Source organism: Podarcis erhardii (assembly GCF_964252035.2).
Source record: "Podarcis erhardii genome assembly, chromosome: Z".
In the NCBI taxonomy this organism is placed as follows: Eukaryota; Metazoa; Chordata; class Lepidosauria; order Squamata; family Lacertidae; genus Podarcis; species Podarcis erhardii.
Genome location: NC_138504.1, coordinates 6,121,762 through 7,275,194, shown reverse-complemented (window position 1 = coordinate 7,275,194; position 1,153,433 = coordinate 6,121,762). Strand labels below are relative to the sequence as shown.

The 1,153,433-nt window shown below is 42.4% G+C and overlaps 1 protein-coding gene and 6 long non-coding RNA genes across 10 annotated transcripts; 4 read left to right on the top strand and 3 right to left on the bottom strand.

Annotated features, from left to right (window-relative positions):
- Nucleotides 1-230,598: 230,598 nt before the first annotated feature.
- On the bottom strand, nt 230,599-239,071 carry LOC309334105. 2 transcript variants are annotated; one of them, XR_014152878.1, is made up of 4 exons: nt 238,851-239,071; nt 237,710-237,862; nt 232,289-232,356; nt 230,599-231,821 (listed from the first exon to the last, which is right to left on the bottom strand). It is a non-coding gene; the product is annotated as an uncharacterized lncRNA (long non-coding RNA). The 2 variants fall into 2 exon arrangements; XR_014152879.1 differs by lacking the exon at nt 238,851-239,071 and adding an exon at nt 238,076-238,133.
- Nucleotides 239,072-294,757: 55,686 nt separating this feature from the next.
- LOC309334069 lies at nt 294,758-302,250 on the bottom strand. Its single transcript, XR_014152830.1, has 2 exons — nt 301,354-302,250; nt 294,758-294,922 (listed from the first exon to the last, which is right to left on the bottom strand). It is a non-coding gene; the product is annotated as an uncharacterized lncRNA (long non-coding RNA).
- On the top strand, nt 299,651-889,205 carry LOC309334118. Its single transcript, XR_014152893.1, has 2 exons — nt 299,651-299,825; nt 888,793-889,205. It is a non-coding gene; the product is annotated as an uncharacterized lncRNA (long non-coding RNA).
- Nucleotides 519,359-534,673, bottom strand: LOC309334067. The gene is made up of 3 exons (XR_014152827.1): nt 534,562-534,673; nt 520,409-520,587; nt 519,359-519,573 (listed from the first exon to the last, which is right to left on the bottom strand). It is a non-coding gene; the product is annotated as an uncharacterized lncRNA (long non-coding RNA).
- Nucleotides 534,406-543,952, top strand: SLITRK4 (SLIT and NTRK like family member 4). 3 transcript variants are annotated; one of them, XM_081847959.1, is made up of 2 exons: nt 534,406-534,898; nt 538,577-543,952. In XM_081847959.1, the coding sequence occupies exon 2, from the start codon at nt 538,639-538,641 to the stop codon at nt 541,144-541,146; it is 2,508 nt and encodes an 835-aa protein (XP_081704085.1). In that variant the 5' UTR covers nt 534,406-534,898; nt 538,577-538,638; the 3' UTR covers nt 541,147-543,952. The 3 variants fall into 3 exon arrangements, with proteins under 3 accessions (XP_081704085.1, XP_081704086.1, XP_081704084.1); XM_081847960.1 differs by lacking the exon at nt 534,406-534,898 and adding an exon at nt 534,945-535,064; XM_081847958.1 differs by lacking the exon at nt 534,406-534,898 and adding an exon at nt 536,018-536,170.
- On the top strand, nt 549,872-555,872 carry LOC309334073. Its single transcript, XR_014152836.1, has 2 exons — nt 549,872-552,378; nt 555,325-555,872. It is a non-coding gene; the product is annotated as an uncharacterized lncRNA (long non-coding RNA).
- On the top strand, nt 779,689-785,763 carry LOC309334094. Its single transcript, XR_014152867.1, has 5 exons — nt 779,689-779,813; nt 780,287-780,400; nt 780,911-780,966; nt 782,577-782,672; nt 784,661-785,763. It is a non-coding gene; the product is annotated as an uncharacterized lncRNA (long non-coding RNA).
- Nucleotides 889,206-1,153,433: the final 264,228 nt, after the last annotated feature.

The following is a 1,153,433-nucleotide window of genomic DNA, read 5'->3' as shown; positions in this document are numbered from 1 at the left end:
CAACGGGAGCTCACTCTGTCACAGGGATTCGAACTGCTGACCTTCTGATCAGCAAGTCCTAGGCTCTGTGGTTTAACCCACAGCGCCACCTGTGTCCCAAACCTGAGGTAACACTGTATTATTATTCATTTAGTAGGGCAAGCCGGTGCATGCCTAGAGACACATAAGCCCCATTAAATTAAATGGTACTTACTCCCAGGTATATGTAAGATCACTGCCTTTGAGGGGAAACAAAATAATCTCAGAGTTGTAATACTGGCCCAGTTTATATATATAAAAATAGGAACCTCCCTTATTACCCAGTCTAGGATATCAAGCAGCGTTGTCTTCCAGCGTTACCTGGAGATGCTGGGGGTTTTTGCTTGGGACCTCAGTTTCTCTGCTATTGAGCTACAGTATTTCCCTCCTCATTCACATTCTACAAAAGCTTTTATCAGGTTGAAAGATGGATAATGCACATGCTGTTAGACCATTCAGTCTTCCTATTCAGCAGGAGATAATATAGCTATGGTTTCTCCTGCTCTCCTGCTCCACACATCCAGTCTCTTTCCCAGCTTTCTGTAAGTAACTGGGTCCTCTGTGAAGCAAATTCATCGCTTCCCTGAGACTGTTTGTAACCTGAGTGGGCCAAGGAATCGGGGAGAAGTGAATCTTGTGGACATCTTACAGAACAGTGGAAGCGATGCAAGGCACTGTAGTGTGAAGAACCCATTTGCTAGCTATCTTGTTTTCCTCATGCATGAGATAATAGGGCAAGGCAGGATTCCATTAAGGAGGCAAGGATGTGTTGAATCTCTTTTATGCAGCTAGGGCAGAATTATCGAAGTGACAAACATCTCTATAGGCAAAGAAGGGAGCATAGGTAATCCTTTCTTTGTAAAGGAATGAGGAAAAGATATAAGTGAGCAGGAGGCCAAATGGCAGTTAGCAAGCACTTGAGGAGGAGAGAGAGGGGGCACATCATCTGAATCATCCATCTGGCAAAACAAACAAGAAGAGGTAAAGTGAATTGAACTGTCTTCTTCCTTTACAGTATTATGGAAACCTTTGGGATGAGGGTAATCCAGCCTTACACCAGGGAGCTGTAGGAGAAAATACTGAAGCAACCAATACATATTTTTATTGTATTTATGATTACTACTACTTATTGATTTGATATTTATCAAACCTTTTAGCTGCTTTTGTTAATGAAAATTAAACTCAAAGCAGCTTAACAATACTATACACAAAATGTATAAAGCTAATACAAAATGAATAAGAGCTATAAACACCGATTTAGATTAAAATCCAACCTAGTAAGAGAGGCCACAGTATCTAAAATTCTCCTAGTTAAAGATCAAAAGCCTGGCTGAAACTAAATGTTTTTGCCCAACACCTAAATTTAAGCAGTGATCGTGCAAAGCTTGACTCCCCTGGGCGGGGGGGGGGGGGGAGGCATTCCAAAGGCAGGGAGCCACCACTGAAAATGTCTGTTATTCTGGAATATTAGAATTGCTGCAACAGAATCCCTTATCTGGACTTTGTGTACAATAGAAAACAATTTGCTTTCCACCACAAGAATGAGTTTCAAAGCTGTACTGCAAACGGTTTTTAAAATAGGTATAAATAAACAATACAAGATGCAAAGTAGCACATTGCTCTTTGCGTGTCAAGGACCCCCAAGACACCCCTGAATAAAAACACATTCACACATCATTTTTGTTTTGGTTTTTGGCATAATTTTGGCCACAACTTTATTGAATTACAGTAAGTGAGTGGTTGCTTAGGCATTGGTTAGCGACTATCTGTTCCCACTTGGAGGTAGGAACAGAACTGACAACCACACCCGTGCGGAAGTCAGTAAGGGTAAGCAATTTTGGGGAGAGCAAAAGCTGGATGCCAGGCTCACACCTCTCCCCAAATGCTCCCTGGTACTCTTGCATGGCTCCAGTTGTTTGTCAGGGATACGGACAAAAGCATGGTGAGCCCTTGGATTCCTTTAACGGAATTCCCTTGCAGCAGCAGCATTGGAGGGGCAGGCACAGCCAACCTCATCCCCTCCACCAACCAAAAAATTAACCAATGCCTAACCGCAACTTACAAGTTGTGACGATTTGCTACACAGTAGGCAAAACCCAAATGGCACCAGCCAATCAGCCAAATGGTAAAATTCCTACCAGGCCCCTGCTCCAAAGCAAACAACCCCATGACAGGCATAGCAAGGTCAGCACAAACAAACCCTAAATAAAGGGAGGGTGGGCGGGTAATCCGATGTGCGCAGCGAAAAGAAGAAGCTCAACACTGCACACAGGGACCTATATAGCACCCCCCATCAATCAAATAAAATTGCATCAATTTTCCCCAGCAACATTGGAGGTGCCCAATCAAATCCGTGGCCATCCAAACTAACCCTCCCAGCAACAGGGAATGTCATGGTTGCTCCCACCACAACACGTGCTCTCCATGAAGGAGAACCCGCTTTAACAGGCAAGTAATACAGTTGTATCTTCTTTTTAGTCCTTAATGCAGTTCAAAAAACTTTCTCTAGTCCCAGAGATAGAGATTCTAAGCAACATGCTCATTCATCATCTCAGAGCTTAGCTTCTCCTCTTCCGATATTCTGGGAGCTCCTTTTCCTGAAATAATAATAATAATAATAATAATAATAATAATAATAATAATAATAATACCCCACCCACTCAGGCAGCTTACAGCATATAAAAATTGTAAAAAACACACTAGACATTAAAAATTTCCCAATATAGGGCTGCCTTCAGATATCTTCTAAAAGTCAGATAGTTGTTTATTTCCTTGTTTAGATGTTTAGATGATTCTCAGCTCACTTCAATGGCAGCGACATGATGTTCTCAGGTTTTATTTCCTGCTGACAGGAGAGCACTCGGATATCCGGCAATGAGATATCAATTAGTCTACACCCACAAATAGCTGGAATCATCATTGGCATGGGAGTAGTACAACTGCCTTCCTTTGGCATAGCAGCAATTGCACTGGCAGCCAGGCCCTCATTTTGCAGCCTCTGTGATGTGTCACTTGGGAGCATCATGAAAGGAAAATGGTAGTTGACACATACAAAACAAAACTGATGGAAATTAGTCAAATAAAGTTCTGCCAAATGTTTAGTCAAATAAAGTTCTGCCAAACTTACATCCACCAGGAGCAACATCTCAACACCTTCCACGTGTGTTGTGCCAGGAGGATTTTGGGTATCACATGGCAGGACGGAGCTTCAAACAAAGATGTGTTCTTCCAAGCCCACATTCCAGCATGCTAGCACTTCTTTCTCAGCGACTTCGGCTCTGGTTTGGTTATGTCCACAGAATAGAAGACAGAAGGCTCCCCAAAGACATACTCTACATGGTGCTAGCTTCAGGCACCAAGCCCATTGACAGTCTTAGGTAAAGGTAAAGGGACCCCTGACCATTAGGTCCAGTCTTGGCCGACTCTGGGGTTGCGGCGCTCATCTCGCTTTATTGGCTGAGGGAGCCGGCATACAGCTTCCAGGTCATGTGGCCAGCATGACTAAGCCACTTCTGGTGAACCAGAGCAGCGCATGGAAATGCCGTTTACCTTCCCGCCATAGCGGTACCTATTTATCAACTTGCACTTTGACATGCTTTTGAACTGCTAGGTTGGCAGGAGCAGGGACCGAGCAACGGGAGCTCACCCCGTTGCAGGGATTCGAACCGCCGACCCTCTGATCAGCAAGTCCTAGGCTCAGTGGTTTAGACCACAGCGCCACCTGCGTCCCTTATTGACAGTCTTACTCTGCCTTATAAAAATGTCTGCAAATGTGACATGAAGGTTGGCAACATTAACCCCACCATATGAGAACCCCTTGCAGATGACCACAGTGCCTGGAGACAAGCTGTGTATCCATAGCAGTGACGGGAGGAGTAAAGAGTATTGGGAGGAGTGCAGAAAGAAGAAATACCAGGGTGCATCTGCATCAGCACAACCAGGCACCTTCATCTGCCCCAGCTGCCACAAAACATGTCTCTCCCTATTGGTCTCTACAGCCACGGCAAATGCTGTAGCTCTTCAAAACTTTGACACCCCAAAAGGTACATTCTTCCATTCTCTCCCAAGACACACCTATGCCAACCAACTTCTTACCATCCCTTTCCATCTGTTTTACATAGGAAATTGTGTTATACCAACTCAGACCAACAGTCCATCTAGTTCAATATTGTCTACATTAACTTTCAGCAGCTCTTAAGGGTTTCACACTGGCGTCTCTCCAAGCCCTACCTGGAGCTACTGGTGAATGAGCCTAGGACCTTCTGCAGGCAAGGTGGATGTTCCAGCTACTTTTCTTTTCTTCCTTCTTTCTTCATGCCAGGTGTCTTTGGTAGTATCCCAAAATGATGGATTCTTCCACTATGCAGTCAGGCATGAAATGAGTACTACATATGAGTGTTGTGTTGAAAATTTATCCCATAGGCTATTCCCGCCCCCAACCATTTCCATCTATTAATGAGAAAAGAAATGGTACTCAAAAATTATCAAACAGCAGAGAAAACTTTCTGTGAATTTTTTTTATGGGTAGGTTGCAGAATCTTTGTTGCACTTGCTTCAGTTTTGGGATGACTAAGGGGCATTTCCCCCCTTCCATTCTACAAAATCACCTCACCAGGCTTCAATGAAAGCCCATATGAAGACATGATAAGGAAACTCCTCCTGTGAGGTTTTTTCATATCAGGAAATGCAGGTAGCCAGGGAGACTGCTGAATGCTGGAGAAATGTTTATTGGAAAGAAAACCAGACACTCCACCCTCAGCCGCCTTGGTAAGTGCAACTCTGACATGCTCCATAATTCTACAGAAATTCTAAAGTGTCTTGAGATCTTGCAAAACCAGAGGGCAGATTTCAGGGCAGCACTGATACATATGCTGCATATAGCCACCCTTAATTAAAATGTGGAAGAATCACACAGACTGGCTTGTTGGTTAGTGGTGACCCACATTTTGGGGGCCCTGAAGCTTGAACTGTTATGGGCCCCCCTCTGCAACCAGCAAGGCCTGGGTAACCCCTGGGATCTTCCTCACAGAAGGTTAGTTCTATGACAGATCACCACATTAAAAAACCCAAAAACTACCACATCTCCGATTTTGATTAAAATTGTTGTCCTGAATTATCTCACCTGTCAAAGTCACTGGGGTGATTCAAAATGCCCTTTGCCTTATAGTTTTTGAACACCATGTTGGGCAAAAGATTCCTGCATTGCAGACAGTTGGAGTAGATGACCCTCGTGGTCCCTTCCAACTCTATGAATCTATGATTCTACGGTGGGGATGAAAATGAGGTAATTGTTCTATACATTCATGATGCATCATCAAACGATGAAATAAAACCTAGAAAGAAAACAGTCAATATAGCCTTTCATCTTATACATCTTTGAGAATACATACTACACAAAGCACAATTTGCAAAATACTCTTTATTACTGCATAGCAGGGGTTTGGATTAGATGGTCCACAAGGTTCTTTCCAACTCTACAGTTTTATGATTCTCTTTTCTGGTTTTTCTAGCAACATATTCATGTCCCGTTCTGTCATTGGAGAGCTTCCTTGCAATGTCATTTTCTGGAGACAATATGCAGAAAGAATTTAAGCACTCTTCAGCTCTGCCTTTCCACCACCTGCGCTACTGACTCTCAAAACTTTGGAATTGTCAAAATATATACCACCCAAAATTACCGTATTTTTCGCTCTATAACATGCACCCGACCATAACACGCATGTAGTTTTTAGAGAAGGAAAATCCGTAGGCATGCCACCCGTAGGCATTTCCTCCATAACATGCACAGACATTTCCCCTTACTTTCTAGGAGGAAAAAAGTGAGTGTTATGGTGCAAAAAATACGGTAATCAGTTGGAGTCATGCAACTCAGAATGGGTCTACTGGACCCATTTATTATTATTATATTTTTAAAAGCAATGTGGACCAATGTAGCTCTTAGGCCCCCTCCTGGTACATTAATTGTACCAGGAGAAGGAAATATATAAAGCAACTGCTAGTTGAGGGCTAAAGTTGAAAAAAAAACCCCACCCAAAACAGGTGTAGGTGGGTGAATGCCTCAGCAAGAGCTTACTAGAAGAAGAAAGGGAAAAGAAAGAAAGAAAGCGCCAACTGTGTTTCATAATAAGCAGCAGTGAACTGTCAGTGTATGAATCAAAATACACAGCCTACGAAAGATCCGCCACATCCATCCTTCCTGCAAACATCTCAAAGCCTGCTTTTGTTATTCACACACACACACACACACAAGAGAAAGAAAGAGAGAGAGAACATGCTTTGTTACTTGATTACTTCAACAGCCTGCCACTTGGCAATCACCATGAACAAATCTTCATTCTGTTTTTAGATGTATTGACTAATTGCTCAGGGGCAGGTACACCTACTCAGTGACCCGGATTAACTTCTGTTCTTTCTAGTTCTCCCTGTCCCGTGTGTGTGTGCGTGTGTGTGGATCCCCCCCCCATCCTTGTTTGTTTAAGTGTGTGTCAGTGATGGCAGTGACTTAGCATCCTTCGCCCGGGGCATGCACACATATGCACGTGCACAAGGCAGGGCGGAGCGCAGAGGATAAACAACACCCACCAAGCCAGCCCAACTTTCGCTGCCACCACCAGGCGGGCATGGGGCATGGAGGGTTCATAGAGCTGCGCTGTGCTGCACCACCTGCTCACCCATTCGCCAGTGCAGTGGGGAGCCCAACTGGCCGGCACGATCCTTGCTGGGTGGATCTCCCGATGCTAACCAGGTGGCTGTTAAGCAAAGGGGGGAAGGGGGGCGGCAGCAAGGCCAGGCAAGGATCCAGGGCAAGGATCCCTGTGGGGATGTGGCTGGCTCGAGTCCTCTCAAAACCATGTGCCTGGGGCTATGGTCCCCGCTGGCTCACCCCACACTATTCCCCTGTGTGATGGCAGCTTGACAGAAGGAGGAGAAGTAAGAAGAGGAAACAACCCTGTGTGTGGGATATAAACATGGTTATGGGAGCAGGATGAAGCTTATTGCCCTGTTCCCCAACCCCCCATCCAGGCACTGATGTGAGCCTGTGAGCAGAATCTGAGTGTAAGCTTCAGATGAATGCATGAACACGGTTCCTCCACTGTCCAAGCATTCATAGATTCAGATTCACAGTGCAAAGAGGATTATGATTAAAGATACAGGACTTGGATGTATAGATAGAAAGATAGGCAATAATGAAAAAATCAAGCAGCACTTCAGATAGGTGTGTGCTGAATCCTGGTAGATAAATGCATGCACATTTGCACACACACACACACACTACTGTGATTAAGAAAACAAGAGTATTCTTTTTATTATTCATGTAGCAAAACATCTCAGCTTCTGTCTTCAACAGCTGCTCTGATAAAAATAAAACGATGCAGTTTCCAAGGTGGCAGCTCAGAAGTAGTTCTTCTGCAGAGGCTAAGCAATGCTTACTATCCTGTAGGTTGAGGCCATCATGTGTTCAGGAATCCAGAAGTTCACCCTCTTTGCTAACATTGTTAGATTTGTTGGTGTCTCTATAGAAATTAAGTGTCACAGCAGTGCTTCTCAGAACTAAAATGTTTTGTCAACTTGTTTCTCCACCTTTCCTCACCCCCTCAAAACTGCATATTTGTTGTTTGTAAATCAAATGTGTGGTTTGCTGAATATGACAGCCTGGTATTTTTGCACCTGCAGGTAATGTTTTGTGGGACATAGTATATTCTACCCATCCTGATACTTGAAGCTTAAAATTTCCCTCCATCCCTATCCAATAAGACACCTATTTTTATATGCATGTTCACATGTGCCTCGGCTGGATCAGAGGCTCTGAGTAATGAATGCACAAAAAATAATGTCTAAAACTTTCCCTATCAGCAAATTGGATTAGGGCAGTCCAGTTGTTTCTCTCTCCCCCCTCCACATGATTAAGCAAAATGAAATGAGGTTAAGATTATTAGTGGGGAGTCTGGATGGAAAGAAAAATAGATCAATAGTCAGACACAAAGACAGATTGATCAGAAATTGAGGCCTGGATGAGGGGGGGAAAGTAGGTCAAGCTTCGCTCACATCCTTAATTACATTTGTTCAGGCTTTTCGCCCTGTCCCTGCAGAGACCTGGATATCTGATAGCCTACTTCCCCACAGGGTCATCAGATATGACTGATCTTGTTAAATTTCAAAGCAGCAAAAGAACTAACAGCCAATGGAATTCCCTGTCACTTCTTTCAATTTGCTTTTATTTATTCATTTTAAAAGGCATCTTTAATAAAGCAACAAAGCTGGAATAGGAGATATTTATTTTATTTTTTTTAAAAAAGATTTTGCTCAGTTAATTATAAGTATTTTAAAAATTAAGAATAAAACAGATGCCTAATATTGTGTACTGGCAAAACAGTCATCATTATTAGAAGCCTGATAAATGTGGGGAGGAAGGGCTAATGTAAGAACATTAGAAGAGCTTTGTGGGATCAGACCAAAGGCCCATGTCGTCCTGTATCCTGATCAGGGAGAACTTGTTTTTCCATTATTGTTTTAAGTTAATTGTTAAACTATAGGCTTCATAAGATGTTCAGTCTTTAAAGATTCCAACATGGTAAAAAACAGAAACCCATCAAGTTCAGAGATGCCCTACCCACTTGGAGCCATACTGTGGATATAACAGTTGCAAGAATAGGGATTCATCAATTTTAGAAACATAATTTTAAGCCTATTGTTTACTCCTGAACAACCAGTGACACCCAGGCAAGCAGCCCAGCTTCGCCTGGTTGCCATGAAGAGAACTGTGGTGCTGTGCATCAAGAGGGCTGTGCTGGCTGAAATGCATGTTTTATCTGTTATTTGATTATACTTACCGCCAGATGGGGCACCACTGAAGGATGGAAACAATGCCTCCCGTGGATCTGGTGATCATGCTGGAGGGGTTTTCCCAGGTTTGGGTGAACCCTTTTTGGTTTCACCCAGCCCTGGGAAGTGGAGCACAGCTTTCCTATGTTGTATGATGTAGGTAGAAATATAGATACATAAAATAATGAAAAATTGTCACTGCATCTTTTTGTTTGTTCACTTAAAGAAGGTAGATTTCGGGGGGGGGGCACTGAGTATTATTTTTTTCCTGAAAAGGGGGCAGTAGGCCAAATAAGTTTGGGAACCCTGATCTAGAGAACTGCAGGTTACCTATGCTAGTCCTTAAGCAAGGCCAAAGAATATGCATATTGCCTCATGGAAAGTCAATTTCACACCAGGAGCTTCTTCCATTTTACCCAGTTATGCCCAGTAGTATTCCTCAGTCATTTTTAGGTGAAAGGGCAAATCTCTAACCATTCTTCCAGAACACAACAGACACTGAAATCTATGGTTGGACATACAGTACACACAAGTTGCTTGCATTCTTTGTATAGAGAATTTGTATATCATTTCTTCCTTTCAGCTTGATATGTTTGGTTATCCCTTTTGATACCTTATGTAAGCAAGGGTGAGCTTTTAAGCACAGACTCTGAGAACCTCTTGAGCACACAACGAGAGTATATATCGGTGCCTCTGCATAATACCCCCTATTAATGCAACAGTAAGTTATGCATCCACAGCAAGGGGAGAATGTCCTTCTTTTGAAGAGTCAAACATGGCCACAGAGGAGAAAAACCAAAGGAAAACAAAGGACTTTTAGTGAAGTCATGGAAAAATGTAATGGAAGAAATATTCGGAATGACCCAGATACCATGACGAAGTAACAGGGTCATTTCTCATAATCTGAACTAAGATAGATGGTGGAAGTGGGGGGTGGGGGAAATGAACAAGCAAACCAGGTATTTTTAAGTGGGGGTGAGGGTGATGATGGAAGACTGGCCTACCTAGCCTCATTATATAATATAATTGCATTATAACCCTTAGATGCACTGTGGCAATACTCAAAGCCTTTGTATGAACATTTTACTAGTGCTATACCAGCGCTTTTTGCTTCTCTCAAAATTGCTTAGATTTAGGAGCATAGGAGGCTCCATTGGTTCCTCCAACTCAGTATTTTCAGGACTGACTGACAATGGCTCCCCAGGGTCAGCCTGGGACCTTCTGCATGCAAGTTAGATGCTCTACCACTGAGATACAAACAGAATCTCTTGCCCCCAAACAGAAAATATATATATCTGAATTCACCTTGAAATTCCCATTTAGGCATTCTTTGGTAGTGAATGTAGACCTGGTGTGAGGCTAGGTGAGGGGAAACTGAGGACAGAGCAAGGTGGAAATATATTGCTAGTTGGGAAGCATAAAAGGATGGAAAGGGGAAATGACAGTCAACAAATCTGGAAACGGCTGGCTGCCATCTAAACCTTCATCTAATTCAAAATTGCAAGGTTAATAATGATGATGAAGAAGTTGATGATGATGATAGGCCCCATTTTCACCTCCCATTTACCTTGTATTGTCCGAGTATTTAGAGAGCTTTAATAAACCATAAAGAGGATTCTTTTCCCCTTGCAACCTCTAAATGAAATGAGAAATATCACTGACAACGAAGGATAGCTTGGAAAAGTCATAAGTCGTAAAATGTTTACACACTTTTTTATTAGCGGCTGAATGTTTCACAGGCCCTCAAGACATAATGAAAGTTTTAAACGGTAGAGAGAAAAATTATCCTCGCTAGTAGTTTTATGGTAAAGTGCTGTTAACCAACTTTACGGTGACAAAAGAAAATTCATGGGGCAGAAGACAGCGTCTTTTGGGGTCATCTTTTTATAGTAATGGGGAAAATATGGTGAGTGGAGAAATGAGCTTATGAAATCATTTTCTAACTGAGAATGCAGGGCTTTTTACAGCTGGAACTTGCCAGAACTTAGTTCCAGCACCATTGCCATTCTAAGAGAACAAGGAGGTGTTCATGGTGAGTTCTGGCACCTCTTTTTCTAGAGAAAAAGGCACTGTGAGAATGGCCAGGCTTCAGAGGACATATCCAGTGCTATTTTTCTAGAAAAAGAGGTGCCAGAATTCACCATGAATGCTTCCCTTGTTCTCTTAGAATAGCAATGGCGCCTACCTGAGAATTGAGTTTCACTGAGTTCCAGCTGAAGAAAAAGTCCTGCATATAACTAATTCCAACCACCTTTGTATCTGTTTTCATGCAATTTTATTCATTATTTCTACCAAACTTTTCTGTCCATAGATATGAATGGGGCTTAGAACAACCCCAAACTCAGATGGGTCCCCATATGTTTCTGAGCTACAGTTCCCATCATTCCTAATCATTGGCCATGCTGGCTGGGGAATAGGAGAGTTGTAGTTCAACCACATCTGGGGACCAAAAGTTGGCTTAGAGTCATCCAAGTGGGATGTACTGTCTCATGGAGCAGTGGGATTACCTATGGGTGCTAAGAGACACACTGGTGGACCAACCTAGAGTCTAGAGCATGGGTAGGCAAACTAAGGCCCGGGGCCAGATCAAGCCCAATCGTCTTCTAAATCTGACCCACGGAAGGTCCGTGAATCCGTTTTTACATGAGTAGAATGTGTGCTTTTATTTAAAATGCATCTCTAGGTTATTTGTCAGGACTGCCTGGTGTTTTTACATGAGTAGAATGTGTGCTTTTATTTAAAATGCATCTCTAGGTTATTTGTGGGGCATAGGAATTCGTTCTCTCCCCCCCCCAAAAAAATAGTCCGGCCCCCCTCAAGGTCTGAGGGACAGTGGACCAGTCCCCTGCTGAAAAAGTTTGCTGACCCCTGGCCTAGAGTAAAACCCCTTACTCATTTCATATTTAAAGTTTGAATGCTATTTGCACTCTCAAAGCTTTTTCTTTTGGACACATGTGGTTGTATTTACAATTCTGAGTTGTCACAAATCACAAGCTAGGCAATTATTGGTAATAGGTACTGATTTTCTTATAAATTAGTTACTGTACATCTGTGGCAGGTGATGGTTTGTGCATGTTTGATAAGTTATGCTATAAGTTTCCTTCACCCTTATGTTTTTCTTAGTAAGAATACATAAAAAATACTTTTCATGCAATACTATTTGCTGTATATTCTTTTTCTTAACTACAAGAGTAGATTTCTGCATTTTCTGTTTTTTGAATAAATGTTCAATGAATTGTTGCTGTTTTGAATTTTATTGTTTTATTATCTTCCTAGGTGGGTTGTGCAAACCACAATTATTATTTTTAATAGGGTAAGGTAGAGAAGGGTAGGAAAGGGGTCAGGATGTAGGGTAACCAGCCTCATATAATCAGCATGCTTGAGTCTAATTAATGCATGAAGGGGATAATAGCATAGAGTAAGCTGTCCTTGCAGGCCTAGCCTATGCCACTTCCCTGCATGTTGGGAAGAAATGGGCAACCAAACATTTTATTCTACATGTAAATTTGGTGTGTGAGGAACTCTGAGCAGTTCCATGCTGCATGGCTTTAACCATCCTCTTTTTTTCAGACAATAATTGAGTTTTCCTGTTCCAATAGTTTAGGAACTGTTATCATTTTGTAACCAATAACTGCCTATGTAACTTTTTCTGACTACTGCATAGAAAGGCACATGAATCTGACCTTTGAAGAGTTTTGTAAATAGACCACTGTATAACTTACTGAATGTGTGGTCTTATCTGTGGGCTGTGAAGTGGAATACTTTGGAGTTCACTGGAAAGGACACATATTAAAGGTTTTATAGCCTATATTTACACGCTTTTCTTTGCTGCATGTTTTGCCTTCATAGATCTCTGCTGGAGTTCCCTCACGAAAGAGTACTTGACCTAAACTTGGGTCTTGGCTTCCAGGATTTCCAACACACTGATGATATATGGAACTAAGGATTTGGGAACCACTGATTTAGAGGATTAAACATAATGAATGCAATATGTGTGTCCCTATGGGTGGTGGATAAGCTTATTTAGTCCTCATGTTTAGGTGAAATAAAACATTTAAAGTATCTGGGGAAGGGGAATTTTTCCAATTAATCATCTCAATAAATTGCTCCTACTGCTGAACAGGCCAGAAAGCATCTTTGCTGTGAGTCCAGAGGTGTCCAGAGCCTTGGCAGCCTTTTCCCATCTGGCTGTTAGGACAGGGCCCTGACTGACTACAAAAGCTGCTGCTGCAGGAAGATGAGATCAGAGACCATCTGACCTGTGAGTCCTGCAAGACCTGCTGCTGCTCAGGGCACCTAGAGACTATTGGAGTGGGGTATTGTTTAGAAGCTTTGCAGGGGGGAATACTTAACTTTGAAGATGGATATTTTGCTTTTATTGGTTTGTTTTTGTATCTATCCTGTTACATCATTTTTATGCATGCTGTGAAGATTGTTTCATTTTACTGTATACTTAATTTAGCTGTTTTCATTTATTTTTTATTACTACTTAATTTTTGCTGTATTTTTCTTCTTATGTAAACCAGCAACCAACTTTTACTGGCTACAGCTAGTATGTCATCTGCAGCCATTCTTGGACAGCGACAGGCTGGGCATAGTGGTCAATATATTGGCAACCTCAAGACTTGCAAGGCGCACTATGTGGGTCAATCCTGGTCAGTGGAGTTATGTCTTGAGACTAGATGGTTGATGGGGACTGATTACCCAAGCACATAAATCCACTGCTGAGAAGTCTGTGCTGACTTCTTATGTTCTACAAGGCCAGGTTTAAGATAACTGTGTTCATTTACAAGGCCCTTAACAACTTGTGTCCAGGATACCTAAAGGACCACTTAATCCCTTATAGCTTGGCCTGATCATTGAGGTCTTTGCAGGAGTCTGTGTTAGCATACCCTCAGAGTGCCCCAATTTTCCTGGGGCTGTCCCAGAATTACGAAAGCCATTCCACCTTCCAGGGCTTTTTTTCAGCAGCAACTTGCTGGAGCTCAATTCCGGAACCTCTCAGGTGGGCGCCATTGCCATTCTAAGAGAATAAGGGAGGGGTCCATGGTTCCAGCACCTCTTTTTCTAGAAAAATAGCACTTCTGGCTTCTGATTCAATCACAGAATGTCGCTATTTCTCCTGCCGGTGCTGCCAACTCCTGAGCTCAGGGAGGAGGATGAGCTGGCACATGTCAGTGTGGTGTAGTGGTTAGGAGCAGTGGACACGTAATCTGGTGAACTGGGTTCACATCCCCGCTCCTCCACATGCAGCTGCTGGGTGACCTTGGGCTAGTCACACTTCTTTGAAGTCTCTCAGCCTAACTCACTTCATAGAGTATTTGTTGTGGGGGACAAAGGAAAAGGTGATTGTTAGCTGCTTTGGGTACCCTAAGGTAGTGATAAAGCAGGATATCAAATCCAAACTCTTCTCCTCTTCTTCTCTTCTGTCCTGAGCCACAATGGCAGCAGTGGCTGAAAGGGAGCATCACATTGTCTCTTCATGGCCACTGCTTGCCCTTTTCTTAAACTTATTTTCCTTTTTGTATATCTACCAAAGAATAAAATAAAATTGGGATTAAGGGGGTTTCTCAGGGTGGGGAGGGTGGGGGGGATGTCTCCTATTGCTGTAGTAGTGGCAGCATTCAAACACTTCTTCTGATAAGAAATACTTGGTGAGTGGAGACAAAAACCGAGGAGCTGAGGAAGGTCAGTTGTGGGGGAGTTAGGAATGTTGGAGGGTTTGTGTTAGTGGTCCCAGCAGTAGCCTTGCATTTAGTATTGTAGGCTCCCTTTTTACACCTAGTTGATGTTATATAGGCCCCCTCTGTACTGAACAACCAGTACATACTGAATATTGTTTTATTCCAGCAGGCATTTCAATTGCAGTTTGATTTTATAGTCTTAACTATAAACTTTTTTTTTGTATTGTATGTTTGTAGACTGCTAGGAGAATATTGCAGTTAGGCACTATGTCATTCACTGAAATAAAATAAAATTAAATAAGAAACCATGGGAAGTTGGCACACAAATAAACAATGGGAATGAGTTCCTTCCATTCAGAACCATTTCACTGTCTCAAATGACTTCTGCTGCAACTGCCCTCTCACAAACACCAAATGCCATCCAAGGAAGACCTGCCTCCACCAAGGACTGAACAAGTCCTAGCCACCTGTCCCCACTCCCTAGTCTGAGGTCCTCTCTGGGTTCTGCTCCCTAGAAGGCAGTGGCCAAAAGGTGACACCAGGGAAAGACAGGCCCAGGAAATGCTACCCCAATAATATATCACCATGTTAATTCTGTTCATGACAGTACACATTGTGATAATATTTTATAAGCCACTTTGACAGCCCTATAAGGCTAATAACACCCTCTATGTGGGGCTACCTTTGAACGTGACCCAGACACTACAACTAATCCAGAATGTGGCAGCCAGACTGGTGACTTGGAGTGGCCATCGGGACCATATAACACCAGTCTTGAAAGACCTACATTGGCTCCCAGTACATTTCCGAGCACAATTCAAAGTGTTGGCGCTGACCTTTAAAGCCCTAAATGGCCTTGGCCCAGTATACCTGAAGGAGGGTCTCCACCCCTATCATTCGGCCTGGACACTGAGGTCCAGCACCAAGGGCCTTCTGGCTGTTCTATCTCTGTGAGAAGCCAAGTTACAGGGAACCAGGCAGAGGGCCTTCTCAGTAGTGGTGCCCGCCCTGTGGAACACCCCCCATCAGATGTCAAAGAGATAAACAACTATCTGACGTTTAGAAGACATCTGAAAGCAGCCCTGTTTAGGGAAGTTTTTAATGACTGATGTTTTAATGTATTTTTAATCTTTGTTGGAAGCCACCCAGAGTGGCTGAGGAAACCCAGCTAGGTACAAAATAATAATAATAATAATAATAATAATAATAATAATAATAATAATAATTATTATTATTATGGGTATAGTTCTACTAAATGAATAAACATCAGATTTGCAATTTCCAATTGTTTTTCTGAAGTTCATTTCACATCTGCCGATTCCCGCTGAGTCGTTCATTTTCTTTTCTCCTTTTTTTCCTCCTTTTGTTTCTCATTGTCTCTTTAGTCAGCAACCACTGCATTGCAGAGATATTCTCTCATCATGAACATCACTTGCATTGTGACAGTAGAGAAACATTCAGAATACAGGGAAAAATAGAACTGATATATCCATTGTGCCAGTTGCATTATGTCAATTGCAAAAGCTCACTGTGAGACAAGAGAAGCTCACAATGATTTAAAATAGAATGGTGAGGGGAGAAGTGCGTCAGATAAGACAACACCACCAAACATCTCCAAATATAGGCAGGGACGGCAAATTTGTAAGCTCACCTGTCCTGATTAAGAACTTTTAATATAACATCAGATTAATTATTCACTCCCTTCTTTCTAAAGGAAGCTCATGCAATGCAAGCTTAAGTTAGGCAAAAGCTTCTCAACCCTGAAAGGTCTGTCTTTTGAGCCTGGGAAAAGATTGGTTTTAGACCACAATGGGATAGTCTACAAGAGTGTTTTTCACATACAGTGGTACCTCAGGTTACATACACTTCAGGTTTCAGACGCTTCAGGTTACAGACTCCGCTAACCCAGAAATAGTACCTTGGGCTAAGAACTTTGCTTTAGGATGAGAACAGAAATCGTGCTCTGGCAGCGCAGCGGCAGCAGGAGGCCCCATTAGCTAAAGTGGTGCTTCAGGTTAAGAACAGTTTCAGGTTAAGAACGGATCTCTGGAACAAATTAATTACTTAACCCGAGGTACCACTGCATTTTTACTTTTTAGGAACCCTTTTCCACATGAATATAATAACAATGCTTAGCATTTGTATGTCACTTTCGCAGAGCCACAAAATCATAGTTTTGCCATAGAAGGGACATTTTTCACAGCATTGGCTTAAAGATCGCCTAGACCAACCCTTTGCAGGTGCAGGAAAACCACTGTTACAACAGCTCTGATAGGCAGCCATCCAACCTCTGTTTTAAAATCTCTGAGGAAAGCGAGTCAGCCACCTTCTCTATACTGTTCGACTGTTAAACAGCTCACACTGAGGAAGTTCTCTTAATGTTTAGGGGGAATCTATTGTCTTGTAATTTCATAGAATTGTAGAGTTGAAAAGGGCCCTGAGGGTCATCTAATCCAATCCCCTACAATTCAGGAATCTATCTTTTTTAAAAAAAATAATATTTATTCCAGTTTTAAAAATTACAAAAAAAAAAACAACCACTAGATTAAGCAAGAAAAAAACCAAGACCATGTATACAGACAAGCAAAAAACCCCAGAAAAATACAAACAATTAAGAAAGAAGAAAAAAAGGAAAAGGAAAAGGAAAAAAAACAAATAAAAGCTTCCCATAACTTATTTTCCATTTGCTTATTTCCTTGACCTCCTCACACCTCCCTTTTTTGTATTCTGGTTCAATTAGATATTTCAGCAAATCCTTTCCATCTTTGTTTTTATCCCAATAATTTATCTTAACATACTGTAATTTTACACTCTCTTCTTTTACCAATTAACTATCCATTTTTACTTAATCCTTTATATCATTTCTGCTAAAACCACATAACTTCATTCCAACATCCTTCTAACATTCCTTAATTTTACAATGTTTCTATAAATAAACTTTAAATTTCTTCCAATCTTCTTCCACCAACTCTTCTCCTTGGTCTCGGATTCTGCCAGTCATTTCCGCCAATTCCATATAGTCCATCACCTTCATCTGCCATTCTTCCCGGGTGGGTAAATCTTGTGTCTTCCAGTACTTTGCAATAAGTATTCTTGCTGCTGTTGTAGCGTACATAAAGAAAGTTCTATCCTTCTTTGACACCAATTGGCCGACCATGCCCAGGAGAAAGGCCTCTGGTTTCTTCTGAAAGGTATATTTAAACACCTTTTTCATTTCATTATAAATCATCTCCCAGAAAGTCTTAATCCTTGGGCATGTCCACCAAAGGTGAAAGAATGTACCTTCAATCTCTTTACACTTCCAACATTTATTTTCGGGTAAATGATAAATTTTTGCAAGCTTGACTGGTGTCATGTACCACCTGTAGATCATTTTCATTATACTCTCTCTTAAGGCATTACATGCCGTAAACTTCATACCTGTGGTCCATAACTGTTTCCAGTCAGCCATCATAATATTATGTCCAACATCTTGTGCCCATTTAAACATAGCTGATTTTACCGTTTCATCCTGAGTGTTCCATTTCAACAGCAAGTTATACATTCTTGACAATTCTTAGTTTTAGGGTCTAACAGTTCTATTTCCAGTTTTGATTTTTCCACCTGAAAGCCAATTTTCTTATCCAAATTGTAAGCCTCCATTATTTGGTAATAATGAAGCCAATCTCGCACTTTATTTTTTAGTTTTTTAAAACTCTGCAGTTTTAATCTGTCTCCTTCTTGTTCCAAAATTTCCCAATATTTCGGCCATTTGGCCTCTACAATGCAGGAATCTCAAGTAGATCATACAAGGACAGGTGACCATCCAACCTCCATGGACCAAGCTTTTTGTTTGATACCAGCTTCCACATGGGATCTTAGAGGCATCTCGGCAGTTCTTCTGTAGAAGGTCAGTGGATACAGAAACTATAAAGACTTGCTAGCATTTTGAAACATGTTCAAAACATTTCCTTCTCTTTCTGTCAATGAACCAGATCTTATTTTTAAAGTGCATGACAGGTGTATCGTCCTTGGTTTCTTTAGCATTGCTTTCAATGCACAGACTCTTGTTGGTATGATTTTCAGTCAGAACATCAGCTTGACTGAAACATGAGTAAATTTCAAACACGAGCTAAACCAGATTATGGACTTCGAGGATATTTTCAACACTGAGCAATTTTCTTCTTTGTGGCTTAAAGGATATCGACTCATAAAATGAAGAGTCTTCTAAGAAGCATGACCAAAAGGTCTCATTATACTTACAACAGCCAAATTATATTCCTTATACAGTAAGAAAGATTTTTAATGTCCCTAATTTATGGTGCCATTTAAATTTATTTTATAGATATTCCAAGATAAGACTTTAATATAGCAAACTTTCCCTGGTAGCACAGAAAACGGGGGCAGGGGATAGCCAAATTTTGCAAGGGAATAGTGCCTAATTTATCATTCATATAGCAATATCTGCATGATTGATAAGAATTTTTAAAAATGAGGTCTGCATCAAACCATTCTGGCTCTGTAAAGATAGGGAAGTAGGATAGAAAAGCACTGATAAATATATCCATGAGCACAGTTCACTGAAAAGGTCTAGACTCCACCTGTACAACTGGAAAAGGCATTCTGGGCTTGTGGAGAGAACAGAGATCAGGGGTGGGGAATCTGTAGCTATTTAGATGTTATTGCACTGCAACTCCCATAAAAAAATGTCTGTGTTGTGAGTTTCCTGGAGACATCTGTCTGGGCACAGTTGGAGCAGGATTCTGGACCAGTTCTGATCCAGTGAGACCCTTTTTATGATTTGGTGTGCTTGCTATATTCACTAGTTACAAGTAGGTAGCATGTTGGTCTGCCATAGTTGAAACAAAATTTAAAAAATAAATAAATTCCTTCCAGTAGCATCTTAGAGACCAACTAAGTTTTTTATTGGTATGAGCTTTCATGTGCATGCACACTTGGTATCTTAAGAAGTTACCATGGCACTTCCTTTGTTTCACTTTTACTTAGTGTCAGATCACCCACGTCACTAGAGGTGAACATCAGGTCTAAGGCATGTCTGTGACTATAAGTTGGGCCAAACTTATTCAGGGACAGCCCCATGGAGGCCATGCTTTCCATGAAATCCTGAGCGGCCCCTTGTAATGTTATGTCGGCATGGATGTTAAAATCCCCTAGGACAACCAAACTAGGTATCTCCAGAAGAACATCTGCCACAACCTGAAGCAGCTCGGGCAGGGAATCCTTGGTGCAGTACACCAAAAGGAATCCTGTACTGCCCCTATTGCCCAACTTCCAGAACATGCACTCAGAGAACTGGGTCTTCCCAGTAGGACACCTGATGCAAGCTAGTGACTTCCTAAAAATCACTGCAAGATGTTCTTATATCCTATCAGCCTCTGCCAGCAAAGCTGAAAGTCAGAGATGATGGGAAGTATAGTCCAGCAACAGCTTCCCCGTCTCTGGTGTAGACAATTCTGAGCTAGATTGACCTTTACTCTGACCTAGTATTGGACATCTTATTGTTACAGGCCACCCCAATCCCTGCCAAGCTGTGCCCGGGATTCCAGAAGTCCTGGCTGTCAACCAGGAAGCTCCTTTGGAGAATTGAAGACATGGCGGAGACTGTTATAGCTTTAAGAAATATAATTTATTCACATAAATTCACCTGAATTTACCTGAAGGGAGTCCACAGCAGTGCAGGACTGGAGTCCAAGGCATCTCTCCCAGCCAGCCTTTAGCCAACTTGCCCAAGATCAATCTCTGTCTTTGTTCTTCTTCCCAGCACACTTTACTAAATACAATCTTTTCCTGTCACCTCCCCTGGCAACCATCTAAATCTGCATTCTCTGTTTATACCGCAGGGCAAGGGGAAAGGACAGTTCTCTTGCATTGCCAATGGCCCTCAATGGTCCTGTATTGTTTCTTTATGGCCCTAGCTTGTCCAGGATGGTTTGCATAAGCCAGCCTAGGGTTTTCTTGTCTGGTGTGGTTCTGCAGCTTGTATTTTCAATTCACCCCAATAATAAAAATCCTACCATTTATTAATTTCTAGGGTTTAAGGTAGTTGTAAAAAATGATAACATTATTACACCTATTTGCTGGAGTAGCAGCAGAGAAATTCTATGTGTGATTTTTGTAGGCATTAGTCTGCTGGGGAGTGAATGCAGGCTTCAGGCTGAAAAATGTTTCTCACCCTTGGCTTACTGCCTTGGGTGTAATGTAATACAGTGGTACCTTGGTTTACAAACTTAATCCGTTCCGGAAGTCCGTTCTTAAACCAAAGCATGTTTTCTCATAGCAGTGGGGACTTAATTTACAAATGGAACACACTCAACAGGAAGTGGAACATGTTCTGTTTCCAAGGCAAAGTTCACAAACCAAAACACCTACTTCTGGGTTTGCAGCATTCTTAATCCAAGTTGTTCATAAACTAAGCTGTTCTTAAACCAAGGTACCACTGTATAGATCTGAGGCTCCTCAAGCAAAGAAGAAAATACCCCCTTCCTTTTTTCACTCACTTAAATAAAGACAAAACAAAACAAATTCCTTCCAGTAGCACCTTAAAGACCAACTAAGTCAGTTCTTGGTATGAGCTTTCGTGTGCATGCACACTTCTTCAGATACACACAAAGACATAAATAAATAAAGACATCATTTGACATTGCATCTGTGTTTATTTTATTGTACTGTACCTGATGCCAGTAAGGAAAAGGGCAATAAAAACTTTATATGCCAAATGCAAACTGTAAAGCCATAGCAAACCAGCTTCTGTGATAATAAAGGAAGCAAAATATAAGCTTCTACTTTTGCATTTATAGTGCCTATTAATAAATAGAGGAAATGCAAAGTTGACTAGAAAACTCCGAAAATCTAGTAAGGAAGAATGGAAGGCTAAATTTGCAGCAATGTTATTATCACTCCTGACAATTGGTAATGTACAATAGAAATCTTCTTGAAAGCATAAAGTTCTAGTAAGAAGAAAAACCCTGCTTAATATAAGTGGGATATATTTGTGAGCTTTGCTGGGAAGCTTCAGCAAGATGTGTGGATCCATCTGGTTCATTCACTCTATTTGTTTCCAGCTTCTGGTCCAAGGGCTCTTGTTAGGCCTGAGAATTGGCCACAGAGCAGATGTGCTTAAGTCCTTATCTAAAACACACACAAACATACACACAGACCCCAAACATCCCAATCTGTTGTTAAAACACGAAAACTCACAATTGTTTTAAATAAAAGTGATAAACAAGAGAGCTAGATTCTTTTTAATACCAACTGAAGTCTTATTAGATGTTCCTTCTTCATAGAAGTTCCCATGGAAAACATTCATATCTGAAAATCCCAAAGTCATAAAACTGCAAAACAGTTTACTAAGTACATAATTGCCTCCTAAGAAAATGGTAAATCTCCTATTGGTCTCCAGATGTGGGTTTATGTTCTTTTTAAAAAAAATGCACAAAGTACATGTTATGCAGTTGCTTTACTAGCTTTTTATATAACGCCTAATAAATAAACCAACTCCTCTTTAAAACCTTTTCATTAGTCTGTTATGGAATACATTTAATTTCTCCATTCCCCCCCTCTTTGGGGTGTGGGTGTGGGTGTGCATTCTTGACTTTGGCTGAATCCTTTGTTTTTATTATGTCTTCTTCCTGGGGTAGAAGGTGATAAAAGGTACCAGGGTATAACCTACACAGATGCTGTGCTAAATCCTGCAACCTACTTTCACACATTTGCTCTCTGTGTTGTCTTTATGATATATGGTTTATTTACACATATATACAACATGAGCCAATGATAGAGGGGCTCCCAGCAATACACTCCAAGAGGGTCACATCTCTCCCACTGCTGCATCCTCCAGCTCAAATAGGCAGCCCACATCATGCTCTGACCCTGCTCTCCAACTTGCTGCATTAAACAGACTGACACTTTTTTCCTTTCGATCACACCACAACCAACTGAAATCCTAAACCAACTACTTCCCTTTTGTCTCTGTTCACTTTCTAAGAGGGGTCTCCCCCCATTTGCTGGCTGGCACAGAGTCTTTGCTTTGCTGATAGCCCACCACCCTGTCTTTGTTTCCTGCTAATGGCACCACATCTCCCAGGTGATTTCCTGAGCATGGAAAAGCTGGTTTGGCCTTCCTTTTTGACACTGCTAAATTCAGTGCCTGGCAGCCCATCTTAATATTCCAAGCATTGATTAAACTCCAACACTCAGTAGACCCAGGAATTTAGGGGAAGCAATGCATCCACAAACTCATAACAACATTGTCCTTTGTAGTAGTTTATTGTCACATTTGGAAGCACAGGGTTGCTTCATGATCCATCAGAGCCATGCCCACCTCTTAGATTATAAAACCTTCCAAGATTATACAATAATCTTTTAATGCTTAACAGATGCATTGCAAAGATCAATGCAGCTTTCCGTGTGTTGCCTTTCAGCTAGCTCTACTATTTGGAGTGCTCCAATTGATTCTTTTGGAATGACTGAAGTTGTGTTTTCCTTGAAGTTCCATTGTACGTAACAGACCTTAAACCATTCTCTTGAAAGTGATGCACCTTGTATTTTCAGCATTCCTAAAGCCTTAGCTTTGCAGCATACAGAACAACTCTTCAGTGTACTTTCTGCAACATGACCCTGGGATCCAATCATCAGGCAATGATTTACCTCCTTTCACTCTAATTGGCTCCAATCATCACAAAACATGAGAAGACTTCTTCTTGACTTGCTAAGAAGTTCCCTGTTTATGGAGCTGGATGCTTTGGGATGCAGGAGACTGGGACCCTGCTGCAGAAATAGTAACTCCCTGTGACTCCAGACCACTACACCTCTCATTCCTTGCTTCAGGCAGTAAATGCTTTGGGCTGGCTCGGTCCATAAAGCTGTCCTAGCACCTATGTATCCTGACAAGTGGTAGCAATTTAAATGCAGGCAACCTCCTATTTCCATGGGCATCTGGTTGGGAATATGCAAAGCCAGTGCATGAAGTGGTGGTGGTGGGACAGTTTTCTAACTGCTTTCCTTCTCTGACCCAATTCTTGCTTCTTTCATGTACTCCACTGATGTTAATTAAGCTTGTCATAGGCTCTTAAGCATGCCACATCTCAACAGTTGAGTTTCCCCACAGTTAATTTATTGTAGAATATTCATGCATTCATAATTCAAGAGTCACATATTTCAACTCAGATTTCAGACTGAGGTTACACCCTGAAAACTGAAAGAGGCTTTCTTTACCATTAAAAAAGCCCTGAAGTCTCTATTTAAAACAGAAATACATGCACACCCCTTAGATTAGCATAGTGGACTATCAGAGAGCACAGGCTGGTAATGTGTTGTCATGGTGTATGGCTGGCCAGGATCAATGCAGATCTAAGTTGGTTTACACATGGAGTGAGACAGTTGCAATTTCTGTGGTTCTTCCCACACTACTCTGGATGATGTCATCTGCATATATTGGTGGATCAGGTCTTATTGCAAACGTCAGTAAACAAGCTGTGGGTTGTTGTCATTGTTAGTTCTACTCAGAGTACAGCCATTCAATATAATAGTCATGGCTAAATTAGGCCCACTAATTCTATTAGGCCTATGTTGAGTATAACTTGGTTGGATACAACCATGTGTGCCTCTCTCATTATCACTGTACCGTAGACTATCACTGTAGACAAATTTAGGTGGGGGCATGTGGGGGGGGGGAATGTGTGGGAAAGTGAATGGGAAGGATGTGCCTTGAATCCCTTCCATTGACATATGTTCCCTGTCCCTCTCACACTTTTACTTTAAGAAGTGAGTTCTTCTGGTTGGTGACATGATCAAGCCAATCAGGGATCAAGATTCGTGTGTGTGTGTGTGTGTGTGTGTGTGTGTGTGTGTGTGTTTAAACTGCTATATCATAAAAGAAATTGAAGCAGTTCATAGCAATAAGACCATAAAACCATACAATAAAACCATAAAAAGTTAAAACCAGACATCAATTAACCATTGTGGAAGGATTTAATCTTAATTGCCTACATAGACCTGGTGGAATAGAAAAGTTTTCAAGAGGCATTTCATAGTTGGCACAGAAGGCACCAGCTGAACCCAGATAGCTCAGTCAGTAAAATATGAGAATTTTAATCTCAGGGTCTTGGTTTCAAGCTCAACATTGGGCAAAGGATTCCTGCATTGCAGAGGATTGGACTAGAGCAGGCACCCCCAAACTCGGCCCTCCAGATGTTTTGGGACTACAATTCCCATAGTTCCTGAACACTGGACCTGTTAGCTAGGGATGATGGGAGTTGCAGTCCCAAAACATCTGGAGGGCCGAGTTTGGGGATGCCTGGACTAGAGGATCCTTGTGATCCCTTCCACTTCTGCAGTTCTACAATTCTATGATTTTATTGGCAAAGTATTCCACAGGATTGGGCCAATGACACAAAAAAGCTTGGTTTCTCATTGTCAAACAAGCCTCACTAACTTGGGGAACAATCAATGACGCTCCTGCAGATGATTTCAGTGACTGAGCCACTAGCTTAGATGGCTATGCTATGTCTGCACAGTCAGAGGCAAAGGTGTACCTAGGCTCCCTTGTGCCCTTGGCAAGGAGATGTATCAGCAATCCCCACCACCAGTCTCCAGGGGGGGGGGGAACCTGACTTAATACAAAGGTTTGGGCTATCCCTGAGATATCCTGGACCTAAGTTGCTTAGGACTTTGTAACCCCATCCAGAACTTGCCAATATATCAAACATGGGAGTCACCCACCCAAAGAGCCTCCATCTTCCTAGGATTAAAGCACATATTTTTGGCCCTCATCCAGTCCACTTCCTTGCTACAGCTCACAAAAGATAATTTAATATCTGCAGATATCGTAACACTGTTAGGCAAATCAACAGTGCAACTGCATTAGGAATACTGTGCATGGTTCTCACCTCAGAAATGGTTTTGGCAAGTAAGAAAAGGTTCAGGAAATGGCAACAAAATTGATCATTGGAGTGATTCTCCCATGAGGAAAGACAGCAGCATTTGTGACCTCTTAGTTTAGCAAAAAGAAGAGTAAGAAGTGACATGATAGAAGCTCATGAAATTATGCATGGCAAGGAGAAAGTGAACAGAGAACAATTTTTCTCCTTGATAACACTAGAGCTCCTGGACACCCCCAGGACAGATAAAAAGTATTTCTTCATGCACCGCATAAACTATGTAACTTGTCCTACAGGAGGCAGTGATGGCAACCAACCTAGATGACTTTCAAAGAGAATTCGACAAATTCATGGGGGTAGGGCCATCAATGGCCACTAGCTTAGATGGCTATGCTATGTCTGCACAGTCAGAGGCAAAGGTGTACCTAGGCTCCCTTGTGCCCTTGGCAAGGAGATGTATCAGCAATCCCCACCACCAGTCTCCGGGGGGGGGGGACCTGACTTAATTCAACCATCACAAATGATTCTTGTAGTATATAACAGCACAATCCTATAAATGTCTACTCAAAAGTAAATCTCACCAAGTTCAATGGGCTGTACTCCCATAATGTTGGTACACCAGACTGGTGTATCAAATCTGGAAGACAGAGGCAATAACTTCTGACAATACCTCACTTTACTTTTTGTTACTTCTGACAAGGTGCTGGTAGAAAAGCACTAACTTGGAGGTGGCACCCCAGTGCACACTTTACTTGAAAGTAAGTGCCACTTAAGTCAAAGGCCCTTGCTGTCTGGGGTAAACATGCAGAGGTATGTGCACTGGAAATTGGTCAAGGTAAGAAAGCAACCAGGGAAATGTGACTTGGCTATGCTAAATTAAAAGCCTCGCCTGATGTTCATCAGTCACCACATCTGATGAAAGGCTGCACTTGGGGACGAACAGGAGGAGCAGAGGGTGGGGAGCAGGAGGAAAGACAAAGAAGTGGGGTTGTTATAGGGAGCCCTGCTGCACAAACTATCCACCAGCACTGCTGCCAACTTGGGAGGGGGCTCTTCAGGGCTGCTCTGACAACCCACACCAGCACCCAGATTCCTCTAGCAAATCAGCAAGGGCCACCCTTGGCCAGAGGCAGTGATGCTTCTGAATGCTGGTTGCTGGAAACCATAGGTGTTGAGAGTGCTGTTGCACTAAGGTACTGTTTGTGGGTTTCCCACAGGCATCTAGTTGGCCATCTGTGAGAACATAATGGTGGACTAGATGGGAAGTTGGCTTGATCCAGTAGGCTCTTCCAATGTCCTTACGGTATATTTCTTGGAAATATATCAGGGCTTTTTTTCAGCCAGAACTCACTGGAACTCATTTCGGGCATCTCTCAGGTGAGCGCTATTGCCGTTATAAGAAAACATGGTGAGTTGTCATACCTCTTTTTCTAGAGAAATAGCGAGAGAGAGAGAGATACAGCAATATAAGCAGTGAAGACTGCCTTTGTCCCCCAGCCTGATGAGAAGCTACCACCCCTCCCCTCCAAGCCACACTGACTTTGTTGTCTAAGACTGATATTCTGTTCCTTCAGATCACCGGCTATCAGCCTGACCTTGTCATTGTGCTCTGCAGGACTTTTCTCTCTGTGTTTTTATTTCCCCTGCCTTCTCTCTTCTCACCCCCTGATCTTCTGTGTCTGGTGGAACCTGTGGCTTAATGAGAAAAGGAGGTGGGGGAGAGTTTTCAGCAGAAAAGGGGGGGGGGCTGTTGGCCATTAATGTAAAATGAAGTAAAAACCTTAGCCTGGGTTGTTGTTGTTTTGGGTGGGGTGGGGATGCTGGTGGTTTTAACACCAGTAACTGACAATTGCTAAGGAGGGGAAAAAAATAGTGTTCTAATGTCTTGGTGGTAAAAGAAAATCTAATAATGAATGTTTTGTGCTGTGGGGAAGCTGCGCAGAAGAGGCGGGGGACTGGTGGAGTTAAGTCTGCAATTAAGTTCTTGCACATTCAAAGCTCCGTACACTGAATGAAATGCAGCTTTCTCTTTTGCCCTTAGCAGTGACAGTTGTCTCCCCGAGGTTTTGGCTTTTGACATGCATAACGGTTACTTCACACATTAAGGTGCATTTGGAGCCAAACCAGGAGGTCATGGCAAAAGACTTATTACAGAAAGGGCAGCCAATGCTGTGTTCTCTGCCTGCTATCTTATTTGCATATTTTATATCCCAAAGGGTGGCAAACGCTTCTTTGATTTTTTTAAAAAATATACAATCAAATATGCACTAAAAATATATCTCAAAGCTGTGGTTTTTTTATATTATAATAAAAACCAATGAAAGCATCTGAACCTAATTTGAGAACGTACGTAACTGTGTCATGTTTCTGTGTAGGTCCATCAAAATGAAAATTTTCAGGTGTCTAAAAGAGCACATTGGTGATGCCTGCCTAACATTGATAGGCAGGGAGTTCCAAAGTACATGTGTTGCCACACCAAAGAAGTGATTCCATGCAAATGGGAATCATACCAGTTCCTTCATTTTAAGTCCCAGGGATTTCAATGGGTCTTCCCTATGTATGGTTTTGTCTTATTCCAACACAGTATAGTTCACTCACTGAATAAACACAATGAATTGCAATTGTTTTCCATCCGAACAGTCAACAGATAGGGAGACACCCAGCTGCCATTTACAGTATGATGGCTTCCATGAAGTGAGGTGAGGCCTCTGGTTTCTTCCTCAGTTCCCATTACAATGCCACACCCTCTAACATTCCTTAGATGAAAATACAGTGGTATCTCGTGTTACGTACCGTCCCCCTTACGAACGCTGCGGGTTACACGCTCCACTAACCCGGAAGTAGATGCCCCTTGTTACGACCTTTGCCCCGGGATGCGAGCGGAAGTAGTGCTCCGGAGGCATGGCAGCAGCGGGAGGCGCCATCAGAGAAAGCACGCCTCATGTTACCAGTGGTTTCGGGTTACAAACGGACCTCTGGAATGGATTAAGTACGTAACACGAGGTACTACTGTAGGGATATTCTATTGCACATCAGTGTCCCCCACTGGGGCCCCCTATATACACTCACTGCCAATGGAATACAGGAAAAGGGTGTCTGGCTGAGCTGCCACAACGACTGTTTAACATTGATTTTAACTATTTCTTGAAGGTTTCATATACCGTATTTTTTGCTCTATAAGACTCACTTTTTCCCTCCTAAAAAGTAAGGGGAAATGTGTGTGTGCGTCTTATGGAGTGAATGCAGGCTGCGCAGCTATCCCAGAAGCCAGAACAGCAAGAGGGATTGCTGCTTTCACTGCACAGCGATCCCTCTTGCTGTTCTGGCTTCTGAGATTCAGAATATATTTTTTCTTGTTTTCCTCCTCCAAAAACTAGGTGCGTCTTGTTTGGTGCGTCTTATAGAGCGAAAAATATGGTATATATATTTTATTTATTTATTTATTTATTTATTTATTACTGGTAATTTAGTTGTTTCATTCTTTTTTGGAAACTGCTTTGAAGTTTGTTTGTTTGTTTTTGTTTGTTTGTTTGTTTTACAACCAAGCGATATATAAATTTTATTTAAACAGGTAAATAAATTTCTGGTATCTCCAGGAAGGGTAGGGAAAAGACTTATGTCTGAAGCCAAAGAGATGTACTGCTAATCAATGTGCATGAAACTGACCTAGATGGACTAACTGAATGATAAGGCACTATACAAAATTTCTCGGCAGTTTCAATTTTGTGTGTGTAGTCTGGAGAAACGCTTGAACTTTTGTGCACAATCCAGCAAAAATATTCTCTCCCCAGAAGTCCCCCCCCCCCAAAAAAATCCCTCCAATCTTCCTACTGGAACAAACTTTTCCTCCTTTCCTTACACATCATTAAGGTCCTTACATTTGAAATAGCAGCTTCACATCTTCTTTAAGTAAAGCATTATGTTTTTCATCCTCTTTCAGTCCTTCTGATGTGGCTTCCCCCCCTCCCCCGAAACTGTCATGCAATTCAGAGAGTCTCTTTGTTATTTTATTCAGCATTGTGAAAGTCAGTGTAGAGCACGGATAATACATGTTTTGTTCTTTTGACAACTATTCATTTCCAGGGAGCATGCAGATGTGTGGGCTTGTGTAGACAGGAGAGATGCAATCAAGCAATATTGAAAAATGAACATCAGTCTCCAAGGTTTGATTGACATGGCAGCATCTTATATCCATCCTACATGGAACATAATGAGCACCTATTCAGAAAACCAATAAGCAAAGTTTGCCTTGGAGAGGGCACCATAGGACAGATGTCATTTGAATTCCATGCATTTTCTTTGAATAGCTCAAATTTTAAATGACGCCCTTTTTTACATGTGGAATCATCTAGGCATTTTGAGCTCATAATTGTAACAAATACTTTTGTTTGTCCTCAGACAGTTTTACCTGTCTGATATCTTACTTAAAACCAGTCAGTATGTGTGTGGATATGCCTGCCATTGGCTCTGAATTTTCCTACATTCCCTTCCTTCCTTCCTGTTAAACAAGTTTCTCCTTTTCTCTGTGCTGGCAGAGTAAGAGATGGCTGCCTTACACTGTTCCCAAAAATGGGCTTGCTAGATCAATGATACAACTTAGATCAAAATGTAGCACTTTTATTTTTCCTAATGGCACCCACTTCTGAAAATGTGTTGTGTATTCCATACCAACCTACCAGTAAGATGTAAGATCAGCAAATGAAGCCCTCTTGGTGTTCCCTGCATGGGATGAAGTATGTGGTTTGGCGGACTATGGGAGGGCCATTTCAGTGGTGACTCCTTGTTTGTGAAACTTCCTACCAAGGTGTGCCTGGCTTTAATATCTATAGAATTTTATGTGGCTAATTAAAACATGCCTTTCTCAGCAGGTAATTGGAGAAGGAAAGACCAAACTGGAAAAATGGGTCTGGGTGTTATTGCCGCTGCTGTTGCTGTTATTAGTAAATTGTTATAAGTTGTGTCGAATGGCCATTTACCCGCCTTCCGCAGTGAGCAGCAGTTGCAGGCTGACCCAGTGCCTCCTCCAGCTCCCCCCCCCCACTGCACCACACCATGCTGAGCCATTGTGGCATCTCCCTTGGCCACTGCAGAGGCTCTCAGGTTCCCGCCAAACCCAAATATTGGATCTGGAGGAAAGACTCTGACCAAAGAGTCAGTTGCATAGGGCTAGCAGGCCATAGAGCTTCCCTCAGTGTTTGGGAGGCCATCTGTGTAAACCTGTGTTTTGCAATGGATGTACAGTGGTACCTCTGGTTGCGAACGGGATCTGTTCTGGAGGCCCGTTCCCAACATGAAAAGAGTGCAACCTGAAGCGCCGTATCTGCGCAGGTGTGCAGCGCGATGTGGCGCTTCTATGCATGCATGAGCGGTGAAACCTGGAAGTAACCCTTTCCGGTGCTTCCGGGTTGAAAGAATGTAACATGAGGTATGACTGTACCTCCCAAACAGACCCTGTCATACCTCAGACTCCCAGCAGGGGGCTGAGAGGGATACACTCCCAATGCCTATGCCAAAGGCTTACCTACATCTGAAATCAAAAAAGTTGTGGCCAATTTAAATCCCAGACAGTTGTCATGTCCATTTATTTTGCCCCTTCCAGATTCAGGTTCACCTGGGCTGGGCATGCAAAGACCAATAACATGAGCCAGCAGTATAATTTGGTATAAGGCTGTGTTTACCCTGTGTTCCTGAGAAGAAGCAACTCTAACACAGTGTCAATGTGGCAGGAGTGAGAGTAGTCCATTATACCTTCATGAAATTGCTGGCAAAATGAATAACAACAATGTCAACACTGGCACTGTTATTGCCTCTAATGTTAACAGGAATTAATGATCACTGTAGGGGAAAAAAATCAGTAGTGTCTGATTAATTCATAATTATTGGCTCTTGCTAAAAATTAATTGTTTTGACAGCAGCGTAAATTGGATTGAGTTTAAACAATTAGCAAACAGCTACTACCCTGTTAATTGAGTGTGTATGGGAAAACCATCACTTTAATACACTTGAGTAGTACTCATAAGGCAGAAAGAATGCATATTTTGAACCTTGGATGAAAATTTACCTACCATACTTTTCCATGTATAAGACTAGGGGTTTTTTTACTGAAAAATAATGTTTTAAAAATGGGGTCGTCTTATACATGGGTAGTGCCCAGGGGGGACGTGGGATTTGTTGATGCAGCGAGCCGGAGATGGTCTGCAGTGTGTTATTGGTGTCTGTGGCAAGGGGTGGTGTTGATTGGGTGTTGCTGCGGCAATTGGGTGGGCAATAGGCTGCTTCTGCCAGAAAGGGGACAGACGTTAGGAAGCTGTTGCGACGCATGCGAGTGTTAGCGTCGGCCATGCAGGTGAGTGATTTCCAACAAACCGCCCCCCTTAAATAAAGCTCAACAACTCTGGGCAATCTGTCCCCATTTTAGTCCTCCAAAATAGGGGGCGTCTTATACATGGGAGCGTGCTATACATGGAAAAGTACAGTACAGTGGTACCTCGGGATGCAAACGTGGGGATCTTTATCCTCTCTATCTCACTCTTGGGACCAGTAGGGGAGTGAAAAATTCAGAAGTCCAAGATTCCTTCATGATAGTCACAGCCATAACTCCTCACACCCATGCTCACTTCTAAGACTATAAAACATTGTATGGTTATGTAATAATGTTAACATTATACAATAATTATAAAAATTAAGGGATGCAGTGCAGCCATCAATGCAGATCTCCATGTGTTGCCTTTTAGCTGGATTTACTATCTTCCATGCTTGTACAAATAATTTGGAGTGCTCAGAATCTCTTCTTTCAGAGTAGATTAAGTTGTGCTTTCCATAGTACATAAGATAACTTGAACCCCATTCTCTTGAAACTGAAGGTTTCAAGTGTTCCAAAATGCTTTGGGGCATGCAGAACAGCTCCTCAGTGCTCTTCCTGTGTGCCTTCTCCAGTGACCCTAGGAGCCAATCTTGAGGGACTGTTTCACATCCTTGGGCTCTGAATAGCTTTGAACGGCATAAAGCATGAAAACACTTCTTCTCAGTGGCTATAATGCTCTCCTTTTATGCTGATTGGGCAGCTCTAAGACGCTGGAGACACGGACCCTGCTAGGACCTGATGGTAGAAATAAGTATTCAACCCCCTGTGACTCCAATCCAGTGCACTTCTGCACAAGACTCTCTCCTGTCCACACCCTTCTCCCTCTGCCTTACCTGATTTGCACCCTTCTAGAATGTGTCATTGATCTCTAATAGTGCTTTCTGCTTTATCGGATGGAGGACAGTGAGGTTGTGTGTATGTTTGTCCACGTGTGCATGCGTTTGTGTGTGTTTAAGAATCAGAGTACAGTAGAAACGTAAGTTTCATATTTATTTATCAGCCTGCTCTTGCCTCCAGGCCCACCTGCCATGGGAATGTGGTCCCCAGAAGGTTGCTTAGAAAGGAATGAGGCCCTCAAGCTGAAAAGGCTTCCTCACCTTCACTCTATTTCATGCCAAAATCAAAGCTGATTCAGCACTGAGAACAGGAAATGGTCAAATCTGCGGGGGGGTGGGGGTGGGGGGTGGGATGTGATGAATCTCTCCATGGATTTTTCTCACATCAGCAACGTGAGTGCATGTTTCACTGTGAGCACCTTTTCCTGGTTTTCCCCATGCCCTACATTTCTCTCCCCCTTGCAAATATATTTATTCATTCTTGTTCCACTTTCTTCCCATGCCAGCACTATTATTTTTTAAAATTCATTTCATCTCATGACAATGCAGTCCAACTCTGTGTCTGCCTCCTTCATGATACGCTTTTCGGTGAGCGCTGAAGACATACCTCTTGATGCTGGCCTTTGAAACCTGGGGACAGAGGTATGTGTTTTCAGGGCACACCCTATTCATGTGACTGCAAACTGTTTTATCTATTTTTAATTCTGAATTTTACATTGCTGTCACCTGCCCTGGGACCTGCTAGTGAATGGTTAGGTGAACAGTTTAATAATAGAGGAGAGTTCAACTCTGTCTTCATTTATTTCTTTTCAATCAAAAGTGAGATAATTGTCTGACAGGCTTCTCCCCCCCCCTTTTTTTTGCACTTGCACTGCTCATTCCTTAAACTGGGGCGGGGGGGGGACCACTGTCTACAATGATGCCTCTCAGTGTTTGTAAACAGGACCCAAATGCAGTCTGACGGACTGAGAAAAGTGTCATGTTGCATGATGAAAAGGAAGAGCTGCATGATCCACTCCTCATCCAATGACATTACACACATATGTACAGATTACAAATCTTGTGACACTCCTGGTTTTAAAAATTGGCTGCTGGTAAGAACATCAAGAGAACCTGCTGGGTCCCATCTAGTCCAGCTTCCTGTTCTCACAGTGGCCGACCAGATGCCTATGGCAAAACCTGCAAGCAGGACCCAAACGCAAGAGCTCTCTCCCCTCTCATGCCTCTCAGCATTTGGTATTCAGAAGCATTGCTGTCTACGAACAGGGAAGCAAGTCCTAACCACCTTATCCAGTAACCATTGATAGCCTTGTCCACTGATTTGTTCAGTCATCTTTCAAAGCTATCCAAGTTGGTTTCCAAAGTGGCTCACTCTCAGTGATACAAAGCAATCTGAGGTGCAGCAAACCCACCCATTGCAAGTTTTTGGTTTCCCCCTTGCCTTAAGCAAGCAGTCCAAATGCAGCTTCTCCACTGCTGCCACTATGGCTGTGCACAGTTCTAGATGGTGAAAAGCTTTGCGCACTTTATTCTGCTGGATGTTAAAATGGCTCAGAGAGTGGCATCTGTGAATCCTCATCCATGCAGAATCTTAACCAATTCAAACTGGGACCTTAATTGATTACAGCGAAGATTAAACTGGTGTATTTCAACCTGAATATTTATCGGTTGCTAAACCCAAGTTGGGTTCCACTCCCAGAAAGGTCAATAAAGATTTTCTGGCGCTTACAAGCTTAAAGCAAGCCCACCACATAATTGCACTTTAGAGTGAGATGAATATCAGCAGGGGGAAAACTGTAAATATAGATGGCTTGGCAAAAAAAAAAAGTTAGCGTTTCAAAAGTGAACAGTGAATTGAACACATTAGTCCAGGAAAATGTTTCTAAATCTATACCATCATCTTTGATTTAAGTGCAATCCTGGAACCTATAAAGATGGCTGAAAACTCATGCCAGATAAGAGATCATTTCAACACCACCGCTGCAAAGTATTGCTTTAATAAGCATTGCATGCAAGCATTACAACATATCATAACTTGGAAAAGCATAAATAATCTAAATCACTTTTCTGGGGTGTGGGATGCAAAGACTCTGTAAGTCTGTTAAAGCCCTAGCTTTCTGCAAAGTGCATCTCTGTTGTTTGTTTGTTTCTTGTTTTGGTTTATTAGATTTCTCACCAACCCTTCACCATGTAGTCTCTGGGTAGGTTACAACAATGGGAAAATACATCAAAATCTACTGAAATAATTTTACAATCAGTAGTGGGTCCTCATATGTATATTGGAAAGGTGTCAAAGGCCTGTGTGCAGATGCACATTTTCAGAGAATGCTGGAAATGACATAATGCAGGTGCCAGGCACACATTTGTGGGAAGGAAATTCCACAAACATTGCTGACCTTGGTGGGCCAAAGATCTGACTCAGTATAAGGCAGCTTCCTATGCTCCTATACATTATCTTAAATTTTAAAAAGAACAGGAAGAAAGATGTTCATTTCATCATTGTAAGTAATTTCCACATCACAAAAAGCCATACATCAATGGTAAGGGCTCCCTTCTGAAGCCATAGCTTTGCTCTCAGTAATTTACCCTGAGCCAACAAAATAGAATAATGCTTCATTCCTTGACCTAGTTTGAAAGCCTTTTAAGTAACCAGCCAGGACAGTGACTGGATCCATGGGGACTTCGGTCCTGGGTACTTGATTAATAATTTCCAGTACCTCTACCCAGAGACTGTGGAAATTATTTGCTTAATGGGGAGAAGCATGTTCATAAGACACCCAGATGCAATTATGGGAGCAGGCATTGTGCCAGCTTCCAGTTACCTATTAACTTTGACATGTTACCACCCACACCAGCCAAATCTGATGTGACAGATCCTTCAAACCTCACTACAGCATAATGAGCTTCATTTACAAGGCTGTGGCTGTACAAGGACTAGTTTGCCTGTAGCACCCATACTTCTTATTATTCACTTAGACAGCACCATCTAGGGGTGTGTTGGCGGTGAGATGTAGACAACCAACAGGATGGAGCCAGGAGTTGTGTTAGGGTGAGGGTTAAAATATAGAGGGGGGAGTCATACCAACAACCAAAGCTGAGGGACAAAGCCAGGAGCCAGATCTAAAGAGTAAAGTTGAAATACTTTATGGCCAAGATGACCACTATTGCCAAGCTAAGTTGCAGGATCAGGCAACATGGAATCTTCCTAATGTTTTGGGATTCCATCTCCCATCAATCCCAAACAACATGGTCAGCAGCCATGCATGACTTTGAACCTAAAGGTACCCAAAGAACTACACATTCCCCAGCCCCACTCTAAAAGGCTGAATTCATTAAGGACTGGTTCATGCAGACTGGGATACCAATGCAGTTGTTCCTGTGATCATAAGAATGTAAGAAGAGCCCTGCTGGGTTAGATCAAAGGCCTGTCTCACAGTGACCAATTAGATGTCCCTGGGAAGCTGACAAGCAGGGCATGAGTGCGATGGCACTTTCCCACAAAATTAAGAGAAGTGTGATATCTGAAGGATAATTATGTTCTGATCAGCACAATTAGTCCAGGAGGTGAAGAGCAGGTCTATTTGCACTGTCATTCACAAAAATCAAACTCCCAAAGCATCTGTGCTTTTAATCAAATTGTGTTCACGGGTGGGGCAGGAGAGACATATGCTTTGGCTGCAAGCTGTTTTACCCTCTTGCCATAAAATATCTCAGGGTTTTTTTTTGGGGGGGGGGGCAATTCTCCCTCATTTAACCACCCAACTATGGGGTGATAGTGTGTACGTGTGAGCAAGTTAGGCACAGTCCAAGCTGAGACAGTCTGTTGATATTTCCTTCTCTATAACATAATTTCCAAACCTTAAGATTTGCAGAGCATGCTCGTATAACCAACATGCTTAAGTCTAATTAATGCACGGAGATATTAAGACCACAGAGCAAGCTGTGCTGCCAAGCTGAACTCACATTGGGAGGGACTAAGCCTTTGTTCCTGCAGTCTACCTGATAAGCTGAGTGTATAAAGAGGTCTGACCTGGTTGCTCCAAACTCAGACCACCTGGCTCTTACAAGCCAGTCTTGTGTTCCTATCCAAAAAAGTTAGGAAATTTCACTACTGTAACTAAGCCAAGTTTTATTGCCTGTGTTTTCTGACTGATGTATGGGGAAGCACATGAACCTAACCTTTGGACAGTTTGTAAGTAAATCATTTTTAACTTACCAAGCATGTGGTCTTTTTTCTATGCTAGGGGAAGAGGGGGAGTTTGGAATGAACTCACTAGGGCATATTTTAAAGATATTTCCATGCTTTTGTTTGCTGCATGTTTTGTGATTTCAAATCTCTGCTGGGGTTCTGTCATCAACTAATACATGCCCCAACCTGGATCTTGGCATCCAGGAATTCTCTGTTGGGATTGTTGTTCTATACTTTCCCATCCTAGGATCCATTGAGATGCAGGGTGGGACCTAAACAGCCTTAAGAAATAAACAACATTGTTTTATAGAGCTCACTTGTTCTGTACACATTTATTTGTTTCCATGAAACTTCAAGGGAGGCAGAGGGAACTTACTTTCCATTTCTCCCCCATCATTACTGATCCAATTTTGTATGTTTGATGCCTTTGCTGAGAAGATGCTTTTGCGTCTATGCTCAGTAACGTATAGCTTTTAAAAACCTCTTTTCTTTTTCTCCCTCTCCCCTCCATTTTCTCAAAATCAAATTATTAGGAAATCAATTTTACATCATTTTGAAATGTTTTTATATTAGCTGTGCTGAGTATGTGAGGGAGAAAGTAATGAACGGACTTCCTGCCTGGGCGCAACTTTCTTAGGCAACACTTAATAGTGTTTCAATCAATTTAAAACAAATAAATAACTAAATTTGAAGTTTAGGAAACAGCTGCTGCTTTACAATTGGAATAAATAAGCTGCTGTGAATTTTAGGTCATGTGGCATTGCTACAGCATCACAGCATTACACTCAAGCATTGCCATAGCATCCAGTGCCAAATTCACATATAAGCTAAACAAGCTATAGCTTAGGGCCCCACTCTCTTGGGGCCCCAAAAAAAATTAAAGAAAAAAACACACCTGGATGTACATTTCCAAAATATTAATAAGCTTCTTCTTAATTGTATTTCAGTTCAATAATTACCAGTACTATGATAAAATGCATATTTTGTTATGTACAAATGGCTTTAGATACCTATTAGGTCCATAAATTACCATATAGCATATATTCAACACAAAAAACAGTGACCATTTGTTGTTGACGAAGGACAGCTGGACATATAAAGGGCCCCATTACCTTCAGTAGCTTAGGGCCTCATCAAACCTAAATCCGGCCCCGATAGCATCATTGCATGGTGCCTAAACAAAGGATGGGAAACATACTGGATTCAGTTTGCATTTAAAGTTGGGGGGATGTGTAAACTGAAACACAGCCGTTCTTCAAAACTGGTGGTTTTCTTATTTTTATGATATTTGGCAGTTCTCCAGCCAGATAATGTGTACAAAAATGCATGTACAAGGTTAAGTGAATATAAAAAAAGAGACTAGTGAACTGGAGCATGGAAGGCAGATTGATAGTACATTGATAAAACTTGTAGGAGGAAAGCAACAGTGAACTTACTGTGGGTGTCTGCCAAATTGAAGATTTGATGAGTCCTTCCTAGAGCAGATTAGCAAACATTCAAAAAGCAGAGATATAGTAGTTATGGGAGACTTCAACTACCCTGGAACTGCTGGAACTCTGCCAAGAATGTATGGTCCAACAAATTTCTCAATTACTATTAAAATTTTTCTCAGGTGGAAGAAGCAACAAGAGGATCATCTATCTTGGACCTGGTCATCACCAACAGGGAGAAACTGATCAACCATGTGGACGTACTGGGAAACTTGGAAGGAAGTGATAGTATCCTCCATTGCTTCGTTACACAGAGGCAAAGGAAAGCTGAGTGTATTAGGACATGAACTCTGAACTTTAAGAAGGCTGATTTTGAACAGCTTGAGTAATTACTGGGTGAGATTCCATGGTCAGAAATACTCAAAGATAAGGGGTCCAAGATGGATGCAAGTTTCTTAAAGATGAGTACAGAAGGAACAAATGCAGGCAATTCCAAAAAGAAATAAAAGTGAGAGGCATGTAAAGAAACTGGTATGACTGCATAAGAAGTTTACAGATAAGCTGAGATTTAAGAAAGGCATTTATAAGAAATGGAAGAAAGGGGAAATCATAAAGGAAGAGTATATACAAGTAGCCAACTGTTGGGCAGAATGAGGTCAGGCTTGCAAGAGAGATTAAAAATAATAATTAAAGGTTTCTACAGCTATATTTGAAACAAGAGGAAGAAGAATTTAGTACGTCCTCCGCTTAGAGAAGACAGAAAAATGTTACTGGGTGACAGAAGGCGGAAATGCTCAAAACTCTCTTCTCTATCTTCATCCAAAATGAAAGTGATACCCAGCCTGGTAATAACATAATAAACGATGCTAGGAGGGAGCTGCAACCCAAGATAGGAAAACAGATAATAAGGGTGCTAAAGGAGCTTGTGCATGTAAGCTCAGTTCTTCTGTCTATAATCTTTAAGAAATCTAGGAGAACAGGTGAGGTCCTTGCAGACTAGAGGCAGACAAATGTTTGTCCCCATCTTCAAAAAAGGGAAGAAAGAGAAGACACAGGTAACTACCAACTGGTCAGCTTGACGTCAAAGGTCCTAGAACAGGTACTTAAATGGCTGGTCTTTGAGCACTTAGAAAAGGATGCTGTGATTACTAGGACACAGCATGTCTTTATCAAAAACAAGCCATACTAAATGCATCTCATTACTTTTTTTTGATAGACTTACAAGCTTGTTTGATCAGGGGAACGTAGTGTATCTTGATTTCAGCAAGACTTTCAACAAAGTCCCCCGTGATATTCTTGTGAGGAAGAACTGCAGCAAGAACTTTCTGTTGGTAACAGCTCTTCAACAGTTCAACAGTTCTTCAACAGGCTCCCTCAGAAGGTGGTCGACACTCCTTCATTGCAGGTTTTAAAGCAGAGGTTGGATGGCCAACTGTCATTTATGCTTTAGCTGATATTCCCATATTGCAAAAGGTTGGACTAGATGACCCCTGAGCTCCCTTCCTATTTTACAATTCTATGACCTTTACTCCAGTCCGCTTGAGATTGGTTTTCTACTTCTGATACCCTATCTCTAAATATATGACCATAATTTAATGTGATGTAATGCAAGAGAATGTCAGGAGCAAGCAAAAAATGCACCATGCTCTCATTGCATGAACAGCATGAAGGAGCTAAAATAAAACAGATGGTCCTAGAGGTGAGTATTTGACTGTTAAAAATGGCTTCTATTAGAAAGATGAAATTAAGAAAGCTCTACCCACAGGTTGCATTTTAACATTCCTACAAATATGATTTTGCCTGAAATGAAAGGAACTGCATTCATTTTTGTGCATGGAATGCAATCCTGTTGTGCAAACATATATCAGTACACTTGTCTGTAGGGATGAGCTGGTTTTCTTTATTTCACTCCTTTCTTGCTTTGTGAATTTGTTCTGCCTTGCATCACACCCATTCAGCATGCAGGTTTAACTGGGGAAAATTCTCCACAACTGGAGCATACACAATTTGCCACAGCTTTTACTTTATTTGATTCTCACCTCCTCCATTACTGATTGAGAAAACAATGGGGGTCACTAGTCTGAGAGTGACTGTTCATATGACATCAGTACTGTATTCTTTTCAGGTGGAGTTTACACAAGCACACACACTCATTGGCAAAACACCACACAAATAACCACAGTATTTTAGAACTGGAACAGAGTGAGCTGCGTTATCCTGAGTCATATCAATGGTTCATCTACCTCAGTATTGTCTACACTGACTGGTGGTGACTATACAGTATTTGAGGGAAGAAACTCTCCCACCCCAACCGAGAGAAGCCAGATATCTCAAGTTGTTTAGACCTTTATATTTGCAACAAATATGCACCTGATAACAAGTGCTGGAAATGTAAAGAAACTGAGGGAACATTCTTTCACCTTTGGTGGACATGCCCAAAGGTTAAGGCTTTCTGGGAAATGATCTATAATGAACTAAAAAAGGTAAAGTATACCTTCCCTAAGAAACCAGAGGCCTTCCTTCTGGGCATTGTCGGCCAATTGGTGCCAAAGAAAGATAGAACACTCTTTATGTATGTAACAACCGCAGCAAGAATACTCCTCACAAAGTATTGGAAGACACAAGATTTGCCCACTCTGGAAGAATGGCAGATGCAAGTGACAGACTATATGGAATTGGCAGAAATGACTGGCAGAATCCGAGACCTGGGAGAAGAATTGGTGGAAGAGGACTGGAAGAAGTTCAAAGAATATCTCCAAAAACATTGCAAAATGTTTGAATGTTAAAATGATGTTGGATATAAAGATAATATGGCATCAGTGACATAGTAAAAAGAAATATGTAAAAATGTTTTAAGAAAAAAGGGTAAGACCAGAGTAAAATTATGTCGAAATTAAACAAAGGATATAAGGGATTAAGTTATAAAGAATATGTGAGAATGTATTTAAAAAGAAAGGGAAAATAGAAGACATAATAGGTTGGAATGTATAATATTGATTAAGATTTGAAAGAGGTTAAGGAGCTGCTAAATTTGATTGAGTAAAGGGGAACGCAGGAAAGGGAGATGTGAGGAAGTCAGGAAAGAGGGTTATAAAGATAAGAATTAAAAAACTAATTTTTCTTTAATTTTTCTTTTTTTTACTTTTTCTGTTATATGTTTTTATACTGTGTTTTTTATGGTTTTTTTATTGTATTTCTCTGTTGTTTTGTTCAATTGTAATATCTGTTTCATTACATAAAACCAAAATAAATATTTTATAAAAAATATATATATTTGCAACAAATATACATATTTAAAAGAAAGCAGTGAGAGGCAGGTTGGGGGGAAACAGCCTGCATCACATTTCCCAGTACTTTAAGCATCCTGCCCCACCTCCCAGTTACTAGATTTTCTTCTGCCCCAAGACACATAAGCAAGGGGGCTCAACCTCCCCATTGCCCATGCCCAATCTGATTTTCACTGAAAATTTCATTTCCAAAGTTTCAGCTCACTACTGGTTAAAGCATGGTGCTGATAATGCCAAGGTCATGGGTTCAATCCCCACATGGGCCAACTGCACGGCAGGGAGTTGGACTAAATGATCCTCAAAGTCCCTTCCAACTCTACAGTTGTATGATAATTCTTAAAACTTCCCACTTCGCCAGCTCCCACCCTTTAAAAAGGCTTTGAAATGGAACGATTCCCCCAAATTCTTACATTTATGCAAAGAGCACTCGCATGAAGAGCAAAATGAAGAAACTTTCCATCCTATAAAGTTAGTTAGCATAAATATTAAATAGTAGGTAACAGACAGATGGGGCTTATCCAACTCTGAAAAGCAGCCAAGTTGTTCAAATATTCAAATTTTAATTAAACAAATCTTTTCTAATGCTTATCTTTCATTTTGTTTACATTTTACTCCTGATTAAAATGGAAAAGGTCTTTAAAATATAAATAATCCGCTGGAATTGCCACTCTCTGTGACTGAAGAACAGCACAGCCTCTAGGTAGCAGTGATGTTTTCAAGTGATGTGGGGGCAGGGGAATCTGTCTGTTTAGAAGTATTATCGTGCCAGCAATGTGTACAGTGTACCAATATGCTGATGACACTCAGCTCTATCTGCTGATGGATGGCCACACCGACTCGACCCTGAACACACTGACCAGATGCTTGGAAGCTGTGGCTGGATGGTTTCGTGGGAGCCGATTGAAACTAAATCCTTCGAAGACAGAGGTCCTATGGCTAGGTCGGGATGGTATGGGGATGAGGGACCAACTCCCTTCTCTTGCGGGGGCCCAATTAGTGCCATTGCCTTCTGTTAAGAGTTTGGGTGTAATCCTTGACGCCTCCCTTTCCATGGAGGCACAGGTTACAGCAACAGCTAAGGCGACATTTTTCCACCTTCGCCGCATCAAGCAGTTGGTCCCTTCCCTTTCCCGCCCCAACTTGGCCACAGTGATCCATGCGACGGTCACCTCCAGGCTTGACTACTGTAATTCGCTCTATGTGGGGCTGCCCTTGAAGCTGTCCAGAAACTCCAGCAGGTGCAGAATGCAGCAGCGAGGTTCCTCACGGGGTCTCTGCCATGGGAGCATATTCACCCAGTGCTTTTCAAACTGCACTGGCTCCCGGTGGAGTACAGGGTCAGATTTAAGGTGCTGCTTTTGACCTTTAAAGCCCTTCACGGCCTAGGACCCTCGTACCTACGGGACCGCCTCTCCTGGTATGCCCCACGGAGACCCTCAAGGTCCATAAATAGCAACACCCTAGTGGTCTCAGGCCCTAAGGAAGTTAGATTGGCTTCAACCAGAGCCAGGGCCTTTTCAACTCTGGCTCCGGCCTGGTGGAACACTCTGCCTCATGAGACCAGGGCCCTGCAGGATCTGATTTCTTTCCGCAGGGCCTGTAAGACAGAGTTGTTCCGCCTGGCCTTTGGCTTGGAGCCAATTTGATTCCCTCCCTCCCTCTCTTTCTTTTTTCTTTTCCTTCTCCTCCTGCGATGAGGCTACATTTTAATATTTTAATGTTCCATTATTTTAATGTTGTATTTTATTTTTGTTTTTAAGTTGTAATCATTCATCTTGTTTTTGTTATTGCTTCTAAGCCGCTCTGAGCCCGGCCTTGGCTAGCGAGGGCGGGGTATAAATAAAAAATTATTATTATTATTATTATTATTACAGTTCTTTAGAGAGTACAACAGGTTGCTGTCCCTGAACATCATGCAGTCCAAAATGCCACACAACAAAGGAAGAAAAGGGACATAGAATCAGGGATAAAGAAGAAGATAATGTGTTATTTCAGTTGCACCTGCTTAATTTAGCTACAGTAAGTGGGGGGGGGGCAATTGCAATTAGCCCAACCCCTCTCCCAAAAAATCTTCTGAAATAGCACACCAGGCACACAGACTTTCACGAAGTGTCAACATGTTGGAAGTGGTGGTTGCATCATGGCTTAGGGCTGGGTTGGAAAAGGATTCAACAGTGTCATACTGTCCAACATTTTTCCAATGAAAATAGGGACATTCCATTCTATAATGATAATTTTACTATTTATACCCCACACATCTTACTGGGTTGCCCCAGCTACTCTGGGAAGCTTCCAACCCATAGAAGAAGAAGAAGAAGAAGAAGAAGAAGAAGAAGAAGAAGAGGAGGAGGAGGAGGAGGAGGAGTTTGGATTTGATATCCCGCCTTTCACTCCCCTTCAGGAGTCTCAAAGCGGCTAACAATCTCCTTTCCCTTCCTCCCCCACAATAAACACTCTGTGAGGTGAGTGGGGCTGAGAGACTTCACAGAAGTGTGACTGGCCCAAGGTCACCCAGCAGCTGCATGTGGAGGAGCGGAGACATGAACCTGGTTCCCCAGATTACGTGACTACCGCTCTTAACCACTATACCACACTGGCTCTCATAATAAACATAATAACATAATAAAACGTTAAATTTAAAAACAAAAACAAAAACTTCCCTATACAGGATTGCCTTCAGGCAGCTCAGGGTTGGATAACTCCATACCAAGAACAAACTTAAAGGTAAAGGGCCCCCTGACCATTAGGTCCAGTCGTGGCCGACTGGGGGGTTGCAGTGTTCATCTCGCTTTATTGGCCGAGGGAGCCAGCATACAGCTTCCAGGGCATGTGGCCAGCATGACTAAGCTGCATCTGGCGAACCAGAGCAGTGTACAGAAACACCATTTACCTTCCTGCCGGAGTGGTACCTATTTATCTACTTGCAGTTTGACGTGCTTTTGAACTGCTAGGTTGGCAGGAGCAGGGACCAAGCAATGGGAGTTCACCCCGTCGGGGGAATTCAAACCACTGACCTTCTGATCAGCAAGTCCTAGGCCCTGTGGTTTAACCCACAGTGCCACCCATGTCCCAACTAAGAACAAACTTAGTTGGTCTCTAAGTTGCTACTGGACATTTTTTTAAAAAAGATTTATATATATTTCCATACCCTCCAACGTTTCTCCAGTGAAAATAGGGACATCCTAAGGAAAAGTGGGACATTCTGGGATCAAATCAGAAACCAGGATTGCTTCTCTAAATCAGGGACATTGTTGGAAAACAGGGACACTTGGAGGGTCTGGAATTTGCAGTGGCCACACCTACAACTGGCATGTGGCCCCTATAGGGACTGCAATGCAGCAATATTGCCCTTGGGCCCAAAAGTTTAGCTGCCCATGAATTACAACACAGATATTGTGGTGAATAAGAACCAGAGGGTTGTGCCATAATCATCACAGAAAATGTTATGTAAGGTAAAAGCCAGGCTGTATGCATGACATTGCAAGCCTAGGCCTTAATGCCTCTTGTAGCTCAGGAGCTTCATCTCCATAACAAAAGTCAGAGAGGATTCTAAAACCCTCCAATGACATTTGCTGGTAGCTGGCAGGCTGCCAATGCCTGCTGTGATAGGGCCATGTTATGATTCTCCAGTCACAGCATATGGCAACCTATCACAGGCAGGGAGGTGTGTTCCCTTGTTTGCCATTTTTATTCATGTACCTGATCCTTTTGACCTGAAATCTGGTCTTGGGTCATGCCTGAACCCACCAACACTTCAGAAAACATGGGTTTTGAGTATGACTGTGCATGTCTCCCTATCAAATCCTGGGGCTCATCTGCCACTCCAGATAAGCCCCGATCTGCCTAGGATGATCTGGGGCCTGAATTGATTCAGTGACCATCCTTGTGTTCAATTAGCGTTTTAAGCCCTAAATAATCATGCAATCTGAGTGGTTGGGAGGGAAGAGGAGATGCTGCCTTCATTCCAGGTAGGTGCTAATTTGCTGCTGCACTCTCTGCAAAGAACACGCTGATGAAGTAGACCCCTGCAGAGATACCCTCTGATACACTCTGCTCACTGATATCCCAGTACCCACTGATACCCTCTGCTCACTGAGTAGAAAGTTACCGTATTTTTCGCTCTATAAGATGCACCAGACCACAAGACGCACCTAGTTTTTGGAGGAGGAAAACAAGAAAAAAAATATTCTGAATCCCAGAAGCCAGAACATAGAATCATAGAATCATAGAGTTGGAAGAGACCACAAGGGCCATCGAGTCCAACCCCCTGCCAAGCAGGAAACACCATCAGAGCACTCCTGACATATGGTTGTCAAGCCTCTGCTTAAAGACCTCCAAAGAAGGAGACTCCACCACACTCCTTGGCAGCAAATTCCACTGTCAAACAGCTCTTACTGTCAGGAAGTTCTTCCTAATGTTTAGGTGGAATCTTCTTTCTTGTAGTTTGGAACCATTGCTCCATGTCCGCTTCTCTGGAGCAGCAGAAAACAACCTTTCTCCCTCCTCTATGTGACATCCTTTTATATATTTGAACATGGCTATCATATCACCCCTTAACCTCCTCTTCTCCAGGCTAAACATGCCCAGCTCCCTTAGCCGTTCCTCATAAGGCATCGTTTCCAGGCCTTTGACCATTTTGGTTGCCCTCCTCTGGACACGTTCCAGTTTGTCAGTGTCCTTCTTGAACTGTGGTGCCCAGAACTGGACACAGTACTCCAGGTGAGGTCTGACCAGAGCAGAATACAGTGGCACTATTACTTCCCTTGATCTAGATGCTATACTCCTATTGATGCAGCCCAGAATTGCATTGGCTTTTTTAGCTGCTGTGTCACACTGTTGGCTCATGTCAAGTTTGTGGTCAACCAAGACTCCTAGATCCTTTTCACATGTACTGCTCTCAAGCCAGGTGTCACCCATCTTGTATCTGTGCCTCTCATTTTTTTTTGCCCAAGTGCAATACTTTACATTTCTCCCTATTAAAATTCATCTTGTTTGTTTTGGCCCAGTTCTCTAATCTGTCAAGGTCGTTTTGAAGTGTGATCCTGTCCTCTGGAGTGTTAGCCACCCCTCCCAGTTTGGTGTCATCTGCAAATTTGATCAGGATGCCCTTGAGTCCATCATCCAAGTCGTTGATAAAGATGTTGAATAAGACCGGGCCCAAGACAGAACCCTGTGGCACCCCACTAGTCACTCTTCTCCAGGATGAAGAGGAACCATTGATGAGCACCCTTTGGGTTCGGTCAGTCAGCCAGTTACAAATCCACTGAGTGGTAGCATAGTCAAGTCCGCATTTTACCAGCTTCTTTACAAGAATATCATGGGGCACCTTGTCAAATGCCTTGCTGAAATCAAGGTAGGCTACATCCACTGCGTTTCCTTCATCTACCAGGCTTGTAATTCTGTCAAAAAACGAGATCAGGTTAGTCTGACATGACTTATTTTTCAGAAATCCATGCTGACTATTGGTGATCACAGTATTCCTTTCTAGGTGCTCACAGACTGTTTGCTTAATGATCTGCTCCAGAATCTTCCCTGGTATTGATGTCAGACTGACTGGGCGGTAATTATTTGGGTCCTCTCTTTTCCCCTTTTTGAAAATAGGGACAACATTTGCCCTCCTCCAGTCTGCCGGGACTTCGCCTGTTCTCCAGGAATTCTCAAATATGACTGCCAGTGGCTCTGAGATCACACCTGCCAGTTCTTTTAATACTCTTGGATGCAATTCATCTGGCCCTGGAGACTTGAATACATCTAAACTAGCCAAGTATTCTTGTACTATCTCCTTAGTTATTCTGGGCTGTGTTTCCTCTGCTGAATCATTTGCTCCAAATTCTTTAGGTCGGGCATTGTTTTCTTTATTGGAGAAGACTGAGGCAAAGAAAGCATTGAGGAGTTCAGCCCTTTCTGTGTCCCCTGTTTGCATTTCACCATCTTCTCCTCTGAGTGACCCCACTGTTTCTTTGTTCTTCCTTTTGCTACGAACATACCCATAAAAGCCTTTTTTGTTGCTTTTAACCTCTCTAGCAAGCCTGAGTTCATTCTGTGCTTTAGCTTTTCTGACTTTGTGTCTACACGTGCTGGCTATTTGTTTGAATTCCTCTTTGGTGGTTTCCCCCCTTTTCCATTTTTTGTACACATCCTTTTTTAATCTTAACTCAGTTTAAAAGTTCTTTAGATAGCCACCCTGGCTTCTTTAGGCACCTTCCATGTTTCCGTCTCATTGGTATTGCCTGAAGTTGTGCTTTTACTATCTCCCTCTTAACAAACTCCCAGCCATCATGAACTCCCTTTCCTTTTAGTATTACTGTCCATGGGATCTCACCCAGCACTTCCCTAAGTTTTATGAAGTCGGCTTTCTTAAAGTCAAGAAATTGAGTCCTAGTATGCTTGGCTGCTCCTTTCCACTGTATAGTAAACTTCAGAAGAGCATGATCACTCGCGCCTAATGATCCTTCCACTTCTACCCCACTAACCAGGTCGTCAACATTGGTTAGGACCAGATCTAAAATGGCTGTTCCTCTTGTTGCTTCTCCCACTTTCTGGACAACGAAGTTGTCAGCAAGGCCAGTGAGGAATCTGTTTGACCTTATGCTCTTGGCTGAGTTTGACATCCAGCAAATATCCAGGTAATTGAAGTCCCCCATTACTACTATCTCCCTTCCTTTTGCATGCTTGGCCATCTGTTCCAGGAAGGCATCATCTATGTCCTCCGTTTGGCTTGGGGATCTATAGTAAACTCCCACAATGAGGTCACTGTTATTCTTCTCTCCCTTAATTTTGACCCAAATGCTCTCACTTTGGCTTTGAGGTTCTAAATCTTGGATCTCTTCACAGGTATACACATCCCTGACATATAACGCCACTCCTCCTCCTTTCTTGTCTGGTCTGTTTCTCTGAAATAGATTGTATCCCTCCATTATTACATTCCAGTCGTGGGACTTATCCCACCAGGTTTCAGTGATGCCTATTATGTCATATTTAGTTTGCTGTACCAAGAGCTCAAGCGAAAGCAGTGTGAGCCCCTCTCGCTCTCCAGGCTTCAGGAGAGCCGCAGCGCCAGCCCCACAAGGTCGGGGGACAGCGGGGAGGCGGAATGCTGCCATCCCGCTGTCTCTCGATGTGGTTTGGAGGCTGACGGCGGGGAGACGCGTGCTTCTCCCTGCCGCCAGCCCCGCAAGCTCCAGGGACAGCTGGGAGGCGCAGCGTGTCTTCCCGCTGTCCCCGGACCTGGTCTGAAGGTGGGCGGCGGGGAGAAGAGCGCTTCTCCCCGCTGCCAGCCCCGCAAGCTCCGGGGACAGCTGGGAGGCGCAGCGCATCTTCCCGCTGTCCCCGGACCTGGTCTGAAGGCGGGCGGCGGGGAGAAGAGCGCTTCTCCCCGCTGCCAGCCCCACAAGCGCCTGGGGGGGAAATATTTTTTTTTTCCTTTATTCCCCCCCCCCCCAAAAAAAACTTGGTGCGTCCTATGGGCCGATGCGTCCTATGGGGCGAAAAATACGGTATATGATAAAAAATACATTTGCTGTTTCTAGGTTATTTCCAGTAAACATAAGGTTAAAGCAAGGAATCAAAAACAGAATTATGGATAAAAATATTGGATGGGAATAGAACTGTCCATCCTCAGATGAGCTTCTTTGCTTGCAAAGCAGATCACAGGATCCAGCCATGCTAAGACACAAACAAAGGTTAAAACGCCCCTTCTTGCACAGAATAAAATTTAATGAAGCAAAACATGGGTTGCTATCAGAACAATTATACTAGGTTAATGGCACTCTGTTACAAAAGCCAATTACTCTAGCTACAATTAGGGCCGATTCTAATAGGTATAAGTCAGGGTAGCACAATGACGTCTTTCTCTTTGTAATTGCTAGCTAAGAAGCAGGTGTGTGGGGGGGGGAGTGTAATAAGCAATGAGCTACCAATGAAATAAAAAAGATGCTGTATGGAAGATTGTGGAGATGATGCAACTGGTCCTAGTGAAGCATTGCTGGTTGCTAGGAGAGGGAGGAGATCTTTACTTAAATAAAAGCCCTTTTCAGAAGAAGAAAAAAACAGAAACAGGAAGAAAAGATTCCCCCCCCCCCCCCCGTGGGCATTTCATCACAATTGCTAAAAATAGCTTATCTTCCGAGAGTTAGAAAGGTTAGGCCTCTTCATCCACCCCCCTTGTTATTTCCCATTATCTAATTGTTCTGTAAGAACAGAACACTCTTCCCCCAACTTTTTTTCGCTATACTTATGAGAAATTACACTTTGTCAATGTGTCTCTGTGGTTTGAATACCAGGCAGCTGATTCCAAAAGGCAGGTATATTTGCATATGTACCATTGGAGGGGTTGGAATCGCTAAAAAGTCAGAAACAGTGTGTACTTGCTCCGATTTCTACACAAAGAGAATAGCAGCAGGAGGTGGGGTGGGGTGAAATGGTAGGGAAGACAGCAATTCACGAAGAAAGCAGTTTCTATGCGCTGAAGAAAACAGAGGGAGACTGTCTTTGTTATGCATTCAATGGCCATGAACATTTTTCTTTATTTATGAAACAGGGAGGAAATGTGCAGATATTCTGTAAAGCATCAACATTACACATAGGAATGCTAGATCACAAAGAGGCCAATTGGCCTGCGGTGAAGCTTTGGTTGCGTCGTTCAAAACAATGTGAGAACAAAAACTCTCCTCATATTTCTATCTACTAGCATGTACACCTTTACATAGCAACGTAAGCAGCTATGTTGTTCCAACACCTTTGGACCCATCAAACTCAATACTGCCCACAATGACTGGCAGTGGCTCTCCGAGGATTCAAGCAAGGGGTATACCCAGCCCTGTTAAGCATAGTGATTTAATTTAGTGAAATTGGAAATGCTTCAATACATTTACTGTATGTGTTTAATTCTGGAATGCTCCTCAGTAATTCTCGTGTGATTGGTTAACTCTGGTCACTTGGGAGGTAACTTATTACATCCCCTCCATTTTGCTTTGTGTGCAAGCGACTTGACCGCAACAGCTGCATCTCCATGAACACTGATGAAGAGACTGTTAGATAACTCTCTCTGTCTCTCTTTCTGAATGCAAGAGAGGAGTGCTGATGTTTCTTTGTGAATGTCTGTGACTGAAAGAAGTGCAGAAGTTGATGGAGATACAGGCTTGTCTTGCTTTGTGGTTGATCCAAAGCTATAGCTTGGGTATTGCCTTGGAAACCTAATGGGGAGGTGTTAATGCTGTGACCCCTTCCATCCTGTGCTCAGGTTGTATATGTGTGTAAAGAAAACCCTATCTCCTAAAGTCTCCATTGACCTTCTGCCCAAGGAAACTGAACCCCGAGTGAGCATTGGAACCCCTGGGAGTCTCTCACTGCTTGGGTATTGAGGTTATTTTATTATTATTTTGTAAATTTGTATACTGCACTATACCCACAGGTCTCATGGCAGTTCACAGGATAAAAACACAATATAAAAACACAAAATACATAATCAAAACAAAAATAACTCAGAATTAAACCCCCGCTCCTCCATTGCCAACACATTTTAAAAGGGCACAAAAATGCATTCAAGTACAGCTCTCGTGAGTTTTTCCTGCTCTGCTGTATTCTGGTTTCTAGCCACATTTCTATATAAATAAATAAGCATTCATTTGCCAGAGAAGCCCCCACCTTTCCTAATAAATACAATGTAAATATTAAATGCATGGGGATATCATTAAATCAGGAAGAATTTAGCTAGAAGGTGACTGGCAAAAAGCTCTGTTATAGCTGCCACAAAACAGATTTTAAATCTTCTCCCCACCACCACCCATGAACAAACAAATGTTATTACAACCTTGCAGGGGAGAGGCAGAGGGTGGTGGTGAGAATAGTTTCATATATTACATTTGGCTAGGAGGCAAATATGACTGCAGAAGCAATGAGGTTACAACACTTGTGTCTGCCTCCAGTCTAACAAGTTGTGGATGTGATATTATCGTTATATGATTACTCTGCAAACATCATTTATTAGTGCCTGCCTTCTGTGAGCAGCAATTCAGAGTTACACACAGAGGTGAGAAGAGTAATTTCTGTTTTCCTCTGGCCTTTTGGCTACTGGAACCAAAGGAAACTGACCATGATGCAGAGAGTTCAAGTTGAATTGAACAGGTGCCCAGCGGAAGTTAACTATTGGTTACACAATTCCCCTTTTTTCCCTGCCATGAGACTCTGCTATGAGTACTCTTTAAGAGAACGTGAAAGACAGCAGTCATAAATCTAGGCAGCGTAGATGTTGCAGAATTACTGCTGCTGTCAAAGGATGGGTATTAAACCATCATCTCCAAGATTTTTTTTTTATTAAGGAAACTGATTTCCAGTAATGCATTCAACTGAAATTCAATTACAAAACAAATCAATCTATCTCAGCTAATACAAAAGACCAGCTTAGTGAATACAGGAAATAGAAATAAAAGGAAGACACAGTGCAATTCTAGATATGTCTAAGCCCCAGTGAGTTTCAACAGTAAGAATACTACAAAATAATATGGCCTTCGTCAGGAAGCTCAGCTTAGAAAGTTTTTCTTTTGGTAGTATATGAACTCACAGAGGATAAATATATGGCATGGAGTCAATACCTTTACCTGCTGGAACTGAAAAGTAGCAATTGAACTTTTTCCAAGTTTGGTGGTAGTGCTGGAAGTTGAATTAGTCCAAAAGGTGAAAGATGTACCGTATTTTTCACTCCATAAGACGCACCTGACCATAAGCTGCACCTACTTTTTTTTTTGGGGGGGGGGGGGAATTCAAGAAAAAAAATATTATTTAAAGGGAGCACTGAGCAGAGCCTGTATGCATCCCAGGCTCTGCTCAGCGCTCCCTTTCATGAGCCGCGTGGAGCGTGTGTGCGGCGCTTGCAGTCACTGACGGGCTGCCCTTCTCCCTCCTCGGGGAAAAGCCCTCAAGAGCCACACACACACTCCGCACAGCTCTTTAAAGGGAGCGCGGCTCTTGGGGGCTTTTGCGGGAGGTGGGGGAAGTGAGAGAGCCTTGCTCTGTCCCTTCCCCCACCTCCCACAAAAGCCAGGGATAGCCGCGCGAAGCCTCCCCAGGGCAGCGGGATGAAGGCTCCCCACTGCCCTGCAGAGGCTTTGCAGGCTACACCAGAGCTGCACAAGAGCTTGTTGGGGCTGGCGGGGGAAGCCCGGGTCCCCCCTCAGCCCCAGGGACCACACATTCGCTCCATAAGATGCACAGACATTTTCCCTTAGATTTTAAGAGGAAAAAAGTGTGTCTTATGGAGCGAAAAATATGGTATATCCCACAGATCCTACTTGACATAGGGTATGAATAAGCAAAAAAAAAAAAAAACCGAACCCATTAGATAGTGCGTGGAATATACAGAACTCCAAGCAGATCTAGCCAGGTCCCTGAAATTTGTAATCAGTGAAACCAGAAGACAGCTCACCTCCCAGATGCCATATATAGCCAAGCTTGAAATTCCAAAATAGGTCAGCCATCCTGGAAGACCACTTTAGGAAGACACCGTACAAGGAGAGGAAATGCCCTTGTGGCTCTGAGCAACTGGAAACAACAGAACATGCCTTTTTTTCACTGCCAGTACTATACAGATATATGAACTAGGTTCATCTTGCCTATACCACATAAATTTCCAGGTCGTACAGAACAACTTTATACCTTCCTAATACTGCAGGATAAAAACCCAGATGTTACATGTTCAGTTGTTAGATTCTGTGCCACCATAATTGATGTTCGTCGAAGGATGGTTTGCTCCACAAACTAAGCCTAAACTGAAGTCCCAAAATGCAAGACCTGTGCTCCCGTATGTGCCCTCCCTTATAGTCGCTTTTAACCATTTGTCCTTGTTTTTATCTTTTAAAGATTTGTATGGTAATAATCACCTTTTAATTATTAGGGTTTTTTTTATCCCTTACCTGTTTTAAGTCTTATGTGTTCAGTTTATCCATATGTTTTATCTTATGCTGGTCTCTGACTGAAATAAAATTTGATATTGATACTGAATTAGTGTAAAGCTCCCCTCATGAGTTGGACCTATATGGTAGGTTAGCATTCTTATCTTCCCAACAGTAGTGACTGATGCCGACTGGAATTGGTGAGGCAGAAAGCAGGGAGCCTGACAACAGGTGAACCCAGAGTAAATGAAATGCAAAGCCAATTAATTCCAATTTTGTTTTAATAATAATACTTTATTTTTGTTTTTTTGTACCCCGCCCATCTGACTGGGTTGCCCCAGCCATTCTGGGCAGCTTCCAACAGAATATACAAAAACACATCAGAACATCACACACTAAACATTTCCTAATACAGAGCTGCCTTCAGATGAAAGGTTGTATAGTTATTTACCTCTGACATCAGATGGGAGGGCATTCCACTACTAAGAACACCCTCTGCCTGGTTCCCTGTAACCTCACTCCTTGCAGTGAGGGAACCACCAGAAGGTCCTCAGAGCTGGACCTCAGTGTCTGGGCTGAATGAAGGGTGTGGAGATGCTCCTTCAGGTATACAGAGGCTCCTCCCTGGAGCAGGAGGAAGCTGACAGCCAGCATCACCTGCTGGAGTAGTGGTAAGTGAGAAGGCAGACAGGTGGTTGGTTGAAGACAGATCAAGATTGGTGGGGCAGTGCCCTTTTGCCCTAATTGACTGACCTACACTGCCCAACCAATGGGATCTGCAGCAACATTTCACACTGATATCACCCACTCCCTCAGGATTCCAGACACAAAGTCACCTAAACTGCTGTATGCTGATTAACTCTGCAAGCTCTCAGATAGGCATAGGATCCCACTCCTAGGGGCTGAAGTCCCTTCACTCCCCCAATAAAATATTTTAGGGGGCCTGGGGCCCCCAAAGTTGATAGTCATTGCTATTCAAATGGTGTACATGTGCCATATCTTGTGACTGATTATGTGGGGCAGGGCTTACCTGGGTGTCCCCAGTATTTTATTCAAGTTGGTTCCCCTGGTCTTTTCCAGCTCAAGTGGGAGGTGCCAGGCATTGAGCATGTTACCAGCACTGAACCATGTTCCTTTCCCTAACTGAGACCCAGGAAAGTATCAGGGGAACTGCACCACCACCTTTTTGTTTTTTAATCAGACTGGTCTGCTATCATCACATGTAGTTTGAGCCTCTCAGAAGAAATGATGAGCCCTCAGAAGCTTTGAGAATCCCCAGTGTTCTCCTGTACCCTTATTTCCTCAAACCCATTAGCAACTAGTCTATAGTAAATCAATTGGAGGCACTCTTAAAAGATGCCAAAAGCAGGCCTGTTTTAGGGGGCTGAAAAATGATTTAAGTGAATCTACTCAGAGGCAATTGAGTTAAGTCCTTGGGGAAATCAGATGTAGACAAGTTCTTAGTAGAATGCACCAAAGTGAGAATTAGGATGTATAGAAAACAAAAGATTAGTGTAAGGATGGTGGTGGTTTTTTCTTTCTTTTTCTTTTTAGCCCTGTCCTGTCTTCTCAAAACCTCTCTACCGTCTGACAAGCAAGGAAAATGACATTAAGTGAGAGAAATCAGTAGCACTTCGTACAAAGCTATTTTATAGTAAATGAGACCATTGGTCCATCTTGCACTCAGCGGTAGGCAGGGGCGCCGACTTATAAAAAATATTGGGGGGCGGGGGCCCATACCGACTTATAAAAAATATTGGGGGGGCCCAAGACCTCCAAACCGCTGCTGCTGGGGGAACGAAAGGGGCGAGCCCCGGGCTGCCCCGACCTTAAGTGAACCTGTGAGGGCCCGCCCTTTGCGGCAGCCGATTGGCTGCCGCCGTGGGCGGTGAATATTAATGAGCTAGGGGGAATCCCCGCTTCTCGCGGGGCTGACGCCAGCCCCGCGAGATTGTTGATGGGTCGAGAGCCCGCAACCCCACCCCCTCTCTAGATCGGGAGTGGCTTTGTTTTAACTCATTACTGAATGTATTTTAAAAGGTAACTATCATCAAACAAGGAAAATAAAAAATACCAACATAATTTTGTGATTTTACAAAGCATAATATAACTAATAATGTTCTTAAATTATTGGGGGGGCAGAGCCCCCCCAAACGTATTTTTGAGGGGGCTCGGGCCCCCTCAGGCCCCATGGAGTCGGCTCCTATGGCGGTAGGAAACCTGTGACCCTCTAGCATGGCCAGTGGTCAGGGATGATGGGAGATGTAGTTCAACAATTTCTGGAGGGCTATAGGTTCCTCTTCATCTGAAGCTAGCTCAATATTATCTACACTGGCTGGTAGCAGCTTTGCAGAGCTTTAAATAAGCGTCCTTCCAGCTGTAACAGGAGACAAAATATTCCAGAGTGATCCATCATGCATGAGCTATGGCACCTATCCCTTTCCTCCCACCACCAAAAAAACATCCCTGCATAACTTTAATAGTATTCCTCTGTTATTGATAGACAGCTCCCAGAGTCCTTCCCCTCAGAAAGACACCAGAGGAGATAGCTCAGATTCCCCTGTGCCCTAGTGTACCAATGCCCTGCTTTCTCCTGCAGAGTAGACTATACAAGCTGGGGCAGGGAAGTCAGCTACCTCAGCATCAATTATTTGACAAACAGGCAGAATTCTAACCTTTGCAGCCATTCAGCAATGGACAGAACTGGATCCCCCACTCTTCTGTTTTAAGCTCGAACTCTGTCAAAGAGCCATAATTTCAAATATATGTTTTAAACAGAATTTGCTTCACTGAGTTTCTAATCTGATATGACAATGACACTGGTATGTGATAGACTATGATGCATATTATTTACTCAAAATTCTGTCACATTGTCTACACTGGGGCTTACTCCCAGCTAGAGATGGGTGAATCTGTCAGTTTTAGTTTCTCTTTGTTTCTAATTTTTCTACCCTTTCATCAGTTTCTCCACATTATTTAGACTGAATTCCTAAAGAAGTTTTTTTTTAAGCAGGGAGGAACAGAAGACAGGTGATCAACCTTGTCAACGGCAGAGTAGAAGGAGGGAAGAGCAGAGCTTTTGTGTCCTTTGCAATTTTTTACAGCTCCATAGCTGACATAGTTTCCTCTTTGCTTTAGGCATGTGTTGAATGAATTGAAACTCTTGGCATCCTTCAGATGATATCCAAACCTTTCCCTGATTCACACATGACACACTCACCTTTCAGCCTACTGAAATCAAAATTCAGTAGAATGAGAACATGGTGGCAGAGAGGAAGGATCTGACATCGGATGGACCTTGGCAAAAATATGAACGTAAGAAGAGCCCTGCTGGATCAGGACAAAGGCCTATCTACTCCAACATCCCAGTATCACAGTAGCCAACTGGATGCCTTTGGGAAGTCCACAAGCAGGACCAGAGACTCTCCCTACTTGTGATTCCCATCAATGAGCATTCAGGTGGATACTGCCTCAAACAGTAGGGGTAAAACATACCTATAGTAGCTCATAGCTGTTCTTTAGTCATTTAGTCGTGTCCACCTCTTTGTGACCCCCTGGACCAGAGAACACCAGGGACTCCTGTCTTCCACTGCCTATCGCAGTTTGGTCAAACTCATGCTGGTAGCTTCGAGAACACTGTCCAACCATCTCACCCTCTGTCGTCCCCTTCTCCTTGTGCCTTCCATCTTTCCCAACATCAGGGTCTTTTCCAGGGAGTCTTCTCTTCTCATGAGGTGGCCAAATTATTGGAGTCTCAGCTTCACGATCTGTCTGTCCAGTGAGCACTCAGGGCTGATTTCCTTCAGAATGGAGAGGTTTGATCTTCTTGCAGTCCATGGGACTCTCAAGAGTCTCCTCCAGCACCAGAATTCAAAAGCATCCATTCTTCGGCGATCTCCCTTCTTTATGGTCCAGCTCTCAGTTCCATACATCACTACCGGGAAAACCATAGTTTTAACTATATGGACCTTTGTCGGCAAGGTGATGTCTCTGCTTTTTAAGATGCTGTCTAGGTTTGTCATCGCTTTTCTCCCAAGAAGCAAGCGTCTTTTAATTTCGTGACTGCTGTCACTATCTGCAGTGATCATGGAGCCCAAGAAAGTAAAATCTCTCACTGCCTCCATTTCTTCCCCTTCTATCTGCCAGGAGGTGATGGGCCCAGTGGCCATGATCTTAGTTTTTTTGATGTTGAGCTTCAGACCATATTTTGCACTCTCCTCTTTCACCCTCACTAAAAGGTTCTTTAATTCCTCCTCACTTTCTGCCATCCAAGTTGTGTCATTTGCATATCTGAGGTTGTTGATATTTCTTTTTTAAAAAATAATATTTATTAACATTTTAAAGACTACAAAAGAAAGAAAAAGAATTAAACAAAACAATACAATACAATACAAAAACAAAAACACCACACAACACCAACCCCAAAACATTAAATTAACAAAACCAAACAAACACAATTTAAAACACATCTAATAAGTTCAGTATCTTAACTTTCATTTACTTGTTTCAACGACCTCCTCACACCTCCCTTTTTGTATTCCACTTTAATTAACTGTTTCAGCAATTCCTTTCCATCTTCCTCTGTTTTCTGTCCTGTAATTTATCTTAACATATTCTAACCTTATTTTTCCCTTTAATATATAATTGTCTTAACATATTTTAACCTTATCTTCCCTTTAATACTCTAATAATCTATTTGTACTTAATTCCTTGTAACATTTCTACTAAAGCCATATAACTCCTTTCCAACATTTTTCTAACACTCATTAATTTTACAATATTTTTATAAATAGTCTTTAAACTTTTTCCAATCTTCTTCCACCAACTCTTCTCCCTGGTCCCGGATTCTGCCAGTCATATCCGCCAATTCCCTATAATCCATCAACCTGGTGAACTTCTGTCCGATGCTCTTAACTCTTTTCCAAGTCCCTTCTGCGAGTCTTCTTCATATTTATACATGAGCTTTACTTTGTCTTCCACTGATCTTATTCTCATTTTCCTTCCTTTGAGGCTAAAGAGTAGATCTCGGGGAAACTCCCACCTAAAGATGATTTTGTTCCTTCTTGACAGGGCAACCAAATCTCCGTAGTTAAATCGAAGATCCAAAAGGTATTTCAGGACGTCTTTCAAAATTTCCACTCTTGACTGTTGTTCTTCTAAGTTCTTCTGGTAGTTCCAACAGTCTCTTATTTTGTTCTTCTCTTTTTTCCCTCCTCTTCCAAGTCCGAAGGCCCTCACAGTTTTAATCTCTTCTTGACCCAAGTCCCGGTCCCAAAAATCATCAAATTCCTGTGTGAGGAAATCTATCAAACTTTCCTTCTCTGGTTCAGGTAGGGCTCTGATCCTCGAAATCTGATTTTCTTTAAGTTCAATCATAGCAGGCATCAACTTATGGTCATCAAATTGCATCTGTAAGGCTGGGACTCTCTCTCTCTCCAATTGTGTTACTTTATGTTCAACGGCAATAACTTTCTCCCTAGCCTTCTCCGCAGTTTGCCATGTCAAAGTAGATTCCTGTGTCAGTTTCTGAATAGTTTCTGTATTGGTGTTCACTTTTTGTCCCAAATTATCGATTTTGGTAATTACCACATCCACCTTTTTTATCGATTTTGGTAATTACCACATCCACCTTTTTGTGAAGCTGTTCCAATGAGTCACTTATCTTACATAATACATCCACTAAGGCCTCTTCTGTCAACATTCTTAACCGATTCAAGGTCCCCAGAATCTCACAGGTTTTTATCTTGCAGCTGGAAATTCCCCCAGCTCAACTCTTGTGACAGTTTCAAAGGCTTCCTCTAGAGGGAAACAGTTCCTCTATGTGGGATGTAAACACAGGAGCAGTCAATGACAACATTCCTAGAGTGTACATGTTGGAACATGGGGAGGGATGTCTGTCCAGCAAGCAGGTAAACTTCCTGGGGACAGACTTCCTCCGCATGTGACCAGAGGTGGGTGTGGCCTCACCTGTGCAGGTAATGATAAAAGCACAGGGCAGGCAGCCACTCCCTCTCTTTGTCTCTTGCCTCTTGCCTCTTGCCTCTTGCCTCTTGCCATCTTCATCTTCTGAAGGAGCAACATGCCCTCTTGGCTCCCAGCCAAGAGAGGACAGTACTATCTTGCTACAAGATAGATTCTAACTGCATGTAACCTTTTTAAGCCTGCCTACCTTCTGGGATCATATTGTGAACAGAACGTGAGTAAACTCTTTTATACTTTTATAAAGACTGTGTCGTGTCTTGTATTTTAAGAGGGAACAAAGGGGAAATTACCAGAGTAATTATTATAGAGGTTCTAGCGAACCTGTGCAAGCGTTACCGTTGCGAACTTAAAGGGGAATGTCTATAAACTCTGCTGATATTTTGGGAACTTGTTAGCACAAGTTGGATAAGGATATAATTAGTCAATATATCCTCTCCTGCACCCCAGAACATTCCCACAAAGGGTTATGGGCCCAGTATTGCATATTTCTGCGTATTTTTGAAGGATTGCATTGGATTGTGATTTTGAGTTGAGTAGTATTTTTCTGAGTTAACTTCCTGGTAAGCACATGGTCCTTTGTTCCATTGTGCAGTGGGGATTAAGCAACCCCCCCCTTCCCTCAGAGTTCACAGTGACCCAAGGCAGTGAAGAATTGTTTTGCATTTTTGAGATTTTTGAGATTTTGATTTTAAAATTTTGAGAAATTTTGAAATTTTGAAGAATTTTCAAATTTTTGGATTTTAAGATGGCTAGAGCAGCTTTTGATAGTGATGCAAAGCTAGGAATGCCTGTGCTGAATGAACACAATTTCATACACTGGAAGCAGCGCTTGATAGCATGTTTAGATTATAAGCACATTTTGGAAGCTTTAAACCCTCAGCCTACAGGATCGTCTGAGGAAGCTTTAGCCAAGATAAGTGCTTGGAAACGCATGAACAGCGAAGCTAGACACATAATTTTGAGTGGACTTCGTGATGAGCAGCTATCATTAATAAATAGTACAGATGATGCATCTCAAATCTTAAGAGATATTGAGCGCGTGTATGGAGAATCTAGCATAAACTGCTTCAGAAACTTGGTGTGTAAATTAACCAGAGTGAGGATGAATTCAAAAGAGGAATTCACAGAGCATATCAACAAGTTTACTGAGATTATTCAAAGAATTGATCTGACTCCCAAAGCTTTTGATGAAGATACAAAGATAGCATTTTTGTTATCATCACTTGGACCACGCTTTAGCGCATTTGTAAGTTTGATGGATCATAGAAAAGGTCTGACTTTTAAAGACTTGATTGGTTATTTAAAAGAAGAATGCAGAGATAGAGCTGAATCTCCAGTGAGAAATGCTAAAATCAAGGACAGTAGTTATGCATCTAGGCAATGTACAAAGTCCAAAGAGATGCCTAAGAAAGTGATTTGTTTCAACTGTAACAAAGAAGGACACATTGCAAAGAATTGCAGGGCTCCTAAAGCCAAGAAACCCCACCCCTTTCAGCCAAAAGGAGAAAAGAAGGGGAAATGTGAATGCACATGGCTACTGCAAGAAAGGAATTTAACTGTCCAGAATCGTGAGAATAGACGTAATAAATGGATAATTGATTCAGGTGCCAGCTCGCATTTTTCATATAAAAAGGACTATTTTAATGAGATAAATGATGAAGAAGGATCTGAAATTGAAATTGCAGATGGGAACATTGTTAAAGCAAAAGGTGCAGGTTCCATGAGTCTGAAATGCAATATAAACAATGAATGCATTGAGAACACAATCTCTAGAGTTTTGCATGTACCAGAGCTGAGCTGCAATTTAATCAGCGTGTCCACACTGGACAAGAAAGGTTTCCAGATCACATTTGGAAATGGAGAATGCAAGGTGACTAGAAATGGCAAAGTGTTTGCTCAAGCAGAGCTAATCAATGGTGTATATGAGCTTGATCTTTCAGAGAATCAGTCTGCAAAAGTGGCACATTCCAGCCAGAAGGATGAAGCAGATCTGGACCTATGGCACAGAAGGCTTGGACATAGAGACACCAACGTCATTCTGGATCTACAGAAAAGAGATCTTGTAAGAGGTTTGCAGGTAAAGCAGAGCAACAAAGCTCCAGCAAAGTGCATAAGCTGTATTACTGAGAAGGCTGTAAAACCTTCATTTCCACGTTGTGCAGAACAAAGAAGCAACAAAGTGCTTGACATAGTGCACACTGACATATGTGGACCCATGAGTGTTCCCTCACTGGGAAAGAATAGATATATTTTAATATTTCTGGATGACTTTTCAAGATTTTGTGTTGTATATTTTCTCAAAGAGAAGAGTGAGACAGTGGACAAGCTCCAGGAATACATTGCCATGGTCAAGAATAAATTCCAAAGAGCTCCAGCTGTGCTAATGAGCGACAATGGAGGTGAGTACTGCTCAAATGAAATGCAGGCTCTCCTGGCCAAGGAAGGAATTGCACACGTAACCACAATTCCTTACACTCCACAGCAGAATGCCATAGCTGAGAGAAAGTTTAGGTCCATTATGGACATGACAAGGTGCATGCTAAAGGATGCATGTTTGCCACAGAAGCTGTGGGCCGAAGGAGTGTACACGTCGGTCTATTTGCAGAATAGACTGCCAACTAAAGGTGCAGAGCGCACACCATTTGAACTTTGGCATGGGAAAGCTCCCAATCTGTCGCACATACGTGTGTTTGGAAGTCCATGTTACTTCCACGTGCCCAAGGAACACAGACACAAGCTTGACTCCAGGGCAAAAGCAGGTATCCTTGTGGGATATGCCTCTGGAGGCAAAGGATACAGAATTATGGACTTACAAACTGGTAAGACAAATGCATACCATGCGGTTTATTTTGATGAATATGGAAAAGTAGACACTAGGAACACTGTTGTGGATTCTTCAGATGAGTCAGAAAGGACTCAAGAATTTGTATATTTCCCTTTTGAGACCCCACAAAGTACTAATCTGCCTTCGAGTGTTACAGCGCCCCCTACAGGCGACGCACCAGAAGACGCAGAGGACCAGAACCCTGGCGGCACCAGAGACGAAGATGAGGACTCAGATGGGGACATGCCTACGTTGGAGGAGGATGAGGAAGCTGATGCGGTCGCAGAACCAGAGGTCAGGCGCTCGTCCAGAACCAACAAAGGTGTCCCACCATTACGGTTGTCCTACTTTGCAGGGTCGGCGTTTCCACAGGAACCTTCCACTTGGGAAGAGATACAGGAGATGCCAGCTGCAGAAGCCAGTCTCTGGAGGAAGGCCGCGCAGGAGGAGATGGATGCACTGCATCAGAACAAGACCTGGACACTCACTGAGCTGCCTCCCGGTAAGAAGGCCATTGGCAGTAAATGGGTTTTCAAGGTTAAGAAGGGGTCAGAAGGAGAAGTGCAGCGCTACAAAGCTAGACTTGTAGCACAGGGATTTTCACAGCGTTTTGGTGAAGACTATGATGAAGTTTTTGCACCAACCGTGAGGTACAGCAGCGTAAGAATGCTTTTAAGCATTGCAGCCTCCAAGAAAATGAGAGTGAAACACATAGACATTGCTACCGCTTTTCTACACGGGCAGATTTCTGAAGAAATCTATATGAAACAGCCCAAAGGTTTTGTGAAACCACATGAGGCACATTTAGTGTGCAAACTGCAGAAAGGACTTTATGGACTTAAACAGGCTGCTAGAGCCTGGAACCAGAAGTTGCATAAAATGCTGACGCAACTTGGGTACAAGCAAGGCGACGCTGACAAGTGCTTGTACAGTAAGTCAAATAATGGACAGTTCTCATATATCTTAGCATTTGTTGATGACCTGATTATTGCCACAGCAAGTGAGAAAGACTATACACAGATAGTAAAACACCTTAGCAAAGAGGTGGAGGTCAAGGAGCTAGGAGATGTCCAGTACTACCTCGGGATCCAGGTGGAAAGAGAAGAGGACGGCTCATTTCTTCTCAGCCAAAGACAGAAGATCCACGAGCTGATTGAGCACATGCAGATGCAAGACGCACATCCAGTTGCTACACCGATGGCTACTGACTTCCTGAAGAATCAGCAGGATTCGAAGCAGTTGCCAGACAACAATGACTACAGGTCGGCGATTGGTAAACTTTTGTATTTAGTTACCACATGTAGACCTGACTTAGCAAATGCTGTGGGGATTCTTAGCAGAAAAGTGAATTCTCCCACTGAGCATGATTGGGCAGGTGTAAAGAGGGTGGTGCGATATTTGAAGGGTACCATGAATTGTAAATTAAGGTTACCAGCCGTCAGAGACCCTAAGTTGGTTGGGTATACTGATGCGGATTGGGCTGGGGATAATGCTGATTATAAATCAACAAGTGGTCATGTTTTCATGTTTGGTGATGGACCTGTTTCATGGGGCAGTTATAAACAGAGCTGTGTAGCATTATCTTCCACAGAATCAGAATACGTTGCAGCAACAGAAGCCTGCAGAGAGATCGCCTGGCTTGATCAACTCATAAAGGACTTTGGGTTGGTGAGAAAAGGGCCTGTCAGCTTGCTAGAGGACAATCAAAGTTGCCTGAAGCTGACGCAGAGTGAGAAGTTCCTGGCCAGAACAAAACACATTGGGGTTAAATACCACTACATACGCCAGATGATCCAGGATGGACTTGTGGAACTATCCTACTGCAGCACCCAAGAGATGACTGCTGACATCCTGACGAAACCCCTACCAAGAGAGAGTTTCCAGAATCTACGTGTCAAGCTGGGACTCTGGGTGGTTGAATAAAGTTGTTTATGTTTTGTGTATGTTGTATTGCCTGAGAAGGGGTATGTGGGATGTAAACACAGGAGCAGTCAATGACAACATTCCTAGAGTGTACATGTTGGAACATGGGGAGGGATGTCTGTCCAGCAAGCAGGTAAACTTCCTGGGGACAGACTTCCTCCGCATGTGACCAGAGGTGGGTGTGGCCTCACCTGTGCAGGTAATGATAAAAGCACAGGGCAGGCAGCCACTCCCTCTCTTTGTCTCTTGCCTCTTGCCTCTTGCCTCTTGCCTCTTGCCATCTTCATCTTCTGAAGGAGCAACATGCCCTCTTGGCTCCCAGCCAAGAGAGGACAGTACTATCTTGCTACAAGATAGATTCTAACTGCATGTAACCTTTTTAAGCCTGCCTACCTTCTGGGATCATATTGTGAACAGAACGTGAGTAAACTCTTTTATACTTTTATAAAGACTGTGTCGTGTCTTGTATTTTAAGAGGGAACAAAGGGGAAATTACCAGAGTAATTATTATAGAGGTTCTAGCGAACCTGTGCAAGCGTTACCGTTGCGAACTTAAAGGGGAATGTCTATAAACTCTGCTGATATTTTGGGAACTTGTTAGCACAAGTTGGATAAGGATATAATTAGTCAATATATCCTCTCCTGCACCCCAGAACATTCCCACACTCTAGAGGGAAACAGTTTCTATTTGTATTAGTCCTTTTAAACTCAATTCAAACAATAAAGTTAGTTTCAATTTTCTGTTACTTTTACTCCTTTTTAAACGCAGATGGAGACAGTGGAAACAATGTATTCCTCTTATTTAACTAACTGTCAGTGAACGTTCTAATCACGGTCAATGAGCCTTCCAGAACACGTCAGTCCGGTTGGCAGCCTGTTTCCAGGATCGGAGTGGTGGTATATTAACTCTGTTCGCTCTCTCCTGCAGGTATACTCAGTCCAAAACTTTCCCCCCTCTTCTCCTGCCACCAAGGGGGGTTTAGTATTTTTTACTGATGGAAATTTAGTCCTTTACAATAGGCTTTCTGAGACTTCAGCTTGCATCCTCGTTGCTTCAATCTATTTACAAAAGGGGAAGGTGGACTTCCTGTTTTAGACCTCCCCGTTTCGGCACCAAATTAAGACGTTTAAAAATCCAATTCTCCGCTCTACTCACGGGTAGTTGCTTTAAGATCAAATTGTCCACAGGAAAAAGTCAGCGCTCTCTGGCAACAGCTATGTGGCTTCACTCCGTGGAAGAAGCAGTCAATTCGAAGCACCGTGCCACTCACCCCACGTCGCTCCGGATCCCCGAAACCAGGTCTCCCCGCGAGTAGGGGAGGCGCAAAAGGTGCCAGCCCAATCCCACGTTCACAGGCTTCACCCGCCTGTGATTTCTAGTGGGTCTCCGCCTTTGCCGTGGCGGCCAGACCCGGATTCCCACGAAGCAAATCCTCCCGATCAGAGGAATTCCGCCATTACCGGAGGCACTAACCCGGCAGTCTCTGAGGTTGTTGATATTTCTTCCGGCAATCTTAATTCTGGCTTGGGGTTCATCCAGTCCAGCCTTTCTCATGATGAATTCTGCATATACTTTAAATAAGCAGCCTTGTCGTACTCCTTTCCCAGTTTGGGACCAATCAGTTATTCCATATCCAGATCTAATTGTAGCTTCTTGTCCCACATAGAGATAGCCTAACCTGCCATTAAGCTGTATATTGCTCTTTTAAGTCATTCATGTTGGTGGCACTCACAACCTACTGCGGGAGCAAATCCTGCAGTTTAACCATGTCCAAAGTTAATAAGCACTTTCCTTCCAACATTCAGAAGTCTGAGAGGCTGGACTTCTCTCTCTGTCCTCAAAGCGAGAGATCTTGTGCCCCTTGGAATGCCTGTCATATCACTGTAGGATGACATAAACAAGACAATCTCTATTTAAAGGGGGCTTTGTTTTTGTTTTTGTTTTAGATTATACAATATTTCCAATGCATTTTGCAGCTTGCAAGGCATCTTGGCATCCAGTACACAGCTGCTAATTTAGAAAGAGGACTGCGGTCTGGAGGGCTAAGCAAAATCATCACTTTTCTGCTTTCTCCCCAATTATAGCCTACATTGACATCTCAAGCCTGGAGTTTTTGTGGGGCACAAGGGAATAAATGAATTATGATTAACCTAACTGGCCACTGGCTGTTATTGTTCTCAAAGAGAACAGCAACCGGTGGGGCGGGGGACAGCTACAAAGTAATGCAGTTAGGGGTCAAAAATCATTAAAAGAAATTCCTAAATACCACACCAAAAGCATAGACTGCTGTACAAAAGTAGTGATCACAGACCCTCCAAGAATCCCTATTCTCCAGGGAGGTCCCTGATTTAGAGAAGCCATCCCGGTTTCTGATTTGATCCCGGAATGTCCCACTTTTCCTTAGGATGTCCCTATTTTCATAGGAGAAATGTTGGAGGGTATGGAGTTATCCAACCCCCAAGCAGGCTGAAGGCAATCCTGAATAGGAAGGTGTTTGTTTTTAAATGTTTAATGTTTTATTATGTTAATGTGTGGGGTATAAATAGTAAAATAATCTTAAAAATGTGATCCAGACTGTGGGGATGGTTGGTTTGACTGCCTCGTGATTGGGGTGTTCCTAGAGAGTTTGGGTGGTGTTGTGGGGTGCTGGGCTGATGTGGGTAATCCTTGTCTTGATGAGGAGGTCCGTGCGTTCTTTGAAATATGAATGCAATATTCATAATAAAAATCAGTTTAAAACCAAAACAGATTCAACTTTTGAGGGGTCGTCCCCCCCAGTTTTGCAACAAGAAAGGCCTTGCTCTGTTTTGAGCTGGCCCCAGAGCTCCTCTAATTCAGCCCTCTCACATCATCATGCTAATGGGAAAATTGTCTTTTGGAAGAACTAGCAGTGGGGATTTTTTTTAAAAAAAATGATTGTAATTTACTTACATATATAGGCTGCCCTTCACCAGAGACTACAGGACAGTTAAACACTAATACACTTACTAGGACAGCACTCAGCCCTAACCAGGGCCGGATTTAGGTTTGATGAGGCCCTAAGCTACTGAAGGTAATGGGGCCCTTTATATGTCCAGCTGTCCTTGTCAACAACAAATTGTTGCTGGTTTTTGTGTTGAATATATGCTATATGGTAATTTATGGATCTAATAGGTATCTAAAGCCTTTTTTACATAAAAATTGGAGCCTACACAACACAAAACACTGTTGCTGTATGTAGGTTTTATTTTATTTGTTTTTATCTTATATTTTGGAAATACACATCCAGGTTTTTTCCTTTAATTTTTTTTTGGGGGGGGCAAGGGAGTGGGCCCCTAAGCTATAGCTTGTTTACTTTATACATAAATCCAGCACTGGCTCTAAGACCTACAGCCAATTAAATAATAACACACCCAAACCAAGCAATTTCCCAAATCATAATCATCAGTATAACAGCCAGTTAAATAGGAATCCACACATCCACTGAGATTTTAGGGGGAAATAAACGTTACACTCCTTATTGTTTCCTCCCCCATTCCCCCGCCTTAAGGCATGCTTAATCTGGGTTGATTTTTTTTGTTTTGTTTTGTTTTCATTAAAAAACAGCTTCAGGCCTCCAATCTGGAATAAGCTTCTGATTGGGATCAGAGCCTGCTCTAGTTCCCTGCTGAAAGAAACCATTGTTGTGTTTCTGCTTTCCCCTGAAGGACAGGTGAAGTCCAGAGAACAGCACATCCCCCCCCCCCCAGGGAGGATACAAATGAGGAAGGGGTTCATCCCCACCCCACCCCCAGAATACTGAACAGTGCAGCTCACAGGAGGGCCACATCAGCCAACCAGTGACCCTAGCAGCATGCCTACATCTCCTTATCTAAAAGTATATTCACATAATTGTCCGTGTGTCCCAAGAGGCTGAAAATCCTGTTCTTCTGCTGCATCATATCTAATAAAACAAGTATCATAAAACTTTGTCGTAGCTCTGCTCTCCCATCTTGCATGTAGTTGGTGTGTCATTTTCTCTATAGGTGCTGAATTTTATATCTGACTGTTCAAAATATTTGTGTTTTCTTCCAAATAAAAGTGAACACACTTTCAGAAAAAAACATGAACAATATAATGTGTGACTTGTCCTGTAGACACCAAAGAGCTACCGGGAAATGGAAACAGCTGAATAGGAGTCAACTAATGAATGGAAGCGACACACAGACAGTTTCATATCTATTTCATTTTTTACCAGGCGTTCTCCCATGAGTAAACCACCATCACCACAGTCCTCTTCTTCAGTCCTTCTGCACATTGAGCAAAACTATGCATTTAAATTGGACAAGAAATTAGGACAGACTCTTCTTTTTAGCCCTTCTATAAAATGATAAAAGTCTATAAAAAGCAACTCCCATACACCACATTATCTTTAATATGCAGCATGTTAAGAGAGATGGCTTCTCTATGCTTCACAACATTATCCTTCAGAAAGGGGACATAGTCTCGCTGAATTTCACTGAATTACATTGTCGGTGAAGGATGTCTTGAGCGAGGGATGTAGATCTTGATAAATGAAGCAAGGCAGTCATTAGCAGAATGTTTTTTCCCCATTGTGAGAAAAAGATGAAATGAGAGTATCTAACTAATGTGAAATTATTCAGCAGTGGAAGGAAAGCTTTAATAGGGCCTTGTGCCTGTTAGCAAGAAATTACTGCTCCATGCATCACATTTTCCCTTTAAAAAATTATTTAATCTGATAGGGAAACACTTCGTAACTTTCTATGGGTTTTAATTTAACTCCCAGTTTTTTTCCATTACATTAGACAATAGCTTCACCAAATTATAATTGCCCTAGAAATCCCTTCCATCGCAATCCCAAAGGATAGTCACATCCCAATGCCAGAGAAATTGGATGCCATTTTCAAATCTGCCATATGCAATTAAGGTGGGGTTCTTCTTTTTTTTCCAGTCTTAGCACTGCACAACAGCAAAAGCCAGGAGACAACTTTATTAAGCTGCAAAACAGAGCAATACATCCTGGACATGGAACCTGGGATCTTCCAGATCTTTCCAGGCTCCATCCCACACCAGACCCAGACAACATGCCCAATGGTCGGGAAGAAGTGTAGTCCAGAAACATCCAGAGGTAGCTCACTCTTGCTAGATATGTCCAATTAGAAGGAAGCTCTAGCTTCCAGGTAGAAAGGTGTAGGATTGCCACCCAAAGGAGCTATTTCACCATGGTGCCCATATGTGCCTCTCAAGGCTATAGTTTCATTCAAAGAAGATATTAAATGAGTCTAAGCATGTCAAAGTGCAAGTAGATAAATAGGTACCGCTCCAGCGGGAGGTAAACGGGTTTTCCGTGCGCTGCTCTGGTTCACCAGAAGTGGCTTAGTCATGCTGGCCACATGACCCGGAAGCTGTACGCCTGCTCCCTCGGCCAATAAAGCGAGATGAGTGCCGCAACCCCAGAGTCGGCAGCGACTGGACCTAATGGTCAGAGGTCCCTTTACCTTTACTCCTTCTAGAATAGGATCACACTATGATCCACTATGATATTGCTGCAAAAAGAAGTTGGGGGGTCTTGTACCTTTAATAGTTGTGTAGAATAGGGAATTTCAGCAGGATTGAGATGAATGACCAGCTCTACATGGTGCTGAAATTCCTTCTTAAACTATTAAAGGTGTAGGAGCTCTCTCATATTTTTTTACCTGTCCACCCTGCGTAATATCAGAGCATATAGCAGCTCATACAATATTTCTTCTTGCTTCGTTCCAAATGTTCCTACTCAAATGCAGTAACTTTTACTTATCTCCCTACAACATATCAAGTCAATTGCATGCATTGTTTGAGTAATCATATTTTCCCTTGTTTAATTGATTATTATTTTTTAGGATTAGAAAATCCATCCAGAGCATCTGAACTGATAGTTTGAAGGTATATTTCTGGATGATAGAGTGTACATGATTCTCTGCATAAAAGCTCTGCTAGTCCCAGAGCAGCTTACATGCAAAGATTACACATGATAGCAATAATACTCCATGCAGTAGATAGGGTGGCATCAATATATATCACTTTATCCCATCCCTCCAAAAGCTGGGCAAAGAAGTGCATAATGACTGGCTGGCAAAAGCTGTATAATGATGGTGCAAGCCACACCTCAAAAGGATGGGCATTCCACAACCTTGGAGCTACTGCTGAAAAGACTTTGCCACACAGCCCCTTATTTCCATAGTATATTTTAAAATTTTAACATCTATCTAAACTTGCACACATAAGACGAGGGGAGAAAAGATATCCACTCTATTTATGATGTTCTACAACTCAAGCAAATGTATGGCTGAAGTTTTCAGTTCCTACTGAATGACTCTGGAAAACTCTGGTATCATTAAGATTGTTCCAATCTGACACAAACAGAGTCTGTCTTAATTAGCAGCAGCCCATCTGTTTGGTGCACAACAGCCTTTAACATCACACAAGGTCATGAGCTTTTGGAGCACTTAATTCTGGAGAGCAGTAAACATCAAGGCTAAACAAGATAATTGCAGAGGTGGGCTCTTGCCAATGTAATTAATTAAATGTGCTACAGACCCACTGGAAAGAAATTCAGGTGCATTCCCTTATTACTGTTCACTATTGAAGTCTCTCTCCTTTGACAACTAAAGGCTAGCACGGCAGGGAGAAGAGCTTTAGGCTAGTTGTCTCCCTGATGTACTTATTTTATAACTGCAGGGAGACTTTTTATAGGGGGTGTGGATGGACTTCCTCTATTTTATTCAGTAAGCTTTCTGTAGATTTGCTGTGGCCAACATTCCACTCAACTTCTCTTCCAATATTTATTTATTTATAGAGGAAACATGTATAATTAATTTTGGTATTGGCTTGCATACTCTTTGCTCTTACTGTACTCTCAGCTCCCTCCATAGCTGCCTACAGGCATTCCAAGACAACACATGAAGAGCACAGTGGAGTCGTATGTGCAAACCCTGCCTCCTACATGTGACTTTCACACCTTGAGTCCAAAAGGTCTGAAGTAGGATTCTAAATGTATTCAGGTTACAAGCTTCAGTTCATTTGGGAAGCCTGCATTATCAGGCTTCCCAATGCAATGGAAACCTCCAAGCATGTCCATCTGACACTTATGTGGATTTGTCTGTTCACTGCAAGAAGGCTGGAGCAGCACAGAGAGAATGGGAGTTTTCAGTAGGTGTATTCCCCACCCCCACCTCTCCCTGCAACATGTTGCTTGAATGGCTGAATAGGGGTCAAACGTTTGCATGATTACCCCTCTCCTCTCTGATAAGAAACATATTGCATAACTGCTCATCTCAGCCTCATTTAAAAGTAAACAATCTTAAAAGAAATATTGTTTAACAAAAAGTGGAGAAGATAGATGTTATCATTGACTTAATGTCCCCCCCCCCACTTTTTTCATGTAGTAGGCAGATGGAAAATTGGAAGTCCTCTTATCTTTCTTTTTGTTGTGGTTGCCTCTCTTCTTCATTTCTCTTTTTCCCTTGGTGTCCTCTGCCAGTGGCCTTTATTAAGGTTCAATTTCAAACCATTGGGGGTGGTTGATGAAGGACCCTTGGTGGGAGACAGGAAAATCTTGGTTCCCAGAGTGAGAGGCTGAGAAGAGAAAGGAAAAGTCCCAGTTGAGAGATGGGAGAGGGGGTACTAACATTTGTGGGTGGTAAGGGTTAAGAAACACCTTAAAGAATGGATTCTTTAGTCTTTTTTTTTACTTTTTGTAGTTTTTGTTTTGTTTACATTAGTTACCAAAGGTGTCATGGGCTTTGAAGACACTTGAACTCAGGATGCAAGGGAGAAAGAGGAAGGCATGCTTGGCAAATCCACACCGTGATCAACTCCCGCCCGGGAACCAATGTCCCCACTGTGGAAGGACGTGTGGATCCAGAACTGGCCTCCACAGTCACTTACTGACTCATTGTTAAAACCGTGTTTATGGAAGACAATCTTACTCGGGTACAAGTGATTGCCGAAGAAGAAGAAGAAGAAGAAGAAGAAGAAGAAGAAGAAGAAGACATTAGTTTTCTATATCTCATTGTATTATGAAAAATAAAAATCTTATAAAACTTAATCTTGGTTTCAGTTTACACTGTACAAAAGGGGTGGGGGGGAACATGGCCCCCCAATATGCTGCTGGACTCCAACTAATACCAGTCATAGCATAGTCAATTGTTGGATATGGTGCGAGTTGTACTGCAACAATATATTGAGAGTCATAGATTCCCTAATCTAGGGATGGTGAAACTTTGGCCCTCAAGTTGTCATTGGACTACACCTCTTACTATCTCTCTTCACTGGCCATGTTGGTCTGCAGTGATGGGAGTTGTAGTCCAACAACATCTAGAGGGCCTAAGGTTCCCACTTTGTGTGTGTGTGTGTTTGTGTGTGTGTGTGTGTGTGTGTGAGAGAGAGAGAGAGAGAGAGAGAGAGAGAGAGAGAGAGAGAGGTGGAACAGGATCTTTATTGCAGAGGACTTAAACAGGCTTGAAACTGATGAATGCTGGAACAAACCTATGCATGCAGTTACTTGGAAGGATTTAAAATGCACCTGGCCAACCTAAAATTAACTAGATCAGTGGTTCCCAACTGGTGGTCCGTTGACCACCTGGGGGTCCACGTAACCCACCCAGGAGGATTGTGCCACCATTCACATAACAAAAGTTATCATATACATATCAGCATTTCCAAAAGTAGGGAGTCCATGGCTTGGCTTTTGGGAAAAAGGAGGGGTAGCCACAGTATTTAGCTAAGTGGGAACCACTGGACTAGATGTTTGACTTTGTTCTTGATTTCTGGTGATTTTCAGCTGGAGTGCTATCCAGTTTCAAATATCATTTTGTTTGTTTATTCAAAAAGACACAAAAAGCACTGGGGCGGATAGTATTCTTTTTTAAAAAATGAAGAGGGAAAGAAATGATCTTTATTTCAACTGACAAACCTTCCCCCCTACATTGTCTGTTTAACCAGAGAATTGGTGGTGTGGTGGTCTTTATTTCACAGTGAGTCAGCCAGTTAAAATGGAATGTATCCACAGTGCAGGTGAACATAACAGAACTTTAATTTTGGGTTATACAGTGGTACCTCAGGTTACAGACACTTCAGGTTACAGACGCTTCAGGCTACAGACTCTGCTAACCTAGAAATAGTAACTCGGGTTAAGAACTTTCTTTAGGATGAGAACAGAAATCGTGTGCCAGCAGTGTGGCAGCAGCGGGAGGCCCCATTAGCTAAAGTGGTACTTCAGGTTAAGAACAGTTTCAGGTTAAGAACGGACCACCGGAACGAATTAAGTTCTTAACTAAAACAGTGCTGGGGGCACTGTTATACATGGTTTCGCTCCTTCCTCCTGCGCCGTGTTCAGAAAGTGGTGGTGGGGGATGAGTGTTCAGAAACCTGGGCCCTCACTTGTGGGGTGCCTCAGGGTTCCGTCCTCTCCCCCATGCTTTTTAACATCTATATGAAGCTGCTGGGAGAGATCATCAGGGGGTTTGGACTGGGTGTCCATCAATATGCAGATGATACCCAGCTGTACCTCTCTTTCAAATCAGAACCAGTGAAGGCGGTGAAGGTCCTGTGTGAGTGCCTGGAGGCGGTTGGAGGATGGATGGCAGCTAATGGATTGAAGTTGAATCCTGACAAGACAGAAGTACTGTTTTTGGGGGACAGGGGGCGGGCTGGTGTGGAGGACTCCCCGGTCCTGAATGGGGTAACTGTGCCCCTGAAGGACCAGGTGCGCAGCCTGGGAGTCATTTTGGACTCACAGCTGTCCATGGAGGCACAGGTCAATTCTGTATCCAGGGCAGCTGTCTACCAACTCCACCTGGTACGCAGGCTGAGACCCTACCTGCCTGTAGACTGTCTCGCCAGAGTGGTGCATGCTCTAGTTATCTCCCGCTTGGACTACTGCAATGCGCTCTACGTGGGGCTACCTTTGAAGGTGACTCGGAAACTACAACTAATCCACAATGCGGCAGCTAGACTGGTGACTGGGGGCGGCCGCCGAGACCACATAACACCAGTCTTGAAAGACCTACATTGGCTCCGAGTACGTTTCCGAGCACAGTTCAAAGTGCTGGTGTTGACCTTTAAAGCCCTAAACAGCCTCGGCCCAGTATACCTGAAGGAGCGTCTCCACCCCCATTGTTCTGCCCGGACGCTGAGGTCCAGCGCCGAGGGCCTTCTGGCGGTTCCCTCATTGCAAGAAGCAAAGCTACAGGGAACCAGGTAGAGGGCCTTCTCGGTAGTGGCTCCCGCCCTGTGGAATGTCCTCCCATCAGATGTCAAAGCGATAAATAACTACCTGACATCCTACCTGACCCTGTTCAAGGAAGTTTTCAATGTGTGATATTTTAGTGTATTTTTGGTTTCTATGGAAGCCGCCCAGAGTGGCTGGGGAAACCCAGCCAGATGGGCGGGGTACAAATAATAAATTATTATTATTATTATTAACCTGAGGTACCACTGTATACAGTGGTGCCCCGCAAGACGAATGCCTCGCAAGACGGAAAACCCGCTAGACGAAAGGGTTTTCCGTTTTGGAGGTGCTTCGCAAAACGAATTTCCTATGGGCTTGCTTCGCAAGACGAAAATGTCTTGCGAGTTCCTGCGGGTTTTTTTTCCTCCCCCCCCTTTTCTAAGCCGCTAAGCCGCTAAGCCGCTTATGTGCTTATCCGCTAAGCCGCTAAAAGCCGCTAAAAGCCGCTAATAGCGCTAATCCGCTAAGCCGTCAATGGGCTTGCTTTGCAAGACGAAAAAACCACTAGATGAAGAGACTCGCGGAACGGATTAATTTCGTCTTGCAAGGCACCACTGTAGTTGAATTCTGGTGTTCTTCTCCTCAAGCAATATGAGCAAGATGATTCTGAAAATCATAGAATCATAGTTCACTAACCCTGCCTCCTCCATCATGTCCCTTTTACCAGACGCATGCAAGTGTTGTAAGGCAAACATCTGTTTCATGGTGGCTCTCTGTGTGATTTAGAATCTGCTTTGATCAGGATTCTAGACCATTTTGACAGTGGCAAACCTTCTTACCCCAGTGAGCACCCTGGCTGCTGAATTCTGCACCAACTGAAGTTTCCAAATCATCTTCACAGGCAGCTCCGCGCATAACACAGTGCAGCAATCTAACCTAGAGTTTACCAGAACATAGAAGTTAGGTTAGCCCAAAAAAACAAAACCTCTTGTACACGTGATGGCTTTCTGCCCTGATTTTCCAGTAGTTCTGCATCACACAGTACCAGCTACAGAAGTACAACAACTCCCTACTGCAAGCTGTCATTCTTCTAGTCATGGGCCTGGGTGGAATTAAGCAGTGTGTTAAGAAATGCAGATCAACAAATGTTGAGAAGCTTTATCCGGCACTGGAATGACAACAGGATGGGTGTTAGGTGAGCCCCCTTTTCCAGGCAATGAATTGAGATTATTTGACTGAAAATGGTATATCTAGCACCCTGGGAAGAAACAGGTTTGCATGAAGCATCTGAAGAATCCAGATGACACAGAAAGCAGACAAGAAATGTCACAGTCTCTTCCCAGAGTCCTGACACTGCTGGATTACATCAGCTAATTGGAGCTGTAGTTCAAAAGATATTGTTCAGGTCAAAAACAAGGGTGAGCAGCTTTCTCTGAACTCCGCAAGTCATAGAAGAATATCTATCAGATGAAACAGCAAGGGATAAATTGTAGGCATGCTGTTTGGAAGCTACTTAGGAAGTGCACCAATGGAATGCAGTTTTTTTTTTTTTGTGCAAGGGGAAGGAGAGGGAACATGGCAAAATCATATTCAACATTTAAGTACACAGTTTCAATTTGTATTCTGGTGATGAAGCTGCATGTCCTGCATCATAGAAAACCTTCTTTCCTTTCCCTTTAAAAGCTAAAACTGGAGATGAGAGTTGGATCAAGCACATGGTACATGTGAATGCTATTTTCCCCTAATTTCTAAAAATAAATCTTTCTCACCTTATCGAATCTGTTGTTAGCAACAGAAAGGGAAAACTTATGAATGCAAATCATGTGGCTAATATTTCTTTATACATATGTTGATTAGGGATGAAGAAGAAATTCAAGTTCAGTTCACATTTAAAGGCAAACATAGCTAATTCACACATTCCCAAACGATATGCAAACTGAAATATAGCAATTTACTTTTAAAAACCACTCTTCTCTGAACTTTGTAATGTAGTCCCCCAGCCAAGTAATCTGTACAAAAACCCACATGATAAAGTGTCTGGATAAACACATATATTGGTGAAAAGAACATAAAAAACACACTGTATCATAATTGCATACAAAAATGTGTATATGCTTATGGACAAACTGACAGGCTTACAATGAGAGCACCGTACTGAAAAGAAAAACATAAACTTTTATGCAACAATGTAACTTTCCATTGAATATGCACAATCTATTGAGCATGGTTTCAATCTGCCAATAATGCACAGAACATTGTGGAACAACACTTGCATATGACTGCTGTACATCCAAAGAACTATAACTGGGATTGCTTCTGTTATATTTTCCTGTTACATTTTTGTGACGGCTCTGTGCTCCAACCTGTTGTTGTTATTGTTGATCTTATTTTTTATTTTCTCTTTTTTATATCTAATCCATCTGTAATTGAAAAATCAATACAATATTTTTAAAGTGTATATTAGTAGAAATATTGATGAATTTTCATGATGACTCTTAAAAATATTTGCATATTGATGTCGAAGTGTGTAGAATAGAATTTAAGACTGAACAAAGGAGAAATGGAGAGAATCTATACTGACATATTCATCCACTCCCATCATCATATTTGTATCCTAACTTTCCTCCAGGAGTGAAAAGTGACATATATAATTCTCCACCTCTCCTTTTTACCCTCACAACATAGAGAATAAGGACTTTATTTATTTCATTAGGCTGTGCAAATTATTTATTCGTATCACCGCTATTTTATATTTGCACAAACCTCTTTATTTTGATTCCCAGAAGCCTTTTCAATTTGTACCTGGGTAACAATTGGTTTTCAAATAGTATTTCTTCCTATGATTCTTATAAGGGAAATTGGTGTTAAATTTACATTTTCAGTAGATGACTTGAGAAACGCAGTATATCCAAGACAAGCAAACAGATGATTGTATTCTACCAAAAGAAGCAACTCATTTAAGAATGTAAGAATATAAGAACCTAGCAAATGCAATATGTAGTCCAGTATCGTGTTCTCACAGGGATCACCCTACAAATAGTCCTCAAGCACAGAAGCATTCTATCCTCCTGTGGTTTCCAGCAACTGATATTTGGAGGTGTATTGTGTCTAACCATGGAGGTAAAGCATAGACACCATGGCTAGAAGCCATGAATTTGTCCAATCCTTTTAAAGCCATCTATTTATGCACTTTTTCAATGAACTTGTATGCCCTGGTTGACCAAATTGCAGCCGCAACCTTTTAAACTTGATCAGAACCCTTAGCTGTATTTATTGTGCATTTTCTATCCACCACCGCAGTAAATATTGTCACATCATGCACTTATGCCTTACTCATTTTTCTCTAAGGAGCCATCGTACACAGTCAGTAGGTCTGCTGTGATTACTTTCCTAATTCTCTGTCTAACCTTGGAGAGATACTTAAAGCATACTGTCAGGTTAATGAATGTAAAACAGTACAACTCATGATTAATATTGGTTTGGAATGAAGGTCCACTTTGAATACTTGTCGGACAGAAATACTAATGCTTGTGTCACATTGTATTTGTGTTGTGTGTGTGTGTGGAGATCAGAGTCTGCCCAAAAGATTTTGCTAGCTAAAGCAAAGGACAAGGCGGTGCCCATTCCCCATGCAGAAATCTACTGGACTTCACTGGGTGCAGTAGGCGAGATTAGGGGAATGCATTCTGCCTATTGGCTGGGAGAGAGGGAGAGGGGGGCCAGGGGCCGTATTGTGATGGACTTAAGTGAAATGTTAGAACTGTATGAAGGAAGCCAAAATTCAAATTGTCACTCAGCCGGAGGGAAGCCACTATCTCTGTCTGACTTACCTCACAAGGTTGTTCTGAATAACATGAGATAATATTGTGCATTCCATCTTGAGCTTCTTGGAGAAATAGTGCAACCTTTCACAGCCTGGTGTTGTTCAATTGCAGTCCCTACCATCTCTAGCCATTGGCCATACTGCCTTGTAGTGCAACAATATCTGGAGGGCCCCAAATCTGAGAAGGCTGGACTAGTGTACATAGATACAAGAAGAAAGAAAATCCAGCAATGAAGACCAGAAAAACACAAGGGGTTGACTTGAAGATAGATGGTACTATCATTGAAGTTTGCCACCTGTTGTCCTGTTCAATGTGACTTCCCAAATATAGGGATTATGGGTATGGAATGTGATGGGATGGAATGAGACTATGGGGAAGCAGCAAGCACAACTGTTTGGTAACATAACTGTTTGCCCATCTGTAAAACTGGAATTATTCTACCTCATAAGGTTGCTGCAGGTGTTGTTAGGAAGAGGAATATAATAAAGTGTGTGTGTGAGAGAGAGACAATTGTTAGCATTTACCTGTTAAGGAAAAAGGGCAGATGTGAAAACCGTCTCTCTCCTGAAACTGAGTGAAAGTAGTTCAGTTAGTAGACCATGAGACTCTTAATCTCAGGCTCATGGGTCATGTGTTCGAGCCTCACGTTGGGCAAAATATTCCTGAGTTGCAAGGAATTGGAGTAGATGACCCTTGTGGTCCCTTCCAACCCACACTCCTATGGTTCTAAGAACTGCTAATCATATTATCCCAATACAGACACTTTTCTTATTGGTCAAAGGACATAAGAATGTCCTTAACAAAAATAATAAAACCAAATAAGAAAAAGATGGAAAATATTAGAGCTCTCAAAACTTAATAATGATGTTTCTGAATATGATTATGTTTCCAGTGCAGCTACTGCCCAGTACAAAAGACAAAGTTAATGCTATGGGTTTAGAAGAGCTCTGAGCTCTGAATTGGATATAATATCTCGTATTACAGACAGATTATAGAGCACAATCCATCCAGATTAAAAAAAAACCCTCTTCTCCAAGTGGTTGAGATACTGAGAATATCTGTGATTTCTGTCCCTCTTCCTCTGTGCAGAAACTGTCTATTAGCATTTGTGTACAGGTGTGGAAAGCAAGTAGCAGTTTTGCAAATATTAACCTCAGATCCATACATCTATGGTGCACAAATATGGTGGCTAACAATGAGTCATCTCTGCATTAGATTGCTTAGACTAGGGGTGGAGAACCTCTTTCAGCTTAAGAGCCACATGCCCTTCTAGACAGTTTGCCAAGGGCCACATGCCAGCAATGGTCAGTATCAAAAGGGTCAATATCAAAAGCGGGCAGAGCAGTGGGTGTGAAATTTAGCTTTGTACAGTAGTCTACTTTCTACTTTCCAACCAAAAAATATGTACAGAAAAGTGTGCATTAAGGAAAAATGTTGTACAAAAAATGTGTTTAATTATGAGAAAGTGCTGCAGGAATGTATACATGGGATAAAATCATATTAAAATGTGTGTTATGTGAAATGTGCATAAAATTGCATTCACTTTTTCATAAAGACTTAACAAATAATAATTAACAAACTGATGGGGAACTGAATTGAATATTTTTTTAAAGACAAAAATGGGAAATGGAAATAAAAAATTAAGTGATTTTCCCATTCCTCTTCCAGTGCTGTACGGAGCTGTTTTCCCACCCACCCCAATGTCACATATGAACTAAACAATATGCAAGCCTTTCATATGATTAAAAAGAATTCTGTTCAGCAGCATACATTTAAATGTATTCCTTTTAATGAAGAGAGCACTTAACATGGATGCTTACCAATCTGCAAATCATTTAAGAAAAACCATTTGGACCAAAAGTAGTCTATGAATTAGGCTCAGCTGAATCCTGGAGGGTTTGCAGTTCCTTGCAAACACTGATGTGTAAATATATTTGACAAGTTCCTGAACTAGAGAGCCATTAAAGATCAAGGGAGGCAGATGAAGAAGACCTCAGGCATCTGTACTACCTGAGCTATCAACTCCTTCCAACCCCAAATGGCCATTTATCACCAACTTATGTGCTTATGGAAGAAGTGGGGAAAAGAGAGAATCAGGTAAAGCTGTCCTCACCTCAGAGTCTACTGCAACAAAGCTGCCCCTTCCTCCTCTTCCACTAGCCCTGGATCAGTTAACACCAAATGCCCCAGTAGGAGGATCCCAATTACTTGATTCTGCTTTTGCCAGAAACCTAGGAGAACTGGTGCCAGTCACTGTTGCCATCACTGAGGTAGATGAACCAATGGTCTGTCCAATATGAGGTTTCCTATGTGTCTATTTTGAGAGTCAGGGTGGTGTAGTGTTTTGAATGTTAGACTAGGACCTGGGAGGATGAATGTTCCCTCATTCTGAAGGAAATAAATCCCTTGGTAAGTGCCTTGAACCCCTGGAATTTTGTACCACTCAGAGATTGGGAGGGTTTGGAACAGTATTTTGCTTGTCTTCTACTACTATTATTATAAATTGTGGCTGCTAGGTGATTCCTGAAAATTGTTAAAATTCTTTTGCTGTTTTAACACTACACTTCGTACACCCTTGTGCAAATTAATTGAAACAAACAATGTAGTTTATTGTACAAAACTCACATATATATGTATAAAACTCACATATACGTACATTAGTAACGGATATGAACTCTGCTGTTTTTAAGCAACATTTGAACACAGTTTGGCAAGGAGTCTACAAGTTTCGAACAGTCACTGTTGATTTTCGGATCCTTGTACCACACTTGAATCAGCGCCCGAATGAGCTTCTCCATAGTTGTACAGTCTACAGCACGAGGCGACTTTTGCATATAGCCCACAAATTCTCAATGGGCCAATCAAGTACAGTGGTACCTCTGGTTACGTACTTAATTCGTTCCGGAGGTTGGTTCTTTTTTTTAAAAAAAAAATAATTTTTATTGATTTTCATAAAACAAAAAGCACAAAATTAAACAAACAAACAAACAATACATGACTTCCCCATGCCTCCCCTTCACTGCACCCCTGTATCCAAAATTTTTAGCAATCCTTCATTCCTTTTCAAGATTTGATTTCCTTCATAATTTTCTTAACTTAAATATTTACAACTATAATTCTCTATTTCTTAACCCTTGACATTTTATCAGTCCAAAATTTTGCAACAGTTCTTAAGATATAATTTAAATTTTTTCCAGTCCTCTTCCACTGTCTCCTTCCTCTGATCACGGATTCTGCCGGTCATCTCTGCCAGTCCCATAAATTCAGTCACCTTCGTCTGCCATTCTTCCAGAGTAGGTAATTCTTGCATCTTCCAATACTTTGCTAGAAGTATTCTTGCTGCTGTAGTTGCATACATAAAAAAGATCTTATCTTTTTTTGGTACCAATTGGCCGACCATGCCCAAGAGAAAAGCCTCCGGTTTCTTTACAAATGTCCACTTAAGGACTTTCTTAATTTCATTATAGATCATTTCCCAGTAGGCTTTAACCCTTGGGCAGGTCCACCAAAGATGATAGAAAGTTCCTTCACATTCATTACATTTCCAGCATTTGTTACTGGGCAAATGATATATCTTTGCAAGCTTGACTGGAGTCATGTACCATCTATAGATCATTTTCATTATGTTTTCTTTCAAGGCACTACATGCCGTAAATTTAAGGCCTGTGGTCCATAACTGTTCCCAGTCAGCAAACATAATATCATGACCTAAGTCTTGTGCCCATTTAATCATGGCTGATTTAACTGTTTCATCCTGTGTATTCCATTTCAGCAACAAGTTATACATTTTAGACAAATTCTTAGTATTGGTCTCTAACAGTTCTGTTTCCAATTTTGACCTCTCTTTCTGAAATCCTAGTTTCTTGTCCTGCTTAAAAGTCTCATTTATCTGATAGTAATGTAACCAGTCACGAACTTTGGATTTTAATTTCTCGAAGCTCTGTAATTTAACTTTTTCACCGTCATATTCTATAATTTCACTATATTTTGGCCAGTTAGAATCCATGTTAAGTTTTTTTACCGCTCTAGCTTCCATTGGTGACAGCCATCTGGGTGTTTTATTTTCCAACAAATCCTTATATCGATTGTCCAAAATTCCTGAAATTTATCTGTGAGAAATTCCCCAAGGTTGCCCTCTTCCTCTTCTGGTACCAATCTCAATTTCAGATTTTTACCTTTCCTCTCCAGTTCCATAAGAGCTAAGGTTGCATCATGTTCATGTACCTTCTTTGCAATAGGTACATATTTTCCCTTGACTTCCTTGGCAGTAATTTTAGCAGATTCAGCTATTTTCCTTGTTTCGGTGCTTTCTTGTATCAAACGATTTATAGACTCTGTGTTAGACGATATAGTCGTTGTGTTCAAGTCGAGTCTTGTTGTTAATTCTGTCAATTTCTTGGAGTTCTCTGTAGATTGCTTAGTGAGTACTTCCAAAGATTGATTTATTTTGAGCAGTGCCTGTGTCATAGAATCCATTGATGCTGTTGTTACTCTCTCTTGTCCAGCTGCTGCTCCTGATATAGAGGTTCTTTTCTGAGCCTGCTTTTGAGCTTGCTTTGTTTTACTTCTTGTTGATATTTCATCGAGTGGCGTGCTCATAACTCAAGGTCGTTCTCACAGGAAAGTTACAAGTGGAAAATCCCAGTTCTTTACTTCAATACTGCAGTCTCTCTTTTAATCCTCTAGAGGGGGAAATTGTATCCAAGCAGGAATAACAAAGAAACAGTGAAGCAAGTAGCCATACAATGTCCCAAAGAAAATAAAGTCCAACCCAAAGTCTTACTTTGTTGCAATTTAAAAATCTGGATCTACTAAGTAAGGTCCCGTTATTATGTTCCAGATATATTCTTACTTTGTATCCACAGTCCTCTCTTTTTGACAGTTCGTTTCAAGCGCTCTCCGTTCAGGCAGCCTGATCAAAGGTATCGGCAGCGGAGAGTTTCCATTCACAATTTACTTCTTCTAGCGGTTTAAATTGAGCCGATTTTTCCTTCCCCCCTACTCCCGCTTCGTGGGGGGAAGGTCCTTTCAATGTCGGGGTTTAGCAAAGTTCAAACAAGACGTTTCTTTTAAATACAGCAAGTTCTTTTCATTGCTGCGTTAATCGTGCAGTTCCGGGAGGCTGACTTCCTTAATTTTTGCCTTTCCCGTTTTCGACCAAATCTTCTTAAAAATAGTCCGTTTTCAATATTTTGTAATTCCTACTCACAGGTTTGTTGCCAATCGATAATTTCAGGAAGGAATCGGCGCTCTCCGTCAATGGCGACGCGGCTTCGCTCCACGAGCTGGGTTGCGATCCTCAGCACCGCACTCACTCCCGATGCCGCTCCGGAGCCTTTAAAAAGACTCCTTTGCGATACCGGGAGGTGCAAAGGTGCCCACCGAATCTCCTTGTTCACAGGCTTCTGCGCCTGTGATTTTAGGGGTCCCCCGCTCGCCGTAGCGGGTCAGACCCGAACTCGTGAAGCAGTCCTGCCTCGGAGCTCGAGGCAAAGACCGCCATTAAGACGCTGGCGCCGACCGGAAGTTCCGAGGTTGGTTCTTAACCTGAAACTGTTCTTAACCTGAAGCACCACTTTAGCTAATGGGGCCTCCCGCTGCTGCCGCGCCGCAGTCATGCAATTTCTGTTCTCATCCTGAAGCAAAGTTCTTAACCCGAGGTAATATTTCTGGGTTAGCGAAGTCTATAACCTGAAGCGTATGTAACCTGAAGCGTATTTAACCTGAGGTACCACTGTACCAGTATTTGCTGCTCTGTCATGAATTTCTTCACCACTTTTGGTGTGTGACAGGCGGCTAGGTCCTGCTGCAATATCGCAATCCCATCAGGATACCTCTTTTCCAGCTCTGAAATAACTCTCTTTTGTAGAACCTCAGTATATTGTGGCAAGCGCATGATTACTTCTATTGGCTGCAGGCGTCTGACACCATAATGATCAACTGACTTTTCATGTTTGTTTTGAGTACTGGATTACAAGTAAGATAGAAAACATGCTTTGTTTCAACTAATTTGCACACTTTTTTCCAAATTCTGACCATGAAAAATCAAAGTGCGGCTTATATTTGCGACCTTACACCACCGGCAAAGTGGTGTGGCTCCCCCCCCCCCGAGAGCGGCCTGGGTATTGTTGTTTTTTCTTTTCCCCCCTTCAGTTTTAAAGGTGCGGCTTATCTGCCAGTGCAGCTTATATTCAGGCTAATACGGTAATTTCATGTTCCACATTTGAGACAATGGCTCTTTGAGTTACTGTGGCCACTGGATCCTTGCCAAGTGTATTTTACTATGCAAAATACAATAGCCCACTCAACTTTGATTTATGGAGCTGATGTTTTCATATAACTTTGATGGAGGGAAAGGCTTACAGAAGGGAAGAGGATCAAAACATCCAGAGTGTATCTTGGATGGACAGTTAAGTGGTGAATGTGGCGCTAAAGGCACAGTAGGGGATTTTTGGGAAGAGGGAGGGGGACGTATTAGATCACATATATATGCCTATTGGATCATTGAAATCTGTTGAACTGGCACTCTCGGTTCTTAAAGTTTCTTTCCCCCCCTTCTTTCTTCTTTTGCCTTTTTGTTGATACACCGAGGGGGCGGGGGGGGGGGAAGAAAACCAAAAATACAAATGAAAATAATAATGAACACAAAATTATTTTCAAAACAGTAAAGCAAGATTTGGTCTTTGAACTATAGACCCAACCTCCCGTCTCTTTGTTACTTCAATTATATATTACTTGTTGCCAATACACACTTTTATCATAATTTAACTAATCCTTAATTTGTCTTAGGTCTCATGTCTTTCTTAAAGCTACTACTGAAATTATTCGAATGCTGCAACAGAGTTTAAACTGCTGTAATTATTTTTCAAATATACTTTATTTTTATTTTTTTTAAAGATATTTATTGAGGTTTTACCAACAGAGAAAAGGAAATAATTACAGAATAAAAAAGAAAAAGTTACAAATACAAAAATACAAAAGAAAAATACAAAATACCTGAAAAGTTAAAAATAAAAAACAATTAGCGAAATCAAATATACTTTAAAGACCTCCCATTTTGAGACAAATTCCTGTTTTGGTTTATTCATTATTTTTTCTGATAGACTACTGTATCTAACTGCGCATATTCTGTCAAGTTTTGAGCCCATTCATGAATAGAGGGGATTACATCACTCTTCCATTTCGCAGCAGTAAGAACTCTTGCTGCAACCATAGCATATAAAAAGATACCCTTCATTTTGTGCAGGATATCCAAATCTGTAATTCCCAGAAGATAGGTTTCTGGTTTTCTGTTAAAGGAGATCTTTGAATATGTCCCACAAGGCAGCAGGGGTTTAGGGTCAGAGCTTTTCCTCTCCTAGATAGGCTACCTTCCCAGGTTGATGAGCTCCATCTGCCCCTCCCTTCGCATGCAGCGGAAATCTCTAACTCATCAAGGGTTTGAGACCCACTGACTACTTGCACTTGGTTTAGCAGGACAGTTGAAGCTGTTCCTGGGAGGTGGCTGCTGTCACATGCCGTCAGCTTTTAGGAGCCACAGGTGAGAGCTAAGTGCAGGGTGGGGGACGAAGGTGGACAAACTACCCCAGAAGGAACACAACATACCCCCCACTAGAGATACCACCTTCCCCTAATACCCCTTACAGCCTAAGGCTAGTGATCTCCCAAAATAATTAGCATGTTTTAATTAAATGAAGAGGAGATTTTCAACTTTACACCATTCATCATGCTGACGAATCAACAAAAAGAATATTTAAGAGTATTGCCAGTTTTTATCTGCTTGCATCTCATACTTTAAGCCGCATAAGCCAAAGTGAGCTTTAGACATAGGATTATTTACACATGTTACGCAGCTAAATAGAGAGTTTTCTAATAATAATATTGCACATGTGCCAGACTGTAGGGCAGTCAGTCAGTTAATATCCACTTGCTTTATTTTATGTTCTTGTTACAAAGAAAATAAACCATTTGTTTGTTTGTTTGTTTATGGTCTTATCTGAAGCAATGGCCTGGCAATTTGGTTGTATACATAAAAGCTCCAATGCATTATCTTCCTTGTCAGTTTATGGAGCTTCTGATGGAAACAATTGTCCACCCCAAATTTGCCCTATGAGCTCCAAGCCACTAGATTCTGCTGTCAGTCAACCTGTCATATCCTTCCAGCTCTTCTCTCCCCTAACCTTTGCCATAACTGATTTCCACTTCACTTCATGCTATAATGAGCTTCTTTTAGATCACACTCTATCAAATCCAGCCTTAGCTCTCACCCCTCCCTGTGTGGTGTGACTCTTTGCATAAGGATCTAACCTTTCCTGGCTTGCTGGTATTAAGTGCACACTCACATGACACTTTGCACTGCCCTACTTTCTTCTCCCTGCATATTTTTTTCAGGATTCCGTCACCTACATATTTATTAGGGAAGGAAATCGATCTTTCAGTGTGGCAGCACCTACACTTTGGAGCTCCCTGCCTATTGACTTAAGACAGACACCTTCAATGTACTCTCTCCAGCACCTGCAAAAAACGTTTTTGTTTTAGGCAAGCCTATCCAGACATGTAGAGTGCTGACATGTGTTTTACTCTCGTTTTTAGCTTATCGTTGATTTTAATTGCTTTTAGAATATTTTAAATAATTCCTTTTAACTGTTTTTTTAAATAAAATTTTAATGCTTTATTCCATTTGTAAACCTGAACCATCTGGTTATATCCAATGCTAGCCCTACATAGTTTAACTTAGTCCCATTATTTGAATGAGTCTTCTCTGTGAAGAGACAACCCCAGTGGCAGTAGCACAGATTATTTGGATTTTCCCCACCTCAACTCCCCCCCCCCCAAGTAACAGCAATTGACTGTTGACTGCATGACCAGCATTTTGTATCCTACACAATGACTTTCCTCCATATTGTTACAAGTTAATAGTGTATATCCATGTTAAATACTTAAGAAACTTGGGGCCATTCAACTATCCTTTTTGTCTCACATCTTCATTCCTGGTGTAGGGCAGTGGTTGGGTGGCCATCTGTCAGGGAATCTTTAGTTGCAATTCTTGCACTGCAGGGGTTTGGACTAAATTACCCTTGGTGTCCCTTCTAACTCTGCAATTCTGTGGGCATCCATTGAAGCTGAACACACTTTTCCATGCAGTGCCTATTTAAACTATGGGACTTGTTTCCATGGTGGCAGTGATGGCCACCAACTGGAATGGCTTCAAAAAAAGAATAAATGGGCAAATTCATGTAGTGTAAACCTATTTGAAATATACTCAGGGTTGAGAGTGGATTTCATGCTCTTTATTCAGCTCATAGTGGTGAGGAGGAATGAAAGTTTCCCCAAAGTATCTGCTTTATATACATTATTTACACAATGGGCTGCACGTGATTGGCTAATTCCGGAATTCTCCTGTAGGCCAAACAGGTTGTGGATTCACTTCCATCTGGAGCTGGATTGGGTGGCTCCTGCAGACCAATCATACTGCTGCATTGTTCTAGGACCAATCAGACTGCTGCATTCTGAATCCTATTGTTCTAGGACCAATCAGACTGCTGTATTTTGGATCCTATTGTTCTAGGGCCAATCAGACTGCTGCATTTTGGATCCTATTCAACTCAGTACATAACACCATCAATTGCTATTAGCCACAATGGCTATGGTCTGCCTCCATGGTCAGAGAGAGTAATACCTCTGAATACCAATTGCTAGAAACCACAAGTATGTGCACCATGCCCAATAGTATCTGCCCAGGTTTATGCAGCATGTCAGCCTTCCCACCTCCTTGCCTCTTCTGGTATGCAACAGTGATGGATCTGGCAGGATCCTAGCCCAGCAGCTTTGCCCCACGCCAGTGAGGAGCTATATATATTAGAGTTTCCAAATTAATACAAAAAACAAAAAACAAAAAGTAACAAAAAGTAACAAAGATACAAAGATACAAAATTAAAAACAGTTAAAACAAATATAATTTCCATTACTTATTTCCATTAACTTGTTTCCCAGACCTCCTCTCACCTCCCCCTTTTGTATTCCAGTTCAAATTCTTAACTCAGCAAATCCTTATTATAACTTATTATAACTTATTGCTCAACCTTTACATTACAGCTGGTAACCACTTAATTTCTGTCCAACATCCCTCTAATGTCCATTAATTTTGCAATGCCTCTGCAAATAGTCTTTAAATTTCTTCCAGTCTTCTTCCGCCGACTCTTTTCCCTGGTCTCGGATTCTGCCGGTAATTTCTGCTAGTCCCATATAGTCTATCACCTTCATCTGCCATTCTTCCAGAGTGGGTAAATCTTGTGTCTCCCAATACTTCGCACAGTGAGGAGCTTCTGGTATAGCAACCACTGAAAAGAAAAGGTGGGGAGAGATAGATAGAATCTTGTGGGGGGGGGGCTGCTACAAACCAGCCTTCTTTTTCTTGGGTGGCTGGGGGATGGGGGTGAGAAAAAACAAAACCTCAGAAATTTCACCAGGAAAAAAGCAAACCCTCAAGTCTTTGGAGAAATTTCCCCTCAGCTTTTCTATCAACAACATTACTGTCAAATGGTTTACACTTACGGAGATATGAAGCTCATCATTGTTAATCAAAATCCCTTTGGAACTGGCATGTTTAAACATAAAATACTCTGTAAATTAAAGATTCTTGTGCCAAAACCCACAGTAGAATGCATTCATTTCATATTACTGTGATTATCGTTATCATCAACTACAACTATTAATGGAAAGCACTTCAATTTAGCCATGTACCAGCAATCTGTCTTTTGCAGTTACACAGTGTGTCTGAAAAGATTTTCCATTTCATTGTGAAGCCATTGGGGATTGGGAGGGGTAGGTGGTACCTTAGGGAGCAATCCTACACTTACACAAAGTACGCTAGATCTGAACTCTGTTCAGGAGTGGAGCTCCTGCTAGATCAGCAGGCCTATACCTGGCATAGGAAAAAAGAACCCTTAAAAAAGTAGTTTGACTTACGTCACACAGTTCTTGCCAGTGAAATTTCTGCTGGTTTTTTTTTTTTTTAAGTTATATGTTTAATGCATTGTATTTGGAATGTTCTAAAGATAAATTTACCGTATTTTTCGCTCTATAGGACGCACCTGACCATAGGACGCACCTTGTTTTAGAGGAGGAGGAGAAGAAAAAAATCTCCCCCTCTCTGCTCAGCGCCCCTTCAGCGAAGCGGCAGGAGAAACGGTGCCCCTTCCATTTCTTCAGCCGCTTCACTGAAGGGACGCTGCGCAGAAAGGGGGAGATTTTTCTTCCTTCTTGTTCTCCCCTACTAAAACAAGGTGCGTTCAAGGTGCGTTCACCCGAAGCCTCCGGAGCGCAGCAGGAGTTCCCACTGCGCTCTGGAGGCTTCAGGCGGCTACCTTGGAAGCCGGCACACTGACCCCTCTTGCTCTCCAGGCTTCAGTGAAGACAACCCGAAGCCTCAGGAGCGTGGCGGGAGTTCCCGCTGGGCTCCGGAGGCTTCGGGTTCCTTTCAACCTGCTCTTTGGGGCTGGCGGAGATTTTGACAAAGAACTGAGGTTTTGACAAATGGACTACCAAAAATGCGTGAGGCAAACAGTGGAAGTCTTTTAAAAATATTTTAATTAAGATAGATAAGGATATGATGAAAATACATACTTGAACATAAATATAGATTGGAAATGGCTGTGTGTAGTGAATACTCATCTACTTTTAAAATTCTCATTCTTGATCTTATTTCTTCCTTTTCTTTATCTTCTTCTTGTTCTTTTCTTTTATATTTTACCTTTCATTTCTTTTCTTTATTGTGAATGTTGTTTTGTAGAGGTGTAAATAATTGTAAATATGAGAAGAGGTAAAATGTTTTCTATTTTTTTATTGGTTACATGTATTTTCCTTTTTTTGTATATTTGTATTTTTTTCTAATTTGTACTCAATAAAATTAGTAATAAATAAATAAATAAATAAAGCTCATCACGTGTCCATCTCCTCATCCCACTTGGCGGCGTCAGGCAACTTCACATTTTGTCACATAAAATCAAGGAACATGGAGGCCTGCAGTAACCGGCCCAGCCTCTGGAAGTGCCGTGTATGGTAGGAGAGACTCCACAGCTGCTTTGATCCCTTCGTATTGCAAGAGGCTCTCTGGCGTCTCATGCTTGAGGAGGGTTTCCACCACTGCCTGAGCCTCGAGGTAGTTCCGCCAGTTTGTGTTCCACGTGATGGAAAACTTCAACACAGCCTCTGGAAGAAGGGGTTTGGGGAAGACACGTCAGGAAGGAGTGCAAGTTGCAGGCAGCGTGGCCACCTTGAACCAACACACCTCTCTTGCGAAGCGTGGCCAGGTCTGGGCACACACCTGACCTGCGCCTTTCTTCAAGGCAGGGAAGCAGATCCAACACCCCTCCCCACCTAGTAGAAACAATTAATGATGGGAGGGGTGACTGAGCTTATTCCAGACTACATGGCTTGCAGGAATGGGTTTTATAATATTTATAAAAGTACAACACCACCAACAACATGCATTATAATCTTTGCTCTAGTATTACAGAGCTGGTGGAGCTAATTTGAGGCTGTGTACACACCATACATTAAAAGCATTATCGCTTCTCCCCTGTAAGAATCCTGGGAACTGTAGATTACCCTTCTACCGCATAGCTACAATTTGTAGCACCCTTTACAAACTGCAATTCCCAGGATTCTTTGGGAGAAATGTGCTTTGAATGCCTGTTTTTCCTGCAGCAGACATGCTCAGCTACCCCTCTGGAAGCTCAATCCCACAGAAAGCTGTGACGGCCACCAACTTGGATGGTTTTATGCAGGAAAGTTATCAATGGCCACTAGGCACGATGGCTATGCTCTACCTCCACAGTCAGCGGCAGTAACGTTTGTGAATAGTAGTTGCTGGAAGATGCAGGAAGGGAATACAGAATGCTCTTGTTTCCACAGGCCTCTGGTTGGCTACTGTGAGAACAGGGTGCTGGACTAGACAGGCCAATGTGGCCTCATACAGCAGGCACTTCTTATGTCCTCACGTGGTTCAAGGGTAGAGATTGCGAGAAGGCATCTTCCAAAGCAATCCCACCCCGCAAATAGCTTGGGAGCTTTCTTGCCTCTAGCCTAGACCTCACCCCTTTTCCTGTTCCCACTGGAGTCTTCTTTTGCTTGCCATGCCTGTGGGCTCTCTTCCGGCCAACACTGCCAATGACAGATCTTGAAAACTTGGGGTTGGTGAGATTCGGCAATCACAGCACCTTGCGCCTGCTGGACCTCCTGAGCGGAGCGGGTTGTGTCTTGCTCCTTGTGAAGTAGGGTGAAATGTGAGGAGTGTTGCAAGCCAGTGCAGAGGCCGAAGGTCTGGCTGAGATGGTAGAGCACGGCTTCTCTGTCAGGGGCTTCCTCCTAACCCAGTGGAACACCAGTATCATACGCCTCTTAGATGGGTTGGACATGCTGAAGAAGGTGCTGGAGGCCCAAAGACCAGGGTGACTTCAAAGCGGAGGACGCAGCAGGCAGTTCCCTATCAATGGTGCCAAATCCAAGCAAATGTTAGTCCTGTTAAATCGATCCAGCAATTATGAACGTTAAAGAAGGGATTAATTCCTCAGGCAGTATGAAAAGACTTTCTGTAGCTTTTTAATAGATGGGAGTCCCCAACTACTGCCACTGTTGACAGCCTGTTGCCCCTTCACTCTGCTTGAATGGGTTATGTCACAATGGTTCCTTCATCAGGTGTTTGTGAGCATGAAAATGCTGTTGGGAGTTTCAGCAATGAAGGCTCAGGCATAACATACTGTTTGAAAGTGAACATTTCCTCTTTTTTATTTAACAAAATTTATATACCACTTTTATAATTCATATACAAATTATTAGGAGAGTAAGTTAAAAATATACTGTAGTTTATTCACTTATAGGCTAGTTTACACACTTTATTCCTTCTTATGCTTCTATCCCACCTTTCCTCCACAGAGCATACACACTTCAGCCTCCACCTTTTCCATTTTATCCTGACAGCAATATTGTGAGCTAGGGCTCAGTGGTAGAACAACTGTTTAGCATGCAGAAGGTATCAGGTTCAGTCCCCAGCATCTCCTGGTGGGCCTGGGAGCGCTCCCTCTGCGCTTCGGAGGCATTCGCTCCATAGGACGCACACACATTTCCCCTTAATTTTGGAGGGGGGAAAGTGTGCCCTATAGGGTGAAAAATACGGTACCTTATGTGAGAGGTTCCACTCTGGGTAAAAGTAGAAGGCTGGTGTCCGTCGTCCCCCCCCCCCCATTTCAGTGAGTTAAACTACCTGATGACTCATCATGGGAAACCTGAGCTGCAGTTCTCACCGTAGGAGAAGAAAGTTGAGAAGTAAGAGATGGCCTAGCAGAAGCAGAAGCAGAGAAGCTCTGCAATGATGAACTTAGGGACCCTCTCTGGGACTAGAGAGAGGAAAGTTTACTGAACTGCATAAAGGACTTAAAGTACTGAACCACATTGCTTAATGGCAATGTGTTATTTTGTTATTTTGTCCTTGTAATGTAACTAGTAGTTAAGACTGTTCTGCGGTAAAGCTTTGCATTTTGGGGTGGAAAGGTCTTTTATTTCTACAGAAAGTCCAAATGAGGGCTTCTGCTGATCCACTCTAACTGGGTTGCCAGATCTTGTAACTGTGCTGAATGAAGTTAGGATCCAGCATTCCTCTCCCCTCTGCTTTCCCTGGAATTTCCATTTTTTTCCAGGGCTTACACTGGTATAAGTTCTGCCATTCTCAGCTCAGCTGGCTTAACCTCAACTGAACCAGGATGAGGGAGTTACACTGGAATATATCTACCTGAAATTGAGTTGGGGACTTATACTGGTGTAGCCTGGCTGAGTTGGGACCTAGCTGGCTCAGCCAGAGATTTGCTGGGTCATAATTTGCCCGTCCTGGTGCATGTAGGGTTAGAATTGTGCCCTAATACAGTAAATAGCAACTGGAAAACAACAACAGCAAATACTGTAGTAATGTAAAAATAATTTTAAAGGCTAACAATTTTTAGAGGTGCACTGAGGTGAAAAACAAAAGTTAACTCAAATTCTTATTTTTAGAGTCTTGTGCACTAAAGGAAAGATCATACAGTGGAATTTGTTCTGATCCATACGTCACCTATGTTTATTCCTTAAAGAATTCTTCTTTGAGCTAAGCTTGAACAGAACCATAAAACAGTTTTGATTTTTTTGTATGCAAAAAAAAAAAAAAATCTCTTCAAGAAAATACAGAAATGTAAGACACAAAGGACAACAAAGATCAAAGAAGTAACACAAGGCATATGATATTTGAATGATTTCTGTTTTTTGTTGATAAAGTTTTGGACTTTTAGCAGCTGTGTGGAGTCATCACATTTAGTACACTCCCTCCCATCTTGGGCTCTCTTTCTCTTAAGATTTTCTTATTTATCTTTACTCCTTTTTTAGACTAGCACACAAGATTTGAGATTTAGAGTGATCCTTGCATTATGCATATAAAACCAAGATATAAAACCATCTTCTATTGGGTTAATATAGTATTGAGGTGAATGTTCAATTGAGGTTTTGTGGTCTCAGGAGCATGGAAGAGGGGCCAAATCCCACCAGCAAATCAATAGGAGGGCATGGTATGATATTTGAGGAAGGTAACAGGTCAGTAAAAGAAAGCCAGAGAGGAGCAGGGAGAGATAGGGGTGGCAGCAGGAGTGCTAGCTTGGCCCTGTGACTGTGGGTGCCCAGGGCCATGGGTACCTTGCAGCATGCATAGCATCGAAATTTGTGGATGCCCAGCACCTTCATTGATAATTTTGTGGGTGCTTGGGCATCCAGGGCCCCAGGGAGTTGGCAGCTATGAGTTGCAGTGACAGAGGAGACAAGGAGCTGTGGAGAAGGAGAGAGCAGCACATCTGACAATTGCAAGAGGTGGTGAATAGTGTGCACCTTGGAGGCTGGATCTGCTTCCCCTCCCAGTTCCCTGCCTCACCCAGTCTCATGGATGAACTGGACCTGGGATGGTGGCTTTTTGACTGATATATAAATATGGCATGGTAAATTTCATTCATAGGTAAAGGTAAAGGGACCCCTGACCATTAGATCCAGTTGTGGCCGACTCAACCCAAACAACACTATCTACATGCATAAGAAGTGGGTTTAAGCAGACCATGGGGCATCCCAAGGGTTGCAGTAGGAAAATAGAACTTGTTAAAAGGTAAAGGTAAAGGGACCCCTGACCATTAGGTCCAGTCGTGACCAACTCTGGGGTTGCGGCTCTCATCTCGCTTCATTGGCCAAGGGAGCCAGCGTACAGCTTCTGGGTCATGTGGCCAGCATCTGGCGAACCAGAGCAGCGCACGGAAATGTCATTTACCTTCCCACCGGAGCGGTACCTATTTATCTACTTGCACTTTGACGTGCTTTTGAACTGCTAGGTGGGCAGGTGGCACTGTGGGTTAAACCACAGAGCCTAGCACTTGCCAATCAGAAGGTCAGTGGTTCAAATCCCCGTGGCGGGGTGAATTCCCGTTGCTCGGTCCCTGCTCCTGCCAAATTTCATTCATACATGGCCCTAAATTTTGTTACTTTACTCCTGTGATATTTTGGGGGGTTAATGGGGTTGTAAACTACTTCCCACCATCCAGCAAGCAGGTAACACAGAAATGATCACTGCACTTCCATTATAATTCTCCTAATCATAATTTCTGGAAGTGGGTTTTTAAAAAAATATAATATGGAAATTAGCAGTTAAGGAAATGCCAGGAAAGTGGTATAAACTGATGTGTGAGTATCCCTCCAAGTCCTGCCTCAAGGGGGAGGGCACCATCACTTTCATTTCTTTTATAGCTAGAAGCAAGGTCCATCATTTCTCTTTGACAGAGATGGGAAATTGGAGTATCCCCCCTCCCTTCTTATCACAATATACCCTTGATGCTCATTGAAATATATTGAAAATCAGAGCAATTTCAACACTGTTCGAAATTGACTTGTTCCTTTATTTCCACACTTTCTGCTGATCCATTATGGCTGTTTTTGTTACCATGGTAATTGGTTGAAACACAGCCCCCCTTTATTCAAAGACAAATAGCTACAAGTTCTGAATTGAGCCACTCTATTTTTTATTTATTTATTTGCCCATAACAGGATATCCGAGTTTTTGAAATGGTGCCAGTTCATTTGGCACCAGCTGTAGCTCTGCAATGGTGATTGCAAGCCAATATAACCACACTTGCTAATATTATCAGTTTCCCTATATTAAGTCACGTTATTTTGCAGCTAGAAAATCCCCTGAAGCCAGAAGGGTTTGGTTTAGATCCCCACCCCCACCCCAGTGTTCAGCCCACTCCCTATGGAGAATTTACTCTACTGCTTCAACGGTTTAGACTGGGCTAGAGCCTTACTTCAGCTGCTCCTACATCAATGCAAATAATAATGCTTTTGTTGTTCATTTGGAAGTTAATAGATATGAGAACACCACTTGGGTTCATGACTCCAGCCTCATGGCATTGTCTTCTTGTAAAGTTATTACCGAATTATGAGCTTCCAGAGTGCCCCCCTTTTAACATGAGCATCGAAGTAGTTTGTTCCATTAGGTTTCCTTTGTTACTCTAATATAGTCACTGCAGGGCGATGCAAGCATTTGTGGATTACTTCTTATCAAAGGCATGTCAGGAATTTTCATATAGTGAAAGTTCCCTTGTTCCTGGTTCTCTTTGCTTCTCCTCTTTACATTCCAAGTGTTGTTCTCGATGGGGTAATGAATGACTGCTGCCTATGGTATACCAGGGGGAAGCAACCTTTTGGGGACCGAAGGCCATATTCTCATGGGAAAAAGTGGTGGGGATGATGATTTACTGCCTAATGACAAAACAAGCTTCCAAGTGGTTTACAAGTGTAAAAAAAGAAGAAGCAAACATTAAAATATAACCACCCATAATGAAAATGCACAAACAATCCTATCAAAACACTTTGTGTGACCAGTGTGTGAGATGCTTGTGCTGTGGAATGTGGATCTAAAAAAACAACAACACAGGGAAAAGAAGCAGTAAAGGCAGATGGGGGGGGGATTTTCAGAATTTAAATTAAGAGCTGAAGCGACACATTTCAATAAAATTGCCTGCTGGGGTGTGTGTGTTGGGGGGAGGGGTGTAAGGGAGAAGGGAGGAGATAGAGGAGTATATAGCCATTAATTTTTTTTCTGCTTTCTGAAGCAACTTCATGGATGGAGCGGAATTGCATCATGCTTCCCTTTCATTTGAAACAAGCACCAATGTGCTGATTGTGGTCAAAGTGAAAATGGCCAATTGCATAGTACTCTAGATACTAAAGGCACTCATCTAACCAGTCATTCCCCCACCCCACCCTCACACATTGGCACCATGCACGTACTTTAGATGACTGAGAATGGATGCAATTTGTGAGCTATTCACACACCCCACAGAGGACTATTTTTAAACCTTTACATATTTTAATCAATGATGCCTAAGGAAGTGACAGTTGAGACATGCTTCATTCCAAGGGAATTTGCATATTTGTGTCAGAGGTTTGATTCAAGCCAGTTAGGCCACATAGTTATCTGCAAAAAACATATGGCAGGCTGATAAAAAGACATTTGCTCTATTTAAAATCTACAGGATTTCATTTCCAGAGCAAAAGTAAGTAAGAAAAAGAATGCTGGTGAAGGACGTTATCCCTCAAAGACTATCCAAATTGATGTAAGATGAGCTCCTTGTGGCTGATCCTCATGGCAGGGTGCCCTAGAGAAGTGGGATTAGCCTAGATTCTTATGGGATTAGGGCTCCAATTGCTGTGTGCTTCAGATTCAAGTCTGTAGGATCTAGCAATGACTTTTTACTGATCCACTATTTTGTCTAGTGCTGGCTGCTAGTTTTGGAGGGCCTTTTGACTAGATGCTCTTCCTGTGCCCTCCTCTGTCAGGGAGTCTATTGTCTCAGCACCATTTCACAAACTGCTGATTCTCTTTCTCATTGTTACTATATCTCCTTGCCTGCATAAGTGGCTCGCCAGATGGAGCAGAGCCATTGCACTAAGTTTCCTGGCACGTGGATTGTGGTTGATTACCACAAAGGAGAGGGGCAAGGTGGCAGGGAGGTCAAGGAAGTACAATCACATTGGGAGGTGTGCTGGATTAATTTGGTCAGCACATTTGCGCCATGTCCACCTCCCAGCCCTGCTTTGTTAGCCACACGGAGAACCAGTGCACAAGCAGTCTATGGAATCTAGTTCTCTTTCACCACCACCATCTAGGCAAGGGTGAGAGGCAAGTTGCAATGGTGAGGTGTAGGAGCAAATCCACCCACTTGTCATTGGGTGCCCTGCTTTGAAGTGGGCCCTCAGGAGATGTCTGTGCGTGCCTACCCCTGAAATCAGGCAGGTAGGAACCAGTGTGCAGGACAAAGAGCTCCTCACCACCCCATTGTCAATATTGCTTAAGAACATAAGGAGAACCTGCTGCATCAAGCCTGTGGCCTATCTAGTCCAGCATCCTGTTTTTACTGCGGTCAGCCAGATGCCTGGAGAAACCCTCAAGAAGGACATTGATCACAAGAGCACTCTTTCAGTTTCTCATTTTTCAGAACTCAAGTTTAGTATGCATAATTTATGAAGCACTTCTCTCTCTCTCTCTCTATATATATATATGTCTGCACACAAAAATGGGTTTACACTTTCCTGTGCATTTCTCTTGTAATTTACATTTTTCTTTGCAATTTTGCCTAATGTATTTGTTTTTGTCACTTCAATTTCTCCTATCAAAATGCATACTGCAAGATGTTTCTTTACACATCTCAGTGTGTTTTTAGCACCCACCCTACTCCTGTGACTGTGATTTGTTTTAACTGTTTTTTAATATTGAATTTCTAATTGTTGCAACCTGTCCTGGGACCTGCTGGTAAAGGATGGGTAAATCCTCCTCCTCCTCCTCCTCCTCCTCCTCCTCCTCCTCCTCCTCCTCAGCTTTTAGTTCAGCAAATTGCAAATTTCAAAGGATAGCTGTGTTTTGGTTCAAGTACTGGTTCAGAAAGTACAAATTAAACTGTGAACTGAACACATCTCACCTTCTCCCAGTCCCCATCCCTGTGGTCTATAAATGGTTGTCCAGGAAATCAGACAAGATAATGAGTTTCTGTCACACGCAGGGTTCAATAATTAAACATCCTTACCTCCATGTTATTCCTCACAGAGTATGGGGTTAGCCTTTCAATTTAACCTGTCAAGAGGGGAGAGCTACTGGTTCTTGGACTCCAGCCCAAAACCTCATGCTCTGTTCCAAGAGAATTTGCACACTGTACTATGGAGACGACCAATAAGGAAAAGTGGGTTTCTTTCTGGCTTTCTGATACAGACTTGCCTGAAATCTAATGATGCTCTTGTGTGAAAAGATCAGCAGAGGGGGCCCTCTTGGTAGTTTTACCATCCTCAGAAGATCAGCGTTGGCCAGGGAAAGGGTGTTCTCTTTGGCGGTAAGTTGTGGATCTTCTCCCCACAGAAAGTGCATCTGACAACTTCGCATTACAGTTTTTGTCATATTCTGTAGACATATCTCTTTACCCTAGCCTGTGACACCTGAGGTGCATATTTATGGGACGCATTCTGTTCTTGTGATTATAATTTATTTTAAACTCTTTTTAATTTTCTAATTTAAATTATTTTGACCTGCCCAAAGTATAATAATAATAATAATAATAATAATAATAATAATAATAATAAAACTGAACCCTGAACCCCCCCCCCATTTTTTGGCCAAAGAGCTCCAATAGCTTCAGGGCAACCTTCCAGTAATTGGGGCCAGAGATTAAAGTGGGTGGAGCAATGAATATAACTTCTTCGTTTGTGTTGTTGTTGTTGTTTAGTCGTGTATGACTCTTCATGACCCCATGGACCAAAGCACACCAGGCACTCCTGTCTTCCACTGCCTCCCACAGTTTGGTCTAACTCATGTTAGTAGCTTCGAGAACAATGTCCAACCATCTCATCCTCTGTCATCCCCTTCTCCTTGTGCCCTCAATCTTTCCCAACATCAGGGTCTTTTCCAGGGAGTCTTCTCTTCTCATGAGGTGGCCAAAGAATTGAAGCCTCAGCTTCAGGACCTGTTCTTCCAATGAGCACTCAGGGCTGATTTCCTTAAGAATGGATAGGTTTGATCTTATTGCAGTCCATGGGACTCTCAAGAGTCTCCTCCAGCACCATAATGCAAAAGCATCAGTTCTTTGGCGATCAGCCTTCTTTATGGTCCAGCTCTCACTTCCATACCGCATGATAATTGCAACACACATCCATACTCCTCCTCCCTGTCTACCATCAAGAAAGCATTATCCAGAGGCATTATCTTTATGTGCCCTCTCTAAGGGTGGTGCAGTGGAAGACAACACAAAAAGAAGTGTTTTCAGGGGTGGTTCCCAGTTTCTCACATTCTCACCAGGGAGTCAGACCTGGTACCAATGTTATACAGAAAATCCAGATGGCACTAAGGGTAGGGGTTTGGAAATTCTGTTCAGTTTGCATTTAAAGTTGAACCTACCAAATTTGCAGTTTCCAAGTCTCTGAATTTTACAATGTGGTTTTCTGAGTGCATTTTTCATGAAAATGATATACAAGAATGCATTATTTTAGGGAAAATATCTTTGCAAGAAATGTATACTTTAGGGGAAACTAAGTATACCCAATTCCCATTTACCAAACACAATGCATTCTGTGGCAACCATTCATTAGGTGGGCATTCACATAATGAGTCCACAATTTCCATTCTTTCATATGGAAATACTTCTAATGTGGGATTTATATGCTCTCTTTTGCCCCTTACTTCATGGTTTCTTCCCAGAAATGACTGCCACCAACCAGCAAAGCACAAACAAACAAGGAAATAAGGAAGTCAGCTGTTTGGATAAGTGATCTGTGGGGTGTACAGTAAGGTTTGGACATAATTTTTCACATGTGGTTAAGTGATAGTACAAACTGATGTGGAAAGAGAGAGAGAGAGAGAGAGAGAGAGAGAGAGAGAGTGTTTGGATTTGATATCCCGCTTTATCACTACCCGAAGGAGTCTCAAAGTGGCTAACATTCTCCTTTCCCTTCCTCCCCCACAACAAACACTCTATGAGTTGAGTGGGGCTGAGAGACTTCAGAGAAGTGTGACTGGCCCAAGGTCACCCAGCAGCTGGAGGAGTGGAGACGCAAACCCGGTTCCCCAGATTACGAGTCCACCGCTCTGAACCATTACACCACACTGGCTCTCATATAAACTGGCTCTCAAATAAACTAATGGTGTACTAGTTGTACTAGTGTAATGGCTTGTGCAAGAGAAAGCACAGGAAGTCAGCATAGTTTGCATGATTGGTTGCATAACAAATTTCTTTAGCCCCAGTACATCCTGTTGTGCAACCTGTTGGATAAAAAGCTTCCACAATTGCAACTGTTCCACTGGATTTCATGTTGCACAACCAATATTCCCACCCTCATGCTAGAGCAACAGCAGATTGCATAAGCAATCAGAGAAAATTTAATCTGTGCCTTAGAAACTGAAAGAAAACAAATTTGACAGATTCACCCACCCATAAGTGGCACATACAGCTCCGTCCTCCAACCTGTCCCTACCTCTCCTGGCCATCATCTCCATCATCTGCCACCAGGGGCAAATGACTAACCTTCTAATGGTAGGGCCAGCCTTGACCTTACATAGAGAGAGATGTTGTCCTTACATAGGGTTACAGCTCAGGCCATCTTACGTTGGTCACTTTTCTTGGAAGTCCTTTAGGACCAAACTAACTGGGGAGTTCAGGCATCCTTGCATACCTGGTAACAACAGGGTTACACTTGTAATGACACACTCCTTGCAAACATACACCAAGCATCCTTCTTAGCAATTTGGTTTGCTAAAGATGCATTGCACACATTGGTAATTTAAAAGTTATTAAAAAACAACACAACCCCACAACCAAATTAATCACTCTCACTGTCACTCTCATTCTGCTTGTGATGACAGAGAATGTATTGATATTCTAAGCATTTGTGTCACCACAGTAAGAAGTTTTTCTTTGGCCTTCTAGTGGTGTAGCTTGCTTTCTTTCTTTCTTTCTTTCTTTCTTTCTTTCTTTCTTTCTTTCTGTGAAAGAAACAGCAGCAAGCCCACGATTTAGAGGGTGACATCATTTATAAAGAATGACATTAATTGAGGGCCGGAATCAATATCAATAAAACACAGAATAAGTCACTCATCACCCTCTTGAAATCCAAGTTCAACACTGTGTAAAACCTAAAGCAGTATGCTAATCTTCTCCCTCCCCCTTCCTTCCTACACATTCCTCTGTGGATAAGTCATTTCTCAGCCGATAAATTATTCCTAAATCATTGAATCATGGAAAGCTAGGAGACCTGACCATGGGTCAAAACAATACAGTGTTTCTTTTAAAAAAAAAAATGAAGAGGGGAAGGAAAGGGGGGACCCACTTGAACATATCAAACTTATCCACATCTCAGCAGTAGTCAGAGTTCAAGAGGGAGACTGTGATAACACACAATTCTCTCATTGGTATGCAAGACGGCAGAACGCATGGAGCAAGGGGCTCTGTTGAACACTGTCCCATCTGTGAACCCTATAATAGTTTCTCTTCCTCCTAGAACTTTCCTTAAGTTTGTATAAATGAAATGGTGCACTTTAAAGCTGCAATACCAAAACTTAAACATTTTTCTTGAAAACAAGGAGGGTGGGGAAAGCAAACCAAAATGTTAGGCAGCTGCTTGAAAACTCCCAAGAGAATATTTTAAGTAAGTCACATGAAACTGATTGGCATTTTATTCAGGGCAGATGTTTTCACTACAATGCATAATTAATTTAATTTCAGTTTTCGTTACATGACTTCTACCTGGCATAATTTTTAAAACTACCAAAACAAGGCAGCTAGGAATCTGCATCACACACAATACCCCAACCAGCAGTTAGATCCCCATTAAAATAGCCAATATTTACATCCAAGTCAAGCTTCCATAACAACATCCTCTGTATATGAACCGGCCCAGACCCTGCAATCACAATCTAAGGCCCTTCTTTATGTGCCTCCTCCACAAGAGGTCCAGAGAGCAGTGAAATGAGAACTGTGGTGGCTCCCAGTTTGTGGAATGCTCTTTCCAGAGGGGTTCACCTGGCACCATCAAAATATATGTATAGGCTCCAGAAAAAAACTTTACTCTAAAACCAGGCCTAAAAAAATCTGTAGCCTTTTAGAAGTGAGCAGGATGTTTTTAATGTATATTTTTCCCCTTTTAGTTTTGTTGTATCTGTGTGTGTGTGTGCGCGCGCGCACGCGGTCACACACACACACAGGGGTTTCTGTCTGTCTGTTATTGTTTTGGGTTGCCCCGGACAAGATAAAGTAACTAACAAATAATGTTAATCATCATCATCATCAAATAGAAACCCTGTTTGTGGGCGACTTGGCCACTGTGGAGAAAAATATGACTGGAGGGATTTTTTCTCTGATCCAGCAGGGATCTTCTGATGCTCCCATTGCTACTTAATTAGTGAATGGTATCACTCATTGTTCCCACAGGTGGGCTCCTTCCAAGTAAAAAACACAGATTGTCTTAAGGTGATTTAAAAATAAAAATCTGTTTCATTAATATAGTTCTAGTCCGAGAATGAATAGGCAGGAAGCATCAGATGCTATCTTAATTTCCAAATAAAACTCAACAGAGACCTCAGTAAGAAAAGCAACTAATCCTAAACCTATAGCTTCATATACTCCCCCCCCCTCCTTTGGAGGTGACATTACTTGTTTCTTGACTGACCAAAGAAGTGATACTCAAAAATTATTTCAATTTGGAAATGGTACAAAGGTTCTGTAGAAAGGGGGGGGGGGTAACACCAGTTGCCTGAAATAACCATGGAATGAGCTGAAAAGCAAACTTATTTATTTATTTATTTATTTATTTATTTATTTATTACTGAAATTTGTAAGCTGGAGTATTTCACATCTTCGTAAATATTACAGCATTTGCACACATCCCAAAAAACTGAACATTCAGTTTTTCTTTAAAACAACCACTGCAGTATGTCCTTATTAACAACTGGTGAAAATATAAAGTATTCACTCTTCTTGAGATTACTGTATATATTCCAACTAATTAACTAAATTGGCCCTTCTTTTAGCCAGCGTTATTGCATGCATATTTAACCATTATTTTGTGTATAAATAATGTGGCTTGATTAAATATTTATCATCATTATTAAGTTGTCCACTGCAAGGCTTCTGTTGAAATAACAAAGTACTTGCTGAACACTGGATGCATTTGCTGGTGCTTTCTGTAGATGGAAAAGCATTACTGGTTTCTACTGTAATCTCAGTTCTGTATGCGTTTGATCATAGTGAACATTCATGGAATGATAAATGTCTCCACTACTTTACTGGGGGAGAGAAAGAAGTAGAGGGAGACAGCAGAGATGCAAGGCATATTGAGAGAAAAGTACCTGATGGTTATTGTAAAGGTAAAGGTAAAGGGACCCCTGACCATTAGGTCCAGTCGTGACCGATTCTGGGGTTGCAGTGCTCATCTCGCTTTATTGGCCGAGGGAGCCGGCGTACAGCTTCCGGGTCATGTGGCCAGCGTGACTAAGCCACTTCTGGCAACCAGAGCAGCGCACGGAAACACTGTTTACCTTCCCGCCGGAGCGGTACCTATTTATCTACTTGCACTTTGACGTGCTTTCGAACTGCTAGGTTGGCAGGAGCAGGGACCGAGCAACGGGAGCTCACCCCGTCGCAGGGATTCCAACCATCGACTTTCTGATCAGCAAGTCCTAGGCTCTGTGGTTTAACCCACAGCGCCACCCGTGTCCCTTGGTTATTGTAGAGAGGCTTATTAAGGTGTTACTCATGAGGGGGCAAGAATGGTAATGGGCTGTGAGGTCTTGAGTTTAGCTCTTCCCCCTTCCTCCCCTTACCCATAACCACTGTGATTGCAGCATCTAGCTGCCCCCAACTCCTTCCCTCTCAGGCATATATTCCCTCCCTTATAAGAGTTAAGCAGAATAAGAAAAACAAAAAACAAAAAACAGAACAATTAAAAACAATGTGTGGGCCATTGAGGTGGCTTCCTCACTCTCTATCACAACAAGCAAAATTTTATTGATACCAGTATAACAATGCAGTAATTAAAACAGGTGATTCAAAGATCCAGGGAGTGCCTGTGCAAACGGTTGTGTCTTCAAGAAGCCAGCAGAATATGGCTTCTCACGTATCAGCTAACGTTGCACAAAGTTTCTGTGGCCCCTGCCTTCTTACTTGAGCAACTTTTGCTGCATATCTGTGATAAGGGTTTCTTTATTATAATTTTGTAATTTGCTATTGCAACCTGTGCTGTCGTTCTCCACCGCACCCAAGAATGCAAATGCACTGCACACCTGAAATGCTCGTGGTATGCCTTAATTTATTTCTTCTCTCTGCAACAGAGAGTGCTGTTGAATAGGCATGCCAAAGCTCCTTCAAGAAAGTCACTAGGGAGCTACCATCCTGCAGGTGAAATAGCTCTTTACTTAATCTGCTAATTATCCACCAGAAAATTCAGGTAGCTATGTGTCATTCCAAGGACGCTGCAAGCTCCTTCAAGAAATCATCAGCTCTGCCATTTCCATATCCTCTGCATTTCTGTCATAAGTTAATGTGCCACAGCCTAATATGAACAATGCTGAGTGATAATGGGAGAAAGAAAATGGAAAAGGTGAATATTTTCACATTTGCTGGTTATTTGTTGGTCACTTAGAAAGGTCCCCAGAAGGGTTTTTGATAGGCATGAAGACTATCATGGATGATCAAATGCATGACTTGAATGAAGGGGACCTTGGTCCTAATAATAAGACAGACTCAAATAATTATAGACTGATCTCTTTCTTGAGCAGTGAGTAAATTAGATGCCCAGCCTAGGAATGTGCACAGCGCTCACTTACTGCCACCAAATGGTGTTGAGTCTTAAAAGGAAAATACATGCTAAAGAGTAAACACAACTCTTGATGTGTTGCCTCGTATAGAGCCAAAATAGTACTACCCACAAACAAGAACGAGGCATTGGGATGCTTAAGGGTAACCTGACATGATCATAATCATCACCACTTTAGCTCCCACTCCCAGGGGTGTGGGACAAAAACAGCCCAATAATGACTGAGGATGTTCAGTGGTCATGGAATGTTATCCGTCTGTTGGGAGGAAGTAAATGGAAAAGTGTGAAGGGGGTGGAATGGAATGGAATGGAGCATCATAAGAACAAGAGAATGTAAGAAGAGCCAACATCCTAATGTTTGGGGTTTGACTCTTTCTCCCATGTACAAAATAGAAGTCAATCCAGCAGATATTGTTGGGACGCACTGTTCTTTGTGCTTTCAGTCTGTAAAGGATACATAATTATGTTTCCTTTCTTGCATCTGCATTGTGTTACCTTTGCATTGAAATGAACGGGGCAGAATGACACATTGACAATGCAGATTTCGTAATTGATTGGGTGAATTGTGCAAGTTATATGATTTTGCCACAGTTTTTCACAGAAAATGACCTGCTGTGGAACTGAAGCAGTGCTGGATGCAGTGAATAAAAGGGCAGGATGGGAAATGATGCTTGCTTACAAACTCCTAGTTTGGACCCAGCCAGAAACTTTATTTGCTAGAGAAGTCCCCATGATGTAAGGGGTGTGTGTGTGTGTGTTTCATAAACTGACCTTAGAGGTGCAGACGGTTGATGAGCCCTTTCGTTTCTCTCTGTGAATAATGGACCTGGCACTTAAGATGAATGTGAGGGGCGGGGTGGAGGAAGAAAGTCCTGTGCTGGAAGCTTTTTAAATTTGGCTGTAGTGCTCCTCTTCTTACACTTCTGCTGTGATGAGTATGCATCCATTGTCATGTTCCCAGTGGACCATGGCTTGCCTGGAGATGAACTCTTTCAGCACCCATTTGAAAGTCACATTTGTCAGGAGAATTACCACACTTAGGAAGAATGAGTGCTTACAATTAGAAATTCTAAAGAGGATGTCAGCCCATTAGAGTTTGTGATAACTCTAATAACAGCATCTTGAAGGTACCTCCTGTTATTATTAACAATACAGCAGTGTCTTCTGAAATTAGGTGCTAGTCAGCCTCAGGAACATGCTTGCCAGCCAAATAAAGAAGAAGTGCATCAATCAGCAGACCCCCCCCCCCCCCCCGAAAATGAAACACAACCACAGATATTTTCAGTGGAAATGACTGATAGAAGGCCTGCTGGTATTGTCATCACTAGGGATGGGTGAATAAGTCATTTTAGGGTTCTCTCAGTTTCTCATTTTTTAGATGTTCTCCACATTTCCACATCAGTTTGCAAACCTCCCCACCAAAAAAATAATTTTAAAAAATCACAAACATTCATCAGCATTTTAGTGAGAATTTGTCCTAATATAAGCACTTTTGTATGCTATTTTGTCTAGGATAACATTTTTGCAAAGCATTTCCCCCTGATTTTTCTACATTATTTTCACCAATATGTGCATTTTATTGACACTTTACCCTGATATATGCATTTTAGTACACATTACTTGGCTGAAGAAGTTCATTGCAAAATTCAGCAAAGTGTGGATTTTCAAAGATGGCTGTGTTCGATTCTCAGATTGTTTTGGACTGTGTAAATTAGGTAGAATTGCTTTTAAATGCAAACAGACTTTCTGCCCCATCTCTAGTCATAACCTATCTAGTAGCTGCTGATTGCCATGCTGTTTACTAGGTTAATGTTTTGTTTTATAGATACACATTTTAAAAAAAATAATCACTGACTATATTGTTTTGGAAACCACCCTGTGACTGCAGTTGCATAAAGGGTGGTCAAGAAATTCCATAAATAAGTAAAATAAAATGTTTGATTTAATTCATGCAACCTTGCTAGTTGCCTGTTTTACACAAATGCACGCGCACACTCATACACATGTTTTACAAATATTATATTTTTGCTTGAGTTTTGTTATCACTAACTTGCCCCCTCAGGCTTGTTGCAACATTGCTCCCTTTGCAAAGAGTTTCCTGATTCACTATTTTATGGTCATAGGGTATTTTACCATGTCTTCTACTAGCAACCTTTTCCCCGACTGCCCTCTCTTTTCTTTTTTTCTGCCTTCTGTAAAATTCCATTTAATTATCCCTTTTTAAAACCTGGTCTTCAAAAGGACCAATGAGTTCCATTTAGTGGTGGAGGACAATGCAAATAACTGCTGGCTTTTATATTTCCAAGAACTGTTGCTTCCTTTAGCCCACGCTCTAATCTTTTGCACAGGGTTCTAATACAGTGGACGCTCGGGTTGTGAATGTGATCCATGTGGGAGGCACGTTCACAACCCGCAGCGTCTGCAACCCGCAGCGCCACGTCTGCACACATGCAGGTTGCATTTCAGCATTTTCGCATGCGCAAAGCGCGATTTAGCAGTTGTGTGCATGCCCAAGTGCCGAAACCCGGAAGTAATCTGTTCCGGTACTTCCGGGTTTCGGTGCATCCGTAACCCAAAAACATGCAACCTGAAACATCTGTAAGCCGAGGTATGACTGTAACCATAATGTGGAGTGACTACAATAACCATTTTATTTCTTGAAGAGTTGGGAGAATCGTCATTTTAAGACTGGCATCTTGCATTATCACTGTGCATCATGGTCTCTCTTTTTTTTGTTCCAGAGAGAGAACTGTCCTCTGTAATGCTGAGCAGGTGGTTTACACATCAAATACCATTTAACTTGATGAAACTGCCTAACTTCTGTGTTAATCATCACACAATCAAGGCAGGTTTCTCCAAATTGTTATAGAGTAAACTATTTGCTGAAATTAATATGGGACTCTAATCTATTTGAAAATTGATTACAGTTGTAAGGACTCTCTAGCAAACATTCAATTAAGAGAAATGAAAAGTGGTGTGTGTGTTTGCATATGCATTCCCTACTCAATAAATATGTGGGAAGTTGGAAAATGCGGCAACATGATTAATTGGATTGTACAAGAGTTTCCAAATTCTGAAATGCTTTGCAACTTCTGACAAGTGAGATCACCAGGAATTCCCTCACTACTATCAGATATTGCAATGGGTGCATGTATTAGCACAGGAAGAAGCCAGAGAATTAGGCCACTTTCCTTTTTTCTACCTGCTTGTTGACCCTAATTATTGGTTATTACACTGTGAACTGCTTCTCTTTTGTGTGGGCAAGGCAATGGGTCAGCACATCTGCTCACATTTTCAGTCTCTCCTTGGGGATGTGGTCCTGTGGGCTGTTGTGATAAGCTTATGCACGTCAACACTGCTGACACAGAGATTGAACCTGATATCTTTTGCATGCAAACCATTTGCTCTGGATCTGAGTAACCAGCCTTCCCTGAACAAGAAGTAAGTTTTATCCATTCTTAAAGGAATCCATATGCAACTTGCCCCACAAAGTTATACAGATACCAAGGCCACATTCACACTATGATACAACTTCAAACAGTCATGACTAAAGAATGCTGTGAGCTGCAGTATGTTAAGTTTGCTGAGAGTTGTTAGGAGACCCCATTCCCCTCCCAGAACTACAATTCCCAGAGTTCCCTGGGAAGAGGGATTGATTGTTAAACCACTCTAGGAAGTGTGTGTATTCATTCCCAGAATATTTAAACTCCCCCCACTTAAAAAACAAAAAAGTGATATATTTTGTCCTGACTCTCTGCATTAACCATGCGAGCTAGAAGCCCATCATTATGCAAGCACAGGAGAATAAAGTATTATTTTTAAAGGTATTATGAAGGATTTTGGTGGGGGGGGGATGGATCTTTGAGGAGGATTAAATTAAAATTAAGTGAACCTGAGTTTTATGATGATGCTTTATTGGAAGGGAGGGAGAGGGGAAGAGAGTGACAATCATTAAAAAAAAAAAATATTAAGTCCAGATTAACAGAAGCACTTATTATAATTATGGAGTTAAGATTAATTGCCAAAATACCTGAGTGAAATTCAAAGTTGTCATTTCCTGTGAAATCCCTCTTTCATTCCTTTTTATTAATTAGTTCATTCATCTAATTGTAACAGGTAACTTGTAAAAAATAAATCAATGGATCAGCCTATAGATGGGAATTTAAATGCTGGCACTGGATCTTGAAAAATAACACTTTGGGAGGTTGAGAAGAGGGCTCTCAAAAGGTGCAAAATTGACTGATAGCCTTACAAGGCCTTTATGAAAAGTGTTCTCTCTCTCTCTCTCTCTTAAAAAAATGTCCTTATTGATTACTAAAAATGGCACATGACATGCCCCTAGCACAGTGGTAGCCAATGTGATGCCCTTCCATTTTGACTGCAAATTCTAGAATCCCTGACAATTGACCATGCTGGCTGAGGCTGATAGGAGTTGTAGTTTAACAACATCTGGAGGGCACCATATTGGTTACATTTCCCCTAACCCTTTGAAAAGCCGTCCTTCCATTAGCTGCAGATTGGATGGGCCAACATACAGGAGTTCCTAAGAAGGAGAGAGCTTGCAGCTGCAACTCTGTGTCAATGGAAGACACAACTCATGCACTCCTTGAATGCCCTTTTTATAATAATCTTAGAAACAACTACATCCACCCATTGTTAAGATCACAGAAGAGAAGGCCATCTCTTGAAAATACCTGTTTTCTGTTGTCTGACGAGAGAAGTATATATCCTTTATATGTAGAACATCAAAATTTCTTACGAAGGCTCTACAAATTTGTGTAACAAAATTAAACTGGGGTATGGGAAATGATTTATCCTATAAAATTTGGGGAGTAGAAATGTTTTTTTGGAAGACGCTTGTGCGTGAATTTGTTTTATGCGTGCAGATCAGTGCACACTGACCAACGCACAGTCTTTGTAGTAGGGCTCTGTTCTGATGGCATGAAGTAGTCACAACAACCAGTAGATTCCTATCTGCTGCAGCCTTCATCCGTCTTCACAGCCGTTGTAACATACTGCTTGTTATCATCCGCCTGTTCTGCCATTGAGGACTTCTTGGATCATTCTTTGTCTGGCTCCTTCCCTTTGATCTTACCGCCTTGGGTGACCCTGCTGGGAGTACGAGATTCCCGACAGCTTTGCTCACAAGGGTCATAGGAACATGCAAGCCCACTCACCATGACAAGGTGATGATCCAGCGAGTGGGAGTAGAAATGTAAACCACTATTAGTAGCAGTATTGTTGTCATGCATGTTATGGCTGTTTGCTAAAACACAAAAAACTGAACTGAACTTAGAAAAGCAATATAAGCAGAGAATCATAACCAGAGGAAGTCTTGTAGACCATCTCCTCCAACCTCTTGCTCATTGCACGAAATCAGAAATATGCATCAGATCTATGATGTCCTCTGACAGGTTTAGAAGAGGGAAGAAAGATGTGGAAAGGAAGCTGAGTGGTAGAGCATCTGCCCTTGCATGAAGAAGGCCCCAGTTTCAATCCCCAGCATCTCCAGGTAAGGCTGGGGGGAAAGAACCTGCCTGGAACTTTAGAAAACCACTGTGTCAGTCAGTGTCAGCAATCCTGAGCCCAGCAGTCTGATGCAATGTTAGGTAGTGTGCTTTTAAAATCAGCCCTTAGTTCAGAACCATGTGGGCTAGGAACCTCATTTTATTTGGGGGTGAAGGATCATAGCTCAATGGTCAAACACCTGCTTTCCGTGCAGGTTCAATCCCTGGCATCTCCTGGTTGGGCCGGGAAAGGCTTTGGCCTGAAACACTGCAGAACTGCTGCCAGTCAGTGTGGGCAATACTGAGGTAGATGGACCGATAGCCTGATAGCAGCTCCCTAAGTAAGTCCCAACAATCAAAGCCCGTGGTACCATGCAAAATCACTTTCCCCACAAGCTGGTTCCTTGTATAGTCACTAGCTTCTTCAATTTATGCATTTGACAAACACATAAAAACAGCAACAACACAGCAACCCTTCCTTCTCTCTGACAGTGTTCCTAGACAACCATTCTATTTATACACCATTCTGTTAAATAATGATATGTGCCAATGGCTATGAGAAAATGAGGTATGGAATGGCTCTTTGAAATGTATTTAATGCCAGGAGACCCGAGCTGTTCGTTCTATGTGTGAGTTATTCTTTGCTGTTATTTTTGGAGCAAAAATATACATCCCTGGGAGGAAAATGAAAACAAATGGATTAGCAGCATGGATATCACAGTGGGTTTTTTGGTCCTTAGCAGTAATTACGACCTAGTGATCAAGGAAAAAACATGTATCATGGCTCCCACTTCTGGGTGTGTGTGGGGAGGAGATACTCCAGCATCAAGTTATCATCTCATTATTGTCCCAAATGAGAGAAAATAGCATGAAATATGTTGAGTGGGCTTTCAGATCTTCCGCTGTCAGCACTTGTTACTAACACCCTTCAGCCATAAGCAACTGCTGTTCTTTGCTCAGTCACTCGCTGAGTGCCTCAATGAACAATATTTCCCATTCAATTTATAATAGGGCAGAGGGGGCGGGGGAAGAGAACTTCCTGCAAACAGCCTCCTCCATCACTAAGCCGTCAAGGGAAGCTGAATGAATCAAGTTAATGGGTTGCTGTTCTTAACCCTAATATAATGGAGGGAAAGGAAATCGGTTTGGCGGCCAGCTGATGCTCTGAATTAGTACAAAGTGTGTGGGCTCTGGTAGATGTGGAAGGTCCAGCTTCCAGGACCCCATGGCAAAGCCATCAATGACACAGGCTAGATGCAGCCGAGTGTGCACACAAGGATTCCTTCTGACCAAAATTGGTACCAACATTTTCACCCCTGCTCATCTTGCGGTTCAAAGAATGGATCAAAACAGGATGGCTTCCTTCAAAGCAGCAGAGCAATGAATGCCAGATTAAGAGTGCTGTAGAAAACCAACTCAGTTTTAGGTTTTGTATTTCAGGTAGCATCTGGTTAAGGAGATTTCATGTGAATTCTCACAGGTTTCCATACATACAGCTGGCTTCATCAAATAATAAACCGGTTCTTTCTGCAAATATGTATTTAATATATGTCTTAGCCTTGACCTGCTGCAGAATTCAAGGCTGTATGTCTTAACTTTACCTTTTGCTATTATCGGCCATTTCCAGACCTTAACCTTATTTTGAAACTTTCCCCTTGACAAGACAAAAAAGAAAAAAGCTGGGAAAAAATCCAAATGACAATGTAGAATCATTTTTTCCCCATATGTCAGTTTCTCTGGAGAGTTCAAAAAATGGATGTGGAACTGGTAGTGTTGAAATATTGTTGGACTTGAAGTCCCATCTAGGGATTGGGTAGAAATTCAATTAAGCTTGCATTTAAAGGCAAGAAATTTCATTTCCAGAAGGATACATAAATTGAAACACAGCAATCCTTCAACATTTTGCATGGCAGTTCTCCATCCACGTAATGTGTAAAAAAAAACAGACACACATAACAGGTTAAAGTTAGCATAAAATGCATATGTTGGTGAAAATACTTTGCAAAACTGCACTAAACAAGGTGAAATTGTTTTGTAGTAATGTGCATGTTAGAGAACATTATACACAAAAATGTATGTATTAGGATAAATCCACGCTAAAATTCTGCTGAACTTTCATGATGACTTAAAAAAAAAAAGTGTGATATGGAGATGTGGACATTCAGAGAACTGAATTTAGGATTGGGATAATGAGATCCTAAGATAATTCGAAATTGACAGATTTCTCCATCTCAGATTTGCCCAGTTAGCACAGCCAAGGGTCAACGGCGATGAAATCTGTGGTCCAACAACTTCTGGACATCTGAACCTTTCCCATCCCTGACATTGAAGCCTTTAAACTCATGCTTCAGATAGATAGATACCTTGCTAGTTACCTTGATGCGGGGTGAGCCATCCCTGGGGGTGCCGTGGTGATCCGCGCACCGGGGCGCCACGGCAAGCTGCCCACGGAGTCCGTCTGGCAGATGCAAGCACCACTCTGTCATTTCGGGCAGCGCGGGCCCCTGAGCCACCATGTCAGTCCCAGGAGAGACGTGTGGCTCACATCCGCTGCAGGCAAGGCCCCGCGGTAAGTGCTGTCCCCCATGGTGTGCTATTTTGTCATCCCCCTCAAGGATGACACCCGGGGCAGACCGCATTCCCCGCACCCCCCTTCCTACACCCCTGGATGCTTTGGCACAGAGACAGAGATGTTGGTTGCCTCTTTACTTTTGGAGCCTGCAATAATGTTGTGCCCATGGTGGCTGGCTGGGGAAATGCAAACAGGAACTTTTCATTAATTATGTGGGGTAGAAAGGAGACATATGACAGTTGTCTGCGGCTCCGCCTGCTGCTTGGTGTGAGACTGGTTTCCAAGTTTTAACCATCCCAGATAATTCTGGGTGGACACAATTCAATTCAATCCAGACAAATCCCAAGGTGACCAAAATTGGACAATTTGGTCTGGGGATTTGTGCACAGCCCTAAGAGATACCGCTCAACTACCCTGCACTCAATAGTAACTCTGCCCCATGAATTGTTTAACATCTCCGCAATCACCCTTCCACCATTTGCCTCTGATCTGGCCTAGCACTGGCATGTGGCCCCCAAAAGATTATCCGTTACAGAATGCGGCCCTCAGACTGGAAAAGTTTCCTCACTCCTGGTTTAAATGGTTTCCTTAAGAAAATGGCATCTATTTTGTGGCTTCCAAATTCCTTCAATGCTGTCTTTCACACCTTCTTGGAGAAAAAGGCTGAACTGAGCTGGGTTTACAGTGGGGATAAATTTTCTCATTTGTGCAGATATCAATACTTTGTAGAACTAGCACAATGGCTCTCCAGTTAAGATGATGCACCAAATAGTTCTTCCAATATTAGTTTTCAGAAAGTGAATTTCTTTGGTGTACAGTAAGAAGCTGCTTTGAAAATGCATCAAAGCAGAACTGTTTCAAATGCTTATTTATGTACGCAGTGACAGTCGCTCAAAATCTTCCAAGCATTGATGGCATAAGAAGCTGTAACTGGGCAAAAGGACATAATCATCATACACAATTTGTGCCATGCCTGCTTTTTACTAAAATGAAGATAATTGAAATGTATATCAGAACCATGTTATGAAAGATGGCATTTTCCTTGCATTTGTGCATAGCAATGACCTGGGTGCCTTTCAAGCATAAGGCAATTAGGGTGAGTGACAGAAAATGTGAGTCTTGTTTATCACTTTGCCCATTCCTTTGGATACAGCAAACATTAGACAAATTTAGAACATAATGTATGACAAAGGCTTGGAAAAAGCCAACACCAATTGCAAGCTATCAACACAAAAGCTGTTCACAAGCTTCTTCTTTTTTCTACATCAGGAAGGAAATACCCCTGAAAACTTTATTAGGCCTCAGAAAACAACCCTGATATTTCCATTAGATTGAAACAGAGTCCAACACAACTGAATCACAGAATTCATAGGAGTATACATTTTGAAAGAAGGCTATGTTTCTATTTGCATATTGGTTTAGATAATTCAAATGTGATAGGTTTGCAATAAAATGTGGCAAGCCTATTCAGTTTTTGTTTATGATTTTATTTTTTAAGATGAGCAAGACATTTTAGTGATTTAGTATTGCTTTATGGCATTTCCTGTCATGCACCACCTAGGGGTCCCAACTTGAATGAAATATTGTGGGGGCCCTGGTAAGCCCCACCCTGCATAATTGATCACATGACACAGGGCACACACATTATTTGAATGCCAATACCCATCAACTTTGCAGGGGTCTGAACCCCTCAAATATTTTATTGTGGGAGCCCAAGCCCCCATGGCCCCTAGGAGTTATTTTCTGGAGGTGTACAAAAATACTTTTATAAATAAACAGAATGCAAATAGAATTTGTAGAAGTGAAGCCACATGCTTTAGAACAGTAGTTTCCAAACTTTTTATAAACAAAACCACAGACCACTCAAAAATTGCTGATGGACTTGGCAACCCACTTAATGATTTTTCCGTTCCTGTTGCAGACATTGTGATTTGTTGTGTTGGATGCTGTATGATTTTTAATTGTATTTTAATTGCTTCTTGCATTTTTTATATTGCATTTTATTTTATTACAATTTGCATTCATTAAAATTCAAACTGTAATACAATTAAATACAATGTAATAGATAAAAAAGCATTTAAAATACATATGGATAATGAATGTGGACATGTGATGGACCACCTAAATAAATTGCATGGACCACTGGTGATCATAGAATCACAGAATTGTAGAGTCGGAAGGGATCCAGATGGTTGTCTAATTCAGCCCCCTGCAATGCAGGAATTTCAGCTAAAGCATACATGACAGTTTGCCATCCAATCTCTGCTTAAAAACCTCCAAGAAAGGAGATTCCACCATGCACCAATGGCGAGCACTAATTATCCGAAATTTTCCTCCTGACTTTTAGTCGGACTCTCCTTTCTTGTAACTTGAATCAATTGCTTCAATTCCTACCTTCTGGCACAGGAACCAACTCTCAGGGGCCGTGAGATCTTTGCCCCCTCCCCTAATTAAATATCTGAGGGGGGCACTCTTAATGAGGGGGAATAGGATGTATTCCTGGATGCAGCCAGTGTTAAAATCAAAGGAAGGATTCAAATTGTTGGAATAGCAAGACAAACTTCTTGATAATGACCTTCTAAATAGGTATTGTTAAGGTAACAAAGAAGTGACAAATAGGTGCCCCCTCTCCCTCAAATCACTGATAGTTAGAAAAGACAAAGGCCAGAGCTGAGCTATGTGAGAGCGAGCTGGAAACTGGAAGCTGGAAGGAAGGGAGCAGGCCATGCCTGATTTCTGTTGGAATCCAAGGATGCAGCTATGGGGGAAACAAGACTTTTTGGTGGTGTTAATGCTGTGAACCCCTCCATCATAGGCTCAGGTTGTATGTATGTAACCATATATCATAAAGACACCATGGTCTCTGCTGTGCTTCATTCCCAAGGAAACATGAACCCAGAGTAAGTGACTGGAACCTCTGGAATCTCACACTGCTGAGAGATCGGGATGGCATTCAACACCACATTTCCAACAGACACACCCAAATGGTCTAAGTATTTGGGGAAGGAACATAGCTCAGTGGTAGAGCATCTCCTTTGCATGCAGAACGCCCTGGGTTCAGCTCCCAATGGCATCTCCAGAAGAGACTCCTTTCTTTTCCTGGAGAGCCACGACCAATCAGTGCAGACAGTACTGAGCTAAATGGACCAATGGTCTGACTCAGGATAAAGCAGGTTCCTGTGCTTCCCTGCATTCCTCATTAACCATTTCCTTCCAAGCCCAAACAGCAACAGAATCTTGAGCAGAGCTCTCATCCCTTCATAACCATTTTCCTGCATCTTGTGTGTAGGAATGAGCATCTGAGAGAAACTTGTTGAGGTGTGTGGGGTGTCTGTAAAATCAAGGAGCCAGCTAGGAATACTTGGGGGGATGGATTTTGCCTCAGGATCTTCTCATTGTCTTTGTCTGTTCTATAGAAAGATGGAAAATGGACTATTTAGAATGGACCAAAGGCTAACTGCAAATCTAATTAATTTTGAAGACTGTCTTATCCTTTGACTCTCCGTTTTGATGGAATGCAACCTCAGGCAATAACACTCCTGTTAGATCTCTAGAAACATACATTTAGAGCTTTGTCCTAAATGATACAAAAAAATCATCTCTCTTCTACATGCATTTGAAAAATTAAAGCTTTATATGCTTATATATGATCCTGTCAGTTGCATGAATATGTTTGTTTTGTGTGCTCTTTCTCACTCTCTTTTTCCTCACACCCTATGGGGTTTCCATGGCCTTGTAACTGTCAGCATAACACAATGAAAAATTAAATAAGTGGTAGACATGTAATGTTAATGTTAGCAAAATTTACTAGATGTCAATGGGGGGGGGCTGTTTGCTTAATGGGATACTGTAGTGAAATATTAAAACTTTGTAGGAAAGCTTCTAATGTTCGTCTTCTCACTCCCCCTCCCACCCTTTTGCCATCATGCAGCAACCTTCCAAGTGACCCCTTTTGTATTAAATAAGAAAAATTTTATATATGACATAACAGAAAACAACCATAGCAGTTTAACCTACTACTTTCTCCAGCATTTGTTTGTCCTGACTAGCAAGATTTCAAAACAGAGGTCTTTCAGTGGGTCATTGGAAGTTCCCTACTGGAGCAGACCAAAGACCTATCCAGACTACCATCCTGTTCACCACAGTGGCCAACTAGATCCCCCTGGACTACCATCCTGTTCACCACAGTGGCCAACTAGATCCCCCTGGAGCTGGAGGAGAGTGGACGTGAGCACAATACCCCTCTTCCAGTAATATTCCACAGCAGCTGTCATTCAGTGGTATGCTATCTCTGATCCTAGGAGACACACATTGTTGCCATGCCCTTGAGGGGGCACAGAGCTGGTCCTATCATTAGGTAGACTGAAATACCCATGGAGCATTTCATCCTGAGCTCCTCTGTTGACAGAATGAGGAGGAGGGGAGGGCAAGGAGGTTCCTACCTAATGAGCCCTTTCCCTGCCACTTGAGCCTGCTACTGCCCACCCTGTAACATGGTAAGTTTACTGCTATAGTAGCACGTTTGAGGAGTCACCCAGTAGTGCTTTCTGAGGCAACCATGCTGAAGGATGTACAACAAACAAGTGGCTGCCTCAGGCAGCAGATTTTGGGTATCATGAAAGGGCACAAAATTATTAGGTAAGTTTGTATTTAAATGAGAATTGCATTTCTCCTCCATCTCCTCTTATTTTTTTTATTAAACATGGAGCAGAGAATATTACATTATTTCAACACTACACTGTAAATACATGAATATAAATAAAAAGGAGCATGTCATTATCTCTGTAGGTGATCCTCACATGTAAACAGAAACAGCAGCCAGCCCTGTGTTGAAGGCATATGGTATGATATCATAGAAGGAGGGATGTAGGCAATTTGGTGATAGCCAGTCCCTTGATAAATAATGGTACAGGGATTAATTTTATGAGTCATTCTCTAGTACCATGTTTAATGAAATGCACTTTTTAAAAGCCTTCTTGGAAGCCAAATCAATCCCACTTTTATGTTCAACTGAAACCAGTCTAACCCCATACCCTCCAACATTTCTCCGATGGAAATAGGGATGTCCCATTCCATAACAATAATTTTACTACTTATACCTCACACATCTTACTGGGTTGCTCCAGCCACTCTGGGCAGCTGCCAACATATATAAAAACATCATTAAACAATAAACATAAAAAAACTTCCCTATACAGGATTGCCTTGTGGGGGGGGGGAGGTGTGGATAATCCCATACCCATACCTCAGACAGCTTCTCTAAATCAGGGGTGTCCCTGGAAAATAGCGACACTAGATGGTCAGTAACCCTGACATTCTTGTGACACATAAAAATACACACACAATTATTTAATTTATTTCGACTTTGAAAAGGACCTCTTACCAAATGCAACAGTTAAAGAGAGAATAATGTTAAGTACTGCAGATAAATTGGGGGTAAATATCTTAAACATCATGCTCATGAATAAATTGAAGGGTTGCCAAAGCTTTGCATTTTTCTTGTAATTGATTATATAACCTAAAAATGTTCTTGATCTTAGTCATCAGCTCTGTTTAATCAATGTCTTCCTCAAAGATTTTACATCAGATATGAATCCATCCTTTTCTTTAAACTGCACAATTTGCTTAAATTTGGCACCTGGGTAAGCAATGCAACCTCTCCTTTTTCTACTGCATTTGCAGCAATAGTAAATAGCCAGTGCAGAGCAGAAATCCTGTCACATGTCAACCCTCCCTAAAAAAAGACTGCTCTACACACAAGGAGTAAAGGAGAGAGGAAATGGTGCTATCTTATGAATATTTACTCAGAAGTAAGTCCTACTATATTGGGACGCGGGTGGCACTGTGGGTTAAACCACAGAGCCTAGGACTTACTGATCAGAAGGTTGGCGGTTCGAATCCCTGCAACGGGGTGAGCTCCCATTGCTCGGTCCCTGCTCCTGCCAACCTAGCAGTTCGAAAGCACATCAAACTGCAAGTAGATAAATAGGTACCGCTCTGGCGGGAAGGTAAATGGCATTTCCGTGCGCTGCTCTGGTTTGCCAGAAGCAGCTTAGTCATGCTGGCCACATGACCTGGAAGCTGTACCCCGGCTCCCTCGGCCAATAAAGCAAGATGAGCGCTGCAACCCCAGAGTCGGTCATGACTGGACCTAATGGTCAGGGGTCCCTTTACCTAAGTCCTACTATATCCCATAGGATTTACTCTCAAGCAAGAGTGTATAGAATTGCAGGCTGGAATTTTCTTTGGTCAAGTCAATTTTCATGGTGCTGGTGGGGAAGCTCTACCCGTAAGCAGATATTCAGTTCAACAACTGATGATCTGAGCTTGATGTACCCCGTTAATTTTGCAGTGTTGAATGGCGTTTCCAACTGTCATGGAGCTTCTCTTCCCAGCTCTGGATTTTCCTGATGCTCAACACCACCAAATGCGGAAATCGAATCAATGGGGAATATGTCAACACTGGTGTCATCAGTGGGCATTGTTTTAACCAGATCTCCTGATGCTGACCTCCAGTATTACAGATACAGTGGTACCTCGGGTTAAGTACTTAATTCATTGCAGAGGTCAGTTCTGGGTTAGCGGAGTGTGTAACCTGAAGCGTATGTAACCCGAGGTACCACTGTATTAATATTGTGCAGCTTGAAACCATAGGATGCATAAAAACTGACTCCCCTTGGAATAAAAATTGTCCGGACCCATAAATATACAGTGGTACCTCGGGTTACATACGCTTCAGGTTACATATGCTTCAGGTTACAGACTCCGCTAACTCAGAAATAATGCTTCAGGTTAAGAACTTTGCTTCAGGATGAGAACAGAAATCGCGCGGCAGCCGCACAGCGGCAGCGGGAGACCCCATTAGCTAAAGTGGTGCTTCAGGTTAAGAACAGTTTCAGGTTAAGTACGGACCTCCGGAACAAATTAAGTACTTAACCCGAGGTACCACTGTAATTCAAAAGCTTTACTAACCAGAACTTTAGGATAGTATTTATTAATTTATTAATTATCCTTTCCTCTTACTCACTTGTGTGAGTTTAACATCTAGTTAGCAGAGTTTAAAATTTACCTGCAGCATGACCCGGAAGCTGTATGCCGGCTCCCTCGGCCAATAAAGCGCGATGAGCACTGCAACCCCAGAGTTGTCCACGACTGGACCTAATGGTCAGGGGTCCGTTTACCTCTTTAAAATGTGGAAACTTCTGGGGGAAAGCTTACTTAACCTTATTAGTACTTTTATTTTAATTCAGTATGTGGCCTTGAACATATGAACCACTTGCTGTATTAATGAGTTATGCCAGCACTTTGTTGCCAAGCTTAGAAGAACCCTGTGTTACCTTCTGGTGCCATATCCTCTTCCTCCTTCTTCCCCCTTCCCCTTACTGAAACGAATTGGCTGCTGCCACCATGCTATGTCCTGAGCGAAGTGAACAATTAGGCCTTTGCAGAAAAAGGGTACTGGGACAGCTCCTGGCCAATGAACTAGGGTACTACTGGCATGGATGGATCTGGCTTAAAAGGGAGGGGGACACCAGCCGCCTGTTCTTTTTGTAGGGAAGGACTTGCTTACCTATAGTGCCACTGAGTTAAAGGCAAAGCTGATTGAGACTGACTATAAAGGAGATAGACAGGATTTTGTGCAATATTTTGTGGGGCTCTAAAGTATGGTACCCTGGTCAGTTGCCCAGTACATCTATCTAGGTAAAGGTAAAGGACTTCTGGATGATTAAGTCCAGTCAAAGGCGACTATGGAGTTGCGGCACTCAACTCGCTTTCAGGCTGAGGAAGCCAGCGTTTGTCCACAGACAGGTTTCCAGGTCATGCGGCCAGCAGGACTAAACCACTTCTGACACAACGGAAACCCGTGACAGAAACCAGAGCGCACGGAAATGCTGTTTACCTTCCCACTGCAGTGGTACCTATTTATCTACTTGCACTGGCATCCTTTCGAACAGCTAGGTTGGCAGAAGCTGGGACAGAGCAACGGGAGCTCACTCCATCATGGGGATTCGAACCACCAACCTTCTGATCTGCAAGCCCAAGAGGCCACAGTGCCACCTGCTATCTAACTATAAAGCCACCCCTGCAGTTGCCCTTCATGTACCTCACATTGGCCTTTGGGTAATTAAACCAGTATTCTACCCCCTCCAAAGTGAATGCCAACAGCTTATTGTGCCTTAGGCAATAGAAACGATGGATCTACCACCACCACCACCACCCCCCACAAAAAAACTCCACTAGATTTGGGAAAGTGCCTACCCACTAACAAACTTAGCCCTTCTGTTGCCGGTAGATAATGTATTAATTGGCTGAGGAGGGAGTGGGGAAATGTGAAGGAGCAATTTTTATTCTTTCCAGGAGGCTAGAAAAATATGGTGATCCTTTTTCTGGTCATGTTGAGGTCACCCTTCCTTCCTGCGTGTACCGTGCGTGTCAACAGTGAAAAGGGCATCCGCTTATTCCAAGACAAAGCCAGCTTTTGTCTTCCCAATTGTACAGTGTATGCCTAAGATGCTGACAATTTGATTTGTAGGGTGCAAGCTTTATTGGTATGAAATATTTTCTGAGTTGCCGTAGGGAGGACTTCATGATGGTGCATGTACATGTGAGTGTGAGAGAGAAATGAATGAACTTTTGCTTATTTACTGCCTGATGCAACCTTCAAAAAATACCATGGTCTTATTTATTTATTTATTTATTTTATTGTTCCTGTTTCCAGTCATTGGCCTTTACTCTGGAGGCTTGAATTTTACTGCAAATACATATCCTCCACACTTGCCCTCTTAATAGGGCAAGAATAAATGTTGACACCACACATTCCTGAGTGAGATTTTTGCAACTGAGGAAGAAACCCAAATCAGAGATCGTCATCTTTCCGCTCCAGTGTTTTCATATTTTCTACTTCCTTATATCCCGAGACACAGGTTAAGCAAGAGCTTACTGTCTGTGTACCTCACTGTCTCCATGCTGTTATGCAAAGGGGCAGAGGGGTGAGTAAGGGAGAGATAAGGGACAGGAATCTTTGAAAGGTGGGAGAGTCATTTTCATCATCCTGGCTGTCAGGGTTGAAAGGAAAAGGAAAGGCCTTTGGACATTTACCATATACTCCGTTTTGAGGAGAGCAGGGGTAGAAGCTCATTGTTGAGCTTATCTGCTCATACTGTATCCCACACACACCCTCAAAAATTTCCTGCCTCATTCCTGGCTCTCATTGAAAAACAACTTCGCTTTTTACCAGTACTGTTGCAAACCAGATGTAGAGCAAATTTAATAAATGACATATAACAATAATTAATAAAAATACAAACAAGTGTACCTTTTAACAAGTAGTGTCATGTTCATTATTATATGCCTTTATATTATATTGCACATGTAACACACATTTGCGTGTTCAGACCCAGAAACCTCCTCCCTAAATAAATTCACACTTGACTCAAATTTTGGGTTTTTGGCAGAATTTAGGCCACAACTTTATTGATTACAGAAAGTGACTGATTGCATAGGCTCCGGTTTGACTAGTGCCCTGCCATGCAGGTAGCGCTGACCCAGGGTACCAGCATAGGTCAGCCAAGGGTGAACACCTGGACAAGCGGAAATCTGGGCACAGACTAACTCCACCACCCAAATGTCCCTCCCCCCGGACTCAGGCACAGGCACAACCCACTCTCAGGGGTTGACCAAACTATCGAGTCTCTGGATTCCTTTAACGGAAAACCCTTCACATAGGGATGGAGAGAGCGTTCTCCCATCCCTATCACCTGAACCAGAGCCTATCCGCAACCTTACAAGTTGTGACGATTTGCTACGCGGCAGGCAAAACCCAAATGGCAACAGCCAATCAGCCAAGTGGGGAAATTCCTGCCGTGCCCCTGTCCCAACGATAGATGACACACGACAACATAGCAAGGTCAAGCACGACAAGCCCTAAGAGTAGGGAGAAGTGGGTGGGTGTTCCGACTTAGTGGGCAGGTGTTCCAACCTAGAGGAAGCTCTAGGTCACATGCATGGATATATATAGGTTCCTCAATCAGTTTAGACTGCGTCCCATTGGCCAGATTGTACCCAGCTTTGAGGGATCTACCAATCAGGTGTTGTGGCTGACCAATTGTACCTACCCACAACACAGGGTGTCGGTTGTCCAGGTCTCACCGCAATACATGCACTCTTTAAGGGGGGACCCGATTTAATATATGCACATGCAGGTTTTCATTAAGTAACCAGCATATGAGCAGAATCACACAACTATGCATATGGCTGTATAAAAAGATGTCGCATAGTAAAAACTTAGCTGCAGAAATGCAGTATAGCATGGAGTTTGACTCTTTTATGTATATAATATACATTTTTATGCAAATGATTAGCTGGGCTTTTTAAAATACAAAAACAAATCAGCCACCAATAATGCACAAATGAATTGGGCATGAGTGAGCCACTGATGCAAAACACTGAGAAAAGCTTGGTTTGGCCCTACCTACCTGCCAATTCCGTGTATAAGTGCATTTGCAACAGGTTCCTTCTCCATGCCTAGAGAAGAGGGACTTAGCAAGAAATATTTACCTTCTAGTTCTATCACTGATGTTAGTGTGGATGGGGTTTTCTTTGGCTCTTTGTTTAAAGCCCCTCCTATTGTGCTATTGAGCTGACATTGGCCCAAAGGATGGACTGTCCTAGAGCTCTGAAACTTTCTGCCTCTCTGCTTTTAGACCTCTAAGGATCATGTCTCCTTCATTCCCATCCATGTTTTATACCCCGGTGAATCTCTGTGTTTGTGAGATTTAAAACTCACTCTCTCTGCATGCCAAATTCATCAATAGAAGAAGTAGAGGGTGGGGTGGCATATTCTCTTAAAATGTTGCTGAAAAACTGTCAAGAGACCAGTCATCCTTTGGAACTATATGACAGGAGCTGTTTCTGCTCATCCCTATTAGACTCACTGCAAAGCAGAGGCCAGGGATGCCCAGGAGATAATATAACACAATGAAAGGAACACCAGCTGAATTTCACAGTGATAAGAGACCAACTTTTAACTTTCAAACAGAAAGACAATGTGTGTGTGTGTGTGTGAGAGAGAGAGAGAGAGAGAGAGAGAGAGAGAGACAGACAGACAGACAGACAGACAGACAGACAGACAGACATATCATCATTTGACACCTGATTGAAGAAATCTTAGACCAAGGGGGATCTACTCTCATGGTTTTTAACATTAAGAAAGGGTTAAGGAATGCTTTTGATAAAATTGATGGACACATGACAGTCTACTTTTTACATTCATTATGCATTATTACCTTGTCTTTTTATAGCTTAATGTTTAATCGTTTTATGCTGCTACACTGGTGAAACACTGCTCACATGTCCCTATGTAGCATTTTTTAAAATTGCATTCAAACTCTGACCCCCCTCCAGTGGGATGGAGGAAGTATTAAAATATGGCACTAGAGGGAGGAACAGAGTAACCAGCAACCAGCAGGGAAAGAAACAGTGTTTCGGAAAATGGTGTGGCCGGGTATTACTTTCATTTGGCAGGGCGGGGTGAGGGGACCAAAGTAAAAATGCTTTAATTAACAAGTTATACCCTGTGACATTTATCTAATGTCATTCTAATAGTAGGAAATAATATTAAACAGGTCAGCGTACATCCAACCCATGTGTTTGAGTAGAATAATCAATCATTTAAATAATTATTCAGTTAAATCTGCATGCATCTGCAATTGAGAACAAAAACTATGGTTTCCCCAATGTTTCTATGCAAAAATCAGTTCAGTAGGGTTAATCTGCGTCTTGAAAAGCACATAGAGCTGAAAGAGGAACTGGGAAAGAACATCACTTTTCTTCTAGCTTCCTCCTTCTATTCTATGCACTTTTTTCAAGGGAGAAAAGGGTAACCCACATAACCTCATTATAATTGCATAGTGTGTGTGCAGATGGGGGTGGTGGTGGAAGGAGGGTTAGAGGTTCCATGGTTGCCAGAAGAAGACCTCAAGAGTAGTGACCCCGGCTTAGATCTAAGCTCTCATCACAGACATGGGTACTACCTACAAGGAGGGAGGGAAGAGCAAGGCCTTATCCACAATTACTTTTGCCCCAGTGTTTCCAGGCAGAAGGTCTGTGCTTTAATGCTCCATGTCTAAGCATTTTTAATTTTTTTGCCCTGAGCTTTCCACACAAAAACTCTCTCTTTAAATCTTAAGATATTTAAAACAAATGTGTTCTTTCAATCCATAACTTATATATGTATTTGTGGAAGATAGGTGTAATGGAAAAGGTAACATCTTAATGAAGCTGAAATAATGAACAAGTATTTATTTTCTTACCTGTGATCTTCAGTTTGGTTCATAACAGAGCCATCTCTTGTACGTCTCCCTAAGCCAAAGTAAGCTAACGTTTTCAGACACACATTTATGAGGGGGACGTTAATCAGAATTTAGATTAAACTGAAATTCCCCTGAAATTGTGCAACAGAGCCATATTAATACTGAAGGGGTTCTTGATGATTAACAATTTTTAATGCAACCCAAATTAATAATGATTTGCCCATATGCAATGTGTAGTCACCCCTGTCAGCTCAAGAGACTCAATTTTGCAATGTCCTTTTCATAAATGTAAGTTAATGGCGTATTCATTAGTCGTGTGCCTGGAAAAGCATCCCAGATACATACAACAAAATCCAATTACAAATTCTGATTTCATTCATGTATACCCAGAGACACATAAAGAATTTATGGCTTTCTAGTTTATATTTAAGGGAGCAATAGGCAAGGCTGGGTGTTATGAGGACTGAGGCCAGTGCATTCCTAAATACTGGATGGAATGGATATAAATAATCTGTGTCATCCAAGAATGTTTGCAACTACCTCACCACCAATCCTCTCCATCATCTTCCCCTGCAAAATGCTCCATCCATATTTACATAAATGACAGAAATAGTAATACAGTATACTAGTAATACAGCATAGTAATACAGTATACATTCTATACATCTAGTATGCATGTTTTTTTTATTCATATAATGAGCTGGGCTTTTAAAAAACAAAAACAAAAGAGCAACCAATAATGAACAAGTGCACCTTGATACAAAAGGCTGAGAAAAGCTTGCTTTGGTCATATCTTACAAATTCCATATATATGTCCACAGATGCCTCCTCCATCGTTAGAGGAGAGGGGCTTAAAAAGAAAGGTTTAGCATCATTCCCTCTTCACAGGAAACTATGAACTGTAGCTCTGACTGACAGGTGACAGGTGAAGGCTCCTAACAACTCTCAGAACCGTTAACAAACTACAGCTCCCATATTGGGGGAGCCAATATGGTTTAAAGTGGCACCATAGTGCTGCATGGTGTGACTGTTGCCTATGGAAAGCAAAGTTGATTACATGCTCAAAGATGGAGAGAAGAGAGAGGGAAGAGAGATTTATTGCAAAACACTATGTTCTTTGGAAGCCCTTGATGAAGATTAGCAGTGGTATCAAATTAATAGCAAGCGAAGACTGCAAAATTGTTATGAGAAATAAATGTGACTGTGCAGGCTTGTATTAACAAAGGGACCTCAAGTCAGATTATCTGAAGTTTACAATGTGTTCTTCATCTTTGACACTGCTAAAGTTTGTTTAGCTTAAGGTTTATTTTCAATCCCCTGTTGGTATTATTCATGAACAACATTAGTCTTCTCATACATGCATTTTCAGGGAAAACAGATATTGCAAGCAAAACAACTTGCCACTCTGCAACTTTCCCACCACCCCACCTCTGTCGTTAAATCAGTTTATTGCATGCATACTATATGATTTATTTCCTTGCCTCTGCATATTAAATCTTTGTACTCAGTGGATCACCAGAACCAATCTGTGCTAGTGCTTTATGAGAAAACAGTCTTGGAACCCTTTGTTTAGGCAGGTGACATTTCTGTAAACGAAAAGGGAAGCCATTTCCCGTAAGTCATCATATTATGGTAGATTAAATTATGAACTGCTTAGGATAATTGAGAGAAGATTCTATTGCTCTTAGTTTCTTATAGACTACCATCCTTCAGTAGTGATTTTATCTTCCTATTAAAATTGATTTCCTAGCTTGAGTTGAGGGTTCTTAGATTGATTACTTCTCCCAGAGACAAAGCACAAAGAAGTATCTTTCTTCTCCCCATGTTGGGGCAGGGCAGGGGAAACAGTCAAGCACTCCATCCATGACACATTGACTTTAGAAGTAAAATGTCAAGATATTGAGCTGTCAGCAGCAGTCTTTGTTCAATGGAGAAGCCCATAGTTGGAACTGAAGTGTAAATCGGAACCAAAAGGTATTTTGGGGGCTCCTCCAGACGAGCTGCTTATTGAATATTCATCCCATTTGCTTGCAGAAAGCTTATGGGAAGACTAGACTGTGGGTGCATTCAGGCTCAAGGAATATTCCATTAGTTTCCCTGATGATGCTAGTGCTTCTGGCTCATTTTCTAATGTTCCTTTTGCACCACAGTTCCTGTTGTGCTGTGGAATCATGACCTTTTTGACTGATCTACACAGCATTTCATTCACTCTAGTGGGCATGATGTGACACAACAACAAAGGTCATTGGACAACGTCACTACGTTCTATCACTTGCCACACATGAATTATTATATTCCCTCGTGGTTAGCCCATGAACACGGAAGGAACAGGGGGTTTGGGCTGGGTGTTCATCAGTATGCGGATGATACCAAGCTCTACCTCTCTTTGAAATCAGAACCAGTGAAGAAAATGAAGGTCCTGTGTGAGTGCCTGGAGGCAGTTGGAGCCTGGGACCCTACCTGCCCACAGACTGTCTCACCAGAGTGGTGCAAGCTCTAGTTATCTCCCACTTGGACTACTACAATGCGCTCTACATGGGGCTACCTTTGAAGGTGACCCGGAAACTACAACTAATCCAGAATGCTGCAGCCAGACTGGTGACTGGGAGTGGCTGCCGAGACCATATAACACAGGTCTTGAAAGACCTACATTGGCTCCCAGTACATTCCCGAGCACAATTCAAAGAGTTGGAGTTGACCTTTAAAGCCCTAAACGGCCTAAGCCCAATATCCCCGAAGGAGCATCTTCTTTCCCCATCAGCCTGGAATCTGAGGCCCAGCGCCAAGGGCCTTCTGGCGGTTCCCTCCCTACGAGAAGTGAGGTTACAGGGAACCAGGCAGAGGGCCTTCTCGGTAGTGGTGCCCACCCTGTGGAACACTTTCCCATCAGATGTCAAGGAAATAAACAACTAACTGACTTTTAGAAGACATCTGAAGGGAGCCCTGTTTAGGGAAGTTTTATTCTGTTTTTAGTCCTCTGTTGGGAGCCACCCAGAGTGGCTGGGGAAACCCAGCCAGATGGGTGGGGTATAAATAATAAAATTAAAATTAAAAATCAAATGTAATCACTTTATGCTCATAATTCTCCAGATTGAAGATACCACAAATGATTTTTTCTGGAATCAAACCACATGGAAATGAGTACTAAAAATGCACTACATTTCCTTAGTTTTCCAGAAGTGGCTTTTACTTTATGTGAAAGCTCAACTATAATGTGGAAAAGTAAAAGTTAGGGAAACATTAGGGATATGGAATGCAGCCTATATCTGATCTTTATTGAGCAACTCTTCTGATTTCTCTTCAGGGAGGTTTTGTGATAATGAGAAGCCATGATAACACCACCACCACCAACAAATTGCCCCAGCTACTCTGGGAGGCTTCCAACAAAAATTTCAAGTCTTCACATCTTTTCAGTAATCATACATTCACTCCATACACTTCAGTTCATTTCCCAATCATGTTCCTAACCACAAAAGTCAGTGTTTTAGTTTTTCCACCAGGGGGACAGAGCACTTTAATTCACTTTAGTTGCACACCTAAATTTCCAGTATGTGCTTGGATCCCTCCAGGAAGTAATGTTAATCTGTAGTGAAGCAAGGAAGCACAATTGAGAAGTAAGCCAGAATTCCCAAGCAGAGGGAGACAAATCAAAGGATGTTGGAACACATCAGAGTTCAGGAAGACCTTGGGAAGATCCACACCATACATTTAAAGCACATCCAGTGAACATTTAAAGCACACAAAAGAATCATGGGAGCTGTGGACTCTCCTTCACAGAGCTATATAATTCTCAGCATCCTTAACAAACTACAGTTCCCAAGATTCTTTCAGAGAAATTATGTGCTTCAAAATGTGTGTTGTGTGTGCTTTAATTGTATGCTGTGGAACTGCCACATGCTGTTCCAAGAAAAGCTTAACAGGAAGATAAAGTCTGGATCCCACACATTTTATTTTTCAGACACATGCAAACAACCTTTCAAAGAGATGGAATTTAAAATGACTGGAAGATAACACATGAAAGCAAAAAAAAACAAAACAAAACCCCAAGTGATTATATATCAGTGATTAGCAGGAGACTCCCACCGCATCTTCATGAAAACCATATGATTTGTTTGCTTATACTATTTACTGCACCGTTTCTGGCAGTATTTAGACAGCATTTTATTCCATTTTCCTTATGTTTCCCTTACCTAATACATTTTGTGTTTTTCTGCTTTTTCACAAGATGTAAAAGCCACTTCTGGAAATGCACTATATATGTTCTTGTTTTCTTTTGACCTCTTCCATTTGTTGTTACATTTCACTACTTAGATCTGCACCATCTTTCATGGTGTTCCTTCTGATCCTATATGGTCTGAAACACAGGCAGGGAGGAATGTGCGTCCTTCCACATCTAAGAACGTAAGAGCATTTCATCCAGTAGAGTTCGGAACATGTATCATCTTATTATTTGATTCCAGTATGAGTAACATAAAAAGAGCCCTTCTGGATCAAGTCAAAGGTCATCAAGTCCAACGTTTGGTTCTAACACTCAGTGCTGGATTTACGTATAAGCTAAGCAAGCTATAGCTTAGGGGGGCACTCTCTTGGGGCTCCCCAAAAAAATTTAAAGAAAAAAGCCAGGGCTTTTTCGGCTGTGGCCCCAACCTGGTGGAACGCTCTGTCATAAGAGACAAGGGCCCTGCAGGACTTGACATCTTTCCGCAGGGCCTGCAAGACAGAGCTGTTCCACCAGGCCTTTGGTCAGGGCGCAGCCTGACTCCCTCCTTTGGCAATCTTTACATAACTTTAGTTTATGGTTGCCATCAATTTTGATTTTAATTAATTTTTATAATGTTTTTATAATGTTGCACTACTTTAGTGTTGTTAGCCACCCTGAGCCCGGCTTCGGCTGGGGAGGGCGGGATATAAATAAAATTTATTATTATTATTATTATTATTATTATTATTATTATTATTATTATATGCGTGTGGCACTGTGAGTTAAACCACAGAGCCTAGGACTTGCCAATCAGAAGGTCAGCGGTTTGAATTCCCACAATGGGGTGAGCTCCCGTTGCTCGGTCCCTGATCCTGCCAACCTAACAGTTTGAAAGCACCTTCTGATGGGAAGGTAAATGGCGTTTCCGTGCACTGCTCTGGTTCGCCAGAAGCGGCTTAGTCATGCTGGCCACATAACCCTGAAGCTGTACACTGGCTCCCTCAGCCAATAAAGTGAGATGAGTGCTGCAACCCCAGAGTCGTCTGCGACTGGACCCAATGGTCATGGGTCCCTTTACCTTTTTAGGTTCATAAATTTCCATATAGCATATAATCAACACAAAAAAGTGACAATTTGTTGTTGACAAAGAACAGCTGGACATATAAAGGGCCCCATTATCTTCAGTTGCTTAGGGCCTCATCAAACCTAAATCTGGCCCTGCTCACACTGCTGAACAGCACTCTCCACTTGTGATTCTTAGCAACTGGCATTCAGAGGCATCCTGCTTCCAACAGCGGAGACAGAACATCATACCCTTTAACTACAGAGGGTCGTTCTCAGAGTAAGGAAACTGAAACACTTTAGACAGTAGGGTTGAGTTGTCATGATGGAATGCTTTACCATATCCACACACACACTAAAAAATATTCACCTACTGAAAACTTTCACATCAGAGGAAAATGCTTTTAGATAAGATTTAAACAACTCCAGTGATAATCTCATAATTAAAGGGCCGGGGGGGGGGGGAATCCTATGCAAGTATCTCAAATTTAGAATATAATGACGGTACTTTAAACAAAAGTCTATTTGTGGAAATGTTATGTGTTTCAACTGCAAAGAGTGCCCCCCTCTCCTCTCAAAAGCACACACCAAAAACAAAACAAAACCCATAGCTCTTTTGAGCTACAAAAGAACCCCTATGAACTCCACTCTCCAAAATTAAAATATACAAGAAGAGCAAAATATAACCAAGTGCTTTATATAAAGAACTAATTGTTCCAAGGTACTGTCAGAGGGAAAAGGGATTTGGAGACGGGAGCGGGGAGGAAATACAATGTAAGCAACAGAGGCGTCAACTCCCAATTGCCGAATGAGTCACTGAGGCAAATTATTGTGACGGTAGGAGTTGATGTTTAATTTGAAGTAAGCAGGGGAAATGTGTGTTCAACACATTTGCCTGGATGCAAAACCTGTTTGATGGCTACTGTGGGGGAAAATGGTGTTTCCCGAGATGCAAAACATGATCAGCAATTAACAGCAGAGAAAAGCAAAGTTCCTTAACTGGGAAAGCCCTTGATAACTATGGGTGAAAAGCACAATGACAGTATTATTGGGCTCTTTCAATTTGACAAGGCAGCAGAAGGTCTGTAGCTCAGGGGCAAAGCATATTTTTTGTTTCATACCCTCCAACATTTCTCCGATGAAATAGGGATGTCCCATTCCATAATGATGATTTTACTATTTATACCACACATATCTTACTGGGTTGCCCCAGCCAGTCTGCGCATCTTCCAACATACTGTATATATAAAAAAATAATAAAACATTAAAAAAATATTCAGATGGCTCGGGGGTCAGATAACTCCATACCCTCCAACATTTCTCTAATGAAAATAGGGATGTCCTAAGGAAAAGTGGGACATTCTGGGATCAAATCAGAAACCAGGACAGCTTTTTTTAAATCAGGGATGTCCCTGGAAAATAGGGGCACTAAAGGTTTTGTGGTTTGCATGTAGAAGGTCCCAGGTTCAGTCCCCAGCAAACCCCTTGAGATCTGCTGCCAGTCAGTGCAGTCCATATGAACAGAAGAAGGAGCTCTGCTAGATCAGGACAGAAGCCTGTTTTAAAGTCCTGAATCCTGGTTGCCCCAGTGATGACACCAGACACCTCTTGAAAGGACATCAGGGCAGTAGCTCTCTCTTTCTCAAAGTCATTGTCCAGCAACCGGCATACACAAGCTAGTGATGGTTGGCAGGATGGGATAGCGTTGCTTACCTGGCTTCCCAACATGGAGGTCAGTGCTGGTAACCAGAAGGTAGAGATATTAATCAGTGATGTAGTGGGAACTGCGGCAGAGCCAATATGGTGCTCCCAATGTTACCTCAGCACCGACCTTCCCACTACCTTCCTCCTACCCTTCTAGGTGACCAGCAGTGACCTCCATATGCATTCCTTCCCCACCTTGCTCTGCCCAGCTAACCACTACTGACAGAGACATCCTTCCTCTGAACTTGGAGCCATCATTGCCATACGTCGCTGATAGTCTTATCCTCTGAGAGTTTGCCTAGGTATTTGAATAAGTTAAATGGACCAATGGCCAGATTCAATATAAAGCCAGTTTCCCGTGTTCTTAATTTGTTTGTTTGTTAGTTTTTGTTTTTCTGAGAGAGGTCATATTTCAGGTTTCCTTTAAAAATAATAATAATAAAAGTAGCTATGGGTGAGTTTTACGCTGATTTCTGCATCAAACAAGCTCTAGAAGGGATTCATTAACCACAATCACAATGTCTCTCCTTGCTGCGATATGGGACTCCAGAAGGTTCAGATCAGGGGTGCCAACTTGAATGAAATATTATGGGGGCCCAGGTAAGTCCCACCCCACATAATCAATGAAATGATACAGTGCATGCACACACCATTTGAATGGCAATTGCCCATCAACTTTACGGGGGCCCGGCCCACTCAAACATTTTACTGCGGGGGCTGAAGCCCCCATGGTCCCTAGGAGTTGGCGCCTATGGTTCAGATAATGAAAAGTACAAGAGAGAGGTGTCGTTTAAGGCTCAGGAAAAGAGGGCAGGGATTGCACTTGCTGACTCTTGATTCAGAAGCTCTTTACTTTTGCACTCAGCAAAAGCTATCATTGAAAGAAGCGTGGCTGTAATGCTGCACATTTGTATTCAGTATTTACCAGTGAGACATCTGATGGAAAGCATCTCCAGTTCTAGTGTGGCGGCAATAATGCAGTGCTTTTATTACTGCAGCAGCTAATTAACTTTCATTGCGATGAGTAGTGTGTGCATGTGCTCATGAGAGAGAGACTGGAGTGGGGGGTAACACATAGTTAAACTATGCGCTGCATGAATAAGTACTGTCTTTTACCTGTCCTGAATCTTCCAACATTTGGCTTCCTTGGATGTCCATGAGTTCTAGACGTATGAGAGAGGGAGAAAAGCTTTTCTATATCTACTCTTTCTAAGGCGTGCATAATTCTAAAAACTGTCATGTCACCTCTTACTCAGAGGCAGCATATCTCTTCATACCAGTTGCAGTGGTTCACAAGTGGAAGATGACTATAGCACTCATGTCCTGCTTGTGGGCTTCCCATAGGTAACAGGAGAGGAAAGAAATCTCAAAGGAATATTGCTGGATAGGAAGTTGCTTTATACCAAGTCATACCGTTAGTCTATGTAGCTCAGTACTGTCTATATAGACTGCCAGTAGCTGTTTCAGATCAGGATATTTTTCAGTCCTATCTGGAGATGCCAGAGATTGAAGGTCGGACCTTCTGCACACTAAGCATGTTTTCTACCTGTGAGCTACACCACTTCTCCAAACATGCCATTAGCATGTTTGTGGGAGGGATGAAGAGACTGTCCTCAGATCCTATCTGATATTAATTTTGGGCTGTTACTTAGATGTAAGAGCAGGGACCCAGAGTGGCTCTAAATCCTGTCCTCTGGTCTAAGAGGGGGTTGAGGTTTCAGTCTTATGGAGACAGGATTCTGAAAACAGGGGCCTGGAGCTGGGCTCCTCCCAGTTGGATGATAGATTACAGAAGCCAAAAAGAGAGAACTAGACAAGTTGTCTGTATTATCTGTAACCTGCCACTGTCTCGAGGGAATATTGAACATTAGAGATGGAAGAATCTGTTCATTTTGGTTCTCTCCATTTCTTACCCCCCCCCCGTCTTAAATTTACTTCTCAAAATTTCTGCAGCAGTTTGCAATATTTTTATTGAAAAAAGAAAACTTCGTGAAAACAATTCAGCATTTTAGTGTGATCTTTTCCCTAACACACACATTTTTGCATGCAGTGTTGACTAACAAACACAATTTTATTTAGCATAATGACATTTTGTATGTTATTTTAATTGATGTATGCATTCTTATGCCAACTTTACTCTAATATATGCCCATCTGTATGCTCTGTATGCACTGGCGAGCAGCATCACAAAATTCAGAGAAGTGTGAATTTTGAAAGATGGTTGTGTTTCAGTTCTCATACTGTTTTGAATAGTGCAAAAAGGATAGATTCAGCTTTAAATGCAAACTGAATCAATTTCTCCCCCATCCCTACTCAAGAGGCTTAGAATCTCCCCATAAAAGGGAACCTTATTAAGGTTCCTGGTAACGAGGAGAATTCAATATGCATTCACCAAACTCACTTAGGTCTGTTGGTATTCAAGAGCATAACAGGAAATGTAGGTTTGCACAATTAAAGTTCCCTGTCATCATAGAGCAACAAAATCACCTTTTTAAAAAATGTGCAATTAACAGATAATTAATGGGAAGACATCCAAACACCCTGCAAGCAAACCAGGTTGAATTGAAGGATAAATGTTCATTGTTGTCTAACCTCCGTGCAAACAATTCAGAGTGAATTCTCAGTAAAGGCTGGACATAATCTGATCTCTGTGTGAGCTTTGTGCAAGCAAATAAGGGAGAAAGCTTAATATATAGGTCATCTGGATAGGCCCTTAGAATCCACATTCAGACTCTCCTTCTCAATTCAGAAAGGTCTGAAGTGTGTGGTGTCCTGTACGTGCTTTCGTAGCCAACTCTTCAGGCCAAAAAGCTACCAGAACAGGAGAGTCCTCACCAGCGGGAATATATATATATATATAGAGAGAGAGCGCGCACAAAGGAAATGGGACAGGGAGGGAAGAGGAAAATAAAAACCAGAACTCTGGCACCAATTTCTAAACAGTTGTTCCTGTATTGACCAGCAGGCACGGGAGGTGCTAGATGGAGCTGGTCTTTCATCAAAGCTGATGGAGTGAGACTTCTGCTTCCCATCTCTCCTACTGAGGCAGCCTGATGGAAAGGCTTCCCCCAGATGACAGTTTTTGTTTTCTTTTTTGCTTTAGTGTCATAAAAGACTTTATTCCAAATTTCTGATCAAGCACGAAGCTTGATGGTTGGCCTTTTGAAGTCAATTACTCTGTCTTGTGCCTGCTTATACCCTATGGGGTTGTTGTGAAAATAAAATTGAATAACCCCATTTGGGATGCTCTGTGCTCTTGGGAGAGCAGCAAAGATAAACAATGTGATAAACAGTGCGTGCTGAGTTAGGAAAACAGGAAGTGGTCTTATATCAAGTCAGACTTTTGGTCTATCTAGCTCACTATTGCCAACATTGATTAACATCAACTCTCTAGGATTTGAGGTGGGACATGTCAAGGCTTAAAGCAGGGACCTTCTGTTCACCAGCTGAGGGGAGAGGAGGCCTGATCCCATACTTCTCTGCCACAAATGCCACAAAGTGCTATTTCCTACTAAAGAGCTGGTATTAAAAACATTCCACCTCTCAAACAAGCCTTCACTCAAATTACTGGCTTGTTATTTCAGCGTTACTTAAGTATTAATCAAGATCCCATACTGCAACAAACCTTTTATTTTTGGCTATCCCCGCCAACTGATTTTGATTTGAACATAATAATGCAATTAATCATGCACTTTAGTACCGCAATTGCACTAATTTATTCAGATCCCAGGGAGCAGATTACACAGAAGTGACTGCATTATGCATAAGGAATGCAAAGTTATAGTACACTTACCCCCTAAAAAAAATGTACCACATTTATCAATTATCATCAAATGGTTATTTTTATTTATTTAAAAATGTCCCCCCTTAATTTATAATTGTGATTGCATCCCTGATGTTTAGAAATATGAAAATTGAGAAAATTGGGAAATCCAGCAGACTTTTCCACTCCCCTTCCCCCAAGGCACATGCAAGCCCTCCAACATTTCATAGAGGAAATTAGGTAAGATTACATTACGGATGCTTGTAAAACTCTACTGTTCTCATAACCAAGGATCACTTGGTAACCCACCCACTGCTGGCTGCAATATTACATGCTGCTGGAATAGAGCTACTCCAGAATATCCAAATGTACACAACCATAGTGTGACTGTGTAACCCTTGATAGTTTTACCCTTGTCTTTTTAATTATTCCAGTTACTTGAAATGTTTTATACTGTGAATAGAGCTACTATGGCAGGAAAAAAACTCAAAATGAAAAGGGGGCATTTGGTTAAAGATGCATAAGCAAATGATAATAATTGTCTTATGATACATTGGCACAGCCTGTGACTCCTACCAAAGAATACTGGAAACTAGTTTACCCCTCACAGAGCTACATTTCCAAGCGCCCTTGGTTCCCAGGATTCTTTGGTCTTGTGCTTTAAACATACGATTCCCACTAACCTAAGCAGCGAGCCGTTGCAGGGAGCGCTGGGATTAAGCTGCTGTTTTAACTATACAGTATTATATATTCCATCTCATCTTTCCTCCAATGAACTCAAGGTGGTGTTGACACACACACACACACACACACACACACACACACACACACCACACCACCACCACACCACACCTTCATCTGTTGCAGAGATATAGGAAGCGAACTGGATCCTGTGAGAATTGGATGCTGAATGAAAATGGCCACTGGCTTGATCCAGCTGTGGGATTCTTCTTAAGTTCTCATGTGAATACCAGAGCTCTTTAAAAAATAAAAAAATAAAAAATAAATAAATGAGGTATGTAAGAACTGTCCGTAAGTGGAGATAAGGTAAGGCAGTGTTAATTTCATTGAGCACAGCTTGCCTCTGAATAGATGAACTCTTCCCCCCATGTTAAAATACAAAACAAAATCCCCAATAATATTTTCAATGGCAATTGGAGTTTGAGGCTCCCATTCCCTTCCAAAGAAGCAACTGGAACAGATTTCTCCATACCCTCCAACATTTCTCCAATGAAAATAGGGTTGTCCTATTCCATAACAACAACAACAACAACAACAACAACAACAACAACAACAACAACAACAACAACAACAACAACTTTATTATTTATTCGCCACCTATCTGCCTGGGTTAGCCCAGCCAATCAGAGCAGCTTCCAACAGTTATAAAAACATAACAGAACATTAAACATTTAAAAACAGTATACAGGGCTGCCTTCAGATGCCTTCTAAAGGTTGTATCTCCTTGGCTCAGGGGTCGCATAACTCCATACCCCCCAACATTTCTCAAATGAAAATAGGGACATCCTACCATACCCTCCAACATTTCTCTGATGAAAATAAGTAAAAAAGGGACATTCCAGGATCAAATCAGAAAACAGAATGGCTTCAGTAAATGCAGGACTGTCCCTGGAAAAGAGGACACTTGGAGCTTCTGATTTCTCTTGCATATGTCATGAAATCCCCACTCTTAGGCTGTATTCACATTTTCACCTTAGAGTATACTGAAGTCTGTTTTTACCATTGTGCTTCTAACCTCCTTGTTCTTCAACCCCCACCCCCCACCTCAACAAGATGTTTACATCACCACAGTTTTCCCATTGCTAATTAGTATCTGATTCATTCTAATATGTGTCCATTTGAGTGGTGGTACTATTTTTACCCCATCCATAGTTATTGCATGTTTGCACCATCAGTCTCATCTGTGCCTTGTCTGACCTTCCGACGTATGGCAACCCTAGCATGGAAAAGGTGTTAACACCTTAGCTGAATTTTTTATCAGCTGGTGGATTCCACTCTCTGTGAAGCCAGTTTGAAAGAAAAAACATTCCAATTGGTTTTTTCATCAAAAAGAAACAGGATACACATGCATTCCTGAGTACACCATGTGGATTCAGATTAAAAATACAGCATGTTAAATGTGGTTAGTGTACATTAAATCTAAGTGTGCATATATCCTTAATATTCCTAAAACACAGGATACCAGGGCACTCCAGGCCCAGGCCAGAATCAGAAGCAGTTTCCAAACTGATTTTAGTTAGCCCCTAGAGCAGGCTTGCTAAAATAGAAAGGAACACATACACAAAATAATCAGAAGTTCTTGTTTTAGATACTGATGGAAGGGACAATAGGAAAGGCATATGCTGGGACGGAAATAACAAGAGATAACTGCCTGCATCGCTACTGATTAGCTGAGGTTTGCAAAACAGCATGAATACTTACAATCTAATGCATTCCCTTGTACAAATGAAGCAGATGGCATACTATTTCTGATGTGTGTAGAAACAATTATACAGTCTTCCACCCCTTGCAAAAAAACAACAACCCACCACCCATCAATGTCAGTTCAATTGGGTCTAGAACCAGGGGATTTCTGAATTTTGTTCTATTCCTCCTGAGATTAGAAAGGGAACCATTTAAATAGTTCACATTCTCTTTCTAGTTTCCAACATCATTCCAGCATCTCTAGCAGACCATTGGTTCCATCAGACCTGACCTGTCAAGGCTCAAAGTCCGTATTAAGACTACAGTTATATATATGCTTACCAGGGGGCACGCATAGGACTGCACTGTTGAAAAATAATTGCCTTCCACATGGACCATCAACTAAGTTTTATGGAGTCTTCCATGTAACACCTGAATGTCTCCACATTCTGGTCAGTAAACCTGAAGGAGCGTCTCCACCCCCATTGTTCTGCCCGGAGGGCCTTCTGGTGGTTCCCTCACTGCAAGAAGTGAGGTTACACCGAGGGCCTTCTGGTGGTTCCCTCACTGCAAGAAGTGAGGTTACAGGGAACCTGGCAGAGGGCCTTCTCGGTAGTGGTACCCACCTTGTGGAATGCCCTCCCATCAGATATCAAGGAAATAAACAACTATCCGACTTTTAGAAGACATATGAAGACAGCCCTGTTTAGGGAAGTTTTTAATGTTTGAAGTTTATTCTGTTTTTAATGTTCTGTTGAAAGCTGCCCAGAGTATTACTACTGCTGCTGCTACTGCTACTGCTACTACTACAGTAAAAAGCATAATTTTCTGTGATGCTGACCTCCCTGCTCTAGGAGGATGTGCCAAAGTTTGCACTAACAGATTAACTGTTCAACTTACATTACTGCTTGCATGTGTATCAGAATATATAAATTGCATGCAAATCTGTTTCCTATGCTTCCCTCTTTTTTGGCAATTCATTTTCCTCTTTTTTAATGGTGTGCAAATGAGCACCCTATTGACTACTCTGCCTGAATACTTTCACATCACTGGTTCCTGACACTTTAGCTAAAGATATCAGGGAATTACTTTGGGACTATGGGACTACTATGGGACATGACTATGTGTGGCATGTCCCACTAAGCTATATCCCTTCCCCAAATACTTGCAAACCTTTCACCCAGTCGTAGAATGCTGACTAGCAAAATTCACTTGGGACAGCTTTGGAGAGCACATCCATTACACCTGTAGCTAGGTATGCACGCTGCAGTGCTGGAGAGTTGTGAAATAGTATCCAGGTCAATAAAGTAAATAAATTAAGTGTTGCTCCTCCTCAGAAATAATTACAACCAACTGTCTACACATTAGTCACTTTCCATGATCTGCTTCTTTGCTGGTTGCTGCAAGACAGCTGGCAGCAGCTGGAAATGTGTCAGGAAAGTGAAGGCTCCATCTAAGAGGAGCTATCACAGAAAGCTGCCTGTAATTCATGTTGACTTCCTTCGTCTCAGCCTTTGCAAACTTGTTCCATTCACACAAGGTTAAATGTCAAGATGCTTCTGGAATCAAAGGCACTTCTGCCTCCCATTGTGCTTCCCCAGGAATGTCCAGGGGTGGAAAACCATCAATGGTCTGAAATAGCATGCCAAGCATTCATTTTAATTATCTTAACCAAATGAAAATGCACATATAAAGAGACAATGATATTTCTAGAGTATATTTCTTCACTTCAGGAAAAAAAATTTTTGACCTTCCTCACATCTACAGAACATAAGGCCTTTGTTGCTGTTCTTGTTGTTGTCGTCGTCTTTGTCTTCCCGCATTTCTCTTTCCTTTCAATTTTCTTAGGGATGTACATTGACCACAAGATACTGTTTGGACCTTGATTTAGCACTTCAGGTAACAGACTACTTCAGTTTGAAGTGTGTCATAGGATGCTTGATTCATCTTGGGGTCCACTCTACTTTGTGAACTGGGGCTTCATTCCCCTTTGCTCCAGTTCACTGTTGGGTGATCAGAAAGAGCAGGAAACCTGTGAAACAGCAAAAACCATGTGTGAGACCAGGGGTGCCATCTAGGGAGGAGGCTGCCCCAACTCAATTTTATGCAGTTGCAGCAGGGCCCATTGGGCCTCCCCATGGCTGCAACAGATCCCATCTGGCCTCCTCCTGCCACATGATGTCAAGTGATGTCAAGTTGGGTGGAACCCAGTGTGTTAGTGCACGACCAAGGTTATCTATTACTTCAACATCCCTCCCAAAAACACTGGGATTGGAGAATCAGGGTGATCATTTCCTTTGATTGCAGGCCTTTAGCCTGTTTTTATATTATAAGCCACACTATGATTCTTGGACGCGGGTGGCGCTGTGAGTAAAACCTCAGTGCCTAGGACTTGCCGATCGTATGGTCGGCGGTTCGAATCCCTGCGGCGGGGTGAGCTCCCGTCATTCGGTCCCAGCTCCTGCCCACCTAGCAGTTCAAAAGCACCCCTAAGTGCAAGTAGATAAATAGGTACCGCTTTATAGCGGGGAGGTAAACGGCGTTTCCATGTGCTGCGGTGGTGCTGGCTCGCCAGAGCAGCTTCGTCACGCTGGCCACGTGACCCGGAAGTGTCTGCGGACAGCGCTGGCTCCCGGCCTCTTAAGCGAGATGAGCACGCAACCCCAGAGTCAGTCACGACTGGCCTGTACGGGCAGGGGTACCTTTACCTTTACCTTTACCTTTACCTTATGATTCTTGAAAGATGGGCGATATATAAATCTAATAAATGAATGGATGGATGAAGAAATAACAACACCATCTCTTCAATCTTGCCGGAAGATATTATGTTTGCTACAGCTGGAAGTGTAGTTTTTCCCTATAATATATTCTATTATTCCCAATTCTTCCTTTGTCTTAAAATGCAGGGAGACTTTGAATCACCAGAAGTGACTCATCAGAAGATGAATCAAGGTTTCTGTTCATTGGTGTGTTTATAATTTAGATCATCAGACAAATTTTCAAGGAAGAGTCTCTCTCTCTCTCTCTCTCTCTCTCTCTCTCTCTCTTGCACACACACACACACACACACACACACACACACACACATACACACACATGAAATAGGTTTGTGAGCAGAGCATCTGGAAGACTGTGGGCCAGGGAATGAGCTTCTTCTCATTGGTAAGAAAAGGAGATTAACAGCAGTAATTAAATTAATGTTTTAATTAGAAAAGCAACAGTCTTGAATTTCATGTGGACTACATACATTTGATTAAGAAAAAGCACTGGGCACCACCCAAACTTAATAAGGCACTTTGCATCATGATCTATGCTTACTCAGAACTAAATCCTACTGATTTTGTTGAGATTTACTCCTAGGTAAATGACCAAAGCACTGCAAGCCTCAACAATACAGTCCTAAGCAGGCCTTAAATCCCAGTGTGTTAAAGGAAAAGTGCATAAGATTGCAACCTTAAGTCTCACTGATTTTAAAGGAAAAGTTTTCCAGCACAACCATATGTATGGAAGGGGGAGAAATGCAATTTTATTTTTATTTTAATGAGAAACTATTTGCTTCACACTTTTCAAACCAATACAAAACAACTCTCCTAAATTCACACTTTTTTTTTAATTGGATGCAGTTCTCTATCCAGTAGTTAGAAGAAGACATATTAAGGGAAGGTGTGCATACAAGGAATATATTAATGAAAGTAAAATACAAAATGCATTATCAAGGAAAGTTCATGCAGAAATGTGTACATTCATCAAATGCATAGAAAAATGCTTGTTAGAATAAATTTGCACTAAAATGCTGAAAGATTTTTGTGAAGATTACTATTACTACTATTATTATTCTAATGCTAATTGTTGTGAACATGAAGAATCTAGTCCGATTGTATAAATATGCTTGCTCCCAGGTAAGTGTGTTTTGTGGAATTTAGTGTTTTGTGGAATTTAGCAATAGTTTTCAGCTTACTAGCACAAGCCTTCTTCATCTAGCTCCACCCCTATAATGATCTCTGGCAGGTGAGCAGCCTGATAAGCAGCAAAGACTCTCCGTCAGTTTTATACAAGTTTTTTTGAAAGAAAAACACATTCAGAGCATGGTGTTCTGCCTGCTCTCATTAATCTTAGTTGCTCAGTCTTACTCATCATCCCTCCCCCAACAGGAAGAATGCCAAAATCCCACCTTTCGTCTCCTTCCCTTCCGTTGCTCTCTGACCTTCTCCAATCTCCTCGTTTGAAGACTGCTGGGCTGGCCTAGCTCTTCCCCAGAAGACTCAGCCTCCAATACTGGCTTATCTGCTGGTTGCCTGGCAAGGCTTTGGCTGACTTCCAATTCTTCCTCTCCTTGGGAGCTAACAGCTTCTTCCTTGGAAAGGAGGGGCCCCAGGCTGTTCTCTCTAAAAGCAGACAGACAGCTTTCATCTACAGAGTCAACCACTTGCACACTCAGCTCACTTTCTGAAACTGACTCTTCCTTTGCATTGTGGGGGGCCACGCTCCCGACAACTCCTGTGGCTCAAATGCAATCCTGTCTAAGGAATGGAGCTAAGGATGTGTCTTTCTTAGATACGTCCTGCTCACTATCAGCTTGCTTGCTGATCTGATTAACTAAGGGAACATCTAAGTTAACTGTAGATTGCATTTGCCTCATCCTATAGGAACCTGCCTTATGCTGAGTGAGACCATTTGTCTACCACGACTTGCAATGGTTCTCCAGGGTTCCACACAGGGTTCTTTCGCAGTCCTACCTGCAGATGCCAGGGATTGAAACAGACCTTCTGAATGCATAGCAGGTGCTCTGCAACTGAGCATCTCCAGGACTACTGGCAGGTGTGTACAAGTGCACATATATCTCTCTCATGCGAATTAATTTCCATCCTCACTGGTGAAGTGAAGCATTTGAGAATGCATTTAAGGTATAAAATGACGTTACGTATGCTGTCTGAGACAGAAAAACCATAACTTTTAGTAGAGGCACTGTAGGTCAATGAGCAAGGGTGTTTGGTTGATGGTTTCCTCAATACGTGCTGGTGGCTGGGGATGCAACAGAAGTAATTTCTGGAATGCAAGAGATCTTTAGAGAAGGTGAGCCATTCTCTAGCACAGCCCCCAGCTTAGGGAACAACTGAATATCTCTGTGTAAAGAAAGAGCAGTATTGGAAGGACAAAGACAGAGAAAGCCAGCTCTGCTCTGATGGAATTTGGGGTATAGCTCTCTCTCTCTCTCTGATTCAACCTTATATTTATGCCTCTTCTTCCTTTTGTGATAAGACCCAAGTGGTTGTCACCAATGGAAGCTAGAGCGGTGAAAAAACTTAACATGGATTCTAATTGGCCAAAATATTGTGAAATTATAGAATATGACGGTGAAAAAGTTAAATTACAGAGCTTTGAGAAACTAAAATCCAAAGTTCGAGACTGGTTACATTATTATCAGATAAATGAGACTTTTAAGCAGGACAGGAAACTAGGATTTCAGAAGGAGAGGTCAAAATTGGAAACAGAACTGTTAGAGACCAATACTAAGACTTTGTCTAAAATGTATAACTTGTTGCTGAAATGGAACACACAGGATGAAACGGTTAAATCAGCTATGATCAAATGGGCACAAGACTTAGGTCATGATATTATGTTTGCTGACTGGGAACAGTTATGGACCACAGGCCTTAAATTTACGGCATGTAGTGCCTTGAAAGAAAACATAATGAAAATGATCTATAGGTGGTACATGACCCCAGTCAAGCTTGCAAAGATATATCATTTGCCCAATAACAAATGCTGGAAATGTAACGAATGTGAAGGAACTTTCTACCACCTTTGGTGGACCTGCCCAAAGATTAAGGCCTACTGGGAAATGATCTATAATGAAATTAAGAAAATCCTTAAGTGGACATTTGCAAAGAAACCGGAGGCTTTTCTCTTGGGTATGGTCGGCCAATTGGTACCAAAGAAAGATAGGACTTTTTTCATGTATGCAACTACAGCAGCAAGAATTCTCTTGGCAAAGTATTGGAAGATGCAAGAATTACCTACTCTGGAAGAATGGCAGACGAAGGTGACTGAATTTATGGGACTGGCAGAGATGACCGGCAGAATCCGTGATCAGAGGAGAGAGACAGTGGAAGAGGACTGGAAAAAATTTAAAATATATCTTAAGAACTGCTGTAAAATTTCAGACTGATAAAATGTCAAGGGGTAAGAAACAGAGAATTATAGCTGTAAATGTTTAAGTTAAGAGAACCTGAGGGAAGTTAAATATAGAAATGGAATGAAGGATTGCTAAAAAAATTGGAAACAAGGGTGCAGTGAAGGGGAGGTATGGGGAAGTCAAGTCATGTTGTTTGTGAATGTTTTTCTTTGTGTGTTTTTTGTTTATGAAAATTAATAAAAATTATTTTTTAAAAAAAATATAAGACCCAAGACAACATACAGGAGGTTTGCAAGCAGTCACCCATCCAGGTACAGACTTGCTTAGCTTCGGTAAGGTGTTGGCCTCATGATTATTTATGTAGTTATTTCTACCCCGCCTTTTTTCCTGGTGGGACTCAAGACAACTGACAGGTAAAAATAATGTGTATCGGGACTGCCCATGCTCTGCTTGCATATCTTTAAATAAATCATACATCTTAAAACACCACAAGTTTCCTCCCATAGGAAATCAACTCTGGTGAGAATTGCCTTTTCAGCTTCTCGCCACTATGGGAAGCGAGAGTATGCAACCATATTGTTTGACAATTTTGGAAGAGATGGGCCCAAACTCAGAGAAGGGTGAAATGCAGTCAGCTGCCATGTGTTTGGAATTCTCTACCGCTTTTCTTTTGTTGCAAGGTTTTGAGAGAGCTAAAGAATTAATACTCCAAAGGCTTAGGGACGTTGAGATGCAATCACAAGCTGCTAAAATCAAGACGTGTCAATCTAATAATCTGTATTCTTCCTTTATTCCATTGAATTTATCCCTTCCAAGATTTTTGGTAGAACTACCAAACACTAAAAAGAGGGTAGCCTTCACACAGGCAAGATTAAATGTCTTTCCACTAGCCGATTGCATGGCTGGCACAAAGGAATTCCTAAAAAGGTTAAAGTTTGTGGTTGCAACGCCATATCAATAGAAGATACGAGTCATGTGCTCATTGAATGCCCTTTTTATAATGATCTTAGAAACAACTGTATTCATCCATTGTTAAGATTGCAGAAGACTTGGAAAGACTTGTTTTTTGCTGTCTGATGTAGAGAAGTCTATACGCTTCAAAATACAGTCGTACCTTGGAAATCAAACGGAATCTGTTCGGGAAATCCGTTTGACTTCCAAAATGTTCGGGAACCAAGGCACAGCTTCTGATTGGCTGCAGGCAGCTCTTGCAGTGAATCGGAAGCTGTGGAAGCCGCAATGGATGTTCGGGTTCCAAAGAACATTCGCAAACCAGAACATTCAGGAGCCAAAACATTTGTCTCACAAGGCGTTTGACTTGTATATAGGGGGGTATGGAAAGGGGGTATGGGAAATGATTTATCCTTTAAAGGTTAAGGAGCAGAAATGTAAATCTCCATTATTATTATTGTTGTTGTTGTTGTTGTTGTTGTTGTTGTTGTTGTTGTTGTTGTTGTTGTTATTTTCATCTTCATCTGTATAATGGCTGTCTGCTAAAACAGAATAGAACTGATTGACTTGACTTGTTTGGTTGTTATAAAGCAAAGATGAGTAACCTTTGGCCCTTCACCCCCCAGCAGCCCCAGCACCCAGAACCAACAATGGTGTAGGAGGATGAGAGCTATAGCCCAATAACACCTGCAGAACCATATGTTCCCTGACCCTGTTGTGGTGAGTACAGGAGCTGAAACAAATCCAGTGCATTCTATGTGGCCCTTGTTTACAGAATGTTCTTTTATGAGCAGGCAATGCTCTGTGTGGTTAATGCTGATGAAACAGTAAAGCTACTGTCTTAACGAGCCATTCTTTATAGAGCAGCAATTATAAAAAAATATTAGGAGAAATAACTCCTTCTACAGTATTATCTGCTCCCTGGACAGTAAGTAATTGTCTCATATCAAAGGATTTTTGCCCTATTATATGCTTCAGTAATTAAATCTGTTTTATAGCATTTTCCAAATCTTTGCATTGAACTAGGACATTTTACCTGACACGAATCCCTGATCATTTTTTTTTTAACTTAAACATATGTGCTGTTTCATTATGCAAAATGCTTATGAATTGCATGCCTGAAGGGGTAGCAGCTTTGAGAGCCAAACCATGCTTGAAGCTCATAGGTCAAAATCAGCTCTTAGCTGTGCCTGTATTGAAATGGAGCTCTTCTTTGACATGCCGTGAGCCCTTTAAAGAGCCGGGAGTAAAGATAACAAAGCAATATTCCAGTGGAAGATTTGGTTAATTCTTTGACACATTTTCCACAAGCACCTGCCTGGAACTCGCAAACTGCCCGTACATTATGATATTCCAACAAGGCTCTTCTCCGAGATTCCTCTGTGGGAAAGGTGCATTTCTAATGCATCCATTAAGAGGAGGGCCTTCTCAATTTTTGAATATCCTTCAAAAGGAAGCCATATGGGCGAAACTTGGAATATTTTCAGCACCAGGTTAAGACATTTAAATTAGTCCAGGCTTTTTCTCCTCCCCCCTTTTTTAAAAAAACCCTGCTAATTCTGGTTTCTCATTTCCCCCTACTCTTAATTTCAATTTGCCCCATTGCTCTATCACTGTGTGTGTGTGTGGGGGGGGGGGAGAGAGAGAGAGAGAGAGAGAGCGCAAAACATGTGCATGCATTTTCATGAAAATTTGTGTTGCAATGTCCTCTAATATGTTCCTTACACTAGTATATAAATTCTTGTGCATGCATTTCCTTAATACACAGATTTTTGTACATACATTTTGGTTCATGAGATTCACCACAAAACTCAGATGAATGCAATTGTCAAAGAATAATTGTAGTGCATTGGTTTGGAAAGTGTGAACTGGGTACACCCCTCCACATTCCTATTTGTTTTTATTATTGTTGTTTATTTTAAGATTGCATCATTATTCATAGTGGGATAAAGGGGTAGTTTATAAAACATTCAAATTTAATGGAGGAGGAGGAGGAGGAGGAGGAGGAGGAGGATGAAAGCAGCCCTCATGTGTTCTGTTCAGGATGAATGGATCCCCCTATATTCTGCCTTGGTCAGACCTTACCTGGAGTACTATGTCCAGTTCTAGGCATCACAATTGAAGAAGGATATTGATAAGCTGGAACATGTGTAGAGGAGGGTGAACAAGATGATCAAGGATCTGGATACCAAGTCTTTTAATTAAGGGTTGAGGGAGGGAGCTGGTTATGTTTAGGCTGGAGAAGAGGAGACTGAGAGGAGATATGATGGCCATCTTCCCATATCTAAAGAACTATCACATGGAAGACAGAGTAAGCTTGTTTCCTCCTGCTCAAACCAATGGCTTCAAGTTACAAGAAATGTGATTCCAACTAAACATCAGGAAGAACTGTTCAACAGTGGTGGTGGACTCTCCTTCCTTGGAATTTTGAAGCAGAGGTTGGATGGCCATGGGTGCTTTTAGCTGAGATTCCTGCATTACATGGGGTTGGGCTAGATGGCCTTCAGGGCCCCTTCCAACTCTACAACTCTATGATTGTATGAGGATGTTCAGATAAAGAGGCACCAATGTGATAATCAAATTCACAGACAAAGAGATGAAACTGTCTGACACTGACCCCAGACTATTGGTTCATCTGACCCAGTCAAATCTAGTCTGCTAGGCAACCCTAAATCTCAAGCACTGGTACTCCCCCCAATTTCTCCACCTTCCAGCATAATAAATTCCATCCATTTCCTAAGTAAGTTGGAAGCATTAAAATAACAAATTTGATTGAAGTGTTGATATTTTAACAGAGATGTTACTTGATCCAATGCCCAGCATAATATGGTTTGTGGCAGCCACGTTCCTGCCATGTTGGGTCCTGGGCTGCCTGGGAAAGGGAGATATGGCAACAACAGAGTGTCCCCTTCTCTTGTATCCATCCCCTTTTCTAGATTGAGATGCTCATCACCACCATATAAGATATTAATCATTTACCAGGTTGTCTCTTATCAAACAACCTCTGATATTCCAAACCAGGCAGAGCAATCCTATGGATGTATAGCCAGAATTAAGTCCCATAATTTCAATGCAGTTTAGATAAATGTGCAGGGAGTTACAGACTTAGGTTGCAACCCTACATATATTTACTTGGGTGTATGTCACTGAGTGAGGCTTATTTCTGAGCAAACATATTTTGGACTTCACATGTAGGCTGCCACTCTATACCAACCTACTTACTAGGGCGTAAGCCCCACTGATCACAGAGTCCTTACTCCTGAGTAAATGTTCATTATTTGCACATTACATAAATTCCTAGTAGACCAACACAAACCTATGAATGTCTTCTAAAATGTAAATCTCAATGAATTCAATGAGATTTACTCCCAAGTAAGTGTGGTAAATATGCAATCCATGTATCAGTTCTTTATTTTGGCCATTTTCCATTTTTAAAAAAACCCTCCTGAGCAAGTTGTTGCTTTAACAACCACTTGTTTGAATACATGTGTTGTTTGGACATATATATCTCCATATGTTTGCAGTGCAAATGACATGAAACCCACCAGCTTTAATAAATAAAAATAAATATTTACTAAGAGCTATCATAGTGGCAAGCCTCTCTCAGGAACAAATAATCCACAAAGTCCACATTTCAATTCCACTCAGGCATCTATCTGAGAATCCAAACTTCCTTTTGAAGTCAATTTTTTAATTGGATTTGCTGCTACAAATGCACCCAAAGTATCCAACATTATTTACTCTGATCATGTTCAGAGTCCCCAAGCCCTCCATCAGCTTAGTCAAAGTTTCTCTTGACCAACAAAGTGTGTCTTTATTTATTAGATCTCATAGCTCATCCTTTGCACTGTTAAATAGGGACTTTTGCAGTGGCTTGGAAATGTTCTGAGTTAACTCTTTGTCTTTCATTGGTCCCTTGCAACAAAAACACTTTAGCCTAGTTAACTCTCCCCTGGCACACATTTATAACATGTGTAGCACTCACAGAATCAATGGGATAATATTTTATTTGCAATGTTTAAGCAAAAATGTCTGACGGGAAGTTTCAAACACTTCCCATCCAACAAAGATGTTCCATCAGTGCAAGGACTTCCTCTTGTGAAACAGAACTTCCCATACATGTATATATTTGCTCAAAGCTTTTGTCCAAAGCTTTTATATTAATTAGCAAATCCTTAATACTTTGGTCCAAGTACTTTAAGGACCACCTGATTCCTTATGCTCCACCTCAGTCACCAGTATATTATACTATGACACTTGTGATGGTATTCCACATTTGTAAAATTCCATTGGTCTTTATCAGGGTCAGAGCCTTTGGGGCAGCAGGCCTTGTCCTGTAGAACTCCTTGCCAATAGAAGTCTGACAGACCTCATTCCTGTCTTCTTCTATGCATTTTTTTAAAGTACTGTTCAGACAGAAATTCAAAATGTCATTTTTTTTTTTACCAATAGGTTTTAATTGATGTTATCATACGCATATCCATTTATGCAAGGCAAATGCTTACCAATACTATGTTATTTTCACCAATGTTACAATGTTATTTTCACTAATTTATGCAATTTTATGCACACTTTATGCTAGTGTAGGCACTTTTGTGCACATTACTTGGCTGCAGAACTGCACTGCAAAATTCAGACAAATGCAAATTTCAAATGATGCCTGTTGTGGTTCACATATTGTTTCAGGAGGTGCAGATTAGGTAGGCTCACCTTTTAATGAGAACTGAATCAAATTTCTCCCTTGTCCCTACCTTTAACTGCAAACCAAGCCAACCTCTTCCCCCCAAAAACCCCTAAAAGCCATCTAGTCAATAGGATTCTCATATTCATACAGAAAATCCGTCATGGTGTCCCATTGTGCCAGAAGCAGTTTAGTCCTGCTGGCCACATGACCTGGGAAGCTGTCTGTGGACAAACACTGGCTCCCTTGGCCTGAAAACCGAGATGACTGCCACACCCCATAGTTGCCGTTGACTGGCCTTAACCGTCCAGGGGTCCTTTACCTTTTGTGTACCTACCTATATACATATATGACTAAGTGTTAATACCATTCATCCTAAGGGGGGTAGTCAGTGTCATACAGATGAAACAAAGGCCTTGTGTTTCTTCTTGACTAAGGACATTCCCAAATGTTTGATTCCTGGAAAGTTTAATGGTTTAAGGGAAGAGTTTAATGGTTTAATGGTTTAAGGGAAACGAGGGAATACATCTGAGGGACTCAAATTAGTATGACAGTCCTTTTCATAGTCCCCCTCCTTCAATGAAACCCATAATGTTCCTGCTGCACAAGCTGAGTTGGGGTGGGGGAGACCAGAAATGGCTGGGCTTTATCATGTAAATTGCAAATTGTGGGCATCACTGGGGGTATGCTAGTCCACCACAGATTTGTGGCTATGAAACTGCTCTGCATAGGTGAATGGGTTAGCTAAATGCTTGGCTGGATTTATAAGTACAGCAACATTTTCAGCCAGTTCTGAAACATCCCAAAGTTAGAGCATCAGAAGGAAAAGCCTTGAAGTTGTATGGGGAGCAGTGCAGTTGTAACAGATATTTAAAAAGTTCCATACAGTTCCTTTAAAGGCCAAAACAATAATCAAACAGCATAACTGGCATTGGATTGAAAGCGCTCTGTTGTTTTACGAGTAGACTAAATTCATCATCCAGGCAGTCATTAATTTTATAAAAGCAGTTATCCTCGTCATATATTTTAAGCATCTTAACTACAGAAGTGTGGGGGTGGGTGGGGATAAAACTCAACTGTGTAATGCCCCAAGCTGAATGCATTCAATTTTAGGGTGATTAGCCAGCTGGAAGCAACATGCTTTTAAAGCAATGTCGGTTTTGTTTTGTTTTGTTTTGTTTTGTTTTGTTTTGTTTTGTTTTGTTTTGTTTTGTTTTGTTTTGTTTTGTTTAACCAATTCTAGCATCCAGTAAAGAGGAAATGGTTTCAGAAAAGGGGACGATATCATGAAGCAGAACTTAGAAGTTGTTCATCTGGTGTAGCACAGCTGCAACATTAGGCTGCTGGTTGCTGTGCTTGAAGGAAGGGAGGCAAGGAGATGGAAACACCTCACTGACTTGCCTACCCCCCATCCTGGCCTAGTGTTGGGAGATCCATTGGCCTCCCTGCAGTGGCTCCTCCATCTTTCTTGCTTGCTTGCCAAGAGAGCTGATGGGTAAGCAAGGGTGTTTAAGGCAGAGGTGAATAGAGCTGTCTGTTTGTGGTGAGTCAACAGCAATGGCTGCTTTTCCCTGCCCATCTATGTGAGTGGCAAATGAGTGAGCAGCAAGGACAGAAAAGAATAGCAGTAGTGGGTCAGGTGGTAACTGAAACAGTAAGCAGATGCCCAAGAACATTTTCCATTTAGATGTCAACCCTGCCAAGAAGTAGAATGTGCTTTGGATTTGTACTTGGCAAAAATCAGTGCAGACCACATTATTTGCACACAGAAGGTCCTAGGTTGCATCCATAGTTTCTCCAGTAGGATTGAGAAAGACCCCTGTTTGAAACTATGGAGGCATGCTGCCAGTCAGTTCAAAGCACTGGTTTTCAGTCATTGTTTTGGGACTCAATCATGGGATGCAGCCTGTTCTAAGGTGTGTAACAACAGCAGTACCACCTCCATATGCATGTGTGACCAAAAAAGAGAGAAGATAAATGGATCCTGAAATGCACGTTTGGGTTAACGGTGGGTATTTGGGTCTGAAAGGTTGAAGACAGCTGGTGTTAGATTGATCAATGGTCTGATTGAGTATGTCACCTTCCTATGAACCTGTGAGATGAAAACAGCCAAGTGGATGTGAGTTCTAGTCTGAGAGCCAGTGTGACATAGTGGTTAGAGTGTTGCGTTAGGAACTGAGAGACCAAGGTTGAAATCCCTGCTTGGCCATGAAACTCACTGGGTGACCTTTATCCAGTCACCATCACTCAGCCTAAGCTACCTCACAGGGTTGTTGGACATTGTGGAGAATGGAAGAGCCATGCACAGCTCATTGAGGTCCTTGGAGAAGAAGGTGGAATATAAGAAGCAAAAGCAAGCAAACAAATGACTAGCCATAATGCAAATGGTATTGGAAGTATTAAAATATGCAGCTGGCATCCTGAATCTATGTTGCGGACCCAATCGCAGCACCCCCTCTTCTACACCAGTGGGCAATAGTAATAGTGTGATGGAGCAAACTTGACAAGACGATGATCTGGGATTAAATTGGCCACAACTTTATTGATTACAGATGTAGGTAGGCTTTAGCTCAGGCCTTGGATGTATATGCATTTCAGCCTCCTGATGGAGGGCTGAAGATTAAGCAGGGTCATGCCTGGGATATGGACCACGTCAAGACACAGGTCCACTGCCAGATGCTTCTGGAAGTTCTATGACTCTGTCCCACACTTGGTTTCTGGACAGGGCCTTCCACTTAGACCACTCTAATGGTATACTCTGAGATCGCACCTGCTATAGGCTGACCCACCACTTCATCCCAACCCTTCAATGGACTAGAATTCCATCCAATACCTCATCCACCCAAAGTTGTGACATTTGCTATGAAGGCAGAACCACCAAATGGGCCCAATTTGTCTGCATGCAAATTCCTTCCTGGTTCCAAACATGGGAAGCATTGTAAAACAATTGCAAGGTCAATATACTGGGTACACATGAAAGCAAAGCAAAGTTATGATACAAGTTAAACAGCAGCAGCATGGAGGGAAGGAGGGATGGTTGCTCTTTGGCTGACTGGGCAACCCAGATGCAGCTGGCTTTTATTATTAGGTGTCAAATTGGAATGAAGACCCAGGCTCCACCCTGCTGCTTGCCCATGACTACAGTTCATAATTTTAGGGTTGGATAATGGTCAGCAGTGAAAAGACAACTTTTGCCCCCCAGGAACAGAGGGGGAACCAGCAACAAGCCACAACTGCCACTCAGTGGCGCCGCAAGGTGGGGGCGAGGGGCGGTGCACTGGAGGGTGACAAGAAGGCACCCATGGGGTGCTTGCCCTGCCTACCCGGCCCGGGTATGGCGGTGCGAGCAGCCATTGCACCGCCGCAGCCGCATGTGAAGGATCCTCCGTTTGCGGCTGCAGCCGCGAGCAGAGGATCCCACCACCGTCTGTATGGCGTTTGAGCGGCACCGGTGGCAAGCTGCTACGTACAACGCATGCATGGTGTTGCATGCATGCGCTGTACGTAGCAACGCCGCACATGCGCTGTACATAGCGGTTTGCCTCCAGCGCTGCCCGAGCACCATACAGACGGCGGTAGGATGCCTCCGCCACTGCTACAGCTGCCAGTGGAGGATCCCTCCACTACCACTGCAGCCACAAGCAGAGAATCCTGCCACCATCTGTATGGCTCTCGGGTGGTGGTGGTGGCAAACCACTACATACAATGCATGCGCAGTGTCGCACACATGTGCTGTGCATAGTGATGCCACACATGCACTGTAAATAGCGGTTTGCCACCAGCACCGCTGGAGACCATGTGGATGGCAGTGGGATCCCTCTGCTGACAGCAGAAGCCACTTACGGCGATCTGGGGACCCCCCTCCTAGCCTCCCTCCGTCCCTGGCTCGCCGTAAGCAGCTCCTGCTTTTCCGCTTTACAGCAAGCCGGGGAGGGAGGGGGGCAGAAGGACAGGAGCTGTGACTCCCAAGAGGACGCAGCTTTGCCAGCACCCCGGCAAATCAGCATAGCTCCCCCCTTCCCCCGATGGCTTGGGGTACTTGGGAGTTGCGGGGGTGGGGGTGCAGAGGCATAGGAAGGGGGGCGGACATTTGGCACCCGCCCGTGACTCCCAAGTCTACCCCAAGCTGTTGATGGGGGGGGTGACAAAAAAATTCCGCACTGGTACAACCTGGCCTTGCTACACCTCTGCTGCCACTCACCCCCCAGCAGGGTAAGTGGGTATTGTTGATTGTCACTTCATTGCTAAGGTGCACTGAGCGTTGTTTAATCATATTCAGATTTGTCCTATGTTCTTATTAATCTCTCTTCTTGCTACTACAAATCCTCTGCACACCCCTAGTGCCTGATTTATGTATAAGCTAAACAAGCTATAGCTTAGGGACCCACTCTCTTGGGGTCCCCACAAAAAAATAAAGGGAAAAAAACCTAGATGTACATTTCCAAAATATAAGATAAAAAAACAAATAAAATAAAACCTACATACACCAAATAGCTTTAGATACCTATTAGCTCCATAAATTACCATATAGCATATATTCAACAACAAAAAACAGTGACAATTTGTTGTTGACAAAGGACAGCTGGACATATAAAGGGCCCCATTTCCTTCAGTAGCTTAGGGCTCATCAGACCTAAATCCGGCCCTGCCAACCCCCCACACAAGGGAAAGTCATTAGAAAAGATTGTAGTCCTGTCTTTACCCAAGCAGAGGAGCTGCTCCCTCCCTCCCTCCCGCCTTCTCTCTCTCTCTCTCTCTCCCCGTCTCTCTGTAACATGAAGATTTTAATGCAATAGACCACCTGCAGGACCGTGAACTGGTAGTTACACATATTATTGTTACTATTATTCTGTGTATCTTCTTCTTCTTCTTTTTAATGCGTAGACCATTTCAGAACAATGTGAACAAGAATTTAGATCAATGTTCTCGAACTTAAGAGCTCTATCCTGTGGTTTAACAGGAATTATATTCAGGAAGAGAACAGTACATTTTGCTACAACCCACGGCTTAGTTTATGATGAATTGATTTATAAAGTGTCAAGGTTGTCTGGAGCAGATGCTTTTATGACCACAACAGAAATACAGCAGCCACAAATTAAAATGTCCCTCTAAAACCTCATCAGATTTGTTTTGCAGGAATTTAGCCAGAAGTAGGGATGCAGGAGAAATCCAATTTGATTAGGTCCTTCAGGTGAACCTGCAGGGTGTGTTGGGAGTTAGGGGGTGGGTAGTAACTCTTGTGGTTAGGGGTCCCTTTACCTTTACCTTTAGTACCTCTTGTGGGGGACACATCATGCTACTTTTGGGTTGCCTTGCTTCTTCTGGGGTAGTATGTCTACCTTTCGTCCCCACCCTGCACTCAGCTATCACCTGTGGCTCCTAGAAGCTTGCAGCATGCAACAGTGGCCACAATCCCAGGAACAGCTTAGACTGACAGAAGAACCTGGTGAGTTAGGTGAATTAGGGACTTCCACTGCATGTGAAGATGGGCTCTGGTGTTTTGAACCCAATAGTGGGTCCAACGGCCAAGGAGGTGGTTTCTGCACATGCTTTTGAGGGAAATGAGGGGCTTGTCAACCTGGGAAGGTAGCCCATTTAGAAGAAGAAAACTCTGGTCCTAAACCTCTGTTGCCTTGTGGCTAAACTCATTCATGAGAAAGGCTTCAGGAGTAACCTCCAAGGAAAAAAAAAATCCATACCTGCTGCTTTGTAGAGGAAAAAGGACTAAGAGTCCCTAAGGTGGTTGAGATGGTGTTTTGTATGTCTCCTTCTGGCAACTTCAGCAGTCAAGCTCGTGCCAATGTATTGCTTTGCTTTGCTTTCACCAAGGCTAAGAGGAGGGTCACCAGCTCAGAGGTATTTCATTTTATCTTCTTCGGATTTTGCATTCTCTTTCAGTCCCAAAGCAAAACTTTTGTTACATTTTCAAACAATTTAAAACAAACAAACAAAACCAACAACCCCAGAATGTTCCCTTGTCTTGAGCACAGCAAGAGCACAGCAAAAGAAAAACAGCAGGATCACATGATGGAAAGGGACTATTCTTTTCTGTACCATCATCTACAGGTGAAATGTAATTCAATATTAAACCTGTGTTTGCTACTTCAGATCCTGGGCAGCCTAGGACCTCCATACACACTGCCCAGGCTTGCTCCCCAGAGAGGTCACTTCAGTGCTGCTAGTGCAACAAAAACTGCCAAGAGGCAGCAGTTACAAGGAACTGGTCTCTGCAGCCACAACAGTTGGTGTAATTCTCTAGAGGTTTGATTTCTTCCCCAGAGACACACTGACTTTTCAGACAGATGGATGCCAACAGCAACCACCTATTTTGCCCTTTCTGGAACAATATGCAACATGCTACTCTATATATTTTGCAGGACCTATCCTGTTCTTTTGACTTATTAATAATAATTTATTAATCACCTTCAGAACCACCAGCTAAAGGCAATCTACACACTAATTAATTAAAAATAATTAAACAGAAAAACAACAAATGGGATTAAAAATCCAACACTATTTGTAAGCACCCATTTACCAAGCAGGGAAAGTTGGCGGGGGGGGGGATCTTCACCAGTTTCCAGAAAGTGCAGAAGGTAGGCGCCTGTCATAGCTCAAGAGGAACACTATTCCACAGAACAGTGACAGCCACACTAAAAGCCTTTCTCTGAGTTACTGTGGAGCAGGTTTCTGAGAACTTGCAGCAGAGATTTGACTGTAGACCACAGTGATCTCTTTAGTATATAAGGGATAAGCTGATCTCTTAGGTAACCTGATCCCAAACTATATAGAGATTTATATACTCATAACAACTTTGCCCACTAGTAAACTGGCAGCCAGTGTAAATCTCACAAGCAAAGTGCTTTATGCAGGTTGTAATTTGTCCTCAGAAACAAGCTAACCACCACATTCTGTACCAGCTGAGATGCTAGGCTTGTTTGCAGCTGCCCCTATCATATTTCACTCTTTAAGGTGGGGGTCATCTGATGACTTGCTGTACAGCAAGACCCTGAGTTCTACCCTTAGTTGTATAACTATGAGCATTGATGGTGTTGCTGTTGCTTCTCGCCACTATGCAAACCAGTTAAGAGCAATACAGTTTAGAGAGAATGTGTTAAAAGCTCACAACTGTCAGATGCTTCAGGAACATGAGAGATGCCTTTAAGAGACAGGCAAGTGTTGGCGGCCAAATAACACCATTCATAAATGGCTTGCAAAAAGAATGTCAAAGGGAATGTTCTGGGAAAGATCTCCTAAAGGAGAACCGAAGCCTGACTTGGAAAAGGTTAGATTAAAATACTTACTTTTCTCTTCTTTCTGTATCACTGTCATGCCCTCTTGTGGTCATTTCCTGAAACTGAAGTTTATAGCTTTCCATCTCTCGTGTAAGTTGCTATAGAAATGTATTGTGTTCTTCATTCTCTATACTCTCAGGGCTTGGGTTACGTAAATATATATCATATATCTCTTTACCAATGTAGATGCAACTGACAGAGGAGACTGAGTTACTTTCCATCTGAGATTTTAACGAGGACTTTACATTTTTACTGTAAATGGGTGAATCAGGCAAGGAATAGGAGGACAGACATCGGAAGGGAGCCTCCCATAACTTTTGATTTGTATAAAGTTGCAGTGGAGATGAACCCAAGGGTGAGGTGTGTGGTTTTCTAGCACGGAAGACACAGGAGGAAAGACCACGAGTCCATGTAATGAATATATGGAAGTAACCAAAGAAGGGGTAGACATTTTATGCATGCACTCTAGCCAGAGGTTGGGGAGCATAGCTTCCAGATCCATAAAACAAGGAGGAGGAGGAGGAGTTTGGACTTGATATTCTGCCTTTCCCTTAAGGAGTCTCAAAGCGGCTAACAATCTCCTTTCCCTTCCTCCCCCACAACAAACACTCTGGGATGTGAGTAAGGCTTAGAGACTGCAGAGAAGTGTGACTAGCCCAAGGTCACCCAGCAGCTGCATGTGAAGGAGCGGGGAAGCAAACCCGGTTCACCAGATTACAAGTCCACCGCTCTTAACCACTACACCAAGACAGTCCCTGCCCTCAAATGTGCAATCTAAAAAGCACGGCACACAAGGAAATATAGGTGAGGAGAGGGAAAAGAGCCAGACACTAGTGCATGGGTAGGCAAACTAAGGCCCGGGGGCAGGATCCTGCCTAATTGCCTTCTAAATCCGGCCCATGGGCGGTCTGGGAATCAGCGTGTTTTTACATGAATAGAATGTATCCTTTTATTTAAAATGCATCTCTGGGTTATTTGTGGGGCCTGCCTGGTGTTTTTACATCAGTAGAATGTGTGCTTTTATTTAAAATGCATCTCTGGGTTATTTGTGCAGCAAAGGAATACATTCATTCCCCCCCCCAAAAAAAATATAGTCCAGCCCCCCACAAGGTCTAAGGGAGAGTGGACCAGCCCCGTGCTGAAAAAGTTTGCTGACCCCTACGACTAGTGCTGCCAACAGGTGACAGTTGGTGACAGCCAACAAAACAGCTTCCCTTCCCCCTCTTTACTCCTGATCTTACCCTGCTCTCACACTCTTCTGAGGCTCTAAGTCAGGGGTGGGGAATCTTGGGCCCATGTACTTCAAGCTTCTCTATCCAGCCCTTTGGGAACTTTCCAGGCCCTTCTCACCAGACCCCACCCCATACTGGTCTTGCTTCATGCCCTTCTTGTATGTTTGTGTGTATGGCTGGAATGTGTCCATACTACTTTTTCATTACCTGGATGCGGGATAGAGAGGGGTGTGCATAGAAACTGGACTATTGTGTTTGTTGCTCCTCCCACTTTTGCATCAGGCCCCACCCACCACAGGCATATGGCTCCTTGGTGGTTGTATGGAAAGCAATGTTGCCCTCAGGATGAAAAAAATGTCTGCTATCCCTGTTTTAGGTGGTCTTGCATGAGCATTTGGTTTGTGGGAGTGTAACCCATTTGTGGTAACATCTCTGTGTTGTTCCTTCTTCTTTTCTACACTCATTGTGGAAGAGATGCTCTCTCGGGCTTCCTGCGCACAATACTTTGATGTCAGCAAGATGGAATACTTACTTCTAAGGAGCTGTTCATAACATAAGAGATTGATTCTCCCTTGTTCAAGTTTTAAAAAAAAAACGGAGCAGCTCAGTGGATAATTATAATAAATTGCTCTAAGTGGGATGGGTGCTATTATCTCACGTTAGGCAATCATGTCGTGAGCATCACATAATTTTAAAATTGTATTTAAATGAAGATTAAATAAAGATGTTAAAAAGTAAGCGTAGGTAAATGAAACATCTCTGGGCCTTGGAAACGGAAAAAAGTTAAACAGATGTAATTGAAATCACTTAAAATAAGTCGTGTTCCATAAGTTAATTTCCAGAAATTCAGCACTAATATTATGTATCTTAAACAAGGGCTCAAATTGTATCCACTAAAATAGGTTCCTGAATCTAAGCAAGACACAGAAACATTGGAATAAAGGAAAGACCTGAGGAGTCTCTATGGGAAACTCCTGGATGGAGTTGGAGATGTTCCAAGCCAAAGAGTAAACCAAAGGGTTTCAGTGCACTTACCACAGCGACTAGTGTAGAGATAAACAAAGCTCCATGTTGGAACGGTTGGGTATTGTATTTTGCTGTGGGCCTGCCTAATTCCTGAACCAATATGTAAAGTGAAACTCATTTATCCTTTGAAATCCACATTTCTGCATTGCATTTTGCAATGCAGCTCTCCAACAAAAACATAGCACAAAAAGGTTTATAACAGGAGAAACGCATGCAAAAGTGCATACAAATAGAAATGCTTCCAGAAAAGGTATAAATTTCCATGGAGACATAAAAAACACAGACACACCCATTTGCAAACTGATGTGGAAACGGGCTCTAAACAGAATGTAAGACTGGAAATATGAAACCGACACGATTTACCAATCCTTGTAAGGCTGGGTTGTGTGAAGTGTGTCATGGGCAGGAAAATGCAAAATGTAAGCAGAGTTTGAAACTTCAAGCTCAGGTACACTATTCTGGGGGGTCTGTAGGCTATTTTCTGATAGCCAGTTGTGTAAATTAATCCTGTTAATCCTGTCTCAAATCTTCAGCATGGGAACCCAGTGTCCCCACCCATTTGGCCTAGCCCAATTTCTAACGCACAGTTTCTAGAAGGTGATAACAAACATTTGCTTCCCAAAGGCACCTCAAAAAATTGTGCTGTGGGATGTATGACCTGCAAGTAATGAGCCATAAAAAATATTTACAGGTCCAGCTATCTAATTGCAGAGCCATTAATGCAAATTGAAACAAAGTGAGCTCTCATATTTTAACGAGCATTTTGACCGTTCTGTGAAACATGGAGTCCCAGTGGTTTGGAATGAAGAATTGCCACAACTGACAGGTGATGTCTTGAGAAATGCCAACTTCTGTATAGGGAAGAGGATGGAGATTCATTATATGAAGAGATTGAGCTTAATGGAGAAGTTTGCATATTTCTAGGCAAACAGGAGTTGTCACAATAGGAGATCTCTTGTTTTTTCATTTTCCAGCTCCTGAATTTACACATTCTGCATTTAACAGCTGAAGCTAAGGTCGTTTAATCCTCTTAAGATACTTGGATGGGAGACTAAACTATTAGGAATCATATAAATCCACTGGAGGAAAATAGGGATGTGTTCTAATATTATTTACATTCTTGGGTAAATACTACTAGCTTTGTTGAAACCCTACATTCTTTCTTGCCTGAAATCAAATGAAGCTCCTGGAGAAGATTTGCTTCCACCTGAGCTCTATAAGGAATACTTAAAATGCTGGATGCCTATTCTGTCTTATTTACCACCATAAACAGCATGGGTCAGATGGCCTTTGGATGAAAATTGAGTATCATTTCCAAATTTATAAGAAAGTACATAGGAATGATCCGCCAGTCACCTTGTTAGACATCTCCTCAAAGCTATGTGCCTGGAATCTCCTTCAAAAACTATCAGACTAGTTTTAAAGTGGGACTTAGAGGAGAACATGGTATCATTGATCAGTGTTTCACCCTGAACCATATTATAAGAAAATATACCAAGAACAATAAGTATAATCCCTATGTAGCCTTTATTGAACTTTCTGCTGCATTTGATTCTATTAATCAAAATAGACAGTGGGAGAAATTTCAAATTGCCAACATCGACTTCAGACTTCTGGTATTGATCCATGAATTATACAGCAACACAGAAATGAGGGGCAGAGTAGATTTAATTTGTGGTATGACTATGCTTTTAAAATGTTGCAAGGAGTGAAGCAAGGTTGCATTCTGGCTCCCACTCTTTTAAACTTTTATATTAATGATTTGGTGTAATATTTAGTCAATGCAAACTCCCCCTCTCCAGTAATTAGGAGCAGAAAGTTTTCGATCTTGATGAATGTGGATGAGTTAATGATCCTTTCCTGATTGGGCCTCAAAAATCTCTTTGCGATGTTCGGCACATACTGTAAACAGGAAAGCCTATCTATAAATTACTCTAAGCCCAAGACTGGGATTTTGGGCATACTCAGTCATAGGTATAGATGGTTCTTGAATCAAAAAATCAAACTCCATTTTGGAAATGTGCAGATCACGCCCCCCGCCGCCGCCCCTTCTCTCTACCATCATGAATACAGTTGTACCTTGGAAGTAGAACAGAATCCACTCTGGAAGTCTGTTCGAATTCCAAAATGTTTGACTTCCAAAGTGTGGCTTCTGATTGGCTGCAGGAAGCCCCATCGGACATTCGGCTTCTGAAAGAACATTTGAAAACCAGAACACTCACTTCCAGTTTTCGATCATTCAGGAGCTGGAACGTTCGACTCCCAAGGCGTTCAGTAGCCAAGGTACGACTACCAGCATCTCTTTATACATAAGCCAAGTGGCAAACAGTTAAGGCAAGAGTGGACTGTGCTCACTTGAAGTATATTTTTAAAAATTGCTACTATGCCTATTCAGTGTTTTCTTGCGCTCTGCTATATGGAATTAGATAATAACCAACCCCAGAAAGCAGCTTGTCAAGAGGTTTTAAACTATTATTATTTTCTAGAAATGAGCTCAGCACTGACCCTGAATAAGTGTCAACTAAGGGACTGGCTCTTCTGGCTATAGTCCAGAAGTGACCTGCAACTAATTAGAAATGCCACATTTTATCCACTCTTGAGAACAGAGCATTTTAGAGCTAGTTATCTGACTAAACTCTCACCAGTTTCCTTAAAGAAATCTCTCTATTGAGCTGTGTTTCCGAGTGATGCCCACTGCAGTCTTGGATGGCTGCTTCAACCAGGTCCCATATGCAGACAGACTTGTAGTTGTGGAAGACTTCACATTAGCCTGCCCCTTACATTGTGACCCAAGAGATCACTTTATGAAACCTTTATTCACAAAAGCAAGCAGCTACATCCCAGCAGAAATTATCCAGTTTCTTTTGAGTGACAAGAGTAACTTCATAACACGAAGTGTAGCCCTCTATGCACTGGCTGGGGGGGGGGCAGGAAAAAATACAATAAAATTGCTATAAATTGTTGTGGTGGTTCTGAAGTTTAATTTGAAATCAAGCTGGATTTGAGTTTGTTGGTGTCTCTGGCAACCTTTACCTTACATCATGGATGTTAGCTCAGATTATGGATGTATATACGTAGTACCGTGGTTCTTGAATGGCTTAGTTGTCAAACAAATAGGCTCCCGAATGCCGCAAATGCAGAAGTTAGTGTTCTGGTTTGCAAATGTTTTTCAGAAGCCAAACGTCTGATGTGGCTTTCGCTTGAGTGCAGGAAGTTCCTGCAGCCAATCAGAAGCCATGCCTTGGTTTTCAAACCGTTTCAGGAATCGAATGGACTGCTGGAACGGATTAAGTTCAAGAATCAAGGTACCACTGTAGTTTTATTGTACTGTTGCTGCAGGTTTGTCATGACCTTTCACATGAACAATGAACCTAGATCGATTGAGTGATTATTTAGCATCAGCAGAACTCTGCTTTTCTTCTTCTTTTTGATGCCAACATTAAAATATATATATATATATTTAGTCTCTCTGAAAGAAATTTCTCAAGGGATTAAATGAAACATCAAGTATCTCTATGGCTCTGGGCAACACATTTACTTTCACCTGCCTTGACTCAGATTCACTTTGTCTCGCTATGTTCATGTTTGCCTTTAGATGGCAACAGAGAACAAGAAATAGCCTCTTCCAGAATAGTAAGGAAAAGCCGAAATGGAGTTCAAAAAGTCAACTCTGATTTTCCTCATTTCATTTTTCTTTTCATAGTCTTTGAATGCAAAGCAGCAAGACCCATGCAGAGCTTGTCTGAGGCCCAGGGTAGGGGTCCCCAGTCAGCTGGGAGGCATGTGGCATTCAGGGCATGACAGCTTAAGTCTGGGAGGCCCCTGGCGGGGTCCCCTGGCTGGCTTAACCTTCCAAGTCCTGGGGCAAGGGTACCAGACTGCCTCCTGCTCTGTACTGGCCCCAAAGTAGTGGTTGAGGTGGCTTTCCATGTGGAGACATGCAGAGGGGCCAGGAGTAGCTTTCACTGTTTTAACATGGACTTTAAGTATCTGTTTGATTGAGCTAAGTGTACTGTAGTTCAAGGTTTTGAAGGGAACATTCATGGGGCTGGAAGGGATGAAATAGAAGTGAAGATGCCCACAATGTTTTAGAGGGTTGGTAAAGTTATTCAACTTGCAGGTTGGGGAACATACATTTATAATGGCCAGCAGCTGAGGCCCCTATGCCTCTCTTCCTTTAATTTCCTTTTCCAAACATAATTATTTAGGGATGGATGGACAGATCAACCTTTTTCAATTCCATTTCACTTCTGCATGCACAATGTCATTGCTCTCTTCCATCTCATTTCTTTGTGTTGTAACAAGCACACACACTGTGCACATTTGGGGTTGTATCTAACATTGCCATTCCACTTGTGCAACAACTTCTGCTTGCACAACAGCAAGACTTCTGCTTGTACAAGAGAACTTCCCCTTCTGCCCTGGTGCAACCCTCTCAAAAGTGTTGGGAGTCTCTCTGGCACATATTTTGAGAAGGGGAAGACCCATTGCACATGCAGAACACAGCTCACATGGAGTTGAATACAAGCCTTAAACGGCATGCAAATTGTACACATTTTGTACACATCCCTCTCCCCCAAATTTATTTATTAACTTTGTAGAACATCCTTCATCCAATGATCTCAGGACAGTTTACAGCATAAAATACAAAATAAAAAAACAAAGTTCATAATAAAAGGCAAGTACAAGAACAAAACAAATGAACCCATTACCCTCTTGAAAATATGCAGTGTTGTGTGCTTTACAATGTATTTCTCCTGAAGATATATGGTTTCCCCGCATAAGATATGCATTCATGTGCATATTATTTAACCAAAACAAGAGCACAATATTTTGAGAAATGCATGATCTGATTGGTAGCTATGTTTCAATCTGTGTATAAATCAACAATGCCCCTGGTAGCCACTACTTTGTGCCTTAGAAAGGGATGGAGGAAAGGCAGAGAAAGAGATGACTCGCAACTGATGCTGGCCGTTATAAATGTAGATTCTTCTACTCTTGAAAGTCTGAAGATTTTGTTTTTGTCCATTCTCGTGAAAGTACTGAAAGTGCTTCCCATCTCTTGCTGCTAGAGAATATGGCTTTGAAGACCAGGAAGCACTTTTTGCCCAGCATTAGTGAAGAATATAAAAGTGTAAGAAGAATGCTGCTGGATGAGACCAAGGGCCCATCTCTGTTCCAGCATTGTGCTCTCACAGTGGCCAGCCAGATGCCTCCAGTAAGCCTGCAAGCAGGACTTGAGCACAACAGCACCCCTCCCTGTTTGTAATTGCCAGCAATTGGCATTCTGAGCAGTATTCTCTCTGGATGAGAGACAGCTTTATCAGAGCAGCATAATATAAACAGGGGAAGGGCCATAGCTCAAAAACACAGCACATACATTGCATGTAGAAAGCTCCAGGGACAATTCCTGGTACCCCCAGGGCAGGACTGGGAAAGACTCTAAAACTCTGAAAATTCACTGTCAATCAGTATAGAGACAATCCAGAGTGAGTTGGACAAATGGTCTGGCTAGGTATAAGGCAAATTTCTATTGTATTCCTCTGAGTGACTTGTCCTGCAAGACATCCTGTCTATTTTTGTGTGTGAGAAGAGCCCTGTCTCCTTCCTAGACGCATCAGGGTTCTATGGCAGGTGAAACAACATGAGAGCTGGGTTTTCTAGGAGTTTGATTATGTGTGTTCATAATTAGATATTTGTACACATGATTTCAGCAGCCTTCCCCAACCTGGTGCCCTCCATATGTTTTTGATGACAGTTTCCCTCAAACCTTGCCAGCATAAACACAAGGTTGGGGGAAAGCTTTTATACCATGCTGGTTCATACTGTCAGTGATGACAACATTAAAAACTTTCCTGAGCAGGGCTGCCATTGACATCTGACAGGAGGACAGGCACCACTACCAAGAAGGCCCTCTGCCTGATAATATGGCATCAGTGACATAGCTAAAAGGAATATGCAAAAATGTTTTAAAAGAAAAGGGTGAAAAGGCCAGAGTAATATTATGTCGAAATTAAACAAAATGATATAAGGGATTAAGTTATAAAGAACATGTAAAAATGGATTTAAAAGGAAAGGAAAAATCGAAGACATAATAGGTTGAAATGTATAATATTGAATAAGATTTGAAAGAGGGTAAGGAATTGCTGAATTTGATTGTGTAAAGGGGAACACAGAAAAGGGAGATGTGAGGAAGTCAGGAAAGAGGGTTATAAAGATAATAAGCAAAAAACTAGATTTTCTTTGTTTTCTGTTTTTTCTTATTTTCTTTTTCTTATGTTTTTTATTGTGCTTCTTAGTCTTGCTGGATTGTGCTGTTTTTTATTGTCTTTCTCTTTTGTTTTGTTTGATTGTGATACTTGTTTTATTATATAAAATCTTAATAAATATCTTTAAAAAAAAACAAGAAGGCCCTCTGCCTGGTTCCCTTCTCTCAGTGAGGGACCTGCCAGAAGGTCCTCAAAGCTAGATCTCAGTGTTTGGGCTGAATGATGGAGGTTGGAGACACTCCTTCAGGTATACAGGGCCAAAGCTGTTTAGGGCTTATTACAGAATGTATCGTTATGATTTCATCTCTCATCACCTCATTCACAATGTTCGTTCATGAAATCAGTTTATATTCAGCTGCTGGCCAACAGCTGCACAGCAACTGAGAGTACAGAGGCAGAAAGCAAAATATCTTACTGATTGGGTCAGGAAAAAGGCCATGATCTCATTCATGCTGTGCCATGATCAGTTGAGGGCACTGACTAAAAGCAGGATTGGAAAGTGTGTGTTTGTCTCAATCTCCCCTCTTGACCAGGGTGTAGAGAGGAATTATATGCGTAGGCTCTGCCAATGTTGTTTGAACTGTATGGAATCAAAGAAGTCCTTTGTGCCTGGACTAAGAAAGCCCGTTTGCACTTGCTCTACAAAAAATAAAAAGAGAGAGAGAAAAGCATGTTGTCAGAGTTACAGCGAAGTACAATCCATTTGAACCAGAGGTCAAACCATCTCTGAAAAGGACATGTACACTATGTAATGCCTCGCTCTGTTGTGTAAATATAAAAAAGACAACTCCTAGCATTCCATCACACTCTGGCCTCACCAGCAAGTATAAGCCCAAGTATAGCTGTGTGCCAGTAATGTAGTGGCAAATTCAGAATTATGGGTTCCCTTCAGCAAATTCACAGCCACATCCCCTCAAAGCTGCCTCCCACCCACAACCTTCTTAGATTATACATTTTGACTCCAATCAGCACAAAAGGTGAGGAGAATTATCAGTGATTAAAAAGCTCCCCTTTGTTGCTGAGCAGGTGGCTCTAGGATGCTGAAGACAGGGATCTTGCTGGAACCTGATGCAATCCCACAACCCCTCCACAACCCCAGAATAGCACACCTCTGCCTATAATGCTGTGCAACATTGAAGTTGATTGCTGTTGCTTAGGAGAACTGTTTGATGCACTTTCAGGAAAGCTCAAGGGGCTTCTAAACATTCCTTGTGTTGCAGTAGGGCTTTTATTAACATCCCCTCTCTTAAAGAAGCAACCACTCTCTAGAGTAGCTCATTCTGTGGGTCAAATTGAAGGAATCGGAACTGCAAAGCAAGAAAGTAGAGCTTCCTCTACAGCCAAATGGCTGCCAAATAAGCAAGACAACACTGTCTCAAGCCTCTCCACTGCTTTAAAAAAGATGCTAAAGCAATAATCTGCAACCTCAGAGTTGAAATGTGTGTATAGCTATGGACTGCATTTAAGACAATGATCAAGCTTCCAATCAGAGAGAAATAGAGCAATCAACCACCTCTTTGCTCCTAAGAAGCCAGACCACTGTGGCATAATTGTGGCCTTTTATGCTTCTTTTAGTGGTGGCAGCCTGAAGATGAGTAAGCTAAGATAAGTTCAACCTCAGTGGATGGCACCAAGAGCAGCCTGTCCCAATGTCTTTGTAAATACCAAGATGAGAATGAAAGGGCCAGAAGACTAATTTTGCCTCCATTAACTCATCACTGACAAAACCGCCACTGTAGGAGGGCCAAGTTGGCACCAATTGAGCCTGTAGTGCAAATAATTCTGGAAAACAAATAACTGGGGATGTCCCTCCCCACACTTACATGCACAGGCACTCTAGGCTGCTTGTGGAGGCTGACAGGAAGTAACACCACTACTGAAACATCTGCACTGGCTGCCCAAATGTTATCAGACCAGGTTCAAGAGTCTCGTACAAATACATAAAGCCCTGGACAACATAGGCTCAGGATACCTTAAGGATTGCATGAATTATTATATCCCAGCCATAGGAGCCAACTCCTGGAGGCCAAGAGGGCTCCCCTCATAAAATATTTGAGGAGGGTCCCCCCCCAAGTTGATGGGCATTGCCATTCAAATGGTGTGTGTGCACCATGTCATGTGATCAGTTATGTGGGGCTGGGCTTACCGGGGCCCCCCTAATATTTTATTCAAGTTGGCGTCCCTGATCCCAGCTCAATCATCCAAAGGATCATCCAAAGGAGAGCTGCTAGTTTTCCCTCCCGTGTTATAGACAGTCATCTGGCCTCCCCTAGAAATCAGGGATTTAGTGCCACCAGTTCAATGCTGTGGAACACTTTTCCAGCTTTCATTTGGCAGTCATCCTCGTTTTTGATTTTCAGGCATCTCTTGAATTCCCTTTTATATAAACAAGCCTATGATTAGCCAGTAGTTTTAATGATCTTTCTGCCCCACTGTTTTTATGGTGTTTTATATTTATCACATGTGTTACTGTATGTTACCTTCCATGAATTGCAAGTTTATAAATGCTTTTAAAATAAATTAGACTGATTTGTTTCTTCTGCTAAATCAGTTGCTCATTCCCCTAATTATTTTCTGTACCTTCTTACAAACAAACAAACAAGCCACTGTCTTGCAATACCTCTACAGGTATTTCTGCTCACTTCAGTGAAACAAGATTTCTTTTCTCCCACCCTTCTCAAAGTTTGGAATAGCTGAATATGATTAATGGATGTTCAGTTTGGTGAGCAGGGAAATCTATACTGATTCATTGACAGTTTGTGACAGAGGAGTGAGAAATCCTCAGGTTATAAATGAATCATGTCATTGTTTTGACTCTGAAAAGAATTAATTTCTCTCTCTCTCTCTCTCTCTCTCTCTCTCTCTCTCTCTCACACACACACACACACACACACACACACACCCCAGTAAAGTCTTACTTTGCCAAGGTTGGGAGTGGGTGGGATCCCTGCAGACTAATCTGATGTTCTCTTGGGACATGGGGTCATACCTGTCTAGGCAGCTCCACTTCTGCATGGATTTTTAGCTGTGCCATGGAACTCCCCACACTTTCCTCTCCCTGAGAGAGCCCTAAATTTGTTTTTTGGGCTCCACCCAGAGCCAACCTTGCCTATGAGGCTTGGTAAGGTGGCCATCTCGGATGGCCCCCCCCAAGGGGCGTCACTCCCCCTTCCACCATTCAGCATTACTGTTGGTGCCCCCAGCCTCTGGAGGCAGAGAGGGGCTGGCAGCAAAGCTTTCTGGAACGCCTCCCCTCCTGCTGTGTTGTCAAGAGGAGCAGCATTCCACTACTCAATTTTGACACTGGGCAGCAGATCTCCACCCACCTGGTGGTGTGGCAGGACTTTGCACCAGCTTCTCCTGAAGGGAGGAGCCAAAACAAAGTCCCACTTATGGGTGGGAGGTGGCAAACTGAAAAGGATCTCCATCCTCACCCAGTGTTGCAGTGGAGCTTTGCACCGGCATCACCTGAAGAGAGGGTCTGATGCAAAGCCCTGCTGCCAGGTCTAGAATGGATCTCTCACACACCTGGTGTGGCAGACTGGAGTTTGCATCCCAATTGTGGGGGCAGCAGTGGGACATTTCACCTCAGGTGACACAGAGTGCATAACTAAATAGTCTGGTAAGACTGCCGTTTGAAATCATAAAAAACACACACATGAATGTGGTCCTCATGGAGCTAACAATATGAAAATCCAGTGCTAACTGAAAAAGAATCAGGAAGGAAGTTAAAGGTAAAGGACCCCTGGATGGTTGAGTTGAATTGAACTATGGAGTGTGGCACTCATCTTGCTTTTCAGGCCGAGGGAGCCGGCGTTTGTCCACAGACAGCTTTCCAGGTCATATGGCCAGCATGACTACACCACTTCTGGCACAATGGTCCCATTGACCTCATGGAAATGCAGTTTACCTTCCCACCACAGCGGTACCTATTTATTTACTTGCACTGGCGTGCTTTCGAACTGGTAGGTTGGCAGGAGCTGGGACAGAGTACTGGGAGCTCACCCCATCATGGGGATTCAAACCGCCAACCTTCCGATCAGCAAGACCCAAAGGCCCAGTGGTTTAGACCGCAGCACTACCCACTCCCTTTGGAAGGAAGTACAGTCTGAGAAAATACACTCTATCAGAAGTGCTAACTTAAATAAAATATTGGGGGGGTGGGCAAGGTAAGCGGAGCATGCACACTATTTGAATGACAATGCCCATCAACCTTGGGGGGGGGCAGCCCCCTCAAATATTTTATTGAGGAAGTGAATATGCCCAGCAGCCTCTCTTGCAGTTTTAAAGGGCACACAGCGTGCAAATGATGTGTGGAATATTGCTTCTCTCCATTAATGCAGAAAGAAATTCACACTGACCCCAGAAATGAAACAGAAAATCGTCTTGGAGAGAGTAGAGGAGCTTTTGCCAGCATCTCCAGCGATTGAAGCAGGAGCCTTAGAGACCTCACCTAGTAACAATTATGTCATCAGGTATTTGAGCCCACTTTAATCACAGAACAGAATACAATGGTATAACATCCCACTTCACTACACCACAGGTAGAGGTAAGACAGCAAAGCCTCCTCCATCAATCTGGTTAGGACCAGCTGCCATTAGCCTCCACATCCCCCCAAACTGCCCCCTCTGCAAAGCCATACAAAATCCATGTCCAGAGATAATGACCCACTAGACCTACAATACAGAACCTGTGGATCTCTGAATGTTGTTGGACACCACTTCCATTAGCTCCAGGTCCCCCAGCCAGCATGGCCAATGGTCAAGGGTGATGGCGGTTCCGAGTTTCCCTTCCCTTCACTAGACTGTTCAAACTAAAAGTGTTTCTTTCAACTTCATATCATATGCATTGGCACTGATAGATTTTTTAAAATCAACGTCTGGGACAAAGAATGAGTTTCAATGTTATGTATGCCTTATGTGCAATTAATTCATCAGATGATCAGTTCCAATAAGGGCATTTAAAAGAATATTAGTAATACTCTCGTGAACTGTTGGATGAAGTGTAAGGCAGGGTGAGCAATTATGTAAAAGGAATACAACCTTGAACTTCCTCAGAAAAAGAAAAGAAAATGCATTTATTTGTGTGACTTCTACGCTTTTCTAATTTTCTTCCCCTGTGACAAATTATATCAATGGTAATAAAATGTGAGTAGCATAGAAAGTGAGCGCTCAGCAACATAAACATACTGAGCTATTAAGGTAGACAAAACATTAATTATTCATGCTGCCACTGCCATACATGGGGCAGATGTATGGAACTCTGTGCCCTTCTATTAATAATGTTGACATAGCTGTAGCTTTGGATCCCCCCCCCATATAAACAAAGGAACTTGGGAATATTAACAGACTTTTGACATTGTTCTGTGGTGTTGACCTGCACACCTGAACACACCATTGGTGACAGTAACTAATGTTGAGCATATATTGTTGTTGTTTTTCTTCTTTCATTCTTCAAGCCTTGCTGAACTCCGGAAAAGGGTCTAGGTTGGATTCTGTAAAGTTTGCCATTGACTTCCATATGCGTAATTCAACAGGGGGGTTTATCATATTATAACGATTCACACTGCAGTGGTAGATGGATGTCACCATGGGCTCCGAACCAGTGACCTTGAAAACTCATGAGTGATCATGGGGATGAATTCATGGAGGGTAAGTCTTTTGAGGCTATTAGCAACGAGCTGTGAATGAAGCTGATATGTTCAGAGGCAGAATATCTCTGGATTTTGAATCATGGGGAAGGAAAACAGGAATGCTTTCATCTTCATGCCCTGTTTCTGTGTGACCAGAATGATCTATTTGGATCTTGCTGGCCTCAGAAGGGATGCAGATGTGTGTGTGTGTGTGTGTGTGTGTTATCCTATATACCCCTGGATAAAAGTGATAGCACCTTTTCCTCTGTGACAGAAGGAACAATCTTCAGCAGCTACCTCCAGTACCCAATTCTCGAGCTAGCAAGGTATCTTGTCACAAATTTTAAGATAAAAAGTTGTAGATCCATTTAAATTAATGGATGCAACTCAGTTATAGCCATTCATTTCAATAGGTCTGCTCCCAGTAGAACCCAGTCTTTAGCCCTTCTGGAATTGCTAAGAATGGCTATGGACAATGGCACCAATTCATCTCCAGATGAGGAACAGAATATATTTTATGAATGGAGCAACAGTCTCCCCAATTAAGATTCCCAGCAGCTGGTATTCAGAGGCACACCAACTCCCAACAGCGGAAGTAGTACACAGCTATTGTGGCTACGTACTATACTTCGCAAGACATCTTCTGCTCTCCTGTCTGTTGCCAGAATGTTTATCTTTCATTTAACAAAATGTGCATGCCTCCTAACTGTAAATAAAAACTGCTAAGCAGTTTACAAGGGATGTAAAATAGACATTCAAATTGTTGAGTTAAAAATAATCAACACTAAAAGCAAGTTTTTGAAAATGCAAAATGAATAAAATTGGCAGATAAATGTATACATTATAAGCTAAAATTACAAATTAAAATGCACAGCAACTTTACATGTCTAGGTAGGCTTGTCTAAACAGAAACATTTTTAGCAGGTGCCAGAAAGGGTACAGTGAAAGCAGTGTAGAAGAACAGGCAGTTTTACAGCATAGGAGATCCTGTGTTAAGAGATCGTTTCCTTACAAATGTGGAACAAATATTATGTGGCCTTTGTAACATTCTGAGTTCTGCAGATCAAAGCCATCAGACATATATGGGGTAAGGTAAGCCTTCTAGTGAACTGGTCCCAAGCTGCTATATACTCATAGTAAGACCTTGAACGCTACCCAGTAAGAAATTGGCAAATTTTGAGGGGAACTATTGGTTTGGCCCACACCAGTGATTATTAAATTCTCACCATCTCTGAATTGTTCAGCTCTGTCCCTTGCCAAGAAATGCTATTTAGATCTCTTTATACAAAAGGGGGGGGGGGGTAGAAGAGAAGGTTTTTCAACATTTAACAATTTTGGTTTTTTTCCCTTGGAGTCTCAGATAACACTCTTTGTGATAACCCAGCTGCCTCTGGAAGGCCCTTATCTAAATAGACTTTGTAGAACATCATTTTAAAAAGTCACATTAAAGGTTATTTATTACTCCCTTAGAAATGAATCTTTCTAGCATTTCTTCTTCTTCTCTTTGCTCTTCATTTCAGCCACATGATAAAAGCTAAAACCAACTTCAGCAATCCAATAGGTAGAACAGGAGGAGATGTAAGGGACTTGCAAATAGCATAAATTTGATTTTCTCCACAGATCATAATATAGTTGCTACAAAAAATTAAAGAGACAGTTGAAGACAATTCTGCGGATCCTGTGGAAACTGGATTTGAACTATAGGATCACAATACCGCAAGGACTGCATCCACCTGTGTGAACCAACCCAGACCCTGCAATCATTATCTGAGGCCCTTCTTCATGTGCCCCCTCCATGAGAAGTCTGGAGGGTAGCAATATGAGAACAGGCCTTTTCTGAAGTGGCTCAGGAAGTGCAAGTGCATGAAACCTGCTGCAAGAAACACATGATACAACATTCACTTGCTTGCCCTTTCTGTTTGAAGTAATTACTTATACATTTGAATCTATGCCTATTATTTATTTAAAAAATTTCTATACTGCTGCCACCTTGGGCTCCTTCGAAAGGAATGATGGGATATACATTGAAATCATCATCACATCTACTTCTTCATCATCCGTGTTGCTCCTGGTCTATCAAAAGCAAAACAGGTAATAGGGTTTCAATCTGCCCCAGATAGGATTACATTTCTCTTGAAGACATGCATTTTCAATTCATCTCTCCTCCTGGATTCAATCCTGAATATGGATGCCGAGGTTTTCACAGTGGCCAAAAGCACTTTTGCACAGGGTTAAAATGTGAGACCTGGCCACAGATGTATTGTGAATGTAATGTTATCCTGTGTGGTCTTTGACAGCAATAAAGATTGATTGATTGATGTAATATTATCAAATCTGCCAACCATGTTTAGATGAGTGTAGCATACAATCTTCAACACTGTCTTGCCACTTCCTCCACACTTCCTCTTCCCCTTTTGTGCACAAATCCATGTTCCCATTTTAACTTTTAGAAACAGCTGTGGTGATCTCAACAACTTCATAAATATTTTCACTCATAACCTTCAGCTCAAATCAGTTTGCAAACCTGCTGCTACTTGCAATTGCATACTGTGGATTGGAATGAATCATTATTCACACACACACACTAATGTCACTGCAGACCATGGTTAGCTGAAATCATTAAAGGGAGTGGAACATTTGCTTCCAAAGAGAGAGGAGAAAGAGGAGGAGGGTGTGAATCTTCAGGACATTCCAGATTGCCTAACCATGGTTCAAGCAATATGGCTGCATCAATCCTTACATCATTTTGCCACTGAGATGATTGAAAATGCTGGTTTGAGTTAAATTAAGATGAGAGAATAAGAGGGAGGGAAAGAACTCAAGACCCTTATTTATATTTTGCTCTGAGTATCTTTGTGAGCAAAGAGATTGCAGTGATACATATCAAAAGGGCACAGGAATAATCACTGCTAAGTTTCATATATTCTGGTCATGAAAAGCATTTGATATGGAGTGGGGAGGAAAAAAATATCTGCTTCATTTTTCTTAATCCACATGTGGCAAACTGCTGAGAGGAGCTTTTCAAGGGCTGCAATTTAAATGAAAATAAAATACCGATAAAAGATGTTGATGAAGACTGGTAAGGTAAGAAAAAGCAATATCTTAAAGACTGAAAAATATTAACTCTCTTCTAAACAGGGGAAGCAGGTTTATATCTAATGTCATGCTTGCATCCACAGCAGTATGCGGACGGGATAGGTGGGCAGGGGAAATGACTGGCTGCAATATTCAGTCGTCACTGGCTGGTCCAGCATCAGGCTGGAAGGCAGGCACTCTGGTGTCACCCACCCTCTGTGGTATGCCATGCTTGTAATGACAGGCAGGTCGCAATAGCAGCATGTGCTGGTTTGCTGTGAATTGCTGTTTCAGTTTCCCAGAATGATGTTGTCAAAGAGGTAGTGAAATTCACCAGATTGGATGACTTTAAAGGGTTTTTAGAAAAAACCATGGAGGATAAGGTTATCAATGTCTGCTAGACACAATGGCTGTGTTCTTTGTCCTCTGTTGGGGCATTGCTGTGTGGCATTAAAATGATGGTTCCCAGGGCGAAGTTATTTTGGAGACTTGGTGAATAAGTAAAATGATAGAAGCCTCAGAGACTTAGCTACCATGTTCGGTGGTGGGGCAAAGGAGGCAGGAGTGAGGTCAGCGGCAACATTCCAAGACTGCATGGTCTTTCCCTAGATTTTAGGGGGGGGAGCAAGCAATTGAAAATACTCATTTCAGGACCAGAGGGGGGGGGGACTGTTTAGATAGGCTTCAAGGCCCGAGCAAACTTAGGATACTGAAAGCAAGAAGAATTCTGAATTTGCTAAGGTAGGACCTAGGAAACAAGGTGTATTAATTTTTAAACACCCTATATTAAGGAGACAGAATCCACACACACACCAGTAACCTCCAAGGTCAGCTCACCTATTGGTATGGGCAAAAACAGACATTTGCTGAACTGAAAAATCAAAATGGGAGATCAGATGAGTTTATGATGATAATGGGAGTCAGGGCAGCAGAGGAAAGAAGCTGCATATCCAGTTCATAATGTATAGTTCATTTGTTTTGTATTGTATTGTATTGTACTTTTATTTATTCATGAGTTAACCATCTGCCATAATTCCCATATCCAGTATCGTACAGCAGTTGTATATAACAAAGCCATCAACCTAAGTATATATCATACAATTTAGTCATACATATTCAGTAACAAGATAATATAAAGGGACATAAGTAATCTCCAAGTCATTTCATTAGCCCTTTCAGATTCTCCATAAATCAGGATAAAGAAAGATAATAAACATAATAACATCCTGTACTTTTGCCTTGAAAAAGCCACCAAATCAGTTAACAAGATTATTAAACAACATGACATCACACAAGCGTTATTCCATTCCTGCTCCCACCCCCCAATGCTGCCCAAGTTTTTTGAGGAAGGGGGGATGAAAATAGTAACAAATGGGGTAAATTTCTGTGAGACTAGTTCAGGTTTCAGAAACATTTCTCCTGTATGTTTCTTTACAGTGTCCATCCACCCCATGATACATATGCAATGTATTGTACTGAAGTAACTGCATTAGATTCTGTGGAGGTGTAACCACTGTAGAGGTAAAAACTAAGAGAAGGGAGGGGAGCAGTGGCAGCTGGATGATGATGATGATGATGGTATCTGTACCCTCCCATCCAATTGGTTTTCCCCAGCCACCCTGAGCAGCTTCCAACATATACAAAAACCCAATAAAACATTACACTTTAAAAAGACCCCTCTAAACAGATGTCTTCTAAAGGTTACTCATCACCTTGATATATTATGGGAGGGTGTTCTACAGTGTGGATGCCACTACTGATAAGGCCCTTTGCAGGGTTCCCTGTAGTGAGGGAACTGCCATAAGGCCATTGGAGCTGGACCTCAGTGTCTGGGAAGAACAATTGGGGTGGAGATGCTCCTTCAAGTGTACAGGGCCAAAGCCATTTAGGGCTTTAGGGTAAATGCAGGCACTACCCCACCAATATCTGCTTCTCAGCCAGTCCCCACCTGCCTGCCTTCTTATTTACAACTAGTCCAGGGGTGATGCTGCCAGCCAGCTTCCTCTGCTACCTAATTTTTAGATTTTGCACATTTTTATTCTGTCCCCATTCAGTGTAATGTAACATCGCTCCATTTACTTCCTGCTTGGATTTTAAGAATCCAAGGGTTTGTAAAACTTGTCTCTTCTTTGCGATAGTCTTTGATGAACCTGGTGTGGTGGTTCCCTTCTCTCCCTGACTTCAGATTGTGCATGGGCATATTTTTCTCTGATCCCATCCAGCTTAATGGAACACTATTCCGTACTTTGCCCCACCCCCACCGCAGCTCTGATTTTAAGACCCCCCAAGGCTTTTAAAGCTCTTCTGTTCTTTGTGGTATTCTTTGATGAGCCACTCAAGTCTTTTTCCTTCCAAGCCCTATGCAAATAACTTTGTCAGTTTCCATTAAATAAAAATGAAAATCCCTTTAAATTGTTGTCTTATAAAGGACCCAATCAAATGCTTTACCAATTACCCTTGCCAAGTCCTATTGGATCTGCAGAGGGTCATCAAAAATGGGGCCAAGTTTTGGAAAGATGTTCCCTGGCCACAGAAGAAAAGGCCATCTCCCACAAACTAGACCAACATAACTCAGGAGGCAGTGGCATGCTGAAGACAGCCATAATCCTTAAGATAATAAAAAATTAAAAGAGTGTTTGCACTGGAAAGCATCTGTGCATCCCAAGATGACAAAAGCGGTGTTTACAAGTTACATTCAATGTGTGCATAATCTGTGTATCTCTGTATACAGATAGTTGAGCTGTACATTTGTACAATTATTTAAGTGTAACATTCAAAGAATACATAATAGCTGAGCTGTACAAATCAACAAGTGCACAGAGTTTCACATAAACACTTGTACATGTGTAGAGACAGGTTGTACCTGTGTTCAGTGTAGCGTGTGAACAAGTTTCCAACATCTTCTTTAGGGCAGTTTTCTCCCTGCCCAGGATAGTGAGAGGCAGGAGTGCCAGCTTGGCCCCACGAACATGGGTGCCCGGGGCTGTGGGTGCCATGCAGTGTGCATGGCCCTGGCACTGAAATTTGTGGGTGCCTGGCCCCTTCATGGGGAATTTGATGGGTGCTCAGACACCCTAGGCCCCAGGGAGTTGACACCTATGGTGAGAGGCACCCTTCTTTTCCAAGGACACTCATATTTTTGCTTGCCAAACCTGAAGCAGAATGCCTCTGCTGGGTTGAAGTGCCCTTACTCCGGAAAGGAGTGATAGGTGTTTTTTTTTTCTTCGGTCGAAATTCTACAAGAATAAATGCACACTGCATGAAATACTGAAACTCACTTGTTGCCTCCACCAGAACATTGTCTGGAAGATCTAGGGAAACCAAACAGGTCATCTCATTTGGCAAAGATCCTCAAAGAAATTTCCTAACACAAGGAACCTTCTCTTCTTGTGAGCCTTGGGCCACTCTATCAATTTGACGATGCAACTTCCTGGATAGTACCTGGACAAAGTTACCTTCATTGTTGCATTTGTTCTAGGTTCCAACTTGGTCTATATAGTTATTTGTCTTTCAGCTACCTGAGTGGAATGTAATGGGGAGGAAAGAAAGAAAGCAAACATGAATAGCAGGTGGGACTTTTAGAAGGATAGGAAGTTGCTTTATACTGAGTCGTTGCTTGGTCTAGCTCAGTGCTGTCTACACTGTCTAGCAGCTGTTTTCCATGGTTTTAGGCAGGGTTCCTTCCCAGTCCTACCTGGATACAGCAGGGATTGAACCTGGGACGCTCTGCATGATCCACTCTTGTGGGATATCTTTTGATTCGTCCCCCCCCCCTTGGTTTTCTTCTCTCTCTCTCTCTCTCAAAATGTTTGGCATTCTGCCAAGTCTGCTGATGTCTTCACCTTGTGCATGGGTGGTGTCATTTAGGCAGCATAAGCAATGGCCTTCAGCATCCAGTCACCGGAATCAGGAATGCATGTTAGGAGAAATGTGCATGCAAACACATGCAGACTTACACAAAATGCAAATTGATGTGGAAACAGGGTAAACTGAACTCAAAATCAGGAAAAGTGAGAAACAGAAAGTAACTGGAACCGACAGCTTCTCCCATCTCTTGCAAGAGGCCCCTTACTGGGCACACAAAGTTCATTATACAGTTCTTTGATTGCAACCCTATTCATTTGTATAAAGATCTTTTTAAAATTTCGGATTAGAAATATAATGTTTGTAATTATTTTCGTTTGAAGGACTCAAAGATAGGCATCTTGCCTATGTCTGTGAGATCAAGTCTCATAAACCTTTCCGAGATGGAGCCGTGATGGAGAAATGAAGCATAAGCAAAAGCAGAATCACGATGATAAAGAAAAACATTTCTTCATGCTTCATCCTCAAAGAAACCTTGTAAGGTAAGGAGAATAATAAGGCATAGCAAAACAAAATTGTCCTTATATTAGCGAGGCAAAACATAAATTTGGGATGCCTACTAGGCAGAGAATCAGATAAATTCGAAGGCAATGGCATTACTTAGGGCAGACTTTTCTCAGCCTGCAGACCACCATATGTTGTAGCACTCTCATCCACCTCTCATCAACTCACTACAGCCTCAGCTACCATGACTAATGGTCATGGGTGAAGGGAGTTAAAGGTTAACAGGTTCCTCATCACTGCCCCTGGCAATGCTTACAGAATTAATCTTTTGACAGTTGTGCTTCTTGTTTTAATAAGATCTGGAGGTTTTCATAGAGCTGGCTCCAACAGATTTGAATGATTGGGCATTTGCTGGGCCTCCAGGACCCACAGAGGGCCAGCCTCCCTAACCGTACCATCACTAGTGTAACAAAGGAGATAACTTGCAGCCAAAGCTTATTCTCAGGCCACACAATAATGAACCAGTTGAAATAAACCATCACCGAAGAGTTAAAAGATTAAGCATTTTAATGAATGTAGTTGGGTAGCATGTCCCAGAGCCACTAGACACACAGCAATCTTTATAATCTAAAACCATGCAACTTGATTCTGAGAAGCATGTCAAACATTTCATATGATATGAAGGAATATGTACAATCCTCTTCTGCCCCTTCAACACAACATTTTGTTAACCATTTTGAAACCCTGTTAGCATCCCTCACAGATCCTGGAAATTGACTTCCAACTCAGCTTTGAAAGAAATTCAACAAAGTTTAAGCCAAGTGTGACTGACTTTTTTTTTTGTCCCAGAGGCCACATTCAACATTGCCTAACTTTCTGGGGGCCGCATGCCAGTGGTGGCTATGGCCAAAAGCCCCCCTTCTCAGATGATCCATGCAGTACAGCTGAGGAATAAGGTTATATTATCACACCCATCTCACAAACCATCAATCTAATGACCAAGTGATTAATCAATCTAATCAATCAATCTAATGACCAAGTGATTTGCATCACAATCAGTCCACTGGGCTGCGTCCACTTTTATTTTAATTTTCTCCTCCACCACCAAAAAATCCCCCCCCTCCGATTTGTTTATTTATTTATGGGAGGAAGCTGGTGAAACCCCAAAGTCAGGGGTTAGTCACCAAGCCACAATGCAATCAGCTCTAAAACTTCCAGGCAGCCGATCAGACCGAAAACTTACTAAGAGAAGAATCTTGGCAGTCATGGCTTCCTTATAATGGGATATGTGACAAAAGGGGGGAAAGGGCTGTAATAAATCAGTTCCCAGGACTCTCCATTATAGGAGGAATAAAGCAGAGGCAGTAACACTATAATTTATTGCCAAATAAGTTCAAAACATCACAATTTGGGACTTCAAGGAAGAATTTAATGTCCAGCTACAGGGAAGCAGACAGAGTTGAGATGCAAGAGGAATTGGTTAACTGCTGAAGAGAGATGAACTTTTATGGCGAATGCACAGCTCCTGGGCAAAGAAGAATTCCCACATTGACATGATTCTGAATTCCAGAAGCAACCGAGACCTTCTGGTGTAGCAGCTGCACCACCACCACCTTCTTTTTGCCCACAAATTTGCCTCCCTGCTTACAATGTTGGCCAGTCATTATCATATTGCTTTTTTGCTTTCAGCCGCCACTCACAATATTTGCTTATTTTTGTCTGAAGACCCAGGCTTTAATTGCAAAAGACCTCAAAGGATGATTTCCAAGGCTCTCAAAGAGCCATCTCATTCTGCATTCAGATGCCTACAGAAGCCCACAAGCAATATTTTTCCTGTGAGTCCCAGCAATTGACATCCAATGTCTATTTAGCCACAGATAGCTGTAGCCTCATTGTAAAGACATCCTAGTTGGTCATCATCACTTTATCATTCCAACATGCACAGATTCATTAGATACGCCCAAGTTTTAATATTATGCAAGAGGAAGAAAAAATTCCCTCTATCCACTTTCTCAAGACCGACCATCATGTTATATGCCTCTGTTACAGCGCCTGGAAACTGGCAGTCAGGTCTTGCATCCACAGCAGTGACCAGAGGAGGAATGACCACTACATGGAGTGCAGTGAGAAGAAACGCCATGGTTCATCTGCAGCAGCATAATCAGATGCCTTCGTCTGCCCCAGCTGCAACAAAACATGTCTCTCCCATTTTGGTCTCTACTACGGCCACAGCAGGTGCTGTAACCTTCTGGCCTTTTTACTTCACCCCAAAGGCACTCTTCCATTGTCTCTCAAGACAAATGGATGCCAACTAACCAACCGTTACATCATTCCTTATTAGTCTTAAAAGAAGAAGAAACCCTGAACATTGTAACCACTCTTCACAGTGGAATTTCTCCAACACTTTGAATATATTGGTTGTCCTCTTCTGCAAATTTCAATTTGAATAAAGGTATTATTATACCAGTGGTTTTATTTTTTATCCCTTTCCTAATCACTCCAGTAATGCATTTCACCTTTTTCACAGCTGCCTCATAATAGATACAGACTTTCATCAAACTACCCATTGGAACCCCAATATCCTTTTTCTGGACAGTTCAGTAATTGGCTACATGACATTTATCTTTTGAAGCAACTGTTTTAAGGTCATATGTTCACTAGCTGCAAAAACATTTGCAGTGAAAATATATAGAACCCATACAACAATGAGGTGGTTTTGCTGATTGCTTCTCAATACCACGGTTCTATGCAGACAGCCTAGTGGGATATGCCTAGGGTCTTGAACTAAAGCCTATATTGACTGTAGTTGAACAATGTTCAGCTTATACTATAAATTTTGTGGAAATAAACATTCAATTAACCCATCACTTGGAGTGCATAAAGCCTTTTAAATGCATATGAAAGAATTTCAGGCGCTGTTTTTGTATAGAACTTGTTGTCGCACAGTTAAGTTATTGCTCTTCTCACTATTGGCATTAGTTACTATGGAAACTATATATATTTCAAAAAGAAGAAAAGGGAAAGAACTGAAGGGAGACTGAAAAGCGAGTCTAAAGGGTTTTTTTGTTTTTTAAAAAAGAAAAACAAAGGGAGGGGGCAGAGAAATACGTGATACCAACAGAATGCAATGGAATGAAACTTATTTTTTTCACTCTGCTTGGAATCATGACTCTCATACACGTGGAAGTAATTCAGGACATCCTGTTATCAAGTGGGCACTGCAGCCCTCACACCTCCAACTCTAAAAAAAATCATCATAAATAAGACTGAGATGATTTTAAGCACATTGCACCAGTTATTGCTTCAATGATTACGGCTTCCCATGGCTTAAAAATGCAACTAAAATTCAAGAGCAATGTTACACAAATTGTGATCTACCAATAAAAATGTACCCTTCTAACCATGAACAGTGATTTACTGCGTGTTTCACAGCTCCTTCCCATCATTTTTGTAGTCCCAGGCAGCCTGCTAAACTGGGAGGTTCATCAAGTCCCTGCTGAGCTACTAGGCCAGGGGTAGGATTTTTTCTTTTTTTTCTTTTTGTTTCAGCAGCCTAAGGATTGGATTCCCTTTCCAAAGACTCTTTTGGGGGGGCACATGTAGGGATGGTGGGATCAAACCATTTCAGTTCTCTGTTTCTTGTTTTTCCATTCCTGAATTCAGTTCTTCACATTTCTGTAGGAATCTGCATCTTCAAAAAAATCCTGCTGAAAAATCGTCAGCATTGTAGTGCATATTTATCCCAATATTCACATTTTTGCAAAGCAATTCCCCCTGACTCAGTGCATTTTTTAAAAAATAAAAAAGTTCTTTTCACAAATATATGCAGTTTTGTACATACTTTATCATAGTATATTTTGTACACATTAATTGGCTAGTACTGCAGAATTTGGTGAAGTGTGACTTTTGAAGGATGATTGTGTTTTGGGTCATATATTTCATTGGCAAGTGTGAATTTTGAGCTTTAAATGTAAAAAAGAAGAAGAAAGACACAAAAAGTCAAGTTTCCAAGCACACCACCCATATTCCTTCTTCCATACAATCAGGAGGGGTTATCACAGTGTGACGACAAATTCTAGACAAGCAAGAACATTCAAGTGGGTCTTGTAGCAAAACCAGTGAGAGTTGTGGCCTGGAGAAAGGATGTGTAGCCTAGGGAAAGTAACAGTGGGTCTGGAGGGCCACATCCAGCTCCCATGCTTGACATTCCCCACTGGTCCTAGAGGCACTGTAACCCAGTAGTGGAGCACAAGCTAAATCCCTGCCATACTCAGACTTGAAAGAATCAGGGAGACAGTGATGAGCAAGATCATTCTCTCTAAGACCTTGGAGAGCAGCTGCCAATCAGAGAATGCAATACTGGGGTAGATGAACAAATTTTCTTACCTGGTGTTAGCCAACTGGTATAAGTCACAAGTTCCTATGATCCTCTATGCAGTGCCGGATTTAGGTTTGATGAGGCCCTAAGCTACTGAAGGTAATGGGGCCCTTTATATGTCCAGCTGTCCTTTGTCAACAACAAATTGTCGCTGTTTTTTTTGTGTTGAATATATGCTGTATACTTATGGACCTAATATAATAGGTATCTAAAGCCATTTGCACATAACAAAATATGTATTTTATCAAAGTAGTTGTTGAACTGAAATACAACTAAGAAGAAGTTGCTGTATGTAGGTTTTATTTTATTTGTTTTTTATTTTATATTTTGGAAATGTACATCCAGATGTTTTTTTCCTTGAATTTTTTTTGGGGCCCCCAGGAGAGTGGGACCCTAAGCTATAGCTTGTTTAGCGTATATGTAAATCCGGCACTGCCTCTATAGTTGGTGGATTGCTTTCAGCTTGATTGGTCAGTGGTCCCAGGGTACAGGCAAAAGAGGCCTCCACTTTGCTGATGCTTAAGTAGGTCCAGATGTCTCCAGCGTTTTGGTGGGAGACTACCTAGGAACCATAAGGAAGGCACCTTGGGTTCCAAGACAGAAGAAAGATGGGCTATAAATGTGAAAAATAATAATAGTTAAATAATAATTAGGTAGGCCTGCTCTAAAATAACATTAGGCAAACATTTTCAGTGATAATCACACCTCAGCCTTCTTTTTTTAAGGGTTCCCTTTTCAAAGGATTCCTGGAGTATAGTAGAACATGCACCAATTACTCACATCAGGAGCCTTTTGTTAAGACATCACGTTTAGCCTCTGAAATCTCTAATACTTACAGTGCCAAAATATACAATGCATTCTCAGTGCATATACTCTCACTCTCAGTGAAAATTCAAAAGGGCCATCATTGTTTTGTGGGGGCATAGCCCCAACTAGTAGCAGTTTGGCACTGACACTCACCTCACCTGCAGTCAGTTGCATCATTGCTACTTACCAGGAGGAAGAGGGGAAGTGGTGAGACAGCAGTGAGGCTGGTACAGTGAAAATGAACCAGTGGAACCAATCTCTAATACAGTGGTACCTCAGGTTACATACGCTTCAGGTTACCTACACTTCAGGTTACAGATTCTGCTAACCCAGAAATAGTGCTTCCGGTTAAGAACTTTGCTTCAGGATGAGAACAGAAATTGTGCTCCGGTGGCGTGGCAGCAGCTGGAGGCCTCATTAGCTAAAGTGGTGCTTCAGGTTAAGAACAGTTTCAGGTTAAGTACGGACCTCTAGAATGAATTAAGTACTTAACCTGAGGTACCACTGTATTCTAGGTTTTGCAGGAAGGATTTGCTTCCTCATAAATCAGCACAGCACAGCACTCTATTTGTCATCTGTTCAAAGAGGTCTTTGGAAACTTATGTGTCTGTCAAATTTCCTTCAAGTTCCTCCCACAGACCCCCCCCCCCCCCGTGATACCTCCAATATCAGTGGGATTGATTTAAAGCAGTGATATTGCTTAAGTCTGTAGTCACACTTGGATTCCTAAAGGGAAGGAATCACTTTAAATGTGTAGATACTGGGTTTTCCTGTCCCTCCTCTCTAGAGAGGCTTTCTTTTTGTTTTCCAATGAAGCTTTTTAAGCACTATCTAGAATGAGGCAGGCTATATGAATCAGTGTTGACTGCACTAAGTCAGTTCTGGCCTAGCTGCATAAAAGTCTGATGGGTCCACCCAAGATGCAGAACTAGTGAAAAGCAACGCCCCTGTTTGGAAGAGATATGAGCACATATACCAATTAAACTCTACCCAACCAAAGGAGGATGAAAAAGAATCTGGGGAAAGGCTTTGAACATATTGTTGGGTCTTCAACAATTCAAGCTTCCTCGGCTCCTCTAGCATTAAATTTTGAACCACTTTGCACAGCCAGCTTCAACCTCCCTTAAGAATGTGTGTTACTCATCACACAAAACAAGAAGATGTATCTATCATGTTCCTACCTCATTTTTATTTGTTTATTGATTTCTTAATGCTTATTACAAATCTTTGCCTTTGCAATAAAAGGGTGAGGACAAACCACTGCCAAAAATTTAAATGAAATCCTTGCAGTAAAAATAAAACGAAAAACCAACATATATTTCAGAAGAGTTTTAGAGAAGTGTAAGGATACCAGGGCAGAAGGCCTGGCACAACTGATGATGAGGTGGGGGAAATGATTCTGCTTTCAGGAGCAAAATGCCCACCAGCTGACCGATGCATACGCTTATTCTCTTGATATCACCAGCTAGTAATACATCTCTTTCCCTTGTCCTAGCAGTAGTGAACCCAGACCTAGGGGCTGAATGTGGCCCTTCAGGCTTCTCTGTCTGGCCCCCAGAAGTCTTTCTAGGTGAGCGAAGAGTGTAAAAAAGGTCAATATGAGTGGGAGGTGGATAACATATGGGAACTTAATAATTAGAGAAGGGGGCAAATGGAAATTGAAACCATATGAAGAAGTAAAAGAATATGTTAACGATTGGTTACATTATTATCAGGTCAATGAAATATTTAAACAAGATGTTAAAGAAAAAGGTTTTTTTGAAAAAGAATCAAGGTTTCAACAAGAAATATTGAATAATGATTCAAAAAATTTGTCCAAAATGTACAAATTGCTGCTTGAATGGCATACGAAAGATGAGGAGGTTAAATCGGTTATGATTCATTGGGCCAAAGACTTTGGGTATAATATACAATTGAATGACTGGATAAAATTATGGAAAGAAGGTTTAAAATTCACTGCATGTAATGCATTAAAAGAGAATGTGATGAAAATGATGTATAGATGGTATATTATACCAGTGAAGTTAGCAAAAATGTATAAAGTAAGTAATAAATGCTGGAAATGTAAGGAAAAAGAAGGAACATTTTATCACATGTGGTGGGAGTGTAAAAAGATGAAATGCTTCTGGGAGACGGTATATAATGAATTTTTAAAAATGTTGAAATATACATTCATAAAGAAACCAGAAGCGTTTCTCTTAGGTATTGTGGGAAGTGATATAAATAAAAAGGAATGTAAGCTTTTTTTTATATGCAGTAACAGCAGCAAGAATATTATTGGCCCAAAAATGGAAACAAGAAGAATTACCAACGATGGAAGAATGGAGAATGAAATTAATGGATTATGCGGAATTTGACAAATTAACAGGAGGGATCCGAACCCGGTGGGACCAGAAGTTCACCGAGGACTGGAGTAAATTTACAGACTATTTGAAAAGTATTTGCGATGACCAGACAACGTTTGTAGGTTTGCAAGAAGCTCTGTGAAGAATTAATATTAGAAATATTGTAAAAATGAAAAAGGAGATAGGAGATATGTTATTAATATAAGGCAATATTAAGTTAGGAAATGCGTAAGAAGTGATTAAGATGGAGGATTATCAGAGGAGCTGACGTAAGTCTAATAAGAATGTATTTGTGATAAATTGTGTGGTATGTTTTATAATTTTGTAATTTAAAAAATTAATTTTAAAAAGGAAGTCTTTCTAGGTGACAACCCATCCCAAGCAACAGCCTTCACTTGCCTTTCTTCAAACTTTCCCTGGATTCTTTTGCTTGGCTAGAAGGTGTCTTAGTACTCTGATAATGCCTCTTGTTTGCCTGGAAGGAGGGCAATATTTACACTCATCCCTCTGACTCTGGCCCTCCCCACCACTAGCATGTGGCCCCTGGAAAGATGGTCAGGGGACAATGTGGTTCTCAGGTTTAAAATGGTTCCCTATCCACATCCTACCCAATATGCTGTTCACATTTTCTTTCTTTTTTCAATTACTAGTGCTCAACTTTGATCGCATTACTGGAAGTGTTGGTTTACCACCATATGGACATCTGCTCCCTTTGCTTCATCACTGTGATGCCATTCCATATATGCTCTGGATTTATCAGTAATGGAAGGATTCTACAATGGCTTGCAACATAGCAGATTTCTTTTACTTCCCTCTCCCTCCTGTTTTCTTCCCCCTGCTACATCTTTTGTCATTGCAGCCGCCAAAGACTCCCAAGCAATCTGCCTCGTGGTTATTTGACTAACATTGAAACTATCCGAGAACGTTCCTTAAAGCCTACAGATTTCGAGCACAGCTGCAGCAGTGTCATTATTAGCTGCACATTTTGTGGTAAACAGTGTAAACAATGAAGCAATCGTGAGGATTAGATCAGGAATTTACATTTCCAGGCACTTAAATGACAAAATTAAAGGGATTCTCCTGAGAACAGATGCAATATCCTCATTCTCAAGGCAAGTCAGCACAAAGTCATAAAAATCATAATCATATAAGCTGCTATCAAAGACACTGAGGGCAAAACTTCCCAATAGCGAGTGTCACTTTTGCTGGCTAGTGGTGCTCCATAGACTTATTTGTTCATTTGTCTCTAAATGAAAAGTTTTTTTTCCAGTATTTGTTGCAGGTTCTGGACACTTTACCACTCACCTCTTTCTAAGCAGCACCTGATATTGTTGCCTGTTCTGGGAGCCAAAATTGCAGTGTGGGAGGAGCAAGAAAAATACACCATGAGAAAGAAAAAGAGAAAGAGAAAGAGAAAGAGAAAGAAACAGAAAGAGAAAAAGAGATTCAAAATAGGAAGGAATACCACCCTCCAATACTTCAACATGATAGCAACATGGAACAACATACATTTCCCAGATTTGGGGCTCACCAAGCTGCCATTACAGTGGTACCTCAGGTTACATATGCTTCAGGTTACATACGCTTCAGGTTACAGACTCCGCTAACCCATAAATAGTACCTCGGGTTAAGAACTTTGCTTCAGGATGAGAACAGAAATCGCACAGCAGCGGTACGGCAGCAGCAGTAGGACTCATTAGCTAAAGTGGTGCTTCAGGTTAAGAACAGTTTCAGGTTAAGAACGGACCTCCAGAACGAATTAAGTACGTAACCAGAGGTACCAGTGTAGTTTGTGAAACCCAGGGCCAGTGCTAACGGAAGCTATTGGATTTCCCAGATGTTGTTGGACTCCAACTCTCATAATCTGCAGCCAGCATGGCCACTGCTCAAGGATGATGGCAGCTGTAGTTCAGCAAAATCTGGGGATGTATTGTTGGAGTAGTTAGCTTTAGGACAGGCAGGTTCATAGATCCATGGAAAAAGCAAATAAATGGAACTGGAATGCCCCGAGGAAATCTAGACTTATTTGTCAAAATGAAAGATCCAGCACATCTCTAGCTCTGGGCATTTCTGTAGTCAGCTTGGCTTCATTTTTGCTGTGTGTGTGCAATTTTTGTGGGGAGGGGAGCTTTGCTCACAGAGCTACCTAGAAGCTCTAAGGAGTTCCTGAACCATCTTGAGATGCCTAGTTAATTATGTGATCCAATGCAGATATGTGAGGACCTTCAGCTCATTATTTGGGGTACACCACACGATCATTGCAGATACCTAGCATACGCTAGGTAAAACTGCATAGGAAATGTTGGATGTTATGCATATGAAAATTGACCAAATGGAGAGAAACGAAAATTTCCAGATTCATCCATCCCTAGTTCAAGTCACCAGGTAAAAAACAGGTCTGGACTATTATACCAACGATTATACCAACACCATTAAATCTATATATTTATAATATTAAATTGGCTTTTGGAAGATATTTCTACCCCACTGAAATGGCTATTTTTATCCTAAAAATTTAACATTGGGAATATTCTGCAAAGCTCTAATCAGTATAAATTGATTCAATTAATAGGAGTCATGAATTCTCATGGAATGCATTCCCAACTGCCGTTGTCAAATGCTTCCATCCCATAAAGCCAAGATTCACTCATATTTTAATTTCCAGTGGATGCCTTTGGGTCTCCATAGCAACAGTTCAGCAAAAGGAGGCTTGAAGTGTTACATATTATCTAATATATCCTCAATCCACATAAATGTTGCCAGAAAATCTGTCAAATCTGTTCAAGTGTAGAGCACCCTGGGACTTAAGCAAAGGAATGCATTAAATTGCAGCTCATTGTAGCCCATCACTGTTGACACTGCTGCCCTTGAACGAACTTCTACGAGACTCCAGAGAACAATCCTACAGAAATCAATAGGTTCAGTAGAAACAGCACTGATTATAATAGTCAGCAAGCTCATAATAGAGGCCTCTCATATTCCATAGCAAATGTCCATTCAATTTAGCAGCACCATTACATGGCAAGTTCACACCTGCCATCAGTGGACAAAGAGGATGTTGTTCTCGCTCTCTCTCTTTTTTTGCAGTAATCTTAGCTAATGATGCATGATCTGTTTATTGTTGGTGCATAAACCTGGTGCATACCACTTCTATTCAGGCTCTGCAAACCTATGCCCCTTGAGTTAGCCTCACAGAGACCATGGGAGAGGGTAAATCTCCCCCTTGGAGAGAGAATCCTGACCTCTTTGATCTGCTCCCCACTATCATAGAATCCTCTGCAGCCCATGCCTCACCTGCATCAGAGCATTGCTAGCGAGAAAAGAGGAGGAGGGAGAGTTTGGACTTGATATTCCACCTTTCACTCCCCTTAAGGAGTCTCAAAGCGGCTAACATTCTCCTTGCACCTCCTCCCCCACAACAAACACTCTGTGAGGTGAGTGGGGCTGAGAGACTTCAAAGAAGTGTGACTGGCCCAAGGTCACCCAGCAGCTGCATGTGGAGGAGCGGGGAAGCAAACTACCGCTCTTAACTACTACATTCTTGTGTTGCAAGACTGGGCTGGGGGAATGCTATGGATCCAAAGGGCACCACTAAGCCAGGAGCAAAAATCTCCCATTGGATACAACCCATGTTTCCATCTCTTTCCCAGTCTGCAGCTGCACTGGAATTGTTTCTAGGATGTTTTATTACTTGTTTGCCACACAGGGCTCCTTGTTATTATTTTATTATTACATTTATATGCCATCTTTCCACCAAGGAGCTCAAGGTGGTGCACATGACTCCCCATCTTCCCATTTTATACTCACAAGAACCCATGGGTTAAGCTGAGAGATGGTGACTGGCCCAAGGTCACCTAAGGGTTGGATACACAATTAATGTACTGGTTGGAAGCATTTGTTGCAGGATTTCCTCGGAATTTCAACTGTTTTATGTTGTTGTTTTAAAAGCAAGCATTTGTCATTAATGTAACTCATGGGGGTCATCTGTGCAATGGGGCTCCCCTACCCACCTCCCCTGTTTATGCCCTGTACCCCTGAAATTGTCTCATGTGGGTTGGGAGAAAACCCAGAATACTACAAGGGGAAGGGCAGGGCAATGGTTCCACTTGGCAAGCTGATATGCTTGTAAAGACAGATCTTTCATAAAAATGTGGTACAGAATTCCACCCAGAAATTCACTACATATATACCAATTTGTTGCTAGGATGTGAATGCCTGCTGAGCTTTTGTATCCACAGGCTTTCCTACTGCCCAGACCCTGTTGTGCAGCGTGTGCCTGATAGAACGTTGCCTAATTTTATTTCACAAACTTTCAACAAGGGGAAAAATATATATGTGGCATTTACAGTGACAAGCTATGATGGTTCCAGTGACCCCTAGCAAAACTCTGAGTCACTGCCTGACCCTTTCCAACACACTCAGCGTGACAGACCAGCTGTAAAATATTGAGCAGGGGGGAAGGAGAGAGGAGACTTGCAGAATGGATGGGAAAGTGTTTTGCCTCTGGAGCTCTGTATATTCTGAGCTTTAAATAAATGAGTAGGTGGGGGGAGGCTGGTGGTTGGCAGAAAATGTTGGCTGGGGAGGCCATCTAAAACAGGGATGGAAGATGCTTGGGTGTCCTTGAGATTATTATTTTTTTGGGGGGGGAGGAGGTAGACAAAGTAAATACTCCAAACAAACCAACACAACTGAACAGTGGGGGCAGGCAAGTTTCTGGTGGAATATATTAAGTGAATAGTACCTGCACATTTTGCCTCGTAAGTCAGGTTCTATAAATGCTAGAAACACTCTTTCTTTTTTAAATGAAAATTGGGAATTGGATCATTATGGTTCATTGATGAGGACTGCCTCAATCTTTATCTCATAGGTGCAAATGAGTGAAAATCCTGTTGTTGTTTGATTCTAACTACCATCATCCCTGCCTGACTACGAAAGTTGGAAGTTTGAGTCCAATGACATTTTTACCATTCCTGATCAAAAATGTTGGAGATTCAGTTACCTAATGGAATTTATGCAAATTGTTCCCCATCCCCAAATTCAGATGGCTGAAAATGCCAGTCTACCATAGTCACTCTCAAGACTATTGAGGGGTAGGGGGTATATGGGGTTTGTTTGTCACAAGTATATTTTGAAACTGAAAAATAAAGAAGTTTTAAAAGTTAAGTTCAGAATTAACCCCCACTCCAAAAATGACTTTAGGTGGTCTCTGCTGGATTGTCTCTTGTTCTGTCTTATAACCATTCTGTTTCTGACTGGATAGAAGAATACAGTGGTACCTCGGGTTAAGAACTTAATACGTTCCGGAGGTCCGTTCTTAACCTGAAACTGTTCTTAACCTGAAGCACCACATTAGCTAATAAGGTCTCCCGCTGCCACTATGCGGCCGCCGCACAATTTCTGTTCTCATCCTGAAGCAAAGTTCTTAACCCAAGTTACTATTTCTGGGTTAGCGGAGTCTGTAACCTGAAGCGTCTGTAACCTGAAGCATCTGTAACCCGAGGTACCACTGTAAAGGGATCCTGTGCTCTTTCACGTTCGTATGTTGAAGTTCCAATGGGAGCTTTGTGCTGTATTTTTTCTTACTTATATCCAAAGTTAGGTACATAGGAAACTGCCTTAAGATGAGTCAGACTATTGGTTTATGGAACTTAGTATTGCCCACACTGACTGGCAGCAGTTTTCCAGGATTTCCAGGGTCTCTCCCAGTCCTACCAGGAGATGTCAGGGATTGGATCTGGGACCTTCTGAATGCAAAACAGATGTTCAGTCATTTTCCTGCAGCCCATTGTTTCTGTGTAAGCTGCCTTGAGAGAGTTCTGCGTAGCCTATAATTTTTTTTAAAAAAATAATGTATATTTTTTTATTTAAAAAACTGTTTTAAACATGCAGCTGTCTATATTTCCCCCAGATTTTTTTTTTTGTGGTCCCTACAATATTCATTTATTTATTGCATTTATATCTACAAGTTGCTCACAGTGCCATTTCTGGTTCTACCACTCCTAATGTAATCTTCACAACAACCCTGTGGGGTAGTTTAGGCTCAAAAGCAGTGACTGCCTCAAGGTCACCCACTGAACCTCATGGTGAATTGGGGATTTGAATCTTGGCCTCCCAGTTCCTAGTCCAACACTCAAACCACTAAGCCACAATGGCCACCCTATTTATCTGCCCACCCAGCCATTTGTTTATTCCATTCTTATCCTACCCTTTATCCAATAAGTTCAGCATACATAGCTTGTTTGTTTTATCTATTTAAAGTAGACTTCTCCAACTGGTGCCCTGCAAATGTTTTGGGCTCCTCATCCCTGGTCATCAGCTGCACTGGTTGGAAATGAAGCCTAAGAATCCCTTGCAAGCTCCTAGCTCTCCCATCTTTGAGGTACACAGATCTAAACACATTTCCACTATGAAGATCTTCAAAGTTAATTATTTCTCTGAACAGCCCAATGAGTAGAAAGGGGTTTTCTGAAAAGATTTCCAGCTGTTTAACCCCAGTTTATTTTCAGCTGCCTTCAGGGTGAAACAAACAAAAGAGGTCCTGGTCCTTTGGTTCTTTAACATGAGTTTTGGATCAACTTCTGGGTACTTCTCTTTAATGGATACATACAACCAGAGTCTAATCACAGACTTCTTTTGCTGTTTCTTCTGATGAAAAGATCCCCATACTGTACTTCGGGTGAAAAAGTGTCCCTCAGACATAGCACTGGGTGACATCCTATGCCAACTTCCCTCAAAGATTCTTCAGAAATTTCACTTGGGAAAGGTGCCCAAATCTACTTAAAGTGCAACACGAACACAAGAGAGAGAGGGGGGGGGGGATTGCATTCCTAACTTTATTCCAAGCATTCTTAATGAAAAAATATCCAGAATAATAATAATAAAAAACCATCATCTTTGGTGTCCTTGGGTTTAACACCAAGGAAGAGAGATTTCCTAAAGAGATCATTATCACTGTTATAAAAACCAAAGAGGCTATGTAGCTGGCTGATATGTTGGGTAATTAACCAATGCCCTGCATTCAATTTAACAATGGAATTGTGGCTCATAAAATAGTCTATGCACTCAGGGATTTACTCTTGGCTGGATGTTTCAGTATGGAAGGACAACACATTCTGCATAGTACTGGATTCCTCCCTCCTCACCCTAGGAATTAATGACTGCCTAGGATTAATCACCTACATCTCAGTTTCTGCTGCTAATAATGAGGACACCTTATGAGCCTCAAAGGAAACAACACAAATGAAATGCAACTGTTAAGTAGCCAACACTGTCTTGGGCATTTATGCTTTGAGAGTGATGCACAAGTACCCTGGAGGCAATAAGAGCAGCTGACAGGCACTTACTCACCTAGTAAGGCACACTACCAATTTCCCTTTGCCCTAGACTTCAAGGCAGCAGATTCACTTTCAACTGAAGATTGGAACGGAGTTTTTCTTTAGAATGAACTTTCCAAAAGTTCACAGGAAGCTTTCAGTGAACTGTGGCAGACAGGATGTGATGGTTGTGAAAGCGCCAGGTTACTGACTTTTTGATGGAACCTGGGACTTTGCACCAGGCTTGGAGACCCTCAGGCCAAGGGGTCATACAGTATACGTTTAAGTTGGTTTTTATTTTTAAAAAAATCAATCCCTAATTAAATATTAGCACAGTCCCCAAATCAATTCAAGAGCAGATCCCGGATGAGGCAGATGGTCCCTTGCTCGGCCCAGGGTGTGTCAACCTGATAGAGGACCCCCCAGATTGGGGCTACATAGGGCTGTGCACATCCCTATTATTTATGTGTTTATTTCCAGGATTGGAAATTTTTTTCAGCCCAAGGGCTGCATCTCTTCTGGACAAACCTCTGGAGGCCACATTGTAAAGGTAAAGGTAAAACCAGAGCAGCACACGGAAACACCGTTTACCTTCCCGCCGGAGCGGTACCTATTTATCTACTTGCACTTTGACGTCCTTTCAAACTGCTAGGTTGGCAGGAGCAGGGACTGAACAATGGGAGCTCACCCTGTCATGGGAATTCGAACCTCCAACCTTCCAATCGGCAAGCCCTAGGCTCTGTGGTTTAACCCACAGTGCCACCCGCGTCCCTAGACCACATTGTAGTGAATAGCAAAAGTGGGCTAATCAGTGAATACAAGTATGACCTTTGCAAAGTTGGATAATTTCCACACAAGCTCCAATCTGACCTCCACTGAAGCAAGCAAGAATCACTGAGGATTTCTAGGTCACATTCCATCCAGGCAAAACACTCATGGAGGGCTGAGGGATGAGACTTGGTTAGGAGGAATGTGGCCTTAGAAGAAACTTAAAGGGGTGCATTTGCCTACAGTTCACCATACCTGATGCATGTATTCTGAATGTTAATATCCCGCCTTTCAGTCAGATGACTTTCAGGGTAGCTTACAAGCAACAGATATTATTATTATTATTATTATTATTATTATTATTATTATTAATGTGATACAGTTGGGTATCACTCAATCCTCTGGCTGATAGATGAGGTGCAATTGTGCTCACTTTAGGCCCTGTGGTCTCAGGACACTTTGCAGTTGGAGCCGAGTGTGTGTTTTTCTGGCAGAGATGTGGAAAACTAAGCTCCTTGCAGCTGCTCTTTCTCTGCTCCTAAAATTAGATACAATATCTCTGTCATTTCATAAAAATCTTTGTGGTTTTGGCTTATGGACCACCATTTGAGAATTAGATTGAAAGAAAGAGGCAGGTTTTTCATAGAAATCACACAATTTCATTATTGTTTGAGGTCTTTGTTAAATTATGGTCCAAACCATCTGCACACGAATCAGATAAAGGAGGGAGGGGAGAGAACTAGGACAATATGATGAGTACTAGGCTATACTTAGCAACTTGTACTTAGTGTATCATCAGTATTGTGCTAAAAGTACAGTCATATAACTATTTGCTATGAAATCTTAATACTCTGCAGCAAATGAACTTGCTGAGTATTCACACTCAGTTGATGTCAATTAGGTCTGCACTGAATTATTCAGATTTTATTTTTAGGTTGGAAATATTATCTCACTGGGGTAGAAATATTTTCCCCAAGCCACTTTGTATTAAAAAACAACAACATACCGCTTTTTAAATTCTCCCTGAAATAGTTTTGCTCATTGCCTTTGTGTCTTCTCATTGATGCTGCTTGGATTAGCCATCTATAACCTGGTGACATATTGTTGGACTCTAACTCCCATCAGCCCCTGCCAGAATGGGCAGTGGTCAGAGATGATGGAAGATGTAGACCTGCAACATCTGGACAGCACTAGGTTGCAGGAGGCTGTCTTAGATGCTGATGCTTTGTTTCTTGTTACATCAGTGATCCCAGTCAATCAAGGATCATGCTGTGAACATGATGGCACTGTCTAGCTAATCAGACTTGGTATGTGTGACATCTTAAAGGGTATATGAGGACAACTGAGAGTGTGAGCACAGTTTTTCTTGGATCAGTCACATAGATGATCATTCCTAATAAGTGAGAATAGGAACAAAAAGAGGGCCCTTCATGATACAGCCATTCAGATTTGGATATGATGTCATCACTGGACACTGTGAGAACAGAATGCTGGAGAAGATGAGCCACTGGCTTGATCCAGCAAGGAAATTCTTATGTCCCCTGTTGTGAGTGACAATCAGAGCAATTTAAGGCAACACAAATAATGGAACAACCATTTCTTAAGGTGTGTTGAAACATCATAAATAAGAGAGGTGTATTGTCAATAATGCTGGGGGCGGGGGGGGGGGGACAAAACTAAAACTAAGTAGCTTTGGCTGAGCTTTAATGTCTGTTGCATCTTGCAATCATTGTCCACAGCAAACCTCAAAGTGTACTGGTTCATTTTGTACCTGTCTCTTTAAGCACTGCCACAGTCAAGGAACACCTGAGCAACTGGCCATGCTTGTTACTTGTGATCTAAGCTTATTATAGAAGCACAAATGTCACCATATAAAGTGATTATTCTTAGGGCAAAGAGACCAGTGCCTACCCCCAAAACACTTAAAATTTCAAAGCACAGTTTATCCCAGCATCAACAAAGTGCTTATGGATTCTGCATAGCCCTGTTCCTTTACTCATGGTGTGTACATGCACTCTAGCAAGAGAAAAAAATCAAATGGTATATGTGGACAAGCTGCTTTGAGTTTACTTAATAAAGGAAATTGTGTTAAATACAATGCATGGAACTGGTTTTAGGCACTGGACAGTGGCAGCTTTGAAGTGTGAGCAACTAAAGACTGCCTAATGATGCAATCAATCTAATGAGATTTATCTGAATATTGCGCTTTTTGCATCAGAAATACAAGCCTCTGTGGCTTGCAATACTCACTTCAAGTATGAGGGGAGCATTACAGCACCAACATTTCTTCACAGGCTCAGATTTTGATCCAGCTTGGGCAACTGGTTGTATATTTGCTCATTTCATCTCCCATAGCTGTCAACAGCACTGGGAAAATGAATTTTTCAACAGCTTCGGGCTTCACGGGCACAACAGTGTGCTAGGTACCAGACTAGGGTGTGCTGAGGGAGAGGCACCTCCTTCCTTATTATTATTATTTCTTCATCACTACCCTTTCAGGGCAGGCAACCAGGCAAATGAGTGAATTAGATGAAAAGGGCTAAAATGGAGAGATGTAGGCAGAAAGGGGGTGGAATGGAGGAATGGGATTGTCAGGCATACTGGGGATGCTGTCACACTTTTGCATCAAATGCACAATAGGACTTGATTTGGTTCAGAAAGGGGCTTGAAATTAATGGAGCTATTTGTCCTAGTTTGGGAGCAATTGTTGTTTGCTGAACCCAGTTCTGAGCCTATATGGTGGAATTTTGCCCAATCCCAAAAAGCAATGTGGTTTTAATATACACCAGGAGTGGGAAATCTTTTTTCAGCTCAAGGGACACATTTCCTTGTGGTCAACATGTTAGGGGCCACATGCCAGCTGTAGATGGGAGCAGAGGAAAAAATGGGTATGACCAGAGGCAAAAGGGAACAAAGCTAAGGATACCACACTTCATACAGTAGACTACATATTCCAACCATGTAAAAGTCAGATGTTTTAAACACATCCACACCCACACACCCTCCATTTGCTAGCCAGGCAAACATGAGGCATCAAAGGTGCATTTGATTGAGACATAAGTGTCCAAGGAGTTGATGGATCACAATGAAGTGCATGGCCTGTGAGAGAACTGTGGTCATGGGAGAAAGTCAAGGGCCAGATAGAGAGGCCTGGAGGCCACATTCTGCTCATGTGCCATGACTTCTGCACCCCTCTTTGTGTTATAATCCATGGTTTTAAATGGATTTGTGCTCCAGAACCTGGACACAAATGAATCATCCTGTTTTCTGTTAGATGATTCACGGCGATTTACATTCCTTTTATTTCAACTTCACCATCAAAAGAGTTTCAAACTTATCAGTCTCTTGCTCGCTCACAGATCTGTTCTTTAATGAAGAATGAAACCCTTTCAACATTCAGTCCCTGACTCAAGGCTGAGAATGGATAGGGTACACCATGAATTTGATGTGATATGTACTGATTTATGTTTAACTACATCCCCAGCACTTTATTATCTGTCCTCATCAAAAAAAGATCATGATTTCTTTCTCCCCATAGGGAGTTTTCTACCTTAATCTTCCATTTGTGTGTTGTTCTCCCCCAGCACCCGTCCTGTCACTGCATCCCAACACACAAGTAGCTTACCATCAGAAAAAGGAAATATATATGGAGGGATTTTCCTGCTCTGTATAAATTTTAGCATGTAGATAGCATTTTGCTTTTGAGTTTGGCTTCTCATTTTGGATTGGAGACAATACATCACCTGACTTGTGTCAAGGACAGAGTGCTTTGACTATCCACACACACACTTTTTTGCCCTCCTTACTACAGCTGCAATTCTCAAAATAAAAAGGCTACCATAGGGTATAGGATGATATCCTGAAACATTACCCATCTACCACACTGTCTGTTCTGATTAAAGCTTCTCATGCATTGCTAACAGCCACAGAAATATCTGAGCCATACAGCAGCCCCGCCCACCCTCTCCAAATGTTCCTATTTTCCAGGGACTTTCCCAGATTTACAGAAGCTGTCCCAGTTTCTGATTTGATTCCGGAATGTCCTGCTATTCCTTAGGACATCCCTATTTTCATTGGTGAAATGTTGGAGGGTATGGAGAAGGCATCCGATGGCAGCCGTGCATATAGAAGTTTTTTAATGTTTAATGGGCAGCATAGAAATGATGATGATGATGATGATGATGATGATGATGATATTTGCATATGTTGGAGAGAAATGTTGGAGAGTATGTACCTAAGGAACACATAAACTCTCAGCAGTAATTAACAGTAACTGGTTGTCCAGAACTTCATAAAGATTCTGGTAGAAAAAAGATCATGTAATCCAGATGTCAGCATAGAAAGCAGCCAGAGAGGAGCTGAATGAAAGGTGCTTAGGGAATTTCTTAATTTTAGCTCTCAGCAATGTAACACACCTCTTAGTTTGGCCTTATCCTAGCAGCAGTATGCATTCCTCCCAATATTAGTGACTTTTTCAAATATTAATGAAATCCCAGCAGGCTTCCTATTGGAAGCGTTACACTAGTCCCGGACCTGAATCACTGCAGCATAATAACAAGTTCTGCTGGCTTCCTATACACCACACTCTCCACTCCAGTGAGGGGTTTAAAAGGCTCGTATGGCTCTATGTGTTCCTTCCCACAGAACAAGATATTGAACATTTATTAGGGAAAAAAAATCAACAACTTGCTACTGAAAGTAAGAAATCCACAGTGACTTCAAGGGGAGGGGGAAATCATTTTGCCCTTTAAAAAAGAAGAACAATGAAAGCCCAGACCTCCAGCTTGACTTGCTTGCTTCATTAAGACTGCAGGAAATGCATTGTGTCCTGAGGAGCTGGCCTCTCTAAACCAGCAATCTGAAGCTGATGCAGAATTGGTGTCTGAGGTGAGGGCATTGATTCTGCAGCTCCAGTGACACAGCTTCTAACATTCCTGCCCCTATGTGTCATGTTCTTCCAGGGGGTTCGTCTTCCGGAATGAGTTGTCTTCCTTCTCCCTAGGTGCATCCACCCTGCAGCTCATCAGACTGAACCCAGCCAAAATCAGTTGTTTCATAAGCCCAGGCAAAACTCTATGGTCCTCTTGGGTCACATGAGCCTTGCTGAACTGAGAGCTTCAATACCACCCACTGGCCATTTGCTGCACTGGAACTGCAGCTCAACAGAGTTCTACTTCCAGTCACAAACACTGACTATCCAACAATGCACTCCATGTGAACCCACATTAAATTTGGTATAGGAACACATGCCCATCACTTAAGGACATAAGAGGCTCCTTTTGGATCTGACCAAAAGCTTATCTAATTCAGCATCCTATTCCCATTGTGGGCAACCAAATTCTTATGGAAAGCCCTCAAGCAGGACATCAGGGTCACAGTATTCTCCCCACTTGTGCTTCCCAGCAACTGGTATTCAGTACTGGAGGTGCTACACAGCCACTAGAGCTGCTAGTCACTGATAGCCTTATTTGTCTAATCCCCTTTTAAAGCCATCCAGCTTGGTGGCTACCACCAAATATGGAGTGGTAAATTATATTGTTTAACCACACACTGTGTGAAGACTTCCTCACTTTTGTCTGTCCCAGAGCTCCAACTGTTAAGGTTCATTGGAATACCTCAGATTCTAGAGACTCAGCTAGATTGGTAAAGAAAAAGTTATTTATATGTGTTGTATATGTGATATATCATTGTGCCACCAGATGGCGCTGTGGAGTCCTGTTTTTCTCTACCTGCTTTCCCTGTTTAAATTTACAACACATTTAACTGGAATGCTTCTTTGAAGTGTCTATAGACTCAGCCTAAGAATTATGAGAGAGGGAGAAAAAGCTATTTCTTTCCAACTTATCCACACCAGGAATACTGTATTTTTCGCACCATAGGACGCACCAGACAATAGGACGCACCTTGTTTTAGAGGGGGGAGAACAAGAAAAAAAAAATCTCCCCCTCTCTGCCCAGTGCCCCTTCAGTGAAGCGGCAGGAGGCGCTGCGCAGAGAGGGGGAGAATTTTCCCCCTCTTGTTTTCCCGCTCTAAAACAAGGTGCCGTTCAGGCGGCTACCTTGGAAGCCTGGAGAGCGAGAGGGGTCGGTGTGCACCGACCCCTCTCACTCTCCAGGCTTCAGGTTCCTTTCGACCTGCTCTTTGGGGCTGGCGGGGGAAGCCCACCAGCCATAGCCACGCGTCACCTCTCCAGCCGGGAGAGGGTCGCAGGGGGCTTCTTTAGCCCAGCGCGCGCTCTCCCGGCTGGAGAGGTGATGCGCGGCTATAGAGGCTCCTGCCATAGCCGCGTGTCACCTCTCCAGCTGGGAGAGGGTCGCGGGGCTATGGCGTCTTCGCTCCATAGACGCACACACATTTCCCCTTCATTTTTGAAGGGGAAAAAGTGCGTCCTATAGAGCGAAAATACGGTAATTATACACTGTTCTATTATGTCCTACAGCAGGAAGTTGATGACTCGCTTGTATGAATATGACATCACAGATATAAAGTCATAGACATTTTAGAATCAAGGTTTTTCACAATCAAGCTTTGTATGAAATTTTATGAAATGAATAGAATAAATAAGTAGACATATGTTTCATTCTAGACAGGGTGGCACAGTTGATAGTATGTCAGTTATATAACCGGCTAATTCCTGTTTCAAATTCTACTCAGGCATAAAGTGAAGGTTCCACTCAGTTCTACTCAGTGCTTTTTTCTGGGGAAACGCAGGGGTATGCATACCCCCAAACATTTTGTGAATCTAAGTTTGGACTCATTGAGGGGCAGTATTTCAATATGAGTAGGAAAATGAGAGTACCCCTAGACATTTTTTTTTTTAGAAAAAAGCACTGGTTCTACTCAAATTAATGGACCTAAATTACCCATGAGCATTAATTCCCATGAGCTGTTTCCATTGTTAGTCCTACTCAGAGTGGACCATTGAAATGGATGGAAATGACCAACTTCCACTCCTTAATTTCAATGGCTCTACTCTGTGTAGGAGTTTATTGGAGATAGCCCAATGGCTCTACTATGAGTAGAACTAAACCTACAGAATTAAAAAAACCCTGAAATTATTATTATTTATTGAATTTATATACCACCCTATACCCGGGGTCTCAGGGCAGTTCACAGAATAAATTGTTATAAATTGATGGGTAGATGGTACATGACCTGTTGGAATACAGTCATACCTCAAGTTGAATGAGCTTCAGGTTGAGTGCTTTCAGGTTGCGCTCTGCGGCAACCCAGAAGTAACGGAGTGTGTTATGTCTGGGTTTCGCTGCTCGCGCATGCGCAGACGCTCAAAATGACGTCACACGCATGCGCGGAAGTGGTGAAACGCGACCCACACAATCGTAGATGTGCCTTCGTGTCTTACCTTCCGTTCAGGATGCGAACGGGGCTCCGGAACGGATCCCATTCGCATCCCGAGGTACCACTATACAAAGGATTAATATGAATTACTCATTGGGGTACTGGAAATGGGGAAATAACTATAATATTCTTCCCTATATGGTGGGAGTGGGAACAGGAGAAAAAAAACCTGGTCAAAGATCAGAGCTCAAATAATTAAACTCTCAAATAATTAAACTGTCACCCAGTTATGTTCTTGCTAACCTATGTAAAGGAGTCAGTAAGATGGCAACATAAACAATTATGTGCCCAATATTGTGATTTTCTGCACTAACATTCTGGTGGGGTCTGCATAAATCCCAGTGTTGTGAACAGAATCAACTAATATTCAGCCATCAGTTCATTCGGTAAAAGCTTTATCAGGAGGGAAGGTGATGAAAATAGCCCCCTTGCGTTGCAAGAGCAGCAAGCTAGACCACAAATGAATGCTGTCTGTGTTGGAAGGGAATAGAAAGGCTTTGAAAAAACAATGAGGTCAAAGTGTATTGTCTGAGGTTACTTGTTTTCATTATGCATAGATTAGTCTTATTAAGTTAGTTAATAAGTTAAGTTCCATAACTAGGGTGCCACTACCCTCAAAGGCCCTCTCCAAGGCTTTTACTTAACCTCTTTTTGTTTGGTGGAGACATATGCAAGATCCCCCTCTTCCACAGTCATGGCCTGCAAATGTGGCTGCAAAATGAGGAAGGCAAGCAAACAATTCAAATATGGAAGATGTATTGAAAAGCTCAGAATTTTCACCTCTAGTACTTTGCAGCAGTTTCTGAATTTCATGCATTCCCTCCCTGGCCCAAGCAAAGCCTATAACAGAGGAAGTTGCTATGTTTGAGCAGCAGAACTGAATCCAGAAACGTTAGTTTGAACATGTGAAACAATAGCAGGTTAAAGAAAAGCTTGCACCTCTTGCCAAATAAAAAAAGTAGTGAGATGTGTCAATAAAACTGATATTGCTCCAAGTTATACTGTATTTGCTTTTAAAAATCTAATTTAAAAGAACGTGCTTTGTAATGCTGTGTGGAGTTTTCAGAAAGGAATGTATTAAATATGGATGGATAAATATGTGCTTTGAGTCTAAGGATGTTAATCTATACAAGCACACTTTGGTCAATTATCTCCATTCTAGGAGAATCATTTTGTAATCAGTAGGGTCAGACTCTAAGGTTGGGGGGTGAGGTGGAGCCTGAAATCTCAGGGGTGGTGCTTTGCTTGGCAGTGTCACCTAGTGGAGCCAGATGACAGAGCTGATAGCTAGTAGGGACAGAGGAAATAGCAAAAACTCTCAAGATCAAGATAATCACCACCACCATCATGGTTCTGTACTATCAATTTCAGATTATAGTCTGGGGGTCACCAGTATTTTTAGGCCTATGAGCACATTTTTAGTGAGTGCCATGAATAACTCCCCCACCCTAATCTACTACCTTCCAACTATTCTTTTTCAACAGTCAAATTATGGAACTCACTTCCAAAGGAGGCAGTGGTGGCCATTAACTTAGTTGGCTTTAAAAGAGGATTAGTCAAATTCATGGGGAGAAGGCTGTTGATGGCTACTAGCCTCCAGCTGCTGGAAACTGAGGGAGGGGGGAGAGTATTTAAAGCCATCCAGTTTGCTGGCCACCACTGACAAAACATCTTAACTGATTGGCACTGCCCTTTGTTTTTCCTGCACTTTGTGTTCCAAAACTGCCTGTAGTGACAACTACTTGAATCCAGTAACGTCCAAAACTGGCCCACTTTGTTAGGATCTGCAACCAGTTTCAAAATATGCAGAAATATAGCTTTGTAAAGGGCATTTAGAATGAGGGTCAGTGGTTTAAGGAGAAAAGCTGACTGTTGAAAATAAAACATTGCTGGATGGTAGCCTAGGGAGAGTGATTTATTCTGCAAGCAAGTGCACTCTGTGTGGAGAAAGATATAAAAACCAGTTCTGTCCAATATGTATGCTGACTGCATCAATTATCTAAGAGTGTTTTTGCTGGTGGTGGTGGTTTTGTGTGTGTGTGTGTGTGTGTGTGTGTGTGTGTGTTTTACCAAGTCTTGAAGCAGAATTAGGATTTCGCTTTTAGCTTAAAACAAAAATAAAAACCCCAAATATATTGGTTATAACAGTGTGATGCAATGGATCGTGCTTTCTGTGCAACTTGTGGTCCATCTCCTTAGGATCACCTAGGGCACCAGATGTGGGTGTCAAACTCTGGCAGTTCCTTTTTTTCATTTGCCACCAGGCAAGCTTTTCAGACTGAACTTTGAGAATGATGCCACCTTCCTCCTTGCCAACCTCGATCCATTCGGCCTCCAGCTCTGCCCTTGGTCTCAGCTGTCCATAGTCCTAATACAGGCATATCACACTTGGGAATTTCAGATCTGGGGAGCGGGCAAATGAAGACCTCCAGATCTCTGTGTCCTCATAGCACTCCCCGCTCCTCATCGCACCCTTATTGAGTGATTTTACCCAGCTGGAATGTGTGCTTGAGCTGATGCCTTTTGCTTGCCTAGGTGTGCGTAGACTTCTCTGATGTTTGAATGGTTGGAAAGCAGCCTGCTCTACAAAGGTAAAAGTCACACCATCCCACTTTTTCTTCTGGCCCCACCCATCACTGCCACACAGGGGTGAAGGAAGGCATTGTGACACCTGGGGCGGGCATCACTAGGTAGGGTGCATGTGCGACTACTCTACGTACGGTGCATGGGCTGTACGTAGTGACGGCGCACATGCACTGTATAGTGGTTGGCCGCCGGCGCTGCTCCAGTGCCGTATGGACGGTGCCGGGATCCCTCCATCGCCACTACAGCCCTGAATGGAGGAATCAGTCATACGGTGCTGGAGCAGCAGCACAGCACACAACTATACAGCGTGTGTACATTGTTGTTACGTACAGTACATGCGTGTGATGCCGCACATGCACTGTACTTAGTGGTTTGCCACCGACACTGGGATCCTCTGTTCATGCCTGCAGCCATGAACGGAACGATGGCTGCTTGCGCCACTGTGAACCCTCGCAGGGTGACTTCTTGTCAACACCCGCAGACATGGAACCTAGCTCACAAGAAGGCTGTGCATGAAGCAGTCTTTTTTAACCCTCAGGTAGAGAAGTTTCCATCCTCCTGCCCTAACACACATCTCAGTCAGATAGCCATAGCTACTTCTCTCTCAAACCCTCCTTCTCTGCCACTCCCTTTGCCCTATATGTTGCAATCAATGACTCCATCCACCTTCCAGCTCATTCTTGGCTTTTAAAACTTCCTTAACTTCTTCACCAGCCTGTTATTCACCACAATCCCTTTTTTTCATGTCTTTGATTTACATTCCCAGAGTTGCTCTGCTTCTGGATCTCATTTCAGGGGTGCTGCAATTCACACTGATGCAATTGAACTGGCAGTCGGAACATTCTTTTCCCACCACCACCACCATTTTGTACATGGATTCTCTGGAGCCTGACCGTTTCTGAGGGCTTATAGACTGCAAGCCTTGAAGGGAGATTGTCCAGGTCCAGGTAGCCCACAGTTCACAGCTAATGGGCTGCATTTAGGTTGAGGAGGCTGCACTTACATTGATGGGTTCGCAAGTCATGCATAACTGTAGTGGCTAGCATCCTGGGCTTGAACTATGGAGATTCTGCTTTCTGTGACAGCATGCAGTTCCAAAAGATACTCTGGCCCTTAAAGGCAGTCTCTTTTAACTATTTTGGCCCCCTGCCCATTTTTTTACCTGGTACCCAAGGCTGCTTGATGCGCAGAGGTTTTGTGTTGTGGGTGTGCCTGCGTTGCTTTTCCTGTTTTATTTTTGCCTGGAATGTGCTCCATTGTCAAACAAAATAGAACTAGGGGAAGTTGGAAGAGATGGAGAGTGGAGACCTTGGGAGGCAAGCCAGCTATTGATGGATTGCTGAAAGGATGGGAGTCCAATTTGCTGTTGTGTAATGATCTCTGAAATTTAGAGATTCTGAACGTTCCTCACTTTCATGAGCCACTGGCAAAGGCCTCAAGAGAACGACTAGGCTGCCCCCCGGTGACATATGATGTCCATCCAGAGAGTGTTTCTTCACTCGCCAATCTATCAACTGTCAACATAAGGTTCACGCTCATGCTCTGCCATTTCTGGCATGATTTGAATGGTTTCTTAACATCCAAATGGTAAGCCTTCAAGCAATTTTTCACAGTGGCCACAGAAGAGTATATAAAGGGGCAAATTAATCCCATGCAACTGAGAGCTCATTAACACATTATGAGCAGTGCCAAGATGTGGGTGCACAAACAATAGATATCACCACTTTGGGGACTTCAGAGTAGTATTCAAAGGGGCAACTAGTGTGCAAGTTCCACAAGGATGTGGCAATCATGTATATAGGAGATGTTCAAGGTATCCCTTCACCACTTCTTAACTGGAAGTATGAAAACCTAGCTAGGGTTGCCATATTTTGAAGAGCAAAAAAGAGGACGCTATGACGATCTCATTTTAAATACCCCTACTCTATGTAGGATGCAGGAGGTGTGATATATTGCTGAGGTGGGCAAGGGAAGAAAAGAGCAAAGCAAGTCTTCAGCCACCAGTTATGTCTATGTCTCATCTAAAAAGTATAGCCAGATACATTCTGGCAAATTTAAAAAATCCACCTGGTATTTTAATGCTTGGTTTTTCTATGGTTTTAGCTGTTCATGTTTTTATCTGTAAGCTGCTTTGAGTCCTGTAAAGGGAAAATGGGGGATATAAATAAACTAATATTGATAATAATGATAATAATGATGATGATGATGATGATAACAATAATAATAATAATTCTCCTGAAGGCCTAGTGTGCAAACTGGAAAATAATAATAATAAGATACTTGTGGGAATTTGGGATGGTTTCAACATTCATAAGCACTGATGTTTGCTGTAATAACTTGACATTTCTCTGCCCTTGACCTTAATACATTTATAAATGAGCAGACTAGGAAGCGGGGGAAGGAATGGCTACTCAGATTTTGCAGTGTCTTGTATAGAGTTATCACAAGTATTCATAATCTGTGACCTACTAGAGCCAAGTGCAACCCCATTAGCCAGGTGTGGGATCTGTTTAGTTTGCATTTTGATGCAAGCCTACCCAGGCCACATCCATACCATAAATTTAAAACATTAGTATGCCACTTTAGTCATGTTTTTTCTCAAAGTATCCTGGGAACTGTAGTTTGTTAAAGGTGCTGAGAGTTGTTTGGAAACCACTATTCCTCTTACAGAGCAGGGGTGCCAACTTGAATAAAATATTGGGAGTGCAGATAAGCCCCACAACGCATAATTGATCACATGATGCAGTGCACGCACACCGTTTGAATGACAATGCCCATCAACTTTGTGGGGGCCAGCCGCCTCAAATATTTTATGGGGGGAGGCCCCTTGGCCCCTGGGAGTTGGCTCCTATGTCACAGAGCTACAGTTCCAAGAATGGTTTAACAATCATTCAAATACCCAGGGAACTCTGAGAATTTTACCTCCCTGAGGGTTGGGGCCCCAGTTCACACTTCCCAAATCAATACTTGGGCCAAAATGCTGCTATTGCTCACAATTCAAATTTCCAGATTTTGTGAGAGATAGCAGTTCTTCAGTCAAATAATGCATGCAAAAATGAGAAAGTGCATATTAGAGAAAAGTGTACATTAATCAAATATGCCTACAAAAATGCATACAACAGAGCAATGAACATTAGAATCTATACACATTTTTGTGAGAGTTGCATCTATCCCTCCTCAAGAAGCCTGGTGTTGTTGCCCAAGCATAACAAGCTTCTTAAGAGACACTTCACTGAGCTCTCCCGCTTTCAGAGACAACGCAGATGGTAATTGCAGAGAGGGTCTTTTCAGCGATGGCACCACATTTATGGAACACTTCTACTGTACACTCCAACTGTTCCTGTTCACTAGCTCTTAATATAGAGTTTGAGAACTCTTACCCTCCAGTTGTTTGGGGCATCCAATTCACACACACACCATGCAGCATGGCTAATAGACAGGGATTTTGAAAGCCCTAGTACAGTAACATCTTCAGGGCCGCAGGTTCCCCAGCCCACATCTATTCTCTGATCCCTGTTCCTGAAAAAACACTGTACCTATTTTGTCCATATCTGAGAGATGCCTAGTTAAAAGTGATTGTAACTTGGTAGATGTGCCATTCTTCAGGGATCATAGAAGTTAAGTCTCTGAGTGGGGTGGACATGCACCTTGGCTCCAGTGTGAATGCAGGTATAAATGAAGACACACAAACTCTAAGGCGTCATGAAATGCATCAGTTGCCACTTCACACTCTGTAGCTGTTGTGGTACATTTTGAAATACTCGGTAACCATCAAATACCAAAGGATGCATTCTATTTTCTAGTGTGTATTAATGTACAATAAATGTTTCTGAGAACTTCTGATATGAAATCATCACCATCATCAATGTAATGTAATGTAATGTAATGTACTAAACACTTCTGAAAACCAGTTGCTGGAAACCTCAGAATGGAAGTGTGCTCTTCTGCTTGTGTCCTGCTTTGAGGATTTCCCACAGGCATTGGTTTGGCCACTGTGAGACGAGAGTGCTGGACTAGATGGGCCATTGAGCTGATCCAAGAGGCTCTTCTTTATTTTCTTATTCCTTGCATGAAGGCACAACTTTTATTTTGCAGATAGCCAAACCACAAGGAAGGAATGAACTTTATATTTTGCTGGCACAGGGGGTGAGGGAAGCACCATGGACTTGGCACAATTGGCTTATGATTGGTACATATTCCAAAGATAAATTTTTGGAAGGGCTTAACCAACAGTTGGTGTTATCTCTCATGTTCCTGCCTTGGAAATGTCAAGTTGTCTTGGTTACTGCATAACAAGCTGTGCTGAGCTCACAAGGAAGTAAAAGTTGCCATCAATTTCCTTTAAACATTAGATGAAATGGCCTTCACCCAGGGCATGAGTTAGTTGCACTGATGTCCCATTGAACCAATGCTAATTGTTTGTCACAACTAACTTAAGTTCCAATGGTTTCAATGGGAGTTTTGCAGTAAAGCCTCTCCTCCTACCAGAGGGAAGGTGTTGTGAGTGGGAGCCGGTCCTGTGTCAGCAGGGGGGCATATTTGGCCCCCTGCATCACTGTCGTGGCTGCCGCACCCCGCCCATCAGGCCAGCCAATAGGGCTGCCTAGAGGGCTGGGTTGAGCCACATTCAAGCGGCCACGGCAGCCCCATGTCCTCACTCTGCTGCCCGGTGCAGCTGCATTTGGTAATCCTGACATCCTGATCATTCAGCTTGGGGAAAATGACTTGGCCTTCAAAAAAAGCATGGACTTGTTATTAAACATAAAAAAGGACTTAGATGAACTTACTACTCTATTGCCCGAGTCTACTTGTTCTGGTCCTCCCTTCTGAAGAGGAGAGTTTGGCATGGTAGTCGTTGCCCTGTGGCCATCGACAAATCCAGGAAACTCTTAAATCGTGTGGTGGCCCACAAATTGTGTTACATTAATGGCCAAGTGATCAAGCATGCTGACATCAGGTTCAGCAACACGGCTCTGTTTTGAGATGATGGCGTTGATTTGTCTGATCAAGGCAATGACATGTGGTTGGCCGATATCATCAGAAGCATTAGGGATTGGTTGCAGCTGTGAGGGTATTTGGTGGTGAGCCTCTTCGGCTCGGGTGGCGGTTAGGCATTGGAATATGTATTGTGTGTTGGAGGGCAGGTTGTGGCCATCAACTACCCCTCCCCTTGTTGGGTATGCCGTTAAAGGAATCCCGCGGTTATGTATCCTGTCCGATGCCCTACTGGCAGCTAGGGCCATGGCATGACCGCCATTGACATCAGCGGAAGCTTCCATGTGTATTTCCATCAACAAGCTCCTCCCACTGGGTGTTAACCTTCAAATGACTCCCTGCTGTGCAGGGTGGGGTCATGTATAGATTGCTTGATCCAGTGCCTAAGACAATACCTCTCACATGCTGTAACTAATAAAGTTGTGGCCTTATTTAGCCCATTAACCTAAAATACATGTGTCCTTGTGTCATATTTATCCCTAAGCGGGTGGCAGGTCCTCGACTCCCAAACTTCATTACCCTTCATTATAGACAAAATCATAGAGGATTGAGATATCCAGGAGCCTTGCTGGGAATCACAAGTGAGAGGAATACTACTGTGCTCATGTCCTGCTTGGATCCTCCCAGAGACTTCTGGAGGAATGACACTACTATTCTTATGTTATTTTTAAAATATAGGTCCAACCTAATGGCTCTTTTTTCAGCACCAGATTTTATTTCAAGCTGATTTTGGGGCCACATCCACACCAGACATTTAAAGCACCAAGACACTACTTTAACAGGCAAGGTTTCCCCCAAAGAATCATGGGAACTGTGGTTCATTAAGAGTGCTAACAGTTGTTAGGAAAGCCCACTAGGCCTGTCACAATTATCAGAGTGATTTAACCATCAAGGTTTCCAACCCCAGGAAACTCTCAGCACCTTTAATGAAATATGTTTCCCAGGTTTCTTTGGGGAAAGCCTTGGCTGTTTAAAGTGGTATCACAGTTCTTTAAATATATAGTGCAGTTGTGGCTTGGGAGACTTGAGAGAAACTTCTTAGGAAATTTTGAAGAAATAAAGAGAAAACAGAAGAAATCAGAGGAGTTATAATCATAGAATTGTAGAGTTGGGAGGTGCTGAGAGCATCATCTAGTATAACCCTCTGCAATTCAGAAATATTTCGCCCAATGTGGCTCTCAAACCCACAACCCTCAGATTAAGAGTTTCATGCTCTACCAACTTGAGTCCAACCCATTGCAATGTAGGAATCTCAACAAAAGCATCCAAAACCCCACCTCCAAAGAAGGAGAGTCCACCACCTTCTGAAGAAGTTCATTCCACTGTTAAACAGCTCTTCTCGTCAGAAAGTTCTTCTGCTGTTTAATCAGCAGAGAGCCCAGGCATTTCTCAGGATGTTTGCTTGTCTCAGAGATAACACATGGAGTGGGAGTTGAGATAGGCTCTGTATACACATTTCATGCTGGCAACATGTAAAGAGTGTCTACTTGTATAAACCCTATGCAAACTGGACCTTTATCACATGTAGGTCAGAAAAAGTTGGATCCTTTTTGTAGGGTTCCCCTAGACATCTGCTTGGCTACCATGAGAACAGGATACTGGACTGAATGGGCCACTAGCCTGATCTATCAGACTCTTCTTGTGTTATAAAGGTCCAAGAGGTATGATCCTGACACTGTCCTCCAAGTGTCAATCTCTACCTGGAACGAATACCTGCACATGGTTTTATTTTTTTATTTATATTGAGGCTGATTAAAATTCACTGTTCCTCCCAGAGTCTCTCAGATTGGGACAGAGAACACATATTAAAGATGACATGCAATAATTTCAATCTGTCATGAAATATAAACTCCCTAAAGGAACATGAGTGACTAAATCCACAGGTCTTGTTCCTTGATAGTCTGGGTACTGGCCAGAACCACATATGTATATACTAATTCTAGACTAATTGGGTTGCTAACAATTTCACCAGACAGCAAGAGCACCCATTATCCACTCAAGTAACAGCCAATTAGTTTGACACCACTTTCGAAATTTAAATATCACTAATTAAATGCTCTAATAGAAACAACAACAAAAAACCCTTTTTATACAAATTATGCAGAATTTAAGCCAAAAATGGAATGAAACTCACACAGTGTTGCCAATGGAATGGTCAACTGGGATTTGCACTGGGAAAATGGTTTTAGTATTAGAATCTGGATTAAACTGGAGTAGCCAAAGTGCTTATTTGAATTACTCTAGTTTTCCTGAAAATATATTACCTGCGTTAATACACCCACCCACACCCACACACCCCACACCCAGAGTCCCTATTTATCAGAGCAGTTGTTAAAGGGAACAGGGATATTATTAAATTATTGTTCAGTTTATCAAAATTACACAGTAATTTTGTTGATTTCACAGAATGAGAAACAACTAAAATAGTATTTGTTGGGGTAAAATTGGATTTACAGCTTTACTTAGAAGTAAGCTGGAGCCTAATAGGTACACCCTTGTGCAAATTAATTGAAACAAACAATGTAGTTTATTGTACAAAACTCACATATACATGTACAAAACTCACATATACGTACATTAGTAACGGATATGAACTCCGCTATTTTTAAGCAACATTTGAACACGGTTTGGCATGGAGTCTACAATTTCGAACAGTCACTGTTGATTTTCGGATCTCTGTACCACACTTGAATAGGTGCCTGAATGAGCTTCTCCATAGTCATACAGTCAACATCACGGAGGCGACTTTTGCATATAACCCACAATTTCGCAAAGGGATTTACGTCTGGGGAATTCCCTGACCAATCAAGTACCTGTATTTGCTGCTCTGTCATTTATTTCTTCACCACTTTTGATGTGTATCGGGGGCTAGGTCCTGCTGCAATACCCCAGTCCTGTCAGGATACCTCTTTTCCAGCTCTGAAATAACTCTCTTTTGTAGAACCTCAATATATTGTGGCCAGCGTATGATTCCTTCTATTGGCTGCAGGCTTCTGACACCATAATGATTAACTGACTTTCTATGTTTGTTTTGAGTACAGGATTACGAGTAAGATAGAAAACATGCTTTGTTACAATTAATTTGCACAAGGGTGTAGGTAGGTAGGTGGGTGGGTGGATAGACTGGTAGATGATAGAATCTTTTTCACTGCTTAAAAAGTTGCTATCATTCTTTTGCCACTTTGTCAATAGCCCTTCTAAGCATGCCAATAATGCACTGGACAGGAAAATTTAGGCTGCTCCCTTGAGTTTCCACACTATGAGGGCTACCATCTGGGATTTCATCCAGTGGGACATGCAGGCATCCAAGATGATGACACATTTAATTAGGGTTCCTTTAAAATTAAGTTGTTGATGTATCTGATCCCCATCTCCCAAACTAATGTTCAGTTCAGTAATAATAATAATAATGATATAGGTATCAGAATGTTTACATTTCCTGAATACTCTGGTGCAGTTCTCAGTTTTAAAAATGTCTTTAAAAACTTGGACTAATTCTGCTTCCTTTCACTTCAAAGGTTTGCCAAAAAATTTTGGGGGGGGGGCATTTTGGCTGACTTCCCAAATCTAAACAAATAAGGAGGGCCAGAAAAACTTGGGAGAGATCTATAATGATTTGGTGAACGGGCTTAAAATTGGAGACTGAGAGGAATGACATTTAGCTTCTAAACAAAAACAAAAAACCCTTCATTTGAGTCCCCCACCCTTTAAGTAGAATAATGGGCATTCAGTACAGCTTTATTCAGAAGCAAAGCATTTTGCTTTCTTGAGATGAAAACTACCTTCCTTGTAAGACATCCAGGTGTGTGATTAAGGTTGTTCACACATTGCAATGATGACAAGCATAGGAGCCAACTCCTAGGGGCTGACTCTAGGAGTTTTGACACACACCCCCATAAAATATTTGAGAGGTGTCCGTCCCAAATTGATGGGCATTGCCATTCAAATGGTGTGTGTATCCCATGTCTTGTGATTGATTATGCAGGGCGGGGCTTGCCTGCCCCCCATGCTTTATTCAAGTTGGCACCCCTGCAAACAGGTATAAACTTCATCTTCATGTGAAACAATGCTTGTATGAAGGAGTGTATACTTGTTGATTTGTACAGCTCAGCTTCTGTGTTCACAGTTTCACAAATTGAATGCACATTGGCTATTACATGCAGATAATCATTTGAGTGTGCAGCTCAGCTATTTGAGTAAACCGGCATACAGATTATCCACTGGTTGAGTATAATGTGTGAGCACCCCTTTTGTTTCTTGGACTAGGACTTCCAGAAGTCACTATGTTATGTCCTACATCTCAGGCTTTCTGCCTGCACTGGAATATCTGCCAGGATGAGCTCTATGCTTTGATGGTACCATCTAAGATACAGTAAAAGGTAAAGGTAAAGGGATCCCTGACCATTAGGTCCAGTCATGACCAACTCTGGGGTTGCACCGAGGGATCCGGCGTACAGCTTCCGGGTCATGTGGCCAGCATGACTAAGTTGCATCTGGTGAACCAGAGCAGCGCACGGAAACGCCGTTTACCTTCCCGCCGGAGCGGTACCTATTTATCTACTTGCACTTTGATGTGCTTTCAAACTGCTAGGTTGGCAGGAGCAGGGACCGAGCAACGGGAGCTCACCCTGTCGCGAGGATTCAAACCGCTGACCTTCTGATTGGCAAGTCCTAGGCTCTGTGGTTTAACCCTCAGCACCACCCACGTACCAGCCTACCTAAACATTGGTCAGGTGACCCAAGGACTATACACCACCACATTGGGACTTACATACTTCTAGTCACAGAGCCTTCAGTCTGATTAACGTGTCTCTGGTGTGAGGCCACAGGCAACCCCCCTGAAGTCCCAGAGGCAACCCAGAACCCAGATTCCTACCCAAACGCAACAACCTCAATTGATGATTCTACACAATTCCTTTAATCTTCAGGGTTCTTGGTATTCATAATTTTAAAATTGTCATTAATAATTCTGCAGTCTTTATTGTAGAAAGCAGTTTCTTCTTTTCATTCCATCCATTCTGCCTCCATTTTCAAAAAGCATGATTTAAGGCAAATGGCAGCTCCTCCTTTGTATTCAACAATGCACAGGTGATGATCATAAAAAATTCTCCTATAGGCAGATTCACAATGAAGATGCCTGTACAATAGATCAACTTACTGTTGTCTCTGCCACATCTATCGTGCTGACAAAAATGCTATTAGCCATATGGGCACGTTTAGTCTCATGACAGTGGAAAAAAGAGCATATTCTTTCAACAAACTTGCATTCTTATGGATGGTTGATCATAAATCATCAGTAGTTTAACCTGTGCTAAGTATTAGTGGTAAAGAGTTTTTAATGGCTGCCTTTGCAATGATGGGTGTGTCTTCTGTTCTCACTCTTATTCTGATTTTAAGGTTTTGAAATGACATCTGTTCTTCTTTTCTTCTACAGTGGACCTTCAAGTTACGTACCACTCTGGATACGTAAATTTCGGGTTGTGAACGCGGCCAACCCAGAAGTGTATACTGGGATTCGCTGCACGCGCATGCACAGAAGCGCTCTGCACACCACACGCATGTGCAGAAGCACTCTATTACTCCATATGTGTGTGCAGAAGCGGCACCTCCCATTACGGACTTTTCAGGTTAAGTATGGACCCCCAGAATGAATTTAATTCATATACTGTCCACTGTAGTGAGGGAAAACTCAGGAGAACAGTGGAAAATCTGGGAGGTGATAAAAAAGGAAAAGCTCAGCACAACAAGAATAAGAACTCCCTTGATCCATGGGTAGTTTTGACAGAAGATTGTCACCTCTCTTCCTGTCAGTCTCTTCTTTTTCTTCATAAAAATCACCTTACACATGTCTGTCCCAAGATGTAAAAAATGTAAAAAAAACACACAACCAGCTAAAAATACTAGCAGATTAATTTAAAAATAATGTAAAGACCCAACAGGGAAACCTTGCTGGAACAAAAAAGGCCTTCAATTCTTTCCATAAACTTCAGCTAGTGGTTGCCTATCATATTTGGGCAGGAATGGACAAAACAGGGCAGCCACACTAAAAGCCCTGCTCTGAGTTACTTCAGAGTGGACTACTCATATCTTTGGAACTTGTAGGAAAAGCTGTAAGGGCTGTAAGGGTAGCCACATTATGTCAGGTGATCTCATCCTCAATCCAGGGTTGCAAAGTAAGAACTATTCTGTAGGGCTGCCGTTTCTTCTCTTGTAGGCAAAAACAGGAACCTTTGGAATTTCAGCCAGTAGACCTGAAGTACTTCATTCTGCCAATACAAATTCTCCTTCTTCGGTTACTTGGGGTGGTGGTGGTGTTACATACCACATTATCTTTTCACATTGCAGTAACCAGGTTCTAGCATGTGGGGCGCCACCCCCTGCCACCCCCCAGACAACCTACTTCTTATAAATGGTTCTTTGGGGGACCTTCTACCAGTCAGCAGAGTGAGGAAGAAACCCTAGGTGAAAAATTCTGATGAGTAGGGAACAGAGGTGAGGGATTGAAGTACAGTGTAGTGCAGTAGGGATGGCAGGGACACTGACGGAGGAAGAGGGGGGCGGGGGGAGAGCACTGCCCTTGGCTGTGCAATCCCAGTGGTGTTCCATCATGGCTGCCTCCCTGCCCACGCTGGGCGCCTCGTCCCTGCAGGCGGTGTGCAATGCCCCCAGAACATGTGCCACACCCCTGTTGGGAGGTGCGCCCCACCCCCAGAATGTGCGTCCCACCCCTTTGGGCAGTGCGCCCTGCCCCTGCCTGCTCTCCGCCCCCAGTGCCGCAGCAAGAAGGTCTGCCACTGGGCAGAGAAATCTACCCTAAACAATCACAGAAGCAGAACCGCATCAGTTTGCATGTTCATTTGCGGTCTGGAACAGGAATCAAGCAAGTGAATTCATTACGCACTATTGTTGTATTTTTTAATCTGCAAACAGTACATAAGTGATGACTCCATCACCCTCATCACCCACATTTCCTTTGTGTTGAAGCACAAAGTTGACAGCAAGACAGCAAGATGAATAATAGTTTTTGAGTGGAAGCTGAATTGCAGCCAAATGGAAACAGTGCTGACTGTGACGTATACAGGTTGGAACAAATTTTTGCTAACCTTTGCATCCCTTCTGCTCAGTGCCCACTAAGGTACCTTTCTGTCCATAGTCACATTGTACCATGATTTCCCGTTGCCTGCATTGAAGGCTGGACTGCCAGTCAAGCTGGCTTCTGTATGTGGAACAGTGAGGGTGCCATCTTGTCATTTGCAAAAAGTCTCCAGCTGGGTCTAGTTGCCAGCTAGAGTGACTTGAAAATTGGCAACTCCAAGCAGGTCAAAATATACTCAGTAAGAAAAAAATGACTTTAAAACTTCCAGAAAAGGAAACATAAAAGAGGCATTGAAAAAGATTTGACTCAAAGCATTGATTAAAATGCAGTACAGCATGTGAGCAGAGACATAATGGACACAAGGAGGGACATTATGGGGGAAATGTTGCGGGAAAATGAAAAAAGCGCAAAGTAAAATGGTATACAAATGGTGTGTCGGGGACAAGGGCACATTTTAAATGCACGGTGCTTTCATTAGGAAAACATGGTTTTCTGGTCTCCCTTAGAATTAAATCACCTTTGATTGAAAATGGAATTAGGGAAGCAGAGAGAGATTTATGCACTCAAGTTTCTTTCTTTCTTTCTTTCTTTCTTTCTTTCTTTCTTTCTTTCTTTCTGAAAGCTGGACTACTTTAAAAGCTGTTTGGTTGAAGCCCACTTTTTCTCCCTCTCATAATACTAATACTTGGAACCATCCAATAAGATTGAACATTTGAAGAATCAGGAAAAACAAAAGGAATTACTTCTTTCTGCAGTGCACTATTAAACTATGAACTTTGCTCCTACATGATGTAGCAATGGCCACCAACTTGGGCGGTTTAAAAGAGGAGTAGACAAATTCATGGAGAATAAGGCTAGTAATGGCTACCAGCCATGATAGCTAGGTCAGAGAAAGTATGCTTTTGACAACCAACTTCTGGGAAAGCCTTAAGCATCTCAAGACCTCAATAATGACCTCTCTCCATATGAACCGACCTGGTCTCTGAGATCATCATCTGAGGCCCTTCTTCATGTGCCTTCTCCACAAGAGGTCTGGAGGGTGGCAGCATGAGTGGGCCTTTCTCCAGTGGCTCCCCATTTGTGGAATGCTCTCCCCAAGGAGTTTTGGCTGCTGTCTTAGAATCTTAGAATCATAGAATCATAGAATCATAGAGTTGGAAGAGACCACAAGGGCCATCGAGTCCAACCCCCTGCCAAGCAGGAAACGCCATCAGAGTACTCCTGACATATGGTCGTCTATATTCTGTTGCTGTTACATTGAGATTCTCAAATACAGTACCAATCTGACTCCAAGTTGGCATGGAGGAGTTTTGGTCAATTGGAAATTTTAAGAAAACAACCCTAATTGGACTGAAAATAAAAATAAGTACACAATTAGCTTTCGGATTTTGAAATTCTCCAAATTTTGCAATACAGCTCTCAGCTAAAAATTTTAAAAAAGGAGAAGAAACATAGAGGTGTATACTTTAGGGTTAAAACATGCAATTAGAAATGTGTGCATTGAAATGAAATATGGACTTAAATATATGTTTTGTGATAAAATATATAAATATGTACTGGCAATGTTTTTGTACAGTTTATTTTAATTACAGATAAATTCATAAATGGGTCAGGTAAAAGGTAAACATAAAGAACCCCTGGACAGTTAAGTCCAGTCAAAGGCGAGTATGGGGTGCGGTGCTCATCTCGCTTTCAGGCTGAGGGAGCCTGTGTTTGTCAGCAGACAGCTCTCTGGGTCATGTGGCCAGCAGGACTAAACGGCTTCTGAAGCAATAGAATACTATGACAGAAACCAGAGCACACGGAAATGTTGTTGACCTTCCCACCTATTTATCTACTTGCACTGGCATGCTTTCGGACTGCTAGGTTGGGACAGAACAATGGGAGCTCACCCCATAGCACAGAATCAAACCGCCAACCTTCTGATCGGCAAGCCCAAGAGGCTCAGTGGTTTAGACCACACTGCCACCTGTGTCCCTTTAAAGGGGTCAGGGCAGACCTGTGAATAATATGCAAAAACTGACATGGATTGAGAATGTATCAGACCCTCCATCCCCAATCATTATTGCTTACTTTCAGCAAGGCTGCAGCCTCAGGCAATCCCAGACTTCATCGAGGTGTTGCTGAAACAAAGTTAAATTGTGTATATTTTTTCTTAAATGCTGAGAGCAACTAAAAGTATTTTGATAGAATAAGGGCAAATCTTTGCTGTGATTCATGTCGTTATGCATAAAATCACAATACGCTCTTTGATCTCTTTTCAAGCACTCTGTCCCTTGTTTTTCTTTTTCTTTTGTTTTTGTTTTGTTCTCTCAGCAAAAATAACAATGAAATAAACATTCAGGGGGGAATACAAAATGTTCTCCACTTTCCCAATGTGTTTGAGTTTTATTTTACTTGCTGGTGATCTCTGTATGCTTTCCCCACTGATTTCTAAACTGATTTCAAATATTAAGAGTCTCAACCTTTACCAACTGAGCTCTCTCTATGTTTAGTACATTATTATCCCCTTATAACTATTTACTACTGCTGCTGCTACTAAGTATCCAGAGATGGGAAAGTACTTAAAAACAGGGAGAGGTGGACCCACCATTAGTCATACCATAGTTACATCCAGACTACATCAGGAAGGGCCACAGCACAGTGATAGAGTTACAAGCTTGGTGGATCAGGGGAATGCTGTGGACATAGCATATCTTTCAGTAAGGCTATTGACAAAGTCCCCCATGATATTCTTGAAAAGAAGCTGGTAATATGTGGACAGGATGAAGTAATTGTTAGGCAGATTTGTAGCTGATTGGCTGACTGAACTCAAAGATGGTTCCTTGTCATCTTGGAAAAAAGTGACAAGTGGGGTGCCGCAGGGTTCTGTCCTGGGCCTGTTGTTGTTCAACATCTTCATAAACAAACTGCATGATATAATTGAGGGGATGCTCATCAGATTTTTAGACGACACCAGACTTTGGGGGTGGGTAGCTAATGCTACAGAAATCAGAATTGGGATTCATGATGGCCATAAGAGATTAGAGAACTGGGCTGAAAGTAACAAAATGCATTTCAATAGGGATGAATGTCAAGTTCTACACTTAGGCAGAAATATCCATTTCCACAAATATAAGATAGTGGACACGTGGCTTGCCAATGGTATGTGTGAAAAGAGTTTGGGATCTTAGCACAGTAGACCACAAGCTTAACATGAGTCAACAGTGTGATGCAGCAACAAAAAAGCTAATGTTATTTTAGGTTGCATCAACAGAAGTATAGCATTCTAATAAAGGAAAGTTCTAATACAATTCTATTCTGCCTTGGTCAGACCACACCTGGAATATTGTGTCCAAATCTAGGCACCAAAATTTATGAAGGATATTGACAAGCTGGAACATGTACAGAAGAGGGCAACCAAGATGATCAAGGATCTCAAAACCAAACCTTATGAAGAATGGCTGAAGGAGTTGGGTATGTTAAACCTAGAAAAGAGGAAACTGAGCGGAAATATGATAGCCATCTTCAAATATCTAAAGGGCTTTCACATGGAGGATTGAACTAACTTGTCTTTTCCTGCTTCATAGGCTAGGATCCAAACCAACAGCTTCAAGTTATAAGAAAGGAAATTCTGACTAAACATTAGGAAGCACTTTCTGATGGTAAGAACTGTCCTGCAGTGGAACAAACTCCAGAAGGTGGTGGATACTTCTTCCTTGGAGGTTTTAAATGAGAGGTTGGGTGGCCATCTGTCATGGATGCTTTTGTTGAGATTCCTGCATTGCAGGGGGTTGGACCATATGACCCTAAGCATCCCTTTAAGCTCCACAATTCTAAGCTTCCATGATAAGTGCAGCATGTATGTATGTTTGGTGGGCCCTTTAGAGTTCTTTTCATTCCTTCAAAAGAATGTACAAGGGCTTAAATGGGGGACGCAAGCATAATAATAATAATAATAATAATAATAATAATAATAATAATAATTTATTATTTATACCCCGCCCATCTGGCTGAGTTTCCCCAGCCACTCTGGGCGGCTCCCAATCAGTGTTAAAAACAGTACAGCATTACATATTAAAAACTTCCCTGAACACGGCTGCCTTAAGATGTCTTCTGAATGTCAGGTAATTCTTTATCTCTTTGACATCTGATGGGAGGGTGTTCCACAGGGCGGGCGCCACTACCGAGAAGGCCCTCTGTCTGGTTCCCTGTAGCCTCACTTCTCGCAATGAGGGAACCGCCAGAAGGCCCTCGGCGCTGGATATCAGTGTCCGGGCTGAACAATGGGGGTGGAGACGCTCCTTCAGGTATACAGGACCGAGGCCGTTTAGGGCTTTAAAGGTCAGCACCAACACTTTGAATCGTGCTCGGAAACGTACTGGGAGCCAGTGCAGATCTCTCAGAACCGGTGTTATGTGGTCCCGGCGGCCACTCCCAGTCACCAGTCTAGCTGCCGCATTCTGGATTAATTGCAGTTTCCGGGTCACCTTCAAAGGTAGCCCCACGTAGAGCGCGTTGCAGTAGTCCAAGCGTGAGATAACTAGAGCATGCACCACTCTGGCGAGACAGTCCGCGGGGAGGTAGGGTCTTAGCCTGCGTACCAGGTGGAGCTGGTAGACAGCTGCCCTGGACACAGAGTTAATCTGCGCCTCCATGGACAGCTGTGAGTCCAAAATGACTCCCAGGCTGCGCACCTGGTCCTTCAGGGGCACAGCTACCCCATTCAGGACCAGGGAATCCTCCACACCTGCCCGCCTCCTGTCCCCCAAAAACAGTACTTCTGTCTTGTCAGGATTCAACCTCAATCTGTTAGCCGCCATCCAACCTCCAACTGCCTCCAGGCACTCACACCTATTGGCTGAGGCCCACTCCCAGGCAGCCATGACCCTTCCCCTTAAAAGGCAAAATACAAACTATATAATAATTTAACAGAATAATAATAATAATAAAACAAAACAGAACAAAACAAAACAAAACAAAGCAAAGAACAATAGTGCTGACTCAGTGCTTATCCCACCCCAAGCAAAAATAAAATAATGAAATAATATAATATTATAAAAACCAACAACCACCACTTAAAGTGCTGCAAATTAAAAACGATTAAAACATTTAAAACCATTTTGTCCATTGCTGCTGGTAGCTGCTCAGGCCTCTAAACTGTAGTGGTAGTGCAGGCCCCGCCCCCTAGGCCGGATGGAGTTGGCAGGAGAGGGAGCGGTCTTCCCAACACTCACGCAAGCAGCAGCAGCAGCAGCTGTCATGCCATCCATCCATGCACACAGTCAGCCATCCATTCAGTGCCAACATAGATAATGAATGCATCTTTTTTATCCCCAACCTTACTACATTTAATAAGGAGGTAATAAGGGGTCTTTTAAGCTTCCTTGTTACCAGATACCCTGATCACACAAGGCTCCCAATCAAAGTGAGGTTTCTAAAACTGCAAAGACAGAGTCATCTTGCACAGGCAGACAGGACTTCCCATCACAAATGGTCCTCTGGATCCTAGCCATTATTATCATGATGAGCTATTCAAATGTGGAATTGATGGATTCCTGAATAGTCAAATATGACATCACTAGTTAACAAATTATAAATTGAGCAAATTATCAGGAGTCACCTGAGATTCATTGAGGGATCTCCAAGGGAATGAATTTGAAGTTGAGTGTTCATTAAAAATAATGAAGACTGAAATTTGGATTGCAAAGCTGAATGTGTTTTGGTCTATATATGTAACATAACAGCAAGCTGGAAAGAGAAAGCAGCTCATAAATAGCATACAGTTTTTTTAAAACATCTCAGCACGTCCATCATCTTTTCAAAAAGTGGTCTTGATGCCATGGCAAAATCTTAATGGATCCAGAAATAATTGAATTCTTGCCTTAATACATATGGACTAATTTGAAAGCTCATTATTTATTTGGCAAGTATTTAGCATAACAAATTAATCTAAAATGACACATGAGAATAAAGGAGGTAAGTCAGAATGAATTCTGGAAAATGAGATTAAAGAGGGAAGAGTAAAATGTTCTGGATAATATTTTATATATACAGTGTAAAGAACTCTTGGCATGAGGTTCCCAATGGCTATGCAGGAATGTATGGAAGACCACATATAGGGAAATACATCTAGTACAATTGAAGCCCTGGTCAAGTGTTTGCCTCCTGTGATTACAGCAGGAGTGGGGTGGTACAGCTTGAGGAGATGATTCACAACAAAGTGCTTTACAGCTCGGGGCCATATTCCCTTCTGGGCAATGTTTCATGGACCACATGCCTAAGGTGGGCCTGACCAGAGGCCAAGGTGGGAGGAGTGCATTTGTAGAGTATACTGCTTTCTATACACCTTTACCACTCTGTTCTCCTTCCTAACAAGCAAAAGATATTATCAGAATTCAAGGCCACATTCCAGCCAGTTGGGGTGCAAAGAAGGCCACTGAAGGTGCTGCCTGGGGAGAGTTTCAAGGGGCACATTTTCTCTCTGAGCCCGAGGTTTCCAAACCTCAAACCCTATGTTGTATTCCATTCCTTGGTTCTGTCACCCTCCATGTGGTCTGGGACTGGGGTGGGGGGGGGGACAGGTGGTGGCTCCCTACTAGACGCTCCCCCTTGAATGTTTTCACCTGGCTAGAAAGTTTCCTTGCTATATGTTTCTTGCCTGCCCAGCTGGAAGCTAGAGAGGGATGAGTGTGTAAATTAGCATTTCCTACTCCACCCACTGCTGCTTGTGGTTCTGCCTAACCAGTGGTATGTGGCTGCTTTTCAAGCTCTCACCTGATAGCTTAATGATGCTTAAAGCAATTGACCAAACTTACAGATGGGAAATAAACATGTTCTCCAGGGGTTTTTTTTTTGTTTTGTTTTTTAAACTGGGAGAAAGAAAGGGTGGGTAAGGAAAGGGTATGCCTATAAATAAATAGCAAACGGTGTTTGTGTCAAAGGAGAGGGGAAGGAAATATGAGGAAGGACCATAGCACAATGGTAGAACATCTGAGTTGCATGCTAGCAACTTCTTCCTGAAACCCTGGAGAGCATATACAAGTCAGTGTAGGCCACCTTCTCTCAACCTTGGATCTCCAGATGTTGTTGAACTACAACTCCCAGACCAGTGGACCTGCTAGTTAGGAATGATGGAAGTTGTAGTCCAACATCTGGGGACCCAAGGTTCAGAAAGTCTGCTGTAGGCAATACTGAGCTTAGATGGACCAATGGTGTGATTCAGTACAAGACAGCTCCTGCTTTTTCCTTTGTGTCTGGGAGTTGGGGTGGGAAAAGAGATAATGATTCTATTGCTGTGGGTGAGCTCTTGCTAGTCCATTTCATTATCAAGCACCATACCACGTGGTACAGCTTGAGGAGATGATTCACAACAAAGTCCTTCACAGTGAGGTAGCGCTGTCAGATTTTATCTTAGAAAATGGAAACAGAAAGTGGGTCTTGTGAGATGCTTTTAATATATTTAAGAAAACCTTCCCCTTCAGCTCCAGGCAGATTTATTTATTTATTTATTTATTTATAAAACACACACACACACACACACACACACACACACACACAACCCAATTTCACCATTTAGTAAACCAATATGACTTAAACTGGTTGGGTATCAGTCTGGCCAGGTAGGTGGCTGGCAAAAGGAGGTGTTCAATGCGCCTGCCTCCATTTGAAAGATAGCAATTCAGATATTGTTCAAAGAGAGCATTGGCAACAAAGCCTCCATGGAAGGGTCCATCAGTGCTATGGCATGGCTTAAACAACCAATGATTAATAAGGCTGGGTTGGAAATGATGTGCTTCCACTAGTAATGGTATTTCAGAGGTCCAGTGCATACCAAGAGTCCCCCTATACCTGGTGTGAGGAACATTTTTCATATCAAGGGACACATTCAATTCAGTGCAAACCCCCCCCCCCCCATTGGCCACATGCCATGGTGGATGGAGCCATAAGCAGAAGTGGTTGGAGCAATAAATGCAAATTTCCCCTTTGTACAGTAGGCTCATTTCAACACACATTCACACATTACTAACTCTTTTACATCCAAAGGCACAGTCTAGTCAAACAGGAAGGATGCAAAGCAGGGCCAGTGAGAGTTGTAGACTGGGAAAGTATGAAGGGTCAGATAGAAAGGCCTGGAAGGCCACAGTCCCCATTCCTGTATTAAATCACTCCTGCAGTAAAAAGCAGAGCTTGGGGGAGGGCTGGGAAAATAGTACCAACTCCATAGGTGATGTACCAGTACTGGGAGGTGCAGAGTCATGATGGGAAACTCAGCACCCTCCATCAGCCCCACTAAGCATGAGCAGTCACTCCCAGCCAGTCAGCTTAGCCAATGGTCAGGAATGATGGGGACTGTGGTTTATAAACAGCCGCAGCATCACAAATTCCTCAGTGATTGAGCAGAGGAAGAGATTCAGACAGAAGAGCTCTTGGAAAGAGGACCAGGTTTAGGAGAAAAACCAGAGAGAAGGCCCCACTCCTTAACACATTTAGAAGGGCTTGGACATAATAAAATACAGAAGCAAAAAAGGTAAGTGTGATTTTCTCATTTTAAAGCACACCTGAGAGCAACAGAAGAGCCTTGATTGGTCAGGCCAAAGATTCATCTTGTCCAGCATCCTGTTCTTTAATTGGTCAACAAGATTCCCATAGGACGCGCATAAGCAGGAACTCAGAGTAAGAACATTTTTCTCGCTTGTCATTCTCATCAACTAGCATTCAGAGGCATGCAGCTTCCAACAGAGGAGGGTTGTGCAGCTGTAAATAAAACACATGCTAAACTAAAGTATCCAGTAATTTAAATATTATTAGGGGCTTAGAGAATATGCACCTGGTGTTGGGCCAAAGAGACAGATCAGAGATGCCCCACAGGGTCACTAATTTGGCTGGTTGGGATAGGCTCTGGGCTATTGCTGAGTGACTTGGAGGCTGCTGCTGGGCCTGCTCAAGTTTTCATGGACTCCAAGACAACCATGGGTCTCTCTCAGATAGTCATCTGTCCAACACACAAGACAAGGAACATCTATGATGTGATCTTTCCCCCAAACAATATGAGTGATGGACTGAAGATGAGGGAGTACAATGCATTCCCTTATCATAGAGCACTATCTGGTTAAGATTGGACTATCAATGGCAGTTCCCCCCCTTGGTGAGCCCATTCAGATGGCCCACCCTCAAAGACTGATGGAACTGGATGCATTTCTGAATGCTCTGGGGGATTTCCCAACAGCAATGTCACTCTCCCCTCCTGCTGGTTTCTGGCAACTGATATTCAGAGGCATACTGCCGCCAACTGTGTGTATAGTCTATGCCAGTAATGTAATCTCCACACTTCAGAAGTTCTGTCCCACTCATGGAGGGTGAACAGGAGCAGAGAGACAGCAAGCATTGAGAAGGGGGTGTTAAGAAAATCTGTATAATGTTAAAATAGCCTTTTCCCAAGCTGGTGCCTCCCAGAAGTTTTGGACTACAACTGCCAGCAGTCTCTGTTAGCATGGTCAATAGTCACAGTTGACAGGATTTTTGATCAACACATCTGGAGGACATCAGGTTGGGGGAGGCAGGGTTAAAGCATTTCATGTGTTGTGCTAAATGCACCTGAATGTCCATTCAATGTAATGAATGACATCCTACATGGTGTAGCAGTTATAGTGTTGTATTAGAACCTGGGAGTTTGAGGTTTGAGATTCCCATTCAGCCATGATGGTCACTGGGTAGCCATGGGCCAATCAGTGCTTCTGAGCCTTACCTATCTCACAGGGTTGTTGGGATTAAATGATGGTAGGGTCTGTATAGTTAAAGCTATGGTTTTCCCAGTAGTGATGTATGGAAGTGAGAGCTAAGAAGGCTGACCACCGAAGAATTGATGCTTTTGAATTATGGTGCTGGAGGAAACTCTTGAGAGTCCCATGGACTGCAAGAAGATCAAACCGATCCATTCTGAAGGAAATCAGCCCTGAGTGCTCACTGGAAGGACAGATCATGACGCTGAGGCTCCAATACTTTGGCCACCTCATGAGAAGAGAAGACTCCCTGGAAAAGACCCTGATGTTGGGGAAAATGGAGGGCACAAGAAGGGGACGACAGAGGACGAGATGGTTGGACAGTGTTCTCTACTACTACTAACATGAGTTTGACCAAACTGTGGGAGGCAGTGGAAGACAGGAGTGCCTGGCGTGCTTTGGTCCATGGGGTTATGAATAGTCGGTCACGACTAAACGATTAAACAATAACAACAGCAGCAGCAGCAGCAGCAGCAACAAAAGGGTTCTTTGAATCTAAGCACTAGTTCCCAAACTGAATAATACCAAAACTGATAGTAACATAACAGAGATTCTACAGTTTTCAAATGTGCACATTTCTTCTTTCTTGTTTGTTTATAAGTAATTCTGCATTTGTCAGTTCCCTCATTGCTGGAGCCTACTGATAAACTGTCTGCACAAGAAAGCCATGCCTCTAGATTCCTAGATTTGTTATTTTTTAAGACAGACACATCCATCAAAGTTTCCAATTGTAAAAGCAAATGGACCCACTCACTAGCCAGCATGGTATGCTGAGGCCGGCCGTGATCCACATTATGCAGACTGAGAAGTTAATCATGCTTGCTGGTTGTTTATAGCATAGAACATCTATATATCATGTGAAAAAGCCATACCTATATGGGCTGTTGCAATAATGATAGGAACAAATACCTATGCTTTTTACTGGACTCCTTTTCCAGGATTTTACACTGTATGCATTCTTCTACAGCATGTAACACTACCAGGGTTACATTTGCATTGCTAAGTCAAATGCTAGCAATGTATTTTTGCATTGATTGGTGGGTTATTTCGTTTAGGGAAAATCACATTTCCATTTCCATGTGACATTGTCAGTGTCTCACCTCTTCTCCTGCACAGTCATTAGGACAGCTCCCCACTTCTAATAGGTGTTGCACATATTCACCCATCCACCCTGCTGGATTAAAACTGCAGTCGTATTTCACATCTTACACCTGAAAGGTTTGCTTTTAGACAGTGTAAGGGAAAGGGAAATTAAGCCTGGGCTGAAAATTCTTTCTGTTAAGGGAGCAATCCAACCCAACCACCTGCCAGCCCAGCAAGCCTTTGCAGAGAGAAGGAGCAGCTCTCTTGCATATAGTGACCAGGGTGGAAGGTGTGTGGGGGGGGGGTGTGTGGGTGTGGGTGGGTGTGTTGAGCAGGGGATGGGGTGCAGACAGATCACTGCACTAGCCTGCACTGCACTATTTGAAAATTCAGTAGTGATCACAATAAGGAAACCGAACAACATATAAACCACCATGCAGAATAAAAGCAACAAAAATCTGAGGCAAATTTAAAGACCTTGGCAAATTCACCAGGCACTGAAATGACACCAATGCAGATGCCAGGAAAGCTTATTTAGGGAGAGAATTCCAAAACCATCACTGAAAAGAACCTATCCCTTTTAGCCACCCAGTGCACCTCATTTGGTGGGGGCACTCAGAGCATATCTTGATTTAGCTACATGTTAGGAGGGGTTGCCCCTCAGTTATCCTGGTCTCAAGCCATGAGGAGACTTAAATGACCAAAACCAGTACTGATGATTAGAAGGAGTAAGCAATGTCATGTCAATGGCTTCCAAGCCTGCTTCCAGATTGCAGGTGATCCCAGACCACTCCAAAAAAACTCTGCTGGATGGAACTGTGATGATGCAATGGTGTTGCTAGGGGAGAAAGTGTTTCTTTGACACCATCACCATCAGAAAGTTGGCTTGATAGTCAACTCTAAGTAGGGATGGACAAACCTGTCAGGTTCCATTTCTCTCTTTTTTCAGTCTTCATTTCAGTTCAGCACATTTCATTTTTAAAAACTCAAGCACATTTTCCACTTAATGTCTAAGCATTTTTATAGACCCCCCCCATTATATTGTTTTGCAATCAATTTCCCCTAATATATTGTATTGTTCTAAGTCATTCTCTGCCAACCCTTTGCTCCCCCAGTGTTTTTGGACTGTGTCCCACCAGCCCCAGCTAAAATGATCAATAACCTATGGTGGTTAGAGTTGTTGTCCAAAGAACCTGGAGGGCACCAGGTTAGAAGAGGCTTTCCTACTTTGTGCAGCATGTGCATGACAGCACAATCCCACTCTCACATCAACACTCATTCAGTGCAATGTCTGAATAGCTCCTGGAACCAATGTTAAGGTTGTTTGAGTTTTGGCCATTGTTCCAAAACTTAATAATTCCAAGGCTGACTAGAGTTGGTCAGTGTCGATACTGACCTTTAACATCCTAAATGGCCTTGGCCCAGTATACTTGAAGGAGTGTCTCCACCTGCATTGTTCAGCCTGGACACTGAGGTCCAGCTCTGATGACCTTCTGGTGATTCCTTCACTGCAAGACATGAAGGGAACCACTAGAAGACCTTCTCAGCACTGGCACCATCACTCTGGAGCGCCCTCCCATCAGATGTCAATGAGATAAATAACTATACAACTTCTAGAAGACATCTGAGGGCAGCCCTGTATTGGAAGGTTTTGAATATGTGATGTTTTATTATATTTTTATATGTGTTGGAAGCTGCTGGGGCAACCCAGCCAGATGGGCAGGGTGTAAATAAATAGTAAAACTATTACTACTACTACTACTATAGCATCACACTAATATAGCTGGCTGGAACTAATGGAAGTAGTAGTCCAAAACATCTGGGGGACTCCAGGTTGGCGAAAGCATGCTTTTTGTTGTTTTGTGAAAACTGCATTGCAAAATTCAGAGAAGTGTGAATTTCAAAGAATTCTTTCATTTATGTGTGTGTTGGTTCAGGAAGTGTGAGTTAGGTAGATTCTCATCCAAATGCAAACTGAACAAATGCCTCACCCATCCCTAGCTCTTACCTGTTCTAGATTTGATTTCTGTTCATCCCCCCCCCCCTTATTTGCCTTTTATGTATCATCCTCCCAACCTGCTCCTACTATGGAGATCAACTTCCTTTGATCAGAATGAGCCACTATTTGTGGGAATGAAAAAGGCATGGGCTAAAATTTAATTTGCAAACATTGGCAGCCTTTTTTTAATTAATTGGAAATTAAAAGGTCAGATAAGACCACAACCTTTTCAGTATCTTGAAATCTATGTTGTTGACCCCCTGTGAAAGGTTTCTAGCTGGGAAAAAATATGAGAAGGATGCACATACATATAGCACATTGGATACTTTTCTGGGTCTCTTGATATGAAGATTCCATTTCATGCATGAGCAATAATTTGAACTGGGGACATCAGTGACATATGACTAAGATTTCCCCACCACACTTCTGATAACATTTATGTGAACTAAAACATATTACTTTTTAATGTCAGAAGAGTTAACATTTTGTCACCAGGAACATTATTATCTGCTTTGCTCTTTTCACATTTTTCTTCCCTTCCACAAAGATATAAATTAACTCTGAAAATAGTCTTTCTGCCTCACCTGTCAACGGACCTCCCTCCCCTTGCTGGTCCAAGCATGCCTTTTAGCTATTTTCTTTGCAAATAAAATTAGGTCTTTCATGTAACTTGGATCTGGAATTTGGAGATTTGTCTTTCTGAGGAATTTTGTATTTTCTGATGAACAGTTTATCTCTGCCATCTAGATGGGACCCATGCATGACTCCATTTGCTTTGTGTGTGATTGCTCTCCCTTTTGTCCTGAGCTGGTATCTGGGAGATGGATGTGATTTGACCTGGAGCTTGGCCACAGGCCACAGGCCACAAGCAACTTGCTTCAAAATAATTACGGTACATCAAAGGATCTGAAGCTAATTCCAGGTTGAACAGGCTGCACACTGCACCTTATACTCATCTTGGACCAGGAACCTTGTAATGTAAGAAAATGAGAAGGGATGGGGAAATCTGTCAGTTTAGGTTCCCCTCAGTCCTCATCCTCCCTTATCTCTAGTCCTTTGCTCCTGTCTCAGTGACATCTATACTGGATTGGTCATGTCTATGGCAGGATCCCCAAGGATGTGTTCCATGAGAGACTGGCTTCAGGCACCAGGCCTGTTGGCAGACCAATCTTTATTACAAAGATGTCTGCAAACATGACATGAAAGCTGGCAACATTAACCCCACTGTGTGGGAATTACTTGCAGACGACCACAGTGCCTGGAGACAAATATAGCTTAGGGGTACTTCTAGATTCACTGCTGTCACTTGATGCTCAGGTGGCCTCGGTGATGGGAAGGTCCTTCCATTCTCAAGGAGTTTTAGGATTTAGGATTTCTACTGTAAAGACCACTTAACATGTCTTTTGCAGATATGTACAACCCATCGTGGCAAAGGTCAAAAAGGCAAGTTAGTGAGAAGGGGAACCTGGGCAAAATTCAAATGTTTTCCTTAATTCATGGCACACTGCATGACAGAATATTTCTTACTGTTTGCTCCAAAGGAGAAAGACCTCTGCTATCAAAACAGCAATTGCATTTGACATGTCTTGAAAATCTCACAAAGAGAATGAGTCAGTAGCTACCCGTTGCTGGGTATCCTCAAATTGGTAATATAAAATCAATTTTTCCTTACTTTAGTATGAAGGTTCCTGGGAGGTTCTCTGCAGCAAAACATAAACGTTGGAAATTTAGGATAATATTCTAATTTAATCTCCTAGCATGACTCCTTTGTTCTCCTGTTCCTCGTCACACATGACTGACGTTCACTCTTTAGGAAAACACTTTCTACAAATGTCAGATGCCATTAATTGCATTTAGCACAAGCTGCTTCCATAGGATGCAAGAGCTGCCACTGTGCACATTTTTTAATCTATGGGATACATGTCATTTGAAACGAATTAGTACAAGAAATGACTAAATAATTGGTATTCAAGCATGTATGGCAGGGGTGGAGGTTTTCAGGCCTTGAGGCCATATGCACCTACCCAGGCCTCTCCTTCTGATTCTCAGAACTCTCCCCAGGCTACAACAGTCTCGTTGCACACCCTCCTTGAGTGTTTCTTTCTGGACCTTTGAACTCTGATCATGCTTCTTGTTTGCCTGAATGGAAGACAGAGAGGGATGTGTGAGCATGTGTAGAAACCAGCCTACTTTAGAAAGGTAACAGTTACAATTGTTGTTCTGCCCATTTTTGCCTCTGGCCTCACCCACCACCAGCATGTGGTCCTCAGAAGCAAATGTAGCCCTCTGGGCTGAAAAGGGTTCCCCACCCCTGATGTACAAGCACTGGGTTATTATCTTTTCTTTTCTTTTTTCCAAGAGCTGGCACAGTTAGTATAGACTGGGAGCCTGAAAGGTTTCTTATTACGAAAATCTGCTTAGTAATGAATTTCCATTTTGCCTCTCCAAACTACACACCTTCAGGACTATTTGCCTACAGTGGTGTGGGGGCTCCTTCTCCCTGGTGCCTTCCCACACCTCTCCAGTAATACTTGGAAGAAAGGAGGTATGCCGGTAGACACCTTCTTTACGTGGATCATCATATCACAATGGGAAGGGATTCTTACATTGCTATGGGAATGGTATAATTGGCCCTTTCTGAGACTGAACGATGGATGCTCTATACCACTTCGGGCTGCAGATGGAGGAAATAATATATTTAGGAATTTCACTTTTCATATACACTCACCTTTCTTTATACTGCAAACTACTTATGTCAACAGGTCAGCCTAGTAGGCTCCCTGACATGCTGTAATCTCAGGTTTCTGCTGAAGTAACATCATAGGTCTACAAAGGTTTAATAGGCTGTATCAGCTATCTGCTTCCTAAGCTTTACTGCAGGCTGATTCATATGTGTCTATATGTCACCCACCCAGAAACCACAGGGGTGATATAAACATGGGAGGGGGGGGAGTGCATTTCATCACTCAAATATTCTCAGCTGAATTTGTGACTCATGTCCTATAGGGGGGGCGAAATCCTTACAATGATATCATATGCTTATTGTCATCCTGTGTTACATCTGCCTTTACTACTGCCTACCAATTAGCTACTGGGCTACATTCAAGGTGCTGGTGAACTAAGCATTGCACAGCTTAGGACCAGGATACCTGGAAGCTGTAATGATCTGACTGATTCCTGCCCTCTGCAGGAGAAGGTCTCTTGCATATGCTATCTTATCTATGCATGAGGTAGGAACGGGACCTTTAGTATGGTGACACCTATGCTTTGAAACTCCCTCACATAATATATCAGGGAGGGACCAACTCCATTGCCTTTTGAAGATGCTCCTTTTTCAACAAGGTGCTTAGCCTGGTCTGTAGGAGTATTGGATTTGTTTGAATATACATCTTTATGGTTAATTTGTTTCTTTTGAGAGGGGCAGTTTCACAGGAAGTGATTTGAAAATGAAATAACTACTTTCCCGGACACCATTATCCATTGTTTCTCTGCTGCTGATGGCACAATACAACAGAGTTTGATCTGTTGTGGGTTGATCTTATGCGTACCTCACCACCTGATGTTGCCTTCATCAAATGATAAAATGAATGCAATGTCTAGATGCAGCCTGTGTTACCCTTGGTGAAATTCTTTGAAAAAGAAATGGAACATGATTTTGAAAGTGAGATGGTTATATGCCTGACAACTTTATTTTTGTTTTGATCCTAATTTGTGGCTGGTATGCTCACTTAATTTCTAAACAGCACAGCACATTTATTCATTAACATTTGGAACACTTTTCTACTTGCATGGGTTGTGGGTAATGTAATTAATAAATTATTTAGCCAGAAATGGCACCTTAATAACTGTTTTTTTTCTCTCCCTCAGAATGGCTGGATCACCAGCCGTGCAGTGATTATGATTGCATATGTTTATATCTTTCCAAGCAGCAACGAGGAAATAAATGTAAACTCTGCTACAGTATTATTTGCACAAACTACAAGCTGTATTTAAATGGAAGTGTGGCTGCCAAACATTCTAATGCCTTCCAAGCTATCTACACAGAAGATGAGTTTGCTTAGAAAGAAATGTGTAAGATAGAGATGTTTGCAATGGCAGATCCAGGCCCTTCTTTTCAGTGGGGAGGGAGGGCATGGGGGGAGGCTATCTGAATGGGCCAACTTTTTCCTTGATACTGTCACCTCTGCCCATTCCCCTGATCTCTCTATCTGCCCCCCAGTCTGGTTTACCACCCAGGAGGAAATTGCAAGACAACACGAGGGTGTTTAATATTGCTTGCATGTTTGTAGAGGATGGGTGGAGAAGCAACAACATTAACAAGGCTCAGGGTGGTTTCCTTAGTATATAACTCAGGCAGAAGTATCACCCAGATCTACCTGGAGGCACCGGGGATTGAACCTGGGACCCTACCATAACGCGTGTTAGAAGATGTGGCCTGCTTTCTGCACTGCAACACCTAGCTCTGTATCTCCTACACTGTCTGGAAGCAGCTCACTGGGGTTTCACCGGCTCTTTCCAAATGGCAGCCTTTCAGTAGCTGGTAAAGAACATTAACTATAAGTAGCAGAGGGAGGGGCCGAAGACTCTGATATTATTAGCCACCATCAACTACCTCCATTTGTGCCCCTTTTGCACCATTCAGCCCCCTCAATTTATAGCAGAGCGAGGGGAAGTCTTCAACATGTCAATTTTGCATTGATTTAATGTAAGCCTATTATGCATTCTTGGATTTGGTTAGTTGCCATAAAAATACTAACAGAGAAGTGGGATATAAGCAATGGTAAAGAAAAACAGCAACTGCTAGATCTCGCCAACCTCCACTGCTGGTTATAGATGAATGTGTGGGATAGCCAGCCTAATATAATCAACATGTTCAAGGCTAATTTATGCATGAAGTGGTTAATGCCATGGAGTAAGCTCTCCTGCCAGGCAACCCCTTCTTGCCCTGGTCCACCCCCCTCAGTTCACCAGAGAAGCTCAACATGTGAGGTCTGAGCTGGTTGATCCAAGCCCAGACCACATGGCTTTCATATGCTATTTTTTGTTTTCCTATAACAACAATATAGGAACTTTCATCACTTTGAAACTAACCTAAGTATTGCTGTCTGTGTTTTCTGAGTACTGTATGGAAAAGCACAAGAACCTTTGGAGAGTTTGTTAAGTAAACAATTTTAAACTTACCAAACATGTAGGGTTTGTTTGTTTTTTCTGTGCAAAGGGAAGCGAGGACCATTTTGGAACTCTTAGGGGCATATTTTAAAGGTCCAACAGCCTATATTTCAAATGTTTCACTTTGCTGCATATTTTGTGATTTTAAATGTCTGCTGGGTTCTCTCACGCTTAGCATCCAGGGAATTCTCCTCTTTTATACCTATTTTTCCTTGCCACTAACAGACTGCATATAGATTTAATAGGAAGGCAAGAAGCTGTCTTATCAATGCTTTTGAATATTAGGTTTGTAAGATTGAAGTGGATTAAAGTGCTCAGTCACTCTGGTGGAACAAAGAAACCTCTTTTTTTAAAAAAGAAACAAACATTTTTTGTTTGGGAAAGTGAGGAGGAAATGCAATGGAAAATGGAAAATAAACAAATGATTAATGGAAAACATATAAATATCACATGGGCTAATGAATGAATTCATGAATGGTCATTGTCACAAAACTACACTAGCTCCATAAAGAATAGCTCAAGAAAGATTACACATAGTCTAACATCTGCATACATTTTATGAATTCAAATGGGGGGGGGGGGGGAATGTTCAACATACTGGTCGACTGGTGTATCCCTCAATAATGCTGACGCCATCTGATAGTGGTTCTCCAGATTGTCAAGAGAGAGAATCTTAGTAGGGTTGCCATATTTCAAAAAGTAAAAAATTTTTTTGCCAAAGTTGTTGACCTTTCCTTTCCTTTTTCCTTTCCTTTCTTTTCCTTTCCTTTCCTTTTTGGCCAAATTTGTTGACCTTTTTCTTGTTGACATTTCTGAGCTATTTTTAAGGGAAATTGGCAAAAATAATTCTGCCAACATGGGTTGCTATACGTCTGGATTCTCCTGGACATTTTTCCAATTTTCGTCCAGACACTGCTTTCAATTGCAGTATTCCGGGTATGTCTGGGAAATTCTGGATATTTGGCAATCCTATGTTGCAGAGATGTTGGGAATTGAATTTGGAACCTTCTGCATACAAAGCAGAACCACTGAGCTATATGCCCCTTATTCAGAGTTTTAAAAGTTGCAAGCCTAGCAGAGTACAACTCAACAGAGCACTCGCTGCCATTGCCTTTGAGCTCTGACAGAGTTATGGACAATAGGAAACATTTTAAGAAGCTGTAGTCTTCTTGGACAGCCTGGTGGAAGGGAGAGAGAGAAGAAGAAAAAAGCTGACGAAGCTGACCTTAACTAAAAAGCTGTCTAGCAGCATACAATGAGGCAATGCTGTCTCTTTCTGAAAAGTTGGGCATCTTCTCTCTATATAAAATATGTTTTCTCCTTCCTACACTCATGCTTACCCTGCAAACCAGGAAGGCACAGAACAAAAATAACAGATGACAGTGGGGTGTTGTTTATTGGATCGATGGCATGATAAATGATCAAATGTTCCATGCAGGGAGCCAGACAATAAGCTGAAGCCAAGCTCACCTTGCAATCAATCCCCTGACAAGTCTCTTGGGCTGAGGAATTATAGCAAAATTGAAGGCACACTCTGGTCCCCTTTCCTCCTGCTAAGGCACCTGGTCAAGATCTAGCCATTTTTCAGTTCTTTCAAATAAATTCAAGGGAAGATGTGTGTGTGGGGGGGGGTATTCTTTGGCACAGAGGTGGCCAGCTGATGGTGTCCAACAGGCTGCCTCACTCCCTCCTCTGTCTCTCTGTCTCTGACTCTCTGTTTCCTACCCCATTTTGCTAAGCAACTTCACTTAGGACCTCTCAGCTCTTACATTTTACAGTGACATAGCTGCTATTGATTATGAATTGTTTTGGTATCTTTTCACATAACTTTATCATATCCCACTGCTATTCTGGAATAAAGTGCTCTTCTTTTTCTTCTGCCACAAAAGACATTTGTAAAAGATCCATACTGGAATTCTCAGTATTTCCATTCTTTGTAGAATGTGTTAAAAAGCATCATGCCACTTTCTCTTTGGAGAGGATGGGAGTTGGTGGACTTTGGTGCAAGAGGTTTCGGTTTCACACCACTTCGCTCTGACCAGTGTGAATTGTCAGTTTAGGCTATGTGTTGTTCTGAGGAGAAAAGGGCAGATAGCTATGGGAGTTCCAGGATGAACCATAGCAGGATGTAACAGAGTGGTCATTCCTCTCATCTAACCTGCTACACTTGTGGATCAAAATTTACACATAACATAGGCTCAGGTTAGATGGGAGAGATTTCAATATATAGCCAAGATTGACTCTGAGTTTTGGCAGACCCTAGGCAGACTGTCATTGGACGGCCCTACCAACATCCTCAGCCTCTTTGCAACTCACCACCCTGAATATTGCTAGGAAAGCCTTTTGTCTCAGGTAAGCCACGTTAAGGCACCGTATGGATGGGTTGCCCTCCATGTAATTTCCAGCCACAGGAAGTTAACACTGCCTGGGCTAGTGTTCTCTGACACCTGGCCTTTTAATTTCTTCATCATCATCAACAACAACTATTTTTGCATGCATGAGTGGAGCAGAGGCAAAGGCACAGAAAAAGAAGGGAAATTGCAGTACATGTCCTTTTTTGTTGTTTGTTTCATGCAGATTCAACAGAACAGTGTGGCAAATTAATGAAGCAATGCATGACCTACACAGAAGTAAGAGGGAAAGTGACAATAAAGTGATGTGAGCTCTGCAAATGCTTTTGGTGGAGGAGGGGCATGAGGAGGAGCACTCGTGTGTAGGAGCCAGATCCATGTGGCACTGAACATGCTTTGCATGCTTAACCTCCCCAAGTATCTCCAGTGAAAAGGATCAGCAGATGGTGTGAAAGTCCTCTGCGTGAGACCTTGGAGAGATCCGAATGTGTGCAGATTGCAACTTACCTATCTCTCATACTTTTCAAATGATACTCATCTGTTCTTTAAGTGTAGGTTATCTTGCCCTTCTCTTTTCAGGGATGAAGATTTCTCCCATAAATTTGTTTTTACAGGATGATGTCTTCTGGCTTGCAAGGCCAGGTTGGGGCATCAATGAACCTATAAAAGGGCCAATAAAAATGTGTGAGCCTATGTTCTACTTCCACTGTCAGAGGCATTATGCTTCTGACTACAGAGCCATAGCTAGGTGATCTTGTGCCCCTGACAGAACTTTCCAGATTGCACCCCCCAGCCGTGAACAAATTAGCTCTTCTTTCTGCCTCTCCTCCAACCCCAACCCCCCCCACCCATTCAATTCCTCACACACTTCACCTTGTAATGAATTCTTTTTTGTAATGAATTCTGATTGAAGCAGGACACCAAGATGGGGTGTTGGGTTGAAATAAACGGCAGACGAATGACAAGTGTCATATGGGAGGCATCTCTCAAGCATGTCTCGGGGAGTCCCTTTTATTGAATATTACAGCATTGCCACAAATGTGCTTGTTGCTGATTGGTTAACACAAATACAATGCAAGGGTTGCATATAGGCATTAATAATCAATATATGAAAGGTTGGGAAAGGGAACACAGAATTGGACAGGTATGAAAACCTCCTTATTAAACTATTACTAGTAATTGATATAGCAAGACTTAAAAGAACATAACTATCGCATTCCGTAGATGTGGTTAACCATGCATTGAGAACAGGTCAGGGTACAATGTTTCATGAACTCAATGTGAACTAAACATTCTAGGGTGGGTGAGGAAGGAACGCTTCAGCTTAGAGCGGTTTGCCAGAGTCATGGGCAGAAGCAAAACTTCCCATCAATGGGGAAGGTTGACCTAGATGATGGTATACAGTGGAACCTCAGGTTAAGTACTTAATTCGTTCCAGAGGTCCGTTCTTAACCTGAAACTGTTCTTAACCTGAAGCACCACTTTAGCTGATGGGGCCTCCTGCTGACACCGTGCCACCGTTGCGCGATTTCTGTTCTCATCCTGAAGCAAAGTTCTTAACCTGAAGCACTATTTTTGGGTTAGCGGAGTCTGTAACCTGAAGCGTATGTAACCCGAGGTACCACTGTATAGACATTTCCCGACTTACATGTGGGTTATGTGTCATGAGACAAAGGTTCTTGAGAGCAGAAGAAGCAGTAAGGCCTACAAGGCCTACACAATCCTTCAAGCCTAAGCCTGCGTTAACAGCAAACTGCTACGTCACTGTGACACATCTTGGGTGATGACTCATTCTCCCTATAAAAGTAGCCAGCCTCTCTGTGTGTCTTGGCCAGTGTGTGTGTTGTGTTGTTGCAGACAGAGTGGCTCCAGGACTCCAGTAAATCAGTAACTAAGACTGTGCCTCTGTGAAGAGTCAGATAGCTGCTATGAGCACTCTGTGTACGCTCTTTAACTGTGCTGTTTCTGAACAAGTTTATTTTCTTCAGCAAAGTTTTATTCTGTTTTATGCGTTGATTGATTTACCATTGTGTGACATTACGTTCCGGGCCCCTGCCTGCATAAGTGAAATCACATAAAGTGGGGAACACCCCACTTTCATAGGGAGAAGGGCATGGGAGCCTACTCCTTGGGGCCAAGGTTCATTCACACACACCCCTAAAATATTTGAGGGGGTTCTCCTCCCCAGTTAATGGGCATTGTCATTCAAATAGTTTGTGTGTGCTCCGTCTGGTGGTCAATTATATAGGACAGTGATTACCTGCCCGCCCCCCCCCCATATATTTTATTCAAGTTGGCACCCTTGAGGGGGGGTGTGCAAAAGGAGAGAGAGAGAGAGAAGTGACTCCAGAGTAGGCAGGCTTTGAAGTTGGCGACTCTCCCCCAGCGCCTGGAGGGTCAGGAGTGTGGACAGTGAGGTGGCCAGGCAGCATCAGGGGCCAAGGCTGGTGGACCTTCTCAGCCCTGACCCTGAGTGAGGTCCGGGAGAGGCAGAGCCGGCACCTCATGGCCAAACAGGATGGGGTGTTTGGGCATGTGCAGGCTCCCCCATCAGGCTGCCCAGCCAGCCCAGCTGCCAGGAGGGCCAAGGGGTGAGGGGGACAGCCGAAAGCAGCCACCATCCAGCACCCTGCCTGGGCTGCGGGCAGGGAGTGCTGGCTGGACAGGGCACCTGGAGGAGGGTCTCAACAGGCGATTTTATGCCCCCCCTGCCTCCACCCCTGGCGGGGGCCCATCTCACCCCCCCCCCCAGCTACAGCCCTGTCTTAATACCACTTGCTGGAGAGGATAAAGCCATTGTGCTTAGATGCTGCATGAAGGTTTCCCACAGACATTTGTTAAGTCACTGTGAGAACTTTGTGCTGGACTGGATGGGCCATTGGCCTCATCCAGCAGGCTTGTTTTATGCTCTTATGTTTTTACAAGGATAGCATCCCCTCTCACCTGTACACTTTTGATCACATTTTATTTTCATCTTATTTTCATCAATAATGAGAGTTAATGCGGAGTGGGTGGGGGGGAGAGACTCAATCTGTCAGTGCAGGTTTCTGGGTGGTCCTGACCATCTAGAATATCTGATGGAGACCATTGGTTCCTAAGTATTGGTTCCTAAGTATTGTCTACATACAATGACTAGCAGTGACTCTCTAAGGATTCAGATAAGAGTTGCTCTCAGTGCTACCTAGAGACATCAGGGATTGAACCTAGGACCCTCTGCATTCAAGAACTATTCTACCGCTAAGCTATTGCCCTTCCTCAAGAGGAGTTGTGGGGAAATTTACTTCCCATCTCCCTAGATTCCATCTGCTAACAGGAAGCCAAGATTTAGTCTCTACTTAACTGCTGCAGAACCATTTTAATATAGCTAATAAATGTGGCCATCCAAGCATACTTAGTAATAATAATAATTCAGTATTTGTACCCTGACCACCTGACTGGGTTCTCCCAGCTGCTCTTGGCAGCTTCCAACAGAATATAATGAAACATCAGATATTTAAAACTTCTCAATACAGGTCTGCCTTCAGATATCTACAGAAGGTCTATAATTGTTTATCTCCTTTACATCTGATGGGAGGGCGTTCCACAGGGCAGGTGCCACTACAGAGAAGGCCCTCTGCCTGGTTCTCTGTAACTTCTCAGAGTGAGGGAACTGCCAGAAGGCCCTCGGAGCTGGACCTCAGTATCAGGACTGGACAATAGGGGTGGATATGCTTCTTCAGGTACTGTATACTGGGCCCAGGCCATTTAGGGCTTTAAAGGCCAACACTAATGTTTTGAATTGTTTTCAGAATCTGCTACTGCCATGATCTCTTAGTGATCTGCATCTGAATTAAGAAATGGAGAATAATTCCTCAGACCAGACATCTTTCAACACTAGACTGAATGAGACATGCATGCATCTTTTAGCATCAATTTCATCAGAAGCACACATTGGTTGCGTGAGTATCTTTGTGTTTGTGCATGCACATGTGCAGGCATGTGCAGTGTATACAAATGGAGGAAACTCTCACCATCGAAATGATAAGCAGAAGTGATTGTATTGTATTGTATTGTTCATTATATGCTCTGAAGTTCACTCCATAGTTCAACTATATTTCCCCCCTATCATGAAACCTTTATCTGATTAAAGAGAGAGAGAGAAATGCAGAAACATATTGTGCTGAAAAGTCAAACAATGCAAGCTGTCTCTCAGTTGAAATGTATCAAGCTAGATTCTGCGAAATTAAAGCTCTGAATAAGCCAGTAAGGAGAGTAGGTGGGGTGTTTAGTAGGTGTGGGTTTAAAAGCTAAATATGCAGGTTATGACCCGCTTAAAAATGGGTCCTTTTAAGTCATTGGACTGCTGTACAAATAGTGTTTTCCTGTTTACACATTTTGTATTCCTTCCATACTTATCTGTAACTTTTGGTGGATTCATTCATTCATTCATTATGTTATCTTGTGTTTCACAGTTTGTACACAAGGTGTACGAAACAAAATTTAAACAGATAATTATTTCTTTAAAAAATAACTTTACAACAATGAAATCAACCTCACTTCAATGAACAAATCTAACAGCCAAATTGCAGAAACAGCAGCACCAACCAAAAATAATAAAACAGGGTGCTTAAGGTGAATTATATGAAAATGATGTACAGATAATATCTAACCCCAGTTAAACAAAATGTACAAAACAAAAGGTAATAAGTGTTGGAAGTATAAAGAAGCAGAAGGTACGTTTTACCATTTAGCACAGAGACCTCTGCACCCTTCCTTGGCATTTCCCACCATGGATGGACATGTCGTTGGTATGATTAATTATATAACTATTATCAATTGCATTTATATCCCACCTTTTTCTCTCCAAGGAGCTCAAGGCGCTATACATGTTTCTCCCCGTCTTAAATTAATCCCTACAAGAACCTTGTGAGGTGGGTTAGGCTGAGAGGCATTGGCTGACCCAAGGTGAGCTTCATGGCAAAGTGAGCTTCATGGAAAACCCAAATCTCCTAGGTCCTAGTCCAACACTCTAAACATTATGCCACACAGGCTCCCTGTCAATTTTGGTTTCTCTGAGCTTTTTATTTTTCCAATCTTAAATTCAGTTTGAGACATTTATGCAGTAGTTTTAAAAAGTTGTCATGAGTTGTTATGAATATTACTCAGTAATTCAATGATAATTCCACCCTTTATTTTAGGAAGTCATGTGGTGCCTGCATTGCACAACTCATTGCGGTGGTTTTTTTTTTTTTTGGTGTTTGTTTTTTTTTTTTTTTTTTTGCATCTTGCCTCTTTGCTCCAGGTGTGGGCTTCAACCAAGAGGCATTTCTTCACTTGCCTTTTGTGATGCATGGGCACCTAGAGGAGTGAGTCTGGTGATTATCTAATTCAGGGATAGGGTATCCTTTTCAGCCAAAAGGCTGCATTATTATAAGAGCTGCATTCTGGTGTAGGGTGGGGACAGAGGCAACTGGGCAAAGCAACATATATGTCTCTTTGTACAGGATGCTAAATCCTAGCCATATAAAAGTCAGAGGTTCCTTAGTGCACACACTTCTCCAGCAAACAAGAGGCATGGTCACAATTCAGTTAAAGGCAGACAAAGGCACTTTGGGATGCAGAGTAGAGCTGAGCCTGAGAAGGATAAGACTAGTAATGGCTACTAGTCATGATGTGCATTACTGCCAGTATCATTTTTAAAAAAATGATATTTATTACTTTTAAGGCTTACCAAAAAAAGAAAAAGAAAAGAAAGAAGAAACAAAAGAAACAATACAATATAGACAATACAAACACAACCTTAACATCTAAACACCATAAACTATACAAAACAAAACAAAAACAATTTAACACACATCATACCTTTACCATAATCTATCTTTCATTCCCTTGTTTCGTTGACCTCCTCTCACCTCCCTCCTTGTATTCCACTTCTATACGTTATCTCAGCAAATCCTTTGTCTTAAAATATTTTTAATCTTATTCCCCATTAAATCTAATATACCTATTTACACTTAACCCCTTAAAACATTTCCACTAAGGCAAAAAAAAAAAAAATCCATTCCAAGATTTTTCTATCCCTCATTAAATTTTACAAAATTTCCCTATATAGACTTTAAATTTTCCAGTCTTCTTCACCGTCTCCTCTTCCTGGTCTCGGCTTCTGCCAGTCCTTTCCGTCAATTCCATATAGTCCATCAACCTGGAGATCTTATGTCCGAGGCTCTTAACTCATCTCCACATCCCTTCCACCAATCTTCTTCATATTCTTTAATTCTAGAGAGCAGATCTCAGGGAAGCTCCGACCCAACAGCACTTTTATTCCATCTCGACAGGTCAACCAGATTTCCATAGTTAAAACTAGAATCCATAAAATATTTCAAATCTTGTTTCAAGGTTCCTCCAACTCCAAAGGCCCCCAAAGCTTCAATCCCCTCCCGACCCAAATCCATGTCCCAAATGTCAATTGACCCCTGCATAAGGGGATCTCTCCAACCTTCCCCCTCCAGTCCAGGCCAGGCTCCAATCCTCAAAATCTGACCTCTTCCAGTTTCAGCCACAGAGGGCCCCGACCTGTAACCCTCAACCTGCCTCTGTGAGGTTAAGGCTCCCCCTTGTATTACTTTAAGTTCGACAGCAGCAACTTTCTCCTTCTCCTGTTCAACGATTTGCCCTGTTGAAATAGATTCCTGTGCCAGATCCTGAGTTATTTCTGTGTTGGTATTCACTTTTAGTCCCGAAATGTCAATTTTAGTAGCCATAGCATCCATCTTCTTGTGAAGCTGTTTCAGCAAATGATCTATCCTGCAAAATGCAGACACTATTATCTCATCTGCCAACATTTTGGTCCAAGGTCAGTCTCTAGTTCTCACAATTCTTATTGTACAGCTGGATTCCTCAGCTCGACTCTTGTAACAGTTTCAGCTCAACTCTTGTAACAGTTTCAAAAACTCCCTCTAGGGGGGAGCAATCTCCACTTGTATCAATCCTTTCCGACACAATTCCAAAAGTAATATAGTTTCAGTTTTCAGTTACTTTTTAAATTGCTTTTTCTTCCTTTTAAAACGCAGAAGCGGACAGTGAAAGCAATATATTTCTCTTACTAACTGACTGTTTTTCGCTGTCAATGGACTCCCAAACGTCAATCTGTTGGCAGCCCGTTCCCAGGAGTTCAGAGCAGTGATAATTTAATTTTTATCACTCTCCCCTGCAGGATGCACAGTCCACAATTTCCCCCCTCTTCCCCTGCTTCCAAGGGGGGTTTAATGGTTTCAATCGATGGAAGTTTAATCCTTTACATGAGGCTTTCCAAGACCTTAGCTTGCAACCTCTTTGCTTCAGTCTATTTACAAAAAGGGAAGGCGGACTTCCTGTTTTGAACCTTCCCCGCTCGTTGCCAAATTAAGGTGTTTTAAAATCCAATTTTCCGTTCTACTCACGGGTTGTAGTTTAAAGTCCAATTGTCCACAGGAAAAAAGTCAGCGCTCCCCGACAATAGCAATGCAGCTTCACTCTGTGAAAGAAGCAGTCAATTCAAAGCACTGCGCCACTCACCCCACATCGCTCCGGATCCCCAAAACAGGGTTTCCCCACGAGTAGGGGAGGCACAAAGGGTGCCAGCCGAATCCCAAGTTCACAGGCTTCTCCGCCTGTGATTTCTATGGGTCTCCGCCTTCACCGTGGCAGTCAGACCCTACTTTTCATGGAGCAAGTTCCTCCCGATCGGAGTAGCTCCGCCATTGCCGGAGGCGCCAACCCCGGAAGTCCTGCATTACTGCCAGTATCAGAGGAGGTGCCCCTCTGAACACAAATTGCTAGAGCACAGAAGTGGGGAGAGTGTTATGCTCTTGTAAATGAACTAAAGAGGATGCACAGTAAGACAATCTATTAGATCCTTGCATGTTTGACAAGCCATGGTTAAAGAAACCCTACAGCTCAGCATTATGTCTGAACTGAGATACTGAATCTATTAATATATTCAGACTCCCAGAACTTCTTTTGAAGCACCATCCTTTGTTTCTGTATCCAGGAAATAGTAGAATGTTGCTGCCTCCAACTTGTTCATTGTTATCAGCACTTCTGACTAACAAGCTATACTGAGCATGAACGGTGAGAGGCTGCAGACTTGACCCAAAAGCAGCATGTGGGATGTGCATGATTCCCAGATTTGCTCAAGATGGCCAAAGCAAGGAGAGCATCTAAGTAGGAGTTGTGCCACCAGAAGCTCATAAACCTGTGCAGGAGGCCACAACTTCCCAATCTAAGTGTATTACAGAAGAATGAGCACTGACGTCACTAGGTTATACGGAAAGCTGTTAAATGAGAGAAAGACTTTGTTTTAAATCAGGCAAATGTAAGAGAGAAGCAATTTTCTAAACCTCCATGTGGAGAGACAACAGACAATCCAGATTATGCACATCAATCTGCCATGAAATGCTTTTAGACCTCTAGCAAAAGTTAAAAGTTCAAAATTGCAAGTTTCGGATAGAACATAATAAAGTTTGAAATGGTTTCGGTGCCTATTGAGGCAACTTACTTTATATTCATTTGCTTTATATTTCCTACCCAGACATTCAGGAATGTCATTCATAAATAAAAAAAGGAGAAAACTATAAAAAGTAATGCATACATTAAATATATGAATGCACCCAGCCTGACATTATAATAATTCATTTAATCATTTATGCTTTGGCAATAAGAAAATTCATAAATAGAAGTGCTCGGAGATGCCAAGATTTGGTGTGGGTGGAAAGATACTGACGTCACCATGTGCATTGGTGTGTTGTTTTTTAAAAATCTTTGCTTCCAACTACAGAGGTGGAGGAAAATACCAAGTTCAAAGTAAATTGCTAGCAATTTATAAATGTCATTGTACAAGCATAACCAAATTACAATCCAGTACAAGACTGAGAGCCAAATTTCATGAGACACCGGAGATCCATGACTATATACCCTCCCTCTTTTAGTTTGTTTAAAAAGCAGACTCTCCCCTCCCCTCTAAAAAAAACCCCTCCAACCTGGAACATGGTACTGTGGAATAGCAGTATATCTGGAAGAATGTAGGCACATGGAGGATCCACATCCTGTTGGATCAGGCCAGTGGTCTACCTAGTCCAGCATTTTGTTCTCACAAATGGCCAAACATGCTTCCTATGGGAAGCCCAAACACAACAACACTCTCCCCAACATTCCCAGCAACTGGTATTTAGAAGCATATCACTTCCAAGAGTGAGGGCTTGCCAATACCTCCATTTACCCTCCTGTTTTCCCCCCAGGAAATCCACTCTTTAGCACTGAATAGGAACAAATCACAAACAGGTATTCTACAGATTTCTGTTTGTTCAGATTTAGTGCTAGAGAGCGGGTTTTCTGGTGGAAAGCAGCAGGGCAAAGACAAAAACACTCCATGCCTAGGAAAGGCAGGAGAAGTGGAAAACTACTCAGACCTTGCTTTTTTAGGCACAGGCCAAGTGGAAGTATCGACAAGCCCTGAAGAAAATATACCTCCATCATGGCTACTAGCCATTGTTAGCATTATTCTCCTTGACTGAGGGTCTTAAAAGCATAACAGCATAAGAAGGGCCATGCTGAATTGGGCCAAAGGTCCATTTAGTCCACCCTCCTCTGCTCATAGTAGCTGGCCAACAAGCAACCAACAACACTCTCCACACTTGTGGATATAGGACTTGGCTTTATCCTTTTTTCCTGTGATATCTTTCCAGTCTAAATCTCTCTCATACACACACTTCTGTGTTTTCCTTTGGGGAAAACACAAAGGTGCATGTAGTGATTGCTGGTACCCATTGGGAATGTTGTGGAAAGCAGAGTCAAGTAATTTTAATTTTGCCTCCCTACCAAGATCTGTAATGGCAACACCAGGAGTAAAGTGGAAGAAGCTGGCAGCCAAGGCCACCCCCTGGTCTGGATGCAAGTAAGAAGGCAGGCAGGTGGGGGCAGACTGAGGTTGGTGGGGCAGTGCCCCATTTGCTCTAACATACCAGCCCCGCTGGGTAGATGAATGTTTCCATTAAGGGGGATTGTCAGGACTGTGCTTGAATCTGGGGTAACACAAGAGGTAGGAACCAGAAGGTTCAAAGACCAAGGATCGAGTCAGTAATCAGAACTAAGGTTACAGGTGCACACAAGGGCTCTAGAATACTTTGTTCCTTGCTCAAAGTGGCTTGAAGGTACTTCCCAGAGAATCTGCCACCTGCTGTTAAGTGGCTCACCATGAAGAGCAGTGATCCACAGATCCTGACAATACTTGATGGACAAATAGAATCTTGGTGGAAATTTAAACTAGAAAAAGCAAATAAGTATAATGGTTAGGTTACCCTGTTTCCCAAGGTAGTCTCAGTAAAGTTCCCTCTCCCCCATAACATTTTTTTTTAATTTCATTTTTCATCCAGTCATGGCTCTCCCAATATAGTTTGGCCCTAAGTGAAGATTTATGAAGATTTATGAAGTGGTAACTTATGATGTTGTGCATGTGTCTGTTTCATAAGCCAGTTGACTGTGTTGTCTGTACGGTTGTCAGAATCATTATGTTATGTTTTCAATGTCGCTGTACCACTTAGGAACACAGGAAGCTGCCTTCTGCTGAGTCAGGTGACTGGTCCATCTAGAATTGTCTACAGTGACTGGCTGCAGATCTCTAGGGTTTCAGAAAGAAATGAGATTTTCCCCAGCCCTAACTGGAGATGCTGCAGATTGAAACTGAGACCTCCTTCATACAAAGTAGATGATCTGCCCCCAAGTTATGGCCCTTGACAAATGTTCACTTGATAAATGGACATCAGTATTTACCCTGGAATGTGGGAATAAACATCAATATTCTCCTAACTTTGGTTTTGGTATACAAAACAGTCAGCATCTCTGAGTTGTATTCAAATAAGTCCAACTCAGAGTAGACCCATTGAAATCAATGAACCCAAGTTATTCATGACCAATAACTTCAATGTGTTTACTCTGAGTAGGACTAGCACTGAATATATATATATATATATATATATATATATATATATATATATATATATATATTTGCTTTCGTAGATTTTCACGGGTACAGGAATGCAGGTTTTGGTGTCCTCGGGTGTCTTCCCGTGTAAAAGTTGGGGTGTCTAGGCGACGTTTCGACGAGGTCTCACTCGTCATCTTCAGGCTGGTGCTTTCGGCTTCTTGTTACTGGAACAGAGCAGGATCTCAGTGTTTGAGTTCCTATAAATACTGTAGAGGGGGTGTGGTGTATAGCCTCCAATGTTCTGGGCAGAGAGGAAGTTCCCAGGCTAGTGTGCCTTTTCTTCTTTTGTTCCTTAATTACTTGAGAGATATCTTGAGTGATTTCTTGAGTGATATCCTGAGTACCACTTAGGTGGGTCATTAGGTGTGGATTAGTTGTTAAAGTCTTTGTGTCTTGACCTCTTGAACTTTGTGAAGAGTTTTCCTGAGAAGATGGCTGTACTGTACTTAGTTGTGCTCTGGCTTGGCTTTGTGTATAGGGGCGAGCTGTGGTTTTGTGGCTTGTGTCAGCCAGATCTGTGTAGGGATTGCAGGGGGGTGCAGCATCCGGAGGTGCCACCATGGATTGGCTACTGGATGGTGTCTGTAATTCATCTGTGGAGAGGGTCTGGGTTTGGGTCTGGTGTGGTTGATTGGTGTTGGCGTTCTGTGTGCCTCTGGATCTGGTGTCAGTTTTTGTGGGGAGGGCTAATTTCCAGATGTCTGGCAAGCGGGATGTGTCGTCACGCTGGTTCATGTTGTGAGGGTGTTTCTCTATCTCGATGGCTTCCATGATTATTCTCTTGTGGTGATGTTCCGTGTTAAAGAGCAATTTGGAATCTGCAAAATTAATTTCGTGTCCTGTTTCTTTCATGTGTTGGAAAAGAGAGGAAGTTTTTTCTTCTTTTTTGACGGCATTCTTGTGTTCTGCGATACGTGCATTTATTCGTCTGTTTGTTTGTCCAATGTACGTGGCTGGGCAGACTTTGCAGGGTATTTCATAGATCCCTTGGTTTTCCAACTGGATTTTATCCTTGGGGTTTCTGAGGATATTGGCTATTTTTTGGTTGGTGCAAAAGGCTGTTTTGATATTGTGTTTATGGAGGATTTTGCTAATTTTATCTGTAGTGCCCTTGATATAAGGAAGGAGGGCCATGCCATTGTTTTCTTCTGTGTCTTGGTTTTTGGGGGGTGTTTCCTTTTGGATTAGCTTCGTAAGTAGCGGTTGGTGTGTGTTTTTTTCCGGTAGATAGTGTGTCCTAGGGAGCCATCAGGTTTTTTGTAGATTAGGACGTCAAGGAAGGGAAGTTGGTTGTTGGCTTCTATTTCCATAGTGAATTGTATTTTGGGGTGTAGTTGTTGAGATGTGTGAGGAAGCTATCCAGTTTTTCTTTCCCGTGTGGCCAAATTACAAAGGTGTCGTCAACATATCTGAGCCAAAGTTTGGGTTTGTGTTCTGACTTGTCTAAAGCATTGGTTTCAAAGTGTTCCATGTACAGGTTTGCGATGACCGGTGAGAGGGGTGATCCCATAGGTGCTCCTTCTATCTGTTTGTATCTTTGTCCATTGTGGATGAAGTACGTGTTGGTTAGGCAGTGGTTGGTCAGGTCCAAGATGTATTCGGGGGGATTGTATTTGTTTTGAATAGCTGTCAAGGCCTTGGTTAGGCAGTGGTTGGTCAGGTCCAAGATGTATTCGGGGGGATTGTATTTGTTTTGAATAGCTGTCAAGGCCTTGAAGCCAACAACCAACTTCCCTTCCTTGACGTCCTAATCTACAAAAAACCTGATGGCTCCCTAGGACACACTATCTACCGGAAAAAAAAAACACACCAACCGCTACTTACGAAGCTAATCCAAAAGGAAACACCCCCCAAAAACCAAGACACAGAAGAAAACAATGGCATGGCCCTCCTTCCTTATATCAAGGGCACTACAGATAAAATTAGCAAAATCCTCCATAAACACAATATCAAAACAGCCTTTTGCACCAACCAAAAAATAGCCAATATCCTCAGAAACCCCAAGGATAAAATCCAGTTGGAAAACCAAGGGATCTATGAAATACACACCAACCGCTACTTACATGCACAATCACACCACCACCCTGCACAAATAAACTCCGTAGCCAAGACTCTCATCTCCAGAACCAAACGCCTGGCTGACAAAGACCACTTGACAACTGAGTTACAGAATCTCTCAAACGTGTTAATTGCCAATGGATACCAGCAAAACAGGATTACGAAGCTAATCCAAAAACTGACACCAGATCCAGAGGCACACAGAACGCCAACACCAATCAACCACACCAGACCCAAACCCAGACCCTCTCCACAGATGAATTACAGACACCATCCAGTAGCCAATCCATGGTGGCACCTCCGGATGCTGCACCCCCCTGCAATCCCTACACAGATCTGGCTGACACAAGCCACAAAACCACAGCTCGCCCCTATACACGAAGCCAAGCCAGAGCACAACTAAGTACAGTACAGCCATCTTCTCAGGAAAACTCTTCACAAAGTTCAAGAGGTCAAGACACAAAGACTTTAACAACTAATCCACACCTAATGACCCACCTAAGTGGTACTCAGGATATCACTCAAGAAATCACTCAAGATATCTCTCAAGTAATTAAGGAACAAAAGAAGAAAAGGCACACTAGCCTGGGAACTTCCTCTCTGCCCAGAACATTGGAGGCTATACACCACACCCCCTCTACAGTATTTATAGGAACTCAAACACTGAGATCCTGCTCTGTTCCAGTAACAAGAAGCCGAAAGCACCAGCCTGAAGATGACGAGTGAGACCTCGTCGAAACGTCGCCTAGACACCCCAACTTTTACACGGGAAGACACCCGAGGACACCAAAACCTGCATATATATATATATATATATATATATATATATATATATATATATATCTCCTCACACTGCTCCAAGTAGTCCCTCAGTGAGCTTTATCACAGAGCCAAAACTAAAGAAATGGCACATCCTTAACAATGTACATTTTAATTGTCTACATTTAAGTACAGTATGTGTTTAGATTTGCTATTTTATCTGTAAACTATATCTGTTTGTTTTCTATGGAAATTGTTTGCAAATCATTCTATTTAGGATGACCTTTCTCATCTTGCAAGGTTTGGTATCAACAGACAGTTTAACAGAAAGTGCATTCATAAGTGAATAAAAATCCAAGAAAGATAACATTTAGCTGGAAAAGACAAGAAATATGGATAAAATAAAGCAGCTGTGTCTTATCCAAGGGTGATAATGAATTTGCTGGATTAATGTTGTCTAATCCATGCAGCTATTGATTTGACTATAATGTGTGTTACATTTTGTAATTAACAACGTCATACATTACCTCCTTTGCCCTTCAGACTAGGGTATTTTCATGCCTTCCAAAAGAAAGCAAAAGTCAACACACAGGAATTGGTATATTACTGTATCTCAAAAGGGAAGCAGTAGATGGCACCAAAAAGCATAAAAAAAAATTTTTTTCTCACTTCAATCTTCCCTAATATTTAAGAAAAAAATTGGTCTAACTCACTTGCATAAATCCAGCCACAATGCTCATCACTGTAGTGTTTCAGGGACATCCATGCAATGATAGCAGAATGCCCAAATTTAGTGAAATATGTTTGGCACAGTGGAATGTAATTCTAGGAATATAAGATGAGGCCTCCTGGATCACTCTAAAGGAAAAGCAACAACATTGGGTGCTTCTTAATTTACAGAAAAAAGGGAATAAGAACAGACATGATAAGAGGTGAATGAAATTATGAGTGGTGTGTAGAAAGTAGATAGAGAAAGTTTTCGTTCCTTTCTCGTAATACTAGAAATCAGGGACATCCAATTAAGCTGAATGTTGGAAGATTCAGCTTAAGACAAAACAGCATGTTCTCATGCTGTGGAATTTTCTCCAGCAAGAAATAGTTTCAGGGAATCACAGGTGGAGACAGTTCTGTTGCTTGTGGGCTTCCCATAGGCATCTGGTTGGCCACTGTGCAAAGAGAGTGCAGAGCTAGATAGACCTTTCTTTTGTCCATCTACAGTAGACCAGAACCCTCTTTTCCATTGTGGCAAATCAGATGCCTCCAGTAAGGTCAGAACCTTCCTATCCTGTTGTTACTCAGTGCTTCCCAACAACTGGCATTCATGAACTGACCTCTGACAGTGGATTTTATTCAGTGCCGTGAACTGCCCTGAGACCTATGGATGAAATACAAATTTAGTAAACAAACAAAAAACAAATAATGAAAATCTGTGGCTATTTAATAATAACCATGGCAGCTCAGGAGGATGTCCATAGCCCACTGGCACAGCACATGTTTCACATGGAAAATATCCTACATGCAATGCTTGATAATGGGAAATAATCCTGCCCAGGGGCATAGCATGGGTTGCTGGCACCCTGGGGCAGAGCAAGTGCTATGCCACCTTGGTGGACTGGGCAGCATTCAGTCCCTTCACTGGCCAGCATCTAATCAAGGAAGTCTCTCCTTGCAAACTAGCCCAGGTCAGTGAGCAGAGATAAGGCAGAGAAACAAGAAGTCAGGACTGCTGTGTCACCTCACCTTCCTGTCCTTGCAGCAAGGCACTCTGGCCAATGCATGTGGCTCCAGCAGTGCTTTCCCACCTTTCCCTCCCTCCCTCCCACTCAGTTAGTTGGCCCAGAGGCAGGGCACACACAGGTGTCTCTTCACCAGCCAGGAGGAGGAGGAGGAAGCACCACTGCCCAGGTCACAAAGGCCCAGCCTGGGTGGGATTACGTTCCCATAGCTCCGGCCTCAATGAGGAAGCCTGTTGTGGCGGCATCTGGTTGTGGCCCCCTCAGAAATTTGTGGCCACTACACTGTGCCATTGCTCCTGCTTCGAACAGTGGAGAGTTTCGTCCATCCATAATAGAGCTACTTGGGCCAATAGATTGTTTGAATATAAATCTACTTCCATATAAGGTTTCCCTTATGGCAATGAAAGCACCAATATTCTGTTCCCATTGCGAAAGCTGCATAAATACTAATACAGATGCATACCCTAAAGTGCAGCAAGGTTGAAACACTAATTTACTAGGCCTGTTTGTGGCACAGCATGAAACCTGCCCAGTTGCCTGTTTTTACCATACTTTCCCTACTGCTTGATACCCCAAGCAGAAGTGACTTCAAAAAATAGATAAAATGTACTGAGGATTCTTTTTAATATGTGCCTTATTTTCTACATCCCTGTCATGCATTATACTTTGTTATTTTGGTCATCAAGTCTTTGTAAATGTCAGCATCATAAATAATAGTAATGTCAGATGGTCCCTAGTTATTATTGCTTTTCGGAAGAAAGCATTGCCTGGGAGATTTTATACATATGAATGAAAACAAAATCCAACATAGCCTTAGCTCTCTCCCACACAGGCATTGCTTGGAAATAACTATTTTTTTTAAAAAAGAGCAAAATGTCAAGTTTGACTATGTGTGCACCTGTAAGCTAAATTAAATAAGGAAGCTGGATACCAAGGGTTGTATCCAATATGAGTCTTACTCGGAGTAGACCCATTGAAGTTCATGGACACTTTAGCTTCTGTTCACAAATGTCAGTGGATCTACCCTGAGCAGAACTGAGATCCAAAAAAAAAAAAAAAAAAGTGATAAGCCTTATTCGCTGTCTTTCCCTGAACATTTTCATCATACAAAAAATCATTCAGTGAAAAATTCAAGATGATTTAATGGTCATGGTTGGGATAAAAAGAGAAATCTGAAATTTCTGGGATTTCCCTGCTTTTCAAATGCAAATCCTAAGAGGATGCAAAGGCGATTCTTAGCATATGATGCTAAATTTACATTAGCTTTATACCTATATAACTGTCATTACTTCCCCAAAATAATTATGAGAATTGATGCTTGTCAATGATGTTAACAATTCCATGTAAGTGATCCCCTTACAATACCAGCAATGGGTGACTGCCTACACCCTACTCCTCTTCTTGAACTGGCTATTTCTCCACTAAAGCTATTAAGGGTTTAGACAAATTTGTGGTGAATAGGGCTACTAGACATGATATGGAGCTTGGGGAAGAGTAGTGATGAGACAAGTTGTAGCTCAGTGCTGGAGTACATGCATTACAAACAGAAGATGCCAGGTTCAAATGAAGCTATGCCCAAGGAACCACATACTTCAGCAAACATCAGAGCTGCCATAATGGACCGAAATGGGCGGCAGTAATGGAAATGCTCAACACTGTCCCATTTTGACTAAGCTGCTGAAACATTTGCACTGATGTCTTCGGGGTAATGATAAGAATGTGATAATAAGATTTTTTTTGGGGGGTGGCACCTCCAAAAGCATGAAATAATAAGAATATAGTTCAAGTGGGGAATGGGTAAGCCTTTGTTTGGCCAGAGGGGAGGCTGTAGCCTCCGCCTGCCACTCCTTATTAAAGGTATCCTATTAAAGGGAAGTGGGGCAATGTGGCTTCTGTCCAATGCCCAGATGAGGGTTAGAGCCATACCCCCAACAGGGACCCCCTTGTGGATACCCCTATTTGATGTAGGTCATAGGATCCCCTTTAATGGTGGTTTACCCTTAGATGCACTCCCAGGAGAAATGTGGAAGTGATATAGTCTGGCTTTACCCAATGCCTAAGCCAAACAGTTGCATGGCAAGTTCCCGCCTCCCCCCAGTATGAATAAAGACACACGACACCCTATTTTAGGTTAATGGGCTAAAATTGGCCACAACTTTATTGGTTACAGGTCATGAGCAGTATTGGCTTAGGCATTGGTCCTAACCAACTATCCGGCTTCAGCCTGTTTGCTTGAAGACCGAGAAGAGTTAACGCCAGCAGGGGGAGCCCTGCTGATGCACATCAACTAGGAACTCTGCTGGGGTCACCGCTTGGGGGCGTGCCTTAGGCCCTCACCTCCATAGGCTTCGGACAGGGCCACACCCCCCGGAATCCTTTATTGGACTACCCTTCAATATCCGGGGGAGGTGATGGCGCTTCCTCCCCCCTTCCATCTACATAACAATACCCATACCAATGCCTAACCACCAATGCCAAGGAAGTTGTGACGATTTGCTATGAGAGAGGCAAAAAACCAAGTGGCTGGTGCCAATATGCCAAGTGGAAAAAATTCCTACCAGGCCCCTTAACGGCGACCAACCGAGGTCCATAGCAAGGTCAGAAGGGCGGGTGGGTGGGAAACTGGATCATAGCAAGGTCTTGAAGGACGGGTGGGTGGGAAACTGGATCAGCTGGGCAACTAAAGAGGGAGATTGTCAGCTGTGCCTGCCTTAAATGGCCCAGGCCACACACCCTGGGCCAGCTGATTGGCTGGCCTGGGGTTGACGCGGCCGAGGATTCCCTAAATCATGCGGAGGCTGAGAGCCAGCCTCCATGCGCGTGTTGGGGCATGAAGCCCGCAACACCACCTCCTCCCTAGGTCGGAAGTGGGTTTCACATCTGTAACCAATAAAGCTGTGGCCTCTTTGAACCCATAAAACCAAATACTGTTGTCTGTGTGTTTACTCATCCCCTAGGGACCTGTGGGTCATGGGGTCTTGGCACACAATAAGGATATAGTTCAGGCAGGAAAGTTTCCTAAGGCAGGAGAGATTGGGTCCCTCCTTACTCTTGGGCACATTGAGATGCTTCACTTGTGGCCCTGCAGCAAAAAAGTTGGAATTATCCCTCCTTGCTGTGAGAACTTTGGAGCCATGAACCTGGCAAGCTCACTGTGGCCCCAGCAAGTCAGCCTTCACCCCGGTGTGCCTGCTAATGGTGACCCGAAGAACCAGATGCCAAAGCAGCATAGGGTGACAAAGAGTGCCCTTAACCCAATGATGCCCCAGGTATTTACCCTACCAGACCTTAACTTGTCTTTCCTGGCCTGACTGAAAACCAGTTAAACCAATAATAATAATAATAAACAGCTTTGAGGACAGGACTCACAGCAGCATGGAGTAGGCAAAAAAACGGAAGTCCCAAGGCCAATCAAAGGCTCCCCTCAAAGTCCCTAATGCAAAGTGCATACTGCACAGGGAAGGAGGGAGTGGCAAGGAGAAGATTGGAGTGTCTGGAGTGAAGCCAGACTTCCTCACCCTGACAGCCCACCTGACCCTTCCCCAATTCCTCCCCAGGGCAAAACTACTAAATTCAACCCCCCCCCCCCCACACACACACAGAGAGAGAGACACTTGATGATGGCATTCTCTCAGTCTCTCATTTCTCCACCCTTAAATTCAGTTCTTCACATTCCTGCATGCATTTGAGATCTTTTTTTTAAGTCCTCATTAAAATTCATCAGCATTTTAGTACAAATTTATCTAACATAAACAGTTCTGTGTGCAATTTTTGCTGAACATGCATATCTTTGCAAAACATCTTTTCCCAGTACATTTTCTGTGTATTCTATTTTCACCTGTACATGAATTTTCTGCACACTCTGTACCTAAGCATATACATTTGTATTAGGAGATTGAAAATAAACAGGCAAGACATGGGTTATGGGTGAACTCTGGCCACGTTACTAACTCCAGCTTAAGTGTTTAAGAAACATTAGAACTCAAGAGCTAATTAAAACTTCTAACTTTTAAAACTGCACAAGGGAAATTAGACCATGTGCAGAAAACTTCTCATCCTCTCTCATGTGCCTAAATCTGTTATGCCTGGATGAGAAGGGGAATGAATACATCAGGAACACAGGGGTGTGAATATCTACATCATTTTTTAAAGGATTTTTCCTTGGAAAAGTCCACTTGCTTTCCCTGTGAAAACCTGCTCTTTAATGCTGAATTAAAGATTTTTTTTGGTTTCTGCAGATTGCTGTTTGCTCTGATTCAGTGGTAAAGAGCAAGTTTTTTATGGGGAAAGTGCTGGTGGTGGGGGGAGAGCACTCAGATACAATGCATTAAAGTGCAGCCCCATGCCTAGAAACACAGCAATACAGTACCCTTTTAAGGAGAGGGAGGTTTGTGAATAGAGGCAATGTTGTGTGTGTTATAAGTAACCCACTTTGTTTCAGCTTTGCATTATCTTAGCATACACATTGGCACTGTACTTTATATATTGTATTCTCCTTTCCTGCTCGGTCGACTTTGATATATGTTGCTAGTTTTTCAAAATGCCAGTTCTGATCCCTTTGCCTCTTATCTTTTGATTTCACATTCTTGAAGCTGGTTCATGGATGACATTGTAAAGAGGATGCACCCCATGAATCAGAAAATGCTTTCACATGAGACACTTAATTTTGTTCCTGTACTCTTTTATTTACTTATTTATCACATTTTTGTTCCATCCATTCACCCATAATGCTCAGGCTGAAACAGGCAGAGTTATCTTCTTTTAAGGAGGATATGAGTGAGGTTTGGAAAATGATGCATGTTGAATAGTGAGGGTGGCTAGCATACTTTGTAGGCACAGCCTCCATCTTTCATCTTTCAATCTTTCATTTGAAAAATAATGCACTCCTTAACTGGTTGCCAGGGAAAAACCCAAAATAGTGGAGATAGCATCTGGAGAATTCTCATAGGTCAGAGATGAAGCCCAAAAGCTTATGCATATAAATATATGAATCCCAGAGTGTTCAGAGCTAGCAGGACTAGAATGAGGAATTGTGGAGAGCTCTTTCATGTGCTGACCAACCAGGAGTAGTGTTTATGATAATGGGGATGTATCCAACATTATTCCTACTCAGGGCAGACCCATTAAACTTAAGGAACAAGACAAACTTGCATTTATTAATTTTAAGGAGTCCAGGACAGCAAACAATGATCCAATGAATAAAACCAACTTGTTAAAGCCAATAGTAATATTAACAAACAAAATAAATAGTGACAATGCAGCAATAAAGTACAATTCAGCAGGCAGTCAATGGATGAACTATAAAACTCCCCTCCAGCTATGTGCCAAAATCTTGAATAAAAAAAGAGGTGTCCTGAATGAAAATGTTGTGGGAAACAATTGTGTATTTGTTGGAAGAGCATTTCGTTACCAGGATACTGGTGTCAAACAGGCCCTGCCACACATCACAGACTGAATTGGGTCCACCTAACGAGGCTGCTCACTGTCTTTCCTGAATGTTCAGGGAGGAGCTTTAGAAGTCAAAACACATTAGCAGGCTTTCTGAAACACACCTGTGTTTAGAATGTCTTCATCTTCACAATATCATGGTTTGGAGCACCCAGGATTTTGAACTGAATTACTGTGGTGCAGTGAGCATTTGAAAGATATATACTACACGGCTACACAAATATTTCAGAATGCTTCAATGTAATACTATGTATGCATAGTGTTAGCATTTCCATGTTGTGAAGCTTGTTTGGTTGGCATTATTGTATATTCCATTGGCCATAGACTTATTCTTTGTAAAGTTTTTAAATCTCTTTATATTTATGTCATAGAAATATGTGATTGGTCAGGGAATATAATATTGTCTAGGTTTGGTTGTTTTCAAACTCTTTAGTTCTCACCTTTGGCATAGTTGTTTACTTCCCCTCAACAGCTTCCTATGACTCAGTTTGACACCAAAAGACCACCAGGTTTATTCTTTGTTTTCTTAATTCAACTGAAGAGATTCATCCAAATTCTTCAAAATGTGTCTCCTTCCTGGAACACTGTTTATGGACAGAAGTCAAGTGTGTGCCCAAACCGAAATAGACTCACTTCTATTGTGGTCTCCAATTGAAAAATCCCATTGATAAATGCCCAACCATTTCCCTCCACTTTCCAATTCTCACCTCTTGGGCTTTTGTGCGATTGAATTAACAAATTTGCAAATTTGCAGCCACAGGTCCTGTGGGATTAACCCTACCACATCACACCTGGTAGGTTCACAAAGTCCAATATCAGAAGCCACTTGCTTCAATTGGTAAATATCGAGTGTTGGCAGAAGGCAGATTCCATTAGAGCATGTGCCAGAACATTAAACGAGACACAGAGAGTCTGGAATGAGTGCAGAAAGAAAAACACTTCCAAAGACCCAACAAATCATAGCTGGGGAAATAAAAATTAGAAAACCCATAAGCATTCTTTAACCTTTCTTTACTTGCCAGCTCCTTATGGGAGATGTGTTGGCTTGATACCACTTATCTTGACAAGGTGTCAGCCACAGTTTCTCATTATTACTCTTCAGCAGGAAAGATGGAAACATTCATTGGAAAAAATATTTATTTTCTGCAGTTCCTGTGAGATAACTCATGTGCCAATGGTCAGCAAGTAATTTACAATGATAATTTTATTTCATTCACATTTAAATGGAAAGGAAGTCACCAAACTTTCTAGGGACTTCTAGACTTGAAGGACAAATGCTATTCAAGAACATAGTTTTTCATATTTTTATTTTGACATAATGGAAATGTGAAGATTTGTGCACACAGCACACCATTAAAATATTTTCCCCAACTTCTACCAATGCTGCTTACAGAGGCTGGGAATGTTGCTGTGGGAAACTCCATTCATTTGGTTTGGAATTGTAACCCTGAAGGATATTGTCCATTTTTGGCAGAGTTTTGTTTTGTTTATTATTAGATATAGAGAGATGAGCTCTTTGAAGCTCATCAATCTTTGAAGCTCATCAATCAGGTCCCTATACATTTAAACTGATATGGAGAAGAGGAAACTGGTCCATGTTAGCAAAGTATACCTCTCAAAATTCAATCATCTCTGTCAGTGTTAAAGGTACAGGAATCATATAGCCTTTGGGAACATAAGAAGAACATGAGAAGAATGCTGTTGGAACAGGCCAAAGGCCAATCTAGTCCATCATTCTGTTCTCACAGTGGCCAATCAGATGTCCATGGGAAACATGCAGGCTTGAGTACAATACCACTCTCCTCACATGTGATTCCCAGCAGCTGGTATTCAGAGGTATGCTACCTCTGACAGTGGGGAAAGAACATTGTCATTGTATTGTGGTTATTCTCCATGAATTTGTCTAATCCTCTTTCAAAGCCATCTCTTGCATGTGGTCAACCAACAAGTGACTCTACTAAAATTTAGGGACCCCCAAAGTTGATGCAATTGCCATTCAAATGGTGAGGTGCGCCACGTTGTATGATTGATTATGCAGAGAGGGGCTTATGTGCCCTCCCAAAATATTTTATTCAAGTTGGCTTCCCTGCTGCTTGATGACTGCAAGATCAGATGGAAACTTGCATATGTGAATGAACAATCCCAGAGATAAAAGTGCAGATAGAAATTTGTGTCTCTAGATGTCCAATCAAATATGGTGCTTTTATGGAAGGAGTTAATGCATTGACCTGAAAAGCATCAGGCGTACAGTAAGCAAGTGCTGGACATGTGTATGTATATGCGAACCCACCATTGAAAGTGGGCAGGTGAGGACCAATTCCCACATTCATCCTTGCCAGGTGATTGTTGCAACATCAAGAATGCATTGCCTGATGCATCACCCATACATAACTTTCTAATGAAAATTTGCATAATTTCACACTCAATGCTCTCCAAGTAAAGCTGTTCACAAATGCAGTTGCATATCACCGAAGCTGGAAGAATCCATTGGTGGTGATGTATATGTGAACCATCCCACCGTATGCAAAATCTATTTCAATATACTAAGCTATATCCAATGTTTTCTGTCTGCCAGTGTACATTTTAGTGTTCCACTAGCAAAAACTTGTTGCACAGCAGATTGCATAGCCTGTCTTTCAAGAGAGACATGCTTATGTGTTCTCTTGCTCAACGACATTCTGCTTGCACAAAGCATTTCACCAACAGAACTATATTGTTATGTGACTTTAGCGAGTGCTACATGGGATACAACCCATTGTTAGTCATACTCAGAATAAGCCCACTGAAATTAAGACATCACTGACTTAGATCCATCAGTGTAATGGGTCCACTGCAGATAACACTTGAAAGTCACCAGCTGATGTTGCAATCATCAGCTGTTCATTTCCAGGCTGGAACCACATGGGGTACTCATGCGACTTGGCAGGAGTTAAGAGTCCTGATTGGCTCCCTGTGGAGCAGATATTAGAGGTTGGATGTAAGGCAGTCAGAGCGGTAGTCAATGATGTTGCTCTAGAAGTAAGCTTTAAGGAGTGTCCTTCAGCCAAGCTGCTGTCTGTTGCAGAACACTTCAGATGGGAAGTATTGCCCTTATAGGGGCTATGCCCTATTTCTGAAGTATTGGTTCTGGTTGGGTGATGAGCCCTTTTGCTTTCTCTAGGGAAGAAGGACAGAAGCAGGATGTCCTTATACATTATGGAGGGTTCTGGACAGAAGTCACCCTCAGAGTTAGAAAAACTACGTAAGCAAAAAAGATTCTGGCATTGCTGGATTCGGTAGTCCCCCCTCTGGGAATCTCCAGAATATATTGTATTTATGGGGATCTTTTTGAGTGAGGCTCCCTGCCCTTCAACAATATCTGTGCCATCAGAATCTCAAGTCTAAGGCCATTAGGAGGGACTTCCTGACAGTGGGAGCTGTTCGACGGTGGAATTTGCTGCCAAGGAGTGTGGTGGAGTCTCCTTCTTTGGAGTCTTTAAGCAGAGGCTTGACAACCATATGTCAGGAGTGCTCTGATGGTGTTTCCTGCTTGGCAGGGGGTTGGACTCGATGGCCCTTGTGGTCTCTTCCAACTCTATGATTCTATGATTCTGTGTCACCGGTTGATGAGCATGAGGACCATCAAACTCTGAGCTTGACTTTCAGGGTGTGAATTTGTTCCTTGGTTTCCCCTCTGCATTTATTTGAACACGGCAGCATAAGTATAGAGCCCTACAGTTAAAAACCAAAGGCCTCTCTAATCCAGCATCCTGTCCCTCACAATGTGGAATGATGCCCAAATGATTGTGTAAGTAACAACGTAAAGCTAAATATTTGACGGCTCAGACTCTGGTGCTTTGGATGAATAATGCTGTTCCACATACAAAAAACCATGAAGATAAATGGCTACAGCTGGGCTTTATGCATATGTGCCTCTATTCTTCAGCATCCCCATCCACAAACATATATGAATCTCTTTTGCTGACAAAGTACAGTGTCATTCTTTTTCTAATTCCTGGGGATCAAACAGGCCAAACAGATTTCTGTCTTTGCTTCATAACTCATTGGATTCAGTGGGCTACGTTCTACTGAAGCACCAAACATCTGTTTGCCCAGATAACTAAATTGTTACAAAACAATTTCCCTGGCAGAACTCTTTGTCGTTACTGTGTGCTAAAGGAGGGAAGAGATGGCAAGCTATTTTTCCTCTGAACTACCCTTACTTGAATGGTCATTCAACTGATTGAATAATTGATTTCAGCATTGATTGTGTGTGTGTGTGTGTGTGGTGTGTGTGTGTGTGTGTGTGTGTGTGTTTGCATCTGTGTATCAGTGGGGGAGACAGCAAGGAGATGACAAGAAAGGAAAGGAAAGACTGCATATTTCACTGATATGATCACTAGCCTTAAAAGTTGGAATTAATCTTCACATTAACAATTCACATTAACATTTTCTATGCCATCCCAAGTATATGTTCACTATGGAACTCCAGCAAATGACTTCAGGAGCTAGGGTTCCAATAACAGAATATATAAACATTTACTAAAACACTCACCAATGTGGGGGCAGAGTTGCAGAAGCAAGAAGCAAGAGAGTGCAAACAAGCCATGGTCCAAGCACAGAGAGTTTGCTTTTATAAAGTGCTTTAAGGGTCTTTTGTTTTAACAATTGAGTGTGTGTGTGTGTGTGTGTGTGTATTGAAATAGCAGGAAGAAGTGTGAACTTTGTACTGGCTTTGGTGTTTCATTTAAAAAATGCAGATTAATGAGGAATTGGGACACAATGGTCTTCTGAATAAACACATAGAATTGTTGAGCTAGAAGGGATTCTGAGGATCATCTAGTCCAACCCTCTGCAATGCAGGAATCTCAACTAAAGCATCCCTCACAGAAGCCCACCCAACCTCCAAGGCAAGTCCACCAAGGAAATCCATTCCACTGTCAAACAACTCTTATCATCAGAAAGTGTTCCTGATGCATCAAATTGCTGTACCTTCTTTTCCAGCAAGGCAACCAGCTTTTACTAGCTGCAGGCGTATTTTTTGCACCTTCTCAGGCAGGAAAACAACATGGCACAGGTATTGCAGGTTTGTGCAGCTGCTCCCTTGCCATCTTGTCCTATGTACACTGCAAAACAGCACTCCAGACCTCCCCCCTCGAAACACCATTGCAAACGCCACTGTTTACAATTCCTGGTCACAAGCTCCCAGAGACTGCAACTAGCTAAATAGAACATGTGGAACTGATACAGACAAGAACTGGACTGATCTATCCATTCACAAGTGCAACAAGGATTTTTTTAATTAAAAAAAAATGGCACCACTACCTTGGTAGGTAAGTATTCTGTGCTCATAATGCCAAGATGCAGAAAGGTGGAAATATAGATGTAAATCAATTGAAATGTTTCTCTTCTCTAACACATGATCCCAGAGGCTTGGAAAGTTCACACAGAGAGATTCAAATATTGAAAAGTGAATTCTAAATCTTCTATATTTAGTATTTAAGGAAGAGTGGCATATCATGCTGATCATCTCCACTAGAAGCAGCTCCCACAATCCAGGCCTAAAACAGCCACTGCTGAGCTCCTGTGTTTGAGTGTAAAATTCAGTGTGCAAATAAAAAGCAGAAGGTGGTTTTTTTATTATTAAAGCCCCTGTTGACAATTACACTGGGGAACAGGAGATATATTTGAGGATAGGGGGAATAACACAAGGGAAGAACCACACCTTTTTTGATCATCCATTGTTTAGACATTCTCTTCTCTCTGTATTCAATTCGTCACCACTAGCACCATAGCCATTTCCCTCCTGTCTCCTGGACATATTGTCAACACATGTAATCACTTTCTTAGTCACATAGTTTATTAAAGGAGAAAAGAACTTTTGCATCTGTTTTATATTTAGCTGTGTTCCCCCCCTTCCTCTTACAGACTTCATACCATATTTAAAGCTCAAATTTAAGGGAGCAGAAAGAAACATCAAGAGTCAGCTGAGGTCACTCTATCATTGGAGTACATCTGGTGGCTTATCTGTGCTCAAATAAATAAATAAATAAATAAATAAATAAATAAATAAATAAATAAATAAAATCATCACCATGTTCAGCAAAACCACCCCAACAGAAGAATGTTACAAAATGTTACACATACTATCTGCAGCTCATTGTATAAAACAGGAATGGGGAAACTATGAAGCTCAATATTGGAAGATTGTACAGTGGAGAAGGAGTCCTATGTATCTGTATTTGTTGTATATATGTTTAAATCCCACCAAGCAGCTTAATGCTTCAGGGTCTTCCAGGCCTTTGGCAGCATGTAATTTATGAGTTATTTTTTCAAGTAATGCTAAACTTCACATATTTTTATATTAGGCTGAAAGCCTCAGGTGTAAGGTTTTCCATTTGGGGGCAACTGAAGTTCTAGGAGTGGTGATTCAACAAAATTAGGATGGCCACAGATGTTCCCTGTCCATTGTAAAAATCAACATTTAATGAGTTAGCTGCTTACACTACAAAGTGATCCACAAAGTTTCACGATCCGCTCCCAGGTGACCCCCCCCCATTAAAACTCTCCTACTAACGGTGATTTTGTAGAGATTTTGATTGTGGGGGGGTTAGAATTTAAGGGGTTAAAAACAGAAGTCAGAATCCAATTGCAAGTTTGATCTTTGGTTACAGTCAGATCCAAATGTTTCTTCTTGCTTGTCTTTTATCCAGAGGAGACAATCTGTTGCAATAAGGGTTGACCTTTGCTTCAGCCCTGCCCAATATCTTGAAGTAAGCATTGCCAATTTTGCAGGCAAGAATAGAACCTAGCTAAACCCTTTTTATTGGATAGGTATAGTATGTAATATCCAGTTTTCATTCTGGAGTCTTTAGCTAGAGCTAGTAGATGTGTTCCCCAAAAACCATGTTATTCCTTTGCAAGGAAGCCAGAGTCAACCACTGCTTTTTAGAACAGTTCTTATGCAACAGTTAAGATTAACTGTATCTTCCATTTTGCACCAATTATGGCATGTTTGCATGTACATAAAGGCCTTAAGAGTTAGAAACACCATTTAATTTGTTGTTTTCTACTATGTCAGGTTACTTGTGCTGCAGTCAATAATTCTGTCCAGATGCAGGAAATGAGCAAGTGCGCTTGGGCACTAGAGAGGCGTTAACCCAGCAAAGTTCCAAAGCAGAATGAGAAGTTTATTCTGACAATTCTTCTTTTTTCTGTCATCTACTCGGCCATTGTTTTCAGCTGGATCTTCTAGTCAGACCCCTACTTCCAAGGAGGCCACTGCTAAGTAAACCAGTACTCCAATTCTGGGCTTCTCACATGGTCTATTGCTGTCTTCACTGTTGAGGCTTAGGTGGAGCAATGGGGTGTGTTTAGCATTCAGGGAAGGCCTTGGGCTGTGGTCTGATGTATTATTGCAAGGGGGCATTCAGGTTACACAACCATTAGCAGAGGAACATCAGGCTGCCTTGGGACCTTTATGGCAGCTTACTATATTTCTAAGGCACCCAGGTTCCATTGATTCAAGAACCCTAATGCCCTACTTGGCTCCTTGAAGTTCTTCTGTGGCTTTGAAATATCCTCCAAAGTAAGTTTGATGCAAATGCAGCAAGACTTTATGTTTCCTTTAAAATAAAGCTTTTCCCATAATTAAGCTGAATTCCTTCTTTTCCTCCCCCCTTTCCTTTCCCTCACAAACTATCCTCTGGTACATCTTGAGGCAATGCATACAGACTGATTAGGAACTGTATAATCGTTGGAATGGTGGCTTAATTGTAGATGGGGACAGAGGAGCCTCTTTGATATTAGATTGAGCAATGAATTATGTGCATATTCATTGGGTCATCTGCTTGTTTTACAATCGAGAGCAATAGACTTTTTAAGATATTCTGCCCTAGAGCCATAATACAGGCTCCTATCATAAATAATTATGTTAAATTGGTTACTAAGGAGGAGCAGCCAGAGGAAGTTGCTATGGAGATGTTTTTGGTCCCTGCTCAGATACACTTGAATGGTTAATGTAGCCAGTCACAGATGTACAAATTTAGCTGGATACAAATCAAAATAAAGATAGGGAAATTAAGCTCATTTAACCCAAGGGAATAGAGCTTTTTTTGGTTGTTGTTTTTTTAAGACACAACTCTCTTTGGAAGACTCAACTTCACAGGAATGAGTATACATCTGTGCTTTCTACAAGCTTTCTTGTTTCACATCAGGTAAATAATCCTCACAAAGCAACTGGTTCCCCTTAAGACTAAAAAAGGAAATAAGGAAAAGGGATACATCTATTTAAAAACCAAGCAGTTTTCGTGTGGATGTTGTTAATTCACAAATAGCACAATTAGGACTTCTAATCTTTAAGCCTTATGGGACATCATTGGGAGACAAAAGGGCTAAGGAGTAAATCCTGCACAGATCCAGAGGGGAGTCCCTAAGGCAGTTGGATGGTGCCTTGTACTCCTCCTTCTGGTGTCTCTTGCGGTCCAGTTAGTGCCAAATGTATTGTTCTGCTTTCCTTTGTACCACATCAACAAGACCAAGAGTAGGATCTTGTGCTCTGGGCAGCCCAGGACCTCCATACACACTGCCCAGTCTTGCACAGCAAAAACAACATGGGAGGCAGCAGTTACGAGTTACTGGTATATACATTCACAGCAGGTGCTATGATTTTCTGGCACTTTGGCTTCACCCATGGAGGCACAATCTGCTTCCTTCTGAGACAAAAAGATGGCAACAAAATTATTCTCTGTAGGCCAGGATTGGGGAACCTGTCTTCCTCCAGATGTTCAAGAATAGCTCCTGTCAGCCCCAGCTTGAGATGCTGAAGATTCTAAGAATATATTCCATTGCTTTATGGAATGCAAAGGTTGGAGTGAAGGCATGAGCCAACTAAACACCCAGTACACATGCATGAATCCTTTGCAGCATATAGATATATTTCTGTTGACAAGCAGTGGTTCCATGATGAAAAATATGTATATCATTTTACTTTTACCAATGTTTAAATTTTTTTTAATGATTAAGTTTTCTATGGTTTTGTTTTTGTTTTATCCGTAAGCTATCTTGAGTCCCCCCGGAGAAAAAAGTGGGGTATAAATGCAGCAGCAACAAAAACAACAGGAAGAAGAAAGATCAAAGCAGAAGCATGTGTTGGAAGCTCTGATTCTCATTTAGCTTTCACCTTGTAGATATTGCTTTACAATTAGGGGTGTAAGAAGCCATTTGTTTACGTTCTAGTACAACATTGTGAAACTGTTTTCAGCCTGAGGCACACGTTCCCTTCTCAGCAACTATGTCAATGTGGGGTGGGGTGGGGTGAGGTAAGAGGCAATAGCGAGTAGCAATGGATGCAAATTTTGCTTTTGTGCAGAAATTTAGATTCTTGCAGCCATGCAAACACCGCTCTCTATCCTCCACCCAGTTAAAAAAAGAGAAGCATTAGCAGAGTTCAATTAAACATTCCACTTGAGCAAAAGAGGGTATAAGTAAGATCACTGAGGTGTGAGGCACGTGGGGGGTTGTGGCTGAGAGAGAGGAATGTGACCTGGTCTGTTCCACCCACTACACAGTAGAAGCAAATGGCACTACCAGGTAAGTGGGGACCCGGGGCTAGGCATTGCTGGCTTTCCAGAAATGCTTTTAGCATTTTTCTACCTTCAGAACTGCTTACTTCAGAAGACTGCAGAAGCACTACCTCTCTCCCAAATGTCCCTTCTGAACCTACAGTTAGAAGATGTTGCAGTTTTGTGTAAACTAATGAACTTGTAGCAGATGTTCTGAATCGGGGAAATGAATATTACATTGTGCTGCTCTGCAAATAACAGGAGCTAAAGGACTTGAAGCAGCTGTTGATAAAAGAAAGAAAATCTTGCATTACTTGCGACCATTTAACTCTTAACCCGTGTAGTTTTTTAGGGATGTATCAGTCAATTTCCAGTCTGTGGGTTAATTCCACATGTGTTCATTCATAAATCTGTTTCACCCTATATCTGATTTTTTTAAAAGAGAAAAATTTTATGAAAATTCATATTGAAGTATATTTTTAAAAATGTAGGTTACCACAAAATGCATTTGTCTCAATGTATGCATTTCAAAATGTATTTAATCTATAACTATAAGAATGAGATTTTGATAAATTTTTGAGCCAAGAACAGTGTTGTGAAATTATGTTCCATTCTGTACATTAGTTTGGGATGTGTGGATCAAGTTTGTACTGGAACTATATTATTATTATTGTCATTATCATTATTAACCAATACAACATTTTATTTGTATTGTAATTATTATTATTATTTACAGATTAAAACAGTAAACTGCCCTTGAAAAGTATCATAGCACCTGTCTCAGGTATGAAAACTGGATAGAAAAATATACTCTTGACATATCCATTCATTTATGGAACATGTCATCATTAGGGAAAGTGCAAGACCATAGGCAGATGTTTTAGGCAAGTCCACAGAAGTAGAGGCCAAGGGACCCATGCTGTATCCCTTTTGCATCATACTGTACCATCTATTTGTTTTCTTCTGCTTTCCTTTTGCGAGAAAAAAAGAGGCTCTGGCAAGCAAGCAGTGTACCAAGACCATAATGAAAACTGAACATTAACGAAAAATGAGACCTTTTAATTTCCTGCCACTTGACAGTCCCATTCTCCAGCTCATGGGACATCTTGCTCTAAATTATTCATGAAACAACAGCAACAATCAAAAGTTTTAGCAGAGAATGCATGCTCTGGAGTTTTGGCGGTTGCACTGTCAAACTCTGTTTGCTGATGCTTGCCAAGTCAGAGGCTGCAAGCTTTGGGAAAGGACTGTAGCTCAGAGATAGAGCATCTGCTTTTCATGCAGCAGTCCCTGGTTCAATCCCCAGTGTCTCTAGAAATGACTCTGAAAGAACGTTTCCTGAAACTGGAGAGCTGTTTTCAGTCAGTTTAAATTGGGTAGCTAACATTACTTTTGGCCCAATTGCTGCATTCATACTTGGCCAACCTTCTGGTAGACTTGTGAGCAGAGCCTACAGTGAGATTTCCAAAAAGTAAATGTGGTCACCACACTCTGGCATCCACAACCAACAAAAAAAGGAGGCAACCAGAAACACACAGCCCTGCTTAGCCTTCTACTGATCCATGCATAACAGCTGAAGAGGGGCATTATCACTCCCTGGCTACTCCTCAAATGATCAGTTTGCACCTCCATCAGAGCACAGGGCTCAGACTACTCCAGCATAATGTCTACTTTCTTGGTACTTTTTGCTGTTAATACATAAAATATAAAAAATATAAAAATAATATCAGTTGAGGCAGGGTATCAGAAAGCCTTGCTAGTGGTTTGAATCAGGTCTACAGACCGGGTGCTGGCCACCCCCTGTGCAGAGAACACTGAGCTAGAGTGACCAATGTATTGACTTTGTATAAGGCAGCTTCCTGTGATCCTGTACTTCATTCTTTTGCAACTCAAGCATTGACAAGGATTAGTGGAGAGTTTAATACTGTGTTTTTAGCACTTGCTTCCATTTCCCCACATTTATGCCATTTGTTTTGCTTTAGTGAAGGGAGAAGGGAGAACTCTGGAGAAGATCCAATAAGTAAACAGATGGAAGAAGTTTCACTGGTAAACTGTTAAGATGGTAGTGATTTGTCATAAGTTCACAAGTGATCCTTGAAAGTATCCATCCATTTCCTCTGTTCTCTCTTAGGATTCTGTTAGAAACTAGTTCTTACTGAGCTGGTGAATCTGTGCCTGGGCTGAACTGCTTTGGACTGTGTGGTAGAATCACTTCAGAGTGTAGTTCAAATCCCATAGAACTGAATATATGCAGAAGCATTTTCTTCACACAGAAAACTAGATGTTAGGGAGAAGAGATCTAATATACACTTTCCCCATGTGTGCGTGGCATTTTGGGGGTGTGCAGGAGTGGGGGATATTCAGTCATATTCATGCACACCTGCACAGCCCAGAGAAAGGTTAATTTATTTTATTTTGCCGCTGCCTCCCCTGCCATTAACTTTGTTCCTTGGATGGCTCAGAACATAAAATAATAAAATGCAACATTGAAATGCGGTTGCCTCACCTCACTGAGAACTAGGCCAAGAAGTTCCCTGCTTTATCATATCAAGGAGTCAGCAGTGGCTGAGATCCCCAAGAGCTCAAAAGGTCCCCTCACTGGCCCAGCTTGGCTTTGCCATTACTCCCCTACGCTCTCACAGATGGCTGCTTTAGCCATGGGAGGGTGGCAATGGCACTTGTTTTTTTATTGCAAAAGAAAAATTCATTAGCATTTTAGTGTGAATTTCTCTTGATATACACATTTTTCTTTGCAATTTTGCCTAATCTGCACATTCTTGCAAACCGGTGTTCCCAAATGTAATGCATTTTTGAATAAGATTTTCACTAACATATGTATTTTAACATACACTTTACAGTCATGTGCACATTTTTGTACACATTGCTTGGCTAGAGAACTGCATTGCAGACTTCAGAGAAATGTAAAACCTGAAACTGTTTTAGTTTTTTGTATTATTTGGGAAAGTAATCCCACTTCAATCTTCTCTTCTCCAGGCTACACAAACTGCTCCTTCAACCTTATGTCATAGGACTTTTCTTCCATACCACTGAGCGTCTTTGTTGCCCTCCTCTGAACCTATTCCAATTTCTCTATATCTTCCTCTACTATGTATTTGGAAAGTTGTTTGTCTTTCAATTACAGTGGTACCTTGGGTTACAGATGCTTCAGGTTACAGACGCTTCAGGTTACAGACTCCATTAACCCAGAAATGGTACCTCGGGTTAAGAACTTTGCTTCAGGATGAGAACAGAAATCATGTGGCAGCAGCGTGGTAGCAGCGGGAGGTCCCATTAGCTAAAGTGGTACCTCAGGTTAAGAACAGTTTCAGGTTAAGAACAGACCTCCGGAACGAATTAAGTTCTTAACCCGAGGTACTACTGTATTTATTTCAGCCCTTCTTACAACACTATAACCAAATTTTGCATGAGGGTTTCTGGAATCAAGGAGCAGGTTTTCATCTATGTTCAGTTTCAACTGGACACAAATTTGGATCATGATGGCAGACTAAACTTTTTAAAGCTACACAGATTTTAACCGCTGATTTCACAAAAAATCACTGATTGTTTTCTCCTTCTTTGAATTCCCAAGTAATGCTGGGTACAATGCTGACCATCCTTCATAAATTGTGGCACCAAGAACTGGGTGTAGACCTTTTAACAGTTCCATCTCCACTGTGATTCTTCCAGTTTCCTTTAGCTGGACCACCTACAGGTAAACATACTAGTTAGCCTTAATTTGTAGTCACAGTTCTATGCAAAGGGAATTGATTGCATTCATGCCAAGGTTTTTGGCAGAACATCTTATGCTGTAGAAAGCTGGATCTATCTCCTCTGTTTTTCCTTTGATGCTCTTGTTCAGAATGTGTAATGCTATTGAAAAATCTTGTTAATGGCCACACCTGCCTGTCTTTTGCTGCAATTATGGAATAATGTAAGCTGAGAAAATATGAAAAGGTGTTAAATTGATACCCATTTTCAGTCAGAAGTCAACCAGGCCCTGTTGGTTCACAGGCAGGTGTTTGAACAAAAGAGGCAAACAACAACATCATAAAAACCCACACAACAGTGGCAGCAACAAAAAACCCTCCATAATAAATCTCAAGTAAATGTCTTGCAAAGGCTATTGAGTCTGGTTATTAAATGACAGAGAGAGAGAGAGAGAGAGAGAGAGAGAGAGAGAGAGAATCCATGCAGTAACTTTAGCTCTAGGTTACTTCTGATGTTGGTTGTCAATGTCTGCTATGAATTTTCAATACATTTGTACAATAATGAGAGCAACTGGGATCCCATGACTTTTCATGAGTGTAGAAGGACCACCTTCTGGTAGCTATTTTCATACATTCACAGAATGTATGGAAGCGAGACCAGGGTTTTGCCTCACCCTGCCCTTGATATCAGTGCATTCAATTGAAGGTTTGAATAGGCTGTTCAGTTGAATGCAACTCAGTCAGTTTGAATGGAAAAAATACTCTCCATGTCCACAGATCCCTATCTAGATCAGGTGTGAGGATTATCAGAAAGCTTTGTAGAATTAAAGGACACCCAGAAAACACACAGAGTCCATTGAAAGTAAGGTAAACAAACAAAATATTAGAACAACCTAACAGTGAGATTTTTCACTTAAATTTGCTGCCCCTTTTGATATATTTAAATGCCACACATTTTCTCATTACTTGGTGGGATATCGTGAAAAAAGAAAGAAATGTTCAGCACAGCACTAATCTACACGGTGAAGCCACCTGGCCCACTCCACATTTGGCATCTATGCTATGTCTGCAGGGCTCAGAATGATCTTTTGCCCATGCCTCATTTGGTCCATTGGTTTGCCTAGTACATTTTGAAGACTTTGGAAGAAGCTAATTTCAGATGACTAGGTGATCTTGTACTCACCCTTATGTTTCTGATAGAGCATACCCATAGTGAAGAAGACTGTTCTTTTTAGATGTCTCCAAAGACATCATATATGCTGCTTTAGTAGATCTTAGGGCTTTTCACCCTGCCAAGTTCTTCAGAAGCTCTGTGAATTTAAATCAGATCAGCACATCAGTAATCGCTGGAAACTTTCAAGCAGAGCACAAACGTGTTTATTTTAACAGGAAAATGTACATCAGTGGTGGCTTATACTAAAAGCATATGACATCAGGGCTCCCTTTATAGATTATTAACCCAGAGGTCTTGAGTGCAGAGTTCTCAAGTGAATTTGAATGTCTACTAAAATAATCTTTATCTGTACTGCTGCATAAATGTTCTTTACATAGAACATTGCATTGTCACCAGGCAATGCAACAGGAAGGTAAATAGCATAGTTGCCATTCCTGGTATGTATGCATGTGTTTGATAGATCAGTATAGAGGCCCCATCTGCACTATACATTTAAAGCAGTATTACACACTTTAAAGAGTCATATCTTTCCCCGAAAAATATTGGGAAATGTAGTTTGCACACAGAGTTGCTAGGAGACCCCTATTCCCCTCACAGTTCCTCTAGAAATTGGATGTCTGTGAGGGGAGTAGGGAGTTTCCTAACAACTCTCTACACACTTACAAACAACTGATCCCAGGTTTTTATGAAGGGAGACGTGACTGTTTAATGATATTGGTGTGTTGGTATGATACCCTTTTAAATATCTCATAAATATACAGTGGTACCTCGGGTTAAGTACTTAATTCGTTCCGGAGGTCCGTTCTTAACCTGAAACTGTTCTTAACCTGAAGCACCACTTTAGCTAATGGGGCCTCCTGCTGCTGCCGCGCCACCAGAGCACGATTTCTGTTCTCATCCTGAAGCAAAGTTCTTAACCCGAGGTACAATTTCTGGGTTAGCAGAGTTTGTAACCTGAAGCATATGTAACCTGAGGTACCACTGTAAAGACACATAATAATCTTCTTTATCAGCAATATCTACTGATATAAATTTTAGTGTTGTGCCAAAATATGTCCTCTGGTTTCTCAAAGGTTTCCTCCTTCCCACTTAGAACTCCATTATTCTATCTCATTCTCAGAACACATGAGCATACCCTCCAAGGGTCCCGGTTTTCCAGGGACAGTTCCAGAATTACAATTTGATTCTGGAATGTCCTATTTTCCCCATCAGTGCTGCCACCACCAAGCTCAGGGAGGAGGAGGAGCTGATGGAGCCGATGCTTGTTCTGTGTGATGGTGGTGGTTGTTGCCACTGGCACCATCTCCAGGAGGTCAGAAGCAATTTTTTTCTGTGGGTGCCCATGGGGGTCCAACCTCTGCCCCTGCTGCCCCCCAATGCCTCTTGCCGCCGCCTCTGAAACCAGCTCCATGCACTGCTGCAGCCAAGCACTGCCCTCTGCAGTCTAGCACAGCCTATATCTGGCACTCCAGAAAGAACCTGAGTTACTGGATGCATTCTTGAAAAGTGATCCAGTGGCTCTCCAAGCTTGCATCCCCACAACAACAAAACCTATACCCAGGGAAAGAGAGTCCTCTATGTAGGGAATTTTGTGCAATCTTAAAGAACATAGTGAGACTTCTACATGAGGGAAACAGCAAGATGCTGCATTTTTAATTATGTGATTCAAAACATTGATACACGTATTTCTATCTGTCTCACACACATCCATGCATGTTGGACCAGGAACAAGTGCTCTTCCTAGCTAGATGTCTCATCTAGTAGCACAGAGTGACAGACAGATGGAGCCAGGCTGTGATGAAAGTTTCACACTGCTCCTGGGGTGAAAGGGTATTGCTCAAAGAATGGCTCTGTGTCCCTCTGGAATTCTTATACTTTTTCTTCTGGACACTAAGGTATTTTCTACCTGAGTTCCTACTTCTCTTTCCATTGTATTAAAAGATTCTTCATTACATGACATGTAGATTGTGGGGTGATTCTGGTCTCATCCTGATGTTGTTCTTTCTGAGATGTCCTGGAATGTGTGGTTTCCCTCTTCTATGCCCCCTGGCTTTTTGGTAATGTGTGGCTTCCAAATAAAGTTGTGTTTAATCCAGTTGCTTTATGGCAGTGTTGCAAAAGGAAGAATTATAGTGATCTGTTTATTTGAGATCATTAGTAGCAGCTGCCTTTTTTCTTTTTCTTGAAAATTTAAGCAAAGCCACTGAGACTTTCAGCTGTTCTTCAAGATCACATAGTTTATAACTTATTACACTTAGGGATTAAAAAATTGGTCAGTTTCATTTTCTAATTTCCCATTCTTCTCTTCTGCATTTTTCCATGAGTTAGATAACATTTTTTAAAGTCTTCATGGGAATTCATTAGCATTTTAGTGTGGGGTTCCCTAATATACACATTTTAAATGCAATTTTGCCTCACATGCACATTTTTGCAAGTAATTATTCCTAATATAATGCTTTTTGTGTGTTGCCTTCATTAATGAATGCAATTTTCTGCACCCATTTTGCAATATAAACCTTATTTGGTTGGGGAACTGCATTTTGAATTTTGGAAAAGTGAAAACTTTGAAGGATAGCTGTGTTTTGGTTCACATATTGCTTCAAGAACTGCTAATTAAGTAGTTTTGCCTTAAAAAGCAACCTGAACTAAAGATTTGCCCTATTCCCTATACTGGGGAATCAAAGCTAAGAACAGTAAGTTGTTGTTGTTGTTGATTATGATGATGATGATAACTACTACTACTTAATTGCCTTCCAAAAATGTATCAAGGCAATGTACAAAAGCAGCTAAAACAACACAGCAAACAGCCGCTAATGAATTTAAAACAATTCCAAATAAACCCCTATGGCAGAGACCTAGTTAATGTTAATGTTGAGGTGGGAAGGAAAAATTTGCTGTGGAGAGAACATTATTTCTCCCTCCTTGAGTTTTACCTGTGACTAACTGATCATATTTGGTTGTGTCTGCACCAGGCTTGTATTTTTGTTTGCTTCATACAATCATACACACCCTTCACCTTGGGTGAAGTTCACAACACTGTGAAACAACAGCAAAATCAATGAGAGACTGGAACAAAATCAAATATCATGGGAACAATAGGGCCAGCAATTAAGCAGCCAATTAAAACAGTTAAATTTCAACATTTAGAAAGCCTGAGAGCTTGACTTACAGAGCATTTGGGGTCAATTTTCTCTGAAATTATCGCAGCAGGGTGTAATGACATCAGTGTGCTCTCTGACTTTGCATTTCTGTGCAATTCTCTTTCATTTCCACGCCAGTTGTTTCCTACTTGATAGGACAGGCGTTCTCATTACATAAAGCAGGCTACCGAACATTTTCTATCACAGTGTGCAAATGCTGGATATTGGGAAAGAGGCCTTTCCCCGTGAATATTCATTTGCATGTGTTTGTGTGGTGCACCTAGATGATTGATATATGGTTCTGGGGACTAAAGTATGTTGTTCTAGCATCAAACATCAAATGCAAACACATGATCATTTTTTTTTGGAAGCACTGGTAACACCCCTCAAATCCCAAGAAGGAATGAATATGGGTATCACCTTGCCGACAAAGGTCCGTATAGCTAAAGCTATGGTTTTCCCAGTAGTGATGTATGGAAGTGAGAGCTGGACCATAAGGAAGGCTGATCGCTGAAGAATTGATGCTTGACGATGAGACTCTTGAGCGTCCCATAGACTACAAAAAGATCAAACCTATCCATTCTTAAGGAAATCAGCCCTGAGTGCTCACTGGAAGGACAGATCGTGAAGCTGAGGCTCCAATACTTTGGCCACCTCATGAGAAGATAAGACTCCCTGGAAAAGACCCTGATGTTGGGAAAGATTGAGGGCACAAGGAGAAGGGGATGACAGAAGACGAGATGGTTGGACGGTGTTCTCGAATCTACCAGCATGAGTTTGACCAAACTGCAGGAGGCAGTGGAAGACAGGAGTGCCTGGTGTGCTCTGGTCCATGGGGTCACGAAGAGTCAGATACGACTAAACAACTAAACAACAAACAACAAATGGGATGGGATGGGATAAGAAGCATCAGGGTTTCTTCCAGAATTTTCATATTAAGGAAAGGATTCCAAGATCTTTTTCTGTTCCCTCCCCCCATCTAGCCATCTTATAGGGTTCCTAGCTCACCACTTTTATCATGATCTCCCTCAAAGAAGCTACAGCAAATTAATAAAGGCAATGAATCCAGTGAGCATAAGGGAAAGAGGTGGCACAACAACAGCAACAGAATGGTTCCCCTTTATATTGGATCATTTGGAGGATGAGGAGTGATAGAGAAAGAAGCACATCAGCTCCAAGATTAGTGTATTCCTCCCCCTGGGGATGTGTAAGGGAAATAGGAGGAAAATGGGGAAGACAAACACAGATATGCATAAAATATGGGGGAGCAGTGATGTTGTCCAATGATGGTCATTGTTGTGTCAAACAATACCCACTGTGGTGAATGAAATTTAGCATGGTATGTTGGTATATCAGTAAAAATGTCATGGTTCCATAACGCAACAGGTTATGCAGTGTGAAAGGCACATTAAAAAAGGGACAGAAGCACTAGCATTATTATCAGGAAAACTAATGCCTATTCTCCATGTCTGAATGCACCCTTATGAGAAAGTGTCATCAGACAAAATGGAGGAGAAATTTTGTATCTCCAGAGCTGCATTTTTCACATGTGGCTCAATTTCTCCTGCCCCCGATGCAAATCCTTCAGGTGGAAATATCACTCCCATGCAGGTAGCAGCATTTGTGTAATCATTTTGAAAGGCATCTTAACCTATGACCTATTTTCATGTACCATTTCCCCTCCAGATGCATACAGAGAATCCCAACGATAATCTCAGTGTGTGCAGAGTTCTGAAACCTATAAGGCCCCCCGCTGCCTCAATCAAGGTGGCTTGAGTGAGATGAAAGATGGATCTACATTATTCAAGACCATAATCAACACAAAAACACCCAAACTGCTCTTTCTATCTCCATCTTCTTAAACTGCTGAGCTGGGAAAGATAAACATTCCTTCAGCTTTCGATAGAAGATCACTAATCCCAAAGAGATAAGAGCATCGGAGCATTTCAGACATAAAAATAAACCAGCCTGAAATGTAAAGAAAACTTGTTTCCCACCCCCAGACATTTATCCTTTATTCTCATTTTTAACAATAAATTAAGCTCATTTTTTAAAATGAAAAATAGCAGATGTGTGACTGCATGATGGGGAGGGGCTGCCTAGACCCATCAGGGTGGTTAAATTAACTAGTGTGGATGAATTTCAGCCTGGAAATTTGACTGAAATACATCCCCGAAGCAATGACAAACCTAGACAGCATCTTAAAAAGTAGAGACATCACCTTGCCAACAAAGGTCCGTATAGGAAAAGGTATGGTTTTCCCAGTAGTGATGTATGGAAGTGAGATCTGGACCATAAAGAAGGCTGATCGCCGAAGAATTGACGCTTTTGAATTATGGTGCTGGAGGAGACTCTTGAGAGTCCCATGGACTGCAAGAAGAACAAACCTATCCATTCTTAAGGAAATCAGCCCTGAGTGCTCACTGGAAGGACAGATCGTGAAGCTGAGGCTCGTGTACTTTGGCCACCTCATGAGAAGAGAAGACTCCCTGGAAAAGACTCTGATGTTGGGAAAGATGGAGGGCACAAGGAGAAGGGGACGACAGAGGACAAGATAGTTGGATAGTGTTCTTGACGCTACCAGCATGAGTTTGTCCAAACTGCGGGAGGCAGTGGAAGACAGAAGTGCCTGGCGTGCTCTGGTCCATGGGGTCATGAAGAGTCGGACACGACTAAACGACTAAACAACAACAACACATCCCCGAAACCAGGGACAATGGAGATTATGGTGCAGGCAAGCTCACAATTCTCAGTGAGGCAGTTTAACCTTTAAACAGCAGTATCTGAATTTCCAAAACCTCCATTCAAGTATTAGCTCAGGACCTGAGTTCATAAATGCCAATGCCACAATACTTCTCTTCATTTATAAAGGTGTTAAAAAGTTCCCCAGTTCCATCTGCACTATGCATTTAAAGTGGTATCATACCTCTTTAAAGGGTTGTGGCTTCTCCCAATGAATCTTGGCAGTTTTAGTTAGGCAATGAGAGGTTTAAGAGACTCATTTCTCCCGCACAGAGCTACAACTCCCAGATGTCTCTGGGAAGAAGGATACGGTAAATTGTTAAACCACTATGGGAATTTGAAGCTAATTGCGGGGAAATAGGGTTCTTCTAACAACTTCCAGCACCTTGCATTCTTTGGGGAAAGCCATGACTCTTTAAAGTGGCAAGACACAGCTTATACAGAGGTGCCCAAACTTTGGCCAAAGTTGTTGATCTTTTTTTAGGATTGAAGTTGTTGAGCTCTTTTTTATGATTTCCCTCCAAAGCTATTGAGTATATATATCCTTTATCACTTTCACACACACCAGTTTTAATGTGGGAGAGTCATAGCTTAGTGGTGGAGCATCTGTTTGCATGCACAATGTCCTAATTTCAATCCCAGCATCTCCAGTTAAGTCTGGGGGAGAATCTTGTCCAAAATCCTGGAGCCACTGCCAGTCAGTCTGGACAATACCAGGCAAGATGAATCAATGGTCTGACTTAGGATAAGACAGTTTCCTGTGTTTCCCACATTTCTGATTCTCTGTGTTGTTCAGTTTTATGATGCAGCCTCCTGCAAACTTACCTGAAACACTGTGACATTCCAATAAACTAACACAGGTTTGCATTGCCCGAAACTAAGAATGGCAGAACACACTTATAAAATAATTTTAGAGCAATCCCATTTATATATTTTAGGATGTAAGATATAATTGGTAGAAGAAAGTCTCGATGTGATAATATGTATAATTGCTCAGCCATAACCTTCTTTAAAGGGTCTCTGTTTGCATCTCAGAGCCTTTGAAGTTAGGAGAGACCACATAGCTTGGTGCCTACAGTTAAATTAATTAGCTAGGAGCTTAAGGGGTGAAAATTTCAAAAGACTAATGAAGGTTCTAATTTGGAACTAGGTCAAGCATGCATGTGGGGCCTTTAAAGTATGGTCCAGTTAGGAGTTGGAAAGATGGAAAGATAGAGTAGCGAGACTTTTACACGGTTTCTAGAATAGATTGACTACTTACGAATGATGGGATAATCTCCAGTGAATACTGAAGATGTATTTGTTGTGCCCAGAAAACTGAACCAATATGTAATTGTCCCAAGAAGAAGCAAAATAGATAGCCCATGTAACTTCTATTTCAAAAGGAGCTTATCTAAACTCATTCCAAATAAAAGAATCAATATATACGGAAGAAAATATCTTCTCCCTTCATCTGCCTTACCTAAGTCAAAATGTTCCACTTAGAAGAACCTTCTCTAACTGGATACTCTGTGGATGTTTTGGACTCCATCTGCATGGCCATGGCCCAATGCCAGGAATCATGTAACCTGAAGGTCCACAGCAGCTAGACTAGAAAGAGGTGCACTGGAACAATATTTTTCCATTTTAAATTTCAGGGAATGTTTCCTCTAAATAGTTGTCTACTGAAGGATATCCAAACACCTGACATCAAAACCTAAACAGTGAAGAGAGTTCTGGGAAGTTTCCTATATATTTGAATGCACACTTCAAAACTAAATAAGTATTTAAATATGCATGCTATCATTGTATATTCATTTCAAAATATATTTTACCTCTAATAAATATTTTTATGCATTTTGGTACATTTTTTGAACTGAGGACTTACAATATTTACGGCTGAACCCAACATCAGAGTAGAACCATTGAAATTAACAAATATTTTCAATTGCCACCAGACCCATAAAAAGGACTCTAGACATGTAACTATGGTAAGAAATGCTGTATTTATTCAAATATACCTTAGAAGACCTGCAAACCACACCAAAGTAACCAGATTAAATTGAATCAAAATATAGTCTTGGCAAGAATTTCTCACTTGATCTATCATCTCCTATATTCTGGGTGTGTTTACAGGTACCACCTGTATCCCACAGCCAAGGGACTAGGAGGAAATTCCTCCTCTGTAAACCTGACAAGTGCACTGCAGCCCTGCTGGCTAGGGTTCACCTTGGTGCACATACCAAACCTGAAGTGCACCCAAAGCCAAGGCAGTGAAAGTTTATGAGAGTTCTCTTAACCCAATAGTGCCTCAGGTAGTCACCCAACCAGTTTTAAGCACTAAAAGACAGTTAACCCAAATCAGAGAGGGGTGGATACCCTCCAAAAGATCTCCCAACTGTGAGAAGCAGGCTACTCAGTCTCCAAACAAGGGACTAGGTCACTTCAGTGACAAAGAGAGGAAGAGATTGAGACAAAACAGGCTTATAAAGCCTGATCCCCATGCTTGCTGATTGGCCAGTTGTTCGTCAGATGCCTGTCTCAGCTCCTCCCCAAGGTAAGACCATTAGAGTTTTCTTTTCCAGGGGAGGCAGGATATGGGTAATTTACCCCTCACTCAATGGTGGAAGAGGCAACGTGAAGGATAATTGTGTTCCTGGTCATGTATTATTGTGAGTGGTGTGAATTAGGTGAGTTTCCTTTAAAATGTGCACTAGGCAAAATTCTCCTCCATCTAGCGATGAAAGTATATTTTACTTCCAGTTTTCTTATTCTTCCAGTCTTCAGTTCAGTTTTCCATATTTCCACATTGGCTTGTGATTAAAAAAATAATGAAAATCCTAATGAAAACTCATCAGCATTTTACAGAGATTCCCCCATGAACATATTGGCAAAACAGATTTCCATTAATATTTATATTTTCACGAATATAATGCATTTTTGTATGTCATTTTTGCCAATATATGCATTTTATGAACACATTTCCTTAGTATATACATCTTTGTACACATTACTTGGCTGGAGAATTGCATTTCAAAATTTGGCAGAATGCAGATTTTTAAGGGTGGCTGTATTTTTGTTTGCATATTGTTTCAGAATATGTGAATTAGGCAAATTTCCCTTCAGCCCCCACCCTCCATTCCTAAACTGAAGGATGCAATCGAGCAGTAACCTAAATTCAGCAATGAATGGATTGTCTTCATGAATAGTTCAAATTTAAACATGTTGTCAATGATTCAAAGGGAAAGAAAGAATGGGCCAACAAATAAAGTAAATATGGTTTAAGAAAGAGCAGTTTGATTCAGTGTTGAAATATGTTGCTACAATGAAATATACATCACATTTCATCAACCTGTGATGGGAAATCATTACTCAGAAAGTGATTTTTCTGACCTATTGCTTTAAAATGAGTAGATCTTTGAAGCTGCAGCATGGCAGGTATTTTGTCATTAAATTGTTTGGGTTATGTTGACAAAAATGGAGATTGATCATGAAAGATCAACCACTTGCCCATGCCTTGATGAAATTTGATAACACTGGACACCCTCTATGTCCTATTACTGATTTAATTCTGGGTTTGCTTAGCAGGAATTCCTGCACTCTTGCACAAATGAGGACAGAACAAGAAATGTCAAACCAAAATGAAAATGAATCATGGTGAATAGTTATATAAACATTAGTTTTCACTAGAAATACTCATTTTAATCAGACATGGAAATATCATTTTAACTACTGTTGTTTGGCATGACTGATATAATACAGATCATTATAGTAATTGGTACTATTACAATAAAATAAGATTTTACTATATCTTAAATAAGTCTTTCTCTGATTTTTTATATTCCACTTGTTTCAGTCAAATATGATTTTATTTGGAAGAAGGATTGAAATTATATGCCCTTTGTCTCCTTCTTGTGCCCTTCAAACGCCGCCACCCCCTTTGTTGTCACACTAGCATTAATTGCTGGCATCCTTATAGTAATTTTGCTTCTTGGTGACCTTATGTTCTTTGTTTTTGTATGTTTTTAAGGTATACTTTCCCCCTTGTGCTCTTTTATTTTACATGTTATATGATCGGGCTTGCCAACCTAGGAAGGTAGCCCATCCAGGAGAAGAAAAACTTTGATCATATACCTCTCCTGCCTTGTAGGATATCTTCAGGAGAAGAAAAGTCTAAGGAGTAAAGACTACACCAATCTGGAGTGGAACTCTGTTCCTGGTAGCATTAGCTTCACTTTTGTAGCTAGGGGAAAGCAAAGAATGGCCTCAGATGAAGATGTTAATGCTTAGAGAAGTTTAGATGTGACCAGATGTGCAAACCTCAAAATGAAAAGAGCTTGGGTGGATAAAACTTGCTAGCATGTGTCAAAACATGCTGTGATTGGTCTTCGGAAGGGGAGGAAAATAAGCATTTGTAGCTGAATTAAAACAACTCAAGTGTGAGGCTCTTCTTTAGCACTGGAATTAGTAATGAAAGAATAGCAAAGAAGTCTTTTGATATGCAATCACAGATGAAGTAGCACTGTACATTAATATCCTGTGTCATCCAGAGCTCTCCTCTGCTACATGACAAATGCATACACATGAAGAGACTGAAAGGAACCGATTGGAGGGAGGGAAAGTACTCTAAGGAAACCTGTAATGAAAGTAAATAAAGCAGAAAACAACAAAGGGAAAATCAGCTCCCACTTTTCAGTGCTGTGATTTGAGCAAGGGGAGGGTGGAAGAGAAGAACTTCATTCTGACACATTCCTACAAAGAGAAGTGACAAAGATTCATTATAACATATCATCAATATGTAATTGTGCAGAAGGACTATCCAGAGACCTCCAGGGGGTATTTCCTATTATTTCATTTTTGGAATAATCTTCAGGGCAAAGAAGCACATCACCACTAAAAGTCGTACTGTACTGTCTGTTCTTTTGTCAAAAAAATTGTACCATTAAAAAGTTCTTTTCTGATCTTTTTTGTCTTGAACCTGTTGATTTGAATCCTATCACCTAGAACTATTGCGCTCTCTCTCTCTCTCTCTCTCTGTGTGTGTGTGTGTGTAATGTTCCCTCATCTATGTGACAGCTCTTCGGATATCTGATGATGACCATCATATCACCTCTTAAGATTAGAGGCTGTTCCGTTAGGGCACTATCCCATATCCTCGAACCTTACTAACCAAAATTCATCCAACACAACAGGACTAGACAGTGCTGTGGATACTCCATGATATTCTTCTTCTGTAACAGAGTCAAGATCCTGGTGGATGCAAGCAATGTTATCCTCAAAATGCTTTGCAAACAAGTCACAACAAGCTACCATTGGTTCCACCACCTCCTTTGGGCCAGACTGCAAAAGACCCCACAGCACTTAGAAGAGCTCTCCCGGATGACATAATGAGGATCCAATGGAGGCAGCAAAGTATGCCTGCTTTGCTGCCTTCACTGTCAGTTGGTAGGCTCAATGATGAGCCCTCACCAGTGTCTGGTTGCATTCTGTCTACCTTCTTATAACATACCCTCCAACATGTTGCCATGGAAAATTGGGGTATGTGTCTTCCAGGACATGCTCCTACAGAAGAACTCCCAGCACCCAAAAATTGGATGTCCTGATTTATTGGGGCAGTTGAGGGGCATTTTACAACCAGTCTCATGGGGTCGCCCTGGCTATCAGCTTTATCCTCTTTAGCATCAGTGTTGGCCTTATAAAGCTCAGCCATGAGGGAGATATGGAGGAATTACTCAGCTCTGCCTGTCATTACCTCTGGCTCCACCTACTTTTGGGCTCCCTGCCCTCCGCCCCAATAGCCCCAGTGGGCACCAGATACCACTGCCTCTAAATTCTCTCTTCTTCAGACTAAAGATACCCACCTCCTTCAAATTTCCCTGTAGACCTCTCACTATCTTGTCACCCTCCTCTGAACATTCTAGTTTGTTGAGATTCTTCTTAAACTGTAGTACCTGGAACATCATGGTTTGTGCCTTCTTAATATAATGTTGTGTAGCTCACTTGATAAAGAGCTGGGATGATGAATGAAGTCTTGTATCTTTCAAGTAACTTTCTTGAAAATACCAGGGATTGAACCTTGTGCATAAAAATTATTTGCTCAACCACTGAGCATGCATTGATCCCTCCCATCTTGCTGGATCAGGCTTCCTTGCCTAGCCAGATGTGTCCACAAACAGGACCTAATGAGGATTTTGATCGATTCTCTTTCCTAGGCAACTGACACTGACATGTTAACTCTCTGAATATTGCTAATACATTGAGCTATCATAGTTAGTAGCCATTGATAGACTTCTCCTATATGAATCTGTCAAATTTGTTCTAAAAATCCACCTAAGCAAGTGGCTTAAAATGTGTTGTCATTTCTCAAGGATTTTCACACATTTAAAGCAGATTAAAATTGTTTCATTTTGCTTGATTCTAGTTGACATAGAGTATTAACTTTTGGGCACCACAGCTCAGAATTTTGACCAGACTTTTCCTGTTAGATTATATTGTTGCAGCAGTCCATGCATTACAGCTGGCACTCCAGGTGTGGATGTACATATGTGTTGGCATCAAAATGCACACATAATGAGGTCAAATCACCTCACCTCAAAAAGGTTACTGTAGTGCAGGAAAATATTCAGAGAAAAGGGCAACCAAACTGATGAAAGGGATGGAGTGAGGAAAAGTTGCAGCATTTGGGACTTTCTAGTTTAGAGAAAATGCAATCAAGAGGTGACATAAGTTATAAAAGTATGCATAGCATGGCAAATAGGGATAGAGAGAAGTTTTCTCTCACTTTCAGAACTCATGGACATCTGATGAAATTGAGTGTTGGGACATTCAGGAAGATAAGAGCAAGTCAAAGATTATAAGCCATGGGGACATAGAGAGTGTGCATTATGAACTTAACAGTGCTTAGCTTGTTCTTTTATTCTTCTTAGTTGCTATTTTGTTAATGTTGTTAATATTGTTTTATGAATTATAAATGCTCTATTAATTTGTTAATCATATAATATGACTTTGCTATAATTGTGATGCTTAGCTTATTTTTTAGTTGCTGCTTTGCTAATACCGTACTCTGCTCTTCCACCATGGTCAGAAACAGTGGTACTTCTGAATACCAGCTGCTGGAAAACCACACGAGAGGAGAGTGCTCTTGTGCTTGGGTTCTGCTTGAGGGTTTCGCAGAAGAATCTGGTTGGTTTCTTCTTTTTTTATAATTTTTAAATTGGTTTTACATAATTTTATACATTTTAATTTTAACAATTTCAAACATTAAAATAAAAGGTTCTTTCAAACTTTCAGATGTCCTCCCTCCCTCCATATTTAAAATAAAGTATTCTGCATCTTTTACCATTACCCATCTGTTGTATATCCATAGTTACCATAGTTAATTCCACATTACAATTGTCATTACATTCCTGAGTCTGGTTGGTTTCTGTGAGAACAATATGCTGGACTAGACGATCCATTGACCTGATCCAGGAGGCCCTTCATTTTCTTATTTCAAATATTCTTACTAGGGCTTAGATTGGATAAATAACCACAAAAATGCATATGTGTCTTTGTTGGCAAAGTGTGGAAAGGCAGGGTGCATTCTTATGCAGATCTTGTTGTCACTATATATGATAATGGCCACTGACTTTGATAGTCCTGGCTAGGGAATTAGACAAAGTCATGGAGGATAAATGAATAGCTATTATCCGTAACAAGTAAATGGACTCTCCAGGTCCCCCTCCCTGGGGGGGGGGCAGGGGGCGGTTGAATTAGATGGCTCCAGGTTCCTTTCCAAATCTATGATTCTATGATTACTGATTGCAGTATACTCAATCAAACAATATGCTAATCACATAACTCTGTCAGAATAATTACACATCTATGTCAGAATAAAGAACACGGTTATAATACAAGATCACAATATTTTAGTTGTTACAACTTAATAGATATACATAGAACTTGAAACACAATGTTATCTACAAATCAAACAATATAATGAAAGCATATCAACATCAAAACACCTCTTTTACAGGGAGTGATGGTTGGGGTTTTTGTATGTTTTTTGGAGGATGGATGGGGAGAAGTGAGAGACAGCACTGCTTATAGTCTGCTATCCCCAAATCAGATGTGTAAACTGTATTATTAAAACATTTCAATTTATAGAAAAGTTTCATGAATGCTATAAAACAAAATTAAAAGAAAAGAAACAAGAAAGCAGCTACTTCGAACTCTATGGAGTTTCCTGATCGTTGGGCATATCTCCTTAAGCCAGAGCCATTCTTGTTCATGGAATGTTTAGTATTCAGCCTCATTCCTCTGAATTTGTAATGAGTTCATGAATCTGGAGTAGGCGACTGCTACCATCCCATTAATTATTAGTACTGTGCCATAGCCACTCCATTTGTAGGTGAGCCTTATTTTGCTTCTGTACAATGAACAACAACAAAAAGAAGAATTGTTGAATAGAATAACAAGGATTCTTATTCCACAGCAGGGTGAGAGCCCTAATGTTGAAGCTTATTCAGCTGTAAAATGCAGTGACTCTGATTGAATGTGGGAGCTCCACAAATGGAAGCAGACTTCCATACATGTAGCCATTAACACATTAATACACAGGGACATGTCTGAGGGCACATGATGCAGCAATATTGCTAAAGCTTAAAAGGACTCTGTCAGGCAAATGCCTGGAACACTACAGGAGAAGAATTTCTACGCTACTTGAGTTCCATTGTAGTGGAAAGTTGGAATATAAATGTAATCAGTAACTTACAGTGCAATCCAACCATATATACTTAGAAGTAAGTCCAGTGGAATTACCTGTCCAGGTAAGTGGAGTTATTTACTTACAGCACAATCCAAAGCCAAGACCAACTGGGATGAGAAACTTTGAATTCTTGTGTATTTGGGACTACCCCTGAGCTTAAGCCTATGCTACTTACACCAACCTAAGTCCCCCAAAGTGGTTATGGTAGGGGCAGGATGGGGCAAGGAGATACATAGACCTGTTCCAAACTCCTTTCAGCTTGGTCATATGACATAGCAACCCAGTGGCTGGCAAAAAGGGGAGTGCGAGCTTGGAATGAAGTTTGGAAAGTGGGATAACTTATACCAACTTTCCATAGTTAGGATTGCTTTGTTAGTTATTTGACTCTGGGATTGCTTTGTTAGTTATTTGCCTCTGGGGACTGCAATTGTGCAGTCTCTGGGAGGGTACCCCAAGGGTCAAAGTAAGTATTGTAAATTCCACAATACTGTTCAGAGTAGCTGCTGGTTCTGGTACTCAAAATGGTGCTGTAGGTACCAACACAAAAGGCCGCAAAGAAAAGGTGATGGTACTATATACTGGTGAGTAGCATCATAGGAAAAGCACTGGGATGTGTGTAATAGTGACCACTGTCAGCTGATAACATCATCTAGATCAGGAGTAGTCAGCCTGGTCCCTACTGCCAACTAGTGGGCGTTTCAAGATTCCAGGTGGGTGTTAGGGGGTTCTACGGCACATGTTACTACAGGATTGGTGGGCAGTAAGGAAATTTTACCATCAAGAAAGATGCATTAGTGGGTGGTAGGTATAAAAAGGTTGACTACCCATGATCTATATCATTAGGGTAGCCAACATGGCACCTTCTAGATTCTAATTTCCCTCACCCCAGACTATTAGCCATGCTTCCCAGGGCTGATGGGAGTTAGAGTCCAGCAATATCTGGAGGTACTACAGGTGGGTTAAAGCTGCTCCAAGGGGAACAATTTGACTTTGAACACATCCTAAGAAAATCAAAAGAAAGGAGAGAAGCTGGGCACAGAAGGCTTGAATGACGCCAGATATGTCAGCCCACAGAAGCAGCCCTCTTCTGTGTTGTGAACCAAGAAGCCAACACAGTGACATCAGTGTCTGATGAAATGTTGGAAGACTGGGAAGTGGTGTGTGCAAATAAGTGGCTAATGTAACAGAGATAAGTTTGAAATTGTTTAGTTAAGTCAGCAATTGAGAACCACCAGATATTACATTACCTGGATGGTAAGATTTTGTTTGCAATATGTTACTGGAAAGATTTAAAGTTCATTTCCCCCCATTCTTTTATCCTTTCATGCTTTGGGATTGACATTAATTCTATCTTTTTGATTTCACATTGCCCACCCACCTTCCCATGACATCGATGCATTTATGATGAATACGAAAGGAACAGCAATCAAGCCTGAACTGAATTATCATTATCAGAGAAGCCCTTAGAAAAGAAGGTGGGTTTACATAAAACACTGTAAAGTATATTTAAGAGACTGCTCCTCTTTAATGCTAAAGGGAACATCTGTTAGAATGAGATGTAATCATTCCATGGCGGAAAGAGTAATTGTATTAAATTAATGAATGTTTAAAATGCAGGCATGGGTGACAGCTACAGGCCTCAAATTGAATTTCTACAAAAGACATGCATGGAAAAGGATTCATTTTTAATAGATAATATATTGTCCAGATTTATATATTTTCACTCTCCTTTCCCAGCTCCTGACATTGCTTAAAAAACTTGTTCAACACAAGGTTATAGAAACAGGCATCAGAAATATTCTTGCAATGGAGAGGGTCAACCATAATAGACAGAAAGGGCTATTTCACTATGATACATGACTAAACCTTTTGCTGAGCAGTTGTAGGTACTCAAGGGAGCCTTCTCAATCTCACCCAGTGCTGCAGGATTTGCTGAATGTGGGATATGTGAAGGTATGCCTCATCAACACTATATTATGACAATGCACATTATAGTCTGGTCTGGAAACATCACCTGGTGCAAACCTCATTGGTGATGGGGACAACCTACTGTGAGCATATTACAGCTTTGCTGATGGAGTTGTGCTGGTTGCCCACTCCATGATTGCAACCATCACTTTTGCAAGTACATCTGGTTGCAATCATGGAGTGGGCCTTTTCTGCAGTGGTACATTGCTTCTGGAATCACTTCCCCATTGAGTTTAGACGATCAGCAAATGTGTAATTCCAGCCTCTCCTAAAGACCTGCTTGTTCACCCAAGATCTCCTGATCTTTTATTACTAGCCTGTTCATCATCATCATCATCATCATCATCATCATCATCATGTTGTTGTTGTTGTAGGTTGTTTTCTTGTTTTTGTTTTAAATGATGACAGCTTTTTGATTGTATCCAATGTGGTGCTAAGTTAAAGTCACTTAGCAGTATATTGGTTCTGCTGGTGAAATGTTTTGCACCATTGCTGTTGCTCAAGAGAATGCTGACAACTTTGTTGCACAAAAGATTGTGCAACCTGTTACACAACAAGCTTCTGCTAGTGCAATGTTGTGTTGGATTCCTCTGCAGCTCAGTGTTAAAACTCACTTGTCCAGTAGTGCAAAAACCCTTGTGCTAGGGGTGCAGCCCTAGCTTTCACAAGTCTGTTACCTCCTTACTTTCAAGAGGGTAAGATTTTGTGATCATTTCATTTCATTTCACTTTTAATTTGTATGCCGTTTTTCCATTTTATAATACCCAAGGCGGCTTGCAAGCTAAAGAAAAAAAGAATGTACACCTTATAACAATCTAATCCAACACAAAAATGTGATAATAAAACATAACTTTAAAATAAGCAACTTATACCAAATAAAGTAATATTCAATCCATTAAAATAGCATAGAATAATATTAAATATCAGTATATAAAAATTAAACAGAAATCCACTCTTAATAATTATAATAAATAATTTCTAAACTATAATCAATAAAAACAACTGCAAGTCACAGTGCATAGAATAATACAATACAAATTGAGAAGCAGAGACTGGAGGGTGGGGCAAGGCAGGTGGAAGAAAGCCTTGCCTGATGAAGTCTCTCCCCATCAATACCCACAAAATTCCTTAAGGTTTTTTTTTGTCCGTGCTTGATGGACACAGTCAGGTTTGGGGGCTGAGCAGGTTAGTGTTTGGCCATTACTAGCAGGCTTCAAGCTGGGGAAAGAACATTTAAAATGAGCAGGTAGATTAAGGATAGGCAACCTTTGGCTGTTGCTGGGCTATAAATCCCATCATCTTCATCCACTGGCTGTGATGGCTGGAGCGATGGGAGTTGGGATTCAGCAACACCTGGAAGGCCAAGGGATCACTGTACATGAAATAAGTAACAAAATATATGTAAACTAAAAACTCAGTGTAGATCAGTTAAGAGATCTCAGAAGAAAACTTTATTTTAGCCATCAGAAGAGGCCTTAGGTATCACTACTGTTGAACAAAGACAGCTGAATTATGCTCTTGGTAGGTTAACTCATTCACATTAATGAGCTCATATACTGGGAATGAATGAGAACTGGGTTATTTGTTTTACAGTTACAGCCATCAAGATCTATAAACTAACAACAGGGCAGAAGAAACTCTGTAGAACATCATAAAAAAGGAACGTGATGAATTAAGCAGGTGCCAGAAGTCTCTCCCCAAGCACACACAGATTTCACATGCATCTCCTGTTTTTTGCAAGAGATACCGCCTCTTTTATAATGTGTTTAACAGCACTATCAAAATTGTCTTATTAAATTTTTATATGCTGTTGTGCAATTGATAAACAACTTGTTTGGAATGTGCAACAGGCTTCCTAACAATGCAGTACTTCAGCAGAGCGCCAATGGAAGCTTAGGAAAAGGAAGTGTTGTGATGGAAGTCATGTTGATTAGGGCTTTCCAGTGGCTCTGCTTCTGGATTAGCCCAGATGAATGCTTACCCAGCTGAGCTGGAAGGTATGTGTTCAAACAAAAAGTGAAGTAAATTCTTTGTACAGTTTATACAGAGTAGCTGTCCCCAACCTGGTGCACTCTGTATGTTTTGGACCCCAAATCCAATCACCCCTGCTCTCTGTGGCTGATGGGAGTGGTAGTTAAAAACGTCAGAAGGTCACCAAGTTGGAGAAGGCTCTTTCAGAGTGGACAGAGAACTCAGGGATAGACTGTGCATTACAGCTGTGCATAGTGCCTCCCTGTGGCCTCCATATTGAGCTGAATCACCCTAGGCCATCTCAAGGACCACCCTCTGCCTCCAATCCATCCCAAAGCAAATCAGGGGCTGGCAGTTAAGGGTATTTAAAGGATTTTAAAACTCCCTTTTAGTGGTGCTGCTCCTTCATGAGTGGCTTCCCTGCATGCAAGGGAAAACAGCTGTGAAGCAGTAGCAACTGGTTCCCTAACCATCCAGAACCCAATCCTCCCTGGTTTCAGTAGGAGCAAGGGATGCAAAGATACAAACAGATTACAATTACAATGTTACAAACAGATTACAGATAACTGGTGGGGCTACTGATTAATGCAACTGATTTTATTTTGATTTATATTTAAACTTCTGTAACCAGCTCTAAATGGGAAGTGGGTGGTGCTGTGGTCTAAACCACAGAGCCTAGGGTTTGCTGATCAGAAGGGCGGTTCGAATTCCTGCAAAGGGGTGAGCTCCCATTGCTTGGTCCCTGCTCCTGTCAACCTAGCAGTTCGAAAGCACGTCAAAGTGCAAGGAGATAAATAGGTACTGCTCCGGCAGGAAAGTAAACATCGTTTCCGTGCACTGCTCTGGTTCACCAGAAGCAGCTTAGTTGTGCTGGTCACATGACCCAGAAGCTGTCTGTGGACAAACGCCGGCTCCCTTGGCCAGTAAAGCGAGATGAGCGCCGCAACCCCAGATTCATTCACGAATGGACATAACAGTCAGGGGTCCCTTTACCTTTTACCAGCTCTAAGTCTTCAGAGTGAGGCCCATTTTTTTAAAAAAAAAAAATAGCAAGACAATGTGCATTTATTTGTTGGTGCACTCCTTGTACATACTGTAGTTTCCAATTCAAGGTTAAGATGCGTACTGAATTTTAAAGTAGAACATTTCATGTTACAATCATAGAATCAATTATACAGAAGTGGTTTCCATGACACAGTGCTGATAATCATCCAAAGTAATCCATGTAAGCATGCAATGGGTTGATAATGCAGTTCTGGATACTGATTTGAATTTATGAAGGCGTTCATGTGTGTTTGTGGCACTAGATATATTGGAGATTGGGGCAGCTTATCAATCAAGTTGATTGGCAGCAGATTCAGGACCAAAAGAATACATGCGTTAATTTTAATTTTTATTTTTTTAAAAACAACAACAACCAATGAGCAAATGATAGACATTACTAACAAGAGTTGCTTTTTATGAATCATGCCCCAAACTGATTGCTTTTCATGACTTAAAAGAGTTACCCTACTCTTTGGTAGATGCATCCATTGATGACCATTGTGGGTCTCCTCAGCTATATACAGTAGGGCTGTGTACTGGATTTGACTGATGTCTAAATCCTAGACCAAATTAGGTTTATTCAGAGGAATCTGGGTTTCATTAAAGTTGGCTTGAAACCATAGGCAACAAAGAGGGGCAGGTATGAGCAAGAAGAAAGAGAAACTGCAAAAAGGAAGAAGCTGCCATGCATACGCATCGTCTGCTTCCCACTTGGCCTCTGTTCCTTCCTGTCTCCTGAAGCATTTTCTTGCCTTTCATGTTACTCCCATTATCATAACCTTGACCAGGGAGATTCTCAATTGGTAATCCCATTTGCTCAACCTGCCCAAGAAGAGTTTCTCACATAAAAGCATCTATAGTCTCCTTTAGTGCAACAAATCCCAATTAATGTTCTCTTATTGGAACCTCAGTTTCAGACTTCTCATTGTGTGATGGTTTGATTGCATCGACATAACGTACCATCATGGTCATTTGTTCAATGTGCAGTCCTGAATAACTGAGTAGCATTTGGTTGAGTTTGCATGTCCTAAAATATTCTGCTTTACAGTACCTGCTGGAAACTGCAAAAGCTCATTTTGGGTAACTTTCCATAGGTAATGAACCATTGTTTCTTGATATTTAATTCTGCACAATTGTTCATTCATGATAGGATTGAAAAGCGCTAGATATTCTACAAATGTAAAATAAAAAAAATCCATTGCTAGCACTGTACAGCTTTTTAGTTGTACTATGGAATGCCAAGTTTTGCATGCCAAGAACTCTGACCAAAGTAATCAAGTGTTCCAAGATTTCTAGCCAATGTTGTTATACATGCCTACTTTTCTGCTGGATAATATCACCAATTGGTTTTCCTTCAGATAAGCACAATTCAAGTTCTCTCCATGTCTGATAGTTTTCTAAGTGGTCAGCAGGGCCGTCTTGACCATAGGCGGGAGGAGTGCGGGGCCCCCAGGCGCTGGGCTCTCAGGGCCCCCAGGCCAAGAGTCTGGGGCCTGAGAATTGGGGTCCGGGGAAGAGCCCACCCGTCAGTCAGAGCGCTGCGACGGGCTCTTCTGCTGAGGGAAGAAGAAGAAGAAGAAGAAGAAGAAGAGTTTGGATTTGATATCCCGCCTTTCACTCCCCTTCAGGAGTCTCAAAGTGGCTAACATTCTCCATTCCCTTCCTCCCCCACAACAAACACTCTGTGAGGTGAGTGGGGCTGAGAGACTTTAGAGAAGTGTGACTGGCCCAAGGTCACCCAGTAGCTGCAGGTGGAGGAGCGGGGAAGTGAACCCGGTTCCCCAGATTACGAGACTACCACTCTTAACCACTACACCACACTGGCTCTCTGCGCATGACTTTGGGGGTGAGCTAGCCAGCCAGGCGCTGAGGTGGTCGGCCAGCTCCGCCCTCCTGCATGCCTGGGATTGGCGTAGGGCTGTGGAGAGGCCTGTCCAGCGCACTTTGCTTACACCAAAAGGCACCAGCTTCGCTCAGTCGCCAACACAATGCCTTGGGCTGTTTTTGTTGCGCTGGGCTCCTCTGCTGCTTGTGCTGGTTGCCCACCCTGCTGTGCCCATTGGGATTTTTATTTATCAATATATTCTTTTGGAGATCATCTTCACTATTTTTCTAAGGCAGAGGTGGGGAACCTTTTCAGCCCAAGTGAATCCTCTTATGAACAATCTCCTCTCCCTCCCCAGCTTGCAGCAAAGTGGCTCTCTAGTCCCCCCTCCCCCTTCCCCACTCGCTGTAAAGCCCGATCTCCAAACTAAGCAGCCTTCCCCCTCCCACTTCCAGCCAGACAGCTGCGAATTTAACTTTCCACACCAAGATCAAGGGCTCTCCCAACACCTTATCTCTGCCCTAGCACCCCTCTCCCTAGCAAAGTCCTGTTCACCATATGCTCCTGGGGTGAGAAACCGAGATAAGAAACCCCTCCCCCGACCACCCTCCCCCCTGCCACTTCCCCTTTTGCAGCTGCTTGCAATAACCCCCTCTTCCCCCAACTGTATCCCAGCTCCACAACAAATGTACCACAAAGCACCACACTATGCACACATTCCCATGAAAATATTCTTTATACTGATTGTGAAAATGGTAGGGAGTATGCATTATGGCAAATTTCATTATTGAAATGCTGGTAATAGCATTCTCCTAAAGCTTCAGAGGAGAATCTGGTCTGGATTGAACAGGTCTCTGTGTGTTCCTTGATTCCATGTGATCACTGAAAAAGTGCAGTGAGAATGAATTCTGAGAAACTTGGTTCTGGGAGTTTTTCCATTTAAAATAAAACAAACCCAAGTAACGTTCTAGCACTTACAGCTGCAAATATAAGCTTGTATATGTATAAGAAATAACTGCTGGAATATAACACAGGATGGAGGAACTTAACCTCTCCCTTTGCACACAGACACCCATGTTAACCTCCTGGATCTCCCCCACCCCCAATCGCAACCACTCAGTTCCATTTTAACATGCCCCCAATTCCAAAGCATCCAACCACTCCTCTTCTGCAGCCTTCTTTGTGCTCATGTTATCATTTGCTAGTCTCCTCTTGCAGTATATAGGAAAACATTTAATGTTTTTTGAATCTATGGGAAATGCAACCTGCTGTGGACAAGCTGTCACAAATTATAATAGCACAAGTTAGGGCAGTAAGCAGGGTCACTGTAATTCAAGTCAGGCACACTACTGTGTTCTTTTTCAGACTTTAGAGTACTTTCACTTTTCTTGTCATATTCTTTTTCCTGTGTGAGCTTTCCAGAAATATCGCCAATTTGCAAAACTTTGGTCTTCAAGTTTATACCATTTGTAGTAGGAGTGCGACATCCAACTCCCTCAGTGCTAGTTTCAACAAGAGCATAATCATATTCTTCTTCTTCTGTGTACAAAGCTATTTCAGGAAGAAAACCTCTTGCTTTGCCTGCTCCTTAGCTTTTTCTGCCTTTCGTTTGCAACAGTGAGCTCCAGATGGTCCTTTTTTGATTAGCCATAGCTCACTAGAAAACTTTTTCTAAATAAGATTAAGATGCCGTTGTAAGATTTTAAATTAAGTGCATTTTCACTTTTTGTGTATGTAGACCAGGGGTTGTCAACCTGGTTCCTACTGCCCGCTAGTGGGCGTTTCAGGATTCTAGGTGGGCGGTGTGGGGTTCCAAGGCACAAGCTGAATCCTCCTTCCATTGAGCACTGGTGGGTGGTGAGGAAATTTTACCATCAAGAAAGATGCATTACTGGGTGGTAGGTAAAGAAAGGTTGACTACCCATGATGTAGATAGATAGATATTACATAACCTCCAATCAGTTCTATGATATATTTCATATTCAGTAGTACCTTGGCTTCAGAACTTAATTCGTTCCGGAGGTCCGTTCTTAACCTGAAACTGTTCTTAACCTGAAGCACCACTTTAGCTAATGGGGCCTCCTGCTGCCACCGCGCCACCGGAGCACAATTTCTGTTCTCATCCTGAAGCAAAGTTTATAATCCGAGGTACTATTTCTGAGTTAGCGGAGTCTGTAACCTGAAGCGTATGTAACCCAAGGTACCACTCTAGACATTGAAAGAATTTCTAATGTATGAATTCCTTCAAAAATTCTTTAAAATATAAAAGTAAAATATTACCAGAAATTTATAACAAAAACTAATCTGTATAAAACAGTGTCCCTCGAAAGTCAGCATTGTACCCCTCTGAGGTCTGCACCCAAAGTGGCTGTCTGATAGCACCAGCCCTGAGGATATATAACAGGAAGCAGCTATTTACAGATCAGGCCACTGGTCCCTCTAGCTCAGTATTGTTTACCTAAATAGCAGCAGCTCTCTAGATGTTCAGACATGGGTTTTCCCCAGCCCTAACTGAAGAAGGCAGGGCATGAACCTGACTACCTTCTGCAAACAGAGCAGATGCTCCACCACAGAACCACAACCCTTCTCTCTGCCAAAGTTACATGCCGAATGTGCATATTTGGAGAAATGCCAATGGAATTTCATGGCTCATATAATAAAACTCTAAGAACAGCTTGGCAAGAAATCTGAGTTCTGAAGTGTACAATACTGCTCTTTAAAAAATATAACTCTACATTTCATTTTACAACATGCATATCTTTCCTTTTCCCCAAAGAGTTTGTGGTGTGTATGCCCACTCTCCGTTTCATCCTCCCAGAAACAATTGTTTGTGCATTTTCATGTGGACTTTTATTTTATTTTATTTTGCAAATATACATGAAAATTTGAGACATCAAACTTAAGGTTGCAAAAAAGAGAACTGAGAAAATATGGAATTGATTGACTTGTCCATCCCTAAGAATCAACAACTAAAAAACCCCCTCACTGTTATCTCTAGAGACCTGAGTTCAAATCCTCACTCAGTCATAGAAATTGAAAGATCCATCAATTTCAGTTAAGGATTTTACAGTCAAAAACTCAGTTCTCCAGATTTCTGCAGCAAGTTGTATTTTTAAAAATGAAAATTCATTAGCATTTTGTTGCAAATTTCTACTGATAAGCACATGTTTTGTATACAGTATTAATTAATGAACAATTTTTAAAGCAATTATTCTTAATATGATGCATTTTTATATGTTAATTTCATGAATATGTTAATTTTTGTACTCACTTCCACCCCAATTTATGCATATATATATATATATATATATATATATGTATGTATGTCTGTATGTCTGTATATATGTATATGTTGGAGAACTGCATTGCAAAAGTTGTGTTAGTCTGGATTTTGAAGGTTCGCTGCATTTCCATAATCAGATTGTTTCAGACAGTGAAAAATTCACAAAAGGCACCATTGAATGTGAATTGAATTTCTCCTCCATCCCTACTCAGTCATGAATCCCACAGGGTCAGTCACACCTCTCAGCCTGCCCTCACCCACACAATTATTCTTAGGAGGATGAAATGGAAAGGGGGCACCCACACCTTGAACTCCTTGGAGGAAAGGCAGGATATACATGTCATAAAATGAAATGTGCCATTGTATTTTGAAATAGCTCTATTGTGCACTTCAGGACGTGGCTTTCTTGTCATGCCATTTTTAGACTTTTATTATACTAGCAATAAATTTTATCTTGCATGGCATAATCCCATTTTAATCAGCATTCATGAAAAGAAAATTTTATCAAGCAAATTTATGATAAATTCCACTGGATTAACCCTGCAGTTACCATATTGGCAAATCTCATGCATATGTCAGTAGTGTTGGGTTTGTTTTTTAAAAATTTGTTCTTAAATTGGAGTTATTTCAGGCTTTGATGAATTGTTTTATATTTAGCAGTGCATTAATGTGTAAATTAATTTAAAATGGATTCAGTGCTTCATTAATATCTGTTTGCTCCAAGTTTTGCTTTGCTGTCCTGTTAAGAGATATATCAATGACAAGCTGAATTACTTCATGTAAGTGTGCTTGCAAGAACTTTATATAATTATTGCTAGTATTGTAATAGAGCGTAGCCTCTTCCCTTTTTTGTGGGGTGCATTTCCTGTCAACAGCAGGAAAAGTAGTTTGGTTGGCAGAAACGGAGTATAATAGTAGGGAACCTTGTTCACCCCAAGGAGCACGTTCTGTTCTGGACAACCTTCCAGGTACCACATGACAATAGTGGTCAGGGAGGTAGAGCAACAGATGCAAGAGAACTACCTCAGGGAAGTGATTCATAAGCAAAATAAACAAAATGATGATGTTGATGACGATGACAACAACAATCACCAACACAACAACCTTTGTACCATAAGCAAGTTTCTGCATACATACATACATACATATTTATCTCTCTACCCTCCATCCATACAAGCAAGAAGCCTGGCCTGAGCTCAAGTGCACATTTTGAGTCAAGAAAGATTCAGATTATAAGGCAGGTCAGTGAAGTGTTTGGCATGGGAACAGTTCCCATGACCAGACAGAGATGCCTGGTGATGTTCCCCACCTTTGGTCCAAAGTGCAACTTTTGATATTACAGAAATTCCTGGAGTATAGTCACTAGGGTTATACCAAATTATGGGGATTTATTTATCAATAGACTATTGAGTTGACTGGACACAACAGATAATAGCTTGTAGTACCTCCTTCAAGCAATATTTATCGGTGAGCACTGAGGAACTACTCAAGTGGTGTCCAAACTTTTTTTTCAAAGAGGGCCAGATTTGATGAAGTGAAGGGCCGCGAGGGCCAACCAAACGGCCAACCAAGTTTAGGATTTCACCCCAGGAAATAAGCTGCCCTTTGCTTCAATGGAAGGAAAGGGTCTCTGATCATTCAACTTTAATGGGCTTAAAAAACATTTTGCAGGAAGAATCACAAGTCAATGGCAGAAACTCAGGGATCTATCATGCTTATTCAGTCAGAGTTTAGAAGATTGAACTGGAGAGGAGATCATAAAAGGGACCTGAGGGTCATCTAGTCCAACCCCAAAATCACATACCCCAGGCCTTCCAAAGCTGAAGCTTATTATTTCTCCCATCAGATGGCCATTATTATTATTATTATTATTATTATTATTATTATTATTATTATTATTATTATTATTTTCCCTGCATCCATAGATATTAGGGGTGGGGCTGATGGAAGTTGGGGTCCCAACAATCTCTGTGACTATACTCCAGGATTTTCTTTATTAATAAATGCCCCCCTTGAGGCCTAGTTTCCCCAGCCCTGTCTATCTATGGTCTCTTGTGATGTCACCAACAGACATAGCAGCTGAGGGGAAAGAGGCAGTTACTTATTCTAGAATTTTAAACACAGGAGGGCAGGAGGGGAACATTTTTCAGCCAGGGGCTTCATTTCCCTCCACACAACACTAGTCAAATGTACAAATGATCAGAGCAATGAAAGCAAGCCTTATCTTTGCATAGGAAGCTGTTCAAGGAATGACATGCAGAAAGTTAGTATCTCAGGAAAAAAGCACTTTCCCATCCATCCATCCATCCATCCATCCATCCATCCATCCATCAATCATTTATTGTATTTGACTAAAAGCCATTACAAATTCAGTTACCAAAGCACCAAACCCAATGACCCAAACTATAGCTCCCAGATTCTTTGGGGGAAGAAGCCAGGTGGATGCCATGTGAACTCAGCGATGTGTCAAGTGATGGCTACATACTACCTCCAGGTTCAAAGGTGGCATATTTCTGTCTATAGGTTCCTGAGAATCCCGAGGGCTGTTGTGGGCAGATTCTGGGTAGTTTTTGCATAGGCGTCTGTGAGAACGAGATGCTGAACTTGGGCTGCTGGCCTGATCCAGCCAGCTTTCATATGCTACAAAGGCTTCCTTTGTAATGAGATGAGAAGAGGACCGTTTCATTGGCAGAAGCCTAAGCAGCCAAAAGCTTGATTTTCAGACACGAGGATTTTGTTTTAGACATTTATACTTATTTTTAGTTACTTGGCACCAGAAGTAGCTCTCCCCCAAAATGGCAAAGGCTCCAATCCCACCTACATGGGAGGAAGCACCACTGAATTTAGTAGGACTTACTTCCAAGTAGACATGGGTGCAACAGTGCTGCTAGGCTCTTTCTTGGAAGACTTCCTTGTAACATAAGAAAGATGCCTGGATCAGGCCAGTGGCCCAACTTCAGCATTTCGTTCTCACAAATGCCTGTGCAAAAACTGCAAGCAGAATCTGACCACAACAGCTCTCGTGATTTTCAAGAACTGATATACGGAAATATGCCACCTTTGAACCTGGAGGTAGTATGTAGCCACCACTGGACACCTCGCTGTGTTCACAAGGCATCCACCTGGCTTCTTGCCCCAAAGAATCTGGGAGCTATAGTTTGGGTCATTGGGTTTGGTGCTTTTATAACTGGATTTGTAATGGCTTTTAGTCAAATGCAATAAATGATTAATTGATTGATCTAAAAGTGCTTTCCCCCCGAGATGCTAACTTTCTCTGTGAATGTCATTTCTTGAGCAGCTTCATGTGCAAAGATAAGGCTTGCATTCATTGCTCTGTTCATTGGTGCATTTGACTAGTGTTGTGTGGAGGGAAATGTAACCCCGGGGCTGAAAAATGTCCCCATTCTGCCCCCTTGGGTTTCAGGTGTGGCATTCACAGATATTGGCACAACTTGGAGGGGGGGATATTGTATGTGTTTTGACTGCTGAACTGTGCTCATCATTGTGAGGACTGAGGGGGTGGGGGTGATGCCTCCCCAGCTGCTGCCATTGTCTGTGGGTTGACTGGGATGTCACAAAAACATTTGGCAGCTGAGTGGGTATAAATGTGGACCAAGGCACAAGCCTCGGCAGTTGCCCTCCCCGGAGAGAAATGGGCAGCTCACTGGCACTCATCCCTGGTGGTCTCCTGCCTTGTGATCGCAAGCTGGCAAGCGGAAGGAGGCAATGGCCTGGTGCTGGGATGCTGTGGAGCAAGGAGAAGGCAAGCACAAAGTTTACTTGCTGGTGGGATCGCTACTTGAAGGCGACTGATATTCAGCTCTGAAGCTAGTTGATGTCTGGCAATGGACCTGGCGAGGCTGCAGCTGGTGGATGGTTGGCGGAAGAGTTTGCATTCAGGCTAGTGGATGCCACGAGGCTACGCTGGCTGAGATGGGTGCAAACTGGTTTGGAAGCCTTGTTTGTGAACAGGCAGCCAAAAAGAGGAGGAGTCGGGGGGGATGCTGCGGAATGGGGCCATCCCACTCACCTGGTTGCCTTTGCCTTACGGGGATGTCTGGAGCCGGTGAGGTTTTCCCCAAGTCCAGCCTTCAAAGTCATGAAGAGAACCGCAGGACGTCCCTATTTACATCAGAGAAATGAACGTGAAATCCTGGCAGTGAACAATGGACAAGGCCAGACATGAGAGAAGGAGCTTTGAAGGGAGACTGCAGGTGGACATCTGCTGCGCTGCAAGTGATGGGGCAGTGGGGAGAGAGAAGAAAATGAGGGCCACATTAGGCGCACCATTGGAAGTGCTATGAAGACGCTTTGAACAGGAATGGCTTCCCCTCAGGGATTCTGGGAACTATAGGTGGTTAAGGGGACGAAGAGTTGCTGGGGGGGGTTAGTGTTAGGGTAGAGGTAGTGTTAGGGGGTAGGGGTAGGGGTAGGGGAAGGGTTCCCTCCTTGTGAGGGAACTCTGGGAATTGTAGCTCTAGTTAAGGGTTAGAGTTAGGGTTAGCATCAGAGGTAGGGTTAGGCTTCCCTTCTTGCCAGGGAGCTCTGGGAATTGTAGTTCTAGTTAAGCGTTAAGGGTTAGCATTAGAGTTAGGGCTAGCGTTAGCGTAAGGAATAGGGTTAGGGTTAGGAGTAGGGTTCCCTTCTTGGCAGGGAACTCTGGGAGGGGAGCAGGGGGGCCTCCTAACAGCTCTCTGCACCCTTTTCAAACTATAGCTCCCAGATTCTTTGGGGGAAGAAGCCATGAATGTTTAAAGTGGTTTCATAGTGCTTTAAATGGTGTGGATGTGACCCTGGCCTCCCTCACCCCACTGCCTCTTATTATTGAGGAATCGAAAGGATTTCCCCACTCAAATCTCTCGGAAACAGGAAACAGGAAGAAGAAAAACTTTGCATCTGATGCTATTTTTAAATGTCTTAACTTGAAATGTCAATAAAAGTATTTGTATTGTATTGTGTTGTATTGTATTGTATTGTATTGTATTGTATTGTATTGTATTGTATTGTATTATGATTAATATGGGAAGTGGAATGGCAAAATGTTAATGAGGCGGATGCGATACTTCTGTAAACTGGCACGCCCCTTCTTGTGGACGTGGAAGGAGGGACTTGCGGCTGGACAAGCGACTTAAGAAGATGTGTTTTTCCTGATAAAGTTGTACCTGATCTTGGAATACCCCACTTGCAAGTGTGTCTAATAAAATAAAATCTCTAATAAAATAATAAAATCTCTCAGAAACAGGAAGAAGAAAGACTTTGCATCTGATGCCATTTTGAAATGTCTTAACTTGAAATGCCAATAAAGGTATTTGGATTGTATTATATTGTATCGTTTTGTTTTGTATTATGATTAATGTGGGAAGTGGAATTAAACCTATTAAGCAATAGGTTGTCCAACCCCTGGAATGCAGGAAACTCAGCTGAAAGTTAGGAAACTTTTGTATTTCTGCATGTGGGACGCAGGTGGCGCTGTGGGTTAAAGCCTCAGCGCCTAGGACTTGCTGATCGAAAGGTCGGCGGTTCGAATCCCCGCGGCGGGGTGTGCTCCCGTCACTCAGTCCCAGCGCCTGCCAACCTAGCAGTTCGAAAGCACCCTCGGGTGCAAGTAGATAAATAGGGACTGCTTACTAGCGGGAAGGTAAACGGCGTTCCGTGTGCTGCGCTGGCTCACCAGATGCAGCTTGTCACGCTGGCCACGTGACCCGGAAGTGTCTGCGGACAGCGCTGGCTCCCGGCCTATAGAGTGAGATGAGCGCACAACCCTAGAGTCTGTCAAGACTGGCCCATATGGGCAGGGGTACCTTTACCTTTTACCTTTATGTGTTTATAGCATCCCTATTGCTATTCGGAATACTCGAAATGGGGGGGAGCTCAGCTGCACACCCACCTCCCTTCATTGGGGGTCTCTCCCCTCCCCCACCTGCCCAGCAGCTTCCCTGCCTGCTGTCTTCCCCTCCATCATCCCACTGGCATTGCATCCTCCCCCCCAGCCCCCCCCCAAGCTTGCTGTGCCCCAAGGCGTTTTGCACTTACCTGAATCCTTGCAGGGAGAGGAGCAGGGAACAATGGGCAGGGGCGGGTGACCGGGGTGCTTGGATGGGGGGGGGGGTCCTCGGAGAGAGAACAACAACAGGACAGAACAAAGAACAAAGAAGATGGAAGTGGCACACAGTTCCTTCTGTTTCCACGCTTCCAAAGAATGGAATGTCAACTCACAGAGCATGTGATCCAGTAGTCACACACACTCTGCCGCACGGGAGAGAATGCAGCTCCTGTCATCCAGCACCCCCTTCTCTGCCTCTCTTGAACTCTTTGACTTTAACTCTTCAGTGCTGTCCAAACTTTTTTCAAAGAGGGCCAGATTTGATGAAGTGAAGGGCCGTGAGGGCCGACCAAAGGGCCAACCAAAGTTGTTACCTTTTTTTAGGACTGTTGAGGGGTTTTTGTAGGACTTTACCCCAGGAAATAAACTGCCACAGGGGCCGTATTAAACCAACCAGCTGGCCAGATTAGGTCCCTGAAACGGACTTTGGACATGCCTGCAGTACCCTGAAGTAGAAATAGCTCCATCTTACACTTTATATATGTTATATTCAATGTTAGTCATACACGGAGAAGACACAGGTAAATTCATCTATTTCAGTGGGTCTAACTCTGAGTATGACTTACTTGACTCTCAACCTATAGCTCCATAACTCAGCTCTTCCTTCAACCATTATTTTCTGAAGAAATATAAATGGATTAAAATTACCATGGGTAACAATTTACTTACACAGATGTGTGTGAGAACTAGTTCTAAAACAGAGTTTCAAAATATAAAGATCCATCTTCTAGGAATTTATAAGTCTTATCTTTTCCAAATCAAGAGCTAGGCAACTGCATACATATATCCTGTTGAAATCAATGGGAAGTATTAGTTAGACAACACTGAGCTTTTCCACACATGCATGTTCATCGCCTGAGGAGTATATTAGCAAGTAGGTTCTCCTCCATTCAAAGGGGTTGGACTAGATGGCCCTTGAGGTCCCTTTCAACTCTAAAATTATATTATTCTGTGATGCCATGCATATGAAAGTGACTATAATAGCATAGATGAAACTTCTGTACATTTCATATCATGCCAAACTTGATGCTTTTCCAAGGCTTTTTCAGTTCACACAGATAGTTTCCAATTTAACTTCCATTTATCAAGGGCAGAGAAATTAAGCTGTGTGCATACATGTGAGAACTAGTCTTTCTGACTAGAACATACTGACAGCCTGTCTGAGGACTTCGTGAAAGCATATGATTGGTCATTATGGGAAACAGTGGACCTTTGGCCTGAACCATGCAATTTTTCTGTTCTGTCAGGTCTGTTAGCATATTTATGCACTGACCCTTCTATGTCTAGACTGTTAGTTTTTAAATTACTTATTATTTATACAGGAACAAAGGGGAAGATTTTTCTACTGAATGTAGTAATTCTGACTGGGCCAGATCAATTAAGCCTTTGCACTGCTTTCATTAACGGCGATGATTTTCAGTTTTTTGTTTTAATCTTTCAGGGCTCCAGATTATATACTTGTTTCTTTGTTGTGGTATAAAATCAACTTGTTGTATAAAATATCCTTCTCTGTAACCTCTGTTATTTGTTGGTTTGACATCTGCTTTTGAAAGTTCCTTATTATTGCATGACCTGTATGATGCAACAGATAATTTCCATGACTGCAATTTTTATGAGCTTCTTTCAGAAGGCAACACTAATCAAACTAGGAGAAATGTGTGCGCTTGTCGTTGTAAGGGAACTTTGTTTGAGAGGGAAAAATTGATATGGGGCAACAAAATAATTCCAACAGGTTCCACTATGCAAAGTCAATACTTCTATTACCTTTATTTATTAAAATGCCTTTGCTCAGTTCCAATGCACTGTCTGTATGCATGTGCTCCTAGGAGGATAAACCCTCTCTGTTCTACTTTGCAGTTATTTACTGAAACTGTTTCGGAGTCCCATCAACTGAAAGCGCAAGACACAGCTACCTAGCACACCATATTGAGTTTTGTCATGGAAGAAATATAACAAATAAATAAAAGGGCTAGCATACCTGAAGGAACATATCCACCCCCATCATTCTGCCCGGACACTGAGGTCCAGTGGTGAGGGCCTCCTGGCGGTTCCTTCACTGCGAGAAGCAAAGTGACAGGGAACCAAGCAGAAGGCCTTCTCGGTAGTGGCACCCACCCTCTGGAACGCTCTCCCATCAGATGTCAAAGAAATAAACAACCACCTGACATTTAGAAGACATCTGAAGGCAGACCTGTCTAGGGAAGTTTTTAATGGCTGCCCAGAGTGGCTGGGGAAACCCGGCCAGATGGGCAAGATATAAGTAATAAATAATAATAATAATAATAATAATAATAATAATAATAATAATAATAATTAAGGCAATGGGGCTCTATACTTAGAGACAAACTTGCAGCCTCACAGTGAGAGCACTGTACTGGAAAGAAAGTGAAAAACTTTATTTTTGCAACGGTATATTTTGTTGAATATGCACAAACTAATGAGCATGGCTCCCATATGCCAGCATTACATGGAACATAGTGGAATAACACTTGCCTCTGACTACTGTACATCCAATGAACAACAACTGGGATTCCATCTATTTTATTTTTCCCTTTTTGTGATGGCTCTTTACTCCAATTTTTTGTTATTGTTATTGTTGATATTATTCTCTCTTTTCTCTCTTTTTTATATCTAATTCACCTGTAACTGAAAATCATTAAATACATTTTTTTAAAAAGAGAGAGAATGATTCAGTCTTTTATTTATGGTGCAGACAATCCTTCATTATACTGGTAGTGCTTTGGTGCAGTTGTTATTTACATGCCTCCAATGGTCATGCTAGGTGTCTCATGTAGGACCACACACTATTTTTTTATGGTCTAGTAATGTTGTTGCATGCAGACGGCTATGTATAAACAACTGTCTTGTCCCGACATGACCATGAGCAGGACACCTTGGGAATCTTGACCCTTGACCGCTAGGTGCTCATCTCGCTTTACAGGCTGAGGGAGCTGACGTTTGTCCGCAGATAGCTTCTGGGTCATGTGTTCAGCATGACTAAGCCACTTCTGGTGAACCAGAGCAGCACACAGAAACACCATTTACCTTCCTGCTGGAGCTGTACCTATTTATCTACTTGCACTTTGACGTGCTTTTGAACTGCTAGGTGGGCAGGAGCAGGGACTGAGCAATGGGAGCTCACCCCGTCGTGAGGATTCAAATTACCAACCTTCTGATCGGCAATCCCTAGGCTCTGTGGTTTAAACCACAGCGCCACCCATGTCCCCCTAATGACTATTTAAAGTAGTGTAATAATGCTTTATACATATGGTGCCTAGGATCTCCCCCCACCCCCTCCATCACATAAATGTAGACTTGGGGTGGTAAATCTGCATTCAACAAAAAAGAAAAAAAGGAAAAAAAGGTTTTTAAGTGCATCATTTATAATATTCAAAGCAGATGCTGATAATCTCTATCTCAGGCTGTTTAAGGAACTGAAGAAGCAGATATTGAATGCCATAGCTATAAAAATAAAGCGGAAGGGGAGGCGTTACTGGAAGGTCAGACAGGCAGACAACATCCAGAAAAATGGTGGAATGTTGTCTGAAGGGCAGGATTTAAGCACATACATACAAATATTTCTGACATTTGTGTAACCAGTCCAAAGCTAGAGTCCCTCAGCCATCTATATTTCAACCATTTTTGACTCATAATGATAAAAAAATAGCAGGAAAAAAGATGTTAGGGAGCCTGTAATTGGTTCCCTAGGAACAACATAAGAAATGTATGCTGAGACTGAGAATTAAAAATTAAAGTCAGAAGCTGGACCCATCCAGATAGGAAATGAATGAAATAGAATCTATTAGATGTGTGAAATTTTCTAAGAGGGCAAAAGGAAGGATGAGAAACCCATGAACCATAAAGTGATGTAAGGCCATGAGAAGAACCCCGCTGGGTCTGACCAAAAAGCCACCTTGGCTGGCATCCCAACCAGCAGATAGATGTGGAATTAGTTTTAAAACACACAGTGAGAAAATAAGGACAACAAAAAGACGAAAAGGGTAAGAAAATAAGGGCTGCTGATGTACTAATGTCAAATTTATTTCAGTGTGTACACACTGAACACAGTTTAGTGGACTACAATCTCAAATCTCTTTGCTAAAGGCCCCCCCCCATCCTCTGCCCCTGCAACAAACTAATAAGGCTAGTATCTTTGGGGTGGAGGGATGTTACAACAGAATAAGGAGAGGTGTAACATAAACAGTAAAATTTAAACACAACGTGGAGAATTGCTTCAAGTTTGTGGGTTTTGTTAAAACCATGAGATGACCTCCCTTTACCCTTTGTTCTTATATGCCATACAATCTACAGCAAGGATCTATTAAGTTCTGGTGATGAAAGGCAAGCATTTCTTGCCTGGCCTCTGGCACAGTCCATGGGTACAACCTTTAACCAGTGTTGATATAGAAAATTTCCACTTGGCCTGGTAGGGCAGGGCCCCAACTGACTAAGGCTGCTGAAAAGGCCAGGGGCTCTCTTGGCTGCAAATCCCAGAAGACCTGCCTCCTGCCTTGCAGGCATTTACCACCTGGCCTGGGAGGGCAGGAACCAGACTTACACTAGCTACAAAAGCAGAGGCAGCTGAAAAGATTCTTGGGTTGGGTGGTTTTGTGGGGAGAGCTCTGTTATTATTGCCCTGATTGTTTAAAATGTTTGAAAGCTTTTAAACTGCTTTTAAACTTCTTCTTTTTAAAAAAAAAATAATTTTTTTTGTGGTTTTTAAAATATCTACCATATTTTTTGCTCTATAAGACTCACTTTTCCCCTCCTAAAAAGTAAGGGGAAATGTGTGTGCGTCTTATGGAGCGAATGCAGGCTGCGCAGCTATCCCAGAAGCCAGAACAGCAAGAGGGATCGCTGCTTTCACTGCGCAGCGATCCCTCTTGCTGTTCTGGCTTCTGAGATTCAGAATATTTTTTTTTCTTGTTTTCCTCCTCCAAAAACTAGGTGCGTCTTGTGGTCTGGTGCATCTTATAGAGCGAAAAATACGGTATTAAGGGACATGATGTGCCTGGTGTTGAGAGGAGCTGGGGAGAACAGGGTTGGCCCCAATTGCAGTTCTGGGCAAGGGGAGGTATGATGTGAGGCTTGCAGCCAGCTAAGGGTCACATGGCATGGGCAGTTAGTGACTGTGCCATGTGCCAGCCCCTCCTCCAACCTTGGGAAATTGTGGTTGTCCTATCAGCCAACCCTTGGGTCTGCAGCTGCTGTTGCTGAATGCCAGGTCAGCTCCCGAGTAAGACTTCCCTCATCCATCATCTGATTATGGAAGAGGAGACCAACTTGGTCTGTATCACTGAGACTTGAATGGGTCAGAAGCATGACATCAAGTCTCACCCACTTGTACCCACCTGGGTACTCAGTGTAGCATCAAGGCAGACTTGAAGGTTAGGGAGGGGGTGGGGCTGCTGTAGACTATAGAGATTCCATCTCTCTCCCCAGGATCTCTGTCCAGTTGTGGGGAGATCTAAAGTTTTTGCTCCTGGCATTGGCCAATCTGGACAGATTAGGAATTCTGCCTGCCTCACTGCTCAGCAATCTCCCTGCCTGGGTGGATAGAGCTGCTCTCAGAGGCAGTGTTGAGGACTCCCAGATGTCTGGTTGTAGGGGACTTCAACATCCATGCTGAGGTGTCTGACTCTGGGTGGTTCAGGACTTCACTGCTGATGGATCCAATGTGTTTCCAGATGGTTCTGGGGGATTTTCTGGCTGATATGACTGGTGCACTAGTCAAATCCCTGGCTAGCCCCTGAAACATCTGGATAGCTCAGCATTGACACATTCACCTCTTCCACTTTGTGGAGCCCACTTGGTGGCCAGGTTGTTCACCAGGGCAAGAGGTTTGAGAATATTACATGCATTAAAGGGTCAAAAGGATTCCAGAAGTGGCTATACAGTGATGAGGAATCTGTAGTCCTCCAGATTTTGTTGAACTCCAGCTCTCATCAGTCCTAACCAACATGGCCACTGGTCAGGAATGATGGAGCTGTACTCCCGTTCCTGAGCTGTCACCTGCAGCCCTATATCAAGGCCAAAAGGATTTTTTCTCTCATGAGAGATCTCCACAGTGTTATTATGCAAACCCTTCACAAACAGCCCTACCTAATTTCCCCAAACTGCAACCATCTACCCTAACACATCCTCCTCCATCAGCCTGTTCCCATGTCTGTGGCCTGGAATTCCCTGATAGTAGCAGCCTCTCTCTTGATGAGTTGGAGGTCAGCAACCAGATTGAATAAGCTGACATGTAAACTAGGTCTTCTTCTGATCATTTTTCACTAGTACATCATCAACATCCACTTTGGGCATTTGCTCACAAACTCACTGGCCTTTCATTTCACCTTCTCCAGTTGGAATGCCATCTTTTCCAATTTGTTTAGCTCAGACGGCTTTGAGTCACCTTTGAAAAATTCATGTCCTTTTCTTCCTTTTTTGGCATATGCTCTTTGATCTGGTTTCACTTTTAAAGATGCTTCAGCTTCCATATCAAACTGCCCTCTGTATATAGAATATCTTATGGGTGTTGAGTGGGTGTGGGGGATGGGAATGGGGAGCTCATTCAACAACATTACTCTTTCTGCCAACTTCCACTTCTACATATGAGAAACATTTATTCATATAATTTCCATCTCCTTGTCTTTCGTTTACATCGATCTGTCTACAATCATTAGCTTCATCCCACTGTTGTTTATAATTGTATAATCAAGGATCTGTCAATGTTTTCTTTATAACACTTTCTTATTATCCACCTCCCAGACATTTTTCATTTTTTGATTAAAAGGAAGCCTTGAGCTTTGGATATGGCACTGAAACTATAGGGCTGCCTATGTTTCACTATGTCCATGCAGGGCCAGAAGGGTGCAAGCTGGACAAATGATAGGGTGTGTGCTATTTCAGTAATAAATGCATCTTTATGCACACTCCAGTATATACAGCCACCTAGCGATGGCTGTGGGCAGGATTCCTACATTTCATGGGGTTGGACTAGATGACCCTTGGGGACCCTTCCAACTCTACGATTCTATGATTTATGTACACATTAGTTAGTAGGAGAACGGCACTGCAAAATTCAGAGACATGGATTTTGAAGGATGGCTGTGTTTCAGTCCACACATTGTTTTAGAAAGTGGGGATTAGGTTTGATTTTAAATGTGAACTGAATCAATTTTCTCTCCTATTCCTAAGACAAGTGACATTCTGAGTCATGGAGATCTGATGCAAAATCTGTAGCCCAAGATTTAGGGCCAGACTATGCTTTTTATGGGAGAAAAATTTAGATAAGAGGACAAAAAACAACAACCCACATACAAAAAGCCTCCCTCTTTTCTCTGCAAAACAGATGGCTTTTCAGTGATATGCTCTCTTGCAACAACTGTAACATCACCAAAGTCACACCACTCAAATTTGAGGGTGGAAGATAATGCAACTGATTGGCAAAGAGCTATGAAGATGGCATGCTGTGCTGAATGCATCCTTTGAGAAGACACCAGACATTTCCACCTGCATAATTTTGTTCCAATCTATTCATAAATTTTCCATTGGTTTTGGATTTATTTATTTTGTTAAAAAAATGCAATCATGTTTACAAAAAACATCCACAGAATTATTGGTAAGAAAAATTCGGTGTATAAAGATTGTTAGCAAAGTAGCATAAACAGACAAACCGGTCCTGTTCCTAAGAGCTTGCTAGCTGAATTTTAACTGGGATGGGAGAGGGAATGATGGAAAGAGGGATGGAGATGAGGATGGTGTTGGGGTGGGAGAGAGGATGAGAACATGCACACAAATGCAGAAACACATACTTAGGTTTTATTGGGCTTGATGCAATAACTCATGAGCTTCACTATCCAGTGTGGATATTGCAGTTCCAGAACCCTGGCCATGGATCCAGAGAGAGCAGCTATCATACAGGAAGCAACAAAAGAAAAGTAGCATTGAGCAAGATGTCTAGTTTCAGGTTGTTATAGCAGATGGTTCTTCATCCAACTCTAACCCATGAAATTTGCTAGCCTCACACAGAGTTGACATTAATGGACTTAAGTAAGTGGTGCATATTAATTTCAGTTGGTCTGCTCTGAGTAGGACAAGCATTGGATACAAGCTACTGAAATTAATGGACATCACCTTGCCAACAAAGGTCTGTATAGTTAAAGTTATAAAGTAGTGATGTATGGAAGTGAGAGCTGGACCATCAAGAAGGCTGATCGCCGAAGAATTGATGCTTTTGAATTATGGTGCTGGAGGAGACTCTTGAGAGTCCCATGGACTGCAAGAAGATCAAACGTATCCCTTCTTAAGGAAATCAGCCCTGAGTGCTCACTGGAAGGACAGATCGTGAAGCTGAGGGTCCAATACTTTGGCCACCTCATGAGAAGAGAAGACTCCCTGGGAAAGACCCTGATGTTGGGAAAGATGGAGGGCACAAGGAGAAGGGGACGACAGAGGATGAGATGGCTGGACAGTGTTCTCAAAGGTACAAACATGAGCCTGACCAAACTGCGGGAGGCAGTGGAAGACAGAAGTGCCTGGCGTGCTCTGGTCCATCGGGTCACGAAGAGTCGGACATGACTAAACAACTAAACAACAACAACAATCTTTGGTCCATTTATTTCAATGAGTCGGCTGTAGTAGAGTTTAGTTCAATACAACCCAGTGATTTGGGTGCAAAACATCTTGCAGCTGTTATAGGGAAGGGGAAACATTGTGCACAGGACAACATTGTGCACAAGCAGTAGTGAAACTGACAGACTTTGCAAATACACACTGTGGAGATGAAGTTAAACCTATTGGCAGTTTCACCCCTATAGTGAAGGGGTTTGTAAGTAAAATGAACAATGGAAAGTGATGATGGGAGTTATAGGCCAACGATGACCAGAAAGCATCATGAAGAGGTGAGCTACACATGTGGCTGAGAGCTGCTGAAGTGAATGTTGTTTTAAAATAACTTGCCAAATCTTTGCTTGCAGATCTTCAGGTGACATTTAAGGTGCATTTGATCATGAAACAATGAGATAAGATTATGTACCTCCACAAAAAGTTATGGGCTTCATGACCCAGTGGTCAAATACCCCTTCTGCAGGGAATGAGACTTCAGACTTCAGAAAGCAAACTGAACACAGTGCCAGCCCCAGAAGCCCCAGCCCAAGGATGATACAGACTTCCTCTGACTCAGAAGAATCCATCACAAAAGCAATGGGAGTAGGCGGGACCTCTTGAACTGAAGAGGCACCTATTAGTGAAAGTGGAGCTTACAATTTGAACAGAATCACTGCTCCTATATCTATATCTCAAGGTTCACTGTTGCAATACCATAGCTATCTTATGATATAGCAGTCAGCCTTAGCCCTCTTAGTCTAAGGTTAATTGTTGCTGAAGCTACTTTGGAGATCTGGAGAAAGCATGTATCTGCTTTCTTCTATCATTCTGTTTGAGCCTGACACAAGGTGCTCATCTGTGCTCACAGCAGGTCTATTACTTCCTTTGTGTAATAGACATGGGAGAAAGTCTGCCTTACACCCCCCACAGAAAAGCATGCAACATCCTGCTACTGTGTTTGGAGGAGAGCAGCTAGAAACATTTGTTTATGTCTGTGTGCTTCTCAAATTGTTCCAAAGTACCAGCATTGTTTTGTTTTGTCTCCTTAAAGCAAACAATGTAATGACAAATCTTCTTAATGCTGGGGTCCCAGTCTGTTTGTTTATGCAGCTTATTCTTAAGCTAAGCTTCACCTTGGTAGACATTGTAATTAAGTTTTTGGATATATATTTGAATAAATTGTTGATAGAGCACTCCCCCCGCCCAATACAGTTTAAAGGCCTAGAAGATTTTAATTAAATAGGCACACAAGCATAGGAAATATTGACATTCTTCAAAAATGCCAATATCTTTTCTTCAGTTCTTGTAAACAGAAGGGTACGTTATTAGTAACTAGTGAAATGCCAATCATTATGATGAGATTGTGAATTTGGAAGGGGGGCCCTCAGGGTATTTGAAAAGCATCTCTATTTGTTTCATGCAAGTGACACATTGCCCTACCCAATGTGGTTTCCATGAGTAGAAGATGGACCAGTCAATGCTGTTCTATAAGGGGGAATGGGACCCTGCCCCACCAACTTCAGTCAGCTTTCATCCAGCCCTTCTCTACCCTGCCTTCTTAATTACAGTCAGCCAGGGGGTGGGTGCGCACTGTCTGTCAGCTTCCTCCTCCTTATTCACAGTCTTCTTTTGCAGAATTCAGCAAGGAAGATGCAACTGAAATTAATTGAGTTTGCTCATTCTGAACTTTAGCCAGCCCTGACTGTTGGCTACTTTTCCTTCATGATTTTCCCCGTCTTCCATTTCTTATGCATGCCCCTTTTAAATCTCAGCTCACCTGAAAGCTTCTTATGCAGTCATTTGATGTATACTACCTTTCCTTCTTGCTGGTAGTTTGCAATTGTGCAAACCATTTATCATGAACTCCCTTCTCTTTGTACATTTCTGACCACGGGATCACAACTAGTAGTTCCTTAAGCTTTTTGAAATCAGCTTTCTTAAGATCCAGAGTGCACATCTGGCTACACTCAGCTTCCACTTTCCTCTGTAAAATAAATTCCAGTAGGGCATGATCACTTTCTCCCAAGGTTCCCACTACTTCCACCAAATTGGCAATTGCTTCCCTGTTGCTGAGGATCAGATCCAAGATAGTTGATTTCCTGGTTGCTTCTTCTACCTTCAGGAAAATAAGATTTCAGAAATACACTGGGGGATTTGTTGGGCAATACACTGTTGGCAGAGTTTGAGTTCTAACACATAGGGTAGTTGAAGTCTCCCATGACTACTATGCTTTCCTTTTTTAATACTTAGTCACCTGCTCTAGGCAGGCAACATCCATGTCTGGCTTGGAAGTTTAAAGCAGACTCCTACAGTGAAGACATTGTTGTTTCCTTCTCACAGGTATACACATCACTTTACTTATAATTTCACTCCTCTTCCCTTGTTCAGCATATTCCCTTTGAATAGATTTACCGTATATACCTCAGTTGCTTCATTCCAGTCATGAGTCTCATCCCACCATGTTTCAGTAATGCCCATTATACTGCATAAGGGAATTACCTTATATTTTTTGTCACTGCTATATTCATAGAGCTTTCTGATTCTTTCCCAACTCTGAGCTAATAATTATGGAAGGCTAGGATTATTGTCAGGCCAATTTTTTTTTTGTTGGGGGGGTATTTTAAATGCCCACCTTTAATTAGCCAATGCGCCAAAGCTAGTCTAGTAAAGCTTTACTGAGGGCACAAGGTTAATTTCCTATCCCACAGTCCCACTGTTAATTCATTGTGTGCTCTTTTTAATTTATGAAAGAAGCAGAAGCAAGAAATCCACAATAAACCATCATAACACTGGCTGGCTGCAAAAGACAATATAATCTTGGCTTAAAAGAGTGTGTCCTCACTAGATTCTGCAAAGCATAATCAAGATTTATATCCATTATGACCTTTAATATTTACCAGCTGCAATCCCACAAATTGAATCACGTGACCACTGGTTCCTCAGCTGCAGCAACTACTTCATTTGAAAGACCACAAACATTCTGCAAAGCAATTTTTAAGTAAAAGAAAATCCCATTTCCTCTTTGAAATGTAATCTTCTGGGGGGTGAAAGGAGAAAGAGTCACTGTTTTTCATCATGAGATGGATGGTTCCACCTGCCTCACAGAATTGATGGGACCCCAAGGATCATATCTAGTCCAACTTCCTGCAATACAGGAATCTCAACAAAGGCATCCATGACAGATGGCCATCTAACCTCTATATAAAAGCCTCCAAGGAGAGTCTACCACCTTCCGAGGGAGTCCTATCAAACTATCAAACAGCTCTTACAACCAGAATTCTTCCTGATGTTTAGCTGGAATCTCCTTTCTTGTAACTTGAAGCCATTGGTTCAGGCCCTAACCTCCAGAGCAGGAGAAAACAAACTTGCTCCATCTTCCATATTGTCACATGCCCTTTATATGGCTATCATATCTCCTCTCAGTCTTCTCTTTTCCAGGCTAAACATACCCAACTCCTTCAGCCATTCCTCATAAGGCTTGGTTTCCAGAACTTTTATCATCTTTGTTGCCCTCCTCTGGGTTGCTATATTCTGAAGAGCAAAAAAGAGGACACATTTGCTGACTTCTACTTTTAGCCATGGATTGCTATGAAGACTCTTATGTATGAAAAAGAGGGTGTGTCCTGGAATAGAGGACATCCTTCTTAAATTGTGGTGCCCCAAACTGGACACAGTACTCCAGGTGTGGTTTGACCAAGGTAGAATAGTACCAAAGCAGTACTATTACTTCCCTTGATTCGGACAGTATTCTAACATTGATGCAGTCTAGAATAGCATTAGCCTTTATTTCTTTTTCGCTGCCACATCACACTGCTGACTCATGTTAAGTTTGTGGCCTTCTAAGACCCCAAGACCCTTTTCACATGTACTACTGGCAATCCAGGTGTCTTTCATTTGATATTTGTTCAGCTGGTTCTTCCTGACCAAGTGCAGGACCTTACATTTGTCCCTGTTGAGTGGGTGTGCCAACTGGGGGCCTTCTGCCGCCTGGTCCTGATTTATTGAAGTTGGAGCAGATGTTTGTGTCCAGTTGTGCTGCTACAGATGCACTACAGCATTTCTTCTCTCTGTGCTCCTCCCAGCTGTTATTCCCCTTCTGGTCGCTGTTGTGGATACATGACCTGACTGTCTGTCTCCAGGCACTGCAATCATCTGCAAGGGATTCCCATATGGTGGTGTTAATATTGCCAACCTTCATGTCACATTTGCAGGCAACTGCCTTTGTGCAGAACTCCATGCAGGCTTAGGCAAAATGATTTATGGGTCTCTGTAGAGTATCCTCAGAAGGTCTATGTCATCTGCACACAACATCTCTACACCCCACCCCATATCCCCATAAAATTCCCCTGCATCCTCTTTTGGTTTTTTTGCCTGGCTGCAACTGTGATAATGCCTCTTGCTTTTTTTGAATGGAAGATAGAAAGAGATGAGTGACAGGACTGAGCAAACAGTAAATCACACTGCGTAAGTTGAAGTAAAGTTGGAATTTATTAGCAAAAACAGGAAGTGCACAGGAGAGTCAGGCCTGATGAACATTGCAACTCATCTCTAGCAGGTCTTGTCCCCATGAAACAGAAGCTAAGACAGAAGGTTCCTGCCTCCCCACAGCTGTTTACTTGACTTCCTCCCCAAGGTTTATCCCAAGCAATCTGAGTTTGGCTGTGCGAAACAAACTTCTTTGCTACCCTCTTCATGCCTCTCCTGGTTCTGCTCATTGCTGCAGAAGGGTGAGACACTTGTGCCTCTTCACTAAGCTGGCTCTTCTCTGCCTCTTGGACTCCCTCCTCTTCAGCTTCAGCTTTTGATTCTGGACTTCTCCCTGTCATGGATTCCCCCTGCTCACCACTGTTACCACTTCTGACACCTCCTTATCTCAGTCTCCTCCCTCTGACCACTCATCATCATCTCACCAATCCTCAGGCTCTGAACCATCTTCCCTTTGGGGTTTCCTAGCTGGTTCCTCCCATTATTCCTCTGTGGCTAAGCAGCCTATGACAGCTGGTGACATGTGGCCATAAGTAGAAACATCTGTCTTTTACTGTGCAAAGGTAAAAATCACACCAGTTGCCACTAGACCTCACCCCCACCACCGGAAAATTACCCATGAGGGAATGTGGACCTCAGGCTATAAAACAGGCTCTCCAGCATAAGCTTATAAAACAGAAGGTGAAGCTGGGAGGGAGTCATGGAATCATAGAGTTGGAAGGGACCCTAAGGATCATTTAGCCCAACCCCCTGCAATGCAGGAATATTCAGTTGGCACATACAGGGATTGAACCTGCAACCTTGGGTTATCAGCACCATGCTCTAACCAACTGAACTATCCAGACTGGGTCCATTTAAAAAAGTACAAATATTCAGTGGCGTAGCGTGGGGGGTGCAGGGGGGGCCGGCCGCACCGGGCGCAACATCTGGGGTTAGGGCAAATCCACGGGTTAGGGGGCGCAAATCCACAGGTTAGGGGGCGCAAATTACTTGCCTTGCCCCGGGTGCTGACAACCCACGCTACGCCACTGCAAATATTAGATCCTACTGTATTCTCAGCAATATGAACACTGGTTTTTACTTTCAAGGAAACAACTGTGCCCTTGCTCTTGTGTCTTGCATGCCAGTTCTATCCAATGTGCAAAATTACAAGCAGAAAGCTACTGAGTTGGAAGATAACATGTGTCAGTTCTGTTACTCTAATTCAGAGATCCTTTGAAGGGATAAACCAGTTAAAATAAAACTGAATTAGACATCAGATTCAATTTCACAAGGCTTCAGTCACAGTGCATCAGAGGTTCAAGTGAAGTTCAGCTTGAAACATTTTTGCAAAATGAAAACCGTAGCAAAAACATTATTTTAAAAGGTTTAGATTTTGAGCATGGAAAGAGACAAAGAGGGAATAAGCCCCTTCATCTGCTTACGAGCGAAGGAAAAACCTCTCCCCCCCCCTCCCCGCTTGCGTGATATATTGCAAACAGGGGAAGTATTTTATGTATATCTGATGGCTGCAACATCTTCACAGTATCTTGTTCACATAGCAGTTTCATCCATCCATTGCCATTATTTCTACCTTGCCTTTCAGGTTACAAATCTTTCCAAAGTGGCTTACAAGAAACATTAAACAGCAACTTATTGGCTCCCTGTTTGAGGTGTATTACTTTCTTATTGAAATTATTTTATTTTATTTTTAATCACACAGTTATATTGCTATACCCCACCCCAGGCCTTATAGTAAATGAAGGCTGAGAAATACCACAGTGAATGAAATACTTTTAAAATGCACATACAATGCATGGGTTGTTTCTAACTCACTTCTATCCAGAGAAGACCCACTATAATTAAGGGACTTACTGGTAAGTAAGCCATGTCTATTAATTTCATTTGGCCTGCTTTGAGTATGACGAAGGCCACAGTCACATCATACAATTAAATCACTATGGTATCAGTGGAAATAATCATGGCTTCCCCACCCCCAACAAACAAAGAATCCTGGGAGCAGTAGTTTGTTAAGAGCATTGAAAGTTGTTGAGAGGTCCTTATTACCCTCACAGAGTTACACTTAACAACTCCCAGCTCCCAGAATTCTTTGGTAGAAGCCATGACTGTTTATCCTGGTATCATGGTGCTTTAATTGTATGGTGTGAATGGGGACTTATTCATGCCAAATGAAATTAATAGACTCACGTGAAACTAAATGTGGAGTGTGGGGTACACAAGCGTAGCCTTGTTAAACAAGCAGGAGAAAGCACTGAAAAATACTTCTGTTTCCACTTCTCCTCCGAAACCACTATGAGTCTATTTCCTATCTAAGTCCTTCACACTTTTTCTGAGTTATAGTAATAGAATACCAGATTTTGCTGTTCACAGCAGAGAGATATAAAGTTCCCCTCTTCTTTTCAAGAAGAAATTGTAGTGGAAGTCAAGCGTACCAAAAGCAAAAAAAGGGAACTGTTCATAAAATACCTTCTGAGACAGATAGGTAGCCGTGTTGGTCTGCCATGGTCAAAACAAAATAAAAAAATTCCTTCCAGTAGCACCTTAAAGACCAACTGAGTTAGTTCTAGGTATGAGCTTTCGTGTGCATGCACACTTCTTCAGATACACTGAAACAGAAGTCACCGGACCTTTCTATATAGTGAGAAGGTGGGGAGGGGTATTACTCAGAAGGGTGGTGGGAATGGGTGATTGGCAGATAGCTGCGATGAGCCTGTTGACGACTCTTAACGACTGCAATAGGTCTAACAGGAAAAAGCAAGGGGTGAGAAGGTGAAAAATGGCTTTGTCATGTATAATGAGATAAGAATCCAATGTCTTTGTTCAAACCAGGTCTCTCTATAGTTTTAAGTTTGGTGATAAGTTGCAATTCAGCAGCTTCTCTTTCCAGTCTATTTCTGAAATTCCTTTGTAATAGAACAGCTACTTTGAGATCTTGTATAGAATGTCCTGGGAGATTGAAGTGTTCTCCTACTGGTTTTTCTGTCTTGTGGTTCCTGATGTCGGATTTATGTCCGTTTATTCTTTGGCGTAAGGTCTGGCCTGTTTGTCCAATATAGAGAGCTGAAGGACACTGTTGGCATTTTATGGCATACACAATGTTAGACGATGAGCAATTAAATAGTCCCGAGATGGTATGTGTGATGTTGTTGGGGCCAGTAATGGTGTTGTCCGGGTGTATGTGGCAGCAAAGTTGGCATCTGGGTTTATTGCAGGCTCTGGTGCCAGTGTCCGTGTTAGGTCTGGTTGTAGTATTATTGTGGGTTAGGAGTTGTTTAAGACTGGGTGGCTGTCTGTAGGCAATGAAAGGTCTTCCTCCCAGAGCTTGAGAAAGAGAACTGTCATTGTCCAGGAGAGGTTGATACCCAGAGAGAACTTGCTGCAAGACAGACCCAAAAAAGAAAATAACAGAACACCTCTAGTCATCACATACAGCTCCCAAGTTAAAACAGTACAACGCATCATCAGAGATCTACAACCTCTCCTGGACAATGACAGTTCTCTTTCTCAAGCTCTGGGAGGAAGACCTTTCATTGCCTACAGACAGCCACCCAGTCTTAAACAACTCCTAACCCACAATAATACTACAACCAGACCTAACACGGACACTGGCACCAGAGCCTGCAATAAACCCAGATGCCAACTTTGCTGCCACATACACCCGGACAACACCATTACTGGCCCCAACAACATCACACATACCATCTCGGGACTATTTAATTGCTCATCGTCTAACATTGTGTATGCCATAAAATGCCAACAGTGTCCTTCAGCTCTCTATATTGGACAAACAGGCCAGACCTTACGCCAAAGAATAAACGGACATAAATCCGACATCAGGAACCACAAGACAGAAAAACCAGTAGGAGAACACTTCAATCTCCCAGGACATTCTATACAAGATCTCAAAGTAGCTGTTCTATTACAAAGGAATTTCAGAAATAGACTGGAAAGAGAAGCTGCTGAATTGCAACTTATCACCAAACTTAAAACTATAGAGAGACCTGGTTTGAACAAAGACATTGGATTCTTATCTCATTATACATGACAAAGCCATTTTTCACCTTCTCACCCCTTGCTTTTTCCTGTTAGACCTATTGCAGTCGTTAAGAGTCGTCAACAGGCTCATCGCAGCTATCTGCCAATCACCCATTCCCACCACCCTTCTGAGTAATACCCCTCCCCACCTTCTCACTATATAGAAAGGTCCGGTGACTTCTGTTTCAGTGTATCTGAAGAAGTGTGCATGCACACGAAAGCTCATACCTAGAACTAACTCAGTTGGTCTTTAAGGTGCTACTGGAAGGAATTTTTTTACCTTCTGAGAATTCACAATCAATGCTTCCCCTCACTTTTACACTTCTTTGTTTCCATCTATAATGGGCTGCTATATAGCAGCAATGTGCCATGCTGAATCCACTGCGGAATCACGATGCAATTATGCAATATGCATGTGTGTGTGTGTGCACACGCGCACACAATTTTTATTTTTTTTAATTTAAGAGAGCAGGAGAAGTGGCTCAACTTTATCTACTGCAATCCAGAAATCCTGCAGAGGAGGAGTGTTGTACTGCCCAACAAAGCATGAGTATGAATGGTTGTTATGGATATGATGAATTGCACCTTTAATTAATGGCATCTGGAATGTCATTTTATAATGTTTTCATTCAAGCAGTGATTGCCCTTAATGCTTACAAAGAAAAACTAGGTATGATCTGTCTTTGTAGCCACCTATGCATAGGGGATAAAACAAAAGGCAAAACCACCACTACCACCAAGGGACTAATTAAGGTTAGGAGGAAAAAATTCTTTCCAGGGCTTTCAACTTGTGCAGTGACCAAGTGAGGTTCTAATGATGTGGGTGAGAAGCTCAGTGCACCACTTTCAGGACCAATTGCACATGTCCCCATCAGGTTGACCATAAACCAGGCTAGTAGATGCATTCTGCACTAGCTGCAGTCTCTGGACGATACCCAATGGCAGCTCCACATTCAGTGCATTACACTAGTCCATTAGGTGGCAGTCTTTGCTGAGGGGCAAATTGCTGGAGGACAGGACTGTGTGAGGTTGCTGCTTCCAAGTGCAGTGGAGAGTGCTCCTCCATCAGCCATGTTGAAGCATGTCAGCTTCTTCACATGGAATGGGAGTAGGCAGGGACACCACAATGTCCTTTGCTTCAGGCAGGAAAAAATAATCATATTTGGCTATCCTCTGCCTCCCACAACATGGTGCTATCCCTCTTTCTTCAAATCACATCTCCAAACCTATTTCCCCACCCCATGAAGCCTTTGACAGAACTACTTTGTAGCCATACTCCAGTGCAACCAATCCAGGAATGTATGCAATGAAAATGAATGCATAGGCTTTCCCTGTTTGACACTGGCTCAATTTCCACTCCCTTCCTTGCCATGTCCAAAGTCGACTTCCTGTATTAGAGCAAAAGCACTGTATTTAGCCAGATTGAAGGACAAGGACAACAAAACTTGATGGGCATTCCCAGAGTTCCCTGGGAAGAGAGATTGGTTGTTAAAACACTCTGAATTGTAGTGCTTTGAGAGTAGTAGGAGTCACCTAATGGTTCTGATTACCCTGATCAAACTACAGCTCCCATAACAATTTGGGGGAAGCCATGACTGTTCAGTGTTTAAAATATATAGTATGAATATGACCTGGATGTGGCTCTTGTTCTGCTTGGGTTTTAAGGGCACAGAAAGTGCCCATGACCAAAGTAAGTCTATTCCAGGGAGACTGTTTTCCTTGCATACAAACAAACAAACAAAAGCCAACACACACACAAATGCTATTCAAAATTTTTCGAAACTATAGGGACTCTCTTCTAACTTGGCTTAAGCTTAGCAAGTATAAATATATAATACAGCTCTGTTCAAAGGGTAATAGTGCTTGCGGGGAAAATAGCTTAGCAATCTATATAGCAAGATAAAACAGAGTGTCTCTCTCTAAGGTATTTTGACAAATAGATTTACAATTCCAAGTGGCAGTTTATCAGAAGTTCCTATGATGAGTTTATTCAGCCTTTTCACTCCCAAGTTTCCCCAAAAGGTTTTAATAGAATCTCACTTTCTATCTGGAATCAGATGGTTTATTTCATTAAAGTCATTAAATAGAAGATTCTTTCTATAACATTGACATGTGTCGTTACCTGAATTAGGAATATTTGTCTCCCCGATGAGACTTCAACATACTTAAAAATACTTTTTTTTGTTAACCCTATTCCCAGAAACATCTCTCCCATAGTCACAACATCTAGAAAGAAATATTACCAGCTGGCAGTTCTGCAAAAAGTACCAAGCAAGAGAAATAGACTTAACATCTCTTGCAACATTCAGCGTCCAGTTTCTCCACAGTCCCACTCATGCTTGGACAGTTTTGTTTTTTTTTTATAGCAGAGATGAGGAACCTATGGCTCCGCAGGTGTTGTTGATTCCTATCATCCTTTTAATAGTGACCATGCTGACTAGGGCTTATTGCTGACTAGGGCGTATGGCAGTGGGAGTCCAGCAACATCTGGAGGGTCAAAGATTCCCTGTTCCTGTCTCTTAAGGCTGCAGCAGAGACAGGGAACTTGGGACTCAGCTACACAGGTCAACTTATAATGTTAAAAATGTGTTATAAAAATATGGCACTAGGTGGCACTGTAGAGCAGAATCCAAAGTCAATGACAGATTGCCTTGGGAGCTCCCCCCACCCCCATAACGATTTTTAATAGCATTTTTTAAATATCTGTATAGATCTGGCCTTGGTTGACGTTAGGTCTCTTTTCCTCTGATCTGGATGTTGTTGCTGCATCAGAGGTCCCAAGGCAGGTTACATGAATGAGAAGTATAAAAATGGTGAAAAACAATTCTGCAAATAAAGCAATTTAAATACTTTCATGTATAAAAACTATTTTTTAAAAAATTCTGCATATAAATCAGTTAGCAAATAGTTCCAATACAGATACAGACTGGGATGAAGAATTCTACCTAGAAAGTTTGCTGAAAGAGTAAAATTTTCAGTAGGTTCCAGAAAGAAAAAAGATTAATATGTAATTGGAGGGAATTCTAAAGGGTAGGAGCTATAAGTATGGTTATGTATTACTGTCAGGGACTAGCAGGGCTCTGATGAATGTGTGACAGAGGCATGAGGCTGAAGGTGGACCTGGGAGAGGGGGCCAGCGATTTATGAGTTTGATGACACCCACAAGGCAGGAGCCAGGGTGTGGGGAAGGGGAAAGATCTAAGCAGTCAATGTCTCTGGTTGCATGTGCACACTCCATCAGATGAGGGTACATAATCCTGGGAGTTATGGTCCCACTGTTACTTCAACTGTTCCACCAGGCACAAACCAGGAAAACAGCTATGTAGATGCTGGAAGCGTGTGGGTGTGGGTGTCCAAAGTGCACCTTAAAAGCTGTGATAAATGTGTGCTTTTGTCAATAAAGAATTAACTTGGCTGGGAAGTGCTGGACAAATACATTGATATACCACTTTTTTTCTTCCAGTGGTCTCAAGGTGATATATTTCACCCTCACAACAAACCCTATGAGGTAAATTAAACTGAAAGATTATGAATGGCCCAAAGCTGCCCAGTGAGCTTCATGGAAGGAGAAAGGTTGTTTTCTGCTGCTCCAGAGAAGCAGACACAGAGCAATGGTTCCAAACTACAAGAAAGAAGATTCCACCTAAACATTAGGAAGAACTTCCTGACAGTAAGAGCTGTTCGACAGTGGAATTTGCTGCCAAGGACTGTGGTGGAGTCTCCTTCTTTGGAGGTCTTTAAGCAGAGGCTTGACAACCATATGTCAGGAGTGCTCTGATGGTGTTTCCTGCTTGGCAGGGGGTTGGACTCGATGGCCCTTGTGGTCTCTTCCAACTCTATGATTCTATGATTCTATGGGATGAGCAGGGATTCATTTTTTTTTTTATAAATATTTATTAAGATTTTTAAATATAAATGCACACATAATAAACAATCTTACTTCTTTCACAACAATTTCATCACTTCTTTGGGCTCCCTCACGTCTCCCGCTCCCATTTACATCGTTAAAAAAAAATTTTTCCAAACAAATTATCAACTTGTTTACAATCTCATGTCCACTCATTCACAGGGATTCAAACCCTGGTCTCCCAGGTGAGAATCCAGCACCCTAACCCTAACAACCCACAAGTATATAAGTGCTGGTGAGCAAGCCAGGAGCAACATGCGTTTGTCTCAATCCACCATCTCCTCAGGGTAGCTAGAGGTGGAGAAATCCTCATGAGGGCAATGTTCCCCCTCCTCCAATGATACCTCGGGCATGAGCATAGCTGAATGAGCATAGCTGAATCCTGACATGGGATGGAGTTTACCACCTTGGGGAGAACAGGGAGTAAGAAGGAATGATGTGGTTTTAGGACATTTTTTCACCATGCCAGCCAAAACTGGAACCAAAACACCAGGAAGTTTTCAAATTAGAACATTTGGCTCAGACTTAGTTATGAGTTTTGGCAATGGAACTATTCTCAAGAGTTGCACAAACTATATGCATGTGTGGGGAAGGCCCTTCTCACTGATAATGCTAACTTCTAAATGACCCCTCCTCTACATTTAAATGCATAAGCAGTTTTTAACAAAGGCAGCATAAGCTGCTCTGCTCTAATGGAATATAACCCTGAAAACCAGTTCTGAACTTTTCTATATTCCTGGAAAAGAGAAAAGGGGTTGGGTAAGAGAGAACATCCCCAAAGCATCTTTCATCAACCCCCCCCCCAAAAAAGCTACTCATTTCAGCTCTGATTTAAATATGCAAAAAGGAGAAAAAAAGAGCTAGACAAGTCAAAGGAAGGAATGGGAACCTTTTCTGACAGAAACTTTAGAGCTACAAATTTCCATCACTACTGTCTCATACATTAATAATAAAGATGTATAATTTATCATGGAACCAACGCATCAGAAAGACCTATGAAATGACCCCAAAACCATGATACAAGTAACATCATGATCTGATTTACACTTCCACCATAATACTAGGAAGTGCCACAATTTGCTGTGTTTTTGATGACCCCACACCCACTCTGCTGCCCTCTTTCAGACCAGCTACTCATTTATTTCACACTTTATTCCTCTTAGTAGAGCCATGCTGTCTGTAACCCACATCCACTGTACAAAGATATGCAAAAAGCTGGCTTTGGTGACCCACCCAATGTGTGTGGCTAATGGTCCTCCCCTCCCCGGCCCATTGCCAAATTGCAAACAAGTTGGAGGGCCATTACTCATGCTGCTGCAATTTCAGATGAATACGCCATTTCTTCTTTTGTTTTGTAGATATTTTAGCAGGGGAAACAAACCTCTAGAATTAGTTTAGTGACCCCCCAGATTTAAGTGATTCCTGAATGATGGCCACAGGGCAAAGTTCTTTTGAGTAGAGTTTTGAAAGCAGTTTGTAATATGGCATGAAGGGAGTGACAATTCACTGTTCAAAGTGCATGTAAGCCTGTGGGTGCTTCTCAAGTAATTCTTTGGATGCTAGATTCGGGATTGAACTGATGGCATGTATAACTGGAATGAGACAAAGTTGCTCGCCCATTCAGAGTGAAGGCAGTGTTACAGATGAAGCATTGTGTGGCCAGGCGGAGACTCCCCCGACCCCAGGCCACAACTTTATTAAACTTTCAGATTTAGGGAGACATTGGCTTAGGCACTGGGTCTTTATTCCTCCCAGTCCCCAGCTGGGGATCTGGGGAACATCAGGGTTATCCAAACTGTGTGGGGACTGGGCTGGCTCTGGAAAACATGTTTAAACAGTGAGCTCACCACACCACCCCATTTCGCTGCAACACAGGGGAGAGCACTGACAACCTAATAGCGCATGGCCAGTTACTCCCTTCCACACAACCCCTTTAACTGGGAACCCTGGGACTGCCGCTGCCAATTTAGGGAAGATAGACTAAAGGCTTAAGCCCAAGGCCTGAAACCGCCAAAGTTGTGACATTTTGCTATGGGGAAGGCAAAACCTGCCAATGCAGAAAAATTCCTTCCCGGTCCTTCAACAGCCACCATCAATGACTGTAGCAATGCCTGCATACCTGTAAAGAAGAGGTTAACCTGCAAAAGGAAGGTGTAAACTGAGGGAGGGCAGGGTGGGAGAAGCTCTGGAGCTGACTGAGGACTCCCAGGTAAGTTCCACCCTCTACTGTGTGTGCAGGGAGGTCCTAACCCTACCTGGTCAACTCCCCAAGCAACACCTCCGCAGCTGGGGTTGGCTAACTGTCTGAGGTTGGGCGGGAACCTCCAGGTATCCAGCTTGGGGAGGTGAAGACAAGCTACATTGCCGGGATTGTGTAGGATCGAGGGGCTGCATGCGACCCCACAAAAAGCGGACCCCCCCCATTTGAGGTGGGGAGCGGTCATTACTCTCACTCTGAACTGGCTCCAATTGCTCTCTTTGGTGCTAATAGTATAGAATTAAGACATCATAATACTACATAGCCTCTTAGATTGGCTGAAATCACTATGCTGAGGGGGTGGGCATGGCAATGTAATAGCAGACAAACAAATATGCATCAAATAGAATGTATGGAGTGGAAACTGGGGAGAAATCTGTCAGTTCTGGATTGTCTCAGTTTTCCCAATCTTTATTTAATTCTTCCTGTGTTCACATCAGTTTACTTTTTTTAAAAAAAAAGTTCTGCAGAGGTTTATTTGGGTTTTGCTTAATATATGCCTTTTGTATGTAATATAATATAGAGATTTTTGTGCTCACTTTCCCTGATATATGTTTCTTTGTATCCCTTTTTGTTGTTGTTTGAGAACTGTATCACAAAAGTCAGATATTGGATAGCTGTGTTTCAGTTTGTATGTTGCTTCAGGACGTGACAATTCAGCAGGTTCAACTTAAGATCCCTAATTTTGATCTCCTGAATATCTTAAGAAGTTTGTTATCTACATTGTGGGTATTATAGATCAAACAGTATGATATAAATATTTCAACCAATCCATTCATTTGCCCCCTACATTGAACCAGAAAGATATCTGGCAGATCCCTGAGCTGGAAGTGTAATGCTGTCTGTATCGGTGGTAATGAACCACAGCAAGCGGTTGATCAGTCAATACCTAAGTAACATAGCATTGCCACACCCAGGATGGATTTATTTCCTGAACTAACTTTGAGCTGCATCATTTCAATAATTAAAATCTGACTGGCTGAACAATCCTGCAGTGCAGCTGCAGCACCTTTAAGAAATTTTGGACAGGCTATTAAGGAATGATTTATGAAGGAAGCTTTTGTTCAACCAAGTGATTAGAATTTAATAACTTAGCCTACTTAGTTCTGAACTGGACACAACCAATCTAAGCAACAAACAATCCGGTTCTCACAATTATGGCTTATCACCTCTTGACATGAACCCTTGATCTGCTGGCATGGAAATGATGGGAAATTTCGGCATTGTTTCAGCCTCTTCTTTTCAGTGCATGGACTGCAATTCCATATAGTATATTCTGCTCAAAATTCCTGGGGTTTCCCCATACATGGGTATTTCAAATTTCTCTTGAAATTTCATTGCAGATGAAACTTTGAACCAGATTAGAAGGTACAGAACACCCCTCTGTTATCACTGTATGCTGAGAATTTTTGTTTCCAAATTAAGAACAAAGCTGCTTACTTTCCTTTCTTTTGGCCATTTGAGACATTTATCGGACATTTGAGAAACACAAATGATATGATTGCAGTGTAAAACCTATTTTTAATATGCTTATGTGATTTTATTACTTGGCTGTAAATTGCTTTCTCTCTTTCTTTTTTTAGTAGAAAGCAGTATTTGAACATGATTCAAGCAGGAACCAGGGCACTGATTCAGGAGAAATGAGTCAGGGAAGCCTGGAAGTCTCATACATACATGTTCCTGACTATTGATTTGTCAGGAACAGACTCAGGCACTAACTGAGGACCTAATCACTTCTCAGAACCACTTAATAACATGTCCACCATGGTGGATCTGGCTGGAACCTCTCACAGCCAGCATCCTCAGGGAGCCACAATCTCTTCAGGAAAGGATGTGGGCCTTAGGAGGAAAAGAAATGCACCCCTCCCCCATCTTGAACCCTTGTAGGCACAGGTACCTAAAACCTGCAATGTGAAACACCGCCCCATTTCTGCCTTCTGAATTCCTCTCTTTGTATTCTTAAATTATGTGTTTAATTTGGGGTTTAAATCCTCATTAATCATGTGTTCTGGAGGATGGAGAGAGGGTTGAGATTGAGGAAGTGGTGTGACTTGAGAAGGGTCCTGAGGAACAGACAGAGAGACCTGCAGAGTTACATTTCTCCCCTGGTCCTGAAGTTCCCAACATTTGCCTTACAGGAAATTCAAAATTAATTTTCAGATTTGTTTTAGGCAAAGTAGTATAGCTGCTATAATTTTAGGCAACATTTCATCCCCACCCCCACCTACTTGTTCTATTTTCATTTTGCCCAAGCAGAACCACAATGGGATGGGAACAGGGCTGGATTTAGGTTTGATGAGGCCCTAAGCTACTGAAGGTAATGGGGCCCTTTATATGTTCAGCTGTCCTTTGTCAACAACAAATTATCGCTGTTTTTTGTGTTGAATATATGCTGTATGGTAATTTATGGACATAATAGGTATCTAAAGCCATTTGCACATAACAAAATATGTATTTTATCAAAGTAATTGTTGAACTGAAATACAATTAAGAAGAAGTATATTAATTGTGAATTGGGGGGGAGGGCAAGAGAGTGGGGCCCTAAGCTATAGCTTGTTTCGCTTATATGTAAATCTGGCACTGGATGGGAAAGAACTTTCAGTTGAATACTGATGGTTGCAGCAGGAAGGGGAACTGGAGCAATAGCCATACTCTTTATGAACCCCAACATCATGTAATGTATAAGTTAAAGAAGAGACAGAAAATGTTCATAAATTCGTAGTGAATGACTAGAAGCTGGGACTGAGCTGACAGTAACCTTTATGATATCCCAATCTTCTTATCTAGTGGAACCCTATTCTAAGCCTCATAAAGTCAATAGAGAGAATACAATGGGGTAATCTTTTTGACGCTAAGGAGAGGTGTGCCACTCGCAATGAAGGTTTCACTTCTATTTTCCAGTATCTTGCAGCTGAAAGAATTCACCTCTTCCATGCTTGCTTTTGCCAAAGAAATAAGACATTTTCATAGAACAGTGGACTGAGGGTTTATGTTCTTAATCTTGACACACTGCAAAAGACAGAACAGTGGTGTAATGCAGGGAATTTTAATTCTTGCCTAAGTCAAATTGTAATTTATATGGTTGGTTGCAGTTTCTGAGCAGTGAAAATGCAACAGAATCATAGATAGGTTCAGAGATGTCCACAGATAGCTACTCACCCAGCAGCTGAATATGTGAACTGACCACATTTGAGATGTTGCTACAAGTTAAGTTTGTAGTGTTAATAACCTGTGAAGTCACATTCACATAGGCAAGTCGTCTTACAATGATGCAGCCATCAATAGATAAATATTCACATTTAAAAGACCACCACCAAGTATTGAACAATTAAGTGAAACACTATCATAAATAAAACTCTGGACAGAGAGCAGTGGTAGCCAAGTACTTTTATTCCTTGCTTGTGATATTCATCTGTTTCATTATTAATAGAAAATGGGGTGATGGAACAGATAGGTATTTGGTGTAAACTGGAAGGATCCTTATCTCCAGCGACCTTCTTCCCTATTCTTTTCTAGCCTCCTAAGATAGGCAATGTAGCTGTCCATCTGCCCATTGCTAGCCTTAAAAAAAGGTAAAGGTAAAGGACCCCTGACAGTTAAATCCAGTCGCGAACAACTCTGGGGTTGCAGCGCTCATCTCACTTTACAGGCCGAGGGAGCCGATGTTTGTCCGTAGACAGGTTTTCTGGGTCATGTGGCCAGCATGACTAAGCCGCTTCTGGCTAAACCTTCCCGCCAGAGCAGTACCTATTTATCTACTTGCACTTTTTGGCGTGCTTTCAAACTGCTAGGTTGACAGGAGCTGGGACTGAGCAACGGGAGCTCACCCCGTCGTGGGGATTTGAACCACAGACCTTCTGATAGGCAAGCCCAAATCCCATCAGTCTAAGCTGGCATAGCCAATGTTCAGGAATGTTGAGAGTTTTCGTCCAACACCATCTTGATGGCACCAAATTGGGAAGGTTCATCTAAAATGTCACTTCTGATAAATGCTCTCTTACTGTGCTCTTAGTGTGTAAGGAAAGAGTAGGGTCAAGAACCCGTTGCTTGTTTCTTAGCATGTGTATCACTATTATCATTATTATATACTCCATCTTTTCTCTGATGGGCCTCAAGGTGGCTTACAAGTGCTCTATCCTGTCATTCAGATGTCGCATTGAGTACAGGTCAAGGATAGTGGGACATAAATTTCTATTAAATGAAGAAATGGAATTCTTGATAAAGTCCTTAAAAGCCTTTTAGGGATGATTATCAGCATCTCTGCACAGCCTCTAACCCTTATGACCTCCACATGCCCTGAGACATTCTATTATTCTTATTAAGCTGGCAGCATAAGCATACTTACAGGATTTTGTTACCTCAGAAGTCCAGAACAAAAGAGATAGGATGGTACCATGTTGGCCTCCTAGATTTCCAGCTCTCATATTTTGCTATACATGGTCTAAAAATGCAGAAAGCATTCTATCTGTAAGGGCTCACTCTGGTGCATTCTTTTCTGACTCCCTATAAAAGTTGGATTGTGTTGAGAAGTTCAGTGTTGGAGCACATCCTTTATGTTGCATGCCACTCCAATCTCCAAGTGCTGTGAGATTGCAGGAGTTCCAGGTGCTTACCCAGGGTTCATTTTCCTTGGACTGAAAGAAATGTTCTAAACAAATGTTCCTCATGAAAATACTTAGACTAGAATAAATTGCAGACACTTAGCTTTGCAAGTAAGTGTAGATTTTGCCCACAGGGTTTCAGATGTTACAGCTGGCTGGAAAATCCTATTTAGAAATAGTTTTCATTCACATGGCTTTTCTTCAGCTGGGAGCTATTGCTTGACCACCAGCATCAGTGAAGTCAGAAAGAGTGTGGGGAGGGAGGGAAGAAAGGTTGCTGGGAACCTGCTTTGTCCCTCCCACTGGTTACTTGAACTTAGGGCTTAGGCTAACCTGTCCGTGCACACAAGTGTGAGTCAGTAACTGTACATTACAACAGTTTTGAGTTTAAGCTGTGGCAGATACCACACCCAGGATTCTATCACATCACAGCTGCTGATCCAATGGTAGGTCCCTAACTAGGCACTGGATATGAGTTACTTGTTTCATCCCATGTTTTATTTAAAAGGTGGTCTTTGCCTGGAGAAGAAGGTGGTGTGGAAGTAAATTCTTCTTGCAGGCTGCTGCTCAGTGATAGAGTATTAGCTTTGCATGCAGAGCACATCCAGACCCCAGACCATGCATACACAAAGTGAAGACACCATACACGAAGCTGTTGTTCAACATGCAGAAACTGTGCACAGGGAGCAGCAGGTACATTCCCATTGCCCTCCACCCATTTGCTGTTTATGGCTTCTTATTATGTCATATTCCAGTCTTGTCTTATCTCCATAGCATAACACACTATGCTATGGAGATCAGACAAGACTGGGATAGGTAGACCAGCGCTTCATCTATTCATATGGATTTGATATCTTTATCATGAGGCAATCCAGTTCGCTACAGTAAATAGATGTATAATATTTATTTTGCTTTATGACTATGTTACACACTGAATTAGTTTCAAATCCCAGTAGAGCCCAGCCTACACAAAGTAAATTGTTAGAACATTGCAGACATGTATTTAATGTTTTAGTTTAATAGAAAAATGATGCCAGTTAAAATCCTCTTTACTTCTTTTTGTAATAACCGGTAGAACATAGGAAGCTGCCTTATACTGAGCCAGACCATTTGTATATGTAGCTCAGAATTGTCTACACTGTCAGGAAGCAGCTTTCCAGCATTTCAGACATGGGATATTCCTTGTGCTAGTTGGAGATGACTGGGCTAGAACCTGGGACCTTCCACATTCCAAGCATATGCTTTGCCACTGAGCTTTTGCCCTTCTGCTATGCAAGTATACCTAAACCTGAGGCTTTGGGCCAAAACAGATGCGATGTTTGGGAAATCAGTAAATGCTGAACATTCTGGCATCCTTTATGTACTTCAAAACCACTAATTTGATAAGAAAAACGATGCAAAATGTGCCAGGTAAACCCTGGCATCATTTCCCCAATCAGATTAGCACTTTTGAAGTAAATAAAAAATGCCAGGTTAAAAACACCTTTTTATACATGTCCACTCAGAAGTAAACCCATCAACTCCAATGGGCTTTTCTCCCAGTAAATGGGTAAAATCATGCTGCTCTGATTTGGCCATATTCTGCAGAGACTAAAGGTGATATTCAGCTGAGTTAAAGTTTGAATAGACTCATTGAAACAGATAGGCTCAAGTCTGAAGAAATGTCTCCTTCCCTACAAACCCTCTAGGGGTGTTGAGATTAGTGGAGGGACCCCACTCCCAGTAGTTCCACTGCCCACATACACTTGGTGGACTGACAGCCCCCAAATTGTGGAATTTCTACCCCACATTGGTGCATTTGCACCTTCATTAGGTAGCTTCAGCTGTATGCTGAAAATGTACCTCTTTACCATGATCTTACACACAAACACCATTCTTCCCATGTACTTTGGACTTTCAAATTTCAGCAGCACCCTCTGTGACTCCAAAATCCCCTCTCCAACCTCTAGCCTCCTACTCTAAATCATTGTTGTGGTTACCGCTGCGGCGGCCTCCCAGCTCAGTGCCCTGGCTGTGCTTTCCTAAATCTGCCTCTGTCATGTGGCTGTTCATTTGTTTTACACTGTTGTTAAAGTTGCATCCCCTACCCTGGGACCTTATGCTGGAATGGGTAAGAATTGAAAGCATCACCAAGCATCACCACATCCTAAGTTAGTTGTAGTTATATCCTACTGGAATTAATGTGAATGACTGATTTAAGTCCCAAAGTGCAACTAACACAATCAGAATAGAATATTGTGTCACCTTTGACACTCTTGCTTAGATCAGTTAGTGAATGGTCACATCCATACCATACATTAAAAACACAAGAATCCCGGAAACTCTAGTTTACCCCCAACAGTGCTACAGTTCACAGCACCCATAACAAACTACAGTTTTCAGGATTCTTTGAGGGGAAGCCATTTGTTTTAAATGTGCTTTAAATATATGGTGTGGATGTGACCGTAGCTTTCTGAAGATGAGAGCGTAAGAATAGAGAAAGGAGGGAAATAAAGAAAGTGGAATGCGGGTATTGTTGTTTTTCTTTTTGGTTTAACAGCTCCTCCTGGAGTTTTGCAAACATAAGACACAGATGCTAATTAATTAAAAGAAAATGCTTATTGATGTTCCAGCACCATTGCTATTCTACTTAATGAGAGATTTATTGACTCGTATTAAGCTGTATTCCAAGAATGCTCCCAGTAATAAAAGTATAATCTCCTGGCATAATGATGATGCCTTGCAGTTATTTCACCAGATTTGGTATGCAGCTATGAATTGCATCGATTTAATTTTCAGTGCTTTATTTGACAGAGGAAAAGTTGCTCATAGAACTGTGGATATTACCTTGTTTAAGAGGTTAACAGTGTCGCGAAAGAGAGAAAATGAGATTTGTACTTAATGTTGCATGTGAAGGAAAGCACTTCTGAAGAAGACAACTGTGCCATATTGCTGCAATTCAGAAAGGCTTCATGATTGGAATAGTGTCATAGAGTTGCATTCAAACTTTCAACCTTTGGGGATCCCATTTCACATTGGTCTGTCCACCAAATAACCCCTGAATCTCTGCTGCACAACTCCAGAATGCTGGAGAAGATTCTGGCTGACATTTATATGAACAATTTCTTCGCCATCTTTCCAGTGCCTATGCATCTCTCAGGGTGGCTTTCGGCAATCTAAAATATCAGTACTATTTTATTCTATTATTTTGAAAAACACCCAAGCACATGGGGGGGGGACTATTACCAAAAAAGTAATAGTAAATTATAATCCTCCCAAGTAGCCCTTTGTTCTGCTATGCAGGCCACTGGTCATGGATCCTGCTTCCTCTTGTTCTTCAGGTTCAAGGTCTGGATGGGATTGAATCCTGACAATTGTTTGTCAAAGATACTGACTTCCCCTTTCTGATTAGCTGCAATAATGTTAGTAACAGTAGTAAAAGTGCCATCACCCGGCTACTCCAGCCACTGCTGGAATTTGATTAGAAGAAACAGCAAGAAGGTGTTAAGCAGTTTCTCCCCTCTGTTTATACCTGCAGCCATTTATTTCATTTTTTAAGCCTATGGCTTCATGCCATGTGTCACTTACATGATATGGGGGCAGTATGTCTCCTTGTGCAGAATGGAGGATGGCAGGGTCCCTGAGGAAGCGCTCTACAGGGAGCTGACATCCAGCATCCCGGCCCATTGGCAGACAAACTCTGACAACATCAACCGTACTGTGTGGGAATCCTTTGCAGATTACCACAATACCTGGAGACAGGCAGGCAGGCCATGGATCCATAGCAGTGACAAGAGGAGGAATGACCGCTGGGAGGAGCGCAGAGAGAAGAAATGCCATGGTGTATCTGCAGCAACACAACCAGACACCTTTATTTGCTCCAGCTGCAACAAAACATGCCTCTCCCATATTGGTTTCTATAGCCACAGCACGTGCTGTAACCTTCCCACCGTTTGACTTCTCCCCCAAAGGTGCACTCCTCCAATCAACTAGAACAGACCAGAATGAGAATCTAAAACTAAATCAACATACTGGAGGACCAGCAAAGGGAGATTTTTGATTTGCATTTGTTCTTATTTTAATTATGTATTTTGTGTTTTTTATATTCACCCTGAGAATTACGGATGAAGGGTAGTATACACATTTAATTAATAATAAAAATAATGTTGCTAAAAGGCACACTGGGAAGTTTAATTTCCCCAGTGCACCTAATAGCTATAGTGGGAGCCTGGGAGGAGTGCAAAAGGTTGATTTGAAAGGGGAAACTGAAGGGAGGTAGCGAGGCAGCAGGCAAGTACATGGGTCAAAACAAGTAGACATGGAGGAGGTAAGTATGTAGGTAGGTGAGCTCAAAGGGGATGGAAGTGAGCAGAGAGAGTTTGTGGGATGGATCAGATCACATTGCATTCCTGATGACATTGGTGTGTGTGATGAGTTTCAATCTAGATCAGAATAGGACTTAAAATAAAACAAGCTGTTTCCCCAGATGTTGGGAGAAGTGTAGTTCAGTTTCCCAATCCCAGCTGCGAATCAGACCAAGGAAGTTCACCCTAACTCCAGGAAGTTAACCCTAACTCCAGCTCCATTTCCTTTATTTTGCTCTCTGTGAAATCACTTTCTCCAGCATTGCTGCCTCTTAACACCTGTTTCAGGCTGACAGTACTGCAGATGCACCAGGAGAAATGTGCAAAGAGCCATAAGGAAAGTACAAACAGTTAAGTCACAAGAGCACATTCTATAGATAGATGCCATATGTTTGGGTGACACTGATGACTTTCTTAAAAATAACGGAGTGGAGCCAAATAGAGGTGCTACTTTGATTGCCCCCCTCCTTTTCATTTTATAAGACAAGCTATTTTTTTCTGGTACAGATTACGGTAAGCTTGATACTTGAAGATTTTAGAAGGCAAGATAGCATGCAAATGATTTGAGGCACTTAATAACAATGCAGGTGGTGTTACTGGAGGTTGACATGCATTCCATATACGAGGTCCCCAAATTCTCTCTCTCTCTGTATCTCTATCTCTGTACCACCATATCATAATGTATCAGAGTGGTATATGGCACTAAAACATAAAACATCTTTAAAATCATTACTGATAATCATTAAATAGCTGCAAAGGCCTGTCAACATAAAAGAGTCTTCAATAAATGCCTGGAAGTCAAAAGTGAGAGGGCCTGCTGAATCTTTGAAGGGAGAATCTTCCACAAAGACTTCTTTGGAGGTCTTTAAGCAGAGGCTTGACAACCATATGTCAGGAGTGCTCTGATGGTGTTTCCTGCTTGGCAGGGGGTTGGACTCGATGGCCCTTGTGGTCTCTTCCAACTCTGTGATTCTATGATTCTATGAATGAGAAAAGTGACACCAAATGCCTGAATTCTAGTTGAGGCCGTTTGGAGCCCTGTAACATAGAGAACAACTCTTGGTGATCTCCATGATATTAGAGAGGCTGTGGTCAGTGGAGCACTTATGCTCATCTTTGGTGGGAGGACCTGAGCAGCGAGAGCACTTGCCCCACCTACAGTTTCCAGCAACTGGCAGTCACAAGCATCCTTGCCTCTGACCACAGAGGCAGAACATAGTCATCGTGGTTTGTTGCTTGCTTGCTTGCTTGGTTAGTTATTTGTTTGTTTGCTTGCTTGCTTGCAGTACCAATAGCCTGCTCTTCAATCTCAGAGTGGGGGACAAAATAATAAAAATAAACAAGGGTAAAATATACATAAATTACAAAATCATAGCAACAGGAAACAACAGAGCAATTATATCAAAAGGTAAACAAGCAAAATTACAATAAATAAATAAATTTAAAATTCCAGCTTTACAAAGTATGAGGCTCAAGGTCAGCAGGGCTGCCAGGTAGTGATGTGCAGATGGACAATTAGTCTTGGGGTTATCTTGACTACCAAGATGGCATTTAAAGGCCTTCCAGAACATTTTCACTGTTCTGTTCTACACACATGGGTGTAGGTAGGAAATTTAAAAAAAGAAGGGGTTTCCTTCCTTACACACCTTATGGGTAAGGACGCCACCAGACAGTCTCTGAGGCTAAGATGCTATGTGGGACAACACTAGACATTCCCAATCTGTTGTGCTCAAAGATAGCACCTTCCTCTGCTCTCAAAAATTACACACACTGTTTATGTCCTTGACATAAGAATTACCTTTCTTACACATTTTTTAAATTGATTTTTTATCAAAAATGGTAGAAAATAAATTATTAATATGTGCAAATACATGTCATGGAATACGATTCACTGTTGAGGAATCGGGGGAAGGGGGGGGCAGAACATATATTTCCAGGAATTCAATTGGAAGATTTATAAATATATAACAACAACCACCACACACAAAATAATGATATTTTCCATGTTTTCAAATCTTTCCTTAGCATACTAACTGCACACACTGGAAAAACAGCGGAACACTTTATTTCTCCCTGCCAGTATTTAGCAAGCTGATTTATCTGTATTTGTTTAGGTTAGTGAATTTTACAGGCACAGCTGTCAGATGTGTCATTCATGGAAGATGCTGGCCTTTGCCTCCTGTAAAACGTTCCTTAAACAACGTTGAAAATATAGGTGGGTACCTTATTGTGCAAATCCTAAATCTTCATGAAGCCTTCGCAATGTTCCAATCTTCAAAGCTTTAGGATGGGTCAGATGCAAAATGATGTAGAAGGTGATCCAATGTGGTGCAGTGTTGAGACTAGGACCAGGGACACCCAAATTCAAATTCCCACTTGAATATGAATCTCACTTGAGTAGGTGTAGGAAAGTTTGGGTTATTTTTATTTATTTGGTGGGGAGTTAGTAGGCTCTTGACATTAAAAGCAATAAAGCCAATCTTCCATCTATTTTTTTTTAATAATATTTGTACCAGTCCCTGCCAGCTCTGCAGTCTGAGGCTGAGTAGGCCCTACAACCCTAGGATCTCCTACCCACCTTAATCTGACCCTGCGAAAAAACAGTATTAGAAACAGTTTTGCAGAATGAAAGTTTATCTGAATGGTGTGATCAATGGCTTTTCATCTGTTTTCCCATTGAACATCCTCCCACTGAGAGACAAAGAGTCACCGTTTCATAATCAAACTCCTAATGAAGAACTAACTGCTGTCTTCATGAATAATTTGTGTTCCCCTTGTACTTGTTACATCTAAGAAAAGGTCAGCATTCATCTTTCATCTCTCCTACAAATGCAGGCTATGGTGTTTGCTTGAGGTGCATCTGTGACTGGTGAAAAAAAAAAATCATTATTGGTATTACCTATTGGGGGGAGGGGAACGAACAGGTACATAAATCAAAATATATTGTGTGTTCTATCCATATACTCTCTTTAACTGAAGCTAGAATGTTGGTTAGTTAAAAGAAAACAGGTCAAACGTTAAAAATACAGGAATAATACTTAATATGCAATCTAACATGAATTGAAGGTGGTCTATGAATAAAACCAAAGTAAAGCCAACAGCGGAGGTCAAGGGAAGTGCAAGGATCTACAAAGCACCAATACACTTTATTTCAAAAGTCTAGGTCTAGGAGAATACATATTTGCTGCAGCTGCAAGACTCAGTTGAGGCCTGAGCTGAATTAGGTTGATTCAGAGAGGAAAGTGGCAGGTTGAATAAGCCTGAGGCAGGTTGAATAAGCCTAGAATGGCTATAGTTCAGGTTGGGTGACCCAAAGCAATCTAGAGATGTCAGAGGGTGAGGTGTCGCATAGAAAGGTGAGGCTGGCCTCAGGTTGAAAGAAAAATGTAGAAAGTCTGAGAGTAAGGTCTTATCCACATTTCCATCTGTCACTCTGCTTTCCCCTGGTAAAACCTGCATTTTGTTGCTGAATCAGAACCAATGGCAACCAAATGTCCCGTAGATTGCTGTTTGTCCTGATTCAGCAGTAAAGAGTGTGTTTTCCAGGGGATATCATAGGGGCACATGCAAAACTGCTCAGACCCATCACTAGAAAGCATGGAACAAGCAGAAAACCCTTGAGACCCATGCATCCTAGAATGGCACAAGAGGAAATGTGGACAAGCCCACAAAAGGGGGCCTTCCTGACCAGCTGCATCTCCCCAACAGAAAGTAGGCATTCCTGTTTGGCAGGTGCACCAGCTTGTCCCTGTGATTGAGGGGGGCTGGTGCCACACAATGTGCACACATTGTATGACATGTTGATGTCACTCACATATGCTGCGTGATGTGCTGACATGTCGTGTGCACTCTGTGAGGCTTGCGTGTGTGATGTGAGCACATTGCTCAGCATGCATGAGTAATGTGAGCACGTCGCACAGTGTGTGTGTGCAGAGTGCACGCATTACCAGTGAATATTGAGGGGGCGCGGCCCCCTCCTTGAAAATATTTTTGGAGGAAATGTGGGATATAAAAGTGTTGATGAATAAATAATGATAAATGTAAATAAACAAGTGTGAAATGAAAATAAATGAACAAGTAAGTAAACAAAAGAGCTGTTTCTTAAATAGCCACTTGCCCTATCTCATTTGGTAGGGGCACCCAGAAGGTGAGCTAAGGGCCAAGGTAGATATATATGGGAGGCAATCGGTCAGGCATACAATGCTGCAGTGTTAATGACTGACCAATGAAAAGGGCCCTTCTGGGTCTAAGCTAAAAATACCATTAACCTTTGTATTTGTCATCAGGTGGGAAGTAGTTTCACTAATGAGCAACGCTTTCCTTTCAAATGGCAGGAGTGTAGGAAGAAACAAGTCTTTTAAATTCCACTTATGACTCAACGTGGGTCTGTTTTCCACATGGGGATCATGTTGAGAGAGGGAGGGAGGGGCAGGGGAAAGCCACATGTATATGCAAATGTTCCCAGATGAAGAGGGTAATGGAAAATAATATGGAACTGCCAAGCTGTTCTAGAGATGAAATCGTTTAAATTGTTCTGGAGTTGGCATGCAAATGAAATATTTTGAAAGGTATTTATTAATTTGTCTTGATTTCCTTCTCACCTTGTGCCATGGTGTCAGGGTGGGTTAGACCACAACATCAAACAACCCCAGCAAACTTTGCCTCATTTGACCATTCATTTGAAAACATCCTGGAGAGGCACTGCAGGCCACAGTAGAAGTTCTGGACAACATGGATAAATGGTCTCACCTGGTATAAGGCAGCTCTCTGTTCTTTGTTGCATGTGCTCAGAAACCCTCAACACAATGAAAGGGCTCAATGCAATGAATCCCTCTGAATATGAAGAACTTGTCATGGACATGGTTTTCGTTTCCCAGTAGCATTCCTTGTGCAATGGATGAATCTGTTTATTATGGTTTCTCCCAGTATCTCATTTTACCAGGCTGGAGTCTAGTGTTCTACATCAGTTTGTTGTTGTGTTGTTAATAATAATGTTATGAATTGGGTGGGTGAGCGGGTTGTATGTGTTGTAGAAAAAACCTGCCCCTTTTCCCTTATGGGGTATCCAAGAGCCTGTATAGAGTCCTTAAGTAGTTCCCTATTGATAGGAGAAAATAACAGAGACCAACCAGAGAATAGTGAGAAGCAAACCAGCAAGTAAGCCTGATCTTTATTGAACTGTTGCAACAGGGTCCTCACTCACCACACACAGGACCTACCAATAGGGAACCTACTGAAGGACTCTATACAGGCTCTTGGATGCTCCATAAGGGAAAAGGAGCAGGTTTTTTCTATAACATATGTGAGACCCTTCTAACCCCTGGATCCAGCAAGGGTTAAAATATAAGCCATGCTAGCTTCCTGTGTTGAGGTGACAGCCTGTGTGATGGGTCATTAAAGGAAACAAAGGAAAGGGGTTCTGTGTGAGATGGCCAATCCCCAGCTCCCAGTGAGTTAGAAGATGAAGCAAAGTTTAGAGTAGAGTTTCAGTGATGCGACCTAGAAGTAAAGTAGCAAGCTGGAGACTGGGTCAGAGCAACATTTGAGATCAATGCTTGATTTCTGTTTGAATCCAAGGCTGCAGCCTCCATCATAGGCTCAGGCTGCATATATGTGTAAATAAACAATATTTCCTTCTGTGTTTTTCTTTTTGTTTTAGTTTGTAAGCCTGCAAACAATGATGATCTTGTTTTTAATCAATTGTATATAAGGTGCTCTGGGACTCTGTTGGAAGCAGCGTTTCTCAACCTTGGGACCCCGTATGTTGCTGTACTACAACTCCATCATCTCTGACCACTGGTTCTGCCAGCTAAGGATGATGACAGTTGTTGTCCAACAACATCTGGGGACCTAAGGCTGGGGAAGGCTTGGCTAAAGAGTAGGGTAAGAAAACAATGATTAACTAAATACTATGGCTGGGAGCAGCTTACCAGAGTCACAGAAAGGGGTATTTCAGGTCTTTTCTCCCTGATATATTTTGGGCTGCAGTTGCTTGGGACTGAACCAGGGAAGCATCTGTGCTTTACCACTAAGTTGTGGTCCTGACAAGCCATGTAGTGCAAGGTATGAAAATGAGAATTTGCCATTTTTATTTCTTGCCATATTTATAATTTTATGTGCATGTGATTTACATCCAGCTTTCCTTTATGGTGTGTCCTTGCCAAGTGGCTTATAGTAACTAAATGAGAACAATTATCATTTAGAACAATTGCAGGGGGTTTTGTGGTGAGATATTTTAAATAGTGCCCCCAACACTCCTCAGCAAGGACCCAACCACATGGTGAGAAAGCATGCAATTCTGGAGCAAATAGGAATAGTCCTACCATTTGAACCAGGTACTGAAAGGTCAGACACATTCAGGTGGTTTAAAAGATTTATTAAGCCACCCACAACACACACACAGACACACACACACACACACACACACACACACACACACACACACACAGACAAGCATGCAAGTCTGGGTAAATACTGGTTGCCCCAAGCGTCCTGGATACTGATGGTCTAGGTACACAACTAGCCCTTACTTAATGACTCTCTTTTACACTCAGACCTTTACACCTCTTGACTATCCCCATTCAAACTGAGGTGCTTGTTTTCTGATTGGCTCCCCAGAATATTCTATTTTCCATGGTGAAAACCCAGTTCCTTGTATATCTGTTCCAGCCAATGGCTGGAAATACAAATACATCATCTTCCCTTCAACAAAGTACAGCATGCAGACCCTACTACATCTTCTTTCATTCTCTAATTTTGACATTCACTAGATCGTTCTTGTTATTTCAGTGGCTGAACACCTGCTTTGCATGCAGAAGGTCACCAGTTCAATCCCTGACATCTATGGCCAGGGCTAGGAGAGAACTCTGCTTGAAACCCCAGAGAGCCACTTGCCAGTCAGCATGAAAAGTCCTAGGCTAGGACCAATGGTCTGATTTAGCATAAGGCAGCTTCTTATCTTCCTAAAATCCCAACTAAAGCGCATTTGCTCCTGCAAAGCCATTTTCATCAACTCTTTATTTAAATAAACTGCTCAATCATGTTCTTTCTCAATATGTGTCAAACACCACTTATTACACTCATGAATTCTAGCTGCATCCAGCAATAATTTTGTGTTTGTCCTTAAATTACCATTCTTTTTATCTATAGTAAATCTAAGCATGATTTATCAGCCTTATATTATGTGAATATGTGCATGTTTTTCTAATACTACACAATGACAATCATTAAACAAAAACTTCATAACAGCAATCTAATTGCAACAACTGGGGAGATAGACGGTTTTTAGTGATGTGCCAAAATCTTTCCTTCAGTTTCTAAAAAGTTTTCTTCTGTGAAATTGACTTCAAATTTTCTGCTTCATTCTCATGCCAGTTGATCTATTTTTTAAAGAGAGAGAGAGATTTTTTAAAAAAGGAAAGAGAGATTTTTTAAAAGAGTTTGGATGTGAGGTTTGAATTGATGTAAAGAATGGTCAAGAGTGGTGCATCTGTTTTACTTTTGAATAAACAATTTTTCCAGCAGACTGAAGCATCCCTGGCTGCCTGCACTTTCCAGATGTGGGCACCTGGGGAGGCTGCAGAGTAAAGACACTGGTGAGATTAATTGTGGAATGAAAGGAAGGTCACTCACAACCACTTCATGGCCACATCAAATGTAAACCAACCACAACAAAGTCCCCCTGAACCCCACCCGTGTGAATCATACAATAATAGAATTGTAGGGTTGGAATGGATTCCAAGCTTCATCTAGTCCACCACCCTGCAATGCAGGAATCTCAAGTAGATCCTATATGACTGATGGCTGCCCAGCCTTTTCTTAAATACCTCCAAGGAAGGAGAATCCGGACGCGGGTGGTGCTGTGGGTTAAACCACAGAGCCTAGGACTTGCTGATCAGAAGGTCAGTGGTTCGAATCCCCGTGACAGGGTGAGCTCCCATTGCTCAGTCCCTGCTCCTGCCAACCTAGCAGTTCGAAAGCACGTCAAAGTGCAAGTAGATAAATAGGTAAACGGCGTTTCCGTGTGCTGCTCTGGTTCGCTTAGTCGGCTTAGTCATGCGGGCCACATGACCCAGAACCTGTACGCTGGCTCCATCGGCCAATAAAGCGAGATGAGCGCCGCAACCGCAGAGTCGGCCACGACTGGACCTAATGGTCAGGGGTCCCTTTACTTTTACCTTTAAGGAGAATCTACTAGCTCTCAAGGGAGTCTGTTCCATGGTCAAACAGCCCTTACTTTCAGAAATCGGAATCTCCTTTATTGTAACTTGAATCTATTGGTTCGGGTCCTAGTCTCTGGAACAGGAGAAAATCCTTGCTCCACCCTCCTTTTGAAACCCCTTTAGACATTTCACCCAAAAATGTCAGTAATTTTATTTCTTTTCTCATTAATTGTTGCAGAATGATTAAAAATGCAGGAGACCTTTTCAGCACAGTACTAAACTGTGCAGAGTAAAGCAGACGAGAAGAGTTTCAACTAAAATTTATAGTGGAAACATATCTGTGGGATATAAGGTTAATTTTATGTGCAAAGCTCGTAAAAGGAAATGTGACAGAAGTGGTACAAGCAAGTGCTGCTTTACATGCTTTATGAACTAACTAAAACATCTAATGCTGTCTGGTATCAGTTTTTGCTGGTTTACTGAGAGACGCAATGGGAAGACTCATTGAGAAAGGGTACGGTATTTTTCTGTGTATAAGATGCCCCCATGTATAAGACGACCCCTATTTTTTCAGCCCAAATTTAAGAAATAAATACATTCCGTGTATAAGATGACCCCCAATTTTAAACTTAAAAAACTGGGGAGAAATATAGTATTATACACGGAAAAATACAGTACTTCTGATGCATCTTGGCAGGAGAGAATGGATGATCCCTTTGTGGCTTAGGGCCCTCATATTTATGGGACTGCCTCTCCTGGTATGCCCCACATAGGACCTTAAGGTCCATGAATAATCATAGTTTAGAGGTCCTGGGCCCTAAGTCAGATTATCCTCCACCAGGGCCTTCTCAATGATGGCTCCGACCTGATGGAATACTCTGTCCCATGAGACCAGGGCCCTGCAGGATTTAACTTCCTTCCACAGGGCCTGTAAGACAGAGCTATTCCGCCTGGGTTTCAATTTGAACTTAGCCTGATCTTTTATTCCCCCTCCTTCCCTCCCCCTCCCCTTTTATGAAGATTACCCGCTCTGGGATCCCACAGCTAATTCTCCCCTGGTCTCCTCGCTGGCCCAAATAGGACTAATTTAGCCAGCCAGCCCTGGTGATCATCTAATGTTTATTGGATGGATTTCCCCCCTAAATTGATTTTTGAATTCTGAATTTATTGTTATTCACGTTTTATACTGTATCTTATGCTGTTTTTTGTTTCATCAATTAAGTGTTTTAAATTTGTTGTTAGCCACCCTGAGCCCGGTTTTCTGAACCATGAAGGGCAGGGTATAAATAAAAAAATATTATTATTATTTATTAATAATGTTTATTAATAAATTAATAATGTTTATTAATATTAATTAATAATGACAAACATAGAGGCATGGGAGAAGCAATATCATGGCAGGTACTCAAACCGAGATACAGCATTTGCTCTTATTTGCACTTGGCACTCACAAGAACCTTTATGCAATTAATACTCAAGTGTAATCCTCTTTTATGGTATAATAGTGTATCTCAGCACGTACTTCAGAAATTATTGATCTAGTGAGAAGCTTCACAAAGAAAGGGCACACTGTCCCCATTCTTCCCAGTGTTCTTATGTTGAATCAGTTTGAGAAGCCTTTTTGTACTGCTCATGCTTACCAATTTGGGTGAATGAGAAACAGATATATTGGGAATAGTGTGCCTGACATTTTCTGGCTGCACAGAATTTTGTTATTTGGAGGGTGCATTGCATGTCCCTTCCAGTATAAAAGGTAAGATGCAAATTCCCCCTGAAATGGCTGGCATTTAGAAGACTGAGCCTTACAGGTGAAAGTCAGAAGAAAAAACAAGGAAGAAAGCACATAAAAGTAGGATTGTAACTGATCTGAGTAAAACTTCTGAGACAAAGATGAAATGAAATAACTGTTTTGCATTCCCAAATATAATTTTGTGTGTCACTGTGTTGTGACAATGCATTTATAGCAACCACAAGTAAGAATACATAAACACCCTGGTGTTGGACTCAAACACAGATTTTTCTGGTCATTCCCTTCAAGTACTCATGAAAGCTGCTCTAACATGAGTTATAAGGACAGGATTGCTTTACTAGTGATTTGTTAATTATTCTGCATGATTTATGTTGTAATTGTGGTGCTCTATTATGTTATTGTTATTCACTGTTTGTAAGCCACTTTGTTACTCGTGTGAGTATAAAATAGTATAGAAATATGAAGGAAGGAATGAGAAGCACCTTGCTGGATTGTCCCAAAGTCCCATCTAGTCCAATATCCTGTTCTCATGCTAGCCAACCAGATGTCCCCATGAAGCTGGCAAGCAGGTTCCCCACTTGCAGTTCCCAGCAACTGGCATTCGGAGGCATAGTGCCTCCAACTATGGAGGTAGCACATAATAATAATGGCCAACAGCCATGGATAGCATTATCCTCCATGAATTGGTGTAGTCCTCTTTTATTATTATTAAAATGCATAATTCAGGCTAAAACATAATCCACACAGAAATCAGGTGTGGAATATTGAAACAGAGCTAAAAAGGGGGGTGGGGTGGAGACATCAATAATACACCCCAGACTTTTGCTATAATAAAAATTATAGCAAGTCTAAAAATACAGAAGCAACATTTTAACATAGGTACCCTGCATTTCTGCCAAATCTTAGTTTGTAAAGCTCTGCGCCTATTTGCGTGTCAAGGTCCCCCAAGCCACCCCTAAATAATTCACAATTCACACATAATTTTTGTTCAAGGTTTTTGGCATAATTTTGGCCACAACTTTATTAAAATACATACTGTAAATGTGATTGGTTGCTTAGCATTGGTTATGACTATCTGTCCTGCCCAGGGACAGAACTGACTTCTAGATTCCAGCGAAAGCTAGTGAGGGAAAACAATATTGGGGAGAGCATGGAGCCGGGCACCAGACCCTCATCCCCCCCCCCCCGCATGCTCCCGGGGGCTTGCATGGCCCTAAGCCCGATTCAGGGGTACAAATGAAAGAATGGCAAGCCCCTGGATTCCTTTAATGGAATTCCCTTTCCGCAGCAGCATTGGAGGGGCAGGCACTTACCCCTCCACCAACCAATTTTTTAACCAACGCCTAAGCGCAATCTTACAAGTTGTGACGATTTGCTACGCAGTAGGCAAAAACCAAATGGCACCAGCCAATCCGCCAAATGGACAAAATTCCTACCAGGCCCCTGCCCCAAAAGCAGATGACCCCATGACAGGCACAGCAAGGTCAACGCAATAGCCCTAGATTGGGGAGGGTGGGCGGGTGATCTGATGCATGCAGCAAAAGAGCCCAGTCAGTGCTGCGTGACTTGATTTTATAACCTTTGGTCCATCCCCCTAAATGGCAACACCAAAATTTGCCCAGTAACCCAAACGCCCAATCACTGTGGATGGTCATCCATTCTAACCCGCCCAGGAACAGAGGGGTGGCCTGTTCAGACTCCACCGCAACACATGCTCTCTATGAAGGAGAACACACTTTGTAGGCCCAGAGGGGGTTTGGTCATGTTCTGCATTATTAATTCAATCAATAAAAACATACCAAACAGGAAGGATTTTGGCCCTTACTTTTCGTACAGAGCCAATCAGATGTATCTGCCTGCTGACATAACTGAGAGGGAATGAGGCCCATCAGAGGTGTGGGCAGCGCTTCATGAACTGATGAAGAATCCCAAGCCCTTTAGAAGCAATCACACACACAAACACTATTAACAAAAGGAGGATTATTTTAAACCCTGATTAAACTATTCATAAATATCTCCCTCCATCACCCTATTTGGCTCTGACATATAATTGTATAATTTTGTTGGGGGGGGGGGAGAGGTAATTTGTGGGCACATGGAAATCTAAAATGGAGAGCCTGTCCCATCCTTAATTATTATTTGTGAATGTGATATGAGTACTCCTTGTATTTAACTCCCACACTCCAGCATGTATACATATTTAGTATATAATTACTATAATTGTAGAAATTGGGCATCCTTTAAGACTGGTACTTTTTTAAAGAGGGCTCCTCCATTAAAATAAGAGGTGGAAACAAAACTTTATTATATAATCACCCCATACTGATTTTTTTGCTTCTGGTTAATACATATACATGTCTGGTATATAATATCACTGCATAGAGGTGTTTTTTTAAAAAAGAAAGTTTGTGATCAATTTAATGTAAAATGAAACTTCAAAATAAGAAGTACCCATCAGTGGAATGACTAATTGCTTATATTCCCCCACTTTCTCTGTTGCTATAACTATAGCTGGTCAATGGCAGTCACTACAACACTTAAACGACTGAGTGTGGTTACTGTTTTGAAAACAATAGAATAAAATAAACACTATGGCACAAGAACGTGTGGAATTCTGTTGCATTAACTTTCAAAAAAAAGGATTCAAGCCCCCCTTCTCATTTCTTTATGCAACTTACCTGAAGCGATCATGCTTAAAAACCCATTGAAGTTAATGGTGCCTGGCGATGCTCAGAAGCATAACACATACCACTTCAGGAGAACAAGGATGCAACAACAACAAAGTCTTTTGAGACAGAATTGACAAATCTGTCAAGTTTGATTTCCTCCTGTCTCAATTTTTCCCCATCTCTAATTCTGCTTGCCTCATTTCTGAAATATTTACAAAAAGGTTTGTTTATTCTAATATTTTCATTCTCTGATGCAATTTTGGGTATTTTTTTTTCTTTTTTTTGGTAGCAATTTCCTCTAATATGAGGATTTTCTTAAAATGCACAGCACATTGCATTTGTGCATTTCCACACATACCAGAATCTGGTCCTACAAGAGAAAGCAATGGTCAGCTACTTGGAGAGCTTTAAAAGAGGATTTGACAAGTTAGATGAGGCTACTAGCCACAATGGCTACTTTGACCTGTTCTTGCCTTTTTGCACACATTTATTGAGTAGAGAAACTGCACCACAAAGTCCTAAAAAATCTAGCTATGTATTGGCAAAGGAAATAATAATTAGGTAGGTTAACAGTAACATGTGACCCATACAAAACTTTCCCTCATCACTACTTCTGATGCAAAAATATGTCTGTAGTTTTATCTTTGCTCTATTTAAAGGCACTATATTTTGACTCTTTGGTTTTATACAGCAAATGTTGTTCATTTTTCTAGAACCAAATCAGACTTTGGTCCTAACCTTTGCTAATCCTGTGATAAAGACCTATATTGATTAGCACATTTTAATTAGCAGGGATTTTAAAACAGAATGGGATACCTCATTATCATCTGTCAATCAGATATATACCTTCTGTGGAATGCTCCTCCAAAGCTCTTGGGAGGTTTTCTGAACTCTCAGAAATAAAATTTAGCTATGCACTATCACAGCTCAGTTTTTCCTCTTTATTAATTCAAAGATAGCCTAGTTAATGTTTTGGAGCCAAATCAAATTGATGGCATTTTAGCCCAGCATCCTTCAAGGTGTTATAAGACAGAAAGACCTATTTGTGTCAGGATAGTGCCAGCATTTTACTGATCTAATTATGCACTTGAATATATGATTATTCATTTTACATGCGGAAGTAATTATGCTGATTGCAAAGAAAATTCCTTCAGAAGGCAAGCTAGGTGACCCAGAACACTCAAATCGGATAGGATGCTAAATTTGGGGAAATACCCCCCACCCCTGCAGATTCAATGAAGCAAGCCAAGGAAATGAAAACAAAAACAAAAACAAAAAAACCCCTCTTTATCTATACCAGCATTCTGATGTTCACCTTTCTCCCTTTAGAGAACACTTTGCACATTCTCTTTTCTACAGAAGAAAATGAGTGTCTGCAGTGGACCCTTTGCATTCAGTACAGTGGTACCTCTAGTTACGAACCTAATTCATTCCGGAGGTCCGTTCTTAACATGAAACTGTTCTTAACTAGAGGCATGCTTTTGCTAATGGGGCCTCTTGCTGCCACTGCGCCGCCGGCACATGATTTCGGTTCTCATCCTGGGGCAAAGTTCTCAACTCAAGGTAACTCTTCCAGGTTAGCAGAGTTTGTAACCTGAAGTGTTTGTAACCCGAGGCATTTGTAACTCGAGGTACCACTCTAGTAGTTTCTGGACATGTTCTAGGACACACTACAGTGCTGTTCAAATAAGCAATCATCGCAGCAGTCCACCATGTGAGAATGTAAAGATGAGGGGGGAGCTCAATTCAGTTTGCATTTACTTAATTAGCACTTTCTGAAACAATGCAAAAAAAACCCTTCAAGATTTGCTCCTCTCTGTATTTTGCAATGCAATTCTCCAGTTTAGTAGCAGTTCTTCCCCCAAGTAATGATCACAAAACCCCATATACTAGGTGAAAGTTTGCAAAATAAATAAATGCATATATGTGAAAATAATGTAAGAAAAACTGCTTTGCAAAAATGTGTCAAAAATTGGGCAAAACTTCATTTAAAAATGCTTATATTAGGAGAAATACGTGGAAATGTGGAAGGCTGAATATAAGATAAAGAAAGAGAAAGTGAAAAAAACTGAAATGGAGAGATTTGCTCATGCCTACCTACAGTCATTTGGTGAACACTGGAAGAGAAGATGTGGGCAACTGACTTTTCTAAGATATTGGTTCAGACTGATAGTTGCACAGGGACAGCAGCAAGCACAAGGTGAAGACTCCAAGGTACATGAGCAAGGTATGAGTTTTGTAACTGGATAAAAGCTATAGAGATGTCCTAACAATTGGCAAACCCATCTCACCAAGTTTTTAAAGAGGAGGTAGGGCAAGGTCACCCACTAGACTCTTTTGTCCTGCACTGTCTGGGTGTGTGTGTCTGATCTTACCTACAAAGACAACACCAAGTTACTTACAAATTCTCCAAAGGTCAGATTCATGTGCTTTTCCATACATCAATTAGAAAATTTGCACAGGCAGTAAAACATAGCTTAGTTATAAAGTGGTGAAAGTTCCTAAACTATTGATACAGGAACCCAAAGGAGACTTGTGAAAGCCAAGTGGCTGAGCTGGAGCAACCGGCTCAGACTGTCACACGCTTAATTCAAAGGTAGACTAGGACAGGTACAAAAGCTTAGTTATTCAAGGTAAGGAGACCTGCCATTCTAAGCTTGTTAGGACATCTTACTCTATGGTGTTAAATTAGACTTAAGCATGTTGGCTATATGATGCTGGTTGCCCTGCAAGGAGAACCCCTCTTCTCCATCCTTGCTTTCCCACCTTCCAGTGCCCCATCTCCTTCTCCATTCTCCTCCTCCTCTTCCTATTGCATTTGAGGTTTCCAAACCTTGCCAGATCCTGACAGATTTAAGTTCAGTCACTGTCACCTCTTATTAAAAGGAAGAGGTAGGAGGTGGTGATGGGAAAGGTCTCTGCCTGAAACCTTAGAAAGAGGCTTCTGATGGAGCAGACTGCAATGGGCTATATAGTCTGGCCTGGAACAAGGGAGCTTCTTATGACTCTAGTTTACCATTATTGAGCTTATCCTTAAGTAACCCTTGATAATCTTCAATGGAAATCCATCACTTCTCAAGGGCACAGTCTGAAAACCACAGACCTCACCAATCAGAGCTTGCATACTGCTTATGTACTAGAATTCAAATACAGAAGGTAGGGAAAGTGAAGGTCTGCTGATTTTGATATTTATGAGAACATTTTTTCATATATGAAGTTGCCTATTACTGAACAATTTGGACTATCAAACCCACTCTTCACCCAACCTGCTGCCCACTCAATGTTTTGTACAGTGGTAACTCAGTTTAAGAACAGCCCTGTTTACAAACGATTCAGTTTATGAACTCCGCAAAACCGGAAGTAGTGTCCCACTTTGCGAAACTTACCTCGGACTAAGAATGGAAGACGAATGGTGAAGGGCACCAGTGGCGGGAGGCCTCATTAGGGAAAGCTCACCTCGGTTTAAGAATGCTTTCGGTTTAAGACTTCCAGAACGGATTAAGTTCGTAAACCGAGGTTGTTGTTGTTTAGTCATTTAGTCAAGTCCGGCTCTTCGTGACCCCATGGACCAGAGCACGCCAGGCACTCCTGTCTTCTACTGCCTCCTGCAGTTTGGTCAAACTCATGTTGGTAGCTTCGAGAACACTGTCCAACCATCTCATCCTCTGTTGTCCCCTTCTCCTTGTGCCCTCAGTCTTTCCCAACATCAGGGTCTTTTCCAGGGAGTCTTCTCTTCTCATGAGGTGGCCAAAGTATTGGCGCCTCAGCTTCACGATCTGTCCTTCCAGTGAGCACTCAGGGCTGATTTCCTTAAGAATGGAGAGGTTTGATCTTCTTGCAGTCCATGGGACTCTCAAGAGTCTCCTCCAGCACCATAATTCAAAAACATCAATTCTTTGGCGATCAGCCTTCTTTATGGTCCAGCTCTCACTTCCGTACATCACTACTGGGAAAACCATAGCTTTAACTATACGGACCTTTGTTGGAAAGGTGATGTCTCTGCTAACACTGTACCCCTGTACTATAATACCTATCAGCCCCTCCCAGCATGGCCAGGGGTATTGGGAGTCATAGTCCAAAATACTGGGAGGGCACAAAGTTGGAGAAGGCTAATGTAACCCAGTATTGCTCACAAATCTTCCAGGTTTGAGTCCGATTGCAACCAACCTAGCTGCTTTCAATTCTTTCAAGTAGAGCTGTGCCGGCCATTATACTTGGCAGCTTCTGCAAAGAAAGAGTGTGTGCTGCCATTGATCTGTGCTTTGCTCAGCCCTGAATAGTATGCTGTGATGTTATAGCTTCAGAGCTGGGTTGCAATTGCCAAATTAGTTCCATGGCTACTTGAAATATCAAATAATGTTTATTGCAGTCTAGCTCCTGTTTACCATCTTTGATGCCAGAGGCATGAACATTACTTCCTAAATACCTCTCCCAGACCATCTGCTGAGGCACAAAGGCCAGGTCGAACATTCCAGCACACTCCGCAGTAGTGCTCTGCCGAAACTGACCCTCTGATTTCTCGAAACTCCCCACCCCTTCCATATTTCCATCTCATTCCCAAGGCATGTTAAAATTTCTTTGGGATTTTGGTAGGTGCAGAATCAACCTTACTTTTTTGTTGTAAGGGGGCTTTGAGTGATCTTCTTCATCTGCCTTCCTTCCTTCTTTCCTTCTTTCCTTCCTTATTTCCTTCCTTCCTTTTCATCAAATATTTGTCAGGAGCTCCGCAGCCTCCCCTGATCTGAAAAATCCCCATAGGAAATGTTTTCCTGACAGCTTCCCCTGAGCTTCAATGGAAGCACATGAAAACTGCCTACTGAGAGTTTGAGATCGATGCACTCATTGGTTTTGTGTTTAAGAGAAAACCTTCCTCTTAGCTTTTAAAAAATTATTTCTGCACTGATGTCCTTAAAAATGAAGACACTTCACTTTTACTTTTTTAAAAATGACCAACAGCTGTCAGGCATGCTGCAAGCAGTCTTCCTGACTTTCCTGTGTTTACTTCAAAGAAAACCCAGCTGAGGGTGTTACAGGATTTTCAGGAAGCTCAAGCAAACTCAAGCACTCAAGATGGCTGCTTAGATTGTTGATCACCAGATTTGTAGAATGAAAGGAGGGAGACTCACAAGCAGCCCTTACCTTCTATCAAAGAAACATAAGCACAACAAAAACTCTGTATCCTACCCTTATGAGTTTCACCAAAAGTTTTTCTCCCTTTGGATAATTTTTCGATGAAGAGCTTTTTAGTACAGCACTATTGCCAAATGAGAGAGAGGGAGAACCTAGGTTACTGCTATGGAGATGAAGAGCCAACATGTGTCGGAAGAAACAGGCTCAATATTTAATTACTGGGGCTAGCCTATTTTCTGCTATGCTGTAATTTATAGGGATGTCAGATCGCAATCTAACTCCCCAGTACACTCAGGGAACTCAGATGAATTCTGTGTTTTCATCTGAATGGCAAACTCCAATCCTTAGATTATAGAAACCATGGACAAGTTACTTGTTGTAGTAATCAAAACCAGACCATAATCATTTAATGGAAGATGAGTTCCAGATCAAACTGCATTGTTAACTATTTCTGATTTGTTCTTGGATTTTGTTTTACTCTTGTATTAAAAGGCACGATTTATTTGTGTGTGCATTTTGTGTGTGTTTTCTGCTGTGGCTGTCTTGATAACCCTATATGTCATTAGCTGTATAAGCTCTTTAGACAAAAGAAAACAAATAGGATTAAATTACTGAAGTCATAAGGGAAAGGAAGTTGTATTAGCCTTCATGACTGAGTAACTGCAATGAGCTCCATGTGAGAATTCCTTTGCACCTAATCTAGAAAACTGTAGGACAATTTCTGATAGGAGTGAAACCCTGTCAGCACATAACATCTCTGCTCAGAGATCTACATTCGTTGCCAATTTGCTACTGGGCAAAGTTCAAGAGGTTACTCACAGCATAGGGATCCTGTTGGAAGAGACCCTGAGAATCACCTCGTCCAACCCTTACAATGCAAGAATCTTAACTAAAGCATCCATGACAGATAGCCATCTAACCTCTGCTCAAAACCCTCCAATGAAGGAGAGTCCACCACCTCTCATGGGAGTGTGTTACAATACTGAGCAGTTCTTGCTATCAGAAAGTTTTTCCTGATATTTAGCTGGAATCTCCTTTCTTGTAACTTGATGCCATTGGTTTGGACCTACCCTTCAGAGCAGGAGAAAACAAGCTTGATCCATCTTATATATGACAGTGCTAGATATTTATAGTTACAGATAGGTAGCCGTGTTGGTCTGCCATAGTCAAAACAAAACAAATTCCTTCCAGTAGCACCTTAAAGACCAACTAAGTCAGTTCTTGGTATGAGCTTTCGTGTGCATGCACACGAAAGCTCATACCAAGAACTGACTTAGTTGGTCTTTAAGGTGCTACTGGAAGGAATTTGTTTTGTCTAGATATTTATAGACGGCTATTGTATCTCCTCTCAGTCTCCTCTTTTCCAGGCTAAACATACCCAACTCCTTCGACCGTTCCTCAAAAGGCTTGGTTCCAGACCTTTGATCATCTTGGTTGCCCTCCTCCACACACATTCCAGCTTGTCAACATCCTCCATAAACTGTAGTTCTCCAAATTGGGCACAGGCCAAATTGGACACAAGCCATTGGTGTGGGCTGACCATGGCAGAATAGATCAAAGCCATTATTTTGCCTGATTGGGACACTATACTTCTGTTGATGCAGCCTGGAATAGCATTAGTCTTTTTTGCTGCTGCATCACACTGCTGACACATATTAAGTTTGTAGTCCACCCCCTAGTTCCTTTTTGCATGAACTCCCTGCCTATTGTCATCAGGCAGACACCTTCACTGTACTGTACTCTCTTTGGTGCCTGCTAAAAAATTATTTGTTCAGGCAAGCCTTTCCTGACATGTAGAATCTTGTCATGTGTGTTCAGTTTATAGCTTACTGTTGATTTTAATCATTTTTTAGTGTTTTCAATAGTGTTTTTAGCTGATTTTTAAAACTGATAATTTTATTGTTTTACTCTTTTTGTAAACCACTTTGATGCTTTATTATAATCAAGTGAAATGTTACCAAACTTAAAGTAAATGAATAAAGTGCCATCTTTCAATATATCCTTACAGTTTCTCATATGTATGCAGATGCTTCATAACAGAGGAGCCATAGCGCAGTGGAAGAAAGTCTGCTTTCCTTAGAGAAGGTCCCTATGTACACAGTTCACCACCGCCAATTTAAAACATGGATAGGCAGATCAGTTTAGTTCTAGTCTATGTCACTTTTCAATGTCTTCATTCATCAGCATGTTTCCTCTTTTTCCAGCATCCTTTTCCTTTAAAAACAAAACAAACCCCCCACACAGTGAAATGGTTTGCATCTTTTTCCCTGTACATTTTTTTTTAAGCTGGAACTGTATCAACAATATGTGAAAACTGAAGAATACCTGCATTCCAATCTCTGAGCATGTCTGAGAATAGTAAATTGGGCTGTTTTGCTTAAGACTGCAGATTGAACAAAATCCTTGAGCATCTCTATTTTCCTTCTTTCCTTTCCTTTTTCAAAGCATTCTGGGGAGCAGGTTTGACCTTTACATGAGATGCTAAGCTATACAGCCAAATCTGGTCAAAGGAGATTGGGTTGGGAGGTCTGACACTTACTCATATATTGCTATGCTTGTTTACTTGCATAACTAAGGATAGTGGACTGGCAATGGTCCTACAAGGAAAGTGTGTGCTCAATGTATCTCTCTGGGCAAAATGCCATATACGGTACTGTACAAGCCTGCCTAACACAGGCATATTGCCCATCATAACAATGAGGATTTTGCTAGTATATTTATAATTCTTAACATGAGCTTCTTGCTTTGCTTTTTCTCACTGCTACAAACAAGGTTCTATATGCAATAGCTGTTGAGAATCATTAAGCTGATAGGTGTGACCTATTTTTTATCAGCTTTTATCTTGTGCCTGCTGGCTGTATCCAAATGTGAATTTTCTCTCTCTCCTTCTGCCTAGTTATCAAACATGGTATTTTTTATTTATGTCTATCTCTACTATATTAGAAGAAACCAAGTTATGAGGCAACATCAATATAACTTTCTTCTTTATTTCCACTAGAATTCAGGGTCACCCTATAATGCTGATTTGCAACAGGCACAGAAAAACAACAACAAAGCGTTTCATTATATCAAAGATGGCAAATCTGTAGCCCTCCAAATGTTTGACTATACAGTGGTACCTTGGGTTACATACGCTTCAGGTTACAGACGCTTCAGGTAACAGACTCTGCTAACCCAGAAATAGTACCTTGGGTTAAGAACTTTGCTTCAGGATGAGAACGGAAATTTTGCAGCAGAGCAGCAGCAGCAGCAGCAGCAGCAGGAGGCCCCATTAGCTAAAGTGGTCCTTCAGGTTAAGAACAGTTTCAGGTTAAGAACAGACCTCCAGAATGAATTAAGTCGTAACCAGAGGTACCACTGTAACTCCTATCAACCCTAACCACTTGTCATGCTAGCTGGAGCTGTTGATAGTCCCATAACATCTGAAAGGTCAAAAGTTCCCCACCCTTGCATTATATAACATACAGTTAATGGATTTGATGAGCACTGCACATTGTGTGGAATGATGGCTACTAGCTGAGATGGATTTTAGAAGTTTTATTTTGAGTGTACCTTACATGGCAAAGCCAGGTCAATATCGAAAGGACACCAAGGGTAAGGACAGGGCCCAGTGGATTAAAGTGGACCATTTGTGGCCCCTGTGGGCCTGGCATGCACACTGCAGTGGACAGCTTGACATTGCAATCAGGGTGTGCTTTTCCAGGTCATATCCAAGGCTTGCTTAGCAAGAAGGGAGTTATTTTCTCCCCATCCTTAGCTGAGGAGCCCAGCTTTCAGATGCATTTCAAGCCCAGATGTCTGGAGGGAGTTTTCCCAGCCAGTCTTCTTTGAAACTTGTTACTTTGTTTTAAGTTTTGTCTGTGGTTCCTCCAGTTGTTATACTTTAACAAATATAACATTGATTCTGGTTACGTCTCTGCATACCCTCCAACATTTCTCCGGTGAAAATAGGGGTACCCCATTCTACATTGATAATTTTACTATTTATACTTCACACATCTTTCTGGGTTGGCCCAGCCACTCTGGGAGGCTTCCAACATATATCAAAACATAACAAAACAGTAAACAGTAAAGAGCCAGAGTGGTGTAGTGGTTAAGAGCGGTAGTCTTGTAATCTGGTGAACCAGGTTTGCTTCCCCGCTCCTCCACATGCAGCTGCTGGGTGACCTTGGGCTAGTCACACTTCTTTGAAGTCTCTCAGCCCCACTCACCTCACAGAGTGTTTGTTGTGGGGGAGGAAGGGAAAGGAGAATGTTAGCCGCTTTGAGACTCCTTCGGGTAGTGATAAAGTGGGATATCAAATCCAAACCCTTCTTCTCTTCTAAACATTTAAAAAAAAAAAAAAATCCCTGCACAGGATTGCCTTCAGCCTGCTCAGAGGCTGGATAACTCTATACCTTCCAACATTTCTCCAGTGGAAATAGGGACATCCTAAGGAAAAGCGGGATATTCAAATCAGGAACATCCCTGGAAAATAGGGACACTTGGAGGGTCTGAGTCTTCTTTCTGGTGTGGGGGCACAGAGAGAGCACCTGATTAAAAAAAAATACACACTGGAATATTGCATGATAAAGCTGCCAGCTTGCTCTGTTAACTTAATGGGGACAAGTTAATACAGAATGATGAATAATAACTGCTCCCAAGGTAGAAATAATTTTAGAGATGAACTTTTGCATTTTGCCCAAGAGGAGCATGTTATGGCCAAAAATGCCATGTATTTGATCATTAAACTGAATTAATATGAAAGTAAATTAAATCTGGTCTGGCATATCATAAGCATAAGAGATTTTAATCGTCTCCCCATTGTATGGGGGAAGAATCAAAAACACCCACCTAGAGTTCCTTCATTCAGGCAGTTGGAAACCTGAGGCAATGCCTTTGGAAGGAGTGGTACCTTCAAGCGAAATTTGTCCCTCAGTGTCAATTGATCAGTGATACTTTAATAACAGATGGTCTGGATGCATTTATGTTTTTACATGGAAAAGTAATCTGCAGCTGCTGAAATGGGTACATACAGCTTAAAATGCCTGATGAAAATCTTCGGAACTGGGGGGCCACTAGGGGCGCATCAGAAGATGGCTGACAATAACATCTCTTTGACCCACACAAGGTAATTTGGAGGCTGTGATGGGAGTAATAGCCTCCCTACCCCCCCAGGATTGTGGGGAGGGGGCTGCCCTTGCCTGCTGTGCCCTATACCACCCCCAAATTTGAGGGGATGGGGGCACTAGGCAGAATGCCCTTCTGTGGATATCGGTGCTCCTGGACGCTGCCTCTGATCCGCGCCTCTAGCTGCAAGAACTTCAAAAGAAACGATTAGGATGAAGCGAATGCACATATTTCAAGGAAGGAGGATGAGTAAAGACTGCTAACAGAAGAGATCTCTGATAAACGAGACGAGTCGGAAGAACAAGAATTAACCAGATGAAGACACACCAAGACTTGGTATGGCAAAAGGACTGGATGGGGGAGGGGGAAAAACTTTCCTTTCTTTACTCTATGTGATTAAACAAGAATTCCCCCCCCCCCAAGTCAGAAATGTCGTTTGAAGGACTTAAGCTGTATATTTATGTCTGCGTGGAGATAAACTTTCTAACCAAAGCATGCTTTAAGAAGAGCGTGGAATGTATAAGGGCTTTGGAATGACGCAGTTAAAAATACCGTCACCATATTGGGAAGTTCTGTCAGAGGACTTAAGTCTGGGAGGAGAAATAGAGAAATAGAGCTGTTTTTATATTGTGGATGAAACTTCTCAGAGGGACTTAAGAACGATAGTTCTGTGATTATGATGGAAAGAGCGATGTTATTTATGAATGCGATGATATATGGAAACCATCTCGATTTGAGGATTGGATGAACGGAAAATTCACACAGGATTATTATTGGTGTTTATCGGCTTAAGGAGATTATCAGAAGAGATCATAAAGAAAAAAGAGAAAATATACGAACAAGATGTGATGCGGAAACAGCAAGATAAGACTGGATAGAATTATGAACTTTGTTTGGACTGATTCGGACATTAACGCAGTAGCAAGAAGATGATCAGAATCCCCCTTCAGATCTTGAAATATGGGTCCCCTCAACAAAATTTAAAATTCGGCTTTGTAATTCGGAATTTATGTAATGTGATTTGATTTGATTTGATTTGATTGGTCGGTTAATAAAATTTATTTTTTTAAAAAGAGGAAATCTTCGGAACTATTATAGATTATAGCTAATGACTTTGAATGAAAGAAGCTTAAAATGAGAAGTGTTCCTGACCCCATTTTGAGTTTCTTTTAATATCATTATATTTATTCTGATTTTTTTTATTATCGAAACCAAACAAAAACAAGGCGATAGGGAATATGGTAGGAAATTGGTGTACAAAGAAAACAACATTAGGTATCTGCAGGAGGCCCGATATTCACCTTTTTTACTTTAGTTTCTGAGCGACTCTGTATGAAATTAATCTTGGTGCTCCCCATTCACTCATAAAGAGAATCTAAAAATGGCTACAACTCCCCCTTCCCATTTGGCAGAAGCATTTTAAATTTGTCACCACATAAGCCCCTCCAGAGTGCATTAATCCTGCCAAATGACAGATTCAGGACCCATAGTAGAGCAAATAAAATGAATTCACTTTCCCCCATATTCTATATCTGGGCATAACCCTTATTAGGCATGCTAAACTCTAAAGTTTATATTAGTTTCCTATGTCTGAGGAAGTGGGATTGCCTCTTGCACCTTTTTACATTCAAATAGTTAAGAGGTGTCCAAATAGTGTATATTCTTGCTTTTACTATTTAAAAACATTGGCAGTTCCATACAAACTCCCTTAGCTCTTCTGGTGCTTGTGTGTGCTGAGAAGGGGAATCCTGTAATATTCATTATAAGGTGAGACTCTCCTTAATGCTGCCTGTGGAAGATTTTGTTGGGATGCTTTGTTGATATTGTGGTTTGACTTTGGTAGGTGTGAAATCACCCTGAATTGCCTCCCATTCAGCTCATTATTCATCTTCAACACAGAGATGTAGCAAATAAAAGCAAAAGCTCACCTTGATGATGCAATAATTACACAATTTGGCAGTTGATAGTAACAACCAAATTGTGTAAAAAAAAAAAAAGCAATTAAATTATATTCCGCAGTATTCACACTCTAAATGTCCAATTAAGTGTCTGGGTTTTGCTAATAATGGACATGCTAAAATGTGAAAAGAGTGGTATGATCTTCTACTGAAGGAATGATGGCAGAGATCTGTGCTTCCAAGGTTGACATAAAAATGTTTCTGAAACCGTTAAGTGTGCTCAAAACCTACCATTTTTGATGACTACCTGACAGTTCCCAGGGCACATGAATATAGTTCGGAGCTAAATGGACAGCTGTAAATGTCAATGGCATCTCTGAAATAAAGTTAATATCCAAGCTCACCTCTAACTACAGAAGAACAGGATAGGACATGCCCGGATCATATAGGATAGTATTGCAAAGTCAGAAGCACATTGGAAACACCTGGTAGATGTGAATTTTTCAAAAACCTCTCACATTTGCTGATTATAGAATCTTAGAGTTGGAAGGAATTTAGAGTTTACAAGATGCTGAAGCATTCCTAGCCACCAATATTCTGTGCAAATGCTTCCAAATAAAGGAACACACACCACCTCTTGAAGAAGTCCATTTCATTGTCAAACAGGTCTTACTTTTAGGATGCTTTGTCTTTTGCTTAGCCAAAATTTTCTTCCTTGCAATTTCTCTTTGTGTCCCATTTATCCAGAAGGAAGCCAGTGTGGTGCAGTGCTTAGGGAGCTAGACTAGGAGCAGGGAGTTTTAATCCCTTCCCAGCCATGGGCAACTTTGGGCCAGTCACAGTCTCTCAGCCTAACCAACCTCACAGGGTTGTTATGATGATAAAAATGGAGAGGAGAACTATGTATACCACCTTAATGTAGCAATAAAATAAATAAACCCAAAGGCTCTATTCCCACCCCCTGAAGCAATAGAGATCAAGTCTGCTCAATCCTCTACATGACAACCTTTCCTCTGCTTGAAAGACATTATCATGTCTCCTCCTAATCTTTATTTCCTCAGTATATACATGTCCAGCACTTTCAACAATTCCTCACACAACTAAAATAGTACCCACTCTATGCATGCATGTATGCATGTATTTATTTACTGAATTTGTCTTATCCCACTCTTTCTTCCAAAAGAGTCCAAGACAGCAAAAACTCCAAAATGTTAAAACAGTACAACTTAAAAGAAAACAAAAGAAGACATTTTAAAACCCATCTTAAACAAAGCTTTTATAAGCATAAAGAACATCATTTTTTTAAAAAAAAGGCTATCACATACTCTCATGGTTATTAATTCTACAGTATCAATGGTCAATGGTCAGTGGTCAATATCTATCATCCATCAACTGCTTGGGTAAACAAAAATGTTTTTTAAATTGCCAAAAAAGAAGAGTCTAAGTTAAATTCAATGGTACCAGGACTTCCGGGTTAGCGCGAACGGCTAATGGCAGATTCCCTCCGAGCTCCGGAGGGAATCGGCTCTGCTGAGGACGGGTCTTGCCGTGCCGGCGACACGGGGACCCTCAGAAACCGCAGGCGCGGAAGCCTGCGGACTTGGTGACTCGGTGGGCACCTTAAGCGCCCTCCCCGACCCACGAAGAGCCTTTTTAAAGGCTGCGGAGAGGGTACGGAGAGTGGCGTGGTGCTGAGAGTAGACCGCTACCTCAGTAGAGCGAAGCCGCAAGCCATGGCCGGAGAGCGCTGACTTTCTTCCCAAAATTTGGACTGGATAACAAAGGACCCGTGAGTAGTGGAATTTGGACTTTAAAAATTTTATCCTGTGAATTCGGCACGATCGGGGGATGTGTTAAAGGGAAGTCCGCACCCCCTCTACTTATAGACGTTTCAAAGCAAGGAACGGAGAATTAAGGCGGAATGAATACTGTTTTGAAGATTTAAAAGTTTCTCACAAATTTGATAGAACAAGATTTTTGTGCTGGAGAGAAAGGGAATTTGGAACTTTGTGTGTATCCCCCCCAAAAAACCCGGGAGTGTCCTATTTGGGTCCCGGAGGAAGAACTGAAAGGAGTTTGACAGCTGTCAAAGAAGCTGTCAAACGGGCGGACAAAGTAAAGAATTTTGCTATTTAATAACTTTAAAGCTGATACATTTGGACTGAGGCGATTGGAAACAAAGTATTGATAATAACAAAGTAACAGATTATTGGAAAAGGACTACTAAATAACTGAAAGCCCCCTAGGGGGAATTAGTGACATTACAATGGCTGCAGAGGGAAAATTACTGGCGGAGATAGAAAAAATGTTCTTTCTCGTGGGAATCCTGCAGGAGCAGAGTATGGCTCTGAGTAAAGTTTTTATGACCTTGAATCCTGAAACAAACAACTCTGCTGAATGCACAAAGGAGATGTATGATAAAAACTCTGCAGCTGAGCAGGAAGAGATGCCTTTGGAATTGACAGAGAAAAAAGAAGGAGTTCAGACACTACAAGTGGAAAATATCAACCAGGAATCTGCAGCGTTAGAGTATGAGCAAGAAGACCTTTGGATTACAGACCTGCGAAAGATGAGAAAGAAGAAGAGAGAAGCCCCTGGAGTACTTGGAATATTAAAACTAGAAAGAACAAAGCAATATGATTGGGACTTTTCTCTTGAGTATGGAAAACTAGATGGCCTTTCGCAGCAAACACTCTTCAACATTCTGAATGAAAGAAAATATGATCTGACTCTGACTGAACTCCTTCGGGGTCTTAGGACCATCAAAGAGGACTACCAATATAGCTGGCAGAGAGGGACTGACAGAGAATCAGACGCCTCGGACGTGAGGAATCCGGGCTAGAAATATTTTTTGTTTGTTTTCTGGACATTTGTCTAGGAAGGGACAGAAACCGGGGCAGGGGGGGGAGAGAATAGAATTATAAAATGTTATGTTTTGTTTTACTTGGTCAATGTGACCTATAATTAATATAATAAAGGGAAAATTTGTGAAGGGGAAGTTAGATCGACCTTAAAAAAAAAGAAATTAATGATTATAAGAGAATTGGATAGTTGAATATAGATAAACAAAAGAATTTAATTTTTAAAAGCAATGTGAATATCTTTAAGAGGTTAGGTAAGAACTTGCTGAATTAATTTTGGAATTGGGATGTAAGAGGAGGGGGTGGGGGGAAGTCAATGAAAGTGGGTAAAGAAACTTAGGGTATGTAATTGTATTTGTGTGTTTGTTTGTCTTTGTCTTTGTGTGTGTGTCTGTTGTTATAAAATGTAAAAACCCAATAAAAATTATTTTTTTAAAAAAAAAAAATAAATTCAATGGTACCTCTGGATGTGAACGGGATCCGCTCCGGAGCCCCGTTCGCATCCAGAGCAGAACGCATGCTGCAATTCGCCACTTCTGCGCATGCGCGTGATGTCATTTTGAGCGTCTGTACATGCACAAGCGGTGAAACCCGGAAGTAACGCGCTCCGTTACTTCCGGGTCGCCGCGGAGCGCAACCCGAAAACACTCAACCTGAAGCAGCTTCAACCTGAGGTATGACTGTAGTTGCTACTGATACCATATCATAAGAATCTTAAAGCGTGGGGGGGGGGACTGTAGCCCACCACTTGCTCCTAGAGTATACTTCCATCATTACTGACCATTGACCAGCCGGTCAAGTTATAATACATATCCAGTGTCTGCCTCTTTCTAACTGAACACAATAAAGTCAGGTTAGCCTCAACCTTCAGCCTAGTACCAGAATTCTCCTGCATTGCCAGGGTCTTTTATTCTGCCTGTGAAAGAATCTTGGGTATGTGAAGGCAGGGTGCTGAAATGAAGAAAGATGTCTCTATTTTAATTCAAGAAAGCCAAATAGGTTATTCCCCCTCCCCCTTTCCCAGGCTGCTTTCTCCATGTAACTATCACACCAACTAGATTTTAATGGAGCTGGTGCAAGGAAAAGATGAATGAGGCTTTCTTGATTTTGGCACCTGAGCTAGAAATTTATCGTAATAAATGAACCCTATGAATATTGGGAATCAATATAGCTCTGTGCGGCATAGCTCAGAAATGATTAGACTGCTTCTTTTCAATTAGATATAATCTGGAAAATATCACAAAAGAAGAAAGAAAATGTAATTAGGCAGGTGGAGGTACTTTGTTCAAATGTGGCACTTTTGAAATAGGAATTCTTTAGAAGTACCCATCGTTCTGAGCTCCTGTGCCTCTTTGAAATTCTTATTCAAATCTCCTAATCCTATCCCACTCCCGCCCAAGGGGAATCTCTTATTCCTTTCTCCCCACCCCACCCCCCCTTGGGGCAAATATTCTGTTGACAACCCAGTTTAAAATACGAAAGAAAAATGAAAAAAGCACCCGATTTAGACCTCTGACCACTCGCACACACATATATGGAGGAAATGTGTGTGAATGCACACAGAAATAATAAAAAAGAAAAGCCCAAAATTAACATTTAGGTGCAAATGGAACAGAACATAACAGTGCAAATGGTTAGCCTGCCACACAAGAAAATATGAACTGGCAGCAAAGGGGGACAGTGATTGTAGTAAACTGGCTTTGATTCCCTTTACCAGAGTGCTGTACCATTGTACTATAGAGATATGTTTTTCTGCCCCCTCTGACCCAAATTAGTAGACACCCAAGGCTTCAACCAATCTTAATCTGGCCTGATTATTACATGTTCCAGGTGCATAAATTTCACTTGAATTCGGTGGCACTTACTTCCAGGTTTGTATGTATGGGAGAATAATCCAAACAAATTTACTATGGAGCAAACCTCCCACACTGAACATATTGGAATTGCATTGTGAGTAAACACACAAAGGATTGCATCTAAGATATTAAGTAAAGGGGCCCCTGACCGTTAGGTCCAGTCGTGACCAACTCTGGGGTTGCGGCGCTCATCTCGCTTTACTGGCCGAGGGAGCTGGCGTACAGCTTCCGGGTCATGTGGCCAGCATGACTAAACCACTTCTGGCGAACCAGAGCAGAGCACGGAAACGCCATTTACCTTCCCGCCAGAGTGGTACCTATTTATCTACTTGCACTTTGATGTGCTTTTGAACTGCTAGGTTGGCAGGAGCAGGGACTGAGCAATGGGAGCTCACCCCGTCGCGGGGTTCGAACCACCGACCTTCTGATCGGCAAGTCCTAGGCTCTGTGGTTTAACCCACAGTGCCACCCACGTCCCTTAATATCTAATATTGCATTTAAAATATTTTCCAAAGCACTGCTTGGTACTCATACGTTTTCATGATTTCTGTATCATTAGAACCCAAGATAACTCAGTGAAATGAAAAGGGAGCCATAGACTCAAAAAAAAATTCTTCTTCACACTGGCTTTACATACTGTTTTAAAGATGACTGTAAAAAGCAGGATTAGAGACCAATTGCCCTTTCCTGTCAGCATCCACAACTGAATGTCCATTAATGAGCACCTTTCCTTCTCCAGGTTTAGAGGCAGTTCAGAGGCCTCAAACCCTACATATGCACTTCACAGTACATCCTGCCACTATTGTGCAAGTAGATCTTTGGCTTCGGAGATCTCTTGCATTCAGAGTGCTGGGGGGGGGGAATACGAAAGAGAGACACTGCACACACTTTTATAAATCAATAAAATCTTTAATAAAAAAGGGGAGAGATGGTTTATTTCTGGTTTGGTGGGTCCATATTTTCGTGAACACCCCTCATTGTTTCAAGAACCCAAACAAGATCCACTCTCCTGAAGCAGCAATATTTTTAATTTGAATGGTATACAACCGAGAGCTGTGGGGTGGGGGTCTCATCTCATTTTTCAGCCAAGAAAGTCTTCCTGTGTGCCTTACAAAGATCAGTAATAAGATGAATCATCATAATAAAATACTTTAGCAAGTTTGATAATCTGAAATCTCCTTTCCAAATACTCCCAGAAATCTCCTTTCCCCACACCCCAAGGGAGCACAGGAAACACAGGACAACAACAATGGTAATAAATACCTAACAGCATTTTCAAACAACACCATAACGAAATTTCAGAGAACAGTTAAAACAATCAGCTTAGAAACTTAATAAAACTATTGGCTAACAGCCTGCATCCTTTTTTTTTTCCTTTAAAAAATAAGTCTTTGCAGGTTTCCTGAATGCAGGCAAATATTTTTTCATTCCTCTTTTCTGCTTTTGGCAAGGCACGCTGCTGATCGCTCACAGGAGTTGGGAGATTCTGGCTTTTTTTCCTTTTTAAAAAAATCCTGTAAAATCATTGTGCAATGCCAGCGCAGGGCACAGAGACAATTCCAATACACAAAAACAGTGACAGCAAGCCAAGCAGAGTTATGAGCTAGCTTGGAGGTCAAGAACAGTGAAAGGTTGTGAAAAGATTTGTATCAAAGACTGTTTGCAATGTCTCACATGCAAGGCAGAAGATCAGTTTCTGCAGGAACTTGCAAGCTTTGGCAGAGCCTACTCGTTTGCTCTTTTGACAAACTTCATCACTACCCATGGGTGTGAGTAAAAAGAGAAAACTGAAATTTTTCTCATTAAAGGTATTCTAAGAAATTTTAGTTCAGTTGCAATATGCATGTAACATGCACATCAAGATTGTATTTTTAAAAGTGTTTTATCAATGCAATGCAAAAACACATTGTTGACAGGTGTGTGGGAAAGCTGCAGGTGAACTGAAAGAAATGAAAGATGCAGCAAACTTGGCATGATCTAATTCTGGGATTATTGTTAATTAATTAATTAAACATTCCTGTACAGCCTCCCATGTCAAGCCTTAAAGTCACTGTGCAACAATTTACAATACTTATCAGAACATTAAAGTACATGAAGAAGATGCAACTGATACATTAGGGCAGAGTGATCATGTACTGAGACCAAGGCATCTGTGGAGGCTGGGAGCACAGATGTGGTTTTAAAAGATGCCTGAACATCATTAAATTGAATGCTTCCTAATCTCAGGGGAATGTGGTTCCATAATATGTGCAGCACCATGGAGAAGGTGGCCTCTCTCTCATGGCCACAAACTGTACCTCTATAGGCTTCAGCATGAACCAGGAAGGCATCATCAGCTGATCATAATGATCATGTAGGGCAATAACAAAAAAAAGGCTTACTTAATATATGTTAATACCCAGCCCTTAAAACTGGTCCAGTAGATTATTGGCAGCCAAGGCAATTTGAGTAATAAACTCATAAAGGAATGAGATGCAGGATATCCACAGAGAATATCCATAGAGAATAATCTAAAGTGAGGGTCACCAGATGCAGAATTCTGACTTAGGTTTGCTTTGGCCTCATTCAGCAAGTCACTTCATATGTTCCTAAGAACCAGGGCAAGCATATAGTTCTGGTCACAGAACTATAGCCTGCATGAAAAGAGCCATAATCTGATTAACAGCTCATATCTGATTCATCATTATCTAGTTGTTTCACCAAGGTTAATCTCAATTTTCTCCAGGATAATGTTTTGACTTGCCCCATTGGATACTTCAGGGCAGTTGCCTGATTTGGAGAGCACCATTTGGTTTGTGCAGGTCGTCCTAGGCATCTACTGAGAGCAGCCCAGTGTGTTCTAATAAGTAGTACAGCACATTAAAAAGAGCCTTAATTCCAGATGCATTTGATCTTCCCTCAAGAAACTTCAAAGACTGTTGACCTTTATGACTTCCCTTAGGTGGGGGGAGGGAGAAGCCCATGGGGGTTCACTTGGACTAGCAACAGTGATGACATTTTAAAAGAACTCCATATTTCAAAGCATGGACTTTTTATGTAATAGTGTCTTTTTTCAATTTTTTACGGTTTCTGAAAATAGTCACTTGTTTGCTTATAAGTAAGGAATTATAGCAAGAGTCAAGAGCATTTCTCTCTGTTATTAGCCTGCTGGTGAAGCTCTGATTTCTTTGGCTACCCTGCACATTTGCATCAATGTCTTGATCCAGCACTTCCTCTTCCTCTGAGGAATTGCCCCTCTGACTTTAACCTCGGTTTGATTTTGGGAGTCAGAGCAGTTTTGTCTTCCGCTTGCTTAGTTATAACCTTTCCTCACCTTTAGTCTTATGTCGTAACAACACAGTGTGCCAAATGCAAGCAAGTGTCAATCCCCAGGCAACTGAATGTCAGGACTGGCTGGGCACAAAAGGCAGGAGAAAGCACTGGCAGTCCAATTGGGTCAGGGAAAGTAATATATTTAAAGCTAGGTAAGGGTTTATCAAACAAGCAGGTGCATAGTCAGGCAATGTCTATCCAAAAGAAAATTGTTTTCACACTGTCTTCTGAGACAATGACTTTCTAGGACCTGATGCACCATGATTGTTCCTAGAGAAGTCAGTTGAATTCCTCAGGTAGGCTGACACTGCAGCCTAGATGTTGTCCTTCACCCAAAGAATTAAATATCTGGTGTTTCTGGATATTAGATTCCAGAGTTTATAATATGTGTGAGTATTGCACCCAACACATTCCAAATGAAATTTGGTGCTTACATGCCCATGATAGTCGCATGATGTTAATACAAGGTCAGGAGGCATTGGCAGATGGAAAGGTAGGGCTTACCTCTTCTCTGCAAAAGCCTCCCAGCTTGTTTTAAACTATTTCTCCCAGTCTGGAAGTAAGGCTGGTTATGGTTGATGGCCTTGAGAAGTTACACCCCAGAGAACTCTCAGCAGCTGTAGTGATACCCTCTCTGGAGCTGCACAGCATGTTTTTTAAAAAATGCATCATACCACACCATTCAAATGTGTTATGCCTCTTAGAAAGTGTGCTTAATGTCCATTATACTACTTAGAAAGAGGCATCAGCAGATCTGTTGTGATTAACAGTACACAACAAGCAGCAAGGATTCAGATTTGCATTTTGCAAAGCACATGCTTGCTTTAGTAAAAAAGTGTCCTGAACACTTTTCTACCAGAATGAGAGAAAAAAGGAAGGACCTTCAAAGCAGCAAATATCAACAGTTGTCTAAAGCCTTATGAATCCTGTTAAGTTTATCACTGGAAGGACAGATCGTGAAGCTGAGGCTCCAATACTTTGGCCACCTCATGAGAAGAGAAGACTCCCTGGAAAAGACCCTGATGTTGGGAAAGATGGAGGGCACAAGGAGAAGGGGACGACAGAGGACAAGAAGGTTGGATAGTGTTCTCGAAGCTGCCAGCATGAGTTTGACTAAACTGCGGGAGGCAGTGGAAGACAGGAGTGCCTGGCGTGCTCTGGTCCATGGGGTCACGAAGAGTCGGACACGACTAAACAACAACACCAACAAGTTTATCTGTTTCAGGGATTGAGAACACGTGGCCCTCCAGATGTCTCTGGACTGCAACTCCCATCATTCTAGACCACAAACCATGCTGATTGGAGTTGGAGTCCAGCAACATCTGGAAGGCCACGTGTTCTCAATCTCTGAAACAGATAAACTTGTTCCTTATCCGTTATCTATTTTGTAGTATTACTGAGTCATTAGGAAGGTAATGAATAACTAAGAATAACAACTTCACATTTAAATTTTATGTGAAAAAGCAAGGGCAGACAGTATGCTTGGTAGAAGAGACAATTTGTTCTGTAGCTTTGAGAGTCATCCAGCAGAAAGCTCTAATGAATGGTCTTCCATACAGTTGGCAATTAATTTTGTTCAATGCAAAGTTAAAGGCACATTTGGAGGTACATTCTTAGGCAAAATATCTGAGGAATTTCGAGAAAAGCTAAACGAGTGTATTTCAGGATGAGAAAAATTCTTCAAGGACAAGTTGAGATTTACATTAGAGGAAATGTGGAGTGTCTCTTCCCCATCTACATTCACTTCAAAAAGGCCACCAAGGGAATGTTGACCCCAGCTTCTCAATGTGATATTCAAATCATCTGTTGTTCAGTGCATACTTTGAAAATGGTAGAAAAAAGTTTCCTGTTAACATTTATTTTTGAACTAATAGCACCAGAGCCAGGAAGGAGGAGAGATGAGATGCATTAGGAGAGATTTGAAGGGTGGGATGGCTTTAACCCTTTGCTTTTTAACCCCTCAGAACTGCTGCCAACACTGACACCGTAAGAAGCTGCCTTATGTCAAGTCAGTGGTCCATCTAGCCCACTGTTATCTGCTCTGACTGCCCCAGGTTTTCAGGCAAGGGATATTCCCAGTCCTACTTGGAAATGCTGGGGATTGAACTTGGGACCTTTTGTATGCGTAGTTTCTGCTTTTGACCACCGAGGACTCATACACATTTTCTCATGTCTCACTGCTTTTCCCTGGGGAAAACCAATTTTAGTGCTCAACTGGAGCAAACAGCAATTCAGGTTTTCTCCAGATAGACATTTTCTCCAATTTAGCAGTAAATTGTGGGTTTTCCCTAAAAAAGGAGTAGGGCAAGGTGAGACCACTCAGACCCTTGCCTAGAAAGTGTGGGTCAAACAGAAAACCACTCGGACCCATGCTTCCTACACATGGGACAAGCTGGAGTGTGTACAGAGGAAACTGCCTCTGTGCAGCTATTGGGTTGCATCCATTATTAGTGCTTCTCAGAGCAAAACCATGAAAATGTATTAGTTGGAGACAGATAATTGTCTAGAGCAGGGGTTCCCAATCATTTAAGTACTGTGGACCCCCTGTTTTTCAAAACCCAACCCCCTACTTTTGAAATTTTTGATATCTTGAAATTTTTGTTAAGTGAATGGTGCCATGGAGCCCCTGAGTGGGGTATGTAGGCCCCCTGGAGTATGCAGACCACCAGTTGGGAACTAGTGGGCAGGCTGTGGCTCTTCAAGTTTTCAGATGATGTCTTTCCCAACCCTAAATCGAGACACCAGAGATCGAACCTGGGATCTTTGGCATGCAAAACAGATGTTCTACCAGTGAGCGATGGCTTTTCTCAATGGGACATTTCTTCACACCAGTTTGGGAGCATCAATTTCAAGTGAGACTGTGGCAGGTGGAGAAGGTAAAAGCCTCCCTTCCCTGTGGCATGGTCTTTCCTACTCCACCTGTGGTGGCTATTCATTACACTAACTACAGCAACGTAAGGCCAAGGTATGAGACAACCGTCATGCCTAGTTCAGCCCCAAGACAAATTGATTTTTTAGAAAATTGCGTTGTCTATGCAGTGATGGAAGGAAAGAGGCATGAGTAATAAATCATCGTTAGCAACTGTCTGTTGGTTGACGCATCATTTGCTGCCTGCTAAATATTGGACACTTTTGTGGCTAATACTACAGTGGAGGAGAGCTGAGCTTGCTGCCCCCTCAGTGTTAGAGTCCATGATGACTGCTAGGAATCATTAGTGTAAGGCCAAGAGGACTGTGGTCAGTAATATCATCCAGAAATGATGAACCTTTGCCAGATTGAAGGACACATTCCCTAGTGAAGTACCTTCAGAGGGTCACAGGGGGTGGGTGGGGAAATTGATGTGGCTCTTATCTCTGTACAGGAGGCTGTAGTGCAGCCATGAAACAGTCAGTGGTACCTAGGCATACATGACTCCATCCAAGCAAGCAAGAAGCATTACTACAGTTCTAGGTCACATTTTAGCTGGACAAAATAAATAGAGTATGGTGGTGAACGGGTCAAAGAGGGGTATGATCTGGGGAGAGCCCCAAGGGCTAGACAGAAAGGACCAGAGGGCTACATGTGGCTCTTAAATCTCAGGTTCTCAGGAATATGAAATGCCAGACAGCAATCATGACTAAGGTTGAGTCCTGCAGTTGTATCTCATTGTTGGCATCCATCTATCCCGAGAGACAATGGAGTGCGCCTCTGGGTGTGAAGTCAAACTGCTCCATTAGGAACACCAAAGTGAGATCCCTGGGGCACAAGCCTGGGCAGTGTGTATGGAGGTCCAGGGCTGCCCTCATGACAAGACCCTTCTCTCAGTCTTACTGATATGGTCCAAAGGAAAGGAAAGCAATGTTTGGCACCAGGTTGGCTACAGGAGTTGCCAGATGTCTGTAAGACTCCACTCCTAGACTTTTCTTCTCCTTAAGATATCCCACAAGGCAATGGTGGTTCAGTTTTCATTCTCCTAGATGAGCCACCTCCCCAGGTTGATTAGCCCCATGTGCCCCCCATTTCTCTCTACAGCACACACCTCATACCTGTGAAGAAACTGAAGCAAGCATTCCTTGGGAGTATCACTCCATCTTACCTGATAAAGAAGTAATCACAATTATTGAGCTAGTATAAGAGACTGAACTCTACAGGAAGCAGACCCTGATTGCTCTTTTAACTCACTCAAACACCCTTGATGATCCTAGGGAAATTGCCTCTCTTAGCATCCTGGCTGCAATCTGCTGTTGTAAACATGACTGGGTTAAGGTTCAGTAATCTCTCTGGTAGCAATTTATGCCTCACTAAAAGGGGGGGGGGGTAAAAAAAAATGACAGATTTGTGCAAAAATTCCTGATGCCAGTTTATATGGGTAGGTGCAAATTTAGAAGTAGAAATTGGTAATTTTAATAGTTATACAATGAATTTCATCATAGTAGGGGATACTGTGATCAGGTTATGCATGTGCATCGTGTTATTTGGGTGTGTTTGGGGGTGACTGCTACAACCCCCTGTCATCTACCACCTGAGACAGCTGCCTCTGTGATTATCTACCTGTGTGTGCGCGCGCGCATTCACACACGCAGGTGGTGGACTCCAAGACTATTATTAACTGGTGAGCAATACAGGCTTGTGTTTCCTGAAAAACTGGCAGTGGTGACATAATCTTTTTTTTTTTTTTTAAGAGAATGCCACAAAATATCACAGTGACATACATTTTATTGATATGCTTTTCTTATTCCTCCCCAGGCATATTTGCTGCACTGTTCAAATCATTCATTTTGAACAAAGCAAAAATAATTGACCTGTATGGTCCTCCCCTGATTCTATTCTCTTTAATCACAGGCCAGCTATTAGAGGATCCCATAGCAGAATGAAAAGTTCAGAACAGTCTTCTCCTGCAGATTTTGTCTAATAGGGAGGTGGGGAAAACAAAAATGCAGGTAGATAGGGTATGGAGGTGTGAATGAAGCACAACTGCAAATCAAGGTGGCAGTGAGGCCTCTACAATACAAAGGCGCTGCCAGAACTAATCCAGCATTCCTCCCAGTGGATTTGCATCTCATTGACCTCCCTGCCACCTTGCCCCTCCTTCTCCTAGTAGGAAACAGTGACTCACTTGCTGAGCTGCCGGGAAGCTAATGTAGCACCTCTGCCCCATCTGGTGAGCTATTCCTAGTTCTGTCAAAGGAGACATCAATGCAGCTGTTGTCTACTGTGAGGTGAATAGTACCTCTAGCCTTATTCTGTCCTCATCGCTGATGAAAAATGTATTGTGTTAACACGGCATCTTGCAGAAGGATGTTCCCAAATATTTCTGCTTCCATTTGGGGAACAATGACCTGTATAAATTGTGAGAATACCCATCTAATCTATGCAACATTGCAAGTGTAGGATGCAGCTTGGCAAATGATCAGGTCCAGTTCATACATTTGATAGCTGGGAGTTGTGTTCAGAAGCAGATTGAATGGCCTGACTTTGATGGATCCTGCGCTGGTATCTGCATGGATGAAGTATGATGAAGTATGGTTTATCAATATTTTAGATAAGTAAAATGCTACTACTGAGCATACAGGGCTTTCATGTTGTACTGCACAGATGTTTTGTCCAATGCGGCTTCATCTGGGAGAGAAATCGCAAGGAAGAAGAAGCTACATGACAACAACATTATAGACTTTCAGAAATATCCTTGATATCTAGGGTTAATGTAAAATGCTGTTTTTAACTTTGAAATCCTAAATGGGAAACCTGTGGCCCTCCTGATGCTGTTTGACCCATTTGCCTCAACCAGCGTGGTCAGTGGTCAAAGATGAGGGTTATCGTCCAGCAACATCTGAAGGGCAATAGGTTAATCACTCTCGAACCAGTGTCTTTTTCACTTGTCTTCTCCACTCTGCTATTGCTTCCTGAGAGGCAGATGGTCCTGGGGCTGAGAGGAGGGTATTGATTTATTAGAATTCCATGAAGCCAAGAAAACATGCTAAATTTGCAATGTAAGAGTGTACACTATGTAATGTAATTCAGAGTTTGACCTCTTGCAGAAGATCCTTTCTGGATTAGAACAAAGTCACCCAATTCCAGCATTCTTTGTAAGATTCCCAGCAAACAATAGGCACTGAATGAGCCATCCCAGCTTTGGAACTAGAGTTTAAATCCAGTTATTTAAGAAAATTCTAGAATGGTTGCAAACAATTCCACAGGTTTCTTGTTAATAACTTTTTTTGTGAAACAAGAGTTTGCCATATGAAATATGTCGCTTGATGTCTCCCTCTGTTTACCTTCAAAATTAATACCAAGTAAATGTATTCCTTTAGCAAACTAGGGTATAGCACTGTTTCATTTTAATTAATTGTTCTTCTCACTTTGAACATTGTTATGTCTGGAGCCTTGATCTCTTCTGCCTTTTCTACTTTAAGTATTGTTCAGCACAGAACCTTGAATTGCACCTTCCTCCCTCTGCTCACAGGAACGTTAAAAATTAAGGAGGCTATTTTGGGGTGTTTCTTTAAAAAAGAATTATATTATTATTATTTCATACAGAGTGTCTTTTTCTTCTGCATCACTGAACAAATACATTTCCCCCCTTCTTTTTCTGCATTCATTTTAAATTAAAGTATGCTTCTCATCAAGCTGTGAAGAGATTCTCTGCGGTAAAAGGAATTTGCCAAAGCTTTACTCCACTTGCTAGGAGCTTTAGGAGGTGGTCAAGAGGTGGTCAGGAGTAGGTATTTGAGTAAGAAGCTAACACTGCAATCCCATGTATGTGTACTTAAATGTAAGGCCCATTATAATCAATTAGGCCAACTCTCAGGTAAGAGTGCATCATACTGCAGTCTTAGTGGGTTTCATTTTGTTTGAACAAAACCCTGGTGATCCAAATCTGCCTGGTGATCTCCTTTGATAAAATATATATGGAGAATGCCGAGAATGAAATCAGCTGTGGGGGCCATTTGGCCGTCCAGATGTTGTTCAACTACAATTCCCATCATCCCTGGTCATTGACCATGCTTGCTGAAGCTGATGGGTGTTGTAGTTCAGCAACATCTGGAGGGCCAAAGGTCCCCACAGCTTATTTACAAGTAACCCAAAATTACAATTTGGTCAGTTCCCTGTTCTCCTATTCTGAGGCTTTCTTTTGAATGCATTCCAAACCTTACATGACCTACCTTATATTTCAGCAAATCATAATGAAGAAAGAATCTGTGATAGCTCAGTCGGTACAGCATAAGACTCTTAATCTCAGGGTTGTGGGTTTGAGCCCCACATTGCGCAAAAGATTCCTGCATTGCAGGGAGTTGGACTAGATGACCCTCATGGTCTCTTCCAACTCTACAATTCTATGAACAAAATTAATATTCAAAGCCTGGGAGCACACTATCCCCAAACTCTAACCAATTATGAAAAGGAAGCATTGTTCAAAGTAAGGATTTGATCCTTTAGTGTGATGGCACTCATGCTTTGGTGGCTAGGATTACCGCTAACTTGGTGGGATAACACAACCCCTGCAGGTAAGACATCGTTAGTTGTGACTGCCAGTTACCACCCTGGGTTTCCAGCACAAACGCATACACACATGACAGAGTTAAGATGATATAACTGATGATTTGTGTTGTCTTTTCATAGGAAGCTTTCACGTGCCACAAGAGAGATTTATGATCATATTAGCCCCAAATCCCCTCTTGTTGCTGGCAGCAACAGCCGCAGGAGGTTGTAGCAAAGCAATATTTGAGTTATAAACAGTGTAGGAACCTGACGCAATATTTTTATATGAGTATTGATTATCCAATGTACTTTGCTTAAAAGAAGTGGAGATAAGATTTTTTATTTCTAAATATCAAATGGTCAAATCAGCTGCTGCGTGCCTTGTGTGATTGCTTTGACTTTTACTTAAATGACATTTAAGGTTACTGTCTTGAATTCACGGAAATTGTGTTTCTTCTAAGGTCAGACTCAGAAATGATAGAAATCCTGGAGACTGAAGCAGGCTGCTATCACTGAAATAGAGATAAGCATCTTTGATGTGGTCAGTAACGAGTGCTGACACCTTTTATTTTCTGAAATGACTCCGGTACTGTTAAACAATTTTAGCACTGAATATTCCATCATGTTTAGCCCAAAGAAATTGTCACCTATTGAATTTCTGTTTGTCACACATCAGTCATGAGCATGGGATTCATTTGAAGTTGGGAGGGAAAGGAAGATCTCTAGGCCACCTTGAACATTTAATTTGTTCAAGTACAATTCCCTAACCCTGCCCTCCAAAAATGTACGTTAATTTCTCCCACTCTCCACCCCCTTCCAGAGGCATTAAAAACACCCACGTTTTGTAAGCAGCAACAGCATTCATAAAACTAGGAATTGGGGTTTAGAACAGCTCTATTAAATAGGTCTTCGGTCTGATGCACCAGGGCTTTTCTTATGTAAATTTATATTTGCATGACCTTCAATTTGACATATGAGGAACTGAGCCTGGGAAAGCCTGCATTCCAACATGGGCTGAAATCCATCTCTATTCTACATTTCCCAAAGCCCACCACCTACTCAGTAAATATATTAAGTTTTGATCATCAAACCGGATGAGAAAGAGGTACCAAGAAACATCCTGAAAGATCCATACCTACAGCAATAAATTTGCTTGTGAATATCATCTTTCTTCCATCCCACTATGGAATTCACAGAGAATGGCTGTTAGCTCTGGAGGTCATGACGGCTATGTTCTGCCTCCATGTCAGAGGCAGTAAGTTGGAGTTTCTGAATACCATTTGCTGGAAACCTCAGGAGGTGAGACTGCTTATGTGCTTGAATCTTGCTCGTGGGTTTCCCGCAGGCATCTGGTTAGCCACTCTGAGAACAGGATGCTGAACTAGATGGGTCATTGGCCTGATTCAGCAAGCTCTTCTTATATTCTTACGGAACCCAAGATAGCAGACACATGTGGTTCCCAGGCAATCACCCATCCATGCAGTGACCAAACTGTCTTCAGCTCATACTCTGGGTAATTTAAGCAGGTAATGAACTGAGCATGGATGCCCCACCCCCAAACTGGGCAGGCTGAAGCAAAATTCCTACTGGGCCCCTGCTCCAAAAACAGACGACCCCTAGACAGGCATAGCAAGGCCAAAGAACAGCCCTAAATATAGGGTGGGGGGCAGGTGATCCAATGCACCTTGCAAGAAAGAGAAAACTCCCAACAACATGCAGCAGCTTAAATAGCCCCTTGATTGCCAATCAGAGTCCCCAAACAGCCAAATTCTACCCCAGCAACCGAGGGAGAACCAATGAGGAGTTGAGGCTATCCAAATGGTCCTGCCCCAACAACAAGGAGGCAGTTTAGGTGATCTCACCGCAACACATGCCCTCCATGATGGAGGACATGATTTGATTGTCCATCCAGTGGTGCATTTAAATCATGGGTAGGCAAACTAAGGCCTGGGGGCCGGATCTGACCCAATCGCCTTCTCAATCCTGCCTACGGACGGTCCAGGAATCAGTGTGTTTTTACATGAGTAGAATGCATCCTTTTATTTTAAATGCATCTCTGGGTTATTTGTGGGGCATGCCTGGTGTTCTTACATGAGTAGAATGTGTGCTTTTATTTAAAATGCATCTCTGGGTTATTTGTGGGACATAGGAATTCGTTCATTCCCCCCCCCCCAAAAAAAAGTATAGCCCGGCCCTCCACAAGGTCTGAGGACCAGTGGACTGGCCCCCTGCTGAAAAAGTCTGCTGACCCCTGATTTAAATCATGGTCATTCTACTTTATGAACAACATGCAATTCATTGAGGTTTGCACTGCTAGAACTCTTGAAGGAGCAGGGCTTTTCTTTTCTTTTCTTTTCTTTTCTTTTAAAAAAGACCTTATTCTGATGAATGGCCTAGCTCAGTACCCATCTTTCTCCATCTTGCCCTGCTCCACTTTAATTGGGAATGGTCTACATAAACTTACCTTGCTTCCAGAGGCCTGGAGGCAGGTTTATGTAGAACATTCCCAATTAAATTGGAACCAGAGAAAAACAGAGAAAAGTGGCTACTGAGCTCTGTCATTCATTATCATACTCCAAGGCAAAGGTGTGAAATGGAATTGTATCAATGTGCCCACAGTTTCATACAGAAGCAAACTGAAGCAGGAGTCTTATGGGGTTTTAAGAGCGTGAGACCAGTTTACAGTACTTGGGATATTACATTAACGTATATATGCCCACTCAGCTTCAATCTGAGCAAGTGACTCTGTTACTGGTGCCACATAATAATTCATTTTGCATTTGTAAGAAATCAACATCTTAGTGTGGCAGCAACCATAGTTTGGAACTTCCTGCCTATTGGCACCTGGTAGCCTCCCTGACTGTACTCTTTTTCAGCACCTGCTAAAAACAGGTTTTTAGGCAAGCCTATCTAATCACGTAGGACGTGGGTGATGGTGTGGGTTAAACCACAGAGCCTAGGACTTGCTGATCAGAAGGTCAGTGGTTTGAATCCCCGTGAAGGGGTGAGCTCCTGTTGCTCAGTCCCTGCTCCTGCCAACCTAGCAGTTCGAAAGCACGTCAAAGTGCAAGTAGATAAATAGGTACCACTCCGGCAGGAAGGTAAACGGCATTTCTGTGCGCTGCTCTGGTTCGCCAGAAGCAGCTTAGTCATGCTGGCCACATGACCCGGAAGGTGTACGCTGGCTCCCTCGGCCAATAAAGCAAGATGAATGCCGCAACCCCAGAGTTGGTCACGACTGGACATAATGGTCAGGGGTCCCTTTACCTTTACCTCTATCTAATCACATAGAAGGTTGACACGTGTTTTAAATCTTTTTCTTATTTTTTTAAGCTTTGTATCAATCATATTTGTTTTTTGAATGTTTTAGAATCACACTTCCTGAAACAATACACAGCCATCCTTTTGACATTCACACTTCAGGGAATTTTGCGGTGCAATTCTCCAGTCAAGTAAGGTGCAGTAAGTGTGTTACAGGAATGTACAGGAATTCATTATATAAGGGAAAATATGTTTTATGCAGAAGAACATAAAATACTCCTGCTGCATCAGGCATCCTATACTCACAGTGGACACACAAATGACTATGGGAAGTGTGCATACAGGACTCTCCCCACTTGAGATTCCCAGAAATCAGTATGCAGAAGCGTATTGCTTCAGGCAATGGTGGTCAGGACTGGATCAATACATTTTGGCACCTGAGGCAAATCACAAAATGACACACACCCACACCCACACACCCCTCACCAGTAGGGAAGAAGGGTTGAGAGGAACAAAAGAGGACTAATTATCTTTTTTTATATTTAAGATATTTATTCAGAGTTTAAAAGTTACAAAAAGGAAAAAAGAACAATACAAAATACAAAGAAAGAATACAACAAAAAAGAAAGAAAAATAAAATGAAAATAAAAATAAAAATGAAAAGTATATTCACTTAAAAATATAAAAAGAACTGATTAGACCTTTACATAACTTTCTTCCTTTACTTATTTCCTTGACCTCCCCTTACCTCCCAATTTTATATTCTAGTTCAAATCGTTATTTCAGCAAATCCTTCCAACCATATTTTCATTTAAGTAATTTAATTTATTATTATATTATATTATAATTTAACGTCCTCTCTTTCATCAAGTTCATCAACTCATTTTTACTTAATCCTTTATATTATTTCTACCAAAATCACCTAATTTTCTTTTTCCAACATCTTTCTAACATTCCTTAGTTTTACAACATTTCTGAAGATATGCTTTAAATTTTTTCCAATCTTCTTCCACTGACTTTTCTCCTTGGTCCCAGATTCTGCCAGTCATCTCAGCCAATTCCATATAGTCTATCACTTTCGTCTGCCATTCTTCTCGGGTGGGTAGTTCTTATGTCTTCCAATACTTTGCAATGAGTATTCTTGCTGCTGTAGTAGCGTACATAAAAAAGGTTCTATCCTCCCTTCGCACCAGTTGGCCGACCATGCCCAGGAGAAAGGCCTCTGGTTTCTTCTGGAAGGTATATTTAAATACCTTTTTCATTTCATTATAGATCATCTCCCAGAAGGCCTTAATCCTAGGGCACGTCCACCAAAGGTGAAAAATGTACCCTCAATCTCTTTACATTTCCAGCATTTATTATCGGGCAGATGGTAAATTTTTGCCAGCTAGACTGGGGTCAAAAGAGGACTAATTATCTACACCGGGATCTGCTGCCACTTGAGGCAGTCACCTCACCTTGCCTAATGGATGGGCCACCTCTAGTGGAGGTAGAATGTAGTCATGATACCTAGTAGCCATTGATATTCCCATTCTTCGTGGATTTGTCTTCTTTTATAGCTTGTGGCCATCACTTCATTTTCTGGGAGCAGATTTCATAGTTTATGCACTTGGTGAAGATGAATTTTATTTTATTTTTTGCTTGTACTGGATTTTCCAACATTCAACTTCATTCAAGAGCCCTGAGTTCTAGCATATTGAGAGATCAACCTCTCTCCATCACACTTAGACATCTCTGTCCTGTCTCTTTTTTTACTTGCCTCCCCCCGCCCCCATGTTGTAAATTTTCCTCCTCGTGGGAGAATTGCTCCAGCCCTTTCACCATTTTGTCTACAACATTTTCCAGCTCTACAATGTACATTTTGAGGTGAGGTGGCCAGAGTTGTTCTGAGTGTGATCTTACAGTAGATTTGTATAAAGACATTGTGATATTGGCAGTTTTATTTTCAACCCCTTTCCTTACGATCCCTGAAATAGAATTGGCCTTTTGTACAGCTGCTGCACATTGGGACAACATCAGTCTTCATCCATGATAGATACAGTTAAAGGTCCTCAGATAGCAGGGCAGGAAAGTACCACTATGAAGCATAAGAAGAGCCTGATGAATCAGGCCAATAGCACATCTAGCATCTTGTTCTTACAGTGGCCAAACCAAAAGGGAAGCAGAAAGGCTTGATGTCCCAACACAGCATCACAAAGCTTCATCAAAGTTTCTCTTTATGATGACGCATGACAAAATATCCCATTGCCTCACTTAAGCATTTTCAACACTGTGACATTGGCTGAAATTGCTCAAATTCTGCATTAACACGATGGTGCAAAAAGAGATGGATAGAGTTAAATTCAAATCTGAGTACTCCCAAGTGTGCTTCAAATTTGATTGCTCTGCTTTTAAATGTGGATGGGCCGACAGCAGGAGCATCAAGAGCCCTTGGTTTACCATAACAGAACAATGTTATCCATCATCACCTCAGCCTATTCCCTGCCCTCTGCTGATGACCTCCATACTTGTTTCCTTCTATTTCTCAAGTAGTTTTCCGGACATTAACCACCTCATTTTGCTCATAAGCTCTCATATGCTGTTTGTTTCTGGGAAGTTTGAAATAAACCTGTTATTTTCACATAGCGTTCTTGGGATGATATCCATAATTATCCTTTCCATTAAGGACATGGGTAGGCAACCTTAGGTCCTCGGCCTAATTTCATACAGCTTTTCATGCCAGTTGCTGTGAACTGCGGGTGGAGAGAGTGCTGCTGTGCTCAGGTCCTGCTTGTAGGGTTTCATAAGCATCTGTTTGGTCACTCTGAGAACAATATGCTAGACTTGGTGGGCCTCTGGCCTAACCCTTCTTCCATTCTTAAATGAATACCTGCAAGTTCAGGTTGCACAATTAAAATTAATTAGTGACCATATACAACAAGCCAACTTCCTTCAAAAAGTGGATTTATTGCAATAAGTAGAAAAATAGAATCACTGAATTGTACAATTGCAAGGGACCCAAAGGGTCATCTAGTCCAACCCCCTGCAATGCAGGAATCTCAGCTAAAGGATCTGTGACAGATGGCCATCCAGCTTCTACTTAAAAACCTCCAATGAAGGAGAGTCCACTGCCTTCCATGGGAGCCCATTCCACTGTTGAACATCTCTTCTCTTCAGAAACTTATTCCTGATCTTTAGTTGGAATTTCCTTGCTGGTAACTTGAAGCCATTAGTTCAGGTCCTAGCCTCTGGAGCCCGGGGGGGGGGGGGGAGCTTGCTCCATCTTTCATATGACAGCCTTTCAGATATTTGAGATGGCTATCATATCTCCTCATACTCTCCTCTTTTCCAGGCTAAATATACCCAACTTCCTCAACCATTCCTCATAAGGCTTTGTTTCCAGACTCTTGATTACCTTGTTTGCCCTCTTCTACACACTTTCCAGCTTGTCAATATCCTGCTTAAACTGTGGTGCCCAGAATTGGACACAGTTTTTCAGGTGTGGTCTGACAAAGGCAGAATAGAGTGGGACTATTACTTCCCTTGATCGGGACATTGTACTTCTGTTGATGCAGTCTAGAATAGTGTTAGCTTCTTTGCTGCTGCGTCACACTGTTGACTTATATTAAGCTAGACCCCTACTTTGACCCCTAGAGCCTTTTCACAGGTCCTACTGTCAAGTGTCTCCCATCCTATATCTTTGCAGCTGGTTCTTCCTGCTTAAGTGCAGAACCTTACATTTGTCCCTACTGAAATTCATTTTGTTAGATTGGGACCAGCTCTCCAATCTGTTAAGATAATTTTGAATCCTGATTCTCTCTTCTGTGGCATTAGCTACCCCTTCTCCTAGTATGCAAATTTGATGAGCACCCCCTCAATTCCTTTACCCAAACCATTTACAAAGACATTGAACAACAATGGGCCAATGCAGAACCCTGACACCCCACTTGTCACTTTTCCCCAGGTGGTGAGGAACCATTAATGAGCACTCTAGGGGCTCAGTCAGTCAATTGGCTGTAAATCCACGTAACAGTTACCTCATTCAGCCCACCTTTTATCAACCACCAGGGCCTGATGAGCTTTGTCAAAAGCCTTACTGAAATCAAGATACATTATGTCCACAGCCTTCCCTTGTTCCACCAAGCTTGTAACTCCATCAAAATAAAAAATAAAAAATGAGATTCATCTGATATGACTTGTTTTTGAGAAATCGATGCTGAGCATTTTTTTCTAAGTGCTCACAGCCTCACTGTTCAATTATCTGTTATAAGACCTTTCCTGGTATCATTGTCAAGCTCACCTGTCAGTAGTTAACTGGGTCTTCTTTTTTCTCCTTTTGGGAGATGGGAACAATATTTGCCCACTTCCAGTCTGCAGTGAACTAACTTGCTCATCAAGAATTCTAAAAAAGGCTCTGAGATTATATCCACAAGCTCCTTTAGTGCCCTTGGATGCAGCTCATCAGGCCCTGGTGGTTTGAATTCATTTAAAGTAGCTGGGTGTTCCCTTACCACCTCTTTTTCCAATATCAGGCTGTTGCTCCTTCTTTACATCATTTATTCTGTTATCACCAGGTTGGGCATCACTTTCCTTTTGGGTGAAGACAGAAACCAGTTAGGTGTTCTGCTTTCTCTCACACACCTAATAGCATTTCTCTGTATTCTCCACACACAGGACCTGCCATTGCTTGTTTTGAAAAGCGTGTTGAAAGAATGAAGTTTATACTTGCTGGCTGAAGCACAAAAAGGAGGACACCAGTATGGTATCTATATTCTATAATCTGGAAACAGCCACAGAGAAGGCTCTTTCCTGCATCCCTACCAGCATCAATCCTTAAAACATTTATCAATTGTTATTATTTCATTAAAAATTAATATAATCAGCATTCTGTTCTCCGAAAGTGCAGGAAATGGGAGACACATTTCCTTTATGATCTCCAGAAGATGATCTCTACTATGTTCTGTGCAGGAATAAAAAGCAAAATGGGCGGAGGAGGTTGGTATTCAACCTCTGCAAATGCCCCAGGCTTAATCCCTGCTAGGGCATGACCTTTGTCTGGAGGGCCATTCAGTATGGACAATGCTGAGCTAGATGGATCATTAGTTTAACTCAGCATAAGGCAGCTTCCTGTGTTCATTAGGAGCACCCATAACTCAGTGGCAGATAACATGGTTGGTATGCAAAAGATCTCAAGTTCAACCCCACAACATATCCAGGTAGAACTGAGAAAGACCCTTGTCTGAAACCCTGTAGAGTCACTGCCATGCAGTGCAGGCAATACTAGATAGAGCAATGGATTCAGTATAAGTTAGTAAAGGTAAAGGTAAAAGGACCCCTGACCATTAGGTCCAGTTGTGGCCGACTCTGGGGTTGCGGCTCTCATCTCGCTTTATTGGCCGAGGGAGCCGGCATACAGCTTCCGGGTCATGTGGCCAGCATGACTAAGCCGCTTCTGGCAAACCAGAGCAGTGCACGGAAACACCGTTTACCTTCCCACCAGAGCGGGACCTATTTATCTACTTTCACTTTGACGTGCTTTCGAACTGCTAGGTTGGCAGGAGCAGGGACCGAGCAATGGGAGCTCACCCCGTCACGGGGATTCGAACCGCCAGCCTTCTGATTGGCAAGTCCTAGGCTCTGTGGTTTAACCCACAGCGCCACCTGCGTCCCATAAGTTAGTAATGGCCCTCTAAAATCTGGCACCAATACTTGGGGGAAAATACTATTGAGCAGAGTTAGTCCTGCTAATGGGGTAAATATTTGTGCATTGGCTTGGACTGCAAGTCATTTCAAACTCCAGAATCTCTTGCACATTTTCTCAGAGGAAGTTTTGGAAGGAGCCCCTGAAACACAATGCTTGACGCAGAATGCAATGTGAAAGTCCAGTCAGACTTTCTTTAAACCCTTCTAGAGTACAGTATTTGCTTTAAAAAACTCTGTGTTGTAAATCATTTAAAAGGTTTTAGAAAAATTAAAATCAAGGAAAATGATCTGAGAGAAAAATAGGGGTGCTATATTAAGGGAGCTCAATGGCACCAAACAACAACAAAAACCCCAATCTTTTGTTGAATGAAGCTGGTGATAGAATTTTAATCTTTAATGGAATACATGTGCAGAGATTATCCTTTGCATTTTTTAATCATAATATGTGATGGGAACTCCTCTGCATCTGTTTGTCTGTCTTGGCTTGCTATTTAGTTGACTTTCTTTTCGCTTCAGTTCTAAATGGCAGAGAATAGACAATAAACACATTAAACAATGTTCCATAAATTTATTATGAGCCCATCACCCGGGTACAAGCCATGCAGAGGAGGTCTATCCAAATTGCGTTCACTTTAATTGGATTTCATCCAGGCAAGCTACTCAACCATGTTTTCACTACATATGAAATGCATGAAAGTCAAATAAAGGATTTTGATAGCTTTATAAATCAGAAACCAATAGGCTTCTCTGAGCTACTGCAACCCTGAAAAAGTTCAGTATCTGCAAACAGAAAACAGTGATCACAGCAGCTTTCAAAGGCAACGAACATACAATTTCAAGGGATATGAAAATATATCAAAACTTATTTTGTGTGTATGTGTGTATGACTTTTCACTTATTTTTTATTAGCTTTACTGTTAGTTTCCTTGAGCAAAAAGGATCAGCACTGAAGTCATGCAAGCTGAGTACATCCACTTATGGCCCCTTCAAATAGATGATTTTGCCATTCATTACACCTTTTTCTTGCCCTCTCCTTGTGTACCACTCCTTTATTTACCAGACTTCAAGGAAGAAATTGGTGGCATGAGCTCATCTGAGTTCCATGGAAGAGAAGTGAAACGGAAGCATAAAAAAATAAAAATAAAAATCTGAAATGTAAAAAGGTAAAGCTGCAGAAGCTTTTATATAAACTAAACACTTTATTTCAAACTTATTTTTCCTCCCCAGCCTTGTTCATACTAGTAGGGATGTCTGATGAATTGGGGATATTTATTAAATTTAGTTCTTTATGAACTTTTTATCCCACCCTTGATCCCAAAGGAGCCTAGGCTGGCAAACAACAAGTGATGAAACAATAAAACAGAACGGTCTCCCTTGAGAGGTTGTAGACTCTCCTTCATTGGAGGTTTTTCAGTAGATGTTGGATAGCCATTTCTCATGGATGCTTTAACTGAGATTCCTGCTTTTCAGGGGGTTGGACTAGATGATCCTTGGGGTCCCTTCCACTCTACAATTCTCTGATTCTATGATCAGAGGCAAAGAACCAATATGTTGTCACCTTCTATAAAGCTACTGGCCTCCTCACTCTGAGTATGTATTTGGTCACACGCTGACTGATCTTCTCAAAGACTGTTTGCCCCTGCTTGACAACCTGCTGAACAGCTTAAGGTATACCACTCACAACATCCACTAGGTTGAGATGTGCATGGCTGAGGTGACAGTGCCCCTCTGTTAAGTAAATTCTTATTCATTTTTGGAATGTGCTTCCGCCACAGACCACAACTCTAAGACAAACAAATTCCGCCACCAAATCAATGGATCTCATTAGAAAGCTGTCTTTTTGCTTAATGCCATTAATTTAATCTGTTTAGAAATCCTTATTAACCATTAGTCAATTAAAGTCATGACAGTTATATAGATTAGATAAACCTGTGCTGCTATCCACGAGAGCTTGAGATAGATTAAGTGATTATCATGCAAGATTCCATTAGTTACAAAGGAAGAGCTGAAGTGCACTGTGCCCTTTGGAGTTTTGGTGGCAAAGTGTTTAAACAGCTACAGTAAACTCAACAGTACTACAGACCTTCCTCAGAAAGTACATTGTTACCTTGGGAGGAATTCAACATCACACTAAGGCAATCGTTCCATCAATGTAAGCATTTTGGTCTGCCAGGGAGAACAATCCCTCCTCTACTCTCCCTTCGTGCTGTTCTGGGGGTTCTCCTGACTCCCCAAAACCAATTTCAGGGAGTGGGGGCAGGCTGGGGGAGAAGAGATGAAAGCCCTATTGCGCAAACACTCTTTGCTCAGTGTTTGTATTACTGTTCCCATCATCACTGAAAATTGATCGTGTTAGTTGGGGTGGCAATTGCCACCCAAAACATCTGGAAGGCTGGAGCAAAACAATACTGGACAAGATCAACCAATATTTTTACCTAGCATAAAGAAGCATCCTACACCCTTAGTGCTGACTGATTGTAGCTAGCAATGGAATGACCCATCAGTTTTGGTTTCCTCAACTTCTCTATTTTCCAATCTTACATTCAGTTCTTCTTATTTTGCTGGAAATTCATCATGCAGTTTTGACCAATGTACACAGTTTTGCAAGGTCTTTCCCCTAATACAATGCATTTTTGTATATTTTTTTAACTAATATTCATTTTTATGCACACTTTCCCCTAATGTATGTATTTTTGTGAACATTGTTTGGTTAGAGAACTGCCTCACAAAATTCAGGAAAGTGCACATTTTGAAGGATAACAGTGTTTTAGTTCACATATTGCTTGGGAAAGTATGAATTTGATAGATTGTGTCCCAAATCAAATTTATCCTCCATCCCTACCTGGCAACATGTGTGCTTGTTTGATTTGTTTGCAAGCCTTTGTAAAGTTGCTGACAAAGTCATGCCAGTCACCACCAGAGCCAACTGGATTAAACTGTAGTTTGACCAATGAGGCCAAAGGCAAAGAGAGAAAGGATAATGAGGGAAACGGTGCTATGAAAAAGCAGCATCAGTGGAAGCAAAATGAACAGTACAACAACAATGCAAATGATGAGCAAGATTAAGTGGTGGGTTGAAATGAAAGTCAGAATGACAGGATATTCAGCTCAGCCCTAATCACTATACACTTCTGAAGGAAGAATGTTTTTTATGATTCTTGCATAAGACTGTAAGCTGACAATTTACTGGTGTTTTAATAACATTAAATAAACTCATTACACTAGATGCAAGAACTCAAGATGTAAGTAGGTCAATAGTATGAGATTGTAATTTATTCTGGGAATTTGCAAGAGATATTTGGAGAACTATGCAGTTTGTTCTTTAATTGACTCACACCTGCAAAGCAGCCTTTGATTTCCCTGAATGTTAAAAGGCAGGGAGGCCTTCACAAGGAGATAAGCCCTGACCCCCTACTTGTGGAGGGTGACTGGAACAAGAAAGACAGAGGTGGAACATACACCCCGCCACCTCCGCCTCCCCTAACACATGTTCACTTATATACAGAATGCCCAAAGAGAGCTTATATGCCTGTCAAACTCACCATGAATTAATTGGTTAGTCTAAAGCTACCACTCTATTTGGACTTACCCCTGAAATTGTCATTCACTTTTCTTAGAATCTTTGGGGAACTAGTTTGCATGTGGGTTCAAAGACTTAGTCCTTAATTTTTTAAAATAATAATAATAATAATGTTATTGACTCTTTGATACATGTTCCTCCAAATATTAATTTCCCACCCCTTAGGGTCAAAGATGTAGAGGGCTCATTAAATTAAGGATGTGAAGAAGTAGTAGACATGTTTAATTAGTAACCACCAACTCGCTTATGGTTGGTGATAGGTACTTGAATGCCCTCCAAATTAATGAGGCTAAAAGCTATGGTTCCATTGCACATAGTGATACGACCCAGAAATCTGCAACCTTTTGACCCTCTTCCTATTAATTAATGTTCCATTGCTGGCTGCCACTGCAGTGGCAGTCAGTGCTTCTGTGTTATGAAGAACCCCTTTATCACATTGCAGAAAGCATGGGGGGGAAAACAAATCTCATGCAGATGACCACAATAGATGCTACTGTGCTCCTGATCTACATGTCAGGAATAGGGCATCTGTAGAAAGGAAGGCGGCATAAGGTGTCCAATTTCTGAGGTCATAACACTAATTGCAGCAGAATCATAGCAGCTAGCTTCATTGACTTGGAGTGCATTCTTTCACCACCAACCATCAGTAGACTGTCAAAGGTGATACCTTGAATAGAACTGGCAATACTTGTTCATGGATCAGCTTGACATTTGAACAGGGGCCAATATCAGACCTTCCAGGAGATGGTTTCACATTCTGAGACATCAAGAGAGCGTGGCTAAGAAGAACATGGGGAAAGTGGCTTTCTGGATTCAGCTGAAGCCTACACAGGTGTTCTCCTTACCACATGATTACAATGGTGTGAAAGCAAAGCAGGGATACAACAGGTACACCTGCCCCTGATTTCATTCTCATCCAAGTTCCCTATACATGTTGGAAGGCCGTGTGGTGCCTGCTGCACTTGTGGAGCCTCCATAGCACAATTAAGAAACCTGGTTTTATTTTGGGTTTCAATTCCCCCACTATTAAACTTACCATATTTTTTAGTGTATAATACAATTTTTTCCCTAGAATTTTATTCCTCCTAATTGGGGGGTCGCCTTATACAGTAACTCTGGTACAAGGCACAACATAGTCGAGAAGGCAGCTTGGCTGCGGTGCCATCGGCTCTCGCTGCTGAGTCGAGGGAAGCCAGACGCTGAAATATGATACCAATTCCATCAACCAGGGTGATGGATCAATCAGGGGATATTTTTGTGATGCTCCAGAGAAAGTTCATCAACTTTTTGGGTGATTTCACAAAAGAAAGCTCAACAACAAAAAAGTATTGATATCTAATTTTTGGCTCCCTGAAATAGGAGTCATCTTATACATATGGGGGGGGGGTATATTCTACATGCAAAAATAGGATAAGTCATACTCAGAGCAGAGTCACTGAAATCAACACAAAGTACTCATTTCAGTTCATTGGTTTCAATAGGTATACCCTGAGTATGAGTATACCCTGAGTAGGTATACCCTAAGTTACTGTGTGTTGAGGTGTGTGTGTTGAATTCCATGAAGGGCAAGGCAAAAATGGAAATACTAAATGAATACTAAATGCATATCCAATCCTTCTGAAAAACAGTTGCTGAGAACTGCGGGAAGCCTGCTTGTGAGTTTTGCATAAGCATCTGGTTGGCCACTGTGTGGACGGGATGCTGAACAAGATGGGACACTGGCCTAATCCAGCAGGATTTCCTTACATTCTTATACTGAGAAATTGTATTATCTTTAAGTTTTGTGGGGGGCAGCACATCAGAAAATACCCACTGTTAACCTGATAATCAGGAAAATGCAGGTGCATGTGAGGAAGAAAGAGAGAAAATGTATTCGCTCATGGTTCCTCTGGATTTTCCTATTCAATTAGAAATGGTAGTGGCCCAACTGGGCACACCTTTCCAACAGTTTTTTTTTTTTTTAATTACTTATGTAAGTATCTAACTTTTTCCTCCTTCCTTCCTTCCTTCCTTCCTTCCTTCCTTCCTTCCTTCCTTTCTTTCTTTCTTTCTTATATTTTTAAATTAATTTTTCAGAAACTTTAACAAATTAACTTCCATTTATAAGGACCAATCCCACAGAGCCACTGTGACTCACGGAATACATACATGAACCCTCCCCTAGTATTTAGTGGATGTGCAAAGGGAAGACTGAAATCGCCTCTACTGGCCAAGCTTGACATTGTACATTCTGGCCATCGCCTGTGGCAGACACACTTTTGTCATTCGTATGAAAGGATCATTTGGGCATGCAACAAGCCCAGGTCCTTCAACCACACAGAAGAGCACACAGCTGTATGCAGACCGTCTTCTCACAAATAATGTCCAGCCACCTGTGAGGAGCATGGCCATTAGGTGTGCCAGGGGCCAGTGGGCATGACTTCATTCCCCCTTACACATTCACTGAATGCATTGGAGGGGGGCTGTGCATATACAATTTCACAGCAGATAAGGGTGGTTAACCTGTGGCTGCCCAGACAATCATAGAATCATAAAAGTGTAGAGTTGGAAGGGACCATGAGGGTCGTCTAGTCCAATGCACTGCAATGCAGGAATCTTTTCCCAAATGTGGGGTTCAAACCCATGACCCTGAGATTAAGAGTCTCATGCTCTACCGAGCTATCCAACATATTGCTGGACTACAACTCCAATCATTCCTAAACATTGGCCATGCTGGCTGAGGCTGATAAAAGCTGTAGGAGCTACACAAAGATCCTATCATAAGGAGTTTAGAGATTTTTATTAACCACTCAGCTGTCGCACAGGAAGAGGAGAAAGGAAGTTCCACTGTACAGCTGAAACTCTTTGCACTAGCAACAACTATTTAGCTGGCTACTGCCCATAGTTTAGTAACATGTACAAATGCAAATATTATTTATTTGTGTTGCTGCAGCCATTACAGCAAACATAAATACACAGTTACAATAATGAATAAAACCAGGCATTCTGTTAGATAAGAGTTTGCTCCCTAAATAATTTAACTTAACATCCCCAGAAACTTTTCTCCTTAAAATCGCCCCTCTCAAATTCCAAAACATGCCACTTTTCAAAAGGTGTAGGGAGCCCCGTCCCCAAATGAAAAGTTAGATATATATATATATATATATATATATATACACACACACACACACACCTAATTGATCTAGATCTTCAGTTCACATGAAACAGTCATTTTTTGATTCTATAGAGTGCACAGACTAAACAATGACTCTGCTGGGGATTTTTCCCCCCCTTAACATATGCAAGAGGGGAGGATGGTTTAACATTTAAAATTTATTCTCACATTTCTAAATTCATACTCTCCCACCTTCTGAAGTTCAGTAAGGCTAGATAACAATCTGGACACATCCCAGGGATATCTGAAACAAGTAGATAGTGATTTGCTTATGACTCTCTCCATAGCATTCCTAGGGAAGTACAAGAAAAGTAAAGAAAAACAACAGCATTTTTCGCACTAGAAACTGCCCAAGCGTGTCAGAGGGATGTTTGTGTCTCACAGAATGTGCTTACAAGAGTAAACCTTCAATTTTGTCTGTGCATGTACAAAAGAATTCTACTTAACAAGCCAGGTCGACAGCCAGCCAAAGCCTGTTAAGGAGGCAAGAAGAAAGAAAGGGAGCAGTAGTGGTGGGGAGGGGTTGCAAAAGAAAACACAAAAGCTCGCAAAACAGGAAGACTCTGTTCCAGCAAAATGTCAGAAGATCTTCACTTGCAAAAAAGACAAAGAAAAAGAGGTTGCCTGTATATCTGTGGTGTTTTGTTTTTTTTTTTTTTTTGCATTACGGCCATATTTGTTTGCAATGCCAAATCTTTTGCTGAATCAAAGTATAGACATAGAGACATGCAATTTGACTGCCCTATTTGCAAGAGAAGAAACATGGGGAACTGCAGAATGATATTTGTTCCCCCAGGAGGGAATGAAAGAGGGCATAGCCTTACCAGGGGGAGCACTTCAGTGAGCAGCTGGTGGCCATCATATTTCCCTTTTGTAATTCAGCTCAAAATGATATGATGTTGTTCCAAGGAGAATGTTGTGGGAAGGATGGTGGCTAAACTGTTCAGAAGTGTGAAGGCACTTCCACCACTGCAAGAAGGGGCTTGGGTGGTGATAGTAAATTAAAGTGAGATATTGGGGGGGGGGTCTCACCCTCCCTTTCAACCCTCTACATTTCAGCCAACACTTCTACATGGAGCCTCAGCTGAAAATTAGGTTGCCTAGATGACAGATCCATATGCAATGAAACAGCTGCATTGCACTTTCTGCAAAGGAAGGAAGACACAAAAGAGCACTTCTTTTGAGATGGTGGTGACAATGCCAAGGGCTGGTTTGGGCATGTCCAGTAGGACTTTTTTTAAAAAAAGTAATATCCTAGAATATAGCATGCCCAATGAGAAATTAGTCTTGGACTAGTAGTTCAGAATAAGGCAATCACTGAAGCCACTGGATTGAAGACATGAAGCTGGTCCCTATAAAAAGTCAGTCCCTTGGTTTTTCCAGCTCAATGCTTAGAGATGAATGGAAAATTCATTTTGTTCACATTTCAATAATAAGCTACATAAGTACATTATATACTAATATATGAACATAATTAGGTTATGAACTAATATATGAACCAAAACACTTATATTTTCATAAAATTGCACTTTTCCAAATTCTGTGATGCATATGTGGATGTTAGAAGGAAGTGCACACGGAATTGTGCATTTATTGGTAAATATAAGATAAGCAATGTGTTGTATTGGGGGAAATTGTGTACTCGAATGCATCTATTAGGAGCAATGAGCACACAGATAAAGTTTTTCATGTGTTTCCCCCTTCTTTTTTTAAAAAAAGGAAACTGATGTGGAAAGGAGGTGAAAAGAAGACCAGAAAAATGAGAATTGGGGGGGGGGGAGGGTTAGAGCCTCTGCTCAGTGTCAGGGCGGCCTCTTCTTTGCACACAGAACAGAAAGCCACAGCTTTAATTCCTGGCATCTCCAGGTCAGAATGGGCATGTCCTTTGCCTGCAACCAGGGTAAGTGACTTCCAGTCAGTGAAGACAATTCTGAAGTAGATGGATCAGTGGTATGAGTCAATATAAAGCAATTTCCTATGCTTGTCAAAGGTTTCACCAACAATGCTACCTGAGATCCCTTTAACTGTATTGCTTGTAGCAAACCTGATCTTCTCTGTGCAAAGCCTATTTGGTCTACTGCTTGAATTACAGGTCTTCTCCACAGCAAGAAAGAAAAAGATTGAATAAAGTCTGTTTTCAAGTATCAGGGCTACCAGCTACACATAACATTATAAGAAAAGTTTGCAGTCAGACATGTAAATCATGGAAGAATGCTCAGGTTATAACAATATTCATTTTCTTTAAAAAGAATAGCTTTGCAAATCACATTTGTATATTGTTTTCTTCTCTCTCTCCAATCACTCAACACAATGAAGTAGAGGGTAGCAATTTCCCTTGCTGGGAATGACACTTGTTGCTAAATTGCTAACTTCTACAGTCCAGCCATGCAAGATTTATTTACCACCAATTATGAAGCAACCTGATGAATATTTTAAAAAATTCAGTTTATTTGTAGCCCTGTGACTAATAAGTTGACTTGACAGTAGCAATTTGATTTAATACACCAAAGTGGAAAGACTGGTAAAATTAATTTTCTATCCCCTCCCCACCCCTGCCGGCACTTCATTTTAGAATGCAGAGCGATTCTTAGCTGAGTGTTTGAAAACTGGATTTCAATTAGATTTCAGGGAGTCAAAACACTGCAGTTTAGGTTTTGAAACTTCTGCGCTACTAGTAATAATAAAAAAATGAGAAGAGGAACAATTCGGCCTTTTCATTAGGGTGATCTCTGGCAAAGGCGTTTGCTAAATCAACATTTTATTTTGTCTCAAATACATATGACAGATGCACACAGCTTGAGCACGCAGCCCACACAAGATTTGCAAACACTTTTCTGGTTGCACAAACTGAACTGAGCTTAGGTACATCCAATTCTGTTTCCTAGATAAGCTGTCTGTGCAGAGTGTGGGATATAAATATTTTTCTTTAAAAAAACACACACAAAACTGCCCTCATAGAGAATTTCTGTTGAGCTTTAAGATTAGTATTACAGAACACCCACAAATCACTTGATAAATGTCACTTGTACCAGCTAGTTTTGTTAGCAATCCTAAGAATAGCAGCAACCTTAGATGCAATAATCGTAGCAATAACAGCAGCAATAATAGGAATAATAATAATAGTAACAGCAATTGTGGAAGCACTAAATTACTACTAATAAAAGCAGGCGTTGTATCAATAGGGCCCCTTCTGAAAGGTACTTTTTTGCAGATGTATTTTGGAATATGCCATTATCACTATAATATACACTGAATTGTCCACATATCATTCCATTTCATTACTTGTTTTGAGACACTTTCCCAGTGTCATAGCATTATTGCTGTCTACAGGGGACTCCTACACAGCAACACAATGAAAAGTAGAACCAAAAAAAAACAAAGAAACTTGGACAAGTGTGTTATAAAAAGTTGCAGAATTTCAGCAGAAAACTCCATGGCGTGCAGTGAATTGAAATGAAGCAGCAAGCCCACCCTGATACTTTTGCTGGAGCAAACAGCGTTGAAAGAGGTATCACATATAACTACAGTGGTACCTCAGGTTAAGTACTTAATTCGTTCCGGAGGTCCGTACTTAACCTGAAACTGTGCTTAACCTGAAGCACTACTTTAGCTAATGGGGCCTCCTGTTGCCGCCGCGCCGTCGGAGCCCGATTTCTGTTCTCATCCTGAAGCAAAGTTCTTAACCTGAAGCACTATTTCTGGGTTAGCGGAGTCTGAAACCTGAAGCATATGTAACCTGAGGTACCACTGTACCCTAATACCACGAAGGGTACAAATGATCATGAATGGACAAAGAATACCTTAAGTGATCCATAGCAGTTGCAGCAGTAACAATTACAGTATCAACTGTTGCAGCAGCAGTGCTTGGAATTCTCATTTGAAAAAGGAATTAGTTGCATGGCGATTCCCACCCCCCACCAGATGGAATAAATGAAGACACAGGACACCAAGATTTTAGGTTAATGGGCTAAAAATGGCCACAACTTTATTGGTTACAGGTAAGAGTGGTATTGGCTTTAGGTATTGGTCCTATCAGACTATTCGGTATGAGAACCGGAAAGGGTTAACTCCAGCAGGAGGAGCCCCTAAGATGCACATCCCTAGGCACTCCCCGAGGGGTCACCGTTCAGGGGCACGCTTTAGGCCCTAACCTCCATAGATTTCAGACGAGGCAATGCCCCCGGAATCCATTTATCAGACTACCCTTGAATATTTGGGGGAGGTGATGGCGCTCCTCCCCCCCGACTCATCTGCATAACAATGCCCCTACCAATGCCTAACCACCAAACCAAAGGCATTGTGACGATTTGCTACGAGGTAGGCAAAAAACCAAATGGCTTTTAAATCAATGCCAATTAGCCAATTAGCCCCTTGCGGCAACCAACCAAGGTCCATAGCAAAATCCGAGGGAAAACCTAGAGGGAGGGTGGGTGGGAAACCGCAGCTGGGGTGAGGAAGGAAAGGGGCGATCCCGGGCCGCGCCGACATTAAATGGCCCAAGCCCCGCCCCTGCAGCCAGCCGATTGGCTGGCTCTGGGGCTGACGCGGCCCGAGGATTCCCCAGGTCACGCAGGGCTGCAGCCAGCCCCGCGTGGATGTTGGTGGGTGTGAGCCCGCAAACCCCCCCCCCCCGTATGTCGGGAGTGGCTTTATAAACCAATTCAATCAATCGTCTTTATTTCTCCAAAGTGGCTCGAAGTAGCCAAACAATAAAAACAGAATAACATACATACACACACAAAATCATTTCATAGCCCAAAATTACCATAGTATTATACAATAAAATGAACTAAAGAGGCTAATATGCAGAAGAATATAAACTCAGTAAGCTAAAGCAATGAAACCATTTCTACAATTGTACAATCATTATGATATAGACTGACTGGACCATGCTTCAGAGAAAGTCATCTTAAACACACACAAAAAGTCTTAAATAAAAATATCAAGTCACTGGGGCCCTGCCTAGTTTCAGCTGGTAAATGAGTCCAGAGGACTGGAGTTGCAAAACTAAAAGCTTGGTCTCTAGTGCATACTAAGTGCACCTTGGGGACATGTGATACTCTTAACAGGACCCATTGCTGAGTAGATATATATGCAGTAAAATAACAGAGAACTGAGTCAGCAATAGTTACACAATTAACTGTTAACTAAATATCTTTTTTTAAAAAAGCAAAAGCAAAACAACAACAACAAAACAGTCTTCACCAGCTACCAGAAGAAATAGAATGATGGGGCCCATGAACCTCACTCATCAAGGCATTCCATAGAGTAGGTGCCACAACTGATAAGATCCTGCCTCTAACTGACACCAGCTTTGTCAAGGGGTTTGCTGCAGATTCCCAGATGATGGTCCTACTCCTGACAGGGCATTTCATTCTGAAAGCCTCCATGAAGAAGCAGCCCTGTCAGTGAAATTAGCAGTGATGCTTTCACTGTCAGTTATGTATCAATCTATTGTTGCTTTAATTTTTCAAAGTTGTAATCAATTGCTCAGAAGGAGCATCTATCAGCTTGGATACTTGAAGGAATGTTAGCTTCATGCAACAATATTCTATTTTTGGAATGGATCCATGTCTTCTTGAGATCACTACTTCCAAACTACACACTATGTAATAAAGCTTCAGCAACAGCTGATTATGTTAGCATTGATCTCAGTGAGGTGACACAAATGTTATTAGGTCTATGTGAGGTCGCCATATTCATTCATTTACAGTGCAGGAGATGCAATTATCAGTAGGATGGACCAACTGTCTGCCGAACAATAAATCTTCTCCTTCACAGACTTTCCAAGAAGTGACAGTATATTGCTCCCATCTGCCATATGACCAGACTAATCTCCCTCCAGCTCAGCTCTTCCATTAAAACAATCATTTGCAAGGAGGACTGACACATTTGTATCTGTCGCTTGCCTTATTTGTAACATGCAGAGGCCATAATTTTTATGAGTAATGATCCATGAGTTACAATAAACACTGTCCCAATGACAAACGGTATTATCCTGCAAGTTCCATGTGGTTGAAGTGCATCGACACATTACATTATGGCTGAGTTTGGCAGATGGGAACAGGTGGCCCTTTGAGTATGTGACTTCTTATTAAACACACTGGCTGCTTAGCAACAGCCCAAATCTGGAAACATTAATGTGCAAGCAACAAGCTGAGAAGATATGACAATCCAATGGATGTGTCTGCTAGCTTTTAGTTAGCAGCCACCTAGGCAAAATACTAGGCTCTGGGCAATTTTCTTCCTACTGGAAGAAGCTATGTGATCATGCTCAGGTTCTCGTCTCTGACATTACATGGCTCTCAAGACCAATTACAACTGGATCTAATTCTTCTCATTTCTTGGATAACTGATTTTCAGACTGTTCATTCTCTTCCATTGTGCAAAAAAACGATGAGCCGTCTTGACAAAATGCAAAAAAAAGGTCAAAGAGCATTAGAATATAAAAACATAAGGTGCTGCCCACCTAGTCCTGCATCCTCCTCTCATTTTGGCCATCCATATGCCTGTGGGAAACCCATAAGTAGGACTCAAGCGATCAGCCTTCTTTATGGTCCAGCTCTCACTTCCATACATCACTACTGGGAAAACCATAGCTTTAACAATACAGACCTTTGTCTTAAGGGACAATAAAGTGTGCCTACAGGGGTGAAGTCAAATGGTTGTGTTCACACGGAAGTGACTTCCCTGGAGCGCAAGCCAGGGCAGTGTGTATGAAGATCCTGGGCTGCTCAGATGACAATCCATCTCTCAGCCTAACTGCTGTGTTTCAAAGGAAAACAGAGCAGTACATTTGGCACCAGCTTGGCTGTAGGACTTGCCAGAAGGAGGTGTGCAAGGCACCATCCAACTGCCTTGGGGACTCCACTCTGGAGCTGAGTAGCATTTACTCCATAGCCCTTTCTTCTCCCAAAGATGTCCCACAAGGCAGAAGAGGTTTAGGATCAGAGTTTTCCTTCTGCTAGATGGTCTACCTTCTTGATGAGCCCTATCTGCCCCTCACTTGTACAGCTTGTACAGCTTGTACAGAAATCACTTTCTTGACCATTGGACCCACTATTGGTCCCGTCTGATCAATCCACTGGAGCCTATCTTCACATGCAGGGAACGTCCCAAGCTCACTGAGGGTTTCAAACATTTTGGCTACCCTTACCTAGTTTAGCCAGCCAGCTGAAGCATTTTCCAGGGTGTGGCTGCTGTCGCATGCCAACTCCTTCTAGGAGTGAAGGGTGGGGACCAAAGGTGGACAAACTACCCCAGAAGGAGTACAGCATGTCCTCCTCCAGAGGTACTCCTCCTCCCTAATACTCCACACACCCCATGATCTAGCTGAGATTCCTGCATTTTAGAGGCTTTGACTTGATGACCCTTGGGGTCCCTTCCATCTCTACAATATTATGATTCTATGTTTCCAATCAGGTGGGAAGGAATGCAGTGAACATCTGCTGGCAGAACCGACTCACACTTGCAGTCCAGAATGAAGGCTATGAATCTACATACACTTCACAAGCAGATCTCTGTGCCTACACACTGCTTCTGTGCAAGTCTGTGGGGATTCTATGCAACTGTTAAACAGCCCCCACAAAGCAGATTGCTGGACCAGGATGCACTGTTATCATTTCCTTTCAAAAGGTCTACATTTCCTCTTCCACCCCCATCTGTCTGACTATCATAGTTTCACAATTAAGGAGAAATGAGCTACTCCTCTACTGGGCACATAATTATAAAATGCTAAAAATGCAAATATCAAGGAATTTTTCTTAACACGAAACAACTTCATAATTTTAGAACACCCACACTAAGATAGAAGCTTTACAGGCAAATTGGGGGTTCTGTGAACTTACTATACTTGAGTTGATATTTTTATCTTGGTTTGGCTTCAGTTAATACTTGTGAGAAACTAGTATCTATGTGCAATTGAAAATAAAACTAGATAGTTCTAAGAGCTTTATTAGGGGATCCAGCACATCATTTTTGTCACTTTTTATTGGACAGATAACAAATGCAAGGAATGTGAAATAATGCATTATATGGTTGCTGCAGAAATAATATATTTTGTTTGAGGGGAACATTCCATCACGTTCATTTCCACCTGCAGTTTGAAATGGTACCGTCCCGAGCTGCCATCTTATTCATATGCATTTCCCCACTATATGCAGGGGAGATTTCTGAAGATGAGCAATGGTCAATCATGTGAGCCTCCATATGCAATCTGAAGTAGGGATGTGTGTGCTTACCCACTGAGAAATTAATGCATGGAGAAAGCGTCTCCATTTGTTGCAGTATCTCACAAATATATTCACTTTTCGTGCATGGAAAACCAGTAGTGAGAAAGATATTGAGCAAGGAAAGGAAATAATGTTGCTACTATGTATCTCATGACTACATCTGCTACTGGCAGCTGAAAGTTCTGTTTACAATTGGCTGAATATGAAAAGCAAGGAGGGAGCTCATCTGGCTTCTCCAGAGATGGAGTTCCAAATCCTGGAAGAAGTCACCAAGAAGGCCCTCTCCTGCATGCCCACCAAGTGTGCTCATCTGATTGTATATGTTTAAATCTACGTTTGGTTCTAGCTCCTATTTATTTAATAATTATTCGCCTGGATTCATACTGTTATACTATCTATGTATATATTTTGTTTATGCTGGTCTATGACCGTAATAAAGTACTTGACTTGACTTGTAAGCAGAATTTCCAATTACTCCAGCAGACATGGCTCAAAGGTCTCACTCTGAGGAAGGACTCCTTTCTCAAAGTCAGACTTGCGGATGAGTTAAGCACCCTGGAGAGGCCTGGAAGAGCTTCATCTGGTGAGGGTTGTGTAGCCCTCAGCAGCTGTAGCCATCAGACAGGTAGGTCTGCAGCAACAGCAACAGCAACAACTGAGTGGGCACATATGCAGAAACTGCATATTTTCTTTATTAATTAAATTCATATACCTCCCTTCATCCAATGACCACAGTTTAAAATACAAAAATAACAAAACACATACCATAATAACAAACAAAACAATAGCATTAACCATATGTTGTTTAATTGGCCAAAGCCTGGGAGAAGAGGAAAGTTTTTGCCTGGTGCCTAATGATATGTAGTGAAGGTGCCAGGTGAGCCTCTCTGGGGAGAACATTCCATAAATGGGGAGCCGCCACAAAAACAAGGCTGATTATTGTGTTGCCACCTCTGGACCTCTCATGTAGGAAACACATGAAGAAGGGCCTGAGATGATTAACATATATTAACACATCATCTTGGTTTGAATAACAAGAATTAAGTCAAATTTTATTAAGTCAGATTTTATGATGATATTGTATTTTTTATGATTTTGCTGTAAAATGTGCTATGCCTAATAGTCAAAGATTGAGAAATGAGTAAATTGCTATTAGTATTACATCTGTTAGGTGGTATCCAACTGGGGCCCTTGGGGGACTGTGAGGGAGGCCTCATGGCAGGAGAGGCAGGGGAAGTCCTCTCACACAATGCTGGATATTACTCCTTATAATTACCTGCTGCTTGTGAGTCGAGGACCCGCCACCCGCATAGGATTATAATAAGACTCAAAGATACATTATTTTAGGTTAATGGGCAAATTAGGCCACAACTTTATTGGTTACAGCATGTGAGTACTATTGGCTTAGGCACTGGATAAAACAGCAATACATGACTCCACCCCGCTCAGCAGGGAGTCATTTCAGAGTTAACAACCAGTGGGGGGAGCTTGTTGATGCAAATACAACTGGAAGCTTCCCCATGACGTCACCGGGGGTCGTGCCATGGCCCTAGCCACCAGCAGGGCATCGGACAGGATCCACAACCACCGGATTCCTTTAACGGAATACCCAAAAGAGGAGGGGTAGATGATGGCCCATACCCAATCCTCCAACACAGCACACTTATTCCAGTGCCTAACCACCAATACCAGAAAGTTGTGACGGGTTGCTACGAGGTAGGCGAAAAAACCGAGAGGCTGGTGCCAATTTGCCAAATGGATAAAAAAAAAGTCCTACCAGCCCCCCCCCCCCCCGGGCAACCAAGGCAACCAACCAAATTCCATAGCAAGGCCAATATGCAAAGGAAGCTGACCTAAAAGGGAGGGAAGGTGGGAGATCCGATGCAAGCAGGAACCGACTGGGGACAGAGCACTGCCGCGGCTGCTTAAATGCAGCTAACCCCACCCACCAGCCGTCCCTGTTGGCCGGCTGAAAGGCTTGGCTGCAGCAGCAGAGGCAATCAAAAGCAGGGAGCCGGATACGCCTCCCTGCCGCTGCAGGAAGCTGCTCCCACTCACAACTCCTCCCTTCTGGGAGGAGAGGCCTTGTGAGAACTAAGTCTAAGATTGGACCTATTTTCAAGGGATTGGCAGCACAGAGCCTTTAACTGACTCATTTTTACTGAGACAGATAATGTTTGGATATTAACCAAAGTCGCATCCTCCGACTTTAATCACCATGTTGCATGACTCCCTCAATAAAAATGTATTTCAGATTTTTATTTCAGAAGAAGAAAGGAAGGCTCTTTTTAAAAGATAAGTTATTCACTGATCTGCTTTTATGAGCCATATTTTTTTCCCATTTTATAAAATGGTCCCAACCAGAAAAGGAATATGGTTGCTGTGTGAATTGTTCTGCTTCTCCTTGTGGGCAATTACCTTTTCTCGGGATCAGCTTTATACATCTATTAGTGCTCACAAATATATGAATGACATTCATACTTGCCTGCTTTGGATGCATAGTTCTTGATAACTGATGATGTAGCAGATATTTAAATGCCAGCCGTTCCTTATGTCCTGCTTTGTTATGTTTTTGGGTGGAGGGGTGGGGGAGAGGTGCACTGCAATGCAAAGCCCTTTATTTATGCAGGACTGTAGCTGCAGGGAGACTGTACACACACACACACACACACACACACACACACACTTCCAGACTACCTGCCTGAGTTTTCAGCATTCATTAAAAAAAATGCAAATCTAGCTTTTTACTTGTGGAGAAGTGTTACTTGCAGTAATACAACTGAATACAGTTAAACAAACTGGCCTAATTGTTTTTGTGTGTGTTTTTGTTGTTCTGGAATGACTTCTGGCACCTATAAGCCCTCCAGCTTCTGCCTAAGGGTCTGTGGGTGGGGTATTAGTCATTCATTGCTAGCCTACCTGCGGTTACCCATACGCCAAGCTTCAAGTTTTGTCACTTTCTCTGTGTAATGACACAGGCTGTGGCTAGCATGGTGAGGCGGAACAGAGGCAAGCAAACCAGCTTTTCTTCATTCTACCACCACCACCATGTGGATATCTAATTTTGCCTGGTTGCCTCCCCTAAACAGCCCTTTAATTTCCAGAACATTTTGAATGACACAACCAACTCTCTGTATAGGGTTGAATGGTAAAGCAACTAGGAATAGGGTGAATACAAAGGCTAAACCCACTTCAGCTATTGAATTCTTGTTTTTCTGTGAAAGTGATCAAGGCACGGACTGAATGTCCATCTTGATATAAGTAGTCTATACTGTCTATGTCGGTTGCTTTAACTGCCCCAGGTAGAATGTTGTTTATAATAGTCAGCAGGTGCCTCACGCGGTCTGTCCCTGTGCGAGGACCCAGTGGTTTTGGATAGTTCGTGAATACCATCTTTTCCGGGCTTAGGACCAGTATCCATTCTTTCTTTCTACTGGGGGCTTGGAATTCCTGCGGGTTCCCGTCTATATTGGGGATCCCCGACTTACTTCTGTTTGCAGTTGCTACAGGAGTCCTAGGTGGGTTCAAGACAGGAGCATCCAGCTGTGGTTTGGTTGCTTTTATCAGGCTGGGCGAACAGAGGGGGAGAACAGCCGTGGGGGGGGCTTATTTCTCTGAATGTACTTGGGGAATTATTTTCACATATGGGGAGGGGTTTGGTCTTTGGCGAGTCTCCCTTGTCGATCTCTTTGGTGCCTTGAACTTTGATTTTTTTTGTGGATATAGGAGGTGATGATAATAAGTTGAAGAGTTTCTGCCACTGTTTTTTGCTGATGTGATGGGTTTTTCTGGACGGCTTAAATTTTTTGATGTTTTTGGTTTTCTTCGTCTTGGGTTCCGGTTTTCTTTTGCATGAATTCTTTTTGGGTGGTATGTGGATTCTAGCATCTGAGTCCAGGGTCTGATCTGTGGCTCTTTTTGCTTGTTTAAAATTCTCCACAAGCGTCAGGAGTAGGCCATTTGTTACTGCTAGGAAGTTTTTTATATTGGAGAGGTCTGTGCGTATCTGATCTATTTGATCATGTAACTGGTCACCCCTCTCTTCTATACTGTTGGCATTCACTGTGGGCTGAAGGTCTTGCTGGTTTTCCCTGAGATTCTGAGGGTCTTGCTGGTTTTCCCTGAGATTCTGAGTTGATTTTTGGTGCTCGTGGTCATTGGGGTTGGGGGAATTGGTCATCAGGGCATTCTTAGCTAGGTCCAGTTCCTGCACCCAGCTCATGGAATAATTTGGTCTTTCATGCTTAGTTTGTAAGTCTTTGCGTTGTATTGACCAATCCAGCACAGTAGGGGCAATTTCTTTTGGAGTGCTCTCGTGCTGTGGATTCTTATTCCCTTTGTTACGGGGGAAGTAATTGGTGATTTTACTTTGCTTCCTTCGGGGCTCCCACTCCCCCTGAGGTGATATTGGTGCAATTCCCAGGTCCAAACAGTTCCTTCTTGTGAGGACCATGCTGAGCACGGAAAAAGGCAATTGGAAACCCAGTCCTGGGCCTCTTGGCCTCACCTGGCTCAATCACAAGATTTGTCCCGTCCGTATATTTGAGGGCTTTGTTTGAAAGAAACTCGGAGTGTTGTAATTAGCCTCAAATAGTTTTAGATAACCTCAAGGAGTTTTGGATGGCTTCAGCGGGATTTAAAAGGGCTTTAAAAGAGCCTCAAAGAAAGGGAGGATGTTTAAAATGCCGTCCGGCGACTCCCAGAGTCCTTATCTGGCTGGGATATAAGCTTTTTATCCCGGGGATGTGAATTCTTGTTTAATACAACGCAAGCTTATTCGCCTTTGTAGGCCGGAATCCGGCGGTTGTGTATTCTGTCCGCTGCCTGCGTGGCGGGAGGCCATGGCACGACCCTCGGTGACATCAGGGGAGAGCTTATAGTTGGATTAGCATCAACAGGCTCCACCTACTGATGAATGAACCCCCCTGTTTTAGACTCACCCCTCTCTGAGGGGGTGGAGTCAGCTGACGTAATCCAATGCCTAAACCAATACCTTTTCACTTGCTGTAATCAATAAAGTTGTGGCCTTTTCTTGCCCATTAACCTTATATCACGTGTCCTTGTGTTTTCATTCCACTACACGGGGATCGGGTCCTCGAACCACAAAGACTCTCCTCCTGCAAGAGAGGGGAGTGGTTGTGGTCAGGAGCTGGACTCCGCCTCAAGCAGGGGGCGTTAGCCCCCGCCTCCCACTCACCTGGCTGGCGCCCACACCCACGGGCAGGCACCCAACCAGGTGCCTGCGAGGGGGCGTGTTTAGTAGCCTAAATTGCTGCGGCACCAGCCTTCCAGCCTCACATTTCGTCATCCCGTCGCGAGTCACCCACCCTCCACTCCCTTAGAGCTCAGGGTTTCAGTTTTCTTTTGGCCTTGCTATGGACCTTAGGTTGGTTGCCCTGGTTGTCCGGGGGGCCTGGTAGGAATTTTTCCATTTGGCATTAGGCTTTTTGGGTTTTTTGCCTACCTCATAGCAATCGTCACAACTTTCGTGGTATTGGTGGGTAGGTTAGACATTGGAATAATGTGTTGTGGTGTGTTGAAGGGCTAGGTGTGGCCATCGCCTGCGCCTTCAATTTTGGGTATTCCGTTAAAGGAATCCGGCGGTCGTGTATTCTGTCCGATGCCTGCATGGTGGGAGGCCATGGCACGACCCTCGGTGACATCAGGGGAGAGCTTATAGTTGGATTAGCATCAACAGGCTCCACCTACTGGTGAATAAACCCCCCTGTTTTAGACTCACCCCTCTCTGAGGGGGTGGAGTCAGCTGACGTAATCCAATGCCTAAGCCAATACCTTTTCACTTGCTGTAATCAATAAAGTTGTGGCCTTTTCTTGCCCATTAACCTTATATCACGTGTCCTTGTGTTTTCATTCCACTACACGGGGATTGGGTCCTCGAACCACAAGTGTGCGTGATATCTAGCTTCATAGTACTCCAGCAATTTTTATTCATGGCATAGGTTGGGAAACTCTATCTTTCAGGTGCCATTGTGCCCCATTGTGTCCCATAAACCCCAGCCAGTATTGCCATTTGTCAAGCATAATGGGATTTGCTGTTTAGCAACATATGGAAGATCACAAGTTTTCCACTCATGATGTAATTATGTTTGAGCCTTTTCTTTCTCTAGTCCAGCATTTCTGCTCTTCAACCTGGATTGTTCTTGTTGTGGTTTTAACTCTATACTACAGGGAAACAAAGCACATCACAGCATTTCAAAATCACTGTTGAATTTGCAGGCTGAGTCCCTTTGTAAATCAGTTCACAGCTCCAGCAGCAGGAACACATATCTGCCTTGCTGCGGTAGGTTTGCCCAGAATTCTTACTCTCTGGTAAATCAAAGCACTGTTCCCAGTCCACATTGGTTAATGCACAAGTTCAGTCTTTCTGGGCCCTTTTTTCCTGCTGGGTTTGGAGGTCAGGGCCTCCAAACTCCCACTTCAAAGCTTTTGGTCCATCAAAAGAGGAATAAACTTCTGGAGGAATTTTCATTCACAGTTAAGGTTCTTCCTCCAAAACATTAGGTTTCATTTCTCATAACTGCCAAGATCCTGGGCTTAACTTTTGACCCTCTTGGGACATTTGGGACTTTTTAGCTAGAACAACCTGTTAACAATGCCTGAAAACAGAACACAAAATGGCTCAACAGTTATATTCCTTCCCACTCCTAAAAAGAAGTTATGGTGCTAGCTTCCTAGGGCCAGTAAGGAACAAGATCTCAAAACGTGAGGAAATGGCTCCAGAAACAGATACAGAACAAAATCCATCTGCCCACTGCAAATAACACCCAACACACCTGGTATTGAGGACACGTACTCTAAACATTCCTGCCAGACCTTACACAGATTAGGACATGTGTTCTGAAGCTTTTCTTGTCTTGTGACAAGACGAGACAATTTATTGCTGTTCCCGAGGAAACCAATTGATTGTAGGTAACTCCTCCCTGCGGCACTAATAAGTACAGGGAGACCAGTATAAGTTTCACACACCATCTTTTGAAGATGTGAATCAACAAAAACCAAAGTGTTTCAACACCTAGCTAGCAAAGAGGAGCCTCATCAGCTACATAGATGAGTCTCAATAAACTGTCTCTGTAAATTAGATTATTTAGTCTAGCAGTACAAATTTAGACTGTTAGTGATTAATTACAGCTTAACTTCACTTTGATGAGTAACAAGGCAGACTTCAGAGTTAAATCTATATTCTCTCTGAAGTCCTTTTCTTCTTCTTTATAGTTGTGATTCAGATCCCTTTCTAATCAGTAAAAATGAAGGTTGCATCATTTTATTTTTAGGTGGGGCATGTGGAGCTCTAGGTGTGTATAGAAATAATATGAATACCCTACCTTATGAAAATGCCAAATATAAACAGTCGTCCTGAAATGTTCATCATCACTAAATATTTTTAGTCTATACAGGATTAGTTCTACTTGACAGAGTTATTTATAGACATTGGATGATTAAAACAGTTCTCCCTGCCGTTCAACATCTCACATTATGAACAATCTCAACAGTAGATTATAGATAACTGACCCACCAGATTTAAGTATAGTCTACATCCTCTTGACATTGTTGGATTCCAACTCCCAGCATTCCTCGAATGCATAATGAGTGGTCAGAGACGATGGGAGTTTTAGTCCAGCATCGTTTGAAAAGCCACACATTCTCCAGCCCTGGCCTACACAAAGATACATTGGGTATCTAAAGACATTTTTTTTAAAAAAAATATTTGGAAATAGTCATTGATTGGTTGATCTATCTATCAGCCAAAGCCAGATAGGGCCAACTAGAATCATAGATCTATAGAGTTGAAAGTGATCCCAAGAGTCATTTAGACCAACCCCCAGCAATCACAGCTAAAGAAGCCCTGACAGATGGCCAGCCAACCTCTCTTGAAAAACCTTCAGTCAAGAAGAGCCCACCACTTTCTGAGCTAGCCCATTCAACTGTCAAATAGCTCTTACTGTCAGAACATTCTTACTAATGTTTAGTTGGAATCTCCTTTCTTGTAATTAGAATCCATTTGTTCAGGTCCTACCCTCTGGAGCAGCAGAAAACAAGCTTGTTTCATCTTCCATGTGACAGACCATATATTTGAAGATGGCTATCTTATCACCTTACAGTCTCTTCTTCTCCAAGCTCTTCTTCTCCAGGCTGAACAAACCCAACTCCTTCAACCTTTCCTCATAAGGCTTAGTTTCCAGACCATTTGTCATCTTGGTCACCCAAGTTTTGTATCATATTCATACCTACTGAGAAGGGAAACACTGAGATTAAACAGGAGTAAGGTGATAGTTGCAAGTAAAAAGGTGGGTAGGTGGTAACTGGTTGTGGGCAGGCTATGGCTGGTGGGACAGTACCCTATTCATACTAATAAACCAGCATCTATTGTCATAGCTACACTTCACTCCATACCTGAGGTTCAAGGAGAGTAATGACCTGCTGCTAAAGCAAAGAAAGGCAAATGGAAAGGGCATTGGCTTGGCTTGCCAGGGCCTGATTTCAGTTCTGAACATCAGAGTCAATTTATAGATTTTGAGGACCTAAATGAAATTTTCAATAGGAACATATGAAGCTGTGTTAAATGCTAAATCAAATATGATTCATCTTGCTCAGAACTGTCTACAACAGTGTCCTTTAAATTTAGGGTCCCAAGTGTTGTTGGATTGCAACCCGCATCATTCCCGACCAGCTACCAATGCTCATAGACTATAGGAGTTGTAGTCCAACAATATCTGGAGACCCAAAGTTGAACACTGGTTTACACTAACCGGCAGTGGCTCCCTATGGTTTCAGATAAGTGTATTTCCTAGCAATACCTGGAATGTCAGGGGTTGAACCTGGAATCTTTTCCATATCACTGAGCTATGCCCTGCTCCTCATACCTGAACTTACTGTGATGTACAAAGACTGAATATCTTGCTCAGGGCTAGATGAGGTCCATTGTTTTCTAGCTCCTTCAATGTTGAACGCTACTTCTATTTCTGTTTGTAAAGGTCATCAGGACACAATGTCTCTCATTCAAAGCTTGTAGAAAATAATTGAAGCTTCTGGCTGTTATCAAAGGGCTTTGGAAGATTTTTAGCACAATGATCTGGTATGCTGTCCTTTGCTAAGAACAGAACCCTCATCAGTTTCTGATTGATCCGCAGTGAGTCAGCAATCAATCATATTGGCTCAAGAAAACAACCACCTCTTTTTGTAAAAGCTGATTAGAAATAAGGTGTTTTTCACAAAAGCACTTCATTGAGTTGGAAATGCATCCATTGTAAATGGTGTTTACACAGGATAGAAATGCTTTTTTTAATTCACATGTGCATTCTCTTTCCAGGCACATATAAGGCACAGACTGATTTAAATATCTTTTGTAAAAGTAGGTTTAAGGCATAAGTTTGTAATCTGATGGAGACATTTTTTTTCCCAGTTTATTGTTATTGGGGTTTTTTGCAGTCCATACTGATACACACACACACACACACACAAACAAACACACACACAATGTTGCCTGCCAACTGCTTTTAAATTTACCTTTTACCTCTCCTGGTTGGAAAATACTACAATGCTAAGTTACTGGAACAAAACAATCCTTCAAAGTAGGAAATACACATAAGCACTGGACAACACAGACATTTAAACCCATTTTAATAGGAATATATGCTTTGTTTCACCTATAAAGTAAGTGTGTGTGTGTGTGTGTGTGTGTGTGTCTTACATATATAGGGCCCTTGGGTCTTCATGGGAGCTGGAGCTTCTGAAGTCTCCAGCTGTTAGATGTCTTCCTCTTGCTGCCATTTTATCCGTGTCCCTGTAAATTTTGCACTTGCTTACATTCTCAAAGCATGGAAGAAACCACACAGAAAATGCATTGCAAAACCAGAGAAGCTGCCTGATTTGCTGCAAAAGCAAATAATTTGAGAACTCCCATTCAAATGTCTCAGATCAGCGATGGCTCATTTTTCTTAATTTCCATCTGTAATGGCCACAGATGTCTCTGACTGACAGTGAAAGAGAAGGAGAAGGAGAATTCATTTAGATGATCTGCCGCTGAGGTACCTCTTTGGCTCTCCCCAGGACAAGAAAAAGAGAAGAGTGAAAGAAATGTGTATAATGATTGTTTTGTTTTGTTTTGTTTTGTCTTCTGTAACCTTTACATTGTCTTCTCTGAGCTGTGATACATTCAGCCTGGCAGTGAGGAGGGACTTCATCTCTATAAATCTGAACTGGGATTGAGCCAGAGGTGTCTGGTGCCCATTGAGACAGATTGGGCAAGAGACAGGGACACCAACAATGGGTGGAGACAAAGCCAGTGACAGGTTGGATGTAAGAATCATAGAATCATAGAGTTGGAAGAGACCACAAGGGCCATCGAGTCCAACCCCCTGCCAAGCAGGAAGAAGGCAGACAGGTGGTGACTGGCTGAGGGTAGACCAATTGATGAAGCAATGTCCCATTCCTCCTGATAGACTAGCCTTTGCTGGATTGAAATCTATTGATTATGCAACATGGAGGTGAAGATGGACAATGCATTGTGGAAGTCACTGGTAACGTTAAAAACAACAGACACATACACTAGTTAGCTGTTTCTGTGACAAGGCTCAATTTGAAGTTGAGTCTCCTGAAATTAGTTGTTTTTTTAAAGAATGTATTTATTTGAAAAATATCAGGGGAAGAATGCTTCAATTCATTCATTAGCATAATAATAAAAAATAAACAATTCAGGAAAGAAAAATAAACATTCGTTATAAGTATTTCAGAAAGTGCTACAAATAGCACCATTTATGTAGGAACTGCTCTTTGAAAACCAGAGTAATGCCAGTTGTAATATTGTTGAAGTTTTCCATTCATTGTCCGGTTAAATTGCCTCCAAAACAACTTTGGTATTTCAATAACATGTAATAGAAAATGAAATGGGTTGTCTTAGGGGCTAGGAGGTGCACACTAGATGACTCCTGAAAGATTTCCCCAGGGCCATGACTTTCCATTAGAAGTGTGCTACCACAAAGTAAACAGGAGTGGGCAAATCAGTCCATTTCAATTTCCAGTTTTTTTCCTGTCTTAAGTTCAGTTCTTCAAATGTCTATATCAGTTTGAGAATTACTTTTTTAAAAAATGAAAATTCCTCCGTGTTTTAACATGACTAGCTGCTAATACACACATTTCTTCTATGCAGTTTCCACTAAAATACACATTTTTTGTATAGCATTTTCCCACAACATAAAGCATTTTGTATGCTTTTTTCAGTTTAGGCATAGTTGCCTTTAAATGCAAACTGAACTTAATGTCTTCCCCATTTTTGTTCTCAGGTGAGGAGGACCTCAGAGGAAGGCCCCAGCAGCCCACAGGAAAAACTTTGGGTTCTTCTAACCAACAACAGAATGGCTCAACTGAACAATAATATGTAGGGATGCTGTGGCTCAGAAGTAGAGCATCTACTTTACATGCAGAAGGTCCTGGGTTTCTCCAGGAACTTCTGTGAGAGAGCCTCACCTGGAACTCAGTACTCAGAGGGACCAATGACTCAGTATAAGGCAGCTTCCTATGTTCAACGGAGGAATGTACAGAAAGAAGCATTTCCAGAGCAAAGTAAAGGGATATTTCTCTCTCTCTCTGTCAGTGTTGTTAATATGTTGGAAGTTACCTAAAGGCAGTGGGAGAAGCTGGAACCAGTAATGGGTGGCATGAAAGCATGGTACTTCTTTCTTACTACTGAGTGGACCAGCTGCCAGACTTAGGGGTTCAGGCCATGCAAATTCTAGCTGGACCACAGAATTCTGCATGAGCTGCAATGGCAGATGATAAATTAAGAGCATGTAAAGCATGTAGCAGGGGATACATTAAGAACAGGCCTCCAATCCTCTTTCCAGTTGCTTCAGCAATGAAAGGAGATGGGCAAAGGCCAATTATTCCAGGAGAAGCTGAGCTTGAATGATGAACAGGAGAAAGGTGGGGGGGGGGGGATCAAAGCAAAGGAAGATGCAGGCTCAAATTAATACCTAATAGTGGTTGTTCTAATCTCTTGAAAGCTGTCACTGGAATGCTGCCGCCAAGCTAGATTTTAAATTAAACCTCTTTAAGTGGCTCACTCTCTTTGTCTAGTGAAACATTATTAGTTTCTGTCACCTGGTGACTCTAGTTCCTTCTTCGTGTAAAACTAGTGGGGGGTGTATGACCTTTTCAATTCAGCCCTGGCTGACTTCCTACTTACGCTGCAGTAATTTCTCAGCATCTCAATCAAACCAAGGTAGTTGTGTCTCCTTGCAAAATAGTTGCACACAGCCTAGAAAGGGGAGGGGAGGAGCAGAGAAAGACATATAAAGTCATAGGGACAGAGGAGAAATTTGTTCAGTCTGCATTTTAAGGAGCACCAACCTAATTCACCAGTCCTGAACTTCTGTTCTGATTGGAATGTGGCAGTCAGTCAGACCACACAATCCCCCACATTTTGCATTGCAGTTTCGGTTCAAAAATGTGTATTTTATGGGGAAATGTGTACAATCAAGTGTATTTTGGGGGAGGGGTATATACAAAATGTGTGTGCGTGCACACAATTGTTGTACAATTTTTCTGTGGGGTTGGGGATTTTTGCTTTTGTTTAAATCTGCAAAAAGGTAAAGAATAAAGATTGGATGGGGCAGATTGTGTGCATGTGAAACTGACACAGGAAACTGAGTTTGCTGGTATGAGTTGCATGTCTTATTGTTCTTCAGGATTCAGGGTCTTTCTCATATTCAAAATTCAGCATCCTTCTCAAAGTCTCTAGAAATTAAATATTCCCAAAGAGTAGAAAGGATACCTCATGTCTTTAGCATATATGCATATAAATACATACACATAATCACTGATCTAGAATAAACACACTTTAGTTTTTCCATGACTATGGGGTGTGTGTGTGTGATGATTGAGCTATACCACTGGGTTCTTAACAGCAGTGTTAGTGCCCCAGGGGTGGCCCCAGTTGCATTTATGCTTCAGCTGGGGGGTGGGTGAATTAGGGAGCTCCCTTATACTGAGACAGACCATTGTTCCATACAGCTGAGTCTTGTCTGCTCTCAATGGTAGCAGCTCTCTGGGGTTTCAGGCAGAGAACATTCCTAGCCCTACCAAGAAATGTCAGGGATTGAACCTAGTGCTTTTTGCATGTGAATCAGATACCCTAGCATTGGAATGGGAGAGGTATACTCACCTCATCACCAATGCAGCAGCATCCTTGATAAGTCAGTGATCAGCTGGGCACAGCAGAGCTGCCTTGGCAAGGCCTGGTAGTTCCAAGGGTCACAGCAGCACAAAGCAGCAAAAGGAGGGTGAAGAGGTTGTAGCCTACTTCAGTGACATCATCCTCTACACTTGTACAGGTCCAAGGTGAGTCCTGTCCTTGCTTGGGTTGTGGAGACTATTGAAAGGTGCTTGGAAACCTTTTGGGGTACAGGTACCATTCTTGAGACAAGAACCAGCTTCCAAAACCCTGCTCTTCATCGTTCACCACCTCTCCATAACCACTGTCTTCACACATACACCCAAAGTGAGCTGATATGTAGGAATTGTTACTTTGTTTCCTTACCCAAATATTATTTATGATTCATTTACTTTATTTATTATAGTCATATCCCACCCTTTCTCCCAAAGGATCCCAGGGTTGCAAACAGCAAGAAAATAATAATAATAATAATAATAATAATAATAATAATAATAATAAAAAATAATAATACAGATGCAGATGGGTCGCTGGGTTAGGAAGAGAGAGTTCTCACCTCTCCTTCCTTAATTAAGAGGCAGCACCGAAAACCAGAGAATCATAGAATTAGGGACGAGGCAGAAATCCTAATTTGCATGTCCTGAAACAACTAGTGTAGCTACTCCTCAAAATCCACACTTCTCTGAATGGTGTGATGCAGTTCTCTACATGTGTACAAAAATGCATAGATTATGAGGAAAGTGTGCATTAAAGTGCATGTATTAGTGAACATAAAAATTACTTGCAGAAAAATGCATATTAAGCAAAACTGCATGAAAAAATGTGTATATCAGGAGAAATGTGCACCAAAATGCTGGTGAATGTTCAACACTTTCTGGGGTCCAACTTAGAAATGACTAGCAGTCAATGTGTTTTTATCATTCTCTTCGCTTTCATTTGGTGTGAACCCATCAAACAAAATTCATTTGGTGTGAACCCATCAAACAAAATTCATTTGGTGTGAACCCATCAAACAAAATTAGGATCGCAACAGCTGTTAGCCTCATCTAGAAAAATCACTGCTGTATTTTATTTTCTGTAATGGCTATCTCCTTATCTGCTTTATCTTGAATCTGATTGAATAAAGTCATCCAGATGAGAAGACTGGGAGGGTGACTAAGCATCTGACTTGCCCAGATCAGTTTTACTCACCACTTAAACCACTCACCTATGCTATGAGTTTTTACGGAGTGGCAGTGGGAAATATACCAGTTTGGCTCCTCATCCAAGCATCCCAGAGTGCTTCCCTGCTCCCTCATTAATTTCTGTAGTGCTTGTCCCTCCTGCTTGGGGAGTAATAAATGAGGTGGTGGAAGCAGTGACTATTTTATTAAGCACACTTCCCCCCCACCCCCTGTAAGCATCTCTCAGTTTGTTACAGAAAACATGAAGGCATATTTAGTGATCTTGGGAATTTCAGCTATAACTGGGATAGGCTTAGGCATGCAAAATTGGTGTGGGGAGGGGGTGACCATCAACTATCAGCTTGGCTTCGATAGTCCAGGTGGGTAGTCCAGTTGGCTGATAATGCCAAGATTGCAGGTTTAAACCCCATATGGAATGGCTGCATATTCCTGCATTGCAGGGGGTTGGACTTGATGATCCTGAAGGTTCCTTCCAATTCTGCAAACCTATGAGTCGATGATGGTTTAAAATAAGGGTGGTCCTCCATCTATTGCTTGACTTTGACTCCAATCACCTCTACCCATTAGCCATGCTGACTGAGGGCACTGGAACCCAACAAGATCTAAAGATGGATGTGTAGAGTCATTTCCACCAGCTCAGTTGGTACAGCAGTAGACTCATACTCAGAGTTGTGGGTTCAAGGCAAAATATTCCTGCATTGCAGGGGGTTGGTCTAAATAACCCTTGTGGCCCCTTCTATCTCTATGATTCTATTATTCTGTGATTCTGTTCTTATAAAATGCAATTCTTTAAATGCATTTTTAAAATTAAAACAGTCATTATGTGATGGGGAATTTTTTTGTCTCAGTGAGCCATTGTTCTAAGCAGGATGCAACAGCCATTGATGGCACCCTGGTGGTTATGGCACTGAAGCTTTCAGCTGAATATTCACTTTTTTTTCTCCAGTTATAATCTTGTCCATCTACAGTAGCTAACTGTCTGGGTAGGAGAATGAGTGAGAAGTGCCTTGGAGGTGATAGTGTCATGATTTATGGAGTTGACAGATGGAAAAAGCAATACAGTTGGAGGGCGGGGGAATCAAATGCCTCATTTGCTAAACATTAGATTAGAGTCATCAGGAGTAATGGAGGTGAATGCAGTTTGGTCAAGGGCTTGCTCCTCGCTGCATGATTAGTGTCTCTTGGAAATGGCTCTCATGCTATGTAGCATGACAGCATATTTTAGCCAGAGCACAATAAGGAAATGCTACAGACTTGAGGAACCACACGCAGCCAACTGTGTAAAGCTCATTCCTCAGCAGATGAAAACGGAACATTTGCCAACGCGATATGGAATGAATATCATATTGTGTGTTTGGACAGTCAACAAAATGATCATTTTAATATTTATAATAACTCAGAGCCTGCCTGAGCAGGAGCCAGAAAAGTAGCCACAGGCTGTTGGTATGAGCATGTAGATGTCAGATTCACATATTTAGAGCTGGCTTGACCTGGTGGACAGCTTGGAGCTTTGCCTTGGGCCACTTCTGTTGCTGCTCCTCTTCCACTCTGCAGTGAGGGAGGGGGTGCTTACAGAGTTGGAGGGGAGGAAAGATTTATCAGCAGAGCATTGTCTATGGCACTCCAAGGAAGCACTTGTATGTTTTCTTCATCATCTTCCTCTACACAGAATGTGTACATTTTCTTTGTGGAACAAAGTTTCTTTTCTGATATATTAAAGTCATCAGAATGTTTGTTTGTTTGTCTGTCTGTCTGTCTGTCTGTCTGTCTCTCTCTCTCTCTCTCTCTCTCTCTCTGTGTGTGTGTGTGTGTGTGTGTAAGAGAGAGAGAGAGAGAGGGAGGGAGGGAGGGAGATTAGGAGATGTAATCTTAATAATTCTTCATATAGAATACATTTATTTCTCACACCACAGACAGTTCTTTTTTTTAAGGGAAAAACTGCCAGTACTCACTATGAAAAAAAAGCACTGACTACAGCTGTTCCACACAATTCTTTTCACACATCAGTTGCATCACTACACCACACTGACTAACCTTGCCTATACTGTACATTTTTTCAGCTCGTCTCACCTTTCCAATTCTGAATGTGATGTGTTGATATCAATATAATGACAATATTAGTTTCAACTTGCAATATTCTACCATTCTGACACAGGTGAAAAATATAGCCGCCCCCCCCCCCCACTTGTTGTTGTTGTTTAGTCATTTAGTCGTGTCCGACTCTTCATGACCCTATGGACCAGAGCTTGCCAGGCACTCCTGTCTTCCACTGCCTCCCACAGTTTGGTCAAACTCATGTTAGTAGCTCCCTCCCCACTAGCACAATGCAATAGACATCTGTTGTTGGTAGCTTACATCACTCTAGAGAGCTCCCAATCCATGTGGACAGTACTTAGCAAGATGAACCAATGGCTTGACTTATTTGTAAGTCAGTTTCAAATACATTCCTACATGTTCCTAGAAACCATTTCTTTACCATTCAACTACAATATATAGCAGGGGGTGCCGAGCAATGCAATTGAATTTTCTTTTTTTTTCTTTTTTTTTTGGCTGGTTTATGTCGAAGGGTTTATTTTTTTTTTAAATAAAATTTTTATTATATTTTCAGTTTACAGAAAAAAAAAGAAAAGGATAGAAAAGAAAGAAGAAAAATAATCCAACTTTCAGAATACATTTTTAAGTTGTTAACTGAACTTCCCCACATCTCCCTCACCCTGCGTTCTTTACAATAAAACATATCAGCAAATTATTACCTTGTTTCATGTCTTATTTATATCTTTCAAAATATTTTACTTCTAAATTTAAAGTACCTTTTGTCAAATATTTATACCTTAAAATAATACATATAATAGCTTTAAATTTCAACTTTTTCTTACTTATAACTTAATTTTCTGTTTTCTCAATCTGGTTGCAGGAGCTAAATTTTCCAAGTCATGCAGATTCTTAACATTCATACAACTTATAATGTTTTTGTAAATAGTCCTTAAATTTTTTCCAGTCTTCTTCCATTGTCTCTTCTCCCAAATCTCGGATTCTGCCAGTCATTTCAGCCAGTTCCATATAGTCCATCAACTGCGTCTGCCACTCTTCCAGCGTGGGAAGATCTTGTGTCTTCCAATATTTTGCAATAAGTATTCTTGCTGCTGTAGTTGCATATATAAAAAGTGTTCTATCCTTCTTTAACACCCTTTGGTCCACAATGCCCAGGAGGAAGGCCTCTGGTTTCTTGGGAAAGGTGTACCTAAACACCTTTTTTAACTCATTGTAGATCATTTCCCAGAAGGCCTTCACTTTTGGACAAGTCCACCAAAGGTGAAAGAATGTCCCTTCAGCCTCCTTACATTTCCAACATTTATTATTAGACCGATGGTAAATTTTTGCAAGTTTGACTGGGGTCATGTACCACCTATATATCATTTTCATAATATTCTCTTTCAGGGCATTACATGCCGTAAATTTCATTCCGGTGGTCCATAACCTTTCCCAGTCTTCGAACATAATGTTGTACCCAATGTCCTGAGCCCATTTTATCATGGCTGATTTAACTATCTCATCCTGGGTATTCCATTTAATTTTTAGATTCCCCCCCCCCACACACAAATGTCATTTTTAAATGGATAGTGTAATTTGTATGCATGTATTTGATTTATATACCACCCAGGTCATGCCAAAGTGATGTTTTGGTCTGCCATCTTGATTCAAAATGGTGCCTGTCAGCCAAACAATGATGAAGTATGCCACCCCCACCTCAGCATCCTTCTGGCAAGTTTGGTGATGATATATTAAGCCAAACTATGCCCCGCCCCTGCCCCCAAAAAGAGGGTCACAAAAAGTCATGTTTCAGTCTTCTATTTTGATTCAAAAAATGGCGCCTGCCAAGTTTGGCAATGTTATCTTGAGAGGTGGCAGAATATATAGAGAACAAGCAAACAAATGGACCAACTACTTTCCAAAATATGTAGTAGGTTCTCAAGAGCATCTTTGGGATTACTTGGGATCTTGTATGCATAGCATCATTTAATCCATTGCACCTCCTGGTAAGACTAGGAGAGACTCCTACATGACACTCTGGCTACTCAGAGTAGACAATAATAAGAGAAATGGACCATGTCTGACTCAGTATGAGGCAGCTGCCTAGGTTCCTGTCAGATGTGTTGGACTATAGCTCAGTGGCTGAGTATCTGCTTTGCATGTGGATTCACCCTAGGTTCAATCCCAAGCATCTCTAAGTAGGGCTGAGAGAGGCTTCCCATCTGATACTCAGTCGGTGTAGTCAATGCTGAGCTACATGGGCCAATGCTATTGACTGAGTATAAGACAGCTTCCTATGTTTTTATTAGTTTATTTTTGGCAACCTTACAACAGTGTGTCATAGATTATGCAGGTCAGATCCTTAATCCTCCCATGGCTGGACTGTGGATAGCAGTCTTTGACAAATCCCAGATCAGCCCAGGATACACAGCCCTATTTGTCCAGAAGGATCTAATCATCAGCTTGAGTGTATAGAGGCAGTCCAGGGCTTGGAAGTCTTTTACTGAGAAAATGTCACCTGCAGTTCACTGCTTTGCCGCATGGGGAAGCAGCACACAGGAACTCTGGGTGATAATCATATATCTGAGTTACAAATTCCTTTCAGAGCCATCCTTGCCTTATGTAATTTGTGGTGAAGTATTTTCATATCACAGCATATTTCCCTGCTAGATTTTCAGCGAAAACTTTGAACCGATATATATATTGCACTCTGCCCTACTATTTATTCAGCAGAGTGAGGAAGGTACCTCAAGAAGTGGATTTTAGTTGCTGTGAAATGACACGTGTGTGTGTGTGTGTGTGTGTGTTTCTACTGCCAAAGAGGAGGAAAGGTGCTTGTGGGATTTTTCGTCTGAAGCATTGAAATAATTATTTGCTATGTATTTGAGTGTGTGCAAATGGAAACAGGTCAACATTTTCTGCTTCATCTCAGGCAGCAAAACATCTTGGGCTGGACCTGGACCTTTGGAGCTTTCACCAATCAGAAATGCTTGTAAGAGGCTAATTGAAAGCTCATTAAGCCTGGTGTGCTTTGAAACCTGTGCCCTTCTGCACTCTGTAAAGTTCAAGCATGCAAGTGAACTGGCAGGTAGGTAACTGCATGCCTTCTGCAGGACTGTGAGATTAGCCATCTGTCATTTCATGCTTGCCAAATGCCAGCTGCAGGAGCAGACTTGGGTTCAAAGCCCTTATCATTGCCCTGCTGTCACGAATGCTGCTGCTTCCATAGTTCAGGTCCAGTGTCAAGACCCCGGCATTAGCCATAAATGCAAGCAATAAACTCTAGGCCATTTCAGGAGAGATATTATTTCTGTTTGCTATGTTTTTGGCATACTTATGTTGGGTGCCCGGTAAGGTCAAGATTCTTTGTGCTTTTGCTCAGTTTCACATGGTTGAAATTGAGTCACTACTCTGCTTGTTATTTTCAATTCAAGAAAGAAACTCCCATGAAGACAGAGTTAATACAGCATGGATACTGTGAGGTACTGTGATTGCTCCTGAGCATATAGGAGTCTCCATTTGCCCCAAAAGACAAAGGGTGACACATATGCTTATGCTTATCTATTTATATCAGTTTATATCTATTTATATCAGTATATATATATTTATATATATTTATATCCAACTTACTCATTTTGTCAGTGCAAGGATATATTTTTTCACAAAGCTACACCCCCTCTGCTGTCCCTAAATCTATTATGGGGTTTCACCAATCCTCCAGAGCAGATTTGGTGATGGTGTGGGATGTGCAGAGGAAGGATTCAGTTGACTATTTAAATAATTCTTCAGTAGGCCTGCAGGACAGAAGTGATCCAATGAACATTTTGGATTGAGGTACAGAGGTGGTGTCATTCTTAGAGAGCTTCAAAAATTAGAGGGGCCCCCTCCCCCATTGTGATTGTGTTGCTCACCATGCCATATGCCTTCGAAGTGGTTTGCTCTGAGGCTTTTAGTAATGCGAGAAGCATTACACATTCCACTTGGAAAATGTTTTGTGCCATAGGATTCTTCTGCTGCACAGTGTTTAAACTCACCCATCTGCTAGCGCAAGAACCCTCGTGCTAGCAGACAGAGAACATGGGATGAAGCCAAAAATTTCTCCCCAGTTATCTCTTTGTACTTCAGAGAAAAGGAATGTATCTCAGTGGTAGACAATCTGCCTGGAGAAGGTCCCAGATTTCATTGCCCAGCATTTCCAGGTAGGGCTGGTAGAAACACTTCTCTGAAACCCTTGAGAGCTTCTGCCAGTTAGTGTATGCAATACTGAGCTAGATTGACTGATGTTCTGACTTATTTAGAAAGCAGCAATTCGTGTTCCTTCCTGTGGCCCTAGATGACACACTTCAAGCCAGGACCTCAAAGGAAAAAAGCACTTGCAAAGGAAAGAGTATGCTGATGGCGTAGGAGGTAAAGTGGTGGATTGTGGTTGTTGGCAGCTTCAATTCAATACAGACACACATCCTGGTGCTTTATTCCCAATGAAATTAGATTGCTCCTTGATATATAGGGCAAGTGCTGTTATCTGTCTCGGTGGAGAATTCTTTTAGACCTCAAGAGAAGCAAAAATGAAAAAGCAGCCCTCATATTGCAATTTATAAACTAATGACTTACAAGCAAGATTGTGACAAATCACTGGGATGACTCGCAGCCCCATAATTGTAGGAATGCCTCTCTCATTCCTTTCCCACTCACTCTAATGCCACTGCTTTGGAGCAAGTATTTCAAAGCTTGCAGCAGTGACATTATTTGCCGAATTAGTGTGACACACTCCAAGTATGGAGGGTCTCTCCACCCAAGGATTGCCACCCTCTCATATTTAATAGAGTTCAGAAGATAAACCACTTCACCATTTCTCTTTCTCTCTCTCTCTCTCATTGCAGGACCTTCGAAAAAGGTATTAGGTCAGAAAAGGTGCTTTGAGAAATGCCTGTCTAACAATTTCACAAGGAGCTCTCTTTATGCAATGGCTTTTTAGTCTTATCACTGTTATAATTCTAGTATAAACTGTGGTGTGGTAACAGGGACTGATCACATTGTCCACACACCCAGAAGGAAGACAGAAGAGACATTGCAGTATTCCATGGATATTCCATCAATGCAATGGTTTTTTGCTCGCACAACAGAACATTCTCCTCCCTGACCCCCTAAAACTATTTTAATTGTTCCCTGTACTCTCCAGAACATATGAAGGGCAAGCAGGCAGTGAGGGAGAGTTCTCTTTCACAAGCAGAAACCCTGGCACTAATGGAAAAGTGAATTGGATACCACCCAGAACTTTAATATTAGGCTTTATTTACTCACATAGCATGTGAGAATCTACAGCAAACTACCTAAGGGAAGGCAGATGTAACCTATGTCTAGCACCCTGGGCAAAACCATGGAGATCCATCAACATAAAGTGTGTGACAAGAGGCAAATATTTCTATCTCCCCACACTGGAGAGCAAACAGTGCACAGGACCTGACTGACATATACCCACCCAACATAATACAAGGCCCCAAGAGGACCAGAACAAACAGCCTTATGAGCTGATTCATAATGGAAGGTGTTTGTTTACATGCCTTTCAATGCAGGATACCTACCCCTGGTATTAAATGCCTTTCACCGCATGATACCTACTCACCTGCTTGTGCTAAATGCCAATTTAAATGAACAAATGAGCCAAATGAGCAAGCCAAAATCCACATAAGACAATCAAATAAGGGGCAGCATGGAGTAGGTAAAAAAGGTGCTCCAAGGGGCTAATTCAGGAACACTCCCCCAAATCCTACTCAGTACCCCCCACCCAAAGCATGAATAACAAAGTCCACATTCTTGAATGGTGGATGGTAAGGATGCTGAACAACAAGAAAGAGGAAGTGATTGGAGGAGCTTCACCCTTGCGTGGCGAGTCGTCCCCCCCAGTGGAAATAAAGACACATGACACAATTATTTAAGGTTAATGGGCAAAGTATGGCCACAACTTTATTGGTTACAGATGATGAGCGGTATTGGCTCAGGCATTGGTCCTAACCGACTATCCGGCTTCAGCTCATCCGCTTGATGTCTGGGAAGGGTTAACCACCAGTAGGGGGAGTCCTGTTGATGCACATCAACTAGGAACTCCCCCGGGGTCACTGCTCGGGGGTGTGCCTTGGGCCCACACCTTCATAGGCTTCGGACAGGGCCACGCCCCCCGGAATCCTTTACTGGACTACCCTTCAATATCCGGGGGAGGTGATGGCGCTTCCTCCCCCCTTTCATCTACATAACAATACCAATACCAATGCCTAACCGCCAATACCAAGGAAGTTGTGATGATTTGCTATGAGGTAGGTGAAAAACCAAGTGGCTGGTGCCAATTTGCCAAGTGGAAAAAAATCCTACCAGGTCCCTTCAACAGACAACCAACTGAGATCCATAGCAAGGTCAAAGATGAAAACCTTAAAGGGCGGGAGGGTGGGAAACAGGAGCAGCTGGAGGCAGCAAAAGAGGGAGATCCCCGGCTGCGCCTGCATTAAATATTAGATAAAAATAAAGATAGGCCATGCCCCCGCTGCGCCTGCATTAAATAAGATAGGCCACACCCCCGAGCCAGCTGATTGGCTGTCCAGGGGATGATGCGGCCAGGGATTCCCTCAATCACACAGAGGCTGAGAGTCAGCCACCGCACGCGTGGGCATGAAGCCCACAACCCCACCTCCTTTGAAGGCGGAAGTGGTTTTATAAGGCAAGTACCAGTCTTGGTTTGGCTGGCTCTGACAAGCACCATTCCTCCTGTAAGGGAGATGGAGCAAATTCACTGCTAAAGGGACAAGAATTACATTGTTCTAACAAAACACGGAGCAGTCGTGCAGCCTACTTTGCTTAGGATGGCTGGGTTGATTTTCTTTTCTTTCATGGATAATTCATTCCTAAATAGCTGCTTTCTAAAACAATTCCAAAACTTTATCTCTTCTCCTCCCCTCTGTGATATTGGTAATCATGTCTTTTTTATGTCTTTTATTTCCTGTTGAGTAGGAAGTATAATGTTCTCCTTTTCCTTTTCCTTTTTTTAAAAACAACAACAACACACAAGTGATATTTTGACAAATTTCAAGTGCTCGGGAGACCCTGGAGGCAAAAAATACAAACAAAAAACCCAATAATGATGTAGGATCACAGTTGGCTGGAAATGAAAATGCTCCTTGAATTGCTGGAAGGTTCTGTTGGATAAAACTACTGCGAAAGTAAAAAGCATAGTGATAGACACAATCACATCATGAAGCTCTCCGAGAGTGGCGCCATATCAGCACCGCAATCCAAAATGCGGATTAGATCACTTCTGTCCTGCTGATCTGTTGAAGAAATCTCCAACCATGTGGTGGACATGTAAAAGGGTAAAAGAGTGTTGGGAAATAATCCATAATGAATTGAAAAAAAAAAAATGTTTTCCAAAAAAACAACCAGAGTGCTTTTTGTTGGGGATAATTCAGACAGAAATTCCCAGGTATCAAAAAAGATTATTGATGTATGCTACCACTACAGCCCATGTTTTGTTAGCCCAAAAATGGAAAATGAGCGATGTCCCAACTAAAGAAGAATGGCAACTTAAAGTGATGGAATATGTGCAGCTTGTGGACCTAACATATAGAATAAGAGAACAAGAAGAACATACATTTAAAGAAGATTTGAAAATGTTTATTGAATATATGGGGGGAAACTGTGTACACCTGAAAATGTTGGCAGCATTAAGATAAATTCAGCAGCGTAAACAAGTTTTGTTGGATGTAATAATGGAATACTGAATGGTTTAGTTTATGTAAAATATGCAGGGATTTATGCTATGCAAAATGAACCATGTAAAGAGAAGAAGGGAAGTCATTGGTATTTTAAGGTTGTTTAAACAAAATATATATGAGAGAGAGAGAAATCTTCAACCACTCAACTCCAAGGGACTGTTCAGACATGATTGTGAATGCTCATAGAGCAGGTTCATGGGCATAGCTAGGATTTTTGTTAGGGGTGGGGGACAGGCAAGGTTGCTGAGTCCCCAAAACAGGACATTATGCCCCGCCTTCAGCTGGAGGGGAAGAACTATTTACTATTCAATTAACTATTGAATAGTTTTGATGCTTTTTTAAGGAACAGATGGAGAGGGCTAGGGACCACATTTGTCTCCTGTGTCCTAAGTTTCTCAACTCTGCCTTAGCAGCTCACTGGGCAAGGAAGAATAGCGAGGAGGATGAAATGAAAGGAAAAGGGAAGGCAGAGAGAGGGAAAGAAAATGGGGGACCATTTTGTCCTTGTCCTTGCACAATAGCATCTGACCCTCAATGATTCATCCCCAAAGAAACAAGGCCCTCAGCAGAAACAAGAGTTCCCCTCCAAATCTGATTTAGGGCTTTGTGGGTAAAAAAATCAGCATTTTGATTGCACTCAGAGGCCACGAGGGCTGAGACAAGTTATATCATATTCATTCACATGCAAACCTTTTTTTAAAAGAAAAAAAAAAAAACTATAGCAATAAAATTTAAAGCCCTTTGTCAGCTGGCACTTCCCAAGCTTCAGGACATGAGATGATTTCTTTAGAGCAACATAACTCAGAAGGTAAAAAAGGAGCAGTCGGCAATTTGACTGGCAATTGGCTGAGTTATGGGTGGCATTAGAGAAGGTAATGGAGATTTCTGGGTGGCTGCAGTGAGTTCCTGCGGGCTAATACATCCCATAAGAATACATTTCTTCTTAGGCATTCCAGAAAGAGTCTAGATGGTAATGACATGAGAAACAAATTCTGTCAATTTCACACCTGCTCCAGTTATGAGAGCCACCAGCTCCAGGGCTACATACAAGCTTCCCTTCATTCCGGGCTTAATCAAATCCATTTTCAAAGGTGTGGGATACAGTGGGTATGGAAGGGTGCATGGCTTGTTTCCTAAAAAGCTGAGGTTTCGAATCACAGCAGCAAGTCAAAGAAGGAAGTCCCTCCACTTCAAATGTACATAATTGCACATTGCCGGGAATCACAAGTGGGGAGACTGCTGTTGCATTCATCTTTGCTTGCACCAGCCACTATTGCCTCTAGGGATATCATGTGACTCAACAAGTGATCAACCAATTTACAGGAACTTACACGATGTAGTCAGATGACTTCAGGAGACAATAGGTGGGCAATATTTGGGTATGGTCATAGAATCATAGAATTCTAGCTGGAAGGGATCTCAAGGGTTATCTAGTCCAACCGCCTGCAGTGCAGGCATCTCAACTTAAGCGACCATGATGGATGGCTATCCAACCTCTGTTTAAAAACCTCCAAGAAGATTTAAGCAGAAAGAATGTTGGTATGAAAAAATGGGTCTGAGGTCAGTGGGGAGTTCTGAGAAGGATTGAAGAATTCAGTCATTGCAGTTTTCTACACAAACTGTCCTGATCCACATTCACCATACTAAGAAGACTAGAATTAAATTACCCACTTACTTTTCCAGCCCCCCCCCCAAATTTCCATTCCATTTCTGAACTCAAAGAAGTATAAAAATGCATTTAGAAGTGCTTGTGGCTTTTAGTTTCACATACACAGAGACACAAACACAAAGAGTTGTACTTAGAGCATACCTATTGAAATGAATGCTTTTGAATTAGTCAGGTCTGTCAGTTTCTATGGGCTTACACCACACAGCACTAGCATTAGAAACAACCCAAATGATGCCAGAAATTGGACCAGAATTTTTTATTTTACTTTATTTATTTAAACAATTTATATACCGCTTAACTATGATAGTCTCTAAGCAGTTTACAAAGGTACAAAAAAACCAAAAACAAATAGAAAAGGGGTTTAAACAATGAAATCAGACATCATTTGAATTGCCTGATGAAATAAAAAAAAAGTATTCCTTAGTTACCAGAAGTTCAGCAGGGTGAAGACCTGCCTGACCTCCACTGGACGGCAATTCAACAAAGTTGGGCCCACAATACTAAATGCACAATTCCTGGTGGATATTGAGATGTGCATCTGATCTATGGGCAAACCACTAACAGTCACACCCTCAAAACCCACAATGAACAAGCAGGGATATAAGAGATATAAACAGTTCCTGAGGTATCCTGGCCCCAATATGTTAAGGCCTTGTAAATTAATACAAGAATCTTGAACCTGGCCTGCTAGTGTTATGGGCAGCTAGTGCAGAATTTTGCTATCAGCTGGAGTTTTGTGCTGGTGATAGTCTGTCACCACCAACAATTTAACCACAGCATTTTGCACCAGCTGGAGCCTGCAGACCAGGCCCATGGGTAGCACCCCACACAGTGCATTGCAGTAATTAAGTCAACTATTCCAGCCCCCAAAACTATTGTAGTCAAGTACCAGCTGCAGCTGATGAAAGGCACCCCTAGCCCCTGAGGCTACCAGGAGTACCTCCAAACTGCGAGCCTGTTCTTTCAGAGAAAATGCCACTCTATCCAGAACTGGCTAATAGTTGATCTCATTGACATGGGAACTAACCAACCCATTGTATGCTTCTCTTTCCAGAGTTGAAGCTGAAACAGAATCCCCCAATGCTACTTTCTGGACATATTCCTCTAGGTAAAAGCGGAACCCAGTGCCCATCCATTTGGATGAAGATATGTGGATGTGACATGGACCATAAATAGATGGAGGCTGTAATCCTAGGCACACTTAATTCCATTATCCCCAGTGAACACAACATGACATACCACACTGAGTGATGATCCATCAGGTTGCATCTGTGATTTCCCCATTCCTAGTTCCAAATCTGATTGCTGGGAGGTGCCAGTGCAAGTAAGGGAGATTTCACGCTAAGATTCTTTGCTACATAGAGGATGTGAGACCAGTAAACCAGAGGGTCTCCAGGGCAAATTTCACAGCCTTCATAACATCAAGGCCTAACTATAATGTATTCTATATGAAGATTTCTCTCTGTGTGTGTGTGTGTTTTTCATAGCAAATGATTATGTATTCAGATAACAAAGACCAGGAGGTGATGGCAGCAGAGTAGATCAACAGTTATTTTTTCAAACTAGTGTTTGGAATCATTTTATACTTTATTTTTGCAGCTCTGATATGTTAGACATCAGCTCCAAGTTTATTTGTTCTTTTTTAGTTCTGTGATTTTATTTATCATGAATTTACCTTTCAGTTGTTTGGTGTGGTCTGGTATACTGTTTTCACTGTACAATGAATTTGATTGCCATATGAGACTTTTCTATTTTGTAAAAAAAAAGAGAAATAAACAGATTTTTTTATTAAAAAAAAACGTTCAAATAAAATATGAAACTGTGTTAAAGGTAAAAGGTAAATGACCCCTGGACGGTTAAGTCCAATCAAGAGTGACTATGGGGTGTGGAGTTCATCTGGCTTCAGGCGGAGGGAGCCAGCCTTTGTCCACAGACAGCTTTCTGCAGCATGACTAAACTACTTCTGGTGTAACGGAGTTCTAGCCAGAGCGCACAGAAACACAATTTACCTTCCCACCACAGAGATACCTATTTATCTACTTGCACTGGTATGCTTTTGAACTGCTAGGTTGGCAGAAGTTTGGACAGAGCAACAGAAGTTCACCCTGTCTCAGGGATTTGAACCGCCAACCTTCTGATCAGCAACCCAAGAGGCTCAGTGGTTTACACCACAGCACCACCCGTGTCCCTTGCAACTATGTTACTACATGTTGAAAGGTCAATCTGTGTTAGGAGCTTTGAAAAATGTTCTGCTGTTAGAGGGTTGAGATAATGATTCCTATGCTCATGATTTGCAATCCTCCCCACTGTAAGTGTTGTTCATGTCTTGTTAGCTGATTGCAAGACCAATATGCCCCAATTCAGTTCTTTAGTCTACTACATCATGCTATAATTATTAGGGCTGTTCATGGACCCCCAGTTCTGGGTCACTTGCCACCAGTGCTGCTTGCCTGCTTGCCTCCCTGCCATTCTGTTGTCATTCTGGTATTGATGTGGCCACCTACTGGCAGCCACACTGACAGCAAAGTGATGACAACCATACAATTTTATGTATATAGAAAGATCTATATTTATATAGTTCTAATATTATATAGCTATATTTATTTATATAGTTATAAAATTATGCTGCAGAAATATAGTTAACTTTGACTTGCTGTACATATTATACATATAATATATGCAATTTCAATGTACAATTTTACACAGAATTACTCAGCCTTAAAAAAGAAATCCTGGCAATCCACAAGCAGCATAGACACAAGTGGTCTCTCAATGCAAGAAGTGGTGAGAACCACCAAACTCTACATATAAATCCATTAAAAACAAATGTCTCCTTCATCAGATGACACTCCTGGTCCCTTCCAACTCTACAATTCTGTGATTCTGTGATAAGTACTTTGCATCACACCTGTGAGAATTCCACCAAGATTTTACCTGCATTTTAACAATTTCCAAATGCAATTACACTTTTTTTATTATTTGATGGATAACGGTATGAAAAATAGTGAGAGGTTTTGGCACTTTATTTGCTTGTAGCACTGGATAAATGACATTACATAGAGTCAAAGAAGAAGCATAATGCTGCTTTAGAATTACAAGTAGACACATTTTTTATATATAAAAAAGAATTTCTGTGCACCCATAAATGCTTCACAAGTTACACAGCACTGTGTTTTAAGCAGCAAAAGGATTAAAAACTTTTTGGTATTGTGGTACAAAAAGGGGGGGGGGACCTCAGTAACTAGGTGGTGGGAATTATTTATTATACTGATTTGCAGAATGAAAGTGCCAGTGTTTGTAGCAAACGAACTCATAACTCTGCAGAAGAGCTGGCAATAAAACATCTGGAGTTACGGCCAAGGAGTCTAGATCCTCTTCAAAGATACAGAGATCCATCAAAGAGAAAATAAATGACTTAAGATCATTAGAAGTGCAGGCTGCTTCAGTGTTAATTTTATAAAAGTAGAAAAACTCAAGATGCTATAATAAAATGTTGGATATTTTTTAAAAAAGTTTCAGTTTGTAGAACAATAACAGTACCTTTCCTACTATTGCCTCCAGTCTCTTGATTTATCACTCCTAAGAGAATCTTGTTTTCACCAATGTATCATGGAGCTGGAAAACATAGATCCACACAGGAGCAAGTAAGCCTTGAAATCTTCTGAAGGTGAAGAAATAAGTGTAGAGGAGACCCATGATTTTTTTCCCCTGAAATGTGTTATTTAAAAAACCAAAAAAACCAAATACCTATGCAGACAATACTCTGAGAGTTAGCTCACAAGATGTGCTTTTCTACCCTTGCACTTTCCTCTTCCATTCCTCTTGTGAATGAAAGCTTATGCCATTATAATTGTGTAGTTTCTAAGGCACTACAGTGACATATCACTTTAAACTATCATGGCTTCCTGCAAAGAATTCTGGGAGCTGCAGTTTGTTAAGGAGTTGTTAGGAGCCCCCATTCTGCTTTGCACAGCTACAAATCTCATAATTTTGATTAAAACATAAAAATACAACTCCCAAAATACCAGAAAGTGTAGCATAATAACATAATGACCGTAATATTGCCTTGCATCTTATATACCCAGTCAATAAATGTATTCTGAAAATGATGTCCTCCAGAGACACCATCTCATTGGGAGATCCGTTCAGTGCAATGTAGGAATTGAACTCTTAGTGTAGTGGCATCTATGCTTTGAAATTCCCTGCCCACAAATTCTAGACAAGTACCATCTCTGTTTTCTTTTTGACACCTACAAAAGATCTTTCTCTTCCATCAAGTCTGTTAAATTGTGATCTTTCTCAGTCTGCATCTGTATTGCAATTGTTTTTCAGAGGTTTTAAAGATATTTTGATGTGGTTTTATTGCATTATCACTTGTTGGTTGCCGCCCTGGGTTCCTTTGGGAGGGAAGATGGAATATATAATAAATAAATAATAAGAGTCTGGCTGAATAAGACCAAAGGCCTGTCTACAAGCACTGCATTTTCTTACTACGCTGGTCAACCGCATGTCCATGGGAATCCCACAAGCGGGGCATGAAGAGTGCAATAGCCCTCTCTTGCATGTTACTACCAGCAGCTAATACTGTGAGATACTGTACTCTGTTTCTGATAAAGAAAGCAATATAGCTGCCATAATAGCAGTCACTGATGACTCTGCATTCCATGAATTTGTCTAATCTCCTTTGAAAGCCACCAGGGATTTATGGACATTGTGCTCTCTTGCGTCCTCTCTCTCTCTGTTATATGTATCTGTAATTTGATTTCTGTATTGGTTTTATGGTTTTAATATTGTAAACAGCTTGGTGATTTTCACAAGAAGGGTGATATACAAATGAACTGAAGTGTGTTTGTGTGTGTGTGTGTGTGTGTGTGTGTGTGTGTGGTTACTGAGGGATTCCCCATAAGTAAAAAAAAAAAAAAGTACGTTCAATGGCTCTGTTTTTAAATCACAGAATCCTTCATACAAGTCAATTGCAGTCAATTAGGAACCTTTTTGTTGTAGATAATGTGGGGGGGGGAGAGAGAGAGCTGGAGATAGAGAGGGTGTTGCTATATTTTAACCAGGTTTCAAGACAATTACTGCCTCCCAAAGTTGATCGCTTTTGGTTTAAACACGAGAAAACAAAATAAAAACACAGAGAGAGATAGGCACTGTCATTGGGTTCATGAAGACACAGAAGAGAAGTGGGGAGGGGGAAATGTGTAGAAAGTGGATCAGTTCTTTAAGTGAGCTTTAAGATGGCACCCATGCCCTGGAGCTGGCATAGTTTCTTTCCATCCCACTGATTCCAATGGGGTGCACTTGCTTTTCAGAGTGGGGATGGAACAGGAAACGGAGAGTGGGGACATTTGCCTACCATCTTCTGCCCTTCTGTCAAGAACTCAGCAGGGCATTGGAAAAGGCAGTATATCTGCCTTCAGTTTCCCCTCCTGCCAAAACCCTTTTTGGGCTGCTCTTCTGGTGTTTTAATATGCTATTTTGTTTCCACGTTAAACAAAATAATTGAAAGTGGAGTTTAGTTTGTACCTTTTCATCAGAGATTCCTGCAGCTACTGCACAAATATTCATGTTCAGTTCCCCAAGACTGCCGAACCAACCTGGCTGCCCTGTGGATAAAAGAGCTTATCTTCAAAATGCAGAGGGAAATATTCCTCAAGCGAGCAAAGCTTTTGTAAGTGAACTCTACCTCCTGCAATTACATCCGAACTTTCAAATCTAGAGACCACACTTGGCATCCCCTTGACCTTCCGATTTCCTTGGGTTTTCTTTAGTATTACAGAGGCAGAATGCAGAGAGAAGCTGTAGGTGGGTGGAGAACCAGCAGTCTCTTCTACTTGGGTTTAAATTTTGGCTTTCTTTATCTCCCATTTATAATCCACACGAAAAATGGGATTCGGTTAGATAACCCTTGTGCTCATGAAAAAAGTTTTCGATGCAGTGGACATCTCCACTAATGGAAGAGGAGGAGAGACAAAGTTTGCAGGTTTGCCTTTTCCTCAGCAGCCCTCATGCCACCCCAAATCTCTGAATCCATGATTGGGGTGTTGGTGACTGTGTGGGCATTGTTAGGTTGTGACTCAAGGCAGGAAGGTGCAACTTCCAATATTTTGCTCATGCGCCTTGAATTTTCTGACCCTTTCACCCTCCTTTTTATACTCTAAAAAATGTAACTTTGGCACAGCACAGTGTTGGTGTTGTGTGGGTGTAATGAAAGCAACAAACAACACTTCATCCAAGTTTGCTCTGGATCCTGGCAGAATGCAGTTAAAACCATATATTTATTACAGTGCAGCATCTTTTTTTCTTTTTAATCAGAGGAACTGATGCAGCCGAAATGAAGAGTCAGGCAACACAGTGGCTACGTCGCAGAGAGCTCCTATTTGTTGGCCCCAGACTTTTTGTTCCATTTGACCTTGACAAAAGCCAAATCAATCATACCTTTCTCTTCCTTGGATGTGTGAATGTTCTCTGCTAAGGAATTGGTGAATTGGTTTATTTCAAGAACCTGTGCAACGTTGTAAACAGTATGCTGAAATGGTACTTGTGAGACTCTCCAGGTTGTTTATCTTAGCTGTATCAGAAGCTGCCTTTGTCAGGGTCCCTTGTGATGAATTCTCTGGAGGTTTTGCTTTGTTTCCTTGAATGTAACTAAGACCTGTGATTTCAGTTTCTAGGTAACCAAGAAATATAATAAATAACTCTCAAAGTACCTCTACATGCTATTGTTTTTATTTAAGGCAGGAAATGTGGGTAATTTTGCCTTGCACCCACAAATTGCCACATGAGGGAGTAAATTTCTACAGCAAAGGTAATTAGGATATTTCCCCCCCCAATCCTTTGCTCAAGGAAGGCTACAGTGAAAAGTATGGATTGAATGAAGAAATGAGTTAATGTAGAAGTAGAAGGATACTTGTAATATTTGTGTTAATTTTGTTTGTTTGTTGTCTTAAATTCACATCCCATATTTACTCTACCCTGGAACTCAGGTGGCCATCCAAGGAAGCTAGGGGAGGGGAACCTCAGGCCCACCTAAGGGTTCAATGTGACCCTCTCTGTTGGGCCCTTGGAACTCCCACTAGGTCACACTTCCTCTTCAGCCTTACTCTGCATCCTCTTTGAGTGTTTTTGCTGGGCTGGAATGTGGCCTTAAACTCCAATCATGTGCAGTACCCAACCAAGAGTTTACTATCATCTATACAGATGTCCCACCTTGCTGGTATCAATTGTTCATTTTTCTTTCATTCTTCACTTTTCAAACTGCATCAAGTTGTACATAATAAACAGTACATGTCTAGGCATGCCTACTCAGAAGTAATCCCGTTGAGCTCAATGGGGCTGTAGAATTGGAGCATTTTTTCAATTCACTACCTCAAGAGAGGGTGATAGTCACTGGCTTCAATGACATTAAAAGAGGATTAGACAAAAACATGGATGACACAACTATCAATATCTATTTGTCAGTGGTGATATGGAAGCTCCGTGTTCAGTGGTAGTATGCCAATAAATACCGTATTTTTTGCTCTATAAGACTCACTTTTTCCCTCCTAAAAAGTAAGGGGAAATGTGTGTGCGTCTTATGGAGCGAATGCAGGCTGCGCAGCTATCCCAGAAGCCAGAACAGCAAGAGGGATTGCTGCTTTCACTGCACAGCAATCCCTCTTGCTGTTCTGGCTTCTGAGATTCAGAATATTTTTTTTCTTGTGTTCCTCCTCTAAAAACTAGGTGCGTCTTGTGGTCTGGTGCGTCTTATAGAGCGAAAAATACGGTACTTGCAGCTGGATTCTGGCCTTAGTGGAAGGGCTTCCTGGGGGCCATGAGGGCCTTGGAGATCTCAAACAGAATGCTTCTGATGAGTGGTCTTTGGTTTCATCCAGCAGGGAACTTCTTATGTGTATTTTTTTTTCCATTCACCATCTCCTTAGAAAGGTGCTATAGGTAGGGATAGATGGATCAGCCTGTTTCCATTTTGTGTCAGTTTTCCATGCGTTCAGTAATATCTCCCCACCCCCCAGCTTTCTGTAGAGGGGGGGAAACTGCATGGAAAATTCAGTTTTACATTGATATCCAACTTTAGTCCACTAATTTTGATAAGTTACAATGACAATGACTTAATCAGATATTATCCTCATGTTTGCATTTTTGTACCTACTTTCCTCTAAAAAAATACACATTTTGTTTGCAATTTGTTTCTAAAATGAACATTTTTTGGACATTTCTCCTTGTAAAAACACATTCTGTATACTTTAATTTGAACTGAAATGACACTGCAACATGTGCAATCCTGTTGAGAGCTATGTCCAGAACTACTAATTACTACAACTTTGCTTTAGAATGCAGATTGAACAAGATGTTCTTTTGTCCTTAACCATGGGTCCTCAGCAGCAAACTTTCAGCTTCCCATTTTGAGTTCATTTTCTGTGCCCCTGCTTTATGTCTGCTCAGTTTTTGAGTAGATATCTCAGATTTATAGCTCATGTTGGACTTCACAGATGCTTTGTAAGAACATTCTACAGATGAGAGGGCACTTTGTGGTACTTGATGCAATTGTCTTAATGCCATTCTCCACAAGGAGGCATAAACTAGGAAGCATAAGCTGTCATATGTAGAATCCAGGTGAAAAATCTGACTCCATTCAACTGCGCAGAGGCTTAGTTGGCCTTTAATTAATTTGATTATTTCTAACAAATTTTCCAATACCAAAAATTGGAGCTAGTGTTTGACTTAGAATTAACTCTGTCTTTAATGAATAAGGCAGAAGCAAGATGTGATTGCAGCTAATATAACTAACTGTGAATTAAACAGAATTCTGGTGCAATTATTAAAAGGTTCAAGAGTTCATAAATGAAATGAATGCTGAAAATGGATTCCACCCCCACCCTTCCTGGTGTGAGGAGAATATTCCTTTCAGCTCTAATAAAGTGCTGTGAGAGAATAGGCCTGAATATAGTTCCTTTATGAGAGACAAGCTTTTATGGCTATCTCAAGATACATACATAATGTATGTCTATTTATTTGGCCGATGCCTTAGAGAAATTGTGTCAACAGAACACCATAAAGTAATACCATGGACTTTGCCAACATGGTACCCTCCATATGTTTTGGACTAAAATTCCCATCAACAGTGGGTGAAACTCATAGGTTGTCCAAAACATCTGGAGAGCACCAGGTTGGCAAGTGCTGGCATATGTTCCCCTTCTTATTCTATACATATTTCCAGTGTCTACTAAAAGTAAAATCAACTGAGTCCAGTGAGTTTTACTCTGAAATAAGTATGTATAAGATTGTGCTATTATGATCATTTACCTGTTGATTGAAACAGCAGGTCACTAATGCATCAAGAAAGTCTGAGCAGCTAATTCCATCTGGATTTAGACATGCTGTCACTCAATCATAGGTCCCTTCCTTCCCATTCTACCTGCTGGCATCCCAATGTTGTTGTTCTGTCTGCTTCATCACATTGTACATTATTTGTGCACAGCTTCTATATAAACTATTTTTAAAATATGTAAAATAAGAATATTGTTAACATAAAAATGCACACTTTTCAGTGTGCAATTGTTTTGTAGGCATCTTTTATGCAAAATACATGTTTTTGTTCACTGAAAATTCACTGCAAAATCTGGAGAAGTGTGTAATCTTAGAAGGAGCTGCATTCTGATTCCGAGGCAAACACATGAGCGTCAGGTACAATTTTTCAATCAAATCCTCTCCCCCCCCCCCATCCCAAATTAGAGCCACTTTTAAAACTAGTTCAAGAAATTTGGTACTTCAAAAACAGGAAAAAATGTGGGTGAAAAGACTCTATTAAGCACTCCTACTTTTATGCTACCAAATATGTTTCAGTGAATGCCTGTTGCTTGCCGTATATGTATTTTGGGTGCTTCTTGAGGCATCTAAAGAGGCCCTTAACACAATCCTCTGTTTGTATCACTGCAGTGGAAACTAATCCATAACACTCACTCATTCAATCACTCATCTATCTTTCTTTTTTGCCCTTAAAATGTTGGTTTGTTGGCTGGATGATGAGCACATCCTTCATCTCTTTAGCAACTATTTTTTTAAAAAATAAAAAAAATGGTGGTGGGCACATCACTGCTTGACATATACAGATGTGCAGATTAAAGGCTTGTTAAAAACAGCCCTTGAGATGACACAACATTTCGGCTTTGAAAGAGGCATTGTGTTAACTTATAGTGGTGATGATGTGCATTTCATGCTAAATTGCCGAGAAGGTAATAACATACTATAAGGCATCATAATGATTCTATTGAAGCACCATCACATCCTTCAAAGCCTTTGTGCTTTTGATGAAGGCTTCTTTCCCTCTCTGTTATTTTACATGAGCCCATTCTTTAAAGAAGGAGAAATAGTTAGTTCAGACAATGGGAGATTCAAAATCACTAGAATACTTTGAATTCAATGGGAAGAGGAAGTTTGATGCTCTTACTGCATATCATGCTCAGTTTGCTGTAATTGGTTGCTACTTCAGACAACTAGAAAAAAATAGTATGGCTGCTATAAAATAGGCTAATTCTGGCCTGATTCCAAACCCAGTTTAAACCCACTGAACATCAAATATATTATTTGGAGTTTGACATCCTCCTACAAGAAGCATCAATGACTACCAACTTGAAAAGCTTTAAAGTAGTATTAGACAAATCCACAAAGATAAAGCTATGAATATCTACAAGCCATAGTGTTCATTTTCTACCTCGAATTAGTTCTAATTGTTGGGAATAGCATAACACATGGGGAAAGTACTATTGCACTTAGGTTCTGGTTTTAGGCTTCCTATAGTTATTTGGTTGGCCACTGTGAGAAAGGATTGCTGGACTAGATAGGTCTTTGGCCAGCAAGAATTTTGTTTTTGTTTTTGTTTTTTTGTATTAAATATTTTCTTGATTTACAAAAGTGTGTGCAATGTCTCTCTCTTGTACTTTTTTCCCCATGTAACATTTTTACAAATCAGTTTCATTTGTTGAGACATTCGGAAGAAAAGGGGGAAAGGGGGGGGAGAGATGGGGGTGGGGTCGGGTGGCAATGTTTCTATTTTACTTACTATATGTAGGGTTTGGTGTCAGCATTGCTTGTGCAGGTTCTTTGTTGTTCACTTGTGTTCCTTTGGTGGTGAGAGAGGTTGGGGTTGGCCTAGGATGTGGTTATTCATTTGTGGTTGGCTGTGGTGGTCTTTGTTTTCATGTGTGAGTGGGGTGGGTAGGTGTTTTGGATCAGGTTAGCCATATTGATTTGTATGCTGTTGGTGTATTTTTGTCATTGTCTTGTTGGGCTGTGTATGTGATAAAGGGGAGCTGGGCTGTTTCCCATACTATTTGGTACCATTGGTCCATGCTTACTCCTGACAGGTCTCTCCAGGGTCTGGCTATGGTGCTTCTGGCTGCTGAAGGTAGCAAGAATTTTGTTATGTTATTTTCTTAACACTGTTATTCCTACTTTAAAAAAATGTTTTGAAAGAAAGAAAGAAAGAAAGAAAGAAAGAAAGAAAGAAAGAAAGAAAAGAAAGAAGGAAGGAAGGAAGAATACAATTACTCAATCCCTGTTTTGTTATTAAGATGCGTGAAATTTGGTTGTGGTTCCCAAAAATGGTAAGAAAAAACACTTTGCTTTATTTGCTTTATTACTGATATATGCTACCTTATTTTGTTATGTTACTGATTTAGTACGCTGAGCTCTTCTTAGAACTGGAGTGAATGTAGGTAACTCAGATCTATTCATCACCCTCCAGCCAAACATTGACAAATTGTGAGTATTTACAGATGGGGCCAAGAAGGAGGAGTACATGGTTTGGGTAAGAAAGTGAGGAGGCTGCAGTTCCAGTGATAACTACCAGCATTTAATTGTCCCAGCTTGCAATTTATGGGGTCTTTTCTAGCCCACCTTCTGCCCTCCTAGTGATGAGCTTTTAGCTAGTATAAAATCAACCAAGTAATAAGAAGCAAAATAATTGACAAAATAATCATAAATTTGGTTTTCTGGGAAAAATTAAAAATAGTTCTCCAAGGCAATAGCACAGTGCATTCAAGCCAACGATTGCTTGACCATACATAGGAGCATAAGAATAGCATGTGGGACCCGGACAATGGCCCATCTAGTCCTACTCTCACAATGGCCAGCCAAATCCTGATGGGAAGACCAAAAGCAGGACCAAGCACAAGAACATTCTCCCCTTCTGCAGTTGCCATGGTACCTTGGACCATGGATGCAGAATATCCCTATTGCGGCAAGTAGCTGCTGATAGCCCTATCTTGCATGATTTTTTCTAAACCTCTTTTAAAGTCATCCAGGTTGGTGGCCTTCACTGCTTTCTGTAGGAACACGTTTCACTGTGCTGTGTAGTTTTTATCTGTCTTGGGTCTTCCAACATTCCACTTCATTGACCTATGTTGCATTATGAGGTTACCTGACTCATAGAAAATCCATAGAACCTGACAAAATAGGATTTTTAAAAATGATATTCTTTTAATTTTAAAAAATCCTATTTTGTCAGGTTCTATGGATGACTGTCCTCATTTAAAAAACAACAACAACCACTTGTCCATCTGATCAAATCAATTTCCATGAGCTGCCCATTATAAAATCTAAAAAAGACATTCATGTACCTCATTAGTTATCATCCTACCTTTGTAGAAAACACACCAATTTTGTAGCATTATTCAGTAATTTTCCTTTCTGCTTTATGAGAGAGAGAAATGCTCAGAGTAGTAGACAAATGTTTCTGGCAGATCTAGCTTTGATTTGGTCTATATTTGGCTTGATTTGGCTTGATCCAGATTCTAGGGGTGGGGTGATTTGTGAGTTGCTTTACTCACAAATGTGACAGAAAGCAACTTTCAACACAGTCTAAACCATTAAAACAAACAAACCAATAAAAACTTTAAAAAAATAAAAAGAAATCCTCATCCATACAAGTAAAAGACACGCCTTACAGAAAGTGATCCACTAAAAGAGGTCACAAGTACTTGTAACCATTCAAATGAAGGTCAAAAAGCCCAGGTACCTCCTAAAAATAAATAAAGATGGCTGCAGGCAAGCCTCCCTGCGGAGAGCATAAGTATGGAGCCACCACTGAAATGGCCCATTCTCATGTTGCAGCCCTCTGGATTTCTCATGGAACACAGGGGAAAGGGCCTCAAAGTGTGAATTTGGCCCTCAGACTGAATTGCTCAAATTCTTTAAGCCTTTAGAGTGTCAGTGTGGTCTACTTTACAGGAAAAGGGTAAACAGCATTTCCATGCATTCTGGTTTCCATCATGGTGTCCCATTGCACCAGAAGCAGTTTAGCCATGCTGGCCACATGACCCAGAAAACTGTCTGCAGATAAACACTGGCTCCCTTGGCCTTAAAGTGGAGATGAGTGCCACACCCCATAGTCAAATTCAACTGGTCTTAACTGTCCAGGAGTCATTTACCTTTTACCTTTACTTTACAGAGGATGATCCTATGTTCAGAGAAGGGGGAGCTGAAGTAGTCTTGAAGTTGTCCATCAAAGCAGTTTAGCAGCTGGACAAAATACCGAGGCCACCTGGTCACAGACTTCCCAACAATGGTGAGATGTGGTGTGTGTGTGTCTGTAGCAACTATTCATATAAATTAGAAAATAAAATTGCATACATATCTTCATCCTTTTTGTCATGTATTTTAGTAATTTCCTTTTAGGGTGGGTGCGGGTATGCATAACTAGCCACCCAACTTACCTTAGTCCTGTTAACCATGGAGAAAATAAACTATTCATACACACACACATACACACCACTTATGTTGATGTTTGCTCTTCTGTCCTTGGCTTAAGAAGAATGGTATTGAATTCTTGGATTTATTTAAGCAATTAAATGGGATTCATTTGTCCATATTTCTATCTTTGACAAACTGATCACGAGAGCTCTACCTGACTTTAACCTAAGTTTGTTCAACTTTGATAGGAAACCAAATTTCCATGAAGCAACCCAATGCTTAAATTCCTAATTTCTGATTGAAAGAAAGCTTTATGGTCACTTAAATCTGTGTTAAAGAAACCTCTGCATGATGTCATGGTCAATATAGAGAGGAAGTTTACTAAAATTAGCTAATACCCATGGTGTATGCATCGGCAATTGCTGCTCCACAGGAAAAGGAATTCAAATACAATGCAAGAAAAACATGTCCCTAGGAGATAAAATAAATCCAATCGACTTGTGAAGCCCTTGCTAAGACAGGGCTCTCATCCAGCATTTTTCAATGAGAGCCTAACCACAGAAGAGCTGGCCCCTCCCCACCTTATTCTGTTAGACCTTTTGCTCAAAATACGATGGAGAGTGATGGTAGATAATAGACAGTGCTAAGTAATGAATATTAGAGGAAGGAAAGAGAAATTAAGAGCTGAAGCCACAGGAGAAAGGATGTGTTTGGAAATGGGATGGGGAATCAATGAGGTGGAAAGTTGTAAGGATGAAGTTTCAGATGTTGAGATACTGGCCTCAGACTTTTCACACCTGAAGCAGAAATTCTTTCTCACATACACACATACACAGGTACACAGAGATTCCCACTCTTGAACGGAGCTCATTTGGTTTTAACAGCAAGTCAAGTTGCTGTGTGTTAGAGGAAAGAAAGGGCTGCTCTTGCATTTTTCCATTTAAGGTTTTGGTAGAAAAGGATGAAAGAAATTCAAAGGCTCAGGAGATTTTTGAAGACCTGGAATAATTGTTTTGCAATAAGGTGAGGAAGGTTTTATACAAACTTAAGCTGTGGCGCTGACTTGGGCCCCAGGCTGTGGCTGCTGAGTGTGTGTGTGCTCCGGGGCCCGAGTGTCCTCCACAGGTCCTCTGTTGAGGCCCACCGTGGCTGCAGATGCACCCCAGAAGCATGTCTGTAGCCACAGCAGGCCCTAACAGGAGCCCCACAGTGGAGGCACAGACCACGGCCCAGTTGCTGCCATGGCACCATAGTGCCAGTGGTAAGGTGGTGGTGGGCTGTGGTGGTAGGCTGCAGTGGTGGCAGCGGGGGACAAAGGATGGGCACCCAGAGCAAATATTTTGTGGGTGCCTGGGCCCCCAGGGCTCCCTGGAGCTGGCACCAGTATTGATGATGATGGTGATGATGGTTATTTATACCCCGGCCATCTGGCTGGGTTGCCCCGGCCACTCTGGGTGGCTTCCAACACTTATAAAAACATAATAAAGCATCAAACATTAATTATAACAACCTGATCCAATACAAAAAAGTCACAATAACTTTATTTTTTAATTTTAATTTTTCATTTTCTCATTTTGCATGTGTTTTGACAAAGGAATATCAATCATAACATAATTAATCCAAATTTTATTCGACTTCCCTCCCCTCCTTTCTGTGATTACTTATTTTACATCTTTTTGTTACTGCATATCCAAATTATACCTAGTTATTAACTTCCCATTATAGTCCCTTTTAGTTCCCTTTTAATTATCTCTTACTATATCAGTTTATATGAACCCTGCTTACATTTTAAGTTCTTTACAGTGTGTCTTCAAATAATCAATAAATTTTCTATACTTTACATATCTCTCCTCCAATTATTCCTAAGAGAAAAGCTTCTGGCTTTTTGTTTTTTAAAAAAACAGAAGTTAACCTTAGCACACCCCCCCCCATTCATTATATCTAATTTCCCGGAAAGCTTTAACCACCTTACGTGACCAATACATATGAAAAATGTTACCTTCTTTCTCTTTGCATTTCCAACAGGTATCTGATTTCAACTTAAACATTTTTGTTTGCCATTCTAACAGCACTTTAGACATTTTAAGACATTATTTTTTGGTTATTTTCTAGCAGGTCTTTCCCAAACTGTGAGATTTGGTTAGCAAAAAAAGAAGTTACAATAACTTTAAACATATAAACAAATAAAGCAATATTCAATAATCCATTAGAATATAATAGTAAACAGTAAAATTAAGTATCAGCAAATAACAGTTTACACTTCTCAGTTACAATAAAGAATTACTAAACTATAATCAATAAAAATTATAAAAATTATGGCAAGACACAATGCATAAAATACCACAAAATATACAAAACCATGTAAAAGGATCAAACTGAGGAACAAAGGCACACAACTTATAAAATTATTTTTAAAGAAATATCCCTAAACTCCTCTTCTCTCTTCCCAGCTGCTTCTGCTGTTCCCAAAGTCATGGTCTGGGAAAGGGCTGGAGGGTGGGGCAAGGCAGGTGGAAAAGGCATTGGCTGATTGCCATCAGAACGTCTCTCTCCCTAATAATACTGCGACAGAATCACTATAGTTCCCATTTCTTTTCTCTCCCCTCCCTCTGCCCCGTGACTTGTTTATCTCTTTTCAATTATGGTCCTCATCGTGTAAATTCACCACCGAAGTAGAGTATAATGTTGTTGACCTTTCCAGGCCTTCAACTTAATGTTCCCAATAATGGGCTGGTTGATATAATCAAGTTCCTTATAAGCTAATATGAGCTTTATTCGCTTTTGTTTATTATGTGGGAAACTTACTTAACAATTTTCTTCATAAGTATTGTAATTAAAGAAGATGTGACACTTGTCAATGATGGCATAACTCATTCAGGAGAGGGCACCAAGTGTGCACATCTGTATATTTGCATGAGAAAAATATCTAAAAATAATTTCACAAAAGAGAAAAGGTTATTCAGTGTACATAACCCATGCCAGCTCCAATTATATGTTTCGGCTTTGACTATTTAGATCTTGATTGGAGCAACATAGATGTGATGAGCTAATTGCAGAGCAGACAGTGCCCTGCTCTGAACTTACGGACAGTAGCGTAAATTAGGAACAAACGCTGATGAATTTCAATGGGTGAGAGACAATTCTTGGATGGCGCAGCATAATTTTGTACCACTTATCAAATTTCTTCTGAAATATATGGATCAGAATTCATACCAAATTTGGAAAGTGAGCATTCCTGGAACTTGGCCAGTGTCACCTTTAATGTATGTTCTCACCTTTTGCAAACACAAAGGTATTGTAAGAGTCCAGGGCCATCACCTTCACATACAGCTGGCTTTTCACTTCTTATTTAGTAGTCCCTGGTCTAGCAGATCACCATTACAGGTCTTGCTTGGGAAGTTCACTCACTTTCTTTGGCTGCGGGCTGGCATTCCCCTGTGTGCCCGGATCTGACGTGCAAAGTCCCAGGCAGCAAATGAAGCCTCTGAGCCAAGCTTGCTGCCTGGCTAATTGGTCCTGCCCACTCGCCTAATCAGTGAATTGCAAGTGGGCATGGGCCACCATGGATTGGGCTTAGTCTGCCCCTCCAGTTTATTGCATAGGCATGTAGTTTGTTCTGCAGTCACTTTTCATTGAATCTCCCACCCCCTTTTATAGAATCATAGAACAGTAGAGTTTTAAGGGACCCCAAAAGTCATCTAGTTCAACACCTGCAATGCAGGAATCTCAGCTAAAGCATCCATGACAGGTGGTCATCCAACCTCTGCTTGAAAACCTCCAAGGAAGGAGAGTCTACAATCTTCTAAGGAAGACTGCTCCACTGTTGAACAGATCTTAGAAAGTTTTTTTCCATGTGATTAGTCGAAATCTCCTTTCTTGAAGAACCCAGTTCCTTCAAGCACTCCTTGTAAGCCTTGGTCTCCAGACCCTTGATCATCTTGGTTGCCCACGTTCTAGCCATATGTCATCTTTTTCATGGGTAGACTCATCATAGCGGTCCATAGTTAAAAGTAGAAGTCAGCAAAAGTGTGTCCTCTATTTTGCTCTTCAAAATATGGCAACCTCCTTCTTAAATTGTGGTGCCCAGAATTGGACACAGTATTCTAAGTATGGTCTGACCAAGGCAGAATAGAGTGTTACTATTACTTTTACATGCTGCTGTTGCATGGTTATGGCATAGCCGGTAACCATATTGGGGGCCAGGTTGGAATTTTCTCAGTTGGCAAATTGACACTAGTCTTCTGCTTTTTGCCATCCTCGTGGCAATTGTCACAACTTTGGTGGCTTAGCCATTGGATAAGTATAGTCTTGGTCTTGGTCACATGGGGAGGTTGACGTCTCTGCATGGTTCCTTCAAAATGGGGTATTCCATTAAAGGGATCTAGGGGAGATACTTCTGTCCAGAAGCCCAAGTGAGAATGAGAGGCCACAGCACTCCCCAGATGCAGTCCAGTAGTGGAGTTACCCTTTGATATAGGTCTGGGACTCCCTCATTTCCAGTTAACCCCAAAACTCAAGTTCTTTCAGCTGGCAGGCCGGAAGCGCGGTGGGGTCTACCCAATGCCTATGCCAAGCCTACAGTCAATAAAGTTGTGGTCTGATTTCACCCAAATACTGTTTGCCACGTCTTATTCTTGGTATTGGGGAGGACCAAAGAGTTGGGGGGATGCCTTGCCATGCAAGAACAGTGCTTTTTCTTCTTCAGGGGGTACTCAAGGGTACACAGTACTGGCATCTCCCTCTCTTTTTTGCACTTACTGTAACAACTTCATAGTGCATATTGGCATCTACTTTTCTAGGGGGGGGGGGAGCACTGTACAAGAGTGTCAGAGTATTGTAGGGAAGGTCAAGGTTTTCAGCAAAAATTTAGAGCCTGTTTTCAAATTTATTGATTAATATAGATCTGAACATTTAAAATCATGCATAAAGAAAAAGTGACTTGCCAGAAGTGTAAACAATTCTGGGGGAAAATATGCTAATGGCCTGAAACTATAGTGATGCCCTTCCTTGACTGAAACAATTGTTAAATGCAGAATGTTGAAAACTTGGAGCCTTATCTCAATTCAATGAGAATGTCACCAGATTTTGTACCTCAGTTCCTTCTATAAACCTGCTAACAAATTCCCTGGTTCTTCTAGATCACCTACATTCTTATCACTGCATTTATGTCTCTACACATGTCAATTTGCATGGTATTTGAACCCTGTGGTGCTTTGATCATGATCTTCTACCTACTCTCATTAGCTACAATCCTAATGTGTCACACATTTGATTATTGAGCACAGAAGGTTGGGAGTGAATGTTTTATCGGGTTCTAGCTCTAACATGTTCAGTAATGTTGGCCTTGAAATGTAGCAAGAGAAGAGGTAGGGAACCCTTTTAGGTAGAGAGCCACATTGCCTCCTGGGAAACCTTCCAGAGGCCAATGCCAGTTTTAGGCAGGGTAAGAGACAAAAGCAGGTAAAGCAACAAATTCAAGTTTTACCATTGTACAGTAGGCTAGTTGCTATACACTCACACTCAGCCCTCTCTTATCTTCTATCTAGGAAAATGTATCAGAGTTCTGAGGAAACATTATTGCACAGCAAAAGCATTCAAGGTGGCTTGGAAGCAGGGCCAGTTAGGGGTGTGGCTGGACTAGGTGGGCCAGGGAGGGTCCTGGTGGTCAGCTAAAGGGGCAGAAGACTCCAGACCCCATGTGTAATAGCTAAGAGTGATATTTATGAGCTGAAAAGTGATAATGTCCAGTGCTCACTGGATAGATGGGTGGATATTCAACCACTGCCAAATCCAAAATCTGGACCCAATCATATTTCCCAAGTGCTTACTTAGGAGCCCCCATTCCCTGATTGCTGCTTTCAGTGCCTGGGACACCCCTGATGCAACTTTTTAAGCCATCAAGAAGGGAGAGGATGTGTTATTTAAATACCAAGCTGGATAAATAGTTTTAGGGGAAATGCCACTTATTTCATAAGGCAGCCAGGTATTACAAAAGGAACAATCTCGTATTTTGAGTCAGTTTAATGTAGGCTTAGTAAAAGCATTACAATCACCTTTCCCTGCCAATCACATCACTGGCAAGCTATCACACAAAGGGTACAGGAAGATGTTAATAGTGCTTGAACCAAACTCTGACATTTCCTTACCCACTAAAACTCCCATTCAGGCCAAGGAGAAATCTGCATATAAAGAGATCCCAGAGCTCAAAGGTGATTAAGTATTTGGTATAATTGTGGCACTATCTCAAACCCCTCATGAAAACCAGTACCAGATGAATAACACTGAAGGTGTTCTTTGTCTAAATGGAATCAATAACAGGATGGAGCATGAAAATAAACTTTGTGACTAGCAGAGTAGGAGCAGCATAATCCATTTTGCTCTGCTGGTTCTAGATTTTAAATATCCTCCACAATTATTTAAGTTTTCTCATATGTTCTCTAAAATAAATGTTGTTGGTGCTGGTATGCTTGGGGGCAGGGGAGGGAATCTACCTTATATCTTACACATTGCTAAGTGGCATATATACCCATTTAGCTGCTAGACCAGCATTTCCTAAAATAGTGTGGCAAGACATTACCTCCTACCGCTTGGTCCTCCTCAAGAATAAGAGGCACGATAGCCATTATTTGGGTGAAATCAGACCACAAGTTTAGTGACTGTAGATGTAAGAGGTGTGGCATAGGTGTTGTGTAGACTCAAATCAAGCACTTAGCACTCCCCAAGCGCAATCAAGTTGGGGAGTTACTCCTTGATGTAGGTCAGGAACTCCCTCATTTCTGGTTGACCCCAAAATGTAAGTTCTTCTGGCAGGCAGGCCAGCTGAAAGCATTTCCCCTGGATCCCTCTAATGGGATGCTCCATTTTGGAGGTGTCAGGCAGAGACTACAATCTCTCCTCTAACCAAGATTATGCCTATACAATGCCTAAACCACCACTTAAGCGTTGCTCACCACCAAACCACTCATATCTGAAGCCAAAACCTTAAGCATCCCACCAGATCAGACAACCAAATATCATTACCCATGTCAGTCAGATGCACTCCATCACGTCTGAATATGGCCTCATTTTTCAAAGTAATATTAGGGTGCCGAATTGCCATACCACCCAGGAACTGCACCTTGCGCTTTATTCTACGATTTACACTCTTCCTGGCTCGATTCATGACAGATCGCTGGAGGATGCAACCCCCCTGACCAAACCAAAACTGCCTCTCCAGTAGATAAGACCAGCAAAGGATGATCTGTGGATACTGAGCATGTAAGGTCTCCAAGTGCTTAGCAATGGCCCTGGTGAGGTCAATGCCTCTGCATTCACCCAGCTCATTCTCACCCACCTGGAAGACAATGAAATCAGGTGGACCCAACAAGGATATTTGATTTGTCAGAAGTGGCAGCACGTGATGCCATCTCATTCCCCTCTGAGTGATCCAGGATATCTGTATGTAGGAAGGAAAACCCAGGTTCTCTCCCCAGATGGATTCTGTTGCACGAGCGTGGGCCCAGTGCACAATACTGTGCCCACAAATCCAGACCTTCTTAGGTGATAATCCTGCAAACCAAAGAACAAGATAATGTGAGATCAGGTGCACTGGGACACATAACTCTTGTATGACTCAGAGCACCATCCCCTGAGGAATTTAATTCTAGCCACTGGAAGGCCAAATCTGGGGAAGGGTCCGGGCTGCAAATGGTGGTGGCTTTTTTCAAAACCCTGGAACCCCTGGAAAACTGATATTTGGCCAGGTAAGGCCATGGATGAGTGATGGTCTTGGGCCAGGTGGCCTTCTCTGGAGGAACCTGGAGGTGTCACAGAGGGGCCCTCCTGAGAGGACACTGCCAAGTTTAGCATGGCACCTCTGCCCAGCCGATCAATCTTTGAGCAGCAAATCGCAATGGTACCTGAGGCCAAACTCAGGGAAATGTCTTCCAAGAGATGGCTCTTAGATTTCCTTGAATTGCCACCCACAGTTCATACATTCACTAATATGTAGAGCTCTGAAGATGGCCAAGGAAAATGTCACCCTGAAGAGATGGTGTTCGTGCCTTGACCAGCAGACAGATAAAATGATTTATCCTCTACAATTATTTAAGTTCTGTCATATGCTTTCTGAAATAACTATTGTTAGTGCTGGTATGCTTGGGGGGCAGGAAACAGAATCTACCTTATACCTTACCCCTGACTCATCCACCTTACACATTGCTAAGTGGCATATATGCCCACTTAGCTGCTACACCTGCATTTCCTGAAATTCTGGTGGTTGGGATAACCTCTTCCTAGCACTGATCTTTGGTATTTCAGGTCAGCACTAGACGGGTGCATCCCCGCCCCCCGTCTCCCGCCCTGCAACATGTTATTTATACAACAACCCTGCATTAATAGTTTATACTGGGCCATCCATACCCCTTCCAATCTATTAGTTGTCCTGCGATGCTTCCCCAATATTACCTGATTATTTTAAGACTGGAGGGACATTCTTGCACGATAGGGCAAGAAAAGGCAGGGCAGCTCCTAACCCTGGTGTGCACCTGATGAAGCAGTTGCCATAACAGAGAGGCCCCACCCCCATTCTCAGTTTACGTATCTCCCCCACTCAAGCTGCGCACAAGCTGGAAAAGTCTCTGCCTGTGTGTAACCTACTTCTGCTCTTCTCTTTTCAATCCTCTTCTGTTCCTGGGAGACAGTGGACAGGAGAGGTTGAGGCAGGAGAAGGAGGTGTAGAAACCCCTGACTCTGCACCAGCCTGACCCATCTTTCTTTCCTACTGTTTTCCCCTCTCCAATTCTGCAGCTTCTCTTGCCTCTGCCTCACATCTCCCAGCTGTTACAGGCTCCTCCAGATCAGTGATTCTTTCTTCCTAGTCAGTCTATAGCCCCCGTTTCTCCCAGTGCCCACTCATCAGAATCCAACCACCATTCCTCAGTGTTCAGTCAGTCCCTCTCATATCCTCTCAAGCCACACCCCTCATCAACACTGCTTTGCATCTTCATTGGGTGTTTTTGCCTGACTTGAATATGTCTTTGAACTTTGTGAGAATCGTATTTATTGTTCTGCCTTTTGGCTTTATTCCCAATAAAGGAATATAGTCCACAGAAGGGAATCTGGCCCTTTGGTTGAAAAGAGTTCCTTACCCCACATGAGAAAATGCTTTGTTCTGCCCCAACTTTCTTTCCCGGAAGATTAAATACAGGCGTTCTTTATTTTCTTATTTGTGTGCTGCTAATTATAGTACTGCATTTCAGCAGTCGTGAAAACCTGCTTAAATAGAAAGCTTGGAAAACAGTACATTGAAGGGTGTGGGGGGGGGGACTTGGGGAAGCTACTTTCAAATAGAACAAATCTATAGAACTGTTACCATTAACAGAACTGAGGGGGTTGCACCAAGATATATAAACCTCAATTCAGATACATACCAACACATCAACAAATGCACATGCATGTATGTGTGCCCCCCCAAAAAAAAAGTTATGCAAGATGCAGCACAGGTTACTTCTATATGGATTGTATTTCATGATGATATTATTGTGAGGAAGCTGGTGAAATGTGTTTTGAACGAGGTAACTGTTTGTTGGATTTGTACCTGGTTGACTGACCAAACCCAGACAGTGCTCATTAATGGTTCTGAGTCATCCTGGAAAAAAGTGACAAGTAAGGTGCACAGTTGTTCAACGTCTTTATAAATAACTTGGGACTCAGCTACATTGGCAAAGAAATAGCACTTTATATGTGTTGTTTAAGCATTCTGACACTGTGACACTAGATGGTGATGTGGAGTTCTGCACAATATAAAAACACAATGAAACACCAAACATTAAAGCCTCCTCTATACAGATGTCTTAATTACTTGACAATTAACAGGACAGGAAGATGTTCCATAGGGCAGACACCACTACCACGAACCCTTTGCCTGGTTCCTTGTAACTTCATTACTTGCAATGAGGGAACCATCAGAAGGCCCTTGGAGCTGGACAATGGGGGTGGAGACACTTCGTCAGGCATATAGGGCCAGAGCGATTAGTATACATGTCCAAGTATTTCTTATTATTTCTTTTCTTAAAAACAACAACAACAAAACCAAGCAATGAATTCTGAAACCCTATTGAGGATGAAAAGTGTTAGAACACAGCCCTTCACGTTGCATTTTCATTCAAGCAGTTGAAAGCTCAACCATGTTTGGGTTAAGAAGGGTTTTTGTTTTTGTAAAGGAGCTGAACAGACATGAAAAATAGTGATCAGATTAGATATTGGATTACATATCTTAAATCTCATTTGAATGAGATAGCAGAACCGGCACAAAACTGTTGACACATGAGATTACAGGTGTTGCAGACATTGATTGGATTAAAGAATTGTTACATAGTTCCCTGCTTCAATTAGATAGATGTAAACAGTGCAAAAAAGCAGTCTATATAAGGCCAAAGAGAACTATTTAAATAATTTGAATGAACTAATCCAATGGTTCTTAAAGTGGAGCAGTGACATGCGGTCAATGGACTAGGGGGACCAGGTTAGTTCCATTAAATGTTCCTAGTAAATTAGAATAATAAATTCTTAAAGCCTGGTGCCTCTTTCCCGAAGCCCAGGAAGCTTCTATCCAACTTAGGATGGGAGGCACGATGCTACAACTGGGACCTGCCCAGCTTTGGGAAAGAGACAGTAGGGCTCCAACATCCTTTCAGAGGCCTATTGCCTCCTTCCCAAAGCCCATGAAGCTTCTGCCCAATTTAGGGAGATGTGATGTTCATGCTTGCAAATATCACACACACACACACACACACACACACACACACACACACACACCAGCCTTGCAAGCTGGCACCTCTGGCCCTAACTGTTTTCCTACAAAAAATTCCACTGCACACCACTGGAGTAGAGTTAATGGCTCCCCTTGCATACTTTCATGTCATTTCTGAAACCACAATGGGGGGGGGGTGTTAAAGAGCCAAGGGTTTCTTGAAAGTTTATAGGCCAAAAAGGCAAGCCACTTTTCAGAGTAATCCCACACCAAGTTAAGGTGAAAAATGACTTGCCTTTTCAGCATTGCAAGTAACTAATGCTGGAATATCATAGGAAGGAAGTACGGTATTAATGGAGAGAAGTAAAATTACTAAGGTTCAGAACTGGGAAGCCATTGGGCAAGGAACCTTCGAAATGCTCCAAATGAAGAGAAATTGTAAGATTTACCTAAATACATTTAAAATGTACCATAGAGATTTTTCTTTCATGCTATGTATTTATATTATAAGATGGAATTGTCAAATGTACTTAAAGGTACTTAAAAACTGTAATAAAAAAAAAAATGTTAGCGGCTGTTAGTGTAGAATTACACTCCTGAAAACAGAAGATTAATTAACATTAATTTTGAATTATGACAAACTGGGTTAAGATAATTACTTGTGTAGTGTAATTATTTCATTATAAGGCAACTTGCATCCAAGTCTTTAGCTAAGAAAGAAATTGGTTGTGACATTTGTTCCTGTGTTTTGCCATTCTTACCCAACAATTTGGACTTCAAAGATATTTCAATTGTTGCCAGATGGAGATGAAAAGATGAGAGATCCCCTCTCCCCCCCCCTCGCTCCTTATCAAAGCCTTCACTGTGAAGAACTGAAGCTAATTGGATCAAGTAACAAAGAAACTATTGAAATTACAACCCGAGAACAAACAGACAGTATAACAAAGAAAAAGAAAAACCCTAATATGGGTGAGCACTATCATACAATTTTATTAAAATGAACCCTGTATTATTTTATTATTATTATTATTATTATTGTACCAAGGGTGGAATGAAACAGAAACAAAATTTCTTGCAATAAGACATTCTCCTTTGAGATCAGTCTATATCTGGAGTAAAAAGACAAAAGAGAGGGAATCCAAAGTAATATTTTAAAGGTAATTATTATGTTACTCACCTTCTGCCTGCATCATGTGGGTGGTGATAAGTGTTTTTCACCTTTAATGGAATGTCAAATCTAAGGGCAAGCCAGAACACATAATTAAATAGTCAGACTGTGATCACTTATAAAAGGATGCTGTGATTACTAAGACCCAGAATGGGTTTCTCAAAAAACAAGTCATACCAGATTAATCTCATTTCTTTTTTCCTTTTTGATAGGATGACAAGCTTGGTGGATCAGGGGAATGCTGTGGAAGTAGTGTATCTTGATTTCAGTAAAACTTTTGACAAAGACACTCATTCTTTGCAGAGAAGATGGTAAAATGTGGGCTTGATGAGGAAACTGTTAGGTCGACTTTTTGCTGGTTGACTGACCAAACCCAAAGAATGCTCACTAATGGTTCCTCATCATTCTGGAAAAAAGTGGCAAGTGGGGTGCTGTAGGGTTCTGTCTGGGCCAGTTGTTATTCAATGTGTTTATAAATTGCTTCAATGAAGCTGAGGGGATGCTCATAAAATTTGCAGATAACACCAAAGTGGAAGGGGTAGCTAACACTGTAGAAGACAGAACTGGGATTCAATATGACTGTAACAGGTTGGAGAACTGGGCCCAAACAAACAAAATTAATTTCAATAGGGACAATTGGTAGGTCCAGCTGCACTAATATAAAATGGGGGTTACCTGGCTTGCCAGTGGTATGTGTGAAAAGGATATCAGGGTCTTAATATATCACAAGCTTAACATAAGGCAACAGTATTATGTAGCAAAAAAAAGCAGGCGAGGGGTCCTCTGATAAATTCATCAAAATCTTTCTCCCTTTGAGTATGCCTGTGAGGATGGTTGCAACATTAGGGCAAGGCATTTGAGCTGAGCCTTAGTGTGGGGTTTGGGACTCGGCACTAGGGACGGTAAAAGAACTCTTAAGTCCCATTAGCTGCCTTTACTTTCTATCTCCAAATGGATTTTGCATCCTTAAGCACACTTCTCTTCTTCATCTGACTTTGTCCAGGTTCCCTGACCAAAATACTTTCACCTCAGAGCAAGAGTGTTCCAGGCTCCTGAGCAGATGCTGGTCTTGCATGCATCATTTAGATCTTTTCACAAACAATTAGGAATTTAATTGGGAGGTTTGCTGTCAGAGTTGGACTTCCCTGCTGATGTGTTCCCCATTCCAAAATCATGAGCACTTACTCCCTGACCTCTGGAGAGTTAATCATATCCATAAATAACTTGCTGGTATGACCAATCTTCTCTCAAACAAGAAAAAGAGTGCAATCCTATTCATAGTTATTCACTTATCTTAAGAAATTTATAGACCACTCATATGATAATATATATCAGGACAATGTAGAGAAAACCACAAAATAGAGTATAAAACATATACAATGACTAACACAGTTAAAGTCTAACAGTATAAAATGACCAAGGGACAATAATTACAAATTTCTTTTGGGGGATAAAGCTTGAGTAAATAAAAACAGTCTTCCATATGAATCCTAAACATAGATTGTTAGTGCTTGCCTTCCATGAAGGACTTTGGGATCTTAAATTTCTGCGGCACCCTGTGTAACATTAAAATTTGGAACAGTCCCGCCTCTTGCCTTCCATTCTACATTATAGTTGTAGAGCTCCCTGTGGCACCCCCGAGGCTCTGTGCCCAATGTGATTGAACCAGTCACACTCCTCTAAATCACTTGTGATGCCTTATATACAATGGGTTCTACTGGTTATTGACCAAAATGATATATATAATGGGCACAAACTCCATGTTAATAGGGCCACAACAATGAAAACCATATTACTGGTGGTCACAGAGCAAATAGCAGAACCACTAGGAGGTTCTCAGTCTGGAAGCATAGTGGCAGAGAGAAGTGTAAAGAGAGAGGTGGTCACTCATGTAGCCTGGCCCGTCAGCATATAAGCAAGAAGCAACATCTCCAACCTTGTCTGGTAGCAGATGGGCAACTATTGCAGCTGCTTCAAAAATGTACAATACGTTGTGGTCATACTAACTTCAGTTTCTGGACCAATTTCAAGAGCAGCCCCACATAGAATGCATTGCAGTAATCAAATTTTGTGGTTACAAATGCATGGCCTTACTTGGGAATAAGTTCCACGCAACCTACTGATAATTTCTCTTTCTTTCTTTCTACTCAGAAGCAAATTAAATTCAATGGAATAGAAATGCATATTCACTGGGACTCACTTCTAAGTAAACCTGAATTGCAGTTTTTGTGGAAAATATGAATTCTGTATTATGGATCATTAGGAGAGTTGCTTAAAATAAGTCTTAGTATGAAAATGTACTTATAGAAATATGGTTTCTGCACCTCAAAAAGAATAGTATAGAGCTGGGAAAGTTTCAGAAAATGGCAAGCAAAATGACTGAGGGGTTGGGGCACCCCCCATGTGTCTTTGTGCTATGATAAGGCCTCTGAATTGAGTGTGGTGGGATATGTGCATGTGCAAAAACCTCTGGCATTTGCATGAATTGAATTAAGAATGCGTCAATTTGGGTTCTCTTGGTTTCTCATTTTCCTAGTCTTAAATCCATTATGCCACATTTCTGCAGTGCTTTTTCTTTTTTAAAAATAAAAATCCTCATGAAAATTATTCAGCATTTAGTGCAAATTTCTCCAAATCAACACATTTCTGCATGCTGTTTTGTTGACTTCACATACATTTTTCAAGCAATTTATCTTAATATTATGCCTTTTGTATGTTATTTCCAGTAATATATTCATTTTACGTATTCCCCTCTCTAAGTTCATTTTTATAAACTTTCACTGGTTAAAGAACTGCAACGCAAAATGCAGGTAAGTGCATTTTTTGAAAAATGGCTATGTTCTCAGATAGATGGTTCCATGATGGTTCTCATGCTGTTTTGACAGGAGTGGCTTTAAATATAAACTGAATTAAATTTCTTCCCCATCCTTAAGTGGAATGTAGTCTATTGTACAATATTATCTTTTGTTCCCTCCCCAGACTTTTGCCTCTGGCACCACCCACCACAGGTATGTGGCCTCTGAAATATTGTCATTTGGAAATGCTGGAAAGGGTTCCTCATCTCTGCTGTAGGGAATGCAAAAGGTTGTTGTGGAAACAGTTGCTAAGGGGGGGAAACCTATAGTAAGTCCCCCAGATAAACAGTTTAGGATTTAGTGGATCTCCAGCTCAGATGGTAGATTCCCAGCTCAATCAGGCTCAGTCTGAGGTAACTTGTCCTTCCCAGGTCAGAAAGTTCCTCAGAAGGAGTGTTCTGCGTTTGTAGCAGGGATGGGGGTGGGGAGGGAATGGCTGGATCTCAAGCCTATGCAGCTCAGTCACATGATCTTGTTTATTATTATTATTTGTTATATTGTTTGTTTGTTTATTGCATTTGTATACTGCCCTTTACCCAAAGATCTCTGGGTGGTTCACAGCATAAAAATACAAAATAAAAACACAATACGTAATTAAAAACAAGAATAAGGACATAAAATGTTAATCAGCCGAAGTCTGGTTGAAGAGGAACATTTTCATCTGGCGCCTAAAGATGGATAATGAAGGCTCCAGGTGAGCCTCCCTGGGGAGAGCATTCCACAAATGGGGGGGGGGGCACTGCAGAAAAGGCCTGTTCTCATGTTGCCACCTTCTGTACCTCTCATGGAGAAGGCACATGAAGAATGATGGCTGCAGGGTCTGGGTTGGTTGATATGGGGAGAGGTGGTCATTGAAGCATTGCAGTCCTGAGCCATTTATGGGTTTATGGCTCAAAACCACCACTTTGAATTGAACCCGGAAATTAATTGGCAGCTAGTGTATCAGGCTAGGATCTGTGTAACATGCTCAGATAATCTTTCCTTGCTGAACAATGAGGCTGGCGAATTCTGCACCGAGTTTCTGAACGCTACATCTAACATGTTGCAGTAACCTAATCTAGAGGTTACCAGAGCAAAGATATCTGAGATTTGGCTATCACCCATAGAGACACAGCTGGGATTTGGCTATGTCCAGATAGAGACACAGCTGGGACACCAGCCAAAGTTGATGGAAGGCACTTCATGCTACCAAGGCCACATGAGCCTCAAATGACCCACAAGATGAATAACCACTCATTCAGAGGAAGTGTAACTCCATCAAGAGCAGGCAACATCCTATCCATCCAGTCTAAGGAACCATTCAGTGACAGTCTTACCTCAAATGAGATTCAGCTTGTTGGCTCTCAGCTAGTCCGTTACTGAGACAAGACAATGGTCCAGTGCCTCACCTGCAGCTGTGAAGAAATAGAGTTGTCTGTCATCAGCATATTGTTAACAATGTACAGTGGTACCTCGGGGTACATACGCTTCAGGTTACATACACTTCAGGTTACAGACTCTGCTAACCCAGAAATAGTACCTCGGGTTAAGAACTTTGCTTCAGGATGAGAACAGAAATTGTGCTCCGGCGGTGTGGCGGCAGCAGGAGACCCCATTGGCTAAAGTGGTGCTTCAGGTTAAGAACAGTTTCAGGTTAAGAACGGACCTCCAGAATGAATTAAGTACTTAACCCAAGGTACCAATGTACTCCAAAACTCTGGATTACCCCACTCAGTGGTTTCATGTAGATGTTAAACAGCATGGGGGATAAAATTGAAAACCGAGCATTACCCTTTGGAAACAATAGTCCAAGTAGGACCAGAACAACTGTAAATGAGTGCCACCCACCCATAACCTGAACAGCTACTCCAGGAGCATACCATGGTCAATGGTACAGAAAGCCACCAAGAGGTCAAGAATTAACAATGACACATTTCCCATGTCTCTCCCAACAGAAGTCATCATACAGGGTGACCAAAACAGATTCTCCACCAAAACCAGGAAAATGATCCAGAACAACAGTTTCCTCCAAGCAGTGGTAGAGGAAGGGGGGGGGGTGCGGACCACCCTGGGTGTCATCACTGAGGGGGAGGGTGACAAAATGACAAAATTATGAGGGGTTTTGTGGTGTTTTTTTTTTAAAAAAAACAGCTCCCGAAACTTTTTAGTTCGGTCCACAAATGTAAGGAAATGCAGCTGGCACTGGGTGCGACACCGCGGGGGCACTTAGTGCGGGGCCTGCAGTGTGAATGAGCCAACGGCAGTGTGGGACTTGTTTCTGCCCTCCACCTCTCCCTCAGCCATGCTACAGTTGAGGGGGAGGCAGTGGAGAGGCTCCACACAGTGCGCCCCGCCCCCATGGGTTGCAGGATGCACTCGCCACACCAGGCCTCCAAAGCGCCTGGATTTGGCCTGTGGACACCCACTCAATAACCTTGCCCAAGAAGGGGTGGTTAGCAAATGGCCAGTAGTTACTTATATTTTCTGTGTCCAGGGAGGGTTTATTGAGGAGTGCTTTTACTACTGCCTTCTTCAAGCAGGCAGGGACTGTTCTCTCTTTACACCAGTTTGCTTTATACCAGCTTCTTGTGAATATGATTGGCCCCTTAGTCTCTTTTTCTATGGGGTCATCTCAGTGGCACATTGTATTTACTTCCTTCTATTAGCACATTGCCCTCAACAGATTTCTGCTTCCTTGATCAGTCTTTACTTTGGCAGTTTCCTTCATTTTTCTCCCTCTAATTACTAACTTTTAAAATTTGTACTATTACTGCAGTGCTGCACTTTGGGGGAAAGAACGGGTGCTTGTGCTTACTGAAGGTATTCCAAAATTGTCATTCTGTCTCAAAAGAGAAATGATCAACCAGCTAAACCAATAAAAAGGAAAATCTTTTAACAAATATGAAAGCATGTTTAATTTGTGAGTGTAACCCCTTGGTGATCCTGGTATGAGCAAAATGCAATCCTGTATAAGAGATGATTCATATTTCAAAATAGAATATTGTAATATTGGCTAGAGGGTTGGGGAAAACATAGCAATAAAAACAGTAAGGTGGAGATCGGAATGTCAAAGAACGTAGCTGGATATTCCCCAACCAAATTTCTTTATCTTTTTTTAAACTGAAACACGGTGCTTTTAAGGCAATGGAGCAAGAACGGAGAACTTTCAGATGTGGTTGGATGACTTCCAAATCTCTTCTGGAAAAGTACTCTACAGCATTGGTCCAGTGGCACCAAATGCCTAGCTTCTAGTTGAAGCCAGCTGAACTTCTGAGACACATAAGACAACTAACAATACTGCTCTGGATGATCTCAGTGATCAAGCTGGGATAAGAAGGCTTAGGTGACCATTGAGGAGTCCAGGACCTTGAATCTGACCAAGCAGCATATGGGCAACCAGTGAAAATATTTTAGCAGTTAAACAAGGCTGTCAGGGAAGAAGGGAAAAAAGCATATCCCATGCTGCATGCATCCAAACTATTCTGATTACTTCAATTCATGGTGTATAGGATACGTAGTGTGTCCTAAGATTGCAATTATACTGATTCACTTGTGTGACATTTGTCCTACATCTTCATATTAACCATTCATCCAACCCACATTTTTCAATACATTTCTCCATCACTTTCCTAACTGCAGAAAGTTTTTTTTTCATTTTTTTAACCATATATCTGTTTAAATATGGCTCAACTACTAGTTTTGAAAACTCTCCCCCCCCCCCCCGAGCTGTATTTCCTTTTTTACTTGGCAAATCTCCCTGGAAGGTCTGACTACCAATTGACTATGTACACAAGCGGGATTGTAGAGTATTGTAATATTTAAGACTCATTTTGACCTAATTATTAACTTGTGGAAAAGATGTATGAATCTGAAATTAATTTTAATGGATTGTTAAGAACAGAAGACGACAATTAAGGCTTCTAGCCAAAGTACGGGCTTATCTGTTCTGGATTGAGATAAAACGAAGAGGTTTGGACATGTGCCTGGTACAATTGGCAGAAAGCAATATTCCCTCCATTTTGGGATGTATCACAATGGATAATAACAGACACGAAGAAGGGAAAGTGAAAGACATGGAAGAAAATAAACACCCATACAAAAACATGTTGTTTGGTTTCACTCACTTGCTAGATGAACTCAGAGGCTGTTAACAATGAACGAAGGATTAACATTGGATTGATTTATGGGAATTACCTGGACTAATTAAGAGAAGCAGCACAAATGTCAGATGATTGCCATCCCCTGACCTCGGAGCATGAGAAGTCAACCAAAGATTTATAATTTGGCATAATATTTGGACTGTTTGATTCTTTTATAATGTTTTTAATGTGGCTTTTGTTGGATTGTTAAATTGGAAAATTTAATAAATATTATTTTTTTAAAAAAATAAGATCAATTAAAAAAAATATAAACAGCAAACTTCCTTAAAATGCCTGCTGAAATAGAAAGGTCATAGTCAAGCACTTGACATAGTCAACCAAGAAAAAAGCATGTCTAAATTTGAGAGCCGGCGTGGTGTAGTGGTTAAAAGTGGTGGACTTGTAATCTGGGGAACCGGGTTAGCTTCCCTGCTCCTCCACATGCAGCTGCTGGGTGACCTTGGGCCAGTCACACTTCTCTGAAGTCTCTCAGCCCCACTCACCTCACAGAGTGTTTGTTGTGGGGGAGGAAGGTAAGGGAGAATGTTAGCTGCTTTGAGGCTCCTTAAGAGGAGTGAAAGGCGGGATATCGAGTTCAAACTCCTCCTCCTCCTCTTTTTCTTCAGCTGGCAGGAGGAGAATGAGGCCATCAGCACTGAATGCACAGCTGCTGGGAGGAGGCGTCTTTAACAGAGACTCCTCCCAAGACCAAGGTGATGGCACAGGGAAACAATACTTTTAAAAGTGGATGTGTTGTGCTAAGGCAGCAGAGAGTTTTAACCCACTCTCATTTTGCATTCCTAAATTAACAGTATGCACTGGAATCCCTCCAACAAAACAGTGGCAGTCTGGAGCAACCCAAAAATATTTTGAAAGTGCTCATGATGTTTCACAGCTCATTGCATTAGTTAGACTCAGATGGTGATGTGTGCTTCAGAACATCATATTGCATTTTGAAAAGTGACATTAGCAACCTGTGTAGTAGGAGGAGAGCAGAGATGGATAGCCTGCTCATGGGCCCACATAGCATATAGCTTCTGTTAGGGTGACTTCCAAAGCCCCCATACCTCCTTGCTGCTGCTTCTTTTTGTAAAGCTGGTTCATGAGAACGGAAGGAAGGAAGGAAGGACAGAAGGAAGGAAGGAGGGGGAAAGAGGTTGGCAGCAAGCAGCAGGAGGGAGTCTGGCAGGAAGGCAGGTGAAGGAGAGGTGGTGGCTGTGTGAGTCAGCATTTTAGTGCAAATTTCTCCCAAAATACAATTTTGATTTATTTCCAGCATATTTGCCCCTCCTTCAGGGGCATGCTTTGAATAGTGATTTTCATTAGCTCTATAAACTGTAGAGTTACTGTAGCAACATAGCCTGCAGCATTCCTCAGATGAAAACAGGGACTTTTCTCACTCCCCCCCACCTGACCCTCCTTGACCCCCCCTCCATTTTTTGTCCTCCTCCCACCCACAGATAATTTCCACCACTAGTACACCAAAGGGACAGAACATACACACACCCTCCACCTTTCTTCCTACCCAAGGTGGCCCAGCCCTCTACCTGCATCTCAGAGCTGGTGCGTCATTCAAGGATGGGCCTTGGTGGCAGCAGCCTCTCCTCATCCTCACCTGCTTTCCAGCAGCCACTGCAAGTTGCCCAAGATAAGTGGCTGTCAGCGGCAGTCATGGAGAGGCCATGGAGAGACAAAAGAGAGTGCCACCATCACTCAAGACAAGCGCCAGATAATCCTCCTCCCCAAGTTCAGCAGTGGGGCACTGGCAGGGAAAATACAGACATTCTGAAATCAAATCAGAAGCAGGCATGGCTTCTGTAATTCCAGGACTGCCCCTGAAATATCAGGACACTTGGAGGGTATGGCAGCCCAACAAATGTGGTGCTACCACTGAGAAGGCCTTGCTATGGCTAAATAACAAACAGGCAGCACTCAGTGGACTTGTTGCGCACTCAGTGACAGCCAGGTTACCTAAGCAGTACTTTACTGTATTAGCACATGTTTGAAATGCATGTAACACTAGATTTCCTGTGTGACCCCAGATTCCAATTATTCCTGAAAGGCTGGAGTGGGGTACCTTAGGCATGGGGATCAAATGTTGCCTTCCAGGACATCCTATCTGACTCTCAGAACTCTTCTCTGGCCACACCTTCTCATGCTCCGACTTGTGTTTTTGCCTGGCTGAAATGTGTCCCTGAGCTATGGAATAGCATTCCTGTCTAGACACAACATGTGCCCACTATCTGCATGTTCCAGAAACAGTTATGGAATCATAGAACTGTAGAGTTGAAAGGGACCCCAAGGGCCATCCAATCCAACCCCCTGCAAATGCAGGGATCTCAACTAGATAATGCATTCTCAACTAGATCGACATTCAACCTCTGCTTAAGAACCTCCAAGGAAGTCCACCACCGCCCAAGGGAGTCCATCCCACTGTCTCAACAACCCTTATTATTAGGTCTTTGTGCTGGAAAAAATATTTTTCACCTTTGCTAAAGCTTATGGGAAGTAGCCTTTTAAAAATATTTTTGATTACCATATAATATGGGTACCATGCAATTCCTTTCCACTCATGTGATGCTGCGTATCCATATTTTTCTTTAGGGTGTTTTTGGGGGGATGTATTAGATAATATTTACTTTATTTAGTTTTCTTTAACAGATCCTTAAGAAAGTACTAATCACATTTTACAGTAACTAAATACACTATTAGCATTTATTTAAGTGGAGATGATGGTTAGCATTCCTTTGAATCTACACATGTGAAAAATAATGCTTCTGAGCCATGTAGATAGATAGATGTAACCTAATTAAAGAAAAAGAAAAGAAAAAAGTATGGGAAGAGCCACTGGTTCATTCAGTCCTTAGCTGCTGAAGGTAGTGTTGGTCATGCTCCAAAGGCTGGGCTAATTTCTGCTATTAAAAACCTATACAAGTTAAGGATTTAAAGAGGTGACTAAGTTGCATTGCTTGTTATAATTACAATGAGAACTGGGGAGGGTGGGATATTGTCCTGTTTATTGCAGGTTGCATAAAGATTCTGAGTGCCCACTAAGCTCTCTTCAATGAGAATAATTTGTACCCAATATTTTGGCTTCAGTGGCAAATGAAGACCATCTAAAGGCTTTTTTGAGTGAATTCTCAAAATGGTGACCCACAAGAGCTCTGTTGATGTTGTCCTTTGTAAACAGTGCCTTGCAGAGGCATTAGCTGTGATAAAAGCATTTCTCTAAAGAGTCAACAACAAACTGATTATTCCATGGGTCCATGTGATTCACCCTTCCATGCAACCCATTCTTTTTACATGTTCTGTGATGTGGGTTTCCTTTAAAGAAATCCAAGGACAAACCTGAGTGAGAAGCAGGTCTGAAGAAAAAAAGAAAATGCAAAATACCAACAAGGTATGTGCCTGCACATTCTATTGTGGTTTTTCCTTGCTAAACGTTGGAAACCAGAGGAACAAAAGGCTGGTGATTCTAGGTGGGAAAGCGTGTGATGTTATGAAACAATTAGGCATGTGTGTGCTTTCCCACAGACTACAAAAGAAGATGAGCTATTCAAAGAGCACTCACAGGGCTGATGATCATCCTATTTTGTTTGCCGTCAACATGTGGTGTTCAAAGGTATTTTGCTCCTGAAGTTGCAAGTCCCCCAATCAGCAAATAGTCATTGATCAATCTACCTATCCTACTATGGCACCAGGAATAATAATAATAATAATAATAATAATAATAATAATAATAATAATTTATTATTTATACCCCCGCCCATCTGGCTGAGTTTTCCCAGCTACTCTGGGCGGCTCCCAATCAAATGTTAAAAACAGTACAGCATTAAATATTAAAAACTTCCATAAACAGGGCTGCCTTCAGATGTCTTTTAAAGATAGGATAGCTACTTATTTCCTTCACATCTGAAGGGAGGGTGTTCCACAGGGTGGGTGCCACTACTGAGAAGGCCCTCTGTCTGGTTCCCTGTAACCTCACTTCTTGCAGTGAGGGAACCGCCAGAAGGCCCTCGGCGCTGGACCTCAGCGTCCGGGCAGAACGATGGGGGTGGAGACGCTCCTTCAGGTATACTGGGCTGAGGCCGTTTAGGGCTTGAAAGGTCAGCACCAACACTTTGAATTGTGCTCGGAAACGTACTGGGAGCCAATGCAGATCTCTCAGGACTGGTGTTATGTGGTCCCAGTCACCAGTTTAGCTGTCGCATTCTGGATTAATTGCAGTTTCCGGGTCACCTTCAAAGGTAGCCCCATGTAGAGCGCATTGCAGTAGTCCAAGCGGGAGATAACTAGAGCATGCACCACTCTGGTGAGACAGTCTGCGGGCAGGTAGGGTCTTAGCCTGCATACCAGATGGAGCTGGTAGACAGCTGCCCTGGACACAGAATTAACCTGTGCCTCCATGGACAGCTGTGAGTCCAAAGTGACTCCCAGGCTGCGCACCTGGTCCCTCAGGAAAAGTTTCCAAGAAATACCCTCTCAATTTTTAAGAAACCGTTCCCTCTTCTTGCTCAGTTCCTGTTTGCACAGGCTCTGCCACTCCCATGATAGCAGTTGTGTCACATGCCACATCCGCACTATAAGACATTTTGGAATTGGCACCCACTATGCTTTCTCCAAATTCCAAATGTGTCCACTGCCCTTCCCCCAGGAGTTGGCAACCACTGACCTGATCTCCTTCTCTTTTTCATATGCTAATGTGTAATGGTGTTAAAGTCTAGGAAAGTATCTCCCCATTTCCCCCACCCCAGTGAGTTTTTAAGAAAACTGAGCCCCATTGTTAAACAGAGTATGGAAAACTGAGCAGGTGGCTGCTCAGCCCAGCGAGACACACAAGCTCCGTATTGATAATATTATTTGATTATTCTCTGACATGGGTTATGAATTGTGTATTGAGCAGCAATACAGCTTAGGAGTGTTTCCCAGCAAATTCATTGTCAGCGACACTCCCTTGCTGTACCAAACTGATAAGCTGTGGTTACTCATGCACTGAAGTCAAAGGAGTCACTTCGCTAATTGTGCAAGTCCAAAAGCTGAAGCTGCATTTTCTCTGCTAGCAGCTGATGTTAGCAAAAATAGATACATGGGTCAAATAATCTTGTTAAAGATGTTGGGTGTGTGTGTGTGTGTGTGTGTGTGTGTGTGTGTAGAATAACAGTATTATGTATGTGTGCATATACATATTCCATTTTAAGCCTCACACCAGATTTTAACTCGAAAAGGAGGTCTCTATTTGCAAACAGCTATATCAGGGACCAGAAGTTATTGTGTGGGGTTAGTCATGGAAAAACAGTTCAATAGTGCCCCCTCTGGTTGTACATGACCCCCAGTTGCAACAGAGGCCATTGTCTAGTTTCACAGATGGCCCTAAAATGCCTTAAATATCTGCAAACAGTTTGGCCTCAGATCTCACTAGTCCACTGGAATTCAGAACTGGTCAGTTATGTGAGATGACCTTAGACCCTGAGCCCTGGGCAGCACCAGGAGGTTTTGAGTTAGCTCCCTTAAGATTTGGGGTCTCAATAGTAGTTGCCACATCAATGCAGGAGCACTGAAGTGGCATCCAATCACCCTCTTCCTAAATCAGAACAAACAGCAATCCACAGTAAACCCGAACTGCCCGTTAGCTCTGATTGAGTAGTAAGGAAAAGTTTTCCCAGGAGGGAAGCAGCAGGACAAGAGGAATTGTGCATAAGCCCAAAGTGGTTCTTGTTTGTCATAATGACAATGAGAGGAAGGGGAGGTGGGGAGGATATTTTGGGGGTATCCGTGGCAGCTGTTCACTGTTTCGCATTCTTCTCAGTGACCAGGATCTAGCATTCAAATGTTTGCCAAACAGTAGCAAATCCTTCTGAACATCTTCTGCTATGTTATTGAGAGGTATTTCTTTTCCCAGAGACAGAATACTTCTAGTTTAATATGATGCAATGCCTTTGTAGCTCATTATGCAAGTGCAATTATGCATATCCTGTGGTCATTAATTCCAGTATGTAAGAATATTTCTGCTAGTTGCTGGAAAGAGCTATTCCATCACACCTTTGTTACCAGCTTCTCTTGCTCTTCTTCGTAGCACTGAGATAATTTAGAATTCTACCTGTATCATAAGAAGATGAAGAGTTCAAGGAACAAGTCATGCTTGTGTCCCAATAAAGAAAGAAATGATATGTTTGAGCCCAGATATCATTTCTTATAATTACAAAATTAAAATGAAATCAGCTTGATGAATGCACAAGGGTTTATTCTGCCTTCCTTTCAATACTTTCTCATTTATTTTATTACCTCCTTGCAGAAATGCCTCAAAGCCACAAATACAGAGCACCAAATATATTATTTAGATATATGTTTGTTTGAAAACTGCACTATTGATTTTGTGGTACGAAGAGCCGAGGAGCATTTTAGTTCACCACCACATCTGGGATATAATTTTACAGGGGGAGCTGAATCATCTCAAACGTCTTGTGATTAGCTGCTGTTCTTGCAATGGCTCATTATTGTTACAGTTATACCTCGAGTTGTATGTGCTTCGGGTTAAGCACCTTCGAGTTGCGCTCCACTGCAACCCGGAAATAACGGAGTGCGTTACTTCCGGGTTTCGCCGCATGCACAGACGCTCAAAATGACGTCACGCGCATGCGCAGAAGCGCTGTCGCGTCTTACATTCCGTTCGGGATGCGAACCGGGCTCCAGAATGGATCCCATTCACATCCCAAGGTACCACTGTATCATTATTTAAGTGATATGGGGCTGCCACCCCTGCACACCCCACTTACCAACCCCACCTACCCACCAACTACTTTATCAATGCCCCCTTTCCCCATACCTGGCCAGCTCCTCCTCCCTTTACTCCAGACCAATGCTCTCCTTTTAATCCTTACCCATTCCCTTGCTTGTCCCCTCATAGCTGACCAAGCCCTCTCCCTCTGTTAAACCTCACTGCAGCTTTGTTTATCCGGGGCAGGTGTGAATTGCTTCACAGAGTGGTTTGTGAAGAAATAACAACAACAACAACAACAACAACAACAACAACAATTTTTATTTCTAATTTTTATTTATACCCCGCCCTCCCCCAGCCAAGACCGGGCTCAGGGTGGCTAACACCAGGTATAAAAACAATTGATTGAAATACAACTTAAAAACAAGATTAAAATACAACATTAAAATGCAGCCTCATTTCAGTAGGAACTAAAATCAAAAACTTTTTTGGGGATGAAAACATCAAGTCTTCACCAAGGCCAACTATCCAGACCGGTCCTACGTGGGCCAGAAAAAAAGCCAAGGAAGTCCCCAAACAGTAGTTCCATCACAGAAGGAGAAAGGAAAAAAAGAAAGAGGGGGAGGGGATCAAGTTGATTCTAAGCCAAAAGCCAGGCGGAACAACTCTGTCTTACAGGCTCTGTGGAAAGAAATCAGATCCCGCAGGGCCCTGGTCTCATGAGACAGAGTGTTCCACCAAGCCAGAGCCAGTGTTGAAAAGGCCCTGGCTCTGGTTGAGGCTAATCTAACTTCCTTAGGGCCCAGGACTTCTAGGGTGTTGCTATTTATGGACCTTAAGGTCCTCGGTGGGGCATACTGGGAGAGGCAGTCCCATAGGTACAAGTGTCCTAGGCCATGAAGGGCTTTAAAGGTCAAAAACAGCACCTTAAATCTGACCCTGTGCTCCACTGGGAGCCACTGCAGTTTGAAAAGCACTGGGTGAATATGCTCCCATGGCAGAGACCCCGTGAGGAGCCTCACTGCAGCATTCTGCATCTGCTGGAGTTTCTGGGACAGCTTCAAGGGCAGCCCCACGTAGAGCGAATTACAGTAGTCAAGCCTGGAGGTGACCGTCGCATGGATCACAGTGGCCAGGTCGGGGCGGGAAAGGTAAAGGACCAACTGCTTGATGCGGCGAAGGTGGAAAAATGTCGCCTTGGCTGTTGCTGTAACCTGCGCCTCCATGATGAAGCACCTCTCCCCCTCCATTAAATAGCTTGCTTGGGCTGCCTGCCCACCCTCTTATCATGTTGGAGTGACCACCAAACTGCAGTTTGATGACAGGCCCTACATATATTTTTATGTATATAGCGAGATATGCTACTTAGGCCTCATTGGCATATGCATATAAAGCACTATCATACCACTAAGGAATCCTGTGAAATGTAATGTGTTATGGGTGTTGAGAATTGTTAGGAGATTCCTTTCCCCCCCCCCCCATAGAACTGCAATTTCCAGAGTGGTTTAACCAGCAATAATGAGCAGAATAGTTTTTGGGGTTTTTCCTGTAATGTTATAAACAAGCAAAATCACTTAATAATGGGCCAAGAAGTCAAATAAAAACCAAGGCTTTGTGTTTGTTGACTGGGGGACAGTCAGTTGTGTCTGTGTCTTTGTGTGCATGGGGGTATATAAACATGTGCACCCAAGGAAAGTATAATTCAGTTGCAACTCCACATCTGGGGGGTGGGGGGAGACTTTGGGAAGCTTTAATAAGGATAGTTGTTGCAAGCAAGCATTTTCACCAGCATGATTACTGGGTACAGTTCGACAGCAGTACAAACCATTCCACAAATACTAATTGGTTGTTTTTGCCAAATTAGATCTCTAATTTCCTGTTGAGGATTAGAGTAGTTAGCACAGCCCTGAAGAATATTTTAAATGCCTTGTGTAATGAAGAAAGTGGATCTCCTCTACCAATGAAAGAAGATTGATTGGATGAGAAAATGCCTTGGACACTGTGTACCAATAAACACTCCATGCTGATTAGTGAACTCTTGAAATATACAAATGAATGGGTGGCAAGCAAACCCAGATGGTGATAGTGTTAGCTCAAGAGGAGCAAATGGACCAGACTTCATCAACATACTACAAGAAACATGCTGTGGTGATGGGGGCCCTAGTAATTTCACCTAATCTTTAATCAAGTTAATGGGCTGATTAGTCATCTTCAGTTGATTAGTCAGGAGTTGTGCAATTTGAATTGCCAAGGACAAATTTTCTATGGTGGTGGTGCCTATTAACTTGAACAAGGCTGTGATATGACCAGTTCTGGAGGGGAGAATCCCTTGCTGGACCCAGTGGTTTATTACAGCTCCTCCTCACTTTATCATCCTTATTTATCTATTGATTGATTGATTGATTGATTGATTGATTGATTGATTGATTTGTGACAGTGGGGCAGGTCAGATTACCAAAGTGAGTCCAATGTACCATAATGAGGAGTGGGATTCCACTAGCCTTGGAGGAGGCAGTGGTGGGTCCTTTGCTCAAGGGCAACTCCCAGGTTCCAGAATTGTTAATCTACTTCTACACAGTCACAAATATCCCCTTCTGAGGCAAGGTGCTTGAGAAGGGGCGGGGGGGGGGCAGCTTCAGCTGTACTTGGATGAAATGACCATTTAAACCCAGAATCATGACTGCTTTTAGGACTGAAAGAACTATGGACAAACTATGGACTTTGTTGTGAGAGGAACTGAGATAGAGTGAGCCTGCTGATTCTCTCACCAGTGGCTTTTGATACCAGGGGTGGGGGACATTTGGCCCATGGACCCAACAGACCTACCCAATTTGGCCCGTGAAGCCAGTTCCCCCAGATGATGCGCACTGGCTGCACATCTGATGATGTCAGGTGTGGGACATGTAGACACACATGCCTGGATTCTGAGGCTGGAAAGCAGAATTGAACTCCCCATGCATCAATTCTGTCCAGTCTTGCGTTGTTTGGGTGCTTCAGCAGGTTCCTCTAGGGAACTTGTTAATATACCCATGCCCTTCAGAAAGTAGGACTGAACTCCCTATGGATCCACAGATTCTCAGGGAGTTCAGTCCTCTTTAGTCACTATCAGTGGCGTCGCAATGGGATGGCGGGGGGGGGGGCGGGCGGCTTGCCCCAGGCCCCATGTCTGGGGTGTGTGTGACAAGAAGGCACCCATCGCAAGCAGCCGTCGCACCACCGCAGCAGCATGTGGAGGATCCTCAGTTCACGACTGCAGCCACAAGCAGAGGATCCCGGTGCCGGCAGCAAACCACTATGTACAGCGCATGTGCAGCATCGCACACATGCACTGTATGTAACGCCGCCGCACATAAGCTGTACATAGCGGTTTGCCGGTGGCACCGCTCCAGTGTACGGACAGTGGTGGGATCCTACCCTCACCGCTACAGCCGCAAACAGAGGATCCTGGCACCATCCGTACAGCGCTGGGAGCAGCGCCGCTGGCAAACCGCTATGTACAGCGCATGTGTAGTGATGTACACAGCGATGCCGCACATGTGCCTTACGTAGCAAAGCCCCACCCCAGGTGTCACGACACCTTCGTTCGCCCCTGGTCATTATCCACACTAGTGAACTTTAATATTCCATAACTGATAGGAGGTTCTATCAAAGCTGTCAAAGATGGCCCAAAGATCTGGCCAACAAACCAAAAAGGTTTCTCAACCCTGTCATTAACCATGGTGTCCACTTGCACCTTTTGAAGGAGTTAGGAACTGGGCCATGACTGATTCCTTAGACTTTGCTCTAAGAAGAAGAAGAAGAAGAAGAAGAAGAAGAAGAAGAAGAAGAAGAAGAAGAAGAAGAAGAAGAAGAAGAAGAATTTATTTGTACCCCACCCATCTGGCTGGGTTTCCCCAGCCACTCTGGGCAGCTTCCAACAAAGATTAAAAATACATCAAAATGTCACACATTAAAAACTTCCCTGAACAGGGCTGCCTTCACCATGTTATATACTTGCCTGACTGTTGCTGTCTCTTCTCCTCACACTGAGCACTTACAATGTGGAGTTACACCCCTCCCCTCTGCCACAGCCAGCATCAGCCTGGGAAATATTACACCACCATGGAAATTATATTGCTAATTCTGAAATGAGGATTAGCCATGTTCCAGTGTGTTGTCCCTTATTGTGAACATTTGCACTTACAATGCTGGAAGTGGTGTGTGCATGGTTGGGTGTGGGAGCGGGGGCTCATGAACAATAACACAACAGCTTTTTTAGGGAAAGCTCTAATTAAAGCTGACCTGCAAGCTTTCAAACCAACATGGCCATGCTTCAGTGAGCATTTGAAACTCTCTGAAGAGTGTGCTGCTACAACCAACAAGAAGGAATCTTCTTTGCATTGTCTCCCGACAAAGAGATTTCTAGGTTGCCAAATGACAAGTTCTGCATCACTAGGCTTGGGAAGATTAGCTTCCCAAAAGGAGGGGACAATAAGAAGTTGTCAAAACTCTGAGAAGAAATATTTATCTACACACACACACACACACACACACACACACACACTGCTTGGAATCCAAAGCCCATCAAGTGCCACCTCTCTAGAGCACAGATCTAGAGAATATACAGTGTGTTCTAGTTCTCAACTTTAGCACTAAAGTAGAAGTAGGAGCAAAGTCTTCTCTAAAGTGGCCATGACTTGGCATGGGTGTACTGCTATTACTAATAAATTTATTTTTTTATATCATGCCCATCTAGCAGCATTAATGATACAGAAAACTGATTTATGCAGAGACGCTGCTGAAACTACCTTTATTAAGAAGAACCTACTGAATAAAGCCAGTAAATAAAGAAGAACCTACTGAATAAAGCCTGCCCAAGCAGATGCTCCAGTGAAGCCTGCAAGCAGGACCTGAGCACAGCACCACCAGCATCTATTTATATGCCTCATTTCCACAACTGAACCATATGCAAGGCAGCTTACAACATCAAAATATGTGCATAATCACATCAATATAACAAAGTTTAAGTGGCCTCGAACAAGAAAAGAGACAGTATCAGTAACTACACAATAAAACTAAAGAACTCCACACAATGCATAATGAAGTCTTCAAAAAGACACAAAACATTATATCATGAGCAGCAAATAAATAAAGAAGTAAAGGTAAGCACCTCCAGAATTAAATCTTTACCCCAACAAAAACTCCTAAACAATACCCCACCCCAATAACCTCTAGGCATCCTTAGCAGCAGGTCTTGCAGGACTTACCGGTAAGATGGTCTTGGCTCACTTCAGCAGAAGAAGCAGATTTTATAACAGGAGACAGTCAAGATCTGTCCTTGCAGGTCAGGCGGACATGCCTGTTGAGTAGTAACTTCTACGGAATCCTACGAGGCTTTGTCCTGGCTAATTGGGGTTGGAATCGAAAGCCTAATCTCTGACAACTCCAGTGTAAAAAAATAGTAGCAAGCTGGTAATTTAGAAAGAAATGTTTTCTTGATGCCACTCCAAGTCAGAAGAAGCTCCTCAGCCCTGTCCTTTCCCAAGCTTCAATGGTGTACAGCCCTATTTTTCCTCAACCTTAATTGTCTTTACAGCTGGAATGTGTCCTTGAACTCTGATAATGTCTCTTGCCTGCCTGGAGAGAAAACAGGGTGTGCAGAAAACAGCCTGTTGAAAGTGTGTGTGGGGGGGGGGTCATGTGTTAATCTGTACACTTTTGCTTCTTGTCCAACCCACCACTGTGGCCCTCAGGTAAAAAATACAAATAAATTCCCATTTGTGGTACACATGGATCATATAGTGTGGTAATTAAAAGAGTTATTTTCTTGTGGCTCACAAATCAAAACCAAGTTACCAGGTCCATGTGGCTCAGCAGCAAAGCAGCACAGCCATAGCAAGAGCCATATATTATTGACAATTAAGAGTCCCAGAAAATAGCACCCAGGAGTTGAAAAGAATGGTGAGAACAGGAACGCAGGAACAAATGAATGCCAAGTTTAAAACCTGGATGGAATAAGGGCTTTATTTGGTGCCAAAGAGGCATTTATATAAATGCCAGGCCAACCTATATAGTGATAGTGTTCTGTAAATATGGGGCCACCACCAAAAAGCCCTCATTCTCACCCTGCATCCTTCAGAATGAGGTGTTACTCAGAGAAAGCTGATCTTAGGGCACAGATAGGGATAGACCTTATCTTAACTATTTTAAAATTGCCCAAAGCCTTCAAATTAAGCTCTCTTTGCACATCAAAGTGTTTTATTTTGGAAGTAGGACTATAGAGTTGACAGATGCTAACCAGTAGGCCTACATTAAACTCCAAGGACTTATTTTATATCCACTACTAAAAGAACCAATGTTTTGAATGGGGTAGCCATTTACAATCCCAGTAAACCATGTGTGTATCCAGTGTAAACAAGATACTGCAGATGATTGGCTGCTTGCTGGGCTGTTGTACATGTTGAGTTGCATGTCCCCAGAGTGTTTGATGGCTGTAAGGGATCATGGAGGAAGAAGAGGCAGGCATTGAGTAGGGAAACTGTACGAAAGAGCCCTGGCCATCACGTGAAGGTAGGAACCTGCAACCTGACTCCCTTTCCTGGTTGGCACAGGGTTCTCCTTTGCAAGAGAGCAGGACCACTACAGAGTCACAGATCTTGCTTGCTGCATGGCACTGCTTTGCAAGCGACTTCCCTGCAGAGAAGTTGCTTGCAAAGGGAGCACCCTGCAGAATTAAAACCCCTGTTCTCCTTTCCCTGCCTTCCATCTGTGTTTCAATTAGTGTGCAGGTTTTGGTTTTCCAAAACCCAATTAAACATAAACCCCACCTCACTGAACTACTTCAGAACTGGATCCTTGGTAGGGCAGTTGGCCCCCATGTTAGCCCAGGATTTAGCCCAGGGTGGGTTGCCCTGATTCAGGACCCCTGGATTGAGATCAAAGGGCAAGGGGAAAGGTATGCACCCTCTATTATGCCTCAGTTGAGCCTACTTCTCAGTTGTTGCCAGGATAAAATGAATCTCACAATATATGGCAACTCCGCACTTTAAAGTATTCATGGAGCTGAAATGTACGGAATTATAAGTAAAGTCATTTTAAAATACCTTTTTTAAAAAAATAAAAAATGAAAGCCTCTTGTAGGTACTCAAAGACCTGATTGCTGTGGTTAGAGCTTCTTTTAACTACACACATACTTGTTCATGCCTCTCTTGAAGAGTAATCAAATCATGCTGTATGGCACTCACTCATTTGTAAATTCAAACTAGAGAGAATATGAGGCAATGCCTTACCCAATCTATAGCAGAAATGATTTCCAAACAAAGGACATTTCTAAGCATTTAAAAAGCTTTTTGCTTCTTTTGAGTGTTAAAAGCCATCTATTCTGTGATCATCTCTGCATCTTATGGGAACAAATTCCATAGAATGCCTTGAGATGAATCAAAAGTAGGTTTGCATTTTTATGTGCACCTACTTGTTGTTTTTTCAGACATCTTTATTGAAAGTTTAAAAGTACATAATTATATGTCCAGTAAACATGGTGAGACTTCAATAAAAGCAAGAGAAATAAAGAGAGAAACAGCATCCGTGTAGAAGGGAAAGTAAAGGGAGGGAGGGGGAAAACACCCCAAACTGTATGTTTTACAACATGGGTAGGCAAACTAAGGCCCGGGGGCCAGATCCGGCCTTCTCAATCTGGCCCGCGGACGGTCCAGGAATCAGTGTGTTTTTACATGAGTAGAATATGTCCTTTTATTTAAAATGCATCTCTGGGCTATTTGTGGGGCATAGGAATTCATTCACCACCCCCCCAAAAAAAATAGTCTGACCCCCCCACAAGGTCTGAGGGACAGTAGACCGGCCCCCTGCTGAAAAAGTTTGCTGACCCCTGCTTTACAATGTTGTTATTGTACTTCACCAGAACCCAACCTATTACAGTATTTGTAAGAATGGGTTCCAAATATCATTGAATTTGTCCATGGCAAGCCTGCATTTATACCCAAGTTGTTCATATGTTGCAAGTTTGTATAAGTCTCCAATCCAATCATAGAAGGGAGCCACATTTTTATTTTTCCAATTCATCAGTATCAGTCTTTTTGCTGTGGTAAGGGCATGGAGAGTCCACTCAAATTGTCCTTTTGTAAGATCCCATGTGCTGGGCATATAATTCAAAAGGATATTTTGCTCTGTAAATGTAAGGCTGTTCCGTACAGTTCTACTGATAGTTTCAGTTACCTTCTGCCAAAAATCTTGCAAAAAGGACAATGAAAAAACATATGTTTTAGAGAAGCATCATCCCTATTGCATCTCCAACAGTTTGATACCTTAGATCGCCCTTTTTAAAACAAATGTAATGGGGTCCAGTATATTCTAAATATTATTTTTGGTTGTATGAGCCTCAATTTAAGGTCCAGAGATGCCACCCTTGTTATAGCACTTTAAACAGTTTCCCACTGTGTTGTCAAAACTGAGATCTCTAGATTTTTATTCCATTCCTCCCTCAATGCCTGTATATCAAATTGGTTTGTTAGTAATAACTGCTTCAATATCTCTGGGGTCTCTGAGGCTTTAAATGCTACTGGTCCATAGATGGTGGTTACCAAGTGTTTTATCTGGAGATATTGCCATTGAGCATTTGTAGGTAATCTGTATTTGTCTCTTAAAACGGAATATGCATAAAATTCATTCTCTTTGTTTATCAGCTGGTCTAACATTAATATACACAAATTCACCCACCTCTTCAATACGACCATTTCTTTTCCAATTTTAAAAGATGGGTTTCTCCACAAAGTCGTTTTGTCGTGGGAGAAAAGGTCAAATTTATATTTTTTGGACATGTGGTGCCAATAACTGATGTCATTGTTTAAATAGCATCTTAAGTATTAATGTATTTAGACCCAAGTGCTGCCCATCTTTCTAAAGGTCCTACATAGGAAAATTCCAAAGTAGCCCAATTTGGACAGTTGTTTTCAGTTATGGGTCTCCAGAATTGTGTATCTGACAGTAAATACACTTGATGATACAATTCTAAGTCTGGAATCCCAAATCCTCCTTCTTTCATTGGTCTTTGCATTTTTTGCATAGATATTCTTGGAACTGAAAAACCCCCAAACATTTTCTAAACAAAGATTTAATTTTGTGAAAGTATTTGCTTGGTATGTGAATTGGAATACCTCTTAAGATTAGGTATTATGATCACTTTGAGCATTGACTTTCCCCCACAGGGTCAGGTTCAATGACTCCCATCTGTCAATATCTATTGATACCTCATGATATATTTTGCTGATGTTTAATGATGCTAATTTAGATGGTATATAGTAGTATTAATATGCCTAGACATTTAATGTTGTCTATGCAAATATGAGATTGCTATTGCTTAAACGGTTGAACCAAAAAGTTGTTTCCTCTTAACATCAACTCCGTTTTGGACCAGTTTGCTGGCACTGTGGGTTAAACCACAGAGCCTAGGACTCAGAATGTCAGCGGTTCAAATCCCTGTGACAGGGTGAGCTCCCGTTGCTTGATCCCTGCTCCTGCCAACCTAGCAGTTTGAAAGCATGCAGTGCAAGTAGATAAATAGGTACCGCTCCGGCAGGAAGGTAAACGGTGTTTCTGTGCGCTGCTCTGGTTTGCCAGAAGTGGCTTAGTCATGCTGGCCACATGACCCGGAAGCTGGATAAATAAAGCGAGATGAGCACCGCAACCCCAGAGTCGGCCACGACTGGACCTAATGGTCAGGGGTCCCTTTATCTTTGTCTTTAAAGATGTAAAAATGAAATAAACTGGAATTGGTGGATACATCTGTCCCTCTTGGGAACTGAGGAGCAATTTCTGGCACTGTCCAACTGAACCCCTGAACCCCAATTGGGTAGTTTGCTTACTTCTTCTTCGTCCATGGGAGAAGAAAAAGTAGACGTGTGACAATTAGCACTGCAGATTGCATCCCCATCACAAAATGCCTTTGTGATTAGCACATTAATTCCTCCCAAATATGACTGAAGCAAGATCAGCAAGTTGTCTTACCATATGCTGCCAAGGAAGGAAATAATTTACAAATTGTTTAAGCTTCTTCTGGGAGAGGAGGAGAAATCTGATGTGAAGCAATGTGATGTCTTGAGAAAATTAGGCTTTGCTCCTGTCACATTGTTATTTTCCCACCTCCTTTTTAATCTATTATGGGCATGTCGGCTTATCCATTTCCATTTGAAGAGCTGTCTGATTCATCACAGAGCTGGGAAACTCCTGAATTAGGTTTGCTTGTTCACTTGTGAGAAGTACAGAAGTTTTTCAAGGTTTTCTTTAGGGTAGTTTGCTTTGCTACAGTTGGACCAGTCATCTTGCACTGCATGATAAAGCAGCACATCATTTGGTATAATGATGGTCTGAGCAGTTGGTTCCATACCATTGCAGTCCCACTGGAGCTCAGTCATCCCATTCTGTTCTCTTATTTGTGGATTTTTTTATTTTTGGGAAGAGTGCTCCAAATGAAAACTTTTAATGCATTCACTTTTTTTATTTGTCAGATTTCTCACCTAACATTCAAAACAAGGTCTCAGTGCAAATTCCAACAATATAGTATACTATATTATACAGCCCCAATCACAGTGGCTCAAGGGAGAGGGATATATGTTGTGGGAAGTGGGACAGGCCATCTCCTCCTCTGACCTGGGGAATTGTTGCCAGAGAAGTGTATAACCCAACTGGGAATTGCATTCCCATCTGCAAGCAAGTTCGGGTTGTTGAATCAGGCCAGTCTGCTAAATACTTTCTCATCAATCTTTAATCTAGTAATGCATTTTATTTAATAGAGAGGTGGGCCCACTGATCTTTAGTGACCTTACCAAATCCCCACGAATCCAGTCCCAGTCTGGATTAGGGGATACTTCAGAACTTCTCCCATATTTGGACAGATAGTGTCTCCCTCAGTAGAGAACATTTGTGGGATCAAGGTCAATGTATAAATGATTTATGGAGCATTATGGTGGTGGCAGGGTATAGCAACTGATTGTGCCTGAAAGCCAATGTGAGGTGCTGTTAGGATCCAAGGAAGTTGTATAAACAAAGACTCTGACTGTCTTTGCATCCTCACACATCTTTCCTCAACTTATCATAGCTTCAGTTAAAAGAAACATAGGCTAAAATTGTGCATAGCCTTTCAGCACAATAATGTATCTTGCATGAGTCATCTGCACAGAGAGCTCTGAGACACCCCCTCAGTTTGCATGTGTCACCACTTTCCATGGCACTCACTGGTTAAATGGGCTCACTGACGGGTCTCCTGTTTGCCCCCTCCCATCTAAAGAAATATTATGAAGGGTTTTTTTTGGATTTAAATAGATCAAAACTATTAACCTCATTCTGTCCATATGTACCATACATTATTGTGCCAATTTCTAATTCCTAGTTGCCATGTACTGATTGAATAAAATATATTGCATATATATTGCACTGCATTCAGACTGCATTGCATTGTTTTCCTGGTTATAATGCTAGCACTTCTGGTTTCTAATTTCCTTTTACTGTACCTGTTGCATTATAGAACTGTGGCTTGTTGATTGAAAATCCATAACATTGTGCCATTCCATTCCATTCACGCCAGTGGGTGTAGTGTGGCACAACAACAAACGTCACTGGACATGTTGCCTCACACACACACACATCATTTCCATGAATCTTTACCTCTGTTTCCCCATGATTCACCACATGGTATGCAAAAATACTACCAAAGCTTTTGTGACATGTGTGTGGAGTGGTGGTGGTCCATGCAAACAACAGAATCTTTATAATGCACAACTCTCATGCTACTCTTGGTTTCCAGGGTTGCAAATTGCTTTTTTATTTTTATTTTGGGTGGAGAAAGTTAATATGGAAATGACTGCTGAACTTCTGTTAGATTCAGCTAAGGAAATATTGGGAAGAAGGAACAAAGTGCTGTCTGAATAACACCTATCCTCATATGAATGCTTAGAGAGATGTTTTTCAAAGAAGTGACAGCTACATCAAAAGGCATTCATCATGTACACATAAATCAAGTGTGTTTGCTAAATAGTATAGCTAAGGTTACACAGTGATTTGATTACCTTAGTATCAACGGACCTCCATTATAGGTCATTTCACTTGAATGGCCTTGGGTAGCTAATTGTTGTTAATATGCATTCATTACTTTCACCATGACAACTCATTTGCTGATGGAACAATGAACTGTAGGAGCCAGACTTGAAAATAATGATATGTTCCAACTGGAAATGTGTAAGATTAGGTGAAATTATAATACTATGTTTTTTAATGACCTCCCCCGATTGTATTTTTTTTTTTTTAGCTTTTTCCATTGTACCAATTACTAAAACACAGTGGGAACTTGAGAAGGTAAATGTGATTCTAAAACTGATTATTATCATTCCACAGCAAAACTTTAAAAGGTAAAATGCATGTATCAATTTCTGTCACTTCAACATTGCAGTCAAGGGAGGAACAAACAACTTCTTTGCAAGACAGTTGTTTTGCATTCCTGAAGGTCCTAGATTTGATTCCAGGCAATTACAGTAAAACAATTCCAGATAACAAGGGTGGGAATGCTTTAGAATGAGATCTTAAAACAGTCTTGCCCAAACCGGTGTCCTTCAGATGTTATTGAGCCTACTCAGACCCTTAGATTGCCAACTGATTGCCAACTGATGCTCTTTTCCAGGCCTCTTCTATGATGAAGGTTCAGAAGATGCTGTCAAGGGAGAAAGCCTTTTTAGTTGTGGTTCCAAGTTTGTTGAATGTTGCCATTTCTTTGACACCAAATAAAACTTACCTTTTCCCCAGGCTTTTAATGGGCTACAGTGATGTTGTTTGCTGATAAGTGGTCTGCCAAAGCTTTCTGCAGCTCTTGTTGCTGTGTGTGTGTGTGTGTGTGTGTGTGTGTGTGTGAGAGAGAGAGAGAGAGAGAGAGAGAGAGAGAGAGAGATTTGCATGTTTTTACTGTACATGTCTTCTTATGTAAATTGACTTACATAATGATACAGGGAATTTTATTTCTTTTTATGCTTTTAAATATTGTTACATGCCACCCCTGCCCAGAGTGGTGAGAGACTCCAGGGGTTCCAGATCTGTAGCCAAGGCTTGGTTTCTTTGGACAAAAGATTAATGGAGACAGTAGGGTATCCACAGCATTGACCAGAGAAGGAATGATCATTGGGAGGAGTGAAGAACAAAGAGACACCATCATGCACCTGGTAACAGCAAAACTGGTTGCCTTCATGTCTCTACAGCTACAGCAGGCACTGTAACTCTCCAACAATTTGACTTTGCCCTCAGAGGCACACTTTTCTATTGTCTCCTAAGAGAGATGGATGCCAACAGTGTGGTGTCTTTAGTATATATAGGGTTTTTTATACATATATGCAACCAGAGCACAGGATGGAATAATAATAAGTATTCTTCTTATTATAATAATTTATTATTTATACCCCACCCATCTGGCTGGTTTTCCCCAGCCACTCTGGGCAGCTTCCAACCGAATATTAAAAACAGTAAGCATCAAACATTCAAAACTTCCCTAAGCAGGGCTGCCTTCAGTTGTCTTTTAAAAGTAAAATAGTTGCTTATTGACGACATCTGCTGGGAGGGCATTCCACAGGGCAAGCACCACTACCAAGAAGGCCCTCTGTCTGTAACCTCCCTGTAACCTCACTTCTCACAGCAAGGGAACTGCCAGAAGGCCCTCGGCGCTGGACCTCAGTATCCGGGCCAGACGATGGGGGTGGAGACACTCCTTCAGGTATATAGGACCAAGGCTGCTTAGGGCTTTAAAGGTCAGCACCAACACTTTGAATTGTGCCCGGAAGCATACTGGGAGCCAATGAAGAACTTTCAGGACCAGTGTTATATGGTCTCAGTGGCCGCTCCCAGTCACCAGTCTAGCTGCTGCATTCTGGATTAATTGCAGTTTCTAAGTCACCTTCAAAGGTAGCCCCATGTAGAGCACATTGCAGTAGTCCAGGTGGGAGATAACTAGAGCATGCACCACTCTGGCACTCTGGCATGCACCTGTCTGTGGGTCTCAGCCTGCGTGCCAGATGGAGCTGGTAGACAGCTGCCCTGGACACAGAATTAACCTGCACCTCCATGGACAGCTCTGAGTCCAAAATGACTCCCAGGATGGAAGGACTCAAAGCATTAGCACTCCAACAGATCTTGTTCCTCCATTTGTCACAGCTTTGGATCCAGCACAGAGCAAGACATATATCTGTCCTGAGCTCTCACAGCATCAACCCTCTAGCTTCCAGATCAGTCACAAAGCAACTATCAAGCCCAGTCCCACTTTGTTGTCCTTTTAGTTGTTCATTAAGATGAACTATTGCATTGTTTTAGTTGTTCATTAAGATGAACAGCTATTGCAACCCAGCTCATCCCTTTGAAGTGCCCAGCAGAGCACTAAAGTGGCCATCTGGTCTTCATCTTCAATGAACTCTGACTGATTCCCCAACTTTCCCCCAAATTCATGACAATATGTTATAAGTCACATAGAGACCCTTCTGTGAAACAAGTGACTAACAGCTTCAAATAACAATAGCAACAACTCCCAACCTCCCTACTGACTATCAGCCATGTTTTCTGGGGCTGATGTGAACTGGAATATGACAACACCTGGAAAGCATTAGGCTGAGGAAGAATGTTTTAGAGAATGGTTGCCAGGCAAAATGGGCAATACTAAGCTAGAGATGGCCCAGACAGAGGCAAGGGTTATGATGACCTCCATATTGCTTCCCCAACTCACATTTTAATACAAGTCAATAAAAAAAAATAGCACTCCTCTAACTCATCCAGATTCTAAATCTTCCAACCACTGAACTGGCTTGAAATTACTTCCGACTCACCTAGTTCCAGTGGCAGTAGTGAGTGGAAGGAAGGAAGGAAGGTCTTTTTCTCATCTCTGGTGACTGGCAGGTTAACAGGGGCGGCTAATGCCCATTGAAACTGGTGGGGTAGAAGGCAGGAAGACCAAATTGCAGGTGGAACCAAGGCAATGACAGAAGACCCAACAAATTGTTGTTTCCCCCTTCCGTTCCCTGCTAAGTTATGCAAGGACAACACTGAGACTAAGGAGCAGGAAGCTAATAGGCTGACAGGGAGTAGGAGCTGGCTGGGGTGTGCTGGGGTTGATGGGGGAAGCGCCTATTCACTTTAGTAGACCAGCCTCCACTGCATATAACTCTCCAGCATTCTAGCTACGTCGCCCTGGGAAATGTAGTTTTTCAAAAGGTGACTATGATGTCTTCAAACTGAATTACAGTTCCATCTTCATGATGGATGCAGGGCTGGTTAACAGAAATGGCAAACCCTCCATGACTCCCTGTGGTTGTTATAATCTAGATATCCATCATCAGAAATGTACCCTTGCACCCTCTTCCAATTAAGTTGTTGATGAAGCTAATCATTTAGCAAGGATATTTACCAACATTTCTGCACTGCTTGCCTTTAGCAAAGTAGGAATGAAAGGCTATTGACCCTAACCTTTGCTCCCTGTACAAAAGAAATAAAACAATTATGAACATGGAGAAGAAATAATGGGAATGGTGGTTCCTTCCTTATTGTTAACTGAATGAATTTTGGCTCAGTAATCTTAAGAATGACCTAGTGGCAGTTAATGCAAAAAAGGGAAAAAGAAGAAAAAAAGAAGAAAAAAAGGGAAGTCAATTATGAAACAATGAAAAATGGGGAAATAATGGAATTTGGTTCTTGCTTTTACCAGTATTTTTTTTTAACTGTGTCACTGAACTAAATGTAAAACTAATGTTTTCTCAGGGTGGTGTAGTGTTTATGTGTTTCTTTGTGTGTGCACACATGCACACCTAGGCACGCTGGAAATCAATCTCAGGTCCACAGTGGAGTCAGACTCCACAGTTGGGCACCACAACTGGACACCACAATTTAAGAAGAACATTGACAAGCGGGAACATGTGCAGAAGAGGGCAACCAAGATGGAAATCAAGCCTTATGAGGAATGGATGAAGGAGCTGGGTATGTTTAGCCTGGAAAAGAGGAGAGTGAGAGGAGATATGAGAGCCATCTTCGAATATCTCAAGGGCTGTCACATGGAAGAGGGAACGAGCTTGTTTTCTCCTGCTCTGGAGGGTAGGACTCATAATAATGGCTTCAAGTTATAAGTCAGGAGGTTCTGACTAAACATCAGGAAGAACTTTCTGACAGTAAGCGCTTTTAGACATTGGAACAGTGGATTGAATGTATTGCTCTCGGCTTTACTTGAGGAACGATTCCTACAAATTCCACATGAAAAACGCTTATGTCCCTGTGGAGACGGCAGTACCGAATCAGTGGCACATGCCCTTCTGGCTTGCACTCTTTACAAGGACTTGAGGCATGAGATTCTCACACCTCTCTTCTTGTCCATTCCGTGTTGCCCAACCACTGCCACAGTGTCCTTTCTCCTGGCAGATCAGGAGGAGCAGATGACAGCAAAGGTTGCAAGATTTTTAGCTGAGGCAATCAGAATAAGGTCCACTATTTGACTGCTGATTCAAGATGCTAAAGTGTGTTTTATATAATTGACTTTTTATTTCTGTTCTTTGTATATTGCATTGCTGTTTTGTTGCTATGGCCGATGGCAGATGCAAATAAAGTTTCATTCTATTCTAGACAGTGGAACCGCCTCCCTCAGGAGGTTGTGAACTCTCCTTCCTTGGAGGTTTTTAAGTAGAGGTTGGATGGCCATCTGTCACAGATGCTTGAGATTCCTGCATTGTAGAGGTTTGGACAAGATGACCCTTAGGGTCCTTTCCAATTCTACAATTCTATGATTTTTCTGTTCACCTTGAAAATCATCAGGGTGTTGTGATCATTACTCGTAAGTACTTGCAAACCTTGGGAGGCTATATGAATACTTGTAAGGAATTATTGCAAAGATCAGGAGAAGGACATCCACCTTTTGCACAACAACAACAACAACAACTTTACCTCTCCAAATGGAAAGGTATAACCACAAGTGGGAGAGTACACCAGCTTTCAGAAAGGCATATAATTCATGAGGGATCACTCTTTGCTGAGCCTAGATTGGCTGGCTCCAGAAAATGAAACAATGCTTCTGAGCATGCTCAGAATGGTCATTTCCTGCAGGGGATAACAGGATTAATGACATTAAAACATAAGATCCAACGTATCTCTTCCTCTTACCTCCCTATGCCTTACTATCCCTGTCATGAATGATTAGATGCCAACCCAAACTTCATTGTCCATTTCTGCCACTGGTTGAAACAATGTGTGGTGGTTATTTTGCTTACCTCAAGAAGCTGTGCAGAGCAGATTGTGTTTCAGCAGCCTGCAAATCAGAACTAAAACAATTTCCTGACACCTGTGACAAAATAAAAAACTTGTTTCCTAGTGGTATTTCTTTCTGAATCACAGGTATGAGCTGAATTTGGACCAGCTGATTAAACATTTTGCACAGATTTAATGTGCTGCAAACCTGCAAGACTCAGGTCAAAATGTGAACCTTGTAAAATTTCTTTGTCCGATTTAGTGCAGAAGACAGTATCTGAGATCTCCCTAAAGTGGCACATAGATTGATTGATTGATTGATTGATTGATTGATTGATTGATTTACTTACTTACTTACTTACTTACTTACTTACTTATTTAATGGAATACTGCCATAACATTTGTGATTAGAGAATACACCATAATAAGCACATCCCATGAGGACTCCTATAAGATTAAGCTCATATGTACCCTCTAGTAATTACTTTAAAAATGCAGTAGGAACATTAGCAAAAGATTTTTGTCCCATTAATTTAATTAGTATGGCATCAATGTAACTGAAAACTGTAGTATATGGATAAGCTGTTGGCATCCAAAGCACCCTCTTCATCAAAGGGATTCTTTGATATAAGGCTACATCTTCATGACCCTATCATTGAATACTTTCTGTGATTTCACCCCTCCTTTTCTATCCCTCCCCTCTCTCTTTCTGCTATTCTGTGTTGCATATCTCAGATAACAACAGTCAGGTGGGGTGGGATGGTCTTATTCCTTTTGTGATACTCTGCATTCTGTAATGACAAACTGAACTGAAAACACCTTGCTGAACACTTGACTCCTTGCCTTTAATATTAATGGAGCAATCCCAAATAAAAGGAAGATTTCGTTACCACTCCCGGTATATTGAGAACATTTTAGGGGTGAACAATGTTACGCCACATTTACTGCCCAGCTGTTGATATGAGAGGTTGTGGGCCGTCTGTGGGGACAGGAGACAATTGCCTCAGCTCACCAAAACCCTTTCCATGCCAAGCACATGAAGTTTTAATTATGAGCAGTTTGAAATATTTATTCCCTCACACTCCCTTATTCCTGTACAGAAATGAGATAAAAGTTCTTTTGAAATCCGATGACATAAAACATTTGATACCAACACTGTGCTGTTGCAGAGTAGTGAGTTAATTAGCTTGAGTGAATATTTATTTGGTTGCATCAGCTGTGGCTGCTCCCTTGACTTGGGGATGCCTTGAGCGAAAAGAGTCATTTAAAAGAAATTAACCTATATCGATGAGCCACATAAACAGTAGCTGGGTTTTTTCTTACCGTAGACCTCACATCAAAATGTAAGTGGAACATTTGACTTTAAAATACCATCCCTTCAACAGGGGTCACCAACATGGTGCCCTTCACTGGCTTTCAACTCTTGTTTCTGACCATTGGGTATGCAGTCAGGGGGTGGAAGTTGAAGTCCCACAACATTTGGGGGGCCCATGTTGTTTACCCCCTCCCCTATGGCTTCAGGGATTTGAAAGACCATTTCAAAAACCAACTAGCAGGGTAAATACTTGTGATAAGGGGCCCCTGCCAGTTACAATGGCTTGATTCTGTTCCAAACTCTGTTCAGCAGCAATTTTACCTTCCACTGTATTAGTATGTCATGTGATCAAACTGAAAGGGGTTTGAAATCTGCCCTGCCCTGCAATTTCCTTGGACATCTCCTTTGGGGGATTTTATGCCAGAATAAGTTTTGCTGGCTTAAGTTCTGCTAGTAAATTAGGGTGAGGGGTGTAAACTGGCTCAGCCATGGCTCAACTGGAAAACCCCAAGATCCACCAAATCCAAACTGTCTAATCCTGGCAGGTGTGTGTGTGTGTGTGTGTGTGTGTTCTTGTCCTTAGTGCCAGATGGAGAACTCAAATTCTTGGTTTCTGCCCAAGACTTTAATGCTTAAATGGTACATAAGCAAGGCACGGTTATAAAATGCAACAGGTGTACAAGAGGATTAGATACACCAATAGGCGCAAGCTAACCCATTGATCCAACAAACACCTTTTGAAGTACAGGGTGGACACAGCACTTAGTGTGGAAAACAGCTGGAGACCCGAGACTCCTCTGGATGCATTGAGTTTGTGAGGTGTCTAGGCCAGTGCTGGTGTCTCTGTTTTCTAGGAGATGGGTGTGGCTTTTATGTCAGTTCAAGATCTAATGGGAGGGGAGCCAGAGGTGGTTCTAAGGCAAGAAGAATCTGACATGGGGTGTTTGGTGTAATCGGAGCAGAACATTCCTCTACTAGCCCACTTAGTCTCTTCCCAGGATTCTGCTTATCATTCTTCATGGTCTCAATCCCTTCTCTGGATTCGAACACCTCTTGGGGTTCCTCTGATGCTTCTCCATCCCACAAGGATCCTGTCTGGGGTCATCCAGCTACAGCTCTTGTCCTTTGTGTCAAACCATGCCCTCCATGAAACCTCCAAGGAACTCGTGGAGTCTGGATTTTCACTCTGTGTGGCATTTCATCATTTTTAAAAAATGTTCAGCTTCTGGAAAATTAAATTTGTTGCACATAAGTTCAAGTTTGTTACACATAAGCTATTAGGCTCAAGGAGATGTGGCTTACTTTTCCATCCTCACAGTGTAAGGCTGGCACAAGAGAAAAAGTGTTTATTGACATCTTTCATTCAGTTTTCATCTAGTGCCTTCACTGACTCAAAGAGGCAACATAAAAAGTGGAACATTGCTTGTCTCTGGTACCCTTGAAATGAGAGGAGGGTGCAATGAATATAAATACCATAAGCAGTATTTTAGGGTAAAAGGCCTAAAAAAAACTCTGCTTTTCATATAAAGTTGGCTTTTGTTGCACCAGACAATTGTAGCAACTAGGTCAGCCTTGTCTCTTCCAATCTTCCCCAACCTGGTGCCCTCCAGATGTTTTGGACACTTCTTCCTTCTCCTTCCCAGTGCCATTTGCAGAAAACATCTCCTCCCCTTCCACTTCCAGCATCACCCCTCCCTCACCAGTCACCCTGGCAACCTCTGTTTCTCAGACTCATTGCAAAAGGGATTTCCCCCCTGTTGTTTACATTCTGGCCAAAGGTGATCCTATCCCAAAAGCTGCTGGGCAGAGGGTCTTGTGTTCTGCTGCAGGCTTACCATTATTCAAACAAAACAGGCCATTACCAACCTTTTGTTTCTCCAATGACCCACTGCCAGCGAGCCTTTATCAGGCTGGTTTCAAGAGGAAGCTAGCTGGTATTCTTTCCAGCCCTTGCTAAATGCATGAGTTTGCTCAAATTTTAATCTTTCACTGAATGTTTAAAAAACAAAGTGAAGGTGCATGTTTGGGAGGTGTAGGATCCGGATCCGGACTCTTTTGGTGAGGATATATTGCCAATCTGGTGTTTTTTCTAGGGCTGTTAGGCATTGTGTGTTTGGCTTTCAACATAATTTTATAATTTTATAATAATAGTTTTATTATTTATACCCCACCTATCTGGCTGGGTTGCCCCAGCCACTCTGGACAGCTTCTAGCACATATAAATACATAAGAAAACATCAAACATAAAAAACTTCCTGATACAGGGCTGCCTTCAGATGTCTTCTAAAAGTTGTCTAGTTCCTTATTTCCTTGACACCTACTGGGAGGGTGTTCCACAGGGTGGGCACCACTACCGAGAAGGCCCTCTGTCTGGTTCCCTGTAACCTCACTTCTCGCAGTAAGAGAACTGCCAGAAGATGACTGGCAGAATCCGAGACCTGGGAGAAGAGACGCTAGAAGAAGATTGGAAGAAATTTAAGATCTACCTACAAAAATATTGTAAATTATATGAATGTTAAGAAGGATGCTAGAATATAAACAACTAGGCACCATTAAGTTAAATATGTGATATATGAAGATAAGTTAAATTTAAGAAAAGAAAAATTTTGGGAGAATTTTTATGATATATTTAATACTTTAAGATTTGAATAAAGGATATCTAAAATTAGAGATACAATATTGGAAAATTAGACAACAAGAATGAAAATAAGGGGATAAATTTGTTGGAAAAACTTTTTTTTGGTCAGGAAAGCAGGAGCGGGGGATGTGAGGGAGTCCAAAGATGATAAGAAAATTATGTTAAGAGATATGCTTCATTGTTTTGCTTATTGGTATTGTAATTAAACTAAAAAATTGTTAATAAATATATTTTTTAAAAAAGAGAGAGAGAACTGCCAGAAGACCCTCGGAACCGGACCTCAGTGTCTGAGCTGAACGCTCTGGGTGGCGTGTGTATAAGGTTAAATCATTTTGCCACCCATACTAAGGTCCCAATCCAGACCACCCCAGTGCCTATAATATACTTCTGAAAGTAAAAACAAAACAAATTCCTTCCAGTAGCACCTTAAAGACCAACTAAGTCAGTTCTTGGTATGAGCTTTCGTGTGCATGCACACTTCTTCAGATACACAGTGTGTATCTGAAGAAGTGTGCATGCACACGAAAGCTCATACCAAGAACTGACTTAGTTGGTCTTTAAGGTGCTACTGGAAGGAATTTGTTCTGTTTTGACTATGGCAGACCAACACGGCTACCTATCTGTTTCTGAAAGTAAGTTCATGCTGTCCTGGCTTTCAATGAATAAAGAACACAAACTCAGATTACAATTTCTGCCCAGAAGTTTGCTCTAATCAGTACGCAGGCAAGGCAAGGGTTGAAGACACAACAGGTGATAAGCATGTCTAAACAAGCTAAGAAGCTGATCTAGTGGTGCACATGTCTCCTGAGCTTCTGATTCAAACAAGCGTGGAAGGCACAGCTTTAGTGCACCAAGTTAGAAGCATCTTTGGACTAGGCAGGCAAATGAGCGCTGCTTTGAATGAGCTGGGTCTGAGTCATCTGTGCATGCTGGTGCTAATTACCGTATTTTTTGCACCATAGGGTGCACCGGACCATAGGGCGCACCCAGTTTTTAGGGGGGGAAATCAAGGGGAAAAATATTTTTCCCCCAGCCCCAAAGAGCAGCGTACAGGCTGCACACAACCTCTCCCTGCCAGAGGGGTTGCGCGCAGCTATGGAAGAAGGCAAGGCAGCGAGCGGGATGGATCCCACTCGCTGTTCTGGCTTCCCCCTTAGCCCCGTGCAGCCTCTCCTTGCCGAGAGACGCTCCGCAGGGCTAAAGAATCCATAGCCCCGTGCAGCCTCTCCTTGCCGGAGGGGTTGCGCGCAGCTATGGAAGAAGGCAAGGCAGTGAGCGGGATGGATCCCGCTCGCTGTTTTGGCTTCCCCTTTAGCCCCGTGCAGCCTCTCCTTGCCGGGAGATGCTGTGTGGGGCTAAAGAATCCATAGCCCCGTGCAGCCTCTCCTTGCCGGAGAGGTTGCGCGCAGCTATGGAAGAAGGCAAGGCAGTGAGCGGGATGGATCCCGCTCGCTGTTTTGGCTTCCCCTTTAGCCCCGTGCAACCTCTCCTTGCCGGGAGATGCTGCGCAGGGCTAAAGAAGCCATAGCCCTGTGCAGCCTCTCCCTGCCGGAGAGGTTGCGCGCGGCTATGGCAGAAGCCTGCATTCGCTCCATAGGACGCACACACATTTCCCCTCAATTTTTTGAGGGGAAAAACTGCGTCCAATAGAGCAAAAAGTACAGTACTCTTTGTCCAGGGTCAAACCTGTCCCCTGGCAGCTCTCCTGTGGACAGAGGTTCACTAACAGGAGACTGGCTGAGGATAGTGTTGTGGGAAGGTGGCTGATTGGGCACACCTGGTAGTGCCTGATGAGGCTTCATTTGTGACCACCAGCTGGGTACCTCTTTAGGGTCTGACTCAGTATTCACAGCCTCCTCCCCATACAATTCTGAGATTTCCCATGGACCCAATTAGGCCCATCCCTGTCAGTTAGGTCCCAGGATCACCTGACTCCAGCTCAATTTCCCCCAACCTTTCTTTTTCATCTGAACAGCCTCTCCGGAACGTCTCCATTTGGTCATGACACATGCAATTGTGTGAACTGCATCATCACCAGTACAGTCAGCAAATCGGTAGCCCAGCTCTTAGGTACATTGGAAATTGCCTTATACCAAATTGATCCATTGATCCATCTAGCTGTCTACACTGAATGAAAACTGCTGCCTAGAATTTTTCCCTGCCCTCCCTGGAGATCCTGGGATTTGAACTTGGGGCCTTCTGCATGCAGAGTAGATGGTCTATTACTGAGCTATGGCCCATTCCCAAACTCAGCTAGCCTGGAAGAGAAAAAAGAATCTACAGAAGTTCTGATACTCACAAAGTAGCTCATAAACTGGTTGGAATGTGCACATTTCTACAATCTCAGTGAGAAACCTGATGTATTACTGTTTTTTGAAAAAATCAATTTGCTTTATTTTACAGCATCCAGCTTAGAATCTCCTATACTTATACAAGCAGCAGCCCTGGCAATTCCAAATGTCACTTCCCTTTATTCTCAAAGACGTGCATTGCATATTCCAGGAGATCAATACTTACCAAACTTTTGTTACAGAAGGAAGCACGTTTTAATTCAAACACACTGACTAGTGCTGCGACCAGCAAGAGGTGAATCAAGGCCACTGGCAGTGATCCAGAATCATAGACACAAGAGAGGCAGAGAGGAATTCCTCCTCTTCCAGAAGGCATAGGGAACCTTTTCAACTCAAGGGTCACACTTGCTTCTGGGCAACTTTACAGGGGCCAAATAGGCAGCGCTAGACAGTAGGTGCAGTAGGTGGAGCAGTAGATGCGAATTTTACCTTTCCACAGTGAGCTAGTTTCTACACATGCTCACACACCCCTCTCTGTCCTCCACCTAGGCAAGCAAAGGGCATTTTCAGAGTTGAAGGACATATTTCATCTAGGCAAATACACTCTCAAGGAGAGTGTATGGCAGGGTCAGTGAGGAGTGTGACATGGGAAAGGAGCATGGCCTGATGAGATTATTGTGGTTATCTCACTCGCTGGATCATCATCTTATCATGGTAAATGGGCTTGCAAATTCCTATGATCCATCGGAAGTTTTGGACTCCCAGTAGGGTCACCAAAGGTGGTAAGGTCAAGGGGGAGGAGCTAGCCAGAGAATGATCCAAGAAGTCCTCAATGGCAGAACAGGCGGAAGATAACAAATGCTATGTGAAGGCGGCTGAAGGCTGAAGCAGATAAAAGTCTGCTAGTCATATGGAAGCAACAGGATGAATAAAATCTGACTACTCGTGGAATAAAAATTGTCCAGACCAAAAATATGGTTTCAAAGCTTTACTAACAGAACTTGTTCCAAAACAGACTTACAGCAATGATACATACAAATGGTTGCATAAAATCATGTGCACAAGTTCAGCATCTCAAAAATATGAAATTACTTCAACAGAACTGAAATAAAAAACCTTTCTCTCCACAATCTCTATTACAGCCCAAGAGGCAGGAGAGACATCATTAGCATACCCTTTGTCTTCAGTAGCTCGAGAACAAAGACTAGCGCACACAAAACGGAGTTTGCAACTGAATACGCCTCCCATGTGATCTAAGTTAAACACCATGTGAGAGAGCAGCAGCGATACATTCTCAGTTAATTATCAACCTGTTAGACACTCAGAGAGCCTTGCTTAGCTTCAATGGAATTTTCTATGTTCCCTCTAGCAATACACATACATACAAAGTTATTTTCAATTTCAATGTACAATCCAATGGAGATAGGGCCAGATAGTTAAGTCTGGATGGTTTCACATCTCCACTCTGCCATCATCTGTAATGTTTTTTCTTTTTAAACCATTTGCCTTTACACTGTTGTTAAGTAGAAAAGCTAATCTTTTGCAAGTACACCCATTTACTATTGTTTATTTATTGAATTTATATCCCTCCCTCCCTCCTTCCCTCCCAAAGAACAGCAAATAGTTGAGCTGTGCATCTAGTTATTCACAGGTAAGTTTCAATGTGTGCCATTTGCATATCTGTGCATAATGTACTTGAGCTGTACAAATCTATAAGCGTGCTCTCTTTCATACAAATGCTTCCTTGTGTGTAAAGACAGTTTGCACCTGCGTATGGTGTATATAGAGACAGGTTGCTCTTGTTTCACCTGTGTGAACAAGACTATAGTCGCAAAGAGTCACAGACTTGGGAGGTGGAAATAGATTCCACCAGTTCAAACTAGTCAAAAGCATAAACTTATCTAGTTGTACGTGCATCAGATCTATAGTAGATTAAAGTGGAAAGTATTTATATAAATCAAAGCAGAGGCATTATGAAAATATATAGAGATGTAGCAATATCTGACATTTAAGCACAAAAAGAATGCCTAAATGAAAACAAAAATGTAAAAATGTAAAATAAGGGATTTTCAAGTAAAAGCTTCCTATAACTTGACATTGACTTAACTTGAATTCTCCTAAAATGTCCACCAGTCCAAACTAGTCAAAAGCTTAAACTAGTTAAAGTTCCAGCTAAAGAGCAGTTTATCCTAAATATTAAGGAGAAGCATGGTTCGAAGGAACTGGTTCCTGTCGTCTTGAGGATGGGGGTGAGAAAAATAATTCCAGTGCATAGAATACAGGATAGTCCAAATGGGAAATCATTTCTGTAGAAAACAGAGGGGAAATTGAAACAGTATAGCCTGAGCCCTCATAAGGGATTGAACCGAAAATAAAATAAAAGCCAAAATATTTTTTTTTTGGGGGGGGTCCTATAAAAAACAACTGAAATTACTTGGATCTGTTCATGAGGCAAGTATCTAGGCTCCCAAAGGCAGTTCAGTAGCAGCCTGGAGCTGGCCTGTAGTAGCTCCAAAAGCTGAAGAAGGAACATCCCTAGAAGAGAAGGCAGAAGAAGAATATTTGGCTCAAAAAGTCCCAAACAAACAAAAATGAGCTAGAAGAACTGGGGCACACTAAAGAAGTAAAATTAAGGGAAGAAATAAAGCTGAGGTGCAGGCTCTTTCTGATCCCCCATTGATGCCCCGTACATACTTTTATGTATGTTTTACTCTGGTACATCTCTGAGGTTATCCAGCTTTGAGGGCCTGTCTTTTGGGAGTAGACTAGGAGGTGGACACCCAAAGCCTCCCATCATTGCCTCACAAATGGTTTTCCTTTCTCCTTCTTTGAAAATGGCTGTGGGGAAGGAGGAAGTTTTATTAACTACATGGTCCAGTAGACGAGTGAGGATCCTAATTAAAAGGAGCTCAACTTTTAAGAGACATTTTAATCTTTCCTAGCCTGACATTTACATAACTTGCTTAATGTTTTGGTACATCCGTCACATGGGGTTATGTCAAATCGATTCTGCTCATTCCCATCCCTAGCAGCAATTATCATATACTTCATTCACAAATGTGTGTGCATGCACTGACACACAGAGACACAGAGGCACACAATCGCACACACTCATTCAGAAGCTGTGCCATTCTAATTAACATAATGGAAATTCCCAGAGATTATGCTTTAACTCAGCATCCTTGTGCAAAATGGTGAGCGGCATTTCCAGTATCAAATGTATTATTTTCTGACGTCATTTACATGCTAGCATTTAACAGAAATCTGCTCACCAAGCAAGTAGGGTCGGCAGAGCTTGTGGGGTGAAGGTAATTTGTGTTGGTCTTAAGAAATGAATGCTGGATAGACATATTTCCAATATTACACAATCAACAGTCCTCATGAGAGAGTCACTACATGTCTCTCCCCTGTCTTATAGGAATGTTCTGCTCTACTATTACCCTTTGTGCACTTATTGAGAAATAAGCCCCATTGAATTAAGTAGCAGAAGTTTCTAAGTAAAGTTGCACAGGATCAATCTGTATGAATATTATTTCAATTGTAAATGTAGATTCTATATCTAATGGAATAAAGTACTTCTTTTAAGCCATTAATGTGCACACACATTCAATGAAGTGGCTTTTAGCTGAAGAAAACCTAATACTGTCCTAAATTTGTTAGTCTTCTAAAGTGATGAAGGCGGGATGAATATTCAGTTTTAGTTTTTCCTCTTTCCCCCCAGTCATTTTCCACATTTCCACATCACTTTGCATCTTCTTTTTTAAAAAAAGTCATGAAAATTCTGCACAATTTTTGGGTGGATTTCTCCCAGTATTCACATTTTTGTATGCAATTTCCCCCAATATGCACTTTTTGCTGGATAATTTTCTCAATGTAATGCATTTTTGTACAGAAATTTCACAAATATATGCATTTATATGCTTGTTGTATTATATACATTTTTGTACACATGAGTGCACTGGAGAAGTGTACTGCAAAATTTTGAAACAGTATGTGAACCAAAGCACAGCATTTTGTCCAAGTGTGACATTTTTTAAAATGCCTGTTTCAGTTCACATTATGTTTCAAAACATGGGAATTAAGTAAATTCACCATTAAATATGAAGTGAATTTATCCCCCACCCCTAAAGGTGAAATAGAGCTTTTGGTGTTGTTGTTGAAGATAAGAGGGAGTAATCAAGGGAGATAACTATCTTATTTGGCTCTGTTAACACATCCATATCTTAGGATAATGATCCCCACACTCATTTTAGCTGCCATTTTGTTCATGGGTGAACCAGAGCTTGAAAGAGAGGCAGTGACCCCTGGAAAGATGAAGGCCTCTCACTTTGCTTCTCTTTTATCCTAGGATAAATGACTAGTAACCAGAAGCCACTAATGGATTGTTGTTGTTTAGTCGTTTAGTCGTGTCCGACTCTTCACGACCCCATGGACCAGAGCACACCAGGAACTCCTGTCTTCCACTGTCTCCCGCAGTTTGGTCAGACTCATGTTTGTAGCTTCGAGAACACTGTCCAACCATCTCGTCCTCTGTCGTCCCCTTCTTCTTGTGCCCTCCATCTTTCCCAACATCAGGGTCTTTTGGATAATGGATAAGAGTTCACAATTCCACCGAGAAATACAGTGACCTGTGGCTAACCCAAGAGAGATTCAGCAAGTGCATGTGGATTAAACTTCCTGGAATTCCGTATGTGTGTAAACACATCTCTCTCTCTTGGATTTGATGGCATTGTGCTTTTACATTTTATTTTATTTTGCTTAGCACACAGAAGGGGGAGCTTATTCATTTCTGAAATAGCTCCAGTCTTCAAGATAGGACTCAGGATGGTGGATTGACTCTAAGAAGATTAAGTTTCAGCATGTAATGTTTCTTTCTGACATCCAGCAAATGCCTGAGGTGGATTCTTGTGAGGTGTAACAGAGGGGATCCGTGATAACATTGTTTGACTCTTCTGTCCTCTATTCCTTGCACACACCTGTCAGCGGAAATTGCCATGAAGATCAGTGGAAGTTTGGGGGAGAAATATGAATGAGAATTATCATAGCAAATGGTTAGAAAGAATGCGCTGGAATGTACCGAAGCATCCGAAATTTAATGCATTTCTACCCCCCCCCCTTTCCCAAGAATGTACTGTATAGCAATGTATGGTTGATACACTAATAAAGGGTGAGGGGGAATCAAGTAAATATTATTCCAGCAAAATGTCTCCCTAATGCCTGGAACAGATATGGATGTGTTCTTTTTCCACCTCAGTACCATTGTTCATTCTTGGCAATATTTGCCCCTTCTCTTTGTCCAAGTTATGCAGGTTGAGAATGGAGATTGGTGTAACTCAAGTTTGCCTCACCTTGGGTGGGGGCAAGGGCAGCTTTGATTCAGGGAGGTTTGGACACCCCCCCCCCAAAAAGGTGAAATGTCAATGTGGGTGTGGAAAAAGTGGGTGTTACCAATTCTAACTATATATATTTAGTATTTTCCCTAGGCCGTCAAAGACCCTCCAAGTGTCCCTATTTTCCAGGGACATCCCTGATTTAGAGAAGCCGTCCTGGTTTCTGATTTGATCCTGAAATGTCCCACTTTTCTTAGGACAACCCAATTTTCAATGAAGAAATGTTGCAGGGTATGGATTTATGTAATCATACAACCTTTAGAAGACCTCTAAAGGCAGCCCTGTATAGGGAATGTGTTATGTTTTTATATTTGTTGAAATCTGCCTAGAGCGGCTAGGGCAACCCAGTCAGATGGGCAGGGTATAAATGTTGTTGTTGTTGTTGAATAAGACATCCCTATTTTCATCGGGAAAATGTTGAAGATTATGCTATCATCAAACTGTTTTCATTGTCTGTTTCTGAAGGTTCTAAAGGTGGGGAAAGGAGGAGAGGGCAGGAAGAAAAAGGAGGGTACTCATGTTTGTAGTAAATGATAAGGGGAGGGTCTTAATGGAAGGCTTTGGGGGGCAGGGAGAAAAATTTCTCTGTGAGTGGAGTTGAACTGAGTGGAGGAAAATGAGGCATTTGGAGGAATGAGTGAAATATGGGAGAGAGGGAAGAAGGACAATTTTGAGGCTCTGTGATGGGGGAAGAAAGTTGGAGAGGAAAATGATTGGGGAGGGGCAGATGGAAGTGAATGAAGTTAAAGGGGTAATTTGTGCTGCTGTGGTGGTGCAAGTGGCGCTACAGGGAATGTTTCAGTGTCCTCCTTTTCTCAGTGTACTCAAACTTCTCCATCTTTCATTCCTCAGCTGCCTTATATCTATGAGAAAAGGGTTGAGGAGCCCTCAAATATTCCATAGTACTTTCCCATGATCATGTATTTCACTCCTGGTGCCTTGTGTTTTCTTCAACATGAAGTTCCAGATTTAAATCCCTTATTTAGAACAGATATTTCATTTACAAGCAGACAACTGTATATATACAACACCCACTAGCTGAACTTCACCTTCTCTAACTGAGCAATCTACATGACAGACTTTAAGATTTTATTTTTATTAAATATCCAGTAACATATATCATCACTGTGTGTGTCTGCAAAGTAGGACTTCAGAATAGAAGAAATAAATTGTTTTAAAAATAGGGTTGGGAAAAGTGAAAGGGGGGGGGTGTTAGTAGAGAGAGTGTGTGTTTGTGTGTATGCAATTTTTCATTTCAATATGTATTTTTAAAATGTTCTCTCCTTTCCAAAACATATTTCTACAACTTTTCTAAACATTTTTTTTCTCTCCCAGTAGATTCCTTGAGTCAAGAACTGTGTCAGAGCATTTGGGGAAATATGAAACCCAATGGATAACTTTGGTTCCAATCTGCACCTTTCTTCTGGTGGTTCAGATCTGGTCAGTCTACAGCCAGTGAACTAGAGCTTTCAACAATGTGTAATTAGGCAAAGCTTATCTGTTTTTATCTGTAGAATGTGAAGGGATCTAAGAATGAATGTGAGAAACACACCCATAAGTTGGGTTCAGATGTATGCACATTTCTTTACATAGTCTATGAAAATAAGGCTGTGATGTTGACTGTGATGTTGTGTATCTTCATTTTAGGAAGGACATGAGACCAGCCCACAAATGTATCATGATTAACTTGCTCTCAAAAGGAGAAGCTGTTAAAAATAGAGATATTTTTTAAAAATAGAAATATTGCCTCTGATTCTGCTTGTTTGCCCTCCTAAGCCTACTTCTAAGGCAAAGGAGAAGCAATAACAATTGGTGTTTATTGCATCTTTCATCTACAGGCATCACATTCTATTAAAATGTTATGCCCCTTAGGCATTACTAAGGACTCTTCAGCAGGTTCTGATGCCTTTTTTCAATTCTCCCCAGCCCTTGAAGCCAAACAGTAACATGCCATAGCTGGGTATAATTTCCATCTAATGTTTTGAATTCGTAGACAGAGGAGAGCGAAGTTGTAATGAATCTCCAAAGACAATTTTATTCTCCAAGAATAAACTAGAAACAGTTATTGCATGAGACAGTTCAATGTTCCTGTAGCCTGGAAAATTTCATTTCAATTGCAGCTAACAAAATCTCATGCCCACAAGGAAACATGACTAGGGATGAGACCTTGCAAAGCAAAAAAAATAAATAAATATTCCAAAGTTAAGTTGACTAGGTTTTGGAACAAATGCACTGTGCTCAGGTCTGAAGTGGGGTGATAAACATATTTGGAACACAAGTCTGTTTGCCAAAGCCATGTGTTAAATAGATATCATACCCTGTCAAACTGTACTCGTGAAGACATTCTCTCCCTCCCCACCTCTCTCTTGTGTGTGTGTGTGTGTGTGTGTGTGTGTGTGTGTAATAAAATATACTTTATAATTCATTTCAGCATTTATCCATTGTATCATTTCAAAATATACTGTTGTGTGCCACTCCAATCTCTGAGCTGATTCCAGGGGTTCCAGGCACTTAGCCAGAGTTTGGTTTCCTCAGAATGAGGGGACAGCAGAGACTTTGTGATATATGGTTTATTTACACATATATACAACCTGAGCCTATGATGGAGGGATGCACAGCAGCCAGAGGGTATTCTTTCTCTCACAGCCACAGCCTTGGATCCCAGCAGAAATCAGGCATGGCTTTGTCTCTCCACTGCCCAGTATGCTTCTGGCTTCTAGTTCATACCTCTCAACTCTGGCTTTTGTCCCAGCCATTTAAGGGAGGGGAGCCTATCCATTCACTCTCTGGCAGAGCCACTTCCATTGTTACCTTTATGACCCATGCTTTGGGGTCATTACCAAGAAACTTGCCTGGCTATTCCAGCAGTTGGGTCTCTGTTGGAAGCAGGAATATGAAGGGATTCAGGCATGCAGCCTATCCTGCCAAAACTCACAAGAATATTGTATTCATGTGAGAAAATGAAAGTCTCCTACTGTGACAGAGCTAGAGTGCCTTTGGTCTCCCTGTGCTTTCAACAGAGGCCTCAGAGTTTGAGTATAGTGCTCAGCTGGCAGACCTTGGCACCTCGAATTTCAGTGGTGCTCTGTGGTGACACTAAAATCCGGTGCCATCCCCTCCCCCACCTCTCACCTTCCATTGGATGTAATAGTTGTGGTGCCGGCTGCAGCACCCCAGAACCTCCACTCCCAGTGCAACCACACCACTCCCACTCCCCTAGAACTGCCTTTGCAGTGCTACATATTCTGGCCAGAGGGACACTGCCCCACTGACACGCCAGCTAGTAGCATCTCTGGGGCTGGCTCTGCATGCCATTCCCCCTTCAGGTTTTACTCCATCACTTGAAGGATAATTTGGCACCTAGACTCTGATACCTTCTCCATTCTTTACTGTGAAAAACATGTCCAGTGTTCTTTAGCTTCCTGTTGATGCACTGAGCCATTCTAGACCTTTTAAAGTGCTTCCTTTAGTTGTGATCACCTAAACAAAGCTGCACCTTAGTGTGGGTCCCCCACCACTTCCTAATAAATTTCCCATTGTTAACATGGATATGTGGCTTTCATGTCAATACGAATATGTGTTTTTTTGTGCACACTTAAAACAGGAAAATAGAAATCCATTGAATGTTTCCTTTGCCTCTTCTCTCTTTGAATTAGGCTCAGGTGTGGAGGGGAAGACACACAAGTCAGAAAGATTCAAATGCATCCTGGAAAAACGTTTGAAAGTTTTCATTTGTATTTAAACCTCCGTCACATTCTTCCCACCTCTGCTGCTATCCCATTTCCAATCAGAGGAAGCATTGATTTTCACCTGGTCATGCAGAGACACTTCCTATAACTAATGGTGGCAAAACAGCTCTCTTATCAAAATAAATAACCAGGCAGCACAACACAACCAGATGAATGCTTAAAAACTGATGGCCATCAATTCTTGAAGGGCATACTTCTTCAAATATTATTCATGGAAATAGCTGCTGAAGTCAATATCTCTCCTAGAATGAGTAATGGCTACACACGTGTGGTGGACTTTAAAATCTGGACACCATTACAAGGCCTTCACATGAGGTAGCATTAGCACTAGAACATGGCAAGTTGCCTGTTCTGGATTAGGTTGCACACTCTCTGAAATAGCAGGTTTCAACCTTGTTGCTGGAGGTTCAGCTATGTCTGGTACACCAATGATGGCTGTTCTTGGACAGGTAAAGTCTGGCTATGAAGATTCATGCACTGGTAACCTCAAGACTCAATTATTGCAATATGGTCTCTGCAGGGCTAACCTTGGGCCTCACCTAGAAGCTCCAGCTGGTGCAACATGCTGGAGCTAAGCAGTTGATGGAATTCCAGTGCTCAAGAGCTTGCACTGGATGCACATTATACTTGAACTGGGCCAGGTTCAAGGCTCTTGTAGTAGTAGTAGTAGTAGTAGTAGTAGTAGTAGTAGTAGTAATAATAATAATAATTTATTATTTATTATTTGTACCCCACCCATCTGGCTGGGTCTCCCCAGCCACTCTGGGTGGCTTCTAACAAAGATTAAAAATACATTAAAATGTCACACATTAAAAACTTCCCTAAACAGGGCTGCCTTCAGATGTCTTCTAAATATCAGGTAGCTGTTTATCTCTTTTGCATTAATTCCACAAGGCCCTTCACAATTTGGGTTCAGGATACCTCAGGGACCACAAGATCCCATATATTCCTACATGATCACTGATGTAGTCACTGTTAGTAAACCCCCATATTTCAGATGCATGGCTCAGATTCAGAAGGAGCTATGTGTTCAATATTCTGGACACAATTTTTTGGAACTCTATTCCAGTTGCATTCAGACAGGCCCCCTCCTTGCTGAACCTCTGGTGCTTGATGATGATGATGATGATGATGATTACAGCAAGCTTTTCAACTGAAGTCTGATTCTATTGTTGTAAGTCATTTTTAGGCTCACTCTGTTGGGTCCTTTGTACACTGTTTACAGAGAATGGTGTTTATGTGATATACAAATTGTTGGGAAACTATATAATTGGGCAAATAGATATGGTAGAATTAAATGCTTCTTTTTATACCCTTGATATGAGGAAGCAATGCTAACTATGCAAAATTAAAAGAAGAAGAAAGGGGGGGAGGAGGAGGAGGAGGAGGAGGAGGAGGAGGAGGAGGAGGAGGAGGAAGAAGAAGAAGAAGAAGAAGAAGAAGAAGAAGAAGAAGAAGAAGAAGACCTTCACAGAATTATCTATGAACTGTTGCATGGGATAGATACTCTGAAAATCTCTGAAAATTAAGAGAAGGGTCATAGTTACTTTGCATGCTAATAGTTCTAGCTTTAATCCCCAAAATCTCTCTGTAGCACTGAGAAATGGCTGCTTGAAATCTTGGAGAGTTAATGCCTTTCTTTATAGACAATATTGGCCTAGTTGAAACAGTCGTTCAACAAGTATAAGGATGTTTCCTATGTTTCTATGATAAGTACACAATACGTTTCCTGCTGGGTCAGGTGAAAGGCCCATCTAGTCTGAGATCTTGTTCTTCTCAGATGCCCATGGGAAGCCTGCAAGCAGGAGCTGAGTAGAATAGTGCTCTCCCCACCTGTGACTCCCATCAACTGGTATTTAGATGGTTACTATCTCTGATACTGAAGATTGTGGATAACCATCATGGCATAACCACCAGCCTTATATTCCATGAATTTGCCTAAACTCTCTTTAAAACTTTATTTTTCTGCTGGGTCAGGTGAAAGGCCCATCTAGTCTTTTCTTCTTTAAAATTTTATTTTCCTGCTGGGTCAGGTGAAAGGCCCATCTAGTCTGAGATCTTGTTCTTCTCAGATGCCCATGGGAAGCCTGCAAGCAAGAGCTGAGTAAAATAGTGCTCTCCCCACCTGTGACTCCCATCAACTGGTATTTAGATGGTTACTATCTCTGATACTGAAGATTGTGGATAACCATCATGGCATAACCACCAGCCTTATATTCCATGAATTTGCCTAAACTCTCTTTAAAACTATTCAAGTGGGTGGCCATCAATCTATCTTGTGGATTAAAATTCCACAAGTTAACTAAGCATTGTGTGAATAAGTACTTTCATCTATCTGTCCTGAATGGTCTAATGTTCAGTTTCATTGGATGGGCCCTGAGTTCATGAAAAGAAGTGTCATCCCCATCATGTCACCTTTCTTCTAATAACCATGATAAAAATCAGAACAGATTCCTGTCTGCATTCTGCAGAAAGCTGCAGACCAAATAGTGCTGGAGCAACACTGAGTGATGGTGCATAAGGAATTCCAGCATGGTGGAGAGCTTACTTGAGAGGCAATCAGAAGCCAAGAGAAAATCATGGGAAATGGTGGGGAGATGACAGTAGCTGAGCTACCGAAGAGATTATGCACTAGAATTTTTGATTGCACTTCAGTAAATGTGTGCCCCTTATTCCCACCCCTCCTTAGGCTTCTGAGATAATGGATTTGAAGAGACCTTTGCTCCGAATTGCTATAATTTTACTTAGCAAGGGGAATGGAACAAACAAAGGCATAAATCCATGGCAGTGCAGAAAGTAGAAGATGATCTGAGCAAACTCAGTTATACCTCCAAATAAATTAAAAACAATTATTGCACACCCATCCCCATACAAATAGGAGAGAGTATGAGTACTGTGTCATGATTTGATGGAGCAAGTGAAACCATTTGCTTCTGTACTTACTTCTTAATTAAGTATAGTGCCATCATCAATAGGCATGGTGCTTTGTAGCAGGGATAGGCCCTCCAGATGTTCTCCAGATGTTGTCCAACTTCAGCTCCCATAAGCCTTACTCAGCATGGGCACTGGAAAGGGAAGATGGGGGTTGTAAGCCAGCAACATATGGAAGGCCTCATATTGGTTGTCACTTCTTTAAACCATATTGCCTGAGGCCCAGTTTCAGGAACTAGAAGCAGACGGATGAAGGGGTACATTGGTCTTTTTAGTACCTTTTGCAGCTAGGCTCAAATCAGATGTCTAATTGTAACAGGAGATGTAATCTAATAAGATGAGGGGAAGCCCACAGGTATCCCACTCCTGATATATATTGACCAGCAGTGGGTCTCCAGGATCTTGGACAGGTGATAAAAGTGTTACAGCAAAGTCATCATCCCAACACACCATGCAAAGCAGGCAGCAGCATAGCTAGCCGTTTGGGTGTCTAGTGCAGCGTGCACGTCCTGCATCCGGGGTGAGCCGCCCATGGGGGTGGGGTGTGCCATGTGGAGCCTCTCTGCCGCCTCCCCCTCAGCTGTAGGGCGTCTGAGGGAGAGGCAGTGGGCAGACGCAAGCCCCACGCTGCCGTTTCAGGCAGCATGGAGCCTGCAGGCACCCAAGCCACTACATCACTCCCAGGCTCAGGCACGCTGTAGGCCTTGTGGTAAGTGTCGGGCCCCAAAGTATGGCACCCAGTGCCAGCCACGTTTCTTTACGTTGACTGAACTAAAAAGTTTTGTGAGCCCTATTGTTGTTGTTGTTGTTGTTGTTGTTGTTGTTGTTGTTGTTAAAAACTCATCTTATTGTCATTTTGTCACACACACACCCCCCAGTGATGACACCCGGGGCAGCCTGAATCCCCCCCCCCACTCCTTCCTCTGCTGAATAGTGTAGCTTGGAAGGGATTAGGACATGGAAGAAGTTCCAGAGGCAAGACAGAGAATTCCAGTTCTCTTTCTCAAGCTCTGGGAGGAAGACCTTTCATTGCCTCCAGACAGCCCCCCAATCTTAAACAACTCCTAACCCACAATAATACTATAACCAGACTTAACACGGACCTGGCACCAGAGCCTGCAATAAACCCAGATGCCAACTTTGCTGCCACATACACCCGGACAACACCATTACTGGCCCCAACAACATCACACATACCACCTCGGGACTATTTAATTGCTCATCGTCTAACATTGTGTATGCCATAAAATGCCAACAGTGTCCTTCAGCTCTCTATATTGGACAAACAGGCCAGACCTTACGGCAAAGAATAAACGGACATAAATCCGACATCAGGAACCACAAGACAGAAAAACCAGTAGGAGAACACTTCAATCTCCCAGGACATTCTATACAAGATCTCAAAGTAGGTGTTCTATTACAAAGGAATTTCAGAAATAGACTGGAAAGAGAAGCTGCTGAATTGCAACTTATCACCAAACTTAAAACTATGGAGAGACCTGGTTTGAACAAAGACATTGGATTCTTATCTCATTATACATGACAAAGCCATTTTTCACCTTCTCACCCCTTGCTTTTTCCTGTTAGACCTATTGCAGTCGTTAAGAGTCGTCAACAGGCTCATCGCAGCTATCTGCCAATCACCCATTCCCACCACCCTTCTGAGTAATACCCCTCCCCACCTTCTCACTATATAGAAAGGTCCGGTGACTTCTGTTTCAGTGTATCTGAAGAAGTGTGCATGCACACGAAAGCTCATACCTAGAACTAACTCAGTTGGTCTTTAAGGTGCTACTGGAAGGAATTTTTTTATTTTATTTCATCTTAATGTGGTAGGAAAGGGAAAGTCTGCAAGAAATCTGCTAACTGAGGCAAAGGATAACCTATATATATAGCACTTTCTCTATAAAAATCATCCCTGCATGGGTTTAGCCATTGGCTAAGCTGCTGTAATGTCACAGAATGTGCACAAACATTCTAAGTGCTAATGTAAGAGTCAATCCCAAAAATCTTAAAAATCAGTACAGCTGCTGTGTGAGGAAAATGTAAGCCAAGTCTGGGCCCTTGCCCCCTTTTACAAGAAAATGAATTTCCCCACTGACATAAAGGCAACAGGGAGCTTTAAATTAAGTCTAAAACCATTTTGTGCAGAAGTTTGCAAACAATACACATTTTAATTTGCTTGCAAAATTATGGTATATGCTATACCTATTACAGAAGAAGAGTATAATTGGGATTCTACACAATTATCATCCTTTCTTTGCATCACTAACAACCGTTTTTCTTACTTTAGAAAACAGGTTTGCATCTTGTGCTCCGTGTGCTTTCTATTGACATGCTTGTGTCATGATTCAAGGACACTTTCTTCCTGGATTCAAGAGCCCCTGTAATCACCAATCACCTTGGAACTTCTGCTCTTCCCTTTCTGGCAAAATTTCAAGGTGTGCATTCACAGGAGTAAGAGGAGCCTTCACAATGAAGATGCTCGACTTGCAATGTTGTATTATGTTTCGGGATGGAGCACATTAATAACAGAGAGAGAGAGAGAGAGAGAGAGAGAGAGAGCGCGCGCCAGCCTACAAATTCTCAAATACTGTAGATATGAAGTGGGTGGCTCAGAAACCAGATATGTCTAATTTAATCTGTCCATACATCCCCAGAAAGATACTAATAAATATGTACAATTTAAAACACACACGCACGCGCACACACACACACACATGTGTGTACTTCTTTTAAAAAATGTACTCATTTGGAGATTGCAGTTTCCCAAGCTGCCTATAATTTTCTGCTAATACTGCTAATATTGTATGCTGTGTGGAGTCCCCAGTCTACACAAGCATATTGATTTTATGATCTTGATGGTTCAGGCAGTGGCTCTGTTTTTATATACAGTTATATAGTTATATAGATATGTTCATTATGGCCATTGACTAGTACAATAAGACTTACTTTGGGTTGGCTAGTGCCTGTGTGGACAGTGTCATTTTGGCAAGACACACGAATAGGAAGCGCCCAATTTATGGGGCAGGGGAAAGAACCCACTTTGGCTTCTTGCAGTTTCTGTTTTTGCCAGTCTTAAGTTCTTTGCACAGTCTTAAGTTCTTTGCCAGTCTTAAGTTCTTTCCCACATTGGTTTGAAAGTGAAAATCCGCCAGCATTTTAATGTGAATTTCTCCTAACACATACATTTACAATTTGGCCTAATATACACAGTTTTGCAAAGCAATTTTGCACTATATAATGCATTTTTGTACAGTGATTTCAGTCTTTTCTATACATACTTTTGTCCACTTTTGTACACATAACATGGCTACAGAACTGCAGTGCAAAATTCAGAGGAGTGCAAATTTCAAAGGATGTGTTTCATTGTTTCAGAAAGTGCAAATTGAATTGTAGGTTCCATTTAAAATGCAAATTGAATTGTAGTATGTTAAAGGTGCTGAGAGTTGTTTGGAGTCCCAGGGCTAAAGTGGGGCAGCTGCCTGAGAAGGCAGATGCTGAGGGGAAAAGAATAGCCAGAGCTGTGAGTGCAATCTTGCCTGCCTTGTACCCCCTATGCTTGCCTCTGCCCTCAAGTGCAGTGGAAGAAAATGTTCTTGGGTTGGATTAAGATTGAACTACCAGTCCAATCAGCTTCTTTATGTGCCTTGGGGGAGGGTGCCAACTTGTCCTTTGCCTCAGGCAGCAAAATGTATTGAGCTGGCCCTGGTCCAGACACCCCTATTCCCCTCACAGAGCAGCAATTCCCAGAGATGTTAAACTATCCATCTCCACAGGGAAATAGAAACTCTAGCTGTGCAAAGGGAATAGGGGTCCCCTAAAAACTTACATCACCCTCAACAAACTATACTTCCCAGGATTCATTGTGGAAAGCCATGACAGTTTTAAGGGCTATGGGACTGCATTAAATGTATAGTGCTGATAGGGATTTACTCCTAGCAAAGAGTGCATAGCATGGAAAGGTTTTCAGCTCAAGGACCTCTTTCCCTCATGGGAAACCTTGATGATGCCACAACCCTCAGTGGCCGGTGTTGTTAGGGGCAGAGTGTGTGAAGGGATGTATGCAAGAGGGAGTGGAACAATACAAGTGACTGTTACCTCTGCACAGTAGGCTACATTCCAGTCACACAAAAGCCAGAGGCTTCTACAAACAAGCATGTGCTCTGTGTGTGTGTGTGTGTGAGAGAGAGAGAGAGAGAGAGAGAGAGAGACCCCAATCCAGACAAGAGGCAATATCACAGTTCAATGACACATTCCAGCCAGGCAAAGGAACTCAAGGAGGGTGAAGAGAAAGAGTGAGATGGCCTGGAATTGGGTGTAGTTTAGGGAGAATACCAATGGCCCGGTACTGAGGCCTGGAGAACTGCATTCAGCCTCTTGGTGTGGTGAATAGGTTTGCAACCTTAAAGCACAGAACACAACAGGCCAGAAACTACTTTTGTTGCTTGTGGGTTTTAGGGTAAATAGAGTTATTCCTTTCTCACCCCCCACCCCATGTACGGCCACTTGTTCATTTGTCACACACCCCCCACTCTGGATTCATCCTTCTGCTTGAGTACCTCTCAAAGGGGTTATTGATTTCCATAGCTGCATTAGCCTGCACTTTCCCCAGCTCAATTTCAGTTTATTATCCTCACCACCCCTCTTTTCTTTTCTTTTCATTCACTTCCTATGCACTAGGAAGTCGCTTGCATTCAAATGCAGGAAACTGAGCAATAATTTGGTCTTTTATTGCATAGCAGAGAGAGAGGGGGGGTTGGAACAATTTCAAACTCAGGGGGCTCCCCCACACCTGCAAATGGTTTAAAGAAATAAATCTCTCTCTCAGCACTAAGCTGACATACTGTTGGGAAGGCTGCAGGTCAGTGTCTAGAGCACCTGCTTTGCATCCAGAAGGTTCCAGTAAAGTCACTCAAAAATGTGTTGGTAGAGCATGAGACTCTTAATCTCAGGGTCATGAGATAGTGGTTAATGAGCAGAGTCAAAGAAGGTACAGTGGTACCTCAGGTTAAATACGCTTCAGGTTACATACGCTTCAGGTTACAGACTCCGCTAACCCAGAAATAGTACCTCGGGTTAAGAACTTTGATTCAGGATGAGAACAGAAATCTCCCGGTGGCTGCAGCAGCGGAAGGCCCCATTAGCTAAAGTGGTGCTTCAGGTTAAGAACATTTTCAGGTTAAGAACGGACCTCTGGAACGAATTAAGTACGTAACCAGAGGTACCACTGTATTAGAGCCATAGAGTCTTCCTTCAAAAAAACTAAAGCCCTTTCTAAATAAGGGGAATGAAAAGGAACACAAAGTTTGGCCAAAAACAGAAGTGCATGCAGACCATAAGGGATGTTTTTTAAAAAAGAAATTGAGGAACACTTTGCTTAAAAGATTAAGACCAACTAGAAGAAGTTGTTTAAATATATTAATAGCAGGATGTTGGAAATATTCCTGGAAGCCAAGATCCAAGTTTGGGGCAAGTATGCTTTGGTGAGACAACCTCAGCAGAGATTTAACATGACAAAATATGCAGCAGAGAAAAGCTTAGATATATAGGCTGTGAAATGTGCCATTTCCAGTGAGTTCCAAAGTTTCCCACTTTAAAATCCCCTTCCAAAGTTTCCATTTCCCCTAGCACGCATATAGACAATATGTTTGGTAAGCTATAAAAACTGTGTACTTACAAACACTCCAAAGGCCAACCTTTTCCATGGTTGTCGATTTCCTCCCAAAATGAGGGGAAATGACTTAGGCTAAGCCTGGCAGGACAGCCTATTCTATGGCATTAACCCATACATGCATTAATTAGCTTCAAGCATACAGGTTATATGAGGCTGGTCACCCTACACAAGAAACTGCCTGAGAGTTTTTGGGGTGACCTCTATTCCCCTTGCAGAGCTATAATCTCCAGAATCCCTGTGACAAGGAATGGATCGCTAAACCACCCTGGGAACTGTAACTCTGTGAAAGGACACAGAGGCTCAGGCCCCTTAACAAACTACAGCTCCCATGATTCTTTGGGTGGAAGCCAGGATGTTTAAAGTAGGATCGTTGTGCTTTAAATGTGTGTTATGAATGTGGTCAAAATACCAATCCGTGGTTAAACAAAGCCTGCTACCCTCATTCAGATACCCCTTGTGGAAGAAAGGGTGCCAGTGAGGAGAGCCAGAGCCACCGCCACCAGGAATGTGAAATTGGAGGTGTCTACCCACTTTTGCCTCTAGTTATGCCCTCTACTGGCATGTGGTCCCCAGAGGCAATTTGATTACCTGTTTGCATTGGCTGCCACTCTGCTAGTTTTCCAATCTCAAAGTGCTGGTACTAACATGTAAGTCCCTAACATAAGTCCCTGTGCAGTAGCTCAGAACCAAGTAGATCAAAAGACCGCCTCACCCCTTATAAACCCTAAAGGTTGCTGAGTTCTGAAAGAGATGTTCTCCTGCAAGTTCTGAAGATCGCAGTAACTTAGAGCAGGACTGTTAGCATGGCTGCTCCTGTTCTATGGAAAAGCATTTCTGTCAAGATACAATGTCTTCTATCTGCCTTTTCCAGGAGAAAAAATGAAGACATTTATGTTCAGACAGGTTTTCTCAGCTGCATAAAGGGTTGTTAACATGAGTGGCCACTTGTTAGGCTTTTAGTCTTGTTTTAAATATATTGGCTGTTTTTGTGTTTTAAACTGTTTTTAATTATCTTGTGTGTAAATCACCTTGATACGGCAATTCAGAAGGCAATTAATAAATCAGTGATGGTGGTGAAGATTTGGGCTTCAGGCTGAAAAAGCCTTCCCACTCTTCTTCGTAATTATCTTTAAATAAAAAACTAAACAAAAACCAAGCAAACATAAACAGACTAGTTAGTGCTGTTTTACTTTGTGGTGACAAAGAAATGTTGTCTAATCCGAATTGTAAAATAATAATATCTAAACTGGGAAAAGTTGACTTCTGCCTTTTTTGAATTTTGATATGTTGGCAGTTTGGTAAATGTCAGATTCATTTTGGCATGATTAGCAATAATGCAGCCTTTTCATTTATCCTCTAATCCACAAATTAGGTGAGTGAGCTTCACAGGCTGCAGTTGGAATAATGGTGCTTTGCTGCCTTAATGAAAAGTTCAGAAGTTTCAAGGCTGGGCACATTAACTAAGGCCAATTTGGAAATGAAATGAAGTCAGTGCAAATGGCCTTACATAAAAAATGATAAAATGGAGCCACAATGTATCACAAACCAGTGGGCCAATGGAAAGATGCATGCAAAATATATGAGATGCAATTAAACCCAACTCAACCAACAATGATGTGCTTCCTATAGCCAGGGGTTAGGGAACAGGATGTGACTGGTGTGCTCGATCCTGATCACTTTCATCCTCATGGACCACTTTGGCATGTGGGGGATGGTGGGTTGACTCAGTCATTGTTCCTGAGCCTGGCTTCGCCCACCTACTCAGAATCCACTGTGCTTTCAGAATTTCTCCGAATTTTGCAATACCATTCTTGACTCAAAAAAGAGACAAAAAAGAACCTAAAACAGGATCTAAATGCACTCTGAAATGTGCATTTTGGAATGAAATGCATTCAGAATGTGTGCAGTGAGGTTGTATTGTGTGTGTGCATGAATATACCTTTAATCATACACACACACACACACACACACACACACACGTAGATTGATGTGGAAACAGACTTTTGGAAGAAAATGTGAAAAAGTTATATGGATTGTTGGCAACAGAGTGATCCATCAGTGTCTATAGTGCAGTGAGAAGCCTCCAGCCCAGGGGTAAACATAGCCCTCCAGGTCTCTTTATCTGTTCCTTGGAACTCTTTGAAGGCCACACAATACGCAAAACACATACGCACACAGTTTTTCATTCTCCTTGGCTATTTTTTTGCCTGGCTGGCATGTGTCCTTGAACACTTGATAATGCCTCTTGCTTGCTTGGATGAACAATACAGAGTGGTGTCTAAAAAGTACCCTACCATACAAAGGTAAATATGGACATTTAAGGAGGATGTTGACAAGCAGGAGCATGTGCAGAGGAGAGCAACCAGGATGATTAAGAGTCTGGAAACTAAGCCTTTTGGGGAGCGCTTAAAGGAGCTGGGTATGTTTAGCCTGGAAAAGAGGAGACTGAAAGGCGATAGGATAGCCATCTTCAAATATCTCAAGCACTGTCCCATGGAAGATGGAGCGAGCTTGTTTTCTCCTGCTCTGGAGGGTAGAACTCAAATAAGTGACTTTAAGTTACAAGAAAGGAGTTTCTGACTAAACATCACAAAATCCTTCTTACAGTAAGAGCTGTTCGACAGTGGAACAGGTCTCACTCAGGAGGTTGTGGACTCTCCTTCACTGGAAGTTTTTAACAGAAGTTGGATGGCTATCTGTCATGGATGCTTTAGCTGAGATTCCTGCATTGCAGGGGGTTGGACTAGATGATCCTTGGGGTACCTTCCAACTCTGCAGTTCTGTGATTCTATTATTTATAGTTCCATTCACTTGAATCTTCTCCAGCAAAGATCACCAGCGGGTGATGGGGTCTTTCTCACCCCAAACAGAGCTGGGCAGATTCCCATGCTTTAAAGTAGAGATACCTAACACTTCTAGGTGTTCCTGTTTATTCAATTTTTATACAGTGGTACCTCAGGCTACATACGCTTCAGGTTACATACACTTCAGGTTACATACTCCGCTAACCCACAAATAGTACCTCAGGTTAAGAACTTTGCTTCAGGATAAGAACAGAAATCGTGCTCTGGCAGCGTGGCGGCAGCAGGAGGCCCCATTAGCTAAAGTGGTGCTTCAGGTTAAGAACAGTTTCAGGTTAAGTACAGACCTCCAGAACGAATTAAGTTCTTAACCCGAGGTACCACTGTACCACCATTCATCAAAAGATCTTAGGGTGGTGTGCAACATCAGAAATGCATTACAAGACATCAATTATAAAAATAATAAAAACATAGTAAAAAGCACACTGACAGACAGCCTAACAGCAAAATAATCACTTCCCATTAGCCCCAGCTGGCATGGCCAGTGGCCAGGAAGGATGGAAATTGTCATCTAACAACATCTGGAGGTGAGACATGGCTTGGCGTTACCAGGGGAGGGGAGAATCTAACATGGATCTCTTTTCTTGTTTCCCATGTTAGATTCCTCCCATCCTTGGTAACTCCAAGCCATGCCTGAATTTCACCATCAGCAAATGAATGCAAATAGATTTTTTTTAATAAAAAAAAATTGCAGCAGAAAAACCAGGAGTACTATGGAAGCCCTACTTTTGAAACACTTAGGTACACACATCTAAAGCATTTCTTCCCATCCTGAGTGCTGTTGCTTTTCTTCCCCACTCAGTAGCATTGGCATAGCTTCCTTGCCATTTTAAAAATAAAATAAAATGCATTATGCTACACAATACCATGTCTGTTTTGTCCATAAATGGCAAAGATACTGCCACCTAGTGGCTAACAGATGTACTAAACAAACAAATTAGCAAGGGCTGGATCCTATTCTTCAAACTAACTTAAGTGCCGTTGGCTGTTTGAATGTGTAGCTGTCCTTTTACATCTGCATGGGAGAAATAGTCAAAGCTCCTTTGAACATCACAAGTGCACTGTCTGTTGCAAGCACCATCTGTGAACACTGTGCGGGACTGGGGGATAATGTATTTTGAGAGTTCTACACTGTTTGCTATTCATATGCATGCTTATTCTTACAGTGGCTGCTTCTGAATTGCAGTGTGAGGATCAGGCATGGAAAGGCACATATTTCTGAGACAAGCATATGACGGTCCCTTTTCTTCTGTGTATCTCTCAACACTTTGCCACAACACGTGGCTGCTGGCACCTGCTTCACGTTCCTGAACACTGAGCCACAGGTGACTGAAAAAGTGGAGGTAGGAAAGAGATGTCACTGAGAAGAGGGTGGTGTCTGCTGCAAGAGAGAAGGGGCCTAGGCATCATCGTTGTTTAGCATTTAATGCCAAATTATTCTTTTAAGCAGTTTGCAGGTATAAAAACCAATGGCACAAGCATTAAAATATAATCAGCTGTAATTAAAATATGCAATAGAACAATCTCATGAAACCATCAATATAAGAGAATATCCACAATTAAAATATGCAGTTAAATAATTCCATTAAAACAACACGAGCAACAGGAAACTCAGGTGGAGCTCCCAAGGGCAGCTGTATCTTTGAAAGCCAATGCAGATTCAGGAGGGAGTGCATACTGTAACACCATTGCCACCACCCCGACTCACCATTAGAGTGGGAATTAAACTTAGTTCTGCCCCTACAACAAGAAGAAAAATAAAAGCTGGGGAATGAGTGAAAGAATATTGAATGATAAAAAAATATTTTTTAAAATCCCAAGAATCACTAAAAGAGTTTTTTAAAATCAATATGTCTCATGATAAGGATATTAGAACAATTTGGGATGCCAGCAAGGCATTTATTCAAGGCTTCTATATCCAACAAAACATAATACAAAAAAGAATCAGAGAATCAAAATTTAAAATTATATTTTGAGGCGGAGTGTTTAATTTGGTTTAAAGACTGGATTACATTAGAAAGAACAGACATTTTGGCAGAGTTTTGAAAAACTAAAAAACAAAGTACGGGATTGGCTTCACTATTACCAAATAATGGAGGCTTATAATTTGGATAAGAAAATTGGTTTTCAGGTGGAGAAATCAAAATTGGAAACAGAACTGTTAGATCCTAAAACTAAGAACTTGTCAAGAATGTATAACTTGCTGTTGAAATGGAATACTCAGGATGAAATGGTGAAATCTGTTATGATAAAATGGGCACAAGATGTTGGACATAACATTATGATAGCTGACTGGGAACAGTTATGGACCACAGGTATGAAGTTTACGGCATGTAATGCCTTAAGAGACAATATAATGAAAATGATATACAGGTGGTACATAACACCAGTCAAGCTTGCAAAAATTTACCATCTGCCCGAAAATAAATGTTGGAAATGTAATGAGACTGAAGGTACATTCTTTCACCTTTGGTGGACATGCCCAAGGATTAAGACTTTCTGGGAGATGATCTATAATAAAATGAAAAAGGTATTTAAATATACCTTCCTGAAGAAACCAGAGGCCTTTCTCCTGGGCATGGTCGGCCTATTGGTGCCAAAGAAGGACAGAACTTTCTTTATGTATGCAACAACAGCAGCAAGAATACTCATCGCGAAGTATTGGAAGACACAAGATTTACCCACCCGGGAAGAATGGCAGATGAAAGTGATGGACTATATGGAACTGGCGGAAATGACTGGCAGAATCCGAGACCAAAGGGAAGAGTAGGTGGAAGAAGATTGGAAAAAATTTAAAGTTTATCTACAGAAACATTGCAAAATTAAGGAATGTTAGAAGGTTGTTGGAATGAAGTAATGTGGTTTTAGCAGAAATGATATAAAGGACTAGGTTAAAATTGATTTTTTAATTGGTGAAAGACGAGAATTACAGTATATTAAGATAAATTATTAGGATAAAAACAAAGCTGGAAAGGATTTGCTGAAACATCTAATTGAACTAGAATACAAAAAAGGGAGGTGTGAGGAGGTCAAGGAAATAAGCAAAGGAAAGAAAGTTATGTAAAGGTTTGATCTGGTTTTTTTTTCTTTCTTTTTTATCAATTGTTTGTATTTTTTCTGTTTTTTATTTTTCTTTTTTTGTCCTTTTATTTTTTGTATCTTTGTAATCTTTAAAATTTGAATAAATACTATTTTTTTTAAAAAAAAAAAGAACGGACATTTTGGACCTTGAGAGTTATAATAATAGATACGGGTAGCACGCCTATCTCGGATACAACAAGGCAAAAGTCCATAGAGGATTCCCTAACTATATCCTTAGAAAAGCTCTATATAAAGTCTGGATTAAATATCAACCACTACTAGAACCACAGATCCCATGGTGGTTGTCCCCATTAGAAGCCCATGCTGTTAAAAAAATAAATATGGAACGTAATTGGGCAACTTACAGACAGATATTGTGGGAAGATCAAGGCCAATTAAGGTTGAAACTGTTTGAGGAAATAAGACAATATGTATCTGATTGGCCTCAATATCATCAGCTTAACAATTACATACTGTATTGCTTAAAAATGATAAGAAATTGTTAACTAAAATTTATGACTTACTCCTAGAGTGGGACTTGAAAGATGAAGTAGTAAAGGAGGTAATGGTCAAATAGGCACAGGACATTGGCCATACGATTTACCTAGAACAGTGGGAGAGGCTCTGGCGAGTGGATATCAGATTTACCGCCTGCTATACCATTAAAGGGGGAAGCAGGTGGCGCTGTGGGTTAAACCACAGAGCCTAGGACTTGCTGATCAGAAGGTCGGCTGTTCGAATCCCCGTGAAGGGGTGAGCTCCCGTTGCTTGGTCCCTGCTCCTGCCAACCTAGCAGTTTGAAAGCACGTGAAAGTGCAAGTAGATAATAGGGATCGCTCCAGCGGGAAGGTAAACGGCGTTTCCGTGCGCTGCTCTGGTTCGCCAGAAGTGGCTTAGTCATGCTGGCCACATGACCCTCGGCCAATAAAGCAACCCCAGAGTCGGCCACGACCGGACCTAATGGTCAGGGGTCCCTTTACCTTTATTCCATTAAAGAGAACTTTATGAAAATGTTCTTCAGGTGGTATCCGACACCATCAAAACTTGCAAAGATCTATAAATTAAAGTCCAATCTGTGTTAGAAATGTGCTAAAGCAGAAGGTATGATGATTGATGTTTGGTGGAGCTGCAAAAAGATTTTAAAAATTGGGGGGTATCATACATGAAGAGTTGAAAAAGATGCTTAAAATCCCCATAGAAAAGAAAGGAGAGGTATATTAATTAGGTTTCCCACAGGAAAAGAAAACAATTTTTCTATACGCCATGGCAGCTGCCAGAATAACCCTTGCTAGTAAATGGAAAGGGGAGATGATTCCCACAAAAGATGATTGGATATGTAAATTAAGCAAATTTATAGAATTAGGAAGTTTAACAGCAGCCATAAGACTTCAGACAAATAAAAAATTAAGATTAGAATGACAATGTTTCGAGGACTATATGGAAAAACACTGCTCCAAAAAGAATATGTTGATATGTAAAGTATAGATGAGAACAATAATTAGAAAGGGTTATAGGAGATGCATTATCCAAATAATGCAATGACAATATTCAAATTTGAACCAAAGGAAGTTGAGTAGTGGTGGAGGGAAGCCACTTGGTGGAATGAAGTCACAGGGGTATGTAGGGTTTGTGTTTGTAGTATAGGAGATATATGTATTTTTTCTTTTTGTATCAGTATATGTTAGTTTTTTTATTTCCATTTTTATCATTTATTAAGAATAAATAAAATATTATTATTATTATTATTATTATTATTATTATTATTATTATTAAAACTTATTTCTGCCCCGGAAGACCGCCATCATTGGGAAACAAGCCAGGCCCTTTAGCTAGTATGGTTAATGATGGGTCATGTGGTCCCCTATCACCTCCATCAATAAGCAACCTAAGCAGGGAAGGGGGAGAAACTGGTTTGGTTCACATCTTGTTGCAAAGCTACCTGATTCACCCTTCCTTCCTCAACAGTGCATGGCATTCCTAGAAATTTGCACTCAAAAATTCATTACACAGATCTCCAGTTAAAATATATGCACAAAAATGCATTCTAGACTACACCCACTCTTCCTCTGAGACAATAGTGTGCTTTCCCTTCATGACTCAGTATTAAAGAATAGGTGTTAAAAGTTCCTTCCCCCTCTGAATCATTTTTTTCTAGGATGGACTGGGGTGGGGTCGCATCAAAGCCATATCCTGCTTTAATTGCAGTAAATAGGGGGAATCTGATGGGATTGAAAACAATGTAGGAGGGAGATCTAGACGAGGAGATCTAGACGAGGGAAAATACATTGGAATAGACTGATAATTAGTAGGGATTCTAAGCAGATTAAAGAGTCTAAGTTAAAACTTGCCCATCGGTGCTACATAATTCCAGATCAATTGTCTGGAATGAATGCTGAATTATATCCAAGATGCTCAAGTGGCTGTACAGATCCTGCCACCAGGGCGGTCCCAAAACATTTTGGCACCTGAGGCGAACCACAGAATGATGTCTCCCCACCTCCTTCCATGGAGAAATAAAGATCTACTTTGGAAACAAGGGAGAGAATCAAATCAACCTTACCCAACAGTGGAAGGGAAATCAAGACCTGTTCTGAATCACACTGGCCAAGTGCAGAACCCAGGAGACCCCAGAGGGCATCTCCTGCCCATTTCCTCCCTGGGGTGGGAGGAGAACCGCTGTGCTTCCTATTTGTCAATAGGCCACTTTAGAGGGTATTGGGGGAGGGAGTTGCCATGGAGGTGGCATATACAGCCCCCAAGGAGGAGGCTGGATCTGCTGCCCCTGTGGATCCTACCACCTGAGGTCACCTCGCCTTGTCTCATGGGTGGGCTGGCCCTACCTGACACATCCTATCATAGGTGGTGGACCTGCGCACATGTGTGTAAATTTTGGAACCTTGGTTTTTAAAAAAATGAAATACAGAAAACTGTAAAACTGTAAAACCACCAGTGGACAGCTCCCCACACTTCCTTTTGTTAAACCTTAATCAAAATGCAGATATCCTACTCAATGAAATGAACTTAAGAGGACATCTCTTAATGGTTTTACATATCACTTGGAATAACTTACAAGGAGCAACCTTAAAACATTGGCATCAAAAATCTTGGTATATAGCTGTTATGGGGGGGGGGGATATTGCACAAACCTAGAATTATACAAAAAAACCCTGATAAATTCATATGGGTTTGGTTAAATTTCATAGCATATCTACAGGACAAGAATAATGAAATAGGTTCCCACCCCAGTATACAGCAATTTGGAATACTTAAATTGTTTTTACAATTAAATGATGGTTGTATTGCATTATACTTAAGTTGCCTTTCTAGAAGTTCACAATTTGGTATTTTAAATAATATTTCAATCATTTTAATACTTTTGATATTTTTTCTCACGATTATACCTGCTGATTGTCATACAATCCAATACAATCAACTGCAAAAATGCATTTTCCATTGTACATAATGATCTTATATTGTACCAGGTCTACAGATTTGGAAATATATAGGGATTGGGGTGTGGGATTTTTGTTGTTGTTGTTGTTGTTCTTTTAAATAAAAGTTGCAGTTGTTGTTCTACAAAAAATATTATCTCATTCTTAAAATCATTATAAATTGTTTTACAAAGCATACAGTAGGGGAGAGTGTGCTTTAAAATGTATATGTTAGTGAACATAACATACAAAAGTTTATAATGTTAGGGCAAATTGCTTGCAAAGAAAGTGTTAGAAAGAACTGCATACAACACTGGCAAATTGTGCATTAGGAGAAATGCACATTAAAACACCGACAATTTTCTGTGAGCAGTGGCGTAGCGTGGGTTATCAGCACCCGGGGCAAGGCAAGTAATTTGCGCCCCCTAACCCATGGATTTGCGCCCCCTAACCCGTGGATTTGCGCCCCCTAACCCGTGGATTTCCCTAACCCCCAGATGTTGCGCCCGGTGCGGCCGGCCCCCTCTGCACCCCCCACGCTACGCCACTGTCTGTGAGGACTTGTTTTCTTTAAAAAAACAACAACTAACAAGCTGATGAGGAAATAAGGCAACCTTAGCTCTCTTTTTTAAGAGAGAGGGAGAGGGAGAGAGGGAGAGAGGGAGAGAGGGAGAGAGAGAGAGAGAGAGAGAGAGATCATGCCCAGAGAAGTGATGTTTATTTTCAGATTCAGGCTTTATTTTATGTGGGGAAGAATGTTTCTTGAGAGTTTAAAAACTTTTTAAAAAGTTTAGAAGGAAAATTCAGCTCAACCTTAACTCTAATTTAAACTGAATATGCATGAGAGAGATGCATAAAAGAAAAAGAGCGGGGGGGGGGTTCTTTCCAACCTGCAGATATAAGAGTTCTGAACCACCATCAGTCAGGTAGCTACTTTAAAAAAATATACCAGGTATTCTGTGCTGTGCATATGTTTATGCAGAACTATCATTTGCATGCCTCCCAAAACTATCCCTAAGGTTGATGTTCTAAGTGCAGAGATTTCTCAAAGTGTAATTTATTTTTTGGTTCATTTCCTGCCTCAAGAATACCCATGAACACTTCTGAATCAGCCATGCTTGCAAATTAAGCAAGAGACGAGAAATTCTTTCTTAAAAATAATGTTTTTTTCAATTAAGTATACCCTGTGAGAGCAAGCACAAATGTGTTTCTGTTTTGTCTTTCTCCAACAGTGCCACTGGTCCAAATGTTTAGCTAAGTTCAGAATTATATCTATATCCCACTGGATGGGTGAACATGATTTGCTAGGTAGCTTTGGTGCGGGTGATTTAGTAGGGGCAATGATAAACCTATATATTAAGCCGTAATACACATCCCTTAGAGCTAAATTTTGGCAAAAACTTCCTTATTGTTAGAATTCAGTATTTACAGCCCTTCACTTCCAAATGATGCCTACAGCTATGATTGACAGCAGATACTCTCATACTCCCTTGGTGTTCCACTTTTGTATTTCCAGGGGCCCAGAAACCGAGGATCTGCCTCACTATTTGTTCTTTTGTTCACTTTACTCTGAACCAAGAACTAAATTTCTGGGATCTATTCCAGTGTTTCTCAACCGGTGTTCCGCGGCACACTAGTGTGCCGCGAGACGTTGCCTGGTGTGCCGCGGGAAAAATAAAAAAATTCGAAAGATATCCGGAGAGGCGGCCTTCGGGCGAGTTTTAATTTTAATTTTCCTTCTCCCACTTAATGCCCCACGCTCGCCCGAGCAGCTTGCAGTCCTCGGTAACCACGGCGACCCGAGGGAGGGGAGGGAACAGGGAAGTCGAGGGCGGCGGCGAGCCGCGATGACGTCAGTGGGCCGCGCCGCCTCGCCCTGGCACGGTGTGAGAGCCCCGGCTAGTGGCGCGAGCTTCGGAATAAGTGGGATCCGCGTGCGCGAGACCGAGATCGCGGGTAAGGAGCTCAGCCCTGGGCAGGAGGAAGCGGGGCCGCGCGTGCGGGCCACATCCCCACAGAGAGCGAGCCTCCCCCGGCCCACCACTCCGGGCAGGTCCACTCGCATGAGGGGGCGGCGATGGCGACGGCCGGCAGCTTGCCTGCAATGCCATCCCTCGAGCAGGCGAGGAGCCCGGAGGCTACCAGATGTGAGTCCTCTTTCCCACCCTGCTCGGGAGTCCAGAGCACTTGGTCGCATTCAGGATCTAGAGTGGGGAAGCGGGGCTTGTGTCTGGGCTGGACACATTGGGCTGCCTGTGCCGCTCGACCTGCGGGGAGAAATCAGGGTGGGAGTCACGACCGTGAGGCAGGGCTGCCAAGTGTGGCAGAAGAGGACACGGCCGTCGCACCTGTCCTTAGGTAGGAGCTTCTTCCGTGTCGACCTGCTGCCCTAAAGTCTTGGCTTTTTTCTTGGCTTTTTGGCGGTTGGCACAGAAGGAAGGCAAGGGGGAGGGGAAAAATTGAAACTTACACTTTCGTGCGTCCCTCCCGGCGTGACGCTGCGCGCTGACGTCACGGGGCTGTAATGGTGGTGTGCCTCGAGATTTTTTTCATGAAACAAGTGTGCCTTTGCCCAAAAAAGGTTGGGAAACACTGATCTATTCTGCCTCATTCCAATACCATTCCAGAAACAGCTTTCTACCTTCTGTCGAACACCAATTGTAGGGCAACCCACAAGGTCTCTCACTTTGCCCTAGCAGCAAAGAAAATCCAGGCAAGAGTTATTAATGAGATTGCAGTCAACTGCTTTGGGGGTGCTCTTATTTAACCATTATATCTTTTAATAACTAATGTTTCTTATCTGTATTCAATTTCACCCTTTTAATAATACAAGTTACATGTGATTTATGTAGTATTTTTAAGATGTAGGTTTTATATATGATTCTAGGTAGCAATGTGATCTTATGCAGTATTTTATACTGTCGGTTCCTGTATTGCACCTATTTATCTGACATGTGAATGGCCCATGGCCCAAGCATTAATAAACTATTACTGCGTTGTCTGAATTCAAGAGTTGGAATCATTAAATTTTAAACAATGCCTTAGAAAACCATAATGGAGTGATCTACCCCACACGGACACAGCTACATGCACAGGAAGAAGGAATCTTAAAACCCATTGGGGTGTCCCCCCCTTTGTCTGTACACATGGGCATATGAGCTGTTTAATATTTTGCTTCTCCCTGACTTCATGGGATCATAGGATTCTGACAGGGGTGCCAACTTGAATAAAATATGGGGCGGGCGGAGCGGTGGTAAGTTCCACTCCATATAATTGATCACATGATGAAGTGCATGTACACCATTTGAATGGCAATGCCAATCAACTGCAGGGGGGCTGAAATATTTTGTTGGGGCCCCCAAAGACCTCTCCACTGCTAGGAGTTGGCTCCTGTGGATTTTATGCATCTTCATCTCCACAGAAGGTGAAGACGGTTTGCCAACAGAGATGTCCTTGTTGTCAACTGAGAAAACAGAAAGGAGAGGTTCCATGGGAATACTGGAAGAAGTTTTGAGTCCTCCTGTTTATAAGAACATCAATGAATGGACTGGATCAGGCCAATGAGATGTCTGTCCTAAATCCTTTTCTCACAGTGATCAACCAGATCTCCAGCTGCTTGGATCATGCTTACCAATATACCAAAGACATCTGGTCAGCCTCTGTGAAAACAAGATGCTGGCATAGATGGGCCATTGGCTTGATCTAGCAGGATGTTCTTATGTTATTAACAGGAAGTTAAGAACCTGCGTCCACAGCATGGTTCACGCTAGTGATTCCCAACAGTTAGTACTCAGAGGCAAACTACCAGTGAATCGAGAATCTAGTCATCCTTGTTAGTAACTGCCAACAACCATTCCCTCAACTAGCTCCCATAATAGGCAAAAGGAGGGTATATGCCAGGCCTGGGGCTGGCAAACAGACCTATGGAAAGGAAAACTTAAAGAAGAATGGGGGGAGCAAAGCAGGGAAGGAGAGAATAAAGAAATTGCATCCTTCCTTCCCTTCTTCTGTGCCAGCATGAGCCCGGTAGAGCTTAGGATTTTTGGCAGTTCCTGTAGCTTCCATCCACCCTTTCCCGTCGCTTTTTGGATTGCTCTGTAATTTAGCAAAATGATGCTTGATATTACTGGCTTAGAATTCACCAAGTCTTAAGCGCTGCTCTTAAAAGTCCCCCACCCCTGTTCAAGAGCAACATTTAGTCCTTTTTAAAATACCAAAAACAGTTTGCATTGCAGAATTCTGAAAGCGTTCAAATTTCAAAATTTGGGGCCAGTACACATACATGTGCCATAGAAACTCTAAGTACTAGAATGACTATCATATATTGCACCATATCACTTCATATAAACCTTTCAATGTTTCTAAAATGAAACTTTAATGTTCTGTTCCATCTTATCTTTTTTTGAAAAAAACATGCTAAATATCAGTCTGTTTTTCTTTTAAAAATATATACATATCATCTTTAAAATCTAAATATCAAATATTTAAGTGTGCTTATACTGTATGAATAAATACATCAAAATTCATTCCCTTTACAGCAGCAAGCAGTCTGATGTTTAAACTGGCCACATCCACGCTATGCATTTAAACCACCATGATACCACTTTAACAATCATGGCTTTTCCTAAAGAATTATGGGAACTGTAGTTTGTTAAGATTGCTGGGAGTTGCTAGGGTACACTTATTCCCTTCAAAGCACTAACAATCAGTTCCTCTTCCCAGGGAACTCTGGGATTTGAAGATCAGTGAGGGGAATGTTGGTCTCCTAATAACTCTCAGCACCCCTTACAAACTACAGTTCCCACAGTTCTTTAGGGGAAGCCATGGCAATCAAAGTGGTGTCACAATGTTTTAAATCCATGGTGCAGATGTGGCCTCCTATACCTAGTTCTTTATTTAAAGAGGTGGGGGAATACAGAACTGGTCTTACATGTGCACAAGTCAGGCTTCCCAGATTGGGACCAGAAAGTAATGGGAAATTCCCTTTCTTTCTTTCTTTCTTTCTTTCTTTCTTTCTTTCTTTCTTTGCTCCAGGTACCTTCCATTCTCCTGCGTGTCCACTGCCTGAGCCAGCCAGTCTTGTGTAAGAAACTGTTGTTGGGTTCTGCCCTATTAAAACAAAAACAAAAACAAGCATCATAGAGCATTGTCAATACAGTGACATTTCCTCAAACCCACATGAAAGGATTTTCTGTCTTTCCTCCTTTTGGTGGGAAGACATTTTACAGGGAATAAAATAAGGAAAGAGAGGAGTAAGCACAATGAGCAGGTTTTCAGAACAAAACTAGGATGAGGAGGGAGAAAGGAGTGTGATGTCTTGTGTCATCTATAAACAACAATTAGAAGACATCACTGTCAGACCTCAGTAGACTCCCAAGGCAAAGGCAGCACTGGAAGGTAATCGGCTGCCTGCTTTGACCTACTAAAGAAGAACAGAAATGATAGAAAGAGATCCTCTATTTTCCCCATCTCTCTTTGAAAAATATGAGGCCTCCTTCTCTACATTTTCTTATGAAGAAAAACTCCTTTCTGATATGAACACTGGGAGTAAATACTGTCACTGCAGGACCACTGCGCATAAACCTTTTCAGATGCCAATGAAGGTGATGTGGAGAAGAAAAAGGCATTTCCCCAACACATACAAACAATGTAGAATTGATTCACAAAGTTCACTGCCACAGCAGCCAGTGTTTAAAGTGTTGGACTACGAGGACGTGGGAGCTCAGGGTTCAAATTCCCACTCAGTTTGCATACATGAAACTCACTAAAGGTGTATTCAGATATGAGGATTATCATCTTAGCTTTCCTGAATGCAGGGATAGTGCTTCTGTCTTGAATTCTAACCCCTGTTGTGTTGATGGAACTGTGGCTATTTGATCGATATGTAGTGAAGGTGCCAGGCTAGCCTCCCTGGGGAGAGCATTCCACAAACGAGGAGCAGGAAAACAGGTACCGTATTTTTTGCTCTATAAGACTCACTTTTTCCCTCCTAAAAAGTAAGGGGAAATGTGTGTGCGTCTTATGGAGTGAATGCCGGCTGCGCAGCTATCACAGAAGCCAGAACAGCAAGAGGGATTGCTGCTTTCACTGCACAGCGATCCCTCTTGCTATTCTGGCTTCTGAGATTCAGAATATTTTTTTCTTGTTTTCCTCCTCCAAAAGCTTGGTGTGTCTTGTGGTCTGGTGCGTCTTATAGAGTGAAAAATACGGTAACCAGTCACTTTCCCTGCCATTGCTTTCCCTCTCTGCTGCCAGTCAGTGGAGACAATGCTACAGATGTGGCAAGTTTAGCTTTAAATGTGAAATTTTACTAGATTTCTCCCATATTTCTACTTCAAACCATCCAAATATTTCTAGTAAGCCCATTGAAAAAGCATGAAGACAATAACTCTTCTCTGTCATTCTCGCCAAGCGGTCAGTGTTCAGAAGTATACGGTCTCTGAATATAGATGACTGTAACCAAAAGAGTTTTACACTGAGTAGACCCACGGAAATGAAAGGACCTGATAGCCAGGTCCATTAATATCACTGGTTCTACTATGAACATTATTCAGCTTTGAAAGCTAAGCTGCAAAGCTGACCACTAGGCTGTTATTCCTTAACACTGGTTTAAATGTGTTTTGACAATTGCTTTTAACATGCTTGTTTTTATTACTATGTATTTTATAATCATGTTTTCAAACATCGTAAGCCCAGGTTGGCCAAACGATGGGATAGAAATGTTGGCATCCACCTGTCTCGAGAGAGACAATGGAGTACGCCTCTGAGGGTGAAGCCAAACTGCTGTGTAAGCAGGCTTGGGGCATAAGCCTGGACAGTCTGTATGGAGGTCCTGGGCTGTTTGGATGACAAGACAGCCCTCTTGGCCTTGCTGACGGGGTCCAAAGGAAAGCAGAGCAAGATGTCTGGCACCAGACTGGCTGAAGGAGTTGCCAGAAGGAGGCATAACAAGGCGCCATTAGGTAGGCACCCTGGATTTCTGTAAAGTTTACTTCTAAGACTTTTATTCTCCAGAAGATATCCCACATGGCAGTGGAGATTCAGGATCAGAGTTTTCCTTCAACTAGATGGGCTAACTTCCCAGGTGGACGAGCCCCATCTGCATAACACACAAGGAACAAAAGTTTGGTAGAAAGGAGGAAAAAGAGGAAGCTTTGGCACCACTTCTTAAAGTCACCACTCTCATAATGACACTTATGATGAAATTTAGAATTATAGAATCATAGAGTTGTAAGGGACCACGCGGGTCATCTAGTCCATGAGGGCCATCTAGTCCACGAGGGTCATCTAGTCTCATGCTCTACCAACTGAGCTCTGTATGGAAGTGCTTCCAGTAGCCTGCTGGAATGGTTGCCACTATGTGACAGTTGAGGGAAGGCCAGAGACAGCTGGTTTCCCAGCAGAGCTGGTGAAATCAGCCCTGCCTCACTTCTCTCCCTCTGCTCCACAGCTTTAATGGAACGGGAGAGTTAGCAGCAGTCAGTTTCTCAGCACTGGGGGTGAATAACCCCGTTTCTTCACTTCTTTCAGTTGCCATCATTACCCTCATTTTAGAACAGTGTTAATTGGCTGATGCTGCATAGAAACAGGCAAACTGGATTTGATTCACACTAAGGATGCATTGAAGGGTGGGGAGAGAAAAGCTGGGCATTGCTGCAGGCAGTGGAATCACAGAATCGCAGAATATTAGAGTTGGAAGGGACCATGAAGATCCTCTAGTCCAATCCCCCTGCAGCGTAGGAATCTTTGGCCTAACATGAGGCTCAAACTCACAACCCAGAGGTTAAGAGTCTCATGCTCTGCCACCGACTAAGCTATTTGGCCCAGTGATGGGAGTCACTTCTTGGGGGAGACATCAAAGGACATTGTCCTTTGTTCCTTCTAGCCATTGGGGGCCAGGGACTGCACTCTTGTGCATGGGGCTGATAGATGGAGAAAGGAGCCAAGTTAGAGGCAGAGAAGTGAAGATCCAGGTGGGGAAAAGAAAGCTCTCAGGTGAGAACTGGATGGGCCTGTCATTGGCTGGTACTGAGAGCTGGCTTTGGACAGAAAGAAGGTTCTATATTTCTGCACTGTTTTTCTGTATTCTAAGACACCCTGAGACTGATTTCCCCCTCCCTTTATTTTTTCTGCTCTTGTTAGAGAATCTGCATATTATTATGTACTTCACCTTATTATGATTGTTTTGATCTTTATGTTGTATAGTTATTATGATATGCAGTGGACATTTGTGTTTTATGTTGTAAACTGCCCTGTGGTCATTTGAAGAAAGGTGATACAGACATTTAATAAATAAAACAAACTTCTAGGCATGGGTAAACCTAGCCAGTCAAGAATGGCATGATTAATAGGCTAGACAATCAGACTGGATGATGCCACCACACTATGCAGCCAGTCAGATTTAGGAACATGAGAATATTGCTGAGGGCATTCAAAGCAAATTCAAAGCTAAGTCAATTATCCCTGACTAGGGAGATTCTTTTGACCCCTCTTGGAAAGGTCATTGGTGGGGTAGAGGAGTTTCTCCAGTCTGCTGGAAACAGATTTTAAAAATATCACCCCTAAGGATGCATTAGCGAAATTCACTCGGAGAGCAAAACTGCACTTAAAAAGAAAGGAGTATAAAATATGTTGCCAAATATAAGAGATTTTAGAGGACCTAACTGTAACTGATAGAGAATGTAAAATTGACAAAATTAGGGCAACTTGAAAAAATAAAATAAAAAAACCTCCCAGAAGCAAGAGAGGAAAAGATTAAAGCAGAGCAATGTACAAACAGCCCTGGCAGTAATCTTACTTTTTTTCTGTGAATATTATCCCTGCAACATTAATTCCCCTTAAAGGAAGCAACAAGTCTCAGGCTCACAGTATATTTTCCAAGCAGATTATCATAGCAAACATGTCAGTTGACAAGTCTGGTTGAAAACAGCAGGTTTAATGAAGCACATGAGTCTGGCTTACGTTACTAAGAGTGCTTTAGTTTAGAATACCACATTGGAAGGTGTCTCATACTAGCAACATAGGAAGAGGCCTTATACTGAGACAAACCTGTTGGTTTGTCTAGCGCACCATTGTCTACACAGGCCGGCAGCAGTGGCAGACTTTGGGCTCTCAAATTTCAGCAGTGTGATGCTAATATTTGGGAGAGGTGACACCTCTAGTGCTCCATTCTACATCATTTTTGCTGCTCCTAAAATGCCTCTGCTGGTGATGGTTCTCCAGGGTTTCAGGAAGGTCTCCCAGCCCTACGTGGAGATGTTGGGAATTGAACCTGGAACCTTGTGCATGCAAGGCAAATGGTCTGGCACTGAGCAACAGTCTTTCCCTTTTTTTCTGCTACCAGATCTGTTAGTGCAGAGGTCAGAAACCTCAGGTGCAATGGGCAAATGTGGCCCTGAATGCCTCGCTGTCCCACCCTCCAGTTTGCACCCTCTCCTCAGCACTCTCTTTTTCCCCCTCCCACACCTCACTATTCTTGCTTTGCACTCCCTTTGCATGCTTTTGCCTGCCTGGAATATGTCCTTACACTCTGGTTGTTATAGGTTTTTTTGTTGTTGTTGTTTTGAGAACACAGCACCAGTTCTATGCTAAAACTGTTTCTTTCTTTCTAAAACATGCCCTTTGAAATGCAAGTTTCTCCCCTATACCCCTTATCTTTAGCTTGCAGAAAAGGCTATAAAGGTCCCCAATTCAGAAGTCGCCCCAAGGGCAAGAGTGCCATCTCCCTTGCTCTCTGAAGGTTTATTTGCAGTCCTCAGCCAGAATGAATGTACACTGCTGTCTGGGTGAGAGCCAGAGTAGGAGTGTCTGCAGAGGTGGAATGGGAGCCCTGAATGTCTGAAAATTGATCTTGGGGTCCAAACTATTGAAAATAGATGGATTTGGAGTGTATGGGTGTTTTGTATACTATTTTTTCTTCTTCTGTTATAAGCATTGTCCTCTATCTTGTTCAGTTTTAAGCTGTCAAATAAGGTCTGTTAAATGATCTCATTTCTATTTATTTCATTCCCAGACCCTGGGATCAGCATCTGAGGCCCTTCTTCATGTGCCTCCTCCACAAGCTCCTCCCAAGGGCAGCAGCATCAGGAGAACAGTACTTTTCTGCAGTGGCTCCTTTCTTGTGGAATGCTCTCCCCAAGCAGGCTCACCTGGCACCTTCATTACATATTTAAGGTGTCATGAATGATTTAGTTGAGATTCCTGCATTGCAGGGGGTTGGATTAAATAACCCTTGGGGTCACTTCCAATTCTACAGTTCTATGATTCACTTTGCCTATGGCCCCACCCACCACTAGCATGTGACACACACACCACACCAGAAAGGAATCAGGCCCTGAGGACAAAACAAAATTTCTCTACCCAGGTGTATGGGTTGCACCTTTCTGACTGTGGTTGTTAGCACATGCTGAAATCATCACTGGATTCCACCACAGAGGTTTTCTCTCTCCCACCTCCATGACACTCTTGCTGCTCGAAGCAAAGCTAAACCACACACAGTTCTTTGGCATGTACAGAGTTCTGGCTGAACTTAGGGCACTCTGCAACAATCGTTCTATCTTGCTAGGTTGTGTCTCCTTCCACTGGCCTTGAGATGGGGGAGAAATTCAATCCATTTAATAATAATATATAATAATTATTTTTTATTTGTATCCCGCCCTCCCCATCCGAGGCCTGGCTCAGAGTGGCTAACATCATAAAAACAACACAATATACATAAAAACAGACATCAATTAATTAAAATACATCTTAAAATTATTTAACATTTAAAAGTGAACCTATCTCACATCATCCAACATAATATGAGAACCAAAATTCTCACTTGAAAATCACACTTCTCCAAATTCTGCAATGCAGTTTTCCTGTCAAGCAATGCATTACAAAAATGCATAAGCTAGGGTAAAGCATGCATACGAATGCAATTAATGGTGAAGGTAACATACAAAAATGCATTATATTAGGGGAAATAATATACTCATTTGTGTACATTATGAGAGAATATGGTGAATTTTCATGAGAAAATTAATTCACAAGCTGATGTTGAAATGTGTTGAGCTAAACCTATGACTAGAAAAAATAAGAAACTGGGAGAAACTTAAATTTTCAGCTTCACTCATCGCTAGTGGCTAGTTTAGACAACTTTGACAAAAATGACTAACCCATGACTCAGAGGTATCTTGGGTCTGAATAGGGAAGCTCCACTTAACTAATAACTATTAATAGACCTAGCCTCTGTTAATTTGCCCATCCCTACTGCCACCTGACCCAGTGGCGTAGCGTAGGGGGTGCAGGGGGGCCGGCCGCACTGGGTGCAACATCTGGGGGGGCGCTCATACTAGCAGCTCTCTGCCCCTACTAAAATCCACGGGTTAGGGGGCGCAAATTACTTGCCTTGCCCCGGGTGCTGACAACCCATGCTACGCCACTGACCTGACCTTCAGATTCCAGATGTCAGCCTTTTTGTCCACCTCTGCCTGGAGATCCTGGACCCTGAATCAGAGACTTTCAGCATGCAAAAAACCAACAACCCTGAGCTTTTCCACTCAGCTACAGCCAGATATCTGAGGCCCAACCAATCTTATTTGCAACACTGCCCAATCACAGGAGAGGGTGTTATGACTAACACTTGCTAATCATCTCTTGAAATGATACTACAGATGTAAAAAAAATAAGCATTCCAATCAGCCCAGGGGGCAAGGGGTGGTAGGAAGGAAGGTGGAGGTAGCAGGGTAGATGTTAATAATCAGGGAGCCCTGTAGGTTTCCGGTTAAGAAGCTTACATAGCCAAATGAGGAGAGAAGGGAATGCAGCTTGTCAGGTTCAGGACTTTGGTCCTCACTCCTTCCTGAATTGTATGAAGAAGGAGTGCAAAGAGGAGGCAACTGAGAGGAGGAGAAGTAGCAGGATTAAGGGGCTTTGGAGACTGACAGCAAGGGCCCTACATGCCAGATAGTGCCAAAACCTAATCATAGCTGTCAACTTACAGATTTGAAAATAAGGGACCAGCAGCCTTGAAAATAAGGGACCAGCAGCCTTGAAAATAAGGGACCAGCAGCCAAAATAAGGGACCAGCAGCCTCACCTGTTCCAGTCTTCCTGTTCTCCTGCAGTCTGGTCAAACTCATGCTGGTAGCTTCGAGAACACTGTCCAACCAATTTTGTAACCAGAGGTTCAACTGAATAGAATCTGAATCACATGCACCACAAGGCCTATGCAGCCTCAACTTAAGATGGCTCCCCAGCCTGGCTTTGCACTGCAAAGTTTGCAGCAGCACGTGCAAGAAAATGGTGCCCAGCATTCAAAAACCCCTCAGCTTGCATTAACTAGCCACACACAAGGCATGCAAGCTCCACTCCCCAGTCGTTCTTAGATTTCTTATTGGGTGAGCAACACAGCCAAGCAACACAGTTGGATCCTCCCTTCTCCCTGGCCGGCAGGTAGGGAGGGAGAGGAGCTGCTTCCTTTGAAATTTAAGGGACATGATTTAAGGGACATTTAAGGGACATCCATCAATAAGGGACAGCAGTGGGACATGGTGCTGGAATAAGGGACTGTCCCTTCAAATAAGGGACACTTGACAGCTATGCACCTAATGCTGGTTTTGCAGTGTCTGGTTTCAAGCAGCCACATTGGCTCTTGTGCACATTCTGTGTAGCTTTTTTAAAAAGAAAATTGAAATTGATGCAATACTGGAACAACCCAGGTAGGGTAGACTGAGTCCTTCTAGGCCTAAGAAATCCTGAGGTTATGTTTACAGGAAGCGGGAAATGCCCATAAATGGCAGTTTCTGTTTGTCAAATTGTATCCGACTTCAAAGGAAACAACTTGTTGTGAATAATGGATGCTATACAAGGAACCAGCCTCAGCCTTCGGAGACTGCAGTGAGAAATGTGCTCTTGGCTGACGCGTGCCTCCCTGATGCAGGCGGTAGGTTACTCGCAGTAGCTTGGAGAGGTCTCCTGGATAAACTGGAGGAAGCTAGCTGGAAGTAATCTGGAACCATGCGGAGACGCAGATTTGACGGCATTTCTTCTGCTTTATTTGGCACAGTGCTCGGTTGCAGCAGCTCTGCCTTCCGTGTATTTACAGCTTCATGCTGCTTCCCCTCACATCGGTTCTTCAAAACGGTTGCCTGTGCTGGCTTTCTCTCTCTCTCTCTCTCCCTCCCTCCTTCATTCTACAACTCCGACAGGCAGTTGACTTGACATATCCAGCGAAGGGCTGGGAGGCGGGGCGACCATTCCCTCGCTGCCTTAAGAAAGGACATGCCCAGTCATCTGAAGAATCATGACAAGACTTTTCTGTACAGGCATTTTGAGTTTTGTAATATCAGATGCTGCTTGTGGAGGAGAGCAGTTGTTACTGCTCCGTCTGGCAGGAAGAAGATGTTACAGACTTGTTAACTATAAATTATTTTGTCATGGATGTTCCAGGATTCAGCTAGGCTCAGGGCAGCATATATGCTTTGCTTCACAACAAACCAGATGTAGTGACGGCTACCAACATGGACAGCTTTAAAAGAGCATTGCAGAAATGCACGGAGGTTAAAGGTTGTTAAGGGATAACAGCCATGATAGCTATGTCGTGTCTCCACTGAAAGAAGCATGATGCCCCAGCATAACATTTCCCGGGTATCACAAGTGAGGAGAGTGCTGTTTCATTCAGGTTCCACTTGTGGGCTTCCCATAGGCATATGGTTGGCCACTGTAAGAACAGGAGTCTGAATGAGATGCAGAGCTCTTCCTAAACTCATGTATTGACCAATCCGACTGTAAGAACATAAGAAGAGCCTGCTGGATCAGGCCAATGGCCCTATGTTCTCACAGTGGCCACCTTGATTCTTGTAGGAAACCCTCAAGCAGAGTGAAACCTGAGAGCACTCACCTCCTGTGCTTTCCAGTAACTGGTATTCAGAAGCATTTATGCCTCTGAGTTGGAGCATAGTTAGCATAACTAGTAGCCGTTGATCACTTTGTCCTGCTTGAATTTGCCCAACCCTCTAGGTCATTCAAGTTGGTGGCTATCACTGCAAGTTCCATAGCTATTTTGATTCAGCAACAATGCCCAGAGTTCAGGAAGTTGGAGATGTTCCTATAGTATAATCTTTCATAGCCCATCATCTCCACCTGATGGTTGAGGATATGCACACACAGACCAGCAACAGGAGGGCTACAGTGGTAATAGCACCACTCTTTTTTGCCTTGGTCAGACGACACCTGGAGCACTGTCTCCGGTTCTGGTCACCAGAATTTAAGAAGGACATTGACAAGCTAGAATGTGGGCAGAGGAGGCAACCAAGATAATCAAAGATCTGGAAACTAAGCCTGATGAGGAGTGGCTGATGGAACTGGTTATTTTTAACCTGGAAAATAGGAGACTGAGAAGAGATATGATAGCCATCTTCAAATATATGAAGGGCTGTCACATTGAAGACAGAACAAGTTTGTTTTCTCCTGCTTTGGAGCGTAGGTCTCAAATTAATGGTTTCAAATTACAAGAAAGAAGATTCCGACAAAACATCAGGAAAAACTTTCTGACAGTAAGAGCTGTTTGACCGTGGAACCATCTCTCTTGGAAGGTGGCAGTCTCTCTCTCAATGGAGGTTTATAAGCAGAGGTTGGACAGCCAGCTGTCGTGGATGCTTTAGTTGAGATTCCTGAATCCCAGAGGGTTGGACTAGATGACCCTCAGGGTCCCTTCAAACTCTACGATTCTGTGGTATCCTCTCTGTCCCATAATACAAAAAATTGGTTACCGTGAATCATTGGCTGCATTCACATTCCATTTCCCTCTTTTTTCCTGCATTTTATTTGAGTTTCCATAAAAGCCACTTCTGAAAAAACTAATGGAATATCATGCATGCTTAGTGCTCATTTCACTGTTGATGCTAGAAAAAAAAATCATTTTCAGCCTTCTTTGCTTAGAAAATAACAGGAGTAAAGTGATGAAATGTGGGGCAGTATATTAGCATATGGTTCTTTCCTCTTGTTTTAATCATGGGAGAACAGAAGCAGACATGTATGGAATGGGTGGGGGAATAGTGACATTGCCCAAAGGACTTTGTTGTGTTGCACAACACCCACTGATGTGAATGAAATTTAGCACAACATGCCAGTATATTGGCTTTAAAAGCTGCAGTTCTGTAACACAACAGGTACCACACTATGAAAGGAACATTGGAAAATGGGACAAAAGCGCTAGCATTATAATCAGGAAAATTAATGCAATATGTCTGAATGCACCCATTGGTTGACCATAGATATGAAGCAAACATACACAAGCCTGTCTGATCCTTAAGAAGCCCTGTTTGTGACCTGCAAGGAAGGGTCATGAGCCTGTTGCAGGGCTGGCAGAAAACACTTCAGCAAACCACAAAGTGGCACCTCCCTGCCAGGGAATAAGAGGTGAGTGAAGCTCTACATCATGACAGGGCAGATCTACTATGAAATAATAAAACTTGAACTTCAGGGGCTCCAGAAACAATTTTAGTCATGCCCACACTGCTTAACATTTTGCCATCTAGGAGGCCCCATTTGAGTTGTACAACTCAATTTTTATTTTTATTTTTTTTTGTATATCTTTCAACAGTGCCAAAGTCTGAGAGTCAATAGCACAGATGCTGTAAAGCTTGTTGTAAAAAACCCACTGAAGAAGAGAAAAGTGTTTGCCCAGATCTTGTTGCTGGTTGTGAAGGGGCCCTCATAACCATTCAAGTTTCAGGGCTCCCAAAATGTAGCCCCACCACTGCATCAGGAAGAAGTGGGGGAGGGAAATCAAATCAACCATGTTCAGTGGTTGAACTGGAAATCAAAGGCCATGGCAGCGGGGGGGGGGGAGGGAAGCTACTCTGAATCATGCCAGGCAGGTGTAGACTCCAGGAAACCCCAGAGGGCAGTGCCCACTATTTCCTCCCATGGAGTGGGAAGAGAAGAGCAGCACCCCCAGTTTGCCGAGAGGCTGCTGTAAAGGCAGCCTTTGAGGGTGCGTCATCCTGCCTCTACATAGGGGGGAAGTTGCTGAAAGGCTAGATCTCAGCAGGAAGTGATCTGACCATGACAAGGGACTGATGTCAATATCCCCCACCTTCTGCCTGCCCAGCTGAGAAAACACATCCAGAGTGTAATCTGTCACATGCGTTAGGCAGATGATGTTGGGACTGCCCCATGGTTATCATGGCAGCCATAAAGTCCTGAACCACCCCAGAGCTAACCACTTTGGGCCTTCAGCATGGATGGGAAATGCAGTGAGCAAATGTGGAATGGAAGTATGATGAACTAGAAGATATATAGACACAACACAGGCAAATCAGTATGCATGCTCAGTGTCATAGCGAACATAAGAAGATCAGGCTGGATCAGCCTAATGGCACTTCTAGTCTACCCTCCTTTCTTTACAGATCCCAACCAGATGCCCTGTGTTGTGTCTATATATCTTCTAGTTCATCATACTTCCATTCCACATTTGCTCACTGCATTTCCCTGTTGCATTCCTAGCTACAAAAGGTGCATTGCTGTGGATTTGTTCTGAATGTGCAACAGATCACTTCAATCCACTTTAATTGTGCAAACCTAAATTTTCAGTATGTGCTCACATCACTTCCACAATATACTGACTTCAGGGAAGCCTACAAGCCTCACAGTATGAAACTAACCCACCTAGGCTAGTTGTCAGTTTCCAGCATCCAATACTCATAGATATACTGCTACTGATCATGTATCACTTTTGACAGCTGTTAATAAACTCTTCTTTTGAATTTCCAGGGGAGGAGCTGCATTAGTCCATTGTAGCAAAACAACAACAACAAAGCATCTCCGGGCACCCTAAAGGTTAGCAAACTTATGGTGGGTTATAGTTTTGTGGATTAGGGCTATGTATACTCATAGGGTTTGAAATACACAGGGTTGAGGTTTTTGACAGAACAGTTTTGTGCAGAGCCTTTGAAATTGAGCATACCTTCATGTAAGGAAGTTCCCTACAGTGCATTGTTCCAATACATGTACATGAGCATGTTTATGAAGTAGTGCATCAGCGTCACCTCCACACCCTGTAAACATTGGTAGAAATGATATAACACCTCACTGCACATGCACATATGTAGTTCCTTTCTTCCTTTCTTTTAAATGTGTGCCTTTGGATATTCTAAGTACTCAGGGTAGCATCAAGGCAGACTTGAGGGGAAGGTAGGCAGAGTTTCTGTGTTCTATAGAGATTCTCTCTGTGTGTCCAGTTTGGGATGGGATTTAGAGTGTGTGTTCTTGTTACTAGGCAATCGGGGCAGATTAGGGATTCTGCTGGTTCACCACCCACCCCACTGCCCAGCAGTCTCCCTGACAGAGCTGTCAGAGCTAATCTTGGAAGCAGTGTTGAGGACTCCCAGACTGCTGGTGTTGGGGGACTTAGCATCCATGCTGAAGGCCCAAAGTGGTTAGCTCTGGGGTGGTTCAGGACTTTATGGCTGCCATGATAACCATGGGGCAGTCCCAACATCATCTGCCTAACGCATGTGACAGATTACACACTGGATGTGTTTTCTCAGCTGGGCAGGCAGAAGGTGGGGGATATTGGCATCAGTCCCTTGTCATGGTCAGATCACTTCCTGCTGAGATCTAGCCTTTCAGCAACTTCCCCCCTATGTAGAGGCAGGATGACGCACCCTCAAAGGCTGCCTTTACAGCAGCCTCTCGGCAAACTGGGGGTGCTGCTCTTCTCTTCCCACTCCATGGGAGGAAATAGTGGGCACTGCCCTCTGGGGTCTCCTGGAGTCTACACCTGCCTGGCATGATTCAGAGTAGCTTCCCTCCCCCCCACCCCGCTGCCATGGCCTTTGATTTCCAGTTCAACCATTGAACATGGTTGATTTGATTTCCCTCCCCCACTTCTTCCTGGTTTCCAGCAATTTGTATAACCTTCCTGCAAATGCTCAGTAAAGCATGGGCATAGCCTAACCCCATTTGAGCTTTTGCGCAAGGAAATCAGGATGAATGCCCAATAAACAGCTTGCCTTGTAAAAGACTCTGGAAGCACGTAGAAAAGGATAGGCCTTTGGTTTGGCCTGGTATGGCATTCTTATGCTTTTACGTGCTAAGAAAACACTGGCGGATTTACAATACTATGCAGATTATTTATGCCAAACAGTGGTAGTTTTCTCAGGCCACCCTGCCTAATGCAAACCAGCATCCCAAAATTATATCAGTTACATGAACCCATTTGTCAGTGTGGAGCTGATTGCAAGGCTAAATAGTTAAGGAAGGTTGCTCTGCTCCTTTAAAACCCTCAATTTTCCCCTTGCCTGGCTTAAGTGCACATTTGCATCTTTAGAACCCCCCTCCCTCCCCTCCCTTCTCTAATCTGACATCTCTAAATAAAAACTCTCTGCTTGGACTAGTTGCCTCTTCTCCTGCCTTGGGAAAAATCTGTCCCGGTGCTCCGGGAGATATTCATTGCCACTTTAAATCATATTACAGCGTGCAAAGCAAAAATATGTGGGGTGGAGGGGAAGAATAAATAAAAATAAACCAGTGGTCTCTTAATGAGCTGACTGTACTTTGCATCAAGGAGAAGAAGAATACTAAGGAGGGGGGAGAGTGAGAAGCTGTATATTTATGTGCGTTAAAAATAATATATAATTGGTTTTCTGCCCCCCCCCCATCATATTGCAGCTGTTGCCTAGGCATAAAGAGCAGAGCAGAGGTGGGATATATATATATATATATATATATATATATATATATATATATATATATATATATATAGTGTGTGTGTATATATATTCCTCCTTGCACAGATAACCTCTCTCTTAAAGGGAGAGAGAGAGATTTTTCAAAAAGTTATTATTGGGAAATAGGAAAGCGGCTGGTATTCTCAGCGAACCGAAGTCTGCAGAATTGCTCCGCCCTTCTCAGCTTGTTGGAAGGGGTGTTAAATTCTTGAGCATTGGGAATGGGAGCAGAGGCTTCACACTCTCCTTTCCTCCTCTCTCCCCCAGTATCACTACTGACCCCGCCTCGTTTTCTAGTGAGATGCGGTGCAGGCACTAAGCCTTAAAGCTCAAGAACGTGTCCCCCGAGAACAAGACGGACTAGTCACCTAGGTCAGAAGGACTGCTAGAAGCGTTTTCTCCTCCTCCTCCTCCTCCTCACCCTCGTTCGCCCCCCGCCTCGCCTGCCTTCCACTCTTCTCTGCATTACCTGGACGCTGAGCATCGCTCGCTCTCTGTGCGTGGGGGGGGGGGGTCCAGCTCCATCAGAACCTCGAGTGATCCATCTCGGGATGACGCGACAGGGATCCCAACTCCTCGCTTAAAGGCAGCTTCGTTTAGGAGGCAAGCGGTGGGCTCCGGAAGGGCTTTCCCGCACCCACATCTTCTTCCTATTTATTTTTATTTCCACCATCTCCAGCTGGCTGAGTAGGAAACTGGACGAAGGTACGGTGGCACTTCTCCCTCCCTCCCTCCCCCGCCAAAAAAGCACCCAAGCTAGGAACGGCGCGGTTGGTGGGGTGGTTTAGCGGCGCGTATTTCTTACTGGTATGGAGGACAGGGGTGGATCTGTGCCTGTGATTCTTTTGCTTCTCCCTCCCCGCCAAACTAGGTATTCGTCTTTTTTCGTGCATTAAGGGATAGAGAGAGGTGTCTGGTGTGGGGGAGTGGAGTTATTATTATTATTATTATTATTATTAGGAGTATAAGAAGTATATATTCGGTTGCGTGGACGAGGTCTCTGGGTCTTGAGGTTTCTCTGGACTTTATGCAAAAGAGGATTACTCAAAGCGCAGAGGGAGAGTGCGTGAAACTCTCCTGCGGTTGGAGTGAGGGATCTAGAGCCGCGGGCTGCCGTCTAGGTGGACCTGCTGATAAGCGGCTTTTGTGTGTGTGAGAGAGAGAGTGTGCAGGGGGTGGCAGCGTGTGTGCACGACCTCCAGCGGCTTGTGGCTCGCCGTGCGCCCTTCTCTCCAGGCCGTGCGGTCGTGAGAACGCGCGATCCTCCCGTGCAACGTGTGAATATATATTTTTGCCGGTGTAACCTTGGGGGGTATGTGTGCGCGCGCGTGCGCCAATGTCTCCTCGCCTCCCCTCCACGGTTCGTGTCCCTGCATTAGCTCGGCGTATATGTGAGAGTTTTGCATGGAGGACTGTCGGTCCTGTTTCTGTGCGTACGCGTATCTTCTCTTGCACTGGGGCTGTATCCTGTGGCTCGCGCGCATCTTAAGCGCATCTCTGGGCTGCGTCTCTCAAGTGCGTTTTGGACGCCGGGCGCTTGTGTGTGTGTGTGTGTGTTTGTGCGCGCGCGCGCACGCCTTTGCGCACCTTCTGCTCTCCCTGCCTGCTGGTATGTGTGTGTGTGTTTAGCTGGTTCCTTTCCTGATCCGTGTGTTTGTGTGTGTGTGTGCGCGTGTGCGGGTGCGCGCTCGTGCGATTCTTTCTCTGTGTGCCCTGCGTTCTGTCGCATGGAGAGCTGGCGCTGAGGACGGGGCTCCGTAGCCTGCTTGGGTCTCTCGTGTGTGTGTGTGTGTGTGTGTGTGTGTGTGTGTGTGTTTTGGGGTGGGAAGAGAAGAGAAACCAAGCACACACACACACACACACACACAAGTCCCCATCACGTAGAGAGACAACCCCAGAAACTGCATAGCAGAGAAAGGGAGAGAAAGACAGAGGAACCAGAAGCCGCGTTTGGGTAGCTTGAGCCGGCTAAGCAAGGTAAGGATGGGGGGGGGGGGGGGTTGAGAGAAAAGGGGTAGGCTTTTGCCCAAGACAAGAAAAGCGCGCGGGGGATGGAGATTGCATGCTTTTCAGCAATGGGGGGAGTGTGTGCAGAGGGACGGTTTCTCCTTTGCAAATGGATCTTTCGCTTGCAGTTCTCTGTCTCACCCCCTCCCTATTTCCTCTGGAGATCCACGTGAAAGGGGTTTGTTTGGTGAGAAAGAGAGAACTGATTTTGGGAGCGACGGGGTGGGGGCGCTTGACTCTGTCTTCCACCCACCCGTTTCCCCGCCGGCCCTCCGCTCCGATATATCTATCTATCTATCTCCCGGGCGGGCCGCGAGGGTATGAAAGAGAGGAGGAGGTGGAAAGAGAGATCCTCTTCCGAGCGCCCCGAGGGAGCTGCCCGCACGCCGGAGGCAGGCGATCCGGGAGCGGCAAGGCTGCGGCAAAGCATTGCGGTGGAGCACCCCCCGCACCGCACCGCTGCCGCCGTCCCTAGGGAGAAACCGGGCAGGGAGCCCGCCAGCTTCGGATGGGGGGGGGGGAGGCGGAAGGCAGCCCAGCTGTGGGTTCTTCCTCCTCAAGTCATAGCCTCCCTTTTCCATCTCATAACAGTCAGCTTCTCCGTTCCTCGATCCTGCCCCAGAGGCCTCCTTCAGTGCCATGGGAAGGGTCCTTCTACGAATTTTTCAGACCTCCGTCCATCATCCATCTTCCCCACGCCACCACTTTCTCTTCCAAAGAATCCCAACGCTCCCTCAACCTCTCCCACGTTGCCCAGTCCTCGCTGTATCCGTCGCCCCCAAAAGATCCGAGCCTGCATGTTCCTCCCTCTTCCATCCTGCCTTTTCTACTCTTCTTTCTGATTCTCTTACCCCCGCTTCCGTCTGCCACACTCTACCCCTATTCATCCCTGATTCCCACCCTCCTCTCCATTTTTCTTCCCTTCTGGTCTCCCATGACCTCCACCTTCTCTCCAGGCTCAGTTTTTCCTTACTCACTTTCCTTACACACTCATGTCCTGGTCTAATCGCACATATACTTTCCTTTCTTCCCCACCGGACACAGATTTCTGCATCCTTTTCATCCTTCAAATTCTCCTTGGCCTTCCCTTCCTTCCCCATTTCTTCTCCTTCTCCTTCCTTCTTTTTCTAACACCGCCCGCCCCAAGTTCCATTCTGTGGTCCAAGACAACTTCTGGACTTCCTTAGCAACCCATTTTATTTTATTTTATTTTATTGCAACTCATTTTTCTTCTCTTCTCTCCCTCTCCCTCTCCCTCTCTCTCTCCTTCATAAAGAAGGCAACCCAAATGTTTAAATGTCACAAATGCGGTTCAGCAACTTCTTCTCCCAGGAGGTCAGGCAGGGTCCTGTGTTGAAATAAAACCTGAATGCACATCTGCTGCCAGATTAGGCCATAGATGTGTGTGTTTGTGTATGTGTAAGATTCATGGAATACACCTCCTGTGAGAATGCAGAGGTTTGGGGCAAATTATATAAGGTTCTGCATGATAAAAGTTGCTGGACAGTTTGGATGGATTTCAGCCTAGTGAATTATGACTTTGGTTTGCTCTGCCGATTAAGGTGCCCTTTTGGGATGGTGGATGCTCGCGCGCACACACACATACACCGATAATAAGCACTGTTAATTTGTAAATGTAGAGAGCTGTAGCCTCTGGGTTATGAGGGGGAGTAGTTAATATTCCTGGGTTGCATTTGGGGGGGGCTTTTTAGCATAAATCTAAAAAAAGAACAGGAGGCACATATCAATGGCTGGCACAGAACTCAGAATCAATAGGGGGACAGCATGCATTTGCAATGAGCATTGTGTAAGAGCAGATGACCATCTTCTCTTCCCTAGATTCATTCCTTGCTCACTCCCGCTTGCATCTTTGCCTTTCTGTGCTAGATTGTCTCTCCCGCGCCCCACACACTGCCTCTCTTTCTCCTGCCTTTGGAATGGATTATGCATTGCTTCCAAATACGTGATCCAAATCCTTCTCACTATGTGCAAAATGACCGGCATTGGAATGCTAAGCATACATTACAATGGAAATGCAGTTTAGCGGGGGCTCATTCTGTTTTGGTATTCACGCCGTACACAAGACAGAGTAATGCACTGTATCCATGTATTGTGTGTATTTGAAAAAGAGAGGCTAAAGCTATGGATGGATAGACACTGATCAGAGTTATAATTTCAAATGCAAGGTACATCTGTGCCCTTTTTTGAATTGCCGCAATACATTTTATGTTGTCCTTGTACTGTACCTATTCTTGTTCAGCAACAGTAGCTCAATGTGTGCTGTTCACCTATTTACTATTAGTACTATTTTTAATTTTTATTCCTGGAATTATTACTACTGAAACATATTCTATCTTTGTCCTCCTTCTTTTGTAGATTATCTGTCTTTGTTCAGGAGCAGTAGGCTTGATTGCTGATCCTAAAACAAAAAAAAAAAGATGCTTCTGTGGTTCTTTCTGGTGTTGTCCAGCCCAGCTTCTTCTACGGATCCAGAGACTGACTCATCTGTGGAAATTTGCAATGTTTGCTCCTGTGTGTCGGTGGAGAATGTACTTTATGTCAACTGTGAAAAGGTTGCAGTCTACAGACCAAACCAGCTGAAACCACCTTGGTCTAATTTCTATCACCTCAATTTTCAGAACAACCTCCTCCTCCTCCTGTATCCAAATACATTTCTTAACTTTACTCATGCTGTGTCCCTGCAGCTGGGTAACAATAAATTACAGAACATTGAGGGAGGTGCTTTCTTAGGTCTCAGTGCGTTAAAGCAGTTGCACTTGAACAACAACGAATTAAAGATCCTCCGAGCTGACACCTTCCTTGGCATCGAGAACTTGGAGTATCTCCAAGCTGACTACAATTTAATCAAATATATTGAAAGAGGAGCCTTCAATAAGCTTCACAAGCTGAAAGTCCTCATCCTTAATGACAATCTGATTGCCTTCCTTCCTGATAATATTTTCCGTTTTGCTTCTCTAACCCACCTAGATATACGTGGGAATAGAATACAGAAGCTGCCGTACATTGGAGTTCTGGAGCACATTGGCCGCATCGTCGAGCTGCAGCTGGAGGACAACCCATGGAATTGTACTTGTGATCTGTTGCCTTTGAAGGCATGGCTGGAGAACATGCCCTATAACATCTACATCGGGGAAGCCATCTGTGAGACTCCCAGCGATTTGTATGGGAGGCTTTTGAAAGAAACCAACAAGCAAGAGCTGTGCTCCATGGGAACAGGGAGTGATTTTGATGTGCGCATCCTGCCTCCATCACAGCTTGAACCTGGTTACAGCACACCTAATGGCCATGCAACACAAACATCCATGCACAGATTGGTAACCAAGCCTCCCAAGACGACAAACCCTTCCAAGATCTCAGGGATAGTCGCTGGGAAATCACTCTCCAACCGTAATCTCAGTCAAATAGTAAATTTTCAGACCAGAGTGCCACCTCTGACACCTTGCCCACACCCCTGCACTTGCAAAACACATCCTTCAGATTTGGGATTAAGTGTCAACTGTCAAGAAAGAAATATTCAGTCACTGGCTGAGCTTACCCCCAAGCCGCTGAATGCTAAGAAACTCCATGTCAATGGCAATTATATTAAGGATGTGGATACTTCTGATTTTGCAGAGTTTGAAGGGCTGGATTTACTCCACCTGGGCAGCAATAGGATCATGACCATTAAAGGGGAGGTTTTCCGCAACCTTACAAACTTGCGGAGATTGTATCTAAATGGCAATCAGATTGAGAGGCTGAGTCCCGAAATGTTTGCTGGCCTCCACAATCTCCAGTACCTGTATTTGGAATACAATGTCATCAAGGAAATTTTAGCAGGCACTTTTGACCTCATGCCAAACTTGCAGCTTCTTTACCTGAACAACAACCTGCTACGGAGTCTGCCAGCCTACATTTTTTCTGGGGCTCCCCTTGCTCGGTTGAACTTGAGAAACAACCATTTCATGTACCTGCCTGTAAGTGGTGTGCTCGATCATCTGAAATCCCTGACACAGATTGATCTGGAAGGGAATCCGTGGGACTGCACTTGTGATTTGGTTGCTTTGAAGCTGTGGCTGGAGAAGCTCAATGACGGCATCGTGGTGAAGGAACTGAGATGTGAGACGCCCGTGCAGTTTGCTAACATGGAGCTGAAGACACTAAAAAATGAGATCCTGTGCCCCAAACTTCTGAAGTCTGCTGTTTTCACTAGTCCTGCACCCTCTGTCACATTTACAACACCATTGGGCCCCATTCGTAGTCCTCCAGGTGGTCCTGTTCCATTGTCTATCCTCATCTTAAGCATATTGGTAGTGCTCATTTTGACTGTCTTTGTAGCTTTCTGTCTTCTCGTCTTTGTCCTCCGTCGCAACAAGAAACCGTCAGTGAAGCACGAAGGTCTGGGGAATCCAGAATGCAGCTCCATGCAACTTCAGCTTCGGAAGCATGATCACATGTCAAACAAGAAGGACACTCTGGGGGCAGAGGCCTTCATCCCCCAAACCATTGAGCAGATGAGCAAAAGCCATGCCTGTGGCTTAACGGAAACAGAAACAGGCTTCATGTTTGCCGAGCCATCAGGGCAGAAGGTCATTCTGCGAAACAACAGTGAGAAGGATAAAGATTTATTGCACATGGATAGCAGGAAAAGACTTAGCACAATTGACGAACTTGATGAGTTATTCCCAGGACGGGATTCCAATGTCTTTATTCAAAATTTTCTTGAAAGTAAAAAAGAATACAACAGTATAGGGGTCAGTGGCTTTGAAATACGGTATCCAGAGAAACAGCAAGACAGAAAAAACAAGAAATCTTTAATAGGGGGTAATCACAGCAAAATAGTCGTTGAGCAAAGAAAGAGCGAATATTTTGAGCTGAAAGCGAAACTTCAGAGCTCACCAGACTACTTGCAAGTCCTTGAAGAACAAACAGCACTGAATAAAATGTAGGTCATGCAATCTTATATCCTGCAGAGGACCTGTATTTAATGATGCAAGTGCCTTTTGTTGACTTTTAATTTCCATATAGATATTCAACCAGTAGGCATAGAGGCAGGTGATCTTATGGGTGTGTGATAAAACTTGCTCCAAACAGATATTATTTCATGAAACTCTTGCGCTGTGGAATCCTGTAGGGGTTTACTGCAAAACTCTATTGCCAAAGTGTTGCTTTATACACGTATTACACTGAATTTAACCTCAAGAGGCATATATGTTTTGTACCCTAGTTGCAAAACTCTTCATCACTTTGTGATTTGTTAAAGCAAATGCAAAAGTGAACAGGAACGAAACTGGTACCGCTGTTAGTGTACTCAGCTGAGTCATCCATCTGCACATGGATTAAAAAGTTGGTGGAGGAACTGGAAATAACCATTCCCTATGGTGTGTGATGTTGTAAGCAGCACTGTTTTAGAGAATACCTGAAAAAAAGTTTTTACAAAACAAAAAACTTTTAAAAAGCATGCAAAAGAAAGAACAGTTGATAGTATGTGTAAAATTGGTTACCTTTATGGCCTGCATCTTGAAACCGCTGGATTTATAATGTTAAATTGTGCAGAGATCTTTGTTTAAAATATACCATGCATTGCATCCCTACAAATCAATTTGACCATCTGACGCATACCACAAATTGGCATAAGATGGAACCAACTCAACCCAAGCTGATGAACAAAACAAAAATGGTGGTGTACACAATTGGAAGAAAATACTTGATGTGGGACTACTCTGTGGCTTCTCAACCCCTGTTAACCCATTCTCAGTGATGTGAAACTCCTTTCAAACCCCTAGAGGTTATCCAAAATTTTCAAAAAGATTGCTTGCTGTGTGAGCGTTTCAGAAATTATTTTTGTAATATAATTCATATTTATGAAATACTTTGTATACTAAATAGGGAAAAAATTATGTACTCCTCAATATGTATTTAAATATGCCTGATTTGTTTTCCTGGTCACAAAGGTGCATTAATCATTCAGTATAATTTAAAAAAAGAACAATATACCAAACAGAAACTGTTGATGAAATGTATAGATTTATTTGAAAGTCAATGTGATCAGGTCTAAGACGAATAATAATAATAATGATAATAAAATTATGTTCTGTACTACGCTTGTGAAATTAGCAGGTGATCTTACTTAAGATTTGTTCCAAGAGAATTGTACAGAGTTAGGTAGATTTGCTCTAAACCTTTTGATATATCATATGCTTCTAGTTGCCGCTAGTGGTTTTGAAACACCCGGACTCCATTAGGTTTTCATTTTGTTCTTAAGTCTACTCAGATTGGGTGTTAGGGAACTTTAGCCCTGCAGATGTTGCTGAACTAGGACTCCCATCATCCCTGGCCATTGACCATGTATACAGTATGAAGATTTGCAGGCAGATGGGGAAGATGTGGCCCTCCAGATGTTGTTGGACTTACTCTCATCATCCCTAACCATTTACCAAACCGACAGGGATGATGAAAACATCTGGAATCAAACAAAGGAGGGCCATGACTTCCCCATCCCTATTGTAAAGTGTGTAATGTTGTTTGTAGTTTGTCAGATGTCTGTAAACCATCACTGGTTGTTTTTTTCCAGCTTCAGGCTGGAACCAACAACAGGAGGTTTTCCAAGACTTTACTTGGAGGGTTGCACACAACCATACATGTAAATCGTGTGCACATAGGTCAAATAATCCTATGAACTGTAGTTGTTCATGGTGCTGGGTTCTGTGAGGGGTAAACTACAGTCCCCAAGATTCCTAGGTGGGTGTGCTTTAAATGTACATTGGGTGTGCACAGCAATTTCCCAGGGACAGTGCTACTCTGCTTTCCAGTTCCCAAGAATCACTTGGCATGTCTGTGTTCCTATTTTTATGTCGTTTGGTGGTGCTTTCTTAAACCTTTAGTTAGTGTCAGTTGCTAGATATGTTCAGGGTTCTGCAACCTATCCTGGTCTCTAACAAGTAAAGTTCTGTAAGTGGAAGAGGGATACTTTTTGCCTCTAGTGCACATTCATGTATGTGTGTGTGTGCATCATCAACCACTGCACAATGCAGCTACCAAGGTATGTTTTGAACTGTTGATAACCTAGTTTAGGACAGCCTTTTAGCATGCACTTAATGCAAAGGACAATTGGCTTTCAAAACAGTGGGGCATAAGCAGACAGAGATGGGATGGAGCAACTGTAGCCATGCAATGTTGTTGGTCTCTATCTCCCATCATCTCTGGCCATTGGCCATGCTGTTGTCCAATAATATCCCAAAGGCACCACAATGCTGGCTACCTATGGTCTAGGAGGATTGCTGAGACACACTGAGCCCATTATTTAGCTAGCCACTGTTTGCAAAATGAAAAAGAAAGTCGGGTTAGCTGAGGGACTGGGAACTTGTTACCCTCCACATGTTGCTGGGCTACCAATCCTATCACCCTTGAGAACTGATCATGCTGCCTGGACTGGAGTTGATGGGAGATGAAGTCCAACATCATCCTTTGAGACACAATTTGCTCAATCCCGAAGTCAAGCAATTGGTGAAGACCAATGTGCAGTTTTTGTGTTTGTGTTGGGGCAGTTCTTAGGTACTGATCTTTTCTCCATGGAATTGTTGAAGGATATGCAGTTTTCTGTGCATCCCATGTGGGTCACATTCCACTTGGTAGGCCGCCATTTGTGCAGGCTGAGTTTTGAGATATCACTAACTTAGCAGAGTTGGTGATATGCAGTGGGTTTTAATGATAATTTTGTAACACACAGGGCCTGCTCCACCATTAAGCAGAGAGACAGACCCTTGAATGGAGCAAGCAAGAGGAAAGACAGACAGTCCAGGCCGTGCAGTCTATCACACATTGTACATGTACATGCACTACTCTGCTCATGCAATGTATGCTGCTATTGCCACCAGCTTGCAGAATTAGTTTGATAGTGTAGCATGCAGGTGCCAGGTGGAGCAGTGAATGACTGACAGTGAAGTATTGGAGGACAGAGCTGTGTATGTTTCAGGCAGTTTGGACTACAGTGTTAAGCTAGCTTTCATGTTGTTTTGGTCAGCATTTAACTCAGGCTTCCTCAACCTTGGCCCTCAGATGTTTTTGGCCTACAACTCCCATGATCCCTAGCTAGCAGGACTGGTGGTCAGGGATGCTGGGAACTGCTGTCTCAAAACATCTGGAGGGCTGAGGTTGAGGAAGCCTGATTTAACTGCTCATCTGCTCAGCTTCTGTATGTGGAGTGGGTTGCTATCTGGGCCTTTGCATTGAGCAACCAAATGTAGTTGGTCAGCTTCACTCAGGTTCCTTAGTAGGCTTCTCATGGCGTGGGCTCCATCCCATCAGCTGTGTTCCTTAAGAATGAATGACATTTTAATTCTATGCCTAAAGTCACATAGCAGGCATGAAATGTGCAACCAGTGTACAGTTGTGGTCCACAGTCTACAAGTTTAAAGTGGTGTCACACTTTTGGTCAGATATGTTTCAGCTCAATCTATTCGTGAACCTGCTTTCAGTCCCTGTGATGTCTCAGGCCTAGTTGAGATAGTCAAATTTGAATCATATTTTGGACGGATGGGGCAGAGGAGATAATGCAAATTTTCTGTTGATTTTTCCTCTGTGCTTAATTTGTATTAGCATAACAGACTGAGCAAAGAGCTGTAGAAATGTTAAAAGATGTTTTTGATAGCCAGTAAACAGGTATTGGTGTGTCTACAGAAGAGAGACTGTCTTGCATTGTAGCACATGCCATCTTTTTAACGCATTGCTTGAATTTCTTCTGGTGTCATATTATGGTGTGGAGAGTGCAGGTTAGAAGGATGCATGTTGATGCAAGGAAGGTCCTATCTTTGGAGAAAAGTTTTGAGCAGATGGCTCGTTGATGACCGGGTTGTCACAAACAGTAGATGGAATGACAATAAACCTGTGACTGGCCTATATGCCTTCAAAATGCAGGTGGCAGCCCACAAAGACAGAACCTTAGAATTCCAGGATGAAGGCTTTGCTAGATCCTTTTCTCCTGGCATCTCATCAGCTATATGTAGCAATTTTGATTTTAAAAGTGTCTGTGAAGGAGCATCCCATCAAACAAGTGGTACCCTCCAGACACAGCATTAAAACTCCATCAGCTGTTTGTGGGGATTAGGTCTATACAGAGCTATTTTCTGGTGATTATGTGAAAAAGAGAAGACAAAGTAGATGAACTGTATCTTGAATATGTGTTTGTGGGTTTCCTGGACCTCCCTACCACCACATCTTAATGAAACTGGCCTTGATTTTTGCTTTAGCAGAGCTCTCCACAGCCTGGATCCCTCCAGATGTTTTAAGATTGTTTCACCCCTGAGCATTAGCCATGATGGATGGAACTGGTGAGTGTTGCAATTGCAAAATGTCCACAGGGCACCAGGTTGCAGAAGGATGGGAAAGTCATCAACAGTTGAGTGATCCAGAGGAATCAAATGATTAAAGGTGAACGTGAAACAGTACATAGATAGCATGGCTTCATATTCTCTGTGATCCTTCACACAGAGGGGACCATGGAGGAAGCAACAGATGAGCTGGTGCACCCACATCGAAAGGCATTTTCCATCCTTCTCACTTGCATACATTTCTCTAAAGAAATGTCAGGGGTCAGTCCACATTTCTCTGAGCTCCTAGATTGCTTCTCCATATGACTAAGTCCACCAGGCTGTTCTGCATCAGGGGTTGGCTCCAGTGGTTGGGCATCACTAGGCACTTGTCAAGGCCCACACCCTTATAGGATGCCCTCTGCTGACCCCCCCCAAAAAACCCTCTTTTTCATGCTGTTTCCGCTCCTTGGTTTCCGTTTGCATCTCTGAGCATGCAGTGAGAACGAGGAAGAGATGGAGCAGGAACACCTTGCCCCCCCCCCCCGGATGAGACCTAGAGGGAAATGAACATCTGGCTGGGCTTCTTGGCCCACTCTTGGTGGCTTCCAACAAATGGAGAGTGAAGGCATTGGGGCAGTGGAGATTAGAGCAATTGTCACAGGTTTCCAAATCCTGGAGCAAGCAATGTTCCTCTCTTCATGGAGAATTTTAGAGTATATAATCCTAACCACTATCAGTGGTCTGCTTTATGCATGTAAACATTATCTGTTACTTTATTGTTTGCTACTTGGTGGTTTTTCCAACTGTAGGGGTATGAACATTTTGTGCAAGTTGATCTGATACATGCTTTGTATGCAAAGGATCTTAGGCTTAGTTCCCCAACATCTGCAGGTAGGGTTTCTGAATGAAACCCTGGAGAACCATTGCAAGTCAGTGTTGAGAATACTGAGCTAGGTGGACTAATTAGTTTGATTTGGAATAAGGAAGCTTTTGAGATTCTGACTGATCTGATGGCCCATTCATGAAAATCATCACTTGATGTTGCAGACATCAAGAAATCGGCATGTGTATATAAAGCAGGACTGAATCCCACTTGATAAATGCATGAGTTTCACTGCACACTTTTTGAACAATAGATGGTACAAACGAAAGTTTTTCAGATTAGTTTCTGAGACAGAATTTATATTTTGTCTTCATTTTGATTTATCCATATAAGTAGGGGAGATGATGATGATGATGATGATGATGATGATTTATTATTCATACCCTGCCCATCTGGCTGGGCTTCTTGGCCCACTCTTGGTGGCTTCCAACAAAATATTAAAATACAGTAATCCATCAAACATTAAAAGCTTCCCTAAACAGGGCTGCCTTCATATGTCTTCTAAAAGTCTGGTAGTTATTCTTCTCTTTGACATCTGGTGGGAGGGCGTTCCACAGGGCGGGTGCCACTACCGAGAAGGCCCTCTGCCTGGTTTCCTGTAACTTGGCTTCTCGCAGTGAGGGAACCGCCAGAAGGCCCTTGGAGCTGGACCTCAGTGTCTGGATAAAACAATGGGGGTGGAGATGTTGCTTCAGATATACTGGACCGAGGCCATTTAGGGCTTTAAAGGTCAGCACCAACACTTTGAATCATGTCATATGCTCTAAAGTCTAATGTTGAAATGTACCACAGCCATGTACATAGCAAAATATAAATATTAGAAAAAATATATGTTGTATAAGAAATGGAAAAAGAATAGATCCCCTTTGATGTGCATGAAAGAGATTATATCTCAAATGAATAGATCTAAACAAGTAAATCAATCCCAACAGAAAATCCATTGTAGGTTGAAGAAAAACCTATAGCCACCAACAGTTTAAATGAATTTCAATGGATTTCAGCTCAGGCTTTGTAGATGTTCATCCAGCATAGTGTCTTGTTGTATCTGTTGCTCATGGAATAGTCAGGTAGTGCAGAATGCAGTGGCTAGGCTGCTTGTGGTGTCAACCTACAGCCAGCATATACCTTACTTGTGGGATTTGCAATTGCTGCCAGTTTGCTCCCAGGCCTAGTTCAAGATGTTGGCACTAACATGTACAGCTCAAGACCATGTTATGTGAGAGACCACCTTATTCCTTAGGTACCTAGTAGGGTCACTGCAGCCTGCAGAAGAACTTCTGCAAGTTCCAAAGATATCAGAAGCCCTTTCCACAATAACTTGGAGCAAGGCTTTCAGTATGGTTGCTCCTGTTCTGTGGAACAACATTGCTGTCAAGATACAACAGTAGAAACAAAATTTTTAAAATTCCTTCCAGTAGCACCTTAGAGACCAACTAAGTTTGTTATTGGTATGAGCTTTCATGTGCATGCACACTTCTTCAGATACACTGAAACAGAAGTGAAACAGGTGCCCACTCTCAGCACTTTTGGAGGGGAAAACTAAATACAGTGGTACCTCGGGTTACAGACGCTTCAGGTTACAGATGCTTCAGGTTACAGACTCCACTAACCCAGAAATAGTACCTCAGTTTAAGAACTTTGCTTCAGAATGAGAACAGAAATCGCGTGGTGGTGGCGCGGTGGCGGCAGCAGGAGGCCCCATTAGCTAAAGTGGTACCTTGGGTTAAGAACAGTTTCAGGTTAAGAACGGACCTCCAGAATGAATTAAGTTCTTAACCCGAGGTACCACTGTATACCCAGCATTCAGAGATATGGCATTTGATATAATATGTTTGCATTGGTCTCGTGAACTTAACCCTCCAGCCCCATACAGGGTTATAACTCTTTTTGCTAGCCAGCTGTTAAGAAATGTAAAAGAGGCCAAAAAGTGGGGGCTTGACTTCCTTTATTTCACTTGCTTTGGCAGGGGAAGTTTGGAAAATTTTGGAATTTTGTTGGTACAAATCAAAACTGAATTAGGAACCTTCATTTTCCATGTAAACAACTACCTTCCCTTTACTAATAGTCTGCCACCAATATTTGGTCAAATTTAACATCCCCACTGCAGCAGATCAGTCATAAATTCCCAACACAGCATTTATATTTATTGGTGGGGATTTTAAAGCCTGAACTGAGGCAACTGCTGAGGGTCTTTTGCTACTTTTAGGCTTAGACTTTGAATATATTTTCCTGACCTCTCATTGTTCTTAGGACAATAAATATAATGTACAGGGCCTGAAATGGCTGGAATTTGTATTCTAGTGTAATGTATTTATGTTTCATGGGAGTCTTGTAGACATTTCTATGGGGTCAGTATACTAACATACAACACCCCATATAGTTTGGGACCAGGTAACCTGAGAGGCCACCTTGCTCCTTTTATGCTCAGAAGGTCTCTGTGTTCTTCCAGGGAGACTCTCCTTGAAGGCACTAAAATATCAGAAGCTGTCTCCACAGCAACTCAGGCAAAGACTTTCAGTGTGGCTGCCTCTGTTTTGTGGAACGGCATCCCTGTTGAGATATGACAGGTTTTGACTATTTGAAGTTTCTGGAAACAATTGAAGACATTTTTGTTTCAACATTTTTCCACCTGGAGGAGGAAGTGAGGGGGATGAAGATCTCTGCCTCGAGAGTTTATTTGTATTGTTTTAATGTTACTTTTAGTTTTTATTATGTAGTGGTTAATCAACTAGAGACCTAATTGACCTTATTACAGTGATAGCGAGATAGCTAGATAGATCGAGTTGCAATAGAAAATAAACCTTTAATCCAATTCATGAATTTCAAACAGAAAATATGCCAGTGAAGGCTGAAATTTGTTGTGGCTATGTCAGCTTTTTCTCCATGATCAACTGCTAATTTCCGAGTTTTCAGATATTGCTGGAAATATATGTTTCTGGGATGGTCCTGGGCAGAAAGCCAGCATTTAGAAGAGTCTTACTGCAGAAGAGCAGCAAGTCCGTGCTAGTCCAGCATACTGCTTCTCAAAGTAGCCAAATTAGAAAATCCTAGGTGGGCTTGAAGGCAGAAGCTCTCCTTTTGCTATCTGCCCCCAATTTTTGATACTTAAGATATATGCTGTGTCTGAAGAGGGAGGTTTAATTTAGCTGTCATGTCTAATAGCCTTTGATAGGCTTGTTATCTTGTGAATCCATCCAGACCTTCTGAAACAGAGAAGGGAAACCTGCTGTGCTCCTTCAGATGTTTCTGGATTCAAACTCCCAGTAATCCAAGCAGACAGCATGACCAATGGTTAGAGATAATGGGAGTCTACCATGATTTAGTACCATTTTGGTTTAGGTTCTGGTTTCAGAAGCAAATCAGCTTTGGTCATCCTGAAAGATGAACTTTGTATGGGAAGAGACCAGGGGTGAGTGACCATGTTACTTTTTCTCAACCTCACAATGGCTTTTGATACCCTCAGTCATGATATACCTCTGGGGTGGATTTTGGAGGCACTCTTTTGCAGTGGCTCCATTCCTGCCTATGGGGTTGGGTCCAGAGAGCAGCATTATTGAGTGTGTGCCTCTTGGCCCAATGGCATTTGTGTCATGGGGCATAACAGGATGACATGCAACATTTATATGAAGCCACTGAGAGTGGTCATTAGGAGTTTGGGGACAAGGTATAACAAGTATGCTGATTACACAGAGCTCTTATTTCTTCATTACATCAGAGTGAGATTAGCCCATGCAACATCTGGGCTGGTGCCTAGATGCAGAGGACTGCTTGATGATGGCCAGCAAATAAAATTATATAGCTTGGCTAGAGGGAAACACTGGGAATGAGTGGTTCTCATGTTGAGGGATAGGTTAGTTGCCTTTTCTGGACAGGGTTGCACTCTGATTGAAAGAGCAAGTATGCAATCTGTGTCTACTCCTGCATCTGACTTTGCTCCTTGTGGCTTGGACTGCCTTCAGCTGGTGAGCCAGCTGTGACTGTTGCCGGTGGTTCATGCACTGGCGATCTCAAGACAGAGTGCTATAATGCAGAAAAACCTCTTAAGTGCTGGCTGCCATCAACATATAACACCTGTGTTGAGGGACTGCTCTGGCTGCCAGCACACTACCAAGCTCTAAACAACCTGGGATCAGTATATTTTTTAAAGATCACCTTATTCTGAACAGCTTTTGAATAGTGCCACTGAGGCATGTCTGATCATGCCCGGCAGCCTCTGGCTGTCCTGAACAAGAAATGGTCTGCTTAGTGCAGTGACATTGGTGTTATGGAACTCTTTACCTGATGGAATCAAGCTGGGGCTGTCGGTAATGAGTTTTACACATGAAGTTGAGATTGGGTTATTTTGGCAAGGCTTTTTATGAAAACAGATTTACTGTTTTTATAATCTGCTTGGCAGATGACCATTCAGTACTTCTGTTTCTTTGGTGTATTTTTGCTGTGACGTTGCTTGCTGTGTTCTTTTTCATTTTCGCTGAGATCTTGCATGTTGCATAAATATATATTTTATATGAGCTTGCAGAATAGAAATACAATCCTCTTTTTTTCCTCCTCCTCTTCCTCCTTCTCCTCCTCCACATCTGGTGGGCCACAAGTTCCCCATCCTTCTTTTGCTGTTGATAGCATCTGTTTATTTTATTAACTATATTCATAGGCCGTTGGACATCTAAAAATCTTTAAGTGGTGTACAAATGGATATAAGGCATGCAATGGCTGCCAGCAAATTAAATCAGCTTAGAATACAGTTCAAACTTTGCTGTGATCAAATACAGTAAAATGCATGACCAACAGCTGCTCTAGGAAAGATTGGGCAAGGGGAACATGGTATTTAGCATGCACCAAGTGTTAAAGCCTGGTAGCAACCACTATATCATGGGGCAGTGAATTCTATAAGTGTTGTGTTGTGTTAAATACTTCCATTTAAAATCCATGGTCAGGCAATGCCTTTATTAGGACTAAACAAAATGTTGCAAAACAGCAAGCAAAACATTGCAAAATAGTGAGAATATGTTGAAGCTCTGTGGCAAAGGGCCTGCTTTGCATGTGGAGAGTCCCCAATTCAAGCCCAGGTAGGGCAGGGAATGTCCCATCTGAAATCTCAGTGAGTCACTGCCCATCAGAGTAGACAATACTGAGCTAGATGGACCAGTGATCTGAGTCACTGAGATGCCTATGTTCCTGCTAAGCAAATGTTAAGGATAAGATGGGGGAAGAATGCTGGTTTGAAACTCAAACCAAAAAGTCTGAATTGAGTCAATGTCTCAAAGTGGAGTGTGGGAGAAAATGGCAGATTTAGGGTGCAACTCTGTGGGTCCCTGAGAGGGCATATCAGCATACATTGGATGTTGTAGACCTCTCCTGAAGCCGCCCCCTGCCCCTTAGTGGGTTGTGGCTTTTCTTTCTTTCTTTCTTTCTTTCTTGGTTCAGTGATGTTGCCTGCTTTTATTTTGTGTATGATCTATTTGTGTCAGGGTGTGTATAGGTGTTCTACCTGGGTGCTTTTTGGCGGGGGTGGGGGGAGATATGAGCATTTACTGTTTCTCTTCTGTGAAATGAGTATTTGCTGGTGCCAACCACATATTTTTTCAGCTATCCAGTTGAGCCCTGGACCCCAAAAGGTTGAGGATCCCATCACTAAAGTATTCCTTTGGAGAGACTATGACAATCAAAACGAGCTCAACATTGTATTGTAGGCACTGGATAATTGCTAATTTCAACATCTTCTTTGCAATTAGGTTATCTGATTCATCTGAATTAATTGCTGACAAAACAAATTTCTGAACATTCTGGTTGTTTCTGTGTTGTTTTGATACCCTTCTGTTTCCCTGGCCGCTGCTACTTCCTGACATCATTTTTCTTCTTTGCCTTTACTGCCGTTGGCCTCATTAGCCTTCACTGTGCCTTCATTTGCCCTCAGTTTCATCAACAGGGCAATCCTAGATATCTACTGAGAAATAAACTCCATTGAGCTCAAGGCAGCATACTGACAGGTGAGTGTACATAGGGAAAAAACATAAATCTGATCAGCTAGGACATCCTCTGTGATGGGATTTTTCTCAAAATCCAAGAAGTCTTGGGTTTCTTTTTTAACTGTTGACATTCACTAGTGAGAACAGGGTTGGGGAATGTTTTTTTCAATCCAAGGGCCACAACCCTTTCTGAGATACCTTCTTGGGGGTACATTCCAGTTCTGGGTAGGTCCAGAGGCAGGAGTGGATAGAGCAACAAATGCATATTTTACCTGTGTACAGTAGACTAGTTTTCTACGCCTACCCACACACCTATCTCTTCTTGTTGGCATCTGTTGGCCACAAAAGACAATGGAGTGCATCTCCAGGGGTGAAGTCAAACTATGGTGTTACCAACACCAAATTGACCTCATCAGACTGAAAGCTGCCCAGATGGACAAGACCCTCATCTCCACCTCGCTGAGGTGGTCCAAAGGAAAGCAGAGCAATACATCTGGCACCAGCTTGGCGTGATGGCAGGGAGTGCCAGAAGGAAGCATACAGTGTGCCATCCAACTGTCTTAGGGCCTCCACTCTGGATTTGTGTAGGGTTTACTCCTTAGCATTTTCTTCTCCTGAAGATATCCCACAAGGCAGCAGAGGATTAGGACCAGAGTTTTCTTTCTTCCAAATGGGCTATCTTCCTAGGTTGACAAGGTCCACCTGCTCCTGACTTCCCTCTACAGCACATGCAAAATCTGCCTTCTTGACCATTAGACCCACTATTGGTGGGTCAATCTCATCCACTCAATCCACTGGAACCTATCACACTCAAATGTTTCATAAATCCACCAGGTACGCAAAAGGTGTTATCAGAGTTTGAGGACACATTCCAGAAAGGCAAAAAACCCTCAAGGGGAGTTCAAAGCAAGGTAATTTGAGAGGTTTGGCATGAGGAAAGTCCTAAGGACTAGCAAGAGAGGCTTGAAGGGCTAGATTTGGCTTCAGGCCTTAAATTTCCCCAACCCTAAGCTGGAACATTAGCAGTCCTAAGTGAACATCTAACACTAGCATCACTGTCTGTAGCAAAAAATATCATGAGCTGGAAATACCACTGCAGCTCTGCCAAAGCTGGGGAAAGTGTTTTTATCTTTTTGTTTTAATGAGGTATGTATTGAACATGGTCTGAATGCCAAGCTGCTGCTGCTGCTTTTCTTTTTTTACAAAGCTGAGCAGTTAAATATTGATCTGTGCAGCAACAACAAAATCATTCCAGAAAAGAATGTAATGCAGATATTCTAATATTTATTGCCCTACATGCAGAGAGCAATAAATATGAATGACCAAATAATTTGAGGTAGAGCATTCAATATGCTGTTCTACTGTACTTACTGTTCAGCTCTTGGAGAAGGGATGGGATAATCTCTTTGTGTTGGTGTCTCTTGGTGTCTTTTTTCTCCCAGTCTTAAATTCACCCAATCTCCACATCAGCTTGCAAAATCTGCATGCAAAGCTGTATGGTTTTTTTTTTAAATGCAACACCCCCCCCCATTTTTTTGTGATCAGTTTCCCCTAATGGAATGCATTTTGTATGCTTATTCTTCCTGGTACTTGCATTTCCAGGCACACTTTCTCCTAATACATGGCTTTCTGCACAAATTTATGGTCGGGGGAAAAATTTGATTTCAAAGGACAGCTGTTTCAGAGCAAATTAGGCAGGCTTGCAAAGCAAACAAATATCTCTCCCAGGTTTATCAGGAGCTCAAATTGGTTACCCTAGTCCAGGCATAGGCAAACTCGGCCCTCCAGATGTTTTGAGACAATTCCCATCATCCCTGACCACTGGTCCTGTTAGCTAGGGATGATGGGAGTTGTAGTCCCAAAAGATATGGAGGGCCGAATTTGCCTATGCCTACTCTAATCTTTCTATTGATGGTGCTAGCAGTGGAAGTAGTGAGTTGGGGAAGCGGGGTCCCAGGACCTCTTTGTTATGCTTATATTCTGATTCAAATTTCTTCACAGATTTTAGTATCTCAAATTTCTTGCTTATTTAAGAATCTTATGTTGAAGATAAAACATAGCTGCACTGCTCAGTCCAGGCAATACTCAATACTTGACAGCCTGAATTCCAAGTGTTCTCATTTATTGTTTGATGCAATGGTTTTATGCCTTGTGAATTCAAGACGAGGGAACCAGCATATGGCTCAGCAAAGGTCTTTAATGTCCCTTGACTTGGTATTTCTTATCTAGTCTCTTTCGCATTCAGACCTGTATGAGCAGGCACCACAGGTGTATAAACACTTCTTACTGTGTAGATAAGCAAAACATAGGGCTCCCTGACAGATTTTGCAGATAACTCAATGGAAAAAACCTGCATGAAGCCTATCTCCCTGCTCCTTGGCAGAACGGCAAGAATTCTGCAAGCCCATCATAGCATGGTACCCTTTGTTATTGAACAGCAAACACAAGGTTTCAAGGGATTAGTTTTTTTGAAGTCGATTCTACCCAATAATAATTGGGTGAAAAAGAGGGAAGGAAGGGAATATGCCTACATGTTTAGACAACTCATAGAATCATAGAGTTGGAAGAGACCACAAGGGCCATCGAGTCCAACCCCCTGCCAAGCAGGAAACTCAGAGTTCAAATGTATTTCCCCATATTTAAACCTAAAACATACACTAGGCTATTGCACATTTTTGGGTGGAAGGAAAATACTTTTAGGATTTGCTAGGTCACAAGCAAAGACCAAATAATATCTATAGAACCCCACTGTTCATACAGAAATCTCCCTTCCTACAGCCTGATATCAGGATGCCATAAAACATAATACAGTATGTTTTAACACTGATTATAAGCCATTTGAGGAAGAATAAAATTAAAAAGTGGCCCATAAATTGAAGTAAGCAATAAAACAAAATGGCATTAGTCCTCCAGACGCTTGAATAAATGTTTGCTATTATTGCACGACTAATTCTCCAGTTTTAACAGGGGACCTTCTTCCCACAAGCAGCAGCCCTCCCTGCTCCAGCCAAATGGCAAACCCAATAGGACCAGCAGCAGCAGAATGAAGGATCCTTCAGCAACAGCTTATGTTTGCAGATGTTTGTTACTAAAGCACCATAACAAAATACCATTGTGGCAATTTTATGTACTCCCTGCCCCAGACTGCTTTTCTGCAGTGCTTTATACCAATGGGTACATTGAAGTAGAGGGGAAATGAAGACAGAAATGAACTGAAGGAATGGAAGCCTGAGCTGAATTGTGCATAGGGCACTCTGGACAACACTGGGAAATCATCATTAAACTCTTCTTCATACAGCACATATTCTATAGTAATGGCCAGTACCTTGTATAGCTTTAAAATTTTAGACCAATACATGGTGACCATGCTCTGCCTCGATGGCTGGAGGCAGTAATGCTAGAAATTGCAGTAGTGTGGTTGCAGAAACTGCCAGTTGCTAGAAATTGCAAGGGTGCTCAGCAGAAGGGGAGAGGGTTTAAATCCTACTTGTAAGTTTCTCACAAAAAGCTGGTTGGCCATGGTGAGAAAAGGATGCTGAATTAGATGAGTCACTGTCCTGACCAAGTAAGCTCTTCTTGTGTTCTTATATCATCATCATCATCATCATCATCATCATGCAACAGAGGAATTTGGAGTCCTCTGCTTTGAAAGCAAGAATGGATAATTCAGAGCTCCAAAATCCAGGGAGCATTTCAGATAAGAATTTAAGAAGTATCCCTAGGAATACTTGAGAAATTAGATCTTCATGAACTCACCTGATCTGTACCTCCTAGATTAATGTGTGGTTAGGAACATAATTACCCTTCAGATTTTGCCTTTCTCCATGCACTTCTTTGCTAAATAAAATGAAATGAAATTCCATGTCCCATCACCACTGGGAAAGCTCTGGCACAAGGAATCATACATGTGATCTCTATCAAGGAAGATATTTGGGTGAAAACATTCTCAGTACCTCCACACCCCACACCCACCCAACAGAAAGGCACTAAAAGGAGATGGCATGGATATTGGGTTGGGTCTGCTTTTCTTTTCCTTAGATTAAAAACTCCTGCCAAACATAATCAAGTCCTTAAGCATACCCAGACTGCCCATTGAACGGTAGTCAGCACTGTGTATATTTTTTGAGCCTTCAAGCAAACCTTTCTTTTTCAGCTTCAGGGAAGGGCTGTAGTTCAGTAGTGGAACATTTGATTTGCAGCCAGAATGTCCCACGTTCTATCCTTGCCACCTCCTAGTAGAGCTGCAAGAGACCCCAATCTGAAACCCTGGAGAGCTGCTGCCAGTAAATGTAGCCACTCCTGAGATTGAAGGTCCAATAGTCTGACTCAGTATAGGGCACCTTCCTATGTTCCTTGTATTCTCCAAACTTTGAAATATCTTTGTTGGAAGCAAAATAAACAAATAGATGTATTTCCAATAATGGTGGTTTTGTAAGAAAGTCACTGACATGGAGAGTTGATTGACATGTATAGTGTTAATTACTCAGCATATGGTGGATGATTTCATTCCAACCATTCAAGGCTATTCCTGTAGAATTTGCAGCTTCTTCTGCCCTTGTGTTTGGGAAATCCTCATTCAACCTTCACCTTCAAGACTCAGAAAATCAAACAGGACTTTGCGCATGGATTTTTTCTTTTTGCCTTCAAAATCCATTAAATTTAATAGCTGCAAACTTTGTTGTGAATATCCATCTCCGCTCTCTTCTAATCCTGTCTCTGACACATATTCTTTCTCTCTGTAGCTTTGAGGAAGCCGGCAGAAACATCCGACATCGATTTTCCTATCTGAAAAACAAGGATAATAATGCTCAAATGCTTGAAAGAGGGTGTTGTGAGGCCTCATTTATATTTGTAATATGCTTTTTGAGATGAAAGCTCTATGCAAATCATAAATATTATTGGCACCCAGTCAGTTTCACAATAGGGATACCACTGGCTTGTGTGAGAGCATTTGCTTGTTCATAAACAGAATAGGCACAGGAGATGAATGGATGTCCTCAGCCCATTCTTGCTATACACATTTTCTTTTCTTCTCGGGGTTTAGCCATGAAAGCTGACAATGTTCCCTGTCAGGAAGAGGGAAATGTATATGCTTGAACTAGCCTGAACTGAGTAAAGAAGAGCATGCAATAATGCAATCCAAACTATGTCTACTCAGAAATAAGTCCAACTGAACTGAATGGAGCATACTCCCAGGTAAGTCAGGTTAGGATTGTAGCCCTAGAGTTGCTGGGCAACTATTCCTTTAAAAGGGGGTTGGCCAATAGCCAACAATGGCCAGTTGGTGTCACTTCAGTGGCTGAACGGCAGCCAGTAGCTACCTATCAATAAATAAATAAATGCATGATTGGCCAGTAGCTGTAAATAAAGCAAACAAATGTTGTGTTTCCAGTGCTTTGCTTACCAATGGAAAAACAAAACTGGGTTGTTCTGATCCTGTAACTTTTTCCCACAACCCCAGGGAGAACACACAACAATATTTTGTTGGGTGGCAAAGCATCTGTCCTTAACAATTAGGGCACTTTGAACATAATTGTCTTCACTTTGCATGGAATTTGATGTATTTGGAAGTCTGTTCTATTTGACTGGCACTACTATCCCACTGGCAGCATATCAACATCACATCAGTTTCTCTTCCATCAGATTAGACGACAGGGGCTTCCAGCCATGCTGCTGAAGGTTTATGGGTGAAGGTGGTTTTGGATAATCAGCTATCACAGGAAGGAAAGAAGGAAGAGCTCTCCCATGAACATTTACTTTTGCATAATCACCAAGTGAGAGAAGAATTCAGTTGAGCCAGATTCAGAAGGACTGTAACTCCGTGTTAGAGCACCTGCATGCAGAAGGTCCCAGGTTCTGTTCATGGTGAGGAAAATATAGGTATAAAAGGAGAATTCTTGGATGTTGAGATTCAAGTGTTGGGGCAAGTACTCTTTGCTGAGAGAAGCCCAGCAGAGATTTAAAATCACAAAGTATGCAGCAAAGTAAAGCATGGGAATAATATGCCCTTTCAAGTTCTTTCAAAAGTTTCCATTTTCCCCTAGCATAGAAAAAGACCATACATTTGGTAAGTTAGAAATGGTTTGCTTACAAACTCTACAAAGGTCAGATTCATGTGCTTTTCCATACAGCATTCAGAAAAACTGCACAGACAGTAAAACTTAATTCCAAAGTGGCAAAAGTTACTATATTTTTGGTATTGGAGCTCGAGTGGCTTGTGGGAGCAATAAGAGCTGAGCTGCACCAACCAGCTCAAACCTCTTCACATGCTGAGCTTCTCAGGTAAACTGAAGGATAACAATAGGCCAGTGGCATAGCGTGGGTTGTCAGCACCCGGGGCAAGGCAAGTAATTTGCACCCCCTAACCCGTGGATTTGCGCCCCCTAACCCGTGGATTTGCGCCCCCTAACCCTAACCCCCAGATGTTGTGCCCGGTGCGGCTGGCCCCCCCTGCACCTCCCACGCTACGCCACTGCAATAGGCCTGATTACCTATTTCCTCCCAAGGTAAGGGCAATGGACATTACTAAGCCTGGCACTTCATGCATTAATTAATTAAGCATGTTGGTTATCCCACATGTTCAATCCGTCCAGGTAGGGCTGGGAGAGACTCCAGTCTGAAACCTCAGAAACCCAATCAGTATAGACAATACTGAGCCAAAGGGTCCAATGACTCTCTGTAAGGTAGTTTACCATAGGAGATCCAACAGACCACAGGCACTGATACTGCCAACTGGACAGCATTGTCAGTGGGATACAAAAGGAATTTCATTCCCTTTAGCAGCAATATGATGTACAGAGAAATCAACAGGTTACTTTTTTCCACAAGAGGGTAAATATTCCCACCAACTAATGTATGGTAAAGATACATCTCCAGGAGCCAAGAACATAAGAAGAGACTTGCTGGATCAAGTCATAGGCTCACTCTAGTTCAACATCCTGTTCTGACAGTGGTGAGCCTGCATGAGGCCTGCAAACAAGTCCTGAGTGTAACAGCAGCCTCTGTACTTCTAATTCCAAGCAACTAGCAAGCTGTTGCAAAAGTTGGTAACTCTATCCAACAAACTTCGGGCAATTCCAAATGCATTTCAGCCAAATCTGTTTTGAGTCAGATTTCTCCAAGATCTACACTGATCAGCTGCAGATTTAGGTCTGACTAAATAAATGACTTATTCACAAGATGTACTGGTGGCTATGGTTTGGAGGGCTTTAAAGCAGATAAGACAAAATCATTGGGGAAGAAGAAGTCCAATTTCCAGCTATTGCCATGGTAAGTTAATGGAACTTTAAGATTCAAAATCCATTAAAAATTATTTTATTTGGAGGTGGGAGAGAGACAGGATGGTACTACTGCATTCATAGTGCTCTTGAGCTTCTTGAAAACATCTTCTTCGTCAATATGGGAATACTGGAGTGGATGGATACTTGGTCTGATATAGCAAGATTCACATTATGTTTTTATTTTTCTGAATAGGTTCTGAATGCATCCTCTATTGCATGCACATACATTAACATCCTCCCTCTCTTGCCTCATGAGTTCCCTTCTCTTTCCAACATGCAAGTCTGACTGCAGTTACTTACATAGCTGAAATGGTGCTGTCCAGACAGTGGAGGGAGGCACCAGCAGACTCAGAGAAAGTCAAAATTAATCCATCCACCATTCTCTCAATCAGTACAAAACAGCTTTCCAATATGATAGAACAATTGCTAGAAGAGGCAGGCTCAGCAGTTAAAAAGACTGCCACAATAATAAGGTTCCAAATAATTAGCAAAAAAGTGGGGGGATGCAAAAAAAAAGTCTATAGTGGGAAAACAGCCCAGTGAGAAATGAGCATGGTCTATGAACATGGAATGGTGGGTGAGAATGAAAACTGGAAGGGGAATGGGATGGAGCTGCATGGAAGTCTCCAGAGTGTGACTGACATCATCTTGCAGATCTGACTTGCAGACCCAAATAGTAAGAATATTACTCGGCGCAGATCACTTGTGAGGTGGTTATTATTTTGTAATGAAAAATCATTAGGCAACAGCCATCAGTGAGCTTACTAACATATCTTGCTTCAGAAGCCAGTGCACGACAAACTTGTACAGTGTAGATTAACTGAATAAATAGAGAAGAACTTTCAATGCAGTCTAAAATGGAATGTGTAGAAATTATTGGTGTGAGTTACAACAGCTTACAAATTCACAAGTATCCCTACCAGAATATGTGTATATGTGACCTGCTTTCTGCACAGCAGCTGTGAACTGGCTCATCTAGTTTACATAGGAACAGAGGAAGCTGCCTTATACTGAGTTGGGTCGTTGGTACACCTAGCTCAGTAACATTTACACTGACCGGCAGCAGCTCTCCAGGGTTTCAAGCAAGGAGTGTTGCCTAGCCCTACCTGGAGATGCTGCCAGGGACTGAAACTTGACCTTCTGTGTGCATTCCAGATGTTCTGCTAACAGAGCTCCAGCCCTTCCCCAAGTTTGTTTTTTGCAAAAGCCTTGGTACCTGTGACAACACGTTTCAATGTGCGGTGGTCCTGCTCAGGATGCAACCCATCGATGATCTTTTTCAGAATTCGCCATTCCATTCCCCTCCCTATATATTTCCATGACCACCCCAAAAGTCAGTGTTCTGTGCCTGCTGAGCATCTGCAATGGGGATTTTTCAGACTACCCCCCTTTAATGACTCCCTAACAAATGGGTGGTGCTGAGGGTTAAACCACAGAGCCTAGGACTTGCCGATCAGAAGGTCAGCGGTTTGAATCCCCGCAATGGGGTGAGCTCCCGTTGCTCAGTCCCTGTTCCTGCCAACCTAGCAGCTCGAAAGCACTTCAAAGTGCAAGTAGATAAATAGGTACCACTCTGGCGGGAAGGTAAACGGCATTTCCGTGCACTGCTCTGGTTCGCCAGAAGAGGCTTAGTCCTGCTGGCCACATGACCCGGAAGCTGTATGCCGGCTCCCTCAGCCAATAAAGCGAGATGATCACCGCAGCCCCAGAGTCGGCCACAACTGGACCTAATGGTCAGGGGTCCCTTTACCTTTACCTTTTAACAAGTTCTATTTTCCTACTGCCACCCTTGGGATCCCCCATGGTCTGCTTAAACCCACTTCTAATGCATGTAGATAGTGTTGTTTGGGTTTGGCTAATGCACATTCTGAGAACAAGTTTGTTATTAGTACAGACTGAGCCCCTGGCCACGCGGATGTTTAAATCAGGTAAGCCTCGCCCTCTAGTCGACCAGATTGGTCAACCATGGGGCGTGATGCAGCCGGGACTCTCAATGATGCAGGCAGCATTGCCACACACACACACACACACACCCACTGTACACGGAGAGTGCTCGTGGCCAGCCTGCAACTTCACACCCCTGGGAAGGTGAGCGGTTATACTGTACAATTCACCCCTTCAAAATAGTTTTGCTATGGAAAGCATAAACCTTCATAATGGTTTCCATAATCTAATGGTTTTCTTAACCCAGTTCTCACTGTACAATACTTTAGTAAGCACACTTGGTCCTGTTGTTCTTTTCTTAAAGCACTCTGATGTATTGATAAAGACTGGTGCAAAGAATAGAAAGAGAATTCCTCTGCCCTTAACTGTTCAGCTAAATGGGGAATGCAATTAAATGCAGACCACATCATCTTTCTTTTTCATCAAATGCAAGAAAAGTTGTCATTGAAAATTGATTCCATCCTCTCTTCTAGAATGGCTACCACCACTTTTTATAGACTATATTTCTGCAGATGTCTGTGATACATCCAGTTATCCCCTCCCCACCACCACTGGAACAGTTTGGTATTCCATTTACAATCAAATGGGACAGATTCTGGATTTTCATTTCTTTCTGGGGTTACAGCTCAGAATCTTAAATACACAACTACTACTAACAACAATAAACCTCCAATGTTATGGGCGGGAGGGAGAATCAAAATCTACTTTGTATAATGCTCTGAAGATGGCACTGCAGTAACAACTTCTCCCTTAAAATGGCTACAAGATGCCAACGTTTGTTTCTAGGACCTGGAGTTTTAAAATGCATTTATTTTCTTCAGCAAAATCTGATACTGAAGGTCAGTTTTTAGTGTAGCATCAACCAATGTTGGTAGTATAATTAAGGATGCATTGATGTGGGTTTTATTTAATTCAGTGCACAAGGCTGATGCAGCCCCGTCCTGTATTTCTATACAGCTTAGCTGATTGCATTGATTTAATTTAGTACCCAGATTATTATGTATTTAAAACACAAAGAAAATGCTGTTCTCCTGGTGGAGTCTATGGCCTAATTGCTTGAAACAGGAAAGGCAATGGTCAAGTTCTGCCTAGTCTATTCCACTTCCAACTCTATGTAGGGGCTCCTGCCACTGAATATTCCTCTATTAAAGCAAAATTAACAACAACAACAACAACAACAACAACAACAACAACAACAACAACAACAATTGCAATAGTAATTTCAGGTGCACAGTCTGCTAGCATGTCAAGGAGATTGTGCAAGCATTCCCAATACACTAGAATTCCATGTATTTTATTTTTATTTTGTATAGAGAAGCATCCAGATTTTAAACCTCTTCACCTGCTGTTTGAAGTGGTATGATCCAGAATCTAAGGGTGAAAGTATCATTCAGTTTCAATCCTCTCTGTTTCATTTCCCCCCCCAACCTAAAATTCATTTCACCAGATATCTGCAGGAATTTGCATTTAAAAAATGCTCATGAAAATTCATTAGCATTTTAGTGCAAATTTATTCTAATGAACACAATAAGATTACGCAAGGCCTAACCCTGTTTTATTTTCCTTTGGGAAAATGCATGATGTTTCTTCAAGGCCTTTCTTACTGACTCTCACATTATCATAGCTGGTCATTATCATAGAATCTTAGAGCTGTTGAGTTGGAAGGGACCACACGGATCATCAAATCCAACCCCCTGGACTTGGGGCAAAAATTAAGAGTCTCATGTTCTACCAACTGAGTCATGTGGGTTTTTGCTTTGCTTTACATTCATGAAAGACTCATACCTCCCCATGACTCCCTTCACTTCTACCCCAGTCACCTCTCTGGTGGAAGCCCAGGATTCATGAAACAAAAATGCAAAATACAGTGGTACCTCAGGTTACATACACTTCAGGTTACATACGCTTCAGGTTACAGACTCTGCTAACCCAGAAATATTATCTTGGGTTAAGAACTTTGCTTCAGGATGAGAACAGAAATTGTGCAGCGGCGGCACAGCGACAGCAGGAGGCCCCATTAGCTAAAGTGGTGCATCAGGTTAAGAACAGTTTCAGTTTAAGAACAGACCTCCAGAACGAATTAAGTTCTTAACCTGAGGTACCACTGTTACTACTCTGCTCTCTCCAGTGTACCTCCAGCCAACCATATTACAACTACAATGATGCTAATTATAGAACAGAACACTGAGGATAAGTGAACACTTCAGACCTCATGCCACTATAAGGTACCAACCAACCGTGGGACATGGGTGGCACTGTGGTCTAAACCACCAAGCCCATTAAACTGGTAAGGTCAACAGTTGGAATCTGCCTGATGGGGTGAGCTCCTGTCACTTTGTCCCAGCTCCTGCCAAGCTAGCAGTTCGAAGCATACCAGTACAAGAAGATAAGAAGGTACTGCTTTGGAGGGAAGGTAAACGGCGTTTCCGTGCTCTCTGATTTCCGTCATGGTGTCTTGTTGCACCAGAAGCGGTTTAGTCATGCTGGCCACATGACCTTGAAAGCTGTCTGTGGACAAATGCCAACTCTCTCAGCCCAAAAAGCAAGATGAGCACCACAACCCCATAGTCGAATTTGACTGGACTTACCCTCGTTAGGCCAGGACACTCCATATTTGCAACAGCTTTATGATCCCCATCTACGGAGAGCTCTTTCTCAAGCAAGATTTAACGTCTTACCATCTGCAGTTTTGCAAGTAAGATTATAAAAAAACCACACCATATTCTGAAACACACTGCCCTTGTGGCACAAATCAGGTCGAATCCATAACACACATTTTATTTTATTGCCCATTTTATGAAAAAATATATATGATACAATGTGTCCTCCCTAGAAGAGGGCACATGTTGTGTTGAGACCTGGAGACCAACCTTCTGGTTGTGGGTGGATATATTGGACAGCCACAACACCCAATTGGTAGGTTCCTCGTTGCTGGGTTTAATCTGGCTAATGGGGAGCTGTCTAGATGGGCTGAGGGACCTTTATATGCATGTGACCCAGAGCTTCCTCTTTCGGCTCATGCATCAGAACACCCGCCCACCTCTCCCTATATTTAGGGCATTTTGTGATTGACCTTGCTATGCCATCGTGTATCGTCTGTCGTTGGGACAGGGGCACGGCAGGAATTTCCCCCACTTGGCTGATTGGCTGCTGCCATTTGGGTTTTGCCTGCCGCATAGCAAATTGTCACATCTTGTAAGGTTGCGGATAGGCACTAGTTCAGGTGATAAGGATGGGAGAGCGGTCTCGCCATCCCTATGTGAAGGGTATTCCATTAAATGAATCCAGGGACTCAGCTTGGTTTGGTCAACCCCTGAGAGGGGGTTGTGCCCATGCCTGTGTCCAGGGGAGCATCTTGGGTGTGGGCATAGTCCGTTCCTGGGCTTTCCACCTACCTCAGGTGTTCACCCTTGGCAGACCTATGATAGAGCTCTGGGTCAGCGCTACCTGCAAGGGTGCAGGGAGCTAGTCGAACCAGAGCCTATGTGTTAGGTTTCCAAGGGGTTGCTCGAGAGCAAGCAGGCAAGTACCTCCCTGCTCGGCTGTGAAGCCTTGCTTTTGATGCAAAATAAACTTTATCTGTCCGGAGTGCCACTCTCCCATGGTTGACTCATTCACTGGCAGAATCTGTGAGTGGGCGGGGCTTAAACTTTCCCCAGCAAAGTAATTTCTTGACGCCCAGTCTGCGCCTCCCCTCTCTGCGTGAAACCTTACTCTGCAAGTAGGGCGTGGGTAACGGTGGACCTCTCCCCTCCCCGCTTTGCCCAGGCAAGGTGTCCTGGCAGTGCCTTGCCTCCTCCAAACCCTGCAGCTCCTCTCCACTGGAGGCGTGGTTACTCTCCCCTGCCGAGGAGGAACTGCTTCCCACGATCTTTGGGGGCTCTCTGTAATCCATCCAGCTTTTCCTCTCTCCCTCCTGAACCGATGGCAGTTCCCTGACACTATGCAACCACTCACTTTCTGTAATCAATAAAGTTGTGGCCTAAATTCTGCCAAAAAACCAAACCAAAACTAAAATTTGAGTCAAATGTGTGTTTATTTAAGGGGGAGGTCTTTGGGTCTGAACATGCAAATATTTGGCCTCCTTATTGAAGGAGGGGATTTATCACACTGACTCTTCCAGGGTGTCTTATCTGCTGAACAATTGTAGGAATGACATTGTGGAGAATGTGGCAAGATTTTTGACTGACACTATGAAATTATGTCACCATAGGTCCTAAAAGCCATTTTCATACCTCATAACTTTTGGACAGTTTTATCCTAAAGTATCTCCTACTATGTTTTGTTAACTGTGTAGTGGTCTGATCCATGTATATGATGCACTTTTTACTGGACTTAACCATCCAGGGGTCCTCTACCTTTTTTTTACCTACCAACCAACACTTGCAGCTGGGCACCTGTTTCATTATAAAGAAAACAAGGCTGTGTGCACACCATGAATTTAAAATACAGTTTACACCTAACAGAGCTACAATTCCCAGCACCCGTAGTATGTGGGGGAAGTAATGTGCTTTAAATGTACTTTAAATTATGGTGTGTGCACAGCCCGCAGGAATAGTTGCCAATGACGACAGTTCCTTTTGTGTTTATTTAAGGAAATGCCTTAAGTACTCACAGTGCTCAGGGCAGCTTATACCACCCCATATGCAGTAGTTACAAAATAATTAATAACAGCAACCACAATAAATATGTGTGGTGCATTATTTTTGAAACAGGAAGGAAATAATTAAAAAGCGGCAAAACAGAAATAGGTACAGAAGGCTGAAACAGCTTCTATGCTTCTTGTTTTCATTTTGGAAGCACTCAGTTCTAAATTCAAATTCTAGAATGAAAATGTAATAGCTAGAAGGCATGGAGAGAAGGGGGAAATGAATCTACCAAAGCAAGGGGTTCCATAATCTAGGCATGGCTACTGATTATGGGTTGCAGCCAATGTTCTACACAGAGCTTACCCATTCAAATTGATGTGCATGGCATATTGATTTTGAGACTTTGTAACCCTCATTTGAATACAGCCCAAGGTCTTCTCCAGCATCCCAAACAGTTATGTCTAGGTTGACATAGAGGCAGAGAGAAGAGCAAACAAGCTGGAAGAGGAGAAGGTTAGTTTGTTTTAGTTGGCCTGAGCTGAAGCCAGATAGAACTTTAAATATAATTGCAATCACTTGAAATTGTGCCCATCTAGAAGTGGATGTAACCAAGGTATGCACCACCATGGCCAGATCTGATCTTCTCAGGAGTGGCTGCATCTGATGCATCAACCTAAACTGGGAGCCAGGGTGTGTAATAATTAGAGTTTTAGACATTGGCTAGGGAGACCAGGGCTCAAATCCCCATTTAGCTGCAAAGTTCCGTGGGTGACCAATCACTGACTCACAGCCTAACCTACCTTGCAGAGTTGTGAGAATAAAACAGAGAGGGGGAGAATGGTTAAGGATTCCCTGTCTGAAACCATGGACTGCTGCTGCCAATCAGTGTAAAATAATAATAATAATAATAATAATTGTTGCTGTTGTTTATATGCTGCCCACCTAACTTGGTTGCCCCACCTACTCTGGGTGGCTTCCAACAAAGTAAAACAAAATTTAAGGACCAAGACTGAAATGAAGACTTGTCTGTCTTCATCAGGAGACAGACCACCTGTGAGTGCTCAAGGAACCCATGTCTTCCCTCAAATGATTGTTTTTTTCTGTCCACATGTCTGGTCTAATATCTGCAAAACACCAGTCCTTTGGGCAAATAAAACATCTAAAAATCACAGGGATCTGCTTCTCAGTCGTGGAACCGAATCTCTCAAACAATGGTGAATTTAAAAGGCTCCCAGAACAAAAGGCAGGCTCTGGAGCTTTTCAGTTGGCATCGCAGCTGCACTGCTTGGTTTGTCAGAGCTGGACTCGCTTTTCCATAAGTGCTTCCAGCTGCTCTTGAAGAGTGGCCTGCTGAAGTATGTGGACCATTGGTCTGACTCAGTACAACTCAGCTTCCTGTGTTCTTGTGTTGGAGGAAAGGGGGGATATCAACATAATAAGGGAAAAAATCAAGCACCTCTGGCTGTCTTGACATCCAGTAGTAAAACAAGGCATTCCCAGACTCCAAACCTTGCTTTCCAAGGGAAGCACCATCCCATCCAAAATAGGCTGAATATCCCCCAAGACTGGTTCCTCAGATAGCACCTGCTTGGATTACAGTGGTACCTCGGGTTAAGTACTTAATTTGTTCTGGAGGTCTGTTCTTAACCTGAAACTGTTCTTAACCTGAAGCACCACTTTAGCTAATGAGGCCTCCTGCTGCCACCACGCCACCGGAGCACGATTTCTGTTCTTATCCTGAAGCAAAGTTCTTAACCTGAAGCACTATTTCTGGGTTAGCAGAGTCTGTAACCTGAAGCATATGTAACCTGAGGTACCACTGTATATTTAATTGCATTGGCTTTTAGCCAGACCATGACCATCTTCATCAGAACATCAACAACTTCAGTTGGAATCAGTTTTGTGAGGGGAAGGGCCCAGTGGATGTTGAACCTGGAGAAAATTGTCTTAAACAGAACCAAAGTGGAAAGTGGGGGGTAACTGTAATTCAGTGGTAGAACATCTGCCTTGCATGCAGAAAGTCCCAGATTCAATCCTTGGCATGTCCAGGAAGTACTGAGAGAGGCCCCAGCCTGGGAGAGACCCCTGGAGAACTTCTGCCAGTCCGTGTGGACAATACTATGCAATATAGTGGTACCTCGAGTTACAAATGCCTCAGGTTACAAATGCTTCAGATTACAAACTCTGCTAACCTGGAAGAGTTACCTCGAGTTGAGATCTTTGCCCCAGGATGAGAACGGAAATCATGTGCTGGCTGTGCAGCAATAGGTCCCATTAGCGAAAGCACACCTCTAGTTAAGAAGAGTTTCAGGTTAAGAACAGACCTCTGGAACAAATTAAGTTCATAACTAGAGGTACCACTGTATAGCTTCCTATGTTCCTAACCAATTCAGCCACAGTTCAACCTGAACTAAACATTGACTCCCTGGATGAGATGCTTGTCTTCCTCCTACCTGCAGCAATAAGTATGTAGGAAGGAATCATATTTTGAAAGGAGAGTTTCTTACCTCACTAATATGCCAACAATCTCTCTCTCTCTCTCTTTCTACACCAGTGTGGTGTAGTGGTTAAGAGCGGTGGACTTGTAATCTGGTGAACTGGGTTCGCTTCCCCGCTCCTCCACATGCAGCTGCTGGGTGACCTTGGGCTAGTCACACTTTTTTGAAGTCTCTCAGCCCCACTCACCTCACAGAGTGTTTGTTGTGGGGGAGGAAGGGAAAGGAGAATGTTAGCCGTTTTGAGACTCCTGAAGGGGAGTGATAAAGCAGGATATCAAATCCAAACTCCTCCTCCTCCTCCTCCTCCTCCTCCTCCTCCTCCTCCTCTTCTCTCTATGGCCAGGGGCAGATCTACTATGAAACTAATGAAGCTTATGCTTGAGGGCGCCTAATCCCAGAGAGACCCTAGAAGTAACTGTAGTCCACATTGCTTAATTTTTTTGGATCTAGTAGACCCAATTTGATTCATTTTTTGTTAATCAAATTGATATTATTATTATTTTTTATATATTTCAACAATCTCAAAGTTTGACAGTCAGCAGCACAGATGTTGTAAAGGTGTGGTGATCTGTTGTGGAACAACCGATCTGAAAAAAGATAACAGCAGTTACCCAAACCTCACTGCTGGTTACAAAGCAGTCCCCATGACAGTTCAAGATTCAGGGCCCCCCAATTGTAGGTCCACCACTGTCTCCGTCTTCTTTTTCTTTTTTTTAGGTTGATGGATAAAATCTCCAAATACACAAAAGGTAAGAACCTGGTCATCACACATCCTATTGAATTATGTATAATATTTACTCTGTAGGGCATGAAGCTGTCATACTTCTACCTCCACTGTCAGATGCAGTAAATCACAAGTAGGGGGCGTGTCCTTTGCTCATGCTTATGGGCTTCCCAGAGGCATCTGACTGGCCTTTATGAACAAAGTAATGCACTAGATTGACTTTTGGCATAATCCAGCGGGGCTGTTCTTATTACAGAAGAAGGGTGTGTGTGTGTGTGTGTGTGTGTGTGTGTGTGTGTGTGTGTGTGTGTGTGTGTTCTACAGCATTCAGAATTTATCAGCTTCTACCTCTTTCAAGTCTCCTCCTTGCCCAAAAGCTAAAAAAAACAATAATATATAATATTGTTGTCTTTCTTTGAAGGGAAGGTACTTCAGCCTCCAAGTTGCCATGGTTGCTCTTTTTTGACTCCTGCTCCAAGCTCTCAAATATCCTCTATTTAGTCTCTTTTTTCAAATTGGAAAAAAAAAATCACTGCACATGGTTCCTGATCCTGGGACAGTGGGTGGTATCCAACTAATGTGCCCCATTAGTGCAAGTATTTCTGCTTCTCCTCCCTCTCCTCCACCATATGTGCATCCTGAAAACCTCCCCAAATCCAGAGGATTGGGGGAAACCCTTGAATAGAGTTGCCGGGTTTGGGGTGGGGTGGGGGATCCTGTTGTGCAAGTGGAATCATTGTGCTCATGGGAATATGACTTGGTGCTTTCTTAGATACAACCCAAAATGTGCTTCTCTCTTTTCCAAATTATAAGAATATAGGAAGAGGCTATCTGGCTCAAAGGCCCATCTAGTCCAGCATTCTGTTTCACAGTTGCAAACCAAATACTTAGAGATTAAAAGTCTCTTGTGAGCACTCCACTTTTTGTCATTAAGTAGACATACTTGGGACGCGGGTGGCGCTGTGGGTTAAACCACAGAGCCTAGGGCTTGCCAATCAGAAGGTTGGCAGTTTGAATCCCTGCAATGGGGTGAGCTCCCGTTGTTCGGTCCCTGCTCCTGCCAACCTAGCAGTTCGAAAGCACGTCAAAGTGCAAGTAGATAAATAGGTACCGCTCCGGCAGGAAGGTAAACGGCGTTTCCGTGAGCTGCTCTGGTTCACCAGATGTGGCTTAGTCATGCTGGCCACATGACCTGGAAGCTGTACGCCGGCTCCCTTGGCCAATAAAGCAGGATGAGCGCCGCAACTCCAGAGTCGGTCACGACTGGACCTAATGGTCAGGGGTCCCTTTACCTTTACCTAGATATACTTGATAGTTCTTTTTCAGTCCACTTTTTTTTTTTAGCAAACTGACCTGATCTACATGGACCTTATCCTTTTTTCTGTTTATTTTTGCAAGACAACACAAAATTTTGCATATGTCAACTCAAGAAGAAGCCTACCAAAAATATGTTTTCTAAAATGGAGAATTATATTAAAATGCACACAAATTCCTCACTGAAAAAGTTGGGGATGCCTGAACACATTACCATCCAGTCTGCCGAAGTTTTGCATAGGGACAAGCCTAAAACTTGGAGTGGAAGAAAAACCACGCTGCCCACGCTCACCATACAATTCCTCACGAAAACAATATAATTGCATCAGGTCTTGTTGCTCCCAGGGAGACTTGCTCTATTCTATTCAAAATGTGCAATGGCAAGAACTGTGTGCCAGCTATGAGTGGATGTATAATTTCTGAGGCTTTTTGTTAATGGACAGAGGCTGGAGCACGGGAACCCTCAGACTGCCTCACAATGGGATCTACAGGACTGCAGATTCTATAGCCGATAAAAGTGAGTTCATGATCTGAGTTATGCAGATTTGTCCTCCATCCCTAACTAAAATGTATACTGAAATATTTTCAGTAACAGTGGAGAAACAGGGATGGCGCAGACTTAAGAAGAAGACACGTGAAATGGATATGGTCTGGAAATAGACATATCCAACTACACCCGCTCTCAGAGAATCTTTTTTTTGGGGGGGGCTTGGGTTTTTCTGCTCCATGTCACCAGAGAAGCAGCAGAGCAGAAGTAACCATGACTTCAAGTCATGTATTAAACAGGATCCAAGGTGGCTTCATTCTTCTTCCTCCCCACCACCCTGAGTCATTGCAGCAAATAGGTCGAACTCTTTGTTACAAGAGATGCTGTCTCAGGAGTGCAGGCAATAAATCCAGGAGGTTCCTTTATTACAGCTTCTTCCTCTCAAAACACTATTGTAAAACAAAATGAGCACATATCAGAATGCCAACCTCCTGGAATGCATTTGAGCATTAAAAAAATAAATAAAGAGCTTTTGAATTCCCCAGCGCTTACGCCCACAGATCAGATTTATCTGAAAAGACTTCTTGGTATTAAAAGGAAAGGAAAAGTCACAAACCCATTGATGGAAAACCTGCCTATCATCCACCATATAGCAGGAGAATTGAGCGCCAGGCCCATCTATTTTAGGGGTGGGGAATGCTTTTCAGGCTGAATGCCACATTCGTTCATGAACAATATTCTAGAACCTGCAGGATGGGCAGGGCCACAGGCAAATGTGGAGAGAGCAGTAGATGTGATTCATTCTTTTGTGTGATAGGCTACATTGCATCCATGCAAAAGCCATAGACTTTTATACCACCACCCATGAACATGATACAGCTTGTCTGCCTGTAGTCCAGAGAACATAGCTCAAAATCATAGCTCAAGAATGCCTTCCAGCCAAGAAAATAAATAAACAAAGCATTCTATGGGTCCAGAGCAAGATCAGTGCCAATTGAAACTTTGGCCTGTACCTCTCAAATCATGGTGGTGGGCTCTAGGGTCTTGGCCAAAGACATGTGACACCAAACTGTGATCTTGCAGTTCATCAAACAGAAAAATATCAAGCTTCACATAGAGTGAAGTGTACATGCATGCCAATAGAGGTATAAGTAAAGGTAAAGGGACCCCTGACCATTAGGTCCAGTCGAGACCTACTCTGGGGTTGTGGCGCTCATCTCGCTTTACTAGCCGAGGGAGCCGGCGAACAGCTTCCGGGTCACGTGGCCAGCATGACTAAGCTGCTTCTGGCGAACCAGAGCAGCACACGGAAACGCCGTTTACCTTCCCGCCAGAGCGGTACTATTTATCTACTTGCACTCTGACGTGCTTTCGAACTGCTAGGTTGGCAGGAGTATAGTGAAGTATTAAATTTGCCACAACCATGATGCAGTGCGACCTGAAGCAAAACATACATGTGTGGGACTGAAAGTGGGCATACGTATTGTCTTAAAAGCAACAAACCTCATAATACAATGTGTCTGAGGATAACATTGCTATCTGCTCAAACACCGAGGACCTTTAATTGAAATGAGGAATGGACAATGTGGAAAGGATGGTAGAAACAATTTAAACACTGAATGCTCAGATAGGCAGATTGTTTTTTTCACAGGAAGATACATCTGCTTCAGGGTTTGGAACATGGAAATAGAAACAAAACATCTCCTGCAGGTTTCAGACCTCACTAATTTCATCCTGCTTCCACAGATAACCACAATACTTCTCATTTCTAATCGCAACTGATCAGGAACACGCTGCTATGTGTGTATACACTGCCATTGTTTCTCCTCCAGATTCCATTCTCTTCTGGAACTTGCTTCAGCTTCCAAGGAAGGGTTTTTCATTTGCTATACCTAATTACTGTTGCAGGTTAATTGTGAAGAACAGAGCTCAATTGCCCCAGTTTAAAGGACCCTTTTGGATATGTTTGCATAAATGCAGACTCTCCAAGTGTCCCTATTTTCCAGGGGAAGTACCAAATTTACAGAAGCAGTCCTGGTTTCTGATTTGATCCCAGAATGTACCACTTTTCCTCAGGATGTTCCTGTTTTCATTGAAGAAATGTTGGAGGGTATGGAGTTATCTGACTCCTAGCCTCTGAAGGCAGTCCTGTATAGGGAAGGTATTTTGATGTTTAATGTTTTATTGTGTTTTTATATATGTTGGAAGCTTCACAGAGTAGCTGGGGCAACACAATCAGATAGACAGGATACAAGTAGTAAAGTTGTTGTTGTTGTTGAATAGGAGAAATGTTGGAGGGTATGTAAATTTGCCTTGACTCTTAGAACATTTGCTTACAAAAGCCTAAGTGATTATGTGTTGCTGGCATGTATGTTTGGATTTATTTTTAACAGCAGTTATATCAACAACAACAACCCAGCAACAGACTGGGTGTGATAGTGACCAGCTAGTGAGTTTCATGGCTGGTAAGGATTTGATGCCCTAGCATAATGCTTTAACTCCTGTGACACAATTATAAGAAGGGCAAACCCATGGCATTTCTCTATATTAATTTCACTAAAGTATTCTAGAAGTAATAGTAGTCTTAGTATACTAAGTGGGGAGAAATGTCCACGTGTTGCCTATCCTGTGGCTAGCCACCTCCACTAGTCCTGTTACACACTCCTTGTGAGTGCTTTTGCCTGACTACAATGTGCCTATGAACTGGCTTGCCTGAATGGATTTCTTTCTGTGTACAGTGGTACCTCGGGTTACAGACGCTTCAGGTTACAGACTCTGCTAACCCAGAAAAAGTACCTCGGATTAAAAACTTTGCTTCAGGACGAGAACAGAAATCACATGACGGCGGCACGGCAGCAGCGAGAGGTCCCATTAGCGAAAGTGGTACCTCAGGTTAAGAACAGTTTCAGGTTAAGAATGGACCTCCAGAATGAAATAATTACTAATGTATGTGACTTTGCACCAGGGGTGCCAACTTGAATAAAATATTGAGGAGGGGGAAGTAAGATCAAATGATGTGATGCACCAGACACCCTTCGACCCCTAGGAGTTGGCTCCTATGCTTTGCACCTTGGCATTTAAAAAGAAGTATCACATCCATTTACCTGCTCATTTTTGCCTCTGGCCCTGCCCACCGCCACACACACCCCGCCCAGCATGTGGCCTCTAAAAAGCTACCCACAAGGGAATGTGACCATGGGATCGAAAAAGTTACCCCGCCTCTGGGTTAAATGGACACAAATCTGACACCAGAAATGGCACTATTCTCAGGGCCGGATTTAGGTTTGATGAGGCCCTAAGCTACTGAAGGTAATGGGACCCTTTATATGTCCAGCTGTCCTTTGTCAAAAACAAATTGTCACTGTTTTTTGTGTTGAATATATGCTATATGGTAATTTATGGACCTACACAACACAAAACACTGTTGCTGTATCTAGGTTTTATTTTATTTGTTTTTTATCTCATATTTTGGGAACATACATCCAGTTATTGTTCTTCCTTTAAATTTTTTGGGGGGCCCCAAGAGAGTGGGACCCTAGCTTGTTTAGCTTATACATAAATCTGGTACTGTTCAGGAACAAGTGGGAGGACGTTCTTCTTCCCAGGATGCTCTGTATATAATCATCATCATCTACACAGCCAGAAAATCACTGTGTTATGCAGGAGAGGACTTCCTGCAGATGCCATCCTCCAAGGAGGTCCCTCCTGCATGATTTCAGAAATGACGGGCCTTTAGTGCAGGGACACCTATCTTTTGGAGCGCCCTCCCACTGTGGAACAGAGAGGCTCCCTCTGTCTGGTCTCAATGCCTGCTAAATATTTTCTTCCTTCAGCAAACCTTCTAACATATTTATTCCAGTTGGCATCTGAATTGAACTTATGTGTTTGCCGCTGATGTTTGAAACTGCTTTTGTAATAATTTTTGGTTTTTAAATATAATTTTTGCTTATATATGCACAATTGTTTTAATACAGAGCCTAGGGCTTGCCAATCAGAAGGTCGGCGGTTCGAATCTCCACAACGGGGTGAGCTCCCGTTGCTCGGTCCCTGCTCCTGCCAACCTAGCAGTTTGAAAGCACGTCTAAGTGCAAGTAGATAAATAGGTACCACTCCGACAGGAAGGTAAACGGTGTTTCTGTGCGCTGCTCTGGTTCGCCAGAAACAACTCAATCATGCTGGCCACATGACCCGGAAGCTGTTTGCAGACAAACGCCAGCCCCCTCGGCCTATAGAGCAAGATGAGCGCTGCAACCCCAGAGTCATCCACGACTAGACCTAACGTCAGGTGTCTCTTTACCTTTACTATGTAATTATATTTAGTAATCGCTTTAGGAATGTCTCACAGGAAGTGATCCATAAATGGAATAAATAATTAAATAATATTGAAGGTGCCCATTCTTGAACACAACAACTTAAAAGAGAGACTCCAGGGTGAAACCGATGAATTACAATTCATCAAAACATTCTGTTCTATCACCTCTGCCTTGAATTTGGATAAAGTGCTTCTCTTTTTAAAGTTTCACTAAAGGTATTAATTAACTTGCCAGTGTCAGAATGTTTTGCGAATGACCACTGTTAATACTGTGATCATCACTGTTTGTATTTTCTGCATTTTCCTTCCCTCTGACCTTAGTGTTTTACAGCTCTTCCCACAACTGTGTGTTTATATTCCCATTAACATGAAATGCCAGACTGTCACCACACAGCCCCAATGGAGGATTTGTAGTGCTGCATAGGGAAACTACATAGAATACAGTTTACAAAACACCAGTGGCTATCAGATGATTTTCTTTTTAAACAACAAAGCTGTTACGATCATTGCTAAGGGCATTGGTATTTAGATATTGGGCCGTGATCTCTGGGCTGGCCCTCTAGGGTTGCCGTACGTCCGGAAGTTCCTGGACATACCCAGAATACTGTGGTCGGAAGCAGTGTCCGGGTGGAAGTCAGCAAAATGTCTGGGGAAATCCAAACGTATGGCAACCCATGTTGGCAGTGTTGTTGTTGCCAGTTTCCCTTAAAAATAGCTCAAAAATGGCATTTTGGGATGATTTTGCCAAAGAAGCTCAACAACTCATAAAACATAGGGGGGAAAAACAAAGTTAACCGCCAAGATCTTGGAATTATTATTCTTTCGTTAATGTTTGCATTGGCATTATAGAATAGGAGGAGGAATCAATGGAGGTTTTGTAGGTAAGAAAAGGAAAGGCTTTACAAACTGCGTTCTGAGTAGGGATTTCCAACAAAAATGGAAACAGGGTGGGAATGGCTGGTGTTGGCTTATTCATCCCATGTCCAGAACAGAATCAGTCCAGTGAGTATGAAATGTATTGGCTATTGTCATTCCTTTCAGTTCACAAACAATGCATGATTGATTACATTTGCATTTTGTTTCCTTGGCATCAAGATGAATGGGGTTGAACAGTGTAATGGCAATGCAATGCATTTAATTAATTAATTACATAAATATGTTAAAATGTGTAATTAATTGATTACATAAATTATGTGATTTTGCCACCACAGACAGTGAGCTATATGACATAGTATTTGGAAAAAGGTGAACTGCAGCGGCATGGAAACAATGCCGCATGTGACAAATACCGGGCAGGACATAAAGTGACACCTGCTTACATCCCTAGTTCCAAGTATGGATGGACAGATCACTGTGTTCCTAGTCCATGTCGTCGTCATCATCATCATCATCGTCATCATCATTATTCTAAAAACACTTTTATTACCAAAGGAGCTGAGGACGACAAACCAGAAAGTAGAAACAATGCAATTAAAAACAAGAACTGAAACATATTTAAAAATTTAAAAACAAAGCAATTTTTCATAAGTTCACTCCCTGAATTAATACTAAGTTATTTGTTTTTAATTACAAAATGCATGTTTAAATATGTACATAAATATGTATTTTTATCACAAAATACAAATCTAAAAATACATTTTTATCTACATATATTCATCTCTAAATGTATTTTACTTAAAGATAACTAGCTTTTTAAAAAAATAAAAAATAAAAATTATTTTGGTACTTCCCCCGCCTTTTTTTTACTATTGAACTCTCTTGCAAAATTCAAAGAACAAAATCCAAAGAATAACATAAAGGTAAAGGTACCCCTGCCCATACGGGCCAGTCGTGTCTGACTCTAGGGTTGTGCACCCATCTCACTTAAGAGGCCGAGGGCCAGCGCTGTCCGCAGACACTTCCGGATCACGTGGCCAGCGTGACGAAGCTGCTCTGGCGAGTCAGCACCAGCGCAGCACACGGAAATGCCATTTACCTTCCCACTATAAAGTGGTACCTATTTATCTACTTGCATTTTTGAGGTGCTTTTGAACTGCTAGGTGGGCAGGAGCTGGGACCGAAAGACAGGAGCTCACCCCGCCGCAGGGATTCGAACCGCCAACCATGTGATTGGCAAGCCCTAGGCACTGAGGTTTTACCCACAGCGCCACCCGCGTCCCAAAGAATAACATAGAGGTGTGCTAATAGGATTTTGTGTTTGCTATGCCATATACAAATTGAGGCTTCTAACCCCACTCCATGCAAAAGAGAAGACAAATTTGCAGAAAGCTTGCAATTTTTTGTCCTAAATGAACCAGGTTTCCCTTCTCAATTTTCTGAATCTAGAGATAATATCTAGAGTGACTCATGCATCAAGGAAGACCCAAAATCACACTTAAAATGAACCTGGGAGTTATTTCTTCACCTTCTGGAAATGACACTTCCTAGAGCAGTTTTAAGCTGGTTTGGGGTCTTCCCTTTGCAGCACTAGGCAATCACAGCTTTAATTCATCCATAAGCTAAGTGATTCATCCATAAGCTAAAAACAATGAAAGGCAGGTGTAGGCTCATGTCTCACAAAGCAAGCATACTGAATGGTGCCTGCACATTTTGCTTCATAACTTTTGTTCTAAAAAGATTTACTTTTTAAAACAACAACAACAACTAAAGTTCAGAATCCAGAGCCCTGCTGGGTCTGGGCCCAGCACAGATGCTCCTCTTGTATCACTTCTTGGAAGTCCACCACCTGAGGCCAGGTTTTCTTTAAGCAGACAGTGCTGAATTTTTAAAAATGTGCCATCTCAGGGGAGTGTTGAATGTGCTCTAGGACTCCTGCTCAATGTGAAACATAAATGGAGCCTGTGCCTTTGAGCACTTTCCAGAATCCTTTGCAGCCTGCAGTGGGTCCTTAGCAGACATGCTGAAATGGAAAGAATCCCTGAAACTAGAAAGTTTGAATCCTGCCATGCCAAACAATTCTACAGTAGCAGTGTTGGGAGAGAATGTTATCTCAACGTGAAACAGGGTGGATAATTTAGGGATTTAGAAATAAGAAGCAATAAGGCAAGAGCTAAAAAAAGAAAAGAGAGAGGGGGAGAAAAGCACCCCTCACATCACACATTGTGCTTACTAAATCTGCCTTCCCTTTTAATCATGTATGGCCTGCTCCTCAAAGCACTCAATTGGCATTCTGACTGCTAAGCTTTCTTGATCACTTAAAAGTGACATTGAGCAGAGGAAGCAGAAAGAAGCAGTAGGGCAGGCATTCCCAGAACAAAGCTGATCTACTAAATCACTTGTCAATTTCACTTGTGGGGAAATCATGATATACCCTCCAACATTTCTCCAATGAAATAGGAACGTCCAATTCCATAATGATAATTTTGCTATTTATACCCAACACATTTTACTGGTTTACCACTCTGGGCAGCTTCCAAATTATATAAAAACATAATAAAACATTAAACATTTTTTAAAAACCCTTCCTTATACAGGATTGCCTTCAGATGGCTCAGGGGTCAGATGACTCCACACCCTCCAATATTTCTCCAATGAAAATAGGGACATCCTGAGGAAAGGTGGGTTATTCCAAGATCAAATCAAGTATGATTTTCTAAATCAGGTATGTCCCTGGAAAATAGGGACACTTGGAGGGTCTGTCATGATGTGCAGATCTATCACAAAACAGTTTCACTCTATGTCTCGTTTTCCAATCATCTCTCTCATGGTTACTAATGTTGGTCAAGGCCTGCATTGATTAGCTCGTACATGAACTAGATTTACAAAATGGCCCTGAAACCTGGTGGCTGAAATCTTAAAGTTTAGTTAGCCATGCTGCAAATTTAACTTGGCTTGGCAGCCAATATCTTGCTCAAGGTGGAGGAGGGACTTGGGCTCTATAGAGAACTATAGTGGGCTAGAGAATTTAAGCAGAGAAAACAACCAGCTGTTAAAGTATGCATAACTATATTTGTCATGACTTTACTTATGGGCCACTCTGTTTGATAGCTTTAGAAGAATATTAGATGAATTCATATACAGTGGTACCTCGGGTTACATAAGGTTCAGGTTACATACGCTTCAGGTTACAGACTGCTAACCCAGAAATTGTACCTCGGGTTAAGAACTTTGCTTCAGGATGAGAACAGAAATAGTACTCCGGCGGCACGGCAGTAGCAGGAGGCCCCATTAGCTAAAGTGGTGCTTCAGGTTAAGAACAGTTTTAGGTTAAGAACAGACCTCCAGAACGAATTAAGTTCTTAACGCGAGGTACCACTGTACAGGTAACTTGCAACTTACAGTTTTATATGCATTGCCAGATCTTATTCTCTCTTTTTTTCATGATGCAAAAATAGTGCAAAAAAATGGCAAGCACAGGAAAAGGGGTGGCTGTGAGAGCAGGGGGGAAATGGGCAGAAGCCTTGGGTGCAGGAGATGATACGATCAAGGCTGAAACAGTGAGTGTATGCTGGCTAAACTTGTGAAAGGAATGCATACACAATTTCAAGGGATTTCTAAGCATTGCCACTGAGGTAGAGGATATTTTACATATGGCCAGGCAAGTAGGTGGTGGTGGTTTTGTTGCCCTCATCTAGGAAGAAGTGGAAGAGCTGATTGAAGGCCAGTGGATGGTGGCTTTTGAAGATCTGGTCAGATAAAGTTCAGAATGCAAGGATGTGGATGAGGACGACGAGCATGAGCAAGATAGCTGGAACATGCAGCAATTGTCTCAGCTTTTCCAAGTCATAAAGCACACAAATTGTGTGCTTTATGACTGGTCGCAGAGTTTGAGCCCTCCATAGAACACAGCCTCAATATCATCCATGGGATTACAGACACTCTGAGGCCGTACAAGGAAATGTTTGATGAACTCAAGAGGCAACAGCAGCAGCTGCCAATCACCATGTTACTCACATAGAAACCAGCAGCAGCAGGAACAGATGTGCCTGGGCAACCTGCTTCTGGATATGAACCACAGCCAGGCACTTCTTCTGGCTACCTGTCAACCCCCTGGTCCTCATGTCATCTGCAGCAGCATCCAGCAAGAGTACATTTGTAACCAGAGCTTTTAAAAAACATTTTAAAAACTGTTTTCTATTGGTTTTTTTTAAAAAATATATTATGAAGGGTGCTCTGGCTTTACAACTTTTGCTTATACATGCAATGACCAGAATCACAACCCTGAGAATTACCTGTACAGTACAACACTTGTGGGGACCACTTGACCCTCCAGATGTTGATGGGCTGCAACTCCCTTCAGCAGGGAAATGATCTGGGATAATGGGAGTTGTAGTTCAACAACTTCTGGATGGCCAAAGGTTCTCAACACCTAATATATGAATAGGCCTCTGAAAAGCAGCAGTCGGGAAGCAATAACACACATAACTGCTGCCTCCCGTGTTGTTTTTGCTGTGTTTGTGGTACCAAAGTGAGGATAAGGGGATTTTCTGTATGCTCTGTTTGAGGCCAGGGGTGGATGAATCTGTTGATTTTGGTTTCTTAAGTTTCCAAACTTACGTTCAGTTCATCCCATTTCAGAATCAGTTTGAGATTCCCCTCCACCTACAAAATCCATTTAAACCCATATGCATTTCAAGCACATTTCTCCTAAGAGACACACTTTTAAATATGTAGTTTTGCTTACATATACATTTCTACAAGCTATTTCCCCTAATATAGCATCTATTTTTATGTTATCTCCATTAACAACAAACCCTCCAAGTGTCCCTATTTTCCAGGGACAGACCCAAATTTACAGAAGCTGTCCCAGTTTCTGATTTGATCCCAGAATGTCCTGCTTTTCCTTAGGATGTCCCTATTTTCATCGGATAAATGTTGGAGGGTATGGAGTTATGTGATCCCTGATTCAAGGAAATATGTAACTATACAACTTTTAGGAGACATCTGAAGGCAGCCCAGTATGGGGAATTTTTAAAATGTCTTTAATATTTAAAACACAATGTTTTGTTATGTTTTTATATATGTTGGAAGCCGCCCAGAGTTCCTGGGGTAAGCCAGTCAGAGGGGCAGAGTATAAATAATAGAATTGTTGTTGTTTTTGTTGAATAGGACACCCCTGTTTTCACCAGATAAATATTGGAAGGTATTATATAATGACTGGGCCATAGTAACCATGGATGAATAGGTATTTGAGCCCTGGTCTCCCTGGTCCAGCATTCTCGCCACTGCACAACATTGGCTCTTTAGTTTTCAGTGAAAGCACCCATTTTTTATAGTGGCAGTTATACCTGCAGTGTTTGGCACAGGAAAAAATTGCAGTCTAATCTGCTGAGGAAGGAAAGCAGCAGCAATTATACAGGAAACACTCCTCTCCCACCCCCCTCCCAAGTACACACAAAGACTGTGCAAACATTACACAAACTTTTTGTTTTGTGTTCTATACTTAGATGGTTAGGTTGTTTTTGCCAAGCTACACTTTATCACTATTTGCATAATTTCTCGTAATTTCACCCAACATGTGCAAAAGCAACAAAGTTGCTTCTACTGCATTGTGCTTTAATTCCTAAGAGTTCATTAACCACAAGATGAAATTATTGGGGGGGGGGATCTTTGTCCCATTCCCCGCAAACCCTTAAATAGCTTTTCAGATACAACTAGAGTATGAGATTTAGAAAACCTTGACTTCCAGCAGGGCAGTAAAAAAAGAAGAAGAAGCAGCTTACAAAAACAGCCTTTTCTTTTTCAAAACAACTAATTTTACATCCTTTTTTTCAACAGATGATCATAGTGTAAGTAGGGATATCTTCTGCATAAGATCCCGGTTTCCAAGGGACAGCTTTTAGTTCTCTCCCTCCTCTGCCCAATGCTAACAGGAACAAGCTCTGATAGAGGATGGTAAGTCACGTGTTAATGATGGTTTATGTCCTCCAAGAAATGAACAAAGAAGCCCTGTGAATGATGTAGATGTGGAACGTGCTAATGTTACTGAACAACTGTACATGTTGTTGTCAGCATAAGCATACATCAATTCTGATGAAGGGGGCAACCATCACGTGACATACAAACGAACATGACTTTTGGTCTTGATGTCTGGCTGCTGCTAATTTAAATTCCTTCAGAAACTAGGGGAGGAGGAAAAGCATATATTATTCATAGCAATAACATATTGGATTGATATAGCATTCCTTCTGCCCCCCTCTGATCAATAAATAAAGTTTAATACATCTTGCATATTCAAAAGAGTACAGATTTTCACAGCGACCTCAGCAGCAGAACTCCTACAAATAGCAGCTGAAGTGGGTTTGAACCAAACTGGGCTGTCATTCAGTTAAAGAAAACAGAAGTAATCACATGTATTTTAGGTGATTAATGGATTAACCAACACACAGGTTTTAGTTGATTAATCAATTGTCTGCACAGGACTGAATATAGCTAAAGCAGGGATGGGGAATGTTTGGTCTGCTAGACTCCAGTTCCTGTCACTCTCCAGCCAGCATGGTCAGGGAAGATAGGATTTGTGGTCCAGGGGCAACTGGAAGGCGCTACATTAGCTACTCATGACATCACTGATTAATTGATTAAAAATTGAAGCCCCAGAGCCAAGTACACACAAGAATCTGAACAATTTGTACATCTGAATAAAGTCGCATAATTGAGATTTGAATGTGAGAAAACAAATGTGAAATGTACCACCAGAGATTCAGGGAATCTTGGGTTCATTCTTGCCTAGTTCTCACATAGATGACTTGCTGTGTTAGTAATGGGTTGATTGTTCAAGTTAACATAATGTTTTAGGAAATGTTTGATGCACAAATCTGTTGGAATCATGTTCGCACAAGTGAGAATTTACCTGATCTTACAATAATCAAAAAAATGAGTGGCCAGTCCCTATTTACCCAGAAACAGGTGTCTTTGAACACACAACACCTTGATGGGGGTCACCAGGGACAGAGGTAGGAACTTTCAGTGGTAGGTGTGGTGCTCCTGCAAGGTGAGTTGCCCCTGGGAACATCGCTCTGTCAGTCAAGTATAGGGATGGGTGAATCTGTTAGTTCCAGTATATCTCCATTTCGCATTTGTCCAGTCTTAGGTTCTGTTCTCCATATTTCCACATCAGTTTGGTTATTCTTTTACTTCAAAGTCCTCATGTTAAAATTCATCAAACGTTTCTTCTAATATGTACATCTGTGTATGCTATTTTACTCAGTTTTGCAACATATATTTTCCCTAAGACAATGCATATTTGTATGCTATTTTCACCAATATGTGCATTTACCTGAGCATGTTACTTGGTTAGAGAACTGCAATGCAACTCACAAAAATGTGAATTTCAAAGGACAGCTGTGTTTTGGTTTGCTTATTGTTTTGGAAAGTATGAATTAGGTAAGTTTGCCTTTAAATAGAAACCAAATTTAATTTCTTTTATCTCCAGTGCTGGTTCTGAGTTATAAAGTCTTAAACAGCACATGACCACAATGCCTCAGGGATTGCCTCTCCCATATGAACAAACCTGGATCCTGCAATTACCATTTGAGGTCCTGCAATTACCATTTGAGGATCCTGCAATTACCATGTGCAATTACTATGAGAGGTCTGGAGGGCAGCAACATGAGAATGGGCTTTTTCTGTGGTAGCTCCCCATTTGTGGAATGCTGTCCCCAGGGAGGCTCACCTGGTGCCATCACTAAGTGCCAAGCAAAAAACTTTCTATGTCTCCCATGCCTTTGGCTGATGAACATGCTAGGGCTTTTTAAGTGTGTTGGAGGGAGTTGGGGGGTTGGTTGGTTATTGGTTTGTTTTTTGTTTTATTATGTATTTTTTCATTTTGTATTTTTATGTTGTGAACCACCCTGTGCCTACAAAAGCTAGCTATTGGACTCTTTTTGGCAGGAAACTTCTTTTGAAAAATGGGGAAAAAACACTTTTGGGAAATTAAAAAGCAGGCTTGCTACAGCACTATTTTCCATCTTATGGATACTGTAGCAGGTATTTAATATGAAACATGCCTGAATAACAGAAGTGAGTTAATGCCAGGAGTTATAAAAATTCAGCTGTCATTTCCCCCTTTCAGCCTTCCATGGTCAGCTCATTAGTCAAAGACATGGTTGCTAATTGTTCAAGCTGTGTGAGCTGCAGGGACATCCATACTCCACATGGGAAAGAGATGGCAGTCTCACATCTTCAGGCTGAAATCTGCTGGTATTTTAGCGTCCTTCCTCACATTTTGTCATTCCTCCCCTTAAAAAAATATGGAGAAAGGTATAATGCATATTCATTGTTAGATGGCTTTTTCTTTTGTACAGGGAGAGGGAAAATATCAAGCAAGCCTTGTTATGCTTCAGGCTACCATTTGCAAAAGTGCCAGTTATTACAATACCCTGTAACCTCAAGGTACCTCTAGAGGAGTTCCACTGCAATCTTCTTTCAGATAGTGAATATTACACACTTAATAATTGGGCTGGAGACCTGGGAAGCTAGTTAATAGAGTTGTTATGAAGGACGCAACAGAACGTGAAAAATAATTAGTCAGTTTGACATGAGGTGTCATAGCTTCTTTGGAGATCCACCTGGACTGGATGCACAGATATGCCTTTCCCTAAATAGAATATTAAGTATTATCCTACCTAATTCTTGCTTTTCCACAATTCTACTCTTTGTTGCTATTTCCCCCCCCCCTAAATGCTCAGATAAATTTGAAATGTTTCCAATTGTTTGCATCTTTCAGCCCAGTTCAGCAGAGGAAACCTATGTGTGCATGCATTTCCTAGCTATGAACAGGTTCACTCACATACCCCGGGTCATATATCAAAACTGAATGTGTGTTCACATTCCATGTTTATATAATGTGTATATACTCAAATATATATGTACTCAAATGGTTGAGCTGTACACTGACACAGGTATTCACATGTAGTATGCAATGTAGTATGCAATGAGAGTACAGTCTTTGTCCTTTGGTCATAATTGTTGAGCTTGCATAGACACTTGGACATAGAGCTTGTATAGATGTGCAGACTGAGATAGCTTGTGCCTGTGTTCTGTGTAACAGGTCTAGAGTTCTTAACACAGGGGGAGAGGAATTTTTGTGGAAGCTTTTAGTACACACAGGAAGTGTCACCCTTTCAGAGGTTTAAAAGGAACATCAACAGAGGCCAAAATGTTCATCCCACTGTGAATGGGAGATACCTGGCAGGAAGGTAATATACTTGAGAAGCTCACCAAACCTTTATCTCTGGGAGAGAAGGCAATGGAACAACTTGCAAAGGAGGAAAAGAGACATTCTTTATTGAGCATTCATCCTCAATTGTTCCTGGGGAAAAACACTTTCCTTATCACAGAATCTCCAGATTTACGGGGAAGTGAGTTCATTGCACAAGAGCTTCCAATCAACTTTCATTGTTTAGTTTCTGAATTTGCTGGCATGCGATTGAAGCCCATCTGGGATTAGCAACAGTCTGGAGGGGCCCAGGAGTGTAACCCATCTTCCTCAACAAAAATAGATTAATTGGCCACATTGGTTGGGAGGTGCAGGAAGTTATGAGGCAGTTCAGGCTTGGTGAGAACACTTGGGTACTTTTAAAGGGGAAGACTATAGCTCCAAGACCTGGAGGGACTGTGGGACTTGATTGCATCAGAATCATAGAACTGAAGAGTTGGAAAGGATCATGAGGGCCATATAGTCCAGTCCCCCGCAGTGTAGGAATCTTTACTTGTGAAGGAGCACCTGCTAGGAGTAGTGTGGCCACAGTAGAGCATAGGCCAGGAAGGCCTCTCTGCTCTGTTGAGTATGGGCTGAGGCCTTTGGTTATTAGTTAGATCCTGCACCTTGTCACCCCATATGCAGATCAGTTCTGGGTTTAAATAATTAAATAAATGTGGGCCAGTCCACCCAAACTCTACATCTTGCCTCCCCACCCATCCACCATGTGGTCAAAATCTCTCAGCTACATTTATCATCACTGCCACTATCATCATTAACATCTGTATGACGCCCTTTCTCAGGGTGGCATACATGGGCACAGGCTGCATTTAACCACCAAAAAGCCCTGTGAGGTAGGTTAAACTGAAAGAAATTGATCACCCAAGGCCATGAATGGAGGAGGGGTGTTAACACACATCTCCCTGGATAAATCACCCACACTCTAGCCACTACACTGCACTGGCTATCTGCACTACTGTAGAGTAGTGGTTAGAGTTTCAAGTCAGGTCTAAGGAGAACAGAGTTAAAATCTCTGATTGACCTTGAAGCTCTCTGGGTGACCTTGGGCCAGTCACCATCTCTCAGTGTAACCCACCTCACGGGGTCATTGTGAGGGAAGAGCTTTGTACACCACCCTTAGTTCTCCTTGGAGGAAAAGTGGGATACAAGTGTAAAAATAAATACATAAAGGGTTTGACTGGCATTCTGAGACACCTTCAGTGGAGGCAGGAAAGGTATGGTATGCATATTAAAAAAAAAACAAAATGAACACATTTATTTATCTATCTTGATTTTTGCACTGAAAACTGTACATACATGAAGACCGAGCCAGGACTTAAACAGCTTATGTTCCTCTGTGTTACCTTTTTCAACTGTCTTTAGTGATGTCTGTAATTTTCTCTCTCTTTCTCTCCTTATCTTAACACCAGCAGGTGAGATTGTTGTGACATTATGTTTTCTTCTTCTTCTTCCAGGTAGTGCTAGGGATGACTCTGGGTAAAGAGCACTGATCTTTTGTTGTTTGAGTCACTGTCTTCTTTTCTTTCTCCTTCCAGAAAACAGGATTGGGAGGAAGCAAACTCAAATGAAGAGGAAAAGAAAGGATCCAACCAACACACGGTGCAGAAAATTGATTTTGGCCAGTAATGAGGGAAGCAGTGGTATCTCTCCTCTTCAAATTGTAATTAAATCAAGAATTGTGTTTGTCATGCTATTTTTGAAGCTGTCATACACTTCAGTAATCAGTGATGCTACACTGCAGGATTACTAAATAATATAAAGCTCTCACTCCAACACACGTCAGCAGCAACACCTGTCCTGGTGGTTGCTGTTCAGAAAGACTCAAGCTACTAGTTTGTTTTGTCTTTTGAGGAAGGAGAAATTGCAGGAATCAGCTAATGCATTTTGATAGGAAATATTGTTTCTGCCAATTGCACTGAAAAGAAAAATACAAAACGACTCTTACAACTTCCTTAAGACTAGTGTGGTGCAGAGACTCTTGCTTGCACTCCCCTCCCCCAATTTTACACCAGTCAATGCTAGTGAAATTCTCCATGAGTCTGGAGCACATTTTTATGATTCATTTACCTGTCTTTGGAGATGGCTGAGTCGTGTATGTGATTGTCCTGTCTTTCATTCTGAAAATGATCTCCTGGTGGTCTCTGGTTTGCAGACCTCCAAGGTGCATTCACTTTAATAAAGACCAGGGGAGGTAATCAAGAGGTTTGTCCTTGCACAGGGCTTTTCAAGATCTGGAAGTGTGAGCAGGCAAGGAGGCTGCAGAATGCTGGGGAAATCTTAAACATGTAAGAATAGCACATACACCAGCCAGGGGCCACTTAGGTACACTTAGGTACACTTCTAGTATACTATTAATGCACCACAATGAGAAACAAGGAAGAAAGCTCACTTCTATTTTCCCTCTTCCTGTGATTGCACTGTTGCTGCCTTTGGAAAAAGAGAAGAAGAGAAAGGATTGGAGGGCTTTGTGGGTGGGGTGGGGTGGGGTGGGGTGGGGTGGGGTGGGGTGGGGTGGGGGTTGTGTCTAAAAGAGTGGGGAGGACAATAATTCTTCTCCAGCTCAGAATTAACATCTTTTCTGGGGCAAGCTGTATGAACCCCCAAGGATGCATTCATGTTATAATTATTTAAAATTCTAAACCACCCTTCCTCTGAAGACTACAGGGCAGTTTTCAATATAAAAACACCAAAATACATGCCATAATAACAAATGAACACAACCCACCCGCCTCCAACAGTTTAAAAGGCCATGGGTTATTTAATTAGCCAAAGGCCTGGGAGAAGAGGAATGTTTTTGCCCTGCACCTTAAAATATGTAACTAAGGTGTCAGGCAGTTATTACATGGCAATTTATTCCATTTATGTAATATTCCCCTAACTGCTAATTTCCACGTTATATTTCAGCTTTCACATGACACACATGACAAGAAAAGCCACTCTGGAAAACTAATGGAATATAGCGCACATTTAGTGCTTCCACAAGAAATTTGATTCCATCCCCATTAACCCAGAAAAAAATTGTGGGAGTGAAATGATGTAATCTGGGGTGGCATGCAGTTCTTTCCTGCCATTTTCATGGATGACTCGTGGGAGGAGAGACACATGTGCATGCAGGAAGCTTGTGGAATTGGCAACATTGTCCAATGATGTCCATTGTTGTGTCACACCATGTACACTGGTGTGAATGAGATTTGGTGCAACATGCCGGTATAGCCATTCAGAAAGCTACCATTCCATAGCATTACACTGTGAAAGGAACACCAGAAAATGGGACAGAAACACTAGCATTAGAATCAGGAAAACTAGCAAAATATTCCCCATCTCCGAATGCATTCTAAATTTTGTATCTTGGTCTCGATGAAGCGAGCTTTGCCAACATCCCTAAAGGCAGCTCCTTATTGGGGCTTACTTACAACAATATTTTATGGGCATTATTTTCCTTTCCCCCTCCTTCCCCTGATATGTATTTTCCCCTTCTTTGTAATGCCAGGCTGCCAATTTTTGCCTATGATGCACGAGACCGCTTGTGAGAAGGGTCTCCCTCTGTGTAATGCAGTCTGTCTTCTATATCAGAAGGTGCAAAATTTGCAGAGCGAATGAGGTTCCTTGGGAGTTGTTTGTCTGCCACAGTCTGGAAGACATTGCACAGAGGAAGGCTGGGGGTCGTGAAACGGAATGCAGTTAATGAGCTGCACTGAGCACAGACACAAGAGAGCAGTTTTGAAAACATTGGCCGCAACGTGGGAACGATGTATCCAACATGTAGTCCTGCTGGCTACAAAGTAATAGGGACTCAGGGGGGAAACTTTCTGGCATTTGCTGAAAACCTCTTCATTTCAGTGTTGTTGCCAGGAGTGAATTGCGCAGAGTTTAGCATTAAATAATTCATTGAGATTTGGGTTGTTGTTGTTCTTTTTAAAGGAAGGTGGGCTTTTGCAAGGCAACCTAGTGGGCTCACTTAACCTGGAAGATGAATGATAAGAAAAACCAATAAATCTAGAGAAAAGGCAAATAAAGGGAGACATGACAGAATAAAATTACGCCTGGAGTGGAGGGTGAGTTTATTTCTTTTCCCTTCCCTCATAATGCTCAACCATGAGACCATCCAATGAAGTTGAATGATGCGTGATTTGGACAGAAAAGCAAAATTATTTGGAGGTCCATGTGGTTCAAGAGGCAGGCCAATTGCCTGTTCTTATTGGGGTTGCACTCCCTCTGAAAGGAGCATGTTTGCAGCTTGGGATTCACCTTGATCTGTCTTTATCACTCCAGGTCCAAGTGGCCTCTATGGCTAGTAGTGCCTTTTTGCCAGCTTTGGCTGGTTCTCCAACTATATGGCCATTCCTGGACAGGGATAGCTTGACCACTGTAGTTCATGCATAGGTTGGGTTACTGAAATGCACTCTATGTGGTGCTGCCCTTGGGTCTGGTTCAGAAACTCCAGGTGGCATAAAATACAGCAGCCAGACTGCTGATGGGGCATCTTGCTGGCTTCCCAATTACTCTGGCTTCCCAATTACTCTCAAGACAGGTTCAAGACAGGTGTGCACTTTGGGCTTTAAAATTTCAGCAGTGCCTTGGGCAGCACCAACATTCAGCAGCCTCCTTGCCTTCTGTTGTTCATCATTTTTACAGCACCCCTTGAGACACCCTCTCAGCTTGGTGCCCAGTGTGGGTGAAATGGTCGTGCTCCCCTACATCTGCCTCTGTTCATGGACCTTGCATTCATGGACAACATGAGTGCAGGTTACGTCAGGGATTACCCCAACTCTTATATCCCAGTTTGATCACTAAAGCCATCTGCAGGAGTATCGTTGGTCGTTCTCCAAATTGGTGAGGCTCATTTGACAACAGCAATAAACCGAGTCTATTGTGTGATTGCCCCAGTGCTGTGGAAAACTCTGCTAATAAAGATTCAGCAGGCACCTTCTGTGCCAACTTTTAAATGCTTGCTGAAAACTTTTTGATTCCACCAGTCCTATGCAGGCAATTAAGAATGCATTTGTAGCGGACCCACCACTTAATACCACCAATTAATAATGCAGTGGAGCCACACCCACTAACCGCCCCCAGTTAAATATAGTGCACGCACCTCGCAGTACACCCATTACACAAATTTCTACAATTTACCACAGATTATCTAGTGTGGGACTTGTGGGAGGGAAAACTTAATGATTAGAGTCTCAACAAACAAGAAAACATTTATTAAACAAAAGGGGTTTATGAAACAGAGTGGGTCAGGAAATGTGCTCTTTCAGGTAGAAGTTAACTTGTTTACTTTTACTAACTCTAAGATGCTTCAAGCTTAAACACACCACTACAGGCACAGCTCTTCTTAATCTTCAGTTTAAGATGATTAGCTTGACTCAGAACCAGTTCTCCTTACCTCACTCCCTATCTCCCAACCTGACACCTGTTTAGCATCTCAAATCATATCCCTCTTCTCAAATCCAGCCCTAACTCTCATCTTAAATCCAGCCCTATCTAACTCCCCCCCCCCCCCAAGTGCTGTTCATCCCCTTTCTGTGGCTAGCTGACTTTGAAGCCCATCAGACAGAGGCTCCAGCACTCTGGCGGAATTTCGGAGGGACTGCATCACCAGACTCTGCTCTGACTCTGCTGTCAGTCACAGTATCCTTCCACAGTAGTTAACTGAAGTCTGGTTTTTTAAACCCTTAATAGCCTTTTATGCTTCCATTGTATATTTTCATTGTTTTAAACTGCTTTGATTTCTTCCTTTTTTTATATAAATAAACATGACTCCCGTATGTATCAATTATTATATTTGTCCACACCTCCATTTGTCCCTTGCTTAGAAAGCATGGGGCTGAGAGGGCTCCCACTCAACATGTGATTTCTAAGCCCCGCTTCATTTGCCCCACTATTTTCCCCTTGGGAAAAGCCACTCTTTACTGCTGAATTAGAGTAAATGTCAATTCATGGAAAACCTGATTGATGTTTGCTCCAATTCAGCAGGAAATAGTGGGTTATCCCTGGGGGTGGGGGGGAGTGGCAAGTCAAGTGGGAGTTTTGGACCAGCCCTTCATTGCATCACAATTCTGTTCTACTGTTTTATGTTGTTGTTGTTGCTAAACTTCACTCTAGGAATGAGGGAGAAATTTGGTTCACTTTTCATTCAAAGACAAACTCACTTTCAGAAACAATACACAAATGAGTCCCCCCACCCCACCCCCGCCATGCCCATACTAGAGTGAAGTGTGCATAGTGGGAAATATCAATATTTGGGAGAATCTACTTTGCAAAAATGTTTATATTTGGATAATTTGCAGTAAAACACATTTTCATTTTTACAAAAACAGCAGCAGCAGCACAAACTCATGTGGAAAAGTAAGATTTGAAAACTAATAAACTGAGAGAAACTGAAGTTGGCACAATTGCCTATTCCTTCATTGCTCCTCTGATCATCAGCTCAGAAAACTGTTGCCTTGTTTATGCTACAGCTTCCTACTGCCTCTTGACTTGTGGTTCCCAATGTGGGCAGTACAATCCCTGAAAGGTGGGATTCCCTAGGGAGGTGCACTAAGAGGCAAGGGGGCCACTGGAGATGACTATCAGACCTTGAATAGCAGGCATCACAGGATAAAATCCACAAAGTTTTTTGGATTAATTAAACTCATTAGTTTTTACTAAGGTTGGAATAAATATTGACTTAAATGTTACTGTTTTGAATTTTAATGTTTCATTGTCAGCCATAGTGGGTTGTGAAAACCAATATGCTTTTGATAGGGTAGGGGAGCACTGGGGATGAGTTAATGCAACCAATGGGGAGGTGGCCTAAGAAAGGTTTGGGAACCACTACTCTAGGCCTTAAGGCCAGTTACTCCCAGTCATGTATTTGGCCTGGGTCGGTGGAGGAGATTGGAGTATTTGCTTTGCTCAGCTGGTGTTTCCTCCTCAGTCCACCCACCTGCTTTATGTACAATTCTGACATCTATATCTTGCCTTATGGTCTTGACAAGGATTCACAAAGATTGTTTGCTCAGCAATAAATTATTCCTGAGTGTGTGTGGGCTTGGGGGGTAGGGGGATTCCTGAGCAGCCCGGGAATCCTTATTCCTGTTTGACACTTGTTCAGACTTTGTAAGTAAACATATTTCACCTGTGACAGCCCTTGCTAAATTGTTGGCAGGAGTATCTTGTCTGTTGTAAACAGCTTTTACTTGCTCCCTTGTGTGCATGGTGGGGTTTTTATTTTTCTTTTCTTTTCTTTTCTTTTCTTTTCTTTTGTTTTTTGGAAGGACATATTGTTCAGGAAGTGTCATTCACAACATGGTGCTTCTCTAATACATCCATTGCAGTTGTCAGTTACTTTACTCTGCAGCAAGGCCACGGGAGACCCCTGAACACCCAGTACCTCCAAAAGAAAATACCACGCTGGATCTGAGGGTGAAAAGCAAAGACAGAAGTTGCTTGTTTGGTTTTCCAGAGCCCCTATCTCGACATGCTGGGGACTGAAACTGGGACCTTTTCAGAGCATCTACCAGATTACTAGCTGGGGTTGCCTTTAGAGCTCATGCAACTCTTTCATAAAACATCTGCACTGCCTGCCAGTTTGTTTTGAGGCCCATACCAAAGTGCTCATGTTAATAGTTAAAGCCCTGAAAAACTTGGGCCCCAAATATCTGAAAGTTCTTTTCCCTGCAGAACCTCCTGGTTGTTAAGGTCAGCAGAGGGGCCCCCATGGTAGGTCCACCTCCCTCTGAATATTGGGGTGCATGGTCTGGGAGAGGGCATTCTTTGTGGCAGCCCCTAAGTTGTGGTATTACCTCCCCACAGATATGTGTTTGGCATCTTCTCTATACAGCTTTTGATGAATGCTGAAGGCAGGGCGGTGGGGGTGGGTTGCCCCGGGTGTCATCAATGAGGGGGTGACATTCGGTGCACCACCTGCCCGTAACTCCCAAGCCTAGCCCGAGCAGTCAGGGAAAGGGGCGGAACTGTGCCTCCTTGCCCCTGGGTGCACAGCATGTGCGCCTCTCCAGGTGCCAGAGCAGCTAGCTCCGCCTCTTGCTGAAGGTAATCTTTCTGCTGGCCTTTGGCATCTGAGGTGTGTTTCCAAGGCCCAACATATTCCTGTGATTGTGCTCTGTTCTAGGACTTGCTGATGAAGGGCAGGTAAATCATAATATCGTAATAGGGCATCTGCTAAGGATCAACCCCATAGTCAACTTCCAGATGCCACTGACCATCCAGATACCCTTCCATCCTGCTGTTGTTGCCTTCTTGACTGCACTCCTCACACAAGTGAGCAAGGATAAGTAGCAGCAACCATGGTTTGCCCAAATGTCTTCTCCTGAGAAGTATTGCAGATTGGATCCAATAGGAAGGGGCAAGTGAATGGTCAGCCATTTTGAGCACTGGTTTTTCCCCCAAGCGTGGTTCAGCTGATTCCTCCAGGGCCTGTGGCTCTTTCTCCTACATGCTGAATAGCTCGCTTTTGGCATTAGCAATCCACTGTGTATGGATTAACTCACTTTAGTTATTATGTGCAGGAAGGGGAACTGAGAGTTTCAGCTAGGTGACTGCCTGAGCCACATTTCAGGGTGAGCAGCAGGCCCTGAGACATGCTTTCTAAGCCAGGGGGTGGGATAGGGGCATGAAGGGACTATCTCCAAGATATGAGGCCTGGAAGGTGGTGATGCAAGAAGGCCTATCTGCTCACCTTCGGGGTGTGAACTGGGTAAAGGAGGTGCAGCCATTCCCCCATTGTGCATTGACAAGGGTTTCTGACTTTTTGTTTTTGAGCTAGTTCTCACACTTACAGTCATCGCCTCCTCTCTCTTTGCTTAGTTTAAAATCAATAAAGTGTCCCTTGTTCAACCCACCCTATGGTATCTAACTCTTTATTAGGCCATCCGGGTGCAATCTCTGACTTGCCAAAGCTAAACACTCATACTTCTATAAGTCTCCATCATTTCTAAAGCCCATGACAATAAACCTTAATTAGGACTTGGCAAAGGAAATTCAGCACTAATGCATCATATATTTTATGAAAGAAAATCTGAATTGAGTAAAAATGATTGACATTTTTAATCAGCTCTGTAACTAGAGACTACTATGGTCATTAATTGGCTGCTTATTGTGCTCTTGTATTGCCAAATTGCATACCTTACTGGGGGGGGGGATGTCCATCTCCACTGAGAAATTGATATTTCAAGACAAATATACCTTTGATTAAAGCCCCCTTTACCCAAACACTTTCTCCTTGAAACCTGTTAAATCATCTCATTCATTTCCAACTCCTATTAATATTAATGCAAGTGAGAAACCATAAAATGGATAATTAGATTGGATCCCACTAACATGACTATAAACTAATGAAATGCACTGCAAACTAGAGTAAACTTTACTAAAAGAAATAAAGCCAATAGGATAAAACAAAATCACAATATTCCATAGGGGGGTTGAATGTCCACTTTCAGTAGTGTTTACCCATGAAATCCATCAGGATATATCCATGTTAGCAGCCATCAAATCCATAATTCATGAAGAGAAAGCAAATTAGAGAAACCCACCAGCTTGTACTGAGGCTTTTAAAAAACCCACAAAAGCCTGCTTGTGTAATGCAACTCCCACAAAGTATTTATGCTGAATGGAGAGTGGAATAAAAGATAATCAGCAACTGATTATATCTTGCACATTCATTTCTTGTCTCTGTGATCGAAGGAAGATTTATCAATATTTTCTTCTTACAACTTTTATAAATAAACCATCAATGCCCAAACACAGCACATGGATGATCAAGATTCCTTTGATGTCAGCTGTGAATTGGAGACCATTGCAGCACAAACTGCAAAAAAGTCTTGTGGAAATTTAAAGACTGGTAAGTGTCTTATGGGATGTGATTTTGTGGTCTCAAGTGAGGACTGTTGGATAACTCTGATGTAAATAGAGACAAATGTGACAACTGCCAATGCCACTCCCATCTGTTAGTGTGGGAGTGAATTTGCAATGCCCCAACTCCCCTCCCAATCAGATTCAGTTGGTTGGGTCCAGGGGAGGAGTTTTGTTTGGCCAAATGGAGAGGAGTGGAGAACATGGCTGTTTAAGCCTGCTCCTCCCCAAAGGACACAGTCTGTTCCTTGCAGTGCCTGTCCTCCTTTCCTAGGAGAATGGGCTTTGCTAGTAACCCGTTTGGGGGACTGAGTAGGAATGTTGAGCCAAGCCCTAATTTGATTCAGGACTTTCCCCTTTTTTGCCTACTTCATACTGTTGGGAGTCATGTCTTGCAGTGGCATAGTTTTGACTGGTGTATTTGGCTGTTAACCTGCCTTTCCTGCCTGAACTAAGGGTTGCAGGGTATTCAAATGAGGCAGTACTGACTTAAGGGTACTGTTTGCTGCCCAGCCATGCTTCAGACCCTCCAAGTGCCCTATTCTCCAGGAACAGTCTCAGATTTACAGAAGCCACCTGTGTTTCTGATTTGACATTCACACTGGGGCCACAATGCATTTGTCAAAGTCATACATACATTCAAGCTGCTCAGAGCAAGGAAGGGGGATTCCTTCCCATCCTTGTCTCTGGCACCACAGGCAACACCTGTAAAAATGCTCAGTAGCATGAAGAGTCTATCCCACCTGTATTAGGAAGCTCCCCTTCCTGGACTATATTCGATTTGGTTACTATGGATTAGATATTTTGCAGATCCTTGGAGATGTAATATTTTAATAAACATAACATTTCTCCTATAAGTTTGTGTCCCAAGTCTTTTGTCATGGTGCTCACTTATTTATCCCATGTCTCGAACAGAAATCAGATTAGTATTCACTATTGTTGCTTTCAGTCCACAAATGATTGGTAATCAATTACATCCCGCCACCATTTGTGTTGAGTTTCCTTTGCACTGCAATGAATTGGGGTAGAATAATGTGAGTACAGCATAATTTAAGCATTAATTACGTAAGTTATGCAAGTTATGCAATTTTGCATCACTAGATGAATAACTTGGTTGTTTGGCAGAAGACAAACTGCTGCAGAGCAGAAATAGTGCTGCATGTGACAAAATGATGCATGAAACCTTGTCCTGGGCAAAGATACTTGCTTCTCAATACAGTCATACCTCGGGTTGAATGTCCTTCGGGTTGAGCGCGTTCGAATTGTGCTCTGCAGCAACCCGGAAGTAACGGAGCGCGTTACTTCTGGGTTTCACCGCTCGTGCATGTGCAGACGCTCAAAATGACATCACACGCATGCATGGAAGTGGCAAAACGCGGCATGCACAGACACGCCATTGCTTGTTACATTTGCTTCAGGATGCGAACAGGGCTCCAGAAGGGATCCCATTCACATCCAGAGGTACCATTCTTCTATGGCATTTTGTACAGTCCTTGCAAAGCTCATGGATGTAGAGAAACACAGATCTATAGTACATCATTAAATTGCTTTCCCCATGCCTAGTTCAATGGAGTAACTAAACTTTTTTAAAAAATGCAGTTTATCACAGTGCTTCCTCCCTACTCTTCTGAACAAGAGGAAGGAAATAAATGTGCCAGTTGCCTCATGTGTACACCCAAAGGCCTTGGTTTCTAGAATTATAATCGGAAGACTTTTTCTTTGAAACTCCTCTCTTTCTCCATTGAGGAGATGGGGGGAGTCTCCTGGCCTTCTAAAACACAATGCATGGCAATTTGTTGTACTTTTGCTTCTTGGCTGAAATTAAGACATATTTTGTGATTCACAGCATGCCATACATTCTTATTACAATACAGCTGAGATTTGGGCCACCCCAGAAACCAATATGGATACGTTACATGCTTGAACACTTTTCTCAGCACATTATCTACCCTGTTATTAAGCTGTGTACTTAACTGGAAACAAAGAGTATTGGACAGAAGAGAAACGAGGCACAGCAAGGCTGGAAAAGACGATGAGCCAAGGGGTCTCATACTGGTAGGAAGTAAGGAGCTTAAATGTGATTCATTAGCAGCAGATAATTCAGAGGAGCTGAATAGTACCCACCATTGTAGCTCACACTCTGAGGATGGCTACGGATGTTTTGAACAAGCATGGGGAGAGGAACCAGAGGTTGCACTTCCCATCCTTTTATTTATCTATAATTCAAAAACATAAAAAGCTAAGTAAAACAAAGCTAATGGAGGAAATTAGAATATGAAAGCAAGCATTTTAACTGACCTTAACAGAGAAGGGTGCATGCACATCATGAATGGGACCATCAACAAAGTATAAATACAAATGCAAACCTTTCAAAACATGCTAGAATCTGTAAGATTGCCAGGTTTTCCATTAAAATAGTTTTGTTTTTTGCTTTTAGAAAGGATATTTACTCTTCCAAAACAATGAACATTACTTCCAATGTGTTTTAAAAGAAATCATTGCACCCTTGCAACTTGTCCCTGTGTTTTTTGACTTGTGGATAATCATTTTTGTGGATAATGTATCGCTGCTTGTTTAGAATGCCCCAAACTTTAACTTTACTATTATTGTTTACATCTGAACAATGCCTTTGGGCTGGGGAAAATCAGAAGCGGGTGTTCAGCTTGTATTTTTATATTGTTCCAAACTAAGCGGATTTGTTCCAGAAAATGGGTGAGTTCAGTTTTAGATGTGCAGTGCCAACAACTGGAGACTAAATCCACTTTGGGACAGTCTTCTTCATTTGACCTGCCCATCTTTCATTTCATTGACAATGTACTTCTTCCCCATCCAGGTGCATGATCTCCAAACATTATTTGGAATCTTGACTGATCTACAGGTCTGATTCTGCTAACATTTGAATTGCCCCAATCCCCAGGACTTCACAATAAGCCTAGTCCTCATTAACTACTATTCCATTTTCAAAGTCATGCAAACATCTTTTTTTATTGGCCAACTGGGTTCCAAAGAGAACGGCAAACTTTAGATATACACCAAGAAACGTGCAGTTCAGGGGGGCAGTGAAGAAGCCAGCAGCTCTGAATTATTTGTAGACTCATTCGATGACTTCAAAATGTGCAAGAAGCATACCCAGATAGGAAAATCAATCCTGCAGCCAAGAAAGAGCATTGCCCACCAATAAAAGCCATCTTTTGTTATAGGCAATAAAAATAAAAGCTTCATAACAACTTCTTGAGCTCCCAGCCATTACGGACAACCACAATTTTCCCTTTGTGTGTCTGTCTATCAAAGCTCCTTCCCTTATCTGAACTCCAGTATCTGTATGATTTTCAGACATAAATCCTTGTCTAAAAGAGTTCACTCTCACAATTTGTGCTATTCTTGTTTAGAAAATGGAGTGTGATAAGGTCACATGCCATTATGGGGGCTTCTGTGGGTAGAAAACTGAGCTGAATTCTAAATTCTCATGGCATGCCAAAATCAATTCAAGAGACACTGTCTCCCACCCATTTCTGAAAGCTAATGTGATAGTGGAAATACTGGTTTGGATCCAAAAGAACCATAAGGAGGACTGCTGACAGCATTGTTACAAAAGATTTTGTGCAATTTTTCACTCCTCCAGGTGATCTATTTATTGCATTTGTCCTGATTTGCTTGCATAAAGCTTACACAGAAGTAAGATTATATTTTATTGTCAATGAGCATTGGTATATTATTTATTTGTTGGGAGCTGATAGGACAATGTGCATTTGCCCTGCAATAATCCACTTTGGATATGCAAACCTAAAGTTATGGAACCCACTTCAATCCCTCCGGCAAAATAGTGGCGGTCTGGATGCTCATGTGTTCTATAGCAATTGCTGTTCTTCACAAATTTTGGGAGTTAGATTCACTTTTCTCACACAGTACCCTAGATTGTCAAATTTGCCCTCTTGTAAGCAGAAAATTCTAGATATATCCCACCACTATTGGTAAAGTCCACTATATCCAAGCCAAAACATTTTATTAGTGCTACCAGTAGACCATGATTTCTTACATTTAATCACTGGGTAATTGAGGGGATTTGGTAGAAGCAGCATGTGAGGCAGAAGCAAAAATGGCTGGACCTGCTGAAAGTCTGTGGAAGTTTATTGTTAAATGAAACATTTATGACAGGAATGGGGAATCCTTTTTGGTTGTAGAAACTCAACAAATGTAGTCCTGGGTTAGGGTTGGAGAGCTTTTTGCAGCCGCGGGGCCACATTTCCTTCTGGTCAGCCTTCCAGGGGCCACATGTTGATGAGTGGTACAAGGAGCAAAAATGGGTGGGGCAACAAATGCAAATGTAGCCTTTTTACAGTTAGCTAGTTCTCCATCAAGGCAAACAAGAAGCATTCAAGGACACATTCCAATGTGGCTAAACGAAACTCAGAGGAGGGAGTGAAGCTCAGAGGTGAAGTTCTGTGACCTGGGGAGAGGAGAATATTTCACCTGGAGAGAGTCCCAACAGTCCCCTTGGCCCAAGGTTTGCCCCTTGGGCAGGAAATTCCCCAACTCCAATGAAAGGGATAAAGTGAGTCAAAGATGATGCAAAACATATTTTAATCCTTCTTGGGTGTATGGATGGAGCTATTCTTATTGTAGGTTCCTAACTATTTCTGGGCAAGTGAGTTACAGACACCAAAGGGACAACTTTATTTTTCAGCTTTCTCTTTAGCTTTTCTTTGTTTTCCCCTGTTCTTCAGTGTTGTTTGTGGGGAAAGTTGGAACGTTGCTTTGATCGATCCAGAATCTGCTTCAGCAGCCAATGCTGTCTCTTCTTTCGTTATCTGGCCGCCGGCAATTATCGGCATTTATTATTATGAATAATTAATGCCTTTGTTCACTTTAATCTGTTATTGATTGCTATCCACCTTTTAAATAATGGAGGCGGCTCTTGCGAGCATTGCCAAGTTTTAGAAGCTTCCTTTTCTCCTCTGAAGTCTTTGGACAAGTTCTTTTCTTTCCTGGGAACGTCTGGTCAGTGGAGATGCTGCAGCCCTGATGCACATGTTCATGTTCATTATTGGATCACTGCAAGATCAAGGGACGTCAATGGCCTGCCACAGAGAACAACATCACTTGAACTTTCAGACTACTCACCGAGGTAAAGCTTTTCCATAGGTGGCAGTTCATACATTTATCTACCTGGGTAATGTGGGGAAGGGTTCCTGCTCAGTGTTGGATCATTTACTTTGAATGAAGAAGGTCCCAGTTTTCATCCCAGAGATCTTCAGGTATGGAAAGACTCCTGCCTGAAACCCTGGAGAGGCACTACCAATCAGTGTAGACAATACTGAACTAAATGGACCAATTGGTTCATTTAGCAGCGTTCTGTGTTCCAGTGAACAACTGCACTCACAGGCTCCACAGCTAACCTCAATTTGTTCAAGACTCACTTCATACATTTAAACATTCATGCTTATTATAGGTTTAGGATCTAATAATTTTTTCTCTCACATGCATTGCTATTCATTTTTTTTAAAAAAAATCAAAGCGGTTTGAAACCACACTGCATACACGCAATAAAAACTATATGAGATTTTAAACTCAGAGATCAGCCAACTATTACTGAAAGTTATCTTCTAAATTGCCTACATAAACTCGCTACTGTCCACCTGTATGCTATGCTGTGTTCCTTTCAGGATTAAGAATAAAAGCAGAAAATATTAAAAAAATAATATTTAGTAATAAACAGGTTTTTGTATTTTAGAAAACAGCACGTTTCACCCTTCCCTAGTAATAAACACCATTTACAAAAGTTTAGGCTTCTTTTAATGGTCCATATTAATCCCAAGCCATTCCCCATCCACATGCATCAGCACCATATGCATAACATGAATACATCAAGACTTTCAAGTGCATTTGGGACCAAGTATACTGAATTAAATATTACAACTCATTACATGGTCACAAGCCATCAGTTTCCCATTTAAATGGGTGAGAGAGAGAGACTTTGTAATTCACAAGCATGGTGGGGGAAACGTACTCATGGAAATCTTTTTTATGTATACCAAAAAAAAAATTAATCAGGAAATGGTGAGCTTCACAACTCCCTCTTATTTATGATGATGGATCATTAGCTTCTGTCAAATATTTCCAGGCGCAATCCACAGTCTTATTTGAAAAGGCACATGTTGCTGTTTTGGCAGTAAGTGATCTCTGGTTTCCTCCCCTATGTCCAGTTTTTATTTAATGTTAAAGCATTTTAATTTAAGCCCTTTCAAATGTGATCTCCCCTGCTCTCTGCTTGGCACCTGTAGTCCAGAGTACTTGATATATGCCTCAGATGAATGAAGACAGACTTGAAGTGTGTTTTTTTCTTACAGAAATGATTTCAGTATGCATAAAATGCTCCATTTGAATGCATTGTAATTAAAAGGTTTGCATTAAGCACCAGAGGCTCATCTCTTGCAAATGTGGCAAGGAGAGGGTTTAAAACTAATTGATGTCTTATCACCAGAAACTGAGCCACAATCTCTCTGCAGGAAGATGAAACCTGAGAGTTCAGCATCTTAGCTCGTCTTGGCACCAGCAGCAATAGGAGCTAAGCTCTAAGATGATGAACAAGCAAGATGGTTGCATAGGATCTCTCTCTGGGATCAGTGAGAGAAAAGTTTACTATATTAAGGACTTAAAGAAGATGGGATGACCACATTCTTTGCTGGTTTAAAATCAATTTGTTACTTTGCATTTAGTAACATTTATTTGTAACTATTTTATGACTGTTTGCAGTGGAGCTTTGTAAGTCATTCATGTGGTGAAGAGCAAAATAATTTTTACTCTGCAGAAGGTCCAGATCAGGGATTCCATTTGCAGTAGCAATGCTAACTTTTTTTTAACCAACTGTGACTGGTTAGCTCATTCTGATTCTAAGCAGAAAAGCATGGAACACAGATGAAGTGGGTTCTGCTTAGGTAGTGCATCAGGGGCATCAGGCCCAGGGGTCAAATACAACTCTACAGGTGTCTCTACCTAACCCATGGGACTGTCTCCAGGCTGCACCCCTCCTGGGTCCTGCTTTGCACCCCAAGTGTTTTTGCCTGGCTGGATATGTGTCCTCGAACTCTAATAACAAGGTATCTTGCTTAAATGGATGGCTGATAGAAAGGTGTGTGTAAGTATGCAGAGAAACAAGTCTACTTACAAAGGTCAAATATGATTTCAGGCATGGAGTCTTTCTCCATCGGACCTGGAGATCCCGTTGAGAATTAAACCTGGGTCCTCTTCTGCTTGCAAAGCAGATGTTTGATCACTGTGAGCTACTTTTGTTAGCCACCTGTGGAGGAAAACATTCTGAAAGCTGGGATTAAAATGTCTAAAATAGCATAAATATATCACACCTGCTCCATCTGTTTTTATTTACAAGGGGGTATCTCTGTTTCCTGGAACAGGAACTCTTATTTTGTTTCCCTTGCTGCCTTTTAGAAAGATATTTTGGATCTGCTTTAATTATGAGCTAGAATTCATCATGTTTCAGTCACCTTCCATTAGTCTTCAGATAGGAACATGGCTACATCTGAACACAAAATCCTCTTCTATATTCTTTCTCTTATAACCACCAAACCACCTCCCCCCAAAAAAAACCTCCACTGTAAAAGCCCATCTAATAATAAACGCTGCTGAAATGTGATTGAACTGAGGTTTTAATAAGTAGGGCTGTGCACATGCTCACAACATGAGCATGAAAACACGTCCTGGTTCAGGAATCTATTCAGGATGCGCTCTTGCACAATAAGCAGCAAGTTAAGCTGTAAGCCAGGCAGAAAACAGCAGCCTCTGGCAAAATTAATGGGCAAGGGAAGAAGGCACCTGCATAGTGAGTGCTGTGTGAAAATAAGTGATGGAGTTCTCAAACATCTCTGTTTTCACCTGTGAAATATTGAAGGGGATGATATAATGCATAGTTATTGCTTTTTGCCTTCACAATGGCTTAAGCTGTTGTTTCTAACAAGTTTAACAACAGCAGAAAGTGTGAATACACATAAAGGAGATGAATGAAACAATTTCTGCCCTAAATACCATCTTCTCAATACCTCTCCAGATGATTTTGCCAGGCTAGCTGGCAAAATGTTGACAATTTAAGGAAAATGATCATCCCTTGTCCTTGTCTTCACACTGGTTCTCACAAACCACTTGATTGTAAAAGAACACCATAAGAAATAAAATCAAGGGGGGGGGTAGGAATGCAACCCCACTTTGAAACATACAAAAGTTAAAATACTAAAATAAATTAAAATTACCGGTACCTCAACTTCCTAAGCATCTGGGTAGGCTTGCATAAACATGAATGTTTTTTAGCAGATGCCAAAAAGAGTACAGTGATGGCCCCTGCTTGATTTCACTAGGCAGGGAGTTCCAAAGTGTAGATGCTGAACTTCCCAGTTTGGTGCCATCTGCAAACTTGAAAAGCCTCCCCTCAATTCCTTCATCCAAGTCATTCATAGAGATGTTGAACAACAATGAGCCCAGGGCAGAACACTGTGGCACCCCACTTGCCATTTTTCCCCATGTGATAATTCCTTAATAACTCTGTGATTAAGCTGGGATGTGAACTTAGGGCAAACCCAACGTATTAGCCACCAGATTGCAGTATGCAGGATAAAAGATTATGATCAAATGTAACTTTAATGATTTGAGATAACTAGAAACTGAAGTGAGACAAGAGAAGGATGATGCAAGGAACTCAGTGGCCAAAGTACAGCAATAGAATCCTTCAAAGGATGCCAGAGAGGGCAATTTAATTTGGAGCTCAATTGAAAAATTAGTGATGCATCTTCTGGGTTGCCTTTTTTACAACATGACAGAGACTAGAATAAGTGCTACATTTTAATGTAAATTACCAAGATTAGGCTGCTATCAACCAGTAGTCCTTATTAGTTTAATCTCTTTGAGTCCTGTCACCTTCCATCTCAGAATTGATTTAAAGAGGGAGAAAATTGCTAGGGCACAGTGGTGAAATTTGTCATTATTCATTAGCTGATGCCGCCTGAGCGCCCCCCCCCCTTTAATAGCTAATGTTGATCAGCAACATTGCACCAAGAGTCAATAAATCACTACAAAATAAACTTAATTGCAACAAGAATTAAATAAGCAACTGGTGAAGGAAATTCACTAGTTTCTGTTACTGTGGTGATCTTGATAAATAAGGTGAAGAGGGGGTTGTGTAGCTCTTGCTCAACATGCAAAAGGTCCCAGGTCTGAACCTTGATGTTTCTAGGTAGTTCTGGATCAGACTGACATATCTGTAGAGCCGCCACCAAACAGTTTAGACCAGGGGTGGGGAAACTCAGGCCTGGTAATCAAGTGTGTCCTCCAAGACTCTTCCCAAGGCTGCACCCTTCACCAGATGTGCTCTGAGGTGTCTCTAAGTATTCTTGCCTGGAAGGAATGTGTCTGAATTGTGATGATGTCTCTAGCTTGCCTAGGTGGGATATGAAGAGATAGGGAGTATGTGTGTCCTTAGAACCATCTGACTGCTATGTAAATTGAATGTATCCTACTATGGAAAGGTAAGTGTTACATTTGTTTCTCCCCCCACTTTTTCCTCTGGCTCCCTCACCTTTTGCCTTTGATCCTGCATGCCACTCCTGGAAAACTCCCATGAAGGAATGCAACCCCCTTTCTGGAAAAAGGTTCCCCATCACTGGTATAAATAATACTGAATTAGGTGACCCTATGTTTTGGCTTGATATAAGGCAACTTCCTGTGACCTACAGAAAACAACATGTGTGCGTCACATGTAATCAATATTGTCAATGGTACTTTCAATTCATGCAGATGTTGAAGATATTAGAACTAAATGTGGCAATTTTGAGCACTAACAGAATAAACACACATATGGCCAGGCTGCTATTATTCTTCCAAATGAATCTGTCTACCCCCAGCTCTATTCATGCACAAAACAAAGAACTTGCATTTTGAATCGGCAGAGGACCAGCTACTGACTGGCAAATGTATATATCACACAGTAGACAGAGGAGAGCAGTTTGCAACATTCTTTGGGAGAAGCCTTGGCATGAGGATATGAATGATACAGGTATGTCCTCATCTCACCTCTGAAATTTTGGAGGGTGTATTAATCTTTTGCACCAGCTGAAGCTTCTGGACCGGGCCCAAGGGTACTCCCACCTAAAGTGCATTCCAATAATCATAAAATGACAAACTATCTATTTGTGATTGCCAACCAATGCCAAAGGCTCAGAATGGAGTCCCTTTAAGCAGTAAACTAGTGCAGCAGTGGAGTATGAGCCCCCAAAAATGGCACTTGGGCCTTTTTAAAGGATAATGACACCAATTCAATCAACTAAGCTGGCATTTGAGCACCCACATGAATGAGACGTGCAACAGCAGTTTTATAGGGAGGCAATACAACCAGATTAGTGAGCAGGCAATAAAATGTTGTTGTCAATTTTAACATTACAAGGACACACAACAACCTCATAGTGATGGACTTCATTAGCAAGGGGTTTCAGAATTGGCTGTTAACAAGAGAACAGTACTACATTCTATCATTTTTTATTTATTATTATTATTATTTATTTACCACTTCTAAGAAAATTTATAAGCATAAACCAAATATTGTATTCTTTTATAGTGAGTACTTCACAAAAAAGGATATCAGAAAGCATCGCTTTCCATTCTGCCACGTATTAATTGCAGCCAGTGTTGTTTCCATTTTGCATCAGTTCATCTTCCGCAACCCCCAACTCCCCGCACATTATGCGTCTCTCACTGTCAACTCTAACAAACTATCCCACCTCATTTATTTCAATGTAAAGGAAATGCAATGCAAATACTGGGGGGAGAAATTAATTATGCACCATTTACAGACTTAAAGCAACACTGTGTTTCTTGGATTGATTTCTGTCCCAGACACGGGACAAGTAAGTGAACAGTTTCCTCTCCCATTTCTTTTTTTATCAAAATTGTCCAACATCCTTATCCACACATTTTATCTACCTTCAGCTATTTAGAAAGGACTACAATGCAAGAGTTTTGAGGAGACTCTCTAGAACCACAGTTGTTTTTCTGATGCACTGCATTGTTTTGTTCTCGTTCTTGTTGTTTTAATGTATTTTTATTAAAGATTTCTTGGTTTACAAAAGGATGTGCAATATCTCTTTTTTCAATTTACATTTTCTACAGATCAGTTTCATTTGTTGAGACGTTAGTGTTACATTAGGAAGAAAAGGGGGGAAGAGGTGGGGGGCATAGTGAGTGGGGGTGAGGTTGGGTGGCAGTGTTTGTATTTTACCTAATGTATGTGTGGGGTTTTGTGTCAGCATCGCTTGTGCAGGTTCTCTTTGCTATTTGCTTGTGATCCTTTAGTGGTGAGAGAGGATGGGGTTGGCCTAGGGTGTGGTTGTTTGTTTGTGATTGGCTGTGGTGAACTTTGTTTTTGTGTGTGAGTGGGATGGGTGGGTGTTTTTGAGTCAGGTTAGCCATATTGATTCTTATGCTGTGGGTGGATTATTGTCATTGTCTTGTTGGGCTGTGTATGTGATAAAGGGGAGCCATACCGGGGTGAAGACGTCTTCTTCTATTTGTCCCCATGCCAGTTTCAGTTTATTGGTTAATTTTTCTAGTAAGGCTGTTTCCCATACTATTTGGTACCATTGGTCCATGCTTACTCCGGACAGATCTCTCCAGTATCTGGTTATGATGTTTCTGGTTACTGAAAGTAGGTGGGTTTTGAGTTCTTTGTGATGTGAGTGGGCATTATTGTCTTGGGAGATGTTTAGTAGGGCCAGTTCTGGGGTTATTTCTAATACTTGCTTAGTTATTTTGCATATTTCTTTTATGGCTGTTGTCCAGAATAGTTGGATTTTGGGGCATTCCTACCACATGTGCCTGTGGAGGTCTTTGTTGTTGTTTTAAAAAACATTCTAACACATGTAAAACATTCTAAATTAAATTATGTATCTGTTTGCTGCTCTATGCTCCTTCAGGAGGAAGGGCTGGATCTAAATTAAGTACAAAACCAAATGCACTACTGTTGGGCTTAGGAAGTCATGAGGAGCAGGTCACTAATAAGAACCAGTGATGAACCCCAAGTGTCCATTTCAAGAGCAGAAGTCCCAGAGCTGAAACAAAATTTTCAGATGTGTTCTGAACTTGGTGAACCTTTATTGAATTTGGAGTTCAATTTGCACATGTTTCAGATTTCACTTGTTTACTTCAGTTCCTATGGGTATCAGAGGGAACCATACAACACCACACAAACCTTAAATGGAGACAATAAACAGTACGTTATAACTTTCATAATCCAAAATCACAATGGGCTACTCAGAAAAGGCCCATTGAAATTAATGAATCATCTAGTCACATCCATTAACTTCAATGGGTCTACTCTGTGTAGGGCCAGCACTGATTACCACCTTATCCTCTCTTCTTCTCTGCCACCCGAATGTCTGAAATCACCAAATCTATTAGAATTCATGATTTGGAAAGTTATCAATTTAAAAAGAGGGAATATATTTAAAAATTAGCATTTGGCAAACCACTCCAAGTTAAAAGAATTAATTGCTTTTGCCATTTTTTGTTCTTCACAGTTCATTTCAGCTCTATAAAAATTTCAGTACTCTAGATCAATCTCCACACTAGAACAAAGGTTCACTCCACAGCTCTTATCAAAAATACTAAATTAAAGATAGCAGATTAGGAGGAAACCTATGCCAAGCACATGGTAATGCTTACATGCATTATTATTATTTTTCTTGAGAAGATTGGTGGGCTATTTTTTTGTTCTTAATGCAAATTAATCCAAAGCTGATGTTAACTCAAATGAAGCATAGCAAGTTCCAACCCCTCTAACAGACAGCTCTATACTTACCAATATTTCACAGTTTGGACACGATGAAGATTTCTAATTGGAAAATTATCCAATGTACTATGATTCAAATATTATATAATCAGATCCTTTGCAGCCTGGACTTGAAAAAGCAGTGTTGTTGTTGTTGTTGTTGTTGTTGTTGTTGTTGTTACTACTATGACTGCTACTACTCAATGAGAAAACAGAGCAGGGCTTTCAGCGTTGCCACCCCTGATCTGTGAAACTGTGCCCCATTAAGATATGACAGGCCCCACAAGTTGTACATTCCAGAAACAAATGAAGACATTTCATTTCAACAAGATTTTCCAACCAGATGGAAAGGTTTCTGCCTATTCTGAATTGTTTTTAAAGCACAATTTCCATTCCACTGCAGTGCATCCTCTGCCATTTTGCTTTCTGCTGTAGTGGAATTATGAAGCTTATGTAATTTATATAATTAATTGTGTAAACTATGTAATTTACCTTGTCATTACAGTGGTACCTCAGGTTAAGAACTTAATTCGTTCTGGAGGTCTGTTCTTAACCTGAAACTGTTCTTAACCTGAGGTACCACTTTAGCTAATGGGGCCTCCCACTGCCACTGTGCGATTTCTGTTCTCATCCTGAAGCAAAGTTCTTAACCCGAGGTACTAGTTCTGGGTTAGCGGAGTCTGTAACCTGAAGTGTCTGTAACCCAAGGTACCACAGTATTCTATTCCAACCAATTCATTGCAGTACAAAGGAAATACAAATGGTGTGGTGGTGGTTGTATTATTTGCATACCATGACCATCAAAACAGTGAATATTGATCTTGTTGGTGGGATTGATTTCTGTTCTGGACATGGGATGAATAAGCGAATACTTGTAACTTCCACTCCATTTTCTGTTTTCATTCAAATTCTCCAACATGCCAAGTTAACATGCCAGGTAATTGGAAGGATTCATATCTTCTAGATGTTACATGTGTCAGTGCCTTCATAATTTGGTTAACTGATTTGCAAATCTGCTATATTTATTAAATATAGTCATAATTCCTTTACCTCTTGAGTCTTCTTCAGCATGGGTATGTTGGAAAACAACTCCCTCCCTCTTAAAAGCCTCAAATATCCAACCACAAAGAGATTACCTACTGAAACAATTTGCTCAAAGGAATAACGGACAACCTTATTGCTATGTGTGTGTGTTACTTTGGGCTCCTGAAGTATTCAATTATTTAATTAACGTAGTTACTGTGAGATGCTTACAGCACTCTCACCAAACAACACTATGCCTCCGCTGATGGTTTGGGCAATTACTGCAAAAGACAAATGAAATAATAAAACCAGCAGAACTTCACAATCTGGAAGACCAGAAGGCAAGGGGAGGAAAGCCCCTAAATTTATTGGGTTTGGTGAAGAAGAAGAAACTTTATTCCCAGTTGTGTACTCCTGGCTCCCTGCACACACACCATCCAAGAATTAGTACAGAGAATGTACCTATGAGAGACTCCATATATTAAAACACCAGGTGTGCAATAAGTAAATTATAAAAGCAATAATAATAAATGTAGAAAAAGAGATCAATAAAATAAAAAGATGCATATCCACAGTCTCCCCAGAGCATCCTTAAGACACTTTTCAAAGATAGTACAACACAAAGAACAATATACACAAAACCCATTTCTCTTCTGGAATGCGAAACACACGTGGGCTTACCAATATTTGCAACAGAGTTTCCCTGTGGAGCTTTTAAGATGTGTGCTGTGATTATGAGCTAAGAATGCTCAACAGAAATGCAACTAAATCTTAATAGGACTATTGATAGGATATTAAGCTGGCAGGAATCTGACTCTATGGCTTAGGTTTAAAGATATACTTCAAAGCCAGTGGAAATGAATAAGGAAGGAGAGAGGAAAAAAGATTGAAATATTGCACCTTATATAGGACATGCAGCAGCCATGGCAGCTGCTGAAGGTTTTCACAGTGCCTCCCATAAAACTATAGGAGGGAGGAGTCCCCACGCAAGTGAAAATAGGAGAGTTTTCATTTTGGAGGAGCCTGAAATCAAATTTTAGAACGCAAGAGCTGTTAAGGGCCAAGTGGCACATTATCAGAAATGCATAGCTTGACACTGAATGCCATCTGAATCAAATTTCTCCCTAATCCCTACCAAAGTTTTCTTCTTCCTCTTCTTCTTCTTCTTCTTCTTCTTCTTCTTCTTCTTCTTCTTCTTCTTCCAAAATAAGCTTTTAAAAGGGGGAAAGGAGGGAGTTCTGAAGTCTAGTGCAAAATACCTGAGGTTTGGTCCCCCTGGACCACTCCCTTAGAATGTCCCTGGACTCAGGCATAATAAACATTGCTACTGGCCCAAAGGTGGGAGGATAAAAAATAGTCCTACAAAAGAACACTGGCAGAATAAGCTAACAGAATATGTGGAATTAGCAATGTTGACTGTAAAGCTAAGGAATCAGGATGAATCTGACACAAGAGAGGGGTGGGAATTCTTTGAGGACTATTTAAAGAAATACAGTAACCAGATAAATTTCCAAGCAGGGCTAGACATGTGAGCAGCAGTTAAAAGCAACCAGAGGAAAGGTGGTAATTAAGGAAATGCAGCATAACGAGAATTGAACAAGAAGCCATGGAGGGGTGTGTGTAGAAGTTCAAGAATGTAGGATAAATGATAAAAAACTGTATAGTGGATGTATCAAATAAATAAATAATGAAAATAATAAACATTGCTACTGAAATATTTCCTAAGGAGCTCTTTATTATCTGCACTGACTATTTGGAGGTTCTGGAAATTGAACCTTGGACTTTCTGCATGCAATACGGATGCTCTACCTGGTGCGCTACGGCCTGTCCCTTTAGGTCACAGTGAGGGGCCAGTGTATTTGGGAGTCACATCCATTAGCCAGGGTCACAATCTATATCTCTTTCCCCTGCAGTTTCTCTCCTCCCATCTGATTCTCTTCCTATTAAAAATGAAAAGGATTTCCTTTGCACTTAAAGGATGAAAGACTGCCCCAGTAAAACGCAAATTCTTCAAAGCTTTAAAGGGATTTTATGGCAAGGCATTACATTTTATAGTTTTCACAGTGAGGGTTTTTATCAGCTTTCATGCTAAATCTCTGTTCTGTCAGCAGCTAAATAGGTAGTAGTATATGGGAATACTTTCTCTACCTCAAAATTAAGCATTCATCCTGAGAAGGGTAACTTGATGAATCCAGCTAATCTCTTTGGGGAAGGCTTGCAATTTGGCCACCACCACAATTTCACCCCAAGATTTTGGATTATCTCTGTGGTCAAGGTTATGATAATGGGAGTAAAATGAAATGTAAACAAAATGGCATACCAAAGAGAGCACTGGACACAAACCCACACCCTTTTACGTGCTCTGCAACACACTCTTTAAACTTGGTGGTCAATGATGCCACTAAGTATTGCCTGGAAGCAACTAGTTTCTTCAGTTTAGTTCAACAGACCTGTAGACTCAGTGTTGGCAAATTCTAACTATCTATGTATCAGACATAGGTATAACTGTTAAGCCATTGAGCAAAACAAGATGGGAGAGTCAGATCGTGTGTGTGTGTGTGTGTGTGTGTGTGTGATGCTTTAATAGTGATCTTTGATAACCCATGCCTAAAAGGTTTACCTGGAAATACTTCCTGAATCAGAAGCACTGGCTTCTCCAGAAGGTTGGGGGGATGTGACGTCATGTGGTGTCCTGCGATGTTGAGCCAGGGGGTGGAGTTGAATATCCTCTGAAAATCAAGGGGGCTCAGTTCCCTCAAAAAATACATTCAGGTGGCTGAAACAGCCTTGGCCCCTAGGAGTTGGTGCCTACGTCCTGAATTGAAGCTAAGGCCCTTGCTAACACAATTTGTAAGTTCATGTTTGTAGTATCCCTTGCTACATTGCACAACATCCTTTTTAAATGTACCCTTAAAGGTAAAGGGAGCCCTGACCATTAGGTCCAGTCGTGACCGACTCTGGGGTTGTGGCGCTCATCTCGCTTTATTGGCCGAGGGAGCCGGCGTACAGCTTCCATGTCATGTGGCCAGCAGGACTAAGCCGCTTCTGGTGAACCAGAGCAGCGCACGGAAACGCCGTTTACGTTCCTGCCGGAGTAGTACCTATTTATCTACTTGCACTTTGATGTGCTTTCGAACTGCTAGGTTGGCAGGAGCAGGGACAGAGCAAGGGAGCTCACCCCATCATGGGGATTCGAACTGCCAGCCTTCTGATCAGCAAGTCCTAGGCTCTGTGGTTTAACCCACAGTGCCACCCACCCTTACAAGCAAGCTATTAGGAAATAAGGAAGTGGATTTAAATCAGCTACAAGCCAACTGCAAGTGACGAAAAATTACCTTGCGGGCTGCAGAAGTGATGAGGGCTTTCAACAAGTTTTGATAGATGTTACTGAGATGGCAAAGTAGTTAGTAATGCAACCAAATCTGGAGATGAAATAAGTTAGAAAAAGGAGAAAGAAATGGCAGCTTGAGTATGAGACCCAAGAATAGGCAAGACCCAAACCAGAAATTCAAAGTGGGTTTCTACTACACTGTCTTACATGGGGCCAAACAATCTGTTGAAGAGAGATTCCAACAGCTACAACTATGTAATTCTATAAAATAAAATAAAAAAATTCCTTCCAGTAGCACCTTAAAGACCAACTGAGTTAGTTCTAGGTATGAGCTTTCGTGTGCATGCACACTTCTTACGAAAGCTCATACCTAGAACTAACTCAGTTGGTCTTTAAGGTGCTACTGGAAGGAATTTTTTTATTTTATTTTGTTTTGACCATGGCAGACCAACACGGCTACCTATCTGTAACTGGAAATATGTAATTCTATGTTCGGCTTCTTGTATTTTATACTGTATCAGCAAGAAAATCTACCAAAGATGTACTTAAGGCCTGCAAGAAAGACAAGTTGGCTTAGTAACCATATCAGTTAAACATGCACAAGCATCTGCACTTGACCTGAATGCATGGGTGACAAAACTTGCAAAGTAAAATGCACACAAAGTGAGATTTTAATATGCCCGAAATCAAAACTTTAAAGAGCCTTAAATTTTAACATCACAATTCACAAGATTATTCAAAATGATTTGTTTGCTGTAACATATTATTTTGTATTTTTTATTATTTCATTTCTATACCGCTTTATAGTTTTAAGGGGGGGGGGGGAGAGATCTCAAAGCAGTTTACAACCTACATTAAAACACCAAATAAAACAATCCAAAATGAAAACATTACTAAAGAAAGCCAAATATAAAGTATACATGCAAAGCAGCATAAATAGCAGGGAACTTAAATATTATCTTGAAGATTTCAAAATAAAACATTACAAGGGAAGTCAACTACAAACACAGCTAAGTTAACAACAACAATTATGTTAAACATTTCAAAAGAAAACATTGCTAAATGAAGGCAATTATGATATGCACACTTAAAGCAGCATAATTATCAAGAGAATATTGTTACATGCCGGGAGTCCAGGGTTCGTGTTTCATCGACTGCCACTTTTCTCTCTAGGTCACCTCATCACCACTGCATTCCTAAAACAACTGCTTTCCTTTTGTCTTTGCTTTCCATCTCAGAGCTCAAGGAGGGGCTCCCCCATTTGCCAGTAGGGCCAAGGGTCCAGGGTGCAAGTGGTTGCCCTGAATGATCCAAGCACCATGTCCACATCCTTGGCCCTTAGTATTTGAAACCCATCCAACACAACAGGACTAGACAGTGCTCTGGACATCACATGAGATTCATCTGTTACAACAACAGAGTCAAGATCCCAGTAGATGCAAGGATTCCCCTCCCCCCCATATATATATATATATATATATATATATATATATATATATATATATATATATATGCAGGTTTTGGTGTCCTCGGGTGTCTTCCCGTGTAAAAGTTGGGGTGTCTAGGCGACGTTTCGACGAGGTCTCACTCGTCATCTTCAGGCTGGTGCTTTCGGCTTCTTGTTACTGGAACAGAGCAGGATCTCAGTGTTTGAGTTCCTATAAATACTGTAGAGGGGGTGTGGTGTATAGCCTCCAATGTTCTGGGCAGAGAGGAAGTTCCCAGGCTAGTGTGCCTTTTCTTCTTTTGTTCCTTAATTACTTGAGAGATCTACGAAAGCATATATATATATATATATATATAAAACAAGTAACAGAGAACTACCATACCACCTCATATTACTTATTCTAGCAATTTAAAATAGTTAATTTTTCCTAACAAACACATCTTTGTATGCAGTTCTGACTAATGTACCTATTTTTGAAAGCAATTTTCCCTTACACCATGCATTGTTTTATGTCATTTTTACTAATGTTTTCATTTCTGTGTACATTTCCCCATAATATATGCATTTTTGTAAAGACATTGCAAAATTCAGGGAAGTTCAAATTTCTCAGCATAGATGTGGTTTGGTTCTTCAGCCATAAAGTGTGAATTAAATAGACCTGCATTTCTCCTCCAGTCTTAAGAGGGTCTGGTTGTGTTTGTTCTCTACATAAAGGAAATGAAACAATCTCTGTTTCCAAGTTGTTTCAGCAAATTCTTACAATGGGTATCCATGCAGCACATCACATAAGAACACCTTCTTCAATGTTCCCTGCTGCTGACTTAGAAAAGGTAGGGGAGGAGAAATTAAAACTTTGCCTTACAATTCTCTCTCTCTCTCTCATATATATATATATATATATATATATATATATATATATAGAAAGTCTTTTTCTCAAACTGACTATATATATATAGGCAGTTTGAGAAAAAGATCCACCCTCAGTAAGCTTTGCAGAAAAACTCAATTCATCACCCTCAGGAAGACAAAGAGCTGAGTCAACTTGGCTGTGATTCCAATAAAGGAGCTGATCGAATCATCAAAATTGTCAGCTTCCAATGTGCAATGGTAATGTAATAAAGTAGGGACTTCTATAGCACTGTTGTCGGCTTGGAAACCTCAGAGCTTTATGAAAAGATACAGAAGCTATTTATAGGGATTCCTTGGTCTACAGATGGCACAGAGACACCTACAGGGATGAACTGTGGAAACTGTAGACATTATCTTCCAACAGTCCTTGTGCTTGCTTCTCTTTCCTGCTTGATGGGAGAGGAGGTCACCTTGGATCCTGATACTTCCTACATCAGGCAAGTCATAGAAAGGTGGGTCAAATGAATACTGAGAACAATTTCCATGACCTTAAAGAGACAGGCAATGCCTCCACCAACCATAATCCAGGTAGAGTGGGCATGAATTAAGTTAGGACAATTGACATTCAGTGGATGGGGTCTTGAGTTCCATAAGTCCATTTTACATTGCAGTTGCATGGGTCCATCTCAGTGTTTCTGCCTAGATTATGAAACAAACCCCATGAAATCCAGGTGACACCTTCCATCACTGATTTCAGCTGACAGCATCCTCAGGCAGTTACCAAGTGCCCAGCACTGTTGATATCACTGCACTCCCTTTTCTCAGGCTCCGATGAACAATAGATAGACAATACTTCAATGTTCTGCAGTGTCCTATAGCAAAGCTTTGTTTCTCTGTTGCTTTGGTCCCAGGGCATGATCTGAAAGCACATGCTGCCACCACGTTGTTGAGGTTAAGCAGATCTTGGCCACAACAGTATCTGGATGGGTGACACAAGTCTTATAGCAGAAGAAACAAAGGAAATAGATGTAAAGAAAGAAACAAGTTCACACAGCCACCTGTACATCTCTAAGGGACGCTACACCACTGCTGCCATAATGTCAGAGAAGTTCCTTCACTGACACATAATGTCATTTTCATCCTCTGCTAGACTCTGTGTTTCTCTCATATCTGGTAAAAATGGCCTTTGCTGTGCTTGCACCCAGATTATGGAATATGCCTTATGAAGTGTGCCTGGCACTTCTTGTAACTGTTTTTGGAGACCTTTTATTACAATTATTCCAGCAGGCTTTTACTTTATGAGGTAAACAACTGTTTTTTTATGATTTTTTTAAAACTGCTCTTTTGCAATTGTTTCCCTATGTTTTAAGGTAACTGTAATTTGTAGACACTGTAAGATGCCCTGAATGGTGTAATTATTACACTACAGGGGTAGGATACAAATGTGCTGATAAATAATATAATGAAGTATCACTGGCTTTTCCCTGAAGGGGATTTAGTTGTTGACTTTTGCATTTATTTGAGACTTCTGGGTTAGCGCCTCTGGTAATGGCGGAATTCCTCTGATTGGGAGGAATTTGCTTCGTGGGAATCTGGGTCTGGCCGCCACGGCGAAGGCGGAGACCCACTAGAAATCACAGGCGGGTGAAGCCTGTGAACGTGGGATTCGGCTGGCACCTTTTGCGCCTCCCCTACTCATGGGGAGACCCGGTTTCAGGGATCCGGAGCGACATGGGGTGAGCGGCGCGGTGCTTCGAATTGACTGCTTCTTCCACGGAGCGAAGCTGCATAGCTGTTGCCGGAGAACGCTGACTTTTTCCTGTGGACAATTTGATTTTAAAGCAACTACCCGTGAGTAGAGCGGAGAACTGGATTTTAAACGTCTTAATTTGGTGCCGAAACGGGGAGGTCTAAAACAGGAAGTCCACCTTCCCCTTTTGTAAATAGATTGAAGCAACGAGGATGCAAGCTGAAGTCTTGGAAAGCCTATTGTAAAGGACTAAATTTCCATCAGTAAAAAATACTAAACCCCCCTTGGTGGCAGGAGAAGAGGGGGGAAAGTTTTGGACTGAGTATACCTGCAGGAGAGAGCGAACAGAGTTAATATACCACCGCTCCGATCCAGGAAACGGGCTGCCAACAGGACTGACGTGTTCTGTAAGGCTCATTGATCGTGATTAGAACGTTCACTGACAGTTAGTTAAATAAGAGGAATACATTGTTTCCATTGTCTCCGTCTGCGTTTAAAAAGGAGTAAAAGTAACAGAAAATTGAAACTAACTTTATTGTTTGAATTGAGTTTAAAAGGACTAATACAAATAGAAACTGTTTCCCTCTAGAGGAACTGTTTCCCTCTAGAGGAAGCCTTTGAAACTGTCACAAGAGTTGAGCTGGGGGAATTTCCAGCTGCAAGATAAAAACCTGTGAGATTCTGGGGACCTTGAATCGGTTAAGAATGTTGACAGAAGAGGCCTTAGTGGATGTATTATGTAAGATAAGTGACTCATTGGAACAGCTTCACAAAAAGGTGGATGTGGTAATTACCAAAATCGACAATTTGGGACAAAAAGTGAACACCAATACAGAAACTATTCAGAAACTGACACAGGAATCTACTTTGACATGGCAAACTGTGGAGAAGGCTAGGGAGAAAGTTATTGCCGTTGAACCTAAAGTAACACAATTGGAGAGAGAGAGAGTCCCAGCCTTACAGATGCAATTTGATGACCATAAGTTGATGCCTGCTATGACTGAGTTTAAAGAAAATCAGATTTTGAGGATCAGAGCCCTACCTGAACTGGAGAAGGAAAGTTTGATAGATTTCCTCACACAGGAATTTGATGATTTTTGGGACCGGGACTTGGGTCAAGAAGAGATTAAAACTGTGAGGGCCTTTGGATTTGGAAGAGAGGGGGGGGAGAGAAGAACAAAATAAGAGACTGTTGGAACTACCAGAAGAACCTAGAAGAACAACAGTCAATAGTGGAAATTTTGAAAGACGTCCCGAAATATCTTTTGGATTTTGGGTTTAACTACGGAGATTTGGTTGCCCTGTTGAGAAGGAAGAAAATCATCTCTAGGTGGGAGTTTCCCCGAGATCTACTCTTCAGCCTCAAAGGAAGGAAAATGAAAATAAGATCAGTGGAAGACAAAGTAAAGCTCATGTATAAATATGAAGAAGACTCACAGAAGGGACTTGGAAAAGAGTTAAGAGCATCGGACAGAAGATCACCAGGTTGATGGACTATAGGGAATTGGCGGATATGACTGGCAGAATCCGGGACCAGGGAGAAGAGTCGGTGGAAGAAGATTGGAAAAAGTTTAAAGACTATTTATAAAAATATTGTAAAATTAATGAGTGTTAGAAAAATGTTGGAAAGGAGTTACATGGCTTTAGTAGAAATGTTACAAGGAATTAAGTACAAATAGATTATTAGAGTATTAAAGGGAAAATGGGAGGTGTGAGGAGGTCGTTGAAACAAGTAAATGAAAGTTAAGATACTGAACTTATTAGATGTGTTTTAAATTGTGTTTGTTTGATTTTGTTAATTTAATGTTTTGGGGTTGGTGTTGTGTGGTGTTTTTGTTTTTGTATTGTATTGTATTGTATTGTTTAATTTTGTTTAATTCTTTTTCTTTCTTTTGTAGTCTTTAAAATGTTAATAAATATTTTTTTTTAAAAAAAAGACTTTTGCATTTATTTATTTGTTTGTTTGTTGTTGTTTTCCTCCCCTTTAAAAAATTATGGGTTGGCTGGCTGTTTCATTAGTTGGTGACCTCTTGACATTTTATAGTGAATAAATTGTATTTGTTTACTGGTGTTTTATTGCAAAGCACATTAAAGGAGCCTTCTCTTAAGGGTGGCATATAAGTAAATAAGCAAAAAATAAGTGGTGCAGCATTACATACGAGAGAATTGTCAGATTCAGAGCAGTATTCATGGAACCCTGTTAGACTGTGAGATATGGAACAGGGATCTCTACTTTTCTTATTCTTAATGAAATTCTTTAGGCTTATTTAAACAATTCCACTTGAGCAGGCCTGGGGGACCTGTGGCTCCCTGTATGACATTGAACTGCATCTCCCATCATCCCTGATCAGTGTCCACACTGGCTGGGGCTGATGAGAGTTGGAGTCCAGTGACTGAAGGGCCACACGTTCCTTACCTCGGCTCTTGAGGAAGAATCCTGAAAATTGTTTCACATTACTGTCTTTGAAATTCTGGCTGGAATGTGGACAGTGGGATGTAGGACAAGTGGGGGAGCACCTTCAGCCCTAAAGATGTTGGTGAACCACAATTCCCATCAGCTCCAGCCAGCATGGCCAGTGGCCAAGGATGATAGGAGTTGCATTTCAGCAACAGCTGAAGAGCCAAAGATTTCCCACACATGCTGTAGGGGAAAATATATGATTTTGCCCTCTGACCATGCATTCAGAAATACATGAATTTTGCAACTCTGTGCTTAATCCTGTGGGTTGGGAAAATGTACTGAATCCATGAAATATTTCATTATTATGTCATTGCCAGGATATGTATTATACATCATATCCTGCTGGACTTTGCACTATAAGCACTGCCAAGAGAGTTTTAAAATTGTCTTGTGGGCTAGCTACATATTATATATGAATGTGTGTAACAGAGCTCTGTTTTTTTTGTTTTGCTTTAAATGAAGAGGCTTCAGCAGGAAGGTATGTAGGGTAAAGAATAATAAGACAGAAGGGAGATGTTTAAGCTCCATCCTCTCTTTCCTCTGTAACTGTCACAAGGATCAACCAGATTCTTGACATCTTAAGTGACCTTTGAAGCATAACAGTGTACTTTGTCTCAATGCTACCTTGCCTTGCTTGCAATTCCTTGTTCTGACCCCCCACACTGTACATTTGAAACAACCAAAGAAAGGCAGAAAAGGCAGGAGCATTACTGAGCTTAGTTGAGGGCAGGAAGGCATCTCACCCAGAGTTGCCTTAGTACCTCTGGGGGTAACTCATTGCAACTCACATCCCTCGACTCTGGCCTCTTCAGACATCCCACTATGGTGAAAACAAGTTCTGAGGTTCCCAGAAGTTTGGACTAGAACTCAAAGGGTTCACTAGAAAAGAACATAAGAAGCTGCCTTATAAGAGTTAGGTCATTGGTCTAGCAGGCTCAATATTATCAACACTGACTGCATTGGCTCTCTGAGCTCTACATGGAAGGATCTCTCCCAGTCCCACCTGGAGATGCCAGTGATCAAAGCTGAGACATCTGCATGCAAAGCAGATGCTTTCCTGAGCTATGACCCTTCCCTGAAGCTTTCTCCTTCATTGTTTGATTAGAATTCCAGTGCCAGTATTATTATTTCCATATGGACCTCCTGACCACTGACCAGACCTGTCACAAATTGGCCTAAAGCTTGTGTGCTTCTCATGTTCATGAACTTCCTCTTGCATTTCCTTTGTTTTGTTTTATCTCTTTAAAATATGATTCATTTTTATTTCTCTGAGTCATGAAGGCATTCTGAGTCATAAATGATCTGTTACAGCTTTATCTATAGTTGTGCTGAGAAGTGGCATCCAGCTGCCCAGCCTGTTCCCTGGTCTCAAAGAACATGTTGTGTGCCAACAGCTCCCAAAGGATGCTGCCATCATGGACTGGGTATGTTCCAGCTGCTCAGCCCCAGTTCTGTGTCTCTGAGCATCCTGGAGATAACTGTTTCCTGGCATCTGCCACCAACTAGGATGGGTGAAGTGAGATCCAACTGCTCAGCCCTGCTCCCTTGCTTCAAAGTGTTCTGATGGGAGCTTCTGCCTAGCATGACACTAGGAGAACAAGGACCAAAATACTGCCCAAACCATTGTGTTTTCACCGGAGTACACACCATTCATTTACAGCACATTTAAACCACATTACTTCCTCCCAAAGAATCCTGGGAATTGTATTTTTTGAAGGGTGCTTTTTCTGTGTGGAGGGGGACTACAGTTCCCAGGAATAAGCTAGGATTGGCAAGTGAGGCCGTGTTGGTGGTGCTGACGTTGGTGGTGCTGACATTGGGGGCTGCTCAATTGGCACTGACTGATGACAGGGCCTTTTTAGTGGTTGTTTCACACTTGTGGAATGCCCTCCCTAGTGAGGTGCACTTGTTTCCATCATTTTTTAATGTTTAGGGGGAACTTGAAAACACTCCTGTTTAACCAGGCACTTGGTGGCTAAAGAATACTTTTCCTGGCAATCCCAAAATCACTGGATAAAAGAATGTTTTGACTGTTTAAAGAGGCTTTTAACTCAAGTTGTTTTTAGAATGCTTTAACTGTTTTAGAATGTTTCACTTTTTGTAAACAAGCAAGCAAGCACGCAAAAAGTGCTATAAATTCTTGATATTTATGCAGTCTTCATAGGGACACCATGCAACTTCGGTTCTCCTACCAGATTTGAGTGTGGTTTTCTTTCAATAATATTTTGTACCCCTTTCAAAGCCTCTCAGGGCTATAAAGTGAGGTATGAGCATTCAAAATGAATGAATGAATGAATGAATGAATGAATGAATGAATGAATGAATAAGTTATATTGTGCATAGTGGCAGCATAGTGGCAGATTAACTATAGGAACACAGTGGCAGATCATTAATTTCATGAATCAAAAATCCCAGGCAAAAGATTCAGGCCCCGATTTTCTTCTTCTTCTTTTGGATGCAACAGACAATTTTGCTGCCTTTTTCTTTCCCCTGTAACTGTCACAAGGATCAACCAGATTTTTGGCATCTTAAGTGACCTTTGAAGTACAACAGTGTACTTTGTCTCAATACTGACTTGTCCTGCTTGCAATTCCTTGTTCTGTTTTTCTTTTCTTTTTTTCCACCGTACATTTGAAACACCTAAAGAAAGGAAAGGAAAAGGGGAGAGGGGAGAACACCATGCAAGCACCTTTATGGCAGAAGTGAGATTACTTTTGCTCTCCCTAGCCATACACATAAGGATTAAAACTGATGGATGGATTTGTCATTTAAAGTTAGTTAGAAGGATTACTTATGCACTGTCTCCTTTGATTAGCAGATATTATGATAACATTGCAAGAAGAACGGTGGGGCATTCCTGAAGGCTAAAGTGATTCTATTTGAGGGACGGGCACACTTTTCTGTTGTTATTTTATCAAAAAGCTGATTGGCATCACAGAAGAAAATGCTATACTATAAGGAATGCATTGCTGTTGGTGCATACTTTTATTTTCTTCGGCATCCCACTTTCCCTCCTGTTCTATTCTTTCACCCCAGATTATTACTGATGTTCAGGAATTCTGTCAGGGGCTGCCTTTTTATATCCCGTTCTGCAAGCGGAACACAAACAACATGACAGCTTTCAGGGCTACTTGTCACAGTGCTCATACTTTGCTCCGGGCGATGCCATATACAGAATATTACATCTCACCTCCTATTTGCATCAACCGAACACTTTAACAATAATGCAAATCATATCAGGGAAGTGTTGATTTCACTCTCAGCACCGGAGAGAGCAGAATAAAATTATGTTCCCCTTTCGCCTACTCATCTGCACTTGGCTTCCTAGCACTGATGACTACAGAGAATGGCTGCAGTCACACGGCTTTGCACCAGCTGAGAATCTGAACAAGTCACAATTTCTTTCTAAAAAGTACTGTGACATGATCTCCCCACCACCATCACCACTTGTGACTGCTCACATAGGCAGTTTGACAAGAGACTCTGTGTAGGAGTTAGGACTTCTAGCTAGGGCTGACTTCATTATTAGATAACTTGCCTTTTTGCCAGCTAGGGATTACTGAGGGGACCTAATCTTTGTGAATTCTGGTGTAACAAGGGATGGGAAATCTGTGGCCCTCTAGATGTTGTTGGACATCAGCCCTAGCTAGCATGACCAACAGTCAGGAATGCTGTGAGTTGTACACAGTTTACATCTGGAGCCCCAAGGTGCCCCATCCCTGCTATAAAGACTTGCCTAATTCACAGGTTCTGGATTCATGTGTGGAGCAGACCTTATTTATCCCCTGGGTTCTGCCTTTCTGGTGCAATTTTCCTCTATAAATAAATAAATGCATGGTATTTTGCGAGGGAATGTTTTTAAAATTGACTCTTAGTGGGAGGTTTTTTGAATGTGTATATGTGGGTGTAAACTCTAAACCACTTTAGGAGTCCTTTTCAGCTTCAGACCAGCGTGTGTGTGTGTGTGTGTGTGTGTGTGTATTTAAACATATACAATGTATGTATTTAAACATGAATTTTCATCCAGGTACTGCAGTGACCTGCCCTGACAGAAGGAAGATTCCTCCTTCCCCACTCGTTCACACTTCCTAAAGAATTCCTTTCACCTTTAAGAGTGAATTGTGCTCCCATTTTTTTTAAATAATATTTATTAAAGTTTCAAAAATGTTACAAAAAAGGGGAAAAAAAGAAAATAAGAAAAATACAGAATACAGAAAAATAAAAACAATTAAAAACATTTCAATCTTTCCATGTCTTGTCTTTCATTTACTTGTTTCCCTGACCTCCTCACACCTCCCTTTTTTGTATTCTAGTTCAATTAGCAATTTCAGCAAATCCTTTCCATTTTTGCTTTTATCTTAATAATTTATCTTAATATATTGTAACTTTACATTCTCACCTGTTCATAATCCAATTTTACCTTATTCTATAACTTTACTACTAAGAATTGGCTTTACTTTGTTTAACCTTGTCTTGCCATAAAACACCTTGAGACTTAAAACTTAATGCTTATTTATACATAACTCCTTATATCATTTCTACTAAAGCCAGACAGTTTCATTCCAACATTTTCCCTAATATTCATTGTGCTCCCAATTTTAATGGGGGGGGGGGGAGAACATGTGTCACCTATATGAAGTTTGGAAAATGCTGAGTAAAGGTCACCAGGGGAATCAATGCTCCAGAGTTTGAAAAGATGAGCAGAAGCCCAGAAGGTGCTGCAGTAGGGTGCCGTTCATTAGCCCTCCTGCTCTCTCAGCACAGATGCAATTTGTTAAGTTAGATTCTGAATGAGTGAAGGTTTGTAAATAATGCATGCACAGCTTTGCCAGGGGCATGATAGCGAACAAGTGAACAACTAGGTAATTTCCCCTAGGCCAGCAGCTTCTTGTTGCAAGAATAATGTGCAATAGATAGATAAATAAATAAATAGGTCACCAGGCAGATGCTGGTGCCCGATCACATCACTGCTTACACTTGGGCTGGGCATTGATTCTGGAGGATTTCCAGCCTGAATTAACTGAAAGTTCAATGGGATTTACTTCCAATAACAGTATGCTTAGGATCACAGTTGTCATTGCCAATTACTGTCCTGTTCTGGTCACAAGGAGTAGCTCATGGAGCAAGACAGTAGCCACCACAGCACCAAGGACAGCTCCTATTGAACAATGTGTTCAAACTACATCTGCAGCCGGACTGAATGCTTTGACATCCAGGACCCTCTCTTAGGTTTCTTCCTCTCCTAGAAGAGGAGATTGCCTTAAACAGGTACACCCTTGGCCTGGAGCCAAATACCCCATCATCTCTCAATGAGCTCATGCTGGGTCACCTGTCTCAGGTGATGCATTGGCTCTGGGGAGTATAAGTCATTCAAGGAAAGTCTAATCTCATTGCGCAAAACCCTTGATGTCTTCTGTCTCTAATTCATGAGTCATTGGCATCTCAGTCCCAGGGGTCTGCAGCTCAGTGGGGAGGTCTGGGGCCTCTTCTGTTGATGCCATTGGCCCCTTAGTCTCTAAATATGTCTTTGGGTCATTGCTGACCTCCAGGGTCATGACAATAACAGAGTTCTGTTCCCACCCCAACACAAATTCAAATCACATTAATCAAGCACCAGTCATTTTATTTATGCACATTGTCTTGCCCTTTGTCCCCAAGGACTTCCTGATAAATTCCCAAGCAACTCCAACATTCCATGACACAGCTTGAAAAATGCTACATTATTGGGGCTTAGTGGTTGATTTTTGAATGCACAATGTCCCAGGCTCAATGCCTGGCATCTTCAGGTGGGGTTGGAAGAGATTGCTGCCTCCAGTCCCAGAGAGCCACTTACAGTACAGGCAACACTAGGCAAGCAAAAGGTCTGAATCAGGATAAGGCAGCTTCCAATGTTCCTATCTGAATCTGCTTCCAGTGTATGCAAGTTCTTACATAAAAGATAAAAGGGACTATCCAGTATCCTATTCTTCCTCATGGTACAGATAGGTAGCCGTGTTGGTCTGCCATAGTCAAAACAAAATAAAAAAAATCCTTCCAGTAGCACCTTAAAGACCAACTAAGTTAGTTCTAGGTATGAGCTTTCGTGTGCATGCACACTTCTTCAGATACACTGAAACAGAAGTCACCAGACCCTTCTATATAGTGAGAAGGTGGGGAGGGGTATTACTCAGAAGGGTGGTGGGAATGGGTGATTGGCAGATAGCTGTGATGATGGCTTTGTCATGTATAATGAGATAAGAATCCAATGTCTTTGTTCAGACCAGGTCTCTCCATGGTTTTAAGTTTGGTAATAAGTTGCAATTCAGCAGCTTCTCTTTCCAGTCTATTTCTGAATTTCATTCTGAATTGGATTCTTATCTCATTATACATGACAAAGCCATTTTTCACCTTCTCACCCCTTGCTTTTTCCTGTAAGACCTATTGCAGTCATTAAGAGTCGTCAACAGGCTCATCACAGCTATCTGCCAATCACCCATTCCCACCACCCTTCTGAGTAATACCCCTCCCCACCTTCTCACTATATAGAAGGGTCTGGTGACTTCTGTTTCAGTGTATCTGAAGAAGTGTGCATGCACACGAAAGCTCATACCTAGAACTAACTTAGTTGGTCTTTAAGGTGCTACTGGAAGGAATTTTTTTATTTTGTTTTTCCTCAGGGTACCAGGCCTTGTGCTGGTGCAGCTTGTGATCTGAAGCTGATTCAGCTGCTGGAAAAGTGATTTGGGGAAAGGTGGGCTAATCTTATGCATCTGAAGGAGCCCCTGGGAAATCTCATGTCTCAGAACAACAAATTATAAGCATCCCTGTGGCTTCTTTAACTTCTGCCATAAGGAAATCTTCATTTCCCCCCCTCTGTCTCTGGAAACTGAGGAACTGTAATGATGGCTTCAAGCTACATTTGCCTCTTCTTTGCTGTTCTTACAGATTTCTTTTAAGAAATAAGAGCCCTGCTGGATCAGACTAAACACCCATCTTGGCTGCATTCACATGACACTTTATTAAATTTTGCTCACATTTCCTTGCTAATTCCCACATTGTATTTCAACATGAAAGCCACTTCTGGAAAATTAATGAAATGTAGGACATGTTTAGTGCTCAGTTCTATGCTATTTGATTCTCCCCAAAAAATCTGTTCGCATCCCCCTTAACCCAGAAAATCATGGGAGTAAAAGTGGCCAAATTTGGAGTGGTTTACCGGCATATGTTTCTTTCCTGATATTTTCCTGGGTGAATGATAGGACAGCAGAAGTGCACATGTGTGGAATAGGTAGAGGATTAACAACGTTGCTTGATGACATTTGCTGTTGTGTCCACTGATGTGAATGACATTTAGTACATGCTGCTATATCAGTAAAAAAAAAAAAAAACAGTAAAAAAAACAGTAAAACATGCTGCTATATCAGTAAAAAAGCCACCATTCCATAATGTAACAGGTACTGTAGTGTGAAAGAAATGTTAGAAAATAGGACAGAAACACTAGCATTATAACTATAAAAACTAACACAATATTCCACACATCTGAATGCACAGTTAATCCATCATCTTGTTTCCCACAGTGGCCAATCAGATACCTCTAGAATGTTGTTCTTCCTCATAGTGAGGGGCATGCCGATTCTGAGAACAGAGGTCCTGAATGGCTCCTGAATGTATGACATTCATTGCCATACCCTCCATGAATGTGTTTCATCTAATCACTTTCAGAAGTCATTTAAACTGAAGGCTGCCACATATTGAAATATCAGGTTCCATAGTCTAGCAATGCACTGAGAGAAGAATTATTGTCCTTTGTCTGTTTGAAATCTGCCACAATTCACTGGGTGACTCCAAGCTCTAGTATTCTGAGAGAGGAAGAAAAGCTTACATTTATCTACTTTTTTCATCCCATGCATTATTTTATTGATAAACCTAACCTCCCCTGTTAGAGGCAATATACCTCTGTATACCACTTGATAGGAATAAAAGGTGGGAAGAGAGCTGTTGCACTCAGGTCTTGCTTGCGGGCTTTGCATGGACAGCTGGTCAGACACTGTAAGAATAGAAAGCAACATCTGGAGGACACCACATTGACTACCTCTGCCTTAGATCAATTTGCTAAATGGTCTTCTGTAACCATCCCTACAATCCATATTCCCATTTTCCCCCTATAGTGAGTATTGCCATACTTCATAGTGGGATGGCTGGGACCGAAGCTCTTTGAACTAAGAAACCACCCAAGAAAGCCATAAACTGCAATTCTGTAGTACTAATAATATATGTCTTTAAAATATTATCTAGCACTATATGATTTTCATAATGATTTATATTGCCTTGTTCCTCCAATGGAAGTCCGTCTTCTTGAAGAGTTGCTTCAAATCTTTTGTTCCTCCTAAGCACAAATATCAACCAAACCAAATGAGTCACCACCCACACAAAACTCTTCTCCAATCCCACAATTCATACAGAATATCCATAGTTGTAAATCACCTGCCTTGTTCCCTTAGAAAATACATATATTCAAAGGAGGTTGTGTGTGCAGAATAGGAAAGAGGATTTCTTCATAATATCACCAAACAACTTTATCCATTTGTGCTTACATTTAGCAACCTATTTATCTACCATGGGAGTCTTGCCCAAGCAAGCCATTTCTAAATGTAGAATCCTGTTCATTTAATTGCATCCTTGCTGTACTTGTTACTTTTATCTATCATTGAGAGCAAAACTCTATTTACTCTTTAACCTCTTCTCAAAGGCCTCTAAGCATGCAGAATATATAATGTGATTTAAACAAAAAGTAATGTTGTATTATGGCAGAGATGTGTAGAAACAGTAGTGATGGGGGGGGGGTTCAGCCCAATACATTTTGCTGAGGTAAAGGTCAAGATCCAGTTCTTCCCTGCTCCACCAACTTGAATAAAATATTGGGGGGGGGGGTGGCTGGATAGCCCCACCCTGCATAAGCAGTCTCATGACACAGTGCGCACACCCCAATTGAATAGCAATGCTTATGAACTCTGCCCCCCCCTTGCCCCCTCAAATATTTTATTGGGGGCATGAAGGGATCTTGGCCCCTAGGAGTTGGCTTTGATGCCCTCCACTCCTATTTGCAGAATCTGACCTGACTGCTATTGAGTCTTGCATCAACACTGGCGATGGGACATCGTTCTCCACTGTACCTAAGGCTAGCTTGGAGATGGAAAGCTGGTTAGCCCACACCTGCCTGCCAGTGTGGTGTAGTGGTTAAGAGCGGTAGTCTCCTAATCTGGGGAACCGGGTTCGCGTCTCCGCTCCTCCACATGCAGCTGCTGGGTGACCTTGGGCCAGTCACACTTCTTTGAAGTCTCTCAGCCCCACTCACCCCACAGAGTGTTTGTTGTGGGGGAGGAAGGGAACGGAGAATGTTAGCCGCTTTGAGACTCCTTAAAGGGAGTGAAAGGCGGGATATCAAATCCAAACTCTTCTTCTTCTTCTTCTTATTACCTGTCCAGAGGCTGGCACTGACAGATTGCTTCCTCCTCCTTGGCCTCAGTGCTGCCCTTGTGGAACTCAGCAGGGAAGAAGATGGGGCCAAACCTTGCTTTGCAATGCTGCACACTACTGCCTAACTGTTTCTTTCTCCCTGATTCCATGAACTCTAGTGGTTATATAATGGGAAGCAATAATAAAATTTAAGATACTTACGGATACTAAAGATAGAGGGGGATTTGCCCTGCCAGACTTGAAACTTTATTATGACTCAGCAGCCTTTTGCTGGTTGAAGGAATGGCTACTTCTTGAAAACACAGTTACAGATAGGTAGCCGTGTTGGTCTGCCATGGTCAAAACAAAATAAAAATAAAAATAAAAAAATTCCTTCCAGTAGCACCTTAAAGACCAACTGAGTTAGTTCTAGGTATGAGCTTTCATGTGCATGCACACTTCTTCAGATACACTGAAACAGAAGTCACCGGACCTTTCTATATAGTGAGAAGGTGGGGAGGGGTATTACTCAGAAGGGTGGTGGGAATGGGTGATTGGCAGATAGCTGCGATGAGCCTGTTGACGACTCTTAACGACTGCAGTAGGTCTAACAGGAAAAAGCAAGGGGTGAGAAGGTGAAAAATGGCTTTGTCATGTATAATGAGATAAGAATCCGACATCAGGAACCACAAGACAGAAAAACCAGTAGGAGAACACTTCAATCTCCCAGGACATTCTATACAAGATCTCAAAGTAGCTGTTCTATTACAAAGGAATTTCAGAAATAGACTGGAAAGAGAAGCTGCTGAATTGCAACTTATCACCAAACTTAAAACTATGGAGAGACCTGGTTTGAACAAAGACATTGGATTCTTATCTCATTATACATGACAAAGCCATTTTTCACCTTCTCACCCCTTGCTTTTTCCTGTTAGACCTATTGCAGTCGTTAAGAGTCGTCAACAGGCTCATCGCAGCTATCTGCCAATCACCCATTCCCACCACCCTTCTGAGTAATACCCCTCCCCACCTTCTCACTATATAGAAAGGTCCGGTGACTTCTGTTTCAGTGTATCTGAAGAAGTGTGCATGCACACGAAAGCTCATACCTAGAACTAACTCAGTTGGTCTTTAAGGTGCTACTGGAAGGAATTTTTTTATTTTTATTTTTATTTTGTCTTGAAAACACAGACATCTTAGATCTTGAAGGTTATGATAATGCATTTGGATGGCATGCATATTTGTGGTATGGCAAGGACCATATTGTCAGGAAAGCATTGTTTAACGTATGGTCGAGATATAAAGATTTTTTGGAAAGTAAAACCCCAAGGTGGCTCTCACCTATGGAAGCGAAAGCTTTGAAAAAACTTAAGATGGAGACTAAATGGCCAAAGTATTGAGATATTTTGGAAGAGGAAGGTGATAAATTGAAATTGCAGAGTTATGAGAAGCTCAAAGATAAGGTGCGAGACTGGCTACATTATTTTCAAATAAGAGAGGTTTATAACCAAGATAAAAAAGTGGGCTTCCAGGTGGAAAAATCAAAGTTAGAGACAGAATTGTTAGAACCCAATGCTAAGATATTGTCAAGAATGTATAATTTGCTGTTGAAATGGAATACTGAGGAAGAAACGGTAAAATCTGCAATGATAAAATAGGCACAAGATATAGGATATAACATTATGTTTGCTGACTGGGAGAAGTTGTGGACCACCGGGATTAAATTTACGGCATGTAATGCCTTAAGAGAGAATATTATGAAAATGATGTATAGGTGGTACATGACCCCAGTCAAGCTTGCAAAAATCTATCATCTGCCCGACAATAAATGTTGGAAATGTAAAGAAACTGAAGGTACATTCTTTCACCTCTGGTGGACGTGCCCAAGGATTAAGGCCTTCTGGGAGATGATATATAATGAACTAAAAAAGGTACTTAAGTACGCTTTCCCTAAGAAACCAGAGGCCTTTCTCCTGGGCATAGTCAGCCAATTGGTGTTAAAGAAGGATAGAACTTTCTTTCTGTATGCAACAGCAGCAGCAAGAATCCTCATAGCAAAGCACTGGAAGACACAAGATCTACCCACTCTGGAAGAATGGCAGATGCAAGTAATGGAGTATATGGAGATGGCGGAAATGACTGGCAGAATCCGAGACCAGGGAGAAGAGTCGGTGGAAGAAGACTGGAAGAAATTTAAAATTTATTTACAGAAACATTGCAAAATTTTTGAATGTGAATGATGTTGGAATGAAACGAAGTGGTTCTAGCAATATGATTAGAAGTTACAATATGTGAGGAAAAATGACTAAGGGTAAAATAAGAGGGTATGAATTTGCTGAACAAATTTGTAAATGGAATACAAAAAAGGGAGGTGTGAGGAAGTCATGAAAATAAGTTAATGAGTGGTACGATATCTGAAAGAGTGATTTTTTTGATTTTTTCTTTTTAAATTTTGGTTTTTGTCTTTTTGTCTGTTTGTGTGTTTTTGTTTTTTAAACTTCTTCTTGTAAAAACTTAATAAATATTATTAAAAAATATATATAATGGGAAGCAATATTGCATGGAAATCTGGGTGAATGACTGATAGGGTAGTAGTAGTGGTGGTGGTGGTGTGTGTGACCTTCTCAAGAGAAGTCTCCAGCCCATTTAAACCACCGCTGTTTTTGTGTGTGAACATATACCTAATGCTGTGGATAGATGTTTGCCACAATTTGGAAGGAAGGAGGGACAAAAGAGTGGGGTTTCAGCTGTGAGAGAAAAGGCTACATGAACTAATAAATAACCAGCAAAGTAAGACAGGAGTACACCTGGCTCTTTCCCACCCAAAGCCTCTACTGAAATGGACAAGGGTGTTTCTAGGGCCTCTATTCCAAGGGTAGTCCACAGGGGTTCATGCCAGATATGAGACTCAAGCTCCCATCAGCCCCAGCCAGCCTGGACACTGTCAACTGAGCAACATCTGGAGGACACACAGTGTATATTCTGGCTCTGTAAATAATAATAATAATAATAATAATAATAATAATAATAATAATAATAATAATAATAATTTATTATTTATACCCCGCCCATCTGGCTGGGCCTCCCCAGCCACTCTGGGCGGCTTCCAAAAGAATATTAAAATACTGTGATACATCAAACATTAAAAGCATCCCTAAACAGGGCTGCCTTCAGATGTCTTCTAAAAGTCTGGTAGTTGTTGTTCTCTTTGACATCTGGTGGGAGGGTGTTCCACAGGGAGGGCACCACTACCGAGAAGGCCCTCTGCCTGGTTCCCTGTAACTTGGCTTCTCGCAGTGAGGGAACCGCCAGAAGGCCCTCGGTGCTGGACCTCAGTGTCCGAGTAGAACGATGGGGGTGGAGATGCTCCTTCAGGTATACTGGACTGAGGCCGTTTAGGGCTTTAAAGGTCAGCACCAACACTTTGAATTGTGCTCGGAAACATACTGGGAGCCAATGTAGGTCTTTCAAGACCGGTTTTATATGGTCTCGGTGGCCGCTCCCAGTCACCAGTCTGGCTGCTGCATTCTAGATTAGTTGTAGTTTCTGGGTCACCTTCAAAGGTAGCCCCACGTAGAGTGCATTGCAGTAGCCCAAGCGGAAGATAACCAGAGCATGCACCACTCTGATGAGGCAGTCCGCAGGCAGATAGGGTCTTAGCCTGCGTACCAGATGGAGCTGGTACACAGCTGCCCTGGACACGGATTTAACCTGTGCCTCCATGGACAGCTGTGAGTCCAAAATGACTCGCAGGCTGCACACCTGGTCCTTCAGGGGCACAGTTACCCCATTCAGGACCAGGGAATCCTCCACACCTGTCCGCCTCCTGTCCCCCTGAAACAGTACTTCTGTCTTGTCAGGATTCAATCTCAATCTGTTAGCCGCCATCCATCCTCCAACCGCCTCCAGACACTCACACAGGACCGTCACCGCCTTCACTGGTTCTGATTTGAAAGAGAGGTAGAGCTGGGTATCATCCACATACTGATGAACACCCAGCCCAAACCCCCTGATGATCTCTCCCAGCAGCTGCATGTAGATGTTGAAAAGCATGGGGAAGAGGACAGAACCCTGAGGCACCCCACAAGTGAGAGCCCAGAGGTCTGAACACTCATCCCCCACCACCACTTTCTGAACACGGCCCAGGAGGAAGGAGTGGAACCACTGTATGACAGTGCCCCCAGCTCCCAGCCCCTCAAGACGGTCCAGAAGGATGTTATGGTCGATGGTATCAAATGCTGCTGAGAGATCCAGCAGAACTAGGAAACAGCTCTCACCTTTGTCCCTAGCCCACCGGAGATCATCAACCAGTGCGACCAAGGCAGTTTCAGTCCCGTGATTAGGCCTGAATCCCGACTGGAAGGGATCCAAATGGTCCGCTTCTTCTAGACATGCCTGGAGTTGTTCAGCAACCACTCGCTCAATCACCTTGCCCAAGAATGGAAGAGTTGAGACTGGGCGATAGTTGGCCATCGTGGCCGCATCTAAAGATGGTTTTTTAAGAAGCGGTTTAATAACCGCCTCTTTCAGCGGGTCTGGGAAGGCTCCCTCACGGAGGGAAGCATTCACCACCCCACGAAGCCCATCGCCCAGCCCTTCCTGGCTAGCTTTTATAAGCCAGGATGGGCAAGGATCAAGGAGACAGGTGGTTGGTTTCACTCATCCAAGCAGCCTGTCCACATCCTCAGAGGTAACAGATTGGAATTGAACCCACGCAATTTGACTAGACAGGACTCTAGCACTCTCCTGCCCCGGCCCTGTTCCCATGGTGGCGTCTACCTCTTCCCGAATCTGAGAGACTTTATCTGCAAAAAAACTTTGCAAAATCATTGCAAGAGATCATGTGGCCCGTACTGGGCCCCGATGTAGCAGGTGGTTCCGCTAAATTGCGGACCACCTGAAAAAGTCTCCTGCTGCTGTTTTCTGCAGATGCAATAGAAGTGGTGAAGAAAGTCTTCTTCGCCGGCGCTACCGCCACTTGGTAGGCTCGACGTTGAGCTCTAACCTGTGTCCGGTCAGCTTCAGAATGGGTCATCTGCCACCGGCGCTCTAGCCGTCTCAATGATTGTTTCATTGCTCTCAGATCCGTGGAAAACCATGGGGCTGTCCGGGCTCCATGCAGTTGAAGAGGGCGCTTCGGAGCCAAACAGTCAATAGCCCTGGTTAACTCCACATTCCAGTGGGCCACCAGGGAATCAGCTGAAAGGCCATCAACATGGGATAAAGCATCCCCTACCACTCTCTGGAAACCGTTTGGATCCATTAAGTGGTGGGGGCGGACCATTAGCATGGAACCTCCTGAGATGATTAATGCTCTCATCAGTTTTTCAATTCCAATTGAAATTCCACTTCCTGCTTCCCAGAAGTTGCAGCAGTCCTCCTTGGCTGGCAGCTATGTCATCTCTCATCCCCTTTCTGCCTCTCCAACAGCCTTCCCAGTTAACCATTTGTTTTTGAGAAAGTTTTCCATTTCTGGAAAAATACTTTGTCCTAATCTTTCCTGGTTATTTTACAAGGGCACTCCACTCCCAAGGCTACACTACCCAAGTTACTCACATCGTGTCCCTATGCATTAATCAAATATGATAGTTTCTGGACTACTCTACCAGACTGACAGCAGCTGTGCTCCAACAGAATAGTGCCAAAGCTGCAGTGGGAATTGGTTCCCTTCTCATATTTGAACTAAATTCCCTGTACTTGTTCATGTTGTAGAAGAGCTTACCCCCTGAACACAGAGCAATAGTTTGCAGATATGTATAGACACATGTTCTGAGCAAGTAAAAGATGCATGAGAATATTTTTCATTCTATGTAATAATAGAATCAAGACACTTTTATAAGGGGTTGGAACCTGTCAAACCACAGCCTAGCATAAAAGTAGGACAATGTGTTCCTCGAATTTGGTTTTTTTTCTGTAGAAGTGGAAGCATGTTAGAAAATTTTGATGTTTGTGATTTTCCTCCAGGTATAAACAAATTTAAAAAATCAACAAAACGTCTTTTAAATTCTACATTGCACTGCTCCTAGAAACAAAATACTTTATTTTTCAAACAGGAATAACAGGTGGAAAGGAGCACCTGTGTAGCAGGTTGAGCTGTCACTCAGAAAGAGGAGCTCAAGGCCAAATATTCTGCTCTCCACACATTTTCCAAATACATATATATAGATAGATATGTTCTTCTCGTTCCTTTCATCTCTCTCTCACTCACTCTCACTCTTTCTGTGTGTGTGTTAGAAAGAGAGGGAGAAACAGAGAGAGGGAGAGGGAGAGGGAGAGGGAGAGAAAAGCGTGGAGCAGCTCTTCTTGCAAGGTTGCTGTCAGCTACGTCCCGTCACTGACAGTGGCTGAGAACGCTGGCAAGCAGGGAGAAGAGATTAGTCTGGAATGCGGAAATGGACAAGAGGAGGCAGGCTGCAGTAGTAACCTGTTCTCCGAGAACAGAGAGCAGGGATGGGGGAATCCAAGGGGGAAAACACAGTCTGTCAGTTTAAACTCAGACTCAAAGTCGGGGAAACCGGAAATAGCCTATCCAAAAACTCGTAGGCTCGAGATAGTTTGCGGGAGGCGCAAAAGGGAAAGAAAGCGAAAGTTGGGGCTTTATTGTTGGAGGAGGAAGGGGCAGATCTCAGTCTCAAACTCGGACTGCAAACTCGGAGGAGGACGCTGAGTGACTAAGCTCTGTAATGATTTGTGTGTTTGAGTAATAAATCTGAGAAAATCACTGCCGAAGTTGTCTCGCGTCTGTGGGAGAGACCGAAGCCATTACAGTTGCTCTGGATCTCTTTTAGGATTCAGTTAATCTCTAAATTAATGTTGCTGTGATTAACAAAACGGAATATTTCTTATTTCTGTGGCAAAACGTTTCAGTTTCTGCCTTCTTCAATCCACTGTGGTGAAATTTTACATAATTAATTATGTAACTAATTACATTATCATTACATTATTCTACATGGTTCATTTCAGTGCAAAGGAAATGCAATGCAAATGGGAAAACGTAGTAATCTATTGTGTATCATTTGCAAATTGAAAATGACAGCAACAGTGAATTCCAGCTGCATTCACTGGATTGATTTCCATTCTGGGCATGGGATGAGTAAGTAAGTGGCATTACCTAATTCCAATTCCATTTCTGTTGAAATTATCTGACACCCCTACCTATCACAGGTATACTACCTTGCAACTTTCTGTAGTTTATTTCCTACATCCTCTCTGCAAAATGACCATCATGCAATCAACAGGTGACCTTAGATTGCCTCTATTACCAAGGGCTCTATAAGGAATATTAGTGGGCAGAGAAGAAAAATAAAAGAACTCATTCAAAATCCATTGCAGGAAATCCTGAGGCTAGAGTAGATAAGCAAACATGAGTTATTCAGTCTTGAGCCTCCTACTTAAAACCCAAAGACATGTTTCAAAGCATGGTATTGGACCTTTCAGAGTCAATATTTGACACCCCAAATCCATCATCAGATTTCAAATGAACAGCCACCTAGCAGCAGCCATACCTCCAGGCTGAAGAGCATAAGGAAAGAAGTGAAACAAGGCATCCCATCATCCATGCTGAGAGTCTATTTCCATTCTCCCTGAATAATAATAATAATAATAATAATAATAATAATAATAATAATAATAATAATTTATTATTTGTACCCCGCCCATCCACCTGGGTTTCCCCAGCCACTCTGGGCGGCTTCCATAGAAACCAAAAATACAGTAAAAATGGTTGACCATTCTAAGAACTGTAGGTTTAAGAACATGTGCCTGTGATTGATATTCTTCCTTCACCCAGACCAGCCCATTTTCCTTTTGTTCTGTGTATTTTAGATTTACAAGCCTGAGAGCTGGGACTGTTTTACTATGTTTGTTTGGAAACTGCTCAGGGTAACTTTTCAGTGAATCAGTGGGGTAAAAATGCTTTTGGTAACTAAATAAAAAAAACTAAATAAACAGGTAACTAAATAAATAGTACAGTGGTACCTCGGGTTAAGTACTTAATTCGTTCTGGAGGTTCGTTCTTAACCTGAAACTGTTCTTAACATAAAGCACCACTTTAGCTAATGGGGCCTCCCGCTGCCGCTGCACCGCCGGAGCATGATTTCTGTTTTCATCCTGAAGCAAAGTTCTTAATCCAAGGTACTATTTCTGGTTTAGCGGAGTCTGTAACCTGAAGCATCTGTAACCTGAAGTGTATGTAACCCGAGGTACCACTGTATTTATCATATTGTTCTGTTGTGATGCATGGGTGTAGCCAGGATGTGTATATTTAGGATAAGTCACAGAATCACAGAATTGTAGAGTTGAGAGCCATGTAGTCCAATCCCTTGCAATGGAGGAATCCTTTTGCCTAAAGTGGGGCTTGAACCCACGACCCTGAGTCTCATTCTCTATCAGCTGAGCCATCCTGTGCATTAGGATTTTTTAAAAGGAAAATCAGAAATGGGGTGATCTGATACAGAAATGTGATGAACTGCAATTAAGATTGGAAAAAGGAGAAACTGAGATTGAGTGATTCACCCATTCCTAAGGGTTACCAAAGGCCAAACTGGATGTCACAGGCATTATGCTATAGGTTGGTGAACAAGTGGTGACTGCAGTTAGGAAGGGATTCTGCAGATTAGCTTTGGGTGCCCTGCTGTAAATGAGCCTTGGCAGCTTCCTGACACTGCTGACCACTGATGTAAAATGAAGTATGCCTCTTACTTAGCCAGAAGAGAGGTCCAAAAGCTGAGATTGGCCCTGTGGAATAAAATAGGGATTGTTGTGTATTGAGTCAAAGGATTTTATATCTGTATTATTATTGTCTGTATTTGCATTAGGGTAAAGTAACTGCCTTTTGGTTCCAGAGGGTACAGCTACTATTGGTTCATTTAAGCTGCTGTATTTGGATCCTCTGTCTTATTGGTTTCCTCCAAAAGGCAGGACTGTGATTGCCTGATATTGTTCCCTCCCTCCAAAATGTATCCTTCTAGCTAGTTCCCTGTCCCTATAAATGTAGCTCTCCCCTCCTCAGGCCCCAGTCTTGTTTGCTTTAATAAAGAAGTGTTACTAGAGAACTGTCTCCAGCATATTATGTCAAGAGAGCAGAAATCACAAACCCCACGCTACAACAATTGGTGACGAAGGTGGGATCCGGAATGCTGAGGAGCGGTTAACGCAGCCCTGCCTCAGAGTCCGGATTGTAGCTAAGAACAAGACTCACTGGCCAGCTGAGAAGACGACCCTGCCCACAGGACAATGGAGAGTCCAAGGGTATTGGAGCCCTTCCAGCCATCAGAGCCCCACACGTGGGAAGACTACGTCGAACGCTTTGAGTTCTTCGCAGTGGCTCAAGGGATCACCGATGCCAGCAAAAGAAGGGCCACATTCCTGAGCTACTGTGGGCCTGAGATCTTCACGCTGGCCAAGGCATTGCTTGCTCCAGCGAAGCTAAGTGAGATATCTCTCAAAGATATTCTTGCCTGCCTAACAAGCCATTTGGCGCCTACTGAGACCAAGATGGCCCAGCGGATGGAGTTTCATAAGAGGCAGCAGCGTGCTGGGGAGTCTGTATCTGCATTTCTAGCTGAACTGTGGAAGCTCACTCAGCACTGCGACTTCCAAGATCTGGAAGAGACTCTCCTGGATCGGTTTATCGGTGGTCTGAGCAGCAAGAAAGCCAGAAGACGCATCGTGGCTAAAGAAGAGGTTACCCTTGCTTCAGCCTTGAAGGAGGCCACCGCCATGGAGAATTATGAAAGAGAGGAGCTTGATGCCAGTCGCAGGGCCCCTAAGCCACAGATAGAAGTTGCGCATGCCATGGACGAGCTAGAGGCTACTCCGAGCCAGAGCCCAGTCCGTGGGGTCGAGACAGTGCGTCAGGCCTGCACAGTGCACAAAGATCACCGAGGCAGGTGCCCTGGTTGTGGCGGAAACCATGAGTGGAAGAGTTGTCACTTCCGGGATGCTATGTGCCGGACGTGCAGGAAGACAGGGTCTGTAGATCGGCGGCGTTGGGAGCGACAGGAGACCTAGACTGGAGCATCACAGACCGCCCACAGCAACCCATGTTCTACAGGACTGCCACTACGTAATGGAGATCAACGGGAGGGTCGTGCAGTTTCCAGTGCAAGGCAAGGTGAAGATTGAGGGTCAGTTGTGTGACATGGAGGTGGACTCCGGATCTGGATTCACTATCGTGTCGGACCAGACCGCGAGGACATTCTTCCCCAGGGGTAAGTTGCCCCCTCTGGAGCCCTTCCCGGCAACTTTGCAGTCATACTCAGCGGGCCGCATCCATGTCATGGGAATGTGTGCCGTGAGAGTACAGTTCCGGGACAAACAGGCGGTACTCAAACTGGTGATTGCGAAGGGCAGTCGCCCCAGTCTCCTAGGCACTGACTGGTTCCCCACCCTGGGACTGAGTATATCAGGGCTTAATTCAATCCAAACCTGCCGTGAGATGAGCGAGGCATTATGCAAAGAATTTGCTGGTCTCTTTAATGGAAAACTGGGTTGTTATAAAGGGCCCCCAGTTGACTTCGAATTGGACCTGGGGTGGCCCCAATCCGACTCAAACCAAGGCGAGTGCCATTTGCACTGCAACCCAAGATTGAAGCAGAGCTGGATAAATTGGTCAAGCAGGGAGTTCTCTCACCCGTGGACTCCGCTAAGTGAGAGACTCCAATCGTCACACCCCTTAAAGCAAATGGGGAAGTCAGGATCTGTGCTGATTACAAATGTACTATCAATAAGGCACTCAGGGGAAACTCATACCCCATTCCAGTCGTATCACATCTGTTGGCTAAACTGGCTGGGGGCAAGGTGTTCGCAAAAATTGACCTGGCACAAGCTTACCAACAGCTGCCAGTAACCCCACAATCAGCGGAAGCACAGACTATTGTCACACATAAAGGGGCGTTCAGAGTTAACAGATTGCAATTTGGAGTTAGTGTGGCCCCAGGGATTTTTCAAGGACTCATGGAACGCCTGTTAAGAGGTCTGCCGGGGGTCTTGCCATTTTTTGATGACGTTTTGATTGCTGGAAAAGACCCACAGGAACTGGTTGCGCGTGTCCGTGCAGTGTTGCTCAAGTTCAAGGAGGTGGGGTTGCAACTAAAAAAGGAAAAATGCAGTTTTGGGGTGCCAACTGTGGATTTCTTGGGGTTTAAAATTGATGCATCAGGCATCCACCCCACAGATGCTAAGGTTAAGGCCATCATCGAGGCACCATGACCACAGAACAAGACGGAGTTGCAGTCATTCCTGGGAATTATTAACTTTTATCATTCGTTCTTACCACAGAAAGCTTCGGTAGCTGAACCATTACATAGACTGTTGCAGAAAAAGAATGTGTGGCGATGGGGACCGGGGCAGCAGAAGGCTTTTGACTCCTTGCGAGGAATGCTGAGTAGCAGGAGCATCCTTGCTCATTATGATGAGTCGAAGCCGCTGGTCCTGGCATGTGATGCCTCTCAATACGGCCTGGGGGCGGTGCTGAGTCATCGGGAACCAGATGGGTCGGAAAAGCCCATCTCTTTCTATTCACGTACGTTGTCGGCCACAGAGCGCAACTATGCTCAAATTGACAAAGAGGCGCTTGCAATTGTGGCAGGAATCAAAAAGTTCCATGATTATGTGTACGGTCGCCATTTCTCCATTGAAACGGACCACAAACCACTGTTAGGGTTGTTCAACCCGAACAAACAAACGCCACAAATTCTCCCCCCCAGAATGTTGCGTTGGTCTATATTCCTGAACGGGTTCCAGTACACCTTGACCCATGTGCCGGGGAAACGGTTGTGCCACGCTGATGCGCTGAGTCGATTGCCCCTTCCTGGCGGGAGCAATGAGGATCCTGCTCCAGCGGAGCACATAATGATGCTGGAAACACTTCCGGGGGCTCCTGTAACGGCTACTGATATAGCTGAGAAAACGAGGAAAGATGCTGTTCTCTCGCGTGTGCTCACTTGGGTGGGGAGGGGGTGGCCAGGTGGTCCGCATGAAGACAAATTCAGGCCTTATGCGACAAGGCAGCACGAGTTGTCCATGCATAAGGGTTGTCTCCTGTGGGGAGATAGGGTGATCATCCCAGCACCACTGAGAAACAGGGTTCTTGAGACGCTTCACATGGGACACCCGGGAATGGTCAGGATGAAGTCGCTAGCCCGATGCTATGTGTGGTGGCCAGCAATGGACCAGAACATAGAACAATGGGTACGAACATGCAAGGCATGCCAAGAGGTGCGGCCAGAAGTGGCCAGAGCACCAGTTCACTGGTGGGAGCAGTCCAGATCTCCCTGGAGCCGGCTGCACTTAGATTTTGCTGGGCCATTCCAGGGGAAGGTCTTTTTGGTTATCGTCGATGCATATTCCAAATGGTTACAAGTGGCGATGGTCCCTAGCATGGCATCAGCTGCCGTAATCAAGGTGTTGAGGCAGCTGTTTGCAACCCACGGGTTACCTGAGACCATTGTATCAGATAATGGGGCAGCTTTTGTATCCCAAGAATTCAGGGCATTCTTGGCTGATAACTTCATAAGAGGGGTCACATCCGTGCCCTTTCACCCATCCTCCAATGGGCAGGCGGAGCGCATGGTAAGAACAGCCAAAGAATCCATTGCGCGCTTAATGGAGGGTAACTGGTCAGCTCGCATCGCGCGAATGTTATTTTTGCAGCATGCGACGCCATGTACTGCAACGGGCAAGTCGCCAGCTGAGCTGCTCTTGGGTAGAAGACTGGTAACGGTGCTGGATTATGTCCACCCGGATAAAATGCCAAATCGTAATTCAAGAGCAACCCCCCAAGCTGAGACTGACACAACAAGGTATCTCGCCCCTGAAGATCTGGTCTGGGTGAGGAACTATTCACGAGGTTCGCGGTGGGTGGCTGGTGTGGTCACCCGGGCTAGTGGACCTGTGTCCTATTATGTGACCTTGGAAAATGGGCAAGTTTGGAAGAGACATATAGATCAGCTGAGGTGCCGGGCCCTCAGCAGAGAGGAGTCTGATAATTCATCCCTAGCTAACAACGCAGAGCTGCAAGACCAGGGTGAAAATGGCCCAGAGGTGCAGTCACCAGGGGCTTCAGCAAAGGAACCAGGGTCTGCTAGTCCTCAGGATGACGAGGTACAGGTAGGGGACCCTGAGATGTCTGGGACTCCATCTGTTCCTGACGAAACCCCTATAGCAGCCCCCCTACCACAGGTGACACCCAATCCAGAACCGGCAACACCTGTTGTCAGGAGATCAAGTAGAAGTTGTAGGACCCCACAGTACCTGAGAGATTATGTCTGTTGTGCTCACTAGGGGGGGAGGGGTGTTGTGTATTGAGTCAAAGGATTTTATATCTGTATTATTATTGTCTGTATTTGCATTAGGGTAAAGTAACTGCCTTTTGGTTCCAGAGGGTACAGCTACTATTGGTTCATTTAAGCTGCTGTATTTGGATCCTCTGTCTTATTGGTTTCCTCCAAAAGGCAGGACTGTGATTGCCTGATATTGTTCCCTCCAAAATGTATCCTTCTAGCTAGTTCCCTGTCCCTATAAATGTAGCTCTCCCCTCCTCAGGCCCCAGTCTTGTTTGCTTTAATAAAGAAGTGTTACTAGAGAACTGTCTCCAGCATATTATGTCAAGAGAGCAGAAATCACAAACCCCACGCTACAACAGGGATACCTGCTGGTTTTTATTAAATAAAATCTCTATATAAAAGATAAAGATAACAAGCAAGGTTGTTTGGAAAACAGTGCATCCTTTTGCATAGAGAACAATAATTGTGTCCCCCCCCCCTTCTTCGTTTTTTTACTAGCATCATTAGTAATAGAAAATTCTTAGTATGTAGTCCAGCTGAACAGGAGTTATTTGAGCAACGGGTTTAGATCATTTAGGACCCCAGAATGAAACCTGCATATTAAGTATCCTGAAAGCCTCCTGTCCCCTCTCTCCCTCTCTCCACAGCCGGCTGTAACCACTTATAGAAGAGTGGAGAAATCTCCCTAAACACATATTTGCATAATATATCCTAATAGCTTTGAAGGCCTGTTAGAAGCCATTGGGTTGCTAATGTTCACTTAAATATCCATTCCAGAAAATAAAACACAAGGGTGAGATAAAGGCTGAGATTATTGTGGTTATGACGTTTCATATTGTCATTCCAGTTATGTCACCCGGCTCAGACTGGTAGACTTTGCATACATATTTATGGAGCCCAGAGAACATAATCACACATTCAGCATGGAGCTGTAGGCAGCCAGGACACTGATGAAGACATCTAGATATCTGTAGGATGGGGAGCACTGTCTAAGCAGTTTCTGCCTTTACCACTGCAAAAAGATATGCCCCTCACATTGTAGGAATGAGTACAATTAAGAGTTTTGACTCATACATTTATGAGCCTTCCTTTCCATTTCTTCAATTATGAATGATCACCGTATTTTTTGCTCCATAAGACGCACTTTTTTCCTCCTAAAAAGTAAGGGGAAATGTGTGTGCGTCTTATGGAGCGAATGCAGGCTGCACAGCTATCACTAAAGCCAAAAGAGCTCCGCAGCGCCTCCCTTCGGTTCCTCCTCCCATTTCACTGAAGAGGCGCTGCACTGCTCTGCTGAACCTAGCAGAGCAAGAGTGAGAGAAGGTACAGAGGGCAGCCTGTCAGTCCCTTCCACCTCCTGGAAAAGCCGGGAGCCGTGCCAAGCAAGCGTGTCTGTGTCTCTTGCTGGCTTTTCTTGTTTTCCTCCTCTAAAAACTAGGTGTGTCTTATGGTCTGGTGCATTTTACAGTGCGTCTTATAGAGCGAAAGATACGGTAAATGAAAAGCTGCATTGCCCACCCAAGAAAGCTCACAATATCTCAAAAACACAGAAGGTATAAATAATCTCAAAATTGATACAGGTATCCAAATTATTAACCATTATTCAAAAAGGACAGAATAAACCTTATTTTACAAAAAGCTTGAAAAAAATAGTTTTAAAACAGCAGCAGCTGCAGTGTAGAGGCCATGTGTACCTCTGAGGGGAGGGAGTTGCATAATCTTGGGGCCACCAGAGTGGAAGTCTTGTTTCTTAAGACTGCCAAATGCATTGACTTCACAACTGGGCACACAAGTAGGGCTTTTGAGAATGAGATCAGTAGCTGGGCAGCTATGTATGGATGCAGTCCTATGGCACATAAGTGAGCACGATTCTACTCAATCCTTTGCCAAACGTTCTGATTTGCAAAGAAAGGGGGGGCATTAAGAAATATATTATTTTCCTTTTCACTTGCTTTGTTTTACTTGAAATATTTATATATGCTTTTTAGGAGATGATCATAAAGCAGACGGCATGGGAACATAAAACAATACATATCAATTAAAGTTATATACTATAATAGTCAAGGAAATCTGTAAGAGTTTGTGTAGCTGGGTGGTGAGTTATTGAAAGCAGCATTTCTCCTCCCCTCTAGCTAGGATGGTTCTTGAGTAGCTCTGTGGTGGAAGTTAAAGGAGGGCAAAGCCACCTCAACCAAAACCCTGGGAATTAGATAATGGGCATCTATCCGTGCTGTTTGGTCTTCTCTCTACTCCCTTCAGAGCAAGATGGACCTTGAGTTCCCTTCTTAATCACCTTTGCTGCCATAGAAGTCATCTTTTCCCAAGCCGTCGCCAAATCAATCTCTCCTGAGAACTGCTCCAGATGAACATGTATGGTTCTCCACTTCTCCCTTTATTGTTGCTTCCTAGCCTGGCTTAATCTGACTGAGCCCTTTTAAGGAGCTCATTTCCTTTCTTGAAGTGTTGGCAAAACTTGCCAGTCTTAACTATAGAAGTGATGAAGCAGTCAATTCTTCTTTCTGGTAGTGCAGCAGTCCATTTGTAAGCTCTTCCCATTTCTTACCACATGAGCATAAAATGCCTTGCTGCATCCAGCTAAGGGCCCATATGTCCTTCATTCTTTTCTCATATTTTCTCATAATGACCAATCAGGTGTTCATGGCAGGTCCATAAGCAGGACTGCCCACCTTTGCATTTTAAAAATTAAAAAAACCTATTGTTTCAAGATTTATTTTCAAATATAGTACAGAACACTGTTTAATTACAGGTTGGTGCACCTTTCAGTTACTTGAGCTCCTTTGCATTTTTCTTTCTTCTGAATTACCAATGCATACATCAGCAAGAGGCTTTAACAGAGGATTAAACAAATTCATGGAGGTGAAGGCTATCACTGATGCTGATCTTCCTCCATAGTCAGATAATGCTTCTGAACAGCAGCTGCTGGAAACCACATGAGAGCAGTGTGCTCTTGTGCTTGGGTCCTGCTTGTGAGTTTGCCACGGGCTTCTGGTTGAGCACTGTGAGAACAGGATGCTGGACAAGATGAGCTAGCAGACTCTCCTTATGCTCTTCATAAAGGTAAAGGTAAAGGGACCCCTGACCGTTAGGTCCAGTCGTGGACGACTCTGGGGTTGCATGCTCATCTTGCTCTATAGGCTGAGGGAGCCAGCGTTTGTCCGCAAACAGCTTCCGGGTCATGTGGCCAGCATGACCAAGCCACTTCTGGCAAACCAGAGCAGCTCACGGGAATGCCGTTTACCTTCCCACCAGAGTGGTACCTATTTATCTACTTGCACTTTGACGTGCTTTCGAACTGCTAGGTTGGCAGGAGCAGGGACCGAGCAACGGGAGCTCACCCCGTCGCGGGGATTCGAACCGCGGACCTTCTGATCGGCAAGTCCTAGGCTCTGTGGTTTAACCCACACCATCACCCACATCCCTCTTCATAAAATACTGCAAATACAATAGTTAAACACCAATCTTTGGCAATGGTCAGATTGTGCAGAGCTCTACCAATGCACACATGCACGTCTATGTCTTGGATGGCATTCAGCAAAGTTTTGCTCTGAATAGAGTGTAGAGTAATTAATAGACTTAACTTAGGCATGTTCATTAATTTCAATGGTTCTACTTTGATTAAAACACATTTAAATACCACCCATTCATAGACCAACCTCTCCAAAAATGGAAGAAAAAGAAAGATAAATTTTATGTAATGGTGCAGTCACTTGCATCAAGATTCTTTTACCGAGGTGTGAATTCATGCTCAACATGCTATCCCCTTGCCCAGCAAGGCACTCCACCATGTATAATCTGTCTCAGAGAAACACCAGCCCAGAATGAGCTTTAGTTGTAAGAGAAGAAAGGAATGAACAGTCTATAAAACACAGAGCTGGGGAAGGAGTTTTGTGAGACAGTAGGCGTCCACATGAAGGATAGGTTCAAACATACCTTTTATTTCCCACATCTGGTATTTATCCCAGATTCTTGCTTTGGGCTATATTTTTAGCCCAGCATTAATAGGAGTTGTGGAAAGCTGTGTGCTTTGTGCTTAGAATACGCTACTAAATCTTATTTATGGCTTAACTCAACCACACACAAGCACTCCCTTAGAACTTCTTGGATCCTTCGTTTGCAAATGTAAGAGACGGCAGCCAATTTCTAAAGGACTGAAGTGCAAATTACGACTGCCAGTGCCATCGCTAAATATTTATCGAAGCACTGATGGTGCACTCGGAACTGCGCCTAACTTCAAAATGACACAGTTGCTGCCTACAGGGGCTTACAGCAGGCAAGCCAGAAGAGAGTGAAACAAAGACAACGGGAAATGGGCAAACACAAATGGTCCTTTACCAAGCAGTGACTGATGACAGTGAGTGCTTAGCCACTTGGGGACCTGGATTATCAACTTTGTCATCCTGACAACTGATGAGGAGTCTCTAGGAGGGGCATACACCACACCTGATGGATCTGATGCTCGTGGTGCTATTTCAGATGGCAAATAGGAAGCAGCCTTAAACTGAGCCTGCACAGTAGCCCATCTCGCTCAATAATGTGCCAGAAGACCGAACGCATAGCATCCTCTTTCAGCCAATCCCTTCCTTTTCATGCCCTAGCTTAGTTGTTCCTTCCCATAATACATAAGATTTTGTTATGACTTATCCCTACTTTTCACCTTTGAAACCTGATGCATTAACAGCCAAATCTGTAGCTACTTCTGGGACCTAAAATTCAATCTGAATTTTGAAATGGGCATTTTTCACCTTGCATGCTGCAACAGCCATAATTGTGAGCACACAGGCGCGCGCGCGTGCATGCACACACACACGTTCTGTAAGAGGCAAAAGAAGAAGTCCTGAGCATTGCTTGTTAAAGGAATCCCTTAAAATGAGGATACAGTGATGCCAAAGCAGAGGAAGATAAAATACTCTTGACTTATTTTGCTTCTGACAAGGTCAGAACTCTAACTTGCATGCAGTAGTTTATTTCCCCATAGAATAAGACTGTTTCTTGACACTTGATTTGTCCTCTGGAGGGTGATCTAGCCAGATGGCTGGGAGGATGCTGCTAGGTTTGAAACAGTGGCGACTAATTTAGGAGGATTCAGAAGGAGGATTCAGAAACCACAGAATGGGGTCATCTCACTATCCCAGAGATGAGTCTTTTCCCCACCCCCCACCAATACCGTTATACTGCTTCACTTTAAGCAGGAAACTCTGGTTCGTCTTTCAGATTACACTACAGACTGGATGAATTTATATTGGTGTGCTTGCTTGTCAGATTTAATTATGGCAAAGTGAAAGACATTATTAATACGATTCATATACCAATGCAAAGCGTTTGGAGCGGACAGAGGGAAATTAATATGTAAAAGAATCTAATTTGAGTGCAATTCCTCTGATGCTGGGAAAGGTGGGAGGGTTGCTAATTTCCAACTGCTGCTTGTGAGTAATGTTCATGATTATTTTGCTGAGGAAGGGGGAAAAATGGAGAATAAGCAGAAATGGCAGTTCTGGAAATTGTGCCCTATAAATTATGCTGATAAAGAAGGAAAATATAGTGTTCCTTTTCCTCTTGGTATTCACAATGCTGGAATAAGAAACAGGGATGGATATAAATGAAAGCACTTAGCACACAAAGGTGCAGCACTGCATTCATTTCAGGTGTCAATTTCCTTGCTTTCATTGTTTGTTTGTTCAAATATTTATAAGCTGCACTTTCATTAAAAGAAATAACAAGGCAATATTCAAAATACTTCTACAATAACATCAATAAAAGAATGTGCCACTATTTACTGTTTTATTGATGTTTTTTACTGATGTTTTAATTTATGGTTTTTTTTACTGATTTTATTATAATCTTGCATGTTATATACTACCTTGCTACACTTTTATGAATGTGCGTGCCATATATGCTACTGTGAGATAAATAAATATAGAATTTCAATAAAGTCTGGTTGGTGAAATGGAGAGAGACAGAGACAGAGAGTCCAAAAGCCTGTGAAACAGTACAGTTTTCAAAAGACATTTTAAAGAAGGAAGGGATCGTTCCTGCTGGTCATCTACTTGAAGTAAGTTCCACAGGGCAGGGCCACCCCAGAGGCACAGGCAGCCACCAAAGATTGACACATCAGAAGATTTCAGTTATCATCGTGGAGCATAAGGAATCAGATGCTCCTTAAAGATTGTTTCAAACCAAGTTGCTTATGGATGTGCTTTGTGAATAAGCATCAGAACCTTGAACCTGCCCAGTGGCAAATTGGCAACCACTGCAGCTCTCTCTGTAAAAAGGCACCATATCACCAGTAACCTATTCCCGTGAACAGTCTGGAATCTGCATTCTATGCTAGTTGCAGCCGCTGAACCAAATGCAAAGGCAGCCCCAAATGAAGTGTGTTATGGTAATTAAGTCTTAAGGATATCAGTGCGTGTGCCAGGATGCCACATATTATAAAGAAACAGTTGTTGGTTCTCCTCACAGAAATGTTAGGTTTTATGCAGGAAGTCTTGCATTAGGCAGCAATTGGTACTGAGTAGGGGCAGTGACTTGTCTCCCACATGGGGGGGGGGTCACGTGACACATCCTGCCCAGTGTGCAAGCACTCATGCGCCGGGCTGGACCATGTGGGTGTCCCACCCTCATCACCGCAATGCTAGTGCTTGCAGGGCCGTCTTACCCATAGGCACTAGGGGTGTGGGGCACCCGGGCGCCAGGCTCTCAGGGGCGCCAGCCCAGGAGTCCGGGGAAGAGCCCGCCCGTCGGTCAGAGCGCCACAGTGGGCTCTTCTGCTCCAGGCGGCTCTGCAAGGCAAGTTTGGGGGCGACCGAGCCAACGAGATGCTGAGGCGGCTGGCCAGCTCCACCAGCTCCTGTGTGCCTGGGACTGCATGCCTGGGGGAGGGGGGCCCGGGCAGATCTCTACACCCCAGTGCTGCATATGCTTAAGACAGCCCTGGGTGCTCATACGCCGGTTGGAGAATGGAGAGTATGGAGCTGGGCTTCATGCTCTGCCTCCTCCTCCTCATGCAGCATTGGGCAGGGAGGAGGAAAAGCATGGAGGGCGATTTTTGACGTCGCTTGTCCTAGCTCCCTCCCAGCTCCTGGTTGGGTGCTGGGGTGCATGGAGGGTGCCTAACGGTGGTGCAGGATGTCGGCCCCCTCAATATTGGGGCAGCTGGTCCCCCTGATTCAAAAAGCTGCAAAGTGAAGCCCACAGGTGACATGATTTGCAGAATAAAAGGAAAAGGACACTCACAATCATCCCTTGAAAGTAATGCAGGAGTAGAAAAACTCTTCACCCCACCATAAGAACTTCACCAGTCCCCCCTCCCCCACTGCTTTAATAATTTTCAAATTAATAAGAATCTTATTACTGCATTGTTAGGAATCCATTTTCACTTACTATCAATCTATTGGAAGGCCTGTTTTTTAGGCAGAAATGTGGGATAAGAAATATAAACAAAATGAAAGGAAACAAAATGGGATAATACCATGTACACTATCACCCTTTGTTGGAGAAAGTACAAGAAAAAACAAAACTGATTTAAAAACAAAACAAAAAGTTACCCATAAGGATTTTTCATAAGTATACTTTGAAATGATTATTATTATTTACTTAACAGCTCTAATTGTATATTTAAAATGAAATAGCCAGAAGGAAAAGTGCCAAAGGGTTATCAAACACTCAATGTGCACTTCTCATTTTATTGAGATAGTCTAAGAAGTGGACGTGGGCTTTTAAAAAAAACAAAAAAAAAAATGTAACTTTCCATCATTTTAAATTTGCCAAATACCTAAGTACCTGTTTTACCTAATTACTCCAACTATCCATGATTTCAAATACAAATTATCAGGTTGTTACTATCATTATTTTTCTCTCTAGATGTTGTTGGCATACCCAGCATGGTGATTATTTTTCAACAGCTTTTCATTTCATATTAAGGGCAAACACTCCTCTTTGATGGAACTCAGCATTGGAAACTTCTTAGACGTTTGTGAATAGCCTTCATGAGAGCGGAACCGATGTGTGCATTTAAAAAACCCCACATTATTTCTTCCTTTGTGTCTTCCTTTGATGTTTTATTAGGCTTTATATCTGTTGGAAGCTGCGCAGATTGGTTGGGGTAAGACAGTCAGATGTGTGGAGTATAAAATGATGAATAATAATAATAATAATAATAATAATGATAATAATTTATTTATACCCCGCCCATCTGGCTGAGTTTCCCCAGCCACTCTGGGCGGCTCCCAATCAAGTGTTCAAAACAGTACAGCAGTACAACAGTACATAAAGGAATACTTCCTGTATGGCAAATCAGAACTGAATAGACAGACATAGCGGGGTTCTGAAATCCAGATTTCACATTGAGCTCATACTGACATTATGCATTAACAGTGCTTTCCAGACAATTGTAGATTGCTTCTGAATTTTGGATTTCAAACTGAAATCTGGATTTCTCCAAGAATTCTGCAGTCCTGAAATTAGCTGATCTGGTATACCTGTTGTCAGGGGTTCAGGGAGAGAGGCGCAGATGAGGGAGGAGACAGAGAGCGAGGGGGAAGGATTCCAGGGTGACGAGGAAGAGGACGACAATGACCCAAGATTGTCCATGAGTCCGTCCAGTGAATCGGAGGACTCCCAAAAGGGAGCCCCTCTGGTCAAGCCAAGGGGAGCTAGAGGGGGAAGCAGTCAGGAGCAGGGAAACGAAGGGGGAACCCCCAGTGGGAGTTGGAGATCGGGACCGGCTGCTCCGCCGGAACGGAGTGAAGGGGGTGGAGTGACCAGTGTGTCAGGAGGAGCAGAACAGGAAGCAGAGAGGGGAAGGAGATCAGGGCAAGACGTCCTGCCGGAAGGGGAGGAAAGTAGTATTGAGGGCAGTGTAACTGTCGAAGGGAAGGTCAGGAGCAACGTACGCGCGCCAAGTTCAAAATGGGAGGCGCGCGGAAGTGAAGAGAGTCCTGGGGAGGAGCCTGGTCCCAAAGCCCGAAGGAGGGGGGAGGAGGCGCCAGAGGATTCAGCCTCTGGGGAGTCCCGAAGGGAGAGAACACAGGGGGGCAGAAAGACCCTGCGGAAAAGAAAAGAGAGGAAGAGGTGGACCAGTACAAGCCTCTTAAACTGGTGTAGAGGCGGGACTGACTCAGAGGGGACTTCAGCGGTCTAAGCGTAACAGATGTAGAGTCACGGAGCTCGGATGTGAAGCTAAGAATGTTCTTCAATAAAAGCTTTTGTACATAAGCCGGACTGGACTTTGGTCTCTTGTGAGCTGGGACCACGGGTGACTCCGACACCTGTGCATCAAAAACTTCTCACTGTTCCATTGTTTATTTCTAAATTTGCCACAGGGCACTGTATAAGTTGCTGCAGCTTTCAATTACTTACAGACTTTTCTCCCTCTAAATTGCCAATACACACATCAATAAAATACTGCATAAAAACAATATTGGCATGCTCATACACGCAATAAAGCAGAGTGCTACCAATGCATACATGCACTTGCATACATTCATGGACCCCCCCCCCCCACACACACTAAAGCATTAGCTGGAGAAATAACTAAGTGGTCTCTGAACTCCTTGATGGGTTGATAATTAACTATGGTTGTTTTCTGCTAGCTAACTTGTATGTGTTTAACCTTAGACCAGGTAAGAAAGGTATTTGGTTGCAAATCTCCATTTTGAAAGTAAGTTGGCTTTAGTCTTTGTTTCCAGGCTCTGTGGAAGTAAGGATGTGTAAGTGACCGTCTCTAGTGAGGGAAAAACAGCTCCTGGAAGATTGGAGTCTGCAAGGAGATACAGACCTCTGATTTTATATCTGTTTGTAGTATTTTATAAGAAGTTGAGCCTGTGCTGAACTTGCACATCAATATTTTGGATATATTATTTACTGTTCTTTGTTATGCTTTGAAGAAAGTTCTGCAAGTAAAACTTTCATTAGACTTATGGGCTTTGACAATGTTTTCATTCCAAAAGGAGTCAGTTTTTATGCATCCAGTTGCTATAATCTATGTGATTTATTCCTGACACCTGCTCCTGACGTATATGCAGGTCTTATCAATAAAACCCCTCACTAAAAGAATTCCAACGTAATCACACAAAGAGAACAATAAGACTGACTCTTTTTGCTGCAGTGTTTTATCAGCGCTCATGTGCCCTTTGATAAAATAAAGTGGAGAAAGAATTAAATGAACTGAAAGACATGGAAACTGCAGCAACCTGTACATTCTCCAGTTCCAAAATTAATTTTATGATTTCCCCTGAGTCTTTTTGCAAGAATTCAGCCTGGAAACATGAGAGAAATAATGTTAAGGAGGCTTGGAGTGGAGTGGGGTAAGCATGTCCAGTATGTCAAAGTGTGCTTTAGTTAAACTGGAATCAAAGGCAGACCTTGGTAATATGGCACTTTGAGCAAGGCCAAAATTTGATGCCTTCACCCAGCCCCAGGCTGCCTTCTCAAAGCTGGGTAAGGGAGGTGCTGGGCTTTGGGAATGAGGCACAAGGCTCTAGCGGGGTCCTCCTGCCTCCTTCTCAAAGCTGGCAAGCTGGTATCCCCTTGGCCCCTGTACTGGGGAAACCAGTTGCACTGCCCTAAATACTCAGTGTGCTAGGATTCAGAATGAGTGGCGTGAAAGACAGAGCAAACCAGGGAACAAATAATACATGGTTTCAGCCCAATGACTCAATAGGTTCATGGAGAACCTTCTCCTGGCCACTTGTCAATGCTCGTGAGGTCAGAGACATAGGTGAGTGGAGCAACAGCTGTGACTCTTGTCTTTCCACATTCCAACCATCCAGAAGTCAGCGGTTCTTACAGACACCCCTCTACATGCAGGCAAGCAAGAGGCATTATCACTGTTCCACACCTTAAGAGGGTCCAGAGCACAGCCAGTGAGGGGGTGGGCCCATCTAGGGAGGGAGTATTGCATGGGAAGAACTCCAAAAGATGGATACAGAGACTTGAAGAGCTATACTCCCCCCCCCCCTTGGCATTCAGGTTTCTCATTTCTAAATTTAGGAGTGGATCACGAGACACCCTCTAATCCTTTGACACTGCCACATGCACATATTGATGTTTTCATCCACTTAATATTTAAAAGCATGCAAAAAGAGAATGCCTTTAAGACTAAAGGGCCATGACCATTACAAAGAGTTAAAATATAATGTGAGAATAGCAGTTTGCTACATAAAATTACCAGATGCAGAATTTCCATGAAGTAGTCAGTGGGGTTTAACAGATGTAAATGAGAAAAGAATCTCACTGATTTCTTATCTTCCTTTTTTCTCTCCCCACCCCCTTAAAAAAGAGAGAGTGTAAAATTGTATTTGCTGGAACTGTCTCATGAGACAGACGTCTCATTTGCATTAGGGTTTATCTGTCACTATTAAATTAATTTAAAACTCAGCTTGATTAATTCAATTCCATTTCTAATTCTGAAACTTTACTTTAAAAAAAAACCCTTTAACTTCATCAAGTTAAATATAAAAAAATGTGCAAGGGGGAAAGATGTGTTTTGAATTGGCCCTCCTTCTACACTTGTCAATTAAATGGAAATTCACTAATTTCCCAGTCATTTTAAATTAAAGTGTAATTATTGCACAGATGACAAAGAAATGCCACAGATAATTCTCTTGGAAATGCAAGCATTGTGAGCACAGAGGCTTGCAGCCAAATGGACAATGTGTCATTGCAAGTCTGGGCCTCATTCTCTGCAGGGAAAGGATGCTAAACTTAGCTTGATATAGCCTTGGGTACAATTGCCTGCCATGCTTGCTTAGGAAGAAATATCTATGGGATGGGATTTGTCCCAAGGACTGTGTGCAACAGAGTCCATACTAGAAGCTTCTAGCAAGGAGAAGAAAAAGAGAGGTGACTAAAGTATGGTCTGGTCCCATTGTTTCTCGTCTTGCCTCATTTCATCTCCAGGCATCCAGTGTCCACTATGATTAGGGATGCTGAGGAAATGCCTGTGAATTACAGGTCAAGACAATATTCATATAACTGTTTCTTGCAGAAAACAGATATTGTTTCTCTTCCTTAGGGAGAGCAGCTCTTTGCGGTTGCAGAAGGGCTCCTCACAGACTCCCCTTTTCTTATTAATGTAAAGTGATAGTTCTGCTGCATTAGGTCATAACAAAATAGGAAGCGGGTATACACTGAGTCAGGTCATTAGTCAGGGTTGGCCCAAGACATTTTGGCACCTGAGACTGACCTCAAAATGGCTCACCACTAGGGAAGGAATAGTGAGGGAATATCTGTATCAGGAACATGGTGGGAAGAAAGATTGACATCGGGATCTGCTGCACAAGTGAATCCTGCCACCTGAGGCATCCACCGCACCTCAGGGCAGGTTGGTGCCTGCTCTGAATAAAGATCTATATTGGGATCTGGATGTCAACTGTTGAGCAGGTCGCCGACAGTAATGTACAGGCAGATCCTGCTGCCTGAGAAGGTCATCTCATCTTGCCTGATGGGTGGGCCGGCTGTCATTGATCCATCTAGTTCAGTATTTTCCACACTGATGGGTTGCAACTCTCCGGGGAACATTCTCAGACCTACCTGGAGATGCTGGGATTAAACCTCACTCAAAAAATTTACTGCCTTTTGATAAATTTCCAATGCAATTAATTGAATGGGATAAATTCTTGACACGGTGCTTAGAAATTATGGAAAGGGGTGTTTGATATGCTTGTGTGCTCCATCTATGGAGCCCCTTCCAACTCTTTGGTTCTATTATGCCCCCTTACTTTGGAGGTCGAGAATCATACATTATTATTATTATTATTATTATTAATAATAATAATAATAATAATAATTAGTTATACCCCACCCAGCCACCCTGGGCGGCTTCCAACAGAATATTAAAATACAATAGTCTTTTAAAGATTAAAAACTTCCCTGAACAGGGCTGCCTTCAGATGTCTTCTAAAAGTCTTCTAGTTGTTTTCCTCTTTGACATCTGGTGGGAGGGTGTTCCACAGGGCAGGTGCCACTACTGAGAAGGCCCTCTGCCTGGTTCCTTGTAACTTGGCTTCTTGCAGCGAGGGAATCGCCAGAAGGCCCTCGGCACTGGACCTCAGTGTCTGGGTGGAACAATGGAGTTGGAGACGCTCCTTCAGATATACTAGACTGAGGCCGTTTAGGGCTTTAAAGGTCAGCACAAACACTTTGAATTGTGTTCAGAAACGCACTGGGAGCCAATGTAGGTCTTTCAAGACAGGTGTCATGTGGTCTTGGCGGCTGCTCCCAGTCACCAGTCTAGCTGCCACATTCTGGATTACTTGTAGTTTCTGGGTCACCTTCAAAGGTAGCCCCACATAGAGTGCATTGCAGTAGTGCAAGCAAGAGATAACTAGAGCATGCACCACTCTGGCGAGACAGTCTGCGGACAGATAGGGTCTCAGCCTGCATACCAGGTGGAGCTGGTAGACAATCACCCTGGTCACAGAATTAACTTGTGCCTCCATGGACAGCTGTGAGTCCAAAATTATTCCCAGGCTGTGCCCCTGGTCCTTCAGGGGCACAGTTACCCCATTCAGGACCAGGGAGTCCTCCACAACTGCCCACCTCCTGTCCCCCAAAAACAGTACTTCTGTCTTGTCAGGGTTCAACCTCAATCCGTTAGCCACCATCCATCCTCCAACTGCCTCCATACACTCATACAGGACCTTCACTGCCTTCACTGGTTCTGATTTGAAAGAGAGGTAAAGCTGGGTATCATCCACATACTGATGGACACCCAGCACAAACCCCCTGATGATCTCTCCCAGCAGCTGCATGTAGACGTTGAAAAGCATGGGGGAGAGGACAGAACCCTGAGGCACCCTACAAGTGAGAGCCCAGGGGTCTGAACACTCATCTCCCACCACTACTTTCTGAACACGGCCTAGGAGGAAGGAGCGGAACCACTGTATAACAGTGCCTGCAGCCTTAGCTGATGAGTGATCCCATGATCTACAGAGGTCATTGGGTCTCCAGTTATAAAGATGGTCCACTTATCACCCCTACACTCTAGGGAAAGTATAACCCCACCCGAGATGGATATTCTTCACACTTAAGCTATGAAATTCTCTCCCACAAGAAATAGAGATAGGCACCAGCTTGAACGGCTTTAAAAGAGGATCAGGCAAATTAATGCATGATAATTTTATTAATGGCTGCTGGCCACAAAGCTATGTTCTGCCTCTGCTGTTGGAGTCAGTATGGCTCTGAATAACAGTTGCTAAGAATCAGACGGGGGCAGAACACTCCTGCACTCAAGTCCTGCTTACATGCTCTTGATGGGGCACCTGGTTGGCTACTGTGAGAACAGGATGATGGGGTAGAAGGGCTATTAGCCTGATTCTGCAGGCTCATTTTATGTTCTTATGAGGTTCCTCGGCTGTCAGCATGACTGAATCACCACCTTCCAAATTTAAGGCCAGGAGATATGATAAGATATGAGGTGTCATTTTTAATGTTTGAAAAGGATGTGTTTACTATCTTCTAATATAATGGCTTAAAGGCTTTGATTCTTTTCTGATCAAAGAGAAGAGCTTAATGCCATTTGATGAAGCATGAATTCATAGATATAATCAGCAATGTTCTTTCTTTTCTTTTTCTTTTATTAGTGTGCTCCCACAATAAGCGTAAGTTTCATTTGTGCTGCCGAGGGCTTTGGTACGTCATGCTAAATTTTCTGCGTGCTAAAGCAGGACTATTCCCCACAGAATAGAAGAAGCAAAAGAGGGAAGCAAAAGAGAAAATGTTCATGCCAGAACTAAACAAGAATCAGGTTGTAAGCAATATTTGCAGGGTGGTGAGGGGAAAGGTGCATTATTAACAAGGAACAGCAATAGAGGCACCTTGAACAAATGGCAGAAGAAATTAGCTTTTCAACTCAGGTAGCGATGCAATGACAAATACCAAGGGAACTACCAGTCTCTGCTGAAGTGTGTTTGAAAAACTGAAATAACAGAAAGAAGGAAACACAGTCGACTAGCATTTGGAAATAATTGAACACATTATGAGGGTCGTATCCTCAGCAGGTGTAAAAGAGAGTAGCTTTGGGGTGTTAAACAGGTTTATCTTGACATCAGTGTTTTATTTCTTTTAAACTGGGCACGTAGAATGTCATCTTCACTCCAGGTGTAGCCTGGTTGTAAAATGCTTGACAATTTTCTATTTTTGAAAAGGGGGGTATCTTTCAGCAGGACTATCTCTACTATTGGACAGAGTGAGATAACTACCTTGTATGTTATCTCTAAGTCCCTAAGTCCCTAAGATCACCTGTTGCTTTCAGGTACTACAGAAGATGATGCAATATAGTCAGTGTTGAAATGAGAATCAACAGCCACCACAGCTAGCTTTTGTAAATCAAATTGGTGAGGGGTGCTGTTTTATCTTTTGCTTCAGGTAGCAAATGTCTTGTGCCATGTGCTTCTATAATGAATAATATCTATTGTGGAAAAAATGGCGATCTAGATATGTTTCTAACTATACAGCCTCGTAATTTTGACCTAGGTACAACAAAATCATGGAATTGTGAAGTCGTAGAGTTGGAAGGAACCCCAAGAGTCTTCTAGGCCAACCCCCTTTAATGCAGGAACCTCAGCTAAAGCATCCATGACTGATGCTTAAAAAGCACCCAACCTCTGTTTAAAAACCTCCAAGGAAGGACAGTCTACAACCTCCCGAGGAAGACTGTTCCATTGTCGAATAGCTCTTACTGTCAGAAAGTTTTTTCCATATGTTTAGTGGGAATCTTGTATCTTTTAACTTAGAACCAAGATGCAAGCTCCTCCATTAGGATTTCTTTCTGTATTGACACTCCAGCTTGACCCACCCAAATTCAAGAGGCCTCACTATTGACCCACTTAAACCTGTGTAAGGCATCAGCTGGCTCATGCCAGAGAACTTGCACCATACTCTTTGCATCACTGAGAGATTTCACGGGGCATAGGATTGGCTGGCCTGTTGCTCCACAGAGCCTTACTGACAGTGGCTGGAAAGAAATGTTCAACTAGTCAGCCAGGAAGAATCGGGTGAACTGGGTTGCTGATAGGAACCCTGCTGTTCTTACGTAAGCCATGCCTTACTATTGTAACATGAATTTGGAACCAACATATATTTTGGCTTTTAAAAAGCCCTGAACAAAACCCCTTGGCTTATTTGAACAACATTTTTGCCCTGGAACCTGCTGCGTTCTGCATGCAATCCACCCAAGCTCATTTTTTAAAAAAGGTAAATAGCAAAAGAAAACAGAAAGAAGAATAGTGCTCTGATGAAATCAGTCTCCACTCCACCCCACATTTCTCAATTTCTACCTCATTTTCAAGGAACTTCAGATTTATTGATTCATTTTATAAATTTTCTGAGTGTAGGGTTTTTGGACTCACTGTATCATTGTGGGGTGGCCAAGGTTAGTTTGTGTTTTTCTTTCAAATAAATATAATTCCAACGCTATGGAAGCCCTCTGGCTGCCTACTCTTTCTGATCTGCATTGGAGGCAACAGCTCATGGTGTTTTTCCCGGGCTTTAATTGAATCCCAACCACCCAGGAGGGCAAATCAATGATGAGTAGATGTGCTGGAGAAGAGAAGAGAAACCCCTTGACCATCTCAGAAGTAAAGTAAGTGCAACGAAAAAGCCCAGTGCCTCACCTTTGGAAATTTCAAAAAATTATCGCCTTTAGATAAATTTTCAATGCAATTTATTTTCGCATTAATTGATGCAGAATAGTCAGAGGAGTGGGAATGGGAGGAATTCTTGACACAGTGCTTAAAAAAATTATGGAAAGGGATGTTTGATATGCTTGTGTGCTCCATCTATCAATGATGTGCCTACTGAGATTTAGCTGCAAGCTGAACCAGATTATAAAACTTTAATAATTGTCTGCCATTCCCTCAAAGCACTGAAGAGGTCACGTTGTTCTCCAGTTTATATTTGATGTTCGATGCTGCTGAAGTTATTCCATTTTCAATCCAACTGGGAAGTCAGTGAGAAGAGAGAAAGTAAGCGAGGCTTTTCCCTTCTACCATGGCAATTAATGTCAGCTGGAATGATTACAGTTTGGAGTGCACTCTGGATTCTGCTTCATCTAACTAACATATCTGCACATGCTCACTGCTAAAATAATAACTTCTGCAGCTTGCTTTCCCAGAAGAGCCTTCCTTCAGCACACTCAGTAAACTAAAAAGCCAGTGTGCAGAATTACAGGGCCTTTTGTTGTAGGGTTGTCTCCTTGTTTATTTTGCATGCAATTTACATGGTTTAACATGTACACCTAGTGATCAGGAAGATTCATGGCCATTGTCAGAGTGTAGTAAAGATTGTGGCCCCTTCTCTTCAAGGATGGAGAGCAAATGAAAGAAGGAATGAGTAAATAAATGCAAGCAAACAAGCACCAACCAACTTTGGTTGCTGTAAAGTTTAGGAATTCAATCTTTGCAGATTCTAATGTGTAGTGACCTGATCCACACCTCATTGACTAATGGGCTTATCAGAACCAGCTTTCACACTCCCTGAATATTCCAATGCAGTGCTTATCTCTTTTTTAAAAAATGTAATGCATATTTTGAGAGAAAATGTTTTTAGAAATCTGTATATATTTATTATTTTTATGCTGTCAACACACTTGGGTTGTGGGTTGGTATGTAACACATTTTAAAATATGTATCTAAATGTAATTTTGTGCTTTAAAAAAATGAAATTATAAGTTAATAAAGAAAGAGAACAGATGAAACTTCTGGGTGAACAGATGTGAATGTGACATGGGTTACATGACTTACTTATGAGTAGACAGGGTTAGGATTGCACTGACAAGTCTATGAGAAATGAACTGATTTTCCCCATTCCTAAAACCCCGCGTGTTTACACTCTGTTTCAACGATGTCTACGCTGGCTAGGTCATGTCCACAGAATTGAAGATGGCAGGATCCCCAAGAACATGCTCTGGAGAGAGCTGGCTTCCAGGAACCAGGCCCATTGACAGACCAATTCTGTGTTACTAAGATGTCTGCAAACATGACATGAAGGCTGACAACATTAACCCCAGCATGTGAGAATCCCTTGAAGGTGGTGGCAAAGGAAGGGGGCGGGGGGCGGTCCGCCCCAGGTGCCATCTCTGAGGGGGGTGACAAGAAGGAACCCTGCGGGGGGCTTGCCCCACCACCACAGGCGAGGCAGCGTGAGCTGCTGCCATTGCACAGCCGCATAAGGAGGATCCCTCCACCACTGCGAGCAGAGGACCGTGCTGCTGCCACTGCAGCCATGAGCGGAGGATTCCGTACAGCGCATGCGTGGCACAGCAGTACATAGTGGTGCACGTGCATGCGCCGTACATAGCTGCACATGCGCCGCTGGGCAGTTTGATCCGCCCCTGTGGGCTGTTTGCCCTGCCCCTCAACACCCGCATCGGGTGCCAGAGAGCCTTCCTTCGCCTCTGCTTGAGGGTGATCATAGCACCTGGAAACAGTCAGTCAGGTTGTGCATCCGTAGCAGTAACCAGAGGATGAATGAGTGCTGGGAGGAGCACAGAGAGAAGAAACACTGTGGTGCATCTTCAGCAGCACAACTGAGCACCTACATCTGTCCCAGCTGCAACAACACGTCTCTCCTGTATCAGTGTCTACAGCCATGACAGGCACTGTAACACTTTGGTCTGAGTTCACCTCAAATGCACACTCCTCCATTGTCCCCCTAGACAGATGGATGCCTGTCTATCACCAGACACAAACGGGGGGTGGGGGGGTGCAATCTTCACTTAAAAGGCTTTCTGGAAAAGGAAGGACATCCTGTATACACAGAGCTCATATGGTTAGAGCATGGTGCTGATAATGCCAAGATCATGGGATTGATCCCCATATGGGTGCATATTCCTGCATTGCAGGGAGTTGGACTAGATGATCCATAGGGTCCCTTCCAACTCTATAACTCTATGATTCTATTTATCCTTCTATCAAAAAGATAATGGGAATGGTGCCTGTTTGATATGTGGTGGGAGTTACAAAGAGTAAATGCGGGCATGCTAAAGACCCAGCTATATCATACAGAAGGGACCTATTGAAGAGATTATATCTGCAGGAGGCTATCTTCACAAACAGCAATTCTCCTTCACAAATTGCAGTTCTCAATATTCTTTGGGAGAAAGGCATGCATTCCAAATCTGTGTTGGATGTGCTTTAACAATATGGTGCTCATTTGCAGTTTGTCAGGATCCAGTCCATTCCTTTTGTTGATCTCCAGCGCTATGGTCTAAACCACAGAGCCTAGGGCTTGCCGATCAGAAGGTCGGCGGTTCGAATCCCCACGTTGCTCCCGTTGCTCGGTCCCAGCTCCTGACAACCTAGCAGTTCGAAAGCACGTCAAAGTGCAAGTAAATAAATAGGTACCATTCTGGCGGGAAGGTAAACAGTGTTTCCATGTGCTGCTCTGGTTCACCAGAAGCAGCTTAGTCATGCTGGCCACATGACCCGGAAGCTGTACGCCGGCTCCCTTGGCCAATAAGGCGCGATGAGCGCTGCAGCACCAGAGTCGGTCACGACAGGACCTAATGGTCAGGGGGTCCCTTTAGCTTACTCTTATGATATCGTATTTTTATGCTTACATTTTAGCAGCAGCTGTGGGCAGACATCCTGCAGTAACACACCTTATAAATTGTGAAATAAATACCCAAAGAAGGATGTCGGGGGTGGGGGGGGAGGGCTGCAGGCTTACTGGCAGAGATTTCTAGGCAGCAAACACTGAAGGGAAGAAAAGAAAAGAAAAAGTCTGTCCCCCCCCCCCCAAAAAAAGGCACCGTGCAATCAAACCTCATTTCCTTTCAGAACTTTGAGAGGCTGCTTTAAAAGCAGGTATTTAAAAACCCTTTCGTCGTTAAGCTTCCTTGATGGGGTCCCGTTTTAAGCAGACAAATGGCTTTAGAAAGGTTTGAGGAGAAATGTAAATAGCTAATCTTGCCGATCACACAAGAATGGCAGCAGGCAAAACAATGAACTACACTGCAGGGCCTTCAGACCTGAGGAGAAACCCAGACGAGGGGAAAGCTTTGTGGACTGAATTAATGAGCAAACACAAGCTTGTTTATGAACAGCTCAGGCTCCTGAAGAATACTCAGCAAGTCAATAACCAGCAAGTGGGGATACTTGAATAGCAAAGGGTTGAATAGCCATGGAAAGACAAAAAAAAGTGCCTAAGACTTCTCAAGAACAGCAATGAGGTGCTAAACCTGCTTGACCTGAATTTCTTCAGTTTGCAAGGAAGGGGTTAACAAATGGCTTGCTCCCCCATGGAAGGGTGGCAGTGGTGGAATGGTGCACACAGAACACTTCAGTCAGTATGAACAATACTGAGCTAGAAGGGGGCAGTGGTCTTTCTCAGTATAAACTATTCCTTGTGCTCTTAAGCATCCCACAGTGTCCCTGATACACCATAGCCCCATGCCATTGTGGGAAATTAGAATAGGGACTACCAGAACTAGGGATGGGGGGAGGCGGGTATGCTCAGTTCAGTTCCCATTCAAAGGCAAACCTACCTAATCCACACTTTCCAAAATTATCCGCAAACCAAAAGGCAGCCATCTTATGAATATTCACTTCTTTAAATTCTGCTATGTACTTTTCAGTCATGTGGTCTGTACAAAAATGCAAATATTAGGGTAAGGTGTGAAAAGAAATACACTTTCCCCCCTGAAAATGCATTCTATTAATATAAATTATTTGCAGAAACAAGAACATTTAGTACTTCTTGTCAATGCGTGTTAGTTAGGAAAACACATGACATCATTATGCTTTGAATATGTGTATGAAGTGACATCACAATATGCATCGTCCTGCCCCAATTCCAGTATTTATTATTATTTTATTTTATTTTATTTATTTTATTTTACTTTACTTACCTACCGTACTTACCTACCCTTCACCATAACATCAATACTTGATTACTACAATGTACTCTATGTGAGGCTACCCTTGGGCCTGATAGCAGAAGCTCCAACTGGTGCAAAATGTTGTGCCTGGATGTTTGGTGGCGACATACTACTGCCAGCATATGACTGTGGTCCTTGAAAGCTTGTACTGGCTGCCACATATTACCAGTCCAGATTCAAGGTTCATGCAATAATTTACAAAGTCATTAACAACTGAGGACATTCCTTAGAACCCTGCCTAGTCAGATGTGCTAAGCCTGTCTGTGACCCCTCCCCCCCCCATGTCACAGATGCATGTATTGTAGGCCAGCAAGGATTAGCCAGGCCTCATCCATGTTGAACTCCATTTTAGGCACTTAGAACCATAGAATCACAGTTGTAGAGTTGGAAGGGACCCTGAGGGTCATCCAGTTCAACCCCTTGCAGTGCAGCTGCCCTGGATGGGGTTCAATCCTGCAACCTTGGCATTATCAGCACCACACTCTAACCAACTAAGCTCTTTCTATTTCAGGCATTTGAAGGATGTTTTCTGTTTTCATGATTAACTGTAATTGATTTTATCTATAGTATGGTGTGTGTGTTTTATAATCTTTATGTACATCACTTAGATTAGAACCTTTGGTGATTAAGTGGTATATAAAAAGCTGAATTTGAAAAAGTGCCAAGGAGGCTTTACATTCTAAAAATGCAAGGCTATAGCTAATGTTAGTATTACTTAGAGTAGACCCACTGAAATTTATGGACATGAATAACAGGTCCATTAATCTCGATGAATCCACTTTGGGTAGAATACAACCCCTGAATGCAACCCCTTATATTAAAATTATTTGAAATAATTCACAATCAGAATAGGATGGGTCCAATTATTCACTGGGTGTCAAAGGCCAGGGTATTGAAGTGTGTTCAGCATATGACAAAAGCCATGCAGAGGAAGTGCCAGGCACACCTCTGTAAAAAGGAAATTTTACAGTTTAGGAATTAGGGTCAACACACACATGGGTGGTACCACTATAATGGGTGAGAAAGTACTGAATCAAAATCTAAGTCCTGGTTCTAATGTCTTCTAAAATTCAGGCAATTGAGCAAGAATATTTATCGCAAAATATTGAAAGACACAAGATCTACCCACTCTGGAAGAATGGCAGATGAAGATGATGGACTATATGGGACTGGCAGAAATGACCGGCAGAATCCGAGACCAGGGAAAAGAGTCGGCGGAAGAAGACTGGAAGAAATTTAAAGACTATTTACAGAAATATTGTAAAATTAATGAATGTTAGAACGATGTTGGACAGAAATTAAGTGGTTTCCAGCTGTAATGCTTAAGAGATATGAAAAATAAGGTTTAGAAATAAGTAAAAACCAATGGTGAGGATTTGCTGAACTAACAATTTGAATTGGAATACAAGAAAGGGAGGTATGAGGAGGTCTTGAAAATAAGTTAAAAGAAAATAAGTAATGGAAATTTTACGTGTTTTTTCTTTTTTTTATTATTTCTGTATTTCTGTATTTTTGTATTGTATTTTCGTTATTTTTTCTTTTTTATTTTACATTGTATTGTTTCTTGAAAACTTTAATAAATATTCTATAAAAAAAATTCAGGCAATTGGTTAATTAAACTGAAAGAACAACTCAGATCTGCTTAAAAATCTGATTCGTTGTTTGTTTTTCAATTTCAGTTTGGGCTTGCTCTCATTAAGATAATCACTGTTTGCCACTCATTTCTTCACTTAATACGTACAGTCTGTGAAAGGAAAGCTTCTGTGATGAGATGCTAGTAATTCTAGAAACACACACACACATTCAGAAATGCGCACGCGTGTGTGCGCGCACACACACACACACACAGAGTTTTACATAGATTGGCAAAAACTAGTAAGCCCTGCCTGCACTGTAGGAAGGAAGTTCAGGAGGTTATTGTAAGAATCACAGTGAGCCATTTGGCTCAGCAGGTAGCCAAAGGTTGTGCTTTCCATAATCCTTTCAAACTGACCTAGCTCTGTGGCCACTGAAGTCAATAGCAAATCTTGAAGAGAATCACTACAAACTTTGCATCTTTTCAAATGTTCCCTCCCATATAGAAATAGGCAATAACTTTTGTACTCAATGTGAAAAGCATTCCAAACTAGATTTGAAAATGAATGGCTGCCTGCTTTGATTTATGGCTCAAGGCCGCTGCTTCTCCAGAACATAAAGGTAAAGGTAAAGGGACCCCTCACCATTAGGTCCAGTCGTGACCAACTCTGGGGTTGCAGCGCTCATCTCACTTTATTGGCTGAGGAAACCGGCGTACAGCTTCCGGGTCATGTGGCCAGCGTGACAAAGCCGCTTCTGGCGAACCAGATTGTGTAGGGTATGGAGTTATACAGGTCAGATAACTCCATACTCTCCAACATTTCTCCAATGAAAATAGGGACATCCTAAGGAAAAGTGGGACATTCCAGGATCAAATAAGAAACTGGGACGGTTTCTCTATATCAGAGACACTTGGAGGGTCTGGGAGACTGAACACTTCCACTTTGTACACCCAAACACCCCAGGCCACTAGAAACACATGAACCCCTCTTGCCTCCCTTCTCATCTGCAAAACTAAGCCAGCAACAGTTGTGACTGGCCAATAAGTGCAGTAAGGCTGCAATGTGATTTCTCTGGAAGTTTCTGTTCTGTGCCTCTTAATTCCCTCTTCCTGGCACCTAGAATACTGCAGTGGCAACACCCCAGGTGCCAGGAGCCTTAGAAAATTAGTTTGAGGGACTATGGTACCTAGAGAACTACTTCTCCCATGCCTGGGATGCTGCCATTGTAGCATTCTAAGGGAGGGAAAGGAGGAGAACTTTCACAAAGACCTCACGCAACTGGGGCTGCATTCATTTTTATATGACATTCTACACGACTTAAAAACCCCTTCTGAAAATGTAGAATGTAGGGGAAGTTTAGTGCTTCTTTCCATGTTATTTGCTTCCAGAAAACACATGCTTATATTCCCCATTAACTCGGGAAATAGTGGGAGTTTCATTTTGTAACTTCATGTGAAGAAATTTGGGGTGGTATTCTGCCATCCAGTTCTTTCCTGTCATTTAAAATTTTGCGTGGAAATTATCAAGTAAGGACATGTTGGGGAACTGGAATTGCATCTTGAGGCCCCAAGCTAGCCCCCCATGAAATAACTACATACAGACACAGAATTAAGGTTGGTGGGTAGCATTAAGGTCACAACTTTATTGATTGCAAATTAAATGTGATTTAAGACTATAACAGACTATTGCTCCAGTTGACAGAGTCTATGTAGGTAAACCCTTAGGGGCAGCAACATTAGGGTTTTGCCCAACAGAAGCTTACCGCGAGGTTCCTGTGACCCGGCATGGCCCTAGCCCATCAAGCAGACTTCGGATGAGATGCGGGGGGCCCAGATTCCTTTAACGGAATACCTTTTGATCATTGATGGGCAGGTCATGGCCACCGCTCCCTCCACACACAAAATTAAGCCAATGCCTAACCATCAAACCTGGAAAGTTGTGACGATTGCTAAGGGGGTAGGCAAAAAACCAAGTGGCCAGTGCCAATTTTCCAAATGGAAAAAAATTCCTACCCATCCCCTGTCCCAAGACAGTGATTCACACAAAGTCCAAAGCAAGGCTGAGAACTTGCACTAAGGGTGGGAGGGCGGGTGTTCAGCAGTGCCAATCCAGTGCCTAGGGCACTCTTGCGCTGATGCTTATATAATTCCTTAACCACTCCCACCTCTTTCCTGATTGGCTGTGACCCATGATGCCTATTTAGAGAAATGAAACTCAGACCTAGAAACGAAACCCACATAGTCAGGGGGGTGTCCAGGAGCCCAGTTGCAAGAAGGACTGCCTTCTAAGGACGATCCCATTAAAGCACTGTCTGAATGCAACCTATATCCATTCTTGAACTAGATAGCTTTTTGAAGAAAGAACTCCTACAAACAGAGGACTCTCCCTCTGTAAAGTGCACTCTGTAATTGTATTTAGAGCAAGACTTTTTATCAGGCCTTCCTGTAACATAAGATCACACAGCAGCAGTATTCAGAGAAAACTATATCTCTCATATTCACATTATTTTAATTATTGTTTTCATTCTTATTGCCAGTTTGTTCATTCATTCATTCTTGATATTTCAAGAATCGCAAAAGGGCTTGAATGAAAACAATAAAGTTTTGGTGTGTGGAAAGCCAATGAAATAGAAAAGAAGACAAGGTATTCACAATAAAAGCAGCAATACACCCAACACCTACCTCCCCCAGCTTGAACATTAACAAGCCTGCGAATATATAAGTATGCCAGGCATATGTGTGCTACAATGATTATTCAAAAGTATGGAGTTAGGCTGATGAATGTTGACAATGACCAACGGATGGTCCTTCATCTCCATTGACCTATTTCTGGGTGATTTTTCACCTGATGTATGCAAGAATGTCAACCTTCCATTGAAACTGCTAATATTTTTGGATGCTCACTGCAATCCATAATGGTGTCGTGTTTGAAGCACCACCCAACTGCATTTAAAACTGAAGTGGCCAAAGAGTAGAAGCATATGGCCTCATTTATTCAAAAGATGTGGCACTCTTTTTTTTTTTTTAATGGCCTGTGCTACCGGGGTTTCCATAAGGCAACATCTCCCGAGCGTCATATTTTACACTGCTCTGGTGTTCCTTGCTTTTCCTGATGATTTAGTACAGCTGCAACGAGGCAAACAAAGACATCTATTTTGTTGTTATGAATTGATCACCCAGTGGATTTTGATAAATCATTCCTTTCTTCTTATATCATGGAATTACTGGATGCTGAATATGCTCATGCCACCGAATAATGCCTTGTAATATATCTCTTGTGTTAATGCTAATGCAGACTAAAGAATAATTATTTGCTCTTTTTATAAAGCAGAAAAGCAGAAAGCAAGCTGTCTGTATATAATGCTTTATTGTCATGGCAAACCATTTAGGTTTCAGATTATGGCAACATGCTGAGCTTCTTTTCTCCAAATTACTGAAAATACCTTAAGAATTTAAGCTATTAATTTAACAGAGCTAATAATTCACAGTTAATCAAGTTCATGGTAAGAAATTAACTGCCATTTTTAAATAAAAAGGCTCGGTTGAATATGCATGTCTATCTACATGGGTGATTCCTATTAAGTGCAAGGGGAGGGACACACCATGGAATTATTAGTTAATGAGTTAGTATTTCTAGATGCCTTTCCAAAAGGGTGAAAGAAAGAAGAAAAAGCCCTAAATTTCCAGTGAGCATAATTACCAAAAAAAAAAGTGCTGTGGCAGAACAATCATCTTTGGGGGAAAAAAGACTTGAAAATAGGTCAATGCAATTCAAAAACCCATTACAATGAAGCACAGATTTAATATTTCAACTGTAACTCGCAAGAGATTTGTTCAGAATTATGGGGTGGTAAAAGACAAGCTCTGGAGTGAGACCAAATAGCTAAGGACTCTACTAGTGATGTCAAAATGATGGAATAATATGATAGAGGTGCATCATGTATAGGGAACTAATTTGGTTCAGTTTGCATTTTAATGTGAACATCCCACAACAATATGTAAACCGAAAGACAGCTTTTCTTTGAAATCTGCACTTCTCCAAATGTTGTAATGCAGTCCTCCAAACAAACATAGCTGTCAATTTTTCCCTTTTCTTGCGAGGAATCCTATTCGGAATAAGGGAATTTCCCTTTAAAAAAGGGAAACTTTGACAGCTATGCAAACAAATAACATGTATAAATATGCGTATATTAAATTTTGCTATAAAATGCTTCTGTTAGTGAAAATAACAAAGAGACATGCATTATATTAGGTTGCTTGTGTAACACAAAGGGGAAGTATCTTCCAGCTCGGAAAAACACCAAGATTTGCAAAAGTACCCCAAAAAAGGGAAGGAAAAATAGCAGTGGCAGACTTTGATCTCAACGGTGCCTTGTGTGGCACTAAAATTTGAGGGGGTGGGGGGGAAGCGCCTCTCATACCCCATTCTACAGCACTGATGTGGCACCCCCTGCAGCACAGCACTCATTGTGACCACACCAGCCATACTACCCTAAAACCGCCTCTGAAAATAGGCAGCTGGAGTGAGGACCCCAAAGTGGCCTAATCCAGGATTGTCACAAGGCACTAAAAATTCTTTTATGCAGACTTTTCTCTGACTTCATGCAAATTCAAGATTGTGATACAGTATGACAAATCCTCTAGTCGAGGATGTGTAATGACAGCCATGTGTGTGTATACACAGTTACAAAGGTTCTCTGTCACTCCACAATCTCTGCTGAGCTGCAGCAAGATTCCAGGGGGGGGTTCCATGAACTCACCCAGAACTTGTGTTCCTCCGATCATCAAGACACAGCAAAGACTGGAGTAGCTTGAAGAAATATGATTTATTCACATATTTCTGCCTGAATTTAGATGGAGGGAGCCCAGATCTTACAGCGTGGTCTTCTCAAGAGGGGTTCCAGCAGTGTAGCACTGGAGTCCAAGGCATTTTCTCCTAGCTTCATGAATTTATGAGTTTGCTCAAATTCTAGCTCTTTGTTGAATCTAGAGAGTCTGCCCCTCCCCCAAACACACACACTCTCTCTCTCTCTCTCTCTCTCTCTCTCTCTCTCTCTCTCACACACACACACACACACACACACACACACACACACATCCAAGTAGCCTTTTTAACCACCCAGCTTAAATATTATGGCTCAAGTGGTAATATTCTTACAGCAGTACCAATGATCTAGAAACTAATTCCTTCTTGTGACAGTGATACATCACCTTTCTGTTCCACGTTACCACAGGACTGAAGCTATTAATTTTTCAGGCTACAGTGATATTGAATCATAGCAAGACTTTTGTATGGAATTCTCAAACATCTTAATTATTTGCCAGGTTTGTGTGAGCAAGTAACTGCTTTTCCACAAGGATTGACAACCCCCCCTTTTTTTTTGCAGGATGAGGATGGGGAGTTGCATATGCATTTGGAATATCCAAGCAACTTCACATGCCCACTCTGGAGATATACCGAAGCAGCTCTGGAGAAACCAGACTTTCAATAACCTATGGAGTTATTTATTTGTTTATTTCTGCAGCGCTGGCGATGGGATAGTATCATCCACCATACCTGAGGACAGCAGGCTGACTTAGAGCAGAGGTGGGAAAGTTTACTTCTGGGAATGAGCTATCAAGGACCACATGCCAACAGTGGGTGGGGCCAGAGGCAAAAGTGTGTAGAGCTAGAGAGACAAATTACCTTTATTCAGAAGGCTAATTTCTACACACACTTTCACATCCTTTGCTACTGTCCTTGCAACAAAAAAGGCATCATCAGAGTTGAACAAAGCACAGTTTGGTTCTCCATCTCTCAAGTTCTGAATCTGTTTGTGATCTCCTCCTCCTCCTCCTCCTTCCCATGAAATTCATCAGCATGTTTGTGCAAATTTCTCCTAATATGCACATTTTTTGTATGCACTTTTGCCTAATGTACAGATTTCTTTTGAAAACATTTCCCCCTAACATAATGGGCTTTCTGTCTGTTCTTTAATATAGTATGCATTTCTATGCACACTGTATACTTTTTTCTTTTTCTTTTGGTACACATTACTTGGTTGGAGAACTACACAGCGTCTCCACCCCCATTGTTCCACCCAGACACTGAGGTCCAGTGCCAAGGGCCTTCTGGCAGTTCCCTCATTGCAAGAAGCCAAGTTACAGGGAACTAGGCAGAGGGCCTTCTTGGTAGTGGCACCCGCCCTGTGGAACGCCCTCCCACCAGATGTCAACTACTAGACTTTTAGAAGACATCTGAAGGCAGCCCTGTTTAGGAAGCTTTTAATGATTGATGCATAACTGTATTTTAATATTTGGTTGGAAGCCGCCCAGAGTGGCTGGGGAAGCCCAGCTAGATGGGTGGGGTATAAATATATGATGATGATGATGATGATGATGATGATGATGATGATGCAACGTGTCAATTATGAAGTGTTGTTTCCATATTGTTTCATAAAGTGTGAATTAGGCAAGCTCATCTTTAAATACTAACTGAACTGAATTTCCCATGTATCTATCCTTTCCCCACTTGGGATGCCCAGCAACTGGCATTCAGAGGCATAAAAAGAATGAGTATGACTTCTGACCATGGTTGGGGAAGAATCCAACCAGATGAGAAGTGTGCCTGGTCAGTCTGTTGCCCAGGTGCTTGCTGCTAATGCAGCTCCCACTTCTTATGGTCCTTTAAACTGGACTTGGACTAGACATGGGGTACCTCAAATAGAGGGCAGCTGTCTATGAAATAGGACACAAAGCACTCTATTTCTGTGGCATGTACTCTGTAAAACCAAGAACAGCCCTCTTTCCACTTGCAGGCACAATAAAAACTTCAGGGAAATTCTGTACAAAGATGTCTCTCATACACACTCACACACCTCCACCCCACACTTTTAGACAGCATCAGTAAAGAATAAGGCATTTTGTTTTGCATTAACTCTTATTATTGCTACTTTTCTGCTAATCTCAAGCAATTTATTTTCTTCACAAGTAACTCTCTGACTTTTAATAGACTAAATCCAGCACTCGGGAAAACCAACAGTTAAGTACTGTGGCGCAGCCTGTGAAATTCAGCAATATATTCAGCATTAAGACTCTTCCTCTACCACTTGTGCAGATTATCAGCTTTTAAAAAATATGTTGTCATGGTAGTTGCTGAATGCAGAAATGAGTGAACGAAAGGTTCTGTAGTGCTGCAGACCTATATTCCGCTCTCTGGGACCTGGAGTAAGCCCCATTCAACTCAATGGCACTTAAATATATAGAGAGCACTAATAAAATATTGAAAACTGTTTACAAAATCAATAATGGAACAGACTCCTCTCCCTCCCCCCCCCCAAACACCCCTACCTTAATTTTATATGGTTTCTTTTATTTTTGCAAATTCACTGAATACATTAGGAGATGAAGAGTGGGATTGTGTTTAAATTATTAAGGGTGGTCACATTTAAAGGGTAACTGATTGATTGTGGTTTCTGTGGACTAGGAACCTACTTTATCATTTGTATTCGGTGTGCATACTCCATGTGGGACTTAATGTTCTCAGAGTGATTTAAAACAAAGGCAGGCAAACTAAGAAACATGATGCAAAAATGGAAAAGAGATGAAGAACGAAGGTGGGAACCAAGCAAAATCTAGGTACTGATGTCAATGCAGCAAAAAAATATTGGCAAAGAAATGCTATTTGGAATGTCTCCCAATCTACAGCAATTTTCTGCACACCCCTTCACATCAGGGAAAAGACTTGAGATAGTCTTTTCAAGAGGAGGGTGTTGAGAATCACATGGCCTTTGGAGCACAGTGGGAAGGGGCATGTAGCTGACTATTTAAGCTTGTCCCACCCCTAATGCCTCGTGCCTGTCCTCTGTGGTGCCCTCCCTCCCCTGCTATACTATATGGCTTTGCTAGTTGCCTTTTGTGGGGGATGTATGGGAATTTTGGAGGAGCCCCTTCTTGACTTTTGGGCCTCATCTTTATTGCCTACTCCACACAGTGGGTCCCCCACCTTGATTTGCTTCCTATTGTGTTAAGTATTTGATTTGTTTGGCATTTAGTGTAGGCAGGGAAAGGAAGTTAAAAACCTAATGGACTGGCACCCTGAGGCATGATTAGCTTAAATGCATTATCACCCTTGACCTGATCTGATAGGGTTGTGTTTTTTTGGTAGTGCTCTTTAGGCCTGGTGTGGACACTTTGCTGAATGCTGAACTGTGAGGCCTGTGGGTGTGAGAATCCCACCCCACATCTTTGTCTGGGAGCCCACAGAGTGCAACTCATAACATGACCAGTGGATTGAAGGGGTTCTCCCCTCCTAGATCTTTATTCAAACACATCAGCCTGTATTGTAATAAGTTGGTTAAAGAGCTTTACAGATCTTCCATTGCTATATTCTGTAAATATAACCATTTAACCATCTTAGTGTCACAAAAGAAGTTCAGAAACAACATAACAATATGAGGTTTTGTGGAGCCCTGATCTATCTGCGGGGTATTGAGATCATACTTCAGCTGAGGATAGGGGAAAGATCCATGAATGACATCGATTCACTAATTATTCACTGCCTTCAATCCATTGCTAATTAATCAGAATACTGTAGAAAATTGAAATAGAACCATTCTTCCCAACTGGGTAGATTTTCAACGACAGGGAACTTTTAATATGGAGCGCATTGCCAACATAGCAAGATGTCCATTGTCACTTTTTAAAATGTATTAATTTTCAAGAACATATCCTTCCACCACCCACTCGATGGAACAGGAAAAAAATGCCTGCCATTTGCACTAAAGAGGTAAATTACCAGAAAGGTGTGTTAATGCCATTCTTCCCAATGTGTTGCAGATGAGTACCTACCATTAATCTAAAAGACTTGATGTTGTTGTTGTTGTTGTTGTTTAACTTTCTCTTCTTGGGTGGTCAAGAAAGCGGTCCTCACCAGAGTAAAACCTAAAATGCTGGCATCTGTGAATTGATTTTCTTTCATTCCCCTGCTGCAGCATAACTGTTAATGAAGTCGCCGGGTCTGTTGAGATTCTGGAGATTTATTTGTTGTACAGAACTTAATGTCAAGATGAAGTGTTATTGGTAGCTTTACTTTGATGGTTTTATTCATGGAGCAGAATCCTGGAACGCATGGCAGTGGAGCTCAGCTCCATATATCACTCCTGAAGCATAGTTAAGCACCTAATTTTAACTTCACTTAAAAGGAAACAATTACATTTAACATGCAAATATTTTGTAATAAAAGTGGTTTTAAAGATAATTTACAAGAATTATTCAGCTGTATAATCGCAAAGTGAAAATTAAAGGACTGTTTTCCAAACCCAAATAATTGGATCTAGCAGAAGTTGATGCAGTGAATCAGCTTTTTGTGTTACCACTCTCTCCACAACGCGCACATAACCAGTTGTGAATATACTTGTAAATGCTGTGTTTTGATTTGAATGCCCAAATCAAATCATATGCGCTCGCTCTCTCTCTCTCTCTCTCTCTCTTTCATTCAACAGTTTTACAACAAGCAGAAATCAATAGGGAAACAATTCCCTGGTTTAGAAATGCAGTGACAGGAGAAACTTTGCTTCTTGATTTCTGCCATCCCTGTTAAAGGAACAGATCTTCAGTATACAAACAATGGCAACTTGAAATCAAATAAGACATATTTAAACTACTGTGGCACCTCGGTTTAAGAACAGCCCTGTTTATGAACTATTCAGTTTACGAACTCTGCAAAACCAGGAGTAGTGTCCTGGTATGCGAACTTTACTTCGGTCTAAGAACAGAATCTGAACGGTGGAAGGCCTCATTAGGGAAAGCGCACCTCAGTTTAAGAATGGTTTCGGTTTAATAACAGACATCCGTTACAGATTAAGTTCATAAACAGAGGTACCACTGTACTTCATATTCTTTCAATAGCCTAAGACTCAGCTATACATCTGCAAATAAAGCATTTTAAATGTGTTGGAAAGTGCAATACACAAATATTACACTAGATGACGAAACTGAGCTATGCAAAATTCAATGTATTTTTCAAATCATTTTTTAAAAAAGCATTTTCACAGTGTTTTTTTATATGTGTGTAGTTTCCACCCTAGTTTTCCATGACCTCTCGATCTCTGGTCATTTTATGGAGGAAAATCAAGATATGGTTCACATGTGCATGCATTTCAACTAAAACAAGGGCACAAAGTCTCTAATGATGGGGTCTGGAACCAGTGGCTCTCTGAAAATTGCTGGACTGCAACTCCAATCACCCATGTCCTTAGGCCATGCTGCCTGGGGCTGATACGTCAACTATTATTGGTAGTCAAATTACATCTGGAGGCTTCTTGGGTTCCTGTATTAGTTTGTACCTTGTAGAATAGGGATGTTGGAGAATTCTGATGGAAATTAGAGCAGAAATGGCCATCGTCAATTTATTCATCCCATGTCCAAAATGGAAATCACTCCAATCAGTATTCACTGTTGTTGCTGTTGTCATTGCTTTCAGCCAAAAAGCAATGAAAAATTGATTCCCCCCCCCCAATTTGCATTGCATAACTGTACCTTTGCATCAAAATGAACGGGGTGGGATATCATAAGATAATTTAAATAATTAGTTATGTATTTTACATAAATTGCATAATTTTGCCGCAGCAGACAGAAAGATAAAAAAGTGAAATTTGCCGTAGAACATGAACTGCAGCAGAATGGAAGCAGTGCTGCATGCGACAAATCTGATATTTGAAGGTGCTGCTCAATTCAGTATTCTTACTGGAGGCCCATTTGGCACCAGTGGCAAGGAATGTCTTTTTCCAGCTTCAGCTGGTATGCCTTCTGTGGCCATTCCTGGATTTGACTTCAGTACATTCTAAGTTTTTTTCTACCTCTCCAGACCAGTATTCTGAAATGCTTTCCCTTCTCTGTTCAAATGCATGACTTTGCTACCAGGGAGAAATAAATGAACATAACATTGCACAAAATAAGGACATCATCTTGGCCTGACTACTTTTTTTTTGTCCTCTTAAGAATAAACAAAGAAACAAAAAATACGTATTTAGAGAATGTATATGCTAATTTTCACTTGTGTGATGAATTATCTTAGCAGTGTTCCTATGAAACATAATACAACACAATATAAGCTCCAGTCGTAAAAACAAAATCAAAACAGTGGAGGAGTGGGAAGCACAGCAAAAATGGCCAAGAAAATGCTGGAACACTTCATGATCTGATCTTACCTTTTTTTTGTAAAGGTGGCTGGGGATAGGGCTGGCACAAGATACTTTGGCATCTGAGGTGAGCTACAAAATTGTGCTTTCCCCATGAGAGAAAAGGAGTGAGTGAAGATCTACATCAGGAAAAATGGAATGAATGAAAATCTACATCAGGAATAAGGTGGGGAGGGAAGAAAACCTTACCTGACTGGTAGGGAGCTTGGTTGTAGCCAGCCTCTCCAGGTTCCCACGCCCCAATAAAAAGTCCTGGGGAAGACATTATTTCAGTTTTAATGCTCAGGGGCTGGGATGACAGCAGAATGCTGTAGAAATGCTTATTGGAGAGTGGAAAGAAACAGTGTCAGCCCCCCCCCATGAGGCAAGTGAGGTGACCATCCTGAGTGACAGAATCCCCAGAGTCAGCAAATGGCCCCCCAAGAAATACATTGCCCACCGCTCTTGCCTTTGCTGTGGTGGCAGAAACTGCTGAGGAACACTGCTTGGAGGCTGGTTCTGCCTCCTCCTTGGCAGCCCCCTGCCATGGTGCCTCTAGGGATGAAATGGTGGGAGCTGACCTCTGGGGTCCCCTGGGCTCTGCAACCACTCAGTGTAATTCAGAGCAGCCCCAGTTTCCCCCAGTTTCAAATTATGTATTCCATACTTTGTGCTTCAATATTTGTGCTTCAATAATCATTTTTATTGTAATTTCCCTTGGGTTCCTGTGCCTTTGTCCCCCCCCCCCCCGCTTACATTTGGTCACCCCCTCATCTGTTTTTTGTTCCTGTATTGCTATAAGATAAGGCAAGGCATCATATCCTTCCTTCCCTCCCACTAATCTGTCCTCCTCCATCAATTTTATTGTAATAAACTTTCTGAATTTTGCTTGCTTGGTAATGAAATTCTAGATGCTGCAATTGCAGCCACCAAGTTCCTTCCCATTTTTAACACACTGCAGAACTATTTAGTAGCAGTCTATTCAACAATCTTCTGAGAACCCACCAATCAAAGCCAAAAGCCACTTACAATGGAAGAATGAAATGGAAACTCACCTATGCCCAGACCTTATGCTATGCTATATATTTTTTTACATTACAGAAACAGTTAAGCCTTCAGTGGTAGCCAGACTAGAGAACTATTGACAGCTGATAGGGAAATTACTTTTGCACAAGCTCTGTAGAGTTCTCTCACCTATTAGGCCTTGGTGGAAAAAGGAGATAACTTTACTTAAAACTCATTCTGGGCTTTGTGCCAGAGTTTGACAGAGTTTACTGGAGAAAATGAGTCCTGGCTTTCCAGTTATTCAAATTTGGATTTGGTGTTTGACAATGTCCTGCTGTATGTGAGTGAGAATGGAAGGCAGGAGGAGGGAACAAGAGGAATCATTGACTTTGATTACACAAATCCTCAAAGGGTGGTACCTCACCAAGAAGCAACTTAGCAGGACAAAATGTGGACATTTCTGGAGATGTATTTCACTGGAAAGGAGCAGTGAAGGTCAATTGGGGTTGGAATCCTACACAAAAAAGTCATCAGAATCTACTAGGGGTCAGTTCAGGTAAACAGCCCCATGATCATTCTCATATTCTAACCCAGACTTCACCAACCTGATGGCATCCAGGTTTTCTGGACTACAACTCCCAGCCAAAACACCTGGAGAACATGAGGTTGTCAAAGGCTGTTTTAGCTCAGCCCTTCATTCTAACCCAAGAACTAGCAAGGTGAAAAGGATGAAAGAATTAACTTAATGAATAAATTAGCCTAGACTGCATGCTTAAAGGGTCTCATGTGAATACCTGCTACCTCTCAGAGTCAGTTTTAAGACTCTTACAAGATGCAGATATGGATGGCTTGAGCAAGAGCCTTTTCTCTCTCTTCATCCACCTTGCATTTTTTTTAAAGAAAAACAAACATATAACCTCATGAAGAGCTTTGTAAAACTCAAAAGCTTGCACACTATTTTCCCACTGCAGGTTGCATCCAACTACTCAGAGTAGACTCACTGAAGTCAATGGACCAAAGAGATTCATGTTCACTAATTTCAAGGGACCTCTTAGTAGGTCTTGCATTGGAAGCAACCTTTACTGTCTGACCTTATGAAGGTATTGCACTAATGTGTTTCGGATTTTTTCTAATGGGACCAAACCATTTGCCTTCACCTTTCATATGTATTTGTTGAAATAATTGCAAGGCTCCAGCAATTGCAGGTAGAGGGAACCATGTCTATCTGTGTCTAGGGATTTTAGATTTCAGCCACTAGTAGATTTCATATCATATCATAAGTTAAAATAAAGTACCATGCCTCTTTCTTCATATCAGCAGGGCCACCTTCTAGGAAATCAGATGTAATTTGTTTCTCTGTTGACAGAGGAAACAAAAACATATTGGGAAGCTTGTCATCAATAATGTACTGGATTCCCCTAGTGGTGCTGTTTCTTGTCCTGCCATGCAGAATGTTTACAGAGCTGTATACATGTACGGCAGCACCTGCAGTGGAAGTGGGTTGCTGTGCATTGCTTGCATGGGAGACAGATTTCCATAGCTAGTACCTTTATATGCTATGCTTCATTATTTCATACCAGCATAGGGAGAGAGAGGGAAAAAGAATAACTCTCTTGGGAAATTACTCTCCTTCGAAACAACATAAGTAGCACTCACTGCACTGCCAACACATTTATAAGCAGACACGGCCAACTTCTTGACATGCAGGCATTCCATTCAGGTCGGCATGTGGTGATTTAAAATGGTCTCCATATTTCACCAGCCTCTAACAATGGAAGTTGAATTCACAGTGTATCCTCTGGGTCTCAAACAGGTCAGCAGAACAAGGAGGTACAGCCACATGGGTAGTAGCTTGGTCTCTTCTCATAAATCAAAGGGACTCAAGCCAGTCTGAGGCTGTTTTATTGGGATAGACAAAACACCATTGGCCTTTTGTGTCACCTGACAAGCACATGACAGTAGATGGTGGCAGTTCCTGCAACTAGAACTCCGGCCTAGTTCAGCCTTCCCTGACCTGGCAGCTTTCAGATGTTGAAAGGCTACAGCTCCCATCATTCCTCACCATTGGCCTTGCTGGATGGGGCTGTGAGCATTGCAGTCCAAAAGCATCCAGAGGGCATGAGGTTGATGGAGGATGCCCTATGTAGTGCTTCATTGTGGAACAAGAACAGCCAAACCAGTGCTCTCAAGATGTTGTTGGACTATCGTTCCCATCTGCCCCAGCCACCATGGCCAATGGTCAAGTGTAATGGGAGGTACTGTCCAACAGTTCCTCAAGGGAACCACGTTAGCTACTCCTTGTATAGTGGATAGCAGACAAGCACCTTCCTCTTCTGATGAGCTACCTCAGAACAAAGAGAGAAGAGAGAGCACCAGTAAATGAGGGAGAGGAGCTTTCCAAGGTACAGTGAATAATATGTATCAGCCTCATGGTGTGTGGATTTTCTTTTGTTTTGTTTTGACAAAGTATTGAAGACTGTATGATTTATCCTTTGAGGAAGGACTGGAGCAGAGCGGTAGAGCACTTTTCATATAGAAGGTCCCAGCATCTCCAAGCAGGAATGGCCCTTTCCTGAAACCTACAAAGCTGAACCAGTCAGAGTACATAGTACTTAGTAAGATGAACCATTATATAGGGCAGCTTCCTATGTTCCATTAAATGGATTAAACCAGTTGTTGGAATGCATTAGGCTAATTGATTATTTATGGTGTCACCCAAATATATCAAAGCTGCCTTACTTTGAATGAGGCCATTTGCTATCTAGTTCAATACTGCCTACTCTGACAGGCAACAACTGTCCTGGGTTTCTTTCCTCCATATTAGCTCTATATTACCATTTTATCAGTCTAAAAATGGTCCGACGCAAACAAAAACTTACCACTTTGGAGAGAATTAAATTTCTGGCCCTATTTTCATCGGTTACATGTTGGCAGGTCTGACAAACACAACAATGCTATCCATACATAGCTGTCAACTTTTCCCTTTTCTTGCGAGGAACCCTACTCAGAATAAGGGAATTTCCCTTTAAAAAGGGGAAACTTTGACAGCTATGTATCCATATACAAAACAAATTTAAGGAAATGCACACACATACACACGGTCTGCCCTTGGGATTGTTTTCCAAAACATTGGCTTATAGAATGATATGAACTGTAAACCTGAAATCTAAAAGCTGTCAGAAAGATGAGTTGTTCCCGCTTGGGAAAATGTTGCCACTGGAGATTTCATTTTAACAGGGTCCAGCACCTTGATTTGCCCTGTATCAAAACAATAAAACTGTTTGAGCAATGACTCGTCATGTCATTACCATGGGCCTTCTGAGCCACCTGCAATACTGTCTCATAGAACTCCACATCTAGAAAGTATGCCTTATTCTTTCAAAGTTAAAAGTTAATGCCATTTGAAGCTGTTTATCTGTTTAAGCTACAGTAACATGAAACATTTTTTCAATATAAGAAGATTTAGACACCTATTTGTGACCACTGTCAAGGAAAATTCCTGCATTGTCAGTCTGAGACTATGTGAGAAAGCCAAGGCCCCAGTGAGAATTTCCTGCCACTAATAAAGAAGTATATTTCCATCGATTGTCACTGTGTGTCAGCCTTTGAAATATTTCCCAGCAAACCTTTGCTATCAAGTCAACATAGCACAGGTAAGATTTGTGCCACTGTGAGCAGCCGTCTTAGAGATGGATATTATTATTATTATTATTATTATTATTATTATTATTATTATTATTATTCTGTTCCTCTCCACACCCACACCCTAAATACTGCAGCTGGCTTCTACAGAGAAAAGAAAACCGACTCTTTTCACTGCCAACAAAAGTGTCTCAGGAGATAGCTTGTATTCACCAGTCCCTTTCAAGGAGAAAGAGAGAAACTCAAAGATTTAAAATTAATTATGTAAGAGAAATTGACAGTGTTTAAAGTAGGGCTGACTTGCATAATTGGGGAAGGGGGATTCATTCCGGCTAATTTACACTTCTTGAAACAATAAATGGACTGAAACCGAGTTATCCTTTGAAATTTACACTTCTCCAATTTCATAATATGGTATTACAACAAGAACAAAAGCCATGCAAAATGTAAATATTAAAAGAAAGCATGCACAAGAATTTTTGTATCAGGACAAGGGAAGCTAATGTTGTGCCCTCCAGTTGTGTTTGGATAACCCCACTATTCTTGGCTAACATCTGGAGGGCACCAGGTTGTCTACCCTTGAAAGTAGAGGAAATCATGTCTAAAAATTCATTGCGTGACCAGGCAGCGACTGCCCCCGCCCCCAGGGACCACCAGAAAGGAATAATGACTCGTGACGTGTTATGGAATTAAAATTTGGCCACAACTTTATTAAACATTCAAACGTAGGAAGACCTTGGCTTAGGCATTGAGCGTGTATCCCTCCCAGTCCCCCAGCCGGGGGAACTGGGGCTTATCAGGGTGAATGTTGGGGTACCTGATCCTCCTTGGATAGAATCACCACATATTCTAGGCCAAGGGGGATCAGGTACCCCAACAGTCTCTATAGCACTTATATTTTACAGTTCTTATACAGTCCCAATTTGCTGGCTATAGGAACAAGTCTTCTCCTCTCTGAACCTGTGTGTAGGATGCTTAGTGTAATCTTGATTTGGATTGCACCATTGGCGACTTCTACTTAGTGATCCATTAGATACAATTAAAAACAACCCCACATGTAAAACCAATTTCAAATCCAATGTAGATGCAGATTGGATTTGAAATTGGTTTTACATGTGGGGTTGTTTTTTAATAGAATCACCACATATTGGATAGAATCACCACATATTCTAGGCCTTCCCTTGCCTGTCAGCAACATTCTATCTCTGATGAGCTTGCAGATTCCATATTATCCATCCAGCACCTCTTATCAAGGTCATTCCCTAATAAGACCAACCCGCCCTGGCCTAATCTGGTGGCTACCCATCCTGCCACAGATCCATCCCCAAAGCAATTTGGAGACCAGGCTAAGGCTTTGTTCTATTTTTCTTTTTTAAAAAGCCTACCATAAATGTGCGTTTGGGATGAGACAGTGTCTCCTCCTCCCCTTTCCACCCAACTACAGTGGTACCCCGCAAGACGAACGCCTCGCGAGACGAAAAACTCGCAAAACGAAAGGTTTTTTCGTTTTCGAGTTGCCTCGCAAGACGAATTTCCCTATGGGCTTGCTTCGCAAAACGAAGCTTGCCCAGGGGACAGCGGGTCTTCTCTTTTGAAGCAAGGGGCGGCGGGGAGAAGCGATCTTCTCCCCGCAGCCCCAGGTCCGGGGACAGCGGGAAGCGCTTCCCGCTGCCCCCGGACCTCTTTTGAAGGAAGGGGCTGCGGGGAGATCGCTTCTCCCGGTGCTCCGAAGCGGGGCGGGGGGTGGGAACACCTGCCCCAGCCGCCCCGCTTCGGAACGCTGCTCCGAAGCGGGGCGGGGGGGGGGGGCGGGAACACCTGCCCCAGCCGCCCCGCTTCGGAACGCTGCTCCGAAGCGGGGCGGGGGGCGGGAACCTCGCACCCCGCCGCCGGGCATCTGAACGAGGTCCTGGACCTCTTCTGAAGGCAGGCGGGGGCAAAAGTCTTTGCTCCCCCCGCCTGCCTTCCCGGGACAGCGGAGACTTCTCCGCTGCCCCGGGCGATCTTAAAATGCTGGCGGGCGGGAGCGAAGCGTTCGCTGCCGACCCCCAGCATTTTAAAATCTCCCCGGGGCAGCGAAGACTTCGCTCCCGCCCGCCAGCATTTTAAAATCGCCCCGGGACAGCAGGGGCTTTTAAAATGCTGGCGGTCGGCAGCAAAGCCCTCCTGTCCCCGGAGCTTGTGGGGCGGGAGGTGGGAAGAAGGGCTTTTCTTCCCACCGCCAGCCTTCAGAACAGCCTTCTGAAGGCTGGCAGTGGGAAGAAAAGCCCTTGTCCCGCCCCCCAGCCTTCAGAAGAGGTCGGGGGACAGACTGTCCCCGGACCTGGTCTGAAGGCGGTTTCCCTAGGAACGCATTAATTGATTTTCAATGCATTCCTATGGGAAACCATGCATCGCAAGACGAAAAAACCGCAAGACGAAGAGACTTGCGGAACGAATTAATTTCGTCTTGCGAGGCACCACTGTATTGCGTTCAGTCTGGTGTGGTGCTGTTTCAGGGGGCAAAAAGGGAGTCCTGGTGGGAAAGGCATTGTCCCATCCCTAACTTCTCCTGCAACAATGCATTTGTCCAGTTGCCTGTTTATTCCATACTTTCTCCCTCTTCCCACCCATGCCTGACTCTCCTTCTTGTTTGATGCCCTGCCCCCTTCCAGCCCCAGATTGCTCTGGAACACTCAGCCCAATCCACAGTGATCTGGGGCTATCTCAGCCCAACACAGTCAGTGCCTGGATCCCTCCAAATAAACCCAATTTGATTCAGGCCGTGACCAAATTTAATGCACAGCTGTATTTATTATGCTTATGAGATTCTTATTTATCTAAACCAGTGTGGACTTGTTCAGGTGGCCCTCAGTGCTATAGTCTATCCCCTGGCTGGTATTCCATAACCTTTTTGGATAGGCCAATGACAACAGCACCAGCTCCCTGTATACATAGTGTACAGGCATGCATCAAAGTGGGTGCTTGACAGAGAGCAAAATGAAAGCATGGCTACAGCATGCATCGCTGCAAAGGAGGAAAATAAAGTAAATGAATGAGAAGTAAATGAAGCTATAATTGGAGGAAGGAGAGATGAAATAGTGATACATGTTGAAGGGAGATGAAATTAAAGATGAGTAAAATACACTGATAGGCAAATTCTGCTTAAAAGGGGGAAACTCCAGAGCCAATGTTTGTGCTGCATTTGAAGAAAGCTAAGCTAAGCAGTGAGACTCCCTGCCACAAGCAAATCACATTGGCAAAAGCATTTAGCAATTTCCAAAAAGGGATTAGATAGCAATAGAGAAGGATGAAGGATGGAGAGTGGTGTGTGTCTAACTACACACATTTTTGCCTTAATTACCAATGGCCCCATAAAGATTACCCTGAGTGGGTATGCAGGCCTCATACTGAAAAAGTTTCCCTACAGTCCATTTTGAATGAATGGTAGAGTCTTTGAAGTATATGGATACATCAGAACTTTTTCACTCATAAGAATGTGTTGGTTTAAATTCTTTATGATTTACCCCACAGGGTGTTGTTGTTGTTTAGTCGTTTAGTCGTGTCTGACTCTTCGTGACCCCATGGACCAGAGCACGCCAGGACTCCTGTCTTCCACTGCCTTCCACAGTTTGGTCAAACTCATGTTAGTAGCTTTGAGAACACTGTCCAACCATCTCATCCTCAGGGTAACTGGGCCATTTTAAACACCCACATCAGCTATCTAGGCAGCACATGATAAAATGAGGCTGCATTGAATTTTCATGAGATCCATTTTTCACAGGAGGAAAACAGACTTTTCAGGAGGCACATTTTTTCACTGAAAAAGCAGCATTCTCCTAGAAAATATTGCCCTTTGCAGCAAAATTAAGGATACACACACACACACACACACACACACACACACACACACACACACTGAAAGAACATGTGAGGTCATGGCACCATGTGTGTTAACCTCACCACTGCTATCAGCCATACTCCTGCCCACATATTGCGCACATACTGATGAAGACAAGTAGAACTCTTCTACATGCAAGGGTGCTCTGAGTGGGCCAGAGTCAAATGAGGTGGCTCTAGGTGTTCACATTGATATGCTTGCAGAGTCCCTTCACATGACATCTAAACATGTGAAGACAGTGGGGCAGGGGATGTGACTAACCTTTAAATCCTCACAACCCAGGAGTGACCTGAGGTGTTTCAGCACCTGAGGTGAAATGGTCCAGTGCTATCCCTGCAACGGGGACACAGCCTTTGTAAAGTGTGTCCCTCACTGGGCTGAGGGGTGTAGATCCTTTTTGAATTCCCCCCTCCCACCCACAAGTGGGGCTCTGCATCAGCTCCTCCCTTCAAGAAAAGCTGATGAAAAGCCACACAACTGGGCAGGGGGAAATCTCCCCCATGCTGGGTGACAAAGTTCATTGACTCGGCAAGAGGGGAGTGGGTCCACCACCCAGCTTTGCCACCAGTACCTCTCCACCCTAGAGGCTGTAGAGACTGGTGGCAGAGGTGGGCACTGGAACAAGCTTGCTGCCTCTTGGGGAGGTGCCACCTGGGCAGCTACCTCTGCCACAACCCCACTCTTGCATAGTTTCAATGAATAGGGGTGGGTGTGTTCCAAGCTTCTGTAGCTGTAGTACAGTGTACTCTTGAGATGAGTGTGTGCGTTGAGAGACAGAAAATTGGGTTTTTGTGTTGAGTGCATTTTGTGTGCTTTATATCAGAAGCACAGTTTCCAACAGCAATTGCCACACAATAGATAATTCTTTTGGCCTTCATGGGTTGTTGTTGTTTTTGGCAATGGGTTAAACTGAGCATTTCAAAGATGTTATTCTCAATTCTAGTCTTGTCTCTTTCTGTCCCTTAATGACGGTTCAGCAAGCATCTTTAGAAAACAGGGGGCAGGGCAAGGAGAGAAATCCCACAAAGACTATAGCAACTATTTGTGATGAGATGCTTTTAACATTTCCTAAACAATGTACATGGATAAGGCAGAAATAAAACACCCCTCCCTTTAAGGTGGAATACAGTTGCCCACACTTATCTTGCTTGCTATCAATTCTTGAAACTGGTAGGGCATAAAAGGTACTTCCCTTGCTAGGCTGAGCAATATGTAACCTATCTATAATGAACCCCCCCAAACAACAACAACAACAACAACATGCACAACATTGCTGGAAGTGACTTGGGTGTGTTGTTGTTGTTGCTGCTGCTGCTGTTGCTATTGCTGTTGCTGTTGTTGTTGTTGTTGCTGCTGCTGCTGCTGTTTTTGTTTTAAAGTAACTTTCTAATGCTTATTGACTTTCCTACAGTTATTCTACTACACAGTAACAGGTGTGGTTTTTTTTGGGGGGGGTGATAGTATGTGTTTCTCCAGTCTTTAAAGGACAAGGAATCCTTCTGAAGTATTAAGATGGAAGAAGCTCTACTTAAGAAAATTAAAATATTGAGAAGTTGCTTTTAGAAACACACCTGAATGAAACACACTTCTGTGAAACAATGAAACTCTTTGTTGAGCCCCCGAAATGCCACTGATGTGTAGCTGAAAAAATAAGTGGTGATCGAAGCATGAACTGTTGCTCCAGGAGCAGTGAGACACTTCTCTGTCCTTTATCCGGCTGTCTTGCATGATGCGCCTGCACCTGAACATCTTGACAGTTGCAGAGATGTGTGTTTTCTCTCTAGTCCTTCCAGGGTTCTTCCCCCCTATACACAGCTGCAAAATCTGAATTGAGAAATGGAAGATTGGAACTAGCCTGTCCATCTTTATTTCCTGCCTTGTAACCTGAGATGTGGCCCTAAAAATCATTCCCAGCTCTATTCTCGTTGGTGGCTTCCTAAGAGTGCCATTCCTAAATTGTGAGACCTGCTTAAACAATCATGTTTAAGAGAAGGAACATGAGTTATTCACACTGTTTCCTGCAATCCATTGTAACATCCATGTGATACAAGTTGCTGCCTTATAGCAGCTTAAGACTATTTGCCCATTTGGCCTAATATTGTCCACTTCAACTCACAACAGCTATCCTGGGCCTCAGTCAGAGCAGGAACTTTCCCATAACTTGTTTCCCATGCCAATTTTAGCTAGAGATACTGAGATGTTACATTTGACCATTCTTTATGCAAAACATGTGCTCTGTCACTGAGGAGCATGCCATGATCTAGGCCCCATTCACACTTAAAACTATCATCCCACTCTCATGGTTTCCCCCCAAAGAATCCTGGGGAATGTAGTGTTTTAAGGATGCTAAGTGTTCAGAAACCCCTCTTCTCCTTGCAGAGCTACATTTGCAGAGTGGGTTAACAGTCAATCCCTCTTCCTATGGAACTCTGGTCATTTTAGTTCTGTGAAGAGAACAGGGGCCTTTTAACAGGGCCCTTAGACTCTAACTCCCATCAGCCCCAGCCAGCTGATGGGAGTTAGTCATGAATGAAAGGGGTTGCTGGGACACAGGATCCTCTTTTCCCGATGATGTGCTGTGGTTTGAAGAGAAAGAGGCAAGGTTAATCTAAGGTTTTTAGACCATGGTTCCATTCCATTCCATAGTTTCCTCCTCCATTCCATAGTTTCCTCCTCCATTCCATAGTTTCCCTCCTGGTGTGCTCTCTGGCACTGGGCTGGTGAGGTAGGAGGCACATAGTTTTTCAGGTCTGGGCTCAGGTGGTCTGGGAGATTCATCTGGGGCTCCTGATCAACAGCCTCAGTTGCAAGGGATTCCTAAAATTCCATAACCTCTGGGCCCTGAACCTGACTTGCCTCCCCATCTGGTGCCCCTCAAGCCTCTGACTCTAAATCACTGATAGATTCAAGGGTCATGACACCCAGTTTAAAGGTAAGAATGATTGGGATGGGAGGAAGTGGCATTGTGGCTAGGAGGGATAGAAGCAAACTGGAATTTTCTGGCTCAGATTTTAATTCAGGCTAAAGGAGTGAGGGGAAGGATTCTAATGCTCTCTGAGATGAGAGCATTGGCAGTCTGCCTGCCTGCCTGCCTGCCTATCTCTTAATTACATTTATATCCCACCTATCCTCCAAGAAGCTCAAAGTGGTGTAATTGGCTCCCCACTTCCCATTACATCACCACAGAAACTGTGTGATGTCAGTAAAGCTGAGAGACAGTGACTTGCCTAAGGTCACCCAGTGAGTTTCATGGCAGGAATGCTGACACAAAGGATCTTTCTGTCATACTGGCTTGCAGTACTGAAAGAGAATGCTACTCACCACTCCCAAATTAACTGTACCACTTGGCATAATTGCTTAGCCCAACAAGCAACAACGGATACCTCCACATGAAAAGCAGCTATAAAGTTGTGTTAACTATTGCTCAGCTTACTCACTTTTTTTCTTTTTGTAATCTAGATAGATACTCTGATGGCAACCATAATGAATAATCCAAGTCATGTTCATTTAAAACCAAAGATGAGTCTAGCTGTCCAGAGAATTGGAAATGATGGACTGATCCCAAAAGCCTTGAAATAAGTTAATTAGCAGGACAAATGCCACCTGGCAATGCTGTCTGGATGCACTTGTTATGATACCCAGCCTTGTATTTCAGCTTCTTAATAATTAGTGATTGGTAGTTAGCCAGAAGCAGGTCAGGAAAATAGTGGCACACCACAAAATTATTCTGTCCAGCTGGGAGAAAGTCCTGAGCAGTAACTATATAAACGTTTGTGCAGAGAATATTGATTAAGGGAGTGATCCTATAGCAAAATCCACCAGGATGGGAAGCTGAGGATGCAGTGGATTTCTGGCTCAGCTGGGTGATTCCAAGCTTAGCTATGTCTCCAGCCCTAGCTCAGCTGAAAGTACACCAACTGAGCCAAAACTGGCTGAGCAAGCCCCTGAAAGCGAGCATGGTGTGAGTGGGGCCAGAGAGGAGGGATTTAGTCTGGATCCTAAGCAGCAGGCGTCTTTGAGTGTGGACTATATTCTCCAGCTCAGAAACAAATACATTGGTGCCTCGGGTTACAAACGCCTTGGGTTACAAACACTTTGGGTTACAAACTCTGCTAACCTGGAAGTAGTACCTTGGGTTAAGAACTTCGCTTCAGGATGAGAACAGAGAGCGCGCACCAGCAGCACGGTGGCAGCGGGAGGCCCCATTTGCTAAAGTGGTACCTCAGGTTAAGAATGGTTTCAGGTTAGGAACGGACCTCCAGAACGAATTAAGTTCGTAACCAGAAGTACCACTGTACTGCTGCTGAGAACACCCCTAGAGGGAGAAAGCCAGTCTAGGCCACACACAAGAATCACACATGTGCATATGTTGTTGTGTTTACAGGAGATGTCCTACTGCTCAGTGCAGCATTTGTTTGAGGGGCTAGCAAACAGGCTCCAAGTAGGCTCGTGAGGAAGTGTGGTGAGATATTCAGCAGTAGCAAATGCCCATTGCGATTGGTTGGGGGGAAGGCAGGGAGCCCAAACAGTCGATGGGGCCAGAGCCAATAAGCAGCAGAGCCAACTAATTCTAGTTTTGTTCCAACCTCCTCTTTGCTGCTGTGTTCTACAATGGCAACTCTGAGGCCAAAGAGGAGGAAACTGATGACTATGCTCTGCCTCTACAGTCTGAAGCAATGCTCTTGTGTTTGTGCTTGCTGGTTTCCCACAGGCATCTGGTGTTGGGTTAGATGAGCTATTGGCCTGATCTTGCAGGCTCATCTTATGTTTTGTTTTTGTTTTTATGTTCTGATGTACCTGTGTTCTGGATGTTCAAAAGAAATAAAAGTTGGGAAATCCAACAATATATGTCAGGTACCTTCATGTTTGGAAGAGCAACCCATATGCAAATGTCTCTATGGTTCAGGATGCTGAAGTGATTTCAGGAATAAGACAATAGATTAAATGTTCCCTTTCCTTCCTTCAACAATCCTGAGAGAGAGGGAGAGCTGTGAACCAGAAAACTAAGTAAGGTACTGTTGGGTTGAAGTCAGCACAGAAGACTTTTTTCCATTTCAGTTACTCATGAGTGGTTACTTAAGGATTCATAATATTGCTAAAATGGGACTCTTGAAGGAATAAAGATCAGTGGGAGGAAAAAATGAGGCTTTACACGATCAAACCTGGAGAGAAAAGGACACTATTTATTGTGTCTCATAACACAAACTGTAAGAATGTAACATAGGAAGGCTATTAGAGATGATTATCTGTTTTAGTAAATGAAAAGTTTATTTTTGGTGAGTTGAACCCTCTTCAACTGCAACATAAAAACCACATCTGTATATCCATGCCACAGACAGGACTTTTCAGGAAAACCCCTTTTCAATCAGCTTCTCCTTTGCATTTCTTTATATTTTTTGTGCAAGTAAATTAGATAATCAGGAAGTGCTCATTGACTCAGAGATTGCCTTGTGCATCTTATTTGTACTGCCTTTCTTGATATTGCTAATGAGTCTAAGCAACACCTTGAGGCAAACCCTGATTAGCCTGTTAATTAAGAGGCTCCTAGCAGGCCTCTTTAGGTGATGGCTTTACTCCCATGCACCAAAGATCTCTTCTTCTACTGCTATTTGAATGAAGATATCAATGTTCACTTCCTCTCCTAGGACACTGGAAACTAGTTGATGCTTGCTTCGCACCATCATTCACTTCTTAAAGCCTTTTAACCAGAGCTGAGCCAAAACTTCAGCTCAGCATTATTAACCCATGTGTGCCCTACATCAAAATACGTATTTTGGGGGGGAGGGGGAGAAGACCAGGGCTGTCTTAAGCATATGAGGCGCTGGGGTGCAAAGATCCACCCGGTGCCCCCCTCCAGGTTGCCCAGTCCCAGGCACGCAGGAGGGCGGAGCCGGCCGGCCGCCTCAGCATCTTGCTGTCTCAGTCGCCCTTGAACTCGCGGTGCAGATCCACCCACAGCAGAAGAGCCTGTCATGGCGCTCCGACTGAAGGGCGGCCTCTTCCCTGGACTCAATTCTTGGGCCCCAGACTCTCAGCCTGGTGCCCCTGAGAGCCCAGCGCCTGTGTGCCCCACATCCCTAGTGCCTATGGGTAATGGCCCTGGAGTAGACCATGAAATTTTGAATACCTTTTGCAGAAGAAGGGATGCCTTATCTTGAAAAATAAAATATGAAGTGCCAAGGACTTACTCTTGCTTGCTTGCAAAAATGTAGATACATGTTTATGGATCGATGAATCTGTCCATTTTGGTTTTCTTCTTTGCTTATTTTTCCAATTTAAAATTCAGTTCCCCACATTTCTACAGTAATTTGTGATTTATTTTTTTATTTATAAAAAACCCAATGAACATTTTCTAGTGTTTTAATGAGAATTTCTCCTGATAAGCTTTTTTTTGTAAACAGCTTTGACATATACTAACTTTGACATATACTAACTTTTTGCAAGCAATTTCCCCTAATACAATGCATTTTATGCTATTTTCACTAATATGTGCACACTTTATACTAGTATATTCTACTATAGTTACCTTGTATTATACTTACGTTTTTTACTGTTTGCGTTTGTTGTTTTATTTTGTTTTATTTTTCTTTTCTTTTTTCTTTCTTTCTTTGTGTATTCAGTAGAAATGTCTGTATTCTTTTTTTGTTTCTATTTGCATAATAATTCAATTTTTAAAAAGGGTATATGCTAGTATATTCATTTTTGTACTCATTGTTTGGTTGGTCCCTTACCTTTCCTGCCCCAACCTGGCCACAGTGATCCATGTGACAGTCACCTCCAGGCTTGACTACTGTAATTTGCTCTATGCGGGGCTGCCCTTGAAGCTGTCCCAGAAACTCCAGTTGGTGCAGAATGCTTCAACGAGGCTCCTCACGTAGTCCCTCCATGGGAGCATATTCACCCAGTGCTTTTCCGCTGGCTCCCAGTGGAGTACAGTGTCAGATTTAAGGTGCTGATTTTGACCTTTAAAGCCCTTCACAGACTAGGACCCTCGTATCTATGGGACCGCCTCTCCTGGTATGCCCCATGGAGGACCTTAAGTTCCATAAATAGTAACACCCTAGAGGTCCCAGGCCATGAGGAAGTCAGATTAGCTTCAACCAGAGCCAGGGCCTTTTCAACACTGGCTCCGGCCTGGTGGAACGCTCTGCCTCATGAGACCAGGGTCCTGCGGGATCTGATTTCTTTCCACAGGGCCTGTAAGACAGAGTTGTTCTGCCTGGCCTTTGGCTTGGGATCAAATTGATCCCCTCCCCCTCTTCCCTTTTCCTTTCTTCTTCTGTGATGGAACTCCTATTTGGGGACTTCCCTGGCTTTTTCTAGCCCATGTAGGACCAGTCTGGATAGTTGGCCTTGCTGAAGACTAGATGTTTTCATCCCCCAAAAAGTTTTTGATTTGAGTTCCTACTGAAATGATGCGGCATTTTAATTTATATTCTTAACGGTAGCCCTGGTTCTTAGGGAAGAGGCAATTTTATCATTGTCTTCCAGAATCTTCATGAAACACCCTTAAAAAAAAAAAAATCAAGTTTGATTTGCAAGAGAAGAAAGGGATTAAGAATGGATATTCCCCCACTTTCCTTAGTCTCAGATATTGAAGCTACAGAGGTAATGGTGGAAATGATTATTTTGTTTTCATCACATTATTCACATTATTTAAAAACTCCTCATAAGGAGGTACTGATTACTCACTTGACCCAACCAGAGGTTCCCTCCCTGCTAGCAGAGGAAAGAGACTTTCAGTGATAATGCCTTGACTATGGACTGGCCTTCCCAACGAAAGCCAATTGGTACCTCTTCGCCACTATCCATGTTGTGGCAAGCAAAATCTGTCATGCTTATGAAAGCCTTTGGTGGTTAGTTTTAATTGAATTTAATGACTGAGCTGTCAATGTTTGTTTTGCTTGTTTGTTTGTTTGTTTCTAATCAAGATTCTGGTTTTGTTGCAGTGGTTGTTTTATTTGGGAAATTAATGAACCCTTCAGCTGCAGTTCCCTGGGTATAGTTAAAAGAATAAAATGATGCAATTAAAAAAATAAAAGAGAGAGAAAATGTTATTTATTTATTATTTATTTAGCTTCAACCCACCTTTCCAAAAATAGTCAAGGCTGCTTAACTAATGCAAAATTGGATAAAACATCTTATGTAAAACAGCAATGAAAAGAGAACCAACAGCATCCATTTGATAAGCCAGATTGAACCACAACACTAATTAAAACAAAGTAGTGTACCTGAACAAAGGAATACAGGAGGATGCCTGACACCAAGTCAGACCATTGGTTAGTCTAGCCAAGTACTGCCCACACAGGCTGGCATTGACTCTCCAAAATCTCAGGCTGGGCTCTCTCCCAGCTTACCTGTAGATGTTGAGGTTTGAACCTAGGATGTTCGGAATACAAAGCAGATGCTCTGCTGTTGAGCTATGCCCCTTCCCTTGAGTAGGGGGATGAATTAATCACTCTTTTTGTTCAGGGATGGTCAAAAGAAAGACAACTGGTCAAAACAATTCCCATTTATTTTACAAAAGGTAAGGATGAGTTGCTGTTTCCTTAACACCAATGTGGTAGAAGATCATAGCACTGGGAGCTGGGCAATCTCTATCTGTGTTCTGCAGCTGTCAAAGGGCACAAGTCAAGGCAGTAGGAGCAAGATGTGAAATGAACAGTGATCCATCTAGCTGGACAGAGGAAGCAGAAAGAGTCACACAGTTCAGGCTGATTTATACATTCTAAGTCTTGGTATGTTGAGCGGGGTGTGTGTGGGAGATTGAAGGGAGAGATAACAGAGAGCCAGAAAAATAATGGAGGTGGAAGACAGAAAAGAAAGAAGGTTAAAGGAAAATGCGGGCAGCAGTGCAAGAAGGACAGACAGAAAGAAGGAGGGAAGAATATTATTTTGAGCAGGAATCCATATTATTTTAGGCAAAATAAAAATGGCAAATTTAATTAATTATGCAGTATCCAAGTAAGTGCTGCTTCTAGTGCTAGGATTTCTGCTTGTGCAATTAATTTCTCCCTCTTCTCCCTCAGTGTGCCCTCCCCAAATCTGCACTGGAGGTTTTGGGTGCTCTATGGGGTCTCTTAATATGATGATTTTGGGGAGACTAAAAACAGGAAATATATTTTGGACTCAAAGCCTGCTTTCTCTAATTGCATTTCTAAAGGTGTCTAAGCAAGTAGCCAACACAGCACAATATGCTTCATGAATAAATATTTTCTCTCAAGCGACTACTGCCCTTCTATTTCACTGTGGATCCTGAGTTCTGGAGAGAGAAACAAACCCACGAGTACCATGCAAACATATGCACACAGTAGCAATTGCAAAAATACCTAAACTACAACTTGTGATCTCTTATGCACTCAGATCTGTACCATGCAATCCTTTGAATGTTTATTCAGAATGAAGTCCCATTCTGTGAGTGTGTGTAGTTGCTCCATAGTAAGTGTGTTTATTGAATTTGGATAGCCTGAAGGATGTAAACACTGTCAACAAAAATCAGTGGAGCAATACAAAGTTTCAGTTGGGTCTACATTTTAGTTAATGATCTAGACCAGCAAGGGGCAGTACCAAGGGAGGGGGGCACTGTTATTTGGTTGTCTAAGGACCCCAAAAAACTAGAGATGGTCCTGTCCTTCACTCAGTTTTCAATAGATCAGCTCCCCCAACACCTAAGATAAATGAAATCTGCATTAAACAGATTCTGAAATTACAAGATGCAAAAGAGTCTGGGGAAAATTGCAGTGTAAACAGTTTTTTGAGATTTATCACAAAGTGAAGCAGCTACAGTTGTTTTTGACGAAGATGGTACCATCAGATGCTTTTATTTGAGGGAGGGGGAAGGAGAGATGGTGGTGTCTTGCCAGCACTAAATTCCATGCTGCCATTGCAAGCACATCCAGCGAAATTTATTTAATGCATTAAATTCAGGTTAGAGAGGAAAAGACTAGGGAGTTAGTGTACTTAACTTTAAGAAATATGAACAGTGGTTAGAATATGCAATAACCTTACCTTCCCAAATGACAATGTGAAATAGCATAGTGGCTGGGAATAGGGGAAGAGAGAAGATTATATCAAAAAAATTCATTCTTGCTATTAAAATCTTATTTGAACACTTCAATAAGAATCAAAATGACTCCTCTGTTTCCTTTCCAGACGATTGGCAGAGTGGAAAAGAAGTCTAGCAAGTTAATGGGGCATGGAGAGATTGGTAGGTAAGTGGGAACGAGAATCATCCAGAAGGATATTAAGGACAGATCTTTGTCAAATATAGTCCTGCTTTGATTTTTTGGGTCTGAAATCAGCAGTCACACAGAGACACACATGGCATGTCCTATTGCTTCCACTTGCTAACTGCTGCTGGTGTTTTACCACAATTTCTCCACCTTTTATTCATTATATATATTTATTTATAAAATATTTGTGTGCCTCTTTGTGTGTGTGTGTGTGTGTGTGTGTGTGTGTGTGTGTGCAGTTTACAGCAATAAAAACATGAAATCATACAAAACCCCCCATAAAAAAACAGACACCAATTAACCATTGTGGAAGAATGCATTCTTAATTGCCTGCATAGACCTGGCAGAATAGAAAGGTTTTCAGCAGATGTTTACAAGTTGGCACAGTATATATATTGGAACAGTATTCCGCAGGATTGGGCCAATTACACCAAAGGCTCAATTTCTTGTTGTCAGATGAGCCTCACCAAGTCAGGGAATGCCCCAAACAATGCTCCTACCGGTGATCTCAGTGACCAAGCTGGGGTATGCAGATTCAGGCAATCACTAAGGTACACTGGACCTAAGTGGTTTAGGGCTTTGCAAATTAATAAGAGGAACCTTGAACCTGGCTTGGTAGTAAGTAAGCAGCCAGTACACCTGTTTCAACAATGGTGTCACATGTTCTTGACCAGAAACTCCCATCAGCACTCTGACGGTTGCATTCTGTGCCAGCTGGAGCTTCAACCCAATTCAAGCAATGTAATCAAATCAAATATGCATGGGCAGGCATGTTGTAAGGGTTTTGATTGCCTCCTTCACACTGGTAATTTCTGAAAGACTGGTTATTTCTGAAAGACAATAACCAGATCAAATATTATTAGAGTCACATGTAGTTTATCCCACATATTTTAAAGAAAGGGGGCACTTTCTGCTACAAAATGCAATAAGGAATGTTGTTAGGGTAGAATCCATACCCATTTCTTCAAGACATCATTAGCTCCCTTTCATGGAACTTGAATGCCACCTGGAAGTGAATTGAAGGAAGAGAAATACACCTGCATCTGTTCTGATATTCATGTGGAGCAGCTGACAGAATGATTGTTGGTGCTTTTGACATCTCCCCAATGTTTGTTTTGTCGTATTTGTCAAGGATTTGTCGCAGTTGAGCAGTGGTAGGAATAGCAGTGCTTTGACAAAGCATGGCTTGGTCATTGTGGTGCAGTGAAAGTTCCCGTAGCCATGTCAGAGAAAGCAAATATGTAGCCAAGGCTTGTTTGCTGAGAACCAGCTAGTAGAGTTTGTCCTAGGAAATAGCACATAGAACATTTCAGCACTTAAAATTGAGGCTTAAAGAAGTCAAATACACAGTTCTTCTGAGTTTCTAGGAAGTAGCACTATGCAAAAGCACTGGGCCAAGGAACCCATCAGAGAAGGCCTCCAAAAGAACATACCACCTCCCCTTCATCTTATGAACAGGCTTCCTCCACAGAGCCAATGCTTCAGGCACACCTTTCTGCACATAACTACCATACATAAACCTGCAGTTGGCTTCATATTAGTGTTCCTTGCTACTCAATGAACATGATAGCTCCTTTTTGTTTTGCATCCTGCTCCATAGGGAGCTATCCATGATCCTTGCCAGTTGCTGCCAACTAATACTGTACTCATGTTTAGCTAGAATGCACCTATAGGCCTAAAGTTGGAATGAGAGAAATCCAAACCAGAGCAAATATTTTTTATTTCATTAACTTAAATGGAAAAGGAAACAAGAAAGTAAGAGCAGTGTTGGTTTCTGTAATAAGCACCACCCAAACTGAATGCTTCACCACTTCACTCATTCAGTGGACAATTACATTACAGGTCAGTTTTAACACGACACATCGTACTTACAGTTTTGGACTAATCATGGTCAGTGTCCATCCTACAACTGTAAACAGTTGCCAGCAACCAAGAGGAAATGCATATTGCTGAAGATGACATGTTCTTGTCCAGATAAAAAGTGGGGAGATGACAGTGGCCCCAAAGAGAGCCAGAGACACGGGGTAGCCGTAATAGCATTAGGCATGATGCTTCATGGCACACATCCTGATTTGGAAAAATAACCGAAAGCTTTGTGAAGAATGTATTTAGACAGCCATATCATATTGCAAGAAAAGCACCCGTTTTTAACCTGAAACTGTTCTTAACCTGAAGCACCACTTCAGCTAATGGGGCCTCCCTCTGCCACCGTGCCACCGGAGCACGATTTCTGTTCTCATCCTGAAGCAAAGTTCTTAACCCGAGGTAATATTTCTGGGTTAGCGGAGTCTGTAACCTGAAGCATATGTAACCTGAAGCGTTTGTAACCCGAGGTACCACTGTATTACCATGAGGACTTAACATTTGTATAGTGTGTTCAAATGTTTTACAGAGGTCAGCAGCATTTTGGGGATCATGGACACATTTGTGGACATGAGAAATAGTTGTGGGCACCACGCACAAATTGCAAGTACACACCCTTTAATCACATGCAGCTGAAACATGTACACTCATTGTAAAAAGACTTGTAAACAATAAATCATGGTATTTCTGGTGAGGGAGGATAACACCCTGGAGGGAACTTTACCCCTCCCAGATGAAACCCTCCACAATCTCCCCAAGTTCTTTAGAAGAAGCTTCTATTAGTTAATTTCCATTGGAGTGAGAGGATGGATTAAACGGGGCCCACAGGAGCCCCTTGAACTCAATAGGACTCCCTCCTGAATAGCCATGCAAAGACTGAGTTCAATGGGACTTACGCCCAGGTAAGTGGATATAGGCTTGTATCTGCGGTGAGTTCATTACAGAGGCAACCTCTTGATTCACAGCTCACCTGCTATTTCTTCCTAGTCAGGTTCTACACCAGGCAAATCAAAGCTATCTTGTCTTGCTCTATCTCATGTACATTGCAGAGGTTGCCAAGAAGATGATTTTCCCCCTCTTTACTAACACCATTTATAATTTTTCACAAATACTTAGCAAGTGTCCTACTAGCTCATTACCATCCAATCTGTTATGCCTCCAAGTACCTGTTGGCCTAGGAATTGGCACATTGAGACTATTAGAGTCAATTCATTTCTTTTCATGATGTGCTTCAAGGATGCTTGTGTGCTCTCAACACTCACATGCTGTCCTTACAGCAGGAATGTTTGAAATGCAGCATTCAGTCCCAACAAAGCAAAAAAAAGGGGGGGGACAGAGGCTCAGTCGACATTAATCAGCTCTGCTCCTTCGAAGTTAACAGGCGCTAGGCCCTTGGTGCTGAGAAAGAAACTGACATGAAGCTTCTAAAGAGTCATCATACTGTAAACAACTTTTTGATTGATCTTTAAAAATATTCAATAAAACATTAATGAAAGGTGTATTTTTAGCTATCGGGAACAGGATAAGTGAACTGATTTTAAATCCCCAAACATACGAAATGAGCCCTGCTGGACCCATCATCTGGCTGTGGTTGCTGGTCAGATGGCTCTAGGAAGTCAACAATTAGGATATGGTGGTAATAGTCATCTTCCCACGGTCATGCTCCAGTAACCACAGGCAGAGATGAGTTATTCATGAGAATACGTTCTCCATATTCTTCCCTTTTAATTTGTTGGAAATGGAGAGGAGCACTCAGAATTAAAGCAGGGAGAAGAATCTATGTCAGAAACCTATTTTTTAAAAACCCCAAATTATTTATCATTACCATTGATTAATTGCCTAGTAAACAACAGTTTTGAGATGATTTACGTGTAAATTATTAAAAACGGATTATTTGTTCTCTAAACAAAAAATCCCAAACACTGCAAACTTTCTTTATAGTTGCTTGATCCCCTTGATCATTTTGCTTGCCCTTACCCGAACTTCTTCTAATTCCACAATATCCTTTATGAGATAGTGCAACCAAAACTGTACACAGTATTCCAAGTATGGTCACACCATAGATTTATATGCAGTGGTACCTCGGGTTAAGTACTTAATTTGTTCCGGAAGTCCGTTCTTAACCTGAAGCACCACTTTAACTAATGGGGCCTTCTGCTGCCACTGCACTGCCGCTGCACAATTTCTGTTCTCATCCTGAAGCAAAGTTCTTAACCCGAGGTACTATTTCTGGGTTAGCGGAGTCTGTAACCTGAAGCGTATGTAACCTGAAGTGTAAGTAACCCAAGGTACCACTGTAATGGCATTATGATATCGGTAGTTTTATGGAAGGGATTACTCCTGTTTCACAGATGAGGAACAATGAGACTGAGAGATAACTAATTTGGTTAGTTGGTTGTAGCATTTGAGAGTAAAAAAACACACCTTGCAAATCAAGAAGAGATTACCAGTAAGCTTCAGTAGTTAATAATATAAACTACAACATCTAGATTCCACAGGGCATAATTGCGCAATGAGACAGAATATGTAATATTGTTCTGTATGTAATGAACAGATTTCCTCCCTGAACAGTTTTACTGGGTGACAACTAGCAACATGCTGATGAATGTGCAGGAACCATGTTTCCAGATGTCTCTCCCACAGGTTGTGTCACAATATATTTACTAAGGCTTCTTCTTTATTACAGAAAGAAGCATTCTTCCCAAGCAGGGAATGTCCTTGACAAGCACTGAAGAACAGCCTTGTCTTCATAACAAATGACATGCTGAGACGGCTTTCACAAGAAACAAATTGATTTTTGTTTGTCACAACAATGTGCATTTGGCATGTTCAAAATGTGATCTTTTAATGCTCTTGGAACATTATGCCTCCATTAGCTAGTGTAAGAGAAGGCAGACAGGAACAGGCAGTGGCAAAAAAATGGCAACCAGCAATGCTCCGGCATGATGGGCCCTATGTCTGGCAGCATTTGGGGCCACAGGATTTTTTGGATCTCCCTCTCTGCAGTTAGAGGGGGGTGTCTGCTGTCATAAGTCTCCTCCTAGCCACTGTTGTTTTGACACTGGAGAGGGAAAGGAAGTGGGGAGAATTCCAGGAACATGTCAGGGCAGATCAAGGGTGGCTCCTGACCTAGCATCGTATTTCCTCTCTCATTGAATATATAATATCACCAAATTGTGGAGGGAGATGAGTAAAAAGACTTTCTTTCTTACTCCCTTCTGCATAATGCCAGAAAATCTGGTGTTTCATGGTTCATCTGCTGCTGCCGCTTCGCCGTGAGTTTGTGGGGAGGACTCTTCCCATCTTGGCTGATTAGAGCGTGTCCAGACGAGGTGCGGGCCCCCCTGGGGGATATCATCAATTTGTCCCTTGGCACCGGGACATTCCCAGGGGAACTGAAGGAGGCAGTGGTGTGCCCGCTCTTAAAGAAAACATCATTAGATCCTTTAGATCTATCCAATTACCGCCCGGTTTCGAATCTTCCATTCCTGGGTAAGGTGATTGAGAAAGTGGTTGCTGAACAGCTTGGTAGGTTTCTGGATGAAACATCGGCTCTGGATCCATTCCAGTCCGGCTTCCGCGCTGGTCATAGGACCGAGACAGCTCTGGTCGCCCTAACAGATGATCTCCGCAGGCAGCTGGATCGAGGCGGGTCGGGGCTACTGATTCTTCTAGACCTGTCAGCAGCCTTCGACATGGTCGATCACGAACTCCTGGACCACCGCCTTGCTGACGTGGGGATCCAGGGCACAGTCCTTCAGTGGCTGTGCTCGTTTCTCTGGTTGGGGACAGAGGGTGGTGCTTGGGGGGGGGAATTGTCATCGTGCCACTCCTTGGTGTGTGGAGTACCCCAGGGTGCAATACTCTCCCCAATGCTTTTTAACATCTTTATGCGCCCCCTCGCCCAGCTTGTCCGGAGTTTTGGGCTGGGCTGCCATCAGTATGCTGATGACACCCAACTCTATCTGTTGATGGATGGCCATCCTGACTCGGCCCCAGACACACTGACCAGATGCTTGGAAGCTGTGGCTGGATGGTTACATGGGAGCCGGTTGAAGTTAAATCCTTCGAAGACAGAGGTCCTCTGGCTGGGACGGGGTGATATGGGATTGAGGGGGCAACTCCCATCTCTTGCGGGGGTGCAATTAGTGCCAGATTGGGTGTAATCTTCAATACCTCCCTCTCCATGGAGGCGCAGATTGCAGCTATAACAAAGGCGGCATTTTTTCATTTCCGCCAAGCTAAGCAGTTGGCTCCTTACCTCTCTCGCCCTGACCTAGCCACTGTGATCCACGCGACGGACACCTCCAGACTGGATTACTGTAACTCACTCTATGTGGGGCTGCCCTTGAGACTGACCCAGAAACTCCAACAGGTGCAGAATGCCGTGGTGAGACTCCTTACGGGGTCTTCGCTGCGAGATCACATTCATCCGGTGCTATACCAGCTGCACTGGCTCCCGGTGGAGTACAAGATCAGGTTTAAGCTGTTGGTTTTAACCTTCAAAGCCCTATACGGCCTAGGACCCTCATACCTACGGGACCGGCTCTCCTGGTATGCCCCACAGAGGAACTTACGGTCTTCAAATAAAAACATCTTGAAGGTCCCAGGCCACAGAGAGGTTAGGCTGGCCTCAACTAGAGCCGGGGCTTTTTCGGCTGCGGCTCCAACCTGGTGGAACGCTCTGTCACAAGAGACAAGGGCCCTGCAGGCCTTGACATCTTTCCACAGGGCCTGCAAGACAGAGCTGTTCCACCAGGCCTTTGGTCAGGGTGCAGCCTGACTCCCTCCTTTGGCAATCTTTACAGAACTTTAGTTTATGGTTGCCATCAATTTTGATTTTAATTAATTTTTACAATGTTTTTATAATGTTGTACTATTTTAGTGTTGTTAGCTGCCCTGAGCCCGGCTTTGGCTGGGGAGGGCGGGATATAAATAAAATTTATTATTATTATTATTATTATTATTATTATTATTATTATTATTATTATTATTATTATCTACCATAGCAGCTCCTCCCCAGACTCCATAGGGTTGCTCTGACAGTCTTAACAATATTTTCCACACCCACCCTTATTACTTTAGACCATCTGTTTCCAAGATAGCTTCCTGTCATTGGGACTGGTAGAGCAGAAGACAGGAAGCCCAATGGTAGACAGAGGCAGTGTCAATGACAGACAGAGCCAACTCATTTTAATTTTGCTTCCATCTCCTTCTCTGTTGAGTTCTACAAGGGCAAGACTAAGGAGGTGGAAGATGACAGTACCATTCCCTGGACTGGTAGTAAGTAAGAAAACTGGCAGGTTGGGCTGGCTATGAGGAGGCTTGAAGTACTTTATTATTTTATTTATTCCATTTATATCCCACCTTTCTTACAAGGTGGTCAAGGTGGCATCCGTGCCCCCACAATTTTATTCTCACAACAATCTAGCATGTGAGGTTTGTTAGGCTGAGAGACAGTGTCTGGCCCATGATCACCCAGTGAGCTTAATGGCTGGATTTGAATCCTGGTCTCCCAGGTCCTAATCCAGCACTGTAACCTCTACACCACTAATTGGTGGGACACTCCTCTTTCATCTTAATGGATCACCATGGGCCTATGGTGACTTTTCACATGCTCCCAAGCATTTCTGTTCAGTGTGTGTTTGGAAAGGCAGGTATCTTGAGAAAGATGCTGCCAATCATTTATATAATTTTAACTATCCTTGGGCTCCCTTTAAGGCATTGGACAATAATATAATTCTACCACACACCTGGAGCTCCACAAAACAACCAAAGGCTAATGAGAACAGATGGGATTTACCGGTATGACACTACACCCAAATGCCTATATGTATAAGGCCTAGAAAAAGCCCACCAGCAATGCATTCTGGGGATGTAGAGCCACCACAGAAAAGGCTGCCTCCCTCATGTCCACCAGTCCAGCTACTCTCATAAATGAGTCCGTGCAGAGGGCCTGCACTCAGTGTGCAGATAGGTTGTATTTTAACATTTATTTTCTTGGCTGAGAGAATGGCTGCTTCTTGAAAACACGGACACTCTGTACTTAGAAGGTTTTAATAATGTTTTTGGGTGGCATGCATATTTGTGGTATGACAAGGTCAAAGCACATAAAGCGTTTAAAAACCATATTGTCAGGAAAGCACTGTTTAATGTCTGGATAAGATATAAGGATTTGCTTGAAAACAAAACTCCAAGGTGGTTGTCACCAATGGAAGCGAAGGCTCAGAAAAAGCTCAATATGGAGGCCAAATGGCCGAAATATTGGGAAATTTTGGAACAAGAGGGAGATAGATTAAAACTGCAGAGTTTTGAAAAGCTAAAAAATAAAGTGCGAGATTGGCTTCATTATTACCAAATAATGGAGGTTTACAATTTGGACAAGAAAATTGGCTTCCAGGTGGAAAAATCAAAATTGGAAATAGAACTGTTAGATCCCAAAACTAAGAACTTGTCAAGAATGTATAACTTGCTGTTGAAATGGGGCACTCAGGATGAAACGGTAAAATTGGTTATGATTAAATGGGCACAAGATGTTGGACATAATATTATGATGGCTTACTAGGAACAGTTATGGACCACAGGTATGAAGTTTACGGCATGTAATGCCTTAAGAGAGAATATAATGAAAATGATCTATAGGTGGTACATGACATCAGTCAAGCTTGCAAAAATTTATCATTTGCCTTATAATAAATGTTGGAAATGTAAAGAGATGGAAGGTACATTCTTTCACCTTTGGTGGACATGCCCAAAGATTAAGACTTTCTGGGAGATGATCTATAACGAAATGAAAAAGGTATTTAAATATACCTTTCAGAAGAAACCAGAGGCCTTTCTCCTGGGCATGGTCGGCCAATTGGTGCTAAAGAAGGACAGAACTTTCTTTATGTATGCCACAACAGCAGCAAGAATACTCATCACGAAGTATTGGAAGACACAAGATTTACCCACCCGGGAAGAATGGCAGATGAAGGTGATGGACTACATGGAACTGGCGGAAATGAGTGGCAGAATCCGAGACCAGGGAGAAGAGTCGGTGGAAGAAGATTGGGAAATATTTAAAGTTTATCTATTTTAACATTTATTTTCTTGCATTTATTTCCTGCCTTTCTTCCACCATGGAACCCAGGGCAGCATGCATGAAGACTGTCTCAGGTCGTAACTCATCTGGTCGCTGACCAGACCAGACCCAGTGAGGTGGTAACCTGAAGGAAATCCTTCATATAGCTTAGGACCAAGTCATAACAGACAATACTAGGCTAGGCTGACCAGATTTATTATCCCATTTTAATCATGTAGTATGCTCTTGTAATGAGCACATGTTGGAAGGAAACCTGTCTCCTTTGCATACAGGCAATAACTGCATACAATGCTACTTTTCTAGAAAAAGAGGTTCTGGAACTCACCATGAACTCCTCCCTTGTTCTCTTATAATGGCAATGGCACCTGCCCGAGAGGCACAAGAACTGAGTTCCAGCGAATTCTGGCTGAAAATAAGCCCTGACTGCATATATTTAATTTTGCTTCTATACAATTAGGCAGCTTCTCCCCGCCCTGCTCCCATTCACCATGTTCACTCTACGGTGAATTGCAGATGGGTTAAATTGTGGTCAATTACAATTATGTACTTGTGTCCCCCAGATCAAGATAACTCACATGAATCCTTTCAACCCGTTTATTACTTAATTTGGGTGTCAACGTGTCGTGTCAGAGATGTAATTCATTCATGCAGCTTTGTGGGTTACTGGCAAATAGCTCTGCCTTTCCCCCATTAACTTGCAGAATTAAAAACCCTGATTTATTTACTGCAAATATTTGGTTTTATTCCTCCTCACTCTTATCAGCCAATATTTATTTTTCTTCCACTTGCACCACTAACCTAAATGTACAATCAGATGTACTGCAGCTGGACGTAGCAGCCATTCATGCAATAAGAGGTATAATAATATGCAATCATTATGCACCATGCAATCTATTTGAAGTCTTTTAACAGATCTCATGAGGGAGACCAAAGACAAATAAAAAGAAATTTGCTTCCTGGCATCAGAGTAGTCTTTTGAGATGTGTTAAACCTTGCATGTTGCCATAAGAATTAACTTTGCATGAAATTTTGCATTCTAAGTCTAAATCAAGGCACCCCCCCTCCTACCAGCCTTGTCAAAATTAGCAGACCAGTAGGGAATATAAACAAGGGAGGGGAGAAACATCACATGGTATTTAATATTAACATCTATTTAACATCTTTAACAATTCTCTTTCTGTTACCAAAAGGAACATAATAATTATATTGAAAAACCCTCTTTGAAAAATGCAAAACCAAGAAGAGAATAATCAACTGAGCACAACAGAGTTTTCTAAAAATTGTTGGCTTCACCCCTTAAGGGCCCTACAATGTTTTATGATCCTTCCGTTTTCTTCTGGTTGCACCATATGCCTCAGAGTTGTCTCTCAAGACATACCCACGACACCGTCACATTTCCTTCATTTAAATCCTTCCTCAATATCCACATTTTCTGCAAAGCCTATGGCATAACCTTCTAGATGCCTTTTCCTACTTTAACTTAGTCTATAGTGTACACAGAGAAGAGTGCTGTTTCCTTGCATTTAGTTGGGGACAAATTTACTCTGAGGGGAGGGACATCCATAGAGCTGAGTCCATTAGACTAAAAACATGACTCCTTGTTTACGTGAGTTTTGTTTCTGATCCATAAGTGACCATTAACAATGCTTCCCCAGATGAATTCAATGATTGACTTGCAACAAAGTGAGTAAGGTCATCCTTAAGGTATCCCATGCTTTAGTTGTTCAGGGCTCTAGTACAATAACTTTGGACCTGGCACAGCAGCAGATGGTGGGGCAGAAAGCCAGTGCAAGATTTTTAGAACTGTTGTTGTTTGTTTAGCCTAGCTAAAATAAATAAATAAATGTATTCAGCACCACTTGGAAACAGGAAGGAAGAGACCCCATCATAACTTGCTAGGAAGGGGATCCCAAAATGTTAGCCCCTCCATACAAAAAATGTACGCAAGGTGCCACTAATGGCCACCAAGATGTTTATCCTGTACAGTATGGTCCAAAATATGGCTAATCAGGGTCTTGCAGGTATACAAAAGTTCTGATCTGTTCCTGAATTCTTAATTCCTTTTTGATTTTCATCATGGGCCTTGTCCCGTGGACAGTCTATTATTATGCATTCAAAGAGCATCACAATGATGGCTGTTAACAGTTTCCTAAACCACATGTCTATAAAGCACTCAGCTGGAAAATAGCAGGTGACGATACAAAGGGAAGAGACAAGGTGTTCCTAATCCTCAAAGTCAACCTTTAAAAACCAAGGGAGATCAGGTATATAAAAATGTCCATTAAAAGAAAGCAGAAATTTTGCAGCCATAAAACCACTACACTGGGGCATTTAAATGCTGTTTCTTTTTTTACAACTCAAGAAAAAGTGACTCTCATGTAGAATACCACACGGCTATAATTTCCTTTCTTCATTTTAGAAGGAGAGCTATTAATGCCTTCGAGATGATCGAAGTACTTGGTTCAATTATGCATTTTAAAACAACTTCTTTCTGATGGGCTTCCCCCTCCCCTTTCAGTCTGATCACTCAGATGCTGCAAAAGCCTTGATGTTTATCTTAAAGACCTACTTGGAGAAAAATAGGTGAATCTGGGGATTTTTTCCCCCCTCCTTCAAAAAGAAAGTAAAAATTTGGAACTGTCATTCAGGCTTCCATCAGGCAGTTGTTGAGCATTTGCTTTAAAAAAACAATGACAAGGAGCCATTGAGAGCAAATAACTATATTTGTTACCATATTTTGAATATTTCAAGGACTTTTTTAGGTTGCATAGACACTTGACATGATCATTTTGAAAGAGCTACATTAACTACTATGTAAACTCTCTGCAGGGAGACAATGTGAGAGATGGAATCTTTATTAGCTTCCTTGTATCCTTTGGGAGCATTTGGATCCTTCTATCAATGCCTTAGCTGATATCTAGCCCAGAGATCAGTGAATATTTCGGTTTCAGTTTCTCTTAGTTTCTCATTTCTTCAGTACTAAATCCAGTTCTTCCACATCAGTTTGCATTTAAAAACAAACAAACAAAAGAGTTGTCATTACAAAAAGTCAACAGCATTTTGTACAAATTCTTCCTACTAGAGGCATTTTATAACCAACTCTGCCCATTTTCCCATAATAAAATGTGTGTTTGTATATTATTTTCACTAATATATGCATCAGCATGCACACTTTAAATGCATAGTATATTACATGGCTAGAGAACTGTTTGCAAAATGTGGAAAACTGTGAATTAAAAATGTGAATTCAGTAAGTCTGTCCTTAAATGTGAAGTGAATCAAATTCCTCCTTCATCCCTATACTCTCACCATATATGCTTCCCAGAAACTAGCAATCAGATGCTTTTCTTCCCCATTCTTATTTTAGACAGGATGATGCTGACAATTGATGAAATGGTTACAAGGCACCTTGGTCCACCACTTAAAAGTTGGCTCATCAGTTGGCAAATGGTGATGCTGATGTGTGTAGGTAAGATACAGCTGTTTTGACCTGAGATCCACATTCCCCTTTGACTAATCCACTGGAGACTATATGCCAATGGCAGATACGACTGAATGTCCCACTTATGTGTGTGCGTTTTACTAGTTGAGTTACTTTTAAGTTCTCTTTGGGACTTTTTTCTTTACTGTGAAATTGCTTTGAGAGAAAATTATGATGTTACATGGGACTGGAGGAAGCATGACTGTCAGCAAACACATCCTAGCTGTCTCAAAAGTCACGCTTTGGATATTTTGGTGCCACTTCTTGAGCCTCATAGTCCAACTGCCATTTCTTTCTGTCTCTCTTTTGTAACGTTTTGTAACTTTGGTAATTTTTCTAGCCCCTTTGCAATCTCAGTAGCATCTTTCACAATTTGTTGAAAACCCTCTTCACATATGTAGCCCACAAGGCAATTCTTGGTCCCTTGCACTTGGTTCATAGCTGAATTTAGATCAGCTGCCTTATTTTGTAGTAGCTTGTTTGCAAGATTGATTTCAAAAAGGATATTGTACCATGTGCCATAAACTTGATTTTACAGGTTGCACCAGCAAGGGCCTTAGCTTCAATTAGATAAGCATTTTCAGGCTTGTGTCATCAAATATCTCTATCAAAGCATCATATGTACTACCAATAGGATATCTCAGTGGTTCCAAAGTATCAATCCAACTCTCCCACCTTGTTGTGCTCAACGGCTTAACAGTTATGCCTATGTCTGATACATGGCTAGTTAGAATTTGCCAATGCTGAGTCAATGCACAGAAATAATTATCAATATTTTGAACAAAACTGAAGAAACAAGTTATTTCCAGAAAACACTTAGCAGCAGCATTGACTTCCAAGTTTAAAGAGTGCATTACAGAGCACAAAAAGTGTGTGGGTTTATGTCCAGGACTCTCTTTTGTATCCATTTTCTTTACCTTTCATGTTACTCCCATTAACATAACATTGACCATGCAGATTCTCAACTGATAACCCCATTTGCTCAAACTGCCCAAGAAGAGTTTCTATAATAAAGCAGCTTTAATCTCTTTTATGTGGGAGTGCATTTAGATACCAGGAAAGGATATATTGTTTAGATTTTATCCTTCCTTGCTTACATTTGCCAGATCAGCAGAGTACCATCCTTTGCAGCTTAAACTTGGAAGATAATGTTACAGATAGTTAGCCGTGTTGGTCTGCCATAGTTAAAACAAAATAAAAAAAATCCTTCCAGTAGCACCTTAAAGACCAACTAAGTTAGTTCTAGGTATGAGCTTTCGTGTGCATGCACACTTCTTCAGACTCCTGTTTCAGTGTATCTGAAGAAGTGTGCATGCACACGAAAGCTCATACCTAGAACTAACTTAGTTGGTCTTTAAGGTGCTACTGGAAGGAATTTTTTTTTTTGTTTGGAAGATAATGTTTATTTAACCTTCTACAATAATAATCCAGGATGCTTAAAGCAGATTTTTTAGCTGAACAACAGATAGCAACAACCACAACAACAATTTTCGTGGTTGAATATATTAGCCATTGATGACACAATTTGCTAGTCTCCTCTCATTATTTTGGTAAACAAATATTCTGTTCCTTCAGTCTTTGGGGAAATCATGTGATACAACCTGCTGTGGTCCATGTTGTATTATAAACTGCCACAAATTATCACGGCAATAGTCTATTTAGCAGGGTCCCTGTAATTCAAGTCAGGCACAATACCATCTTCTTTTTAGACTTTGCAGTTCTCTCATTTTTCTTGACAACCTCTTTTTCCTCTGTGTGTTTTCCAGAAATGTCTCTAATTTGTGAAACTTCTGTCTTATAGTTTATATCATTTGTAGTATTTCAGGAAGAACCCTCCTTGCTTTGCTCCTTTGCCTTTTCTGCCTTTCATTTGTAGTAGTGAGTTCAAGATGGTCATTCTTTATCACCTGTACCTTACTAGAAAAATGAATAGATATTCTAAATAAGAAAAATATATGACCGAAAGATTTAAAATTAAGCACATTTTCACTTTTTGTGAAGCACATAGATATAGATATTACATAACCTCCATTCAACTCTATGGTATATGTATTTACGGTAATATATGCATAAGAACAATTTTGATATCTGAATTACATCAGAAATGATAAAAAGGTATAAAATAAAAGTAAATTATTATCATAAATTTATAAGATAAAACAAAAACCTGTCTGAATAAAACTGTAAAAGGTTAGTATTGCACCCCTCTGAGGTCGGCAGTCTAGGCAGCTGCCCAGTTGGTCTAATGATAGCACTGGCCACGTGAGTACCTCTTTAACCAAATACCAACTTTCTTTGTAAAGAAACCTGGGAGTCAATCAGCAACATGATGTGAGATGAGCTCAGAACTTTACCAGTTCTTGCTGTTTTGGGAGACAGACTGCAGAAAAATGAACCCACATTGTGCTACATGAAGGCTTCCAATGCAGCAGGAAAGGTGAAACAGCTGCATGCACTGTGAGGGTAACCCTACTGAGATACTTTTAGCCTGAGATGCAAAGTGAAATAGAAGCTCAGCTTGAAGAAAAGAGAGAGATGAGTTGGCACTCCGGATGAATTTCCTGCATTGGCTCTTCATGCAGGGTGAATACTTAACTCAGTCAGGTGGACCAGGGACCAGGACATCAAGATGTGATGCTAATAAACCCTCCCCAAGTAAAAATATTGTTTTGTTTTTTTAAAAAAAGAACTGTGCATTTGTATTTTGAATTCCTCCAAAATGAAACTAAACACTTATAAAGTCATTAGAGAAAATATTCAAGTTCACAATTTTATCAGCAACATTATCTTCTTTTCTTCCATCTATATATATTCATGCCTTCTGCTTTGGAATATAACAAAAGTGAAACCAAAAGCATTGTTACTTTCAGTCATTGTTATTTTTTTGCAACCCATTTATAATTTTTTTTATTCACTTATCAAAAAAGGTATCATTCAGCTTAGTTATGGTTCAGGATAAGCATTCTAAAATTACATGTGGGCATTGTAATTCAGAAACATTACCTCACCTTCTCATTAAATCTAGATGTTGAAACATCTCAATATATTTGCATTTAGATTTTTCACTTTATACTATGATTAATATAATCCTATTGATCCTTTAGCTGGTTGAATTATTCTCCATTTTCTGCCTGCAGTTTCACATAACATGCATCACATTTCATTAATGGTCACAGTCAAATTCACAGGCTTGTGTGTCAGTGAAATACACTCTGGGCACAGTTGCTTGAGCTATCCAAAGCCATCCCCAAGGGGTTCCCTTACATTGACCTTTGCAGCTTTCCCCTTCCCCCTCAAACCCTGTGTCATGGCTCCTATTGCCTGATGCAGCACTCAGGCTCTCAGCTCAGTTTATGTAAAAGGCTGCAATGCATTGGTCACTATAGTACATAAGCCAGGTTACAAGCCACAGGCTACAGCAGGTGCAACAGAGGTTAAGATACAGTACATGGCTAAGTACAAGGCAAACTTTACAGGCCTCCTAAGCTCTTTTTTTTTGAACAGTGGGTTGCGCACAGTGGATATCTCAAATCATGGGAGCAGGCAAGCCAACAGATACTCCTTCGTGTAAACTTGATTTTCTAAGTATGATAGTGCTGGCACCATCATCTGCTTGGCATCGGAGTTGACAAAGCCAGTTCCTGTTCTTGTTGGAGGGCACCTTCCTGATGAGAAGAAGCTCTTCGGGGGCAGGGGGCAGCCCTGACACCACAACAGGCTGCTTTGACATACCACACGAAGTGTCTGATGGCACCAAGCCAAGCTTCTGACCTGGCAGTCCACTTGGCCCCTACTTGGGGGGGGGGTGTCAGTGTTCTTCAACCTGATGTTGCCTTCTCCAGAGTTCCATTACTACAATTCCCCTTCATCCCCTCATTCCTTCCTTGCCCTCTGACCAGTCCCACCAATATATCTCCATGGGGTTCATGACACCCTGTGCCCCAGCTCCCCAGCTCAGATCTTCTGGGAGGACAAAGAGATCCCCTATATTTTGTAACAATTTATCACAAACAACAACAACAATAGCCCAATCTTCACCTTCTGCTGGCAAGGCAATTTCATAAGTGGAACTCCAATCAGCTTAAAAAAAATTTTTTTTTTTGGAAGAAGAAGAAACGTTAATGGAAGGAGGAAAATAAGAATACTCCTCCACAATAGGGCTTTGGATAATGGGGAAGTGCCACTTTTGGTTTAGTTTCCCATTCTCCAGATCTTGAGAGTGCAGCCGTCAGAACCTTTCCCACCATGTCCCAAAGGCTCAAGTGATCAGAGTATACTAGAATACTGTATATGTCCTTCTTTCTTTTCTTTTTTTTTAAAAATAGCGATAAAATAGAGTGCTAGTTTCCACATAAGCTTTTCCATATAAGCTTTATAAACTAGAGTTTCTCAGCTCATTCATTACAGCCCATGAGAGGCAATTGCTGCAGATGTGAAGAGGTTAATGAGCATGAGTGACACAAAACAGCTCCAACAATGTCAAAAGAGGACACCTAACTCTGTCTCCTAAGCAACTGAAACACACAGAGAGTGTGAAAAATCATTAACTTTATAATAAGCCAAGGTGAAGAAAACCCCTAATTATTACATTGAACATGATGCTATTAGGCAACACATTTATTCCATCATTTAATTGTTGCAAAATCTGCCCTACTGCTGTTGTTTTTTAAATCATGCTTAATAACCAGTCTCTTTTCATATAGGTCCAGCTGAGAACTCTTTCCATACACTCCTCAAGATTCGCTCAGAATGTAAATTCCCGTAGGCTACTTCCTTTTGGGAACAGGATGTTATAGAATGTGCAAAATGCATGATTTCTAACAATTATCAGTCCTTACCCCCCAGAGCAGGCATGAGATGAGCAACTTCTTCTCACTCTAGGGATGAAATTGTCAATCTTGTTTATCCCAATTTCTCATTTTTCCAATCTTAAATTTAGTTTGCCACATCAGTGTGATTTAAAAAAAAACAAAACATTTTTTTTTAAAAGTCATCATGAAATATTGTCAGCATTTCAGTGCACATTACTCCTAATATTTTCATTCCCTCTCTGAAGGCAGCATGTTTATCCTCACTTCCTCCTTTGCAAAGAGGATTCCAGACTTCTATTTTCCAGCCTTGGGTACCCACCTGGATTTTCTCCTCCTCCTCTTGTATCTAGGACTAGCAAATCATGTTTGGTCATGCTGGAGCCAAGGGTCCCATAACAACCTACTGCTTTGGGTTTGAGCTGTTCCTTTGGGTGGGCTATGCTGATTATCACATACAGATTGAGGCCCAGTCACACGCTTTTGCTACTTGCCTGTGTGTGGCAATGAGCGTTGGAGAAGTATTCCATTTGTATCCCTTGGAATCTTTGCCATGCTCTGTATGGGATAATTCAAAACTATCAGAGCACAATTTAATTTCCATTGACTCCAACAAAACACTTGATATAGTCACTCTTCTCCAAATCATCTTATAACTCAGACTGACCTCTGAGGTGCATCATAATAAGGGGTGTTTCTTTCCTGGTTGGAATGTAATTCCAAGTGACTTACTCCAGCCACCCATTGCAATATAACTAATCTCCTTCTTGTGTCACAGTAATTACCAGTGACGTCCCCTGCATATCTTAATATCATTTCTGTGCCATGCTGACATTAGGCTCATTATCTTCTGGCAGATTATAAGATGAGGAATCCTGCTTCCAACTGTCCCTGACAAGAACTATTTTTAAAATCCATATGTCAACGCCTAGAGCTGAGACAAGGGGTCCTTCTGACCTCCTGAGGTAGAAATACAGCAGACCTCCTTATCAGTGCTTTGTATAATGCACAGATACTCAACCATTTAAGCAGGCTCCTGGTTTCTGAAGTGAAGGCACATGAGTTTGCCACATTGATTAAGGTAAGCAGGTCCAGGTCTGGTGAAAGCTTGGATATGTAACCATTTGAGAGTCAAATGCATGTTGCTTTGGGCTCTATGACAGAAGACAGTCAGGACATGAAATAAGTGAAATAATAATGATAGAAATATAGCTAATTGTTCAATGGTACAACATTGGTGTTGTCAATAGCTCTTACATTTTTAAAATGGAACTCAGATCAAATATTACCGTTCCAGTACCTGTTCTGAAAATGTTGGCAACCAGGCTAAAACCTACCAAGGTGAACCCATGATAAGCTCATTCTATCCACTCCCATCAATTTCCATGATAGCTCATGTCCTAGATTAATGGGGATGGTGTGGTGTGCTTTTTGCTAGCATTATCCTATGCTAGTCCAGTAAGATCACTGAACAGTGTGATTAGAGTTTGAGCACTGGCCAATACTCACAATGATTCTATCTATCTACCTGGCAGGGACTGGCAGGAAGTCAAGGAGACAGGGGATGTGTGGAGAGGAATAGTAGTGTTAGGAGGAGAATATTGGGTGATGGGCCAATGATTCCGTGACTCCAGTGAGGAGAAACCTTCAATTTCTTCTCCAACACTGGCAATATCTACAAGACAGTTACCAGCAGAGGCAGGAGTATTGGAGTGGGAGCCAGATACCGGTCAGCAAGAGCAAGGATGAATGGGAAGGTTCAAGAGATGCGAGATGGGGCTCCAGGGATCCCTGAACTCTTAGAGTATTTGAAGACCCAGTTGAGACAAAGTCTTCAGAATCTCCTAGAACATCCCCCTGCACCTGCTGTTTCCTCATTAGAGAGAAGTTTGAAAAGATGAAAACAATTAGAGCAGCCCCTAAGAGGCTAACAGTTACTCAAATGTAACATGTCAATCAAGGGCTTTTAAGGGGAGTGATTGGTGGGAATAATCTGTTGCTCCAACTCTCCCAGACTGGCACATATCTCCAGTAGCGGTTTGCTTTGAGAGTTAATCAGTCAGGAAATTTGCTTCATATCATGTGAGCATTAGGAGCTGATGTAACCCAGTTATTCACCAATAAAGAACCATAAAAATACAATTTCTTGTCCTTGTTGGTCCAGGGGTGGGTGAGGAAACAATCTATCAATTACATTGTCTGCTGCCCCTAACCCTCCACCCCCCCAAAAAAAAACATGACAAAGCAATGCAGAGTCATACACAAAATATAATCAAACAATTTCATAAAACCTTTAACCAACTGAGATAAAATCTTATCAGGAGAATATTAAAACCAAGAAAATTGCACACAGAAAAACACATTCCCTACAGCCCAAACAAAGCTATGGAAGAAAGCATTCAGCTAGCTCTCAATGACTGGCAGAGGCCAGAACCAGCTCTATCTTTGACGGGCAAAAGACTGGACAAAGTACATTCTGGTGGACTCTATTGGATCCAAAACTCTCCAGTGTGGTGTAGTGGTTAAGAGCAGTAGTCTTGTAATCTGGGGAACCGGGTTCGTGTCTCCGCTCCTCCACATGCAGCTGCTGGGTGACCTTGGGCCAGTCACACTTCTCTGAAGTCTCTCAGCCCCACTCACCTCACAGAGTGTTTGTTGTGGGGGAGGAAGGGAAAGGAGAATGTTAGCCGCTTTGAGACTCCTTCAGGTAGTGATAAAGCGGGATATCAAATCCAAACTACTACTACTCTTCTTCTTCTTCTTCTTCTTCTTCTTCTTCTTCTTCTTCTTCTTCTTCTTTCTTCTTCTTCTTCTTCCCTTTCCCCCAACACCTACCACTCACAGGGATGGGAGAAAGTATGGCAGCCGTGGAGCTTGTATACTTCTTTTTCATCCAGCCTCCCCCCTCTGGGTCCTGATTTGGCAGCTCTACCACCAGGCGTCTGTAAGACAAGTACTGGAAATTAGAACCTGATTATTTCCTTGATTACACTTCCATATTCTTTGTCGTTGTTAATTTACCTCCTTTTAATTAAGCTAGTGTGATTTTGATTGGTGCTTGTGTGTGTATGTGTGTCCCGATAATTCATATTTCCTTCTTCATTACTACCTTGGATACAACCAGGTTTCAATATATGTTTTTAGCTTGCTATGTATATATTTACCACTGCTATGTATGCTAGAATAGGTATATATTGGTATATATGTTGCACGCCACTTTTAAATACTAAAGTAAAATAAAATAACTTAAAAGTAAGATTGTTCTTTGATGCAATAAACAGTGACAACTGTTTATTCTTCTCTAATTTTAGAGTGGTTTAAATTCCAGTTAAATTTTATTTTATTTGTTTATAAAACACATTTATATATTAAAAACCCCATAAAACATAAAAAACGTAAAATTAAAATAACATAAATCTAAACCTCAAAAATCTAAACTTTCTTGGGCTCCATGATCACTGCAGATGGTGACACCAGCCACGAAATTAAAAGACGCCTGCTCCTTGGGAGAAAAGCAATGACAAACCTAGACAGCGTCTTGAAAAGTAGAGACATCACCTTGCCAACAAAGGTCCATATAGTAAAAGCTATGGTTTTCCCAGTAGTGATGTATGGAAGTGAAAGCTGGACCATAAAGAAGGCTGATCGCCAAAGAATTGATGCTTTTGAATTATGGTGCTGTGGAGGAGACTCTTGAGAGTCCCATGGACTGCAAGAAGATCAAACCTATCCATTCTTAAGGAAATCAGCCCTGAGTGCTTACTGGAAGGACAGATCGTGAAGTTGAGGCTCAAATACTTTGGCCACCTCATGAGAAGAAAAGACTCCCTGGAAAAGTCCCTGATGTTGGGAAAGATGGAGGGTACAAGAAGAAGGGGATGACAGAGATGGTTGGATAGTGTTCTCGAAGCTACCAGCATGAGTTTGACCAAACTGCGGGAGGCAGTGGAAGACAGAAGTGCCTGGTGTGCTCTGGTCCATGGGGTCACGAAGAGTCAGACACGACTAAATGACTAAACAACAACAACAACAAACCTCAATAAATACTGGTGATGAGTAAAAAAATAAAATAAAAATGTTCTGATGGCCTGTCTGAACATTACAATTTTCAAAAGACATGTAAAAGAAGGCAAGGGTGACTCTTGCTGGACCTCTACTGACAAGGAGTTCCGCAAGGCAGGGCCTGCTCAGACCCTGGTAGAGGTCAATGGGGAACCTCTAAACATTGACCCCTCAGAATAACTCATTGACTGGAGTGTAAGGGATTGGGCAGCCCTTAAGGTACTTTGGACCTGATTTATTTTCATTTTTGCGAATTAGCGCAATAACCTTGAGCTTGGCCTACCACATACCGTAATCTGATTCCCCACCTCAGCATGGTGTGGTTGGCATGGACAGTGGCTGCACTTCCAGGGGTGAGGTCAAACAGCTGCCTTAGCAGCACTAAGTAACCTCCTCAGTCTGGGCAATGTGTATGGAGGTTCTGGGATGCCCAGGTAACAAGACTTGCTGATGTGGTCAAAAGGAAAGCAAAGCAATATGTTTGGCGCCAGCTTGGCTGCAGGAGTTGCTGGAAGGAGGCATACAAGGCACCATCCAACCATCTTAGGTATTCCACTCTGGATTTGTTTAGGGTGTACTTTTCTTCTCCTGAAGATGTCCTGCAAGTCAGTGGAGGTTTAGGAGTTTTCCTTCTCCTAGGTGGGCTACTTTCCCAAGTTGACAAGCCCCATCTGTCCTTCATTTCCCTCTACAGTGTGTGCAGAAACCAACTTCTTGGCTGTTGGACCCACTATATGTCTCACTCACTCAGTCTGTAGACCCATCAGCTACCCTCACCTGGTTTAGCTCACCAGTAAAAGCTGTTCCTGAGGTGTGGCTGCTATCACATGCTGACAGCTTCTAGGAGGCCCAGGTGAAAGATGAGTGCAGGGGGGCGGGAACCACGGGTGGACAAATTACCCCAGAAGGAGCCTAACGTGTCCTCTACCAGATGTACTACCCCTCCCCTAACATGGTGTTTGAAGTAAAGATTCTGAAAATAAGTCCCAGAATATATCACACAGGAATTCTCCTGTGATAGATGCATTTGTTTTCATCTACTAAAATATGTATTTCTGCTGTGGAGTGCCAGGAAAGTGATTTCTTAAAGCTAACAGATAAGAATCTCTCCTCTTTGCTGCTGAGAATGGGGGGGGGGATGACAATTTTAATTCTTTTCTCTCAGTTCTCCTTGCAATCAAAAGGTTGACATTCACAGTGTTTTATTACCCAGGTCCCCTTATTAAAATGTGCCCTCTTGTGTGTTGCAGGCTATAATTCAGTGTATTTGTTTATTGAGAAGCTTGAATAAAAGAGGGCTGTTTTGAGGAGGGTTTTTTTCTTCTTCTTACAGTGATGTCCTTTATATGTCCTTTGTTGCAATCTAAACTGATCATGCTGAGGGGAAGAATAGAAAAGGCAATTTTCAGATAGTTCCGTCTCAGAATGCCTTAAAAAAACAGCTTCTGGACTGCAATATTAGTTTTCAAGACTCATAACCTATAAACACATTGTGGTAGGACAAAGTAGGTATTTCAAGCTATGTTTTCCCTGTTATTGCTCATATTTTGACAGCACTGATCAAAGGGCTGTTTTACATGGGCATGTTCATCATTTGTTTTCTGTGACATCCAAGGATTGTTTGCATATGTCTCTGGTTCATGTAACCTATCTAACCTTCACATGGTGGTGTGTGTGTGGGGGGGGGAGAAGTGCTCCTCCACACCACAAAATTTGCACAAATAGACTGTGCCCATGTGGACTGCCACACACACACACACACAATATGAGCAGGGCCACTAGTGATACCAAGCTCAGAGCTCAGGAGCCTATTTTCTATGAAGCCCAATTTCCTACTTTCTGTGCCTTTTTGAAATTAAGCCTAAGGGATTGTTGTGCACCCCCATATCTCTGTATGGTGGAATACTTCAAATCTTCCAGTGCTTACCCATGTTTCGGGTTCCTTGGAATGAAGGTCACTGGTGTCTTTTGGATATATGGTTTTCTATATATATATATGCAACCTGAGCATAGGATAGAAGTGCTCACAACATTAACCCTCCAGCACATCTTGCCTCCCTATTAGTTTCCCAGGGGGAATAATCAAGAGAGAAGCTTGAAGACACAGAAGAAATGAGGTAGAATGAAGTAGAACTTTATGAACCTACCAGTTGGTGGAAGGCAGTTTGCAAACATATTGGAACAGATAATATGTGCATAGGAGATGTGGAAGGGAATGTCCAAGTTGTGGTGTGTTCCTGCACATAGTATGCGTCATGGCATACTTCCAGAAGACTGTACCTGTCTGGTTGCTTATTTGCATATATGTAGAGATCTCTGCATTTAAAATCATTCAGTAGCCTGCTTACAAGTACATGTATCTTGGGTGAACCAAGTCTGCTGACTAAAGAAGATTTTAACAGGAGCCTTAATTGCTACAAGCACCGCTGGTATGAAGAATTAATGTGCGAAGAGCTGTTTCATTATGTTTAAGCTTCCATTGTGTAATTGAATTAAAAGATGTTGCATCAAAACAACACGCAAAAATGCTGTACTGAGCAAATCTGACTTGACAGCTGATGAAATAAGTGACAGACTCATATAAAATACAGCAGTTATGGGTATTGGCATTCTGTAGTAATTTGCATGTGCTGTGCATATTTTGTTTCTTCCAGATTTATTGCGTAGGAGGTGGGGAGAAATATACGAGACCGACAGATGTGGTGCATGAGAAGTCTTCATTTATAAAATGCTAAGCTTAGAAGACTCCAACACTCTCTCTTTTTTAAACAACAACAACAACCTGTCCACCCCCAGCCTCTGCCATTTGTATTTTGATGTGGCTGTTGGTGTTATCCAGGTCTCTGCATCTGGTTCCCAATGTTGCCCTGAGGGTGACTCACAGTTGAAGAAACTCAGGGTTACTTTCCTCAAGTGGAAACCATCTACACCTGCTTCCAAACCTTAGTGGCCTGAGGACATTGTCTTCCCATTAGCCTCAGAGTCCAGGGATGATTCCCTGCAGCATCTCCCACTCCATAGTGGGGTGAATAAGGGCCTCTCTGCTTTTATGATTTTTTAAATTGAGTTATTATTATTTTATTTTGTTGGAATGAAAAATGCAAACCGAACATCCCACCCCACTCCCTTTACCCAACCAGAAGGCACAGTACAGATGGAGAGATTCTGAAAGTTGCTGATATCAATATAAATGAAAAAGTTAGCACAACTATATATTATGGAATGCAGAAGGTATAGAAGAATATTTGTTCATGTGCTGGCCATTATACAAGTCTCTCCTTTTTGTTCTGTTTTTGCCCTCTAGCCATATAAAGTTTTTGTGTCAGTTTTTCAAAAAGTGCTATGTCCCAGTTTACATTATACCATCTTTGGACTTGCAAAATTATTTGCTTATTTATAATTTCTAGCTATTAATATTCTTGCTACCATTAATAAGTAACTGATTGAATGTTTATATAACAACCCTTGGTTGTCTCCACTGAATATACCCAACAATGCTATTTTGAGAAGATTTTAAAAACAAATTTTCCCAGTATTTATTATTATTATTATTTCTACAAATATATTGTCCTAGAACTGGGAAACGTTGGCACGCTCATAACACATGTGGGGAGGGACTATGAGCTCTACTCCCCCCCCCCCCAGTGTGCAGGTAAGATTTATCAATTTAACTATTTAACTATTTTTGTGGACATTAAATGGCATTTCTGTATTATTTTCAAAGTGTTGTCTTTTAACCTGGCTGAAATTGTTTTATAAGAATTCCCACTACCACATGGTTGCCCAATCTTCAGCCATAATAGTTATATTCCAGTCAAATTCCCACACTCATTTCAGGGCATCTTTTGATCTCATGACTGCTTTAAGTAACATTATATATATGATATATAATGATATCACACTAATTACACTAATCATGATATAGAATAGATGTATGTTTCTGGGTAATAGTTTAGCATCTATAGAAAAATACTGCAATTCATTTAAATTATTTTCTTCTTAGGCATTAATGTTTATTTCCACATTAAGGAGCTACTTTAAGTAGGATGGGCAACCCTCCCAGCAGAAGACAATCACTGGGAGGGAAAGCTCTGTTTTTAAAGCCTTCAGATGACTCTAGTGTCTAGCCCTTTGCTGAGACCACATTTTTCTCTAGCTCAGCTAGCCAAGTGCACTTGGCAATATCCATGTTTCTCATCGCTGCTCTCTGGAGGCTTCAGTGACTAATTCAGTAGCAAACTGACTTTCCTTAATTTCAGCTGAACCTGCCTGACTCGGCCTGCTGCTTCCCTTGTGATCCCCTGCTGCTGGCATCCATCTGTCCCAGAAGACAAAGAAAGAGTGCACCTTAGGGGGTGAAGTGAAACCACTGGAGAGTTACAGCAACTGCTGTAGCTATAGAGACTGATACAGGAAAGATATGTTTTGTTTCAGCTGGGGCAGATGAAGACTTTCTCTCAAGAGCAGTTACAGATCTTGCACTACAGATTCCAGAGCCAGAAGTGTCTCAGTATCTCAGCAACAGATCTGAGAATTGGCCTCAGCCTGGGTAAAGGTAAAGGTACCCCTGCCCGTATGGGCCAGTCGTGTCTGACTCTAGGGTTGTGCGCCCATCTCACTTAAGAGGCCGTGAGCCAGCGCCGTCCAAAGACACTTCCGGGTCACGTGGCCAGCGTGACGAAGCTGCTCTGGCGAGCCAGCACCAGCGCAGCACATGGAAACACCGTTTACCTTCCCGCTATAAAGCGGTACCTATTTATCTACTTGCACTTAGGGGTGCTTTCGAACTGCTAGGTGGGCAGGAGCTGGGACCGAAAGACGGGAGCTCACCCCGCCGTGGGGATTCGAACCGCCGACCATACGATTGGCAAGTCCTAGGCACTGAGGTTTTACCCACAGTGCCACCCGCGTCCCTCAGCCTGGGTACTCACCTACAAACAATTAAAAATGGTTTCAAAATCCGCGGATGACATTTAAACAAACCCAAGAATCACAACAGAACAGGATAGCCAAGAATTCAGAACAAGTTCATGTAACTACAACACAAGTAGTGGAGAGCAGAAACTCAGTTTTTTGATCTAGGCTCATAATGAAAGGGAGTTGCTCACAAATAAACTGTATGAAAACCCTGACTGCCACTCATTTTCATCAATAGCAGCTTCCTAGTTTTAAATATGAATCACAAATAGTGTGATTCTGTTCTCTTGAGGGAGCAGGTAAGGACATATGGTCTTTAACAGCTTAATACTTTTTCAAGGCAAGTGCGGGAAAATTGTTGTACACTTTCTGTAAATTTGGCCTAGACCACTGAAATAGCACATCATTATAAATTGCGATGCTCATTTCCCCCCATTTGGTTGCACAAGAACTTGGTCAGGCAGTTTAGGCTGTTTTTCAGGAAGAATTAATTTGACGCTGCTTCTTTCTGTATTGACATAATAGGTATGTTTCCAACATGGCATAATGTTGTGAAGATGGGAGGTGCTAGAGAAAGGAAATAAGCAGGACATTAGTAGCACAGAGGTGTATCCAGCAAAGTCATTGTGCAAGTAGAACAACATCCACTTAAGCAAAAGAGTACTCCCTCCTTCCCCTTCCCTCCCCAATGTCCCTGCATTCCCTAAACCTGCTCTCCTCATATACTCAATCCCCACCCCATAAAATGCATTTATGTACACTGTTTTCATGAGCATATGTATACTTTCCCAAGTTTTGAAGAAGAGTGACTAGTGGGGTGCCACAGGGTTCTGTCTTGGGCCCGGTCTTATTCAACATCTTTATCAACGACTTGGAAGATGGACTCAAGGGCATCCTGATCAAATTTGCAGATGACACCAAACTGGGAGGGGTGGCTAACACCCCAGAGGACAGGATCACACTTCAAAATGACCTTGACAGATTAGAGAACTGGGCCAAAACAAACAAGATGAATTTTAACAGGGAGAAATGTAAAGTATTGCACTTGGGCAAAAAAAATGAGAGGCACAAATACAAGATGGGTGACACATGTGAAAAGGATCTAGGAGTCTTGGTTGACCACAAACTTGACATGAGCCAACAGTGTGACGCGGCAGCTAAAAAAGCCAATGCAATTCTGGGCTGCATCAATAGGAGTATAGCATCTAGATCAAGGGAAGTAATAGTGCCACTGTATTCTGCTCTGGTCAGACCTCACCTGGAGTACTGTGTCCAGTTCTGGGCACCACAGTTCAAGAAGGACACTGACAAACTGGAACGGGTCCAGAGGAGGGCAACCAAAATGGTCAAAGGCCTGGAAACGATGCCTTATGAGGAACGGCTAAGGGAGCTGGGCATGTTTAGCCTGGAGAAGAGGAGGTTAAGGGGTGATATGATAGCCATGTTCAAATATATAAAAGGATGTCACATAGAGGAGGGAGAAAGGTTGTTTTCTGCTGCTCCAGAGAAGCGGACACGGAGCAATGGTTCCAAACTACAAGAAAAAAAGATTCCACCTAAACATTAGGAGGAACTTCCTGACAGAAAGAGCTGTTCGACAGTGGAATTTGCTGCCAAGGAGTGTGGTGGATTCTCCTTCTTTGGAGGTCTTTAAACAGAGGCTTGACAACCATATGTCAGGAGTGCTCTGATGGTGTTTCCTGCTTGGCAGGGGGTTGGACTCGATGGCCCTTGTGGTCTCTTCCAACTCTATGATTCTATGATTCTAAGTATTCAAATGTTTATATATCTATTTGGGGTTGGAGAACGGTATCACAAGATTTGGAGATGACTGGGTTTTGAAAGATAGCTGTGTTTCAGCTTGCATATTCTTTGGGAAAGTGCAAATAGCAGAAACAGCAGCAGCAAAACAACAACAATTTACTCACACATCAACTTCAGGTCCCAGGGTGTGTCACAACAAATAAGGCACAATATTAAAAACAGCTGAAAGATACTTGCAATCACAGAAATAAGGTGGTGGCCGTAAAAGGTTAAAATTATGGAATAGTTCACAAATTTGTGTAAAGAAAAAAATAGCCAGGTGTCAAAAATCCAGGGTAACCAGGTGCAAATTCAGCATTTGCAAAAAGCAAGGGTGTCAGGTGCACCTCCGTGAGGAGGGAATTCCACAACTTAGGAGCTGCCCCAGAGAATGTGCTCCCCCCTGAATGCCTGAGGGACACTCCCCCCTGAAGGACACCCCCCTGAATGCCTGAGGGTGGTGGAACAACCAGTAGGGACCCCTCTGCTCACCCCACCCCATGAGCCTACCACCTTGTGGAAACTAATCAGGTCCAGGTAGGGTCAATACCTGGATGGAAGGTTGTCTTGGTTTCCAACATTGGGAGGGGGGATTTACATATTTGGGTGTTGTGTTGGGGTGTGTGGGTGTGTACTACTAATGGACAGCATAATTGGGATTTTGGCACACCAAAGTTGAATGTCTTTGTGAGGAAACAATGGCTCAGCCAATGTGGATGTAAGAAATGAAAAGCTGCCTCTCTCTCCATTTCTCAAGAATCCCCCCCCCCTTTTATCTGTACTCCCTGCCTTCTCTTCTATTTTCCTCCTAACTTTTAAATTACTTGGCAGAGATGTGGATGAAAAGAAACTGAATTGTGTCTCTCTGTGTGAAATAGAGTATGTATGTGATTGTGTGTCGCTTGTGTTGTCTATTGCATTTGGCAAAGGAAGGGTTAGCCCATCCAGGCAGGTGGCAAGCATTTAGGTCTGCTATGCTGCCACTAGCAGACAGGAAGCTGATGTTCAAAGAATTAGACACAACAGGTAGCACATTTTAAAGGGATTAGTCCATGCTTCAAGTACGCCATCATACCTTGGGGCTGAAGGTCAAGTACTGAGAAGAAAAATAATCCCCCCCAGAAGAGCATCACCTGTAGTGATTTATTGCTAGTCCAAAAAAGAAATTATTCAAGAACCATTGAGAGGCATGGGGAGAGTTCGATATATATTACATGGGATGACATTGCACACTGCAAGTCAAAGGTATGCAGAAGCTAGCATTCAAGGCTTTTTAAACAAAACACCTCTCAGAGCTGATGTCCCATGGGGATATGGGTGATTGAGTAGGCAATCAAAGTGTTTAACCAACAATGAAGCCACAGATTGCTCAGATCAAGTCAGCATCAGCTGCTTTAGATGGCCCGTAATGGTCAGACCACCATCTGGCAAAGTTTGGGTTGGTAATAGCAATTTTCCCTTGCAATGTTAGTAGGTCCATTTTGATGATCCATCCACAGAGACTGGGGGAACCTGATTGATTCCTGAATGCTCTGGAGAACTTTCCAGTTGACAAAGCTGCTGATCCTGGCCTTGCTGTGGAATGACTGGGAGAGATAGATGATTGACTCAAGCATCTTCTCCATCACTGCAGACCCCTAGTGGGGAAAATGCAGGCTCTAAAGCAAGCCAGATGAAGTCCAGAGTGCAAGTGGGGCAAGTCTTGTTAAGGAAAGTGGGAAAGGGTTATTTCTCCATGACTCAGAAGAAAAGCCCCGACTCCCAGTGCAGCTGCAGACATCTTGCGGCTGTCTAATCTGTGTTGCTGAGCACTCTAGCACAAGGACTGAGTAGATAAGATCTCAAGTTATAGTATTCTTTGTTGGGGAGTACAGGAGTATCTGTTGGAGATGTGAAGATTGTTGGAACGATTCTCTCAAATAGTTCATCCGAGGGAAGTTGGACAACTTGCAAGACTTCTGGACTCAGAGAACTCTGGCAGTTGCAGGACTTTGTTAGCAACTGGACTTTGCACTTGCTGTGTAGATTTTGTCTCAGCAAGGACTTTGTAATCTCGAATCCTCTCCTGGCTTAGAGAGTGAAGGCTTTTTGTAGCAATTGTAAATAGTGAGTGTATATAATGTATTTATTTGTTTGTATATGCCAAGTGAAAGCAATCTCTGCTACTCAATTATTTCCTGTGATGAGCTTAACCACTTAACTGAACTTCTGTGATGCATATACAACACCCAACAAGTCTCAGGTCAAATGAACAATGCATAGTTCCCATAATTTTGCCTACCATAAGGCAGTACAGATGGCCATGGAGGCATATTTTGCAGCCTGCATTACATCTTCAACTAGCTGGCCAATAGGACTCTTCCAGATAGTTTAGAGGTTAAAAAGGTAAAGGTACCCCTGACCGTCCAAGTCGCGGATGACTCTGGGGTTGCAGTGCTCATCTCTCTCTATAGGCCGAGGGAGCTGGCATTTGTCCGCAGACAGCTTCCGGGTCATGTGGCCAGCATGACTAAGCCGCTTCTGGTGAACCAGAGCAGCACCTAGAAATGCCATTTACCTTCTCGCTGAAGCGGTACCTATTTATCTACTTGCACTTGACGTGCTTTTGAACTGCTAGTTTGGGAGGAGCTGGGACCGAACAACGGGGGCTCACCCCGTCGCAGGAATTCGAACCACCAACCTTCTGATCAGCAAGCCCTGGGCTCTGTGGTTTAGACCACAGCACCACCCACGTCCCTGACAGTTTAGAGGTTACTAACACCAATTGTGTTTTAAGGAATTGTGGAGGCCCAGAGGTCCAACGTGCTGGACAGTTGAAGAGAGAGTCACTCAACTTTCAAGAAACCATTTGCTGCAGATCTAAACAAAGTGCCCAGTGCCACAGTGAGCAACGTGTTGGGACCACTTCCAATTTATGCAGCCTGATGATGTAAGCAAGACCCTGTCGGCATATTACATTTCTGTCTGCCAATTTGTTACCAGGCCATGCTCATGGTATTGCTATTAATATATAAAGCCCTCAACAGCTCACGACCAGTCAATGCATCCCATAGGTTACCCCATAGATATCTCCATAGTGAAAGGGGTTGTAGGACTGCACATTTAGCCGCTAATCACAGTTACACTATTTCTCCTGCCCCTATTATTGCCATTGCCCTATTAAACATAACTTCTGGGGGAAGTTATTTAGAACCCTACAGCATTTAGAACCCTGAGCAATTGAAAGAAAGAAAGAAAGAAAGAAAGAAAGAAAGAAAGAAAGAAAGAAAGAGGCATTTGATTTAAAGGTGGGAATGCTGGCTATAGCAAAGTTTCCTATATTTAAATTTACTTCTCCTCCCCTCCCACGCCCCACCATATCCGTTCTTACTTTCTCTAGATGGGAGCCTTGAACACATTATTAGCTGGTTTTGCTATTAGCATGCCATATGTGTGCTTCTCTCCAACTGTCATGCTAAAAAGGTAGAAGAATAAATTAAACTGCAAAGACAATTTTATTTTATTTTTATTTTTTGGGGATAATCAAATAATTTATGTACAGTATGCTTAACAATGACAATGTTTTGTGTACTTTCCATTTTGACTAAACTTAAACAGCAAGGTACTGCATTTTGATACATTCGTTTTATTATGGCTTTCTTTCTTTTCTCTCTCCTCCCTTTCTTTTTTATCAGCCAGTTGGTTTAAATAAACTGCCATGGTTCCTTCCCAAATTTGAAATTCTATTTATTTATTAGTTTTATATCCCACCCTTGCTCCCAAAGGAGCCCAAGGTGGCAAACAAGTGGGGGGGGGGCAATTGAAGCAGCTTCAAAACAGTTTCCATGCATATCCAGACTGGGAAAGATCTCAACTTAAAAAGCTTGTGGAAGGAGGAAGGACTACAGTAGGTGCTGCAAGAGCAACAGAGATGGTTCCTCTTCAATATTCAAGGGCAAGTAATTCCAAAGAGGAGATGCCACAACCCTAAAGGCACAATTCCTGCATTGTGTGGAACAGACCTCCTGATAAGATGGTATCTGCAGAAGGCTCTCACCTGCAAAGTGCAATGATGGATTTGGTATATAAGAGGTGAGACAATCTTTCAGGCTTCCATGTGCCAAAATTCGTAGGCGGTTATACACCTGAACCAGCACCTTGAACTTAGCCCCGTAGGAGTTGGCAGCCCGTGACCCTGTGTTGCTAACGTAGATGAGATGAAGCTGAACAGGCCTGGATTCTGTCACTATGTGGGTGGGAGGCAACTATATGTACACTATCTATAGTTCTGCAGAAGAAAGAAATGAATATGTACAATATATTTAAATATCTACTATATATTTTGGAAACTAGTTAGTTGGTTTATCCATTCATCCATTTGTTTTCTATAGGTTCAGCCACCTCTTGAGATATTATCAACAGACCTGGAACAAAGGTTCCCAAGGTGGGGGCAGTGCGCTTCATCAATTTTTTTGATGCTAGTCTCCATTTTCAAATCGAGATGGTAGGCTGAAACTTGACTGTGGTGTAAGTGACTTGCTCCATTTTTATTTTTATTTTTACATATGTTTCTCCACCTCTTGAGATATCATTGCTAAACTTGTCAGGAAGATTCCCAAGGTGGAGGTGGGGTTCAGCCTCAATGTATGGGTGCTGGGTAACATTTTTTATTCAAGATGGCAGGCTGAAATGTGACTTTGGCATGACTTTTGAGATACGTTTGGCTGCTTCTCAAGATACAGTCTCCAAACGTGGCACAGGGCTTCCACATTGGATTTGGTAGTCTTCACTGATGTGTGGAGGTGGCAGGCCAAAATGTGAGTTTGGCATGCCTTGACCCCATTTTATGGCATGATGGGTTCAAACTCACAAATTACACTATGCATTTAAAAATTCCCCCCCCACACACACACAAAGTATCTCTGGGCTATGCTGGGAACTTCCTGTGTGTGTGTGTGTATAGGAATTTTGAGGCCTGCTGCTGTATTACATTATCTCCTGTTGTCTTGGTTTCTAAATAAATAAATGATTAATCTCTGAACAAATGTGTGCAGCATATCAAAAGTAACACACTTATTATTCCAGGCCATCTGTAGACTTGAACAGAAGTTAATAATTATCAAGCTACAGAACAGATGCATTTAGTTTGATTTAGAAATAGGACCCCCCCCCCCATTTAGACTTTAGGTATTCTATTCTATTAGCAATAGTTTTTCCCCAACCGACTTTGCAACAGAAATTCTAAACAGACAACTATTCAGTTTTAATGAAGGAGAATATATGTATCAATAGCCTTATTTGCCTATTGAGAGACAGAAAAAGTACAGCCATTGTTGGCTGAGACCATCTGCTGGAGTTTAATGTTCCACACTGCAAGAAGAAAAATAAGAGAGAGTGAGAGAGAAAAAACTGCCTTCCTTGCTCCCAAATTCACAAGCCACAAAGTCAACTTTCAGTACTCTGTCAGTGAAACAAATGAAATTGACCACCAAATTGAAATCTTCTTAAAATGCAACAGCTACACAAATTGTCCCCTAAATGAGGTAAAGGTCCCTGTGAACTCTCTTGATATCTTTCTCCCGTGCTGTGAAGTAAGACTGATACTATTTTTTGAGGGTGGTGAGACAGGGGCATAGTGTGGGGGAGAAGGAGCAAGATTTTTAGGGGGTGTGAACTAGGTGCCCCCACGTAGGAAACCCCATCCTGTCCTGCCTGCCTCTAGGGGTCTTTGGGCCTAGGAGCCTGGCATGGTTTCACTGCCAGCCTCCCAACCCCATCGCTGAATGGCTGCCCAGCCAGCGTTGGGGAGATTTACCTGCCAAGGGCTGACTGGGCTCCTCCTTGCGTGCGCTGGCAGGTGGCACAGCGTGACCCCACTTGACTCCTGTGGTGAAGGATGGGCTGGCATGCAGGCTCTGTGAACCTTCCACGCCATGTATGTACCCGCCCAGGGTCATTGGTGGTGAGGGCTGTGCTGGCATGTTGGATTCTGTTCACCCTCCATGCCCTGCCCTCTCCCAGTGTTCACCTGTAACCATCTTCCTCTCATTTATTGAACCAATGCCCAAATCCCCAGCCTCCTTCCTAGACACCCATCCAGCAAAGATTATCCAAATTGCTTCCATTCCCTCCCACCCATATGTTTGGCTTCTACTGTTGGTCTGGTGGCAGCAGCAAGTGGGTATAAATAGACATTTCCCCTTTATCACCCTCTCCATCACTAGTAGACCTGGGAAGTGTAGTTTCTCAGTGGAATAGTGAGTGTTGCTCTAGAGGAACATTAAGGAAGAAATGGCAATCATTTAACAGCCAAAATTCTAATAACTTTACTATTGCTAACTCCTTTTCTGGAACCAAATGAAGTAGATTAAGGTTTACTACAGCTTCAGGATAAATAAATTCACAAATTCATCACCTATACGTATTATCCTCAACAGTACTCAATATAAATCCTGGTGTGTAGAAAACAGCTGGATGGACCTTCCTGTGTCCATTGTCTGATGAAGCAAATTATCCAAACTGTGCTTAAAAACTGAGGGGAGGCATCTGCTACATCCTCACTTCCATTGCCAGAAGCAAACCTTCATTGATCGCACAAGAAGTGCCTCTTGAGAAAAGAAATGTTGTCGGCTTTGGAATGAATCCTTAGATGGAAGTGGAACATTACAAAAGTCCTGGAATGATGATTCCCACACACAACCAACCAAGCTGGCTTGGTATGTTAACTTGTGAGTCTCCTGGGCCCTTCCACACACTTTCCAACAGCAATAATCACACTAATTGCAATTCACCAATTTTTATTTCTCTCAGCTTAATTCTATTTCCTCTCAGTGAATAATGCCCCTTCCATATTTTCAATCCACCCTCATCTTTTACTCTTGTCTATAATTGCACTACCATTAAGCTTCCCTCAAAATTTCCCAGATTCATTGCACAGAAGGAGCATCTGAAATCACCATTTTTGCTTTGCCAAATTTTAAACAGGGAATCTAGCAATGCTCCAGCCTGCTTGAAATGCACTCATCTTGCTGGTAATGCTGAGATATGCACGAGTCTTGTGCCTACTCCATCCTCATGATGCCCTTTCCTTTCATGCATGACAACAGGACTTCCTAGGATAATCAATCAATGTTTCCCGTGACATGCTAATCAAGAAACCATGGTTACTAAGATCAGAACAAACCAGGCTCTGAAACTGTCATTTGAATTTAGTTTCAGTGTCTCGTTTATTCCAAACCTCGTAACCATCATTGCCCATTCTTGATGTCTTGGGAAGCCAAGGATAATTAACCCAAAATGTCCTCTTTTTATGAGGTTACTGCACTGTGGTTTGCTGCCCTCATTACCTTCGAAATCCTCCATAACCTTGCCCTATTCTCTTTCTATTCTCATATTTACTGTATCCTTTCCTGTGTCCTCCAAATGACCTCTTTATTGACCATCCATTCTGATTTGCTTGCCCACAGTTTACGCAAAGGTTCAGTCTTTATTCAGCATTCATTGTGATTGTCATATACCATACTTTTCCATGTATAAGATGGGGTATTTTTTCTCTAAAGTAATGTTAAAACACCGGGGTTCTCTTATATACGGATAGTGCATGGGGGGTACTGGTGATTCGTTGCAACTGTGTGCTGCAGCTTGTCATTGCTGATTTGGTGGATGATTGGTTGCTGCTGCAAGGGCTGCTTTGGATTGGCTGCTGCTGCTGTAATTGGGTGGGTGATTGGTTGTTGCATCTAGGGGTGCTGTGGATTGGCTACCACTGCAGCAATTGGGGCTTCTGCAGCGCGAGTGATTGTCAGCGATTGTCTGTCAGGTTAGTGATTCTCTGCATTCATCCCCCCAAAAAGCTCAACAACTCTGGGTAATCTCCCCCAGTTTTCTTACATTTTAGTCTTACACAAGGGGGCGTCTTATACATGGAAGAATACAGTAACTTCCTCCTCAAACCAATCAGGGGTCATCTGGATCTTCTTGCATGGTGTTTATACATCCTTCTGTTAATCATTTATTCATTGCACACATTTCAGTGCCGATCCCCTTCACTTTCCTAACCCAAGATGTTCGTTTTTTAATTGGATTGAATGCATCTGTTTACATGCCCAGGGGAACAGAGGGATGCTTCCCTCAGATATGACGATTCAAACCCGCCTGCCCATACTTAGATAATTTGGTTGTTGTTTGCCAGATCTTCTGTTGTTATATTTGAATTGATACAGCCTTTCCACCACTACTTTGTCCCTTGAGCCTTCTTACATGGTATGTTGGCAAAGTGTGAATTATGTAGGTTTGCCTTTAAATCTGAAGTGATCAGATTACACCCCCCCATCCCCACTTCTGCCCCCATATTCCATGCCAACATTTTACAGGAAACATCCAAGAAAAAGCCTTCTGGTCCCAGGCCATTGCTTTGCTTTCCTAATCAGATGAACAGATCCTCCCCACAAAGAGCTGCTTGTCTTTTATAAGCAATATTTCTCCATCTGTCTCCCCCACTCAGTAATCTGCATTTGGGAAAACGGATGCAAAGAAGCAACAAATTGCTACCAGAGCATAACAACAGAAGGAAGACTTAATGTCTCAGTGTTATCCATGTGTCAATGCTTGTTGGAGGCACATGGATTGCAGATCTGACCTTTATTGTCTAGGACACTGGCATCTTTATCCTTCTTTGTACTTCAAGCTAAATGGAGCTGGGGTGTATGTGTGTGTATTGTGCCATTCCTGGAAAAGGGTCTCAATATACAATAAAATAAAAATATTCTATAGTATATTATATTACAAGGAATATACTGCAGATATTACAAGGAATATATTGCAGATATTGAGAGCTCCTGCTCTGGGGTCTGAGAAAGCTTATATACCAGTCATTTCTGCAACATCCTGGATCTGGAATAAAACACTACAATATAGGGGGGTGAGGCTATCAGTGGCTTTTAGCTACACTGCCAGAGACAGCGTGTCTCTGAATGCCACTTCCGACATCAGGAGGAGGGGGGTTTGCGGTCTCACGCCCCAATCACACTCTCGCAGGGCTGGCTGCAGCCCCGCGGGAACAGGGAAATCCCGGGATCATTTCTAGGCATTATTCATCGGGCCAGCCAATCGGCTGGAATTTTCGCCCATTAACCTAAAATTCTGTGTCTTGTGTCTTTATTCATTCCATTCAGTGGGAGGGGGCGGGAATAGACACGCAATAACAGTTGCTGGGAATCACAGGTGGGCAGAGTGCTGTTATGCTTGTGTCCTGCAAGCATCGGGCTGGCCACTGTGAGGACACGATGCTGGAATAGATGGGCTGTTGGTCTGATCTTAGGTATGTTCTTAGGTACACTCTCTGCCAGAAATGTCTAGTTCCTTCCTCTCTATCTTTCAGACATATAGTACAACTTACACACACCCTGACACCACTATGCTATATATTTCCCATCGCTCACGAATCAATGATGTGGAGCAAGTTGTATCCACAATGCATAGCATCATGGCATGGGCTGAAAGCACACATGCAGAAACAGTGCATTGGATCTGAAATGTCACAGAATCATATAAGTTTGTGAGCGCCAAAGCACACTGCCTTCTATCATAGAGACAGAGCATAGCCATCATGACTGGTAACCATCAATAGTCTTCACCTCCCCAAATTTGTGTTATCTTCTCTTAAATCCACCCAAATCGGTGGCCATCACTGCTATCTGTGGGGACGAGTTCCATAGTTTAGCTATGTGCTGCATGAAGCATAGAGGCATTTTTCTTATTGACACATACATAGTCATCGTAGAACAATACCACCTGCCCTGATCTAGAACATCATATTGCTGTTGCTGGGTCCTTTGAAAAGCCAGAGAGAGGCAGGGAATGGATAAGTGGAAAGAATATCAACTTGCCAATTTCTGATTCCAAGATAGCAGATGAACATGTTCTGTTGTGTGGGAAGGTGTTGGGTGTTTCTTTCTTTCTTTTTAAAGCCATGGGGATGAAACTGATTCCACTCACATTTGTGTCTCAGCTGGAGTGCATGCATCTCCCACTGATAACTCATTTCCAGATGTGGACAAGGTCTGGCCTTAGGAGGTGTTTCAGCAGACCACACCTCTCCTCCCCCTCTTCCCTGTCTGCTCAGCGAAACAGAATGAAGCAGCAACAATGCAAAATATGATCCATGGGGAACAGCATAGCTTCTGATTTCGAAACTAAAAAATAGTGTAGGTCTTTCAAATGCATGATATGCAAACCATGAGCAGCACACAGCTCCAGGAGACAAATGCATGAGCACAGCTGATATTTGAAGTCAGCTGTTAACATCCAAATACACTGGACCCCAACACTGATGTTTACCCTGGGTCATCTGGCTTGGACCTCCAGGATGTGTAAAACTTGTTTTCCGCTGTTTGTTCAGTAGGTCTTGAATCAACGGATTCAAAATACAAGGACGATTATTCTGATGAAACATTGGGAATAACATTCTGATGGCAAGAGCTGTGGTAAGGGAAGTGGAATGGACTACCTCAGAGGGTGGTGGACTCTCCTGCCTTGGAGCCTTTTAAACAGAGGCTGGATGGTCACCTGTCAGGCATTCTGTAGCAATGATTCCTGCATTGAAGAAGGTTGGACTTGATTACCATCATAGTCCCTTCCAACTTTGCAGTTCTATGATCCATAATTCCCATGCTGAGCCATTGCATCCTGGCATTTCTGTGCTGAATTTCCCACAATGTCCCAAGACAACATCATCTCTGTCCTGTAAAAGAATGGCTGTAGTTCACTGGAAGAGCATGTCCTGGGTTCAGTCTCTAGCAACTCCAGGTAGGGCTGAGAATGAAGTCTCTCTGAAATCCTGGTGAGCCATTGCCAGCCAGTTTTAACCAGGAGTGGGGAATCCTTGGCCCTCTAGATGATACTGAGCAACTCTCATCAACCCAGACAGGCATGGCCAATGATTAGGGGTTGATGGGAGCAATAGCATCCAGAGGACCAAAGGTAGACAGCACTGAGCTACATGGACCAAAGTTTTGACTCAATTTAAGGCAGGTTCCCACTTTTCTGGGTCCTTGGGATTATTTGTGGGAAATTCAAACAATGTCTTATCTGAATTTGCCAGGTCTTCATGACTGACTTAAGCAATGAAGCCTTTGTGTACACATATGTATACCAGGTTTTACAGAAGCCTGCATGCAGTGACACTGCCCCACCAACCCCAGTCATCAGTCAGCCTTCATCTGCCTTGCTTCTGCTTACAGCCAGCCGAGGGCATGGCCCTGGCAGTCATCCTCCTCCTTCTTTAGCTCATTGTTGCAGCAGAAAGAAGGATGGGGACAAAACTATGCAAAGTAGGCTTTACCTGTCACTGGCTATGGGTCCGCCTACTGTTGAGCTTTCTTCCTTCCACCATACTATTCCTAATGTGTGCTAGCTACCACTGCCTACATGCATACAAGTGTGCACATGGAGGCTGCATAACTATAGATGACACACTATTTGCATGAAGAGTTCAGGGTAAGGTCACTCAGCCTACTCCTTCTCCTAAGCTGACCAGCATAGATTCCCAAATAGGGCTACTATGTCTGAAAGAACTGCCCTTGATCATGCAATGTTTCCTTCTTTCATGCTGTCTCTCTAGACCATGTACAGTCCAGAAGTCACAGCACCCATGTTGCTGTAAATAAGTGCTTAATGTAATAAATTTTTGCAAAAGGCAACAAGTTTTTAAAACAGGTTTAACCAGATTGGTGCATTTTCTGTCCTTTTATTTCCCTTGTGGAAGGCATACAGTTTGACCTTGTGAAATAAAATTATACAGTTCCAGGTAGAATTTTTCTATCCCCTTTTCTGACTTAAAGAAACCTCAAGGCTTTTATGAACCCTGTTGTGTTTAATTCTATTTAAGCACTTGCATTTTGTGACAAATAGATTGCTAGTGATTATGTGCCAGCCATCTTCGGTGTAAAACCTATGGGCAAATTATTAGCTTTTAAGGAAAATTACTTACCTCACATTGCTTTAAATAGTGAGAGGTTTGTTTACGGAGCATACTTTGGGTCACAGAGGTGGCATTGACCAGAACAGGAAGGATTCTAGCAGCAAATGCAGCAGAATGCAAATCAAAGCAGAATATAGGGCATCCTCTATGGGGTTTCCTAAAGGAGATGCTCCAGTTTCCAGGTAGTGAAAAGCATCAGCAGAAGAGAGGAGTGGCAAAAACAAGGTTGAAGGAGGTGCGGCTGTGTATGCTCCCTGAAGTAGATACTAGCAGAAACAGTGGCATACAATGATATTGTGTTGATAAAATTTACAGGCACCTGTAAAAGCACTGGATGGAAATGATAGGACAATTGGAAAATGCTGGCATTGATTGAAATAAAGAGGAATGAAGAAGTTGATATCAGAACAGGAGGTCACCTTCTTTCCTTCTTTTTGGTATCAACTTTTTAAAGGCAGCTTAATACTAAATCATTTTTTAATATAGATAGTATTACAATAAAATAAAAAAGAAGTTTTAAAGCTTGCTTCGTTTCCAGGAACAATTTGACATTTTATAGAGAAATGGCCCAGGTAATGATCAGTTAACACGCGTGCTATATCGTCTGCAAAAGACTAAGACAAACATATATTCATCATTTGTGACAAACAGGAATTGAAAAGAAACTCTGGAATGGAGAGATGATAACCTAAGAACTTTGAAAAGCAATCTTCTTAATGAATGCCCTTGGAACTCATGTCTTGCCAAGACCCAATATTAATGTTAGAGTTTGACAAGTGGGGTCAAACGTTAATGATAAAACATCACTAATCCCTTTGCCCCCACCATCACCTTCTCCCTCTCTGCAATCTGGAATCTTGCCTTGGATTCCTGCTTTGTGTAAACATGACTTGAGAAAGCGGAGAAATAGTGCTGAGAATGTGTCCATAATGAATTGCTGTTATTGCTGCTGCTGTTTTATTTTATCTCTTTCCATAACATCAGTGTGCTTGGTACTATGCAACAACACAGGAGGAAGGGTTCAGAGTGGATAGATAACTGGATAGATTATTTGTCAGATGGAATGGACCCTCCCAAGCACCCATTGAAGCAGGGATGTGGGAGAAATTTGATTATCCTTGCATTTAAAGACAAACCTATGTAATTCATATTTCCTGAAACAATATGTAAACCACAGCCGTCCATCAAAATTCACTAAACTGTGCATTAAAAATACATATGTTAATGAAAATATCATGCAAACATGCATTACATATGGGAAAATTGCTTTGCAAAAAAAGTATATATTAGGCAAAAAAAAAAGTGTTATATTAGAAGAAATTCACACTGGTGAATTTCCATGAGGATTTTTTTAAAAAAATAAAATGGCAAACAGATATGAAAATGTGTTAACCCAAGTTAAGACCTGAAAAAATGGGAAACTGAATAACTGATAGATTCTCCCATCACTAGCCATGGCACAGGAGGTCTAATATAAATGTTGTGCATATGAATCAAGGATTCCAGGGCTTTACTTGGGGACTCCAGATTAACCTTAAATCTTATGGAAAGCTCCAACAGCTTACTGGAGGGAACCTGGGTTGGGTAACACACTCCAGAACAGGGCTGAGATTAAACCCACTTATGGCCCCTAGTGGCACTTGACAGTATTCTGCAAAGTCCTGGTTTTGTAAAATGCAATGCATATTATGCACACATACTTTAATTGAAAGAAAAATTGACTTCAGCCTTGCCACATCAGACTATTAAATATGTTCAGAGGGCTGACGGCTGCCAACTCTCTCTTTTTGTAATCATATTTCATGGGCCGACATCAAAATCTATCTGAATTCAATCATAATCTTTTTTAGAAGGGTCCAATTTCCCAATATAGCACAGAATCCATACAAAGAAAACAGTTGGAGTGCACAGTGTGTCTATGTGTGTGTGGCATAAATGCAGTGTGAAGTTTTCACTGACCTTCATCCACTTGAAGAGATATTGGAAAACATAGATCCCCTCTGGCTGTTTATAGGTGAACTTTGAGGACCTGAAAGCAGCTCCTGCAAAATTCAGCTAACAGTGGTTTATACTCATCTCAGTATCATTTGTGTATCAGTATCTTCATGCAACGCTCAAGATAAGGTCCAGTGCCGCAGTGGAGAAAGATTGAGTGACCTGCTTCAGAAAGCACCACAATGTAATGCTATGGAGGAGAGGGAGTTATTATTAAAATTACAAAGAATCTTCAGTGAGAATTACATATTGCTTAACCAACAAAAACCTCTAAGCAGGTTTATTTTCAAACGATATAAAAAATACATAAGGGGCGACTGATAAAATCAAACTTTAAAACAAGCAGACATAAAATATATCAAAATATAAACAGGCTGGGGGGGGGAGCAGTTTCAAAACACATAAGATTACATGTCTTGGTAGGCTTGCCAAAACACAAAGCTTTCAGCAGGCACCAAAAACAACACAACCGAAGTATGACAAAGGTGTAGAGAAAGGTGTCAAAGAGAAGTTTCTCTCTCTCTCTCTTCCATAAAAGTAGAACATGGGGTCATCCAATGAAGCTGAATGATGGCAGAATTGGGACAGGCACAAGAGACTACTTCCTCGCACACTGCATTGTTAAACTATGGATTTTGCTCCTACAAGATGTAGGGATGGCTACTAATCTGGGCACCTTGCAAGGGGGTTAGACAAGTTCATGGAGGACAAGGCTTTCAACGGATGCATGGTTCCTCTTATGTTCTTATGAGGAGGGGATATTTGAAGTCAGGAATTGTTATATGAATGGTGTCACACTTCTGAAAAGTGTGGTGACTGTCCCCCCCACCCCCCTTTAGAAGGCCAGGACTGCAACAGATCACAAAGGACAGACTGACACTACACACATCAACTAGTTTTGCTTGTCTTCTTTCAAGGAATCTCACGGGAACTGTTGTTTGGAGGAAGTTCTTCTCATTCTACACCACCCACCTCATCTCAAAATATGTGTGAGTCCTTGCTATGTCATTATATTCAGACATCTGGCTTTGTAGTGGGGGGGGGAGGGGTGCATTTTGCAGCAATGGTCCCCATCATAGAACTCACCAACTAATCAACCAGAAGAAGGGCAACACAGCAAATATGCTTCCCCAAAGAACAAACAGGAGGAAAATAGAATCAGTCTTTTGAGGGTTTTGTTTTTTTTTAATCTCTAGGGCATGCAATATAACTTCTTTTCTTTTGTTTTGGTTAATGCTTATCATTAATGTATGTTAACATGTGGTGGAGTGTTATAAATTCAATTAAATGTTAATGTGAGCATCTGTTCAGCTTCACTTGCATAGCGAGAGTGAGAAGTGTTACATTTTAACACTAACAGGAAGAGCTTTTCTCCCCTCAGAAAAAAAGCTCAGGGTCAGGTGCGCAGAGCAGAAAATGTCAGCCCTACTGGGCACCTGGAAGTCTTGGAAACTATTGGAATCACTGAAACTTAAAAAAAGAAAGAAAGAGGAAACTGTGACCCAAACAGTTGCTGTCACAAAAAGCAATGGCTTGGAGAAACCGTTGTCAGAATACCAACAGCTATTCAAGGTACAAAACAATGACACTTACAAAGGGGATGTGCTGGGCATTGTAATAGGGGTGGGGAGAGAAGAAGCAGAAAGAGGTAGAAAAGGACGAGAGATATGTGAAACCTTAGGGCAGGTCCCACTTGTGAAACTATGACATTATTATCTGATGGACTCAGGAGACAAAGTGTCTTCCCCCACAACCTGGAGATATTATCAAAAAGGGAAGAAAGTGAAAGCAGGAATGCCTTGAATTGTGTTCCTTACTGCAAGAGGAAGAAAATGTAAATGGCAGCACAGATGGTAAAACCAACCAAATGAGGCTTGGAAACATGTTGAAATGGTTTAAAACATTAACTGGGATGGTTAAGACCTGCTCTGTTGTTTGGGGTGGGGGGGGAGGAAATTAATCACCAAAATGGCTTCTAAGTGGCGTACTACTGTAAAACCAATTATATATTACTCTATGAGGTGTTAGAGGAGGGGTAGTACCTTTGGTGGGGGAAACATTGTAGTCCTTCTGGGGTAGTTTGTCCAGCTTTGGTCCCCACCCTGCACTCAGGTCTCACCTGTGGTGCCAAGAATCTGTCAGCATGCAACAGCAGCCACAACTCGGAAACGGCTTCAACTGGTTGGCTAAACCAGGTGAGGGTAGCTGATGGGTTTCAAACCCTCAGTGACTTAGAGACTTTTCTTGCATGTGAGACAGGTTTTGGTGAATTGAGTGGACAAGACCAATACAGTGGTACCTCATGTTACAGACGCTTCAGGTTACAGACTCCACTAACCCGGAAGTAGTACCTCGGGTTAAGAACTTTGCTTCAGGATGAGAACAGAAATCATGCTGTGGTCCCTTTAAGAACAGTTTCAAGTTAAGAACAGACCTCCAGAACGAATTAAGTTCATAACCAGAGGTACCACTGTAATGGGGTCAAGAAGGAGGTTTCTACACATGTTGTAGAGGGAAATGAGGGGCAGATGTGGCTTGTCAACCTGGGAAGGTAGTCCATCTAGTAGAAGGAAAACTTGGATCCTAAACTTTTGCTGCCTTACAGCTATACTCATTACTTTGGGAGTAAACCCTGAAGAAAAATATGTACCTGCTGCCTTGTGGGACAATTTTGGGAGAAAAAATGGCTTAGGAGTAAACCCTACACAAATCTGGAGTGGAGTGGAGTCCCTAATGGTTGGGTGGCACCTTGTAGCCTCCTTCCAGCAACTCCTGCAGTCAAACTGGTGCCAAATGTATTGCTCTGCTTTCCTTTGGACCACATCAGCTAGGCTGAGAGTGGGATCTTGTCATCTGGGCAGTCCAGGACTTCCATGCACACTGCCAAGGCTTGTGCCCCAGGGAGGTCACTTCAGTGTTTGTAATGCAGCAAAAACAATGCAGGAGGCATCAAGTAGAGTTACCTGTCTCTGCAGTCACAGCAGGCAATGTGATTCTCCAGCAGTTTGCCACCCCGCCATACACATTGTATCACACGACAGCCAGATGCCAACAAATATCATTTATCTATCAAGATGTCTATCAAGATATCTATCTACACACAGACGCATTAAACAATTGTATTAAAAGATCAAAATAAAGATCTGCAATTACTTTTTTTTAAATGATATTTATTAGAAGTTTAAAAATTACAAAAGAGAAGAAAAAAAGACAACAAAAAATTTAACAAAACATACATTACAATACATAGAAGAAGAAAAAACATAAAAACCAATACAGCAATATCAATAAAAAAGATAAAAAAACCAGATCCAATGTTCCATATCTTAATCTTCCAATTACTTGTTTCATCGACCTCCTCACACCTCCCTTTTTGTATTCTAATTTGATTATTTGTTTCAGCAAATTCTTTCCATCTTTCTCGATTTTTATTAGGTAATTTGTCTTAACAGTCTAACCTATTAATTAACTCAACAAATCCTTTCCATCTTTCACAATATTCTGTCATTCAGTTTGCCTTAATTTATTATAACCTTATCTTACCATAAAATACCTTAAAGCTTAAAACTTAATACTTATTTATACATAACTCCTTATATCATTTCTACTAAAGCCGAATAGTTTCATTCCAACGTTTTTCCTAATACTCATTAATTTTACACTAATTCCCAAAGTAAATCTTTAAAAACTTTCTTCCAATCTTCATCCAGCGTCTCTTTTTCCTGGTCTCGGGTTATGTCAGTCCTTATTGTCCATTTCTTCTAGTCCATCAACCTGGTAATCTTGTGTCCGAGGCTCTTAAGTCTCTTCCATGTCCCTTCTGCAGATCTTCTTCTTGTTTGTACTTGCACTTTACCTTATCATTTGTTGATCTCTTTCTTAATTTCTTTCCTTTCTCATTGAGGAGTAGATCTCGGGGATGTTCCAACTCGAAAATATCACCATCTCTCCTCAGCAGATCAGCCCATTCCCCACAGTCCCATTCCCCATAGTCAACAGTGTAGTCCAGAAAATATTTAAAGGCATGTTTCAAAGTCCCTCCAAACTTAAGGGCCCCCACAACTCCAGACCCCCCCTGGCCCACTCCAGATTCAACCTTCAACAACAACGACTTAGGCTCCTGTAGGGCCTCGGGCTTCTCCATTTTTATTACTTGAGGTTCAACAGCAACCTCCTCCCTTATCTTCTGCATTTGCACTTGCTCTATCAAATCAGGTTCTTGAGTTGGCACATGGATGATTTCTGTATAAGTATTCACTGTTTGTCCAAAGTTTTTGACTGCAACAGTCATCAAATCCATCTTCTCATGCATCTGCTCCAACAGAGCGCTTGTCTTGCAGAAAGCAAGTACCAAAACTTCTTCCAAACACATTTTTGTTCAAGGTCACAGTCTGTTCCCAGGATCTTAATCACCACAGCTGGAAAGTCCCCAGATCGACTCCAGCAACAATTTAACAAACTCCCTCTAGAGGAGACAATTTCTATTTGTATCCATCTTTTGAAAGCAGATCCAACAAAAGAAAGTTACTTTCATTTTTCGAGTTTTTGGTTTCTTTTAAATGCAAAAGGCAACATTGGAGATAGTTTGTTTCTCCTCTTTAGCTATCTGTCAAAAAATGTTCCTTTCACAGTCAATGAACTTCACCAAAAATCTCTGTCTCTGACACCATGTTCCCAGGTTTGAGACGGTGGAAATTTATCTTTCTTTACTCTCTCTCCTGCAGGCTTAAACGTTCAAAATTCCCCCTCTTTACTCCTGCTTCCAAGAGGGGTATAGATGGTTAAAACAGGAGGAATTTTAGACCTTTATGAACAGCTTTCCAGACTTTAGCTTGCACAATTTTTGCTTCAGGCTATTTACAAAAGTGGAAGGCGGACTTCCTGTTTAGGACCTTCCCGCTTGAGTGCCAAATTAAAATGTTTCTTAGCCCAATTTTCCGTTCTACTCATGGGTACTTGTTTTAGAGTCCAATTGTCCACAGGAAAAAGTCAGCGCTCTCCGGCAACGACTGTGCGGCTTCACTCCATAAAAATAGCGGTCAATTCAAAACACCGCGCCACTCACCCCACGTTGCTTCGGATCCCCGAAAAAGGGGTTTCCTTATGGCTCCTGGTGTCAGCCGAATCCCACGTTCCCAGGCTTCCTCCGCCTGAGATTTTTAAAGGGTCTCCGCCTTCGCCGCGGCGGCAATACCCGATTTTCACGGAGCGGGTTCCTCTGAGTCAGAGGAATTCCGCCATTGCCGATGGCGCTAACCCGGAAGTCCCATAAAGATCTGCAATTAAAATGCACAATAAAACAAGCCAATTGAAACAGCACAACAATTAAAACAGGAAGCTTGTTCAAACAGGCACATCTTCAAGAGCTAGAGAATTGCAGGTACTGATGGGACTTCTTTTATTTCAGCGAGGAGAGCATTCCACAACATTGCTACCACCAGTGAAAATGTTCACCTCTATGTAACCAAAAGCTAGGAATAATCATGATGCCAAAAGATCATGACACCTAAATAAACAAAAGAATAAAGTTCAGGAACTGACATGGGGAAATACTAGAACTGCCACCTCAGTTACTCTCAGCAGAACCTTCTGATCCAGGACCTTCTGCATCCTACATAGTAATTTGGTGTGGAAGTTGGAATGTCCCAGGGGGCTGTGTAATTAGTAGGATTAATGGCTATGTAAACTAATAGGATTAATTAGACTCTAACAGGATATTTCCTTATCAACCTCAGGTTTAGACAATAGGAGGCTGTGCACAGGGCTCTTTGCTTGGGCCTCCTCCACAGGGAAAACATGATGGTATCTATAAACTGGGAATGCTTTGAACTGTAAGTTGCACTGTAGTGCAGTGACTAAGAGGCAAATCTATAAACCAGCAGTCCTGGTTCAAATATTTTCCTCTGATGTGAATTCGCAAGGCAACAAGCCATGCTCTCACAATCAAGAATAGACAAATAGTTTATTTTTGTTTCTCATTTCTTTTCAAGCTTATGTTCAGTTTGTCCCATTTACACATTGGGCTGCATTCCCCTCCCTCATTCCATGCACATTTCTACAAATTTACATATGCAAGCAATTTTGCTTAACATTTTAATGAACAATCCCCCCTAATATAATGTAGTTTTGTATTCTATTTTTACTAACACATGCATTTTTGTGCATCATTTGGGGTTGGAGGACTGCATCACAACATTTAGAGAAGTGTGCATTTCAAAGGATAAGTGTCTTGTTTGTTTATTGCTTTTGTAGCCCCCATTTTTCTCCATGGAGCTCAAGGTGGCACACATGGTACCCCCCTCCTCATTTAATCCTAACAACAACTCTGTGTGGTACGTTAGGTTGAGAAGGAGTGACTGGCGCAAGGCTTCATGAGTGAGTGGGGATCGGAAGCCTGGTTTCCCAGATCCTAGTCCTAGTCCAACACTCAAATCACATTGCTTGGGTTTGCTTATTCACCTGGAAAGTCCAAATTAGCTAGGTGGGAATTTAGGTTGCTTGATGCCTTAGTAGAGCAAGTTTGAAACTCTTCATCATGGAAGTGTTAATCTTCATTGCAAAGTGAAACTTGTATCACTTTAATAAATCCTCCAAACCAAATGGATCAAATGGCATTAAGTTCATGGCAATGCCAATAGTTTTGACAGTCTTTTAACCTTGACCAGCCCAGATATATGATGTTCATTCTGTTCTCTCTCCCTGTCTCCCTGCAAGCATATTCAGGGTGGATATTAAAGTGTTCTGTACAAGCAGGTCCTCCTGGCAGAGGAGGAATGAATGAAAACAACCAAATCTGCATGTGGATCTTTTGTGTGTGGGTGCTCACACCCAGTTCCTCTGGATCACAGCTGCAGTCATTCGCTCACATAAAAGTTTCATCCTGTACTCTTATGCCCTTACTGAGGTGTTGTTTATGCAGAAACAACAGCACTAACAGCATGCCAGTTCAAAAGGTCCCTCTTATGATTATGCTCCATTCCCCCTTCAGCTATTTTCCAATCCATTAAACCATAGTACTTTTTCTTCTTCTCCCTCAGCTGTTCAACTTGAACATTAACTTTTGTAGCTGGCCACAATCTGTTAAATACATTATTCCATGCAATGTGCTCAATCCATGTTGCCAAAGTATCCCCCCTCCCCAATCAAAAGAGATTAATCCTCTCCGGGTGTCTGGAAGTTACATCCCCAAATAGAAGAGGGATGCATCTTCTAGTGTACAAGGACATAAATACACATTCATGAACACTAAGGCACATTTCCATCCTGAGCTAATATTCTTATATTCAGAGAGGAAACATTGCATGATTTGCTCTATTCATATACAGTATATGAATGCACCAAATATTTAAAGGAGGTAGTAATAACATAGGAGCTAGTCCAACCCAATGGATGCCAACATGGACACCAGTCACATTGCCTTGTCATCATGTATTTGGTGACAGTCTGAAGGGGGCCTACATGAGTACCAATGAATGTTCACTCCATGCTAAGAACATGGAACATGTGGACTTCCAGATGTCATTAGACTACACTTGCCATCTTTCTGCACCATTGGCTATGGTGGCTGTGACTGATGAGAGTTGGAGTCCAACAACATTTGGAATGCCATGAGTTACCTATCACTTTCCATTAGGGATCAGAACACTGATCAGTCTCTTTTGATGTTGCAGAGGAAGCTGCCTTATACTGAATCATGCCATCAGCGATGGATCTACTATGAAACTTATGAAGCTTATGGGCCACTAATCCCAGAGGGACCACAGAAACGACTTTATTCATGCATGCATATAACATTTCCCTAATTTTCATCCTCTGCATAACTTGAAAACTATAAGGCATAGGAAATATTTACTCACACCAGTTACTTTGACGTGAGATAATTCAGTACAGCAATTTTAATCAAAATCTGAGTTGTTGAAGTTAACTTAAAAAATAAATAAATGTGGTGATCTATTAAGGAACCCTATTAAGGAACACCATACTGAGACCTAGATGATGGGTGTGATGGGGACCCCATAAAAGTTCAGGGCCCCCAAAATACAGGTCCACTACTGCGTGCCATTAGCCTATCTAACTCAGTAATATGCAGTGGCTCTCCAGGCATCAGACAAGGCCTTCTGCATGCAGAAAAGATGTTATACCATTGAGCTTTGGCCCTTCCCAAGGATGCAGCATAATGGGGACATTTGAAATGGTGAGAGCCATTTCATGGTCTGAGCCATGGTTTCCAGGGAAGCCCACTGCCATAAGGGTGAGTGGGCAGCTTTCGGAGGGCCCTTCTAGCATGCCTGGATGTCAGCACCTACCCTCTTTCGATCTCTCTCATGTACATGCACAACACTGAGAAGCTGAGAAGTAGGTGTGGCAAGCAAGGAGGGTATGCTGTCTGAACTGGTACAGTCCAAAATGCAGGTTGACCACCTCAGCTGCTGCTTGTATAAAATGGGTCAGTTGTCTATGCCCCAAAGTAGAGCTGAAACACACTTATAAAATGCTCCTGTAATTGAAGCAATAAAGAAGTGTCTCACATGTGTGCAGTGGTTGGCACTTTCAAGTGCTGCCTTTTGATGTATATTAGATCTCAGTAAATAATAACGGCATCTTCAAATTCAGTTATTGTTCTTCTCTTGTGTGTCTGATTGAAAAAGAAGAAAAAGGAGGAGGAGAAGAAAGCAGCTATAAGGAAAATCGAGTTTTCCAGTTTATTTGTGAGGGGACTCAAAGCAAATCAACCCCAGCCTTGTGCCTTTTGCCTGCTGATAAATCGAATTGACTCAGACAGAACTGCATTAAAATGTAAGATACAGACAAAACAAAGAGGCTTTGGGATAATTAAGAGTAGTGGCTTCAAACCACTAGTCTTACTTTTTAGAGTTGTTTGCAAAACCTTAATGCAAGCTCATTAAAGGGGGGGGGATAGAAATGCTTATTTTGGTACACTGGAATGATTTTATGCTCATTCAGAGCTGGAGTATGATGTATGACAAAGCTGCATGGATGCTGTGACTTTGTGTGTTAGTGTTTATATGATTTAGGGCACCTTTCATAGATGGCACACAGACTGGCTTCTGTGTGGAGGGTAGAGTCGTTTGTGGATGTGGTTTGGAAAACACCAGCTTCACACCACTTCCCTCTGACCAATGTGAACTGTCAGTTTGCAAAGTTAGTTTAGGGGAAAGATCTGGCAAGAGATGATGGGATCTGTTCAAAGTACTGCCTGTGACAGCAATCAATATCTGCAGGCTAACTTTTATCACAATAAACCAATTTTGCCACAATATAGGGAGACACATAGTTCCTCTTATCCCCTATATCAGTGGTTTTCAACCAGTATGCTATTATACCCTCGGTTGCCTTGAATGATCGTCGGGGTGCCGCAGGCAACACTGGCCTCTGTCCCTCTTTCTTTCCTTCTCTCCCTCCTCTGATGCCCTCTCATGTCTCTGCCTCCCAAAGCTTTGCACAGCTGTTTGTTGCAGTGACCCTGGTTACAAGTTCCCCAGGTGAATGGTGCCTCTGGGGCTGTGATTAAAGCCACAGAACTTTCTGTAATTCGGGCAAAACCTTGCACTAGTCTGGAAGGGACAACTCACACTCACTCTCTAATTGCAGTGACCTATGGCCAAAGATGTGGATAATCAGCTACAGATTCACACTTAAAATGTCAGATCAAACAGCAACTATACAACTGCAAGCAGTAAGTGCAGAAAGGGTGTTTATCTTAATTTACCCATTTTGCTCCGATAAGGCTGCCAGCATTCCACGCATAATCTCAAATCCAATACTGATGGTAATCACAGAAACTCTTGCTGTCATACCATTATCACTTTCTCGTGTGCAGCCATCACATCATAGATCAGTGGTTCCATTTCCATCACAAGCAGAGCAGCCAGTCGTCCATTAATGGTTCATAATTCTTTGTGATATACATGAAAGGAGCTAATAAGGATAAGGGGAAGGAAGTCATTCAGAGTTGGAGGGGGGAATCTTTTAATCCTTCCCTACATCATCTGCATTCTATGAAAAATAAGTGTGACAACCTCTCCCTCACTCTTGCATGCATGCACACATCCTATATTTTACTGAATAAAACAACATTCATCAGACTTCTTCTAAGAGGGTCACTGACAGCATGTTAGTGTGGCCTTGTTTGGATCTTGTGGGCACCTTCATGTCCACACTGCATCCTCATGAGGAAACAGTTATATTGTGCACATTGGTAGCATTCCCTCTATTAGCAGTGATTGAGGATGAGTGCCAATGATCTTGTACCCAAAACACCAGCACCACTTCACAAGAGTGAATTAGCAGCATACTCAGAGGAACCCGGGATTTGCAGAAGTAAAATAAATAAATAAGGAGTTCGGACAGCCAGATGAGGACTAGTGTATGCTCAGTGGGCACATAATGCTGAATATCTGTCCAGGTGTTTACGTGGGGCAAGAGAGATAACTGAGGCTGGTCTGTGGAATGGACTCTTTTGAGGCAGGACAGGAATGGCTTGCGAGAAATTGAACAGCAGTACCCTATATGGAAACATGGGCAGAACAACGCCAAAATTGCCAATGTCCTGCCAAATGGGGTGATCTTCAGAGGTGTCCAAATCAGTGTAGTTTAACACTGTCACACCAAAATTTGGGTGAAGTCATTCCAAAGTCATGTTTCAGTCTTAATTAAAAATGTTAGCTGGTGGCACAACATTGATGAAAACCATTGCTCCCACCATAATAACCCTTGTGTCAAGTTAGAAGTCAGCACAGTCAGCCAGCAAAAACTGGTTGAAGTCAAACCAAAGTCATGTTTTGGACTGCCATCTTGATTCTAAATTGTATTTGGTGTCCCTACATCAAGGACAACTGCCACCTCAACCTTGACATCACAAGAGATGTGCAAATTCATAGAGAACAGATAGAATTCAGAAAGAAAACTTGTTTACATGTTTTCTTTCCTTGGGAGCTGGTCACTATTTTTGACAAACACAGTTTTCTAAACTATATTTTATTGTGTTGTTGTTGTTGAATATGATGACAACGTTGCTGCTGCTGCTATTATTATTATGATTATTATTATTATTTAGCAGACCATAAAGAAGGCTGATCGCCGAAGAATTGATGTTTTTGAATTATGGTGCTGGAGTCTACGGTCATACTACCCTGAACACGCCCGATCTCGTCTGAATTATGGTGCTGGAGGAGACTCTTGAGAGTCCCATGGACTGCAAGAAGATCAAACCTATCCATTCTTAAGGAAATCAGCCCTGAGTGCTCACTGGAAGGACAGATCCTGAAGCTGAGGCTCCAATACTTTGGCCACCTCATGAGAAGAGAAGACTCCCTGGAAAAGACCCTGATGTTGGGAAAGATTGAGGGTACAAGAAGAAGGGGATGACAGAGGACGAGATGGTTGGACAGTGTTCTCGAAGCTACCAGCATGAGTTTGACCAAACTGTGGGAGGCAGTGGAAGACAGGAGTGGTTGGTGTGCTCTGGTCCATGGGGGTCACGAAGAGTCAGATACGACTAAATGACTAAACAACAACATTATTTAGCAGTAAGGCTCAATGTGCTCAATGATGCACTGATTAGTTGTTCAAATAAGCATCTCGTAGGTACGCCCCTGCCCAAGCAGGTTTTTTAATATAAAAAGAGAGAGCTTTTAATTGGTTTTGCAAACTGTTGATCCTCCTATACTGTGAGCTGCAAAATCAGATCCAACTAAACCAGGGCGTGGAGACCTCAAGCTTGGGGGCTGAATGTGGCCCCAGACCTTTCTATCTGGCCATTGGGTCTTTGTTCAGGTCATATCCCTCATGACTGTGTCCTGTGCCCTGTGTGCCCCCTCTAGTGATTTTATCTGTTGTGATATCTTTTATTTGTCTGGATGGACAGTCATGCCCATTTTTGCCACATCTGTGCAGTCCCCTGAAAGTCATTCACAAAGGAATGTGGGTCTCTGACTGAAAAAAGGTGTTTCCATCCTTAAGCTATACTAGGCTTCCCACTGCCAAAAGACTTCCAGTCCTTCTGCTACCTGAAGAAAGCCAAAACGATTAGCTCCATTTTCAGGTCAAGGACCCACCCAAGAAATTAAATCAAACATTCAATCCGTCATTGGAGCTATCATCTGCATGCAAAAAGACCAACGAGGAAAGTGGCACGGAAAACACAGAAAGCACGGGGCAGAGGGAGAGCAATGAACACAACAGGAACAACTATGTCTATTGGCAGGAAAACGATGAACTGGTTGGTTTTCAAATAAAACCTTTATACGTCTGTATTCCCCAGGGAAAGCTTCCCATGCTCTGATCAGCATAAAACCTGTGTAAAAATACACACAAACATTCATAAACATGAATACAAATAAAGCAATAGGTTTAAAAGGAAGGGAAAGCATTCTTAAATTAACCTTTCATCTCATTTGGAAGAATTCTTTGTAGGAAAAAAGCAAGGATGGATGGAAAGAAAGAAATTTCCTTGGAAGAAGTAGAAAACGACAACCCTCCCCCCCCCCAAAAAAAATAGACATCCACACATTGTAACCAAGATTTTCTATTTTAAGAATCAATTTTTCATTTCCTTTATCAAGTCTGGAGAAATATAGACATTTCAGATGAAATTATATATTAGCATAGATATCTTTTTAGTCCCCCTCGACTGAAATTTCTACAAACAGGGAATATAAGGCCATGATGCTCTAAATGAAAGATCAGAAAGTAGGAAGACAAAGTTGTGGCAGTTGCTTCTGGAGGCTGAGAGAGGTGGTACTTTCCACACTCGTGTTGTAAAGGCATTTTTTTCCAGCAATTATTCTTCCTCCTCTGCATAAGCATCACAGCCGTCACTGTTAGCTACACACAGGAGGCGTCTTAAGCACCAAATGCCTTTCCAAGACAACTTGAAAGTTACTTGCCTGATTCACAATAGATTTATATTAAGGACAGAACATATATGCAGATGTTATTATTACAGTTACATTCACGTGTGGACCACAGTTTGGGCTCTGAGACCTATATCTTGCCCTTCACTTGGCATTGCTAGACATCCCTTGACCCACTTTACACCTTCCTCTGTGCACTATTACCTGACCCCTCTTCCACATACTGGACTGAATCATCACACAATTTGTTAGGCCTTAAAAACTAATGATCAGCAATTCCTATCCTCTTTTCTTCTAGATCAGAAGACTCAAGGGATAAAATAAAATAGTTTTCAAGCTGTCTCCACTGCAACCCTAATGCTGTTAACTATAACCTTGGAACACCCCAACAAACACTGAATAATCAAAAGCATTATCACAGCTCTCCTCTGGTGCTAAACAATAGGAGATTCCCCTCCTCCTCCTCCCCCCCTTTACTAATACTGGCAGGTAGAGAATTGGCTTGGTGTTAACGTTCTTTGTTCTGTTCTTAAGGGTGGCAACAAATGTCTTAACTCAGATTCATTCCAAGAGAGCTAAAGTATTATTGTGTGGAGAGAGGCGTGGAACAGGAGGAGAGAAATGTTTACTTCTCCACAATAGTGTTGCATAAGGATTAAACTTCAGCTAGCTCTTTCAAGCTTGTAGAAATATAGCTACAGGTTAAAAGCAGCCTAGTGTCAGGTGTCAACATGGCAGGACACGTGCCCAGGGCCCAGGGTGTACTGTCTGGCACCACTTGCCCTTACCACCCTTGCTGCCATAAGCATCTCAGATGATGATGATGGTGATTAATCACTCCAATATATCAGGGCATGTTACAACATTTAAACCACAATATAAAAAACAGTGTTAAAAAAAAGAACCTTATGATCACAATGATAAGCTGGGTCTTTAAAATATACACCTCAGGTTCAAAAGGGTGTATCTTCAGTGTTTGCCCAAACCTATACACTGAAGATGCCTGTGGAGAAAGACATGGCTTAGGGGCTGCCACAAAGAATGCCCTCTTCTGGGCCACCTCACTCTTGAGCCTCTGAGGATGATGGAACAACAAAGAGCGCCCCTTCTGCCAGCCGTAACACCCAAGAGGCCTCTAGGGAAGGAGGCAGTCTTTCAAGTGTTTGAGGCCTGAGTTGTTCAGGGCTTTAAACCCTAATGTTAGCACCTTGAATTAGCAGCCCATGGGCACAGCACACCTGCTGCCACCCTTGCCACCCTTGCCAATAACTCACGTAACTCCCACCCACCTACTTGACACACCCAACTAACATGTTTTATTATTTATCATTTATTGCATTTACAGCCCAACTTTTTCTCCAAGGAGCTGTAGGTGGCACAGATGGTACTCCCCTTTCCTATTTTATCCTCACAACAACCGTGTGATGAAGAATAGACTGAGATGCTGCAACTGACCTAAGGTCACCCAGTGAGCATCGTGGGATTTGAGTCCTGTTCTAAGCACGACCCTACATTGGCAGTCCAGTGTGTTTGGTGGGCAGTGGCAGCAACGCTTCTGTACAAGAACTGAACTGGAGCATATCTCTACATGTAATACAGTGGTACCTTGGGTTACAGACACTTCAGGTTACAGACTCCACTACCCCAGAAATAGTACCTCAGGTTAAGAACTTTGCTTCAGGATGAGAACAGAAATCAGGCGGTGGCGGCACAGCGGTGGCAGGAGTCCCCATTAGCTAAAGTGGTATCTCAGGTTAAGAACAGTTTCAGGTTAAGAACGGACCTCCAGAACAAATTAAGTTCTTAAGCCAAAGTACCACTGTAAAATGCACCACTTTGTCCAGGTGAACAAGAAGACTCAACAGAGTTCAAGGACATATGTCAGCCAAGGGATGGGGAAACATACAGGGTGCAAAGCTAGGCCAACGAAGAGGGTGCCATGGGGAGACTTCTGATGGCCAAACAGAGAAGCCTCGGGGCCACATTCACCTTTATGGGCCTGAAGATCCCCACTCCTGTTCAGATGGAGACCAAAATACTCCTACAGCCTTGTGCAAATTAATTAAAACAAAGCATATTTTCTATCTTACTCGTAATCCTGTACTCAAAGCAAACACAAAAAGTCAGTTTGATTTTTTTTATGTTTTAATGATGCAATCATTACGTCAGCAACTACAGCATTTCATCAGCTTTTGATTCAACTGCCGTTCAAGATGGATTTGACATCTAGGAAATGTGCGAAGATTGTAACTCTGCACGAACACACAGCAAAGACGTATTGAAAGATTGGTATAAGTTTAGTAACTGTCAGCTGTGTCATCAAGCTGAAGCAGGAAACCGGATCAGTTTCTCCTAAATGTAAAGGAAAGTGTGGTCGTAAGAAGAAAACAACTCCTAGTGATATCGCTTTCTTGCTTCGACAAAGCAAAAAGGATCCCCGCAAGATGAGTGACGCATTGAATATGGATTTGAAGGAGAAAGGAATTCAAGTCAGTTCCCCTGCAGTTCACAGACACCTTATTGCATTTGGACAAAAAGCTGGAAGACCTATCAATAAACAGCTTTTAACCAAAAAGAAAGAAAGAAAAGTGGTATAAATGGGTAAAAAAGTACAAGGAATAGATGAAAGACCAGTGGAGAAAAGAATTTGTGGGCTATATGCAAAAGTCGCTTCTGTGCTGTAGACTGTACGATTATGGAGAAGCTCATTCAGGCACTGATTCAAGTGTGGTAAAGGTAAAGGGACCCCTGACCATTAGGTCCAGTTGTGACCGACTCTGGAGTTGCGGTGCTCATCTCGCTTTATTGGCTGAGGGAGCCAGCGTACAGCTTCCAGGTCATGTGGCCAGCATCACTAAGCCGCTTCTGGCGAACCAAAGCAGTGCACGGAAATGCCGTTTACCTTCCTGCCGGAGTGGTACCTATTTATCTACTTGCACTTTGAGGTGCTTTCGAGCTGCTAGGTTGGCAGGAGCAGGGGCCAAGCAACGGGAGCGCACCCTGTCACGGGAATTCGAACTGCCGACCTTTGTGGTACAGGGATCCAAAAATCAACAGTGACTGTTCAAAACTAGTAGACTCCATGCCAAACTGTGTTCAAGTGCTGCTTTAAAATAGCAGAGGTCATATCCATTACTAATGTACATATATGTGAGCTTTGTACATGTATATGTGAATTTTGTACAATAAACTACTAAATTCATTGTTTGTTTCAATTAATTCGCACAAGGCTGTACACTTGTGTTGCAGATCACCATTTGCTTTCCTTCCTGCAAGGACTCCCAATAAGGCTGAATTGTTTGATAACTTGGAGAGAGAGAGGGGAGAAAGAAAGAAAGAAAGAAAGAAAGAAAGAAAGAAAGAAAGAAAGAAAGGTCTGCAAATCATCCAGGTACAATATTATCACAGTCCAGACGTGTGTGGATTAAACAGGGCAAAGTGAACAAAGATTGTTTCATTTTCAAGGTCTTTCATTCTAGTAAATCTAAGCAAACATGAATTAGATTTCCCCATGGTAAAGCTGTACAGAGAGATATGCCTGTTCACACTCCTTTTTCTTTTGTTCCTTCAAAATATACCTGGATTCTAATTGTCTAACAGGCTATTCAGGATAACTCAATAATAATAGTAATAACAACAACCTTTAATGCAATTTAGTTCCTTTGTTGTATCTTTCATGCTGAAGTTGTGCACTTAACTGCAGCATGTGCACATCTTAGCCTGCCCAAGGGACGCTCTCAAACCCATGTCCCACTAGCATCCCTATTACAGTATCATCCAAGAAACTTTAGAGCAAATGTGGTGCCCTCAAGATGTTCTTGGAAGCCAGCTCCCATAATGCTTGACAATTGGTCATGCTGGCTGAAGCAGATGGGAATTGTAGTCAAACAATATCTGAAGGGCACAGCTATGGCAATCCTTGATTTTGAGCTTCTCTCTTAATGGAATTGCATGTGGTCAATCTGTAGAGCAAACAAATGTAGAGCTGCTTTTTCAGATTATCAGGGACTAATCCACAATAGTTCAATCTTTCATCACCATTATGATATTTATCATCATATTTATTTATTGATGCTGGTCTAAACTTAGACCTAGGCACTGCATGATGGAGCTGGTAGACAACTGCCCTGGACACAGAATTGACCTCCACCTCCATGGACATCTGTTAGTCCAAAATTACTCCCAGGCTACATACCTGGTCCTTTACTGGCACATTTACTCCATTCAGGACCAGGGAGCCCCCCCCCACCTGCCCACCCTCTGTCCCCCAGAAACAGTACTTCTGTCTTGTGGGATTCAAGGTGGGATGTGGAAACTATTGTTGTGCAGAAACACTCTGCCTGTACCCTGTGGCTGCAATATGTGGCAACCAGATCAGGACAATTTGTCCTTTGCTGCACCAGGAATTTTCAGCATAAAAAGGTCTTCCAGAGATGCCTGAAAGTCAAAAGCAAGGGTGCATGTCAAATCTCTGCTGTGGGGTTAATAAATAAACAAATAAGGACCTTTTTATTTTATTTTGCTTAGTGGTGGTGGTCATTAATGATTTATTTTTCAACAGAGAATTTGTTTCCAAATGCAGATATATTTTGAACTTTCTAGGAACTGTAATTCTTCCCCAACTGTCTAAGTTTGGGGAAGAATTTTCTCATTGGCTTATCTGCTGAAGCACTCCTAGCATCATCTCTAGCTAGCAGGACCAGTAGTCAGGGATGATGGGAGTTATAGTCCAACAACAGGTGGGGTCCCAAGTTTGAGAAACACTGCCTTAAGGTCTGCCATTGACACTCTGCCCATGGAGAAAGATTTGGGGGCTTAATCAAGTGATATGCAGTGCTTTCCTATATGTGTCTATCTAGAAGTAAACCCTACTGACTTCAACGGGACATGCTCCCAGGTAAGTGTGTGTTCAGCAAGGGAAGGGAATCTCTAGCTCTCCAGAGGTTGTTGGAATCTGACTCCCACTGTCCCTGAACATTGGTGATGCTGGCTGGGGTTGATGGCAGCCCAGCAGTTTCAAGAGGACAGCAGGCTTCCTACCCCTATTGCACAGCAACCTTCCCCCCAAACCAGTGCCCAACAGATAATGTTGGACTCCAATCTGTTGGAGATGGGTGGTGTAAGGACTGGACCCTAAGTTTCTGCTGTGGGACCCTTACAGCAGATACTGCCCTGCCCTGCTATATGACAGGGCTCGACCAAGATTCAGGACAAGGTGAGGTTCAGACTGAACAAAGAACAACAAAGGGTTCAACAAAGAGCACTGAAGAAGCAAGGAGCAGGTTGGAGCTGAGCACTTGTACTGTAATAGCAGCAGGTGCAATCTGATTGTTACCACTACCTCTACTGTAGTTTGTTGCTTGCTATAAAGGGGCCCAGGCTTTTATAGCAATCTCCTGCTGCCACAGAGCAAGGGAGACTCAGTTCATTCAGAGTCTAACACTGTGAAGTCCTCCAAGTCAGAGGAATGGTCACATCCTTGGGCTGGGGCAGGAGGCAGTGGCCCCACAAGCTCTTCTGGTAGCAAGCCCTTCTTCAGGTTCTGATTCCTCAGCTCCATCACCTGATGCAGAGCAATCAGATTTCTAGCCCCTGACAGAAACTTGCCCACTGTTAACACTAAGGAATGTGTGATAAACGTTCATGACTGGAGTACAATTTCTCCAAAGGTATCATCATTCCAGAAGATATATATTAGCAACTCAAGCAAACAACCTTTGCATGGCAGCCACATCATTTATAGACCTCTGAGCATGGTGGTTTAAAAAATCCCTTTCCACATAACCAATTAGGTAACTTATGTGCCTCCCTTCCTGCCCTCCTTTGAGACTACTTATCTCATCAGCAAGTAGCAGTATATAGCTCACAATCTACAGCTATGAGCTCCCAGACTATCATTTATATGACAGTCAATGTTTGTAGTCTATTGTGTACGCCTTTGGGTTCCCAACTCCCAGCAATATATTTTGTGGCTAATATATTTTGCAAGCCAATCCAAAGGAAGAAGACATCATAATTTGAGCCCAAATGCTGCTTCATTCTTTAGGTTTAATAGGAAGTGAGGGTGAAAAGCTGGATGTAAGAATGGTTGAATTGCACTCCTGGTCAAGTTTAAGAGTCCATCTAGTTGAGCTGTCCATTTTAAATTAAGCCTTTTGTGGACTGCATGGTCTACTCCAGGGAGATACAACAGGGTACATTCAAGATGATATGGAATACATCAGTGCCAGACAGTATGGCCAATATTCAGGAATGATGCATTCCTGAATTCAGACATGGGGAATATTGCATTAGTTTTCCTGATTATAATGCTAGTTCTCTAACATTCCTTTCACACTGCAACACCTGTTGCAGTATGAAACAAGGCTTTTTCACTGGTATACCAGCATGTTGCACTAGATTTTGTTCACACCAGCGGGCATAGTGTGATGCAACAACAAATGTAATTTGCCAGTGTTGCTACACCCCTACTCTTTCTGCACTTGCAGTCTTCTGTTCCCCTGTGATTTACCCTTGAAAACAACAGAAAAGAACTGTATTGCAGTACAACGTAATATAAAAATTAATAGGGAAACATTGAGGAAATGAGACAAAAACTGCGTAGTGAATGCAGCCTCAGCCTTCCATTATCTCTGGGGCTGATGGAAGTTGCAGCCAGACAACATCTGAAGGGCACCATGTTGACTACCCCGACTCATGCCAAGTTATATTCATTTAATCCTGAAGTGCCACAAGATGTGTTCTGGTTTTCTTGCAAGGAATTAAAAAATCATCAATAATGTAGAGCCCATTGGCTGTATCCAGCCTTTTTGCCAGGAACTTATCACCCTCACATTAAAGTGAAGTCTGCAACGAAATCCTTGCATGATAGCAAAGCCTGGTTTACAACAAAGATATATCCTTGCACTGAAATCTGCTTTCCCAATTGAAAGTGAGACTTCTGTTCCAGATATACACATATGTATTTAACCGATTAATCGGTTTGGCCAGACAAAGTAAACTATTGATGTTTTTATCTTTCATGCATACTGTCAGCTCAAATATAATGGGAGTTGTGCAATAATAGTATCATAGAACTGGCACATTCTTTTTTTTAGATGCCTCCCATATTTCTTTCTTGTTGGAATTGCCTTCCTTATTTCAACTTTAAAAAACTCCCATCCATATTGGACCCCCTTGTCTTTGAATATTTCTGACCATGCAGTTCCTTAAGCTTTTTGAAATCAGCCTTCTTAAAGTCCAGAGTGCATGTCCAACTACACTCAACTTTTCCTTGCCTCTGTATAATGAAACCCTAGAGAACACCATTACTTCCTCCTAAGGTACCCAGTAGTTTCACTTCATTTATCAGTTCCTCCCTGTTAGGTCCAAGAGAAATGACCCCCTTGTTGCTTCTTCCACCTTATGGAAAATGAAATTGTCAGTGAGGCAATGGAGGAATTTGTTGGACCTTGCATTCTTAGCAGAGTTTGAGTTCCAGCAGATATTGGAGTAGTTGAATCTCCCCTGATAACTATGTCTCTCCTTTTTAAATGTTTGTTAACCTGCTCTAGGAAGCCATCATTCAAGTCCTCAGTCTGGCTTGGAGGTTTATAGCAGACATTCCCAGTAAGGTCACTGTTGTTTTCATCTCCTACCATTTTTTACCCATGTACTCTCAGCCTGCCTTCCATGCTCCATGTCATGGATCTCTTCACAAGAGTACACCTCATTTACATATAATGCTACTCCTTCCCTCCTTCAGTAGGTTGAAATGTCAGGGAAATTGATAAACTGCCATGTGAATGCTATTATAGTCCAACAATATCTGAAGGGCACTACATGGCCATTATTTCAAAATAATGGGTTCCTATATTATTCCTTTCTGCATACTGTTTGTTAAATATGGAAACCATTCAGTAGACTGCCAGATGGCCAACAAATCATGCAGTATGTCCTCATCCACCTATGGAACAGAGATACCATAGCAAGTGGATTTGGTTATTCTTTGGCCAAATTTTAGCACAACTAAAACACTGTGAAGGGACTATAGTTTAGTGCTATGCTGAATTATTCCATTTTCTCTGACAGTGGTGGCACCTGTAAAGAGCCTCTGAAGCCAAACTCACTCCTGGAGGGGGGTAGTAAGTGATTTAGCATTTCCAACATGCATTTCTAAGATCTAGACCATTTAGACTATTGTATGTAACTGTCCAGGAATGTTGCATAGATGAGCCAAAATTCCTACTTGCCAAATATTGTACAAACACAAAATGAAAGTTCAGATTTGGTTCCAAAGAGCTTGGTTCCAAAGAGCTTGCAATAATAAGCTATCATATGAACATGCCAAAGTAAGCATTTATCTCATTGAATTATTGGCTCCTATTTCTTCACTAACATAGTGCTTAATGGGGAAAACAGGAAACGGTTCACAACATGAGGTTTTTTTATATTATTATTATTATTATTACAGTCATACCTCGGGTTGCGAACGTGATCCGTGTGGGTGGCACGTTTGCAACCTGCAACATTTGCAACCCACAGCACTGTGTCTGCGCACGCGAGTGACATGATTCGGAGCTTCTGCGCATGACGTCATTTTGTGTTTCTGCGCATGCACGAGCGCTGAAACCCGGAGGTAACCCATTCTGGTACTTCCGGGTTCGGCGTGGTCCTCAACCCGAAAATGCACAACCCGCAGTGTTTGCAACCTGAGGTATTACTGTATTACTACTGTATTACTACTACTACTACTACCCACCCTTTAGGGCAGCTAACAACAATATTAAAATACAATATTAAAAAGCTTAAACAGTTTACACTCAGAGAAATAGGGTGGGGCCATATACAGTGGTACCTCTAGTCAACTCTGGCCCCGGCCTGGTGGAACGCTCTGCCTCATGAGACCAGGGCCCTGCAGGATCTGATTTCTTTCCACAGGGCCTGTAAGACAGAGCTGTTCTGCCTGGCCTTTGGCTTGGAGCCATTTTGATTCCCTCCCTCTCTTTCTTTTTTCCTTTCCTTCTCCTCCTGCGATGAGGCTACATTTTAATATTTTAATGTTTCAATATTTTAATGTTGTATTTTAATTTTGTTTTTAAGTTGTAATCATTCAGCTTGTTTTTATTATTGCTTGTAAGCTGCTCTGAGCCCGGCCTTGGCTGGGGAGGGCGGGGTATAAATAAAAATTATTATTATTATTATTATTATTATTATTAATGAACTTAATTCGTTCCAGAGGTCCATTCTTAACGTGAAACTGTTCTTAACTAGAGGCGTGCTTTCGCTAATGGGGCCTCTTGCTGCTGCTGCACCGCCAGCACATGATTTCCCTTTCTCATCCTGGGGCAAACTTCTCAACTCGAGGTAACTCTTCCAGGTTAGCGGAGTTTGTAACCTGAAGCGTTTGTAACCTGAGGTGTTTGTAACTCGAGGTACCAATGTATATAATGTCAAAGGTCAAGGCAAATTGGTGTGTCTTCAGCACATGACAGAAGATATACAGTGGAACTCCCTGCCACTTGACATGAATCTTCACAGTACTCTTTTCAGTATTTGCTGAAAATATTTTTCTTTGGGTAAGCCTATTCAGACATTTAGAAGTTATACATGCTTTATCTTTTTTTTGTTAATATTCTTTCGAATTCTTTTAAATACCGGTTTTTAATCTTTTTATTGAAAATTTTAGTATTTTATTTTATATTTTTGTAAACTTTTTCATAATCAAGAGGCATATAAATTTTGTTAAAGCATTTTAGACAGCAACTCGGTTGGATGGGCCATCATTTTCTCTGACATATTGTGCAGTGCCTAGGTCTAAGTTTAGACCAGCATAAAAAGAGGCCGGGGGCCAGCGCTGTCCGGAGACACTTCCGGGTCACGTGGCCAGCGTGACAAAGCTGCATCTGGCGAGCCAGTGCAGCACACGGAAACGCCGTTTACCTTCCCGCCAGTAAGCGGTCCCTATTTATCTACTTGCACCCGGGGGTGCTTTCGAAGTGCTAGGTTGGCAGGCGCTGGGACCGAGCAACGGGAGCGCACCCTGCCACGGGGATTCGAACCGCCGACCTTTTGATCAGCAAGCCCTAGGCGCTGAGGCTTTTACCCACAGTGCCACCCGCGTCCCATCTCCAGATTGAACTACTGCAATGCACTCTATGTGTGGCTACCTTTGAAGGTGTCTTGGAAACTACAACTAATTCAGAATGTGGCAGCTAGACTGGTGACTGGGAGTGATCATCAGGACCTTATAACACCAGTCCTGAAAGACCTACGTTGGCTCCCAGCATGTTTCCGAGCACAATTCAAAGTGCTGGTGCTGACCTTTAAAGCTCTAAATAGCCTTGGCCCTGTATACCCGAAGGAGCGTCCACCCTCATTGTTCAGCTCAAGGTCCAGCTCCAATGGCCTTCTGGCAGTTTCTTCACTGTGAGAAGTAAAGTTACAGAGAACCTGGTAGAGGGCCTTCTCAGTAGTGGCATCCACCCTGTGGAATGCCCTCCCATCAGATGAGTAACTATATAACATTTAGAAGACATCTGAAGGCAGCCCTGCGTATAGAAGAGCTGGGGAAACCAGCCAGATAGGCCAGGGTATAAATTATTGTTGTTGTTGTTTGTTTTATTATTTTTATATATATGTTGGAAGCTGCCTAGAGTGGCTGGGGCAACCCAGTCAGATGGGCAGAGTACAAATATTATAATTACTACTAGTAGTAGTAGTAGTACTACTACTACTACTCTTTTAAATATGAACTATGGTGCACTCGTTTACCTTGTTGGAATGCCAGGATTGCATATGCATATTACTTCAGGGGGGAGTGGTGTATAATCCCATCTGCAAAAGTGGTGCCAGGTTCTAGGTGGCACATTCCTGTTCAGGTTTATGTTCAGTTGCTGTTGCCTCATGGTCAACCTCCCTTCTGCACTGCTCAAAGCCCTCCACAGCCACCACTGAGGTTGTCTGCTTTGCTGGCATACTGGGGGCAGGAGCCAGCATCCCTACCCTCACTTCCAAATCAGGCTGGAAACACCTCCTCCTCAATCCTAAGCCCCCACCATTCAGTCCACCCTCAGTTTCTTCAGACACTGCCGATCCAAGTCTGAGCAGAGTCTGTAACCTGAAGTGTTTGTAACCCGAGGTACCACTGTAGATTCAACTGATCTTAGTCCCAACTAACTTTAACTGCACAAGGCTCCTATAAAACTTTGAGATAGCTAGCTGGATGATTTTGCTGCTATTAAAAACAGACAAAATTAAACCAGTTTTTAAAAGCAACAAGAGAAAGATAAAGGCAGAATCACAGTAAGCTCTAGATAACAACAATCACACAAAGGAATCCAAGGCTGGTCCCCAAATGACTTTTAAAATTATTTGTGTTTACAGGCACATGAGATCTGCAGCGGTAGCAGGAACTTGGGTGTAAACCAGCTCAGACAGTACTTGTTCCCTTATGAACTACCGGTAATTCTGAATAGTTGTGAAATACTTTTGATCCAGTTCTAGATTATGGTGAATCTGATCCTACTGGTGGGTTATATGGAAGCCTTATGTGTGGGTTGCCAAAGTAGGAGCAAGTGCTTTTGTGAGGGACAAGTAAGACAGAACCCAAACAGCCTCACTTGCAATTTCTGCTAATTCAGATGTATAGGCATTGCTTTGAAACTCGGAGACTTTGATTTTGCTGATTAATGCCTACTTCTCCTCTCAACATTCACCCACAGGGCTTCATATTTGCTTCCAAGTTCAAAACCTTTGAGTCTTTGCTTGCAGAATTGTGCCATCTATGTTTTCCCAATCTAAATCTGAGTCTTTTCTATATTCAGTTCAGTTCAGTGCACTAACTGAAAGGGGGGATGCAGCCTGCCCTAATACTGTATAGAGCTTGTAACAAGAGCTGAAACATCTCCCAAGAACTCTCTTTGCCTTCTAGGGCTCTGTATGATTCAACATAAATTATCTTCTCCAGTAATGCCCCAGATATCTGTGACTATGCAAGCATATCTGCAAGTATCCTCCTGAACCACTTCATGAGTATGGGCAGAAAAGGGAATTCAAGGAGTAGACGAAGGCACTAGAACAGATTTGAAGAACATGTGAGTTTTCATCTGGGGCAGAGACTCCCTCTCATATGCCTCTTTCTGCCTCCAGGAAGCAGCAAAAGCTCTCTCTATGCAAATTTATTTTTGAAAACAGGAGTTTGAATAGCCGTATGGGAAAGGCTCTTTTGTGCAAAGCTAACAGTCACTATGGGGATGTGGGTGGCGCTGTGGGTTAAACCACAGAGCCTAGGACTTGCCGATCAGAAGGTCGGTGGTTTGAATCCCTGCGACGGGATGAGCTCCCGTTGCTTGGTCCCTGCTCCTGCCAACCTAGCAGTTTGAAAGCATGTCAAAGTGCAAGTAGATAAATAGGTACCGCTCTGGGGGGAAGGTAAACGGCGTTTCCATGTGCTGCTCTGGTTTGCCAGAAGCAGCTTAGTCATGCTGGCCACATGACCTGGAAACTGTACGCCGGCTCCCTCGGCCAGTAAAGTGAGATGAGCGCCGCAACCCCAGAGTCGGCCATGACTGGACCTAATGGTCAGGGGTCCCTTTACCTTTACCTAACAGTCACTGTGACTTCAGTGCTATGGACAGCAGCACAGAAAAGGGCTCTCTTTCAGTGGAGGGCTAAAGGAAAGAATGGACAGATTTATTAAAGTCTAATCCATAGAAATTTCTTACAGGAGACAGGATTATGTCCACCCCATCAGGTTTTCTGGTAGATTTTTAATGAAAAGTTCCTTAAAATTGGCCTGTAAGCAAACCCTAAAATGTACTAATGAGTCATGATGTGGTCTGAGGGTTGGACACTTCCTTCATCACCCCACAATTTCCCCCTTCTAAACTTCAGAAAGAGTCAACCCAGCCACCCACAACATAAGTAGCTGGTGTGTGGGGCTTCTTGCTGCTTCACTCTTTGATCCACCTACAGCAAGCCCTGCTGCCCGAGTTCCAAGACTTGATGAGTCTCCATTGCTCCCAGGGAAAATAGCATGTAGTCTGGTGGGTTCCTTGTAATGGAACCCACCCGACTACAGAGTTTAAATTGAACATTGGTCCAACTGTGGTCATGATCCATCTTGGCCATTTCAAAGGAGTTTGCTTTTGAATCAGAGTTAGGGTGGATTCCTCCTGCATCCCTAGTTAAAGGTCATTATGACATTAGCAGCCATTTTGCTCTGACCTCTGCTCTGTTTGAAAATCCAAGCTGAGAAGGGCCAACTGAGCCATGCTGAAGTATTTGAATGTTCTCACTATAGGGTGAGCATCTCTGTATTTCTGGAGGGCTCTTTTAATTTTAGAAGAACATGCTAGATTCAGATACCAGAGAGTGCAAACACTTTGCTGGACAGATGCTTGGCCATTCTCTTGATTTACAAAGGGTAGCTAAGGGACTACATTCTGTTTCATTAAGGGCATCTGGGAAACACAACGATGGCAACACAGAGACAGAAACAATCATTTCAATAATTGTTGAATGTCAACAAGAACTGCACAAACATTTCCAAGTCAAAAGAACTAAGTGTCAGGAGAGGATAACTTTTTTAGTTCGAATATTGAAATGCCCTCCTGATATACATTTGGGGGTCTAGAAGAATTTCTTTTTGAAATTTGAACTAAATTTATTGCTTTGGTGATTAGGCAAATATTTCCAAATGCTAAATTTAATTATCGTAGAGCCCCCAAACCCCAACCTAGTCTGAACTCATAGCTGGCTACATAAGGTTTGTGTGTGCGCGCGCGCGCACGCACGCACGCACGCACGCGCAAGAACAACATAGTCCAAGAACAGCCCATAGGAAGAAATGGTTAATGTTTATACCAAATCTCCCAGAATAAAAATGGCAAGAAATTTGTAACTAGGGCCTAGTGCCTGAGTTTGCTTCTTTCCTCTTTCCTACCAGCTCCTTTTCCTTTTGTGCTGTAACTTTTAGATTGTACGCTTGAAGGCAAGGACTGTATTAATCATTCTAAGATGCTCTGGCAGCCTTTTATCCATAAAAAGAGGGGGAGGAATGTTAGGTGGTGAGAGGTCAGAACCTAACAGCTAGAAGTTGATCGTGTATATGGTGACCTAAGGCTTCATAAACCATACCTCAAATCTTGTCAAGACCCCGAGATAGGGTTCTTGTAGGCAGTACCATGGACACCTCAGTGTGAAAGAGCTCTGAAGGCTAGTCGTAGTCAGCACCATGGGCAGCTCAATGTAGACATTATTAGAAAGCCAAGGGAGAGGACAAAAAGTAGCTGACAAGCTGCAAGGTTGGATGTTCTGTTGCTCTAGCAATAGCTTAAGTCCCACAGGGAGTTTAGCTATTCTTCAGAAATAGCGGGTTACTCATGCTCTATCTCCTCAGAGGAATACTAGATTTAAACAGGAATGCAATATTTCAGTGATGGAGAACCTGTGGTCTTCCAGACACTGCAGAACTCTAAACCCCATAATCTTGAACTAGCTGGGGCTAAGGTGAGTTGGAGTCCAGAAACATCTGTGTGGCTATAGGTTCTCCATGCCTGTATTATGCTAAAAGTGTTGTCTGAACTGCTGTCCTGCATAGGCTCCAACCCATAGGAGTATCTGATGGGATGGTTACTTCAGAAACTCAGTCCCAAGGTGGTTCCTGAATCCAAACCTTCCCAACTTTCATGACATGGCATTCCTCCTTGGATAATTGGGATCTTGACAATGGAAAGTCTTGCTCATTGGGGGAGAAGGTATGGGTATTAATGGGTCAAAATGAACAAGGATAGCACCTGAAATGTTGTGAATGGAGCCCAATAGGATTTGGTAGCTCCTCTCAAGGGTTGCACCTGTTGGATTCTGCCATTTACTGGCTTTTCAAACATCAATAATGCTTGCTGGACTGAACATGACTACTTCTGCCAGACCATTAAATGTCCAACTGACTGGTTAGCAATTCTGACAAGCAACTGATGGGGTGGGGGATATTTTATTAAGTCACGCATGCATCCCATAGCAACTTGCTTAACTGACTCATATTGTCAAGGTGGCTCAAATCCTGCTAAAATTAGAAACTGCTTATGTAGGCAAGCATTCAGTTTTTCAGCTGCTAGGATGATCTGCAATTCCACCCAGTGGAAGACAGAGACAGGACTGCTTAGAGGCAAGGGGTTGGTGCAAAGATGTCTCTGGCTCATTTTAAATATGATGCTCTCTCCTATTTTAAATCAGAAATACACTATTTCTGGTTTACAGAGTCACCAGTTCTGTAAAAACACACATGTTCAGCCATAGAAAACAGAAGGCTTATTGCCACACACACAGTTTGGCACTACTAATTATTGGGAAAGGGATTATAAACAAAATTTGCTGGTATTGTATAACTAGGATGCAGCAACATTTAGAATATTGGTTAACGTTCTGGTTGACCTACTTTTTATTTTTTAAAAAAAGCTGTTGAAGCTTTTAAAAAGCATTATTAGGCTTATTGGAAGGAATTCTGAAGGATTTATGCCTTTTCCATATAAAAAGAGGAAAAGAAGTTGAGTAAATGCATGCAGAAATGATAGGTGCTTGCACAAATATGCCTGATATTGGTGGGCACATAGAGAGGATTCCCAACTTCCTATTTCATCTTGTCCTGCTTGCAGGCTTCCCATAGGCACCTAGTTGGCCACTGTAAGAACAGAATACTGGACTAGATGGGTCATTGGCCCAATGCAGCAGAATTCGTCACATATTTTGTATGAAACTTGATTCAGGACGAATGAAATTATATACCAGTACACCCCCAGTTGTGCAATGGACCCTACCTCAAATGAATTGAAAAGAGGGTTGGACAATTTCATGGAAGATAGGTCTTTCAGTACCTAGTAGCCATGATGGAGATGTGATGCCAGAGCTGTGAATAACAGTAGCTGCAGGAGGATAAGAAATGGAAGACGCCCATTGCTTACAAACCTTTCTGATGGACTACCTGGGGATTTGGTTGAACTCTGCAAGAAAGAGGATGCTTAATGAGATGGGCCTTTGATTTGATCCAGCAGGGCCCCATCATTAATCAAGACTTGCTATATGGGAGCTGCTTTGGAATAATTTATGATGTAAAGTTGTGTATACCGGTGTGCAGAACCTCTGCTCATAGGCCAAATGCAGCACCTAAGTTCTCTCTATCAAATCCTCATGAGGACCATCCCCAGTACACATCCTCTCCCCAAACCACACTTCTTTTTGGCCAAAGTTGTCCCACCAATGAGGTAGGGCGAAGCACATGTCCCAGGCAGTGGAAGTACAAGAGTCGGGACCCCACCAACCCCAACACTTCCATCGCATTGCAGAATGCTTCCTTTACTCACCAAGTTCCCTGGGTTGGGAAGACAAGTGGGAATGCCTTGTGGAACACTACACACACACACACCAAGTTTGGCGAGAGGCAAGAGCATTCCAGAACATGGAAGAGGTGTGTTGGTGGGGAGCAAGGGAGAAATGGATAGCACATTCCCATTTTGCCTCAGGTGGTGAAAAAGAATGGGTGACCCCTGTTACTGGCCTTGCTGCACATTCTCACAACCTCCTTAGATGGAATCCAAGAGTTCCATAAGCTCTGACAAAAGCCTCTTTCTTGTCTGGATAGAGGATAGAGAAGGGTATGAGTGTGTGCGCAGGTACAGCCCACCACCAGGATTTGGCCCCTGGAAGGGAGTGTGACCTTCAGGTTAAAAAGGTTCCCCACCTCTGGTGCATATGAATATTAATAAAATAAAATAAAATAAAATCAGTGCTTGGACTGCATTTCACCTGCTGGACCATAGCTCTCTGCCAGAGCAAATTTGAAAGCCCTGTTTTCACAGTTAAAAATAACCACCTAACTCTCTCCCAACTCCTCAAGTTTGGAAGCAACTTGAACCAAATATTTGAGGGGCTGTCGGCAATTTTTAGCTTTATTCCTCCGGGCTCCGAGTGTGTTTCAGTTGGTTCACGCGGAGGAACAAAACAAGGAGTGTATTAAAAATTCAAGCACTGGAGAAAATTACTGCGCTAATTATCTAAATGAGTTTATTAAAGCTGCGGGAGGCTCCTTCTGTGAACACAAAAGAAAGAAGGAGTAATATCCTGTTTAAAGAAGGCTTATACATTATTAATGGCCGTTTCTCAGAAAGTAGCAGTAGCAGCAGTGACCTTCTCAGGGGGAATATGGGGGGGGGCGGGGAGGAGAACAGAATCGATATTTACACATACATTACATACCAAAGTGGGCAAAGAAAAAAAGTAATTTACAAGAGATCAGGCTCAGAACTATTTGAGGGAGGGGTAAACTCAATACAACAAGACTTGTTTATTTAGGACACAGGTGAGGCCCTTGGGACTTTCCTCAGCTGAGTAAAACTGTGAGAATGCCTCTTACTTGCCTGGATGCAGGACAGAAAGTGTGGTGTGTGTGTGTGTGTGTGTGTGTGTGTGTGTGTAAACTAGCCTCCTGACCAGAGGTAAAGCGTGCATTCATTGCTCTACCCACTTTTGCCTCTGGAACTGCCCACCACTGGAATGTGGCTTCCAGGAGTTTGCCCAGAATGGAATGTGGTCCTTGGGTTGAAAAAGGTTACTCATATTTGATTCAGAAAAAGGGTGGGGAATCTTTCTCAGCTTGAAGCCCACATTTCCTTTTGGGAAAATCTCTAGGGTAGGGGTGGGGAAAATCTAAGGCCTTGGGGGGAGTGTATATGCAGGCACAGTTTTAATCCAAACTGCACCTCCAAATGTGCAGCTTGTAAAGGAACCAACAAGAACACTGTGTGGGATGGATGGTCCCATATCTTCTGTGAGTAGACAACTAACATACCATTGCAAAATTTCAGTTAAGAGACTAGATCTAGTGATTTTTAGCAATGTCATACTTACTTTTTAACACAGAGGGGGAGTTCTGCATGCTCAAAAGCTGCGCCTTTAGGAATACTGAAAATGTAAGATGCTTCAGCTTCAAGAGAATGGTATGCAAGTTCTCTTACGTACTATGGAACTTCAATGAAAACATAGCATGAGTCACTCCAGAACAAGTTATTGGATATCCAAATAATGTTTTCCATGTACGTACACAGAAAAAAGTAGATCTTGCAGAAAGGCAACATGGAGAGCTGCAGTGATGGTTGAATTGCATCCCTGATTATAATTATTGCATAATAAGGGGCATCACTATGAGGGGGCATGGCTGTGGCTATCGTGAAGGGACCCTGAACTTCTGACTTTGTCACTACAATACTGTTGTGTGCACACCTTACATTTAAAGCATACAAACCCTCCAATATCTCTGGGAATTGTAGTTTGTTGAGAATGGTGGGAACTGCAGCTCTGTAATGGGTACACTACAGTTCCCAGGATCTTTGGGGAGAAAACACACTTTAAATGTACAGTGTGCATTCAGTCTTATTCTTTGGAGACACTTTTTTCCTGTAGAAAAAGACTCATTCCAACCCCTCTCATCCATTAGAGTTGATCTTATTATGTCATCTCCAGCAGACAACAGAAGCTCAGTAAATAGGCAGAACATTCTTTCGGGAAATGGGGTGCAAAGTCCAAAGCACTGTATATGCCTTGCCACACAGTAGAGATTTTCATTCAACCACTGCAAGCTTATGAAACAGTCATCCCCCGCCCCAACACACACCTTCTATATTCTTCAAGCTGCACAGATCATTCAAATGTCAGTTCACTTTTACACTTAAGGAAATAGTGGGTTTTCTCAAAAGAAAAATAAAAAAGATGATGGATCACACTGTAAACATGTGTTTGTTATGCCATCTTTTCAGACTGATGCCAAGCTGCCCTCCACCTGCTTCACTGTCAGCGAGAGCTCAGAAAGAAACCTCATTTTGAGATGGTTTTTGTTGTTGTTGTTTTAGAAAATGAGACACCCTGGGTTTTTTTATATACTTTGGCTTCCCATTTTAACAGCCCCTTAAGGGAATATATAGCTCAGAGCCTCCAGACAGATGCCAGATGTAGCTGGGATGGTGAACAGATTGTGCTGCTGCTCAGAATATGGCTCAGTAGAGTTTTCATGCTGCAAAAACGATCAGAGGAAAAAATCAGAGATGCCATGTGGGATTGTTAAAAAAGTTTCTTCGGCCACAGAGAGGTAAACCCCAGGCTGACACGTTCACTCAATTACCTGCTGAGTTTCATGTAGGGGAGGTCCCAGAGCTTAGTGATGGAGTGCATGCAATGCCCCGTGTTCAGTCTGCAGTCAAAAAAATAATAGTAGGCTGCAGTGCTACCTGGGAACACCTAATGCACAACACTCTGAATTCCATGATGTTATCCTGAATTCCAGGATAAAAATGTGAAATGCCTATTTAACTTGTATTCATGTATTTCGAATATTCATATCCCATCTAGGCCTCAAACGGCTTACTACAATTTTTAAAAAAATCAAAATTCAAAACTTAAATTAAACTAGCACACCAGAGCAATACCTTTGGCACCAGCTTGGCTGCAGGTATTGCCAGAAGAAGGTGCACAAGACAGCATCCAAGCGTCTTAGGGATTTGTGTATCAACACTCCGGATTTGTGTATCTACAAGAAGACAGATTCATAGAAAAACAATGAAAATAATGAAAATAGGGCAATGAACAATTCATTATGGAACAACAGGCTATAGATCCAATACCAGATCTGAAACCAGATATGTCCTAATTAGTCTTAAGTCCTTGGTAAAGGTTTTCTCAACAGTCTCCTTGTGGGAATGTATCCAAATAATTTCTCTTTATACATCAATGGCTGATAAGAAATCTCTTAATTGAAGAGTTTTATTGTTCTTGTTCTTGTTTGAAGGGATGCTCACTGAGATGCAGACTAGGTGTTGGGGCTTTTGCTTTGTTTGTTTTTTTATGTAAAAAATGACCGTTCACCTTTTCTTCTTAAGACAAGATAGGCTGTGAAGCTGCTGAAAGTGTCAGGTCGAAGCCTTTCCAGCTTCCAATACCATTCCCCCCCAGCTGAATGACTGGGGCATCTGAAGCAGCATCTACTGAGATGTGTGAGCTCAGTCAAGGCATCAGACCGTCCCATATCATACCCCTCCAGCCAAGCTATGCTACACGGGTCTGGGCATGTAGACCAATTGTTGTAACATATAGCTGTGCCCAGGGCACAATGCTGTGCCCGCAGATGTACACTTTCTTGCAAGCTGCACCTGAAACAGACCAGCACAGGGGAGGGGAGATAAGCTTTTAGGCCATTCCAAGGAGGACATAACTCTTGCAGGCAGAGGAGTGCCAATGACCCAAGATCTTTATCTCAGCTGGGGAAAGACCTTACTTGAAGGCTGAGGTGGCTGCTTCAGTGATGAAACAGTGGGCAACACAATCCATGGGGTAATGGCCACAGGCAAGGAGGGCCTTCCTGAAAACCGCCATGAACTGACCCTTCAATAGGCAGGCTCCATTGGTGAGCATGAAGAGGGGGCCAGGGTCAGTAGGCCTACAGGCAAGAATCTTCCTTGTGTCAGTCACCAAAGAAGGTCCAGCACCACCCCCTTGCCATACAGGTTGGTTTTGGAAAACCATACACACATCTTAAGGGAAGTCTTGGAAAGCTGAAGGTCATTTAACCTCAGCCCCCAGGTGAAGAATGGCCCTGGGAATCTGTCCATGCACTCCCTAACTTATTGGGTTCCCAAAAAGGCCAGGGAGTAAGCGGCCTGAAAAAGTTTGGTCCTGTATTTTGATCAACAGGTGGAGCCTATGGATTCCCAGATTTCCCAGAGAAGCTCATATGTGACTAACCTCCTACTATCTAGGACTGGAGGGTGGCACCTACAGCAGCCCACCAGCAGCTTTCACACATGGAAAAAATCACAGGGATTAGGGAACCAGAATAATTTACATGCAAGGACATGGTTTCTGCAGCTAACCCCTGTTCCTTCAGGGGCACTAGGTACTGCAGAACTCCTTCCTCTGATGCGGGGTGGGGTGGGGGTTGCAGGAATCCAAGCCCACCCTGACACAAAACCTAAAGGCTTCAGAGGATGTCCATGCCCTGGAATATGCTTGAAATGTGGGCAGAGCAATGGGTTGTAATACTCCCTGCATCGCAAGATGCTTACAAGTGCCCACAGGTCCTCATGAAAGCAAACCTCCTGAAATCAAGACAGAACATCTGCTTTGCCGTTATTGAGGCATGGAACAAAACTGGCTGAAAAGGAGATGTTAGCCAGCAATGCCCACAACTTCTTGTCATCAGCCTACATGCTGCGCAACCACCACTGGACACTTTTGGCTTCTTCCTAAACCCTTCTCATTGCTGCCACCAACTCAGACACTGCCATCTTTGGCTGCTGTGGAGGCCTCTTCAGAGGCGTCATCACTCTCAGAACCCAGTGATGATTGAGGCTAGGGTTTTGCACTGTTGGACCAGAGGGACAAAGTCTTCCCTCTGATCTGCTCCCCAAGCAACACCCCCTGGAAAACCTGCAATTGGTTACAACCATGGGTGAGCCACAGCAGCCAGCACAACAGGTGAAGTGACGTCCTCCCCCTTGTTGCTCTAGAGCTAGGAGGTGGCTCCAATACACCACAGTTGTGATATCCTGCAACCCTGCTCCCCCTGCCCTCAAAACTGGTGGTAAGCGAACTATTCTGCAGTATAGACATTCTAAAAGTAAATATATGTTTGGGTGAGGAGGTAACATTGGCCTCTGAGTCAGATGAAACCGTGTCTCAATTTCCTCACCAGGCTAAAGTAAATCAGGAGAACTGAATGAGGCACACAATCATATTTTGCTGGCCTTCTATATATTCAAGCGAGGCCTGCAAGTTCTGAACAAACATCTCCTTTCGCTCTCTGCTCTTTGCACTTTGCATTGGAATCCAAAAGGGCTCCTGCATTGTGAAGAAAGAAAAAGAAAAAGAAAACCTTTCACAGGACTAGGCTGAAATTAAAGAGATACTAGGGAGAAGAATAAAACAAAGAATCCTGCCCACCAATTTTTTTTTTTGAGTTGGTTCTGAAACACAGCTTGCCCATCACTTCCCCCAGAAGCACAGTGGAATGGTAACATGGGTGATCAGCAGAGAAGCTGCCGGGAGCTGTCAGAATAATCTCCTATGGCTTTTAGCCACTGACAGATATGACAGGTACAATTTCTCATAGCTCCCCCTCCCCCCGCCCCATTACCACCGAATAGAAATGGGATAGAATGAAATTCCCCAACCATCCTTATGTTGCCTGTGGCACCTGGCTAAGAAACATCTTTGTGCAAGCAGGATGGGCAAGCAAGGACAATGAGTGGAGAGGAAATTTCCTGTTCTGCCAGTGCAGGCAGTTGAGAGCACACACCCCACAATGGGCTATTGACGTTTGCTTTTAATTTCTTTTTTTGCTTTTAACTCTTAAGGATTTTATTGTTCAGTTTTGTGTTTTTTTACAGTGTTGCAATCTGCTGTGATATATCTTTATGATACAGCAGAATGTAAATAATTTTTAAATTTAAAAAAAAAGTCTCTTACTGCCTCCATTTCTTCCCCTTCTATTTGCCAGGAGGTGATGGGACCAGTGGCCATGATCTTCATTTTTTTTGATGTAGATCATGGCCACTGGTCCCATCACCTCCTGGCAAATAGAGGGGGAAGAAATGGAGGCAGTAAGAGATTTTACCTTCTTGGGCTCCATGATCACTGCAGATGGTGACAGCAGTCACGAAATTAAAAGACGCTTGCTCCTTGGGAGAAAGGCGATGGCAAACCTAGACAGCATATTAAAAAGCAGAGACATCACCTTGCCAACAAAGGTCCGTATAGTTAAAGCCATGGTTTTCCCAGTAGTAATGTATGGAAGTGAGAGCTGGACCATAAAGAAGGCTGATCGCCGAAGAATTGATGCTTTTGAATTCTGGTGCTGGAGGAGACTCTTGAGAGTCCCATGGACTGCAAGAAGATCAAACCTATCCATTCTGAAGGAAATCAGCCCTGAGTGCTCACCGGAAGGACAGATCCTGAAGCTGAGGCTCCAAGACTTTGGCCACCTCATGAGAAGACTCCCTGGAAAAGACCCTGATGCTGGGAAAGATGGAGGGCACAAGGAGAAGGGGACGACAGAGGACGAGATGGTCAGGACTCTATCCAGGGCTGAAGAGACCCTTAGTAAAGCACCACCTGCTGGGACTCCTCCTTCTTCAGTGACTCTCTGGTTGTAGATTTACATGGCATCACTGGTGAAAGTTGGGAATAACTTCCATTGTAAATACCCCAGAAGAGAGAATTTTCTAGCAAGCTATACCTTGCTAAACACCATGATTAAAGATCCTGGATCCCTATTCTCTTTTCCATCTGGTTGCCCTAATTTGACCTGGGGGAAGAGCCATCACTGGACTCTGTTTTGCTGCCATGGAGCTGAAAATGTGTCAAAATAAAATGGGTGCTGTTATGTGTGCCGGTGTGGTTGCTCGAGAGCAAACAGGCAAAACTCCCCGTTGGTCTTTTCAAGGCTTTATTATCTGTCCAAAAAGTTCACAATGCAGATCGACTCAATTCCACGTCTGCTCAGTCGCTAGCAGAATCTGGAAGTTGGCGGTCCTTAAACTTTCCCCAGCAGAGTAGTCTTTTGACTCCCATCCTACACCTCCCCTCGCTCGCTCCCCTCAACTGCACAAAGAGGGCATGGGGAGAGGGGGACCTGCCTCTCCCCCCCCCCGCTTTCTTCATGCTCGATGCTGTGGCCCTCCCTTGCATCCTCCGAGCCCTGCACCCCTCCCCCACTGGAGGCGTGGCTTTCCTCCTCTGCGGAGGAAGTGCTGCTTCTCACAATCTTTGGAGGCTCCCTGTCACCCAACTGCCCTTCCACCTCTCACCTCTGAGCTGATGGCAGTTCCCTGACAGGTGCATTCCCAAGTCTTTTTTCTTTCTTTCAAGCAGACATCCTTCTTATAAGCAATTGAATGTGTACCTCATTGCTTTTTAGGTAGCAGATGCACCAGACAGGCTGAAGGGAGGATGGAACAGACTTTTAACATTGGGGGGATAATAAATTAGTCAGGTTTGGGTCTGTTACAAGGAGTAACTAACTTTACCGCTGCCTAAAAGTCCAGGGAAAGAAGTTGGCAATCCTCACAGCAGATGTTGAGAGATCACCTACTAACTATCAAGTGAATCGATGCTCATCCCCATACATATGTTTTCAGTGGCTCGTGGGTATCTGACGGTGACCTATATATCAGAGCTCTTTAAAAATGATGGCATTGCCATCTGCATTGCTTAAAGTTTCTGAACTTATTCTGTGAAGTCAAGTTTATTGACAGAAAGCTTTTGCTGGGCTACTAGGGAGTTGGTGACATGTTCCAAAATGATGCCTTGGTGTTTTCCAGGAAAGTAGCTTTAGATGAATTTATCCTACAAGATACAGCAGCATAAACAAAGTAAAGCACTAACAGACATGAAAAGAGAGTGGTTGCCCAGGCTCCTGGCCAAAATCAGTAACAGGTGTGTTTACTTGCAAGTAAAGAAGTAATCCTTTATCATTTATTTATTTATTTATTTATTTATTAAATTCATCAGTCATTTTATCTTGCCCAGGGCAACCCAAAGTGACCTAAAACAAAACAAACAGACAACAAACCCCACATAGATACAGCAAAATCAATAGGAAAAAAGAAATGCCATAAAAACATCTCACTCACTTCTAAAAGGCCACAGATAGAAGGCCAAAGGCCTGGTTATAGAGGAAGGCTTTTGACTGGTGCCTAAAGATATATAACAAAGGCTCCAGGTGAGTCTCTCTGGGGAGAGCATGCCACAATTGGGAAGCCACTGCAGAAAATGGCTGTTCTTGTGTTGCCACCCTCCAGACCTCTAATGGAGGGAACACATGAAGTAGAGCCTCAGAATGTGAGGCGGTCCTTGAGATATTGTGGTATTGAGCCATTTAAGGGTTTATAGGTCAAAAACTGCACTTTGAATTGGGCCTGGAAACTAATTTGTAGCTAGTGTCGTTTGTCCAGGATTGGTGTTATATGTTCAAACCATCTTGCCCTGGTGAGTAACCTGGCTGCTGAATTCTGCACCAGCTGAAGTTTCTGAACTGTCGTCAGAGGCAGCCCCATATCTAATATATTGTAGTATTCTAACCTATAGCATTCTTACCAGAGCATGGACAACATAAGTTAGATCATCCCTATCCAGATAGGGGTACTCCTGGGCACAACTTTTGGAAGGCACTCTGTGCCACAGAGCATCAAGGGGCAGCAATGGATTCAGAAGTATCCCCAAGGTGCATACCCACTTCAGAGGGAGCGTAATCCCATTACAAATAGGCAACCTCCTACCTATCTGGTCTAGGGAACCACCCACTATTATAAACAGTCTAATGGTATAAACTCTGTGGCTGGGAAAAAGCAGAATCTACTCAAGGTCTTGTTACAAAGCAAAGGATTAGCAACAATCAGTTTGATCCAGGAGCAAGGAGCAAGGTTCAGGAGAATGCCTTTAGGAGAAAGAGTTCTAAGGCTGCATGGGAGCTGTCAAGTTGTTCCAACAAGTTTCCCTACCTGCCAAGTTTTTAAACAGAGGCAGAGAATGTTCAGTTACTTATGAAAATCACTGTGGGAATCCCTGGCCTGCAGGCAAGCACTCTGTCTATTGAGGCAAGTCTCCTCTTTTCTCTTGATGTGCTGCCTCCCTGGGAGACAGAGCTGGACTCAGCTTCCCCCATGAATATGCCAGAAGAATGGGCTTCATCAAGGGAGCTTTCCTGCATAGTTTTACCACCCCCTCCCTTCCTCTCACACAGATTCCTTGTTCTTAGGTGTCTCCCCACTCCTGGTCTGAGACAGAGTGCTCAGCAGGAACCATGACAGTGGCTGTGGTGGATGTAGTTAACTCCTCTGTCCAGTGAATCCAGGCTTTCTTCAAAGCAGGTCTCAGCATTTGCTGGATTGCCAGGGTAATTGGGAGACCTTTTGCCCTGGTAAATGAATGAGGTGATAAGGAGGCTTTCAAGTTTATTGTAACAGATTTGCACACAGCAAGTCGTGAAATAAGAGCAATTGTCAAGCAAAGCCTGGGTTCAGCTTTCCATTCCTTTGATACAATTCCTACTTCACATTAGCAACTTAAATAGCAACACTTCTTCACAAGAATGATTTCATTTCTAATTAAGAGGTTGCATTTCAGTGGACTAAAATAGGTTTTGTTAAAGCTCAATATCTTTTAAATGTTGAATTAATGCTGTCAGAAATATGTTATCTGAGCTTACTCCCAGAAAACTGTGTATAGGCTTGATATTTTGCTGTTGCTAATAAATTGAATATCAAGCTTCCCTTTGATGTGTGCGCATGTGCAAAAATAATAGATCAACACATCTGCTTGATTTTTGGACTTTCCCTGGGGATGTGGTGATAGGGAATATGAAGATGAGCTCCTACATGCTCAGATTTACCAGCACGGCACTGCTTATAGGTGTTCCGGAAGCTGTGGTTACAATATCCCTGTCTTCCTTATTATCCTCATTGTATCATCTATAGAGGAATACCCTGTGTGCTTTCAAAGTGCTGATGAAGCTTTCAGCAGTGATTGGCTGAACTCCTTGATGCGCTGCCTTGCATTTTTCATAATCTGCAAATACAGCATAGATGAACAAATGGGATTTGCCCTGAACCCCACCCTAGATCTCCCTTAAGCTGCTACCCTGCACCCTCCTAATGATGGTAGCATGAAAAGAGTCCCCCAGATGTGCACTATGCAATGCCTGCATGCTGCCCCTTCAAACCAAAATACAATTGGTAATGTCAGATATAAAAGCCCCAAAATCCCACCGCTTAGACACACACTCCCTCCTGTGCTGTTACTCTCCCCCAGCACACACTCTTGTGTGTCACTGGGATGTCATGCGTCTATCTTCCAGCATTTCCGTAACATAGTAGAAGGCATATTCTGACTGATATTTTGATGTCTCTTTATGAAAGAAATAAAACTCCTTTTTTTAAAAAAAGCAAGCCGCAAAACCCCGAAGCAAGCCTCCTAATCTTGCCCACACATCCTTCCTTCTGTTCCCCAGAGAGTGTCCCTGGGAGAATCCATACACAAAAATAGACAGCAAAGCTTCAAATCCCACTTCTAAGACCGGCTTGGCTGCCAGTATTTAATGATCACTACCTCTGCCACCATGGAAATTGAATGACTCATCAGTTTATCTTTGCAGGTAGCACCAAATTCAAAAGTGTTCCTGAGATCAGTAAAGTTTCCTACTGGTTTCAGCAATAACAAAATCTGGGGATGCATAACAAGCAAGAGGCTTATGAAACTCCTTCAGTGTTACAAAGTACTTGTTCTCAGTGAGCAATATAATCAATAGACCGAGTTTAGAGTCTATTCCGCTTCGTTTTGAAGGTTGCTCTATTTCAAATTCATCTTAGATTTTCCAAAGCCTGCTTTAATTTCAGCACCTTAGCATAACTCGGCTATTTGTGACTGTGTCAGTTAAGCCCTTGTGGCTGAGTTTTGCAGAGAGAAAGGAGATGAGGAACTCAAGTCTCAGCTGTCCCTTAAGAGTGGGGTTTAACTAAGGATTTAACTATTGGGGAGGGCCATAGCTCATTGGTAGAGCACATTCTTTGCATGCAAAAGGTCCCAGGTTTGCTTTGCTTCAGGCTGAGTCTCACTTTGGTTTGCTGAAACATCAGGTGTCTGACCGCTACGCAAGTCAGTAGAGACTGTCTTGTCCTCATGGGTGTATATGGGAAGAAATAAAATATTCACCCCATATAAAGCCACTAAGGTGGGCAGCAAGGACTCTGATACCTCAGTGGTGCCTCATTGGTCCTTGGTAGAAGGTAGACTTATCCTTCCACCAGCCATTTTTTGGGGGTACAGCCCCTCTCCCACCTTGTGCAAGGTGAACAAATGATTTCTAGTTCCTTATGGACATTAAACTGTGTAGATCTTCAAAGCCTCAGTAGCCAGTGAGCGGCCATTTAATTTAATGATTGCTCGGTGTTGCTTTTACATTTTTCTATGTTGCTGTACACTGCCTCAATGTTTTCCACTAAATAAAATATAATTTATAAAAACCTTATGAAGCCATTGGTTTTCCATTTCATAGAATCATAGAATTATAGATTTGAACAAGATTCCCCAAGGGTCATCTAGTGCAACCCCCTGCAATGCAGGAATCTCAGCTGAAACAGCCAATCTCTTCTTAGAAACCTTCAATGAAGGAGAGACCTCAGCCTCCCAAGGGAGTCTGTTCTACTGCCAAACAGTGTCATGAGACAAAGGTTTTTGAGAGCAGAAGCAGTAAGGCCTACAAGGCATACACAATCATTCAAACCTGCTAACTGCTAACTGTTAACAGCAAACTGCTAAGTCACTGTGACTTATGACTCATCTCCCTATAAAACAGGGATCGGCAACCTAAGGCCCATGGGCCACAAGCAAACCATGGGGGTCATTTAACCAGCCCATGAGCCACCCCCGAACCAAGCCACGCACTTGACGCATCCCCGTGCACTGCACTAAACCAGCACAGCACAGTGACTTGATTCCACAGCACCGGAAATCGCGGACGGGCATGCTCAGGCACATGTGTGGTCCGGGCCCCGGAGGGATCTCCGCTGGGAGTGAACTGGCCCAGGCGAGGTAAACCTTGCCGACCCCTGCTATAAAAGTAGCCAGCCTCTCTGTGTGTCTTGGCCAGTGTGTGTGTTGTGTTGTTGCAGACAGAGTGGCTCCAGGACTCTAGTAAATCAGTAACTAAGACTGTGCCTCTGTGAAGAGTCAGATAGCTGCTATGAGCACTCTGTGTATGCTCTTTAACTATGCTGTTTCTGAACAACTTTCTTTTTCTCAAGTAAAAGTTTTATTCTGTTTATGAAGAAGACTCTGTGTTGATTAATTTACCACTGCACAACAAACAGCTCATACTTTCAGAAAGTTCTTCCTGATGTTTAGTCAGATCTCCTTTCTTGTAACTTGAATTCATTGGTTCGAGTCCTGCCCTCCAGAGTGGTAGAAAACAAGCTTGCTCCCTCTTCCATGTTACAGCCCTTTAGATATTTGAAGAAGGCTATCCGATTTCCTCACACTCTCCTCTTTTCCAGGCTAAACATACCCTGCTCCTTCAACCATTCTTATTAAGGTTTGGTTTTCAGACCCAGGATCATCCTGGTCTCCATCCTCTGCACATGTTCCAGCTTGTCAGCATCCTTCTTACATTATTATTGGAAAGGTTTTCACACAGCTGTTGGAATCACAAAGAGATAACACCAAAGACTTAACACCAGTTAAGTCACACTCGATGTGGCCTCATTGAATTTAATGAACTTATGTTCCTTGAATTCACTAAGCAAGATGGAACAATATGCTCTTATTCAATATAAGGTAGCTCCCTATGTTCCTAATAAGTGGATGGCGTCCATGTGTTTGTGTGGTGTCATAAAGATTATTTATGTGCAGTGTGTTACTAATACACCACATAAATACCAATACACTGGTATGCTATGTTCATGTTCTCTGTAGGCATCTTGGGGGGCGGGTGACAGAACCCATAGTTATACTTAAATAGTTATCAATAGGTCAAAATACTTACTGCTCTTGGCAAAAGAAAATGGCTAGCATGCAAACTAGTTAATTACATTGTGAAGTTTAATAAATAATACAAATCCAACCACATCCTGCATGCTTTCACCATAGCCATAGTAGGTTTCGAAGGCATCATTTTCCATTCATTGTTTCCATTCTGCTGCAGTTTGTCTTCCACCAAGACCTATGCCATTTGTCCCACTGTCTGCTGTGATGAATGTATGCAATTTCATAGTTAATCCATAAATTATGTTACCACATTATTCCTTCTCATTCATTTTGAAACACAATGTGAATGCTGAGAAAACATAATAAATTATGTCGCATTTGTGGATGGAAAGCAACAGCAACAGCAAATACTGATTGCATTCTCTGGCTATCTATTACAGATGTGGGATAAAGAAGCAAACATTGGACATTTCCACTCTGACATCCCTTTTCTTTATGATTCTCCATTGTGTATTCTGTCATTTTTGAGCCAAACATTTTGCCTTAGCAGGTGGAGTGTGCGAGACAGCAGGCTGTGTTCTGCCTGGTGCCTTAGTGTCTACGAGCATTGACTTGTGTGCATATGTGCTAGGGACAAAATATTTATTTACTCCCCTACAACAGATTTCTGTACCAGTGACACAGAGGAAGGTCCTGAGTCTTGAACACTAACAATGGCTTAACAAGGCATCTCAAAATAGGTTTAAAATGAAAATAGTGATTTACAGAGACCAGGAAACAAATAAAAATAAAAATAGACACTGTGCCTGGTGAACAGAGATGGCTGGAGTGCATGGCCTTCATACAAGGCCCCATAAAAATATTCTGGCTGCTATAGCATCATTCAAAAAGGCAGCAGGGGAGGGGATATCCACTTCACAATAAACATGTTGCCATAGACTGTTTCCAGCTACAGCAGTCAGTGGGTAATCATAAATACACACATACCCACTTTGGGATTGTGTGTCCGACAGCAAAGGTCAATGCCGTCAGAAAATAACTTGTGCCATGTTTTTCTAGAGATTGATCTCTTGGCATATGGGAAAATAAAACTGCACAGACCGAGAGAAGCAAAGAAGGAGGAAGGAGGGGAAGGAGGAGAAAATCCAAAGTAAATGGATTTAAATCCAAAATTAAAATTTAAAATAAAATTTAAAAAGAATAAAATAAAAACAACAGTCTCACATTACATTAGCCGCAAGTCCACTCACCTTTTCTAGTGGGCTGCATTGCAGCCAGGCAGCCAGGACCCTGCAGTGATCTAGCAGGGGCTGGAGAGTTGACACCCCCTTCCATGTTGTCCTGGCCACATTGCTGGTGTTGAGTGATGGCCCTCCTCTCTTGCCCTGTCGCCAGATCTGGTTGGATCTCCTGTGTTATTCTGCAGGCTGCATTCACTCAGATAACCAATAAAGTAACCAATAAAGTTGTGGCCTATTTGAACCCATAAACCAAAATGCTTGTGCCCTTGTGTTTATTATCCATTAGGGAACTGTGGGTTATGGGGCGTTGGCATGCAATCCATCTGTACCCTGTAGCTTTTAACGAAATATTCTTCCTTGATTCTCTTTTTTCTCAAACCAGCTTCCATGTGATTCAGAAATGGAAACCACACAGTGGTGTGAACAGTTCAGACAGCTTTTGCCCACAGGTTGATGAAAACGTCGCTGAATTGGATTTCAGCAGAGGTACAGACAGGTGCTGTTATCCTCGCCCCTGTCCTGGTGTGGAAAATTGACTTGGAAATGGGGGGGGGGGGATGTTGAAGCATTGCAAGCTGCTAATGTGAACATACCCTAAGTCAATCTCAATTTAAGCCTTTGTTAATGGGTGAACTTTCAAAATGAGAGGTGGGTTGTTTTTAGTTAATGTTCCCTGTGTTATTCCTCAGCGCATTTAATGGAGGTGAAGGGTCAGTTTTGTTAACACAAAAGGCCAGGGATTTGCTCCCATTTTCCAATTTCATAGTTACAATGCCAATTGATGTAAGGTAATAAATCCCCTAGAATCTTTTGACATTTGCTACATTATACAGTACTTAATCCTCCTTCAGGCTCCCTTACTATTTCCCCCAGAAGCTATTTTCCTGCTAGTGCAGTCCAAGACTTGAAAAGTCAGCTCAACCACCCAGGTGTTACAACTCGATAATGGATGGGTGATGTGCTATAATAAATAAACAAACACTTCAGAATTCTATTTCCTTTACAGTTAAGGCCAAGACATCTATATAAAGACCTTTGGATCCAGCAGATTGGTTCACAAATGTAAGTATCACAATTACCCAATAACTTGTGCAATAGGCAGAAGGTTGTAATGCGGTGCAAATATTTCAAAACACATCCTAGCTACTGCAGGGGTGTGTGTGTGTGTCTGAAAGCAATACCCTTTCCTATAATCTTTCAGCTATCAAGGTATGAAATCTGCCCATAACAAGAACAGCAAATGGCCAAGCACAGAGTACACCAGGACCCATGTGAGACAGAAAATTGAAATGGAATCCAATACAACCTCAGATTGGGTGATAGAAGATTTGCAGTGGCAGCCAGGAAGGTGATTCTTCAAATGAGTCAAGTTACACATGCATGTGACACCTTTCATGCATTGAACAATCTTGAAATTAGCAGAGGATTTTTTTCCCCCATCCCTAAGAACATAAGAAGAGCCTGCTGGATCAGGTCAAAGGCCCATCTAGTCCAGCATCCTATTCTCACAGTCAACAAACAAATGCCAATGGGAAGTGTGAAAGCAGGACCTGAGCCCAACAGCACTCTCTTCATTTGTGACACCCAGCAACTGGCACCAGTTGCTACCCGGAAGTGTGTAAGAGGGCAGGACACTAATAGACATAACCAGAGAGGCTGAAGCTGATGGAAATGAGCTCACACAGAAAATTCCCAAACTTGATGGGTCACAGCTCAGACCTTCATGGGTACATTGCCCTGAACCTGAGTAACCAAATGTTTTGATAGGACCTCATTGATCAAACACCACAGGTGGAAGCACACCAGGTGGGAGACTCTGGAAAAAAGGCCAAGTGTCCATCTTCAAGGTAAAGTGATGTTCATTTAAGAATCTTAATTTAGCAACAAAGAGTTAATCCTGGTATAGCTTGTCTGGGGTTCTACCTGCTCTCAACATTTGTTGGAGGAAGTTGCTCACCCAGAGCTATATGTGATCCTGTATTTAGCACATTCCTATGTTCTGTGACCTGAATGTTGATGAAAATCCAACACTGAGAGCAACAACAAAACGGACTTCTAGGAATTGAGAAGCCTGGTGATCCCATTTCCCCTGTACCTTAACAGATCAGAAGTTCTCATACAGAACTGTTGTGAGAATAAGTGAGATAATGAAAGGTTGATACAGGTTCTGAACACTATCCACACCAAATTGCTTGATTACCTGGTTTAAAAGAACTGAAGTATAAATCCTGAGCCCACTGACGGCCACACTTGTGGTAGTTGCTGAATTATGAATATCACTGGAGCTTGTTGGCCAAGCTTTGTGGTACTTTGAATCTAGTGCGAGAAACATTTGAATGACAAGTGAACACTGGTCTGAAATGGTGTAGCACAATAGCTAAGAAGCTGAGGAGGTCCTTATTTTTAATTAAACCTCTCGCCAGGATTGAATTTACAAAACTGGATAAAGCAAATTACCCTTGCTTACCCTCAATTCTACCACTCCTACAGCATAGCTAAAATGATTGTGACCTACCCTATGGGATAGTTGTAAAGATTGCAACATAAACAAATATACATGGATTGCTGTGAACACTAATCACAAAATATAAATGTTTGATGGAATTCGCATTTGTTTTATTTTTCTTTACTATATTTTTGCCTGCCTTTGATTTGAACTCTAATCTCTGCAGTTCCTGTGGTTGATCAAGCACACAGTCCTGTTTGTTCAAAAATAGCTTGCTGGTTTGGTTGTTCTTGCAGATTTTGTGCAGATTATTGCCTGTCACGTAAGTACTAAATCAGCACTTTCCCATCTTTTATTGTTTTAACACAGCAGTTTATGCTGATTTTATTATTCCCCCCCCCCCCTCTTGGATCAATATGAATTCATTCTTGATGGAGAAAATGAGTCATGTCACAAGGTTTCTGCCAGCTAATGACGTTGTCAAGCTCTGAACAATGCCTTTCTTCATACATGGAGTGAGCCATTGGATATCCTTAAATAGACTATTTGAAGTACAGTGGTACCTCGGTTTATGAACTTAATCCGTTCCGGAAGTCCATTCTTCAACCAAAACTGTTCTTAAACCGAGGTGCACTTTCCCTAATGAGGCCTCCCGCCACTGGTGCTCTTCCACTGTTCGGCTTCCGTTCTTAGACCGAGGTAAAGTTTGCAAACCAGGAGTTTGCACTTCCAGTTTTGTAGAGTTCATAAACCGAGTTGTTTGTAATCAGGGCTGTTCTTAAACTGAGGTACCACTGTATACTCAAGTGTGAACTGTACAGGCCTTAGTCTTAATCAGAGGGGAGGTTGCAAGCCTTTGCCTGTCCCTTTAAGGAAACAAGGTATCCCATTAAATGAATCCTTTAAGAGATGCTCCTGTTTGGACATCCAGTTGGGGTCTGGGGCCATAGCTGTCCTTTTAGGCAATCTCTGTGTGGAGTTCTTCTTTGATGTATGTCATAGGTCTCCCTAACCATTGAATTTAACCCCTGGGAGAATCAACCAGCAGATGGGCTGGTTGATACAAGTTATGCCCAATACCTAATCCAAAGACACTTATATATGTAATCAATGACACTGGAGCCTAATTTGCACCAAAAGAAGGTTGCGTGGTCATATAATCCCTATTGCGGGGACGCAAGTCACGGCACCTGGGCACGCAAGGGATATTCCTATTCTGTGAGCAGAACAGTTCCCATGCTGTGTTGGCTACAACCCTATGCAACCCTATACAACATAGTCTGGGAGAAATTTTCTAATGCAGATTAATGCAGAAATGGAATGTAATCGAATTATGTGCAAAATGTACCAAAATAACGTGAAATCAGAATAGCATCATCCAGCCCTGTTTTGCTTTTGTGGCTCCAAATTTGCTCCTCTGCCTCTTCAACCTCTTTGGTATCTCAGGATATCAGACTCTTTTTTTGGGGGGGGGAATACTTACATTTAAAATATTTATTCTAGCAATAACTGTACAAATAAGACCCATTTTATTGGCTTATTTTAATGTTTTGCCTTTATATTTTTTCTAGAATACCCTTTATAGAAAGAGGCTGTCCATGCAAAGACTCAAAGGTCAAATAAGTCTCTGATGTGTTCTTTTATTGTACTTTCTGCCTTTAATCAGGAGGTTAGAGAATGCATAATTTAGCACATTATGAGCCAGTTTCTCAGCTGATCTTCAGTATTTTCCTTGAGAGGAACCACTGCATTATTTCTGAGCAGGTGGTCAAATCTCTGAAATCTGCCATGCTCCTTTCCTCTCTCTTAGGTCTGCTAGGATTGTTAGTTCTTAGCTAGAAAGAAAGAAAGAAAGAAAGAAAGAAAGAAAGAAAGAAAGAAGAGTTTTCTTGAGTCTGTTTTTTTACACTTTGTTGTATTTTGTCTTATTGAACAGCTGACCAAAAACACCTGACTGAATGACTGACTAGTTAGTTAATTAATTGCATTAGTCAATTAACTGATAAAATATTTATAAAACTGAAAAAGAGCTCTCCCTTGCTAGATCCGGGCAACTTATTATTACTGCTTTGGGGTTAATCAAAATTATGGAAAATCCTTTTTATAAAACACTTCTGCAGCAGATTCTAATTTGCTTTTCCTGTTTGGGCAACAAGGTACCGATAACAGAACTGCTAAATTGCTCCCTGGTGTTAATGTCTCAATGGCCTTTTCACCTGCAGATCTATCATGTTATTCTTTATAAAATAATGTATTACACTGTCCTCTTTCCTTTTTCAGACATGCTAAATTGTTTTGTGTCATTCGCAGGCATATTTCATGATTACATTATCAAACTGTTGATGCCTATGGAGGAATCCCAAAGCCATGAAAAAGCACACAGAGATGTTCCTTTCCTCTCTCTCTTTTTTTAACTGGTTATGTCAAGTGGTTAATACTGCTGTTACTCAGATAGCATAAAAGCACATATTGTATGAAGCACATATTGCATATGATTGAAAAGTGTAATGTTTTTATCTTGGTTTGCAAACTATCAGGAGAGAATATTAATAAATGGGCAGTCACATATTGGTCTTTTAGAAAACAACAAGGATGAAAAAGGCTGAGTCTCTCTCTCTCTGCTTGAAGCTAAGCAAAAAGAATGGGTCCAGCATTTCACTAGAGCCTACTTGGAGCCTTGCCAGATTAATACTGGAAAACTGAGTTTGCTATGCAGTAAATCTTTTAGGGAAAATTTATAGGGTCTTATTTCATTCTTCTGGGATTTCAATTGGCACATATCAGCTTGTCAGCAGAAAAGGAGTTTGGGTTACCTGTGTGATTACCCCACCTTACCCCAGAAATCACAACTGTAAGGTAGAAAACCAAACAAAAAGCAAATGCCTAACTTTTTTTATATCAAGGTTTGGTATGAAGAAAAGAAAAGAAAAACCTTAGGCAGGGCAAAAAAGCAAGCTGTGGCAATTTCAGACAGGAAGATGACCCCAAACCAAGAAAGCTTTACTGACAGGGAGAGAGAAAAGAGAATGGAATTCCAGGTGCTGGGAGAGCAGTTCTTTCAGACCCAACAAACCTCATAAACATTCTTTTTTGAGAGCACTATAAACATGAGAAATATGGTGTGTCATCGTCGTCCCCCCCCAAAAAAACCCCCCAACAACCCCAAAGAGCATTTACGTTAACAATGAACAATACCTTAATGGTCCAAAGTAGAATCCTACCAGAACAATAAAATCCTGTAACACCCTAATTTAAATGAAGCCTTCTGAGGAATGGTTGAGGAAATTGGATATGAGTCTGGAAAAGAGGAGGCTGAGAGGAGACATGATTGCCATCTTCACATGGAAGAGGGAACAAGCTTGTTTTCTCCTGCTCTGAAGGGTAGGGCCCAAACCAATGGCTTCAAGTTACAAGAAAGGAGATTCCAACGAAACATCAGGAAGAACTACCTTACAGGAAGAGCTGTTTGGCAGTGGAATGGACTCCCATGAGAGGTGGTGAACTCTCCTTCATTGGGGGTTCTTCAGCAGAGGTTGAATGGTCATCTGTCATTGATGTCTTCATTGAGATTCCTGCACTGCAGGACGTTGGGCCCTTGGGTCCTTTCCAACTGTATGATTCTATGAAACTGTGTTATTCTCAAAGGACTGATACTAAGTCGGAGGGGAGAAAGCCAATAAGACAGGAAAAAATATCAATTCCTTCTCCCTTCTGAATCTTGAATTATTCCCTAGAACCAATAGTTGGCATATTACAGGCTGCAGCAATTAGGGCAATTCTTATTTGTGATGAGCAACTTGATCATGAAGGAGAAAAGCTCTGCCAGAAGCATGGAGGGAGCATCTAAAAGATAAATCTCTGCAGCAGGCCATCTCTTTAAACTTGAAGAAAGGCATTTTAGTGACGTGTCACTGCTGCTTGCATGAATGTTGCATGCAGAACATGGAGTTAATAAAATATACAACACCTGCTTTGGCTGAGGCTTGTTATTCTTAGTTCTGAACCGTTCCAAAAAGGCTGCCAAGTGACCAGGTGTTCTGTAAGTGCTGCAAAATTGGTAAAATTATAGCCTCTCTATTTTAGCACTTATGAATCTCATCTAGGTGAGTGAGTAGACCCATTAAAAGCAGTAGACTTCATTTGCTCATGTGCATTGATTTCAATGGGTCTTCTATGAGTGTGAGTTATTTTGAAACAGCCTACTATTTAAGATTACATTGTTGAGGGGATCCATTTAGGGTCATCTTCTCTCCAGGGTCAACTTCTCTCCAATTAGTTCCATGACCAATTCTTCTAGGTTCCAGGAGTTAGACAGATAGATAGATTTTTCCTTTTAGTATTTAGCTTGTGCACTTACCCAAATCATGTGAATGCAACTGATGTCATTCATGAGCGCAGCATTGTATCATTTGAATGCCTCTCTGATTTCATTTTCCATCTAAAGAAAACCCTGAGCATTTGAAGAGCAATGACCGCTCCCCACTTAAAACGGGGGGTGCCTTTTGCGTGGACGCATGGAGCCCTGGATCTGGAGTGGCCCCATCAGCATAGGCTTTGCCTTCCCTCAGGTGGGATACCTGGAGGTCCCCGCCTACCCCAGTGAGTTGTCCAATCCCACCTGGGGGAAGCGTTGCCAGGGAAACCAGGCCAGGTAGGAGGAGGGATTACCTATATATATATTCAGTATTAAAATGCCTACAGGGACATTTGGTGATGGAATTTGCTACTACAAGATACAGTGATGGCCCATAAATTAAAAGAGAATTCAAATTAATTGCTACTAAACCTGATGGCTATATGTAACCTCCAGGACGTGTGGCAACAGGAGATGTCCACTGACAGTGTGATGCAGTGGTTAAAGCATTAGACTAATACCTGGGAGATCAGGGTTCAAATCTCCACTGAGTGACCTTGGGCAAGTCACAGTCTCTCTTTTTTTTTTTTAAATATTTATTAGAGTTTTTGAATACAAATGCACCAATAATAAACAATCTTACTTCTATCACAACGTAGTTTCATCACTTCTTTGGACTCCCTCATGTCTCCCGCTCCCATTTACATCGTTAAAAGGTTTTTCCAAGCAAATTATCAACTTGTTTACGATCTTATATCCACTCATTTAAGTATAATCTAGCAATTCTCCATAAAATTTATGTTTTCTTTAATCTCACTTATCATCAAATTCAAAATCTAATTTAGTGGTGGCCAATTTTTTATAATCTAGCATCCTTCTTAACATTCAACCAAATTACAATGTTTTTGTAAATACGTCTTAAATTTCTTCCAGTCTTCCTCAATCCTCTCTTCTCCCAGGTCTCGGATTCTGCCAGTCATCTCGGCCAGTTGCATATAGTCCATCAGCTGCATCTGCCACTCTTCCAGTGTGGGTAGATCTTGCGTTTTCCAGTTTTTAGCAATGAGTATCCTTGCTGCCGTTGTTGCATACATAAAAAATGTTTGATCCTTCTTTAACACCTTCTGGCCGACAATACCCAAAAGGAAGGCCTCTGGTTTCTTGGTGAAGGTATACTTAAATACCTTTTTCAGCTCATTATATATCATTTCCCAGAAGGCCTTCACCTTAGGGCATGTCCACCAGAGGTGAAAGAATGTTCCTTCATTTTCTTTACATTTCCAACATTTATTATCAGATGAATGGTATATTTTGGCAAGTTTAACTGGGGTCATGTACCATCTATATATCATTTTCATTACATTTTCCTTCAGAGCATTACATGCAGTGAAGTTCAGCCCAGTGGTCCATAACCTTTCCCAGTCCTCAAACATAATGTTATGCCCAATGTCCTGTGCCCACTTTATCATAGCCAATTTAACCATTTCGTCTTGTGTGTTCCATTTTAACAGCAAGTTATACATTCTAGATAGTACCTTAGTCTTTGGTTCTAACAATTCTGTTTCTAACTTTGATTTCTCCACCTGGAACCCTAACTTTTTGTCATTTTTAAAAACTTCTTTAATCTGAGCATAATGTAACCAGTCTCGCACTTTGTCCTTCATTTTCTCCAAACTCTGCAATTTCCAATTGTCTCCGGGCAAGTCACAGTCTCTCAACCTAACCTACATTATAGGTTGTTGTGATCAAATGAGTAGACAAGGAACCATGTATGCTACCTTGAGATCATTAGAGGATAAAGTTGGGATATAAATGCATTTTTTAAAAATAAAATAAAATGTATTGCTTGTGAGCTTTTCCAGAGACTACTGGCTGGTTCCTCTGAGAAACACAAGGGTGGGCCTAATTGGCCTTTAGTCTGACCCAACAGTGCACTCTTATATACTTTTACAGTGGTGCCTCGCAAGACGAAATTAATTCGTTCCGCGAGTTGCTTCGTCTTGCGATTTTTTCGTCTTGCGGAACGCGGATTCCCTGGGTATTAACAGCTTTAAGAAAAAGGAAGCAAACCCACAAGACATTTTCGTCTTGCGAAGCAAGCCCATAGGGAAATTTGTCTTGCGAAGCACCTCGAAAAACGGAAAACCCTTTCATCTAGCGAGTTTTTCGTCTTGTGAGGCATTCGTCTTGCGGGGCACCACTGTATTCTTATTCTCTGAAATATATTTTCTTTAGCCATATCCTTCTTAATGGCTTCAAGAGAGCAGGAAAGGAGGGGTGTGACCTTGCTCCTGCTTCTTGATCTCTCATTGACTTTTGATACCATTGACCATGGCATCCTCCTGGACTGGCTCTGGGGAGTGGGAATTGCATTGCAGTGGTATCAATCCTACCTTCATGACTGAGTCCAGAGAGTAGCATTTGGAGAATGCCTTTTGGCCCCCTTGTGGCCATGCCATGGGGTGCCACTGGGGCTATCTTATCTCCAGTACTCTTTCATGTCAGCATGAAGCTATTAGGAGTGGTCAGTAGGACTTTGGGGGTGAAGTGCCAGCAGTATGCTGATGACACTCCTGAATCAGGAGAGGCTGTGCAATCATTGGGCCATTGCCTGGAGTGAGGAAATGGAAGAGGAAGAACAAGTTGAACCTGAATCCTGGCAAGACAGAGGCACTGTGGATGAGTAGCCTCCATGTCTGAGAAATTGGCCAATTGCCTTCCCTAGATGGCGTTGTGCTCCTCCTGAAATACTCTTAGTAAATAAATAAGTGATCTGACATTTCTGATTTGAAGCAGTAATCAAATCAGCCATGAACAAGTATTCCAAAGGCAGAACGCTTTTACTGGCTTACCTCTTCTTCTTTTTTTAAAAAGGAACTCTCCTTAATCGAGTCTGTCTTCCCCTATCTAACCTGATTGATTATATGCATTTTTCTTATCACTGGCTTGTGTATGAACACTGGGCTAAATTGTGGCTACATTTAATGAGGCAGAAATGCCTCTCATAATATATCAACTTACACCTTTTGGCTGCTCTTATTTTATGCAAAGCTCTCTCCCCTGCCCTAGCACAGTGACTGATCTTGCTGTGACAAAACAGTATCAGATGCAGGAGTCAGCATTTCTTTTATTTCATTGGGGGTGTATGTCTGCATTTCAAAAAAACAAAAATCTAGTGCCACAAATGTAAAACCATTACCGGTATATTACAGCCATCTGAGTTCCAAAAGGTATTTTTTAAAAAAACAACAACAACAATGTTCACCATTGCTAGTGTCCTTGCAAGATCTAGGACTGGGCTTCGGTCAATATGGTTTATAGATGGAATAACCAATATAGTGCTTTCCAAATATTGTTGGATTACAATTCCCATAATTTTTGACCATTAGCCATGCCTAAGCCATGGATGAGGCAAGGTGAGGTGGGGACCTAGAACAGCAGAAGCCCAGGAACCAGCATCTGCCTCATATGTGCAGTTCATTCCCAGTGGCCTTCATCCATGAAATCAGTTGCCTGGACTGAAAGTCCCGCCTTCCCACCACCCTCTAAGTCCCCTCCTTTCCAAGGCTTTCCCCAAGCAATTGGAGGCTGTGCCTGCATGCAACCTGTCACTGCTCTGCCTGTTTCAGCCCTCTTCTGGTTCTGGGAGATGTCAGGAGGAGCTTGTCACAGCAGAAGGGGGAGAGATCTGTGGCTGTTCACCAGTCTGACTCATGTCTGCCTCTTTACCTCTCTTCTCTCCTGCTTCATCTTCTGCCCCTGATTCTTGACTTCTCTCTGCCATAGACTCTCCCAGCTCACTAAGCCCCGTTACCCCTTCAGCTTACAACATCTCCTCTTCTCCCTCTGACCACTCTTTATTTTCCCACCACCAATCCCTGGGCTCTGAGCCTTCTCTTAGTGATTCACCAAGTGGTTCCTCCCACCATTCCTCTGTGTCCAACCAGTCCCTGATACTTGGCTGGAATGTGTCCTTGGACTCTGATAATACTTCTTGTTCACCTGGGTGGACGATAGAGAGGGATGTGTGTGTGTGTGAAGAAACTAGCCTCCTAAACAAATGTAAAGTTTACATTAAGAATGATAGAATTGTACAGTTTGAAAGAACCCAGACAGTGATCTAGTCCAAGCCCCTGCAATGCTGTGCCCAGTTTTGCCTCTGGCTCTGTCCATTACTGCTATGTGGCCCTTGGAAAAGAATGTGGTCATTGGGCTGAAAGAAGTTTGACATTCCTGCAACAGAGTTCCAGCTTCCCAGTGTAATCATGAAACCAGGTTCCCCCCTGGACTTGGTTGACTTTTAGCAGCCTCCAACATTATAGATCCTTCTCCATCTAGGACAAGGTCACCTCAGACATCTGTGTCAGTGAACCTTTAACGTGGAACACAACTTAGAACATCACACTCCAGGTTAATTCAGAAGCTTATCAGTACATTCATCTTTGGCTTTAAAAGACAATCTTCTGCCCTCTAATAATAAATTTAATTTTCTTTCTTTCTACAAGAGATGTCATCTCTGGGGGGAGGAAACCCCTAAAGTTAATAGAAAACTGTCTGTCAACTAGTACAGAAATCTCAGCTGAGCTGCAGGAGAGCAGATATTTAAGGAGGCATATTCCCTCTCCTCCACCTCATACAGTAAAAAGTGGAAAGAGAAAGAGAAAACTTTTATGGCACCAAATTTCTATGAGGTTCAATTTTCAGTGGGAGAAAAAATATGCCATTGAGGTCACAGGAAACATTACACAAATTCACTACCTTCAGAAATGGGGGGGGGGGAATGAATGTGGCCATACATCTTAATGGAATGATTGACAAAGCAAGCAGTAAGAAAAACTAACTTAAGAACATAAGAAAAGCCTGCTGGATGATACCAGTGGCCCATCTAGTCCGGCACCCTCTTCTCACACTAAGCAAACAAATGCCTATGGGAAACCTACAAGCAAGACTCCATCAGAAGAGTGCTCTCCCCTCCTGTGGTTTCCAGCAACTGGTATTCAGAAGCGTTCTGCCTCTAACTGTGGAGGCAGAGCTTAGTCACTGAGCTATTGATAGCCCTCTCCTCCATGAAGAAGATAGGAGAGTGGGACAGGTTCATTTTGTTATCAAGAACTAGTGTAACTGGGACCTCAAGAAGCACCAGCTTCACAATAACTTTCCTGGAGGCACTTGAGATGGAACAATGCATTGGTCTTCGCATTATATTATGCAAATAAGTATAAGGACATAGAAGGCAGCACTGCATTCTAAGCAAACCAAAAGAAACCTAACATGACTTCTATGTATTGTACTTTTTTCTGTAGATGGTGGTGGCTCAAAACTATGCAGTGCTGCCTGTGAGGGGTGTCCTCTGAGCCAGAGAAGTGATGCTTTGGCCTGGAGAGACTGGTAATGAGAGTCACTAGCTCCATAGATTATGCGTTCTCTTTTTCGCTGTACTCCATGTATTATATTACAGTTACAGGAAATGTTTCTAAATTTGCAGCTATACATATAAATATGCATATGCAAATGACATGCAAATCTGAGTCCTCTCTTTCAGTTCTGGATTTTGTGTGTGTGATACATTAGTGGCTGTGTTGAAGGGAGATTTTTTTTTCCTTTTTGCAACACAGAGGGGGTAGTGATTATTTTTAATTCCCCAAATATTACATTTGCACAATCAGCTGCATTTTGCAATCACACCACTTTATATTAGCCCTTCTTTGGGCAGACCAGTCTCTTTTCTTTTCCCACGAAACCTGCTACACTCCAGCAAGTGTGACTTTACCTCATCCACTTGAATGTTCATTGTTTGGATGTGTGTTGCTCCCCTCCCCTCCCCTTCAAACTATCTCCTTGCTACTCACTTTCTCTGCCACTCATTGCCCATGATAGACTCTAATCAGTTTTGATGACCAACTTCTACGTTGCGTAAGAGAGAGGCAAGGTAAGCCTGTAATTTGGACTACTATTGCAGAGTGATTGTAAATGAACAGCATGAGAGTAGCAAGAAAATGAATGCTGCTTTGGGAAATCTTGCTATTTGAGCAGAAGAAAAAGTTTAGTGAGATGAAGGGAAGGAAGGAAGTTTAATACAAACAATAACAATAATAATAAACCAATTTTCAAAAGGAAGCTTTTGGGCTCCATGTTGTCTTATATTCGTTTGTTTAACTTCTATCCAAGTTTCATGTGTCTTGCATTGGGTTTCCAAGCATCCTATGCAGGAAGATACACAGGAACCTGCCATATACCAGTGCAGACTGTTGGCTCACCTAGTATAGCACTGTTTACACTGACTGGCTCTGGTTCTCCCAGATTTCAGACAGGATCTTTCCCAGCCTTAGCTGGAGATGCTGGGTAGTGAATCCAAGATCTTCTGCATGCAAAAGCATGTGCTCCACTACTACCATATGGCTCTTCATCACACTTCACAGTATACAATTTTTTAAAGCATCTGTCCTAATTCTTCTGCATTTCATAATCTAATAGGAATGGAACTCTTATGAACTACTGTAGAATCAGATGTTCATGTTCTTTTGCACTGCCCCTTGTATCAGACAATTCAATTCAATCTGTTGGTTGTTAGCAGGGAGTGGCAGTCAAATGAATGCAATGTGGCCTTGCCAATGTTTACCCCGGATGGGAATAAGATGGAGATAGCAGCCAGGTTTCTGCAACATGCAATGAGGATTTGTGAATGTCACACAACAGTATTTTAACTGTTCGATGCAGATTTTGTTGAGTGATTTTATTCTACTAAATCTTTCTGAATTTTGTCTATACAGTGGTACCTCGGGATGTGAACAGGATCCATTCCAGAACCCCGTTTGCATCCTGAATGGAACGTAAGACGCGACTGTGCGCGTGTTGCGTTTTGCTGTTTCCACGCATGCGTGTGATGTCATTTTGAGCGTCTGCACATGCGCGAGCGGCGAAACCTGGAAGTAACACGCTCCGTTACTTCTGGGTTGCCGCAGAGTGCAACCCGAAAGTGCTCAACCTGAAGCACATTCAACCCGAGGTATGACTGTATACCAATAAAGGTTTGAGACTAAGATTGAGCGATCTTCTGCATGTTCCACCAGTGAGCTGTAGGTTCTCCCTTAGGGTTAGGTATCAAAGCAAATTGATATTGAGATTTCATAGAATCGTAGAATGGTAGAGTTGGAAGGGACACGGAGGGTCATCTGGTACAATGCTCTGCAATGCAGGAATCTCAACTAAAGCATCCATGACAGGTGTCCATCCAACCTCTGCTTAAAAACCTCCAAGAGAGGAGAGTCCACCACCTCACCTCCCAAGGGAGTCTGTTCCATGGTTGAACAGCTCTTACTGTCTGTCAGGGAACTGCCATTGGAGCCAGAGGAGGAGGGAGGGCTCCAGAGGGATGCCGGAGAGCGTCCTAGGAGGGAGAGAGGCAGCCCATCTGCTGGGGAAGGAAATCAGCGTAGCACCAATGGAGAAGGGGGGCAGATGGGGGAATCGGCGAGGGGGCTCCATGACTCCTCGCCGGAAACCAGCGGGGAGAGAATGGGTCCTCCGCTGCCCACACCCTCCTTGCGCAGAAGACTTCCGCGCAGGGAGAGTAGGCGGAGACTAGGCGTCAAAGAGCTTCTTTGCTGGAAGAAGTTCAAGAAACGCCCACTGACCGATTCTGCCAGCGATTGAGGCAGCCACGGATGGGTGGCTGTCCGGACAGAAAAGTTTCACCCAGGTAACCCGGCCAAGCGTGGCGCCGATTTACGCATGAGCAACCCCCTAGAACCATTACACTGTCAGAAAGTATTTCCTGCTGATTAGTTGGAATCTCCTTTCTTATAACTTGAATCCATTGGTTTGGGTCCTTGTCTGTGGAGCAGGAGAAAACAACCTTACTCCATCTTCCATTTGTAGGATACCTTGGGAGGAATTCAAGGTAGCGCTAAGTTAAAATTGATTTGTGGCATATGAGTTGCCCTAGTGGAATGGCTCTTGTACAGTAGGAGGCACAGGAAGCCAGTGTGATGGTTCTCACCCATGCTTTTTTTCTTAAAAAATGTTTAGGGGTACTCTCATTTTCCTATTCATATTGAAATACTGCCCCTCAATGAAGTTGTTACAGTAAATGCCACATTGTTAACATGCGGGGGGGGGTGTGTGTGTGTGTGTTGGTACTGTGGACCCTTGGGTACCTTCAGAATAACAGCACTGCTGGCACCTAATTAAAAATGCTGATAAAATTTATTAGTACATCTACAGTCTTACTTTTGATTAGGGCCAGGATTTCTTGCACTTCCTTGCAATTGGAGAAAAAGCTCCCATTGATACCAGGACAGCTTTCCTCCTATTGCAATAGGAGACATGGAATGGCAGAATTCAGTTTGGGATCACAATGAGGACAATTGAATCTCACCTCCCTCCCTCCCTTCCATAGTCCCAGCCCAGCTCTTCCCCACCTCCCATGAAAACTTCTTTAAAAAAACCTAAAAACACCGACCCATCTCCTTCTGCCCTTACTGAAAATAACATCACATCTAGTTTGACCCTGACATGCCTATGGTTTGTTCTGCTTTCACAAAAATGATCTCTTTGCCTTACTAGAGCAAAGGGAAAGGTAAATCTTTGGAGGGGATCAAAAACAAAAAGGAGATATAATATAGAGACATCAGTGAGAGAAGTGGTAGTTTGCCCCACCAAAGGCAAAGAAAATAAAATAAAAATGAAATGAAACATTGCGCGACCCCATCAACACAGAAACCATGCCTCCAAGCGGAAGCTAGAAATAGATCAAAACCTTTGACAAATGATCAAAGCGATCACAGAACGAGAAAGTCATTCATTTAACTGGCGAATTCCTAAACTGGCAATCTTTCGCTATTTGTAGCAGATGAAAATCTTGGTAAAAGCTTGTAGCAGCCCAAATTGTAGATGGTTTTTTTTCAGCCTCAACACACAAAAAAGGGGGATGAAGAAAAGACTATTTCTCTTTGTTGTCGCCACGCTTTATTGCTTTTGACATATCATTGAGCTTTTCCACAACTTGCTCATCTAATAACATTGTCATTGTGGAGACCTGACAGAATAGAGGGGTAGTAAAGCACACACATACACAGACAAAAACACACATACCAAAATATGGTAATGATGAAATACCAGTAAATAAAACTGGGTCATCTTGAAAGGCACCACATAGAAATATCTGAGCTGTGCAAGATTTCAGGGGTTCCAGGGTTCATATTTCCTTTTGGCAATGGGGCTCAGTGGAGACTGTGGTATCTTTCTGATATATGGTTTATTTACAGATATATACAACCTGAGCCTGTGATGGAGCGGTTCAAATCATCAACACACCCAAAGGGTCATGTTTCTACCATAGCAACAGCCTTGGATTGAAGCAGAGATCCGGCATGGTTCTCTCTCTCTCTGCTTGCTGCTTTGCTCCTTGGTCACATCACTGCTCCAAAATTCTACTTCAAACAGGCTTTGTCTATTGAGGGAGGGGGTTCCACCCATTTGCCATCTCACACTGAGCCCCTTGATCCTTTGTTCTCTTAATGACTCAACACCCAGATGACCTCCCACCAGGAAGCTAGCTTGACTTGATTAGATTTCAACACTTGCTGAATACAAGTATTAGAGGGGTCTGGCACCCACAAATGCATAATAATAACACCCAAGAAGCATCTGTTGGACCTTTGGACATTTGCACTGATGTAGCAGGGCTCTTCTTGTGTTTTTAAGCTTAACTCAAAACACTACTCCAAACACTACTTTTGGAGCTAGATGAAGGCCTTTGTCTATGCATTATGCACATGTAGCACATAGTTGTGTATTGTGGGGGTGAATAACTTCAGGCTTAGGGACAAAGTGTGACCCCCTTGGCCTCTCTCACTGAGGATAGTGCTGATGTTCAGGAAAAATTTGCCCAACCCTCAACAACAGGGATTCTGCAGAGGAGTGTGCTAGGCATTGCAAGGATTTCCCCATTTACATGTAGGGCTGAGCCAAGAATTTGTGGCATGAGAAAAGGAGATTTGTGGACCCTCTCCAAAAATAATTGGTTATGTGAGATCACATACACATCAAAAATGCCCTGCCTTCTCCTTGAATGATAGAATATTTTAATTCTTCATAGTCTCCTGTTCCCCTCCCAGAGCTATAGTTTCAAGAATGGCTTCACTCACAATCTAACCTTTTCTCAGGGAACACTGATTGTTGTAGCTCTGGGAGGATAATGGGAGGGGGGCTTCTCCTAACAATTATCAGCACCCTTAACAAACTACAGCTCTCATAATTCTTTAGGGGATGCCATGTCTATTCAGAGTGGTATCATAGTGCTTTAATTCTATGGTGTAAATGTGGCCTTAATCATATTCTGTTTATTTTCTATAATATATATTAATTTCATTATGCCTACTCTTGAGTAGAATTAGCATTGGCTACAGCCATGGAAAACTGTAATAATGATTTTTTTAAAAAGCAAGAAAGGAAAAAGAAGTGGCTCTTTGAAAATAAAAGAATGACTGAAAAACTAGGAGACGTTAAATATAGGAGAATCTATGGTGGAGCCTCTAAAAATACCTGGAGAACAAAAAATTCTTTGGGTCATTTAAAATGTTTCAACTTTCCCTCCTGCCTGCATAGCTCACAAGGCAGCCACATCCCCCAAAGCCAAATACATGTGGGACTGATAGCCAGAAAGGGAGGCGAAAAAAATGCCATCCTTTTATTAGACATTGGAAAAGGAAAGGGGTGTGTGCGGAGAGGGAGGGAAGAGAGATCAGACTTGTCAGATCAGAAAGAACCTGAATGGAGAAAGAAGTCTGGGAGAATCCTGTTTGAAGTGCTTAGATGCTTTATAGTAAGTGTTTGGTTTCTTTCTTCTTTAATGCTAAAAATGATGCAGGTTGAATAGCTGAAGGTAGAACAGGACAGTGACCAAGTAAAGAAGTTTAAGGGCATAAAAAAACTCAAACCACTTTCTGGGGATCTTAAAGGGATACACACCAGAATAGTAAACAGCTAAAACAGGCATAGGCAAACTTGGCCCTCCAGATATTTCTGGGACTACAACTCCCATCATCCCTGACCACTGGTTCTGTTAGCTAGGGATGATGGGAGTTGTAGTCCCAAAACATCTGGAGGGCTGAGTTTGCCTGTGTCTGATCTAAAACAAGTTTCTAACAAGACTTATTATAGACACTGTCAGGAAAACTAGGTGAGGAGGTGATCAAAGAGAGTGGGTTTAGCTTTTTGAAGCTCATCTTCTTTGATTACCGTCTTTAATTTGGGAAATAGTTTTGTTTTCCTGTCAGTTTGCAATGAAACCTCAGAGAACTTGGGTGTGAAAGGGTATCGATCAAGATCTCTATTCTTCCTTTGATTACTTTAAGGACATAAGGATATGCCATAGATGTAGATCAGCTCCATATTCCAGTTTATCATGGCTTCCCCCAAAAGAATCATGGGCTGGAGGAGGAAACTGATGATTAACTGTTAAATACCTTTACCCCATACACAGCTACAGTTCCAACTATCTCCTGATAACGGGGACCATAGATTATAGAAGTCCTTTTTTGTTCCTTCCATTGCCAGGACCTTGAATTAACTAATCCTCCACTCCTTCCTTTCTCTTTGCAGAGAGCATTTTAATAAATTGCTTTTAGCTCCAACAGAAAATTCCAATTTCTGACTCACATTCCCCACCCCCTTCCTTTTGTACTTATAATCTATAGGGCTCAAGGGATGGGTGAGAAATTAGTTTGCATTCAAAGGTGAATCTCTCTAACTCACACAGTACTAAACAACCTGAGAACTGAAACACAGCCACATTACACTGAAATGTTGATAACTTTTCATGAAGATTTCTTCCCCTGCAGCACAAATCGCTGCAGAAATGTGGAGAACTGAATTTAGGACTGGGGAAAAAATGAAAAATTGAGGAAACAAAAAACCAGAGGTACTCCCAAGCTACCTACCTGCTGCTTCAGATGGTGTGTAAGAGCAGGCAACCTCCCATCTATCTGGTCTAGTAAACCACCCAGTAACAGCATCTCAGCCTTATCTGGGCTGAGCTTCTGTTTTTTTGCTCTCATCCAGTCCATTACCAAGGCAGGACAACAGTCCAGTACAACCACTGCCTCACCTGCAAATGTAAAGAAGTAGAGCTGCGTGCCATCAGCATATTGCTGAAATCATACTCCAGACCTCCAGATAACCCCACTCAAGATTTCATGCACAAGATAATCAGCATAGGGGATAAAATTGAACCCTGAGGAACACCACACTGAAGGCTCCATGGGACCGAAGAACAGTCCCCAAGCATCACCCTCTGGAAACATCCATCCAAGTAGGAATGGAGCCTCTGCAAAGTGGTGTCACCCACCCCTAAATTGGACAGTTGCTCCAGAAGGATATCATGGTTGATGGTATAGGAAGCTGCTAAGAGGTCAAGGAGAATTAATAGGGACACATTTTCCAAGACTTTCTCCTGACAGAGGTACAGGGCAACCAAAGAAGTTTCTGTGCTGAAACTGGGCTGAAACCCTGTTTTAAATGGATCTAGAAAATCAGTTTCCTCATGAGCTCCTGGGACTGGTGCTAATCAAATAACCAACAGTTGTAAGGAAGTAATGCTACTCATTATGCATGGAAGTGGTGTGTGTGCTCGTGCACACACACGTGCATGCATGCATAACAACCCACACTGCAATCTCCAGGAGAATTCTAAATCAATACCACCCAGAGGAATGGAGCATGTTCACACACTTCATCTTTGCTTGGCAGCAGTCTCTTGATCACCTTTTTGATCTGCTCACCCCACCAGCAATTTCCTTGATGCCTTTATTGATTTTTTAGCAGATTTCAAATCTCTTTGGCATACACAACCTCTAGAAAGTAAAGCCTAACATATTGCTCCCCTCTATATCGTTTCCACTTGCACTCCATAAGTGTCTTATATATTGATACTAGTGCTGAGTTGAATGGTGTCCAGGTTCGATTTTTCCTTTTAAAGTAGAAATTTGTGTTTGTGTTTGTGTGTGTGTGTGTGTGTGTGTAATCTTGCTTTTCTTTATGGGTGTTTATAGCCACTATTTACCTTCTCTGCTGTTTCTTAAGTACCCCTTTCCCCCTTCATTCATCCTCAAGTATCCCAGCCAATCAAGGAGAATCTCATAGATGTGATAGTTTTTCTGGGACTTCCCTCCAAGGTGCATGCGATGCAATTCTTCTGCACTGGGGTAGCTGCTTCTACAGCATCCTGGGGGTTTTGTGAAGAACAGACAAAGGAATTGACTGCTAGTGTTCAGGTGTAGATAAGAACTATGTGCGCCTATCTCAGGGACATTCTGGTACCAGTAATCTTTTTGGGAGCAGGTTTGGCTCATTGGGTACAATATTATGCACTGTGGTGGCATCAACTTAGACTTCATCTTAGGCCCACATGTCTTGGGTCTCTAGATGGTCCAAACTGTGTCCCCTAATTGAAAAGCAGATGTGGCATTGTGAGCTCCCTAAAATGCTGGTCATCTATCTGAAATAAAATGACCTGTGCTCCCACAAAGGTTTGGCTATCACAGGTACTTCAGGAGCCTGATGAATGGCCAGCCACATGTACACATTGTTTGGTCATTGTGGATGCAGCCCTGTCAGTGGAGGGGATCTTGGGAGCCCCACAAAGTGGATGTGGCTTGATGGCAAGTCAACAAAGTGGTGGTATGCTTTGCCTTGTGATCCATCACCCCCTGTTCAAGCCTGAGGACATGGAGTACACCTCTTGAGTAGCGGCAATGATACTTAGCTAGAAGATATTTGTTCAGGCCTCCTAGATTGGCTGCATAGATAGCTGGGGTTGGTATCAGACTGTAGCACCATCCTTCTTTATCATGGAAATGACATTGGGCAGGATGAATGTAGTAAATAAGGCCCCAATAAGGGACTCCAGGAGAGGATTTGCAATGGCATGCCCTAAGCTTGAGTTGGAGTCTCTCACTCTTGTCACGCTGTGAGATCCTGCATGCTTGGCTTGCACCATGGCAGGGTTCAACACTAGCCAATTCCCATGGAGGGAGTGTTGATGCTTCCCAACCACAATGGAGTGCCATTCCACCAATGAGCAGCTGATCATTGCCCTACTGCCATGCCAACCCTTCCTGCATGCTGCAATCAAGAAAGACTTAGCTCAGTTTTCACTCAGCTCCTGGTGTCCTGCTCCAGTTCTTGTCCCTACTCTCACAGACTACAGAATGCACCTGCCAGGGCAATACAAAAGTGTGTTATAGTAGGAGAAATTATCTTCAATAACATGTATATTAGGCAAACTTGCCTACAAAATTGCGTACAAAAGGAGCTATTTGCACTAAAATGCTGATTGATTTTAATAAGGACTTTGAGTAAAAAAATAAAAAGGTAGACATGTGGAAAACTGAACTTATGGTTGGAAAAATGAGAAACTGAGAGAACCCAAAATGGCACATTTACCCATCTGTAGGTCATAATAAAGTCATTTCAGTTCAATCCTTGCCATTGTGTTTTAATTAAATCTGGCGAATGCATGGCAAGCAAATATCCAGGAAAAAGCAATGATATACCCCTGAATTTGATTTTAAGCATTGAAGCTGTCTCCTTAGCTTGAGAAGCAGCCATCGGCAGTGCAACACAATGCATCACACATTTGACACTCCTTGAAGAGTGTGCTTCTAAGAATGACAGCAGAGGGACATGAATTATCAGGAACTCTGAATCTTTGGGGACTGACAACATCTGTAGGAGTCAAGCTCCAGCTCCTCAATTTGGAAGGAAAGCAATTAATTAATTCAAAAAAGGGGGGGTGGAATCTGACAATGTTGATGCTTATAGATTATGGTCCCACTGGTTTTTAAATGGATGACACATCAGAAGCCTTCTGCCAAAATATGCAAAAATATGCATAGGAGATAAAGTGAGGTCAGCTACTCAGCTAGTGTGATTTGATGTTCTCTGAATGTAAGACTTTCTTATAACTAATGCAACAAAGCAATTTATTAGAGGCAGTTATTGCTGCTAGTAGCTCAGATGCCTTGCAAAAATGCAGTGTGCATAGATCGTAAACTGCAGGTGTGCATATTTAATCTAAATATAAGGAAGAATTTCCTAACAGCAAGTGCTGTTGGGCAATGGAACAGCCTGCCTCAGGAGGTGGTGGTTGGTTCTTCTTTGCTGCTTTCCACATTTAGTAGAAAACATTAATATTACTGAAAGCACCCTCCTGCTTTTGCACCTTATTACCCTTTTTCTTTTCATAAGTTTTTCTACCAGGGCAAGAAATCAGGCTTTGGATGACTGTCTCTGCAATGAGAACTGCATCTACTTCCAATGATGGGCTAACTCAAGCCAAGTAGTGACCATCGAATACAATATTAGTTCTTTGTAGACATCTGGTTGACCACTGTGAGAGCAGGATGGTATCCCCACCTCACAGTATGCACACCTTTTGTCCTTTCTTTTTCTTTTTCTTTTGGTTAGAGATATGCATACAAAATTCACAGAAGCATGAATTTTAAAGGTTAGCTGTGATTCAGTTTGTGTATTGGTTCAGGAAGCACCAATTAAGTAGGTTTGCATTACAATGCAAATGGGGGGTGGGGAAGCCCCTATTTTTATCTCAGTCTACTGCTGGCAAATCCATTCTGGATTTTCTGAAATCTACTACTGGAGTTTTGCTGAAACAAAATAAATTCATTCCACGCAACACTTTCTATAATTTTGGGCACAGCCTTGGAAGCTGCCTAAGATTGTACAGAGAGCTTTTCTGTTTCAGAGATTCATGGTCCACACGTACTTAAATAACTTAACCAATATTTCAGCCAAATTCATTAAAGCATATATGGTAAATGGGTCAACATAAATGAACAACTTAATGAAGCTGTTGAATAAGAAGGAGAAACTGGCACCACATATTATATTAAGTACCAATTAAACAATTTAAGTCAGGAGTTCCGAGGCTTACCCTGGATAAAATATACCTTTTTTTACAACAGCTCCAACCCAAACTAAAATATTGCCATTTTATAACGAATTGGTTGAAAGTCAGATTTCTTGCCTAAGTAGTTCAGAAAATGTAAAGTGGAAGAAGCAGTACTTAGGGGGGGGGGAGGTTCTGATATTCATATACAGTGGTACCTTGGTTCCCAAATGGCTTAGTTGTTGAACAAATTGGCTCCTGAACACCACAAACCCAGAAATAAGTGTTCCGGTTTGTGAACATTTTTCGGAAGCCAAACGTCCGGCGCGGCTTTCACTTGACTACAGGAAGCTCCTGCAGCCAATCGGAAGCCGTACATTGATTGAATGGACTCCTGGAAGGGATTAAGTTCGAGAACCAAGGTACCACTGTATTGTCAAAAGAGCCACAGATGCCAAACCAAAATGGCTGCTGCTTCCACAGGAGGCAGTGATGGTGTCACCAACTTGTAGGGCACCTGCTTTTAAGTCAGAGAGACAGATTGGGAATGCAGCTGGTCTACTGTTGCCCAGTAATATCCCTGCTTTGGCTGGCTAAGGTTTTCTCTGGGGTATTGTTGGAGGACCCCAGGCAACACTAGGTGACTTCAATATCCATGTGGAAGCTACTGCCACCTAGAGACTTAATGCCCTCTATGACAACCACGGGTCTCTCTCAAATGGTCATTGGTCCAACACATAAGGCAAGCCATCCACTTGAGGTCCTATTCATCCAAGTGATATGAGGGATGGAATCAAGATAGGATAATCATAGAATTTTAGAACTGGAAGGGACCCCAGGGCCATCTCGTCCAACTCCTGAAATGCAGGAATCTCAGCATATTGTCCCTCATCCAATTTGAATCCATACCAGAACATGCTTAGCTTTGCAGATGTGCTGGTGGTTTTATTGCTGCACCACTAGGTGCACCTCCACCTGCTGATAGACTTCAAACACCATCAGTGAAGCCCCTATGGCCAGTGGATAGGAACTATGGGGGTTGTTGTTCAACAGCATCTAGAGGCACCGGGTTGGACTACTTTAGCACCACTCTTCTGTACTATTCTCTGTTGCCAACATTTAGTTCGCCTTCTTTCCACAGCCACTAGTTCTTGCCTCTAAATTAGGGTTGCCATATTTCAATCAGCGAAAATCTGGCCACAAAAGCTGTTGAGTGTTTTTGTTTGTTTCTTTGTTTGGGGTTTTTTGTGTTGGGTTTTTTTGGGGGGGGTAAAAGTTTTTAAGCTATTTTTAAGGAAATTCACCAAAAACGACACTGCCAACGTGGATTGCTATGTCTGGATTTTCACGGACACCCCCCCCCCCAATTTCCACCTAGACACTGCTTCCAACTGCAGTATTCTGGCTATGTCTGGGAAATTCTGGACTTATGGCAACCCTATCTAAACCTCATTCATTTGTTGATGCCACAGCCCCCTGACTCTTCCAAACATAGTTCCCTCTACTACCTTGTTTTTCTATGAAACCCAGAACAACACAGTTATGGCAGAAAGGCTGAGATAATAGGATGTAGGTGAGTTGCTGGCAGTGTTTGGATCTTCATTTCTCAGCTTAATAAACAAAGATATGAATAAGCCTTGGGTATGTCTCTGAATCCACTTCCATTCTTCCTTATTGGTGTGTAGGTCTCCTATGAATGATGATTTTACCAAAACTGGGAAATATTAGTTGCCAATTTCAGAACAAGCCACAACCTTAAACTGCAGCTTCGAGCTGGTTTAGGGTCCTGGATTGTTCCCAAGCTAGTAACTATAGTTTGCTAGATGAGATGAAACAGGAAAATGCAGTTAACTGCAAACTTTTGTGCTGCATTCAGACACACTATAAAAGGGGAATAGAAAGGACTGCATGTACTGGCATTAGACTCATCATATTTCTGACTTTTATGGTGAGATATGGTTGTTCAAAGTGGGACATTGCCATGCTTAATATATTATTATTATTATTATTATTATTATTATTAATAATAATAATAATAATAATTTTCTTTTTACACAAATTGTAATCATCACAGAAATACCAGCAAGCAGAAAGAAGCAACAACAGCTTCCTCTGATGATGAGAAAAATGCTAGTAAACCTTACATTTTCACTCTTTTATTAGAATAATATAATCATAGTTGGAAGGGACCCCAAGGGTCATCAACTCCAAACCCCTGCAATCCATGCCTCCTTCTTAATATTCATACTCCTGGAATTTAAAAAATAATAAAATGGAGCTCCATCCTCTTGAGCTATGGTTAGCCCTTGTACTATATACAATATTGTTGTACTATTACTGCACAACAATAATGAAGTCATCATTAAGCTTATTGTTTGGATGATGGATACTGAGAGCTGCTCCTGGGCTTCCATGGAGAAGAATATACTTGTTATTGTCTATACAAAGGACATTGTCATCATTTGTGTTTCAAGAATTCAATTTGCTTTGCTTTTCAGATTCCTGGAGCAGTGGGGGGGGGGGAGCACTTGTAAGTTATTCCATTACATGTTAATAACATCAACTAGAAGTGTTGTGAAATTGCTTTTTCTTTTCTGCTTCTGCTGGTCCTGGAGACAAATTTATATCCATGTTATCTTGCAATCGAAGGAAGGAAGGAAGGAAGGAAGAAAGGAAGGAAGGAAGGAAGGCAGACCCCTAGCAAAGTTTCACGGCAACCAGCATCCTCTTAATGCATACTCTTTTCAGGTGTCAACTTCAGGTTACATGTCACCAGTGAAGACAAAGTAGGGTTCGTCTAGATGATACAATGGGTATGTACCCTTTCCTGATGTTTTGTCAGTATATAATCCAACAACAGCTTTTTTTCAACCAGAACTCATCAGAACTCAGTTGCAGCACCTCTCAAGTGGGAGCTATTGCCATTATAAGAGAACAAGGGAGGAGTTCATGGTGAGTTCTAGCACCTTTTTATCTAGATAAATAACCCTGAATCCAACCATCAACATGGTGCTTGCAATTATGGCTATTTTGCTTGTAAAATGGTAATCACTTCTGTATGAAACCTGCCCTCTATTCCCTGCCCCCCCCCCCCAGTTTTCTTCTCTTACAAAAGTGGCTCCTGGTTTATTTTATTTTTATCCTGCCTCTTTCTTGGGGTGCTTTAGAATATATTTAGAATATCTTTATACTTTTGGCAGCTGTAGGGTTAAGCTTCCCTCTCTGGTACAATGTGGCTGAGGGTGGTGCTTACACTTTCCTTCCATTCATCCATTTTTCCAGGGCTTTGTGTTCTCCTTAGATGACCACACTTCCTGATCCAATGTGAGGAAGCACACAGGAAAAAGCTATCACACAGTCTCTTCCCCTGGGCTTTAGTTGAAGCCCAAGGAAGCTGGTGATTCTGATTATCAAGTGCAGGGAAGGCCATAGCTCAGTGGTAGAGCACCTGCTTTGCAAGGACAATGTTCCAGTTTCATCCACGGCATCTCCAGGCAGGGCTCAGCGCAACTCCTGCCTGCATGCAAAAGCTGGGTAACTGCTGCTAGCAGTGGCGTAGCGTGGGTTGTCAGCACCCGGGGCAAGGCAAGTAATTTGCGCCCCCTAACCCGTGGATTTGCGCCCCCTAACCCGTGGATTTGCCCTAACCCCAGATGTTGTGCCCGGTGCAGCCGGCCCCCCCTGCACCCCCCACGCTACGCCACTGGCTGCTAGTCATTGTAGATAATACTGAGATAGATGGATCAATGCAGCTTCCTATGCACCTGAGATCAGAGAAGTCTTTACTTTTAGTTTCTTTGGGGTGGAAATCAATCCACACTGCCTTATTTGAAAGAAAAATAGAATTTCCTCAACAAAACAGCAACCAACAGCTGCCAGGAACACAACTGACAATTTCACTAGCTGCTTACAGATATGTCCTGCCCAAACTATCATAGGATTTTCAGGAAGTGTGGGCTCCTGGGAATGTTGATGAATGCAGACCACCGGAGAGATGATTTACAGAAAGAAGGAAGCAAGACCCTAAACCATTTTGAAATTATGCTATGCACACAGATAAAAACACCCCACACTTGACCCATGAGAATTCCACCTACAATTTCTCTCACCTTTCATAAGTCTCAAGCAAATTTATTTCCTTCTTAATTGAGGGAGAATGGCAACACACACCATTTTCAGCACAGCACTAATTATAATACTTAGCAGACCTTTCAGACAGACATCACAAGGATGTGAGTGGGTGGAGACTAGAAGAAGCTCTTAAAATGATTTATTGAAATCAGGGCTTTTGATGTTCAGTTAATAGTCACAGGACAAACCTTTGACTGAATAAAGCTTTGCCAAAGTAAATCAATTTGAGTTACTGTCCTCCTTCATCTATGCCTGAATCTAGAAACATGTTGCATTCAATGTTTGAACATATTCTTTCATAATTCAACAGTTTGCTCCCCCCCCCCCCTTGTTTAGCTATGGATATGTGTCATCTTTTTATTTATTTTTTAAAGCAATTGCCTTAGCAGGATGAAATCTGGGAATGTTTAGTCGGGATGTTGATTGCTCTTTTTGGAAACATCTGGCCCAATTAAAGTCAGGCTGTGGATGCCATCTCATCTGAGTGGCACAGGGAGGTTAATTTGAATGTGCCCCAAAGGCAAAAATCTGTTTGGTGCCTTTGGCGGTGGGGGGAGTCTAATCAATAAGACACATATTTTTGTGATGGATGCAAACTTTTTACAACTAGATAGAAACATCTTGCCTCTTTTTGTTTTCAAATAGGCCTCTGGAGTTTCAGCATACTTTCAATAGGCCATGGCTATGGAATTTCCAAATCCTGAAATTTGAACGATATCGTAGGGATCAGAGGTGCACCAAAGTAAGGCCTATTGCATCTAATCAGGCAACCAAGTCAGCATGTATAGGATTTCAGCCATACATTTTTGTCCTTGTGATTTTTAATTGTGTGATAATATTTCATTATTATTGTTAGCCACCCAAAGAACTGGGCAGGGCTCTTCTTGTTTTCTTTTTTTTATGAGTTGGAACTAGTGGTGCTGCTCAGGGGAAGCTCATGCAGGTGAGCCCCAAGTTATTTACAGAATGCAGATCCCATGCCCCTTTCTCTCCCTTTTGTAACTGAAAAAAAGATTTTATTCTTTATACTTCAAAGTCCACCATCTTCACTCACTGGATACATTTATTGCACATCTAATTATCCGTATGCAAATTCTATGCAAATTTGCCCATGTCCTCAAAGTCCTTTAAGTAGTACCAAGTACCTAACACAGGGCTGCCACCAGGGAAATCTGGTGAGACTTCGTCAAAAAAAAGCTCAACAATTCTGGGCAAAACTTTAAAAAGCTCCACACTTTTTGAAATATGGCATCCCTAACCTAACAACATCCCTGGTTGGAATCCAGCTGAAAGGACGAATGGCATACCTAAGTTCAGTCTGGTGCGGAGCTATGCACCTGATGCTGGTTCTTCTTTTTACTAGTGCAGGTTGTGCACAGGTGAATGGGACATTGCATTAGCTCTTCCTTACATGCAGGAACATGACTGGGATGCCAAGTGTGGATACAGACAACTGTACACAATTTTTATTTGGAAAGCCAACCTGACATTGGGGACACAGGTAAAAGCAAGGCCCACTGCAGTCTGCAGGAACATAGTGGTACAGTGGTACCTCGGTTTAAGAACAGCCCTGTTTATGAACTATTCAGTTTATGAACTCTGCAAAACTGGTAGTAGTGTCCTGGTTTGCGAACTTTACCTCGGTCTAAGAACGGAAGCCAAACGGTGGAAGGGCACTGGCAGCGGGAGGCCTCATTAGGGAATGAGGTTTAAGAATGGTTTTGGTTTAAGAACAGACTTCCGGAACAGATTAAGTTCGTAAACCGAGGTACCACTGTAGTCTCATAGTGATATAGGTTGGGTCGCTTCCAAACCTGTTATCCTTTGTTAAAGCAATGGTATCTTAAAGAGTTAGCTAAAAAGAGATGTGTGACCATAGTGGCAAGTGAACATTCTTCCAGAAAGAGATAGGCATTTCTCCACCCACCTCACTTGGCTGGAGACTATGACATCCTAGGAAGGAAAACAATAGGCCAATGGAGTTAGTTTTTGTGTGTGGATTATGGCTGATGCTGGAAGCTGGAGACACAGATGCTTGTGGTGCTCTGTAATGAACCCAAAACTCTGTTTTGGGGATCCTCTGGAAATTTAATGGGGAGGCAAGATCTGTTGCAGGGTTAATGCTGTGAGCCCATCCAACTTGTGCTCAGGTGTTATATATATATATATATATATATATATATATATATATATATATATATATGCTTTCGTAGATTTTCACGGGTACAGGAATGCAGGTTTATATATATATATATATATATATATATATATATATATATATACACACACACACACACACACATGCAAATAAATTCATACGTCCTAAAGACACCACAGTCTCAATTGACCTTCATTCTATGGAAACTGAAATCTGAGTAAGTGCTAGAACCCCTGGACTCCCTTATGCTCAGAGATTGGGGTGTGTGCAACAATAGAAAGCTGCCTTATACTGAATCAAATGATTGGTCCATGTGACTCAGTGCTGTCTATAGTGGCCCAGCAGCAGCTGCCCAGGGTTTCAGACAGGAATCTCTCCCAGTTCTACTTGAAGATGCCTGGAATTCAGCCTTGAACCTTCTGCATGCAAGGCAGGTGCTCTGCCACTTTGCTTTGGCCCTTCCTATCTTGGGAATGCCCTGCCCATGAGTGACACATGCAAAGGACATGGATTACAGACCAAATATATGCTCTTTATCTTGAAAGGCCTCTCTCTGCCCATCTAAATTAAAGTTGGTCATTTGTGTGGTTTCCCATCTCTCAGTATGTTGTCATCAAGTTCTAAAAAGACATACTCCTGACTTTCTTTTTAGGCAACAAGAATGGAGTCATCCCTCTCATAACCAATTTTGAAGCTGAAAATACTTTTATACCTCATTGGAAACTGGCAGGTAACTGGCTGTTTTGATCTTGAACACCTTTTTGACTCTGCATATCATATTCTGTTGAGCTCAGGTGCACCTATAACTAAGTTAAGTCTTAAAAGTTATCTACCAGAAACAAAAATTGCCTGAATGGTAATCATCATCATCTTCCAAAACAATAAGATAAAATCCAGAAATCAACATTTCAGCCACAGGACAGTGTGTGAATGTGAATGAGGGCCAATTGCCTTAATGTTCACACCTCTATTGAGGAGAGGTTCCCCCCCCCCTTTTTTTCTCTTTGATGCAAGACATCCAGAGTAGTCTATGAACAAGCTTGAAGGCAACATTGATTTTGTGATCTTTTCTTTTTCCTTGAGAGAATTGCTAGTGCCAGCTAGTAATTGCATAGGGAGAAGTATTGGAACGATTTATCTATCCAGAGGATTCCCTTCCTATTTGTGGCTAAAATGAACTAAAAATGTGTTTCCTCCCCCACACTTTCCCACCAGTGCGATTCTTCAGAAAACTGATAAACCTAAGGACATTTCAATACAACCAGAGATGTTGCAGCATTGAAATCCATGCTGGAGACATGATACTAAGTGTGTCATGGTGCCCACAGTGTTGCATATGGAAAGCTGTCTTATACTGAATCAGACCATTCGCCCATTAGTATTGTCTGCACTGACTAGCAGTAGCTCTCCAGGGTTTCAGGCTGATATCTTTCCTAGCTGTGGGGAGATGGGTAACATTGAACCTGGAGCCTTCTGCGTGGAAAGCTGCCAGCTTTTCCAACCATTGACTGTGGAGACCATGTAGGAGTAAACCATGTGTTTTGCCCTGAGCATTCAGGAGGAAGAACACTGCAGTTTCCATCCCCCTTACTGCAGTTTCCATCCCCATCATTCAGCCCAGAAACTGAGGTCCAGCACCAAGGGCCTTCTGGCGGTTCCCTCACTGTGAGAAGCTAAGTTACAGGGAACCAGGCAGAGGGCCTTCTTGGTAGGGACGACCACCCTGTGGAATGCTGCGCCCCCCTCCCCATCAGATGTCAAGGAAATAAACAACTAACTGACTTTTAGAAGACATCTGAAGGCAACCCTGTTTAGGGAAGTTTTTAATGTTGATGTTTTATTGTATTTTTAATATTTTGTTGGAAGCTGCCCAGAGTGGTGGGGTAATAATAATAATAAATAATAATAATAATAATAATAGGTGCCTGTGCTTCCTGAAGAGCAAACAAACATGCTGTCATCAGTTGTACTAGCCTGCAAGTTTATCAGGTCCTGCTTGCAGGCTCTCCAGATAAATTTGGTTGGACATTGTGAGAACTGGACTAAGGCCACATTCACACCATACATTTGGAGCACTGTGATACTACTTTAAGCAGTCATTACTATATCCCCAAATCTCTGAACCATACAATAATAGTTGGGAGATGTGAAGAACATTCAACACTATTTGTTACGATGCCCATTATATACATCCCCTAGACAAAAATTCCTTGATTACATCCTTTGCTCTCTCTCCAACCGACCTCCCCTTGAGCGAATCTCTATTTTGCTGGCTGGCAGTAATGTATTTATTACTGCACAGGTTGCAAAATTTGCCTTGGCTGCAAGTAAGTTGAGAGCCAGGCACCAATAAAAGTATCATAAGGGGGAGTGTGAGAAATGGAGAGCTTAACCTATGCAGGTGTGATTTTTGCATTTTTATATGTTCGCTTTGCTGTTGTTGCTGTTCAGTTTTAAATTAAATATTTGTATTTTACGCTTTGTGACCAATTGTGATGGCTTATAGCTTTTAGCAATAAAGATTTAATTCATTCACTTTAAGCAGTCACTGCTTCCACCAAACAATGCTGGGAGATATAGTTTGTTGGGTGCTATATTATTATTACTTTTTTGTAGGGTAGGTTTGAAATGATTCCTGCTTTGCTTGTACATGTTATTCTAAAGCAGCAATGCTGCAGCAAGCAAAGGCTCTAGCAGCTCAGACAGCTGCCTGTGGCTGCAAAGCCAGACAAGATGTGTGTGACTGCTGCCATGGAAACAAAGGGGCAGTCCATCCTTATTGAGCACAGGATATGAGCTCAGTGTGTGTCATATGACCTGTACAGGATGTACATGGGTGGAGTTTGGAGTTTTCTCTCTGTTTGTTGAAGAGAGCAGACATCTTTTACTGTATGACTGCTAAAGACAGGAATAAAAGCAATGTAGATACATTTCTGTCTGAGTCTGATTCCCCTCCCTGGGGATATGCTGGAGAGCAGGGAGGAGGAGAAGCAGTTGGTGTGTTTTTCTCACAGCCTGAGGAAAATCGCCGGAACGGACCTCATGTGTTTGACCGCCGGAGGGAGGTCAAAAGAATTCAGCCGGTGCCTGGAGAGATAGGCACATACCTCTGACTGAGCCTGAATTCCAACAGTACAGTGGTACCTCAGGTTACATACGCTTCAGGTTACATACGCTTCCGTTTACAGACTCCGCTAACCCAGAAATAGTGCTTCAGGTTAAGAACTATGCTTCAGGATGAGAACAGAAATCGTGCTCCGGTGGCGTGGTGGCAGCAGGAGGCCCCATTAGCTAAAGTGGTGCTTCAGGTTAAGAACGGACCTCCGGAAAGAATTAAGTACTTATTTTATTTTTTTAAATGATATTTATTCAGAATTTCAAAAATACATAGGTATATAAAAAAGAATGAAAAAAACAACAACAGGAAAATACAACAACAAAAGAGAAAAAAGAATAAAAGGCATAAATACAAAAAAAAAAATACAAATCCAAATTACATCCTTTCATTTGCTTGTTTCTTGGACCTCCTCACACCTCCCTTTTTGTATTCTAACTTAATTCATTATTTCAGCAAATTCTTCCCATATTTCTCAATTTTTATTTAAATAATTTATCTTAACAATCTGTCTTCTTTTTTTTCCTTATTAACTCAGCATATCCTTTCCAGCTTTTACTATATTCTGTTATTCAATTTACCGTTAATTTCTTTAACCTTATCTTACCTTAAAAACCATAAAATTTCAAAATTTAAGCCATATTTATACATAACTCCTTCAAACCTTTCTACTAAAGCCAATTAGTTCCTTTCCAGCATATTCCCTGATATTTCATTAGTATTACACTAATTCCAAAAATAGAAAAAAAATCTCCATTTTATATACTTTTTTCCTCTAATTTTATCCAATGTCCCTTCTTCCTGGTCTCGGGTTATGTCAGTCCTTTCTAACCATTACATCCAGTCCATCAATCTGGTGTTCTAATGTCCGAGGCTCTTAGGTCTCTTCTATGCCCCCTCTGCGGATTTTCTTGTTCCTGTTTATACTTGCACCCTTCCCTGTCCCTTGTTGGTTTCTTTCGTAGTTTCTTCCCTTTCTCCTTGAGGAGTGGGTCTCCGGGGAATTCCAGCCGGTAGTAATCTCCATTTTCTTTCATCAAGCTAGCCCATTCCCCACAGTCCCACTCCCCTAGATTAATTTTGTAATCCAAAAAATAGTTATTCCAAAAATAGTTGTCAACTTGTTTCACAGTCCCACCAGAGCTAAGAGCTTCCTTGACTCCAGACACTTCCAGACACACTCCAAGTTCAATCTTCCAATACTGCGGCTTTTGGTCATGCAGGACTTTGGATCTCTCCATTTGTATCATTTGAGGTGCAATCGCAACCTCTTCCATCTTCATCTGCCCTTGGGCTTGCCCTGTCAAGCCAGTTTCCTGAGTTGGTTGCTGTAAGATTTCTTTATCTTTGTTTCCTGTTAGTTCATATTCACTGGCTACAGCAGTCAACAGGTCCAACTTTTCAATCATCAAGTTCATTTTCTCATGCAACTGCTTCAGCATAGCATTTGTTTTGCCAAGGGCAGACACCAAAACTTCCTCCCAGTGCATTTCTGTTCAAGGTCAAGCAACTGGTCCCACGGTCTGATTCTCACAGCTGTAAAGTCTCCCCGTAAACTGCAGCAACAAACTGACAAGCTCCCTCTAGGGGACACAATTTCTATTTACGTCCATCTTTAAGATGTATCCAACAAAGGGAAATTTACTTTCGATTTTCAAATACTTTGTTTCTTTAAAATACAAAAATGCAGAAAGCAGCATTGAAGTTAATTTGTTTCTCTCTCTCTTTTTTTAAACTATCTGTCAAAGTGTTCCGCTTTCAATCAATGGACATCTCCAACAATTTCTGTCCTGACACCCCGTCCCCAGGTTTGGGACAATGGAAACTTATATTCCTTTACTCTCTCTCTGCAGGCTTAGGCGGTCAAAATTCCCCCCCCCCCTTTTCTCCTGCTGCCAAGGGGGTTTTATTGGTTGTAAATGCAGGAAATTTCAATCTTTAAAACAATTTTCCAGGCTATTTAGCTTGCGAAATCTTTGCTTCAGTCTATTTACAAAAAGCGGAAGGCAGACTTCCTGTTTAGACCTTCCCGCTTCGTTGCCTAATTCATAAATTTCATAAATTTCTTGGTCAAATCTTCCGTTTTTACTCACGGGTACTTGTTTAGAGTCCAATTGTCATCAGGAAAAAGTCAACGCTCTCCGGCAATGGCTGTGCGGCTTCCCTCCGTGAAAGTAGCAATCGGTTCGCAGCACCGCGCTGCTCACCCCACTCCGCTCTGGAGCCCCAAAGAGGGGTTTCCCCACAAGTAGGGGAGGCGCTCTTGGTGCTCTGCCAAACCCCACGTTCCCAGGCTTCTCCGCCTGGGATTTCTAGCGGATCCCCACCTTCGCCGCGGCGGGAAGACCCAATTTTCACGGAGCCCGTTCCTCCGGTTGGAGGAACTCCGCCATTCGCCAATGGCGCTGACCCGGAAGTTTCAAGAATTAAGTATTTAACCCGAGGTACCACTGTAAGACCCTTTGAGCATGATTTGTATGGCGGGGGGGGGAGCAGCACACAAAGAGAATGAATGAATGAATGAATGAATGAATGACTTATAAGGAGGCCCTTATTTCCCTCACAGTTCCTAGTAAAGAGGGATAGTTAAACCACTCTTTGAAGGGAACAGCAAATCTGCTAACAACTCTCATCACACTTAACAAACTTCAGCTTCCAACTATAGCTTCTTTGGGAAAAGTCGTGGTATTTTAGTGCTTTAAATGTAAAGTGTTAATATGGCCTTGATGGGCTTTGGGCCTGATCCAGTAAGGTTACTCTTATGTTCATATGAAAAGATGAGCCAGACTGATGGTGGTCAACAGCTGGACTCTCTGCCTCTTGGTCTCTCTCCTCTCCTGCTTCTGCTTCTGTTTCTGCTTCTAGACTTCTCTCTGCCACCGACTCTCCCTGCTCACTAAGACCTCTTACTTCCTCAGCTTCTGACACCTCCTCCCCCAGTCTTCTCCCTCTGATCACTTATCATCATCCCACCACCAATCCCTGAGCTCTAAGCCTTCTTCCCTTGGGTGTTCCCCAGCTGATTCCTCCCACGATTCCTCTGCGTCCAACCAGTCCCTAACACTGTGCTCTTCCATATGAAATGCACCTGTGATGGTGTGTCCTAAATACTGTGTGACATAACCAGTCCTCTAATTTCTGAGTAAGTTTATTTTCTCCCATGATAGAGGAGTCTATGTTTTTGCCATGTTATCAGGATGCTTTATAATCCATTCAGAATTTCAGTGGGTGTGAAACTGAGCGTAAGCTATTGCTATAAGGTGCCTATGGGTAGTGTGCATTTTCCTTCTATTAAGCATTTCTCCAGCATTCTTCAGATCCCTGGCTAGCTGTTCTTCATGATGCAAAAAAACCCAACCCCTCTACCTTTAAAATAACATGACCACAACAAAACTCTGCATCCCACCCATGAATATTTCACTAAAAAATCATGTCCCCTTTGATAATTTTCAAAGACCATTTCAAATGCAAAAAGGGGTTAAATTTGGGGAAAGCACTAATTCTAACTCTTAGGATGAGCAAAGAACTTCCCTTATCAATCCCTGAACACTGTCTCTGCTCCTTGTTCAATCCCCCCCCCAAGTTAGATTCCTCTGCTTTAATTATTTTTTTTTTACCTGAAACTGATTTTCTGCAACTTAGCACCCACCCACCCCCATTTCTAATTAATTTATGTAGCTCCAATGCCCTGTGATGCCTGGAGAAGCCAACTAGAATCCTGTATTTCCTCCAAACCTCTATTTTGGCTTGAGTCAGCAGTTTCTGACATTAATTTTCAGCGAAGGTGAGGCTATCTCATTGCAGAGGCACTGCAGCAGAGCAGTTAGTTATTTGCTGATGCCCAGACCCTCTCAATCACTTCTCTGGATGGATTCCCCTTCCTCTAATGCATGCATGTCACATCTCAAGAAAATGGCAGTTTGCCATCTCCCTTGTCAACAGAGCAGGCTCCTGAAATTCAGACAGACTCTTCAAGGTGGTGGTTGATGAGTTTTCCAATTCTTGGTTGAAAACTGCATTTCAAAATTGTACACTTAGGATAAACAAACACTTGCTTGTCCCTCCTGAAAACTAAAGCTTGTCTGTACCAGGTTTGCCCTTGACAACTAAACTTTACTGTGATTTTGTCTGTAGGTGAGGTAGCCCTTTTCCTGGATGACCCCGTGCCCTGTGAATCACCTGCTTCCACCTGTGTTGTGCTTCTTCATAGAGAATGCAGAATAAGTCAAGCAAAAGAGGCATTGTGTGTGTTCCCTCTTTGATGCCGGGGGACTAGAAATGTTGTCCAGACATCCAGAGGTCTGTCTTGGGTAAGATTAACAGCACCAATCCACAGCCCTAGGAGTCTAGGAGCTCCCAATTGTATAGTATTGTTCAACCCAGATAGGGTTGGCCAGAGTTGCTATTCTAGCCTCAAGGCAGGTGGGTTGCTGTTGCTAAGAGGAGGAGGGTCATAGCGATGGGGAGGCTAGCACAGTGCAAATGCATCAGCAGGAGTGCTGGATTGGCTCTGCCAGTGTGCATGCACTGCACTGACCTCTCCTCCACCTCCCTCCCTCCCTTCCAATAAGCAACAGTGACCCACCTGCAAGAAAACGAGTGTAGCAGCAGTGCCCCACCTGGTGAGACACTTCTGGTTCAACCAAGCATGGACCTAACTGGCACCTAATGGGAGACCACTGGGATGAGGCAGCAATTTTTTATTTTTTAGAAGTTCAAAATACTGGTTCCCTTACAAAATGCCAAACAACTCCAACTCTTCCCCAACCCAAACTCGGAATCTCAGCTAAAGCATGACAGGTGGCCATCCAACCTCTGCTTAAAAACCTCAAAGGAATGAGAGTCCACCACCTCCTGAGGGAGTGCGTTCCACTCTCAAACAGTTCTTAGTTGGTAGTGGTAGGAGGAGGAGGAGGAAAGAGTCACAGTATGACTTCCCCATAGACAGACATGTAGCAACGGTAACTAGCAGGGATGTTCCCTCCACATGTGCTTGGGAAGGGAAGGGCCATGACTCAGTGGCAGAACAACTGCTTTGTGTGCAAAAGGTCCCAGGTTCAGTCCTCAGCATCTCAAGGTAGGGCTGGAAGGCAACCATATAAGAAATCCTGGAGAGAGCTGCTGTAGGCAGTTTTTACTTGATGGACCAATGGTCTGACTCAGTACAAGGCAGCTTCCTATGTTCATTACGCTAATGGGATGCATTAGGACCCATAGAATAATAGAATCATAGTATTATAGAGTTGGAAGGGAACCCAAGGGTCCTCTGGTCCAATGCCCTGCAATATTGGAAATCTCTACACATGGTCCCTCATCCAATTTGAAACCATACTAGACCCTGCTTTGCTTTGCGAATGTACTAGTAGTTTTACTGCTGCTGCACCACTTTTGCTGAGGGCCCCTTCAAACCCAGAGCTATCTTTGCACAGTGCCACCCCATAGGAAGTATGCCAATGCTGCAGAAGCGCATTCCTCAAACTTGATTCAAGCATGACTTATGCCATGTGATTTTCACTTATTGCCATCAGATTTACACTGGAACTGGGGTGGATGACTGGAGGTCCCATCCACATTGGAATTAATTAATTAATCCGTTCCGTGAGGCTCTTCGTATAGCGGTTTTTTCGTCTTGCAAAGCAAGCCCATTGACAGCTTAGCGGATTAGCGCTATTAGCGGTTTAGCGGCTTTTAGCGGATCAGCTGATAAGCGGCTTATCAGCGGATCAGCTGATAAGCGGCTTAGGGCTTAGGAAAAGGGGGGGGAGGGGAAAAACCCCGCAGGAACTCGCAAGACATTCTCGTCTTGCGAAGCAAGCCCATAGGGAAATTCGTTTTGCGAAGCGCCTCCAAAACGGAAAACCCTTTTGTCTAGCGGGTTTTCCGTCTTGCGAGGCGTTCGTCTTGCGGGGCACCACTGTAATATTATAGGATATAAAACAGCACCAGATCTTATTGGGTTATATGAAGGAAGTCATGTCTGGAAATGATATTGTCCTAATAGCATAAACACAGTGGAATTAGCAAAAATAGAGTTTGGAAGAGAATGAAAAACACCAGGTGTCCCCATCAACACAAAGATTCAAAGGAAATTGTGGAATGTGTCAGGCATATCACATTATATTTGTGGCCCACACACCTTCTGGTATGCTCTTCAGGAGCAACAGCCATCATTGATGATGATAGTGGTGGGGCTAATTACCTAAGTAGTCTTTTAAGCAGTTTATAAAGTATGAAAACCAGTTGCACAAACATTGAAATACAAACATCCATAATTAAAACAGACAATAAAACAATCCTATGAGAAACAAAAGCAGCAACTAAAACAGGACAGTCAGGTTGAATGAGCAAGAGATTGCTTGTTTAATCAGGTGCATCTTCAAAAGTCAGTGGAATATTTCAGCAGGGAGTGCATTCCACAACTCTGGTGCCACCAGTGAAAAATCCCACCGCCACATCACCACAAGTCCCATATCACCAAACTGTTGCAATACTAACTGGGCTACATATGTTGATCTTACTGTTCCTACTAGACAACGATGGGGAAGTCAATCTTTCAGGTTATCTGGTCAAGAGTTGTTTAGTGCTAGATACAGCTTACTTACATAATTCCAATTCAAAGTGCTGGCGCTGACCTATAAAGCTTTACACAGCTCAGGACCTCAACACCTTAAGGACCACCTTTCTCCATATGAACTGACCCAGACCCTGCACTTGTCATCTGAGGCCCTTCTATATGTCCGATCCCACCCACACCCACCCTGAGAGGTTCAGAAAGTGGCAACATGAGAATGGGCCTTTCCTGTGGGGGCATCCCATCTGTGCACTGGTGTCCCCAGAATCATAGAATCATATTTGGAAGATACTCCCAACGCTCATCTAGTCCAACCCCCTGCAATGCAGAAAGGCTCACTTGGCGCCATCATTACATGTCTTTTGGCACCAAGCAAAAACATTCCTCTTTATCCAGGCCTTCAAATATCAAATAATCTATGGCCTATTAAATGGGGGGGGGGTTTATTATTATATTATTATTATCATTACACTGCCTAAATTAGATTTATAATGTTGGACATCGCCCTGTGATCTTTGGATAAAGGGTGGTATATAAATAAAATAATATAAATAAATAAACAATAAATAATATAAAACAGAATTTTTGTGTGGGTTAGAAATGGCCACCATTTTATTGATGCTGACAATGGAATGGTTTGCCATGGCAGAGGGCAAGGATCCCAATCTTGATTAGTCTGCCTACTGTACAGTGGTTGCCACCCGGCTCTTCTGCTGGGTCACCACTAGGGAGTTGACCACTTGGGGACCTTGACTGTGTCCTGGGTGTGTTGGCTCAGTCTCCTCCTTGAGTAGCAGCTAATGCCACAGTGAGACACACACATCCCAGGACTCCTTATGCGAATCCCTCTTATTAGCTTAGAGATCTTGCCCAATAGATCCCTGCCTCACCCAAGGTTTTTAAATAAAAGAACGGGATGTGGGTGGCACTGTGGTCTAAACCACTGAGCCTCTTGGGCTTGCTGATTGGAAGGTTGGCGGTTCGAATCCCCTCGATGGAGTGAGCTCCCGTTGCTCTGTCCCAGCTCCTGGTTAGGGTTAGGGTTAGAGGGTTAGGATTAGAGGGTTAGGGTTAGGGTTAGAGGGTTAGGGTTAGGGTTAGAGGGTTAGGGTTAGGGTTAGAGGGTTAGGGTTAAGGTTAGAGGGTTAGAGGGTTAGAGGGTTAGGGGGTTAGGGTTAGGGTTAGAGGGTTAGAGGGTTAGAGGGTTAGAGGGTTAGGGTTAGGGGGTTAGGGTTAGGGTTAGAGGGTTAGGGTTAGGGCTAGAGGGTTAGGGTTAGGGTTAGAGTTAGAGGGTTAGGATTAACCCAGCTCCTGCCAACCTAGCAGTTCGAAAGCATGCCAATGCAGGTAGATAAATAGGTATTGCTGTGGCAGGAAGGTAAACGACATTTCCATGCGCTCTAGTTTCTGTCAGTTTTCTGTTGTGCCAGAGGGCTTTAGTCCTGCTGGCCACATGACCTGGAAAGCTGTCTGTGGACAAATGCCAGCTCCCTCGGCCTGAAGCAAGATGAGCACCACACCCCACAGTCACCTATGACTGGACTTAACCATCCAAGGGCCCTTTACCTCCTTTACTTTTACCTACCTATTGATTAAAAAATACAAAATTGAACTCATTTATACAAGGGTCTTGCTCAAAGGAAGGTGAAAATCTCACACTGGCATGGCCAGCTCACTTGAATGCAGCCCTGGTCCCAATTCCACGAGGGAAACAATAAACAAAAGCTTGCTCTCGTGAGTGGATTCCCCTTTCCTGGATCAGGACCTATGCATGCAATTCCATGCAAAGATAAATGGTGCTTCTTTTTCTAGAGCACTGTACATTTTACTGGGTCTCTTCAAACAGGAGGCATTTATGAATAAACTCTTCAGAGCAAGCAAGGTTTCGTCAGTTCTGGGGATATGAAGGGCAGATGGTCAGTGTATTAATCCCAGACAGAAAATCTGAGCACAATTCTGGCAGGATATAAAGTTCTGAAATGAGAGAACAGGAACAAGTTGACAATTTATCTCAGCCAAATCTGGTTGGAGAATAAAATACCAGCAGCAATTGCATCCTCTGTGAAGTTAAAGAGATTTTTTTGTAAGTGCTCTTGGAGAATGGGAACAAAGGTCTAGCAGCTGAGAATTCTTGATTCTGGATTACCAGGTGAGTTTTATAGATAGACTGATTTTTTTCAGACCAGTGATGAATTTCTTAACCTTGCATAGAATTTCCCTTTGAAGCACCAGGGATCATCAGACTAACCCAGAACTGTTATCTGATATCTCATCTAAAGTTGTGACCAAACAACACATTGAAATATAAAAAGAGCAACAACGGCAGCAAGGATACTCATCGCTAAGAACTGGAAAACTCAAGATCTACCCACACTGGAAGAGTGGCAGATGCAGCTGATGGACTATATGCAACTGGCCGAGATGACTGGCAGAATCCGAGACCTGGGAGAAGAGAAGATGGAGGAAGACTGGAAGAAATTTAAGATGTATCTACAAAAACATTGTAATTTGGTTGAATGTTAAGAAGGATGCTAGATTATAAAAAATTGGCCACCACTAAATTAGATTAAAATTTGATGACAAGTGAGACTAAAGAAAATATAAAATTTTTTTGAAGAATTGCTAGATTATATTTGAATGAGTGGATATGAGATTGTAAACAAGTTGATAATTTGTTTGGAAAAAAACTTTTAACGATGTAAATGGGAGCGGGAGACGCGAGGGAGTCCAAAGAAGTGATGAAACTATGTTTGTGACAAAAGTAAGATTGTTTATTATTTGTGCATTTATATTTAAAAACTTTAATAAATATTTATTTAAAAAAAATGAAATATAAAAAGAGAAGAAAAAATATTTAAATTTCCTGATAAATGGTAGCAAGATAATGCACACAAACCTGCTTCTTTCTGAATCTCTTCTCTGAGTGCATGTAATGGCCTGGGATAAAAGGCACAAAGGATTTCATTTAATATTATTCACACACTGAATAAACAAATTAGAATTAATGGATATGTCTGCACCAGTGCTCAAGCTCACACAAAGTCAGGTTGGGGCAATTACCTTCATCCCCTGGTCAGGTTGGGGCAATTACCTTCATCCCCTATAGCCCCCTATGACACCACTGATGGGGGTCTGGAAGGCTCCTGGGAAGGCTATCTGGGATGTTTAGGGGGCATGGGTGGGAGGCTGGGGCAAACACCATTCCACTTAAATAAGTGTGAAAACACTATTCCACTTAAATAAGCTTTGGATCCAACCAGAGGTCTTGTGGTTCAACTTTTACCTTGGAATTTCTGTCAAAGAAGCAGATTACAAAGTTCAACAGGTGTTTCACCACTGAGCAAAATTACTTCCAGAATTCCTACCTCATAAAAAATGCATCTATTCCGAGTTTGTTTTTTGTTTTTTAAATAAATTTTTATTAACCGGCCAATCACATCGAATCAAACCACATCACATAGATTCCAAATTACAGTGCCGAATTTTTAAATTTTGTTGGGGGGTCCCATACTTCCAGATCCGAGGAGGGATTCTGATCTAATCATTACTTCTGCATTAATGTCCAAATCAGTCCAAATAAGTCCAAATAGATGTTCAAACAATCCAAACACATATTCATAGTTCTTTCCAGTCTTATCTTGCTGTTTCCACATCACTTCTTAATCAAATATTTTCTCTTTGTCCTTTATGGTCTCTCCTGATAGTCTCCTTAAGCCGATATACACCGATAATGCTCCTGCGTAGATTTCCCGTCGTGAACCTCCATCCAGATGGTTCCCATAAATCATCACCTTCGGAGATAAGATCACTTTTTCCCTCGTAAATTCATAGCTCTGTCGTACTTAAAGCCCCTTTGATGAGTCTCTCCCACGATATTCACTGTCCTCCCAGGCTTATTCCTCTGACAGAGCTTCCCAAGATGGCGACGGCGACATTTTTGACTGCGTAGGAACAAAGCTCTTATACTTTCCACAGTCTTCTAAAAACATACTTTGATTCGAAAGTTTATCTCCACACAGCCTTAGATTCACAGCTTAAGGAGACTTCCGGTCGGCGCCAGCGTTTGATGGCGGTCCTAGCCTCGAGCTCCGAGGCAGGACTGCTCCGTAAGTTCGGGTCTTACCCGCTACGGCAAGCGGGGGACCCCTAAAATCACAGGCGCTGAAGCCTGTGAGCAAGGAGATTCGGTGGGCACCTTTGCGCCCCCCCGGCATCGTGAAAGAGCCTTTTTAAAGGCTCCGGAGCGGCATCGGGGTGAGCGCGGTGCTGAGGATCGCTACCCAGCTTACGGAGTGAAGCCGCGTCGCCATTAACGGAGAGCGCTGATTCCTTTCTGAAACTAAAGATTGGCAACAACAATACCCGTGAGTAAGAACGCAAAATTAAAAACGGGACTTAAAAATCTAGAAGATTTGGCTGAAAACGGGAAGGCAAAAATTAAGGAAGTCAGCCTCCCGGATCTGCATGATTAACGGAGCAATGAAAGACTGAGCTGTGATTAAACGGACTTTCCTTTTAACTCTTATTAAACCAGACATCGAAAGGATCTCCCCCCTGTAGTGCAGGAGAAGGGGGGGAGGAAACAGAATTAATTTAACCTGCAAAAGAAAGGGATAAGGAATAAAAAACCTCTGCTGCTGACACTTCTGGTCAGGCTGCCGGAGCAGCGATCGCCTGAAAAAGGAACTGTCAAGTGAGCTGTCAAAAGACAGTGGTTACAAAATAAGACTTATTTGAAACATATTAACGGGACTTTGGTGGATTACAATTTTAACAGTAAAGTGCTACAAATTAAAGACTCTTAAAACCTCATTTCTGGCTTTTGACTCTTGAAGGGAGGGGATTCTTGGGGTTAATCACATAAGTAAAATAAAACATTTCCCCCCCTCCCCCATCAGTCTTTGCCATACCGTATCTTCTCATAAATTAAATCTTGTTTTTCCAGAGACCTCTTTATTGCAGTATTCACTCCTCCTCATTTCCTGAAGTATGTGCGTTCCTTCGTGCCAAATCGTTTCTTTTGAAGTTCTCGCAGCTAGTGGCGCAGGTCAGAGATGGCGTTGAGGAGTGCCGACCCACGGGAGGGTTTTGTGCCTAATGCCCCCATCCCCCTCAAAAATTCGGGGGTGGTATCGGGCACAGCAGGCATATGGCCCCACTCACCATCTTGAGTGGGTTTAGGGAGGCTAATTACTCCCAACATAGCCTCCAAATACCTCCCATGGGTCGGAGAGATGTTATTGTCGGCCATCTTCCTATGCGCCCCCTAGTGGGCGTCTATTCCGAGTTTGGGCCTGATTGGTATTCTAAATGTTCTTAAATGCTAGAATTGTGCAAGGCCAGTTTTCTTGCAATTGCATTTTGCCTAAATGGAAATGTTGATGCAGTTTTGCATCTGCATGCACTTGAAACATTTGCGTGGACAGGTGGAGTCCCCAAAACCCCAAGCGACCCCTGAGCGGAATAATGACTCAAGACAATGTGCTATGCGATTGAAATTGGCCACAACTTTATTAAGTTTCAGATGTAGGGAGACCTTGGCTCAGACATTGGGCGTTTATCCTTCCCAGTCCCCAGCCGGGGATCTGGGCAACTTCAGGGTTATCCAGAATGTGTGGGGATTGGGCTGGCTCTGGAGGGCATATGTTCAAACAGAGAGCCCGCCCCCCATTTCGCCACCGTTGGAGGGGAGAGCAATGACAACCTCTTGGCGTATGACCAATGCCTCCCCTCAAGACCCCTTTAACGGAGAACCCTGGGAACACCTCCACAAGGGGGGTGTCACCGCTTCACCCCTCCCCCCCTTTAGGAAGATAGACTAAAGGATTCTGCCCAAAGCCTGAAACCGCCAGTTGTGACGTTTTGCTACAGGGAAGGCAAGACCTGCCAATGCAGGAAAATTCCTTTCTGACCCTTCAACAGCGACCCTGACATAGCAGCGCCCACGTACTTGTGGAGAAGAGGTTAACCTGCAAAAGAAGACTTAACTGAGGGAGGGGAGGGGAGGAGAAGCTCTGCAGCCGACTGACACTTAGCAGGTAAGATTCACCTTCTGTTGTGTGGGCAGGGCGGTGCCTCCTCTTACCTGGCCAATCCCCTGGCAACGCCTCCCCAGGCGGGATTGGGCGATTGGCTGAGGTAGGCGGAGACCTCCAGGTATCCAGCCTGGGGAGGGCGAAGCCAGCCCGTACTACCGGGAGCCACACTGGGATCCAGGGGGGCTCCGTGCGACCACACAAAAGGTGCCCCCATTTGATGTGGGGAGTGGTCATTTTTGAGGGAAGCATTTCTTAAGATGGGAAGCAAAGACTGTGAGATAAAATTTCAAGACCACTTTAATTGTCATTATTCTCTCAGCTCAGGATTTTTACTTCATGATAACCACGTGAAATAAGCTAGACTGAAAGATGGTAGCTCATCCAGCATCACCCAGTGAGTTTCTTGATGGTTGAATGAATTGAACCCAGATCCCTCCAGTCCTAGTCCACACCATGAGCATCACTCCACACTGACCTATCTCATGGGGAGATTAAAAAAAAAAAAATGTTGAACTACTTTGCAAGCCTCATCTAAGGATAATTTGGATGTTTTGTTTGATGCATTTCAAATACTTTGGGAACAAGTGTTAACTTCAGCAATGTGGTGGTGATGACAATAGATGTGATCCAACCAAAACTGAGCACATTTTAAGTCTAATTAATTTTGGTGAAGTTATACACATCCTTACATGTTGTCCAGTGAAATAAATGACACTTTAAAAGTGCTTTACTTGGATGGTTCATATTTATGCACACTAAATAAATGTTATTATCATGATCTTGCTGATTTGGGCTGCAGATGCCATCTTAATATAGAAAAGGAACCTTTGATTTAAATATTTTTGATTTGCTGATGTTTTGGCACCAGAAGTGGGTGGGAAGCCTATGTAACTACTCAAATTTCACATTGATTTATTAGTTTGCAAGGAGTTAGCCTGGAGGCTGTGCCAACAAGTTTAAATGTCCCTAGGGCAAAGGGCCAATGTGCAACTGACCCCTTGTTCAACACTACAGTTTGACTCTTGGAAAGTGAATATCAGTCAATATTTCTTAGTGTCTGAACTAATGCAAACTCTTAACCCTCCTCTTGGGAGGTGGGGAGTTGAGCAGTTCATGTCTCTGTGAACCTAGATCAATACACTTTAACATGGCTGTGGCCATAAAAAGTTCAGGGGAAATTCTGCCTTTAAAAAAGTGTGTGATTACACAATCTGAACTAAATCATGCCTTATATACAGGGATGCAATTGATTGCTTTGGTTCAGGAGAACTGGATGACATCATTATCAAGAAATAAGAAGGAGATAATTAATGTGGTACTGAACCAAAAACAGGTTATATCTTATTTTAGAAGATATTCTGTAAGCAGTTGCCAAAGGCATAGATCAAACTCCCCCTACCTTTCCCATCAGCCCCAGCCTGGAAAGTTGACCAGGTTGTAGAGACTGGGGATATGTAAACAGCCTGCAACCATCTTTGCTGCTGGATGTGTATTCCACAGAAACAGGATGGGCCAGTTTCCAAAAGGAGGCTAGTCTCTTTAAAGTCCAAATGAACTGCACGCGTGTATTCTAAGTATTCTAAGAAATAAAAATAATAAGTGCTGTTTGGGCATTATTGATTTAATAATAATAATAATAAAAATAATAAAAATAATAAAAATAATAAAAATAAAAATAAAAATAAAAATAATGATAAATTTTTATTTATACCCTGCCCTCCCCGGCCAGAACCGGGGCAGCTAACACCAATAAAATTACAATAAAACATAATAGGGGGGAAAACCAGTAAATAAAATGCAGGTTAAAATGCAATTTAAAATCCAGCCTCTTTTTTTAGTAGTAGCCCATAAATCAAAACCATAAGGGGAGGGAAACATAAGGGTCAGACTGAGTCTAAATCAAAAGCCAGGCAGAACAGCTCTGTCTTGCAGGCCCTGCGGAAAGATGTCAAGTCCCACAGGGCCCAAGTCTCTTGTGACAGAGCGTCCCACCAAGTCGGGGCCAGTACTGAAAAGGCCCTGGCCCTAGTTGAGACCAATCTAACTACCTTGCGGCTTGGGACCTCCAAAGTGTTGTTATTTGTGGACCTTAAGGTCCTCCACCAGACATATTAGGAGAGGTGGTCCCGTAGGTAAGTGGGTCCTAGGTCACATAGGGCTCTGAAGGTCAAAACCAGCACCTTAAACCTGACCCTGTACTCCACCGATAGCCAGTGCAGCTGATAAAGCACTGGATGAATGTAAGGAGCCTCGCCATGGCATGCTGCACCCGTTGAAGTTTCTGGGTCAGCTTCAAGGGCAGAACCGTGTAGAGCAAGTTACAATAATCAAGCCTGGAGGTAACCATCACATGGATCACTGTGGCCAGATCAGGGCGAGAAAGGTAAGTGACCAACAGCTTGATACAACGGAGATGGGAAATTGCCACCTTTGCTGTGGCAGCAACCTGCGCCTCCATGGAAAGGGAGACATCAAGGATTACACCCAAACTCTTAATGGAAGGAAATGGCACTAATTGGGCCCCCGCAAGAGATGGCAGTTGCCCCCCCCAACCCCATGTCATCCTGACCCAGCCAGAGGACCTCTGTCTTCAAAGGATTTAACTTCAACTGGCTCCCATGCAGCCATCCAGCCACAGCTTCCAAGCATCTGGTCAGTGAGTCTGGGGCCAAGTCAGGGCAGCCATCCATCAACAGATAAACCTGGGTGTCATCAGCATATTGATGGCAACCCAGCCCAAAACTCCCGACAATCTGGGCAAGGAGGCACATAAAGATATTGAAAAGCACCGCGGAAAGAATTGCGCCCTGCGGGACTCCACACACCAAGGAGCACTGCGGCGACAACTCCCTCCCTAGCGCCACCTTCTGTCCCCGACCTGAGATAAATGAGCGCAGCCATTGTTGGACTGTGCTCTGAATCCCCAAGTCGGCAAGGCGGTGGTCCAAAAGTTCGTGATTGACCATATCAAAGGCTTCTGACAAATCTAAAAGAATCAGTAGTCCCAACCCACCTCGATCCAGCTGTCTACGGAGTTCATCTGTTAGGGCAACCAAAGCTGTCTCTGTTCCATAACCAGGGCGAAAGCCGAACTGAAATGGATCCAGAGCCAATGTTTCATCCAGAAGTCTACCAAGCTTTTTGGCAACCGCTCTCTCAATTACCTTACCCAGGTACGGAAGATTCAAAACCAGGCAGTAATTGGATAGATCTAAAGGATCTAGAGATGTTTTTGTTAGGAGCGGATGCACCACTGCTTCCTTCAACTCCCCTGGGAAAGTCCCCGTGCCAAGGGATCAGTAAAATTTTGAAAGGCTCAGTCTGCCATCTTGATTCAAAACACCACCCAGTTGTATCCAAACAGAGAGGAAAACCTGTTCCTTGGTCACAGGAGCCCTCAGGCAAAATCTGGTAACAAATTTGGTGTCCAAATGTATACAGAACAGACAGATAGACAACTTTCCAAAATATATTGCCACCTATAGAGAAGATAAAACTGTAACAAACATGTTTCTCTCTTCTAAAAATAGTCCCATATGCAAGGTGGAAACACTGAACTCACCAACATTTCAACTCAGCTCTCATTTTCATGGTGTGTACTCAAAATTATGTGAGTCCCATTTGTCGGGAACATTGCTAATCAACTCCCCCACCAACCAGTAATAATAATAAAAATTATCATGAGGGTCACAAAAACCAGCTGCCCTTGAGACTTGCCTAGGAACTAATTACTAGTTATGTCTCTCCCTGGACCGATACTAATTCAGGAAGGTTATTTATAGTTTCAGTCATAAAAGATAATCCTCTGGATGGCCATACGGAAAACCCACTGCAGCAATTCTGCTTCTCTGGTGAGCCACCTGTGGGTGTTAAAAGGGCATATGCAACACGCAACAGACCGAAGGGACAGATCGCCAGCATGGAAACGAGACAGTTGAAATGATTGTCTCTGGATGTAATATGTCACTGTACAAGGAAGCCGAGAGACACATATTCTACAGGCCTCACAAATGTGCCACTATTAATTTCATTTTAATATTTCTGCCTTTCTTGTGTTCCATTTCCTGTGCAGTGTGAAATTGTGCCTCTTTGCTCACATCTAATTCATCATGTGAGCTGGACTCATTAATCTCTGCCTCACATTTCAAAAGATATCCCAAATTTAATGGCTATATTGTATAATGTGAAGCAAAGGCCCTATTGTCGGCATTTTCCTCCAACCTCCCCCCCCCCCCAAACCTGGAAAGTCAGGTTTCCAGGTTTTTTGGGGGGAGCTAGATATTTTACAGTGCTAAAGGTTCTACCTAAAGCTTGGAGAGCATTCTAGGGGTGGGGACGGAGAGAAGAAACTGGCATTGGCAAACATAGATTTTTAATTTATTAATGTACCAGCAGAATTTGGGGACACAGTCATGAGAACATAACAAGAGCCTGTTGGACCAGGCCAGGGGCCCATCTTAGTCCAGCATCCTGTTCTCACAGTGACCAAACAGATGTCTGTGGGAAACCCATAAGCTGGACCCAAGCACAAGAGCATTCTCTCTTCCTGCAGTTTCCAGCAACTGGTATTCAGAGGGATAATGCTTTTAACAACGGAGGTAGAACATTTCTACACAGAGAATACATTTCTGGGCAAGTAAGTTTTCATGACCAGAATCAAAGTTATGGAGTGGTGCCCATTTTCTCAATGAACTTGTACTTAATGGGAGATGGTTAGACCTCCCACTCAATGCCATAATTACTTCACTTCTAATCTAATGCTTGTAGAGCATTTTGGAAAGTTCCCAGCAAAAAGAAGCCTAATACATAAAAAACAGCAGGTGTGCATTCATTATGGATATCATTATGGGGATGCCTGCTCTGAAGCAACATTCAGAGGGTGATATTATTATTATTATTATTGCTACTGCTATTGCTATTGCTACATTTAGGTCTGACTAAAGAGAGGTAATTACATTTCAGTCTCTTGGCACAAAAATGGACAAGAGTGTAGCTGCTTGTTGAATGGAGGTCGCCCTTTCATGAAATAACTATAACATGTAGCAAACTGAGGTGTCTGGTAGCTTACAGTGAACAGGGCTGTTACATTTACTGGCCATGTCAAAAGACTTAATGACAATATATTTCAAAACAATAACTCCCATGAGTAAAGCAAGCTGCTTTTACAGAGCCACCATATACAATATTCTAGCAGAGAAGTCACAAATCCAGCAAGTTCTGCCACATGTGATCTGCATTTGCCTGCCTGTGTTGCATAACCATAGTTGACTCATTGATTTTTTTAGAACTGGACAATTTCCAGAGGAGACAGGGGAACAGGAGAGCTGGTGGCAGGAGGAGGAGGAGGTGTGGAAGCTCTTTACACCAGCCTAGCCTACCTCTCCTTCCTCTTGTTCTTCCCTCTCCAATCCTACAGCTTCTACTGCCTCTGCCTCTTGTCTCCCAGCTGCTATAGGTTCTCCCAGATCACCGATCTCTTCTTCCAAGTCAGTCTCCAACCACACTTCTCCTAGTGCTCACTCATCAGAATCCAGGCAAGGCACCACTCCTCACTGTCCAGCCAGTCCCTGACACTTAAGCCCAAAGACCAAATGCAAAAGAGGTCCTTCTGGACCTCTTTGTCTCACGCTTGGGACACTTCCCAGACTACACACCCTTTCAAGCCACAGCCTCTATCACTCCTGCTTTTCACCCTCCTTGAGTGTTCTTCCCAGGCTGGAAGATGTCCTTGAAAACTCTGATAATGCCCCTTGCTTGCATGGGTGGAGGAAAGAGAGGGTTGTTTGAGTATGAAGACCTTAGCCTATTGTACAAAATGCCAAGATTTCATTTGCTGCTCTGATCAATTCTCCCACCGCCACCAGTGACATGTGACTCTTGGAATGTTACCCAGAAGGTAATGTGGTTCTCAAGTTGGAAAGGGTTCCCAACACCTGCTATGAATTTGTATGCTCTAGGTACAGTTAGGAACCCTGAGACAGGGAGAGTTACTGATCATTCATACAGAGACATATATAAGTTCCAGTCATCAGATGGACACATGGAGGTCACCAGAGCCAGCAGATGATTCTCACACACTAATTGGATATGTGTAAAGGGCTTCAAGTGTCAAAGCCACAAGGTGAATACTCTTACCCTTTGCATTTGGGTTGTGGAGTAGGAAGCTCACCCACCCTGCTTCCATACTCTGGAACAGATTTATTTGGGGGTAGATCCTCAAAGCACCTCAACTGACTGTAGCTCTGTAGAAGCAACCTAAAAGCATGCTAGCAATTTCCCCTTGAGAACAAGGATTTCACCATTCCCGCTAGTACTCAAACAAGAAACATAGCGAAACAGAGAAGGAAGAGAAATAAACACTTCAAAAGTATTGAAAAGAATTTCCTCTTGCTTTATGAAAGGGAGGCTGACAGAGTTCATGTTCACTTGTGAAAAAAAGATTTCCATTTTGCACTGGCCCCCCCGTCCCCCCTTACCATGAGGTAACCTTGAAATCTGAGAAGCTGCTCAGTTTAAAGAGAAACAAATTGACATGGCTGGTAAAATGAAATCCAAGGGCTCTCTACCTGGTCTAAATTAGAATTTGCTCAGTAATACTTCTCGTGGCCCTCCAGCTCTCCATTGCGATGAGTAATTTCCCCAGTAATTTTAAGTAATTTTCCTAGACTGCCTCAGTGTGAGTGTCCAGCTTACAAATGCTGAAAAATGATTCTATTTAATGGTGATCCACACATGCCCTTTAAAAGAGGCGGTGGTGGACTTGATCATGCAATTGCAGCTCTGCAAACTAACTCAGGAATTACCTTGGAAATACCAGTTGCTTTCTTCAGTAATTAAATTTAGAATTTCTATAGTAACGTACAATGTTACTACATGGTTCTCACTATAAACCTTCACAAAAATTATAGGGAAATAAGTAGTCCTTTGTAAATCATTGCAGAAGCACTGAAATCAGTCCCAGGGACTAAATATAAGGTATAGAATACAGTCGTACTTTGGTTCTCGAAGCAATTGGAAGCTGTGGAAGCCGCGTCGGACATTTGGGTTCCAAAGAACGCTCACAAACCAGAACACTCACTTCTGCGTTTGCGGCATTCGGGAGCCAAAACGTTTGAGTTGCAAGGCGTTTGAGAACCAAGGTACAGCTGTAGACTGGAATATACAGTCTAAAGGTTCCCCCCCCACACACACACATTTATATTACTATAATGTAATATAAGTTTTGTAAGTTTTATAAGTTTTCAGATGCATTGCCTTTAATTTTTTTCAGTGCCTACAATTCATGCCATACTTGTCTTGTTCTCTGGCCACAATTCTCCATCCAGCTCAGATGCAGGAGCAGAGGTATTGCCAGGGGAATCATGGCTCACTGCTCCTAGACCGCCCAAGCTGGAAGATATGGCCTTCCCAGCAGTGGCGTAGCGTGGGTTGTCAGCACCCGGGGCAAGGCAAGTAATTTTCGCCCCCTAACCCGTGGATTTGCACCCCCTAACCCTACCCCTAACCCTCAGATGTTGCGCCTGGTGCGGCCGGCCCCCCCTGCACCCCCCACGCTACGCCACTGCTTCCCAGCCTCCACTACTGGACACCCTACCAATGCCTCACTGCCTCATCCCTCACTGCCTCATCTTTCTCATCCTAAGGGCTGCATTTCCTTCTGGTGTCAGAGGAAAAAAGAAGCAGGAGCAATTCATGTAAAGTTTACAATTACACATAGGGTTGCCATATCTTGAAGAGCAAAAAAGAGGATAGCTCGAGTCGCTACCAGGCTGACTCAGAGAAAGAAGCATGTGGGCATGGATGGGCACATGCTGCACCCACACCCATGCGCCTCTTTCCCCAGCTCAGACGGGCAGCGGCCACAGTGTGAAGAGCAGCCGAGCCCAAGCCCCCACCCCAAACCAGGACATTTCCTTTAAAATATAAAAATCCACCCAGATGGGCATGTTGGCCCCCAAAAAGAAGACATGTCTGGGTTTCTCAGGCATATGGCAACCTTACATCATGATAGGTTATTTTACACATATTCTCAGATCCCTGCCTATCCCCTAGCCAGGCAAGCACGTGCCTGGTGCACGTTCTAACTGTGCAGTCAAAGTGTGTGAAGGGAAAGTCCTGAGAGCAATGGACCCTCCAAGCATGCCTATTTTCTAGGGACAGTCCCAGATTTATAGAAGCCGTTCCGGTTTCTGATTTCACCCTCAGAGAAATGTTGGGGTTATCTGAAGGCAGCCCCGTAGAGGGAATTTTTTAATGTTTAATGTTTTATTATGTTTTTATATACGTTGGAAGCCACCCAGATTGGCTGGGGCAACAAGGTCAGATGGTTGGGGTATAAATAATAACATTATTAGTAGTAATAGTAGCCGTAGTAGTAGCAGCATTATTGAATGGGATGTCCCTATTTTCACAGGAGAAATGTTGGAAGGTTTGGAGCAAGACAGAAGCACTGGTTTTTATTTTATTTGCTTAATAAAATAAGCATTGCCTTCAGGCCTGAGGTCCTCCACCACTGGGTGACAGAAGAGGGCGATTGCCCTTTAAAAGAGCAGACCATTCCTCAGGAGGTTCAGGCTGGCCAGCTTTCAGAAGGCCTCAGAAATCTTCAGCATGCTTCTGAGTCAATGGCTCTGCACAAGTGCTTTCTAGGCATAGATCCATCCTTTAAATCCCCATGTCCAGGTGCCTTTTCATTGTCCCCCCCCCCCCCGCTGCTTTCCCCAAGAAAACCCACTCTTTAATGCTGAATCAGAACAAACAGCAATTCAACTTTTCCTTGGATTGCTGTTTGTTCCGATTCAGCAGTAAATAGTCTGCTTTCAAAATGGAAGCCACCAAGAGTGGTTGGGACAACCCAGTCAGATGAGCAGGGGCAGGGTACAAATAATAAAATTATTATTGTTATTGTTATTGTTATTGTTATTGTTATTGTTATTAAAGTTACCAGCAATCCACTTATGCATTCTCTTGGGGAAAATGTTCAGCTGCCAAAAAACATTCCACCAGTGGAATAATTATACCTTTAACTGACTATAATTTAACAGAACATTGGATACAACCTCTCCCTCCTCCCACCAGATTAAATTGTTTCAGGCAGGTAAAGTATAGGAAGAAACAGCATCAGACCCCAGGTCAGCAAAGCAGCTGTTATAGGAACCTGAGTCTCCCTCATCCTGGTCTGACATTCTCTAACCACTGCACATATGGAACTGATAGTGCATACTTCAGGACACCATCACCACTAAGCAACCAGATGCTGAACAAAGAGCCGCTGACGTAATCATTAACTTGATTTGGTCATAGGCAGTAGTCTTGGGATGAGCCAAGAACCTGGAGACATGGGACCAGCCAGCAGTGATGAATGAAGAACAACCAAGGATGCAAGAGCACACCAGAACTCAAGGAAACCTTGATACATTTAGTAAGGTTCAACTAGAGCAGCCTTTCTCAACCTGTGGGTTCCCAGATGTTGTTGAACTACAACTCCCATCACCCCTAGCTAGCAAAGCCAGAGCTCTGGGATGATGGGAGTTGTAGTCCAACAACATCTGGGGACCCACAGGTTGAGAACCACTGAATTAGAATATGAAACCTCCTATCAGGAGTGCCAACATGGCCCTGCGATTGTGGGCGCCTGGGGCCATGGGTGCCATGCAGTGCGCATGGCCTGACACCGAAATTTGTGGGTGCCCAGGCAACCTGGGAATTTGCACCTATGCCTCTTATAATCTATCCTGTCAAGGAGGATTCACTGGCCAGCTTGGATGGATGGAGCATCTGCAGTCTGAAGGTCAGGGGTTCACCACATGGGGCAGTCAGATGTGCCAATATTTCTCAAACAGTTTATGTTCCTTCCTAATATTTTGCATTCACTTCATGGCATAAGCCTCTGCCCTCAGTGTTTTCCTCTCCTCTTAAAATAGTTTATTTTTACCTATCCATGAAACCATCTTCTCAATAGAAGGAAATGTGCTAATTCAGAGGTCTAAAGTGAATGGAGAACAGGTGAGAAATAGTGCTATCTTTTAGAGCATGAATTACTGATCTGGAACAGACACACAAGCATTAATTTAAGGAAAGGGGCATTTTATGTCAAGGGGAAAAATACTTGAGTCTCATTATCTGGAGGCTCTCAAACACCAGCTTGAAAAGTGCTCAGGAGCCCTCTTTACTCAGGTGCTCTTTTTAAAAGAGGGAGAGAAAGAGAGAGCGAGAGGGAGAGATGACATTTCAGAATAAATGAGGACTAAGAGAGCTCAGTCCATTACATTTATCCCAATTTCAAGAAAATAGAAACACAAGCACATCCTAGCTTGAGATCAGTGCACTCCCAGGGTGCCAACTTCATCATGCAACTAGCTGACCGATGATGGCCTTTGAGCGTCATTCTAGGGCAGTCCAGTGTGGAGTATCTCAATTTAGTGTTGCACCATAAATCCATGAGGTTAGAAGGGCAATGTTTCTGATGGATTATTTTTTGTTGCTCAGGTGAACTAAAAACATAAAGGCATGCATTGGATTAAACCCAGTCATTACACTGCCTCTCTCTCTCTCCTTCTCTTCCCACCCTCCTCATGTCTGTTTATTTCTTCATTGCTCTGAGCTTTATCTCAGAGGTGGGGAACAACAAGCCGGAAGATTAAATACAGCCTTTTGAAGTTTTCTTGTAAACCTTGGAAAGCAGGTTTGGTGACCCTCTATCATGGATTCCTGAATTTTTTGGCGGGGGGTTGGACTAGATGACCCTCAGGATCCCTTCTAACTCTAGTTTTATGATTCCCTGGGTCATATCCCCTGTCCCCAAGCCACACTTATCACTACCCCTGATTTACAGGATACATGTTTTTGCCTAGTGGGAAGATGTCTTGGAACTCTGATCATGCATCTTGCTTGGGTGGATGGGTGGAGACAGAGAGGGGTGTGTGGGTTTGGGTGGAAACTAGCCTACCATACAAAGGTAAAAATTGCATTCATTGCTCCATTCACTTTTGCCTCTGGTCCTGCCCAGCACTGGCATGTGGCCCCTTGATGGTTACCTAGAACAAAATGTGGCCCTCGGGCTTGAGACATTTCCCAAGCCGTGCCCTGTCTGGAGAGTAGTTTTCCACTCTTCCTTCCCATAGATTTCATGTCACTGATCAGCATGGCAGAATGAGCTACATAGCTGCTAAGGGACACATTACCAATTTATCCCTATTCCACTAAAAAGAAACACAGGAAAATGTTGATAAACCCCAGTCTTGAAAAGGACAAGGTTTTTTACTGTTGAGCCGAGGCACCAGCACAAAATAGCTTTGAGAGTTCTGTCTTGGGGAGGGTGGATATATCTTTATTTTTAACAGAAGAGTTTTATCCCCATCTAAGCTCTTTGGAGCAATTGAAAAGCAATGATGTACAGGCGTTTTTAGGCAACCTGTGGTTGCTATGGGCATTGTATTATGTCTAACTGCTTGTATCCAGTATAAGAAAGGAGGGAGAGGCAAGGAAAAGTCCCCACTGTTGTAGTAGCTTCTGTAGCAACAAGAGCTATGGTGGCCTATGACTCTGTGCAGGGTATCTCAAAAGCAAATGACTAAACAATCTGTCACATTGGGAACAATGAAAGGAAAAACCAATTTTCACTCGCAACAGTACACTTTCTGCAAATGATGACTATTCTATCTTAGTCTTGGATTGCATTCAATTTTACAGCACCTCGTAGATCTGTTTTGTTCATCCAACAATAGTTATTTTGGTGTCCTCTGGACCAGGACCAAGAACAGGTTCTTCACTGCCAGGGACCCTTGAGCTTGAAGAGACTTTGCATCTTAAAGTCGAGAATCAGCTTAGTTAACTAAGTGAGGGGGTGGAGTTTGGAGTTCTTTGCAGGCATGGGACAGAATCAGACTGAGCAGCACTGGTTTCCTGGCATGGGGAAGTTGATACTGGTCTGGTAATAAGTGCTAGGAGTTTAGTCTTCCATCCTTGCCTGGACAGCTGCCAGCAGTGAGCTTATAAGCTCTTTGCAGAACAAACAGGCCAGTCTATACAGATCTGGTATCATAAACTAGGGCAGTACACCAGATTCAACTGAATGTCGAGCCAAATTGGGATGATTTGGGGGGGGGGGGAATCTGGGCTTGAGCCAAGTCAGGTTATCCCTGTATTGTAGGGGGTTAGATTAGATGACCCCTTGGGGTCCCTTCCAACTCTATAATTCTATAATTTTAAGACAGGCCTTTATCAACCTGAGTTGTGACAGACCACTTGGACTGATTTAGGGCTGTCAGGGGATGAGCTTTTGGTTGGGATGGGTTTTTCTCCAGTATATTCTCAAACATGCAGGTGTTGATGCTTCTTCAACAGGGCCTCCCCTGAGGGGAAGCGCTTGTGAAGGAGCATCCCACAGGATAAAATCTCTCACTCATTCTACAATGCTGCTGTGATGGCACAGCAGCTCCCAGAAGTCTGTCATCACATTGTAGTTCATAGCACCATCTGTCAGTGGACAAGTGAACTGCTGGTTGATGACAACCTTATCTTTTGTATTATATTTAAGGGTTGGGAGTTTGAATGGTCATGGTTACAGCCTTGTAATGGGTGATACATTAATGTACAGAATATACACAGCTGCTGATTCAACCACACATAGACAGGTTCTTCCATAAATTAAGGTGTGATCTGAAAAATACAGAGTTTTCTTTTCCCCCAATTGTGTTCTCTGCGGCCAGCATGGAAACCAAGTGTGGGTTGTATCAAGTACCCACTTCCCTGAAAATTATTTGCTTCACATTGCCCATCCCCAAACTGATTTTTGTTTTGTTTTAATGAATTAAAGGCCACTGATATGAGTATCATGCAGTTGCATCTAATGTCTAATTAATTAACTCTGTTAATTTTTTCCAATGGGATAAAGCAGAAATGAGCGCCATCTCATTTCCTCTTAAGTAGTGCTGGAAAAATGCCTCTTTCCTTTCACGTTGGCCTCAGCCCAAAAAAGCCACTTTATCCACATCCTCAGCCACTAAGTGATGCTGGAAATGCCCACAAACCAGATAAAATTAAGTGGGAGGCCATACCTGACTTCCACATTGAGATTCACCTACCTTTGTTTATGGCATCTGGTTCCAAATTGAGTAGGCCTGCCTAAGATGTGCATCAGTGGTTACAAACCATGTGTTGAAGTGATATACTCTGCAGCAATTACGCATTCAGCTGTGTATCAGTGTGGGGAGAGGGTGTAACTAAACTACTGTGAACACTTAACACGTCTGTGGCACTTAACATCTTCAAATCCTAGGTGAGATCATTAACTAGTAATTAACAGAGTGCTTCAATTATTCTCACTACAAATAAGGCAGGTGATACAGTCCTCACCGCCAGTCCCTGATAACATTTCTTTTTAATGACTTCTCTCTGCTATTCCTTCAGAACTGCTAATTAATTTACTATCTTCTACACAGTTATGTTAGAAGATACATAGTGTTCTTCCACATGTATGGTTTTCTAGCTAACCTAGGATGAATGAAGATATTGGCAGATACTCACCTAGGATAAATGAAGATACTGAGTATGTACTCAGTAAAGAGTATCAGCAAAGCACATCCTCCTTATGAGCTGTACCTACACAATATTTCCTTCTTCTTTTTTGCAAATATGTTGGTGACATTTGCACCATACATTTTCACATATATGGTAAAAAAAAAACAACAACCTTGAGGTGTACATTTCATAAAAATGTAATATGTGAAGTGGTCCATAGGCTCCCCGCTCCAATCTGAGAAGCTCATACAACCTAGAACATATTGTTACAGAGAACTGATGCACTTCAAATATGAGCTTTGCAGCTGAACAGGTGGTTTATACAACAGTGACCTACCACAAATTGAAGATGAAACATCAACATTAGTGAATATGAGGGACACCAAGGTAGCCAAGCTGAAGGCAATTTTATTTCTTAACTAGAATGTGATGTGCCAGAGCCATCTTCAGAGTGTTGGGAAAGTAATTACCAGAAGGCCCGCCCTACTCTCATTTTGCTCCAAACATGTGAAAATTAAGACATGTCAATCAAACATGTACAAAGTGCTTTTCCTTATCAGTGGCATATCCATCTCTAGAAATCTTCTGGCTAACCAAGATGGCAGAAAATTCAATTCAGGCACATGCATTCATTGGAATTAATTTAGTACCCAAACTTAATTAATACACATGCAGCAGTATGTCACACTCTTTAAATGGAGAAAATTGTGTGGTATATATTTGGGCCTCGTGGCTCTACATTGCAAAGGATGAAGAAATAAATTGCTCTTGGGAGGATATTAAAATAAATTTTCAAATGTGGAATAGAATGAAACTTTCATTACTGGGTAGAATGTCGACCATTAAAATGAATTTATTAACAAGGATGCTATTTTTGTTTCAACCAATACCAGTGACTGGCAACACACTGTTTCAACAAATGGCAAAAAGATATTTCTAAATATATATGGCAAGGGGAAAAAACTGAAAATAAAATATAAAATATAAAATAGTAATAGATGCGAAAGGGAGGGGAGGTTTTCCCTGCCAGATATGAGATTATATTATGAAGTATCTTGTCTGTGCTGGTTGAAGGAATGGTTGTTATTGAAGAATTCACATATTTTAGACCTAGAAAGTCATGATGATATGATGATAAAGTGGGCACAGGATATTGGGTATAATATCATGTTTGCTGACTGGGAAAAGTTATGGACCACCGGTATGAAGTTTACGGCATGTAATGCCTTGAAAGAAAACATTATGAAAATGATATATAGGTGGTACATGACCCCAGTCAAGCTAGCAAAAATATATCACCTGTCAGATAATAAGTGTTGGAAATGTAAGGAAACTGAAGGAACGTTCTTTCACCTCTGGTGGACTTGCCCCAGGGTTAAGGCCTTCTGGGAAATGATATATAATGAGCTGAAAAAGGTATTTAAGTATACCTTCCCTAAGAAACCAGAGGCCTTCCTTTTGGGCATTGTTGGCCAGAGGGTGTTAAAGAATGATCGAACATTATTTATGTATGCAACAACAGCAGCAAGGATACTTGTCGCCAAATATTGGAAAACTCAAGATTTGCCCACGCTGGAAGAATGGCAGATGCAACTGATGGACTATATGGAGCTAGCAGAAATGACTGGCAGAATCCGAGACCTGGGAGAGGAAGCAGTGGAAGAGGATTGGAAGAAATTTAAGGACTACCTACAAAAACATTGTAAACTTTATGAGTGCTAAGAAGGATGAGAGATTTGAAAATAACAGGGCACCTTAAAGTTAGTTGAAAAGATTATGAGAATGAGTGAATTTTATGAGAAAAATAAATTTTGAATAAATATCATGTCAAAATTAAGTATTTAGGACCTAGATAAAAATATTCAAAGTTAGGGACAAAATATTGGAAATGTGTACAATAAGAATGGAAATAAGGTGATAAGTTGCTGGCTAAAGTTTTATAAATTTGGAACGCAGGAGCGAGAGATGTGAGGAAGTCCAAAAATGAAGAAAAGATGGTTATTATAAGATGCTAAATTTTATGTTTGTTTCTTTTTTGTTTGTTCTCTGTTTATTCCGTTTTTTCTCTTTACTGTATTAACAAAACTTTTAATATTTTTTTATTTTATTTTTAAAGATATTTTTGGTTGGCACACTTACTTGTGGTATGAAAAGGTGAAAGTAGTATAATTAGGAAAAAATTGTGTGGAGTATGGCTAAATATAAAAACTTGTTGGAGACCAAAACACCACTATGGCTTTCACCTTAGGAAGCCATAATGGTGAAAAATAAAAATATGATGGAAAATTTGGTAACTTATAGAAATTTGTTAAGAGAAGAAGGTGGAGTTTAAATTAAAAGAATTTAAGGATTTATCAGAGATGTTAACAACATGTTTACAATATCATCATCTAAAGGAAGTACTTAAAAAGCAAGGATCTGGGGAACAAACATCACAACTAGAGATGTGTTAAACTGTAATGTTAAAGTGGTAATGTTAAATGGGAACATTTATGGAACGGGGATATAACATTTACAGCATGCTATAGTTTAAGAGAAAACTATATGAAAATTCTATATAGATGGTACCTAACACCAAGTAGATTGGCAAAAATGTATAAATCTAAATCAAATATGTGCTGGAAATGTAAAGAGAAAGAAGGTACCTTTTTAATATGTGGTGGTCTTGTAATAAGCTTAAAGCTTACTGGGAAATGATATATAGCGAACTGAAAAAGATGTTTAAGATAACATTTATTTTTAAAAAACCAGAAGCTTTTCTTTGGGGAATTATGGGATCAGAACTACCTAAACAGTTTAGAAATTTATTTATGTATGAAGCCACCACTGCAAAAATGTTATTTCCCCAGTAATAGAAGTAAGAAGAGGTTCTGACAAAAGAAGAATAGATACAAAAGTTAATGGACTACGCAGAAATGGCGAAACTTACCGAGAGAATAAGAAACCAAGATAACAATTTTTAAAGAAAGGAATGGTAATGGTTTATTGAGTATTTACAAATAAACTGTAAAAAGATTAAGAAATTGGCAGGATTAATGTAAAAACCTGCAGTTTCAATATGTATATGGGATATATACGGGAATAGATATATAAAGTAAAGGTAAAGGTAGCCCTGCCCGTATGGGCCAGTCTTGACAGACTCTAGGGTTGTGCGCTCATCTCACTCTAGAGGCCGGGAGCCAGCGCTGTCCGCAGACACTTCCGGGTCACGTGGCCAGCGTGACGAAGCTGATCTGGCGAGCCAGCGCAGCACACGGAATGCTGTTTACCTTCCCGCTAGTAAGCGGTCCCTATTTATCTACTTGCACTTAGGGGTGCTTTCGAACTGCTAGATTGGCAGGCGCTGGGACCGAGCGACGGGAGCGCACCCCGCCGCGGGGATTCGAACCGCCGACCTTTCGATCGGCAAGTCCTAGGTGCTGAGGCTTTTACCCACAGCGCCACCCGCGTCCCTCAGATATATAAAAGAATATGTTAATTTGGAGTATGCAGGAAGATGAAAAGAAATGTAAAGAACCACAGAAGGAGGGGGAAGGGAGTCAGAGTTTGAAATGTTAAAATTAAAATTATGATTGAATATTTGTTGTAATATATCTAAATGAAAGTTATAAATAAAATCTTAAAAAAGAAAAAAAGAAATTGCTCTTTGCTGGGCTTAACTAGAAACTAGAATTGGATGAATAAGCAAAGATTCAGCACTGTCTGTTAGAAAGATGTAGTCACAAACAGTGCACTTTTAACCTTATTAAAAAGAAAGGAAAAAATGAATAGAAAGCTGAAGCCAAGGAAGTTTGAGCTATTTGCTTAGGACTAAAGGAAGAAAATACTGTTACTGTGTCAGCAAATGGCCAGCTGTTAGTTTCCTTAATTTAGAAACTGAATCGTCAGACATAATGGTTCCATTTTGAGCCCACTCAACTTGTCCTTGGATGATTCATCAGACAACCCTGGATTTTCTTCCAGAGAAACTTGTACCATGAACAAGAAAGCCTTTGAAGAAGGCACCTCTGTTTATAAGGAATAGGGAAAAAAATCAAAATTATATTCATGGTGCTCTGTTAAAAGTATAGGACACTGGGGGAAGTATTGAACTGGAACACCCAGCAACTTGGTTCTGGAGGTTTGCCATCTATGCCACCAATATTGTGTCCCTACCCTAAATCACACAGGTTGAGCTTTGTTCTAGGGTGGCACCTACATTGCAGAACCAGTTTTGCCATTTTCCTAAACCATCAGTCAGCTGGTCTCAAGCATCTGACCTCCAACAGGTCCTATAAATCCGTTTTGGGTATGCATTTGCTCCCTTCAGAGTGAAAGGGTTAATTTGCTTCGTGTAACATTTCAATGCAAGCCTCCTGTAATCTGCACTTCCCAAAAAGAATATACAAACCTAAATGCAGCTTTAAAAATTGTGCTTCTCTAAATTTTGTAATGTGGTTCTCCAACCCAAAAAGTGTGATAGGTAGTTTTGGATGGATTTGTTCAAATAAATTAGGCTCATTACACAACAAACAGTTCTATGCACACTGGAGCTAGCTCTGTTAACTCCTTTTCATGAAGACCGAAAGAACTTACAACATAAGGAACATAAGGAACTTCCTGTGGAGGCCTGCCAATTTATACCACAGTATTGGAGGAACTTGGACTATTTGCAGCTTATATTTTGGAGACAGTAAATATGGATGATTGCTTTGATGCAAAAACTTATCAAATGGCACTGAACGTTCTCAAGACACTGATGACTAAATGGAAATATGGTATCCATTTATAACCTGCTCAAATAAAAACAATAAAATTTGGCACCCACCACATGGCTGGTTATGGAACAAAGTATCCCCACTGTTAAAACCATCTTCTCCTACTTGAGGCGGCTGGGAGTGGGTAAATTTGTTACTGTTGGTGGTTTAACTTCATAACATGTATTTAATGAAACTCCATAGATCTTTCTTTTAAAAATGAAAATGAATATTAGGTGATAGTGTGCATGCATTAGGAAAACTGTTTGCAGGAAGATTTGAATATACTGTAAGACATTTGTTGTTGTTGTTTAGTCATTTAGTAGTGTCTGACTCTTCGTGACCCCATGGACTAGAGCACGCCAGGCACTTCTGTCTTCCACTGCCTCCCGCAGTTTGGTCAAACTCATGCTGGTAGCTTCAAGGACACTATCCAACCATCTTGTCCTTTGTCATCCCCTTCTCCTTGTGCCCTCCATCTTTCCCAACATCAGAGTCTTTTCCAGGGAGTCTTCTCTTCTCATGAGGTGGCCAAAGTATTGGGGCCTCAGCTTCATTATCTGTCCTTCCAGTGAGTACTCAGGGCTGATTTCCTTCAGAATGGAGAGGTTTGATCTTCTTGCAGTCCATGTAAGACAAGCTTGCCTTCAAAAATGTGTATGAAGATAATGTGTCCTGAAATTTATGAGGGCTTAAAAACACACACCAGAAATTGACGTGGAAATATGGCGAACCAAAATTATTATTATTTTTTGGGGGGGGGGGAGAAAGTGAGAGGAACTTAAACTGGCAGATTCATCTATCCCTAACCGAAACCTAGGATGGAAGGAACAAAGAGCTTCTACATGAAGTCACTTGTCTTACATCTGTTGGTATATAGAGGGTATGAAAAATCCAAATAAATAATTCTAAATACTGTCTTAATACAACATAGGATTAGGAATCAGGTCATATCCTTTCTCAATATCCAGATACGGGGGGGGGGTTAGTTTTATCTGTAAATCTGTCTGTATGCCACAATTCATAAAAAAGTTAAAAAAACAGGTAATACATCAACACATAAAAGCAATATTTCAAGAATATAAATCCTTAGATTGATTGCATTAGTACCCCATGATCAATGTTTAAGAAATGAAAAGCCATAAATCTTTCTGGAATATTATAGAAAGGTCAAGTGGGATTAATTCAATTGCACAACTTATTGGAATTAAAATTGCAGTTCACATGGCTTGCTGATTAAGAAGAAATGTCCAATTAATTTCAACATATCTGCCTGGATCTACATTCCAACCTCAGGATAATTAAAAAAAGGAACATGCCACTTACAGCTTTGAGCAGATACCATGAGTTGCACCCAATGTTGGGCATGCTCAGACCCACTGAAACAACATTTTGTAATGGGTTTTCTCTGCTTTAGATACAAGTGCATGCCATTATAACTCAACACACAAGAGGGTAAGGCTAAGTTCAACCTAGGCTTCCATCTATGATGGATACACTACAGCGGGAAGAGAGTAAACTCTCATTGAACAATATTAAAAAATAGAAGGTTTGATATGGACAAATAAATTATTCTACAATATAGATCTAGGTGCTCCTTTGGGCACTTAAGTTCTCATCCACATCAGACTTTAAAATGTAAGAATGTACACATTAAACTGAGACAGGAAGCAAACAGGCAGTCAATTAAGCTCTTTTAAAAATTGGTGCGATATTGGTGCTGTGGGTGCTTGGCAAAATGATGGCAGCCACTTCCGATATGAGTGGAAGCTTCCAACGGCCGCCCATAGTATAATGCATCACAGCAAACCTTTATTATCTGTCTGTCTGTCTGTCTGTCTTGTTTGCTATATTTAGAGACTGTAGTTCAACCATCTTCAAGAGTAGCTCCATGGAGAGTACATCATAGCCTGACCTGGAAATTGCCAAAGCAGAAGGGTAGGCAGATGTCTGAGCCTGGGAGATTCAAATTACATTTCAGTGTGGATTCAGTAGTTTTAAGGCCCTTCGAATAGCAATCTGGAAATACATTATGACTGACACATGAGCCTGAAATATATACTTGCAGGGGGTTTTCCATGTACAAGATGGAGACAGGATGTGTTCTTGTGTACATCGTCAACATCACACACCCTGCTGGCCCTGCTTCCCTAGTATTTAAGGACATACAAAGAGTCTGATGGATCAGGCCAATGGTCTATTCTCATACCCTCCAACATTCCTTGGATGAAAATAGGGACTGGCCTGTGAGCTCAGAGTGGAGACATCTGCAGCAGAGTGATTACATGTGAGCAGCAGAGATGAGCAGCTACTCTTACATCACATATGTCCAAGATGAATGCATGGATTTTTAGAGGACATGGTGAACCGGGAAGCACAGCATTGTTCCACTTTGTGCACATGAAATTCCTGCAGTGTATAGCATGTGGCCATACAGACAAGCAAAAACATCAGCCCTGTCAACACCTATTTCTGGTGGGATCATAATTCGTCGTTGATTGAATATAAATCATGGTGAAATCTCTACCTGATACTGGTGGCCTGGCTCTGACTGATAACAATCCTGGATATGCAGATAGTACCTAGTGCTCCCCCCATGGAGTCTTCACAGTGTAAAATACCCCCCATCCTTCACTATACATCTTGCCCGTCATTAAGATGGCCATCTGGCTAGTAAATAATGGTAATGATTATGCCAACACAGGAAAGGATGCAAACATACCCCGATTCCAAGCGATTGCTTTACCACTTAGGAAAATAGATTAAAACCATAACTCACTGTAAGTCATGCACAGCAACCTGTTGCATCAAAATACAGAATATTCTCAAGCCTCATCTGTTAGCTTACTGAAGTCACATTTGTCCAAATCAAATGGATGTCCTTGCTGTACAAAAAAAAGTATTTTCTCCCTTTTTGGCATTGGTTGTACTTTGAAAGCTTTTCTTCCCTTCCCCCCCTTTCTCTTTTTCAATGTTTTCTAAAGGCAGGGCTTTGTACCTTAAAACCGAGCTGAGTAACACTGTGAACACCCTGTAGCATACTAGGACTGGTCCACAGGGTGGAGATCTGGGGCCCTCTGTGCCATGGGGGGTCCCCTAAATGATGACACCACAGCAGCAACCCTTGAAGGTTCATCACTTGCAACTTCTTTGCAATGTATTGGCAGGTAAACTAAAGATCCAGCAAGTTACTAATGTGATGTAAAACTGCAGTCACATACAAAACAAAACAAATTCCTTCCAGTAGCAGTCACATACAACATTCCTACAGCGGACATTTTAGGGGATGTTTTATACCACTCAGGAGAAGACTTCCTGTTTCCTCCTGAGCTAGGACAGACTTGAAGAGGGTGTGGTCTGTTGTGCTAGAATGGAGGAGCACACGGCCTCATGTTCTGATCAGTGTGTGTTCTCCATTTTGTATGTTGCTGTGTGTTTGGAGAAGTGACTGCTTAGTTGAAATCACTTGGGACTAACTTCTTTATGGAATGGTTCTAGTTCTTATGTAACCTAAACCTGCCTTCAGGGATATGTCTGTAAACCTGAATGAATCTGTGAGTAAACTACTTTTGTATCAACGTTAATCAAATTCTTGTGTTTATTCTTTTTATTCTTTTAAGAGGGATTAGAAAGGATTTTTTTCCAGCAGAATCCGAGACCAGGGAGAAGAGTTGGTGGAAGAAGATTGGAAGAAATTTAAAATTTACTTACAGAAATATTGTAAAATTTTTGAATGCTAATGGCATTGAAATGAATTGAAGGGGTTCAGCAACGAGGTTAAAAATAAGATTGGTTGGATAATTAGACAAATTAATTGGATATGAATTTGCTGAATTAATTTTTAACAGGGATACAAAAAAGGGAGATGTGAGGAAGTCAAGAAAATAAGTGAATCAAAGATGAGAAGTAAAAAGAGGGATTTTTGTGTTTTAGGAAGGATATCATGAAATAATATATCCTCTCTTGCCTCCCTAATCATCCCCACAGTTACCATGGGGGAGGACTGAATGCAAGGCGGGGTTGTAAAAAAGGAGTAGCATGAAGATGGAGGTGGGAAAGGTAGGTGCAAAGAAGAAGAAAAGCTTCAGAAATGGAGTTAGAAGGTGAAAGAAGGCCTTAGTAGATGCATGGGGTTGAAAGGGGAAGGTTTAGGGTGTTGTGATGGGAGGAGTTGCAGAGGAGGTGTGCTGGTCCCAAGGGTTAACCGTGCGGCGAGGTCCGAGTCCAGTCCGAGGTCGAGGGTGCGGTATGGAGGCCGTCCGTCAAAGCTGAAGCGGGGTCCAAGGCAGGGAGTCGGGTGGGGTCAGGAACTCTGGCAGAAGAGCAGGACAGGGTGAAGGCAGGAACAGGCTACCAACGATGTTGCTCCCACAACCTGGGACTGGGGCTGGCTGGCTTTTATCTGCCCCAAGGCATACGGCGGCCCCGGTCCACAGGTGACTCGCCTCTCCTGGCCTGGAAATGAGCACTCCTCCTGTGGGGAACTTAGTTCCCTCCGCCTTTCTGCCCTGAGCCTCTGCAGCTCAGGAGAGGCTGGAAGGTTACCGGACCCAGAGGCAACCTCAGCTTCCCCTGACGGGGCTGAGAGTGGGGCACCTGCAGCCAATGGGTCCTCCATCACCTCAGGAGCCAGAGGAGACTCAGCTGGTGCCTGCACCTGAGGATCCAGCACAGGTGAGGACCCTTCAGGCTCAGGCCCCAGCCCCGGCTCAGCTGGTTCTGGAGGTGGGGACTCCTGTGCAGGTTGGGATTCCTCAGGTTCAGCCTCTGAGTCCAAATCCCAGGCCATCACAGGAGGTGTCAGTGAGCAACACAGGTAGGGGGCAGAGCTCCCTGGTTATTTTTATTTACAAAGCAGGTGCACTGCCATAATGACAGTGACATGGGTGGTGCTGTGGTCTAAACCACTGTGCCTCTTGGGCTTGTCGATCGGAAGGTCAGCAGTTCGAATCCCCACAACGGAGTGAGCTCGCGTTGCTCTGTCACAGCTCCTGCCAACCTAGCAGTTCGAAAGCACGTCAGTGCAAGTAGATAAATAGGTACCACTCTGGTGGGAAGGTAAACTGTGTTTCCGTGAGCTCTGGCTTCTGTCATTGTGTTCCATTGCGCCAGAAGCGGTTTAGTTAACAGTGCTTTTTATAGATTGTGATTGTTTCACTGATGATTTGTTAATTATTCTATATTATTCTAGCTGCATTTGTGCTGTTCTATTATATTCTTTCATGTTATTGTCTTTTATTGTTTGTAAGCTGCTTTGCGATTCATTTGAATGAAAAGCAGCATAGAAATATAATTAATCAATCAAATCAAACCATGCATTCTATTTACTCATCAATATAAAATCTTAGTAGGAATTAAGTGATGTGGAACTTTGGGAACTGGATGGAAAGACAGATGGACAGACAGGCTTTCTGCTTTCATCCCCCTTATTCTTGTTCTTTAGTTTCTTGACGTTTTCTTTGCTTGCCTTTTAGCATTTTCAAGTTCTTCATCGTCTTTGGTTTCTTTTCCGCTCTCTCTCCCCCGCTCCATGTGCTCCTCTTTTCGTTATTCCCTGTGCAGTGACTGAAGCCAGACTTCACACATGCAGTGTGAAGTCTGATTTCTAACCACTGCTCCAGCAAGGGGGAAAAAAACTATATGCTTAAAAAACCTGCACACTGAAACATTAAGAAGCATATTTATTTGAACCGTACCTCCAAGGTGTTTGAAAAGGGCTCAGCACTTGGGCCCCTGGAGAAGGTATTCAAGTGAGAATGGAAGGAGCAGAATAGCAATTACCTTTCGGAATGGAAGTTTCCAGGTGCAATTCCCAGTGCATTTCTGATTCCCTCCAGGAGGAAATGGCTCCCCCTTTTCAGAAGAATTTATTTCGTTTGGATTGCTTTTAAATCGGTGACATGCTGCTTCTCTTGGCATGACTAGTGAGCATGTCTCCCCATTTTTGTAGCCACTGAAGAGTTTTTTGCAGTTTCTGAAAAAAAGAGTTGAAGGCGTCTGTTGTTTGCCCCCAAAACAGAACAGACAGTCACAAGGGCAGATCAAGGCACTACAGGGAGCTGATGGAACTTTATCTCAAAGGATCCTTGTTGCAACCTAAAACTGGAAGCTTGGTAAAGAAGGGGGGGGGGGAATCACCACCGTTTTGCTTTTTAAAAAATGAATTTATCTGCATAAATGGATAAAATATACATATTACTAAGGTTAGATTCAATCTGTGGCCCGAGAAATTTCAGCCTTCCTCTTCCTATGCAATATAAACTGACCTACCTGACTGGGATGTTATAAGGATTACAGTAATATTGCTCTGATGATCATGAGCTTGTGGTAACATGGAGGTGGGCTTTGTCACTGGTGGCACTGGTGTTGCGAAATGACCTTGCTGCTGAAACGTAAGAAGCCCCCGTCAGTACAGGCATTCTGTCCGCTCTTGAATGCATACCTGTTCCAAGGCAAGCATTCCCCTAAACTTGAACTTCCTGATCTAATTGTTTTAATTGCTCATTTAAACTGTTTAAATGGCTATGCTTTTTAAATGAGCCTGTTTTCTTCCTTTCTTCAAAAGAAAAAAAACAAAAAAAAACCCCACCCCAACAACAGCCATAAATGTTAACTAATAATTTTTAATGTTGTTTTGGTGGAATTGTTGTAGTGTGTGTTGCAATTACATATGGATTTCATTCCTGTAAACCTCTTAGAAGCCATTTCGTCATGAGAGGTGAATATGAGTAAATAAAGTATAAGCTTTTAACACATGAAACATACACTATATATGCTAAGAGGCTGATGTCATGGTGTTATTCTCCTCCTATTGTCCCACTCTGTGCCATTAAGAATGCTTAGTCATTGTGCTAATACCCCACAACTGTCCTGGGGAAAGTGGGGCATTTTTTTCATGTGAGAGAGTGGCGGCCACTATGGGCGCCACATTCTCACCCTGGGGAAAAAATTTCACCCAGGAGTGCAGCCCAGAAGATGGGCATCCCATCATGTTGGATGATGTGCTAAGAGTTCTCAATGTATGGAGCTTCCCAATGTAGTTCCCAACAAATAGTTCTTATGTATGGAGAAAAGGATAGGACAGAACTGGGCCTGCCTCAGTATTGGTGGTAGTAGTAGTAGCTGCATTCTAGCATTTATGCTTGAACATTGTTTCTGAACTTGAATATATACAGTGCTATTTTTCTAGAAAAAGAGGTGCCAGAACTCACCATGAACGCCTCTTTTGTTCTCTTATAATGGCAATGGCGCCCAACTGAGAGGTCACAGAACTGGGTTTTGGAGAGTTCCAGCTGAAAAAAGTAATATATCTATATCTATACCTGAATGAAATGAAATGAAAAGGTAGAGCCTCTTTACTGCAACAGTGAGTCAGAACATTTTGGCAAGAGTGCCAGTTAGCCACAGTTGGTTGGCTTTCTTGATAAAATAAATTAGCAGCTAAATACTGTCATCACCTGAATTAATTCATTGTCAGAATTAAGTTTCTGCCATCCCTAATACAGTGGGCTATTAGCGCTTCATTGCTGGAAGCTTCGTTCTTATCCTCTCCTGTTCTTATGATAAGGGCTACATCGAGTGTTTTTTAGGCTTCCTGCCTGAACTCATTCTGTCATAGTGGAACAGTTGATATTTCACGCCAATTTTTTTTTTAAGGATAACCATACTTCAAGGACAAGTCATCTGATCAAAGGGTGCCACAAATCTTCACAGAAATGACGGATGGGAAATCATAAAAAAAATTATTTACGGGAACGGCCATTGCAGATTTAAGATGCTCCCCTCTGTCCATTTTGCCATAACTCTCAACTTTGAAATAACCCCTAATTCTTAGTATTCCCATTATCACACTGCCTGCATTGTATGAGAGCCTTTTTTTCTTTTTTTCTTTGTAGAGAACCTGTTCTGGCCCCTATGCAGAAAGAGATAAAAGCAAACAAATGTAAAATGTTTAAAGGCAAGATGGGTTTTTTTATGTTGTATACTGTATTCTAGCATAAAATCTACACACTTCTCATAATATCAGATGGAGAACTGGCAGATAGTACCAACTACTTATTTGGTACACCCTGCCAGAAATTTATCATCTGTTTTAAAATATGTTTGATTCACAAAGATGGCTCTTTTTCAAAGACAAAGTGCCCTTGAATAAGGAACACTTTCCATAAGATATAAGTTTACATTCCCAGTCCGCACTTCTCCGAGCGGCATGCTCCTCTTGAAAAAATTTTTACAGGTTCAGTCTCCTTGAGAGGTGCAGAGTATGTTCTGAAGACTCAACATATATCAGCTAATTTATAAATATAGTTGTGTGGAGGGGCAGAAAAACAATCAAAGTTCTATTAAGTAAAGGTAAAGGACCATTGGACAGTTACGTCCAGTCAAAGGTGACTCTGGGGTTGCGGTGCTCATCTCACTTTCAGGCCGAGGGAGCCGGCGTTTGTCCACAGACAGCTTTCCGGGTCATGTGGCCAGAAGGACTAAGGCACTTCTGGAGCAACAGAACACCGTGACAGAAACCAGAGTTCATGGAAACGCCGTTTACCTTCCCACCACAGCGGTACCTATTTATCTACTTAAATGAGATGAAAGGGAGGGTTTGGGGGAAGCATCTTAATTGACTTTTTAAAAAGCACATACTCATTTTTACATTTTTTTGTGTTTCCCTCAAAAGATGGCAAAATGACTTACTGATTTGGAAAGCATTACCCTCACTCTGAATGGGCTTCATTTGCACTCAATGACGTCAACATATAACCAAACCTGGGACTCGGCTACATTAGTAAAAACAACAACAGTGTTTCGACCAGATGGTACTGGAGAGCAATAAAATAAAATAAAATCTTGGTGATTTTCCATAGGTTTTTTTTTTCTTTTGTTATAACAATTTGATTTCTGACTTATTTATAGTGTTTCTTTTCCTGTGTGTAGATCCACCCCTGATGTGTAGTAGCACGATGGCATTTTTATTCATTTTATTCATTATGGGATGTGTTATGATAATAGCTGGTGAAAGAATTGATGGTAGCAAACAAGATTTTAAAAGCTGAGAATCTTATCAAATTAAGAGTTTGGGGGGAACTCCTTCCACCATAGCTAAAATGGGAGAAGAGCCAACAGAGCTCTGGTCTTAATGCTGAATCCGCTTCCCCAAAGCAACTATATATAGGGAACTCCTTATTCCCCACCCCACTTAGTCGGTCAGTCTGCCCATTCCCAGTCATTTTACACATGGTGCAAAATAAAGTGGAAGAGTGCAGGACTATTCTGTTTCAGGTTGCAAGTGTGTGCAAGGGCATCATATTTTTAAACGCTCCCCTGCAGAAAGAAATCCCTGGATGTAGTAATCTAGCATGTCAAGGTAAGAGCTATTCTTACACAGGCTGGTTTACAGGGAGTTCTCAGTACTAGCTGTACTGTTGACTGAATAATAAACCACCACCGTCGTCGTCGTCGTCGTCGTCATCATCATCATCATCATCATCATCGTCGTTATCATAATCTAGCTGTACGCTCCTATGCACAGGGATCAAACCGTGGGAGTTTGAATGGCCTCTAAAGAATTGGCTTAAAGAAAGTAAATGTAGCAATAAAGAAGCTTTGCGTGTTGTGGTCCCCAAGCCACCCTCAAATAAAACACAATTCATACAGAATTTTTGTTTAAGGTTTTTGGCATAATTTTTTGGCCACAACTTTATTGATTACAGAATGTGAGTGGTTGCTTAGGCATTGGTTCGCAACTATCTGTTCCCGCCTAGAGGTAGAGGCTCTTGCATGGCCCTAGCCCCTTGACAGGGGTTCGGACAAGAGTATGACGAGCCCCCAGATTCCTTTAATGGAACACCCTGGCGGCGGCAGCACTGGAGGGGCAGGCACAGCCAATCATAACCCCCCCAACCAAATTTAACAAATGCCTAACCGCAACCTTACAAGTCCATCTAAAATTGGACCATGGTATATGGCACAACTCACCAGCTGAATATCAATCAATCAGGGTGATAAGCAACACCATGTTGCTCAACACTGATATTTGATCTAACTCAATACAGGGAATGGGATTGCATTAGGGAGAACATCACAAATTCACATTGCATGTTACGTGTGAGGAAACATTTTATTTTATTTTTTTAAGATTTCAAGGCTTAGATTATTATTTTAAATCCACTCTGCTCTCTGCAGGAAAACTCTGGTTAAATAGCAAAAAGGTGGAAATGAAGGTCACAAAATACACCCTGCTTTCCTTCTTTACTGTAATTGAACTAGTTTCCAAGGAAGGGGATAAAAGATACAAAAGGAATGAAATCAAAGTCATTATGAGATTATCACAAAGTCACAGATAGATTAAAATGTCGAGGGTTTGGTTTTTTTAAAAAAAATGCTCACATGGTTTAAGTATCTCTTGGCAAGATTCAAAGTTTGTTTAATTATAGGGGGGGCAGTCCTTTTGATTTCAGAGTCCTGTAAAATGAAACTGTGCAGCATAATTAACTTAGCAAACTTTTTAAAAATCATAATAATGTGGCTAATGTCACAGGGGAGAATAAGTGAGGCTTGGGGGAAATGGTCCTGATAGATTGGTCTGAAGAGGTGTCCGTGGACCCTTCCCAAAATGCGGTCAGACCCCAGGTTCAAATCTTCTTTAAAAAAAAAACTGTAAAAAAATTCAGGGATGAGCAATGAGGAAGAGATTAAGTAAGTAGCATTTAAAAATAAATAAGGAACAAAACTGCATAGGGTCCTTTCATGCAGGGGCATACGAAGTGGGGGGCGGAGGCGGCGGTCCGCCCCGTGTGCCACCCGGGGGGGGGTGACAAGATGGCCCCTGCCTCCCCCCAGCTGTAGAGCAGCCGAGGGCACACACAGTCAGTATGGGCGCTGCTTGCACGGCGTCCATATGGGCTTCCGCTCTTGCACACCATCCATACTGGCGTCCGTATGGGCTGCCTTTCAGACGGCGACCGTACGGTCTGCCTCTCGCACAGCGACCGTACGGGCTGCTGTGCGTGCACACTCTGTACAGACGTTGCACATGCGCCACCGGGCAGTTCGCTCCACCCCTTGGCGTCCTGCCCCGGGTGCCGGAGAGGGTTCCTCTGCCACTGCTTTCAGGGAGAATTTGTGGGGTGGAAGTGGAAACCTACTTCCCTTATTTTCTTGCAAATACCCGCTTCTAGACTGTCTCTTCTATCCAGTGCTTTTTTCCCTAAAAAAATGTTTAGGGTTACCCTCATCTTCCTACTCATATTGTAATACTATCCCTCAATGAGGCCAAACTGAGATTCACAAAATGTTTAGGGGTATGCGTACCCCTGCTTCCCCCCCAGAAAAAAAACACTGCTCATACCACCCCCCAATCCCAATTCAGACTTCTGTTTTTAGAGACAGGCTGTGCAGGGTTGGGGTGGGATAGTTATAAAAAAAAATAGCTCAACTTTTGTAAGATTGCAGCGGTGGGTGCATTATGAACCCCATCTTAACTCCCTTGTGCCCATCCCTGCATTTACTTTTCAATCACAGACCCCCCCCCAAAAAGTCTGTGATGTCATTGCCACAAAAATCAGAGTTATCTGGAACCCCCACTGCTTCAAGTAGAAAGAAAAAAAAACCTCTTGACAGGACCGAAGGGGTTGAGAAGGATTAAATCTTCAAAATCCATTTCACTCAGATAAAATTAGAGCTACCTACTGGGTAATAAAGATCTATGAACCCACAATTGTCATACTCAGCAGCTGGCTAGGCTGACAGGCAATCTGATGAGTTCATAACCAAGAGATCATGCAGGCAGCAAAGTACAAAACTCACCAAAAGAATTATCCTCCTCATTGCCTTCAAAATAAATGGCCAGTAATTTACATTATGTTTTCCTAAAGGGAGGGAGACCTCCCCCGCATCTTCATTACTTCCCTTAAATACATATAGATATGTGTGTTCGTTGTGGCCTAGTGGCAAAAAAGTAATCTTTTTAAAAGTCAGAATGTGCAATTTGTTTAAAGGTCCACAAAAGTTTGGGGTGGGACAGACCTATGATTGAACGGCAGTGAGACTGAGCTGCATGGACCAAAGCTGGCCTGCACATTCCTAATTGAGAATGTAAAAGCCTAAGAATGGCTGGCAGGATTGGGCCAATGACCAACCTACTGCAGCATCCTCTTCTTACAGCAGCTGACCAGATGCCTGTGGGAAGCCTATAAGCTTGATATGAGTGCCACTCTCCCCACTTGTGATTCCTAGCATACTGCTTCCAAGAGTGGAGGAAGAACATTCCCATAGTAGCAGCTGTTAATGGCCTTGACCTCTGTTCATTTGCTTAATCCTCTTTTAAATGCATCTAAGTTGGTGGCCATCATTGCCTCCTGTGGTTGGCGCTGTGGTCTAAACCACTGAGCCTCTTGGGCTTGCCGATCGGAAGGTCAGCAGTTCGAATCCCCACAATGGAGTGAGCTCCCGTTGCTCTGTCCCAGCTCCTGCCAACCTAGCAGTTCAAAAGAACGCCAAAAGTGCAAGTAGATGAATAGGTACTGCTCCGGCAGGAAGGTAAACAGCGTTTACATGTGCTCTGGCATCCGTCATGGTGTTCTGTTGTGCCAGAAGCGGTTTAGTCCTGCTGGCCACGTGATCCTGAAAGCTGTCTGTGGACAAACGCTGGCTCCCTTGGCCTGAAAGTAAGATGAGCGCCGCAACCCCAGAGTCGCCTTTAACTGGACGTAACCGTCCAGCGGTCCTTTACCTTTTTTTACCTTACCTGTGGAAGATAATTTAACTATGAACCTCATGAATTTTCTGACATTCAGCTTCTTGGGATGTTCATTGAGTTTTCTCTCCATGCTACTTTAACTTTCATCTCCATGCTACTTTCACCACTCTATGCTTAATTTATTAACTCTACCACGTTGTCACCCTTGCCTTTTCTCTAAACTGAGAAGTCCTAATTGTAACTAATAGCCATTGGTAGATTATGTCCCTCATGGATCTCCTTAATACTCTTTTTTTAAAAAAAGAATAATAATCTAGGCTTGTTTGTTCTTTTATTATACTGTATATTTCCTTGTTTGTGATATTTATCAGTTGCCTCCGTGTGATGAGCCTCTAATGACTATCATCGGAATGTCTTTATCTCCGTTCATAAAGCCTGTGTAAACACCTCCTGCTGTGGGGAGGAAGCCATTTAAAATAAAACGGTCATTAAAATTGGTGCTTCGAATTACATGTGAGCTTAGTGAAAATGCTTGTCACTTTTTAAACATTTTTCTATTTTGTTTTCTACCATCTCCTTTTAAATATGCAGATGGATATAAGAAACTGTAGCAGTAGCAATGAGGGATATTTCAGCCTTCAACACAAACGCATTGGTGGTGACTTCTGGTTATGAACCAGTCAGCAACGGCAGGCCTTGAAGTCTCAAGTTTCAGTGGTGCCCTGTGCAATGCCCAAATTTGCCCCTCCCTGCCCAGAACACTTCTTGCACTCCATTTTAAATTATAGTTGTGGTGTTCCCTGCAGCACCCCGAGGCTCCCCTAAATCCGCTCTGCAGCCAGTGTTGACTAAGTGCTTCACTCTCCCCCACTGAAATCTGGGGAACATAATAGCCCTTAGCTTTGACTAAACCATGTCAGTTATTTACATTTGGAATTGAGCTGAAATGTTATAGGACTCTCCCCCCCCCCCTCCCCCCGATAATATCCCCACCACTGTCGCAAAAACAAAACAACCCTCTGAAGGCAACTTTGCAGAATTGCCTTTAAAAATTATCCTCCTTTGTATGTGTTTGTAGTGGCCGCTATTTTTCTCCCAGAGTATCGCTAGCTCATGGCCACTGTGAAGGACATAAAGGATGCAAATTTGCAACCAGACTGCAGCAGTAATGTAGAGAAATCTATTTCATTATTATTATTTCTTAGGTATACCTCAGAAATTTCCTTCTACTAAGAGAATGTGTAAGGGAATTCATAGTATTACAGTGGTACCTCGGGTTTAGAACTTAATTCCTTCCACAGGTCCGTTCTTAACCTGAAACTGTTCTTAACCTGAGGTACCACTTTCGCTAACGGGGCCTTCCACTGCCGCACAATTTCTGTTCTCATCCTGAAGCAAAGTTCTTAACGCGAGGTACTATTTCTGGGCTAGCGGAGTCTGTAACCTGAAGCGTCTGTAACCCGAGGTACCACTGTAAATGGAAAAGGTTAATTGCATATAAACTGTCTCAACTTTTATGTATAAGGCATCATTAGGAGATCAGCAGGTGGTTGCCTGACCGTATAACTGTCACATTATATTATCTTAGAATAGAGGTAGCTCTAGGATGAAAGTTCTGGCTTTATATAAATACTCAGGGGATTGAAAACTGTTGGGATTGGATTGATTAAGTCAGTGGACATTCTGTCTCTTTCCATTGGATGAGGGAATGAATGAATAAATAATAAAGAAATCAGAGCTAAACTTGAGCTATATTCTGCTGTATTTCCAGAAGTGGATTTTATGATATGCGAAAGCTCAATGATAATACAAAAATTAACAGGAAAATGGTGGGAAAATGAACAAAACTGCCATGCCTGACATATGGCTTCTCCTTCAGCCATTCAAAATCCAAGCATACATTAAAGCAGAGGTGGGAGACATTTTTTTCACCCAGAGAGCCACATAACCACATTGGGAAAAGTTCTGGGGGCCACATAAGAGAAATGGGCAGGACCTGATGCAAAGGATGTGACGCTTTCCTTTGCATCATGCAAAACTCACACACCACCCTATCTTCTGGCAAGCAAGAGGCATTATTACAGCTCAAATACACATTCTCCCAAATGAAAGCATTCAAGGAAGGTGTGGCCTGAGGAGACCCCTGAGGGCCAAACCAGAGGGCTGTTTTTGGCCTTTAGGTTCAGGTTTCCTCGTGCCAAAAATGAAAAGAAAATCAGAGAGAGACTGAGAGGAGAGAGGGAGGGGACCCTTATATTCAAGGAGCGGTACATGCAAATGTTTATAAAGTTGTACAGCTTTCCTCTTGGTGATCCACCGTAGAAATACATTTTGCAACAGATAACTCATTAGCATTGGCTCGGGTTGTTTTTCCTTGGTTTTACAGAGCCACATTTGGGCCTTGTGGTGGAAGCAAACAGCTCCCCGTATTTGTCGTTTAAGCTTCAAAGCAACAGAAAAAGAAGCTGTCACACAAGCTATGGTAGGGGCTTTTAAATAGCTGAGCGATGAAACACTGTTCTGTAATCAGACATACAAATCTTAAACACAGAGAGCTGTGCTCATGGCCTGATGGTGGAATGCTGGATGGATGAGAAACTGCCTGCTCTTGATGGGGTTACACCTTGCTCTGAAGGAGTGAGTACAGTGGTGCCCCGCAAGACGAACGCCTCGCAAGACAGAAAACCCGCTAGACGAAAGGGTTTTGCATTTTGGAGGCGCTTCGCAAAACGAATTTCCCTATGGGCTTGCTTCGCAAGACGAATATGTCTTGCGAGTTCCTACGGGTTTTTTTCCTCCCCCCCTTTTTCTAAGCCGCTAAGCCGCTTATCAGCTGATCCGCTAAGCCACTAAAAGCCGCTAAGCCGCTAATAGCGCTAAGCCGCTAAGCCGTCAATGGGCTTGCTTTGCAAGACGAAAAAACCGCTAGATGAAGAGAATTGTGGAACGGATTCTTTTCGTCTTGTGAGGCACCACTGTACATAGCTTAGGGGTGGTTTCACTTCTGTTGCCTATGCTCTGGTAATCTCTAGGTTAGATTATTGTGACGCGTTATACATAGGGCTGCCACTGAAGACAGCTTGGAAACTCCAGCTGGTGCAGAATTTGGCAGCCAGGTTATATTACAGATATTAATATGGCACAGTTTGAAGGGATTGGATGCATAAAAGCTGGCTCCTTTTAGAAATAAAACATTGTCAAGGCCCATAATATTGTTCGAAACTTTACTTGCAGAACATTATTTAAAAAACAGAAAAGAAACATTAAATGATACATCCAAATAATTCCAAAACTTGTACATTTCCAGCACATGTTTGGCATCTTCTTAGAAATAATTTAGAAATAATATTCCTGTTGAGACTGAGAACATAACTCTTTCTATCCCCCATTCTAGTGGAGAGGCATTTACACATCCTGGCTTCCACAGAGCCTGTGAGCAAAGAACCCTTCCAAGATGGTGAATTTGCAATTCAATAATTCTCATGTGATCTAAGGTTAAACACTCATGTTTTAGCTAGCAGACAAAAAACAGTGGTTAATTATCAACCTATTTAGGAGCTCGGAGACCACTTCTTGCTCTTAATTTAGCGTCAGTGGAATCCTCCCTAGTTAAACCTTTTCACCATTACACAGGCATTCTCATTTTTATGGCCTTTTAAATGTGTTTGTAGGAGAGGGGTTACTGGTTTGTTTTTGTTTTATTAGGTATTTTGTGTTCTCATTTTGTATTTTTATATTGTGAAACATCCTGTGGTCTTCAAATGAAGGGCGGTATACAAATTTAAACAACAACAACAGCAAAAATGCCTGTTTTGCAGTGGCAGATCTGGACTTGTTTTATTTGGTAACAGTAATAAGAGACTTTAAGATATAGCCAAATTAACACTGCATTGGTGGACCTCAAGGTAAACCTCATCAAAGGAGGGTTTTTACAAGAGGCAGCAGTGGATGAAGGAAGTGGTTGGATAAAAGCAATACCTGAGAGAAAAGGAACTTTTGCACCTTCTCGTTGAATGTTTCCACCCCAGCAGGCCATTAAAAATGTATAATTAAGAACAGGTATCTGTATTCACTTTCTTCCTCCTCTCTCCAAATCAATTTTTCTCATATGTTCTGTCTGTTTTTAGGTTGTACGTCTGAGAGTAGGGCCTGTCTTATTTTAGTGATAAGGAAGATCCCCCAGAAGCCTTTGAGCTTTTGCTGAAGTGTGAGTTAAACATTATTTAATTGAATTAACTTAATTTGTCAAGAACCTCGTTGAATTCAGGATCAAGGATTGGCCATCCGCCAGATGCGTAACTGAATAAATAATCAGCATATCATTCCAGTACAACAGCCCTCAGTGCTAAACAACAACAAGAAGAAGAACAATGAAGACAATATTATGAAACCAAATTAAATCAGCAGAAAAGCCAAGTTTGGGAAAAGCTGCAAAGTTCCGAAAAAAAAAAAAGTGTGTAAGCAAGTCTTATTCACAGAAACTACCTGTAGCAAATACTGCAGATGGCAAACAAACATCTGAAGAGGGGTGCCAAATCTTCAGTTTCCACCTTTAAGCCCCAAACCTGCTCCTAGCAGAGTAGACTCAGTGGGTTGGGAGAGCACTGCTGCCTGAAGCAGTGAGGAAGAACAGCACAAGAAAAATAGAGAAAGCACAGAGGAGGCAAATGTTGGTTTCTTCTATTAATAAGAGCTGGCTCAGAGAGAAACTGGCTGCTAAGTCACATTTCAGAGTGACTCAACAGTTAGCAGGCCTGAATAACTTTAGTAGGTCCAAATGACTGTGCAGTCCCAGCATTTCCCAGCCTGCTCTGCTGCTTCTGCTCTCGTGTGTCTTTGTCACATGACAACATTTATTTCACTTTGAGAGTCATGGGAATTCTCCTGGGAACCAGGGCTTTCATTCTTTTCAGCCGGAACACAGTTCCAGGACCTCTCAGGTGGGCACCATTGCCATTCTAAGAGAATAAGGGAGGTGTTCATTATGAGTTCCGGCACCTCTTTTTCTAGAAAAATAGCACTGCTGGGAACTGTAGTTTACACTTCACAGAGCTACAGGTTAAGAAAATGCAGTTCCCAGGATTCTCTTGGGGAAAGTCATAACAGTCAAAGGGATATAACACTGCTTTAAATGTATGTGTGGATGTGACCACACCAAACCCTACATTATCTAGTCCTGAGTGGCATCATTATACTTTGATCGTCGTCATTTTAACTGTTTTTTGACTGCCATTGTCTTCTTTTATTAGGCTTTGTGTCACCCACAATACTCAAATATATTCAAGCAGCAAAATGTAGTCAATTATTGAACTGAATTAATTCCAAGCACTATATTCCATATATATATATGGATGAAGTCTGGGAACTCAATCAGTCTCCTGATTGCTAAACTCAGAGCTATAGAGGCCAGAAGGGAAAGCCTAATAATCTTCTCTGCATAGCCAGCTTTATGCTCATGCAGTCTGCTGACTACAACTTAATATCACCCTTCCTCTTTATTAAAACGTCAAATTCTATTCCACTGTAAAAAAAAAAAAAATCCCACAGCTCCAGGCAAGGTTTACAGTGCAATACCAGAGTGACAGTTGGCCTTTTTTTTTTCAGGGTGTGGGAGAAATCATTCATCAGAAGCATGTGAGCACTTTGTACAAAATTATTCCATGTGTTTACCGAATGGTGAATATGTTCTCACATGCTCAGTGTTGGCTGCTGCACATTGAGGCTGATAGGGCAGAAGTCAGGGAGGCCAACGGTTGGCAGAGCAGAACCTGGCACCAAACATCCAGTCCATTTTAGAATGTCTGGTCTAATCTGTGACTACTGAAAACTCACTGAAAAAGAGATTGACTGCCAGTTTAAGCATAGCCTTTTCCGTGACATGTTGTCTCACTGCGTACAGGGAATCATTACCATAACGGAGCATTGAAAAATCTGATAGGTATAGTCCAGAATTCTACTGCTTCATTTTGCAGAAAATGTAAAATGCCTGTGAGTGGACAGGGAGGCTAAGCATATATTGTCCCCATTGGAGGACTGTTTCAACATTAAGACCAGAGCTGTGCAGAATGGTCTCCCATTTGAACTATGGCATGTGTGAGGATTTCCTGGAAAAAAGCAACTATTAATTTGATAAGATGTTCAGCTTTTAAAGATTATGTTTGCTCCCATTTGTTTCCACCATCATCTGCTATCTTAGCACAATTTTCCTCCTGAACAGTAGGTCCAGAAAGTGGTCCTAGACCTAGGCAGTTAGGGAACATGTAATAAATGCAAAAGTTACCATGAATTTTATAGGATGTTTGCCTTCCTATCAACACTTTCCATCAGTCCAGTGGTCATAGATGGGTGGCAGTTACAGTCCAACATTTGGAGTGACACTGGTTCACCATTCCAGTGCTAGGGGGTTAATTAAGTGAACATTTTTGCATTAGAATTGGTTCCTATCAGACCTACTTTCAAAAGCAACGAGAAAGTAGTGAGAATGGCTCCCCATTGGATTTCTTGTTATATCTTTCATAAATATTGAAGAGCAGCAGAATACTATCTACAAAGATAACCATAGGGCACAGTATATATTTTTTAATTTATTAAACGGATACAAGGATATCATACGAGCTGCATTATTGTTAATAGAAGAAACATTTATGGAGCTTCACAACTCTCCACATGGCAACAGAGTGGAAATACTATCCAATGCTTCTAGCAGATTATCTTGTGGCTTCATCTCCTAAAATTTAATGTGTTCTAAATTATGATCCAGCAAAAAAAGTCCACCCTAAAGTTTAACTACACCCCACTTTTGCCATAATCACTGCCAGGGATGAAAAACACATTTCTCAAAACTTACTTTGGAAGGAGAAGGCCAGGAGATGAAACTTGTCAACTCATCCATCCCTATCTTGAGAAAAAGGATATCTGGCCCAGGAAACCACTATTCCTGGCCACTGTGTTCATTTGTCATGTCCTAATGAGCTTATGCCTCTTGGTTTTATTTTCAAATGATGTCTTAGGGGCCCTTTTAACTCTGCATTGCCCACAAGAAAGGCAAACTTCCCATTAACAGTGTTGATATAGCTATGCTAACAATGTCAATAGAACATTGACTACCGTTTTGTTCTGCAGCCTGTAGCATCAATTGGTTATAAGTTCATGAGCACCAAGGGGAGGGAGAATTCACACACCATAAATAAACCAAATTATGAAGATTAGTCCCCCTCACATTGAGAACATTTATGAGGAGCCATTTTGGATAATTGTGACAATTATGTGTGTTATCTGGAAATGATGCTTCATTCATAATTGCTAAGGGAGAAAGGAAAGGAAACCTAAAGGCAGAGGGAAAAACATTTTCTGTTACCTTTTCACAATAACAGCAGGGATGACTTTTACAGGCAGATTGCTGTCTAATAAAGCTGCCATTTCAGTCGGCTGATAACCTTGCAAGCAATTATAATAAGTTTACAAACAATTACACCTTGCAAATGGAATCTGGAGGAAGCCATAAAGTCCCTCCAATAAGGCACACTCCTGTTTCCAGTGCCGTTTTGTAAATGAATCACCACTAATTTATGCCCCCATGAATACAAATTATTGTCACAAGGTTCCCCCCTTTAAATTAGACCACCTGTGATTCTGTGCAATGAAACAAGAACACAGTAGATGTTAAACTTTTCCCTTATTTGTTGTTGTTGTTTTGGAAAAGCATTACAAATTGTTTCAAATAACATAACACTGCACTGTAGACCCCTGCTGGCAAAGCTATGGGGTAATATAATTCATCTCTCCAGAAGGCTTGGGGCAAAGCCACAATAATGAGAACACTCAGCTAGAAAGAATACTGCAGATCAGAAAAGGTACCACCAAGTCTGAGAGGATGCCAGCATGGTTAATGAGCAGAATCAGTGAAGCAGTTGCAAGCAAGCAAGCAAGCAAGCAAGCAAGCAAGCAAGCAAGCAAGCAAATAAATAAATAAATAAATAAATAAATAAATAAATAAATAAATAAATAAATAAATAAAGACTCACTTCAGGAAATGGAAATCACACCCAAATTAAAAGAACAAATAAGAACAGAAACTTTAATAAAAGATATGCAAACTGGGATGGGGGGAAAGAGTGTGAGGAGTACCGTATTTTTGTGTGCAGCTTTTTTGTGTGCAGTACCGTATTTTTGTGTCCATCTCCTCGTCCCACTTGGCGGTGTCAGGCAACTTCATGTTTTGTCACATGAAATCAAGGAACATGGAGGCCTGCAGTAACCGGCCCAGCCTCTGGAAGTGCCATGTATGGTAGGAGAGACTCCACAGCTGCTTTGATCCCTTCGTATTGCAAGAGGCTCCCTGGCGTCTCATGCTTGAGGAGGGTTTCCACCACTGCCTGAGCCTCAAGGTAGTTCCGCCAGTTTGTGTTCCACGTGATGGAAAACTTCAATACAGCCTCTGGAAGAAGGGGTTTGGGGAAGACACATCAGGAAGGAGTGCAAGTTGCAGGCAGCGTGGCCACCTTGAACCAACACACCTCTCTTGCGAAGCGTGGCCAGGTCTGGGCACACATCTGACCTGCGCCTTTTTTCAAGGCAGGGAAGAAGATCCAACACCCCTCCCCACCTAGTAGAAACCATTAATGATGGGAGGGGTGACTGGGTTTATTCCAGACTACATGGCTTGCAGGAATGGGTTTTATAATATTTATAAAAGTACAACAACAACAACAACATGCATTATAATCTTTGCTCTAGTATTACGGAGCTGGTGGAGCTAATTTGAGGCTGTGTACACACCATACATTAAAAGCATTATTGATTCTCTCCTGTAAGAATCCTAGGAACTGTAGATTACCCTTCTAGCGCATAGCTACAATTTGTAGCACCCTTTACAAACTGCAATTCCTAGGATTCTTTGGGAGAAATGTACTTTTAATGCCTGTTTTTCCTGCAGCAGGCATGCTCAGCTACCCCTCTGGAAGCTCAATCCCACAGAAAGCTGTGACGGCAGGAAAGGCTATCAATGGCCACTAGGCATGATGGCTATGCTCTACCTCCACAGTCAGTGGCAGTAACGTTTGTGAATAGTAGTTGCTGGAAGATGCAGGAAGGGAATACAGAATGCTCTTGTTTCGACAGGTCTCTGGTTGGCCACTGTGAGAACAGGATGTTGGACTAGACAGGCCAATGTGGCCTCATCCAGCAGGCATTTCTTATGTCCTTACGTGGTTCAAGGGTAGAGATCGTGAGAAGGCATCTTCCAAAGCAATCCCACCCCGCAAATAGCTTTGGAGCCTTCTTGCCTTTAGCCTAGCCCTCACCCCTTTTCCTGTCCCCGCTGGAGTCTCTTTTGCTTGCCACGCCTGCGGGCTCTCTTCCGGCCAACGCTGCCAATGACAGATCTTAAAAACTTGGGGTTGGTGAGATTCGGCAATCGCAGCACCTTGCGCCTGCTGGACCTCCTGAGTGGAGCGGGTTGTGTCTTGCTCCTGGTAAAGTAGGGTGAAATGTGAGGAGTGTTGCAAGCCAGTGCAGAGGCCGAAGGTCTGGCTGAGATGGTAGAGCACGGCTTCTCTGTCAGGGGCTTCTTCCTAACCCAGTGGAACACCAGTATCATACGCCTCTTAGATGGGTTGGACATGCTGAAGAAGGTGCTGGAGGCCCAAAGACCAGGGTGACTTCAAAGTGGTGTCGCAGCTGGCAGTTCCCTATCAGTGGTGCCAAATCCAAGCAAATGTTAGCTCCAGTCCTGTTAAATCAATCCAGCAATTATGAACATTAAATAAGGAATTAATTCCTCAGGCAGTATGAAAAGACTTTCTGTAGCTTTTTAATAGATGGGAGTCCCCAACTACTGCCACTGTTGACAGCCTGTTGCCCCTTCACTCTGCTTGAATGGGTTATGTCACAATGGTTCCTTCATCAGGTGTTTGTGAGCATGAAAATGCTGTTGGGAGTTTCAGCAATGAAGGCTCAGGCATAACATACTGTTTGAAAGTCTGAACATTTCCTCTTCTTTTATTTAACAATATTTTTTTACCACTTTTATAATTTATATACAAATTATTAGGAGAGTAAGTTAAAAATATACTGTAGTTTATTCACTTATAGGCTAGTTCACATACTTTATTCCTTCTTATACTTCCATCCCACCTTTCCTCCACAGAGCATACACACTTCAGCCTCCACCTTCTCCATTTTATCCTGACAGCAATATTGTGAGCTAGGGCCATAGCTCAGTGGTAGAACAACTGCTTAGCATGCAGAAGGCATCAGGTTCAGTCCCCAGCATCTCCTGGTGGGACTGGGAGCGCTCCCTCTGCGCTTCGGAGGCTTCGCGTTGCTATCGCTGAAGCCAAGGAGCCTGCATTCGCGCCATAGGACGCACACACATTTCCCCTTAATTTTGGAGGGGGGAAAGTGCGTCCTATAGAGCGAAAAATACGGTACATCAAGACAAACATCAAGATCAACAATATACATGAAAAAATATTTACATATTTCAGAAACGGAAAAAAGCAGTGAGGTGGATAGATCGACAAGGGAGTTAAAGGTGCACTCAAGGGGGAATAAGGAGAGCGAAGAATTGATTAATAAATTCCATGGAAAATGTAGAACAGAAACCCATACCAGAAATATACTTTCTTCTTTCTTTATTTGTTTTCCAGGAAGGAGAGACTGAAGTATATGAACAAGTAGAGGCAAAAAGTGGTGATTAGCTGAGAGCTGTGCATGGCACTTTGAAGCCCCAATAATCAGCTGATCATCAGGGCTTCAAATTAGGAATACAAAACACAGTGGTACCTCGGGTTAAGAATTTAATTCATTCTGGAGGTCTGTTCTTAACCTGAAACTGTGCTTAACCTGAGGTGCCACTTTAGCTAATGGGGCCTCCCACTGCCACCATGCCGCCGCCATGCGATTTCTGTTCTCATCCTGAAGCAAAGTTCTTAACCCGAGGTACTATTTCTGGGTTAGCGGAGTCTGTAACCTGAACCATATGTAACCTGAGGTACCGCTGTAATGTGCTCTCTGAACTCATCCATATACAGAGTTCCTATATTCACATGCATCTTTCAAAGCTAAAACCATCAAGTTTTCATTTGAAAACAGATTTACATCAAATTGTATTGATTTTATACCACAGCAGTAGGGGGCCTACTGGTGTCAACTTTTTTTAAAGGCTCATGACTGGGTAGGATGCTGTTGGGATTCAGGGTAGTCAGGGAAGGGTTAAACTTTCCCATGTACTGTGATCCAAATCCCCCACTGTGAAAATCACTCACCCCATGCCAGTTATTGATTTCTTTTAAAAAACCCAACATGATATCTAATTATATCTCAAACCCTCCAAGTGTCCCTATTTTCCAGGGACGTCCCTGATTTAGAGAAGCCATCCTGGTTTCTGATTTGATCCTGGAATGTCCTGCTTTTCCTTAGGATGTCCCTATTTTCACTGGAGAAATGTTAGAGGGCATGGAGTTATCCGACCCTGAGCTGTCTGAAGGCAATCCTGTATTGGGGAGGTTTTTTGTTTATTTACCGTTTTGGCCTGAATATAAGCCTCACACACACCCGCCCAAATTCCAACCATGAAAAGTTAAAGTGTGGTTTAAATTCACGACCTTATAAAAAAAAAAAAGGCTTTTATGATATAGCTGCTGAAAGAGACGTATGGTAAAACGGAACGGATGTGAGTGCCTGCGGAATTTTAAGGGAGCAGCTTATATTCAGGTATTGTATTTTTTTCTCCCCCCCCCCCCTTGGTGACTTATATTCGAGCCAATACAGTATGTTTTTATATATGTTGGAAGCTGCCCAGAGTGGCTGGGGCAACCCAATAAGATGTGTGGGGTATAAATGGTAAAATTATCATTATTGAATGGGACGTCCCTATTTTCATCAGAGAAATGTTGGAGGGTGTGATATTGTTAGCATCACTAAACAGTTAAGCCTTAGATAAATATTTGGTTTTTTAATGTGTTTCTAGTGACTGACAACAATTAAGAAATGTATGTAAGATGGAAGGAAGGTGAGAGCCTTGAGATATTTCTGAAGGTTTTCTTTGTGGGTCTTCTGTTGGTTTGGAGCCCTCAACTATAAATAAAAAGAGACCTCAAAGTAGGAGTTTCCTCATTACCACTTACAAAAGAAATCAAACCCAAGATCACTGGGGATAAGAGAGACTGGATTCAGTAGTTCTTGGGCTCTGCTGGCTCAGTTGGGGCAACACTGGTGTAAATTCCCTACCCTCCTTCAATTCAGAAATATCAGTCAACCTACTGGTAAGTTTATTGTTCTAGCCAAAGGCCATGACAATCCTGCAGCAACAATACCAATAAAACAATATAGGTCATACCATAATACGAGCCAACATCCGTAATGTAAAGGGGGCAAGTCAGAGACACAATCAAACTCAAATCCAACTTGATTTCAAATTAAATTTCTGCCACTCAGGGATATGCCAGTGTAAGTCCCTCACCCCAGCTCAGGCAGGGGCTCAGCCAGCATAATTTAAAGTAGTAGAATATATGCTCGCACAAGTCCCCAAAAGGGCGCATTGTGTTGTTGTGACAGGACAGGGCAAGGTGAGTTCTACACCTATTTCAGACCCCTTTCAGCTTGGTCACATGACCCAGCAACCTGGTAGAACTTAGTTGGCCAAAAGGGTTGTGCAAATCAAATTCCTCCTGAACAGAGTTTGGAATATGGGTAACTTTAGCTGGCGTAGGTTCTGCCAGCTTTCTATATTTGGAAAGCTTCTTAAATACAGGAAGCTGGCACGACTTACACTGGCTTAAGCTATCCCTATTCCAGGCTCCATTCATGAGTGGGGATACTGCTGGCTGAGATGGCCATAATCTGGCAGAGAGAAAACAGCCCTTTAAAATAGAGTTTGACTTGCACTACCCTTTTTCTGGAGTATGTTCTGTCTGGTTGTCAGATCATGTGACTGAACTGAAAGAGGTTTTAGAATGGGTGTCTCTCCTTGCCCCATCCTGCCCCATCCAAAACCCCAGATTACTCTCTTTTTTTGATCTTATGCTGGCATAATTTTTGCTATATCATATGAGCCAACATATCCCCCACTGAAACATGTTGAGGGAATTCCACAGGCATAGCCCTGTCTGGGAGATCAGTGTGACGCGGCAGCTAAAAAAGCCAACGCAATTCTGGGCTGCATCAATAGGAGTATTGCATCTAGATCAAGGGAAGTAATAGTGCCACTGTATTCTGCTCTGGTCAGACCTCACCTGGAGTATTGTGTCCAGTTCTGGGCACCACAGTTCAAGAAGGACACTGACAAACTGGAACGTGTCCAGAGGAGGGCAGCCAAAATGGTCAAAGGCCTGGAAACGATGCCTTATGAGGAACGGCTAAGGGAGCTGGGCATGTTTAGCCTGGAGAAGAGGAGGTTAAGGGGTGATATGATAGCCATGTTCAAATATATAAAAGGATGTCACATAGAGGAGGGAAAAAGGTTGTTTTCTGCTGCTCCAGAGAAGCGGACACGGAGCAATGGTTCCAAACTACAAGAAAAAAGATTCCACCTAAACATTAGGAAGAACTTCCTGACAGTAAGAGCTGTTCGACAGTGGAATTTGCTGCCAAGGAGTGTGGTGGAGTCTCCTTCTTTGGAGGTCTTTAAGCAGAGGCTTGATAACCATATGTCGGGAGTGCTCTGATGGTGTTTCCTGCTTGGCAGGGGGTTGGACTTGATGGCCCTTGTGGTCTCTTCCAACTCTATGATTCTATGATTCTGAAGGCAGCCCTGTTTAGGGATGCTTTTAATGTTTGATGTATCATAGTATTTTAATATTCTTTTGGAAGCCGCCCAGAGTGGCTGGGGAGGCCCAGCCAGATGGGCGGGGTATAAATAATAAATTATTATTATTATTATTATTATTATGATTCTAGGTCAGCCCAAGATCTGTCTATTCTAAACTCACTCATCCCAGTTGATATTGAATTTGGCTTGTACTGTTAGTTCCAAGTCCAGTATAACCATCTGTCATTTTCTTTCTCTCTTTTTCCTCCCTCCCTCTCTTGAATCGGGCAGGCTTCCACCACCACCACCCCTCCCACACACAGATGAGAATCTGAGGATGAACTCATGTCTGTCTAAGGACTCACTGGTAGCACTGTTATGAATGACAGCTTCCTCTTAGCTGAGCAAGACCTTCTGCTATGCAAGAAAACATCCAATAAGACAGCCTTGCAAACAGCTGTAACCCATCAGCTCTCTTCTTGGTGAAAGTTTGAGAGAATAACAAAGGTGGGGGGAGAAACATACAGCCATATGGTCCTGTGCATGTTGTTGTTGTTTAGTCGTTTAGTCATGTCCAACTCTTCATGATCCAATGGACCAGAGCACACCAGACACTCCTGTCTTCCATTGCCTCCTGCAGTTTGGTCAAGCTCATGTTCGTAGCTTCGAGAACACTGTCCAACCACCTCATCCTCTGTCGTCCCCTTCTCCTTATGCCCTCAATCTTTCCCAACACCAGGGTCTTTTCCAGGGGGTCTTTTCCTTTTTTTTTTTAATTAATTTTTTTGACAAAATTTTCTTTTACAAATTTGTTCAAATACAACCATATTTTCCAATTTACAAATTTTTTGACTTCCACCAGCTCCTCCCCCCAATCCTCATATTTTAATGTTTATTCCACATTTCCTTTATAATATATTGCTAGTTTATAATGTCTTTACATCTCTTTTTGTCTTTACAATACCCTTTCTCATCACAAAGCTTCCTTAAATCCAACTAGCGTTGTCTGTTCGTCACAAATATTTTCCAGATATATCGTAAACTTTCTCCAGTCCTGAGTAAACTTGTGATCTTTCTGGTATCTAATTTTCCCAGTCATTTTATCTAGTTCCACAAAGTCCATCAGTTTCATCCTCCACTCTTCCAATGTCGGCAGTTCCTCTTGTTTCCATTTTTGGGCCATTAGGATTCTAGCCGCCGTCACTGTATATTGAAAAAGTTTATAATCACTTTTGTTAATTTCTCTTCCTGTAATTCCTAACAGAAAGGCTTCTGGTTTCTTCACAAATGTATATTTAAACATCTTTTTCAACTCATTGTATATCATTTCCCAGAAGCCCTTCACTTTCTTACATTCCCACCACATATGGTAAAAAGTTCATTCTTTTTCTTTACATTTCCAACACTTATTACATATTTTATACATTTTTGCAAGTTTAACTGGGGTAATGTACCATCTATATACCATTTTCATAATGTTTTCCTTTATCGTCATACATGCAGTGAATTTCATATTTTCATTCCATACTTTTTCCCAATCTACTAATTGTATATTATAACCAAAGTCCCTGGCCCAATGTATCATAACCGATTTGACTTCTTCGTTCTTTGTTTGCCATTCCAATAGCATTTTATACATTTTTGACAATATTTTACAATCGTTGTTTATTATCTCTTTTTGAAATCTAGACTCTCCTTCAATATATCCCCTCTCTTTAAAATCCTTTTTAAACATTTCATTTGTTTGAAGGTAGTGCAACCAGTCATATACATGTTTTTTAACTTGTTCGTATGGCTTCATTTTCCATTTCCCCCCCTCTTTGATAACTATTTCACCATAAGTCATCCAATGTTCTCTCATATTAGTCTTTTTCACACTCATGACCTCCAGCGGGGACAACCAATGTGGTACTTTAGGTTCCAAAATATTTTGGTACCTATCCCATATTTCTATTAGAGAACCCCTAAAAATATGGTTCTCAAAACCTTTATGAACTTTCTTCTTCCCCAACCATAAATGCGCGTGCCAACCAAATCTGTTATCAAAACCTTCAAGATCCAACAACTTATTATTTTTTAATGTTATCCACTCCTTTAACCAACAGAGACAAGATGCTTCATAATATAGTTTCAAATCCGGCAGGGCGAAGCCACCTCTTTCCTTTGCATCAGTTAACAACTTATATTGTATTCTTGGCTTTTTGCCCTGCCAGATGTATTTTGATATCATTCTTTGCCACTCTCTGAAGATCTTTGTCCCCTTGATTATTGGAATCATTTGAAATAAAAACAACATCTTTGGAAGCACGCTCATCTTAATTGTTGAAATTCTACCCCAAAAAGATAGTTTCATCCTGCCCCACACTTCAAGGTCTCTCTTTATACCATTCCAAGTTGTCAAATAGTTGTTCTGATATAAGTCAATGTTTTGGGGGGTTAACCATATTCCTAAATATTTTACCTTCTTAGCCACCTCCATTTCTGTTTCCTTTTGCACTTCTTCTATTATACTTTGATCCATGTTTTTCACCATTAATTTGGTTTTTCTTTTATTTAATATAAACCTAGCCACCTTTCCAAATTGATCAATTTCCTTTATGACCTCATTTAAGCTGATTTCTGGGTCTTCTACCGTAATTACCAAATCATCGGCAAAGGCTTTTACTTTATATTCGTTTCGACCTACTGTGACCCCTTTTATTAATTCATTTCATCTAATTGAACTAAGCAAAACCTCCAGGACCATGATAAATAGTAACGGTGAGCGAGGGCATCCCTGTCTTGTACCTTTCTTTATATTCACTTCTTCTGTAATTACATTGTTTATAATCAGTTTAGCTCTTTGTTCTGTATAAATTGCCTTTATACCATTATAGAAGTCCTTTCCTACTTCCATCATTTCCAAATTTTTCAACATAAATTCCCATGATATATTGTCAAACGCTTTCTCTGCATCTACAAACATTAAAATGGCTTGCTTCTCAATCCTGGCAGTCAAATATTCCAAAATATTTATTATATTCCTCACATTGTCTTTCATCTGTCTGCCAGGAAGGAAACCCGCCTGATCTTCATGGATATATTCCTGCAATACCTTTTTTAATCTTTTTGCTAGAATACCCGTAAAGATCTTATAATCTGTGTTCAACAAAGATATCGGTCTGTAATTCTTTACTTGTGTGGGATCACAATCTTGTTTCGGTATTAGTGTAATAAAGGCTTCTTTCCACGTTTCTGGTATTTCCTGTTGTTTCATAATATTATTCATAACTTCTTTAAGTGGTACCATCAAGGAGCCCTCATTTCTTTGTAATAAGTCGCTGTAAAACCGTCTGGTCCTGGCGCCTTTCCTTTTTTCATCTCTTTTATAATCTCTATTATCTCCTCGTTCTCAATTGGGGCATTCAGTCTGTCTCTTTTTTCTGTCGGGATCTTTTGCACCTTTTTTTCTTTTAAGAATTTCTCTATTTTCTTCATGTTATTTTTTTCTCGTTTTGCATACAAATGTTTATAAAAGTCCAGGAATCCTTTTCTGATACCTTTTGGATTTTCTATCTCTTCTCCATCCACGATAATTTTATTAACTGAACTTTGCTCTTTTCTTTTCTTAATTTGCCATGCAAGCCATTTGCCAGGTTTGTTTGCAAATTCAAAGTTTCTTTGTCTCAATTTTTTAATGTTCCATTCCACTTCTTTATTGATGATCATGGCAAACTGTGTCTGTAAAACTTTAATATTTTGTTTTATTTTGTCATTGTTCGGTTTTTTGATTAACTTTTGTTCGTTGTCCATTATTTGTTTTAAGATTTTCTTCTTTCCTTTCTCTCTATTTTTGTTTTTAATCGCGTTCTGTTGGATGAAGAATCCCCTCATTACAGCCTTACTTGCATCCCAAACTGTACTCATCTTTATGCCTTTGTTCATATTCTCTGAGAAATACTCCAACAATCTTTTCCGTGCTTCTTGGATAATTTTCCCATCGTCCAAAAGGTAATGTTCAATCTCCATCTAAATGTTCTTTCTTCGTATGCTTTGATCTCCATTTTTATCGGATTATGATCCGAAATTACTCTAGGTTGAATTTCAATTTGTCGGATTCTTGTAGTTAATTCATTCGAGACCCAAATTTGATCTATTCTTGACATTGACTGATTTGGTTCCGAATAAAATGTGAACTGTTTTTCTAGTGGATGTCTAAGTCTCCAAATATCAATTAAATTGTAATTCTGAACCAGAGAAAAGAAAGTCTTTGGTAATTTACCTTCTTTGCTGTCACTTTTATCTCTTAGTCTGTCCATAGCTGTTGAAACAACTCCGTTCATATCTCCCATTATTATCATTTTTTGGTCCATATGTTCAAACAGTCTCTCTTCCAGTTTTTTATAAAAATCAGTCTTATTTCCATTAGGTGCATAGATCCCAACAATTAATAGTTTTTTGCCTTGCCAATTAATCTGTATTGCAATCATTCTCCCTTCTTCATCTTTGAAAATCTGTTGAGCTTCTATGTTTTTCCTTACATAAAGAACTATTCCTCTCTTCTTTTCTTTGTCTGAAGATATAAATTCATTTCCCAATCTATTAGTAATCAAAATTTTCCTGTGTTTTCTTGCCACGTGAGTTTCTTGGAGACAAATGATATCCAATTTTTTCTTTTTTAAATATTGTTCGATTTTATTTATTTTCTTCTTGTCGTTCATTCCATTAATGTTCCAATTCCATAATTTCAATACCATGTTTTCTTCTAATTAAAAATATTTTATAATCTTTCTTCTTGTTCTTGTTCTTCCTCTTCCTCTTCCTCTTCCTCTTCTTCTTCTTCTTCTTTCTCTTTCTCCTCCTCCTCCTTCCCTCTGTTCTTCTTGTATTTTTCTTTTAGGAATTTTCCTCCTCTCGGATCAGTTCCTCCCACCGCTCCAGCTTCTTGCTCCTCTTCTTCCATCAGTTCTTTATATCTTCTCTGAAATTTGCTTGTCTCCTCTGGACTTGTAAGTCTGTGTCTCTTGCTTTTGTATACAAAGGAAATCCCCTGTGGGAATTCCCATTTGAATTCAATCTTGTTCTTCTCCAGGGGGTCTTTTCCAGGGAGTCTTCTCTTCTCATGAGGTGGCCAAATTATTGGAGCCTCAGCTTCAGGATCTGTCCTTCCAGTGAGCACTCAGGACTGATTTCCTTAAGAACAAATAGGTTTGATTTTCTTGAAGTCCATGGGACTCTCAAGCGTCTCCTCCAGCACCATATTTCAAAAGCATCAATTCTTCAGTGATCAGCCTTCTTTATGGTCCAGCTCTGACATCCGTACATCACTACTGGGAAAACCAGAGCTTTAACTATACGGACCTTTGTCAGCAAGGTGATGCCTCTGCTTTTTAAGATGCTGTCTAGGTTTGTCATCACTTTTCTCCCAGGAAGCAGGTTTCTTTTATTTTCGTGACTGCTGTCACCACCTGCAGTGATCATGGAGCCCAAGAAAGTAAAATCTCTTTGCCTCCATTTCTTGCCCTTCTGTTTGTCAGGAGGTGATGGGACCAGTGGCCAGTGGAAATGTTGAGAGGATACAGATTGGGATAGCAAGAGCAAACAAGAATCTCCCTCTAGCAACAAGCATTCTTATGATAATGATCAGATTTGATTCATAATATGAGGAAGGGCCCTATCTTACTGGTAGAGCATCTGTTTGCATGAATCTTCTTCTTCTGTATGCAAACAATCGCCGGTTCAATCCCTGGCATCTCCAGGTAGCACTAGGGAAGTCACCTGCCTAAAGCTTTGGAGAGCTGCCTCCAATCAGGGTAGACCAGTGGCCTGGCTCAGAATGTGTAGAATCCTCTGGAGAAAATTCTTCATTTTTAGGCAAAGCTCATTTTACCTCTTTGAAAACTCTCAAGCATGAACTTCCAAATCAACTTGGGGTTTTGCTTTAAGTATCTATTCACAAGGCCGACCCCTCACACTGCCTTTTTTGGGGGGAGGGGGGTTTTCAGTCCAAATAACAAATGCATGTTTGCTAAATAAGTATATGAAGGTGTTAAGACTCACAGAGTTGCTCATTATTAGAGAATACACTCTGTGACGTCACTTCCCTTGAGTTCTTTGACAGGAAAAATACATAGCCTAGTCCTAATGCTGCAAGGGACAGTGTTTTAAACTCTGCAAACTAATTGTTTTAAGTTTAAACATTCTGCTCACAAACATGTGTAACATGGGGGATATATTGTAAATGTGTCCGCAATGCATATGATGGCATAGTATGGAACTGTATGGCATGGCATGACAAGGGAAACAACCTGTGACTGAGTGTCATTGAGACAAAAACACACATGCAGACGTTGGAAGCACACTTAGTAGTAGAGCATTTGTTTTGCATGCAAAAAGGCCCAGGTTCAGTCCTGGACATCTCTACTTGGAGATTCCTGGCTAAAATTCTAGAAGAGCCACTGCCAATTGGTTTGTTTGCTTGTTTGTTGCATTTATGGCCCACATATTCTCCAAGGAGCTCAAGGTGGTATACATACTGTAGATTCCAGCGTATTAGGTGACTGGGCGCATAAGACGACCAATTGGGCAGCACCAATTTGGGGGTCGTCTTATACGCTTCGGCAGCTTCGCTGGGCAGCGGCAGTGGGTGGCGGGCTCCACGCTGGGAGGAAGCTGCCCGGCGAAGCTGCCCAGCGATGCTAAGCTGGCTTCGCTGGGCAGCTTCCTCCAGGCGCTGAGCCCACCGCCCACTGCTGCTTCAGAAGCTGCCGAAGCTGCTGCCGCAGCAGCAATAGGCGGCGTGCTCCGCTCTGCGCCGGGAGGAAGCCACCCAGGGTTGCTAAGCCGGCTTTGCCGGGCAGCTTCCTCCAGGTGCGGAGCGGAGCCCGTCGCCCACTGCAGCTATACCCAGCGTATAAGACGACTTCAAACTTTTTAACCTCTTTTCAGGGGTTAAAAAGTTGTCTTATACGCCGGAATCTACGGTAGTTCCCCGCACCACACATATTTTATCCTTACAGCGACTCTGTGATGTAGGTTAAGGTGAGAGAAAATGACCTGCCCCAGGTCGCCCCATGAGCTTCATGGCTTCATGGGGATTTCAACCCAGGTTTCTCAGGTCCTAGTCCAGCACTCTAAGCACTCCACTGCACTAGCTCTCTGAGAATAATGTTCTCTGACAATTCTGAGCTAGATAGACCAATGCTTTGCATCTGTGTAAGTCAGCTTCCTAAGGGATGCGGGTGGCGCTGTGGTCTAAGCCAGTGAGCCTTTTGGGCTTGCCAATCAGAAGGTTGATGGTTCAAATCCTCATGACGGGGTGAGCTCCCATTGCTGTGTCCCAGCTCCTGCCAACCATGCAGTTCGAAAGGACGCCAGTGCAAGTAGATAAATAGGTACTGCTCCGGTGGGGAGGTAAACGGCGTTTCCATGCGCTGCTCTGGTTTTGGTGTTCCATTGCGCCAGAAGCGGCTTAGTCCTGCTGGCCACATGACCAGGAAAAACTGTCTGTGGACAAACGCCAGCTCCCCCAGCCTATAAAGCAAGATGAGCACCGCAGCCCCAGAGTCTGCGACTGGACCTAACTGTCAGGAGTCCTTTACCTTTTTTTTAAAGTCAGCTTCCTATGTTCTTAAGCCCATGAATTCAAGGGAGCAAAAACAGATGTAGCCAACTCTGGTAGTAAGTAATAATGTGAGTCAGGCAACTGATGTAGCTACTTTCAGGTACACATAATAGGAAATGGCTCTCCCTCAGTATGAATTGATCCAAGGTCCTTGGAGTCGCATTGCGTTATAGCCACCCGAGATGTACAGTGTCGGGAATGCCAAACATCTTCAGAGGTGACCAAAAGCAACCAGCAAACTTAGCCATTATCTGAAAAGAACTGGCATTGATGGAATTAGTACCTTTCCAGGGACACAATCAGATCGGGCACATGGCAAGGATTAGCAAGCACTGCCGCTGATGTTGGCAGGAAGTCCATAATGAATCTTTGCATCTAAAGTAGGCATTATTGATTGTTTAACAAAGTAACATTGTTTTAAGGTAATGGGCAAAGATGGATAGTCTCTCTGGGCAGAAAAGCTTACATGCATTGAAGTTCTAAACTGACAAGAATACTTTTCTATCCCTTTACCAATGCTGTTTGAGCCAGTTGCTGTAAATCAGCACAGGAGCACAAATTAAGCCATTGCCATCTGGCCCACACTATATACCTGGATGCATAAATACTGAGTGGTAGTGAACATTATATATACAGAGTTTGCCCTTAAGACAAGAAGAAAGCAGAAGAAAACAATTTGCTAGATAAAATGACTATGCCTTACAAAGAAAAATGCATAGGTTGTCCAACATCAGTGTCCAGAAGCAAATTCATTTCAAAAGACACCCCCTTTTCAACCAGAAATAACTGAAAAGGGAAGTCACAAAATCAAGTGTTCCTTCTGCACTTCAGTTTTGGCTGTCAATTAAAGGAGGAAACTCAGAGATATGAGCTGAAGGCAATTGCAGGCATTCATTTCACTTTTAGGAAACAAACATGATGAAGTGAACCTCAAAAAGTGCCAAGCAATCTATTTATCAGAGCACTCCAGAAGATTTGTTATGCCTGAAGCATTTCCAGTACGATATAACTTTTCATCAGAGGTGATGGCCGTTCCGTATCTCTCTGCAAGTGTTCTCTCAAGGAGAACACATCTCACGCAAGAGCCATGCAATAAGGTGACCGTGGCCTCTTGCATCATACTTGAAATGCATCAGACATAATACATTTCCTGGAGTGTTACAATCAGTAGACTTCATCACAGTTTTTAGGATAGGGTAGCTAAATACAAAAGAGGAGAGGGCTCCTGGTTGTATAGATGAGAGAAATACATGCCTATTGCTTCTGCTAAAGCTCCCATTGAATCCCAGGAGAATTCCTCTAGCAGTAAAATAAGGCTGTGATGCTTCAGAAGACAGCACAGGACCAGGACAACACTGCAGGGAAAGTGTGGGTGCATGAAGGGCAAGCTGTAAGTAAGGACTGGTGAATCTGCCCACTTTGGTTTCTCTCACTTCCTCATTTTTCCACTTTTAAGTTCAATTCTCCATATTTCCACTTTGATTTGCATTTTAAAAATACTGTTGTGAACTGCCCTGAGATGAACAGTGCAATATTCAAATTTAAGAAACAAAGAAAGATTCAATCAGTCTTCATGAATATTTGTAATAATTTTAGTGTGGATTTCTCCCAGTATATGCATTATTGTGTGCAATTTTTCTAGGAGCCACAAATAAGAACTTTGACTGGTTGACTCAACCAGGTGAGGGTTGCCAGTGGGTCTTAAACCCTCAGTGGGTTAGGGACCTGTCTATTCCATCAGAGAAGACAGGCTGCAGCGAATTGAATGGATAAGACCAATACCAGGTCCAATGGTCAAGAAGGTGGGTCCTGCACATGCTGTTGAAGGAGATGAGGGGCAGGTGGGGTTCATCCGCCTGGGAAGGTAGTCCATCTAGGAGAAGGAAAATTTGTTCCTAAACCTCAACTGCCTTGCAGCTATACTCATTCATGAGAAAGGCTTTGAAAGTAAACACTGAGGAACAATCCATACCCACTTCCTCACATGACACCTTTGGGAGAAGAAAAGGCTAATGAGTAAATCCAGAGTGGTGCTCATATGGTGGTTGAATGGCATCTTGTATGCCTTCTTCTGGCAACTCCTGCAGCCAAGCTGATGCTAAATGTATTGCTTTCCTTTCCTTTGAATCCCATCAGTGAGATTGAAAGGAGGGGTTTTGTCATCTGGGCAGCCCAGGCTTGCGCCTCAGAAAGGTCACCTTGGTGCTGCAAATGCAGCAAAAACATTGGAGGCAGTGCTTATGATTTATAAGCTCAAGCTGACTGGCATATGGTACAAGTGCTATGGGTTGCCTTCATCAGTGGGGGAGAGTGTAGTGTCTCACTGGTCAGCTACCAACCACCTTTAGCTAGGCAGCTTCTGGTCAATAAATGCTGACCTGCCACTGTCTTGGAGCTCAGTCTGTCTTGGAGCTCAGACTATCACTCAACAAGCGGACCAAACTATTGCACTGGGCAGAAAAGAAAAGAAACAAACCCTCATGTGCCTAGAAAGCTGGAATATCAGGACTATGTGTTCTGGCTTGTCCTGCACCCACCTGCTGCAGGTCAACAACTCATGGAATATGGCCATCATTGACCATGACCTGAAAATGCTCAACATTGTGTGCAGTTTGCCTATTACACACACGTTGGCTAAGCAATTTCTCCTGCATGTTACTTTCCAAATCTATATGAATTTTTTTCGCATACTTCATCCTATTACCGTATTTTTCGCCCTATAGGATGCACTTTTCCCCCTCCAAAAATGAAGGGGAAATGTGTGTGCGTCCTATGGGGCGAATGCAGGCTTTCGCTGAAGCCTGGAGAGCGAGAAGGGTCGGTGCGCACCTACTCCTCTCGCTCTCCAGGCTTCAGGAAGCTCTCCGCTAGCTGTGGGAGAGCTGCGCGAAGTTGCACAGCTCTCCCACGGCTAGCAGAGAGCTTGCCTGCACCCAGAAGCGTGGGGCGCGCTAGGCTGAAATGACTGGCAGAATCCGAGACCAGGGAGAAGAGTCGGTGGAAGAAGATTGGAAGAAATTTAAAATCTACAGAAACACTGTAAAATTATTGAATGTTAATGACGTTGGAATGAAATGAAGTGGTTCTAGTAATAAGGTAAAATAAGAATATGTAAGAAGGGATGGATATCAGATGAAAATTTGATTGGAAGAAATTTAAAATCTACAGAAACACTGTAAAATTATTGAATGTTAATGACGTTGGAATGAAATGAAGTGGTTCTAGTAATAAGGTAAAATAAGAATATGTAAGAAGGGATGGATATCAGATGAAAATTTGAAGTTAGAATATGTGAAGATAAATAATTAAGGGAAAAATATGAGGTTATGAATTTGCTGAATAAATTTTTAAATGGAATACAAAAAAGGGAGGTGTGAGGAAGTCACGAAAATAAGTAAATGAAGTTAGATATTACAAAAGAGGGATTTTTGGTTTTAATTTTTTCCTTTTTATGTTAAATTTTTGGTTTTTGTAACTTTGTATTTTTTTCCTCTTGTGTGTTATTATTTTGTAACTTTTTTTGTCAAAAATTTAATAAACATTATTTTAAAAAAAGAAGCAGCTTGGGGCGCGCTGAGCTCAGCACGCCCCAAGCTTCGGGCTTCGCGCAGCTCTCCCACGGCTAGCGGATAGCAGCCTGTTCAGGGGGCTGGGGTCGGGGGAAGCTCGGGCTTCCCCCGCCCCAGCCCTGCACCTGGGGGGAAAATAATTTTTCCCCCTTTATTCCCCCCCCCAAAAAACCCCTAGGTGCGTCCTATGGGCCGGTGCGCCCTACGGGGCGAAAAATACGGTATATGGATTTTTATACACGTTACTTGGCTGAAGAACCCCCTTGCAAAGTGGAAATTTCAAAGGATGGCTTTGTTTTGGTTCATGTGTTGTTTCAAAAAGTACAAATTTGGTAAGTTCACCCTTAAATGCAAACTGAAAATTAATTTCTTCCCCATCCCTATTTGTAAGCAAGCATAATTTGTGGAATTGCATGGCACAGCATCCTTACTGATCATGAGGTACATGTCATAAGGCATTAGTCTTACCTTACAATTTCCCAGTTTTGTGGAATCAACATAAAGAAGAACCTGCTGGATTAGGCCAATGGCCATTTAGTTGAGCATCCTCTTATCACAGTGGCCAGCTAGATGCCCAAGGGAAACCAGCAAGCAGGTTGTGAGGACAAGAGCACTCTCCTGCCTTGCAGTTTCTAGCACTGGTACTAATAAGCATTACTGCTTCTGATCATGAGAATGCAAGTTCTTTCTTTTTCTTTTCTTTAAGGAAACAATGGGGGGAAACTATTAAAGTCTCATCTGGTCACCCTAGTTTCCTTTTTATGCAACAAAAATGAAATTTACTTGAGTAAAATAGACTCCACTTATGAATGTTCCACTTTACATGCAGTGGGCCTCTGAAAAATTAAATATATTAACTATTTCTACGTTTTCCTAATTGGGTCAAAATGTTAGCCCTATATGTCCTATGTGTCCAAGTGTACTCCAGATAATTGGAATGGTGCAATAACAACAGGAGAGTAATTAGGGAAATGTTCACTTCACCGATGAACCTGTGTGGTCTTCAACAATTACCCATTAAAAGAGGTTCACTTTTTCCAGGAAGTGAGTGGCACTTCACATGATTAGCACATGAGCAAAACAAGGCAACGGCTTCCATTATTTACCATCACAAACCTCTCCTAATTAGACTAAATTAGCATTTCCCAAACTTCAGATTTCATTGACCCCTTGATTAGCTTTTAAGGTTATCATCAACCCTGATCCAAATTGTTAGGAAACTAAATGAAATGTTGTCAAGAATATTTGCAATCAATGTTTATTCATCACAACTTTTGGGAATCATAAAATGTAAAAGATGAAGAAACAATACTTTTGGTATTGTGGAATCATCTTACTAAATACAGAGGTCCCTCATGGACAGGAGAGGTTCAGTCTGCAATCATAGGCCGAGAAAATGCAGTACTTCTTCAGATTTTGAAGTGGGGCTACTTGTCTGTAGTCTTTGATGTTATATCTGAATAATCCAGTTTATACTCCTATGTGTGGGTCAACTGAGATCCTACTCTAAAATGCAATTAGCAACTAACAGCGTTCTCTCTCCCACAAGGCTAATTGCAGCACCTGGGGCATTTTTGTCAAGACTGTTGCAGGGGAGAGAAGAGTTAAGTATCTTTACTTACTGTGGCTCTCATTAAAATATTTCCCTCACATTAGTATTATTATTAAGAAATCTTTTGATGTGGTTGCTAATTGTCTCTGCAGGCATGTCCAAAGTCCGCTCCAGGCCTGCAGGATGGTTCCAGGCCTGCAGGATGGTTTAATCTGGCCCCTGTGGCAGTTTATTTCCGGAGTAAAATACTAAAAAGCTAAACAACTTCAATCCTAAAAAAAGCTCAACAATTTCAATTTGGTTGGCTCTTTGGTCAGCCCTCACGGCCCTTCACTTCATCAAATCCACGCCTCGCAGACGTGGAGATACAGGGCATAGCCCGTAACTGGCTGTGCTCTTTTATCTCTGGTCGGGGACAGAGGGTGGCACTAGGGAGGGAAATGTCATTGCACCACTCCTTGGTGTGTGGAGTGCCGCAGGGCGCAATTCTCTCCCCGATGCTTTTTAACATCTTTATGCGCCCCCTTGCCCAGATTATCCGGAGCTTCGGGCTGGGCTGTCACCAATATGCTGATGACACTCAGCTCTGTCCGCTGATGGATGGCCACACCAGCTCGATCCCTGACACACTGACCAGATGTTTGGAAGCTGTGGCTGGATGGTTTCGTGGGAGCCGATTGAAACTAAACCCTTCAAAGACAGAGGTCCTCTGGCTGGGTCGGGATGGTATGGGGATGAGGGACCAACTCCCTTCTCTTGCAGGGGCCCAATTAGTGCCATTGGCTTCTGTTAAGAGTTTGGGTGTAATCCTTGATGCCTCCCTTTCCATGGAGGCGCAGGTTACAACAGCCAAGGCGACATTTTTCCACCTTCACCGCATCAAGCAGTTGGTCCTTTACTTTTCCTGCCCCGACTTGGCCACTGTGATCCATGCGACGGTCATCTCCAGGCTTGACTACTGTAATTCGCTCTACGTGGGGCTGCCCTTGAAGCTGTCCCAGAAACTCCAGCAGGTACAGAATGCTGCAGCGAGGCTCCTCACGGGGTCTCTGCCATGGGAGCATATTCATCCAGTGCTTTTCCAGCTGCACTGGCTCCCGGTGGAGTACAGGGTCAGATTTAAGGTGCTGCTTTTGACCTTTAAAGCCCTTCACGGCCTAGGACCCTCGTACCTACGGGACCGCCTCTCCCGGTATGCCCCACAGAGAGCCTCAAGGTCCATAAATAGCAACACCCTAGAGGTCCCGGGCCCTAAGGAAGTTAGATTGGCTTCAACCAGAGCCAGGGCCTTCTCAACACTGGCCCCGGCCTGGTGGAACGCTCTGCCTCATGAGACCAGGGCCCTGCAGGATCTGATTTCTTTCCGCAGGGCCTGTAAGACAGAGTTGTTCCGCCTGGCCTTTGGCTTGGAGCCAATTTGATTCCCTCCCTCCCTTTCTTTTTTCTTTTCCTTCTCCTCCTGCGATGAGGCTACATTTTAATATTTTAATGTTCCATTATTTTAATGTATTTTATTTTTGTTTTTAAGTTGTAATCATTCATCTTGTTTTTATTATTGCTTGTAAGCCGCTCTGAGCCCGGCCTTGGCTGGGGAGGGCGGGGTATAAATATATTATTATTATTATTATTATTATTATTATTATTATTATTATTATTATTATTATATCTGGCCCTCTTTGAAAAAACTTTGGACAGCACTGAAGAGTTAAAGTCAAAGAGTTCAAGAGAGGCAGAGAAGGGGGTGCTGGATGACAGGAGCTGCATTCTCTCCCGTGCGGCAGAGTGTGTGTGACTACTGGATCACATGCTCTGTGAGTTGACATTCCATTCTTTGGAAGTGTGGAAACAGAAGGAACTGTGCGCCACTTCCGTCTTCTGTGTTCTTTGTTCTGTTCTGTTGTTGTTTTCTCTCGGAGGATTCCCCCCCCCATCCGCTTCCACTGGGAAAGGGGCGTGACTTAAGCACCCCGGTCACCCGCCCCTTCCCATTGTGCCCTGCCCCTCTCCCTGCAAGGGTTCAGGTGAGTGCAAAACGCCATGGGGCACAGCAAGCTTTGGGGGGGGGCTGGGGGGAGGATGCAATGCCAGTGGGATGATGGAGGGGGAGACAGCAGGCAGGGAAGCTGCTGGGCAGGTGGGGGAGGGGAGAGACCCTCCCAAAAAATGAAGGGAGGTGGGTGTGCAGCTGAGCTCCCCCCCCCCCATTTTGAGTATTCCAAATAGCAATAGGGATACTATAAACACATGCAGAAATACAAACGTTTCCTAACTTTCAGCTGAGTTTCCTGCATTCCAGGGGTTGGACAACCTATTGCTTAATAGGTTTAATTCCACTTCCCATATTCATCATAATACAATACAATACAATACAATACAATACAATACAATACAATACAATACAATACAATACAATACAATACAATACAATACAAATACCTTTATTGGCATTTCAAGTTAAGACATTTCAAAATGGCATCAGATACAAAGTCTTTCTTCTTCCTGTTTCCTGTTTCCGAGAGATTTGAGTGGGGAAATCCTTCGATTCCTCCATAATAAGAGGCAGTGGGCTGACGGAGGCCTGGGTCACATCCACACCATTTAAAGCACTATGAAGCCGCTTTAAACACTCGTGGCTTCTTCTCCAAAGAATCTGGGAGCTATAGTTTGAAAAGGGTGCAGAGAGCTGTTAGGAGGCCTCCCTGCTCCCCTCCCAGAGTTCCCTGCCAAGAAGGGAACCCTACTCCTAACCCTAACCCTACTCCTTACGCTAACGCTAACGCTAGCCCTAACTCTAATGCTAACCCTTAACCCTTAACCCTTAACTAGAGCTATAATTCCCAGAGCTGCCTGGCAAGAAGGGAAGCCTAGCCCTACCCCTGACGCTAACCCTAACTCTAACCCTTGACTAGAGCAACAATTCCCAGAGTTCCCTCACAAGGAGGGAACCCTTCCCCTACTCCTACCCCCTACCCCTACCCCTAACCCTTCCCTAACGCTAACCCCCCCAGCAACTCTCTGTCCCCTTAACCACCTACAGTTCCCAGAATCCCTGAGGGGAAGCCATTCCTGTTCAATGCGTCTTCATAGCACTTCCAATGGTGCACCTAATGTGGTCTAATGTTTCCTACCTCATTTTCTTCTCTCTCTCCACTGCCCCATCACTTGCAGCGCAGCAGATGTCCACCTGCAGTCTCCCTTCAAAGCTCCTTCTCTCAGGTCTGGCCACGGCCTTGTCCATTGCTCTCTGCCAATATTTCACACTCATTTCTCCGATGTAAACAGGGACGTCCTGCGGTTCTCCTCATGACTTTGAAGGCTGGACTTGGGGAAAGCCTCAGCGGCTCCAGACATCCCTGTAAGGCAAAGGCAACCAGGTGAGTGGGATGGCCCCCATCCGCAGCATCCCCCCAGACTCCTCCTCTGTTTGGCTGCCTGTTCACAAACAAGGCTTCCAAACCAGTTTGCATCCGTCTCAGCCAGCGTAGCCTCATGGCATCCACTAGCCTGAATGCAAACTCTTCCGCCAACCATCCATCAGCTGCAGCCTCGCCAGGTCCATTGGCAGACATCAACCAGCTTCAGAGCTGAATATCAGCCGCCTTCAAGTAGCGATCCCACCAGCAAGTAAACTTTGTACTTGCCTTCTCCTTGCTCCACAGCATCCCAGCACCAGGCCATTGCCTCCTTCCGCTTGCCAGCTTGCCGCCACGGGGCAGGAGACCACCAGGGCTGAGTGCTAGCGAACTGCCCATTTCTCTCTGGGGAGGGCAACTGCCGAGGCTTGTGCCTTGGCCCACATTTATACCCACTCAGCTGCCAAATGTTTTTGTGACATCCCAGTCAACCCACCAACAATGGCAGCAGCTGGGGAGGCATCACCCCCACCCCCTCTGCCCTCACAATGGTGAGCACAGCTCAGCAGCTAAAACACACACACCACACCCCCCCCCCTCCAAGTTGTGCCAATATCTGTGAATGCTCCCCTGCTGTGTTTGAAATTCTAGAATAAGTAACTGCCTCTTTCCCCTCAGCTTCTATGTCTGTTGGTGACATCACAGGAGACCATAGATAGACAGGGCTGGGGAAACTAGGCCTCAAGGGGGGCATTTATTAATAAAGAAATGATGACTGAGGACCTCCCCCCTTGTGACACGTGTGGCATGTGGACTCCATGGCACACTCAAAAACCATGGCCCCCTGATCCTCCCATTTTTAAAATGTTTTCCCTAAACCTGTTAGTTTTTGCAGTGCTGCAAGACCGTTTGTTTTGGCAGTTGAGGGATTGTTATTATTTTTTTATTTGACCCTTTGTGGGAGATTAATAAACTGGTTCCTTTGACTTAAGGTCCCCGTATCCTTTTAAATAAAGTGATCTGGACAAAATGGATGATTTAAGAAACCTTTTTATTAGACACACTTGCAAGTGGGGTATTCCAAGATCAGGTACATCTTCATCTGGAAAAACACATTTTACAAAGTCGCTTGTCCAGCCGCAAGTCCCTCCTTCCACGCCCACAAGAAGGGGCGTGCCAGTTTACAGAAGTATCGCGTCCGCCTCATTAACATTTTGCCATTCCACTTCCCATATTAATCATAATACAATAATACAATACAAAAACGATACAATATAATACAATACAAATACCTTTATTGGCATTTCAAGTTAAGACATTTCAAAATGGCATCAGATACAAAGTTTCTTCTTCCTGTTTCTGAGAGATTTGAGTGGAGAAATCCTTTTGATTCCTCAATAATAAGAGGCAGTGGGGTGAAGGAGGCCAGGGCCACATCCACACCATTTAAAGCGCTATGAAGCTGCTTTAAACACTCATGGCTTCTTCCCCAAAGAATCCGGGAGCTATAGTTTGAAAAGGGTGCAGAGAGCTGTTAGGAGGCCCCCCTGCTCCCCTCCCAGAGTTCCCTGCCAAGAAGGGAACCCTACTCCTAACCCTAACCCTACTCCTGACGCTAACGCTAACCCTAACCCTAACTCTAATGCTAACCCTTAACCCTTAACTAGAGCTACAATTCCCAGAGCTCCCTGGCAAGAAGGGAAGCCTAACCCTACCCCTGACGCTAACCCTAACTTTAACCCTTAACTAGAGCAACAATTCCCAGAGTTCCCTCACAAGGAGGGAACCCTCCCCCTCCCCTACCCCATGAACCATAACCAGAGCTACAATTCCCAGAGTTCCCTGGCAAGTAGAGAACCCTACCCCTACCCCTGACGCTAACCCTAACTCTAATGCTAACCCTTAACTCTTAACTAGAGCTACAATTCCCAGAGTTCCCTGGCAAGAAGGGAACCCTCCCCTCCCCCTCCCCCTCCCCTACCCCTTAAACCTTACCCAGAGCTACAATTCCCAGAATTCCCTCACAAGGAGGGAACCCTTCCCCTAACCCTAACCCTAACCCTAACCCCCCCTAGCAACTCTCTGTCCCCTTAACCACCTAAAGCTCCCAGAATCCCTGAGGGGAAGCAATTCCTGTTCAAAACGTCTTCATAGCACTTCCAATGGTGCACCTAATGTGGTCTAATGTTTCCTTCCTCATTTTCTTCTCCCTCCCCACTGCCCCATCACTTGCAGCGCAGCAGATGTCCACCTGCAGTCTCCCTTCAAAGCTCCTTCTCTCAGGTCTGGCCACAGCCTTGTCCATTGCTCTCTGCCAATATTTCACACTCATTTCTCCGATGTAAACAGGGACGTCCTGCGGTTCTCCTCATGACTTTGAAGGCTGGACTTGGGGAAAACCTCAGCGGCTCCAGACATCCCTGTAAGGCAAAGGCAACCAGGTGAGTGGGATGGCCCCCATCTGCAGTATCCACACACACACCCCAACTCCTCCTCTGTTTGGCTGCCTGTTCACAAACAAGGCTTCCAAACCAGTTTGCATCCATCTCAGCCAGCGTAGCCTCGCCTCATCCAATAGCCTGAATGCAAACTCTTTCGCTAACCATCCACCAGCTGCAGCCTCGCCAGGTCCATTGGCAGACATCAACTAGCTTCAGAGCTCAATATCAGTCGCCTTCAAGTAGCGATCCCACCAGCAAGTAAACTTTGTACTTGCCTTCTCCTTGCTCCACAGCATCCCAGCACCAGGCCATTGATTCCTTCTGCTTGCCAGCTTGCCGCCACGGGGCAGGAGACCACCAGGGCTGAGTGCTAGTGAACTGCCCATTTCTCTCTGGGGAGGGCAACTGCCGAGGCTTTTGCCTTGGCCCACATTTATACCCACTCAGCTGCCCAGTCAACCCACCAACAATGGCAGCAGCTGGGGAGGCATCACTCCCACCCCCTCTGCCCTCACAATGGTGAGCACAGCTCAGCAGCTAAAACACACACACCACACCCCCCCTCCAAGTTGTGCCAATATCTGTGAAAGCCACACCGGAAACCCAAGGGGGCAGATGGAAAACATTTTTCAGCCCCGGGGTTGCATTTCCCTCCATACAACACTAGTCAAATGCACAAATGAACAGAGCAATGAAAGCAAGAATTATCTTTACACAGGAAGCTGTTCAAGGAATGACATGCGGAGAGAAAGTTAGCATCTCAGGAAAAAAGCACTTCTACATCAATCAATCAATCAATCAATCAATCAATCATTTATTGAATTTGACTAAAAGCCATTACAAATTACAGTTACAAAAGCACTGAAGCTAATGACCCAAACTATAGCTCCCAGATTCTTTGGGTGAAAAAACCAGGTGGATGCCATGTGAACTCACCGATGTGTCAAAGGTGGCATATTTTTCACCTGTGACAGAGAAGCATCCTGTTTGGAGGTGGCCTAATTCTAAATACCAGCAGCTGGGGACAAACAATCAGAGAAGCTGTTGCTTTTGTATTCTGCTTCCAAGTATCCTGCAGGCACATAGCTGGCCACTGTCAGAAACCGAGATGATGAGCTAGATGGCTGTTTGCTCTAATTCAGCCGAGCTCTTCTGTTCATCTCCATTGCATAAGCAAGCACTTGTTCTCTGCTGTCTTCCAATCTGGTTCCAGCCTAGAGCCAGAACATTGCTTTTCCACCCGGTTAACATTTGTTCTCCAAAAGCATGCAGCGGTAAACAGAAAACAGCTTCTGATTTTCAAGACAGTATTGCATTCCATTGCCAAAAGTGATGTTTTGGATAGGTGGAAAACTGGTTTAACCCCCCCGCCCCCCCCAAAAAAACCATGCAGTTGTAAAAATGTTGTTTTCCTGGCCACTTTTTCATTTGCTACTAAACCGTTTCATAAGCTAACATTTCTTTAAAGTGTTTTGCATCATACAGATAACCATGAGTAATAGTTTATGCCCTGAGTTAAGGTCTTTGATCCCTACAATGAAATACATGTGATAGAACGTGGATAGTCTACTCTAGCTGTTTCCAACCTGCTTTCTCACACTTGGGTTACACCCAAACTGTTTTGGATTCTACCTCCCACCAGCCCCTCCCAGGACTGGCTGATAGGTGTTGTAGTGCAAAACAGATGGAGAGCACCATGTTCAAGAAGCCTCAAACACATCATATATAACCATGGTCTTAGAGCCTTATGTAGCACAAACAACCACCATCCGAACAATGACAGTAAGAGCTGTTTGACAGTGACTGTTGCTGGGGGGAGGCGACAGAATACAAGATGAGAGGGTAATGGCTGGGAGAATGAACATAAACACTCCATGCTGCAAACATTTATTGCAGATCCTACTCACTGGGATTACAGCAGGAAAACCAAGCCAGTCCCACTGTGGTACAAAACATATGAGGGACATGGGTGGTTGCTCTGTCCCAGCTTCTGCCAACCTAGCAGTTTGAAAGCATGCAGCGGGAAAGCAAATGGCATTCCTTTGCACTCTGGTTACCATCACGGTGCTCCATTGCACCAGAAGCAGTTTAGTCATGCTGGCCACATGACCTGGAAAGCTGCCTGTGGACAAATGCTGGCTCCCTTGGCTTGAAACAGGAGATGAGCGCCACAACCCCATCGTAGCCTTTGACCGGACTTAACCATCCAGGGGTCCTTTAGCTTTACAAAACACACCCATATCCCTAAACCCACTCTTTTATAATTAATAATATTATTATCCATAGATAAGGGCATATTTGTTCATAGCTATGTTAAGTAACTATGGATATTACAAATAATAGTAAATCACTTCCTAAAAGCAGAGGTGGCTAGTGCCCATTGCAGCTGGTAGGGTAGAAGGTAGGGAGACTAGCAGCCCATGACAAGCCCTCCCATCCACTCTGTCTGACCCTCAGTACCCTCCCTAGGTCACCCCCTCCTCTCCCCAACCATACACTCTACTGGTCCTCCTTGCATCCTCCTTGAGTGTTTTTGCCCGGCTGGAATGTACTGCATTGCAGGGAGTTGGACTAGATGACTCTTGGGGTCCCTTCCAACTTTACACTACTGTGATTCTAACTCTGATTATGCCTCTTGCTTCCCTGAATGGAGGATGGTGATGGTTGTGCATAGGGCTTAATAGAAACTAGCTAACTCTACAAGAATAAAATATACATTTATTGCTCCATCTCCTTTTGCCTCCAGCCCCTTCCACCAGTAGCACCTTGTCCTATGAAGGTTGTCTGGACATGAACACAGATTCCTGACACAAGCTTTTAGCTCAAATTTACACAAAGCATGAGCTGGACCATAAAGAAGGCTGATTGCCGAAGAATTGATGCTTTTGAATTATGGTGCTGGAGGAGACTCTTGAGAGTCCCATGGACTGCAAGAAGATCAAACCTATCCATTCAGAAGGAAACCAGCCCTGAGTGCTCACTGGAAGGACAGATCGTGAAGCTGAGGCTCCAATACTTTGGCCACCTAGTGAGAAGAGAAGACTCCCTGGAAAAGACTCTGAAGTTGGGAAAGATGGAGGGCACAAGGAGAAGGGGACGACAGAAGACGAGATGGTTGGACAGTGTTCTCGAAGCTACCAGCATGAGTTTGACCAAACTGCGGGAGGCAGTGGAAGACAGGAGTGCCTGGTGTGCTCTGGTCCATGGGGTCACGAAGAGTCAGACACAACTAAACGACTAAACAACAACAACAAGTAACAAAGCAGGAGGTTGGGGAAGGGTCGGCCCACCCATGAGGCAAGGTGAGGGGATTGCCTCAGGTGGCAGAATCCACAGGGGCAGCAGATCCTGCTGTAGATCTTTATTTCTCCCGCTGTTCCTCATTTAGATCTTCAGTCACAACCTTCTTCCTTGATGGGGAGAGGGTGCCATTTTGTTCTTTGTTTCATGTGCCAAAATGTCTTGGGCCATCCCTCCATTGGGGTCCAATCCAGTTCCATTTTGGGATGAGGCAAAGCCATTTTCCTACAAAACTGACTGGTAGTCTGGAGCTGGGTTTCAATCTTAAGCAACAGAAGCAGCCACTGAAAGTCAACAAAACCTCATCTTAACCATGCAGTAAATAATGCCAAAGCTCATTCATTATTCTTGTGGTATAATCGTGGGCTGGAGTTCGTTACAGTTTCAGATAATGAGGAGTGAAAGTTGGTTGATTCTAACAAAGTGTTTGCAGTCATTAATAAGGGACGTGCTACACCTCCTGACAAGTTGCTTTAATCGATGTGAGAAGCTCAGTTGCCTCCTGGGAGAATTTCCTTTGTTTTAATACCTGCCAGCGCCCCCGGACATCCAAACCAAGAGCAATAAGAAACACAACTTCCCTGTGTTGCGTCTACAGAACAAATTGATATGATAGTCACTTCCTCACCCCAGGAACCTGGGAATTGTATTCCTGAGGGTGGTGGGGCAAGGTCTCTAACAGAACTCACAGCATCCTTGCTGCCCTAGGGATTCTAGGATGTTTTGAAGGAAGACATGGCAATTAAACTGAAATGAACCTGGTGTATGTTTGTAGCACAGGCACTTCCTCTTGTTTTGGAACGTGTCCTAGATCAACCTCAAGCACAGGAACATAGGAAACTGCCTTAAACTGTGTTAGAAACTGATCCATCTAGCTCAGTATTGTCCACACTGACTGGCAGTGTCTCTCCAGGGTCTTAACAAGGAGTTTATTCCAGCCCTACTTTGACAGGCCAGGGATTGAAACTGTGGCCTTTTGGGGACTTCCGGGTTGGCGCCATAGCCGAATGGCGGATTCCCTCCGAGCTCCGGAGGGAATCTGCTCCACAGGGGTCGGGTCCTGCCGCGCCGGCGACGCGGGGACCCTCAAAAACCACGGGCGCGGAAGCCCGTGGACCTGGTGACTCGGCGGGCACCGTTTGCGCCCCCCGACCCGCGAAGGAGCCTTTTTAAAGGCTCCGGAGCGGCGGGTGGGGAGTGGCGTGGTGCTGTGCGTCTTCTGCTTCCCCTGTCGAGCGAAGCCGCAAGCCATTCGACCGAGAGCGCTGACTTCTTCTTTTGAAAATCTGGACTAAAACCGAACAACCCATGAGTAATTTGGAAACCTGGATATTGGCTAAAAATCTTTTTTGGATTCGGTACGAGTGGGGAAATGTAAAAAGGAAGTCCGTTTCCCCTGCCTTGTAAACAATCTGAAGCAAGGACTAAACAATTAAGGTCGAAAGACTATTTCATTTTTATTGGATTAAATTATTAATTACACGGATTGACTGTATAAGTAATTGTGCTGGAGGATTAGAATAAACTCTGAGAGCTAAAGTTCCTCCCCCCGAAACCTGGGAGCGATCCGCAAGAGAGGAGCCTGTGGAGGAGACGTAGAAGACTTTGACAGCTGTCAAACTAGCTGTCAAAGTGGGAGAAAATAGAGAACTTTGTTTTTGATGTTTTTGCTGGCTACATTTGTTACAATACAGCGATAAATTGTTGAAAATAAAGAAGAAATTGAAACAATCTAACTGGACTGTTGGGCTGGAAGTGTGAAGGAATACTTAATAACCAGAATCCCTCTAGAGGGGGTTCAGGGACACTACAAGAATGGAAATTGGCCGGAAGATACTAGCTGACTTGGATGAGGTTGCTTTTCTCGTGAGAAAATTGGTAGAGCAAAGTTATGTTTTGTCTACAGTCCAGGCAGCTGAACAACAAAAGAAACTTGAGAAACTTGAGGAAGTGGAGAAAGAGATACTTGTTGAAAATGAGCAGCAGGAAGGAGGGGCTGAAATGGTGCAGGAGGCAAAGGAAAGCCGGAGTCCTGTCAACATGGATATAAAAGAAAAAAAGGTTTGGATGATGAAAACTTGTTTTGAACTGAAGGAGGAGGAATGGAAAGATCTCCCTCTGTGGAGATCTGAAGATTTTGGGACACTAGGACATAAAAGGATTAAGAAACAAGCTTTGAGCTCCACCTTTAAATATGGAGGCCCGGCTGGAAGAAACATGGACATTTTTCGGACAGAGCCCTTCCGAGATCTGAGGGTTAATGTAAAGGACTATCAAAAAAACCGGCAGACAGGAGCTGAGAGGGAATTAAGAGCCTCTGATGTGAGGAATCCAGGCTGATACAAGATGGACTAATGGACAATGGTTTAGGGATTGAAACCGGGAAAGGGAGGGAGGGGTTTGGGAATCCGAAGGTTGTATAAATATATTTTGATGCTTTTTACCATATTTGTCTTTTCTTTTTTTATTTTTACATAGGGGAATTTGTGTAAGGGAAATTGGGTCGACCTTAGCAAAAGTTTTTAAGCATACTGATTATTGTATATAAGTTAAAATTTTGATATATAAATTGAATTAAATATTACAACAAATAAGTGTTAAAAATAAGGGATAAGAACTTGTTGAATAATTATTTGGACATGGAATACAAGAAGGGGAGGCGGGGAGAAGTCGCGGAAGAAAGTTATTGAAAATTAGAATCATAGAATCATAGAGTTGGAAGAGACCACAAGGGTCATCGAGTCCAACCCCCTGCCAAGCAGGAAACACCATCAGAGCACTCCTGACATATGGTTGTCAAGCCTCTGCTTAAAGACCTCCAAAGAAGGAGACTCCACCACACTCCTTGGCAGCAAATTCCACTGTCGAACAGCTCTTACTGTCAGGAAGTTCTTCCTAATGTTTAGGTGGAATCTTTTTTCTTGTAGTTTGGAACCATTGCTCCGTGTCCGCTTCTCTGGAGCAGCAGAAAACAACCTTTCTCCCTCCTCTATGTGACATCCTTTTATATATTTGAACATGGCTATCATATCACCCCTTAACCTCCTCTTCTCCAGGCTAAACATGCCCAGCTCCCTTAGCCGTTCTTCATAAGGCATCGTTTCCAGGCCTTTGACCATTTTGGTTGCCCTCCTCTGGACACGTTCCAGTTTGTCAGTGTCCTTCTTGAACTGTGGTGCCCAGAACTGGACACAGTACTCCAGGTGAGGTCTGACCAGAGCAGAATACAGTGGCACTATTACTTCCCTTGATCTAGATGCAATACTCCTATTGATGCAGCCCAGAATTGCATTGGCTTTTTTAGCTGCCGCGTCACACTGTTGGCTCATGTCAAGTTTGTGGTCAACCAAGTTTGTGGTCAACCAAGACTCCTAGATCCTTCTCACATGTACTGCTCTCAAGCCAGGTGTCACTCATCTTGTATTTGTGCCTCTCATTTTTTTTGCCCAAGTGCAATACTTTTTATTTTCTCTGTTTTTGAGTATTTTGTGTATTTTTTGAAATAATAATAAATTTTTTTTTAAAAGAAACTGTGGCCTTTTGGATAAAACGCAGATGCCAGAAGTGTAGCACTAGAGGAACTTTGGAAGTTTCCCTGTATCAGACATTTGTATAGCCCTGCATTGTCTACACTGGACAGGCAGTGGCTTTCCTGACTAAGCCCCTGACTCCTAAGCAGGGGGGTCTCTCAGTCCTATCTGGAGATGTCAGGGATTGAACCTATGGCATTCTCAGTGCAAAGCAAATGCTGTACCACTGAGCTAGCCTCGGAGAGACAAGGTAAAGGAATGCTCCCAGCGGCAGAAATGGAAATTTGAAATTCAAATAGCAGTTTTGAGAGGGTGGGTTTTATTTTTTGTTTCTGTTTTGGTAGGCACAATTGCACTCACCCTCTCAACACTTGCAGTTCTGCCGCTGTTCAGGCTTCTTCTGGTGTTCTCTCCCTTTAACCAAAAGGGGGGACATTAATTATACTCTTGCAATTAATGTTGTGTCTAGTTTGGCCCTCAGAGCTGCTTCATGCAAAGGCATTCACCATATGATGGTCCTTGCATCTAGAGGCATCGTGCATGTCCACATGAGACTCTGTTGTGGATTCCCTTTTTCTGTCCAGCAGTGCTTTTAAATGATGTCTGAGGAAACCTTGTATCCCAGCATTATTGCATTTCTTTCTGCCTTTTCTTCTTAAGCCTCAGGTATTCCAATTAAGTGTGAAAGATAAGCTGCTCCTCCATGTGTCACATTGTAGATGTTTTCGGTTTGCCTTTTGAACCCTGCAAATGGGTGGTGTCAACCATGCTTAGCTTCATGAGCTGGTCCTCAGAGCTGTCATCGCAAAACAGGGAGGATGCTATTTCCAACGGGTGTCGTGTCTGTCATTTTGTAAATAACACTCCCAAGTCCCCTTCACTTATGATGATGGAGGCAGAGCTCACAGAACAGAGCCTGCCACGCAGATGTTTCACTGCAGTTGGAGTCAGCCGTAACACTTTTAGACATAGCCTTCTCCCAACATGGACTGCATTCACACAACAGTTTAATCCGTTTCCCTAACTGTTAATGTCCACAGTACATTTCTGCTTTCACACAACTTAATACTATTACTACTATTATTAATCTATTTATTTACATCCAGCCCTTTTCCCTGATGGAACTCAAGGCAGCTGACCTATAAAAATGAAAACCACTAAAAAAACAATCATTTTATAATTATGAAACATTGCTAGAAGTAAAACCGTACACATATATAAAATATATTAAATCTGTACAAATAATTACAATAAAAACAGCACAGCACCAGCCCTTGCATTAAAAGCTGTCAGTTCTAAAAAGTCTGCTGGAGTGTGTGTTTCACCTGCGGGCAGAAGGACAGCAAGGAGAGAGCAAGTCTGGCTTCTTAAGCAAAAGTTTGGGAGCAGCCACTGAGAAGGCGCTCTCCTATGTCCCCATGTGAATAACTTGTGTGTATATAGCTCAAATATTTCTGTACACAGGGATGCAGATTTTATACCCCAGGAACATTTATTTTCCAGCACTAGCCCAAAAGAAGCCACTTCAGCAACTTATGTGAGTTTAACTTTGAAGGAACAGGTACATAGATGAGCATGCTGTTGTTGCTTGAGGCTCAGGTGGCCTTGGTGGAACAGAATTCACTTCATCAGCTTCAGCAGGTGGCCCAACTGCACTCCTACCTAGACAGGGGTAGCCTAACTTCTATTGCCTATGCTCCAGTAATCTCTAGGTTAAATTACTGCAATGTGTTATATGTGGGGCTGCCTCTGAAGATAGTCTGGAAACTTCAGCTGGTGCAGAATTCAGCAGTTAGGTTGCTCACTGAGGCGAGACAGTTTGAGCACATAATGACAATCCTGGCCCAACCACGCTGGCTGCCAATTTGTTTCTGGGCCCAATTAAAAGTGCCAGTTTTGACCTATAAAGCCTTAAACAGCTCAAGACTGCAATACCTCAAGAACTGACTCTCTCCATATAAACCAGCCAGGACCCTGTGATCATCATTTGAGACTTTTCTTCATGTGCCCCTTCCATGAGAGGTCCAGAGGGACATGAGAACATGAGAACAGGCCTTTTCTGTAATGGCAAAAACATTTCTCAACAACCAGGCATTCTATGGTCTTTCAAACTCTTTGTGGAGAGTATTGCTTTGTTTGTTACTATATTCTTTAGTTTTGTGTTTCTTTATTGCAGCCCTGTTGCCCTTGGATGAAGAGTGGTATAGAATTTTCGTATATAGTAATGATAATAATAAGTGTATATACCAAATACCTTATTTTTCTTGAATCTGTATTATTGCTTATTGAATTTCATGCCTATGATGCACTGCTTTCAGGCATGGTTTGTCCCTGTCATGTAAGATTATAAATATGCACACACAAATCTTATCACAATCACTCACAAAGGGGAGCTGGTGCTATCAATACACAAATCTGTAATTATCATCAGATAATTAGCTGTTGTTGTACTGGAGATTCACCATTCAAGGCTACTTGTGGGTGGAGAAGAGGTGGAACAGAGGCAGACTGGGCTTATTTTCCAGTGCTTCAGTATAATGTCTCCCTGATCACACCAGCCCCTTTGGTCATATACAGCCATCCTTATTTTTTTAATACCATCATCAACAGGATGCCCCACAAATATATAAACTTGCCCTTCATACCGGTCATGAGCAATGAGGAATTTCATGAGTGAAGAAGAGCCCTCTTGCTTAATCTCAGCTAAATGTTTGCTAGCCGGCTGTCACAAAAAGCAGATACTGACATTCTCCTTTTCATTGCAGCTCATCAAACGTTTCATTAGATTCAGATCGGCATGGTCCGTCAGCTCTTTGCACAGCTTTCAAATTTACTCTGCCTATAAAACACACCATCACAATTTGTTTCCCTTCCTAGCTGTAACATAAGTCTTCCAGGTTTCGGCCACTGAATTTGCTCTTGCAAAGAAAATGGCTGTGTCACTTTTCTTATGAGAAGCCATTTTTATTTCCATCCAAGAAACTTTTATTGAAAATATCTTTCCAAGCCAATGGTCAGAAGCAACTGCACATGGACTATACCTTCCCTCCAAAATTGCCTGTGTATTTATATTTATAGCCCACCCTCCAAAGAGAATTACCCAGACTAAGATGATGTCAAGATTCAGTGATGCTAATGATGCAGTATATAACAACAACAACAACAACAACATATTAAAATCATTTGCAAAATGTAAAATGACTTATTGGGGGAGAGAATTCCACCACTGGAGTGCCAACACCAGGAGAGTTATTTCCTTGGCTAACATCTGTTATATTTGGGGAAGGGCTTGACACAGGGCCTCCAGTGATGATTTCAGCAGACAGACAGACTGATATGGAGACAGGTGATCCTTCAGGTATCCCAAGCTTAGAGGTAAGTCCTAACACTTTGAATTGGGACAGAAATAGACTGGACCTTTGTCTGATACCTTCATTATACACCTTTAGGCAAAAAAGTTCCTCTTCAACTGGGCCTTGGGCCGACTAACACCCTATATCCTTTAAAATGTGTTAGTGGAGTTATTAGTTTGCTTTGCTTTTATTATGCATTTTGTGTTTTTATCTTGTATTTTTATGCCATGACCTGACCTGATTTCTACGGATGAAGGGCGGTATACAAATTTATTAAATAACAATAACAATAACCTAGCACTTGTGAATTTTTTTCAAGTTAGCAATGCCCTTGCCATATCAGATAAACTAAGCATTCTGCTTTAAAGGTACAGAAAACACTGGCTACGTTAGCTGGAAATGATGGGAGTTGTAGTCCAACAACAATATATGGGGACCCAAGGTTGCAGAATGCTGAAGCAAAGCTACAGAAGCACCTCCTCCATGAAGAGTTCAAAAAGGCAGGAGCTGTTGATAACTTCATGCCCACTGGAGCCAACAAGACTCAGCAAAGGATAAATAAGAAACAATGTGTTGTTGAACTTTAGAATTGAAATATTCTATAAAATGTTAACTGCTGTCCAGTTTTGCCATGTGAAGTTTGTAGTGGAGCTGGGATAGGCAGAGGCTTATTTCACGGCCATCATTTACTTCACAGCAGGGAACAGGATGTTGCCTTCTGGGACATGTCCTTTGCCAGTCTTCTGCATACCAAATACATAGTTTTTCTTCTCCTCCTCCTCAGAGAGAAGTCCATTAAATAAGCAAACCTGAAGGAAAATCTCTCTTCCAAGGAAATGGTGATAATTGCAGTTCTATGAGGTGAATAACAGATTCCTAACAAACTATATTTCCCATGATTTTTTGGGGAGGACACCAAGACTAATGTGGTACTAATGTGATACGGCTTTAAATGTACAGTGCAGATGGAATGTCTTCATTGGTCAAAAATCAATGTTGCATTGCTTTGTCTTAGGAGCAGCACATCTGTGGGGGCTGCCTGCACGTCATAATTTCCTGCACCATGTGTCAACCTTTGTCAAAATGCTGCATAACTCTGTTCTAAAATAAACACATCATTATTACTGAAACCATATAGAGCACGTCAGTCAGGAAGCCCTTCAAAGTTCCTGGGGGAGGAAATCCAATTCATTTGCAAAGAAGACAATAAAGAGAAGTCTACACAGTTTCAATACTCGTGCATATCTCAACGGCTTAACGCTTTAAATGACATTTGGCAAACCACTTGCTTCACTGTGTTCTCCTTACATTTGTTCTCTTCAAGGTAATAAATAAATCAGGCAGATGAGATCGTTAACCTTGAAAATTGGCTGCCACATGCAGAGAGCCACTGCTGTTCCAAACTAATTTTTTTAATAATATACAGCTTTGGATAAGAAGGGACACGTTGCTTCAAAGGTATGAGATGAAAAGAGGCTGGCTATTGTGGCTTCTTGTTGCTTCTTTGTTCCCTGAAGATGGAAGATGTATAACACCCACTGTGGGCTGGTGGTTCTTCATCATTTGATGACTTGCGTGTATAAATGAGCAATTGCAGATATGACACTGCAAACAGAATCCAAGAGATCCTATCTGCACCATTCATTTAAAGCAATATCACTGCACTTTAAACAGTCATGCTTCCCCCCCCCCCGCCCCCCTCCAATACTATTTCTCTCACAGAGCTATGATTTTTAGAATGGTTTTACAGTCAATCTTTCTCCCCAAGGAACCCTGGAATTACAGCTCTGTGAGGGGAAGAGGGGTTCTCCTAAAACCTCTCCGCACCCTTAACAAACTACAGCTCCCAGGGTGCTTCTGAGGAAGCCAGTGTACAGTGTCAATATATAATGCTGATGGAGCCTTAGTTTGCTTTAGCCAAACAATCAAAAAACAAAACAAAACAAAAACCAGAGAGACTTGTGGAGACTTAAAGGCTTACTGTGCCATCTGTTTTCTTGCTTTCAAGGAGTTCAATACACAGCTGCACAAAACATGGGTGTTTGGGGTGTGTGGGTGTGCATATGTTGTGTATTGGAAAATTGAGCTATGAACCAGGAACTCCTCAGTTCGATTCTCACCTCTGCCTTGGACCCAATGGGTTGCCTTTGACCAACCTCTATCAGTCTCAGAATACTTATCTGCAATATGTGGGAGATATTACAACTGCTGTACCTTACAGGATTGTGTTTGGATTACAGCTCTGGACACCTGAAAGCATGACAAAAATGTTAACCATTATTGTTTCCATGGACTCAACTACATTTGTAAAGATAAAGCATTTTATATATGTTATAACACTGTGACACCAGATGGAACTGTGGAGCCCTGTTTTTCACCAATGAAGTTCCCTGTATGAAGTTCACAGCACGTTTAATTGAATAGCTTCTTTTATGTGTCTAGATCCAGCCCATGTCTGCAGTTTTGCATGTTATCCTCCAGACTGCAGAGCAGAACTGGGGAACTTGTGGCCCTCCATAGGCTGTTAGACTCCAGCTCCTATTGGCTGAAGCAATCATTGCTAGTTGTCAGGGATGAGGGGAGTTGTAGTTCAGTTGTAGTTCCCCACCTTTGCTCTAGGGTTCTCCATCCACTTCACTGGTCCCAACACTTCTTCAGTAGAAGAGGGCACCAAGGGGATTGCTTCCATGATTGCCCTATTCATTAGATTCAAGTTATATATGATAACTATAGGGGGCATCGGACCAAGTCCATATCATACTTGCAATCCCCATGTGGTGTGTGCTGCATATCTGCAACAAGAAGCCTGTTCTGAGCAGGCTATCTGTGAAGGTAAGAAGCTTGGATAATCACCACTGCCCTTTCACAGGATTATAGTGACAGGGGAAAGAGAAAATTAGAGAACAGGGATGACTCCCTGAGCTCCTGTCTGAATAGTGATAGTTTGGCTTCAGTTGTTTGACAGCCTCTGAGAAAAAGTTTCCCTAGCTGGATGAACACATCTCTGCCATGGATGTCCACTTTGTAGTGCTCTGAAAATTCATCTTCTGTTATTTGTTTGTGATGTTTTAAACTGCATTCTAGCTCTTTTTATTATGTTCTGTACATGGCCTTGGGACACATGTGGAAGGCAATTAAATAATCATCATCTCTGGGGCAGACTACAGCATTGCATTGTATGAAGGGTTGTTGCTAAAGATGGTTCAGAAACCACAGTTAGTGCAGAATGTGGCGGGTATATTCTTAATTGGGGGCTAGATCTACACAACTTTAAAAAGCACTCTGAAAATGTTCTGGGGGAAAACCATTGTAAAGCTCACAATGGAAAATATAATTGAGTTGCGATTTCAGCTCTACAGCTCCATCTGGTGTCACAGTGTTATAACACATTTGTAACGTTGTAATTTGACCAATGTAGCTGAGTCCTGGAATGATAAGGTGTGAACTTATAATACTGGTGCTGGTCCAATAGCACTGACAATTTGGTTTCAGGCCCAATTCAAAGTGCCTGTTTTAAAGACTTAGGAACTCCAAACCTAAAGAATACAACGGGAGGAGCACAGAGAGATGACACGCCGTAGTATCATCTACATCAGCACAACCGGAAACCTTCATCTGCCCCAGCTGCAGCAAAGCATATTGCTCCTGTATTAGTCTCTACAGCCATAGCAGGTGCTCCAACACACCAGTGGTTTGACTTCACCCGCAAAGGTGCACTCCTCCATTGTCTCCTGAGACAGACGGATGCCAACAACCATTTCCCCATGTGAACCTTCCCGGACCCTGAGACCCTCAGTATCTGGGGCTTTTTCCTGCATGACACTCCCAGAGAAGGTCCAGAGGGTGGCAACACAGAACAGGCCTTCTCTGTAGTAGCCCCCCACCCAATTTTTAAAATTTATTTACTTCATAAAATGTATACACTATTATTTATAAATTTTATGAACTAAATAAATATTACTACTTGAGTGTTTAAAAAATCCTCTCAAAGCAGTTTACAAAAAAGCAATGAAAGTATCTGTTTTTAAAAGGTTGAAAATCAACAATAAGCTTTAAAAAAAAAAAAAAACAGATTTAAAAGCATGTCAACATTCTCTGTATCCAGTGCTAGAAAAAGAGGTGCTGGAGCTCACCTTGTTCTTTTATAATGGCAATGGAGTCCACCTGTGAGGGGCTGGAACTGAGTTCTGGCGAGTTCCAGTTGATAAAAAATAGCAGTGTCTGGATAAGCTTGCCTAAACAAACATGTTTTTAGCTGGTGCTGAAAAGAGCATAGTCAAAGCATCTGTCAATAGGCAGGGAGTTCCAGTGTCAGTACTACCCCACTAAAAGATCTCTCGCCCCACAGTGGAATTTCTGTCCCTAGTGGGGCACGGGGGAGTGTGAGCTGATTCAGCTCCAACTTTGTCAAAGTTTTTATACTCATGAAACACACATTTCTTTTTTCACGCTTTGAGGCAGCATCAGTGGCATTATACTGCTAAATCTGTTTTAAATCTGCTTTATCATTTTATTATTGTATATTTACTTACTTGCAAATCACCTTGGGGTGTGTTTAGTGGGAAGCACTATACAAATTTAATAAACCCTTTTAAGAAGCACCACAAGCATCATAGGTCACGAGAGCCTCTTAAGTTGTGAACTCTTTTCTCCCCTGGCAAACTTACTCCAAATCTAACTCTGGCAGATATATATATGCTTAAATGCTTTCAGTAAGCGTCTCAGCTTACACTTCATGTAGCTATAATCTGGTTTATGTGAGAAAAGATATCTCAGTTCAGGCTGACCGAGCCATGCTAGTTAAACAGAGATGAAAACGCAGGCTTTAGCACCATGCGATGCTAGCAAAAAAATATATTGAGGATCAAGATGGCAACAACAAATCCTCCAGGATCTCTGCCAGAGAAAGACATGTATCTTGTGGGATGAGAACTACTAACTCTGGAAGGGCAGCTTCATACATCCCAGCTTCTGTACCTGTCTCCAGTAGTGTAGCACCCTGCTTGTGGTTAACGCTTAGCTGGAATGAAATATTCAACGCAGCAATAGAGAAATTAAAATAGTAATTTATTTGTCAGACAAATAAATAAGAGGCACAGTGGTACATGGTTACCAAGCTCTGGCCTGGCCTCCTGCCATTCTGGCCAGCACTTATATTCCCTTAATCCAGCCCCCTTTGCTCCTCCTGTGGCTGCCTCTGTCCAATCAGCCTGGTTGAAATTCCTATTGGCTGTTTGCTAGAGCCAATCACAAAAGATACACCCACAAAAGATACACCCACTTCCTTGCCCTTATATGGGAGACAAAGAGCTATATATAAATGACAAATAAGTAATAATATATCTTACATGGAATCTTAATTACCAGCTCACCTCTTGCCCTTCTTGCCCTATTGCCTTCTAAAACAAATGGTTTAATCTTACATTTTATGTTCAACAGATGTCAAGGATCTTGAGTTTCACATCAACATTGAAAGATTTCCTTCATTTAATGTTTCTAAACAAAATGCCTGACAACTATATATCAAGACTGCCCGGATGGCGTCTTCTGTCTGGCAAGGGGGGGGCTCGTGGCTGACTTAATTTCAGGATAAATACAACTCTTACAACCATATGAAATAAGAATCTAGCATTCCTTAAATCCTTTGCATAATTACATTTAAGCCAATATATTTAAGCTAATATATTTCATACATTTATCATAGGTAGCCTCTTAAAAGAATAAAGCTTCTCAAAGTGAAAAGGAAGGAACTCAATAAAACACAGCTTTTAAAAGAAGCCTCTTAAGTTTGCACCTCCCCCTTTCCCCCTCCTCTCCAGCCTCAAAATAAAATAGGAAGAAGCTGCTTCTTCTGCCAAGCCAGTTGCCTTTCCAACATTTAACACATTTTAACCTTTTTTAACTCTCTCAGTTTAAGAAACAGCTTTAGAAGAGACTTCCCCAAAAATGTTCTCTTTCCAGCTAAATGTTTCTCCCCATTGCTCCTGGCCTTTTAACCTTAGAAAGAAGATCTGGCTCATTTTACTGGGAGGCACTTTAGTATTATCTTTCCCCATTCCTAATGGTGTTTTCTCAGCCTTGGGGCAGCATATGTAATTCTCCCTTTTTTATGACTTTGAGAATTGTTTTTCTACTATAAATCAATGGGGCCCTTCTTGTCTTAGGAGGAAAAACATCTTGCCAAGGTTCTTTTAGGCAGCTGGTCTTTTGCCTGGCATGAAACATTTGAAAATCCTTTTTTAAAGCTCATTTTTAAATACAAGCCTTGATTGAAATATATAGAAGCTTTGATAAACATGCAGGCTTATGATTAGATGCCTCATTCCCCCCTTTCAAGCTCAAGGACCTTCATCCCAAGTGTCCTTGATAGCTTGACCTTCATCATATTCCTGAGGTAAAGCTCTGTATAGGGCCATGATATGAGGTAGAGTTTCATTTGAAACCATCTTGCTAATTGTACTTCTAAAACATGAAATGATACATGGCATCATACATAAAACCAATACTACTACTGTCAAGAAAAACAAGCAAGACAATAGTATCCCTTTGAGTCCTGTGACATTAGGTAACCAATTGGTGAGCCATCCCATATCCCATCCTTCCCATGTTTGTACTGGGACATGTGCTATATTCTCCATCTTTGTGGCCAACACACGGATTGCCTCACCATTATCAGAAATGTTAAAGCAACAGGCATTCCCTGTCAAATTCAAGACTCCACATAGGCCTCCCTGCCTGGCAAGTACATAATCCATTCCCATTTTCAGCTGCAAAATGGCGGCTCTACTTTCATCCAACTGTTGTGCAATAAGTCTCAAACTCTGGGCCGTTGCATTGGTTACAAGTTCCACTACTGCTTGCAATCGAATTATTCTGTTTAGATTATAAATAGGATCCCGTGCCCCTTGTATGAGCTCACCAGGATTCCAGGAGGCAGGATCATAATAGGCTATAATGCGCTCTGGCGGCCAATCATCAGTACCGCTCCAACTTTGGGTACTTCCTCCTGCTATATGAGAAATATCAGCATTCCTTCGTGTTCGCCTGGCCGAACTAGTGGGCATAATCCACATTGGTGGTAATACCCAACCCAAGAAACAAGTCCCACTCCATTTGGAAGGGAGTTTCTTGTATGCCCATTCTCCACATATCCACCACAACCATCGGGTCTGAGGTTTTTGGTACGGGGAATACAGAAGGCGAAATACCAAAAGGGGTAGAGAGTTCACAGTGCAGTATGTTAGATTGCCTTCTTCTGTCACAGTTATGTTCCACACCACTTTCCATGCATGAATAAAAGGAGGTGCACAGGGCAAGGCATTCCGAGTTCGATAGGTAGTACCGTGTGCCCAGGTATGACTATTCTTCTTATAATCCCAAGTATAGTGACAATGAGAAGAGCCTATCATGGGAGAATCAGCTGCATCTGATGATTTATGTACACAGAATTCCCCTTGTACAGGTATAACTCGTAATGGTTTAGTTGAGTTCCATCCGGGGAAATTCTGTATTTCAGTTTGGTGTGGCATTTCGCTTACCATACCAATAGCATCTAATGGTATCGGTAATAAGGGCATACCTCCCTCTGAATCATCTGGCCCAAGAGAGCAAACAAGGCAATTGGTCCTATTTGCAACATTAGCTACCATTTCAGCTAAACCTACCCACATATTGTGGTCATGGCTGAATCCATATTTAGCCAATTTGGTCAGATTCAAGGACCCTTCCCCTTCCCAAGGGATCAGGATTAATAAAATCATGTTGATGTCTAGTATATGCATTCCTTCCACAAAAGATTACCTTATTGTGATAGCAAATAATTATTAGCCCCAATATAATTCCCCCAGTGACAGAAATGGGGAACCACCAAGACCAAAACATATATCCCGAGGATCCCCAATGAGTAATATCTCTGATAATTGTTCCACAAGGGGGGGGCAGTCAATCAATTGTATTAGAGAATCTTTCCGTTCACAGTCGCTGGTTCAGACGCTCCTCAAGCTTCAGGCGTGCGCAGGTCAGCCAGCTTCCAGGTTGTGGCTGCAGCAGGCCGGTCGTCAAATGTTGCCCGTGACCTAGCCCGTTCCCGGTAGGGCTAGATACAGGGGTTTTTGGAGAGAGTTAGTTTTAAAGGATTAGAGGGGTCACCTTTGCACGTCCAACTGCCTTCAGACTTCTTCAAACGAGAGTGATGAATCCAGGGGGTCACCTCAGCTACCTTCACCGCTGTTGGAGTAGAGAGCAAGACGGTGTAAGGTCCACGCCACTTAGGTGCAAGTGGATCACGTTTCCACTCTTTCACCCATACGCTATCGCCAGCCTGGAACTGATGAATCGGCTCGGCAATGCTGCACGGCGTGCGCTCGAGGGCCCACCTGTTAAGAGAAACAAAAACACGGGAGAGAGATTGCACTTGTTCCTGTGTCACATGATCTCCTATTTGTTTAAGGTCAGCTGGAATATCCTGAACAAAGGAGGGCGGTCTCCCATACAGGAGCTCAAAAGGTGACAACTTAAGTCTTTTTGTGGGTGCACACCGAACACGAAACAGTGTTATGGGTAACACATCTACCCATCCCAATCCCGTTTCCTGGGTTAATTTTGCCAATTGGGTTTTCAGAGTCCGATTCATTCTTTCAGTTTTCCCTGAACTCTGAGGCCTATATGCTGTATGCAGTCTCCATTTTACTTGTAGGACTCGACATACATCTTGTACTACTTGATCAATGAACGCTGGCCCATTATCACTTCCAATGCATCTAGGTAATCCAAACCTTGGGATCAATTCAGTGAGGAGTCTTTTAGTTACCTCTCGTGCCTTTTCAGTTCGGGTGGGAAAAGCTTCAACCCATCCGGTAAGAGTATCTACAAACACAAGGAGATACTTGAATCCCTTAGAAGGGACCAGCTCTGTGAAGTCCACAATTAGGCTTTCCATGGGGACGTATCCCACATGCTGAATTCCAGGAGGTTGTACCGGTCCCTGCCTGGGATTGTTTTTAGCACAAAGAACACATTTCTGTGAAATGCAAGTTGCTAATTGTGATAGATTAATAATATACAACTTCCGACTGAGACTCTCTCTAGTTGCAGTACCGCCAAGGTGAGTAGATTCATGATAATTTCTTACAATTGTGCCTGCTAGATGATGAGGTACATAAATCCTATTGTCCGGCAGGATCATCCAACCGTCCTTCACAACTGCTCCTTCCTGTTCAGCCCACTTCCTCTCTTCTGGGGTATAGTGAGGTTTAACTTCTTCTGGAACTACCTCTGGTATGAGGGCTGCTATAAATCCTCCCACAGGCTTTTGGGCTGCCTCTCGGGCTGCTTTGTCAGCAGCATGATTTCCTCTGGTTATTGGATCCCTTCCTCGTCCATGACCTTTGCAGTGCATTACAGCAATCTGTTCTGGAGCCCATACTGCTTCTAACAGGATTTCTACTTCAGGTCCATATTTCAAAGCCTTCCCGTGGGCTCCGATTAGACCTCTTTCTTTCCATAGAGCTCCATGTGCATGCAGGGTTAAGAAGGCATATTTTGAATCAGTATAGATGTTTGCCTTACATCCGGCTGCCAATTGCAGAGCTCTAGTTAAACCTATAAGTTCAGCCTTTTGTGCTGAGGTGCCAGCAGGCAAAGCTTCAGCTTCCACAACTTCCTCATTGGTGACCACAGCATATCCTGCTCGTCTGGCACCTTCATGCAGGTAACTGCTACCATCAGTATAATATACAACATCTGGATTTTTTAATGGTTCATCTTTCAGATCAGGTCTACTGGAATAAACTTCATCCATTATTTGGAGACAATCATGTGATTCCTCATCATCTACCTCTGGTAGGGGCAGCAAAGTCGCTGGATTGAGCATATTCACTACTCGTAGATGAATCCTGGGATTTTCACACAATAGGCCTTGGTATCTAGCCATCCTTGGGTTCGTTAGCCAATAACTACCCTTATATTCCATGAGTGTCAGAACAGCATGAGGTACATTCACATACATCGTCTGGCCAAAGGTAAATTTATCAGCTTCTTTGACAAGGCTCGCAGTGGCCGCTACTGCCCTTAGGCATGGAGGCCATCCTTTTGCTACTGAGTCCAATTGTTTAGACAAATAAGCTACTGGACGGTTCCAACTTCCTAATCTCTGGGTCAGGACTGCCGCTGCAATCCCATTCTGTTCATGTACATACAGCTGAAAGGGTTTTTCCGAATTAGGCAATCCAAGGGCTGGTGCCTCCATAAGTCGCTGTTTGATAACTAAAAAGGCTTGTTTCTGCTCAGGTCCCCATACGAATGGGTCCTTTTCTGCACCTCGAGTGCTTTCATGTAAGGGCTTGGCCAGACTACTGAAATCAGGTATCCATAGTCTACAAAACCCTGCTGTTCCCAGGAATCCCCTAAGTTGTTTTCTTGTGGTAGGTTCCTTGATAAGGCAAATAGCTTCTTTCCTCTCTGGTCTCAATGCTCGTTGTTGGTGTGAGATGTCAAAGCCCAAATATTTGACCTTTTCTAAACATAACTGTGCCTTTTTCTGGGAAACTCGGTAGCCAGCTTCCCAGAGCAAGTGGAGCAGTTCCTCTGTCCCTTCTTTACAGGTATCAAAATCCTTTGCAGCTAGTATAAGATCATCCACATATTGCAGAACCACCTTTTCTCCCGGTATTGAGGGGTAACTTGTTAGATCCCTCGCCAAGGCAGTGCCAAATAAAGTTGGGGAATTTTTGAATCCTTGGGGCAATCTTGTCCAGGTTAGCTGGCCTTTTGTTCCTGTCAAAGGGTCTTCCCACTGGAAGGCAAATATAGGTTGGCTCTGTGGTGCCAGCCGGCAACAGAAGAATGCATCTTTCAAGTCCAATACAGTAAAAAATGTTGCTTCTGGTGGGATCAAACTCAGCAAGGTATATGGGTTTGGCACATTTGGGTGCAAGGTCTCGATAGCCTGGTTTACGAGCCTCAAGTCCTGCACTGGCCTATATTCATCTGTCCCAGGTTTTTGAACAGGCAAAAGGGGTGTGTTCCATTCTGATTGGCAAGGCTTAAGCAGACCATATTTTAATAGGCGGTCCAAATGTTTCTGGATGCCCTCCGCTGCTCGCCGGGGTAAGGGATATTGCTTTACAGATACAGGGGTAGCCATAGGTTTTAGGGTTACTACAATTGGAGCTATATTCTTAGCCATTCCTGGTGGGCTATTTTCGGCCCATACTCCTGGTGGCACCTGTAGAGTTCGGAGGAGCTTGTTTAATTCTGTATCCAATGTGGGTTGGACTTGCAAGGCTGACATTAGGCGCCATGATTGTTCCTTAGGTACTGAGAGGGTAATTATTCCTGCTGCTTTTGATGGCAGTTTCATTTCTGGACCTCGAGGAGTGAAAGTGATTTGGGCCTGCAATTTGGACAGCATATCTCTACCTAAGAGAGGTATTGGACACTCAGGTATATACAAAAACTGATGAGTTAAACGATGTCCCCCAATCTGGCATTCCAAAGGTTGGAGGAAAGACCTCTTAGCTGACTGTCCAGTGGCACTTTTAATGACTACACTTTTAGATGCCTTTTTCTGCAATAGTTCTGGGAGTACCGAGTATTCAGCCCCAGTATCAATCATAAAGTCTATTAAATGGCTCCCTAATTGAATCGTGACCGTGGGCTCCTGGAAGCCTAACTTTATGGAGTCCGGTCGTTCCTAGTCTTGGGTAAAATCCTCTTCTGCCAGTCCAATGAAATTGTCTCTACTCCGTCCCTGTCCTGGTCTCTGATATCTTCCATCTCGGATCATTCCCCGTCCCCGTCCCTGGTTTCTTGGGCCGGAGCCTGGGCCTGGGCCTGGGCGCACTTCTTCCAACCTCAGGGGTTCAGGACACTCCCGCTTCCAATGACCCTCCTTCTTGCAATTTGCACATTGATTCCTTCCCAGTGGTGGATTCCTTCCTCGCCCTCGCCCTCCATTTAAGGGGCGGTGGTCTTGCTTCACTGCTGTGGCTAGCATTACCATCTTTTCCTTCTGCCACTTCTTCTTCTCTTGCTTCTCAGCCTCATCCCTATTCCGATAAACTCGGCGTGCAATGGCCATAATTTGGCTCATCAGCATCCCTTCCCATCCTTCTGATTTCTGAATTTTCTTACGAATGTCAGAAGCGCACTGGGCCACAAATGTAGCAGTAATCATTCTACTGTTTTCAGGGGCTTCAGGGTCAAAAGGAGTCCATATACGATAGGCTTCTTGCAGCCTCTCTAAAAAGTCTCCCGGACTCTCATTTGGTTTTTGTTCTACTTCTGAAACTTTAGACATATTAGTGGGCTTCTGGCATGCCCTGCGGATACCTTGCACAAGTGTCTGGCGGTAGGTGGTAAGTCTGGCCAGGTGAATTGCATTGTTTGGATCCCAATTAGGATCTTCCAAGGGAAAGTTATCTTGGAGATGACGGTCAATATTATAAATATTTCCCGCTCTGGCCTGCTCACGCAAATATATCTGTGCCTTTTCAATTATGTCTCTCCTTTCCTCAGTGGTGAACAGAGTATTTAGGAGCTGGCGACAATCTGTCCAAGTAGGGCTATGAGTATTTACTATTGAAGTCACCAAGTCCATCATAGCCTGAGGTTTTTCTGCAAAAGATGGGGTGTGTGTTTTCCAATTCATCAGATCTGTAGTTGTGAATGGAATATATTGCAGGGTCGAAGTTCGAGGTGGCCGTGGTCCGGGTTGCCCATTAACCAGCGCAGGCTCCTCAAGTGCATCAAATACTCTTCTAAGAGGGGCTACTACGTGATCTTTCTCTTTACTTTGCTCTAGGGGCCTCAAATCATAGGGGATGGTATCTGTCGCAAGGCGTTCTTTTAGCAGCTTTATACGCCTGGCTGTATTGCTTGCTGACCGAGCAAGGTCTCCCTGTAACTTCTGTAACATTTCTCTGGGACTTGGATGTACAGGGGTTTGGGGTGGGCAATCAGTTGTTCCACTAAAGGAGACTGTAGATGGAGGTCTATTAGGAGTCACAGGTGGAATAACCACTTCTGCTTGGGCTTTATTATAGAACTCCAATGCCTCCTGAAGATATTTATCATAATCTATCAAGGAATCAAGCTCTGTGACTCCACTCCCATTATTCATTCCAGTTTCTTGCCTTGGGGTTACAACTGGTGGAGTGTTTGGATTAAGCTCCCTTCGATGTGGAGCATAGGGTGGAGGTGGAAGCACCTCTTCCTCTGGCCCCTCAAAAATGGGTTTGAGTTTATTTGGCAAGATTCCTTTCCTAGCTTCGGCTTTTACAGCCAATAATTTGCATCGTTTGACTTTGCATTCCTTTATCCATGGAGGATTTTTATTTAATGTGCTCAGCCAGGAATCTATATATGGAAATTGTTCTGGGCACCCTCCAGTTTCTTTGGCGATATCAGTCCAAAGTTTGCTTACTAAATTTATATCAAAGGTTCCCTGGGATGGCCATCCAGTAATTTGTTTTGGCCATTCTAGTTCACATAACGTTCTCAAGCGCTCTGGCGTCATTTTGACTCCATATGCCCCTGAGAAGGCTTTCTTAAAATTATTTAACATACACTCAAGAGGTGTATTTTCCCCCTTTGAACCCCCAACTCCCATTGTATGGCCCTGTGAAGTATCCACTCAGTCACTCACAGACGCGCTTCGTGGGTTTCCTTGCCTAGATGGAGTCGCCTCACTAGGAATCGAAGTACTGCCCACTCCACACTCGGGTCAGCTACAGATTGCTCTGTACTTTCTCACACATACAATGCGCTGGATACTTCACCACACTCTACCTCCCAATCCTTCCCTTTCCCTACACCAGATCACCATCTGATGTACCCAACCACCTAGCGTACTCAGTTTCCCCTTACTGAGACGCAGAAGTTTGATCAAGACTTCTCTTCCTCCCAATTAATTGGAGGGCCAAAAATCCCTTTGTGCACTTACCCTTGGTTGGTTCCCTGTTTCCCCCGGTCCGTCGCCGCCAGTGAGCAGGGTATCAGACAGACGAGTCTTCTGCGTTCCCCCTGGAAAAAATTACCAGTGCGCGCTTTGGGTAAGCAGTTGTCCTCTCTCTTGTACCCTGCCCAGTAGGGCGAAGGGGCTGCGTTCCAGCAGACCACTTATCCGAGTCACAGGGCACCATAAAATGTAGCACCCTGCTTGTGGTTAACGCTTAGCTGGAATGAAATATTCAACGCAGCAATAGAGAAATTAAAATAGTAATTTATTTGTCAGACAAATAAATAAGAGGCACAGTGGTACATGGTTACCAAGCTCTGGCCTGGCCTCCTGCCATTCTGGCCAGCACTTATATTCCCTTAATCCAGCCCCCTTTGCTCCTCCTGTGGCTGCCTCTGTCCAATCAGCCTGGTTGAAATTCCTATTGGCTGTTTGCTAGAGCCAATCACAAAAGATACACCCACAAAAGATACACCCACTTCCTTGCCCTTATATGGGAGACAAAGAGCTATATATAAATGACAAATAAGTAATAATATATCTTACATGGAATCTTAATTACCAGCTCACCTCTTGCCCTTCTTGCCCTATTGCCTTCTAAAACAAATGGTTTAATCTTACATTTTATGTTCAACAGATGTCAAGGATCTTGAGTTTCACATCAACATTGAAAGATTTCCTTCATTTAATGTTTCTAAACAAAATGCCTGACAACTATATATCAAGACTGCCCGGATGGCGTCTTCTGTCTGGCAAGGGGGGGGCTCGTGGCTGACTTAATTTCAGGATAAATACAACTCTTACAACCATATGAAATAAGAATCTAGCATTCCTTAAATCCTTTGCATAATTACATTTAAGCCAATATATTTAAGCTAATATATTTCATACATTTATCATAGGTAGCCTCTTAAAAGAATAAAGCTTCTCAAAGTGAAAAGGAAGGAACTCAATAAAACACAGCTTTTAAAAGAAGCCTCTTAAGTTTGCACCTCCCCCTTTCCCCCTCCTCTCCAGCCTCAAAATAAAATAGGAAGAAGCTGCTTCTTCTGCCAAGCCAGTTGCCTTTCCAACATTTAACACATTTTAACCTTTTTTAACTCTCTCAGTTTAAGAAACAGCTTTAGAAGAGACTTCCCCAAAAATGTTCTCTTTCCAGCTAAATGTTTCTCCCCATTGCTCCTGGCCTTTTAACCTTAGAAAGAAGATCTGGCTCATTTTACTGGGAGGCACTTTAGTATTATCTTTCCCCATTCCTAATGGTGTTTTCTCAGCCTTGGGGCAGCATATGTAATTCTCCCTTTTTTATGACTTTGAGAATTGTTTTTCTACTATAAATCAATGGGGCCCTTCTTGTCTTAGGAGGAAAAACATCTTGCCAAGGTTCTTTTAGGCAGCTGGTCTTTTGCCTGGCATGAAACATTTGAAAATCCTTTTTTAAAGCTCATTTTTAAATACAAGCCTTGATTGAAATATATAGAAGCTTTGATAAACATGCAGGCTTATGATTAGATGCCTCAGTAGCAGCTTCTGATTTAACGTTTGCATTGTGGGCTGGTTATTAGGAAGACATGTCTCCAATCTCAGCTAAGCAAGTGTCAGTGTCTCAGCCTCATTCCCTTGCCTTAGGCAATCAGTGGGAATTGTTGACTAGGAGCTGGAGGCTGGAGGGGAAGAGGAAGGGCAAAACAAATATCCTCCTGATTGCTCCTGGCACCACAGGGAGACCAGGTTATTTGTGTTCCTCAAACCAGACTTTGTTGTGGCAGCCACTTGTATGTAGGAATTTAGGAAACTGCCTTATACCAAGCCCACAGTCACACCATATAAATTTAAATTGCTATGAGAGTATTTTGAAGCATCCTCAAAGAATCATGGGAAGTGTAGTTTGCTAAGTGCCCCTCATTTTCACCCACAGAGCTACAGTTCCATGAGGTTTTTTTAGGAACAGGGATTGATTGTTATACCACATTGTAGCTATGGGAGAGGAAAAAGGGTCTACTAACAACTCTTTGCACCCTCAATAAACTGCACTTCCCAATATAGTGGTACCTCGGGTTACATACGCTTCAGGTTACAGACTCCGCTCACCCAGAAATAGTGCTTCAGGTTAAGAACTTTGCTTCAGGATGAGAACAGAAATTGGGTTCCGGCGGCGGCACAGCAGCAGCAGCGGGAGGCCCCATTAGCTAAAGTGGTGCTTCAGGTTAAGAACAGTTTCAGGTTAAGAACGGACCTCTGGAATGAATTAAGTACTTAACCTGAGGTACCACTGTATATTTTGCAGGAAGCCATGACTGGTATGATATTGTTTCAGGGGCAGCCCACCCGTGAGGCAAGGTGAGAAGATTTACCTCAGACGATGGGTTCCACAGGGCAGCAGATCCGGATATAGATTGTTATTCTCCCCCCCCCCCCGACCCCGTTCGTGATGTAGATCTTCACTCACCCCTTCTTCCCTGGCAGGGAGGGGAAATGCCATTTTGTGGTTCAAAATGTTTCAGGCAAATCCTGTATTGCTTCAAATGTTTGGTGTACGTTAACGTATGCAGTGGTCTGTGTTTGCCTGAATTGAGTCTGGACTAGGATCCTGAGCAGGGCCAGATTTAAGTTTGGTGAGGCCCTCAGCTACTGAAGGTAATGGGGCCCTTTATATGTCCAGCTGTCTTTCGTCGCTGTTTTTGTGTGTTGAATATATGCTATATGGTAATTTATGGACATAATAGGTATCTAAAGCCATTTGCACATAACAAAATATGTATTTTATCAAAGTAGTTGTTATAGAAATGAGCAAACCAGTGATATTTTAGGGAGCAGGCCAGCAGGTGGGGCCCATTACTTACATCATAGGAACCTACACAACACAAAACACTATGGTTGTGTGTAGGTTTTATTTTATTTGTTTTTATCTTATATTTTGGAAATGTACATCCAGGTTTTTTTCCTTTAAATTTTTTTGGGGGGCCCAAGAGAGTGGGGCCCTAAGGTATAGCTTGTTTAGCTTATAAATCTGGCACTGATCCTGAGCCCAATGTTTTGATTTGATACACGATATCCAATCACGTAGTATTATCAGTTAGGGACTATTGGCATAGGCTCTTAAAATCTGAATTATGAGTCACAGTTTGGGGGTTTAGAAAGCCAAACACTTGAGAGTGGAAGTGGCCTTCAGAAATACATATAAGCAGTTGCTTTGCTCCTGTTTGACTGTTCTGTTTTGTTAGCCATTGGATCAATAAAGTCTCTTGCTGTAATCACTGTGTCTCATTTCGTAGAAACCCACCTACACTTCACTCTGAATGTGGTCCAAGTTATGCCGTTAGCTCATTATTTTCTACACTCACTTAACTTAACTGAGAATTGTTCCTGCCCCAGACCATCTAGGCCCAGGGTCAGCCCCAGTGACATTATGGAAGACAAACTGCTCAAACAGCCACGTGCTGCAAAAATGAAACTTTTTCTTCCCGTTTGTTCACTTGCTTGGACTTCTGCTCTTGGTTCTTAAAGAGACATAATAAAACCAATACTCTTAAACAAAAAACAGAAAGTGCAAATTTATCTTAAATGCAATTTTCTCAAGCAAAAGGAATTTACAGAATCATATTTTGGATCAGGAAATTAAAAGCTCCCTAAAGAGATTGTTAAACATTTTGACTAGGTAAAGGGCGAGAGGAGTTGCTATTGAAGAAGATCCAAATGGCTGTAAATCCTGCAGTGATGTGGTTGGGGCACTGCTTGAAATCACTTCCCCCTTACCTTTGCTTTTGTGTTTTAAACAACTTCCTAGGAAGATGGAAACAAAGAGGATACATAATGGCCTCTCTGGAGGAGGCATCCCATAATGGCAGGACCCTATTTTAAAACACTAGACCTCTATTCTTCCTTGGAGTTGTGTGGGTCTGCAAATACTATTTGAATTATATCATGAAGCAGAGTGCCCCAAAAAGAGGACAAAAAGGACAGAGATCCACTTAAACTTTGCAAATGTCAATTTATATGTGTAGCTGGACATTAAGAAATAATGGCTGTGATTTAAATAGACCTAGAACACATTACATTGTAACAGAGAAGACCACAAACAGCTTACCTGTGTGCCTGCTCAGTCTGCTCTCCAGATGTTCCTTGTTGATGGACAACTTCAAGTCCCTCCCCCGTCTCCCTTATTGGGATTCTTTGGTTTCAAATTGGGTTTGGACTGCACAACCCTTCAAACAGAGGGACGTTTTCTGACAGAGTTGTAGGACAGGACATGTTGCCACCCTATTAGAAAGCAACCTCAAATCACTGGGTTGATTTTTCTCTAGTTACTGCATACAAGACACTGGATCATACCGAGTTGTACTATTCCAGTTTACTGTAAATGTGACTCACAGATGAAGTGATGAAATGCCTCAGTTGAAAAGCATTTGAATTAACACAAGAGCCCTGTTGATAAAGCGTTTGAGTGAAAGACATTACTACTATTTGTCATATCAAAAAATGGTACAGGTTGTTATTGCTTCCTTTTGTTTTACAGTCAAACAGAGGCATCCCTTTATACTTACAGAGGGCTGATTCACACATGCTTTTCCATGACCTGATGGCTGCTACTCAAGTGAAGAATTCAATGTGAAAATAAGCTATGATAGATATAGTGTATGTTGCCCAAGGTTGTTTGAAGTCAGAGCATGAGGCCATTACTTATCAATGGGGGGCTGTGTATTATAAAGGCACACAGTTTTGCAGGTCTCCTGATTGCATGTAGCCCCTCCTACACATGGGTAGGAGTTTGTACATTGTGAGTTTATTTTAGACAATCATGGCCAATGCATGATTATTTGAGGAAAGATCTGTGGTGTCAGGGTAAGGATAAAAGAGTCGTCCCCAATCCATGACACTTGTGATGGCTCATTTGCACATGCATATCCCAGTCATCAAGTAAAGAGATACCTGTGAGTGAGTCTTCAGCAAATACAAAGTGGTACCCCTGTTAGTCTGTGAAACAAAGATGAGTTTCATTCTTTCCTGGCACTGCAGACAATTTGAGAGGAAGGAAATGGGAAGCAAGGAAATAGCCACCTCCAAGCAAGCTGTTAGCTTTTCCAATTTGCCCCACTAATGAGGCTGCTACATTCTTCTCCAAATGAAGAGGTTTTGCAGCTCAGAGACTGAAGATGGAGAAGGAGTGGAGATGTTGAGAAACAGCAGTCTCAGGGGAAAAACATATAATGAAGTTGATAAAGTGATAGACTGCCATTTATGTGGCAGAAATAACTAATAGAGCTGAGGCTGCACACACAAAAAGTGTGATGTTCATCTTGAACACAGCATTTTTCAACCTGAATCTATGCATATCAGAGGCTGCTTTTGCCACTGAAGACTATGATTAAGCTTATAATTTAGATTTTTAATTGAACTTTTTTTTTATTGGTCTTAGTGTGATAATTCTGCTGAGCGTCTATGAATAATTAACTGCCAGAAAATAACTTGCCAAACTGAATTTGTAAATTGTGCAAATTCTTGCATTCTCTCTTCTTCTCCATTTTTCTTGCATATACAGCCTTGCTGCAACAGGTAACTTCCAGATGTGCTGACTAGCAAAATACGTGCATTTCAGATGTGCCTATGGGATGCATCAGAAATAACTCCAAACCATGGTTAGGAATGGCATGGATGGGCCTGTGCTTTACTGATTCACTCCTTTACTTTTGATTTAAAGGCAAATCATAGGTCCCAGCTGCACTATACATTTAAAGTAGCATCATAGCATTTTAAACTATCATGGCTTCCCCCAAAGAATCATGGGAGCTGTAGTTTGCTAAGGATGAGGAGAGTTGTTGGGAGACCCCTATTCCCTTTCAAAAGATAAAATTCTCAGCTTATCGTTCAATTCCTCTACTCGAGGAGGGAGATGGGAGTCCTATCTCTACACTAGAGCCAGGTGGGATCGGGATGTAGAAGAAGGCTCCAATCTGTTCCCGCTCCCATTCCTCATCTTCCTTTATAGTCTGCCATCCTAGGGCTGAACCTGATGGTGCTGAGGGAGTCATGACAGTGTTGTGGAAACATCTATTCATTTGTTTGAATTTTTATGGCTGAAATGTAGCTTGCTCTACAAAGAGTCAAATATGTTGCCTTGTCCACTTTGGCTCTTGACCCTAATTGCCACTGGCATGTGTGACCCTTGGGAAGTTGCTCATAAGGTGAAAAGTTTCCAGACTAAAAAAATGTCCACGAAAAGCCAATAGTTTAAACTACCCAATTATTAGATCAAAGTCCATATTACTTATGACTTTGATCTGAAAACAACTCCTCACTCCTGCTTTAGCAACTCAACAGGCAAAGGGCAGTTTGTGCAAGCCATAGGTTGCTGGGTTCGGAGAAGTGGTCACAAATTGTTTTGTGTTTCTCTCTCTGTACAGTATATGTATATATAAGCGTGCACACAAGTTGAAACGAGCAAGGTAATCAGTGCATGAGATGGTCTGCTAGATGTGCAAAGGGGGGACTTCTAGGATCAAGTAAGTTCAAAGGGTGAGTTTCATCTGCTCACCTCCTCCAAAGAGTAAGGAGCAATGCTGAAGTTAATAATTAGGGAAGGACCAATCTGGCACTGTTGCTGATGTGTTTGCACCACACCTCCTTCAGCACCTCTGAGCCCCTCCCCCTCTATCTCCTGGTAAGCAGTAGCTACACTATAAACTACAGCTATACTATAAACCAACTCCAAGTGAGCAGGGGTGCCTCACCACATTTTCTGCTACTGGGTGTGTGTGAGTGAGTGTGTGCTTAACAATTCATCTGTCATCCATTCTCCAGGACAAAATTCTCCCCTTCATGCCTGTCCTTCTCTTGTGTAAACATATAGACACAGGGCTCATTCCCACACGCATGTACACCATTCAGTTGCTCTTGGTGAGAGTATTCGCATGCTGTATTCACTGAGTGCACAGTCCGTGTTCCTGAGTACAAATCAACTTGTGTGCATTCTTTTATGGAGTGGGGTGGGGGACACATGTGCATGCATTTAGAGATACTTGTACCTGTGTCCTTTGCAATGTGTGAGGAAGCTGTCTGTGATTACTGCACACTTGATGATCAGCCGTTGGGTGTGTGAACTGACTCCACTGAAAAAGCATCTGCCTGTGAGGGGCAATGAAAGTATCGCTGTGTGAGATCTGTGGGGTCCCATCACTCCTGCAAAGTCACTTGATGTTGCAGTCATCTATGGACGAATGTGAATGTATGAATGAGCCCTAGGAATGTCCACTATGCAAACACAGATTAGAATGCAGATGCAATACAAGAGGAGGGTTCCATTGTAGAGCAGAGAGAAGACAATAGATAGAAAACAGCATCCTGTTGCCATGGGGATGGCGGTCCACATCTCTATAGCAACTACGAAGCTGTTAGCATCACTCTGGTCTTCCCAAGTGTAGTAGACTTTGACAGGTAGCTCTTCATGAGTATAAGATGGCTATATTCTACCTACACTGTCAGATGCAGTTGGCTGGGAATCACAGGCTCTGCTTGTGGGCTTCCCTTGAGCATCTGATTGGCCACTGTGAGATCAGTGCTGGACTAGATAAACCCTTGGCCTGATCCACTAGGGCTCTTATGTTGCTAGGTGCCACCACCATTTCATCCCAATGCTAACTCTATTTGATGTGGTTTCAAAGTGGTTTCTTTCTTCCTGATCAAACTCACCTTTTCCATCAGAGTAGAGTTCATCTCCCCTCCTCCCCACTCCCCATGGTTCCATTTCTCTAAATTTCCTGGGGTGGAAATGGAAAGCGAGAGGGGGAGGGGGTGAGAAATCCCTCTAAAATAAAGTTTTTCTTTTCCATTAACTTCCTAACACCTCTCGAGTGACTTTGCAGAATCTCTGCAGTGCTTTGTGAATGATGTATGAAATGAAAAAATCTCTGCCCACCCCAGTGGAAATAGACTTTACAGACAGTGCTTTGCAATTGCTTCTGTGTTCTGCTATCTGATGTAGCATTTAACTAAGACAACCAGAAAACCCTTGCCAATCTCCAAGACAGACACTTCCAAAAAGTGTTAAGCTTTAGAAGTTTACTTTGTTTTTTACTGAAAACTTGTTGTCAGTATTTTAAGTTTTAAGCACTGTAGGCCTTTGTTATTCTACTACTACAGGCAGGGGTCACAAATTTCAACAGCACGTTGTGCGGTGCCAGAATTTGGTGTGCCCCCACCTCTCACACTCCATTCGAAATAATAGCTCCATGCCCAGTGAGACCAAACCAGTAGTGCTCTCCTAACTACACCTCTCCTCCAGGCATTGTTCAAGTTTTATTTCCTTCAGCCCTGGCTCACCCTCAGTCTCTGTCCCTTCCACACAGCAAACTGTTGTTTCTTCATGGGTATGTCATCTCTCTCTCTCTCTCTCTCTCTCTCTCTCTCTCTCTCTCTCACACACACACACACACACACACACATATTCCTCCACCTGGCAAAGAAAGTCACCTCAAAGAATTGATGGGTATATTATTCAAAACATTCAGCTTTTGTTCTTGAGTACAGTATTACATGGTAGGTCTTTTTTAGTGGCTTGTCAGTGTTAATAAATCCCTAAAATAAGTAACCCAAAACTCAATAGAGATTCCCAGGTGTCAGGAGACCATCTGTGATTCTATGATTCTATTTCAAGCAATTCTTTCTCATAAAGACATCAACCAACCATTGTGACAAAAGTCAGCTGCAGACCAAAATAATACGTTTGCATCTTCAGATATGCTGCAGCATGGGCTTTGTAGTGCTCCTTATGGCTCAGAAATGTAGCTGTAAAGAGAAGATGGTGGTATTATTTCTTAAATCAGGGTTAGTCGATGTGCTGTCTTCCATATGTTGTTGGACCTCAGCTTTTTTCAGCTCCAGGCAGCACGGCCAGTGGTCAAGGATGATAGTTGTAGTCCAAAAAAATCTAGAGGGCACCACACTGGCAATATCGGTCTTAATGCCAGACACTTTGGGCTTTGCAGAGGAGATCCAGAATTCCAATGTTGGGTGACCTTCTGGTAACACAATCAAAGGTGCACACAAGCACAGTGGGTGAAGTAGTTGAGGAGAAAATGTTGAAATTTGAAGAATCCTATTCAAGAGTATCCCAAGATTATAGCACTTCTATGTTGTTTGATCATTGCAGGCTGGATTTGCATAACAGGTTTTTCAGGGCCATGATTATAAGCTGGCAATAGGAGCTTTACATAAGAGTAAAAGAGTAGGCCCATTTTGAGTAACATCTGTTGAAAGATGCATACACACCTTGTAATTAGATGGTGGGTGGGTGGATTTAATTTCATTTCATTTAGACGCCATTAATGACACTACAGTTATTTTTGTAATGTAAACATTCTGCAATCCATTTGTGCTATGCTCAAAGGCTTGACAATGCTCTGTGAATCTGAACCTCTGCTGTGTTTAGTAGGCAGAGTATGTGGTTTTTTTCCCAACAATCCACTGACTTTATACCCCTCTTTGCTGTAGTCCCATGCTGCAAGTACCATGGTGACCTCTTTTGAAGTTCAGAGCTGTTTATTTTAGATATACGTCTGGCAGCTTTACAATCTGGTATCAGCTTTTGCTGGAGTGTTACAAGTTATGGCAATGAAACTGAAATGGCTTCAAGTACTTGTTTTATGAAATAAGAGAGATCAGGCCACCCAAGCCCTGGTATACACTAAATGCATGGTCACCTTTCCAAAACCTTATATGCCCAGACTCTGCATTTATGTAGGACCCGTCTTAGTCCTACTCCACAACGGCAGTAAACCATCCTGCTGTTTTGAGATACTAGGATCTACTTCTCTCAGAGACCAAATAAGGTGGCAAACGAGTCCCTGGACTCAGCAAGCCGATCGGGCTCATGGGGTGGCGTGTGTGCCCTGTACCTGGGGGCGGGGCCAGCGGACCATGGGGGCACTGCGGGGCCTCCGAGGAGTCTGTCTGCCTCTTCCCACTCAGCTGCCCTGCACGTGGCTCGGGCGTGCTGCAGGCCCTGCGGTGAGTGCCACCCACCACTTTGTCACCCCCCTCAGTGGGGACATCCGGGGCGGCCCATCCCCATCGCACCCCCCTTGCTATGCCCCTGCATGGATTGTATCACTTCAGGTTTTTTGTGGGGAAAGACATGGTTAAATCCTGTTCTTGTATCCAGATTCTCAAATAAAATCCCTGCATATGAAAAAAGTTGGCTTATAGGGGAGAATGTCAGGATATCTTATCTCCTATCAACACCCTGTTTCTCCAAGCCTTGCATCAGTTTCTGGCTGTCCAGTTTGCATCTATTGTAGGTGCATCTATTGCATCTATTGTATTTCAAACAGTGAGCTTTTTAGAGTTGTTTTTATGAGAAATCGGCAAAAAAATGACACTGCCAACATGGGTTGCCAACTCTGATGCCCCATGGCCCAGTTCTTGCAGGGGAGGTTACTGCTTCCATACTATGAAGGAAGTCTTTTGGACCTTCCAGTGAATAACAGAACTGTGCCAGGAACTGTTGGGGACTAGAACCAGAAACAGTAGGCTCTCTGTGTGGCTGCCCCATCTGGTCAATGCTTAGAATTGCATGTGGAGCATCTTCCTAGCAGTGAAGGGGTCACAAAAGGTTTCCTGTCTCGTCTGGGAGATTTCCCAGCTAACTGTGATATTCCCAACTTTGGTATGCTTCTTTGTTTTCCACAACTCTGACTCACTGAAGTTCCGGCACTTGATCTCTTCAGGATTGGAATGCGTTGTGTGTGGGGCTTCTCATGTGGTTAACTCAGAAACTGCAATTGGGGCAGAATGCTGCAGTGTGTTTGCTGACAGGAGAGAGAACCTGGGTGGATCCACGCAAAGAAAAAACCCACTATGAATAAGCCAGAAATTAAATTGTTATAACAAAAGAAAAGAAATACCCTATGGATAATCACATAGATTTATTTATTTTTGCTCTCCAGCACCATCTGGTGTTGCATGTTTATAACGCATTCAAAACGCTGTTTTTTGACTAATGTAGCTGAGTCTCATTTCTGCATATAACACTCTCTGCTCAGAGATCTGCACTGGTTGCCTATCTGCTGCTGGGCCAAGTTCAGGGTGCTACTGTTAGGTGCCCTTGACAGATTGAGACTAGTTTACCTGTAGGATCACCTTACCCCATGTATGCCCACTTGACTGTTTTGGTATGAGGAACTGGTGCTGTTACAGGTGCCACATAATACTTGCTTCACACTTGAAAGAAATCAATCTTTTAGTGTGGTTTGGAACCCATGCTTTGGAACACCCTGCCTATTGACACCAAGCAAGCACATTTGCGACATTCTTTCTGGCTGCTGCTTAAAACACTTTAGGCTAGGCAAGCCTGTCCTGACGTGTACATGCTTTGATTTCTTTCTAATTTTGATTGCGTCTAATGATGTGTTTTTACCGCTATTTTAATACATAATTTTTATTAAATTTTCTGTTTTACAATTTAAAATACTCATTTTACATCCTGAAGACATCAAGGACTTCCCCTCTTCTCTTTCCATGTTTCATTTTGCATATCATATCATATCATATCATATCATAAATCGCTGCATATTTTACAAAAACTATACCATTCTATACCATTATTTCTTGTAAACCGCTTAGCGGATTGTCACAATCAAGTGGTATATAAATGTTCTTAAATAAACTATATATAAATAAATTGCTTTCAGTCCTAGTCCCATTCCCAGCTCTGGGTTTACATCTGGCATCTGATTCAGCCCTGACAACCTGACAACTGGATGAATATGCATGTGGACCCCACTGCAATGGCATGGGATCAGAAGCCATGTAAAGAGATATGGCCTGTACACACTTGTGCTTCATCACTCCAACACTGTCGTCATACAATGTGGAGCATAGCTATGTGAATGAGTATAGTGAATGCTCTGATGCACGTATAGAGTAGTGCCTGTTGTGTTATGTTGCATGGCATAGAACAACATCACTATTCCCCCATCCTTTCCGCACATGTGTGTTTCTGCTCCCCCATGACTCCCCCATGAAACTAGTAAGAGAGAACTCCAAATTTCACCAATTTACTTCTGTGGTTTTCTGGGTTAATGGGGTCGCAAATAGCTCTTTTTTTTTTTAGGGAAGCAGTTAACATGAAAATGAATGCTTAACTTCCACTATATCCAGCTAGATTTCTGGAAGTAGCTTTTGTGTAGCTCAAACATAATGCATAAATTAACTGTTAGGGAAATGTTGGGAACACAGAATAAACTGTTTTGTGAGTGCAGCCTTGATGTCATTGGATTACAGCTTCTAGCAGCCCCAACAGTCAGCTTGGATAAAGGTCAAGGTTGTTGGGACTTGTAGTCCAGTGACACCTTGGAGGACTACAATTTCCTCATCCCTGCTCTGTGCCCAGTGGGGCAGCACACTCCTCAGGGCCTTCGAGGCGTCTGCCTGCCTCCACCCACTCAGCTGCCCTACAGCTGAGGGGGGAGGCAGTGGGTGGACTGTATGGGGCAGAGCGGAGCCTGAGGGCACCCAAGCCACTGCGTCACTCCCAGGAGAGACGCATGGCTAAGGCACACTGCAAGCCCCATGGTGAGTGCTGCCCAGCATTTTGTCACCCCCCTCAGTGGTGACACACGGGGTGGACCGCCCCTACCGCACCCCCCTTCCTCCACCACTAAGTCTGTGCCTGCCTGGATTTCAGGACATGCAGCAGCTAATGGGACCTATAAATGCCCTTGAAAAGGATAGCTTGGCCTGTTCCCTTACAGTCACGACAGCAGCTTAAAAAGGGGGAGGGGGAGGAACCATTATTTTTGCACACTGTAATAGGATTTCACCCATAAAACCACTGTTTGGAAAGAAAGGAAACTGATATTAGGATTTGATTTGTGCACATCCAGAAATATGTAAATATGAATCAAGAATGGGAGCAGATGTTTGCTGACAAATTGCTTTGTTCTCCTCTGGCTGTCATTCCAGATTAGGGGCCTTCACTGTGCTATTTCCCTTACAGATTTCAGAGATACTTGGAAATATAGAGGGTGACTTTGTGATCAGAGAAAGCTCTGAGAAGTGGAAATTATTTTAGTGAATCAAACATCTTCTCTCCCTCCTTTTTTTTTTAACAATAATGTTAATAACATTTGTCGTCATTCCTGTGTCTCAGTTCTGCAAAAGGCACACACAGAAGACAGCCCAGCACTTGCCAACCCAACGTTTATAGGCATGCAGATGCTCAATTGTGTGAGCTTAAGAAAAGGAGTTGAAGCCATCTGCAGGGAGTGGGGTGGAGGGAATGATGCAGAGAAAGGCAGAAAAGCTTTGCTGGATTAGAAAAAAGAGCATTTAGAAAAAATACTGCTAATATTTCAAAAGCTTTGCATACCACACCTGTGGCACTGCAGAAATATGTACTATCTGAATAAGAAACAGCTAATCTATACATACCAATAAAATACATAGCACTGAGTTCCTGAGCACTGAGAGTATACAGCTGCTGGAGGGTGGGTTGCATCCCTGAAGGCTTCTGCCATATTAAGAGACAAATTCTCTGGCCATAGATTGGGATGGGGGAATCTTCAGATGTTGTCAGGCTCCAATTCCCATCAGCTCCAACCAGCATGTCCAATGGTCAGGGGTGATGGCAGCGGTAACCATGAAAAGCATGGCTTTGAACCATAGGGATGAATAAATCCAGCAATTTCATTTTCTGCTTCTCTCTTTTTTTTTGTTCCCCCACTCTTAAATTTGGTTATCCACATTTCTGCAGCAATTTGTGATTATTTATTTTTTCACAAGAATCTTTCCCTTTTAATACTTTTTTTAAAAATGCAATTTATTTTCTTATTCACTGGTGGAGAATGGTCAAGGGGTGGGGAAGGAAAACCTTGGCACAGTGCCATTTTCATTATTCAGAGGAGGACACTGAAAATTGCCAGGGATTTAGAAAATGAAGTCCTATAAGGATGAGAAAATGTTGACGGAACCAGATACATATGTTTATCCTGGAGAAGATGGGGGGTGGGGGTGGGCATGCTTATTTATTTAGATATGATATATATTGCCAGGGCATTTTTTCAGATGGAACTCACTGGCATTCAGTTCTGGCACATTGCCATTATAAAAGAACAAAGGAGGCATTCATGGTAACTTCTGGCACCTTTTTTTTTTTGGTAGAAAAATAGCATTGTATATGACCCACTTTTCCTCCGATGAGTACATGGTACACCCCTCTCCATTTTATCCTCACACCTTACCTATGAGATAAATTAGGCTAAGAAACAGTTACAGCTCCAAAGTCAACCAGGGAGCTTCAGTGCCTCCCACTTGCCTGGGTGGAGGATCGAGCTGCGTGCAAGAATCAGTAGAAACTAGCCTACCATAGAAAGGTAGAAATTTGCATACATTTTTCCTCTTGCTTTTGCCTCCTGCTCTGTATGTGGCCTTCAGAAATTTGTCCAGAAAGGAATGTGAGCTTCTGGCTGAATAAGGTTTTTCCTACCTCGACATTAAACCCACCTTCCCATTCCAAATCTCTCTCTCCTAATAATAATAATAATAATAATAATAATAATAATAATAATAATAATAATAATCTGCTTTTAACCAAAGAAAAACATGTCTGGAATTCATGGCTGCCCCACATCATCACCTGTGGTTTGGCATTAACCTGATGCCTTCCCTTCTGAAAATGAATCAGGTTTCCTTTGCTGCCTCTCCCAGCAATTCATGTCGTTCCCCGCTCCTGCCTCCTCTCTCTGTCTCTCTCTCCATTTGAGAAAGTTACAGAACAAACATAAAAAGACCTAATTGACCAGCACCATCCAAGGAAGAATGACTCTGCATGTCTGGCTTCACATGCTGGGAACAACTCTAATTTGCATGGCATCTGAGGTGCCCTTTCCTTACCTCTAAACAGAACCCACCCAGCAGGGGAGGGTGTTTGGTTGTTAGTTTCTCTAGAACACACTGAGCTAGCATCAGTCATTACACACTGGTGGAGAGGAAGAGAAGGAGGAGTGGAGGGGGAAGAGGGGAAAAAGAGACAGGTATTCTCCACAGCCTTGTTTAAAATGGCATAGAGAACTGCTTTGTATAGCCATGTCTGAAAAATGTAGACATTTCCTCACTGAGTGGCCATGTGTGCTATCCTACAGCCATCTCCCTGGGGTACCATTGCAAAGCGATGATATATGAAGAACAATGCAGTCGAAAAGAATTCTTTGGTGATAAGGATGCAGAGGGCATGAAACTTTGTCAACAGTAGGAATCCAGCCAAGGAAACTAGCCATTTGCCCATAAATCCATTTACCCATAAAGCTTGTGAACCCTGCAGGATTCCCATTACATTAGAACTGGGGACATTATTAAGAAGCTTTAAAGCTCCTGGTTACCAAAGAAAGCCCCTATTTTCTGGTCCTTCATCTGGCAAATCAATTCATCATCTTCTACTTTTTTGTCTCTTGAGGTTGAAGATAATAGCTACTGGGGAAAGCAGTGAAGGAGGGCCACTGCTTTTACAACCTGCTTGTAGGGTTCTTGCAAGCATCTGGTTAGCTGCTGTTGAAACAGGATACCAGACTGGGTAGTCTTTGGTCTGATCCATCAGGGTTCATTTTAGGTGGCCCCATGTCCTACTTTACAGAGAACAGTATCTGAAGAGCTGTGTGAATATAGTTCTTTATTTGAAAGAGTCCTCTGTTTGAAGGTTTGTCCAGTCAGAATCTGGTTTAAGGACCGAAAGGAAGGAAAGGAAGTTGTTCATCAACAGTTAGCACCTGAGCAGCTGATTGAGCAGGCAACCAGGTCATATGCTTACAGTCTTCCCCATTGTGGTGAGATGCATTGTAGTCCTATTGGTTCCTAGGTGAAGGGCTGTAGCTAAGTGATAACTGTCTGCTTTGCATGCATGCAGAAGATCCCAGGTTCAAACTACAGAATCTCCAGGTAGGATTGGAAATGTTCCTTGTCCAAAATCCTAGATGGACACTGGCAGCCAGTATAGACAATACTGGGATGGATGGACCAATGGCTTATCTTGGTGTAAGACAGCTTCCTATGGAGAGTCAGTGTGGTGTGCTGGTTTAGAGGGTTGGACTAGGACCTGGGGGGCCAGGACTCAAAGCTGGGAAGCTCACTGGATATGCTTTGGCCAGTTATTCACTCTCAATCTAACCTACTTCACACAACTGTTGTGGAGATAAAATGGGTAGGAGGCAAAATATGAGCTCCTTGCAGGTCCTGGTGTCACGCTCTCCAGTCCCCCAACCCACATAAATGAGAGACCACTAAGACTGCTTTGGATCAAAACAGGCCACAACTTTATTAAATGCAGATGAAAGAGGTTTGGCTTGGGCATGGGGCAATCGAAATACTTCCAGCCCACCCACTGTAAGTGACGCATGGTCAATCCAGGCGGAGGTTCCTAAGACTTACATAAAATAGGGTGACCACCTTCGGCCCTGACCCCGCCTGGGCACGCAGACAGGACCACTCCCCCCGGATCCCTTTAACGGGATACCCCAGTTTTTGGAGGGGCAGATGGAGACTACATCCTCCCCTCTATCCAAGGATTGCCCCAATGCCCAACTAGTTGTGATGATTGCTATGAGGGAGGCAAAACCACCAGGTCAGAACCAATTTGCCCGGTGGACAAATTCCTACCTGTCCCCATAAAACGGCAACCACCATAGCCACAGCAAGGTCCTTGACTACCAGCTTAAACGGAGGATGGGTGGGAAGGTAGGTGTGGAACCTGACGAAGGACAAAACAGCCTGTGTTCCAGGTGAGGGCTGCTTAAATGGCCTGAGGGTGGGCCCGAGGGAAACATACTTGCCCTGTCAGCCCTTCTGCTGGCACAGCCCAAGTCCCGGCCTCCATCCCCATTCACCAAAGCAGGATGCAGGTCATGATCTGGCTCCAGATAGGTGGCAGGGGATATGCCCCCACTGCCTATCAAGGAGGACACAGAAGCCGTGACTCTTCTGTCAGGGGTCCAAGTGGAGCCTCTGCTGTCCTGCAACACTGCCACACCAAAAGGGGTGAGAGGACCTACAAGACAGGTGGGATAGAAATGTGAAGATAAATAAGTAAAATATTCCTTTCTGAATTATTGCCATTCTTTCTAAACATGCATTTCAACATGTAACTTTTATGCACATCCTTATGTGCACCCTCATTTGCCCTTCCCCAGCCCTCCCTTGTGATGCATTTCCTCTCTCTCTCTTTTTTGGCAATGCATACAAGGCTGCCCTCAATCCTGTTCATCTTTTTCAATCTGGTTTCAGGGTTCACATCACTGGAATGGGAGCTATAACTCATGCAGGAGGACCCAGTAAGCCTGTACTGCCTCTGTCACCCACATTCCCCACACTTAAAGACCTTATTTTGAAAAAAAGCAAGCAGGCTTGTTTTCTTGCTTGCGATTCCTCAAATCTCTCAGTGACACAGCCGCAGGATGTTTGTCAGCCACGCTTATGTTAAATTAAACAAATCTAGGAAGACAGGGCAGAGATGCATTGACCCATAACCCTGGCTAACAAATGGTCAGTATCCTTGTGAGAGAGTGCCATGGGCATTGCATGGCATTAAACGAAAAGTAAAGCAGGGAATAAGGAATTCTACCATAGCGATGGCAAAGGAAGAAATCAGGCCATCTGGGGTTTACTCTGCCGGCAAAGAACCAATAGCTATTTTCCAAAGTTTCTGTAAACTTTAGCCTTATGCAGGCATTAATGTATAGTTCTGTGTACTGTGAAGATGTAAATGAATGATTTTGCTGACTGCGTTATGTGTGCTAAAGGCAGTGCTTTGTTTCTGGAGGGACACAGGGGTACACGTACCGCTAAACATTTTGTGAATCTAAGTTTGGCCTCATTGAGGGGCAGTATTTCAATATGAGTAGGAAAATGAGGGTACCCCCTAAACATTTTTTTAGGAGAAAAAAAACACCACTGGCTAAGGGCATGGCCACAGAGGCAGTGGGGTGTGTGGCTTGTGGAGAGACCTCAGGACCAGATAGCGAGGTCTGGGCAGGGGACATTCATACTTGACCTTCCCCAGCCCTCTCCTAAATCCAATGGCCCTTTTAGTAAATGGAACAAAATATCTCACTACAAATGCTCATTATGTGCAGTTTAAAATATGAGGACACCTGGACAGCAACTTAAAATTTAAAAGAAATTCAGTGAGCAACACTGGAATGTCTTGAGGCTATTTGTTGCTGGCTGCCCATGTGTTTCTGGGTCAGGTTCATGGTTCTGGTATTAATGTACAAAGCCCTGAACAACTTGGGTTCAGGATACCTTCTGGATGGTCTGAACTCTTATGTCTCAGCTTGATCACTGAGATAATCTGGAAGAGCTCTGCTAGTTGTCTCATGTGTTACAGAGACCTAGCTGACCTCCATTAGAAATTCAGCATCTAGCATCACTGCTCTCATGCTGTTCAGCACTCTTCCAGCAGAGATTTGGCGGGCACCCTCACTTTTGATTTTCAGGCATCTCTTGAAAACCTTTCTATGTGGATAGGCCTATGAAACACCATAAACTTTTTGATCAGCCAGTAATTATAATCCCTCTGTACTGTTTTTATGCTGTTAGTTATTTTATTGTACATACTACTGTGCACAGCGATGTTATTGGCTGCATATGCACCATGCGCTTAGAAGACATGACTTCCTTTAAAGAATCGCGTGAACTCGAGTTTGTTAAGAGGTCTAGGAATTGTGTTTTAATGGTGTAACCTGCCCTGGGACCTTAGGTTGAAGGGTACTACTACTACTACTACTACTACTACTAATAATAATAATAATAATAATGGTTCTGAAGGGTAATTACAGTTCCCAGAATTCTTTTAGGCAAGCCATATGCTTTAGATGTACTTTAAATAGATGCTGTATATGCAGTCATATTGTATGAATTGATGATCTATAGATGCTTCTATTAAATAAAATAAATAAATTGCATGTTATCCCTACCTGAAAGCATCATTGGGCAGAAAGGCAATGGGATATTACTTTCCACAAGAAAACATGGCAATCGGCCATAGCTCAGTTGGTGGAGCATAAGACTCTTAATCTCAGGCTTATTGGGCAAAAGATGCCTGCATTGCTGGGGGTTGGACCAGATGACCCTTGTGGTCCCTTCAAAGTGTACAAATCTGTGATTCTATTATTCCCTCTCCTGCACATCAAAACCACCCCAGCTCTCAGGACTTCGGTGGCTCACTTTCCTGGGGCTTGATTCCATGGCTGGATTAATAGGTTGCCTAGGGCTTTCAAATCTGAACATTAAAGCAGCCCTTGTAAGTCTGAAGACTTATCTAGATCATTGATCTGGGCCAGCATAAATATAGTTGCCAAGGCAAACATTAACTATAAATCTCCATTTTAAAAAAAGAAGAGGAGGAGGAGGAAGAAGAAGAAAAGTCACAGCTTTTTATAATTCTCCCTTAAAATGTGGAATTGAAAATAAGTATCAAGATGAAAAGCAGGCATTTCCAGAGGAAACTTTAGAGGGGTATAGCATGCACTTTTTTGCTAAATGTATCTGCTGAGAGTCATTTTTCATCAAAGGCTTTTCAGAGATCATTGCCTTCTTTTGCTTAGAGAGATTAGTTTGCTGGGGTTTATTTACTTCTCTGTACCACCAACCATTGAGGATGTTAGTTTAAAGGAATGGGGTTTTATTCCGCCTATTCTGAAGCCAGAGCTGGCCAGTGCCCATTGAGACCAGTAGGGAAGATGACCGGGAGATCGAAAACAAGGGAAGGCAGAGCCAACTAATTCTAGTTTTGTCCCCATCCTTCTCCCTGATGACTTCTACAAAAGGCAACATTGAGACTGAAAAGGAGGAACGTTTGGGTGGTTTGTAAGTAAGACAGTGGGTTGATAGGGCTGGCTGAGCTTTGTTGGGCAGCACCCCATTCACCCTAATGGGCCAGACTCCCCTGTGCTTACCTGGGAGTAAGTCCCATTGAATTTACAATTGCAAATCATTTTAAAAAATGCATCTTTTTTTAAAAAATAAGAAAACAAAAGAGGATACTGGTTTGCATAAAAATCTGCATCACATTTATTTATTTATCTTAATATGGACCTCACCCTTCATATAAAATAAACCACAGCAAGGCATTGTACCACATACAAAATTAGTAAAAACTGGTTGGAGCAAGTAAACCCATGTTCCAATGGCCTCTGTATAACATGGTTCTCAGGAGATGTCTAAAAATAGACAGGGATGATTCCTGTTTAGCCTCTATGGGCAGGGAGTTCCACGGGGCTTATGCATCTAGAGATGCAATTTTAGAAAACAATCTCTAAAACTGAAATTGCAATATAGTACATCTCACCATAGCAGGGAACCCTGTGGCTAGTTGGCCTGCGTTCCTATTATTTCTACTAATTGCGGACAGGCTGCTTCAAGGCACCTATTCCCCCTTCTTGGGGTTTTTAACCTTTAAAATGAACACAGGGCAGACACCACCAGGCAGATGGTCATTCTATGAGCAGCTCTGTTTAAATCTATTTTCTGCCCCAGTTTCACTGTACATTTAAAGCAGTATCATGCCACTTTAAACCTCCATGGCTTCCCCAAAGAATCCTGGGAACTGTTGCTCATTAAGGCCACTGAGAGTTGTTAGAAGGCCTTCTAATGCTACAATTCCCATCATTCCTTGGGACAGGGGTGCCAACCTGAATAAAATATTGGGGGGGAGAGGTAAGCCCTGCCCCACATAATCAATCACATGCACACTATTTGAATGGCAATGCCCATAAACTTTGGGGGTGTGGCCTCCTCAAATATTTTAGTGGGGGACCCGGCAGGACCTTGGCCTCTAGAAGCTGGCTTCTATGCCCTGGGAAGAGTGTTTGCAAAATGCTGTATTTTCTCACAGTTTAGCTACAGAACTCACTCCCACAGATGACAGTGATGACCATCAAGTTTGATGGCATTAAAAGAAAACTGGACAAATTCATAGAGGATAAGGCTATGAACCATGATGGCTTTGCCATCCATAGTAGGAATCTGTCAAGCTTTTGAATATCAGCTGCTGATCACAGGAGGGGAGAATGCCCTTGTGTTTGGGTCCTGCTTGTGAGTTTCCCATAGGTATTTGGTTGGCCACAGTGAGGGCAGGATGTTGAACTAGATGGGACATTGGTCTGGTCCAACAGGCTCTGCTCACAAACTTATGACTGTGATAATTTTAGCTGTATGAGGGGAATAAGGGTCTCCTAGCAATTCTCAGCACCCTTAACAAACTACAGTTCCCAAGGCTTCTTTGGGGGGAGCCAAAAATTTTTAAAGTGGTGTGATCTTGCTTTAAGTGAAGAAATAATTTCACTTCAACGCAGCTGATAGTGGGCTATTTCCATCTATCTATCATCTATCATCTATCATCTATCATCTATCTATATCTATCTATATCTTTCTATCTATCATCTATCTATCTATCTATCTATCTATCATCTATCATCTATCTATATCTATCTATCATCTATCTATCTATCATCTATCTATATCTATCTATCATCTATCTATCTATCATCTATCTATCTATCTATCTATCATCTATATCTATCTATCTATCTATCTATCTATCTATCTATCTATCTATCTATCATCTATCTATATCTATCTATATATATCTATCTATCTATCATCTATCTACCTACCGGTATCTATCTATATCTATCTATCTACCTATCTATCTATCATCTATCTATCTATCTATCTACCTATCTATCTATCTATCTATCTATTATCTATCTATCTATCTATCTATCTATCTATCTATCTATCATCTATCTACCTACCGGTATCTATCTATCTCTATCTATAACGGATATCTAATGGATCTCAGCTTCTATCTGTGAAAATGAAGACCTCACAATGATGATGAAGAAGCTGGTTCAGGAATACAAATAATTCTTCAAACTCAATGAAATACTGCCAGCTGTTCAGGGAAAACATGTATCTTTGGCATTATCAGCACCATTACTTGAAAGTCATCCGGTAGAGTTCATCTTTATTCCCTAAGTCTTTTGTTAGCACAGGAAGCTATTAGTAGCAATTTGGGGAAAAAATAAAAATACAGTATTAGTGTCTAGGTTAGGCCAAATACAAAGTGATACCCAGTGAGATTTATTAAAGGGTGATACGTCGAAGATGGCAAGGACAGAACAATTACTAGAACAGATTGCTACTCAGCCTCTTAGATCCTGCCTCTTTCATCTTTCACACATATTTCTGCTTGCTTAAGCAGTATGGTAAGTTATCTAAATGGCCCTCTCCATTGTTCTTCTACTTAGTTTCATGGTTTCCGTTAAAATTCTGCTTTGCTAGGCCACATATTCTATATACTGACTTCGACTCCAGCATTATCTGTAAGTTAAACATAACCAGAAGGCAATTGCTTAAGACTCTGTTCATATGCACCTCTAGTACTTGAGTGGGAAACCTCAGCCCCTTGAGTGGGAAACCAGCCCCACTTCTAACTGACAAAAATGTGTGTGTGTGCGCACGCGCATGCAGAAACTAGCCTACGGTGGTACCTCTGGTTGCGAACTGGATCCATTCCGGAGACCCGTTCGCAACCTGAAAAGAACACAACCCACATCTGCGCAAGCGTGGGTCACGATTCACCGATTCTGCGCATGCGTGTGATGTCATTTTGCAAGCATGCGTGAGTGGCGAAACCTGGAAGTAACCATTTCCTCTACTTCTGGGTTGCTGTGGGGCGCAACCTGAAAACACACAACCTGAAGCAAACGTAACATGAGGTATGACTGTACTGTTTAAAGGTAAAATGTGCATTTGTTGCTCCACCCACCTTTTTCCTCTGCCCCCTCCCACCACTATCATGTTCCCTCCAGAGGGTTGTTCCAAACAGAATGTAGCCAGTGGTGTAGCCTGGGTGCAAATTTAGGGGGTGCAAATTTTCAACACCCAGTGCTGTGCGCTTCTATCATTGGGCTCTATTGAAAACAGCTTTTCCATGCAAACAAGGAAGTGACCAATCCAGACCACAGAACTAGTACTTTTTTCTTATCTCTGCAGCTTTGATCTCCCGGGTGTCGCAGAGGCCCTTAGGCAGTTGAATGCACATGCATAATCCCATCATTTCGCTCCTTCCCACCCTCCCTCCACACAGCCCCAGGCACTGGCAACTGATTCCTCTATGCCACTGAATGTAGCCTTTAGGCTGGAAAAAGGTTCCCCTATCCCTGGAAACTACATCTCTGTGGCATGCCTTCCTCCAATAATCTGCATATTAATTAATTGCAGAGCTACCTGGTCAAGGCAAATGGCAAACGTTCTTCCCACTTGATCATCACACACTTCGTTCCTGGCCGGGTGATGAACAGTTGGCTCCAGCAGAGTGGCCACTACCGTGCGATTTGACTCCAGTAACATTCACACCATGCATTTAAAGCACTATGATGCCACTTTAAACAGTCATGACTGAGAGTTGTTAGGAAACCCCTATTCTGCTTCCATAGCTACAATTTTCAGAATGGAGTGACAATCAGTCCCTCTTCACAGGACCTCTGTGAATTGTGGCTCTGTGAAAGGGGTCTCCTAGCAACTCTCAGCACCTTTAAAAAACTGCAGTTCTCATAATTCTCTGGGGGAATCATTTTACTTTAAATGTATGGTGTGGGTGTGGACTTCACATATACACAACAGAAATGAGGAATACGTGTTCCTCAAGGGACAGTGATCAGTGGCTGCACATCACCTGTGTAAGATAAGAGCTATGGTAACAATTGGCATGAATTGTTATTCTGGGTTGGAACTAGCAACTACAGTAACCAGCCAGTGAGATATGAAGTAAGGTCCCTGTGTGGTAAGAATTCACCTCTACACCACCTTGTTCATTATCCAGGTGAGAAACAACCACCTTTTGAATAAAGAACAAAACCAAGGAATCTATTTTCAAGTCCAGCATCTGGGTTTAGAGACCCAGTGTTTATTATTGCTATTGCAATATGCTATAATAGTTTCCTTGGTAAATTCTTACCACACCTGGATATTTGAAGAATGAGCCTCTTGGGTACAGCTGCACTGATGGGAATGCGGTGGTGCTTCACAGACCACAATTGTGTGTCTCTCCTGTTGAGTTTTCACTTGTTAAATTAGGTTAGCTTTAAACCCTGATTAAACATGTGGTCAATAAGTGGTTGCCTGCCCAGCTTGTTCTCCTACTTCTTGGTGCTAGACCACCACCGCCCACTTTGACAGCCTCTGATTTCTCTTGGGTGGACTTGATCCAACCTGGGACAATCCAGGTTTGCTTCAGCCCTATCAGACCAAAGTCCAGGTCGACCCAAAATGGTTCAGTTTGCTTCAGAATCTGAGATTGGTACAGCACACAGTTCACTGGGCAGTGTAAAATAACAACAACAACAAAACACTTTTAAAATGCTTGTATTATTTCCACTGATTATTAGGTTCCACCAGTGGAATGCAGTGAAATTTATTGTAAAGAAAGAGTTAGGGATGGGGGCGCCAGTTTGCATGGGCATTTGAAGAGGAGCTGACATCACATGTGTGAACACCATGCCTCCCTCCCTAAGCCAGGCAGAAGCTTCCTGGGCTTTGGGTAGCAGGCACCAGGCCTCTGACAGGATTCTGAAGCCCTTCTGCCTTCTTCCCAAAGCTGATGGGCTTTGGGAAGGTGGTGGTGGGGCTCTTGGACCCCATCAGAGCATTTTGCCTTCCTCCCTAAGCCGGGCAGAAGTTTCCCGGGCTCTGGGAAGGAGGACCAAGCTTTAATATTTTAATACTATAATTTACTGGGAACATTTAGGGGACTAACCTAGTCCCCCTAGTCAACTGGCCACACGTCACAGGTTTCCACTAAGCCAGAGGTCACCAATGTTTTGGTACCTAGGAATCCTTGTAGGCTAAGGTGGCACCCACACGACCCCCCCCCCCGCCCTCTGTCACAATTAGGCTTGGAAGCATTTCATTGTAGCTAATCAAAACAGGTTCCAGAGTATGTTTGGTTGGGGTGTATTTGTGCTCCCAACAATTTCTTTGGTTGGCAAATATGCCATTAAGTTGTTCTCTTGTCTCTGAGTCAGGAGGAACATTATTTTGGTAATAAATTGCATTGACCCTGGCAAAAAAAGAAACAACAACAACTAACCCAAGACTTTGAACATCTGAGTACTGAAGGGTGGAGTTGTAAGAGTACAGTGGTACCTCGGGTTACATACGCTTCAGGTTGCATACGCTTCAGGTTACAGACTCCGCTAACCCAGAAATAATACCTCGGGTTAAGAACTTTGCTTCAGGATGAGAACAAAAATCGTGCTCCGGCGGTGCGGCTAAAGTGGTGCTTCAGGCTAAGAACAGTTTCAGGTTAAGAACGGACCTCCAGAATGAATTAAGTACGTAACCAGAGGTACCACTGTATCTCAAAAAGATAAAAGCAGCCGCTCTGCTGAGAATTAGACTCAGGCACGTTGCTCAGAATCTGGCCTGTTTGTTCCAACAGTTTGTTACTCCTGCTGTTTCTCTTTTTAGCTGACAGCTATTCCCAGCAGCCTGTAGTCCTAAGGAAGTGTATTCTGGCTGCAAAATGGGGAAATCAAGCAAATCACACTATTTCTGCTGAACACCTATTTATCTCGCCTTCTAACCAATAAGCTCAGGATGGAGACCATGAGGGTTACTCAGATAACAATCGTGGGAGGTAGGCTAGGCTGAGGGGCTGCCCAGGGTGTCAACAAATGAACCTCGCATTTGAGTAGGGATAAAACCCAAGACTCTCCCATCCAGATCCAGTGCTTACAATCTCTTCTTGCACTTCAACCTCACCTCTGTCCAAAAACCTTGCCGCTAAAATTGTGCATCTCCTTTATAATTCTGATCAGCTATTGCCTATTCTTTTTCTCCCACTTTTTTGTTTGTTTGTTTTGTTTTACCAATCTCTGTCAATTAATGAGAAAATAAATCATGGGGGAGAGAAAATTTTGGTCAAGTTTCCATGGGTGAAGTGCAAGTGTCTTGTCACTGGGTTATTCAACTGATGCAACAACTCAGTTGGATCCTGCCCTATTAAACTCTAAATGTTGTTGGACACCAACTCCCATCAGCCCTAGCCAGCATGGGGTCAGGGATGATAGATGGAGTAGCTCAAGAACATGTAGAGGACCACATATTCCCCAACTTTGTGCTAAAAGGTTTCAACCCTGTTTTTTTATTGGTTCTCAGTATTTCTGCCATTCCCCACTCCCTTGAATTGTCCCATGTGAGCCCAGCAAGTCATTTTCCTTCTATCTGGTTTCTAACTTCTATCTGCTCCCTGAAGCTGCACAGATCAAGGAGTGATGTCAGCCCGTATTGTCCTCCTCCAAGTTCAAATGGAACCCTTTGTTTTCAAAGGGGAATTTGGTGCATTGACTTGATTCACTTTCTGATATCCCTGCTGTTTCCTCCTGTTTCTCAGAGAGAAGAACTGAAGAGAAAGCTTTGGCTTCCAATAGGGCAAGTTCTTAAATCAATCAAAATTACAGGCTCCATGCACTTTACAACCTGGGTAGAGTCAGAATTAGCTGAGATAAATCCTTCCAGCTATGCACAACACTGGTGTGTCATTAGTGACCATTGATCAAAGCACTTCCTGTGAATGGAATGGAATGCAGTGGGCGGAATACACCTTAAACTAGTGGTCTAGCAGACAGAGAATGATATTGGTGGTAAACCAGTGGTAAAGAATAACTTTTTGCTTATCCTTTTTGATGGTGAACCTTCTGCCCATGGGCCTAATTAGACCAACCTGGCCTTTTTATGTGACCTGTGAGGCCACCTCAGCCAAGCCCTGGCCTTGGTGGAAAATTCTGAAGCACTAGAGGCTGCTCAATTCAGATTGGTGTCCAAGACCAAATCAGCTCCAGAAAAAAATGAAGGTTAGTTCTCCTCCATTCATATTAGGAAGTCTAAAAATGGTTACATGTTTTGTCTTTTAATAAAAGTGAATAAAATTTTCAGGAATTGTAGCCGCTCCAGAGTGACTTAAGTTTTCAAACTACAAATAGCTCAAGTATAGGTATACCATCTATAACTTTTTAAATTTTGAACAAAATTGCATTATATTTGTGGACATGTTTTTCTCTTCTGAAGGGATTAATCCTGACAAATTTCAGAAGGACTGATGTAGTAGTTTTCCCATGAGGATAAGTTTTATAATTTAGGGGTGGATAAGAAAGTAACTACTTTAATTTCCTCATGTGGTTTTTGCGCAATTGGTCTGAAGATAGCAGGCCTGTGAGAGGAATATCTTTGTGAGAAGCCTGCCAAATTGCAGACAAATCAGTCCAGACAGTTTTGTGCTAGGAACATTTAAACTTGATTTGGGAGAGAATTAAAAGGGATTCACTTGCCTCTCTTTCAAAACACTGGGATTGGAATGTCTGGGTAAAATAGTTTCCTCCAACTGCAAGCTTGACCTGTCTGTCATAATAGAGCTATCCCTCATCCCTCACCCCACCCTGGTGTTTCCGCTATACCCTATTCACCCCCACCCTGGTGATTTCCTTATATGGAACATTAGAGACATTAGTTTTGCTTTTATCAGGCATTCATCAGCAGTGTTTCTTGAGTCCCTAATTTGACTTAGGGTTTCTTGTGCAGATTCAGATTCACCTCAGACATGCCCAGAATCACCCTGTCTTGGGATTTGTCTGAAGGTGCTGCATATTCGGAATACTGTGCTAGATAGATCAATAGCCTGATTCAACATAAGACAATTTCCTATGACCAAATAAGATTAAACTTGATAAGACCCAATACAGGAGGTACTGCCCCCTCAGCTTGTACAGAGGAGGAGAAAGCCCTTCCCTCTAAATTCAAAAAGCATCAGAGAGTGAAGGACTGATAAGGCTTCCAATAACATCCAGTCCACAGTCTATCCACCTCCCCCCAAATTATTGTTTTAAAGAGAGAGAGAAAGAGAGAATCTAGCATAATATTGTAAGACAATAGACACAGCAGCCCAAGGGATAGTGCAACTCAACCATCAAAGGCCACAGTCACACATGCTCCAACTTTCCGAGCCGTCACTGGGCCTTAGAGCATGATGAAACAGCAGGCAGACGCCCTAACTCAAGCTGTCAAAAAGAATATGTAGTTATGTCTCAGATCCTGCATAGCACACTAGCTCAACAGTTAGGGGGATGCCTTCCAGGGAATTAGTCAAAATGAGAGCAGCGTCCTGAGCAGAAATATCCATGACGGAGTCTGAGAGGCACCAAGATCTAAAACTGGGTTGCATGTAATTTCTTTCTGACCCATAAAATAGGAATCAGACTGGCTTTCAATACTGTTCTGAGTTTGGAGTGTTAAACTGGGTGCCAGACCCCTCCAATCCCTAGATCCTGCAAGTATTAAAGGGTAATTCTGGGAAATAGCCAAGCTAGCTTCCTGTTAAGGTGATAGGGGATTAAGGGGCTTGGTGCAAGACAGCAAATTGTTGGGGGGGGGGCCTCCCTCAAAAGACAAAACCAGAGTACCGGTAGTTTTGGGGCAATGGTGCGAAGGAGCAAGCTGGAGAGGAAATCAGAACAATGTTTGAGAGCAATGTTTGATTTCTGTTTGAATCCAAGACTGCGGCAATGGAAGAAACAAGAGCCTTTTGGAGGTGTTAATGCTATGAGCCCCACCACCATCAGCTTGGGTTGTATATATGTGTGTAAATAAACCATATAACATAAAGACACCACAATTTCTGCTGCTCCTCATTCCCAAAGGAACCCTAGGGAAACTCCTGAAACCCCTCAATCACTTGGAGACTGGGGTGGCATGCAACAATATGAAACTCCTCTTCCTGCTGAAAGGAAGAAGGAAAATGTTTGAGAACCACTGCTCTATGGCATTAACTCCTTCATGAATTATTTAGACTTAAGCATGTTGGATATATTTAGCTGATTATCCTGCACAGCCAACACCATCTGAAGCAGAAGTCAGCAACTGGAATGGAAGTGGGGGGGGAGGGGAGATTTATATCCTATTAATTACTGAGCAGATCAGCTGTTATACAAGCAAAATAGCAGAATACACAAACTGGCCTTCACGTTGATAAAGAATTCAGGAGGCTGCCTAATACCAAGGAAGACCACTAGTTATCTGCCTCTGTACTGTCAACACTGACTGGTTGTGGCTCTCCAGGGTTTGAGGAAGTTCTCATTCCTAGACCTGCCTGGAGTTAGGCGATGCCTGTATATAGACCTAGAACCTTTGGCACGGAAATGATGTGATGCTCTACCATTGATCTATCACCCTTCACATCCACAAGTCTAAAGCTGACTCTGAATCTCCATCTCGGACTCACTCCTCTGCCCAGGCAAAAACTCGCTTTCCTAATACACCCACCCACCCACTAGATGGATGGACCTGGCAAACCCACTTTCTCACTGCCTGACTCACCTACCCCCTCTTCCCATACAAAAATGCTCTCTCCCACACCGGACCAGGCCCCTGCAAACCCCCTCTCTCACTCTTCGACCCACCCTCTGCCCATGCAAAAACTCTCTCAAATTCCTTCTCCAGGCTCCACCCCACTCTCTGCCCGCATCGAGCGATAAATGTCACTGAAAAACTCCCACTCAGGCTCTCACTCTCCTGTTCCCACCATACCCATACTCTGCCCACACAGTTTTGAGGAGGAGCCTGAATACCAGGAAAAAAGGTATCCCATTTGAAGTCCAGACAGGACAGAAGGTACTTTACTATATTTTTTTTAAAAAAGATGATACTGTTTTTATAGGGACAGGTGGGTGACCCTGGGGGCCTGCCACTGTCTCTCAGCCTAACCTACTTGACAGGGTTGTTGTGGGGATTAATCAAGGTGGGGGAACAATGTACACCACCATAGGGGGGAAAGGTGGGATATAAATAAAATAAAATAAAAACTAGTCACACTCTCCCTGCCTCAAAGGATTGTCATAAAAATAACAGAGGTTGGGGGGGAACCCCATCACCCCAAAACCTTTGAAGGAAAAGTGGGAGCAAGAAGGCATAAATGCTTTTATTTGGGCAAAATACTTGGCCAACCTCATTTCTCAACTCCCCTTCCCTTTGGGTCTCATTTTGGGTTAATGGAAACAGTAGGAAAACATATTTCACCCTGCAGGACCTCTCTCTGTGTGCTTCCCAGGCCTTGTTCCCAATCTACTCTTGCCATTTTCATCTGGATGCAAGATGAACCACAAGGCAACAGAAGCAATGAGTGCCCTTGCAGAAAGGAAATAAAAAACCTACAGTGGGGAAAGAACATTTTGTTATGGACTTCCATTGAACTGTTATTGGTTATTTAAAGTGACTGAATAGGAAGGTCTGGGAAGGAAACGTTACTAAGGTTACACTGAATCTCCACATCTCTCTCTCTCTCTCTCTCTCTCTCTCTCTCTCTCTCTCTCTCTCTGTGTGTGTGTGTGTGTGTGTGTGTGTTTCTGGTGGGGTAAAAGGAGGGTTTTTATGAAGTTAGATGCTTCCCAAACTCTCCCCTTATTCACCATGTTTGTGGTCTGCTCAGTGCTATTGCTTCTAAAACTAGATGCTTTTTTAAAAAAAGCCATATTTGTGTGTTCAGACCCAGAGACTTCCCCCCTAAATAAAGAGGCATTTTACTTTAATTTTAGTTTTGGTTTTTGGCAGAATTTAGGCCACAACTTTATTGATTACAGAAAAGTGAGTGGTTGCATAGGCTCTGGTTCGACTAGCTCCCTACACCCTTGAAGGCAATGCTGACTCAGAGCTCTATCATAGGTCTGCCAAGGGTGAGTACCTGAGGCAGATGAAAAGCCTGGGAACAGACTCTGTTCACTCCCCAGATGCTCCCCTGGACTCAGGCACAGGCACAACCCCCTCTTGGGGGTTGACCAAACCAAGTCGAGTTCCTGGATTCCTTTAACAGAATACCCTTCACATAGGGATGGTGAGACCGTTCTCCCATCCCTATAACATGAACCAGTGCCTATCCACCACACAAGCCCCGCGCTCACCACCAACCACTCACACCTGTAACCAATCCCTTAACCCCACTGACACGGAGGTCAGCCACAAATCATTCCCAATCACAGACAGATGAACCCCTGTAAAGGGAAGCATCACGGAAGGTAATGCCTGGGTGACAGATCACCATCCTGCCCAAGACCAGAACCATTTTTGGCCACTGCGCTCTGGATGCGCTTCCTGGCCCTCTCGGTGGCAGCTGGGCATTGGCTACCATGCCACACATGTTGCTGCAACAGCTGCGACCAAAAAATTTTGAGTCCAGGAAGAGCTGCCTTCAACTCTTCCAAGTCCTCCCGCATGTGGGTCCACAGCTCAAGCCGGAAGCTTCCAGCAAATCGTTCTTGCCAGCTGCACCACCACCACCGCAGGTGTGCCTTCCGCAGACACCTTTGCCCGCACCGTCGGGAGAAGCTTCTCCCAACGCATTCCTTGTCTGGACACCCAGGAGACGCACACATGGTCAGGAAGTCCGAGCCTGCATCTGAATCCAGACTCTGCTGCCCTCCTGCTGGCTCAGTGGACAATGCTGTGCCCGACTATCCAGACGTGCAGGGCAGGAGGACCTAGGTATGAACAAAACAATATTAATATTAATAATTGCACCTTAGTGCCCCTTCTGTACATAACCCTTGTATCCCTACTGGGATTTGGCGGACGTATTTGAGAAAAAGGGGGCTGGGACTTTGCCACCCCATCGGACTTACGATTGTCCTGTTGACTTGTAGCCAGGAGCAGAGATTCCTTTCGGTCGCATTTATGCCTTGTTGGCCCCTGAACTTGGGGCTGTCCGAGAATACTTAGAATACAACCTTGCCAGGGGGCTCATTCTCCCCTCTGCTTCACCTGCTGGGGCCCCCATCTTCTTTGTTAAGAAGAAGGATGGTGGTCTACGTCCATGTATTGATTACCGAAAGCTGAATCAGGTTACCATCAAGAATCACTACCCCCTGCCGTTAATTCCAGAATTGTTCAAGAGGCTGCAGGGTGCGAAAGTCTTTCCTCAATTGGACTTATGTGGGGCGTACAACCTGGTTCAGATCCGGGAGGGGGATGAGTGGAAAACAGCGTTCCGGGCCATTTCAAGTACCAGGTCATGCCTTTTGGACTGTGTAATGCGCCGGCCACGTTCCAGCGCTTTGTAAATGATGTTCTGCATGACTTACTGGACCAGTTTGTGGTCACGTATTTGGATGACATCTTGATATTTTCTATGTCCCCAGAGGAGCATCACCAGCATGTCCGCCTGGTCCTGCAGCTTCTTTGGCAGCATCGGCTGTACGCCAAGCTGGAAAAGTGTGCATTTCACCAGGAGCGCATGGAGTTCCTAGGATACAGCACCTTCCCTGCAGGTCTCCAGATGGACCCCCGAAAGGTGCAGATGGTGCTGGATTGGAGTCCCCCCCCCGAATGTAAAGGGGGTACAATGGTTCACTGGGTTTGCCAACTTCTACCACCGCTTCATTCAGGGATTTTCCCATGTGGTTGCCCCCATTTGTGCCCTTGTCCAGAAGGATGCCGCGTTTCAGTGGATGCTGGTAGCACAAGTGGCTTTTGAGTTCCTGAAGGAGGCTTTTACCTCTGCCCCCATCTTGGCCCATCCAGACTCACAGCTCCCTTTGGTGCTCGAGGCGGATGCCTCAGACCGGGAGATTGGGGCCGTGCTGTCTCAAAGATAGGGCCACAGCAGTTGCTTCACCCCTGTGCTTTCTTCTCCCGCCAGCTTACTTCTGCAGAGCGGAATTATGATATTTGGGATGGTGAACTCCTCGCCATTAAAGTGCCATTCGAGGAATGGTGCCACCTGCTGGAAGGGGCCCAGCACCCGGTTCAGGTCCTCATGGATCATCGGAACCTTGAACATTTCCAAGCAATGAAATGCCTTAAGCCATGCCAAGCACGCTGGGCCTTGTTCTTCACATGTTTTAATTTCTAGATCGCCTATTGCCCCGGTGCCCAGAACGGAAAAGCCGACGCTCTTTCCTGGAGGGACTCAGACTCTGGGGCTGATGGTTCGGAGCCAGCACCCATGTTGACCTCGACCAATTTTCTCCAGGGAACCTGGGAGCAGGACTTTCAGGCACAGGTTCGCCTAGCTGTGCGCCAGGATCCATTCATCAAGGACTGGCTGGATACCAGCCCGGTGCCTTCAAGACCAGGGGGGTACGCCGCGTGATGTCCAGGACAGGTGTGTGTCACGGCCGGCTCTACATTCTGGAGGGGCCGCTCCGGATCCAGGTCCTTGAGCAGTGCCACGATGTGTGAACTGCCGGACACGGGGGATACGCGAAGACACTGCAGCTAGTGGCCCAAGCTTTCTGGTGGTCAGGGGTTTGGGCAGACATTAAGGAATACGTGCGGTCCTGCGAGACTTGTGCTCCGACCAAGGTGCCACAGCAGAGACCCCTGGGGCTCCTTCAGCCATTACCCACTCCACACAGGCCATGGTCAACGCTTTCTATGGACTTCATCGTGGACCTGCCAGTGTCCAAAGGACAATTGGTCATTCTGGTGGTGGTGGATTCACTCACCAAGATGGCACACTTCATCCCGGCTCAAAGCCTCCGCACAGCGCAACAGACAGCCCACCTGTTTCTTGAACCTGTGTTCCGGCTACATGAGCTCCCGGACACGGTGATCTCTGACAGGGACCCCCAGTTCACATCCCGGTACTGGGCAGCCTTCCTCAAGGGACTGGGTATTGAGAGATGCCTCTGTTCTGCGTACCACCCTCAAACAGATGGTCAGACAGAGAGGGTTAATCAAGTCCTGGAGCAATATCTCCACTGCACCACTGCACTGGACGTCCCTTGGCTAAGCTGGACTACAACTACCAGGGACCATTCACCATTCTGCAGCAAATCAATCTGGTCACCTACAAGTTGGAGCTTCCCCCCACTCTGAAGATCCACCCAGTGATTCACGTATCCCAGCTCAAGCAGGCAGGTCTCTCAGCTGCACACAGGACACGCTGCTCACTGTTCTGAGAGAGGAAGCTCTGGGACACGTGCAAGGGCTTATATAGGTCCCTCAATCCATTTAGACTGCAGCCCATTGGCCAGATGAAACCCAGCAATGAGGGAACTACCATTCAGGTGTTGTAGCTATCCAGTAGACCCACCCACAACCACAACCCACAAGTCAGTCTCCAGGTCTCACCGCAACATGTGCCCTCCTTTAAGGAGGACATGATTTATTTATTTAAAGCATTTTCCCATTCTTTTGCCAAAAAAAAAAAAAAAAAGGTTCCCAAAGCAATTTCTTTAATTTCTTTTTAAAGACAACCCCTGCACCTGCAAAGGGCTGGGGGGGAGCATAACTATTTATTTATTTTTCATTTCCAAGCCAATCAAGGATCATCTGCTGAGCACAATATTATGATTGTGACGTGTAGCTGTTCAGATTTGACCAGCTGATGACATCACAAAGATAATAGATTGTGTGCTCAGTACTTCTCGGATGAACACTGTCCTTTGTCAGAATGAGAAAATATCACATACAAAAACAACAACAATGTGAGAGAGTAGCTCCTTATTCAGGAGACAAAAAACAATCACTGCCTCTGAAAAGTATGATATACTCAAAATGCATTAGTGAACAAATTGCTTTTGAAAACCATTTCCTTTAGCGTCTTTTGAGATTCATCTGTCTCATTATTATTATTTCTATTCAAATATAATTGGAGCATCTCCCCCAAATTAACAAGAAGTTGGGAGGGTTATTTGTTTGTTTGTTTGTTTGTTTGTTTGTTTGTTTGTTTGTTTATAACACTGTGGGAAGCTTCCACGAAAACTTCTGTCTCATTTTGTCCCATTCCTAATAAACAGAGATAGTGAGAGTCATATAGATATATATTCCAGTGGCCTTTTCAACATCCAAAATCGAACTGGATTTTGACATATACCAGCAGAATAAAAAATTTAAAGGCATGGTTCTGTTCCTATGTTAGCAGAGTTATACTCGGACAGTGTCAATCTGGGAATGATACATTGCTTGTCTTAGACCCTTACAATAGGAGCTATTTTTAAGCAACTTGTATATTGACATCCTGAGTGCCCCATTAGCTTTGGCTGTGACAAATAATAGCAGTAAGTGCTCTCCCTAGAGGATATTTCATATCGTATTTTGCAAATTACCGACCTATCCTAGTATGCAGTGGGACAGTGGACTTCCTACTTTTGATTCCGGGTATCGACTTTCCAGGGCCCATTTGGTTCAGATCCCAAACCCTGCAGGGTTCAGCCCAAACTGGGTTCTTTAAAGCAAGGATGGGGATATTGTGGCCCTCCATAATGCTGTTGAATACCAACTCCCCCAGCCAGCATGGTCAATGATCAGGCATGAAGGGAGTTGTAATCCTGCAATATATGGATGGCATTATGATGGCTACTGAGAGGCTATGCCATCAGTACTGTTGTAGATTATGTCACCAGAACTGAATTAAAAATGGTATCACTTCAGTCTAAGTGATGACATGTGGATGCTAGCCTAGTATCCCAAGTAGAATACCATGGCATTTTAAACAAAATCTAAATGGGCCTCAAACAGGGGTCATATTCACACAAGGACAGGCCAGGATGTTTTGCTGCTTGAGGAAAACAGAAAATGCGCTCTCTCTCTCTCTCTCTCTCTCTCTCTCACACACACACACACACACACCCTTCATACTAGCCTAAGGGTGTTAGCTTTCTTGTGGCAGCTTTTTTATCTTTTTTCAATGTGCAAAGTCCACAGTTCTTGGATAATGTGTGTGGCATCTTTAAGAGATTAATCTTATCTTTGCAAAGCCCAGACTTTAATATCTTGAGAGTTTCTCCCAACTGGCCAGCCATGCTGTTGCGTCTAATGGCTTTGCGTAGCTATGTGAGTTGAGTTTTTTTCCTTCTCCTTCTAAAGACACTGATGAGATAGTCCATAGTGGAAAAGTTCAATTAATTTGGAACTGTGTGGTGAAGAAAACATTAAGAACCCTTGAAAAATCCATAAAACCAGATGCAAAAGCATCCATATGAAATCTTCATAGAGCATTTTGGATTATTTCTACTTTGTGTATTCCCTGCTGTAAGATCACACTTCAGAAAACAAAGAAATGAGCCCCCCCCCCCTTTGGTCAAAACTGAATAGAAAGGGAGGAGAGAGAAAGAAAATAGATTTTTCCCAAGTCCCTTTTCTCCCCTTCTAGCTTTGTATTTTCCTCCTAGTTTTTAATCAGCCAATACTGCCAGATGTGAACACGTTCTGTTCAAATTAAGGAGTGGGGGTCAGCCCCCTAGGAGGGAAATATAGATCTCACACTGGGGGTTGCAAGATGGACATGTCAGTGTGAACCTTCACTTTCCTCTTTCTATCCTTACAATTGCAGTTCTGTCCAGTTCTAAGTGAAAGTTTCCTCCTAAAGGAAATAAAATTGTTTCACACACACACAAACCTCAAACAGCTGTTTCATATGCCATTTCTGGCAGCAACTGTTGCCAGGAGGCTGCGAAATGATGGAGAAGGGAAAATAAATGGGATGCAAGGCAGCAGGCAGATTAACAGAAAAAGAAGAAAAGGGGGAAAGGGAGGGGAGGAGATTACAGGCCAACTTGCATATTATCTTCCCAACAAGGAAATATTTGTGTTTGAATTCTCCAGTATAAAGACTCCTGTCTACCAGTATCCACAACAGGCAGACAGCTCATGAGGCTTCCTGGCTAGTGGAATCCCATAGAAAGCAGCAGATTCCCTTCCATTGACAGCCACAGCAGTCAGTGATGGCTCATTGTACTAGCTCACCCCCTGGTTTTTCCCATCATCTTGAAGAGAGGCAGTTGGTGTCATCTTTGGACAGCTGTATCGAATTTTCCCTCCATTCCGATTCGATGAAATGTGTGTTTTTGACAAGGGCAGTTTATGTCACCAACAGGCCTGCAAATGATGTGAAAGCTAAACTTCCCTATGAGGAAAGATTACAACATTCAGAGTGTGTTTTTTAGTTCAGAGAACAGGCGAGTAAAAGGAGACATTGACAGTGGCGTACAAAATTCTTCATGGTATGGAGGAAGTCCGTCGTCCCCGTGCCCCCATCTTTCAGAAAGCTGAACTAATGGACATCCAATGAAGCTTCAAGTTGCAAGGTTCAGGACAGACAGAATAAAGTACTTTACACAGTGCAAAGTCAAAACATTGGAACTCACTCCCACAGGAGGCAGTGATGGCTACCCACCTGAACGGCTTTAAAGCAGTAGGCAAATTAATGGGAAATATGGCAATCAATGGCTAGTAGCAATGATAGTTATCTGTCTCCCTCCAATCTCAGAGGCCTCCAACCGCCAGTTGCCTGTAACCTCCAGCAGTAACTGGTTTCCTTATATTCCATGTATTTGTCTAATTCTCTTTTGAAACCAGAGAACACTGATAGAGAGACAAGGGTGCTTGGCCTAGTTGCCAGATTCACTGTATCACTTCTGGATTTGTACTAGGGTGAAGCTCAACCCAATACATTTTGCTACAAAAATTTACCCACTACATCACACAGACTATAAAGCACCTGTTCATGTGTCCAAAAAGCCAATGGTGGCATAATGGTTAGAGTGTTGGACAAGGACATGGGAAACCAGGGTTCAAATCCCTGCTCATCCATGAAGCTCACTGGGTGACCTTGGGCCAGTCACTGCTTCTCAGCCAAACCTACCTCACAGGGTTGTTGTGAGGGTTAAATGAGGAGGGGGGAGAACCATGCATGCCTCCTTGAGCTCCTTGGAGGAAAAGTGTGATATAAATGCAGCGTGGTGGTGGTGGGGCTTCAGGGAGCAGAAGAAGACAGGAAAGTTGCATTACATGAATTTGCCTTTTACCCACACAGTGTTGGATACAACTCTACATTCCTTTTAAACCATACACCCTGGTGGATAACCTTTGCACGGTGCAACCTTGCTCCTGCTTCTTGTTCTCCCATCGGCATTTGATACCATTTACACTCAGTTACAGTGGTTCCAATCCTACCTTCAGGACCGAGTCCAGAGAGTAGCAGCTCCTGACCTCCTGGCAGCTATGCTTTGGGGTGCTACAGGGGATTATCTTAATCCCAGTGCTATTTCATATCTACATGAAGCTGTTGAGAGCAGTCATTAGGAGTTTTGGGGCCAGTTGCCATTAATATGCTGGTGACACTCAGCTCTATTCCTTCATAACATCTGAATCAAAAGAGGCTGTGCAGTCCCTAGGCCATTGCCACAACACAGTGGTGAAATGGATGAGGAAAAACAAGCTGACCTTGAATCCTGGCAAGATGGAGGTACCCAGACCCTCCAAGTGTCCCTATTTTCAAGGGACAGTCCCGAATTTACAGAAGCCATCAAAGTTTGTGATCTGATCCTAGAATCTGTCTTTTCCTTAGAACATCCCTATTTTAATCAGAGAAATATTGGAGGGTATGGAGTTATGCGACCCCCGAGCCAAGGAGATAAGTAACTATACAACTTTTAGAAGACATCTGAAGGCAGCCCTGTACAGGGCAGCTTTTAAAATGTTTTATTATGCTTTTATATATGTTGGAAGCTACCCAGAGTGGCTGGGATAATATAATTATGACTAATAATTTTATTTACAGATAGGTAGCCGTGTTGGTCTGCCATGGTCAAAACAAAATAAAAAAATTCCTTCCAGTAGCACCTTAAAGACCAACTGAGTTAGTTCTAGGTATGAGCTTTCGTGTGCATGCACACTTCTTCAGATACACATTAATATTAATATTAATATTAATATTAATATTAATATTAATATTAATATTAATATTAATATTAATTCTTCAGATACACATTAATAATTTTATGGAATAGAATGTCCCTATTTTCATTGGAGAAATGTTGCAGGGTATGAGGCACCATGGGTGAGTAGTTCCTGTGTCCAATAAATTGGAAGAAACAGGTGCAGAGTTTGGGGGTGTTTCTGGGTCCAGCTCTGTCACTGGGGACTCAGGACCATGTCAGCTAGACAGGGAAAGCCTTGCCACAGTAATTCATGTATTGGTTAATTAAGACTGGATTACTGCAATGCACTCTATGTGGAGCTTTCCTAATGCTTGATCCAGAAGCTGCAGTTCATGCAAAATGCTGCAGCATGATTGCTTATAGGAGAGAGGCCTTATCAGCATATAACTCCTGTGCTCAGAGATCTGCACTGGATGATAGCCCCAGATCATTAATGGTGTACCCAGTCTGACCTGAGGCAATCTATGGGTGCCTCTAGCCTTGTTATTCGACTCTTGGGTCAACCCAAATTGGCCCCAATTGGTTATGAATTCAGCCAGTTTGCAGCCAGACCATTCACCCAGTGAATGGTAGCATTCTGGAATCACCTTTCTTTCATGAAGGTTATGCACAGGAGGTTATAAATCTGGGTGTTGTGGAAAGACAGCATCTCTACACATCAGCAAATTGATTTAGACAAAATTATTTTTAAAAAGAAAAGGAAGTGTCCCTCTGGGGATGGGTAACTGGATTCAAATGAATGGCTTCATGCCAGACCCAAATTTGCCTCATCAGGCCTGTCTCTCAGAAGCAGAAGGTGGTTGCCTGATGAGGCTAATTTAGCAGCGATGCACATGGTTTAGCCATAGAGGGGGACATCTGGGACATCTGATGTCCAAAGACTGCAAGGGTCATGGGTGATGTCCTGATGCACTAATCTGTAGGACTATGCACAGACTTTACACTAAACAGCTTAGACAGCTCTTGCCAACAATGGAAGGAAGCAGAAATATTGCAGTCTACGGGGAGGAGGCTTTAAATTCAGTTGACAATATTGAAAAATGTGGCTACTCAATGGCCAAGGTAGTTTATGACTTCAACTACTACAGAAATAATGCAAAGCAATAATGCACACTCTCCAACTTGCTGTGGAGGACAATCGGAATGTGAAGCAGTGGGCAAGGATGCCTCACAGCACCGGAAGCAGAATTTCCCTTTCCATGGTGGTCTTGCCCTCCTTGCCTCACAAACCTGCCTCTGACCAGAGGGCAGACAATGGGTAGCTGCTGAGGACCAGAAAGAGGAGGTGGGCAATGCACAAGTGTGGCTTCCCTCACAGTCACCTTCCATCCTTAAGAGGGGTGGCGAGGGAGGGTTGGCAGGAGCCAGCTGACCTTTGCAAAAGAAGGCAGCCCCCTTCCCCGTGTCTTTTGGTGCTGTGCTGTCTTGGGAGCCAAAATGGGACATCCCAGGATTCAGTCAGAAGCTGGGATGGCTTCTGTAGTTCTGGGACATTCCAGTCAACTTGTGACAGTTGGAGGCATGCATTTGGCACCAGTGTGGCTGCAGGAGTTGCTGGAAGGAGGCACACAAGATGCCATCCAACAGCTTTGGGGACTCTAGAATGGAAAATAGCAGGATGCCCAAGGATGGGCTTTACGGAGAGCTTGTGTCAGGCATGAGGCCTGTTAGCACACCAACTCTGCACTATAAATATGTCTGCAAACATGACATGAAGTCTGATAACATTAACCCCATTGCATGGGAGTCAGATCTTGTATCCACAGCAATGACCAGAGGAGAAATGACCTGTGAGAAGAAGCCAGACATCTTCATATGCTCCACCTGTAATAAAACATGTCTCTTCCATATCGGTCTCTGCAGACACATCAGTGTACAACACAACACAACACAACACAGGGAAGAGGGAGTGATGAGAAAGAAGTAGGGCCAGGGGTAAACAAGCAAGCAAAAAACTTTTGAATCAATATGGCAGACCAAAGTGTCACTTGGCTGTGTCTTTGCCCGTTTTTAAGCACAGGTTTGGCTGCCTCTTGAGTTATCATTGCCAAACTCAGCATGAGGCTTCCTGATGCGGGGGTCTTTGTAGACTTCGGGGTGTCAGGCACCAGTTTGAATCAAGATGGACGACTGAAAAATGATTTTGTCATGATTTCACCCATTTATTTATTTATTTTTGAATAAATTTGGCCACTTCTTGAGATATTATTGCCAAGTTTGGCACAAGGTTTCCTGAGGTGGGGGCCTTCTTTGACATTTCATACTCCCTGAATTAGGTTAGAACCCTGGGTTGGGGTGTGTGGGTGTGTACACATGTGCAGCCCCCAAACTCAAAAATTATAATGGCCACTTAATAATCACAATATTTTTTCTTGTTTCATCCAATTCCCAGCTACTGCTAGGTACTCCCTGCTGGTCTACATTATATAGAGAGAGGGGCAAGGAGTTTTTCTGGAAGCCTGGAAAAGGTAGCATTTAACATCCAGAGGACAAAGGGTCATTGTTTATTTTCAACTATATGTCACACTCCCCCTTTCATCACACAAACAGTGAGGATTGGACATGTAACATCTAATTCCTTAAAAATCAGCACTGGCACACCACAGGGATGTGTGCTAAGTCCCTACCTGTGTTCATTGTATACATACGATTGTGTATCATCTGACCTGTCTACTGCAATTATTAAGTTTGCAGATGACACCACCATAATGGGTTTAACAGCAGGTGGAGAAGAATCAGCATATAGAGGGGAGGTCCAAAAAATATCTACATGGTGCCTAGGGAACAACTTGCACCTTAATATCAGCAAGACAAAGGAGATGGTGTTGGACTTTCGGAGGAAGAGAGGAGAACTAGCCCCGCTGTACATCGGGGAGGGCTGTGTGGAGAGAGTCTCTTCCTTTAAATTCCTAGGAGTTTGTCTCAGTGAAGACCTTACTTGGAAAATAAATACAACCCAGGTGGTTAAGAAAGCCCAACAGATACTCCATCTCCTCAGAGTATTGCAGAAGAACGATGTCAATCAACATTGGATGATCTCCTTCTACTGGTCAACAATAGAAAGTGTCCTTTCATACTGCATCAAGGTGTAGTACGCTGGTTTGACATCAACTGATAGTAAGTGGTGGTGGGTGGTGAATACAGCACAAGATATTATGGGCTGTCCCGTGAATCCGCTGGATGAAATAGCGGAAGAACGTTGCCCCAGGAGAGTGAGGAAAATTCTCAAGGATGATTCACACCCTGCCCGGCACTTTCTTGATCTCCTGCCCTCGGGCAGAAGATATAGAAGCATGATTAGTTGCACCAACAGGGTAAAGAACAGCTTCTATTTATGGGCTGTTAGGCTGCTGAATGAAAATATAACAACAGGGCAACTGACTTTTGGGTTTGGTGGGTGTGCGTCAGTAAACGAGGGGAATTAAGACGAAGAGAGCTGAGTGGGGGGTGCTTGTGTAATCTCACTGTATACGAGTTGTACAGTGACAACAAAGTATTTCAATTTCAATTTTGCTTCGGGCAGCTCAGTGACGAGAACTTGGCCTCAGAATGGCTGCTTTGCTCTTTCCAGGCCCTTGCAGAAACACACTTCCCATCTTGACGTTTTGCTGTATATTCAAATGATAGCCTACAGACTCTCCAGTGGGTCAGAGTGCCCTGCTTCTTTAATCAGTAGTAAATGACTTTTATTTATTTATTACTGATTGCAGCAAGTGATGTTCCCGAACCAGCATTTCTCCACTGGGGCATGTGTGTTCCATTCTTAGCCTATAATGTAAAGTGAATTGTCAGATTTGAGCTCTAGGCATCCATTGAGTTGTACTGAACAGCCAGTACTGTAGTCAGATTAGGACAGGACAGAATTAGGATAGGACAGAGTTTTGTTTGTTTGTTTTGTCTTTTGTCATTACGCTATGTATTTTGTTTTGTTTTTATACTGTAAACCATTCTGTGATGAAGGGTGCTATATCTATCTATCTATCTATTTATTTATTTATTTATTTATTTATTTATTTATTTATTTATAAAAATAAACCAGGTATAACCAGTGCACTGCCCTCAAGGTATGGTTGGATTCTACCAGTGCTTTTTTCTAAAAAAAATATTTAGAGGTACTCTAATTTTCCTACTCATATTGAAATACTGGCCCTCAATGAGGCCAAACTTAGATTCACAAAATGTTTAAAGGTATACATACTGCTACATACCCCCCAGAAAAAAGCACTGGATTCTACCTTCCGTCAGCAGCAGCCAGCTTGGCCAACATTAAGGGAAGATGGGAATGGTGAACACAATACTAGCCAACCGTGCAGTAGACTACAACTGGCCTGTCTGAACAGGAAGATTTAATAAGTCCTCTCGTTGGGCTGGAATGGATGGAGTCACTCACTACCCGGGAACAATGTACAGCCACAGGGGAGATGCCCTGAAGGTTTACTGTGGTGTACATCAGATGTCAAAGAGATAAACAACTACCTGATGTTTAGAAGACATCTGAAGGCAGCCCTGTTTAGGGAAGTTTTAAATGATTGATGTTTTAATGTATTTTTAATCTCTGTTGGAAACTGCCCAGAGTGGCTGGGGAAACCCAGCCAGATGGGTGGGGTACAAATAATATATTATTATTATTATTATTATTATTATTATTATTATTATTATTACTACTACTACTACTACTACTACTACCAGTTCTATCACTGGCAGCTCCTAACATAAAGAGGAAACTCAAATGTGCAAAGGAGTTTCCATTGCTGCAGGTGTGTGGACCTATGGTCCTCCTGATGTCCAACAACATCTGGAGGCAGGAGTGGCTGTTGGGATGGAGTGGAGGTGCTTACCTGACCTTCCAACAGCAGAGTTGCTGCTGTATACCAGAAGGGTTGGACAAGGGCGCAGGGAGGTTAGCACTATGTGATCACACCAGCGGGAGTGCTGGATGGGCACCAATGGGGTGTTTACACCAGGCATGACCAAACTTGGCCCTCCAGATGTTTTGGGACTACAATTCCCATTATCCCTGACCACTGGTCCTGTTAGCTAGGGATTATGGGAGTTGTAGTCCCAAAATATCTGGAGGGCCAAGTTTGGCCATGCCTGGTTTACACAGTACTGACCTCCCCACTACATCGCCCTCCCCTTCCAGCAGTTAGCAGTAGTGACTACACTTCCAGGATGTCAAGTAACCACTGCTGCCCCCACCCAACTGCTTCTGTCTGGAGGGACACAGGCTCCCCTTTCTGACAGTACTACTTCATCTGCTGTCAAATAGGCTGCCACATTTCAAAACATTTCAGTGACTCAGTCTTCCCTGCAGTTTTGAAAATGATCTCCTCACAGACAGACCCACTTGCAATTCCTATCACCGTAATCGGAAACCCACTTCTGAAAGTGAAGGCAACAATCATTCCTGTTCCATATTCTTTTGCCATTAACAGTATGTATTTTAATTAGAATTTTAAATAGGCTAATTCCATGCACTGTTGCATGGAGATTACATGCCTTCCCTGTGTTCATCATTCAAAGGCAAAAGAAGAAGAATAGATCAAAACCAGGGAAGTCTTTGCCTTTTGTGTGCCTGTGCATGTGACTCATTAGGTCCCTTGCTACCTATGTTCAAAATAAATGACAAATTTTCTGCATAGCCTATGGAGGCTTTTGCTGAAAGAAAGTCATTTCCCAATCCTAAAAAAGAGCAAATTATGCCTATTCAAGGCACAAAGTTGAAAACTGAATTTCAAATAATTTAATTACAGGATATAATTACTTTACCAAATCGGTGAAGTATTCATTAGACAATGGTAATTTCCACTTAATTCCCCATGATACATATCCTGCCTTTGATATACAAAAGGTCTTAGATACTTTCTAATCCCCAGGCATGAAACGCATCAAATTACACTGGCAAAGGCCAATGAAGCAACCGAAATAATAACATCTAACAGATGATGAGGGACAATAAGCTATGTTTAGCGAAGGTAAAACAATGTTAAGTAAGTTGCTGGGGCATGAATACACCCAAATGAGAGAGTTCCTCTCAGTGGGCTGTGATGCATTAACCAAAAATAATAATAACAATCTGATGCATTTTCAATCCTGTCTCCTGCCTTTATTTTGTAATCTATCCATCACACAACAGTTTTCTACTGTAAACAAGCACAGTTCACAGTTCTTGGGGGAGGCTTGCCCATATGTTGCTAGGCACCTTGAAGGTTCTTGCATTTATTGATGAGGTCTTTAACAACTAGCATCCGGGATACCTTAAGGGTATTCTGGTTCCTTATATCCATGCACAATAGCTCAGTTGGTAGAGCATGAGGCCCTTAATCTCACGGTTGTGGGTATGAGCTGCATTGCAGGGTGTTGTACTAGATGATCCTTGTGATCCCTTCCAACTCAAAATTCTATGATTCTGTGATCCCTGAATCCCAATGTAGCAGTACAGAGAGTTCTGCAGTCACTTCTTTTTCTTCAGATTGTTTGCCCTGATTTCCTCCATCGCTCACTGGTTGTGTGATTTCCTTACCATCAGTTAAACATCAGCACCTGCTGACTTCTGGGCTGTAAATTGGATGAGTTGTCATCACAGAAGAAAACTACTATCGAACTAAGCATGAACCAGGGCAGAGGGAGACACTAAACTTTAGGACACTCTCATGCAGGGAAACAGCAAAATCTGGAGTGTGACCTAATGTGCCCCAGCTGGACTCATCAACTCCTAGTTCTGCCCCCAGAGCCCAAACACAATCTCCTCTAGGTCTCAATGACACTAATGGCAGTGAGTCGCAATGGAGGCCTGTTCCCAATAGTACATCACTACACAGCCAGTGGAGACTGGCCTGTTATGATGAATGGAGCACCATCCTCAGTCATCACTCAGCCAGTCCGCATCTGCCTGGCTTTATATGGTCTGGGTTAGCTATCATTGACTGATTCTACCTACCTTTGGTCTTCCTGCCTTCTGCCCTACCAGTTCTAATGGCCATCATTGCTCACAGCACAATGTTTGAGTTCTGCCTGAAAGGAATGCAGCCTCATAAGGTTGCATTCAGCTTCAGGGTCCCAATTAGTGCTCCAGGAACAGTTGTGGAAGTCAGGATGAGTCCTTAAACAACCAGCTGCGTACTAGGAGCTGAAGACATAACAATTTCCATAGGTTTGATCATAATTTATGTCTCATGCAGTGCTGTTTTTCTAAAAAAAATGTTTAGGGGTACTCTTATTTTGACTCAAGAAAATCACCATTTTATAGTTCAAATCGAGGGAAATAAATACAGTAAATGGACAAAAGTACAAAGATTCACAAAATGTTTAGGGGTATTTGTACCCCTGCATACCCCCAGGAAAAACAGCATTGGTCTCATGTACTCAGAAGTGGAAACAATTGAGTTCCTTTTCCTGATTATAATACTTGTGTTTCTCTCCTGTTTTATAATGTTCCTTTCTCACTGCAGGACCTGCTGTGTTTTTGAAATATGGCTTTTTTACTGGTATACTAGCACACCACACTAAATTTCATTCATACCAGCGAGTGTAGTGTGATACAACAAATGTCACTGTATAACATCACTACAAGCCCACTCTTTCCACACATGCTTGTTTCTGTGCCTCTTCCCCTGGCCCCAATATTTCCAACAAGAAAATGGTAGGAAATAACTGTATGCTGGTATACCACCCCAAATTTTGTCACTTTACTCCTGGGGTTTCCTGGGTTAATGAAATTTCAAATGGATTAGTTTACTGGAACAGAAATGGAAATGAGCATTAAACTTCCACTATAGTCTACTGTACTTCCAGAAGTGGCTTTTATGTCATGTGAAAACACACATATAATGTGGAAATCAACTGCTAGGGAAATGCTTCTTTTCCAATGGTAGCCTTCCATTTCTCTTGACAACACCAGATCCAACATCAGATCCAGCTTATTAGACAGCATCAGTGGAAGGATTTGGCCTTCCACAGAAATTGCTTCCTTCAAGAACTTCAATGTTCAGAGGTTTTTTTCATTGCAATTGATAATGCTGTGGTCCATGACTGGGTGGGATCAACTTAGCTACCTCTGATTCAGCCAGGAAAAAAGTAAGTGTGGTGCACCTTTGCTCTTCAACCAAAAAGAAACAAAGGCTCCTGGAGCAGCTTCTAGATCATTAAAACAAGACAGTCACAGCCCTCAGATTTACAATCTAAAAAGACACAGCATAAGAAGAGAATGGGTTGGGAAAGAAGAGGAAATCAGCAAACCCAGATACCAGTTCTTAACTACAAGTTTTTCTAATGACCATCTTGGGTGAAAAGAGTTCAAGGAAAGGAGGATACAAAAGTTGATGGTCTCTTATCCATGCCAACTGAGTGACCTTGGCTCCCTCTTCTGCTACAGCCTGTTGTGATGGCTGCTGCCAGGTGACATATGACAGAGGGAGGCAAAAGGTGTCTCAGCAGAGCTGACAGTGGCCCTAGTGACTAAAGGTCCAATAAAATATGGACGATAAAAGTAAAAAGTAAAAGTAAAAGTAATTTTATTTACAGCCATAGGCCCATACAGGTAAAAACGACACATAAATAACAACTTGTGCACGTAGGGAAAACAGCTGCTAAAACACCACTATAACAATAAAATACTATAAGATAGAATGGCATACTACGCCTTATGGACGATAAGTCCAAGCCACACTCAGTTGGGGTAAGTCAGCCCAGAAGACCATTTGCAGCTCAGAAGAAATACGACCCTCCCAACATAAATTCGCATTCGTCCTTGATATTTGCAGCACTGGTTCTTCAGAAGCAAGGTGCTCTGACAATTACTTCCAATCTCAGAAGATTCAATTAGCTCATTATGCAAATGAAGCATCAATCTGTGAGCTAATCCTGACACATCTTATTATATAAAATAATGAAGGCACAGGGTGAGATGAAATACAAATTAGTGTTACAGTTATGTGGAAACTCTAGTCTTACCTCCCCCGCACAACCAATAAGAAGGTCTTAAATTGTGCATTACCAGAACAGGCATTATGAATCCACACATAAATGCATGATTATGGATAATTTACAAAATGTGAATTCTGTTCTTATTCCCTTAAAATGTACCAGGTTGAGGGTGCAGTTTACAGTGGTTGGTTGGCTTACTTTTTTTCCTTTATTCCAAGCTGCAAATGGAAAGGGTAAGTGAGGCAGAACAGCCAAGCAAACTTTAATTGAAAATTTATTAATACTTTAATGCACAGCAGTTTGATTCATTCAGTTTATAGGCTGATAACATTTAATACATTCTGATTTTTTTAAAATTAATAAAATAATCTCCAATCTGCCTCGCTCACTGGCTTTTTCTCAACTGCTTTGCCTTTATGTAAAGTTCTAGCCCCGCTGGGTAAGAGGAGAGGAAGGAAAGAAGCCAACCATCAGCAAATTACATCTCTCCCGAGATCCTTATCTGGTCTACTTATGACTTTTCCCCTCCCCTCCTGCTTTGCTAACTTTGTGTACAGCATATCTTGGCTCAGAGCAGAGTCCATATCATCGTGGCATCCCTTTGAAATGTTTTATCTAATTGCATCTTCTTTATTAGCTTGGAAATGGGCAGCCCTCATCGTCTGTGCTTGAACTCACTGTAAATACTTCTATCCCTGGGGTTCATTGTTAGCTCTCTCTCTCTCTCTCTCTCTTTCTCTCTCTCTCTCTCTCTCTCTCTCTCTCTCTCTCTCTCTCTGTGTGTGTGTGTGTGTGTGTGTACGTGCACTCATATGTTTAAATTTCTTGGCCAGATCACAAATATTATGCAGCTTTGCCAACCCTAATGATTAGATCTGTGCATTCCAAATATTGGTCCTCTTTGCAGTGGAGAGGAAAGGAAGAGGGGGAGTAGGCATTCAGTTCTGGGAGAGCGCAGCACAGCTGGGGTAAATTATCTTTCCTCATTTTCTCAAAGGGATCAGGAAGCCCAAATAACAACTTGCTAAAGCAGGGTGGAGAACCTCCAGCCCTCCAGAGTACAACTCCCATCAACTCTGGCCAATGGCTATCCTTGCTGGGGCTGATGAGAGCTGCAGTTCAGCAACAACGGGAAGACTCAGGTTTCCAGTCAGTCTGACATCAATACCAGGGAAGATTCTGGAGCAGATCATTAAGCAAACAGTCTGTGAGCACCTAGAAAGGAATGCTGTGATCACCAATAGTCAGCATGGATTTCTGAAAAATAAGTCATGTCAGACTAACCTGATCTCGTTTTTTGACAGAATTACAAGCCTGGTAGATGAAGGGAACGCAGTGGATGTAGCCTACCTTGATTTCAGCAAGGCATTTGACAAGGTGCCCCATGATATTCTTGTAAAGAAGCTGGTAAAATGCGGTCTTGACTATGCTACCACTCAGTGGATTTGTAACTGGCTGACTGACCGAACCCAAAGGGTGCTCATCAATGGTTCCTCTTCATCCTGGAGAAGAGTGACTAGTGGGGTGCCACAGGGTTCTGTCTTGGGCCCGGTCTTATTCAACATCTTTATCAACGACTTGGATGATGGACTCAAGGGCATCCTGATCAAATTTGCAGATGACACCAAACTCGGAGGGGTGGCTAACACCCCAGAGGACAGGATCACACTTCAAAACGACCTTGACAGATTAGAGAACTGGGCCAAAACAAACAAGATGAATTTTAATAGGGAGAAATGTAAAGTATTGCACTTGGGCAAAAAAAAATGAGAGGCACAAATACAAGATGGGTGACACCTGGCTTGAGAGCAGTACATGTGAAAAGGATCTAGGAGTCTTGGTTGACCACAAACTTGACATGAGCCAACAGTGTGACGCGGCAGCTAAAAAAGCCAATGCAATTCTGGGCTGCATCAATAGGAGTATAGCATCTAGATCAAGGGAAGTAATAGTGCCACTGTATTCTGCTCTGGTCAGACCTCACCTGGAGTACTGTGTCCAGTTCTGGGCACCACAGTTCAAGAAGGACACTGGCAAACTGGAACGTGTCCAGAGGAGGGCAACCAAAATGGTCAAAGGCCTGGAAACGATGCCTTATGAGGAACGGCTAAGGGAGCTGGGCATGTTTAGCCTGGAGAAGAGGAGGTTAAGGGGGGATATGATAGCCATGTTCAAATATATAAAAGGATGTTACATAGAGGAAGGAGAAAGGTTGTTTTCTGCTGCTCCAGAGAAGCGGACACGGAGCAATGGCTCCAAACTACAAGAAAGAAGATTCCACCTAAACATTAGGAAGAACTTCCTGACAGTGAGAGCTGTTCGACAGTGGAATTTGCTGCCAAGGAGTGTGGTGGAGTCTCCTTCTTTGGAGGTCTTTAAGCAGAGGCTTGACGACCATATGTCAGGAGTACTCTGATGGCGTTTCCTGCTTGGCAGGGGGTTGGACTCGATGGCCCTTGTGGTCTCTTCCAATTCTATGATTCTATGATTCTATGATTCTATGATTCTCCACCCCTTCTGTACACAGTCACCAGGAATTTGTGACAAAAGCCCTCTTGAGGCTGTACTGCTTTGGGACAAAGGTGATGAAGGAATTCATGTCTGAATGCTCACTGCCTCAATGTTTGATTTCAGCTCCAGTAAAGAGATAAATGAAGCCTATCTCAAAATGTAAGAGGGCCATTTGAAGATGCTCCTCGGTGTGGTCCCCCTCCCCTTTGTGTCAGTGCATCTATAAGACCAGAACCCAGAGAAAGGCTTATGTGAGGATTATTCACTCCATAACCCATCACAGCTGCTACAGTCCATTGTGCATCCTGTTCCCAGACCATGCTAAAACTGATGAAGAGAAGAAGCACTTTTATTTCACAGTCCATTGAATCAATGGATGGAGCTGTTTCAGTCTGTTGAGTTAATGTGGGTGTCTCCAAAAACACAGTAAATCCATTTAAAGTATTTACCCCCCAAATAAAAACAAATATATATGGCATTGGCATGAGGGAAGCACATTGCGTGGTGATAGCATGGCCTTCTGCTAAGACCAGACATAAGAAATTCCTGACACTTGGGTTCTTTTCATGTATACATGTCCCGTTCAAATGTTATTGTTTGTATCTGTGCAGGGGATCCTCTTCCAAATGCCATGTTTGTTGGGTTGATTTGCTTGCACAAAGTTTATTGAGAGGTTGACCTATGTTCCGTACTGAACATGCATTCTGATTTGTTTCATATGACAATGAACATCCTGCATCTATTCTGATTTGCATGTATGATGCTTGTGCACCTTCCCATTATTCATTCATCCTATACTTTGCAGTGCATTCCCCTATCACTTTCCTGACTGTAAAAAGTCCAGCGTATGTGTGTTTTTAAGTGGATTTGTTGTGTTAGGGAAACAGGCTGCTTTGTTCCATTCTAATTGTACAAACCTACAATTCTGGTATGGCTATCAATCCTTTTCCCAAAGCAGTGACACTCCTCCGTTGGCGGAGGAAGAGGAGTCAGGGAGTGCACCACCCCGGAAGCAATTCCCAGGGTGCCATTGCGGCTGCCCCCCGCCCACGCTGGGCGCCCCACCACCGCAGGTGGAGCGCCCTGCCCCCAGGACGTGTGCCCCACCCCGGGACACACGCCAGCCCCACCACGCCTGCTCTCCACCCCCCCCCCGGTGCCGGAGCATGAAGCTCCACCACTGTATCTATCAATGTTGTCCTTCATAGGGGGGGGGGAGGTGATAAAGCCATTTTAGAATGGCCAGGCTGTGGTCATTAACTACACAGCTTCCTTGGACAGCTACCTAGCTCTATATCTAATGTCCACTCTTACAACTCTTTTATTTATTTACAAGGGGTTTCAGTCCCTGTTTGCTTCACTCTCCAACCTGCCTTTGCCTTTGCTAACCCTCCTTCCCACATACCTGGTCAACCCTCCCTCCTCTTCCACCTGACCAAAACCCCCTCCCTTTATACCTCACTCCCCTTGCCTATCCCCTCATAGAGGCCACACAAAGTGCAGCATAAGGCCACACAAATGCCCTATGTTTTTATGTATATAGGAAGAAACATTTCTATCATCTTGTGTTTCAGTGACTGGCAGTCAACATTTTCATTTTCACACAGTGGTCCATTTAATTCCAGAATGGGGCATTATGGGGCATTCTTGCTGCTGATCACAGATCCAACAGATGACAGGCCACCCTTCCAAAGTTATACCAAGAGTGGAGGGTGGGGAGTCAATGACATAGGAGGGAGCACTCTTGGGGGGAAGGAATAGGTCAAGGACCCAATTAAGAGACCAGCCAGCCATGAGATGGCTAAAGCAAACCTAAACATAAGCACCCTTCGAAACACATGCTTCGTCAAATTATGCAATGCAGTTCTCCCACCAAAATAATGCGTACAAAAATGTACAAACTGGAGTAAAGTGTGTACATAAACACACATGTATTTGAACATGACATAAACTGGGTTTCTTAGGATAAATTCTCACTAAGGTGCTGATGAAGACTTTTCTAAGAAGGAAGAAGAATGCAAACTGATGTGGAAATGGAGAAAACTGGGAGAAACGCAACCATGAGAAACCTAAATAGACAGATTTGCTCATCCTTTGTCCCAGGCTATGAGACTGATGATAAATTGAATACCCTTCCCCATAGTTACTCCACCTCATGGATGCAAACTTAAAATATGTGAGTCAGATTATTGGGAGGTAGAGATAGCTATCAGTATGAACAGCTTTTTAAAAATGGATTAGATGAATACATTTACATTATTAGGTCCATCAGTCACCACTAGCTGTTGTTTATTTATTTATTTGCATGTTTGAGGGTGCATAATCTTCTTCTCCGCCAAATGAGTTAAGATTGGAAAATTATTAAAAAACAAAACAAAAATGTATACATTAAAGTGGCCTACACCCGGGGGGGGGGGTGTTTGTGTGTACAAAATAAATTAGCAGCATTAGCTTCTCAGCAGGGAGAATTATACAAACAAAACTCAACTCCACCACATATGGAAGTTAAAGGACTGCTTGAAAAGCTAAGTCTTTATAAGTTCATATAACTGAGCTGTGCTCTTGAGTTTGCTGGATCTCAAGACGCAATCATTTCCATAAACACAATGCAGCAAGGTATTAATTGTTGAATATGATTTTGGGAGGTACAGATGTGTGTAGATGCTCAAATCTACCCCAAACAAATGGCTAATTTAATAACTAGCAGCCTATTGTCAGATACAGAAGCTGTCCATCAATTTTTGTTTGTTTCAACTTCCCAGCCCTTCCCTATCTTAGTTTGCCCTGTTTCAACATCAGTTATCTGTACTTTTAAAAAATGCCCATATGAAAATTCATTAATATTTGTGTGCATTCTCCCTAATATACACATTTTTGCAAGCAGCTTCCCTATTTCTCCCCCAGAATTATATGGCTCAACAGATACTATGTTCTTGCCAGCTATTGGGTTTTTCATCTGCAAAACTTTGATTCATTCATTTCCTTTTGGTTTCTATTCTCAGCCCTTTCAGCCAGTAAGTGTTAATGCTAAAGAGTTTGCAGCAGCTACTTGCATGCATCTAAAGCTTGCAGCCCTTCGCAAAGACTGTTTAACGCCAAATATTTTCTATTCAATGAATACAGAGAATTCTGGAATAAACAGATTCTTTCATTTCTGTCTCTTTGCTCTAGGCTGATGCCTGCGTTTTGTAATTTGTCATGTTATCATTTATCATCTGGCACTTTGGCATTGCCAGGATGTGGTCAGCATTTGTGAGAAGTAGTGTGCAACTCTACCAACTCTTTGCTGACCTTTGCCTTATTCCTGGGAGCTGTGCCTTTAGATTATCTATTAGTTTTTCCCCACCAACAGACACAGAGGATTTCTCTAGACAAATTTCCACCCCACCCCACCCTGCTTGAAATGTGGTTAATGCATTTTGTCTCCCTTGCACTTTCCATCCATTTATATCACTACCTCAGGATGGTGGATTCAAAAAGCTAAAACAAATGAGCCTGTAAATGAACAACAACAAAAAGTCTTTTGGTTCAGAGGAGACACACCAAGTTACCTTTATCTTATGATCTCTGCCAGACAGCAGCAGAACAGACTTATTCTCCCCACCCCCTAATGTATTTAGAGAGACAGAAGTTATTAGCAATTCATGTTCCTCCAAGATAACAAGAAGAGGGAACTTCATTAGCTGATCTGACTCTGATATGTAGGAGTCTGCAGAAAAGCAGAAATACATGAGCTGTGCCAATTGCATTCATTGCACAGGTTGTAGACTGCACAATAGCAGGTATGTGTGCATGTGCATGTGTGTGCATGCATGTGCATGCATGCATGTGTATAATGAACACTGATGAACCAGGCTGTGTGCGCTCTCTCTCTCTCTCTCTCTCTCTCTCTCTCTCTCTCTCTTCATATTAGTTTTTTGGCTGGTGTCAATATGTGGAAGTGAGGCTGCCAGTCTAGCCACTAGGCCATTTAGTACAAGTCTTTCCAGGTTTCATTTAGATCTGTAGGCTTCATCTTGGAAAGAATCCAATGTCTGACTTCATAAAGCAGCAACTATGACTCACTGCCAAGGAAGCAGAGAATCAGGATTTATTCTACAGCAGCTTGCCCCAACTTGGTGTCCCCTAGATGTCTGGGACTGCAACTCCCATCATCCTCAGTAGGCCTAGCCAGCTTGGTTAAGGATGATGGGAGTTGTTAATCAGGTAATTTGGGGGATGCATCTTCATGTGTGGTGAAGGGAGCACCTCTGAAGCTATGGGATGGAATGGAAGCAAGCTTTCATCAAGAGAACTCTGTTGCATGGTTTAAGCAGGCCCAAATGTCTGCATTAAGGGCAGCAACTATGCAACTATGAGTACCAGAAACACTGAAAGGGGATAACTGGGTAACATTCAGTTAAGCTCAGGGGGTGAGAAGAGCTGGGGAATGGAGCTGATGGGGACAAGTGCTTATGAAATGCTCAGAATATCACTGCACATTCCAGGGCTGGCCCGCCCATGAGGCAAGGTGAGGTAGCCACATCAGGAGGAAGAATCCACAGGGGCAGCAGATCCCAATGTAGATACAGTGGTAACTCGGGTTAAGAACTTAATTCGTTCTGGAGGTCCGTTCTTAACCTGAAACCGTTCTTAACCTGAAGCACCACTTTAGGTAATGGGGCCTCCTGCTGCCGCCGCGCTGCCGGAGCACGATTTCTGTTCTCATCCTGAAGCAAAGTTCTTAACCTGAAGCACTATTTCTGGGTTAGCGGAGTCTGTAACCTGAAGCGTTTGTAACCTGAAGCGTATGTAACCCGGGGTGCCACTGTATTTATTCGCTCCCCACTTGTTCCTGATGTAGGTCTTCACTTACCACTTTTGTTGTTTGCCTCAGTTGCCAAAATGTCTTGGGCCAGCCTTGGCCCTTTCCCTTTAACCATTGCAACTATCTTAATTAAACAATGACCCAATAGGTATGCTGAGGTATAGCCTTCTAAACAGAAGAGAATAGAATAAAATTTTTATAGCCGTATACACTTTGTATAGTCCAGTCTGTTTTTGTGGGCTTTGCAGTTTCATAATCTAGTTCCAAAAGAATCACCATTTTCACAATCTGTGGCCGCTCCTCTTTAGTCACAGAATCATTTTTCTGGTGATCATCTTTGCACAGATGTGTGCTCATTAGATGAATGATAAAGAGCTTACAGCTGTCAATGATCCAGATCACTTATATGGGGAAGGATTGTGGGTCAGTGGTGGAGCATCTGCTTTGAATTCAGAAGGTACCAAAGTCAATCACCAGCAACGGCAGGTTGGACTAGGAATGTTCCCATTCTGAAACCCTAGAGAGCAGCTGCCAATCAGTTTAGAAAGTTCTGGACCAGATGCACTTAAAATCTGACTCAGGGCTTGTCCACACTTGTACTGTGTCTAGAAAGCATGAGTCTGAGTGGTTTCCCCATTGGCTGCTCCTTACCACTCTTTAGCAATAGATTGAACCAATGTCAACCCAGGGAAAACCCAGTTTGCTGTTTGATCTGAGTGTCGAAGTGCTGTTTTCCCAGAGGAAAGTGTGGATAAACCCTTAGCTTCCTTTGCTCCTATTCAAACCAACCCATTATTTTGAATCAAAAAATGAAATCTTAGTGCTATATTTAGGGGAGGAGCCATAGCTCAGTGATAGAGCATCTGCTTTGTATGAAAAGTTCACAGGCTCAATTCCTGGCATCTCCAGGTAGGCCTGCCTGAAGCCTTGGAGAGTCACTGCCAGTCAGTGTAGGCAACCCTGAAGTAGATGGACCAATGGTCTGAGACAATATAAAGCAGTTCATGCGTCTCAAAGATCTGGCCCCACAATGCAATGTCCCAACAGAAGAGTGAAAGAAATTTAAAACTGCATACTGACTCTATACTCCTTCTACCTGCTTCAGCAATGATATGTTTTTTTTTTTTTAAAAAAAAAAACCTCCTCCCCCTCCTTCTTCCTGAATTCATTTCATAATCAAAATGCAGGTGCTATTGAATTAATAAGATGTTCACCTGCAATTTGACACAGAGGGGGCTGATTTTGCAGGAATCGTCATGCAGGCTATGGGATGCTCTCCCTGAATGCAAAATACCTAATTTACTTCCCTGGAACACCAGTACGCTGACATTTGCAGGAGGGATGCAAAGAAATACGAGCTGAGTAGCTCACGATTAACAGCCGTTTATAGGCACAGATTGTGATAGAAGGATGCAGCCCTTCCATGACAAATACATTAGAAATCCTGAGATCTGTTTCCAACATAATAGGGCAACATGTCAGACAGGACAAGGGAGATAATTTCCCTGTTTCTGCCTTGTTTGTAAGTAGCAGAGTTGTGGTGGATTGAACTTTTTCAGACTGCGGGCCACATTCCCTTCTGGGTGACCTTTGGGGGGGCCACATGCCTGTGATGGGTGGGTCCAGAGGCAAAAGTGCAATAGTAGCTGGAAGGCTGGTGGCACTCAATTGATCTCTGGTCACCTGGATTGCTGCTGCATTTTAGGATGCAAAGGTCAGGAGAAGTGCCAGAGCCAATGGAGTGCTCCCATTGATACATTTACACCATTATGACCTTGCTGGTGCCTCACCCCCTCCCTTCCACTCTCTCTTTCTTTCTTTCTTTCTTTCTTTCTTTCTTTCTCTCTGTCTCACAATCCCACTATGCAGCAGTGATGTGGGCCACCAGAGTTCAGGGCAGTCCCACTGTCAGCTCCCACACAACTTTGTGTAGAAATGAAAGTCCGTTTTACCTTTGTACAATAAACTAGCTGCTACACACATTGATGCAAGCCTTTCCGTCCTCCTTTGAGGCAAGCATTATCTGAGTTCAAGGGCACATTCCAGCCTTGAAGAAAATATTTCAGGTGCACAGCTAGGCCAATGATGGGGTACTTCCTGGGAACAGTTCCATAGGCCAATCTACACTAACTGGCTGCGGCTCTCCAGAATTCCAGTCAAAGGACATTCCCCAACCTTCCTGATGACACTACTGTCTTTGCATGCAGTGGACATGCTGCACTATCTCTGGCCCTTCCTAAGCAGCCAAGGAGTTGCACAGGACTTGAGACACCTCCTGCCCACAAAGGTGAGGTGTATGAGAAAGCGTGTGATTCCCCACCATCACCACTCACTCCCAACCGCCTTGGCTTCAGGGAACCCAGCATAGACCTAAAGATCACAGAACTGTTTTGAAATTCAAGGATTGAGCCCTGAGGCCGCCAAGCCCTTCCCCAGTAAATAAATTCAAACAGACACATAATTTTAGTTTAAGTTTTTGGGCAAAATTTTGGTCACATCTTTATTGATTACAAAACAAATTGAGTGGTATTGGCCTAGGCATTGGTCAGAGACTATAACTGACTCCTGCCTCTCTGGCTGGCAGTCTGAAAGGGTAAACACCAAACGAGGGAGCAACATTAGTGAAGATCGATTGAAGCTCACCCCAGGGTTCCTATGGTCCTGACATGGCCCTAGCCCCTCAAGCAGACTTCAGATGAGATCCAAGACCCCCAGATTCCTTTACCGGAGTAGCCTAATTCTGGAGGGGCAGGTTATGGCCACACCTCCCCTCCCGCACATTTCTATAAACCAATGCCTAACCGCCAAACCTTACAAAGTTGTGACGATTGCTAAGGAGGTAGGCGAAAACCAAGTGGCCAAACCCAATCTGCCAAATGGAAAAATTCCTACCCAGCCCCTGCTCCAAAGCAGGCAACCCAATCCAAAGCAAGACCAAAGCAGCAGAACCAAATTGGGGGGGGGGTGTTCGGCAGCACAAAGCAAGTGCCCCGCCCACATCGCGCTGCTGCATTTATAGGACCCCAGGATCACGCCACCTGCCCCAAGTGGCCCAAACAGCCAGGCACGATCCCAGGGCCCAACTGACAAGGCTTAGGCCACGCCTAGTAATAACTCACTCCGTGGGGGTGGCTTAAGGGGCTCGAGCACAACCAGGACCCTCAATTTAGGAGGATCTCATTTTTTCAATGGAACAAAAAGGAATCCAAGATATGAAACATCTAGAGAGAGCTCACATAAAATGTAACTGTAAATGATTTCAGACAGACTGGCAGATGTTATGTTACTTGTTCAACCAGGCTCTTTTGGACAATTCTCTTTTATCTGGGGGAGGTATATTCTACCAGCCAGCTACACAAAATGAATCATTTCATTGAATATTATTTACTACATTGAGGATGGAATCTGCTCTATGTGAGAAGTGAAGGTGTTTCCTCTGTCAAATGACAGAGCTTTTATTCAACTGATTAGGCTACTTTTCTACACAAGGCACGTAGATCTCTGCTACTGTTGGGAGGCAGAAGCTGTAAATCAATTTAGGAGTGTTTGGGGCATCTTTTAGTGGGATTAACCTGCCCACAATTCATCATTCACAAGTTCCACATGTGCTGATGCATCAAGACGAACTCTTGTCAGTTACATCTTTTATCAATAATATTTCCAGCATTCAAGATATCTGGAGGTTTTTGGCAACTACCTTGCTACCTAATCAGCATGTTGCATTGCTTTTGTTGTTTTGTTGTTTGTTTGGGAGGATGTTCAGGATAAAAATACAATAAACACTGTCATTATCATCATCATCAACAGCAGCAGCAGCCAGAACAACAAATTGAACCTCTTCTTATTTATTCTTGGGTGTAAATACTGTGACACAATTGTCCTGATAATTTGAAAGATAAAAAAACCACAGGTATTAATGGAGTCTACAAATTCTGAAGATAAGGCCCTATCTTGTATGAAACCAAGCTAACACAAAGCAATCACTGTTCATGATTGCTATGCTCTGCCTCCATGGTTGGAGGCAACATGTTTCTGAATACCACTTACTAGGAACCTCAAGAGGGGAGAATGCTGTAGTGCTGGGGTCCTGCTTGTGGATTTCCTTGAGGCATCTAGTTGGTCACAGTGAAAACAGGATGCTGGTCTAAATGGGCCGCTGGCCTGATCTTCTGCTTATGACCTTATCGAAAGAATTTGTACCCTGATTTCTATATGTGTCTCAAAGTGCCAGCATAAAACATTTTTGCTTAGGCAAGTCTACCCAGACATGAAGAATTTGCATTTGTTTAATCTTTTCTTAGCTACTGTTGTTTTTAGTTGTTTCTATCAATCATTTTAAGGGTTTTATTTTATATTGTTGTCAGCCACTTGGAGGTTTGTTTGTGCATGTATATTTATATAGTTACTAAGTAAAGCAGGGGGAAAAACAATTAAAATATTCAGAAAACAAAAACAGCAGAGCAACATTCATGCTGCAACATTCATGCTGCAAAGACTTCTTGAAATAAGGTTGTTTTCACCTCATAGCTAAAACTTTTTCAGGGATGGTGCCAGCCTGGTTTCTAGTAGGAGGGAGCCCCATAAAGCTGGCATGACAACTCATTGACATGGGTCATGCTTCAGGACCATGGAGAGATGCTAATAGTGCTCCTCAGATGATTTCAGTGTGTTCCATAAGGTATTCTGGATCTAATTTGCTAAGGGCTTTGCACACTAGTGCAAGAATCTTAACTTGGCAGCAGTTAGGAAGTCAGTACAGGTCTTTTAACAGCAGTTCCATTGGTGGGCATATTTTATTTGGGGAAATGAAGAGAGGCCACTACCATCTTTATATGTGCAATCTTCTTTTAAATTACTGCACTGGTGCCATCACAAACTTTCCTGGCTGTCCAGTGATTGAAAACCTCTCAGAAAATCATGCAGAAAAGTAACTATTTCTTGACTCTCCAGCCATCCATCAGCTCTAATTATAAGTGCATTGGGAAAACAGCATTCTTTAGTCAGGGTTTTTTGTTTTTTCTGTTTTCTCAAAAGAGCTTGGATTGTTCAGATGCCATTAGAAGGAAACTAAATAGCCAAGCAATTTAATTTAATTTCTTCAATACTGGTTCATGTTTTCTAAACAGGATCCATAGATCATCCACTTTTGCTGCATCTGAAGTATTGATTACAGTGCATTTCCTCTGGAGAATAAGAGGTACAATCAGGATATTTATGTCATTCAATAGGGCGGGGGACATGCTACTAAGAAAATGATGATAGGAATGCTCCCCACCCAGCTCGGTTCAGAATCAGCTTGATATTGGTAAACGTTTTCAGTGAGCATTCCTTAAAAAAACAGAACACCCTTATCTGTTCTCTTATTGAGTCATTGAGAGCCAGTGTGGTGTAGTGGTTAAGAGCGGTAGACTCATAATCTGGGGAACCAGGTTTGCGTCTCCGCTCCTCCACATGCAGCTGCTGGGTGACCTTGGGCCAGTCACACTTCTCTGAAGTCTCTCAGCCCCACTCACCTCACAGAGTGTTTGTTGTGGGGAGGAAGGGAAAGGAGAATGTTAGCTCCTTTGAGACTCCTTCGGGTAGTGATAAAGCGGGGTATCAAATCCTAACTCTTTTTCTCTTCTTCTTACAGCCAGCCATTTATGTGTAAGCATGTGCCATGTATTGTCCCCAGGACTGGTTGTGACCAGATCGAAGATGGGTAGTCAGACTTCAAACACACATACGTATTCTTTATTGCAGTCCAAATACCCACAAAAACAGTTTCGAAAGCAAAATACAGAGGAAATACAGGGGGGAAATTTCAAGGCAGTCACTATGTTTTATCCAGAGCATGTTGATTTCTATTTCTTATTACCTCTGAGATAAATTCTGCCATGGGCAGGGATAATCATTTGTCTTGTCTTCAAGAAGATACTTGAGATAGAAGGTTTCAGAATTTCCAGGTAAATTTACCAAAAAGGGTTTAATTAATTGATTCCTGGCTTGTTTATACAGCCCACAGTGTAGTAGGATATGCTTCATACAATTGAGAGCCTGAGAACATAAGCAGAGTGGTCAGACTTTATGCTTTAGGATCAAAGTGTCTAAGAACTTGGTTTTATCCCATTACCTCTACTTCCTCAGAAATACGAATGCACATCTAGCTCTTGGGTGATCAATGTGTTGCCCTCCAGATATTGTTGGACTACAGCTCCCAACATCCCTAGAGTCATTGGCTATGCTGCCTAACGCTGATGGGAGTTGTAATCCAAAACTTTTGGAGGACAAAATGTTGGATTTCTAGGGCTATGTACAGCCCACAACCTGATTTGGGTCCCTGTAGGACAGGGGCTTACACCTCCTTCCAGGTCAAGATGCATAAAACCAAAGGTGAGCAAAGTTATTTTGGCTCCTAATGCAGAAAATACTAAAACATAATAATAAGACATTGAATGACTGACAATTTGATCGAATCTGCCACTGGAGATGAGTGCTTCATTCTGCCTGATTGTCTTCTTCTTTGGCAATTTGTCTTCCATGAATATGGTCTTAACCATGTGTCTGTAAGTGACTGTGGAGGCCAATTCTGAATCTGCACATCCTTCCACAGTGGGAACAAAGGTTTCCGGGTGGAAGTTGATCATGATGAGCATTTGCCAAATGTATCTTCCTTTTAGCTTGTTTCTCCCTTTCGTGCAATCTCCATGAAGCCTTTGGTAAAGGTCGTTCTCCAGCTGGAGATGAATGCTTCATCCTGCCTAATATTAGGTCCAGCCCTGACAGGATCTTCTTTTGAATGACTGATGACTCAAACGAAGAAAGCCAAGAAATTTATCCTAGTGGGAAGGCAAATAACGAAATAAAACCAGTATTTCCTAAGCTGCAATCCTGTACTCACTTAAAAAGGTAAAGGTAAAGGTAAAGGACCCCTGACAATTAAGTCCAGTTGTGAATGACTCTGGGGTTGCAGCGCTCATCTCACTTTACTAGCTGAGGGAGCCAACATTTGTCTGCAGACAAATGTGGCCAGCATGACTAAGCCGCTTCTGCTGAAACCAGAGCAGTGCACAGAAACACCGTCTACCTTCCCGCCAGAGCAGTACCTATTTATCTACTTGCACTTTGATGTGCCTTCGAACTGCTAGGTTGACAAGAGCTGGGACTGAGCAACAGGAGCTCACCCCGTCGTGGGGATTTGAACCGCCGACCTTCTGATTGGCAAGCCCAAGGCTCATTGGTTTACACCACAGCACCACCCACATTGACTCACTTAGCTGGTATTAAACCCAGTTGGAGTTAGTGGGGTTGGCTTCTTAGCATGTATAGGATTGAATTGTCAGTCAGAGTAACCTGGAGTGGGGTGTTCTTTATTATCCCAATATCAAGAAGTAGAAATCCACTGAAACATTGCTGGTGAGGGATAACTGCCCCTTGCACTGATTCGTCTTTCATACAGAGCCGCAAACACATACACCCCCATGCATAGCTTTGGTCCCCACACCACTCATCAGACAGACCCATGAACCACTCTACTGACTGACACACACACATCCTGCTATTCTCTTGAGCTGTAAGATGGAAAGGGGTAATCGTGCACTTCAGTTTTACACTTCTCTGAATTTTGTGGTGCACTCCAGTTGTGTAGGGTGTACAAAAATGCACATACTAAATGTGCATCAAAATGCATATATTACTGAAATAACAAACAAAAATGCATTATATGAAGGAGCAATTGCTTTGCAAAATAATCTGTATGTTTGGCAAAACTGCATGCAAAACTTTATATTAGGAGAAATAATAATAATAATAATTAGTATGAATAATTCCACACAAAAATGCTGACAAGGACATTAAAAAATTGCAACACTGAAGTAGCTATATGGAGAACTGAACGTAAGATCGAAAAGGTGAGAAACTGAAAGGAACTGAAATTACAGATTCATCCATTCCCAGTAGGACCAGAATGAAAAGTGGGTGGAACCATCTCTCTCCCACCCAGTCCCTCTCCCACCCAGCTTTTCCTCTCCCCCCCTTCCCCACCCAGTAGGCTACTATGGAACAGACAGATCACATGCAGAGGACTTTTGAAATTAGACTGGGGGGGGGGGGTCACATGAAATTAGGCTGAGAACTTTAGACTGTTGTCTACCTCTTCTGTAGCCTTTGGGTTCAGTGAGAAAAACTGGGTTACAGGCTCCTATTTCCTTTCAACCTTCAGACACAGAAGCACCAGAACAGAAATCACAAAATGTTTGCCATAAATGCATCACAATCCTGATAAGATTCTTTGCTCAAGTAACTGTTCAAAAAAAGGCTATTCTTGAAATACACAGTTTTTAATAACTTTAAAAACTTTCTGTGGATCACTTTATCTCAAATATGAGCATTTCTTCCTAAAAGTAGGGAAAGAAAAAAGAGATTGCATCTTTAACTGTGCTAACATTTAAGGTTTTCTTTTCTTTTTCTTTGTATGCATACCAGAAAACCCACAAGCTCAACGGAACATCACATATATCAAAAGTACCTGCCTTTACCTTCAAGGTATGTGCTGCGTGGTGCTTTTATGGCCCAATTTGCATTGATTAGGACACGAGAAAGCCAACATTCAAACAGCAAATGCTAGATCATTGCAAAGGAAAACATTCCCACAAATCACGCCGGCAAAGTAAACAACTTGAACGCTATTAAATAATTCATATGCACAACTCCTTGACATTGAGAAGCCGGCTCTCCACCAACAGCGCAGCTCAGCTTTGCAGCCTGATTAATCTGCCAAAAATATATTAAGACAGAATGAAGCAGGATGAAACAAGGGAAGAATGGAATTCGTGTTTTAGTTTCCTTGCAGATTTTTGACCATCATTCTATGGTCAACGCAAAGTTCAGTGGATAAACCATTGATGCAATCAAAGTGAAGATTTAGCAACCACTGAGGAGAGTCCAACCTGCAGAGAGAGATACAAAAGGACTCTGATTGCCTCTGTCACCTGAAATGTCTCTGTTGGAGAGTCTAAACACTAACATGACAGGGTTATGTGGGACAATCATTTCTTCTTTATAGGGGATGACTCCTGATATTTTGCTCCAATTTTTTGCTATTAAGGCTAACATATAATACAAGTGTCTCCCCACTTATGTGGAGATTATGTTTCTGGGTACCACATGGATATGTGAAATCTTGTATATTGGGGAACACCATCTAGAAACCTAAACTCTGCCAAACATTCATAAAAATCTGCCAAACTCCACCACAATCACTTCCTCCAAACCTCCTTTCTGAAACTCCAATTTTCCACAGGCCTCATGGGGTTGCTAGCCTTCCCCCCCACACACACTTTTGTGCCATTTTTACAGTTTTCCTGCTCTTTTCTGACCATTTTTGCCCTTTTCACATCTTTTTGCTTTAGTTGAGATTCCAGCATTGCAGAGGGTTGGACTAGATGAACCCTTGGGGTCCCTTCCAACTCAACAGTTCTATGATTCTATAATTCTAAGAAGGTTCCATGGTAAAGCTGTTACTGCCATGTTGATTTCCAGTAAAGGCTTCCGGAACCAAGCAGCACTGGATGCAGTGTCTGGGCTAGGATACATTCTTCTCATGAGACAATGATTTCATAATTTCCATGAGGGCTGCAATGTAGCAAGGGAAGGGCACAAGAGGAGTTAAGAGACATAACTTTGGCCAACCACATGTCTCACCTTCCTACATTTAGTGAGGGAGCACTGTATGAAGCAGCAGAACTCTGTTCACTAACTAGTCTTTTTCTATGACTTTCTAGACTTTTCCTGGAATGAAAATATGCTGAAATGCAGAAGGGTCCACTGTATTGGGGTAGCTCAGTTGCCCAGTGATTGCTATCCTGACAGCAACTGGAAACCCAGGAAGTGACAGCAGTAGGCAGATGTGGGTCTTGTGCCAGGGCCAGCTGAGGACAACTTTGGTAGACTGTTCATGCATAAGACCAGGAAATTATGTAAAGGTGCATGATTCAGCTCTACTATTGAAGCTGAACGGATTTGGCCCTTTAAATGACCGTAATTGGAGACCTTATGGAGTCACAGGGAAGCTGCTTAAAGACAAAGGTTATGTTTTACTTAATAAATAAGACATTGATCATCTGTGTACTGTTGTTGGGAGTGACCTAGTACCATGACAGTGATCTTCTGTATCATGACAGATACAATAACATTTGAACATCCCGGGAAACTCTTATTTTCACAATTCTTATTCTAGCTGTGTAACTCAAGGTGTCTGATTGACATTGGCCTCACGTCAGTCTTGTTCCAAGATCTTAAATTTCAATTTCATCCATCGTTATTTAGAACTGGCGAAGAATGTAAATTCTTAAAGGATCAAAGACCAAACACCTGTGCATAAGGGAAGGTTGCTTCAATTACAGTCTTCCACTCCTCGGAGCAATGGCAAGTTCCAACCTTCCGTTTGCTGTAATTGAATTTCCTTATTATTCTCGATTAAATTCACATGCCCTATTACTTAAATGCAGCATATGTTTCTGAATTTACGTGCCTCACTTCTTCCTGACTTGGAAGGTTGTTCCTCAAGGTGTATTTGGTTTTGTTATCCAAGCAATAGGTTACAGCCACATTCAGGCTGCTAATAAATGAGTCTTAATAACATCAAATCACTGGAACAGAATACATGATCTGAATCACCCTGCTTCTCTAATATGGTTAAAAGATAGCAGAGCTTCAGATTTTCTCACATTAGTTCTGCCCAAATCATGTGCATAAGTAGCAAAGAAATACCATCCCTCTTCTCTTAGGATGGAGTTTTCTCTTAGTTCCAGCCTCGGGCAAATCATTTCCACCTTGATTAATTTCTGATGGAACTCACGTGTACTGCAGAGGATTCTAGATCATGTTCTAGAGTTCATATATGGTACGCTAGATCTGCAAAGTCTCACTCTTGCATGACATGAACTTAGTATGGGAGGGTTACTTTGAACGCATCTAACATAAGACTCTCCTGTGGTTGCATGGTTCATGAGAAGGTCAGCTTTCTTCAAGACATTTTTCTGCCATTATTAATTTTCTGACTAGACAACTCCTGACTGATTTCTAAGGAATCCCAAGGTTCAGCAACGTATCTTTTAGTGAATTTCCTTCTGATGTACAGAAAGACAGACTGTCTAACTTGGTTAATGGCCCCATGGAGATAAGATGCCCAACTCACTGTCAACTCAGCTTTCTTAACACCTGACTAAAATGGGAGCAGAAAGGCTCCAGGTTCTCAGTCACACACACACACACACTATAACTCTGCAAACTACATCATGCTTCTGGTGAAATATACTATAGTTCTGTGAATTATACCTTAATAAATGTGCTTGTCTTTAAGGTGCCACAAGACTCTTACTTCGTTTTGGCTTCAAATAACTAACATGGCAGTTTCTTTGGAAATAGTCACGATGGAAGGCACATGATTTGGAACATGCCAACTAACAAAGCTTATGAAAAAATAATTATTCATCTTGCTACTAAATTAAAGCAAATTTGCAATATGTGCATGGATTCATCTCCTTAATGCTCATATAGATCCTGCTAAATGGGAGATGGGCAAATCTGTAGCGCTGGTAACACACAAGAGCTTCTGCTTTCCCAAATCTGTTGTTGTTTAGAGGTGATGTGATGAGGGGGTGGGGGAGAGGAGAGAGATAGAATAAGAGACTAGGAGAGAGAGCTGGCACTTCAATTGTTAATTACCTGAATACATTTTTCAGAAATGTTCATTTACAATTATGAATGCACAATGATTTATTGATGAAGCACTGCACTGCACAATATATAACAGTTAATTAAAGCCAGCTTGTGAGTCACGTTCATTAAATTTGAATGATTTCTTAATAACTAGCATCACTGTATATCTAATTCTTGTGGGCTCTGGAGAATGTTGACTGAACAACACAGTTATAGTTATTCTTGTTTTTATTCTTATTTGGAATCTGATGGTTGCTGAGATCAAAGCTATTCCAAGCAGTTATTATCCCATTAACAAGCAAATGTATCATAATTATACGTTTTAAAACCAGAATTTAGTTTATCAGCAAAATTATTATTTCTTTATTTTTTAAAAAGAAGGAAGTATTCATTCCATGATGTGGCCATGTTGTTAAAGAGCTTCTGCAGGTAGGGAATGTGGGAAATGGGCTTCAGGCTGTGTTCGCCACAAGATCAAATCATTATAATAATTGTTATAACAACAGTTGGTCCTGCGGCATGTTAAAAGGTTAATAAACCATTCACAAATCAATTAATTCAACTTAAACTGTAATCTGAAGTCCCTTTGTTCAGCAGTAGGGCTACCCAGCATTCGTAGGCATGCTGAGCACAGCAACCAGGGGGAAAGCAGAGACAGGCAGATACAGGTATCATCCAATATATTTTGGCACCTGGAGCAAACCATAACATGTTATATATATATATATATGGAGCATGCTGCAGCTGTTGCTCCACAAGTCTGGAGTTGGCACAGTGATCAGATTTGAACCAGGCCTAATGCAGTGTAATATAATGATTGGCTACCAGCTAACATACAATAATTTTCCCCTTCCCCATCCAGTCATAATTGTGGGAGCAGGTGATGGTTCTAGGGACTTTTGATTTTATCTTGAAAGATTACGCAAAAAAGAGGAGCATAGTTGGTCAGAAGGGAAAAGGGAAGGACCATAATGACCCCCTCCCCTAAGAAGACTGGTGTGTCAGGATTCATTTTTAGATGTGAAAGAGGGGCCCAGCATTAGAGTCAACCTGGTCTATCTTGAGGCTTTGGAGCAGGTGGAGAACAGGAGACCAGTAGCTGGGAAGGGGCTGGCTAAGATAACTAGAACTACAGCTAAACAACTATTAATGTATATTGCAGTGAATAAGGACACTTGGGAGGCAACAACTAGTGCAGCTTCCTCATCAGTGGTGGAGATGGCACCTAGGCATCAGGAGGGGAAAATCCAAGAGCTGGGCGTGATTCTGCAGAAACTATTGTTCTCGCCTCCCTTACAAATTTGAAGTTCTACTTTCAAGTTCCGTTCACTTACGATCTTTTAAAACTGTGTCAAGCTACTTGACCAGATAGATAGATAGATAGATAGACAGATAGATAGATAGATAGACAGATAGATAGATAGACAGACAGACAGACAGATGATAAAGAAAGAAAGAAAGAAAGAAAGAAAGAAAGAAAGAAAGAAAGAAAGAAAGAAAGATAGATGTGATTCTACTTGCCATTTCCCAGATTGCTACGTATTAAAGGTATTGTCCAACTGTGGATTTGGGAGCATTTTTTCTTCCATTATAGAGCAACACAGCTACCTTTGCTTTTCATGAGATAAGAGCAGATCAGTTATATAAGGACCCAATGCCACACACTCAGTGTACAGGCCAATTAAACCCTAAACTCTATCTCTCTTTCTCTTCCAGCTTTCAGCCCTGCTTGATTGGTGCAACTGCTGAGGAATGAAAACTCACTAGGTGTGACAAATTACATGGAACACACAGTCTACGTTTCCATGCCATCCTTGCCCATTTGACCCCCGTATATTCATTTTTGTTGGAGCAAGTGGTCTCATGTGGGGCACTTAACAAAAGCCCATATTTAGTGCAATTTTTATCTGACAGTTCTATTCGAGCTTGTCAGATCCACTTCCTGACTGTGAGCCACAAGAGTCACTTGCAGGAATGGAAGTTAAATTTTGGGCTGATGGGTATCTACAGCACACCCTAGTGATACTTCTGTGGTGTCATCTACTAACCAGGGGGATGGGAATGTATCTGCCACCAAGTTATTACCTCTAGAGACTTGCAGGAAATTGTAGGAGTGTAGGAAGTGGTCTCATACTAAGACAGATCATTGACCCATTCAACTCAGTGTTATCTACACTGACTGACAGATATGAGATTTCAGACAGGGCTCTTCCTCATCCCTACCTGGGAATGCAGAGCATGTGCTCTACCACTGAGCCCCAGCCTTCCCTACAGGACAACATTGTAAGCTGTCTCTTACCAGATCAGATTATTTAGTCATTTGTTCTGCCAAGGGGTTGAGATTCTTTTTGGATTTGGAGCAAAATGAACACACAAATGGGGAGAAAGCTAAAGGTTTTTATTATACAGCCCAAAGAAAGCTGTGAGGCATTGGCATCATTTTATGTTCCTTGAGTTGTTGGGTACTAAGTCAGCCACTGACATGTCTTCTGAAGAAGAAGATAGTACTCAACTTGTGCATGGAACTTTCTGGGTCTAGCCCAGAGGTTTTCAACCATTTGCAGTCCATGGCTCTCTTGACCAACTGTATTATTTCTGTGGCTCCCCTGTAGGGCTCAGGAGCCCAGTTATGTTCCTCTTTGCCTGCAGAGTTGCAGCCTCTCACCCATTTCCAAACACCCTCCCTTGTGGTGTTCCCTCAGCCTCCTATCCTCTCCCTCTCCTTGGGAGTCCTCCGGGCCACAGCAGTCTTCTCATGTCTTTATGGACCTTCTGCATATCCAAAATATGTGTTCCTCAGCTGAACTGTGGTGCATTCTCTCTCATGTTGAGGCAATAATCAACCATAGGAGTAGAGAACAAGAAAGAATCATGTAAGTGCTACCATTATTTCATTCAGATTCCTCCTTCCCACTTTAGATTCTGCAAGGGAGGTTTGCCATTCCCCCATATTCTCCAACAACCACTTTCTTTCCTATGTCTCCCTCCACATTTCCTAAGCGAATTATTCCTTGGCTAGGCTACCCTACTCTGGCTATATTTCCCAGGCTTCTTTCTCTCATACCTAATTAGTTGAGTCATTTGCAACCATTGGACCAGAATAGCTCTGCTCATAGAAGCTTGCTCATTCCTGCCTTGCTTCTCTATGACATCACCCAAATAAACTCCAAGGCTTCACCACCAACAGCCAATCCCCTCCCTGCATTACAATACAAATAAAAATGTGTAGATTTTAGGAGCGCAGTTGCAGTTGTCCTGTATGAGAAGGTTGATTGTGTACCTTTCACATAATGATAAGCATTGATTGTGGAAAATATCCATTATACGTAGGACTGATCAGGTTTGCACACAAACACACACACTTTCTCAATTGCTAGCTCTGCGGCCAGCACTTACCAACTTGATAAATTGCTCTGAGCATTCAGTCAAGTTCAAGCAGTCCCGCTTGTTTTTATGTTTCTAGTTGAATTAAGACAACAGAATAGATGGTTATAATTAACTCCTCAAGAAACAACTATAGGTGGATATCTCCTCCTATCTCCACCAACACATACACTCTCAATGACAAATATATCTCAGCCAGAGTTGCAACTGAATTCTTCCTATTTGAGCTGCTTTGATGGCTCTGCTCACACAAGAGCACTTGGAGGGAATTTTCGAATGCAGCAAAAATAGGGATCAATATTGAGAGCCAGAAGGTCAGGGACTGGGATCAAGGAGATCCAAGTTCAAATCCTGAGCCAGTGAAGGAGCTCACAGGGGGGATATTAGGCCATTACATATAAGGGGGGAAAACCCTTGCACTGAGGTTTAGCTTGTTGGCTTCCCATAGGCATCTGGTTGGCCACTGTGAAAACAGGATGCTGGACTAGGTGGGACATTGCCAGAGTTCCCTTTGAAGGTAGACAGATTGTTAACCCACTCTGGAAATTGTAGCTCTTTGAGGGGAACAGGAGTCTCCCAACAACTCTCAGCATCCTTAAAAAAATACAGCTCCCAGGTTTCTCTGGAGATAGCCATGGCTATTTAAATTTGGTATCATGGTGTTTTAAATGTATGATATGAATGTGGCCTTGGTTTGATCCAACAGATACATCTGATGTCCTTATGTTCTTATATTATATTTTATTGTATCCTTTATCAAGATATAATTGAATATATGGTTGCATCAAGAGCCTTCTTTAGTTGATCCAGAAAAATGCTTCAGCTGTCCTTAAGAAGAAAATCTGTAGCAGAAGTCATGACTCACATCGTTTGAAGAATGCAGCTTGTTTTTCCCCCCATATTTGTTATATATAAATAATGTGTATTAAAAGTTCAAGGCACTGATTTGGGTGTATAAAGAAAGCCTTATTCAGCTTGGTACCAGGACCTTGAAACATTGTTTTACTCCTTATATATAGCTAGTCAACCAGTGTGCTCTACAGATGAGAGGACCTTCTGCAGATACCATCTTATCAGGGGGTCTGTTCCACACAATGCATGAATTGGGAATTTAGGATTGTGGCACTGCACCTTTGGCATCCTTCCCCATCATGAATAGTAGACAGGTGCCACCTCTGTTGTCATTTCAACACGTACTTTCCCAGTCCACATCTATATTGCAATTGTTTCAAATATTTTTCTTTTTATTTATTGTTTCATCACTTCTTGTCTGGCAACCTGGACTCCTTTCGGAGGAAGGCAGAAATAAATAATAAGTACAAACTTTTCACCAATTTTTGTCTTTGTCCTGTTTCTTCTATCATATTATCAGTTGTTTGTTTTAACTGTATCACATATTCATACAGCTTGTTGTTCCATTTAGACAACTGGGATATTATGGATAACGTCCATCATCTTGCAAAAAAATGCATCCCTGCTGCAACTACAATGTGTGATATTAACTGTTTGTGAATTAGAGGTCCATTTTATATGCTCAGGTCAATACAAAGTGGGATTAAATATTTGTTAGCATTGAAGTCCTTGTCGTTTCCAAGGTGAGTTTCATGAGGAATAAATTCCCCCATCTCTGCACACCACCCATTTCCTGCCTCTTTGTTCCTCCACCCTGCCATCTCCTTTTGTCTAGATAGGAGTGTTATTGTGAGAGCGGTGCAGAGATTTTTTTTTTTTTTTTAAAGCAGAGTAATCGAGGCACAGACAATGTCACACAGTTATGAACCTCCATCTAATGGAAACATTTGAAGACTATTTCTCCTTGACATTTTGAAAATGAAGTTCAATGAGTTGTGCAGAGTGGGAAATACAAATGTATGCATTCATCCTGTCTTAAAGGGGGGGGGGTCCTTTTCTTTTGTTCATCCCTACTTTATAAGCTCACCCTCATTGTCCAGCCACCCACCCATATCCAATTTTGCATCAAACCTTCTTTGTTCTCTGTTTGGGTGGGTTCATTGTGGGAAATAAATATGAACTCCATCATCATCTTAAAGACATAAAAAAACACCCATTATTTTCGGAGCCAAACTGGAACTGCTGTATTAAAAAAAACCAAGTAAAGGGACAAGAATTTTGTTAAAGCTCTGATTTCCAGTTCATACAGCATTAGTTCTAGGGGGACCATTCAAAACAGAGAGTGGGGGGTTGGCTTAGACTATAAATCATCCATCAAGTCCTTGTGTACTGCTTAACCAAATCGAGATGTTATTAAACATCCTTCAAAACAGCACATGCAGTCTATGAGTCACACAAAGAACAAGCCAGCTCTGTGTCATTCGCCTTAATAAGTGTATGCACACACAGATGATGTGCTCAACTCCATTTTGTCTGCACAACAAAATGGTCCTGGAAGATAGATATCTTGACTCTACTCTCCAAAAGTATAACCACTAACCCAGGGAATTGGGAAACTCTTTTCAGCCTGAGGTCCACATTCTCTTGTGAGCAAATGTCCAGGGAACCAGTACAGTGGTACCTCGTTTAAGAACAGTCCGGTTTAAGAATGATTCGGTTTGAGAACTTTACCTTGGTTGAAGAATGGAATCTGAATGGTGGAAGGGCACCGGTGGCGGGAGGCCTCATTAGGGAAAGCGTGCCTCGGTTTAAGAATAGTTTTGGTTGAAGAACGGATTTCTGGAACAGATTAGGTTTGTAAACCGAAGTACCACTGTAGTGGGGTGGAGTGGAGCCAGAGGCAAAAGTGGTCACAGCAGTAGGTTTGTTCCAGCCATGAAAATGTTGGTTGTTTATACCCATATCTCTACCCTCCTTTCAGGCAAGCAAGAGGCATTATCACATTTAATGGACATATTCCAGCCAAGCAACAGCACTCAAGGTAGGCATGATCTGTGGGAGAATGTATGGCCTTCGGAGGGGCGTGGTCTGGAGAGAATCCCAAGGACCAAGAAGAGAGATAAGGAGGACCAGAATTGGGACTCAGGTTTGACATGTCCAGCTGCTGTTCTCACATTTCACTATTGGAAGTTTGCAACACTTCAGTTTTCAAAACAAGAATTACTGCACACACTTCCACCTGCATTGTTCCATATTGATGTGTCTAGCAGATCTATATACTCTGAAATAGCCTTTCCACCACTAAATTTAAAAAAAAACCCCAGAGATTGCTTCCATCTTTTAGTTAAATAAACCATAATTGCACTACAATATATTACCTGCAGTTTGTAATTTCTGGTTCAGCTGAGGGCCAGTTCCAGATTTCAGGGAGACCTCTCCCACAAAGGCCTCTTCTAGGTGGGGGAATGCAAGCCATTACATTAAATTGCTCTCAGTGCTCTTGAGTGCTTATTAAGGCACTATGGATTATTAAAATACCACAATCTAGATACCTATTGTCAGGAGCTCAGGGCAGCCATCAGTCATAAGCAGGGATGGATCAGTTGATTTCTAGTCCTCCTCAGTTTCACATGAGTTCATTCATAAACCTGTTCCACCCTATTTCTGCATAACCCTGCAGATTCTTGTAAAATGTCAGCAATTTCAACGTTTGTTTCACAAAACACATTTTCCCCCATGGGTTTCGATCTAAAATATACATTTTCAAATGCACTTTGGTACATTTTGTTAAGGAGCCTAGAACTGTATTTATTGCCAAATTCAGAAAAGTGTAACTTCTGAAAAAATAACTGCATTCTGTTTTCATGTTTATTTTACACTTGAAACAATAGCAATATTTCAAATTTTTAAAAACCCACACAATTAATATTGACTCCCCTCCCTTCCATGGTGCATTTTATTACATTCTTTTCCACTATATATTATGATGTTTCCCTGTATCTTATTTTCCCTCATCTTTGTATCGCAGTATTTTTAACTGCTGAATTAATTCTATTCCTGTTCAGTTTTTATTGTATTTACAATGTCTCCAAATAATCTATAAAACCAATCTTTCTCAAATAGTTTTTTTTTTTTTAATTCTGATCTCTTATTCTATTGACTTCACCTGCCATTCTTCCTTCGTCAGTACTGTATCTTCCCTCCACTTCTTGAGCATACACTATTCATGCTGCTGTAGTAGCATACATATTAAGAGATTTATGCTCCCTGGGTATGTTTACATCCATTGTACCTGAAAGAAAAGCTTCTGCGGTTTTGATGAACGTCTTTTTAGACATTTTTTCCAAATCATTATATATCATTTCCCATAATTTTTTTAGAAAAAATGACTGCATTCTGATCCACATATTGGCCTGGGAAATGTGAATTAGTTTAGTTTCTAATGAAATGCTCGAGCACACATAGTGGGCCCTTTTGGAATACTGTGGCCCCAATAGTCACCCAAGGGCGTTGGGTGTTGGCACTGGGACTGGCTCAGCAGTTCTCAGTGTGTGAGATGATAAGCTGCCTATTGCATGGCACCTTAGGGTCCATACATTTTCTTTGTGTGGGTACTAGAGATTAGTTGTGGCCAACTAATCTCTCTCTCAGAGAATTAAGTCCTAGAAGGAACTGAGCGCCAATGAATGAAACAGGAAGGGCTGTGGCTCAGCAGTGCAGCATCTACCTTCCCTGCAAAAGGTCCCAAATTCATGCAGAGCTGGGCAGAGACCAATGTCTGAAATTCTAGGAAGCCATTGCTCTTCAGTGTATGTAATATAGTGGTACCCTGGTTCTCAAATGCCTTGGTACTCAAACAACTTGAACCCAAACACTGCAAACCCGGAAGTAAGTGTTCCGGTTTAAGAACTTTTTTCAGAAGCCGAATGTGCTCTGTTTTGAGTGTTACGCTTCCATTTTGAGTGTTATTCTTCCGATTTGAGTGCCACACTTCCGTTTTGAGTGTTACACTGAGGTCTGTCTGCTTTTGCCATTTATTTTTGTTTCTGTGGCTGTGTGTGTGTGTGACTGCGTGGAGGCCAGTTCAGCTACTGATTGATTGATTGTGTGACTGCATTACATTGTTTATTGCTTTCATTTTATGGATTAGTTATTCTCGTTAGATAGTAAAATTCATGTTAAATTACTGTTTCAGAGCTTGTTTTTAAAAAATCTGGAATGGATTAATCCATCTTGCATTACTTTCTATGGGAAAGCATGCCTTGGTTTTGGAACGCTTTGGTTTTGGAACAGACTTCTGGAATAGATTAAGTTTGAGAACCAAGGTATCACTGTACTGAGGAAGATGGACCAATGGTCTGGCATCGTACAAAGCAGGTTTGCAGCAGCAACGGAACCTAACAATTATTTAGAATTAACTAGAGATAAGAAGAAGCAGGCAGAGGAGGCTACCTGCCCCATGTATATCCTTGGTGTTTTTTCTGGTGCTTTTGCTTTTCACCGGTAATAATATCCAAATCCAGACAGTTCAATTGCAGTGTTAAACATAAAAAATAATGACAGCTGGTTTCCCTTATGCCTCGATTCATTCCTGGACTTACAACAAGCAAAATTTGTCTTTCAGAGGGAAGGGAGGGGGGAATTAAACAAATCATGGAGGTTTCTTGGTAGAAAAGCTTGCAGAAATTGCCTATGGTTAATTTAGCTTGTTTTTATTCCTTTTTCTATTATTTTATTAGCCTCAAAAGGTCAAGACAAGTTTTCATTTATGCTGGGGTTTTTTTTTTTAAAGATAACAGTCTGCACCAGACCCCACTCTGTTCTTCCTCAGTCATTTGGTTTTATGAGACATCAAAGATAAAGGGAGAGAAGGCAGCTGAAGGCAGAAAAAAGCAGGCTGAAACCATGGTCCTGGCTGTGTTCAATTAAAAAAAAGTAAACTCTAAGTAAATTCAGTTATTTCAGTGGGATTTACATCCAGGAAAGTTTTCATTTGTTAATGCATTGAATAAATTTCTTTGGTGCCTTTCATAATATTTTTTTCTGTCAAGGCATATAATAAAATACAACAATAAAGTACACCAAATAACTGTCAAGGTTTTGCTACATAATGTCCCAATGTTTTTCAGAACTCCAGGTGGTCTGATGCTTGCACAGAGAATTTGGTTATCCCATTTCATCACAGGAACTCTTTCCTTGTAAATATATAGCTTCCTTATGTTCTATCATCTTCCTTTCTGGTTCATCACTGGGGTTTACAGCACCAGACTCTCCCTTCTTTCATCCCCTTATCTCTTCCAACCCAGTTCCTCAGCCCTCCATGAGGCATTAGGGAATGTCAAATTTTTCAGCTTTCAAATTCCAAAAAGGTTATATATAAAGGCTAAAAGGTTATATATAACATGACTTGATAGTTCAAAAAATATCTTAGTTAAATTAATATAATTTAGTTTGCTTGGTAATTAAAATGTGTGTAATATTACATACAAATCATTACAAATGATTGCCAAGTACTAGCAATTATTTTATACTATTATTATTTAGCATTACCTGACATTTTCAGAAGGTAAAATTAAAATTCTTTGGTTTTCCGAAAGCAGTTTATGTGCTTCTACATCAAATGAAGACTTACCAAGCTAAATGTAGTCCAAACAGAAAAATAATACCAAATTTGAATTTCTCAACACATTATACTGAAAACTACCTGTGAAGGTGGTTTGGAAACTTCAGCTGCTGCAGAATTCAGCAGCCAGGTTGCTCACCATGGTAAGAAGATATGCGTATATAACACTAATCCTGGCCTAACTGCACTGCCTGCCAAATAGTTTCTGGGTCCAATTCAAAGTGCTGTTTTTTTACCTATAAAGCCTTAAATGGCTCAGGACCACAATACCTCAAGGACTGCCTCTCTCCATATGAACCAAACTGAATCCTGTGATCACCATCTGATGCCCCCTTCCACAAGAGGTCCAGAGGTGTGGCAACAGGAGAATGGGCCTTTTCTGTGTAAGTGACTAGAACTCCTGGAATCTCACACCACTTGGGAGATTGAGGTGGCACGCAACACTGGTTATAGAAGTGAGATTCGTGCTTCCTGGTTGAGAACCTGTGAATGAGGTATGGCTAGGTAAAGTTGAAGTGAGGATAGCAACACTCAGCTGTTCAGGTTTTAGGAAAGCCAGCCACTATGGGGCAACTTGAGCAAATGAAACAGCAGCAAAGCCAGCAAAAGATGGAGCAGCTTGAGCAAATGTTCCAGCAGTGAGGCCAGCTGCTTGACAAAATGGAGCAGCAGCTTACTAGAACGGAGCAGCTGCAAGCAGATTGTGTAAGAGGCTCATTGGAGAGGAACGTTTTACTCCATGCACCTTGTCTGATGATATGTCACAGGGGGCTGAATGTGACCAAGCTGCTGCAAGGCACCCAGGTGGAAGGGATGTCCAAAGAGGTCCAGAGTGTGGATGGGCAGCTGAAGGGCTGTGGCTGTGAAGAGATGCAGTCAGTAAATGAAGGGAAGAAAGAAGGCACTGGCTTGGAGACTGTTGGCTGACTGGATCTTAGGAGCTGCTTCTGATTTAGTTCTCTAGCCCCTGGGAGTCTGCTGTGGAAGAAAAGGTGCAGGAGGAAAGCACTCCACTGGAGAGACAACTGCAAGATGGAGGTGAAGAGCCACTGCTTATAGAACTCATCACTCTTTATGTGCCAGCAGTGCAAGAGGAGATGCAAGAGGTGTGTAGGCATGAGCTTGCATAGATTAGGATCACATTGTAAATGTATGAAATCTGTTGCAAAGACTATGGTTTGGAGACATTTGAAAAGTTAGGCTTGCGGTTCCAGGGAGACTTACTTGGAAGTTAAGCCTTAGGAGCAGGCTTCGCAGCTCAACAGCAGCTATTCTTTTCCAAGGCCACACTCCGTGTTCTCCTGGCATGTTCCCAAGCACAAATGTGACAAGCTGTGGCTTCTGGAATGGTGTCATTAGCCTATTAATCATTTCATCCTCTGATGGGCTTTTCTGGCCCTTGTGCAATTAAACCAGGCTCTTGCATCTGGCTTACTAAGCAGTAAACATAGTTTGTTATTCTTCTCTGCTGGAGTTAGGCTATTTATGTATTTATTTACAGCAAACAAAAGAATCCCTGTCTCCTGTTAATGCAGTGCTCAGGAGAAGGGAAACAGGCTGGGCTGGGGGAGATGACTTATTTCAATCTAGGCAGATTTGTGACAGTTATTTGATTTTGATTTTTAATGGGCTAGAAAAGTCAAAGTAGCTGACTTCAGTCAAAAATACACCGATGAATGCAAAACAGTGATTGCTGGTGCTCATTGGTACCTGGTAGGGCAGAAACTAATGAGAGCAAGTATAGGTGGAACCACGACAAATGAAAGGCAGAGCCACCTCTAACTCAGGCCACATTAATACCATACATTTAAAGCACTACAAAACCAGTTTAAAGAATCATGGCGTATTCCACAAAAAAACTAGGAGCTGTAGTTTGTTAAGGGTGCTTAGAATTTTTAAGCAGCCCCTGTTCCCCTTCCAGAGCTGGGGTTTGCAAAGTGGTGTTAACAACCAATTCCTCTTCCCAGGGAACTCTGAGAACTCTCACTTTTCTTAACTACAGCTCCCAGAATTCTTCAAGGGAAGCCATGACAGTTTAGAGTGACATCATAGTGCTTTCTGTGTATGGTGTGCATGTTGGCCAATTGTAAGTAGGAAGGCAGATAGGTGGGGCTGGCTGATGGAAGGCTGATGTTCATGGGGCAGTGCCCCATTTGTCCCAGATTTATGTATAAGCTAAACAGGCTACAGCTTAGGGCCCCACTCTCTTGGAGGCCCCAAAAAAATTTAAAGGGAGAAAAACTTGGGTGTACATTTCCAAAATATAAGATAAAAAACAAATAGAATAAAACCTACATACAGTTAGAGGTTAATAATTATTTCACTATTAATATACTTCTTCTTAATTGTATTTCAGTTCAACAATTACTTTGATAAAATACATATTTTGTTATGTGCAAATGGCTTTAGATACCTATTAGGTCCATAAATTGCCATATAGCATATATTCATCACACAAAAACAGTGACAATTTGTTGTTGACAAAGGACAGCTGGACATATAAAGGGCCCCATTACCTTCAGTGGCTTAGGGCCTCATCAAAACTAAATCCAGTTCTGGTTCTGGTGGGCCAACCTCTACTGATTAAAAGGACAGAACACTCCTTTCTTGGAACCACCACCATGCATTGGTAGACTTAGTAGTCTAGTGCTATCATTGCTAGCCATGACTCAAAGAAGAACATATTTTTTATTAATTTGGGCTGTACTATGATTTTTTTTAATTGAACTTTCATTTTACCTGTGCTTTTTGTTTGTTTACAACACTATTGTCCTTGGTAGATGGATTGTTTTATTGATTGTGCTGTAAACCCTTTTGTCACAGCCCCTGGTGAAATGCATTCTATAAAGACTGGAAATGAATAAATAAGAAATGAACAATGGCACTTTTAGGTATTTTGGTCCCAAGCCATTTAGGGCTATGTGTTCTAGTACTAACCAGCTCTTAGTACTAACGGGATGTGGCTGGCGCTGTGGTCTAAACCACTGAGCCTCTTGGGCTTGCTGATCAGAAGGTTGGCATTTCGAATCTGCGTGACAGATTGAGCTCCCTTTGCTTGCTCCTGCCAACCTAGCAGTTCGAAACCACACCAGTGCAAGTAGATAAATAGGTACCACTTCGACGGGAAGGTAAATTGTGTTTTCTTGTGCTCTTGCACTTGTCAGTGTTCCTTTGCATCAGAAGCAGTTTAGTCATGCTAACCACGTGACCTGGAAAGTTTTCTGTGGACAAACGCCAGCTCCCTCGGCTTGAAGCAAGATGAGTGCCACACCCAATAGTTGTCCTTGACTGGACTTAAGGTCCATTGGTCCTTTACCTTTACCTTTTTACCTTTACTAACCAGCTGAACTGGGCCCAGTAGCTATGTCCTTAATAGTGGCTTGCTCTGCAGTGAGGAATCAATTTACTAATTAGGAATCAATAAAATTGCAACAAGTGGTTCTTCTGGAGTGATCCTAATATTGTTTAGGTCTGCTGAGATATTGCCCTTTGCAAAGAAATCCTCTTCTCATGATAACACATGCAATGGCATTGTTTTCCTTGCAAAAATGCACAGGATTTTGTTTCATGCTAATATAGAAAATAGCATTATGTTTATTTCTTTATTTAAAGTATTTATAGCCCATTTTTCATTGAAAGTTTGTAGTCCCAGAGCAGGGAACAAAGTAATAAAAGTAAGAGAAAACAACAATGTACAACAATTACAAAATTGTATAAGCAGGACCAAAAAACAACTAAGCAATTCTGTCATAAGGTAAACAAGCATCAAAAATTAATATTTCCAATTTAACCAATTGCCCAGGTAAAAACATTCAAATAGATTTAAACAGGTTAAACAACCAATTCTCTTAGCAACAGTTCCCACTGTCACAATTCCCAAGCACTGATTATTGACAGGTTGTGTATATGACATCGTGGCAGGAAAGTTAGCCATGAAAAGTAGTGTGGGTGGTGTGAACAAAATAAATAGGGATCTTTCATATGTCAGTCAGAAGACTTAGATGGCATAAAGCAGTGCTGTTGGACCAAACTCATGGTCCATCTAGTCCAGCATCCTCTTTTCATACAGTGGAGAATTATGTATGGTTATGGGAACAAATAAGCAGGGATTGTAACAGTTCACAGAGAAAGCCTCCTTCTGCACCCCTACCTAATTCAACTCAGATGTTGGAAAAAGCCTCTCCAGAATATATGAATGGCTGAAGAGGTTCATATTCACCTATCAAGTAGTGAGGAGATGCAGACATATGCTAAAATGGTTTCCATCCACATTCTCCTTCTGCTGCATATAGGTTACCTCCAAACCATACATTTGAAGCACATTAAATGTGCATTGCTTCCCCCAAAGAATAATGAAAATGGCAGCTTACCCTTCACAGACTTACAATTCCCAGCACCCTTAACAAACTGCTTTTCCCAGGATTTCTTGGGGAAGGCATGTTCCTTAAATCACCTTTATGGTGTGGATGTGACCTGGCTAAAGGCAGCAGAAGGAGGCTTGAGGATGAACTGTCAAAGGAAGGAAGAAATGTGACTGCCTCCTGAAAAAGCTTTTTGAAAAGTGAACATTGATTAGCACAACTTGGAGGAAAAACCTCCACAAATAAAGGATTATGTTGGCAGCCCATTGCTACTTGGAACAATTGTAGACCAAGAAACCAAAGCAAATGTCTCACCAACCTATGGCCATTCAACTGCTCCTCAAGCTAACTAATTAGCGCATTAAACCAATTATTGCACTCCCCCAAGAGCTGTTGTTGGGGAAAACCACTTAATACAAAAGATCGACTCTAGGTGTCAGAGTGCATGACTGGAACAATCTTTTGTCTCAAGGGATGCTGGTTTACAGCTTGCTTGTACTCTGCATGGAAAGTAATTGGATAAAACACAGCCCATAGGGCATTTGCTTACATCAGAAACCCATAAACCTTTGCTATTTGAGCAAGTTGACATATAAAACTTGCAAACAGCTGAACACCCAGAATAGAAGTGTTACTGTATGTCAAGGCTAAGCAGGGTTGCCAAATTCAATACTGAGCATGCCTCTCAGGTTTTTAATGGATATGCACACAAATAATTGTAGCCAGTGCCATTCTCCACCACATCAGCACTAATTTAGGAGAAGATGCAATGAAAATCAGAAATTCAGACTCCTGGGGCCATCAGCTTTGATGATCCCACAGGATTCACTTTCCATAAAGGTGGCTGTGTTAATCTGTTGTAGCATCTTGGAAACCATGACAGTCTTGTGGCAACCCAAAGGGTGAATGTGATTGTTGTGGCTCAAGGTCTTCTGCAGCACAGCTCACTTCATCAGATGTATCATCAGATCACCTAAGCTTGGAACAAGATACTTAGCAGACCAAGTGTGGGGCTACCCTGGTTTGGAAGTTGCAGCCAATGCAAAATCCACACAGATTTAGACATATTATGCCATTGTTGGCTGATTTGCACTGCCTCCTTATTACCCATTGAGCCAAGTTCAATGTTTTGTTGCTGACATTTTAAGTCCTAAATAACATGAGATCAGGCTACCTAACAGACCATCTCTCTCCATGCAGACCAAGTTTACCTTTAAGATCTTCCCAAGATACGTTGCAGAGCATTCCACAAACATCCCACTTGGTGATTAACACAGAAGCAGTACTTCTCAGTGAAAATGTGAACCCTCTGGAATGCCCACCTTCAGGTAATTTGTGAGGCAGAGACTGTAGAAGCCTTTAAATGCATGCATGCTTATTCAAGCTTTCATGGACTCTGTTTCCTATTGTTTCAATTCTCTGTTTTGTACATGCACAATTGCATCTGTTATGTATATATGTTCCCTTTTTACCTCGTTTTTTAGGAAATTGTATTGACTATTCTTTGTACTTTTTATGTAAACAACTTATTTAATTTATTTAAAAATTGATAATACACGCTTCCATAAAGGAATATAACAAGGCAGTGTACAACATAAAAACACAGTACTGTATTAGAATAATAGAATGAATTTTTAAAACACCAGTAGCATATTAATAAACTTGTTGTTGTTGGTCGTTTAGTCGTGTCTGACTCTTCGTGACCCCATGGACCAGAGCACGCCAGGCACTTCTGTCTTCCACTGCCTCCCGCAGTTTAGTCAAACTCATGCTGGTAGCTTCAAGATTAATAAACTGGTTGGTGGAAAAACAAGTCAACTTCCAAAGATACTACTGGCCTTTGTCTCCGCTAACTATCTCTCTGCAGAAGGAGGGGCTGTCTGGCAAAGCCTATACCTTCTTAATGGCCTTCTAAATGGCTCTTCTCCTTGTCTTTGTTAAGCCTGGTGGTTATTCCCCCAGGAAAACTGGATTTGCCTGTATTTTGACACTACTAAAATCAATAAAAATTATTTCACTAAATTCAAAGGTATTTTTTCCCCCCAAGTACAGGCACCCCACAAACTTATAATACTATTGTCTGTAAGAGCGAATGGAAATTTGGCTATTCAGAAGAATAAACTGACACCTGCAGCCTCATTAGCTTTGATAAAAGGTAACAAATAATATATACTGGACATGCCTAAATGCAATGTGCACCAGAATGTTCCATGTCTCTTAGACTAGCCTTCCCCAACCTGGTGCCCTGCAGATGTTTTGGACTATAGCATTGCTCTGCTTACTGGATTGGATGTGAGTTGCATGTCGAGGTCCCCAAGCCACCCCCAAATAAATCACAATTCACAGAGAATTTTTGTTTAAGGTTTTTGGCATAATTTTGGCCACAACTTTATTAAAATACATAAATGTGAGTGGTTGCTTAGGCATTGGTTACGACTATCTGTCCCCGCCCAGGGACAGAGCTGACTTCTGGATTCCAGAGAAAGCCAGTAAGGGAAAACAATTTTGGGGGGAAATGGAGCTGGGCACCAGACCCCACCTCTCCCTGCATGCTCCCAGGGGCTTGCGTGGCCCAAGCCCCACGCCAGGGATTCGGACAAAAGCATAGTGAGCCCCTGGATTCCTTTAATGGAATTCCCTTGCAGCAGCAGCATTGGAGGGGCAGGCACAGCCAACCACTTCCCCTCCACCAACCAAAAAATTAACCAGTGCCTAACCGCAACCTTGCAAGTTGTGACATTTTGCTACGCAGTAGGCAAAAACCAAATGGCCCCAGCCAATCATCCAAATGGACAAAATTCCTACCAGGCCTCTGCCCCAAATGCAGACGACTCCATAACAGGCATAGCAAGGTCAAACGCAAGAGCCCTAAATTAGGGAAGGTGGGTGGGTGATCCGGTGCACGCAGCGAAAGAGAACACTCAATGCTGCGTGCCCTGTATATAAACCCTTAGGTCCATCCCACAAATTGCCATCTAAACGATCCCGCCCAGCAACAGAGGGGTGGCCTGTCAGACCCCACCGCAACACATGCTCTCCATGAAGGAGAACACACTTTGTAATCAAAACATCTGGAGGGCACCAAGTTGAAAAGGCTGTTATAGATTATCATTTTTGCAAATACCAATTCCATTTGCTGCTTTAAAAAGAGAGAGCGAGAGAGCAAGAGCGAGCAGTCTTGGATGATGCAGCCTCCCTAGACGTCTCCAAGTTCAGATGATCTTTTATTCATGCAAGTTTGATTGAAGATCAGAAATAAAATCTCCCTAAGAAGTTTACTTGAGGAATAAAAAGAAAGAAAGAAAAACACCACTGCCAACTGCTCTTTCTTCAGCTCCTAATTCTTTAAATATTCTTCTTAGATCTCCTTGTCTTTTTCACTCAACTTTGAATGTTGTTTCCTTCAAATAACCCATGTGTTTATTCTCTGCATTCATATTTTATTTTGCTATGATTTACTCAATGGTTTCTAAATTAATAACGATGCCTGTAAATCCAATTTAAAAGATTTTCCTTCTGTTGGAAGATACATACGAACATTGAGTGCTCTTTATTTGTATTATGAGCTATGGGCTAATGGAATCTCACTCCCCTTCAGTGCCAGTAATGGTTTGTGTTCAATGCTAGTTCTAGAACTTAATAGACATAACCAGTCTAGGTCTATTGATTTTTATTGGATCTACCTAAACTAGAAATATAAATTGGGTTATTTCTTATTTCTTTTAAAAAGCATATTTTAAACCCACACAAACAGTCTCGTTGAGGCAAAGACCCCTAGAATCTTCAGCTGTGCGTGTGTGTGCAATTTCCTTGCATTGTGGTTAGACTTGCAAATGTTATCATTTGTCTTCAACTGACAGGTCAAGAGCTACAACTGGTTCCCAGCACATTTTTGCATGTAGAATGATTCCTGGTTCAATCCCTGGTGTCTCTATGTAGGGCTGGAAATGTTCCCTATCTGGAACCCTAGACACTGTTGGCAGTAATGAGTTACAGTAGATGGACCAATGATTTGACTCAGTATAACACATCTTCCTACAGTCCTACACAGAGGCACAGGCTGGCATCTGTGGAAAAGGGAAAAAGGGGGGCATCATTTAACTAAGGGGCAAGTCAGGACCAGCCCTTCAATTACACTATTGAAGGGATGACAAGAAAAGGGGTTGCCTTGCAGTGGCATGAGGGCCTGACCCCTGGCCCAAGAGATTGCAGAAGGACTGCCTGTACCTATGATCACTTCATTTTGCACTTCATTTTTACTGTTACAGGTGCAGAAGGTGAGTTGTATCTCCAAAGGAGGGGAGGGGAAGGGAGGGTGAGAACCAAGGAGCAGCCATCAGAGTCATAGAGGACAGAGGAAAATGTGGGAAGGGGGAGAAGAGAGAGAAATAGTTCCATTATCATCAAAGGGCAGCACAGACATACAGACTTTGAACCAATGGATAGATGAGGAAGTTGAATTTTACATGTACACTGTTTTAAGAGATAAATCTATCAGTTGTAGCCCAATTGCAATATTTGCAGCTTCAACACTTGGTAGCAACTTTGTCTGAACCAGCAGCTTTTACATTGGAGGTTCCTATATTACATTCTAGACAGTGTTTTAGATTCTGTAGCAAAGGTATCTGTAGATCTTAAATGACGACTGATACAACAGAAAATGATATTTAGAATCTATTGGACTCTACTATGTTTATATAGACAAGGATTGTCTAAGGATAATGCTTTTCTGAAACACTGTTTTTACAATGTCCTTTGGTTACTAAGTTTTGGGAGAAATCATTGGATTGTATAACTGTGTAGGAAATGTTAAAATTTTCAGAGGGAAATATTCTTTTGAATCACATACCTACTATATGGAATTTGATAACTGGACAACGTAAATAGATTATTTGTGCCCTTACTAGGCCAAAAGGCTGATATTGATGCACTGGAAAGATAAATCCCTTTCTGTCAATGGACTGAAGACATGACAACACTCACAACTTATAAATGGATCACTTCCAGACTATGCATGGACAAGTATAATGAAGTAGGTTATAAATAACCATATATGTATTTGCATAATAATAACATTTACATACCTATATACTAGACGAGCATATATGGAATTGTAGCTGTTTGCATAAAAAGTGATATAATATACCTCTTCCCCCTTTTTTTCTTTATTCACTTTTTATTTCTACTTTATTTTGTTCAAATGAAATACTATCAATAAAAAACTAAAACAAAAACCGACAACTTTCAAAGGTCAAATACAGGTGCTTTTCCATACAGCAGTCAGAAGAAGAGGCACAAGCCAGTAAATGGTTGCTTGGTTACAAAATGGTAAAAGTTCCTAAACTATTGGTATAGAGAAAGTCTCATTTCAGACCTTAATTAGACTCAAGCATTCTGGTTGTGTGAGGCATGTTACCCCTATTACACAATGTCAAGAGCTTCTTTATTGCAGCTGATACTGCTATGGTCCAGGGCTGGGTTGCGTGCAGTGCCGGATTTACATACAGTGGTACCTCGGGTTACAGACGCCTCAGGTTACTGACTCCGCTAGCCCAGAAATAGTACCTCGGGTTAAGAACCTTGCATCAGGATGAGAACAGAAATCATGCAGTGGTGGCGCAGCAACAGCAGGAGGCCCCATTAGCTAAAGTGGTGCTTCAGGTTAAGAACAGTTTCAGGTTAAGAACGGACCTCCAGAACAAATTAAGTTCTTAACCCAAGGTACCACTGTATAGGCTAAACAAGAGTAGGGCCCCACTCTCTTGGGGCCCCCCCAAAAAATTAAAGGGAAAAAAACTGGGTGTACCTTTCCAAAATATAAGATAAAAAACAAATAAAATAAAACCAACATACAGCAACAGTGTTTTGTGTTGCATAGGCTCCTATTTGTTGTGTGCAAATGGCTTTAGATACCTATTGGGTCCATAAATTACCATATAGCATATATTCAACACAAAAAACAGTGACAATTTGTTGTTGACAAGGACAGCTGGACATATAAAGGGCCCCATTACCTTCAGTAGCTTAGGGCCTCATCAAACCTAAATCCGGCCCTGGTTGTGTGCACTTTGCTACCTCCAATTCAGCCAGGATATGAAGGGAGTGAGGTGCACCCCCACTCTTCAGCCAGAGAAGAAGAAGAAGAAGAAGAAGAAGAAGAAGCAGCAGCAGCAGCAGCAGCAGCAGCAGCAGCGGCGGCTTTTATGTAATACTAAACCTCAAATATGTGGAAATTAACAGAGAAATATTAGGGAAATGCTTGAATGCAGCTAAGAGAGAGGGGGAAGATAAACACTTTTTGTTTTTTTGTTTTTTAAAAAAGGCTTCCAGTTTTTAATTGAGGTTCAAATCATACAGTCAAATTCTGATGCTTCTGTGGCTCTGGCAGCATCAACTCACAGTACATTCTCTGTGTGTTTGTACTTTGGAGAAAAGGATTACAAAGTTAATCTACCTAAGAGCTACTTTACAGTCACAGAATGTACCAATTACTGCTGGAAAAGCTCCTGAAAATTATATCCTTTTCTTCTTTTAGCGCTCTGGTGTCTAGAGATTCCACTCCATCTGATCAAAAACAGCCTCCTTAAGGATCATTTACTCCGCTCTCAAGTAGTATTCTTATGTTCAATTACGTGATTTTTTTTTTATTTCTTTGCCATGTGGAGGTGTGTTTTAGCAATAACTTGTCAAAAAGCAATATTTCCCATACCAAAAGGAGTGGGAGAGGGGAAAACAGAAAAAACCCAGAATTTTTTTGCTAACTTTAAGAGAGCATGATAAATCTTGAAATATTACCTCCCCTTCTCTTCTACTCCTCCCTTATTCTGGGAGTAGATGACATTTCAAACTTTGTGGGAATTCAGAATCTGTCCTAGAACTGTTGTCCTTATATAGATGGGTAAATGGGAATGTTTATAATTTCCAGTAGATTTTCAGGCAACAAATGGATTGAAAAATGTACAGTTAAATATGTACGACTAGGAGGATTTCATATGCACCATATGTGTTTGAGATGAGCAAGTGACCTCTGGATATTGAATATTGGGAAAGACTAGAAACAGACAAAATCCTCCCTTGCCACATAAATGGCCGGAACATTTTCTATTTCATCAGGACCTCTCAGTTTAGACTTTTGACCATCTCTGTATATTTGGAAAGAATGCTTCTGCTTTCACAGCAGGTGTTGCCAATGTAACAACCTTGGCAATGTCTTTTTTCCACTACAGATGGTGCAGCCAGTGGTGGTACACTGTGTGAGTAGCAAGCAGAATTGAGGTGTGGGTTGGGACCCACTTGAAATACAATGTGCCCATGTTGAACGGCGGTGCTTGGCTAGCTGAATGCTCACTCCCAACACACAATGTAGAACAGGGGAGCAGCCTTATTCTGAGTCAGACCATTAGTCCATTTAGGTCAATATTTTTCTCACTTACTGGCTTTCCAGGTCTCTCCCAGCCCTACTTGGAATCATGGAATCATAGAGGTGGAAGCTACCCCAACAGCCATCTACTCTAACCCCCTGCAATGCAGGAATCTAAACTAAAGTATCAGTAATAGCTGGCCATCCAACCTCTGCTTAAAAACCTTCAAAGAAGGAGAGTCCACAACATCCCAAGCTGCCGAACAGCTCTTACTGTCAAAAAGTTCTTCCTGGTGTTTAGTCAGAATTTCCTTTCTTGGAGCTTGAATCCATTGGTTTGAGTCCTATCCACCAAAGCAGGAGAAAACAAGCTTGCTGTATCTTCCATGTGACAGCCCTTGAGATATTTGAAGATGGCAATCATATCTCCTCTCAGTCTCCTCTTTTTCAAGCTAAACATACCCAGCTCCTTCAACTGTTCCTCATAAGGTTTGGCTTGCAGACCCTTGAATATCTTGAGATGCCAAGGTTTGAATATGGGACCTTCGAGATACAAATCAGGCACTATACCTCTGAGCTGCAGCCCATACGCTTTCTTTAGGAACAAAGAAAGTTGCTTTATATGGATTCAGATCATTGGTCCATCCATCTCACTACTGTCTTTATTGACTGGCAGCAGATCTTCAGGGTTTTTGGCAGTAGTCCTTCTTAGCACTACCTGGAGATGTCAGGTATTGAGCCTGGATCCTTCTGCATGCAATGCTGATGCCCTAACCATTGAGCTACAGTCCTTTCCCTTATGATGTTCCATATGGATGTCAGTGACAGGTTAGGTCCAGTGCAATGTGCTATGATAGTGTTGTCATATGCATTTAAATTGATGCATGCTTTTTCATTCTCAATTTATTTTAAAGTAATGTCTATCCTAGGGACACGGGTGGTGCTGTGGTCTAAACCACTGAGCCTAGAGCTTGCTGATCAGAAGGTCAGCAGTTCAAATCTCCACGATGGGGTGAGCTCCCGTTGCTTGGTCCCAGCTCTTGCCTGCCAACCTAGCAGTTCGAAAGCACGTCAAAGTGCAAGTAGATAAATAGGTACCGCTCCAGCGGGAAGGTAAACGGCATTTCCGTGCGCTGCTCTGGTTCGCCAGAAGTGGCTTAGTCATGCTGGCCACATGACCCGGAAAAACTGTCTGCAGACAAATGCCAGCTCCCTCGGCCAGTAAAGTGAGATGAGTGCCGCAACCCCAGTCGTTCGCAACTGGACTTAACTGTCAGGGGTCCTTTACCTTTACCTTTAATGTCTATCCTGCATTTCCACCACTTTAGGCCTTGAAAGCAGCTAATGACTCAATTTACAAACTCAAGATAAAATGCCACAGGAGCTAACTAAAAACTTTGTAGCCTTAAAACCTGACCAAATTAAAAAAAAAAAAAGAGGGAAGCATCCCTTAAAATGAAACTTATCAATATTATTTAACATTAAGGACCTGAGAGAAGAAGCTCGCTTAAATCCTGTGCCTGATCTGGTTCCCAAAGCCATTTTTTTCTGCCCTAAAAAAAAGCCCCTCTGGTTTCGGAAGCAGTGTTTACAAAAATGTGTGTTTTAGAGAGTGTGCAGAAAAGGTCCATAAATAGCATATAGAAATGAATTATACTAGCACAAAATGCTTTCCAAAATGTGCAGATTAGTCAAAACTGCTTATAAAAATTGGTTTATTAGAAGAAATTCACACTAAGGTGCTGACAGATTTTCATGAGGACATTCTTTTAAAAAAATAAATAAATCACAAATTACTGCAGAATGGTGTAGGACTGAATTTAAGATTGGAAGGTAAGAAACTGAAATAATTTAGATGTATAGTTCCTTCCATCCTTTGACATAATATTTTGCTGTCCACAGCCTCCCTTTCAGGTCAGCAGATCAAGCAGCTGATGAGTGGGGTGGAATAATAACCCCCAGTCCTTAGCTGATCATTATGAGTTAATGTGAGAGTATGAAGGCAAGAGGATGTGTGGTTACACCCACTTTGGGCCATACCCACCACTGACCTATGGCTCCCTATAGAGGTGGCCAGGGACGAATGTGACTCTCAGGCAGAAAAAATGTTTAGCCATCTGGCACTAATAATGCATTATTAGTGCCAGGCATAAAGAGTGTTAAGAGTGTTCCACAATCAGTGCATGAAGGCTCTACCTGTAAACCATTTTATTGTGTATTCTGGTGGGGCGTCCAAAATACAACCATCAGTTAGTCATCTTGTCAACCTGGAAGTTTCAAACTAGGGAAGGTACTCCATTTATAAGAAAGAGTAGGGGGGATCTTTGAATGGTGATTGCTATTTTTTGGTAACACACTTCATTATTTTCACCACATCTAGTCCTACTATAACTACAACCTAGGGGCCATTTACCTCCTAGGTTGTGAGATTGAGAGTGGCAGGTTTCATTATCTCCAAGGGCTGCGCTGAAATACTTCTACCAGCTTTGCCAGCCTTTTCACATGCTAGACATATTGGTGATTTGAAGGGCTGTAGAACTGGAAAGAAGAGGAGTCTGCTGATTACAATTACACTCACAGGAGTTCAAGAAGCAGGTGTCTGAACCGCCCCCCACCCCCCCACCCCACTTACCTAGAGTCCTTAAACAGGAAGCATTTCATTGACTGATTGGCTTCATGGTGAGAGATATGTGCTGATGAAACAGACAGTGGTGGCAACAGAAAAGGTGAAGATGCTGGACAGTTTCTGGAGAACTACTATCCAAAGTTCTTAAAAGGCATTTGGCTCAGCCTTGCTATTTTTGAAGCTTTCGGCCTAAGTAACACAATCTGAACTTCTAACAATTGGAACATTAGAACTACCTTATGCTAGATGAAACCAAGGGTGTGTCATGAGGTTCCTCAGCTTTGGGGATGAGGTGAGGAATCCAAAGCAGAAGAGGAAGGGCAGACAGGGCAGTCACAGAAGTGCTCTCAGAAGTGCTCTGTCCTGTGAACCACCCTGATATCCTGTGAACTGCCCTGAGACCTGTGGGTATAGGGCAGTATATAAATTTAATTGATGATGATGATGATGACCTTGCTGGGCCAGTGCTCCCCTAGCCTAAGGATGTGGCATAGCCATTCTTGCTGACTCAGGGGACTCCACTGCAGAAGATCCAGGAAGACCTAAGGCTTTCCTACTCCTTTGTAATAGGAGCCTCCTGTAGAAAGCTGAGACTTTCATTAAGTAGAATAGCATCTTGCAGCAGAGGTGGACTAACTATGAGGCTGCACCTGCTGCTCAGGACTCAGTTTCAGCTTGTTCCTTGCTGAAGTAGCTTCAGAACTCTTCCCTCAGCCTTGCCTGGTGTCTGAACCTTGTCCCATCTTGCCTTGAGAACCTCAGCTTGTATTACACTCCAGTTGGGTCTTTTCATGCTGCACTGAAGAGCACAACAAAGTCCATCTCAAGCTGTTTCTGGCCAACCAGATTACTCTGGGAGATCACTACAGGGCACAAAGATAATTGGGGCTGGCAACAAAAGCCAGCGTGGTCATGCATCTAACCCAACAACAGATTGTGAGGCAGAGAAGTGAATTAAACCAGCTGCTTGGTCATTGGCTTTCTGCCTGGCAAGCAAACATCTGGTAGCAATGCAGAGGGGGTGATCAGGATCTACTGGTGACAGTGGCCATGAGGAGGCAAAGTCACTGAGGGCAGGGGCCTGTGGAGCCCAAGGGCCCTCCACAACATGGACTCAAAAGTTAAGGTCATAAATATCCAACAAGGACCACACCATCTGGTACTTGGGAGCTTCCTTCCTTTGAATTTTCATTTAGCTACCATGCAAATCACTAGGAGGTCAATGGGACTTACTTTCTAAATAAACATTATAAATATCCAACAAGGACCACACCATCTGGTACTTGGGAGCTTCCTTCCTTTGAATTTTCATTTAGCTACCATGCAAATCACTAGGAGGTCAATGGGACTTACTTTCTAAATAAACATTATTGGATCAAGTTTGGACATCTAGCATCCTTTGAAATGGTCCATGTCTCATTTTGACTGCATCTTTTTTACATTTGTTGCTTCTCAGAAGTCAAATGGATCAGCCTTATATCAGACCCATCTAGCTCAGTGCTGTCTACATAAGGCATAGCAAAATAGGGTTCCCTTCAGATGCTGTTGAATTCCAATCCCCATCAGCCCCAGTCAATGGTTAGGGAGTTAGAAGCCAACTACATCTGGAGGACACCAGATTAGCCAACCCTGGTCTCAGTGACTGGCAGTGGCTCTACTTGGATATGCCACAGATTGACCAGAGGGCCTTCTTCATGAAAAACATGTGCTCTGCCACTGACCATTGCCCACCCAACAGTTACCAATATTTACCAAATTTCTGTGTGAGAATTACCTTGCTGTAGAAAGCAAATCTGGTACAGTGGTAGCTCGGGTTACAAACACCTCGGGTTACAGACTCCGCTATCCCGGAAGTAGTACCTCGGGTTAAGAACTTTACCTCAGGATGAGAACAGAAATTGTGCAACGGCAGTGAGATGCCCCATTAGCTAAAGTGGTACCTCAGGTTAAGAACGGTTTCAGGTTAAGAACGGACCTCCAGAACGAATTAAGTTCTTAACCAGAGGTACCACTGTACTAGGGATGGTGGAGAAATTCAGCTCAATTTGGATTTTAATGCAAACCTGCCTAATTTGTGGGTTTTGAAAAAATATGCAAACACACAGTTGTCCTTCAAAATTCACACTTCTCCAAATTTTGTTTCGTAGTTCTACAACCAAATGATGTGATGAATATGTGTGTATTTGGAGTAAGTGTGCATTAAAAATGCACACATTAATGAAAAATGCATTCTTTTCCAGGAAACTGCTTGCAAAAAGGTGATATTTGCATTAAATTGCTGGCAAATTTTCATGAGGACGTTTAAAAATAAATTCACAAACTGAAACAGTTAGGACTGGAAGAAATGGAAAACAAGAAATGGAAATTTACAGATCCACCCACCCCTACTTAGGTCAAAGGCTCAGGGCTCAGCTACACTTCTGCTTGTTTCATGCCTAGAAAGCACAGGTCCAAACAGTTTTCCACTTGTCCCAATTTTTTCTAGGCATGGGTCCAAGAGGTTTGGCCTTTACCCCACCACTTTCCCCTTGAAAACCCACTCTTGAGCAACAAATCACAGCAAAGCAACACCCACTTGCTGTTTTCTCTGATTCAACACTAAACTGCAGATTTTTCCAAGGGAAAAGAGGCAGGGCAAACAGGAGTTTGGATAAGCCCTCATGCACAAATCCAGAAGGTGTGTTCTGCCTAAGGGCAGGTTGTCCTTTCTACATGCACTAAAAGTAAACATTTTTGCATGTACTGTAGGAGAGGGACATGCCTTAAGCCAGAAATTTGGGGAGCTCTCTCCTAGGATGCTGTGCTTCAGTAGCCTCACAGCAGATATTCACACAGAAGAGCCAAAGATATGCAATTCCCTTTGCTGTGTTTTCTTTCTTTAATGTGAGGAAATCCACATTCTTTTCCATTTTACTGTTTATTTGCCTGAACAGAAGGGTGCTTAAGCACAGCTCTTTATGCATCAGAGCTCAGAGAGCCGAAATTGCTAAAATTTCTTAGAGGTGCATGGCACGCATCTAATGCCTTGATTATAAAGTTCTGGTTGATCATAAGTACTGAAGCCGAGGAAACTACTACAAATAATAAAAGAGGATATAGTTGTGCTTCTTGCATCCTAATTCTTCTCTTCTTTTTCTCTCTTCCTTCCCCAACCCTAAGTGTCTGCCTGAAGTGATGGCCACCAACATGGGTGGTTTTAAAACAGGATTGTTTATTTATTTCTTTATTTCAATCCACAAGGTGGATTGGACCAATATATGGAAGATAAGGCTATCTGTGGTTACTAGCCATAATGGCAATGCTCCACCTCCACTTTCAGAGGCAATATGCCTCTATATACCAGTTGCTGCAAATTGCAGGTGGAAGGGAGCTGTTGCATTCAGGTTCTCCTGACCATTGTGAAAACAGGATGCTTAAGTAGGTGGATCCTTGACCTGATCCAGCAGTGCTCTTCTAATGCAATGTCCAAATGTCACAAAGTGGACTTCTTGGTTGACTTGAGATTTGAGCCTGAGTTTCCCAGTTCAGTTCTCTCCCCCTATCCAAACTGACTCTCAGTTTTAGACTGGCATCTCTCCCTTGATGAAGCTGGATGCTGGAGGTTTCAAGACAGACAAAATGAAGTACTTCTTCACACTCTTACAAGATGTTCTGAAGGGTTTTTGTTAATGAATCATAATTTATAATGATAATTTATAATTTATTATTTATTATTTATTATTTATTATTTATACCCCGCCCAACTGGCTGGGTTTCCCCAGCCATTCTAGGTGGCTCCCAACAGAATACCAAAAAAATGATAAAACATCAAACATTAAAAACTTTCCTACACAGGGCTGCCTTCAGATGTCTTCTAAAAGTCAGATAGTTGTTTATTTCCTTGATATCTAATGGGAGGGCATTCCACAGGGCAGGCACCACTACCGAGAAGTCCCTCTGCCTGAACAACTCCTGCAATCTGATGTGTATGTGTGTATAATCACTAACCTATTATATTTCTCCCTTGCTTTTCAACCAATGTTGGTGGCAATTTAAATGCAGCATGCTAGGGGTGAGTGGTACACTCTGGGGTGATACACACACACTTGCATTGAAAAACACCTCTAGGGATTTCAAGAAGCCCAATTAAAGCAGAAATGGGATTGGAACTTGCCAGTGCTTGCTTATTCTTCCCATGTCCAGAATGGGGATCTATCTAGCAAAAATGATTGGCATTTGCTGGTGTTGTTGCTTTCAGTTTTTAAATGACACATAATTTATTACATTTTCCCCACATTCGTATTGTGTTTCTTTTGCACGGAAATGAATGGGGTGGAAAAGCAGAAGGACATGACAACAGATACTTAATGTGTTCAATTACAAAACTTATGTAAGTTACGCAATTTCACAACAATGGACAGTGCGATAAATAATGTAGAGGAAGAGAAACAGTGCTGCATGTGACCAATGCCTGCTTACATACCTGCTCACCACCTTTTGCCACAGTTGTGTTCCATGACCACATTGCCCATGATCAACCATTCATAGTGGAAATGCTTCCCTGCCATCTTGATGACCAGTAAGCATGGAAACGGCTCCGTGCATATATTGATGTACACATGTGCAGGTCTCCCATGTGTGAAGGGTACCTTGATTGGGCCAAGTGATACAGTCTAGTTTCCAGACACTTCCATCCAAAGGCAGGGGCACGAGGAGCTGTAGGTGAACTGAGGGGCTTTGTGATAGTAATGGATGGAAGCAACATAGAGAAGATATCCAATGTGTGGTGGAAAAGGCTGGAAACTTCAAGGAAACACATGTTGTGAGGGTAGAACTGTTCTTCAAGGCAGCTGTGATCCAGTTCTTTCAAAGATAGATTTTAAAATGTCTTCTCAAAATACTCTAGGCTCTCCCCTCCCCCCAGATGGAAGGGCAGAAGGAACTAGACTTGTATTGCAAGCTAGCTAGTGGCAAAGAGACTAACCCACAGAAGCAGCTTGTCCGTCAATATGCAAACTTTTATTCTCTTGGCAGTTGATGACAAACTCCAGGTTACAAGCTCAACTCTGTAGATAGATTAGGAAATGATTAGTGCTCTCCTTCTGCAAAATAATAATTTGCATCTCTAATGGCTTTTAATGAAACCCACTTGCCAACAGTTCAGTTTCATTTAACACCCTCCTTTCAATATGAGTGAAGCTGAAGATTACATTGGGAGTATACCACCCACACTTTCATTTTTGGCATAGATGGATCACATTAAATACCTCTAGTAGCCATGCAACAAAGTAACAAGGAAATAGACCAACAACTCCACAGCAGGACTTTAAATGAGCAGTTGTACCTGGAGGCTGCTTGAAATATTTTTCAACCTGCTCATCTCGATCTTGTGAAATGTGTACCTAGCCTTATAGAGGTAGACTGTATAATGTGGAGATGTTTTCTTACAAGGGATGCCTGTCAACAGGATTAAGGAAATAGCAACGGTATGTCCTAAATCCACTGGGGGCCCTGTTTGATTAAAGAAAGCCTTGAGCCAACATTGCGAGCTGCTTAGTCAAAACAGAGTTTTCAAAGTGTGTTTCTAGGATCCCTGAGGAAACTCAGATGCTTATCAGGGTTGCTCAATGTGAAGATCATAATGGTGAACAAGCATCCCTTAAAGAAAAGGTTTTCCTGCTTTCTGATTACAGATTTCATTCCATGAACAGTAGTCATAATGGCATGATATGGGACCAAGAGGGTTGGAAAGAGATTATGTGTTGCTACCTATATAAGACATTAATTACTAAAGTGGTTGCACATCTGTTCATGGGTTCACTTTTAGCCCTCAGGTTAATACCCTGTGGGTAACTCATAACTTGTAATTATCTTACCAGCTGGTAACCTTCTAAGCTCTTCTAGCTACCCAAAGGGGGTAAAAGTTATGATGGCAAGGAACTGTGTACAAATCCGTATTTGTGATTCCCCCCCCCCAGCCATATGCAAGAAAATCATGAGCTGGAATAATCCCAATTTCTTAAATCCCTAACAGCAAATTGGTTGATTTGATTTCATTGAGAGAGTTCCATGCAGAATCTGACTTGGAAGGAGTATTAAGCAAATTGAACCAAGTCTTCTACCCAAAAGAAAATCCATCCTCAAATCAACCTTGATTTTATTATTAAAACACTTTGTTTCGACATAATTATTTTGAATAAAATCCACATTCATCCTGCCCTGAACCACCAGCAACTAAAATGTTGCTTGAGCATTCACTGTGTCAAGTTTTCAGTCTGTTTTGAAATACTGAAATTTCCTCTGGGATTCAAATTGCATTAAACTAAGTGCTCTAATAGATATGCTTCAAGAGATCCATTTCAGATTTTACCCTATTATACATCTTTAAAAACCTCTAACATTCTAGAACTCTAGGGGAAGAAAGGATATGCACAGCGCTTATCAGATACCTGCAATTTCATGGTTTATGATTATAGTCCCATAAGACATACTCAAGAACACGATCTAGGGAGAGAACATGGGAAATCCCTTCCCTTCTGGGTCCTAGGTTCAGTCACTGGCAACTTCAGGTGGGGCTGAGAGAGACACCTGCCTGAAACCATGGAGACCATTGGTAGTGCGGGCAATACCAAGCTAGGTGGGACAATGTTCTGACTCAGTAAAAGCCAACTTTCTATTATCTTATTAGATGTGTTGGGCCATAGCTCAGTTGCACAGCATCTGCTTTGTGTACAGCAGGTCCCCAGCTCAATTCCCAGCATCTGCAAGTAGAGCTGGGAATATCTCCCTACAGAGAACAACTGTCAGTCACTGTTGTGAATGCTAAACTAGAAGGACCAGCTGTCCATATTCCACCATATTTCAGATTCCATGCTACTGTTGCTCAGTATCTCCTGAATGTTTTTTTCCATATATCCTATGGAAATGCAAACCAATATGCAGTCCCCATATCCTACATTGATTAAGTCTAAGTATTTCCAACTTTAGCTGCCTGCCTATCTTTTTTTTTTTAATGAATTCTGTTCTATGGTTGACTATTTTACATTTGTTCATTTAATGTGTTGTACCTTACCCTGGTGGACGCAGGTGGCACTGTGGTCTAAACCACAGAGCCTAGGGCTTGCTGATCATGAGGTCTGCGGTTTGAATCCCCGCAACGGGGTGAGCTCCCTTGCTCGGTCCCTGCTCCTGCCAACCTAGCAGTTCGAAAGCACATCTACTGCAAGTAGATAAATAGGTACCGCTCTGGCAGGAAGGTAAACAGCATTTCTGTGCGCTGCTCTGGTTCGCCAGAAGCGGCTTAGTCATGCTGGCCACATGACCCGGAAGCTGTACACCGGCTCCCTCGGCCAGTAAACCGAGATGAGCGCAGCAACCCCAGAGTCGTCCATGACTGGACCTAATGGTCAGGGGTTCCCTTTACCTTTCCCCTGGTAACTACACAAATGAAGGGTGGGTTATAAATTGTTTGTTTGTTTGTTTGTTTGTTTGTTGAAATTGAATACTGCACTTCATCCAAGGATCAGAGGGTGGTTCACAATATAAAAACACAACAATACATAAAATAGTAGCAAACAAAAACAACACCCCCCCCCCAGATGGTTTAATTAGCCAAAGGCCAGGGAAAAGAGGAATGTTTTTGCCCAGTGTCACAAAGGCACCAAGCGATCCTCCCTGGGGAGAGCATCCCACAAGCGTTCTCATGTTGTCATAGCAAAGACCTGTTTAAATTAATTCAAAACATAAACAGGAAAATTTCAATACATCTTTAAAAAGATCTTCTTAAGACTCCCACCTTCTTTTTCATCAAGGATGGGAAACCTGTGGCCCTTCGCATGTTTAGTACCATCTCCCGTAATCCCTGCTGAGGCTGACGGCCTCCAACAAGATACAGAAGGCCACAAATTCTCCATTTCTGCTTTTAGTGATGGGATTTTCTAAAAATTCTTAAAGTTGAGTTGAACTACATATATTCCCATCTCAATGAAAAATGAGGACCAGTTCCTCATTCCTAAAAATATGAACAATTCTTACGTATTATCTGCATTATTATACACATAATAACTTACTCAAAGGCATATGTACAGTGGTGCCTCGCAAGACGAAATTAATTCGTTCCGCGAGTTGCTTCGTCTTGCGATTTTTTCGTCTTGCGGAGCGCGGATTCCCCGGGTATTAACGGTTTTACGAAAAAGGAAGCAAACTCGCAAGACGTTTTCGTCTTGCGAAGCAAGCCCATAGGGAAATTCATCTTGCGAAGCACCTCGAAAAACGGAAAACCCTTTCGTCTAGCGAGTTTTTCGTCTTGCGAGGCATTCGTCTTGCGGGGCACCACTGTACCTCATGTTGCCTAAAGTAAACGGCACATAAACGGACACAGAAAATAGTGCATGTATTTTTTTTTACATATACTTTTGCATGTAATTAGTCAGGGGGTTGTTTCTGGTTTTTAATTGACAGTGCATGGGCAATTCAGACATAAGCACTCACCTGATGCAACAGGCAGACCATGGCAGGCAAATCTTGATTGGGTCAAAATTGTCAAATTCCGTGTATAAATCTATTTAAAATAGACTTCTCCTTCCATCTCTCCCTGCCTTTCAAAAATATAATATCCTACTCCTACACATAAGCATGAGGGGGAAATTCATGCTCTCAGACCAGCAGGTGTCAAACTGGGAAAAATCAACCAGAACTTGAAGTACTGCAAAACTAAGTTAAATTATGATTAATCAGTTCAATGACATCATGATCCTTAATGTACTCAGAAAACATAGACTGCCATGACTGCTATGTCAACAGTAGCTAACTCATTCATTTATACATTGGTCAAAGGATTCTAAAGTACACCATTGTGGACAGCAGAATATAGGGGTCAGATGGTCTGGTGCAGTTCCACTGGTTTTGTCTCAGAAAGTTTTCATTGAAAATCAATGAGCCTGGGCCCTGTTCACAGAACTGCTTCTTGTGTTCCCTGATATAACCACCATCCACACCATATAACTCAATGCCAATTCACAGCAGGAAAGTTGTTTTCAAGTTTTGCTCCCCAGGTATTTACACTGAGAAGAAGATAGATTGAAGAGTGCATTGTGGTTGAGAACCAAGAGTTCTTAAAGGAAGACAAATGGATGGGAAACAAGGCCTCTGAGGAATAACTGAAGGAATCAAGAATGGATGAGATGATACAAAAGAATGGGCAGAGGAGGTAACAACAGTGCATAGCAGGCAATGTTATAGAAACATTTGTGAACAGAATATGTGACAAGGCTTGGAGTTGAAGAATAACTGTACAACCTCTTCTTCAGAGGATGCGGCAGCAGATTCAGAGAGAGAGATGGAATCGCCTCCACAACCAACTCCAGATGTACCAGATAAACCAGAAGCACTTGTACAAGAGGAACTGGTTGTGAAAAGCCCAAGGACATTGCATTACCCACCTCTTACTCTGAAGAAACCAACTCAGAAGCCCTGCTGGAACCAAAGTGTCCCTGCTCCATTGGCATCAACAACTCCTACACCAGGCTGGGCCCCTTTAAATTAAGAAGTTCATTTCACTGAAGCTGGCTACTGAGATTTTATCTGTTTTATTTATTACATTTGTATACTGCCCCACATCTGAAGAACCCATTGTGGTTAATAACAGAAAAATGCAAAATGAGAATGCAAAGCACATAATATAACAAAAACAACCCAATAGCCCACCTCACTTCTAATAGGTTTACTCTAAGCATAAGTAGCAATGGGTACAACGCAGGCTATCAGGATTCTAATGACACCTCTCACCTTCTCATAGCACATGACCTCATCATCATTATCATGAGCAATAAGTAATATAGTCACTAGTATTGTTAGCAGTAAACCAGAACTGGGGAATTGTGGGGTTCTATGGTGGTGGTCATGGGACACGGGTGGCACTGTGGGTTAAACCACAGAGCCTAGGACTTGCTGATCAGAAGGTCAGCTGTTCGAATCCCCATGATGGGGTGAGCTCCTGTTGCTCGGTCCCTGCTCCTGCCAACCTAGCAGTTCCAAAGCATGTCAAAGTGCAAGTAGATAAATAGGTACCGCTCTGGCGGGAAGGTAAACGGCGTTTCCGTGTGCTGCTCTGGTTCACCAGAAGCGGCTTAGTCATGCTGGCCACATGACCCGGAAGCTGTACGCCTGCTCCCTCGGCCAATAAAGCAAGATGAGCACCACAACCCGAGAGTCGGCCATGACTGGACCTAATGGTCAGGGGTCCCCTTACCTTTACTATGGTGGTGGTGGTGATGTTTTCCCTCTCTTACCTCTCCATAACACACATCATAGTTATTTAATAACCATCCAGTCTTGTTTTAAATGCAGTTTTTGCTTTGAATTGTTTTTTATTTATTATATGCATTAAATGCCTTGAGACAGTGGTTTGGAAGGTAGTTCATAAATTATCTGCAAGAATAACACTTTTTAAATAATAAGTCACCACAATTAGCAATGAAACAAAATCCTGGCATGGGGGGGGGCTTAATCCATCAATTAGCCAATGACCAACCCATAACTGGCCATTAATAATTTGTAATCACTTTGGCTAATATTATTAATAATAATAACTCAGAGAAGCTATGAACTATGCCAAGCAGGGCACCCAAGATGAACAGCTCATAGTGGAGAGTTTTGACCAAACGTGATTCACCTGGAGGAGGAACCGGCAAGCCACTCCAGTATCCCTGCCAAGAAAACTCCATTGACAAAGACAACAGGCATATAAAAGTTATAAAGGCATATAAAAGTTATGACGCTGGAAGATGAGCCCCTCAGGTCGGAAGGCGTCCAACATGCTACTGGGGAAGAGCGGAGGACAAGTACAAGTCGATCCATTGCTGATGAAGCAGCTGGGCCAAAGCCGAAAGGACGCTCAGTTGCGGATATGCATGGAAGCGAAAGGAAAGTCCAATGCTGTAAAGAAAAATATTGCATAGGAACCTGGAATGTAAGAACCATGAACCTGGGTAAGTTGAATGTGGTCAAAAATGAGATGGCAAGAATAAATATTGACATCCTGGGCATCAGTGAACTAAAATGGACGGGAATGGGCAAATTCAGTTCGGATGACTATCATATCTACTACTGTAGGCAAGAAACCCGTAAAAGAAATGGAGTGGCCCTCATAGTCAACAAAAGAGTGGCGAAAGCTGTACTGGGATGCAATCTCAAAAATGATAGAATGATCTCGATACGAATCCAAGGCAGACCTTTTAACATCACAGTAATCCAAGTTTATGCACCAACTACTGGTGCTGAAGAAACTGAAATTGACCAATTCTATGAAGGCTTACAAGACCTTATAGAAGTGACACCAAAGAAGGATTCAGTTACAGATAGGTAGCCGTGTTGGTCTGCCATAGTCAAAACAAAACAAATTCCTTCCAGTAGCACCTTAAAGACCAACTAAGTCAGTTCTTGGTATGAGCTTTCGTGTGCATGCACACTTCTTCAGATATCTGAAGAAGTGTGCATGCACACGAAAGCTCATACCAAGAACTGACTTAGTTGGTCTTTAAGGTGCTACTGGAAGGAATTTGTTTTGTTTTGACCAAAGAAGGATGTTCTTCTCATTATAGGGGATTGGAATGCTAAAGTAGGGAATCAAGAGATAAAAGGAACAACTGGCAAGTTTGGCCTTGGAGATCCAAACGAAGCAGGGCAAAGGCTAATAGAGTTCTGTCAAGAGAACAAGCTGGTCATAACAAACACACTTTTCCAACAACACAAGAGACGACTCTACACATGGACATCACCAGATGGGCAACATCGAAATCAGATTGATTATATTCTCTGCAGCCAAAGATGGAGAAGCTCTATACAGTCAGCAAAAACAAGACCTGGAGCTGACTGTGGCTCAGATCATCAGCTTCTTATAGCAAAATTCAAGCTTAAACTGAAGAAAGTAGGAAAAACCACTGGGCCGGTAAGATACAATCTAAACCAAATCCCTTATGAATACACAGTGGAAGTGAGGAACAGGTTTAAGGATTTAGATTTGCTAGACAGAGTGCCTGAAGAACTATGGGTGGAGGCTCGCAACATTATACAGGAGGCAGCAACTAAAACCATCCCAATGAAAAAGAAATGCAAGAAAGCAAAGTGGCTGTCCAACGAGGCCTTCCAAATAGCGGGGGAGAGAAGGCAAGCAAAATGCGAGGGAGGTAGTGAAAGATACAGGAAATTGAATGCAGATTTCCAAAGAATAGCAAGGAGAGACAAGGAGGCCTTCTTAAACGAGCAATGCAAAGAATTAGAGGAAAACAACCGAATGGGAAGAACCTCAGGTATGCAGATGACACAACCTTGTTGGCAGAAAGTGAGGAGGAATTAAAGAACCTTATATTGAGGGTGAAAGAGGAGAGCGCAAAATATGATCTGAAGCTCAACATCAAAAAAACAAAGATCATGGCCACCGGTCCCATCACCTCCTGGCAAATAGAAGGGAAAGAAATGGAGGCAGTAAGAGATTTTACTTTCTTGGGCTCCATGATCACTGCAGATGGTGACAGCAGTCATGAAATTAAAAGACGCCTGCTCCTTGGGAGAAAGGCGATGGCAAACCTAGACAGCATCTTAAAAAGCAGAGACATCACCTTGCCAACAAAGGTCCGTATAGTTAAAGCCATGGTTTTCCCAGTAGTGATGTATGGAAGTGAGAGCTGGACCTTAAAGAAGGCTGATCGTCGAAGAATTGATGCTTTTGAATTATGGTGCTGGAGGAGACTCTTGAGAGTCCCATGGACTGCAAGAAGATCAAATGTATCCATTTTTAAGGAAATCAGCCCTGAGTGCTCACTGGAAGGACAGATTGTGAAGCTGAGGCTCCAATACTTTGGCCACCTCATGAGAAGAGAAGACTCCTTGGAAAAGACCCTGATGTTGGGAAAGATGGAGGGCACAAGAAGAAGGGGACGACAGAGGATGAGATGGTTGGATGATGTTCTTGAAGCTACCAGCATGAGTTTGATCAAACTGCAGGAGGCAGTGGAGGACAGAAGTGCCTGGCGTGCTCTGGTCCATGGGGTCACGAAGAGTCGGACACGACTAAACAACTAAACAACAACAAATCATTGTTATTTATTACCCGCACTTCACCTTAAGGCCAAGGACAGGTTACATTTTAAAATACAACAAAAAACACAACCACAAAAATAACACCTAATAAAAAGTAACAAAATTCAAACAATTGCTTGTTTTAGATTTATATTTCCAGTTTTTCTGCATTAGAAAGCTTCAGGGCTGCTGCTCGTATTTAAGATTCAGTCTGAGAATGACTGCTGCTGAAATAACATTTGAGCTCTGCTCTAGGAAGCCTCCGGGATGCGGGTGATGCTGTGGTCTAAACCACAGAGCCTAGGGCTTGCCAATCAGAAGGTCGGCAGTTCGAATCCCTGCAACGGGGTGAGCTCCTGTTGCTCGGTCCCTGCTCCTGCCAACCTAAGAGTTTGAAGCACGTCAAAGTGCAAGTAGATAAATAGGTACCACTCCGGCAGGAAGGTAAACGGCTTTTTCCATGCACTGCTCTGGTTTGCCAGAAGCGGCTTAGTCATGCTGGCCACATGACCTGGAAGCTGTACGCCGGCTCCCTCGGCCAGTAAAGCGAGATGAGCGCCGCAACCCCAGAGTCATCCGCGACTGGACCTAACGGTCAGGGTCCCTTTACCTTTTAGCTAGGAAGCCTCCAATATGAATCCTTAACACAGAGCTAGCCATGGTGCTGTGGAAGCTTTTCTTTCCATTGTCTCCATGTTCATGTTGGCATCCATGTGTCTCAAGAGATAATGGAGTGCACCTTCAAGGCTGTAGTTAAACTGTTGGAGAAGCATAGCACCTGCTGGGGCAGCAGATGCCAGTAACTCATAACTACCCCTCCCCTAACACCAGGTACACCCCACTCCGTGTTCTTAGAATCATAGAATTATAGCAATGAGCCTCTGGGCATCATCTAGTCCACTCCATGCAATGCAGGAATCTCAACCATAAAATAAACAATAACTATATTGTTACAAAGCAGCCCAATCTCTGAGTAGAGAAAAACTCTAGGGGTGCCAATGCTTATTTGGCGTCCAGTTTCCTGGGAATGAAGGGCAATAGAGATTGTGGTGTCTTCAGCATATATGGTTATATTTACACAATTACCCAACCTGAGCACAGGCTGGCAAGACTCAGGAGAAGGAAACTGAAAAGCAGTGCCACCCTCTGGACTGGTTGCAGTCAAGGAGGCAGGTAAGTGAGAGCTAATGGCAGCCCCATTTGCCCTAATACATCAGCCTCCACTGTATGAATGTGTTTGAATGGCTTAGGAGAGGTAACATGTTAGCCAGAATTCATTCCGCAACTCTCTAAATTTCCTCAATATTGTGAAATTTGCAGCACTTGATTGCTGAGGTGAACAAGCAGAAATGAAAGCATCTTGGAAACATTCAGTGTCTTCCATTTCTGCCTGTGAAAATGAACAAAGAGAAGCAAAGGTTCTTCATCTGTGCAGCGTGCCTCCCCAACATTCCTCGTAACCTTCAGATTTCTAATTAGGCAATCTGAAACGCCTCACATTGTTGTTTTCTCACGCTGCCTTGTTCAACTCCTTTGAAAAGGAAAATCTTTGTATCTTGCTCTTTGGAAAACAGTATTGTTGTGCCTGGTAGGAACAGCTCGAATTCATCACTGTGTTGTTTGCTCACAGAATTTCTCCTTTCTTTGCAGCTTGTTGGCCTACGACACACGCACACAATCAACTCTACAGCAAAAGAGACTCAGATCTGATATAATGGTCTGTCATTACTAATGTGACCTCTAAGTGCAGAGCAAGGTCAAATCTCTCGGTTTCCCTCTCATCTCCCATCATCTAGGTAATTTCACCTGATACATATATTCTTGTTTCCTTCACTTTTGCTCTTCTTAAAAAAAAATCATGCAGAGCAACAATTTTCATTGATTCTAAATGTTACATAAAACCATAAGACTAGGAGGAAGGGGGAGATAAGCTTCTGATGTGTAACATGACCTGCCTAACAGACAGCTCTGAATTTTGTAGTAAGCCACCCACCACCACCTACTTTTTTTAAAAAAATATTTTATTAAGGGTTTTCTTGTTTTACAGTGTGAGTGTAATGCCTCGTATTTTTTCTCTCCATGTAACATTTTTACAAATCCGTTTCATTTGTTGAGGCATTGGGGGAGAAGGAAAAAAAAAGAAAAAAAGAAAGGAGGGGAGGGAGGGGAGATGGATGGGGGTGGGGTCGGGTAGCGGTGTTTCTATTATGCTTAATGTATGTAGAGTTTGGTGTCAGCGTGCTTGTGTTGTTCACTTGTGTTCATTTGGTGGTGAGAGAGGTTGGGGTTGGCCTAGGGTGTGATTGTTTGTGATTGGCTGTGGTGATCTTTGTTTTCGTGTGTGAGTGAGGTGGGTGGGTGTTTTGGATCAGGTTAGCCATATTGATTTGTATGCTGTTGGTGGATTATTGTCATTGTCCTGTTGGGCTGTGTATGTGATAAAGGGGAGCCATACCGGGGTGAAGGTGTCTTCTTCTGTTTGTCCCCGTGTCAGTTTCAGTTTATTAGTTAATTTTTCTAGTAGGGCTGTTTCCCATACTATTTGGTACCATTGGTCCATGCTTACTCCTGACAGGTCTCTCCAGTGTCTGGTTATGGTGTTTCTGGCTGCTGAAAGAAGGTGGGTTATGAGTTCTTTGTGGTGTAAATGGGCATTGTTGTCTTGGAAGATGTTTAGTAGGGCCAATTCTGGGGTGAAGTCTAATACTTGCTTAGTTATTTTACATATTTCTTGTATGGCTGTTGTCCAGAATAGTTGGATTTTGGGACACTCCCACCACATGTGGAGATATGTGCCTGTGGAGGTGCACCCTCTCCAGCATTTTGGTGAGGTTCCTGGGTGTATTAGCGCTAGTTTCCTTGGTGTTCGGTACCACCTGTAGGTGAGTTTCAGTGTGAGTTCTTTTCTTTTCGTTGATATGGATTCAAAGTGGGGGGGTTAGACCACATTCTGGTCCATTGAGTGGGGTTAATCTCATAGCCTATGTCATTCTCCCATTGTTTTTTGATTGCATCTAGGGGATTTGCGGGATTTTGTAGTAGTATTTTGTATTTTGCGGATACCGTCCCTTTACCAAGAATAAGCCCCAAATACCTGCACCTCCCTACCTCAGGAGGAGGATGGGGAATCCCCAACATAGAAGCATATTACATTGCCAACAAAATACGCCATATAATCCCATATATACCAGAAGATGAGACAAAACAATGGGTACACCTAGAGAGGGACACAATTGAAAATACCTGCACCACAACATACCCACTCCTCCCAAATAAACTAAAGAAAATTCCCACAACACTTAACAGGTACACACAGACCATGCTCAAAGCATGGAAAACACAAATAGGCAAACTATCCCCAACCCCATCCCCACTAATCCCCCTGGCGTACCACCCATTATTCCACCATGCAGCACAAAACCTCCAGATAAAAACCTGGCGAACCAAAGGCTTATATCGCCTAATAGACTTTTTTAAAAATAACAAACCCTTGTCAACACAAGAAATACAAGACAAACTAGAAGACACCCAAATGCCCTGGTTAACACAACACCAACTACATGCCCTCTTAAACAACCCAACAGTAAAATCAGCAGCAACTAGGCCCCTGACAACCTTTGAAAACCTCCTCCTAACACCACCACCTACTTCAGGTAGGACACCAAAAGGCTACTTTCCCACATACCCCTCACTTCACACCTCCTATTTATGTTCCAGAACATCTTATTTCCTGTTTCCCATTGAGTTGAACAGGCCCTGCTTTTACATGTTTGGGCTTACTAAATCAACATAAGTTCTAGTTACAGGTAGGTAGCCATGTTGGTCTGCCGTAGTCGAAACAAAATAAAAAAATTCCTTCCAGTAGCACCTTAGAGACCAACTAAGTTTGTTATTGGTATGAGCTTTCGTGTGCATGCACAATTCTTCTTCAGATAAGTGTGCATGCACATGAAAGCTCATACCAATAACAAACTTAGTTGGTTTCTAAGGTGCTACTGGAAGGAATTTTTTAAATCAACATAAGAGTACAGCTGGATCTGATCAACTGTCCATCTAGTCTAGCATCCTTTCCCCACATTCCAGACCATTCCAGGATGTCCACAGCCTGGGCGTGAAGAAAACAGGTGTCTTCTATTGTTGTCCAAAGCAAATCTAATTCGGTGGCATACTATTTTTGAACCTTGAGGGTCTATTGTGGTTAACAGCCATAGTGATAATAAGGAACCTGTAGCCCTCCAGATGTTCTTAGACTCCAGTTCACACCATCCCTATCCATTTTCCATGCTAAACTTGGGATGATTGGAGTTGGGAGTTTAGCAACAACTGGAGGGACAGAAATTCCCCCATTTGTCCTTTACTTGTCAACCATGGTATCAAGATTGCACGAGGTTGATTCCTTGGGGACTCTTCAGGACGAGGAGTATTCTGGGCAGTTGCAACTGAACTGCTTCCTAGCTTGAACAGCCTACATTCCTTCTTGTAACAAGAACCCTCAGTGATGCAGCAATGGCCCACAAATTCTGACATCCAGCAACAGGCAACTTCTTACAAACAGCCTAAGCTGACACTGTTCACCTTTCTTTTAGACAATAATTTATGCATGTACAATAGCTTGGTTTCCACTAGAACAAAACAAGCCAGTGGGCTGGCTATGTTTTATTAAGGCATGAAACAAGAGAAGGAATGTGTGATACCATGTCTACTTCCAAAGAAAAGGTGATGACAGATGTCACCTCCACGTGACCTTTGCAAGAACACCTGCCACTTTGTTCCATGACTTGCTAATTGCTGGTTTTTGTAAATAAATATGGAGAAACTCACCACCTCTCCAGCACTTAGTGGTACAGGATCAATTAAAACAGCCACTAAACAGATGAAGAGTCTAATCAACAGGGCTTTTTCTTTTTGTAGCATAGTGAAATGTCCTGGGCTCCTCGCCAGTTTCTCCCCAAGCTCTCTTCCGAATAAAAGTCTTGTGGATCTCTTCCCATTTGTTTTGCTGATCTCATGTCTTGAAAATCCTGAGATCTCTATACTGTGTATCGAAAAGTAAACTGCCCAACAGGTTCTGCTTGTGGGTTTCCCACAGACATCTGGCTGCTAACTGAGAACAGGATCCTGGACTAGATGGGACATTTGCCTGAGCCAGCAGCTCTTCTTGCATTCTTGATACCTCATGATACACATACCTAAATCACAGCTGCACTAAATGTGTCACATTTTTTCTATTTTGGGTCAAATATGGTGCTTGTGTGTGATATTTCTGAGTGAAAGAGAATCACATTATGAGACTATAGGTCTGTTGTAAATCTTCCCATTGCTTGTCTTCACTGTTGCTGCTTTTGAAAATTGTTATCCAATGTTACTCCAACTCAGATAAATTAATGAAAATGACTAACTTAGTTCCACTGATTTCAGTGGGACCACTGTGAGTAAAACTTACAACCCATTTAATTATTCTTCATCAATTGGTCACATGGAAAATCCCAGGCAAATGGGGCTTAGGAACATAGGGACTTTTCTTATAATGAGTAAGACCCTTAGTCCATCTAGTATAGTATTGTCTACACTAACTGGTAGCAACTCTTATGGATTCCAAAGGGGAGATCTTCCCAGCCTTACCTGGACATGCAGTGAATTGAACCTAGGACCTTCTGCATGCAATGAAGATGCTCTACCATTGATCTACAGCCTAGAGATCTATAAATTAAATCATGGCTCCGTATAGCCAGTCAAAGCATGGAGCAAGATCTCGCATGTAACAGCAGACACCATGCTGCCTTTGAAATCAACAGTTAAGACAGGCCAGCTCTGCATGACCTCAGCAAGAACATCCAGAATTTGACTTCATGGCTGGCATCATGACAACATCTCTACAGGCAAACAAAGACAATGAAGTGTGAGTGAATGCAAAATTTCCTGATCAGTTACAGGAGTGCTGCCAGTCTACAGCAGAATACATATCAAACAAGGTGGTATCCTGGAGCAAATCGGACAGCAGAGTACAGCCAGTGCGGCATAGTGGTTAAAGTGTTGGATCAAGATCCAGGAGACCAGGGTTCAAATCCCCAAGCCATGAAGCTCATTGTAGGCTAGATGAGCCTACTTAGCTCATAGGGTTGTTGGGAGGAGGAAATGGATAGGGAGAAACTGTCATGAGACAAAGGTTCTTGAGAGCAGAAGCAGTAAGGCCTACAAGGCCTACACAATCATTCAAGCCTAAGCCTATTAACTGTTAAAAGCAAACTGCTAAGTTACTGTGACTTGTGACTCATCTTGGGTCATCCCTATAAAAGTAGCCAGCCTCTGTGTGTGTGTGTGTCTCAGCCAATGTGTGTATTGTGCTGTTGCAGACAGTGGCTCCAGGACTCTAGTAAATCAGTTTCCCCTAATTCTGAATAGACAAGTATTTTTGATGCCATCACCAAAAGAAAAACAAAATCCACCCACATCTCCAAGGGTTAAGTTTAGTCATGATGAAGGGGTGAAGGGGCATATTACAATATAGTTCTATTTATCCCAAAATGGGAGGTTTTTCTACACCAGCCAGAAGGACAGGGTTTTTTCTGTTGCTTAAATGTTACAGTGAAAATGGGCCTCTCTTTGGAGTTTCTAGGCTTAGGCGGGTGAAAGTTAAGAGCAAGGCTAGATGGATGTTTCATTCTGGCCCCAGACGGGGGGAGACAAGGAGGCGAGTTGAAAGGGAGGAGTAAGTAATGCAGGAGACAAAGCCCCATTATTTATTGCTACTAGTATAAATCACGTTTTACATTTGAACACGTGTCGAGGTTCATGGCGTGGAAAGGCTGGTGCAGGAAGGAAAGGGGGAGCAAGCCCATGTAAGGACATAGGAAGTTGCCATAACTTTCGGTTTACAATAAATCAGGTGGTTCACAGGAAATCAGGTGGTATTCTATTCTGCAAATCTATATAAAGGGTGCGCACCCTGACTGGTTGTGCTGGTTGCGTATTTATCGCCCTGTACCTTTGTTCTGCATATGCACTTCAAATAAAAGTCCTGTTAATAACCTGCAAGGACGTTTTGCCGCTTTGTGTGAATCTGTGCTTCAGGGACCCAATAGCAGATGTGCATGGTCCTTTAATGATGGAAAGGCCACCTAATTTAATCCAGTTGTGAGGAACCTTTTTCAGCCCAAGAATCACATTCCCTTCTGGGCAACCTTTCTGAGGCCACAGACCAGTGGGGGGGGGGGTGTCAAATGCAAAAGTGGGTCGAGCAATAAACTGGGGGAGTACAAAGGGCTAGATAAAAAGACCTGGAGGGCCACTTTGGCCCTATATTAATCTAAAATTACTCCAACCTGTACGGTAATCTGTTCTTGACTCAAAATGTCTTAAATAGTGTTACCATTCCTGCATTTCTAAATTGCTTCCAAAAGTGAAACAAAATGTTGGAAATTTTAAACGTGTACTCATTTCAGAGGCTGGAACTGATAATCCATAAATTCTGGAAAATCATAAAAATGGATTTAAGCCGAGCAAATAGCTTCAGAGGGCAGAAGCCAGAGGCATCAATTTTCTTTATTTACTGATGTGTGTGTGCCGCCTTTCCTAGCAATGCTCTGACACATCAGGTTAAGACTCCCCTGCTTTTCTCAGCCAGTGGTTTCCCTGGCAACCAATCCCATCTTTAAATACTGAATTTAAAACAGAGGTGATGGGCCCACTGAAGAACAGTGTGGAACTGTAGCCAGGCTTACAAATCAAGAGCAGCTGAAGTGATTGCAGTCAAATGCCTTTTGTTTTTAATGCGGCCATCAGTCCCCAGAAGCAAGCCTGCCAAAGGAGTAAATTAAATGGCTCAGCCGGATTTCTAACCTCATCATCCACTCTGGCTCTGTGCTAATGTCTGCCAATGCTTGAGCTCGATTCAAAAAGCTAAAATGGCATGTTAAGCTTCCTCCAAATGCTGTGGTGTCTGTTACTATCCTATTAGAGTCATCTTATTATTTGGAAAAAAGCACTTGGCTGAGGAAAATGAGAGTAGAGCCAATGTATAAAACAGCACAGGATAATGAACACTTATATGTGTGGGAAAAGTTGTTCTGATGTCGTCAGGGGCTCTGAGTTCAGGGCTGGAATATCCAGCGTTGACCAGGCAGAGCCCCTTCAGGTGCAGAATGAGGCAAGTGGGGGCATGTCATTAAAATGTTGTGGGCTTTTCCAAGCCCCCTAACCTTCCCCACCTGCTGTGTTATTATATAGCATTAATTGGCTAATGATTAGGGTTGGCTGACAGCCTAGACCTTGAGTGCCTTATTGCAATTTAGCAGGGAGGAGGGTACAGTAAGGAAAGGCGAGCTCTTTGACCTCATTGCATGCATCTCCTCTCCCTTGTCAGACAACTTCTAATTCCTTTAGATTCCACCTGCCTCCTCGCCACCCACAGGCACACCCATTTCCAGAGCAGAAGTGAGAGCTCTCCATAGAAAACAGTGAAGAAGTTCAGCTCGTCATTATCAACAGCAACTTGTTAGAATTCCCTCCACTTTAAATATTAGGTGATCTGCATATGTACTGGAATTGTTTCCTTTGGGATGAAGGGTGGGATAAAAATTGAATCAATTAATCAATGGAGGTAAAAAATAGATCTGACCCATGTGGGGGTAATTAACAAAAGAAACAGCTGGGCACATAGATTTCAAATTGTGGAGCTTTGCACAGTTTTCTACAAGAGAGAGCCCGCAGCAGAGTTTTTTTTAAAAAAAAAACCCTCAGAGTTAACAAGCATCATAGTGTGGAATATAGGCTGTTAAATCCTTTTGCAAATTCTGTTTAGTCTGCCTTAAAATTCTTGCCCGTTTTCTCTACCCCTCTAGCAATGAGCAACCCACAAACTTAAGTTTAAAAGCTTTACTTACTAAATCCAAAGGTCTAATTCATGCATCCATACAACAGCAAAGGGAACACAGGTAGATTACTCTTGGTTGCAAAATACACCATATTGTTTCAAATATGGTCAGACATGACCATCCTGTTTGGTTATATGGCTGGAAGAGAATGAGGAATAGAAAGAGAAGTAGCTTCACGTCCTCCCTCACAGAGATGAGGGGGCATGACCTAGCTGAGTCTAGAAACAGATCTCTGTGGGCTTAACCCCTTTGTGCACTAACAAGCACTCATGCATAGTTATGTTTGGCTGCAATTTCCCACACAGTCATCACTATCTAAATTTTTATCCCTCCCTCACATGGGAGCTCAAAAACAAAACTGAAAAACAATACAAATTTAGAAGTTATTGTTGTTAACACAATCATATATCCTTACAGCTATTAATTTCAAGGTTGTCAGGAACATTATATTTCAGCTATCAGCTGCCTAGGTGAACCAGGATGATTTAAACTTATCTCTGAATATTAATGGAGAGAGAGAGAGAGATGCATCTCACCAAAGAGGGCATTCCATAAATGGAAAGCAGTTATCAACAAGGCCCTGTAATGGGCCAGCACCAACCAGAAGAATGAAGCACAGCAACACCACAGGGTGCAGCTGAAATTTGAGACCCCCAGCAGGTCCGCCACTGCTTCACCCCACAGAATCCTGGCAACTGTAGTTTGTTAAGGGTCTCCTAACAGCTCTTAAGAAACTACAGGTCCCAGGATTATTGGGGCAGGGAACAAAGCTATGAATCCTATGAAGTGGTATGAGACCCAAGTCTTTCAGAGTCTTTTGCACATAACTCTGTTTTCTTGAAACTTTGGCTATGGAAAAGATGCCAGTAGTAGCAATAGCTTAGTATTTTGAAGTTTGCCCATCCCCACTTTACACAAGGGCTTGTGAGACACACTCTTTTTTTGGGGGGGGGGGGTGAAGTGTATACAGGGATATGAAATGGGTGTGAACAATCTGAGTATCTCTTGGGAGCAGCTTAGAGAATGGGAAGGTGCCAGTGCCCTCCTTTCTCCTTGAATCATTCTCCCCACACGCACCCAATCAATATACATATACGATGTGACTTGGAAAAGGATATTTTTAAATGGCAATCTGGGTAAATCAACCGTATCTATTTCCAATCTCTAACACCCGTAAGCCACATGGAGATGTACTGTACAGCACTGATACCATCCTTATCTATGAAATCCTATTTCACAACATAAAATAAATTGGCTACAGGCAGAAAGAAGGGAACTTGCATATATATATGCAGGCTTTCGAATGCTTAATCTATATTTCCAACATAAACATTTGACAAAGATTAAAGTGGAAAATCACAGGCAATAAAATGTGTCTGCACATGGGAACAGGAAACAATATTGATATGCTCTGCACATGCATTAACAATGCTCAAAGATGTCACCAACTCTTGTTCACAACAGGAATGTGATGTGTCAGTTATGAAAAATGCTCAGCAAAGCAAACAAGCAAGGAACAACAAGGTACATCCTTGTTCTTAAAGTTATTGAGCCTCAGACAGCCTTGTTCATGCACACAGATTCCTATGTCCCAGTGTGATTCTGATTGTAAATTATGACATGTGGCCATCATCTGGAGAAAACAGAGTGTCTTCAAACATGGAGGTTTGCACATGATCCACAAAAGCTCAAGACCTTCTGAAGCATGTATAATGCACATTAGCCTCAAAGGGTTGTGCGCATATGTAACTTGATCTGAGTCATGCTGAACAATGGGTACTAGTTAGCACGACTGAATCATCCTTGCCCAAGGTGTTTATGCCACTAATCAGGCCACACTCAGATGTTCTTGAGCATGTTTAATAAACAGGAAAAATACAATAAGTGAGGCAGAAGGAACAACTCACACCTTGCAAATACTGTTGGCAGGGACATGTATCAATTCCTGTATTCTCTCTAGGGGTGGGGGAGAAATTAAACTCAGTTTTCATTTCAAGGCAAATCTACTGAAAATTAACACTTTCCAAAACAATATGCAAACCAAAACACAACCCACTTTCAAAATTCTCACTTCTCTCAATTTTGCAATGCATTTTTCCGGCCAATTAATCAGGTAAGATATGCATGAAGTAGGGTAAAATGTGAATATGTGGCTCTGTTTCTTGGAGCTTTCATTTTGACATGCAAGGATGGGCAAATGGAACATGGTGAGATGAGCTGTATTTCCATTTAAACCGCACGCAAATATGTGTCCTCATTTTTGGTGATGTGTTTCTAACTTTTGTATGGTGCTTAAGTGGCTATTCAGTTACGAGAATCTGGGCCAGTTAAGAGAGGCCTCTCTAGTTTCAAGCGAGCCCTTTCTCCCACTAGTTCTTTTTCCTCATTGCAACATGGGTTTATCTGCTTAGGAGATAAGTGAGATTGGCAAAGAAAGCTGACTTATCGCAGAAAGTGAAACTCGATTTGTGAGTGAGAACCAAATTTGGAGAGATCTTATCCATTAATTTGATACTGCAGCTTGAAATTTTGAATTCCTGCATTTCCAAAATTCTTATTCATTGATGCTTTCTGTGAAACAAAATCAGAAGCTCTTTCACAGAACATCTGCAATACAGTGGAAAACACAAACAAGAGCTCTCAACACACGCCTCCCAATATTAGTAATTTTATCTGCCATCTGTTAGAATGCAGGCTGCCATTTCATTTAATTCCTTACAAGATGACCCTGGAATAATGGCTCATAAAATATTAGCTCTCCCTGTGTGTTGCATCATCTGTGCCTCAAGACAAGAGTCACCATAATACTCTGGCGCTAGCCTGGGACATGGAAAGCTTGGAAGTTGACTGCATATTCAGGAACCAGGAGATTGCTGTTTGTGGCAAGTAAGCAAACAGGAGAGAGAGCGGGAGAGACTTCAATCCTCTTACCATCTACAGCTAACCCCTCCCTTCTGCTAGCCTTGCACCTGTTGTGCCTCTCACCATCAGGCAGGCCAGCCCCAGCAGCAGAAAGCAGCAGTAATCTTGAGACTTATGCACCTACAGCCAATCTGCATCTCCTGGCTGCAGCATGAGCTATGAAACATAGGCAGAGTCACTGTTACAATTGTTTTTTAATTATTTTAACTGTTTTGTAATTTATGGGGGGGGGAGGTTGTTGTTGTTTGCTTTTATTGAGGGAGAGGAGATGTGTCTGGGAGGAGCAGAGCTGGGGAAAGCACCAGAGGTGGGTTCAATCACAGTAGTTTAGGATAGGGGGCAGTATGGTGTGGGAGGTGGAGCAGGTCCGGTAAGGGGCACACAGCACAGGCAGTTAGTGTCTATGCCATGTGCCAGCCCCTCCTCCTACTTGGGGAACTGTGGTTCTGCTATCAGCCAGTCTTCGGGTCTGTGGTTCCTGCTGCTGAATAATGCCAGGTTGGCTCGGAGTATGACCTGCCTCATCCTGCTTATGGATGAGGAGGTTGATCTAGTCTGTATCACTGAGACCTGGGTGGGTTAGCCGGGTGGAGTTGGCCTCACCTAGCTGTAGGTTCCTTAGGGTTCAATTCTACCTGGTGCTATTTTTTCTAGAAAAAGAAGTGTCGGAACTCACCACGAGCACTTCCCTTGTTCTCTTAGAATGGCAATAGGGCCCACCTGAGAGGTTCCAGAACTGAGTTCTGGTGAGTTCCGGCTGGAAAAAAAGTCCTGCTATTTCCCCATGCTGTTTAACATCTACATGAAACCGTTGTGTGGGAGCATCCAGAGTTTTGAAGCATGTTGTCAGCAATATGCTGGTGACACAGAGTTCTACCTCTTTACATCAGCAGGTGTGGCAGTGGACTGTTGTCTTGTCTCAGTAATGGGCTGGATGAGAACCAATAAACTGAATCTCAATCCACATAAGAATGAGGCACTGTTAGTAGGTGGTTCCCTAGACCCGATAGATGGGAGGTTGCCTGCTCTTGATGGGTTTACACTCCCTCTGAAAGACTGGGTGCACAGCTTGGGGGTATTTTGGATCACTTGCTGTAACTTGAGGCTGAAGTGGCCTTGGTGGCATGGTGTGGTGGGCCAGCTATAGTATAGCAGGGATAGTATAACTTCTGTTGTCTATGCTTTGGTAACCTCTAGGTTAGATTACTGCAATATGTTTTACATAGAGCTGCCTCTGGAGACAGTTTGGAAACTTCAGCTGGTGCAGAATTCATTGACCAAGTTGCTTATCAGGGTGAGACAGTTTAAGCATATAATGTAGAGTTAGATTATTAGAGTTGCCTTCTTCATTCCCAATTGCTATTTTTTCAAAACGTACAATTAAAATTCATAGCACTCATTCTCTTTCTCTCTTAACAGAGGGTACTTCCAGAGACCTTTATCTTACCTTACTTCCAGGGAAGGTAGGGGAAGGCAACAAGACAAAAAAGACTTTTCCATAAAAGACAATAATAATGAAAGTAAAATACCCTAGCTTGATGGCTACAGAACAGAACATATTAGTACCTAAATCAATCATATCAGAATAACACAAAATGGATCCAAAACAGATTGTGCTGCTTTCAAATGCTACAGATACAAGGCAAACATGATATTGCTTCACACATCTACCCTGTGGCCAATCACATTTGGCTAGGTGATGACATCACTGGGGGCAAATAAAGTCAACTGAAGGAAAGCAATTATTCCTAGATCAGTTGCAAAACCCTGGGATGTAAGGGCAATCCCATCCAATCAGGGATTACATAGCAGAAGATGCTACAAAGCTATGTTGCCCTCCTGACTTGGCTATGTAGAGACATCACAGAGACCAAAGTAAGACAACTGAAAGAGACAAGAAGAGAGGACAATGTAAATGGGCAAGTAAAGTTCTGGAAGGGTTGTGGTGGGGAGAGTTGCTTGTTTTTGCAGGCAGCGCTGGGGGGGAAAATGCTGGAACTGGGGGCACTTTTGTTGCTTTATAATATGCTCCTAAACTACAGTAGATTCAACTCAGCCCTAGTTGAAGTAGGTTATCAGCTCAGGAGGGAATCCTCATGTTCATTATTTCTTTTATGAGAGCAGACAGAAGCATGACAACAAACTAGACCACTTGGAGGTACCCAAGTAAATCCATCTGACATCCAATACCAGGCAGCACTAGATGTAAACACAATATACCTGACCCTTCAGGGTATTATATTAGAGCAATAACCAAATGCCATAATAAATAAGTGTTTTCAAAATGCAGAGAGGCCTGAGGAAAAGAGAAGTAGGGGGGGGATTCATAAGGCCAGAAATTGGTGGGGGTGAGAGATAAAATGGAAAATGAAGATGAAGGTTTGTTTGCATGATAGGAAAAGAAATATCCCTGGCACCAACAATCTGCTGTAATCAGAAACAGAAGCATTGTTTACCTGAGGCTATTTGGAAGCATGTATATCCTCCTAATTAGGAATGTTATGAGATGCAAAACAGGGTGCATTTCACATTTTCCAGGAGGGGGAGCAAGTTGATTTCCTTGCTGGAAATACCCAACACATTGGGTTGTAACCAATGTTTGTCCTACTCAGAATATACCCAATGGACAAGACTAACTTAGTTGTATTAATGTCTGCTCTACACATGACTTATTTGTATACAGTCTCAAGCTGTGGATGTCTATGCCCTTATCCCTGGTCACTAGAAGTGATGAGAAGCAGGGACATCAAGAGTCAGGCTCACAACACAATGGCCCCAATTCATGGAGCATTCCAATGCTACAGCAAGGAAGTGGCGCGTAGTGAAGAACAGACTCCTTCCATGAATCTTAGGACCTGCCAGGCTTTAAACTGAGAACCACTGGCTGATATTGCCTGGTTTTAGGTGGTGCCCAGCTATATCACCATCTCAACAGAAGCATTTCCTTTTCTTTCTCACCCAGGTGTGCCCCTTTTAAGATGGAAACTTCATTCCCATTGAAATCAGTGGGGCTTGACTTCATTATGATTAACGTCATTTTGCAATGATTTGTGATGTTTTCATCATTCTTGTTTTTGTTTTTAATGGATCTTTTAAATATTATCTTTATTCTATTCATGCTTATTTATGTTTTAATGATTGCCTTTTCCAAGTTTTTAGCCTTTTCTGTTTTATGTGTGTAAGCCACCTTGATTCCTAAGCTGGGGAAAAGGTGGGAAATAAATAAATATATTTATAATGGTGATTTCAATGTGCCTAAATTAGTCTGGATCAAACACTTTTGTAAGGAGGTGTATTAAACTTTTTTTAAAAAAAGATTTTTTAGATGGTCTTGCTGATTGGTTGCTGTCGAGCACTTATTGCCTGCTTGAGTTAGTAACTCTTGTCCCTTGACTTAACAGCCTCTTCCACTCCTTTAAAATGCACTCTGATCAGATGGGAATGCCCCAGTTTCATTGGAGTGGAGAAATTTCTAAAGGGGGCACAGCCATTTATCCTTAGATCATGAAAACAAAGCATGTCATGAGATCCCTGAAGAGGAAATGTGTTTCTCTACAAGCCTCAGAGCTCTCTGAGCATATGGGGGGCGAGTGGGAGAGAGAGAGAGAGAAAGAGAACACAACACATAGCCAAAAGCTTTGTTGTAAAGCTACACCAAAGCCATCTGTGCACAGAGTTTCATTCCACGTCCCAATCTGGAGAACCTGCCAGTTTTCTAAGCTTGGTGTATTTTCAGCAATAAATGAAAGACAAAAACAAAACAGAAATATTTTTGTTGCAGAGCAAATCTGTCACGGTTATGCATTGTGGCTTTCTGTTGTAGGGTGGCCATGTGCCCTACTTCACAATAGGCAGTTCTCTATTATAATTATTTTTGAAGCTTGTTTTGCTTTTATGTTAGCAATAACAGTAACAAATATAAACAGCAATGGTATGCCAGTGGCCCATCCAGTCCAGTATCCTGCTCTCACAGTGAACACCCAGATACCTGTGGGAAACCATCAAGTAGGAACCAGGCGGAATAACATTCTCCCATCCTGCAGTTTCCAGCAACTGGTATGCAGGACCACTGCAACCTCTGACTATAGAAACAGAGCACAGCTGCAGACCCTCGGGGATATCCCTGTCCCGGTTTCTGACTGGATCCCAGAATGTCCTGCTTTTCCTTGGGATGTCCCTATTTTCATTGGAGAAATGTTGGAGTGTATTGTAGGACATCCCTATTCTCATTAGAGTCATTCAAGTCTGTGGTTGTCACTGCTTCCCATAGCAGCCAATTCCATAGCTGAACTGTGTGCTGCATGATTAAGTATCTGTCCTGAATCTTCCAATGTTCAGCTTCTCTGGATGCCCACAAGATCTAAGTGTCATGCGCAGCAGAGGGGAAACTGCCGTGCTCAGGTCCTACTTTTGTGCTTCCCATAGGTGTCTCGGTTTGCCACTGTGAGAATGGGATGCTGAACTCGATGAGTCATTAGCCTGAAACAGCAGGATTTACAATTTCATATGTGTTTGGGTTTGTTTGTTTGTTTGTTTTTGTTTTCTGAGTAGGAGACACTTTGAGAAATGTAGGTTAAGCTTTGGATTCAAAACAGCCTACAAAATTGTGTGATAAACCAAGGCGGGGGGGGGGGGGAGACAAGAGAGAGAGACACACAGAGAGAGACAGAGATATTTGCAACCCAACAAAGCGATTCAGATTTAGCATGCATCTGCTGTGCCAGAGATACACTTCCCTGCTTTTGAAACAGGAGCCCAGAAACAACTGAATGGAATCAATTAAAATTTGTACATTGCTAATCTTTCAACCAGTGGAGGGCAACTTGTTCAACACTGCAGGTCACAACAGAAGTAACAATAAACCGAAGTTTTACAGATAATCAACAGATTGAATGTGTGTTGTTTCTACAAAACTTCAAAATCACCCATGCCATACCCTCCAACATTTCTCCAATAAAAATAGGGACATCCTATTCCATAATGATAATTTTACTATTCACACCCTACACATATTACTGGGGTTGCCCCAGATTCCCTGGGCAGCTTCCAACATATATAAAAACGTAATAAAACATTAAACATTTTTTAAAAATTCCCTATACAGGATTGTCTTCAGACTGCTCAGGGATTGGATAACTCCATCCCCTCCAAAATTTCTCCAATGAAAATAGGGATGTCCTAAGGAAAAGTGGGGCATTCCAGGATCAAATCAGAAACTGGGACGGCTTCTCTAAATCAAGGGACATCCCTGGAAAATAGGGGCACTTGGTGGGTCTACCATGCTACATACGTAGCACATAATTAAAGCACATTTAAAGTGTGTGACTTCCTCCAAAGAATCCTGGGAATTGTAGTTCATTAATGATCCTAGGAACTGTAGCTCAGGGAGAAGTAGACCACAGTTTCCAGAATTATTTGAAGGAAGCCATACGCTTTAACTGTGGTTTAAAATGTATGGTATGTATACCACCTTAGCCTAGCTGCTGCTGGCTATGCTGCTGAGGATACCTCCATAGAGCCTGTAGAAAAACCTAGAGAAGGAGGATGTAAAAGAAGCAAAAGCCTGGATAAGGAGGAGGTATGATCAAGGGGAAAGGGTCAGGAAAGAACCATAGCTCAATGGTAGAATACTGTACATGATTTGTATAGAGAAGGCCCCAAATCTGAACCCCTGAAAAGCCACTGATCATGGTGGCTAACCAGTGCCTATGGACTTCAACCAGCCCCTTCTCCAAGAGCCCATGGTTTTGGCGAGGGGCAAGCTGGGGAAGACCACTACCACTGTGATACTATTATTCTAAAAGGTTTTTGTGGCTGTCCAATCCTTTCCAAATGTTTCTGTTTGAAGTCCTGGATAGTTGTTGCCAGGTATACTGAGCTGGATGGACCAATGTTAGGACTCCACTTCCTCTCTTCATATATGTCTCTGGGTGTGATTTTTAAAAATATTTTCTAAACAAAAAAACAGGTGATAAGCATCAAGAGAAAAACAGGCATTGACAGCAAAATAATATAAATGCAAGATGAGAAAAGAAATATATATTTAAAAAATCAGGTACAATTATAAAATTAGAAATGGGGTACAAAAACACAATGTTCATTACACAACGAATGAAATGGGTAAGAAGAAGAAAGGCCTTACCTGTTTACAGATGCTGCCAAATAAGATCATATTTTGACAGCATTACCATATGTAATAACCTCCAAATAGAAATCTGTTCCTATTTAAATAAGTTCTTTATTTAAGACCATGAGGACTGATATCTTACTTTAATTTGGGAGCATGAGCATCTGCTTTGCATGCAGATGGTCCTGAATTGAATCCCTCTGTCCTGAGAACACCCACCTACCCCACCCAAGCAGTACATGCAATTGGAAGTTTAATTCTTTATTGGCAAAGCACATGATTACATCAGCTCCTACGGCGCAAGAATCACGTGGACCACTCCTGTTAAAAAACTAGTGCTGGGCATTTCCTCCTTCATTCCTGTGCTCCAGCAGTTGGAGCAACAGTGCACCTTGCCTCCTCCAGCACATTTAAGACATCTTCTGACAACATGGTGCATGCAAGCAACCAACAGCTCCTCCTGTGCACCATCTCCAGCTGCTGCTGTTGTTTTAAGCCCCTCCTCATTTTCTGAGACAGTAGAGGAGGAGACAGAGGAGATTCTAATGACCAGACACTCTCTTCCACCTCTATGCCTTTCTGAAACTCCACCCCCCCCCCGACTCATAGGTGGCTCACAACCCCAGAAATCACTGGTCCCTTCGGACTCCTTCCTGAAATTCTGGAGAGCCACTGCTAGCCAATATAAGCATTACTGAGCTAGATGGACTGGTGAATCTGACATAGTATAAGTAATCCTTCTAGGATTATCTCTCATGGCTTTTTTTTTTTAAAAAAATAATATTTATTAAAATTTTCAAGGATTACAAAAAGCAAAAGTAAAAAACAATAACAGTAACACCAGACAAAAACAAAACAACACATCACAACAAGAGAAAAGAAAAGAAAAGAAAAAAGAGACTTCCGGGTTAGCACCATCGGTAATGGCGGATTCCCTCTGACTTGGAGGGACCAGCTCTGCAGAAATCAGGTCTGTACCGCTACGGCGAAGTGGAGACCCTCCAAAAGATCACAGGCGGGTGAGCCTGTGAGCGTGGGACTCGGCGGGCACCCTTTGCGCCCCCCCAATTTGTAAAGGAACCCGACTACGGGCTCCGGAGCGAAGCGGGGCGAGTGGCGCGGTGCTTAGAGTCAACAGCTTCTTCTGCGGAGCGAAGCCACACAGCCGTTTCCGGAGAGCGCTGACTTTTTCCTGTGACAATTCGACTACAAAAGCAACTACCCGTGAGTAGGATAAATTGGAAAAAAAGGAAGAAAAAAAGGTCTAATTTGGTACCGAAGCGGGGAGGAATAAACAGGAAGTCCGCCTTCCGCTTTTTGTAAATAGACTAAAGCAAAGAAATCGCAAGCTAAAGCCTTGGAGAGGTGATCGGAAAGGACTAAAATTCCAACATCAAACAAAGTGAATTCTCCCCTTGGTTGCAGGAGAGGAGGGGGGAGAGGCTTGGACTATATTTGCCTGCAAGAGAAAGGGAAGGAAATTAAAATCTACTGCTCAAACCTGGGAATGGACTGCCAATGGACAATAAGATTGCCGCATTGTGAAATGCACTGTTTTTGAACAGAGTGCTTTTTGACAATCAGCTCTGCAAGGGAGATACATTGTTTTTGGCTGTTTCCTCCTGATCTTGAAAGAAGGGGAAGTAATTGAGAAGTATCTGAATTTGAAACTGTTTTACTATGTGAAATGGGGCTTTAAAAGTGCTACATTTTATTGCAACAAGTACAGACTGTTACTATGTCCCCCTAGAGGAAGTTTTTGAAACTGTTACAACAATTGGGCCAGAGGAATTTACCACTTCAAAATATATTGTGGCCGTGGGACTGACCTTGGGCACTCAGCTAAAGTGTTATGACAGATGGAAAAGAAAAAGTAGACTCTCTCCAAGACAAAACAACGAGGTCTGGGAAATCTTTTCAGTGAAGAGCATCAACATCTGGTCCTTCTGCCTCATCTGCAGCTGCATCTATACAATCTAAGTCAAAAGGTATGTCATCTGAAGAAGTTTTAGCACTTGCATTAGGTAAGATAAATGAATCATTGGAAAAACTAAGTAAACAAGTGGTTGAAGCATCAACGAAAATTGATCAAAACACTATAAGCATTAACAATTTGGGACAAAAGGTGAATACCAATACAGAAACTATTTAGAAATTGCTACAGGAATCTACTCTGACTCGACAGATAGCAGAAGAAGCTAAGGAAAAAGCAGCTGCCGTAGAGGAGAAGATACCAGACATACAGAGGCAACTGGAGGATCACAGGTCGACGCTTTCTATGATTGAACTTAAGGAGAAACAAACGAACTTGAGGATCAGAGCTGTGCCTGAAGTAGAGAAAGACAGTCTGACAGACTTTCTTATGCAGGAATTTGCAGACTTTTGGAGGAGCCAGAATCCAGTACTAAAAGAGTATTGGAATTGATCCAAGAATTTGTTCAGGTTGCAGGATTTAAGTTGAATAAGTTAAAAACTAAGGTTTTGGAGAAAAACCTAACAGTGATCGAGAGAGAGAGGTTTCAGAAGGAGGCAGGTTTAACATTGGTCAAGAAAGTGAAATACTTGGGGGTTAATATGACAGCTAAGAATGTGAATTTATTTAAGGACAAACTATGAAAAATGCTGGATGGAAGTGAAAAAAGATTTAGAAATATGGTCAAATTTGAAGCTTTCATTGCTAGGCCGTATTGCTGCGATAAAAATGAATGTATTGCCAAGAATGTTGTTTTTGTTTCAAACACTGCAAATTTTGGATAAAATGGATTGCTTCAAGAAGTGGCAGAGAGATATTTCTAGATTTGTCTGGCAGGGCAAGAAGCCCAGAATAAAATTTAAAATATTAACGAATGCAAAAGAAAGAGGTGGATTTGCCCTGCCAGACCTTAAACTTTATTATGAATCAGCCGCATTTTGTTGGCTGAAAGAATGGCTGCTTCTTGAAAACACAGACATTTTGGACTTAGAAGGTTTCAATAATGTATTTGGGTGGCATGCATATCTGTGGTATGACAAGGTCAAAGCACATAAAGCATTTAAAAACCATATTGTTAGGAAAGCATTGTTTAATGTCTGGATAAGATATAAAGACCTACTTGAAAATAAAACCCCAAGGTGGTTGTCACCGATGGAAGCAAAGGCTCTGAAAAAGCTCAATATGGAGGCCAAATGGCCGAAATATTGGGAAATCTTGGAACAACAGGGAGATAAACTGAAATTGCAGAGCTTTGAAAAATTAAAAGACAAAGTGCGAGATTGGCTACACTATTATCAAATAATGGAGGCATACAAATTGGACAAGAAAATTGGATTCCAGGTGGAAAAATCAAAATTGGAAACAGAACTGTTAGATCCCAAAACTAAGATTCTGTCAAGAATGTATAACTTGCTGTTGAAATGGAACACTCAGGACGAAATGGTGAAATCTGCTATGATAAAATGGGCACAAGATGTGGGACACAACATTATGCTGGCTGACTGGGAACAGTTATGGACCACAGGTATGAATTTTACGGCATGTAATGCCTTAAGAGAGAATATTATGAAAATGATATACAGGTGGTACATGACACCAGTCAAGCTCGCAAAAATATATCATTTGCCCGATAATAAATGCTGGAAATGTAAAGAGACTGAAGGTACTTTCTTTCACCTTTGGTGGACGTGCCCAAGGATTAAGGCTTTCTGGGAGATGATTTATAATGAAATGAAAAAGGTATTTAGATATACCTTCCTGAAGAAACCAGAGGCCTTTCTCCTGGGCATGGTCGGCCAATTGGTGTTAAAGAAGGATAGAACTTTTTTTATGTATGCCACAACAGCAGCAAGAATACTTATCACGAAGTATTGGAAGACACAAGATTTACCCACCCGGGAAGAATGGCAGATGAAGGTGACGGAATACATGGAACTGGCGGAAATGACTGGCAGAATCTGAGACCTGGGAGAAGAGTTGGTAGAAGAAGATTGGAAGAAATTTAAAGACTATTTACAGAAATATTGTAAAATTAAGGAATGTTAGAAGGATGCTGGAATGAAGTTATGTGGCTTTAGCAGTAATGTTATAAAGGAGTATTTAAAGATGGATTGTTAACAGGTGAGAGTGTAAAGTTATAATATATTAAGATAAACTATTAGGATAAAAGCAAAAATGGAAAGGATTTGCTGAAATAATTAATTGAACTAGAATACAAAAAAGGGAGGTGCGAGGAGGTCAGGAAAACAAGTAAATGAAAGTTAAGATATGGAAAGGTTGATTTGTTTTTAATTGTTTTTTATCTTTTTGTGATTTGTATCTTTCTCTTCTTTTTCTTTTCTTTTTTATTATTGTAACTTTTTTGAAATCTTAATAAATATTATTTTTTAAAAAAAGAAAAGGAAAAAAAACACAACTAATCTTCCCAACTTATTTTTCATTCGCTTATTTCCTTGACTTCCTCACACCTCCCTTTTTTGTATTCTAATTCAATTATCTATTTCAGCAAATCCTTTTCATCTTTTCTTATTTTTGTTCTGTAATTAATCTCAATATAATATAACTTTACTTTCCCTCCTTTCACCAATATTTTCTTTTTTTTTCCTTCTTCCCTTAACCTTATTTTAACATTGAAACTAAAATGCTTGTGTGTGTTTAATTCTTTATAACATTTCTGCTAAATCCATAAAATATCAATCCATCATTTTTCTATCACTCATTAATTTTGCAATATTTCTATATATAAACTTTGAATTTTCCAATCTTCTTCCATCAACTCCTCTCCCTGGTTTCAGATTCTGCCAGTCCTTTCCGTCAATTCCATTCCATCAACCTGGGGATCTTATGTCCGAGGCTCTTAACTCTTTTCCATGTCTCTTCCGCAGATCTTCTTCATATCCTTTAATACTTGGGTGCAAGTCTCGAGAGAGCTCCATCCTAACATTACTTTTATTCCTTCTGGACAGTTCAACCAAATTTCCATAGTTGCTAGGGTCTGAACAGTGTTTCAGAACATATTTCAAGATTCCTCCAGATCCAAAGGCCCCCAAAACTTCAATCTCCTTCAAATCCAAGTCCATGTCCCAAAAGTCAATTAATCCCTGGATAAAGAGATCTTTCCAACTTTCCTTCTTCAGTCCAAGCCGGGATCCAATCCTCAAAATCTGGCTTTTTCTAAATTCAATCATAGAAGGCCTCAATTTATAGTCCTCAATTTGCTTCTGTAGAACTAAGGATCCCACTTGTGTTATTTTAGATTCAAAAACAACAACTTTCTCCTTTTCCTCCACCATTTGTTCTACCAGGGTAGATTCCCATGCCAGGTCCTGAATTATTTCTGTGTTAGCACTCGCTTGTCCCATATTAGTCACTTTCTGTTCCAAATTGTCCATTTTAAAAGTCATATCATCCATCTTTCCATGAATCTCTTCCAGCAAATAGTTCGTCTTGCATAATGCAGTCAAAGTAGCTTCTCCTATCAACATTTTGAATGGTCCAAGGTCAATCTCTGGTTCTCAGAATCCTTATCTTGCAGCTGGAGGTCTCCCAGTTACACTCCTGTGACAATTTCAAAGGCTCCCTCTAGAGAGAAATAGTCTCCACTTGTATCAGTTCTTTCCAGCACAGCTCAGGCAATAATCATAGTTTCAATTTTCAGTTACTTTTTCTCCATTTTAAATGCAGAAGAGGACAATGGAAACAGTATCTTGCTCTTATTTCAGCTAGCTGTCAAATCCGTTCTGTCAGTAAACTTTCCCAAACGTCATCTGGCAGCCGTTCCCAGGTTCAGAGCTGAGGTAATTTAATCTTCCCCTCACTCCTGCAGGCTTACTAGGTTCAAAATTTCCCCCCTCTTCACCTGCTTCCAAGGGGAAATTTAATCCTTTAGCTTTCAAAGACTTTAGCTTGTAACGTCTTTGCTTCAGTCTATTTACAAAAGCGGAAGGCGGACTTCCTGTTTATGACCTTCCCGCTTCAGCACCGAATTAAGATACTTTAAAATCCAATATTCCGTTCTACTCACGGGTAGTTGTTTAAAATCCAATTGTCCACAGGAAAAAGTCAGCGCTCTCCAGCAACAGTAATGCGGCTTCACTCTGTGAAAGAAGCGGTCGATTCAAGGCACCGCGCCGCTCACCCCACGTCGCTCCGGATCCCCTAAACAGGGTTTCCCCGCGAGTAGGGGAGGCGCAAAAGTGCCAGCCGAATCCCAGGTTCACAGGTTTCTTCCACCTGTGATTTCAGTGGGTCTCCGCCTTCGCCGTGGCGGTCAGACCCTGTTTTTCACGGAGTAAGTTCCTCCCGATCGGAGGAGCTCCGCCATTGCCGGAGGCGCCAACCCGGAAGTCTCCTCTCATGGCTTGTTTGAAAGCCAAGCTTTCAAATACAAAAATGCTACCATATAGTAGCTTGACATCTCTTCCAGAATTATATGCAAAGTACTGGAAAGGGCCAGCCACTGCCCAGGAATTTGAAGAAAGAAAGAAATCTGTGATTTTTAAATAGATAGTGTAATTTGTGAGTTTGGGGACTGCGTGCGCACACACATATACTAACACACAACTCATTGCGTCCAGTGATATCCAAACATAGGAGAAAGCCACCTCCACCACCTCGGAAAACCTTGTAACTGTCACACCAAATTGGGTAAGTCATGGCACACTCATATTTGGTCCACCATCTTGACTCAGTATGGCATATGGCATCCAAACATAGACTAAGACTGCTGCCTCCACCTTGGGAACACTTGTGCTCAGTTGGGTGACAATATCTCAAGAGGTTTCCAAACCGATACAATTGCAACTTAGCACATCAAACTTGGTGACAATATTTTGAGAGGCATCCAAATTGGCACAAGTTGGAACCGTCCTGCCAATTAGGCAACAATCTCTTCAGAGCCATCTAATTTTTTGTAGGTTGGAACTGTCAAGCCAGGTTTGGCGAATACACAACAAATGGGGCAACAATGTCTTCAGAGTTGTCCAAACTGGCCTAGTTTGGACCTGCTGCACTAAAAAATGAATGAAGTCATACCAAAGTTTTGTTTCCATTCACAGTCTTGATTCAGAATGGTGCATGGCATTCAAATGTCAACCTTTGTACACAGTTTGGTGATGATATCACAAGAGATGGTTGAATCTATGCTGAAAAATAGGCAAAATCACCCCAAAGTGATGTTTTGGTCCACTATCTTGATTCAAAATGGCAGCAGGTATCCAAGCACCAATGAAGTCTGCCCCATCCACCTTGGAAAAATGCTGAATTTGGCAACAATATCTCGAGAGGTAGCCAAACCTCGGCCAAAAAATAAGCAAAGTCACACCAAGTGACATTTCAGTCCTCCATCTTGATTCAAAATGATGGCCAGCATTTGCGCATCAACAGTAACTGCCTGCCCTGCCTCAGAAACCCTCATGCCAAGTTTGGCAACAATATTGTGAGAGGCGACAAAATGGGCAAACAGACAATGCACTTTCCAAAATTTATAGTAAATAATAGACCTTATAGACTTCAGAAAGAGATGTTGCTTTTAACAAGAGAAAATAAAATATTTTTTAAAAGATAATCTTTTGCTTTAACACAGATATTTTGAATTTTCTTTTTTCCCAGTCAATGTTTCGGAACAAAATAGGTAATCAAAATTCATATAGCACCTACCTTAAACCAGGGCATGCATCAGGCTTTAATTGCTTTGTAAATGCATGGCAATTATTTCTTTGGAACTTTTTAAAATACCCTTCCAACCCCCCTTTCCATGGCACATACAATATAAACATCATGCAGGAACTGTAAAGGCATAAACAACCAGTCTTGCTCGAGGTGGTGGTGGGGAACAGACTGCAATTATCATTTAATCACAGTTAATTATATGCTTAATGTACCTTGAGCAAAAAATTACTGAAGCTGGGAAAAAGAATCCCACCAGACTTTGCATTACAGTTGCGAAACACTGTCACCTCCTCCTTGACAGAGAACGAGATAGATACTATACAGTATTGCACATACCCTAATGCTTCTGCCTAATTGTGCTTAGCATATCAAAAGGAAACTTAAATTCACCCTCTTTGGGGAGGTGGCAGAGGCTATATCTGTGGGGCAGGAAATAGATAGCTCCATGTTGCAGTTTCATGCAAGGAGAAGATTTATCTAAATACTTGGGTGGTAGTTTCAGCCTTTATTGAGGGCTGTACTGAATTGTTTTGTCGCAGTGGGGAGGTGCTGTCTGTGTATAGTGGAAGATGCTATTCCAAGGAACACAAAGGTTGAACTGAAAGGGAAGTGCAACCTTTCTGAAATGAACATTTTCAGAAGGAGCAAAACTGAGCTGCAACAATGAAGAGTCTGCAAACAATGTGACAGCAATAATCCTTAATTCCAGTGCCTTTGTTCCCTGTGCAGCAATGAGGATCTGTAGTCTTAGCTCTCTCTGCAAACCCCCACTATGTATCATTAGAGGTGACGCATATTTCAAGGCACCTGAGCAAGCCTGAGAGTGACTAAGGAGAGATTTCATTGCTCATTTATCTCAAAAATACATGTGCACGCAAAGAGGTGCAGGGAGCGCTTGATGCGGCACTGAAAAAATAATCTCCCATTGTTCAAGTAAGTCTGAATAAAAATTAAAAATAAATAAAAAAGCTAAGGCAGTTACACTCAGGAACCAGAAATAAAGTTGGGTAGGAGGATTATGTTATCAAGGTTCTGCGCTTCTGACATCAGGTGGCTCTCATTTGAACTCCTGATATCAGCTGAGAACTGGAGAGGATGCTGTCACTTCAGAAGGGAAAAGAGTCGAATGATACCACCAGACAGCAGCTGAGGCTACTGATATCACAGAGATTGCAAAGGCCAGTGGGACATTTCCTTGGCCTCTGGAAGAGCACTTGAGAACCCAGTGGAGATCATTTAGTGAGCAAGATGTTCCTTTGATGACTGGTGCTTCTAAGACAAACCACAGAATACCCTTCAGCACCTTCCTGTTCCAGTGCACCGTATCCAAGTCACCCATGTAAGCCTGATGTAAACAGCATTTCTACTTAATTCCAAGCGGCTGATCAGTAATTTTCTCACTGTTTTCATGGTTCCCCAGGCTAGAGGATAAATGCAGACTCTATATTCTTTTATTGGCTGTGGACTGGAGTGTGTGTGTGTGTGTGTGGAGGTGAAGGGGAAACAGTCCTTTCAATTTGTAAGGAAAAGCTTTAGCAGCAACAAAAAAAGTTATTTTGCAGGAGCAAGCACAACTTAATCCCAGCAGATTTGGCAGAATCAACACCTTTCTAGCACTGCATCAAATCTGTGTGTCAAATCCATGAGGAAATACTTCTTATTAATCAGCCCACCTCCATCAAAAGTAGGGAATTTTATAATCAACCCCCAGATATTGAGTGGAGACAGGACTGGATTGGCCCAAATCTCTGCCAATCAGTGCTGCAAGTAGGCACAAGGTTTAAAGGTGCTAAGAACCACATCCCCCTTAGCCAATGTGTACAATAAAATGATGTAATAGAACACCTGCTTGTCAAAGTATTGATGAAAGGAAGAGGGCAAACACAGGAGCATCAGAATTGGCATGACTGAGCCCTCACAGTCTTCCAAAATGAAAAAAAGAATAGAAAAATGTAAAGGTGGCTAGCATGGAAACCCCCAGAGCTACCTATCTGAAATTTAGCAAGGTAAATTCCCTCTGTAGGAGTTACTGTACCTCCAAATATTATGACCATATGTGAAAAAGAAAAAGTTGTGGCCATTTTCATTTTCTGTGTAAGTCATTGGGAATTCTGGTGATTCGTTATTTCCAAATTGTCACCCAGAGTTGGATCTGGGGTGGGTTGGAATGGGTCTGGATATTTCTGCAGTGGATCAGGTACAATCCAGATTTAAAAAATGGGGCCACAAAGGAGATTGGAGGGAGTCCATGCACAGCCCTTCTACTATTAAATGTTTTAGTGGGTTTTTTCCCCTTACTGATGCAAGGGTAGAATCTACACACATATAAAAACTGTTCTGAAAATGCTTTTTTTTAAAAAAGCACTTTTAAAAATACATTGAATTTTCCATAAGGCTCACCATCGGCATCTAGTGTTGCATTGTATGTTGCACTTAAAACACACTTAAAAGTTTTTATTTGCAGCTATATAACTGAGTCCAGAGTGAAGAGGCATAGCACACACTAAATGGAAAACGAGCGAGATCCCAGCTGAAGAAGAATGGCAACTTAAGTTGACAGTATATGTGCATCTTGCAGACTTAACATATAGAACAAGAGAACAAGAAGAATGCACGTTTAGAGAAGCTTGGAAAACGTTTATTGAATACATGGGGGGGGAGAATTGTGTACACTTGAAAATGTTGGCAGCATTAAGATAAATTCAACAGTGTAAATAAGTTTTGATGGATGGAATAATGGAATATTGAATGGTTTACTTTTTGCAAAAAATGCAGGGATTTATGATATGCAAAATGAACTTCGGAAAGAGAAGAAGGAAAGTCATTGATATTTTAAGGATGTTTAGATGAATATTTTAAATTGTAAAACAGAAAATTTAATAACAATAAGAGAGAGAGGAAGAGAGAGAGAGAGAGCGAGAGAGAGAGAGAGCGCACACTGTATAAACTCTGTTCAACATGTTTGATTTAATTGCATCAGAGAGTTGTATTGGGGAGACAGCAAACTACCTTATGGAGCCATGGGCCTAAAGATAGGATGGGGATGTTTTAATAAAAAGCAGACACAACAAGGCACTTGAGTTGGCAAATCACATCCGGCACCGTCAATATGGTGACACAAGAGCACGATGTTCGGTGGCTCAGTTTATGGTGGCAGAATGCCATGTCTTCCAAAATCAGCAACCTGTGCCAGACACTTTGAAAGAGGGAGCAAATGAGATATAAAAATTGGCAGCATGTTTGGAAAGTGACATGAAACAGTGGGGGAAATGTCAAATTCAAGTTTTTGGGATTTTTATTTCTGTTTTACTTTTTTTACATATCTCACAGCTAAGAAAACAGTGGGGGGAGTGCTTCTGTGCCCCTTTCTTCCCTCAAATTGCAGAGCAGGGTTCGAGCAGAGACTGGGGTGCTCACGGTTTGAGCAGATTTGTTAGGTCTTGAAGGACAGGGACCAACTAGGGTGAGTTTTGGGGCCCATGACTTAAATCCACCCCTAAGTAGGAACCCCAAGTAGATCAGTCCACTAAATTTGGCCAAGTCCTGATCCAGATTAGGATGATTTATGGATATCTGTGCATTGCTCAAGTTGGGCTGAGACAGCCCCGGTTTGCAACAGCTTGGCAACCCAGAGTGAACTGCAGCTGTTATAGTTTGGGGTGCTAGGAAGGAAAGAGAGGTAGGCATCAGTTAGAAGAAACAGAAACCACAAAAAGAGGAGGAGGGACCTACTTAAGTGGCTGTGTCTTCCTGGGAGAAGTTAAGCATCAGGAGAATGCCTTTAGATGTGCAGTGCAAGATGGGGGGGGGGGGATTTGATGTCTTTGGGTATGGGTTGTACACCCAACTTCTCTTGCTCATCCAGCCTCTTCTTCCCAACCTGTGTTCCACCACTTGAATCGGGTAGGATGCTAAGCGTTGATTAATCCTGTGGGGTGCTGCTCCTTCATGAGTAGCTTCCACACATGGAAGGCCATCGTGAAGCAGCAGTACCATCGGTGGGTCTGCCTGGCTCTCCAGAGACTCGGACCTCCGCCGTGCCTGACCGTCCGCCAAGTCCACTCGTGGCGGTTCCTTCGACAGCAGCGGAGCCAGGGAACTTGGGCTCAGTGCCACATTTGGTCGCATCACAGTCGCAGCCAGAATCAGCCACCCGGACTCTGGTACTGTCCCTTGGCGGTCCAGCAGGGTTTCCAAGCACCCAGCTTATTTAAAAGACTATGTTCACTGGACAAACTGCGCATGTAAAGCTGTATAGTGAATAGGGTCAATTAATATGCTTATGTGCCTTACTGAAACCAATAAGGGTATTGCTGTATGTAATGGAACCACTATGATTGTAACTAATGCCTTATCTCGGTGGGGAGGGGTGTTATGTATTGAAGTTCTCACCCTGGCCACCAGGGGGGATTGTGCACATTGGTACCTTGGGTTACATACGCTTCAGGTTACATACACTTCAGGTTACAGACTCCGCTAACCCAGAAATAGTGCTTCAGGTTAGGAACTTTGCTTCAGGATGAGAACAGAAATCGGGCTCCGGCGGCGAGGCGGCAGCAGGAGGCCCCATTAGCTAAAGTGGTGTTTCAGGTTAAGAACAGTTTCAGGTTAAGAATGGACCTCTGGAACAAATTAAGTATTTAACCCGAGGTACCACTGTATATAGTTTTCACTCAGGTCCATGTAAGTTAATTTAGGTGGGAAACCCTGGGCTGTTGTTGTTACAATGTTGACAACCAGCTGCCTATAAAAGCAGGCCGGCTGACCTGTTCAGTTCAGTTCCAGCTTACTTATAAAGAACTGCTTGGAGAAATCTCTGTGTCGTCTGCTTTGTCCACTCACTACTTAATAGTACCCAACAGGATCAAGCCCTCCTGCTCTCAGTCACAGTGGTTCTTCCTTCCCTCAGCCTTTCCTGACTGTATGCTTAATTAGGGTTCTAAAAGCTTTAATTATATATTGTGCCCACCGCACACACCAAATTGACCTGAGAACAGATCCAAGGCAGCACAGGTAGTCCCAGGCGAGCCTGAGCTGAGTTTGACTGATCCAGGGCCTCTAGATCAGGGTCACAGGACAGATCATGGGGAGGTCGATGTACAGCACAAGCACAAGTCCAGCTCTTTATGAGCTCTGTGTAGCCAGGATTACCTAACACCGTTCAAGAGTGAGCTGTTTCCTCAACAACACGCTGCAGATTTCTGAGGTCTTATGAAAGCTGACTAACCTGGTGGCTCCTTGGAGGGCAGGGTGCTAACAAGAGGCATCTGTTGTTTAAAAAGCCATCCCCTAATTCTGTAGCCATTGGCTTCAGAATCCTGCACGGCAGTGCCCACATGGGCGATCCATCCAACCTTGCCATTGCCGCCAGGGTTGTGTGGCTGTGCCACCTTGCTGCAGCAGGATCTCACCAGGTGTTGTTAAGAGAATGGGAACCATTTACAATATATATGAAGAGACAACATGAAGAGTTGGACTCATTGGCAGGGTTTGAGTAAACATTCAAAAATGTTAATAATGATGATGATGTAAATGTATTAGGAATTAATTGGGGAAATAATACACAGGATTAATAAATTGAAAGTAAAACAAAGTGGAAGTGTGAGGGAAGTCCAGGGGAGGGGGGCAGGAAAAAATGGAAAATTGTAAGAGAGATATTTCATAAAGGATGTGTTGTTTAGTCGTTTAGTCGTGTCCAACTCTTCGTGAACCCATGGACCACAGCACGCCAGGCACTTCTGTCTTCCACTGCCTCCCGCAGTTTGGTCAAACTCATGCTGGTAGCTTTGAAGGCACTATCCAACCATCTCGTCCTCTGTCGTCCCCTTCTCCTTGTGCCCTCCATCTTTCCCAACATCAGGGTCTTTTCCAGGGAGTCTTCTCTTCTCATGAGGTGGCCAAAGTCTTGGAGCCTCAGCTTCAGGATCTGTCCTTCCAGTGAGCACTCAGGGCTGATTTCCTTAAGAATGGATAGGTTTGATCTTCTTGCAGTCCATGGGACTCTCTAGAGTCTCCTCCAGCACCAGAATTCAAAAGCATCAATTCTTCGGCGATCAGCCTTCATAAAGGATGTATATATCGAAAAACCAATAAAAACTATTTTTTTTAAAAAAAAAAGCAAGGCTGCTGGGTAGGGTTGGTGCTCAGGCAGTGAAATGACTGGGCTGTCCCTGCTAACAGCTCCTACAGCATGGGTAGTAGTAACTGAGGCATAGGTTACCAAGGAGGAGTAGCTCCTGAGCCAAAAGAGTAAGCCAAGGCTACACCATCTGGCTTGGATTGTCTGGGAGCAAGGGGTGATGGTGTTCCAGGTGAAGCCCCCCCCCTTCCTCTGAGTCCACCTCTGAGCTAGAACCAGAATCGTGGCCCAGGTATATGACAGTTTTGTCAGCCTGTGGTTATTGGTTATGTCCCTGAAACTGTTAATCCCACCCATCCCCTTCCAAAGTATCCTCTCCAAGATTCTGATTGAAATCAGCAAGGAACTAGGACAAATTTCAACTTGTGAAGCCTGAGTATTTAAGATCTGCGGCATCACTGAGACAAAGTGCAGAGTTTACGGTACTGTCTGCTGTGATTACTTTGCCATGGAAATGCCTTTCATATCCAGATCACTAGATTAAAATGTAAAGCAATTTCTCTCCCTTTCCCTCATTTACTTATTTTGTCACTGCTACAGGCAAAGGGGGAATCAAAATGATGGGACATATTTATAACTGCTCTGTTTGTTATTCAATAGAGGCGTTTTTCGTTTGGTGTTTCTTTTGGTTTATAAATTCTATGTATAGTTTAAAATGTCTATGTAACTTGTCAGGAATCTAGACTCCCAGCAGTTATTATTACATATTACCGTACATCAGACACTGCTTTGCCTTCCTCAGGATATTAGTGTGTTGGTTCCCAGAGCGACGGCCAATGTTTGTTTCTGGTGCTTCAAAAACTAACATATTGACAGTTTCGTCCTTGGCACATCTACACAGAAGTAAGCCCTATTGTGTTCCATGAGTCTTACCCTCAGGTGAATGGGCATAAAACTGCAGCCATAATAGGTTCCCTTTCCCCTTTCAAATTAACACTGCAGCCCTAATGTGAATTTCCTGGGAATATGATCCATTGAATTAAACAGGGCTTGCCTTCTGAGTATTATTATTATTATTATTATTATTATTATTATTATTATTATTATTATTATTACGATGACAACTGTTTCATTTCACTTCTATCCCTTAAAGAAAAAAATCCCAAAACAGTTTACAACCTATATTAAAACATCAAATAAAGCAATAAAAAAACCATTACAAAATAAAATCAAATATAAAGTATATTGTTACAGGCTATCCCAATCTCTGCCAAGTGGTGTGAGACTCCAAGGATTTAACCAGGATTTGCGTACTTTTGGAATGGGCATGGTGGAGACTGTAGGGTCTTTAAGAAATATGGTTTATTTACACATATTTACAACTGAGTTTTCCATAGAAGGGGTGCAGAACATTGTACCCCCAGAGTGTTTCAGGTTGCTCCCCTCATAGCTTCAACAAGATTGGTTCCAGAGAAGAAGCCAGCCACACTCCCTCATCTCTACATGCAGCCTCTCCCAGCCACCATGCACGGAGTCCTGGTACCTCCCTTTTTCTTCCCAACACCTCATGCTCCAAACATAACTCAGGCCCCTTGTACAAGGAGTATTTTTTCCTATGGTGACATCACACTCCCTGTAACCCTGGCAACTTCCCCTTCCTAACTTTGCTATTTTGTTCTGCTAACTAACACACAGCTGGGGAACATACCCTTCTTTCCTGACGCTGAATGTCACACCTTTTTTCAGGTTAATGACCCTGCCATCACCTGTCTTTGTTCTTTGATGGCACCTCTGTCAGCTGATGTCCTGACCAGGAGAACTGGCTCAGCCTAAATTTTTACACTGCTCCTGGTACCTTCCCTTAATATCCCAAATATTAGCTAAATTATGCCATTTACTAAATTAAGGATTATGGGGGATCTGCCCCCTGCAATTCATAACAATATGTTAAAAGTGATAGGAAACTAAAATATTATCTTTGTTGTTGTTTAGTCGTTTAGTCATGTCCGACTCTTCATGACCCCATGGACCACAGCACACCAACCACTCCTGTCTTCCACTGCCTCCCACAGTTTGGTCAAACTCATGCTGGTAGCTTCGAGAACACTGTCCAACCATCTCGTCCTCTGTCGTCCCCTTCTCCTTGTGCCCTCCATCTTTCCCAACATCAGGGTCTTTTCCAGGGAGTCGTATCTTCTCATGAGGTGGCCAAAGTATTGGAGCCTCAGCTTCAGGATCTGTCCTTCCAGTGAGCACTCAGGGCTGATTTCCTTAAAAATGGATAGGTTTGATCTTCTTGCAGTCTATGGGACTCTCAAGAGTCTCCTCCAGCACCATAATTCAAAAGCATCAATTCTTCGGCGATCAGCCTTCTTTATGGTCCAGCTCTCACTTCCATACATTACTACTGGGAAAACCATAGCTTTTACTATACAGACCTTTGTTGGCAAGATGATGTCTCTGCTTTTTAGGATGCTGTCTAGGTTTGCCATCACCTTTCTCCCAAGGAGCAGGCGTCTTTTAATTTCATGACTGCTGTCACCATCTGCAGTGATCATGGAGCCCAAGAATGTAAAATCTCTCACTGCCTCCATTTCTTCCCCTTCATTTTCAGGGATTGAGCTTTACAATGCAGTCCAAACCCATTATCCACCAGGTTGAGGGCAACTTGGGCATCACTCCCTCAACCCACCTGGTGCAGCTAGGGCTCAGCCAGCAGAATAGATACCAGCATAAATTCAAAAATAGGGTCATTCTGGTGACATGGCAGGGTAGGGTATAGAGAAGATGGACAGCTGCTCCAAACCTCTTTCAGCTCAGTCATATGACCTGGCAACCTGGCAGGAGTTGTGCCAGCAAAAAAATGGTAGTACCAGTCAAACTTGATAGCTTGGTTGGTTAGGTAAAGGTAAAGGGACCCCTGAGCATTAGGTCCAGTCGTGGCCGACTCTGGGGTTGTGGCGCTCCTCTCGCTTTATTGGCCGTGGGAGCCGGCATACAGCTTCCGGGTCATGTGGCCAGCATGACGAAGCCGCTTCTGGCGAACCAGAGCAGCGCACAGAAACGCCATTTACCTTCCTACCGGAGCGGTACCTATTTATCTACTTGCACTTTGACGTGCTTTCGAACTGCTAGGTTGGCAGGAGCAGGGACCGAGCAACGGGAGCTCACCCCATCGCGGGGATTCGAACCACCAACCTTCTGATCGGCAAGTTCTAGGCTCTGTGGTTTAACCCACAGCGCCACCCGCGCCCCTCTCGGTTGGTTAGAGTGTGGTGCTAATAATGCCAAGGTTGCAGGTTCAATCCCTGGGACAGCTAAACATTCCTACATTGCAAGGGGTTGGACTAAATGATCCTCAGGATCCCTTCCAACTCTACAATTCTGTGATTTATGATTCTATTTTAATGGCTTGTTTTTTGTCTGCCAGACTTGGGCCACTTTAGCCAGCAGTAGGCCCACTACTAAACCAAGTTGGGAACAGGGGTACCTTGTGCTGGCTTCACATAGATTCCACCAGCTTCCTATCCTTATGATTGATCTGTTAGACTACACTCCTCACACTGCACTTATTATGGAGCAGCTCCTGTTGAACTCAAAGGGATTTATGTCTGAGTTAAGACTGCACTTTGTGGGTGGTTATGAAGCCTCTTGATTAAGAGAGAGACATTAAACACTGGCATAGAATACACGCTCCATTGTAGAATTGGCTAAAATTTTGCAATGCAAGGCTGACAGTTGTTGCCAGCCCTCTGGTGCCTGCATGGCAGCAGTGTGCATGGTCACCCACACAGAGGGCATACACGCATAAAAAACCAGAAATACACACAGGATGCACACACACGCATATACAAGTATACACACAGAGCCCCTCTCCCCAGCTGATCCATGCAGTTCTGCTTCAGTTATTACCCCCTCTCATTGCAGGAATGGGAAACCTTTGGCTCTTTGGCTGCTGTTGGTCACCAACTCCAATCAGTGTCAGGCAATATGGCCAATGGTCAGGGAGGATGGGAGTTGCAGTCCAGCATCAACTGGAGGGCCACAGGTTCCCCATGCATGAGAAGGGGTGAGATAATATTCCTTGGAAAACAGTTAGCCACCTGTGTTCCTTGACTTCAGGTTGCATTAGCTCACCAAAAATCACTTTGAATTGTTCCAAGGGTGTTGTTGGGGTGGTGGTTAAAGAGGACATGAGCTCTGGGTTATTTGTTATGATCCCCAGATCTTCTTCTCCCTCTCACTTTTAAAACCTCAAAAAAACAAAACCTTATTTACAGGGTACCTGGGCATCCTGCAAAACACAGTGCAAGTGACCACCGCTTGTCCGAACCAGAAACCATATAAATTTGCCTAGACGGCACTCCATACATTTATGCACATTTCCACAATATCCTTTAAGTGCCTAGTGACACTCCTGCATTTCTTATTGTTCAGCATACAGTGGGCTCAGCAGCAAGGGCACTCGCTTTTGATATTTATCCATTAATATGCATGTCTCTTCTCCCCATAGACAGGAATGAATTTAGCTGCATAAGAATATTATCTTGAATATGATCTGCAGTAAAGGAAAGGGTGATGTAACAGGTTAGCTGCAGCGTGGTCAAAAAGAAAGGGAAGAAGAAAGTACATGCTTCAGAATTAATGGTGGGTGAACTCTTCCTGTCTTGATTCAGAATGAATGGGGATCCACAAACTGAACTACTCTCCCACCAGTAAAAAAAGTGTGTGTCTATGTGTGTGTGTGTTTGTGTGGTTTGTTTCTGAGTCCAGTTCCAAGCTTCAAACACTGCCACATCCCCAATGATATAATGGGGAATGCAATGTAGTCTAAATGTTTTTCATGAGTCCCTCAAATCTTCCCCATATGAAAGAGAGTTCCAAATTCAAAGAGCCCTACAACCTGATGTTTGAGCTAAGAACACAGGTGCTCTGGGGAAACTACATTTCGTCGGGTCCCTGGGCGCCTAGGAATGCAGCACTCAAGTCACCAGGGAAAAAAGGAGGCATGCTAACTCAGTTTAGGATCCAAGCTAGAGAATTTTCAGAGGTGTGACACTCACTTTTTAGTGGCTGACTGCATTATAGGCCCTCAGAAATTAGTGTATTGAGCAGAGTAATGATCAGCAGCACCGTTGCTAACCAGAAGTGGTCATCAAGGCTGCCTTTTGTCAATCCCAGGGTTTGTTTAGCAGAACTGACAACAGTGTTTCCAAGGCTACTGGCATAAGTCTGTCCCAGTTTTATTACCCTGAGCTTCTACTACCAGAAATAGCCTTGCAGTCTATGGTACAAAAATAAAGCTCGGCATAATATTCCCTAGTCTACAAATCTACTCCTAACTGGAGCTGGGGAGAGTCTAATGGTGGTTAGAGGTATTGCCCCTTTAAGTCTTATTCAGCAAATGCACCTACTTCACTTGATCAACTATCTCCAGTTGACAAATTGTTATATTAAACTAACTGTCACAAGATTCAGTGGTGACCATCAGCTTAATTGCTTTTAAAATAGATTAGACCATAATTTGTTGGACTACAAATCCTATCACCCCTGACAATTGACCAATGCTAGTAGAGGCTGATGGGAGTTGGAATCTCAACAATATCTGGATATCACCATGTTATATGTCCCTGGATTAGGCAAATCCTGGGAGAAAAGTTATTCCAAATGTTCTTTGCCTAGTTGGGCTATGCTCCTGCTTCTGGGGTTTCCAGAGGGATCTAATTGTGCAAGGATGCTGGACTTGAAGGTCCTTTGGTCTGGTCCTGCAGGACTGCTCTTGCATTTGAGATGACCATGATTGATTGATTGATTTCATGAAGCCCTTAATTTAGGGTTGCCATATTTCTAGGGTTTTTGCAGAATCTGAAGAAGAAGAAGAAGAAGAAGAAGAAGAAGAAGAAGAAGAAGAAGAAGAAGAAGAAGAGGAGGAGGAGGAGGAAGAAGAAGAAGCAATTTTTAAAATAAATTCACCAAAATCAATACTTCCGACATGGGGCCAGATTTTCCTGGACGTTCAAGCAATGTCACTGTTTCTAACGACTGATTCCCAGCTATGTCCAGATGTATGGTAATCCTACTTAAGTATTAACCCCTATTGAAAATAAGACTAACTAGCTGTAACTGAAATATGTGCATAGCTTAACCTTCATTCATCATTCCACCCTCTGTTGTCTCTCTGTGTGGGATCTTATATTTTAAGTGACATAAACTCCTAGCAGTGAAGAGCTTCAGGAGACTATTAACAGGTCCCTTCACCTTCCGGGGTGGGCGGCGTTGTGGCCAGGCATATGGGCCCTCAAGGTGACCAGGCTAGGGGGCGGGAGATTGACGCCAGCCCCCACCATGTCACCCCTGCCCAGCCAATCCATACTGGCAGGAGGCATGGCCATGGGTAATTTAAACTATGGTATGGCCAGGGGTTTCCCTCTCTTGCCTCCACACCAGATCTGGACTGACAATCAAGCTGTGGTCAACTTCCTTACCAGACAATCTTCGCACTGAGATAGGGTGTTACACCTTTATGCTGTTGTGTCTGAAATCTAGCATTGTTTTTTCAGCCAGATTTATCCCAGGGCTTAACAAAAAAATTGCTGACACATTATCCCAGTTCCAGATGGAGCATTTCCAGTCGTTAGCACCAGAGGCCCAGCAATTACTGGAGCCATTCCTGGAGCATCTCTGGAACCTTGGAAGCCTGATGTGATACAGGGAGTATTGGCTTCTGTGGCACCATCCATGCTTAAATCCTACAAGAAGGCGTGGTCCGATTTCATTGTTTTCTACACAAAATCGCTTTCCATCAGGCATAAGTACCCTCCCACAGAGGATCAAGTGTTGCAATACCTTGTGCAACTCTGTAGGTGGGGTTGCACGCCTAAAATGTTATCCATTCAAACCACTGCTATTGTCTTTTTCAGCAAATGCATTTACTCTGTTGACCCCTGTGCAGCATTCGTGGTGCGTAGGGTGATCAAGGGTTGGCGTAGACCAACCAAACACGGAGGGTAGGAAACCAATCACATTTGACCTCCTGTGCCATATCTGCAGAGTCTTAAGGACCATCTGCTAGTCAAAATACGAAGGCTGATTGTTTTCTGCAGCATTTTCCATTGCATTTTGGGGGGGCCCTTAGGATGGGTGAATGCGTTAATGAGGGCAAGCTCAGCACCCTCTCCATGGGACTTCTAATTGAAGACATGAACCTTTGCCCTGATGAACTGATTGTCTGCATTCATAACTCCAAAAGTGACCAGCCAGGTAAAGGAGCCCTCATCAGGCTCTCAGCATTGGAGCACAAGGACCCTTTGTTGTGACGTGGGGTTTGTGATTTCAGCTCTCTTGACATAATATGCTGGAGACAGTTCTCTAGTAACACTTCTTTATTAACGCAACAAGACTGAAACTTGAGGAGGGGAGAGCTACATTTATAGGGACAGGGAACTAGCTAGAAAGGATACATTTTGGAGGGAACAATATCAGGCAATCACAGTCCTGCCTTTTGGAGGCAACCAATAAGACAGAGGATCCAAATACAGCAGCTTAAATGAACCAATAGTAGCTGTACCCTCTGGAACCAAAAGGCAGTTACTTTACCCTAATGCAAATACAGACAATAATAATACAGATATAAAATCCTTTGACTCAATACACAACACCCCTCCCCCCCTAGTGAGCACAGCAGATGTAATCTCTCAGGTACTGTGGGGTCCTACAACTTCTACTTGATCTCCTGACAACAGGTGTTGCCGGTTCTGGATTGGGTGTCACCTGTGGTAGGGGGGCTGCTATAGGGGTTTCGTCAGGAACAGATGGAGTCCCAGACATCTCAGGGTCCCCTTCCTGTACCTCGTCATCCTGAGGACTAGCAGACCCTGGTTCCTTTGCTGAAGCCCCTGGTGATTGCACCTCTGGGCCATTTTCACTCTGGTCTTGCAGCTCTGCGTCGTTAGCCAGGGATGAATTATCAGACTCCTCCCTGCTGAGCACCCGGCGCCTCAGCTGATCTATATGTCTCTTCCAAACTTGCCCATTTTCCAAGGTCACATAATAGGACACAGGTCCACTAGCCCGGGTGACCACACCAGCCACCCACCGCGAACCTCGTGAATAGTTCCTCACCCAGACCAGATCTTCAGGGGCGAAATACCTTGTTGTGTCAGTCTCAGCCTGGGGGTTTGCTCTTGAATTACGGTTTGGCATTTTATCTGGGTGGACATAATCCAGCACCGTTACCAATCTTCTACCCAAGAGCAGCTCAGCTGGCGACTTGCCCGTCGCAGTACATGGCGTCGCATGCTGCAAAAATAACATTCGCGCGATGCGAGCTGACCAGTTACCCTCCATTAAGCGCGCAATGGATTCTTTGGCTGTTCTTACCATGCGCTCCACCTGCCCATTGGAGGGTGGGTGAAAGGGCGCGGATGTGACCCCTCTTATGAAGTTATCAGCCAAGAATGCCTTGAATTCTTGGGATACAAAAGCTGCCCCATTATCTGATACAATGGTCTCAGGTAACCCGGGGGTTGCAAACAGCTGCCTCAACACCTTGATTACGGCAGCTGATGCCATGCTAGGGACCATCGCCACTTCTAACCATTTGGAATATGCATCGACGATAACCAAAAAGACCTTCCCCTGGAATGGCCCAGCAAAATCTAAGTGCAGCCGGCTCCAGGGAGATCTGGACTGCTCCCACCAGTGAACTGGTGCTCTGGCCACTTCTGTTTTTTTTTTTTTATAATATTTTTATTAAGTTTATGAAATACAGAAAAAAGAGATAAAGACAGAAATAGAAAAATACAGTAGAGAAATTACAAATTTCCATAATCCTTTTTTCCAGCACATCTATTGGACTTCCCCACATCCTCCAAACCCTGCATTCTCTGTAATACAAAACATCAGCAATTTGTTAACTTATTTCAAAGCTTATTGTATCTTTCATTTTATCATGTTGCCTAATTTCAAAACTATTGTAACCCAAATCTTATATGTTTTAGCTTAAACATAATAAAGTTATTTCATTATTCCACCTTTGACTTCTTGTACCTTAATTTCCATTTCATTAATTTACCGATGCTGAAGCAAGAATTTCTAAAAAGTGCATTTTTTAACATTCATACAACTTGTAATGTTTTTTCAAGTAGTCTTTAAATTTTTCCCAGTCCTCCTCGATTGTTTCTTCTCCCAAGTCTCGGATTCTGCCAGTCATTTCAGCCAGTTCCATATAGTCCATCAACTGCGTCTGCCATTCCTCCAGCGTGGGTAAATCTTGTGTCTTCCAATGCTTAGCAATCAGGACCCTTGCTGCTGTGGTAGCGTACATAAAAAAAATTCTATCTTTCTTAAGTACTCTCTGGTCTACAATGCCCAGAAGAAAGGCCTCCGGTTTCTTAGGTAAGGTAAATCTAAGTACCTTTTTTAGTTCATTATGAATCATCTCCCAAAAGGCCTTCACTTTCGGGCAAGTCCACTAGAGATGGAAGAATGTCCCTTCCGCCTCTTTACATTTCCAACATTTATTGTCAGACAGGTGATATATCTTAGCAAGCTTGACTGGGGTCATGTACCACCGGTATATCATTTTCATAATATTTTCCTTCAAGGCACTACATGCCGTAAATTTCATTCCGGTGTTCCATAACCTTTCCCAGTCTTCAAACATAATGTTGTGCCCCAAGTCCTGTGCCCATTTTATCATGGCGGATTTGACTGTCTCGTCCTGTGTATTCCATTTAAGCAGCAAGTTATACATTCTCGAAAGTAGTTTATTTTTTGGCTCTAACAATTCTGTCTCTAATTTCGATTTTTCCACCTGGAATCCAACCTTTTTATCCACTTTAAAAACCTCCTGGATTTGAGCATAGTGCAACCAATCTCGCACCTTGTTTTTCAATTTTTCCAAGCTCAGCAACCTCCAATTGTCTCCAATTTTTTCAATTATTTCCCAATATTTAGGCCAATAGGCTTCCATGTTAAGTCTCTTACGTGCCTTGGCCTCCACCGGTGAGAGCCACCTCGGAGTCTTACTCTCCAATAAGTCCTTATATTTTGTCCAGACCATCAAAATTGCTCTTCTGACAATATGGTTTTTAAACAATTTATGAACTTTAACCTTGTCATACCACAAATATGCATGCCACCCAAAACCATTATCAAACCCCTCCAGATCTAGGACATCAGTGTTTTCCAATAGAATCCAATCTTTCAACCAGCAGAAGGCTGCAGATTCATAATATAACCTCAAGTCCGGCAGGGCAAATCCCCCTCTTTCTTTCGCATCAGTTAGTATTTTAAAGGTGCTCTGGCCACTTCTGGCCGCACCTCTTGGCATGCCTTGCATGTTCGTACCCATTGCTCTATGTTCTGGTCCATTCCAGGCCACCACACATAACATCGGGCTAGCGACTTCATCCTGACCATTCCCAGGTGTCCCATGTGAAGCGTCTCAAGAACCCTGTTTCTCAGTGGCGCTGGGATGATCACCCTATCTCCCCACAGGAGACAACCCTTATGCATGGATAACTCATGCTGCCTTGTCGCATAAGGCCTGAATTTGTCTTCATGCGGACCACCTGGCCACCCCCTCCCCACCCAAGTGAGCACACGGGAGAGAACAGCATCTTTCCTCGTTTTCTCAGCAATATCAGTAGCCGTTACAGGAGCCCCCGGAAGTGTTTCCAGCATCATTATGTGCTCCGCTGGAGCAGGATCCTCATTGCTCCCGCCAGGAAGGGGCAATCGACTCAGCGCATCAGCGTGGCACAACTGTTTCCCCGGCACATGGGTCAAGGTGTACTGGAACCCGTTCAGGAATATAGACCAACGCAACATTCTGGGGGAGAGAATTTGTGGCGTTTGTTTGTTCGGGTTGAACAACCCCAATAGTGGTTTGTGGTCCGTTTCAATGGAGAAATGACGACCGTACACATAATCATGGAACTTTTTGATTCCTGCCACAATTGCAAGCGCCTCTTTGTCAATTTGAGCATAGTTGCGCTCCGTGGGCGACAACGTACGTGAATAGAAAGAGATGGGCTTTTCCGACCCATCCGGTTCCCTATGACTCAGCACCGCCCCCAGGCCGTATTGAGAGGCATCACATGCCAGGACCAGCGGCTTCGATTCATCATAATGAGCAAGGACGCTCTTGCTACTCAGCATTCCTCGCAAGGAGTCAAAAGCCTTCTGTTGCTCCTGCCCCCATCGCCACACATTCTTTTTCTGCAACAGTCTATGTAATGGTTCAGCTACCGAAGCTTTCTGGGGTAAGAACGAATGATAAAAGTTAATAAGTCCCAGGAATGACTGCAACTCCGTCTTGTTCTGTGGTCGTGGTGCCTCAATGATGGCCTTAACCTTAGCATCTGTGGGGTGGATGCCTGATGCATCAATTTTAAACCCCAAGAATTCCACAGTTGGCACCCCAAAACTGCATTTTTCCTTTTTTAGTCGCAACCCCACCTCCTTGAACTTGAGCAACACTGCACGGACACGCGCAACCAGTTCCTGTGGGTCTTTTCCAGCAATCAAAACGTCATCAAAAAATGGCAAGACCCCCGGCAGACCTCTTAACAGGCGTTCCATGAGCCCTTGAAAAATCCCTGGGGCCACACAAACTCCAAATTGTAATCTGTTAACTCTGAACGCCCCTTTATGTGTGACAATAGTCTGTGCTTCCGCTGATTGTGGGGTTACTGGCAGCTGTTGGTAAGCTTGTGCCAGGTCAAGTTTGGCGAACACCTTGCCCCCAGCCAGTTTAGCCAACAGATGTGATACGACTGGAATGGGGTATGAATTTCCCCTGAGTGCCTTATTGATAGTACATTTGTAATCAGCACAGATCCTGACTTCCCCATTTGCTTTAAGGGGCGTGATGATTGGAGTCTCCCACTTAGCGGAGTCCATGGGTGAGAGAACTCCCTGCTTGACCAATTTATCCAGCTCTGCTTCGATCTTGGGTTGCAGTGCAAATGGCACTCGCCTTGGTTTGAGTCGGATTGGGGCCACCCCAGGGTCCAATTCGAAGTCAACTGGGGGCCCTTTATAACAACCCAGTTTTCCATTAAAGAGACCAGCAAATTCTTTGTATAATGCCTCGCTCATCTCGGGGAAGGTTTGGATTGAATTAAGCCCTGATATACTCAGTCCCAGTGCAGGGAACCAGTCAGTGCCCAGGAGACTGGGGCGACTGCCCTTCGCAATCACCAGTTTGAGTACCGCCTGTTTGTCCCGGAACTGTACTCTCACGGCACACATTCCCATGACATGGATGCGGCCCGCTGAGTATGACTGCAAAGTTGCCGGGAAGGGCTCCAGAGGGGGCAACTTGCCCCTGGGGAAGAATGTCCTCGCGGTCTGGTCCGACACGATAGTGAATCCAGATCCGGAGTCCACCTCCATGTCGCACAGCTGACCCTCAATCTTCACCTTGACGTGTGCCTTGCCTTGCGCTGGAAACTGCACGACCCTCCCATTGATCTCCGTTACGTAGTTGCAGTCCTTTAGAACATGGTTCGCTGTGGCCGATCTGCGATGCTCCAGTCTAGGTGCTCCTGTCGCTCCCAACGCCGCCGATCTACAGACCCTGGCGATGTGACCTGTCTTTCCGCACGTCCGGCACATAGCATCCCGGAAACAACAACTCTTCCGCTCATGGTTTCCACCACAACCAGGGCACCTGCCTCGGTGATCTTTGTGCACTGTGCAGGCCTGACGCACTGACTCGACCCCACGAACTGGGCTCTGGCTCAGAGTAGCCTCTAGCTCGTCCATGGCATGCGCAACTTCTATCTGTGGCTTAGGGGCCCTGCGACTGGCATCAAGCTCCTCTCTTTCATAATTCTCCGTGGCGGTGGCCTCCTTCAAGGCTGAAGCAAGGGTAACCTCTTCTTTAGCCACGATGCGTCTTCTGGCTTTCTTGCTGCTCAGACCGACAAACCGATCCAGGAGAGTCTCTTCCAGATCTTGGAAGTCGCAGTGCTGAGCGAGCTTCCGCAGTTCAGCTACAAATGCAGATACAGACTCCCCAGCACGCTGCTGCCTCTTATGAAACTCCATCCGCCGGACCATCTTGGTCTCAGTAGGCGCTAAATGGCTTGTTAGGCAGGCAAGAATATCTTTGAGAGATGTCTCACTTAGCTTCGCTGGGGCAAGCAATGCCTTGGCCAGCTTGAAGGTCTCAGGCCCACAGTAGCTCAGGAATGTGGCCCTTCTTTTGCTGGCATCGGTGATCCCTTGAGCCACTGCGAAGAACTCGAAGCGTTCGATGTAGTCTTCCCACGTGTGGGGCTCTGAAGGCTGGAATACCCTTGGACTCTCCATTGTCCTGTGGGCAGGGTCGTCTTCTCAGCTGGCCAGTGAGTCTTGTTCTTAGCTACAATCCGGACTCTGAGGCAGGGCTGCGTTTAACCGCTCCTCAGCATTCCGGATCCCACCTTCGTCGCCAGTTGTTGTGACGTGGGGTTTGTGATTTCAGCTCTCTTGACATAATATGCTGGAGACAGTTCTCTAGTAACACTTCTTTATTAACGCAACAAGACTGAAACTTGAGGAGGGGAGAGCTACATTTATAGGGACAGGGAACTAGCTAGAAAGGATACATTTTGGAGGGAACAATATCAGGCAATCACAGTCCTGCCTTTTGGAGGCAACCAATAAGACAGAGGATCCAAATACAGCAGCTTAAATGAACCAATAGTAGCTGTACCCTCTGGAACCAAAAGGCAGTTACTTTACCCTAATGCAAATACAGACAATAATAATACAGATATAAAATCCTTTGACTCAATACACAACACCCTTGTCCAGTAAAAAACACCAGGAGTTATCTCTACCTCAGGCCTCCTAGCCTGGGCCCCTTCCTTATTCACCAGGACCATTCTTGCTTGCCTAGACATCAATTTACTCGTGTTACGCATAGGTCCATACATGCTTGAGGCCTCCTGACCATGGATTTCATGACCCATTCCTTTAGAATTGGGGCTGCCACAATGGCTGCCCATTGGGGGTCTTCCTACAGATAGGATACACATATAGGCGATATGTCTCTAAGAACCCGCAATAACAACGCCCTGTCACTCCTTCATTTTCAGGCTTTTCGGCAATTAACATCTGGATTGTGGGGAACAGCATCCCACCCTGGGCCCACATGCACACCATCGATACTGGCATGGGTGGCAGCCTGGGGCTTCCACCGAATGTGAAAATCTCCTGGTGGGTTAGACATGGTATGAAGTAGCATGAATTCATGCCCATTGTGTTGTCCACTGTGATGCAACACAGCCTACCCGATGTACTGGTTGTTCAGATGGGCAAGAACAACTTGGTTCTAAGGAAGGGCATTGACCTGACCTGGAATATCAAGGAGACTTTGATAGCCTTGTGACCTTGTACCTAGAATTAACCGTAATTTGGTCTCAGCTATTGGAGAGGCGTTGCTGGCGTGATTGCCCTGACCTGGTGGTTGTCAACAGGACCAGGAAGAAAGCTAATGGTGCAGTTGCTAAAAAGGTGCAACAACTGAATGGCTGTGTGGTACGGCATCCCACTATCATGTTTGACCAGGAGGCCTTGTTCTGTAATGACGGCGTACATCTTTCCAACATGGGAAACAATATTTGGCTGGAAGGCATCATGAGAGGCTGGTTTCAGGGGTGAGGGAATTGGTGGTGAGCTGTTTGGACTCAAGTGGCGACTAGGCATTGGGTAATCCTTTGTTTAATGGAGGGGAGGTTGTAGCCTCCACCTGCCCCTCCTTGAAATGGGTATCCTGTTAAAGGGATCTGGGGGTGTGGATTCTCTCCGAAGCCCAGGCGTGGGCTAGGGCCATGCCACTACCACAATGGGGTCTCCTCGGCGTGCCACTATTTGATGTAAGTCATAGGGCTCTCCCTTCTAGTGGTTTACCCTTAGTTTGACTCCCAGCAGATGGGCAAGAGGTAAGATACAGCCTGGTTTCACCCAATACCTAAGCCAAACCACTCACATCTGTAACCAGTAAATCTGTGACCTGTTTTAGCCCATAATCTAAAACACTCGTGTTGGTGTGTTTATTAATCCTTAAAAAAAATAGTTACAATAATCCTGCCAATGTTCTTATCTGTTTACATTTTATCTGTAAATATTCAATAAACCATTTCCATTCTTTTATTTAAAAGTTTGTTATCTTGATTTCTTATTCTTTCAGTAAGTTTCACCATTTCTGCATTTTCCATAAGTTTTTGTATCCATTCTTTCTTTGCTGGGACTTTACTTCATTGCCACTGTAGTAGCATACATGAATAAGTTTTTATACAGTTTAGGTAGTTCTGTTCCTAGAAAAGAAAAAGGAAAGTGTGTTTATTAATCACTGGGGAACTACTGGGAATGGGGCCTTGGCTTGTAACTGCTCCTTGTGGTGAGCCAGCAAACTACAGCTGGTTACTTTTCAAAAGACAGGCTCTGTCCAACCAGGTTGGGCACTGGGTTCTTATGGACAGGAAGGAGTATAATAAACTTCCTGCTCCATTTGAACCTTGTTTGAGCCTAAACAGGATGGTCTTTCTGAGCTCTGGCATGTTCACTGATTCTTGTTCAGTCCTCATTCCTGATTATTGGTGTGCTCCTAGATTCTGCCTCCTGGCTTGTCCTTTAATTCTCACATAACTATTGTCTTGTCCCGTGCCTCCTGGGTCACTTAAGAACTGTTGCTGATGACCCAGTCCTGATACAGGCACACTTATTTCACAGGGAACTTGAATAACTGAATCAACTTATATTTATGTCATATTATGAATTCCTTTGTAGCAACTTTGGGCATTACAAGGGGTTGGACTAGATGAGCCTTGTGGTACCTTCCAACTGTACAAGCCTATGATTCTGTGACATAGGAACCTGCCTTATGCTGAGTTAGTTTGCCTGGTTCAGTACTGTCTACACTGACCGGCAGTGGCTGCCCAGGATTTACAACAGGGGTTTCTCCCAGCCCTATCTGGGGATGCTGGGGTTGAACCTGGAACCTTCTGCATGAAAATCACATTCTTAACCACTGAGCTATGGCACTTCTTGTAGCATACTAGCATGCTCCATCACACTGTTTGAGAATCATTGTTATATGGGATATACGCCAGAGCAGTAGTTAAGAATGCTGTGCAATGAGATGATGTGTTGCAAGCTGCATTAATAGCCTAAATGTGTCCCAATTCTCTATATAAATTTCTTAAAAAAAAAAAAAATCCAACCAACCCATTAGGAGGATGTTCAAAGTCCTGGCTGGTTTTGGCTCCATCCCAAACTCTAGTAAACTCATAATCTCTGCCCTGTTTGATTCCCTCTCAGGATTTAATTTCCTCTCCAATAAGCAGCCTACTAATTCTATTCCATTCTTCTTTCTAGGAATGCATTGCTCAGCTTGCCTTCTTCTGCAGGTGTTAGTAAGCAAGAGGACCTGGATTCCTCCCCATATCACTTTCTCCATCTCTGCAGTGCTATTTTTAATACAGGAAGGAAGCCAAGGTTGACAAATACATACAGTTGTGTAGCTTTATTTATTTGCCCCAAAGATAAGGTTGCAGTTAATTTCCTTGTATCTGCGTTTTTCATGTCAACCCTCTAGAAATGACTGATTAATCATTTCTGTTTATAGTTTCTTCACCTGTAGCCAGACAGCTCCCCCCCCCCCCCCCCCGCTTGTGAATGTATTTACTGCGGGAGTTAATTGCACACTTACAGTTAGGCCTGCTTCCAAAGCACCTCAGCTGCAATAGGTTCCAGGGAAGGTGTCAGGCAGAAGCAGCTCACTGCATGGGACAGAGCTGCTATGCTTCCTTCCTTGAAGGTTTGTTGCTGCTATTTTCCAGGAGGGAGAGTGTCATGTGAGCCCCAGTGAGATGTCATGGGGGGGAATGGGCTGCGCCTGACTGGAGTTACGGAGGTGAAATAGGGGCCTCGAGAAATGTCTGAGCTGCTGGATGGTGCAAGTGATCAAGAGAATCAGGAGCTGGATCCTGGGGAAAAGTTGTTTGAGATGCAAAACAGCACTCTAGGCAGAAATACCTAGTCAAATCCTTATTTCTTTAGGGCCTCAATATCAATCAGGGTCAATAAGTACCACCACCAAGCTATGTCCTCCATCAGAGGACATAACCTATTCATTCAAACTTGGAAACCACCTACTAACAGTGTCTCAGTCTTGTGTGGATTAAACTACTGTTTACTGACACTCATGCAGACCAATACCAAAACCAGGCACCAGTCTAGCACATCTCACAACTGAGGCTGAATGATTCCATAGATCATATGAGCTGGTGACTTGAAGAATCATCATTTGGCTTATTACTTGGCTCATTATATAAAATTTCTGAAGGTTCCACATAAATTTCCAATACATATTACAAAAAAATATTTTATATTATTGACTTCCCATTCCATTTTTCATAATGTTTTTATTATCACCCCCCCCCCTTTGCTGCATCTTCTCTTCCCTCTTAAATTTTAACATGAAAAATCCCTGAGCAAGTTTCAAACTATGAAACTATGAGTAACAGAAAGAATTAAAGATTATTGTGTTATGACGCTTGAGCAATCTAAATGTAATTGATGGGCAAGAATATAATGGTCAGGGTGATATTCACAGCAGACATTACCTCCCTCTCTCCTGATCCTCCATTCTGTTTGAGTTACCCACTTGGAGGTCATAGGAAAAGGATTTTGAATTAGTTAATATTGGGGTGGGGGTGACTTTGGATGGGGGGGGGTGAGGTTTGGTTATGAAGTTTGGTTTGGAGCCATCTGAATTTATGGAGAAAGATTTATCATTTGGATAACTACAGGCTGGAAATTGATGGAGAAATATTTTACTCCCCATCTCTGTGGCGAACTAATTACCCGACTGTCTGAGAGCATGCTAAATAGCATGCGATAATCCGGCATTTTAGAAGTTATGGGCTTATAAATTTCATTTGTTTGTATTTATATGGATGACGTTGGCAGTTTTGGAAATCCTTTTGACAGCTAAATTGAGAGGGCTTGAACATTTGCTTTACAATTTATTTCCCAGATAATGAATCGCAGCAAGACGTGATGCAGTATAAATGGACAGAATCAAGTGTCACACATACTGTGTGTTAAACAAAACAATGCTGGCAAGTCTACAGAATTAGGCAAGGAAATGTAGACTGTCAGGGAAAGCACCAAGAACCTTTTCAGAAATGAACCTTTTAATGCTGCAGTAATTTATCCATTCACTGGAGCAGTTAGCATTTAGGGCTAAAGTTCCAGCATCCCGGTTAAATTCCATGATTAGAAATGTAATTTTAAAAATCTGCAGCCAAAGGTTTAGTTGGTTATTTGAAATCCAGGTTTTCCTAATTTCATTGCATATCTTTGCAACCTGAATCCTGTGGAAGGTCTCCCACTATGCCCTTCCTCCAACACCTCTTTCTCAGTTCCCCTACCCTCTTCTGTTGTTCCTTTCAAAGTTCTCCATCCTTTCATTCTCTGTCCACCAGCCCCTTTACTCCCTAAGAACATAAGAAGAATCCTGTTGGATCAGGCAATGTCCCACCTAGTCCAGCATCCTGTTCTCACAGTGGCCAACCAGATGCCTGTGGGAAACCAGCAGCAGGACCCAAACACAAGAGCATTCTCCCCTCACTTAGTTTCCAGCAACTGGCTTTCAGAAGCATTACTGCATCCAACTGTGGAAGCATTACTGTTTCCTTAGCCCTGCGTGCGTTTTCTGACCATTCCCAATTTCGAAACAAAAGGTCCTAGGTTCAATCCTCAGTTTTTCCACGTAGAGTTTGGAGAGAATGCTGTCTGAAACCATGGAGATGCACAGCCAGTCAGTGTAGAAATAATAATAATAATAATAATAATAATAATAATAATAATAATAATAATATTTTTTTTATTTATACCCCACCCTCCCCAGCCAAGACCGGGCTCAGGGTGGCTAACAACCAATAATAAAAACAAGTTGATTAAAATACAATTTAAAAGATTAAGATACAACATTAAAACATTAGGATGTAGCCTCTTCACAGGAGGAGAAAGGAAAAAGAAAGAGGGGGAGGGAATCAAACTGATTCTAAGCCAAAGGCCAGATGGAGCAACTCTGTCTTACAGGCCCTGTGGAAAGAAATCAGATCCTGCAGGGCCCTGGTCTCATGAGGCAGAGCGTTCCACCAGGCTGGGGCCAGAGTTGAAAAAGCCCTTGCTCTGCTTGAGGCTAATCTAACTTCCTTAGGGCCCGGGACCTCTAGGGTGTTGCTATTTATGGACCTTGAGGCTCTCCGTGGGGCATACCAGGAGAGGCGGTCCCGTAGGTACGAGGGTCCTAGGCCGTGAAGGGCTTTAAAGGTCAAAACCAGCACCTTAAATCTGACCCTGTACTCCACCGGGAGCCAGTGCAGCTGGAAAAGCACTGAATGAATATGCTCCCATGACAGAGACCCCGTGAGGAGCTTCGCTGCAGCATTCTGCACCCGCTGGAGTTTCTGGAACAGCTTCAAGGACAGCCCCGCATAGAGAGAATTACAGTAGTCAAGCCTGGAGGTGACCATTGCATGGATGGACCAGGTGTGTGAGAATAAGGTAACTTCCTGTGTTCCTATAAAAAATTCCCACAGCACTTCTGCTCTTCTTCACACCCTGGGTCTCAGTCTCCCTCCTTTCCACAGCCTCCCTGCCCCCCTCCCCCCAGGTCTAGCTGGCCATTTCATATTCCCTAATAGATTTTCAACATTCCATGGTTGGCCTTTCCCCCTAGGCAGTAATGTTAAAAGTTTTGTAGTATTGCTGAGAAAATGCCCAGATCAAAACTGGGTTATGTCTGAAATTAAAATTCTGGGACCATTTCCCTGGGAATTACCTAATGCAGACCTGAAATAGAGAGAACATCCACGTTTGAAACACCGACACCACTCCCCAGCAAATCTGTTCTCTATGCCTAATACACGTTCTAATTTGTTTTCAATGGTGAGAGAACTTTTTCAACTCAGTGTCTTAGGAAAAGCAATTATAATAAAGCTATGACAAACTCTAGCAAATGAACATAATCACTGTATCTGTAGAAGCTTTACAGAGAGCTGACATTTTGCCTTCTCTTTTGTTGTTCGCAAGGTGTATGGAAATAACAGGAAGACCTGACATTTCAGATAATTGCTCTTTTAGCGTACAATGTTAGCAATTATTGCAAAATGTCAATTAAATGTTGGTGCCCATGAAATTCAGCTGATGGAAATGTAGGGTAAACAGTACTTTGCTACTGCATAGCCCTTCTATAGAATCATGATGAACTAATATAAAATTCAGATTTCAAACAGCATTGTTTTCCCATTGGAGGTTCTGAGATTGGTGGTTTCAGTTACTTCTTCAATGGGGAAAGACGCTCAGCTGGTGTTTTGGGAACACTCACAGCCGGGTGCACTCTGTGAACACCTTTGAACATTTTTTATTATAATCAGAGATATCATAGTCAAGTTCATCAACATTATTCTGCCATTACAAAAAAGGGCAGATTTCTTTCCAATCTTCCACAACTTACATTCCACCAGTATACAAAACAAGTCCATTTCTCTACCCAATTGTTGTTCTGCAATCTACCTTCTTTCCTGCAAACCAGTACAGTTAATTTATTCATTTCTGCCATTTCCAGGCATTTCAATAACCATTCCCAATCAGTTGAAGCTGCTGACATTTCCTTTTCCTAGTCCACACCGTCTGAGCTTTTTGTGAGTGTGAGAACTGGGCACTAATAAAAGCTTGACTTTTTTTTGTCAAACCCAGTGCTAGGGGTGTATAAAATTACTCCAGTCCATTTCAACATCCATTCACACATACATATGGTATTATCTTTTCCATTGGTTTATCTTGCAGAAGTCTTTATTCTATTCCATTATCTGCTGATGGGGAAATATATTTTTTTCATGTAAATTGTACTGCACAATAGATATGCATGTTTCAGCCATCAACAGATCTTTAGAAGTCATTTACCTTCTTCTGTGTTCCCTTTCAAAGTTAATGAATTTCCATAAGAGTAGACCTTTTAGTCTTTTGAAGCAAAAACAACCCCATCGAAATGTTTTGTGGTACCTTAAAGTCAAAGTTAATGAAATAACTAATGTCACATAGCTATCTGTGACTGCAATATAAGACGTATCTAAAGGTAAAGGTAAAGGGACCCCTGACAGTTAAGTCCAGTCGTGAATGACTCGGGGTTGTGGCGCTTATCTCTCTTTACAGGCCGAAGGAGCCGGCATTTGTCCACTTCCACAAACAGCTTTTCTGGTTCATGTGGCTAGCATGACTAAGCTGCTTCTGGCGAAGCCAGAGCAGCACACGGAAACACCGTTTACCTTCCCACCAGAGCGGTACCTATTTATCTACTTGCACTGTGTGCTTTCAAACTGCTAGGTTGGCAGAAGCTGGGACTGAAAAATGGGACCTCACGCCGTCATGGGGCCTCGAACCGCCAACGTTCCGATCAGCAAGTCCAAGCGGCACAGTGGTATAAACCACAGCGCCACTCATCTCCCATATCTACTCAGTATCTACTCAGAAGTAAATGGGTTTAGGATTTCAACCTTAATCCATTTTCTGCTGTGGATTTTAAAAAGCAATGGACTGCATATGTAGCCTATAGCAACAAATGTCCATGTTCAACAAACATCACTTAAGGGAAAAGAAGAAGAACAGTGAAGTTGTGAGGTCTGGACAACAACAATTATACATGAATGTATATGTAAATAACCTACTGTTGTGAGTTTGGGGGAGGGAGTCAGACTCCCCTAAATCTCTGGATTCAGTAAAGGGTTAGAATTTAAGCAAAATTCTAAAATCTTGGATCTAGAGAGGGTACATCGGCTTCCTCATGAGGTAATCACTTGATAATGGCCAAGTCATTGACGTGACAAATGGTAGACACATGGGCTATTGGAAGACTCAGTGCCAGTTGGCCAAATGGGTGAAGCCCCTCCTCAGGACCTGCTTTTAGTTAATAAGGCCATTGTTAGTTTTTGTAGAATTGCAGTTGGCAGTGATGTGCTAGCAAAACTGTGACAGGCTGTAAAAGGAGACAGAGAGCATGACTGATTTCTGTTTTGGATCCAAGGCTACTGTGCCTATGGAAGAAGCAAGAGATTGTCTTGGAGTGTAATGCTGTGAACCCCTCCATTGTAGCCTAAGGTGGTTGTTGGCATCCATCTGTCTCAGGAGACAATGGAGCGCACCTCTGGGAGTAAAATCAAACTGATGGAGAATCGCAGCACCTGCTGTGGCTGCAGAGATGGGTAACTCGTAACTGCTCCCTCCCCAATTCTTTTTGCTCTGCTAGCAGCACTGAAGTAACCTCTCTGGGGCGCAAGCCTAGGCAGTGTTCATAGTGGTCCTGGGCTGCCCAGACAACAAGTTCCCCCCTATTGGTCTCACTGATATAGACCAAAGTAAAGCAGAGCAATACATTTGGCACCAGCTTGGCTGCAGGACTTGCTAGAAGGAAGAGTACAAGGCACCATCCAACTGGCTTACAGACTCTCTTCTGGATTTGTGAACAGTTTACTTCTTAACATTTACTTCTTAACACTAGAATTTCACACTGCTCAGGGTTTGGGGTGGTGTGTAACTCTACATTGCAGATGTATTCCCCATCAGATCATATTTTAAAAAGGTGTTATTGCCACCTGTCAATGACAAGAAAGGCCACCTTCCACTATTCCCCATCAGCTCATATTAAAAAAGGTGTTATTTCCATCTGTCAATGACAAGAAAGGCCACCTTCCACTATTCTATGTCATGCTTTGATGAGATAAGAATCAGTCCACTTGAAGGTGAGCAGAATCTGCTGGCTAGGTTGACCCAATGAGAAAAGAATTACCCTTCCAGAAAGTAAAGCATTTTGAAGACCAACCTTCTGCTTTGTTAACCTTTATCAGCTGCTAAGAATCCAGGCGGTGAAGGCACCTTCTGAACTGTTTCTATCAGCAGCAAAAGGCTAATGCATGTAGAGGGTTGCTGCTTTTGTAAAACTATTCTTCTCTTAAACCTCAAAGATCTTTCCCTTTGTTTGAAAATGTACTTAACATAAAGCACAACAGAGATAAAGACAACACCTAGACCTCAGGATTCAGAATGCAGCCCAGTTGTTATAAGAACAAAAGAATGAGCCATTCATCACACTATATCAACACTCCTTCTCACAGAGCCCTCAAAACCTAAATAAATAAATAAAGTTGTTTTAAGCAACTCATGTGCCCCATTTCCCCCTATTTACCAGGGAAAGACTCCATTTTTCTAGTGCGTTTTCCCTACTTTTTCCAGAAGAAGGTACCATGTTCAAACAATTTAAATTACAGGATATGTTGTTCCTTGGGGCTCAACTCCATCTTCAGGGACATTAGAAAGTACATTGCTAAACAGAAATAGTGATGGCCACCAACTTGGATAGCTTTAAAAGAGGACTAGACAAATTCATGGAGGAGAAAGCAGTTCAGTGGCTGCCAGCAGGAAGTGTGTTGCTGCACGCAAGTCCTACTTGGAGGCTTCCCACAGGCACTGTGGAAACAATATGCTGGATTAGAATCATAGAATCATAGAAGAGTTGGAAGAGACCACAAGGGCCATCGAGTCCAACCCCCTGCCAAGCAGGAAACACCATCAGAGCACTCCTGACATATGGTTGTCAAGCCTCTGCTTAAAGACCTCCAAAGAAGGAGACTCCACCACACTCCTTGGCAGCAAATTCCACTGTCGAACAGCTCTTACTGTCAGGAAGTTCTTCCTAATGTTTAGGTGGAATCTTCTTTCTTGTAGTTTGGATCCATTGCTCCGTGTCCGCTTCTCTGGAGCAGCAGAAAACAACCTTTCTCCCTCCTCTATGTGACATCCTTTTATATATTTGAACATGGCTATCATATCACCCCTTAGCCTCCTCTTCTCCAGGCTAAACATGCCCAGCTCCCTTAGCCGTTCTTCATAAGGCATCGTTTCCAGGCCTTTGACCATTTTGGTTGCCCTCCTCTGGACCCGTTCCAGTTTGTCAGTGTCCTTCTTGAACTGTGGTGCCCAGAACTGGACACAGTACTCTAGGTGAGGTCTGACCAGAGCAGAATACAGTGGCACTATTACTTCCCTTGATCTAGATGCTATACTCCTATTGATGCAGCCCACAATTGCATTGGCTTTTTTAGCTGCCGCGTCACACTGTTGGCTCATGTCAAGTTTGTGGTCAACCAAGACTCCTAGATCCTTTTCACATGTACTGCTCTCAAGCCAGGTGTCACCCATCTTGTATTTGTGCCTCTCATTTTTTTTGCCCAAGTGCAATACTTTACATTTCTCCATGTTAAAATTTATCTTGTTTGTTTTGGCCCAGTTCTCTAATCTGTCAAGGTCGTTTTGAAGTGTGATCCTGTCCTCTGGGGTGTTAGCCACCCCTCCCAGTTTGGTGTCATCTGCAAATTTGATCAGGATGCCCTTGAGCCCATCATCCAAGTCGTTGATAAAGATGTTGAATAAGACCGGGCCCAAGACAGAACCCTGTGGCACCCCACTAGTCACTCTTCTCCAGGATGAAGAGGAACCATTGATGAGCACCCTTTGGGTTCGGTCAGTCAGGCAGTTACAGATCCACTGAGAGGTAGCATAGTCAAGACCGCATTTTACCAGCTTCTTTACAAGAATATCATGGGGCACCTTGTCAAATGCCTTGCTGAAATCAAGGTAGGCTACATCCACTGCGTTCCCTTCATCTACCAGGCTTGTAATTCTGTCAAAAAACGAAATCAGGTTAGTCTGACATGACTTATTTTTCAGAAATCCATGCTGACTATTGGTGATCACAGCATTCCTTTCTAGGTGCTCACAGACTCTTTGCTTAATGATCTGCTCCAGAATCTTCCCTGGTATTGATGTCAGACTGACTGGGCGGTAATTATTTGGGTCCTCTCTTTTCCCCTTTTTGAAAATAGGGACAACATTTGCCCTCCTCCAGTCTGCCGGGACTTCGCCTGTTCTCCAGGAATTCTCGAAGATGACTGCCAGTGGTTCTGAGATCACATCTGCCAGTTCTTTTAATACCCTTGGATGCAGTTCATCTGGCCCTGGAGACTTGAATACATCTAAACTAGACAAGTATTCTTGTACTATCTCCTTAGTTATTCTGGGCTGTGTTTCCTCTGCTGAATCATTTGCTCCAAATTCTTCAGGTCGGGCATTGTTTTCTTTATCGGAGAAGACTGAGGCAAAGAAGGCATTGAGGAGTTCAGCCCTTTCTGTGTCCCCTGTTTGCATTTCACCATCTTCTCCTCTGAGTGATCCCACTGTTTCTTTGTTCTTCCTTTTGCTACGAACATACCCATAAAAGCCTTTTTTGTTGCTTTTAACCTCTCTAGCAAGCCTGAGTTCATTCTGTGCTTTAGCTTTTCTGACTTTGTGTCTACACGTGCTGGCTATTTGTTTGAATTCCTCTTTGGTGGTTTCCCCCCTTTTCCATTTTTTGTACACATCCTTTTTTAATCTTAACTCAGTTAAAAGTTCTTTAGATAGCCACCCTGGCTTCTTTAGGCACCTTCTATGTTTCCGTCTCATTGGTATTGCCTGAAGTTGTGCTTTTACTATCTCCCTCTTAACAAACTCCCAGCCATCATGAACTCCCTTTCCTTTTAGTATTACTGTCCATGGGATCTCACCCAGCACTTCCCTAAGTTTTATGAAGTCGGCTTTCTTAAAGTCAAGAAATTGAGTCCTAGTATGCTTGGTTGCTCCTTTCCGCTGTATAGTAAACTTCAGAAGAGCATGATCACTCGCGCCTAATGATCCTTCCACTTCTACCCCACTAACCAGGTCATCAACATTGGTTAGGACCAGATCTAAAATGGCTGTTCCTCTTGTTGCTTCTCCCACTTTCTGGACAATGAAGTTGTCTTCAAGGCCAGTGAGGAATCTGTTTGACCTTATGCTCTTGGCTGAGTTTGACATCCAGCAAATATCCGGGTAATTGATACCATTACTACTATCTCCCTTCCTTTTGCATGCTTGGCCATCTGTTCCAGGAAGGCATCATCTATGTCCTCCGTTTGGCTTGGGGATCTATAGTAAACTCCCACAATGAGGTCCCTGTTATTCATCTCTCCCTTAATTTTGACCCAAATGCTCTCACTTTGGCTTTGAGGTTCTAAATCTTGGATCTCTTCACAGGTATACACATCCCTGACATATAACGCCACTCCTCCTCCTTTCTTGTCTTGTCTGTTTCTCTGAAATAGATTGTAACCCTCCATTATTACATTCCAGTCGTGGGACTTATCCCACCAGGTTTCAGTGATGCCTATTATGTCATATTTAGTTTGCTGTACCAAGAGCTCAAGCTCATCTTGTTTATTACCCATGCTTTGCGCATTAGTGTACAGACATTGAAGTCCATTAATCATTTCCCCCGTGTCTCTTATTTAAGGATTTTTTTCCTCCCACCACTAGGTCTGCGTGCTGTTTGCTCCATTTCGTCTATGACATTTGGATTATCATCTTCATCAATTGATAGACTCCTACCTTCAGGAGCACTGTCTTCCTCCCCCACATTAGTCAGTTTAAAGCCCTCCTGATGAGGTTTCTGAGATTTTTGGCAAAAACATTCCTCCCAACCGTTGTGAGGTGCAGCCCATCTCTTGCCAGAAGTCCATCTTCAAGAAACTGCAGTCCGTGATCTAAGAATCCAAACCGTTCCTGTTTACACCATTTGCGAAGCCAGCTGTTCACTTCCACTATTCTTCTCTCTCTCCCTGGGCCACGTCGTTCAACTGGGAGGACAGATGAGATGACAATTTGTGCATTTAATTGCTTCAGTTTCCTGCCCAGAGCCTCATAGTCTCTTTTGATCTTCTGCAGGCTATTGCTTGCAGTGTCATTGGTTCCCACATGAACCAAGAGGAAGGGGTATTTGTCAGTGGGTTTTATGATTCCTTGCAGTCGTTCAGTTACATCTTGGATCTTAGCCCCGGGGAGACAGCACACTTCCCGAGACATCTTGTCAGGCCCACAGATCACTGCTTCTGTTCCCCTCAGTAGGGAATCCCCTATCACCACTACACGCCTCCTCTTAGGTTTGGTCGGGGTTCTTCCGTGATCTGTCCGTTCCAAGGTCGCCTGCACATTCCCTGAGGACTGACTTTGCTGCTCGTCTTCATATACCTGATCGACTGTAACGAGGGAGAGATCCTCAAATGGAGTCTGCTCTTCGTCTTCCATTCTAGGGGAGAGGACCTCAAAGCGATTGTGTATTTCTAAACAATCAGAGCGAACCCTGGGCCTCCTACTTCTTTGAGTCACTAGCCTCCTTCTCAGGGGAGTCCCCTGTCTCCTCCTTGGTGGAGACGGTGTGCTCTGTTGCTTCCAAGAAGAGCTCCAGCTCTCTAATTCTTTGGAGCGTAGCCACACGTTCCTCCAGTTGCTGGACTTTGTCTTTTAAGAGGGCAATCAACATGCAATTGCTGCAGGTAAAACTGCCTGCAACCTTTGGCAAGATGGCAAACATTGCGCAGGAACTGCAGGCGACTGCAGCTGTTCTCTCACCCTCCATCTTGAGAACGTGTCGTTGGGGGTGGCTACAGCGGTCCTCCATCATAAGAAGCGTGCAGACAGGACAAATAACTCCCCCCCCAAAAAAAACCCTAGGTCTCCCCCAACAAACGTTTGAGACTAGCTCCCCTAAATCTAAAGATAGATCAAATTGCGCGTGCCGCTAGGCGCGCGCTGCTGCCCTACAAGCTCTGATAAGCTCCTCCCACAGCTAATCACCTACCTCAACAGAAACCCTGCCCCCTCTGACCTTTGCACAGGGAGAGCAGCTAATCAGCCACAAGAAACACACACAGGAGAAAACCCATTGGACCATTGGTCTGATCCAGCAGGCTCTTCTTATGTTCTTATTTACAGGGATGGATGCAACTTAGTTTAACAATTCAGGACTCTACATCAGGAATGGAGAACCATTGGCCCTCCAGAAGTTGGATTTCAGCTTCTGTCATCCTTGACCTCTGGTTATGCTGGTTGAGAGTTTCAGTCCAACAACACCATCAGCACTATACACGTTTATACTATTCATGTCAGAAGTATGTCCCATTGAATTCATTATGGTTTATTACCAGCTAAGTGGATAGAGGACTTCAATCTAGAGTATGAAATATCTTCTTACGTTCTTAAGCCATACACAGCTGCAACTGAAGATAATTTGAAAAGAACTGGTATTAGGGTTGGTGATATTAGAGAAAAGTATTTTCTCAAGGTTGCACACTGAGGGTTGGATCCAAACTTACTCAGGTTAGAGCAGACCCACTGAAATATTAACTAACTTATGCCCCATTGTTTTCAGTGAGTTTGCCCTATGACAAAGTCTGGATCCAACCAAATATGTTATAAATATTTTATTATTACACATAATTTATTAATCTTCTACACCACCATCTCAAGGACATGTACACATGAAGCAATTGAAAACAATTAAAAGCACAAATACAACAAATTCATTTAGAACAAGATTAAAACCCTAACACTAACGGTAAAGACCCATTTATCCCACTGTGAAAGCCTGTTGGAACAAAAATGATAGGCAACTATCATACTGAAGCAGGAATGCTATTCCACAGAATGGGGCAGCCAGACTAAAAGCCCTGCTCTGAGTTACTGCAGAGAGGACTTCTGAGATATTTGGAACTCGCAGGATATATTCTCCCACAGACTACAGCAAACTACTGGTTGTATACGGGAAACAAATTCCTGGAGAATAAGGCTACCAATGTACATTGGTAATGACGGTTATGTACTGCTTCCAGTATCAGAGACATGCTGTGGTACATGTGCTGCTTATGAGCTTCCCCAAGGCATCTAGTTGGCCGCTGAGAACAAAATGCTGGACTAGGAAGGTCTTTGTTCTTATGGGTATCCAAAGCTGTTCAGTGCCATCAAAATTAAAACTAATTCATGGAGGATAAGCCTATTTATAACTATTAGTCATGATAGCTAGATGATGACACCATGTCCAGCATCAGAATGCCACTCAATACCAGTTGCTAGGGAGGGCTGTTGCCTTCATGCCATGATTGTCGTCTTCCAGGGGGCATCTGGTTGGCTACAGTCAGGGAGAGGGAATATGGACTAGATGGAGATTTGGCATGATCCAACATGGCTCTGTATGATTTCTATAACAAAGCGACAGAAGTTTGAATTCAGCACATTGAGTGGCATGTCAGCACATTCCCATTTTTAGCATCTGCTGTTATCTTCTTCCTCATTTGAGAATTATGACAATTACTAGACACAGCTTCCAAGGGTTCTCCACCTGTTGGTTTAATGCAATCTGATATTTTGTTTGTGGGCATTATATACATATATATAGCAGGCATTCTTCCCACACCACATTCCGAGAAGGCATTCAAGAAATGTTTGTTTCCTTTCAGATGCATTAATAAGGGCAAAACACTGTTCCGCCAGCAGCTCAGAGATCAAACCAGAAAATAAACACTCACATGGCATATGGGCTGTTCTGCACGGTTCTAATGTGACAGTGATGTGACTTTAAAATAACTATAATCCAGCTCGGAAGTGAGATGATAATGCAAGCGAATAACATGGTCAAACACCATCCAAAGCTTGATTACACTGTATTTCCTTTGCTTTTATTTAAGGGGATTTATACAAATAAGCTTGGGGTGTGTTTGGCATTTATCTCAGTGCACTGTATTGTGGGGTGTTTTTTTAAAAAAACTAATCTAGTCACGAAGACAGTAAACTCTCCATATTCCTCATCTTTTCGAAATAAATGACACTATATTATGTAGGAAGGATGGCAAGAGCTATGCAAAGTGAAATTTGTTATGTGGCTGACATCAGCAAGACTTGCTGGTGGGAATTTTATCTCACAACGTATAAGAAGATAAGAAGAGCCTGGCTGCTGGACCAACCCAGAAGCCCATTTAGTCCAGCATCCTGTTTTCACAGTGGCCAACATGATGCATGTGAGAATCCTGCACTCAGGACCCTGAACACAACTACATTATCTCCACCTGAGATTTTCCAGAGGCATTTGTCAAGCCACAGTAGGAAGCAAGATCATGAATGAAACCAGCAGCAGACAACCTTTGTCTCCAGGGCCTAATTTATACAGACCTGCATCTAACTTCATGTGTGTGACAGCAAAGTGAGTGAAACAGAATGGGAGAGAGAGAGAAGTGGTGTATTGCCCATTTTGGCTCTGGTCATGGCCACTTTACCTTTGGTAAAGACCCCCAAAGAGAACAGGATCAAACACTTGGCTCATCAGTTGGTAAGCTGAAGGTTCAATCCTGCTGAGTGTAGCTTTGCCAGCGTATTTCTTGTGGGGAATGTGCTGGCAAAGCAGACCCCTCCCCTCACTCCATGGTTCAAGTTTGACAGGTGAGTAGGACTAATTGCCTATCTGTGACCTGATTTCATCATGACATCAGATGATTGAGAGGTAGGTGGTACTGTACACCTGTCAAAGTTGATCCACAGGTATATGGAGATAAAGATCTGGCCCTCCATGCCGAAAAGGTTCTCCACAACAAATCCTGTCCAGCCCTAGGTATTGCCCGAGTTCAGAAAAACACACAAAACTGTGTATTTCCCACTTCCATCGAATGAGTTAATCAATATGTTCAATATGTTCTTTTCCTGCAAGTGCCACAAATAAGGTTCCTGGGTTCTTCTTCCTCCAAAGGAAATGAATTGCATGAAAGCACTTTCGATATTGTTGGCACTTTAAAGGTTGACTAATGTTAGGAGGTGGAAAGCAGCACAGCCAGCCTAAGTGGGAAAGCGCCTCTCTCTGCCAGGTTCTAAATTGTATTGTTAGAGTGGCATGATTCAGAGTGATGAAATATGAATTCCAGCTGAAGGATTTTCCTCTGGCCCAAACTGAAATAATTAAATGTCTGGTCGCTTAGCCTCTGCCCCATGGATTAAAACAAACATCTTGCAACGGACTGGCAATTCTAGACTCTGTACTGTGTCACGGGGACACTAGTTTTATGGCTGAGGAAAATGGAAGCAATTTGAGTTGGCTTCCATTCCCTCCCCTTGGCAAAATCAGAGTGTGTATAACAGCTAGCACCCATTGGTAACATTAGCCTGTATGAGGAACCTGGTGGGTGGTGATTGACTAGGCACATTGGTGTAAGTCTCTCAGGGAGCATTTGTGCCTCAAAGTGCAGAGGTGGAGGGGAGAGATAGACTTGCTCCACATTTTACATGCTTATGCTCAGCACATGAAACAGCTGGATGGCCAAAAGAATTCTGAAACGCTGATAGAGACTGTAGTTAAGGCAAGCCTGCTAGATCAGGCCAATGGCACATCTAATCAACCATCCTGTTCTCAGAAAGACTAGCCAGATCCCTATGAGCAGAACCTGAGCGCAAGAACACTCTCTCCTCCTGCAGTTTCTAGAAAGTGGTATTCAGAAGCACTAGTGCCTCTTACCATGGAGGTAGATTAAAGATATAAGTAGCCACTGGTAGACTTATCCTTAGATAGGAATGGACAGATCAACATACTATGAGTCTGAGAGTTTCTCTTTTTTTCCATGCACAAGTTTCTTCCACACCATTTATACACTGAAACTGCTCTTTTAAAAAAAGTGCTGCACAAAAGCACTGTGTTTAAATGCATCTTTGAACATACTTTCTCACAAAGTGTGCATTTCTAAACATGTTATTCCCAAATACATGCACATCTTGGTACATAGCTTTTAAGCTAAGAACTGAATTGAAAAACTCAAAGAAGTGTGAAATCTGAAGAACTGCTATATTCTGATCCACACATTAGTCACGGAGGTACGGATCAGGTCAATTCATATCAGAATTTTCAGTGAATGAATTCCTCAAAGCATCTCTACTTCCAGACTTTTAACACTCCTCCTCCAATAAAGGTTTTGAGGTCTGGCTGTTATCCTGAAAGTTAAAAGCACTTAACCTGTACTTTTGATATATTTCAGTTCAGAAATAACATTATTTCTAAGGGAAGGATTTTAGAGAGCATTCCGATTTCTGTATCTTGTAATTAGATCCTTCTCAACCATATTTTTGTTTCAATTTTCTTTCAGGTGGAAAATTATCATTTCATATATATATATATATATATATATATATATATATATATATGGCTTGCAAGGGTGAGATGAAACAGTTGAGGGAAGGGAAAGAGGAGTATATGAAGAACTAAATTAAGAAATGTTACTTCAGAGTGAGGAAAAAATACAGCAATTGCCAGAGATAGACTCTCAGCACTGGAGAAAGAAAAAAATGCATTCACTGTTCAGACAGTTTCTACAACATGTTATAGAGAAGGAAAGTACCAGCGCATTAAAAGAGCAGCCTCACTAATTGAATGGAAATGGAACTGCCTTCCATTAAATTGAAATGCAATTAGCATTAAATAACATGTGAAGGCAGAAGTTACTGAAAATGTTTACATCCATTTATCCATTTTGAAGTGGATTTCAACATTTCAGCTATGGAAAAGGGAAGTGATGTATTAGAATTTAAATACCTCCTCAGTCCCAATGTTCGAGGCACAACAGAAGCAACCCCTGGACACATTCCTTTAATTTTCCACTGTTAGAGATTGTTCTTGGTCCAAGATTGTTCGAGCACAGCTCTGGGGCTGCTCACTTTAAGCTGCATGAAATAAGCTGCTTTTGTACCATTCAGGTGATTAAATTCAACCTTCCAGTTGGCTAAATACCACCACCTGGCTCTGGTTCCCTCCTGATTATCCTGATTATGGCAGCTTATTTAATAGAGGTTCATATGCATCCTAAATGCCTGCTAGAAACCCAGCTTCAGGTTCTCTGCGGAAACAGGCATAATCTGGGGTGGGGGGTGGGGGAAAAGCATAAGAATAGGACCTTGGACAGCTCTGATGAAATTAACTCACAAAAGAAAACAGAAAGATAGTGAAAATAACAGCAATTAGTCGAAAGCTATTAGCAAAGATGGAGAGCACAAGGAGAAGGGGACGACAGAGGACGAGATGGTTGGACAGTGTTCTCGAAGCTACCAGCATGAGTTTGACCAAACTGCGGGAGGCAGTGGAAGACAGGAGTGCCTGGCGTGCTCTGGTCCAGGGGGTCACGAAGAGTCGGACACGACTAAACGACTAAACAGCAACATCATTAGGAACTATTTCTCAGGGTTTCAGGGAGGCTTCTCTTCCTGCCCTGCCTGAAGTTGGTAGGGATTGAGGTTGGGACCTCCTGCATGCAGAGCAGATGTTCAGCCATTGAACCTTGACCATTGCCCCCCCCAAGTGCTCAGGGTGGTGCAGGACAATTACAACAATCACAACACATTTTTAAAATGAAATGACACTATAAAGAAAAAACAATAAAATTTGAGAGAAATGCAGCCTAACCATTTATTTTTCCCACAACTGAGGAAAGTTTGCTAAAGGAGTGGGATAATATTGTTTTGTTTGTTATCTGAAGTTTTTGCCAGTGTATGGTTAGCTTATGGGATCCACCTTTGCTTAGAAGGCCTAAAAAGGGGGAAATCAATGGGACAGATTCATGGAGGATAGGGTTATCAATGGCTACTAGTCATGGTGGCTATTTACAACTTCAACAATCAGAGGTAGCATATCTCTGGACATCAATTGCAAGGGAGCAACCAATTGCATCAATTGCTAGGGAACTTCATACATTCTTAAAACTTGTATGTTTGCTTTCGTAAGTGGGGCTCACTGGAAAGCTGGCATCTGGGCAGAATAGGCCAGCCTTCTACAACCTGGTGCTCTTTGGATTTGAGCCCTGATGGATCAGGACAAAAGCCCATCAAGTCCAGCATCCTGTCTTCACAGGCCACCCAAATAACTTTAGGAAGCACCAAATCAAGACCTGAGTGTAACAGCACTGCCGCTCCTGTCTTCCACTGCCTCCTGCAGTTTGGTCAAACTCATTTTGGTAACTTAGTGGTCATTGATAGTCTTTTATTCCATGATTTTATCTAATTCTTTCTCAAAACCACTCAAGTCAGTGGTCATCGCTACAACTCGTGGGAGTGAATTCTAGTGTTTAACTATGCATTGTCTGATGTTCTTTCTTTTGTCTTCATTGAATAGCCATAGGTTCTAGTACTATGAGAAATGAAAATCTTCTCCCTACCCACTTCCTCTGCACTGTGAACACTTCTATACGCCTCTCTCATGACCCTTCACTTGCCCTTATCCTAAAGTAAACAGCCCCAAATACCATAGTTTTCACTGTATAGGACACACCCGACCATAGGACGCACCTTGTTTTAGAGGGGGATAACAAAAAGAAGAAAAATCTCCCCCTCTCTGCTCAGCGCCCCTTCAGCGAAGTGGCAGGAGAAACAGAGCCCCTTCCATTTCTCCAGCCGCTTCGCTGAAAGGGCACTGCACAGAGAGGGGGAGAAATTTTTTTTCTTGTTCTTCCCTTCTAAAACAAGGTGTGTTCTGGGCATTCAAGGTGCGTTCACCCGAAGCCTCAGGAACATAAATGTAGATTGGAAATGGCTGTGTATAGTGAATACTTATCTACTTTTAAAATTCTCATTCTTGATCTTATTTCTTCCTTTTCTTTATCTTCTTCTTGTTCTTTTCTTTTATATTTTACCTTTCATTTCTTTTCTTTATTGTGAATATTGTTTTGTAGAGGTGCAAATAATTGTAAATATCAGAAGAGTTAAAATGTTTTCTAATTTTTTATTGGTTACATGTATTTTCTTTTTCTTTTTTTGTATATTTGTATTTTTTTCTAATTTGTCCTCAATAAAATTAATAATAAATAAATACATAAAGCTCATCACGTGTCCATCTCCTCATCCCACTTGGCGGCGTCAGGCAACGTCATGTTTTGTCACATGAAATCAAGGAACATGGAGCCCTGCAGTAACCGGCCCAGCCTCTGGAAGTGCCATGTATGGTAGGAGAGACTCCACAGCTGCTTTGATCCCTTCGTATTGCAAGAGGCTCTCTGGCGTCTCATGCTTGAGGAGGGTTTCCACCACTGCCTGAGCCTCAAGGTAGTTCCGCCAGTTTGTGTTCCACGTGATGGAAAACTTCAACACAGCCTCTGGAAGAAGGGGTTTGGGGAAGACACGTCAGGAAGGAGTGCAAGTTGCAGGCCGCGTGGCCCCCTTGAACCAACACACCTCTCTTGCGAAGCGTGGCCAGGTCTGGGCACACATCTGACCTGTGCCTTTCTTCAAGACAGGGAAGCAGATCCAACACCCCTCCCCACCTAGTAGAAACAATTAGTGATGGGAGGGATGACTGAGTTTATTCCAGACTACATGGCTTGCAGGAATGGGTTTTATAATATTTATAAAATTACAACAACAACAATATGCATTATAATCTTTGCTCTAGTATTACAGAGCTGGTGGAGCTAATTTGAGGCTGTGTACACACCATACATTAAAAGCATTATCGCTTCTCCCCTGTAAGAATCCTGGGAACTGTAGATTACCTTCTACCGCATAGCTACAATTTGTAGCACCCTTTACAAACTGCAATTCCCAGGATTCTTTGGGAGAATTGTGCTTTTAATGCCTGTTTTTCCTGCAGCAGGCATGCTCAGCTACCCCTCTGGAAGCTCAATCCCACAGAAAGCTGTGACGGCAGGAAAGGCTATCAATGGCCACTAGGCACGATGGCTATGCTCTACCTCCACAATCAGTGGCAGTAACGTTTGTGAATAGTAGTTGCTGGAAGATGCAGGAAGGGAATACAGAAAGCTCTTGTTTCCACAGGCCTCTGGTTGGCCACTGTGAGAACAGGATGCTGGACTAGGCAGGCCAATGTGACCTCATCCAGCAGGCACTTCTTATTTCCTTACGTGGTTCAAGGGTAGAGATTGTGAGAAGGCATCTTCCAAAGCAATCCCACCCCGCAAATAGCTTTGGAGCCTTCTTGCCTCTAGCCTAGCCCTCACCCCTTTTCCTGTTCCCGCTGGAGACTTCTTTTGCTTGCCACGCCTGTGGGCTCTCTTCCGGCCAACGCTGCCAATGACGGATCTTAAAAACTTGGGGTCGGTGAGATTCGGCAATCGCAGCACCTTGCGCCTGCTGGACCTCCTGAGTGGAGCAGGTTGTGTCTTGCTCCTCGTGAAGTAGGGTGAAATGTGAGGAGTGTTGCAAGCCGGTGCAGAGGCAGAAGGTCTGGCCGAGATGGTAGAGCACGGCTTCTCTGTCAGGGGCTTCTTCCTAACCCAGTGGAACACCAGTATCATACACCTCTTAGATGGGTTGGACATGCTGAAGAAGGTGCTGGAGGCCCAAAGACCAGGGTGACTTCAAAGTGGAGGACGCAGCAGGCAGTTCCCTATCAATGGTGCCAAATCCAAGCAAATGTTAGCTCCAGTCCTGTTAAATCGATCCAGCAATTATGAACGTTAAAGAAGGGATTAATTCCTCAGGCAGTAGGAAAAGACTTTCTGTGGCTTTTGAATGGGAGCCCCCAACTACTGCCACTGTTGACAGCCTGTTGCCCCTTCACTCTGCTTGAATGGGTTATGTCACAATGGTTCCTTCATCAGGTGTTTGTGAGCATGAAAATGCTGTTGGGAGTTTCAGCAATGAAGGCTTAGACATAACATACTGTTTGAAAGTCTGAACATTTCCTCTTTTTTTATTTAACAAAATTTATATACCACTTTTATAATTTATATACAAATTATTAGGAGAGTACCGTATTTTTCGCCCCATAGGACGCACCGCCCTATAGGACGCACCTAGTTTTTTAGGGGGGAAATAAAGAAAAAAAATCTGCCTGGAGCCTGGGAGGGCAGGCAGCTTGGCGCCGGGCTCCCGAGGGTTGCGCAGAGCTTCCTGAAGCCTGGAGAGCGAGAGGGGTCGGTGCGCACCGACCCCTCTCGCTCTCCAGGCTTCAACGAAAGCCTGTATTCGCCCCATAGGACGCACACACATTTCCCCTTCATTTTTGGAGGGGGAAAAGTGTGTCCTATAGGGCGAAAAATATGGTAAGTTAAAAATATACTGTAGTTTATTCACCTATAGGCTAGTTTACATACTTTATTCCTTCTTATACTTCTATCCCACCTTTCCTCCACAGAGCATACACACTTCAGCCTCCACCGTCTCCATTTTATCCTGACAGCAATATTGTGAGCTAGGGCCATAGCTCAGTGGTAGAACAACTGCTTAGCATGCAGAAGGCATCAGGTTCAGTACCCAGCATCTCCTGGTGGGACTGGGAGCGCTCCCTCTGCGCTTCGGAGGCTTCGCGTTGCTATCGCTGAAGCCAAGGAGTCTGCACTTGCTCCATAGGACGCACACACATTTCCCCTTAATTTTTGGAGGGGGGAAAGTGCGTCCTATAGAGCGAAAAATATGGTTTGTTGCAACCGTGCCCTAGCCTCTTGATCATGTAGTCAGACTACGACTCCCATCAGCCCTAGCCAGCATGACCACTGCTCAGGGGTGATGGGAGCTACAATCGAAAAACATCTAGAGGTCACCAGATTGGGGAATGCAGTCCTAGGTGAAGGAAGCCAAACCATCCAGGTCACCATATCTATTAAGTTTCCTGTTAAGCAATAAATGATTTGCTCAGTTTGGCAGTGGATCAAATCAAACTGTTCTCCCCCTTTTAGCATCTTGACTTTGAAACACTGTTTAATTAAAGAAAAATCTGCTCCAAATGTAGTTCTTAAAGAATTAGAATGTTTCTATTTTTACCAGGGTAATTACATCCTGCTCAGAAGTGCTTGCAGGTAGAAAAAAATATTTATCCCAGCCAGAAAAGAATAATTATAATAAGGTTTTGATTCTGAAAATAAATTGCAGAGGGATCAGTCAACTTGTCTTCAAGGCACAATGTGTGTATGGTTGGGGGGGTTGAGACAAAGAGAGGGTGCGTTTTCATTGCCGCCTTAGAGAACAGTGACGTTGTTGTTTTTCAGGTGCATTTCACAGCCCTCCCCCCCCCCCCATCTTCACTTCAGCGCAACTTCACTGGCAGCAGGTTTCTTTCTTGTGTGTGTGAACACCAAAGCTTGCTGAGGGGGGAAGGATATCTTTACCCTATGCAAAGGTGTTCCCACTTTGACCAGAGGTTACTTAGGAATGGCCTAAACGACTCTAACTGTTGTAAAGCTGGTTTGAGAAACAACACACAAAACAGTATTTTATAACAAAGTACAGGATGCATATGTATTTTGGATAACGCCGTGTGAATGGATTAAAAACCCAGAACAGTGGTACCTCGGGTTAAGTACTTAATTCGTTCCGGAGGTCCGTTCTTAACCTGAAACTGTTCTTAACCTGAAGCACCACTTTAGCTAATGGGGCCTCCCGCTGCTGCCGCGCCGCCGGAGCATGATTTCTGTTCTTATCCTGAAGCAAAGTTCTTAACCCGAGGTACTATTTCTGGGTTAGCAGAGTCTGTAACCTGAAGCATATGTAACCCAAGGTACCACTGTACTGGGAATTCAGTGATTGCACAGTAAAGAGAAGTGTGAGCACAGGCAGAGAGATTCTCATGGGGCACTGAGGAAACAGACTTTTACTAAATGTAATACAGGCAGCCCCCATTTTCATGGGAGTTACGTTCCCAGGCACTGTGCATGTCAATAAAATCACATACAGTTGAAACCCATTGAAAAAGCCTGCTAATACCCTGTTCCACCCCAATCCCCCATTCCACCCTTTAAGATACGTTTCAATGACTTATTTGTGATGTTTCCAGGTCACTTGTGATGCATGTACACATGGTCACACACATATTATACATGCGTAAATGGGGGAGCTGCCTGTATGCTTCCTGCTGGGCACCTTTTTGCAGCCATCATGTATCTGATACATCAAAGAATTTCATCCTATTGGCTTCTTCTTATGAGAAGCAAATATAGAGATAATCTTGGGATAATGCAGATTGGGTTGGGAATCCGCAGTCTTTCAGATGCTGTTGGATTCCAGATCCTGCCCCAACTGGCATGACCAATACTCCAGCAACAATTTTATGGGACTCACTTCCAGTTCAGATCAGGCAGACCCCTCACTACTGAACCTCGGCACCACTTGAAGACTTTTATTATTATACTAGAAGACTTTTTAATTGTAGTTTGGTTTTATCTGTTTAGCTGATTTTTATTCTTTGCATTGTATTTTGTAAACTGCTTTGAGGCTACTGTAGTTAAGCAGTACATAAATTGTTTAAATAAAAAAAATTAGGTAGCCGTGTTGGTCAAAATAAATAAAAAATATTATTTATTAAAAAATTAAAAATTGTCCAGCAGCACCTTAGAGACCAACTAAGTTTATTCTGGGTATATGCTTTTGTGTGCATGCACACTTCTTCAGATATACTTCTTCAGATACACTTCTTCAGTGTGCATCTGAAGAAGTGTGCTTGCACATGAAAGCTTATACCCAGAACAAACTTAGTTGGTCTCTAAGGTGCTACTGCACAATTTTTTAATGTTTTTATAAATAAACTTAAACACCAGGAGGTGCACAAGTATGCCTTCTCATCCATATGGAAAAGGATAGGACATTCTAACACAAAATAGCTCCTATTTGGTAGATCTAGCTCCAGAGGGCTCTGAGGTTGGGCAGTTGCTAACTAATCCACAAATCCACATTGCCAAAGAAGGATTTGGATAAACACAGCAGAATTAATCCCATTCTATTAAATCACAGAACTGTACAGTTGAAGGGACAATGAGAGTCATCAGGTCCAAGAAGAAGAAGAAGAAGAGTTTGGATTTGATATCCCGCCTTTCACTCCCTTTAAGGAGTCTCAAAGCGGCTAACAATCTCCTTTCCCTTCCTCCCCCACAACAAACACTCTGTGAGGTGAGTGGGGCTGAGAGACTTCAGAGAAGTGTGACTGGCCCAAGGTCACCCAGCAGCTGCATGTGGAGGAGCAGGGAAGCGAACCCGGTTCACCAGATTACGAGACTACTGCTCTTAACCACTACACCACACTGGCTCCAACCCCCTGCAATGCAGGAATCTTTTGACCAATGTGGGGCTTGAACCCTTGGCTCTGAGATTAAGAGTCTCATGCTCTACTACTTGAACTAACCCAGAGTAAGGTGGGTAAGGTGAGGTGGAGTGGGGAGGAGTTAAATTAAACCCCAAGTAATCTCTGACAGATGACTGGTGCCAGGCTCTTTTTACCACCACCACCAGCAGCTATAGAACCTATCTGTCCCCGCCCCCTGCACAGATACCATCTCATTCTAGCATAAATATGAGGGAGAAATTTGATTCCTGTTTTAATGAAAACCAACTTAATTCGCACTTTCTGAAATACATGAACCAAAGCACAGCTATTCTGCAAAACTCACACATCTCTGAATTCTGCAACACAATTCTTCAGTCTAAAAATATATGTATGTATTGGGGGGAAGCATGTATAAAACTGCATATACAGTAATAGAACTGTCATACCCCCCCCCCAAAAAAAGCATTATATTCTAGGGAAATGCTTGTAATGATGGGCATACTGGGAGATTTGAACACTAAGATGCTAATGAATTTTCAGGAGAGATTTTTGGAATTGGTATTCACCAACTAATTGATGCAGCAATATGAAGAACTGAAGATTGGAAAATGAGAAACAGAGAGAAACCAAAACTGACAGATTTGTCTGTTCCCTTCTGTTCTTGCCCACCCCCTTGCTACAGCAACAAGTAGACTTCATATTGAAAGCAACAAAGCACCTTTCAGTCTGCAGGAAAACTAATCGATTACAATAACTTCCAAATGTCCTCTGGATTAATTCATATCATGCAGCAGCATTCACCCTGGGCTAAGAAGCCTTGGTGACTTTGGTGTTTCGTGTTGTTTCAAATGGACAGGCTGTTGTTTTATTTAAGGTCCAGAGAGGAATTGCTTACTCAGGAAAATGCCTGATGGCAACGATCCCTTGGACACCAAAGCTTCTATTGATTTGTCATTCATCAATGCAGCAAGCACAACTTACTTCAGCAAGGACTTACATGATCAAGCCAGAAGAGGTGCTGGCTTTCTTTCAACTGGTTACTCAGTTTTGCCTTTGAGGTCTGGTTAGATCACGTATTGATACCCACACCACTCTGTTAAAATAATTCTCAGAGTGGCTTTCAGTGAAAAACAACAAAAATCCTATATCTACATATATCTAACATTACATGTATAGTATAACAGTATCAAGAATAACAATCACATTGTTTCACCTGCTACTTCTTTTGTTGTCTGCAGAGTGGGCGTTTGGGGTAATTTCAGTTTGGTTTGCATCTTAATGAAATCCCCCAAATGCAGCTATCTTTCTACATTCATACTTACAGTGTTTGCAGTGCGAATTTTGGAAAGTTATTTTCCACTTTTAAAAAAGGTGAACAAAAATGCATTTGTGAGGGGAAAGTGTGTCTAAAATGAATGTATTAGTGAAAAGTATCCATCCCAAAAAAGTTCTATTATTGACTAATTAGGGGAAATTACTTGCAAAACTTGTACAACAACAAACTTTATTACGGTCACAGACCAGCATAAGATACAAGCATGCAAATAATAAAAAAAAAGCACATAGGCTTTAAAGAGGAGAGGAATAAAAGCAAATAGTAAAAAATTACTTGCAAAAATTGTGCATATTAGGCAGAATTGCATTCACAATGTATATTTTAAGGGAAATGTGCCCCCCCCAAATGATGAATTTTCATTATTGTTTTTGAAAATGCAAATTGATACAAAAAGGTAGAGAACTAAATTTCAGGTTAGAAGCTACAGATTTATCCATCCCCAAAAGAGCATAGTTTCTGAGAGTTTCAGTCAGAGCCTACAAAGGGTAATCCCAAAGGGTCTCTTTCCCCTTTGGAAGCCACCTGAAGGCAGTAGCTCCTTATTTCTGATCTCCTTTTGGCTGACTTGGACAGCAGCTGCAAATCCTCTATAAACATCTCATTTCAACTACAGTGGTGCCCCGTAAGACGAATGCCTCGCAAGACGAAAAACTCGCTAGACGAAAGAGTTTTCCGTCTTTTGAGGTGCTTCGCAAGACGAATTTCCCTATGGGCTTGCTTCACAAGACGAAACGTCTTGCGAGTTCTTGCGAGTTTTTTCCCTCCCCCCCCCTTTTCTAAGCCGCTAAGCCGCTAATAGCCGCTAAGCCGCTAATAGCCGTGCTTCGCAAGACGAAGAGACTCGCGGAACGAATTAATTTCGTCTTGCGAGGCACCACTGTATTAAGTTCCACAAATATTAAAGGTTTAAACATGGGCAGATTTCCCCCCGAATTTGATCTTTTTGTGGGCTTTGTTTGTGGGTTTTTGTTTTACACATTTATATCCCACCTTCCTTATACTGCATTTACATGAACCTAATGTGCCATCAAATCAAATGAGCACCACAATTTTCAAAACCTTGAAACCAAAAAAGTATTTGCTGGCAAACGTAAATGCACCATCAAATCTAATACACACCCTAATTTTCACAAAGTAATTTGGCCAAAAAAGGTATGCATTACATTCAAGCAAATACGGTATATGACAGAACTCAAGATGCTGTAGGTAAGGACACCAAGTTGTCTTTCATCCAGGCCTTGACAACATAGGGAGACAGGACTCTCCCTTATACCAAGTAACACCATTGGCAATGTAGCTGAATACTTTCTATGCTGACTGGTAGCAGCTATCGAATGATTCAATATTTTCCAGCTCTACCTTGAGAATGTGTGGGTGGAATCTTGAGACTTTTATATGCAAAACATTTACTATACTACTGAACCATGGTGGGATATATGGAGTATTAGGGAAGGGGTAGGATCTCTCGTGGGGGACACATCATGCTCCTTCTGGGGTAGTTTATCCACCTTTGGGGGCCCCACCTTGCACTCAGCTCTCACCTGTGGATCCTAGAAGCTGTCTGCCTGCAACAGTGGCCACACAGGGGTGGTCATAACAAATCAGATTATTGATTCATCAAGCTCTGACTGGCAGCAGCTCTCCAGGGTTGCAGACAGCCCTACTTGGATGTCAGGCATCACAGCTAAGAAAGACCCTCACCAGAGACCCTGGGCAGAGAATTCTGGGCATGATGGTATATAAGACAGTCTCATATGTTTATTTCAGTGCTGAGCCTTTAGGGAGTCATTAATATGTTTAAGCCCGACACTTTGCATCTTTAAGGGATGGGGGAATGTTGAATGCTTTCACCAAGCCTGATGCACTTTTAAGGTAAGCAATGTTTCCTTCTAGGATATCAGGATGCCTGAATGCAAAGAAATTAACTGCATAAACCCCTCATTAAAGTGCAATCAGTTAAGCTGAATGCTGATGAAAGGGAAATGAAGATTCCCCCCCCCCACACACACACCCCTCCCATTAATCCAAAGAGGAGATTTGTCAACTTGGTGAAACAGAGGCCCAGTTCTCCTCCCTTTTGCACCAGTGAGAAGCTCCCAAGGCAGATTATTCAAGTGCCAAAATAAATACAGGAGTTGAGTGTGTGGTCCACATTAAATCTTTGATGCATGAGGCTCTGAAATTTTAAGTGCCTCCTCTCTAAACCACTCCCTTGATAAATGCCATGGAATTGTTTTTCACTGAAATTTTCTTTAATGGGCTGTTTCTGGAAGGTGTGCAGGGGTGTATGTAGGCATTGGTGAAAGTGGTCCCCGCTGGGGGCACACGCCCAGAGGAGGCATAAAAGGCACCCCAGATTGCTCCAGCAGGGAAAAGAGAGTTAGTATTGTAGGACAAGAAGCATAGGAGACAGATTGCCTGGATGACAACCACCTTAGAAGAAATGTGGGTGGGGTGGGGTGGCAGGACAGCTGCTGTCCCCACTGCTGCCTTCTTTGTGCCTGCTACCAATGCTACTTCTCTCAACTCTTGTGTGTGCCTGCAGCTCTCCAGTGCCCCCACTACATGGACAACTGACTAAGCCCTGCCTGCCTGCCTGCCTGCCTGCCTGGCTCCCCACGTGGCTGGGTGAGAGTGATATCTGGGGAACTGCATTGCTGCTGTGTGTGCCCAGCTTGGGGGGGGGGGAGATGTGTCATGGACCAAGAAGAGTGGTGTTGGCTCCAGTCAAAGAACCCCCAAGGGAAGCTGCAGAGGAGGAAGGCTGCGAACCAGGGGAGTGGTGGTGGGACACGGAATATTGGTCAGAGGAGGAAGGAAGGTGGCGTGCCGAAGAAGCAACAGGCTTGAGGGAGAAAGAAGAGCCAGGGATAGAAAGCTATTCAAAGGCAGGGCAGGAAGCAGCAGGAAGCAATTCAGGTTCAGGACCTGAAGCAGGGGAGGGGGAGGGGGCAGGAGCTATGGCAACTTCACAGGAACTGACTGGTCTCACTGTATTAAGCTCCACTCCCCCTTGTATCCAGGGATGCACAGAACTTTGCATGTAGCCAAACAAAGAGCACAGAGAGCACAAGAAGCTGATTGGAAGACATCCAGCTGAGGAGGGGCAGCCAGGAGTCTTGGCAGCTGCACTACTGGGCGCAAGCCGTGCCCTGTGGTGCTCTCTGATTGTATGCCGCTTTTCCTAAGAAAAAGCTTTACTCCTACAGCAGGGGACCCTGGAGACAGAGGCAATGGCCTCAGCAGTGCCTTGGTACTCATGTAGGACTCACTTGGTCAGTGGATACTGAAGTAAAGTGATTTTGGGGGCAGTAGAGGGCACCAATATAGCTCCTTGCCACGTGTGCAAAGGATCCTAGGTGTGCTTCTGAAGATGTGCAACTCTGAAAATCAATCCCTTCCCTTGAACCAATGCTGGGCTAATCAAGCTGAGTCTGATTAACTCTGATCAATAAGAATGTCCACAGTTTGGTTAATAGAGTGATTAAGTTTCTACACCTGGCTGGTTTTACGGATTATGTTCACCTGGAGGACTGTAATGGCTATCATCCTGGGAGGGGATGGACAAACCTTCTCAATTTTGCTTTCTCTCACTTTTTCACAATTCCAGGCTTAATATCAGCCCACCATTTTTCTGAATCAATCTGAATTCTTTTTCTTTTAAATCCTCATAAAAATTCATTAGCATTTTCATGCAAATTTATCCTAATAAGCACACTTTGGCAGGCAGTTTTAATAAACTTTTTTTTACAAGCAAACTTGCCTAATACGATGGGGTTTTGTATGCCATCTTTTTACAATAATATATGCATTTCTATGCACACTTTACCCAATGTACACATTTTTCATTTGAGAGCTGCACCATAAAATTCAGAGACATGTGAATTTCAAATGTCTGATGCATTTCGGTTAAGTGAATTGTTTAAGGAATCATGAATTAGCTGATTCACATTAAAATGCAAACTGACTAAAGTTCCCCTCACCCCACCCCTAATCTAGGATATGAGAGCCTAAACTCATATGAAATCATATGTGGATGCTCCTGGAAGTAACAGCCCTAGGTTTCCTGTGTGTGTGTGTGTGTGTGTGTGTGTGTGTGTGTGTGTGTTGTGACTGATCAAACCAGAGAAATGAAGTTAAAGAGCCAAACATCTGCTGTATGACTCTCATGTCCCTTGGTCACTGGAAAGGTGACTATCTGGAACAGGGGTGACCAATACAGTGCCCTCAGGCTCCTGTGTGCATGCCAGTACCTCTTGTGGTTCCCACAAAAGGTGTCGCTACATAGTACAGCTGTGCACAGACCCAGCAATGCAGTTTGGACTCATTCCAGCAGTTAAAAGTGTCCTCAATCTGACCTGAGATTATATGGGGTTGACCCAGCTCAGATGCAGTCCCAAAACCAATTTTGGGGCCTTGTACAGTGTTTAATTAGGATCTAAAACCCTAATTAAACATGTGATTGGGGGCTGGGGGAAGAGGCTCTCATGGGCTGCCTGAGCATCTCCTTAGAGTAGTGATAAAGCAGGACATCAAATCAAAACTCTTATAATAATAATAATAATAATTTATTATTTGTACCCCGCCCATCTGGCTGGGTTTCCCCAGCCACTCTGGGCGGCTTCCATAAAAACCAAAAATACACTAAAATATCACAGATTTAAAACTTCCCTGAACAGGGCTGCCTTAAGATGTCTTCTGAATGTCAGGTAGTTAGTTATTGCTTTGACATCTGATGGGAGGGCATTCCACAGGGCAGGCGCCACTACCGACAAGGCCCTCTGCCTGGTTCCCTGTAGCTTTGCTTCTCGCAATGAGGGAACTGCCAGAAGGCCCTCGGCGCTGGACCTCAGTGTCCGGGCAGAACGATGGGGGTGGAGACGCTCCTTCAGGTATACTGGGCCGAGGCCGTTTAGGGCTTAATGGTCAACACCAGCACTTTGAATTGTGCTCGGAAACGTACTGGGAGCCAATGTAGGTCTTTCAAGACCGGTGTTATGTCTTCTTCTTCTTCTTCTTCTTCTCCTCCTCCTCCTCCTCCTCCTCCTCCTACTACTACTACCCTTCCCTTTCTTTGCTGCCTGACTTCCAGCTTTTTTGAAAATCCCAGATCAACCCAGGGCATAGCTGTCAACTTTTTCCTTTTCTTGTGAGGAATCCTATTTGGAATAACAGAATTTCCCTTTTTAAAAAAGGAAAACATTGACAGCTATGACCCAGGGCAACACAAGGTGCTTCAACCTGATCTGAAGGAATCCAAGGTCATCCCAGATTGGTCAGATTCAGTTAGGGATCCAGGATTCAGCCAGATCCAGTGTACAGCCCCACAGTGTATGAGATGCTGTTAGGTCTTCCCTGCTTCAACAGAGAATTTCAGCAGGAAAGGTCTTCAGATAAATGTTGGACCAGCTCTTACAAGGACATGCTTTTCACAGCAGATCAGGCTCTGCTATTTCAACAGAATGACATGAAGAATCCATGGGACCTAAAAGAAAGGGAGTCCTTTTAGTTCCTCAGTTACTTTGGGAGGGGTGGGATGCGTGTGTTTTTCCAAATAAATAAAGGACTAAAATTTGGTAACAGAGAGTGAAGCCTCCCCGCCAACTCAGCTGGATCTGAAAAATGTGAAGTGTCAGTGAAGAGAACAATCTCAGCCTGAGGCAACGTGTTGAGGATATGAGATTGTGGAGGAAGAAGAAAGCAAGTCCAGGAAACACTCCACAGAGTTTGTCAGGCTCCCGGCACTGAAGACATACCCAGCAGTCCCAGACAGACAGCAGGAAGCAAACTCAAACTGCAGCATGCTCCACAAATATATATATATGCTATCAGATTTAGTAGACATAAATAAGAATTTGTGTGTTGGCTAGTGGAGTGTTGTGGCTAAGCAAACAGGGAGTGAAGCAGCAAGTCACCTGTTCAAATGTTGTTTAGGTAGCCTTAGGATAACCACTTGTCTCTTGGCCACAGTAAATCCATCTACAATATGGGCATAATGGTACTTGACTTGTCTACTTTACAGGGTTGTTGTCAAGATGACAGAGGCTGCATGGTGACCTATGGTTGTCATTTCCCCTCCAAGGCTAATGTTACAGATGAAGCGGATCTGGGCAGGGAAACTTATAAATCAAAGAAGCCATGTTATTATTTGTTCTCTCATCAGGATCTTCTTATATAGGATGGTATTCAACTCCATGTAAAACTGAGTGGAATACCACCCAAAATTCCTACATATATTTAAATGCTTACTGTTTTTTATGATGATACATGGGTTTTATCCAATGCTGGTTCTATCCAGAATAGATTCATAATTAATGGAGATAGCCAAATCAGATCCATTCAATTCACTGGGTCTACTCTGAGTAGAGGTTACTTGGATAGTACCCTATGTTAATATATGCCAAAGCTCTTCGTAATGGTATAGTTTTTAATCCTATTTTAGTATAGATTAATGTACTTGGTATGTATTTATTCTGTTGTTGTTTTCATTGCCTGCATATGCAAATAGCCTGATTGACTAATGGACAATAAAAATTTGGATTTGGATATTGAAAGATAAGACAGCCCCTGCCTGCAAGCCCACAACCACACAATACAAAAGAAAATAGGAATGGAGAGGGAGAGGCAAAGGAAAGACACATGACCTCCCAAAGTGTGAGTATTCAATTATGGAGCATGAAGAGCTCTTCTGGTATAACTAATAAAGTGGTTTTGGAAAGGCAAGACGTGGCTAAGAGCAGCTTCTTTCGATACAATTATATCAAGTATCATTACCTCCCTTTTGGCCTGCCATGCATCACATCACAGCGGCTCAGCTGGAGACAGAATTATTAGATGTGGAAGAAAGGCATGCAAATATCAAGTGCATCATTCTGTGTTTCTTGAGCTGGTGCCAATAGCGCAGCAGAGCAGGGCAGACCCACATCTCTGTGTGCCCACCAAAGACTGAATGAAATAAGCATGGAAGCCCAAGGACAAAGAGAGCTAGAGTTGTGCCAGAGTCAGAGCACAAGTCCATCTTGTCCAGCGTCCTAGCTGCAACAATAAATATCCAGATACCTCTGGGAAACCCAAAAGGTAACGTTCCTCCAATGTGTGCCCCTTAGATCTGTTCTTCAGAGGTATACACTCACTGAACATGAAAGTTCTGTATAGGGTGAAGGACCGCAGCTCAGTGGCAGAGTATCTGTTTTGAATGTAGAAGCTCCCAGGGGCAATCCCCAGTCTGAAAGAGGGCTGCTGCTGGTAGCTGAAGACATAGGAGCCAACTCCTAGGGGCTGAGGTCCCTTTGCCCCCCCCCCCATAAGATATTTGAGGGGACTGCCCCTCCCCAAGTGATGGGCATTGACTTTCAAATGGTGTGCATGCACAGTGTCATGTGATTGATTATGAGGTGCTTATTTGCCCACCTCCCAATATTTTATTCAAGTTGCCATCCCTGGCTGTAGTGAGAAAGATAGACCAGTGGTCTGACAAAATAGAAACCAGCTTCCTCACTTCCTGATTATCATGATCTCCAGCTTTGCCAACCATTCACTCATTCATTTTTTTTAAAAAAATGCATCATTTGTTTAGCCCATAGAATTGTAGAATCATCAGGCCAATGGCCCATCTTGTTTTCACATTGGTCAACCAAGACACCTGCAGGAAACCTTCAAGCTATTTCCACTTTGGCTCCACAACAACTGGTATTCAGAGGCATACTTCCTCTGGCGGTGAAAGGAGAACAAGGTCGTTCTGGCTAGTAGCCACTGAGAGCCTCCTCCTCAAATAATCCATATGATCCTCTTTTAAAGCCATCCAAATTGGTGGCCATCGCAGCCTCCCGTGGGACCGGGTTCCAGAGTTCAATTCTGTGCCATGTGAAGAAGTTATTTCTTTTGCCTGTTCTGAATCTTCCAACATTCGGCTTCACTGGATGGCTCTGAGTCCCAGTATTACGAGAATGGGAGAAAAAGTATCCCAGTGCACTTCTTACACTTAGCCTAACCTACAACCATGCCTGATATTACACACCTCTATCATGTTCCTCCATCCTTACACACCTTATTTCCAAACTGAAAAAGCACCAAATATTGTGGCATTTCCTCCCAGGGCTTTTACACACACACACACACACACACACACACACACACACACACACACCCTTGATCAGACTGGTTGCCCTTTTGTGCACCTTTTCCAATGCTACAATATTTCTTTTGAGGTCAGGCAACTAGAACTAAACACAGCACTTCAAGTGTCAATGCACCATATATTTTTACAGTATAGCACCATCATAAAATATAGATAGACAGAATTGGAAAGGTTTCCTAAAGACCACCTAGTCCTGCTTAATTCAAGATGCAACAATGGCATCCCTGACAGGGACGCCCCTGTAGCCCCTGTAGCCAACTTATTGCAGTCCTCTACCCAGGACTACCCAGGACTACAGCATCAGACTAGCTTCTTAGCCTAACCTAACTCACAGGGATGCTGTGAGAGTAAAAAGGGGAGAAGGTGCTATATAAATGTAATAAATAAAAATAACGAATGAATAACTGCCACTGGTTCATCTTTTGCTTTCCCTGCTGATAACCCCTATTGACTAAGAAGCTTTCAGTTTTAAGGCAGTAGCGGAATGACAATTTCTCATTGGAAGCAATGCAATAACAATTTCCGAAAACCTTTTCAGTTAAATGCAATGTCCTTCCTACTCCAGGTTCCTAATTCTCCAGTATTCTCAGGTGAAAAAAAATCAAATATGACCAAATGTCAGAGAATGTCACACTGCCACTTTAGGTAGTGTGTACAATAATAAGCCAAAATATGTCAGGGCTTATCAACAAGGAAACCTATCATCAGAAAGCTGAGTGAACAAGAAGTGCAGCTAAGTGAAGCAACAAGTTATCACCAAGCTTCCAAAGCTTGTATCAACCAAAGGAACATAGCTGAAGACACTGGTCTCCTCTTGAACACATTATGAATGGATGGGTGTTTTTGGTGGGGGGAGCTAATTAAGTCACAGTTCTTGGAACAAATAATGCTCCCTTTGTTCCTTCAGGGGCACAGTTACCTCATTCAGGACCAGGGAGTCCCCCATACCCACTCAACCCCTGTCCCCCCAAAACAGTACTTCCGTCTTGTCAGGATTCAACCTTGATCCATTAGCCGCCATCCATCCTCCAAGTGCCTCCAGACACTCACACAGGACCTTCATGGCCTTCACTGGCTCTGATTTAAAAGAGAGGTAGTTCTGGGTATCATCCGCATACTGGTAAACGCCCAGCCTCAACCCCCTGATGATCTTTCCCAGAGGCTTCATATAGATGTTGAAAAGCATTGGGGAGAGGACAGAGCCCTGAGATGCCCCAGAAGTGAGAGCCCAAGGGTCTGAACACTCATCCTGCAACACCGCTTTCTGGAGAGGAGGAAGGAGTAGAACCACTGCATAACAGTTCCCCCAGCTCCCAACCCCTCTAGTCAGTCCAGAAAAATACCATGGTCAATGGTATCAAAAGCCGCTGAAAGATCCAGCAGAACTAGAGAACAGCTTTCACCTTTCTCCCTAGCCCACCGGAGATCATCGACCTGCATGACCAATAATAATAATAATAAATTTTATTTATATCCCGCCCTCCCCAGCCGAAGCCGGGCTCAGGGCGGCTAACAACACTAAAACAGTACAACATTATAAAACATTATAAAAATGGATTAAAATGAATTAAAATCCAAATTGATGGCAACCATAAACTAAAGTTTTGTAAAGATTGCCAGAGGAGGGAGTCAGGCTGCGCCCTGACCAAAGGCCAGGTGGAACAGCTCTGTCTTGCAGGCCCTGCGGAAAGATGTCAAGTCCTGCAGGGCCCTTGTCTCTTGTGAGAGAGCGTTCCACCAGGTTGGAGCCGCAGCCGAAAAAGCCCTGGCTCTAGTTGAGGCCAGCCTAACCTCTCTGTGGCTTGGGACCTTCAAGATGTTTTTATTTGAAGATCGTAAGTTCCTCTGTGGGGCATACCAGGAGAGGCGGTCCCGTAGGTACGAGGGCCCTAGGCCGTATAGGGCTTTGAAGGTTAAAACCAGCACCTTAAACCTGATCCTGTACTCCACCGGGAGCCAGTGCAGCTGGTATAGCACCGGATGAATGTGATCTCTAAGCGAAGACCCCGTAAGGAGTCTCGCTGCAGCATTTTGCACCCGCTGGAGTTTCTGGGTCAGTCTCAAGGGCAGCCCCACGTAGAGCGAGTTACAATAATCCAGTCTGGAGGTGACCGTCGCGTGGATCACAGTGGCTAGGTCAGGGCGTGAGAGGTAAGGAGCCAACTGCTTAGCTTGGCGGAGATGAAAGAATGCAGACCAAGGCAGTTTCAGTCCCATGATGAGGCCTCAATCCCGATTGGAAGAGACCAAATGGTCTGCATCCTTCAGGCGTGTCTGGAGTTGTTCAGCAACTGCCCATTCAATCACCTTGCCCAAGAATGGAAGGTTTGAGACTGGGTGATAGTTGGCCATATTGGCCAGGTCCAAAGATAGATAGATAGATAGATAGATAGATAGATAGATAGATAGATGCAGTTTAATAACCACTTCTTTCAGCGGGTCTGAGAAGACTCCCTCACAGAAGAAAGCATTCACCACCCCACGGAGCCCATTGTCCAGCCTTTCCTGGCTTACTTTTATGAGCCAGGGTGGGCAAGGATCAAGGAGACAGGTGGTTGGTTTCACTCGTCCACATCCTCGGAGGTAACAGATTGGAATTGATCCCATGCAACTTGAGTAGATGGGACTCTAGCACTCTCCCACACCAGCCCTGCTCCCGCAGTGGAGTCTACCTCTTTCTGAATCTGAGTGACTTTATCTGCAAAAAAACTTTGCAAAATCATTGCAGGAGAACTTGGGGTCCTCACCGGGCCCCGACGGCAAAGGTGTTTCCATTAGATTGTGAACCACCTGAAAGAGTCTCCTGCTGCTGTTTTCTGCAGATGCAATAGAGGCGGTGAAGAAGGTCCTCTTCACCTTGGCTATCGCCACTAATGAGGCTCGATGTTGAGCTCTAACCTGTGTCTGGTCCGATTCAGAATGAGTTTTCCGCCACAAGCACTCTAGCCATCTCAATGATTGTTTAATTGCCCTCAACTCCGGGGGAAACCATGGGGCTGTTGTGGCTCCATGCAATCGGAGAGGGCACTTCGGAGCCAGACAGTCGATAGCCCTGGTTAACTCCAAATTCCAGTGGGCCACCAGGGAATCAGCTGAAAGGCCATCAGTATGGGATAAAACATCCCCTACCACTCTTTGGAAACCATTGGGGTTCACTTAGTAGCAGGGGCGGACCATCTGAATTGGTCCCACCTCCCTGCAGAGAAGTCCACTTGCACCAGGAAGTGATCCAACACCTGAAATTCCAAATGTGCCCACTGGCTCATAGGTGTTAGCACCCTGTTAAGGAATCAGACTTAGGGCCAGCTCTACAATTAAACAGAATGAGATGGATGTCCCAGGCAGCTGATATTGGGGGCCATGAAAATTGCAAATTAATTTATCATTGATGTATTTTTGCTGCCAGGGAAAGAAGAGACACTTGTGGGATGTTCCAGAGGGTAAATGAGGGAGGGGCACAATTTGCTACTCTGCTTCAGGCATCAGCATTTCTTGGGCTGGCCCTGAACTTAAACTGCAAACTTTATGTGAAACAAAGGCAGCATAATTTCTTTTATTCAAGCTGTTGATTTAGGCACAGTCAGAGTAAACTGACAAACTGATTCATCCTCATATGAAGCAAACGTGTGAGGCTTCTGAAAGCTCTTGCAAGCCAAAAAGATGATCCAATAAATAATTATGATAATGTCATAACATTCTTCAAGGAAGCAAACTTTATTTGAGTCACTCATTCGTTCTCCATTGTTGCCTGAATGCTGTTTCCTTACCTCTCTTGTTTACAGGTAGATGCACGTTCAATTAATTCAGTATACCTGCAGAAGGAGAAGGACATAAAAATCTCACTTTGGCAAATATGATTATATATCTCCTGAAACAGTGCCCCATTTTTTTATGGTTTGTGTCGGCACAGAATATTAAATTGCCACCACCTACATAAACCTGGTGTCTATAATAATTTTTCAGCATTAAAAGGAAGCCAATTACATATAAAACATTTAACGTGTAACTAGATTTGCACTGTAGCAGATGGCTTAGATTTATATACTCTCAGTTCCCTTCTATATGCGTCGCAAAGCAATTTGATACAGCACCCTGATGTTCCTCCTCAGGATTACTTAAAGCTGCTGGAGTCAGTTCTACCTAGAGCTGTCTGATTATAATGTATTCCTTGCTCCTTTTGGAATTTGAAGGGCAGGATCTTGGGAAGGTTTACATATTTACACACTGAATAATGCAAGGGCTTATCTTGATTTGTGTTGCAACAGCTTATGAGTGTTTGCAATTTTTATACATTATTTTAGCTGGTGGAGCTAACCCAAAGTTGACTGACAAACTGAATAATGTTTTGCAACTGGAAAGATATGGATTATATGTGCTTTTTTTTTTTTTTTTTTTTACATTCCTACCTAAACTTCTTATTTCGCCTGTTCTCTCTTGCCATCTCTCCTGAATGTGCATTTCCTAGGCACTACCTCACTCTCTTCCTGCAAATCTCATCTGAAAATGCATCTGTCCATAAAACACTGGGATCAATCCCATAATCTTCATTCTCTACTAAAACTAAGGCTGACATTGCCACGCACGCTTGTCTGGAAGCAAGTACCTTTGAATGCATTGGGACTTACTTTTGAATATGGACATGTATAGAATTAGACCATCATTCTAATATATATAGATACCAAAGTGGCAACAATCCCTTGGGGAGGCTGAGGCCCAGTCATTTTATCTGACTGACTTGATTCTGGGCCGATTTGAAACAGATGAAGCAACAGTGGATAGAACAGTGCAAAACTCTTCAATCTCCTGTTTTATTTCTGCTGCTGCTGCCGCCACCGCTGTAGCACCCTGCTTGTGGTTAACGCTTAGCTGGAATGTAATATTCAACGCAGCAATAGAGAAATTAAAATAATAATTTATTTGCCAGACAAATAAATGATAGGCACAGTGGTATATGGTTACCAAAGCTCTGCCCCCTCCAGCCCTGATGGCCAGCACTTATATTTCCTCAGCCCAGCCCCCTTGCTCCTCCTTTGGCTGCCTCTGTCCAATCAGCCTGGTTGAAATTCCTATTGGCTGTTTGCTAGAACCAATCATAAAAGATACACCCATTTCCTATTACCTTTTATGGGAGACAAAGAGCTATATTTCCTTCGATCCATAAATGGCAGACAAGTAGCCATATATCTTACATTTGCCTCGACAAGGCACCTTAATTACCAGATCACCTTTTGCCCCTGTTGCCCCTGCATTCCAAAACAAATGGCTAAAACAAATGGCTCGTGGTATTAAATTCTATCTAAACAGAGATCTTGGGTTCACATTCTCACACACCATCAATGAAATAAGAATCTAACATTTCTTACTTTCTAAATCCTTTGCCTAATTACATTAAGCCAACAAATTTCATACATAACATAGATAGCTTTTTAGAAGAAAAGGCCTTTGCAAAGTAAAAAGGAAGTCAGTAAAAAACAGCTTCAAAAGAAGCCTCTTCAGTTTACACCCCCCTTTCCCAGCCAGCTGCTTTTCCCATTAGCTCTTCCCAAAATTTATTGCCCTTTAACTCTCTCAGTATACCTTAAACCTTAGGAAAATATGGCTAGAGTCTGATGGGAGGCACATGGTATTATTTTCTGTTAAACAATAAATCTTACTATTTACCAACTCTTAATTAGTGTTTTTGCAGCTTGATTGTATTCTGTAATATGTAGGGTCAGTGTAACATTTGCTCCCAGCCTGTAATTCCCTTTTACAACTTTGAGAAACTTGTCTCCTCCTACTGCTATAAATCGGGGGGGGGGGGGCCTTGTTCAGGAGAGCAGAAAGATAAACAACTGCCAGAGTGCTTAGCCAGCTGGTTTCTGCCTGGCATGAAACATACAAACATTTGCAAATATATCTTTAAGCTGATTTTAAAATACAGGCCTTGATCAGATGCCTCACCGCCAGAGGTGTAATGTTACATTTACAGTATTGAAATGTTTCTGCAGTATCTATTATCTATATCTCTATCTATCTATCTTTCTATCTAATCTATCTATCTAATCTGTCATATTATCACTTTTATCATGAAATAGTTGTTGCAGTTTTTGATTTTGCAATGTACTGCTGTTCTCTACATGCCAATTGGAACATACATTTTTTTAAATCCTTTATTATTTTATTCACATAATATACATTCTTACAACAAACAACTCCAAAATAAGCAGACAACTTCAAAATAAAATCATATCTAACAAAACCATGTCTCATGTTTTCATTTACAATGATCTCCTCTCCGATACCTTTACTTGATATTTCTTGCTGCTTTCTGCCTTCCTTATAGAATCTTTATAAAAATTTAAATCTCTTAAATCCTACAGGTGAAACTCGGAAAATTAGAATATCATGGAAAAGTTTATTTATTTCAGTAATTCAGCTTAAAAGGTGAAACTAATATATGAGATAGACTCATGACATGCAAAATGACGTCATGCGCAAAAGCGGCAAATCGTGACCCACGCACACGCAGATGCGCAGACATGGATTGCATTCGCATCCAGAAGTACCACTGTATTATCCTCTCTCCCTGTGCCTTTTAAACTTTTGCATATTAATTTTTAAGTTCCAGCACCGACTTTTTTCATATATTCCTTAACACATTCCCACTCTTTATTATTATTTTTTATTAGAGCAGCCTCTAATTGATGTTGTTAATTTTGCTGTCTCCACAAATTCAAGAAATTTGGTTCTCCATTCTAATAATTCTGGTATTTTATCGGTTTTCCAATATTTTGCCACTACGATTCTGGCTGCTGCAGTTGCGTAAAGGAATACGTTCCTTTTATCCTTAGGGATGTCACTCGATATTAAACCCAGCAAAAATGCCTCTGGTTTTTTAAAGATTGAACTCCTAAATTTCTTTTTAAGCTCTTCATGTATCATAATCCAGAATTGTTCCACCACTTTGCACCCCCACCACATATGATACATCATCCCCACCTCTGTTTGCATCTCCAACTGAGATTTGATTGTTTTTTATACATTTTTGATAGTTTCACTGGGGTGAGGTACCAGCGGTAAAACATCTTCAATATATTTTCCTTAATCGAATAGCATGCTGTAACATTTTTATTGGGTTTCCATAATCTTTCCCATCTGTCTAATGAATTGTCTGGCCCAGCTCTTGTTACCATTTTATCATTGGTTCTTTTATTACCTCATCTTTCAGTTCCCATTCAAGGAGCAAGCTGTATAATACATATTTTTGTGGAAAGGCGGCTTACAAATAAAGCAATGCTGTTGGTGAATGAATAATTTAGTAAACTGAAGAGCGGACAAGGAGTGTTGGGGGGGAAATGTTGCACAGCGGTAAATTAATCAACACAGAGTCTTCTTCATAAAAAGTATAAAACTTTGCTGAATAAAATAGACTTGTTCAGAAACAGCATAGTTAAAGAGCATACACAGAGCGCTCATAGCAGCTATCTGACTCTTCACAGAGGCACAGTCTTAGTTACTGATTTACTGGAGTCCTGGAGCCACTCTGTCTGCCTTAGCTTACATTCACAGCAACGCATTACAACAACAGCACAGACACTACACTGGGCCTGCCTGCAAACAGGATACAGACTTATAGAGTGATTGAGTCAATCATCCTGTAGACGAGTCACAATGATTCAGCAGTTTGCTGTTAACAGTTAGCAGGCTTGAATGATTGTGTGGGCCTTGTAGGCCTTACTGCTGCTGCTTCTCTCAAGATCCTTTGTCTCATGACAAAAAAAGCACCCCCAGAGGGGAGCATTCCCCCCCCCCAGCATTAAAAGAGAGGCATTTTGACTTGGCATGAACTCCAAATGTTCGTTCTGTCTGCCTTTGCTGTGACTGCTGCCACTCAGTAACTTTGGGAAGAGGAACGAGGGGGCCCCCAGGAGAATTAAGCAGCAAGGAAGTTGGAGAGATCCTTTATCCAGACTGACAGCTCTGATCTGCAATGCACGGCTTCCCTTCAAAGCAGTTTGCTGCCCGCTCTAGTAAGCAGAAGGAAAATGGGACTTCTGGCACTTCTCAGCTCCTGAGTTGGAATCCCCCTTGGGGGAAAGCTTCTATTCCTGCAGTCCTTCTAGAGAATGAGCAGCAGCCTCAGGTGACCACAGCTCCTTCCTGCCCAGAAGGACTCTGCCAAAGACACTGTGATCCCAAGGGGAACCTGGAAAGCTGCCAGAAATCCCAATGGCTCTCGCCCAAAGCCTATCTGCAGAATTTATTTTCCTCACCTGTTCCATTTGCCTATTCCCTTGTGTTCCTCTAGGAGCCATCTTAAGTTTCCCTTTGCTGGCTATTCCTCCCTTCTCATAATTTTTCAGCACTTCTGTGTCACCATCAGAAACACTTGCATGCAATGACTTTAAACTTCTGAGGCTCCAGCAAAAGGGACTCCTCAAAAACTATTCAAGGTAGTTCCTGAATGATAGCTGAGGAATCTGTGAGCTTCCAGCTGTTAAAAACATAAGAAGAGTCTCCTGGGTGACACCAGTGGCCCATCTGCTTCAGCATCCTGTTCTCACGTTGAACAGAGAGGGGCCTGCGGGAAATCTGCAAGCCCTCTCCCCTCCTGTGGCAACTGGCATTAAGAAACATTACTGCCTCTGACTGTGGTCACACGTAGGACCTAAGGGCAACAGCGGGCTGCCCACTTGTGATTCCCAGCACAGGTATTCAGAGGCACAGTGCATCCAGCAGTGAAGATGCTACCTAACCATCAGGGTTAGTAGACACTGATTGTCTTATATTCACTGAGTCTCTCATTGATGGCTCTCTTTTAAAGCCATCTAGACTGGTGGTTGTCACTGCCTGCTGCTAGAGTGGTTTCCATAGTTTATGCATGAAGAATAACTTTCTTTTGCCTGTCTTAAGTTGGATGTCTGTGAGTTCTAATGTTATGAGAGTGGGAGGGATACAGTATTAAATCAAAGGTGGTCCCTAAATGAGGATTGGGGAACCTGTGGATGGCCAAATGTGGCCCAGCCAACATGGACAGTGGTCAGGAATAAGAGCTGGGATCCATTGAAAAGCACTTTTTACAGAGAATCATTAGAATTGTAGTTGGGACCACAAGGGTCATCCAGTCCAACCCCCTGCAATCCAGGAATCTCAGCTAAAGCATCCATGGTGGATGGTCAACCTCTGCTTAAAAACCTTCAAGGAAGGAGAGTCTACAACCTCGTTCTACTGTCAAACAACTCTTACTGTCCAAACGTCCTGATATTTTGTCAGAATCTCCTTTCTTGTAACTTAAAGCCATTGGTTTGAGCCCTACCCACCAGAGCAGGAGAAAACAAGGTCGCTCTATCTTCCATGTTACATATTACATACAAATTTTTAAAATAGCATGAAAAAAATTGAAATAAAAATATTTCAATGTCTTAAAATCCAGAAAGATGTGAGACCACTGAGCGGGGGCAGTAAATAAAACAAAGAGCTGCCTTTTCCTTCGTTGCAGTACATAGATTGCCGCAGAGGAACCATTGCAGCATCCTATGTGGTTAAAAATTCACAACCATTATTGCCTGCAGTATTTGAGCTGTAAAAACCTGTGGAAGGCAAAAGGATCAGTTCAAGAGTATAGCAGACACCACTTTCACAAGAGAAACTTAAATCAGGTATTGTATTTGCCACAGGTGGGCAACAAAATGTCATAGCAACCCTACATTATGCATGTGACAATGTTAACATTTCTGTCCTCTAAGAAAGGCTGTGCCTTCCAGCTTCTGGCAAAAACGGGGGAGGAGAGAGAGAGAGAGATCATCACCCCAAGAGAACTCCTCTGCTGACAGATTTCTCCATGACAAGAAAAATAAAATAAAAATGGTTGTCAGTAACCAGCAATTATGCCAATATCTGATTCGACAGGCCCTTCTGAATGGAATTTTCTCAGATTCAAAGTGGAATTTACTAATCCTTTCCAGAGTTCAGTTTAGATGGGGAGTATGCCTAATAAGTGGGGAACCTCAGACCTGGGGGGCCAAATGGAGCTCTCCAGGCCACTTAACCTGGCCCCCAGAAATTGCTCCATGTCACTGGCCCAAACTCTGAGTATTTTTGCCTGGCTGGAATGTGTCCTTGAACTCTAATAGTACCTTTTGCTTTCCTGAATTGATACCACTTTAAGCAGTCACAACTTCCACCAAAAATCCCTGGTAACCGCAGTTTGTTAAGGGTGCTGAGAGTTGCTAGGAGACCCGTATTCCCCTCACAAAGTTCCCTTTGAAGAGGAATTAACTGTTAAGCTACTCTGGGCATCTCCGAATGGGGAATAATGGGTCTCCTTGAAGCGCTTAACAACCTTTACAAACCACACTTCCCAGAATTCTGTGGAATGGTGCTGCTTTCAATGTATAGTGCAGATAGGGCCTAAAACTCACTTGATACCCACTTGAAAGTACAAAGATGGTGAGATAGGAGAAGGGCATTGAGAGTGACATGTTGATTGAATGTCCATTCTCTTATAAAGTATTGATATGGAGACATTTTGGTTTTCAAAGTTCAGATTTCCTGCATGATTATGGGTATGAAGATTTCTAGACCACTCAAATATTATCCAGGGAGGACATTAGAGAATTACATTGTCCTAGACATAGTGTCTTGCCTATGCAAAGCCATCCTATTACTCAAGGCCACTGACGATCTTATAACATTTTTTAATTAACCCCAATGTTCTGGCTCCCTTCCAGCTTAAGTAATTGAGCTCAGCCTAATATTCCTTTGTAGTCCCAGTATGAATAAGTTACTCTTCACATTCCCTCACCAAAGATTTATGAGGCCTGATTAATAAAGTAAATGCTCTTTGGCACTAAATGTTAGTGCAGAACTATGAAGATGTGCCAGGGCTGGTGAATGTTGTATTGCCCTTTCTAAGCTGGGGAAAGGATGCGCTTGGTGGCATCATATATTACAATGTTTGACTGTGTAGCAGATGCTGGAATCATGTAATGTACAGGGGTGGCTGACTGCTTCTCATGCTGCTTCTGTTCTTCCCAGAGATATCTAGTTGGTCACTGTGAGAACAGGATGCTGGAGACAGGAGAATAGGACTATGTGCAGTTTTCTGTTGGTTCTACAAATACAGTGGTACCTCGGGTTACATACGCTTCAGGTTACATACTCTTCAGGTTACAGACTCCGCTAACCCAGAAATAGTACCTCGGGTTAAGAACGTTGCTTCAGGATGAGAACAGAAATCATGCAGTGGCGGCGCAGCGGCAGCAGGAGGCCCCATTGGCTAAAGTAGTGCTTCTGGTTAAGAACAGTTTCAGGTTAAGAACAAACCTCCGGAACGAATTAAGTACTTAACCCAAGGTACCACTGTACAAAGAAGGTTGAAATTTGCTTGACCTCCACTTCTTTTTTTTATCACTGTTAAATCATCACCCCAATTTTGTCCATATTTTCTTGCCTTTTAGAAAATTCAGGCATTTATAATCCTCACTTTCACATCAAAGCAGTTTGCAAAATACAAAGTTATAATAATATCAGTGAAAGCCTTCATAAAACATCCATAAATGATGGTTGGTTAAAAACAGAAAATCATATTATGCAGGCCTATCTAAGCAATGCAGCTTTTATAAGGCAGGGCAGGACTTCCAGGGGAGGAAATGGCGAATTGACTGTCTTTCTGTCAGCTCTCTGCTCTCGGCAGAAGATAGTTATGTGGTGATTGATAGTAGTCAGAAAGAAGGTCTGGATATTAAATCACTCTTGGGAAAAGAGTGATCAAGGGAGTAACCTTAAACACTCTGAACAAAGGCATTTTCTGTTTTCTGTGTCTGAGGGGTTGGGCAAGTTGCCAAGTCAAGGAATCAACATCATGCCTAAACGCCACATAATAACCCTTCATGGGTAATAAGATCTGCACCCTTTCTTTCTGAAACATTTTTTGAGAAAGCCTGATTTCTGGTTGACAATAAAAATTAAATGAATGAGAGAATTCCTCATGTGAAAAATCTTTATTTCTCATGTGTGTGTGTGTGTGTGTGTGTGTGTGTGTGTCACTGAAGAGCTGAAAGTAATTCAACCATTACTTCCTCTATGGAGGGGGGGAAATCATGTTTTGACTGGACTATGAACTTAATGTGGAAATCTTAAGGTGGAGTTGGGACTTATAAAGAGACTGAGTTGTTAATAACATTAAAAACATCAAAACCGCTATGGCAAAGGTATCTTTGGATCTCCCAGTGACTGTTGAGATTCTTAGGCAGTTGGGGGCTGAACAATTGAAAATGATCAGATCAACATTTGATGAAAAGGGGAAAGAAAATGAATCAGAGAGATATGAAATGAAAAACAGAACTGAAGATGACATAGAGACTTCAAACAAAATTGATGAGAAGTCAGTAGGACTGGATGATGTAATAGGAAAATTAGAGAAAGCAGATGATGAAATGGAAATGGTTTCATAAAAGGGCTTGGAGGAAAAGGGAGAAGATAAAACCATAAATGGAGAGGTGGAGAGTTATCTGATGGATCATTGACAGACCCTGGAGAAAATGAAGGCTTGGAAAAACCTGGGTCCTGTTCTTCTTCAATTCTAGCAGACAGAAAGCACCCTGTGTATGATCTGGAGTGAATTCAAAGAACAAGGTTACTAAATGTATGGTTTCCTCCCTGGAAAAAGATTAGAAGAAGTTTTGACGTTAACATATGAGAGTGCTGGAGGGGAAATAGTTAAACAGGTTACCCAATCAGGACCCAGGGAGTGGAGTCAAAGGGACTATAAAACCAGCTCTGGAAGGGGCGAAGGGAGGAGTTCCTTGGGAGTTGGGTGGTTGGTTGGAGTGGGAGTGAATTGGGATAGAGTTTGTGGGTAGGTTGAGTTAGTGTAGCGAAACAAGCTGTCTCAGGAATAGTTAGGGGATAGGAAGACAAGTAAATATCTGAGAGGTGGTTTAGTGAGTGAGAGCAGGTAGCGGAAGTTATAGGTCTGGATAGGCACCCCATGTTTGTAATTGACCGATACCGTTTATGAAACCTCACGCTTGTTAAACTGCAGTAAATAAACAAAAGTTTATGTTCCAATTTAACCCTGACTAGACTCAGTATTATACCAGGTAGGGCCTGGGTGGTGGCAGTGAGAAATAAAGTGGTGGCACAGGGATCAATAGACGGTGAAATGTCTGGGGACCCTGTGTGATCGCCACAGAAGTGTAAATGGAAATTCCCAGAGGAGCAGATTGGAATACTATGGCAAATACAACAGGAAATTGAAATACAATAGCAAATGGAAATGAAATCTACTGAATATTTGGAAATTAAATATACTGAACTGGGCATGAATTAAAGGTTGTATAACAAGAAAAGAATTATGGAATATTATGTGAGTGCAGTGGAGAGACATTTACATGGATACAAACAGCAGAATTTACTATTACTCAATATGGAGGCATGTTGGTGGGAATTACTTGACATTAAAGAAAAAATACTGCTGACATTTATTAATAATAAAAATAATTTGGGAACCCCTCTTGGACATTTTGTGGGAAAAGGAAATGAATGATTTTGACACACTTGGGCTTAAAAGAAAGATTGTTTAACGTAAATTGGAGAAGATGGATGTTATCATGGACTGCATGTCTCAAATAACTTTTTAATGTAAGCAGCAGGTGGAGAATAACAAGTAAAATCATCTAAAAGCTTTTTAAAGCACAAGAAAACTTTAAAACAAATTGTAAAAACAGATGTAATCAAACCAAGTGTCTGGCTAGGCTAACTGAATCAGAAAAGTTTTAAGCAGGCATCTAAAGCCGTATAATGAACAGTCAGTAGGCATATGGATAGAACCTTTAATTAATAAATTAAGGAGATCCAGTGAAGCATTTCCAGTGGTTCCCCACACTTATGAGGTTTAGTTGGCCTTCTTTTGGGACTGAAACTTTCGTATGGCAGGTCTGCCCTATAGAACTGCCTGCCAGTGTAGGTTTGACAGGAACCACCTCTGCCTTCTTTTACATGTGTTTTGAAAACTGCACTGTTTTAGACAAGCCTTCACAATATGATTCCTCCCCCCCCCCTTTTAAACCAGCCAGTATCTAATGATGTTTTATTAATGAGGAGGAACAAATCAGAAAAGTATATCTTTGAATCTTGACCACTTTTTCTTTTCCTTACAGGTTTTGATCTCCAGCTGACAAGCATGAAGAATTCCATTAAGTCCCATCAAACTCCAGATGAATTATCTGCCCAAAGTGATGTCATGTTGCAGAAGCCGGAAAGACTGGTCTTGAGGTGCAAATACCTAAAAAAGAAAAGAAAAGGATTAATTTATATGTTTGTGGCCATGCTCTGTCTTGGACTATTGGCCTCATTTTTTCTTCTCCCTCTCTCTGTCGTATGTTCTACTTAACACAGTGGCTCCAGTCTCTTGATTACCCACAAGCTGTCTCATGTGCCTTTGTAGTGCAGATTCACTGTGTCTGTGATTCACTCAAGCATTCCCTTTCAAAAGCTTCCCAAAATATTTGAACTTTTTTGTAGAGCAGTGGGTTACTGTCATATCCTGCTGGGATCTGTAGAGATCAACTCTGACATGGACTCCTCTGAAGCATTGTGCACATGCTAGACATATTGGGGGCAGGGGGTCCCACAACACCTTGATTTCCAAATCGGTTTCTATTGATCCAGAGAGCTGTTTAAAAAACATTACTTTGACTGCCTCTAAACCAGGGGTGGTTTAGAGAACCTACATTGACCTACAAGTTCAACTCAGCTCCCCAAAACACTTTCTCCAGCTCCCGGTAGTCATGACAAGTTTTAACTGAGGTATTACAGTAAGCAACACACACACACCCATTCTCAGGAGTCCTGTGAAAATCTAAACAGGGAAATTACAGGGAAATTGATATATATAAGTATGACCTGCCTCAAAATGTTGGAGAATGAAGTATTCCTAGTGTGTGTTCCAATCAATCAACCATGGCCTCTCTCAGGATACTGCATTCCACTCACCCAAGGCCGGATTTAGGTTTGATGAGGCCCTAAGCTACTGAAGGTAATGGGGCCCTTTATATGCCCAGCTGTCCTTTGTCAACAACAAATTGTCACTGTTTTTTGTGCTGAATATATGCTATATGGAAATTTATGAACCTAAAGCCATTTGCACATAACAAAATATGTATTGTATCAAAGTAATTGTTGAACTTATCTTATATTTTGGAAATGTACATCCAGGGTTTTTTTTCTCTTTAATTTTTTTGGGGGCCCCCAAGAGAGTGGGGCCCTAAGCTATAGCTCGTTTAGCTTATACGTAAATCCAGCACTGCACCCACCCCAGGTTTCTCTCCCTCCCCACTCAACAGTTAGCCAGCATTCTGCGGCCATCAAGTTTGCCCAGTACCAAAAATAGGTGTCAACTCCAAGGGGCCCTGGGGGCCCAAACACCCACAAAATTCCCCATGAAGGGTCCAGGCACCCACAAATTTTGGTGCCAGGGCCATGCACAATGCATAGCACCCATGGCCCGGGGCATCCATGGTCGTGGGGCCAAGCTGGCACTCCTAATCCCAACTGAGCTATTTTGGAGTCCTTAGGTTGTTGGTTTTTTATAAAAAAAAATACTTCATCAAACCCTGAATTTCATTAGGCTGACCATTTTGTATGCAGATGGAGCTGTTTTGGTGGCATAAACATTCACACTCGCCTCTGACTTAAGAAACGCAGACAATCCAATCAAAGTCAAGCACTTACCCCCATTTCCCTCTCCCATTGAAATAAATAGGGCTTTTAAAAGCATTCTGATTTGGCTGGGTCATGCTGTAAATGAATCTATTTAAAACAGGATATTGCCTTTGAAAACTCATCAAATTATTTCACATTAGCAAGCATTTACAGCTTTCAGAAGGACCCAGGGGGAGCAGGATCTTTCTGGAAAAAACATGGAACCTGATACCAGGGTGCTCTCCTCCCCCAATCACCACCAATGCATTCTTCTAAGCACAGACTCCACAACCCAGGCCAGTTCACGAGGATGTTTTGTTACTGAGAGGAGCTCTTTAAAAAGGAGTTTTTCTTTTTCTTCTAAACACTTCAAGCTGATATTTGAGATCAATGATGCACACCACAGTCATGAGTCATAAAGATAAAAAAAGGAAGGAAGGAGATATAATACCCAGATGAATATTATGCACCATATGTGATTCCCATGGCAATTCACAATATGACACATAACTGGAGGTCATGCAGAGCACTTGACTTTTAAAAAACGAGCACTTGACTTCTAAGGGCACAACAGACAGAGCCAGTCAATGACAAAACTTTGGAATCGTGCAGCATTAGTGATGGGTGCTGTGATGGCATGAGTTGTGAACATTGAAGGGAAAGCAAGCAAACCACCCACACCAGTTTCCCATTCTTGTTAACTTCACTGCTGCCACAGCATCATGTTCCTGCCTCCACAACACAGCCATTTAACTTTCTGGACTTTAAATGGCCCAACCAAAAATGTTGTTTTTGTTTCAAACATTACAGATTGTGGATAAAACAGAATGCTTCCAGAAGTGGCAGAGAGATATTTCCAAATTTGTCTGGCAGGGCAAAAAGCCCAGAATCAAGTTTAAGATACTAACTGATGCGAAAGAAAGAGGGGGCTTTGCCCTGCCAGACTTAAGGCTGTATTATGAAGCAGCAGCTTTCTGCTGGCTAAAAGACTGGCTACTTCTGGAGGACACTGATGTATTGGATTTGGAAGGTTTCAACAATGCGTTGGGTTGGCATGCATATCTATGGTATGATAAGGCTAAGATTCATAAGGCTTTTAAGAACCATATTGTCAGAAAGGCAGTGTTTAATGTCTGGACAAAATATAAAGACTTATTGGAAAATAAAACTCCAAGGTGGCTTTCACCATTGGAAGCTAAGGCCCGAAAAAGACTCAATATGGAGGCCAAATGGCCAAAGTATTGGGAAATATTAGAAAAAGAAGGCGACAATTGGAAATTGCAGAGTCAGGAGAAAATGAAAGACAAAGTGCGAGATTGGTTACACTATGCCCAGATTAAAGAAGTTTTTAAACTTGATAAAAAATTAGGATTCCAGGTGGAAAAATCGAAACGGAATTGCTAGAGCATAAGACCAAGGTACTTTCAAGAATGTATAACTTGCTGTTAAAATGGAACACAAAAGATGAAACGGTTAAATCGGCTATGACAAAGTGGTCACAGGACATAGGGTATAATATTATGTTTGAGGACTGGGAAAAGTTGTGGACTACTGGGTTGAATTTCACTGCATGTAATGCTTTGAAAGAAAATGTAATGAAAATGATATATAGATGGTACATGACCCCAGTCAAACTTGCAAAAATATACCACTTGTCTGATAATAAGTGTTGGAAATGTAAGGAAAATGAAGGAACGTTCTTTCACCTCTGGTGGACCTGTCCTAAGGTGAAGGTCTTCTGGGAAATGATATATAATGAGCTGAAAAAGGTATTTAAGTATACCTTCCTTAAGAAACCAGAGGCCTTCCTTTTGGGTATTGTCGGCCAAGGGGTGTTAAAGAAAGACCGAACTTTTTTCATGTATGCAACAACAGCAGCAAGGATACTTATTGCTAAACACTGGAAAACCCAAGATCTACCCACACTGGAAGAATGGCAGATGCAACTGATGAACTATATGGAACTGGCTGAGATGTCTGGCAGAATCCGAGACCTGGGAGAAGAAATCGTTGAAGAGGACTGGAAAAAATTTAAGCTTTATCTGCAAAAATATTGTAAACTGTATGAATGTTAAGCAGGATGCTTGATTTTAGACAAATTGGCACCATCAAAATAGATGAAGTAAATCATGAAGATAATTTAAATATAAGATGAAAAACCTATTCTTTTTTTAGATAATTATTAGGCTAAATTAAATTTTCTTTTGTAAGGATTGGAATAAACGTATCTAAAATTTGAAATATATTCGAAATTTGACAGTAAGAAGGGAGATAAAGGAATAAATTGTTGTTTTAAGTGTATTAAACTAGAACGTAGAAGCGGGAGATGTGAGGAAGTCCAGAAGTGATAAGAAAATATGTGATATGCAATGTTATGCTCTTTTTTTTTTTTTACTGTAAATGAAAAACTCTTAATAAATATTTATATAAAAAAAAATGGCCCAACCTACGCCCAGTACAGAGTTGACTGGTGCAGTACTTAGACATGGGAATGAATAACAGGGAAGGAAGTGCTGGATTTGCATGCTTCATGAAAACAGCTATCCAGCTTTTATATATCTGGCTGGAAGAAGCCTAGAAAAGCACATAGTCCATAGAGTTCTGTTTGATGAGACAAAAGGCCCATTTGGTCCAGCATGAGGTTCACACAGCGCCCCAAAAGATTCTTGCAGGGGAGCCCACAACCAGGACATGAACACAAGACATGCAAAATTGTGACTTGCAGGGTCAGCTCCCCCTCCCTACTAGACAGTGTAAGGCAATTGCACTGGGCAGCAGTTGTTGGGAGCAGAAAAAGATGGAGAGGTGTTGGGGAACAGAGCTGTGTATGCCATGTAAAAAGGTAAAGGGACCCCTGACCATTAGGTCCAGTCATGACCGATTCTGGGGTTGCGGCGCTCATCTCGCTTTATTGGCCGAGGGAGCCGGCATACAGCTTCCGGGTCATGTGGCCAGCATGACTAAGCCGCTTCTGGCGAGCCAGAGCAGCGCACGGAAACGCTGTTTACCTTCCTGCCGGAATGGTACCTATTTATCTACTTGCACTTTGACGTGCTTTCGAACTGCTAGGTTGGCAAGAGCAGGGACTGAGCAACGGGAGCTCACCCCGTCGCGGGGATTCGAACCGCCAACCTTCTGATCGGCAAGTCCTCGGCTCTGTGGTTTAACCCACAGCGCCACCCACGTCCCGTGTATGCCATATAGCCTGCCCTTTATCTCGTAGGACAACCTCCTCTCTCTAGATATGGTCGTGCCGGAATGCAAGTAAGAAGCTGGGTGAACGAACGTATCAAAGACCCCAGTGGAATAGTATGAGGAGGCCATGGGGCAGTTGCCCCAGCTGCAAAATTGTTAGGGGTGCAATTTCAGCACCTGATGCTACCTCAATACAGCTGCACGCTTCCATCACTGGGCTGTATGCAAACCAGGCAGTAACCTCTGCAGACAACGGGATAACTCTTCTTTTTTTATCTCTGTGGCTGCGATCTCCTGGGTGATGTGGATGCAGTTAAGCAGTTGGATGTGCATGTGTACATCCGTTTCCTTCCCACCCACCACCCCCTCCACATAGCCCTGGGCACTAGGAACCCATGCTACACCACTCCTCGCACCTAGGGTTACGGCCTTTGGAGATGGTGGAAGGATGAATGATGAAGTCTATGGACATGCTTTCTGCTGTTTAATTGGAGTGGCCATGATTGACAGCTAGAACCCACATAGGGGACCCACATAGGCAGGGAATACTGAAGGAAGAGGCAACTGGCATAAGTCTTCAGATGTTTTGTACTAAAACTCCCAGCAGCCTCAGGCAGCACAGCCATTACTGTATCGGCTTGAGAACACAATGGGGAGAGTTTGCACATCCTTCTTGGATGCAAAATAAAAAAATTCCTTCCAGTAGCACCTTAAAGACCAACTGAGTTAGTTCTAGGTATGAGCTTTTGTGTGCATGCACACTTCTTCAGATACACTGAAACAGAAGTCACCGGACCTTTCTATATAGTGAGAAGGTGGGGAGGGGTATTACTCAGAAGGGTGGTGGGAATGGGTGATTGGCAGATAGCTGCGATGAGCCTGTTGACGACTCTTAACGACTGGAAAAAGTCTAACAGGAAAAAGCAAGGGGTGAAAGTGTATCTGAAGAAGTGTGCATGCACACGAAAGCTCATACCTAGAACTAACTCAGTTGGTCTTTAAGGTGCTACTGGAAGGAATTTTTTTATTTTGTTTTGACCATGGCAGACCAACACGGCTACCTATCTGTTCTTGGATGCAGTTAGTGGATTTTGGGTGCATTTTCCCCAACCACTAAACTCAGTAAATCAGCCTTTGCTAACATGGTGCTATCCAGATATCACTGAACTGATGCTACCTCCCATCAGGTTCAGTCAGCATTTCAACAATAGGGTAAACAGGAACACAATCTGAGAGGTAGAAGTCTCCAATTGTTAAAAAAAAACTTTCATTTACAGATACAGAAGGGGGGTATCTTTTGTTTTAGATGTAAAAAAGGTTCCATTTCTCACTCGAGTTAACTAGCAGCTGCTGACCATTAATTGCAAGTGTTCCGCTTTTCGTGTAAAACCAAGCCACCTGCTTCTAATGATAATGTAATCCTTTGAGAGTGGAGTGTTGGGACAGCCAGTGTGCATTATAATATATTCTGCAGGTTTAGCAAATGTCTATAATTAGCTAGAATGGAAGTAGAGGTCTTGGTCCACTAAGGTCACCAATCAGAGCTTGTCTAGTTGAGATGGTTGGATCTGATTCTTTAAAGCTTACCTATTCCTGTAACTTCCATACTCAACTTTGCTTAAAGATGTTCCCTATTGCATTCCCTAACATGTCCAGAAACATGGAAAGATGGTTTGCATTGAGTCAGACCACTGGTCCCTCTAGCTCATTATTATCAACACTGACTAGTGGCTCTCCAGGGTTTCAGCCCTGCACAACCTAGAGATGGGTGAATGGGGCTCTGCCCCACCAAGCTCATTCTGCCTTTAGCCACCCACAATTGCCTGTCCTCTTTCTTACATCCAGTGGAGAGATCAACAGTAGAGCTGGGAATCGAGTGGCTCCCTTGCTGCTGAGTTGATGGAGCTGACATGGATCCTATCAACAGCCCTGGATGTTCCATCAGAAGGCTCCAATCTCTACACATTTATTAGACTGTCTCCAAGTGAGACCTGCAACAAACTGCTGCAGTGTTGGGGATAATGAAATATGAATTACCTTATTTCTTGCCCCACCTGCCTGCCTGCCAGAGTTAAGCAGATGGCTATGTTCTACCTCCACTGTTGGGGGCAGGATGCTTCTGAATGCCATTTGCTGTGAATTGCAGAGGGGGAAAATACTCATGTCCTGCTTCTGGGCTTCCTTTTGCAGTATTTGTCTGACCCGTGTGACAAGAGGATGTTGGACTAGATGGGCCACTGGCCTGATCTAGCGGGGCTCTTTTTAGGTTTCTATGTGTATCTGTCAGTTGCAGTTTCTCTCACTTTCTTATTTTTTCCAGTATTTAGATCTGTTTGCCTCACTGGATAGCTCAGTTGGTTAGAGCGTGGTGCTGATAACACAAAGGTTGCAGGTTCAATTCCCCAAATGGGAGAGCTGTATATTCCTGCATTGGACTAAGATGATCCTCAAGGTCCCTTCCAGCTCTACAAGTCTACGATTCTATGATTTCCACATCATATTGCGATTTATTAGTTGTTGCTTTCAAAAATAAAAAACCCTCCTGAAAATTCATCAGCATTCCAGTGAAAATTTTTCCTAATATGCATGAGTTTGTATATAATGCTGCCTAATGTACACACCTGCAAAACAATTTATCCTTGTATAATACACTTTTCATATGTCCCCCCACAAATATATGCATTTCCATGTACACATTACCCTAATATATGGGTTTTTGTACATGCTCAATTTTGTACTGCAAGACTGAGAGAAGAGAAGTGCGAACTTCATAGTGTGTAGATGTTTTGAGTTGGATTATTGGACAGTTGCAGAGGGCTGGACTAGATGATCCTTAGGGTACCTCCCAACTCTACAATTCTATGATTGTCTTGGAAACTAAAAATTAGCTAAGTTTCCCTTTAAATGAAATGCCAAATAAATTTTTCTCCCATCCCTGCTCACATTCTGAACATGGAAGGTCAGAAAGTCCACCCTGTATATCTGCAGCTGAAGAAACTAGACCAGCCCTCACTCAGTCCATAAAGAATAGTTTTCCCTATTCTTTCCTCTAGAATTGCAATTGCATCAGCTAATGTTTATGTAGCAAATATGTCAGAAGAGGAGAGGAGAGCAACCCACTGACTAGAAGCTGGTGCAGTCTGCTCTGTGCATCCTTTTTGCTATTCGCTAGACAACTGAATGAGAGGAACATCTGTGCAGGGGATAGCAGATGAAACCGCCAAGCGCAAGTGGTGTAGGCTGGGGGGGGGCGGGGTCATAGAAGAGGAGCCCGTGTGCACTTCCACACATACGGATACAGAGCTGAAGTGAACGACACTGTTTGTCAGAGGAGGGTCCCCCATCTGCAGCTGTCTTGCTGAGCAGCATAACCTGCATCTATTAAACAAACCACCATCTGCTGAGCAGGGAGGAGGGAACCTGCACAGCAGCAGGCAGACAGTTTTGAGCATCAGATAGTAAATCAGACTCTTGGGCAGGTTTTATTTATAATCCACGGAGTGAACTGTGCTAGTGCTTTGCTAGCTTGGCTTAGCAATGCAACTGTGCATGTGCCATGATTGTTCTGCACATGAGTGCAGAAACAGCACAATATCTGAGCAGCCGTGTGTTTCTTTTTTTATTATAAAGGGCACATTTTGAGTCCTTATGGGTGAGTAAATATGCTTGGAAGTCTCTGCAGAAATCTCAGAAGCCAGAGAAGAGGATAAAATGGATTTCCAGAGGGGACCAGAAACTTGCCGCACCCACATCACTCATTGCCCCACCCAGGGCTTTTTTCTGGGGGGGACACTGGGGTACACATACCCCTAAAGAGTACCCCTAAACATTTTTAAAGGGGAAAAAAAGCACTGGCCACCTCATAATAACAACTTGCACTTTTTCAATTGTCCCAATTATGCACATTCTGCATTTGTGATGAGTTGGTTGCTTAGTGCAGCAGTACCCATACTTTGTAACTTTCTGCCTATTGACATTATTCAGTCATATGCATCTTTGTATGTTGCTTGTAGTAATATATACATTTTAATGCACTCCTAAAATACAAGTTTTTAAAATGTACATTTGTATATTGGAGAACTGCATGGCAAAACAATTAGAAGTTTTGAAGGATAGCTGCTTTTGGATTTACATATCGTTTTGGGAAGTGTGGATTAGGTAGGGTAATACTAAAGTACAAAGCAAAGCAAGCCTCTCCCTTGTTACTAGTTCTGCCAAGTAATTTTCAGTGATGCCAGTTAGCCTTTACTAGACTTTGGAAGGAATGCAGACTGTAAAAACAACTGGATAATCTGTACTTTAAAATGGCCCCACATGCTTAGATAGAGAGCTAAGGTGGCAAGGACAATGCACTGTATCCCACGCTGGCAAAGGGTCCAGAGAACACTTTTCAATTCCACAGATGCTCCCCCGAGTCACAGTCCCTTCTACGACTCATTAGCCCCAAAGATGGTGCTTTCATTTTTCATATTATTAACACGCTGGATATATTCCAATTAGTTATGGCAAATTAACCGTCCTTGCCGTAGTATGAGGCAAGGACAGTTCACTGGGTCTCACTGGAGCATTTCATCTTGTGAAGTTTTAGCTAGGATCAAAAGCATAACAATGCGACCTCCAGATAGAAAGTAATGTTAAGCATGGCACGCACTCACATACATACATGCACAAACTGATACCAAGCCCTCAGTCTTGTCAGCAGAGAACTGGTTTCAGTAAGTACATTTCCTTAGAATGAGCAAGCATTTGTATAATAATAATAATAATAATAATAATAATAATAATGCATAATATATGCATATGTTGTTGGTGATGCAGCATCTAGCCTTCAAAGGTGCAATGCCTCTGGAGTCTCTGCTTATCTATTATGACAAAGCAGTTGCTAACAGAGTTGGAACATACCTTGATTTGCTGTGTATGTCTATCATCTATCTATCAACTATCTATCATCTATATTCATCTATGAAATTCGACATGTGGGAACTTCATAAACTGGGCAAATAAGTACTTCTCTTCGAGTGTCCTGAATCTACAGCCCATCCATCTCATTGGGTGACCGTAGAAGTGGTTAGGATAGAAGTGGAAATTGCAGAGTTTGGAGAAAATGAAGGATAAGGTGCGAGACTGGTTACATTACGCTCAGATTAAAGAAGTTTTTAAAAATGACAAAAAGTTAGGGTTCCAGGTGGAGAAATCGAAGTTAGAAACAGAGCTGTTGGAACCAAAGACTAAGGTACTATCTAGAATGTATAACTTGCTGTTAAAATGGAACACACAAGACGAAATGGTTAAATCGGCTATGATAAAGTGGGCACAGGACATTGGGTATAACATTATGTTTGAGCAAAACAAATTCCTTCCAGTAGCACCTTAAAGACCAACTAAGTCAGTTCTTGGTATGAGCTTTCGTGTGCATGCACACTTCTTCAGAAGTGTGGTATCTGAAGAAGTGTGCATGCACACGAAAGCTCATACCAAGAACTGACTTAGTTGGTCTTTAAGGTGCTACTGGAAGGAATTTGTTTTGTTTTGACTATGGCAGACCAACACGGCTACCTATCTGTAACTGGAATTATGTTTGAGGACTGGGAAAGGTTATGGACCACTGGGCCATACTGCATGTAATGCTCTGCATGTAATGCTCTGCATGTAATGCTCTGAAGGAAAATGTAATGAAAATGATATATAGATGGTACATGACCCCAGTTAAACTTGCCAAAATATACCATTCGTCTGATAATAAATGTTGGAAATGTAAAGAAAATGAAGGAACATTCTTTCACCTCTGGTGGACATGCCCTAAGGTGAAGGCTTTCTGGGAAATGATATATAATGAGCTGAAAAAGGTATTTAAGTATACCTTCCCTAAGAAACCAGAGGCCTTCCTTCTGGGCATTGTCGGCCAGAAGGTGTTAAAGAAGGACCGAACATTTTTCATGTATGCAACAACGGCAGCAAGGATACTCATCGCAAAAAACTGGAAAACTCAAGATCTACCCACACTGGAAGAGTGGCAGATGCAGCTGATGGACTACATGCAATTAGCCGAGATGACTGGCAGAATCCGAGACCTGGGAGAAGAGAGGATTGAGGAAGACTGGAAGAAATTTAAGATGTATTTACAAAAACATAATTTGGTTGAATGTTAAGAAGGATGCTAGATTATAAAAAATTGGCCACAACTAAATTAGATTTTGAATTTGATGATAAGTGAGATTAAAGAAAACATAAATTTTATGGAGAATTGTTAGATTATACTTGATTGAGTGGATATAAGATCGTAAACAAGTTGATAATTTGCTTGGAAAAATCTTTTAACGATGTAAATGGGAGCGGGAGACGTGAGGGAGTCCAAAGAAGTGATGAAACTACGTTGTGATAGAAGTAAGATTGTTTATTATTGGTGCATTTGTATTTAAAAACTCTAATAAATATTTATATATATATAAAAAGAAGTGGTTAGGATGCCCTGTGTGTCCATTATTATTTTCTAAAGATAAAAAGAGAACACAGATTTGAATAAATGTTGCATATATGCTATGGATGCAAATGTAGAAATGATTACTATACTTTAGATAAAAAATATAATGCATCTCACTATAGTAGGGGAAGACTATGACTTCAGGATACCAACCATCTTGGATGCTACTATCAGCAGGCAAGATCTTCAGTGGTGGCTCCCCAGTTGTGGAATGCCCTCCCTATTCTTGTTTTCCTGCCTCCATCATTATTAATTTTCAGAATGAATTAGAAAGCATTTCTGCTTACCCAGGCCATTGGGGGCTGAATAATACTGTTCCTGGCACCCCCAAGATAATCGAAAGAATGTTTTTAACTGTAATCTACCTTTTTAGAATGTTTTTATCCGTAATTGTTTTTGGGTGCTTTAAATCACCATTGTTTTTAGTATGTTCTTGCTTTGTTTTTAAATTGCATATCTGTTTGCTGCTCTGTGCTCCTAGGAGAGGAAGGGTGGGATATAATTTCAATGAATGAAGAAACAGAAGACTTGTGGTAAGTCTGCTGTCTGAGCAATAACTGTTGCTGGGCCACTTCAAGGCCCAGGATTCTTTCCATTCTTATGGGGGGTTTTTGTCTTTAAACTATATATGCACTTCAAATAGAGGATGCCTTCAACATAGAAACTTTTGGAGAGCTGCTGCCAGTCACATGTCAACAACACTAAACTAGATGTTCCATTGGTCTGGCGCATTAAAAGTCAACTTTCTATGTACCAGTTTAAACAAGCCATTTATTTAAAACTATGAGGACTAGAATCTTGTTCTAATTTTAGGGGACAGAGTTAGCTTAGCACTAGGCCACATCATTTGCATGCAAAAGGTCCCATATTCCTGGTATCTCTTGACAGGGCTTGGAAAAACGTGTGCCTGAAACCCTGGAGAGCCTCTGATAGTCAGTGTAGGCAATGTTGCGCCAGATGGACAAAGAGTCTGACCCAGTAAAATGCAGCTCCCTATGTTCCTTAACAGATGCAGTTCCTGAGTGAGCTGCCTTCTGCCAAAAGTCTGTCTCAGCAAGCTGTCTGTTGCAGACTCCCAGGGCTTTGCAATAAGGAAGGTTGCCACTACCTCCCCACTGGTCTGAATGACTAATTTGGAATGACAAGTTCCTTTCAAATAAAGTTGTGGTCTCTCTAATCTCAGCAGTCACTACCTGCCTCTTTTATTTCCTTCCCGCAGCATTGGTCTATTTGTTGTGCCACTGATCAATCAAGAAGAGTGACAAAGGAAACAATCATGTGAAACAAACAGCATCTCCTTTGCTCTGTCAGATTCAAATGAGGGAGACAGGGAAACATCTGCCTTGTTAAGTTCTGTGTTTGACTCCACAGTCATCTCCTGTTCTTGCATTTGCTGTACAAATTGCCCAAGCACATCATAAGGCAAAGCCCCACAGCTCTGCTTGGAACATTTTCTATTACGTTAAAAAACACACCAGAAAAACCTTTCACCCTTTTAGCTCACGTTAGGGCTTCCACAGAGTTGGCGGGAAGCTGAACATCATGCCTAAAGCCTCACAAATGAATCCATCCACACCACCTGCCTCCATTCCATTTCCATTTCAAGCCTGAGCTTTCTCCATGACTTGACAGGTGAACTTCAGAAGCAGAGAATCTTCTGTACCTATGAAGACTCTCTGGACTCAACTATACATCTGCAAATAAAACGTTTTAAGTGCAGTATACAAACGTGACACTAAAGTAAAGTAAAATAAAGTACATTATACAAACGTGACACTAAATGGTGATGGTGAGCTATGGCAAATTCAATGTATTTTTCAAAACTTTTTTAAAACAACAACAACAACCAAACCCCATCTAAATCACATGGGGGCAGAGCCCTCCCTGCTTCAGAGGTATACCCTCCAACTCATAGAAGTTGTGAAGTGGAACTAAGCATGCTTGCCTCTGCACTTGCAACAACTGGGTGGGTTTTACACATGAGTAAAACTCCTGGAGAGAGTAAAAATATCTTCCAAATGTTGCCTCCTCATTCACCAACTAGCTCTGGCACATAGGGAGTTTGAGAGGAAGGGGCTGTGGTCTCAGTTGCTTCACAAATAATAGCAACTTGTGCCCAATTGTTTCAAAATCAAATTACCTTCCATGAATTTTCCTGACATTTCCTTAAAAACTTTCCAATGCTGTCTTTCCAAAGGAATACTGTCACCAACCTCGATTGTAATCCTGATTTCAGACTAAGGCTAAGGCTAATTTGAATTCTGCACCAATATCCCCTGTGCTGGAATGTGTATTTTGTCATAAAAGATTGTCTGTTCCAGTAGGAAACACCCACAACACATTGGCTAGCTGGATTTAGTTAAGGCAGAATCTTAATTGCTGATTAAATGCTTGTTTACTTCTTCTTCACTGTTAATAAGTTACATGGGGCTCAGTCAGCAATGAGTGCAGCTGGTTCTGTAAAATTAGATCAACAAACGTATACCATTTAATGAATTAAATATGCAGGGAAGAATCGTAAAAGTTGGTATCTTGAATCTCAAGTTGGTTTCCAAGCATCTTAAATTGGCATAAGTGAGATGATGATAATGTTACGGGGAGAAAGCCAAGTGATACTTGCATTGGGTCCAACTAGATGTTACAAGAGATGCAGAGATACTTCCAATCTCTGTCTTTTTTTCTTTTTCTTTTTGCCCTTTTCTAAAAAAAGAAACAAACTTTATTTAATTAAAAAAACAACAACAATTACAAGCATAAAGTGTTGGCTTCCAGAACAAATGCATGTACAGAGGTTCAGCCTTGTGTGCAGTCATCCATATGGCATAAAAACAGACTTGGAAAATCTTTTACATAAGCCTCTGTCTTTCCCCCATCTTCCTCAGAACATATGGGGAAGGAAATATAGTACCTGCCAGACATCACTGGGCTACAATTCACATCCACTTTGGTTAACATAGCCAATGGTCAGGATGCTGAACACAGATGGCCATCAACTTCTGGAGAACACCATACTGCCTACTCCCCATCATTGGTTTCCCGCATGATGTCTCATGGGTCTTGGAGGGTCCTCACCCCCCTCCTTCATCCTGGCACCCCTGCAGAACATCACTTGGTAACTCAGGTTATATGGGTGTTTTTTGCTTCCATATTTATTATAGGGATTATGTTCCCTTCCAGACACCCATGGAATCAATAGCACTGCCATCACCTACTAGATTAAGGAGCAGGTGGAATCTTATGGAGTAAGAGGTGTGTGAGAGAGGGGGGGAGAAGGGTCTATGTTCTATGGAGGGTACTGAATTAAGCAGAAACTCCATTTGAGTGTTTGCCTTCATGTTTATACTTGCATCCTTTTCTGGAGAACTTAAGATGTTTCCACTAGTTGAAGGAATCTTTTCATTCATAGTCAGTGGATACAATCAATTTCATAAGGAGTGGAAAACATCAGGTCCAGGGATGGGGCAGTCCTCCAGGTCTTTCTGTTCAGCCTTGGGGAGATTAGAGGCCACATCTGCACACCAGCCCTAATCATAGATGGCTCCGACCTGGTGGAATGCTCTGTCCCATGAGACTAGGGCCCTTCAGGATTTAACCTCCTTCCATCGGGCCTGTAAGACAGAGCTATTCCACCTGGCCTTTAATTTGAATTCAGCCTGATCTTTTATTTCTCTTCGCTTCTCCCTCCCCTTTTATGAAGATTACACGCTCTGAGACCCCACAGCTAATTCTCCCCTGGCCTCCTCGCTGGCCCAAGTAGGACTAATTCAGCCAGCTAGCCCTGGTGATTTTCTAATGCTTATTAGATGGATTTCCCCTAAATTGATTTCTGAACTTTGAATTTTATTGTTATTCATGTTTTTATACTGTATTTTACACTGCTTTTACAATTAAGTGTTTTAAATTTGTTGTGAGCCCGGTTTTTGAACCGGGAAGGGCGGGATATAATTATTATTATTATTATTATTATTATTATTATTATTATTATTATTATTTATTATAATCAGGTGCTCTTGACCTGTGATGATGCTTCTTCCTTGCATGGATGGAGGACAGAGAAGGTTCCTGACATTGATCCACTCACTTTTGTCTCTTGGAGACCTACATTTGGTTGAAAGGTGATTCAAATGACATTAATATAGCAAGGCTAGACCAGCTCTAGAGGGGAGGCAAACAGCTTTGCATATTTCACCTCCAATTTAGAGCCCAGCCCTTCCACTGAAAAGCCAATTTTAGATACACATGGCCAAAGGCATTTCACACTGTTTGGTTTCTGCAAATCTATTATAGGTGTGAGAGAGAAGGCATCACAGTCCAGCAATAATGCAACAGTTTATTATGAGAGCAGACAATACAAATTTGGGAGTGGGAGAGAAAACTAGGTTTTTGCATGGCTTTGTTTGGTTTTGTTGTTGTCGAGAAAGACAGTGAGAGGGGAAACAGAGCACGCTCTGCAAAGTGAATGTAATATTGTCTGTCAAATCTTAGTTGCTTTTCCGCTAGCCACTGCAAAGAAAAGATTATCTCCGGGACAAAGGAGCACAGTGGAGTGTGAACTGTCATTTCTGTTGTGGGGGAAATAAGAATTGGATGATGGACTGACTCAAGAACCTGGGCCAGTTTTAATTGTGTTTTCATGGCACCAAGTACTTTCAATTGGACCAGAGAGATGGGGGGGGGGGAGAGAAAGAATGAGAAAGAAATGCTCTTGCATGGTTTTTATCAGCAAGGCAAAGAATAATTTTACACTAACAGAGTATAGTCAAGTTAGCCAAGGAAATGCTGATTTGGCATCCATATCCAGCCACAGTTGTTGTTGTTGTAGTAGTAGTAATAATAATAATAATAATAATAATAATAATAATAATAATAATAAATAATTCCCAAATGGGCCTCAGCTCAGCAAGTGCTCCTGCTGGTTGTTGTTGTTGTTTTTTTTCTTTTCTTTTAAGCTGTATACTTGGAGAGGTGTTCTTAATCTCTATTCTTAGTAAATAATCAGAAGAAGAGGAGGAGGAGGAGGAGGAGGAGGAGGAAAGCAAGACAGATGCTCCAAGTATCCATAGAGTGTCCCATGTCATCCAAACCCCTCTGTTGCAGTCAGCGGTGGAGGAAGAGGAGTGCAGGGAGAGCGCATCGCCCCTGGCAGCACGTTCCCGGTGGGGTGCCATTGCATGCCCCCAGGATGCGCGCCAGCCCCGCCCCCGCCTGCTCTCCACCCCACCCCACCCGGTGCCGGAGCATGAAGTTCTGCCACTGGTTACAGTGTTCTGTGACTGTATAAAGCGAATTTGTCAGCTACCTGGCCCACTGAGCTGCTAATTTTAACTGTTCAGGTATCTTAGTTCTCATCACAAATTTCAAGGTGGTGCCTGCTGCTGTATTAATCTGTAGCCTCCATGTCTTTTGTTTGTTTGCTTTATTTACGTTATTATTACCATCATGATCTTTTCACATTGTAAGCTGTCTTAAATATTTTAATAGGATGGGGTAGATAGAAACACCTCAAAAAACCTAAATAAATAATAAAGTTTTGCACTAGGTAAACTTCCTTAGCTCAGTGCTAGAGCAGGTGGAGAAACTCTCAGGTCCATACCCTGGTATCAGGATCAGGGATCAGGAAGCAGTGAAAGGAAAGTCTTAACTCTGCCTGAAATCCCAGAGAGATGATGCCAGTCAGGGGTAGGCAACCTAAGGCCCAGGGGCTGGATCCGGCCCAATCACCTTCTAAATCCGGCCCGTGGACGGTCCGGGAATCAGCGTGTTTTTACATGAGTAGAATGTGCCCTTTTATTTAAAATGCATCCCTGGGTTATTTGTGGAGCCTGCCTGGTGTTTTTACATGAGTAGAATGTGTGCTTTTATTTAAAATGCATCCCTGGGTTATTTGTGGAGCCTGCCTGGTGTTTTTACATGAGTAGAATGTGTGCTTTTATTTAAAATGCATCTCTGGGTTATTTGTGGGGCATAGGAATTCGTTCCTTTTTTCCCTCTTCAAAATATAGTCTGGACCACCACATGGTCTGAGGGACGGTGGACCAGCCCATGGCTGAAAAAGGTTGCTGACCCCTGATGTAGATGATAGGTAGAGCAATAGTTTTGACTCAGAAGGTGGCATCCTATTCACATTCTTAATACTATTTCCTGGTACTTGCTCATGGAAAGTTACTGCCCTTGATGTGCACCCCCCCCCCAATGTTGGGTGCCTTTTTGCAGGGCCTGCCCTGCTGTAAGGCAGAGTGAGACTGCTGCCTCGGATGGCTGAAAAATGCAGGGATAGAAGAAGATGATGGAGCATTGGCCTGATCCAGCAGGGCTCTTCATATGTGATTATGTCATTCAGCCTGTCAAGCATAGGCCAATGCTGCTGGTCAATTCCTTCTATGCCACTGTGACCATTTAGTTATGGCAATTCTGGAGCATTTTTGAAGTGAACCCCACCCCACCCCCATGGCTGCATGGAATCCTCTGTCTGGGCTCTTTTGCCGAGCCCTTATGGCACCACTGTCTGTTTTTGCAATCTCAGGCAGCCAGCAAAATGAAAATAAAACAGGAGGATGATTGATGGCATCCATCATGTCTGGTAACTAAAAACATAAGAATAAAAGAAGAAGAGCCCTGCTGGATTAGGCAAAAGATCTGTCTAGTTGAGGATTCTGTTACTGTACCATAGTGGCCAAACCAGATTCCTATGGGAAGCCAGGAAAAAGGTCACGAGTGCTTCAGAAGTGCTCTCCTCACTTGTGATTCCCAGCAACTGGTGTTGAGAACAACAGAGACATTGCATAGTAATCATGCCTAGTAGCCACTGATCATTTTTTTACCTTCACTAATTTGTTCAATTCTCTTTTAAAGCCATCCAACTTGTTGGAAATCATTGCTTTTTGCAGAAGCAAATTCCACAGTTCCACTATGTGCTGTTTGAAGAATAGCTTTGTTTTGTCTGTCTTAATCTTGCAACATGAAGTTTCATCGGATGTCCCTGAGTCCCCCCCCCCCCCCCAATATATAATAACTCTCTGAGGTAGGTTAGGCTGAGAGGCATTGATTGGCCCCCAAGGTCACCCAGGGACCTTCATGGCCAAGTGGGGATCTGAACCCTGGTCTCCCAAGGCAAAGTCTGACATTCTAAGCACACTGCCTCTGGTTTTATGAAGGCAGGGGGCTTTTCTCTACCCGCTTCCTCCACAGCATCCATAATTTTATACACCTTTATCATGTCTCCTTTTACTTGCCTTATCTCTAAACTGAAAAGCCCCAGATATTGGAACCTTTCCCTTATATGGGAGTTGCTTCACTTCCTTGATCATTTTGGTTGCCCCTTTCTGAGTCTTTTCCACTTCTGCAATCCCCTTCTTGAGGAAAAGGGCCATTGCATAAAGCCCACTGTATAAAACACAGTCCTTTAATCACTGGCTGTGCAATGGTTCTGGAGCCGAGTCTTGGAATAAGGATCAGTGACTGCCAAGTTTTGTGAAACATCTTCTGCTCAATAAATGGAAGTCAGCTTGGCAAGCAGCCGCCAAGTGGAAAAGCTACTCCTCTCTCAATGAGATTGATACAGGAAGCCAAAAGGGTGGCCTGAAAAATCTAATGGATGCTCCTGCCTCTCTGTAATCATATGCTCCAGCCAAACATATTGTTACACCGAGACCCAAAAAGTGTGTCCCAGAGTCTGAAAGATGTCTGAGATTCCCAAGAGAATATTTGCTGGCTGTCACAAAATAAAAAAATTAAAAATATTGAAACTTGGCTGCTGTTTTTTTTTAAAAAATGTCAGCAAAACTGTCAGTATAAATTAGGGTGGTGTTACAGATGTCTAAATGATGAGCAGGCTGGGTTTGGTGTCTGCAAGAAAAATTCCATTCCAACAAAGAATACAGTACTTGCTTGTCTGATGCCTACAAATCCTTCCACTACCTGTGTGCTGGTAAAGCATGAAGCTGCCATGCCAATTTTTGGATCCTTACAAAACTTGGTAGAGGAACCACCAGGCAGCACTGCAGAGTCCCACAAGGTTTCAGTCACCAAGTGATGAACATATGGGAAGGGCCATAGCTCAGTGGCAGAACACATGCTTTGCACACAGAATGTCCCAAGATGGCCACTGACTTGGATGGCTGTAAGAGGCTAGACAAATTTATGGAGGATCAGGTTATCAATGGCCACTAGCCATGCTCTGTCTCCACAGACCATGAAGGCAATTCTCTGCCTCCACATTCAGTAGGCTTCTGAATACCAGTTTCTGGAAACCACAGAAGGAGAGTGTGCCCTTGTTCTAAGTTCCTTTTAGAGTGCTCCCACTGATGCTTCTGGTTGCCCACTGTGAGAACAGCATGGTGGACTAGATGGGTGATTGGTCTGATTCAGCTGGTTGTTCTTATCTTCTTATGTACACTATCTTGTATTTCCAAGTAGGGCTGGGACAGACCCTTTGTCTGAAACCCTGGAGTGATGCAGTGTTTTTTCCCCTAAAAAAATGTTTGGGGTACTCTCATTTTCCTACTCATATTGAAATATTGCCCCTCAATGAGGCCAAACTTAGATTCACAAAATGTTTAGGAGTATGCATACACCTGCGTAAACCCCCCCCCCAAATAAAGCACTGGAGAGATGCTTCCAGTAAACATATACAGCACTGAGTGTGACAGACAAATGGTCAGACTTGGTAGAAGGTACCTTCATATGTCCTCTGATTTTGAACAATCTCCTTGAGAAGATGTGCCACAACCTCCCCCAGGAAAATGGTTCTAGTGTCACATTTATTAGGACTAAACAGAATGTAAAACAAATGTTCTTGGTTGCTTTGGTTTAAAATTAGCCTGATTTCCAGCTAGACTGCAACATCAACCAGACCACTACAACCTCTTAGATTTCCTGATCCCAGTAAACTATACCCCTTTTCATCTTCATGTTCACGCCTTTAGTAACCATATATATCAAATATGGGGAATCTGTGGCACCCCAGGTATAGTCCAATGACATCTGGAAGGCCACAGTTTCCTCATCCCAGATGAAAAGGATCAGGCTTTGTGGCTATTCAGTTGGGAGGGATTTTGGTACTGATATTGCCTGCCCCATTTACATAAAAACCATGAGAGATACAGATAGGATAGGACAGCGCCTTTTGCTAAACCCATATCAACTGGAAAAATACTGCAAAAGCCAAAGTACTAAATAACAGGTTATCAGTGATTTCTCTGTTGTGATCTGAGTACCAATGATATATCAAAGCAGCATACTTCATCTTAGGATAGTACTGCTGCATCTGAGCACCTACTTTTATCTCTAATGATGAAGTACCAAGTGCTATCAACACAGAAGCACAACAATTTTATGCATTCTGAAGCATGTGTTCATTCACTAGAAATAGAAAACAAAAAAGTACAATTAATAATAAATAGTGTGTGTGTGTGTGTGTGTGTGTGTGTCCCCTCCAGGCTCAGATTTCAAATAAACCTGGGTAATATTGTTATAAGTTTGGGATGTGTGTGTTAGGCAGTACACTCGAACTTGGATGAAAGGGAGAAACGTGCTAACAGGAAGGCACACTTGGCAAACCCTCACCATGATCAACTCCCGCCCAGAACCTATGTCCCCACTGTGGAAGGATGTGTGGATCCAGAACTGGCCTCCACAGTCACTTACGGACTCACTTTTAAAACTGTGTTTATGCGAGGCAATCTTACTCAGCTACGAGTGATCGCCAAAGAAGAAAAAGACATCAAGACCCTTCTAATCTCTGGATCCTGCAAACATTAAAATTTAATCAATATTCTAATTCTTGGAATAGCCAGGCTAGAAACCTGATGAGGTGATAGCCTGGGTGATGGGCCATTAAGGAGAACAAAGGACGGGGCTCTGTGGGAGATGACAATGGGTGGAGCTCACTCTCTCAACTCTGGGTAGCTAGGAGGACAAAGTGAGAGTTGAGAATTTGCAGTGATGTGAGCAGTAGGCAAAGCACCAAACTGGGAACTGAGAGACACAGAGCGATGTTTGATTTCTGTTGGAATCCAAGGCTGTGGCTATGAGAGAAGCAAGGCTCCCTTGGGGTATTAATGCTGTGAGACGCTCCACTGTAGGCTCAGGTTGTTGTTGTTGTTTAGTTGTTTAGTTGTGTCTGACTCTTCGTGACCCCATGGACCAGAGCATGCCAGACACTTCTGTCTTCCACTGCCTCCCGCAGTTTTTTTCTTTTTTTTCTTCTAGACTGTTTATGAAGTTTATGAAGTACAGAAAAAAGAAATAAAGACATAGATAGAAAAATACAGTAGAGAAATTACAAATTTCCATAATCCTTTTTTCCAACACATCTATTGGACTTCCCCACATCCTCCAAACCCTGCATTCTCTGTAATACAAAATATCAGCAATTTGTTAACTTATTTCCAAGCTTATTGTATCTTTCATTTTATCATGTTGCCTAATTTCAAAACTATTGTAACCCAAATCTTATATGTTTTAACTTAAACATAATAAAGTTATTTCATTATTCCACCTTTGACTTCTTGTACCTTAATTTCCATTTCATTAATTTACCAATGCTGAAGCAAGAATTTCTAAAAAGAGCATTTTTTAACATTCATACAACTTGTAATGTTTTTTCAAATAGTCTTTAAATTTTTCCCAGTCCTCCTCGATTGTTTCTTCTCCCAAGTCTCGGATTCTGCCAGTCATTTCAGCCAGTTCCATATAGTCCATCAACTGCGTCTGCCATTCCTCCAGCGTGGGTAAATCTTGTGTCTTCCAACTGCCTCCCGCAGTTTAGTCAAACTCATGCTGGTAGCTTCAAGAACACTATCCAACCATCTCGTCCTCTGTCGTCCCCTTCTCCTTGTGCCCTCCATCTTTCCCAACATCAGGGACTTTTCCAGGGAGTCCTCTCTTCTCATGAGGTGGCCAAAGTATTGGAGTCTCAGCTTCACGATCTGTCCTTCCAGTGAGCACTCAGGGCTGATCTCCCCAAGAATGGACAGGTTTGATCTTCTTGCAGTCCATGGGACTCTCAAGAGTCTCCTCCAGCACCAGAATTCAAAAGCATCAATTCTTCGGTGATCAGCCTTCTTTATGGTCCAGCTCTCACTTCCATACATCACTACTGGGAAAACCATAGCTTTAACTATACGAACCTTTGTTGGCAAGGTGATGTCTCTGCTCAGGTTGTATATATGTGTAAATAAACCACATATCATGACACCATGGTCTTCGCTGTGCCTCATTCCAAAGGAAACATGAACCCAGGGTAACCCCTGGAATCTTGCACCACCTGGAGATTGGGCATGCAACAATACAAACACAGATCTATTACAATGAAAACAGTTAGATATATTACAACTGGTTAATTCTAGATTTATTAAAAAGGAGAAACTAAGGGGAAAGTTTACAGAATATAGAATGCAGTTAGACTGAAATATACAAATAAATAAATTAGCCTCAGAAGGAATCCTGAGATTTGTAGTTCTGTGAAGGAAGGGTTCTCACATAAACAAACACTTTCTCGGCACCTTACCAAACTATAGTTTACAGGTTTCCATGGGGAAACCATGAGACTTAATGGCCACATCCATATCATACATTTAAATCACTCTTATGTGATGTCATGGCTTCCTGTCCCCCAGAGAATCCTGAGAACTGCAGTTCATTAAGGATGACCTAGCAACCCTCAGCTTCCTCAAACTTGCTTAGAATTGTGTAGAATGACCACAAAAACAGTTGGAAAAGCACTGGAACAGTCAACAGAAGATGGGAGTCAACAGAGGTCCAGAGGAGACCCTCTGGAAGTCTGCTAAGAGGCCTCCTTGAACATTTCATTAATTGCCATGCCATTTGGCTATGACAACAGATGGTTTCACGAGGTGCAGGAGGATGGCAGATCCCACAGCTTTGCTTTCACTTTTAAGTCATCTTCATTTTTCATTCCATCAAAGAAAAGGTCCTTATCACATCAAGCCATGCTCTGGCCCTGTCCATGCCAAAGCCTGGGTGGCACTGCACAATAGCAATGTTAAGCAGTGTGACTGATTTATATCAAATGGAGCCTCAAGCTGGCAATGAAGATGGCTGAGGACCGCAATGCAATTTACCATCTTGGCAATTGTAATCAGTTTAGCCTCCAAATTATTGCTACCCTCTCCAGCACAGTTTGCCTCTTTGCAAGATTTGGCAAACCTAGAAAACAGAATACTGCACCCTCTGGAGAAGAAAGGCAACAAACTCTTTGAACTGGCCTTCAGATTGTCACCTGATGTCTCTCCTCCCCCCATGTGTTTGTGTAGGAACCCCCCCACAACCTTCTGGCTGTAAATTGTCTTAAGTGATTTTAATATTGCATTTTTATATTGTTGCAACCCACACTGGGACCTTATAGTGAAGAAATCGTCACCACCACTATCATTTGTTTATTTTTAAATAAACAATTCATTGTTTGTTTTTTAAAGTGTTTTCGGTGCTGTTTTCAATAGGGTTACTTAAAAAATAATAATGTGTTTATCATGTGTGTTTGGGGGGTGTCTGCTTTAATTTATTCTGAGAGCTACTGGTGGACCAGGAGAGGGGCAGGATATAAAACAAATAAATAAGTGAATATTTATGTGGAAAGTATAGCTATATAACTATATTCAAATGTGTATATATCTATTTGAAATTGACAAGATATTGTAGAATGTAATATAGGATACAATAGGACAGAATACCAAGACTTTCAGTATTTTGATAACATGCAAAAACAATTTGTATGCCTATATATATATAATAAATTGTTGCCATTGTCATCTGGAGGAGACAGGTTCCCAACTCCTGCTGTTGTTGATGTTGTTGTTGTTGTTAACTGACTGCCTTCTGAATTTGCTCTCCCCTCACTTCTTCCATAAATCCCTTTAGACCAGTAACACAACAGGGATTTCCTGTCAATCTGGTATGGCTACTTTATCTTACACCCTGATTGTTACACAACAAGGGAAACAACAAGCCCTCTTGGAAGCTAAGTCTTTGGTTACTTACTGACATCTTGAGAAGCACAAGGGACACTCTCTTGTGACAGGAAATTGAGTGAGGCATTTTGCTGCCACTGGCAGAGCAATTTTCGTGCTGTCAAGGAATGTGTTCAAAACAAGATGTCAGAAATGGTCAGAGGCAGCTCTCAGGATAGACTCTCAACCCACCAAAGAGAGCAGTCCTGAGATATACAATCCAATCATCATGTGTGGTTTAGAACTTCTACATTGCAGTTGAGCTCAATGACAGCAAGTGGATTTGGGTTTCTACCTTGCATTGGCCTGTGTCAACCTGGTGCCCTCCAGATGTGGGCTGCAGCTCTCATCAGCCCCAGCTGTTAGCAGGAAGGGGTTAGAGTATCCCCCGCCTGTGGGCTTCCCTTACAACCTGTGTGATGCAGTGCTTGGAGTCCACATCTAAAACCCAGGAGACGAGGGTTCAAATCCCCACTTAGCCATGAAGCTGGGTCACCTTGGGCCAGTCATTGTCTCTTAGTTTTACCTACCTCACAAGATTCTTGTAAGGATAAATGGGAAGTGGAAGATGCCCGTATACCACCTTTGAGGAAAGGTAGGATATAAATGTTTTAAAAGAATAAAAATAGAGTGACATCTGTCTGGCCACCATGCAAGATGTTAGATTTGAAATACTTTCGTCTGATCTAGCAAAGCTCTTCTTATGAAAGACAGGTTCACAAGCATAACATCCTTTATGGATAGACTCCTGGTGTCAGTTAACAACATTGTAATTGGCTTGGCCTGTGGGGCTGTAAAGAAAATGTGAAGATAATTTTTTCTCCTCTCAGAGTTTCAGCAAGTGCAGCATAGTGAATAGTTTTCCACTGGGAATTGTACTCAGGAGATAGATATGACAAAAGGATAGACAATGCCCAGACAGGCTAGAATAGTTACGCTTTTCAACATTTTTTTTAACATGTATTAGAAATATATTGCACAAGGACATAACAAAAGCCCTCCCAGATTAGTCTAAAGACTCATTTAGTCCTATCCTCATTGTAGCCAGTCAGATGATTCTGGGAAACCCACAAGCAAAACATGCATGCAACAATACTCTTCTCAATTTGAGTCCCAACAACTGGTATTCAAAGGCATACTGCGAGGTAAAAGAGATACTGTGGCCAGTAACAACTGATAGCCCTATCCTCCATAAAATGTAAGCGTTATAATGTTCTGTTTGTAGACTGAATGTAAGAAGAGCCTGCTGGATCAGGCCAATTACCCTTCTTATCTAGCATCCTGTTCTCACAGTGGACAACCAGATGTCTGTAGGAAACCAACAAGCAGGACCTGAGAGCAAGAGCACTCCTCCTCCTCTGGTTTCCAGCAACTGTGCAAAAGAGCTTGTAACCTTGGTTCTAGTACAAATCACAGATTCCTGGACTATGTTCTCAAAGGCCACCCGTGAACTGTTATTTTCCACCAGGCACCAGTTGGTGGATTATTAGATGCAAGTAAATCACAAATTGGATCCTGCAAGCCTGAAGTTTGCTCATTCCTGATCTACATATATTGCAACAAAAGAAACAAAGAGTTCATATTTGTATTTGAATTGGCCTTGTTTTTCTGATAGTGTCCTATTTTGAAGAAAAAGAAACTGATTTCATCTATGTCTTCCTAATCCTGCACTTATATAACCTGACAATATCAACACAATTGCATAATGTAATTTCTTTTCTCACTCTGGTATTGATGGCACCAAAAGCATTCTCCAGTGTTTAGCATTCCTGATCCTAGCAGCCATTATTCTATACAAGAGAAGTTCTCAATAATGGCTTAATACATCTCTTTGTATAATTTAATAGAAATATCAACTGTTGCAGAGATAACTTTAGGCTAGTGGTCTCTTCAACAGCTGTTTTATTTTATTTTGAAATAACATTTCTTTGCTGCTGCTGCTCAAAGACTATGGTATATGAAAATAACTGCTTTCCTCTTTCACAATAGTGCTGAAAGCCAGTCTTAGTTCTTCCCTCATGACACACCTCCACAGCCTTCTCTTGCAGGCTTGGGAAAAAGAATCCGTGCAGACATGTGTGATCCCAGGATTATGACCCTCTATAAGAACAAATGTGACCACTATGACTGTAACAACTGCTTTGGAATCTTCCTTTTCAGTACTGTGGGGAAAGCCTTCGCCCATGTAGTCCTCAACAGATTACAGTCACTCACTAACAGGGTTTATCACAATGTGCTTTAGTGCTCAAAGGTCAACAGTCAGTATGATTTTTCTCACTGTGCCAGCTGCAGGAGAAATGCTGAGAGGAGAGGTGCCCCTTGTACATCACCTTCATAGACCTGATGAAGGCCTTAAACCTCATCAGCCAAAAAGGACTCTTCACACTGCTTAACAAGGTAGGATGCCCACCTAAGCTCCACATGATGATCATGTCCTTCCATGAGAACATGTGCAGCACCATCCAGTATAACGGTTCATCCTTGGATGCCTTGCCTATAAAGAGTGGTGTGAAACAGGACTGCGTTCTCTTCCTAACTGTCTTTGGCATATTATTCTCCCTGGTGCTCTCATATGCTTTCAGCATATGAAGATGGTGTGTACTTTCATTTGAGGAGCAACATGGGTCTCTCCAACCTGGCACGTCTCCACACCAAGACAAAAGTTCAGCAAGTTCTTATCCAGGAGATGTTGTTTGCATATGACAAAGCCTTGACAATGCACTCTGAGGAAGACTCGTCAACCATTTTGCCAAAGCCTGCATGGAGTTCATTCTCACCATCAGCCTGACAAAGAACAACACCCTGGTCCAGGATGTTACTGGCACTCCACACATCAGCATTGGTGATCACTTGATTGAGGTGGTAGATGATTTTGTCTGCCTGGCCTCCACCATAACCCACAACCTTTCCATTGATGCTGAGCTGGAGAAGTTTGTTGCTAAGGAACCTACAGCAATGGCTCACCTCTCCAAAAGGGGGTGCAAGAATGTGGTGCAAATGACCAATACCAAGATCAAGGTCTACCAGGTTTGCATGCTGAGCACACTAGCCTCGTCATTCCGCCTGGACAGTGAGGACCTTCTCAGTAGTGGTGCCTGCCCTGTAGAACACCCTCCTGTCAGGTGTCAAAGAGATAAATAATTATATAACCTTCCATAGACATCTGAAGGCAGCCCTGCATGGGGACGCTTTTATTGTGTGATGTTCTGTTGTATATTCTGTTGGAAGCTGCCCAGAGAGGCTGAGGCAAGCCAGTCAGATGACTAGGGTACAAAAACAACTTCTTCTTCTTCTTCTTCTTCTTCTTCTTCCTACTACTACTACTACTACTACTACAGCAGATTGTCAGTCCACCATGTGCCTTCCCTGGAACACCAGCATAGCAGGACAGAGTCTCAAACAAAGATGTGCTCTCACATTCCCAGCATGTTCACACTTCTGTCTCAGTAACATCTACACTGGCTTGGTCATGTCCACAGCATGGAAAATGGAAGGATCCCCAAGGATATGCTTTGCAGGGAGCTTGCTTCAAGCACCAGGCCTGTTGGCAGACCAACTCAGTGTTACAAAGATGTCTGCAAACGTGACATGAAGGCCGGCAACATTAACAGTGTGAGAATCCTTTGCAAATGACTACAATGCCTGGTGGAATTCTGGTTGTGTATCCACAGCAGTGAGCAGATTAGAAATGACCACTGGGAGGTGCGCAGAGAGAAGAAATGCTGTGGTGTATCTGTAACAGTGAAACCGGATGCCTTCATCTGCCCCACCTGCAGTAAAACATATATCTCTCATATTGGTCTCCACAGCCACAGCAGGCACTGTAACACTCCAATGGTTTGACTTCACCCCCCATGGTGTATTCCTCCATTGTCTCCCGAGATAGACAGATGCCAGCAATGTTGAATATGCGGAATCTTCCTGCCTAAGGACCTCAGCTCATTTCCCTCTTTTAAGGGTGTTTAGGCATCATTAGAAACCTACTTGTTTCAGCAGGCATGGGGTTAAAATATTCAAAGCTGAAGATGCAGGGAAGCATCAGACGGCATTATGAGTGACTTTTGTTAAATCAGAGAAGTAAATCCTCCATTGCCATCAGAAGGAAGAAAACAAGTAGCTTTATTTGACATCTCAGACAATTCAAATGGAAGAAAATAGAATAGGCACATGGAGGTCATCGGCTGCTTACAGTCTTGTGCTTTGCTAGCATGACGCAGACAACAAAATTTGCATTGGAAATAGCTTAGATTAAATACGGCAGTCAGCACTAAGCTCAAAACAAGGGTTTCATCTGAAGAAGCTGAGCTATGTGGCTTGAATCTGAAATGTGCGTTGGAATGAAAAGAGATAAAAGATAACTCTATGGATTGTCTTCGAATCATTCCTCCATCTGGGGTATCATTAGATTTGGATTGTGTTTCCTACGGTTCCCATAAGCATTCTCCCAACATACTAACAGCACAATCCTAACCATGTCTACTCAGAAGTAAGTCCTGATGAATTCTGTAATCAGGAATAGGGAGCTGTTTGCAGCCTGAAGGCCACGTTCTCCCATAGGCACCTTCTTAGAACCATATGTATCTTAGCTATGGATGCGGTGAGCAAAGACAAAGTGGGTGGGGCCAGATGCAAAAGTGGGTGGAGCAATGACTTATTAACTCATACCTCTCTATATATGCTATGTTTCAGTCATAATAAGGTCGGACAGCTCTACCAACAAACATGCACGTATTTCCACTCCCCATTCAAGCAAGAACGTTCTGAAGAGCCTTGAAAGGAATGTGGCAGGAAAATTGAGTTCTTTCCTTTTAACTAGGGAAGAAAACTTTTGGGGAAAAAATTGAAGGACAGGCTTTGGCATAGCATGAGTTAAAATATCATGAAAAGGATCAAAATTCCTGTTAACTCGTGGATGAAAGCATGCTAGATAGCATGAAGACTCCATCAGAAAGGCCTCTGGGGGTAATTGCAAACTCTGGGTGCTGCTGTTTGTTTTTCAAGTGTGCATTTTAAAGATTGCAATTTTTTAAACAGTAGGGACTGTTCCCGGCCGCTCCAGAGTCAAAACACGATCTGCTTTAGGGTTGTGTGCTCACTAGGACAAAAGAATATCAAGCTGGTTGGAAAGCAGACAAAGAGACAAAAAAGGAGGAAATGTGTAAATAGGCCTAAAAATAAATCCAGCAAGGGCATTTCGGAAACTTAGAAAAGGTCTATAGCAATTACACAATAATACAACATTCTTTTGTATGATGAAGTGGCGATCCTGATTGAAAGACAGAGAACAGGTAGGTGGCACAGTGTAAATTCACTGGTGGTTCAATAACATGAAAATAACATTTAATAGTCTCAGATGTTTAGAACACAGGCTATTAAAGACTTCATAAAAATCCTGAAGTATCCCTTGTGTTGTCAGGGCTATGCATGGGATGGAGAGACAAGCCAAACTAACTTTCACATGCAGCAGAGGTGGAGAATCTTGTGCCCTGGGGATCAAATGTTGCTCTCCGTGCCTCTCTATTTGGCCCCTGGAATTTTCCCTAGGCCACTCACCTCACTGGATGGGCTTCTCGCCCCTTGAACACTTATAATGCCTCTTGCTTGCCTGTGTGTGAGTTTGCATAGAAGCCAGGGGTGTGCACAAGATTTGACCTAGGGCTGAGCCAAATCAGGCCTGTTTAAATAGATTTGGGCATTGGCCAAGTCAGTTTTGGCATTGGCCAAGTCAGTGTAAGACAGCCATTCAACACATCAGGTTGAACAGACCAGAGCAATCCAAGGCTCCCAGGGGGCAGGGCATCAGGCTCAAAAGAGAGGCAGGCATCGGGTAGGAAAGCTAAATAAAAGAGCCCAAAACTGACTTGGCCTTGCTTCTTTAAGACAAATAAACCATGGAATCTTGAGATTATGGCTCTCATGTGCAGTGACAGTACTTTGGTGGCAAGTGAGGAGTGGGAAGAGGAGAGTTTTAGACCTCCTTCCTCCCTCATGCCTATCATATTGCTTCATGGAATGTCAGGTCTAAGGAAGTCCATGGGAACTTCCCATGGGCTGGGATGTAAAAAATGGCATAGTTGTTTATTCTACCCAGCATTTGTCAAATGCAGACCTGTGCTCATTCCACTGCAAGTCATCTTCTGCAAGAATGTTATTCTTCCTGCTGCATGCTATGGCAAAATTACATAACTTATGTAGTTTACATAACTGATTATGTAAATTAAAACATCAGTATGTTAACCACCCTACTGATATCAATGCAAAGGAAATGCAATGCATATGGAGGCAATATAATATACTACGCTTTGTTTGCAGACTGAAAATGACTGACTGTATTCACTGGTTTGAGTTCCATTGTAGAAGGGGGTGGAAGGTGGGGAATAAGTGAACAGCATCCGTTTTTATTCCCATTTTGGCTGAAATTCTCTGACATCCATACCCAAAGGCTACTGACATTCAAATTGTCTCCTTTGTTTCCATCACATTGCATTTGGGGGGAAATATTCTACCCATTTTATTCTCTGCATTCCAGCAGCCATCTCACCTACTTTAAAGCAGCAACAATAGCATCTATTTTAACCAACAGTGCACGAATTTCAGACACTTACTGAAAATCATAGGTTTTGAAATATGATTTCAATATCCCACTAAATTGCAAGTTGAACGTGATAGGCAAGGCCATGTCATTAGAACCCAGGGGGAATCTGAAACAACTACAGCTGTGAATGTACATGGCTGACTTAAGTAAGACAAGACATTTAAAACAATTTGAAATGAAATGAAGGCTTCAAAAGATTGGCATCTTAATACTGAGGATATAAGGCCTGGTTCTGGAATGAACATAAGCCTGCACTTGGATTATACCATACAAATGAAGATTTCTTACAATGCAATGCTCCCTATATATTTAATAAAAACCATGCAAATGAAAACAAAAACATGTCAGAGATGGGGAATAGCTGGAAGCTTTCGCATCTAGCTTTCTTTGTGCGGGCGTTTCCCCCCAATGGAAAATAACTGTGTTTGTGCCTGAAATTTGAAGTGCTGTTGTCCAGGGATGACCAATTGCATTCTATCTCAGTTGCAGTTTCTGAAAAGTTTTCAAGGGCAGCTCACATGCAGAACCTTGTGGTAGTCTAATCTAGAGGTCACCAAGGCATGAGGTGCAGTGGCAAAGGATATGGAATTCCTAATGCTATGATGTTCCTTTTGAACTTGTGTGGTACAACTGCAGGAACAGAGTTGTCTAGAATTATAGAATAAAATTTTTAGAGTTGGAAGGAACCCTGAGGATCATCTAGTCCAACTCCCTGCAATAAAGGAATATACAGCTACCCCATACATGGATCAAACCTGCAACCTTGGCGTTATCAGTAGCACCCTCCAACCAACTGAGCTATCTTGCTGTCTAGTTATGTCCCTTCTCATAAAAGAAGTTATGGATTAAGCTACCTGCCCTTGGCACTTATTCTAACCTGTGTGCCTTTAATGTATAATCAGTATATTTATGTATAATTATTTGGTATGAGCTTACACTCATAGGCATATTATTTTCCTGCTCACTCACGTTAGAATACCCATAATAAAATGCAATCAAGTGTGGGTTTTCTGTTGGTGCAATACAAATCCTCTTGCTATGCTCATCTTATTTGACCATAGTGCTATTAGAGGTGGGTAACTGTCCACATTCATTTCTTTTTATATAGCAAGGGAAATGCTGTACTTTAGTTTCTAACTTTCTTTACGATATTTACTGTAGTGGTGTGCTGGCAATATTTCCCATCAATTAATGAGAAAAAGAAATTGCATTTAGAAAGAAAAATTCAGTGGGGAAAGAAAAATTCGGTGAAATTCTCATGGATGGTGTGCAGGGTCTTTGTCACACTTGCCTTACTCTTCAGGTGGTGAGGGATATTTATGAGTATCCTTTCATTCAACAAATCATTTAACCAATAATCTGCACTCTGCAACCTTCGCATCCTTCATTGAAAGCCCAAAGGAAGGCATGATGAGTTAATGCTCCCCATAGAGTTTTCAAATCAGGAGGTGTGGGCAGCTGGGGTGACTACAAAGTGCTTACTACATTTGCAGAGTCTGTTCTGTTGAATTAATTTTTACAGCATCAGGTTCCACATTTTACCCCACTAAACTTCTTTTGATCAACCCATCAAGTGCAAGGCAGAACACTCTAGGTGAACAGTGTGTCCTTGTTACATAAGTCTGCAGACATCTGATGATCTTGATTTTCCCTAATCAGGATGGCTGCACCAGATGACCATCATTAATTTTTAATAATTGGAGACTTGTGTTTTGTGAGTGTTATCTTCCTGCTCACTTATTGTCCTGTACAACGAGTACACACTGATGTCCCCAAGTGCTGCCTGCCACTTTGCTTTACAAGCAGAGATTTTGTTTATGGGTTATAGTTTGCTAGAAATTGTACTCGTACTCGTGTTCTTTGTACCCCTTGTACCCTTTATGAAATTAAATAAAAGTATTTTTCAAACTAACAAAGCCCAACATCAACAGTCAGAGAGTAAAGGCAAGCCCAAAGTGATTTTGCTCTGACCATTATGGCAGAAAGTTTTAATCCTTTACACATATTGCTGTGCACCCACAGCAGGGAAAGCAGGTGGGGGGAGGAGCCTAGCTCTAACCACTAGGTCCAGCAGGCCTAGCAGAAGTGTAAGACTGCACTTGACTTCCACAAGTAACTCCAGAAGGCTGAAAAAATGTCTTATTCTTTCTTTTTTTAGCAATCAAGCCAGTAAGTTGTCCACCACCTATCCTTGACAGCTTTGAAAATTCTCCACCATAAAATTCGCAATGATAACTTAATGTGTCAAATAAAAATAAACAAGCACTGATGTACTTTTATTGCATTCACAATGACTACTCAATAACTTAAGGCCAAAGGAAACTACTGTGCATTATATTATTTTGGTAGCTTCATTTTTATCCTTGGGAGAGTAGGAAGAAAGGTAGCCTGTGCTGGCTTCAGGACATACATTTCAAATACTGAGGAAAATAGCTGATGAATAATCATACTTCCTTGAAATCTCATCATTGGCATATCCATTTCTGCAGCTGAATATTTTGTCAAAATTCTATTTCCAGCTACAGCATGTTTCATAATTCCGCCGTTTCCCAGGAAACCCAATGATCATCCATTTATAGATTTTGAGGCCACCAGAGACCATCCTGATATTCTATTTCTCTCAGTTTAAAAAGAAGAAGAAAACCCACACATGAAGCAGCAAAAGAAGCAGACGTACTCCTATCCTTTCTGATAAAGCTATAATTAAACAGTTTTCCCTACCAAATAATTCAATTTTCCAGATCTAAGCCTGCAGAGGACAGGAAGGTCAAATATTATTGAGGAGGAATACAGCAATTGGAATTACTCATTAAAAATGCAAAAATTACAGATGGGCATATGATTTCAGCAGTGTAGCTGTATGTTCTGCAGTGCAGAAGGCTCACCATGACAGCTTTCAGCAGCTTGCCCCTGAGAAGAATCCATAGCTGTTTTGCCAAGAAGAGTTAAAAATTCATGTAGATGTGTCAATCTATTATATTTACACACACACACACACACACACACACACACACACATATATATATATAATCCACCAAACATCATGCTATACCCAGTTTATTAGAACCATGAATCATTACTTGGGTATAAGCTCCATTGAACTCACTTCTGACTGCCTAAGTTCAATTTACAAACCGTACTGAGATTTTATGGAAGATTTTCAGTTGATGAAATACATTTAGCTTTTAATTCAATGTACACACAATAAATAAAAAGAGGGCGCTGACTAGTCTGATAGCTGGTATGAAGTTGAAACCATGTCAGATTCAGAAAGGTTGTATGGGCAGTAAAACTTAATTTTAGTTCCAAAGCGGTGAAATTTCTTATATTATAGGAACTCAAGGGTTACTTGTGAGAGCCATGCAACTAAGCTGGAGCAACCACCCTTTACCCTTGTCAATTTATCAGGTCAACTGGGAGGAACAAAAGTTTGATTACCTAGTCCCTCCCAAGGTGAGCTAAGCCTGGCAGGACAGTTTACTCTATGGTCTTAATCCCTTCATGCATTAATTAGACTTAAGCATGTTTGTTATATAAGGCTAGTTATCCCAGACTGTGGCCCTTCAGATTCCATTGGACCACAGCTCCTATCATCCATGACTGTTGATTTTGTTGCACGAGGTTGATGGAAGCTGGAGTTAAATAATGTCTGAAAGTCCATATGTATGGCACTCATTTTTTACTTGCCAGTCACATACAAACTTGAAAGCTTCATTATTACTTCATTCACTTCCCAGAGCAAGGGGGACCTGGCAGATGATGTCATCACTCCTGCTCTGAACCAGTGATCTCCTGGGTTCCTCCTCTGCTATGCCACTGCTAATTCCGATTAAAGTATTGGGGGGGGGGGGGTGTTGGAATGCAAAAGTTCACACTGAGTGTGGAAAATGTTTCTCTCTCTGTGTGTAGTAGAAGTAGTAAATCAACTTGCTATGGCACTGCTGCTGTGACCTATATTTCAGTTTTCCATTTTAGATAGAGATGACATTCATGGTATAATGACTAATTCTTCTACATTCATTGGGAAGTTCCCCGGGTGACTCTATATAAAGGACACTGCTCTGCAGTTAAAAGGTTAGTGTTCCAGTTGACGGTTGGATAGCCAGAAAGCGGACAAATCCTTCAAGGGTGAAGAAGCAATGCCAGAGAGATTTCAACTCCCCAGGACAGGAAAAGAAAAGTAAATCAGATAATTAAACCAAACTGTGGGTACAGCTTAACGGAGAAAGAAACAAATATGGAATTTGAATGCGTAGATGTGTCTGTCTGGTTGGGCTAAGGACATCTCAGTTGATTAATCAGACAGGGATGATGGTTGACATTATTATTGTTACCATCATTATAAAAATTTCTTGGATGTCTTTCTCAAAAGACTCAGGACGACTTACAAGACCATAAAAATGTACAAGATTTAAAACAATGGGAGGTATCCAATGTGATTGTTCCATTGGCTCAAGGATTTATGCTTCTACAACAAAACTTTCTCCCCTCTCCTCTGTCTTTGCACACCCTGTGCCCTCCCAAATCTGCTCCAGAGGGTTGGAGGAACCCCCAGAGTAGATTTAGAGTTAGGTAGGGTGTGAAATTTTTGCTGCACAAGCATAAATTCTTACGCAAACTTGTGATTTTGCAATACTTTGAATACTAGCAAATAAAGAGAACACTATACCATTAAAATCACCCCACCCTACCAAAAATAAAAAACAACAGCCCATAACAATCATTAATAACCACATGCAAATGAACAATTTTTAATAAAAAAAGAGCCCAGTGCATGACAACAATGCCGGGGATGAGAGTTTCAACATTTTAAATGAGGATGGGTGTTGCTTTATTTAGGGGGTTGGGTTGTTTAAAACAGTTTTTAAATGTTATGTTAATTTGGATTTTTGTATTTGCATTTCTTATATGTTAATTTGAATTCTTGTATTTCTAATTGTGAGCTGGGCAATTGTTTAGGGACTTTTGTGCCGGAGCCTATTTTTTATTAGTTTGTGTACAGCAGTATTGTTAACTTTTTTCCTTCCTTTTTTGTGTGTATTTTGTTCTGTAACTTCATGTTGTGAACCACCCTGAGACCTACCGGCATTGGGCGGTATCCAAATATAATACATAAATAAATTTGTGGTCCCATTCCTGCCATCTGGCCACTGCCACCCCACTCCCAGCACTATCTGCAACCTCAAATGTAAGCTAGCATGCGAACTCTGCCTTCACATGATATCACCAGAAGCAACCAACAACCTAGGCAAACCAGTCTGGCTATCACTGTGAGTGATGGGCTAACACCACAGTAAGTAATTATCTCTTATCCTAACCTAGGAAAATGTGTAAAGGATTCTCAGAAAAAAAGGGAAGATAATAATGTTCTTACATTTAATTCTACTGAACAATAGCCTTCTTTTCTCCAAGAAGCTGGTTTTTAAACTCTCCCACTTCTTAAGCAGCAGTTTGCAAATGCAAGGGAGCAAGTCTTCCACTGGAGCTCGCAGGATCTGTCCCACTGTGTGTAACCAAAGCCGAAAGCAGAAAGATATATCCAGATTTGTCTGGCAGGGCAAAAAGCCCAGAATAAAATTTAAGATACTAACTGATACAAAAGATAGAGGGGGGTTTGCCCTGCCGGACTTAAGACTGTACTATGAATCGGCAGCTTTCTGCTGGTTGAAAGACTGGCTACTCCTTGAAAACACAGATATTTTGGACTTGGAAGGATTTGACAATAGATTTGGTTGGCATGCTTATATATGGTATGACAAGGTTAAAGTTCATAAGGGTTTTAAAAACCATATTGTTAGGAAAGCACTATACAATGTCTGGATTCGATATAAGGACTTGTTGGAAAATAAAACTCCTTTTTTTTAAATAAATATTTATTAAGGTTTTTTTATAAAAGAAATGCACAGATAATAGACAACATTAGTTATGTCATAACAAAATCTCATAACTTCTTTGGACTTCCTCACGTCTCCTGCTCCCACTTACATCGTTGAATGATTTTTTCAAGCAAATTATCATCTTATTTACCATCTTATTTCCACTCATTTAAAAATAGTCTAACAATTCTCCAGAAGGTTTATATTTTCCTTAATCTCAATTATCGTCAAATTCTGGTCTAATTTAGTGGTGGCCAATTATTTTATGATCAAGCATCCTTCTTAACATTCAACCAAATTACAATATTTTTGTAGATAAATCTTAAATTTCTTCCAATCCTCTTCAATCCTTTCTTCTCCCAGGTCTCGGATTCTGCCAGTCATCTCCGCCAGTTGCATATAGTCCATCAGCTGCATCTGCCACTCTTCCAGTGTGGGTAAATCTTGAGTTTTCCAGTTCTTAGCAATGAGTATCCTTGCTGCCGTTGTTGCATACATAAAAAATGTTCGGTCCTTCTTTAACACCTTCTGGTCGACAATACCCAGGAGGAAGGCTTCTGGTTTCTTAGTGAAGGTATACTTAAATACCTTTTTCAGCTCATTATATATCATTTCCCAGAAGGCCTTCACTTTAGGGCAGGTCCACCAGAGGTGAAAGAATGTTCCTTCATTTTCTTTACATTTCCAACATTTATTATCAGGCAAATGGTATATTTTGGCAAGTTTAACTGGGGTCATGTACCATCTGTATATCATTTTCATTACATTTTCCTTCAAAGCATTACATGCAGTGAAGTTCAGCCCAGGAAAATAAAACTCCTAGGTGGTTATCACCAATGGAGGCCAAGGAGGTGAAGAAACTTAATATGGAATCTAAATGGCCAAAATACTTTGAAATCCTAGAGCAGGTAAGTGGTAAATTTAAACTACAGAGTTTTGAGAAAATAAAGTCCAAGGTACAAGATTGGCTCCATTATTATCAAATAATGGAGACCTTTAAACAAGACAGGAAAATTGGTTTCCAGGTGGAGAAATCGAAATTAGAAACAGAAATGTTAGAACCCAATACTAAGAATTTATCAAGAATGTATAACTTGTTGCTGAAGTGGAATACAATAGATGAGACAGTTAAATCAGCTATGATTAAATGGGCACAGGACATTGGTCATGACATTATGTTTGCTGACTGGGAACAGTTATGGACCACCGGCATTAAATTTACGGCATGTAATGCCTTAAGAGAAAATATTATGAAAAAGCCTTTTTCTCCTCAATGGGTCTAACCTGTTTGTAACATACTGAGACGGCCAGGTGTGTTTTTTTCCCCCATTAAACAACACGAAAGTCCTTCCCAGTGGATTAACTTTTCACTTAAGGCAGCCACAGTCAATCAGCAAGAATATCAAAATGCAGCTCAAGGATATAAAACAATTTTTTAGAATGCATTTGCATTTCAAAGAAGGCAGTGGAAATACATATTTCTTTGTGCTATTTACTTTTTATCTGATGGTCTTTGTTCTTTTTAATTTCAAGAGAGCATAGATCAAACACAAGTCAATTACAGCCTGGCACTGTTACGGAATAAAAAGGCAGTTTAGATGAGATTTGTATTGTGTTTAATCAGTGTATCATAATAAGGGAGAAATTATTTTAGATTAATTTTTAAAAGATGCTACCTTGGTTTTAATTATGGCATTGCATGTGCCGTTAGCTTCTCTGAACCAATTACACTTAATGCAGAGCTAAAAAGCAAAAGGAATGCAGACCTTTTCACTTCAGAGAAAACCACTCAGGGCCTAGATATAGACATTTTGACCTGCATGCACATAAGAAGGGTGATTTGCAAAGGCATTTTCTTGCTAGGTTGCAATAAAAGAATCATCAGTGGCCTAAGAAGGCATTGCTTCAGGTGCCCTTTGGAATATCGCAACACACTTAATGGGCTAGTAATCTGCTTCATGGAGCAATGTGTATATGTGGGTCTGAACCTGACAACCTGCTCTTTGTTCAATGAATTTCAGGATATGGCGAGAGCCCCCAACAGCTTTCAAAGGGCAGTAAACAAATTCATGGAGGCCAAGGCTATCAATGATTATTGCTCATGCTGGCTATGTGCTGCCTCAAGAATGTGTGGCTCTGAATATCTGTTGCTGGGGAACACAAGTAGGGTGGGGTTCACTGGCTTCCCATAGTCATCTGGTTAGGCAATGTGGGAAACAGGATTCTGGACTGCATTGGTCTTTGGTCAAACCCAGCATGGTTATTCCAATGTTCTTGCGGCAATTTACAGGAGGAAAGAAAGCTAGCTTGGTCCCTGATGCGCTGCAGTGCTACAACTATTGCAGCTATCAAACCCACAGGGATGAGGTGACAGAATAAGCCAGGGGTCAGCAAACATTTCCAGCAGGGGGCCAGTCCACTGTCCCTCAGACCTTGTGGGGGGCCAGACTATATTTTTTTTGGGGGGGGGAATGAACAAATTCCTATGCCCCACAAATAACCCAGAGATGCATTTTAAATAAAAGCACACATTCTTCTCATGTTAAAACACTAGGCAGGCCCCACAAATAACCCAGAGATGCATTTAAAATAAAAGCGCACATTCTACTCATGTAAAAACACGCTGATTCCTGGAACGCCTGTGGGCCGGATTTAGAAGGTGATTGGGCCGGATCCAGCCCCCGGGCCTTAGTTTGCCTACCCATGCAATAAGCCAATGTTTCTCAAACTTGGGTCTCCAGCTGCTCTTGGACTACAATTCCCATCATCCCTAGCTAGAAAGACCAGTGGTCAAGGACAGTGGGAGTTGCACTCCAGCAATACCTGGCAACCCAAATTTGAGAAACACTGTAATAAGACAATATTGTTCCACTTACATGTTTTTTGAGGGGCAGATGGTATCCATCAACCTGGTCAACTCTGATCCTAAACCTCCACTGCTTTGCAGCTATATTCATTTATAAGAGAAACTTCAGAAGTAAACCCCAAGAAAAAATCCATAGCTGCTGCCTTGTGGGACATCTTTGGGAGAAGAAAAGGCTCAGGAGTAAACCCTACACAAATCCAGAGTGGAGTCCCTAAGATGGTTAGATTGCACCTTGTACGCCTCCTTCCAGCAACTCCTGCAGCCCAGCTGGTGCCAAACATCTTGCTCTGCTTTCCTTTGGACCGTATCAGCGAGCCCAAGAGTTGGATCTTGCTGTTTGGAAAGCCCAGGACCTCCATGCACAGTGCCCAGGCTTGTGCCCTGAAGAGGTCACTCCAGTGCTGCTGAAAAAGCAGTTTGGCTTCACCCCAGGAGGTGCACTCCATTGTCTCTCGAGGTAGATGGATGCCAACAACTTCTTTTTCTAGTCTAACAATAACGTTTATCAGAATACACTGTGTGGTTCAGAGCTTCTCCCACTAGGAGGCTGTAAAGAGCTGCTGGGGACTAAATTGAAAGCCTGTGTGTGGATCCCACATGTGGTGAGCTGCTGAACTGCATGCTGCAGCTACTGGACCCATCCAGGTGGACAATTTGATGCTCCCTGCAGTAGTGGAGAGAGGTGGGTGCAGTGGTGGTGGTCTGCCCCAGGTGCCATCCCTGGGGGGGGGTTTGACATCACCATGGGCAGCACCCCTCTGGGATGCTTCCCGCTGCCAACACACTCCCCTGGGACTTGTGCCACTGCCAGTGCACCCCCCAGGACACACTGATACTGGTGTAATTCCCCCCCCCCCCGGATGCTCATTGACACACACCCTGGGACGCATGCCGATGCCAGTGCACCCCCCTGGGATGTGCACTTGGCGGCTATCCCCGCCCCCACGGGCCGCTCCAGGTGCCATAGCAGCTGACTCCACCTCTGCCTCCCTGAGAGAAAGAAGTACAAGAGGGTTTCCCAGTTCCAGCTGAGCTCAGTCTGAGAAGCAAGGTCTTCTAGAGTGCTACTGCATTCCTATAGCCTTTAGATGCCTACTTTAATGTTTGTTTGTTTTTAAAGAAAGGATGGAAAGAGATGTTCATACCCCTCTGCATACCTGCCAGAAGCTTACCTTAAATTTACAGTTTGACTGACATTTATTTTACTCCCTTCCTCCACTTTCAACCAACACATAAACTATGGAATTTGCTCCCACAATAGACAGTGATGGCCACCAACATGGAAGGCTCTGAAAGAGGGTGAGAAAAATTCATGGAGGATGCTAGCCACAGTGGCCATGTTCTACCTCCAGTCTCAGGTTCAGCATGCCTCTAAATACCAGTTGTTGTGGACAAAGCACAAGGTGTTCTTGCACTGAGGCCATGCTTTGTAGGCTTTTCTTATGTTCCTCTATTCCTATAAGGGTGTCAATGCCATGATGCAATATGACGTTGAATGCTCGGGAGCCACATAGAAGTTTGGCAGCTGTGCAGAATGACTCCAGAATCAGATCATATTGCAGTGAATTGCTGAAGTCCTTCTGGGAAGTCGGGGGGGGGAGAGGGAGTATTCCTCATTTCTTCTTTTAAATAAAATAAGGCAAAATAACCCTGGGCCACCTCATAAATTTAAAGTAAGCTGTAGGTGGAAGCCCTCTCACTTCTTCAAACCTCACCTCACTTGGGGAATATCTAGGTGTGGGCATTGGCAGACCTTGTTGTTGTTTAGTCGTTTAGTCGTGTCCGACTCTTCGTGACCCCCTGGACCAGAGCACGCCAGGCACTCCTGTCTTCCACTGCCTCCCGCAGTTTGGTCAGACTCATGTTGGTAGCTTCAAGAACACTGTCCAACCATCTTGTCTTCTATCATCCCCTTCTTCTTGTGCCCTCCATCTTTCCCAACATCAGGGTCTTTTCCAGGGAGTCTTCTCTTCTCATGAGGTGGCCAAAGTATTGGAGCCTCAGCTTCAGGATCTGTCCTTCCAGTGAGCACTCAGGGCTGATTTCCTTAAGAATGGAGAGGTTTGATCTTCTTGCAGTCCACAGGACTCTCAAGAGTCTCCTCCAGCACCATAATTCAAAATGGCAGACCTTAGGGCAGAGCTTTCCAAATGGTGTGTCATGACACATTTATGTGTTGGCTGCAGTGTGTAGGTGTGTCGTGAGACCACTCCCTGCCCTGTTCCCAGGGCTGGAAAGCAGTTAGTTTAACCTTCAGTTTGCTAGTAAAACTGAATTGCTGTTTCACAAAATGATGCATGTCTAAAAAGTGTGTCACCAAATGAAAAGTTTGGGAAGTTCTGCATTAGGGTCTCAAATTTCAGTGGCACCCTATGCAACGCCAAAATTTGGCACCTCTGCTCCATCCTAATCATTGTGGTGCCCCCTTCAGCACCCCCGAAGCCCCTTGCCCAGTGCTACCAAACTAGTCGTGCTGCCCTTATTTTGCCTCTGGTGGGGGACTCTCTGGGGGCCAAGAAATCTTGATATGCACCCCCCCCAATTCAGCTATTGCAGCACCACTGCTCAGACCATCATTGAGGGAGTAGAGAATTACTCAGATGTGAATACAGAGTCTAGTACAAATGTTCTAAACCAAAAAGATAAATGAAAATATACCAACAGATCTATAATTAAGAAGAATTTTAAAAAGAGGCAGAAATAAACAGAAGTTGACAGATTCCAGAGTC

What these genes read in the sequence shown, in the direction of transcription:
- SLITRK4 (XM_081847959.1), top strand. Translation starts at nt 538,639, where the DNA reads ATGCTTCTGTGGTTCTTTCTGGTGTTGTCCAGCCCAGCTTCTTCTACG.